General features: G+C 36.6%; 6 protein-coding genes and 2 long non-coding RNA genes across 11 annotated transcripts; 5 read left to right on the top strand and 3 right to left on the bottom strand.

Annotated features, from left to right (window-relative positions):
* The first annotated feature begins 160,945 nt into the window (after positions 1-160,945).
* Positions 160,946-164,527, top strand: LOC131040596 (uncharacterized). The gene has a single exon (XM_057973550.2). The coding sequence runs from the start codon at positions 161,177-161,179 to the stop codon at positions 164,168-164,170; it is 2,994 nt and encodes a 997-aa protein (XP_057829533.1). The 5' UTR covers positions 160,946-161,176; the 3' UTR covers positions 164,171-164,527.
* A 467,068-nt stretch (positions 164,528-631,595) lies between these two features.
* Positions 631,596-646,611, bottom strand: LOC131071666 (probable beta-D-xylosidase 6). Its single transcript, XM_058007605.2, has 6 exons — positions 645,556-646,611; positions 634,410-634,579; positions 634,145-634,242; positions 633,561-633,911; positions 632,757-633,173; positions 631,596-632,327 (listed from the first exon to the last, which is right to left on the bottom strand). Exons 1-6 carry the CDS (start codon positions 646,249-646,251, stop codon positions 631,711-631,713), a joined length of 2,349 nt encoding a protein of 782 aa, XP_057863588.2. The 5' UTR covers positions 646,252-646,611; the 3' UTR covers positions 631,596-631,710.
* An 83,578-nt stretch (positions 646,612-730,189) lies between these two features.
* LOC131071653 (pentatricopeptide repeat-containing protein At4g21065) lies at positions 730,190-734,360 on the bottom strand. 3 transcript variants are annotated; one of them, XM_058007592.2, is made up of 3 exons: positions 731,761-734,360; positions 731,586-731,670; positions 730,190-731,227 (listed from the first exon to the last, which is right to left on the bottom strand). In XM_058007592.2, exon 1 carries the CDS (start codon positions 734,129-734,131, stop codon positions 731,915-731,917), a length of 2,217 nt encoding a protein of 738 aa, XP_057863575.2. In that variant the 5' UTR covers positions 734,132-734,360; the 3' UTR covers positions 730,190-731,227; positions 731,586-731,670; positions 731,761-731,914. The 3 variants fall into 3 exon arrangements, with proteins under 3 accessions (XP_057863575.2, XP_059074614.1, XP_057863564.2); XM_059218631.1 differs by lacking the exon at positions 730,190-731,227 and having other exon boundaries at positions 731,307-731,665; XM_058007581.2 differs by lacking the exon at positions 730,190-731,227 and having other exon boundaries at positions 731,307-731,670.
* Positions 734,361-737,706: 3,346 nt separating this feature from the next.
* LOC131856092 (uncharacterized) lies at positions 737,707-743,236 on the top strand. Of its 2 annotated transcripts, XR_009358207.1 has the most exons (5): positions 737,707-738,031; positions 738,142-738,226; positions 739,628-739,751; positions 742,633-742,731; positions 742,821-743,236. It is a non-coding gene; the product is annotated as an uncharacterized LOC131856092 (long non-coding RNA). The 2 variants fall into 2 exon arrangements; XR_009358208.1 differs by lacking the exon at positions 739,628-739,751.
* Positions 743,237-892,465: 149,229 nt separating this feature from the next.
* On the top strand, positions 892,466-895,211 carry LOC131071642 (large ribosomal subunit protein bL31c). The gene is made up of 2 exons (XM_058007576.2): positions 892,466-892,709; positions 894,747-895,211. Exons 1-2 carry the CDS (start codon positions 892,608-892,610, stop codon positions 895,059-895,061), a joined length of 417 nt encoding a protein of 138 aa, XP_057863559.2. The 5' UTR covers positions 892,466-892,607; the 3' UTR covers positions 895,062-895,211.
* A 3,115-nt stretch (positions 895,212-898,326) lies between these two features.
* On the bottom strand, positions 898,327-899,450 carry LOC131071711 (uncharacterized). Its single transcript, XM_058007658.2, has 2 exons — positions 898,913-899,450; positions 898,327-898,817 (listed from the first exon to the last, which is right to left on the bottom strand). Exons 1-2 carry the CDS (start codon positions 899,124-899,126, stop codon positions 898,627-898,629), a joined length of 405 nt encoding a protein of 134 aa, XP_057863641.2. The 5' UTR covers positions 899,127-899,450; the 3' UTR covers positions 898,327-898,626.
* A 79,296-nt stretch (positions 899,451-978,746) lies between these two features.
* LOC131856093 (uncharacterized) lies at positions 978,747-980,517 on the top strand. The gene is made up of 2 exons (XR_009358209.1): positions 978,747-979,421; positions 979,532-980,517. It is a non-coding gene; the product is annotated as an uncharacterized LOC131856093 (long non-coding RNA).
* Positions 980,518-1,035,571: 55,054 nt separating this feature from the next.
* LOC131071632 (pentatricopeptide repeat-containing protein At2g13600) lies at positions 1,035,572-1,037,269 on the top strand. Its single transcript, XM_059210478.1, has one exon. The coding sequence runs from the start codon at positions 1,035,572-1,035,574 to the stop codon at positions 1,037,267-1,037,269; it is 1,698 nt and encodes a 565-aa protein (XP_059066461.1).
* Positions 1,037,270-1,153,433: the final 116,164 nt, after the last annotated feature.

Raw genomic sequence — 1,153,433 nt, forward strand, 5'->3', positions numbered from 1 at the left:
AAGCACTTTGACCATCATACCCCATTCTTTGCATAATGAGGAGACCTTTACCATACTGATCTGTAGGAAGTTTAACTTGTGGTATATCAGTGGGGATGGGATCTTTATAGATCCAGTCTGCTAAGTCCTCATCTTGGGTTTCTTCTTCTTGACTCTTTCCAAGGATGAAAGGCATCAAAGCACATGCTAGCATGTTTAGTGGTTGCTGGAGTACCTACTGTGGTTTACCATGTGTTCTAGGGGAAATGGGCATTTGTCCCACACAAAAGAGTTCACTCAAGTTGTATTCCCCAAGACCTTCTTCTTCTATCTTCATTTTAAGCTTTTCTTGCTTGGGTATAGTAGTGTTCGAACTGGCAAGAGAGGCGGGACTTATATATGATGTGGAAGAAATGGCTTCTCTATTATTAGGAATGGTAATCTCTGGTTGATGGCTGATATTATGGCAGTATGCAAAGGGATTTGCATCGCCCAGGATTGTGATCTCTACACCATTATGTGGGAACTTGATACATTGATGGTAGGTAGATGGAACAGCTTGCATGGCATGTATCCAGGGTCTTCCTAACAATAGATTATATGGCAGAGGAAGGTCCAGAACCTGACAGATGATGTGCTTTACCACAGGGCCCACTCAGATTGGTAGTACCACAGCTCCTTTGGATGACCGCTCTGCATCGTCATAGGCTTTGATTGTGATCTTCTTAAAAGGATCCACTGATTCTACTACATATCCCAATGTTGTGACCAACTGTAGTGTACAAATATTTAGGCCTGCTCCATTATCAATCAAGACTCGCTTGATGATATGCTAGTTAATAAATCCTTCGATGTGGAGTGAGGCATTATGAGGTTGTTGGAAGGAAGACTTGTCACTTTCGGAAAAAGTGAGACAAGGTGATGACTTTAGACTTCCAACCATGGCTTGAAATTGGTCTGTATTTAAGTTTGCAGGGACTGACACCTCTTGGAGTGCTTGATCCAAGATAGTTTTATGAGAGGGTGATAGGCGCAAAAGCTCTAAAATGGATATAAGCACAGGTGTTTTGTCTAATTGTTCCACAAGATTGTACTGCTTTGGGATGGAGGTGGTGCCTTGTGGAGCTGCCTTTATGGTGACCTTGCCACGATGTGTAACAAAATTTCAATTTGAGTAGGGATTTTTGAAGGTTATGGTTGCAACTTTTTCACTGGCATCATACAGATGATTTACAGTGTAATTATACGCAGCCTGCGTATAATCAGTAGTATCGGTGCCTCACCTGGAAGTGGAAGGACCCCTTTGATCTTGTGATGGAAGTGGATTTTTGAACATTAGATGATCATTATTGGTTTTTTTTGGGTCATGTCCTTCAATTTCAATTTCTCCTCGGTCAATAAGATCCTGAATAAGATCTTTTAATCGATGACAATTACTTGTCTTGTGTCCTCTTCCCTAATGGAATTCACAGTGTTTAGTATCTCTCCACCATGCCGGTTTGACCTGAGGCTCATAGTTTGATAGTTTAGGTAGAGTGACCAAATTTTGAGAAATGAGTTGTCACAATACTGTTTCAATGGGTTCCCCTAAGGGAGTGTATGTGCATTTTTGTTTTTGCTGACGAGGTCTAGGCTCATCATGAGATGTGATGTGACCTTGATTGGAAGGAACATTTGTGTTATTCTGAGGTGGAGGATTTTGTCCTGCAAACCGAACCACAGGTTGTGCATTTTGGATAGTCCGGGCATCCACCACCCCATCGTTGACGATATTCTTGTTTTTGTTCCAGAAGCTTGGTTTATCACTATTGAAGCACAGGCGAGGACCATCTTTTGGTTCATTAAAGATTTTGATGAGTCCTTTCTTGATAAGTGCCCTTTCACATTTCAAACCCTTGGTGATCATATCATTAAAAGAGTCTGTGTCTTTGACATCCAGGTGAAATTCCATTTCTTCATTTAAGTTGGAAATGAATATTTCCACTAGTTCTCATTTAGGTAACTGAAGAGAACGTCTGCTAGACATTTGGCACCATCGTTGCAGAAATACTGAGAATAGTTCACCTAGTTTTTGTTTAGTGTTGCACAGATCAGCCATGGTGATGTCGCGTTCAATGTTATGAGAGTAATGAGCTAGGAACTTCTGGATGAGTTCCTCAAATGTTCTAATGCCACCTAGTAGTCGGGAAAACCATGATGTGGTTGTTCCTCCCAAGCTTTGGGGAAAAAGGCGCATTAGGTAGGTGTCTTCATATGCCACTTCGAGGCAAGCGAAATGAAATTCTCTAACATGATCATGAGGATCTCCCTTTCCTCTATATTTTTCAAATTTGGGTGTTTCGAATCCTTGTGGAAAGGGCGGCATATAAAGATTCCTATCAAAAGGATAAGGACAAATGTCATTGAGTGAGAATTGGTTAGTTTTGACACCACTATGAAGTTGTTGGGCGAGATTCTCGACTTGTTGCCGCAACATCTTCATTTTAGTTGGAGGAGGAGGTGGTGGGTTACCTCGAGGAATGTTATATCTGATGGGATCTCTACCTCTTTCCTCTTCATGGCGACTTTGTCTTTCAGATGCTTGTCTTAATTGGGCAAGATCAAAGTTAGAGGGGAGTTTTGCTCCTTCTTGAGCGAGTTTTAAGAAGTGAGCATTTGCATTGCTCCTGAGTATTTCGTCAAATAGTCTGTTAAAGAGAGGGTTATGTTGAGCCCTTTCTATTGCTGCAGGAGTAGGAGTACTTGGGTTTTTGTCATTTGCATTTCCTCCAAGTGCTTCTTGAAATTCATTGAGATTGTCCTCTTCTTCTTCTTCTATTTCTATTTCTCGTTGCCTTGACTGGGATCGGGTTTGAGCCATTTTGTTTATGAGTCTTTGTTGAAGTTGAGTGAAAATGATGATGAGTTTTTGATGAAATGAGAGATTGATGATTGGTGAATTGTGTTGCATGTGGATCTCTAGCACTTTTAAGGTAGATGTAACCGAAATTCCTTTTTTGAATTGCTTGCTTGTTTGATAAGATTTTGATGTGATAAGGTGTAGAGAAATCTGAGATGTGTTACAGATTTAACTACCTAGTAATGAGAGGATTCACTCATGAACTAGTTTTAACCTACGTAGATGTGTCTCTTAGGATGAGCTTATCCTAGATGTAGAAACAATCTAAAAAGTGATGCGAAGTGTTTGATTCAAGCAATATCTAAAAGAGAACTTTGGGACAAGAACCTCTCAATGTTTTGAGAGTTAGAACGGATTGATGATGAAGTGATGATGTATGAAAAAGATGATGGATGAAAATGTTTTCAACTTCAATAAAAACTTTGTGTCACAAATGGGACAAACTCTACCTCTTCCCTTTCAGGTGTTGATGGTATTTCTCGAGCTGTGTTGTAGGTGATACAGATGTTTGGGAAAAAGTTGGGATTAATCTTACCTCCTTTGTTTTTGTGATAACTTAGAGCTCTATATTGCATAAAAGCTCTGCGGTTCAATGATTCTAAATCAAATTCATTTGTTTTACCTTGAAGGTAGAGACGCATGTGACGCAAAAAGACTCTATATGAGACAAAGATTTGTCTATTTATATAGAAGAATTTCCTCTTTTTGATCAAAGCCTTTGAGCTTAATGGTCTTCTTTCCAAGTTGATATTCTGATGACGCTTCTTCTTTTGCAAGATGTGAAGAATGGTCATAAAATTTTGACTCTTTGTTGTTTGCACTTTGTTTTTGATGTGTTTGATTGGATGAATACTTTGTTTTTGAGGTGATCTTCTTTTGATGTTTATTTGACAAGAAAACAAAGCAAGCACACAAACACAAGAATGTAGCCTAAAAAAGGCACAAATGAGTATGGGTCTAGATCAACCCAATCCTTGGACTTGTATATGACCCTTCCTTTAGATGTATTTTAAGGTGTATTTCCAAAGCTTGAAGTTGGCTCAATTTGCACTTGGTCTTTAAAACAAACACACCTCAAACACTTTTTATCCCTAAGGTCAAATGGCCAGTTGTGATAAATTTAGCCCACATCTTGATATTTCTTCGACTTTGGTACTACATACCTTATGAATCCCGCCGTGGCAGGTAAGGATGTGATATAATGAGTCTTGCACGAGCATAACAAATAGATGATCCCTATGATGGGGGAGTCACCACTTTTATCAAGCCACAAGTGAATTTTCAAAAAGATATGTTTCTACTCAAGGAAATATGTATGGTGAGTATCTTGGGAGCAAAACCATCTATGCTCTTGCACTAAATTATATCGCAAATATTCTCAATCAATAGAACGGGTGGGCTACTACTTAAAGGTGTTTAGTCATGTTCGATGTTTTTGGACATAAGTTCATTCTGCAATGATTCACTTAAGAGCCTTGTAACTGGTGGTGGGGCCCATTTGTCCTTTCAGCCAGTTACACTGTAGGAATAGCCATACCCAAGGCTACAGCTTTCGCTCTCACCTGATTTCTATAGCGGCTCGAAGGATTTACCGCTCGAGGTCATTCCCAAGAGTATCGATCCCTTGGCAGGCCTCTCTTAAAAAGATAAAATTTGAGTGTTACTAACACTTTTCTCTTGCACCTAGGATCACAAAAGCCAAGGGAGAGGATAGTGTGTGTTAGAGGTAGGATCACTTGACTGACTTTTTTTTTTTTTTTGCACAAGTGTGCCAAGCACGAAAGACACTTGCTCTTTTTAATCCACCATTTCAAATGTGGTCTAACTATTTGGAGATGTTGCTCCAACAACCATGGTGTTCTTTTTAACTTCAAAGGCAATGTGTTTTGTAATCTAGAATTTGGAAATCCTAGTCAACTTAATGAAATACACGTTTGCTTGAAGTAAAATTTGTTTGCAAAAATCAAAACAAATGGATCATGTATTTTATGTGCACCAAAATTGGAAGTGTGGATTATAAATCTCTTTAGTTTGATGCAAGGAAATCAAATTTGCTTGTTGATTTTAAACACCAAAAGACAAATGATCCTAACTAGAAAGCATGAAAATTTTCTTTGTTTCAAGTTTTTAATGCACCAAAGGAAAATTTGTGATTTTTAGCAGTGAGTTTTAAAACCTGCACAAACAATAAATAGTTAGTAAAATTTATGTCCAAGGGGGGGCTTCCACAAGCCTAAGATTTTTAATTTTTCGGTTACAAGGTGATTTTTACAACATTCTATTGCAATAGCACTAGTCTGCATTTAAACAGAAGCGCTATTTAACACAGAAGTGCTGAAAGAAGGGTAAAGCCAGAGAGGCAAAAGCGCTGAAAGATTTGCAATAGCGCCAAAAGAACAACAAACGCACCAAAACAAATCCAAAAGCGCTGAAATTTGGACAATAGCGCTATTGTAAGAACAATAGCGCTAAAAGAAAAAGTGTCAATAGCGCTAGAACATGTTCAATAGCGCCAAAGCGCAATCTATGTGACAAATTCAACATTCAAAAATGTTAGTTTGCTAAAAAGATGATATTTTTTTTGGTGTTTCAATTCACGTCGGGTTCACCAAATGATGCCTTGAAAAATGGACAAGGTTAGTCTAAGAGACAAACAACACAAAACACACAAGAAATTGTTAGTGTTATTTAATCAAAGACTAATCTAAAAGGCATACCAAGAGAGACACTAAAAACATGAAAGCATATTTAACTAAAGAAGAAAATATGATGAGGCATCTCCAAATATCTCCTAACATGCTCTTAACTCTTTCTCCCTTGTTCCTCTCCTCTCCAAGTTCCAAAATAGTGTAGCTCTCAACAGCTTTTTGCACTATGGATGCTTATGGAGGATTGAGATTGTAGTATTGTGCTCCAAATCTAAAATGAAAAGTTAATACTAAGCTATTGATGCTAAAATGATTGATTTTATCCAAAATAACAATATATAAGTTGATTATGCTAAAATGCTCTCTTAAAATGCCTATAGCTTAAATGCATACAAGTTTTCAGGATCTAGATTATGAAGAAATGGGCTCTATTTATAAGAAAAATGGAGCAATGGATGGTTGAAATTGAGCAATCTCAACAAGGGTCGGAATTGAATGATTTCAAATCCATGTGAGGGCTTTCAACCCAATCCCAGGATGACAAGTGTCAATGTGAGATAGGTTGAGAGGGGAGGGAATAAGCATTAAATACTTGATATGACCTTGGGAGTTAAAGTCAAGGTTAGTTGAATGAATAAACTCTTTATTCAAAGAATAAAGCTTTTATCCAATGGATAAACTCTTGTGCAAATGTGAAATGGATGAATATGGTCAAAACAATAAATGTTTGGGGGAACAAGTTTGAAATAACCATAAATGGTTATGTAAGAGCCATAAATGGTCATGTAAGAGCCATTAGTGGTCTTGGAAGACTTTGGGGGTTAATTTGTTGAACACACAAAGCATTAAATGCTTTTTAAAGACTTTGGAGTCTTTGAGAAGTGACTCCATTTTGCTTAGGAATGTGACAATAATTAGGGGATGGATTAGGCTAATCAAGAAGGGGTTAGAAGAATCTAGAAGGGGATTAGAATTTTGCAAGTGGATTTGGTGGGTGAGGGAAAATAGGATTTTATTAAAATAAAAATTCATTTATTCCAATAAATGTGTGCAAGTTGCATTTGTAGGAAAATGCAAGTGGGGGGGGATAATGATTTAAATAAATGTTTTATTTAATTTATTTAAAAGAGGAAAAAGGGGATTTAATTAAATAAATAGATTTTATTTATTTAATTGATTTGAATTTGATTTAATGAATTAATTAAAATAAATTGAATAATTTATTTAATTAATAGAAGAATGTTTGGGGATGAATTAATTAAATATTAATTTAATTAATTGATGGCTAGTGGATTTTTAATCAAATAAATATCGAATATTTATTTAATTAAGCTGGACAGATTTGTGTGACTACAGAAACAATCCAAACTACTAATAAATCTTTGTTGCAGGTCCTTAGCAGGGGTTTTTGGATTTTTATTGTGTGCCTTGTTTTCATAGACTAGCAAACACTTCAATTGGTACACTAAAATTGAATCATTGTCTTTTGTGTCTTGAGCAATAGGCTCTTTTTGTTTAATCTTTAGAGGGCCTATCTTCTCGTGTGGTCATTAGGACTACTAGTGAGAAGAGAACGACCCAAGTGGTAGCGAGGAAAACCCACCTCTTCCGAACCACTATAAACAAATGTATTCGTGGTGAAAACTATGGATAACGTGTGCTAATTAGTTCATACCGACACTATGTCTCCCCATAAACCCGTTTGATCAAATTTATTTGATCAGTTGTAGGGCGTAACCCCTATCAGCTGGGAGCCTTCTGTATTTACAGAGCTGAAAGTGCCGCATGTATGGCCACACGAGCGGATGCCCTTACTAGCACCTTTTTGTTTTAGAAGCCCAAATCCTTCTAGTTGTTGGCGCAGGAGGTCGGACCTCTGGTAGCGGCCCACACACATACGGTTCTTAGTAGAGATACAAAGTTTGCCACGGGGAGTTTTCGTGGGGACTGATGCTTGGCTAACCCGAGAAGTGAGTGCCGAGGGTGGAGCCAGTGAGGTCAAGCATCTAAGTATCCGCTCTGAATAGCGTAGCCTCGGGGGTAAAACCCCATGTGGGATCAACAACTATTGTCTTGGCCAGCCATAAGAATTGTGCTTGACTTATTTTAAACATTCAAAACATTCAAGACCAAACAGCAAAACATTGTGTCTTTTGTGTCTTCAAGTGTATGCAAAACATTTTTACATCAAACAACACACTTTTCTTGGAGTCATTTTTGAGTCTAGACACTTGCAAGCATTGAGTCCTCATCAACACTATGTCCTCTTGTCACGAAAAGCAGTCAAATAGTTAGATTTGGTCACAACAAAATGACTTCACAAATTGGAAAAAATTGCACAAATTTTACAGAAATGCGTCTGTGTTGGACATAATAGCGTCTGTATTGTATAACCGCATCTGTGAAGGGCAGAAACGCGTCTGTGTTTACAGAATCAACATTACACTTTGCAAAAAAAAATCTCAGAAATGCATCTGTGTTAAACAGAGCTGCGTCTGCGTTAGGAAACCGCGTCTGTGAAGTATACAAGCGCGTTTGTGTTCAAAATTGAAAAATTGTTACAGTCCAGCAAACAAACAAAGTCAGTTTCAGAATTCTTGAGCTTCCTAGGTCATTTCTCTAGGATTTCATTTAGCAGTCAACCTGTCTTTGGGTCTCACAAAGTCCATCATTGCTTCACACCTCACTTTACATTCACAATTGTCTAAACTTGAGTCAAAAGGTCACTTGCTTGTCCTCATCATACTTTGTCAACACACTACATACAACAACATTTTGCTAAGTGGTCCCTCATCAAGGTCTATCACCTTTGGGTCTCATTTGGTCTTACTTAGAGTCAAGGTTAACTTACCTCATCAAGAGAAACTATCCTCTCTTTGGAAGTCACACCTACTCTACTACATACATACTTGGTCTTACACTTTGGACATTGCAAGTACACTTCAGATTCATTTGCATTCCATCCAACTCTTGGTCTTCCATACTTTTTCCATTTTTCATCTAGTCTCACACATCTCGGTCAATACCTAGTTCATGGTTGAAACCCGTCTTCAAAAATCTAGGAGAGAAACTAAAGAGGCTCAAGAGTCTGCAAACATGAGTTCTTATGAGTATGACAATGATATCTTTTTCAATTCTGATCATACTACATTACCTGACATGGATGCCTATAGAAACATTCCAAATGTTGAGAACATGGACACTACAAACAACAATGCTACACACAATGACAATATGGACAACTTTTCCATACATTCAGCAGATGTGGAAGAATCCATTATGAATCCCCATTTCAATCGATTGGTTGAGGAAATAATGAGGAGGGATAGACAATACTTCTTACAAATGATGGCACAAAGTGGAGCCAAGATACCTCATGATTTTGACATGTCTCAAATAATGGAAAATCAACCTTTGCAACAAACTCACTCCAACATGGATCAAAGAAGGCCTAATAGTGGAGGCAATAGAGGACCACATATGGTACCTGAATCACCATCAGTTTTGCTTCAAAAACCAGAGGTCCCACATACACATGGTTAAGCATATGATACTCACCTTTGCAGACCATTATGGAAATCTTATGCAGACAAATATGTTCAATCACATACCAATGCTAAGGATCAACCACCAAAGCAATTGGATATTCAAAGGCATGCTCAAAATTTGGACACAAGGAAACCTCGTGTCAAATTTGGGGGCAACACATTAGAACATGACATGCCTGTAGAGTATGGTATACATGCACAAAATAGATATGGTGTTCCTCAACATGAATCTATACCAAGTGGTCCATATACACAACATTACTATAGACCTCCTCCATATGAACATGTGTATGATCAATATCATCCATATATGCAACATGCTCCTCCTCCAATTGGTGCCTCAAGCATGGGGTATGGTCCAAGAAGTCGATCTCCACCTAAGAGCAATTTGGAACAACAAATCAGGGACTTACAAAAGAAAATGGAGGACATAAATACACCAAAGCCAACATACACAATGAGAGACATATGTCCTTATCTATTTGACAAGAGCATTCCAATGCCTCCTTTTCCTACACACTTTGTGACGCCTAAATTTGATAAGTATAGAGGAAAAGGGGATCCTAAGGCACACATAAGACAATTTTTCACAGCTTGCATTGAGGTAGCAGCAGAAGAGACATATTTGATGAGATTATTCCCACAAAGCTTAGGTGATCAAGCTATGGAATGGCTCTCCCAACTCCCACCTAGTATTAAGTCATGGGGTGATCTAGCAAAGGCATTCATCCAACATTTCTCCTACAACATAGAGACAAACATATCAGTCACTACTTTGTGCAACACCAAGCAAAAAGAAAAACAAAGATGACTTTAAAGGAAAAGCTTGTTTGTCCACCTTCAAGGACGTCATTGAAAAAGGCTTAGCAATAGAGAAGGTCCTAATTGAACAAGGAGTCATTAAGATATTCAAGGAAAACAAAGATGACTTTAAAGGAAAAGATAAGCCAAGATTTTGGAATAAAAACAAGAACATAGTCAATGATGGTGTTGTTGATGCCAATACAGTGCGACCCAAATTCATTTTTTCTGGATCAAGTTCTACAAACAATCAAGTGAATACTCAAACAACTTCCAGATCACAAAGGAAGTACACCCCATTGGGAGAACCACTTGAGTCAGTCTTCAAGAAGCTAGTGGCAAACAAGGTAATCACTATTCCAGATTTTCCTCCATATGAACCAAAGGTTAAACCAAATTGGTGGAATGATGATGAGTATTGTGAATTTCATAAGAGCAAGGGTCATAAGATAGGAAATTGTCATCAACTGAAGAACATCATACAAGATCTCATTGATAGAGGTGACATTGAGATTAAGGAACACTCATCCAATCAAGAACATGAGATGTTTAAGGAACCATTCCCAAAACATGACAAGGGAAAAGCTAAAGCCACAAAGGATCAAACCAACTATACCAGAGCATCTTACAACTATGATTCAACCATCAATCACATCTCAATGGACAATTATGTCTCTACCATTATCATCAAGGACAAAACATCTGAGAATTCTACTCGGAGACCCAGGATTGTCCTAAAAGGTGTTGGATCTTCTTTTGAACCTACCTCTGAATGTCATGTTACAACCCGCCGAGGTAAAATCACTTTGCAAGGTTCTCCAACTAAAAACACCGCTTCTTCATCAACCAAACCTGAGTATGATCTTGTAGAATAGTTAGGGAAGACACCCGCGCTCATCTCCATTCTTGAGCTCCTATGCATATCTCCCGCACATAAAGCCATTCTTGACAAAATCTTGAGAGATATTGTTGTTCCTACTGATCTGAACATGGACCAGTTTCAAGCCATGGTGGGATACCTTTCTATTCCACATTCCCTTACTTTCATAGAAGCCGATGACGCCTCCGTAAGTCAGCCACATAATGCACCATTACACATTGAAGCCTTCATATACAAGCATCGAATAAAAAGAGTCCCGATAGATGGAGGAGTAGGTCTAAACATTTGCACATTGAACACTATTACACAATTGGGATATTCTGATAAAGCTATGAATTCTACAAACAAAATTACCATTAAGGCATATGATGACGAAGAGCGTTCATGCAAGGGCACAGTCACCTTACCTCTCAGAGTTGGGCCGGTTACAAAGGATGTGGTTTGTCAAGTCCTGGATTTAGATCTCACTTATAACATATTGCTAGGATGCCCTTGGATTCATGAAATGAGGGCAGTCCCATCCACATATCACCAATGCATTAAGTTTCCTCATAATGGAGTGGAAGTAACAGTTAATGGTGATCCTAATCCATTCATATACTGCAATAACCTGAAATCAAAGACTGAGACCATCATTCCCAGTAATTGTGAAGTTGTTCCTTCCTCAACATATATTGATCCTGAGTCGTTAAAACCTTCAACATCAAAACAAGGTGAGCTTAAAGGAAAGTTTCAAAGCAAGGGTATGGGGGAATACACCTTAAATCAGACCATGTACTTATGACAAGTCATGAGTTCCCCAAAAGAATATGGAAGACCACATCCTAACAAGCAAGTATCCATCATGATGCTCAAATGGGACCCTACTATCTTTCAAAGATGGGGTGAACTAGAAGAGGAAGATTTATACAAAATGCTTTTCAGAGACAATGAAGATGAAACATAAGATCACATCAGTCTACCATGTGAGAAATATGGCAAAGGCTTCAAAATTCTACAAAAATTCAGGTATGATGGAAAAAGCTCTCTTGGGTTACGAAAGGAAGGCATCATTGAACCTTTACAACCTGAATTGACTTTCAAAAAGGAATGCTTGAAAGGACTTGGTTTCTTAACTTCCAAGGTCCACACCCAAAGGACAGAAGAAGCCTTACAAATCAAAGCTGCCAAAATTCAACAAGAGGATCGTTATTCCATAGATTCCAATGAATGGGAATGGGGTTCCGACAAGTTTTCCAGTGACTACGAGCTAACCAAGATATTCAGAGAGACAGATGAACCCATAGAAGAAGAGGAATTTTATAACAAGTTCAGAGTTGGTCAAGAAACAACCCATGAGGATTCCACACAGTCCTTGTCTCAGGATTCTAGGTTGAAATCACATAGGATGAGAACACCTGTCCCAGAATGCGCTACTAGCGATGATAATTTGGATTCGCTCGCAATCGAGACTGATGAGGAGAGTGTCATTGATGACCTCGATAATTACCTTGACATACCCGAATATAACTGCATCTTCACTCTTAGCCCCGCTAACTTCAAAGACATTAATGGCCTTCCCCTTGTTCACCACCAACTCATTGACTAGGATCATGAAGGACCTGCACAGTTGGACACATTCCAAAACAATGAAGTTTTTATTGACTATCTGGGCATACGAGATGATCTTCCTCCTAGAGACCATAAAGCGGGATACACTATAGAACTCAATAGCGTGGCATATTTTGGTGAGGGTGTCGGACCTTCCAGTCGCAAAAATGTGAAAATAAGAACAAATCAAAGGTCTTATGGCGAAAACCACACTGTGGCATTGTCTGACCCCAAAAAAGTAAAAAGAAAGGACATATCTGAGGGCGAAAACCTCTCTGAGGCACCCGAAGATGGAAGGCTCGACATTCTCCCAGCATCATATGAGGAAAAGTCATCTATGTTGGTAGAGGAGACTATCAAAACAAACATTGGTACAGAAGAGGTTCCACACAACATATTCCTAGCTCAATCATTGATAGAATCCGAAAGGTCAAAATTCATAAGTTTCTTCAAAGAACGACAAATCAACTTCACCTGGTCATACGCTGATATGCCTGAATTGGATCCGGATTTGGTAATGCATCATCTGACAGTTAAACCGGGGGCAAAACTAGTAAAATAGAAATTAAGAAAAATGCATCCCCAAGTGGCATTACTAGTCAAAGCAAAACTTGAGAAGTTATTGGATGTCGGATTCATACGCCCAATCGATTATCCTGAGTGGATCTACAACTTAGTACCTGTCAGTAAACCAGATCGCAGCATCAGAGTTTGCACAGATTTTAGAGACATCAACAAAGCTTGTCCAAAGGATGACTTCCCATTACCAAATATTGACTTGATTGTTGATCTCACCACAGGTCATGAAATGTTATCATTGATGGATGGATTCTCTGGTTATAATCAAATAAGGATCGCGCCCAAGGATCAACACAAAACATCATTTACTTGTCTGTGGGGAACTTTCTGCTGGAATGTCATGCCTTTCGGGCTAAAGAATGCAGGTGCTACATATCAAAGAGCCATGACTACTATCTTTCATGATCTCATGCACGTAACCATGGAAGATTATGTTGACGACCTCTTGGGCAAATCAATAGACAGAAATACACATTTGGACATACTTTCAGTCATCTTTGATTGGTTGGAAAAATACAAAGTAAGATTAAACCCCAAGAAATGTGTCTTTGGAGTAACCTCCAGGAAGCTCCTAGGATTCATTGTATCCAAAAGAGGAATTGAAGCTGATCCAGCAAAAGTCAAGGCCATCTTGGAGATGCAACCACCAAGAATTATCAGTCAACTTCGATCCTTACAAGGCAGACTCCAGTCCATCCGAAGATTCATAGCACAACTTGCAGATAAGTGTAATCCTTTTCAGCACCTGCTACATAAAAACATCAAATTCAAATGGGATGATAACTGTCAACAGGCTTTCCAGATGCTCAAAGATTATCTTCTAAATCCGCCAGTTCTAATGCCACCAGTTCCAGATCAACCACTATTACTATACATATCAGCTACTCCAACAGCACTAGGGGCACTCTTAGCACAACAAATTGTTGAGGGCAAAGAAAAAGTAGTATACTATATCAGTCGCACATTGGTGGGATATGAGCTAAACTACACACCAATTGAGCATGCATGTCTCGCCATGGTCTTTGCTTAGCAGAAATTATGACATTACATGCTTACTCATAAGACTAAGTTAGTTGCAAGGATAGACCCATTGAAATACCTTCTCAATAAAGCAACACTTACTGGGTGACTGGCCAAATGGGTAATGATCTTGAGTGAATTTGGCATCGAGTATGTGGACAGAAAAGCAATAAAAGGACAACCCATCACAGATCAATTAGCAGATGCTCCCATGATAGATGATGTTCCTCTAAGTTCAGAATTTCCAGATGAATCCATTTTGACAATGTCACATGCAAAGCCATGGCAACTGTACTTCGACGGCTCATACACACAGCATGTGGCAGGAGCTGGCATCCTCTTTATAACTCCTCAAGGGGATTCTATACCAAAATCATACTGCTTATCATTTCCTTGCACTAACAATATATCGGAATATGAGGCATTAACAACAAGATTACGAATTGCAGTTCAATGGAAGATCCAGGAACTTCGTGTTTTTGGGGACTCCCAACTTGTCATCCGTCAAAAAACTGATGATTACCAAACAAAAGATGAAAAATTAATGCCTTATAAACAAATGGTGGACGACCTAAAACAACACTTCACAAAGATAGACTTTGAGCAGATACCAAGAGAGCAGAATCGCGTCGCAGATGCCATGGCTACAATTGCTTCCCTGATTGATTTACCTCCAAACGAGACCCGCTATGAGTTCTTGGTGGATAACCTTTTGGTTCCTTCATATGAGATCATGCCTACTGAGACGATATGTGTTGTCGGTCCCGAATCCCAGTTATATGGTTCCATTTTCACATACCTACGTGACAATACTCTACCTCCTAATCTATCAAATAACCAATGTCGCACTTTCATTCGCCAATCCTCTCGATATGTCATTTTAGCTGATATCTTATACCGACGAGGTCTAGATGGCACTCTTCTTAGATGTTTAGAAAGCGACAAAGCTCAGATTACGTTACGGGAAGTGAATGAAGGGATATGTGGTCCACATGCTAGTGGTCCTACCTTGGCCAAGAAACTCATCAGGACTGGATATTATTGGCCCAATATGGAGAAAGACTCATATCAGTTTGTCAAGAAATGTAAGCAATGCCAAATTCATGGAGACCTCATACATGCGCCAGCACAAGAACTTCAACCACTTGCATCTCCTTGGCCCTTTTGTCAGTGGGGACTCGATCTCATAGGCAAGATTCACCCTCCTTCTTCCAATGGTCATAAATTCATTATCACTGCCACAAAATATTTTACAAAATGGATTGAAGTCGTGCCTCTCACACAAGTCACAGGAAAACAGATTGCTACATTCATCCTCAACTATATCATTTGCCGATACGGTATTCCTATTTCCATTATCACTGATAACGGGTGTCCCTTCAAAAATCAGGATGTTCGTGAACTCTGTGACCGCTTCCATATTTCCCATCATTTCTCCACACCATATTACCCCCAAGGTAATGGCCAAGCTGAGGCATCTAATAAAACAATCCTTAAAATCCTAAAGAAGACAATCGACGATGCTAGTCGTAATTGGCATATCCAACTTAATCCTGCACTTTGGGCCTACCGCACAAGTGTACGCACACCTATAGGAGCTACACCCTATTCACTTGTCTATGGCACTAAAGCCATCTTGCCTATTGAGGTCAAGCTACCCTCTTTACGGGTTTCTTTGCAAAATATCATCAGTGATGAAGACAATAGAGTCTCTCGCTTACAAGAGCTTGAATTACTGGATGAATGAAGACAAATTGCTTTTAATCATCTCAAAGCTTACCAACAACGAATGAGTCGCAGCTACAATCACAAGGTCAAGCCTCGCACATTTGAGGTAGGTGGCTTAGTTCTTAGAGAAAATCCTAAAAATCAGCAAGACAGAGAGAAGAAGGCAAAGTTCAAACCAAATTGGCTTGGTCCTTACATCATTATAGCAGCATATGGATCTGGGGCATATCAGCTCTCAACTATAGAAGGTGAACCTTTGGAAGATCCTATCAACAGCATGCACCTTCGCAGGTTTTACACATAGCTCTTCAGAGTATCCTAATTTCAAAAATACAAAAAAAATCAAAAAATTCAAAAATACAAAAAATTATAAAACAAAAAAATCGTTACTTGGTGAAAACCTGGCAAACATGTGCCTTGTGACACAAAAAACATTGAAAAATCAAAAAAGTAAAGAGATAATTTCGTCCAACAGTGAAAACCACTTTGGTGGCGCCCTGGGAAAGTACCATGGTGAAAACTGGGTCACCAGCGCCATGCGTAGAGACATTGCTCCTCCCTCCTTCAGGATTCACTTTCATGCTTTCACTTTGCACACACTCACAACCTATTTATTCATAATAAACTTACCCATTCCCATCATGGCTTGTTATTGATCTACCAAGATTGGTTAGCCATTCATAATAAACCTCCCTTTCCATCCATAATAAATCAGATCCTATCTGTGGCTAAGGCAAAATCCTACGTCTAGTAATGGGTGTGGAACTGAGAACATCACATGTTTCGAGGAGTACAGTTTCTTCCAGCTTCCTTCAGTCTATCCACGCACAATTCGCAATAAAGAAACATTTGCATCGCAGATCCACAATAAAGTTTCATCTTCTCCACAATAAAGTATTGGTTTCATGGATTCAGTCAGTTTCAGATGAGACACAGCAGCAACAATGGGCTTCAACAAATCAAATCTTTCAACAGACTCAGACAACATTATGGTTCAGTGCTATCTATCCTTTCTATGAAAGTAAACATTGTGACCACAATCAAATAAGACTTATACAAGTGACAAGAGACACTAAACTTGAGGACTACAATGGATTTTGGTGTCGAGTCTTGGTTTTCTTTTGATTTCATTTTTTTTTTTGGTGACATGTCTTTTAGCTTTTCCGGGATGTCTTTGACTAGAAAGGCGAGGATGGGGTATCATCACCTATTTGTATTTGTTGTCTGTGGATTGTCTCTTAGTAATGCTATGACTTGTCCAAGGATATGAAGACACTGAGAGTCTAGTGTGAATTGGGGCATTCCTTGTTTGTGACTGTCTTATCTCCATGCAAACAGGTACAATGACTTTCTGGGTCAAACATATGCCTCGATTGTCATAGCCTACTTGCCATAATAAATCTCAATGATGATAATGCACAAGAAGCTCTTTCACTTTCATATCTTCTATCTTCCATCCCCCTTTCTTGATTGACCACCATCGTCCTTCTCGAGTCCGCGTAGCATGCTATCACATGACTATGTATAATGACACACCAAAAACATTTGCATTTCATGTAGTTGCACCTGCATTACCACATATAAGCATTTCATACATACATATAGATATCACAATTGCATCACATCCTAAACACAACACGTGTTAGCACATTTTATATTCTCATCATGTAAATAGTTATTTGCATTATCATATTCATCTGCATAACATACATTCACATTTGCATTTGCATAACATATAAAACATTAAAAAAAAAACAACAACAAAAACAACAAAACAAAAACAAATATTGCATTACATCATATAAATATTTGCATCCATAACATAAAACAAACATCACATAAGAACATCTCATCATATAGGTACACATGCATATAGCTGCCGCAAAGATGAATCATCTCATATATATAATCATAAAAGTGTCATGATACAATGATGTCAAAATCATATGGCTACAAAAGCACCCACAGGTGTCTACATCATCATACAAAAATGGTACAATACTAATACATAGGGAGCCCTCTATGGCTATGATGAACTCCCTCCCTCGGAGCCACCTGGCCTTGATGGAATCTGAGCCCCTGAAGGACCCGCCCCAGGATCATCCCTCCTGTCCCCTCTATCTGGTGGTGGTGGAGGACCCATAACCCCACCACTCGATGCCTGTCTCCTCCGGCTCCCTCCCGTAGCTGTCACTGTACGCGACGGTCTCTGGAAGCTCCTCACCCACTGATCTGCTGGCACTGCACCATAATAGAGATCCCACCAGTAGCCAATCTCCTCCCCTGCCTGCAGCACATAAGCATATCCTGCCCCTGTGTCCTCCACTGCCTGTCTCCCTGCCCTCAGCGCTGTCTCAGCCTCTGTATAACGCTAAAGAGCCTGATCCCGCTACCGCTCAGTATCTCTGAGCCTCCTCCTGAGCTGATCCCTCTCCCTCTCCAACTCCTAGATCTCATCTGCCTGGCCCTGGCAGATCTCCCTCAGCTCTATCAGCTCATCCTCCTCTGCGTCAGCCCCCTCCGCCTCTGCCTGTGGCTCCCCCTATACGGGTGCCTGCCCCTGTGCCTGTACCTGTACTGGTACCTATCCCTGTATCTATCCCTGTCCCTGTCCCTGTCCCTGTACCTATACCTGTCTGGGACCCTGTGCTACTGGCACCTGTAGCGGCAATCCACCGCGACCCCTCACCACTCGAGCCTGCCTCTCTTCACCACCCTCCCTCCGAGGTGCAACCCTCCTCTCTCCAACTGCTCCCCTCCTCCTCCGTCGGCCTTTGCCCCCATCACCTCCACCATCATCATCATCTCCACCCCCATCTCCATCCAATGGCTCTCCCGGATCCGTCAAGCGTGGCAAGGGATGCTCCGCCCAGTATGTTGTATACTCAACATCCATGTCAGCATCTTCAATCTCTGGCCACATGTCTCAAGGTAGGGGCATCATGTCTACCAGCTACGTAACTGCCTGATCATATGACAATAGGGGCCCAAACTATGCCTGATCTCTGACAGTCCGTGCATACATGCCTGAGCCCCATGGCATCCTTTGGATCCTGCCAAACTGTCGGCCAACCCTATCCACTAGCTGCCTCTCCAGCACATAGGGCATCCACCCAATCAGATACCTGCTCTGGAAGGTGTAAGGAAGATCAACTGCATCGTCCTCCCACTGCTCGCATCCCAGATATGGTCTCCATATGACCACATCAATATCATCTATCACTCACCACTAGTGCTCCAACCTACCAATGTGTGGCTGCGACGTGATCATATCATACAAGTGCACAAAGCTGCGTCCATGTCCCCTGCCTCTGAAGTGTATTGGCCTCATCACTGGCAGATGCTCATAAGCCCACACCTACAGCAATGTCACCCCGCAGCCCAATCCCACTGATCCATGATATACGAACTGATGCAGCTCATAGTAGAGGTGTGCCAGCACACACGGTCCCCAAGCATATCTGGTGTGCTATGTCACCAATGTCTCCAGTGCTCCTCCCCAACCCACAGCCAACCACCGTGTCGCCCTATCCGGACACAGGAATCCACTGATCGCTCCTCCTACCACTGCTGGTAGCGCTAGCCCTGTGGCTGTCATAGTGTCCCACGCCACATGTCCTACCCTCATCTCCAGTCCTAGGTCCTAGAATACTCGTCTCAGGGCCTCCCTATCTCCATCTCGATCGTATGGGATCAGCTCCCCATCGATCGGTATCCTTAGTATCCTATATACATCCTCAAGGGTGACTGTCATCTCACCCATCGGTAAATGAAAAGTACAGGTCTCGGAGTGCCATCTCTCTGCCAGCGCAATCAACAGTCCCATGTTCGCTCGAAACTCAGGCACATATAGAACATGTCTCAATCCCATCTCCTCAATAGTCGCTCGGTCCTCGAAGGTCAGCTCAGGTCGCAACCTCTGCATCGACGGGAATCTCTCCTGTGACTCTAGCATCGGCAAATGCTCCTGCAATCAAGCAAATCACTCATGTCAGTCATAATGGCATTCCCTGTTTATCACAAAATGCTACTTTTTTATCTAAATGCATATGGCATTCTACCCTAGTGACACTCACTATTCATCACAAAGTGTTGCTTCTATCCTAGTGGTACTCCCTGTTCATCACAAAGTACTGTGTGTGTGGCACTCCCTGTTCATCACAAAGTGTTGCTCACATTTGCACTCCCTATTCATCACAAAGTGCTGCTCATATTTTAGTACTCCCTGCTCATCACAAAGTGTTGCTCACATTTGCACTCCCTGTTCATCACAAAGTGCTGCTCATATTTTAGTACTCCCTGTTCATCACAAATTACTATATCTTGGTACTCACTGTTCATCACAAAGTGCCTTGATCTATCCTAGTCTTCCCTAGAGGACTTGCTTGAGTGTATCCTCTCAGCAGCTTATCCAATCGACAACGTATGTTCATCATAGAACTGTCGATTTGACCTAGAAGACGCAATTTCACACTTTTTTTAAACACAAACGCGCTTACCTGACATAAACGTGCTTAAAGACTGCACAGACGCGCCTGAAAAACACATACGCACCTGACAAACACAGACGTGCCTATGCTCTCCACAGACGTGCCTAGGCGACACAGATGTGCCTTCTTGGCATAGATGCGACTGACCACCACAAACGCGACCGCATTTGACATAGACGTGGTTTCAAACGCAGACGCGCCTGGCATGAACACAGATGTGCCTCGCGAGCACAGACGCGCCTAGCACCAACACAGACGCACCTGGACATTTTTTGGACCCTAGTCTAAGTGCATTTATTGCTCTACCTACCATGCATTAATGACAACAATAAATGCATCAAAGTACAAGGAGGTTTGGTGGTACTTACTGGCTCTCCTGCCTCTGCTGGCCTTTGAAATCGGCGAACGCGGTCGAATCTATGAACCAAAGCCATCGCTCCTAACTGTTGCTGTTCTTTTTTCGCTCTTCAATATGCTCTCATGGATGTGTAGATGACAATGAGGATGTATTTTCCCCCCGTGGTCTATCTTATAGACTACCCCTAGCCTTCATTTCCTGAGTCAGTCTTCTTTATCCCATGACTTTGTCACTTTATCCGGTCAGTCCATTCTAGCCTTTCTTTCTTATCGAGAGATTGTCTACGATCTTTCCAGACATTTTCATCCAATCTCTCGAGGGGGCATATCATTCTCATCTTGGGGCAAACTTTGTATCAGTTCATCTTATCTTCTTTGAAACAACGCGACAAGCCGCATTATCTCAAAGAGGGGCAAAATGTAGACACCCAAAATTTTCCAGTCTAATTAAATAAATATTTTATTTATTTAATTATCTAAGCTTAATTCTTCTATTAATTAAATAAATCTTTATTTATTTAATTAATTCATTTATCCTCTTCTAGCCTTATTTCTCATTTAAATAAATACATTTTTTTTTTTAAATTATCCTTTTCCTAAATTAAATAAATATCTTATTTATTTAATTGATCCCACTTCTTCTATTAATTAAATAAATCTTTATTTATTTAATTAATTCATTAACCTTTTCTACCCATGACACATGTCATTCATCTCTTAATTCATACACTACCTACCCCTTTCATTATTTTATTATTTCTTTTACCTACCCTCTAATCATAGCTGACCTCCTTTTACACCTCTCAATCTTATCCCTCCATTTCATATAGTGTCTTCTATATAAGGAGATGTTTCCTTCATTATCAAACCCTAATGATTCATTCTAATCATTTTTATGCAATTGACTACACTACGATCCTACTTGCAACCACATTCCATTCTTTGTTGAGCTCTTGTGCACATAAAATCTGAGAGCAAATATATCAAGCAAGATCAATGGAGATAGGAAGAATGAAGATCCAAACCCTATTGGACATGTGATGGTATAATCTTTGTGATTTCATTTGATTTGCATTGTCTTAGGTAATCTTCATATGTTATGGTAGATCTTTGTTGTTGTTAGGCTAGGGTTTTGTGGTTGAATTCATTTAGCCTTTCAATATCGTTATTATTGTTTTATCCATTTTCACCATATATAGTTCTTATTCAAGAATTTCATTCGAAATTACCCCTTGAAGTCATGCAAGCATGATTGAGGCCTATAGCCTGACAAAGTACTGAAACAAGTTGTAGTCACGTAAACGTGATTGAGACCGCGAGGCCCTACAAAATGTTCGATATGAGAGATCTCAAAGAGAAAACTCAAATAATCCCATCCTCTGAGACTTTAATCACCAGAGGCCTATTTATTATAGTGAGTTGGAATGCTCATGTCCAGCTATACTCACTTGGGTTTTTCTCACAGGGTGATTACTTTTTCCCACTGTGACAGGCTCGCTAAATGTACATAAATCTCAAATTTAGAAAAAGCTTCAAGGGTCTAGATTTCTAATTGTCTGTGCAGACAAGAGCATACTATCCTACCTCTTAGATTTTTCTTAAAAACACAAAAGACATATTTGTTCATTAACCAGATAGCAATTTAAGTGCCTAAAAATGAATTTAAAGAATACACGATTTTGACTTGAATCTCCTCAGGCAGCCTGCAAAAACAACGAATCAATAATCATATTGTTTTTGTGCAACAGGCGTGTTCTTCGACAAGAATTCTACAAAAACTGATTAGGTTGTCAAAATCTCTCAAACAAACAGAAAACAAGCTAGGGTTAGCATTAGTACCATCAAAATTCAATAAGAAAAACCCCAAAATTGTAGTCTGTTTTAATACAAAAAACCAGAATATCATATGAGTATTCTCACCGAATCGTATGATAATTTACGTTGGATCATACGATACCTGCAGTTTATCGTTCGAGCCTCTGTGAAAACTTGTACGAGTTTTTGCAAAAGCTATACGGAAAAAATCTAAAAAATAAATATAAAAATAGAAATAAGTTAATCTACGAGGCTGAAAGATGTAGTCTTCTCCCCCACTGTCGGCACCAAAAAAGTGTGTGTGAAAAGGGGATAAGTATCTGCAAGCTGTAAGACACAACACTTCAATTAAGTCATTGCATGCATGGTTAGATAGATATAATCATGAAAATAAAAACCATAACAAATCAACCTATTGCCTTCTAAAAGATGCGCGTATAGACTTGCTCTTAGATTTGTCTAAGCAATACCAAAGACTAGACTACACCAAGACGAAGGATTTAATCTATATGAGCACAAGAATAAGCTATATGTATGCAAGATTAATCTAGATGGATGAATATTAAGCTAGATGAATGAATACTAAGCTAGATGAAATCAAGCAATCATAATTAAACTAAATATGCGATTTTAAGCGTTGTTTCAAAGAACAATAATGAAAATGCCCCAGACAATGACAATGACATATGCATGCCCCCTCGATGAATTGGCCGGAAATAGGCAGAGAAGAGGCCAATTGATCGATAAAAATGATAGAAAATGATAGGATCAAACGGACTGCCAAGACTAACGGAAGAAATGTTAGTAAGAAGAAATTAGAAAGAGGACAGTGAGAGATGAAGAAAAACTTGCTTTCATGAATGCACATAAGTAGGTGAGAACCTTTATTTTAATGTAGCAAAGCAGATGTAGAGCATCATGGCATTGAAGGCCAGAGCTGAAAAGCAACCCTTTTTGCAAAAGACAGACACATCGCAGACAAACAACAATCACAACAAAAAGAAAAGGACCATGAACCATCCCGGTTACTCTAAATCACTCAGTGACATCATCGAGCAACATAGGAACATGATCGAAGATAAATCAGTAAAAAGATAATATGCACAAATTCCAACAAATCAAACAAACATCTTGATCTTCATTGTCAAAAGTTGAAAGTGCTGATAGGACAATCATGCTGTCTGGTTTTAGGGAATGTGGTACCCCGTCTAAGACAGGACACAATCTGGTTTCGAGTATACCACACCCTGTATAAGACCCATGATAGTAGAGACAAGGACAAATGATTTTGAGGTGGATTGATATGACAATTTTGATCAGTTTGAATGTTTGGTTTGATGGAAAGAGTTCATCTGTTAACGCGTGATTTCATTAAAGCACAGTGTTGGATTGATTGTCGTTAGAGGTATGCTCAGCGATTTGTCTTATGCACAAAAGGGGATAATTATTGACAAAATGCTTGTTTTTGGATTTTAATGTTTTTGTGTTCATTTTTTCAGGACTTTTTATGATTTTTAGGGATTTTCATTTTTTCAGTTTTTAGATATTTTTTTCAGGACATTATTCGATTTTTTTGAAGATTTTTTCCAGGACATTTTTAAATGTTTTTGAGATTTTTTTAAGGACATTTTCAATTTTTAAGAGATTTTTTCAAGACATTTTTCAATATTTTTATGATTTTTTCATGACATTATTTGATTTTTTTGAATTATTTCAGGACAATTTTTCAATTTTTAGGATTATTTCAGGACATTTTTCAATTTTTAGGATTATTTCAGGACATTATTGGATTCAAAATTTCCAGCGATTGATCATGACAAGGGGAAGGCACCCAATGCGCAACTGAAAGACACATAGACCTAGGACCAAAACATATGTACAAGAAACTGGAGTAGGCAAGACAGTGATGTTGACCAATAACAGGCCTGGAACTGAACATTGGGTCGAGACAAAGATAGGCATGATAAACCGGCCAAGAGAAAGTAGAGCTAAAAGTCATGATAGATGACGGAGCAATGATCTCATTACTCATGGCGCCTGATTGCTAGGTTTTCACCATGGTACTTGCCCAAGGCGCCTGTTTGCCAGGTTTTCACCAGTGGACGAATTATTTGTGCTTTACTTTTTTCTTCTTTTTCAATTTTTTTTTTTTACTTTTTTTCTTTTTTTGCATTTTTTTGTATTTTTTGCTTTTTCAATAGAAGATGGACACATGATAGGGGATGGAAGAAGGACTCAAGCGTCTTTTTGGTTGGATAGTAGCCTTAAAAAATTGGACCATGACCTTTTAAAGCATGCTCAAAGACGTTGGTAGGATAAGGACATGGAAAATGAGATGAAACTAAGGCAAGGATTTATGCAAAGGATTGGATCAAAGGGATGGAAGGATGGAAAATATGCATTAGAATAATTGGGCTTGAGTGGACGGAAATGTTGGCAAGATCGACATTGGCACACACCTTGAGGGGTGATGGACTGATGGAGGAAAGACGTATTTTGGATATTGAGATTTTGACGAAGGAAAGGCTATGGATTTTGGGACATAAGGGCCCAAAATGGATGAAGAAGGTGATGGAGGGACAAATTTGAGAAGTTTGGATGGGGCAATAGCAATTTTGGATGCCAAGTTGGATATTTCTTTAAGCTTTTGTGCTTCAAGGAGCTGCTTAGGGATCCACATGGTTTTTGATTTTTCATGCTTTTGTGGTTCCTTGGAGTGCATTGCTTGCACAAGGGATTTAGGAACCCATATATATTTTGACTTTGCTTTATTTTGCTCAGTGGGCCTTTGTGGCCTTTTGGATATTTCTTTTTCTTTATAGATCATATTGTTCTTTGTTTTGACATGTCGATTATATTGGACATGTTGATCCTTGAATACATGTGGATTGCTAGACTTATGAATTTTATACTTGGCATCCAAATTGCTTGGAGGTGGAAAGGAATGCATGGATGAATATGAATGAAATGGAGTTCTTTTGGATGACTGGAAGGTTCTCAAAGATGTGTGCCTTTGCTGACCTTGCATGGAGAATGAAGGAATATAAGGACCTAAAATGGATGGAAGCGATGATGGGGAAGGTGGACATTTGGATTTTGACTTTGAAGGGATACCAACGCCTTGAGTGTGAGCTCTGTAGCCATGACCATTAATATATTCTTTGATATGGAGGGGTTCTTGCTCATGAAGATCTACTCCTTTTCCTTTATGAATATCTTGACTTGTAGGATACTCTTTTCTTTGGGAAGAAGATGCGAGTCCATTATGAGGTGGATATGATATGAGAGAAATAATGAGATCTTGAAGTGGATCGCATTGCACCAAAGTGGAAGAACCCATTATGCATGTCGAGGGTTCATGAACATCTTGCACTGACACGTTAGAATCATGAGGGAGATTAGGATCATGAGGGGGACTAGGATTGTGTAGTGGACATGGTTCAATGATAGGCTCTTCAAGAGATGGAATGGGAGAAATAATGGGATCATCAAAAGAAATGCGATCTTGGAGTGTATATGCTGGATTAGGATGTGGAGATGGAGGAACAAAAGGATCTTGTGGAGGATATAAAGGAATAATTTGATCTTGACAAGGAGGAAGATCATTGGAATCCTTTTTAAAGGTGCTTTGCTCTTGACTTTCAATGGGATCATAAAGGATGGAAAGGATATCTTGACCTTTCTTAGGAAGTGGAATGTCAATGGGATTTGAAAGGACATTGTGTTCATGAAATGGAAGGGGATCGTTTGGGATTGGATGAACTGGGATATCTTGATCTTGCTCAGGGAATGGAGTGTCAATAGGACTTTGGATAGGATGGACAAGAATATGCGAATCATCATGAGTGTCTGGGAAAATGGAGTCCTGGTCAACAATTGGATGGGATGATAAGGTTTCAGGATCTTGATCTTGATTTTCTTTAGGACACGTTTCTTCATGCTCTAAATTATCCTCTTGACATGAGGTTGGACTTTTGATATGCATGGGAGATTCTGACAAGGGCTCAATGTTTTGGCATGAAGGAAATGCACTTTGAACATTTGTGATGGATTCTGGCAGGGAATCAATGCTTGGACATGAGGAAGAGGGACTTTGAATGGGGTCCTCTAAAATAGGTAATGGCAATAAAGTGCATGGTGGCATTGGGTCTTGTATTTCTGAAACATGAAAAGGATGTGCATCATGAATTGGATTATCTTGGCAATCAATTATGGATAACTCTTGGAAAATTGCATCCTTGGATGTATTGTTTGATGAGGACAATATAGAAGGTTCTTGTGAAACTTCTAGAGGTGTAGGGATAGATGCCACTGGAGAGTCAATTTGCTTGCGAGGGGATGAGGCATTGCTAGACAGAATTGTATTATTTTGATCTTCCTCAAAGAACTCACTTGGTAGTTTCCTTAAGAGCATTGCAATAAAGCCACCTTTCTTTCGAGGTTTTGACATGGTTGTATATGGAATTTGAACTTGTTTTTGATTTGATGTCATGTTTTGATTTCGAACTAGATGTTGATCAAATTGGTTTGACATGTTCAAAATTTGGCTTGGTGCATGTTGCAAGTTTTGTTTTTGAATGTTTGGTGGTGGTTGTTGACATTGATATTCCACCATTGGTTGAACCATTTGTTGACATTGTATAGCTGGTTGGACATATTGTTGAAATTGGACCATTGGTTGTGTTGGTTGTATATGTTGGACAATTGGTTGAACCATTGGTTGTATCTGTTGAAAATGTTCGAGCTGTTGAACAATTGGTTGTGATGGTTGAAAATCTGATTGATAGTAAACACCTTCTTGTTCTTGATGTGAAGGCACATAATTTTGTTGTCTCTTTTCTTGAAATTGTTTCATCATCTCTATTTGTGAGAGGAGAGCTGGTATGTCTGATCGTTCGATAAGAGATCTTACATCAATTGGCTCAATATTTAGATTTCGACATGGAAATTTTTGAAACACTTTGGACATTTGTGATCTACTCTTCTCAATGTTTTTCACTCTTTGTTCCAATATCTCTTCTTCTTGAGCTAGTTTCTCCTCTAGTTTTTGTATTTGGAGACTTGTTTCATCATAAAAAGTTTGATTGATGTTGCTTTGTTGTTGGGTTTGATATAATTGTGATTGCATTGTCGATTGATATGTCAAACTTTGTTGCATCATTGGTGCTTGGAACCTTGTTTCAATAGACATGTCACTATGCAAATGCAATATTTTTGGAATTTTCAAAGATAATGTATGATATGCAACTAAATGCAAACTATATAGATGAGCATGCAATCTATGTTTTTGGTTGTTTTTTGAAGATTTTGACAAACTTTTTGAATGCAAATCTAAAAGAGACCCTTAGGAAATTGAAATGATATCTAGACCTTAAAGGACAAAAGGACGTACGTGACAAAAGGACAAATGACAAAGTCTCCCCTATATGCTTGGATACTAAGCTAGGTTTGACCAAATGATAGTAATGACATAAAGAGAAAAGGCTTGATAAGGTCTAGACTTCTTAACAATGACTTAGGGTTTATCAAAGATTTGGATTACTCAAGTATGACAAGACCTAGTTTTGGCACTATATGCAAAGGGACAATTACTATGCAAATGACCCTAATATGATATGATAAGGACCTAAGCTTAATGAAGAGACCTAGGGTAAGCAATGTATGACAATGGTATGACTTTAATGCAAGAGGACATATGCAAATGGATGACTCTTATTGATATGCAAAGGAATATGACTTAGGTGAAACCTAACCTTGGTACTTGACAATGACTTTTGCAAAATGCAACCTATGATGAACTTAAATGTAAGTGACATGAATGTTGAGACAAGATTTTGAACAATATTTGACAACCATGTTTGAAGATGAGTTTTGAATTTTGTTGAGCTTTTGTTGGATGAATGTCTCTTGTGTTTAAACTTATGTTGGATCAATTTGTTTTGCTCTTTGAAATGGGATGCAATTCAACTTTTGACAAGCAAAGAATACAAGATATTGCAACTTAGACTCAAGATAATCATGCTCATTTCCACATTTCTTATGGTAGGCAAAGACATTAGGTACTTGAGAGGTAGACTCATTATGGGATTCAAGGAGAATACATAGATGCTTGACCCCACGGGCTCCCCTCCACGGCACTCACTTCTCAGGGCAGCCAAGCATCAGTCCCCATGGAAATCTCCCCATGGCGAACTTAGTATCTCTTCCAAGTATCCGAATTTGTCCTTCTCAAGCAACTAGAAGGGTTTTTGGCCTCTAAAAACAAGGTGTTTAGTAAGGATTTCTGTTAAGCATTACTCCTTGATGTCACACAAGTGTGATTGAGACATTAAGCCCATCAAGATACCAAACAAATGTAGTCGCGCAAGCACGATTTAGACCAAGAGGCCCTACTTAGATGTTGATATGAGAAAGAGTCCAAGGGTCATCACTTCCCAAGTAACTGCAATTCCCACGTAATACTTCCTTCAAAGCTTTCGCTCATCAGGTATTTTTTTATAGTGAGTTAGAATGCCAAGGAATTCTAGCCGTACTCACTTTGGGTCGTTCCCTTCTCATGATTATCACTTGCTTGCAAAAGCAAAGTGGTCGGGAAGGCAGGCCCTCTAAAGGAGACACACAATCAACAACACAAGCATGGTATCGAAGATCTGGATTTCTAATCACCCTAAGAAGGATGAGAGCATACTCTCCTACTCTAATGTCATACTCAACAATCAAAGAAAACAAATGTTCATTCCAACCTATTTAGAAATCACTAGGTGCCTAAAAATTAAATACAAACACAAAGTTTGATTGTTTCTCCAAGGCAACCTGCAAAAACCCAAGTTAGAAGTTTGATACGCTTATTCTTTGACTTTTGAATCTGCACAAAGCATGTTAGTAGTTTGATTTATTGTCTTTGCCATGCGTATGCCAAGATTTTGCACAGATAATTAGTACCAAAATCCAAAGCACAGAAAACAGAATGCAAAAACACAACAAATTTCAAGTAAACACTGCATTTTTTTACCTCTGTTCTGGACTTTACACAAGCGCAGAACTCATGACATAGGCACAGAACCCATGACACAAGTGCAGAATGTCATCTACACAACCGCAGAATGCTCAACACAGGCGCAGGTTGCTTCACACAGGTGCAGGAGTCTCCAGAAAACCCTGCACGACCCTGTTTTTGGGTTTTTTGGCCTGCAAATCAACTTGAGAGCACTCAAAACACCATAAAGAGGTTAGAAGGTTAGTGTTCACGTCGGGTTCACCAATTAATTTAGCATAGGAAATAGGAAATCATCACAAGACAAGATAAACATAATGGCTCAATCACAAATGCATTCATTGCAATGAATCTATCCTAAGACACATTCAATAGAGACATGAAAACAAAGCATACAAAACTAGAAAATTATGCAAACCATAGACACGATTTGAATGCTCCTTCATGCGGCTCCATTGTTCTTCTTTCCTCTCCAAATGGTTGTGGATCTCACCTACAAGTGCACACACAATTGAAAGCAAGTAGACGGGATTTTTGATCAAGAGTACTAGAAGCATAAATTTGATAGTTTGATTAAGGATTATTCATTCATTATTAGCCAAGATTGAATAAATTCATCCAATTTATAGAATAATTGGAGAGATGACAAGATTAGCATGATAGTGATTTGAATGGAAATTCAAATCAAGAATAGCAAAATTATGACATGTCTATGACAAATTGCTATGCAAGGGTTTATGACAATTTATGACAAATTCTATGTCAAGAATTTATGACAATTTATGACAAATTATGACAAATTTCTATGTCATTTCCATGAATTTAGGAGAGAAATAGGAGGAAATTGAAATTGGGAATTTTGAAAATTAGAAAATTGAAATTGATGAAAATTAGGAATTTGAAACTAGGTAAATTAATTAATAATCTTTCATTTATTAATTAATTCACAAAGAGGAATAATTAGCCAATTAAATGAAGATTTAATTGTAATGAGAAGACTTAGGATAAATAAGTAATTTATTAATCCTAAAGGAAGAAAATGATAAGTAAGGTTAAATGACTAAATCACAAAACCCTAGAAGGTGAATTAGCAATGCGAGGATGACAATTAGGTCTTGATTGAAGATAATTAATGTCGATCATGATTTTGATTTAACAAAGGACCAATGTGATAAATGATTTGATTGATAAATGCGCCAATTGACGAGGAACAATGACAAATTGATCCAAATTGACACAATTGTGACAGACAATGATCGATAGCGAAATGATCGTAAAATGACAAAATTGACAAGAGGACAAGGATTGATGATAAATAGATTGCAAGATGACAAGATTAAAAATGACCACGATCGATGACAAATCGATCGCAAAATGACAAGATCGAACATGACAACGGCCGATGACAAATCGATCGCAAAATGACAAGATTGAAAATGATAAAGATTGACGACAAATCGATAAGAGGACAAAACCCTAATTAGGATTGATGATGTCCAAAATGATAAGATTAATAAGAGGACAAAACCCTAATTAGGATTGACGATGTCCAAAATGATAACAAATTAGCACGCACATTGATACGATAGGATAAAATCGATCAAAATCATGATTGGATAGTGTTGTCGACAAGACCAAATTTGAAAGCGAGATAGAATGAAGAATGTAGAAGAATGACTCGATGCTCACAAATGATAAAGACCAAGTGCAAATCATAGGAGAAATGTTAATGCGACGCAAAAACCTAAAATGAGGCAATGCGCAAATGTTAAAGTATGACTCCGCAAGCGTTGACCATTTTTAGGTGTCTACAATATGTATGCAAGATTAATCTAGATGGATGAATATTAAGCTAGATGAATGAATACTAAGCTAGATGAAATCAAGCAATCATAATTAAACTAAATATGCAAAACAAAGCTAAACTAGGCTGCAATAATCTCAAAGCACAATATCTTCAATGACTCCAGAGCAAACACTGCATAATAACAATAAATCTCCAAGGTGTTTTGAATGAGAGATGAAGGTTGAATTAATAGAGACTCAAAAGAGAAACCCACGGTCAAGATTGATTAGCAATGAGCAGTTGAGATTATTCAAGAAAAAACACAATTTAGGATATTTGAAATAATTGAGAGATCAGATTTAGTTAACCTTGAGATGGATTCCAATTACAGTTTGATTGAATGCATTCAGATTATAAGTTTGAGTTTGCATTGGAGATCAAATTTAATTGATTCCATGCACTTGTAAAAATAGGTGATTCCATGCACTTTCCTTTAATTTGAGGAAGATTTTTGTTTAGAAAAAGTCTTTTTAATGCAACCGAACTTCTTTCCTCAAAAGCTTTGAGTTTTAATTTTAGAGAAAATGATCAATTCAATTTAATTGCTTTTCTGATTTTTCAAGTCATCTCAAATTTAGAAAAAGAAATATCTTAAGTTTGATTTCTTCTCTCAATTTAATTCTTTTCTTTTGTTTTCAATTTAACTCTTTCTTTTGCAGATTAATTCCTCTTTTTGTGATAAATCTCTCTTTGTAAATTAATTCATTTTTTATGATTAAATGGCAAATTTATTTATTAATTAAATATGCTAGGATATTTAATTAAATAAATAAGATAATTGATCAAAATGATTTACTTGGAATGATTTAATTAATTAAATAAATATTTAATTAATATTGAGTGATTAACTTGTCATCTAACATTAATGATTGAAGAATTAATTAATTAGGTGCTCAAGGTTGATTTAATTGCCTTTGGTTAGGACCTTGGTGATGTTGTCGAGATTAGGGACCCATGGTTTAGGTGACCATTTTTAGGGTATTACACCAACAGGTTTTGAGTTTTCAAGACCAAATTTCTTGAGTAATTCCTTCCCATACTTAGTTTGACAAATAAAAATACCATTATCAGTCTCAGTAATCTGCAAACCTAAGAAAATTTTCATATCTCCAATCATAGACATTTCAAATCCATTCTTCATATCATCAGCAAATTTCATGCATAGATTTTCTTCTCCTCCAAAAATGATATCATCAACAAAGACTTCAATAATCGGTATGTCATCATGCTCAATCTTATAATATAAGTTACTATCAGCATTACCTTTGCTAAAACTGAGCTTTGAAATATATTTATCTAATCTAGCATACCATGCTCTAGGGGCTTGTTTCAATCCATATAAATATTTCTTCAATTTGCAAACCATGTCCCTGTCCTCTGATAATAAAAATCCATCAAGTTTCTCAATGTAGACTTCTTCATCAAGATCTCTATTTAGAAATTCACATTTAACATCCATCTGATATACCTTGTAGTTCTTGTACGCAGCATAGGCAATAAATAGTCTTACCGCTTCAATCCTAGCAATCAGAGCATAAGTTTCATCATAATCAACTCCTTCTTCCTATGAATATCCTTTGCAAACCAATCTAGCCTTTTTTCTTACAACCTGACCTTGTTTAATTTATTCCTAAAAACCCATTTGGTTCCAATAACATTTTTATCTTTAGGCCTAGGAACCAATTCTCATGTTTTATTTTTTTCTATCTAATTAAATTCTTCTTCCATAGCTCTGATGCCAATTGTTAGAATCTCCGATAGCAATAATGAACCAAAGGAAAACTGAGAGGGAGGGGGGGGGGGGGTGAATCAATTTTCCACAAATTAAATAATTAATGCAGATTATAAACCATTTACCAGAGCACAATATAAACAGCACAGTGAAAGATAAAGCATGAAAGCACAGATCACACAACACCAATATTTTTTACGTGGAAAACCCATTAAAGGGAAAAACCACAGTGGGAAACCATACCCATAGGTAGATAATACTTCTGTAGTAGTATGTGAAATAATTAAAATGGGGATTGCACTTGCAATTAAGCCAATCGCCTAGAGCTCACTGCTCATCACAAAAGGAAGTCTCACTGACTTACATAAACATCGGACTATAATCTGAAGAAAATGAACTGTGAAAATAGCATCTCCTAATGCTTGATACAGTTCCGGTTAAGCACAGATGTCTGCCCTGCAATTCTAAATCCTTCACAACCCTTCATTTTTTATGTGTTGTCATTGATGTCAACACTGTGCTCTAGTTGGATACGGTTCTTTACCGGTTGGTTGCTACTATCTCGGTTGGACCTGTTCTGGTTGGACTTGGTTATCAGAGATTCTAATCTGTTATGATCAGATCATTGGTTTTGGTTTTGGATGGTTATTTAGGATGGTTATATGCTTGTCACATTGAGTTGGTTCATGATTTGGTGCTCTGGAAGCTATTGCTTATGTTCTGGATTGCCGATTGATATTCTTGGTACTGGTTGGCTTTACCGGTTGGTGATATTTGATGATTTGGTTAAGTGATTTTGGTCTAGCTTATAGAAATGGTTCTTAACATGCTGAAGGTGTTCTTGATCATGTCCTAATTGTTCAGTGGCTTTGCATTGGTTGGCGTGATGATTTGGTGATCATATTTGGATCTAGTTGGTTATTTTGTGTTATTTGCACTGAGGATTTCTACCAATTGGTGAAACGTGTTGATATAGCTCTTAGCGGAATTTCCGACGGATATAATTATTTGGGAATTTATATTAGGTCCATGCTATGTAATGTAAATCATAATATTGGTCTGGTGGTATCGTGTGATGAATTTTTGTATTTATGGTTTATGGGCTTAGGGTTTAGCTAACCTTTCTATCAAGGTTGATGATCTGTATTTATAGGTGACTTATTCATGTAATTTGGGTATGGTAGGGTTATGTCTGCATTGAGAGAGGGGCAATTGTGCGAACATAGATATATCATTCAGTGAAGGGTTGTGAAGGATTTAGAGTTGCAAGGCAGACATATGTTCTTAATCGGAACTGCATCAATCATTAGGAGATACTATTTTCATAGTTCATTTTCTCCGGATTGTATTACTATGTTTATGTAAGTCAGTGAGACTTCCTTTTGTGATGAGAAGTGAGCTCTAGGTGGTTGGCCTAATTGCAAGTGAAATCCCCATTGTAATTATTTTACATACTACTGCAGAAGTATTATCTGACTATGGGTAGGGTTTCCCACTGTGGTTTTTCCCTTTACCAAGTTTTCCACGTCAAAAATATTGGTGTTGTGTGATATGTGCTTTCATGCTTTATCTTTCATCGTGTTGTTTATATTGTTCTCTGGTAAATGGTTTATAATCTACATTAATTGTTTAATTTGTGGAAAACTGATTCACCCCCGCCCCCTCTCAGTTTTACTTCGGTTCATTATTGGTATCAGAGATTCTAACAATTATAACGTAAAAGAAAAAAATTCCTATGCCAATAAAATGATGGTCTCATGAATAATAAAATAAAATTGATTATTATGTGTAAGCAATTTGATAATGGTTCAACAAGGATCTTCTCCTAAGTCCAAGTTATAAAAGGATTTTCATCTTGAATTTCTTAACATCATACAATGTTCAAAGATCAAGGCCAATATTGTTAGTGTATGAATGAGAAAAATAACAATTGTAATCAAAATCTCAAGATAGTCATGAAAGATTAAAACAATTGTAGATGGATTATACCAATGAAAGGGATAAGTCATGAACAACAAAAAATCAGTATGACAAGATCAAAGGCACAAAGTGCAGCAAGGGAGTAGGTTCAAGACTCTTGGAGTCATTTTGGCATGTGTAAAAGATGCCTAAAGGATATGAAAACATTCAATAAGAAGTGTTAAGACATTATTGTTGTATTTAGAGTAGTTGGGGGGTTTTTTATGACACAAAATCAATTTCATTCGACCCCACGTGGTTAAAGACAAGAAGGATAGTTTTTGTAGGATGTGGAGAGTATCTAAGGAGTTGTTGAGTTTTTCAAATGGTGGAGAAGATTTAGGGAGACAATTTTGACCATTTTCAAAGCATTTTCAAGAATCTAAGGGAATATTTAAGGACCTTATCCACAGGTGGGTCAAAGAGGGAGCCATTTCTTCACTTTCCCACTATTTTGAGGCTGATTTGAAGGTTGAAAAGTTGCAACAAAGAGCTTGGACAACCAAGAAGGTGATCAAGAAAATAATAAATTTCCTCTTCCATGCATTTAATGTTCTAGGACGATGTATATAATTTCTTCTCATCTACAAAGCACGGCTCCGTTATTTATTTTTAATTAGTTCTTACAAGTTTTGCAAGTATTGTAGCTCCAAAAAGCTCTTTCAACTAAGACATAAGTTTGTAACTCAAGATCAGTCATTTCCATGACTGAATTTTATTGTAATTTATTAATTTCAAGTTCATTTTCAAGTATATATAGATATGTAATTCTAATACAAAACCTTTCAGTTAATGAAAAAGTGGTGCGGTGCCTTCAAAGCATGCTTCCTTGTGTGCAAATCAATGATGGATCTCTATTGTTATGATTTCTTGTTATGAATCAACAAACTTATCTTCCATGTTCAACACCTTTAAACATAAAAATGTGTGTTTTATTGTAGATTGTAGTTTGTGTTTTGTCATAAATAGTTGATGGTTGTGAAAATCACTTATTTCTTCCTTCCTCAGACTGTCAATGTTAAAACCTTTCTACAACATAGTGATACAAAAACTTGCAAGATACTAAAGTTGTTCCTTAGCAAGTTGAATCATTATATCCTTGTGTGTAATTGTAGAAGCACTGATCTTTAAAATCATTTAGGTGCATCATTATTATAGCAGTAGATTTATCTTTTACTTAGTTAGAAGTCATCTTAGAGTTTTCTTCCCCTTTTCCATCTATAGGTTAGTAGTTTAGAATCAGTTTTAGGTGATTAGGATTAGGAACCAACCTTCTCTAGAGGTTTGATCTCACATAAGGTACCCACACCTTGAGATCATTCCCATGCTTTTAAAATATTATTGAACTCCAAGTTCAACAAGGTGCAAATCTTATTGATAACAATACTAAAGTCTTGAAAGTGCACTAGTGCCTTGAAATTAATTATATTTTGGGCCCTTGGCTAATAAGTATTTCTTATGCATTTTAAAAAAAAATCCTAAGGATCTCTTATGTCTCCCTAGAATCTTAGTTTACATAGTTCTTTGGGTACTTTGTGGGATATCTGTATCTTCGTACTTGATCTTTGGTGTGTCTGTGTGTGTACAAAGATCTTAATTATCATGTCTACAACTTTATGGACATATGTTCTTGGTATTGGAAGTTGTGGCATGTGGTGTATAATCTTCATCGTCTCCTATTCATGTGTAATGTGGGTGATTGCCAAAGTAAGATGATCCCTAAATAGTAGTCATTGTGTGTAATTAACTAGTTGTCAATTTGGTTGGTTGAGACTTTGTGTCTCCCAATTGACTTCTCTTATGTAGATAATCCTAAGGAGTGGATGTCATTTCCACGTATTCTTAGATGTTGATTATTTCATCTTGTGTTGTATAATGAAGTAGGTGTATCTCTCGTAATACTCCTTGTGTTTACACAAGAATTAGATCATGTCTTGGTGCCTAGTATCTTTCATAGAGGAAATGTTATCCTCTCATATGATCAATGTGGTGGTATAACCACATGATATGGTTAAGTCTTCGACTTGTACCACAATGCTCTTGCATTGGTGATGAATGTCCTATGTGTCATTATACTTCATCATAGCATGTTGTGCCCATGAGTGTGTAATACAACATGTAATTATCACACTTGCAATATAAAACATATATGTTTAGTTTTTAATCATTAATGTCTTGGGAAAAATCTAAGTGCATTATAGAACAAATCTAATTGATAGGGATAAATTTGTAATTGTATATTACCTTGCACTCTCAAACTTGTCCTAATAAAGTGGTTTGCATAGTTTTATTAACTTTGCTAGGTGTGTCTTGGTTTCCTCCATGCTTCTTGATATATGTGGGCTAGTGATATTTAAAAGTACTTTTGTGGGCTTCACAATGTGTTATAAGGCGACATTCTTTTAGGTCAGCCCTCACAGATGCGTGAATAATAGAAAACAACAATCTTCAATCATGCATATGTTTATGGAATGCTTGTGAAGAACAAGATTCCTTTTATAACACCAATTGAAATGTGTGAATGCGAATTAAATCCTTAACTCTCTAAATAAATAGAATGAATGCATTTGATGTCTTTAAATACAACTTAGCACAACAACATATCATGTAAACAAGTGTTTAATGTGCCCTAGTTAGGAAGGGTAAAGGTGGGAAGTCAATCGCATTCAAACTTTTAAATTGAATTTTACACAGGGCAAGTTTGCAATCATGAGGACCACCTCATAATTGTGAACTAGTCCTAGGACAAAAATGAGGGCTAGATCTCAGTGGATAATGTGTGGAGAGAACAAGTGCAACCGTAGATGTGATTATGAAGTAGATAGAGTGGATTTATGACACTATGAATGTGAAAGAGAATAAGAAGTAGGTATATAAGAATACAAGTAAATGGTAGATGAATAATATAAAACAAGGGACCCAACTTTATACAATAGTACATTATTTATTACTATATCAAACACCCCCTCAAAAATAAACTAAATAAAAAATGACAACCATTTATTTTCCATGCACTTCTACATAAGGACACTCTTTTTATGCAATTTGATAATATTAAAATGCATGGCAATTATAGTTTAAAGGTACATTTCCCATTTATAACTCGTGATTCTTTTCTTGTAGTTTATGTCACCACGTCAACATAAATTAAGTTGTTTTAACGTTACATGGAGGGGACATTTAAAGCAGCCTTAATTTCCATCCTTTAAGGCTTATATTGCGTTCATATTATTTAGTTTACACCAACCATTATAAAGTGCAATTGAGTGCGACTTTCCTTCTCCTTAAAATGCCTCGTCTCTTGTCAAATGATTTTTATAGTTTTAGAATTAATTTTAATTGTATATATTTTATTTTAAGTATATTTATTTAAGGGGAAAGTTTTTTCATTTTTTAATTTGTTGGAATGGATTTTTTAAGTTTATAGGGTATTCCATAGATATTTAATTTTATAGATGAATCATTCTTACATTAAGTTTAAATTTTGAGGTAAAATATTTTATAGTGAGGTACAGTTTTATTCTATTTCAATTACAAATGATTTGGTAATTATATATGAATTAGAATTTTGTTCTTTCTTACTAAAATGGTGATTGTGAATGAGTTTTTTGTCATATAAATAAATTGTACTTTCGTTCTTATTTAAAAGATTGTAATTTTAAAAAAGATTTCATGTGACATAAATAGATTTTAATTTTATTGTTTTTAATTATTTCTTGTCATAAATGTGAATTATATTTAGAGATGGTTATCTTTAATAACTAAATACAATTCAAGCAATGTCAAGCATATAAACAAATGCACAAAAAAGTATGCATTCACTTACTATTCTTAGTATGAAAGAAAAAAATTGGATTGTATTTTTTTATATTAATTGGATTAGTTTATCGAGATCTTATGTTTTTTTTAATATTAACTCTTAAGTTTTATGGTTATAGCTATACATATTTGATATATTGTTCCACACTTTAAATTTGACTAACATTCAATTTTAGTTAACATTTCATTTTAAGATTTTTTATAATACATGGAGCTACATGAATTTAAAACTAATTATTTTAATAATTTGTTAATAGTTATGTATTAACATTTCAAGCTAAATGGTATAGATTATTTAATAAATTATAAGTATTTTATAATTAATAACATAAGAATGTAAGCTCTTTAACACATTCTTAAAAAAAGATTGTGTAAATAGTATTGTATAGTTTACAATAACTAGAGCTCTGCAACTTTCCCACTCATGCTTCATTTTTGAATTTTGAAATCCCCTTGCTCATGGTGTCCATGGAGGGTGGGGGCCAACTCCCCCCACCTATTGATCCTCCCCCGGACTTTGCTACGGTGACAGGATTTGTCACAAATACTGTTACTCTTTTTGAGGATAATGCATCCCTCGGTGATATGATGGCTACTCATTTTGTTGGGGCCCCTAAGAACAATCCACATGTGAAGGAGATGACAGTCAATGGTACTGATATGGTGGTATCGTTGGGACCTATAGTGTCCATTTCCAATTCCGAGGCAATTGTCGCTCATGATGAGGTTGTTTCCAAGGCTGGGGAGACAGAGAAGGTGCAACCAAATGGTAGCACACTTAACAAGGGCTAGAAGAATAGGCTTGTTAGCAGCACTAAAGGAGGGGTGGAGCCCAATTTTGTCCCTGAATGCTTATAAATTGAAGAAGGAATGGCTATTGTCTTATCGAACGTGGTTGTGGATCACATTGTTCTTACCATGAGCAACACTTTGGTGGGAAAATTCTTCTCCCTCAAACCTACCATTGAAATGGTTAGGAAGTGGGTTACAACTAAATGGAAGTTAAATGGAAGCGTCTCTATTAGTGTCATGCGTGGTGCTCTATTTATTTTTAAGTTTACAGTGGAGGAGAATGTTGTCATGGTTCTCTCTAGTTTTTGGATGTATGCAAAACATCATCTTTCTCTCTGTAGATGGAAACCTGGTTGGTTGATATGCATAATTCTACCCCCGTCTGGGTCCACTTTTCGGGACTACCTTTGGAATACTAGGATGAGTTGATCTTTAGATGGATTGGAAAGATGTTTGGGCATTTTGTAGTAGTGGACAAGATTACCCAAACCAAATCCAGGTTGGTCTATGCTTGTTTCTATGTTCTGGCTATGGTTAGCAAAAATCTTCCCAATTTTATCTCTGAAATCTAAACTGGGAAGTTGGACCCAGGCTTTGGTTCATTAAAATGCTACTCTCTTCTGTCAAAAGTGCTCTAAACCAAGCCATTTGATCTCAAAATGTAAGGCCCCTAACCCCAAGCCTCTCAAGTTAAAGGAACCTATGACCAATATTGACACCTCAAAGAAGGGGGGTACTAGCTCTATGGTTGATAGTGAGGACTATCCCTTTCAGGAAGGAATAAATAAATTAATAGAAACCCCTACCAAACCTGATGGTGGGGTTGTTGTGACCCCTGCCCCTCCCTTACTGAACTGTGCTAAGGATATACTCCAATAAGGGGAGACTCAGACCCCGACTGGTGAGGATGGACAAGCGTTATTGACGTCTTCCGACATGCCTGGTTGTGGCTCTACACTAGAGATGGGACCCTTGGAGGAGGGGGAGATCTCACACCAGCCTTTAACCCCTACCAACATGTCTCGAGAGGTCCCGACCCCAAATTCCATTATTTTGAATAAGGAGACTATGTAGACTTATACTATTGGCATGGTGGTTCCTTCTGCACCACTAAAGAACTTTTCTTCATTGGGGTCCTTCTCAAGCAATTGTCTCCTCTCTGGTAATGCTGGCTGGATTACATGGAGGAGGAAGACTAGGAACATGAAAACTGATGTTGGGATTGATCCAAAGACGGGTCGTCCATCGCAAAGACTCTCTCACCAAAAGGAAATGATAAGGGAAATCATCAATGGAAGGCAAAGGACTTTGGAGACATCAACTAAAGGTAAGAAATGAATATTCTCTCATGGAATATGTGGGGCCTTAATAGTCCCCAGAAACAATATGCCCTCAAGGATTATATCCTGGAAAACAAGATTGATGTTATTTTACTTCAGGAAGTTAAAATGACTGATACCTCCTTTATTACCATTGCTAGTAAAATCTGGCTTGGTTCTTAGTTTCTCATCAGCAATGTTAATGGGGCCTCTAGTGGGGTGGTTACTATGTGGGATCCTCTACATTTTTTTGGAACTTTTATCTCCTCCTCTTGCAGTTTCCTTGCTGCCAAGCTATCTTCCTATAATGGCTTATGGTTTCTTATCAATGTCTATACCCCCAACACTAGAATGGGTCTTCTCACCCTTTGGAATGACATATCCCTTTTAGTCCAAAATGATTCTGATGCTCACTAGATGGTTGTTGGGGATCTCAACTCCCCTCTTTTCCCTTCCAAAAACTTGGGGGGCCTTCTGCATTATTTTGACAACATGACAAACCTGGCCGACTTCATCAACAAGAATGGGTTGCTAGATGTGGATTTGGTTGGACAAAGTTTTACATGGTCTAATCATAGGAAAGGTGAACACCTCATTCAAGTTAGATTGGATAAATTTTTAATCTCAGGCAATTAGGATCTTGCTTTAATGCCTCCCTACATGCCTTGCCTCGAACGTTGTTTGACCATAATCCCATACTCCTAGTGTAACATGTTCAATGAACCAAGGGTGGTTATCCCTTTCGTTATGAAATTATGTGGACTTCTTATCTTGAGTTTAGGGACTACATCAAAAAATGGTGGAACACCCCTGTCACAGGGACACCTATGTTTAGGGTGACACAAAAATTGGACATGATTCAAACAAATGTGAAGGGGTGGAATAAGAATACCTTTGGAAATATTTTGGTCTAGAAAAAGGAACTTTGCAACAAGTTGTTTGCAATCCAAGAGCGGATTGTTTGGGGAGACCTCCTTCATACCACTCATAGAGAAGAGGAAGATCTTAGAAGGGAATGGAAGGAAAAATTGAAATAGGAAGAAATATTTTGGAAGCAAAAATCTAGAGTACAATGGTTGGAAGAGGGGGATAGAAATTCAACTTTCTTCCATAGATCGGCTAGTAGGCACAGGAGGAGAAATCTTATTACTTGCTTAAAAGGATTATCAGAATCAAGAAGTTAAAGATGATGCTAGTCTAAGGGCTATGGCCTCAGACTACTTTCATAAGTTTTTTGAAGATGATCATAGATTTAGGGATTCTCCTTCAGATGAGACCCTTCTTTAATGCCCCTTGACTCCCTTGAATGAGGTGGACAATGTTTTCATAACGGTCTCGGTTACAAACGATGAGGTGGGGATGGTAGCCTTCTCTATGGGTGCTTACAAGGCCCCAGGACCGAACGGATTCCCTTTGGCTTTCTTCCAAGACTTTTGGGACATCATTAGTGTTGATGTTACTACTGCCACTAAGGATTTTTTCAAGTCAAGCAAATTGCTAAAAAAATTGAACAACACTTTTATTGCCCTGATTCCTAAAGTTCAAGAACCTTCATGCTTCAAGTACTTTAGACCAATCAATCTTTGCAACATAGTCTACAAAATATTTCTTAAAGTCCTTGTTAATAGGATTAAGCCTTTCCTTGATAATCTCATAAGCCAAAGCCAAAAGGGTTTTGTTCTAGGAAGACAAATACTAGATGCAACCATCACTACTCATGAGGTTATTCACTCTATGGACAAATGTCGCCATCCAAGTATGGTTTTGAAGCTTGACATCTCTAAGGACTACAATAGATTCAATTGGAACTTCTTATTTAAAGTCCTTAAAAAGCATGGGTTTGGTGATAGACTACTTAATCTTACCAAGGAATGAATCACCATTGTCAAATAATTTGTTCTTGTTAATGGCGTCCCTAAGGACACCTTTAGGGATTTTAGGGGAATTCACCAAGGTGATCTTCTATCCCCTACCTCTTCATTATTCTAGCTGGGGTTATTGGAAGGAACTTCAATTATTTGGTTAATAATGGAACCTTAATGGGGATCAAACTCACCTCCTCAATCCTCCCTACTATTTTGTAGCAGTTTGTTGATGAGACCATCATCTTTGGGGTTGCATCAGTTGTTGAAGCTAGGGGTGGAAAACCTTCCTCAATCATTGCGCTAATGTGTTTGGTCAGCATATCAATTATGATAAGAGAAATATTTACTTCTTCCACACTACTGACAAACTTCAAATCAAAATCAAGGGTATTCTAGGATGTCAATTTGCCTCCCTCCCAAGAACCTATCTTGGACTACCCCTAACGGTTAAGGAAGTGTCTAACTCCTTTTGTAACTCCATCCTTGAAATAATGTAGAAGAAACTTGCAGGTTGAAAGGGAAGACTTCTCAACGGTGCAAGTAAACTCCAACTCTTGGCCTCCTCTTTGCAAGGGATATGTGTGTACTTCCTCTCCTTATTTAAAATATTCTCCTCCATGGTTGAGGAATTGGAAATAATCCAAATAAATTTCCTCTAGACAGGTATGGAACAAAAAAAGAGATTGGATTTAGTCGGTTGGGATAAATTCTACTACTCAAAAAACAATAATGGATTGGGAATCAAGAAAATTTCTCATTTTAATAAGGCCCTTATGGCTAAAATTCGATGGAATTTGGCTTGCCAAAATACTGACTGGGGCCACATTATGTGTGCCAAGTACCTTGGCCAGGATAATTTCCATAAGGCTCTCAATTTGGATGGTGTCCCCAGGGGCTCTGGATTTTGGGACAATATTTTAAAGTGCATAGGCATTATCTCTCAAGGTTTGAGGTGGCTCATTGGCAATGGTAGAAACATTTTCTTCTAGGAGGATTTTTGTATGGGAGATAAACCTTTGGCTTCTACCCCTTCCCTTACAAGACTCCAAGGTTGTGATATTGCTTTCTTTGGTCACTGGATATGCAACTATCTCACAACAAACAATTGGAAGGATATTTTTTCCTGTTAGCATGACCAACCACACCTTCTACCTATTTCCTTGGAGTTGCAAAACCTGCTTGGTAAGGTCAAGCTACCCCTATTCCCTTGAGAAGATAAATTTATTTAGAGATGGAACTCGAGTGGGGATTTTTCTGTTAAAACTACTTATGGAAATCTTCTTAGGGATAACAACTTTCTTGATTGGTGGAAGCATGTTTGGAACCCCTACCTCATCCCTAAAAGCAATTTTTTGTTTCTGGTGGACAACCCTCCATAACAAAATGCTCCTCCCTTTCTATGAGCACATGATTCTCCAAGGGTATCACATGTGTTCTAGCACAAGTAAATTGCATCATTAAAAGAAACATAAAGAAGCAATATCAAGTGACGATGGTGAGGTGGTTTCCACGAAATCTAGTCCAATTGGCAATCCACATCAAGTAACCGTTATTGCCAGTCAGCATCAAGCTGAGTCTTTTCAAATTTAAAAACTCCCACCTCTATTAAGACCCACGATCCAATTAAGGAGGGAAAGTAGAATCAAAGAGATGGATATCCATGAGGAATCATAGTGGTATACTCTCATTGAAGGAGTAATCTAACATTGATGGGCAAGGAATTCAAGCTCCTACAACATCTTAGATTCTATCCAAGGAGATGAAGCATTGTTAAAGCATTAATAACCTTGTTACCTTCTCTATAAACATGGCCAATAACAAAGGAGTCAAATGTTAAAATTAGCTTGAGAATATCTTTGATAATACTATCAATCATACAGTTGAACCAGTTCGACCCTATAACAACATCTATGATGAGTTTAGAATCCCCTTCAATGACAATAACACGAATGCGAATAGAGAGGGCAATTCTGAGACCCCAAGTGAGGGCCATGCCTTTAGCTTGATTGCTAGTGGATCCATTCAAATTGCCAGTGTAATCAACCACTAACTCCCCAGAATGTGATCTTAAAATCCCTCTAGGCACAACCAACCCCAGGGAATGTCTAGCAACACCATCAAAGTTTAGCTTGAAAAGACCAGGGGGAGGTGGTGTTCATTTAGTATTCATTCTTATCAAGCGATTGGAATTATCAAAGGCTACAAAGGAGCAAGAGAGGTTCCATTGTAGAGAAACCTTAGTGCAGCTAATAGAGGGAGGTTGGGGGAGGTTTAACAATTGTAACAAAAAATTTCTCCAAGAGGAGCTTAAGAAAGGACCTAAAAACTGCCTCAACAGAGGCTTCAACATCACAAAAGATCTCGTTATTCTTTTCCTTTCAAATACTCTAACCCAGGTGTAGTGGAATTTGCCTCCATAACTAACAAATCAGTGGGTTAGAAGTTGAATACACCCATTCATGAATCAGGTGGGTCAATTCCACATTCTTGGTCCAATAGAGATTAAACTTCTAACAAACCATCCCTCAGAGGGCTTTGACAAAGGCATAATGTATTGATCTTGACCAAAATTGTACTCAGGCATAGGAGATGCTATTATTGCAATTCATTCTTCCTTTCGGATTGTAGTCTGGATTTTTATGTAGTCAATGAGACTCCTTTTGTAATGAGCAGTGTGCTCTAGGTTGTTGGCCTTCCTGCAAGTGCAGGCCCCTAAATTTGTAATCACATACTTACTGCATAAGTATTATCTGACTGTGGGTAGGCTTCCCACCATGGTTTTTCCCTTTATCGGGTTTTCCACATACAAATCTTGGTGTCATGTGGATGGTATCTATTCTCTAATTATTATTTGTTCTTAATTGGTATATCTGCTATTTTGGTAATTGGTTTATGTATTTTGGTATTGATCTTATGTGTTATGGTATTAAAATTTTAAATGCTTAAGGTTCTGGTAATGTAGTGACAACTGATTCACCCCCCCCCCTCTTAGTTGTCTTCTAGTTATTTGAACTATCTAACAATTGGTATCAAATCTCCGGTCCTCTCTACAGAACCTTAATCGCTTGAGGAAGATCCTATGGTGTCTAACAGTTCAAGTTCATCTAGTTCATCTACATTTGTCTTTCAGAGAGAAATTCCTAGGCTTGATGGAACAAATTACAGAGTATGGAAGATTCAGATGGAGACTCATCTGAGATGTCTTGGTAAGGAAATTTGGGAGATCACTGAGAATGGGGTTACTTCTTTTAATCCGGCATCTGGAAATCCTCCTCTAGCAAACTTGGATAAGGAGCTTGAGAATGATTGTAGAGCTATAGAAGCCCTCTTGTGTGCACTTTCTTGAACAAATAATGGGATTGACTGACAAATCAACATCAAAATCTATATGGGACAAGTTGGAGACTCTAAATGAAGGTAGCCCTATTGTTAAGATTGCTAAACTTGATGGTTACCGGGTGAGATATGAAAATTTGAAGATGGAAGAAGATGAAAGGATTACTGCATTCATGGAAAGGGTAAATGAAATTGTCATGGGAATTCAATGTTGTGGTGGATCTATGAGTGAAGCTGAAATAGTTTCTAAAGTTCTCAGAGCTTTACCACTGGCTTATAAGATGAAGGCTACTGCAATTAATGAATTGGGGACAATGGAAAATACTTCTATCAATAGGGATACCTTGGTTGGGAAATTATCATCTTTTGAGCTTGAAGAAATTGGACCTTTTGGAGTTGTGAAATCTGAACCTTCTTTTCATGCATCTACATCATCAATCGGCAAGCAAAATTGGAAAGCTTTGTATGCAAAGGAATTGGATGATATGAAGAGAGAAGACGAAGAATTTCATAAACTTGAAGCTCTATTTTCTAGAATAGTACCTAAAGGATTGGTAGGAAGTAAGTATCAAGGAAAATCACCTTTTAAATTTTTTGCATGTAATAAGATAGGTCATTTTTCATCTAGATGTCCTGAAAGGAATTCAAGATTTGAAGAAAGAGCTAGAAGATCTTTTAAGCCTAACCCTGGATATCAGAACAAGCATAACACTAATACATTTGGCCTCAAATTCTGACAAAGGTTTCCGATGGACAAGGCATATTATGATCAAATTGATTTTTTTTTTTTAAATGCCCAAGTTAGTCGGAATTCCGACAGATGCTTTTCATCGAAATTCTGATGAACTCGGGCACTTTAAAGAAAAAAAAACATAACGTGGGATCATTTTTTTTAAAAACAAGCATTTTTCAAGAGCGTCGTTTGCCAAACTTGAAGCTTTTATTGCCTCCCTCCCCTCCACGAAGCGATCTCTCCATAACCATGTGCTCCTCAGGTAAGGTTTTATTTGCAATCAAGGGTATCTAATTTGGTTTCATCAATAGTGTTCACAAATAGATTAAAGATTGTAGAATATATATTTTTCCCTAATCTATTAAACCCAAATTTCTAATAATTCATGCACTCCTTTTGAGTTATCATTGGAATTGTCAATAGTAGTGTGTGCTATTGATTAGCGGATCCACTTTTGAAAGAAAGTGAGCTTGAGGATTCCCAGAAGGTCTTTTCTAGATACAAATCAAGTAGCAACGACAATACAATATTGCATTGAGTTGGATCATTTGGTGACTTAGGTAGGTCAAATTTTTTCTTCTCCAAAGTGTCAAAGGAAACTTTCATAGGGGTTTAGTGTGTTTTGATAAATGGCGATTATTTGAGTTCCTATGTAAGCATTTTGTAGCATTCACCATTATGATTTTCTACTATTACAAGAAATAAATAGTTATCATTTGTAGACAATAGCTACCATGGTTTTGAATTTTGAAGGCACAAATGACTTCACAAAGTTGTTACATGGTCTCAATCAATGAATCCCCAAATAGAAAGCATAACCACCAAAGCATCTTTGACTGATAAATTGGAAAACATAACCACAAAATCTTATGAAAATATTTTGGCTATTTAAAGTTTGGACATAAATATTTAACCAAAACCTCAAAAAATACCTAGGTTATATTAATGTACCGTCAAATGCAGTCAAATATTGGATATTTGAATTAAAGATGAGATTCAATGATATTGAAGAACTAGCTACTAACTCCTTGAATTCCTTCAAGTTGTTGATCTAGGTGGCTTGAGGAAAACAAAGATCAAGGATGGTGAACCGATTTGTGTTGATGCTCTGAAGTAACCAAAATAAGTAGTGGGCCCTATTGGAAAGGTCATTTGGCAATTGGACTCCCTTTAGAGCCTGGGTATGTTGTGACATCCCTAAGTTTGATGGGAAAATTGATGTAGATGTTGTTGATGATTATATTTCTAAATTAGAGATGTATTTCTTTATAATTTTTTAGATTAGAGAGAATTATGCATGCCCTACTTAAATTAGAATCCAGTTCAACAATGTTGGATTGCTAGCTTGCTAGCCAAGGAGGAGTTGAAGGAACTCCACTTGATTTAGTGATGGAGGTGAATTTCACTTTGGGTGGTTTCATGGATGTCATCAAGGAAGATTTTTCCAAAAGATACAAATGAAGAAAAGTAAATTTTGTGGCAACTTTGAGAGAAAATTTGTATTTGACTCCATCAATACTTAACACACATTGTGTTCAAAAACTGGCATCAAGAACTCTAAGAAGCATTGGTTCTTTACAAATTGTAATGTTTAGCATCTGTCATCAGTACATGTAGATGAAAATGACATCTTTAAACATCAAAGTATTGGTTGAAGATAAACTCAAGCCCAAAGGTAAGAAAGGCCCTAAAATATGATAGAGATTTATGCTATTGTTTAGGTCTACATACAATGAAAGGACTACATATTGGAAGGAGACAATCATCCATACTTATCACAAGCTTTTGTAGCTCATGTAAACTCAAGGTGAGTTGCAAAATGACCATCAAAGGTGCTCCATGTACCTAGAATGGTGAGCCATTTCTAACATAGTGTCACCTGAGACTTTTTCTATTTACCATAATAAGATGTTTTATAACATAGTGGGTAAGTACCTAAAATATAACAAAGAGATATATGCTATCATTTAGGTTTGAATGCAATGGAAGGATTACATTTTGGGTAAGGAGATAGTCATGCATACTTATTACAAGCCTCTACAGTTCATGTAGACTTGAGGTGAGTTTTAAAATTACCATCATCAAAGGTGCTCCACATACCTACAACATTTTTTTTCAATTGAACATTTGACACAAGAACGAGAGTATTGATAAGGTTGTTGATTGCTTGACTTATCTTTCATCTATAGCTTTGATCACAACACTTGGTTCTTGCAAGCATGAAACATTAGAATGACCTTAACTTAACATTAGAGATCTTGAATTCTTTGACATATATGAAAAATTCACAGTTAGGTGGTAGGTTCTTGATTTTCACATAGAAAATGAGCTCCTATTCTACATGAGACACATTTGTATTCTCACTAAGGAACCACCAAAGATGATTTGGGACTTTCTGATGCAGATCCCTACCCACACACCTAAGGACAAGCCCAAACAAGGTTAGAATATTGACCCCTCAAATGACCACAAGGGTCCTGCAAGGAAGGACTCCACACCTTGGATGAAACTACACACACATTCATTAGGCATAGGCCTACTCAAGATGGGTAAAAGGCTTTGAATTCTCAAAAATGCCTTACTAGTGACTCCCACTCTTAGGGACTTAGAAATTGGCCAATACATGACATCTAAGAACTCTTCCAAACACTGGTTTTGGTTTTGGGCACCTATTCCTTATACCTCCTTTCGAAACCTACCCCCTAGTCTTGTAGCCCTATTTGACGATAGAAGGGACCTTAACTCAAAAATTCTCCACACACCCATACAAAAAATTATCATTTTAGAAACCCTTTTGGAATTTATATTGATCCCCACAATGGTTTGATCTGATCTACAATTACAAGGTCTCTTCCCTTTAGAGGCTAAGAGACCTAATAGGGGCAATTAGCCCTATTTTCCAAAGAAACTACCTTTACTAGTACACCAAATGAAAAATAAACTTTATGGTAATGTGGGGGATAGTGAGAAACCTCTAATTCTAGGGTTGTATGCCTGGAATCCATCGCTATGACAACTTATGATGACTATCCTAAATTGTGTTCTAGGTAGTCACATAGAGATGCCTACCTAATCTTGCTCCTTTCTCCACACAACAAAGTTTCCCCTACAAAAAACCATGAAAAAACTAAATTCCAGAGGCTTATCCTACATCCATCCAAAGGAAGAGTCTTCTAATGGACTAGAATGCAAGATAAAGCCATTTTTGTTCGAAACCCTCTCCAAACCCTCACTTTCTGGGTTACAGTCAGAAGAATGGAGGGTTCTCTCTACTCTAGAATAGTTAAGACCTCAGACCACCACCAAAATAAATATATTTCATCCCCCTATCTACTCCATGGTTGGTGGGATTCAAATCAATCCGTACCAGCACGTGCAACTCCTACAAACTCAAAATTTCTAGGAAAACTGTAGTATTTTGTGTATTATTGCTTCATAAATTCCAATTACAACAGCAACTAACCTTGGGAATCATGTCTACAAGGTTTATAAAACTATCCAATGGTTTCCCACCAAATTTGGAGTATGTTAGAGCCTTTGAAAGGCTTCCCCCAACCAATTTTCAAAAAGTTTCACTTTTGTACCCCAAAAGTTGCATTTTTGCAATTTTGCACAAAAAGTTGTCATATTGGCTAAGGTTGGAATCCACATAGATGGATCAACAAAATACTCATGAAACATGTCTAAAACCTATCAAACACAAATCTAGACCACCTACTGTAATACCCTAAAAATGGTCATCTAAACCATGAGCCCCTAATCTCGACAACATCACTAAGGTCCTAACCAAAGGCAATCAAATAAACCTTGAGCACACAACTAATTCTTTAATCATCAAATGTCACATGGAAAATTAATCAACCAATATTAATTAAATATTTATTTAATTAATTAAATCATTCCAAGTAAATCATTTTAAACAATTATCTTAATTATTTTAATTAAATATCTTTTGCGTATTTAATTAAATAAATCAACTTACCAATAAATCATCAAAAAAAGAGGAATTTAATTAAATAAATCAATTGAGCACCAATCTTCAAAAATGGAAATAAATCAAAAAAAGGAATTAATTGACCAAGAAAGAATTAAAATTTGAGAAAAGAAATCAATTGGAGATAATCTTGAAAAACAAATTAAAAATTGATAAATAATCTCAGAGAAAGCAATTAAAACAATTAAATATTAAAATTGAATGAAATAAAGAATAAATCAATTTTTTCTGATTTTATCTTAATTTTAGTTCAATTTCCTTTAAAACTGAGAAAAGCATCCAATCACATCAATTCACCTGGATAGTGCTTCCTCTTGGAAAATCTTGACCGCTCATCATCATTTGATCTCAGCCGTTGGTTTGTTTTTGAATTTTCTATAAATTCAGGCTCTCATCTCTCATTCAAAGGAGGCTGGAGAATATATTGTTATTATACTATTTTTGCTCTAGATTCATTGAGAATATTGAATATTAATTATTTCATATTGATTAAATCATTTAGCTTAATATTGCAAAAATCATGTTAGATTAATCTTGCCTCCATCTAGCTAATATCATGCTCATATAGATTAAATCCTTCGTCTTGGTGTAGTCTAGTCACTGGCATTGCTAATAATCTAAGAGAAATCTTATACTCGCATATTTTAGAAGGCAATGGGTCGATTTGTCATGGTTTTATTATTTATTGATTATATCTATCTAACCATGCATGTAATGACTTGATTGAAGTGTTGTGCTTACAGATACAGGTCCACTTTTCATACACACACCTACTACCCCTATTGACCACATTGTCCCAATTGACTTCTCAAATTGCCTAATTGGTGACACGGGCTTACATGGTGGGGTTTATTTGCATGCATGAAACAGAAGACACACTAATACACCCTAATGATCCTAGTCTTCATCCTTAGGGTCATGAATATCTTATTTATGGGGTTCTCCTACACCACTTTCACTATAGTTGGGTGAAAAGATAGTGCTACTGCTAATTTTACAAAATTATTCCTATTGTTTGCAATAGGGTGATAGAAGTGTAGTTTCAAGTGACATATGCAAAACAAGAAAGTGTAGATAAAGATAAAAACAAATGACTAGGGCTGACCTCCTCCTCTTAGTTGTCTAGTTATAATTGTTTTTTGTTTTGAGCTATTGTACTGTTTGGACTTTGGGATGTGACTCTTTGCACTTACCTTTCTTTTTGTGAATATGCATAACACTATTTTGAAAATGATAAAATAGATCCTCATCCATTAAAAAATAATTATAATGGTAAAATTTATAATGGTAAAATTCACAGACCTTGTGTACGGTCCTCTAAACCTAGAGTAAGGAGTTTGAAGCCTAGATACATTGATTTGGCCTTGTGGCCATCAATGAGTGTTGACCCCATAGGAGAAGTCTTGAGATTGACAATTTTGGAAGTGTGGCATTGTTGAGAGCCAACACTTAGGTGTGAACCATGTCTTCACAAATTATGATTAGTTGCCATGATACTCCACCCTATCCTCATGGTGTTGGCTCAATTCATATTAGTTTTCCCAATCCTAGAAGCCATGTAATGTATCCAAGGGTGTCTAGAAGAATGGAGTGTATGATCATTGACTTTGTATGTTGAAACCATTATACATGCCCCTACCTCTGCATCATACACATGAGTCAAGGATGATAGTGCGGTGTGCAAACATCCTATATGGATAAGACACAAGAATCTATACCAGATAGTGTTAGGTGAAATGTATTTAATATCTTAGACTTACATGGACATATGGGGAAGTTTGTGCATGTGACGATGCCATGAAAGGTCTCATATCTCTATGTATCAGATTGAGAAAAACAATGAAAGACAACAAAAAAATGCATTGAGAAGGAAAAAGGTTGAATTGTCTAATGTTTGGTGTTGAAGTGATGTGTGGGGACCCTGCCAAGTCAAATACCTTGTTGTAGTTTCAAAGGGTGGAAAAAGAATAAGCATTTTATTTACTGTCCTAATAGACCATCCATCATAACAATTATTACCAATGATGTGTGTGTTGCAAACAAGGTTCTAGAGGAAGGCTATTTCTATTGTAATACCAAGTGAGTGTTCATAGACCTTGTGTAAGGTCCTCTAAGCCTAGAGTAAGGATTTTGAAGCCTAGATACATTGATTTAGCCTTATGGCCATCAATGAGTGTTGACCCAATAAGAGAAGTCTTGAGACTGCAATTTTGGAAGTGTGGCATTGTTGAGAGCCAACACTTAGGTGTGAACCCTATCTTCATGTATTATGATTAGTTGCCATGATACTTGACCCTATCCTCATGGTGTTGGCTCAATTCATATTCATTTTCCCAAGCCTAGAAGCCAAGTAATGTATCCAAGGGTGTGTAGAAGAATGGAGTGTATGATCATTGACTTTTTATGTTGAAACCATTATACATGCCCCTCCATTGAGGGTATTGAGGAATATTGGGAATAGTGTGTTTTGTTGAAGAAACATGATGTGAGAAGTTTGATGCAGAGGCAAGGGTGGAACTTAGTATTTCATATTAGGACAACAACCACATTGATTAGGCAAGTCAAATAAGGTCTCTCCAATGTTTAGGATACACAAGGGTAACATTAGTCGTGTAAGTATGCATGAGCATGGGAATGGATAGTAACTTTCCTTTTAGACTAACTGGGGTCTATGACTTTCAATGGTGTTCATCCCAAAAGTATATGTAATATCATTCACTTGCACCCAAGGTGTGACTGAGAATTTTGTCTTACTTGTCACTGATTTGGACAGTATTGAGAGGATCCTATAAGGATGACTATCACCATACTCTCGATGAATTCACATTAAACACTCATGGATTACCCCAATTAGACATTAGTCAACTTAAGATATGATACAAGGATTGCATACCACAAAGCCATTAGCATATCACCTGCTCTAAATCACCACAAAGCTATTAGATATGTTTTGAGATGAAAAAGAAGATTTAAATGGTTTTGGTTCAATTTGCATTATTTCTATGTTCAAGTAATTAAATTTGGTATTACTTCTATATAACTAGTTCTATAGCCCAATTTTTTTGCCTGTGAAGAAAGACCATGTCAGACAATATCAGCGAACAATAAAATAAGGAGACAATTGCTAGATTGTGGTCTAACTTGAAAAGAAAAGGTGATGGAAAATGTTATTGTCCCTGCAAAATTTGTAAGGGGTTAAAGACTAGAAGACTTCTAATCAAAACAACTAAGAAACATTGTAGGTTGCATGGTCACATTGAAGGGGGACATGATTATCATCCATTGGTAAGTTTTTCATTATATCATTTTAACAATTTATATACATAAGAAATCACTTGATGATGAGATCATGATCATGATTTATTTATGTTGATCATTTTTATATAGGTCGAGCACCCCAGAGCACATGATATGGATAAACATGACCCGAATAATATGGTTTTTGAAGTGGAGGAACATGGAGGTGTGAATATTGAAGCTAAAGATAATGATCCCATGGAAGATGACAATCATGAGCCACAAAACACAATTGAAGATGATGGTACAAATACATTTATCCATGACACATTTAGTACTAGCGCAGCTGATCATGCTAATGAAGATGACCTTGATGTTGTTCATGATTTACCTCTACTTGAGAAGGCATATGAGGCCCTTTATGAAGGCTCCCAGACAACTCTTCTCTCTGATGTATTGTTGTTGGTGAACTTGAAGGTTATGAATGGTTTATCCAACATAACAATCTCATGTATGTTAAGGAATGTCATATATGTCATTATAGTTAATAAATGGTGAATCATGTACCATTAATATTCTTTATATTAACAAATTATATTTTTTTGTTATAGATTGATAGGTGATTTTTTGTTACCACCATCAAATATTCTACCTCGCTCATATCGAGAATTATTTGCCATTATGAAAGATATTGGAATGGAGTATCAAGCAATAGATGCTTGTCCTAATGATCATATTATATATCACAAAAAACATAAATTTTGAACTAAATTTCCTAAATATCATATCAGTAAATATCGAACAGATCAAATAACAAAAAAGGTGCCTCGCAAGGTTCTTCATTATATTCCCATTATTCCATGTATGTAACAATTATTCAAGTGCACTAGCTTGGCACAATTTATGGATTACCATGCACGCAATAGAAGTCGAGCTAACATTATTCGAATGCCTGCAGATGGTTCAACATTTATGGACATAGAGGAAAAGTGGTCACACTTTAAAGAAGAACCTCATAATCATAGGCTTTCATTGGCAGCAGACAGTGTCAATCCATTTGCAGAGTTGAGATCTGTTTACTCAATGTGGCATGTTTTTGTTATCAATAATATCCCGCCATGGATGTCAATAAAGAGGGAGGACATAATGTTGGAAATGATTGTTCTAGGTATTTTATCATTTAATAGTCGTCTACATTTAATTATAATTATTGCAGTAAAATGGCCATACTAATTATGTAATGTTTTTGTTCATTCGATTACGTAAGTACCAAGTTAAAGATATGAATGTATATATTGAGCTTCTTATCGACAATTTGTTGGAGTTATGGAATGGTGTCACTATGTATGACAACTCTAGACCAATTGGACAAAGACAATTTCAATTCCATGTGATGCTTGTATGAACAATACACGATTGCACAGGGCTAACACATTTTTGTGGTATGTTATAGTGTTCAAGTTTCGCATGATAATTATAATTCAAAAAATTCATTTATTTAATCCAATTATACATTATCTTGTAGGTCTTCAAATGAAGGGAAAATTTGCATGTCTAGTTTGTGGTCCAAAGGTGAAATCTCATCATTCAAAAAGTTTAGGAAAGCAGGTGTTTGATGAGTATAGGCACTTTCTCCACAAAAATCATAAGTATCAAAATACTGAAAAACATCTTTTCAATGGGAAAGAAGAGAATACATCAAAGCGACGCAGAATGACACCTCACATGTGGAAGTTGGAATATAATAGAATTAGTCGTCAAGGTAATGTCATTCTATCTAATGGTTTATGTCATAAAACATCTGTCTATCGTGTTTTGTTTACTAATGATGTGATTGATGATCGTGAAGGTCATCAAGGCATTAATGATCACCTTCCTAAGGGACTAAAAAGTTATCCCCAACAATTTAGTACATTGCCCTACTACGAGCAGTTACAAATTGTGCATTTGTTTGATACTATACATATTGGAAAGAATATAACAGAGACATTATGGAAAATATTGGATGGAAGGCATGACAAAGAAAAAATTATCAAAATTTGTACTGACATTCAAGAATCCAATCATGCAATAAAAAATGTCATTCAATCAAATAGCCATGGAGACCAGATTAATAGAAGTGACCTTCCCTAGTTATTAACGGACCAACAAATCAATGTTATAAAAGAAGTCATATGAAAAAATTTGATTTCCCACAGGATTTACTGCAAACATAAACAATCTCATATCAAGGAAAAGTGAATTTGGGCCAAGGATGAAAACGCATGATTGGAATACCTTCATTAAGGTAATTCATGTTCTTGTGTATTTACTATATATTTGTATACTGCGCATGTACTTTTCATTGTATTATGTTAGAAAAAAATGTAAAGATAATTTTATAATTGTTGCAGTATGTTCCACCTCTATCTCTCCCAGACCACTTTGACAATAATGTCAAGCAAGTCATATATGATCTTGGAAAATATATGAGGTAAGTAGTGGTATTTGTTCAATCCATTGTATAGATATTATATTTGTGATTTGTTTTACTTATTACGTAATATATATTTTTGTGTCTTGAATATCTTGTAGGTGGTTGTCATATAAAGAAATCCATAAAGAAGATATAAAATATTGGAAGACAAAAATTCCTCATCTAATGTGTGAAATACAAAAATGTCTACCTCCATCTTTTTTCAATGCACAAGAACACTACCTCATACACCAAGTTGAGGAGATTTAATTGTGTAGACCTGTACACACTAGGTCAATGTGGATGGTTAAGAGGCACTTGAAATTTTTGAAGGCTTTGGTTCGACAAAGACCACATCCTGAGGGTTCTATGGTGGAGGGATATATGGTATACCAGACTATGGTGTACATTTCTGAATATCTTCCTAAGTTTGCAGCAAAGATCCACGTGGATCGCATTTGGGATCCCAACCCCATTAAAAAATTCAAAGGGGAGTACTTGATGGGGAAAGGTAGATTGAGGAAAGTGAGAGGTAATTATAAGATGTTATTGTAGTTAATTAATTATTAATCTTCAAAATAAACTTGTTGTAAGACGTGTATTTATTTTTTGTACAATTGGTCGAGAGTGGGATGCACTACATTTGTATATTACAAACAATCTTGATTGGATGATGGTATGGATTGAACATTGTCAACATTCTGGTTGCACATTAACATGGGAAGGTGTGGCTTCATTGGTTAAGGAAGCTCATCGTAATGGAGATTCCAATGTTACGCAAAGGGAAATTGATTTAGCATATGGTTTAAGAGATAAACAGGTACGTATAAATTTATTAATCACCCATTTGTTTATCAATTCATGATGCAATAATTTTTACACGTTTGACATATTGCAAGTCAAACACCACAACGCTATGTGTTGCAATGGTCATAAATTTCGCATCAAAAAGTTGGATGACACGAAGAAAACTTGTGATTCTGGGATAACTGCAGTCTTTGAGGTGACAAATACTTCATTGAGAAATGACATACATCCTCAAGAGTCTCAAAATTGATACTATGGTGTTTTGGATGATATACTTGAGTGTGAATTTAATTCCTTCAAATTAGTTTTGTTCATCGTCAAATGGTACAAGCTACAATCGAATAAAAAAGATCTTGATAGAACTGTTATTGAACATGATAATGGTTTTACAATGGTTAATACAAGGTCATTTGAACCAGTTGGGGATGAGACCTATGTTCTTCCAAGCCAATGTGAGAAGGTATTATACTCAGAGGTTCCACATAAACCGGGTTGGTCATTTTTTGTTAGACATGATCCAAGAGGAAGACCGATAAAGTATAATGTGATGGAAGAAGAAGATATCAAAGAAGTAGAAGATGATGTAGATGATGATCATGATCGACAGTTACTCGATGATGAAGAAGAAGGTGATGGTGATGGTGATGGTGATGGTGATGGTGATGGTGATGGTGATGGTGATGGTGATGGTGATGGTGATGGTGATGGTAATGGTGGTGATGACAATGATGAAGATGATGATGGTGGTGGTGGTGGTGGTGGTGGTGGTGGTGGTGGTGGTGGTGGTGGTGGTGGTGATCATCATCATCATCATCATCATCATCATGGTGATGATGATCATGATGGTCATGATGATGAGTTGGGTGAAGAATAAGATCAATGACATGAATGAAATGTATGAAGTATGTGATTAGTATATTATCTATTTAATATTGATTTCTTGATAGAAATTTATTTCACTTATATGGTTACATAATTAATTCATTATGTTTTGTAATTCTAATGTCATTACATGATTAATTCATGATGCACCTTTTAATGTTTTTAATTTATGTTCCACCTCTAGCAGGTCCTAATAGTATAACTATGCCACCCCGAGGAAATGGAGATAGGGAGAGTGACTATTTATGTGACATTTTTTAAAATTTGTGTTTATTTATGGAATTTGGAATGTTTATTAGCTATGTGATGGATGATGATTTAAAATACATATGTGATGGATTACATGTTTATGATGATACATGTGACATTTTTTGAACTTTGTGTTTATTTATAGAATGTGGATTGTTTATTACCTATGTGATGGATGGTGATTTATGATACATATGTGATGTATTACATATTTATGATGACACGTATGTGATGCTTATGATGCTCAATTACATATATGATGATACATATGTGATGCTTATGATGCTTATGATACATATGTATTTATTATTTATCAACTTACAAATGTAATGGTTATGATGCTCAATTGATGGTGATGATTTCATGTATATATTTTGTGGAAACAAGTAATTGACTATAGACATTGTCAACTCTTTAGTTGAGGATCCTGCATAGTCTACATAAAGTAAAGGTAAGGAATTAAAAAATTTACAATGATTATGATGACAGCATATTTTTGTTTTTAAGACTCTTCTTGTCTAGAAAGTTCATGTTGTTCATGTTGTGTAATATGTAATTTTTTGTATACGTATCATGTAATTTTTAGCTAACATAAGATAATTGAATTACATGTGCAGGAACCTGAACCCCTTTGACGAGGATCCTACATAGTATCATGGATCCACAGGTATAAGTCAATACACCCTATGGAAATAGTTTGTTTTTATAAAATTACTAGGAAAACAAACTTCCTCGGTTCTTCAAACCTCAACATTAGTAGCAAATCTAATACAGTTATCAACACTTGAGGCCCCAGTTGGACTTATTCAATTTTTATTCTCAAAGTCAACTTCAGGGCCGACTTCTTCATCAACATTACCCTTATTTGCAAAATATATCTCTCATTATCAACTAACTCTCTCATACGATGGAGTGTAGGTACCACCAAATAGGTATTTGTCAGATGTGTCTTCCTCGAGTGAGGGAAATGTAGGAATAGTTGACAAAAGTGAGACATGTAGTAGGTCTAAAATAGGGAGATCAACTAGAGGTCAAAAGATTAGAAGAAAAACCAATAAACGCATGGAATTTTTCCTTGCTCAAGGGGGGTCATGTTCTTATGATGATGATACCAAAGGCGACATCGAGGTGCCCTTTAGGTACAAACATCTAAAGAAACAATGGGTACCGAAGGAACTTCCTCCAATAAACACTGATTTTTGTGTTAACAAGAGGATATATCGCATAGCACCTTCGTCGTTACATGGTTTGGGCCTATTTTCCATGGATGACATAAAGGTCTGTTACAACAAAGTTGTTGAATTGATGGAGTATGTTGGACCTTGTTACAATTACAAAATTTGGATGCAAATTGTTCGATATAAAAAAAGTATGCGTAGGTATGCATTGTTAGCAAATTATATACAATAGAAAGATAATGATCAAAGTAAATGAGTGGCTGTATACATTGATGGAAGGCCAAAAGCAACATGGAATATTGCAGGTTTTATAAATAGTACATGATCTTAGGTCAACTAATAAGCAACCCAATTGCATATTTGAGGTTCGCGAGGGAAATCATGTATTCGTATGTGCGATAAAATCAATAAGTGCAAGGGAAGAGCTACTAATCGATTACAATTTGAATCGTATAAATACAAACAAAGTTACTATCATGGGGGTGGTAGGTACTATATACCATTTAAATTAACCAACCTCCAATTAATGACTCCAATATACCATTTTATTATTAAGTTTTTTTTCTAAGTCTATTGGTTTCATTTCGCTAACGTTTTTATATTTTTTCTTTGTCACAGGGCAACATGGATCCATCACATAGCACAAACAGGGATGTAGGTCGCGACACTTCTACCGAGAAAGTAAACCTCATTGTAATTGTACAAATTAGATAGAAACAAATAGTTACATTATTATGTTCTTTTCTTGAGTGTTTTGGAGTAATTTTTTATAGTGTTAATAATATTTTTGTCACAAACGGATGTTCGAAGAAAGGGAAAGGGACCTGTAGTACATCAAAACCTCTATAGGGATGTGGAATCAACTGTATTATGCGATGATGACATCACATCAACCACAAACCCTATAGAAATGATGAAAAAGTCTGTTAGAAAAATTAATAAAGAGATTCTTGCTTTGGCATCCATGAGCCATCAGACCGATGAAATAAAAGAGAGGGTGCAACGTTTGATGCGGACAACACAAAACTTGCAAGTAAGTAGTAATGAAAGATTTACTTATAACAAAAGTTCAATAATATTTTATATTTTATTCTCTTTTATGTCATTAAATAAATATGTACGTGTTGTTTTTACAGGATTTTATGCATCCTCATCAACCTGGTGGCCATGATCAGGGTATTGCAAGTAGTTCAGGTGATGATGATTTTATTGGCTTATCACATTGAGTACCCAAAACACATCATACTTGATACTATCAATGTTCATAATAAAGGTTCATCCTTGTTTACAATTCTGGCAGTTTTCATATATTTAATGTTTTATATATTTAATGTATTATTCTTCAGGTGTTGTCAATCTTCCTGTGCAAATGTTGCCTCCTCAAAGGTTAGCCCCACCTGTATTTCCGACTGCAATATTGGCAACACGCAACATGCAGACATCCTCTACTGCACGTCATGTTGGCCCACCCACTATTGGTAGATCCCTCTTTTGCTCGATCTTTTCTTATGTGTTTATTTCCCTTCAAGATTTCTTTCTTGGGGGCATTTCATAGTGGATTCATTTTCTGCAATAGGATATGCACATGAGGATGCGCCAGAGGCAACTACTGCTGATAACATACCATCATTTCCTGGATCTTCTCGTATTGCTAGTACAGGAACGTTGCAAGCCACATTAGTGGTGAGCGATGAAGAATTGATTCCCTTAAAGATACAGAAGGTTCCATGTACTTTAAATTATTATTATATATAGTCTAATTGTAATTTACTTATTGATCATTCATTTTAGACTAATGATCCCATGATTTTTTTGCAGGAAATGATATTTTTTATAAAATCTTAATGACATTGCATTGCCAATATTTGGGCCCACCATACGTAAAAGGTGGAACATCATATATGAACTAAACCTATTCCACTATTTTGATTTCATATCATTTCTAGAATAGTTTTCCTTTGATCCATTTCTTGAACTATAATAAAGGTAGCTTCAGTTCATTTCTGAATCTAACAGTTTTGTTTTTGCTTTAAAAGGTGGAATGACCAAGAAAAAAGGTTAAAAGATGAATTGACAAACCATATGGTTGATTTGTTTGGAAATGACTCATTCGAAAAAACCAAGCTCCATGAAAAAGATGGCACATATCTAAAGTATCTGAGGGACCAATATAGGAGCCATTTAGAGAAGAACGTAAAGTACAAGCATCCCCCTATGATTCCAAAGAGGGAGTGGAAGGACATGATTTTGGATGCCAAGGAGAGAATTGAAAGGAAAAAAGGAAATACACTAGCAGATGCCAAAAGAAGGTATGGGATACTATTAAGAATATAATTATGTACTAATTAATTACTCTTTAAATTTATATAATCTAACATATTTCAAACTTTTCATAGACTGAGTGACGCATCAAAGGCAACCAATGCAAGACAAGAAAAGAACGGGCAATACAAACTCAGCTCTGGTGGTTATATGAAACTTGCCGCATGAATTGTAAGTATCAGTAAATGAAATATCGCATCAAAATATTTATAAATTGCAAACGATTTTTTTTTATCAAAAGAAAAATTCATGATACCAAGCAAAATGTAAGGCTCTGAATTCAATAGAGCACCCACAGAAGATGACAAGATAATTGCCTACCAGCAAGGCTATAGAGTCGTGGTTGAACGGCTACGAGAATTGAGTGAGCAAACACAAGATTCTGGTGCATCTGTCACAGAGGTAAATAAGCTAAATGAAAATTGTTTCAATTTGAATACTTTACCAATAATCTAATTGATGTTGAGTTCCAACATAAAGTGACCATATGTGTTTTCAATAAGCAAGCAATGATAACAATGCACATGACATTGGAATGCAGCCTGCTGCCTACTGATCGTGAAACGTGACCTGCACATGAAGGTCTGGATGTCCATCCTAGTAGTGGAGGTATTCTTTTCTATTCAAATTTATTTATGCAATTATTAATACAATTAAACATCTTAAATTGTAATTAGTGTAGTAATTAATGTAACCTTTTTTGTTAATATTTTAGAGCATGTAATCGGTGGTGACCAAGTGGAGCATGATCCGGGTAGACAACATCAGGAATGTGATGTTCCCCAATCAGGTAAAGAGGACCACTTTTATTCCTTTAAAAAAATTTAATTGCAATTGGTGTTCAGCATTAATGTAACCTTTAGTATTTCAACTCCAGAGGATCTAGAGGGTGTTCAACATGTTGAGGTTGAGGCTAGACAAAATGATGTGGCCCCGTCAGGTAAAGAACACCACAATTATGTTCTTTAAATTAATGAAATAATTGTAACATTAATAAAAAATGTTTTGAATTTAACCCATTTCTTTGTTATTGTAGAGGACCCCCCTTCGCTTCAGTGTCCTTGTCCTTGGTATAGGACTAGGCATAAATTGATATCACGAGCAGAGGGCAGAACAACTGAAGAGGGGGGAAATGATGAAGAACATGATGCTCCACTTATTCTTTACATAGCTTCAAAGAAAAAACAAAAAAAGAAATGATTGTAATCTACCTTATTTGATAATGACTTATTTTTATGTGTTAATGAATGTAATTATGTGCTAATGAATGGTTATGAATGATATGTGTTAATTAATATTGATGAATGTTGTGTGTTAATTAATGTTAATCAATTTTATGTGTTAATGAAAGTTATGTGATTAATGAATGAATGTTATATTTTATTATTGGTAGAAAGAATGAATGAATGTTAGATGTTAACGGGGAATTTAGAGTGATGTTGGGGGGGGGGGCAAATGAGCTTCCATCTTCATGTGGTTGTCCTTGATAAGTAGAGAATATTAAACTATTCTCAAAACCAAGTGAAGCTCAATAAAATAACACAGTTTTCAATATTTCATTATGTTGCACAGTTAATATTAGTGAATAATATATATTGAATCTTAATTGCAGGGTCCAATAGAGCCAACACGAACAACAACACCACAAGTTGCTGGGTATAATGAACTCCCATATTGTCTTGTATGTACACTAACGGTATGAGTTTCTTCTAGTGTTGATATCCATGGCAAGACTGCAAAAGTCTAACCACTTTTATATGGAATTTATTGTTCTAGTTTTTTACTATCTGCCAGACATTATCGATACAAGGAATTGCATTGCATCTATTTTTTCAATTAGGTATTATAAAGGGTAGGTTGTATTTGTAAATGTCTCTTTGAGTTGATCCAAATTTTATAACTATTACCTCACATCTCATTATTGTTGCAACAAGGATTATGGTCATCATAGGCTACGATTGCAACCTCTCGGTGCCATAGAATCTCTTTGTTCTTAAAATTGTAGCGGATTGTCAGGTACATTCCCTCTTTTGCATTCCAAATTGTAGCGGTCAATGCACATGACCAAATTTCCTTTGACATTTAGAGAATAGTATTATCTTTTAAGTAATAGGGGGAGGAACCAAGTATTCAAATTGGTACCACGTGATATAATATTACTACTGATTCTATCTTTCTTTTTTTCTTCATGGTTTAAATTATTCTTTTGTTCTTTTTTGCTTCGTGTTTTGAACTATTCATTCAAGAACTTATTGTCTTTTTCTTTAGTTCTATATAATTTTTTTATGCATCTTGGATTTGCAAGTGCATCATAACTCACATCCTCTAACGGATTTTGCTACTACTTGCATCCTTGAAAGTGCATACAACTTTGCAAATGAATCACTATTTTTCCGCCACCAAAATAGTATAACACACAACATTTCTGCATAGAGATCTAGAGTAGCAATCATCAATTATAGATGATTATAACAGAGAACTAAGTTTCAGAATGAAAGAATTCATAACACCATTTGTAAATAAAGGAACTGGCTTTGTATTAATCTGAAAATAATGTATTGTTCTTCAGTACAGAAAGAAAAATTGTTCTTCACTTTTTTTATCTGTTTTCTCCTACCAAAAAATGCCCCTATCAAATGATTATATCAAATATTATATAACATATCAAAAGGTCATGCATTTTGATCCAAGCCTTTTGAAAACAAAAGAGAACTAACAACTAATCACTTAGTTAATGTAGCATCATAAATTGTACGCACTTGCTAAAGCAGTACAATTTAACACCTAGTTTAGCACCCGCCTTGGCGCGGTTGCATTTTGCATTGCATTTCCCCTTTAGCACTTAATTAATCGAATTAATTAGGTCTAAAGGTTCTATTTCACCATTTTCCACATCACAAAGTTGGGCCCTTTCATTAAAGCGTGCCCCTTTCATTTTATTCCTCCAATACATCACTTAATCAAAAACCCTAATTAGGCCCTATTCTGAGCTTGGGGGCTTAATTTCGGGGGTCAAAACATCTCGAAATCACCTGTAACTTCGGGATTCTCTCTAAAATCATCATATCTGACAGCCCTGAAAATTTGGTGAAAAGTTGTCGGGACCGTGGCGCCCGGAGTGCACACGGTCCCGGACATTTTTCCCAAAATTTTAGGAGCGTGATCCAATCATAAAATAAAGCTTAACCCCAAGAAATTGGCAAGATATTCAATCTCTAGGTCGGCCAAAAGACGAAATTGCGACCTAGGGTTTCATACATAAGAGCTCTCTTTCTTCATTTGAAGGGATCCGATTTTTGTTTTCAGGAACTTCATATGCAGCGAAAGAGCAGATCTTTGAAGACTTCAACATCTTACAACATCCCTCTATCAAGCATCTATCAAATTCATTCATCCACTTAGGGCTTGGAAGACATTGAAGAACAATAGGAGATTACCGACTGAAGATTGGCTTGTACTCCTCCCTTGAGGGTTGGGTATGATTTCATGTTGTTTTCATGTCTTTACATAAGCTTCAATACATCATTTTTTCATGCTTTAGATCACTTTGCATTTTGATTTAGAGCATTTACGTTATCATTTACAAGCAATTAGGGTTTACTTTCTAGGTTGCTCTAGTTTGCTTTCTTGCATTTTAGGACCTTGCACACACACTAGGTCTGCACACACAATACATTTTACAAAACAACTTGGCTATTCGTGGAGGTGGAAATCACCGAAGTGGGGGTTTGACTAAGGCAAAACCCTATATAGCCGCCCATACACCCTTTTTCAGATACCATTGCAGGTTTCGGGATTCAGACGACGCCGCGGGATACAGATCCAGAGAGAGAAGGTCGAGACAGCACTCTGTATCAAATTACAGAGCAGAAGACTGGGACAGGGGTGCTGGGCGCCCTGGTCCTACCAGGACAGGGGCACTGGGTGCCTTGGTCCCTGGGACAGAGGCACTGGGCGCCCTGGTCCTCCGGACAGACAGCTTTCAGACAGCTTCCCGACAGTGTTTCAGAGTGCAGAACAGCAGTTTCCGGTGCAGTTTTCAAGACAGTGGCGCCCGTGCCCCTGTCCCGAACATTTTCAGTCTAATTTTGACTCTGGGTACATATCTGCATTCTTATTTCATCCTTGTATTTACAGCTATTCATTGTTTAATCTCAATTCTGCAATCTTGTTATTAGTTCATACTTGCATTTTGGGATTAGGGTTTGAACTTGCATTACTTGATCTTACAATTTCAACAAGGGAATAGAAATCCTAATAGATATCACGTGGCTCTCTCTTTCACCAAAAGAAGTAGCCAATTGTGCGATATCTCTAGGCTCTTTCGTATTCCGTAATGTGTGTCAAAAGGTAGGATTAGGGCATGATTAACCTAGTCTCGCTTTTTCCCCCACACATTTTGGTGAACCCGACGTGAATCTATCATTGCTTCCTCTTGCATTGCATTTGTTAGATCTAGATCTAGATTTAGTGTGTTTTCATTTCATTTTCATTAAAAAGAAAAAGAAAAAAAAAAGTGTGTTTCTTTGCATTGGGTGTTTAAGTTTTGTGTAATCTTTTCAAAATGTCAGATTTTTATTTGCAAAATGTTCATGCTTTCGATGATTATTATGAGTATAGCCAAGACAAATTAGATGAAGCTTTAGATGAGTTTTTAAACCCTAAAGATGCCAAACCTTCATTTTACCAAAAATTCATAAACCTTGTTACTATGCCATTTCGTTGTGATGAGAAAGATAAGTTGAATGAATCGTCTCAAGGGTACATTCCTATCAACTCTTCCACTAAATCTAGTAACATGATTGTTTTCAACAATCCCCTCTATGAGGAGATGTCTCCTTTTGAATCAAAAGATAAACCTTTCAATAGATATGATCATGCTTTGTTGGATGATGCTCTTGATGACTTTGTGGCTTTATCGAAATCTCTAAACAAAAATGAGACTTCAAAATTGGTTAACATGATAAACTTGAATGAGCATAAAAAGCCTCTCTTTGAAGTCCAAGGTGCTTATCCTTCTCCCACCTTTCAAGTTCCTAAGTCACCTCTCCTTACTGTCCAAGGAGGGTATGATCATGATTCCTTTCGTACTCCGAATAAACCAATCATCACTGTACAAGGAAGAAAACCTATAAGTCCTTATAATTATGCCAAGCAAATAACTAGAGAGAGTTATCATGCGGTTGCCCATACTTATCATACCAGAAATAATAGGCAGCCTAGTCCTCCTCCAGTTATCCCAGTTTCCCTTTCCCTTCCTAATCCTCAACCAATTCTTCCTCAAGCGCCACATATTTCACAAGTTCTTGGAAAGGAATATGATCTCATAGAACAACTTAAAGCTACCCCTGCTAAGATATCCCTTTGGGATTTGATTCAAACTTCTTCCGCTCATCATGGAATGTTACAAGATGCCTTGAAACATTTGAATGTTCCTCCACCGAATACATCTAGTAATATAGCATCTTTGGTTAACTCTGTGATGAATCCTAAAGCTCAAATTGTGTTTACCCAAGATGAGTTGCCTACTAGTGAAATCCAACATCAATATGATCCCTTGATGATTGTGGTTATCATGAAAGACACTACTATAAGGTGAACACTAGTAGATAATGGCTCTGGTCTTAATGTGTGTAGCATTAATCTTTTGCATAAGATGAATGTGGATACATCCTTAATTGAACCGGACTCTCATCCTATTCGAGGCTTTGATAATGTGGCTAAAACTTCATTAGGTACTATCACCTTACCCATCACAGTGGGGCCTGTTACTTTGCCTACACCTATCCATGTTATGTCGGGAAATCTAACGTACAACTTGCTACTGGGGAGACCTTGGATTCACAATATGTAAGCTGTCCCTTCTACATTGCATAGACAAGTTAAATTTATTTATAACAATAAGACATATACCTTGATAGGTGATACTAATTTTCAAGCTTGTTTGCAAACATCCACTTCTAAGGGGGGTTCTTCTAAGCCGTTCTCATCTAGTGATGAATCTTTAAATAAGATACCTATCGGTGAATCCTCGCTCTCCGATGATCAAATTCTTTGGATGAGTCTGGAGCTCTTGGAGAAGATTCTTCTCGACTTGAAACTACACATAAGAAGGATTTTGATCCTGGGAAGATCCTCGAAGACGACGATTGGGGATCCCTTGATTTTAATCCTACCTTTGTGGGTGAATATAAGGTTCCTTCTAGAGAAATTAAAGTTGAAAAGAAGGAAGAAGCTGAAAATCATAAAGTTGAAAAGAAAGAAGAAACTAAAAATCAATCAACCTTACCTGAATCTATGAGTAATAATTTTGTGGCCGCCTCTCAAACTGCTTCTCCTCACATCGCTAATTATGAAGAGTTTGATTCTTTGTCTTATGAAAAACCACCTTCTCTTCCTGAAATGGCTGATCATTATGGTCGTGGTTTTCGCATTTTTGCTAAGCATGGGTATCATGGAAAAGGTTGTGGTGCTCATGAACAAGGGATAAGAGTTCCTCTAGAGACTAATTTTCACAATTATGCCTTTGGACTTGGCTTTAATCCCTGCAAACGTACTAAAGCTTCTAAAAGACCATGCATTAGTGTTAATGCTATCTCTACATCTTTATCAATACAACATTCTGAGTATATTCATGGGGATCCTTCGTGTGCCTGTGCTTTGGATGTCTTCCCTACCGACGATGCTTTAGCTGAGTTCTTGGGAGCCTATGACACTCTTCCTCGTTATCATCACAATAGGGGACTCCCTTATTGTTTGAACACTGAAGCCTATTTTGGAAAAGAGATTGATAATGACGAGATTGTGAAAGAATTCCCTCAGTTAAAGGATACCCCTCAACAAAGTAATCTTCTCATAAGTGACACCACTGATGTTAAGATGGATCCTTGCAATAAAGAGAAAGTCATTAAAATTGGGAAATGTTTGGATGAAGAGGAACAGAAACAATATGAAGAACTATTGCATGAATTCCCTGAGATCTTTGCTTGGGCATATTCTGACATGCCTGGTATAGATCCTAAGATCGTTACTCATAATATTGTCTTAGTTCCTGATGCTAAGCCCGTGAAACAAAAGATTTGAAAAATGAATCCTAAGGTGGCTCTGCTTGTTAAGGCTGAGATTGAAAAATTATTGGAGGCTGGATTTATCCGCCCTATTGACTATTCCCCATGGATTTCAAATATTGTCATTGTGGCTAAACCAGACAACAAAATAAGAATGTGTACTGACTTTCAGGATCTAAATAAGGCTTCTTTAAAAGATGATTTCCCTCTTCCAAACATTGACATGATAGTTGATTCTACGGCAGGACATGCCTTGTTATCCTTCATGGATGGTTTTTCGGGCTACAATCAAATTTTTATTAACCCTCAAGATCAATTCAAAATTGCTTTCACCACTCCTTGGGGTACGTTTTGTTGGATAATGATGCCTTTTGGACTTAAAAACGCCGGTGCAACTTATCAACGAGCGATGACCCTTATCTTTCATGATTATATGCATAAGATTTTAGAGGATTATGTTGATGATATTTTGGCCAAATCCTTTCTTCGCATGGATCATGTTAAAATCTTTCGTCAAATCTTTGAAAGAATTCGTAAATATCACATGCGCTTGAATCCCCGCAAATGTGTTTTTGGTGTGGATAGTGGAAAACTATTAGGGTTCATAGTTTCGCATCGTGGGATTGAGGTGGATACTAAGAAAATAGATGCTATTGTCAACATGCCACCTCCTAGAAATGTGTCTCAACTTAAAAGCTTACAAGGAAAGATTCAAGCTATTCGTAGGTTTGTGTCTCAGCTTGCGGATCGTACCTTTCCTTTTACTCAACTCCTTAAAAAGGATATCACTTTTCAATGGAATGAGGATTGTCAGCAAGCATTTGAAGATTTAAAAGTGTATTTGGCTAGTCCTCCTATTCTTCAACCTGCCGAACCTTCTAAACCCTTCCTTCTGTATACAGCTGCTTCCTCTCATGCTCTCGCAGCATTGTTGGCACAACATGATAAAGATGGTAAGGAATGTCTGGTGTATTACATAAGTCGTACCTTACTCGATTATGAGACCCGATATTCTGCGATAGAAAGACAATGCTTGGCCTTGGTGTTTGCGACTCAGAAATTGAGACATTATCTCTTAAACTCAGAAATCCACGTCATGGTAAAATTTGATCCGTTGAAGCATCTTTTCTCTAAAACTGATTTATCAGGACGCCTAGCTAAGTGGGTTATGATGTTAACTGAATTTGACCTTAAATTTGTTTCACAAAGAGCAATTAAAGGACAAGCGTTGACCGATCACTTAGTTGAGGCCCCTTCACCTTTCTCCTTCCCTAACCCTGAGTCCTTTCCTGACGACTTCATTCTTTCTATAGAGAAAGATGAAACTTGGGAGTTATACTTTGATGGCTCTAAGTGTCATACGGGATCGGGGGCAGGTGTTGTTCTGATTTCTCCTACAAAGAAACCCATTCCCTTATCCTATCATCTAAATTTCCTGTGTACCAATAACATTGCTGAGTATGAGGCTCTTATAGTGGGAATAAAAGCAGCCTTAGCTCTGAACATAAAACACATACATATCTATGGAGATTCGTAATTGATTATAAGACAAGTAACAGGAATATATCAAGCAAAACAAGACAAATTATCACAATATAAAGATCTTGCCATCTCTTTATTACAGAAATTTGATTCTTATACCATGGAACCTGTTCCTCGAAAAGATAATCGACATGCGGATGCAATGGCATGTGTGGCTTCTCTTGTATCTTTAGAGGACCCTGTGGTTGATCTTAAATTTGTTATTCACAACCTTATTTCTCCAGCTATTGTAGACGATTCTAGCTTGGTAACATGTTGTGATTTTATAGACTCAGATGAATGGTACTCGCATATCGTAAGATATTTGACTGATGGTACCTTTCCTGATTCCGCTAATAGGAACACTAGGGCTAGAATCCGCAAGCTGTCTGCTAGGTATATCATTCTTTCTAATGTCCTTTACCGAAGGGGTTATGATGCTCTTCTCCTTCGTTGTCTTAACAAGTTGGAAATCCCTATTGCTCTTGAAGAGGCACATTCAGGTGCCTGTGGGGGGCATTTTGGGGGCAAATCCTTGGTTCATAGATTGCTTCGTATGGGATACTATTGGCAAACTATGCAAAAGGATTCCTTTTCATTTGTTAAAAAATGTCATCAATGTCAACAACACAATAATCTGATTCATGCTCCTGCCCAAGAACTCCGTTCTCAAGTAGCTTCTTGGCCTTTTTCCGCATGGGGTTTGGATCTTATTGGTAAAATCTCTCCTCCTTCATCTCAAGGACACACCTTCATTACAACTGCAACATATTACTTTACGAAGTGGGTAGAAGCTATTCCCCTTCGCTCTACCACTGCTAAAGTGATTTGTCAATTTCTTCTAGAAAACATCATTTCTCGATTCAGGATACCTTCTACTATAATCTCAGATAATGGGACATCATTTAAGAACAAGGACGTGAAGAAATTCCTTGAGAAGTATCATATCAAACATCGATTTTCTACACCATACTATCCTCAGTCAAATAGTCAAGCCGAATCATCCAATAAGATAATTGAACAAATTCTTCGCAAAACCGTGAATAAGCATGGTAAGGATTGGAGTAACCAGCTAATCTATGCTCTTTGGGCTTACCGAACGAGTGTACGAATTGCCACAGGAACTACTCCTTATAATCTTGTTTATGGTGCTGACGCTATTATGCCTTTAGAGCTAGAGATTCCATCACTTAGGGTTTCTCTCAAAGGTATAGTAGATGATGACTCTTATAGAGAACAATGACTTCAACAGCTTGAGATGCTTGATGAACAACGTATAAACACTCTTGAGCATATTCAAGCGTATCACAAAACTCTACAACGAAGCTATAATGATAAGGTTATTCAACGTTCCTTCTCAGTAGGTGACTTAGTCCTCTATGAGAATCAGCGCAATGTGAATGCCTTACTTGCAGAAAAGGGAAAATTTAGTCCTAATTGGCTTGGACCATACATCGTTATTGAGGATTATGGATCAGGTGCTTACAAAATAGCGGATGTAGACGGTATGCCTCTTAAAGAACCTATAAATGCTATGCACTTGCGTAGATATTATGCTTAATTCTTCGTTCTTCATCTATCTTCTTTTCAATTCTTCAAACATTGGATAATATGTTAGTGTCTCTTAATTAAAGCAAAATAGAATTAAATGTTATGTTGTTTAATCTATATTGCTTCGTTCCTGACAAGCGTGTCTTCTTACTTTATGGTTTGTCTTGAATTCATTGATGTAAATTGTGAAAGATTTACATTCCATTATGCTAACATATTATACAGTGTCTTTATGTGTTAAGTAGAATCGTATCATGTTGTGTTTAAGTTTGGAATTAAATCACATTAGTTATATGATTCTTAGACTTAATGCATATGTCTTCCTTATCATCAATGTAGTACTTGATTAAATATTTAATTAAGTCACACATGTATCAATTTAATCATGGAGCACTGAGAAATCAATCACATGGAAATTAAATTCTGAACATACATGTACATTTACCAGATGTATTAGATTTAGTCAAAACAAAATATACATTGTTTTAAGCATTAAAGATAACACATTTGGGACAAAAGAGAAGCATGTATATATACATATATATATATATGTGTGGATCGTATACAAATATAGGTCACTGTATATCCAAAATGTGACCTCTCTTTTACATCATAAAATCATCTCCTATCCCTAGGGCTAGTGGCTGGAGAGTGTCGACTGGATGCTCCCTCCTGGTCTGGCCGTGAAGGTGGACCCATGGGTGTGTAGCGCGATACAGATCGTGAGTGACTCCGAGAGGAACTCCTACAATCCCTATCCATAAGGATCGCGCGATAGGTGGTAGCCTCGGTCTGAGCTGCTGCTAGATCTCGCCGCGCCTGCTGGAGGTCCTCTGATAGGACTCTCTCTCTCTGTCGCGCCTGCTAGAGGTCTTCTAATAGGACTCTCTCTCTCTCCCTCCATATATCTACCTGTACTCGGAATGGGAAAAACGAATCCTCATGCCGACCCGCGTTCCCCTAAGGCCTATAGGCAATCTGTGAGGAACTGGGGATCTGTGCTATCATGGAAATATCTGTCATTGCCTACTGAATCAGGGAACGCCATTCCTGCACATTAGCTATGGTAGTAGAACAGATTTTTGTTAGTACCATTCTATATCATCAAAACATCAATCAATCAATATAAACCTACTATACCTGGATCTCCCTCGCGCCAGTAGGGATCATGATATGGTAGTATCTGTGCCTGGGAACCGCTAGGCTCCCCTCGCTCGAATAATCTATCCACGATGGGTGTAGGCTGGACGGTACTAGGGACAGGCCTCCGTATCGCCTCATGTTCCCCCTGTTGGGGAATAAGAGGTGGATCCAGAGCTATGGTATCGTCTCCTGAATGGTGGGGAGCTGCATCTGACTCCTCCTCATCATCTCTATCCTCCTCCTCATCGTCCTCCTCATCATCCTCATCCTTGTCCTCATCCGCATCATCACCTGCATCTCCCTCGTCCTCCTCTCTATCTGTATCCTCCTCCTCCTCCTCGGCACTGGGCTAATCGCCTGTAGGTGGATCAGGATCTCCCACCTCCTCATGACCCTCTCCCTCCTCTGGCTCCTCTGACCTGGATCCCTGGTCCTCGTCTGGGTCTCCATGTCTCCATGGGCCTGGGTAGCCTGTCAGATGATCGGGTGGAAAGATAGGACCTGGATATGATCTCATAAACCATGAGATGTACCTGCGCTATGCTCCAGGCTCTGCAGAGTAGTCAGTGACTACATTCTGATCAGATCCCTCTAAGTCTGTAGTCTCGATGTCATCTATCGTCGGTCTCGCTACTGCTCTAGGTCTGGGAAGGACCCGCGAGTGTCGAGTATAGATGGGCACATCGGCTAGAACACACTGCTCTAGCCCGAACTGCCTCCGTACTTGGTCGAAGTAGAAAGGGACTATGATGTGTGCATATCATCCCCGCAGTAGGCGGTTCCTCTGTAGGCATGCTAACTGTCTCTCCATCCCATCCATCTGTGCATCCGTAGGTAAGGTCTCCACACTGTCACCTCGGCTGTCAATCTGTCAAAAATCACTCTCCAATATAATAAATCTCCAAATCTCCACTCGTTGGTAAGTGGATAAGCGAACACCCTAGGTCACTCGCTCGCTGTACTTAGCGGAAAGCTGATGGGCCTGGTGCATGTGAAGTGCTCTAAAATCCACACCTGCAGAAGTGTGCATGTCATCAAACTGAACCCCTGTCCAAATACGTACTCCTCAAGGTCGTGATAGAAATGTGCAAGCATACTCCGACCCCAAGCATACACTCTCCTATGTCTCTCCATCGCTCTGATACACCATGTGCGACCCCCATGCATGTGCGTCCCTCGCCCATTAGGGCAGACGGCTAGTGCTATGATGCCTATCATAAGGCATCTCAGAAGGGGTACCTCCCCTGTAGGATGTAAGAGCCAGCTGACCATGATGCGACCTCTCATCTCGCTCGGCATGACTCTCCCTATGCAATACACCTGCTCTCTCTAATGATCCTCCGCTGATCGATCAGTCGCGTATGTAACAGTCGCTCCTCTGATAGGCAGATGAAGTATACGGTACACATCCTTGAGTGTGACCGTCAGCTCCCCTACTGGAAGGTGAAATGTGCATGTGTCAGGATCCCATCACTCCATCAATGCCATCAGCATCGCAGGATGGAACCGAATGGCTGGCATGAGGATCACATACCATAATCCTACTATCGACAGTGTGTCTCTCTCTGACTGAGTAAGCCATGGAATCTGATCTCGCAAACTGCGAAGAATATGTCCCGCTGTATGCTCTCTCATGTATGGAAGGCCCTGCAACACAAAAACATAACCGTAATCAGTACTCAATCATCAAAATCGCTAATGCAAACTGTTGAACATCGTGTGCTAGTCCTGAAACCCCTCGCCAAGCCCTGATTGGGGACCATAGTGTCCTGTCAGGGACCATGGCGCCCTGTCAGGGACCATGGCGCCCTGAGGGACCATGGCGCCCTGAGGGGACCATGGCGCCCTGAAGGGACCATGGCGCCCTTGTCAGGGACCATGGCACCCTGGGGGGACCAGGGCGCCCCACAAGGACCATGGCGCCCTGGGTGGGCCCCGGGTCAGCCTTCAGGGCCCGCATACGATCACAGAAAAGTCAAAATGCAGAAAATCAAAAGTCAAAGTTCAGTCAACTCACCTCATCCAGTGGCTCGTCGTCAATCACGGCCTGGCGCAGGATCTCAACCCTCGTGGGATGCTCCGGTCGTCGTGAAGGCATGATGATAGCTATGTGGGCTCCGCTGCAATGAACAGTACTCAGAATCAACAAAGTGACAAATGCAAGTGTCTCTTTCAAGGTATATACGTTCATTCCGGTACCTTTATTTTCAAAACCCTAATTTTCCTCTTTCACTCATTTCATCATAACTTGAGTTTGGGAGATGCGATTTTCAAACCGTTTGTTGCGTAGGAATCATATTTTCATTCCCCTACTCTCGGGATGTTCCAAAAAGTGCTCTAATGAATCTTTTTTAGTGAACATCCCTCATCAATACTCTCTTACACAATTTGTCGTAAGTAAACATGCTACCCTGTTTCACCTCCCTAATAAGCAAGTCGAAATAGGGGGGGCATATAGCTACTCACAAATTTCATCACTTTCCTTAGTAAGCATTAGGTGATTTTTGTGATCTAACGTTTGTTTTGTAGGGTGCGGTTCCTAACTGTGTACTGCAGATGCCACTGGGGGCTTTGTCAGACAACTTATGGGTATATCCTTTTTCAAATAATGTTTACTTTCTGTACTTTAGCTTGCATATGCACGTAGTACTCATATGACCGCTAAAGTGGGGGCTAAATGTAGCGTCATAAATTGTACGCACTTGCTAAAGCAATACAATTTAACACCTAGTTTAGCACCCGCCTTGGCGCAGTTGCATTTTGCATTGCATTTCCCCTTTAGCACTTAATTAATCGAATTAATTAGGTCTAAAGGTTCTATTTCACCATTTTCCACATCACAAAGTTGGGCCCTTTCATTAAAGCGTGCCCCTTTCATTTTATTCCTCCAATACATCACTTAATCAAAAACCCTAATTAGGCCCTATTCTGAGCTTGGGGGCTTAATTTCGGGGGTCAAAACATCTCGAAATCACCTGTAACTTCGGGATTCTCTCTAAAATCATCATATCTGACGGCCCTGAAAATTTGGTGAAAAGTTGTCGGGACCGTGGCGCCCGGAGTGCACACGGTCCCGGACATTTTTCCCAAAATTTTAGGAGCGCGATCCAATCATAAAATAAAGCTTAACCCCAAGAAATTGGCAGGATATTCAATCTCTAGGTCGGCCAAAAGACGAAATTGCGACCTAGGGTTTCATACATAAGAGCTCTCTTTCTTCATTTGAAGGGATTCGATTTTTGTTTTCAGGAACTTCATATGCAGCGAAAGAGCAGATCTTTGAAGACTTCAACATCTTACAACATCCCTCTATCAAGCATCTATCAAATTCATTCATCCACTTAGGGCTTGGAAGACATTGAAGAACAATAGGAGATTACCGACTGAAGATTGGCTTGTACTCCTCCCTTGAGGGTTGGGTATGATTTCATGTTGTTTTCATGTCTTTACACAAGCTTCAATACATCATTTATTCATGCTTTAGATCACTTTGCATCTTGATTTAGAGCATTTACGTTATCATTTACAAGCAATTAGGGTTTACTTTCTAGGTTGCTCTAGTTTGCTTTCTTGCATTTTAGGACCTTGCACACACACTAGGTCTGCACACACAATACATTTTACAAAACAACTTGGCTATTCGTGGAGGTGGAAATCACCGAAGCGGGGGTTTGACTAAGGCAAAACCCTATATAGCCGCCCATACACCCTTTTTCAGATACCATTGCAGGTTTCGGGATTCAGACGACGCCGCAGGATACAGATCCAGAGAGAGAAGGTCGAGACAGCACTCTGTATCAAATTGTAGAGCAGAAGACTGGGGCAGGGGCGCTAGGCGCCCTGGTCCTGCCAGGACAGGGGCACTGGGCGCCTTGGTCCCTGGGATAGAGGCGCTGGGCGCCCTGGTCCTCCAGATAGACAGCTTTCAGACAGCTTCCCGACAGTGTTTCAGAGTGCAGAACAGCAGTTTCCGGTGCAGTTTTCAGGACAGTGGCGCCCGTGCCCCCGTCCTGAACATTTTCAGTCCGATTTTGACTCCGGGTACATATCTGCATTCTTATTTCATCCTTGTATTTACAGTTGTTCATTGTTTAATCTCAATTCTGCAATCTTGTTATTAGTTCATACTTGCATTTTGGGATTAGGGTTTGAACTTGCATTACTTGATCTTACAATTTCAACAAGGGAATAGAAATCCTAATAGATATCCCATGGCTCTCTCTTTCACCAAAAGAAGTAGCCAATTGTGCGATATCTCTAGGCTCTTTCGTATTCCGTAATGTGTGTCAAAAGGTAGGATTAGCGCATGATTAACCTAGTCTCGCTTTTTCCCCCACACAGTTAAACACAAATGCACACTATTTAGATGTGTTAGATACTTCTCATTGTATCTGGTATCACAATCATGGATGGTGTCTAGGGCTTCTACTTCCATCAAAACCATGCTCTCTATGAAGTCCGCCACCTTTTCAACAACCTGGTCTTCTGCTGCTTTCAATGCACTCTGGAGTATATGCTGGCAGTCACAGGTCCAACTCACCTTTTACTTTTGTTCTCCATTATTGCTGAGCAATGAAGGAATACTATTCATTTTTCATCGACGAAGGCTTCTCCTTTTGCTCTCAACTCCTCTAGGTATTCTTTGTGAGCCTATATCAAATCTTCACAGTTTTGTATATCACTAGGCTGTCTCTCATCCCTATTTTGTAGTTCCAGGATTTTCTCATGTAGTCGCTTATCCAACCGCTCATGTTCTTCTATGACAGTGTGATTCTTGTTGTATGTAACCCAGTATTTATCCATCCATGTCATCATATTATTGAATCTTCTATGATTCAGGGATGACATGGTTTCACTTTTTGTTGTCTTCAACTGGGCCTGCAGTTGATAGTTTTCTTCCTTCAATTGATCAGCCTTGGTTTGGGGTTGGGAAGATTCACTCTCTATTAACAATCTTTGTGGCTCCCCCTGTTTCATCATTTCTCTAAGTCGATCAACCTCTGTTATCATTTTTACAATTTCAAGCTTATTTGATTGGTTTTATTTCACCAAGAATTGAATATGTGCTTTGTTCAGTTTGGCTATGTTTACCCCTAAACTTGTTGCCATCATGGGGTCTACCTCTCCAACCTGTAAGGTCATAATGTACCCGAAGGCCTTCTGAGTATCAATAACCATAGGCTTTTTTCTCGGAGGATATAGTGGCCATATTTGCATGGCATGCTTGCAGGGTTGTATAGTGATCCAATATACACTTGGGTCACACCCTCAGGAGATAATTTGTAATTGGTACCAACATCATGGAGAAAACTATCAAAGATCAGGGCCGAATTCATATCCCACCCAAGAAAAATAAAAACACCAAAATCTTTTAGAAGCTTTCTCCCCTTTTTTAGAAGTCATCGGAGCCATTTCTTGTGCTACTTCATTTTCTAAGGTGACCGATAATTGCCTTCCATTGGAGGTATTGACCTCATCAATATTTTCTCTAATTTCTTTTCCTTTTATCCTATATAAAAATGACATGAACTCAGGAGATGCTGTGAAATAATCATCAGATATTAGAGTGTCACATGCCAATTGCCTTGGATCATCTTCCACCAGGGATCCTTCATTAGGATCTCTTACAGGCAGCATGTGTTCCTCAATTAGTATTTTAGAGAATTGTTCAAATGAGAGCTCATCCTCCTCTGATGATTCCTTATCCTCTGAAGATGATATGTTTATAGTCTTCTTCTCCTTATCCTTTTGGTCAACATCTCTATTGTGATCATCTATAGCCACTTCAACACCATTTTCATCTAGATTTCTTATCAAGTCATCTCTTAGATACGGGATGTGTTCATAGGCACCTAGTTTCTGCCTTTTTCTCACCAAATGAATATACCCCTCTGGTTCAAAGCCTTTTCTTGGTGCTCCCAATTTCATGCTATAATAAAAACAATTAGTTCCACACGAGCTCTTTCCCTTCTCTTCCATTTACAACAAATTCTCCTATGCATAGAGTCCTAGGCAGAAATGATTGCTTATCATGTGAAGCCAGATGCGTAGAATTTGATTCCCCCAATTGCCTTATGATCTCCAGATAAGCTATCCTATTGGGAACTATTTTAGGCAACAATAGTGGGGCATTTTCGAAGCCATAAACCCTTATCATGGTTACAACGGAGAAATAGTACCAATCTCCCCAATTGTGTTTGACAGTTTTTGGTCCCCCAAAGTCTACAGGCCTTGAGAATCTCTTTACATCTTCTGAAAGTGTAGAGTGGTAAGGATAACTATAAAACCTGTAAAGTGTTTTGACAAAGTATTTTTCAAAATGAATGTAATTAGATCTAAGAAATTTGCAATCCCATATTGAAGTCCATAATTTGACTAGTAGAGAATGGTTGTTATCATCATGTCTTCTTATCTTCATCTCTTCGGGCCATAGACCCATCTCATGCCCATAGAATAGCACCATATGCATAAGTAGATAATAGTGAGAGAAGTGAATATTTGCAGAGTCCCTCTGGATGGTTGTGAGTCCAAGGACAAGTTGTATTCTCTGGCTTTCTGTGATTGAATGTCTATTGCAATACCACATATCCAATTCTCATTAAATCTGGAGTATTTAGCCCCAGTACTTGTCCTACTGAATAATATGTGTATTTGAAGTAGTCCTTGAATAGATTTACATGAAATGTCAGACTTTCCTCTGTTTCCAACGGGACCTAAGGATTCAACAAATGAAATGGTAATCTCCACCCAGCATAAGTGGTATCCAATCTTTTGTATTCCTCCAGCAAATTTTCAAGAATGATGGGACAGACATAAACTCCACGTAAATCAAAAACCTTAGAAACTGCTTCTCATGACACAAAGAAACAAGGATTTCCATCTTGGTCACATATTTCTCTTTTGTTTGGATTAAAATTCAGTGATAACAATTCTAGGAGATCAATATTAATAAAGACATTTGGAACTACAAGTTTTCCCAGACCTAACTACCATGGATTTCAAATGGGTTCTGGTTTCTCTCGTATGTGATAGTGAAACAAAAATAATTCATATCCCCTGATGGTTGTGTACATCTCTCCCACATCAGTATAATTATCCTCTAATCTCCACTCTGTAGATTTCTTAGGCTTTGGGGTGGAACCTGGTAGTTGATCTAGCAAGTCTTGATTTAGTTTTCTATCTTCATCCTTAGTTTTAGGACTTGTCTCACCTATTTTTGTTTCTTTCCCTTACCCTTGCATTTCACAAGCAATTTAACATTCTATTCGAAACAATAATAGGGGAATCGATCAGAGCACTTACTCACCACTGTCCAATGTGCCTTCAACCTACCTCAATATCCTCTCAAAGTCTTTGTAATTCTGAATGCAACATTCTCTTGAATACACTTCTCAAAAAGCATCTTTCGTGCAATAATAAATATGCCTTAACTCTGTGAATCAATGTGCCATCTTGTAGAAATTTGAATTTTCTAATGATGTAGGACATTGGCTTAACTCCTTCCATCACTACTCCAAATTTGGCACTTTTCTAACAAATTAGTCATCATAGATAAATATGGTTATATTAGTAACCATCTACCTCTTGTGTCATTTCGCCTTGAGCTATCCCGACAAGTAATCTTCAATTTGTTTTATTTTTTATCTATCTGCACCTATAATGTCTCGGTCGGTGTCCATCGACATTGTTTTAACTATCGACATACCCAAAGTTCATTTTCCAGACACTACAAGTTATCCTAATAAGGGTTTTATCCTTCTCTCGTCTGCTATCAGGTATCTTGTTTTGTGAATGTTAGATCAGGATAACTTTCTCAACGTTGTTTCATTTGTAAAGTATCAGGATAACTTCATTGATCGAAGTGACTTTATGTGCTATTCTTCTTATGTAAGTTATCCTAAATACCTCTTAAGCAGTACTTTATTGGAATTACCTTTACCATCAGAGAAGCAGAAAGATGCTATCCTATCTTTATAAGTTATATCGATATAGGTACTTAGAAGAGGATGCATTATTGAAGTGTCTTATTTTGATGTTATTAGATATATTCAATATCAGGATAGGATGTTCTATCGACCTTTTGATGATCCTATTACTCTAATTTTTATCAGATTCATCGATAAGGGTATCGTTCTCTATATCGCCATAGATTCCACTGATATCCATCTTCCAACTGCAATTGTATAGTCAAGATAGTTTCCTTGATACCGCCTTGTTTACATTTCATTAGGATACTTCTCATTGGTCGGAATGTCTCTAATATTTTATTCCGACTTCACAGGTTATCCCAATAAGCTCAAATGACACTTACGCTTATACTTTCTTCATCAGGACAACTTCACCTCATCGTTATTGCGAAATGTTGCTATTTTGCCCTTGTTAGTTATTCTAACAAGCTTCTCAATATCGACATTCAGTATAGCTATTCTGATTACCTCCTTCAATACTAGCATTACTAGATCGGGTTAGCTATCCCGATATACATGAAATAGTAATTGGTGAAGGATGTTTTACTGGTCCCTTTGGGGTTTCATTAGGGATGATCCTAGGACATTGCGGTTGCATAATGTGAGATTTTATATTGAATAAGAGCAAGTACCACTCTTTGTTTTGTCTAATTTGTAGCAACCCTTTGATATCAAAATAGATTCCTTAGAGCATGTATGGGGAGAAATCTTGGCTAACATTAGCATCTAGTTGCCTACCATAGTGAGACGTTTTCTAACATAGTGTGTAGGCACCTAAAATATGACAAAGATTTATGCTATTGTTTAGGTCTGCATGCAATAAAAAATTATGTGATGGACTACCAAAATGCATGGATAAAATGGCTCCCCTTGGGGAAGTACCACTATAATACAACTCATCATATTGTCATTGAGTTGAACCCCTTCATGATATTATATGGGTATGAAGATTAAAATTTTTGTTGACCCTGTTTATTTGTATAATAGGTTCCAAGGAGAAAGTTACTTGATCCTACAAGGCTAATACATTTCGAAGTCACTCAAAAATAATCTCCAACAACCATAAAATCGACAAAAATATGTGTGTTGATTTCCATCAAATGGATGAAACATTTGAAATAGGAGAGTTGGTATTTTTTTCATTGTAGCCTTGCAAGCAGTCATTCGTAAAGGAAATCAAATATGAAAAAATCGGTCCTCACTTTTAGAGGCCATATAAGGTCCAAAAGTAGGTAGTTGGGGTAGCGTATGAGTTGTAATTACTAGATGAAATTAAAATGCATAATATGTTTTATATATTCTAATTGAAGAGGGCAATGGGAAAACATATTGAACCTTCATCGAAGATACCTCCTCATCTTGGTCTCTAAGACAATCATAGAGACCAAAAAAAGGAAGTTCAAGAGAAAAACCATAACCAAGTACTTGACTAGATGGAATAATATTCTTACTAAGGATGAAACATGGGAAGGTCCACACTTTCTTGAATATCCAATCTTTGAATTGCTCGAGGGAAAGATAAACTAGTTAGGTTAGACTTGTCATGTCCCCTTTTCATGTAACTCATGTCATGGATTGAAATGCACATTTATTGACTTTGAAACTTTCTTTGATATCACTTTTCATGTAGATCCTTCCCCTTTATCTTCCAAGTGTTGTTCTAAGTCCCCTAAAGGTCAAAGTATGAAAGCATAGTAAATCTCATGAGTTTGTCTAAGAAATTAGAGTGACAAAGTTAACCTTCCCAAAATGACTCCCTTCTCAATTTTACTTCTCTCTCTATCCCCATCAAGGTATTTGACCTTCCCCTATCACACCTCCCAACCATTACTTTCTTTTTCACTCATCTCTTCATTGGTACTTTAGAGTTGTACATGCCATCATCAATCCATTTTGCCAACCCCTACCTTCAAACCGCATTCCTGTCATTTTTTATTACCCCTCTCAACCTACCACCCTTTGCATTATTAATACCATTAATGAATAAAATATCAATGCGGCTTCATGTGGGATTCCAAATGGCATTGAAATTCATCCCAGTATACTTGAAATTGAACTACTTGGGTCCATCTAGTAGGACATGCTAAAAGGGAACCAACAAGCACCATTATAATTGGCATGCGTATTATTTTTTTTATAACAAAAATAAATCAGCATCGGAATTATGACATCCTCCCAACTTTCCACCGATGAACAAACCATCGGACAAACAACATCCTCGTTGATGCATAGTTCCTAGCAGGCATCGAAATTCTGATGCCAATCGACAAAAAATCCAACGAGGATGTTGTATGTCCAACAACACTCTATTGTCTGATGCTCGTTGTAATCCTCATCAATGCAAGTTCTCGCTAGGCGTCAGAATTCTGGCATCCATCCGACAAGGATTCTTTACACCCGACAACATTATCTCATCGAATGAGCAGTCATGGCCGTCATCGAAAGAGTTCAGGATGTCATCGAAATTCTGACATTAGATGGCACCGTCAGAATGACCGATGACAAGTTTTTGATGGCTTCGTTTATCGACAGTTCGACAAAAAATAGTCAAAATTCCGATGATAGGCCATCAAAAATCAGCCCCAAATGTACTAGTGTAAGTACAGGAAAAATATAGATAAATCATGTTACTTTGCGGATGAGGAAGGTGTGATTGATTCTAATGATGAAACGACACAAGACTCTGCTAGTGGTTCTGACAATGGAATGGAATGGGTGATCCTGGCTATCAAGGAAGATGATCTAGCACTGGAAGAGAATGTACCTAAAGAAAAGGCCCTTGTTGCTAAAATTGAAGATAAGGATGAATGGGTAATTGGCAACGGATGTTCACATCATATGACTGGAGATTAAAGGAATTTTCTATCTTTGCAAGAATTCGATGGCAATCTGGTTAGATTTGGAGATGACAAAGCATGCATGATCAAAGGAAGAGGAACTATATCATTATATGGTGAACACAATAATAATAATGTTTATTATGTTGAAGGTTTGAGGCATAATCTTTTGGCAAAAGGATAGTTGGTGGATAAGAGATTTCAATTACAATTCAAGGATGGAAAATGCAAGATCATTAATAGATCTGGATTGGAGATTGCAACCAATACTTAGACAAAAGGTAATATTTTTCATTTGAATTTCGGTGAGAAGACATGTTTGATTGCACAAATTGATGAGAGTTGGCTTTGGCATAAAAGGCTATGCCATGTGAATTTTGATTGAATCGTAAAGATCAACTCAACTAAGACAATTAGAGATATACCCAAGATTGTAAAGCCCTATAATCCGATATGTAAGGAATTTCAAATGGGAAAATAGGTCAGAACCTCTTTTAAGAGTATACAGGACAAATCCAGTGATGTTATTGATCTTATTCATACTGATTTGTGTGGTCCTGCTAGAATCAAAAGTTTTCAAGGTGATAGATATTTTATGCTAATCATTGATGATTATTCTAGAATGATGGTTACTTTTCTAAGGGAGAAATCTGAGGCTTTTGAAAAGTTTAAAATCTTTAAAGCTAAAGTTGAAACTGTGACAGGATTGAAGATTAAGTGATTAAGGTCAAATCATGGTGGAGAATTCACATCTGGTGAGTTTAATAACTATTGTGAGAAGCATGGCATAAGGAGACATTTTTTTGCTTCCCGGACACCTCAGCAGAATGGAGTTGTGGAAAGAAAGAACATAACTGTCTTGGATGCTGCTAGAACCATTATGATGGAAGCTGATCTACTTCATATCTACTAAAGAGAAGTAGTGAACACAATAGTTTATACATTCAACAGAGTTCATATCAAAGGAGGAACCGGTAAGACACCTTATGAGTTATGATTTGGCAATACACCTATAGTTAAGTACTTCAGAATCTTTGGTAGTAAATGTTATATCAAGAGAGATGATTTCATTGGCAAATTTGATCCTAGATGTGATGAAGGAATATTTCTTGGTTATTCTAATGAAAGCAAAGCATATAGATGTTATAACAAAAGTTTGTAGAGAATTGTGGAGAGCGCTAATGTCAAGGTGGATGAGCATTATAGAAGTCAAATCAGAATTTATGAGCAAGAACCGACATTAGAAATGATCATAACTGAACTAGTAGCACCTTTACCGGAACAAAATGTTGAACCAATTACTCCGACAATATCAGAAAATTCAACAATAACTGAAGATCAGGAAAGAGGAACAAAGAGTCAGAAGACTCCTAGGTATGTAAGGTTGAATCATTCAGAAGATCAAATCATTGGGGATAAGAACAATGGAGTGATGACAAGAAGAAGATTGACAGCTAATGAGGTATGTTTATTTTCTCAAGTTGAACCGATATCAGTAACTAAAGCATGTAAAGATGGATGTTGGATGAAATCTATGGAAGAAGAATTAGATCAGATAGAAAAGAATAACACATGGAATTTAGTTCCCCAACCTAAAAATAAGAATGTTATTGGAACTAAATGGGTTTTTAGGAATAAACTAAATGAAGATGGACAAGTTGTGAGGAATAAAGCTAGATTGGTTTGTAAAGGATATTCTCAAAATGAAGGAATTGATTATGGTTAAACTTTTGCACCTATAGCTAGGACTGAAGCTGTAAGATTATTTCTTGCCTATGCTGCACATAAAAGCTACAAGGTTTATCAGATGGATGTTAAGTGTGCTTTTTTGAATGGGGATCTTGATGAGGAAGTATATATTGAGCAACCTGGTGGTTTTTCACTTTCAGATGATAAAAATATGGTTTGCAGGTTAAAGAAAGCCTTATATGGATTGAAATAGGCACCTAGAGCTTGGTATGCAAGCTTGGACAAATATCTTTTAAAGCTTGGTTTCACTAAAGATAATGCTGACAGTAATCTATATATTAAAGTCACTGATGATGGTATATTTATTATTGAGGTCTTTGTTGATGACATCATTTTTGAAGGTGAAGAAAAGTTGTGCATCGAATTTTCTAACAATATGGAGAATGAATTTGAGATGTCTATGATTGGGGAAATGAAATTTTTCTTAGGTTTGCAGATTACTCAGACTGATAAATGTATTTTCATCTATCAAACTAAGTATGCTAGGGAGATGTTGAATAAATTTGCTATGAAAAATTCTAAACTGGTTAGTACTCCTATGGTTAGAAGTGAGAAATTGACAAGGAAAGATGAATATGCATCGGTAAATCCTACAAGATACAAGTCTATGATTGGAGGTCTGCTATATTTGACTCATACTAGACCGGATATAATGAATGTTGTTTTAATTGCATCAAGATATCAAAGTGATCCTAGAGAAAATCATGAGAGTGTGGTGAAAAGGATTTTTAGATATTTACAAGGAACATTTGAATATGGTTTGTGGTACCCTAAAGATGATGACTTTAATTTATGTGCATATACAGATGTAGATTGGGCAGGTGATGTTAATGACCGAAAAAGTACTTCCAATGGAGCTTTCTTTCTTGAAAAGAAACTTATTTCATGGATCATCAAGAAACGGTCATGTACTTCTTTATCTACTGCTGAAGCTGAGTATGTTGTTGCTGCTACTAACTATACACAAGTTCTATGGATGATGCAAATGTTGAAGGACATAAAAGTGCATTGCCATGGACCAGTAGTTATTCTCTGTGATAAGTCTGTTGCCATAGACATATCAAAGAATCTGATATTTCACTCTAAGACAAAGCACATATCTATCATGTATAAATTTTTGAAGGAAAAGGTGGAAGAAATGAAGTTAGATTGGTGTGTGAGCTTGAATTTCATCCTTAGAATGTTACCTGCAATAAGTTAGTTTCACAAAATACAATGGAAATGCATACAGGAAATCCAAAATCCACCAATGAAACTACATGAAATACATATTAAAATAAAATATTATTTTACCTTCATGACTTATGTCTCATTGTGTCCTAACTCCACTATCCCTGGTTGCAGATGGTGTGCTCTCAGACAATGCACTATTGGCTTCCAAGATGGCATATGAAGAATGGACTGATAACTTGTAGTTAACTAATAGTATGATATGCAAAGCTACATGATTATGCTAAAATGATAATACTATATGATTATATTGCTAAAATGATATTTGCTATTTGCTTCAAAAACTCACGAATGCATAAGATTGGCTTGAAGACTATTTTTGAAGACTTCCTTCCTCTCAACTGAAGCTCTTGATTTTATAGACTTTGAGAGGACTAGATGATGTGGCTTAGATCAATGGTCATGATCAGATCTACAGATTTGAATGGCTATGAGCAAAGGTGAAGGTTGAGAGAAAGGGGGAAGGAGAAGACAAGTGTCACTCATCTCACCTTGACTGGGTTGTTGACTCAGGGAATCTAGGGATGGTTGGAGGAAATTTAGGCATGGTAGGACAAGTGGACTCAAGTCCTTCCCAAGATGTAGGGGGTGTTGGATAGAATATAGGAAATGGTTATGAAATGTGTGTACGTACACAATTTCATTAATTTTGGAGGTTGAAGATAAATCATGAATTAATATTTAAGGAATATTAATTTCTTTTGCCACATGTTTGATGAGTTGGCAAAGGGGAGATGAAGTGGAGATGGAGGGTGAGTTGGAAAAGGGATTAAATAATTTTGAGAATTATTTAATATTTGAGACTATAGGATAGGAGAATAATATTAAATATTGGATATTTAATTGTTTGGAGAAGATAATTAAATATTAGATATTTAATTAACTTGGTTAGAGGAATAATTAAATATTAGATATTTAATTAATTAGAGGAATAAGATAATTAAATATTAGATATTTAATTAATTCAGAAGAATAGGATAATGAATCAATTAATAAAATATTAATTAATAGAAAGATATGAAAATGAATTAAATTAATTAATCTTTTCGAATTAACTATTTAATAGAAGAATAAATATTAAATAAATATAAAATATTTATTTAATTGCTCATAGCCAATTTTTAGGTGTATACATTTTGCCCCTCTTTGAAATGATGTCGAGACAACATTGTTTCAAAGATTAAATCAAGTCTTGATAATGCGCCTAATAGAAATTGAAAATCCAGATTGTGTGCCCCCTAAGGAGATTGATCATGAAATTGTCAAAAATTTTAGTTTGAATGATCAATCTCATGATAATGTGATAAAAAATTTAGTCAATTAAATTCATTTGTAAAAAACAAATTAAATTGCCCCATTGTTGAAATTAATTACTCTTGAAATAGTAAATATAAAATTAACCAAGGCTAATTTTAACTTCATTGTTATCCTTGTCAGCTTTTGGAGAGAATATTATTGCTGAGGTGGCCAAAATGGTGATTCCAGCAGAGTGTCATCGATTCGAGTGAGTTCGGCGATATCGGCGGCCAACCGAGTATGGCTATCCAGTATGTATCTTATCCCGAGCTTTGTTTTCAAGTTTTCATTCAAAATTTCATGTTTTAGGTGCTCTTTTTTGAATTTTTAAAATTTTCATTTCTTTCGAGTTTTAGATTAGCGCATTTGCAGTTTAGTTTAGCGCATATGCAATTTTGGTTAGGGCATTTGCTCTATATTTTAGTGCATTTGCATAGAATGTTAGCACTTTTTCTTAAAGTAGCGCATATGTGTTATTTGTTAGCGCTTATGTTCAATAGGATAGTGCAAATGCACAAAGTAGCGCATATGCATGGTCAATTAGCGCATATGCATCATTGATTAGCACTTTTGCTTAAGTTAGCACATATGCATCGTTGATTAGCGCATATGCTAAAAAAGATAGCACTTTTGTTTAAATTCGATATTGTTGATAGGTACAAAAGCTAAAAAAATCACTTTGATGATTAGTTTTAACGTGTTTAATACGCATGTATGATAAAATAGAGTCATGATTGAGCGATTGCATGATTGATAGATCGATAGATAGCTTTGATTACTGGATTGAGTAGCTCTAATTAGCTTGATTTGATAGATGTGATATTTGAGTAGCTCTGATTAGCTTGATTGATAGATTTGATGATTAAGTAGCTCTGATTAGCTTGATTGATAGATTTTGATGATTAAGTAGCTTGTAAGAAACCGATTTAGTTTCTGATGCAAGAGTTTAGCAGAGTTTTTGATCAAACTTAGTGATTGATAATAAACCATGATTGATAGGTTTAAAATAATTTGATAGCTTAAGTTGCTTCAATTTGATTTGATTGATTGATTGATTGATGATTAAGTCCGTTTGATTTGATTGATTGATTTTGATTTGATTGATTGATTTCTCTTGAAAAATAGGAGAAACTTGATGTTCTCCAGTGTCGGGAGAAATTACCGGCCATACGTCATTTAGTTCCAGAGTTGTCCTAGGCTGAGATTAGACATATAGATGCCTGTGGTTTACGCCATTTATTATTTATGCCTGAGATTACACATAATAGATGATTTTTGACTGCATTAGCTAAGAGATGGCACAGCGAGCATAACACTTTCCACTTGCCAACGGGTGAGATTAGTGTTACTCTTGAGGATGTCTACAGGATTCTGCACATCCCAGTGACTAGTGAGCTAGTGCAGTATGATTATCAGGATCGAGTTGGTACAAAGGCTTGCAGAGTCATTTTTGCTTATGAGAGCATCGATAGAGGAGAGATCTGATGGGTAGATATGGTGATGTACTATGAGACTCTTCCTGTTATTTTGGCTGGTTTGATTGGAGGATTCATATGTCCTGATAGGTGATCACCAGGTTTTTCTATTGGATCGGATGAGGTTCTTATCAGGATGATGTAGCATCAGACATGATATGCTTGGGGTGTTTGCATGTTGGCACATTTATATCATGATCTACACCATGTTGTGTATGATGAGAGTGCTAGTTTATCGACAAGATGTACTTTATTATAGATCTGGTGTTGGGAGCACATTGCTATTACACGGCCTATCCATCATAGAGTTCGTGGAGAGAGGCATCCATATGTTTATTTTTATGTAGGTATCCTTACTCAGCATAAGCTGGGTAAGATGGAGTATTGGCGTTGGGTGCTTGATTCTTTCGATAACATTACTTGGAGACCATATGTTGATTGTGAGCCATGGATGGATGATGCACAGACATTACCGCTTATTATGCAGAGTAGATATCTTATTGGTTAGACACCTTTCATTGTTGAGCAATACTTGATTGGTCAGATTTTGAGACAGTTTGGTATCATTTAGCCTATGCCTACTGGTGTGACTATATATGTGCGGCAATACAGAGATTGGGGACCATCTTTGTCATTTGAGATTGCTCGTGCAGAGTTTATTACTACTCTGTGAGTAGCATATGATATGAGATTACACATTCTAGATCCTGGGGTTACTGCAGAGTATGCTCAGTATTTATTTGCGCATCCATTTCCTCGAATTACGGATCCAGCAGATCCTCCTCCTATCTTAGGAGATGATGATGATGATTTAGATGATCCTGTTATTAGGTGACGAAGACGTAAACAAGAGCTTAGAGTTGCTCATGAGGTTGGGAGAGGTGGAGATGATGGTGGGGATGGAGGTGGTGGTGGTAGAGATGGACGGAGAGGACGTCAATTGAGAGTCTGTGGAGGACCATTTGGACCGGCTGGCAGGATTGAGAGACCTCGTTCTATGGGTGGGAGAGATGGTGGATGGATTGGGAGGGATACTGGCAGGGTAGGGATGAGATCACCTAGAGGATTTCCATTGAGAGGAGGTAGAGTGACTGGATTGGATGGGGGTTGCGGGAGAGGTATTGATTTTGGACAGATTCAGCCAGATCCTAGAGTTATTGCAGCTCATGGTGGTGATGATGAGGATCCTGAGGATCATGTTCCTCTAATTAAATGATGGGTTTGGAGAGTGACTTGGACTGAGATTCCAGTAGTTGGACAGGTTGGTGGTGAGGGGATTGGGATTCATGCACCACAACAGGATCTACCAAAGCAGGTTGCACCAGTGCAGGATATGCCAGATGTAGTTATACCAGAGCATGATGTGCCAGGGCATGATACTATTCACAGTCTGAGAGCACAGATTGATCAGCTTCGAGCATAGATAAAGACTCTTATGACTGAGATAGACATAGCTATTAGGAGACAGCAGGATACTCAGGGTCTTATTGATCATATTCAGCAAGTTGGATCAGGTACTCTCTCAGCGGACACTGTTAGAGCATTATTTTGGGCCGGGAAGGAGACTTCTTACTGGCGACAACGATATGAAGAGGAAGTTGCAGAGAGCCAAAGAGCAGGTAGTTATCAGACCAGCGTGTTGATGGACACTAGCAGTGGTGGGGTCATGGGACCTCCTCAGAGGAGTGGTGAGCATGGTAGACAGGCATCTGGAGGATCTTCTCGCCCACAGCCACAGAGATGGATAGATTCAGGTGGTAGTGGTACAAGACAGTCATTATTTGATTTGGAGCATTTGTATTGTTTATTTGATATCATTGTATACTTGGACTTTTATTGTTTTATGATGATCTATATGCAAATATGGATTCTATATGATGATGTTGATTTATATGCATGTTACTTTATATGATGATCTATATGCTTATATGCTTTAATTTTATGGATGAAAATGAGTAGATGAATAATGATATGATGATAATAACTTACATGATGCAATGATAAATATTTTGCTTTGATTTTGATGATTTTGGATGCAAATGAAAAATGATTACTTAACTTAAATGATGCAAATGCAAATGATCTATATGAAAATGCAAATGAATGATTGCTTAATGCTTACAATGATGTACATACAAATGATCTATATGAAACATTTCTTTTGAAATTTTATGCATGCAACTAAATGATAAAATGGAATAATGATGATATACTCTATTTGATGATTTATACGGATTTGTACATGAATGATTGATTTGTTTTGTATTTATATGTTATGCTTATAATGATTATGAATCTAAGTGAAAAAGATGCAACTAAATGATCTTTATGAAATGATAATGATGATACTTTACATGGTTAATGAAATACACTTAATTGAATGCAATTAATGCAATGATAAAATGCAGCTAAAATGAAATGGATAAAATGAATGCACCTACAATGATTAAATGCAAATTGTTTTTGTTTGTCCAAGTATACTCAATCTTTATTTATGACCGTTGATCTATTTAATGAAATGATATGCTTATAATGCAATGAATAAATGAATGCTTATAATGCAATGAATAATGAGCTAATGAAATGATCTAACTAAAATTTATACTGCCATTCTTCATATGCTATCTTGTAACAGTGCTTGATTTCATCATTGAGCTTTAAAATGTTGTAAGAAATATACAAGCAACTTGGCATAATGATTCAAGATGACCTGAGTATTCCTTACATGGATTTTGATATAGTAAGTTAATACAAGCAACTTGATATAATGGATCAAGTTGACCCAAGTATTGCTTGCAGAACAAACAAGGATTATCTCCTTTCATGCATGACTTGGAACGTCCTCCTTGATCTTTTGCCGATCATATCCTGAGACAAGTTCATACTGTATGTGGTGAAAATGGATTAAAACAATATAATATTGAAAGACGAAATGGATTCAACCACAAAACCCTAGCCTAACAACAACAAAGATCCACCATAACATATGAAGATTACCTAAGACAATGCAAATCAAATGAAATCACAAAGATTATACCATCACATGTCCAATAGGGTTTGAATCTCCATTCTTCCTATCTCCATTGATCTTGCTTGATATATTTGCTCTCAGATTTTATGTGTACCGCTCAACAAAGAACGGAATGTGGTTGCAAGTAGGATCGCATATGAAGGTGCAAAGCGTAGTGTAGTCAAGTGCATAATTGAATTAGCCAGGTAGTTAGGGTTAGATAATGAAGGAAGCATCTCCTTATATAGAAGACACTATATGGAATGAAGGGATAAGATTGAGAGGTGTAAAAGGAGGTCGGCTATGATTAAAGGGTAGGTAAAGAAAATAATAAAATAATGAAAGGGGGTAGGTAGTGTAGAAATTAAGAGATGAATGACATGTGTCATAAGTAGAAAAGGATAATGAATTAATTAAATAAATAAAGATTTATTTAATTAATAGAAGAAGTGGGATCAATTAAATAAATAAGATATTTATTTAATTTAAGAAAAGGATAATTTAAATAAATAAATGTATTTATTTAAATGAGAAATAAGGCTAGAAGAGGATAAATGAATTAATTAAATAAATAAAGATTTATATAATTAATAGAAGAATTAGGCTTAGATAATTAAATAAATAAAATATTTATTTAATTAGACATGACAATTTTAGGTGTCTACATTTTGCTCCTCTTTGAGACAATGCGGCTTGTCGCATTGTTTCAAAGAAGATAAGATGAACTGATACAAAGTTGCCCCAAGATGGGAATGATATGCCCCCTAGAGAGATTGGATGAAAAAATGTCTAAAAAGATCGCAGACAATCTCTCAATAAGAAATAAAGGCTAGAATGGACTGAGCGGATAAAGTGACAGAATCATGGGATAACGAAGACTGACTCGGGAAACGAGGGCTAGGACTAAGGCTAGGGCAGTCTATAAATAGAACATGAGGGGAAAACATCCTCATTGTCATCCACACCTTCAAGAGATCAGAGTGCAGAGCAAGATAGAGCAGCAGCAGTTAGCAGTGATGGCAATGGTTCACATATTCGATCGCGTTCGCCGATTTTAGAGGCCAATAGAGGCAGGAGAGCCGGTGAGTACCACAAAACCTCCTTGTACTTTGTTGTAATAATTGTTGTCATAAATGCATGCTAGGTAGTGCAATAAATGTCCTTTTAGGATAATGTCAAAAATGTCCAAAAATGTGTAGGCGCGTTTGAGCTGGTGCCAAGGGCATCTATGCTGGCTAGGCATGTCTGTGTTTGTGCCAAGCGCGTCTGTGCCGAAAAAGGCGTCTATGTAGGATGCGATCACATCTACGCTGTGCAGGCACGTTTGTGCTAGGCAGGCACGTTTGTGTCTTGTAGGCGCGTCTATGCAGAGCATAGGCACATCTGTGTGTTTCAAGTGCATCTGTGCTAGGCAGGCATGTTTATGTAGTCTCTAAGCGTGTTTATGTCATGAAAGCGCGTTTGTGTCCAAAAATGTGAATTTGGTGTCTTCTAGGTCAAATCGGCAGTTCTGTGATGAACATACATTGTCGATTGGATAAGCTGCTGAGAGGATACACTCAAGCAGGTCCTCTAGGGAAGACTAGGATAGCAAATAGGGCTAGGATTGACAATTTTGTGATAGAACATACGTTGCCAATTAGGAAACTACTCAAGAGGATTCACTCAAGAAGAGGCCCTAGGATAGGATAAATCAAGGCACTTTGTGATGAACAATGAGTACTAAGACATAGTACTTTATGATGAACAGGGAGTACCAGTATGAGAAGCACTTTGTGATGAACAGTGAGTGCAAATGTGAGCAGCACTTTGTGATGAACAGGGAGTGCCAAACACGTAGTACTTTGTGATGAACAGGGAGTACCACTAGGATAGAAGCAACACTTTGTGATGAACAGTGAGTGTCACTAGGATAGAAGCAACACTTTGTGATGAATAGTGAGTGTCACTAGGATAGAGTACCATATGCACTTAGATAAAAAAGTAGCATTTTGTGATGAACAATGAATGCCACTAGGACTGATATGATTGATTTGCTTGATTGCAGGAGTATTTGCCTATGCTGGAGTCACGGGAGAGATTCCCATCGACTCAGAGGTTGCAACTAGAGTTGACGTTTGAGGACATAGCTACCATTGAGGGTATGGGTCTACGCCATATTTTGTATGTGCCTGAGTTTCGGGCGAACATGGGTTTGCTGACTGCGCTAGCTGAGAGATGGCACTCGGAGACGTGCACATTCCATTTGCCGATGGGTGAGATGACAGTCACCTTGGACGATGTATATCGGATTTTGAGGATACTGATCGATGGGGAGTTAGTACCTTATGATCAAGATGGAGACAGGGATGCCCTGAGATGAGTATTACAAGACCCAGGACTGGATATGAGGGCAGGACATGTCGCATGGGACACCATGATAGCTACAAGATTAGCACTACCAGCAGTGCTAGGAGGAGTGATCAGTGGGTTCCTATGTCCCGATAGGGCGACACGAGGGTTGGCTGTGGGCTGGGGGAGCACCTTGGAGATGGTGGTTACATAGCACACCAGATATGCCTAGGGACCGTGTGTGTTGGCGCACTTGTATTACGAGCTGCATCAGTTTGTTTATCATGGATCCATAGGATTGGACTGCAGGGTTACATTGCTACAGGTGTGGGCATACGAGCATCTGCCAGTGACACAACCTATACACTTCAGGGGTAGGGGGCATGGATGCAGCTTTGTACACTTGTACGACATGATTACATTGCAACCATGGATTGGCAGGTTGGAGTACTGGTGTCGAGTCTTGGATGAGATCGACAATGTGATATAGAGGTCGTACCTTGGGTATGAGCAGTGGGAAGATGATGCAGTAGAGTTACCATACACCTTCCGGAGTAGATATTTGATTGGGCGGACGTCGTATGTATTGGAGAGGCAGCTAATGGATAGAGTGGGTAACAGTTTGGCAGGATTTAGCGGATGCCGCGAGGCTCAAGTATGTATGCATGGACAGTGCGCAACCAGGCACATTTTGGGCCACTACTATCATATGATCAGGTCGTGATGTAGTTGGTGGAGATGGTTCCCTTGCCATGGGATATGTGGCCAGAGATCGAGGATGCAGGGATGGATGTAGAGTACATTGCATATTGGGCTGAGCATCCCTTCCCACGACTGACAGACCCTGGAGAGCTGATAGATGGGGATGGTGGAGGAGATGACGATGATGACAGAGATGGTGGGGGCAGAGGCCGACAGAGGAGGCGAGGTGTGGTAGGAGAGAGGAGAGTGGTTCTGCAGAGGGAGGGTTGAGAGGAGAGACCGACTCGAGTGGTGAGGGGTCGCAGTGGGTTGCCAGTATAGGTGCCAGCAGCATAGGGCCCTAGACAGGTGTAGGGACAGGGATGGACGCAGGTACAGGTACCGACACAGGGACAAGCACAGGCACAGGCACCCGTACAGGGGGAGCGAGCCACAGGAAGAGGTACAGGGTGTCGAGGTGGAGGAGGATGAGCTGGTTGAGCTGAGGGAGATCTGCCAAGGACAGGCAGATGAGATTCAGGACTTGGAGAGGGAGAGGGATAGACTCAGGAGGTGGCTCAGAGATACTAAGTGGGAGCGAGATCGGGCTATACAGCGCTACACTGAGGCTGAGACAGCACTGAGGGATGGGAGGCAGGCAATAGAGGACACAGGGGCTGGATATGCTTATGTCCTATGTGCAGGGGAGGAGATTGCTTACTGGCAGGATCTCTATTATGGTGCAGTGCCAGCTGATCAGCAGGCCAGGAGCTTCTGGAGACCATCACATACAGCAACGGCCACTAGAGGGAGTCAGAGGAGACAGGCATCCAGAGGTGGGGTTATGGGTCCTCCACCACCACCAGATAGAGGGGGCAGGAGAGGTGATCCTGAGGCGGGTCCTTCTAGGGCTCAGACTCTCTCGAGGCCAGGCGGCTCCAAGGGAGGGAGTTCATCATAGCCATAGAGGGCTCCCTATGTATCAGTATTGTACCATTTTTGTATGATGATGTAGACACCTTCAGGTGATTGTAGCCATATGATTTTGACATCATTGTATCATGACACTTATGATTATATATATGAGATGATTCATCTTTACGGCAGCTATATGCATGCGTACCTATGTGATGAGATGTTTAATGATGTATGTTTTATGTGATGCTTATGATATGGATGCAAATATGTACATGATGAAATGCAATATTTTTGTTCTTTTATGTTTTAAATATTATGCAAATGTGAATGTGAATGTATGAAATGCAAATGAATATGATAATGCAAAAGAACTATTTACATGATAAAAATGTAAGATTGCTAACATGTGTTGCATGCAGGATGTGATGCAATTGTGATATCGATATGTATGTATGAAATGCTTATATGTGGTAATGCAAATATTTTTTGGCGTGTCATTATACTCAGTCATGTGATAGCAGGCTACGCAGACTCGAGAAGGACGATGGAATTCAATCAAGAAAGGGGGGATGGAAGATAGAAGATATGAAAGTGAAAGAGCTTCTTGTGCATTATCATCATTGAGCTTTATTATGGCAAGTAGGTTATGACAATCGAGGCATATGTTCAACCCAGAAAGTCATTGTACCTGTTTGCATGGAGATAAGATAGTCACAAACAAGGAATGCCCCAGATCATACTAGACTCACAGTGTCCATATATCCTTGGACAAGTCATAGCATTACTAAGAGACAATCCATAGACAGCAAAGAAAAATAGGTGACGATACCCCATCCTCACCTTTCTAGTCAAAGACATCCTGGAGATAGAATCTCTAGTCAAAGACATCGTGGAAAAGCTAAAAGACATGCCACCAAAAAGATAAAATCAAAAGAAAACCAAGACTCGACACCAACATTCACTGTAGTCCTCAAGTTTAGTGTCTCTTGTCACTTGTATAAGTCTTATTTGATTGTAGTCACAATGTTTACTTTCACAAAAAGGATAGATAGCACTAAACCATAATGTTGTCTGAGTCTGTTGAAAGATTTGATTTGTTGAAGCCCATTGTTGATGTTGTGTCTCATCTGAAACTAACTAAATCCAAGAAACTGATACGTTATTGCGGAGAAGATGGAACTTGATTGCGAAGTGGCGATGCAAGTGCTATTTTATTGCGGATTGTGTGCGAATAGACTGAAGAAAAGTGGAAGAAACTGTACTCCTCGAAACATGTGATGTTCTCAGTTCCACACCCATCACTAAACATAGGATTTGCCTTAGCCATAGATAGGAGCTGATTTATTATGGATGGAAAAGGGGTGAAAAGGAATGTTTATTATGAATGGCTAACCAATCTTGGGTAGATCAATAACAAGCCATGGTGGGAATGGGTAAGTTTATTATGAATGGATAGGATGTGAGTGTGTGCAAAGTGAAAGGATGAAAGTGAATCCTAAAGGAGGGAGGAGCAATGTCTCTACGCATGGCACTGGTGACCTAGTTTTCACCATGGTACTTGCCCAAGGCACCACCGAAGTGGTTTTCACCATTGGACGAAATTACTTCTCTTTACTTTTTTCGATTTTTCAATGTTTTTTTGTGTCACAAGGCGCCTGTTTGCCAGGTTTTCACCAAGTAACAATTTTTTGTTTTATGATTTTTTTTGTATTTTTGAATTAGGATATTTTGAAGAGCTATGTGTAAAACCTGCGAAGGTGCATGTTGTTGATAGGATCCTCTAAAGGTTCACCCTCTATGGTTGAGAGTTGATATGCACCAGATCCATATGCTACTGTAATGATGTAAGGACCAAGCCAGTTTGGTTCGAACTTGCCCTTCTTCTCTCTGTCTTGCTGATTTTTGGGGTTTTCTCTGAGAACCAAATCACCTACCTCAAATGTGCGAGGCTTGACTTTATGATTGTAGCTGCGACTCATTCGTTGTTGATAAGCCTTGAGATGATTAAAAGCAGTTTGTCTTCATTCATCCAATAGTTCAAGTTCTTGTAAGCGAGAGACCCTATAGTCTTCATCACTGATAATGTTTTGCAAAGAGACTCATAAAGAGGGTATCTGACCTCAATAGGAAAGATGGCTTCAGCACCGTAGACAAGTGAATAGGGTGTAGCTCCTGTAGGTGTGTGAACACTTGTGCGGTAGGCCCAAAGTGCGGGATTAAGTTGGATATGCCAATTACGCCCAGCGTCGTCGACTATCTTTTTTAAGATTTTAAGGATTGTTTTATTAGATGCCTCAGCTTGATTGTTACCTTGGGGGTAATATGGTGTGGAGAAACGATGGGAAATATGGAAGCGGTCACAGAGTTCATGAACATCCTGATTTTTGAAGGGACGCCCGTTATCAGTGATAATGGAAACAGGAATATAGTATCGACAAATGATATAGTTGAGAATGAACGTAGCAATTTGTTTTCTAGTGACTTGCATGAGAGGCACGACTTCAATCCATTTTGTGAAATACTTTGTGGCAGTGATAATGAATTTATGACCGTTGGAGGATGGAGGGTGAATCTTGCCTATGAGATCAAGTCCCCACTGACAAAAGGGCCAAGGAGTCGCAATTGGTTGAAGTTCTTGTACTGGTGCATGGATGAGATCTCCATGAAGTTGACACTGCTTACATTTCTTGACAAACTGATATGAGTCTTTTTCCATATTGGGCCAGTAATATCCAGTCCTGATGAGTTTCTTGGCTAAGGTAGGACCACTAGAATGTGGACCACATATCCCTTCATGTACTTCTCGTAACGCAATCTGAGCTTCGTCGCTTTCCAAACATCTAAGAAGAGTGCCATCTAGACCTTGACGGTATAGGATATCAGCTAAAATGATGTATCGAGAAGATTGGCAAATGAAAGTGCGACGTTGGTTATTGGATAGATGAGGAGGTAGGGTATTGTCACGAAGGTATGTGAAAATGGAACCATATAACTAGGACTCAGGACCGACGACACATATTATCTCAATAGGAGTGATTTCATATGAAGGAACCAAAAGGTTATCCACCAAGAACTCATAGCAGGTCTCATTCAGAGGTAGATCGATCAGTGAAGCAATTGTAGCCATGGCATCTGCGGCTCGATTCTGCTCTCTTGGTATCTGCTCAAAGTCTATCTTTCTGAAATGTTGTTTTAGGTCATCCACCATTCTTTTGTAAGGCATTAATTTCTCATCCTTTGTTTGGTAATCATCAGTTGCTTGATGGATTACAAGTTGAGAGTCCCCAAAAACATGAAGTTCCTGGATCTTCCACTGAACAACAATCTGTAATCTTGTTGTTAATGCCTCATATTCCGTTATGTTATTAGTGCAAGGAAATGATAAGCGATATGATTTTGGTATAGAATCCCCTTGAGGAGTTATAAAGAGGATGCCAGCTCTTGCCCCATGTTGTGTGTATGAGCCGTCAAAGTATAATTGCCATGGTTTTGCATGTGACACTGTTAAAATGGATTCATCTGGAAATTCTGAAATTAGAGGAACATCAACTATCATGGGAGCATCCACTAACTGATCTGTGATAGCTTGTCCTTTTATTGCTTTTTTGTCCACATACTGGATGTTGAATTCACTCAGGAGCATCACCCATTTGGCTAGTCGCCCAATAAGTGTTGCTTTATTGAGAAGGTATTTCAACAAATCGATCCTTGCAACCAACTTAGTCTTATGAGTTAGCATGTAATGTCATAATTTCTGTGAAGCAAATACCACGGTGAGACATGCACACTCAATTGGTGTGTAGTTTCGCTCATATCCCACCAATGTGCGACTAATGTAATACACTGCCTTTTCTTTTCCTTCAATAACCTGTTGTGCTAAGAGTGCCCCCAGTGTTGTTGAAGTAGCTGATATGTATAGTAGTAGAGGCTGATATGGAATTGGTGGCATCAAAACTGGCGGATTCAGAAGATAATTTTTGAGTGCCTGGAAAGCTTGTTGACAATTATCATCCCATTTGAATTTGATGTTTTTATGTAGCAAGTGCTAAAAAGGATTGCACTTATCTGCAAGTTGTGCTATGAATCTTCGTATGGATTGAAGTCTCCCTTGCAAAGATTGAAGTTGACTGATGTTTCATGGTGGTTGCATCTCTAGGATGGCCTTGACTTTTGCTAGATCTGCTTCGATTCCTCTCTTTGAGACAATGAACCTCAGGAGCTTCCCGGAGGTTACTCCAAAGACACATTTCTTGGGGTTTAATCTTACTTTATATTTTTCCAACTGATCGAAGATGACTGAAAGTATGTCCAAATGTGTATCTTTGTCTATTGATTTTCCCAAGAGGTCATGAAAGATAGTAGTCATGGCTCTTTGATATGTAGCACCTGCATTTTTTAGCCCAAAGGGCATGGCATTCCAGTAGAAAGTTCCCCAAGGACAAGTGAATGTTGTTTTGTGCTGGTCTTCGGATGCAATTTTAATTTGATTGTAACTAGAGAATCCATCCATCAAGGATAACATCGCATGACCTGCTGTGAGATTGATAATCAAGTCAATATTTGGTAATGGAAAATCATCATTAGGACAAGCTTTGTTGATGTCTCTGAAATCTATACATATTTTGATGCTACAGTCTGGTTTACTGACAGGCACTAAGTTGGAGATCCATTCAGGATAATCAATTGGGCGTATGAATCCGACATCCAATAATTTCTCAAGTTCTGCTTTGACTAGTAATGCCACTTGTGGATGCATCTTTCTTAATTTCTTTTTCACTGGTTTTGCCCCCGGTTTAACTGTCAAATGGTGCATTACCAAATCCGGATCCAATCCAAGTATATCAGCATGTTACCATGCAAAGTTGATTTGTCATTCTGTGAAGAAACTTATGAATTTTGACCTTTCTGACTCTTGCAAAGATTGAGCCAAGAATATGTTGTGTGGAACTTCTTCTGTACCAATGTTTGTTTGGATAGTCTTCTCTACTAACATGGATGACTTTTCCTCATATGATGCTGGGAGAATGTCGAGCCTTCCATCTTTGAGTGCCTCATAGAGGTTTTTGCCCTCGGATACATCCTTTCTTTTTACTTTTTCGGGGTCAGACAGCACCGCAGTGTGGTTTTTGCCATAAGACCCTTGGTTTGTTTTCATTTTTATATTTTTATGACTGGAAGGTCCGACACCCTCACCAAAATATGCCACGCTATTGAGTTCTATAGTGTATCCCGCTTTATGGTCCCCAGGGGGAAGATCATCTCATATGCCAAGATAGTCAATAAAAGCTTCATCATTTTGGAATGTGTCAAACTGTGCAGGTCCTTCATGATCCCAGTCAATGAGTTGGTGGTGGACAAGGAGAAGGCCTTTGATGTCTTCGAAGTTAGCAGGGCTAAGAGTGAAGATGCAGTTATATTCCAGTATGTCGAGGTAATTATCTAGGTCATCGTTGGCAATCTCCTCATCAGTCTTGATCGTGAATGAATCCAAATTATCATCACTAGTAGTGCATTCTGGAACATGTGTTCTCATTCTATGTGATTTCAACCTAGGACCTAGAGACAAGGACTGTGTGGAATCCTCTGGGGTTGTTTCTTGACCAACTTTGAATTTCTTATTAAATTCCTCTTCTTCTGTTGACTCACTTGGTTCTCTGAATGTCTCGGTGAGGTCATAGTCACTAGAGGATTTGTCTGAACCCCATTCCATTCATTGGAGTCTATGGAATAGCTATTTTCTTGTTGAATTTTGGCAGCTTTGATTTGTAATGCTTCTTCTGTCTTTTGAGTATGAACCTTGGAAGTCATGAAACCAAGTCCTTTGGAGCGTTCCTTTTTGAATGTCAATTCAGGTTGTAAAGGTTCAATGATGCCTTCCTTTCTTAACCCAAGAGGACTTTTGCCATCATACCCAAATTTTTGTAGAATCTTGAACCCTTTGCCATACTTCTCACATGGTAAACTGATGTGATCTTGTGTATCATTTGCAAGGTCTTTGTAAAGCATTTTGTATAAGTCTTCCTCTTCCAGTTCACCCCATTTTTGGAATATTGTAGGATCCCATTCAAGTGTAATGATAGATACCCACTTAGTAGGATGTGGTCATCCATATTCTTTTGGTGAATTCATGACTTGTTGTAAGTACATGGTCTAATTCAAAGTGTATTCACCCATGCCTTTGTCCTAGAATTTGCCCTTAAGTTCACCTTGTTTTGATGTCGAAGGTTTTAATGACTTAGGATCAATGTACGCAGAAGAAGGAATAGCTTCACGATTATTGGGAATGATGGTCTCAGTTTTTGGTCTCAAGTTATTGCAATATATGAATGGATTAGGATCACCATTAACTGTTATTTCAACTCCATTGTGAGCAAACTTAATGCATTGGTGATATGTAGATGGGACTACCCTCATTTCATGAATCCAAGGACGTCCTAGCAATATGTTGTATGTGAAATCAAGATCAAGTACTTGACAAACCACATCCTTTGTAACTGGCCCAACTCTGAGAGGTAAGGTGACTGTGCCCTTGGATGAATGCTCTTCATCATCATATGCTTTGATGGTAATTTTGTTTGTAGAATTCACAGCTTTATCAAAATATCCCAATTGTTTAATAGTGCTCAATGTACAAATGTTTAGACCTACTCCTCCATCTATTAGGACTCATTTTATGCGATGTTTGTGTATGAAGGCTTCAATGTGTAAAGGTGAGTTATGTGGCTAACTTACGGAGGTGTCATCAGCTTTTGTGAATGTAAGAGAGTGTGGAATGGAAAGGTATCCCACCATAGCTTGAAACTGGTCCATGTTCAGATCAGTAGGAACGGCAGTGTCTCTCAATATTTTGTCAAAAATAACTTTATGTGCAGGGGATATGCGTAAGAGCTCAAGGATTGAAATAAGTGCAGGTGTTTTTCCTAACTATTCTACAAGGTCATACTCAGGCTTGGTTGATGAGGAAGCGGTGTTTTTAGCTGGAGCTCCTTGCAAAGTGAATTTACCTCGCTGGGTTGTAACATGACATTCAAAGGTAGGTTCGGAAGAAGATCCAATTCCTTTCAGAACGATCTTGGGTCTCTGGGTAAAATTCTCAGGGGTTTTGTCCTTGATGATAATGGTAGAGACATAATTATCCATCGAGATGTGATTGATCATTGAATCATAGTTATAAGATGCTCTGGTATAGTTGGTCTGGTCATTTGTGGCTGCCACTTTTCCCTTGTCATGCTTTGGGAATGGTTCCTTAAACATCTCATGTTCTTGATTGGATGAGTGTCCTTCAATCTCAATGTCACCTCTATCAATGAGATCTTGTATGATGTTCTTCAGTCGATGACAATTTCCTATCTTATGACCCTTGCTCTTATGAAATTCACAATATTCATCATCATTCCACCAATTTGGTTTGACCTTTGGCTCATATGGAGGAAAATCTGGAATTGTGATTACTTTGTTTGCCACTAGCTTCTTGAAGATTGACTCAAGTGGTTCTCCCAATGGAGTATACTTCCTTCATGATCTAGAAGTTGTTTGAGTGTTCACTTGATTGTTTGTATAACTTGATCCCAAAAAAATGAATTTGGGTCGCACTGTATTGGCATCAACAACACCATCATTGACTGTGTTCTTGTTTTTGCTCCAAAATCTTGGCTTATCTTTTCCTTTAAAGTCATCTTTGTTTTCCTTGAATATCTTAATGACTCCTTGTTCAATTAGGACCTTTTCTGTCGCTAATCCTTTTTCAATGACATCCTTGAAGGTGGACAAACAAGCTTTTCTTAGGTAATAACCAATGTCTTTGTTAACATTCTGAGTGAACATCTCTACCATTTGTTTTTGTGGAATTTCACAAGAGCATCTGCTGGCTAGATTCCTCCATCTTTGTAAAAATGATGAAAAAGACTCTCCATCTTTTTGCTTGGTGTTGCACAAAGTAGTGACTGATATGTCTGTCTCTATGTTGTAGGGGAAATGTTGAATAAATGCCTCTACTAAGTCACCCCATGACTTAATACCAGGTGGAAGTTGGGAGAACCATTCCATAGCTTGATCGCCTAAGATCTGTGGGAATAATCTCATCAAATATGTCTCTTCTGCTGCTACCTCAATGCAAGCTGTGAAAAATTGTCTTATGTGTGCCTTAGGATCCCCTTTTCCTCTATACTTATCAAACTTAGGCGTCACAAAATGTGTAGGAAATGGAGGCATTGGAATGCTCCTATCAAACGGATAAGGACACATGTCTCTCATTGTGTATGTTGGCTTCAGTGTATTTATGTCCTCCATTTTCTTTTGTAAGTCCCTGATTTGTTGCTCCAAATTGCTCTTAGGTGGAGATCGACTTCTTGGACCATACCCCATGCTTGAGGCACAAATTGGAGGAGCATGTTGCATATATGGATGATATTAATCATACACATGTTCATATGGAGGAGGTCTATAATGATGCTGCGTATATGGACCACTTGGTATAGATTCATGTTGAGGAACGAAATATCTGCTTTGTCCATGTATACCATACTCTACAGGCATGTCATGTTCTAATGTGTTACCCCCAAATTTGACACGAGGTTTTCTTGAGTCCAAATTTTGAGCATGCCTTTGAATATCCAATTGCTTTGGTGGTTCCTTAGCATTGGTATGTGATTGAGCATATTTTTCTGCATAAGACTTCCATAATGGTCTGCGGAGATGAGTATCATATGCTTGACCATGTGTGTATGGGACCTCTGGTTTTTGAAACAAAGATGATGGTGATTCAGGCACCATATGTGGTCCTCTATTGCCTCCACTATTAGGCCTCATTTGATCCATGTTGGAGTGAGTTTGTGGCAAAGGTCGATTTTCCATTATTTGAGACATGTCAAAATCATGAGGGATCTTGGTTCCATTTTGTGCCATCACTTGTAGAAAATATTGTCTATCTCTCCTCATTATTTCCTCAACCAATCGATTGAAATGAGGATTCATAATGGTGTATTCCACTTCTGCTGAATTTGCGGAGAAGTTGTCCATATTGTCATTGTGTGTATCATTGTTGTTTGTAGTGTCCATGTTCTCAACATTTGGAATGTTTCTATAGGCATCCATGTCAGGTAATGTAGTATGATCAGAATTGAAAAAGATATCATTGTCATACTCATAAGAACTCATGTTTGTGGATTCTTGAGCCTCTTTATCTTCTCTCCTAGATTTTTGGGAACGAGTTTCAACCATGAACTAGGTATTGACCAAGATGTGTAAGACTAGATGAAAATGGAAAAGAGTATGGAAGACCAAGAGTTGGATGGAATGTAAATGAATTTGAGGTGTACTTGTAATGTCCAAAATGTAAGACCAAGTTTGTATGTAGTAGAGTAGGTGTGGCTTCCAAAGAGAGGATAGTTTCTCTTGATGAGGTAGGTTGACCTTGACTCTAAGTAAGACCAAATGAGACCCAAAGGTGATAGACCTTGATGAAAGACCACTTAGCAAAATGTTGTTGTATGTAGTGTGTTGATAAAGTATGATGAGGGAAAGCAAGTGACCTTTTGACTCAAGTTTAGACAAATGTGAATGTAATGTAAGGTGTAAAGCAATGATGGACTATGTGAGACCCAAAGATAGGTTGAATGCTAGATGAAACCCTAGAGAAATAACCTAGAAAGCTCAAGAATTTTGAAACTAACTATGTTTGTTTGCTGGACTGTAAAAGTTTTTCAATACTGAACACAGACGCGCCTGTATACTGCACAGACGTGATTTCCTGACACAGACGTGGTTCTGTTTAACATAGACACGTTTCTAAGATTTTGTCAATGCAATGTTGATTCTGGGAACACAGACGCGTTTCTACCCTTCATAGACACAGTTATAAGACACAGAGGCTATTATGTCAGACACAGATGCGTTTCTGCAAAATTTGTGCAATTTTTTCCAATCTGTGAAGTTGTTTTGTTGTGACCAAATCTGACTGTTTGATTATTTTTGGTGATAAGAGGACACAGTGTTGATGAGGACTCAATGTTTGCAAGTGTCTAGACTCAAAAATATGACTCAAAGAAAGTGTGTTGTTCGATGTAAAATTGTTTTGCATACACTTGAAGACACAAAAGACACAATGTTTTGTTGTTTGGTCTTGAATGTTTAAAATGAGTCAAGCACAATTCTTATGGCTGGCCAAGACAATAGTTGTTGATCTCACATGGAGTTTTACCCCCGAGGCTACGCTATTCAGAGTGGATACTTAGATGCTTGACCTCACTGGCTCCACCCTCGGCACTCACTTCTCGGGTCAGCCAAGCATCAGTCCCCACGAAAACTCCCCATGGCAAACTTTGTATCTCTACTAAGAACCGTATGTGTGTGGGCCACTACCAAAGGTCCAACCTCCTGCCCCAATAACTAGAAGGATTTGGGCTTCTAAACAAAAAGGTGCTAGTAAGGGTATCCGCTTGTGTGGCCATACATGCGGCACTTTCAGCTCTGTAAATACATAAGGCTCCCAGCCGGTAGGGGTTACGCCCTACAAATGATCAAATAAATTTGATCAAATAGGTTTATGGGGAGACATAGTGTCGGTATGAACTAATCAGCACACGTTATTCATAGTTTTCACCATGAATACAGTTATTTATAGTGGTTCGGAAGAGGTGGGTTTTCCTCGCTACCACTTGGGTCGTTCTCTCCTCACTAGTAGTCCTAATGACCACATGGGGAGACAGACCCTCTAAAGATTAAAACAAAAAGAGCCTATTGCTAAAGAGACAAAAGACAATGGTTCAATTTTAGTGCACCAATTGAAGTGTTTGCTAGTCTATGAAAACAAGGCACACAATAAAAAAATCCAAAACCCTTGCCAAGGTCCTGCAACAAAGAATTGTTAGTAATTTGGATTGTTTGAAATAATCACCCCTTCCTGCAAGCGCACAAGTTAGGTAAATTTTAGATCCAAAAGACTTTGTGAAAATAGGGGCCTTTGACAAAACGATTTTGCTTTCAAGACAAGCTGCACCAATTTCGTTAGCTAGATCTGAATATATTAGCTCAAAATAAACCAGATCTGAAAAACCGAATGACTGAAAACTTGAATCAATGAAAATCCAAAATGCAAAATAAGTGTACACAGACACGGTTACCATAAACACAAACGCGACTTTTGGACGTAGACTCGCCTGAAAATCACACAGACACGGTTCTGAAACGCAGACGCGACTTATGGACACAGACGCACCTGAAAATCCCACAGATGCGATTAGGGAACACAGACGGGATTTTTGGAATCTGCAAAATAAATAAAATTGTCGAGGGTGCAGACGTGATCCCAGATGTCGCAGATGCCACAGAAAACCAAAAACGCAATCTGAAAGTACGCAGACGCGAAAATATCAAAATGTTGTCAGAAATGTCATATCTGCAACTTCAAAACACCAAATCTGTAACAAGGATGTTAAATGCAAAAGGGACAAGGGTCCCACCGGGTGTGCCAAAATGTATATGGTGAAAATGGATTAAAACAATATAATATTGAAGGACTAAATGGATTCAACCACAAAACCCTAGCCTAACAACAACAAAGATCCACCGTAACATATGAAGATTACCTAAGACAATGCAAATCAAATGAAATCACAAAGATTATACCATCACATGTCCAATAGGGTTTGAATCTCCATTCTTTCTATCTCCATTGATCTTGCTTGATATATTTGCTCTCAGATTTTATGTGCACAAGAGCTCAACAAAGAACGAAATGTGGTTGCAAGTAGGATCACATATGAAGGTGCAAAGCGTAGTGTAGTCAAGTGCATAATTGAATTAGCCAGGTAGTTAGGGTTAGATAATGAAGGAAGCATCTCCTTATATAGAAGACACTATATGGAATGGAGGGATAAGATTGAGAGGTGTAAAAGGAGGTCGGCTATGATTAGAGGGTAGGTAAAGAAAATAATAAAATAATGAAAGGGGGTAGGTAGTGTAGGAATTAAGAGATGAATGACATATGTCATAAGTAGAAAAGGATAATGAATTAATTAAATAAATAAAGATTTATTTAATTAATAGAAGAAGTGGGATCAATTAAATAAATAAGATATTTATTTAATTTAAGAAAAGGATAATTTAAATAAATAAATGTATTTATTTAAATGAGAAATAAGGCTAGAAGAGGATAAATGAATTAATTAAATAAATAAAGATTTATTTAATTAATAGAAGAATTAGGCTTAGATAATTAAATAAATAAAATGTTTATTTAATTAGACATGACAATTTTAGGTGTCTACACATACCGTAGTAAGAGATAAACCACAGACATCAATCAAAGAAAATAATCATGCCCCATCATAGCTTCTCTAGTCATGGACATCCTTGAGTCGCATAGAGTACATGATTAGCAATAAAATCAAGATATAAACATTGAATCTTGTATGTCATTCACATGTTCTAATGGTCATTAAATGATATAATCATCTTAATGAATGATATTTGATAATCCTTATTAGTTGTTGATTGATTCTTCGGTTTCTGAGTTTCATGATTCAGTTGTTGATGAAATGCCTTGATTTTCATTTCTTTGTTGCTTGTTATCTATTTCAAAATCCTAGGTGTTTTTGGATTTTCTAAATTTTTCGAATGTTTTTGGATTTCCAAAGATTCAAAAGATCGCCTTAGCAAAAGGAATTTGGATTTTGCCCCCAGCGGAAACAAAAATTTATTATGGATGTATGAATTTGATCAAGATCCAAACCATAGAGGGATACAAATACAGATTGATAGATGTTGATAAAATCTAAGATAGTGACTATGACAAGTATGTCAAAGATTGATAACTGTTGGTAGGCTGCATATTTCTTGCTAAATGGTTCAGAGAAATGAATAAGCTAGGATATATGGAAGCAATAGATGTGATAGGATGAAGCAGATAGGTGCGTAAAGCGATCTCATAGATGGAGGAACTCACTTTTTAGATAGTGCCTGTTTACTAGGTTTTCACCATCTAAATTTATTGTATTTTTGTTGTATTTTATATATGATTTTTATTGATTTTTTTTATTTTATTTTTTTAGGACTTTATATGCTTTTTATTGATTTTTTTTTTTAGGACTTTATATCTCAAGCATAGAATTTCTTGAGATGGATAGAATTGATAGGTTCATCAAACCAATCACCTTCTGGGGTAGATAATTTGTATGCTCCTGATCCATATGTTGCTACTATGACAAAAGGAACGACCTAAAGTGGAAATGGGCTAATACCGAGTCCTTCCAATCCACTATAAATAAATAGTGTTTGTGACGAAAGTTCAAACAACATGTGCTAATAAGTTCATACCGACACTATGTTTCCCCATAAACCCTATGGAACATAACCTCTATAGGCTGGGAACCTTCTGTATTTACAGAGCTGAAAGTGCCACATGTATGGCCACATGACCGGAAGCCTTTAATAAAAACTATTTGTACTAGTTGTCAAAAACCTTCTAGTTGTTGGCGCAGGAGGTCGAACCTCTAAAGCAGCTCACACACATACAGTTCCTAGTAGAGATATAAAGTTTTCCATGAGGAGATTTCATGGAAACTGGTGCTTGGCTGCCCTGAAGAAGTGAGTACCGAGGGTGGAGCCAGTGGGGTCAAGCATCTAAATATCCGCTTTGAATAGCATAGCCTCGGGGGAAACTCCATGTGAGATTCAACAACTATTGTCTCAGCCTGCCATAGGGATTTGTACTTGCCGGTGCTTTTCATTTATTAAAAATTGTGTCTTCTATGTATGTAACATGTTCCAAATGGTCAAAAATTGAAGAAAATTATCATCTACAAAAGATCAAAAATCAACAAATTTCTGAAAAGTGTGATCAAAAGGATAAAACAAAAACCATTCCAACACTTGAAACACCAACTCAAAATCAAAGTATCAAAACATCAAAATATCAAAATAATTCTTGAAGTAGGTTTGTCTCTAAACCATCACGTATTTCTAAAATAGCTCAAACAACTAGGTTGCTAATCCTATAGGTTATTCCCAAAAGGTTCTATAAACATCAACATTCAACAAGCTATTGATTCAAACATCTTAAGTGCAAAAAAAATCAACATCCTTGTCAAGTCTCTCATCAGGATAATCAAATCCTCTATCACGAAGCTTGATCAATCTATACTAGGTTCCTAATCTTGGATATATCTTTCCTATTTTGAACCTAGGTTACATCAAAACTAAAATTGCACCAACTTTGGAATCAATCAAAATTGTAAATTGTCAAATGCTTATATGACTTTTAAGTATCACCTTAAGAAAAGAAAACCCAGTTACAAAGCTACTCAAAAGAGAATAAGATTCTTGTATATCAATCACAAGATCTTGCTGAAACATAGGACATTCCTACACCATTTTTGTTACTACTTACATGGCTGTGGTACAAAATTTGACAGTGAAACTCTACAAAGATGTGCTTTTCAACAAAGAGATGCTTTATCCCAACGAACAAACAATAGTGGTAAGATCAATAAAGCATATCTTTCTAAACCAAGAATCACCTATTGACCTTGTCCTTGGGAACTTTTGACAACTTTGAAATAATCACATGCCAGTTTGGACTAGAGCCCAATACGAACAGCTTAGAAAACAACAACAAATGGAGGAAGAAGATACCACTTTTGGATTTATCGATGTTGATGAAGAAGCATTCAATAGCACCATTAGAGACCTTGAACAAGATTTCAAATTTGATAGGCTAATGGAAAAATTGTTGGCAAAACAAAAAGAAAAATATCTCTTAATGTTGGCAAAATCTGGAGCTAAACTACTGCAAGACTTTAACATATAAAGCTTAAAACAAGACGCGGAGACAAGTAACACCCAAAACATAGATGAGAAAAATAATGAAGATATGAACAACGAAGAAATAAGGAAAGAAAGGGATGATAAAAGAAAAGAGCGTAGTGACAAAAAGACTCATGACGAAACAAGGAGAGACTATGCAGATAATCCCTTATCAAACCTTACTCAACAAATACAAGCTCTACAATAGCAAATACAAGACATGCAAAATGGGACAAGCTCCAAGAAATATTCGTTACAAGATATATGCCCATATCCTTTCGATAAAAATTTGAATATGATGCCATTTCCGCAACATTGCGAGATCCCTAAATATGACAAATACAATGGAAAATCTGATCCTCAAGATCACAGTAGGGAGTTTTGTACTATGAGCATGGAATTTGCTCACGAGGAAACTTACCTTATGCATCTTTTTCCTAGGAGTTTAAATGGACAATCAATGGAGTGGTTTTCAAGATTACCATCTGGAATCAAATCCTTTGAAGAACTTGTGAATAGGTTTATTTCACAATATTCCTACAATATAAGGAATGAAATAACAATGCTAGATCTTTGCAATGTTAAACAAAAGAATGGAGAATCCTTTATGATCTTTTTACAAAGATGGAAATGCATGTTTAATAGGTATCCCCGGGATGTACCTAATCAAGAAAAAATGGACATATTCATTGATAATCTTATTAGTGAAATGAGTTATCGACTAAAGATGCAATGTCCTCCCTCTTTTGCCAAAATGATCGAAAATGGTCTGAAAATAGAGAACGCAATGGTAAAGAAAGGAGAACTAAAACTTTACAATAATTCATACAACAATAACAACAACAACAACAACAACAATGACAAACCCAAGTTCTGGTCAAAGAATAGGAATGTCAGCAATGAAGGAAATGATGATAACAATACTGTGAAACAACAACAACCAATTTTCAATCTATCAAGTCAAATCCCAAGCAACAACAATCTAGAAAACAATAAAGCCAAATCCTTTTTCTCTAATCATCAAAGAAAATTCACAAATATTGGAGAATCTTTAGAATCAGCTCTAAAAACTTTGCTTACTAATAAATTGATTGTTTTACCCAAAGCAAGAATTTATGAACCACCAGTCAAGTCAAATTGGTGGAATGACAATCATTTTTCCAATTATCATCGAAATAAAGGAAACCTAACAAATGATTGCCAAAGATTGAAACACATTATCCAAGATCTAATTGATAATGGAACCATCACGGTGGATAGTCATAAGACGAATGAATCACACTTGGCTTTTAAAACTCCGCTTCCAAACTATGATAAAGGTGAATCATCCCAATTGGAAAATGACAAAGGAAAAACCAAAGTAAATTACACTTATACATATGATGATGTAGTAAATGTGATCATTATTAACAAAAATCAATCTTCAGAACCAATCAACGTTATCACAAGAAGCAAAGCAAAGGTTACCTTTCCAGGTATAGCAAAAGACTCAACATCCACATCACAACAATACAGTTTAGTAGAGCAATTACAACGAATACCCACTCAAATATCAATTTTGGAACTTCTCAAGATTTCACCTATGCATAAGGAAATTTTGGAGAAAGCTTTAGTGGAAACAACAGTTTCAAAAGATTTGGATATAGATCAGTTCCAAAACATGGTAGGACACCTTATAGCCCCTCATTGTTTATCATTTTCTGAAAATGATGACGCATATTTACAACATCCTCACAATGCTCTTTTGTATGTTGAAGTCTCCATTAATAAAACTCATGTCAAACGTGTACTCATAGATGGAGGAGCTGGCTTAAATATTTGTGCATTAAGTTTGATAAAAGCTTTGGGATATTCAGAGAATGCAGTGGACCCAAAAAAGAAAATAACCATCAAGGCTTATGATGAAGCAGAACACTCTTCTAAAGGAACTATTGTGCTACCAATAAAGATAGGACCCATGGTAAAGGATACATTGTGTCAAGTTTTAGACTTGAATCTCTCCTACAACATTCTTTTGGGAAGACCCTGGATTCACAAGATACAAGCAGTTCCTTCTACATATCATCAATGTGTGAAATTTCCTCATGAAGGGAAAGAGATCACTATAACTGCAGATTCTAGTCAATATTGCAATAATTTGAAGCCAACACAAGATACAAGAGTTACGCATAACAGAGAATTAGTATATCCTACTAAAGAAATTCAAGCAAAGTTATGGGAAACTTTTGAAGAAAAGCTCAAGTTAAATGATGAAGGAATGGGAAAGTATTATTTGAATAAATTTCCACTTTCCCCTAAGTCATATGGAAAACCTGCAGATATTTAGTCACAGACATCAAGCAAATCAAAACATATGTTTAAAGGAACCTTTGTTAGTGTTGGAACCCTTGAAGAAGAAAATGAAGAGAAAGACATTCTTGGTTGGTTATACAAAGATGAAGATAAAACTATAGCAACATTAGCAGAAGTCAATATTCCCATAAAACAATATGGCAAAGGATATGAAATCATGCAAAAGATGGGATATGATTAGCAAAAGATCAAGGAGGATGTTCCAAGTCATGCATGAAAGGAGATAATCCTTGTCTGTTCTGCAAGCAATACTCAGGTCAACTTGAACCATTATATCAAGTTGCTTGTATTAACTTGCTATATCAAAATCCATGTAAGGAATACTCAGGTCATCTTGAATCATTATATCAAGTTGCTTGTATTTTTCTTGCAACATTTTAAAGCTCAATGATGAAATCAAGCACTGTTACAAGATAACATATGAAGAATGGCAGTATAAATTTTAGTTAGATCATTTCATTAGCTCATTATTCATTGCATTATAAGCATTCATTTATTCGTTGCATTATAAGCATATCATTTCATTAAACAGATCAACGGTCATAAATAAAGATTGAGTATCCTTGGACAAACAAAAACAATTTGCATTTAATCATTGTAGGTGCATTCATTTTAATCATTATCCATTTCATTTTAGCTGCATTTTATCATTGCATTAATTGCATTCAATTAAGTGCATTTCATTAACCATGTAAAGTATCATCATTATCATTTCATAAAGATCATTTAGTTGCATCTTTTTCACTTAGATTCATAATCATTATAAGCATAACATATAAATACAAAACAAATCAATCATTCATGTACAAATCCGTATAAATCATCAAATAGAGTATATCATCATTATTCAATTTTATCATTTAGTTGCATACATAAAATTTCAAAAGAAACATTTCATATAGATCATTTGCATTTACATCATCGTAAACATTAAGCAATCATTCATTTGTATTTTCATATAGATCATTTGCATTTGCATCATTTAAGTTAAGTAATCATTTTTCATTTGCATCCAAAATCATCAAAATCAAAAACATTTATCATTGCATCATGTAAGTTATTATCATCATATCATTATTCATCTATTCATTTGCATCCATAAAATCAAAGCATATAAGCATATGGATCATCATATAAAGTAACATGCATAATAAAAAGCATCATCATATAGAATCCATGTCTGCATATAGATCATCATAAAACAATAAAAGTCCAAGTATACAATGATATCAAATAAACAATACAAATTTCTCCAAATCAAATCACGGCTGTCCTGTACCACTACCACCTGAATTTGTCCATCTTTGTGGCTGTGGGTGAGTAGATCCTCTAGATGCCTATCTACCATGCTCACCACTCCTCTGAGGAGGTCCCATGACCCCACCACTGCTAGTATCCATCAACACGGTGGTCTAATAACTACCTGCTCTCTGGCTTTCTACAACTGCCTCCTCATATCATCGTCGCCAGTAAGAAGTCTCCTTCCCGGCCCAAAATAATGCTCTAACAGTGTCCGCTGAGAGAGTACCTGATCCAACCTGTTGAATATGACCAATAAGACCCTGAGTATCCTGTTGTCTCCTAACAGTTGTGTCTCTCTCAGTCATAAGAGTATGTATCTGTGCTTGAAGCTGATCAATCTATGCTCTCAGACTGTCAATAGTATCATGCCCTAGCACATCATGCTATGGTATTACTACATCTAGCATATCATGCACTAGTGCAACCTGCTCTGGTAGATCCTACTGTGGTGCATGAATCCCAATCCCCTCACCACCAACCTATCCAACTGCTGGAATCTCAGTCCGAGTCACTCTCCAAACCTGTCGTCTAATCAGGGGAACATGATCCTCAGGATCCTCATCATCACCACCATGAGCTGCAATAACTCTAGGATCTGGCTGAATCTATACAAAATCAATACCTCTCCCACAACCCCCATCCAATCCAGTCACTCTACCTCCTCTCAATGGCAATCCTCTAGGTGATCACATCCCTACCCTACTAGTATCCCTCCCAATCTGTCCACCATCTCTCCCACCCATAGGACGAGGTCTCTCAATCCTGCCAGCCAGTTCAAATGGTCCTCCACGGACTCTCAATCGACGTCCTCTCTGTCCACAAGTTCTATGGATGATGCAAATGTTGAAGGACATAAAAGTGCATTGCCATGGACCAGTAGTTATTCTCTGTGATAACTCTGTTGCTATAGACATGTCAAAGAATCTGATATTTCACTCTAAGACAAAGCACATATCTATCATGTATAAAATTTTGAAGGAAAATGTGGAAGAAATGAAGTTAGATTGGTTTATGTGAACACTAAAGAGCAGATTGCAGACATCTTCACTAAACCTTTGCCTAAAGAATCATTTCAGTACCTCAGAGATAGATTAGGGGTTTCTGTCCCTACAGTAGAGAAGTCATTGATGCTATTTGGCATCAGTCCGATATGCATTATCAGATCTATTATTCATTCTAGATTGATGTGGTGATGGTACTACTCATGGGGAGTGGTTAGTCTTGTGATTAAGTGGTTTATAATTTTGCTTTGATATTTATGTCATATCTTTGGCATTGATGTCAAAGTGGGAGAGATATTCATATGAAAACTTAAGGAGATATATACATTAGGGGGAGAAATTTGCAAAACTTAACTATGATGTCATCTAGAGGGAGAGTGTGGATCAGAACTTCATTGCTATATTCTTGTGTGGGAGATTTATTTGGCATTTCTTGGCATTTGGATGTTTTTCACATCTAGTGTTGCCATCAATGCCAAAGGGGGAGATTGTTGGAAATTTGGAGGAATTGATTATGTGTTGCATTAATGTTTTGTCATTGATGTCAACACTAGATGCTTTACCGGTATCCTTTTGGTCCCGATAGGATGTTTGGTTTCTTGTTGGTTAGATCATGATGATCTGGTATACTCTGGTATGCTTTGGCTTATTGAATTTGCTTAGATCTTATATTCATGCTACTCAGATATATGTTCAATTAGTTGATATCGATTTGGTGATCGGATGCTATCTTATATCCTGGTAAGCTTGGTTTGTTGATCCAGTGAGGATTTCACTAGTAGAGCTTTGTTGACGATCTTTTGATACTATGCATAAGTGGTGTTGGTGCGGCTTGTAATAGAGATTCAAGATGCTGATGGTGGTCATTTTTGAGACTTGGCTAATTGGGATCATTGCTTTAGCATATTTGGACCTAAATTGGGTTTGGTTCTATCTAGGTTATGGACCGCCTTAATGTAACATGTTGTTGGGACTCCTCGATGTGTTTCTGGGATGACTTATGGGTTGGATGATATTTGTTTGGTCTTAGGATGACATGTTTTATAATTATATAATTGGTTTATTGTCTGGTGGCCGGCCTTATTGTTTATGGTCGAGGGTTTGTATATATATGTGAATAATCTCATTGTAAATCATGATGGATAATGGATGGAATGGTATAGTAGCGAATAATGTAATAATCAATCATGCAGAGGATTTGGTCGATCATTGGTGATCAAGTTGGGTTTATGAAAGAGGTTTAAGACCTCCGGTATTGAGCTTAACCAGAATTGTACTCAGGCATAGGAGATGTTATTATTGCAGTTCATTCTTCCTTCCAGATTGTAGTCTGGATTTTTATGTAGTCAGTGAGACTCCTTTTGTAATGAGCAGTGTGCTCTAGGATGTTGGCCTTCCTGCAAGTGTAGGCCCCTCAATTTGCAATCACATACTTACTGCAGAAGTATTATCTAACTGTGGGTAGGCTTCTCACCGTGGTTTTTCCCTTTACCGAGTTTTCCACGTACAAATCTTGGTGTCATGTGGATGGTATCTATTCTCTAATTATTGCTTGTGCTTAATTAGTATATATGCTATTTCGGTAATTGGTTTATGTATTCTGGTATTGATCTTATGTGTTTCGATATTAAATTTTTAAATGCTTAAGGTTCTGGTAATCTAGTGACAACTGATTCACCCCCCCCCCCTCTCAATTGTCTTCTGGTGAGTCCACCATGGGAGGAGATAGGGTGCACTATGATCTTGATAAGCTTGACAATTTCAAGAAGGATCCAATGGTTTGGAACTACTATGTTGAAGGAGGGGTGGCAAATTATATGGAGAACCTGCAAGGACATGATGAACAAATCTCAATCTAGTTTGCCACTTCCTAGAATAATTGCAGGGTTGTTGTTGGAGGAATCTCCTTTGAAGTCTTTGAGGAGACTATTGCCCAAGCAATTGGCCTTTCTTTGGAGGGAAGGAGATGGAAGCCGATGATTCATGTTAGAAATAATGACGACCTTAATAGATTCTTCAAGGGAAAGGAGACCCTATAAAATTACAAGGGGGCTTCACTAGAGAAGAACTCCAACACCCATGGAATCTGATATGTTTAATGATCATGAAATATTTTACCCTCAAGCGCTATCACAAAATCTATTTTTATTATCACTTGCCCTTGTTAAATCATTTTAGGAACCATATTATTTTATGCCTTCCTTTATATCTATTCCATTCTCTAAAAATATCCATCAAGGAGGCCCTTGATCCTAAAAATGAGGATAAGCAACATATCCCTCTTCACTAGGGTATGATTTATAGGCTCTATTGTTATCACTTGGACTTTTATCCCTATCATGACATTATGTTAATTCATCCCCTTTTACATGTCTCTCACCCTTTGGTGGCATTTGTGGGTGGAATGGCCCCTTCTATATTCTTCCATCTATCTAATGAAGCATTTGCTTCCTCTCCCCTCCTCTCCTCCTTTGTAACCATTACAGAGCTCAGTTCCCCTACCTTTCCCTCTCCCTCTATTGCTAAAGAGTAGAAATCCATTCCCCCTAAGAGAAAGGGCAATTCCATTGGAAAAAGGAAAATAATTGTTATTGACAACTCCAGCTCCGAGGACACAAAAAAAGAATACCCTATTGTGGAAACTTAGGGAAGGAGAAGGTCCCGAAGAATTACCTCTCAAGGTGTTGGTGAGAAAAATGATAAGAATCAAACTGTTATTGATACTGAAGAAGATACTAAAGGGGGTGAGGGTAGTGGAAATTTAAATGAACCCGAGGGTGAGGAGGTTGACATTGGGGTTTTGGATTCTGGTAACGTGAGTGGTCTTAGTCCCCTGCTAGGCCCTTAGGATTGGGATAAAACAAATGTGCACCTTGTTGATAAGTTGGAAGATGTGGCCCTAGAGGAAATTTTATAGAAACTAGACCCAATCACTAGGATGGCATCTGATTTTGGAAAAGGGATTGAGGGTAAGGAAGAAGTCATTGTGGAAGAAATTGACAAGGAAAAGAAAGGTGGAAAGAAAAAGGGGGAGAAGAAAAATGATAAATGGTGCTCTCCTACAGAGGAGGACCAATAGGATATGAAGACTAAAGAGAATGCAGAGCCCACTATACATCCCAGGGATGATGAGATTCAGGCCCTTAAAGTCAAGGTATGGGAGCTACAGAATCATTTGGACAATCTCGGGATAGACAATGAAATTCAGAATTTGAAGGAGGAAATCAAGGAGATGAAATGTTGATGGGACACTAGGGACAAACAACTTGTCAATATCAACAAGTTCTGCATCAGAGTAATGCACAACTTGGTGATGACCCTTTGCCTTCTACAGGACAAGACTACTGAAGAGGATGCCAATAAGCAGGTCTGCAAGGAACTTTACAAGTTCCTTACTAAAGATTAAGATAATGTCCTTGGTATGGTTGGGCTCTATAAGCCATCTCCCTAGGTCTAGGTCTATTTTGTTTTTGCTTATGTTTTTGGTTATGGATCTCTAAACTTACAAGGTATGCCCCTATTGCTCTTTTGTTCACTACTATTAAACTCTTGCTTTCAGTTTTGATTATGTGTTGTTAATGTGTTGTTGATAGCCTCTTGGCTATGTCAAGGGTCAGCGTCCTAGCTAATGTTGCTTTTATAATAAAAAACATAAGAATATATAAATAAATATCAATTTCAAATCTTGAGCTTATCTTCTAATGAATTTTAATTATAATACTGTATAATATAAAAATTATTAATATATAACTATACATAAATTAATTTTAAACTCATGTTAAAATGCACAATAGTCAAATTCAAAATAATAATAAAGAGGTTGGACTTAATTGGTAAAAATGTTGGGTTCTGGACCCAAGTTAAAATCTTCATAAGTACTTCTAATGTGGAATGCAATAGAATTAATGTATGCAAATAAATTGATTGATTTTAATTCAACACAAGATGCATTAATTATATCTCATGATCCTTTTCTATCAATGATAAAAGTGTATACTATAATCATTCAATTCTATAACCTCTGCTTTTGATATTAATAAAATGTTTATTTTCACCATCTCTTATATTCTTCCTCATTGTAACTACATTTTGTTTTTCCTATGTGTTTTATGATAGCATCTTCCTTAACTAGAATCTTATTAATCAATTGTACATGATTATACATGAACATTTATTTAAATTCATGATGAATTAATAAAAATGTAAGCAAACATCGAGAACTTGAACTTATTTGGCAAAAGAATGTTTGACGTCATCTACTATAGGAAATTGGGAGGAGTGTTAGTAGGAGTGGTGGGAGTGTTAGTTAATAGCAAAAGAAAGCACGAGTTCACTATTCTGGATTAAATAAGCCTAATTACATGGTTTACCAAAAAAAATGGAAGGCTATTGGTAACTCACAAGAGGATGCTCTAAAATTGTATGTTTTGTTCATTCCCAAATCATAAAAGGAAAAATAAAGACCAAACCAACACTTTTTAACTAAATGATATCAATGGCTTGCATATGTTCACAAACTTATCAAATAAAAAAGGGGTAAGATAGTGGAATTCATTAGATTCCTTGAGGATTAAAAAGAGTTATCAAAATCTGAAAAGGTAGATCCCATGTATTTAAAGACTTCACGGGCCTACTATTACAATTTAAAGCCACACCTACTACCCATGGTCATTGATAATACAAGTAGAGTTATTAGAATATTAAATTTAGGCATGTCATTGGTCCATGTTTGAACTTTGAATAATGAAACCGTGGAGGAATTGAGTTTAATTTTTTTTAAATTATGTGAGCTTGAAATCATTTATAAGGAATCGGTATACTAGTTATGAAGTAAATGTAAGAATTCTAACATCTAGATTCTAATATGTCTATAAAGTGGGTATATCCTTTCTGTTGGCAGTGGGCCAGCGTCCCTCGTGGGGATTCACAACATGGTTTAACAAACTCCTGTGGATTCTATAAGTCTAGTGGTTGTATCGGGCATTGGCAGATCGATCTTTTGGTGCAATGACAACCTTATCTTGTAACAATTGGTATCAGAACTTGGTCACAGGTTCAAATCACGCAGACTGCAACGAGTGGCGTTGGGAGGGGGATTGTTGGCAGTGAGCCAGTGTCCCTTGCGGGGATTCACGACATGGTTTAACAACCTCATGTGGATTCTATAAGTCTAGTGGTTGTATCGGGCATTGACAGGTCGATCTTTCCGTGCAACAAAAACCCTAGCTTGTAACACTTTCATTCTTGTCTTACATTTCAATTATAATTTGCAAATGATGTAGACCATAAATAGAGCTAGAAATTTGTAGATCATCTAGAGCAAATTAAAAGGAATAAATAAGACATAGAATTTGTAGAAAATTCTTCCTTTTGTATGCATGAGTATAAAGTCAAGATAAAAAGGGAAAAGAAAGAATATAATATAATAGTACATATTCTACAAAAACCTAGGAAAGGGCTTTGCATGTGCCTAAACACTCTTTCACATATTTCACTTTATTATATTCCCGTGAGGAATGCTCAACAGTGAACTTACCCACATAATTAAGAGGGATTTATTTGATGATAAAATTAATTTAATTTGTTGGCCTAGGATTACTAAAGTTACTCTGCCTTTAAGGGAGGGGGATTTTAGGTGACTAAAAGAAAAATGTAGATGAATCATCCTTAACAAGATACATGATCCCCATAGTATATACTTTCCAAGAACTAATAGATTTCTTATAGTTGTAAGACAAAATTAAAATTCTATGAGTTGGTTTTGATCCCATCAAAAAATACTTGATGTGAAATATGGTCCCCACCATTTTAATTTTTTTGGTCTCTTGATCTTATAGGAGGAAATCATCCCTAATAAACTATCATAAATAAAGAAAGGATGTATATAGTAACCCAAATTTAAATAATCCTTAACATTTTTAATATATTTAAGAATAATAGTGCATATTATTGCAACATTCTTGTATTCATACTTATATATAAACATGACATTGCCATTCACCCTATTTGGTTAGCTAGAACATACCAAATGAGTATGAGTGAGATCTCAACATTTAATTATTTAAATTTACTACATATTCAAGATCATGGACCAACTAGCCAAGTAAAATAGCATAAAGTTATTTAAATACTTCTATCACATCCACTTAATATTGTATCAAAATTTTGCATTTTGTTCATATGTAGGTCGAATAATGGCAACTCTATAATTCACAAAATTTTTGACCCTATTACAAGATGGACTATCATCTTATCTAGGATCTTGTCTCAATATGATATCAATAAAATGTTATCCATACAAGTGTATCACTCATGGGAGATAAACCTCACAGGCTAGGGGAAATAAAAATGCATTTTACCCAAGAATAATGAAAAGGGGATTGGGTCTTTGAAACTAACCCTTGATTAGACTTTGTGGATCTTACGAAGCAATTTTTGGGCTTCCAAAGCATGTTGTCATGCCCAAAATTTAGGGCAAATACGGAACGATTTTTTTTTTTAAAATACTAATTAATTCACAAGTTCGCTCACACGACAAGCGTTAAAGCATTTGCCAAATCTATATTCGAGCTAATTCTGAAATGAACCAAGCATTGATTATTGTTTAATTATATTTGCGGAAATCTAACTGGTCTAATTTTATCTCCACGAGATACCTAGTCATTAAAGTTTATTAAATCAATCACGTTAAAGAAAATAGGAGAGGAAGATTAATTCAATCTCCAATATGGCTATATAGTCTAAACATCCATTTTAAAATTTTAATGCTCTAATTAAATTAACTAGGGCAATATTAAGCATTTAACACATTAAATATATTTAAAATTATAGGACAAGTTTTTTTTAAAATTTTTTTATATATTTCTCTTTCTTTTACTTCCTATTAGTAATCATACGAGAGTAATTAAATATTTAATTCTCTATTAAATATTTACTCCAAAAATACAACCAGTATATATATATATACCTTTAAAAATAATAACTTTCCAATATAATAGTCAATATTTTTCCAACCCTAATTAGGGATCTATTTATATATATATATATATATATATATATATATATATATATATATATATATATATATATATATATATATATATATATATATATATATATATATATATATATATATATATATATATATATATATATATATATATATTAAACATCTCTAAATATCATATTATTTTTATTTCATTTACCCTAGCCCTACCCGGGCTAGGGTTTAATCTCTTTTTTTTTTATTACCACTAAATTTTTCACAGGGCCGAACCCCCATGGCGGCGGCCATTTTTTTTTTGATGCAAGTTTTGAAGAAGGGCGAAGGGCCGAGGGCGCCACTGTGTGAACGCACAGTGGCGGCGCGGCACCACTGTGTGTCCACACAGTGGGAGCCGCTGGCGGCTCACACCACTGTGTGTCCACACAGTGGCGGCCGCAGCCAACACTATGTGTCCACACAATGGGAGCCGAAGCGGCCCACACTGTGTGTTCGCACAGTGAAAGCCATGCGGCCCACACTATGTGCACACACAGTGGGGTCCGCGAGCAACCAAAATCCCCTTTTTTTTTTTAATTTATTATTTTTTTTTATATATATATATATATAAGTTATAAGGGTGAAAATATACAAATATATTTCTTTTTTCAATAAGATTTACATGCAAATTTTTTTAAAAAAACAAAATAACAACGAAAAACATTATGTAAAATCAAATTTCATGCGCACATATAAATGTGTGTATATATATATATATATACATATACATATAAATACATATACATATATATATACATACATATACATATACATATACATATACATATACATATACATACATATATATATATATATATATATATATATATATATATATATATATATATATATATATATATATATATAATTGGTATATAAACTTAGGCTCTTTTTATTTATTTATTTTAATTGCTGATAAAAGAATGAAGCAAATCTATTGTTAAGTTTTTTTATCAACACTAATTAGAAATACAATTTAGAAATACAATTTAGGAAATACTATTTAGAAATACAATATACTTTTCTATAATAAATAGATTCATTGATTTCTCAACTAATAAAACAACTAATTTATTTACATGTTAACAGCAAATACAAATCATGATTTTCTGCAATTAAATTGGAGATAGATTCTCAGCTAAAAAGAAGAACTCAGATTTAAATAAAACTGATTTTTTTTTTTTATAATACAAAAGAAGCTTTTGCATGCAAATCAAGCAATCCCTTTACTTTTCAAAATAGAAATAGAAACATATCTGGCTTTTTACAACTCTTTCAATATTCTGCAAATATTACAAGATGTTTCTTTATTTAACTACAATATTAAATCACATGCCCTATCTCAAAATTACAACTTGCCTCTCATTCAACGAACGAGGTATTTTTCTACTAACAAATTTAAACAAATAACTACAAATGGATTTAAGTATCTTCAACAATAATCTTCTGCATCTTTTCACTGTTCCTATTCTCTTCTCCTGACTTTTCCTGCATAATAAAACACAATATGACCACGGAGTGGTCACCTCCCAGCCTAGGCTAACTGGTAGCCACCCCCGAGCTCGGAGAACCAATTCCTAGACGGGTAACAAACAGGCAAACACATAGAAGGCAAAATACATACAGATTTTCAGACACACTCCCAACTTGGCTTCACAGCACCACACTTTGGTGATGATCTTTTCAAAGGGTGGTAGTGGACCAATACCCTGAGGAGAACTGCAAGTATGGAAAAACAAGTAGCCACCTCATGGCACAATAAATATATCAAGAATCTCAACCCCTTAATCCTTATGCCCCCCAAAGGCATTCTAGCCTTATATCCCTCCTTATGACCCCCATTGCACAAACATGCCATGCAGCAAGGGTCACACAAAGATCCCTTGTGATCACTCTCAAACTAGAGTCTCTCACTCGAGGGTTGTCACTGCTACCACCCACAAGATCCTCTTCTCTCCCAAGAGTAAGAGGTCTTGAGAAAACTCCCAAAACACAACAAAGCATAATGCAAGATTTTCAACTGAAATTCTAAAACAAGACATACAAAAACACAGATTTCTTTCACCAATCATACACTCAAACACAAGCAAGAAAATAACCATTTTAAAGAATATTCAAACCAACCTTAATCTGCCCAATGGTAGTTTGATATTTGAGGAAGAGCTACCCAATCCACAAATCTTCTTTCTTCTACCCTTAGTCAAATTTTTCTATTCCAAACTATTTTTTTTTTTTTTAAGTTTCTCTTGTCTCCAAAAATGGAGAGTGGGTGATTACCCTCCAATTCCCAAAAATCTTGCTTAAGAAGCTCATTCTCTGAGTTCTCACAAGTTTCTAAAAACCAAAAAGGAAAGAAAAGCATAATGCAAAAAGACTCTCATTCCAAAGGAAAAATCTCAATTAGATTTAAACTTCTAATTTTCAATTTTCGCACAACTCAAAAAAGCCAATTTTTAAAGCGTTAAAAAGATCATTAAAAAGTAGAAACTTGCCTAAAATTACCCCTAACCCCTAGGTATACCTTATGGGCTTTAGGAAACCCTATTAAACTACCCCTAGGTGTTCATTTAACCCATCTTAAACCCCTCTGAAGTTTATTTTCGGGTCAAACATATGTTGACCACTCCAAAGATTATATTCTCAAAGTATTTATGACAACACATTATATTATTTAAGAAAAACTATAGTTAAACACTTTCCCACCAAGAGACACAAATAAAACATTTAAATTTAAATCCACACATGTGTCAAGTGACACAATTAAAACACTTTTACAAATTAAAACATGAAGTTGTCTCTTGTGGTTTTTTTTTTACACATTAAATTTAAATAACACTTAACACACATGCAGCATATACTGTTACGAATAAAATACAACACAAACGGGGTGTTGTCTCTCCAAATAGACAACCCCTGGCTTATGAACATACATAAGTCTAGGTTTGGTTCTCCGTAATTTTCCATGGTCACATGGTAAATTTCCTGCGCATCTCAATTTACACATTAGTACTTCCAAATATCCATATATAATATAATTCAATAATTTAACAATACACATCATCACTTGCATAAAATTTGCATCTGCACAGAATAAATACATCTTCTATCAAGCAAATTCTCATAAGCAATTTCATCCCAATTCACATAAACTTAACCATACATCATAGTACTATATCATAGTAAAGTCCTGCAAATTCAATAATGACATCTATCATTACAATATCATCCTGTCTAACAATCATGTAGTGTACTATCTCATAAAGCATATAAGTAAAATCATCAAATCATAGCAATGTTATCCAAAACCTGAAATCATATAAGTTCTAAGTCTCAAAATGCATCAAAATAAAGTATCCATAATAGTCTAAATATAAAATCCACTGAATGTCAGACTGAGTCGAGGTGAGGCCTCACATCCTCCCCCTCTAGACATGAACTTCCTCCTGGAGTTCATCAAAGAGGTGGGGGTACTCTGATCTCATACGTGTTGCGTCCTCCCATGAAGCCGTAACCTCATCATAACAATCCCACTGGACCCTAACCTGGTCCAGCTCTCGACCTCGAAGGGCCAATGTCCGGCGCGCCAAAATGCGAATGGGATCCAAAGCTAGCTGCCCGTCCGACTCCACCTGCAAAGCATCCCAATCTAAAATGTGAGACTCATCATAGATATATTTTCTCAAAACCGAAACATGAAACACATCGTGGATGTGTGACAGGCTAGGTGGCAATGCTAAACGGTAGGCAACTAGGCCTATCCTCTCAAGAATCTCAAAAGGTCCTACAAAGCGAGGTGTGAGCTTAGAACCCTTTCCGTAACGGATTGGACTCTTATGCGGTCGCACTCTCAAGAAAACTCTGTCTCCAACCAAGTAGCTACGATCTATCCTCTTTGCATCAGCATATTTCTTTTGTCTATCCTGAGCCTCTCTGAGATGCTACCTAATCAAATCCACCTGATGTTCCATATCCCGAACTAACTCAGGACCAATAGCCACTCTATCCTCTATGCGATCCCAACTCAAGGGCGTCTTGCAAGGCCTGTCGTATAAAGCCTGATAGGGTGGCATCCCCAAAGAAGTATGATGCCCATTGTTATAGGCAAACTCCACTAAGGGAAGATACTCCTCCCACCGGGTCTGATGATCCATGACGTACATGCGAAGCATATCCTCTAACACCTGATTGACCCTCTCTGTTTGACCATTTGTCTCCGGGTGATAGGCTGTACTGAAATTGAGCTTAGTGCCCATAGCTGCCTGCGATGACTTCCAAAAGGAAGAAGTGAAAAGAGAATCCCTGTCAGAAATAATCTTGCAGGGTACGCCATGTAGTCTAACAATGTCTCGCAAGAACACCTGTGCTACTGCTGGAGCTGTGAATGTGGTACGAACTAGTGAAAAGTGAGCTACTTTGGTCAACTTGTCAACTGTCACCAAGATAGCATCATGGCGACGAGAAGACATAGGAAGACCAATGATGAAATCCATGGATATAGTATCCCACTTCCACTCTGGTATAGCATGAGACTGAAGCAACCCACCTGGATGGCGGTGCTCCACCTTTACCCTCTGACACTCGAGGCATCGAGCTACTATCTCAGCAATGAGCTGCCGCATTCCCGACCAATGATACAACTGCCTCAAGTCAGCATGCAACTTCTTAACCCCGGGATGCGCTGCATAAGGGGCTCTATGAGCCTCCGTGACAATGAACTCTCGCAATCCTCCGGAGGAAGGTACATAAATGCGCCCTCTATGGCGTAACAGTCCATCAGACTCCAAAGAATAATCCACATATTTCCCTTCTAGAGTAACCTGAGATCGTATTACCTGACCAACCTCTGCATACCATCCATCCTCTGGCAAGTGCTGAAGTATACGGTCTCTCAAATCCGTGCCCATGGATATGGTGTAAACCTCGTGACGTCTCCTACTCAAGGCATCTACAACTACATTTTCCTTACCTTTGATGTAGTGAACGTCAAAATCATATTTGCACAAGAACTCCATCCATCTCCTCTGACGTGCATTAAGGTTCGACTGAGTGAAGATGTACTGAAGACTCTGATGATCTGAATGCAACTCGAAGTGATGACCTAAAAGGAAGTGTCTCCACCTCACAAGTGCATGCACTACTGCTGCGAGCTCAAGGTCGTGAATGGGATAATTAAGTTCATGAGTCTTAAGTTTCCTAGACTCGAAAGCTATGGCCCTACCACTCTGCATAAGAACTGCCCCTAAACCCTCTAGAGAAGCATCTGTACAAACCATGAAATCAGCTGTAGGATCTGGTACAATAAGGATAGGAGCGCTAGTAAGTGCCTTCTTGAGTTCCTGAAAGGTCTTCTCGCACTTCTCTGTCCACTCAAATTTCTTCCCTTTATGCTGAAGAGAAGTAATAGGGTGTGCGACTCTGGAAAATCCCTCGACGAAACGTCGGTAATACCCTGCTAAGCCCATGAAACTCCTGACCTCTGTCACACTGGTAGGCGCTAGCCAATCCATAATAGCCCTAATCTTTGATGGGTCCACTGAGATCCCATCACCGGAAATAACGTGCCCAAGGTACTTAACCTCAGACCAAAAGAAAGCACACTTTGATAGGCTGCCAAACAACTGATTATCCCGCAAACGCTGCAATACCTATTTTAGGTGCTCCTCATGCTCCTTCTCATTCCGAGAATATATCAGTATATCATCGAGGAACACAACAACAAAACGGTCCAGAAAGGTACAGAACACCCCATTCATGAGGCTCATAAAAACTGCTGGTGCATTCGTAAGCCCAAAGGGGACTACGGTAAACTCACAGTGACCATATCTAGTGCGAAATGCGATCTTGTGGATATCACTTTCCACTATTCTCAACTAATGGTATCCTGACTTTAGATGTATTTTGGAAAAGACTTTGGCACCCTGAAGCTGGTTGAATAAATCATCAATTCTGGGCAAAGGATATCGGTTCTTGATGGTTACTTTATTTAGCTGGCGATAATCCATACACAATCGGAGAGATCCATCCTTCTTCTTCACGAAGATGACTGGTGCACCCCAAGGGGATACGCTAGGATGAATATGACCTTTCTCAAGAAGTTCCTCAAGCTAAATTTTAAGTTCATTTAACTCATTTGCGGTCATCCTATAAGGTGCTCTGGAAACTGGCTCGGCTCCTGGTACTAGGTCTATATGAAAATCAATCTCTCTACGGGGAGGCATTCCCGATAACTTTGAAGGAAATACATCTGAATATCCCGTAAGGATAGGATGGTCATCGAGCGATGTTTCTTTTTCCTCCTCTTCTCCTCTATCACTGATAGTGATAGCAAAAAGCTGACATCCCTTCCGCATGCTCCGCTTAAGTTGCATTGCGGAGATCATACGAAGAGACACGGGCCTCTGAATCCCGGTAATAACTATGGGCGAACCATGATCATCCTCACACTCGATCTTTTTCAGGCGGTAATCCATCTTAGCTATGTGGGCATAAAGTCAATCCATGCCAAGTACGATTCCGTAAGATCCAAGTGGAGTCACTCTAAGGTCTACTAAAATGGTGGTCTTGCCAATCTGCAGCTGACATGCCCTAACCTCTAATTCCACTGACACTCTAGCTCCTGAAGCTAATTCCACTTCCCAACTGACACCCTGTCTAGTTGCCACTAGCCTGCAACGCTCCACAACCAATGGAGAAATAAAGGAGTCAATAGCTCCTGAATCAAACAAAATAGATACATTGTTACCTTTGATTATACCTGAAAATTCGATAACCGTGGCCTGATGCTCAGCCTGGCGGTTGTCAACCGCTGCGAATACTCTATGGGACCTGCCCATATCACCAACTGTCAGCTCTGAAGCAGCCATCCGCTAACTCCCTGCCACCTGTCCCTGAGGGCAATCCCTCGCCATATGCCCCATGGCTCCACACGTAAAGCAAGCACCCCGTGCCTAAAACTGGGCACCCTGAGGCCTAGAGAATGCCTGACCTCCTGTCCTACTGGATCCGCTGTACCCACCCCTAGAGGACTGCTGAGTCCCCGCCGGCTGTGTGTACTGCCCCTATGCTCTCTGATCACGTTTCTGTCCCTGAGTCTGCCACTGTTTGGGCTTGGAGCCCTACTGATACTGTGGAGGCTTTTGCCTCTGGTTCTGTGGTGTCTGTTGTGGAGGAGGGGGTTTGGAGAACCCTTGAGAATTTCGGTTGTTCCCTTTCCAATGTGGTTTTTGGAATCCATAAGTCTGAGGTGCGGGATTTCGGTTCTGAAACCGATCCCTATTGTCCTGTGGTCTGACCTGAATTTCCTCGGCAATCAGTGCCTTCTCTACAGCAACCCGAAGGCTCTCTGGAGCGGACATCCTAACAGGCCCAGCTATACTGGCATTTAATCCCCTGATGAAACGGTTTACAAGAAGTTTCTCATCCTTTAGATAATCTACATAAAGCAACAACTCAAAGAATTTACTCTCATACTGGGTTACTGACAAGCCTTTTTGTTGGAGATCATGAAATTTGTCTATACGACGCTGCCTGAAGTGTTCTGATAGGTACCTTTCACGAAACCTCTCTGTGAATATCTCCCAAGTGAGAGTATCAGGAACTAATCCGCACTTGTACTCTTCCTGTCTCCACCAAGTGGAGATTGTTCCTCTCAGAAGATGAACTGCAACACGTGCTTTCAAGTTGCTCTCATAAGAATGCAATGCAAAGCACCTCTCAAGACTCAGAAGCCATGCCTCGGCCTCTACTCCATCTGTAGACCCTCCGAAGGATGGTGGTTGGAGGCGCATGACCTCCCTGATGAGATCCCCTGGATCTCGGCGAGCTCTCTCAAAATAAACCGGTTCCACTATTGGAGGTGGTCCTGGCATATGCACAGACTCTGGCTCATTACCACCCTGACTCTCTATAGGAATCGGAGCTGGGCTCCTACTTCTTTCTCTATCAACAAATCTGTGACTCCCAAAGTCATGACTCCTAACCTGAGGGTTCTCTGCTGGGATCCTTTCCTGAACTATGCCAATAAGATTCTGAATGGCTGCTAAGAGGTCTCGGTTAGGTTCATTTGGCTGTTCGGGAGGTTCTCCTGGGTTCTCTTCTGGAACCGATGCCTCCCTCTCTACCTCTTCACGTGCTATGCGCACACGTCTAGGACCTCGTCCGCGCTTGCAAGCTTGTCGCGTCGTCGGAGGCATCCTAAGAGAAAATAAGGCAAAACAATTAATTAATTAATTTCTTTTAGAATAATATTTAATTCAATTAAATTCAAAAGTCTGATAAAATCAATTTAACAAAATAATTTTAAATGTTCTAAGGCAAAACGTAAGTGGAGTAAGGTTCCTAGTGTGGAAACCTCGCTCTGATACCAAAATGTCATGCCCAAAATTTAGGGCAAAAACGAAACGATTTTTTTTTTTTTAAATACTAATTAATTCACAAGTTCGCTCACACGACAAGCGTGAAAGCATTTGCCAAATCTATATTCGAGCTAATTCTGAAACGAACCAAGCATCGATTATTGTTTAATTATATTTGCAGAAATCTAACTGGTCTAATTTTATCTCCACGAGATACCTAGTCATTAAAGTTTATTAAATCAATCACATTAAAGAAAATAGGAGAGGAAGATTAATTCAATCTCCAATATGGCTATATAGTCTAAACATCCATTTTAAAATTTTAATGCTCTAATTAAATAAACTAGGGCAATATTAAGCATTTAACACATTAAATATATTTAAAATTATAAGACAAGTTTTTTTTAAATTTTTTTTATATATTTCTCTTTCTTTTACTTCCTATTAGTAATCATACGAGAGTAATTAAATATTTAATTCTCTATTAAATATTTACTCCAAAAATACAACCAGTATATATATATATATATACATATATATATATATATACATATATATATATATATATATACATATACATATATATACATATATATATATATAGATATATATATATATATATATATATATATACATATACATATATATATATATATATACATATATATATATATACATACATATATATATATATTAATCCTTTAAAAATAATAACTTTCCAATATAATAGTCAATATTTTTCCAACCCTAATTAGGGATCTATTTTTTTATATATATATATTAAACATCTCTAACTATCATATTATTTTTATTTCATTTACCCTAGCCCTACCCGGGCTAGGGTTTAATCTCTTTTTTTTTATTACCACTAAATTTTCCAAAGGGCCGAACCCCCATGGCGGCGGCCATTTTTTTTTTTATGCAGGTTTTGAAGAAGGGCGAAGGGTCGAGGGTGCCACTATGTGAACGCACAGTGGCGGCGCAGCACCACTGTGTGTCCACACAGTGGGAGCCGCTGGCGGCTCACACCACTGTGTGTCCACAAAGTGGCGGCCGCGGCCGACACTGTGTGTCCACACAGTGGGAGCTGAAGCGGCCCACACTGTGTGTTCGCACAGTGAAAGCCGCGCGGCCCACACTGTGTGCACACACAGTGGGGTCCGCGAGCAACCAAAATCCCCTTTTTTTTTTATTTATTATTATTTTTTTAAATATATTATATATATATATATATATATATATAAATTTATAAATATAAAAGTTATAAGGGTGAAAATATACAAATATATTTCTTTTTTCAATAAGATTTACATGCAATTTTTTTTTTAAAAACAAAATAACAAGGAAAAACATTATGTAAAATATATATATATATATATATATATATATATATATATATATATATATATATATATATATATATATATATATATATATATATATATATATATAATTGGTATATAAACTTAGGCTCTTTTTATTTATTTATTTTAATTGCTGATAAAAGAATGAAGCAAATCTATTGTTAAGTTTTTTTATCAACACTAATTAGAAATACAATTTAGGAAATACTATTTAGAAATACAATATACTTTTCTATAATAAATAGATTCATTGATTTCTCAACTAATAAAACAACTAATTTATTTACATGTTAACAACAAATACAAATCATGATTTTCTGCAATTAAATTGGAGATAGATTCTGAGCTAAAAAGAAGAACTCAGATTTAAATAAAACTGATTTTTTTTTTATAGTACAAAAGAAGCTTTTGCATGCAAATTAAGCAATCCCTTTACTTTTCAAAATAGAAATAGAAACATATCTGGCTTTTTACAACTCTTTCAATATTCTGCAAATATTACAAGATGTTTCTTTATTTAACTACAATATTAAATCACATGCCCTATCTCAAAATTACAACTTGCCTCTCATTCAACGAACAAGGTATTTTTCTATTAACAAATTTAAACAAATAACTACAAATGGATTTAAGTATCTTCAACAATAATCTTCTGCATCTTTTCACTGTTCCTATTCTCTTCTCCTGACTTTTCCTGCATAATAAAACACAATATGACCACGGAGTGCTCACCTCCTAGCCTAGGCTAACTGGTAGCCACCCCCGAGCTCGGAGAACCAATTCCTAGACGGGTAACAAACAGGCAAACGCATAGAAGGCAAAATACATACAGATTTTCAGACACACTCCCAACTTGGCTTCATAGCACCACACTTTGGTGATGATCTTTTCAAAGGGTGGTAGTGGACCAATACCCTGAGGAGAACTGCAAGTATGGAAAAACAAGTAGCCACCCCATGGCACAATAAATATATCAAGAATCTCAACCCCTTAATCCTTATGCCCCCCAAAGGCATTCTAGCCTTATATCCCTCCTTATGACCCCCATTGCACAAACATGCCATGCAGCAAGGGTCACACAAAGATCCCTTGTGATCGCTCTCAAACTAGAGTCTCTCACTCGAGGGTTGTCACTGCTACCACCCACAAGATCCTCTTCTCTCCCAAGAGTAAGAGGTCTTGAGAAAACTCCCAAAACACAACAAAGCATAATGCAAGATTTTCAACTGAAATTCTAAAACAAGACATACAAAAACACAGATTTCTTTCACCAATCATACACTCAAACACAAGCAAGAAAATAACCATTTTAAAGAATATTCAAACCAACCTTAATCTGCCCAATGGTAGTTTGATATTTGAGGAAGAGCTGCCCAATCCACGAATCTTCTTTCTTCTACCCTTAGTCAAATTTTTCTATTCCAAACTTTTTTTTTTTTTTTTTAAGTTTCTCTTGTCTCCAAAAATGGAGAGTGGGTGATTACCCTCCAATTCCCAAAAATCTTGCTTAAGAAGCTCATTCTCTGAGTTCTCACAAGTTTCTAAAAATCAAAAAGGAAAGAAAAACAGAATGCAAAAAGACTCTCATTCCAAAGGAAAAATCTCAATTAGATTTAAACTTCTAATTTTCAATTTTCGCACAACTCAAAAAAGCCAATTTTTAAAGCGTTAAAAAGATCATTAAAAAGTAGAAACTTACCTAAAATTACCCCTAACCCCTAGGTATACCTTATGGGCTTTAGGAAACCCTATTAAACTACCCCTAGGTGTTCATTTAACCCATCTTAAACCCCTCTGAAGTTTATTTTCGGGTCAAACATATGTTGACCACTCCAAAGATTATATTCCCAAAGTATTTATGACAACACATTATATTATTTAAGAAAAACTATAGTTAAACACTTTCCCACCAAGAGACACAAATAAAACATTTAAATTTAAATCCACACATGTGTCAAGTGACACAATTAAAACACTTTTACAAATTAAAACATGAAGTTGTCTCTTGTGGTTTTTTTTTTACACATTAAATTTAAATAACACTTAACACACATGCAACATATACTGTTACGAATAAAATACAACACAAACGGGGTGTTGTCTCTCCAAATAGACAACCCCTGGCTTACGAACATACATAAGTCTAGGTTTGGTTCTCCGTAATTTTCCATGGTCACATGGTAAATTTCCTGCGCATCTCAATTTACACATTAGTACTTCCAAATATCCATATATAATATAATTCAATAATTTAACAATACACATCATCACTTGCATAAAATTTTCATCTGCACAGAATAAATACATCTTCTATCAAGCAAATTCTCATAAGCAATTTCATCCCAATTCACATAAACTTAACCATACATCATAGTACTATATCATAGTAAAGTCCTGCAAATTCAATAACGACATCTATCATTACAATATCATCCTGTCTAACAATCATGTAGTGTACTATCTCATAAAGCATTTAAGTAAAATCATCAAATCATAGCAATGTTATCCAAAACCTGAAATCATATAAGTTCTAAGTCTCAAAATGCATCAAAATAAAGTATCCATAATAGTCTAAATATAAAATCCACTGAATGTCAGACTGAGTCGAGGTGAGGCCTCACACATGTCACAAACAAGATATTTGTTCTAGAATACCTATGGTACACTTATTTTATCGATATCATGGAGAGAATAAAACAACCCTCCATATACCTACGATAACACGACAATAGGTGAACTTGGAATTATAGGTTATCTAGCTTAACAAAAAAATTAGCTTTATAGTAAATATGTCTGTTCATAATCCCAAGATAAAAAGAAGGAAGAAAAAGGAATCAAAAGGAGTGGATCTATAGATGATAATGTATCCCTAGGAAATACACTTTCTGGAAACAATCTCAAGGCCTTATGAGAACTCTTATAGCAAATTTATAACATCAACCTTGATTTGAATAATGGATGGAAGAAGTAACTAAGAAAGGATGACTAGAGTGACCACAACATTTATTATTATTGGTCTTATCAACATCATCTTAGAGAAATGACTTTCCTCTAGGAATTTCACATTTGATGAAACTTTCAAGGATTTGTATGGCATAACTCACCCTTCTGGGCTAGAGACCAACTATAGTATCCCAAAAAAATTAGGCACTTAAGTAATCAATTTAGACCCAAAGGTCTCATTAAAAATGATAGTGCCTCCAAGTTATGACATAAAATTTTAAATGGTAGGTCCACCTAATTAGTAGCCTTAAGAACTAAGAAATAAGAGTGTCCAAACCACACCCAACATTCTAATAATCTAAAGAGGGGTCCACCTTAGTATAAAAGGGACTCATCCAACATATATGAAGGGATTGGCTCTATAAATAAAACTACAACCATTGCCTCATTTACAATATAGGTGTCAATGGGACATGTATCACAAACACATTGAAAGGAGGGATCTATAGGGAACAAAAGAGAAACATCTAGTTAAGCCTCTTAATTCTTATATTCAAAACAAGCTCCTTCTTCTCAATATATTAGACAATAAGCCATTCATAGAGGAGAGGATGAGGATTAAAGGGAAATAATAAAATTGAATTGGGTAAGGGTAATGAGGAAGCACTGAATAAAAGAAAAATAATCTAAACAATAATAATAATGGAACAAGGAGGGCAAAAATAACCTATTTGTGTGGAGTCCACTATTACTATTTATATGCCTCTCCCCGTTGCATCTATAATTAAAATTCCTCCTATTATTCCTTGTATTAGCCTCACAATAATAACCTAAACACTTTTTCCTATCTTCTAACTCAACATGTAATGCCTCTACCATCCCACCTCGTAATCACTCTAAAAATAAGCTATAATCTCTTCACCCCTCCAACAATATACATATCATACCAAGTTCTAACACAATCAATATTTTTATCACCAAGAGGCTCCCCATTATTATCCCTATATTCTCTACTATTGCAATCACATCATTGATTAGGTTTTAGGATTTCTCTCCAACGCATCCTCCTATTCCCTTATACCATTCATTTTGTATATGATATTTTTCTTTTTGTTTGGTGTTTCTTCTACTCATGGTTAATGAATATAGTGGATAAATACATTTTGAGAAAAGGGAGATGTATTTATCAAAGTATATCTCCAAAATTTATCTATGTAAAGTATTTAATATTAGTTTGGATAACATTTTCAATCCTATTTTAGTGGTGTTGATGAAGATTTCATGATTGGTAATGAATTGGATAGGATAAATTTTAGTTTTGACATATAATTTATTTTCAATCTCTAGTTCTTATTAGTGAATTGTGATATTATTTTTTCCTTATCCATTTTCCATATCAAACTTAGGTATACGTTTAGTCTTTAGGAATTTTTAGAAGCTACTTAGTTTAAATCCATAGGAGGTGCATGTCCTTTCAAGTGCATAAGGAGCTGGAAGAGAAATTATTTGCATTGGCCTTTGATTTATAGAGGGTGTAACTATATTAATCACATGGTACAAGGGCATTCAAAATGGGTTTTCAATTTGTGAGAATCTAAGCTCCACCTCAAAAATTAGTTGTATAGGACATCCTTATAACATGCAAGTAGTGAAGAAAGCAATAAAAGTCCTTATTAGGGAAACAAACTTAGAGCCTCTATTTTTTGTTAGTTTAGTTTTAAAAAAAAAACACGCCTACAAAATCTATTCAATAATTTGGACCCTAGCTACTTTATGGGTCTAAAATACTATGTGAAGCATGTAGAATTCTTGGTTTGTGGTGTGGATGGTTTCTTTTCTTTTTTTGGTGTCTTTATAATGACTATTTGGATGGTATCTTCTTTATGCAACATAATACTTTTTATAAATTTATCTCAGTGTTGAGATATATAATTTTTTTGAGCCATTATTGTATGTGGAAAAGAGAATTTTCCTTTTTACTTGTTACAAGGATGGGCATGTTCAAGTACTATGTTGTATGGTATAAGATTAGATTATTTTTAATTATTTTAGCTTGGGAACTATGATATGCAAACCTCTAGCTAGTTTTTGACATGTAATAGTCTAGAAATGTGTTATAAATCAAGACATAAATATAATAGTTTTATACATCACCCCTCATTAATGAGGTTAAAAAGGTTGATCTTCTCATCAATCAAAGATTAGGAGTAGTTTGGACGACACCAGAGTCCAACTGGGTGAAAGTAAATTTGATGGATCCTCTAAAGAAAATCCAGGTCTCGATGGTATAGGCTATGTGGCAAGGGATCGTATTATTACCAAATTTAATGAGTTCAAAATCTTGCATGTTTTCAGAGAGGAGACAAGTTAGTCAATGACCTAGCCAAGTTGGTGGTGGGTTAGAGTATGCTTATCTCATCATCTTGGGAGGGAGGTGTTTTAGATGGTATCATATTAGTCTCCTCATGATAGGTAGATATGATGTGATGGAGGAATCCAAATATTGATTGCAGTTTTATGGCTCCCTAAAGACAAACATGTGAATTGCTTGACATTGGAGTTGCTTCAGCCTTGGCTAGTGGATTTGTTTCTTCCTAAGGGGAGACGTGTTTTGCCACTCTTGGATCAACTTCAACATTTTTCCTCGAGCCTTCATCTTTGTCTTTGGAGCTTCTCTCCTATGGGGGGGATGCATCATCTCTTATTTTCTCTACTATGGGGGAATCTTGATTCTACATTTGTGAATTAAATTTTCCTTGCAGGGTCTATTTGAGGCCTTTCTTCCTTCCTTTTTTTAGTAGTTCATGTTTATTTTCATGCATTGCATCTCTCACTTTTGGAGATGGGTTTTTGCCCACGTGGTTTTTCTCCTTTTCTCCACTTAGAAAGACTTCATTTGTTTGTACATGGGTTCCTAATCAAGCATTTTTTTTGTTGGGAACCATTTTTGTATTCATGCATTTAGATTTTTTTTATGCTCACTCTAAGTTTCACTTAATGGGGGTTGTTAGAGCATTTTACAATTGCTTATGTTTTTTTGCTTTTTTGCTGAAGTTAACTTAGGAGTGCTTGCTTCTAATTTAGCTTTTGTGCATCTAGTTGAGCTTTACTTAGAGTTCAACTTTATTTAGCTCCTCATGCTTGCACTTTATTTCTCCTAATTTAGCTCTATGCTTTCTTTATAAGCACCTCATTGTACAACTATAATTCATTCTATATTCTTAGCTTTTGAGTAGTATAGCATTCTTTTACATGCAACTCTCATTTGTGGAAGGTGTTCTTGTTTGTCATTTGATCTTGTCGATGCTTGTGTTACAAAATTCAACAACCAAATCTCTGGCCAACTTAGTGGTTGGAAAGTTTATTCTACCGAGTATGGTGTGGATTGTGGGGTAATAATGATTTTAAGTTCCAATATATTTTTGCTTTAAACATTCATGGATATTAGCATATGTGAAGTGATGAGATAGATTATATATTGATTGCAAGAGCACAATTTTTTTAGAAGAACTCATGTGCAAGGAATGATAGGATAGATTAAAAGCCCCTATTTGAATCATTGATGGCAAAGTAGTGAGTCATTTTTCTTGGATTTTGGTGGTATGTGGAGAGTGACGATGATGAGTACACCTCTATGTATGGTTTGTAAGAAATGTCAAATGTCTTTCTTAGGGGAGGTATTTGATAAGATGTTAAAATGTATATTCAAGACTCGCCGTGACCTCATAATTCATGCAGTCAAGGTTGTTTTGGGAGATGAGTTCCTGAAATCTGATCACCGACATAGGATTAACATGGATGTCTCGGCCATGTTCCATGAAATGGTGCTAGATGCTAGAGAATTGAAGGCTATGAGAAAATTTATGTGCAAAAATTTGATTTGGAATAGCTTTTTAGGAGAATTGGATGATGTTCCAAAGAACGTCAACCCAAAGATAGGTGTTCCACTTTCGAAGAACTATTGTGTGATCAGGTGTTGGGGAGAGGAGGTTGCCAAATAATCATTGATTCAATCTTCAAAGCCTTCTCTACTTCCCAAAAGAATGTTGGTTGTGGAACAAAGCATTTTGTTCTTAAAAATTATGTTCGGGTTGGTTGCAAAAGTATTTGAAAGAAGAGGCTTTGGTTGGATATGCTACTAATGAAGAATAATTCGACATGGATGTAATAAAACAAGATGCTAGGCCTGTAAATGTGGTTGATGACAAGGTATCATTGGAGGATCATGCCAACGATGGTTTTGATTGCATGGTGAAGGTAAAGAAAGGGGGCAGTCTGGCAATTGAACTCTGGTGCTTCAACTTTCCTAGTTTTAGTTATGAATATATGTTAGTGAATGTTGGTTTAAAATCTAAGTATTTTGTTTGTATGTTTATCTCCATTTTTCTTTGGGAGATGGTTTGTGGATTTGAGACATCATTTGTTAATGGGCTGGTTTTTTTGCTTTAATATGTATTAGGGTGGGTAGTGTTCTCGCTAGGTTTGACTTTAGTATAAGAAGGGAAGTGAAGTTGATCAAATGAATATATGTAAAAATTATTTTTATTAATATAATAGATGCAACCCCTACATTATTATTACCTTGTAAAAAAAAATTCATATACCATCATATCAATTGTATTTCTATTTATTATAATATTTTTATTGTATCGATTAAAAAAATTATTTAAAATATATATCACCTCATTCTAATTCAAAAAAAATTACAATAATTATAATATAAAAAGATGAAACTTACTTGCACTAAAAATTTCTCTAATCTAAAAACTTGACCACATGTTAATTATTCTTAAATCTCAAATAACAACAATAGTAAAATTTTAACTCTATCTAAGATTTATTTAATAAATATAATAATTATGTTGGAAAAATAAAAAGTCATATAAGGACAATAATTATGTCCTCATTCCAATTTATATAATAATTACGTCCTCATTCCAATTTATATAAGGACAACTAAGTTATAAAAAAAGTTAAAATTAAAATGAAAGTAGCTAGTAGAAATATGCACAATTTTATTTTATTTTTTGATGGAGAGTCTAGCAAGGGCATGAAGCTCACGAGCCACCAGTCCAGCAATGGCCTTCACAGAGTAGTTTTGCCACTTGATACATGGGCACAATCCTATACACTGAAACCTCTTCGACTAAGAGCCAAAGACTGAGGGGTATCCATTCTACCAAATTTGCTCGAGGCACAAACCTGACCTCATCCCTTATGATGTCAGAGCTTTGCACTTAGCAAGACTTGATCCGTTGTGGCCCCATTTGAAGCCATTCAACTTCACGAGTAGACCAAGGGCCCATTGACAATATGCTAAAATTTGTAATATTCTTGCTTTTTATATTAAAAGAAGCCAAAACTAGGGGGTTGACTCAGATACAGTCACATTAATAGCAGAAGAACAACTATTAGAAGAAAAACAACAAAGTCACAACCTCCTAAAACTTTCCTCTATCAAAAACCTTAAGCACACTAACCATATTAACAGAGTTTAACAGAGTCATAGTAAGCAATAAAATATGTCACGCAGGGTTAAAGATAACCAAGTCCAAGATTAACCAGCAAAGATTATAATCATAACTAAAAACACTAAGGCCACCGAGGCCATCCAAAAACTAAGAAAACCACCAAGTAGCAAAAAGCTTAGAATAGTTGATTGTAAAGTTTTATTTTTTTAATTTTCTCTTCTTTGACATAAACGTATAATAATTTCATTCTTATTTACAAATTTAAAATTGTAACAAGATTACTCATCATATAAAATGGATTATATTTTTTTAAGTGTCATTATTTTACACAAAAAAATTCAAAAAAAAAAATTATATCTAAATATGACTATCTATAACAATTAAATCAAACTTTATATAATGATAAGTTAATAATAAATGTATGAATACATTTTTATTTTTTTTATGTTAGAAGAAAATATAATTATTAGATTAATTATTTTTATACTAATTATTTATTTTTAATATATGATATAAGTGAATGTTTATTATATAAATTTGAGAGATTGTTCTACATTTTAAATTATGACAACTAAAATTATAAATTACTTAAAAAAATTATAAATATTTTAAAATAAATAATATAAAAAAATATAAGTAATCATTTTAAATATTGAGTCAACCTTTTCTAATTAATTTTAATTTTAAAATTGTATAAAATAAATATCATTAATATTAATAATTATGAATTAAAATGATTTAAAATATTTATTAATAACATTAATAATAACAACGATAATAGAATACTATCATTAATATTAATAATTATGAATTAAAATGATTTAAAATATTTATTGATAAGATTAACAAGTGCCACATAGTGGCGAGTACTTGCCTTGTTAATTTGTAGTTGAAATAGTAATTTATTAATTGTAACTAATATATTCTTAAATTTAATTTATTTTGTTTTATATTATTATTTTTTGTTAATTTGTAGTTGAAATAGTAATTTATTAATTGTAACTAATATATTTTTAATTTTATTTAATTTTTATATTATTTATCTTGACAATTTGAGATCGTATTGATACCTGAATTTTTTTTTATCTATATTATAAACTTTGTCATGATACATGCAAAGTTTTGGGGCATTTATGATAAATGTTATTTTGAGTTTTTGCGTGGTGATTTCGAGAAACCCGCCTATAAGATGCAAAACGATATTAGCCAATCGTTTGCAACAAAAATATTTTTTGTAAATTATAATGTTAACAAATGTGCATCTATACTATAAAATAAATTTAAAGAAAAAAAAATAATTTATTTTCATTGGTGTAAATAACTTTTTTTAATAACCATATAAGCACAACAAATGAATTTTCATTACAATAGTATTGCCTAACGGCAAATACTAATAATAGCAACAATAATAGAATAATTATTAAGAACATTGAAATCTGAATTCTATTTACACTAATATAATTTTTTATTTAATTAAAGAAATAATCATTAGAACTATGAAATTTGAATGACTTTATTCCAATTTATACTAATACAAATTTTAATCTTATACAAATTTTAATCTTATTTAATTTTTTATTGAATAAATGAACTAATCCTTAAAAAATATTGAAATCAAATAATTATTGAAACAAAAGTGAGGAGACACTCAAATGATAAAAAGGTAAATATCATTCATTATCTCCATAATCATTTTCTTTTCGTGCCCCCTTTTCAATTCATTTTAATCATTATTTTCTACGTGGTTTACTTTTATAATATGAACGAAAGTTGGGCTTTAAGATAACAAATATGATTACTCTTTTTTTAAAGGGGTGGGAAAGATGAGATAATTCAATTATTGAGAAGTTCAAATTTTTAATATATACGTGGATAATTTAATAATTAACATTGAATTATAAATTTAATTGTAATAAATAGAATTTTTAGTTTAAGGTTTGATAATAAGTTTTTGATTAAGGGTAAAAGAAGTTTTGAAGAGACTTGATTTTTTTTATAAGAAGTTAAAGAGAGAACTAAAACTAATCAACAACTAAATTAAAGAGCAAAACGTTATACTAAAGAAAGACAACAAAGCCATGTAGTAAAACCAAAAAACAAAACACTCCCCCAAAGGATAGAAATAATAACCCTGTAGCAAGAATAAAACAAGACAAAACATGAAAAACAAGATAGACACTAATTTACTCTAATGTTGTCAGAATCATCCACATTTACTCTACTAAGCTTCTATACTTAGCGAATCAGAATCCCACTTTTCATAAGGGAAGATAAGATTGTATGGACCAAAAATCCGAAAGGTGACTTCTTGATTAAACCGATTTACAATCCGCTAATAAAGGAGGGCACACATATGGGATTATGAAAGAAAGTATGGAACTCTCAACTCATACTAAATATCAACTTGTTTTGGTGGATGACTATGCATAATAAGATTCTCACCTTGGATAATCTTATTAAGAGGGGATTCCAACTCCCTAACAAATGCATCCTTCGCAAGAAAGAGGAAGAATACATCCTCCATATTCTTTTACACTTCCAATATGCTCATGAGTTGTGGGGTCGGGTTTTGAAAAAAAATGGATGTGAGCTCATCCATGAATATGGCCCTCCCATCCCTTGCAATGGATTGGATGTGCCCTTCACCTCATCTATGTTGGAGTATCAGGAAGGAAAGAAATAATAGGATTTTTAGTGAGGAGGAAAGATATGTGGAAGAGGTGCTTATTAGCTTTGACAAACTCCTGAGAGATAACATATCTATTTGTAGATGGAAGTGCCCTTCTTACCCCCTCGCAGTTTGATGATAAAATGGCAATGAATTAGAACCTGCCTAACTCCTATTCTAGATTTGACATCTCTAAAAGAATTGAGAGAACGAATACTCATCGGCACCCCCCTGTGGTCTGGATGGCACAAGTTGAACTTTGATGGGGAAACTAAGCAGGGCTTCGCTATTTTGGGCGATGTCATTCGATCCAGCATGGGTGTTTTGGTGGTAGCTTACATGGATAGTTTGGAGGAGGGTACTTGTAACCAGGCTAAGGGGATGGCTCTTTTTTGGGGGGTAAAAATCGCCCTCTCAATTGGCATTGGATTTTTTAATATTAAGGGTGATTCAAAGCTTATTGTGAATTCTACCAAAGGTGACAACATGATGGGTTGGACCATAGATAGGATTATCTTTGATGTTTGCAAACTGCTCCTTGGGCTTGATACTTTTGAGAAAAGACACACCTTTAGGGAAGGTAGTCATGTTGTGGATGCTATGGAGGCTTTGTGATGCAGGAGCATCTCCGGTTCACAGCAATCTTGCATCAACCAAAAACATTTTCATTTCTGTTTGTAGTTTCAATTTTCCTTTCTGTGTGTATCGGTTTTGGCTTGCCGAATCCTGTGGAGTTGGATTCTACTTGAAGACTTGATCATCTTTCTTGTTTCCAGACCGCATCGCACTTGGATCATTTTTCAGCAATATATCGCTACCGGTTTCCATGACATTTTCTTGCTACCGGTTGTTCCTTTGTTACCGATTGCCTGAGACCTATTCTGGCGATCTTCAGGAATATATTTTGAAGCTTGTGGAGCCTTGGGTGTTTATTCCGATGTTCCATGGCATGTGGCTGACCTTTTCCTGCGATCTATGTTTCATCCTTTGAATTTTTTCAGAGGAATCTCTTGGTGGAGGCCGACCTTGTTTATTTTGCATGTTAGGTCTTATTCTTCGGGTTTTGATCCCTTTTTGGGCTGACTGGATCCTTTGGATCGATTTATATATTTGTAATTACACATTAGAATGCAATCAATCAAAGAACCAAGTAGCTAGACTATGCGTAGAAGATAGATCATATGATTCAAAGTCCCGGGTGTGACCTATTCTACCAGGTCTGTGAGCTGGTATGTTGTAACTCGGTTGTTACCGGTTGGATGTAATCGAATTTCATGCAATAAAACAATATGTTCTACATTTCCTCCATCATATCTTTGTGTTTCTATTGTGTTTACTCTTGCTGACCAGTCCGGATTGATCTCCTTGCGGTCCCTCCTCACCAATGATTGCTTCACTTTGGGTCTAAGGATTGACAACCTTAGATGTTGGAGATCAAAGGATTGTTTTCTCATAAATGTTCAAAGACTCCTTACACAGGAGAGAAAATTCAATCATAATGATTAAATGATGAAAAAATGGAAGGTTTGGATTCTTTGTGTCATTCTCTATTTTCTCTTTTTGGCATAGAGGATGGGAAGCAAAAGAAGGAAATTTGAATTATTTGGGCGAGAAAAAAGATTAAAATTGCCCAAAGGCTAGATGTAATATTGGGGTTCCTAATAGGATTGGTGGTCAGTTGAGGGACGTGGAGTTGAGATGGTCAAGTAACCTGAGGTGGACTAATAAACATGTATGTACTAGGGTCAAGTAGAAAAAAAGGTGGGACCCTCATAACACTAGATAGGACTATAGGGGAGTGAAAAATTTTGAGCTAACATGGATGCCCTTCTAATGGCTCACATGGAAGAAAAGGTGTTATCTTCGGTGGAAGGAGTGATCTGTTAGAAGGATTATGCATATTGAGATGATGTGGAAACCCTAGCCACGATACAATATGCCAAGTTGGATTGTTGGGTGAGACCACCCTAACAGCAAAGAGGTTATGATGTTGAGGTGGCTAATTTGTGCATGGGTTGCTCATGTTGCCGCCCCAAAGGATAGTCTTATGAATTGTAAATATCATCATTTTGCATGCCGCTAGGTTGTTGAAATGACTATTAGGAGAAAACATAATGTTTCTTTAATGATCTCCTTAAATATCACTGTTTCCCACGATAGAAAATCCCATCATAATCTCCATATTGAACTGAAGGATGAAGGTTGGTACGTTTGGGGTTTAGGGAGCGCATCATTTAACTACATCATATTTGGTAGATTTTTATCCAAGGCCTTTAATGTTATGGCTATGAAATTTGTCTTATCAAATAATTGCAAAGTGTGGGGAAAAGAAAGGGCCAAGTTTCAAGTTCTCTTTGTTACAGTGATGACTTTCATAGGTGGGGATAAGGTTAGGATTGAGACCATCAATCACATTGAGTTCAAAAGGAATAACACTATTTGGCATAACTGTAAAGAGGGTGGGGTGGCTTCATTTATCAAAAGCATAAATGGGCACGATGAAAATCTTTTGATAAAGTTTGATAGGTCCTGGGTTGACAAAATGCTTACTGTGGGGGGGATTTCATTTGAAATAAGTAAAGAGGTTATTGGGAAAGTGACGAGACTCTCCATGAGGGGGAGAAAATGGAAGAATCAGAGCAAGGTTATGGATAGAAAAAGCCTTGCCCAATTCTTTAGAGAGGATGAGGAATCGATCAAGATCCATGGTGGTTTTTCTCATGCTAAATTGCTTGGCCCTTGGAGTGATTTTTGTCTCATGTTGATGAAATTTTTTACTTTAGAAAGAATATTTGAAGTTTTTTATTATTATCATCTTCCTCTGTTCAATTATTTTTGGAACCATGACCTGCTTTCTCCTCCATTTTTTCTTCTTACTTCTCTTGAAAGTTCTATTCATGATGCTATGGAATTCGCTAAAAATAAAGTAGGAACCCGATTCTCCTCCACCAAGGCCTAATTTTCACCTATACCATTTCCACCCCATCCTTTATCTACCTAGATAGATCTCGATGTAATGCCCCACTAAGGAACCCTAGAGGACAACAACTAACTAACTAATTAAACATAGCAATATTTTATTTAAAACAAATTACATTACATTAATAACTCATTATGAAATTAATTATAACAAATGCACAAGAAGAAGATAAACATTCACATAATCTAAGTCCTCTTGCGGGTTCCCTAACATTTCTACCTACACAACGCTCTAAACAACATCTAAGAATCTAACACCATAATGAAATATCATAAAATTACGAAATGCATGAACATACACATCTATCACTAGGTTCATTTTAAACACCAAACTAAGTGTTACTATAATAACCTTTTTCGCAAAAGAAACGATAAAACATCCATTCATAAGAGTAGATAGTACCAACACTGAACCACTTAAACACTACTCTAGGATTACATTTCTTTTCAATTACATTAAATAACATTACATCAATCTCCCTAAGGAGTGTCCAATATACAATAATAATGATACAATTACAATGATTCCAAAATACATAACATCTACTAACACGTTAACTGAATCATTTGCATTATGAAATGAGAGATACTAGAAAGAGGATACAAGGTCCATCCAACACACACAAACATGTCCACCAGTTCCCAATGGAGGTAGGCAACAACCTTCCACCCATGTGGTAACCTCCGTTCCACCTCACCGTGCTTCGGAGATAGACACAAGGCCTCACACAACACAAGAGAAGTAGGTTGACAATACCAACATCCAAGGAAACACAAAGGACACATATGGACAAATAAGACTTGCCACAAGGTTTCACTAGAGGCTTCTAACACAACCACATAGGATAGGGCTCTAGGGTACAATAGGGAAGAGTGTCATCATATAGCCCAAACATGGTTTATCCTAGATAACCTCTTTAGGCCCCAACCCTTTTCCTAGCTCACGTGGAACCGAACAATCCTTTCAAGAAGACAAGGAAGTTCGATTGAGCTAGATCAACATCCCCATGACGGCCAGGCCTTCCCTTTCCCATCCTTTCTCTCTACAAGCTCTTGAGGCCATGGGTGAGGCATCACAATTATCTTGTTAATGTGTATTCCCCCCTTAGTTCATTTATTTAGTTGTCACTTAACTAAGAAACTCACAATGAGTTATCCTAGGTAGCCACTTTAGGGCCTCAACCTCCATTGAGAACCACTCCCCCTAACTTGTACCTAGACACATATAACCTAGGGTTTCAATTCAAAAGAAGGATAGGGAAAAATAATATAAATTTCTCAAATTAATCACACTTGAATCATGGTCTGAAAATTGAATCTAATTCACACATTAAGCCTTCCTAATCCTTTCTAATCAGATACAACAATGAAGGTACTTCAAATGTAGTAACAATTGAACATACATACAACCAATCATAGGGGAAATATATACATATATAAATTAAATCAAATCAAGCCTTACAGACCCCCAAACATAGATACAACATAGAACAACCTCATAACAAGACTATGGAAACCACCTGAACACTCAGACTAAGAAAACAAGGCTAAACAGGCCCAGACCTCAACCCCTATGCAATTGGCCTAATAACTGCATAGTTGGGGCCTCAACCTACACATTTGAGGACTCTTAATATGTAGTTGAGCCCTGTAACTATGTAGTTGAGCCCAACCATGTGCAATTGCAAAGGGTCTAGTTGGGGAGCAAAATTGATTAACCTAAAGGCCTTGAAAGTGAAAAACGATGAAGACTAATCTGAGAGGGGTATGTTTCCCTTATATAAAGCCCTTCAGTTGCCCCCCATGACACAACAAGAGATTACAATACTCAAAACTTAGAAATTAGCCCCTTAAAACCCAATATGGAGGGGGCGTACAAACACAATACAACATTTGCATAACCAAAACTTGAAACCTCGTTTGGAATTCATAAAAGAACATTCAAATACATCCTATTCCATTTCTAAAACTAAGGAAATGAATTTTATTTACAAGGGGGTTGTAAACCCTATGTCCAATCCATCAAAAAGCAAAGAGAAGGAGAGAACCATTCAATGCCATATTCAAACATACAAGACTAGAACTTGAAATCACTTTCAAAGAGAAATAAAACCACTGAATACACTCATTTTCCCATATTCAAAACAAATAAAATAATACATCATTCAAATAAGGATTTCAAACCCTACCTTTGGTCCTATGGAGATAGCAAAGATGAATAAGAACGATGCACAGAATCAATCCATGATCAACCAAAAGTTTCCAACCAGAATCAAGCCAATAACAACAACCAAAATTATAGCCAATCCTCCAAACAAAAAAGTAATCACTCTCCAAGAAATCCCTCTCAAAATTGATCAAAGGAAGAATAGAAAATCCTTTCCCCAAAATCCTCACAAATCTCTCCAAAATGTTTCCAGCCATCCCCCTCAAAACCAAAAAAATTAACAATAATAAACTCATTCCCAAACTTTTATAGGAATCCTCAACCAACCCACCAAATAAACTTTACAAAATAACTCATAATTTTTTTATTAACTCATGAATGAATAACCAACTCCCACCAATCAAAAATACCATATAAATATCAAAACCAATATATAAAATCATCCCATTCAAAACATATTTACTAGGCTCACACAATATTAAAACTTTATATTATTTATTATACCACCACAATATTGTGCTCACGCATTCATAGGCTCGTAAATTACCAAATAAAAACAATTATTATAATATTGATATAACTCAATTTATACCAATAATTAAATAATAATGATAACAATAATATTAATAATCATAAATACTTACACCTAAAATGATATTATCAACTCATAAGTATAGTTAAAAATGCTACGCATAAATGCACATGACGAAACCAAGATAGAAACATCATTCACGACATAACCAAGACAACTGACTTAGGGGTACGAATATTGCCTTTATGGCAATTCGAACAAGTAAAATCAAAACCAAATATGATTTTCCTAATACGAGACAATGGTTAGGGCTAAGTCAACTTGAGACTTTATGTTATCTCTATTACCACCATCGGGGATTGTTAGGCACACTCAGACTTGTGAAGCCAGGTGGAGTCAATGTCGAGTACTTGCATCAAAACAAAACACAAAAACACTTGCACACATACACATCCATATATATACATTTGACAACTAGAATTAGTAATCATAAGAATTCCTCATATGCAATCATTTGAACATATGTTAGTATATCATAAACACAATACATCGTCTAACATATAACCATCAAGAGATTATAACATAAAACCCTAACATCATCATAAGTCCTCATGATCATAACACATCATAATCATAATACTTCATCTCACATCTAATCATCAAGTAAACCTAAGCATTAAATCCTAATATTTAATTGTTATACCCTCAACATATCAACACCACTAGGACATCATAGATATCATCATAAACCCTAATACCACCAATAGATCCATTATACATAAGAAACCTTCATTAAATCAACTGAGTATATCTACATCTAACAAACAACATGCCACTAAAACCAACATAAATCTAGAAGAACCATAATCAGAATACATACATAGAAGGTGTTACCCTAGATCATAGCTCAATTCCCAAAATAGAATGCATAGCAAACATGGTTAGTCAACTAACACATTATACCATTATCATAGTATCATTAAATGACCATCTCCAAATAAGAACAATCAAGATATTTACACATTATACCTAAGCACCCTCAATACATATAAGCAACCAAAATGTTAGATTCATTAGAAGGGAATTCTAACATCACATGCATTCTCATCTATTTAGATGATGTGATCTCATCCCTTTCCATCCATCATCCATAAAATATAACCATGCTACCTTAATGAGTTAACTATATTAGTAGGAACTTAATCATCACAGTGACTACTAGAACTAACAAACATCTCTATCTACACTAATTATTACTATATTACTTACATCATTTGTATTAAATTGTAGGTTTGGTATCATAATACATGTTTTATCATGTGAGGGTTAGAGGGGCATTACACTCGGTCTCTAAAGTGCCCAATGCCCTTGAAGCCCCATGCTTTGACTCTCTCCTTTTGGCTACAATTCTTGACTCCCCAAGGATAAACAAAAAGTAAAGACTGGAAATTCCTCCCATTGCTAAATCCCTCTCTTTCCCTAGTTCCTTGTCTACCCCCACCCTAGACTTGGGGGACAAAGATAAAACCACGACTTCCACCTCTGACATGGAAAAAAAGGAAATTCTAAAGACCCTCACCCTTGGCCAAAAAGCACATAATCACAATTCAAGATGTGGCTAGTGAAGAGTAGGAAACAGGTGCCAAAGATGATGGTAAGAGTAGAAGCACTTGATAACGCTCGAATAGGCTGGTCAACCGCTCAATGAATGAAAAAATGGAGACAAGAAATTAGTTGCTTATGAGGAAGAATAAGAGGATGAGGAAGAATCGAAGGAGGAGGAAGCTGGAGGAGGATGACACGTGGAAGGTTGAAAATTTGGACAAACCAAACAGTGACAACTTTGAACAAAATGAACCCCTGGACCTAACCCAAGATACAATACCAAAAGAGGAAGACATATGACAAAGGGAGAGTGAGCACATTTGTGTCAATTATAGGACCATGATGAATGATTTAGAGGCTTTGAGGAAGAAGGTCTTAGAGATATAACAAGAGATGGCCAATGTCTCTAAATCCAACATGAAGGTGATGAATAGCTCCACTACCTCCATGTGTCTGATGCAAATAAAATTCATAGGCAATGATGCCAAAAAGGAAGGGAATTACAAGGAACTCTTTAAGTTCCTTACTGATGATTGGATCCATGTGCTCAAATAGCCACTAGGTGGCTAGTTTTATTTCTCTAGGCCCTTTGGTCCTTGCTATGAAGACTTTATTTCATTTAGCTTACTGGTTAAGACTCAATATGGTTTTTGATATTTATTGTTAGGTTGCTATTAGTCTATGTGTTGTTAATGTTAATTTTGTCGATGGGTTGCTAGTGTAAAGGGTCAGCACACTTATTTTATTGTTTTTTAATATAAAAAACAAAGACACTAATTTAACATATTCAAAACCTCTGTAACCTCAAGCTCTTTATGGTACATATTTTGATAAATCTCATAGAGATGTTGAAGGTCCTTTTTTGCTTCCACAAATTTCTTTTTGCCATGAGTTTAGCACTAGGACCTTGATTGCTCGTTCTTGTCATCTCCCCTACAACAATTGAATCCACCTGCTAAAGCTCTTTGATTTCTTTAAGATTCTCATGAAGGATATGAATGGCCTTAACACTATTTTAAATAGTATCTTAAACAACAATTTTTTCTAGTTTTTGGTTAATATTTTGTGTCATGCTCTCCACACCTTATATTTTGTCCTCAAAATCTTTCCTAATATTCTAAATGGTCTCTAAGAACACAAAACTCAAGGAGTCCATATCTTGCTTAACTGCTCCAAGGGCATAATGAAAATCCCTATTCTCACCAGACCCCACAACATCAACTTTGTTCTTATTGGGAAACCTATTCCACAAAGAGCGTAGTTTTAAGTTAATCTAGTTTGTTTCAATGTGAAACATTTTAGCCGACTGAAACTGACCGACAATACTTTCCTTAATAAGTTATTATATTAAAAATATATTTTTTTTTTTTCAAAGATTAAAATATGATTTTTCTATCTATTTCCTATTTTAAGTTTTATAAAAGTTTTATACCTTTGTCTCGTTTGAGTCTATATTTGAAGGTTACTTTTATGTGTGTAGATTAATCTTTTGCTATATGGATTTGATTTTACTAGTTGTGTCTCAACCAATCATTAAATTTCTTAATGTTTACTCCAATGTGAGGATTAATGCTATTTATAAATACCTTTAATTTTTTGTTGGATTACTAGGGAACAAGTTCTCCTAGGTTGACCCCCCCAAAATACTAGCTTTATAGTCATACCAATGATAAAAATTAAGCCTTAGCCATGCTAATGCTGTTAGGATGAATATATAGATTTTGGTTCTTTTTAGTGCACCAATTTGAATGATTTGTGTTGATAGGTTAAAATTTGTTTTGGTTCTAACAAATAGATGTACTATGAGAACCCCACAATAATGAAAAGGTTAGTAGACCAAGAAATGACCTACAAGCTAATCTCTAGATTTAGGGTTAGCTCCTTTCTCATTTTAAGCTATCTTGAGGGAAATACTTGAAAGTAAAATACAATTTTCCATGCACAACATATTAGCATTTTTTTTTGTTGAAATAACACTATTTATCATTAAAGACAATGGATATTCATGGGTTACACTCTTTGGCATATAATCTAGAAAGAGAATTTATGAAATCCTTCACATCACAAGCTCAATGCCATTATTGCTCTACTCTAGAACTCAAGAAATTGGTGATGCTTGTCCTTGCAAATAGATAGACCTAGTCATCCCACTATTGAACATTTACACAAAGTATGAACTATGACCCTTCCCATATGTCATATTTACATATCATGTTATCTAGATATCAAGTCTCTTTGCATTAATAATGTATTATAACATTGCATTGCCTTCACTAAGATTCAAATATTATTTTGAAGATGCTATAGGCCCTAAATTTGATAAGGTGGATTTCTCTATACCAAAATGGCTTGTAATGTATGACCTAGGAGCTATATACAAACCATGAGCTAGTCCACTCTACCTTATTGCATCTTTTTGTTGTGGTGAGCCAAAAATATTTAATGGTGTGCATTTTATTCACACCATTTATGACAAATCATAGGGGGATTCCCCACCTACATGGAAGAATGAACCCAACCAAACCACACTATGCCAAAATTCATTGGGTATTGGAGTCAAGGCAAACAAAATAAACTAAAATACACAACTAAGCGATCACATACAATCCCTCAAAATTTAAATTGAGAAATGCATCCAATGTCCTAAAATGACCAAAAACTAAAACGACATTTTTTCATTGACTCATACACTTTTTTTGCTACTACAATCACTTCTAAAAAATATCCTATTATACAATTTTGCCTTCAAAACTTATTCATAGAGTTAAATATATATTATAACAACTAAGACATGTCAACTAGACCTAGCCAAACACAACCTTTGATTGACATGTAAAAATAAGACTCACTCATGATTGATAAACTTTGTACAACCAATATACAAATTGTGATTTATAATTAAAAAAATTCTAAATTAAAATAAGAGGAATTTGTATAGGCTTTTATCTCATATGCTCCACCATTTGGGTGCTCAATCTTCTCTACTATTTCTCATGGTGTAAATTGCAATTGTTATTGAAAAAGGGTGGCAAAGGTCACTAGAGTATGGTAATACACATTTATATTTGTAGATGATCATGGTGACTTGTGGCCTTGATCTTGATGCTTTCCATCGACACTATCTTTGAGAACTATACTTTTTGGCTTGAAAACAACTATACTACTTGGGAGTGACTTGCAGGCTCAAAGCCTTAACATGAATATTTACATCTTATCTAGAGAAAATTAAATAACATAACCCAACTAGAAATGAATGTTTATCTCATCTTGGATGACTTATTTTTATGGAATAATTAATATTTGTATTAAATATTATTTATGCAAGAGTTATGCAAAAGGAACTTTCTATTTACATTCGTAGATACATTGAATGTGCACGCTTTTGGGAAGCTATTTGTTTTTGCATTGTAAGCTCTATAAATATAGGGTTTGCTAGAGGAGTTGTAGATGAGAGGAGTTCATTTTACAGGGGTTATGCTACCGGTTTTTCTCCAGGATGGAGTAGGATGTAAATCTCTATGTAAAATCCTAGAGCCTAAAGATTGTATTGTAACTGTTTGTTTGTTGTTGAATAATACAATGGCTCTCTAGTTTTGGAGTGTGGGGTTTTTTACCCAAAAGGGTTTTCCCCACGGTAAATCTATCTTCTATTCTTTTGTCTTTTTCTTTTGTTTTATGATTCTGTGTTGTTGAATCTAAATGTATGCATGATGTTGAAACTGTTGTTTGATCTGGCAAAATCTTAAATTGCAATCACTTTTCCTCTAAGAGTTAATGCGGGAAATTAATTGTGCCTAATTCCGCTTTATGGCATAGTAGTTTGTGTTTGTAATTGATGTTGGATGTGCATACTAATCTCAGATGTCTTTTCTGGGATGCCTGATATTCCTTCAATGATCAACCTCCTTAGTTGTAACACCATGAATTTCACATAAATTAAACACATATTACAAAGTGGTCATCTAGTGACACTGATTGATCTCTTTGAAACTAAGGTTTAGGCTTCACATTTGACTTTAGAATAATATTTATTTGTTTTTTATAATAGTGGAGGTCGGTTAAAGTTCCATGTAGAAAATAGTTTTCTTGGATTAGCCATCACATTGGGCTATATGTTTAGATGGAAATATATGCACATGGCTTGTTCATATTAAAAATGAGTCTTTGAACACAATAGAGACATCGAGTGGAGGATGTATGATCATTTGGAATTGATTTCTACAGCCTACCACCAAAATTATAGCACATAGAAATAATTATGAGATGAAAATGAAGGCTTAAAAGCCTCAAATTAAAGTCCCATCAAATGTGATAAAAGTTGTTGACAAGTCAAGAGTTTTTATTATAACAAATAGATGTAATATGAAAGACCTAGAATAGTGGAAAGGTTTGTAGGCCAAGGAATGACTTGCGAGAAAATCTCTAGATCCAGGGTTGACTTCTTGCCTATACTAAGCCATCTCTAACTAAATATTAAAAGAGAGGAAAATGCTTGGAAGTAAAAAACAAAAAGAAAAGAGGCCATCAACCAAGAATAGGAATCCTTACACTAACCATTAAGAGCTTATTAATACACTATGCAATAACAAACTAGACAACATCACAAAAGACATCCATGTATTGGAAAATCCAAATCATACACAACTACAAGTTAGAACTACTAGAGTAACATACTTATACATTGCATACTTTAAATAAGAAACATAGTTGCATACATGAGGAGGATCAACTATAGGCAAAAATACACCGAGGCTCTTTTAGAACCAAATAATAGAACAACATAGAAGAGAAGACAAAAGTAAACATAAACAACATAATTTTATTCTAATGTTTAATTCTCTTTGCTTTTAGAACCTCTATTTATGAATTTTGAATAGCATCATATTTATTTGTTGTGCTAGCCATTTTATTATGGTGCCTTGTGGGATTCCTTTTGTGCTATTCCTAATGACAATTGCTCTACCTCCTCTCTCATGTTGAATTTTTAATGCTGTGCCTAACTAAATAGATTGATGAATACTCTATCAAATTATTATGGCCATCCTCTCTATGCAAATGGTTCCATGTTGCACCAAAGCTTTAATTATAGTCATACTTTCCTTTGGCCTCACACCATACATTATATTTTTAAATCTCTCTATTGACATACAAATTACTATTGAATTTTGCTAATGGTATGAGAATTGAAATACAATTTAATGTCTAACCTACTCTTGATTGCACCATTGTAATTCTTGTTCATTCTTAATTTATTATACATCCAATTCTTCCACTCTAATTTTTTCCTCCCATACCATTTGGTAAGAAATGAGCCATAAGACTTTATTTAATTTGTACCCTACTCTTGCTATAAGAATGACTAAATTGACCATGTTATTATTAATTTTAGATTATTAAACAATTTCTTTCTTGATGCGTACTTTGATTAAGATTTACAAATGTGAGGTGAAAGAAAAATTGTATAATGATACAAATACTTTGAAAGGGTGGCCTCTTCCTCTATTATTGTTCATTACTTTCAATTCATTATTAATATTGACTTCTTTTTTAAAGTTAATTAAATTGTCTACCTCTAAAAACTACCATCCATTTGATTGGAAAGGTTGTCCTATGTGACCCACAACCCCATATGCAACACTACACTATTCTCTCCATTGCCGTTGACCTCTTATTAAGACATGCTTATTATGCCCGTTCTAATCCAAAATTCACTTCTAGAATGTATCTATGCTTTTTCTACGACCTATTATTTTCAAATGTGAATTTAATAATATATGAATTTGTAATCAAACTTTGGATATTGATGTGAATGAAATTGTTTTCACTTTAGCACAATGCAATTCCTTATCCAATTCACTCACGTTCTCATCATAGAATATTACAAAATGTTGCTATTTTCATAACACTTTCTATTCTCAGTTATGAAGTTTCCATGCACAACTTGTGAAGACTTCTTTCTTTCCTTAAATAACAATCTTCATCATGAAACACAATAAAGATATTCATGGGTGTCATCATTATTTCTCTACTGAGGAATTCAAGATATTAGTGATATTTGTCCTTGGAAATTATGAACATTACCCAAATTCATATATCATGTTAAGCAAAATTTTGTGGCTCCTCACATCAACAAATGTATTATAATATAAAAAAAAAAAACCATGAGGTGGCCACTATAGCCCATTGCATCCTCTTATTGGAGTGAGCTAAAAATCTTTTAATGATTTGCTTTGTATTTTAAGCATAACAAAATAAAATGGAATATTTTTTTATAAAATTATATAATAGTTAAGTGTATAAATTTGTATTTAATTGTTTGTAATTGATACTTAAATCAATAAAAGTAAACTACACTTGAATTTAAAATTTAGAAAGTTAAGTGTTAAAGATGTTGTTATAGGATCATCTTATATCTGTAGGGATGACCAAAGATAATGGAGTAGTGATTTTTGTGTGAGGTATGTCAAAGATGCCATAAATTTGGACTCTATGGAAAAGTGTGTAGATAAGGATAATTTATATTTGAATATATGGCAATGTGGGTACATGAGGAAAGGTGAAGTCAACATAAATGAGCTCATCTTCTTAAAAAAATGTTATAATTTTTATATAAAATTACACTCAAACATTATCTCAACATTGGAACCAAATTAAATGAGAATCGACATGGGTATGCAAATTTGACCATTAGAGTTTGCCCTCACTATTAAGTGCATGTGGAACGTATAGTTTAAAAAAATAAAAAATCCCAAAGTATTTAGCAGTCATAAAAATCAAATTATAATAAATTACACAAATTCATATATACACATCTATAACATCATATATATTCCATAGTTCTTTATTCTCACATATATTTAGTTTGTATTCTTCCACACATGTTCTCACTCTATTCCTCACTTTAATCTCTCATTTTTTCCTCTTTATATAGCTTCTTAATGTATTTTCATAATGTTTTTCCATCATATCCTTTCATAATAACATTTAATTATCTTATTCCCTTGAATCTACCTTTTCTTGTATAATATTTTACACTCTTATAGCTTATTTTGGTATATAAGAGGTGTTTTAAGGCTATTTAAGTGGCATGTAATGGATATATGTGTCTAGAAATACCCAAATGATATTTGTGATACCCCACAATCCTATATGGCTTGCCAATAGTGTATATGCCTATTATGCACTTATTATGTATTTATCATGCATCTTCTACACTGCATGTTAAGCTAATATGGGTAGATTCCTACCTAAGTTAAATTTTATTCAATTCTGAATTATCATTTACAATTAAAGCTAATGATATATGTCCCTATGTGGGTTGTGATTTTTTTTATCATCCTTTTCACTTTCTTGTATTTCCTATAAACGTAACCCTTTTTCTTGTATTTACAACATGGTGTGAGAGGCAACACATTGGATGCGCATTGGATGAGCATAACTTACACTTGATCTTTTTTGCTTACACATTATGAATGGAATAGCCATTGAGTTACTTGTTCACTTTTCTTTGCTATCATGAGTATCTGATCATCTTAATTAGCTCTTTACAATTTGGTCTTATGTAGAACATTTGACAAATCTTACATTGTAGTACACTTGTTAAGCTCAAGGCCCTCAATTGATTCAATTAAGAATGAAACAAATAAGTAAGTTAGGGGTTGGACATTGATGTAGATAGAGTAGGATTTGATAACTAAACTCGTGAGTAATTCATATGTGAATGTGCCGTCTTAATTGTGAAATATGCGATCATGCAATAATTTTTAGAATGAACTGGTGTGGTACCTTTAAAAACAAGCCTCAAACACACAATTTGAAACCTCTACTATATTGGGTGTCAAGTAAAAACATATTCTAGAAGAGTTATCATGTGAAATGTGAAAGGAAGTAAATGTACAAAATATACTTCCAAACGCTAATCTAGTGGGGGAGATGTTGCAATTTTTTCATAAAAATCTTTAACTAGTTAAAATATGAAGAAAAAGCACATGAAAATAAGGATTAAAAATGCAATAACATAAAATAATGGACACCATATGTATGTGGGGAAAACCCTTTGGGTGAAAAAGCCCGCACTTCAAAGCACAACTCTTTGTATTCCAGTAAATTGATAAGGTTACAATATAATGACAAAGTCAAGCTCTTCAACAAGAGTCCAACAATCACTTTGTGATAATCTAGATTAATTCTAATAGTGTCTCATCACACCACCTCTTGAAACCTTCACATATATAAAGTTATTTCCAAGACATCTACTTATATAGAATACAAGTATAAAAGTAGCTTTTAGAGAAAGTTAGAAGATATGGCCATCCAAAATCACCCAACACATTTTTCAACCACCTCCAAGCATGTAAATGACACTTGTACAAGATTCTTTGACGACTCATTCAAACCTCCAAACTTGGGTAACTCATTTTTTCCATAAATAGGTATTAACAAATGCTCTTACACATCTTACAACTACCATAAAATCTATCATAACTAACATCACTTACAACCAAGAGAATAAGTCATAATTGACTACTAATAGCTGATTCTCTTACAATATTTCATTACCCAACTTCGACACCCACATTCTTTATACAAGAATGCTCCTTGACACTTGTCCAACTTATCATAGAATTTGGTTCTTACACATCAATAAAACAACATTAAAGTGCAATAGACACCATCCAATTTCGATTGATCTTACACATTTGACTATTCATACATCTACCATAGGGTACTCAAATGAACATAACCTCAAACACGATCCAATTTAAAATGAACAACTCCCTAGAAATAAATTACAAATATTTTAAATCAAATAATAACTCAAACAGACCAAACATAACCAATTAAATATTTCAACTATGCATAGAAAACAAGCATATCAAATGCCTTAAAACCAATAAAAAACGTTCACAAATAACCAGACAACATTAAAAGATAGTTTGGAGTCCATGTACGCTGTCCCAGACAGCACAAATAGGGTAGGTGAACGTACTTTTTCCCTATGCTAATATAAAATAAAATAAGTTTCACACTAACACAACCCTATTAGGGAGGGTTTACTTCTTTTGTCAATTATACCAACCGCTTATATAGCCCTCTCCTGCGTTTGCGTCTTGTTTGGGGGCTAATATAATGCATATGTACCAGGAAATATTGATTTATCTGTGCAGTATACAGTGGTACAATTGAAATGACTATTAAATACTCCACTAATTTGGCTTCCAGTCTAGACTTGAAGACTCCACCTAATTGTCAGTAGAGCATAATGAATTATAAGATTTGAGTAATCTAAAATGGGTTTCATGTCTTTGCTGGGTTGTTTACAACAAAAGATCTAGTTAAATTCATTCAAAGATTGAACATGATCTAAATACAACTCAGATATACAAATCTTGATCCATAACTTCTATATTTCATACCACCATTCCCCCAATTACACCCAACTAATTGAGCATATTGGCACTGTTTCCTTAAATCTCAATGGAGTTAAACACTCTACTTACTGTTTTGGTTGAAATCTTGGTGGGTCAATTCTGCTTGAATGAAAACAATCGTTATTGGCTTTAGAGCCCCTTTCTTATCCAGATTCCCCCAGCAGGCAAGGAAAAGGAGTGCTTTCGTCATGCTTTTTGGTCGTATTCATACCCGCCAGAAAACTCCCCGTATCTAAATACCCTTTACGAGTCAGAAAAAGGTTTTAATACTGCTGTTTGAGGTGTCTTTCCTTAGTTTAGAGAGAAGATGTCAGACGTGGATTATTAATAAGTCACGGATAGTGAAGAAATGAGTAAAAAACCGGAGAGTTGGAAGTCAATGCTACTGCTCGTCCCTCCAGAACATAACACCAACATCACGTTTACTTATGTTTATGCATGACATTTGTAATTGAGTTGATTGGATGCATTATGCAATGGGAAAATAAATAGTAATTTCAATCATAACAGGGGGCAGAGAGGCAAGACAGAGCAATGCAGAATCTGAATGCATGGAAGCCCCTGTTCCTGTGCAAGGGGAGGGGTAGTGTGGTTGAGCCTAGCCGGAGGCCTAAATTGCAGAGGGATGGTGAATACCCATCTGCATTGGTGGAAGAAAATGGATCTGGGATTAAATCTTCTCAGATCCTGCAGGGGACTAATGGTGATGATGAAACAGTGGCTTCTGCATCATCTCTTTCTACCACATCTTCTTCCCATCTTGATGCGCAGATAGAGTTCTTAAAAGCCACTGCACAAGCTGCAGCAGATGTTGTATTCAATACCCACCATGATATTCCTGATTTGGATGAATCATATGCAAAGTTCAAGACACTGTATCCCAAGTTTTTGGGTACAGAAAAAGTCGAGGAGCTGCGGCTTGATGAGTATTATCATCTAGGGCAACACCAGAGCAGGAAGGTATGCTTGGATTACTGTGGATTTGGGCTGTTGTCTCACTCTCAGGCAGAGTATTTTTCTTTTGGGTTGTCTCATATCTCCGTGAGCTTGACATCTCATGCATTGAATGGTACGTCAAGCAGCTTGGAGAAGGATTTGAGGTATAGAATCATGGAGTTTCTTAATATTCCTGCGAGCGAGTATAGTATGGTTTTTACCGTGAACAGGGGCTGTGCATTCAAGATTCTTGCAGAGTCATATCCTTTTCATCAGAACCGGAGGTTGCTAACTATGTATGATTATGACAGCCAGTCTGTGAATTGGATGGCGGAGATTGCAAGAAACAAGGGGGCAAAGGTTCGTAGCGCTTGTTTCAGATGGCCAACTTTGAGGCCTTGCTCTGGAGAGCTTAAGAAAGAACTTAAACACAAGAAGGGTAGAAGGAAGGATTCTGCAGTGGGTATGTTTGTGTTTCCATTCCAATCAAGAGTAACAGGGGCCAAGTATTCCTCTCAGTGGATGGCCTTGGCACAGCAGAATGGATGGCATGTATTATTGGATGCAGGTGCCTTGGGTCCCAAGGACATGGATTCTCTTGGACTTTCTCTCTTCAGACCGGATTTTATAATCACATCTTTTTATAAGGTGTTTGGCGAAGACCCAACTGGATTTGGCTGCCTTTTCATTAAGAATTCTGTGATTGAATGCCTTGAGAGTCAAGATGGAGTTTCGGTAGCCGGATTGGTAAGCATTGTCCCATCTTATAGCCCTGATTACCTCAACGAGCCTGCAGATGAACAGAGCAGCAAGAAGAGTGATGCAGGAGAGGATGAAATTGAAACTGGTTTTCAACCGCACCCGGGATTGGAGCTGCCAGCCTTCTCTGGGCTATTCACCTCATCACAAGTAAGAGATGTTTGTGCAAGTGAAGTAGATAGTTCTTTTAGGGATGGAGCTAGTGAGGATATAGACAATGCTTCTACTTTGAAAAGTCCCAATTATAGTGAAGATGAGAATGATCATTTGTTTTGCATTGATTTGGGTCAAAGTCCTCCTGTCTCTGGCCCTCTTAGAAAAGGGGATTCGGGTATATTCACTCACAAAACCACCCACAGGGATCTTCTTGCTAGATCTCACAGAAGCCCCCTATTTTATGAAGGGAATGGCGAATCAAGTGCGATGCCACCTGTTGCACCATTCTCCCCAGAGGTAGATCTGTCCAAAGATGGTGCTGAGAGGCCAACTTCTTCTGCAGAAATATGCCATCCCTTACATGAGGCAGGGACCGATCTTTCCTTGCCGAACCATCACACAAATGGAAAATGCAATAAGATTGAGTTTCTTGATCCTGGAGATTCTCCCTCCAATGGACAGGAGAAAGTTCAATGCAATGGGTTTACTTCAGGACATGGTTTAAGTGGAGGACTCAATTTGGTCTCTGAGGATGATAGGGTTTCATCTGGACGGATCGGTGGTTCTTGGAGATTCTCAAAACAGAGCAAGTTATCTTTCATTCTAGAGAACGAAGAGGCAGAAAGAGATGAGACTACTCCCAAGCAGGGCCAGTTTACCACTGAGAGCACATCTGAAGAAACTACAACTTATAATGAGATTGAGGATACAGAGAACCCTGGAAAGCAGGTTATTTCCATTGCCAGTCCTAGCGTACAGAATGGTTCCGCTCACATTCAGAATGGTTCTGCACACATTCAGAATGGTCATGTCTTGAAGGTTGGAAACAGAGTGAATGGTGTGATGAATGGGAGTCCGCAACCATGCAGAACGAAGGAAAATGCCATAAGGCGGGAGACTGAGGGCGAGTTCAGACTTCTAGGCAGGAGAGACGCAGGTAGGTTATTAGATTTGGGAACAATAGATAGAGTTGACAGCTTGGGAAGGAGGGTATCATTTAGTATGGAAGAAGAGGGCAAACAGGGTTATTTCATAGAGGAAAATGGAACTGCAAATCATCATGATGATGAGGGTTTTAGTGATGCTGAACTAGCACAGGGGTACGAGTGGAATAACAGGGAGTCCAAGTTTTTGTGCAAGCATCTTGATCATATAGACAGTATGGGTCTCAACAAAATAACTTTGAGACTTAGATATCTTATTAATTGGCTTGTCACTTCCTTGCTACAACTAAGACATCCTGGACCAGATGGTGGTGTTGCCCTTGTGCACATATATGGACCAAAGATCAAGTATGATCGAGGTGCTGCTGTGGCTTTTAATTTGTATGATTGCAAAGGAGTCCTGATTGGACCTGAAATTGTTCAGAAGCTTGCAGACAAGAATAATATAGCACTTGGTTTGGGATTTCTCAGTCATCTCCGGCTGATAGAAAATGGTGTAGAATTACAGGATGCCCTAGATGCAGATGACATTTCCTTGTGCAAATCTTTAGTGAATAGCAGCAGGTGGGAAGGAAAACGAGTATCACTACAAGTTGAAGTTGTGACTGCATCTCTTGGTTTTTTGTCAAATTTTGAAGATGTTTATAGGATGTGGGCATTTGTGGCCAAGTTTCTTGATGTAGAATTTTCTGAAGAACATGCATATCAATACCCATCTGAACTTGCTCAGTGAAAGATCATATTCACTGTAACTGCTTGTGAAGAGGTGAATTCAACTCTAACATATTGTGCACGCTTGATCAAATGATTTGCTTGGATCCTGCAGCATCTTGCTAATATATATTGTATTGTAAATTTTCTTATTCACCATCTGGATCAGTAATTCAGGACAAGAAGGGGATTCTCTCTTACAACCTATTGGTATCGAGATCAGTCGTCCATAATCAGAGTCAGTTTTTCCTGATTCTGTCAATATATGGTCTAGGCCCCTCTTTGATGAACCATAAGTTCCATTTAATTTCTTTATAATTGTAATCATGCTCCAGATGTAGAAGCAATATAAACATAGGGAAGGTTTTCCTTGTTTTCATTGCATCTATCCTCTGGAGAATTTTTCCATGAGGCTTTGATATCACTCGATGAAGTTTGCATCTGTTCATGTACAACTATTGTTTGACATTACAGATTTGTATCAAACTAGAATTATTGTGGTCAAACTACCAACTTGTTTCAAATTTTTATATGTACAGTCTACATTCTATATTTGGAGGAATTTGTAAGCAGATAGTTTCTTGATCCTGTATGAGGCTTGATTTGTCTATGATTAATGAAAATATTACCTTATTTGTTGGGTTTAAGGATGCCCCTTAGATTGCATTCCTGCAACATTGATGGTATATATATTCATAAGCAAAAACAAATTCTTTATGGTGATGTAAATAAAGTGAACACCTAATTAACAGAGTTCTAAAAAAGAGATGCATTTTAAACTACATTTCTGCAACATTGATGGTATATATGAGATACATTTTAAACTACATTTGCAACATTCATGGTATATATGAGATACAGATACATTTTAGACTACATTTCTGCAACACTGATGGTATATATATATATATATATATATATATGCCAAAACAAATTGAAATTCTGTATGGTGATGTAAATAAAGTTAAAATCTGAGAGAGTTTCAAAATAAAGCTACATTTTAGATTACATTCCTGCAACATTGGTAGTATATAAATAAATCATCACAATTTTCTATTCCTTGAGCTCTCAATGTTGATGCAAAAACTCATACACAATGAATTCAAAAACAGCAATAAAAAACAGTATGAACTATGAAAAATTGATATCATCAATAGATGTAAATAAAGTTAACATCTGATTGACAGAGTTTTAGACAAAGAAATACATGTTAGACTACATTCCTTGGAAAAAAAAAACATTTAATTGACAGAATTCTTAAAAAATAGATAATTTGTTTTATATTCATTGCAACTGAATTAGCAATTACAGCCAGTCTTTGAAGAATTTATTCTATCAAATCATAATGATAGATAAAGGAGTGTGATTAATTTTGATGTTGAAAAAGGTATTCAGTTTTATTAAAAAGAAATAAATTAAAATATAATTTATTAGTTATATTTTTCTTTAAAAAGTTAAGAAAGAGTGAAAATTCATGATTGTGTACCAGAGTACTTGTGCATATATGTTTCAAATTTCTCTTGTACTTGCACAAATGTTTCAAATTTCACAATTTTCTGCAGGATACTGCAAATTTGTGTTTCAAGATAATGGGGGTGAAGAGTTGATCACATATCTCCATCATTTGCCACAAAGATGGAAAGGCCAAAGTGCCATGGAGGATGATTACTCATCATTATATGCAACGATTACTATTTGAAAGGAAAGAGGGAAACATATGAATCATGTAAGCCAGTACAATAATTGTCCTCGTGGAATGAATAAGCCAAGAGAACATTAAAATACATATATACAAGTGGAAAAAGTGGCAAAACTGGTCTGGACAAATACAAAAACTGTAAGAGCACCTTAAGAGGAAATGATGGATCCTCAAATCTCTCATGGTCCTTATTACCATGCCAGACATAGACCAAAAAGTACAGTCAAGATTTGGAGTACAGACAACTGAAGGAGTAGGTCATGGTTAAAATCTCAGAATATCAAAACAATGAATTTATTTGAGTTCTTAATTTTTTACTGAGTCGAAGCTATGAACTAGTGAGGTTACAAATGGGGACCTCACCCTTATTGAAACATTCAATAATAGCACTCAATGGGGTTTGAAACTCGATAGCAAGAACAACAAAATCAATACCAATTTCGAAAGGGGAGTTGACTGAAACTTCAAATCACGGTGCTTAGCAAAGATTCTTAACCAAAATTTCAATTGGGGAAGCTTGACAAGGAACTCTACATGGAGACCCCCACCAAAAAATATAAAATATTAAAATAAAAATAAAATAAGAATATATTGTTTTATGGAAGAAGCCAATTTGTAAGCATGTGTTTGACTTCAATACATGATGTCATTATTTATATCTAATGTTTGAATTCAATAATTACTATTTTTTTTTTCATTTATTTATTTATTTATTTATTTATTTTTTGCATGCAACATTTCTTTTATTATTATAAAATTAAGAATTGATTTTTGATAAAATGACGTTTTGAAATAAACAAAAAGAAAATAAGAACATATTATTATATGTAAGAAGATAAATTTGTGAAAGTTTGTATTTAATGCAATGTTTGACTTTAATACAAGATGTCAATATTTAATTATAATATTTGAATTCAATAATTCCAAACTTTTTTGCATGCAACACTTGTTTTTATAAAATTAAAAGTTCATTTTTGATCAAATGACTTAATTTTGTGACACATTTTAAAATAAATAAAAATATAATAAGAACATATTATTTTATGTAAGAATACAATTTGTAAGTGTTTGTATTTGTATGCAATGTTTGACTTTGATAGAAGATGCCACTATTTACATCCAATGTTTGAATTCAATAATTCCAATTTATAAAATTAAAAATTGATTTGATAAAATGACTTAATTTAGTGAGAAAAAAATGATATGATCATTTCAAAATAGATAAAAATAGAGATAATGATATATAATTTAATGGGAAACTAACTTGTAAGCATATATATATGCAATTTTTTGTTTCAATAATATAATAATATTTATATGTAACATTTGTCTTTTGTAATAATTTAACAATATTTGACTTTTGTACAATTAAAAGATGATTTTGATAATTTCGTGATAAAGTAGATTTGTGCAGACATTTTAAAATAATACTTAAAATATATAAAAATAAATATAATGATGCATATCATTTGGACACATATAAATAGTCTCAATGGCCAAGTATTGCACACTTATATTTTTTCAAAGTCATTTTCAATAGTGCTTGACAAATAAGATTATTTCTATTTGTACCTATCAACCATGATAGCACCTTTAGATGCTTTTACTTGTTTAATTTAGATTGATACAATACATTCTTCAATTCACTTGTAAAAAAAATGTATTCTTCAAAGGACATATGAAAATCAAAGGGTAAAACATGTGCCAAAACCAAAGAGAGAGTGAAAATTATATTCATGTGAGGGAATATTTTATCTCAACAAACATTGAAGTATATGTTTTTTTAGAAAAATAAGTGTTTTGAGGAAATATGACATTTAAAAGAAATCTATTTGTCTGAAGACCATTGGATTTAAAAATATATTTAAACTTGTATATGTGCTAGTAAAAAATAAAGAACAACACTTGACACATGCCAATGATAAACATCATATAATTATTTAGATTAGCTCGTGTAGTGTCATAAAATTGCGACCCTTGCAATTTTAACCACATTTGAGGTCCTCACCTTGGCGACAACATCTTCCTTCCCAACTGAGACTTCTCTCCGCATTTTCACCTTGAACACCTCCTTGTTTAAGCCATGTTTCTGCCTTTAGACCTTGTCCGGACCCCAAGATAGGGCAAGATAGGGGTGTGGCGCCCTTATCCCCCCCTCTTAGGGTGGCCCCAAGATAGGTCCCCCGGTTCCTATCTGCATTTCAGGATTCCAAACTTCCTTGATGTCAGCCTTTGGTGAGATGAATTAATTCTCTGAGGCATGTATAAAAGGGAGTTAGTCTTCTCATTTGCATATACACGAAATACACAATAGGCAAAATTCAAGTGAAAGGTCTTCATCAAGCATTCAAGTCTTCAAGCATCCATCAAGTCTTCTTCTTCATGTGTCTTCTTCATTCATCCATTGGAGCAACATTACAACATTCATTTGCAAGCATGTGTCTGTGTTAGGGTTTTGTCATGTTACATGCCATTTCATGCGACACTTGCGATTACATTCAAGAAGCAAAGCAATCATCATCAACAAATTGCATATCTACAAGGTATACATTTCCATCATTTACATTTAAGCATTTGCAATTACTTTCTTTCAAGGTTGATTCCTCAACCGAGGTTTGACTAAGGCAAACCCCTATCCACAACCCTTCTTCCCTTCTTTTTTGTGTGTAGGTTGCAGGTGCGTAGTTATAATTGCAGGTTTGGGCTTCATTTGCAGAGACGGAAAAACCTTTTTCGTTTCACAGATTTTTCGGAGGATCGTGTGCACTTTCAACACGGTCCTGACAAATTTTCTCCAAATTTGCAGGGCAGATCCGTATCAGTCTAAATATCTCAAATCCGAAGTTACAGCGCGATCCCGAACCGGTAGCTCCTCATTTCACCCATTTTATCTCTCTTTTCTACATAGTCAACAAGTCAACTCTTCTACTTACAAAAGAGAGCAAATTACATTCCAACTCTTGCAATCCACTTGGCATTCACATCCTTATTTCCCTTGGATTTGGATCTAGTGGATTCAACCCCTCTTTTGAATTTAAAGTATCTCCCAAGTGAAAATCATCCTAGTGATTTCCTTTCTCTCTCCTAGGTGGGGAATCACTAGGGTTCAATTTTCCACTTTACAGCTCAAGAGATGAAACGGTTTCAAGCTAACAAAAGCACAAATGCATAATAGATTCATGATATGCATATTTTTATATGGGCATTTCTTTTTCATAAGCCATAAGATATTAAGTTTTCAAGAATACATCAAATTATATTTGAGTTTATACAACATATATTATCCAACACTCAAGATTGGTTCAAACCATCCCCATTAAATATTGGATTGAAGAATTAAAACACATGCACTAATTTGTAACCATAGAAAGATAGGTTTTGTTTGGGTAAACATGATCGATATAATTTTCACTTTTTGCTAGTGATGCAAACTATACTATGAGAAAATTGATATCATTAGGTGCATAATAAGATATCTTTATTCTTAAGTTATATAGTACACAATATTTAGAGCCAAAGAGGGTTAATTTAAGGTACAAGTTACAAATTTAACATAGTGAACGAATTTCCATTTCATGATTGTCCAACTTACTAAAGAGAACATTGAGAGTATTTAGAAAAACAACCTAAGTGTTTAGGACAAATCTCCCAAACAAAAGTGGCCATGAGTTAGATGTTTATTTTGAAGATGCTCTATGGTTGGAGCTTGGTTCATAATCGTACAAGTTGGATGATGGAAAAAAGAGGCTTCTCTTTTTGTCAACTCTTTTCCTTCTAATTTGTATCTTTCTATATGCTTTCATTTCTAAATTTTAATGTGTAGTGTCATAAATTGTCACCAAGCCAATTTACACCTCATGTTTGTGCCCCTACTTTAGCGTGTCCGTTTGTGCCAATTCTCCAGCTTCGAGACCATGAATAGCCTTTTGTGGGTCCTACCATGGGATATCTACTCTGTTTTTGTATTGATTTGGTCCTGATTGTGATGGGACTAGGGCGTGGAACACCCTAGTCTAGACCATGGTGCCCCAAAATGCCATGGTCCCGCTTAATCTGGCCCCAATTTGAAATGAGGTTGGAGCTATATCTCATCAGTAAGATTTGATTCTTATGGCACCAGATGACCATTGGAGGTTGGCCTAATCAGTAATTTACCTAGAAACCCTTATATAAAGACATTTTATCAACCTAATTTCATCTAAGCATTCTAAGTCTCCATCCACATCCTACCTAAAGCATTCTTGCATTCGTGAAGTATTCATAATCATACATTTTCAGAGATCTTCAAGGTTGCATATTCATCATCAACCATTGTGGTGCAACGTCATATCAATTATCATGCAAGCAAGTGTGTGATTAGGGTTTTGTCATGTTCATGCCATCTCATACAACATTTGTGATTACATTCAAAGAGAAAAGCATAATCATCAACATTTGCAGATCTGAGGTATATTTCCTTAAATAATTATTTCTGTATTTGCATTATTTCATTCAAGGTTAATTCCAAACCAAGGTTTTGACTTAGGCAAACCCTTATTCCCAATAATTTCCCCTTTCTTTATATGTGCAGGAAATAGGTACAAAGATGCATTCTACAGGATCAACGTAATTCACAGAGATGATCAGGTTCGCCTTTTGACAACAAGGAATTCAAAGGACCATGGTGAATTGATACTACCCCGGTTCCAAAAAATTAGGTTGAACTTTTGGGAACAGATCCGTAACATCTTATTTTGCCCAGATCTAGGTTGGTGTCTTTGTACGATGACTGTAGCTCATTGTTTCTACCCAATCACTTCAATAATCACCTATTTTACCCTAATTTCAACATTTTCACAATTCAACTTAGAAAGATAAACTAAACCCTAACCAGGTAAACCTAATCGAAATTTCAGACTTTTTCCCATTGGGATAAAGCCTAGATTTATAAGGTCCATCCCTCTTTCAATGTGATGGTCTCTCAAGTAAAATTAGTGGTTTTGTTACCTTAATTAGTGAAACCCTAATTTTCACCATTACACAATGTCATAACAATCATTCAATTTTGTGTTAAAATTTCTTCTCTAAAGAAAAGCACTTAGTTACAACAAATTTTTAATTAAACTACTTGATGATTAATTCTATATTTATGTCTTCGAACATGTAGTGCGGCGGTTAAAACACTTCGTTGGTGAAGCGGCCACCATGGTTCAAATCCCTGAGTGTGGGGATGAGGTCCCCCGTTTGTGGCCTCACTGGTTCATAGCTCCAGGTCAAAAGCATTTACCCCTTAAAAAAAAATAAAAATTCTATATTTATATTATTTGGTTGGAAATTGACATAATTAACCTATTTATTTATCATTCCCTTTTATATGATTAAAATAACATTATTATAATAATACCGCATGATGGTAATAACAAGAGGTTATTAAAGAGATCTTGAACATATTTTATACTCCAACCTAGGTAAAATAATATTATTTTAACATTTTATGCTATGGAGTAGTTATATTTGAATAAATTATTTTTGAATGTATAGTGAAATAGCTTGTGGAATAATTATAAAATAGAAATCCCTACATAAAGGACCCGAAAGAGTGTGATTTTGACATTGCCTTCAACATCCACCTTCTTCATGACCAACACCAATTCCCCTATCTTTCTCAATTTGCTCCTAGTTTCCATGGCAGGTTCCTCTCCATGTTTCATTTTTCAACCTATCCTTTTGCTATACATTTCTATTAATTATATTTTGCATTATGTTAAACTTGTTCAATTTAGCCTTCTTTATCCTAGTTCTTTACACACTCTTAATAAAATCCCTATCACTTACATATAAATAGAAGTGTGAGTTCAAGACAACATTGGCTCTTCCTTATGGACAAAAAACCAATCCCACTCACCTCTTCTAATGTTGTATGAGAGAAGGATTGAACTAGGTTAATGCATATGTTAGTCTAGGATAAATTTTCCCATACACAATTTTTTTGAACCCAACGTATATCACACTTGCAATCTTTTTTAATTTCCCTACATATCTTGCCACATTTGATTATCTTGATAGTTAATTGCATGCTTTCATTGATTATCTTACTTATCATTTGCAAAAATATTGTGTTTAGTTTGGAAAGAAAAAACATTAACACACTTCATTAACATATCTTGTCTTAATCTAGGTGTAGACACTAAAAAATTGTCTTTTAAGTCTTCAACGACACTTTTCACTACCCTTTTTAGTCTAAACTGATTAAATAATTTTAATATTTAATTATTTCTAATATTCTTCTTCTAATTGATTAGCAAACATGGGTGTTTAATATTAAAAATATGAGCTCTGCAATTTTCGCGGGTATGGAGGACAGGCATCGTTTGGGTTTGTGGGCAGATGTTGCTTGGGAGGATTCACTGCATACCTCACAGTGGGTTTTCACTAAGGGTCGATGGGAGGACAAAGCTTGGCACATTACCAAGGCTGGGCGGAAGGGTCTATATCATTCGGTTTCGCATTACTTTCATGGCTTCTTTCACAGACATGGTTTTTCCTCTCGATGTCAGTTTCCTTCATCGTCTTCCCGTCGTCTGTACACTCAGGGATTATGGCCTCGTCAGTAGTTTATCTAAAAAACAAAACGATCTCGACTTCGTGGTGATATTTGCTCTTTTGTTTAGGTTGTGAATTCGGGATCTAGGGTTTCTTTGACAGGAACTTCACATTCAGCGAAGACTACGGTAAATTCAAACCCTAAAATTGCTTCTCCAGGGAAGGAAATGGTTGTGAATTTGGGAACTAGGGTTTCTATGACGGGCCTTTTACATTATGTGCACTTGAAGAACACGGTAATCTCTAATCCTAAAGTTGTGGAATCGGTAAGTATACCTCTGGAACCCATTAAATCTCCTTCTGTTTGGATGTTGATACCTTGCATTGATTTGGTTGGAACCCTAGTTGACAAGAAAACGCATTGCTTGCACTCAAATATTGTGTTGGGGGAAGTTTGGGGGGATCAATTGGGATTGTCTAAGCTTTATATGAAATTGCAAAAACGTTGGAAAAATTTGCATTATTTTCAGCTAATTTCAGCATCGTCTTTCATTATTATCTTTGATTCACCATTGATCTGCGCTGAGGTTTTGGGCTCAGAGCATCATTGGTTTGGAAATCACCTCTTGTCTATGTCAAAATGGAAGCCTTTCTTTGTGCCTGCTTGCTCGAAAAAGAAGTTAATTCCATTCTGGTTTGGGTTACCAAAAATCCCCTTTGAATTTATGGATCCTATTGTTTTGCAACAAATTGGGAATTCGTTTGGCTCTTTTATAACCTCTTGAATGGAATTTTTGGAGGGGGAGGTTCTGGTAAAAATCTATGTTTTGGTTAAAACTAATTGTGTGTATCCCCGTACATGTAATATCAAATCTCAGGAAGGTATTCGACGTCAGAATATTGAACGGTTGGATAATGAACTTCTTCAATCCCCTCTTATTCTAGATGCACCATTGTTCATGGATTTTAAGAAACATTGTTCTCCGATTGAATCTGTTCCCAAGACTTTTTCTTCATTGCATATGGATCACTTGGGTGTGGCTACATTGAATATACCTCAAAATAATCATGATGTTAGAACTTTTCCTAGGGTTCCTGTTTAGTCAAAAATCTCACATAGTCCCACCATAGGGGATCCTGAGATTTTGTTTCATCCTCATAAATCTGTTAATGATTTGGGGTTGCACCAAATTCTGAATCAGGATATTGTTTTGCCTTCAAAAGCCAAGCCTTCGGATCCTCCTAGGAAGGATATAGGTTTTCAACCTAGTCCTAAGGTTCCAAATGTTGTAACTCCTCGGGATTCGATTCTAATCTCTGAAATTCAGAATCTTGTTTCCTCTCCTGCCCAACAGGGGCAAAATGTTGGTGTTAAGGAAGTAAATTTGGATTGTATTATGATGTCGGAAGTGGTTGTGCCTGATACATAATTGGTTGAATAGGTGAATGATTTGTTCATTAAGCATGCCCCTCAGTCTATAGGGGAAGTTGTTGATAGAGTTATTGATTCAATTGATACTGATTTAGGTAAGATTCATTCTTCCCTTCCTATTAATTTAACACCTAATCCTTTTGAGCCCCTGGCTTCTAAGGATTTGGGGTCTGTTATGGCAGATGTCTTAGCTTCTCCAAAATCTGGTAAGCCTTTGCCAATCGTTCAAACCTCTTTACTTTTAACTCCACCAGTTGGTTCGCCTAGACGAGGTAGACCCCCTAAGAAAGCTCAGACTCAAATAGAAATTGATGCTAGGGTACATAAAACTTTGTCCCTTTCTCCTGGTATGGGTCAGGGGAGAAAGACTCTTTCCCTAGGAAGACCTAAAAATTCTACTTCGACTCCCTTAAAGGGGAAAAAGAAAAAGGGGAATCCTTTGTTGACTAGTCCTCTTGTGACTAGATCAGGGGCTGTTAAAAGAAATTTACAGAGTTGTTTTGGTAATAGTACCAAAGCTCTGGTTATTGAGAAGAGGGGAGCTTCGGCCTCCCCTCGAGGACAATGAAGATTATTTCTTGGAATGTTAGGGGCTTAAATGCCCCTAACAAGAACCGCTTGATTAAATCCTAGTTGGATTTAATTAAGTGTGATATAATTATGTTGCAAGAGACTAAATTATCTCAGGGTTCTGCTGATGTGCTTTTTTCATCTTGGAAAAGGTGGAACTTTGTTTCTCACCCAGCTACTGGGGCTTCTGGAGGCCTAGCATTACTGTGGAATAACTTCAATATAGATGTCCAGATAGTAACTTCGGCTACAAACTAGATGTTGTTTTTGATTCTTAGCAAGGTTTCTAAGGTTAAGATTTGGCTATTTAATGTTTATGCTCCTTCTACGATTCAAGCTAAATGTAAGTTGCGGGGTGACTTAAAAAGGATCACTTCTCCATTAGGGCAGGGGTCTTTAGTCATATTTGGGGGAGATTTTAATGCAATCATAGATTCTAGTGAAAAGAGAGGAGGCATTCTTCTAGCTAAGAAAACTATGGTTGATTTTGGGAATTTTATTTTTGACATGGACCTCTTTGATTGTAAATTTCAAAACAGGGTTTTCACTTGGACAAATATGAGGAGAGACTTTTCTCAAATAGTAGAGAGGTTAGATCGTTTCTTGCTCTTAGAATCGTGGTTACAATTAGATTTTGAGTTTTTTTCCTCTATTTTGCCTTTGTCAGGTTCTGATCATTTTCCGATCTCATTAACTATCTTGGAGGGTACTCCTAATTTTAAATCTTCTTTTAAATTTGAACCTATGTGGCTCAGGGACCCCTCATTTTTACCCCTTCTAAGGGTACAGTGGAACTCTGCCCCCTTTTGTCCAGGGTCTCAAATGTTTCAGATTGTTAAGAAACTTAGTTTTTTGAAGAAAAATATGAGAGAGTGGAATTCTTCACATTTTAAGAATATTTTCCATGAAAAACAAAGAATCCAAGATATGATTGAATGTTTAAATACGCACGTGCTTACTCATGGTATGGCTTCACATGTGTTTGATGAATTAAAATCCTTAAAATCAGAATTAGAGGAAGTATTAGCTAGGGAAGAATCTTATTGGAGACAAAAATCCAGGGAAGTGTGGCTTTCAGATGGGGACAAAAATACAAAGTTTTTTCACTCTTCCACCAAGCTAAAAAGGAGTAGAAATAGGATATCTTGCATAGAGGATCCCAATGGGAAGCTGCTTACTGAATCAGAAGACATTGCTTCGGAAGCAGTTAATTTCTTTAAATCATTATTGACCTTGGAGGGTGGATATGGATCGAATGGTTTTCTTTCAGATATTCCCCCTTTAGTGTCCTTGGAAGATAATATGATGCTGATGTCTCCTTTCTCTTTGGAAGAGGTTAAATGTGCAATTTTTGATATGAATCCTGACAAGGCTCCGGGGCTTGATGGGTTTACCACTTTATTCTTCCAAAAGTGTTGGGACTTTGTGGGCAAAGATGTCCTTTTGGCTCTTGAAGAGGCTAGGAGAAATAGGTCAATGCTAAAAGAACTTAATACCACTTTGATTGCCCTTATCCCGAAGAAAGAAGTCACTAAGACCTTTGCTAACTTTCATCCTATTGCTTTATGCAATACTCTGTATAAAATATTTACTAAGGCAATTTCCCTTCGATTGGCAAAACTTCTTCCCAAAATCATCTCCTTAGAGAAAGGTAGGTTTGTTCCTGGTAGGGAAACACCGGAGGGAGCCATTGTGGCTCACGAAGTGCTGCATTCTATCCATACTCAGAAGGTCCCGTCTATGATTCTCAAACTGGATATGATGAAGGCCTATGATAGGGTTGAGTGGGAGGCTTTATTTATGTTCTTCTCAAATTAGGTTTCTCTAAGGCTTGGGTCAAATGGATAAAGGTTGTTATTTCCACTGCCAAATTCTTAGTTTTAATTAATGGGGCTCCTTGTGGCTTTTTCTCCTCTTTAAGAGGTTTGAGGCAGGGGGATCCTCTGTCCCCTTTCCTATTTATCCTTTTAGCGGAGTCTTTTAGCTGGGCAATTAAGGCTGCAAAATCAAAAGGTTTATGGAAGGGGATTGCGATCCATGGGGTTCCTGTTCCTATTTCACATTGTTTATTTGTAGATGACACTCTGCTTTTTGGTCAAGCTTCCTTAAAGGAGGCTAATACTATAAATGGAATCATCCAAAAGTATGTGGTTTTTTCTGGCCAAAAAGTCAACATTGAGAAGTCAAAAATATTCTTCCTTAACACATCACAATTAGTCCAGCAGAGATTGCAGACCTTTTGGGGTTTTGATCCTAGTATTCTACCTTGTAAGTATCTAGGTATACCTTTTTTCATTAAACAAAATAATCTATCCTTTTGGGAAAAGCTCATTTCGGTCATCTCAAAGAGGATTTTATCCTAGAGCCATAAATGGTTAAGCCTTGCAGGAAAACTTGTACTGATTAAATCTGTGTTGAATTCGGTCCCTATTTATCTTATGTCAGTAGTAAGCACCCCTAAATCGGTGTTAGTACGTCTGCAGGACACTCTTAGGTCCTTTCTCTAGAATAGTAATAAAGATGGGAAGCATAAACTGCCCTTAGTAGCTTGGGATAAAGTCTATTTGCCCAAGGAATAGGGGGTACAGGAATTAGAAATTTGAATAAATAGAATCTGGCTCTAAGAGCTAAATTGGTTTGGAAGTTGTATGAGAAACCTGATTCTTTTTGGGCACAAATAATGTTTGCAAAATACTTGAATAATGGACCTAGGAAGTATGTCTTTTAGATATCTAATCTACCTTTAGGTTCGGCTATGTTGAATTTTATTTGCAAACGTCAGAACGTTATCTTGCCACATCTTTCTTGGATTGTTCATAATGGGAAAAAGATTAGATTTTGGGATGAAATGTGGAATGGTCATACTCCCGTACAAAATATAAGGGATTGGTCCCCTTTGATATCTATCCTTTCTTCCCTTTGGGGGGTATTTGTGGCAGACTACTTCGAGGTAATTCATAATGGTGATTTGAAATTAGCAAAATGGAAGTCCATTGAATTCTTGGATGTTGAGAATGATCTCAAGCTATATTTTGCAAAGGTTTTGGAAGAAAGAACGATTATCCTCTCTGACTCTGAAGATGAACTTGTATGGACTAGGAACATCTCGGGCAAATATACGGTTAAGGATGGATATAACTCTCTTGTGTCGGTCAACAACTCTTCCTCTTGGCCACATAAGCTTTTTTGGCATTTGGCCTGTCTTTCGAAAGCTGGTGCTTTTGCTTGGTTAATAGTCCAGGATAGGGTACTTACAGGCATGCGCTTGGATAGACTTGGTATCACTAATGTTTTTTCTTATGTGTTATGCAAAAAAAACTTGGAAACCTCCTCTCATCTCTTCCTTCACTGTGATTTTGCATTTCAATGCTAACAGTGGCTTTTTGACAAATTGAACCTGTCTTTTGTAATAGGGAAAGATCTTATTTCACACTTTACAGCTTGGCCTCTTCTATTTGCTTCATCCTTCTATGCTTGTCTTTGGATTGCTTCCCCTTCCATATTAATATGGAACATTTGGCTAGAAAGGAATAATAGGATCTTTAAAAAGATTAGCTCTTCTCTTGAGGAGGTTCTACTGAAAATTGAATCCTCTATTTCAGAAGTTGTCTTGTCTTATATCTTTAGGAACCTCGAAAATCTCTCTTGTTTTTCACACTGGGATGGTAGGGTGACTAGGGTTTGGAAGCTATTATCTATCTTGCCCTCTCATGGTTCCATTTTGAGAAATAGTAATGCTTTAACCAAAAGACATTTAGCTATTTGGAAGCCCCCTCCTAATACGCATTTTAAATTAAATTTTGACGGTGCTTCTCATGGAAATCCTGGTTTGGCAGGGGTAGGTATGGTGATTTTTGATCATCATGCGAATATTGTCTAGGATAGATGTCATGCTGTTGGGTATAAGTCCAATAATTTTGCAGAATTTAAGGCCCTATCACTGGGCTTGGACATGGCTATATCCTTGGGCATCAAGGATCTTGTAAGTGAAGGGGATTCGATGGTAACCATCCAATGTGTTATGAAGAAGAAATCTAATTGTTGGAAATTACAATATGTTCTGGAGTTAATTTTACAACAGTTGGCTTTCTTTGATTCCTTCTTGATCACCCATTGCTTCAGAGAAATTAATATAATAGCAGATTTTTTGGCAAACTTAGCCATTGACACTAATGCAAACTCGCGGGATATAAGTATGGATGAGTTCCCACCTTCCCTTTTGAAACATTTGCATTAAATCTTCTTGGTTTTTCTTAAATATGTTCTCATAAAAAGTCTTTTAGCACCTTAATGCCTTAAGAAGGTAGCATGTTTGGGGTTTATGCGCAGGTGGTAAGCATGCTTAGTAGGCAATTCCTAGTTGGCTATTGAGTATGCTTATGATCTGTCATAAGCAGTAAGGGTGGTACCTGTTATGGTATTAAGGTGGCACCCTGTCAGCAGATTGGTTTCGAGGGTGATTATGATTTGGTATTTTTGATCTACTTTGTCCTTGCTCATGTGTTTTAAAGGCTTTACTATTTTATGATGTACGAAGGGAATGTGTTTTGGTTGTAATCATTCACGGTTTTTTATGAAGCCATTATGATAAGGAGTGTGTAGCTTGTTATGTGGCACCAGTTGGGATATGAAGTACTAGTTTCAGCCACCACCCTCGTGCGAAGTCCATTATTTATGGTTTATCTTGTATGAGCTTTAATCTTGCTTCAATTGGCTTTACTTATAATTATGAAGTACCATGATTATCTCGGTTCATGTTTTTGGTGGCGAATGGTCTTTAAAAGCCGATTTCATTCTCAATACAACAGTAAATACTTGGATTATTCTTGTTCGAGCTCTGTTTCATATGTTGAGTGCTTTTTCTCTTTCAAGATATAGGGTCATTGTCGAATGCCCGATTGAGAGGGAAAATGAGGCTCCTAGTAATAATTCTGAAATGCTTGGGGAAGTGTTCTGTTTGCTTACTCCTCAGGTGGATTTTGAGGTTTGCAGGTTGCTGGGATCTCTCTGGTTGCAATCTAGTCTTTCCTTTTCTGGCTCTAAGATTTTATCTCGATTTCTTACTGTTTGCTATGACATTTTGCTTGATAAGGATTTACTCCATCTCTTGGTTCATATGTTTATCTCTCCCTTGATTTGTTCCTGGGAGCTTGTTAGTTCTATATTGGATAATTATCATTTTGAGCTGGGCTCTTTTTATTACGGGGGTTTTCTTCCTCGCTCTGATCTGCTGGATAATGGGAATTGTGGAGTTTTATTGTTCGAGTTGAGAATGGGGTTATTATGTGATAGATTGGGGGACACCTTGCATGCTTTTGAATCCTTGCTAGAATCGGTTCCCTCACAGTTTGTGGATAAAGCCTTAGTGGTGCTTATGGGTTTACATTCTCTACTCTCTTTTGGTTTTTTGGCCTTAGCTCCTCCATGGTTAGAATCTCCCTTGCAGATCATTCCTCCTTTGATCATGGATAGAGAGCCCCATGTTGAGAGCTCAAGTTCTTGGTTTCAGAACTAACTATGTGTGCAGATATGTTGATGTTTTTTTGATGCAGGGTTCTGATCAGTTGATATATCTTTATGGCAAGCTTGGGAAGCCTTGTGGCTGGGTACCTCCTCTACAGATTACTCCTCATAATTTTTTGGGTCATATGGATAATGATATGTATATCTTCGATAAGCCATGTAATGGGAGGGTGATCAATATCAAATATGTAACTGGGTTTATGGTGTTTTTTTTGCATAATGATATGTATATCTTTGAAAGCTATGTAATGGGAGGGTGATCAAAATCAGATATGTAATTGGGTATATGGGGTTTTAAATTTACTTTTTTTGGGCCACAATCAAAGGTTTTCTTGTGGGTTCTTTCCTGCCGGTATGCCCTTTGAACCCGTTTGTATTTTCAAAATTCAAAATTAATAAAATATAAGTTTAGTGGCTTGCCCACTTTTATCAAAAAATATATATATATATATATATATATATATATTCTTCTTCTAATTTCCTATAATTTTATAATTCTTAATTATTTAATTATTGTTCTTCTAAACCATTAATTAAATAATATTTATTATTTAATTAATATTCATCATTATCTCTTTCTAATCAATTAATCTTGATCTTAATCGATTAATCCCAACGATTCCCCTTTGATTAAATAATTCATTTAATTATTTAATCCCTTTCTCTAAATTAATCTAATTAAATAAAATTTTAATTTATTTAATTACCATGTGTGGGTGAAACAAATAAATTTTATTTATTTATTTATGACCCCACTTAGCTCTTCCACTTTCTAATTTTTATTTCCAATTTCTTTCGCTTTCTAATTTTTATCTCCCTTATCTCTTCAACCTGCTAATTTGGTATTTATGAGAAGATAATTAAAGATTTTATTATTTATTCTCATAATAACTTCCCATTTGCTTTCTTCTATCTTCATCCTTCCCCGAATGTCAGCTTTGTTGTGCACTCAATCAGGTCCGTTTATCTAACAAAAAATCTTTTCAATCTTAGCCATTCAATCAATCCCATTTTTTTTTATAAATTGAGCTTTCATTGCTTATTTTCAATTTTAACCACAATTCGAGTATCCTTATGCTGCGATTTTCATCTCGTAATCAACTTGCTTTTCACTTGCATTTGTGCTTTATAGGTGAGATCGACATCAAATTTGAAGGAGAAAGAAGAACAATGGAGAATCATGGAGGAGACATTTTGTGATGGTTTGTCTTTATTAGTACTTGCTGTTAGGCAATACTATTGTAATGAAAATTCATTAGTTGTGCTTATATGGTTATTAAAAAAAATTATTTAGACCAATGAAAAGCAACTATTTTTTTTTCTTTAATTATTTAAAATTTATTTTATAGTATAGATGCACATTTGCTAACATTATAATTTACAAAATTATTTTTGTTGCAAACGATTGGCTAATATCATTTTACCTCTTATAGGCGGGTTTCTCAGAACAACACATAATCTCAAAAAACATAAATATTCATATTAATTTAATCATAAAACCAAAAAACATTAAATCTTATAAAAACGAGAATAATGAAACTAAATCATTGTGGAAAAATCCTAAGCAACATAAAAAAAATTGATCTAAAATATGCATTGCATTATAATATAATAATATAAATTATGAGTTTATTCACATGTAATATAAGTTATAAAAAATTTAATGACATTTTTTGATTTATTAATTTATTTAAAAAAAAAATAAATCATTTTATTTTTAATTTTTTTTTCCAAACAAATCAATTATTGAAAGGTTTATTTTTACAACTTAAAAAATTAAATAAAAATAATATATTATTTTAATAATATAAATTATTAATAATAAACAATATCTTATATATTCACAAAATTAAAAAGTCATACATTTTTTTAGTATTTTCCATTAGGCAATACTATTGTAATGAAAATTCATTTGTCATGTTTAAATGGTTACAAAATAAAATTATTTACACCAATGAAAACAAAATATTTTCTTTTGTTTTATATTTTTCAACATTTTTCTATAATATAGATGCATATTTTTTAACTTTATAATTTACAAAAATTATTTTACTTGTAAATGATTGGCTAATATTAGTTACAATAAATAAATATTTCTAATAATTATAACAAATATTATTATTAAACTAAAAATTATTAAGGCAAGTACTCGCCACTATGTGGCACTTGTTTTGATTGTCTTGTCTTCATAGCTCTATTAATTAAATTAGGATTTTTTTTATCATAGCTAATTAGGTTTGTGGTTGCCTAATTATGTGCTTTTGATGCCTATTCCCAAATTCCTAGTTACATTTTCTGGTGAACCCAACGTGAACGTGCAAAATCCAACAATTTTTTCAATCTATTTGCATGCAAGTTTTAGATGTTGATATATGTTTGCAAGCAATTTTTATGTGTTGATCTATTGTTGCATGCAGGATTTTTTCCCTTATCTATTATTACATGCAGGTTTTTTACACCAATCCATTGTTGCATGCAGGTTTTTTACACTAATCCATTGTTGCATGCAGGTTTTTTACACTAATCCATTGTTGCATGTATGTTTTTTTTGCATTAATCCATTGTTGTTGCATGCGGGTTTTTTGAACTAATTTGTTGTTGCATGTAGGTTTTATGTGAGGATCTATTGTTGCATGTGGGCTTTATGGAGTCTAAACAATGATTTATGCAAGATTTATTAACATGCAATGAACAACAATTCTTCATATAGTTTAATTAAGAGGTTTGAATGAATCCCACAATTCTCACATAGCCTTAATTAGGATTTCGATCAAAGAACAACAACAAATTTCACATTTCATGCATGCAAAGGGTTTAAAATGAACAACAAATTGCATTTAATCATGGTTTAAATTGATCAAATCCTTTTCAAATTAAGGTGGAATTAACCTCATCTAGTCTTAACTAGGATGCAAATGGATCAATGAACTCATATCATGCAAATTTTGAAGCAAGACTGTTTGCCTTAGTGTAGAGAACATTTCATTTCCTAAAGTTTAAAGAATCATTGTTTGTCATGCCTTCTTTTATTTCGATTCCATGCTTTTACCTTTAGAGGGTCTACCTCTCAATTTGCCTGACACCTCGCACAGGCGTTAGTGAGAGGGAACGACCCAAGTGGCAATAGGCTAAAGCCAAGACCTTCCGAGCCACTATAAACAAATGCTTTTATGACAAAAGTTGCAAACGATGAGTGTTATATGTTGCCATAACGATGTTATGTCTTCCTTAGTGCCCGCGTGGCACATAAAAACTTGTAGAGCATTACCTCTGTAGGCTGGGAGACCTCTTTTAATAGAGTGGAAAATGCTACCAAGTATGGCCACTCATATGGATGCCTTGACTACAAGCTCTTGTGTTTAGAAACCCAAAACCTTCTATTTGTTGGTGCAGGAGGTTGGACCTCTGAAGTCGTCCCACATTTTGTGGCTCATTGTAGAGATAGCAGTTCCTTGGGAAGTGATGACCTTAGGAATTCAAAACTTGGTATGCCCGAAGAAGTGAGTGTCATGGAAGGGAGCCAATGCTAATAAGTTCCTAAGCTATTTGTTATGAGTAGGTGCGGCTAAGAGTAATCTCAAGTGGGAACCCAACAAATATTGTCCTGGCCTACCATAGGATTTGTTGTTGAATGTGCATGAGTGTCTTCTTTCAAAGTCAATCAAACATTCTATCTTTCATGTTTGTTAAACGTGAATCATAAACAAAGGACATAATCAACTTATCAAATAAACATTGGCAAACAAAACAACCTTCAAAAGTGATCATAATCAACCTTGGTTCTCAAAACAAACAAGTGTCCAAACAAAGTCAAACTTGGTCCAAAACATTTCAAAGTATCCATCCAACATTTGAAAATATTCTATCAGCATGGCTTGTCAAAACATTGGAAATATTTATTTCAAAAGTCATGTCACTTAGGGTTAGCTCTTGCATAGTTCAAACTTAGGTCTTAAGGCATACATTCATCTCGTTTCATATTAGGTTCATTGTTTGGTCATTATCCTCTCTTGCACTTAGGGTTAAAATTGTAACTAGGAATTTAGGAAAAGGCATCAAAAGCATGTAATTAGGCCACCACAAACCTAACAAGCTATGATAAGAACTCCTAATTCAACCAATAAAGGAATGAAGATAAAATATTCAAATAACACAAACCACATGCATATGTCTCCTCCATTGACCTCCATTGTTCTTCTTTCTCCTTCAAATTGATATTTGTTGATCTCACCTACAAAGCAAGTGCAAGTGTAAAGAAAATTGGATGATGAGATGATAACGAAATCGACAACATAAGGATACTAGAAGTGTGGTTGTTAAAAATGAGCAATGAGAGCTCAATTTATAGAAAAAATTGGGATTGATTGGATGGCTAAGATTGAAAAGATTTTTTGAAAAGATTGAGTGCACAACAGAGCTGCCATTCAGGGAAGGATGAAGATAAAATAAAGAAAATAAGAAGATATAATGAGAATACATAATAAAATCTATAATTATCTTCTCATAAATACCAAATTAGCAAGTTGAAAGTATCATGAAGATTTTAATAATAATAAAAAAATTAAATATCTTGATTCAAAAAGATAAATAGAAGAATTAAAAAATAAATATAATACCTCTTATAAGAAAATTAATGAATAAGATTTATTAATTATCTCCTCACAAAAGAAAATAGTTTTTTGAAGATGCATACCTCATTTTAGAATTTAAAATTAAGATTAAAGAGATATTGCCAAAAATATTGATTTTTGAAAATCAAGGAAATATATTAGTTTCCAAATTCGAAAATTAGGAGGATTTTAAGAGAAGATTTAATAATTAAAATTATTAAATATCTCCATATAAGAGGATAAAACAAAAGAATAAAAATTTGAGAAAAGAAGGAAATATCCTCACATGAGAGAATAAATAGAGATAATTAATAAATAAGCTCTATTAATTATCTCCACACAAAAAATAGATAAAGATGAATTAACAAATAAAATTTATTAATTATCTTTATTTTGGAGGAAGATAAATATGATAAATTAATAAAAATGATTTATTAATTTATTTCTCATATTTACGAATTAGTTAATTAAATAAAATAAATTTATCAGGACTTAGAGGAATTGTTAGTAAAAGGGGGTTTAATTAATTAAGAGGCCAAATTAGTTAAACTAACATCCAAAAACCTCAATTTGATCAAATTAAGTCAAATTAGGTCAAAATGGGTAAAAAATGAGAAGAATTGGGAAAATTAGGCCAGTAAAGACTATGCGCATGATATGTTGAAAATAGGAGACATGGGTATTGAGCATTTTTTAGTGTCTACACGAATCATTTTCCTAAGTCTTCATTACATTATCATCATTCCAAAATTAGGTCTTGGATTAGGTTCCATTTTGAATTTCCAAAGTCATTGGTTCTCACATATCCATATTGTATTGGATTTATCATTGCATTGCCACAAACTCTAGTCTTGTCTTGGCTTGATTTTATCATATCATATCATATCCCTCGATCATATCATATATTTAGATAATATCATTCATATCATATCCTTAGGTCTTGTCATTATCATTGGATTCTTGCATTTAGTTTCAAAATTAGGTTTGTCAAACTTCAAAATCAAAACTTTACACTAAACCCTAAGTTTTTGTTAGGGAGTCTTGACCCTGTCCAACATTTGCCCTTCTATCAACATCATTTTGTCAAACCTATCTTAGTATCCAAGCGTATAGGTGAGACATTGTGATTTTTCCTATCATCATTTTGTCCTTTGTCCTTTTTCACTTTTAAGGTTTTGACTTCATTTCAATTTCCCAAGGTTGCGTCTTTAGGTTTACATTTCAAAAGTTTGTCCAAATATTTAAAAACAACAAAAACAAAGGTTTCTTACTTGTCATAGATTGCATCATCATTTTTCTAAGGTTGCATTTCATTGTCATTCCAAAAATTCAAAAGATCAAAAACACAAGTTGCATTTCCATCCTTTTAGGTTGCGTTTATCAATTCCATTAGTTGCATTGCATCTAGTGACATGCCTATTGAAACAATGTCCAAGTCCAAGAAATTACAAGAATCCGCACATCAAGCCATGTCTTTTCCAATGGATGATACCAGTTGAGACAATCACAATTCTGTCCAACCCAACAATAAGGCAATATCATACAATCAAACTTTAATCCAAATGTTGGTCCACCTGCAAACATGCTACCATAGTATCGAATCGTTCAATTGGGACCACCACCAAATGTTGAACTATTCTTTGTATCAATGTAACCAGGATTGGGTAGTGTTCAACATAGATCAAACCAAACAGTCATTCAAAACCGAACCTCAAGTTTGCATCCAAGACATCAAAATTCTTGTTCAAACAAGACTAGTCCTAGCCCACATGCGATTTGGTTAGCGAAAATTATGAGAAAAAATCAAATACCACCAATCATAAGAGAATTAGACTCAAACTCATAATCAAAATTAAAGTTGGAGTTTGAATCATACCAACCTTCCTTTTCTTATGAGGCTAGACAAAAATATCAACCTTCATATTACAATTAAATCATTTCTCCTCCAATTCAATCAATATCAGAGTCATACCAACCTTCATGTTCTTATGAGACTCAACCTTCACAAGTAATCTATTCTTCCTACCAATCCAACTTACACATGGCTCAAAATTATCCAATCTCCACGTTCCAATCATCCCAACCTTCAACACAAAATTTGCAACTCACACGTCCTTCCCACAAACCTCAACAAGTGACCATGTCAGACCAATTCAACCAAGTCCAAAATCAAATCCCATTCAATCAAAACCAAATTTTAAATGTTTCAAACCAATTCAATCAAGTCCTAAATCAAATCCCATTGAACCAAAACCCAATTCACAACCAAAACGTAACATCAAACCAAAACCAAATCCCTTTCAAACAAATCCAACATCAAAACCTAACCATGTCAAAATCTCGCAAGGATTCAAATGCGTCTCCAAAGAAAGATAGCTCTTTTACACAACTCTTAAAGAGAATCCTGAGCGATTCTTCCAAGAAAGATAAAAAAATGTGCACCCATGTCTAGAAATGGCTCATCCCCTCATAAACAAATTGATTCTCTAGTGGCTTCTATTCCTACACTTTTTCAAGCTTTGTAAGAACCTTCCATATCATCCTCATCAAACGATACACCCAAGGATGAAATATCCCAAGGGCTATCCACAATTTATTACCAAGCTAATCCAATCCATGATGCACGTCCCTGCCATGTTTCAAAAATGCTAGATCCAATGCCATCATGTGCTTCATTTCCCATCACACCTATTTTAGAGGATCCCATTCAAATTCCATCTCTTTCATGTCCAAGCATTTATTCCTTGCCAGAATCCCCCATGTGTATCCAAATTCCAACCCCATGTCAAGAGGATGATTTAGAGCATGAAGAAATGCATCTGAATACATATCAAGATCAAGATACCAAGGGTGAACAATGCCATCCATTCATTGACCACGATCTTATTTCCTTTGATGATCCCACCATCCATGTCCATCCTATCCAAAGTCCTATTGACACTCCACTCCCTGAGCAAGATCAAGATATCTCAGTCCATCCTATCCTAAATGATCCCCTTCCATTTCATGAACAAAATATCCCTTTGAAATCTAATTGACGTTTCACTTACTAAGCAAGGTCAAGATATTCCATCCATTCTTCCTAATGATCCCATTGAAAGTCAAGATTAGATCACCTTTAAAGAGGAATCCAATGATATTCCTCCTTGTCAAGATCAAAGTATCCTTTTAGCTTCATGTCCACCACAAGACCCTATCATCCCTTTAAATCCTCCACAAGATTCCTTTTTTCCTCCATCTCCATGTCTTAATCCTTCATATATACTCCAAGATCTCATTTCTTTCGATGATCCCATTATTCCTCCCATTCCATCTCATAAAGAGCCTATCATTGATCTTGATCCCCCTCATGATCTTAATCCCCCTCATGATTCTAACATGTTGGTGCAAGATGTTCATGAACCACCTACATGCACAATGGGTTCCTCCACTCTATTCCAGTCTGATCCACTTCCACCTCATAATGGAATTGTGTCTTCTTCCCAAAGCAAAGAGTATCCTACATGTCAAAATATTCATAAATTCAAAGGGGTAGACCTTCACAAGAAAGAACCCCTCAATGTCAAATAAATTATTAATGGTCATGGCCTTAGTGACAATCCTCAAGATGCTGGTATCCCTCCATCAAAATCCAAACATATTCCTTCCCCTTTATCACTTCCATCCATCTTAGGTCCTTATATCCCTTTGTCCCCTATGCAAGGTCAACAAAGGAACACATCTTTGAGAACCTTCCATACATCCAAAAGACCTCCATTTAATTCCCATAAATTCATACATTCATTTCCCCCTCCAAGCAATTTGGATGTCGCCAAACATAAAAGTCATAAGCCAAGCAATCCACATGTATTCAAGGATCAATATGTCCAATCTAATCAACATGTAAAAACAAAGAAAAATATGATCCAAAAAGAAAAAGAAAAATCCAAAAGGCCAATTGCTCAAAAATAAAAGTCGAAATCTATATGGGTTCCTAAATCACTTGTGCAAGCAATGCGTTCCAAGGAACCACAAAAGCATGAAAAATAAAAAACAATGTGGATTCCCAAGTGGCTCATAGAAGCACGAAAAGAAAAATCCAAATTGGCATCCAAAATTTCTATTCCTCCATCCAAACCTTCCAAGTCTATTCCTTCATCACCTCCTTCATCCATTTTGGGTTCTTATGTCCCAAAATCCCTAGCTATTCCTCCTTCCAAATCTCAAAATATGAGATCCACTTTTCCTCCATCAGTCCACCACCCCTCAAGGTGTGTGCCAATATTGATATTGCCAACATTTCCATCTACTGAAGCCCAATTATTCCAACATCCCATCCATTATCCAATGCATATTTTCTATCCTTTCATCCCTCTGATCCAATGTTTTGCATAAAGCCTTAGCTTAGTCCACCCTCATTTCCATGTCATTATCCTGCCAACATCTTTGAACATACTTTTAATGGTCATGGTCTATTTTTCAAGGGTACTATACAAACAACAATAATTTTGAGTCCTTCTTCCATCCCCTATCATGTGTCCATTTTTGTTAAAAGTCAAAAAATGCAAAAAAATGCAAAAAAAAAAGAGAGTAAAAAGTAAGAAATCATCACCTTGGCGAAAACCTAGCAAACAAGCACCTTGTGTGAAATCAAAAAAAAAAAAAAAGAAAAAAAAGAAGAAGAAAAGAGTAAAGAAAAACCATTCGTCCTTTGGTGGAAACCTGGTAAACAGACGCCTTGGGCAAGTACCATGATGAAAACCTAACAAACAGGCGTCATGTGTAATGCATGAACTTCTCACATACCATACTTGGGGGCAAATTCCATCCCTCCATTATTTTATCATATCCTATTGCTCTTCATTATCCTATTATCTTATCATACCCTTTTTATACCCTCTATTATCCTATCATTCCTCATGTCCATAATCCCTTTTCCACATTTGATCTTGACAAGGTTGAGGATTTTCATGAATATCATGCATCTTGTTCAAAGATTTCAGTCTATCATAGCTTTTGTTCCTTATCTATTTTCTTATTACAACCTTTCGTCCATATTCCTTTGCTTATTGCAACCTTTTGTCACTATCCCTTAGCCTATCACAACCTTTAGTCCATATCCCTCGTCCCTTGACCTTGATCCGACATAAGGACATAAAATGCAAAACATGGTTTCAATAACCTCTTGATATGTCCCTCATGCCATGCCATTGCTTTACATTGTCAAATCCAGTCTCTTATCTCATCATGTGATAGCCCTTGGAAATTGATTCTACTTTGTCCCCATAATAAATGGCTTTATCTTTCCTCTATCCACCAACATTTCAGAAAGCTTATTTATCCATTCATAATATTCTTTGCCTTGCTAGACACTAGGACCAAAATCATACAAATCAAATAAAGTCCTGAAAAAATCCATAAAAATCAAATAAAGTCCTAAAAAAAGTAAAAAAATCGTAAAACATCCTGAAATGATTCCAAAAACATTTGAAAAATATCCTGAAATAATTCCAGAAACATTCAAAAAATGTCTTGAAATAATTCAAAAAAATTCAAAAATTGTAATGAAATAATCCAAAAACATTCAAAAAATGTCTTGAAATAATCCAAAAACATCATTAAATGTCTTGAAAAAAGGATAATTTTTTAAAAAAAAATCACAAAAACCCTAAAAATTGGAAAACATCAAAATCCAAAAACAATAATTTTCATTCCATCAATAAATTGGCTTTTTTGTACATAGACAGACATTTGAGCGGGTGTCAGACAGAAAACACGATAAATATTGCGCTTAGCAAATCACACATTAACGGATGAACTTTTCAATCAACCAAGCATTCAAATTAGTCAACTTGTCTTATCAAACAATTAACAACAATATCATTGGTACTTGTCAACATTATCATGGGTCTTATACAGGGTGTAGTATACTCAAAACTAGACTGTATCCTATCTTAGATGGGGTACTGCATTCCCTGAAACCAGGCAACATGATCATCTTATCATCAACACAAAACATTATCAACTTTGACAACAAGATCAGAATGGTGTTTGACTTGTTTGGATTTGTGAATCTTATTTTGCACTAATTTATCCTCGATCATGTTCATGTGTTGCTCGACGATGTCACTGAGTGATTTAGGGTGGTTGGGATGGTTCATGGTCATTTTTGTTTTTGTCTTTTTGTTTGTAGGGTGTTTTATAACATTCTAGGGCAAGTATGTCTTGGGTGTCTATGTTGGCACGTTCATGTTGTGAATGTCACACATACCTCGACCTTTGACACACATAATGTCTTAGGATAGTTGAACCATTCCTTGTATGCAACGTGTCTGTTTTACGCAAAGGGATTGCCTTATTGCCCTGGCCTTCATTTCCATGGTGTACCGCATCTGTTTTGCCATATCAAATAAAGGTTCTCACCTACTATTAGCATTTGTGAAAGCAATATTTCATCACACTGATTATTTTTCATTTCTCATTTGCATTTCTTCTATCCCATCAATCATTCTATCTATTCATCAAATCAATCATTATCATGCTATCTATTCTATCTGATCAATCAAGATTTTCTTCATCACCCCTTTTCTATAATCAGTTAACATTCTTCACTTCTTACTAACCCTTTTTCTCTTTCATCATTTTTCTTCTTTCATCTAACATTCTTTTCTTCTTTTGAGAAATCATTCATTTCTTTCATACATAAACAATCTCTCGAGGGGGCATCCTACCTCCATCCTATGGTCTACTGGGGCATGATTTCTCAAATTTTTCTTTGAAACAACGCTCAAAACCGCATTGTCTCAAAGAGAGGCAAAATATAGACATTGAAAATTATCTTAAGTGTTTGACGACACTTTTCACTAACCTTTTCGTCTAAACTGATTAAATAATTTTAATTATTTAATTAGTACTATTATTCTTCTTCTAATTTCCTATAATTAAATAATTCTTAATTATTCAATTATTTTTCTTCTAAAACATTAATTAAATAATATTTATTATTTAATTAATATTCATCATTATCTCTTTCTAATCAATTAATCTTGATCTTAATAGACTAATCCTAACTATTCCTCTTTGATTAAATAATTCATTTAATTATTTAATCCCTTTCTCTAAATTATTCTAATTAAATAATTTTTTAATTTATTTAATTACCATGTGTGGGTGAAATAAACAAATTTAATTAATTTATTTATGGTCCCACTTAGCTCTTCCACTTTCTAATTTTTATTTCCAACTATCTCTTCTGCTTTCTAATTTTTATCTCTCTTATCTCTTCAACCTGCTAATTTGGTATTTATGAGAAAATAATTTAAATTTTTATTATTTATTATCATAATATCTTCCCATTTGCTTTCTTCTATCTTCATCCTTCCCCGAATGATAGCTTTGTTGTGCACTCAATTTGGTTCGTCCATCTAACCAAAAATCTTTTCAATCTTAGCCATTCAATCAATCCCAACTATTTTATAAATTGAGCTCTCATTTCTCATTTTCAATTTTAACTACAATTCGAGTATCCTTATGCTACGATTTTCATCTCGTAATCATCTTGCTTTTCACTTGCATTTGTGCTTTGTAGGTGAGATCCACACATCAAATTTGAAGGAGAAAGAAGAACAATGGAGAATCATGGAGGAGACATTTTGTGATGGTTTGTGTTTATTTTTATTGTCTTGTCTTCATAGCTCTATTGATTGAATTAGGATTTTTTTTATCATAGCTAATTAGGTTTGTGGTTGCTTAATTATGTGCTTTTGATGCCTATTCCCAAATTCCTAGTTACACTAGGAACATACTCTTGCATATTTTGAGATTTCATTGCATTGATTCATTTGTTAGATAATGATATTCTCAAAGATGTCCTCTTCATTTCTTTATTGCATAAAATCATTATTAGATGTATCTTATTCAACTTTTGATGATTCTTAGAATGATGATTGTTCGTCTCCTTAAAGTGATCCTGCTCATGAGAACATTTTAGCACAAGAGGATCATATCATTGAAAATTTTATTTATGATGATTTATCTTCAATATATGTTAACGCCTCCTCTCATGGAGATGAAGCATTGGTGTATGAAGAATATTGTACCTCTACCAAACTTCGTCCCACTTATGGAGATCTTTTTGTGCAAGAGGATGACATCATTCTCCTTAATAATAGTCCTGATACATGCTTGGCTAACAATTCAAGTATGAATGAGGCTAACAAGGATTTTCATTCCCACAAAAGGATTGATCCTTCTTTCTCCATTCATCCCCTTTTTACTTCTCAATATGATTATACAATTCATTTTAGCAGGGTTTGTGATGCGAGTCCTCTTCCATTGTAGTTAGAAACACATTATAATGTTGTTTTTAACATGTTTTCTAAATGTGTATATAATGGAGATGGTCTTGGGCATATGGAACAAGGAATTAATGTCCCAATGAACCTTACACCATACTATTATAGAGAGGATGTAGGTTTCACACATTCTTTTCCACCTCCACCCCCTTCCCATTGCCTCATAGCAAGCACAAAAGCCTTCCTTCCCATGAGATATGATTGCTTCATAATCTTTATCCCCTATCTAGGCAAGAGCAAACATTGTTAAAGCTTCTCAAGGCCCAATTTATTACTCTTCCTCCTCTAAAATATGATAAACCTAGAACACTTAATCAAACAAATCCCTCATTTTGTGCATATATCATCACATCCTTGGCCATTCCACTAGTGAATGTAAGGCCTTTAAGTGAGAGTTTTTAAAGCTTCTAATTGATGCTATTATTTACATGACAAGTGATATTGAGTTTCTTCTTTTTCCTATCATAATTGATGAAACCCTTGTCTATTATGTTTCTCCTCACTATGTGATATTCATAGATCTATATAGGGGGCTCATTGTGATTCATGGTGGTATAACTTTAGGTGAAACCATTATTAGAAACACTATATTTATTTGTGTGATTGTTCTCACCTATACACTAGGGGTAAGGACAATTGTATTATTGGGAGGTGTGTATCCTTTTCTTGAGGATCCCCTTCTTTTCCACATTCCTTAAGATATCAACATAGCAATATGCTCACATCTTAAGGGGAGCATATGGATTCCTTTTTAATTTTTTATTTTATTGATTGTCCCATTTGTGGTGGTTTTATGTTGTATAATCCCCCTTGAGACATGGTTGTCAATATATCTTCTATAGTTTTTGTGGTCTATGAATCACTCGACATAACACAACTTGTTGGCTAGTGGTACTCATATGATTCATCTTGATCACCTAGCATAACACAAATTTCTAGTTTGTGATAATTATTGTTATGTATGCAATCTAAGGTATTGGTGGTCTATGATTAATCCAACATAACACAACTTATTGGCTAGTGGTATTCATATGATTCACCTTGATCACCTAGCATAACGCAGCTTGCTAGTTTGTGATCATTTTTTTAATTTACGATCCCTAAGGCTTGGTGGTTTATGAATCACCCAACACAATGAAACTTATTGGTCAGTGGTATTCATATGATTCACCTTGATTACCTAACATAATGCAACTTTGTAGTTTGTGATAGTTGTTGTTGTTATGCTTCTTGATGTGTTAGTGGTCTATGAATCACCCAACATAACACAACTTGTTATAATTCATATGATTCACCTTGGTCACCTAGCATAAGACATCTTGTTATTTTATTATCATTTTGTTGTTATTTTATGTATCACCCAACATAATACTACTTGTTGAGCAATGGAATTCATAGACATGTTTTGGCATCCATAGCCATCTAGCATAACACAACTTGCTAGACCCATGGGGGATTTGTAGTGCACATGACCCCTAACAACATAATAAGAGAGTGCTAGCATGTACCCATCATATTATTTGTATCAATTACATTCTTGCACTATGTTTGTTGGAGCTCCTGCAAATGTCTTATTTTATGTGTTTTGTTATATGTTTTGATTATGTTTCTTAGAGTATTTTCTATATTATGGGGATGATGCTTGGTATTGAGATAAGTTTTGATACCCGTCTTGTTACATTGTTGAGTTGGAATTTTTGGTCACTTTTCTCTTTTTATTCTCTTTAGTGTTTGCTTCATGTTTGTCTTCTAATTTCCCCATGTCTTCTATATTTTATATGTTTCTTGTGTGTATGCTTTGTGTCTTACATGCATTTTTTCATCATGTGTGGTTGCTTCATGTTTTCTTTATGTCAAGTTCAATTTTTGTATGATATTGTGCTTTGGTAAGCGCCTTAACCTCAAATCTTTACACTTTATCACATGTATGGACATAAGATCCTACCACCATAAAAGTGGGGGCTAACTATAATATCATAAATTATATAACCTTCACAATTTCATGCTAATTTAGCACATGAGTTGATGGTTTTTCTTTATTTGGTGCAAGCATGCCCATCTTGAGTCTAAATTGGCAATATGGGTCACACTACCTAGTACATAGCCCATTGTGTATCCAAAAAGGGTTGGATAGTAGTGACCAACAATAGTGTTCTCCCGATTTGGCTCCAACTTCAAATATTTGAATGTTAGTGTCATGCCCTTGACAGTTGTATTCTTATTGTTGGCCTTTCCTAGGTATTTGTTAACAAAAAGGTGTGAAAAAATATTGATGTGGCCCACTTTTGCATTTGAAATCCTAAGCACACTAGCAATCCAATCTACCTATGCACTCTATTCAAATTTATCAAGTTATCAAGACTAGTTAAGTATTGAGAAGTCTGAGGACACTATAAAGCATGTTGTTATCCACAATCAAAGTAACTTTGTTTATTATTTGTTATCATGTTATATATTAACACTTGTAAGACTTCATCAACAATATGTGTGGAACTCAAGCAAGGGATTCAAATCTATGGTCATCATTTTTGTTTCAACATCATCATTATTCATTTGACTTTTCTCTTGAGGGAGTATGAGATGATCATCATTCATCATTACTGTTGTGAATGTGTAAACACTAACATGATATTTGATTGAGTAAAGCCCCTATACAACATAACATTCTTCTCCTCGTTTCATGTGTACAGGTTCAAATCTAAATATTGACAATGATTAAAAGCTATAGATGGACTAAGCAAACATTGATGAACAATACTAGATTTCAAACAACACAAGACCCTCTTACACTAATACTAGGTGCTAGTGTCATAGTTTTCCTCACAAAACCTTGCTTCAAGGCCCCAACGCTCTATGCCCCTTCCTACAAAGTTTTCTCCTTATTTTCATCACAAGTTTCGCTCAATTTTTAATTTCCAGATTTGTCCTTTTCTTGTACATTTTTGTTCTATATTTTGTCCATTCTATTAATATTTCTCTATTTATCCTTATTTAAACTAGTTCATTGCACACACTCAATCAAATACCTATCACATACATACAAATAGAAGTGCGAGTCTAGGACATCATTAGCTCTTCCTTGTGGACAGCAAGCCAAGCCCACTCACTCCTAGTGTTGTGTGGGAGAAGGGTTGACCTAGGTTATTTCATATGTTAGCATAAGATCACTTTTCCCATACATCAAATGAAAATTGGGTAGGTGCCTTGGATATTCAAAGGTCCACTAGTGACTATGTTTTTACTTTATTTGGAGCATTGAGTTGGATGAGTAACAGATAGCCTACAATTGCATTTTCCACCACTAAAGCAGAGTATATGGCTACTGCACATGTCTCTAAGGAGGCAATATGGTTACATAGATTTATGACTTGTATATTTTTTTATTGTAGGATAGTGTGGATTAGATGTGACAATTAGAGTGCCATATGTTTGGCCAAAAATCCTATGTATCATGCTAATACTAAGCATGTTGATGTTAAATATCACTTTATATACAAAATGGTTGAGAATAATAAGGTCTTGATTGAAAAGGTTGACACTTTATATAATATAATAGATTCTCTTATGAAACTAATTACCTCATATAACTTCTCTTGGTGTAGGAAGACCATGGGACTTGATCAATGTACTTAATTTTATTATTTGTATCTCATGAGTATAATTGGAATGTACAATATCAAGTGGAAAAATAGGTGACATTAACCTTGCATTCTTAATTCATTTTTAATGTGTCTCCATGTTCTTTGTAAAGTGTTCTATGGGACGTGAGAGATAAAAAAATTATTATTTGTTTCCTATTCAACAAATTGTAATTGCATCCCATAGAGGTGGACACTTGTCGATGATGGTTTCAAATCATTCTAGAGGAATATTCCATGTAGGTGTCCACTTTCTAGGTAGGGACAACCTAGACTTGCATGTCAATGCATGTTGAAACATGTCATTTACATGCTACTGAGAGTTAGGCACCCAAGTTTGCATGTTCTAGGAATGAGCCATCGAAACCATTAGAGAGTAATGGAGTACTTGAGATTGACTATTTTTGACTAGTTGTGGGTCAGGCGCCCATGCGAACATTAATTAATTTTCACTATATTTATGGGTTGTCCATTAAGGGAGGCATGATTTTTTTTATGAAGTTTTAGCTTGTTGTTTCAAGATTCCACAATGGTTCTCTCTCCCACAAAAATTCATAAATTAAAGTTTTGCAATAGTAGTTTCATATATTGAGTTACATGTATCAAGGTGATTTCAAATTGCTTTGAGAATAGTGGTGAAAAGTATTATTGTATACATCTCATAGAAGATTAATAATATTCTTTCCCTCTTTCTCATGCAAAGTTTTTTCTTGAAAGGGTTTCTCTAAATAAATTTGGTGTTATCTCTTGTATTACTATTTTTATGCTTTTATGTTGAATGTGCAATCAAATTATCTACTTGGGTAGTCTTTGTTTTCAAATTCACAAACACTTTGTTTAAGTTATTATTTCAGTTTGCTTCACTTTGTTCTCTAAGGATACACATATACCTAATAGCTAATACTTTGAATATGGTCTAAGATCATCATTCAAATTATATGTAGGTGGTTAGTTAGTTAATGACTTAAGGGTCATTCTTGTTTTTAGTTGTTTTTATCCTTGGAGCATTAGTTTCTTTAGCTTGTGGACACTTGATTGATTACATCTTGAATGTTCATCTCATTGTTACATGTCAAGTGTCAACCTTCTTCAATCATTTAATAACACATTCCTTCAAAAGAAATGGTTAATTGGCAGTATTGGGAATTGATTTGTTTATTGATTAGGCTAGACTACACATCAATAGCCTCTATATAGAATCAAACAATTCTTTTGCTAGGTTTTTTTTCTTTGAGTTACATTTGCGATGAACATTATGCATTTTTTTATTAAATTTTGTTGTTTTTTATATTTTATGAATGTGATGCAAAACCATAATAAATAAACGAAACAACCAGTGATAGATTAGAAAGGTTATGCAATAGAAATACGAGAAGAATGCAACAAAAAAAAGGAAGTATAAAACCTTTATATACTACAAGGATTACAAAAAAACATAACGTTCTTCACAAATACTAAAAAAAAACCAGCAAAAGAATTTAATCCTTCTTGTAGTATATAAAGGTTTTATAATTTTGTCATTTTGTTGCATTCTTCTCGTATCTCTATTGCATGAATTTTCTCATCTATCACTAGTTGTTTAGTTTATTTATTATGGTGTTGCATCACATTCATAAAATATAAAAACAAAAAATATTATTAAAAAATAAAAAATTAATAACCAACTCATTCAAAAAGATACTTCAAAACACAACCTAAGAAAGCATTTAACAACAAGAACATACATCAAACACATCCTCACCTAACTCATATAAAATTACCATAGCTTCCTTGCTCTAGAGTACCTACGATTTTTGTGGGAGAAATTTGAAATTAGTAGGGGGTTGTGATATCACATATTCACATCTACCCCAATTCCACCACTCATCATTAACCAAATCTACACCCTTGAAGAATAGTGGTTTGTAAGAAGAGAACAGGACAAAGTAGGGCCACTCTATTCTCAACAAAGGTGGCTTCCACCCATTCCTATTCTCAATATTTTTCTACCTCAACCTCATCCATATTATCATATTAATACTGTAAAGGGGAAAAAAATTTATTTGGCAATTTGCAACATAGAAGGGAGAAATCACTAAATCAATTTCACTTAAAATCTTTACATTCAAAAGAGGGAAGGGAATCCACTAGATTCAATCACAAATCAGATAAGGACTGAATGCTAAATAGATTGTTTAATTTTTTGTGGGTTTTTTCCTCTCTTTTGTAAGTTGAAATGCTGGATTAAGGTAAAGTGCTGAAAATGAAGGTAAAATTGAGAAAATAGTGATCTATAGATGTGGGATTTTCACGTGCACCTGGATCTGAGTAGTATAGGCTGAGTCAGATCTAGCCCTTGAAAAAGCTCCTAAAAAACTAGGACCATGGCATGTCACACTGGTCTCCAAACTTTTTGCATGCCAAAAGGGTTGATTCATCTCTATGAATGAAGCTTATTCTGAAGAGTATGGCTCTGTACCCGTTTCCTACACACATAAAGAAGGGGAAAAAGGTTGGGAATAGGGGCTTGCCTTAGGTCAAACCCTTGTTTTGGAATTAACCATGAAAATAAAGATAATTGAAATGACTGTAAGGAAAGATTCTCCTTTTGAGGGAGATGTTGAATTATGACTGAAAATTGAATGATAATACCTCCTTGTGAAGTTTTTTTTGCCTCCACATGGAATTAGGGTTTCATGAAATGGGATGTAGATCTCCACTTCAATGCTTGAATCTTGAATTTATTGCTGCTCAAGGGCTTGAAGGAAGACTGAAAAATGCTCAATTGCTCTTGAATGCTTGATCTCATGTATGTGCTCAATACTTCTTGGTTCTTGTGGGATGTCCAAATGAGAGGGGAAAAACTCTTTATATACTTTCTTGTCGGGAAAATTGGCTAATTTTCCAACATGAGCCGACACGAAGAGGGGAATTCCGCTCAAATTTGAAATGCTAAAATGGGTTAAAGGGGCCCCAAAAATGAGGGGGACCATGGCGCCATGCCTTATTTTAGGGTAGGCTTAAGGTGCATAATGAGTAGCATTTTGCGTTTTATGGCATTTGTAATGTGTATGAGCATAATCAAGCCTTCAATCAGGCCAAGGAGTGCTTACACTAAGGTGAAGATGCAAATGCGGTCAAAATTGCAAGGGTTGCAATTTTAGGACACTATAAATACCAACCTTACCATCCACTTTGTCTATAGAGTCACATATATTAGCCACTTGGTGGCTTGACTTGGTAAGATTCTAGGAATTTTGATGTGTTGATTACCACTAGACATGACAACATGACATTTGAAACTATTGTACATTATATTCATACACTACTCATGTCGCTTTCTTTCCCTACTATGTGTGTTCCACTTAGACGCATCTATATGAGATGGGTATGAATATTATTCTATAAAAATGTAGTGACTATATTTAAAAATATATGTTTTACTCCTTTCATCTCACTTGTGTAACTTTCATGAGATTTCTATGCACAATCACATTCCCACATTGAAGATAATGAACAATTGGTTAAAACTCAATTTCAAGCAAAATCTCATCCAATATGGAAATAATGGTGTAATTAATTAGAGTTGATATTATTTAGTCTAGGTGCATTCTTCTAATGAAAAATAAATAGATATGTAGTAAATTTAAAACTACATTGCTTTGATTATTCTAAATTTATATGCATTGTAATTTATATTTTGTAAAATGTTAAAAGTTTGAGGAATAACACATATCAACACTATCTTATTTATAGAATAGTGTGATGGTGTTAAGGTGGCACTCTAGTGGTCACTCATGTTTAAACCTCCATTAGGCCAACATGCACATACCTTTACATTTGTACCAAGGAATTGGGTTTGGGGTTTGAATAGTTGGTGGTTCCAAGTGATGTCTCATAATTACCTCAAAATTAGCCTTCTTCCTTCAATATAATTCTGAGCTCATTGGCCAATTGACAAGGGTTTCCTATAAACTAAGCAACCCTTCTACACTTCAAGATCTACAAAACCTAGCCGGGTAAACCTCTAGCAAAATTTATAAATTTGACATAATTTAAGGGGTAAGTGCACAAAGATGGTGGTAAAAAAGGGGGGTATAAGTGGACATTTTTTTTTTCTGAAATCAGGTGAACCTGAACTTGGAGGCAAAATTTGAAAGTCATCCACTCAAGATATGAAGATAATCAAAGAACAAATATTGTAGTACTCTGAATCTAGTTTCCAAAATACTAAACTTTTATAAAATTGGATAAGATTAACGGGGTCAAATCTTTCGTGCACAAAAAGCAGACCCTGATTTTTTCGGAAAAACATAACATAGTGTCTGACGTGCGCATCAAAAAAGTCATATTTAGATTTAGTATTTTGGCAAATCCTTTGGCAGAAAGATATTTAAGAGTGAGCACTAGAATATGTGTATTTTTTTGTAATTTTTTGTTGAGTATTTTTTTTTTAATGATTTTTCCGATAGAGCACATCTTGAAAATTAGGTACCTGTTCATGCGCGAAGCATAAGTTGCACTAAAAAAATTGAAAATGCAATTTTTTTTTTAAATTGTAAAGAATCAAGTTCACTATAATAATATATAATTTTTTTAAAATTTGGATAATTATATCAAAAGTTATTAAAAAAATGGTGCACGTATGTCTGTGAGAACTATGGAGACACTGGTAAAAGAAATTCAATAATAATATTGTTGGAATAATGATATATTTGTCATTAGTGAATACACTTAGTGAAAACACTTATTCGATTTTGAATGGTTACCGAGCTCATCACTCAGTCTACAGCCTATACCGAGCATTCAGTAAAGCTCACCGATTAAACAGTTCAAACCGAGCAGTAAGACTGTCACCGAGCATATGAGACAAACAGCAGTTACCGAGAAGTCAGTTCTCACTGAGTCACCAGTGGTTACGGAGTGACACTATATCTACCGAGTCACCACAGCTACCGAGTTCCAAGCTACACTTCGGGACTAGTATGAACCGAGCTTCTACTCTTACCGAGAGCATGGCGATGCCGAGTACTGTAGTGGACGCCGTGTATCAGAAGATCACCGAGCCAGCTTGTGGAACTGAGTATCTACCGACTCAGTAATATTTTGGTCACCTATGTAAGGCCGACTTAAGAATGAGTTTATGTTATTAATTTGTATGAGACCGACTTTATGAAATGTAAATGTAATTATGGACGGTATATATATGTAATGTATTATACCATCTGTAATATGTATGATGTATGTAAGATGTATGGATATGCGAAATTAGAAAGAGCAGAGCAGAAACTGCATTAAGGCAGCAGACCAGAACATTTTTGCAGAGTCAGTAAAGGAGCAGAATCGACATATCTATCTCAGAAGGAGATCAATACTCAAAGGATCTTATCAGCAATAAAGTTGTAAGTCAAGATCTACTGTTTCATCCTAACAGTTGAATCAGTTTGTAAATCCTTTTACCGGGTAGACTTAACAGTCTTTTGTAAATCTCTTAACCGAGTGCATACTTCATTGTATGTTTGTAAATCCTCTAACAAGGTGGACCTAGCAGTCCAAATTTGCTTCTAACAGGGCAGATCATCAGAAGTGATCATTGTAAGCCTTAACCGGCCAACTTTTACTGCAGTACCAAAGTTTTGTGGGTACCATCCCCACCCCAGTTTTACTTTCTATTTGGAAGGTTTCTGGGTCACCAAATCTTTGTGTTAAGTGTTGTGAATGATTATACTTTCATGCATACAGTAGATTAAATGAATGAATGGTTTAATATATGCAAGTGCAGAAATGAATTAAAAGTTTTAAGAGTTACTGATTCACCCCTCCCCTCTCAGTAACTTGGTTAGTCCTGAATATTTTCAACAATTGGTATCAGAGCGTTGTGGTTCTCAGAGTAAAAGTTTGACAGCTTGAGAAAAGATCAAGACAATGGAGATATTCAGACTTGACAAAGCTATTGAGAATGAAAAGCTAGATCTGGAAATGGCCATAGCACAACTCAAAGAAGCAAGAGAACATCTTTCCCAATCCCTAAAAAGAAGAAAGGAACTAGCAAAAGAAATAAATGATCATGAGTATGTTGAAACAAAAATTGAAGATCTCTTTCCTACAAGCAGTTCAAATGAAGTAGATGAAGCAAATAATGCAATCAAAGAACTCCTAGAAAAAAATGGATTACTGCAAAAAGAAGTAAGGATGCTAAGAAGAGAACAGGAAATTCAGTCTGCAAGATTTTGTGAAATCTTGGAACAAAGGAATAAAATGCAAAATGAAATAGAAGGAAGAAACAATGAAATTGTATAGCATGAAGATCTCACCGAGCAACTCTCCAATGCAAATGAAGAGATCAGAATTCTCAAAGAACAGAATGAAAGTTTGAAAAATGAGCTAGATATTCAAAAGCAAGCAAATGAAAGGATGATGAAATCTCAAACAGACTTGGATCAATCAAATGAGCAAAATCTTCACAAACAAAAAGGTAACGCTGGTCTTGGTTACAATGAAGAAGGTGAATCTTCCGAGCAAGGTAGCTAAAGAAATCAAAGACCTACATGCAATTATTATGGTAAGACAGGTCACACATCAAACAAATGTTGGAGCAATGGAAAGACAAGATTCAAAGGCAAATGCTACAACTGTAATCAGCATGGTCACAAGGCTAGTGAATGCAAGGAGAAACCAAAATTTGAAGGCAAATGTCACAAATGCAAGAAACAAGGTCACAAGGCATCAGAATGTAGAACAAAGACATTCACTTTAGCAGAACAAATTGTCAAAGCAATATTTGGTTGGGATTACAATACTTGGTGCAGATGTCATTATTGTGGAGAATATGGACACATTGGGATGAATTGTACAAGGCATCATCTAAGGAAGAAAGATACAACTATAAGATGTTATACATGCACTGAACTCGGACATATAGCCAAGAACTGCATGAACACGAAGAAGGTTGAAGATGAAAAGAAAGCTAAAGCTGACAACATTCGGAAACAGATGAGACAGCAGTGGGTTCCTAAATCTACCGAGCAGGATAATTCAAGCAATGGACCTGTCACTCAAGAATTGGGTGACCCCACCATTACAAATTAGATCCATTAAAGAAGATAAGGAACTGCATTTTCAAAGCCTTACCTTAAGCAGTTCCAAAATACAAAAGCATAATCGATGAAATCAGTATTTTCGATACATACAGAAAAGTCACTTACCGAGTTGAATGTTACCGAGCATGGTAAAACTGCAGACCTTACCAAGTTAGGTCAGTCTTACCGAGCAATCGCTAAAGTCATTAATTCATCTCACCTACCCACTTATCAAGCATTAATGACATAATTTTAATAAAAAGGGCAAAATCGACTTCATTCTTCACCGCGTTATTTAGCATTCGAAGAGCTTAGGTTTTCAAAGTGCTTAAGGAGATTTAAGACGAATTTGCAGTGAAGGATCTAAAAAGAACTCGTTCCATTCAGTAATGACTTCCACTAGCACCACCAGCAGGAGCAAGGCGAAGAAGACTTCCAATATGTTAGTGAAAGGAGTTAAATGGACAGCGCCGAACTTCAAACTCGTTCCAGCGATCGCAGAATCACTCGACCCAAGTGGACCACAGTCCAGAATTCCTTCCAAGGTACTTCTTATCAATGACATTCGTACTCATTTCAAATGCACTATTCAGGAGTTAGGGACTTTAGAAATGGACAATGCCCTAAGTCAGCTATGTGTTGACAAAACCCTAAAACCCGAGCATAGACATTTGGAAATCAAAGGTTTGACCCATATCCCACACCTACCAAGAAATTTTCAAGTGAAATGGATTAGGTATGTATTGAGCCGTGTACATGATGGGCAACTATGGTTAGATCAACCTATCTTAATAACAAAGAAGATGATTCATAGGATCACAGGTTTAGCGATGTCAGACAAAGCAAAATCCACCAAAACCCTAGGTCGGGACGAACTGCAGGAGTTAACTCTTGCCGAGTGGGATGGCAGAGGATTGAAAATTAACAATGTATCTAATGTTGAACTTAAATTTGGTATTATTATCATTGCATATAAGCTGTATAGTTCCAGTAGGCTAAATAGTGTGGCATGTGAGGCAGTAGACCTTGCCTACAAGGTAGTAAAGAAGAACATGGATTTTGACCTAGCAGAGGTTTTACTAACACAATTCAACAAGAACATGGACAGTATAAGGACATCAAAGAATAATCCATGCAAATTTGGTTCTTTGTTGATTTGTATATTTTTCTATGTACAAAACTTTTTCCCTTCTAAAGGCACAGTAGTATGGAGGAAGGATACTCCAATTTTGTATCAGATAAATGAGTTTATAGCAGAAATAGGTCAGAATTTTGAGACAGTAATGGATAATTATTTTGAAGAATTTAAGGACAAAATGAACAACAGGTTCAGGATTCCTCCTAAGTTGGTAAAAGATTACAAGGATGATATATGTTTCATGGTAGACTGTGATAAAGTTTACATCCAGGCAGCCATACCCCGAGTGGCGTGGGTAAAACCATTGCCCTATGAAATTAACATAGATGAAGCAAGGGATATAATAGAAGCCCTAATAAATGAACCAGCCATTCCCAACACCCCTGCATTTGGCACTTATGATGAGGCCAAAGCCAGAATTGAGCTTGAAATCAAGCTTCCAAAGGCCATCACCAGTACCAAGAGAAAGGCAGCTAAAGAAACAGAAGAAACAGAAGAGGAATCAGAAGAGGAAGCAGAAACACCAAAGAAGAAAGGCAAAGTAGTAATCACCAAGCCCAAACCTAGAACTGCAGTGTTCACAAGGAGAACCAGGAAAGGGCAGAAAGAAAGTGAAGTTGTATTCAGGAGACCCCCTCCTACCTTTGAAGAAAAATTGAAACAGTTGGAACAAGGATCTGGCATGTCTAACTTCAAGGCACTGAAGTATGAAAGCAGATCAGATGCAGAAAAGATGCAGATCGAGGAGATTTTACTGAACAAAATGGGTAAATGGAAATATACCCCAGATGATATCAGTTCTCAAATTCCAAATGAACTTCTAGTCAGGATTAGACCAAGATGGACTTCAGCAGTGCAAACTGTCAAAGACATTTATGCACAAACCTTAAAACAGTTGTTACCGAACCTGACATATAAAGAAGTAAAAGAGGCATTAAAGAAGAATGAACACCAAATGACACTTAGGTTTCATACCTTCTTAGTTCTCTCCAAGCAGATAGAAGCAATAGTAAATAATGCCACAATTGTGTGGAAAAGGATATATAATCTGCCAATGCCATCTGACCCCACGGTAACAATTGAGGGTGATAAAGAGGATGAAGAGGATGAAGAGGAGAAGGAAGAAGAAGAAGCAGCTGAGGAAGAAGGTGACATGGTAATAATAGGTGATGAAGAAGACACGGTGATAATAGGTGATGAAGAAGATGATCCTAAACAGGTAGCAGTAGAAGTCATTGCATCTCTTCCTCACTCACCGCAGAAAGGCGTTGCATCATCAGCTTCAGCCAGCAGGATTGTGAGCACAGTAGCTACATCTATTGCTCAATCCTTGCCAATCACCTCTCAGCTCCAGACCCCAACAGTTACCTCATCCACCGAGCTGCAGAGCATGTCATTATCTACCGGGATGCAGAGTGTTGCCTCTACCGAGCAACAAGTGACTTCTTCAGTCACCGAGATCACAACTTCTCCTGCAGCATGTATAGTAAGTTTTGCAACCTCTCCAGTTTTGACACATTCTTTAGCACAAATGATCACACCAATCAGCACTCCTGCATGTACATCAATTTTGGGAATAGTCGGTACATCCATGAGTCTTCCTCTAGTAAATCCCATTCCAGTTATAACAGCTACTCCAACCTTATCAACCATTGTAACTACATCAAAGGGTAAGGAAGTAAGCACAGAAGTAATACAAAAGACACCTTTAAAACTTCTTCTTACCGGCAAGGCTATAGAGGATGATATAGATCTGGATAAAGAGATTGTCATTCCACAAATAGACCTCAATACTGCATCAATTGATGAAATGAGATTGATCAGCCAGTTGTTAGAACAGAAAGCAAAACAAAAACAACTAAGAAGTGAGAGAGACAGGGAATTCAACATCATAAACGGTGCAAAGACCATTCTCACAGATGCCTTAGGTATAAAAGTTGATCCCTCTCAACACATTTTGCTACAACTCGAAGAGGCTGTGAACAGATTCAATGAGGACTCATCAGGAGAAGAGAAACTGATAGAAAGAACCGAGAAGAAATTTGATAACAAGGTGCTTGAGCACATTGCTCAGCAGATAGCAATAAAACAAGTTGAATTGACCACTATTTTGGCCAAGTTAGAAAATTCTTTTAATAATGTAACTTCATTTTGTGCAAAGTTATGTGATGTTACCGAGTTCACAAAAGGAATCAGAGATCAACTGAAGAAAATTGATGATGATCTAAAAGTAAGTGCACAACAGTTGCAGCTTGACCCCAGCTCAAGCTCAACTCACCATTCAAACATCAGATTCCTATTAGATAAGCAATCAGAATTGCTCAGGGAAGATGCAAGGATCCGGTCTACATTATTAGATATTCAGAATATGATCCTCCCTAACATGGATACAATGCAGAAACACATTACACATTCCAAAACATTGATCCATGATAACAGTTTTTCAGTTGTAGAGCATGTAATTGAACTATCAGCCAAAGTTCAAGTTGCATTGTCTATTTGCACAATTTTGCAAGAAAATTGGGATAAGACCTTGGCTCATATCAAACAAGTACACTCAGCGTTTATCTCACACTTTAATATTTCTATTTGAGTTATCTATTCTTTGGCATTATTGTCAAAAAGGGGGAGAATATGGAACATATTAGAGACAAAGGGAGAATGATCAAGGGAGAATGTAAATAACAATTGGTATAGAGATAAGTGTATAGAATTATATGTATATTCTATGGGGGAGTTATGTACAGTGAGATATACAGGTATATACAACAATCTACAATTGGTATCAATTTTGAAGAATCAAGTCAGCATGACAGATTCATTTTTGTCTCATAAGTGTTTTTGTCACTAATGCCAAAGGGGGAGATTGTTGGAATAATGATATATTTGTCATTAGTGAATACACTTAGTGAAACCACTTATTCGATTTTGAATGGTTACCGAGCTCATCACTCAGTCTACAGCCTATACCGAGCATTCAGTAAAGCTCACCGATTAAATAGTTCAAACCGAGTAGTAAGACTGTCATCGAGCATATGAGACAAACAGCAGTTACCGAGAAGTTAGTTCTCACCGAGTCACCAGTGGTTACCGAGTGACACTATATCTACCAAGTCACCACAGCTACCGAGTTCCAAGCTACACTTCGGGACTAGTATGAACCGAGCTTCTACTCTTACCGAGAGCATGACGATGCCGAGTACTGTAGTGGACGCCGTGTATCAGAAGATCACCGAGCCAGCTTGTGGAACCGAGTATCTACCGACTCAGTAATATTTTGTTCACCTATGTAAGGCCGACTTAAGAATGAGTTTATGTTATTAATTTGTATGAGGCCGACTTTATGAAATGTAAATGTAATTATGGACGGTATATATATGTAATGTATTATACCATCTGTAATATGTATGATGTATGTAAGATGTATGGATATGCGAAATTAGAAAGAGCAGAGCAGAAACTGCATTAAGGCAGCAGACCAGAACATTTTCACAGAGTCAGTAAAGGAGCAGAATCGACATATCTATCTCAGAAGGAGATCAATACTCAAAGGATCTTATCAGCAATAAAGTTGTAAGTCAAGATCTATTGTTTCATCCTAACAGTTGAATCAGTTTGTAAATCCTTTTACCGGGTAGACTTAACAGTCTTTTGTAAATCTCTTAACCGAGTGCATACTTCATTGTATGTTTGTAAATCCTCTAACAAGGTGGACCTAGCAGTCCAAATTTGCTTCTAACAGGGCAAATCATCAGAAGTGATCATTGTAAGCCTTAACCGGCCAACTTTTACTGCAGTACCAAAGTTTTGTGGGTACCATCCCCACCCCAGTTTTACTTTCTATTTGGAAGGTTTCTGGGTCACCAAATCTTTGTGTTAAGTGTTGTGAATGATTATACTTTCATGCATACAGTAGATTAAATGAATGAATGGTTTAATATATGCAAGTGCAGAAATGAATTAAAAGTTTTAAGAGTTACTGATTCACCCCTCCCCTCTCAGTAACTTGGTTAGTCCTGAATATTTTCAACAAATATGTTATTGTTGTTCAAATTTAAAAAAAATTATATGGTTAGAAAGATCAAAAGATGGGTGAAAATATGATGGAAATTTTAGAAATACCCAATTGATGATGTGTAAACCTAATGATGACAAAGTCGAGAAACCAAGTTGATAAAATAAAACATGCCAAAAAAGAGGGAAATGGAGGGAAATCAAACTTCCAAACTGTAGCTTTGTCATCCAGGCCTATTTCCAAGCCTAAACAAACAAAAGCGCGTATGGGGTACCTATGGTATAAAAAGTGTGTACAAGGTACTTATGGTGTAAGAAGCGCGTACGTTCTATCTTTACTATAAAAAGCGTGTACACGCTATTTTTACTATAAAAAGCGCGTACGCGCTATTTTTACTATAAAAAGTGCGTACACGCTATTTGTACTATAAAAAGCGCGTACGTGCTATTTTTACTATAAATAGCACGTACGGGCTAAGTTTGTTAAATTTTGGGAGTGTGTATAATATGCTATTGTATATATATAATATGTGTATATACATATAATATATAATTTATATATAATATAAAAAATAAAAAATATATAATATTTATATATATATGTATGTATATAATAATATATAATATATTAAATATATATACACATATGTGTGTATGTATGTGTATTGTCTCCCTCTCTCCCCCTCTCAAGTGCGTATATGGTGCCCTCCATACCCCATCTCTCTCTCTCTCTCTCTCTCTCTCTCTCTCTCTCTCTCTCCCTCCCCTCTCTCTTCCTCTCCCTCCAATATATCTTCTTTTTGTTTGCATATATATAAGGTGATAAGAAGATTGACAAAGTGGTCGGTTTTCTTTTTCTTTTTAAAGAAGATAGGATATAAAGTAGAACGTTTGAAGAAAATGAACGTATTGGTTTCTTTGGATCATGTGGATGTATTGGTTGGATAATATTTATGGGTCATATGGTGTACTAAGGGGTCATATGGTGTATTATGACCCCTTAGGTGTTGTTATGGGTCATATGGTGTTCTATGATCCTTTAGGACACCATATGACCCCTTAGGACTCCATATGGTGTCGTTATGGGTCATATGGTGTCCTAAAGGGTCATATGGTATTCAATGACCCCTTAGGATACCATATGATCCCTTACATGTCATTAGAGGTCATATTGTCTCCTAAGAGGTCATGTGGTGTCCTATGACCCCTTAGGACACCATATGCCCCTTAACACACCATACGACCCATAACGACACCATATGGTGTCCTAAGGGGTCATAGGATGTCAGATGACCCCTCAGGACACCATAAAACCCATAACAACACCATATGGTGCCCTAAAGGGTCATTTGGTGTTTTATGACCCCTTAGGACACTATTTGGCGTCATTATAGGTCCTATGGTGTGCTAAGGGATCATATAGTATCCTATGACCCCTTAGAATACCATATGACCCCTTAGAATACCATATGACCCCTTAGATGTTGTTAGGGGTCGTATTGTGTTCTAAGGACCTCATATGGTGTCCTATGAGCCATTAGGACACCATATGGTATCGTTATGTGTCTTATGTTGTCGTATGACTCCTAGGACACCTTATGACTACTTAGGACACCAATATGGTGTCATTAGGGGTCATATGGTGTCCTAAGGGGTCATATGGTCTCCTACGACCCCTCAGGACACTATTTGACCCCTTAGGACTCCATATAGGGTGATTATGGGTCGTACGGTGTCCTAAGAGGTCATATAGTGTTTTATGATCCCTTAGGACACCATTTGGTGTCATTGTGGGTTGTATGGTGTGCTAAGGGGTCATATGGTGTCTTATGACCCCTTAGGACTCCATATGACCTCTTACATGTCGTTATGGGTCATATGGTGTCCTAACGGGTCATATGGTATTCTATGATCCCTTAGGACACCATATGATCCCTTAGGACTCCATATGGTGTCGTTATGGGTCGTATGGTGTCCTAAAGGGTCATATGGTATTCTATGACCTCTTAGGACACCATATGATCCCTTAGGTGTCATTAGAGGTCATATGGTGTCCTATGACCCCTTAGGACACCATATGACCCCTTAAGACACCATACGACCCATAAAGACATCATATGGTGTCCTAAGGGGTCATAGGATGCCATATGACCCCTCAAGATACCATACGACCCATAACAACACCATATGTTGCCCTAAAGGATCATATGGTGTTCTGTGACCCCTTAGGATACTATTTGGCATCATTATAGGTCCTATGGTGTTCTAATGGATCATATAGTGTCATATGATCCCTTAGGATACCATATGACCCCTTAGATGTTGTTAGGGGTTGTATTGTGTTCTAAGGGTCATATGGTGTCCTATGAGCCATTAGAACACCATATGGTATCGTTATGTGTCTTATGTTGTCGTATGACCCCTAGGACACCTTATGACAACTTAGGACACCATATGGTGTCATTAGGGGTCATATGGTGTCCTAAGGGGTCATATGGTCTCCTACGACCCCTTAGGACTCCATATGGTGTGATTATGGGTCGTATGGTGTCCTAAGAGGTAATATAGTGTTTTATGACCCCGTAGGACACCATTTGGTGTCATTATGGGTTGTATGGTGTGCTAAGGGGTCATATGGTGTCTTATAACCCTTTACGACTCTATATGACCTCTTACGTGTCATTATGGGTCATATGGTGTTCTAATGGGTCATATGGTGTTCTATGATCCCTTAGGACACCATATGATCCCTTAGGACTCCATATGGTGTCATTATGGGTTGTATGGTGTCCTAAAGGGTCATATGGCATTCTATGACCTCCTAGGATATCATATGATCCCTTAGGTGTCATTAGAGGTCATATTGTTTCCTAAGAGGTCATATGGTGTCCTATGACCCCTTAGGACACCATATGACCCCTTAAGACACCATACGACCCATAACAACATCATATGGTGTCCCAAGGGGTCATAGGATGCCATATGACCCCTCAGGATACCATACGACCCATAACACCACCATATGATGCCCAAAAGGGTCATATGGTGTTCTATCACCCCTTAGGACACTATTTGGCATCATTATAGGTCCTATGGTATTCTAAGGGATCATATAGTGTCCTATGACCCCTTAGATGTTGTTAGGGGTCGTATTGCATTCTAAGGGTCATATGGTGTCCAATGACCCATTGGACACCATATGGTATTGTTATGTGTCTTATGGTGTTGTATGATCCCTAGGACACCTTATGACCACTTAGGACACCATATGGTGTCATATGGTGTCCTAAGGGGTCATATGGTCTCCTACAACCGCTTAGGACACTATTTGACCCCTTAAGACTCCATAAGGTGTCCTTATCGGTTGTATGGTGTCCTAAGAGGTCATATAGTGTTTTATGACCCCTTAGGATACCATTTGGTGTCATTATGAGTCGTATGGTGTGCTAAGGGGTCATATGGTGTCTTATGAACCCTTAGGACTCCATATGACCTCTTATGTGTCGTTATGGGTCATATGGTGTCCTATGACCCCTTCGAACACATGCATGCATCCCTAGGATACCATATGACCCCTGAGAATACCTTTTGACCCTATAGAGGGAGAGAGGGGGAGGAGAGGGAGGCAATGGGAGAGAGATACACCTAAGAGAGGAGGAGAGTGAGATAGAGAGATAGAGACTAAGAGGGAGAGACAAGAGATAAATGTGTGTGTGTGTGTGTGGAGAGAGAGAGAGAGACCTAAGAGGTGAAAGGAGGAAAGGTGAGAGAGAGCTAAGAGAAAGAGAGGGTGAGAGATAGAGAGAGTTTGAGTGAGAGGGAGGAAGGGGTGGAAGGATATTACAAGAGACTAGAGAGAGAGGTGCAAAGAGAGGGAGATAGGGAGAGAGTGAGAAAGAGAGGTAATGAGAAAGGGAGAGAGGGAGGGAGAGGGGAGAGGGAGAGAATGAGAGAGAGACACCTGAGAGAAGGAGATAGTGAGATACAAAGAATGAGGATGAGAGGGAGAGACTTCAGAGATAAAGAATGTGTGTGTGTGTGTGTGTGTGTGTGAGAGAGAGAGAGAGAGAGAGAGAGAGAGAGAGAGAGAGAGAGAGAGAGAGAGAGAGAGAGAGAGAGAGACTCAAGTGAAAAATAGAAAGGGAGGTGGGGAGGTAGGGAAAGAGTGGGAAAGAGATACACTTGACAGAGGAGGAGAGTGAGATAAAGAGATAGAGAGGCAGATAGGGAGAGAGACTTAAGAGAGAGAGAGAGAGAGAGAGAGAGAGAGAGAGAGAGAGAGAGAGAGAGAGACTTGATAGAAGAGGAGAGATATTTGAGAGAGGGAGAGAAACTTGATAGAGATATTTGAGAGGGAGAGAAAGAGAGGGATATATGAAAGAGAGAAAGAGGGTGAGGGAGATGAGAAAGAGATGGAGAGATACCCGAGAGAGGGAAGAAAGTAGAGAGGGAGATGCCTAAGAGACAAAAATGTAGGGGTTAAGGAAGAGAGAGGGGGAATGTAGGGAAGAGATGAGAGACATAATACTGATATGAGCATGCTGATTACTGAAATTTGACTAAGTCTGAAATTTATAAGAATACTCAAAAAACTAGAGTCTGCATTATAACTCTTAGAGATCTAGAACCACTCTCAAACATCCTGACAATATATTCATAAAATATAACTTAAAGTATAAGTGACATTTCTCTTTGTCACTTATACTTAAATGTTATATTTTATGTATATATCCTACTAAAAAACCTAATGGAATGCTAAGTGAATTGCATTTTATTGACAGACAGAACCACGTACGCGGTTAGTATGCTTTAAACCACATACGCGGTTAGTATTCTTTAAACGGCGTACGCGGTTAGTATGTTTAAAACCGTGCACGCGGTTTAGCTTTGGTTAGGCTCGGCAAAATGAGCCTAAACGTGTACAGGGTTCTTTAAATTTGAAATACCTCGTACGCGTTTTGGTGTTTAATGTTGCATATAATAGATAGCTCTCAGTCTGAATATCCAAAATACACAAAGGTTCATCCAAAATTGGCTCTATTCTGGTTATATTTCATTTATGCATATCTTAGAGTGAAATCCCTATTCTAACTCTACTTCTATAAGCATGAAAGGGAAATAGATTTTGATAATTGAATGCATTCTGAAAATGAATTAAGCCATACATAGAACAATGCTTATCCTAGGGCATGAAGTCAAATAAGAGAATGCAAATGGAATCCCATTAGTAAACACACTATTACCAATAGATTTTATTATGTTAATGTTTTATATTAACAAATCTGCTCATGCTATCACAAAATTTTTCTCACAGATCCATATTCTTCACTCAACCTCATTGCAAGTTGCTCAAAGAAATTTAATCCCTCCCTTGAAAGGAAGAAAGAAACAACTAACACAAATTAGGAAATCTGAAAGGATGAATCTAAACCATCCTTAATGCATTGTATTCAAATGAGACTGAAATTACAATCATAGAGACAATTTTGTGACATTACAAACCCAAAGCCCAAATTGGCTATTATTTACTCATTAAACTGCACATTTATAAACAACAAGTCATATCCCTAACTCTAGAATTCAGCTCTATGACAATGCACAAAACTTAAAACAAAACTTTAGAACTTGCTACAAGAGAGAAAGAAGGAGAATATAGAGAAAGAAGAAGAATATAAAAAAGAAGAAGCTTCTAAAACTGCTCCAGATTCAACTGATTTCTACCGTATATCCTCTTCTCAAATCTGATTTGCAAATAACACCTGTCCCTCTTCTCTCCTCTCTTTGCAACTGAAAAACACTCCGCCCTTTAATCTGCACTTTTCCCTTTGCTCTAACTGAAAAATATTCCCTCTTTGGAACAACATTTTTCCTCTAATCATGCAAACATCATTTTACCTTTTGCACCTTTTGTGAAAATAAATGATATCTGGTAAAAAAATGTTCTGCTCAAATTTTACCCAGGCTAGTAAAATGCATGCTTTTGCATTTTCATTTTCATCTGCACATAGATGATACCTACTCACTCTGGCATTTCACATTTACTGAGCCATATTTTTCTGAGTGAAAGTAATTAACTCAGCTCCACATTACAGAAAATGACTCACCATTCCAAATGGTCACACATTACCAACTGCATTCGTTCCACTCTCACTCATTTGAGAATAAAAATACACAATGCAATTCCCTAATTAAAATATTTAGTTCAAATACCTTCACCCTAAGCAAACACACTTCTTTTTTGATTTTTTATCTTTTGTAGAAGTCTGTATATTTCATCGCTCATTATATCTCTTTTGGAAAAAAGAAATACCAAATTGCAAAATTAATACCTTTGCACATTGATATTCTGATTTCACTTCCGCACAATACCCTTTCCGAAAGTTCCTATTGAAAATATTTGGGTCTTCACTGCATCAAACCTGCAAATTATACTTGAGTCGAATGTTTCTAAAGCCTTTTCATTCAAATTTGCTTTGTGCATTGTATACCCTACAATCATGGCTTCCAATGAGACTACATTTCTGTGAGGTATCATAGTTCATACACTTCATCAATGCTTTCACACTTTGCATTCATCTTGCCTGGCAACTGCAACTACGGCTTCTGGTAAACTCCCCTATCGTAGATGGTTCGATGTATTCCATTCTCTATGTCGAGGTTCCCATAGGCATAACGACACTAAGAAAGGTTGTGGGATTAAGCTTCGTGTCAGCCACTGCATTAGCTTGAAAGTTTCTATGGCCATTTCAACAAATGTTTTCAATGCGTGCTTTGCAGTCATCGCACGACAAAAAATTATCCCGGTAGGCTTTGATTGGGCTTCGATATCCTATATTACCTTGCTCCCATGATTGTTCTGAGACTTTTTGAAGCCACTGCAACAAATCCATTTTGTGTATATGCTGCAAACATCGTACTCTCATGGGACCATGCTTCTTTAAGGCATCCTCAATCAGTTTACACGCCTTATGCTGGGCTTCCACACTCTACCTATATCTCTGCTCATTACAGTTATAGCATCTGGCAAAACCCTCTATGCTTTGTGCTTTGATGAATATCTACGCCTTATTCAAAGGTTCCCTTGGCATGCATCAATAGGGAGGGCGTTGGTTTATACCTGCCAAATATATTTGCTTGAGGTTTCTAGCACCTTTTCACAAGTGTATTCTGCACAATATCTACACCATTGCATTCTATGAGACATATTTCTCTAAGGCAGCGACCCAATTCGCTTGCCATGTCCATGCTTTTGCATTTGCATTTATATCTAAGTGTTTGAACTACAACATTCGACAAGATTCCTCTATCTTGTGCGTTGTTGGAGGTCCATACCCTAATCCAAAGCTCCCTTATCTGTATCATTTTTCCCATATTGGCAGAGGCTTAGAAGCAACAAATATCAAGGAATACAACTTTAAATATTCTACTTGGCATTTGCCGCAAGATTTATGAAGCTTATTCAACGACTCTAACTTGTGCATTACCTGCAAACATCATGGCCATGAAACCACACACATTTCTTAGAAAAAATTAGAAACCCTAGCACCATAGAAATAGGGAACGATGATTTTCACTCGGGGCTCACCCAAAGGGCTGTAGCTATTCTAGCTCCAAAACGGCATGCTTCTATATGATGTCGAAGGCATACCATTCATGTCCGAAATGTCCATGAGACCGACGTGCCTGGGACCCACAAATGACATGGAGGTATTTCTCGCAACGATGACGTGGATGATGTTGCCTTTTTGCGTTTGACGCAAAAGCTTGCTCGCGGTTAACATTTTCTCGACCAATGTCACGGCGATGTGGCGGTTACATCGGGCAAGGCAGTTAACATACCGCCGGTCACGCGATTTACATTTTTGGTAACCGACTTTATTCCGACCACGAGTTGACTAACATCAGCGGTCACGTGTTATGGGCACAGTTTTCAATTTTTTTAAAAAAATGACCATGCGGTTTAGATTTCTGGTAACCGACTTTATTGCGTCCATGAGTTGACTAACATCGGCGATCACCTGTTATGGGCACAGTTTTCAATTTTTTTTTTTTTTTGAATAAAAACTCGATTTCGCGAAAATTTTGGATATATTTCGTACAGGAGTTGCATGCAAAACGCAGTGGAGGTGAAACAAAATATTTGATGGTGTAAATCCATGTTGATCATGACATCACAATGTACCTGGTTGAATCACTGAGTGAAGGAGCTGTGCTTCCATTGGAGTTATAGGTATGCATTGTCAAAATATCTGTGGCTCCGAAAGGGAGGACAAAAGCCGACCGCATGCATAACGCGAGTTGTTTGGGTATATTGTTATTGCTTGTTAACATGCGGGTTTTTTCATGTGTAGGGAGGAGGTATCGTAGCGCACAGGTGGGTGGGATGATTGAAGATTGTTGTGTAGGGTTATGGCGGCATCGGTAAATTCAAACCCTAACAGATAACGATAGTTTTATGATTCGTTCGTCAACCCTGTGTTTTCAATTGAATTTTTTTATATCGCAGAGGTGGTTGTGAGTGTGCCCTTGGGAAGTGTCAAGAGGAAAATGATTTGGGTGGAGGCTTAGGCGGCTACGATAATTTGAAACCCTAAGACATTCAATCATTTTTTGTTTTTATTTCCCGTGTCATTTTGTGTTCTGTCTGTAAAAAGTAGGCATCATTTTGCATCATGGTCGTGTCAGGATACCAAGGTTCATTGTTTATGGGCTGGCGGAGTGAAGAAGATCTACAATATTTTAAAGGTATGTATATTTCCATAATTATATGTGTCAGTTTTCCATAATGAGCAGAGCTGTTAAAGATGAAATGCTTGTTCTTATACACGCACATGAAAAGCCAGAAAAAATAAACAACCGCCGACGTGTGTGTGTGTGTGTGTGTGTATTGCTTCATATATATATATATGGGTTTGGTAGGCTGCGTATATTTTGGCTCATTATTGAAGGGCGTCTGATTGTTGAAGGTTTGATTGGGTTTGCTTTGTTTGTTTGCGGTTTGGCGTGTGCAAGTGTATATATATATATATATTTGTGTGTGTGTGTGTGTCAATATGAAGCAATACACACACACACACACACACACACACACACACACACACACACACACACACACACACACACACACACACACACACACACACACACACACACACATATATATATTGAAAAAGGTGTTGCAAATGATCCTCTGACCCTGCAATTCAACAAACATGTCCTTTGCAATACAGAGGAAAACGATAGAATAAAACATAGACAAAAGAAACTATGGAAATATTATGCTTTGTTTCAATTATTCTCAGCTGCTCATTAGATCAAAAAAAGAAAACTTAGTCCTAGCAGTCTCCAACACTAATGTGATGGTATGCATCTATTCTGGCTCCAAAATAGGCAAATATTTGACATAGTCTGAAGCTATTCTAGCTACATATAGAGGCAAACAAGAAACACAAACAAACAATGCAAATCGTGATGATTTTAAACAAAATCCAAACCGAAACAGGAAGAATACGAGTTATAGAGGCGGATTTCAACATACCCCAAGCCACATCACGACACAAAAAATTGCAGTCCCATAAATCCCCCTTCAACAATGATCCAGAATAGACGCAGGCTGCTTCAACAAGGACCCCTTCAACAATAATCTTTTCGTTCGCGCATTAGTCTTCCTTTTTCCACGTTAGGCAGATAAAAAAGGTGCCATGTTTGCTATCATCAAACAAACAACAGATCAACTCCTAATTGTCAGCAAACAACAGATCAACTCCTAATTGTCAGCAAACAACAGATCAACTCCTAAACAAGAGCAAGTCATCCATAGTCAAGGAATGGTTGCATCAACCAATCAACAACCTGATTTTCATTCAGGAGTCTGTTTGCATCAAAAAGAAAACCATAACATGTAAATGAGGTCAAGACCACGTAAAAGAAGCTCAATTTGAAATAGAACATATTACCTCACTTTCTCTTTCATGTAGTTATTAGGTGCCCGCCACATGTATTTGCATATAAATTTATTCTCGGACATGTATGTTGATGCATGTCGTTGGTATGATAAGTCTGTTTTGGAGCCAGAATAGATGCGTCCCATGTATGTCGATGCATGTCGTTGGTACAATCACATTTTGAAGCCAGAATATACATGTCTGACACAAGTTGGACGCACCTAATCTCACTCAAAAACTGCAGAATAAACATATATGCAAATATTTGTGGGAGGCTATGTGTATTGTGGCTCGACAACGGACCTATCATAGCAACGACATGCATCGATATACATTTCCAAGACATGCATACCATGCCAACTTTTCGTGGTGCTTAGACCCTCTATAATTTTGAAATTGGGTAAGGTGCATTGCAATATCAACCAAATAGCGATGAAGATTCCAAATGGGTGTCAAGTTGTTGTTGGTGGCATTGATTATAATTTGTGAGGCCCCCTCTATTTCCATTGATGTAAATCCATTATCAACAAAAAATCTGAGACTATTATATGGATACCATTACCCTCCAACTAGACTCCCTGTCATAAGAATCCAAGTTCTCATCCACAAACACTCATCACAAACCCTTATTATCTCCAAATGTGTCATACGTGGCATATGATCCATAGATGGGGATCCTGTTGGAACCCTAAATTTTGCAATTTTTAGAATTCCAGATTCCAAGACAAGGAATAAGAAAAATTATATATATATATATATATATATATATATATATATATATATATATATATATATATATATATATATATATATATATATATATATATATATATATATATATATATATATATATATTGAATAGGTACAAGTAACATGTTTTATATTTGTTGCAGAATATGAAACCATACAATAAACACAATAAAGGGCATAAAAAATGGATTGTGAAGCACCAAATGGGGTATTTACTTCACTTAAAGACCATTTATCCATTATATACCCATAAAATGGCCTTAAAATACCTCTAATATGCCTAAAGAACTTGTAAAGTGACAATTAATTACATAAACTAAGGCAATTTCGGGATTTGGAATTATTTTTATTTAAAAGGGGGGTGTCTTTTCACCCAAAAGAATATGAAAACCATTCAACCACATATATATGTGTGATGTAAAATGTAAAAAAAGAGAATAGAGATAGAAGAGGTGGAGGCAATTTTGTACTTTAAACTTTTTATCAAAAATAACCAGTTGCATTTTCTTTCTCATATGTGTTGAGAGTTAACATATTTTTAAAAGGCAGTTGCTTATGATATTATCTAAAAGTGGATAAGGTTATTCGTGTTCTTCCAGTAAAATTTTGTGTTTCATATTGTAGATTTGGAGCAAAAAGATTTACCCACGAATTGTAATTGTTCCCTGTATTTCTTCCTTGGATGGTCTCTTAAAAGTTAGGGTTAAATTCATTCAAGCAGTTTACAATATAGACATTGAAGTAGAGCTCATAAGAAACAGTAACTGACAGACTCATCGAGAGGTGATGGGTTTAAAAATTGTCTCATAAGTTTACACAATAAGTCCTGAAGAAATATAAGGCTCTATAGTCCAAATAAGAGGAAAGGCACTGATCATTTGTAAACAAACCCTTTAACCATACCAGTTACCCTTTACTTTTAAGCATTAGGATTAGTAGAGTAGGTATAGTAGGTAATTTAGCCAAAGTGTAACATATATACTTTTGTAAGATACATAGATCAATACACACATCTAAAATTAGTCCATTTAAGAAACTTATGCCATTCTGAGACTAGGAGATATCAGATTAAGACACTAAATCTGCTATAAAAAGCATTAGTTGAAGGAACAACTAGTGAGTAGGTATACCCGCCTAGGTCCTGCAGAGCCTAAAGTGAGAGAGTTAGTAACCAAATAGGTTCACTCTATAAGTTGGCCAAGTCAATTGGAGGGTTTGATCATAAGAGTTGGCATTTCCTTAGAACCTATCCAATCTGTTGATTTGAGACCCAACAGATTGGCGATTCTGCTGGGGAAGAATTATTAAGACTCTGTTGTGGGAGAGAACTCAAAAGAAAGAAATAACTTATGTCCTCTATGAAAGAGGTGGTGACTCTGTAAAAAGGAAAATTAAATGAAAAAGATCAGTAGCATTCAATATGTTTCAATATCCATATTTTTATGGAGAAGCATCTTCAGAAAAATATGCACAGTGGCAACCACAGCCAGAAAGAGGCAAGAATATTCCAAGAAGTTTTAAGCCATTGGATTTCAGTAATATACCTGAATATCCATATGCATTTCCTTGTGAGTTGAAGATTTGTATGCCGAGGTTCCATGGAGATGAAAGGGAATCACCAATTGGGCATCTAAAATCATTTTATTGGTTTATTGAGACCTTCAAAATCTACTCAGAAGAAACGATCATGAAATGGTTTGTGCTAACATTGGAGGATGTTGCAGAGCAGTCATTCAGCTTGTTACCCCCACAAAGTATCTCATCATGGGAAGAAATTGAGTGGTGGTTCATGGAAGAATTTTATGGTGTAATCAAGGACAACAGTTCAGTCGCTAGCCCTTCAATTGGTTCTCCATACCAAAATCAGATTCAATCGGATTATGATTGTGGCAATGCAATCTACAACATAAGAAGAAAGGAAGGTGAATCTATAGAAAAACTGATTGGCAGAATAATGGTGACTTATTTCCAAATGCTTGATAATATAAAACTTAATTCAGATATACTGGAGGAATTAATCGTGAGAGAATGTGGGTTTGACAGTTTGGAATCAACATGTTCAATTATTGAAGAATTGAATAAAAAACTACATGATTTGCATGAGACGAGTAACATCAATATAAGAGATGCAAATGAAGATGAATATATAGAAGAATTAGTTATCCCTTTGGAAGTCCCATCTGATGAAGAAGCAATTGATGATGTTTGTGAGTACAAGTCAGAACCAGAAGAAATTGTTGCTAACATTGATGAAGAATATTGTACCAGTCATGAGGAAAGTGAGTCCATACTTGAGTACCTTGATGATACAATTGATAAAGAAGAGGTATGCAAATTTGAAAATGGCTTTCAAATATTTTCAAACCCTTATGTGATGAAGTGATAGAGGAAAATCATATTCCCTACTGCCATAGTATGTGTGAAAAGGATTTTCATGTATTCTCAAATCCTTTATATGATGAAGAAGAAAAAATTTCAGATAGTATGGACAATACAAACATGTGTGAAGACAACATGGGTAATAATATGACTAAGTCACGTGATAAAAGGACCACAAAAATAAGAGAGTTACAAAAGGAAGGTACATCACATAGAGATAAAATAAAAGGTGAAAAGAAGTACCAGTTAGATAATATGCAACATTCCAATAAAATAGAGATGAAGAATATGCAGATGCCACAAGAAGCAAACTTTTGTAAAAGTATAAATACCATTTCCTATGGAATAGGGGATAATGATAATCCAGGTGAAATAAAGAATCCCTATAAAATAAGGATGGATGATGCATCTTATGACAAGAATTTCCAATCAGGTGATATCCATAATTTCAAAGTTTTTATACTACTTCATGATGAGAATTAGATGTTTGATAGAGGAAAGAATTAGTGTTCAGTTTTTGGGGCTTGGGGCCACTACATGCAGTTTTGACATAATCTACATAAGGGAGATGATTTGACACATCTAGTCTACTTTACCAGAGATAGATGGATTCTTGCTATGCTCGCATGGGGCATGCATCCCCAGATAGAGCCATTGTTGGAACCCTAAATTTTACAATTTTTAGAATTCCAGATTCCAAGACAAGGAATAAGAAAAATTCTATATATATATATATATATATATATATTGAATAGGTACAAGTAACATGTTTTATATTTGTTGCACAATATGAAACCATAACATAAACACAATAATGGGCATAAAAAATGGATTGTGAAGCACCAAAGGGGGTATTTACATCATTTAAAGATCATTTATCCATTATATACCCATAAAATAGCCTTAAAATACCTCTAATATGCCTAAACAACTTGTAAAGTGACAATTAATTACATAAACTAAGGCAATTTCGGGATTTGGAATTATTTTTATTTAAAAGGGGTGTGTCTTTTCACCCAAAAGGATATGAAAACCATTCAACCACATATATATGTGTGATGTAAAATGTAAAAAAAGAGAATAGAGATAGAAGAGGTGGAGGCAATTTTGTACTTTAAACTTTTTATCAAAAATAACTAGTTGCATTTTCTTTCTCATATGTGTTGAGAGTTAACATATTTTTAAAAGGCAGTTGCTTATGATATTATCTAAAAGTGGATAAGGTTATTCGTGTTCTTCTAGTAAAATTTTGTGTTTCATATTGTAGATTTGGATCAAAAAGATTTACCCGCGAATTGTAATTGTTCCCTATATTTCTTCCTTGGATGGTCTCTTAAAAGTTAGGGTTAAATTCATTCAAGCAGTTTACAATATAGACATTGAAGTAGAGCTCATAAGAAATAGTAACTGATAGACTCATCGAGAGGTGATGGGTTTAAAAATTGTCTCATAAGTTTACACAATAAGTCCTGAAGAAATATAAGGCTCTGTAGCCCAAATAAGAGGAAAGGCACTGATCATTTGTAAACAAACCCTTTAACCATACCAGTTACCCTTTACTTTTAAGCATTAGGATTAGTAGAGTAGGTATAGTAGGTAATTTAGCCAAAGTGTAACATATATACTTTTGTAAGATACATAGATCAATACAGACATCTAAAATTAGTCCATTTAAGAAACTTATGCCATTCTAAGACTAGGAGATATCAGATGAAGACACTAAATCTGCTATAAAAAGCATTAGTTGAAGGAACAACTAGTGAGTAGGTATACCCGCCTAGGTCCTGCAGAGCCTAAAGTGAGAGAGTTAGTAACCAAATAGGTTCACTCTATAAGTTGGCCAAGTCAATTGGAGGGTTTGATCATAGGAGTTGGCATTTCCTTAGAACCTATCTGTAGTGTCCTAAAATTGTGACACTTGCAATTTCGACTGCATTTGGGTCTTCACGATGGCGATGCAACGTTAAACCTGAATGGAGACCCTGAAACCTGCTTGTGACACCAAAAACTACATTTTTCTGCACCTTGGCATGATACCTCCTTGCACCCTGCTGTCCCGGGAGGTGGGACCATGCCGCCCAGCGCCCTGGTCCCCCAGGACCATGGTACCGAGCGCCCTGGTCCCTGGGCCTATTTTTGGGCCCGATCTCTTTTGGGCATCGGGTCTTTAAGTTTGCAAATTGGAAAATATTGTTTCTATGTCGGCATAAGGTCGGAAAAATCAGTCTATCAGCCCTAATTGACAAGTATATAAACTACATTTCCCCTCTCAAAAAGGGAGGAGGACATATGTGAGCAAGGCGCGAAAGCGATATTCAAACATTCAAACATTCAAGCATTCAAGCATTCCTTCAAGCAATTGAGCATTCTAAGTCTCCATTCAAGGCTAGGTGTTGCATTCAAGACAAGGATTCAACCATTGAAGAGGAGATCACTTACAACACATTACATACAACATACATTACACCTTCGCATGTAAGAATACAAACATTCTTACAACAAGGTACCAGTACTTGTTTACATTACAAACATTTACATTTACAACATTCTCATTTCTTGGTTAATTCCAAAACTGGGGTTTGACCTAAAGGCAAACCCCTCATCCCTAATCCCCCAATCGTCCTCTCTTTTCTGTGTGTAGGTTGCAGGTACGTGGCTGTAATTGAAGATCTGGAATCCTTGTGCAGAGACGAACAGATCCACCTTCGTTTCGCGGATTTTTCGGAGGACCGTGTGCACGCCGGGTGCCATCGTCCCGTCAACTTTCACTCAAATTTGCAGAACAGCACCGTCTCGACATTTTACTGCTAATTCCAGGTCCGCAGCTTCATCCCATATCCCTATCTCTGTTTATAAGCGAATCTTCCTTGCTTCTACATACATTCTTAGTTCAATCATTCTATCTACATTCTTTACAAAAGAGGGTATCCTTGATGTCTTAACCCTTGAAACTCATTTAGAATCCAATCCTGCATTGTGAGGGATTGGATCTTGTGGGTTTCAACCCTTCTTTTGAATGTAAAGTCCCTCCTAAGTGAAAACCATCAACCCTAGTGACCTCGCTTCTCTCTCCTTGGAGTTGGGGAGGGGAGAACAACTAGGGTTCGATTTTTCCACTTTACATTTTGGTGAACCCGACGTGAACATCCTCATTCTGATTATTCATGGTTAGATCTGAAAAATTTGCTTCCTTAATTACATTTCCATGTTTGATCTTTTGCAAATTTTAGAGGCTAATTGCATAAAAACCCTAAAATTTTCTTTTTAGTAATTAAGCTTGTGAAATGTCTAATTGTTAATGCTTGTTTCAGATCTATCCTTCTATTGCAAATTATCAATTCATATTTGTGCTTTAATCCTGAAAATTAAGTGGTTAAGTGTCAAAACCCTAATTTTTAAAACCCTCTTGATTCAACCTTTGACTGATAATTTCACTAATCAAAACACCTTCAAATCGGTTGTAACTTTGGATTCCGCAACAAAATCACAATATCTCTCATCCCTGAAAATTTGGAAAAAAGTTGCGAGGACCGTGTGCACCCCGAGCGCCATCGTCCCCGACATTTTTTCCAAAATTTCGGGAGCTAGATCTTACTATATTTTTCCTGCTAAAATCCAGAATTTTGGCTGATTTTATCAATTCTAACACTTTCAAAATTAAAGTCAAAGTTGGTCTAGTGATTGCTTGGATTAAGGCTTATAATCATTCAAAAATTGTTGAAATTAAAATTCATATCAAAATTGTGTTCCTTACTGTCCTAGATCTGAAAAGTGTGTTGGCATTCATTCGAAATTTCAGTGCTTTATTCGAATTTTTACAATTTGTCACTTTTGAAATTAGGTGTTTAATTACAACAACTTTGATTTCCACTTTCAAATTTGAATTTTGCATGAAATCGAGTCAACTTTTAAATTTCAAAGCCTGCATTGCTTTTAGTATTCCCTCTAAAATCATAAAATTCAAAATTTCAGTTTCCCTCTCTTTTTCAAAATTCAAATTTTGCATTTTTCAACAATTTTGGTAGGGTTCAATTTTGAGATTGCAACTTTAATTTGGCCTATCTACAGGTCGTAAAATCACTCAATTTTTTCAGATTGGCTTTAAAATCATCATAACTTTCATCCCTGAAAATTTCAAAAAAAGTTGCGAGGACCGTGTGCACTCCGTTCGCCACGGTCCTTGACATTTTTTCTGAAATTTTGGGAGATTGTCCTGATTGCATTTAACAGCTTAAATCTAGGAGGTTGGCTGATTTTATTGAAATTTGTTGCCTCTAAAATTCAAGATTTTCTCTCTCTCTCTTTAGTGCATGAGTTTTACAACAAAAAGCCCTACTTACGCTATTCCTGTTAGACGAAGCCTTAGAATTAAGTCCTTCCAAGGTGTAATTACTAAGGAGATGGAACCTAATTTGAATGGCCTTTTTAACGAGGACATGGGTAATTCCTCTAATCCTCTTAATGATGAAGAAGCTCTCCATGAGGTTTCTATAGAACAACTTTCGAAATTGGATAACCAATTTGATGATTTTCGACAATGGATGTCTCAAGAATACCCTGATAGTGAAGCTCTTTCCTTAATTGAGGGTCTAAAACGTATGGTTCAAAGTGATAAGAATGGAATTGATATTTTTCGTGGTATTGCACACATCATGGATTTAAATGTGATGCCTATGAAAAGTTGTGCCGAAACTTTAGGTTATACACAACCTCCTACTCAAGTTAATCATTCTATTCCTTTGACAACTCCTATTGCTAGTATACCTACTTTTACATCAAACATAATGACTACTTCGATACAAGACATTCCTCCTATAATCAATAGTCATGGGGGCAATCCCTCTTCTTCAATCAACCCTCTTCCTTCACTCAATCCAACTTCTTCATTTATTCCTTCAATAAGTGTTCCTATTATATCTCCACAAATGAACATGACAGAAGGGGGCAATTCATTTAACCATTCCATTCCTCCTTGTAGTGTTCCTCCTTTCCAATCATCTCCTATGACTAACTATCATAGTGTCCCACCACCTTACTCTCAATCAATACCTTCTTTCAACAACATAATACCTCCATCACAATCTAACACGTCTAATATGAACTCTTCGACTGAAGCGACCATTAACAATCTTGCACAAATTGTCTCTTCTTTACAGCAACAAATTGCCTCTATGAATCAATCTAAGTTTAGTGTGCCCACATTTGATGTTGCGAGCCCACTTTCTCTTGACATTGTTCGAGCTATTCCCCCTAAACATGTTGAAATTCCGCATTTGGAGCTTTATAATGGTAAGGGTGATCCTCTAACACATGTTAAGACATTTCAAACAATATGTACCGATTTTGCCTATGACCAAAGGTTGCTTGCAAAACTGTTTACTAGAACATTAAGAGATAAAGCCCTGCAATGGTATTGCTCGTTGCCTTCTTATTCTATCTCTTCTTTCGAACAACTTGCCAATGCTTTTATTCAACAATTTCAAAACAATATAAGTCCTAAAGTTACTTTGATTGATTTAATGCATTGTAAACAAGGTGTTAAAGAAAAAGTGACCGATTTCATTAGTAGATATAAGCATTTGTATGCTCAAATTTCTTTTCCAGTGCCTGACAATGATATTCAAAGAATCTTTATTTCTAATTTACAAAAAGATATTAGAGAAAAACTTCTATTTTCTGAGTTTACATCTTTCCAACAGTTGTGTGCAACTCTTCACAATTATCAACTGACTGTGAGTCAAATGGAACAAGCAAATCCTATGGCTCCGAGTGATAAGGGTGATAGTAGTCAACAACCATTTGGGAAGTTTAAACCGAACAAAGAGTCCATTAAATTCAATGAAAACATCATCAACAACAATGTGAATGCAACATCGGGTGTGCCTCCTATTTCTAAGTTTTTCAAGAAAGAAAGAAAGTTTACTCCTTTGAATGAATCATTGCATAGTATTATGAATAAGCTATTGGAACAAAATGTGCTTACTCTTCCTCCTATAAAACAAATAGATCCTGCAAAGATTAACTCACCCTATTTTGATAACAAATCTTTTTGTCAATATCATCGTCATCCTGGGCATGATACTGAAAAATGTTTTGCTTTAAAGGGTAAAATTCAAGATTTGATTGATAATAATACTATCTCTGTTTCTGGTGTGAATGATAAAGGCAACACATCTGTAGCTCCTCCTAACCAAAATCTTAAGATTTTTACTGATCCATTACCTTCTCATACCTCTAATGTGATTGATACTAATGATTCCTCTATCTCACCTGATGATCTTGTGTCTATGACTCCGAATGTGATTAACTTTGTGGAGCAGCAGAAAATCCCTAAAGAACCTTCCATCACATTTGATTCCAGTGAAACTATCAGGGCACCTGATGGTCCTTTATATATAGTTGCAAAAGTCAAGAATACACCTTGCCGTGGAGTGCTTATTGATCCTTCTTGCATGGTTAATGTCATTACTGAAGAATTTCTTTTTACTTTGCAATTGAATCAAGTGATCTATGACGAAACAAATGTGGTTGTGAAATTATTTGATGCATTTTCTTCTCCTGCAATTGGTTCTATTACATTACCTATTGAGGTCCATAACAAACCCCTTGATGTGGACTTTGCTATTATTCCATCATCTGAACAATTTCATGTGAAGCTAGGCTATCCTTGGCTATCTTCCATGAAAGCTATTGCTTCTCCTATTCACAAGTGTTTGAAATTTCCCCATAATGGTGAAATTGTTACTATCAATCATAGTCTCTTTAAACCAACAAAAAGAACTTCTAGCGTTCCTATTGATTACTTTTGGCCTAAACAATTCCAATCTCTTCCACCGCGGAGTGATCATCTTTTCAAATCTTACCAAAAATGGAAAAAAGATATGATACTATCTCTCAGTGAACCTAGAACACCCAAACTTGATATTCCTATCATTCTTGAGAAGGAAGTTCTTCCTTTGAAAGATAAAACCAATGTCTTTCCTCAAGAAGATTCCCAACCCATCCCTATGAATGTAACTATGCCTATATCTAATAAACTTCCTAAAGGTAGACCTATACCTCCTTGTCATGATGGACTTGGTCTCCTTCCTAAACCAAATATTCCTCCTTTATATGGAGCAGTTCCTCCTCCTTCCTCTTATAGAGAGAAGAGACCTTCCTCTTCTCCTATTATTCAACCTAAGAGACCACAACCTAAACACCCAAGTGATAAGGATGAGAACATTCCTCCTCCTCAATCTTCTCAGCTTCCTACTAGGACTAGACGAAATCGTTCTACACGTGAACGCTGATGAAAGCGTCGTCTTAGAGCTCAGGCAGCTGCTTCTCAAACTTTGCAATCCCCAAAAACACCTTCAGCTAGTATTATTCCATTTTCTCCTCAACCGAAAATTGAGCCAAAATCTCCTAAACATAAGATGCATGATGGTCTTGATCCTGTGCGAGTTAAAGATCCTATTTTTATAAATCTTGATGATGATATAGATGAAAATGTTATTCATGATGAAAATGTTACTTCTGTTCATTCTGATAGTGAATATGAATATGTTGATGTTGATAACCATTTATCTAACAAATTTTCTAAAGCACTTATCCTAGCTCCTAGACAAGAACAACGTGGCTTGGAACATGAACATAGCCCTTGTTTGGATCTTGTGATAGCTCCATCTGCTATGTTGGATGTTCCTCCTCTAGTGTGTTTCCTGCCTTCCCGAAATATTGATCAGCAAGATCGGGGGGTAGATGACGTGCTAGACTAGTTTCATTAGCATAGCAGACTCTCTCCTCCTCTCTTGATCTTTTTTGTTACTTCTTCTATGTGTTATTCTCATTCTTCTATTTGTTGTCCTTAGTGTTGTCTACTTGAGGACGATGCAAAGCATTGAGATCTCTTGGTCTCTCTCATGTTGACTCAAAAGACACATGTGTTCCCTTCTTCTAGGTGACCTTCCTTGATGGGGGAATGAAGAACAATTATGCATACATATATATGATATACATGAATTATCATACAACATACTGACCCCGAGGAAAGTGAAGTCACCTTGTGCTTTGTGTTTTGTGTCTATTATCCTTGGACTTATCTCACACTTGGGGGCTAAATCCTTGTGGTAACATGCTCCTTTCTCATTTCTTATATGTATCACTACCTTAAAGCAATCACCCCCGGTGAGGCATGTGCGATCGCTTTAATGTAGGGGGGCATACATCCCGTTCATATCTTTTCAAGATACTTGAAAATTTCTTGACAAATTTAGCTTTGCCTTGAAAATTTTTGATATCTTTCTTGCATGACTCATAGTGAGGGAACCTTACTACTGATAGTCATGGTTCTCCCTCATGATATTCCCGTTTACTTTGTCAATCGAAGTCGTAAGATCCTTAGTCCACTGGGGGCTTGGTGTATCTTGCCTCCTTGACGTGGTGAAAGTTTTTCAATGTTGTTTCCTTGTACTTTACCGGAATTATTGGTGTACGCTTATACTCCCGCTAAAGTGGGGGCTAAATGTAGCGTCCTAAAATTGTGACACTTGCAATTTCGACTGCATTTGGGTCTTCATGATGGCGATGCAACATTAAACATGAATGGAGACCCCGAAACCTGCTTGTGACACCAAAAATTGCATTTTTCTGCACCTTGGCATGATCCCTCCTTGCACCTTGCTGTCCCGGGAGGTGGGACCATGGCGCCCAGCGCCCTGGTCCCTGGCCCTATTTTTGGGCCCGGTCTCTTTTGGGCATCGGGTGTTTAAGTTTGCAAACTGGAAAATATTGTTTCTATGTCGGCCTAAGGTTGGAAAAATCAGTCTATCAGCCCTAATTGACAAGTATATAAACTACATTTCCCCTCTCAAAAAGGGAAGAGGACATATGTGAGCAAGGCGCGAAAGCGATATTCAAACATTCAAACATTCAAGCATTCAAGCATTCCTTCAAGCAATTGAGCATTCTAAGTCTCCATTCAAGGCTAGGTGTTGCATTCAAGACAAGGATTCAACCATTGAAGAGGAGATCACTTACAACACATTACATACAACATACATTACACCTTCGCATGTAAGAATACAAACATTCTTACAACAAGGTACCAGTACTTGTTTACATTACAAACATTTACATTTACATCATTCTCATTTCTTGGTTAATTCCAAAACTGGGTTTTGACCTGAAGGCAAACCCTTCATCCCTAACCCCCCAATCGTCCTCTCTTTTCTGTGTGTAGGTTGTAGGTACGCAGCTATAATTGAAGATCTGGAATCCTTGTGCAGAGACTAACAGATCCACCTTTGTTTCGTGGATTTTTCGGAGGACCGTGTGCACGCCGGGCGCCATCGTCCCGTCAACTTTCGCTCAAATTTGCAGAACAGCACCGTCTCGACATTTTACTGCTAATTCCAGGTCCGCAGCTTCATCCCATATCCCTATCTCTGTTTATAAGCGAATCTTCCTTGCTTCTACATACATTCTTAGTTCAATCATTCTATCTACATTCTTTACAAAAGAGGGTATCCTTGATGTCTTAACCCTTGAAACTCATTTAGAATCCAATCCTGCATTGTGAGGGATTGGATCTTGTGGGTTTCAGCCCCTCTTTTGAATGTAAAGTCCCTCCTAAGTGAAAACCATCAACCCTAGTGACCTCCCTTCTCTCTCCTTGGAGTTGGGGAGGGGAGAACAACTAGGGTTCGATTTTTCCGCTTTACACTATCCAATCTGTTGATTTGAGACCCAACAGATTGGTGATTCTGCTGGGGAAGAATTATTAAGACTCTGCTGTGCGAGAGAACTCAAAAGAAAGAAATAACTTATGTCCTCTATGAAAGAGGTGGTGACTCTGTAAAAAGGAAAATTAAATGAAAAAGATCAGTAGTATTCAATATGTTTCAATATCCATATTTTTATGGAGAAGCATCTTCAGAAAAATATGCACAGTGGCAACCACAGCCAGAAAGAGGCAAGAATATTCCAAGAAGTTTTAAGCCATTGGATTTCAGTAATATCCCTGAATATCCATATGCATTTCCTTGTGAGTTGAAGATTTGTATGCGGAGGTTCCATGGAGATGAAAGGGAATCACCAATTGGGCATCTAAAATCATTTTATTGGTTTATTGAGACCTTCAAAATCTACTCAAAAGAAACAATCATGAAATGGTTTGTGCTAACATTGGAGGATGTTGCAGAGCAGTCATTCAGCTTGTTACCCCCACAAAGTATCTCATCATGGGAAGAACTTGAGTTGTGGTTCATGGAAGAATTTTACGATGTAATTGAGGACAACACTTTGGTCGCTAGCCCTTCAATTGGTTCTCCATACCAAAATTAGATTCAATCGGATTATGATTGTGGCAATGCAATCTACAACATAAGAAGAAAGGAAGGTGAATCCATAGAAAAACTGATTGGCAGAATAATGGTGACTTATTTCCAAATGCTTGATAATATAAAACTTAATTCAGATATACTAGAGGAATTAATTTTGAGAGAATGTGGGTCTGACAGTTTGGAATCAACATGTTCAATTATTGAAGAATTGAATAAAAAACTACATGATTTGCATGAGACGAGTAACATCAATATAAGAGATGCAAATGAAGATGAATATATAGAAGAATTAGTTATCCCTTTGGAAGTCCCATCTGATGAAGGAGCAATTGATGATGTTTGTGAGTACAAGTCAGAACCAGAAGAAATTGTTGCTAACATTGATGAAGAATATTGTACCTGTCATGAGGAAAGTGAGTCCATACCTGAGTACCTTGATGATACAATTGATAAAGAAGAGGTATGCAAATTTGAAAATGGCTTTCAAATATTTTCAAACCCCTTATGTGATGAAGTGATAGAGGAAAATCATATTCCCTACTGCCATAGTATGTGTGAAAAGGATTTTCATGTATTCTCAAATCCTTTATATGATGAAGAAGAAAAAATTTCAGATAGTATGGACAATACAAACATGTGTGAAGACAACATGGGTAATAATATGACTAAGTCACGTGATAAAAGGACCACAAAAATAAGAGAGTTACAAAAGGAAGGTACATCACATAGAGATAAAATAAAAGGTGAAAAGAAGTACCAGTTAGATAATATGCAACATTCCAATAAAATAGAGATGAAGAATATGCAGATGCCACAAGAAGCAAACTTTTGTAAAAGTATAAATACCATTTCCTATGGAATAGGGGATAATGATAATCCAGGTGAAATAAAGAATCCCTATAAAATAAGGATGGATGATGCATCTTATGACAAGAATTTCCAATCAGGTGATATCAATAATTTCAAAGTTTTTATACTACTTCATGATGAGAATTAGATGTTTGATAGAGGAAAGAATTAGTGTTCAGTTTTTGGGGCTTGGGGCCACTACATGCAATTTTGACATAATCTACATAAGGGAGATGATTTGACACATCCAGTCTACTTTACCAGAGATAGATGGATTCTTGCTATGCTCGCATGGGGCATGCATCCCCAGATAGAGCCACTGTTGGAACCCTAAATTTTGCAATTTTTAGAATTCCAGATTCCAAGACAAGGAATAAGAAAAATTCTAAATATATATATATATATATATTGAATAGGTACAAGTAACATGTTTTATATTTGTTGCACAATATGAAACCATAACATAAACACAATAATGGGCATAAAAAATGGATTGTGAAGCACCAAAGGGGGTATTTACATCATTTAAAGGCCATTTATCCATTATATACCCATAAAATAGCCTTAAAATACCTCTAATATGCCTAAACAACTTGTAAAGTGACAATTAATTACATAAACTAAGGCAATTTCGGGATTTGGAATTATTTTTATTTAAAAGGGGGGTGTCTTTTCACCCAAAAGGATATGAAAATCATTCAACCACATATATATGTGTGATGTAAAATGTAAAAAAAGAGAATAGAGATAGAAGAGGTGGAGGCAATTTTGTACTTTAAACTTTTTATCAAAAATAACCAGTTGCATTTTCTTTCTCATATGTGTTGAGAGTTAACATATTTTTAAAAGGCAGTTGCTTATGATATTATCTAAAAGTGGATAAGGTTATTCGTGTTCTTCCAGTAAAATTTTGTGTTTCATATTGTAGATTTGGATCAAAAAGATTTACCCGCGAATTGTAATTGTTCCCTGTATTTCTTCCTTGGATGGTCTCTTAAAGGTTAGCGTTAAATTCATTCAAGCAGTTTACAATATAGACATTGAAGTAGAGCTCATAAGAAACAGTAACTGACAGACTCATTGAGAGGTGGTGGGTTTAAAAATTGTCTCATAAGTTTACACAATAAGTCCTGAAGAAATATAAGGCTTTGTAGCCCAAATAAGAGGAAAGGCACTGATCATTTGTAAACAAACCCTTTAACCATACCAGTTACCCTTTACTTTTAAGCATTAGGATTAGTAGAGTAGGTATAGTAGGTAATTTAGCCAAAGTGTAACATATATACTTTTGTAAGATACATAGATCAATACACACATCTAAAATTAGTCCATTTAAGAAACTTATGCCATTCTGAGACTACGTGATATCAGATTAAGACACTAAATCTGCTATAAAAAGCATTAGTTGAAGGAACAACTAGTGAGTAGGTATACCCGCCTAGTTCCTGCAGAGCCTAAAGTGAGAGAGTTAGTAACCAAATAGGTTCACTCTATAAGTTGGCCAAGTCAATTGGAGGGTTTGATCATAGGAGTTGGCATTTCCTTAGAACCTATCCAATCTGTTGATTTGAGACCCAACAGATTGGCGATTCTGCTGGGGAAGAATTATTAAGACTCTGTTGTGTGAGAGAACTCAAAAGAAAGAAATAACTTATGTCCTCTATGAAAGAGGTGGTGACTCTGTAAAAAGGAAAATTAAATGAAAAAGATCAGTAGCATTCAATATGTTTCAACATCCATATTTTTATGGAGAAGCATCTTCAGAAAAATATGCACAGTGGCAACCACAACCAGAAAGAGGCAAGAATATTCCAAGAAGTTTTAAGCCATTGGATTTCAGTAATATCCCTGAATATCCATATGCATTTCCTTGTGAGTTGAAGATTTGCATGCCGAGGTTCCATGGAGATGAAAGGGAATCACCAATTGGGCATCTAAAATCATTTTATTGGTTTATTGAGACCTTCAAAATCTACTCAGAAGAAACGATCATGAAATGGTTTGTGCTAACATTGGAGGATGTTGCAGAGCAGTCATTCAGCTTGTTACCCCAACAAAGTATCTCATCATGGGAAGAACTTGAATGGTGGTTCATGGAAGAATTTTATGGTGTAATCGAGGACAACACTTCAGTTGCTAGCCCTTCAATTGGTTCTCCATACCAAAATCAGATTCAATCGGATTATGATTGTGGCAATGCAATCTACAACATAAGAAGAAAGGAAGGTGAATCTATAGAAAAACTGATTGGCAGAATAATGGTGACTTATTTCCAAATGCTTGATAATATAAAACTTAATTCAGATATACTGGAGGAATTAATTGTTAGAGAATGTGGGTCTGGCAGTTTGGAATCAACATGTTCAATTATTGAAGAATTGAATAAAAAACTACATGATTTGCATGAGACGAGTAACATCAATATAAGAGATGCAAATGAAGATGAATATATAGAAGAATTAGTTATCCCTTTGGAAGTCCCATCTGATGAAGGAGCAATTGATGATGTTTGTGAGTACAAGTCAGAACCAGAAGAAATTGTTGCTAACATTGATGAAGAATATTGTACCTGTCATGAGGAAAGTGAGTCCATACCTGAGTACCTTGATGATACAATTGATAAAGAAGAGGTATGCAAATTTGAAAATGGCTTTCAAATATTTTCAAACCCCTTATGTGATGAAGTGATAGAGGAAAATCATATTCCCTACTGCCATAGTATGTGTGAAAAGGATTTTCATGTATTCTCAAATCCTTTATATGATGAAGAAGAAAAAATTTCAGATAGTATGGACAATACAAACATGTGTGAAGACAACATGGGTAATAATATGACTAAGTCACGTGATAAAAGGACCACAAAAATAAGAGAGTTACAAAAGGAAGGTACATCACATAGAGATAAAATAAAAGGTGAAAAGAAGTACCAGTTAGATAATATGCAACATTCCAATAAAATAGAGATGAAGAATATGCAGATGCCACAAGAAGCAAACTTTTGTAAAAGTATAAATACCATTTCCTATGGAATAGGGGATAATGATAATCCAGGTGAAATAAAGAATCCCTATAAAATAAGGATGGATGATGCATCTTATGACAAGAATTTCCAATCAGGTGATATCGATAATTTCAAAGTTTTTATACTACTTCATGATGAGAATTAGATGTTTGATAGAGGAAAGAATTAGTGTTCAGTTTTTGGGGCTTGGGGCCACTACATGCAGTTTTGACATAATCTACATAAGGGAGATGATTTGACACATCCAGTCTACTTTACCAGAGATAGATGGATTCTTGCTATGCCCGCATGGGGCATGCATCCGTAGACAGAGCCACTGTTGGAACCCTAAATTTTGCAATTTTTAGAATTCCAGATTCCAAGACAAGGAATAAAAAAAATTCTAAATATATATATATATATATTGAATAGGTACAAGTAACATGTTTTATATTTGTTGCACAATATGAAACCATAACATAAACACAATAATGGGCATAAAAAATAGATTGTGAAGCACCAAAGGGGGTATTTACATCATTTAAAGGCCATTTATCCATTATATACCCATAAAATGGCCTTAAATTACCTCTAATATGCCTAAACAACTTGTAAAGTGACAATTAATTACATAAACTAAGGCAATTTCGGGATTTGGAATTATTTTTATTTAAAAGGGGGGTGTCTTTTCACCCAAAAGGATATGAAAACCATTCAACCACATATATATGTGTGATGTAAAATGTAAAAAAAGAGAATAGAGATAGAAGAGGTGGAGGCAATTTTGTACTTTAAACTTTTTATCAAAAATAACCAGTTGCATTTTCTTTCTCATATGTGTTGAGAGTTAACATATTTTTAAAAGGCAGTTGCTTATGATATTATCTAAAAGTGGATAAGGTTATTCGTGTTCTTCCAGTAAAATTTTGTGTTTCATATTGTAGATTTGGATCAAAAAGATTTACTTGCGAATTGTAATTGTTCCCTGTATTTCTTCCTTGGATGGTCTCTTAAAAGTTATGGTTAAATGCATTCAAGCAGTTTACAATATAGACATTGAAGTAGAGCTTATAAGAAATAGTAACTGACAGACTCATCGAGAGGTGGTGGGTTTAAAAATTGTCTCATAAGTTTACACAATAAGTCCTGAAGAAATATAAGACTCTGTAGCCCAAATAAGAGGAAAGACACTGATCATTTGTAAACAAACCCTTTAACCATACCAGTTACCCTTTACTTTTAAGCATTAGGATTAGTAGAGTAGGTATAGTAGGTAATTTAGCCAAAGTGTAACATATATACTTTTGTAAGATACATAGATCAATACACACATCTGAAATTAGTCCATTTAAGAAACTTATGCCATTATGAGACTAGGAGATATCAGATTAAGACACTAAATCTGCTATAAAAAGCATTAGTTGAAGGAACAACTAGTGAGTAGGTATACCCACCTAGGTCCTGTAGAGCCTAAAGTGAGAGAGTTAGTAACCAAATAGGTTCACTCTATAAGTTGGCCAAGTCAATTGGAGGGTTTGGTCATAGGAGTTGGCATTTCCTTAGAACCTATCCAATCTGTTGATTTGAGACCCAACAGATCCATAGAATGCTCAGACATCCTCTAACGTCACCTACATCTCACCTATCTATAGGTGAAATGAGCTATTCTTATTTTGCCATCTCTCAACTAAGACAATCAGTAGTATGAGATTAGCCCAAATTCTAGGCATGAAAACCATATGACATATTCCTATTGAGCCTAGTGTCAAATGGTCAATATCCATCAACAGGGGTTTCATACTCTAGGTTAGGCGATGCCTCTCCCACAACATCATCGTATCTAGGTCATCCTACTTTAGTTCTCCTAATTTTAGGATTAGGGCATCTCTTGCTTTCTATAAAGCAAGTCTTTATGCATTGTATCATTCTTTCTATAATCTTCGCTTTTGAGGAATATGGCACATTTTTCTTGCTACTCCCATTTGTGGAAGGTGTTCTAGTTTTTTGTTTGATCTTGTAGGCTTGTGTTGCAAAATTTTTGTGTTACAAAATTAGAAATGGTATTAGAGATATCAAAATTTAACAATAAGGATATACATATTAAGAGAACAAAACTATGCATATAGACCTCTAAATAATCTTGATAAACACTTGCCTATGCATTTTTGATACCACATTAAAGAACACAATGAAACCAAAAAGTAAAACTTTCCACGTTACCATTTTGATACAAAATGTGGGGAAAGATGATCTAGTGGAGTTCCTAACATGAGAGGTATGGGAAAAATTATCAAACACATTCTTAGAGGAATCTTTCTTCCAATAGAATGGACAAGATTGGTGGGTTGAATGAATCTTATACATTAGCCATTGAGAAGTTTGGCATAGAGTAATCATGTATATGTGAGTTAGGAATACCAATAAACCTTTGATTTCTATAATTCATTATTGAGATCCATCCACATTATGTATATCAAATGCCTTATGGACAAATTCATGTTTGAAGTGGTTTCACGATGTTTGTTGGAGCTTGGGAGGTCCCCCAATTCCTTAAACATATAGGTGCCTTTCCTAACAAACCTCTTTCCTTTAAACTTGTTGATGAAGAGTAAAGGGCATTCATTATACTAAAATACCTTGTTCCACCAAATTGAAGAGATAGGGAAATTAAGACCATGCTAAAGAGATTGGTCATACCAAGTGAGGTGTTAGGAAACTATTTACCAAGGTTTCCAAGTACTATTAAATGAGTCTATCTCTAAATTTTTGTTTAGATAGTCTAATATTTAATTACAATTCTAATATATAATGTTGAATCTCCAAAGTTCTTGAAATAGGTAAGTTGGACACCCATTGGTGTAGGAGCACCTAGCTTTTAACCATTTTTTATGCATTTTCCAGATTTTGATGTGATGATCTATATTTTGGATTATGGGTTTGAATAATGGACTACTCAGAGGTCCACATGTGTGTTTGATAGTCATTTGAAGGATGATTGTCACCTAGGTTGTTACTTTTCTCAAATATGGCCTATGAGCCCTTGTAAGCCTAAAATGGCATAAATTTGCATTATGATGTAAAATGACTTGTAAAGCCTCATTAGGAATTTAGGAATGTCAGTTTAATGTTAGGAAGTCATCCTAGGAGGTTTAGTATAAGGAAAAATGCATAAAAGGCATTAATGCACATTTGAGCAAAAGTTGTTATTGTTGCTTGACAACTTTTTGCAACTTTACATTTTTTAGCAAATTGGTGGTTAGGAAACCAATGAAGAGTTGGTTATGACCAAAATGGCATCTAAAATTCTCTAAGAATGATTTTACATGGGTTGGAACATTTATGAGCAAGTTTGAATATATTTTGAAGACAATTTCTAGATTTTACCTTGTAATTTTGTCATTTTTGTAGCAGCAATCTGTACCAAATGGATTGACCTTGCTACTATTATTTCATGGTGATTTAGTGTATGTTATTTTATTGCTCAGGAGGTGTTTGTAATTTCTTTTAGTGCAGGTTTGAGGTGTGTTTACAAATTTGTATTGCTCTCGGCTTGAGCAAGGGTTCAAGAGCCTAGTCATGGTTACAACTTGAAATCCCTTGAGTTTTGCTCAATGACACTTTAGATTCAAGTCATGGAACCCTCGTATAGTGTAAATATGTTTTTTAATGGCTTGGAAGTTGTTTGGAATCAACTTGCCATCATTTCGTAGGCGAGATCAGTCATAGCCCGGTTAGGAAAATAATGGAAAGCGTTGTATTTACTTGCAGGGTTGTGAAGTTGTGAATGTGCAAAGTGTTTGGAATGGAAATGTGATGCAGGAAAAAAGAGTCTCATTGAAGAGGCAGAGGTGTGATAGGGTGCAAAAACCATTTAAACCTTTTGAAGAAAACTACTAATCCAAAACCCCTCAAAATTGCCATTTTTGGGATCTGTACCAGTACGAACAGACCAGATTGTCTACCCTAGTGGATTCAAAATTTTGTCCAAAAGGGTACTCTGATCAGCAAAGGTGTTGGAAGGTTCTTTGAGTAAATTTTGAGTAATTTCCCAAAAACCAATTGGAAGCAACTATTGAGGACAAATTGATAGGAAGCACTCCAAGACAGTTTGAGTGTTGGAAGCAACTATTGAACACAAATTGATAGGGAGCAATCCAAGAGAGTTTGAGTGTTTTGACTTGTTAAAGGAAAATTGAAGAGTGATAGGAGCCCACTAAAACATTATCCAACTACCTTTTGAGTAAGGTGTGACTCTCTTTGAGAACCTCTCCCCATCACCCATGAGGAGCTACAAGATATTGTTTATTATTATTCTCTAAAATTATATGAGATGTTGCAATGACATCGAATAAGGGAGGTTATAAAAGGAAGTTAAAAACAAGTTATGTATCATCTTTTTCAAAATAGGCAATGAAAATATGAATACAATTATTACACTTGTGGAACTCATAGGAAAGAGAAAGTAGGCTTGAAAAACAAGTTACGTATCATCTTTTTCTGAACTCCACAAAGAAATGTTGGATAATTTATTAATACAATTCCCCATTTCATTATCATAGGAATGTTGGGAGTAGATGCGTAAAAGGTTGAGCTTGATTGACATTTATTTGGATTCATAGTTTGTAATAAGAGTAAATCATCAGATGTAGAAGTCAACAAAGATAGTAAATCATCCAATCATCAACACACATAAAGAACAATCATAACACAAGTAAATGGACCAACAACAACATCATTAGTGTTTGAGTTGCTCCCTCTAGATGTGAGCTTGTTGTAGCTAACCATTCAACACTTCTAACTCAAGCCAACTCTACAAGTGATATCCCATCTTGGGAATTATATATAGCAACATTGGAATTGATATCCGGAATATAGAATATAGAATATGAGATAGAGAACAATTTCATGCACATAGAATCAAAAAACAATTTTTGTTTTTTTCACCATATATATTGAAATCCTCCAATTTCTTACCGAGCCAGAATAGAAACTCAATTGTGCTACAAGAATTTAATTTAATTTGTAGTCATATATATTAAAATGCTTGAATTTTATGTTATAGAACAATTTCATGCACATATAATAAAAAACATATGTTTTTTCACCATATATAATGAAATGCTAAGAACTATTTCAAAATAGGGAAGATAAGAGTATTCGTTGCTGTCAACAATTTTTTTTTGTCCGGTAAAGCTATATTTTATATTAATTCTGAAAATGTTTGCATTCTCAAAGAAAAACCATGCCATAAATAGAGACACTATGTCCGCATTCATTCTGTACTTCCATCCATCGTCTAGATACTCAGGTCCAAGGATTAACTTCACCACAGAAAGGAATGCGTTGTCTTCATAGACGAACAGGTTCATCAACCTATCATCGCTTATTCCTCCCCAAAATGCGACCTATGTTTTGCTTGTCTCTAAAGAAAAATTAGCCTCCATATTTGAAATCGAGATACCTGTAATTCCAAAACAAACATGCAAATATGTCAGACTAACTGCGACGTCTATAAATTATTTCAATTTTTATCAACCTATGCGTTAATTTTTTAGTGCTTTCTAATCACTAAATTCATCTACCACATGTTCCATGTTATTCTAGAATCTAAGTATTTGTATTCTGCACCATAGTCTATGGACATTTTTGTACACTTACACATATCCATATCATGCTATCCTTCGAAGACCTTGGATTCATATGACGCACATAGCTAAAAGAAAGTTTCATTCTGATATCGACTAACAAGGCACGTTATGCGCTTTCGCAATTTTGCATTGACTAACACGCATGTTAGTTGCACATTTTACACTGTCGATTTTAGAATCAACGGGAAGCGATTGACTAACACAATGCTAACACATTGTATGATAGGTCCGTTTTGGAGGGTTGCATCTATTCTGGCTCCAAAGCGGATCTTTCATACAATGTTTTAGTGACAAGTTAGTCAATCATAGCCATTAATTGCAAAATGGATGGTGTAAAATGCTCGACTAATATGTGTGTTAGTCAATTCGTACTATCATTTTGGAGTTGAAATAGACACATCCATTTTGGAGGGAGCCCGGGCCGCGGCGACTATTCTGGTTCCAAAATGACAGTACAGATTGACTAACACATGTTAGTTACACGTTTTACACGAGTCTTGCCAAGGTGTAAGTTTCTATAGGATCTCAGAAAGCATAATGAGAAAAGGCGCCCTTATGTATGGAAGAAATTCCTGTTTGATTATTAATCTTTTGTATCCTTAAGAGGAAGTAAAAATTACAAATAATGGAAAGTTACACTATTGGGCTAAGTCACCCCGATAAAAACACTTAGGCAACAAATACTAGCTTTTGATCGACGTATCATATACTGATAAGCATGCATGGAAATGCAAGGTCAGACGTATCGAGATTAGTCTCACCGATTATAGTATGGAGTCAACGACGGTTATATCAGAGAAGCATATACCGAAAAGCAAAAAATTGTCTTGCCGATAACCAATGAGGCTATCAGTAAGACTTATACCAAAAAGAGCAATAGTGAAAATGTCCATCAGTGAAGGTAGTAGCGAAAAGAAAGTCATCGGAGAAATAATGTTAGTCACTTTTTTTGCACCGTTGGACCTTTAGTACAACACGATAACAATGTGTTAGTCAATCGCAACCATTTATTGCAAAATCGACGATAAATCCATTCTGTCATTTTGGAGCCAAAATAGCCCTAACACGAGTGTTAGTAATTCCATTCTACCATTTTGGAGCCAAAATAGATGCATCCGTTTTGGAGCCAGAATAGCTTCGGCGAGACAAGACCGACCAAAAACCTAACACCACTTCTAACCCTAACGCGGCTAACCCTAATCCGCCTTCTAACCCTAACGCCGCTAACCCTAACCCACCTTCTAACCTTAACGCCGCTAACCCTAACCCGCCTACTAACCCTAACATCGCTAACCCTAACCCACCTTCGAGCCCTAACGCCGCTAACCCTAACCCGCCTTCTAACTCTAACACGCCTTGTAACGTTAATGCGGCTAACCCTAACACGAAAAACTAACGCGCATTCTAACCATGGGGTGGCTTCTAACCCAATCCCACCCGTCCAATTCAAAATCTACAGTCACAAAGATATTCTTTGGCCTTGCTGATTTGCAGACTGTGTGTCCGCCTTTTTCTATGCCCTCGCGAAATGACGAATTAGACTATCATGGCGTGTTATGTGCCTTCACTGATTCGCGCGCGGACAACGTGTCCGGCTTTTTTTGTGGCCTCGCGAAACGATGAATTGGACAAAAATGACATGTTATGTGCCTTTGCAGATTCATGGATGGCCTGGCTTAGCCATGACCACACAACCTAAGGTTCAAAAGGATGTTCAAAAGGGCCGACCCACTACCGGACTACCATGGCTTGTTAGCCGAGAGTCACGATGTAAGGCTTTTTGGAGCCAGCAAACACGCATCTCACATGGTCTCTAACCCTAATGCGATGGTTAGACAAGAAAATTTTCTCCCTATTCTGCCTCCAAAACAAGCAAATTTTCGCACTACATATAAAGCAAAATAAGAAATGAAAACAAACAATGCAAATCTAGAATAGACGTGTCCATCATTTTAAATAAAATCCAAACACAAATAGGAAAAAGACGACTTCTAGAGGCCGATTTCCACATACCTCACGGCCTTAAAAAATGCAGCCTGCTTCAACAATTGGATGCCCTTAAAAAATGCAGCCTACTTCTTCAACAAGAGCCCTTCAACAATGAGTTGTAGCCTGCTTCTTTAACAATGACTCGTAGCCTGCCCTTCAATAATAATGTTTTAATCACACATTAGTCTTGTTTTTTCCACATTAGGCACAAAATGGTGCCACATTTTCATACAAAGGTACATATTTTGAAAGAAGCGCCCTCTTTTTCCTGCCGGTATGCCGTCTAAACGTGGTTTCTTAAATCGCCGGCATTTTTTTTTTTTTTATGGCTTTTTTTGAAGCCCGTGTTGGTTCCCAAAACCATAAATTGGAAAACCAAAAGACTTTCAAAATCCACAAGTAGTCCAATTATCCTTGGCCAACAAACAGGGATAATCAAGGACTAGATCCCTCTGCACTTTAGGCTCCACTGAACCTAGGTGGGTGTGCCTCTTCCTCTCAAGCACAAAAGAGGTTATTTATACTGGATTTAAACCTTTTAGAAAGTTTACACAACTGGCAAATTATTGTTCTGCAACTATGCTTTATTATGTGCTTTAACTAAATGTTTTGAAAAGAAATGATTGTGAATGTATAGTGAAAATGAGATTGCTTTCAGGATTTAAATGAAATGTGCATAGATCAATTCATATAGGATTTGGGAAGAACATTTCTCTATCAAGGACCTTGAATGCATATAGATCAAAACCTTAAAAGATCAATAACAGACCAGTGCCTCTATCCAGGAATATATATGACGCTTTGTGGACAAAATATCTTATCAACTCAAGAGACAATTTCTCATCAGCTATGAAGGTTAAGTATGCGTTACACAAACAATAAGAACTCAATCTTTCACTTAATGCAACGACATGTGATTCACATCATAGAAAATCTATAAATAGATTTATCAAGAGGACAAAGCTAATCATCAACACAAAAGTGTACACAATATTTGGAAAAAAAAACAATGAACCTTGTATATTAATCTTTAGAAAATAATTGCATACATAAGCTACACTTGCAGACACTCCATTATAGATTGCTTGCACAAAATGATACTTCTTCTTCCTATAGACTTCTCTAATACAAAATGATATTCAATCCTTACAGCAATATCCTGTTCTTATGACTTCCCCCACATTACATAAAAATGACCCCCCTAAGTATCTAAATTAAAAGGCATATATGAAAGGACACACGCTTTCATACACAGAAGGGAGTTACAGACAGTTACTTTCCAAAAGACACACCCTTTGGTTTAACAAATAATTTATAAATTAAAACCCTACAAATACTAAATGATGCTTCAATAATGTGCGCTTTATTCTCCGCCTTGATAAAATTCCTCAGCAAGTATTCATTATCTTCTCATTATATTCTACACACAAGATAAGCCAATCAGATTCCTTGATTTGAAAATAAAACGTATTCCACTTTAGATTTTAGTTTGAAAATACTTGTTTAAAATAATTCATTAAAACCAAAGTATTTCCCTTTAAAAATATTTTGCAAACATAGCATCTGTTCATATAAAATAATACCTTACCCTAAAATATATATTCAAGGCACTTTATTTAGAATAAATACACATAAAATTTATCTTTAATGCACTTTCATAAAATAGATAAGGCAGCATGATACGATAAGAAATACTTCCCTTTTATTATTCTTTCGGCCAAACTTCCTCCTTTGACGAGCTATTCTCATGTCCTATCGATTCTGTAGTTTCATCAAAACCTTTTATTTTCAATGGGTCCGCTTCTGATTTCTTCGATGAACTTCATGTCGATGAAACTACTGCTTTCAGTGAGTCCTTTTAGAGATCCATCGCAACTTAGGTTTGTTCGATAAGTCATTTTTTTTTAGAGATCCATCGCAACTTAGGTTTGTTCGATAAGTCATTTTTTGATGACATGCCACCTGACTACCACTTCATCATCGCCGGTCTACTACCTTATCTATCAGGCTTACAACGTATCACCTTTGGATTGGCTTCAGGGTCTCTGTCCTGCCACCTTAGCATGGCCTCACTAATCGTCGGAATGAAGCTCTCCCTGGTCACCTAGCCATGATGGATATCCATCATGCATCTTTGCATAGCGGATCAACGATAGCTGTTAGATCTTTTCCAACTTGCTTGCACGTTATCTCCTCCCAACTGCTTCCTTAGCGGGCCCCACCACTCGATCGCCATGTCGTGACGAATAAACATCGCACATCTTCCGATTGTGGTATAACAACCACCGTTGGATTGACTTGGCCAACCGTTCGATCTTCCTTATCTACTCGGCCTTTAACCTTGCCTGAGCGGCTCGCTCCTCTCTTTATCCATCTATGTCGCATGTCACTCTTTGGTTCGCCCGTAGATCCACCTACCCACCACTTGGACTTGGGTTCTTCTTCTGCACTCCACCATGTGGCACATCCTGATTCGCTTGCAGATCCACCGGGATGACACCTCATCTGCCACCTTGGCAGTCGCTATGTCGTGGGGATATAGGTCATGCAAATTCCTATCCTAGTATAGTGACTGTCGTTGGATCAATCTCGAACTTGCATGCTTGTTAACGTCCCCTTTTCTGCACGTGCTTAGTCGTCAAGTCGTGAGGATTAACCGATGAGTTGTTTCTGATTGTGGTTTAGTGACCACCGTTGGATCATCCGCCCGATCATTAGATCTGTCTGACTTGCTCGATCTTTAGCCTCCATCCTCGCCAGTCTGTCGTAAAACTTTGGTTGTCTTGAGATGCGCGTCCGTATGTGTGGTCCACTAGGTCGTTGAGCTAGCTCCTTGTCAAAAGACTTTAAGCTTTGACACTATGGATGTGTGTGACTTTGCATTTAAATATAAAAAATATCCTCTCCACAACCAATGTGGGATAAATGGTTTTATGCCTCCCCTGGTATTGCATGTGTTCTACGCCTGAGCCTTTGTTTGAAAAATTCTGAGCCTAGTTTGCAGTCACGCGACCCATGGCAACTGCATTTTCTTGGAAGTTTCTAATGTCTAGTCTACTGCTCCATCTGCGCAGGCTCGGAGGACTGGCAACGCCATTCATGAGGCATTTCATCTTTTGGACAGCTCCATTTTCTTCAGTTATGCTCCTGCATATAAGACACCAACAGTAAATGCTAATATGATAGGAAAAAAGGCATCCATATATAGCACAAATTATTTTGTAAAAATATGTGCTAACAACCCGCGCCCTCTTTTTCCCACCGGTATGTCGTCCAAACGTGGTTTGTACAGTCGCCGACGGTTTTTTTTTTCTCTAGCTTTTAATGTACGTGTTATGCAGAAAACACCGCCGCTAACCAGTAAGCAAGTCGCGATCGTCCTCCGGCATGTCCACGTAATTTCGCATGGGGCCCGACGATTGAAACCGGCGAGTCCACAACAACTCCACGTCACATATTGTGGGTTCGGCTGCTACGGAAATTGGCATGGTATGCATGTCTCGGACATGTATGTTGATGCATGTCATTGGTACAACATGTCACTTTTGGAGCCAGAATATACGTATTCCACCCAAAGCCCTATTCAGTTTTCACTTAGCATTGAGGAGAAGCTTATAGTCAACCTTCATACAATTTAACTCAACCACTCTTTAGGGCTAAGGATTTATTTCACCGAGTGCCAAGGATAACCCCTTTTTGCCATGGTCTATAACTAATAGGCCCCACATTTACAAATGTTCCTATTGCTAATTAAAATATGACTTTAAAATCCATTTTTAAAACTTCTACTTTCGTGGTCAGATACATGACTCAGTGAATTATAAGCATGAATAATACAATTTTGCAATCGCCCCATATTTCCATCCTTTGCATATGTGCATCATTATTTAAATCATAAATATGATTTAAATAACAAACTATTATTATCAATTACAACCAAAACTTGATGAGGCAAGTCGAGTCTCTTGTGGGCTTGGCTAAAACGAAATTTCGTTCTCAAACAACTGAGTCCTAGAACTAGCACGAAACCACCTGAACATTTATCTAGAGAAGAAATGTGTAGAATTAATTCACTAAACATTGAATTTTTAACCACTCACAAAAAGGGCCAAAACTAGCTTGGAGCCTCTGAAAACCATCTTAAAAAGCCGATCAAATGATCACATGAGACCACGATGCTTGGCAAACATGAAGTCTAATATATTGTGAACCATATTGCAAACTAGATTCACTTGATGATACCTGGGGTGCAAGATTTTAATTGCCAAAGATGACAACTTGGCTATTTCTGCACTTTTTTTTTACCAAAACCCCTTCCAAACCCTGTTTCAAATCCATTATGAAAAAATAGCTAATGGCATCATGAGGGTCTAGAACCTTGCACAGTGGACCATTAAACTACAAAGATTTCAAGGAACCAGTTGGTTTAGTGTGCAGGTCAATGGATTGAAAGATAAACAATAAAATGCAGGGTAACTTTAATCAGTTCAACATTGATTTTGGGAATAAAACTGAGCAATCTACATTTTATTTTGACCAGGGAAAGACATCAAACGGAATTCGAGGGCGCTACCAATTAGAACACAAGCTCATTTAGATGCAATAAATCACAAAAAAATATGAGCCTAATGTAATAATCATATGGATGCTAGATATGAATGCTCAAAGTGAGCTCTACTAAAAACCTTTTACTGTGCAATCTGAAAAACATGACAAATTGCAAAAGATTTGGCCCTAGGAAATATGTCAAATGAGGTCTTGGGGATCTGAGAGTGGACATAGGGGAACACAAAATTGCACGGAACACAGGGGAACAAGGGGTTCATCATGACAATCAACTGAGTGTAAAATGAAAGCCTCTAAATTAGGCTACTAAGTCTTTTATGAAAATATGCATACAGTGAACCTTTGTTGACCCCTCAAACTGAGTTCTTGAAAAATATGTCCAATCTGATCACAGGAAGCTGCAACTTGATCAATATGCTTACTGATAAGTGAAGAACATAATCCCAAAGGCATTTTGCATGATATTCATCAGGCTAAAAAATGGAGCTCTCTCAAGTGAGCTACTTGGGCAAGATTTTGTAGTTGCTTTTCTGAGTTCCATAAGAAAAATTTTACATGGGCCCTCAAAATTTAGCCAAATTTTGGAGGTCCCAACATGAACCTTATATTTATTAGAGATTAGATCCATCTTTGTGATCTAGAAAGGTAGAACTTAGACCATTGAACCATGTACTTGTTGTGGACTCGATCCCTCATTGTAAAATATATTTTTTGTAGAAGATATCGTATCATACTATTTAGATCTATCTAAAGCTATTTAAGATCCTTGAAATTTTAGGAGGGGTAAAAATGAATCCATATCTAAATAATCTATTAGCCCTTTCATCCTTAGCACTAGAAGCATAATATTATGGTTTATAAAATTGCATAAAAAGTGATTGTTGCTCATAATATAGATTCATTAACACTAAACCTTGAATGGGCTTGTGAACTATAATGCTCACCAAAATTCCCTAGAGAAACTAACCAACTAAACAAGGAAAGAGAGATTTTTTTTTTAGGAACCAATATAATACATACATATTAACATAACTTCCAATAAATGCATATGTATCAATTTAATCATGAACTTATGATCATAATTACACAAGCGGAATTAACTCACATCACACAGATTAAATATCCCTAGGGTATTCCAATGTCATCACTTAACATACAACAAGATATGAACCACATCTAATAATACTATTGCATGATTTTCCCTTTTATTAATCCTAACATTCATTTTATGTTAAGAACATAGGAAAGTAAATATTTAACTACAACTTTTCCCATACATGAATTATATCCAAATAACAACATCCCTTAACCATATTATCATTTAATCAAGCATATAGGACTTAGTAATACAACTAATATGAAGGGTTCATTTTTAATTACCAATTCCAAATGTCCCTACTCAATTTTCCCAACCAATAGATATCCATAACAATTCTAAGCTTAATCATTAACCATTTCATGGTAGAGAAAACCACATAGATCTTTTACATATTACACAACTCTTACTACAATGAATACAGATAATCATCAATTGATCTGATAAGAACCATAATCTCTAAATACAAGGTTCATTACTCAAATTATAATATCTTCTACAATGATGAATCATGGCCTAATGCTACAAATACAATTATCCAAGGTGTATGATTACAATGATGTCTTCCAAATACAAAGAATGCATGATAACTTGCTCCAAGAATCCAAGATGAAGCTGAAGAGATAAAAAATCCTCATCCACACACACAAACATCCAACAAGAAAATCCCAATGGAAGAATGCATAAAACCACCCAAGTATGTGGAATCAATAAGATCCACCCCTCATGCTCTATAGAATGATATAAGGTACACATAAACTCCAACCCTAGGCTGACACCTAACAACCAAAGGACATAAACATAGGCAACATCCACAACTAAAATACAACCACAAAAGCATAACCAAGTACACAACACAAGGCTCAACCAAAAACTCAAAGACACCATAGGTGACCATCCAAAACAAGGGCTAAGGTACTAGGACATATATAGGGAAGAGTCTCATCACATGTTATCACAACCAAAGGGAATTATCCTAGGGTCTCTTGCATCGACACCCGTGATGAACATGAATAACCGTCTCAACCTTTGAGAGAATCAAGGGAGTTTAGTTGCCTCTCCAAGGCCTTCCCAAATCTTATCCCGAGCCTATACTAGCACTCTAGGCCATGAGTGGGGAATCACAAATCATTTCATTATCTTATTAATGTGAAAATATACTATCCATCCCATCTAGATTAATTAATTCTTCAAGGTTAAAACTTTCTTTCATAAACAACTCCCATTGAGATCTCCTGGTAGTCTAGACCCCGACACCCATCACTGGAGATCTCTTGGTGGCCCATCTCTCATGACCCCGACACTCACTTGGAAGCCACTCCCCCTATCATGTTCCTAAACCTATGGGTATAACATAAACATACACAAACAGGATCCCAAAGAAGCACATAATATTCTCAACCATATGATATATCTAAGACAAGATTCCATGAATAGATCATTATAGATCACTGCAAGGCATAACAGCCTTCAGAAAGGCCATAATATGACATAACCCAACTCATGCATAAGTAAATGAATACCGAGAATAACATGGGGATCCACAACAACCTGAAACTAGCCTCTGGTCTTACTTAGACAACAAAATTGACAAAAAAATACTAAAACAACAAAACAAACAGTTTGTGTGCAGAGGCAAACAACTGCATGGATAATGACCTTGACCTTTTATCCCAAATTATCGATGTTGCAAGGTTATCAGTTATTTATATAGCCCGACATGAGATTAGTAAGTGAGAAATAGCTCACAAGCTTTTGCCATCTAGCTTGGAGTGCACGTCAAGTCACATAAATTGCTAGGTGCAAGATTGCAATGGTTAGGATTAACTACCAGAGGAAGTTGTGATGTTGCGATGGAGTAACAAAGATGGTGTTAAGTGCTCAGGTGTAGGTTCACAACTATCAAGTTAGATCACCAAGGAAAGGTGCGATGTTGCAATCAAACCATGGCTCATAACATAAAATATTAGGTGCATGAACGGGGTGGTTAGGGTTAACCGCCATTGTGACCTGTGATGTTGTGATCAAACCGTGAATCATAACATAGAATTCTAGGCCCATGATCACATGATTAGGGTTAATTGCCACATGTCATGTCAGGGGCCCACAAAGGTAAAAGGAATGTAGAAATTGTAGGTTTGCAAGGTTGATGATGTAAGCACCTGTCAGGTCGCGATGTTACGACTAGCTACCACGTGTTGTGGTGGGGATCACATATCTAGAAGGATACAACACAACAATAAAGGAAAACCAAAGGCTAATTACGACACCAAAATCATCATGAGGGCAATAATCAACTCAAAAACAAGATTTACACATAAAATGAAAGAGCAATAACCCAAATCAAAAGCACATGCTTCCCGACTCCATATAGAAACTCATTCACAGAACCAAACTACTATGTCAAACCAAGGACCACAACACTTCCCTCACGACAACACAAGATAGAAAAATATACATAGAAACACAAGGCAAATAGGCCCTCTCAAGGATTGTATACCAAAATCTCCAAGAAACAATTATCAATCCAATAAATCAAACTCACGACAATACACTTTCCAAAAGCTCTAGAAATACCAGAACCCAAATAAAAGAAATAAAATCACGATTTTCCAATAAGCACGTGATTATCCTCTCAATACACCACAAACACAGTGAAGAAAATCTTTTTGAAATCAATTGCATAGGAAGGGATTCAGATCCTCCATCCTAGAATTTGAATTTATGGAAAGAAAAAGTTGCAAAAGAATAAAACATAGCCCAACCAATCCTGCCACGAAATCACAGCTTCAATCAAAACCAAAGACAAGCTCCAATCTTAACACATATGCAAAAAAACTCCATACCCAACCAAATTTCAAACGCAATAATTTTCTAGCAAAAGAACCCCCTGAAAATCTCAAATCTCCATATTTAAAATAATTATCCCAAAAATCATAACCCATCACAGCCAACTCAAAAATAATAAAAAATATAATAAAATTTACCAACCATCTCAAAAATTGAGGTAAAACATTATTTAAATAATATTAATCCCCAATACAACTCTCAAAAGAAAATGGTAAAAGAGGGTAGGTAAATAAACAATTGTAGCTAGGAAATTGAAAATTATCAAAGCAAATCAATATTAATAATCTAGCTCAATCACGAAAACTAAAATGCAATGATCAATCCTAAACACACTCAATAAAGACATGAAAACAAGACATTCAAGATTGAAAACTAAGCAAACCAAATGCAGACTTGAATGTCTCCTTCATGTGGCTCCATTGTCCTTCTTTCTCCTTCAAATAGATTTGTTTGTGGATCTCACCTACTAGTGCATAAGCATGATGTGAAAGCAAGTAGACAAGATTGTTGCGCAAGAATACTCGAAGCGTGATTGATTCGACCAGGTAGGGATCTTGATTGAAGAAAATCATCCAATTTATAGACAAATTGGAGAAAAGATCAAATTAGCATGAAGAGATTCAAATGGAAATTGCAAATCAAGAATGTCAATTATGACAAATTATGACAAATTTGCACTTTCTATGCAAGATTGATTGATTGATAATTCATGACAAAATTATGACAACTTTCTATGTCAAAATTGATTGATTGTCAATTATGACAAATTATGACAACTTGAAATGTCATTCCCATGAAATTAGGAGAAAAATAGGAGAGAATTGAGAATTAGAAATTAGGAAATTAGAAAATTGAAATTTATGAAAATTAGGAAATTAGGAATTAAGTAAATTAATTAACAATTTTTCATTTATTAATTAATTCACAAAGAGGGAAGAATTGATTAGCCAATTATATAAACATTTAATTGTGACAAGAAGACTTAGGATAAATAAATAAATTATTTAACCTAGAGGGAGAAATGACAAACAAGGTTAAATGAATAAATCATGAAACCCTAGAAGATGAATTAGAAAATGCAAGAATGACAATTAGGTCCTGATGAAAGATAATTGATATCGATTCGATTTGATCATGATTCTGACTGACAAAGGACCAATGCTGACAAACGATTTGATTGATAAATGCGCCAATTGACGAGGAACAATGACTAATTGATCCAAATTGACACAATTGAGAAAGACAACGATCGATGACAAATTGATCGCAAAATGACAAAATTGACAAGAAGACAAGGATTGACCAAAATCATGACTGAAAATTGTTATCAACAAGACCTAATTCGAAAGCGAGAAAAATGAGGAATGCAGAAGAAGGACTCGATGCTCGCAAACGATAAAGACCAAGTGCGAATCATAGGAGAAATGTTAATGCGACGCAAAAACCTTAAAATAAGGCAATGCACAAATGTTAAAGTACGACTCCGCAAGCGTTGACCATTTTTAGACGTCTACAACAATAAATCAAATAAGTAAAAGGATAAACAATAAAATAAACATTACTATATTATAAACTCCCAATAATTAAATACACATTTATATTTAAATACCAAACAAACCATTAATTAATTTAATCACCAATAAACTATATTTACCAATTGATTAATAATTTAATTAATTAATAACCATAGCTCCACAAGGCAACTCGACATAGGAATCACATAAAATGCCATCTTGAGGATAGAGCATGAGCAGTTCAGAGTAGAGATAGCCAAACTTACAACAGCTCGAGATACAGCAATAGCTCAGGCACAGCAAGAAGAATAGAGAGTCACTGAGTATATTGGGTCGATTCGGGACGCCAGTGCACGGGAGATGGCACAGATGTTGGTAGAGACCGGAGAGGAGATACACCATTGGAGGACACTATATGAGAGTGCAGTTCCACCAGAGCAGATAGCATCGTCATATCGGGCACGATCGAGGACAGAGAGTAGGCCATGCTCTCGGAGGTCAGTGAGCAGCATGGGGGTGAGTGGACCTATGAGACCACCACAACCAGGACCTGGGGCAGGAGGGACATCATCCTTGAGACAGGGTAGGGATGAGGAGGACAGAGGGAGCACCCAGTGACAGAGGCACGTGCTCCTTATGATAGAGACAGATGTATTTTGACATTTTGTCGTCAGCCTACGGGCCATACTTAGGACAGACAGTCCAATTTTGTACTCCGATATTATTTTGATATATGATATGATATGCATCGATATGATGGGATACAATGTGTTATGACTTATGTTTATTTTCCATGCATGGATGGCGCATGCATTGTTTATTGTGGAACATGTATGAATACATTTTGATGTGTTTTTGATGCATTTATAATATGAAATGGATAAAATGCTTGATGTGATGCTTGATGTAATGTAAATGTACTAACTAATGAATGCAGGATGCAACATATGTGTTTGGGGAAATCGGAGCACTAGACCGAACTGACTATCCAAACTGACGGAAGAAATGTTAGTAAGAAGAAATGAGATAGAGGACAGTTAGAGACGAAGAAAAAAACTTGCTTTCAGTAATGCACTTTGTAGGTGAGAACGTTTATTTAATGTAGCAAAACGGATGCGTAGCATCATGGCATTGAAGGCCATAGCTGAAATGCAACCCTTTTTGCAAAAGACAGACACATCACAAACAAACAGCAATCACAACAAAAAAGAAAGGGACCATGAACCATCCTGGTCACTCTAAATCACTCAATGACATCATCGAGCAATATAAGAACATGATCGAAAATAAATCAATAAATGATAAGACTTGCTAATTCCAACAAGTCAAACAAACATCTTGATCTTCATTGTCAAAAGTTGAAAGTGTTGATAGGACGATCATGTTGTCTGGTTTCAGGACATGCGGTACCCCGTCTAAGATAGGACACAGTCTAGTTTCGAGCATACCACACCCTGTATAAGACCCATGATAGTAGTGACAAGGACAAATCATATTGATGCTAACGTTCGATTGAGAAGACAATTGTGATCAGTTTGAATGTCTGGTTTGATTGAAAAGTTCATCTGTTAACGCATGATTGCATTAAAGCGCAATGTTGAATTGCGTGTCGTTGGAGGGATGCTCAGTGATCTGTCTTATGCACAAAGGGGATATTTATTGCAAAATGCTTGTTTTGTTTTTCGAGTGTGTACAATTTTTTGTGTTCATTTTTCAGGACTTTATTTGACTATTTAGGGATTTTTGCAGGACATTATTTGATTTGAGATTTTTTTTCAGGACATTATTCAATTTTTATGATTTTTTTAGGACATTATATGATTTTTAGGGATTTTTTTCAGGACATTTTTCAATTTTTATGATTTTTTTTAAGGACATTTTTTAATTTTTATGATTTTTTTCAAGACATTTTTCAATTTTTATGATTTTTTTTTTTCAGGACATTTTTCAATTTTTATGATTTTTTTTTCAGGACATTTTTCAATTTTTATGATTTTTTTAAGGACATTTTTCAATTTTATGATTTTGCCCCCAGTGTCTGGCAAGGCAAGGAATATGACAGGTGAATAAATAGGCTTGCTGAAATGATGATGGATAGCGGGAAGACAAAGGCCTTTTATTATGGAGACAATGCGGATGCAATTTTCAAGGGCTATTGCGTGATGGGACAAGAGACTGGATATGGCAATGTAAAGCAAGGACATGGCATGATGGACATGTCAAGAGGTTTTTGAAAAATATGTTCAAATTTTGCGTCCTTATGTCAGATCAAGATCAAGGAATGAAAAAGAGTGTATGGATAGTGATAAGATATGGATAGGATAAGCAAGACCAAGAATGGATAAGGGACATGGACTAAAGGTCGGGATAGGCTAAGGGATAGTGGTAGAAAGTTGCAATAAGCTAGGGAATATGGATGAAAGGTTATAATAAGCAAATGGATAAATGACCAAAATCTATGATAGACTGAAAGCTGCTAACAAGATGCATGATGCTCATGAAGATCATCAGCCTTGTTAAGATCAAAGGTAGAAAGGGAAAATGGACATGAGGGACAATAGGATATGAAGGGGAATGATAGGGGTTCAATAGGATGATGGAACAATGAAGGACAAGAGGATATGATAGGATAAAACCTGTCCCCATGTACGGTATGCAAGAAGTTCATAGATTATGCATGACGCCTGTTTGCCAGGTTTTCATCACAGTACTTGCCCAAGGCGCCTGTTTGCCAGGTTTTCACCAATGGACGAATTATTTTTGCTTTACTTTTTTTTTCTTGTCTTTTTTTTTCACTTTTTTTTTTTTTTTTTTGTATTTTTGACTTTTTCAATAGAAGATGGACAAATGATAGGGGATGGAAGAAGGACTCAAGCGTCTTTTTTTTTTTTTTTGACTTTTTCAATAGAAGATGGACACATGATAGGGGATGGAAGAAGGACTCAAGCGTCTTTTTGTTTGGATAGTAGCCTTGAAAAAAAATGGACCATGACCTTTAAAAGTATGCTCAAAGACGTTGGTAGGATAAGGACATGGAAAAAGAGATGAAACTAAGGCAAGGAATTATGCAAAGGATGGACCAAAGGTATCGAAGGATGGAAAATATGAATTGGATAATAGATAGGGTATTCGAAGAACTGTGCTTGAGTGGATAGAAATGTTGGCAAGATTGACATTGGCACACACCTTGAGGGGTGATGGACTGATGGAGGAAAGATGTATTTTGGATATTGAGATTTTGAGGAAGGAAAGGCTATGGATTTTGGGACATAAGGGCCCAAAACGGATGAATAAGGTGGTGGAGGAATAGACTTAGAAAGTTTAGATGGAGGAATAGAAATTTCAGATGCCAATCTGGGTTGTTCTTTTTGTGCTTCAAGGAGCTTCTTGGGAATCCACATGGTTTTTGATGTTTCATTCTTTTGTGGTTCCTTGGAGTTCATTGCTTGCACAAGGGATTTAGGAACCCATATATATTTTGAATTTTGTTTTTGAGCAATGGTGGGCCTTTGTGACCTTTTGGATTTTTCCTTTTCTTTTTGGATCATATTTTTCTTTGCTTTGACATGTTGATTAGATTGGACATGTTGATCCTTGAATACATGTGGATTGCTAGACTTATGACGTTTATACTTGACATCCAAATTGCTTGGAGGGGGGAAGGAATGAATGGATGGATATGAATGAAGTGGACTTATTTTGGATTGATGAAATTTACTCAAGGATGTATGCCTTTGCTGACCTTGCATAGAGAATGAAGGAATATAAGGACCTAAGATGGATGGAAAGTATGATGGGGAAGGTGTATGCTTGGATTTTGAAGGGATGTTGGATTTAGCAGGGGTACCAACATCTTGAGAGTGAGTTGTGTAGACATGACCCTTAAGATCTTCTTTGATATGGAGGGGTTCTTTCTCATGAAGGTCTACCCCTTTGCCTTTATGAATATTTTGACTTGTAGGATACTCTTTTCTTTGGGAAGAAGACGCGAGTCCATTACGAGGTGGATATGATATGAGAGAAATAATGAGATCTTGAAGTGGATCGGATTTCACCAAAGTGGAAGAACCCATTATGCATGTCGAGGGTTCATGAACATCTTGCACTGACACATTAGAATCATGAGGGGGATTAGGATCATGAGGGGGACTAGGATTGTGTAGTGGAGATGGTTCAATGACAGGCTCTTCAAGAGATGGAATAGGAGAAATAATGGGATCATCAAAAGAAATGCAATCTTGGAGTGTATATGGAGCATTAGGACAAGGAGATGGAGGAACAAGTGGATCTTGTGGAGGATCTGAAGGAATAATTTGATCTTGAAAAGGAGGAAGATCATTGGAATCCTCTTTAAAGGCGCTTTGCTCTTGACTTTCAATGGGATCATCATAAAGGATGGAAAGGATATCTTGATCTTTCTCAGGAAGTGGAATGTCAATGAGATTTGAAAGGACATTGTGTTCATGAAATGGAAGGGGATCATTTGGGATTGGATGAACTGGGATATCTTGATCTTTCCCGGGGAATGGAGTGTCAATAGGACTTTGGATAGGATGGACAAGAATAGGGGAATCATCACGAGTTTCTGGGAACATGGGTTCCTGGTCAACAATTGGATGGGATGATAAGGTTTCGAGATCTTGATCTTGATCTTTTTCAAGACACGTTTCTTCATGCTCTAAATTATCCTCTTGACATGGGGTTGGACTTTGGATATGCATGGAGGATTCTAACAAGGAATCAATGTTTTAGCATGAAGGAAATGCACTTTGAACATTTGTGATGGATTCTGGCAAGGAATCAATGCTTGAACATGAGGAAGAGGGACTTTGAATGGGGTCCTCTAAAATAGGTAATGGCAATAAAGTGCATGGTGGCATTGGGTCTTGTATTTCTGAAACATGACAAGGATGTGCATCATGAATTGGATTATTTTGGCAATCAATTATGGATAGCTCTTGGATAATTGCATCCTTGGGTGTATTGTTTGATGAGGACAATATGGAAGGTTCCTACGAAACTTTTAAAGGTGTAGGGATAGATGCTACTGGAGAGTCAATTTGTTTGTGGGGGGATGAGGCATTGTTAGACATAAGTGTATTATCTTGATCTTCTTCAAAGAACTCACTTGGTAGGTTCCTTAAGAGCCTTGCAATAAAGCCACCTTTCTTTCAAGGTTTTGACATGGTTGTATCTGGAATTTGAACTTGTTTGGAAATGAGTTGGTTCTAGTCTAATGTCATGTTTTGATTTTGAACTAGATGTTGATCAAATTGGTTTGACATGTTCAAAATTTGGCTTGGTGCACATTGCAACCTTTGTTTTTGAATGTTTGGTTGTGGTTGTTGACATTGATATTCCACCATTGGTTGAACTATTTGTGGACATTGTATAGTTGGTTGGACATATTGTTGAAATTGGACCATTGGTTGTGTTGGTTGTATATGTTGGACCATTGGTTGAACCATTGGTTGTATTGGTTGAAAATCTGATTGATAGTAAACACCTTCTTGTTCTTGTTGTGGAGGCACATAATGTTGTTGTCTCTTTTCTTGAAATTGTTTCATCATCTCTATTTGTGAGAGGAGAGATGGTATGTCTGATCGTTCAATAAGAGATCTTACATCAATTGGCTCAATCTTTGGATTTCGACCTAGAAATTTTTGAAACATTTTGGACATTTGTGATCTATTCTTCTCAATGTTTTTCACTCTTTGTTCCAATATCTCCTTTTCTTGAGCTAGTTTCTCCTCTAGTTTTTGTATTTGGAGACTTGTTTCATCATAAAAAGTTTGATCGATATTGCCTTGTTGTTGGGTTGGATATAATTGTGATTGCCTTGGATTAAAATTCGATTGCATTGTCGGTTGATACGTCAAAATTTGTTGCATCATTGGTGCTTGGAACCTTGTTTCAATAGACATGTCACTATGCAATGTTTTTGGGATTGACAAATGCAACCTAAAAGGATGACAATGCAACTTAATGTTTTTGTTGTTTTTCAAGATTTTGACAAACTTTTTGGAATGCAAATCTAAAAAAGAGACCCTTAGGAAATTGAAATGATGTCTAGACCTCGAAGGACAAAAGGACCAAGTGACAAAGGACAAAATGACAATGTCTCCCCTAAATGCTTGGATACTAAGCTAGGTTTGACCAAATGACAATAATCACAAAAAGAGAAAAGGTTTGATAAGGTCTAGACTTCCTAACAATGACTTAGGGTTTATCAAAGATTTGGATTACTCAAGTATGACAAAACCTAGTTTTGACACTATATGCTAAGGGACAATTACTATGCAAGTGACCCTAATATGATATGATAATGACCTAAGCTTAATGAAGAAACCTAGGGTATGCAAATGCAAATGTATGACAATGTCAACCTAAGTTTGAATTATGAAATGGTATTACTCTAATGCAAGAGGACACATGCAAAATGGATGACCCTTATTGATATGCAAAGGAGTATGACCTAGGTGAAACTTAACCTTGGTAATTGACAATGACTTTTGCAAAATGCAAACCTAAGATGAACCTAAATCTAAGTCACATGAATCTTGAGACAAGATTTTGAAAAATGTTTGACAACCATGTTTGAAGGTGTTTTTGAACTTTGTTGGATGAAATGTTCTTGTGTTTAACCTTGTTTTGAATCAATTTGTCTTGTTTTTGAAATGAGATACAATTCAACTTTTGACAAGCAAAGAAGACAAGATATTTCAACTTAGACTCAAGACAATCATGCTCATTCACACATTTCTTATGGTAGGCAAGGATAGTAGGTACTTGAGAGGTAGACTCGTTATGGGATTCAAAGAGAATACATAGATGCTTGACCCCACGGGCTCCCCTCCACGACACTCACTTCTCAGGGCAGCCAAGCATCAGTCCCCATGGAAATCTCCCCATGGCAAACTTAGTATCTCTTCCAAGTATCCGAACTTGTCCTTCTCAAGCAACTAGAAGGATTTTTGGCCTCTAAATACAAGGTGTTTAGTAAGGATTTATGTTAAGCGTTACTCCTTGGTGTCACGCAAGCGTGATTGAGACATTAAGCCCACCAAGATACCAAACAAATGTAGTCACACAAGTGTGATTTAGACCATGAGGTCCTACTTAGATGTTGATATGAGAAAGAGTTCAAGGGTCATCACTTCCCAAGTAACTGCAATTCCCACGTAACCCTTCCTTCAAAGCTTTCACCCATCAGATATTTGTTTATAGTGAGTTAGAATGCCAAGGTATTCTAGCTGTACTCACTTTGGGTCATTCCCTTCTCATGATTATCACTTGCTTGCAAAAGAAAGCAAATGGTCGGGAAGGCAGGCCCTCTAAAGGTAACAAACAATCTGAACCAAGAGAATGGTATCGAAGATCTGGATTTCTGATCACCCTAAGAAGGATGAGAGCATACTCTCCTACTTCAATGTCAAACTCAACAATCAAAGAAAACACACATTCATTCCATCCTATTTAGCAATAATACTAAGTGCCTAATTATGAATTACAAACACAAAAGTTTAGTTGGAGTATAAGGCAACCTCCAAAATCACCAAGTCAGAAGTTCAATTTGTTTAGTCTTTGACTAGCGAACCTCCATAAAATGTGTTAGTAATTTCATTTTTTGTCTTTGTCATGCGTAATGCCAAGGTGCTGCACAGAGGATTATTACAAAAGAAACCAGAATGCAATAAACAGAATGAAAAACACAAAGTAATTTGCAAGCAAAAACACTGGTTTTACCCTTGTTTTTGGCCTTACACAGGCACAAAATGTCTCAACACAGACGCAGAATGCCTTACACAGGCGCAGGATGTCTTTCTTACACAGGTGCAGGATTACTCACACAGGTGCAGGATTACTCACACAGGCGCATGATTGCTTACACAGGCGTAGGATTGCTCACACAGGCACAGGATTACTCACACAGGTGCATGATTACTTACACAGATGCAGGATTGCTTACACAGGCGCAAGATTACTCACACAGGCACAAGATTGCTTACACAGGCACAGGATTACTCACACAGGCATAGGATTACTCACACAGGCGCAGGATTGCTTACACAGGCGCAAGAGTGTCCAGAAAGCTCTGAGTTGTTCTATTTCTTGAGTTTTTCACCTGCAAATCAGCTCAAAAGCACTCAAAAACACAGTTAAGGGGTTAAGTTCACGTCGGGTTCACCAATTAATGTAGCTAGGAAATCAGAAATCATCAAAGCAAATCAATATTAGTAATCTAGCTCAATCACGAAAGCTCAAATGCAATGATCAATCCTAAACACACTCAATAAAGACATGAAAACAAGACATTCAAGATTGAAAACTAAGCAAACCAAATGCAGACTTGAATGTCTCCTTCATGTGGCTCCATTGTCCTTCTTTCTCCTTCAAATAGATTTGTTTGTGGATCTCACCTACTAGTGCATAAGCATGATGTGAAAGCAAGTAGACAAGATTGTTGCGCAAGAATACTCGAAGCGTGATTGATTCAACCAGGTAGGGATCTTGATTGAAGAAAATCATCCAATTTATAGACAAATTGGAGAAAAGATCAAATTAGCATGAAGAGATTCAAATGGAAATTGCAAATCAAGAATGTCAATTATGACAAATTATGACAAATTTGCACTTTCTATGCAAGATTGATTGATTGATAATTCATGACAAAATTATGACAACTTTCTATGTCAAAATTGATTGATTGTCAATTATGACAAATTATGACAACTTGAAATGTCATTCCCATGAAATTAGGAGAAAAATAGGAGAGAATTGAGAATTAGAAATTAGGAAATTAGGAATTAAGTAAATTAATTAACAATTTTTCATTTATTAATTAATTCACAAAGAGGGAAGAATTGATTAGCCAATTAAATAAACATTTAATTGTGACAAGAAGACTTAGGATAAATAAATAAATTATTTAACCTAGAGGGAGAAATGACAAACAAGGTTAAATGAATAAATCATGAAACCCTAGAAGATGAATTAGAAAATGCAAGAATGGCAATTAGGTCCTGATGAAAGATAATTGATATCGATTCAATTTGATCATGATTCTGACTGACAAAAGACCAATGCTGACAAACGATTTGATTGATAAATGCACCAATTGATGAGGAACAATGACTAATTGATCCAAATTGACACAATTGAGAAAGACAACGATCGATGACAAATTGATCGCAAAATGACAAAATTGACAAGAAGACAAGGATCGACCAAAATCATGACTGAAAATTGTTATCAACAAGACCTAATTCAAAAGTGAGAAAAATGAGGAATGCAGAAGAAGGACTCGATGCTCGCAAATGATAAAGACCAAGTGCGAATCATAGGAGAAATGTTAATGCGACGCAAAAACCTTAAAATAAGGCAATGCGCAAATGTTAAAGTACGACTCCGCAAGCGTTGACCATTTTTAGACGTCTACAACAATAAATCAAATAAGTAAAAGGATAAACAATAAAATAAACATTACTATATTATAAACTCCCAATAATTAAATACACATTTATATTTAAATACCAAACAATCCATTAATTAATTTAATCACCAATAAACCATATTTACCAATTGATTAATAATTTAATTAATTAATAACCATAGCTCCATAAGGCAACTCGACATAGGAATCACATAAAATACCACATGACGCCTACAAGGCAACTCTAGCCACAACACCAAAATTTGAAAGGTACCAACTAAGCCTAGAGTGTGTGGTAGGGTCTCATGTCACCTCTGATCAACTTGCCATTAGGATTATAGACATTCTCATACCTGTGAAACTAGGTGGAGTCGATGTCTAGTACCTACATTCATGGAAAACAACAATGCCTATACAACAACATATACATTGCATATAACATGAAATAATTAGATAGGTGAAAGAGAATTGCAACATCTCACCTTGCTTGTGAACAAGTGGTATAACATTGTCTCTTTCATGAATACAATGATAATACAAACACAACAACCATAACATCCCCAATAATATTATCATATCCCATAAAGCATGCAGTAAGGTTAGCACATATAATGATCTTATCATAATAAAATATAAACCTCCAAAACATATAATGAGTGCTCACAAATATCTATCATATGTCCAATCATCGTAATAGTCTTGATTATATCATCATCCACATAAACCATAATGTATCAACTATTAATATGAAATGTCAAGTTTCAAGTATAAGCATCCAAAATATAATAGGTCCATAAAAATCCATCAAAAGCATCATAAAAGAGTCTAAGCTAATTCCATAAGGTCTATGAATTCATAAAAGAAAAGAAGAATCAGGGAGGGGCACTATATCATCCCCCCCTTGGTCTAGGCTTACTCTTGGAATCCTAAGAACAAATAGGGAAAGTGATCTCTCATCTGCTTTGCATCCTCCCAAGTCATCAAAGACTCATCATTCGGGTCCCATTGGACACTTATCTACTCTATATCTTGACCCCTGAGGGTTAATCCCGAACATTATATAATCCACATAGGCTCCAAAGAAAGATACACGTCCCCTACCTGCAAGGCATTCTAATCCAAAACATGGGTCGCGTCAAGGAAATATGGCCTCAAAACTGATACATGAAACACATCATGGATGCGAGACAAGCTTGGGGGGAAGGTAGGATAATAAGTTATAGGGTTGATCCTCTCCAAAACCTCAAACGGTCCAACAAAATGAGGTGCCAACTAAGAGCCTTTCCATAATAGATATGACCCTTTCGTGGTCGAACCCTCAATGATGAGAATTTGCATACTTCTTTGGTCTATCCTACACTACCAACAAATGATCATGAATAGAAGTCACCTACTGCTCCATCTCCTGTAGCATCTTTGGCCCCAAGAGAATTCTGTCCTCTAAATGATCCCAACTCAATAGCATACAACAAGGCCGACCATACAAACCCTAAAAAGGAGATATACCAATCGAGCAATGATAACCATTATTATAAGAAAACTCCACCAAATATAGGTAGTCCTCCCATTGCGACTGTTGATCCAAGACATACATCAAAAACATATCCTCAAGAACCTGATTAACTCTCTCTATCTGCCCATCTATCTCTAGATGATATGTTGAACAAAATTTCAACCGAGCACCTAAATCAGGTTGAAGAGAAGTCGATAATTCTTAAGTGAATACAGGATCTCAAATCGATATGATCCGTCAAGGAATTCCATGCAACATCGTGATATCATCCATGACAACTCATGTCAGTGTCATTGTTGTGTAGGAAGATCGAATCAGAGAGAAGTGTGCCACCTTGGTCAACCTATCCACAGTGACCATGATAGCATCATGATGACAAGAAGACATCGACAAACCAACAATGAATTCCATTGAAATGATATCCCATTTCCATTTTGGAACCAAGTTCGACTCCAAAAACCCAACGAGATGCTGATGCTCAGGCTTCACTCACTGACACTCCAAACATCAAGACACAAAATTTGTTATATCACATCCCATGCTAGACCAATGGTACAACTATCAAAGATCTGCGTACATCTTCTTGACAGCTAGATGTGTTGAGAAAGGCTCATGATGTGCCTTTGTCAAGATCAACCCAAATGGCAAAGAAGACCATCTAACTCTAAAGAATAACCGGCAAATCTCCCCTCTATATCTCTCCCCAAAGAAATCTTCGCACTAACCTCCTAGTATCGAGCATCCAAAGGAAGTGCACTAAGAATCTGACTCCTCAAATCCATGTTGAGAGTCATCTTTGATAACTCATGCCTCCTACAACTCAACGCATCTACCATAACATTCTCCTTTCCCTGAATATACTTAACCTCAAAATCATACTCACAAAGGAACTCCATCCATCAACACTACCTAGCATTATAGTTGTTAGGATAACCGATGCACAAATGAGAGGGGGGGGGGGTGAATTAGCTATTAACAGATTATAACTTTTAATCCACAATACAACCTTAAACAAACCAAGTATCGATAAATCACATACAGATGCCCGTAGGAACAAATACTGGTAAACAATACAACTTAACAATTAACCAGATAATCAATGAAATGCAACCATATCACGTAACACCATGATTTGTACGTGGAAAACCTAGAAAGGGAAAAACCACGGTGGGAAGCCTACCCACAGTCAAATGATACTTTTACAAAAAGTATGTGTTACAATGAGGGGCCTTCACTTGTAGGAAGACACACTGTCGAGAGCATACTGCTCATTACAAAAAAGTCTCACCGACTACAGAGAGGCTACAACCATCTCAAGATAAAAGGACAACAATCCAATAAAGTAAACTACTAGAAATAGCATCTACCATGCCTGATTATAGTCCTGATTAAGCTCAGTGCCAGAGGACTAAATCCTCTTCTGAATCCAATTCGATCACCAATGATCGACCAACTCCTCTACTTGAATGATATTACAATATTTGTACATTACATTTCTTGACCATGAATTTTCCAATAACCATGATACTTTACAAAGAGTTTCTACCTCTTATTTATACAAACCCTAAGGCCTAAACCGATTAGGTCGGCCACCTAAAGATATTACAATAATATCATTACATAATTTTATATTATAATGATATACCATGTCATCTTAAGACCAAAACAATAATAACAAATCCATAAATCCTCTCGAAACATCTCGGTAATGTGTAGAGTACACGTTAGCATGATACCGGTCCATAACCTAGATAGGTACTAGACCTATTCTGGGTCCACCACGCCAAAGCAATGTCTTCAAACAGTTGAAGCACGATCAAAGAATATTTTCAGCATCCTGAAATACATGAAGAAGTTGCGCCAACACCAACTATGCATCTTGTCATGATTCATCAATGAAAGCACTATCGGTTAAGTGTTAAACCAGTGTCGGTAAGGGTTTACTAGAGTGTATGATAGCATCTAATTACCAAGCCAATACCAACTGACCAAAAAATTCTCATGGAGCATATAACACATGAAATCAAGCATACTTCACTGATCCAAACATGCCGGAAGTGTCCAACAGATAGTCTTTTCTGCCGGTAACACTAGATCTTCTACCAGTAACCAAAACTTGTCTGTCAGTAACCAACCATAACAGCTAGTGTTGACATCAATGACAAAACATCAATGCAACACATAATCAATTCATCCATAATGCCAACACAAGTTTGGCTAAATAAAAATATACTGCAAACTACGATGATCACTATGCAACTCGAATTGATGCCCAAGAAGAAAATGTGTCCATCTCACCAAAGCATGAACAACTGTCACTAACTCCAAATCGTGAGAGCGATAATTTAGCTCATGATCCTTGAGTTTACGAGAATCATAGGTAATCATGCAACCATCCTGCATAAGAACTACTCCAAAACCTTCCAAAGAAGCATCAATACACACAACACAATCTTCTGCTAGATCTAGCACTGCTAAGATAGTTGCACTATTAAGATGCTCCGTAAGAATCTAGAAAGTTGTCTCACACTACTCTGACCAAACAAACTTCTTCCCTTTCCTCTAAAGAGAAGTGATAAGATGAGATATCTTAAAAAATCCCTGAACAAACCAACAATAATATCCTGTAAGGCCCATAAAACTATGAACCTCACCCACATTAGTAGGTGCTGGCCAATCCACAATTATGTAAATTTTAAAGGGATCCACTGTGATACCCTCTCCTAAAATAACATGGCCTAGATATTTCACCTTGTTCTAAAAGAACTCAAACTTAGCCAAGTTGGCATACAACTGATTCTCATGAAGACACTGCAACACCTACCTCATGTACTCCTCATGCTCCTCTACAGTCCTCGAGTATATCAATATATCATCAAGGAACACATGAATAAATCTATCAATGTAAGTCCTAAACAATCCATTCATCAAACTTATGAAAACTAAGGGTGAATTAGTAAGACAAAAAGGAACCACTACAACTCATAATGTCTATAAAAAGTGTAAAAAGATGTCCAATGAATATCCACCTCTTGAATCCGCAACTGATGATACCCTGACTTAAGATCTATCTTAGAGAAGACATTAGCATCCTTAATCTGATCAAAAAGATCATCGGCCCTCGACAAAGGATAAGGATTATTCACTGTCACCTTATTCAACTATCGGTAATCTATGCACAAATTAAGAGATCCATCCTTCTTCTTAACAAAAAACACAGGTGCTCCCCATGGAGAAACACTAGGATGAATGAAACACTTAGCTAGAAAATCCTTGAATTTCAACCACAACTCACTGAAATCTTAAGTAGTCATTTGATAAGGTGCCTTAGATATCGGCTCAACTCCAAGAACTAGGTCTATTTGAAAATCAATGTCACGCTTAGGTGGCATATCCACAATCTTGCTAGGAAACACGTTTGAAAACTCTTGAAGAATAGGATGATGACAAAAGAGATCATCCCAATTCTCCCCCTCATCCAAATCATTCACTATGACTACAAACAACTAACATCCTTTCCACACAAACTACTTCAAATGCATAGTAGAAATCATATGTAGAGAAATTGGTCATTGCACACCCACAATCTCCACTCTCTCCATGCCATCATGAAGACACTGCACCCTCTTCTGACAATAATCAATCTTAGCCTAATGTGCCTCGAGCCAATCCATACCTAACACAACACCATAGGACCCCAAAGAAAGAACTTGAAGGTCCACAGTGGTGGAACAAACTCCTAGATCCAACACACGACCATGAATAAAAGAGTCTATTGCCACCCTGGAACCCATTGCTAACTCAACCTGCCACTTATCATCTTGCTTTACCACCGAGAGTTTGTAGTTCTTTACTAAAGATGGAGAAATAAAATAATATGAATTTACTTAGTCAAACAATATTGAGCAAGAAATACCCCCTATCTCACATATAGTCTCCACAACTCTACCCTAGTGCTCAGCTTGAATTTTATCAACCGCTACAAAGACTCGATGAGATCTCCCTCCTCCTATAGTAGGCTTTAAAGTTGTTGGCCTCTGACCAGACACCTATGATGATCTTTGAGGACAATGCACTACTATATGACCTTGTTGGCCACATGTGAAGCAACCTCTATTGCTAAAACCTCTTCTTACTGAAGGTGCACTAGACTGTTGGTAACTACCTTTTTTATATTTTTGTTGAGAATACTACATTGGTTGAGTAGCATGAAAACACTTGATATGTTTCCTATTGTGCTCCCTATCTGCCTAAGATCCACCACCATGAGCAAAATTTTGACTTTGAAAATTCTTCTTCTGCTAAAACCATCCACCCTTGAATGGTGAAGGGTGACTCCTACAAAATCATGATGCTTGCAACTATGTGCCTCTCGCATTTGAACCTGAAGCTAGAGCACCACCAACCCGTACTCCTGATTGACTACCTAAAGCCAAGGCGAAATTCTCATCAACCAAATGTGCCTTCTCCATGGATACCTCCATAGTCTTGGGTTCAAAGATCTGAACACCTCCACTGATACGAGCATTAAGGCCCCTAACAAAATGATGCACAAGCATGGCCTCATCATCCACTATCCTTGCATACTACTTAAGTTCAAAGAAATTATGCTCATATTGCTCAATTGTCATGGTTAACTACCTTAGGTCTTGGAACTCATCTACCTTCCTCTGCCTCCAAAGGTCTGATAGAAAATGAGCACAAAATTGCTGCAAGAATATCTCCCAAAGTACTGATGCAATATCCAAATAAAGCTACACTCCTTGAGACGCCACCAGGTGGAAGCAAATCCATGAAGATGCATGATAGCACACCTAGCCTTGGTGTTACTACTATATAGATGCATAGATAAACACCTACCCAAATCCAAAAGCTAAGTCTTTGCCATTGTCCTACTATTGGATCCATCAAAAGTAAGATGTCGAGACCTAAGAAGATCCCTCATATGGCTTGTTGTAATCACATCATGATTTAGAACTACATCATCTTTCCTTTGTGGCAAAAACTCCCTTTCTCTCTCTCTCTCTCTCTCTCTCTCTCCTGATATGCAATTCTATCCTGATGATCAGAGTGACGAGAATCTTCCTGCTTATTCTCCTCCTACCTCAGTCCAAATCACGCAAGAAGCTCCTGAATAACATTAATCAACTGAGGTATTGCATCATTACCCTATTGTCTCTCACCCTAGGCTTCGTTTCCTAGAAGGTTGTGTTGTTGCTCCTCTTGATGAGCCTCTACAGAAACCTCTAGACAAGGGTTTTATCGAGTACCCACATGATCACCTTGCCTACAACCTCTACCCCTATGAGCCATCTTGTTTAAGAAAAATACAAAACAACTATAAGATAAAATCTAGGGCAACTATTACAAAGAAAAAATCTAGCAAGGATAACCTCAAGGATAACCCAAGTTACAACACCACTACGCACCATGGGCTCAACATGAAACCATAGGACCCCATGTATGAACATGGGCTCTGATACTAGATGTAATGCCCACCAAAATACCCTAGAGAAACTAACCAACTAAATAAGGAAATAGAGATTTTTTTTTAAAGAACTAATATCATACATACATACTAACATAACTTCCAATAAATGCATACATCAATTTAATCATGAACTTATTATCATAATTACGCAAGCAGAATTAACTTACATCACACAAATTAACTTTCCCTAGGGTATTCTAATGTTATCACTTAACATACAACAAGATATGAACCACATCTAATAATACTATTGCAAGATTTTCCCTTTTATTAATCCTAACATTCATTTCACCTTAAGAACATAGGTAAATATTTAACTACAACTTTTTCCATACATGAATTATAGCCAAATAACAGTATACCTTAACAATATTATCATTCAATCTAGCATATAGGACTTAGTAATACAATTAATATGAAGGATTCATTTTTAAGTACCAATTCCAAATGTCCCTACTCAATATTCTCAACCAATAGATATTCATAACAATTCTAATCCTAATCATTAACCATTTCATAGTAGAGAAAACCACATAGATCTTTTACATATTACACAACTCTTACTACAATGAATACAAATAATCATCAATTACTCCAACAAGAACCCTAAATCTCTAATTACAAGGTTCATTACTCAAATTACAATATCTTCTACAATGATGAATCATAGTATAATGCTACAAATACAATTATCCAAGGTATATGATTACAATTATATCTTTCAAATACAAAGAATGCATGATAACCTGTTCCAAGAATCCAATCTCAAGTTGAAGAAATAAAGAATCCTCATCCACGCACACGAACATCCAATGAGAAAATCTCAATGGAAGAAGGCATCAAACCATCAGACCATGTGGAACCAATAAGGTCCACTCCCCCCTTGCTCTAGAGAATGACATAAGGTCCACAAACACTCTAACCCTAAGCTGACACCTAACAATCAAGGGACATAAACATAGGCAACATCCATAATTGAAATCCAACCACAATAACATAACCAAGTACACAACACAAGGCTCAACCAAAACTCAAAGACACCAGAGGTGACCATCCAAAATGAGGGCTAAGGTACTATGACACATATAAGGAAGAGTCTCATCACATGCTAGTATGTATGTATGATATTAGTTCTTAAAAAAAAAATCTCTATTTCCTTGTTTAGTTGCTTAGGTACTCTAGGGCATGAGTGGGGCATCGTAAATTATTTCATTATCTTATTAATGTGAAAACCTACTACCCTTCCCATATAGATTCATTAATTATTCAAGTTTATAATTTTCTTACATAAACAACTACCAATGAGATCTCTTGGTAGTCTAGACCCCGACACCCATCACTAGAGATCTCCTAGTGGCCTATCTCTCATGACCCCATCAGTCACTTGGAAGTCACTCCCCCTATCATGTTTATAAAAATAAGGGTATAACATAAACATAAATAAGCAAATAATACTCATATCCATCCAAGGATCCACATCTAAATATGATCCATAATCATAATTGATTCCACATTACTAATATTCCAACAACATATACATTATTCTAATCATGGTACCAATATTCTCAACCATATGATATATATATCCATCAGTAGATCTGTAGATTGCTATAGATCACTGCAAGGCATAACAACCTTTAGAAAGGTCATAATACGACATAAACCAACCTAGACATAAGTAAAACAACATTGGGAATAACACAAGCAAGATCACAACTGTTAGGGTTACCTGCCAAAGGAAGTTATGATGTTGTGATGGACTGAAAAAGATGGTGTTAAGTACTTGGGCGCAAGTTTGCAACTATTAAGTTAGATTGCTAGGGAAATCTATGATGTTGCGATCAAACCATGAGTCGTAACATGAACTGTAAGGTGCACGATCACAACAATTAGGTTTAACTGCCACTGTGATCTGTGATGCTACAATCAAACCATGAATCATAACATGGAATGCTAGGCACACGATCATAGAGGTTAGGGTTAACATCACTGTGACCTGTGATGTTGTGTTCAACTGCCACGTGTCATGTTGGGGGCCCACAAAGATAAAAGGAATGAGGAAATTGTAGGTTTGCAAGGTTGATGATGTAAGCACCTATCAAGTCATGATATTGTGATTATCTGCCACATGTTGTGGTGGGGCTCATGGAGCTAGAAGGATATAACACAACAATAAAGGGAAACCAAAGGATAACTATGACATCAACAGAGATTCATGACGACGATAATCAAATCAAAAACAAGATTTACACATAAATGAAAGAGCTATAATCCAAATCCAAAGCACAAGCTTCCCGACTCCATACAAGAACTCATTCACGAAGCCAAATTACTTTGTCAAACCAAGGACCACAACACCTCCCTCATTACAACACAAGATAGAAAAATATACACATAAATGAAAGGGAAATAGGTCCTCTCAAGCATCGTATACCAAAATCTCCAGGAAACAAATATAAATCAAATAAATCAAATTCACAGCAATATACTTCCCAGAAGCTCCAGAAATACCAAAACCCAAATAAAAGAAATAAAATCACGATAATGCAATAAGCATAGGATTATCCTTTCAACACACCGCAAACACAATTTCCTTTCCACAAACACAATGAAGATAATCTTTTTGAAATCAAATACATAGGAAGGGATTCAGATCCCCCAACTTGGAATTTGAAGTTATAGAAAGAAAAAGTTGCAGAATAATAGAACACAACCCAACCAATCCTCCCACGAAATCACGACTTCAATAAGAAACAAAGCCAAGCTCCAATCTTCATGCATATGCAAAAAAACTACATACCCAACCAAATTTTAAATGCAATAAGTTTCTAGCAAAACAACCCCATGAAAAAACTCAAATCTCCATATTTAAAATAGTCATCCCAAAAATCATAACCCATTGCAGTCAACTCAAAAATAATTAAAAATATAATAAACTTTACCAACCATCTCAAAAATCAAGGTTAAATATTATTTAAATAATATTAAGCCCCAATACAACTGTCAAAAGCCAATGGTAAAAGAGGGTAGGTAAATAAACAATAAAACAAATAAGTAAAAGGATAAACAATAAAATAAGCCAAGAAAATAAGTATTAATATATTATAAACTCCCAATAATTAAATACACATTTATATTTAAATACCAAACCAACCATTAATTATTTTAATCACCAATAAACCATATTTACCAATTAATTAATAACCACAACTCGACAAGGCAACTTGGCATAGGAATCACATAAAATACCACATAATTCCTACAAGGCAACTCTAACCACGACACCAAAACTAACAAGGTACCAACCAAGCCCAGAGTGTCTGATAGGATCTCATGTCATCTCCGATCAACTTGCCATTGGGATTAGAGACACGCTCAGACCTATGAAACCATGTGGAGTCAATGTCTAGTAACTGCATTCCTGCACAGCTCCAATGCCTATACAACAAAATATACATTGCATATAACATGAAATAATCAGACAAGTGAAAGAGAATTTCAACATCACACCTTGCTCGTAAATGAGTGGTATAACATCATCTCTTTCATTAGTATAGTAATAATACAAACACGACAACCATAACATCCTCAATAATATCATCATATCCCATAAAGCATGTAGTAGGGTTAGCACATAACATGATCCCATCATAAGTAAATATAAACCTCTAGAACATATAATGAGTGCTCACAGATATCCATCATATGTCCAACCATCATAATAGTCATGATTATATCATCATCTACATAAACCATAATGTATCATCTCTTAATATGAAATGTCAATCATCAACTATAAGCATACATTTTTTAAATAGATACATAAGCATGCATCAAAAGCATCATAAAAGAGTCCACGCTAAGTCCATAAGGTATTGTGATATGGTAAAAAATTAGGGTTCCCACCATAGAAGGAAGAAACCACTAATTTATGACTTAATAACCATACTACATTCAAAAGAGGGTTCCAATCCAATAGATCTACTCACAAACCAACAAGGATTAGGACTTAGAATTCTGATTGGATTGGGGGTTTTTGATTATGTGAATTAATGAATCCTCTTTTGTAAGTTGAATTGTTGAAATTAGGGCAAAAGTGCTGGAAATTGAAGTAGAAATACATAAATAGTAAGCTACAGCCGCAAGATTTAGCCATGAACCTAGATCTAAGCAATGCAAGGAAATTTGGACTTGTTGCTGATGGAACCCTAAATTTTCATAACAATACCCCTAACAGGATCACCAAGATTTTGTATTTGAAGTGGTAAAAGGATGAAGCTATAGAAGTTTTCTTTTACCTAACATAGAATCCCACATATTGTCTCCATCATGCCCTAATGATATATGAAAAATTCTTGATAAACCCAAGAAACATCAGTAAAATATCCCTCACTAAGTAAACATTTCATGACTATATCGGAATAGCTTTTCCGATATGATAAATCAATGTTAAATACCGATATTGGGATAGTTAACCCGATCCAATAATTAGTGTTGAACATGGACATTAGGATAGCAATGTTGAATATGAAGTTTTTATTACCCGTTAGAATGAATAACAAAAGCGGAATAACAATTCTATTTGATTTCGATAGAACAAGCTATTCTGATAAGCATTACATTGGTATAGTTATACCAAACAAGATGTTTGAGGAACCTATTAGAATAACTAATAAAGGTGGAGTAACGGTATTCTATAACGCCGATAGAGTAAGCTATCCCGATACACACACATTTCGGGATACATAATATCGATACAAGTCTTGTCGGAATAGTATATGAGATTGGGGTAAGTTCAAAAATTTATCTAGATGATACAAGTTATCCCGATGATAGAAAATACAAAAGAATGTATTCTACAGAATAATCAGAATAACTAATGAAGTCGGGATAACATGTCAACAAGATTTTGATTACTAAAACTATCCCAACAATAGTGAATAAATAGAATGGCATCAGGGGAATTGTCCCAATTATGAACTCATGAATGAAGAAATTAATGTCGGAGAAACCTATGGCGATAACGAGAAAATGGAAAAGGAGTCCTTATCGATATAACTAGTGAGATTAGAATAATGGATTGAATCTATGATCCAATAGAACAACTTATCCTGAAAATGAATACATGAAGTAACATCGGAATAGCTACCCTGACAACACACTCTCGACTGAATACCTCTAACGGAATAACTTACAGCGAAAGGAAAAATAAAAGGTGAAGATCTCCATTAGGATAACTTGTGAAGTTGTGCATACATTTTTTTGGTATGTCGATAGTTAAAACAATCCCGATAAGCACCACCCAAGAAGCATTCGACGTAGGAAACCCGAAGACCAAAATCACACTAGTAACAACTCATCGGTATAACATATGCCAAAATGACATGAAAGAAAGATAGTTACCCGCAGTGACTAAATTGTCAGAAAAGGTGCCAAACTAAGAGAGACATGACGGATGAAGTGAAGGGGTGCAAACCTAGTATAGAGTATTTATATGTAAAATATTGACAGGATATATCAGATTTAGATAAGAGGAGATTTTTGTAATGTAACATATCAGATACAAATACTTTCGATATTGTGGTGTAATTTTGTTTTAAAGTAATATAAAATTAGTTGCCTTTCTGCTTACATGTTGCATTAAGATTACTTTGGTGTATTGTTTTGAATTTGTCTATTGTTTCAATACTAAGAAGATTGGAGACTACATTTGGGTTACTCTTCATACTAGTGCTATCTTGTTATTTTCATTTCATGAACAAGAAGGTGCATAGTCTTGGATGGTTACTGTAGGAGTTTGATTAAATTCACTGTATAGTGACTGTCATAATAGGATTAGCAACAATGAGAGTATCAGTAGTGGATAGTTGCAAAACTGTCTAGTAGGAGACCGAAAGAGACAAGGTTCCATAGGACTCTGCGCCCATTGAAAAGAAAAACACTGGTCTATATTTCTTACTCAGCATTTCATACCATCGAAACAAAGTCAAGAAAACATTTTCATTCCATAAAATAGATTTCATTTCAGTTTTAGTTTTGCACAGTAGAAGTAGAAGATAAAGTTGAGGTCATTCTCATTTTCCATGCCATTGAAGAGTGATTTCAAATAGGAATATTGTAATATAATCTGCCTAAGTGTCATTAGCTGATCATAGTACAAAAGGAGAATAGCTGGTGATAAGGTATACCCGCCTTGGTCTAGCAGAACTAGAAGTGAAGGGAAGTAAGACCTAATTGGTCATTCCATTAAGTTGGCCAAAATTAGTTGTTGATCTTGATCATATAAGGTGGCATGCTCTTAGGGATCATCAAACCAGTGATTTTGAGCTCTAACAAAATTGGCGACTCTATTGGGAACGAATTAAAATATTTATTCATAGACTTTGCTAACGGAAGAACTCAGAGAAATAAACATAATCCCATAAAAGGGTGGCGACTTTGATCAAAGTGTTAAGGGAATATATTATACATGTATGGTAGAAGATCATTAAAATGAGGGTATCCCATCCATCCAGTCACTTACAAGCAAAAGAATAAAGGCAGTAACAAAAATACAAAATAAATAGAAAAGAGCCCAGAAAAGACTCCTACAAAGGGGGATACTACATGCAATTCATCCATGGAGAATAACATGTCCTTAACAAATAAAAAAAATAGAAGAAAAAATCATAACCAAACGGGAGTAAGCCAAGCTCAAGGAGGTTGTCTGAATAATCAGAATGAGGAGTATTTCACCTAGTATACAAACCCACTTGCATATAGGTTCTTGACTAAGGTTGATAGGAACATCCAAAGACAATATGAGGCTATGATGGCACAAAGAGGTGTAACACGCCATGATCCTTTCAGTACTCCACTAGGATTTTCTTCACATACTAGCACCAAATTATCTTCTTCAAGTAGTCAAACAGGGGAACCTACTGAAAAGGATTTGTAGGATGAAATTAAGTTTTTAGAACAAGAAGAAAGAATATTGATGCTCATACAAATAGGGGACCAAATGGCCCAAAGAGTTGCTAACATGGTTGCACAAAACACTTCCCACATATCCACTCAAATACCCCAAAGAATACCAATAGAAAGCAAAATACCTAGCATGCAGACTACTACAACTACTCATTACTCATCCCATGTGAATACATCTGCCACTGCCCCACATACTAGTATCCCACAAGTTAATGCCTCCATCCCACCTATGACCTCAACAGCTAAAAGAAATATGGAACATTTTAGTTATGGTAACTATTTCCATGGGAAACAAATTCCTCTGTATAACCACTCAAGCATAGCTCAAAACATGGCATATCAGCAAGGAGTACCAAATTATACACATCAATATAACCAATTGTTGGCATTTGCATGAAGATTACATTAATGATATGTTATGTTGTCATTGATGTCAATTGAACCGGTAATGATATTGCTGATATTGTTGTTATTGTTGATATTGTCATATAACCGGTAGGACGAGATTTGTGAAGATTATTGTAAATTGGTATGTAAGTTTGTGAGTTGAACTGGTAATCGGAGTAAAAGGTTAAACCCTTTCTATGTTATGTAACCGGTAAACCTTACCCGTTGTTTTTCTTAAACCCTAACTGATTAAGGTTGTTGAATTGGCTATGTTGGTTTATGTTCTGATGTTGAGCAGTAATGATGGTGACACGTAAGGTCATTGTATGAAGACAAGGTCAATTATTTTGGCATGTTTGTTTGTTTGTTTTTCGAGGGAATGAGAAAAGTGTATTGCATCTAATGCAAAGCGCGTGATGATTTATTGAGCTCGATGAAGCGATAATCAAGGAGCGGTTGAAGTTTTCTTGATTGATGTGTAGAGATTAATATGAAATCCAACGGTTATGCTTGTACCGACTTGTTTGTAATCTTGATGAGAGGATTAGATTTTTGTTGTGTTACCAACCTAATTGATTTGTATTTAAGGTCGATGAAGTTGTTTTGTTTAGTGTTGGCAAGAGTTGGCAGAAATCAGTTCAGTGTGTGGTTGTCGAACCGGAGAATGAGTCTGCAGTTTGAGTAAAGGTAGATAGAAGCTTAAATGGATTTGATCAAGCAAGTGTAGTGATATTCAGACAAATCAAGAAACTCCTATTGTTTTCTAACAATTACAGTAGAATTGAAATCCCCTAACCGGGTAAGCTCTAACAAGGTGGTCCATTAGATTGGATTTTCAAATCGTCTACTGAGGTTACTCCTTATAGGGTATTTTATTCTAACAAGGCATTTGTAGTCAATCCCTTAACCAGGTGATTCCTAACATGATCAAATCTTAACAGGACTTTTGTAAAAGCTTTAACAGGCTTGGCTCCTAACAAGGCGAAATTCAGAAGAGTTCAGATATTATCTTGTGAGTCCCATCTCACCGTGGTTTTTACCTATTTGGATTTTCCACGTATAAATACTTGTGGCATGTGGTGAATGTTTTTGTGGTTATGATCTTATGGTTGATTTGATTAGCTACTTAACTATTTCTGATAAGGCATGATAACCGGAAGCATTGAGAAATGAAGCATTTGGATGTTTACAAGTTAAATGTTGTTTACCATTAAGTTGATGTAACAGTCAACCGGTATTATTATGAGTATTGATCTTGACAGTGGTATTTCACTGATAAGTTTACTTTGTATGTTTGAGTTTGAGTTTGGGAAGTTTGTATCAGTTTTTCTATTTACTGATTCACCCCCCCTCCCTCTCAATAATCCCAGATACTTATTCTTTCATCATACCATCAATTGGTATCAAAGCATCTCAGATCATCTAAGGTCTAAGCCTAACAACTTGAGGAAAAGATTTGCTAAATCATGGTGAAGAAGGAAGGTCCGAAGTTCAACATAGAAAACTATAGGATATGGAGTGACAGAATGAAGATTTACATCAAGAGTCTGGGAAGTCAGTATTGGGATCATGTAGATACTAAGTATATTGCACCTACTGGGACTCTGACTGATTATTAGAAGAAAGAACAACAAGAAAATCATCAAGCATTAGAGGCTATTATCAGTTCCCTATCTGATGCTAAATATGTAGATGTTCATGGTCTTGAAACTGCATATGAAGTATGGAAAAAACTTGAAGAGATTTATAGCGGTGATGAACATATTAAGATTGCTAAAGAAGAGAGTGTAAGAGGAAAGTTTGATGACATCAGGATGTCTGAAGGTGAGAATATCCAGCAGTATGGTCAAAGGATAAAAGAGATAGTCGGTGAAATTAAGAGTGCAGGAGGGAAAGTGGAAGATGCCATAGTAATTGGTAAGGTACTGAGAACCCTACTACCAGTCTATGCTATTCGAGTTGCAGCCATTCAGGAGCTGAAGTCCATTGACAAAACTAAGGTAACTCTTGACTCCATCATTGGCAAGCTTACTGCTTTTGAATTAAATGGTTATGATGGTAGTGTATAGAAATATGAGTCTGCATTTAGAGCTTTTGTCTCTAACCCATCTGTTAGGAAAAGTAGAGATACTAGTCATGGTTATGAATCTAGATCCAGCAGAGATGTTGATGATGAAGATAGTTTAGTGGAGCTTGAAGCATTATTAGGAAAGCGATTTTCCTAGAGGCACTGGTAAATACAGAGGTAAATTACCTTTAAAATGTTTTTGCATGCAACAAGATTGGTCACATAGTGGCTAATTGTCCTAATGGTGAAAATGAACACAAGAAAGATAAATTCAAGAAGTATAAGGGTAAAGGCAAAAGAGATTGTCTTATTGCTACTGGTAGTGGTATCACTGATGAAGAATTTGATGGTGATGCTAGTGAAGATATTGTGTTTGTGGCTATTAAGGAAGAGATATTAGACCAGAAGGAATTAGTATCTAGGATGGATAACTCTGATGATTGGATCATTGATAGTGGTTGTTCACGTCATATGAACGGTGATCAGAGCAAATTTCTTTCCTTGAAAGAATTTGATGGCAGTGTTGTTAGATTTGGCAATAAATCACCCTGCATGGTTAAAGGTAAAGGAGTTATTTCTCTTAATGGGAAGAGCAGTACAAATGATGTCTACTGTGTTGAAGGACTAAAGCACAATATTTTGAGTGTGGCACAAATCAATGACAAAGAATACCTACTGGAGTTTAAAAATGGTATGTGCAAAATCTTTGACAGGAAAAGTGAATTGATTGCAACCGGGAAACAAACTAAAGGTAACCTGTTTCACCTTAATTCTAAAGTTAGAAATTATTTTATCGCTAAAATAGATGATAGATGGCTTTGGCATAGGATATTTTGTCATATAAACTTTGATAACATTGTTAAAGTGAGTAAGTCCAAGACAGTGAGAGGTTTGCCTCAATTAGACAAACCGGTTAATGCTCTTTGCAAAGAATGTCAGTTAGGAAAGATGACTTCTTCAACTTTCAAAAGAAAATCCTTTTCAACAAAGCACTTGTTAGATTTGGTTCATATAGATCTTTGTGGACCAATAAGAACAAAAAGAATTCAAGGTGACATATATTTTATGATTCTCACTGGTGATTGCTCAAGGATGATGTGGGTCACATTCTTGAAGGATAAGATTGAAGCTTTTGGTAAGTTCAAGGAATTCAGGGCCTTAGCTGAGAAAGAGAGCGATAAGAAGATAAAATGTCTGAGGATAGATCAAGGTAGTGAATTTACTTCTAAGGAATTCACTAGGTACCGTGAAGAGAATGGTATCAAATGACAGCTTTCTGCACCAAGGACACCACAACAAAATGGTATTGTAGAAAGAAACAATCGGTCAGTTGTTGAAGCTACTAGGACAATGTTGATACAAGGAGGTGTAGCAAAAACCTTTTGGAGAGAAGCTGTTAGCACAACTATTTACACAATGAACCGGTTTCTGGTTAAGAGAGGTAAGGAAAAGACTCCTTATGAATATTAGTATGGAAGATCACCTGATGTTAGCTATTTTAAGATATTTGGAAGCAAATGTTTTATTAAGAGAGGTGATTGCATTAAAAAATTTGAGGCTAAGAGTGATGAAGGCATATTTCTTGGCTATTCCATCAAGAGTAAGGCCTACAAATGTTTTAACAACCGGACATAGAGAATTGTTGAGAGTGCTAATGTTCGAGTGAATGAATTTCCTGAAGTCTCAGAAGGAACCAATTTAGAGAAAAAGGATGAAGATCCTTTCATTTTGTTTTTGGAACCAGAAACTATGAAATCTGAAACCGGCAAAGCAAATTCTAATGCACCAGTCCAACCGGAACAGATAAATTTAGAAGATGATGACAACGAAGAAGTTGAACCTGAAGATAATGATCATATTATTCTTAGATATGTGAGACTGAATCACAATCCTGAGTAGATTATTGGAGATAAGGATGTTGGAGTGCTAACCAGAAGAAGAATCAGAGAGAATTCTTGCATGATCTCCACCATTGAACCAAGAACTGCTAAGGAGGCATTTGGTGATGATCATTGGGTTAAAGCTATGGAGGAGGAATTGGATCAAATTGAGAAAAACAACACTTGGACCCTAGTACCTCAACTGGTAAATAATAATGTTATAGGTACTAAATGGGTATGCAGGAACAAGTTGAATGAAGATGGTGTTGTAGTTCGCAACTAGGCAAGATTAGTCTACAAGGGTTATGCACAAGAAGAAGGAGAAGATTATGGCAAAACTTTTGCACCAATAGGAAGACTAGAAGGTGTCAAAAATTTACTTGCATTTGAAATAAAAAGTTCAAGGTATATCAGATGGATGTTAAGTCTGCATTTTTTAATGGGATATTGGAAGAAGAGGTATATATAGAGCAGCCAGATGGTTATACTTTGACTGATGAGAAAGACATGGTATGCAGATTGCATAAGGCTTAAATGGATTAAAGAAGGCACCCAGAGCATGGTATGAAAGGCTTCATACACATCTAATGAAGATAGTCTTTCTGAGAACCAGTGATGATAATAACATATATCTCAAGTCTGAAGGAGAAGAAATACTGGTTAGTGAAGTATTTGTTGATGATATTATATTTGGAGGTAATGATGTCATGAGCAACAATTTTGCAGAGGAAATGAAAAATGAGTTTAAAATGTCTTTAGTAGGGAAAATAAAAAATTTCATAGGCTTGCAGATACAACAAATGAAGCATGGTAATTTCATTACACAGTCTAAGTATGTGAAAGAGGTTTTGAAGACTTTTGGCATGAGTGACTGTAAACCAGTTGGGACACCAATGGTTATAGGTTGTAAGTTGTCCAAGGAAGATGAATCTAATTCTGTTGATGAGAAGGAATATAGGTCAAGGATTGGAAAATTGCACTATGTTGTTCACAGCAGATCAGACATAGCCCATGCAGTTGGGATAGTTGATAGATTCTAGAAGAATCCTAAGGAGACACATCTGATAGCAACCAAGAGAATCTTTAGATACATGAAAGGTATTGTTGACTATGGAGTATGGTATCCATATGGAGGAAACTTTTATTTGAAGGCATACACAGATGCTGATTGGACAGGAAATGTTGATGACCGAAAAAAGCACAACCGGTGGAGCATTTTTTCTTGGACGAAGGATTGTTTCATGGAGTAGTAAAAAGAAGAGTTGTACTTCACAATCTACTACTGAAGCTGAGTATGTTGCAACTTGTATGAATTGCGCATAGGCTATTTGGATGAAGCACATTTTGGAAGGTTTTAAGATGAAGATTTCAGAACCTATAAAGATTTTATGTGATAATACAAGTGCCATAAATATTTGCACACACAAACCAAGCACATTGAATTGAAGTATCATTTCTCTAGGCAAAACTTTCAGTGCAAAGATGTTATCTTAGAGCATGTTTCTACCAAGGAGCAACTTGTAGATATTTTTACCAAACCTCTGCCTAAGACTACTTTTTGAGTATCTTAGAAGTTAGTTAGGGGTTGTCCCTCTTCATGAAGTTAGCTGAACATGATGTTGACTATATTAGTCCTTGAATCACTTGCAGAATTTTACAAGGGTTGGTGTAGAAGTGGATGTATTCCACAAGGGGAGCATCAAGTTGCAGTATGTTGTTGATGCACAATGAAAATTTGACATTACATGTTTTTCTTTCAATTTGGCATTGTTGTCAAAGGGGGAGAAGAATTATGTGATTATGGGAAGGAAAATGAATGACATACTGAAGATAGAGAGAACATGTGAATACTTGGTAATGTAAACTAGGATTCCTATTCACAATCACAATAACAAAGCAATGGTGTTGATATTTGTAATGCCATCAATGCCAAAGGAGAAGATTGTTGGAATTTGCATGAAGATTTCATTAATGATATGTTATGTTATCATTAATGTCAATTGAACCGGTAATGATATTGCTGATATTGTTGTTATTGTTGATATTGTCTTATAACGGGTAGGAAGAGCTTTGTGAAGAATATTGTAAACCGGTATGTAATTTTGTGAGTTGAACAGGTAATCGGAGTAAAAGGTTAAACCCTTTCTATGTTATGTAACTGGTAAAACCTACCAGTTGTTTTTGTTAAACCCTAACCGATTAAGGTTGTTGAATTGGTTATGTTGGTTTATGATCTGATGTTGAGCAGTAATGATGGTGACACGTAAGGTCATTGTATGAAGACAAGGTCAATTGTTTTGGCATGTTTGTTTGTTTGTTTGTCTAGGGAATGAACAAAGTGTATTGCATCTAATGCAAAGGGCATGATGAGTTACTGAGCTTGATGAAGTGGTAATCAAGGAGTGGTTGAATTTTTCTTGATTGATGTGTAGAGATTGCTATGAAATCCAATGATCGTGCTTGTACCGACTTGTTTGTAATCTTGATGAGAGGATTAGATTTTTGTTGTGTTACCAACCTAATTGATTTATATTTAAGGTCAATGAAGTTGTTTTGTTTAGTGTTGGCAAGAGTTGGTAGAAATCAGTTGAGTGTCTGGTTGGAGAACCAGAGAATGAGTCTACAGTTTGAGTAAAGGCTGATAAAAGCTTAAATGAATTTGATCAAGCAAGTGTAGTGCTATTCAAACAAATCAAGAAACTCCTATTGTTTTCTAACAATTACAGCAGAATTGAAATCCCCTAACTAGGTAAGCTCTAACAAGCTTGGTTAATTATTAAATCCTCTAACAAGGTAGTCCAATAGATTGGATTTTCAAATCCTCTACTGAGGTTACTCCTTACAGGGTATTTGCTTCTAACAAGGCATTTGTAGTCAATCCCTTAACCGGGTGATTCCTAACAGGATTAGTTCTTAACGAGACTTTTGTAAAAGCTTTAACATGCTTGGCTCCTAACAGGGCGAACTTCAGAAGAGTTTAGATATTATCTTGAGAGTCCCATCTCACATGGTTTTTACCTATTTGGGTTTTCCACGTATAAATACTTGTGTCATGTGGTGAATGTTTTTATGGTTATGATCTTATGGTTGATTTGATTAACTAATTAACTATTTCTGATAAGGCATGATAACCGGAAGCATTGAGAAATGAAGCATTGGCATATGATAAAGCATTTGTATGTTTACAAGTTAAATGTTGTTTACTGTTAAGTTGATTTAACAGTCAACCGGTATTCTTATGAGCATTGATCTTAACAGTGGTATTTCATTGATAAGTTTACTTTGTATGTTTGAGTTTGAGTTTGAGTTTGGGAAGTTTGTTTCAAGTTTTCTATTTACTTATTCACCCCCACCCCCTCTCGGTAATCTAACGGATACGTATTCTTTCATCATACCATTACCAATAGTGCCCACACTTGCAAAACCAACACATATATACAAATCAGTACCAATATGCAAACCCATATCAATATGAAAATTATTATCAACAAAACATACCATGAAGAGGACTCATGAATATTGATAACTATAGGCAAGTGAACTTCATAGGGATCCTTGGATATCTAAATCAGATTAGTGATGAACTCAGGAAAGCTATCCCAAAATTCTCAATAAATGGTGAAGCCTCAGGGGAAGATCATGTAAGGAATTTATAAAACACGCTAGTTGATCATGATGTGAGACTAGAAGATGTCTTTATGAAGTTATTTATGTAGTCATTGACTGATGATGCCCATGAATGGTACACGAGCTTACCCAATTCATCAATTTATAATTGGGAAGAATTTAGAGAAATCTTTTTGGAGCAGTATGGAAGTCATGTGAACCCAAAGTTTGCCTTACATGAAATTGCTACTATACAAAAGGAATATAATGAAAAAGTGTCAAGTTTTAACATGAGATTTACTAAAATGTTAGAACAAGTTACCACCTCATCTCAAACCTAATGACTCCATGGCTCAACAGTTCTACATCGATGGTCTTGATCCAAAAATAGGGTATGAGTTCAGGACCAGAAATCCTTCTGACTTGAGTGAAACCTACAAAGTTGCAATCATCATAGAGCGTAATAGAAAATCATCTAGTAAAATAGGTAGGAGAGATGATGCCAGACTTTATAACCCCAAGGTGCAAAATAAATTGATTAAGGAGGAAGATAAAATGGACAAAGTAATTAACGCCCTGAAGGATCTCACTCATAAGGTCACTAAGAATGATAAGCCACAATTCCAAAGGAGTGACAGAATGAGATTACATGATATGCCATATAAAACTAACTGGAAGGATAGAAGGCTCATTGAGGAAAGGAAAGATACCCCTGATCCTTTGAAAAAACAAAATAATCATTTTGTGGAAGAATCTCCTTGGTGCACGACATGCAACCTCCCACACTCTCCATTTTAGTGTGTTGTGGCCCGGAATATGTAGAATGATGAGATTAGGTATATTGAACAAGAAGAATATGATGACAGTGAGACCATCAACATGTTGTCTATAGGGGAATTTGATTCATCAGATGTTGAAGGATATGAATACGATGTCAACAATAAAAAACAAAATAAACAGTTCTATCAGCAAGAGGTGTTTTCAGATTGTGAGGACAATACTGCTAGAAAAAATTGGGGGAGATATGATACAACATCATGGAGGAGACCTTCTGGAGAAGAAATAAAATCTCTCAATGTTGCTGCTATTGAACAGGCCAAGAACAATTGTAATCTGAGAAATAGGGTTGTTAATCATGAAAAATGTAAGCTTGCAAGCATGTTCATAAAAGAGAAGGGTACAAAGGAGCACAAAAATGGAGGGCACCAAAGATGGCATTGACTCAGAAAACTCCAATCATACCACAAGTGGATATTCCCAAAATATCTGCACCATCTGTCAACTCATTTGACATCACCAATGCACTATCACAAATGAAAATCTCTATACTAATTTTTGAAATGATGTGAATCCCAGAATGCAAGAGTAGTGCGTTCTCATGGATCTCAAGGGTACCCACTGGTTTAAATGGAATGAAAAAGAAAGATAAACCAGCTCACATGGAGAAAAGAAACCAACCTACTCCCAAGATATATTTGGGAACTACACTTCCTGATGATCCATCCTAGGTGGACCCTTTTTACTTAACATTATTAATTAACAATAAATTGATAAGGAATTGTATGATCGACTCTGGAGCAACTATAAATTTAATTTCTATGGGAGTCATGAGAGAACTTGGTTTGGAAGTGGATGATCACTATGGAAAATTTTATGCCATAGATAGTTGATCAGTTCCAATAGTAGGGGTCATGAAGGATGTGGAGGTAAAGATAGCATCATACCCTGAAGCCACATACAAGATAGACATCACAGTCATAGATGTGCCCCCACATTATGGGATGTTGTTGTCAAGACAATGGACACGACTTCTGGGAGGAAGCATTCAGCTAGATTTGTCATATGCCACGGTGCCTGTGAATGAAAAACAAATGAGGATTGAGAGGGAACCAAGGTCACCAGGACATCATCGAATGCCTGGAGAATTAGCCTATGATAATTTTTTGTGATACAGAAGTGGGAGATTTTACTAAACAAATAACAAAGCCAGAGTTCTAGAATAATTATCCAATCATAGACCATGCTATGAAACACCATGCAGGCGTATGGAAGATATTTTTTGATGGGCCATGTAGTATTCATTCTAATTGAGTAGCGGGTATTGATAAGATTCCAATCCTAAAAATTGCAAAGGCCATCCTGTCATTTTTTGGGCAAATTAACTTTGTTAGGAGGTTCACTTCAAACTTTTGTAGAAATTGTAAAGCCTATATCAAAAATGTTGAAGAAGGGAGCAAAAATTGATTGGACATCAAAAGCAATAAATGCATTTGTAGACATCAAGAGGGCCACCAAGGAAGCTCCTGTGCTGAAATCACCTGATTTCGGTAAGCTGTTTCAAATATTTTATCTTGCCTCTTGCAACACAATAGTTGTTGTCATGCTACAGAAAAATGAGGAGGGGTATGGACTGTTGGAATCCAAGAACACTGAGAGGGGGGGTGAATCAGTGTTCTAACAACAAGATCAATTTTAACCTTATTAACAAAGTATTTCAGTAACCGGTAATCATAAAAGAGTATAACAACAAATAGAAATGAAACAACCACAAGAGCATACACCATAACACATATATTTATACGTGGAAAACCTCAAAGAGAAAAAACCACAGTGGGATTGGAGACCCACAATATCTATCCATTGGCCAAATGAATAAATATTACAATAGGAGCCTGCACATGCAGGAAGGCCAACAGCCTAGAGCACACTTCTCATCACAAAAGGAGCCTCACTGACTACAAACACCAAATATGGAGTTACAAACAAAATTCTGAACTCTGAAAGTGCATCTGCTATGCTGGATGAGTTTCAGCTAAAGCACTGTCTGCACTATTTTTCACAGTATCCTCCCTTACCGGTATCTTGCTTCGCTTCCCAAACCTATAAACCAATATCAAAGACCGACTACAAAATATTACATTTGCATTCTGTCGATCCAGATCGCTTGCACAATATCACATTACTATATTCCATTACATTTTGAAAATAGCCTAACCGGACTGACTTAAATACCCTTCCCAAACACAAACATGAATTCCTTATGTCAGCATACAATGATACTAAATTTTATTTACATGTCGGCCTAGACAAGAATAAATTCATTAAACTTTGAGACCGATGCCTTTGATTGTTTCCATGTAGACCTGTCGAATCAATCTTCTATGTCAGCCTCATATACCAGTTCCTAGTTTGCCTGTTTCCCTTGTTTGTCGGTGTTGGTTCCTTATGTGCCGGATGACTTGAATGTCAGTTTCCAAACAATGAATACCAATGAGTACCGGTTAAGTGACCAACCCAAAATGGTGTGTGTTGCCATCAATGACAACACTACTAAACCATATGAGTGTCAATTGCCAACAATCTCCCCCTTTGGCATTGATGACAACACACACATGAAAAATGGATCGCTGAAGTGTTATTTCGGTTCCCTGCCAAAAACTCCAAAACTAATCTAAAAAACTATTGGAAGACTGCTCCCCTTGAGTTGTACATTAATTCTTATGTCCCAATCCTTTTTCACATCAACCTCTCCCCCTTTGACATCAATGACAAAGTCGGGGAAAATGAATGAAAGAATGAGAGAAAAATTGTGATTACCGGATCTAGATGTACTTGAAAATATTCGGGTAAGAATTCTTCAAAAATCCTAAGTATGTATCCCAACCTGTCTTCAATGTGCTCAAAATGGATACAAAACCATTAAGAATATATGCATGAAGATCTTCTTCTGATAGGTCTTCCGGAGTAGGATTATTCATTAACTCTATGCTTTCCCTCTTGTGAGGTAACAGAGTGTTCAACTGGGGACTCACCAAACCTCTTAATTCCCTTGCACGCTGGATTAGTGTATCCATGTCCTTCTCTAATGTGGAAATGTCAGACTCTTTTATCAAAATCTATCCATCAATGGTACTGGTCAGTGTCTGAGTACCATCAAAACTGTTAGCCAAATGCTCTAACTGGGCCTTTGCCACCTTCAATTTCACCTCAAGGTCCGTTGTTAGTTTGTCGATGTTAGTACATGACCTATATATAATGCTACACTCATTTAGAGCCTCATCAATCTTTTTTATCTCATCTGTTGGCTTAGCCTTTTCACGTGAAATCATGTTGTCACAAGTCACCTTTTGCGCAACATTATAATGCTCAACCAACTATCGGTTTGATACCTGTTGAAGAGTTTTAAACTCTTTGGAAATATACCCTGTAAAACCTTTCAATTTTCTGGATGGACTTCCAATATGATCTACCTCATATTCTAGTGCAAGTTGCTGCAAAACTGGACTGACCTGCTCAATAACCTACGTATCTTCAGTCCCTTCCTTCCTTAACTTCTGAGCTACAACATACATCAATTTAAAACTGCTCAGATGCTCAATATTCTTCTGTGCAAAATGAACTTGACTGGATGAGTCAAGTGCCAATAATGAATGACTATCCAAAATATTCCCGAAGGATTCAACCTTATGAATTGCACCGGTGGCTTCACCACTTGGTGTAGTAACCTGTTCAACCTTAACCTCTTCAGTATGTACATTTGGTGTTGAAGGTTCACTATCCTCAACATGTTTATTTTTTGTATCCACATTGATAACCTCTATTAATGGAATGATTTGTTCTAGTGTATCCTGCTTATCCTATACAGTTTCAATATTATCTACAGGTTTCTCTATATTTTGTACAGGTGGTTCTACCGGAGGAATATCCTCTATTAGTTTTTGTTTAAAAACTGATGGATCCATGTGCAATATACCTTTCCCCTTATCATCTACCAGGATGTCTGGAGTGTTAGACTTTTGAGGGAATTTTGGTGCTGTAAATAATCCAGGTTTATCTAAAAAAGAATTTTACCCTTGCTTCATGTGTCTCCTTAACTATCTCGTTTACTCTACCTACCATGAGACTCACATACCGGTGTTTACTTCAGAATTTTTTTTTATTTGCAAAATCTAAACACTGTTGCATCTCCTCATCTGTTATGGCTCCACAAATAGTTAACAACTCTTATACCTTTATGTGTCTATCCTCTTCAACCACAGATAATCTCCTAGAATCTAGTTTATTGTACAAGTCTGTCGGTATCTGTTTTTCAATCTCTAAAAGTGCTTTCTTATATATATCTAAGTACAACCAAATTGATTCCTCTATTAACATTTGCTCCTTATCATACATATGTACATAGTAATATTGTATGTTACTCAAAATTCCATCTTTAGTTATTTGATCAATCAACTCAACAAATGAGAGAGGAGGAATGACTTCAATACTCTTACCGGATTCAAGAGCTATATCTACATCTAGTTTCTTCTTCTTGTTGGGATTAGAAGTAGACTCCTTAACTGGTTTTCTCTTCTTTGTGGGCTTCCTCTCCTTCAAAATTTTCTTTGGGGGTGTCAGAGGGGTGACCTTTACTCTCTGCTTCTTTACTTCCTCAACATTCTTCCTTGGTATCCTAATGAAAGTCTCAGGAATCTGTGAGGGTACAACATCAGTATCAAAATTGGATGTAAGAGGGGCAATATAAGTCTCTCGTTTCTTCCTCTTTACTACACCCTTGCCATTTGTTGTTGTCGGTGAGGTCTGAACTACTGCCTAAGAAGATCCTTTAGCTAGTCCGATAATCTGTTTGGTTTTAGAAGACATCTTCTGTACAGCTTCCCCAACCTTCTTGATCTTTCCTTCCCTTTCCTTCTTACTAATCCAATTTCAACTTCAGTTTCTTTTTGCTTTGCAGTCCCAAAGGCTTTCTCTACTTCATCAACTGAGGCATCAATAAGAGTCTTGGCATACAAGTCCAAGACCTGTGCATCTACCTCATAGCCCATCTCTATGATCCAAATCTTCTATGGTTACATTGCCTCCATCATTGTTTCATCCTTATTCATCATAAAGCATATTTCAGTTGAATATTTGTCAACTATATGCTTTGGAACTCTTTCTCTCTTCTTCATTGATTTCTGGAATGATTTGAAATAACCCCAAAGAATGGAGTCCCTGTCATGTCCCATATTCCTTATAGAATCTTATATTTATTTTGCTACCGGTATATCAAATGCCCATTGGGTCTTACCAGTTCTGGGTAACTCATTCAGAAAGAAAAGCATTAAATAAACAACAAGGTTTCCATACCGGAAAATACCCTTTTCTCACCCTTAATCTTCCCTAAGTTTATCATTAACTCATCACACATGCATTGACATAGATCTAGCTTTGCATCCTCCTTAATCATTTTGTGAGCACAATAAATGCATGAACTAGAAATAGAGCTCAACCAATTTGATTGGGTTACCTTGTAACCAATGATCATGCTTGCAAATTGAATAACTTTGTCTCTGATAGTGCTAATTCTCATTGACCGATTGTCAAATGTTGCACTAGTTAACTTCTCCACCTAATTGTTAGATATCTTCTTCTTTCTAGGGGTCAAACCGGTTTGGGGTAAACCTTTGATCGCATGAATAGCCTCCTCAATGATCTTGTAAGGCCAGTATAGCTATATGAATTCGCCATGGACTTGACTCAGTGCATACCAGATCAATTCATCTTCAAATTCTGGCATCTCCATAATATCGATAAAAGCCTAATCCTTTAGAATTTGAAATTCCGATTTCATCGACCCATCCTAGTTCAGCAAGGTGCCAATATACATGTTCTTGATCTCAATAGAACCCAAATCCCCCAAAGTGCAGTGAATATATGCATGAACATCTTCAACATACAAAACTCCTTTAGGAACCCTAAAAAATACACCGATTGAATCATTAACCTTCGCAGTCTGAGGGCATTGCTTGAAAACAGGGTGTGGAAGGTCCTTGATGTCAACAAAAATAGGGGTAGCCACACCTATTGGAGTGGAGGTCGATCCAGAAGCCATTGCAAACAAAAGATAGCTCGAAAACTTGTAAAATACCTCACAAGCTTCGCTAATGAAAGCTCTTGAAAATCCGCTCTAAATGCACTGGAATTCGCTTAAGAATGCTCTAGATCACCTTGAATTGACTTGAAATCTCTCTCCTTTGCTCTGCTTTTCTCTGAATGCCTCGTGAATGAAAATGAACTAACATTTTCTTTTTATTCTGCGAAAAACCCTAATTTCCTATTGACATTAATGCATGTCGGCATATGATACCGGACACAAAATCCATTATCTCAGCATTGGTGAATCTCTAGACTCTCTTCACTAAGATTTGAAACAAGCTTTCAAACCTCTACCGAGGCCAATAGAGGATCTGTCATTAATTTTCCTCCCCCTAAGGCTAAGGCCTTAGTTACCGGATAAGTTTCCTATCGGTGCAGGATCATTTTTCTCTGTTGGTTGAGTAACCAGAGAATTTACCTCTGTCTATTGATCTCCAAACTTCATAATCCATTGTTTAGCATGAGCCTGTTGGATCTCATCAACATTTTTTTTTCCTTTCTCATTTGATGTGTCATTCCCTTCTGGTGTATTTATGCTTCTACAATATTTGGCAATATGTCCTATTTTGTTGTATGCATAGCAAGTAATATTGTTTTTTTCTGAATTGCCTTGTTGAGTACTTGACCATTCTTTAACCTACATTGATTAGCCATATGTCCAAACTTTCCACATGCATGACATCTCACATTCATTCTTCAATCTTCTATCCTATGACTATACTTATTATACTTTGAACACTGACCGAGAACAAAATTATTATTATGATTTGCTCTATTTCTGCATTGACTTGCTTTATGACCAAACTTATTACAAACAAAGCATCTACCATTAAATTAATGTGCATTGGGTTGCCTTACCGGTGATTTTTGATTTCGGTTGTTTGGTGGATTCTCCTAATTTGCAATACTGGAGCTTTGTCCATGCTCAAATCCAAGACCTCTAGTGTCTCCAGTGTCTCTTTGATCCTTCAATAATTAATCAAGCCTAGCAAAACTGACCCTAAAATTTTCTTTATATTCATTTGCAACATCCAGATCACTTCTTAGGATTGACATCATTCTTTCCAACTCTTTCTCATTGTTCTGTGATTGCACCAACTCAGTTACAAACACATCATTCTCATGGCCAACCTAATGCATTCCTTAGATCTGTCTTTCAGAGATCTGCCAAGATTTTCTTCATTCTTCTTCTGGTATTAAATCTCCTTGGACATCCTCATAGTCATGGCTTGTATTTAATTCTTCATGACACCATTCTCCTAACTCAGCTTCTGACATTGTTCCTTAAGGGCATCCTTCTCTTCATCATCTGGATTTTGTAAAAGTTCCTTCCTTTTAGCTTGAATAGATGACAACCTCTCCTGCAGGGTAAGAATGAATTCTTTTGCAGAATTCAACTCATCTTGCAGCTTCAAGTTCTTCAGCCTTTCAACATCATAGTCCTCAAGTGCTACTTCAAGTTCCTTTTGTAGACTCATCTCCATGGATTTAGGATTCGGGATCTTCCTTAAGTTGTTAGACTTAGTCCAAGGCACAAGGCTCTGATACCAATTGTTGGAATCCAAGAACATTGAGAGGGGGGGTGAATCAGTGTTCTACCGGCAAGATCAATTTTAACCTTATTAAAAAGTATTTCAGTAACCGGTAATCATAAAAGAGTATAACAACAAATAGAAATGAAAGAACCACAAGAGCATACACCATAACACATATATTTATATGTGGAAAACCTCAAAGTTGAAAAACCATGGTGGGATTGGAGACCCACAATATCTATCCATTGGCCAAATGAATAAATATTACAATAGGGGCTTGCACATGTAGGAAGGACAACAACCTAGAGCACATTGCTCATGACAAAAGGAGCCTCACTGAATACAAACACCAAATATGGAGTTACAAACAAATTTCTTGAACTATGAAAGTGCATCTACTATGTTGGATGAGTTCTAGTTAAAGCACTGTCTATACCGGTTTTCACTGTGTCCTTCCTTATCAGTATCTTGCTTCACTTCCCAAACCTCTAAACCAACATCCAAGACCAACTACAGAATATTACATTTGTATTCTGTCGATCAAGATCGCTCGCACAATATCACATTACTATATTCCATTAAATTTCAAAAATAGCCTAACCGAATTGACTTAAATACCCTTCCTAAACACAAACACAAATGCCTTATGTTGGCTTACAATGATATTACAATTTATTTACATGTCAGCCTAGACAAGAATAAATTCATTAAACTCCAAGACCGATGCCTTTGATCGTTGTCGTGTAGACCTGCCAAATCAATATTGTATGTCAGCCTCAAATACCGGTTCCTAGTTTGTTGGTTTCCCTTGTTTGTCGGTGCCAGTTCCTTATGTGTCAGATGACTTGAATGTCGGTTGCCAAACAATGAATACCGGTGAGTACTGGTTAAGTGACCAACCCAAAAGGGTGTGTGTTGTCATTAGTGACAACACTACTAAATCGGATGAGTGTCAATTGCCAACATGGACAACCCATAGCATTTTTTAGCAAGTCCCTCCAAGATGTTGAGTTGAAATATGACATCAATGAAAAGTAAGCATGTGCATTGGTGAAAGCTGTTAAAAAATTCAGACCATACTTGGTAGGTGTAGAGATAATAGCATATGTTTTGAATGCAATGGTAAAAGACATCTTGAGGCAATCGAGAGTAACTAGAAAAATGTGTAGGTGGATAAACCAAATTCAGGAGTTCAACATTGATATTTAGATTACAAAACTAGTCTAAGGATAGGGAATTGCTAGGCTAATGGTTGAGTCTGATTTGGAGGCAGCACAGGTGAACAATGTGGAGAGAAAGGATGCAGTTATGAGTATTGAAAGGATATCGTGGTATACAAACATAGTGCACTACCTAACAACAATGACATGTCTAGTTGGTATGATGGAAAATCAAAAAATAACGTTGAAGTTACAGGCTGCTAAATATGTAATACTAGATGGTGACTTATACTGGAAGAATAGAGATGGTTCACTACTACTGTTCTTAGATGAGTGGCAAGCTAAAAGATTCTTAGAAGAGATGCATTCTGGTGTTTGTGGGGGACATTTCTCTGCTAGAACCACGACACACAAAATACTTAGGTTTGGATATTATTGGCCTCACATTTTTAATGTTGTATATGACTATGTAAGGAGATGTGAACCCTGTCAAAGGTTTTCAGGAAAATGAAAGTATTCAGGAGCTTTACCACTCAGATCGGTACCTGCAGAGGCACCTTTTATACAATGGGGTATTGATTTAATGGGAGAAATATCAAACAAGTAGAGTGGTAGAAACAGTTGGATTTTGGTGGCTACTAATTACTTCACAAAATGGGTGGAAGCAATCCTAACTAGACAAGCTACAAGTGAAGTGGTGATTAAATTCATGGAAGAATACATAATAACTAGATTTTGGGTGCCTGCACGAATCACCATGGATAATGGGATGTGTTTCTGATCAAAGGAATTCACCTCATTATGTGGGAATTATAGCATAAATGTGTTATATTCCTCACCATACCATCCCCAAGAAAATGGACAGGCTGAGTCAAGCAACAAGAATATTTTGAAAATAATTATAAAAGATGTTGGGAAAAAATAAGAGATCGTGGGATTCTAAGTTAAGGATGGCACTTTGGGCAGATAGGATTACAGTAAAAAAAGCTACAAGCAAATCTCTGTTTGAACTGGTTTATGGCACTCAAGCCAAAATGCCTATTATTAATTTGTTACTTGTATACAAGTTCATGATAGAGGAAGGTTTGGATTTACCTAAGCCTATGAATGCAAGAATGGAATAACTTGCAGAATTGGATGAAATCAGAAATGAAGCATGGGAATGCAACCTCAAGATGCAACAAAAGGTTAAACACTTGCATGATAAAAGGGCTACAAAAAGAAAATTTCAAGAAGGAGAATTGGTGCTCATGTGGAATGCTAGAGCTCAATACAAAGGAAAGCATGGGAAATTTGAATGATTATGGATTGGACCTTATGTCATCACAGGTAAAAATGGGGAAGATTCATATTTTTTACAAAATATGGATAGAGAACATATGGAACTGATAGTTAATGGATAGTTCTTGAAGAGATTGTTCTCTTAAATCATCTTCCATGTGCAATAGTTTAGGTTATATCCTAATGTATTAAACCATTCCCCCCATGTCTTTCTTTATTATAATTTTTTAATCTTCACCATAGAGAATTCAGAATCCTTGCCATACCCACAAGGGGTATGCATCCCTAGACAGAGCCTCTGATGGAACCCTAAATTTTCATAACAATACCCCTGACAAGATCACCAAGGTTTTGTATTTGAAGTGGTAAAAGGATGAAGCTATAGAAGTTTTCTTTTACATAACATAGAATCCCACATATTGTCTCCATTATGCCCTAATGCTATATGAAAAATTCATGATAAAGCCAAGAAAGATCAGTTAAATAACCCTCACTAAGTAAACATTTCATGACTATATCAGAATAGCTATTTTGATCTAATAAATCAATGTTAAATACTGATATCTAGATAGCTAACCCGATCCACTAATTAGTGTTGAACATGGACATCAGGATAGCAATGTCGAACATGAAGTCTTGATTACCCGTCGAAATGACTAACAAAAGCAGAATAACAATTTTATGCGATTCCAATAGAACAAGTTGTTCCAATAAGCATTACATCAGTATAGTTATACCGAACAAGATGTTTAAGGCGCCTATCGGAATAACTAATAAAGGTGGAGTAACGGTATTCTGTAAGATAAAGTAAGCTATCCCGATACACACACATTTGGAGATACATCATGCCGATACAAGTCTTGTCGAAATAGTATATGAGATCGAGGTAAGTTCAAAAAATTATCCAAATGATGTAAGTTATCCTGACGATAGAAAATACAAAATAATGTATTATGCAGGCTCATCGGAATAACCAATGAAGTCGAGATAACATGTCATCAAGATTTTTATTACTAAAAATATCTCGACGATAGTGAATAAATAGAATGGCATTAGGGTAATTATCCCGATTACGAACTCATGATTGAATATATCAATGTCGGAGAAACCTATGGTGATAACAAAAAATGGAAAAGGAGTCCTTATCGGTATAACTAGTGAGATCGAAATAATGGATCATCTATGATATGATAAAACAACTTATCTCAAAAATAAGTACATGAAGTAGCATCGAAATAGCTACTCCAACAACACACTCTCGACTGAATACCTCTATTGGAATAACTTACAACAAAAGGCAAAATCAAAGATGAAGATCTTCATCGAGATAACTAGTGAAGTTGGGCATACAATTTTTTGGTATGTCGATAGTTAAAACAATCTCGATGAGCACCACCCAAGAATCATTCGGCATAGGAAACTCAAAGACCAAAATCACACTAGTAACAACTCATTGGTATAACATATGCCAAAATGACATGAAAGAAAGACAGTTATCTGCAGCGACTAAACTCTCAGACTGACACCAAACTAAGAGAGACATGATGGATGAAGTGAAGGGGTGTAACCCTAGTATAGAGTATGTATATGTAAAACATTGACAGGAGATATCAGATTTAAATAAGAGGAGAACTGTATTTGGGTTACTGTTTATACTAGAGCTATCTTGTTATTTTCATTTCATGAACAAGAAGGTGCACAATCTTGGATGGTTACTATAGGAGTTTGATTAAATTCACTGTATAGTGACTATCATAATAGGATTAGCAACTGTGAGAGTATCAGTAGTGGATAGTTGCAAAACTGTCTAGTAGGAGACTGAAAGAGATAAGGTTCCATAGGACTCTGTGCCCATTGAGAAGAAAGACATTGGTCTATATTGCTTACTCAACATTGCATCTCGTCGAAACCAAGTCAAGGAAACATTTTCGCTCCATAAAATAGATCTCATTTCAGTTTTAGTTTTGCACAGAAGAAGTAGAAGATAAAGCTGAGTTCATTCTCATTTTCCATGCCATTGAAGAGTGATTTCAAATAGGAATATTGTAATATAATCTGCCTAAGTGTCATTAGTTGATCCTAGTACAAAAGGAGAATAGTTGGTGATAAGGTATACCCGCCTTGGTTTGGCAGAACTAGAAATGAAGGAAAGTAAGATCTAATTGGTCATTCCATTAAGTTGGCCAAAATCAGTTATTGATCATAATCATAGAAGGTGGCATGCTCTTAGAGATCATCGAGCCAGTGATTTTGAGCTCCAATAGCTCCCAAAAAGATCTCCTAAAATGTTGGGACCATGGTGTTGGTCGCCTTGGTCATCCAAACTTTTCACACTGCAATGGGGGATCGATTTGTCACTATAAATAATGCTTATTTCTGATGATCGTAGCTCTGTACCTATTTCCTGCACACAGAAAGAAGTTGAAATAGGTTGGGAATAGGGATTTGCCTAAGTCAAACCCTGGTTTTGGAATTAACCATGAAATAAAAATGAAAGATAATTGAATTGCAATAATGGAAATGTTAGATCCTTTTGAGGGAGATGTTGAATAATGACTTAAAACATTAATAATATATCTCCTTGTGAATTTTTTTTGTCTCCACATGATATTAGGGTTTCATGAAGTCTTCAACAACATGGAACATTAATGCCAACTCCAATGCTTGATTCTTGACCTTATTGTTGCTCCAATGTTTGAAGGAACACTGATTGCTTGCTCACTTGAATTTGAATGCTTGATTTCTTGATGTCAAATCAAATTTCATGTGTGTGGATGATCAAATGAGAGGGAAAAGCCTCCTTTTATATTTGCTAGTTGAAAAACCTATTAATTTTCTTCCATGAGCTAACATGGGTATATTTCCCACTCAATTTTTGAAATGGCCAAGGGGCCCAAAGTTAGGTCCTAATTGAGAGGACCAAGGCGCCATGCCTTGGTCCTTTTGGGGACAAAGGTGCCACACCTTGGTCCTACCCAATTTTGGTGCCAGGACAAGGGTTTTGAATGATGCATGAGGTCAATATGAAGTCAAATTTCCATGATATTAGGTCCTCATTAGGCCTAGAATCACAAACGCTAAGGTGAGGACCCAAACATGGTCAAAATTGTAAGGGAGTATAATTTAGGATGCTACAGGTCTATCAATGCATAAAAGAAAAGAAGAATTTGGGAGGGGCACTACATGAACAACTTACTATGCTAGGTTGTGATGTTATCATAATAGACAAATACCTATGAATGAAAGTGATGATATAGTATATCACATTCCTTGTGTTCAATAAAATTTATCTTTATTATAATAGGACAACAAGTATTGTCATAGTGAATTAAATTTGGCAGCTCTGGACAAGAGGCTCACCAAAAACCCATTTTTATCAAAAATTTATCTTACATGTATAAAATTATAAAAAAATACCCACATCCAGCTATCAACCTTCTTGTGTCACTTGAGCTCCTATAATTTACCAATACATTCCTTGTTTTTGTTTCCCAAGACTTCTTCATTCCAAACATAATAACTTCAAAATCAAGAAACTGACTCCCTTTAAGGAAAAAATATCAATTTTGTGTCCATACACTAGAGAAGAGGGCCCAATGATGGAGTGGACATGTATAATGGGGATAGGAGTTGGCAGCCCCCCTTTTTAGAAATATAACACTTAATTATAAATATAAAGTTACCCCCTTCTTTCAAATTTTATTTAGAATATGGAAACAAAAGTACATGTTAAATCAACTATGAATCCAATCAAAGATTGGGTAATTAATTTCCACCTTCCCAAAATTAGGTAAATCCAGAAATAGATTTTTATTTTTCCATTATAAAACCACTTCTATACAAATATAGATATAACATGTACAAGACCAATTTAGATTTCATCTACCGTAGTTATTATAGATGACCAACTTACACATACATGTCACCATTTTACAAATAAAGGTGTTCTACTTTTCACCCCTAGATGATAAAGATATTGTATTGCCATGTCCAACTATATCCATATTTATCTAGGTTTACCTTGCAATAATTGAAAAATAATGTTTAGGATCACCATAATATATTTTCTTTCAAAATATTAACAATATAAAATATTTTTATCAAATTTGAAATGATATGTGATATTGATTTCACCCATGCTAGGCATTCAAATACATCAAAATTTCTAAAACTTTAGAACTCTCAAATCAACCATTAATTAGTATTCTCACCCCTATTTATAACCTCTCAAATTACATTGATACATACCATTCAACTTACAATTCATGCGAGTTATCTTGAATTAATTTCATTTACATCTATATACACATTCCCTCAAATAATTCAAAATTTTCCACTTCCTCTACAAATTGCCCTCAAATGCCTATTTATACAAGTTTTGATTAAGTAAAAGCAAGTAATTGAAAGGTACCTAAACCTTTTACAATCCAGGAAAATAGAAGTGCTAAAAAAGTGCCTGATCACTTCAAAAAGACAAAATGAACCCACCGAAAGGGATCAACTTAACATAACATTACATTAAAAACTCAAAACATACAGCAAAAGGAAAGCACAAAGACATCAAAGAGACTGAACCAAGGACAGCAACTAAAACTAAATACTATTCATAATTTCCTCAGCGTGAACAACCATTTGTTTCATGTTGTTCGCTGAGGTCTTCAAATCCTCTAGCTCATGACCTTTGATGTCGCCCTTATTCTTTGTGTTAGCTCTGGTCCTCCTTTCATGACCCTTCTTGTTCAACTGCTCTTTATCACCATCCTTCTCTACATTATTCTTGAACCTGTTGATAAGGATGTTCATGTTGTCCACCGAAGATTTGAGGTTTTGGAAATTTTGATCAGCAATCTTCTTGACGTTGAGCTCCAGCCTGTCAATTCTACTGCCAAAATATTTCATTTTGTTTTCCATTTCCTTTCTATCTCCCATCTCATTGACCTTTTTTTCCGTTGCTATGATTTTTCCAACCATACATTCAATAGCTTCCGCATTATGCAAAATGACCACTAACTCTTTAACATGATCCGCCAAGGGCTTGTCACCAACTGTAATTCTTGCAATGGCCTATGTATCAGTTTTCAGACTGTTAATATCCTTCACCATAGTAGCGATGGTCTCACAGAAGGCCTTAACAATATATTTGTCACCACTGTCACTTTTATCCCCTTTTTCCTCCTTATGCAGACTTGTGGTATTCACGACCTCCAAATTGTCCTTAACCGGGTTACCCTCCCCTTCTTTGTCCTGATTATCGACCCTCTTGTTTTCTTCAGCCTCCTCCTCATATTCAACCAAAACATAATTGAAATCAGAATTGCTACCCTTTTTAGTATTCTTTTTTTGAGCCTTCTTTCCAGTGGCTTTCCCTTTCAAGGGATTCAGTTTCAGAATCTGACATTTCAAATTCCACAATAATCCTCCTCTTCTTGGCCCTATTCCTCCCTTTTTTGCTGGTTTCTTCCGACTCTCCCTCAGTCTTCGAATCAAAGTTAAAACCACTATCCTTACTTTCTGTAGTCTCATCTCTTGCATTTTTGCCTTTAATAGGCTTTTCAGTGCACTTCCCCTTTAGCATTTTATAAACCAGGACCATAAGCCCCTAGTGGAGGGCATGATCACCTTTAGGATCCTTCTAGATCTCCTTTATAGTATGATCCATAGAACAGGCAAGGTAATAGGGAAGGCTAACCCTTTCTCCATGACGGAAATGGTTGAGTAGGACGAAGTGATGCCCATAGGCCCTGGTAAACCTACCATCTAAGGTAATGTATTCAATAGAAGCAAATAAAACAAACCTCCATGGCCTGCAAATTCTCTTCGGGGAGTGGTAGGAGTTGTCAATTTTGATCATCTTTCTCCTCACTCCATCCATAATAGGAAACTTGTCTGCTACTTTATCTGATATTCCTCTGTACCTGTAAAATTTCATACCCTCGGTAGTCATCCCTGTGGCCTTAGCAATAACCTCTTCGTCAACATTCATCATCTATGATCCAATCAGAATTTTTCCATTTTTCCAGTTCTTGATGAAATAACTAGTGATTGTGGGGTCTTTCCCACTTAGTCATTCCATGAAAACATTCAGACCCCCCTGCTGAAGGACATCCCAGACTTCTTCGTTCTTTCTCCAGTCAGAGAAAGAATCAGGTTCAAATCTTTTCTTATTACCTCCCATTTTTCCAGCACCTTCCTTGCAATGCCTTGTCTCATTTTGATAACTTCTCCTCTGGTTTTTGTGGTTATTCTGTAAGAGCACCCAGAATTCATGCCAAATAATAATGATAAGACACCTATTTAAAAGCTCATTATCTTCAAGCAAGCCCTGCATCAAAAAAGATGGAAAGGTCATTAGAAATAATGATTAAAAGTACCACGTTGCCTTGTATAGCTTCGGTCCTGATTGAGAAAGCATTTCATTTCACTTGCAATCTCCATTTCACCATAACTAGTAATGATGTCTCTCGATTGGCAAGCCAAGTTGGCTGCCCATTCAGCACAAGAGTTGGCCTCCCTGTAAACATGTGTAAAAACACACATATCAAACTCTTCGTTGTTTTTCCTAGTAGCTTTAATAGCATTACTAATTGACCAAGATGGTGAGAATTTCATATTTAAACAATTGATAATGTTTAAGGAGTCTCCTTCACACCAAACTTTAGTACAATTGGCTTCCTTGGCAAGGATCATCCCATGATAAGCCACCATGGCTTCGGCAACATGATTGGTCTGATTTCCTATGGGAATACATTTTATAATTTTACATATTCCCCATTCATCCCTTAGGACCACTCCACATCCTGCAACCCTCGAGTTTCCCTTAGAGGCCCCATCAAAATTGATTTTCATCCATCCCCTAGGCTGGCTGATCCATATCACTCCCTCTCTAGGATTGCTCTGGATGCTCTCTTGAGCCTTTAATCTCCACTTTTTATAGATAAATTAATCCTCCTTAGTGTTAGGATTATCAATACCACCTATAATATTCATATTTTCCACTATACTTCTTATTTTTTCAAACACAATTTTAGCCTTAGTAGTCTTTTCTCTGAAAACTCTATCATTTCTCTCTTTCCATAAACCCCAACACATGTGAGGTAAAGCAATTTTCCATAATAAGGTTGTGGTTTTGTTTTTTGAAGGATGATGCTATGACTTGAAAATCTCCTGAATCAAGTTGGGGAAGCTCCAACTGATATTGAATTGATCCAGATAACTTCCCCAAACATCAACAGAGAAGGGGCAATGAAAGAGCATATGATTTATGGTCTCCTCATTCTTCTTACAAAGAATACAGAAACTAGGCATGCTAATACCTCTTTTTCTAATATTCTCAGAAGTAAGAATTTTGTCTTGAAGGGCTATCCAAAAGAAAATGTTGATCTTGGGGGTGAGGCCTTTCACCCAAGCTTTAGCCCAGCAAGGACTTTCCATGTTGTTGAACTGTTGATGATATAGAGATGCCACTGTAAAAGTACCACTAGCCGTGAGTTTCTAAATTAAATGGTCTTCTTCTTCAATCCTCACCATAGAGTTCATGACTTTATTCAAACTACCCAAAGACTGATCCACTTGAGATAAGTCTTTCCACTGTCCATCTTTCCAGTAATCCGCCACCTTGGTTCCAAATCTTTCCTTGCTTTGGTTTTGATATCTGTTCCTCTCAGGGTTTTCATTCAAAGGGGACTCCAGAAGCCAAGGGTCCTCCCAGAAATGAATAAGATTCCATTTCCCCAACTTCCATTTTGTACCTTTGATAATTAAGTCTCTAGTCCTAGAGACATTTTTCCAAATATTGGATCCAATTGGGATAATCTCCGCTTTGAGGAAACTTTGAAGATTCGGACATTAGCTTTTATATTTGTTGTCCCATATTTTTTTCCACTCTCCTTGATTTCTATATCCTCTCCAAATCTGCTTGGCCATGAGGTAATCATTTATGTCTCTTATTCTTCTAAGGCCCAGACCTCCTTTATTCATAGGCTTGTAGACCTTCTCCCAAGAAATTAAGTTCATTCTCTTCTTCTCCTCAACCCCTATCCATAAAAAAGATGCCTATTTATACAAGTTACCTATACTTTGCATTGCATATTTAATAGTTTCATCTTACATATTTTATAGCTTCAGACACCTATAAGATACTTATTTCTCACACATCTTGCAGCTTCAAGGTATGTATATTTCAAATTGTTCTATAATAATAAAATTGTATAAATTGTTTCATATATGTTTAAGATTTATACATGTCATGATTTTCTTTTAAAACATTTGGCATTCAAACATATCATTCTTAGTTTTTAGTTGTTATAGGTTTGTATAAACTAAAATAAATTAAATTAATGGTAGATTTCCTTTGAAACATGAATTTAATACTAAAGCTCATAATTGTTTTCTTGATGTAAGTGTTCTCTAAAATATAATAAATTTAAAATTATTGAATAGATGTGTGCTACTATGGGCTATTTTTTTTAATATCTAAAAAGAATAGCATGTGCCATTATGAATCATAGGGTGTTGGTAATGATTAAACATATATGAGTATACATAAATCTATAGAGTAGCATACATTGGTATTTCTTGGCATGATAATGTTGTGGATATGTGCTCAAAGATTGCCTATTCACCATCACACCACTACACTATCATAGTAACACCACCCTAATGCCCTCTCCCTTATATATGATTAGACTTTCATTGAAATTTCCAATTGTTCTATAAACAATAAAACAAGATCATTTTGTTGTATGTATTAAGTATATGAAACTTATACATCACATGTCTATATAATTTTAATTTAAAAAGATTCCAAATGTATTAATCATAAACATATAAGAAAATGTTAGTAACCACAAAATATATATACATTTATATGTATATATATTTAAATGTATATATGCACACATATATATATACATATATATATATATATACATTTATATATATATATATATACATTTATATATATATATATACACAAACACACACACACACACACATATATATATACATTTATATATATATATATATATACATTTATATATATATATATATATATATATATATATATATATATGTATATATATATATATATATATATATGTATATATATATATATATATATATATGTATATATATATATATATATATGTGTATATATACATGTGTGTGTGTGTGTGTGTGTGTGTGCGTGTTTATTTTCTTATATGATTCTTACAATTTATTGAATGCAAGTGAAGAATGAAGCCCAAGATAAAACTACACAAGCTCCAAAGAGAACATAGGTGAAATTTCATCTACACAAAAGAGGTGTTAGGTTGTTAGTATATGAAGAGGATGAATTTATTCCCATTGCACCACCCTGTCCAGCCTATAATCAAAGTCAAAACATCTATTTTAAAAAAGAAGAGTTCAATTCAATGGAAATGGTCTACTGACGCTACAAAGTCTATCATGAGAGATATTGAAGATAATGCATTTTCAACGAGGGGGTAGCAAAGAAGTGGGAACTTCCAACAACCATGTTCATGAATTGGTTGATTGGTCAAGAAAAAGGAAAGGGCCCCCAACAATTTTAAGTGAAAGTGAGGAGGAAAAGGTTGTTCATTAGTGTAAGAAAAATGTTGTAGTTGGCCATGGATTTGAAATAGATATTTTAAAGTTTGAAGTAGCTTAGATATTTGAAACAAGGCCAAATCCATTCAAAGATGGAGCTTTTGGTAAGTCTTAGTGGAAGGGTTTCAAAAAATGACATCCTAAACTTACTTTGAGAACAATAAAAGAACTTGATAGAAATAGGGCACTCAATTTGAGGCCTGAAGTGGTTACCATGTTCTATGAAACATTATGGAACACTTATGTAGCTAATCCATATGGTTAGTTGAATATTTAAAACTTTGACAAGATTGGCCTACAAGTTGTTAGAGATGGTGTAATGTGGGTGCTTGCCAAAAATAATAGCATAATTTTTGTATACATTATACCAAAGAGGCGAGAGTGGATAACAATGTTATCTTGTGTGAATTTTGTTAGCCAAAGAATACCTAGTTTTTACTTGTTTAAGAGCAAAAAACAACTAAATAATTATGTTACCAATTATGAACCATGGTGCATGTATATTTGCTTAGCGCCATGCATGGATGACACAAGAGATCTTTCTCAATTTTTGTACCATTTTCTTAGATCTATACCTAGGAGTGTGTCACCCACTAATAGACACTTATTGGTATTCATGGCCATGGTAGCCATTTTTATTTGTCAGCTATTCATGAAGCAAGAACATTTAGAGTTGACCTGCTAACACTACTAGCCCACACATCTCATAAGTTGTAGTCACTAGATGTTAGAATCTTCACAACTTTCAAGACACATTTTAAAAAGGAAATTTTAGCATGCACAACTAAGTTTCCAAATTTAGAGATTAAAAGGGTAGAGTTGGCAACACTTAGAAACCTTGTTTTTCAAAAAGAATGTACTCTTGATAACATAAAATTAGGTTTTAAAAGGAAAAGTATTTGAACCATAAATCTAGATGCATTAATGGAGAATATGTGACCAATTAAGACATTTAAATTTACTACCCTTGAGGAAGCTTCATCTACAAAAACATTCTCAACCTATCTAGTATTTTTGTGCCACAATTAGATGTTGTGGGGACATATGGCAACCCTATAAATGAAAGAGTTGAACCATTGATAGAGGAAATACATGGTCCAATAGAAACACTTGATTTGTCAAAGCAAGAAAATACAATAGAAACACATGTTTTTCCAAACCAACATACTAATATTGAAATGTCACTTTCTCTATCCAGTGCACCAAAGCAACTATCATGGTTGTTAGACGGATTGTAAATCTTCATGTTTTTCTGAATGTGGATGAAGAACAAAGTCTATCATTGCCATCTCCACCAAATAATATGGCCTATCTAGCTTAGTGCATTATTATGTTGATTTTGGATAATGTGAAACTACTCAATTAGGAGGAGGTTTGGATGTGGATAATAGTATTAGTGAGATGCCATCTGAAAATGAACAAGATATGAATAAGCCATTGGGAAGCCAAACTAGTTTGAACATCTCCCAATTCTTTAAATTACCTATTCATCTAGTCAAGGATACACCAAAGCATCAAGTTGACACTAGGATTCAATTAAGTAGACAATATTAGCAACTCACCATATATGACTACATGAATCTATTAATGGAGCAAGGTGATAGAAATAAGAAAATCCAATAGTTGAAAGATATAACGAGTAGGAACAAAAAAAATAAGCAACAAAGGATACAATGGGAAGAAGATAAAAATGAGAAAGATTTGGATAGGGCTATAAAAGAGTCAACAAGAGAAAGGCATTTAATCCATTTCCCTCACAACAAGCAAGATTCAAGGACTTAGTATCTATTCATTGTTAGAGCACCTAGAAAGTCACTCTGCACACCAAGATAAATTTTCACAACAATAAAGATGTTATTTCAACATAAGTAAACATTATATTGAAATGATACAAAAATGTACAAGAACATTGAATGTATAATAGAGGTGAAATGATGTATGAGAAACTATGTACTAAGTATGTCAACCAAAAAATTAAATGCAGTAAACATTATTAAATGCTAGCAACTAATAACTAATAATGTAAAATGTTTGTAACCTAAGGAACTTTAAGCCTACACCAAAACCCCCCTTAAGTGCAACTTATGGAGATTAATATCCAATATGAGATGCAAGATGGGTCCTGACAACAAATCCATGCTAGGTACCCATGCACAACTATAATAAAATGTGATGAAATATCTCACAAATGGAGAAAGGGAGAAAACCCCCATAGGAGAAAACTCCTCTCCAAAAGAGATAAAATTGTAAGATGCTCAAAATCAAAAGTAAAAGGAAGGAGGATTCCTTAAGACCCCCCAAAGAAAACTTCCTTCACCCCTAACATTGATTGCAATAAAACATGACAAAGGTTTAATGAAGATGCCTGCAACCTACTACTTTGTAGGAAAATACTTCAAACTAAGAACTCCATCTTGAATGAGCTACTGAATGAAGTCTGTGTGGATCTCAATATGCTTAGTGCATTGAAACTCCATTAGGTTGTATGAAATATAAATGGCACTCTAATTGTCACACCAAAGAGTACTGTGATGATTAGAAGGAAAGCCAAACTTAATCATCAATTGTTGAAGCCAAAGAACCTCATGACTAGCCAAAATTGCTCCTTGATAGCTAGCCTCAGTTGATAATAATGCAATATCATTTTGATTCTTGCAATAACATGAAATCGAAATAGAACCAAGATAAAAGACAAAGCTAAAATTAGACCTTCGATCATCAACATCACTAACCCAATTGAAGTAAGTGAAGCACACAATCTTAGTAGATACTGATATGTAGTGAATGCAAAACTGTGTAGTGTTCTAAATGTATTGCAAGATATGTATGGCTACCTTATAATGACTCTCATGAGAATCTTGAGATAAATAGGAGACAAGATTAACTACAAAGGAAATATCAAGATGACTATGTGTTGAGTACAAAATACTACCAACCAATTGCCAATAAAAAGTAGCATCAACTGATGGAGTGGGGCAACTAGTAGAGAACATAACACCTAACTGAAAAGGAGTAGGGACTAGCTTTCAATAAGCCATCCTAAATCTATAAAGCAATTAAAGAGAACACTTCTATTGAAATATAGAAATACCTATAGAAGATTGATGAACTTGAAGACTGAGAAATTAATGCAAAAGAACAAGGTCGATCATATCAAAATACTCCATCAAATCTCTCTAAGTATCATCAACCATAGTAGGAGAACTCCCCAAGAGAATCATGCCATCCATATAAAGCACAAGAATGAGAAGATCCTCTCCATGTCTAAATATAACTGTAGGATTAGAGTGACATCTAGTGAATTTGGAAGCAAGAAAAAACCTATTCAACTTCTCATACCAAGCCCTATGCCTTGTCTGAGACCATACAATAAACACTAAATCTTGCAAACTAGTGTAGGGTCCTACACAAAGCTTGGAGGCCATTACATATAGATCTCCTCTTTAAGATCACCATGCAGGAAAACGCTCTTCACATCCATCTGATACACTAACCAATATAGAAAGTACAAGATGAATGGAATCCATCTTGGCCAGAGGAGCAATGGTAATGAAATAGTTAATGCTCTCAACATGAGAATACAACTTAACAATAAGGTGAGCCTTGTTCTTGTCAATAGAATGATCAAATGCAAACTTGGTATGATACACCCACTTGCAAAAAACCAAATTTTATCCCTTAGGAAGAGGAACAAGCTCCCAAGTATTATTTTTCATCAAAGAAGAATACTCCTCGACCATAGCACTATCCCACTCTAGAACACATGAAGCATCTAAAAACTTTTGAGGATCAATAAAAACTACATGACTCAAAATAATGATAATTTTAGTCTAGGAACAAGTGCAACAAGTGGTTGTGGGATCACCAGCAAGAGAACTAGCCTCCTCAAGAAGTGTACAAGCCCAAAGAGGCTGGGTGGGTGACGGAGGAGGAGGTAGAGAAACCTCATCAACAAGATTAGGACAAACAATAGAAGCCTCATCATCATTTGTAAGAAGAAAACAATGATTTGAAGAACTAGGAAGAAGAGAGGAAGAGGCTTGTGATGGAGATCAGAGTGAAGTACTCATCATGATGAAAATGAACCTCCCTAGTGATATGGTCAAATAAATGATAACCCTTCACATCCTCACAATAGAAAAAAAAAATCAATTGTTGACTCTTCTTCTCCATTTATTTGCTATTGCCATGTGGAATGAATGACCATACATCACTACCAAATACTTTGAAGTAGGATACCTTTGGCTTGACATGAGAATGTTGTTGGCACAATTGAAAAGATCTACCTAAAATAATGGAGCCATGAACCTAGACTGAAGCATATAATTGATCATCCCTGCAAAGTCCTATTCTTTTGCTTGGCTACACCATTCTGTTGAGGAGTGTATGAGACTTTGCAATAATGAAGAATACATTGATCACTCCAAAAGTCTTATAATGCCTGATTGATATATTCCCCCACTATTTATCTACACATTTCAAAGAGAAAGACCCGACTTCTCCACAAATGCTAAGAAGGTCATGAAAAATTGAAGAATCTCATCCTTCTACTACAAAAAGTACACCCATGTACACCAAGAGAAGTCATAAATAAAAGTGAGTACATACTTGGAATCTTAAAATAAAGGTGTTAGAAATGACATGAGGTCATTATTTACCAACTCAAGGGGAGCCAAAGCTTGTGTAGCCATACCCTTAGGAAAGGGATCCCTATGATTTTTTCCAAGTACACAACCTTGAAAAACTCCCTCTAAACAAGAGATCTAAGGAAGACCAATCACCAAGTTTTGTGCGTTCATATGCTATAGATTTATGCAATTTAGGCACCTGAACTGTTCATGCCAAATCTTGCTCACTATAACAAGCTAATTGAATAAAAAATTAAAAAAATAAGTAAATGCACATTTAATTTTCACAAATAATGAACTAACTATTTCAGATGAAAATGGAGCAACGTAAGATTAGGACCAAGATCCACTTTCACATAAATATTAGAATACAAAGCCACAAAGATGTGGTTGATTTTGACTAACTCTTATCAAAGAGAGTCAAATAGTATCTTAGGGCTTCAATTCCTTTGTTGCCTTGGAAAGTGTATGGATTTGAGATGATATCAAACTAAGATCTAGGTACAATGTAATAAAAAAATTGGAAAACTTTAATAGACTAATACATAGACAAGAACTCAAAAATGGGTATAGAATCAAACAGAAAACATAGAGGTGCACCTATGACTACAATTTGGAGCTAAATTCATTGGAGCGGGGTGCCCAACGTGTACTCGTCTTCTAAATTCTATGCACAAACTAAACTGAGATATTTTGAGATGTTATAATCTACTCCCCTGAAATCTAATGCAATTTTTTTGGGACTAGGATGCCTAGAGTGCCTTGGTCCTAGACAGGGGTGCCTAGAGTGCCTTGGTCAAGGGTTTTTCTAGCCTGATTTTAGGTGTTGGTCTGTAATTATCTTCTGATGGTCTCTTGTTCTTCTTGTCTCCACTGTAAATATGTAACTACACACAAGAGGAGAAAAATGGTGTTTGGGTGATTTATAGGGGTTTGCCTAGGTCAAACCTTGGGTTTGGAATCAACCCTTGAATTGAATTGGAAATTCTTTAATTGAAATGGTTGACTAAATTGATTATACCTTCAATTGATGAAGCAATGTCCTTAGGACTAGTCCTTCACATGTTGATGCAATAATATGATAAATCACATAAAATCCATGAAATTATAATTGAAACATAAATGAAGAGGCCTTGATGTAGTTTGCTTCTCCTTGAATCATATCTACTCTTGAAGTGTTGCTCTTGATTTTGAATGATAGAATAATGGTGAGATGTAATAATGAGATATTGAAATGAATTGTGATGGATGCCTTATATAGAGATTTGATATTAAAAACACCTTTAGGCTCACTTAGAATTACCATATTTTCACACGGAGCTAGATTTGAATAGGATAGTACCGTCCTATTATCCACCCAAAATTCGGGGTAGAAAGTACAAGTCCGTATGACATTTAGTGATTTGGTTGCGACACTTTTAGCCCAAATTTTTAGAAATGTGAGATAATAGGGTTCTAATGTCAAAATTAAGTTTGTGTGAGAATAAATAATGTTTAGATGGAGAAACATGTCTTGAGACTTTGAAATAGGGTAATATCAATGGTAAATCAGGATAATAAAAGATAAAAGGTACACTTAGAAATAAGGGCCCAAATAAGAGTGTGATAATGTATTAAAGTGGAATAAGACTCATAATATTAAATTAAATATTAATTTAAATCAATAAAGGTCCTATAATGCATAGAGGAATGGGAAATAATAAAATGTGTGCTAGGAGAGTATGAAATTGGACACCCTAATTAAAGGTGTACACTTTACAATACTATAATACCATATTGGCATTTATCAAAACTTTGCAAGTTTTCTATCTATAATGGTGAAAAATTAGGGTTTCGACCACTAGATGTATGAAAACCACTAAATTTTACTTGGGTACCAATTACATTAAAGGGGTGAATCCACTAGATCTAGCCACAAATCAGCAAGGATGGGGTTGAGAATTCTATTGGATTCATTGGGTTTGGAGATTGATTCCCTCTTTTAAGTTGAATTGTTCAAATGTTGAAATTAGGGTAAATGTGTTGAAATTGAAGTATTATGCACAATCAATGAGCTATAGTCATCAGGTCCAGCCATGAACATAGATTTGAGCAATGTAAGAGTGTTTGGATATGTTCCCAGAAGGAGCTCTTGAAATGTCAAGACCAAAATGCCCACTGCTCTGGTCCTCTGCACTTTTCATTGTCCAAAGGAACTCTGTTCATCTTTGTAAATAATGTTGGCAAGAGACAGTATTCCGGTCAATATTGATGCATGAGAGATGTTTAGGGGTTTTCATTGATGGAAACTCGATTAAGAAATCATATCTAGTATATGTAGATTTGATTTACCGAAAGGCATAAGTCTGGAAGGTGGAACACAATATCCACCAGAGTATGAGTATATTGTTTAGATCTTGATTTTGGTTGTATAACTTTGGTTGTAGTGATAGAGGCAAATAATTTGAGGATTGAGGTAGTTTACTTTGTAATCCTACGTATCCGGTCTTGATTCATGAGTGAGATTGAAGGTTTGGTATCCGGTAATTCTGGAAGAACAGAGCTATTTTAGTGTAACGTGTGATGCAAAATCCTTGGGGTGATTTCGGTGGTTGTTTTTGAGTTTGAGGTGATTGGGATGACATGTGTGAAGCTTGTTATCATTTTTTTTAGGTCCGCATATGGTTTTGTGGATGAATTGAGCTGACTTGTTGGTGCATGTTTCATGTTGCATGTTATGCGGTTTTTCGTAGCCGACACGGTAATTGATCTATTTTGGCAGTGCGGATATATAAGAACTAATCATTTGAACATTTTATGGCATGGTATGAATGTGTGAATATTTTATGTGCGATTGTGTCAATTCTTGTGAGTGTGATTATAGTTTTGATGCTCCAGTATGTGATAGTGTAGCAAAATAGAGCAGATAAGAAGAACAGTTGCAGAAGTCAAATTGAGCCTAACCGAAACTCCTATTTGGCATATGTAGATGCTATTATTCATTTTAGTCATACTTGTAATAATTTGTAAGGTAGTGACCCTTCCTCCGGGTTGTAGCCCTCTTTTGTATTTGAGCAGTGAGCTCAAGGCAGGGTGCCTGAATGTAAGTGCATTCCCCTTTTGTAATATTATCATACTCCTGATCAAAGTATAATAATATTGTGGGTTCAAATCCCATCATGGTTTTTCCCTTTCTAGGTTTCCACGTAAAAAATTCTTGTGTTATGGTATTGTGGTTGATTGGTTTATGTTTCTGCACTTTACTTTCATTCTTATGCATCTAGTGGTTTAAGAATTAAAGTAAATTTGTGAATTGCAGAACACTGATTCACCCCCCTCTCAATATTCATTGATTCCAACAATTTGTATCAGAGCTTGGTTCCTCGAAAGAAGCCTAACAACTTGAGGAAGATCCAGAAGATTGAATCAATGGACTCCAGTTTGTAGAAGCAACTTATTGTGGCACTTGAAGATCTTGATGCAATGATGAAAGAAAAGAGTAGCTTGAGGAGAAGTTTGGATGTTGTTGAGGATTTCATTGAATCTCTGAAAGAACAAGTGAGTACATCCAGAGAAACGAGAAAAGAACTGATGGATAAACTCAAGGAGAAACAAGAACAAAGCATTGATAATCAATCCCTACAAGACAAGACAAGTGAATGTGAGAAGCTTTCTAGAGAAAATGTAGCCCTGAAGAATGAGATGCATTCTATTTTGATAAAGCTGACAAAGGAGATTGAAGACAAGAAGAAGAATGAAGAAAATCCAACTCAGTTATTGAAGGATAGATCTGATGAATGTTGCAGATTGAACTATGAGAATGGTTAGTTGAAACTTGAATTGGTGCAATCAAAGAATGATGGACAAGGACTTGAAAGGCAGATCATAATTATAAGAGATGAACTTTTCACTGCTAATGAATACAAAGAAAAATTTAAAGCTATCTTAGCCAAACTAGATGTGATTCAGGATCATCCTCTATCTATGAGCAATCTTGCATCAACCAAAAATATTTCCTTTTGGTTTTGTTCTTGTTCTGTTAAGCATTGTAGTTTTTGTGTTCTTTCAATGCATTCTGGTGGTTGTTTATTTTTGTTGCAGATTGGGTTTTTGGTTTCCAAGCCTATTCTTGATCATCATTCCATATTTTTAGTTCATTTGGATTCCTTTCTGGAGAGTTGTTTCTTCCAGTTTTTTTGTTCCTGGTTCTCGAAGTAGTTTTTGAGTGTAACGGCTAGTTGGTGATTTCTTCTTGTACGGAGAAATTTCTTGGCTTGCGGATCTGTTTGGTGCCTTTCTCGATGTTCCTTTGTGCTTGGCTAGCCTTTTGTTTGTTCCACGCTTCTTGGTTGTTTTTTTCTAGAGGATTTTCCTTTCATTCTTGGGGTGGACCTATTTGCACGTTTCATTTTCCTTTCTTGGTAAATGTAATTTATTGTGCTGACCCGAATGTATTCCAGAGGGTATTTATATTGTTATATGTGATCTTTAGGAGGTAGTGCAAAGAATAGGAGGATCTAGTTTCTGGAATTGTAATCTGGATGCCTCTTGGAGCTTCGAATGGATCATAATCTTACATATAGTCTATAACAGGCCATGTTAGCCTGCATGTAACCAGATGATTACCAGATGTTCTATGCTGATAATATGATGATGTAGATATCCGATTTTGTATTTTATCTATGTGGTGTTGTTGCTTCCATTGTGTTACGCTTGCTGCATGATCTGGTTAGTTCTCTTCGAGGACCCACTGGAGCATGGATGCACCAAGTGGAATTAGAGCTGGTTGCAAATCTTGAGGCATTCCATTAGGTGAACAGATCGCCAAGTTGAGGCAGGTTCCGAGTGTGTTAGATAGATCACCAAGTGTGAGGCAATTGAAACTGGTAGTCAAATTGTCGAGTTGAGGCAGTTGCACCGGAGCAAAGGAGGAGATGCCACCAAGAAGGATGAACCCCTAGAGGGTAGAGCAGATGATGGAGGATTTCAAGAATGAGATACGAAACACACTAGCTGGTTTGCTAAGGAATCCAGAATCTAAAGATGAGTATGAAGAGGCTAGAGAGGAAATGGAGGTCGAGGAGGCTGAAGGACCGAAAGATGAATGAGAAGAAACATTTATGAGAGAAGTGGCACAAGTGAGAAAAATTCATAAAGTGGAGGTTTCTAACCTTTTCTGGGACTATAAATCTGGGAGATCTAATTGATTGGATTGAAGAGTTGGAGGACTACTTCAAGTTTGAGGATATTAAGGACTCGTAGAGAGTTCGGTGGGCACATACTAAGTTGAAAAGGCATGTTTCCTTATGGTGGAAATATTTTCAGAGAGATAGAGTGGAGAATGGTGAGATTAAAATCACTTGGTGGAGGTAGATGGTAGTGAGATTGAAGGCTAAATTCATTCCAGGAGAATATGAGTTAGATTTTTTCAAGAACTTGTAGAACTTGAAAAAGAGAAACATGAGTGTGGAAGAGTATACAGAGGAATTCTACAAGGTAATGATCAGATCTGGACATAGAGAGATGGATAGAGAGAAGGTGGTTAGGTACATAGATGGACTTGCATTTAACATTCAGGATGATATAAGTACGTTGAAGAATTCCATAATTGAGGAGGCTTACCAATATGCTTTGAAGGCTAAGGAGAAAGTGAAAAGAAGATAACAAAATAACCCTAGAGGAAAGGAGAGATATAAGGGGTAGATGAGTGGTAGTACAGAGAAACAAAATGTTGAAGAAGAATCAAAACCTAAGTGGAGTATAGAACCGGATCAGAAAACACAGAGAAAAGGTAGTGGCAGTAGCAGTAGAGAATTTTTGGGCAGATGTTTTGAGTGTGGAGAAACCAGACATAGATCTTTCGAGTGCAAGCAAGGGATGACAAGAAATTGTGTGGAAATGAGGATCGGGAAGTTAGAGTTATCGGTGAGAATGTGTTGGAACCGAAGCATGGAGAATCCCTTATGTTCAAAAGAGTCTTGATGGAGAAAAGTAGTGAAGATACCAAACCTACTCAGAGGAAGGATCTTTTCCGAACTGTATGTAAATCAGGTGGTAAGTGTTGCAAGGTAATTATTGATTCTGGAAGTACTGACAATTTGGTTTCTGAGGAGATGGTAGAGAAGCTTGGATTGAAGAGCCTTAAGCACCCTTGTCCTTACAAGGTAAGTTGGTTGAGAGATGATCAGAAGTTATAAGTAAAAGAGCAGTGTTTGGTGAATTTTAATATTGGACCTTTTAGGGATGAGGTCTTATGTGATGTTTTGTCTATGAGTACTTGTCATGTTTTGTTGGGATGACCTTGGCAGCATGATAGAGGAGCTATTTATGATTGTAGAAGAAACCTAATCAGTATTGAGAAGCATGGACATAAGTTCACATTGGCTTCTTTGAGGGAGAAAGAGAAGGAAGGGAGGAATTTGAGTCTTGAGAGGAGTTGCAATGTTAAGAAGCAAGTTGCAGAGGTTACACAGGATGGTGGCATGAATTTGTAGAAGGATCAAGTAGAAGGATCTAGTAAGAAGGAACCGGATGGCAGATAGGTTATGGTGCCAAATTGGATGGAATCTTGTGGTAGAAATAAATTAGAGTTGTAGAAGAAAGAGAGCATTGGTCAAATATAGTGTACAGGTTTGAAGCAAGCAAAGAGAAATAAAGAGAAACGAGAGTTACAGTATTCAGTTGAGCTTCCGGAGGAGGTAAGGAAAAGGTTTCTAGATAAAGAAGATATTTGGATCAGAAATGAGCATGGAGTCTATATTTGAAATTTTTTTATGTTCATGAGTTTCCTCTCATGGAACATCTCTTTCTACCTGGGGTGTCTAATGCAAGAGCATCCCTGGTCTATGAATAATCTTGCATCAACCAAAAATATTTCCTTTCAATTTTGTTCTTGTTCAGTTCAGCATTGCAGTTTCTGTGTTCTTTCAATGCATTCTGGTGGCTGTTTATTTTTTTATTGTGGATCATATTTTCAGTTTCCAAGCCTGTGCTTGATCATCATTCCAGATTTTTAGTCTATTTGGATTCTTTTCTGGAGAGTTATTGCTTCCGGTTTGGCTGTTCTTGGTTCCTAAAGAAGTTTTTGAGTTTAATGGCTAGTTGTTGATTTCTTCTCACGCGGAGCGATTTCTTGGCTTGTGGATCTATTTGGTGCCTTTCTCGATGTTCATTTGTGCTTAGTTGACCTTTTGTTCGATTTGCGTTTCTTAGTTGTTTTTTCTAGAGGATTTTCCTTTCATTCTTGGGGCCGACCTATTTGCACATTTCATTTTCCTTCCTTGGTAAATGTAATCTATTGTGGCTGACCTGGATGTGTTCTGGAGCATATATAATGTTATATGTGATCTTTAGGAGGTAGTGCAAAGAATAGGAGGATATAGCTTCTGGAATTGTAATCCAGATGCCTCTTGGAAGTCCAGATCGATCATAATATGGCATATAGTCTATAACAAGGCATGTTAGCCTATATGTAACCTGATGATTACCAGATGTTCTATGATGATAATATGATGATGTGGATATCTGACTTTGCATTTTATCCATGTGTTGTTTCTTCCATTTTATTACTCTTGCTGCATGATCTAGTCAGTTCTCTTTGAGGACCCACTGGACGATGCCTGCACCAAGATGAGATGCTAGAGAGTTCGAGAAGTGGAAAAGACATGCGAGGACTTGGATATGAGAAAGGAGAATCCTCCATCTCTGGATAAATAAATCATCAGAAGAACAAGAGACCTCCTATAAGACAACCTAATGCTTACAAAATCAATGGTAAATTTGCATATGGCAAGTCAATACCGAAATAGGATGATGAACAATGTAATGAATAATGGTTCTACATTTACCGATCAATGTTTCATATGCAACAACTTTCATCATAAGTCAAACATGTACAAAACAATGATGAATAATTTTTAAAATAGGAGATGCTATGCTTGTGGATTGTATGGACACATTTCTAACCAATGCAGGATGACACCATATTAGATGAAATTCAGGCCTATGCATGGAAATGTTGTTTTCCATGCATTTAACAAATCTGGTTACATTGCAAAATATTGCAGAAGCAAGAATGTAAGCAAGAATGCTCTGGTAGACAAGAACAAATCAGATGAAAAGGGCAAAGAAAGGTTGAAGAGGCTAGAGAGTATCATAAGAATATGTGGGTTAACAAGGAAGATTTGAATGCACAGAATGGCTCCACACCCAATTCTGGTGTTGGAACCTCATCCAGTAAATAAGGTATTGTGGCCTTATGGGGAATATTTTCATGCAGATCCTTAAAACCCCCTTTTCAAATATTTGTGACCGGTTGCGGAAGGTTGTAGATGATTTAGATTAGTTGTGCAATTGATATCCAAAAGATTTCATGCCTATCTGAGAATTCGGTGATGATTTTTTGAGAAGTAGGGTATCCGAGAAGCCCTTAGGGTTGTGCATTTATTAAAATTTAAAGTTATGTTTTCGATAGATAAAAATAGAATTCTATCATTCATTATTTACATTGCGAATGAAGAGAAAGAATAGGAGAGTGAGGTGAAAGAGATTAAGTAGTGAAAATTGAGCTTGAAGTGATCTGACAGTGATTCTTAGCATCCGGTTGAAATTGAAAAGGTATTTTTATTGTTCGAGTTGTTTTTCATATCCTATTTTTGAAATGGCATCACCATCTGGTATAGCAACTCATTCGGTAGTAGAAATCATTGAAAGGGCAAGGCCAATTTTTAAAAAACACCCATTCAAATCGGTAGAAGATGATTCGAATGGAGCATTTTCCTCTGTGTCATATGGAGTGCTGCATAACAAGGATATTAGGGCATACATTCACTTCAATATCAAAGAGCTTGGGAATGAAAACATACTATCATTATACACTAAGCATATGATGGATGAGATGGGAAATCTAAAGCTTGATTTTAAATCATTGCAAGACAAGGGTTTTATCCAATTTGTTCATTTTTCAGTGTTCGATGAACCCGAATGGGTCAAGTATGTCTTGAGCCAAATCCATGATGAGTTTATATGGCTAGATAGACCTCATAAGATCACAAAGAAAGACATTCAAGTGGTAACCTGTTTAAATGCAGCTAGTGAGATCCCCGGTCTGAGATATTTCAAGAATACCACTGTGACAGAGGTTACCGGATCCTAGCATGACAGTCGGTCGATGACAATAAGTGATATCATTGAACATGATGTGAGATTTGCTTCAATGGTGACAGGATATAAGGTGTACCAGTCTAGCAGACAAAATTCAGTATCCGATACTGCAATATATGCAACCTATCAGATACTCAAGGAGGACAAGAGTTATGATCTGTGTGGAGTGCTTCTCAGTGAGCTTATGAGAAATCTGAAGAAGATCAAGCAAGATAAGAAGCATGTTTTCAAGTTTGATTCCTTGATTGTTTGTTTGGAATTTTACTTTTTGAATGAAATCCTCAATGTAGGAAAAGTACAGTGGGATTATGATAAATCGGTTACAATACTAGTTAAAGAAGGTTTGCAAGGTTTGGGTGATGTAGTACAATAGAAATCTTCTTTATGGGGTTATTTCAAATCATTTCAAGCTATGAGGCAGAGTAAAGAGAGGATTCCAAAGGTCATTATAGAAAAATATGGTAGATAAAGACCAATGCCACATGGAGGTAGTTGAACCAATAACTGTATGGATCATGCCCATGGGGTATGAAGTGGATGGAAACACACTTGATGCATATGCTCAACACCTATTGAGTAAACCGGTAGATGAGAAAGAAGAAAGGTTCGGTACTTATAAGGAGGAAACTCTAGACCTTCATAAGAAATTTACTAAGCTCGAGAGAAAGAGGAAAGTTAGAAAAGAAGTTGAAGAGCTTGCAGAGAAAATGGGAATAACTAAGGAAGCCATTCAAAGGGCTAGGGAATAGAACATTCTAAAGGAGAAGGATATGGTAAAGCCAAAGAAGACAAAATCGGTCTCCACTCCTCCCAAGCCAACCAAGTTAGCACCTACCTCTAGTTCTCATAAGTCTGTCCCTCCACGCAAGCCATAAGCCAAGTCAACTGGTGGAGTAGAGAAAAGGAAGAAGGAGAAGCCACAAAGGGAATATGTTGCAGCCACTACTGAAGATGTAGATATAGAGTCTAATTAGCCAGTGAGAGAGGTAAATAAGATTGCTACCTCTTCTAGGGTAGTGAAGAAGCCTCAAACCGGTGGAGCCCAACCTACCAAGAAGCCAAAAAATGAAGTTGAGTCATTCAGTAGACCTAGACCTAGCAGGAAGCCTAAGTCTGAGCTTGATGAATCTCTAAAGTCCAAAAAATTAGAAGGTACTTATACCATTGTACCCCCAATGACATTAAATGAAATACTTGATGAAGTGCTAAAGGAAGGTAATTTGAAGAATGTACTTGTATATTATGAAAACTGTGGTGAAAATGATCAAAGAGCATTAGAAGAATCAATTGTACATTATATGAATGTTTATAGAAAAGCCTTGATAGAGTTGTCATCCATGATTCCTAGGGGATTGTATGATATTTTGGATGCCAAGAGGATTACAACCAACTTAGAGGATGAAAGAATAAAATAATATGTATTAGTCAACTTGTCTTTTGTAATTTTTAAAACTGAAGTTGATAGATTGCTTAATCTTGTAAAGGATAGATTCAAAAGCAAAAAGAGATTTAATAAGATTATTCTCGGGAAAATAGATGAAGTTGTCAAAGAGACAAAAGTAAATTTGAAACAATTTTTGGTAGAGTACAAATATGATGTAAATCTGGCACAAGATACCTCCATTATGGAAGTGCATGTACAGGATGATGTCTTCGATTCGAATGTACAGATAAATGAGAAAGACACAGTTTCAGATGATACTGATACTGCTAAGGTTGATATCTTTGGTGAAGCTGAACAAAATCCTTCAGTATTAAATGCTGATTCAGAAAAGGAAGTTGAGGAAATTGGAGTTGGTAAAGGAGAAGTTGATGCGGGAAAGGGAGTAGATGAAAAAAGGGAAGAAATTATAGATATAGATACAGATGTGGAAGAGAAGGAGAAAAGAGAAGAGAAGGGTGATCATGCTTCGGTGACAGTGGCAAGAGACACTGTAGTAGATAAGGGCAAACAAATTGTCACTAACTTAGATGATTTCACTCAAGGGTCTATTGATTTGAGTTTGTTATCTCCTATCCAAGCACTAAAGCTAGCAACTCTTGCACAAGCTAAAGCCAGTGAGGACCTACACAAGTCTCACACTGTAGACAAAGTGGTGCAACCTTAACCGATGAATCCTCAAAAAAGAATTGATCGGCTTATGCAACAAGAGTAACACAATGAAAGCAACAATAAAACATAGAAATATTACAGAAACAAATCATATTATTGTCTTAAAACCTCTGGTAATCAACCGGTTATCATCATACAGTCATATAGAACATCTGGTAGTCAACCTGTTACATGTAGGCTACATGCCAGATACAATCCATTCATAAATCTTGTAGTCAACCGGATCTCTAATCATGAATCTAAATCCTTATTTTGATCTCTGTTGTTTTACAAATGATTACATAATACCATATATATACCCTATGGAACATATCTGGGTCAGCCATAAAATATTACATTTACCAATGCAGGAAAATGAAACGTGTAAATAGGTTGGCCCTAAGAATGAAAGAAAATTCTCTAGAAAAGAACCACCAAGAAGTGCAGATCAATAGGTAGGTCGGCCAAGGACTTAGGAACATTAAGAAAGACCCAATATAGATCCACACGCCAAGAAACCTCTCCCGAAAAGAAGAATATCCAACTGGTTATCCCAAAACTACCTGGGAACCCAGAAACAGTCAAACCGGAAGTAATATCTTGCCACAAAATAATCCAAATGGACTAAAAATCCGGAATTAAGCACATAAACCAGTCTGGAACCCAAAAATTCAATTTGCAATGAAAAGAAATCCACCACCAAAACATACTGGTAGGAACACATAAAACTGCACACAAAACTGAACAAGAACTAAATTGAAAGGAAATATTTTTGGTTGATGCAAGATTTCTCATAGACCAGGGATGCTCTTGCATCACAAAGAGTTGAAAATGTTGGCCACAGATATATTAGAGAAAATTTGGCCATCATTTAAGTCTGATTTAGGTGATACTCCCTCTGGAAAGCTTAGGAGCCTGCATAATGCAATGGATTCTCATTTTGTGTCTTTGGAGAGAGCCACAAATGTTAAGCTTTTGAATCAATTTAATGTTATGAGAATGGGGACAATATTGAAGATGATTGAAGGAGATAGGATTCTTGTGATAATTTCTATGAAGAACATACAAGATGCATTAGATGAAGGCAGTCAAATATACAAGTCATGTCTAGTTTTGCCTAAGTTTATTGTTGACATTAACAAGAAAATAAAAGAGTGTGAAGAGTAGTTAACTAGCATATCTCAATCCTATGCACCTCAATCAGTCTCTGCTAGCAATTTTCAAGGTCAAGTTGTGGGTATAATTGATAGAATAAAGAGCTTAAATAAAGAGAAGTACAGAATTTTGGGTAGAGTGGGAGAACAAAGATGCCTTATCACTCCTCAGATAGATTCATTAATCAGTAGTAAGCAAGATGCACTGGATGTTGTGAATAAGAGTGTTCCGGAAGATCATAGAGGAGAAAAAATGCATGCTTACTTGTTCAATGTTTTGATCAATAATTTGGATAATTTGAAGGAAGGTTGATAGGCACCTGAAGTCCCTAAAGACATTTTTTTATGATATCTTCAAACTTTTGTAAGTCACTGTATATATCTCTGCATATAAATTTTCCCAAATTTCTATATTTAGCATTGTTGTCAAAGGGGGAGAGATCAAGGTGGAAAATGGTGTATTATCTCAGGGGGATCTTGTTGAGTCTTGGAGATTTCTGAGTTTTGGGATTTTGCAGTTTTTCAGAATATAGTGTCATTTTCACAGTGTTGCCATCAATGCCAAAGTGGGAGATTGTTGGCAAGAGACACTGTTCCAGTGAAGTATCCGACAGAGTATGAGTATATTGTGTAGATCTTGATTTTGGTTGCATAAATTTGGTTGTGGTGATAGAGGCAAATAATTCGAGGATCGAGGCAGTTTACTTTGTAATCCTAAGTATCCCGTGTTGATTCATGAGCAAGATTGAAGGTTAGGTATCCGGTAATTCTGGAAGAACAAAGTTATTTTGGCGTAACGTGTGATGCAAAATCCTTGGGGTGATTTCGGTGGTTGTTGTTGAGTTCGAGGTGATTGGGCCAACTTTTGTAAAGATTGTTATCATTTTGTTTAGGTCCTCATATGGTTTTGTTGACGAATTGAGCCGACTTGTTGGTGCACATTTCATGTTGCATGTTATGAGGTTTTTAGTAGTCGACATGGTAATTGATCTATTTTGGTAGTGCGGATATATAAGAACTATTCATTTGATCATTTCATGGTATGGTGTAAGTGTGCGAAGATTGTATGTACAATTGTGTGAAGTATTGTGAGTGTGATTACAGATTTGATGCTTTAGTATGTGATAGTGCAGCTGAACATAGCAGATAAGCAAAACAGTTGCAGAAGTCAAATTGAGCCTAACTAGAACTGCTATTTGGTATATGTAGATGATATTATTTAGTTTAGTCATACTTGTAATCAATTGTAATGATTTGTAAGGAAGTAATCCTTCCTCTGGGTCATAGCCCTCTTTTGTATTTGAGCAGTGAGCTCTAGGAAATGTGTCTGAATGCAAGAGCATTCCCCTTTTGTAATATTATCATACTCCTGATCAAAGTTTAATTATATTGTGGGTTCAAATCCCACTGTGGTTTTTCCCTTTTCTAGTTTTCCATGTAAAATTTTTGTTGTTATGGTATTGTGGTTGATTGGTTTATGTTTTTTCCCTTTACTTTTATTCTTATGCATGTGGTGGTTTAAGAATTAGTTAAGTAAATTTATGAATTGTAGAACACTGATTGACACCCCCCTCTCAGTGTTCATTGATTCCAACAAATAAAGCTAATTCTAAAGATCGCAGCTCCGTACTTGTTCCTACGCACACTAGAGAAGGGAAATAGGTTAGGAATAGGGGTTTTCCTAAGTCAAACCCTATTCATGAATTAACCTTGAATGAAATATTTTAAATACTAAAATAAATAATGGAAAGGTATACCTCAAATCTACAATTGTTGATAATGCTGATTTGTTTCTTGAATGTAATCACACGTGTTGTATAAAATGGCATGAACATGACAAAACCCTAATCACACACACATGATTTCATATGAATGATGCAATTTTACTCCACAAAGGTTGAATGAAGAATATGCAGCCTTGAAGACCTCTGAAAATGCTTGACGATGGATGCTTCATGGATGCAAGGACGTTAGGTTGATTTCTTGGAGACATATGATTGAAATGAATTGATTGATGTCTTTATATATAAGATCTTAGATCAATTTACTGATTAGGCCAACCTCCAATGGTCATGTTGAGCCACCAATTTCATTTCCTGCCAAAGAGATAGGAACCAACTCACACTTCAAAACGGGGCCTAGCCAAAGGGGACTAGGGCTTAATTAGGGACCTCAATAAGCCCCAAGGAGAAGGATGTCCCTCTAGGAAATAAGCTGGCATGTGCACATGACATCATAAATGGAGTTAAGGCACTAATTGGAACCATAAAGGATATGAGTGGGAGACATGCTAAAGTAGGGGCACAAACTGTTAGAATCAGTGACAGTCCTAAAGAAACTAAGAGGGGGGGTGAATTAGTGTCTATCTGGTTAACAAAATATTTATACTTATTTAAACTTTGCATCCCAAAACAGTGTACTGATAAATAAGAATTAATGCAGCAAATAAGAATAACAGAGACATCATAGAAAACACACCATAACATAAGATATTTAACGAGGAAACCCGGTGTGGGAAAAACCTCAGTGGGATTTGTGACCCACAATATTTACTCACTGGCCAATGAATAAATACTACTTACAATGAGGGGCCTGCACATGCAGGGAGGCCAACAGCCTGGAGCACACTGCTCAATAAAGAGTCACACTGACTACAAAATGGATTATCAAAATCCAATACAATGTACTGCTTCAAAACAACATTTCTCATGTCAAGTTCAATACTGGTTTAAGCTCAGTCAATAACCAAAACCTTCACTGTCAACTATATCACCTTATACAAAATTGCCTTATACTTCTCATCTATATCCTTACAAAAATGACCTATAAGATCTCATACATATATGAGTCTTTTACAATATACCATGTCGGCTTTTACAAAAGATAATTACATTACAAAACAATAAACAAAATTTATTCCATGTTGGCTTGAGTGTCAGTATGCATTGTTATCGATGTTGGTGAAGTGCCTGTCTGTGTATGTAGAAGTCTATTGTCGATGCCAGTATCTGTCAGTTGGTTGCCAGATGATTGTGAGTTGGTTGTCATCAATGACAACATCAACTATTCTCATAAGAGTGTAGAATGCCAATAATCTCCCCCTTTGGCATTGATGGCAACACTCATGAGAAAAATCCAAAAACTATAGTCCAAAAAGATTCTAAAAAGATGTGCTCCCCCTGAGCAAGTGATCTCCTCTGTATAAGCATTTTTCTCTCCACTACTCCCCCTTTGACATCAATGACAAAGGTTGTCAAAAATAATCAAACGAGTGCAAAAATTTCACCTCAAAGTCTATAACCAGTTGGTTACAATCTGAAAAATATATGCCAAAACTAAATTTACACTCTGCATAAACCTTTTGCTATCATTCAAAGTTGCCTCAGTGTGTTGGATCATGTCGGTGAGATAATGCATGTGTTCTTTCGATGACCGCTCTCCTTGAACTAATGCCTTAGAGATTTCAATTCTCTGAGAGATAAGATTGTCCAACTTAGGACCAAGTTTATTGTTAAGTTCCGGGCATTTGACCTTATCCTTGCCCTCTCTTTCTCAAGTTTCTCTAAATTCTCCTCAAAAACTGTCATTTCATGTTCAAAAACTGATATATGTCCGGATAAGCCAACTATATTATCATCTATGTCATCAATTTCTTTCTGTGTTTTTCTGATATCCTTATCTATGTCCTCTGTCAAAAGGCGACGTTTGCATGTTTCCCTATATAGCTCCTTGTACTCCAGAATTGTAGAGTTAAGTACCGGTAATAATGTGTTCAAGTGTCCTGTACACTTCTTTATAGTGTCTTCAAAGAATTTGTTTTTCTCTTTTTCAACTCTCTCCTTAATTGTGTCTTCATTCACCTTATCAATAGTTATTACATTATCAGCAATAAATTTGAACAATGTGTCCAATTTACCTAAAGAATCCTTAATATGATCTATGTTGCAATTTGGTGCAATCAACTTAAGGATAGGTAATGTGTTGTCAATTGCCTTGTAGGCCAATGCATTGCAATCTGTTATCTTCTTGATTGAATCCAAAAGTACCTTTATAACATTGGTAGGTCTGAATTCACCTATAGATGTGTCAGATGTCTGACCAATTATCTTTATTACCTCTTTGCTTCCATCAGGTGTATCTATTTTTCTTGCATTTTCCTTCGGTGGATCAGCCTGGGTTTGCATCTCAACCTGCAAAGGATTATCAAACTGTTTTAATGTCTATGTGATTGTTGGTTTCTCTGTCTCTGGTGGCCCTGTGCAAGTACCTTTATCTTTAGTAGGTTTTTTAGTCTGTTTCGGTTGCTCTGTTTCTGTTGATGTCTCAGTTTCAATAGTTTCTACCGGTTTCTCTGCTATGTTACTACTATCAACATTGTCTGCCTTAACTTCAGAGTTATCCTTATCCACAACAATGTTTATCTTTTGAGTATCCACATTCATTGTTAAAAGTATCTCTGATTTAGGATTAGTATCATCATGTCTTATTCCTTCAGTGTTAATAACCAGTACATCTTCTGAGTGTATCGATGTAGTATCCAAAGGTGGCGGTGGAAGATTGTCAGTAATCTTAATGTTTGGAACTCCACCAATTTTTCCTTTACCTTTGTGCTTTTGATAAACCTTAAATGTCTTATTAGGTCTATTCATTTCCTCTTGTTTTTCTTTCTCCACAAAGAATATATCGTAGTTGTTTGTTGTTTCTTCTGCAATTTCCTTCACTCTTCCAGCCATTAGGCTTACCTGTCGGCGTCCACTAGCAAATACTGATCGGTTAGCCTCAGAAATAAGCTCATCAATTTCTTCTTTGGAGTTAACCGGGTGAACTACCAAGAGTGCTTCAACTTTCAGTTTCTTGTCTAATTCCATCTCTGATAGCCTTTTAGCTTCTAGTCTCATGTAGAGATCATTTGGTAGCTCCTCAACAACTTCAATCAAAACTTTCTTATAAATGTCTAAATGAAGAATAATGCTTTCTTCAATAATGTTTCTGTCAATATCATTTGAAGAAGTATACCATTTGTTCACATTAGAAAAATTACCTTCCTCTGTTATTTCATTTAGTAAGTCATTCAATGTGGGGTTTTTCGATGTCTTTTTCTTCTTGGGTGTGATTTTCTTCTTGGGTTCCCTAACCACCTAATGTTTCTTTCTTAATGTTCTTGTTTTCTTCAGAGAAGGAGAGGGTACCAGTGAGTGTTTTCTCTTCCTTTCCACTCTTTTAAATTCAGCTGCCTTACTACTGTCACTGCCAAAAGATGTGTCAACCGGTGAAATATGTGCCTTTGGTTGAAGTCCTTCTAGCTCACTAGCCGATATGCCACTAAGGTTCATGACATTTTCTTTGATTTCCTTTACTTTCTTGGATGCAACCCTAATGTATTTTTCTCTTTTCTTGGTCCTTTTCTGCATAGACAATTTATTCTCTATGGTTTATGCATTTCCAAATAATTCTTTAGATGGCTCTCTTGGTGCATCAAGCAATGCTTTTGTGTATGTTTTTAGAACATGTAGATCAACCTCATAACCTGTTTCAGTAACCCAAATAGTTCTAGGGCTTACTGCTTCCATCCAGGTTTCATCTCTTTTGATGACAAAGCAGATTTGCTTGTCATATTTCTCAGCTATGCTTTGAGGAATCCTTTCCCTAGCTCTCATCTTAGATTGGAAAGTTTTAAAGTAATTTGTTATGTTGTTGTCTCTAGCAATTCCCATGCCAGTAAAAGCTTCCTGTAGTTGTTTTCCTATCAGTATACCATAGCCAAAGTCTTTGGGTCCTATACCAAGGATCTCTTTGGTGAAATATAGCATCAAACATACCAGAAGGTTTCCAAAGAGGAAAATACCCTTCTTGTCTCCCTTAATCTTTTTCAGGTTGTCAATAAGCTCATCTTTTAACCATTCACACACATCTATCTTAGCATTGTTGTTTATCATTTCATGTGCACTGTAAATACAAAGACTGGAAATAGAATTGAGTCTATTAGCATGTGTCACTTTGTATCCAAGAACCATACTTACATATCTCACATTAATGTCCTTAATATCATTTAATCTAAGTGATCTATTGTCAGATGTTGCTCTGGTTAGGCTTGTCACAATTTTGTTGGGAGTCTTCTTTGTCTTATCAGGTCTACTACCAGTTGAGGGTAAACCAATAACTGCCCTAATTGCTTGTCGAGTTATCTTACAAACAGAATCCAACCATAAGAATTCTTCATGTGTTCTACTCAATACAATCCTTACCACTTCTTCTGGAAATTGAGGGATATTCAGTATCTCCATAAAACCTAAAGTTTCCACAATCTTGTGTTTGGGTTTAACAACTCCATGTTCATCACAAATGACCTTATTATAAATTTTCATTAACTCCTAAGATCCTAGATCTTCTATATTGCAATGTATGTAAATCCTAGGGTCTTCTGCAAATGCTACTCCCTTAGGAATTTTTGAAAAAGCTCCTACAGAGTCGTCATGCTTCGCAATCTCAGGAATTATTTTGAAAATGGACCTAGGGTGTTTTACATTCTCCATAATGGTAGGGTTCGGAATAAATTCAGGAACATAAGATGAAGCAGCCATTATGAAAAATACATTTTTATCCAAATGCTTGTTGAATGCTTGAAAAACACTTCTCAGATTCGCCTTGAATGCCTTTGCTCGATTTCACACTCACAAAAATTTTGAATGCTCGGTGAGTTTGAAATGAGGGTTTCCTGATACTTTATAGCCAAAAAATTCTTTAAAACATCATTAAATGCTCGCCGGTTAAGTGAAAACTTAACACACCTGCCAGTAAAGAAGAAATGTATCTTCTCACCATTAACAGAGGGTAGAATGCATGTTTTTCAATTCGTTGCCATACCCCCAAGGGATTATTCCTCAATTAGATGAAGAATCTCCTGTCAGTGGAGGATTAGTCTGTTCTACTGGTGAAGATATAGTTTCATCAGTTCTCTGATCTCTTTTCTTAATCCATTGTTTTGAAAATTCTTGCTTTACTTCTTCTACCTTCTCTTTTCCCTTCAAGCTAGATCTCATATTGTTTGTCGGTGCATTCTTGCTTCTACAGAATTTAGCAATATGTCCAATCTTGTTACAAGCATAACAAGTCACTTTATTCCTCTGAATAGCCTTTCCATATCCTTGACGAGTTTGTGATTTGCATTGATTAGATAGGTGCCCAAATCTTCCACAAACATAACATTTCACATTCATTCTGCAATTTCTGAATTATGACCAATTTCGATGCATTTGGAACATTGACTGGTGGGTGAGTTTGTATTCTAATTATTTCTAAATCTACACTGATTTTCTCTATGACCATATTTGTTGCAATTGAAACATTTTCCATTAAATTTATAAGCATTAGGTTGTCTTGCCGGTTTGTTCTGATCTTGATTGTTTGCAGTACCAGAACTTTCTCAAACTTTAAATCCAAGTCCATTAGTATCTCCATTAGGCTTCTGACTTTTTAGCATGTCATCAAGCTCCTCTGAACTTTTCTTGAATTTGTCATTGTGTTTATTTGCAGTAACCAACTCATTTTCCAGAATTCCAACTTGTCTCATAAGCTCAGTTTTATCATGTTGCATGTGAATCAGATATGTCTTCAACATATCATTTTCATGACTAAGTCTCAAATTTTCATTTCCAACATCATTAAGTCTCCTAGTCAAGTCTTCTTCATTCTTCTTCATGTCTTCAATATCTTTACATAACCTCATAGTCATATCTTGCATTTCATTCTTCATATCATTGTTTTCTTGTCTCAACTTGTTTGCACTATCTCTAAGAGTTTCTTTTTCATCATCATCTTTCTACATCTTCTCATGAAGTTATTTTCTTTTATTTTGTGCTATAGTAAATTTCTTCTGAAGTCCTTTAATGAATTCTTGTGCAGTCCTTAGATCATCTTCAAGTTTGATATTCTTTAACTTTTTTGCATCAAAATCTTCAAGGGCTCCTTCCAACTATTTTTTTAAGTTCTCCATCTGTACCGGTGTCAAAATCTTCGTCAAGTTGTTAGGTTTTTAAAAATAGAGGACCAGGCTCTAATACCAATTGTTAGAATCAATGACAGTCCTAAAGACACTGAGAGGAGGGGGGGGGGGTGAATTAGTGTCTAACCGGTTAACAAAATATTTATACTTATTTAAAACTTTGCATCCCAAAACAGTGTACCAGTAAATAAGAATTAATGCAACAAATAAGAATAATAGAGACAACATAGAAAACACACCATAACATAAGATATTTAACGAGGAAACTTGGTGTGGGAAAAACCTTGGTGGGATTTGTGACCCACAATATTTACTCACTGGCCAATGAATAAATACTACTTACAATGAGGGGCCTGCACATGCAGGGAGGCCAACAGCCTAGAGCACACTGCTCAATAAAGAGTCACACTAACTACAAAATGGATTATCAAAATCCAATACAATGTACTACTTCAAAACAACATCTCTCATGCCAGGTTCAGTACCGATTTAAGCTTAGTCAATAACCAAAACCTTCATTGTCAACTATATCACCTTATACAAAATTGCCTTATACTTCTCATCTATATCCTTACAAAAATGACCTATAAGATCTCATACATATATGAGTCTTTTACAATATACCATGTCATCTTTTACAAAAGATAATTACATTAAAAAACAATAAACAAAAGTTTATTCCATGTTAGCCTCAGTGTCGATATGCATTGTTGCCGATGTCGGTGAAGTGTCTGTGATGTATGTAGAAGTCTATTGCCGGTGTCGGTATCTGTCGGTTGGTTGCCAGATGATTGTCAGTTGGTTGCCATCAATGACAACATCAACTATTCTCATAAGAGTGTAGAATGCCAACACAAACATGAGGTATAAATTTTCCCAGTGACAATTCACGATGTTGCAGTTAGCCCCCACTTTAATGGGAGTATGAGCCTATACAAATACTCATGGTAAAGTAGACAACAGAGATGAAAGAGAGGATGAATGAGGAGCATAATCACAAGGAGTATAAGACATCACTAATTTCTAGGAACCAAGCCCCCAATCTTAGGATCTTAACTCACTCAAACACATACAAGGGCACACAAAATAAGATAAACACAAAAAGGTAAACAAAGACATAAAGACCAACAACAAAGACAAAAGACACAAAAGCTAAAGACCAAAAACAAGACCTCAAGTCAACTAGCCGAAGAGACCTCGATATCAAAATGTCTCAACCACTAAGATCATTCTTGAAAAATGCCATCTCAAGAACACAAGTGATCACATAAAAAAGGAAGAGCACGCATCATCCATGAACCACCAATAGCAAAGCTATGAGCTCATGAGAAGAAAGGAAAAAACATGGATACACATTGTAGATGTATTTTTCTAGGTGATCCATGAGAGGGAAGATGAGAGAACATGGATACACATTCTAGATGTGTTTTTTGAGGTTATTCATGTTGGGGAGGAGAGTAGGAATAGTCTAGTTGTGTTTTGCTAGTTCCACTCAACTACGTGTGTGTGTGCAAGTGATGGTTGGTTTCAAGTGTATAGTGTCTCGTATAAGAGTTTGTTTTCTCTGGTTTCAAGCATTCTTCAACCTAGTTAAGACATGTATTGAAAAAGAAAATGCCAAGGGGCGAGTCTGGTTCCAAGAACATCTCATATAAGAGTTTGTTTACTCTAGTTCTGAGAACGGGTAACCCCATACAAGACAAATATATGTCTGGTTTCAAGGACATCTCACGTAAGAGTTTGTTTTCTCTGGTTTTAGGAATATGCACCCCATTTAAGACATATATCAATGCTGAGTGTGGTTTTGGGCATGAAGCATCTCATATAAGACTTTGTTTTGTCTAGTTTCGAGAATGAACACCATATTTAAGACATGCAAAGATATAGTACAATATGGTACAAAAAGAGTGATATATATATGCCCCCCCTTAAGATATCAACATAGCCCTATGTTTATGTCTTAAGGAAGATAGAACAAGGATACCCACCTTCAACGCCAAGGAGATATCCTTTAGTGTAGTGCCCAAAATTTAGGGCAAAAACACAACAATTTTTTTTTTAAAACAGGGCTTAATTACTCGTGTTCACGTAAAGTGAAGGTGTGGATGCTCACTGAGTTTTACTAACCTGATTACCTTAGCGTCCACTTAATGTGATCTCAAATGTGAATGAATAAATGTTTTATTTAAAATTTAAATAAAGTGGTAACGTGTAACGTACGTTGACTATGTGGGGTAAATTAACCCCTTAAGCCATTGCTCTACATTGCACCTAATGGGGAATAGTTCTTCAAAATAAATTAAAGATACTATCCTTAGGGTTAACAAAGTTACTTTAATTTGGTTAATAAGATTATTTATTAAATCACATCTAAGTGTTTGAATAGCTCCATTCATTTGAAATATAACCTTCCTAGGGATTAAAATCCAATTTCCCTAGAAATAACTATTTAAGTCCCATGCCATTTAGATTTAATTAAATTAACTCAAATAATACCATTTTATCCTTAGTACTAAATGTATTGTTAAATTGCGAGTGTTCCAACTTTATTATATTAATATTATTATAAAATCTTTATATGAATATTAATTTAATAGTCATGAGTATCTAATATCCAAGAGGATCGGTATACTATATTTAAAATTATTACGATCCTTGGGTATTAATATTATTTTATTAACCCAAGGAGTCTATTTATATTTTCCATATATGTGAACCACCAATGGGCTTATCCCAATGTAGCGCTGCTCCCCACAGTGAGTCGCAGCCCTCGGTGGTGCCACTCCCCACAAGGGTGGGGTGGAGCCTTCGACTCCTTCCACCCCCTCCTTTCCTGCCTACGTTTATTTATTTTTATGTAATATATATATATATATATATATATATATATATATATATATATATATATGCCCATATATACATATATAAATATATGTATATATATATACCTATATATATACAAATACATATACATATATAAATATATGTATATATATATACCTATATATATACAAATACATATATATATATATATATATATATATATATATATATATATATTTGAACACTTTATTTTTACTCAAGTGGATATTCAGTCTTTAACAATCTGTTTCTTTTGAGTAACAAGTTGCAGGTTTTGGAGCAATAAAATATATAGAAGGTTGAATAACTTTTAGATCTGGGTTATTGTTTCCTCTTCAAAATGAATCATAAGTAGATTTTGAAACATTTACAGTTGTAAAGTGGGCAAATTTAAACTCTTTTCTATTTAGTAGTTGTAGGTTCTTTAGATCTCTTTTTTTTTAGTTTAATGTTGATTCAATGTATGTTATAATAGAGAATAGAAAGGGGAAATGTGAAAGAGAAGAGGATTCCCTTCCATGGAGATCCTTCCTCCTTTCTAGCCCCAAAATAAAATAGAGATCTTGAATACTCAGCTCTCAAAGTATTTCCTTTTCATTCCTAATGTTTTGTTTAAAACTTCTACTCTTTTATTTCGGCTTCTAACTAAAAGCTATGGAATGTAAAACATAAAATGTAAAGTATCCTTTTTTTCTATTGTTGTAAATAAATCTTTCCTATTGTAGCATAAGTCTGAACTACTATTTTATTTCAAAATCCCTCTATTTTTCTACAAGGTTACAAAATGTAAAACAGAAGATAGAATGAAACCCTTTCTTTTATTTTGCTGAAATAAGCTCCTTAAAAAACTTAAAATGCAGAATATTACTAGATTTAAAATTCAAATTTACACAAGGATTCATTTCTTGCTACAATGTATTAATGGAAAATGCAGGTTTGAGGAACTTCTTTCTCTTCCTGAGTTGACATTTGAAATAATCACTATGAATAAATTAAAGCATGAAGTTGTAACATAAAACATTAATACAAATTTTAATTTAGGAAACTACATAGATTCGCTATTTCTCATACTAGCTAAAATCTGGGAAAGAAACCACTCATTACCATTTAAGAATAAGTCATTTCCAACTTTACTTTATTTTTAAATAAAAGTTACAACAAATATAAAATACATTTCTTGTCTCTATTTCTTGCTAATGAATAAATGACATCAATAGACAAAACATATACTTTTTACACATAGCTCAATGGTAGGATAATGAGATACATAGGTCTCTTTCTCATTACATTCCCTTTTTCTTTCTTTCAGTTTTCTTAAACTCATAAAAGATGCACAATCTGAAATACAAGTAGATGCAACTTGAAAACGCTCTTCAGTCTGCCACATAGGTAATTTTTTTCTTCCATCTTCTACATCCAATATGAAGACTTGCAAATAAGGAACTCTTTTGGTTGTGACCATGGAGGCTCACCTCCCAACCTAGGCCTACAAGAGGCCACCCTCGAGCTTGGGAGAACTAGGTACCAAACAGGTTACAAACAAGCTTAACACACATACAATTTCTAGATTACAAAGAGGAATCATTCAACACAAAAGCTCCCATCCCAAGCTTAACACATAGTCATAAAATGACATTTTTAAAGTGAGGTGAAGGTGGACTAGACATGGGGAGATCTGCAAGTATAATACAATAACCAAAGCCATCACAAGGCCAAAAACCTCCTTTCAAACTTGGTCTCTCATGACCATAAAAATAAATCCCTTATGACCCCCTAAAGCTTTCAAGCCAAATCCTCCCTTATGACCCCCAATTTAAACAAATTAAAATGCAGCAAGGATCCCAGATCCTTTTTTCCCTCTCTTCCTAGAAGAGAGACTCTACACCCTATTAATGTCAAACTCCCTTCACCCCAAGGCTACTCTACCCTCCCAAGGGTGAGTTTGGTCTTGATTTCCATAAACAATATTAAAAAAAAAACATACTACACTATGCAACAATTCAACCAAAAATTCACAATAACACAAAACTCTAGTCACAAACAAGTGATTTTACAACATGCATATTTTCACATAAAACAACCAAAATATGCATTTAAAACCTAAGGGTGACAATGCACCAACCTCAACTCCTGCAATGGAATTAGATAAGAATATTTGATGAAGAGCCTCCAACCCAAGCCAACAAGATTCCACCAACTACAATTTTTTTAGCTTAGCTCAAATTTTTCCTTAAAATTCCAAATCTTTCAACAACTCTTGATCTCCAAGATTGGAGAGTGGGTGATAAATTCTAAGTTAGAATTTGTTTCTCCTAAGTAGACTCTCCTCACACTTTCCAACTTCCTTGGAAAAGGATGGTGAGAGCTCATAGGTTGGTCTTCCCAACCCTCTTACAAGGTTTCTAAAAGAGGAAACTGAAAAGGTAAGTGTAAGGTGGGGAAATGCATCCAACACAAGAATATAAGGTTGTATTACCAAGACTCAATCTTCTAAAAGATGATTTTCGTCCATCAAGAAAAGGTCACTTTTGAAGTGACTTGGCAATCACATGTGAGTGGTTCTATGCCCAAAAAGGTCCCTTACCCATAGGTATATCAAGTGGGCCTTCAAAGGTGACTTAACCTCAACTATAGGAGTTAGTTTGAACCCCAAAAAACCCACCTAAAGTTTACCTACAGGTCAAACTTGATTTGACCATTCCAAGGGCTCCCTAACTAAGTTGTCATTTGGGAAACCTAAATGAGGTTTGAAAAATGCATAGGTTTTCACATTTCCCTCTCAAAGACATGTCACATGCCAACTCACAACACATCACAAGTGTCAAGTGAGACCATAAAATACAACACATCAACATATACTTGGACATGTCTTTTCAAGGTGGAAATAAGTTAAAATTAAACAAATTGACCACACACACATGCATTCACTTACACAAAAACAAACACATTACAAATGAGGTATTGTCTCTTCAAATAGACAAACCTTGGCTTCACAATCGCACATAGGTTTGGCTCCAGTTCTCCTGTATATTTCCATGGTCACATGGATTAGTATCCCGCATATATCAATCCACACATCAGTAGGTCCAAAACAATATGCATACATGTATGAAAGAATACACTTTTAAACACATAGCATCCAATTTCATATCATATCATGAATTGATCTCCTAATCAAGAACAATAATGATAGAATCCAATTACCTCTCCTAACAATCCATATGTAACTATTTACTAAATTGCAACATCATTGAAATCATATAGAGCAATCATCAATTAGGCATGCATACATGAATCATAACATCATCAACAAAAGTACTCAAATCAAACATAATATGAGATATATCATATCCAATGATATCAAATCATTTGTCAAATAGTCTCTAAATCCATAGTGCATCAAAATAATGTATCAAAAGATAATTCCATAGTGAAAAATAAAGAAGTGCTATGATGGGCTCGGGGTAGGGCCTCACATTTAGGCAACAATGCTCATAAATCCAAGCCAAAGAGGGAATACTCTTATAAGAAAGGATAAGATAGTTGAAAAAGAGATATCTTGCAACAAGTGTAAAGAGGATCTTTGAAGGAGAAGCTTTTCTCAAAAGACATCTACCTCCAAGAGGAGTTCTTGAACAAACATAGCATCTTCTACCAAAAGAAGGGAAGAAGAAAAAAAATGCCTATCGTCCCCCTATTAATAGGTGAAAGGGATTCTTGATGAAGGATGACACACTTTTGACCCAATGTGAGGGGTAAGACTATGATAGATATACATTTCCAAGTGAATAAGAGGTTGTAGTCAAGGACATAAACCTCTTGCATAAGAGTGAATTGTTGAGCAAACAACAACTTCACACAAGGAATGACATCAAATCATAAGCAAACACCACATAACAAAGGAAAAGTGGATCCTTAGAAAGGATAGGAGAGAAAGATCACTGTCCCTCAAGAATAAGGAGAATGAGAAGAATTAAACAATATCTAAAGAGAGATTAGACACAATCAAATGTACAATATACTCACATGAAGGAATATTCAATGTAAGAAAAGATATTAGTATATGTAAAATGATACTCTAAAGAAGAGGTAATCTTCAAAGAGAAGAAACAATTGAAATGAAAGATCACAAACTTCCCTAAGGAGATATTAGTCATAAGAGACATACTATTCCATGTAAGAAAGAACATCAAAATATGAACAATGCAATCCCTAAAAGGTAATTAGTGAAAGAGAAAAAATAATAAGATAGAGGCAAGAATGAATGATGTTGCTGCCCCAAACTATTTGAAATTGAAAAAAGAATCACCTCTTATTACAAAGAGCCCCCAATTAAGTTAACAAGTGTGATAGGGCGAAGAGCAACCTGAAGGGTGAATGGAGTGCTAAGGCACTACTTTTTCATCAAGAAAGAGAGAAAGATCGATTGTATGAGATATACGAGCCCTATCATACAGGTCCTAAACAAATTTTTTAAATGCTTTACACTTTCCAAGAGAATTGAAGAACACAAATGGACAATGAGAGGGGGGGGATGAATCAGTGTATTTACAAACTTTAAGTTTAGTGTGCAGATTTTAATGATGTAATGGAAACATAAACACACACACACACAAGAGTACATCACATAAAACTAGATGTACAAGGAAAACCCAATGTGGTAAAAACCTTGGTGAGAATAGCTGCAGGAATCTACTGCTCCAATCCAGCCTCATAGTAAATAACAGTTTACAATGTTTAAGGCACCAACCCTTGATTTTATGAGCACCTACTCAAAGGAGCACCTACCCCTGCTCTGAGCACCCACTTAGAGAAATACAATGAATATAGATTCAACTCCAAATTTGGTACCTTGATACAAATGAAGTTTTGTAGCACCTTACTGATTTATTTTTTTCTTTCTTCTCTCTACTCTCTGCAATTTATTTAGCTCTGCTTTCCTTATGTTGCTCTTTTTGTCCCTGCTCAACTTCTTACTACCTCTAGTTGTATCAACCTCGTTGTATGTGTTGCTCTTTTTCTTTGGTTCTAAAACTACTCACAACTCTCTCTTACTCTGCTCAACGAGCAACTCTTTTTTGTTCTCAGTTCTTCAACTCTTTGTCTTCTCTTTGTTTTTGCAAATAACTCTCTATTTTCTACTCAGATTACTTCTCTGCCTTTCTGCCTTGGATCTACACACTCTGGTTTTTGCTGCTCTCTGACTTGGTCTCTTCTATTTTCTCTACTCTCTCTTTTCACCCTATATATCGCTTCTTTCTATTCTTACTTTCTATATGCTTCTGCAACTTTGTCACTATGTCGGTTCCACGCGCCGCTACATTAAACACCTCAGCCAAACATAGTTAGATCACTCTCTATCAGCTCTTCTATTTGTCCACACAGTCCTATCGACTTAGCTGCATCAACTCTGTGTGTTTGAATGAATTCCCTCCAAGTCTGCATTAATTATTTTATCTTACTAGGATTCGGTTTGTAGTAGATTAGATTTCCCTCCTCGGATCGACCACCTGCATTAAATGACCCTGCTCTATTTTTTCTATTTAGTCTTTGTACTCGGTTGCTAGTTTTAGCAAGCTTGATATATCCAGTAGATCTGATCCTACCTCTTTCAATCACCTTGAGCCCATCAACCAACAACAATAGGTTTTCCATTGATGAGATCACCATCCTCTGTCAACCTACCCTGAAATAATCGACAATAATCTTCATCGTCACCGACTTCTACATATCTGATTTGTTTTATCCATCAAGGAGCCACATGTCTTCATATTCTTCATTCAGGTCACTTGGTCAAGGTAAGTCATTATCCATGTAAGACTTTATAGCAATTGGAATGCAGTTATGGCATGCTCTGCAAACACATCAGGTTGACTCATTTTGATATACATCCTCAAAGAACTATCAGAATGACTTTAATTGTCAGTCGGTCCTTGAAGTATTATCCCAATAATTATTGGTTTCACAGATCATTCACTTCAACTTACCATTCTCATCAGCGTGACTTACCTTGATGTAACACCTTGTCCCTTCGTCGACATAAAAATCATTGTCGGATAAACTTATAGCATCTAATCTGCCTTCACAACTTATCCCAATGACCTTGTGATGTGTTTGATCCCTTTCATCGACATGGGTTACTCTGACCTTTGATTTCACTTATCATAATAAGCTATCCCAAAACACAATCTCCATGATGACACACTTCATCGGCATAGGTTACCTGAAATTCAAACTCATTCAACACTATCTGATTAACATCTAGATACTAAACTATCAATACAAACTTGTTTCGATGACCCAACCTGAACATGCATCGACATAGCTATTCTGAAATCGCAACTCCATAGTCCTTCAACATATCGACATATATTATTGCAATAAACTTACCAAAGGGTCTTCTCTTCACTTTCCTCTATCAGAATAGCTTACACTATGTGGGTAATCTTTTTGACTTGTCACGATCCTGTATATAATCTCGATGGTGTCTTTGTCGGCATAAGGTATTCCAATAAGCAAAGGTCAGAATAGTTTTGTCTATCGGCATAGTGGGAATTTTTCATTCTACCTTTGGTAGCTATTCCAATATGTAGCACATACTTTGTATTCGACATAGGATACTCTGATAGACAAAACACAATAGAAACTCCACATGACCCGACATCGGCCTAGTTATTCCGATCAAACCACCAGAGCATATATCACCTACACAACACTTGATCAGCTGAGTTATCCCAATATGATAACTTCTGCAGCCTACAACACTTGTTTCTTTGCATCCTCTTGGCATCCCTGTAGCACTTGTTGACATCAATGATGATAATGCCAACAATATCCCCCTTTGGCATTGATGTCAACACACACCGCCTTCCCTTTCTCCCCCTTTGACAACAATGGAAAAGGGAATTGCACACCACCTGCCATAAAACCTGTACACTTCTTCTCCTCCTTTGAAAGAGATTCAGCCTGGACAATGCCTATCAAATGATATTTTCTATAGATTCCACTAGATAAACCATTATTACAATATAAAAAGCAGCGTTAATACTGTTGACATAGATTGCAGAACTCCCCTTGAGATAGACATGAGGTTAAAGGATGAAAAATAGAAAAATAGTATGCTCCCCCTGAACCACGAACCTCAACAATATGTTTAAGTGCTAAAGGAAGGTGGAACAACACCCAAATTCTATCTTAGATACTCAAATGTGTCCTTTGGAAGAGGCTTTGCGAAAAATGTCAGCAACCTGCTCACTCGTGGGAATATATTCAACCTTTACCTCCTCTGCAACCTTATCCCTAAGAAAATGATATTTGATTGCAATGTCCTTTGTCCTTGAGTACATGATAGGGTTCTTGGAGATGTTAATGACACTTGAGTTGTCACACATAATAGAAATAGGATCTAAAAAATGATAGCTGAATGTCCTTTAAGGTTTGCTTCATCCACAAAACCTGTGAGCAACATGTGGCAGCAACTATATACTCTGCTTCAGCCATAGATAAAGAAATAGAATCCTTCTTCTTGTTGTGCCATGAAACTAATCTGTCTCCAAGGAATGAAACTCCATGACTGGTGCTCTTCCTATCATCAATGCAACTTGCCCAATCAACATCAGTAAAGGCTTGTAAAGTGAAATCTCCTTTCTTTGGATACCATAACCCATAAGTAAGTGTTCCTTGCAGATACTTGAATATTCTTCTAACAACATTTACATGTGATTTCTTGGGAGCAACTTGGAATCTAGATACCATGCACACTTCTTGCACAATATCTAGTCTTGAGGCTGTTAGGTATAACAAACTACCAATCATTGATCTATACAAATTTTGATCCACATTTGGTGACTCATCATCCTTGCTAAGCTTGCATCCTGTGACCATGAGGGTACAAATGGGCTTGTTATCCTCTATTTGAAACTTCTTTAACATATCTTTGACATACTTGGTTTGGGAGATGAATATGCCCTTATTCTGCTATGATATTTGCAAACCAAGAAAATATGATAACTCTCCAAGCATGGACATTTCAAATTCTGACCGCATCTGATCAACAAATTCTTTGTATAGAAAATATTTGTTGCCTCTAAACATTATGTCATATACATATACCACAACTATAATCATGCGGTCTCCATCCACCTTAATGTATAGGTTGCTGTCAGCATTTCCCTTTCTAAAACCTTGCTAATGGAGGTACTTATCCAGCCTAGAATATCATGCTCTAGGTGTCTGCTTTAGACCATACAAAGCTTTTCTCAATCTGCATACATATTTGTCATCTTCATGTAGCTACAATGCTTCAGGTTTCTCAATATAGACATCTTCTTCAAGATTTCCATTCAAGAATGTAGATTTGACATCCATTTGATATACTTTATATCCTTTAAAGACTGAGAATGCCAAGAACATCCGTATAGCTTCAAGCCTTGCAACTGGTGCAAATGTTTCTTCAAAATCTATGCCCTCTACCTGAGCATATCCCTTGCATACAAGCCTTGCCTTGTTCCTTATTACCTTTCCTTCTTCATTCATCTTGTTCCTATAGACCCATTTAGTGCCAATAACATTCTTTTCTGCTAGCCTAGGAACCAAATCCCATGTTTTGTTCTTTTCAATCTGTTGCAACTCTTCTTTCATAGCCTTTATCCACTTCTCACTCTTTCTAGCTTCATCATATGTCCTGGGTTCCATCTCAATCATAAGGTAGAAGTTTACTTGCTCATTGTTACTTTCTCTCCTCCTTGTTTGCACACCATCATTCTTGTTGCCAATAATCTGATCCTCGGGGTGATTCTTTTGTACATATTTGTTTGGGGCCTTGCTTGGTGCTTCTTCTTGTTCACTTTCAAACTGATCCTCTTCAGCATAAGGTTCTTCAATATGATTTACCTATGTTTTGCTTTCCTTTGTGTAGATCCTCATCTACCCTCACATGTACACTCTCAATTACCTTCCTTATTCTTTTTTTGAAACACTTTTAGGCTTTATTGTGAGTAGAGTAGCCTAACAAGATACCTTCATCACTTCTTGATTCAAAACTACCCAAACCATCCTCATGTCTTTTTATGAAGCATTTTCTACCAAACACCTTGAAGTGCTTCACTGAGGGTTTCCTATCATACCATAATTCATAAGGTGTCATTTTGTTGTTCACTCTCAGCTGAACTCTATTTAATGTATATACAATAGTATGGACTGCCCCCTTCCAATATATATCAGGTAGATTAGCTTCATTTAACTTTGTCCTTCCCATCTCCTTGACTGTCCTATTTTTCCTTTCCACAACACCATTTTTTGTGGCATCTTCGGGGCTGAGTATTGCCTTCTAATTCCATGTCTCTCACAGTAGTTTTCAAATCCATTAGATGTGAACTCTCCTCCACGGTCCAAACTCAAATATTTCAGCTTGTAACCACTTTCCTTTTCAACCATCTTCCTAGAGATTTTGAATCTTTCAAAGGCTTAAGACTTGTCTTGCAGGAAGGTGACCCATGTCATTCTTGAGAAGTCATCAATCAATAAAACAAACTATTTCTCACTATTTAGTGCTCTTGTCCTTGTAGGCCCACACAAATCAGTATGCACAAGCTCTAAAGGCCTTGTAGTTGAGTACTCCTTTGTCTTGAAACTCTCTTTAGTTTTTTTTCCTCTTTGACACTCATCACAGAAAGTGCTTGTTGGTTTGACAATCTGAGGTATGTGCCTAATATACCCTCTCTTGATCACTTTAACAAGATTATCAAAATTAATGTGACCAAGCCTTCTATGCCACAACGAACTTTCATAAACTTATCCCATCGTGCATTCAGACTCAAAGCATTCTTTCAAGTTGTACACATTTCCATCTGTCAATTTTCCTTCAGCAACAAGTTGTCCATTGCTTTCCTTTCGTATCTCACATCCTTTGGAGTCAAAAGTAAATCTATATCCCTTGCCACACATTTTACTCACACTCAGCAAATTATTTTTCAGACCTTCCACATAGTATACATCATGAGCTTTTAATTTTCCATCTATGCTAAGAGTACCTTTTCCTTTGATTTTGATTGATGAATTGTCTCCAAATTTGATTGAGCCACAATTCCAATCTTCTAATTTAATAAATTTATTTGTATCTCTATTCATATGATTGGAGCATCCACTGTCTACTACCCATAAGTTTTTCTTTTATGTATGTAGGGCAATTTGAACAATCAAACTTGATTCAAACTTGTCCTTATCTTTTTCAATCCAAACTTGTTTTTTCTCTCTCTTCCCTTTGGTGGTCTCATTCTGATCTGACTTTGCTTTTTATTCCAATATTGCCATTTTCTTCTTTTGTTTGGCAACTCTAAGCTTACAATGTTTTGCAATGTGGCCTACGTTTTGATAATGATAGCATTTTACATTTCATTGAATGATGAATTTGAAAAAACATTGTAGGGTTGAGATACATTTCTCCTACATTTGTAACTCCTATGCCCAACACCATTACAAAGATAGGAAATGAAATTTACATCTCTAAGAGAATCAAAAGGATTTTTACTTTCATAACTAGTAGGGGACCTACGCATAAGTCTACATTATTCAATTCTATGACCATAAGTATTGCATTTATAACAGTAGCCATGGAACTGAGGTACATAACAATCATTGTTGAAGTTATTTATCATTGGTCTCCTTGGAGAAGAATAACTCGGTCTTCTTGATCTCTTCCTCAAATCCTTGACTCTTGTGAAAAATCCATCACCCATCTTCGTTTTTCTTTTTGGATCAGCAAACTACTCTTTGTAATAGTAGCATATGTTTTCTTCTCAGTGGGCTTGTTGACAGTGAAAGTTTGTTCATTTCCATTCTTACTTGAAGAGACAAAATGTATCTCTTTATTTGTTGAGTCCTTACTAGTAGAAAATTGACCGGCATCAAATCCAACTCTTTTTGTATCCTTTGAGTGATTTTGCTAGTTAAACATTTTGTCCAATGCAACAATGTTGCCCTCATACTTGATTCTCACCTTGAGTTCATCTTTGCACTTTTCAAGTTCCTTTATGAGATTCACAATTTCTTCCTCCATCTTTTGATACTCCTTCTCTTTGTTTTCTAAATCTAATTTTGTCACTTCATACATTCTTTTGGTTTCTTCCAACTAAGTAGTTATGGCAACAAGATTTCTATTTGATTCTTCAATATTCTTGTTTAGTAAGTCATGCTCTTTTATGACAAACTTCTTGTATTTCTTGTACCCTTTTCTTACTTTGCAAGTTCTTCAAGAGAACAAACCAATTCTCCTTCAAGGTCAACCACATCATCTACATCTTCTTCCTCACTGTCATCTAAATTTTTCAGATTGACCACCACTATATTTCTCATTAAGGATCTCTTGAGCCATAAAGACATTAGTTTATTTTTCATCTTCACTGTATTCCTCAACTGATTCACTTTCATCATCAGAGACATCACTATCAATTGAGTAAAGAACTTTCTTCTTTTGAAAGTTTCTTCTTCTTGGTTTATAAAACCTTTTACCCTTATCCTTGACATCTTCCACATAATTATCTTCCTTCTTCTTATAGGAACACTTAGCAACAAAATGTCCTATTTTACCACAATCAAAGCATTTGAAAGGTAGCTTTCCTCTATACTTTCCCAATCCTTTCTTAATATTTCTAACAAAGTTAGCTTCAACAACATCTGATTCATCTTCTTCCTCATTGGTAGCTTGTTTTTTCCCTTTCTTTGTGGAAGTAAATGCAGCCTCTCTCTTTGAAGATTCATTGTCCTCATTTCATATGCTAATAAGGAACCAAATAATTCATCGATAGAGAAGGTTTTTGAATCTTTAGCTTCCTCAATAGCAAAGACCTTTGTGTCATACTTTGGATTGAGAGATCTAATTGCCTTTTTGACAATAACTTCATCTTTGATTTCTTCTATGAGTCCTCTTACGATATTAACAATCTCATCTACCCTTTGCAAATAATCTGCAATCTTCTCTTCTTCCTTCATTTTCAGACCTTCAAACTAAGCTCTAAGATTTTGCAGCTGAGCTTCATTCACTTTGACATCTCCTTCATATATTGTTTGCAGCTTGCCCCAAGTTTCTTTGGCAGATTGTATTCATATTCCTTCTTGGCATATGGATTGGTAAGAGGAATTGTTGGAACAGTGTATCCATTCACCACATACATCTAGACATCAAATCTAAGGGAAGACAAGTAGGTTTCCATTCTTCTACTCCAAAAGACATAATTGGTGCCATCAAATTTTGGTGTATTAGTAGAAGATTCATTCCTAGTCATTGTATTCACAAAGAAGGATCTACCCAAGCTAGATAAAGCTTTTACTACGAGGGAACCTAGGCTCTGATACCAATTGAAGAACACAAATGGACACTAAGAGTGGGGGTGAATCAATATATTTCAAAACTTTAAGTTCAGTGTGCAGATTTTTAAGGATGTAATTTAAACATAAACATACACACACAAGAGCACATCACATAACGCCAATGTACGAGGAAAACCCAATGTGGGAAAAACCTCGGTGAGAGCCTCACAGTAAATAATAGTTTACAATGTTTAGGGCACCAACCCAAGGAGCACCAACCCCTGAAACTTTAGGGCACCAACCCAAAGAGAACCAACCCCTGATTTTATGAGCACCCACTCAAAGGAGCACCTACCCCTGCTCTGAGCACCCACTCAGAGAAATACAATGAATATAAATTAAATTCCAAATTTGGTACCTTGCTACAAATTAAGTTTTGTAGCACTAAACTAATTTATTTTTGTCTTTCTTCTCTTCACTCTCTGCATCTTGTTCAACTCTACTTTTCTTATGTTGCTCTTTCTATCACTACTCAACTTCTTGCTACCTCTAGTTGTCTCGGCCTTGTGTTCTTTCCTGCTCTTTGTCTCTGGTTCTAAAACTACTCACATCTCTCTCTTACTCTGCTCAACTAGCAACTATTTTTTAGTTCTCAATTCTTCACCTCTTTGTCTTGTCTTTGTTTATGCTGATAACTATTTTTTTTATGCTCAGATCACTTCTCCTCCTCTGCCTTTCTACCTTGGCTCTACGCACTCTTTTTTCTACTACTCTCTAACTTGGTCTCTTCTATTTGCTTTGCTCTCTTTTTTCACCCTATATACTTCTACTTTCCTCTATATGCTTCTACAACTTTGTCACCATGGCGGTTCCATGCACCACTACATTAAACACCTTAGCCAAACATAGTTAGACCTCTCTCTATCTACTCTAGTATTTGTCCACACAGTCCTACCAACTCAACTACATTAGCTCTGTGTGTTTGAATGAATTCCCTAAAAGTCTGCATTAATTATTTTATCTTACTAGGATTTGGTTTGCAGTAGATTAGATTTCCCTCCTTGGATCGACCACCTGCATTGAATGACTGTAACAATTGGATTGTAGTCATAGCATGCTCTACAAACACATCAGGTTGACTCATTTTAATATACATCCTTAAAGCACTATCAAAATGACTTTAACTATTGGTCAGTCCTTGAAGTATTATCCCGATAGTTATTAGTTTCTCTAACCATTCACCTCAACTTATCATTCTCCTCGGCGTGACTTATCCCAATTTAACACTGTGTCCCTTCATCGGTATAACAATCACTATCGAGAAGAATTCTAGAATCTACTCTGCCTTCACAACTTATCCCGATGACCTTGTGATGCCTTTGGTCCCTTTCGTTAGCATGGTTTACTTTGATGAAAACCTCTCCTTTGATTTCACTTATCGCGATAAGCTATCCTGAAACACAATCTCCATGATGACACACTTCATCGACATAGGTTACCCAAAATGCAAACTCATCGGAACAACCAACATTATCGGATTAACATCTAGACACTAACCCATCAATACAAACTTGTTCTGATGATCCAACCTAAACATGCATCGACATAGCTATTCCAAAATCACAACTCCACAGTCATTCAACATATCGGCATATGTTATTCCGATAAACTTACCAAGGGTCCTTCTCTTCATTTTCCTCTATCGGAATAGCTTACACTATCTGGGTAATCTTTTTGACTTGTCTCGATCTTGTATGTAATCCTGATGGTGTCTTTGTCAACATAAGGTATTCCAATATGCAAAGGTCGAAATAGTTTGGTCTATCGGCATAGTGGGAATTTGTCATTCCACCTTTGGTAGCTATTATGATATATTTCACATACTTTGTATTCGGAATAGGATACTTTGAGAAACAAAACACAATAGAAACTCCACACAACCCGACATCGGCCTAGTTATTCTGATCAAACCACCAGAGCATATATCACCTACACAACACTTTATCGGTTGAGTTATTATGATATGATCACTTCTCCAACCCGCAACACTTATTTCTCTGCATCCTCTTGGCATCCCTGCAGCAGTTGTTGACATCAATGACAATAATGCCAACAAGAATGAGCACAAATTTGATGAAAAACACAATGTTTGTTACCTTCTTTATGTTTATTAGTGAATTTTATGAAAGGAAAAACAACATTCTTATCATACTTCAATCTCCAAAATATTCTAGGGGCTAATTTCTCTTGATCATCAATGGGAATAGGTCTTTATTCTTGTGATAAAGGAAAAGTATTATTAGAAGAATAAGGATTGCCATCTCTGATTTTAAGAGTTCCATTATCAACTACTTCTTGCATACTTTGTTGAAAATTCGCACAATCATTAGCATGATGGTCACGAGTTTCATGATATGAACAAAAATGAGTTTTTGAAGAAGAAGAACCCTTAGGTGGACAATAAGTCTTTAGTCTTGCAAGATAATCCTTGAAAAAATTAATTTTAAGGGAATTATCCATAGGGGAATCATGATAATGTCCTAGACCTTTGGTACTAGCTTGTGTAGGAGGGCTTATAAGGACTCTAATTCCTTGTTCAAATTTTCCAAGTCCTTGTCCTTTAAAACCTTGATTTGATATTATGTTATAGCCACTCCTATAATAATTTCTTAATTGAGAAGGAGGAACATTATAATGAATTTCTTTGAATTTTTTAGTGTAAGTTTATTTAGGAGCAAAGGGAAAAGTAGATGAAGAAGGAATATCTTGTGCAGGGGAATTTTCTTTTCTATCATCATGTGTATCCTCTTTGATGGGTTGGGAAGGAAGATCCTTATCATCTAAGGCCTCATCTTTACTTAATGTTATGTGGGGAGATAGATCATGAATTAAATGAATAAAATCATCTTCTCTAAAAATGTTTTGATGATTAAGATAGGTTCTAGGAGAATAAGGAGGATATAGAGAGATTGAAATACCAATATTTTGATCTTGTCCCCTTGCACCAAAGTATGTGTATGAGAACAAGATGGTGCCATGTTTCTCTTCAATGCTTTCTCCCCATAAAAGAGATCATTAATAGGAGTATTAACTAGCTCTTCATTCACATTAAATACCCTAGCAGAGGTACAAGTACAAGGTTTTCCATTGGTATCTCTAGGATTGGGATCTACAAAATCTTTGATGTGATCTATATATGTAATGCATTTACCTAAAAAATATCACCATAAAGCAACATGAACTATGGATAAAAGTTTTGAGATCTAATTGATTGAAAGGAAGGAGTTTGAGAATTCTAAAACTGCAATATGTCAAAGTGTTATGAATGAAAAAAAGAAATGTGAAGTGAAAGAAACCATTATGATGCAGGAGCATCCCCGGTCTATGAGAAATCTTACATCGACCAAAAATATTTCCTTTCAGGTTAGTTCTTGTTTAGTTCAGTGTGCAGTTTTTTGTGTTCCTACCGGTAGGTGCCAGTCATTGCTTGCTTTTCATTGTAGATCCTATTTTCGATCTCCAGGCTATTTCATGTGCTTAATTCCAGATTTTCAATCCATTTGACTTCTTTTCTAGCTAGTTATTGCTCTCAGTTTGACTGTTTCTAGGTTCCGGGACAATTCTTGTGCATACTGATTGGTTTTCCTTCTTTTTCGGAGCGGTTTCGTGGCCTGTTGATCTATTTGGGGTCTTGTCTGATGTTCTTTGGTGTGTGGTTGACCTTCCTATTGATCCGCACTTTTTGGTTGTTATTTTCTGGAGGAATCTCTTCCATTTTTAGGGTCGACCTAGTTATAGGTTTCATTTTCCTGCATTGGTAAATGTAATCTTTTGTGGCCGACCCAGATATGTTCCAGAGGGTATATATTGGGTATTATGTAATCATTTGTAGGGGAAAAGAATTAGAAATCAGAAGAAAGATTTAGATTCATGATTAGTGATCTGGTTGACTCTGAGAGTTCTAGATGGATTGTATTTGGTTTGTAGCCTGCATGTAACCGGTTGACTACCGAATGTTCTATGATGGTTGTATGATGATAAATGGCTGGTTGCCGGAGGTTCTAAGACAATAATATGATTTGTTTCTATACCGGTTGGTGGAAGAGTTGTTTGCAAACCTTGAGGCATTCCTTTGGGTGTACAGATCACCGATTGGAGGCAGACTGTGTGTGTGTTCAATAGATCACCAAGTGAGAGGCAATTAAAATCGGTAGTCAAATCACCGAGTTGAGGAAATTCATCAAAGTAGAAGAGGAGATGCTGCCTAGAAGGACAAACCCTTGGAGGGTAGAGAAAATGGAGTATTTCAAGAATGAGGTGAGGAACGAGATCCAGAATGCATTGGCTGGTTTGTAGAGGAACCCAGAGTCTAAGGATGAGTATGAAGAAGTCGATGAAGAACTTGAAGTGGAAGAGGTTGAAGGACCAGAAGATGGAAGAGAGGAAAGATTCCTGAGAGTAGTGGCCAAGTGAGTAAAGCTCATAAAGTGGAAGTTTCAAACTTTTTTGGAATGTTGAACCCGAAGGATTTGATTGATTGGATTGGAGAGTTGGAGGATTACTTTGAGTATGAGGATGTCAAGGACTCGTAGAGAGTCTGGTTGGCACAGGGTAAGTTGAAAGGGCATGCTTCCTTAAGCTGGAAAGAATTGCAGAAATATAGAGTAGAGAATGGTGAAATGAAGATCACCCGGTGGAGACAAATGGTTGCAAGATTAAAGGCCACGTTCATATCGGGAGACTATGAGTTGGAATTGTTTAAGAAGTTACAAAATCTGAAATAGAGAAACATGACTGTGAAAGAGTATACTAAGGAATTATGCAAGGTGATGATTAGATCTGGACATAGACAAATGGATAGAGAGAAGGTGGCAAGGTACATAAATGGACTAGCATTTAACATTCACGATGAGATGAGTATGTTGAGGGTTTCCATAGTTGAAGAAGCTTACCAGTATGCTTTGAAGGCTGAGGAGAAGATGAGAAGAAGACAACCAAATAACCCTAGAGGGAAGGAGAGATTCAAGGGGCAGATGAGTACAGAGAAGAAGAATGTTGAAGAGGAATCAAAACCTAAATGGAGTAAAGAATCGAAATAGAAAACACAGAGGAAAGGCAATGGCACTACCAACACAGAATTTCCCAACAAATGTTTCAAGTGTAGAGAAACTGGACATAGATTTTATGAATGTAAGTAGGGAATGACAAGAAGTTGTAAGGCAAATGAGGAATTGGAAGGTGAAACTACTAGAACTAACTGTGCACTAGAGCAAGGAGAATCCCTTATGTTCAGAAGAGTCATGATGGAGCAGAGAACTGAAGATACTAGATCTACTCAGAGAAAGAGTCTTTTTCGAACTGTGTGCAAATTAGGAGATAAGTGTTGCAAGGTTATTGTGGATAGTGGAAGTACTGATAATTTGGTATCTCAGGAGATGGTAGTGAAACTTGGATTGAAGAGGCTTGAGAATCCATGTCCTTACAAGGTAAGTTGGTTACAAGATGGTCAAAAGTTAGAAGTAAAGGAGCAATGTTTGGTGAATTTTAATATTGGGCCTTTTAGGGATGAGGTCTTGTGTGATGTTTTATCTATGAGTGGTTATCATGTCTTGTTGGGAAGACCTTGGCATTTTAATAGAGGAGCTATTTATGACTGTAGAAGAAACCTAATCACCATTGAGAAGGATGGGCAGAAGTTCACATTGACTTCTTTAAAGGAGAAAGAGAGGGAGGTGAAGAACCTGAATCTTGAGAAAATTTGGAGTACTAAGAAACAAGTTGCAAAAGGTTATACTAGAAGATGGCATGAGTCTACAGAAGGATCTGATAGATAAGACTGATGGACAGATAGAACTAGATGACATAAATCTTATGGTGGCAAACCGGATGAAGTCTTGTGGCAGAAATAAATCAGAGTTGCAAAAGAAAGAGAGCAGTAAGCAGAGACAATGTGCAGATCTGACGCAAAGGAAGAGAAACAAAGGGAGTCAGGGGTTAGAGAGTCTGGTTGAGGTCCCTGGGGAGCTAAAGAAGAGGTTTGTAGATAAGGAAGATGTTTGGATCAGAAATGAGCATGGGGTCTTTATCCTGAATCCTTTTCGATGCTCATGAGTTTCCTCTCATGGAACATCCCTTTCTACCTTAGGTGTCTGCTACAGGAGCATCCCCGGTCTACGAGAAATCTTGCATCGACCAAAAATATTTCCTTTCAGTTTAGTTCTTGTTCAATTCAATGTGTAGTTTTTTGTGTTCCTACCGGTAGGTGCCGGTCATTGCTTGCTTTTCATTGCAGATCCTATTTTTGGTCTCCAGGCTGGTTCATGTGCTTAATTTTGGATTTTTCAATCCATTTGGATTCTTTTTCGGCTAGTTATCGCTCTCGGTTTGACTGTTTCTGGGTTCCGGGACAGTTCTTATGCTTACCAGTTGGTTTTTCTTCTTTTCCTAAGTGATTTCTTGGCATGTGGATCTATTTGGGGTCTTGTCTAATGTTCTTTGGCATGTGGTCAACCTTCCTGCTGATCCGCACTTCTTGGTTGTTATTTTATGGAGGAATCTCTTCCAGTTTTAGGGCCGACCTAGTTACACATCTCATTTTCCTGCATTGGTAAATGTAATCCTTTGCGGCCGGCCTCGATATGTTCCAGAGGGTATATGTTGGGTATTATTTAATCATTTGTAGGGGAGAAGAAGGAGAAATCAAAATAAAGATTTAGATTCGTGATTAGTGATCTGGTTGACTCTGAGAGCTCTAGATGGATTGTATCTGGCTTATAGCCTGCATGTAATCAGTTGGCTACCAGATGTTATATGATGGTTGTATGATGATAACCAGTTTGTTTCCGAAAGTTCTAAGACAATAATATGACCTATTTCTATAACCTTGCTATGTTTTCTTGTTGCTTTCGTTGTGTTACTCTTGCTGCATAAGTCAGTCAGTTCTCTTTTGAGGGTTTATCGGTTATGGATGCATCACATTATCTAACACATGATTATGATAGATGTAAGTGAAAATAAATGTAATCATATGTGAACTACCAAATAAATTAGATCTATTAAGGGTCATTATGAATGTATAAAATTAGATCTGAAAATGAAAGTGATGAATTATGTAACCCACAAACCAAGCTAACCAAAAGAAATTAGGGTTTATATGAATTAAACCTCTAAATTTATGCAATTTGATATGAATGAAAAATTAAAAATTAGATTGTTCACAAATAAGATCTGAAACAATTAATCTAAATTAGACAACCCACAAGCTCAATTTAAAAAATTAGGGATTTTGTTAATTTAACCTCTAAATTTTTTAAGTTCAATTAGAAATTAAACTTGTGAATATAAATTTGAATTTTAAAATGCATAAACACTCAGATATGAGAACATAAATCAGAATTAAAGGTGTAAGGGGTTGAGTTCACCAAAATGTAATGGTGAAAAATTAGGGTTTCCACCACTAGATGTATGAAAATAACTGATTTTTACTTGGGTACCAATTACATTAAAGAGGGGTGACCCACTAGATCTAGTCACAAATGAGCAAGGATGGGGATGAGAATTCTAATAGATTCACTGGATTTGGAGATTGATTCCCTATTTTAAGTTGAATTGTTGAAATAGTGAAATTAGGGTAAATATGCTAAAATTTAAGTATTATGCACAAACAATGAGCTACACTCATCAGATCAAGCCAAAAACTCGGATTTGAGCAATGTAAGAGTGTTTAGATCTATTCCTAGAGGGAGCTCTTGAAATGTCAAGACCAGAATGCCCGTCGCTCTAGTCCTCTGCACTTTTTATCGTCCAAAGGGGAATTTGTTTGTCTCTATAAATAAAGCTAATAATGAAGATCACAACTCTATACTTATTCCTACACACACTAGAGAAGGGAAATAGGTTGGGAATAGGGGTTTTCCTAAGTCAAACCCTGGTTTAGGAGTTAACCTTGAATAAAATATTACAAATATTGAAATAAATAATGGAAAGGTATACCTTAGATCTACAATTGTTGATAATGATGCTTTGCTTCTTGAATGTAATCACATATGTTGTATGAAATGGCACGAACATGACAAAACCCTAATCACACACACATGCTTGCATATGAATGATGCAATTTTGCTCCACAAAGGTTGAATAAATAATATGTAGCCTTCAAAACCTCTAAAAATACTTGATGATGAATGCTTCACAGATGAAAGGATGCTAGATTGATTGCTTGGAGACTTAGGATAGAAATGAATTGATTGATATTTTTAATATATGAGATCCTGGGTCAATTTATTGATTAGGTTGACCTCCAACAGTCATGTGGAGCCACCAATTTTATTTCCCGCTAGAGCAATAGGACCCAACTCACACTTCAAAATAGGGCCTGACCAAGGGGGAAACGAGCACTAGTGCTCTGGTCCTTCTCAATTAGGGACCTCAATAAGCCCAAGGGAGAAGGATGTCCCTCTAGGAAATAAGCTGGTACGTGCACATGGCATCAAAAAAGGAGTTAAGGCACTGAATGAACCCATATAGGAGATGAGGGGGAGACACACTAAAGTAGGGGCACAAACATGAAGTGTAAATTGGCCCAATGATAATTTACGACACTACATTGTCTATTGTAAAACTAGAATAAAAATGTAATCTATCTTCATTTGCATAAAATTATAAATAACTAAACAGTTGTACTTTTTTTTAAAAAAAAAATGCATTAAGAAAAAGAGAGGCTTAGAATTTACTAATGAATTACTTTCCAATCTAGAGTCTCATACAAGTCTTGGTTTAATTTGCAAGAGTGAGAGCATAATCAAGGTGCTTTACCTCCAATCATAGACCTGGCAATCCCCAGCACACCTTCCTTATAGAAGTGGCCCTACCCTTCATGAGGGTGTAGACACAAGACTAGGTCTCATCACCATTTAAGCTTGGCCTTTAGAACCTACATGACTCTAGTCAGTCACACACTGCACGTACCTCCTAACTATAATGACCTTCTATCTAAGAAGTGTATCTGATTCATGTGAACCGATGTACATATGTAGAACTCTGCACCACATTGGCCAACACTTATAAATTTGTGAGCACGATATATGTGTTGTCAATGTTCACCACCCAACTCGACTTGTTCATCATTAACTCAAGTTCATTTAACCAAACTAGGCTGTTTTAACCATTGTGACATGCCAACTGCATTTTGTCTACTACTTAGAGGTAACTACTCTAGAATCAATGATGTATTAAGTCAACCATTAGTTTCAATATCAATTAATCATCATGAAAGTATAGTTCAACTCAAGAGGTTCTACTCTCTTGATGATACATAGTATTCTTCTGAATTGATATCGGTGTAAGCAAGTACTATGCTTGGAAAAATGTTGCATGTGTACATGTATGTGCATCTATGCACATACAGGTACACATCCATGTGTCACTTTCTCATTTGGTACAATGCAAATGTGCATGTATGTGCATCCTTGTACATACATGCATACTTGCATGTGCGCCTTAGTCTTTATGTTATTTACCCATTTATCATAATCTATGATTCCTTTACTATTGGAACTGTTAATATTTTCCTATCTTAACATTCTATCCTTATCAGCTATTACAAAAACATGATACCGATACTATCCATGTATTGATTGTTACAATACACTATACAAATATAAGCCATTTTTACTCTTACAATACATGATACAAATACAAGCCATATCGACTGTTACAATACATGATACGGATCTATTCCATATGACCCTATTATCTATTGACCCCATTACTTCTTTCACTTAGTGATTCTTAGATAGAAACATAAGTACAAAATTGACATGGTCTTATAAATTAGACATTGTATTAGAAATCCAAACAACGATAACAATGAAATAACACTAACTTGACCCTACAACTGTAGGGTAACCAATCAAACCCTACAAGTTTACTTATCTCAAGGATCTTGGCAATGATGGCAACTTTGACCTCTTTTTCGGGTTTTCGCTCCTCCCCCTGATGACACTCTCCCTCTCTTCTCCAAGGGTGATTATATCTTGTGCATCCACTTAGACATACAAAGGTAGTTAGACACAATCTTTTTACCATACCATGTAACCATATAGCAAAGCATTGATTGCTATACTTTATATAATTTATTCTATAAATCCATCATATATGTTTCAATAACTTCAAATAACATCACCACATCTCTAATTATGCAAATTAAGGAAATACATAAAAGTTCATGAAAGAGGGATGTAACACTCACTAAATCTACATGATCAATAAAGGATGAGCCCAATGAAGACTCAAATCGAATAAACCTATACAACAAGACACATGATGAACTGTGCTTGTAGCAACAATTTTCTTAGGATCACGTAACTCTCAAAATGTCACATCATTGGGAGAGAAATAAACAATATTTTCATCACCATGATGACAAATCTAATAAATGGAATCTAATAAATGGAAAGAAAATTCTGTGAAATATCAGGAACAAGAAGAATGTCATCAATGCAACCATCCTACATTTGAATTGAGCCTGTCCCCAGAGCTGAAATCTATGAAGAGTTCCCAATAAAAATATGAGAAGTAATACCATACAAAATAGAATCAAGAAGATCCATGACATGAGTCATGTGATGTGAAGCACCAGAATCAAGAATTCGAATGTCACTAGTAGCGAACAAGTCCCTAGCTAAAAGAGCTTGCCCTTTTCCCAGGGAATAAGACTTAGGCATGTAAATATTGTGCTTTCTCATGGATTTCTCTAATATTACTAACCTCGCAAAACAACATGCATCGTCATGACCTAATTTTATACAAAAGGAATAATTATCCTTCTCCTTCTTGGACTTGGAGGATGACTCCCCTAGGTTAGAAGGAGGAGGAGGTGAAGGATTATACTTTTGATCACTCTTCATCTTAGGCTTGGAGGGAGGCTCACCACTTGTAGGAGAATTTTTCTTCGGCTTCTTCTTATTCTTACCTTTTCCCTTGAAAGATTGAGCCATCAAAGAGTGACTCTTAGGAAGAGCATCCATTTGAATCAACTTGGCCTACTCCCTAGTTAGATGATCACAAAACACCACAAAAGAAGGCATCTTTTGATCTTTTCCCATAACATCCATAGTAAAATAAAAAGTAGATGCAAATACTTGAAAAATACCTCCTAGCTTAAATAGGATCAATATGATACACTCTTTACTACCTTTGGCATGACCACACCCTTTCAATTGTGACAAAATAAATTGAACTGTGTAAGGAAATCTTGAATTGTGAGAAATGCATTTGGAGAAAGAGAAGTGAGATCAACTTCAAGTTGTAAGATCTTGAACCGATTGAAATAAACATACAACTCATAAAGCTTGTCCCACACCTCTTTAGGTGTCTTACACTTTGCAATATGAAATAATAAATTATCAGAAACATGGAGACCTATGAGTGCTTTCGCCTCAACAAAATGCTCAAATGGTTTAGCAAACTCAAGTTGATCTTCATCCAACATTTTCCAAGACCTCAAGTTTGTAACAAATGTGACATCTTGAGCTTCCATGGGTGATAATTGTATGGAGTGAGAAACTCTATCATTGGTTCTAACATGTTGTACAAGAGAACAAAAAAGGAGTAATGTGTGGCTTACACAACCCCAAAATGAATAAAAGCATAAATTGCAATCCCCAACACCAATTTTGTCAAATGAAAATACTAGATAGAAGCAACAAAAGAAATGCACAACTTAAAACTAGTACAATTATCGAAAGGGAAAAATAATTAAAAAATACCTAGTCCATAATGTATTTCATCGAAGCAGCTTATAACGATATCAAGTTTGTCAGAAATTGCATCTGTTTACAAAAGTTATGCAAAAAAGAAAAAAAAGGCCTACAATAGGAACTTTGGGAGACCCAAGCAAGGACTCAATCCCACCATATGACCACAATGACCCCACGGGAAAAATAATTAGGGCACTTTAGGGTTGAGCTATCCAAAATATTAGTGGGTATCATGTGCCAATAAATCTCCAAGGTGTCTCTAGGTCACTTCAACGCTTTGCCACTCCAAATCTGAATCACTTTAGGATCAAGAACCTTGCCAAAACACCACCACTGACAAGTAGTCTCCACACATGCATGCAAGAGTGAGCCTCTACTAGCACTCACAATAGACATGCTAGGCATTGGCCTAAAAAAGAGCCAAAAAATGTGTGGTGCATTGGCCTAGTTTGTCAGAAATTGTATCTGTTAGCAAAAGTTATGCAAAAAAGAAAAAAAGGCCTACAATAGGCACTTTGGGAGACCCAAGAAAGGACTCAGTCCTACCATATGACCATAATAACCCTATGGGAAAAATAATTGGGGTACTTTAGGGTTGAGATATCCAAAATGTTAGTGGGTATCATGTGCCATTACATCTCCAAGGTGTCTCCAAGTCACTTCGACACTTTGCCACTCTAAATCTGAATCACTTTAGGTGCAAGAGCCTTGCCAAACCACCACCACTGACCAATATTCTCCACACATGCTTGCAAGAGTGAGCCTCTACTAACACTCACAATAGATAGGCTAGGCATTGGCCTATAAAAAGAGCCAAACAATGCTTGGCACAATAAATATGGGATTAAGTCTAAAAAGTATGTGAAACAATCAATGGACAGGCCCACACAAATGTGCAAGGTATAGATTAAAAAAAACCTAATACCCCATGAAGAAGGCTTAGGCGCAAATATATATGTTGATACTTTAAAAGTATAAAGTCTATTCAATATACATCATTCAATGAGGGAGAGTTGTGTAGAAATAAGACAAATTCACAAACACTACAAAAAAATGTCAACCTTTGATTGATAGAAGTTGTTCACACAAGGATTTGAGCCAATTTATATTCTATAGCGAAACAAGTTAGCCACAGACTGAATCTGTCACCTTTTCACTATGGATGCCATGTGTGAATGGAATCATACCAAGAAATCAAAGAATACTAAGCAAAATACATTCATAATAGGTGATCAAATGAAGGTGATGCATTAACCTTTTTCATCAATCCATAATGTGAGGATGCCAGTGAATGCATCTTGAAAATCATGTTTCAAATAAGCCAACCAACAATATTAATCACAAATTGAGAATAATAATGACCCAATATCAAGAAAATACGAGTCAATGAACTCTAGAAAGATCATCCCTGATAACAATAAATCTAAACAAAAGCTTGATCAAGAGAAATAAAATTCTTGAATCTATATATATCTTTGAGCACCAAATAATAATGGCATGATTAAATGCCAAATATCAATGCCTCTTGCTGCAAATCAAGACCATTGATCTCAAACATGTTTGATGAATGCTCTCAAGAAGGAAGGGGTTGCATAATTGCACGCTTTGGTACCTTGTTAGAGCACCTATAAACTAAATTTGCACACCAAGATAAATCCTCACAACAATAAAGAGAAGCAACAAAGAGATACTATTTTACGTGAAGTGAACAATAGATTAAGATGATACAAAAATGTACAAGCACGCTGAATATATAACAAAGGTGAAATGAGGTATGAGTAACTGCCAACTACCTCAACAAAAAATTAAATGCATGAAATATTATTAAATACTAGAAACTAATTACTAATAATGTAAAATTTTGGTAAACTAGGTAAAATTAAGCCTACACCAACATTCATTTCCCTCAGTATTGTCCATCATTTCTTGATATGAGTATTAGCCAAAACCAACAATGTTGTACTCCAACAACTTCTCAAATAACAACCTTGGATGAACAGTTTGTTGGGAAAGGTTCACCAAGCAATAAAACATCTAGATTCTCTTTTCCAATTTGGTTTGATTGATAGGAATTTTTGATTGTAAGGTGGGAACAATTTTTATGGACTAATTTGTAATTCTCACATTAACACGACAAGAGAGATTGTATGCCAATTTTGTTAGGCTTAATATTTTGAAGATGTTCCATTTATATAGAAAGAACCAAGTTTTCCTGTACAATACTATTATGTTATGTAACTTAAATATTGATTACAAATATGCTCATCTATGTTCTTTCCCTCTCATGGATAACCATGTGAACATAGCGCTCACAACCACCGTATATGTCTAGATTATATATATATTAGTTATTTGGTTTAGAAAAGGGTCCTAAATATACCTATTAATGTTGTTTAAAGTTCAACATAATCATTAACCTTTTTATTTATATACAATGATATATATAACCCTTTTTTTGATATGTGTGTGTGTACACATACACATACACATACACATAGTGTTTTGGGTGGAAAATTAAGAATTAGGATTTAAGATAAAACCGTTGAATTACCCAAATTAACCTAATACATTGAAAGAGGAGTGAACCCAATAGATCTAGCCACAATCCAAATAAGGAAAGGGCTAAAATTTTGATTGGATTCATTGGTTGTTGATTATTATCCTCTTTCTTAGTTGAAAATTGGATGATAGTTGTGAAATTAGGGTAAAAGAATGAATGATTAAAATTAACTATCAAAAAAAGATTGTTGTAGATATCCCATGGAGCCACAAACTGATATCTAGGCAAAATATTGTGTTTAGAACCTATTCTCAGAAGTTCGACTTAATTTTTCGGGGCCAAGTAGTACAAATTTGCCTTGGTCCATATTTTTCTTCGTCGCAAGTTGAAACTTTGGTGAAATTCTTGAGTACAACTCCTACGCCTGTTACCTGCACACAAAAAGAGAGGGAAAGATGTTGAGGATAGGGGTTTTCCTTAGGTGAAACCCTGGTTTAGGAATTAACCTTGAAATTGAAATATGAAGTGAAATGAAATTTTTTGTAAAGTGCTTTCCTTTTGAGGGAAAGGCCAGACCTGAAACAAAAGTGTTGATAAAATGAAGTATACCTTGATGAAGATGTGTTTGATCCTCATGCAAGGGTTTTAGGGTTGTCTTGTAAAATGCCTTCAAAGAAGATTGATCATGGATGCCATCTTGAATGCACAAACTTGACTTTACTTCTGCTCCAATGCTTGATGAATGACTAATTGCTTGCTCACTTGAATTTTCTAGATCTTGATTTCAGTTTGTTAGGATTAGGTTTTCAAATGAGAGGGGTAGACCTCCTTTTATACTTGACCAACCGAAAATTAGTTGAATTTTTGAAGTAGGTCGACATGGGGTCAAATTTCTCACTCACTTAAAGTGATCGTTATGGGGACCCAAAATGGGTCCTAATTGGGAGGACTAGGGCATACAACACCTTGGTCCTAAGCTAGGACTAGGGTGCTCAATGCTTTGATCTTGAGCTAGGACCAAGGTGCCCAACACCTTGGTCTTGAGAATTAGGACTCTAGAATGAGGGGGAGATAGTGAAGGTGATGAAAATGTGAAGTTGATAGGCGGTGTGAGAAGAATACAGACAAATATCAGGGATCAAACACGGAAGTCTAGGTGAGGATGAAACTGTATGTGGATACAATTTATGACACTATATACATACATACATACATACATACATACATACATACATACATACACAAACACAAACACAAACACACACACAACACACACACACATATGCATATGTATGTGTGTGTACACACACACACATATGTATGTATGTATGTATGTATGTATGTATGTATGCACACACATATGTGTGTATGCATGTATGTGCATATGTATGTACACACACACATACATACATTAGTTGAGGTTTTTATAAATTTAGAACTATGTCTTTTCAATTGCTTTTTCAAACTGTCCATGATGCCTCCTATTTTGCAAGTCAAATTATATATACTATAGAAATATATATATAGGAGGGTAATAATTGTAAACTTACATACATTTTGGAATGAAAAAAGAATTGCACAAGCATAAAGAACACCTCAAAACCAATTAAAATGCACAAAAAATGGAGGATCATTACTATCATGAGGTCGGAAAACAACCTCATGTGTTATGGTTGAAATTTTTTTCCTTTATTGATATGTTCATGCGTTTAAATTTTTTTGGGAATATCAAAAATCTACCACCATGGCTCACCCTCAAGCTCTCCAATGTTAGACCCAAAGTGCACAACCATTGATCCCTCGATAGATGGTGTCATGTATAGATGATAAAATTGAATGGTGTTGTATAGGACCCAAAATAAACCTTTACAAATAAAAAATACACCACACTTGGATGTGAAATTATTGAAAACAAAGGAGATAGAGAGAGATAATGTGTAGTAAATGCTCATTCAGTCGAGAATGGTGCGGTAGTTAACATATAAGCATGGCCATGTGTCCACTACTAGTCGATGCCACCTTTTTCCTTGAGAAACATCTTTTTTCAAAAATTGATTTGGATGTGTGGGAAAATGTGCATTAAAATTGTTGAGATGGATTTTTCCAAGTTGGCAACATATGGACCCCTACTAGATATTGCTTGGTTTTGGTCAATGTGTCCTTTGTTGACGTGGACTCCTCTCACAACATAGCTCTCATCACCATTGAGCCCTCTCCCCTATAATATGTGTTCATACACCACATTTGTGTATATGATAACTTGCTTCAACATCATTGTTTGATTCCTTTATGAAACTTTTTTTAGCACATGATTAATGGATATAAAATGGTTCATTTCTCCTATAATGAACTTATCTATCACAATTGTTCATTTATTCATTGAAGATCTTAATACAATCTTTTAAAAACCTTTCCAATAAATTTTTAATACTTTAGCTTATTTTAAAGCTCAAGTTCAAATACAATTATTTAGGCCTAATCATAGACACCATTAATTATTCATGATTAAACACAAACTATCCACTAATTGTTCATCCTCAACTGTAGACTTCCCATAAATGCAAGGCTTGTAAATGTTTTGAAGATTATTATCTTTCCACATACGAGAAAAAATCTAGTAATTGAACATGTTCCAATAGTTGTGATGATGTTTGTTGTTCTAAGATATTGAGTGATTTGAAATTGACACCCCACAAATGCAATGCTTGTAAATGTTTCCAAGAGTGCTATTATTGCAAGGGAAATAACCTGTAGTAGTTGAGCATGTTCTAGCAGTCATGATAACATTTGTTGTTGTAAAAAATTGCAGATGATTTGAATTGTCACATAAGATTTTGAGAGATGCTGAACTAAGAGGAGTTGTCAAAACAACACCTTATCAAAAACACAAAATTTGCAAACCACAACAGATTTTTACGCAATTTCTACTCATTCGATCCTCTTAATCTACCTTCTCCATGCTGTAAAAAAGCAAAAAATCTGCTGAAAAACAATTGTGTTATGCAAATTTGTATTTTTGATCAAGTGTTCTTTTATATGAAGAATAGTTGTTGTCAAACTAAGATGTTGTTGTTTTATATGGAAAATAGCTGTTGCCAAACTAAGATGCTTAACTGCTAAATCCTTTCTCCTATAAATCCTTTCAAATTTCTACTTTATTGAGTTAAATGTGTGAATGAGATATTTCAACAACCCATTCAATATATGTTCTTAAAGAACAAAACACTAACCTCCTAGCAGACAAAATGGTCCCGATGTGACTATTTTATAATTTGAAAAAATAAATTAGAAAACACAAAAATGAAAAAACAACTGTATTGTGTTCTGGAATATATTTTAAAAAAATACAAAATGACCACATCAGAACTAATGTTTGTCTACTGACACTGTAATTAAAGAAATATCTACCTATATGGTGCGAATAAATGTTTAGAGGCAGGGTAGTAAGGTATCTGTCAAGCTCAAGCATACCTACCTATGGCCAGATCACAAGTTCACCAGAAGAATAAATGAAAGAAAAAGAATCAGAGGACAAATGGATGAGGACGGATTCTGGAAATTTTTGGTGATGGCCCACAGGCCATATCAGAGTCTTGATGTTGATAGGGCTGACACCTCCTTCAAAGAGCGCGCGTCTACCGCGTGTTTCTTTTCTTCAGAACTGAGATCCAAGGCAGAATATGCAGAGTAAATGCAGGTAAGAACAAATACTGGAAAATTAATCACCATTTTTGTTTAAATCAAGCTCTATTGTTGCGAAAAGAACATATACTGGAAAATAAATAATGCAGGTACGGAATTTGCAGAGTAGAATAATCGTTTTTGGTTAAATCAAGCTTTATTGTTGCCAAAAGAAACAAGAGAACACATAATACAAAGCCAAAAGGTCAAATCCACTAAAACGAGCGGATTTTTATCCAAAACCACTTTAGAACTCACAAAACCCTAAGAGCAACAAAAATAATTGATAATATTTTAGGGACATATATGTACATTCTTTCTGAATTAAAAATCTCTGTTTCTTCATCGGGCTTTGTTTTGGCTTTAATTTTATGATCTCACTTGTTCATAGATTTGTTCATCATCGTTGCTGTAATCTTATTAGTGTACCGCGTTGCTGGCATCTTTGTAAGGAAGCAAAGGTGTGCGGAAACGTTTCCTACGCTAATCTTGAGAGGACGATTTTGCAAATTTCAACATAACTATCACAGAGATCACAAGAAGCAAATAAAGTAGAAATAAAACAAGAAACACATAACACAGTGATTATCGTGGGGAAAACTCATACGGGTGAAAAACCCCACACTCTAAAACCTGCATAATGTATTAACAAATTAACAAGAGATTACAGTACACTTGCAACGCAAGTTCTTACAAGAGCATCACCTCAACTCAAACTCGGAGGGACTTCACTAGCATCTTTCTACCACCCAGTCGTGCAAACCAAACTCCATAATACAAACTCCTCTCCAAGCCCTCATTATATAGGAATTTTACAACCTGGAAACCATTTGTGGTTTTACAATACCATGGGCAAAACCTCCATGACATGTGTTGCCCACCCTTGACATTTGTTTTTCCAAATAAGAAAACGAGGTTAAAAGTAGTTACTCACGTCCAAACTCTTATCCCCTATTTTTGACCCTCATAACCAACATGAAATGTGTCATATAATCTCAAAAAATGGCCCTCCTATATTATACTATGGACAAGGCATCTTTTAACAACTCTTATATCTTTTTCCAAGGCACCGACACATGGGAAACCTCCCAACTACATTTGGAACAATTTACCAAAAATTGCAAGGTTGAGACACATGTATCTCAACATTCTCCCACTTGTCGAATACCTTGCAAGAGTCAGGGGATCCATATTACCATGGACTCAACAGTCAGGGGCCAAGAGGCCCATAGACTCCGAACAACATCTAAATTTCTCTGTGCTCACGGGCTTAGTTAATGAATCAGCAACATTTACCAAAGTTTCTACCTTCTCCAGCTTCACCCTGCCATCCTCAACCATATCTCTCACAAAATGATATTGTACATCAATGTGTTTGGTCCTGGCATGAAAAGTCGGGTTCTTCGCTAGGTAGATTGCACTCTGACTGTCACTATAAATTGTCACTGCACCCTGTTTAAACTCTATATCTGAACACAATCTCTTAAGCCAAATGGCTTCTTTGCAGGTATGAGTAGCTGTCATATACTCTGCCTCTGTAGTGGACAAAGCGACCACAGCCTATCGCTTGCTCATCCAACTAATTGCACCACCAAATAATGTAAACACATATGCACTGGTGGATTTTCTTCTATCAACATCACCAGCCCAGTCTGAATCCACAAAGCCTCTAATATCCAAGGAATTTTCATTTCGTGTTCCATGAAAACATATAGAGTACTCTGAGGTACCCCGCAAGTATCTAAAAACTCTTTTTACTGCATCCCAATGTGCTCTTCCTGGATTAGACATGTAACGGGAAAGTACTCCTACTACTTGGGCAATATCTGGTCTTGTACAAACCATAGCATACATCAAACTTCTAACAGCACTTTGGTAGGGTACTCAACTCATCTCTTCCATCTCCAATGGGGATGTAGGACACTGTGAACTAGAAAGCTTTGTTCCCATTGTAACAGGAACACTCAATGGTCTAGAATCTTGCATATTAAATCTTCTCAGAATAGTACCAACATACTTACTTTGGCCTAGCCAAAGCTTTTTGTTTTGTCTATCTCTTACAATCTCCATTCCCAGAATGTGTCTTGCTGCACCAAGATCTTCATATCAAATTTTGCCGAGAGTTGAGATTTTAATTCTGCAATCAAACCTTTTCCTTTCCCAATAAACAACATGTCATCAACATACAAGGCAATAACCAAGAAACGATCACCATCTGATTTGAAATATATACAGTGATCAGATTTAGACCTCACAAACCCCAAACTCAATACATATGTATCAAACTTCGGGTACCACATCCCAGGACTTTGTTTTAAACCATACAAGGATTTCTTCAACTTACAGACCAAATTACTTTTACCTTTTACCACATAGTTCTCTGGCTGCGTCATATAAATTTCTTCCTCCAATTCTCCATGAAGGAAAGCAGTTTTTACATCCATTTGTTCGACCTCTAGATCATAAGCTGCTGCAATAGAAAGTAAGAAATGAATGAATGTCATTTTGGCTACTAGAGAAAAAATCTCACCATAATCTACTCCCTCAACCTGGGAGTAACCTTTTGCAACCAAACGTGCTTTGTACTTTTCAATTCTTCCATCTAAACCTATCTTCCTTTTGAACACCCATTTGCAACCAACAGGCTTTTGTCCTTTAGGCAATGGTACAAGGTCCCATGTGTCATTCTTCTTAAGAGCTGCCATCTCTTCATCCATGGCAATTTTCCAGGACTCTGAATCATTCATACCAAGAGCCTCTTCTACAGATTTCGATTCATCAATATTAGCATTCAAAGCAAATATGCATCTCCAATCATCAGGAGAATATCCATACCTTTCAGGTGGTTTTCTTTGTCTAGTAGACCTTCGAACAAGTTCAGGTTCAAGTTCTTCTTCTTCCTCTGATGATTCAGAACTCGTAGAGCTCTCATCAACTTCCTGTCTTTCTAAGGGCCTCGATTCAACTTTTTCAGGTGTAGCAGGCAGTTGAATCACATCTTTCTTTTCTTCTTTTTGTTTTGGCTACACTGTAACAGAAGAAGACTTAATTTCTCTAAAAATAACACTTCTGGAATAAAATACCTTTTGTGCAACAGGATCCCAAAGCTTGTATCCTTTCACACTATAATTGTATCCAATGAATATACATTTAACAGCTTTGTTATCCAATTTTGTCCGCTTCTCCTTTGGCACATGGGCATATGCCTCACAACCAAAAACTCTCAGATGACTAAGTGAAGGCTTGTGGCCCGACCATGCTTCCATTGGCGTTTTATCAACAAGAGCTGATGTAGGAGACCGATTTATCAGGTAGCAGGCAATGGCTACAGCTTCAGCCCAGAACTTTTGTTCTAGACCAACACCACTTAGCATACTCCTAGCCTTCTCCATCAAGGTCTTGTTCATTCTTTTTGCAACTCCATTCTGTTGTGGAGAATACGGAGTTGTCTTCTGTCTCTTAATACCACAATCTTTACAAAATGTGTCAAAATCATTGGAGCAATATTCACCGCCATTATCTGTCCTTAAACATTTTATCTTCTTTCTAGTCTACAACTCAACCATTGCTTTAAATTCTTTGAAACAACTAAAAACTTCAGCTTTACTCTTAAGAGAATAAACCCATGTTCTTCTACTGAAATCATCAATGAAAGAAACATAATAAACTGATTTACCAATAGAAGAAACGTCAACTGGACCAAATACATCCGAATGGATTAGATCCAAAACACTTGAAGACTTATAAGAACTGGAGTAAAACTGAATGCGGTTTTGTTTTCCATAAATACAATGCTCACAAAAATCAAATTCAAGATTGCAATCATTCAACCCATTAACAAGGTTCTTGTTTTTCAAAGTTCGTAGACCCTTCTCACCTATGTGACCGAGTCTCAGGTACCACAACATTGTCTTCTCTGCAGACAACTTTGATTCGGTAGACAGAGCACCCTTGGATACCCAAAAACCATGACCATCTGCTGAAAGAGACACCCTCTCCTTTTCCAACATAGTCTTTATCACATTCTTATCAGAAGTGCTATTGCACTCAACTGTGCATGCATCAAGCTGGTACAATGTACTCATTTTGCTTCCTCTTGCTATTACCATAGCACCTCTCACCATTTTCACACTTGCTTCAGAAAACTGTACATGCACACCCGCATCTATTAGCTTGCTAACAGATAACAAATTTCTTGCTAGTCCCGGGATATGCAAGACACCATCAAATCTTCTAGTTCTACCATCAGAAAATTTAACATGAACACTTCCACGACCAACAATATCAAGAAAGGAGTTATCACCCAAATACACCTTACCACCATCAAACTTTTCATACTTACTAAACCAGTTTCTAATAGGAGTCATGTGGAAAGATGCACCTGAGTCTATCAACCATGCATTGTCACCTGCACGAGTGGCCAAGGCTACAATAAAAGCATCTCCATCTTCCTTCTCGGACTCAGAATTAGAATCTTGCTTCTTCTTCTTTTTCTTCTTTTCTTCTTTACAGTCCTTTCGGAAATGTCCAGGCTTTCCACAATTCGAGCAAATTACCTTGGACTTACCAGGAGATTTTGATCTCCCTTTATTCTTGGACTTAGAATGGCCATTCTTCTTTTCATTCTTGCCTCTTTCTTTTGGTCTTCCTCGAACACTCAGAGCCTCTTTGGCATTCAGAGAAACCTTCCTTCTCATCTCCTCAGAAAGTAGAGAACCAACAACATCCTCCATCTTCAAGACGACTGCAGTGCTCCCTATGGCCATCACAAGGCTGTCCCATGAGTCTGGCAATGAACATAGCAGGATTTGGCACCTTTCCTCTTCATCCATTGGTACCCCAACTGAGGTCAACTGAGTCACCAACATATTAAAACTTTCCAGATACTCAGAAATTCGTCCACCTTCTTCCATTCTCAAGGAATGCAACTTCTTCCTCAAGAAAATTTTATTCACAAGTGATTTTGCTTGATAGATCTCACTTAGCTTCTTCCAAAGCTTCTTCGCAGTAGATTCGTCGTGGACATTAATCAGAATTGAGTCTGCAAGGCACAATCTTATGAGACCTTTAGCTTTTCTATCCATTACATCATATTGTGCAACTAAAGTCGGATCTACGGGCCTCGACTTATTCTCATCGATTGCATCCCATAGATCTCGATCAATCAACAGATCTTCCATCTTCAGCTTCCACATTTCAAAGTTTGTTCCAGAAAACTTCTCTACATCAATCCTCCCTGATATACTTGCCATCTTTACGATCCTGCAATACAGAATTGAAATACTCTGCACAAGCTCCCACTCAAACCTTAATTAGCTCAAAAAACCTTGTACCCAAACAAATAGAACCAAAACTGGCCAAGCTCTGATACCACTTGTAAGGAAGCAAAGGTGTGCAGAAACGCTTCCTACGCTAATCTTGAGAGGACAATTTTGCAAATTTCAACATAACTATCACAGAGATCACAAGAAGCAAATAAAGTAGAAATAAAACAAGAAACACATAACACAGTGATTATCGTGGGGAAAACCCATACGGGTGAAAAACCCCACACTCTAAAACCTGCATAATGTATTAACAAATCAACAAGAGATTACAGTACACTTGCAACGCAAGTTCTTACAAGAGCATCACCTCAACTCAAGTCGGAGAGACTTCACTAGCATCCTTCTAGCACCCAGTCTTGCAAACCAAACTCCATCATACAAACTCCTCTCCAAGCCCTCATTATATAGGAATTTTACAACCTGGAAACCATTTGTGGTTTTACAATACCATGGGCAAAACCTCCATGACATGTGTTGCCCACCCTTGACATTTGTTTTTCCAAGATAAGAAAACCAGGTTAAAAGTAGTTACTCACGTCCAAACTCTTATCCCCTATTTTTGACCCTCATAACCAACATGAAATGTGTCATATAATCTCTAAAAATGGCCCTCCTATATTATACTATGGACAAGGCATCTTTTAACAACTCTTATACCTTTTTCCAAGGCACCGACACATGGGAAACCTCCCAACTACATTTGGAACAATTTACCAAAAATTGCAAGGTTGAGACACATGTATCTCAACAATCTTCACCACACAACAGATTTGACAATGCAATCCTAACTTATTACAGAGCCGAATTTATTACAGTTCACCTAACAACCCACAAAAAACACACAGGGCCGAATTTATTACAGTTCATGTAAACAACATACAGAAAAACACACACAGCCGAATTAATTACAATTCATCTAGCAAAAATGAGGCCTTACAGCAGATCAATAACTACTAGAGCGCCTCTGAAAAAAAGTGCATACCAAAAGAGTTTTTACTAGTATAGAGGTAACTTTTAGGATTACTTTTCCTACAAAGAAGATTCAATATCTGGTGGTATAAAGTGCATACCAAAAGAGTTTTTAAAAGTATAGAGGTGAAAGGTGCACTTTTAGGATTATTTTTTCTTTAAAAAGAATATCTTGTGGGATCTATGAAGCGGTGTTTTGAGTGGAGTTTTAATACATCTCAATGTCTGAACCTGTGATCATCATCAATATAAAACATTAATACCTCTTCTTATTTGATTTGATTTGAATTCATTTTGACTCTGTTTCTAATTTAATAATCTACAATCTAAATAATATTCTTTCTATAAAAATTAGACATTCAGCTGAAGCTGATTTGAATCTAAATCTTTGTTTGTCGATTCTCTACTCAAATTTTCATTCGATTATTTTCATTTCTAAATCAATACTAAGACAACCTTAAATCTAATTCAGGATTTCAACCGTAACCCTAATCTTCTCATTAAGAAAAGGTACAAAAATGAACTGGCATTTTGAGAAAAAGGAAGCTGACAATCAAGTGATTCATGGCCATATTCAGCAGACCATCATAGTCATTCAATGCAAGAGCTCTGATCCACCACAAAAAAATTCTTGTTTTGAGCTATATGTGAAGCATTGACAGAGATAGAGAATGACATTGATAGAACAAAGTGTTAGGTAGATATAGAGATAGCTAAAAAAAGTCGTTTGAATGTGAGTACTCTGAAAGCTCATAAGAAATAAGATGATAATGAATATGTTTTGCACTTCTTATCTTCGTTGTTTTGTTCATGGTAAATATAGATATGGATCCAATGATCAAGGCTAAATAGGTTAAAATTTTATATTGAAGATTATTCATAAAAAAGACAGGTTACAATACAGCAATTAGTACAAGGCTAGGAACAAGCAGTTGCCACCATAGTTAAACACAAAACTAACCAATAAACTGTTCAGAACCATCTGAAGATGGTATCATCTAGATCAAAATAAAAAATCCCAAAACTCAGGAATCCAATAGCAGAATGTTATTCCCAGCAGCATTTTTTATTGCTGTTATATTGATACATATCAACTTCATAGGAACCAATCTCAGGATCAGCTTTTCTTATCGTTCCAAATCCTGAACCACAGGTTCAAATGCACAATCGTACAGCATTAACTATCTGTCTCATGAGGAATGCTGATTTCACGCTGATTTGCTTCTATCAGGAGGCAAAAGTATGCCCTAGTCAGACTCTCCTCAAGTAAGATGGAAAACCTATCTTATGCTGATAATCAGCTCCTATCATGAGGCAAAAGTATGCCCTAGTCAGACCCTCCTCACGTAAGACGGAAACCCTATCTTTCGGAATTTCCAATATCATCAAGATTTGCATTAAAATATGTAAAATAGTGAGCTCACATTGTGATTCAATATGTGTCTTCTTTTATCTTACAAAACCTCATCAATTCTTACTTTTCAGATATATTACAAAATTTCATTAATCAAAAATCAATTTGAAAATTTTAAGATTCTTCGTAAACTCTAGCACATACCCAAATAATAAGACATAATACAAATAAAACCATCTCTTACATCTTATACCAAACTATTACCCAAAAAAAACTAAAATTTCCTTTTTTAAGTGAATCAGAATTGATAGCTGTTTTAAGGAAATAAAGCCACCTGAAACAAGCTTTTTTAGGCTCAACCACATTAGACCAAATAATATTTAGGATGCAAGATCATTTGTCAACAAACCAGTCAAGCTTCCAATTGAAGTTTAGTTTATAAATAATTTCTTTAACATCACTGAGCAAGATATAAAATATTTTAAAATGCATTTTATAAAAGTAGAACCATCTTCTCAATTAATAATATTCAAAATCTCAATCTTGAATTTTAGAGAAACTGAAAAATTAACTTTATAAAAACTCTTCTTTATATTTGAGAAGGCCCTTATCTAACTACTAGAAATGACAAACTCTGATTGCATCCTTTCCTACTCCTTTAACCATTCTTTTAAAAAAGTCCTTATAAGTAATGATCCCCTTTCAAAGCTCATTGCTTAGTAGAACATCTTTGGCTAAAAGTAAGCAAAAGCGGTTTATTCTTCCAATCCAAACTCCGTCATATGGACTTATGGGCAATGAAGACTCCGTTTAATTTAATAAAGGCATCTTTATTTCTAAGGATAATATTTTCCAATGCCTTCTAAACGTTATTGAATAATTTTTTTTTCAAAAGGGGTACACATTTATTAAATAGAAATAACAAAGCAAGAATGTGCAATAGCCCAACAAAGACCAAATAATTATCCGTTCCTATCCTTCCCAACTAATTGCTCTAATATATGAGAGGAGTACAAACTCAGTTGTCCCCTATTTGCAATATTCCAACCTTGCATACCATCAGATGCCCATTTTGCCAAGCAATCTGCTACTCTATTCCATTCTCTAGGAATATGAAAAAAAGTAACAGAATCGAAAGACCCACTCAATTGTAGAATATGAAGAATAACCACAACTATGCGCCAATGAACATCTTCCAAGTGTTGCCCATTCAACATATGCAACACTAGTTGTGAATCGGATTCACAGATAATCTGTTTCCAACCAAGAGCACAACCTCTCTCCATCGCATTAAAATCAAATGGTTTTATATATTTTTTTATTGAAAAAGAAGATCATGAGGATGCCATGTAGTTTGGTTTTTACTCTTAAGCCTCAACCAAGTGGTATTATTTCTAACCAATATTTTCTAGGGTTCATCAAGATAAAAAAAAACTTTAAGAATATATTTAATTGATAGAGTCATACCTCAAAACTTAATATATTTAATACTAAGGCTACAATTTGAGGAGACAATACTAAGACCAATCAATAGCATGCCTCTTCTTATTTCTATTCTCATCATATCACAGAAAATTCTCAATTTTTTAAAATTCTACCCACCTGACAACTACCAAATATCTAGGTAGAAGAGTAATAAATATTATAAGAAGCTAAGGCTTTGTGACATCCAACCAAAAAAAAACCAAGTGAGCTTGTCATTTCACGTTCTTATTTTTTATTTTTTAAAACATTGACAACTACCTAATATCTAGGTAGAAGAGAAATACGTATTATAAGAAGCTAAGGCTTTCTGACAACCAACAAAAAGAAAGCAGACGAGCTTGTCATTTCACATTCTTAAACATCCACTCCCACTTGTCTCTTAGAGAATGATCAACTTAAAATGAGAAGCCTAAGTACCTCACAATTTTATTAGGATCCCCTCACTACCACTCTTTACCTATAAGCCAATCAAGAAGAGAGTCATTCCAACTCAAAATAATGGATTTACTATTAGAAACTTTTTTCTCCTAAGGCCTTACAGAACAAATTGAGTATGTTCAATAAATGATTGAAATTATCTTCCTTGATCTCAACAAACAATGAAGTGTCATCTATAAATTGAGCATTTTGAAGATTAATTTTATTTGGGAAGTAGAAGCCTCTAAATGGAGGGTTGATAAAATTAGTTTTCAAAAGACAATTTAAGGCATTAGTAGCAATGAAAAATAGAGTAGAGGCAAGAGGACAACCCTACCTAACATGTCTCTCAATTTGAGTATATGCATATTAAAAAAAAACCCAATCCATCTACAAAAAACACCAAGAAAACCAAAAGCCTCCAATATAGTTAGAATAAAAGGCCATTCAACTTTGTCATATGCCTATTCAAAATCTAACATATACAAGTTACATCTACTTAGATTCCTTAGCCCAATTAAGCCCCTCTTGAGTAGTGATCAAATTCTTCAAAATGTATATGCCCTTAATGATGACAAACTTTGTAAGTCTAAAACTTTAACAAAATAGTAAAACACTAATGAAACCACTACGAACAACCTATACTTGTACTTTTTATTTATTTTTATATCTTTGACATTTATAAGACCCATTTAGGTTGTCTCAAAATTAGTTATAAATAATGGGTCAAATGTGACAATGATAACATTTTTTTGGATCCTTAATGGGATTACATCCCCATGTAATTAAGGTTTTGTTAAGAATATGAATCTTCTACTTATTGAAGCATTACCTTTTGTCCTAACAACACTACTCAAGTAAAGAATCTATAGTCTTATGATCACAATACCTATTACTAGATCTATTTCAAGTAAATACTCTAAAGTATTTATGCAACAACTAAATATTACTTTGATAAGAAACAATCGTGCATAAGCTCATCTTATATATAAACATGTGCTTTCTCACTTAAGTTAATCTCTAAGAAATTTTCTAACTTGGAATAGTAGAGGTCCTTTAGTGCCTCTTGTAAGGTCTATAGTGTGAGATCAAATTATTATTATAGTATTGGGATCTCTTTCCCAATTCATAGGAAAGGATTTGATCATACCAAATGACCATATCCATTATATTTTTAATCATTGTGTTGTGAATAATATTGAAGAGAGTAACCTTAAGACTTCTATTTACATCATTAAAAGGCAAGGCATTGAACTATTTCTAAATTATTTTTCTTCATTAAATACATAATTGTGATGAGATAAGAGATGCCTTATTCAACAAATTTAAGAAGAAATCAAACAATACAACCCTCTTGGAACAACTAATGTTGAACATCCAACAAGACTGAGAGGGGGGAGGGGGAAGGGGGGTGAATTAGTCCGGAACTTTAAAAATAGTTATTAATAAACTTACTCAATATCAACACTTTAACCATCAACACATCAACTAGAAACACATGAACACCATATATACATGGAAAACCCAAACATGGAAAAACCATGGTGAGAGTCTAACTCACAATTTGAATAACAATGTTTACAACATTTTAGGCTTGTAGCTATGGAGCACCAACACCTGGAATACTTGAAGAACTAAGGGGCACTACCTTAGGCAAGATACAAAAGGACTTGTGCACTTGAAGAACACTTCTTCAGGACAAGATACAAATTCCTATTGAAGACTCATTGTCAATCAGTAAAGAATGAAGTAGCTGAACTGAAATTGAAAAGGATTCTCTTGATCATGAAATTGTCCTTGAATAGTAATCAAGCGACCAATAACATGGCAAACATCTTTGTCAATCTCCATTGTCACACCACTCTGTCAGACATATTATATCAACTTCAAAGCTCTTCCCAAATTGACTTTCGCATCACTACAAACTCAAATTTTCTTGCAAATCATTTGTATACCATACACTTCTCACTCAATTCATTGCTCATCCATGCTCAATTCATCATTCCGCACATCTTATATATGAGATACAACATTGAAATCCGAAACAAGGGTCAACCAAAACAATATTACATAGAATAAGCCACCTAGACCAAAAATACTTAGATTGGTCCACTCTAGGAGAAAGAGGGAACCAAAACATGTCATAATACATCATCCCATGAACAATCTAACAATTTGCATATGCTAGCACATATTCCAAAGGACGTTACAAAACATAACGTGTAGATATAATCAGTTAGTTAGCCAAATAAACACTTTCAATGCAAAACACTCCATGTGGATCTCCATAAACCAAAATGAGACCCAAATGATCACCTCAACACACCTTCCAACACATATTTGGACCAAAAGAACATGATCCACTAAACCAGAATGCAATTTACATCATATCTAGAGGGCACCAAAAACATTTCGAACCACCTTGAATATCGGATGACACAACCAACACCAAAAGAGTATCCGAACCAAACTCTATCCAAATAACCAAGGTGTGACAAAGCATATCCGGACCAATATCCATCAAAATAACCAGGTTTGCCATCAATGATAACTATACAAGCTCATGCTTCTAACAACTAACACCCATCAAAAGGATACTCATGGAAATCCTTGTTGATTTAGATACTAAGTTTCAAAAACATGAAAAAAATTTGAATTGAAGTTAATCATCCTCTAGGTATGGAATATATTTATTATTTAAAGGCATTTAACTTTAATATTGCCATAATTATTATCTCTAAGGGAGAAAACTCTTTATCCAATTTTTATGTAATATCCACAAAGGCTAAAATTACTGGTGGTCCTTCATTGCCAATATGGGATCCAATTATTAGTGTGACATTGAGATCTATTTAACAACTCAAAGAGAGGGTTTTACCATGACAATGAACAACTCCATGATATCATTTTTGATATTATAAGAAAGGGAAAGGCCCCCAAAATTTTACAAAATAAAGGAACAATACAAAAAGTTAAACTAACAACTATAGAAAAAAGTTGGCCACAAGGCTAGAAAAAATTACAAAGTAGCAAAGAATAACAAACACGACGATGATCCAGAGTATGTGCGGAGAAAATACAGAGTATCAGTACGTAGGTCACGATGATCCTGAAGTAGATTGAAAGCCTGGTGCCGCTCTTCGACATGAAGGCCATCATTGATGAAGTTAAAGAGTTGAAACGAAGGATGGAGGTCCGTGATACTCAGATTATCAGTGTTAACAAATTTTGCCTGCAGGTTCTTCACAGCTCGACAATGACTCTCTCCCTCCTGAGAGAGCATATTACAGACAATGATGCTGATAAGGAGGAAGCCAGAGAACTGTATAAGTTCCTCTTTAATGAATGGAACAGGGTCATAGATATAACAGGGGTTCACAAGTCGACCCTTTAGGTTTTGTTTTGCTGGTCTTTGGTTGGGCTGGTGTCCCTCGTGTTTTGTTGGTTGGAACTCTTGTTGTTTTTTATTTCTAAAAGACTTTAGATTTTAACTATTTTTGTGTTGTTCTAGTGTTGTAATTGTAAATGATGTTCAATTTACATTCAATATGCAAGTTATATTCTACTTAGTATTATCTTGTTTTATATATTACTGAATTAACATATGAATCTGATTATCTTCTTTATGTGGCAGGTGAGAGGAGCATTTATAAATTTCGATGTCCATTCTCACACATACCATTTGACATATATAGTGGGCTGGGTATGGTCAAGCGATGTCTTGACCGGCCATGTCTTTTGGACATGGCCGATCAAGACATCACTTGATCGTGCCCCTTTTCTATAGCAATAGTGCATGGCATTTATTAACCAAACGGTGTATGTTCAACACTCGATAACTATCTGTGTATGCCAATCGGTGTATGATTATAATTAACACTTCGTAAGATTGCCTTAACACCCGATATCAATCGGTGTGTGTTTAATATATCACCCGATAACAATCGGTGCAAACATAAACTAACATCGATACTAATTGATGTTCGGTCTACCTGATAATCATTAAATCAGATTTGCAATGGTTAACCCGATTTGATAATCAGTGAATGCAAATAGTGTAATAGATTATCAAATCAGGATTCTATGATAATGAATAGTTAATCATTATATACAACTAAAGAATGTTTATCAATTGAGTGCTTGAGGTTATTCATTTTAATAATTGATATGATAAATGATTGAATGAGAGACTTCATTTATCTCTCATTCAATCATTTATCTTACCGAAGCTATTATGCATTAACACTCCCTCTTAGCTAGGTAAGATAAATGAGAGTTGTGTGTCAAGCATCACAATTCAAATGATAGTTAGCATTCTTTTACATAATTTTAATTTTCTAGGAGATCATATCACCTAATCACAAGATATGAAGTATCACCTAACCACGTGATACAAAATTTCTATCACATTAATCTTGTGATGATAGGATATCACCTTAGCACGTGATATCAGTATTGCCTAAGCATGCAATACTTAAGGATAATCATATGAGAAAATATTCAATTCTCATCTTTATCCAAGTTATGGTAGGTGCACTAACACTTCATATAAATGTTTTACCACAACACAATCATGGCTTCATCCATGATACACCAGAGATCCAACATGATAACTGGTTTGGATATTATAAGATCGTTGCCTTATAATGTCTCCATACAAGTATTCATTATCTTGAGAGATCGTCACCTCTTGGATATGAACCCAGGGGATAAAATCCAAAAATGTTCTATCATGACAAAGAAGTTTACACATTAAACATCTTATAGATATGCAAATACAGATTACAAAGCAATTTACCTTTCTATCATACCTAAACCTTTTCTGAAGTGATCAACCTTCACTCTGGAAAGAGGTTTGGTCAGAATATCTGCAGTTTGATCTCCTATACAAACATATTCTAATTGGATTGCATTCCTGTCTACCATATCTCGCACATAGTGGTATGAAATCTCAATATGCTTGGATCTATCATGAAACACTGGATTAACTGAAAGTTTTATGCAGCTCTAGTTGTCACAGTGTATAACAGTGGGTTTCATAGGTTCTCCAAACAACCCCACAAGCAACTTTCTAAGTCATACTGCCTCTCGAGCAGCCATAGAAGCTGCAATGTATTCTGCCTCGGTGGAGCTTTGAGCTGAAGAAGACTGCTTCCTGCTGATCCAAGTTATCATAGATGAATCTAGACTGAAGCAACACCCTGAAGTGCTTTTCCTGTCAGTCACACTTCCAGCCCAATCTGAATCTGTAAATCCATGTAGGTCTATATCAACTTTCTCATATTTGAGACCAAGGTTTAGGGTACCTTGTAGGTATCTCATAATGTGTTTTACTGCAACCAGGTGTATCTCCTTCGGTTCACACATAAACTAACTTAGAGCATTAACTGGATAATAGATTTTCTGGTCTTGTATTTACCAGGTACATCAGGGACCCAATCATCTCTCCATATTGAGTAGGATCAGTGGGTTGTGACTCTATTGCTGCTTCTTTAAGTTTATGTAAATTGGTTTCCATAGGAGAGGTCATGGGTCTACAGTTTAGCATTCCAAATCTCTTCAAAATATCCAAGGTATACTTTCCTTGGTTTAGTATAATGTTGTCAGAATTCTGCCATACTTCCAATCCTAGGAAGTAATGAAGGAGTGCCAAGTCCTTCATATCAAATTCTTTGGATAGATCTTTCTTGCATTGATCTATAAGGTGATCATTTCCTGTGATTAATAAGTCATCAACATTTAAAATCAATATTAGCATTTCACCTTTATTTCTTTTGTAGTAGAGATTAGGATCTGCATCATTTTTGGAGAAGCCTAATCTTGAGAGATAGGTGTCAATTCTTTCATACCAAGCCCTGGGAGCCTATTTAAGCCCGTAGAGAGCTTTCTTGAGTCTACACACATGAGACTCTGCATCATGAATTTGAAATCCTTTAGGTTGCTCTGGGTAGACTTCTTCTAAGATCTCACCATTTAGAAAAGTTGTCTTAACATCCATCTGGTGTACCTTCCACCCCTTTGCTGCTGCAATGACTAATATAGTTCTTACTGATGTATACCTGGCAACAGGTGCAAAAGTTTCTTCATAATCTATTCCTTCCCTTTGTGAGAACCTTCTAGCTACAAATCTAGCCTTGTGTTTTTCAATACTGCCGTCTGCAACATGTTTGATCTTGAAAAGCCATTTAGATGAAACCACAGATTTCTTAGTTGGCCTAGGAACAATCTCCCAAACATCATTTTTTCATAATGGACTGATACTCTTCAGACATGGCATCCTTCTATACTTGATGTTCAAGTGCATCTGATACATTGTTTGGTTCGGCTTTAGAGAGATCATTCATAAGGGCAACATAGCTAGTGAATTTATTAGGCCTTTTGCTTTCCCTGAAGGTTCCTAAAGGAGCAACAAACTTCTGAGCTACTTCTACGGTTTTGGTAGCCCATAGTGGTCTTTTCTTGAGGTTTTCTCTAGGTGGACTTTGAGTTTCACTTATAGTTTCCTTAGGATTATCCCTCTGAAGCTCAGGAGTAGGATCTCTATCTAAGCTAGGGGTGGGGATATAGACTTCAGGGTCTAGAGAGCTTTGGGCTCTTTTGAAGGCTAAGTTTTCTTCAAAGATCACATCCCTACTTAGTTCAATATTCTTTTGAACATGTATATATATCCTGTTGGCCTTGGAGGTTTCACTATATCCTATAAAGATTCCCCTTTTTTCCAGAAGGCTCTAATTTTGATCTTTTCTCCTTAGGTACATGAATATAGACAGGGCATCCAAAAATCCTAAGGTGGCTTATATTCAGTTTTGATTTAGTAAAGACTTCCTCAGGGGTCATATCTTCAAGATGAGAGTAAGGACATCTGTTTTGAATATATACAACAATGCTAATTGCTTTTGCCCAAAGATTGATATTTAGATTTTGATCAAGAATCATAGCTTTGGCAGCTTCAATGATTGTCCTATTTTTTCTTTCTGCTATCCCATTTTGTTGAGAGTTGTAAGGTATTGTTAACTCCCTCTTAATCCTTGAATTTTTACAAAACTCTTTAAATAATTATGATGTGTATTCCCCCCAATTATCAGTTCTTAGGGTTTAATTTTGTTTCCTGAGTAGTTCTCTGTTAGTGATTTGAATTCTTTAAACCTATTAAGGATCTCTTCTAATTCTTTATATTTCAGAAAGTAGATCCAAGTTTTCTTAGAGTAGTCATCAACAAATATTACATAACACAAAAATCCCCCCAATGAAGGTACAAACATAGGTCCACATACATCAGAATGAACTAACACTAATTTTACTTGTTTTCCTAGTACTACTCTGAAAAGCACCCTTAGTATTTTTACCTAGGGCACATCTCGTGCATGCCCCTGAATGATATTGCTTTAGTTTAGGTAGACCTGTGACAAGGTCTCCCATTGATGATAAAGCTCTAAAATTTAGGTGGCCTAGTCTTCTATGCCAGATTTCATTGGCATCTATCGTTTCATGAATTAGGGCTAAGTTGGGCTCCGTGCATAGCTCATACAAGTAGCCTTGTCTTTGACCAATTGTTTTAGCTTTCTTGATGGATGAGTTCTTTGGCCAAGCCAATACTTTGTTGTCCATGAAGGTCACTATGTGTCCATTGTCCTCCAGTGCTGATAGTGAGACTAGATTCCTCTTGATGCCTTGAACATATAGCACTCCTCTAAGTTGTAATGATACACCTGACTTTAGTTTGATGGTGCAGGTTCCAACTCCTTTGACAGGGTGTGTGGAATCATCTCCGATGGTTACTTCCTCATCATTCTCCTCTTTCATGGAGTCTAGTACTTCTTTGAATCATGTGATGTGTCTGGATGAGCCACTGTTGATCACCCAGGAGTTCACTTTGTTTGATGCTTGATTTATGAGTGCTGAATAGAGTACATACTTCTCAGAGTCCTCTTCCCTTTTGGATTTTCCTGTTTTGGCAAATGTGGCTTGTTTAGCTCTTTCTGAACATTTGGCAACATAGTGCCCAAATTTGTCACATTTGTAACATTGAATTTTAGAGAGGTCCTTCTTGAAGGAGTTCTTGCCGTGACGACCTTTTCTCTTCCTGAATTGCTTATGCTTGCCTTTCTTGTTTGAGTTCATATTTGGAACTTGAAGATCTTCATCTATATTATTCTATTTGATCCCTTATTTTGCCTTGATTCCTCTTGGAGACAGTCAGCCTTTAGCCTATTGAATTTTGGGAAGTTATCCCTTGCACTGATGCCTTGGATGAATGTTTCCCAGATGCTAGGCAACCCATCTAGAGCAATGAGGGTTAATTATTTGCTTTGGATCTCATATCCAAGGGTTGCCAGTTCATCCCTTAAGGTAGATATTCGCATGAAGTAGGCATTGACTGATTCTCCTTTTATCATGGCTATGTGATTTATTTCTCTTTTTAGAGCCAAGGTTCTATTGGCATTCGATATCTCAAAAGCATCTTCAAGTGCTTTGAACATGTTTAAGGTTGTTTCATATTTCCTTATAATAGGCATAATGTTGTTCCTTACCCCATCAACTATGATTTTGATAGCCTTATCATTTCTTTCTTTCCAAATTGCTTTGTCAGGTTCAGTCTCAAGTTCTTTAGTTTCAGTCTTTACAAATGATTCAACTTTATTTTCTTTTAGAATCATTTGAATTCTGAGTTTCTATGCGGAGAAGTCGTCACCTCCTGTGAATCTGTCTTCAAATCTGATAGCGCTAGACATTGATAGGATTGTGATGTTGAATATATGCTTGATTTGAATTTTACATAAAATTGAACAGCCTCAGGTTTGATTTAACTATAGCTCTGATACCATGTAAATGATGTTCAATTTACATTCAATATGCAAGTTATATTCTACTTAGTATTATCTTGTTTTATATATTACTGAATTAACATATGAATCTGATTATCTTCTTTATGTGGAAGGTGAGAGGAGCATTTATAAATTTTGATGTCCATTCTCACACATACCATTTGACATATATAGTGGGTTGGGTACAGTCAAGCGATGCCTTGACCGGCCATGTCTTTTGGACATGGCCGATCAAGACATCACTTGATCGTGCCCCTTCGCTATAACAATAGTGCATGGCGTTTATTAACCAAACGGTGTATGTTCAACACTCGATAACTATCAGTGTATGCCAATCGGTGTATGATTATATTTAACACTTCGTAAGCTTGCCTTAACACCCGATATCAATCAGTGTGTGTTTAATATATCACCCGATAACAATCGGTGCAAACATAAACTAACATCGATACTAATCGATGTTCGGTCTACCCAATAATCATTAAATCGGATTTGCAATGGTTAACCCGATTTGATAATCGGTGAATGCAAATAGTGTAATAGATTATCAAATCAGGATTCTATGATAATGAACAGTTAATCATTATATACAACTAAAGAATGCTTATCAATTGAGTGCTTGAAGTTATTCATTTTAATAATCGATATGATAAATGATTGAATGAGAGACTTCATTTATCTTACCGAAGCTATTATGCATTAACAATAATGGTGTTGTTGATAGTTCATGCTATGTAAAGGGTCAATGCCCTAGTTCTCACTACTTTTATAATAAAAATCAAACACAACAAGAAAGAACACAACAAAGGACTAGTAAAAATAACTCTAGTCTTTGGTTAAGGCACCAAGATTCTCATCCCATGTGGTAGATCTCAAAGATAGCTTCTTCTTTTTCTCCTTCTTGGAATTTCCCTTCATCTCTTCTTCTTTCTTTTGTTTTTTTTTCCTCTTGTTCAACATGGATTGGACAATCAACACCCCTATAAAAGCCTTCCTCATGATACCATTAGCGATTTTAGCCAGTTGATTCATAACAATCTCCATTCTAATCAATCTATGTTGGTAGATATTTGGAGTAGCATACATATTATCCAGTTATTGTTTGCATCTTGGAAAATTAGTGGGGTTTTCTTAAATTTTCTCAAGATTATCCACTATAATTTGGAAATCTTTAATATTAACATAATAGGTTTGCATCGGTTCATTCTTTGATATAGTATTGTTATCTTTATCACTAAAGTCCTTATCCTCATTAGAATTACTATTACTATCATGATTAGCCTCATTCTCTTCCTCACAACCTTCCTCACCACCCATAAGAAATCCTCTAGAACAATAACATGGGAGACCACATTAGAAGGAGAAAGGGATAGCGAATAATCCACATCATTATGCAGAGAATGAGAATAAGAATCATCAAAATAGTCACTAGTACTAGATTCAAGTTGATAATGGCTGTCTTCATCAAGTTTTTTTTAGTATTCACCTATTCAAATAATTTTTTTCCCCTATTAGATATTCTGGCAAGTCTCATTGACAAGAACCTTCTCCTCTCTAGTGGTTTCATCATCAAAGATTGCAATTGTAGTATATCTATATATATCTTGGTTGAAGCCTTAGTAGAACCTTTCTTATTTTATGCTTTTGATATCCATAAGGGGGAGAGAAACCTTCTCTTTGGCCTTATTCTTAAGGAATAATAGAATGTCTTGAGGTCTAGAATAATGTATCTTTTCTATTTGTTTTCCTTCTATAGCCAAAGGAACTTTCTTTCTTTTAGAGGAGGGAGTATATGGGGAGAGCATAGGGTTCCCTATCTCCTGAGACAACCAAAATAGAAGGGTTAGAAGGTCCCTCAATAAAAGGGATATTCATTTTTCCTTTTTCAATCAAACCAGGGTTCTTATTTTCTAAATAAACCCAATAAGGGTATTAGAACTTGAAGTAATAACAAGGGAGAAATTAAGACAAATTATAAAGGTAAAAGATAAGGTCATGATGTAGAGGAGGGTAGGCTACATCGTTATTATACTTCTCTAAGGAAAAAGGAAAAAAATAGGGCAAAATAATGGAATTACCATTTTGCATATTCAAGCAAGGAAAATGGTAGCAATGATCAATCCCAATCTACCTTCCAAAGTGAAATACTTAATAAGATTAAAGCTTACTAGTGACCATGGTGTCAATAGAGCTTCTCAATTATACCCATTCTGATGACTCGATAGAGCTTCCCCATTTTCAAGAAAGAAGCAATGAACCTAAGTAACTCATTTTACTAAGCATTTACACCTTTTCCCCTTCACAATTGAGACTAGTGGCATGTGCAGTAAGTTCTTTAGAAACCACAAACTTGACACTACCAACCACAACATGAACTTGTTTCTAGGAATTAATGAATTGTATAGTGAATGTTTCATCATGCCCTCTCATGGCTCAAAATAAGGGAGTTGAACCACCATGCTCAAAGATAATCCACGACTAAAAAAAAATTCTGAATGAGTCAAAAGACCTAGGTTCCACACAAAGTGTTTGACCACCCATTCTAGCTTGCAGCTGAAATACACAAAAATCAATAGGATACAACCAAATATGAGAGCAAATATGGAACTTAGTGGAAGAAAATGAAATGTAAGAGAAAATGCAATAAGAAGGGTCACAAAGATTAGATTTTTTGTCAACCCCAATTATAATTACTACAATTATAGGCCACTAACTTGTAACACTAGAAAAAATATTTAAGTCATAATTATCTATTATCCCTCTAAAAAATATCCCACCACTTTTAATGCAATTTTCATCATATTCATTAAATCATTAAAACACATAGCTCTTAGAATATACTTTTCTTTCTTAAGACTCACATGAAAATAGATACAAATCAAATTCAAATTGATGATATCTTTTTTTATCTTTCCTCATATTGTTGTTTAGGTACAAGCATAACAAAATAAGACTTATACATGAGCCATGTTTCAAGTTTTTAACATACATATTTTATATCAAACTTAATAAAGTCCTAGAAATAACACTTTTCTTTTTTTGTCAATGAGCAGTTCATTGGCCTCGATTAATAAAGATATTACCATGTTGATTATTCAAAATAATTTCTTTTACTTAAGTGGGAGCTCCCTATCATAGGACTAGTATTTCTAGTCTTGAAATTGTAGGCGAATGTCAGCAAGAGAGTCAACTATTTGGTTACTTTCTTTTACTTTCTCTAAATATGTGGCTCACTTTGACTTTTGAAAAATCGCTAGTTAAAGATCTACTTTCTTCAATATAATTTCTTATATTCTAAGGGGGAATGGTACAAAGGCATTATGCATCCGCTAATTACTAATCAAAGTCCTAGTCACATGAATCGGGCACAATGGAAAGCCCTGAAGTTAAAAGCTCAAAATTATATGATGAAAAATGATAATTTATTCCGCAAAGATCATGCTGGAGTAACCTCCAATGCATAAAGCGGGAAGAAGCTCAGAAGGTGTTGCATGAGTTTCATGACAAATTTGGCACCAGGCATGGTGGACATCTCACTACTACATATGCTATCCTTAGGGCCAGGTACTATTGGCCTACCATTTTCAAGGATGTACATCAACATGTGCAGCACTGCCACATTTGCTAGATACATGTAGATAAGGAGAGGTGTGCCACACAACCTCTGCAGACCATTTGCGCAATGGGGGTTGGACTTCATCAGAATGATTAACCTGCCTTCTCCAGTAGGACATCGTTATATTTTGACTGTAACAAATTATTGTTCTAGGTGGTCTGAAGTGGGATGTTTCAAACTTTGTACCATGGAAGTGGTGATACAATTTTTGGAAGACAACATCATTACTTGTTTAGGGACGCCCCATTTTCTAGTATGTGATAATGGCCCTGCATTTTCTTCCTTAAAGTTTGCTAATTGGGCATTTGAGTTGGGAATCATTTTAAAATTTTCATTGAATTACTATCCTCAGGGTAATGGGTTAGCAGAATCTACTAACAAAAACTTAGTGGATATTATAAAAAAAAACTACTTGATAAAAAACCCTAGAGGGTGGCATACAGTACTCAAACATGCCTTGTGGGCGGATAGAACACGCAACAAGAGTAGTCTAGGAGAAACTCCATATCATTTAGTATATGGAATTGATCTAGTGCTGCCAATTAACTTGAAAATTCACACGTTACAATTTATTCAGGAGTACATAGGTTTTGACAATAAGGAAGAAGCACGTCTACTTCAGCTCTTGAATCTTGATGAAAAAAGGGATCGAGTAATAGAATGCATGGATAAACACCAGACCATAGTGAAATGATGGTTTGACAAGAGAGTGAGAGTAAGAATGTTTCATATAGCAGATCTGGTTCTTTACCGTAATAAACCCCACAATAGTAAGGGATGCAAAGGGAATTTGGGAGAAAGCTGGAGAGGCCTTTACCTGATGTCAAAAATATTAGGGAAAATGCATATAGATTAACTACCTTAGAATATGAGGCTTTATCCTTGCCCGTAAATGACCAATTTTTAAAACATTATTTTTAATCGTAATGTCATGCTAATTGAATGTTGTAAATATTGTGTATATGTAAATAATTTTATAAGAATCACCCGAATAGAGCGTAGATAACCCAAATAACGTGAATGCTGTAAATAATTCAAATTCGCCAAGATTGTAAATAACCAATTTAAATTGTAAGGAGACATTATCCCATGCAACTGAGTCAAGGGAAAGAAGGAAAACATTAAACACACAATAAAGTGAACAGAGTCCAAATTGCCATGTTGATTGGGTCAAAATATAAACAAGAGGTATTTCATTACTATTCATGGTGCGTATGTACATGGAAGTACAAAATTTATAGTTGTTGTGACTAGTCGTCCTCAAAATTGTCTCATAGACAAGGCGTATACCCACACCAAAAAGGGGAACATCAAAAAGAACCAAAAAGGAAAATTCAGGGTGAATGCGCCCTAAGTTTTGTCTTGGTCTAGCAGGACCATCCACATAATAAATTCGATTTTTCCCAAGGCTTTGACATCTGGAATGAGCCCAAACTATTGCTTTAGAAAGTGGTAGGCTCTGCAAGACTTCTCCCTATAGTCTTCAATTGTGCTTTACCTAAAGCCACCCAGAAAATGATAGAGTGAAACCAGAGTAGGAGAGACCTAGAATGCCTCTATGTCTTGGGGCATGGGAATCCCATAGCCCGGTAGGGCAACCTCCAAAATAACATCCAATCCGCCTATGAAATCATTGTTCAAAAAATGAGTACACAAAGGGGAAACATTGTCTTCGCCTTCCCCCAAGTTGAGTAGAGATGCTAAGAAGTGGGAAGCGATATCAGAATTAACCTGATATCTAGTAGTGGACACTAAGAATTGATGACCTAGAATCCACTTTATCGCCTTCTCCACCAAGTTGCGTCTTGAACAACATTTAGCTTGAAGAACCGACGTACTCTTTGTGAGGTGATGGAACCTAAGAAAGCCAGTTGTCTCACGTCACTAGTCAAGCATAGGGCGCAATCAACCAGAGGGGATAATTCCCTAGCCATGAGGGTGAGAGTAGCAAAATTGAGAAAGAAGCAAAGTATGCAAAATTGAGAAGGTTGCGAGGTATAAATAAACGGCCCTGGCGAGAAAAGCATTTAAGGCACATCGTATCCAAGTAAAAAAGGATGTTGCCAAATTGGGCTAGAACAAATCTCGAGAAGGCCTCACAAGAGAAATCAAATGGTACGGTCAAGAGAAGAGTAAGAAAGAATGCTAGGTGGATTAGTGGTTTCAAAACCGTCGTATAGCAAGCTGACATGAAAGGCAATAAATGTTTTGGGAAAGTGTGACCAATTCAAGTATGTTCATACGAATGTGCCAGCCCCAAGAAATTAAAGGTATAAATCCTCATTCATAAAAAGGTTTTATCATAAGCTTATGGCAATAAAGGCGGCAAACTTGGTATGCTCAAATATGGATTAAGAAATTCATGACCTCCTCTATAACATAGCTTTTTGTACCAATGTATTTGGGTCAAGCTAAAAGTTATATTATAAATCAAATTCTTGTCAATGCTTGCTTTGTGTGGGATAAATCAATGACTTTATATATTCAATAGTCATGTTAAGCATTTTTTCAAGGTATTACGGGTGGTATCTGTAACTTGTCAAATGAAAACACAAAAAATCATCCTTGCTACCGCTGTCCTATTCAACCTGAAATAAAGCCAAAAAAGACTAAAATGAAATGTGCTTCAATGCTATATCAAATGATTTTTGTGAACAATGAAAAATGATCTTCAAAGCTATATAAAAAAAGAAGTGAAATAACAGGCATCTAGACAACTCCACTAGGGCTATGGACATTCGACTAGTAGTGGAGCGATGGCTAGGAATAGTCGTAGAGATAACCTTACCGAGACTATAGACGTCTGAGTGGCAGCAAGACTCTATCAAACATCAGCTTAGATGAAAATTAAATCCTGTAGTCTAACAAATTACTGGACACCTGCTAATTCTTTAGGAAAAGGAATGAACCACTTGCACACAATTGAAACTGGTTGTTCTTACAATAGATAAAGTTGATATTAGTGGGGTATAAAGATAATTTTTCTCAAATAGATCCTATGGGTTGCGGATATATACCTATTTTATAGTTGAGGTCATAATTTCCTTGTTTTTGTTTGAGGGTGGCAAGCTGTTGTGGGGTTTTACAACATGCCCCATTTATTCTAAGAGAAATGGGGGACCCATAATTTTGAGGATGAAATGCTGAAATTCCCTAGGAGGCAAGAGATGAATGGTCAAAATGTTGAGAGTTAAAATACACTTTGGAATCGACAGAAGAAATTATTTTTTAAGTGCAATAAAATTGGTAAGGAATAACAAAATAATATTTCAATATCTTCGGTCACCCACGACGAGCAAATGAAGTATATCGAGCAGAATGAGGGAAGGTTTGTAAAACAAATAAGCGGATAAGCAAGAATAGCCAAATACAAGGAAGTGGAATACATCCTGCCTGATGCTTAGGTATTAATCCAAGAAAAGATTGTTGGGAAGCAGACAGCAGAGGAAATGCAAAGGTAGTTTCTTAAAGACTTTTCGGCGTTGAAGTAAATAGGTCTCCCGATTCGGAAAAGATCCACATTTGTTGAATTGTCTTAAGATTATGTTGTGGAGTGGGCATTGTCAATATTTGGAAGAAAGTGCTCTTGGTGGACATTGGGTAATTGTGACGAATTATAATGTGCAAAGCTAATGGTAAATAGAAAATCAAATCATCCGCAACCCACGTAGTAGTCAAAAGATTAGTAAAACTTTGAATTTCAAACTTTAATGGGAGTAAACACGAAACACGTGTCACGAGCATAGGAAAAGTTACATTCTGACATTAACGTACTAATAGCATTAAAGTCGCCGTGTTTTGAATTTCCGGCCCGAAGTTTAAGGTTTTTGGTGATGTGAATCTGCTGCATGATTTTCTCCATGTTGAACCGTAATTGTTCGTTCTGACGTGTCTTAGGGAAGGAATGTAACGGTAAAATTGTAGGTTGAAGTTCTTTCCAAAGACAAATAAAGTTGTAGGTGGGGATACATGAAGGAGGGAGACGACACACAATAGCTCGCACCTTACTCAACTTCCAAAGGTGATTCTACAAGCGATATAGGTATGGACCCATAACCTAGCCTTGAGTTATGTGTTGTTTAGGTAATGGGATGATAAATATGCTCTTTAAAGTAAAATTTACCAGTAGGCTCGTGGTTTGTGAAAATTTCATTAGGTATTGTAGATAAAGAAAGTATGGGCTCCAGAAAAATAGAGTTTAGGCAGGAGTTTGAATGGAGATTACCTCAAATTGTGCCTCGCAGAAGTTTCTTAACAAATACTCATTTGGGAGACTGCCAGCTAGGGGATTTAACTGACTGGATAAGAGAGCCAATAGCCACTGAAGAAATGAAGAACCTAGGGAAGAGTGGATTAATTGACGCTGTTGGATTTCGTGTAGCTGCAGAAGCACATGAATTGGTAGAAGAGTGTATTTCCCAATATGATTTGAGCCAGCTTAAGGTGATCAAGAAAAACCGAGTGTATGCAGACCTGACTCCAGGAGGTATTGCAGAGTTGTTGGGAATAGTAAGACTCAAGTCAATCACAACTATGACCAAAAATTAGGCAGAAGCTGATTTTATGAATTCAAAGGTAGCTTGTGAAAAGATCATTCGAGAAGAGTGGTATAAAAGGAAACAAGGAAAAGTGATAGTTGAATTACCTAAGCTTGTTCTTAGGATAGATTTGCATCCAAAGGTGTACATGGCTATTACATTCTTGAGAAGAGTAGCAGGGTTAGAAGTTAGTGGACAGTTCCAAGAGTGGATGTTTTCTTTCATCCAGGGTATCAGAAGGAACAAAGGGTCGTTTGACTGGGCCTAGTTTATAAGTGATTCAATCCATGAGATTGTTGTAGGGTCATCTGGGAATTTATGCATGTCCTCCTATGTGGTTTATGCATGCATGGTTAAGGTGAATATTCAGGGTTTGAGCATAGTAGGGATCCTGCGTACTAATCTAAGAGAAAACCCAGTGTATGCATATTATCCCCAACTCACACGAGACTAAACATTGCTATATTATAGGGAATTCAATGATTATTTTATAATGAAGATTACTAGAGAATTAGAGGGAAGAGTCATCGACAGGATGGAATACTCATAGCAATATTGATGGAGAAGCTGATCGAAGATGCAATGTGTCACGAGGATGCATGTATATTATTAGAATTTGAGGGTAATCGGAGGCAAAGGTTATCTAATCCGAAAAAGTATAACAACTTGCAAATTCAAAGGGATGTAGCACAAAATGCAAGCAATAGTCCGAGAGTATGAAAAGAATGTTGGCCCCATAGAGCGGGAGGTTTCCCAAATGCAACACCATTGCTGAGTTCAAGAACTTAATTGTTCAACGGTTGAAGGATGTGAGAAAGATGATATAGTCCAAGCTATAGTTGCTTTTGAAGCATATTTGTTACTGGGGCAAAAGACTAATGAGTCCAATACATAAAAGAGTTGACAGTCAAAATATAGATAATATTAGTTTTGTCTCATATATGCCAGTCGATAATTTTGTCTTATTCTGGTCTATCTCTATAAAAAGTGACTTTGAGTAATCATTTTATTAAGTTTGGAGATTGTAGACTTGAGAGAGCTCATAACTGTTTCCTGAAGCTTCGTTTCTTGCTTTCCATTCTGCTACAATTCTTCCAATTAATGTTTTTCCTTTGCAAGTAACTGGTTTGAAGAAGTTGAGAGTCAATTCCTGAAGTATGTTTGACTATATGCATTGTTATTGGCAAGTGAATACATAATACTCCACAAGTCTTTTCTAGTGTGTTGTGTAATTCCCTATGTTGATAGCAATTTACTTTAAAAGCTTGCACAATTTTGCAAATAATTGTGAACTTATTTTTGTTGTTTGTGAAACCTGTATCTTCTCAATTTCAGTTGTTTCGGCAAAGCATTTAAGTGTAAAACTGGAAATAAGTAGGAAATTGTTTACTTCAACATTGTTTGTTTCTTTTTGTTTATCGAGAAATAAAGTAGATCAAATAAATCTGAAAGAATACTTTCGAATTCCTGAAGTTGTTTATGAGTTCTAGTAAATCCGTAGGAAGCCCTTTGTGAAAATTGTTGATGCGTGAGCCCTGAGTGAATATCGCAAGGTCAAGAATTGACGTATTGAGTCTTGAGATTAATCTTTCTATTAATTTTCCAGGAAAATAGACTCATCTTTGAGTGAGAACCTATTAAGTTGAGGTGAAGTTCACATCCACATCAATAGATTTGGCGCTAGAAGGAGGGCTGGATTCTTGTTTTACTAGAATCAATAAGCTGGAGTATAAGAAGGTGACTACGTCTAGGTCTTGTGAGCCAGGGTTTAAATTTGTAGAGTTACCTGTAGGAGGAATTACCTCAGGCGAAGAGCTAACTCAACTGGTTTCGTTTCAAGTTTGAACAAGAGGATTTTACCTCAAATTCTAATAAATCCAGTCAATCCTGTGCAATTGCCACCTCCTCCTTAGCCAATGGCTTTCTTTAACGCCAATTCACCTATCTGATTCACTAACTATCACAACTTGCCTAAAAATTGGGATATGTTGTGTCCAAAATTCTAAATACATAGTGATGTCGAAGAACATCTCCATATATTCAAAGACGTGTGGGAGAGCTCTCATTTTGCATGAAGATGTAGTCTATAGATTGTTTCCTTATATGATGAGCGATGAGCCATATGTTTGGTATATCAATTTGCCTATGGGATCTATACATTCATGGGATTTATTAAAAAGTGATTTTTTTGTCTCGGTTTAAAGCTCCTCTTGATCTTGCTACATTGTACCATCAACTCGCTTTGATCCATAGAGAACAACATGAACTGATAGGTTGCTTTAATGATAGATTTCACAGAGCCTATTCTAAGTTGGAGTCTCCATACACATTGATAGAACAAGCTGCATTGTCAGTATATTATGCTGCCCTGGACACTTTAACATTGATGTTTGTAACTTGATAAGTTCCCACAATAAAAAATTTATCCGAAGCATATGCAAAAGCTATAAGTGTAAATAAAGAAATGAGACAGATATGGTATGGTCCAACTACTCGACCAGGTATTCAGGAAATGCCTAGTGCAGTAAGTCCAGTGATATCAGCTATGCCAATGCACAACATTAGGCCAAATGTACCTTCTCGAGTCCCTATCCAGAATCTAGTAAGTTTAGATAACAACAAAGCTATGGTGTTTCATCCTAGGCCAGCTATTACTGAGATTCCACCCAACGGGGGTTCATTCTTTTCCCAAACTCTTGAATCTAATGAACAGGATAATACCAATACTAAGGAAGAAATAAAGGAGATTACTGAAATGCTAAGGAAATTATCTACCAAAGTTTCATATTTGAGAAGGCAAAGTTATAACACTAGGAATAGTGATCAAGGGGCTTCTAATTCACAATAGAGGTTCAACTCCAATAGACCTCCAAGGACATGGAACACTAGGCCAAACAACATGGTACATCTTATTTGGTGGAGTTGTTTCACCTTTAGATAATCCCCCACCGAGAGATAATAATCAACCATCGAGAATAAATCTGGTAGAGTGTGCGCTAAGTGATTGGTGTGGAATTCATAAAACCGATAGTCATGTTGAAAAGTATTGTTCTCAGTTTAAAATTGTAACATACATTTTCCAATCAAAAGTAATGGCGTTGTCTCATACAAAAGAAACTACTAAGCAAAAGCAGTGTAGAGAAATTGTCCCTACCAATGATACAACTTTATTCTTATAAAGCTATACAATGTCATCGATGGCCCCTGATCAAAGTAGTTCTAATGAGAAATGTGCTCTGGACAACATCAAATGTTCAACATTGGTGGTGGAATCCTATGTATTTCCCTTTCAGCGAGAAGACGCATTTGAATTAGAGGCAGAGGAGATATATACGACTCATCAGTATAGAAAAGGACATATAATTTGTTCAGTAAGAATTACACTAAACCTAAGAACCCCTAACTACATTTGTTTTGCCAAACAATTATCATACACCACCATACCCCCAGGCTAGCAATTTGCCAGAAGCTCCCAAAAATAATGACACCTATAGGAACCTTGAGGTGCACAAGAGTGATAGATCTCAGGTTGAGATTGGTGATTAGTTGATAAACTATTTTGCTAAAGAAATTAATAAAGTCAAGGTAAGTATATCTTTGAGTGAATTGTTAAAAATGCCAATTACTAAGAGTGCTTTTCTCAAAGGTTTGGAAGATCAAATTGATAAAGAAAAAGGGGAAATTAAGGATAAAACTTTGAAAGAAGTTCCCAAAGCCAAAGAAAAGGAAATTATGCCCATTTTAGAAGCGCATGTAGCCATATACAAAGGAAAAACATAAGTTTTTCCATTTTTGTTGACTAATTTTTTTTGGAAAGAATTTACATAACTGCCTGATTGACTTAGGTGCTTCCACAAATTGGTGCAGGAGCACCCAAGTTGCCATCAAGCCTCTATGAGGCAAATTATGAAACCTATGTGTTTTGAAGAGTGAAAGTGGTAAATAAGGTCTTGCAAGACCATATGTGATGTAATACGGTCATTAAGACCTTTAGGTTGTGTGTTGAGTCTTTGGGGAGTCATTACCAAAGCTTGTCAAAATTGTCATTTTATGGGAAATACGTGTCAATGGGTCTAACATGGTATTTTATGATGTATAAAGGTCATATGGACCTATTTTGGCTTATTTGTATCAACTTTGAGTCATAATGGTTTCAGGCTAGGTTTATGTCCTATCCTAGGCAAAAATTGTCAATGTTGACAAAATTTGTCAAAGCAACTTTTGTGTTTGTAAGGGTAATTAGGTGTTTGTTAGTGACGTTGGTTTAAAAAGTGGTTATAGCTATTGGGAGGCCTTGGGGGCATTTAAATAGGTCCTTCCCACGACCAAAATGAGGTTGATATACTTTTGGAAGGAAAAACAATTAATAAAATTTTGGAGTTCCCTGCACTTTTTTGAGTTTTTCCTAAGTAACAGTCTGATAAAAGGCATTTTCCATTAAGAAAACTCATTAATTTGCATTGTTTATCCATACTATATGAAAGAGGAACTAATCCTCTCAATTTTGGTTTTTGTTTCATTCATTTTGGTTGTGTTTTGAAGGAGATATAGTAAATTTTGTAAAAACTGTCCAAAACCCTACCTAGGGTTGGCAGTGAGCATATAAAATGTAAAACTTTATTTGTATCCATTGTGGAACCCCCAAAATGGGTGGAAAACTGTATTATATTATGTTCTTTCATATAAATGCTTTTTCAGGGCTCCATACTAGTTTTGGCACATGCTAAGGGGGACACAAAATCTGATTTTTGTGTCTCAGTCTGAAAATGACACCAAATTGGTGATCCATGGGTTGATATACATGCAAGATTGGGCTCCCAGAGGTTGTTTTAAGGCTTGGAAAGGTGTGAGGGGTTAGTGCAGACCCTAATCAAGTGTTCGTGGCCCTTGATTGGTCAAAATGCTCACTATTTTTATGATTGTCTTAAAACTAGGTATGTTGTTGTCCTAAGGAACTAGTGGACTGAGATTTTAAGACTATGATGTAATAAGTGAGTTTGATGAGTGGAGGACAATTGGGGAAGGTGTGTGGGAGTCCTTAGTAACCCTTGGAAGTGTTAGGAATCCTTGGAGAGAGGTGTTGGCTCAGGTTATTATGACTGTCCCTACACTTTGTATGACTCCAAAAAAATAGTAAATCCACATTAAGCACTGTGATATTCTCTTGGTGGGGGGGGGGGGGGTGTTGTAGAGAACCTTGAGGTAGTGTGCTGAGAATTTCTCATAAGGATGTCAAGAGGGGTATATGCATTGGTGAGAATCCATTGCATATTGTGAGTGGAGTTTGGGAATCCTAGAGAGGGACTGTTGTTGAGTAAGTGATTACCAAAAGGGTGTTGGTAGAGGTGAAGTGTTGGAAAGTTTGGATTGAGATCTGATCATGTTGTTTTGCCCTAGTTAAGTGTATGTCAAGGGTTGGAGATGTTTTGAGAAGCATGGGTGTGTTGTTGGAGTGTTGAAGCCTTGTGAGGGGTTTGTGAGTGAGTGAACAATTATCACCTAATAGGATAAGTGAGTTGGGAAAAAGATCTCCCTTAGTTGATTGGTGTGTGGATGCTTTACATCACAAATGTCATGCCTCTAGTAGTGTGTCAATATCTAGGACTAACCCCAACCAAATCTAACAAGAAGATTACTCAGTTAGATCGGACTGAAGTTAATCTCATAGGAGAGTTGACTAATATACACATGCAGTTAGCATCTAATCCCATAATACAAGATTTCATGGATATATAAGTGGTGGATACACTAGATCAATGTGGGTTGTTGTTGAGAAGAGATTGGCTTAGAATGCTTAATGGATATACACACATACATTTTTACCATATGTGGTTACCATGGAAGGGGTTGATCCCTAATTCGATTAGAATTGAATTAAAACCTTAAATGAAATTAATGGTAATAGATTATAACCAAGAGAATGAGGTGTTGCACTTGGAAATGGAACCAACACATACACATACACATACACAATAAATCATATATAAATATCATATTCCTAGACTATATACACATAGTTCAGAAGTGAGAAATCATAACTAGATTCATTATGCTATACATATCACAAGAATCCCATACCAAATCATAGACAGATTATCAAACTACTGTATGCCTGGGTTTATTATTCATATCCAATCTGATTCTCTTCTTGAATTAGGTCTGCTCCTAAATATGCTTTTAATGCCATATATTTTATTCCATCTTTCTTCATGCCCTTCCTTTAAGTGATCTATCCTTTACACTTTATTGGTGGAAGAGTCATCACCTTTCATATGAATTGAGGCACCACCTTCCATAACAATTAAGTTGCTACTTTTCGTTTATGCTTTTAAGAATAATATATTATTCTCCAAATTGATCACCCTTCCCTTTCTTCCTCAAATGGACCTTCTTCCCTTTATATCTTCCCATGTGAGGGAGAGGTCGCATCTCTTCATCATGCTTGCCCCTCGGCAAAAGATACAACCTTTCATAATTATCACCCTTTGAAATAGTATAACCCTTCATAATTTGTGCCATTTGAAAGAGACACAACCTTATGTACTTCACATTCCTTTCTTTCTCCATTCACCCTTCCTTGATTCACATGCTTCATTCATTTCTACCCTCCTTATCACTTTTTCAAATGATCTCTTCTCCCTCTTATATCTCATGTTTGAGAGAGTCACAACTCTTCATTCCATGCCTTTTGATCATTATTTAACTTAATTAAATTTTTATTATATATATTATATTTTTATTATTTATGTCTATTATAATTTACATTAAATACTATTTCAAAATGGGGACATTATAAGGGGAGATGTGGGCATATAAGGAAAACAAGAAGTCAAATGGTCCATTCAAATTAAGCTAGGAGGCCGAATGACAGATGTACTTCTAGGCCCTTGAACTTGATGGATTGGCTCAAGGCACCTTGTATGATCTCCTATGGGCTTCATAGTATGGATGAGCCATTGGGCAAAGCCTCAGAGGAAACCCACATGTATTTATGATTATCAGGACATGATGAATAGAGCTCTATTTGTAACTTGTTGGATTATATGTTTATCTTTTGATAACGAATCTGATTGCAAGTTCTAGACCAAGAAACTAAGTTGATGAATCTCCATTTCCAACACAATCCGAACACAAGTTGGGAATTTTAGGGTAAATCAAATAAAGTCCCAATATGGGACATTACAAATGGTATCAGAGCTTTGATCATGCCATCTTGCAGGGTAAATATTAATCAATGAATCATTCTAGTCAATGAGAAGGAATCTAACAATACATTTATTCATGTGTATGCTCCATGTTTGGTTCATACCTGACGTGTTTCCAATGATAAACTCAGTTTAAAATAATAGGTCAAACTTCAAAGTCTATAATGATCATATGAAATGATAGTGCTATATGTTTTTAAAGTGACAATCATACCACATTTATAATAGTTATTGGCATACTTTATAAAAATCAATTGTACTTGGTACCTTATATTGCAAAGTGAGAAGGAAGATGGCCAAATAATTCATGACATGACAATATTATTCCCTATTGAAGAAGACAATGATCTCTAGGTGGAATAGGGAGTATATAAGGTTATGAAAAGAGAGTAAATTCCTATTGATTCAAGGGCAATGGACGTGCAGAGAAGTATAGGAGATATTTCCTTATGAATAACCATGAAAAATATGAACTTTGAATACACCTACAAATCCTATACATACCGAGAAATGATTGGTAATATCAAAATGTAATGATAACCTGGTGAAGGTACATATGAATTTCATATAATAAGCATGAGATTCACCATAAATGGCATTAACAAGACACTAGTAAATAAATATAGGAGGTTGTTGAACATAACAATATATAAACAAGAGTAATTTACATATCTATATTCCAAGTAAAACTCAAAAATGTCCAATAATACTAGAAGGTTAATTCCAATATTTTGTGTTCTTCAAAATAATGTCCAACACCATACTTCTTATCCATAGGGTGCTAATCCATCTTGTGGCTTCTTCTATTTCTACTTAAACAAATTGACATCAACTTTTTTGAAATTAAGAATATAAAGTCACATTGAAAAATCCGTGAAACCCAAGATGGGTTAATAAGGAGCCTAGGGGTTAAGAATCACAATTAGTAATTGCTACACTTTTATTCTCTTAAGATCTGAAATAATTTATCCAGTTGATAAGAATTGATTTAATTGTAAACTTGAAATATGTTAGCTTGAAACTTTTCCATAAAAAATCTGAAGGGGAAACATTGTCATAGAACACACACACACACACACACACACACACACACACACACACACGTCGACCAATCTCAGAAAGGGCATAATGTCATGCCCTGTTAAAATTTCATACACACACATATCTATATACATAAATACATACATGCATACATACATACATTACATGTAACACACACACTCACACACACACACACACACACACACACAATACATACATGCATACATACATACATTACATGTAACACACACACACACACACACACACACACACACACACACACACATGTCGACCAATCTCAGAAAGGGAAGACTATCATGCCCTATCAAAATTGCATACACACACATATCTACATACATACATACATACATTACATGTATGTATGTATATGTAATCCTTGTTACTATGTAATCATTGCATAATAAAATAAATACATTAATTCCTTTAAAGCTTCATCCAATTTTTCATCCCGTTATGGAGGGGAGATGCGTGCATATAAGCAAAGCAAGTGGCCAGATGGTCCAATCGAGTTAAGCCAGGAGGGGCAATGACTCCCAAAATTTGTCAGAGATACTCATGGGTATCTTTTGCCAATGCTTTAGTAAAGATATTTGCAATCTATTTCTTAGTAGGCATATACTCCAATAATACTTCCTTTTTTGCAACTTTATCTCTTAAGAAATGATATTGGATTGTAATATGTTTAGTCCTTGAATGCATCACCAAATTCTTTGACATATTAATAACACTTGCATTATAACACAAAATAGGAATTGCTTCATCGTACACTACCTTGATATCTTTTAAATTTTATTTCATTCACATCACTTTGTTGACTTTGTGGTTAGCACCTCCTTGGGGACTCGTTACATGGCTTAATCGTCTCCCATGGGTCTAGTTAAATCTGGCATTTGTATCGGGCATTGATAGTACAAGCTTTTGGAACAATGACAAACAATTCCAACATTTGGTATGAGAACCTTGGGTCACGGGTTCAAGTCTCCCTTCAGTGGGTGTTGAAGGCTTCGTCCGTTTTGAGGGTGGGATTGTTGACTTGGTGGTCAACACCTCCTTAGAGACTTATGACATGGTTTAATTGCCTCCCGTGGGTTAGGTTAAATTTGGTGTTTGTATAGAGTGTTGATAGTTCAAGCTTTTGGCACAACGACAAACGATTCCAACACACAAGTGAGTGAAACAATGCTACTACAATATATTATGTATCTATAATAGATAATGATATTGAATATTGTTTTCTACTCGACCAAGAGACCAATCTATCTCCCAAGAAAAATGCACCACCACTTGTGCTCCTTTTGTAATCTACACATCCGTCCCAAACATCATTTGTATATGCTTTCACTATGAAATTATCATCCTTCTTATACCATAAATCCATATTCCATAGTCCCTTTCAGATACCTAATTATCCTCTTCACTACTTGTTCATGCGATTGTTTAGGAGTGGCATGATATATACCCACCAAACAAATAACTTGCATAATATCTGATCTTGAGGTAGTTAAATACAATAATCCCCCAATCATAGATATGTACCTTTTCTAATCAACAGCTAGTGATTCATCATTATTTCTTAACATACAACTAGTAGCCATAGGAGTTGCAACGAGTTTAGAATTCTCCATCTCAAACTTCTTTAACAACTCTTTGATATACTTGGTTTGAGAAATAAAGATACCTTTTTTTGATTGAGTAACTTGTCAACCAAGGAATAATGATAACTCACTTATCATAGACATCTCAAATTCCTTTTGCATTTCTTCTACAAATATTTTGTAGATACTATCATCTCCTCTAAATATGATGTCATCAACATACACAACAGTTATCTTCAATCTTGAAATAAATATTGCTATTTGTATTATCTTTTTTGAAGTTTTGTTGTAATAGATATCTATGCAACCTTGCATACCAAGCTCTAGGAGCTTGATTGAGTCCATACAATGCCTTCCTCAACCTACAAACCATATCCAATTCTTCTGTCAACTTGAACCCATTTGGTTGTTCAACATATACTTCTTCAAGTTCTCCATTCAAGAATGCCAAATTGAAACATATCTAATATACTTTAAGTTTTTATGTGTTCCAATGCAAGAAACATTCTTATACCTTCCATCTTTTATATCAGAGCAAATGTCTCCTCAAAATCTATGCCTTCGACTTATGAGTAACCTTTACAGACTAATTTTTCCTTGTTTCTCGTGACTTTTCCCTCTTCATTCAGCTTGTTTTGAAATACCCACTTGGTTCCTATCACATTTTTGTCCACTAGTCTAGGTACTAGTTGTCATGTTTGATTGTTTTCTATTTGATTCAACTCTTCTTCCATTGCCTTTATCCAACTTTCATCTTTACTGGCTTCCATATAAGTCCTTGGCTCAATCTCAAATAAGAAGCAATAATTTGGTTGTTTACTAAATTTTGCAAGTCTTCTTCTTGTTTGAACACCCTTGCTCTTATCTCGAATGACCTAATCTTTTGATTGATTCTTCTGCACATACTTTTTTGGTGTCTTAGGACCCTGTTTGGGTTCTTCTTCTACATTAGTCTCTTTTTCTTTCGGATCAACTTCCTTTTTTGCAGCAACTGACATAATTTCTATAATTTCTCTCTAACTCAAGTTTAGATCCTACCTCATTTTGTTTCCATTCTTTAGAAACTTCACATTTGCATTTTCCACAATCTTCTACAGCGTCTTGTTGTAGCATTGGTAATCCTTTCCATCCGTAGAGTATCCCAAAAAGATTTCATCATATCCTCTTGCACCAAACTTCAACATAGTTCTAGCCATTTCAACAACAATTCTATTTTCTTTGCAATTGCACCATTCTACTAAGGAGTCCTCAGAGCAGAAAAATGCCTCCTAATACCATGTTCTTCATAAAAATTAACATATTCATTTGATATAAACTCTCCTCTATTAGACCTTAAACATTTGATTCTACCATCTATTTGATTCTCAACCATTGACTTGAATACTTTAAACCTATCTAATCTTTTAGACTTATTTCTTAAGAAAGTAATCCAAGTCATTCTAGAGTAATCATCAAACATAAAACACCTTTCTCTTCTTATTCCTCTTGTCCTTGAATACTTTAAACCTATATAATACCTTAGACTTATTTCTTAGGAAAGTAATCCAAGTCATTCTATGGTAATAATCAAATATAAAACACCTTTCTCTTCTTAGTCCTCTTGTCCTTGTAGGTACACATATATCTACATGAATCAACTCTAAATGTTTCAAGGGGGCATACTCTTTGTTTATGAATTGTCTTTCCCAACTAACATTCCCTACACACAGTATCAATAGGTTTGATAATCCTTGGTAAATCTCTCACAATATTATTAGAGATAACCTTCACCATATTGTCGAAATTGATATGTCCAATTATTCTATGACACAACCAACATTCATTGCTTTGTGTTAAAAAACAACTACCTCAACTATTATCCCTTACATAGCAGGAATTATCATTAGTCCTTGTACCTTTTGAAACCAATCTTCCAAAGCTTCCTTTTTTGATTTCACATCTAGAACCATAAAATATGATCTTATAGCCTTTGCTACACATCTGGCTTACACTTAATAGATCATGTCTTAGACCTTTGACATAATAAACATCATCAATTTTATGCTTACCATGAATATATGTGCTTTCTTTTTCATAAATAGGTACAATTTCTTCTCCTACAAACCTAACTAATCCTCCATCATATTTCTCAAGGTTAATAAACTTATGGTTTGAACATCTAGAGTCAATGGTCCATGCATTTGATTCCACTTTTAGATGTAATGTAGTCTTCTCGTTGTCTTTTACATCTTCTAAACTTCTAGACCACTCATCATTCTTTTCTTTTATAACCAAGAACACGGATTCTTCATTTGAGTCATTGTCATCTTCTTCTTCAAATGAGTAGGCCTTTTTTGAACAAAAACTCTTCTTCTACTTGTCTCTATCATCTCTTCTGATATCTCTGTGATTTGCTCTATAGTTCTCCTTTCCTTTGTTACCATTATTAGGTCTTCCACCACAATCTTCTTTATACATACATCTAGAAGCATAATGACCTATTCTTCTACAATTAAAACATTTTAGGGGTAATCTACCTTTGCACTTCCCAGTTCCTCTCTTCAATCTCCTCACAAAGTTTGCTTCATTCTCATCCATGTCTTCATTTTCTTTTGGTTCTTCTTTAGGTTGCTTTGTGGCTTTGAATGCACCTTCCTTCCTTTCTTTTTTGATGTCATTCAATTCAACAATCTCAAAGGTAGTGAGTGAACCAAGGAACTAATCCACAATGTATTTAATCATGTCATGACTTTCCTCAATAACATACTTCTTTGGTTTATAGGTTTTGGACAATGTTACCATTATCTTCCTTACAACTTCACTTTCCTCTATCGTTCCACTGACACCTCTAAGAGAATTTAGTATTTCATTCATTTAATGAATATAGCCTTCAATATTTTCATCATCGGACATTTTCACATTCTCAAACTTGTGCTTTCGATTTCTAAGCTTGGCTTGCTTTGTCTTTTCATCACCTTCAAATACACTCTTCAACTTCTCCCAAATTTCTTTAGCTAACTTCTCCCCTGTGACTTTGTTAAACTATGCATCATTCAAGCAAGTGACAATTGCAATTGTATCCTTTGCATTACTCTTATATGCTTTGATTTCATTCAGAGTTGTAGGACCATTCTGGGGAGCAACATAACCACTCTTAATACTTCCCTAGATTTCAGGGGACATAGTTGCCAAATGATATTCCATCATTTCTCTCCAATTAGCATAATTTGTGCCATCAAACTTTGAAGCCTTGAATGTGTAGTCTTATGCCATCTTGGATATTCCTCAAGTAGTTAAGCTTCATATGAGGAACCTTGCTTTGATACCAATTGTTGAACACACCATTGGACTGAGGGAGGGTGAATCGGTTTGGACCTCAAAAGTATTTAATTTCTGTTCTTCAAACTTTAAACCACAACCATATAAACACAATAGTAATGAATCATGAAAACATAAAGCACAACAAACACATGAACACCAAATTTATGTGGAAAAACCAAGCAAGGAAAAACCACGGTGAGAATTAGACTCACAATATGAATATCATTTCTTACAATGTTGCCTTCGGAACCATTGCTCCTGAGAGGACTTTCATAACTAAGGCACACAACCTTAGGGAAAGATACAAATGACCTGCAAAGTTGAAACATGTTGTCTCAAGGCAAGATAAAAGAAAGCTACCAAGAGACTCATTGTCTTCCGATAGAGAAACGAATAGCTGAATTGAAAGAAACAAGATCTCTTGATCATGAAATTTTCCTTTAATTACTGTGTCAAGTGACCAAGATCATGGCAAATATATCTGACTTCAAACTCTATCTGAAAACTCTATCATATAAATATATTATCATCAAATTTCTTCATAATTTACTTTAACACAACCTCAATATCAAATCTACTTGCAAACTATCAATAGTTGTTGCTTGTCAATTCACACACCTTCCATGCATCACCCATACATTTGCACTACTTTATATACAAGATTGGTCATTAAGACCCTTAATTAGGCCAACCACAGATAGAGTAAACAATATTACATAAATTTGGCCACCTAGATCAATAACAACCAATGCGGTCCACTACAGGAGATAAAGAATTCCCAAAAACATTATAACACATCCATTTCCAATGATTCCAATGAACCGCACATGCTAATGCATCTTCCAAAGTCGATATCAAATGAATTTTATAGATAAGAATTAAAGCATGTTAGCTAGTTAGTCCAAAAGTAAGTCTCCAATGCAAATTTCACAATATGGATACACACGCCATGGTGAGACTCAAAACTCTAAACAACCTCATCCTTCATAGAAAACTTGGATGAAAAGAATATGATCCAAGTAGGATACAACACCACAATCAACTAGAAACTAGACCAGCTAACAATATAGAACTCAAAACATCAAAACTCCACTTGCCAATTAGACCATCATCTAAAAATTGAATTGAAACACTACATAAACCATATGAACATGTCCTCCAAATTGCAACACTTGAATCCACATATGTGAAAGACAACAAGCGTTCTCCAGACTTGTTCTGATAGGCAACTTTACTGTAAAAAAACATCAACAACCAACTCTGCAATATGAGGAATTGTGAGATTTTGCCAAGATCAAGAGCTCAATGAAATGTACAAATAGAGAGACTAAATATAGGACAAGAATAAACTATACTCTCATCAATAGATCAATGATCAAAAGATCAATTGTTGTTACATACAATGTAGATGAGCCTGCATATATAGGCAAGGCTATATGGATATGTGAGCACACAAACATGACATGTGGCTCAATAAGAAACAAGGGTAGGTAGGAAATAGGTGTGGTAGGTAGGAGAAACAATAAAATATTCCACATGAGGTGGATCACCCATCGAAGGTGGAATTATCACTCCACAATAAGTGGATATGATAAAGTAGTAACAAGATCACACCATAAAAGGTGGAAATTCTCCTACTCACACTATCCCAATGTGGCACAAACACCCGTGTCTCATACCCAAACTACTATGAAATGCATTTCCTAAGTAAACTTAAGTAAGGTGTAATAATATCCATGATGAATAATTATTTACACCAACATGAATAGAGGACCTAAAAATTTGATAGTGCATTGTACACAAAACATGGACATTGTATGTAAAGTCATAACACATAATCTTCACATACCAAAGAAATGTGAAGCATTATTCCACCGAGACATTAAAAAAAATTTCCTGCATAAATACTATTTCTTGGATATTGAACAAAATTCCGGAAATACCTCAACAACTTCACCAAACCACTCAATCATAGGAGAACACTCACTTCTGGATCATCTGCAACACATAGTGACATCAATGACAACACGTGATAGGTTGACATCAATGACAACACAATATAGTGGATCAAGTTTCCAGCAGAGATGAGGATAGTAAATTACAAGAAGCACTTAAAAGGATTAAGGAACTAGGAGACCAACTGAGGGGACACTAGTAGAAGGAATTGGGATTACAATAACAACAACAAGGGACAAGGTTGGACAAGTTAGCACAACCAACAATAATTGAGATCAAGAAGTAGGATCCAACCCTTGTTTGTAAGGTTGATTCCCCTATGACCAACTAGCACATAGAAGGCATAAAATAGAGATTGAAGAAAGAGACTCAAAGATAAAGAAGGTAATGGTAAGAATGGAGAAATTGGCTGACTTAACCAAACAGTTAGTTAGTTCTAGGCCTCTAGCTTGAGTCTATGCCTTGTATTTATATGAATAATTTTTATGCTCTCAATTTAGCCTATTGATTACTAATCTCCCTATTTCACTAACACCTATTCCATTCATGACTACTTACCTCAAAGTTACCCTAGATATGCAACATCAATTGTGTGAATTCTACTTGCACAATTTGGTTGTCACTTACAACAGTGCATTGAATCCCCTAATGTATGTGGATGATGTTCAAATAAAGGATTTTGTATCATACATTAGGAATGGAAATCGTCGAGGGTTACTATTATAAAAGTACCAAGAAAGGGAGAAATCAATTCCTCTCCACATAAGATAAAAGCCACATATCCTGATAGTGTTGTGGAAGGGTTAATTGACAATCTAGGGTGACTAGCAAAATGCTAGGATGCAAAAGAGAAGACTATAAAATATTTAAACACTTATTTACTAGAACATGAAGAGAAGCATTAGGATTATGCTGGAATAGGTGGAATGAGCTCACTTCAGAATGGAAAAAGAAAGAACCTCATTCAATTTATAATTATGTTGTAGGGACTTCTAAAGTAGACAAATATATTAGAGCATCAATGAAAAATGACATTACCTAGATTAACCTTACATTTCATCCACCACTTCTCCTTTACCCATTTCCTTATTAGTTAGGAGGAAGGATTGTGGTTACAAAAGTAGAAAGAGAAAGGTGGGACATGATAATAGGTCATAAAGGTTTCTATCTAAAGCAAGGAGAAGGTGAATCTAATCCAATAGATTATAGACTCACAACACTACAATATAACATGAGGCCATAAATTGCTCGAGGACAAGCATGAGGATAGTTGGGGGGAATGATGAGCTCTAGAATTGATCTTATTTTACCTTTTTTATCTCATACTTTACATGACATTTCCTATGATTTAAGATAGTTACTTGAACCTTACCAAGTTACCCAAATTTAATAGATGCTATATGTCAAATAATGAGTTTATGTTTTTTTGTGGATATTTATGGATGATATGATTTATGATGTTAGAAACAATAGCATTGTGAGTGATTTTTTTCTAAGGGAGTAACTTGCAGCAACAAGTTCAACTGCTAACTTGTAACCAAAGGAGATTGCCCACAACATGTCGACTCTTGTAGCTCACAAGGTAGTAGATGTGGAGGTACCAATTATGATGGAGCGATTAAATATATGAAGTTGTTGGCTATTATTTCTATTGAATTTGCCAATAAGGAATACATGCATTTTCAAGATAGGAAGAAGTTGCAGAATAGTAAGAATGTGGTTCCTAATTACATTGCTAGTTCTTTCATGTATTCTAATTGATCTCTAATGTAAATGAGAGTTTTATTGGTATTGTGACACCAACTCTTGTTAGATATACTTTTATTACTAGTCATTGAAAGAATAAATCATTCCTCATATTGATGAAGGATTGACAATAGTCAAATGTCTATTTAAAGTCCTAAAGTAATCCACTCTTAGATCTCAGGTATAAATCCAAGACTTATAGAGTTGTAGTGTTAAAAGTTCTACCTCTTACAATTTCACACTCCTTTTGGGCCCTTGTTTTAGTGTGCCCTTTCCTATATCATTTCAAGCTTATTTGGGGTTTCATCATATTTAATATTTCAAGGCACTTTACTCTACACTTAAAAGTCATCAATCCACATTTAATTTCAAGATCGAATACTAGGGCCCTATTATCTCACTTCCAACAAAATCAAGGCCTATATTCTCAAGTCACTTTTCAAAACTAAACAATGACCAACACTTTTTTGCTGAAATTTTGGGAGATTAATGTGTTGGCCTTAACACTACCAAATCTAGTCTTGAAATGTGGATATGATCATTACAATTAGTGCAAAAGTAAATTGAGAACCCTATATTAGACATCATTTCTAATTCATTATATCATCTAGTAGTTTCATTCCAAGAGTAATTATTCATTCATTCAATAGAAGATCTAAGTACAAAGATGATCAAGCTACAACAAGTTGTCTTCTTCATGATAGATTTTGTTATGATTTATCATATTATCACATCAATGCTCGGAGGACTTGTCTAAAGAGAATTGCATCATCAATCAAAGCTATAATCATTTCATTTCAAATTTATCCTTTTCCATGCTAGGGGCAAAGTCTCTTTCTTAATCAATCATATTTATAGTGGAGGTTAAAAAATACTTGATGTTTGACTTAGGAAAGCCCCTATATATCCTAGAATACTATTTTCCTCTTCTTTTGTGCATTTGTAGGCTCCAAAATATGTTCCCAACACAATTTTTAAGTACAAGAGGATGTAGCAAATTGATACAGAGGCCACCAAACCTAATTCCAAAGAAAAGGCATGTCGTATAGTGCCTAGCACCCTATTCCACTTGGTCTATGGTGCCTAGTGCCATACTCAAGGTGATTTGACATAAAATTTGATAGGAAGCCAGCTTGAAGGCTCCTGAAACTAATTTTGACCCTTGTTTGCACTTGGACACCTATCTAGGCTATGGTGCCTAGCTACAATGACCAACCATTTTGAGCCTTGATTTTAGACATGTTCCTCTCTATACCTAATTTATTCTATTCTTCCTACAACATTCAATATTCCTTTTGTTATTTTCCATTGCATCTTGAAAACATTTCTTGATTAGTTATATATCTATAGCTACCTATTGTACATAACCTCATGGTTGACACTCTATTTACAAACTACTTTTAGAATACCTTAGCTTATAAATCTTATTTAATTCCTAATTTCTTTTAATTTACAATAGTGTAATTACTCATATTCTACTTACAATTTAATTCAAGCCAAACTTTTCATATGCATCAACTAGGTGTACTCATAAGAACACTAACGTAATCCCACTATCAACCTTGCTTTGGTATTTTATGTAGTCTCAACTCTATGATCCCAAAAAGGATTTTACAACCATAAAACCCAAATAACTAAATACACATGAAATTATAAAGTAATACTTTGAATAATACCATACTTATCCTAGAAAAGCCTTCATTGGGGAAAAGTAACCCAATCATTAGAAGGTCTCTTACTTTTATTAATTTCACAAATTTTATTATAATTTTTCTGAATGCTTTCCTCACACATAGAGGTACTTAAAAAATCTCAAAATAATCATAATGGCTACATCTAAGCATATAATAATACTCAACCTCGGGCTCACATAATTGAACTCTACAATGTATTCCTTGTTGCTTCACTCTCCTCTTGGTCCTCACTCATGGGTGCCACCCTACTATAACTCCAATACTTTTCATAGTCTTTTCACTTGCTTCCAATTGGCTTGAAGTATCATTTTTGTAGATTTCTATATCTCCTTAGATAATCAACATTAATATCAAGATGGTGCAAAGCCCAAAACTACATGAAATGTAATTGGCTAATTGGCTTATGTTGACAAACTTATGAATTCCAATAGTCCAACTATGGATAATATCAATGTAGTTTACCACAAACCTCCTCAATGATCAACAAAACCTCCTACATTATCTATCTCTTTTATGAAAACATAAAATAAACTCTTACAAATCACAATTTTTTCAACTAAACATCTCTATTAACCCAAAAATAGTATTTCCCAAATCATAAAACAAAAATTGTCTAAATCATCCCAAACTTTAGTAGAAGACCAGTGAACCACACATAGAACTACTTCTGAAATCACAACACCTAATTACTCGTGCAATGAAAACAACTACTTTGCGAACCCCAAAATTTTCAGCTATCTTTCTAACTCATGTTTTTACCTTATATTTCTATCTTTCTAGAAAAAAATGTAAAATTCTCAGTGATTCCCTTAGGATTGCCTTGCATCAATAGTGATATTGGATTTTTCTATAGTACATGATTTTATGTACTAGAATTTAAGGTTTCTTGTTTCCTATTTTCCTAAATGTTAGAGATATATGATAGTGTATTTATGGTGTCTTTAAGACACATTTTTTTGTTAGATTATTGTTATACTAGAGGGTTGGTTATATTTGGTGTTGGAATTTTTTTCTTACAAGGGGTTTTACACATATAGTTTATATTATAGATAAATTAAATGGGTTTTCCAATTTTTACTTGTTTCTCCATTATTTAATTTTTAAATTTTATTGTCTTAATCACATCATTTATCAAATTTTAAATAATATATTTTAAATATTTTATTATTCTATTTTCCTTTTATTTCAATGCATGAAATCATTAAGAATATTATATCTAGTAGCAACTCATATGCATTGTTTGGGTATTATTGTCACTATAACATTGTATTAGAGAAATGAGGATGTGTTTATCCACTAGTAATTGCCCAATCCACTTTTTTTTCCTCCTCAAATTCTCTCTTCTTTGACCAAATGAAGTAATATGATTGTGCATATGGTTTCCCTAATGCCAAGGTAGGAGTATTAAGGTTATATAATTCTCTTTCATCCCATAACACTAAGACTTGGTTAGGGGTAGAAAATCTTGCATCTATTTAAACCTCATTTATCAAAGTATTCAAATAATTAATAGCATCTTGATTTTGATTACTAATTATTTTTTTATGTTTCCTTAAGAGAAATAAAAGGGTCATGCATGGTTGAGTATGAGAAATATCACATATTTGAGTATGAAAATTATATTATTTTCATAAAAAAGTTATCCATAATTGGGTTGTCATAATTTTTTGGAGAGGAACATTAATAGAGACGAACTATTTCTAGGGTTTTCTTGAATACATATTAAGTTAAAAAGTAGGTATTTATTAGTATCCTTGATTATTCTAGGGAGGATTATATCCCTCATTATTGTGGTAATATTTTTTTTGGGATGGAGGCATTCAATTGTCATGGTATGAGGCCTCTTAGAATTTTGGTACATGTTTAGAGCTATGACCTCATTTGAAACTATTGAAAACATCAAGATGTTGAGAGTGGGGGGGAGTGGGAATCAATATAAAAAGACAAAACAAAAAAACACAACCTTTTATTAACCATTCAATCATTAAATTAGATTTGCAGAAAGAAGGAATAGAAATAGAGCATGCACCATACAAGAACACCAATGGTACATGGAAAACCCAAGGAGGAAAAAACCACAATGAGGATCAAATCACACTATATGAAATAGGTTTTACAATGTTCGTTTTAGGCTCACTTCCAATTAATGTCACTGCTCCTTGAAGGACTTGCAGGCTAAGGCTCATTGCCTTAGGGCAAGATAAAATTAACTTGCAAACTAAAGATCTCTTCTATATGGCAAGATACATGAATATTACAATAAAAAAACACAATGTGAACTATTGAAGAAGAAGTATCTGACATATGTAGATAGTGTAGTCCTCTTTGTAGCCCAATTATTTTATCGCACAAATTTTGCACACTTCATACTCATCTAACATATCATTGAACTATTTCACACATCACCATATTCCATACATTGTTACATTTAACAAATTATTTATTCTTCCACATATATATCCTCACAACATCTTAAAATATTAATTAGGTCTACTCAAATAGGACCTATCAAATGAAACGTATGGCCTAGCATAGGTCAACCTTAGACACATTCATCATTAACAAAAATAGGTTGTGGATCAACTTAAATCTTGACTGAAATCTAAACATGTCATAACACATTTTTCAAAGCTAGTAAGATAGGTCAAGATCAAACACAATTGAAGGGAAATAACTAGCTAGCTCAAATATCAACACCATTGTCAAAATTGTTTAACCATTTACATTCATATCATTGAGGAGAAAATAAAATCACCATGTGAACCATCAACAAGATTTATTCAATTATTTATTGGATCAATCAATCTTCAAGTGTTGTCAAAAAAGACTCCATCCACTGAACTACTAAACACAGTGCAAATCAGATAGGCCGTGTGATATCAACATAATGAATACTGTGTGTAGACACTAAAAAATAGCCAATGCCCATGTCTCCCTTTTTAACATGACTTCCTATCGTGCATTTGGTCTTTACCATTTGTTAATGCTCTATCATTCTTTTCTCCTCTAATATGATAATTTATTGTTGATTTCTTATCATTTCATCCTAAATCAACCTTCTTAACTAGTTGATTAAATGATTTTGTTTATTACCCAATTTATATCTCTTTGGCATCAATTTGACCTAATTTGTTGGTAGGGTTTTAAATAATTATTGCGATAAATGTACAAAGTTGTGTCACACTTTAAGAAAATGACCAATGTTGATTCAACTTTATAAATTGAATCAATAGAAAGTGAAATATATGTTTTGAATTTTGAAATGATGTAAACTAATAAAATGTATATTATTTTGTGTATTTTATGTTTGTATTTTTTATATAAATTTAAAAATTATTTGAATATAGTTTTGTATAAAGTAAACACTATAATTTAGTTATTGATAAAATATTGAAATTGAAGTTACACAAGCGGCCACACTTTATTTAATAAATTTTACCTTTTTTTCTTCAATTTTTTTTGTGTATATTGATAAAAAAAAATTTTAGTAAAAGTGGAGGACCACTAATTTTATTAATTATAAATTTATACAATCCTGGTTCAAAGAGCATCGGTAGAAAAGAACCAGGCAAAGAAAACCTCTAGTCTTTCTCATAAAAAATCCCATTGGGAAGATAATATGACTGATTACATTGAAGTAGAGAAATGAAATCTCCAAACCAACCCAATCCCATCCCAAAAAGCCATATAAGCCAATACCAGTTACAAAGATGATACCCATCCCCCCAAAATCTGTGTAGTAGATAAAAAATTGCCAAAGAAGAAGTGAAGCAAACAAGCATCAAGAGTGTTGAAACCAAGTACTAGAACCCTCATCTAGAGGGGGCAACATCCCCTTATAATAGGAAGCAACCACAATCTGAATATCTGGAGCAACCACCTGGAGAGGCTCAACTACTCTCGGAAGAGACATAATTGCCTTCATTGAATCAAGGAGGAAATGTATACTTGAAAAAACATTTACAGCCGCAACCAGAGTATCTAGAGAAACATGATCTAAAAAAGCTACAAGAGAAAATATTGTGTTAGAAATCAAACCACCTCTTAAAAGTGAAAGTAATTCACAATGCCAGCCATTAGATAGTAATTCAGACCGAGATAAAAAACCACCATAAGGAGAAGCACCAAGCTCAAAACGATAAGAAGACATAGCATTATCCAAATTAGAAACAAAATAAAAAGAGGGATGAAAGTATGTGTCCAATAATGCCCTAACCAAAGAATTATCCAAGAGTATATCCATACACACAGTAATAAAATGAGAAGCAACTTCAACAAGGAAAATATAAGCATTCTCCACCAACCACTGTTTGCCCACCACCGTGCGAATAGCAAGAGAAAACTCCAAAGAATGAAGTTTAAAAAGCCTGCCAAGCTTCTCATCATCAAAGGCATGAGGATCTTGAAAATCACACTTCTTAACATGCAAAGAAATTATGTAACCAACAGCCTCCATCACAAAAAAACCGCAAGGAAAAATAAGACACAAAGCAAAATGTCGCGAGCACATAAAAAAGAAGAGAAACATCATTAATAAGTAAGCTTATTGCACAAGCAGCTGTAGAATGACACAAGTCTAACATAAATGATACAAGATCAGAGATCCACACGAGCCATATCCCAAACACCATACCAACAAGCACACACAGACCGCCACCTCTAAGGAAGACAATTAATAAACAATGCCTACATAAAAAAAAATTGAGAAGCATCATTAATAAGAAAGCATCGCACCAACAACCATTGAATGACAAAAAATGATACAAGGTCAGATATTCACACGAGCCATATCCCAATCACCGTGCCAACAAGCACACACAAGCCGTCACATCAGAGGACGATAATCATTAAACAATGCCAAGTAACAGAAATGTCGTGCAAGCCGGCACATCTGAGGATGATAATCATTAAACAATACCAAGTAACAGAGATATTGTGCGAGCATGACAGTACATGAGATATGATAATGCAAATAAGAGAAGGACCCCTCAATCAGTACGGTACCCCATGAAACAAATCAACTCAAGAGCTAAGAACCTGCCAGCACATCCCTTGAAATTATGAACAAGTATGCAAATTTAATGTAATGAAGTAAAGAGGCCAAAAAGGCCCCTTACATCATCCCACTAAAATGCATACATATTAACATTTCCAAGCAAAATGCAAGGTTGAGGCAAAGCTAAAGAGTATGACCGAAAGGAAAACTTAAGACTTTGAAGGCAAATAAGGCAGACAACTCTCATAAATATCTACCAAAGTTTGAATATTCTCATTTAAGGCCTTATTTGCCAAAAAATCAGCGATGAAATTAGCCTCTCTATAACAATGACAAATAGAAAAAGAGTTAAAGAACTTAAGCTGCAACAAAACGTTATCCAACCAGTATTGTAAATGCCAAGAATTACAAGTTCGATTAGTAACTGCATAAAAGTTCACTAAAGAATCTCCTTCAATGACAACATCTTTAAGATTTAATGAAATTAGCAAATCTAACCCAACATAGAGAGCATGAATTTCTGGCACATTATTACTCCCATATGGAATACATTGATACCTAGCTTTAATAAATTTGGAACTATCATCAATAACCACCACCCCAGTAGCAGACTTCCCCGGGTTGCCACGAGAAGCACCGTCAGAATTTAACTTAAACTTGAATCGGGGAGGGGGTAACCAAAACATCTCTTTCTGTTAATTGAAGAAATCATTTTCTTAGAAATAGCCCCTTGAGAAGGAAGTAAATGAAAATTTGGCCAATGCCTCATGATCCAGCTATCCCAAGAGGTGAAGGTGCATCTAGAGCTCAAACCTTTGTAAATAAAAGCCAAAGCAGATTCAAACTTTTATTTGTACTTCGAGATATTTATGATGATATATACGAGATCTTGATTTGATTTCATCGTACTTGTGTTGATTGATTATGAAATGTTTTTCTATATGTTTTATTCTATATGTATGCATATTTGTTCAGTATGGATGTATATAATGTAGATGAATATGGATGTTTATTTTTGTTTCTTTTCATATGCAAATAAATGATGAAAATGAGTAACTCGTAATGCAAATAAAATTTTAGTTTTTCTATGCAATAATATGAATGCAAATGAATGTGTATAATGAAATGTATGGACCTATATAAGATGCTTATGTATGCAGCTAACATCTCAATACGCAAGTACTCGATCGAAGAAATGATGAAAAAGAGACCACTTAACTGAAAAATTATGATACTTCAAACTTTCATTCAGAAGATAAAGAGATCATTGTTATCATGCAAAAATCACTCGAAATGCACAAAATGCAGAATGAATGCAACTTAAAACTAGTCACTGGATTTGAAATGCCTAATTTTCATCACTGAGCATTTACAAACATAACAGGCAGAATAGAGTTCCTTCCTTTTCATGTGCAATATTAATTATCTTGTCCGCAATGACCCTTTTTTCGTTCATATCCTTGGACAGATTACACGTGCATCCAGATTGCACATTTAAAGAAATTCCATCAAAATAGACAAAGAAATGATGCCAACCTCCCTGTAGCATACAAATAAGCAGAGTCGAGGTATGTGTGGCAATTTCACCTTGATGTGAAGGCACTTATCACGGACACCCAACTGATTAGATGTTTACAGATCATCAGAATCATTCCTACAAGTAGAAAACAAAGAAAATATTATGCCCCCAATCCTTGCTCCTCTTAGTCAAGATAGACTTCCTTGAGTTACTCAGAGGGAATAATAATCGAAAACCAATATAAAAGACAACACACAAAGAAAATTTCATGCATATCTCAAACGATTTAGTGATTGTTTTCAGTAATGTTGTTTTGCTTGTTTACTTAGTGATAAAACTCTTCAGTATTTAGAAGACAGGTGACTAACTCAGATTGGACGACCAGATATCACTGACAGAATGATGACTTGGTTGATATTGCTTAGGACATGTAGGATGCTCAGTCGATTACCCTAAGACTAGAACATTGATCAGTTTCAAGCCATGAGGGTTCCAAAAGAACCAGGATGTCACAAAAGTGACTAAAAGATATGTACAAGTGAAATCAAAGATGCAGGAAAGTGGGAAATGCCAACATTGCGTTGATAGATGAAGTGTTTGAGTACAAGAGGATGAAGTGTTTGAGTACAAGAGGCGCTTGTTTGCCAGGTTTTCACCTGCTTGGCAAAGATTTTTTTTTTTCACGACCTTTTCAGCTGTACAGGTTTCTGGAGCAGAGAATACTAAGTGAAGAAATTTTTCAAGTGGATGTGTTGATCGGTTCATGGAGCTATTCTCCTTTCGATGTTGAGAGCTGATAGGCACCAGAGCCAAATACTACAGTAACGATGTAGGGACCCAACCAGTTGGGTTCAAACTTCCCTTTGTTGTCTTGAAACTGTTGATTTTTAAGATTTTCTCTCAGAACAAGGTCACCAACCTGAAATTCTCGTTGTCGAACCTTCTTGTTATATCCTTTAAACATTCTCTTTTGATACACTCTTAGATGATCAAACGCCACCTGCCGACATTCATCCAGCAACTCAAGTTCTTGCAATCTAGATATTGTGTAGTCTTCATCAGTAACAAGACCTTGCAAAGAAACTTTTAAAAACGGTATTTCCACCTCAATAGGTAAGACTGCTTCGGATCCATACACCAAAGAAAAAGGTGTAGCCCTAGTAGGTGTTCTAATACTTGTTCTATAAGCCCATAGTGCAGGATTAAGCTACATATGCCAATCCCTCCCAGATTTATTTACTATTTTGTGTAAAATAGTCAGTAGATTTTTGTTAGATGCTTTAGTTTGTCCATTACCTTGAGGGTAATATATGGATGACCAGTGCTGTTTGATTTTGAATTTTTCACAAAGCTCATCTAGATCTTTATTCTTGAATTGTCCTCCATTATCAATCACAATGGATGAAGGTAACTCATACCTATAGATGATATAGTTAAGGATGAACATAGCTACTTATTTACCGGTTGCTTTGATAAGCGGAACTGCTTCTACCCACTTAGTGAAGTACTCAGTGGCAGTTATAATCAACTTGTGTCTGTTAGATGATGCAAGATATATTTGACCAATGAGATCAAACGTCCATTGCTGAAAAGGCCAATGTGTAATGAAGGGTATGAGATCCCTTGCTGGAGCATGTATGAGATTCCCATGTAATTGACACTTCTCACAAGTTTTAGAAAACTTTATAGCATCTTTCTCCATGTCTAGCCAGTAGTAGCTAGCCCTTAGTAGTTTCTGAGCTAAAGTTAGACCATTTGAATGAGATCCACAAATACCTTCATGGACTTCAGATAATGTGTGTTGGGACTCTTCAGTTTCGAGACACCTAAGCAAAGGACTATCCAAACCTCATCTAAATAGATCATTAGCAATAATGACGTAATATGAAGCATTTTGGGTTAGGTTCCTTTTCTCATTACAGGTGAGATTTTTTGGGATAATTTGGTTTCGTAGATAAGAGTAAATGTGGTTGTAGCAAGATGAGTCATGTCCAATAATAGAACAGACTATCTGAGACTCAGGAGAATCATAGGCAGGGTGATGTAACTCTTCCACCTAGAATTCAAAGCAAAAATTAGATTCTTGTAACTCTGGTATAGATGCCAAGGTGGCCATAGCATATGTTGTTCTATTTGCGGATCTAGGAATCTGCTGGAATGATACAAAAGTAAAATATTTCTTGAGATTATCCACCACTCTCTTATAAGGCATCAGTTTCTCATCTCAAGTCTAATATGTATCATTGATTTGGTTGATGATTAGATGAGAATCTCCATAGATGTGTAATTCCAGAACCTTCCATTCAATAGTTAGCTTGATCCCATTTACCAAAGCTTCATACTCTGCAATGTTGTTTGTGCAAGGGAAGATAATCTTGTAAGCCTTCGGGATTGAATATTTTTGAGGAGTAATAAAAAGTATTCCAGCACCAGAACCATGTTGAGTGAAAGACCCATCAAAGAACATCTTCCATGATTGTTGAGTAAGGTGCATGATAGATTCATCCAAAAATTCTATATGTAAAGGTTGAGTGTCTTCAAGTGGAGCATCAAGAAGTTGATCTGCAATTACATGTCCTTTGATGGATTTGCATTCTACATATTCAATATCAAACTCTGTAAGAACCATGACCCATTTAGCCAATCTTTCGGTAAGTGTTGCTTTGCTGAGAAGATATTTGAGCGGATCAATCTTAGCTACTAGCTTGATGGAATGTGCTAAGATGTAGTGTCTCAATTTTTGTGATGCAAAGACTAATGCCAAAAATATTTTTTCTATTATAGTATAGTTCATTTCAGAAGACACCAAGGTTCTGCTAATATAATATATAGCTATCTCATTTTTATTTTCATCCTGTTGTGCCAGAAGTGCCCCCAGTGATGAATCAGTAGCTGATATTTATAGAATCAATGGTTTACCTTGAATTGGTGGCATCAGTATTGGTGGATTAGATAGGTATTCCTTGATTTGTTGAAGGTGTTGTTCACATTCTTGACACAATTGTATGTTACTCCTTTCCTTAATACTTTTGTGAAGGGTTGAGCTTTATCTGCTAGCTGAGAAATAAAGCATCTGATTGACTGGAGACGTCCTTGTAAAATTTTCATTTGACTAATATTCTTTGGAGGTGGAATTTCCATTATATCTTGGACCTTCTCAGGATCAACCTCAATTCCTTTCTTTGAAATGATGTAACCAAGTAATTTCCCTGATGTTACTCCGAATGCACACTTTTTAGGATTTAGCTGGAGCTTGAATTTTCCCATTCTATCTAGTATAAGGCCTAGCTCTTGAATATGTGTGGATCTCTTCATAGCATTTACTAAGGTGTCATCAACATAATCTTCCATATTTTTATGCATCACATCATGAAAGATAGTAGTTACTGCTCTTTGGTAAGTTGCTCCTGCATTCTTTAGCCCAAATGGCATGACATTCCAGCAAAAGGTTCCCCATGTACAGGTGAAAGCTATCTTTTCTTGATCTCTAGGAGCTATTTTGATCTGATTATAACCGTAGAATCCATCCATTAGTGAGTACATCTCATATCCAACAGTCATATCCACTATCATATCAATATTAGGCAATGGAAAATCATCTTTCGGACATGCTTTGTTGAGATCCCTAAAGTTTGTGCAAACCCTAATAGATTTGTCTTCCTTTGATAGAGGTACTATGTTTGAAATCCATTATGCATAGTCTATAGCTTTGATAAATCCAGCTTTAGCAATTTTTCTAGCTCAGCCTTGACTAGCAGTGCCACATGAGGGTGCATCTTACAAAGTTTTTGCTTGATTGGTTTAACTCCTGGTGTAATAGAAAGATGGTGCATGATAAGATTATGATCTAGGCCTGGCATATCAAAGTATGTCCATGCAAAGTTGATCTTCTTTTCTAAAAAGAGATTGCTGAAATCTTTTAAGTCTTCTGCTGATAGTAATTGAGCTAAGTGGATGATATGTGGTGCCTCTTGACTCTCAATATTTACTGGCTGAGTTGGTTCAATCAATATAGAAGACCTTTCCTAGAAGTGACTTGGCAGTATATCAAGTATCTCACCTTCAGGTGCCTCAGAGAGGTTTTCACCCTTAGGTACGTCCTTTATTTTTTCTATTTTTGATTCTGACACCACCACAATGTGGTTTTCGCCATCAGATATTTTATTTTTATTTTTTTGCGATTAAGATACTTTATATCTGTTTCAGTCATGTTCTCACTTTGTTCGTTGGTGGAAGAGTCCATTTGTTCAACTGCATTAAGGTAGTAGGGTAACGTGTAGTCATTGGCAAATATAGGTAGATTCATAGGTTGGTTTTGGAGAATACAGTCAATTAGTTCAGGATATACCAATGATAAAGTTTGAACAAGTTCGAGGGATTTCACGGTATTATCATCATAACTTCGGACCAAAAAGTCAAGTTCTAGAAGACTACCTTGCATAAATGTCTCAAGACCAGAAAGAGTTACAACGTGATCATTGAAGTGCACGTTAATTTTTAGTTGACCAAATCTAATAGACCTACTTCTAGTATCGTTCTCCCTACCAGACTGGACTACATATCGTGGTTTGACAATAACAAGATCAGTAGACAGATTCCCAATATCCATGATAAAGGAGTTAGAATTTGATGTTGAATAGGTATTGTCATGAATAGGAATGTTGTCGAACTCATCAGAGTCATAAGATGAAGTTTCTGACTCTTCTTCAAGTGATTGAGTAAATGTATGTATAGTGTCAATACCTACATCTTTGATGTTGCAAGTTCCTTCGTGATTTGGTTCATTTATCACTTCTATCTGACATACCTGTTGACATAACCTTGATGGTTCTGCAAATTTCTGTTTTCTACTCCATTTAGCTTCTTCTGGACTAATGCCTGGTTCTGTTTCTGTAGCTTCCAATTCTTCTTGTGTAGTTCCATACCTGATTTGTTCTATCCTATTAGAGGGAGACATAGTAAGTGAGGAATTTTCTTGTGTTCTTCCTTCTTTCAGCTTTTGTTCATAGTCTGCTTGTCTTTTTAGTCTGATTTCTTCTATCTTCGTTTGTAGTTTTAAGTGTATCAACTCTTGTGTGTCATCTGTGATATCATTGGACTCTTCTGGAGTTTCTGTACTAGATGTATTTGAGAGATGATTTGGACCCCATTCATACTCATTCGAGTCAGTTTCTGAATCATCTACTTGTTTCCTACCAGTGTATGTGACTGGAATTTTCAGTGGTGCAAACAATTATCTGATTCTTTCTACCTCTTCTCTCATATCCTCTGGGACTTCTACTCCTTGTAGTGTTGTAGCTGATACCATTGGAAATTGAGTACCGGTTGTTTCCTCTCTCTTGATTGATAGTTCTTCTTGTTCTTTTTCATACTCTTCTTGAATCTGTTGAGTGTTTACTTCCTGTGATGTTGAAGGCAATATCTTTTTCCTCCACTTAAACTGATGATGGGAAGTATGTTTCTGGTCTGATGTCTTTCTTGGATTGTATCCCAGTCTAGCTTTATTATTTGTAGACTTAGTTTGTAGATGAATAGGTTCAATAATACCTTCTTGATTTTTGCCCAGATGACCAGTACCTGAATATCCCATGCGTTGAATCATTTTATATATTGGACCATATTGTGTCGGATAAATCTCATAATGTCTTACTTCTTTGTTTTCACTATCTTCTTTGAAAGCCCATTTGAGAACAACATCCTCTTCTATTTCATCTGCAAGGGAAGTAGAGGATTGTACAAAGAGACCATCATATATGACATTTGGAGTTGAAGTTTGTGGCTTCATAACCTTTGATGGTTTTCTTGACTGTCTTGGTGATGGAGGAAGAGAGATTAGTGAAAGTACTGGTTCTATCTTGTATCTATCCATGCCAGTATCTGTGATTTTCAATTTGTTTTCTAAGTCCTTCATCAAGGTTTTTGAACTTTCAGTTGTAGAGGTTGCTCTATTATGAGGCACAAAGGTATCAACACTCTTTGTCAATTCATTACAGGGAGAGTTTGTATCAGGAGGAATATTGACTTCAACTTTGTTATAAGGAAATTTTAAGCACTGATGATACGTAGATGGAACTGCCTTCATTTTGTGAATCCACGGCCTACCTAGTAAGATGTTGTATGACAGAGGAATATCAAGCACTTGGAAAATAACATCTCTTTCTACAGGTCCTACCCTGATTGGTAATAGTACCAGACCTTTAGAGGTTCTTTCTTCTTCATCATAAGCTTTGATTGTTATTTTCTTGGCCGGATCAATGACATTTTCAGAAAAGCCCAGCTGTGTAAGCAGAGTATAGGTACAAATATTCAACCCAGCGCCTCCATCTATCAAAACACGTGTAACTCAGTGTTTATGGACCATAGCTTCAATGTGCAATGGCTGGTTATGTGGGTGATTCAGCGAGTTGTCATCTTCTTCAGAGAAAGTGAGATAATGAGGCGAAGTCAGGTGATCCACCATAGATTGAAATCAATCGATATCTAAATCTTTTGGGATAGTAGTAGTGAGAAATGCTTTGTCCACGATCTCTTTATGAGCAGAAGAGATTTTGAGAATTTCAAAGATGGAGATTTGAGCATTTGTTCTTTTCAATTATTCAACAATGCTATAACTAGGAGAGAATGATGAAGCCAACTATTTGGATTTAGCCATGGTTGTATCTGTTTGTCTATTCAAAGAACTTGGTAGGTTTGATGTTGTTTGAGAAGGAGTTGAAGAACTAGCTCTTTGGAGAGTGACTTTCTTTTGAGCGCGGGTCACAACATTTGCATTTTGTGATTCGTTTTGTTTATCTTTGATTATGATCACATTGCAATATTCAGGTTGGGAAGACTCAATCATGTTGACCACATTGTCATTGCTAGTATAGGTGTAATTGACTTTGGCACCTCCTTTTGACTTTAAAGAATGACCTTGTTCATAAACAGGTAAGGGATCTTTAAAAGCTTTGCGATCAACATTAGTTGTATGATTTCCAACAACAATTTTGCCAGCATCGATGAGATCTTGAATCTCATGCTTGAGCTTCATGCAATTGTTTGTGTTATGACCTTTGTTTTGATGATATTCGTAGTATTCGTTCTCTCTCCACCATTTTGGTTTGACTTCGGGATCATATGACCTAGAATTGTCTGGTAAGGTTATCAGATCATTTGCCAATAAAGTTTTAAAAACTAATTCATATGATTCTTCCAGAGGAGTGAAGTCGCGTTTAGGTTTCGAAAGCCAAGGTTTCTCTTTAAACCACTCTTTTACATTATTCGGAGGATTTTTTGTTGTAGTTTCAACTGCTTTGAGTGCTTGTGTGACACTAGCCAAGTTAAACATCGTGGATTTTGATTTTGCTTTAATAGTGTCTACCACTCCATCATTAACAACATTTATGTTGTTATCTTTGCCATATTTCCAATATTTGTTCTTTTCTTTGGAACTAGAACCTTGCTATGTTTCTTTCCGAAGTGAGATATCTCCTTTCTTTATAAGCACATCTTCCATTCTGAGGGAATTGTCTACCATTTTGTTGAATGAAGGGTATACTTGCATTTGGATATTGTATTTCAATTGAGGGATCAAGTTGTTGACAAAGATATCCATCTTCTCATATCTGGAATAGGTCATGAATATCTAGAGAACATCTTTCTCCATCGTTGGAGGAAAGTGAGAAAGGGCTCTCTTGTTTTCTGTTTGGTATTGCAAAGCTCTATCATAGTGACTAGGTGATGAATGTCATAGGAGTATTGTTGTAGAAACAATTGGATTAATTCTTCAAAAAAAATTATTCCCATAGGTAGGCTTGAGAACCATTCCATAGCTTGCCCTCCTAAACTTCTCGAGAAAAGGTGCATGAGATATGTTTGTTCGTGCATGAAATCCATATATAAAGCACAAAATTCTTTGACATGGTCTTGAGGATCTGAGTTGCCATCATATTTGTCAAATTTTGAGATCTCCACTTGTGAAGGAAATGAAGGCATGCAAAGGTTTTTATCAAATGGAAATGGGCATATCGTGTCCAAAGAATATTGTTTTGATGATTTATCCTTGTTTTTCAGTTCATAACATTTGTAATTGTTTGGTTACCATTGCTAAGGGTGTCTCTTCCTCTTTAGTGATGAGGTCCTCAACGTTATAACCAGTAGGAAGTTTAGCACCTTGCTTTGCTAGTTCTAGAAAATAGTCTTCTTTTTCTCTAGCCATGATAACCTTCATCATTTTTTGGAAATATTTATCCTTTTGACATTTATGAATATCAGTTTCGGTAGGTTCAGAGACTTCAGATTCATCTGATGAGGAATCGCTGTCAGTAGCCTAGATACTGAGATCGTCATAAGTATTGTGTTTAGCAGTTTGTGTTTCTTGTTTTGTTTTAGATATGGTAGGAGACAAGGGTTGATCATAAACTGGTATATTTGATGATGAATATTTATTAGCGACAGGGTCCTCTACATAAAATGGATTATCCTGATATGAAAAGGATGGTTCTTTGCCTCCGTCACCTTTCTTACGAGAACTTTTAGTTTGAGTAGGCATTTTTATTGACTGATGTGACCTAAAGTTGTTTGTGATGCAGAAGTCAAGATCAAATTTGGAGCTAGTTGTTCGTTTAACGTATTTGATTGAGAGAAGCAACTAAGATTTAGTTTGATTTCAGGAAAGATCTATCCCATGTAATACGTGATCTAAGTTACCTAGTTTGATTTGAGAGAAGTGACTAAGACTCAGTCTGGTTTCAGGAACAATCTATCCTATGTAAGACGTTTATCTAAGTAACTTAAGTTTGATAAATGGTTGATTGAACTAGTTGAAAGATGATTGATAAAATCGTGCAACACAACAACAAAAATACATTGTTCAGATTTATTTATGCTCAGGATGATGATAACTAGTTTTATGCTCATTGTAGACTGTTTTAGGCAAGTTTGATTGTTCTGGATTGACAAAATCAGGGATTTGAATGACAGGGTTTACAAGAGCAGACGACAGTTTTATAGTTTTAGGACGATGAAAATAGTATTTCATACGAGTTGCTGCCTAGGTTCGTACAACAGGTGGGTATACCTCAGACGACAAACTGATGAATATGATGTTTTTTCGTATGACATAGGACTAGAGCTCAGATGATACTTCCCTAAGAAGGACGACAGTTTATTAGATTTCGTACAACACAGAATAAGGACTCAAACGACAAACTGTAAGACCTGATGAAATTTCATACGACAATAGGTATTTAGCAGGACGATAAATCAGAAGACTCGTACGACAGTTTACTGGACAGGGACAAAATTTTGACAGACATGGTTTTCAATGACTGATAACGACCAATTTTGAGATGAACTAAGTTTTTGATAGCTGATGTAGACTAGATTTTGACATGGACAAAGTTTTGACTAAGATAGACTAGTTTTTGACACGTACAGAGTTTCGACCAAGATAGAGTAGTTTTTGATACGGATAGAGTTTTGACCAAGATAAACTAGTTTTTTATATGAACAAAGTTTTGACCACTGAGTTATTTATTGTTTTCTCTAGTTTTGGTATTCCAGTTTCAGTTTCAGAGATGAAAACACAGTAAACATGCAATATGTATAATGACTTCAATCACAACATGCTAACCCTATGGAAATTGGTGAGAGAAGAAAACCTTTGCTTGCAAACTCAGGTACACACCCAATAGCTAATCAAAATATGACCACTCAGTCTTACACAATGGATTCTCAACACCGTATTAGCTGACTCCAAATGCTAATGGGGGCATGGAATGGCAAGTATCTTGGGAGAGTATAGACTTTATCTCAAATTTGTATAAGCAATACTAGTGACTAGACTACACCAAGATGAAGGATTTAATCTATATGAGCATGATATTAAGCTAAATGGATGCAAGATTATGCTAGATGGATGAATAGTAAGCTATATGAATTCAAGCAATCATAATTGAACTAAATATGATAAAGCTAAACTAAGATGCAATAATCTCAAAAAAGCAAGAACAATATCTTCAATGACTCCAGAGCAAAAACTGTATAATAAGAATAAATCTCCAAGGTGTTTTGAATGAGAGATGAAGGCTGAATTTATAGAAAATCGCAAGAGAGACCAACAGTCAAGATTAATTAGCAACGAGCGGTTGAGATTATTCAAGAAAAAACACAATTTAGGATAATTGAAATAATTGAGAGATCATATTCAGTTAACCTTGAGATAGATTCCAATTATAGTTTGATTGAAATGCATTCAGATTATAAAATCGAGTTTGCATTGGAGATAAAATTCAATTAGTTCCATGCACTGGAGATAAAAATAGGTAATTCCATGCATATTCTTTGATTTATTCAAGAAAAGAAGTCTTTTCAATGCAATTGAACTTCTTTTCTCAAAAGCTTTGAGTTCCAATTTTAGAGAATGATTAATAATTCATTTAATTGTTTTTTCTGATTTCAAGTTATCTCAATTTAGAAGAAGAAATAATATCTCAAGTTGATTTCTCTCTCAATTCAATTCTTTTATTTTATTTTCAATTTAACTCTTGCTTTGCATATTGATTCCTCTTTTGTAATAAATTAATTCCTTTTTTTAATGATTAATGGCAAATTTATTAATTAATTAAATATGCTAGGATATTTAATAAATTTAATAGGATAATTGATCAAAATGATTTTCTTGGATTGATTTAATTAATTAAATAAATATTTAATTAATACAAAATAATTCACTTGCCATGTGACATGTAATGATTGAAGAATTAATTAATTGTGTGCTAAAAGTTGATTTAATTGTCTCTGGTTAGGACCTTGGTGATGTTGTTGAGATTAGGGGCTCATGATTTAGATGACCATTTTTAGGGTATTACAACAACCTTGAAACTTTAGTGCATGGATATATTTTTTAATATGTTTTATTAATATATACTTTTCAATAAATTTAAAAATTTGTATATTGAAATATAACTCTTTCCATTTGCGGCCACCCTTTTTATTCATTATTTATCCAAATTAGTAAAGAATTATATCATCTTGACATAGATTCTTTTCTCTAGTGCATCATATTTTTTTCAAAATTGTTAAATAAATTATTATTTTTTCTTTTGAAGATAATCAATCTTATATTTAAGTACTAATGACCTAATTTCAATAAAAATAAAATGTAAAATATAAAAAATAATTAAAAGATATATTTTGGAATATTCACTTGTAAATCTATTAAATGGTATTTTTACATTTCAATTTTTTTTTTATAAGAGTAGGAGTTGGTGAAACATCGAGTTATTAATTTTTTTTTTTTTTTTTTTTGTGGTAATTAGACCCAAAGTGATATAAAATCTATAGTTAGCAGATACTTCCAATTGGAAAAGATGTGGTCCATATATAACTTATTTATAATGAATCTATATAAACCATATTTTGACTAAAATTAATTTTTAGTTGGAAAAACTTAAATTCACTTTTGCTAATAAGTTGGCTTGACACGTGACACATTATTGTACTTTTACCCATTAGTGTGACCTAATTCCTTTAGGGTAAAATAATCATTCAATTAATTGACCCCCTTTATCCTAACATGTTCCTATTTGGATAAATACATTTATTATTTATTTTTCCCTAATTTGCTTTTGTCACAATTAAATGAATAATTAATTGGTTAATTATCAAATTTGGAGTGAATTAATAAATAAATATTAATTAATTCCATCTCCATTTTGGTCTCCACTTCTTTTTCCCCTTATCTCTTCCACTTTCCCAATTCACTTTGTTTAACTTCATTAACCTTCTATTTCACTCTCCACTTGGAAATGATACCTTTCTTGCTTGGCTCCACTTAACTCAATCTCTCATCTGATCTTGTCCGTCCAATTGACCTTTGAATTCTATATTTTGAGGTATCGTTTCTCATTCCTTAAACCATGATCCTTCAAATATCTTTGTGATCACGTTGTCGGATCATCCTTGCTTGTTGTGTATGTGCACTCTGATGGACTTGTAAAGCACTGAGAGGGGGGGTGAATCAATGACACCAAAAATAATACTACTTTAAACACTAACCAATAGATATACTTAACAAGTTTGTTAAACAATATGCATGAAATCCAAAATGATATAACAACATCCACAATAAGTAAAACATCTACCATAACACAAGTGTTTATACATGAAAAACCCAAATGGCAAAAACCACGGTGAGATTGGACTCACAAGTTAACTATCTGCAGTAATAGATAACTGACCGGTTAAGATCTACAAAAAGTTGCTCTGCTAGGAGTGAATCCTGTTAAGATCCTAAAGCTTAGTTAAAAGCTATACCCTATAAAAGGTAATACCCTGTAAGGAGTAACCTTGGTAGATGATTTCTAAATCCAAACTAATGGATCACCTGGTTAGAGGATTTGTACAACAAAGCTTGTTAGAGCTTACACGGTTAGGGGGTTTGACTGTTGCAGTGATTAGAAAAAAATAGGTGGTGTGATCTAGTAGTAGCACAACTTTCTTGAATAGATCCTCTTTTGCGCACTCAACACTTCATTACCAACATACTCTACAACTTAACACTTCTGCCTTCACATCAAATAATCTCATAACATATATCCTTTGCTCATACAAAATAATTCATTGTGATGTCAATATATTTACATTTAGATTTCATGTCGGCCTCTAGAAATCATATTGCAATTTCCTAGGTGCAGTGTATCTGGTCAAACAATCATAACTCATCACAAAAGTGCCGCAAAAAATTGTCGGTAAGGATAACTCATCACGACTAGTGATAACTCATCACATAATCAATGAATACCGGTTGGAACAACAATACCGATTGGAGTTAAACATATAAACCATTTGTCCTTTGATGCTCCTTTGATAATCTTCATTGGATCTTCAAGTTGTTGTCGAGTTATGTATATCCATATATAAATACACACTGATTGTCTCCATGTATATACCGGTTGTCACCATGTACCGGTTAGATATAAACTTCTAGTATACCGGTTGTAATATAAACAACTTTGAAGTCACACCGGTAGACAATATGAACATATGTGTGTGTATGTGTTTCATCAATGACAACATATGAAGTTATTCATTACAATCATCATCAAGCTAACACACTCACCCTATTTGAGAGCTACATCACATTAGAGGAGAAAGAAGAAATGATGAAGCGATATCAAAGGAATGTGAGAAGTTTGATGTTATTTTGAGTTCTATTTCATATTGCATTTCGTTTTGATAGCTCTATCAGTTTGATTAGGATCAGTTTCCATGATATTTGCTTCATGGTTAGCTTATTATTTCATGTTTGTTTCTAACCATTTTCTTAATTGACACTGTGCATCAGAGCACCAACACACCTGGAACTCACTTCACTAATCTAATAAACCATCCTCAACATATTCCCAAAACCACACAGCCATACCAATCACTACAAAAGAATGTAGAGCATTCTAGTGAGACAACAAGAATACTTTACACTGATGAGCTATGATCTAGAAGGCATACCCTTATGAATTTATCTATACAAATGTGAATGTCATGAAAAGTGGTAGGCGGACAACTTACACACTACTTGTAATGCCCACCAAAATACCCTAGAGAAAATAATTAAACTAACTAACAAATAGAGAGATTTATTTTTTCCCTAGGGTACTTTAATGTCATTACTTACTAATCATTAACACATAACATGACCATATCATAAAAGCATGACTATTTTAAGGGTCAATGCCCTAGTTAACGTTGCTTTACTAATAAAAAACATGACCATATCATAAAACCATTAACATTGTTACAATAATTACATTGCTATCTCTTCAATAATGAGAATCATGAATTTTCAAACACTTATCCTATCATATTCCCATTAGCTCTCTAAGTTCATTTAAAAACACCAATTCCAAGTTTTACTAAACCCTCATTTCCTCACTAACCATCTAAAGCAGTCACTAGTGAGGAGGGACCTCAAAGAAATCAATCCGGATCGGTCAACAATAGTAAACACAATGTAAACACAAAGATATGATGGAGGCAATGCAGAGAAAATTGTTTTATTGCATGAAATTTATTACATCCAATCGGTAACAACCACATTACAACATACCGACTCACAGGCCTGGTAGAATAGGTCACAACCGAGACCTAGAATCTTCTAATCTATCTTCTATGCATAGTCTAGCTACTTGATTCTCTAATTGATTCTAATTTATTACATTCTAATGTGTAATTACAAATATATATATATATATATATATATATATATATATATATATATATATATATATCCAAAGGATCTAGTCGGTCCAAAAGGGATCAAAACTCGAAGAACAAGACCTAACATGAAAATAACAAGGTCGCCCTCCTCCAAGAGATTCCTCTGGAAAATCCAAAGGATGAAACATAGATCACAAGAAAAGGTTGGCCACACACCAAGGAACATCAGAATCAATGCCCAAGGCTCCACAAGATTTGGAAGGGGTTCTGGTAGATCACTAGAATAGGTCCAGGCAACCGGTAACAAAGGAACAACCGATAATAGTAAACTGTCATGGAAACCGGTAGCGATATCTTGCCAGAAAATAATCCAAATGTGATGCGGTCCAGAATCCAGAAAGATGATCAAGTCTTCAATTAGAATCCAACTCCATAGGATCCGATGAGCCAAAACTGGGACACACACAAAGAAAATTGAAACTGCAAACAAAAAGCAAAATAGAAAGGAAAATATTTTTGGTTGATGCAATATTGCAATGAACCAGGGATGCTCCAGCATCAGACATCCGAGGTTATTGAAAAAGTGAGCCTCTCACTTTGCTGGGGTCAGAGGAAAACTAAGGTGGTCTACCTCTGCCTAAGAAATCCAAGATGAATCTTCAACTAGTTTGTCCTTCCACTTCACAAGATATTCCTTATACTCACACCTCTGGTACTACGCCCAATCCTATTGTCCAAAATCTCTTCAATCTGATCTGGTTCCTTCTGAGGTAACTATTTCTCCAAGTCTGCAACACTATTCTCACCAAATTCTGGTTCATGGTACTCATGAAGATCTGTAATGTTGAATATAGGTGAAATACTTAGACTATCCGGTAACTCCACTTCATATGCATTTTCAAAACTGAACTTCCTCAAAATCCTGCAAGGTCCAAACTTCTTCATTTGTAACTTGTTATAAGTTCCAACCGTGAATCTCCCTCTTCTCAGATATACCATCACTTCATTACCAACTTCAAATTACTTATGTCTCCTCTTGTCATCTGCCTTCTCCGTATACTTGTTGTTCATGTCTTACAAATACGGCTTAACCTGAATATGTAATATTGCCATGTGACATGCAAGGTCTTGTGCTTCTGAACTCCTCCGGTCTTCACTACTAATGTCTCTCAATTCTTATATCCTTCTAGGATGCACTCTGGTAACAATCTCAAAAAGGTTTTTTTTCTGGTACTTCTATTCACTGAATTGTTGTAGGAAAGCTCTGCTTGTGCAAGAATCAAATCCCAACTTCCTGCTTTATTTCCCACTAAACATCTCAAAAAAATTCCCAAACTTTGGTTAACAACTTATGTCTGTACATCAATCCATGGATAAAAGGTAGAAATGAACTTCAAATCTTTCTTCATCTTCTTCCAAAGTGTTCTCCAAAAATAGCCAACAAACTTAGTGTCTCTGTCTGAAACTATGCTCTTAGGTAATCCATGCAATCTCACCACTTCCTTGAAAAATAGGTCTTCTACATGCAATGCATCTAATGTCTTCTTACAAGGTATGAAATAAGTCATCTTCGAGAATCTATCCACTACCACAAATATAGAATCATTCCCTCTCGGTGTCTTAGGCAATCCAAGTACAAAATCCATGCTTATATCCTCCCAAGGTCTTACCGGTACTATCAAAGGTTTATACAATCCCACATTTTGAATACTACCTTTTGCAACTTGACAAACTCTACAACTTTGCACATATCTCTTAACATCCTTATGAATCTAGGGCCAAAAGTACTGCTCACTCACTAATGCTATTGTTTTGTCAATGCCAAAATGTCCAGCTAAAGCTCCACTGTGTCTCTCCTTTATTAGATTTTCTCTCATAGAACTCTTAGGTATGCACGACTGAACTCCTCTAAATAACATCCCATCCTTAATGAAATAATCCAACCATTTGCTTTTGTCTACCATAACCGATTCTCTACATGCTATCCAAGGTTCTGCAAAATCTAGGTCATCATCATACAAGGTCTTCAAATCTTAAAATCCTAACACTGTCACTCTCATCTCTGTCAACAAATTCCTTCTCCTACTCAATGCATCAACAACTTTTTTAGATTTCCCACTTCTATGCTTCAACACAAAGGTGTAACTCTGCAATAATTCTACGCATCTCATATGTCTCTGATTCAACTTACTTTGACTATTTAAATACTGCAAAGCTTGATGATATGTATACAACACAAACTCTTAGGCAACAAGTAACGTCTCCACTTCTTCAAGGCTTGAAATATGACATAAAATTTGTGATCATACACTGAATATCTCCTCTAGGCATCATTCAATTTCTCACTGAAATAGGCTACTGCTCTCCCTTCCTAACTCAAGACTGCTCCTATTGTTGTTCCACTTGCATCACAATCCACTTGAAATACTTTATTGAAATCTGGTAAAGCTAACACAGGTTGCTCAGTCACTTTCTGCTTCAACAATTCAAAAATTTTGTTTGCTCTGGTGGTCCACTTGAATTCCTTCCAATCTCCTCTCATGGTCTCAGTCATAGGGTTATGAACTGAACTAAATTTTTTGATAAACTTTTGGTAAAAGCTAGCCAATCCATGAAATGGTCTTAACTCTCCAATGCTTTCCAGTGTAGGCCATTCAATAATTGCTTTCACTTTCTCAGGGTCCATCTTCAAACCACCCTCAGATATCACAAATCCCAAATAGACTAACTCATCCTTCATGAAAGTACACTTCTTGATAATGATCAAGAACTTCTCTTATCTCAATCTCTGCAAAACTTGTCTTAACTGCAACAAATGCTCCTCTCTTCTCTTACTGAAAAATCAGAATGTCATTAAAATACACAATAACAAACTTACCCAAGAATTTCTTCAATACCTCATTTATCAACCTCATGAAAGTACTCGGTGCATTAGTCAATCCAAAACGTATCACCAACCATTCATACAGTCCTTCATTTGTCTTAAATGTTACCTTCCACTTATCACCTTCTCTGATCCTGATCTGATGGTATCCACTCTTCAAATCTATCTTTGTAAAGTATTTTGCTCCACTCAAACAATTCATTATATCATCCATCCTAGGCAAAGGAAACTGGTATTTCACTGTGATCTTGTTTATTGCTCTTGAATTGATACACATCCTCCCTTCTCCATTATTCGTAGGTGCTAATAATATTGGTATTGCACAAGGGCTCAGGCTTTCCCTGATCAGACCTTTCTTCAGCAACGCCTGCACTTGTCTATTCAGTTCTTCATTCTCTTCTGATGTCAACCAGTGTGCAACTTTGTTAGGCAAACTAGCTTTGGGAGCCAAGTCCATGCAATGACTAATACTTCTTACAGGTGGCAATCGAGCAAGTACGTTATCTAAAATGATGTCCTCATATTCTATCAGCAAATCTCTTATCTCTTCCGGGTGTTCTCGTTCCTGTTCGGGTTTCTCGATCTTCTTAGGAATTAAGGCAAAGCACACATTCTCATGTCTCAGTCCATCCAGGAATTTCCTTCCATCTACTAAATAGATTCTAGCATTTGTACAGACTTCATTCTTCAAATGTTCCTCCAAAGGTAACAAGGTTTTCTTCATCCCATTGGCCACAATAGTGTATGTATTCTTCCTCCCATTATGTATTGCCTATCTATCAAACTACCAAGGTATACCCAACAAAAGATGACAAATATCCATAGGCATAATATCACACAAGACTTCATCATGATAATTCCCAATTTTCAATTTCACCAAACATTGCTCACTTACTAACAACTTATGATCATCTTGAAGCTATGCTATCTGATAAGGCTTAGGGTGTTTTAATATTTCCAATTTCAACTTATTCACCATCTCTTCTGAAGCAAGATTATCTGAGCTACCACTATCAATAAAAAATTTACAACACCTACCAGATACCTTACATATGGTCTTGAACAGATTCTTCCTCTGTAAGGGTTCTTCATCTCCTCTGGTATGACACAAAGCTCTCCTCATCATCAACAGTTCTCCATCTTCCAGTTTATTGTCTGATTTGGTGGGGTTTTCTTCCACCAATGTTGCCCTTCCAGTAGTTTTTTTCTTCCTACATTCAAATGCACGATGTCATTCTCCTCCACACTTAAAGAAGGTTCCTTTGAATGTCCTCTTGTCTTGTCTTCCAAAATTCTCATTCTAGTAACCATCCAGTTCTCTCCTCCGGTAGAAATTTCTATCATCCTTCTGATATAAATTACCTTCTTTGCTCAGTTCCTTGTTCTTTTTTTGATCTGTATTGGTTCCTCTTCCTATGGTGTATCCTCTTCCTCCTTGAAATCTTCCTCTGGTAATCTTCCACCTCTACCTCTCTATCTTTGTTCATGTCCTTTGTTTAACTTCTCTTCTGCCTTTAGGGCTACTAGTAAGCCTCTTCAACACTCTCCAATTTGATCATACTCAATTCATCTTGTATAAACATCTGCAATCCATTCAAATATCTTGCAACTTGTTCAACTTCATCATCAACATGTCTGGATTTGATATTAAACTTGTAAAATGCTTTGGTGTACTCCTTCACACTAGATTCCTTTTGTCTCAAATTCTGCAACTTTCGGAACAAATCAACTTGATAATTTGCCGACACAAAATTTGATTTCAACTTAGAAATCATCTGATCCCATGTCTTAATCTTCTCTTTACCTCTTTTTTGTCTATCAACTTGCAAATGCTCCCACTATAGAGATGCACGACCTTTCAACCGAGTACAAGCATATTTCACCTTCCTCTCTTCTGTAGTGTTTTCAAAATTAAAATACTTCTCCATCTCTGAGATTCAATCCATCAACTCATCCGAATCTAACATCTCATCATATTCCTGTGGGGTAACATGAGGTTTAGTATTCACCCTACTCAAAACCCTAAAAAACCTTTCCTCATCCGGATCAACCGTCGGTAGGTTTGCTAGTTTTGTTGGGGCTTCTTCTCCTTCATCTTCACTTACATCTTCATTATGTCAGCCTCTTCTCTGTGATATCTCCATGGCTTCTAACAGGGTTGTTATTCCTTGCAACATCTCCATCACAACAGGATCTGCATTCCCACGCGCTCCATCATTCCAAGCTCCTCTTCGTGCCATCGCTCACGCTAGTCCTCTATAGTTGCAGGTTGGATCTGCAATCCGCCACCCTACAACAAAATTTCAGGACACACAACCTACAGAATGAAAGTTCACTCCGATACCACTTGAAGCAGTCACCGGTGAGGAGGGACCTCAAAGAAATCAATCTAGACCGGTTAGCAAGAGTAAACACAACAGAAACACAAAGATATGATGGACGAAATACAGAGCAGATTGTTTTATTACATGAAATTTGATTACATCCAATTGGTAACAACCAGGTTACAACATACCGGCCCACAGGGCTGGTAGAATAGGTCACAACCGGGACCTTGAATCTTATGATCTATCTTCTATGCACGGTCTAACTACTTGATTCTTTGATTAATTCTATTTGATTACATTCTAATGCGTAATTATAAATATATATATATATATCGATCCAAAGGATCCAGTCGGCCCAAAAGGGATCAAAATCCGAAGAACAAGACCTGACATGAAAATAACAAGGTCAACCTCCACCAAGAGATTCCTCTGAAAAATCCAAAGGATGAAACTTAGATCATGGGAAAAGGTCGGCCACACACCAAGGAACATCGGAATCAATGCCCAAGGCTCCGCAAGCTTCGAAAGGGTTCCAGTAGATCACCTGAATAGGTCCAAACAACCGGTAGCAAAGGAACAACTGGTAACATGAAATTCTCATGGAAACTGGTAGCGATATCTTGCCAAAAAATTATCTAAATGCGATGCGGTCTGGAAGCCAAAAAGATGATCAAGTAGAATCCAACTCCATAGGATCCAGTGAGCCTAAACCAGGACACATAGAAAGGAAACCGAAACTACAAATATAAAGGAAAATGTTTTTGGTTGATGCAAGATTGCAATGAACCGAGGATGCTCATGCATGACCATCTAAATCATTATGAATCCAAATAGAACTATCAACATATAAGGAGATATAATTCTTTCCCTTTTCTAATTTCATCATACATCCCATCAAGATAGCATATACACAATCATAAACAAGTCTATACAATGAATGCTAGTTACTTTTCAAGTAAGATTACTTATAACAAGATTATCTAATAGCACCATTTCTATAATGACACACATAGCTAACCATTTCGTTTCTTATTCCATATGGATCTTTATTTCTTTCCTACTAATGAACATTCTTACTACATGTATCTTACAATGAATACATCATCTTATTACTAGATCATAGCCTCGGCTACCTCATCATCATGTTTTATTACATAAGAATACATGGTATAAGTACATATCCTCTTTTACATTTTCAATTTTATTATGATTCAATATTCCTATCTCAATACATAGAAATCAGCTTCACATAAAGAAGTATCATAGAGTCCATAAAAATCTACAACCAATTATTCTTTTCCATATTCCAAGGATATCTAACATTAAGGATTATTATCTTTTAAATCAAGGCATATATGATCCTTAACATATCCACTACCATCCACAAGATATACACAAGATAATCCAATCATGTCACTTAAATCAATTGATTCCTTTCTAATCTAGAAATTCATACACATCGAATATCCATTTACAATGGCCTTATCCAATACATCTCATTCTACAATCAACCTATTATAGGTCCTAATACATATGTTCACAAGATATAAATTACATAGTTCTCTTTACTATTACATCTTCCTCAAGATACAAAAAAAACATATGATATCAATTTCAATTAAATGAGTAATGCTCCAAAGATACATCCACATGATGTGATAATATAATCCATATCCACGCACGCAAGCATCCAATGAAGAACATCCCAATGGAAGAAGCCATCAAACCACCCGACCATGTGGAACCAAATAGGAACCAACCCCCATGCTAAGAGATGACATTGAGGTTCCAATTCAAACTCAAGACCTAGGTTGACAGCTAACAACCAAGGGACTCAACATGACATCCACAAGATAACAACCATAATAATGAATTACATCACATCACAAGGCTAATCATAAATCAATAAACTCGTAGAGGCATAATCAACAATGAAGGCATAAGGATAATGGACACATGTCGGGTCGACTGTCATCACATGATAGCCTCATGTGGAATCCGCTTCAACCTTGGAGCCAAACAAGGGAGGTCGATTTACCGCTCCAACGGTCTTCCCAACCACAGATCCCAAAACCACCTCCTTGGGACCCACCATCGGGGCATACAACTCAAATTCATTATCTTGATTAACTGAATCTTATTTATACAAACCCACTAATTAATTATTATGGTTATCACTTGCAATTAATCATTAACTCTTCATGTGGTTCCTGTTTCCATGCTTGAAAATGTGTTGAATATTGATTAGAGAAAAAGATGATCAGGAATCTATCTAATTAAAAAATACAAACATGTGCAATGAAAATAATAAATCTTAATGGAAATGGAAGAAATTAAACTAAATTAAGAACTCCCTATTCCATTATTTTCTTCCATTGTTCTTCTCCACGTCGCTTTTTGATGGCTCTTAGGTATCGCACTAGGATTTCCTACATAGATTATCAACTATTTTGAAGACTGTGCTCTAGCTTGAAAATGAGAAAAGAGATTAAAGTTATAGATTTTCAACATAGAAGGGGTGAGAATTTGAACTCAAGTGTTGATTGATAGATAACTAAAATTGATTGATTAGTGAACTCAATAGATTGATCTGTTAACTCATTTGATTGGGAAGTCAACTAAATAGATTGGCTAGTGAATTGAATAGATTAGCCAGTTGACTAAGTTGATTGAGAGATGACTGAAATTGATTGAGAGATAACTGGTTAGTCAGAAAAAGGTGATTGAAGGTTATTGAAGAGTTAACTGAGTTAATTTATTGGTTTAACTAATTTGATCAACCAGTTATGATTTTCAACATGTATTGTAGGAGATTGAATTGAAACTCAATTTCATTTTGATTTGCATTTGAATTTGGGTTTTCGAATGCTGAAATGTACATGAGATTAACTAGAATTCACATTTGGTGAAATGTTAATTTGATGAAATGAAATTAATTGGAATTAGGTGAAATTTGAATTTGGGAAAAGATGAAATGAAATTAGATGAAATTAATTGGAATTAGAATTTGGGGAATTGGAGGAATAATTAATTATTAATTTAAATAAAATTATTTAAACATTAGAAATGAGCTTGATTAAATAATAAAGATTATTTAACTGAGGAAAATGTCAGAAATAATTAAATAATTAATATTTAATTAATATTTGAGATGGGTTTGAAAGACGAAAAGATTAAAGAATGGAAATTGGATAATTAGTAATGTAGAATGTGATGATTTGAATTAGTAAATTAGCTTAAATAAATAATTAAATAATTACTTAATTAAATAGATGAATAATTAGTATGCGATCAATGAGACATTTTTAGGTGTTTACATTTGCCCCTCTTTGAGACGACATCGAAACGACGTTGTTTCAAAGAAAATAAACTAATTCTTCCCCAGTATGCCTCGATGACATTGGGGTATAATGCCCCTTTGAGAGATTGTTTGTGCATTGAAGGCATGAATGATCACTCGAAAGAAGAATAATGTTAGATGAGAGATGGAAGAATGGTTAACTTGATGACAAGAATGAGTTTGATTATAGAAAAGAAATGGTTGAAGTGATTTGTAGATTGAATGAATGATAAGATTGATGGGATTGATAGGATAAAGATAATGCCTGGTTTCAGGAAGGACACATCCTGTATAAGACAAAAATGATCAAAATGTTTGGTTTCAGGAAGGATACATCTTGTATAAGACCGATCTATCTAGTTTCAGGAAGAGGATACATCCTGTATTTAAGACAAAGATAGATGATCGTGTCTCATTTCAAGAAGGACTAATCTTGTATAAGACAAATAATAGGTCAAAAATGTCTGGTTTTAGGAAGGATAAATCCTGTATAAGATGGAGATAGATAAAAATTGGATGAATGATAAAATATGATGAAGGCGAGGAATAATTGATTGATAGATAGAAATGTTGAAATGATAAAATTATAGATGAAAAGATTGAAATTAAGTGATGAAAGATGTTAATAAACGAAATGAATGATTGGAAAGAATTGAAAAGGTTGATTCAAGAAGAAAAATGCTTGATGAGAGAATGATCTCAAGAGACAATTGGCATGATGAGATCAGAAACAATTGGTATAAATTGAAATGATATGATGATGATTTGATTGATGGTAAATAGTTTTTTCTTTATTCATAGTGCAACACATTTTCATCATTGAGCCTTATTATGTAACAATGAAGCTTATTACACCAAGGTATGAGGAACCAAGATGTATAGATATTTCATTGCAAGAAACAAACACGTAGCAAACAAGGAATGAACCCTCCATTTTAGAAATTACGTTGGGAGTCTAGGTATGTGTGGAATTCACAGAGCAAATGTACTTATCACAGACACCCACAACACAATTGTGCCCAAACTTCATTGGTTCAAAACACAAACAACAAACAAAGAAAAGGATCATGCCCATCACGACTCCTCTAGTCACTTTTGGACATCCTTGAGTAGCATAGTAACATAATCTTTCGCCAAATGATAAAAGATTAAAACTAACTAGGAGAAAATACAACAACCATAATGATTTGTGTCTTTGTTTTGATTGCTTGATGTGATGGTTGATAATGTCTGGTTTCATAAAGTTGCGGATTTCGTTTAAGACTTATCTGTCTGGTTTCGAGTGTATCCTCTTCTGTTTAAGACAAGATAATGATCACGTTGATATGGATAGTTGATACAATTGATAAGACTTGTTCAATTTGATTGCAGATGTTTGGTTTAAGATAGTTATATCCTTTGTGAACTTCATGTGAAGTGTTTGTTGGATAGTTGCTAGGATATTTGATTCTTGCGAGACATGTTATTGCAAGTTTTTTTACGTTTTTTGATTTTTAGTTTGTTTTCAAAGAGCTTTTTGATGTTTAGGGTTTTTGGCATTTTCTCAATGTTTTTGTGTTTTTTTCAAGATCATATTTGAATGTTTTTGTTTGTTTAGAGGATCATATTTGAATGTTTTTATTTGAGTTTTATGTTTTTCGATGTTTTTGGATTTGATGAAACATGAACCGCCATTAATTGATAAAGATAAGATTAACTTGGACAAAATCTAACAGACATATTTATCTATGCCATTGTTTTTATTTGTGTGATCATTGATAGGAATGTTTGGTTTCAAAGAGTGAGTTCCATGTATAAGACCAATCTGTCTGGTTTCGAGTGTACCCTTCCTTGTATAAGACATGTTGATGTTTGATAAAGTTTGATCAATAGATTGATTAACAAGACATGTGATCAATTTGATTGTAGGCTTTGAGAGTTTGTTTGTTATTGATTTGATTCAATGGATGGTCTACGATTTTCTGCTTTGATTTTTTTCAGGACATTTTCTGATTTTTTCATGACATTTTATGTTTTTTAGGATTTTTTCAGGACTTTTTAGGATTTTTAGGGTTTTTTTAGTTATGCCCCGAAGTATGTAAATTTATATGATATGATGATCTAGGCAATGCGCATGGAGACAATGAATTTTTTATATGAGTTATGCTAATGCAAGATGCATGATGAAAATGAAGTTCCTATTCGAACAAAGATGATTGTGTGCATTCTTCATTTTGAAATGCACTAATTGAATCAAAGGTAGCAAACGTTTCAGAGATAGGAGTTCAATTCATTCTTAGAAAACCTTAGACCATCCAACCTAACACACTATGTAACCAATATTTTCACTGTTGAGCTTTGTTACCCAAAATCTATTAATTCTTGAAACTATGTAACCAAGATTTATGAATGGAGGTGCAGAAAAATTCTCCATAAATTCTTGAAACTTTGATCTTATTTTGCCCATGTGTGTGCAATTGAATTTATTCTGACTCTTATAACCATTAAAGACCCTTGGAATCCTATGCGACTAGCTACTTAGGTTATTCTGACTTCAAAAGCAACCTGGATAGAGCCTCGCTACCAACATGTTTTTAGTGCTCCGATGAGGTTATGCACTGTAATCTCTCAAATATTGCTCCATTTCCAGCAAGAGTCCATAGTCCTAATGGAGTTATTCACATGTTCCCATAGTCAAGCTTTTTGTTATCACACTTGTATATGTGATATTTTAGTAATATATCTTTGCTCTTTTTTGCCATGACTTTTCTTCTTTTTTTTTCCTTGACTTGTAAGTAATGAAACCTTCTTGGGTATGACAATTACAATGACGTTGAAGTAGAATTTTGGAATTTTTACTAGCCACATGACCAACTAGGTATCTAAAATGACTTAGAGCTATTGATTAATGTTTGAGATATAGCAATTGATATATTTTGGGGAACAAGGCTCAACAATGAAAACTCCACTCAACCATGGATAAATCTCTATCACAAGGTGATGTTGAACATGAATGACTAGAGACCTCCTAAAAGCTTCATGAACAAGTATCTAGGAAATGAGACCACCTTCTCTCCCTTCAGTGTAGCTAGGTGAATGACTTAGACAATCTCCTTGATTTATTGATGCCACTATATGAGAAAGCAATAATTATATGTAGCTATATGTTGTGCAATGGTGATATGCCAGCAACTATGATGTACTCTGAAATGAAGATATGCAATGCAATAAAGAAATATGCAAATGCAGTACTGAAAATTGAAATAAACCCACCCTAGATGTAATATCTTTTTAGGTGCATGTTGTTATTGAGTTGGTTTGAATTTTATGTAGATAGTTCATTGGTCTTTGTTTGACGAGTTGGATAACCTGTCTTTTTCAATAGGATATAACGATTTAGCTGGGTGTATTTCATGTATATTTTTTGCTATAGCCTCATTATTTTCAAACCAATCCAGTTGTGGTATACCTTCTTGTCCCCAGTCTTTTAAGTGTGGGTATATAAGTTAAATAGATTTTGGTTTCAAAGTTGTGAGATGAGCAAGTGATATGCCTATTTCTATTGATGGACTTGAAGAGGATGATGAAACCAACCAGGTGTTGATCTCATTAGTTGGTGTTATTCTTGTTCTTGAAGAAGATGATGAAGCCAACCAGGTGTTGATCTCATTAGTTGGTGTTATGATTGATTTCGTCACTACATTTGTATTTGATGATGGCACACATACAATTGTTGACAAGTTGTCTTGTGTAGTATGATCTAGATTGGTGATTTCATTGATAAGGGGTTCATGAACACCTGTGTAGAGGCATTGGGATCACAAGGGAGACTAGGAGAAATGGTAGATTTATTTGAGAGGGAATCTTGTAAGAGAAATGGAGGATTATGACATGGAAATGAAGGGATGGAGGGATCTTGATCAGGATTTGGATAAATAATGGAATCTTGTTTAGTACATGAAGGTGAAGGGATGCATTGATCTTGACTTGGAAAAATATTATTAGGAAGGATGGAAATTATGTCCTGATGTTGCTTGAGAGGTGGATGTTGGATGGGACTTGAAAGAATATCTTGCTCTTGAGAAACAAGGGTGTGATTATGAGTGGAATAGAAAAGATTGACAGGATCATCATAGGATTCTTGATAGGTGGGATCTTGATAAAAAAATTGGGTAAGATGAAAGGGTTTGTCCTTGATGTTGATTTGTTTCAGGAATCATTTCTTTTTATTTTGGATTATCCTCTTGACATGGGGAAGGATTTTGGATATTCATGGGAGATTCTTGGAAGGTTTCAATATTTTGACTTGATGAGAAAGGATTTTGAATGAGATTCTCTGAATCGTGACTTGGATTAGATTGGATTTGTTCTATGTATACCCCTTGGGAGATTGTGTTATTGGATAGAGATGGTGTGGATTTCTCTTGTGTAACTTCAAGGGATGATGAAATGATGGATAGATATGATTGATTTGGATTTTGGTTGAATGGGATTTGGTTTGGGTTGAAAGAGTTTTGGTTTTGGTTGAAAGGGTTTTGATTTGGGTTGAAATAGGTTTAGTTTGGGTTGAAAGAGGTTCAATTTTGGTTGAAAAAAGGTTTGGTTTAGGTTGAAAGGAATTTGAATGTTGGGTTGATGTGATTGGTATTTTTGATATGCTAGGTTGAAAGAAGGTTGACCCAACTCTAATGTTGGTTGAACTGAAGTAGGAATGATTTTGTTGGAGAATGAAGGTCGGCATGTTTGAGTGGTCTCACAAGAAAAAGAAGGTTGGCCTAATAATGATTCCCTCGTGGTTATCATTTCTCTCATCATTTTTTCTATCCAACCCCTATGGTTGGTAGGACTAGTCATGTCTATCATTTGTTGTTGCAAAGTATTGATTTGTTAAGATAAGATTTCTATGGATGGTGATGGAATAGGAATAGAAGGGATGAATTGTTCACCTTCCCAATGAAATGCATAGTGCCAGTCCATGACATTTGGTTGATTGGTTTGGACCTAGAATCACAAAATGTAAGATGTTTTCTCCATTTCTTGAATGTTGCAAAAGTTTGATCTCAATTTCGATGTTGATGTTGATACTTGAAACTTGGTGAGTTGATGATGTTTGATCTTGATGATGTTGATGTTGTAAAGACATAGTAGCAAGCAAAGAAAACAATCTAAACTAAAAAAAGAGAGCACTTGTTTAAAGGACTTCTTCAAATACTCATGAATGTTGAGATATTTTTCAAGACCCCATTTTGTTTTCGATAGTATTTTGGCAATTCGATAACACATAAAGTAGAATCTCCTAAGGTCAAAAGGTCACAAGTATTATCACAACCCACAACTTGATACTCCATCAGCTCAAACAACCCTGTCACAAACTAGGGTGCGCCTGCTTTTTTGCCTTTTTTCTGGAATTTAGACCAAAGAAGATCGCTCCTCAATTGGTCTGTTATCCTGGGAGATATATGGTGAGTGTCTTGGGGGAAGATTCTTCCCCACCCTTGCACTGTGATAATCCAAGTATTTGGTTATTGACTCGATTTTTCCTCTATTGCTATGGTTTTTAGTAAAGGCTTATGTTCGAAGATACCCTTTGAAGTCGCGCAAGCACGATTGAGGCCTATAGCCTAGCAAACTACCAAGCAAGATATAGTCACGCAAGTGTGATTGAAACCTCAAGGCCCTACAAAGTGCTCGATATGAGATAAACTCAAACATGCTCCATCCCCCAAGATTTTCATCTCAAAAGGCGATTCGATTATAGTGAGTTAGAATACTTGGCTTTAGTTGTACTTACTTGCGTCATTCCTTTCACGCCGACTGTTATTATGAGGATCCGGTAACTACTGAGAGGGGGATTGAATCAGTAGTTAAACAACTCTGATAATACTTCAAAATATAGTTCAAAAACTAGTACTGGTAACTACTCAAACATTCTGCTAAACTAATTTACCAAACCATTAACTCAAGTGTTCAACAACATGCATACAAAGTAATGATACCAAATCCACACATCAACAATGCATCACCACATGAGCACAAAGATTTTTCACGTGGAAACCCAAATGGGAAAAACCACAGTGGGAATTAGCACCCACAAAATATTTGCACTCTATTGGAATGTGCTCGGTTAAAGGCCTAGCCTAGTTAGGAGCTTTACAATATGGCCGGTTAAGAGCATACTCTATTAGGAGTCACCCAGTTAAGGAATTTTACCTTAGCCCTGTCAGGAGCTCTACCCTGTTAGGAGTAACCTTTCTAGAGGATTTTAAACTCAAGCTAATGAGCCACCTGATCAAGGGATTTACAAATAAGACCTATTAGGATCTACCCGATTAAGGGATTTCAAACTGCTATAACTGTTAGGGAACAACAAGGCAAATGATCGGATTACAACATTTCCTTGCTTTCTAGTACAAATCCTTTTCAGATCAACTCTACTACACACATGCAGATACTCAAATATGGTTCGGCACATTCTTCTTCTCAAATCACTGACACAAAATCTCTTCTCAAACTTGACCTAAATACACTTTTCAACTAGATTAGTTACATAACCCTAACTACATTTAAAATACAATGAATTTACATTTACAGATTATTTACTTTTTTATTTCCCAAGAAATTTGATCCTTTTACCTGCTCAAACATCATCTTATCATTACACATAGTTTCTGACACATCATCACTAAGCTATGAACATGAGAAGATCCACCGCCAAACCATAAATCATTACCAGTTAAAGATCTGTTACCGGTGTTACCGCGTCATTTATTCCTCATGGCAAGAGTGGGCCATCTTTTCTTTTTATGTTGAAGGCCTAGTTCATGCCATATTACCTTGGTTCAAGTCTTTAATGCATCCTCAAATCCTTTTTCTAGTCATTTAAGTCAGGTTCAGACAATTGATTGAACTCCTTGAACAAGTCGAACCGTTCTGAACTGGGTTCAACAGATTCATTTAGGTTCAATAGGTTCCAGGGTGTTCAGAAAAAGTTTTTTGTACTAACATTTTCTCTAAGTGTTTTGCAGCGGCTCTTCCAAAAGTTTTTCCTGTTCGGTGATATAACATCTGTGTTGAACTTATTGAACTGAGTTCAAAGGGTTCAAATATGTTCAACGTGTTCAAGATAGCAAGTGGTCAACAGTTTGACGTGGCGTACATCTTGAACTACTTGAACACTCAAGAAGTATGTTCAAGATGTTCATCTAGGTTCAATGTTGGTGGGTCCCGCGGTTTCTAATGTTTTGGGAAGTGCATTCATTTCTAAATACAGAGAGGCAGAACCATATCTTAAAGTGATGTCATTCTTTGGCTTTTTCAAAGTAAGTGAATGTTTCGGGAACTGGCAGTTTCTTAAAGCATGCCGCCATGCATTCAATGCATGCGTGCGAAGGTCTAATCTATCAACTTGTCGCGTCCAGACCGAAATTGTGAAATCATTGCATTTAATGTCTCTGTATCATTACCTTCCTCAATAAGGTATGAAAATCATTTGCGTTCTGCATTTGTTACTTGCTGCTGGACTTTTGTTTATGTTATCCCTGGATAGGAGTCTTTCTTGCTACTAGCCGTCATCCGATTATACAACTGTGAAGGTGAGTTTTTCCTTATTTTCTCCAGTGTTTTCCCTTGCATTTTCTCTCATACAAAAGGTTTCACTGCAATCAAATTTAGGTTTCTTGTTTTGAAGTTATGAAGTCCACTCTGCATTTGTTTGGAAACGTCTTTAGCTTGGCATCCATAGAAGCCATAGTTAGTGATACTGCCCTGAAAGGAGAGAACCTTGAAAATTTGAAAGAAAGGGTGTTCAAGGGTATTGATAAGTCTTTTTGTATAGAGATTTTGAGTAGTGGACTTTTAGAAGCCACAACCTTTCCTCCAGCAATTCCTTGTCCAGAGTTGGTTCGGGAATGTATTGCTAGATATGACCCAGTATCTAAAACTATTAAGAGAGATAATGGTGAAACCCTTCTTGCCATTAACCGTGAGGTGATTGCTTCAGTTTTCAAGATACCAGATTACCAATTTTTTAATTTCTCTCCTGCCCAGTCAATCAGTGAGTTCAATGCAGATAGAGCCGGACACCGAAATAATGTGGTGAAATTTTGGTTGAAGGTCCCACAGAGAGGTGGTTCTAGGTTACCTAAAAATCCTAACAAGAACCACATGTTGCCACATATCCACGATGTGATGCTTTTGTTGCATCGAGCCAGAGGTTCCGCCGAAGCTTATAGCTTTGATGATTGGATTTATTGCTATGTGCAATTAGTTCTGGAAGGAAAACAATATTTGGATTGGGCAGAGTTGATTGCTGATTCCATGAGAGAGCAGTTGAGTCTAGCCAAGCAGTTTCAACAAAACTTCTTCATGTCCTCATATCTCTTGCATTGTCTAGCTTGTGTTAAAGAGTTAACGGGTATACCAAAGCAGCCCACTGAGGAAGATAATCTAGTGTATGAGTTCTATCCTATGCTGCAAAAAGACAATGCCCTACAAGATTTCAGAAGGATACACAATGCATTCCTGGGTGATATGTGTCATGAACTGAAGGGTACAAAGGCTAAACGGATTTCAGATGATGCACAGACCTTGATTAAGAAGTTTGGTAGTTTTTACATCCAGTTCCCATGCTTTTGCTATATACGGGTAGGAGGCTTTGAAGAGGAACCCTTCAAGCTCCCCCACTTCTGTTCTGATTGTTTTGTTCTAGAAGAAGTATGCAGGCAACTAACCTCTGTGATCAAGAAGGCACAGCCTAAGGACAAGTGGGAAGGTCATTTTCCAATACAATTGGGAGTGTTGTCTTGTAATTCAATGTCTGATGCACTAAGTATAGGAGCAGACCCTAGGAATTTTAATTTCTCTCTATATTCTTAAAGGAAGGGGTTTGACAATAAGGGATTTTCTCAGAGCCTTGGCTTAATGCCTTATCTTCCCACGCCATAGTTAGAAGACTTCTGGGAAGACTGTACAGATGAACTTGAAGTTTTCAAAAGGGAAAGCATGAGATTGGTGCTAGAACAGGTTGTCTCTTTGCAAATAAAGTTAGACATTAAAGGGCTTGAAGAGGATTATCTTGAATTGTTTGAACCAGGATATTTAGCCCATGCAGAGATTGAAATGCTCCCAATTAATTGGGATGAGGAGGAAAATGATGACATACAATTGAGGACTGAACAAGTTCTAGAAAGAACCATGGTGTGAGTGGCTAAAAAGAAAGCAATAAAGTCAGGAGCCAAGTCCCTTTCTGCAAGAAATAATAAGGATCCTCTATCTTCACCAAAACGTCCTTCTAACAGTGCTCCTATTTGTGCAGGTAGGGATACCAAGTCATCTCAGCCTAGATGCAGGTCTAGCCCAACTCTAGATTTCAGTACCCCTTGGCATACTCGATCACGTAGTGTCACCCAGAGGAAGATGGACTAGGTCAAGGGTATTGGAGTAAAAGATGTCGTGCTTGAGGCTCAAATTTTTGAAATTGAAGATTTGGATGGTGAAGTTGCTTCTGCTCTAGACTCCCAAACAGTGACTGTGGCAATGACACCACCACCAAAAATGATTGAAGGAACTTCTCATTCCGTTGCGACCCCTAAATGGTTAACAACCTTAGTGAACAAGAAAAGGAGTTTTCTTCCTGTGACCATTCCGATTCAGGAAATGGTTGCTAAGTACTCCGAGAAGAATCCAAAGCTAAAAAGGTTCAAGACCACCGCTCACCTAAACAATGATGAAGAAACTAGAAAATGGATGGCCGAAATTGCCTCATACAAGCCGAAAGATGAAAACAAAGAGGCTGGTCCTGATGATTTTGAGATCACAAAAGTAGAGTTAGGAAAGATGAGCAGAGATACAGATAACCATTTTTTTCCAAGTGTCAGCAAAGAAAATGCTTACCCTCTCAAAGAAGGATGGACGGGAGAAAAGAGAACTTAAAAGACACATAAGTGTTTTGGCTCAGTTCATCGATAGTATCGGTTGCCTTGGAGCAATTCCAATATCCCATGCCACTGAGAATTTCAACCCAACTTCTCCAGAAAACAAGAAGTTGATGAACCAAGTTCAATGGGCTAAGAGCATTGTTGAAGCGGTTGAGAAGTGGATTGAACAAATAATCAAAGATGGTGAAAAATACATTACCGACTCCCGAAAATTGTGTGATGAAGTATAGAGCCTGGTTTCAGAATTCCAAAACCAGCTTGTACCATGGGAGAAAGAAGAGCACAAATGGCAAAATGTCCTACCTCTGTTTGCCAAAATCGAAGAATATGGGACTACCAGGTTTCTGACAGAACATTCAATTAAGCTGGTGGCCGATGAATGGCAACTTTTCGTGCTGAAGAAAACTATCATGTGGCGAGTGCTTACCTTTCAATTGGTGATCACGGATGCAAGAACCTCTGTCTATGAACTCCAAGATTTGCAAAGTAGTATAGTCAAGGATAATAAAGTGGTTAATCTCGATCATGACTGGGAGTTAGGAATCTATGGGTCAAGCACACAGGAAGCAATCAAATCTTTCCAGTTGAATATGGAGAAGATCAGAGTCAAGAGTAGCTTCATGCCAGAGGATATAACCAAGGTGGCTAGGATCGAATCTATGGTTTTCATTGGGAATGATCAGCTGCCGAAACACTCAGAGAAGATGGTGCAACATAAGTGGAATAAAGAGGTGGAAAAGGCAAAACTCAATGCAATGAAAGTCCCAAGCCAATCCATGGTTCAAGAACTCACAACTGCTCATGACGCCTGCGAAGATGGAGAAGATGACAATGATGGAATATAACATAATGCATCAATTTAGGACTAGTTTCCTTTATTTTTAAAACATTTTTCATAGTTATGCAAAAACTTTGGGACATCTGTCCCAAAATACTTTTCGTTGGTTTCATAACTATTTTATCGGGGAGTGGTCGAGTTTTCAGGGAGACCTCCTTTGTTTAGACTATAAATTAAGTAAAATAGATGGTAGAAGGGTTAGATTTTAGTAACTAATTTTGTGAACTTCGACTGAAGTTTTTGTTTTGGTATTTTCTGTTCTTAATCAAAGGAAGAATCAGATGATTGGGATCTATTTTGGAAAAAGATTGGAAGATGTATTTTTGTGCCTTGGTTGCATAAGGATATATATATGAAATCTGATCATATTGTTTTTGGGGAGAAGAAAGATCTGTGTATTTTGAATCCGAATAGATAGCATGTCTTTGCATGTGTTCATCTGATCAAGTAATAGTAATTGATCATTTCATTGCAGTATTTCATTATTCCTCTGATGTTCTTTCCTTTGAATGTGTTGTTTACTCTAGAAAAGATTCATGATTGAGGGCGGATTTATTTTCCTTGAATCTATTCGTCTTTGATTAGTTTAGGTGGAAGAAGTATATTGAACTTTGTTTCAGTTGCTGTAGTTACATGCTTTGAAAATTAAGGAAATAGCTTTCATTGTTTATGAGACATGAGAAAAGTTGCAGCCTTTCATCCAAGAATGAAATAGGCGGCCTTATATGCTTTCTGGTTAAAAGCTTTCTTTCAGATATAAATAAAAATAAAACATATTTCATGAAAAACCAAGATAGAGAGTTGTACCTATGCAAAAATTCAGAGGAAAGTGATTTGAACAACACTACCCAACTGTTCAGTGAATCATTTGTTCTTAGAATAAGGTAATAGAGTTTAAGATTAATCATTTAAAAACAAAGAGCAAATCTGTTCACTAACAACTGGTATACATTCTTCTTCATAGAGTTTATGGCAGTAAATCATCACTCACTCAATATACAGAATTTGTTGATGTAGTGTGGAACATAGATGCATGTTCCTGTCTCCAACACTCCTGTAAAACCACAACATCTAACTCTTCACCAATCATCTATACTAGTGTCTTGATCATCGCATTGTTCTTGCTTCCCAGTTTACAACAACTTAGCAGTTTTGTTGTCTAACACATACTTCTATCATCAGGCTTTATTGGTAGGCCTAGATGACTCAACAAACATGGTTTCCATCAATGACAACACAATTAAAGTCAACAAACAACTTACAACTATATCATCATCATCTAGCCAACAATCTCCATCAACTTTACAAGTTATGCCAACAATAACTTTACTGGTTATCTTCTCATCTCATCAACATCTCCATATGCCAATAATCTCCTCATTATTATCTTCATCAGATATGCCAACAATATGCCAATAATATCCCCCTTTGGCATTGATGGCAACACCAAAATGGCAATACCAAAATCTCATCAAAATCTCATTTTGTAAAACTGAAAGAGTTCCAGTTATGAATGTTGTACTTGTCTTTACTACTTTTCTTTGTTCTTCACTATTCTTCTCCACCTTTGCTTTACTTCTCCCTCTATCATTTTTCTTCTCCCCCTTTGACAACAATGCCAAAGGTGCAAAGTGTCAAATTCATCTTCTACTACTCTTGTTTTCTTCATCTCAATTGCCCCCCCTGAGGAGTAGCCTGCTTCTCATCAATCCACAATGAAAGATCTTCAATTAGTCAACTAGATTGATGCTTCAACAAAATCTTAGTTGACCTTCGGTAGGGGTATAACCCATAGCTTGCCTCTAAGATATTCAAAAGTAGCCTTAGGAAATGGCTTAGTGAATATGTCTGCCAACTGCTCCTTATTTGACACATGCTCCATCCTGACTGTCTTTTCCTGCATTCTCTCTCTCAGAAAATGATACTTCAGCTCAATATGCTTTGTTCTAGCATTTAATACTGGGTTCTTTGAAATGCTCATTGCACCTGTATTATCACAATATATGATCACTGGTTCTGTCATAGTCTTCTTGAATCCTTCCAATACATGTCTCATCCATATTGCTTGAGTAGAGTTCATGGATGCAGCCACATACTCTGCTTCTGTTGTAGACTGAGAAATACAACTTTGCTTCTTACTGGTCCAGGAAACCAGTCTTCCTCCATGAAATAATGCACCACCGATTGTGCTCTTCCGATCATCTGCATTACCTGCCCAATCAACATCTGTGAATACCTTCAAAGAGAAGTTACCTTTGTATGGATACCATAATCCATAATCAATAGTTCCTCTAAGATACCTGAAAATTCTCTTCACTCTAACCATATGAGCCTCTTTAGGAATTTTCTAAAATCTTGCCACTATACAACCTACATGAGCAATGTCTGGTTTGCTATGAACAACATAGTGCAGTTTTCCAATCATAGATCTATATTCAGATTCATTCACTGGATCTGAATCATCTTCTTTTGGTAATCTGCAACTAGTAACCATAGGGGTTTCAACTGGTTTACAATCTTCTATTCCAAAAGTTTTCAATACCTCCTTCACATACTTGGACTGACTGATAAAGATGCTTCCTTTCATATGTTGGACCTGCAAACCAATGAAAAATTCAATTTCACCTATCAAAGACATTTCAAACTCCTTTTTCATTTCTTCTGCAAAAGATAAATGCATGTCATCATCTCCTCCAAATATGATATCATCTACAAACACTTCTACAATTAATAACTTGTCTCCTTGTGTCTTCAAGTAAATGTTGTTATCCTCATTGGTTCTCTAAAATCCAATCTTTATCAGATGTGAATGGAGTCTTTCAAACCATGCCCTCAAAGCTTGCTTTAATTCATATAAAGCTTTATGCAGTTTGCACACCATGTCCTTGTCTTCAGTCAATGCAAACCCATCCGGTTGTTCAATGTGAACTTCTTCTTCTAGAATTCCATTAAAAAATACAGACTTTGCATCCATTTGGTATACCTTGAATCCTTTGAATGCTACAAATGGAAGTAGCATTCTTACTCCTTCAAGTTTAGTAATTGGTGCAAAGGTTTCTCCTTAGTCTTCACCTTCTTCTTGTGCATATCCTTTGAAAACTAGTTTAGCCTTGTTCCTAACCACTTCACCATCTTCATTCAGTTTGTTTCTAAACATCCACTTAGTACCAATCACATTTTTATCAGTTGGTCTGGGGACAAGTGACCAAGTGTTGTTATTCTCTATTTGATCAAGCTCTTCATTCATAGCCTTTATCCAATCATCATCTTTAAGAGTTTCCCTCATTGTCTTCGTTTCAATTGTGGAAATAAGACAAGCATTTTCTCTGATCATTATTTCAGGAAGGAGGGAAACATGCTAGAGGAGCGACATCGAGCACATCAGATGGAGCTATCATAAGATCTAAAAAAGGACAATGCTCATGTGCTAAGTCACTTTGTTCGCATCTAGGAGCTAGGATTAAGGCTTTTGAAAATTCTGCAGATAAATGTTTGTCAACATCAACATATTCATATTCACTATCAAAAGCATTAGGATTTGTATTTCCATCATGAATAACATTTTCATCCACTTCTTCATCAAGATTTATAAAAAAGAGGAGTTTTAACATGAATAGAAGTAAAACCATAACATGTTTTTGCAACTTATGATTTGGAGATTTAGGTTCAACATCTTGCTGAGGAGAAAATGGAATTATGTAAACTGTTGGTGTTTTGGGAGATTGAATAGTTTGAGAAACAACTTCACAAGCTCTAGCATGATGTTTTTATCAGCATTCTGTCGCACAACGATTGTGTCGAGTCTTAGCAGAAGATTGAGAAGAAGGAGGAATATTTGTTGAAGGAGGAATGTTCTCATTTTTTGTAGTTGGATGGTTATGTTGGCATTATGTGAACCGGTATGAGGATATAATGAAATTGTATGTTGTCATTGATGTCAATATGCTGAAGAGGTGAGAACCAACATGACACTGTGAACTGACATTCGTGCCAAAATGAAGTGGTGTGCTTGTTCAAGGTGAATCGACATATGGTTATGGGAACTGGCACATGGAAGCATTGTATGACTACCAGTTGGTAGTCTCAACTTTAGGGTTTCTGATTGAAGTGCTTCAAGCCTGTGTGGCTCAGCCAGTGACATTGTGTGATGAGTTAGCATTATAATGAAGAACAGATCATGTTGCCACGTCAGCCTTGTGCGCGTGAAGGATCTTGCATGAAGGAGATTGTTCCTATCTACCACGAGAATGTGCAAAGTCTATGAAATGGTGATAACGTGTGATGGGTTATCAACCGCCATGAAATCAATGAAAATGGTCAATGGAGAATGTCTTGAGATTGGATCAAGACTGTTGCAATTAATGGAGTATTCTCAACGGTCAGGATTGAATCACTTGAATTCCTTAACCTAACAATTTTAGGGTTTAGGGTTAATGCTACCGACCTATCTATTTTCCTATAAGGTAGATGTTGTGTCTCTTTCGGAGGTTGTTGGCAAAAGTTGTGTGTGTGTATCCAAGAGAAGGGATACATAATTCTTGCCAGACCAAAAGGAGAGAAGTGATACCTGCAGAGTGTAAGTGCAGAAGGTGAAGAGGAGCTTAAGCGGATCTGCATTGGCATTGAGTGTTGTTACCAGATCATTGTAATACATGTTGATCTCTAACCACCTCAACAGTTGGAAAATCCCTTAACAAGGTAGCCTTAACCGGCTTGCTGTAAATCCTTTAATAGGGTAATTCAAAGCTATTGAGTTCAAAATCCTTTAGCTATTGAGCTCTTGAAATTCTCTAACAAGGTAACCTTTAACAGGGTTTAACCCTTAACCGGGTATTGTAGCCATCCCTTAACCGGGTGATCTTTAACATGATCGGTTCCTAGCAGAACCTATTGTAATGTCTCTAACCGAACAAGGCTCCTAACAGAGCGGACTTCTAAAGAATTCAAAACAGCTTGTGGGTATTCATCCCCACCGATATTTTTCCCAATTGGGTTTCCATGTGAAAAATATGTGTGTCATGTGTGATTCTTTTATCTTGTGATGCTTTCCTATTATCTGTCAAGCTTATGATGGTTCTGTGTTTTATGCCTGTCAATAGAACATGTTGAACTAGCTGTTATTATGATCTGATGATAGATTACCTGTTTATGCATAAGGGTGAAATGGTAGTGTAGTCTTAAGATGAGTGAAAAGCTAAGTGAGTAACTGGTTAATGCTTGTCACAGTCATTCTTAGCTTTACCGGTTGCACTATGTTTCAAACCGGTGTCACTGCTTGCTAGTCATTTGAAGTATCTACTGTCAAACTGGTTTAGGACTGTATTTTTGTTTGTACTAATTCACCCCCGCTCTCAGTACCGGGTGTGTACTATCCATTCATCATTGAGTTATCAGGTTAGGTTGAGGTCTTTTAGGTAGGAAAAGAGGAGAGGTGAGTCACTTCTCTCTATAAGATCAAGGAGGTGGAACTGCACAATATAAAGGAGGAATGTTTGGTGTAGGAAGGAGACTGGGTCCATCATGAGGAGGAGGTATAGGTTAATCCTTAGGAGGAATATTATTATTTTTCTTCGGATAAGGCATAGTTTCATTCATTGGAATAAGCTGCACATCTTCCTTATAAGGAGGGAGATTAGTTATATCCCTTAGGGGAATAACTTCATCTGCAAGAATGATGGGAATATAAAGTTTTGGAGTTCTAGGTTGGCTTAAGGATAATACCATATCTTTATTCCATTTTTTATAAGATTTAAAGAGAGCATCTCTTCTTGTTGGAAGAGATTGAAATTGTTGAGGCAAAAAACAATCAATAGGAACACCTCGGCTTCTTTCGGTTGGTCAAAATAAGACATGGTTAACAGTTATGATTTCTCCATTGTGGGGAAATTTCAAACACTTATGTATTGGAGAAGCAATAGCCTTCATGAAAGATAGCCAAGGGTATCCTAAATTCACACATAATTGTTTGGATGAAGGAATGATAAAAAAGTGTACATCTATAGATTTAGTATGCACATCAATAGGAAGTGTGACAGAATCAATAGTAGGACAAGAAAATTCATCAAATAACTTAACTACCACATTAGTATCATCATAGATTGGTTGACGCAAATGTGAAGTATAAAGATATTCTTCAGTGACGATTTTAACCATGCAAGAGTGATCAATAAACACACCACGACAAGGTTTGTCTTGGATCTTCGCAACTATGTATAAAGGGCCATAAGGTTCTCTAATGGTCTCACTAGGGTGAAATGTGATACATGGATCCTTAGGTGTTTCTTGTTTCTCTACCATATTAACCACATTTGGAGCTATGAGAGTGACATCAGAGGGAGAGAAAGAGGTATGTTCAATCTTAATCACGTTAGAGGTATGAGAGGGTAAACGATGAGTGAAAATCTTAAGATTTTGATTAGGAGGAGCTACTGATTTGTTTCCCTCATCATTCACACCTGTCACAGATATAGTATTATTATCAATCAAGTCTTGAATCTTACATTTTAATGCAAAACTTTTTTCAGTATCATCACCAGGTTGACACTAAAATTGACAAAAAGAATTATTATCAAAGTGAGATGAAGTTGTCATAGAAGGATCAACTAGTTTTATTGGAGGAAGTTTGATAACATTTCTTTGTAACAATTGAGACATGATGTTATACAAAGATTCATTCAAAGGAGTAAATTGTCTTTCTCTTTTAAAAAATTAAGAAATATGAGGCACACCTGTTGTAGCATTCACATTGTTATTGTTGATGGTGTCATTGAATTTGTCGAAGCCTTTGTTCGGTTGGAACTTCGCAAACGGTTGTTGAGCACTCTCAACCTTATCACTCGGAGCCATAGGAGTAGATTGCTCCATTTGACTTACAGTCATTTGATAATTGTGAAATGTTGTGCATAACTCTGGAAAGGGAGTAAACTCAGAAAGGAGAAGTTTTTCCCTAATGTCTTTTTGTAAATTAGAAATGAAAATTCTTTGAATATCATTATCAAGCACTAGAAAAGAAATTTGAGAACACAAATGCTTATATCTACCAATGAAATGAGTCACTTTTTCTTTAACACCTTGTTTACAATGTATTAAATCAATCAAAGTGATTTTAGCACCTATGTTGTTTTGAAATTGTTGAATAAAAGCATTTGCTAATTGTTGAAAAGAAGTAATAGAATAAAAAGGCAAAGAGAAATATCATTGTAAAGCTTTATCTCTTAATATTCTAGTAAACAATTTGGCAAGCAATCTTTGATCATAAGCAAAGTCAATACACAAAGTTTGAAATGTTTTGACATGTGTTAAATGATCACCTTTTCCATTATAGAGTTTCAATTGAGGGACTTCAACATGTTTAGGAGGGACAACTCTAACAATATCAAGAGAAAGTGGACTTGCAACATCAAATGTGGGCACACAAAACTTCGATTGACTCATAGAAGCGATTTGTTATTGCAATGAAGACACAGTTTGAGCAAGGTTATTAATGGTTAATTCGGTTGAGGAATCTATGTTAGACATGTTTAATTGAGAAGGTGGTTTAATGTTATTGAAAGAAGGCATTGATTAAGAGTAAGGTGGTGGGACACTATGGTAATTAGGTGTGGGTGATGATTGATTAGGAAATGAGACACTAAAAGGAGGAGTAAAATGATTGGACAAATTGCCCCCTTGTGTCACATTGATTGGTTGAGAGAAAACAAGAATACTTATTGAAAGCATAGATAAAGATGGAGGATTGAATGAAGAAGAGGGATTTCCCCCATGACCAATGGTTGTAGGTATGATATTTTGAGTTGACGTAGCCATGATGTTTGAAGTGAAAGTGGGAAATACTAGTCATTGAAGTGGTCAAAGGAATATAATGATTGATTTGTGTAGAAGGTTGTGAATAACCTAAGTTCCCAGCACAACTCTTCATAGGCATAACATTAGAATCAACAATGTGAGCAATACCACGCAATATATCAGTTCCATTGATAGGGAGATTGAGTGAGAAGTTTCTCAAATAGTCTAAATTGGTTTAACCAATCAAATGGACCCAAAAGGATATGCTTTTGTTTGTGTTCAATTAGTGTTTGAAAAGTCGAACTTCAACACCCACACCTCTTCTCAAGCAACCACCCCACTGTGTGTTATACTCCCTTGCTCAAGCTTATATTCCTCAATGTTGCTCAAATCCTCCACCTTAGGTCCACACCCCCAAATTATGTCTTAACTATCAAAATTGATTGAAATAGGTCCATTGTGTGTCTTTCAACTATTTTTCACAAGTTTGGAAGGTTCATACACCGTTGGGGCAATCGGGTTCAACTTTCAGTGAAAACGGGGCTAAAAGGCTACTAGCCCATGGAGGCCTAATTGGAGTGAGATTTTCTTATATGGTGAAACGATGGCCAAGACAACCTAGGAAACTGAATTGGAAGATGTATACAAGGTCCAAAATCAAATATTTTTGAGGTCTTAGCTCCTGAGAGGGCAGTATTATGACTGTCCACATTTTGAGGCAAAGAAGTAGGGTTTTTAGAGGGTTTTGTTCATGCAACAAAGGAACTCACTCTTACACCACAAACCAAGCTTCTAAATTATTGTAGAACCTCTTCCACACCATTTATAATAATACTCTAACTCTTCCCTGCATGACATTTCATCAAACACTTGCTATGCAAACTGAAACATGACTGTTTTATTCACTTTCACTGCCAATTCACTATTTTTCTGCACTTTGAAAGGTTAGAATTTCAAGGAAACTTCACCAATGCATGTATAAACCTCTAAAAAACATTTTTAGAACCTTTTACAAGTTTCCCAAGCATGGGTATGTTCATCAATCACTCTAGAATAAAAAAAACATTAAATTCCCCAAAACTAGGTACTTGTTGCCAGCTATAACTCAACACACTTGCAAGGTGAAATATACATTGTTAGGATCTCCAAATACATCTAAAACTCCAAGGAAACTAGTGCAGACCTCTCCCTTAAGTTTTTTCACTCAATTGACCTTTGAACACAAGCTTGTTTGAGTCTTTGTTCACATTGCTAGCCAAATCCATCTCCAACTTGCCTAGCATGAACTCAAAAGCACTTCTTTTGCACAACCCTGGCCAAAACATGAATTATTTACACTATACATGAGCAATAAAACTTTTCTAAATCCATCCATGGGAGCCCAAACTTGGAATTATACAAGTTGATGCATTTTGGAGGCCAAAACCCTTGATAGGGTAGTCAAAGAGCAAAAATGAAACAATTTTACAAAACCAACTTCCAAATGCACAACCTGCAAAGAAATTAAATAAAGTGCATTGAATATACACCAAGATCACTGTCCAAAAGGTATAGTTCATAAATGATAAGCCCAGTACGGACTGCTATAGAAATGGAGCTCAAAACATGAGAAAAGATAGAAAATTGCTTTCTCTTGAATTGATTTTGATAGAAAGTACAAAAGCCAACCATATACCAAGAAGAGGGAGGCATATAAATAGAATTTGGAGGTGGTTATCAAGTCCTCTATGGACCTAAGGCATTTTTGTCTTCTTTTTACAAAAGGTGTCCAAAATGATAACTTTTACAAGCAAGAATGACAACTTTTGTTGCTCCAAGTGGCAATTTGAGCAACCTAACACAACCAACCTTCCAAAATAACCTAGGAATGACTAAAAACACTTTATAAACATGTTTCAATTCTTTCCAAAGCATGGCTAAGCCTATAAGGTGATTTTTCACTTTTTAGCCTTATTTGGCCTAGGAGCACAAAATTAACAACTCAAACTTTAAGAAGCAAAACTTGATCTCTCAAGCACAAAATAAGATCAAAAACTTATGAAATTACTAAACACAACCTATAACAACATTCAAAACCTATTACAAGACTCACAAACACTTAAGCATGAAAATACTAAAAGTGGAGAGTATAAGCAAAACTAGGTGCCCCTGCACCATACTCCCCCAAAGACAAAAAAGTCATGTGACTCTATGAGGAAACAAAGAAGAAGGAATTCCAAACTTAGAGAACTTGGACTCATGTACCCAAGTGGCTGCTGAAGTTGGTTTATCTTTCCACTTAATGAGATGCTCCATGTACACTTGATGGCGAGTCTTCTTGTAAACTCTTGAGTCCAACACCTGTTCAGCTTGAGGAATGGATGGAGGAGGAAAAGGTAGGTCTGAAAGTTACTTGTGAACATCTGAAACTCTATCATCCTCCTTAGGAAGATGACCTTTTAATTCCACCAAATTTGAAACATTGAAAATAGGAGACAAAGAAAGATCAGTAGGCAAATCAATTTTATATGCATTAGAACCATACTTAGCCAATATCTTGCAAGGCCCTATCCGCCTCATTTGGAGCTTGCTGGGAACTCCCTTTTGCAATCTATACTTGTTCAAATGTACCATCACAAAATCCCCAACTGAAAATTTAACATCCCTCTTTGATGCATCAACTCTATCTTTCAATTTTTGTGAGGTATCTTGAAGAGTCTTTCTCACGTGCTCATGAACTTCCTTCATTGATCGAGCCATGTCATCTGTTGTACCACTCTTTTGCTACATATTACCAAGATCCCTTAACTCCATGACACCCCTTGGGTGCATACCATAAACAATCTCAAAGGGACTCTTACCAGTTGACCTGTTAACACTATCATTGTATGCAAATTCTGCCTGATGGATGAGCTGATCCCAACTTTGGCCATATTCCTTTGTCAAACACCTTAAGAGGTTGCCAAGAGTCCTATTGACCACCTCAGTTTGGCCATCAGTCTGTGGGTGATAAGCTAAACCAAAAGAAAGATTAGCACCTAATCTTTTCCACAATGTCTTCCAAAAATGGCCAAGAAACTTAACATCTCTATCAAAAACAATGCTAGAAGGTAAACCATGGATTCTAATCACTTCCTTGAAAAAAAAATAGGCTATATGACTAGCATAATGTGTAGTCTTGCAAGGAATAAAGTGTGACATTTTACTCAATCTATCCACAATCACAAAAATGCTATCAAAACCAGCTTGATTCTTAGGTAAGCCTACCACAAAATCCATGCTAACACATTCCCATGGCCTTGTAGGAATTGGAAGAGGCTGATAAACACCAACATTAGAAGCATTACCTTTTACTTTCTGACAAACCATACATTGCTCCACATACCTTCTGACATCTCGCTGCATTTTAAGCCAATAATAGAAACATTGCACCAACTCCAATGTTTTGTTGAGACCAAAATGTCCACTCAAACACCCATTGTACTTTTCTTGAATCAGATTCTCCCTCATTGAGCTTTTAGGAACACATAGCTGCCCACCTTTAAACAACAAACCATTTTGCAAAGTATAATCAGCATATTCACTATGAAAAGAATTATCAAATGCTTGGCAAACCTTATAGATGGCTGCAAAATATTCATCATCAGGATACATTCCCTTGAAGCATTATATGCCAATACTCTAAACATGTACTTCCTGCACTGTTAGAAGCCTTCTACTCAAAGCATTTGCTACCTTATTGCTTTATCATTTCTTGTGCTTAAGAGTAAAAGTGTATGATTGTAAGTACTCAACCCATTTAACATGCCTATGATTTAACTTATCTTGTGAATTCAAGAAACTCAAAGCCTGATTATCTGTATAAACAACAAACTCCTTTGGAAGAAAATAATGTCTCCACTTTCTAAGTACTTGAACTAAAGCATAGAGTTCCAAATCATAGGAAGAGTACTTCTTTTTAGCATCATTTAATTTTTCACTAAAAAAAGCTACAGGTCTATTATCCTGACTCAACACTGCACCTACTATAATATTACTAGCATCACATTCAATAGTAAATAACTTGTCAAAAATAGGAAGTATAAGCATTGGTTGAGAAGTAGCCTTTGTTTTCAAAAGTTCAAACCCATTATTTGTTGCATCTATCCACTAAAACTTTACCTTAGCTCCACCTTTTATAGTATCAAGCATTGGTGCACAAATTTCACTAAACCCCCTGATGAACTTCATGTAGAACTGTGCTAAGCCATGAAAACTTCAGACATCACTTGTTGATTTGGGTGTAGGCCAATTTGTGATGGCTTCCACCTTGGTTTTATCCATTTTCAAATCTCCACCTGAGATCACAAAGCCAAGATAAACCAATTCCTGTTTCATAAAATCACACTTTTCCAAATTGATTGTCAGTTGTTCATCATATAATTTGTTCAAAATAATTTCAAGATGCTTCAAATGCTCTTCTTGAGTTTTACGGAAAATTAGAATGTCATCTAAGTATACCACTACAAATTTACCAATGAAATCATGCAACACTTCATTCATGAGTCTCATGAATGTACTTGGGGAATTAGAAAGACCAAATGGCATAACCAGCCACTCATAAAGACCCTCATTTGTTTTGAAGGTTGTTTTCCATTCATCACCTTATGTTATTCTGATCCAGTGATAACCACTTTTGAGGTCAATTTTTGTGAAATACTTTGCACCTCCCAAACAATCCATCAAATCCTCAATCCTTGGAATAGGAAATATATACCTGATAGTGATTCTATTAATGGCTCTTGAATCTGTGCATAATCTCCATGTACCTCCTTTCTTAGGTGGTAAAATGGCAGGTACTGCACAAGGACTTATACGTTTCCTTATCATATTTTGATCTAGGAGTTCTTGCACTTGTCTTGCCACTTCTTTGTTATGCTCACGTGTCATCTTATAGGTTTCTTTGTTTGGTAAAGAGGCTCCTGGTATGAAGTCTATTTGATGGCTAATGGCTCTAGGACGTGGTAAGGTTGCAGGTGTTCCATCTCTTATAATTTCTTTAAAGTTATCAAGTATTTGTTGCACTTCATATGGTATTTCAACCTTCTTCTCCCTCTTTTCTTCCTTTGGTATCACTATGAGTGCAAATCCCACTCCTTTACCCTCTTCAAGTGTGTTAATAAACTCTTTCTCATTCACTATTAAAACATTTTGATTCTTTGACCTGCTGTCCTCTTTCTCTTCATTTATAGACTAAATTTTGTATGTAACACCATCCTTCTAAAATGAGTAGGAGTTCTTTTCAACATTGTGTATGGCTTTCCTGTCAAATTACCAAGGTCTACCAAGGAGTAGATGGAAAGCATCCATTGGAAGAATATCACATAAGATCTTATCTTGATACCCTCCTATAGTGAATTCTACCCATGTTTGTTCATTGACAAGAATATGCAGCTCCCTATTCAACCATGTGACTCTATAGGGATGTGTGTGAGGGATTCTTTCTAGTTTGAGTTTCCTCGTTGTTTCTTCTGAAACTATGTTATCTGTGGATCCTGAATCAATGACCACCTTGCATACCTTTACCATGATCTTGCACTTAATTATAAACAATGACCTTCTTTGAATAGGTTCCTCCTTTATTGGCTCCTTTATCAAGACTCTTCTCATCATCAAACTCTCACCATCTTCTGATGTTAGGCTCACTTCATGAGCTTTGCTTCTTGCTGCACTTTCTTGCACATAATTCACTTTTCTTTCACCTCCTTGTGATGAAGTCAGTTTCTCTAGACATTTGTAGGTAGGGTGCCCCAATTTTTGATAGTTGTAGCATTTCATGGTGGAGAAGTAGGACCCTCTTCCTGGTCCACTAGATCTACCTCTACCTGGGTTGCTAGATCCCCTTCCTCTATAGCTGCTCTTGCTATATGAATCCCCACTTTGCTCAATAAGTTTGAATTCTCCTTGGGACCTTTTATCTCCTCTTCCACCAGAACTTCCTCTATGGCCTCTACCATCTCTACCCCTACCTCTTCCTCTATTTCTTTATTCTTGCTTTCTCTTATTCTTCTCTTCCACTCTGAGTGCTAGTTGATAACACTTGTGAACTGTATGTGGACATAACAAACTCATCTCTTATTGTATGTTCCACCTCAATCCATTAAAATACCTTGCTACTTTTATACTCTCATCCTCTACTACCTTGGATCTCATGCATAGTTTTTGAAATTCTTCAGTGTAGCTACTGACATCTAAGTCTTTTTGCCTCAAGTTTTGTCTTTTCCTATGTAGTTGGATTTCATAGTCTTTGGAAAGATAGGTTTCTCTAATTTTGGTTACCATTGCCTTCCAGGTGGCTATTGGTTGTTTACCTTCTTTCACCCTTTCCTCTTGGATGAACTTCCACCAAGTTAAGGCTGCCCCTCTCAACCTTGATTTTGCTACTTTAACCTTTTGTGCTTCAGTTATTCTATCACATTCAAAATGGTTTTCTAGGCCTTCAATCCATTCTATGAGAGCATTTGGATCCATCTTTCTACTGAAAAGAGCCACTCCCTCTAAGGTTTTACCACTCATGGCGCTCAAAGCCTTCAAGAATGGGTCTTGCTCAAGGAGAGGGTCAAGTATGGGAACCTCGTCTTCTATTGCCACCATCTTGCCCTAATCTCCAACCTTATCATGGACTTCTTTAGTCTTAACTTCAACTTCAACTATTTTTGTTGCTAGCTACTCCAACCTCTCTCTGAGTGCTCTATTTTATTCTTCTTGGTCTTCAACCTTCTTGGCTAACTCAGCATTAGTCACCATGTTTGCTTCAAAGGATTCTATTGATCCTAAGTCAATTTGTTTTCTCTTTTTAGTTGAATCTTTCTCAGGCTCTGATACCACTATGATAGGGAGATTGAGTGAGAAGTTGCTCAAATAGTCTAAATTGGTTTAACCAATCAAATGAACCCAAAAGGATATGCTTTTGTTTGTGTTCAATTAGTGTTTGCAAAGTCAAACTTCAACACCCACACCTCTTCTCAAGCAACCACCCCATTGTGTGTTATACTCCCTTGCTCAAGCTTATATTCCCCAATGTTGCTCAAATCCTCCACATAGGTCCACACCCCAAAATTATGTCTTAACTATCAAAATTGATTGAAATAGGTCCATTGTGTGTCTTTCAACTATTTTTCACAAGTTTGGAAGGTTCATACACTATTGGGGCAATCGGGTTCAACTTTGAGTGAAAACAGAGCTAAAAGGCTACTAGCCTGTGGAGGCCTAATTGGAGTGAAATTTGCTTATATGGTGCAATGATGGCTAAGACAACCCAGGAACCTAACTTGGAAGGTTTTTACAAGGTCCAAACTCAAATATTTTTAAGGTCTTAGCTCCTAAGAGAGTGGTCCAAACTCAAAGATTTTTGAGGTATTATGACTGTCCACATTTTGAGGCAAAGAAGTAGGGTTTTTAGAGGGTTTTGTTCATGCAACAAAGGAACTCTCTCTTACACCACAAACCAAGATTCTAAATTCTTGTATAAACTCTTCCACATCATTTATAACAATACTCCAACTCTTCCCTGCATGACATTTCATCAAACACTTGCTATGCAAACTAAAATAAGACTGTTTTATTCACTTTCATTGCTAATTCATTGTTTTTCTGCACTTTGAAAGGTTAGACTTTCAAGTAAACTTCACCAATGCATGTATAAACCTCTAAACAACATTTTTAGCACCTGTTACAAGTTTCCCAAGCATGGGTATGTTCATCAATCAACTTTAGAATAAAAAAGATTAAATTCCCCAAAACTGGGTACTTGTTGCCAGCTATAACTCAACACACTTGCAAGGTGAAATACACATTGTTTGGAGCTCCAAATACATCTAAAACTCTAAGGAAACTAGTGCAGATCTCTGACTTAAGTTTTTTCACTCAATTTACCTTTGAGCACAAACTTGTTTGAGTCTTTCTTCACATTGCTAGCCAAATCCATCTCCAACTTGCCTAACATGAACTCAAAAGCACTTCTTTTGCACAACCCTAGCCAAAACATGAATTATTTACACTGTAAATGAGCAATACAACTTGTCTAAATCCATCCATGGGAGCCCAAACCTAGAATTAGACAAGTTGATGCATTTTGGAGGCCAAAACCCTTGATAGGTCAGTCAAAGAGCAAAAATGAAACAATTTTACAAAACCAACTTCCAAATGCACAACCTGCAAAGAAATTACATAAAGTGCATTGAATATACACCAAGATCACTATCCAAAAGGTACAGTATGGAAATGATAAGCCCCAGTATGGACTACTATACAAATGGAGCTGAAAACATGAGAAAAGACAGAAAAGTGCTTGCTCTTGAATTGATTTTGATAGAAAGTACAAAAGCCAATCCTATACCAAGAAGAGGGAGGCATATAAATAGAATTTGGAGGTCGTTATCAAGTCCTATATGGACATAAGAAATTTTTGTCTTCTTTTTACAAAAAGTGTCTAAAATGACAACTTTTACAAGTAAGAATGACAACTTTTGTTGCTCCAAGTGGCAATTTGAGCAACCTAACACAACCAAACTTCCAAAATAACCTAGGAATGAATAAAAATACTTTCTAAACATGTTTCAATTCTTTTCAAAGCATGGCTAAGCCTATAAGGCGATTTTCCACTTTTTAGCTTTATTTGGCCTAGGAGCACAAAACTGACAACTCAAACTTTAAGAAGCAAAACTTGATCTCTCAAGCAGAAAATGAGATCAAATACTTATGAAATGACTAAACACAACCTATAACAACATTAAAAACCTATTACAAGACTCACAAACACTTAAGCATGAAAATACTAAAAATGGAGAGTATAAGCAAAACTAGGTGCTCCTGCACCGTCCATTCTTATCACTTTGAATCATGCATTTGACCTTCACTTAATAGAAGAGCTTCACTATTGGGATATTCTTGGGACATCCATTGTTGTAAGTTGTCAAATTGATTGTCCAATTTTGATAGTTGATCTATGGAAACTCTAGTCAAAGCTTCTTTTTCTTCATGGGAATGATCAATTGGGTAGATAGGGATGTTATTAGAATGGGAAGAATTAGCCATATCCTCATTGTATAAGTCACCTAAATTAGGCTCCATCTTTTCAGGAACTAAACCTTGGGAAACCTTAATTCTAATGCTTCATCTAATGGAGATAGTATAGGTAGGACTAATAGTTGTAAAACTCATGCACTAGAGGGAAAATTTAAAATGTGAATTTGAATTTTGTATTTTGGGAACAAAGTTTGTAAAATTGAATAATGACACAATCTCCAAGAAAATTTATGATTAATAAAAAGAGATTGAAATTGAAAATTAGGGCCAATGGCATACCACTTATTTTCAAAATTAAAATTGACAAAATTAAGATCCTAAAATTAGAGGATATTATAATTAACCACTTAATTTTAAATGTCTCTTTGAAAGTTGTAATGTTGAAATTGGGAAGTGTTTTTTATTTTAGAAGTATAAAAATTTGACAAAATCACCTAATTTTCTAGATTTAAGTAATTAAATACAGTTATGATGATTTAAGAGCTAACCCCAAAAAATTGATTGATTTTACGATCTCTAGATAGGCAAAATCAATGTTTGAATGTCAATATAGGACCTTATTAGGGTTTTGAAAAAGATGAGAAATTGAATTGCAATTTTGCAAAAGGTCAAACATAATGGATAGAGCCACCTTAAATAATATTTAGAAAACTGAAATTGGTTGAAATCGATTGAAATTTGCACAAAATCCAAGTAAATTTGAAAAGTAGGGTTTTAGGACCTAACCACTAAATTTTGAAATTTTGAATTTTGGGAAAAGGAGGGAAATTGAAATTTTGAATTTTAGGCAAGAATACAAGTTTGAAAAATAGTCACAAATCTGAAAATTAAATGTAAATCCAATTTTTGCACAAGTTCAAGTTGAGGTTTGAAAATTAGGGTTTTGGCAATTAACCACTTAATTTTGTGATTTTGATTTGCAAATTGAACAAGACGGTGAAATAATTGAATTTGACAAGCAATGTAATTTTCAGATATAAGACAATAGAGCATTCATCTTCTTCATCTACCGGTTGAGAAGTATCCTCCACATTGTTCTACTCAACATCATTTTGAACTTTTGGTTCAATAATCACTAGCTTATGTTCCTAAACTGCATCAGACTTGCTGGTATCATCAGATTTCTTCGCAAGTAGGGTTTTTGGTGAGAATTCTCTTCCACCGATTCACTTTTCCATAAATCTTCACAATCCGCTATCAACTTCACCAAAGTAGCAATAAAAAGATCTTTTATGTTTTTGTTGCTCTCCAGATGTGCTCTCAACAATGAGACTGTAAAACACCTTTCTATTTGTCTTTTACCAAACTGGTTGAACATACCCTAATCATTGTTCAACTCTAAAACTTGATATCGGCACACATATCATATTCAATTTACCGATTTGAGATGTAACCTATTCAAAATCACTCCATAACATCATATAGCATGAAAACATGCAGATATGACTTACTGCAAACCATTTAGGGGGTTCGAAAATGGATCTGACAATATGTTCCCCCTAATCTTTATCATAGCTTAGTTTACTAGTGAAGGATTCTCTATACTAGGTGAAGAATTGGAGTCCTCAGATGGTTTCTCCTCACTTTTCTTCTTCCATATCATATTCATCTCATTTATGGTTTCTTCCACATCTACCATCCTTTTTCCTTTCCGGTCAACAGACTGATTAACTAGTTGGTTCATTCTAGCTCTGCAAAGCTTTGCAAGGTGTCTCGGTTTGTGACAATGGAAACATGTCATTCCAGATGTGCTCCAGGGTCCAGCATTGCCTCTACCAGTTCTCCTTCGATAATTCATAGCTACATGACCATAGTTGTGATAGATTGAACATGTCACATTCCATCTATTCTCCATTTCATATGGACTAGACTGGTTCACATAAGGTTTCTGCCAAGTAGGGTTCCTCTGTTCATTTTAAGATCTTTGCCAAGTAGGGTTTCTTCGGTCATTGTAAGATCTCTGCCATTCACCATTATACCTCTGACCCATGTAAGATCTCTGCCATTCACCATTATACCTCTTTACCTGCACTCAACAACTCTAGGCCCATACTTGTTGAAATTAAAGCAATATCCATTTAAAGTACTAGACTTATATCCTTAATATGCATTAGGTCTATATCCATCAAAAGTATTGGATCTATGTCTACAAACATTTGTAGTATGACCTACCTTATGACAGTAAAAACATATTGGTTTGTAGGTTCTCTTACCAGTGTTCTTCTTTTTGTTCTTTGGTGCATATTTGGATTCATGCATGGTGACGTTAGTATCAGATGGCTTTCTGTGTTCAAAGGTTGTGTATCCCAAGCCATGTGTATCTCTGTTATGCCTTTGTGACTGAATCTACTCAACAAGCATAGCAGTGCTCTTGTTGAATTTAGCTAGTAACTCATTTGCATCAGCTAACTCCTTGGTAAGTTCCTCGTTCTTCTTTGTAAGACTTTCTCTAAGAGACATAGCCATGTCTAGATTAGCTTGTATTTCCTCTTTTCCCTCTTTTTCCTCATGAAGTTGTGCATGCAAGGTACCAATCTCTCAGTTCAGCTTTAAGATCTCATCCTCCTTATCTCTTATTGTGTCTTCAGTTGTCCTTCTGGATTCCAACTCTTGGATCATCCTGATGGTAAGGGCTTCCATCTCTCTCCTCAGATTTGTCTTATCATCATTCAGCTTTTCCATCTCATTAACCAAGGCATCAATGTTTGCTTCATCAGATGAACTACTTTCACTGAGTTCCAACAACTGTTCAGCCATCTCTTTTCTCTTAGCCATTGAAGCTTTGTACTTGACCTTTAGTTCATCATAGGCTTCTTTAGATTCTGCAAGCTTGTGTGAAATCTTTCTATAACTCATTGAACCTTCCCGCATGTTATCCTTACAGATCCTTCCCAAGCAGTTAAGCCTTTAAGGGAATTAGGCTTCGATACCAATTGTTATTATGAGGATCCAGTAACTACTAAGAGGGGAGGGGGGGTGAATCGGTAGTTAAACAACTTTCATAATACTTCAAAAAACCGTTCAAAAACCAGTGGTAAATAATCAAACATTCTGCTAAACTGATTTACCAAACCATTCACTAAAGTGTTCAACAACATGCATACAAAGTAATGATATCAAATCCACACATCAACAATGCATCACCACATGAACATAGATATTTTTCACGTCGAAACCCAAATGGGAAAAACCACGGTGGGAATTAGCACTCACAAAATATTTGCACTCTTTCAGAATGCACCCAGTTAAAGGCCTAACCCGATTAGGAGCTTTACAATATGCCCGGTTAAGAGAAGACCCTGTTAGGAGTTACCCGGTTAAGGGGTTTTACCTTAGCTCTATTAGGAGCTCTACCCTGTTAGGAGTAACCTTGTTAGAGGATTTTAAGCTCAAGCTAATGAGCCACCCGGTAAAGGGATTTACAAATAAGACATGTTAGGATCTACCCATTTAAGGGATTTCAAACTACTATAACTGTCAGGGAACAACAGGGAAAATGATCCAATTACAACACTTCCTTGCTTGCTAGTACAGATCCTTTTCAGCTCAACTCTTCTACACACATTCAAACACTCAAATCTGGTTTGGCACACTCTTCTTCTCAAATCACTGACACAAAATCTCTTGTCAAACTTGACCTAAATACTCTTTTCAACTAGGTCGGTTACATAACTCTAACTACATTCGAAATTCAATGAATTTACATTTACAGATCATTACAACAAATTTCAAGACAATTTCCATCGTTGAATGATCACTGCTCATCACTGTTTATCGATTTGATAAGCAATCAAACCCTTGTCACATTCTACTAAGCACTTTGTTGTTTCCCAAGAAATATGATCTTTGTAAATTCTTAAAAACCATCTTATCATTACACACGATTTCTGACACATCATCACTAAGTTATGAACATGATAAGATCCACCGCCAAACCATAAATCATTAACAGTTAAAGATCTATTATCGGTATACATCCTTCTTCACAAATTTTATGACAATAAATCATCACTCACTCAATATACTGAATTTGTTGATGCGGTGTGGAACATATTTGCATATTCCTGTCTCCAACTCTTCTATAAAACCGCAACATCTAACTCTTCACCAATCGTCTATACATGTGTCTTGATCATCGCATTGTTCCTGCTTACCAGTTTACTGCAACTTAGCAGTTTTGTTGTCTAACACATACTTCTACCGGTCAAGCTTTACCGGTAGGCCTAGATGACTTAGATGACTCAACAAACATGGTTGTCATCAATGACAACACAAATAAAGTCATCAAACAACTTACAACTATATCATCATCATCTAGCCAACAATCTCCATCAACTTTACAAGTTATGCCAACTATAACTTTATCGGTTATCTTCTCATCTCATCAACATCTCCATATGCCAATAATCTCCTCATTCTTGTCTTCATCATAGATGCCAACAATATGCCAATACCGGCCCCCTCAAGGCAACTCGGGAAGGCAGACCCTCTAAAGGGTGTAAGTACATAAATTAAATGAAAGCATAAAAGAAGAGAGTCTAGTTTTTTTTATCACCCATTGAAGGGGAGAGCATAATATCTATCACTTCAAAGACATGTGATACAAATTTATTTTTATCCCCTTATTGCAATGATTCTCTACTCTAAGTGGAGATGTTTCTCCACACAAGCATGGTATTCATTTTTAATCCTCATAGTAATTTGTGAAGTAAAGAAAATATTTTTGTTTTGTTCTTTTCAAAAGCACCAAAAGAAAGTTTTCGACTCTAACCCTGCAGATGAAAATGACGTTAGTGGACACATGGTGGGCTATCCAGCCTATATTTCCCTCAGCTACAGAGCTCTGTCTTTTTTACAATCAGAGAGTAATCTTGACAAAAATCAGCAAATATCAAAGACAGAGTGAAGAAAATTTCAACTTGCAATTGCGAATTAACTACTAATCAAATGTGAATTACCTACTGATCAAGTGTAAATTAATGTGTTGTCAATTGTGAATTCTTGTGCTATCAATTGTGAACTGATCTTTGGGCAATTGTGTATCACTGTCATGTCAATTGTGGATCAGATAACATGCAAAGTTTAATTTAGATAGAAGTATAATACAAAAGAGAGAAGTTTATTCTGTGATGATGTCACTCTAGATCACGCGAGCCATCACTTCAATGTCATCATAAAAGTTAAAGTTGGGAAGGAATCGATGAATGTTTCTATGGTATTGAGTGATTGCCTCTCCCTCTTCAATTTCACGAAGCTGTCTTTCTGCCTTTAGAATCCCTTGGTATGTTCTTTGATCTCTTTTATGCTATCTTGCCCTCCTGGCACCTGAAATTTTGAAAGTCACCTTTCTTGCCATCAAGTTAGATACATTTTATACAAAAAAGATGAATTTTCTAGAATTTAAATATATTTATGGGTTAGGTGCACAAAACCAATTAATTAAGAAAGGACAAACAAAAATTGATTTTTCACCCCTTCTGGAAATTGTGAATCATTTTTAGCAATTGTGAGACATTTTAATAGCAATTGTGAGACATTTTAACATCAATTGCAAACTTATATTAGCAAGTACGAATTTTTGCATTGTCAATTGCGGACTTACATTTTTGGGGCTCGTACGGATCTACGAAAACAAAAAGCAAAGGTTAAATCTGATCTTTCACGTCGGGTTCAGCATTGTTTCCATGCTTGAAAATGTGTTGAATATTGATTAGAGAAAAAGATGATCACGAATCTATCTAATCAAAACATACAAACATGTGCAATGAAAATAATAAATCTTAATGGAAATGGAAGAAATTAAACTAAATTAAGAAACTCCCTATTCCAGATTTTGCTTCTATTGTTCTTCTTCAAGTCACTTTTTGATGGCTCTCAGGTATTGCACTGGGATTTACTGCATAGATTATCAAATATGTTGAAGACTGTGATCTAGCTTGAAAATGAGAAATGAGATTGAATTTATAGATTTTCAACACAAAAGGGGTGAGAATTTGAACTCAAGTGTTGAGTGATAGATAACTTAAATTGATTGATCAGTGAACTCAATAGATTGATCCATTAACTCATTTGATTGGGGAGTCAACTAAATAGATTGGCTAGTGAACTAAATAGATTAGCCACTTGACTGAGTTGATTGAGAGATGTCTGAGTTGATTGAGAGATAACTGGTTAGTCAGAAAAAGGTGATTGAAGGAGATTGAAGAGTTAACTGAGTTAATTTATTGGTTTAACTAATTTGATCAACCAGTTATGATTTTCAACATGTGTTGTAGAAGATTGAATTGAAATTCAATTTCATTTTGATTTGCATTTGAATTTGGGTTTTTGAATGCTGAAATGCACATGAGATTAACTGAAATTCACATCTAGTGAAATGTTAATTTGATGAAATGAAATTAATAGGAGTTGGGTGAAATTTGAATTTGGGAAAAGATGAAATCAAATTAGATGAAATTAATTGGAATTAGAATTTGGGGAATTGGATGAATAATTAATTAATAATTTAAATGAAATTGTTTAAACATTATAAATGAGCTTAATTAAATAATAAAGATTATTTAACTGAGGAAAATGTCACAATTAATTAAATAATTAATATTTGAGATGTGTTTGAATGATGAAATGATTAAAGACTGGAAATCGGATAATTAGTAATGTAGAATGTGATGATTTGAATTAGTAAATTAGCTTACTTAAATAATTAAAGAATTACTTAATTAAATAGACGAATAATTAGTATACAATCAATGAGACATTTTTAGGTGTCTACAGTTCCATAGGTCTAGACCCCCTCCAAGAGATATATTGCTCATGGCCTAGGTCCGACATGTGCAAGAGCCCACTCTCCCTGACCATGGACCAATACCTTAGGGTAAAACATAAACATAATAAAATCATGAAGGATCCAAATGAAATGAATCCAGTCACAACAACATTGATGCAAAACCAAAGTATAAAATAATCCATAAGCCAACATGAAAAAAAGAGCCTCCACTATCAAAGGCATAACAATAAGCAAGAGTAAGGAAAACATACATCTTACTCAACCATGAAAAAATATAATCCTCAACAGCGGATCACAGACCTCGTGCTAGAGTATACACAAATCATCGTCAGTGGCAAGGTATTCCTCTTCTCGCTAGAGCAATAATAACATATATGCACAATCCTCAATGGTAAGACATTATCCCTCTTACCAGAGCCCAAATAGCAATGAAACATTCAAATATGAGCAATAAACAGAGCCAAAAAAATCAATGACATCATAACATGCATCTAGTGAAAAGCCAATATCATAAAAATTGATCACAACTGACAAATTTATCAAAAACCTACTAAAAAGGCATAATTGTGCATTTGACCAATCTTTTAGCGCATTTGACAAATCTTTTGGCGCATTTGCTAAATCCTTAAGAGCATTTGTTAAATCTTTTAGAACATTTTTTAATTCTTTTAGAACATTTGTTAAATCTTTTAGAGCATTTGTTAATTGTTTTAGAGCATTTGTTAAATCTTTTAGAGCATTTGTTAATACTTTTAGCGCAGTTGTAAAATCTTTTAGAGGATTTGTTAATACTTTTAGGGCATTTGTAAAATCTTAGGAAACGAAAGAATGAAGAACTCAACCAACTTTGGAAATCATCGAGGCATAAAAATTGAGTCCTAAAATGTAATGCCCACTTCTACCCAACTGAACATCACTAAAAAGTAGAACTATTTTTTTTTTTTAATAGCATATTACTCTAGTTAAGGCAAAGGAGATCATGATCATACTCAATATAATACTCAGCTAACATTTATGATACCAATGAATTCTAGTTGAAATGGTATCTTATAACAATACTCAATTAACAAAACTGGCATTTTGTAATTGAGTTCACTTTTGTATAGTAAACTTGCACCTTGATTCATCTACCAGTATACTTGTTTTCATGACTAGATGTACAATATAAAATTCATTAAAGGTTAGATACATACAAGATCCCATTCATAAAATAAGAAATTATTGTTAATTGGTACGAAATACATCATAAAGCATCATCCTTTTTATTGCATATCAAGGTAGGGAAAGGGGGAAAGAAAGGTAGTACCCATACAACATATATCATTTAATTTCTTCACCTTGGTATCAAGCCTAATCCAAAGAAGATACGTACAAATTCTCATGCACACCCACACTTCTTCTAACTAATCCTAAGGAAAACAACACATCATCTCAACATGATAAGCCTAATCATATAAATGGCATTTTCAATAAATAAGTTCATACAATTTCATTCTAATCTATAAACGTGTTCATTCATCATATCAGTACTATCTTTTGCATCCAAGTATATGCTAGAAACCTTTATGTAGTTCAAATCAAATCATCAATTACTAATATTAAAGAAGTATACGCAAGGAATTAACACACACGAAGTTAGACACTTCAATTTAGGGAAAAGAAAGAGAGTATTAAGTAAAATATTCTTTCACTAACAAGCATCATGGAAGACAAGAAACAAATTTAATGACTTACTATGACAACACACCATACACAACTAAGGGTAAAATACTTGACAAAAGATCCCAGTGTTGCAACTTGGCTCTGATACCAAATGTAATACCTCATTATTTGTGTAGTGTTAGAGGGGCATTCCATCCTCCCCCCTAGTACTTGCGACTTGTAGGAGTAAGTCGAGTACTGAGGGGGTGTAATGCCCCTCTAACACTGCACAAATAAAGAGGTATTACATACAACACCCAAAAGGATGCAACAACCTTCCAAACTTGGTAATCAAGAGGAATTCATACTATTAATTAATTCATAGACTTATGAATTCATTCCAATTGTCACAAAAACTCTCGGCAACACTCAGAGAAGAAAAACTCTAAAATCAACAATTGAATTCATGAAATGGGAGTGCAATAACTCCGAAGACTCAAAAAGGAAGTGCAAAAATACCATTTCACTTGATCAAAAGACTCAAGGCAAAAAATTTCACCATCATAAAATATACAGTTCACATACAGAGTTGTTCACGGCAATTTCAAACAATAACTCATTGCAAACCAAACAAAATATTAAAACCAATTACCCAAACTATATACCAAAACAATAATATTTACATGAAATATGGAGCTATCTAATGACATTTCCCCAAAAAAATCTTGAATACAATCTTTCCACAAACACAATGCATACGATCTTTCCAGAAAGGTAAAATTACAACGAGGGGTGAAAGTTTCACAAAGAATTCCCTTCAATTTTTCACACACATTACATTAAAAGAGGGGTTGAATCCACTAGATCCAATCCCAATGGAGAGAAATTGAATGCTAAGTGAATTGTAGGGAATTTGGAATGTATTACGAAAGTAAACTAACCCTCTTTTATAATAGACTAGTTGGATTAAGCAAATTGAGACTAAGTGTAGGAATGACAAAGAAGCAATTATATCTTGAGATAGAGATGTGGGATGAAGTTGTGCACCTGGAATTATCAGTAAAATATCGCGAGGAAGATTCCCTGCAAATCTAAGCATAATTTGCAGGGACCGGATTGAAGTTGCACATGGTCCTTCAAAAAATCCGCGCGTCGAAAAGGTTTTTCCATCTCTGAAAATCAAGCCTAAACCTGCAATTACAGTCGTGCACTTGCAACCTACACACATAAAAGAGAGGAAATTTTTGTTTGGATTGGGGGTTTGCCTTCTGTTGGGTCTCATATCAATAGATTGGATAGGTTCTAAGGAAATGCCAACTCCTATGATCAAACCCTCCAGTTGACTTGGCCAACATATAGAGTGAACCTGTTTGGTTACTAACTCTCTCATTTTAGGCTCTGCAGAACCTAGGCGGGTATACCTATTCACTAGTTGATTTCAATGACTAGTGACTTTTATAGCAGATTAAGTATCTTGATCTGGTTTCCTCCTATCTCAGAATGGCATAAGTTCCTAGGATGGAGATATAGCAGATGAGTTCAAGATTGTTGTTGTGGAAGCTATTCGATTTTTGAATACACTACTGCCAACTTACTCTATGTTTCCTACTCAATTACTCCTATTGCTTTAAAATAACATATGATGAATATAGTGATAAGTGTAATTTTTAAATGGCCAATGCCTTCTTTGTTGTTTGGGCTACAGAGTCTTTATAGTCTCTTAGGACTTACTGTGTGAACTTGTGAGACAGTTTTTAAACCCACCCCTTTACGGATCTGTCAGTTATCATTTCTTATGAGATCAATTGAATGCCTATATCATAAGTTGCTTGAATGAATTTAACCCTATCTTTAAGGGACCACTCAAGTAAGTACTGCAAAGAACAATTACAATTCGCAAGCAGAACTTTTATTTCAACCTTATAACATACAACATAAATTCCACTCAAATAAAATGAATAACCTTATCTCCTTTAGCTAATATCACAAGCAATTGCTAGTAACAAAATAAAATAATCCATAGCACATATGCAAAGAAAATATGACTGATTGTATTATGTATCCATAAAAAATTTGTATAACAGAGAGCTTACAGGCTGTCATACATTATTGTCTTGTTCCCCTGATATCTTTCTTGTTAAAATATTACAAAAACCTCTCTCATATATATATGAGAGCAAAAGTTATTTATGAAAAGACGTGTCTTTTCGAAATACTAATTGTTAATTTGAACATTCCTAACAAACTTAAGTAAAAAGAGATTAAGAGTTCCTAAATGATGAATATAATCATCCCCTTTAAAAGTCTTGATCTTAATACTTTGTTTCTTCAATTCTTCTCCCTGTGAAAGGTATTCGAATATCATCTGGTTGACGATAGAGGCCATGTCTTTGCTTCGATCCAATCTTGACAGAGCTCGATCCTTGATGCTTATAAGTTCATTCCGCAAATCTTCCATAGATATTACTTCTCCTTCTTTATAAATCGAGGGCATTCCAATAGGGCTCCCATCATCCAATTCTTTAAGATCTCCTTTTAGCTCATTTTTGAATTTAACATGATCTTCCATATACGAAGTCCCTTCAGCTTTCTCCTCTAGCGTCATCACATCAACACTATTTATCACTTCATGCAATCGTGCTTTTAACCTTTCATGCTCTCTTAATGCCTTTATGGTTCCAGTGTACACCCTCCAATAATGTTCGACATGTATAAGCATGGTGTTGAATCGGTGTTCAATGATATCATTAACCAATTTATCCATCTTTTGCTGGATATTATTTACTTGTTTGGTAGCCTTATCCACTTGATACTTCCAATACAGAACATCAGAAACATCATCCAAGCTCTGTCCTGTGGGATATGAAGCATATTCACTTAAACGAGTTCCTGTCTCAAGTTGTAATATCTTCGCTTATAGCTTTTGATTCTCCTCTTTAGATCTTTCATATAAGCCCTTATAGGTAATATTTTCCTTGACCAAAAACTCTGTCTGATCCAAATTTAATTTGGCTACATCTAGGTTCAATTTTGCAGTGACCCTAGGGTCAGTCTTTCCAACCTGATGAATCATGAGGTGTCCAAAGGTTTCTTCAATATCCACAATAATTGGTCTTTTTTCTTTCGGATAAAGTGCCCATTGTACGAGAGCTTTTTGATCAGGATCATATCTGGAGCCTAGGAACACTTTATCTATCCCTTGAGGCAACACCTGTTGATTTAGGTCCTGCTTCTTCAAGAATCCATCAAACAGAAGTGCTGAATTTATGTCCCAACCAGAAAAGATGATAACACCAGCCTCCTTTAATATTTTCCTCCCTTTCTCAGGGGTCATATCTTTCATGAGGGTATCTATCTCATCTTGTATCCTTTTCATCTGTTCTTCTTCTAGTCTCCCAGCCATACTTCGTTTCACATGAGCCCCTTTGTATTGGTACAAGAATGAAAGGAATTCTCTTGAAGAAGCGAATCCATCATCAACAACAAAGTCTTCATGTTCTATCATCCTTATATCAACTACATCTCTAATATTAAATTCACCAGTGTCCACATCTACCTCTGCTTCAAAACCAGGGGGATAATCTTCTCTAGAGGAGTCAGCAGAGATGCTACTAGCAGCTGATTTTGGTGACATGTGAGCCAATGGTTGACTAAAATTTTCAGTGTTGATAAAATGAAGGAACTGTGGGGGTACTCTGTGCATAATCTCTACCTCATGTTGAAGTAGTTTTTTGGCTATCTCCGAAGGATCTTGGAGGTTTCCAAGTAGGTCTCCATCCACCATCCCCCTTGCTCTTTTCCATTTGAAGGCTTCCCAAGTCATCTCGTTTCTTTCTCTCAAAACCCTGGCCTCTTCCCTTTCAAGGTTCTTGATTAAATCATCTGGCATTTTAGCCACATGTATTCCGACTTTTAGTTTATGTGATGCCCTTGCAGCTCTTATATATCCCTCAGGATCAAAGTTCTCCCTAGGATCACCCAGAGTCATGCCATAATAATCTAATTTATTTTGAAGTAAATGATAACTTTTGGAACTTTTAACAATAAAATCAGAAAACACCAATAACCCTGGCACAATGGATTGTTTACCAAAATTTCTAAGATGTTTGGCATTGACAACAGATAATTGTCTCACAATTTCTAGGCTAGCCACCCTGTTTGGTATTGTAATCGGAAGCATGTATAGCTTTCCTTCATACCCAAATACCCTGATTTCTGTATGATTAAGGTGGCAATACCAGTCACCCCAGTTGTGATCAATCTGAGACTCTGGAGAGAAGTCTTTTGGCCTGAGGAATCTCTTAATTTCAGGAGATAGAGTATAATCTCTATGTTGTCCAAAGGCTGCACTAAGAGGTTTCACAAAATATTCCTGAAAGTGCCAATATTGGTTATTTATGAATCTTTGATCCCATGCAAAAACCCACAACTGAACTGGTTTCTTCAAACCATTCTTATCATAAGCTCTGATGCTGAAATCGTCTGACCAGAAATTGATTTCTTGTCCACAATAAAGAATGATGTGCATTAATAAGGAATACAACGAGAAATGAACATTTACAAGGTCTCCTTTCAACTTTTCCAACCCATGATTTAGGGCTTCTGCAACATAAGTGGCATAGTCAAATGACCTAGGGTCTTTCGATTGTAGATCAGCACATAGAACCATAACCCCAATATCCATGAGAGGATGAGCCTCTAAGCCTAATACTTGGGCTGCAGCATAGTATGTATACTTAAAATACGGATGGAATTGGTTTACATCAAATGGCACCTTGTCATCTTTACTGAATGGAACAAAGGACCCTCCTACTTTTGGCCGGTGAATGGGTAATCTCCATGTCCTGTAGATGTCCTCCAAGTTAAAGAATTCTCGCGACAGTTTCTGTATATCAATTTTCTCTTCTACTTCCCAGTCTAGATCAAATACCATAGCAATAGCCTGTTTGTTAATCACCACCATGGGATTCCCTCGGTAGTCGCATATGGTTTTGGTTTTTTGATCATAGCAATCTACCAGAGCTTTCATTAATTCAACATCCACAAATACATTCAGAACTACCAATTTCCCTAAGTTTTTCTTCCACAGGTTACTTACGGGCTCAGGAGCATCCCTTCTCCTGTAACCAAATAGGAAAAACTCATGTCCTCTGATTTCAGTCCATATGTCTCCTAGATGTTCAAATCTATCTTCCAACCCTTCTTCTTCACTCTTGATCTTTTTGGACCTCACACTGGATGTCGGGCACTGGTCTAGCAAATCCTTAGTCAAAGCTCTACCCTCCTTTTTCTGTCATTTGGGCTTCTCTTCAGGGTTTAATTCTTTCCCTTTTCTACTCTTTTTATAAGAAGAAGAAGGTTCCATAATTTCAATTAATACGAGAAATCACACTTACTTGGAGAACTGTTGAGCTTTTCTGATTGTCGCTTACGAACTTCAGCAAACTCCTTGCAATTTTCCGCCTTTTGGCATTAATCTGGTTCTTATGAAAATTTGATCAATTCAGTTGCAATTGTATGGGCAACTTGTGCACAGTTAATGTCTCTACATTTATAACGGCTATTCAAATGTTTAAACTTAATTGCAGATGTGACATCCTCCACTTGGGCTTTTAACTCCTTCGCGGGAAGTACTGTTCAACTGAAATGACCGTGAATCGAGTTTTCGATGAAACCCTTGTCTTCGGCTGAATACTTTGATCTTTTATCGAAAGTTCACTTTCCTCGATATCACCTTATCGGCGAATGGCCCATGTTGAAAAACCCTTTTCTAGTGTCCTCGAAATCATCTTTTCTTCTATGAACTTTCTTTCGATGAGTCATTCGTGAGTTTCATCGAAATCATATTTCGATGAGTTCTGTTCTTCGGTGAAAGTTCATGCAAGCCCTCTGAAAGCCTTTTTTCTTCGATGTCCCTTTTATCGATGAAACCCCTCTGTTTTTATTCAATATAATGTTATCGATGAAATTTGCTTTTCGATGAATGTTTTTTAAGTCTCTTCGGTAGTTGTATTTCCTCGACTTCACCTTTTGCTTTTTGCTTTTCACTTTTCGATGAAACTGGGATATCGATGAGTGGCTTCTTTCATTTATCGAAAGAGATATTCTACCGAAGGAATCTTAATTTATTGTCTTATGTTTATGCTTCATTTCGATGAAACTATCTTTTCGGTGAAACTCTTTTTGAGATGCTCGACATGATATTTTGGCCGATGATCCTTTAGCCCTCACGCCTTTGGGAAGATTTTTTTGATTTTCAAATATATTGTTCAACAGTGGCTCTGACTGAGGATGGAAGCATATTGTGTATGTCTTCAAGTATTCAGAATCTCTGGTTAGCGAGGATACATTTTGACAAGTCATGGTATTTACAATGGAAGTGGATCCTAATCTACTGTACATATAACAGAATATATCAAGAAAAGAAGTTTTTCAAGAATTGTCCATGTACTAGCAATTCTTGGACTTCCCCTGTTGTATTTTGGAGCAGGTGGGAATCTTCTCCTTTTTTATCCATAATCACATATGGTCCGATCCATAAAGCCTCAAATTTGCCATGCTTGCCTTTGTCTTGACTCCTGGCATTCCACATTAAAACCCAATCACCCACAGAAAATTTCCTATCTGTTGTCCTCTTGTCATATAACCTCTTCATTTGATTTTGAATTTTGATATTCTGCTTCTGAGCCTCTGCTCTGACTTCATCAAGCTCTACTAACTGCATCATCCTCTCTTGTGAGGGGTCTTCAACATCTATCCCTTCTTGAGTCATGAATCTATGTACAGGCAAGAGATTGTCCAAAGGCAATAAGAGATTGTCCAAAGGCAATCTGGCTCTTTTGCCATAAACCAACTCAAATGGAGACTTTCCCATAGATTTCTTCACTGTTATTCTATCTGCCCATAATGCAAGACTCAACTTTGAATCCCATGCCTTCTTGTTGTGTCCTAACATCTTTTTAATGATCTTTAGGATGTTCTTGTTGCTTGATTCAGCTTGCCCATTTCCTTGAGGGTGGTAAGGAGAAGAATGAGATATTTTGATGCCATATTCTTCACAAAAAATGTTGAATTCCTCAGACCTAAAGGACATACCATTGTCTGAGATGATCTTCGCAGGAACACCGAATCTAGTAATAATGTTTTCCATTATGAATTTTATTACCACTTTACTAGTAGCCTGTCTAGTGGGTATTGCCTCTACCCACTTGGTAAAATAGTCTGTAGTGACCAATATCCATCTGTGTCCTCCATTGGATTTTTCTGATATCTCTCCTATGAAATCTATTCCCCATTGCTGAAATGGTTCCTCAGCTAGCATTGGTCTTAATGGAAGTGACCCTTGATATTTCATTTTGCCTGAAATTTTTTGACAAGCTTCACACTTTTTAACATATCTGTAAGAGTCATTGAAAACACATGGCCAAAAGTATCCAGCTCTCAATATCTTATGTGTAGTAGTCTTAGCCAAAAAATGACCACCACAAAACCCATCATGCATCTCTTGGAGAACTTTCTCTGCTTGGTAGTTATCTAGGCATAATAATAATATCCCATCTCTGTTTTTCCAATACAAATCCCCATTGACAATCACATATCTCGCAGATTTCAACTTTAAAGTTCTTCTCTGATTATCAGTCATACCATCTGGGCATTTCAAGTGCTTAAGGTAGTATATGACATCAGTGTACCATGCTGTATTCTCAATGCTAAAGTTGGCTTCTTCTAACCCTACTTGATTTACACAAGACTCCTCAATCTCAGTTCCTGTCATGAGTTTGGCCAACCCTTGTCCTTTGATAACTTGTGAAATTTTGAGTTCAATGTTGAACTCTTGTATTTGGTTGATCCATTTACATCTTTTTCCCGTGACCTCAGTTTGTCTGAAGATATCTTTCACTGTTGCATTAGGAACATATGCTATAACTTCAGCCCCCACTAAGTATGGTCTAAACTGTTTTACTGATTTGACCAAGGCATAAGCTTTCTTTTCATTCAACTCATATTTTATTTCTGAAGGGCTCAAAGACTTGCTAAAATATGCAATGGGCTGCTCATACCCTTTTGGATTCTTCTGTAGCAATACTGCCGCTATTGTGTGATAGGAGGCGAATGAAAATATTATAAAAGGGTTGCTAAAATCTGGAGAGATTAGTACTGGTGCTTCAGAAATTGCTCTTTTGATTGCTACAAAGGAATCAATTGCCTCCTTGGTCCAATCTATTTGGACTCCCTTTTTTAACATCCTTACTATAGGTTTTATTATGTCTGCAAAATTTAAAATAAACCTTCTTACAAAATTTATTTGTCCCAAGAATGATTGAATGGCTTTGATAGTTCGGGGAATGGGAACCTCATTGATAGCTGCCACCCTTTCAGGGTCAATTCTTACCCCTTCTTTGGATATTATGTGTCCAAGTAACTTTCCTTCTTTGACACCACAGTGGCATTTTTTAGGATTCAAGGAAATCCCATATTCTAAGGCTTTCTTGAATATCTTTTCAAGGTGCTCACAATGATCATCAGCTTTCTTTGAATATGCAGTTAAGTCATCTTGGTATCCTACCATGATTACATCAATCAGCTCTGCAAAAGCCACATCCATTGCCCTCTGAAATGTAGCACCAACATTAGTCAATCCGAATGGCATTCATGCATAAACATAAGTGCCCCATGGAGTTGTAAAGGTTGTCTTATATTTTTTAGTTTCTTTAACTTTCACCTGATTATAACCTGAAAACCCATCTATCATAGACAATAACTCACACCCTGTCACCTTCTGCAGCATGTTATCCATATTTGGCAATGGATAATTGTCCTTTAGAGATGATATGTTTAAGTTTCTAAAGTCCACACACAATCTAATATCCCCATTCTTTTTTCTGACCGGCACCAAGTTAGAGACCCATGTGGAATATCTGCAGGGTTCAATAATTCCTGCGTCTTTCATTTTTAGGATCTCTTCCCTCATTTTTGGTAACAGTGTTGGATTAATAGGTCTCTGCTTTTGTCTGAATGGTTTAGCTTCTGGCTTAAGTGGTATCTCATGCTGAAAAAGATCTTCCCTATAAGCTTTGAGATCTTCATAAGACCATGTGAACACGTGTTTATACCTCCTTAGCAATATTATCAGTTGTTGCCTCATGGCAGGAGTTAACCTTTTTCCAATGAAAACATTTCTAGGAGTTTCTTCACTTCCTAAATTGACTTGTTCCACATCACTTTCTTTAATAGTTGATCCTTTAGTCTCAATTACATCCTGAGCATTGAAAGCCCTTTCCAATGCTACCAGGCCTCTTGGTAATTTATTTGACTTCAGTTGTATGATTTCATGTCCAAATAAAGTTTCTTTACCTTCAGTCTCTTCCACGAAGTCATTGAAATTTATCGCCTGAGTCTGATAGTGATCAGCACACTATAAGAATTTCAGCAGGTCCACATCATCTTGAAAAACTTGCAAATTATATAGGTTGTCAGGAATAGATGGTCTTACTTTCATTTCTACTTCAGATATCCCAGTTAGTGTTATATCATTATCCTTCAATGCAATACTGGCCAAAAAGTCTGCCATAATGTTCTTTGATCTGTCTATCCAGTTTATTTGAAAAGCATCAAAAAGTTCTATAGTATCCCAGACAACATTTCTATACTGTTTCAATCTTAAGTGCTTTGAAGAATACTTCTCCTTTACTTGTGATACTATTAACTCTGAGTCACCAAACACACTGAGTAATCTAATTCCATGTCTAATTGCTATATTAAGACCAGTGAGCAAGGCTTCATATTCTGCAATGTTATTTGTGCACTCAAATAACAATTTGAAAGAATATTTGTAGGTTTCCCCTATGGGTGAAATAAATAGGATTCTAGCCCCACTCCCTTCCTTGCTACAAGATCCATCAAAGAACATTTTCCACACCTGATCATCCTTTCCAGCTAGACCTGATTCAATGGGGATCCATTCGTCAACCTTGGGTTTTGTCAACTGCACCCAAAAATTATCCATATCAGTTTGCAAAAAGCATATTTGATTTGCTGATTCTTCCATGTCTTCTATGATATATGTGGACCGAGGTTCCCTATCAATCTTTACTTCTTGTCCATTGATTGGAATTGTAGCATATGATAAGTCTAACTGCACATACCCACCAATCATGTTCGACCATTGTCTAGATAGCAACATCCCATAGTTTGGAGGGACATCCACCACTGTAATATCTGTTTTGTACGATGCTTCTGGACAAGCTGCCAATTTGAATTCTGCATCCTTCATGATGCCAACCACTGGGACTGACCTGTTGTCCATAGCATAACATTTCCCAAAGGTAGTATCAACTTCCAATCCAAGCTCTTTCATCACTCCAACAGGCATAACATTTATGGCTGCTCCTGAGTCGATCATACAATTCTTTACTTTTTTATTGTTTACCACCAAAGTGAGATAAAATGGGTCTACCTGTGTTGGGTTTTTGGTTATGGTGGACCCTAAATATATAACTGGGGCCATTTGTTCATTACTGTCACCTTTTGGAACCTCTTGTTTCTATTCACTCACCTTCTCCTTTTGGACACCTGAAATCATCTCAAGAGTCTTTTCTCTGTATTCAGGAAACCTCATTATTTCCATTAAGGGAACATAAACTTTTAATTGTGTTAATGCATTTGAAATATCAAATGAAGTGGAGTGTTGTGCCAAAGGAAATTTTTCTATCTCTTCCTTTTGAACATCAGGACCCCTTATATTATTCTTTGGTACAACTTCCTTAGTCTTAGCTGCTTTATTTGTTTGCTTGGGTGTTTCATCAGTTTCTTTTATGAAAAGACTAGTAAGTTTACCTTGCTCTGGATTCACCATTCTATTCCTCAAATCGTAAGTCCTTTTTGCTTGTGCAACGGCATAAGCTGTAATTCTTCTTTTTTCTTCTTCAATGGGGATTCTGAGCTTAACACCTTTACCTATGTTGGTGGTTACGGGTAACACAGAGCATTGATCAATGCTCACGAAATCTGATCCTCCCCCTTCTGCAAAGGACATCATGTTAACAGTCGGGTCACCCATATGCTCTTCATAACCATTCTCTTCCTCCTGCAATCCTTTTGCTATAGCGCACAAAGAGGGAGCATGTGGCATATTGCAAACATAACACCACATGTCATCATCTTGAGTGTAGTTCACTATTGTTTTCAAAGGATCTGGAATTTGTTGGTTATCTCGGTGGTTCCTGTCTACCAGTTTTCCATCTTTCCAGGTAGTGTTATAGGGCATGTCATGCAATCTGGGCGTCTTAGGACGATAATATTGCTACTTCTCTATTTTGTTTACCCTCACAGATAAATCTTTTAGAGCATTCAAAACTTTGTCAAGCTTATCCTCATCTTTATTAACCTTGGGTGCTTTAGGATTGTACAACCTTGCATCTTCTCTTTTTCCCACTTTACCAGTGGCCTTCCTGTTATTTTCTATAACAATGGCATCTTTCATAACATCTCGGAGGTCTCTAGGATTTTTGGTTCTCAGCTCATAATTTGTTTTACTATCATAAGCATTGATGTAATATAGAATGCTTACCTCAGGTACTGGTTTCATCCTGTTGGGAATTTTGTTTAGAACCCTGTTAAATCTTTTGTTAAAATCTACCACTAATTCATTTTTCTCTTTTTTGATGCTAATGATCTCATGCAAAGCAAATTCAGGGCTGTTATGGTCTTCATACTGTTCAAGGAATAAGCTTTTGAATTCTGCAAGACTTCTAATGGATGCATCAGGCAATGCCCTAAACCAATCTCTTGCATCTTCTGTTAATGACTGCATAAATAACCTGATCTTAACATCTTCATGTGGTAAACCAAAATCCTCTATCACTGTATCAAAGGCCTTACAATGAGCTTCCCCTGAAATTGCATTACTTCCAGTGAATCTTGGTATTGCAGTCCTAATTTCATTCGGGATAGGATATGGGTATACCATCATTCTTGAGAAATCAAACTGCCTCATTTGTTCCATATTCATTAGCCCATGTCCCCCATGAGGATTCCCAAAGTTTTGGTTCATATTACCATATAAGGGCATTTGATTTTGATAAGGGAATGGGTATTGATTCTGGTACTGATATTGAAATTGATCAAGGGGTGGACATTGGTTATAAAATTGACCTAGAGGCAGAAACTGGTTATGAGCAGCAAAGTTTTTATGTAAATTTGGTTGGACTAGTGGTGCACTCGATTGCACATGATCATCCCTTTTGTTACCAAACAAGGGATTCTCATAAGCCTTAAAATCATTACTCTTTGTTTTACTCACTCCCTGATCACATTTTTTTCTATAATTGTTTACATCTTTATTAAAGTCGTCCTCACCAACATTTATGCCTAATTTAGCACATAGCTCCAAACATTCCTGAGTCCTTCCCGAATCTCTCATTTCAGCAGCTGCCTCTATCATTTGTCTAGTCAAGTCTGTAAATCTATCTGCAGGATCTGCCATACCTGATGAAGGTGACGTGTTTTGTCTGGATAGTGCTTTGTGATATTCAAAACCAAGGGGAATTTGATATCGGCCCCTTTGGGCTTTATATGCGGCAACCAAATCCTCGTTTACTGGGCTTGAAATAGTTGCTTTATCCTGTTCTCTTAAAGGTGAATGTTGGTTGTTTTCATGCTTGTACTGATTGTACCTTTCTCTCATGGATTCATTCATGGATTCATTCATGGATTCTTCTTTGTTTTTGTTCTTTCATTGAGAGAAATCTAACTGGGATAAAGGTTGTCCTTTTGTGACTGATCTCATTCCGTGCATAGATATTCCTCTTCCTTTTTTTTTAATTTCAGAGTCGCCACCTGTCTTCTTAAGAGGAAAGTTGTTTTTTTTCTCTTTCTTCTGAGTTCTCTCCCACAGCAGAGTCTTTATAATTTTTCCCAGCAGAGTCGCCAATCTGTTGGGTCTCAAATCAACAGATTGGATAGGTTCTAAGGAAATGCCAACTCCTATGATCAAACCCTCCAGTTGACTTGGCCAACATATAGAGTGAACCTGTTTGGTTACTAACTCTCTCACTTTAGGCTCTGCAGAACCTAGGCGGGTATACCTATTTACTAGTTGTTTTCAATGACTAGTGACTTTTATAGCAGATTAAGTATCTTGATCTGGTTTCCTCCTATCTCAGAATGGCATAAGTTCCTAGGATGGAGATATAGCAGATGAGTTCAAGATTGTTGTTGTGGAAGCTATTCGATTTTTGAATATACTACTGCCAACTTACTCTATGTTTCCTACTCAATTACTCCTATTGCTTTAAAATAACATATGATGAATATAGTGATAAGTGTAATTTGAAAATGGCCAGTGCCTTCTTTGCTGTTTGGGCTACAGAGTCTTTATATTCTCTTAGGACTTACTGTGTGAACTTGTGAGACAGTTTTTAAACCCACCCCTTTATGGATCTGTCAGTTATCATTTCTTATGAGATCAATTGAATGCCTATATCATAAGTTTCTTGAATGAATTTAACCCTATCTTTAAGGGACCACTCAAGTAAGTACTGCAAAGAACAATTACAATTCGCAAGCAGAACTTTTATTTCAACCTTATAACATACAACATAAATTCCACTCAAATAAAATGAATAACCTTATCTCCTTTAGCTAATATCACAAGCAATTGCCAGCAACAAAATAAAATAATCCATAGCACATATGCAAAGAAAATATGACTGATTGTATTATGTATCCGTAAAAAATTTGTATAACAGAGAGCTTACAGGCTGTCATACATTACTGTCTTGTTCCCCCGATATCTTTCTTGCTAAAATATTACAAAAACCTCTCTCATATATATATGAGAGCAAAAGTTATTTATGAAAAGATGTGTCTTTTCAAAATACTAATTGTTAATTTGAACATTCCTAACAAACTTAAGTAAAAAGAGATTAAGAGTTCCTAAATGATGAATATAATCATCCCCTTTAAAAGTCTTGATCTTAATACTCGGTTTCTTCAATTCTTCTCCCTGTGAAAGGTATTCGAATATCATCTGGTTGACGGTAGGGGCCATGTCTTTGCTTCAATCCAATCTTGACAGAGCTCGATCCTTGATGCTTATAAGTTCATTCCGCAAATCTTCCATAGATATTACTTCTCCTTCTTTATAAATCAAGGGCATTCCAATAGGGCTCCCATCATCCAATTCTTTAAGATCTCCTTTTAGCACATTTTTGAATTTAACATGATCTTCCATATACGAAGTCCCTTCATCTTTCTCCTCTAGCGTCATCACATCAACACTATTTATCACTTCATGCAATCGTGCTTTTAACCTTTCATGCTCTCTTAATGCCTTTATGGTTCCAATGTACACCCTCCAATAATGTTCGACATGTATAAGCATGGTGTTGAATCGGTGTTCAATGATATCATTAACCAATTTATCCATCTTTTGCTGGATATTATTTACTTGTTTGGTAGCCTTATCCACTTGATACTTCCAATATAGAACATCAGAAACATCAGCCAAGCTCTGCCCTGTGGGATATGAAGCATATTCACTTAAAGGAGTTCCTGTCTCAAGTTGTAATATCTTCGCTTGTAGCTTTTGATTCTCCTCTTTAAATCTTTCATATAAGCCCTTATAGGTAATATTTTCCCTCACCAAAAACTCTGTCTGATCCAAATTTAATTTGGCTACATCCAGGTTCAATTTTGCAGTGACCCTAGGGTCAGTCTTTCCAACCTGATGAATCATGAGGTGTCCAAAGGTTTCTTCAATATCCACAATAATTGGTCTTTTTCCTTACGGATATAGTGCCCATTGTACGAGAGCTTTTTGATCAGGATCATATCCGGAGCCTAGGAACAATTTATCTATCACTTGAGGCAACACCTGTTGATTTAGGTCCTGCTTCTTCAAGAATCCATCAAACAGAAGTGCTGAATTTATGTCGCAACCAGAAAAGATGATAACACCAGCCTCCTTTAATATTTTCCTCCCTTTCTCAGGGGTCATATCTTTCATGAGGGTATCTATCTCATCCTGTAGCCTTTTCATCTATTCTTCTTCTGGTCTCCCAACCATACTTCGATTCACATGAGCCCCTTTGTATTGGTACAAGAATGAAAGGAATTCTCTTGAAGAAGCGAATCCGTCATCAACAACAAAGTCTTCATGTTCTATCATCCTTATATCAACTACATCTCTAATATTAAATTCACCAGTGTCCACATCTACCTCTGCTTCAAAACCAGGGGGATAATCTTCTCTAGGGGAGACAGTAGGGATGCTACTAGCAGCTGATTTTGGTGACATGTGAGCCAATGGTTGACTATCCTTTTCAGTGTTGATAAAATGAAGGAACTGTGGGGGTACTCTGTGCATAATCTCTACCTCATGTTGAAGTAGTTTTTTGGCTATCTCCAAAGGATCTTGGAGGTTTCCAAGTAGGTCTCCATCCACCATCCCCCTTGCTCTTTTCCATTTGAAGGCTTCCCAAGTCATCTCGCTTCTCTCTCAAAACCCTGGCCTCTTCCCTTTCAAGGTTCTTGATTAAATCATCTGGCATTTTAGCCACATGTATTCTGGCTTTTAGTTTCTGTGACGCCCTTGCAGCTCTTATATATCCCTCAGGATCAAAGTTCTCCCTAGGATCACCCAGAGTCATGCCATAATAATCTAATTTATTTTGAAGTAAATGATAACTTTTGGAACTTTTAACAATAAAATCAGAAAACACCAATAACCCTAGCACAATGGATTGTTTACCAAAATCTGTAAGATGTTTGGCACTGACAGCAGATAATTGTCTCACAATTTCTAGGCTAGCCACCCTGTTTGGTACTGTAATCGGAAGCATGTATGGCTTTCCTTCATACCCAAATACCCTGATTTCTATATGATTAAGGTGGCAATACCAGTCACCCCAGTTGTGATCAATCTGAGACTCTGGAGAGAAGTCTTTTGGCCTGAGGAATCTCTTAATTTCAGGAGACAGAGTATAATCTCTATGTTGTCCAAAGGCCGCACTAAGAAGTTTCACAAAATATTCCTGAAAGTGCCAATATTGGTTATTTATGAATCTTTGATCCCATGCAGAAACCCACAACTGAACTGGTTTCTTCAAACCATTCTTATCATAAGCTCTGATGCTGAAATCGTCTGACCAGAAATTGATTTCTTTTCCACAATAAAGAATGATGTGCATTAATAAAGAATACAATGAGAAATGAACATTTACAAGGTCTCCCTTCAACTTTTCCAACCCATGATTTAGGGCTTCTGCAACATAAGTGGCATAGTCAAATGACCTAGGGTCTTTTGATTGTAGATCAGCACATAGAACCATAACCCCAATATCCATGAGAGGATGAGCCTCTAAGCCTAATACTTGGGCTGCAGCATAGTATGTATACTTAAAATACGGATGGAATTGGTTGACATCAAATGGCACCTTGTCATCTTTACTGAATGGAACAAAGGACCCTCCTACTTTTGGCCGGTGAATGGGTAATCTCCATGTCCTGTAGATGTCCTCCAAGTTAAAGAATTCTCACGACAGTTTCTGTATATCAATTTTCTCTTCTACTTCCCAGTCTAGATCAAATACCATATCAATAGCCTTTTTGTTAATCACCACCATGGGATTCCCTCGGTAGTTGCATATGGTTTTGGTTTTTGGATCATAGCAATCTACCAGAGCTTTCATTAATTCAACATCCACAAATACATTCGGAACTACCAATTTCACTAAGTTTTTCTTCCACAGGTTACTTACGAGCTCAGGAGCATCCCTTCTCTTGTAACCAAATAGGAACAACTCATGTCCTCTGATTTCAGTCCATATGTCTCCTAGATGTTCCAATCTATCTTCCAACCCTTCTTCTTCACTCTTGATCTTTTTGGACCTCACACTAGATGTCGGGCACTGGTCTAGCAAATCCTGAGTCCAAGCTCTACCCTCCTTTTTTTGTCGTTTGGGTTTCTCTTCAAGGTTTAATTCTTTCCCTTTTCTACTCTTTTTAGAAGAAGAAGAAGGTTCCATAATTTCAATTAATACAAGAAATCACGCTTACTTGGAGAACTGTCGAGCTCTTCTGATTGTTGCTTACGAACTTCAGCAAACTCCTTGCAATTTTCCACCTTTTGGCATTAATCTGGTTCTTATGAAAATTTGATCAATTCAGCTGCAATTGTATGGGCAACTTGTGCACAGTTAATGTCTCTGCATTTATAACGGCTATTCAAATGTTTAAACTTAATTGCAGATGTGACATCCTCCACTTGGGCTTTTAACTCCTTCGTAGGAAGTACTGTTCAACTAAAATGACCGTGAATCGAGTTTTCGATGAAACCCTTGTCTTCGGCTGAATACTTTGATCTTTCATCGAAAGTTCACTTTCCTCGATATCACCTTATCGACGAATGGCCCATGTCGAAAAACCATTTTCTAGTGTCCTCGAAATCATCTTTTCTTCGATGAACTTTCTTTCGATGAGTCATTCGTGAGTTTCATCAAAATCATATTTCGATGAGTTCTGTTCTTCGATGAAAGTTCATGCAAGCCCTCCGAAAGCCTCTTTTCTTCGATGTCCCTTTTATCAATGAAACCCCTCTATTTTTATTCGATATAATGTTATCGATGAAATTTGCTTTTCGATGAATGTTTTTTAAGTCTCTTCGGCAGTTGTATTTCCTTGACTTCACCTTTTGCTTTTTGCTTTTCACTTTTCGATGAAACTGGGATATCAATGAGCGGCTTCTTTCATTTATCGAAAGAGATATTCTACCGAAGGCATCTTAATTTATTCTCTTACCTTTATGCTTCATTTCGATGAAACTATCTTTTCGATGAAACTCTTTCTGAGATGTTCGACATGATTTTTGGCCGATGATCCTTTAGCCCTCACGCCTTTGGGAAGATTTTTTTGATTTTCAAATATATTGTTCAACAGTGGCTCTGACTGAGGATGGAGGCATATTGTGTATGTCTTCAAGTATTCAGAATCTCTGGTTAGCGAGGATACATTTTGACAAGTCATGGTATTTACAATGGAAGTGGATCCTAATCTACTGTACATATAACAGAATATATCAAGAAAAGAAGTTTTTCAACAATTGTCCATGTACTGGCAATTCTTGGACTTCCCCTGCTGTATTTTGGAGCAGGTAGGAATCCAAACAAGGACTATGCTCATGCGCTAAGTCACTTTGTTCGTGTCTAGGAGCTAGGATTAAGGCTTTTCAAAATTCTGCAGATAAATGTTTGTCAACATCAACATATTCATATTCACTATCAGAAGCATTAGGAGTTGTATTGCCATCATGAATAACATTTTCATCTAGTTCTTCATCAAGATTTATAAAAAGAGGAGTTTTAGCATGAATAGAAGTAAAACCATCACATATTTTTGCAACTTATGATTTGGAGATTTAGGTTCAACATCTTGCTGAGGAGAAAATGGAATTATGTAAACTGTTGGTGTTTTGGGAGATTGAATAGTTTGAGAAACAACTTCACGAGCTCTAGCATGAAATTTTCGTCATCCTTCTCTTGCTCAACAATTTCGTCGAGTCTTAGCGGAAGGTTGAGAAGAAGGAGGAATATTTGTTGAAGGAGAAATGTTCTCATTTTTGGTAGTTGGATGGTTAGGTTGAGGTCTTTTAGGTTGGACAAGAGGAGAGGCAAGTCGCTTCTCTCTATAAGAGCAAGGAGGTGGAACTTCACCATATAAAGGAGAAATGTTTGGTGTAGGAAGGAGACCGAGTCCATCATGAGGAGGAGGGATAGGTCTAACCTTAGAAGGAATATTATTATTTTTCTTTGGAGAAGGCATAGTTTCATTCATAGGAATAAGTTGGATATCTTCCTTATAAGGAGGGAGATTAGTTATATCCGTTAGGGGAATAACTTCATCTTCAAGAATGATGGGAATATCAAGTTTTGGAGTTCTAGGCTGGCTTAAGGATAAGATCATATCTTTCTTCCATTTTTTATAATGTTTAAAGAGAGCATCACTTCTTGTTGGAAGAGATTGAAATTGTTGAGGCCAAAAACAATCAATAGGAACACCTCGACTTCTTTCGGTTGGTCAAAATAAGATATGGTTAACAGTTATGATTTCTCCATTGTGGGGAAATTTCAAACACTTATGTACTAGAGAAGCAATAGCCTTCATGAAAGATAGCCAAGGGTAGCCTAACTTCACACATAATTGTTCAAATGAAGGAATTATAACAAAGTTAACATCTATAGATTTAGTATGCACCTCAATAGGAAGTGTGATAGAATCAATAGTAGGACAAGAAAATCCATCAAATAACTTAACTACCACATTAGCATCATCATAGATTGGTTAAGGCAAATGTAAAGTATAAAGATATTCTTCAATGACAACTTTAACCATGCAAGAGTGATCAATAAGCACACCATGGAAAGGTTTGTCTTAGGTCTTCACAACTATGTATAAAGGGCCATAAGGTGCTGTAATGGTCTCACTAGGGTAAAATGTGATACGTGGATCCTTAGGTGTTTGTTGTTTCTCTGCCATATTAACCACATTTAGAGTTGTGAAAGTGACATCAAAGGGAGAGAAAGAGGTATGTTCAATCTTAATCACGGTAGACGTATGAGAGGTAAAGGATCAGTGAAAATATTAAGATTTTGATTAGGAGGAGCTACTAATTTGTTTCCCTCATCATTCGCACCTGCCACAGATATAGTATTATTATCAATCAAGTATTGAATCTTACTGATGCCCTCCTAAATGGCACAAGGTTAGTAAATGATAAATAACACAAAAGAAAAGAAACCGTAAGTGTTAGTCAATCAAAAACTAATCTAAAAAGGCATACCAAGAGAGACACTAAAAACATGCAAGCATATTTAACTATCAAAGAAAACATGATGAGGCATCTCCAAATACCTCCTAACATGCTCTTAGTTTCTTTCTCCCTTGTTCCTCTCCTCTCCAAGTTCCAAAATAGTGTAGCTCTCAGCAGCTTTTTGCACTATGGATGCTTATGGAGGATTGAGATTGTAGTATAGCTCTAAATGTGAAATGAAAAGCTAATACTAAACTATTGATACTAAAATGATTTATTTTATCCAAGATGACAATACATGAGTTAATTATGCTAAAATGCTCTCTAAAAATGTCTATAGCTTAAATGCATACAAGTTTTCAGGATCTGGATTATGAAGAAATGGGCTCTATTTATAGGAAAAATGGAGCAATGGATGGTTAAGATTGAGCAATCTCAACAAGGGTCAGGATTGAATGATTTCAAATCCATGTGAGGGCTTTCAACCCAATCTCGGGATGACAAGTGTTAATGTGAGATAGGTTGAGAGGGGAGGGAATAAGCATTAAATGCCTGATATGACCTTAGGAGTTTAGAGTCAAGGTTGGTTGAATGAATAAAATCTTTATTCAAAGAATAAAGCTTTTATCCAATGGATAAACTCTTGTGCAAATGTGAAATGGATGAATATGGTCAAAACAATAAATGTTTGGGGAGACAAGTTTGAAATAACCATAAATGGTTATGTAAGAGCCATAAATGGTCATGTAAGAGCCATTAGTGGTCTTGGAAGACTTTGGGGGTTAATTTGTTGAACACACAAAGCATTAAATGCTTTTCAAAGACTTTGGAGTCTTTGAGAAGTGACTCCATTTTGCTTAGGAATGTGACAATAATTAGGGGATGGATTAGGCTAATTAGGAAGGGGTTAGAAGAATCTAGAAGGGGATTAGATTTTGCAAGTGGATTTGGTGGGTGAGGGAAAATAGGATTTTATTAAAATAAATATTCATTTATTCCAATAAATGTGTGCAAGTTGCATTTGTAGGAAAATGCAAGTGGGGTGGGGATAATGATTTAAATAAATTTTTTATTTAATTTATTTAAAAGAGGAATAGGGGGATTTAATTAAATAAATAGATTTTATTTATTTAATTGATTGGAATTTGATTTAATGAATTAATTAAAATAATTCGAATAATTTATTTAATTAATAGAAGAATGTTTGAGAATAAATTAATTAAATATTTATTTAATTAATTGATGGCTAGTGAATTTTTAATCAAATAAATAGCGAATATTTATTTAATTAAACTGGACAGATTTGTGTGAATACATTTGCCCCTCTTTGAGACGGTGCGGTTTATCGTGTCGTTTCAAAGAAAGAAAAACTTGTGTGAAGAAAATGCCCCGTAAAATGTAAATTTAATGGGTGGTATGCCCCCTCGAGAGATGGGCCGAAAAATTGAAAAAATCGGGCGATCTCTCGAAAAAGAATAAAAATTGGCAGAGTGGTAGAAGAGAAGAAGTTAGGCATACGGGTGAAAAATAGAAAAAAATGAGGGAAAAATGGAGAAATGGGGGCCTCGGGAAGTTCACGGGGACCACGGCGGTGAGCGGGGGGAAGTTACAGTGACGGCGAAGGGTATAAATGGGGTGAAAGGGGTGAAAACAGGATCATTTGTGACCACGACCAGTTGAAAATGAGAGCTCTGATAGTGATGTTTGGAGGAGCGAGCAGCAGCTAGGATGCCGATTTCGATCACCGAGCACAGATTCGAGCAAGTCCAACGGTTCCAGTGCTCAGATGACTACGGACCAGCGGTACGCAAATTCGAAAACTTAATTTTTATGCATTTTTGCTAGGTTTTTAGCTGAGTCCAAGTCAAGTCAGAGCAAGAGCGCTGGAACTTTGGTTTTGGCGCTTTTGCTCCATAAACTAGCGCTATTGTGCCGCAATAGTGCTATTGTCCCCTTGTTTGAGCGCTTTTGGTTTGATATAGCGCTACTGTATGCAAGTTTGGGCGCTATTGATTAAGTAGCGCTATTGAGGGCTTAATTGAGCGCTATTGAGTTAAAGTAGCGCTATTGCATAAGGGTTTTAGCGCTTTTGCAGTTTTAGCGTTGTTGTATAGCTGATTGAGCACTTTTGTTAGGGTTGTAGCGCTATTGTTAGGAAACTAGCACTTTTGATGGTAAAATAGCGCTTTTGTCTTAAGATAAAAAGATGCCCCAATTTGGGTGAAGAAAATCTTCGGATGCCAATGATTGATGGATGGCGAGGTGAAGTACGAGTTATTTTGAACCATAGCAGCCTGATGAGACTTAGGTCATTTGTTTAGGATAAATGCCTGTTGAAGTTGAGGTGGCCATGATTGCTTACCTGTTGAGACCCGAAGATACTTGATCAAAGTATCTGTTGATAGTCTAGGTTTAAACTTAAGAAAGTTTGAAAACAAAACAACTAATCGTGATTGATGAATGTCCATGTGCAGGAGGATCTGCGCGTGTTGCAATTACACGAGCACCATCCTGCGACACAGGGGTTGTGGGACCGATTGACTCAGGCAGAGATAGACTGCATTGCCGCGACTGGCTTATACGAGGTGATGCACATGCCCGTGATTCGTATGAATCACGGATTGATCACAGCACTAGCAGATCGGTGGCATAGTGAGACGTGCACCTTCCATTTGGCACAGGGGGAGATGACCGTGACTTTAGAAGACGTGTGGCGCATCCTGCGGATTCTGATTCGAGGAGAGCTGGTCACATATGATAGATCCTGGGGGACTGTGGCAGTGCAGAGGATTTTTGATGAGGATGTATATATTGATGATGGCTCGATCGCGTGGGAGGATATAGCGGCACTGTATGAGCCACTTCCAGTAGTTTTGTCAAGGATCGTGGGAGGACTATTGTGTCCAGACAGGCGGTCACATGGTTTGGCAGTGGGATGGGGACAAGTTATCGAGATGATGATGACCGAGGGGGCCCAATTTGCATGGGGGCCGTGCGCGCTGGTGCACATGTACCAGGAGCTTTATGAGGTAGTGTACCGGGGGAGGGGTTCCTTGGCAGTGGGCATGACGCTGCTACATATTTGGGCGTGGGAGCATCTACCAGTGACTCGACTGGTGAGTCTTAGATTTCGGGTAGTGGATCAGTCGTACATGTTTATGTACAGTGGTATGATGAGTCAGCCCCACTTGGGGAAGTTAGAGTGGTGGCGGCGGGCATTGGATGACCTGGATGCAGTGATATGGCGGCCATACTTGGAGTGTGAGCCATAGGATGATGACGTAGAGGCACTGTCGTATGTCTTCATGAACCAATTCCTCATTGGGAGGACCTCCTACCATGTGGAAAGACAAGTGCCCGAGAGAGTGATGAGGCAGTTCGGACGGTAGCAAGGACTGCCTAGCGGATCTGGAGAGTATGCGCGGGTGATTCGAGAGAGGTATGCATGGGGTCTAGTGCTACCTTATGATCGGGCACTGGCAAAGTTTTGGACACTGTAGGCGAGGCCATGGGACATACGATCGAGGGTCGTTGATGCAGGGGTGATGGATGAGTACACGCAGTACCAGGCGGCGCACCCAATCCCACGGATATCGGATCCAGCAGAGTTGATCCCAGCATTTGAGGATGAAAGGGGACGGAGACGGAGGAGGGTAGGAGGTTGAGGAGATGGAGGAGGAGGAGGTGGAGGTGGAGGAGGTGGAGGAGATGGAGGAGGTGGTGGAGGAGATGGAGGAGGAGGTGGAGGAGGATTGGGGATGCAGAGTCAGCGGAGAGGGAGAGGTGGACTGCCTCTACAGATCTCACAGGGACCACTGATATCGAGAGGAGTTCAGCTGAGTGGGAGGGGGATGGAGAGGGAGATCCCGATGGACAGAGGGGAGGGGACTACTGGAGAGGGAGGTTTAGGGGAGGCAGCTATGGACACCGGAGAGGGAGCCACTGGAGATCTGCGGGATCACATCATAGTGCACTTGCAGACATGGATAGAGGATTTAGAGGCAGAGGTGGCAGCTAGGGATGTGCATCTATTTGCATGGGAGTCAGAGCTGATGATGGTGCTGCGGGAGAGAGATACTGCAGTGGAGAGATTGGCGAAGCTGCAGGAGAGAGTTCGGGTTGGAGTAGGAGCACAGGGGCCTACAGGGGAGGTTATGAGGCAGTTTGGCTGAGCATAGGCTGAGATAGAGTACTGGCGGGGTTTATACAAGCAGGTGGTGCCAGTTAGTCAACGAGCTCTTAGTTATACTCAGATGCGGCAGACTAGATCAGAGTGATCGCAGAGGATGCAGAGCAGTGGGGGAGTGATGGGTCCTTTGAGGCGGGAGAGATCAGGGGATGCAGGAGGGAGTGGTGGTTCGATGAGGCCTCCACGGAGAGATGGATCAGGGGGTGCAGGCACCAATGGTGGAGCAGGGGGAGGTGTTGGGCCAGGATCTGGCTAGAGTGGCATTTGAGAGAGCATTTTTGCATCTATGTATTTGTATTATTGTTTATTTTTTGGACTGTATCTTGGATGGCTCTTGGTAGCCGATTTTGTAGACTTCATTGTACTTTGATAGATGAGATGAGATATATGAGGAGATCCCATATTTTGATGATATGCATTTGATTATGTATGGATGTTTATGCAGGATGATGAGTTTATTTAGATGGATATGTGTATATGTATGTATTTGATGAGATGTTTCTTATATGCATGTTTTTATGATGATTTATAATGTTGGATACTGACATATGAATGCAGGTTTATATATGTATGATTTTTTTTTATTTTTGATGTAACGCTTTTATGTATGTAATGTCATGATGATGATGTATGCTTGTGGTGATTTATGAACATGATTTTGGTGTTTCCTATTTTGATGTAATGATGAGATGATTTATGTGATGATGTTAATGCAATGGTCGAATGAATGATGTTATGTATGGATATGCATCTAGATGTTTTTTAGATGAATGTAATATGGATAAACAAAATGTAAAGTATAAATGTTGATATGAAATGAATGCATATGGATATATATATAAAATGGTATGAACCAATGTTTTGGAAACAAATGGATTTATGATTTGAAACACTTAAATATGATTTAAGTAAGAGTGATAATGTGATGATACTATAACTAATGTTTTGAATAACTGCACCTTAAAGCAATTAAAAAGAGGATAAATGAATGCAATGTGAATGAATCCTAAAATGAGCATAATAAGATACTTAGTTAATGGATGAATGAATGCACTTTTTCACTAAATGGATAAATGAATGTATGCAATAATAATAATAAATGATAAAGGATGATAACATGAGGATGGATAATCAATACTATATGAATGCCTAGTAAATGATGTAATATAATCAAAGACAATTTAATCCCATGAATGAATCTAATTATTTATGATTGATGCAATGATGCAAATGATTAATGAAAATTAATGTCAAAAATGAACTATATGCAATGTTAAGTTAAAATGACGTGAATGTACTTAATGCAAGATGCAACTAAATGTGATGATGATATGACCATGAGGAATGCAAGGTTATTTTGAGACTTTGCATAAAGCATTGATGATGTATCAGAGTACTCGGTCGTGATTGTATCCAAGACCAGCCTGTTAATGGTCAATTTTTTGCATAAAAAGCCTATATATGTATGAGTGAATGGATGGGTGATATACAATGGAATGCAATATATATAAACAGATGAGATGAAGTGATGATCCATAGTGCTCTATTTTCATCATTGAGCTTTAAAATGTTGGAAGAGAATACAAGCATCTTGACATAATGATTCAAGATGACTTGAGTATTCCTTTCATGGATTTTATATAGCAAGTTAATACAAACAACTTGATATATGGGTCAAGTCGACCTGAGTATTGCTTGCGGAACAGACAAGGATTATCTCTGTTCATGCATAAGTTCGATCGTCCTCCTTGATCTTAGGCTGATCATATCCTGAGACAAGTGCATACCGTACTAAGAGATAAAAACCTTTATCCAATTTGGATGAGGAGGAACCAAAGAAAGAGCAAGGTACCTGTAAACAAACAGTATATACATAAAGAATAAAGATCCTTGGTAATGGTTCATGCCCATATGGTCGAGGTATACGCTATAGTCAGCAAGCTGTAGTGATCTATGACTGCATTTGGCATAAGATCACATAGCTTAGTGAACTTCCCACGTAGACACCATTAGTACATGCCCCAGAACTTCATCGGAAATAATGCACAAACGATACAAGACAATGCTGAAAGATCCGAATACAGATAAATGAATGATTGTACTCACAAATCGACCAAGTATTTGATAGCTAACATAATTTTCTTGTCAAAGAAAATGTCACTTTTGTCTTTGTTTTGGTAAGGAAGGATGCATCCTTGTTGAAGACAGTTTTTGAGTGTGGATGTTGATTGTGTGGTTTGATTGATAAATGGTCATCGTGTGAGTATTATGTCAATGTTTGCTTTGGTATCTGCATGGATGAGTATGTACAAGGTGTGGCCATGTTCTTGTTTGATTTTTCAATGGTTTCAATGTTTTTTGGATTTTAAAGTGTTTTGAATGTTTTTGGATTTTGTGAGTCATTTTTGAATGTTTTTGGTATTTTGTGAGACGTTTTTTGAATGTTTTTGGTATTTTGTGAGATGTTTTTTGAATGTTTTTGGTATTTTGTGAGATGTTTTTTGAATGAAGAACTTAATGAATCATAAGATAATGTAGAATCCACTTCCATCAATAGGTTAAGGGCATTGCCCCCAGTTTTAGACATGACTATGAAAAAGCGGGATGCTAGACGCATGAAGTACTATCATAATTGCAGATAAATAACAAGCCATGGTTTTTGAATGGATGGATGTATGTATGAAGTAGATGTGAGCGCAACAAGTCTTGAAAGAAAATGGAGCCATAGCCTTTATGAGTGGCGCCTATTTGCTAGGTTTTCACCATCGTACTTACCTAAGGTGCCACCGGAGTGGTTGTTCACCGTTTGGATGCATGATTTTTTTTTTCTTTACTTTTTTTGAATGTTTTTGTATTTCTTCAAGACATTGTTCTGAATGTTTTTAGTATTTTCTGGTATGTAGGGGAGCCTGATGCTCTGTATAGCTTAGGTATAAAACCGTTTGAGGTGCATGTTGTTGATTGGATCTGCAAGCGGTTCTCCTTCTGATGTAGCCAACTGATATGCCCCGGACCCGAATACAGCAATGACAACATATGGGCCCATCCAGTTTGATTCAAACCTGCCCTGATGTTCTCTGTTTGGTTGGTTGCGAGGATTATCTCATAGAACAAGATCACCTACCTCAAATGTGTGAGGTCTAACTCGATGATTGTAGCTTCTGCTCATGCGCTACTGATAGGCTTTTAGGTGATTGTATGCAGCTTGTCGCTTCTCATTAAGTAATTCTAAGTCCTGCAGGCGTGAGACTCTGTATGCTTCATCATCAATGAGTTTGTGCAAGGAAACCCGTAATGATGGTATCTCAACCTCAATAGGCAAGATAGCCTCTGCACCATAAACCAATGAATAAGGAGTTGCACCTGTAGGGGTTCGAATGCTAGTTCGATATGCCCACAACGCTGGATTTAATTGAACATGCCAATCACAGCCAGCATCATTGACTGTCTTTTTGAGGATTCTCAATATGTTTTTATTGGATGCTTTGGCCTGACCATTGCCTTGTGGGTAATAGGGAGTGGAAAAGCGATGTTGGATGTGAAATTTCTCACAGAGTTCACGGACATCTTGATTTTTGAAAGGAAGACCGTTATCTGTGATGATGGACATGGGCACACCATACCGGTAGATGATGTAGTTGAGGATGAATGAGGCGATCTGCTTGCCGATGGCTTGGGTAAGTGGAACAGCTTCGATCCACTTTGTGAAATATTCGGTGGCGGTAATAATGAATTTATGGCCGTTGGATGAAGATGGATGGATTTTACCCACAAGGTCAAGACCCCATTGACAAAAAGGACATGGTGTCGTGATTGGTTGCAGTTCCTGGGCTGGTGCATGTATCAGGTCGCCATGAACTTGACATTTCTTGCACTTCCTGACAAAGTAGTAGGAATCTTTTTCCATAGATGGCCAATAGTATCCATTGCGCAGGAGTTTCTTGGCTAGTGACGGACCACTTGAGTGAGTCCCGCAAATTCCTTCATGTACCTCTTCCAAAGCCTTTGTTATCTCATCTTGTTCCAGACATCGAAGGAGAGTACCATCAAGACCACGTCGGTATAGGGTTTCGGCAATAATGGTATATCGAGCGGTTTGGCAAATGAAGGTGTTACGTTGGTTATTCGATTGGTTGGGAGGAAGGGTGTGATCGTGGAGATAGGTGTAGAATTCACCGTACCATGGAGATTCAGAACCGACAAGGCGACATATCATTTTGGATTCGGGGATATCATAAGCGGGGATCCAAAGCTATTCAACCAAGAACTCGTAGCGTGTTGAATTATGTGGAAGATCTAGGAGAGATGCAATGGTAGCCATAGTGTCAGCAGCTCGATTCTGATCTCTTGGTATCTGCTCAAAGGTGATAGTAGTAAATGATGTCTTTAGAGTGTCCACCATTTGCTTGTATGGCATGAGTTTATCATCCTTTGTCTGATATTCATCTGTTGCTTGTCGAATGACCAGTTGTGAGTCACCATATACTTGTAGTTCTTGTAATTTCCATTGTACAGCTAACCTAAGTCCTGTGATCAAGGCCTCATACTCTGCGATGTTATTGGTGCATGGAAATGTGAGCCTGTAAGACTTCGGGATGCTGTCACCTTGGGGTGTGATAAACCGAATGCCTGCCCCTGAGCCATGTCTAGTGTACGAACCATCAAAGTAAAGTTTCCATGGTTGTGTTGTTGTGATCATGAATATCTCTTCATCTGGATAATTGGAAATGAGGGGATGATCACCTATGAGAGGTGCATCAGCCAACTGATCTGCAATAACTTGACCTTTGATAGCTTTACGATCTACATACTCGATGTCAAATTCACTTAGAATCATTACCCATTTGGCCAAGTGGCTTGTCAATGCTGCTTTGCTGAGTAAATACTTGAGTGGATCAATCTTTGCAATGAGTTGTATTTTGTGTGTTAACAGATAGTGCCTCAGTTTAGTGGCTGCTAAGATGACTGCTAGGCAAGCTCGCTCAATAGGTGTGTAATTGAGTTCATAGCCTACTAGTGTGCGAGAGATGTAGTAAACAACACACTCTTTTCCTTCTGCATTATGTTGTGCCAGTAGTACACCCAATGCTGTACTTGTTGCTGAGATATAGAGTAACAACGGTCTACTTGGATCTGGTGGCATCAACAATGGTGGATTCATGAGATAGTCTTTAAGCATCTAAAATGCTTGTTGGCATCTGGCATCCCACTGAAAACGGATATTCTTGTGTAGCAGGTGTGTGACTGGGTGACATTTATCAGCCAGTTGTGCGATGAATCTGCGGATGGATTGAAGTCACCCTTGTAATGTCCTTAGTTGACTGATATTCTTTGGTGGTGGCATATCCATGATTGCTTTTACCTTTGCTGGGTCAACCTCAATACCTTTGCTTGAGACAATGTATCCTAGAAGCTTCCCGGATGTCACTCCAAAGACACATTTCTTGGGGTTGAGTCGAACATGGTATTGTTCCAGTCTATCAAAGATTTTATCTAAGATGTGGAGATGCCCTTCTCTGTGAGTGATTTTGCTAGTAAGTCATCCACATGATCTTCCATCATAGTATGCATCATGTCATGGAAGATGGTGATCATTTCTCGTTGATAGGTCGCTCCTACATTCTTTAGACCAAAAGGCATTACATTCCAGCAATATGTGCCCCATGGACATGTGAAGGCTATCTTATGTTGATCTTCTAGTGTGATATTTATCTGATTGTATCCTGAAAAGCCATCCATGAGTGAAAGCATGGCATGTCCTGCTGTCAGATCCACTATGATGTCAATATTGGGAAGGGGGAAGTCATCCTTAGGACAGGCCTTATTCAGATCTCTGAAGTCCGTACAAATGCGGATGCCCCCTTTTGGTTTGCCGACAGGCACAATATTGGAGATCCATTCTGCATAATCAATTGGTCTAATGAAACCAACATCTAGGAGTTTCTTGAGTTCTGTTTTGACTAGCACTGCAATCTGAGGATGCATCTTACGAAGCTTCTGCTTGACAGGTTTGGCTCCTTCTGCTACGGTGAGGTGATGCATGACTAAATCCAGATCAATCCCAAGCATGTCCGCATATGACCATGCAAAGTTGATTTGACGCTGTTGAAAGAACTCTATAAACTTAGGTTGTTCCTCTGGAGTGAGAAGAGATGCCAGATGTATGAGATGAGGATTTTCAAGAGTTCCCACATTGTATTCTTTGGTTTCCTCGATGAGAATTGTTGATCATTCCTGTTGTGTACTATCAGGGAGAATGTCAAACCCTTCATCCTCAGGCGCCTCAAAGAAGTTTTCACCATTGGATACGCTCTTTCTTTTTACTTTTGTCAGATCAAATAGTGCCACAGTGTGGTTTTCACTAGAAGATCCATGTTTTATTGTTATATTTTTGCAGCTGAAAGGTTTGGCATCTATCGTGAAGTATGCTGTGCTATTAAGTTCGATGGTGAATCCAGCTTTGTGATCCCCGCTTGGTAGGTTATCCCTTAATTCCAAAAAGTCAATGATAGCCTCATCATTTTGGAAGAAGTCAAGACATGGGGGATTGGGTTGGTTCCATTCGATGAGTTCAGGATGGATAATGGGCACTATTTCATCGATTAGGTTAAGTGCGTTAGATGTATCAGTGAGGGTTAAGACATTATGGTTAAGGTCATTGATGGTACTCTCCCTGTCAGAATCAGGCGTAGGATGAGACGTAGGGTCTGTGGAAGATGTTTCCAGCTCAGGAACCCAAGTGGTCTTTATCTCTGCTTCTCCATAGTCAGGGATGTCTTTGCGTGGCGGAGGTGGTGATGTGTCTTCCTCATCTGAAGTGTTAAGCTGTACCGAATCAAATTCCCACTCATGTGAGTCGGTCTCTGAGTCACTTTCTAGCATCTGATTGCTATACCATACTGGGATGTCCTTTGAGTTAAACACTGCAGGTGTGATTGGTTGATATACCTTTGTAGTGATTGGTGTTGCAGGAAGATTGATGGGGATATAAGAATTTGATACGGGAAGTATCGGTAATATTAACTCAGTGGTTTTTGCTAGAACTATTGGTGCCATAGATGCTGTTATGGGTTCTGACATAGTTGCTGCTGCGAATGGTATTATTGATGGGATTACTGGTTCGTTTGGTGGGATGAGTGGTGTTGGTGATGGCTGTGTTGGGGTTTTGAGCCTCAGTGGGGCAGTTGGGATGGTGCTTGATGGTTCTTTGATTATGAAAGGTGTCCACTTTGCAGTAGGTGGACAAAATGGTTTGCTGGGTTTTCCTTTGAACTTGAGTTTAGGAAAGATCTCTTTTTCAAAGCCTAGGCCTGTATTACCTTTGGGTTTTAATTTTGCTAGTAGAGGTTCATGTCGTCCCTGTTTGCAATATCCCAAAGCACTCTGACCGTCATACCCCATTCGTTGCATAATGAGGAGACCTTTGCCATACTGATCTGTAGGAAGTGTAACTCACGGTATATCAGTGGTGATGGGATCTTTATAGATCCATTCCGCTAGGTCCTCATCTTGTGTTTCTTCCTCTTGACTCTTTCCAAGAACGAAAGGTGTCAAAGCACATGCTGGTATGTTTAGTGGTTGCTGGAGTACCTGCTATGGTTTACCATGTGTTCTAGGAGAAGTGGGCATTTTTCCCACACAAAAGAGTTGACTCAAGTTGTATTCCCTGGGACCTTCCTCTGCTATTTTCATCTTAAGCTTTTCTGGCTTTGGTATATTGGTGTTCGAACTGGCAAGAGAGGCTGGACTTATATATGATGTGGAGGAAATGGCTTCTCTATTATTAGGAACAATAATCTCTGGTTGATGGCTGATATTATGGCAAAATGCAAAGGGATTTGCGTTGCCCAAAATTGTGATCTCTACACCATTATGTGGGAACTTGATACATTGATGGTAGGTAGATGGAACGACTTGCATGGCATGTATCCAAGGTCTTCCTAACAATAGATTGTAGGGCAGAGGAAGGTCTAGAACCTAACAAATGATGTGCTTTACCATGGGGCCCACTCGGATTGGTAGTATGATAGCTCCTTTGGATGAACGCTCCGCATCGTCATAGGCTTTGATTGTGATCTTCTGACGAGGATCCACTGATTCTACCGCATATCCCAATGCTATGACCAACTGTAGTGTACAAATGTTCAGGCCTGCTCCATTATCGATCAAGACTCGCTTGATCCTGTGTTGGTTGATAAAGCCTTCAATGTGTAGCGAAGCATTATCAGGTTGCTGGAAGGAAGAGTTGTCACTTTCGGAAAAAGTGAGACAAGGTGATGACTTTAGACTTCCAACCATGGCTTGAAATTGGTCTATATTCAGATTTGTAGGGACTGACGCCTCTTGGAGTGCTTGATCCAAGATAGTTTTATGAGATGGTGATAGACGTAAAAGCTCTAAAATGGATATAAGCGCAGGGGTTTTGTCTAATTGTTCCACAAGATTGTACTGCTTTGGGATGGAGGTGGTGCCTTGTGGAGCTGCCTTGATGGTAACTTTGCTGCGACGTGTAACAACATTGCAATTTGAGTTGGGATTTTTGAATGTTATGGTTGCAACTTGTTCACTGGCATCATACAGATGATTTACAGTGTAATTATACATAGCTTGCGTATAATCAGTAGTATCAGTGCCTCGCCTGGAAGTGGAAGGACCCCTTTGATCTTGTGATGGAAGTGGATTTTTGAACATCAGATGATCATTATTTGTTGTTTTTGGGTCATGTCCTTCAATTTCAATTTCTCCTCGATCAATAAGATCTTGAATGAGATCTTTCAATCGGTGACAATTACTTGTCTTGTGTCCTCTTCCTTGATGGAATTCACAGTGTTCAGTATCTCTCCACCATGCTGGTTTGACCTGAGGCTCATAGTTTGATAGTTTAGGTAGAGTGACCAAATTTTGAGAAATGAGTTGTCGCAATACTGTTTCAATGGGTTTCCCTAAGGGAGTGTATGTGCGTTTCTGTTTTTGCTGACGAGGTCATGGTTCATCATGAGATGTGATGCGATTTTGATTAGAAGGAACGTTTGTGTTGTTTTGAGGTGGAGGATTTTGTCCCTCAAACCGAACCACAGGTTGTGTGTTTTGGATAGTCCGGGCATCCACAACCCCATCGTTGACGATATTCTTGTTTTTATTCCAGAAGTTTATCACTATTGAAGCGCGAGCGAGGACCATCTTTTGGTTCATTAAAGATTTTGATGAGCCCTTTCTTGATGAGTGCCCGTTCACATTTTAAACCCTTGGTGATCATATCATTAAAAGAGTCTGTGTCTTTGACATCCAGGTGAAATTCCATTTCTTCGTTTAAGTTGGAAATGAATATTTCCACTAGTTCTCATTCAGGTAACTAAAGAGAACGTCTACTAGACATTTGGCGCCATCATTGCAGGAATACTGAGAATAGTTCACCTGGTTTTTGTTTGGTGTTGCACAGATCAGCCATGGTGATGTCGCGTTCAATGTTATGAGAGTAATGAGCAAGGAATTTTTGGATAAGTTCCTCAAATGTTCTAATGCCTCCTGGTAGTCGGGAAAACCATGATGTGGTTGTTCCTCCCAAGCTTTGGGGAAAAAGGCGCATTAGGTAGGTGTCTTCATATGCCACTTTGAGACAAGCGGAATGAAATTCTTGGACATGATCGCGGGGATCCCCCTTTCCTCTATATTTTTTGAATTTGGGTGTTTCGAATCCTCTTGGAAAGGGTGGCATGTAAAGATTCCTATCAAAAGGATAGGGACAGATGTCATTGAGTGAGAATTGATTGGTCTTGACACCACTATGAAGTTGTTGGGCGAGATTCTCAACTTGTTGCCGCAACATCTCCATTTCATTTGGAGGAGGAGGTGGTGGGTTACCTCGAGGAATGTTATATCTGATGGGATCTCTACCTCTTTCCTCTTCATGGCAACTTTGTCTTTCTGATGCTTGTCTTAATTGGGCAAGATCAAAGTCTGAGGGGAGTTTGGCTCCTTCTTGAGCGAGTTTTAAGAAGTGAGCATCCGCATTGCTCCTAAGTATTTCGTCAAACAATCTGTTAAAGAGAGGGTTATGCTGAGCCCTTTCTATTGTTGCAGGAGTAGGAGTACTTGGGTTTTCGTCATTTGCATTTCCTCCAAGTGCTTCTTGGAATTCATTGAGATTTTCCTCTTCTTCTTCTTCTATTTCTATTTCTCGTTGTCGCGACTGTGATCGGGTTTGAGCCATTTTGTTTATGAGTCTTTGTTGAAATTGCATGAAAATGATGATGAGTTTTTTGATGAAATGAGAGATTTATGGTTGGTGAATTGTGTTGCACGTGGATCTCTAGCACTTTTAAGGTAGATGTAACCGAAATTCCTTCTTTGAATTGCTTGCTTGTCTGATAAGTTTGGATGTGATAAGGTGTAGAGAAATCTGAGATGTGTTACAGATTGAACTACCTAGTAATGAGAGGATTCACTCATGAACTAGTTTTAACATGCGTAGATGTGTCTCTTAGGATGAGCTTATCCTAGATGTAGAAACAATCTAAAAAAGTGATGTGATGTTTTTGATTTCAAGCAATATTTAAAAGAGAACTTGGGACAAGAACCTCTTAATGTTTTGAGAGTTGGGACGGATTGATGATGAAGTGATGATGTATGAAAAAAATGATGGATGAAAATGTTTTCAATTTCAATAAAAACTTTGTGTTACAAATGGGACAAACTCTATCTCTTCCCTTTTAGGTGTTGATGGTATTTCTCGAGCTGTGTTGTAGGTGATACAGACGTTTGGGAAGAAGTTGGGATTAATCTTACCTCCTTGATTTTTGTGATAACTCAGAACTCTATATTGCATAAAAGCTTTGCGGTTCAATGATTCTGAATCAAATTCGTTTGTTTTGCCTTGAAGGTAGAGACGCATACGATGTAGAAAGACTCTATGTGAGACAAAGATTTGTCTATTAATATAGAAGAATTTCCTCTTTTTGATCAAAGCCTTTGAGCTCAATGGTCTTCTTTTCAAGTTGATATTCTGATGACGCTTCTTCTTTCGCAAGATGTGAAGAATGGTCATAAAGATTTTGATTTTTTGTTGTTTGTACTTTGTTTGTGTTTGTTTGTTTTGACAAATGTTTGGTTGGATGAATACTTTGTTTTTGGGAAGTGATTTTCTAATAGATGATCCCTATGATGGGGGAGTCACCACTTTTATCAAGCCACAAGTGACTTTTCAAAAAGCTATGTTTCTACTCAAGGAAATATGTATGGTGAGTATCTTGGGAGCAAAACCATCTATGCTCTTGCACTAAATTATATCGCAAATATTCTCAATCAATAGAACGGGTGGGCTACTACCTAAAGGTGTTTAGTCATGTTCGATGTTTTTGGACATAAGTTCATTCTGCAGTGACTCACTTAAGAGTCTTGTAACTGGTGGTGGGGCCCATTTGTCCTTTCGGCCAGTTACACTGTAGGAACAGCTATACCCAAGGCTACAACTTTCGCTCTCACCTGATTTCTATAGCGGCTCGAAGGATTTACCGCTCGAGGTCATTCCCAAGAGTATCGATCCCTTGGCAAGCCTCTCTTAAAAAGATAAAATTTTGAGTGTTACTAACACTTTTCTCTTGCACCTAGGACCACGAGAGCCAAGGGAGAGGATAGTGTGTGTTAGAGGTAGGACCACTCGACTAACCTTTGTGCACAAGTGTGCCAAACACGTAAAACACTTGTTCTTTTTAATCCATCATATAAAAAATGTGGTCTAACTATTTGGAGATGTTGCTCCAATAGCCATGGTATTCTTTTTAACTTCAAAGGCAATGTGTTTTGTAATCTAGAATTTTGAAAATCCTGGTCAACTTAATGAAAAACATGTTTTGCTTGAAGTAAAATTTGTTTGCAAAAAATCAAAAACAAGTGGTTTGTTCTTTTTACTTGCCCAAAATTTGAAGTATGGATTGTGATTTTTAAGTTTGATGCAAGAAAGAAAATTTGTTGGTTGATTTTAAGCACCAAAAGACAAATGATCCTAACTAGAAAGCAACAAAATTTTGTGTTTTTTTCAAGTTTTTAAGCACCAAAAGACAAGTTTGTGATTTTTATGGTGAGTTTTTAACCTACACAAACAAAAACATGTTAGTAAAATCGATGTTCAAGGGGGGCTTCCACAAGCCTAAGAATTTCCATTTGTGTGGTTACAAGGTGATTTGGACGGCACTCTATTACAATAGCGCTAGTTTGCGTTTAAACAGAAGCGTTATTTCACACAGAAGCGCTGAAAGAACAAAAATGACAGAGAGTCAAAAGCGCTAAAAGATCTTCAATAGCGCCAAAAGAAGGACCAAAGCGCTAAAATAGTGTCAAAAGCGCTGAAACTTTTACAATAGCACTATTGTGAGAACAATAGCGCTAAAAAAAAAAGTGTCGGTAGCGCTAGAACGTGTTCAATAGCGCTAAAGCGCAACCTATGTGACACTTTCAACAATCAAACATGTTAGTTACAAAAAAATGATATGTTTTTGGTGCTTAGATTCACGTCAGGTTCACCAAATGATGCCCTCCTAAATGGCACAAGGTTAGTAAATGATAAATAACACAAAAGATACGAAACCGTTAGTGTTAGTCAATCAAAAACTAATCTAAAAAGGCATACCAAGAGAGACACTAAAAACATGCAAGCATATTTAACTATCAAAGCAAGCATGATGAGGCATCTCCAAATACCTCCTAACATGCTCTTAGTTTCTTTCTCCCTTGTTCCTCTCCTCTCCAAGTTCCAAAATAGTGTAGCTCTTAGCAACTTTTTGCACTATGGATGCTTATGGAGGATTGAAATTGTAGTATAGCTCTAAATGTGAAATGAAAAGCTAATACTAAACTATTGATACTAAAATGATTTATTTTATCCAAGATGACAATACATAAGTTAATTATGCTAAAATGCTCTCTAAAAATGTCTATAGCTTAAATGCATACAAGTTTTCAGGATCTGGATTATGAAGAAATGGGCTCTATTTATAGGAAAAATGGAGCAATGGATGGTTGAGATTGAGCAATCTCAACAAGGGTCAGGATTGAATGATTTCAAATCCATGTGAGGGCTTTCAACCCAATCCCAGGATGACAAGTGTCAATGTGAGATAGGTTGAGAGGGGAGGGAATAAGCATTAAATGCCTGATATGACCTTGGGAGTTTAGAGTCAAGGTTGGTTGAATGAATAAAATCTTTATTCAAAGAATAAAGCTTTTATCCAATGGATAAACTCTTGTGCAAATGTGAAATGGATGAATATGGTCAAAACAATAAATGTTTGGGGAGACAAGTTTGAAATAACCATAAATGGTTATGTAAGAGCCATAAATGGTCATGTAAGAGCCATTAGTGGTCTTGGAAGACTTTGGGGGTTAATTTGTTGAACACACAAAGCATTAAATGCTTTTCAAAGACTTTGGAGTCTTTGAGAAGTGACTCCATTTTGCTTAGGAATGTGACAATAATTAGGGGATGGATTAGGCTAATTAGGAAGGGGTTAGAAGAATCTAGAAGGGGATTAGATTTTGCAAGTGGATTTGGTGGGTGAGGGAAAATAGGATTTTATTAAAATAAATATTCATTTATTCCAATAAATGTGTGCAAGTTGCATTTGTAGGAAAATGCAAGTGGGGTGGGGATAATGATTTAAATAAATGTTTTATTTAATTTATTTAAAAGAGGAATAGGGGGATTTAATTAAATAAATAGATTTTATTTATTTAATTGATTGGAATTTGATTTAATGAATTAATTAAAATAAATTGAATAATTTATTTAATTAATAGAAGAATGTTTGAGAATAAATTAATTAAATATTTATTTAATTAATTGATGGCTAGTGGATTTTTAATCAAATAAATAGCGAATATTTATTTAATTAAACTGGACAGATTTGTGTGACTACACTTACATTTTAATGCAAAACATTTTTCAGTATCATCACCATGTTGACAAAAAGAATTATTATCAAAGTGATGTGAAGTTGTCTTAGAAGGATCAACTGGTTTTATTGGAGGAAGTTTGATAACATTTCTTTGTAACAACTAAGACATGATGCTATACAAAGATTCATTCAAAGGAGTAAATTGTCTTTTTCTTTTGAAAAATTAAGAAATATGAGGCACACCTATTGTAGCATTCACATTGTTATTGTTGATGGTGTCATTGAATTTGATGAAGCCTTTATTTGGTTGGAACTTCGCAAATGGTTGTTGAGCACTCTCAACCTTATCACTTGAAGCCATAAGAGTAGATTGCTCCATTTGACTTACAATCAGTTGATAACTATGAAATGTTGAGCACAACCATGGAAAGGAAGTAAACTTAGAAAGGAGAATTTTTTCCCTAATGTCTTTTTACAAATTAGAAATGAAAATTCTTTGAATATCATTATCAAACACTGAAAAAGAAATTTGAGAACACAAATGTTTATATCTACCAATGACATCAGTCAGTTTTTCTTTAACACCTTGTTTACAATGCATTAAATCAGTCAAAGTGATTTTAGGACCTATGTTGTTTTGAAATTGTTGAATAAAAGCATTTGCTAATTGTTGAAAAGAAGTAATAGAATAAAAAGGCAAAGAGCAATACCATTGTAAAGCTATATCTCTTAATATACTAGTAAACAATTTGGCAAACAATCTTTGATCATAAGCAAAGTCAATACACAAAGTTTGGAATGTTTTGACATGTGTTAAATGATAACCTTTTCCATTATAGAGTTTAAATTGAGGGACTTCAACATCTTTAGGAGGGAAAACTCTAACAATATCAAGAGAAAGTGGGCTTGCAACATCAAATGTGGGCACACTAAACTTGGATTGACTCAAAGAAGCGATTTGTTGTTGCGATAAAGACACAATTTGAACAAGGTTATTAATGGTTACTTCATTTGAGGAATTTATGTTAGACATGTTTGATTGAGAAGGTGATGTGATGTTATTGAAAGAAGGAATTGATTGAGAGTAAGGTGGTGGGACACTATGGTAATTAGGCATGGGTGATGATTGATTAGGAAATGAGACACTAAAAGGAGGAGTAAAATGATTGGAAAAATTGCCCCCTTGTGTCACATTGATTTGTTGAGAGAAAACAAGAATACTCATTGAAAGCATAGATAAAGATGGAGGATTGAATGAAGAAGAGGGATTTTCCCCATGACCAATGGTTGTAGGTATGACATTTTGAGTTGACATAGCCATGATTTTTGAAGTGAAAGTGGGAATACTAGTCATTGAAGTGGTCAAAGAAATATAATGATTGATTTGTGTAGAAGGTTGTGAATAACCTAAGTTCTCAGCACAACTCTTCATAGGATAACATTAGAATCAACAATGTGAGCAATACCACGCAATATATCAATTTCATTATTATCACTTTGAATCATGTGTTTGACCTTCAATTAATGGAAGAGCTTCACTATTGGGATATTCTTGGGACATCCATTGTTGGAAGTTGTCAAATTGATTGTCCAATTTTGATAGTTGATCTATGGAAACTCTAGTCAAAACTTCTTTTTCTTCATGGGAATGATCAATTGGGTAGATAGGGATGTTATTAGGATGGGAAGAATTAGCCATATTTTCATTGTAGAATTCACCTAAATTAGGCTCCATCTCTTCGGGAACTAAACCTTCGGAAACCTTAATTCTAATGCTTCGTCTAACAAAGATAGTGTAGGTAGGACTAATAGTTGTAAAACTCATGCACTAGAGGGAAAATTTGAAATGTGAATTTGAATTTTGAATTTTGAATTTTGGGAACAAAGTTTGCAACATTGAATAATGACACAATCTCCAAGAAAATTTATGATTAATAAAAAGAGATTGAAATTGAAAATTAGTGCCAATGGCATACCACTTAATTTCAAAATTAAAATTGACAAAATTAAGATCTTAAAATTAGAGCAGATTATAATTAACCACTTAATTTTAAATGTTGAAATTGGGAAATGTTATTTATTTTAGAGGGATAAAAATTTGACAAAATCACCTAATTTTCTAGATTTAAGTAATTAAATACAGTTATGATGATTTGAGAACTAACCCCAAAAAATTGATTTATTTTACGATCTCTAGATAGGCGTAATCAATGTTTGAATGTCAATATAGGACCTTATTTGGGTTTTGAAAAAGATGAGAAATTGAATTGCAATTTTGAAAAAGGTCAAACGTAATGGATAGGGCCACCTTAAATAATATTTAAAAAACTGAAATTGGTTGAAATTGATTGAAATTTGCACAAAATCCAAGTAAATTTGAAAAGTAGGGTTTTAGGACCTAACCATTGAGTTTTGAGATTTTGAATTTTGGGAAGAGGGAAATTGAAATTTTGAATTTTAGGCAAGAACACAAGTCTGAAAACAGCCGCGAATCTGAAAATTAAATGTAAATCCAATTTTTGCACAAGTTCAAGTTGAGGTTTAAAAATTAGGGTTTTGGCAATTAACCACTTAATTTTGTAATTTTGATTTGCAAATTGAACAAGACAATGAAAGAATTGAATTTGACAAGCAATGTAATTTTCAGATATAAGACAATAGATAGCAATTTTTGCAAAACACGAGATCAATTTTGATTTTAACAACTAGGGTTTTGATTGCATTAACCACTAAGTTTTATAAATTGCAACAAAATTAAACTTGTAAATGAAAAATATGCAATAATTTTCAATGTAAAGCATGTAAGACGTCGAGTTCAGCAAAATGTAATGTGGTGAAAAGTGATGAGGGGAGATCAAGTGGAAATCTTTAATCCCCTCAAGTGAGGGATGAAAGTTTCACAAAGGATTGCCCTCAACTTTTCACACACATTATATTAAAATAGGGGTTGAATCCACTAGATCCAATCCCAATGGAGAGAGATTGAATGCTAAGTGAATTGTAGGGAATTTGGAATGTATTAGGAAAGTAAACTAAACCTCTTTTATAATAGACTAGTTGGATTAAGCAAATTGAGACTAAGTGTAGGATTGACGAAGAGGCAATTATATCTTGAGATAGAGATGCGGGATGAAGTTGTGCACCTGTAATTAAAAGTAAAATATCGAGACGAAGCTTCTATGCAAATCTGAGCAAAAGTTGCAGGGATCGAATTGAAGTTGCACCTAGTCCTATGAAAAATTTGCATGCTAAAAAGGGTTTTTCCATCTCTGAAAATGAAGCCTAAACCTGCAATTACTATTGCGCACCTGAAACCTACAGACATAAATAAGAGGCAAATGTTGTTGAGATTGGGGGTTTGCCTTCAAAGTCAAACCCCATTTTGGAATTAACCAAGTGATTGAAAAATGTTGCAAGTAAATGAAAGAAAATGTCTAAAGTAAAATCCACCTCAAGAAGGGGATGTAATTGAAATGTTGATGAATTTTCTTGAAAGGATATGTGAAATAGGATGTCTTGAATGTTGATAGAAATCTCCTATTCAATGGTTGAATCCTTGACATGAATGTAACACCTAGCCTTGAGAGGAGACTTTAAATGATCAATTCTTGAATGAATGCTTGAATGCTTATGGTCGACTTCACTTATCAACTTGATTTTTTTTGCTTATGCAAATAGGAGGGGAAATGCTCCTTATATACTTGCCATTTAGGGTTATTTAGCTAATTTTTTGTCCTAGGTTGACATAGGAAAAAATTTCTCGCTCAACAATTGACACATCCAATGCAAGATATGATCAAACGAGGCCCAAAATAAGGCTAAGACATGGGCACCATGCCCCTGTCCTACCTTAATTTAGGACAAGAAGTATCAAAAAGGCAGTATGGGGTGATGTAAAATGTGATTTTTTGGTGATATGAGCATGTTTTTTATCTTTAATCAGGCTTAGGGATTCGTCCGCTAATACAAAGACCCAAATGCGTCAAAAATTGAAAGGGTCATAATTTTATAACACTACATTTAGCCCCCACTTTGGTGAGAGTATAAGCGTATGACAATACTACCAGTAAAGTACAAGGAAACAAAATTGAAAGACTTTCACCACATCAAGTAGGCAAGATACACCAAGCCACTAGTGGACTAAGGATCTTACAACTTTGATTAACAAAGTAAAAGGGGAGATCAAGAGGGAGAACCATGACTACAAGTTGTAAGGTTCCCCTCACTATGAGTCATGAAAAGAAAGGATACCAAAAATTACAAAATAAAGCCAAGTTCACTAAGTAACTTTAAGTATCAAGAAGGAAAATATGAGCGGAGTGTATGCCCCCATGTTAAAGCTATCACGCACGCCTTATCAGGAGTTATTGCTTTAAAGTAGGATACACCTAAGATAGAGAAAGAGAGGGAGCACATTATCACAAGGATTTATCCCCCAATCAAGGAATAAATCCAAGGATAATGAACACTAAACACAAAGCACGAGGTGGCTTCTCTTTCCTTGGGGTCAATATGTTGTATGATAACTCATGTATATCATATATATATGCATAAAATAGTCCTTATTCCCCAAAGAAAGGAAACCACCTTGGAAGAAAGGAAACCACCTTGGAAGAAAGGGAACACATGTGCCTTTTGAGTCAACATGAAAGAGATCTCAATGCCTTGCATCGTCCTCAAGTAGAAATCACTAGGGACAAAAAATAGAAGAATATGGATACACATAGAATAATGGTCAGAAAAGAGCAAGAAAGGAGAAAGGTAGAGGATCTATTGTGCTACTGCAGCTAGTGTAGCATGACATCCACCTCCCAATCTTGTTGATCATTATTTCGGGAAGACGAGAAACACACTAGAGGAGAGAAATCAAGTATGATGGATATATCACAAGATCCAAAAAAGGACTATGCTCATGTGCTAAGTCTCTTTATTCATGTCTAGGAGCTACGATTAAGACTTTTGAAAATTCTGCAGATTTGTATTGCCATCATGGATAACATTTTCATCCACTTCTTCATCAAGATTTATAAAAATAGGAGTTTTAAAATGAATAGAAGTAAAACTATCACATGTGTTTTTGCACCTTATGATTTGGACATTTAGGTTCAACATATTGTTGAGGAGAAAATGGAATTATGTCAAATGTTGGTATTTTGGGAGATTGAATGGTTTGAGAAATAACTTCACGAGCTCTAGCATGACATTTTTGTCAGTGTTCTCTCGCACAACGATTCCATCGAGTCCTAGCGAAAGGCTAAGAAGAAGGAGGAATGTTCTCATTTTTGGTAGTTGGATGGTTAGGTTGAGATCTTTTAGGTTGGACAAGAGGAGAGGCATGTCTCTTCTCTCTGTAAGAGAAAGGAGGTGGAACTGCACCATATAAAGGAGGAATGTTTGGCATAGGAAAGAGATCGAGTCCATCATGAGGAGGAGGTATAGATCTAACCTTAGGAGGAATATTATTATTTTTCTTAGGAGAAGGCATAGATTCATTCATAGAAATGGGTTGGACATCTTCCTTAGGAGGGAGATTAGTTATATCCATTAGGGGAAGAACTTCATCTTCAAGAATGATGGGAATATCAAGTTGAGTTCTAGATTGGCTTAAGGATAAGATTATATATTTCTTCCATTATTTATAAGATTGAAAGAGAAAATCACTTCTTGTTGGAAGAGATTGAAATTGTTGAAGCCAAAAATAATCAATAGGAACACCTGGGCTTCTTTCGGTTGGTCGAAATAAGCTATGGTTAACAGTTATGATTTCTCCATTGTGGGGAAATTTCAAACACTTATGTATTGGAGAAGCAATATCCTTCATGGAAGATAACCAAGGGTATCCTAACTTCACACGGAATTATTTAGATAAAGGAATGAAAACAAAGTTAACATCTATAGATTTATTATGCACCTAAATAGGAAGTGTGATAGAACCAATAGTAGGACAAGAAAATCCATCAAATAATTTAACTGCCACATTAGTATCATCATAGATTGGTTGGTTAATGTAAAGTATAAAGATATATTCTTCAATGATGACTTTAACCATGTAATAGGGATCAATAAGCACACCATGACAAGGTTTCTATTGGATCTTCGAAACTATGTATAAAGGGCGATAAGATATTCTAATGGTCTCACTAGGGTAAAATGTGATACATGGTTCCTTAGGTGTTTTTTGTTTCTCTACCATATTAACCACATTTGGAGTTGTGAAAGGGACATCTAAGGGAGAGAAAGAGGTATGTTCAATCTCAATCATGTTAGAGGTATGAGAGGGTAAAGGATCAGTGAAAATCTTAAGATTTTGATAAGGAGGAGCTACTGATTTGTTTCCCTTATCATTCACACCTGCCACAAATATAGTATTATTATCAATCAAGTCTTGAATCTTACATTTTAATGCAAAACATTTTTCAATGTCATGACCAAGTTGACGATGAAATTGACATTAGAATTATTATAAAAGTGAGGTGAAGTTGCCTCAGAAGGATCAATTGGTTTTATTGGAGGAAGTTTCATAACATTTCTTTGTAACAACTGAGACATGATGCTATACAAAGATTCATTCAAAGGAGTAAATTGTCTTTCTCTTTTGAAAAATTTAGAAATAGAAGGCACACCTGTTGTAGCATTCACATTGTTATTGTTGATAGTGTCATTGAGGTGGATGAAGCATTTGTTAGCTTTCAACTTTGCAAACAGCTGTTGAACACTCTCACCCTTATCACTCGGAGCCATAGGAGTAGATTACTCCATTAAAATAATAGTCAGTTAATAATTGTGAAGTCTTGCACAAAACTGTGGAAATGAAGTAAACTCAGAAAGTAGAAATTTTTCCCTAATGTCTTTTTGCAAAGTAGAAATAAAAATTCTTTGAATATCATTATCAGGCATTGGAAAAGAAATTTTAGAACACAAATTCTTATATCTACCAATGAAATTAGTCACTTTTTCTTTAACACCTTGTTTACAATGCATTAAATCAGTCAAAGTGATTTTAGGACCTATGTTGTTTTGAAATTGTTGAATAAAAGCATTTGCTAATTGTTGAAAATAAGTAATATAATAAAAAGGCAAAGACCAATACCATTGTAAAGCTTTATCTCTTAATATTCTAGTAAACAATTTGGCAAGCAATCTTTGATCATAAGCAAAGTCAATACACAAATTTTGGAATATTTTGACATGTGTTGAATGATCACCTTTTCCACTATAGAATTTCAATTGAGGGACTTCAACATGTTTATGAGGTACAATTCTAACAATATCAAGAGAAAGTGGGCTCGCAACATCAAATGTGGGCACACTAAACTTCTATTGACTCATAGAAGCGATTTGTTGTTGCAATCAAGACACAGTTTGAGCAAGGTTATCAATGGTTTCTTCAGTTGAGGAATTTGTGTTAGACATGTTTGATTGAGAAGGTGGTGTGATGTTATTCAAATAAGGCATTGATTATTGGAGTTGAGGAAAAATGAACTCTACAGCTCCCAAGGATCACCTGCATGCATACCTGTCATAGAAAGAGAGAAGCAAAAAAGCTATGGAGGCCAGAATTCAGAGATCCAGAAAAGAGGAGTCATATTGATTGTGTAACAAGAATACAATTCAATAATTACAGTTGTTATGAAAATACAAAGAGAGAATCCTTATAAAAGGATACTCAAAACCCTAAAGGTGAAAACCCTAAAGAATTATAAGATTCCTAAGTTTAGCTTAAGCATAGAGTATAATAGACTAATAATTAAATAAATAATTATTAGCTAATAGAAGATTACTCTAACAACCCCCCTTAAGATGAACTTAGGGAGTAGCTAAAAAACAACTAAGGACTTAAAAAACATGTTAAAAATGCATGAAAGCAACAATGGGTCCCAACAACTAGGCCTGATGAGGTACCCAAGTACAATAAAATCTTTGTAAAGTGGAAAAAAAGGAGAAAAACCCGTGGGAACAAAACTCCTCTCCAAGAAGAGATGAAAGCTCAAGTGAAGGACTAAGAAGCCTCCAAACAAGAGTGTTCCAGAAGATAGGAACAAAAAGAAGAGAATGAAGAACACCATTGAAGCATGAAATAGCTGTAAACACTGTCGAAGAATAACTGCTGATCTGAAGAACCTCCACTGAAATAGAACATGACCAGGTAGAGAAGACTGTAATCTACATGAGTGCCCTCAAATGACACTACTCGAATCAGATGGCAAACAAAGGCAAACAACTAAACTCGAAGATACAAATGGCATGAATCACCAAAGTCTGAAGAGTTGATCAATCAAACCAAGGAAACGTTAGAACCAATAGGACAAACCTCCCCATAATGCTGAAAAGGGAGAGGGATAGGTACATTGAAAAGAATGGCCAACAAGAACTACAGGATGAAGAACTAGGAACATCGAAGGTGCAGAGAAAGTACATAGTGTCATAGAAGGAACACTCACTTCACACACATCATGAGGCTAATGTCATGGAAGTAACACTCACCTGACAAAGGTAGATGGAAAACAAAGGCAAACATCAACCCACCCATGGAATTTTATAAGTAGTACATGTACAATAAGGCACAAGATGTGCAAGATCCCAAGTATACAATGCATGGTGGCACTTTATCTCAATGTGTTTGCATAAATAAAATGCTACAATGATCAGAAGAGATAGAAGAGTGGAAACAGAAAGAATAGCTAAAGATGAGACATCCTACTCAAAGAATGAGATCCCAGAACCTAAAACATCCAAGATATTCACCAAAGTGCTGAAAAGAAAAAAACTAAATAAAATATACCTGTAGCAGAATATGGAAATAAAACTCATATGACTGGAAAAAACACAAAACAAGTTTTCCAACGATATAAAGTTTTCAAAAAAATGAAGTTCGGATGTTCAAGTTATGTCTCCCGAAGTGCAAAAAGGAACCTCTAGCTTTGACTGCAAAAAATTCCATCAAAATTTAAAAATCAAAAGTTCAAACCTCTAGATCTGGATAGAGCTTGGAAAGAGCTTTTCGATGATATAAGGTTTTTGAAAAAGCACCTCCGTATGACCAAGTTACGGCCAAAAGAAAAAAAAAACCCTCTTGTAGGACATAAAGAGGGTTTTTTTTTTTGACAAATTTTATGACGCATTTGCAGGTATAGCCATATAGATTTTCATGCCTCAAAAAATGTGCCAATAAACAATCATGCCCTAGATGCCCCTGTCACCGAAAATAGGCAAATTATATATCAAAATTCATGGAATCAGTCTTATGAATCCAACTATGAGGTCATTTTGGCACCAAAATGTACCAAAAAATCAGCTACCCCCTAAAATGGAAAAAGGCAACTGCACAAACCCCCGAATACACAGATCTGAAGAACAATGTCCAAAATCTCTCATGAAGAGAACAGGGGCATGCAGATCTGGAGCTCTGATACCATATTGGAGTTGAGGAAAAATCAACTCTACAACTCCCAAAGATCACCTACATGCAAACCTATCACAGAAAGAGAGAAGCAAAAAAGCTATGAAGGCCAAAATTCAGAGATCTAGAAAAGAGGAGTCATATTGATTGTGCAACAAGATTGCAATTCAATAATTACAATTGTTATGAAAATATAAAGAGAGAATACATATAAAAGGATACTCAAAACCCTAAAGGTGAAAACCCTAAAGAATTATAAGATTCTTAAGTTTAGCTTAAGCATAGAGTATAATAGACTAATAATTAAATAAATAATTATTAGCTAATAGAAGATTATTCTAACATTGATTAAGAGTAAAGCGATGGGACACTGTGGCAATTAGGCGTGGGTGATGATTGATTAGGAAATGAGACACTAAAAGGAGGAGTAAAATGATTGGACAAATTGCCCCCTTGTGTCACATTGATTGGTTGAGAGACAACCGGAATACTCATTGAAAGCATAGATAAAGACGGAGGATTGAATGAAGAAGAGGGATTTCCCCCATGACTAATGGTTGTAGGTATGACATTTTGAGTTGACGTAGCCATGTTGTTTGAAGTGAAAGTTGGAATACTAGTCATTGAAGTGGTCAAAGCAATATAATCATTCATTGTGTAGAAGGTTGTGAATAACCTAAGTTTTTAGCACAACTCTTCATAGGCATAACATTAGAATCAACAATGTGAGAAATACCACACAATATATCAATTCCATTCTTATCACTTTGAGTCATGAATTTTAGACCTTCAATGAATGGAAGAGCTTCACTATTGGGATATTCTTGGAACATCCATTGTTGGAAGTTGTAAAATTGATTTTCCAATTTTGATAGTTGATCTATGGAGACTCTAGTCAAAGCTTCTTCTTCATCATGGGAATCATCAATTGGGTAGATAGGGATGTTATTCAGATGGGAAAAATTAGCCATATCCTCATTGTAGAAGTCACCTAAATTAGGTTGCATCTCTTTGGGAACAAAACCTTGGGAAACCTGAATTCTAATGCTTTGTCTAACTGAGACAGTATAGGTAGGACTGATAGTTGTAAAACTCATGCACTAGAAGGAAAATTTGAAATGTGAATTTGAATTTTGAATTTTGGGAATAAAGTTTGCAAAACTAAATAATGACACAATCTCCAAGAAAATTTAATGATTAATAAAAAGAGATTGAAATTGAAAATCAGGGCCAATGGGATACCACAAAATTAAAATTGACAAAATTAAGATCTTAAAATTAGAGGAGATTATAAGTAACCACTTAATTTTAAATGTCTCTTTGAAAGTTGTAACGTTGAAATTGGGAAGTGTTTTTTTAATTTTAGAAGTATAAAAATTCAACAAAATCAACCAATTTTCTAGATTTAAGCAATTAAATATAGTCATAAGAGTCTCCCGAAAGTTTGGGAAAAAAGCCAAGGACCAGGTTGAAGTTGCACCCGGTCCTCCCAACGTTTTTGGAAATTTTCAGGAATTGAGAGATAACGTTGAAAAATTGATTGATTTTACAATCTTTAGATAGGTGAAATTAAGGTATGAATGTCAAAATAGGACCCTATTAGGGTTTTGAAAAAGATGAGAAATTGAATTGCAATTTTGAAAAAGGTCAAACCTAACGAATAGGGCCACCTTAAATAATATTTAGAAAAGTAAAATTGGTTGAAATTGATTGCAATTTGCACAAAATTCAAGTAAATTTGAAAATTAGGGTTTTAGAACCTAACCACTGAATTTTGGGAAAAGGAGGGAAATTGAAATTTTGAATTTTAGGCAAGAATACAAGTCTGAAAAAAGTCACAAATCTAAAAATTAATTGTAAATCCAATTTTTGCACAAGTTATACTTGATGTTTTAAAATTATGGTTTTCACAATTAACCACTTAATTTTGTAATTTTGATTTGCAAATTGAACAAGATGATGAAATAATTGAATTTGACAAGCAATGTAATTTTCAAATCTAAGACATTAATAGCAATTTTTGTAAAACACAAGTTCAATTTTGATTTTAACAACTAGGGTTTTGATTGAATTAACCACTAACTTTTATAAAGGGCAACAAAAATTAAACTTGTAAATGAAAAATATGCAATAATTTTCAATGTAAAGCATGTAAGATGTCGGGTTTAGCAAAATGTAATGTGGTGAAAAGTGATGAGGGGAGATAAAGTGGAAATCTGTACTCTCCTCAAGCGAGGGATGAAAGTTTCATAAAGGATTCCCTTCAACTTTTCACACACATTACATTAAAAGAGGGGTTGAATCCACTAGATCCCAATGGAGAGAGATTGAATGTTAAGTGAATTGTAGGGAATTTGGAATGTATTAGGAAAGTAAACTAACCATCTTTTATAATAGACTATTTGGTTCAAGCAAATTAAGACTATGTAGGAATCACAAAGAAGCAATTATATCTTGAGATAGAGATGCAGAATGAAGTTGTGCACCTATAATTAACAACAAATATCAAGACGAAGATTCCCTACAAATCTGCACAAAAATTGCAAGGATCGGGCTGAAGTTACACCCAGTCCTCCAAAAAATTTGCTCGTCAAAGGGAATTTTTCCATCTCTAAAAATGAAGCCTAAACCTACAATTACAGTCGTGCACCTGCAACTTACACACAGAAAAAAGAGGAAAATGTTGTTGGGATTGGGAGTTTGCCTTCAGGTCAAACCCCATTTTAGAATTAACCAAGTGATTGAAAAATATTGCAAGTAAATGAAAGGAAATGTCTAAAGTAAAATCCACCTCAAGAAGGGGATGTAATTGAAATGTTGATAAATTTTCTTGAAAGGATATGTGAAATAGGATGTCTTGAACGTTGATAGAAATCTCCTCTTCAATGATTGAATCCTTGACTTGAATGCAACACCTAGCCTTGAAAGGAGACTTGAAATTCTCAATGCTTGAATAAATTCTTGAATGCTTATGGTCAACTTCGCTTATCAACTTGATTTTTTTTGTTTATGCAAATAGGAGGGGAAATGCTCCTTATATACTTGCCAATTAGGGGTATTTAGCTAATTTTCCGTCTCAGGCCGACATAGGAAAACTTTTCTCACTCAACAATTGACAACCCCAATACAAGATATGATCAAAGGATGCCCAAAATAGAGCTAAGACAAGGGTGCCATGCCCCTATCCTTCCCTAATTTAGGACAGACAGTGACAAAAAGGCAGTGCAGGGTGATGGAAAATGCAAGTTTTTGGTGACATGAGCATGTTTCAGGTCTCCAATCAGGCTTAGGGATTCATCCGCTAACACAAAGACCCAAATGCAGTCAAAAATTGCAAGGGTCACAATTTTATGATGATACATTTAACCCTTACTTAAGTGGGAGTATAAGCGTACGCCAATACTACTTGTAAAGTACAAGGAAACAAGATTGAAAGACTTTCACCACGTCAAGGAGGCAAGATACACCAAGCCCTGAGTGGACTAAGGATCTTAAAACTTTGATTGACAAAATAAAAGTGGAGATCAAGATGGAGAACCATGACTGCAAGTAGTAAGGTTCCCCTTACTATAAGTCGTGAAAAGAAAGGATACCAAAAATTACAAAATAAAGCCAAGCTCACTGATTCCTACCCTAATTTAGGACAAGTAGTGACAAAAAGAAGACTCATGCCACATCTTCCAAGAAGACTCATGCCAAAATTGTTGTATAAGAAGATCAAATGGGAACAAAATGAGCAAATTTGGTCAATCTATCAACAATGACCATGATGGCATCATGACGACGCAAAGACACAGGCAACCCCACTATGAAATCCATGGAACCGATATCCCATTTCCAATCCGGTACCAAATTAGACTATAAAAGCCCTGTAGGGTGCTAATGCTCCAACTTCACCCACTGACATTCTAAACACTTTGACACAAAATCAGCAATGTCCCATTTCATACCAACCCAATAATATATATGTCTAAGATCTACATGCATCTTCTTGACACCAGGGTGTGCCGAATAGGGTGCATGATGGGCCTCAATCATGATCAAAATGTGAAGACCCTCCAAAGGAGGTACATAGATCCATCCAAGATGTCGAAGAAGACCATCTACCTCAAGATTATATCCAAAATGTCTACCCTCTAATGGCCTTCTAGACTCCGCCATGGCTCTAACATCCTGATACCAGGTGTTCTGAGGAATAACTCCAAGAATTCTTTCTCTCAAGTCCACTCCAAGGGAAAATTTTGCAACCTTATGCCACTTATGACTCAAAGCATCTGCCACTACATTCTCTTTCCCCTGAATATATCAAACCTCAAAATTATACTCACAGAGGAATTGTATCCATCTTTGTTGTCGAGCATTTAAGTTCGGTTGCGTGAAAATATACTGCAAACTACGGTGATCACTATGCAGCTCAAACTGACGCCCCAATAGAAAATGACGACATCTAACCAACACATGCACTATAGCTGCCAACTCCAAGTCATGAACTAGATAATTCAACTCGTGGTCTTTGAGTTTGTGAGACTCATAGGCAACCACATGTCCATCCTGCATAAGCACTACACCTATACCTTCTAAAGAGGCATCTGTGCATACCATAAAATCTCTAGATGGATCAGGAACTGCCAAACTCAGAGCACAAACAAGGAGTTCCTTCAAGGAGCGAACTGCTCACTCACATTGCTCTGACCAAACAAACTTCTTCCCTTTCCTCTGAAGAGAAGTGATCAGGTGACATATCCGAGAAAAAATCTGAACAAAGCGACGGTAATATCCGGCCAAACCCATGAAACTTTGAACCTCTAAAACATTGGTCGGGGCTGAACAATCTACAATGGCTTGGATCTTAGAAGGATCCACGGATACACCTTCTCCTAAAACTATATGACCAAGATAGTTCACCTCTGACTGGAAAAAATCACACTTCGCCAAGTTGGCATAAAGTTGATTCTCCCTCAAACACTGCAATACCTATTGCAAGTGGCCCTCATGCTCTTCCAAAGATCTAGAATAAATCAATATGTCATCCAAGAACACAAGGACAAAATGATCAAGGTAGGTGTTATCATTGTTTTGACTTTTGGGTGATTTTGTTCCATAATCTGCTAAAATCTACAAAATTATGCTTAGCACTTCATCTTGCATCTGAGTTATTGGTCTGAAGGTTTAGGGTTTTTGAAATTTACCCTTTTTATGTCTTGGAATCCCCACATTCTATTTCTATGTTACTTTTTCCACTTAAGTGGAAGGGTCGGTCTGTCGCGAAAGGGTCCCCCCTTCACTTTTTGTTGTTTTATTTTGTGCCCTTTTCCTAAGTTTTTAGTTCTTTGTTGGGCCCCATAAAAACCATGCAAGTTTTGGTTGATCAGATGGTGCACGTAAATTCACAAAGGAAAATAGCCTGAACTTTATGCTTCGTGAAGCAGCGAAAAGAGAGGCAGGCCCGAAAGGCAGGTGGATCCCTTGGTTAAAAACCGCGCATCTCAAAGACGATCTGACGGTTGGTGTTATTCCGCCCAATGAAATAGCATGGAGTTTATCTTTCACGAAGCAGCAAAAGGATGGTGGGCCTGACAGATAGACTAGTTCCCAGTTATTAAAGACCGATCAACTTGGAGTTGATCAGATGACCCGCGTTGTTTCGCAGCCAAAAGTAACACAACATTTACCTTTCGCGAAATAGCGAAATGAGCTCGCATTTGCATGGCGGATGATGTGGCCGAGCAATTGGATGTCGAAAATCAATAAGGCAAAAGGTAATCTGTCATATACACGTGGCTCCAAAGGATCGTAAAGGGCCCACTTTGATTGAGCGACAATGGTGATGAAATTCATGGTTAGGTAAAACACGTGGCAGTTCAGATGTGGAGTCCATTGGAGTTCCTGAACGAATGAGTGGATGACATGTAAGAGTTATTTGTCAGAAATCAATTAGGCAGGTGGATTCCGTGCAGAGGGCCCACTTCAAAGGATAAAGAATGTTAAAGGTTGCACATCTCGAAAGAGATCCAATGATGAGCATTGTTTTGTAGCCTGAAGATGCAAGGTTCTTAAACTTCGCGAAACAGTAAAAACCATTAGCGATGATGACTTCATACGATTAGTGAAAAGGATTAACGGTCACCGTGGAGAGTAAAGATTGAGAAAATGGTAGAAGATCCAACGGCCAGTGTTGTTTTGCATGAAAAAGATGCACGAGGTTTATCCTTCGTGAAGCAGCGAAAGGAAGGTGGGGCCTATTTTTAAGAAGGATGACCCAGGTAAGGTAAGAGACGTGCAAGTTCTAAAGGATCTGACAGACAATGTTTTTTCACATGGCAAAGCTGGGAGATTTTTAATCTTCGCGAAACAGTGAAAAGTCAGGACACTGAGAATTTCTTTCTGGTCCGTTAGAGCCTTTTTTAAATTTAATTGCGAATTGATTGTCGAAGCATGCAGATTAATGCTTCAATTCATTGCTTTGTTGCTATATTAAGCCTCACATCAACTAAATTGTAATGTCATTTCAAAGAGTTTTGTAGAGGAACCATTGCGCAGAGTGAGTTTCTTCAGGCAACAAGTAAGTTCTGCACAATTGTTTAACAGTTACAATTTGAATTAAGATCATTGGGTGTTTAAATTCTCAGAGGTCTGTTTGAGTTTAAATTGAAATAGTTATTCAAAGATGGCACCTCGAAGAGATTTCACAGGGAAGGTAAATTATCAGGATAGAGCTATATGTGATGATTTCCTAGAACAATTAACCATGTCCACTATTGTCGCAGCCAAAATAAAAGAATTAGTGCCCAAGGCCCCTTGTTTAAGAATTGGAGACGGTTTGTATGATAAAGGGAATTTGTTAAGGGATTCAGAGATAGGGATATCAGGTTTGGGACTCTTCAAAGTGGGATTTAGCCAAAGACATTCCTCTACTCCAATGAACAGTGTATGGGAGTTAAATGTGGGAAAGCTCATAGTCCTTGGGGTTTTTATGGATGTAGATTTATTAACCCACATTGCAGATAACTATGACCCTATTGTTAAATGTGTGAGAAATGTGAATGGGGGAGCATTAATTGAGATAAATGATGATGAGTTTAGGAAGGTGTTCAAGCTCAGTGAGGTATTAAATTACTTGGAGCCTATCAATTTTGAAACACTTGCACAGGTCTACAATGTGCAGAGAGATCACCTCAGGAGCAGCCCTTTGAAAGAATTTTTGGTCAAAATAAGAGGGTTAACTGTTGTAGGCCCTAGTACCATGGAACCCTTCTCTCTAAATCTTTTTACTCTGAGGGCTAAAGGGATGTATCAGTCACTTTGTCAGATTTTTGGGGAAGATGTTCAAACAACCATGCCAACTCACTACATGTTAATGATAGCACAGATTTTGAACCCCTCTCTGGCAGTAACTTTTGATTATGCACCTTATCTCACTGATGCAATTCATGCAGGGCTGATAGGGATTAAAAATGGTAAGGTAGATAGACCTTTTGGGTGGTACTCTCCTCTCATGCATATGTTTTTGTTTAAAGGTGCTGATTACTTCGCTAATGAAATGGATCTAGTTAAGGATAAGGATGGCGAAGAGATGCTTATGCAATTATGGAGCACAATTTTGTCTTGGGATAGAGAGGATGCCAATTACTTTAATTTTTACAGATGCTTTGCATCTAGACTTAGGATTCTTTTGTGCCAACAAAACCTTAGGATCCCTAAGGCTCTTTTAGAATTCCTTAGACCTAAAGAATTTGCTGAAAGTATCAAGATTGTCCACAATTGGGGTGATATATATTTATACCCTGTCTCTACTATGTTCAGAGTTTATGGTTTCAGAGGAACTCCATACTTAATCCCCTATCAAGTCCCATTGAAGATAGGAATTGCAGAGATCCTGAGGCAAATTGGGGGTGTGCAAGAGGCAGAGTTAACAAATAGGGGAAAAGGGACAATTTTCCCAACTGTCACAATGGCTCATCAATTTGTAATCACCAAGGGTGGCTGGAAACACTTTGATGATTTCTTTCAACCATATAGGTTGTCTACTGTAGTATCAAGATTTGTTGACCCTGAAGATTTCTTCAATGGCATGTTCAGAAAGAGAGTAGTATGTAAATGTAGACCACATTAGTTCCATTTTCCTGAGGATCTTATCAGAAATGAATTCAATCTAGATGAGAAAGAATTGAAAAAAGAAAAATGGGTAGCATACAAGAAGGCTCTTGATTTTATTCACCAATTTGATGGTGGTTATGATCCTCTGTCTAGTTTTACTCCCTTTGAGGAAAAAATTAAGTTCTTAATTCTTTATTTTGAAGACCTAATGCAAACATTGATAGAGAAGAGGGAGGTTATAATGAGGAACGATCCTGAAAGGGCTAAGTTGGTTTTAGCCAAGCCTGCCTTTGCTAAGGCCATCCCTTCGGGTGATTATGTGATGCATAAGAAGAAAAGGTATAGTGTGCTAGTACTAGTAACTGGTGAGCCCTCTACTTCAAAAGGGAAGAGAGCAATAGGAGATGTCACTGACATCCAAAACTCCCCTAAAAGGCAAAGGGTGGGCAAAGAGGTGCAAACATGTGAACCTTTTTACTCTTGATCTCAATCCCCTATCCATGTGGGAGATGAATAGGCAGTGACAAAGCAATTGTTGCAGCTAGGGAGCCTCGGGGAGATTGCATACACTTATGAGGAAACACAAGAGGGAATGCCTAAAGAGCCACCGAGTGCTGAGATGAACTTGACTACAGATGAGTTCAAAGGAAAAGAGCTAGACACTATTATCAAACAAGCCAGTGAGGAGTTCCTTGCTGATAGTAATTTTGTCACAACAGGGTCCTTTATGCAATTTGTTTGGAAACAAAATATTAAGAAATTTAAGACAAGATGTGAGAAGAAAGAGAATGAGCAGCCCCACAAAGATGCAACTACAATGGAGGAAGAGGTGAAGCAAGAAATGATGGCAGAATTCAAAGCCATTACTCTTGAAAAGGGGAGAGAATTGGTATCAAAAGCTGGTATTTTAATCCTTCCTGAATGGGACATAGTCGATGCCTTAGTGCTTGAAGCAATAAAGAAAGAAACCAAGCCCCTAGAAGGAGTGACATTCAGTAAGGATAATGTTGCTCTGGTTATGTGGTCCCTAAAGAGGGATGAGAGCAGAAGAAGGAAGGACACCTCAGAATCCAGCTACCTAGGAGGTATGATAGTGAAGGGAGTTCAGGACACAGTGGTGGTAGAAGCTGCCAGCACAGTTCTAGAAATTGCAAAATTCAGTGTGGCAGTGGCTGAGAAGGAAGCAAAGGAGAGGGTTGATCTCCAAGTAAAAATAGAAATAGTTCTAAGGGCTTATAATGAGGCCAAAGGAGAGATAGCCAACATGGATAGTATCATTGCTAAATTACAAAGTCAATTGGTAGGGCAATACCAGAAGGGTGAGTCCTCCACTCTAATGATTGCATCTTCTCCAACAAGACCTCCACCCACCAGTCCCATCATTGAGTTTTCCCCTTCTCCTATGACCTCTAGTTTCCAAGCAACTCAAACCATACAAGATGAGATGGAAAATTTAAAACAGGCTCAAGCCTTATTTGCAAGCAAATATGAAGAGAAGGTGAGAGGCACAATCTTGAAATTTGCTGACTCGGTTGGAGCCTCTATTGTATACATTTACATGAAAAGAATTTTGAATATTTTGATTGATTTGAAAGAAGATAAGGCTACGTTGGAGCCAATTTTGAATAAGTGGATGCCTAGGGAAGTGGAGTTGGAACTTATGTGTTCATCTCATGAAGAGGCAGAGGCTGACGCCAATATTAAATCCACTTGTGAGTTAGTAAAAGGGAAGACCGGGTTAGCAGAAGAAAGGGTAGGTGTGAAGAGAAAAGCCCACTTATATAGAAAAGAATATTTTGATCATAAGTATGAGTTGTTTCCTAAGGGTTTTGTTGGTCCAAGTTAGTTGAAAGAGGAAAAGACATGGCTTGATTAGCTGGGGTATAACTTGTCTCAATGGGTAAATGAGGTCATTAATACAAATGACACATCTTTATTTATTAAGACAATTGAGGAGATTGAGAAAGTAAATTCACATTATGGTTTTCTGGAGACAGAGGTTAGGCAATTGAGAATCACATGGAAAAGGCTAAATAAGATGAAAAAGAAGATTGTTAGCTTCTCCTGGCCAAGTGATGACATGTTCCAAGAGTGGATAAACAAATATGTAGTACAAGAAGAGGAAGTCTCAAAACAGTTAGAAGATGCTGCAGCAGAACAACAAACTTAAAAGGCGGTTAGGAAATGAAATGATTGTATTTTCTTTTCTTTTCAGCGGGAATCATGGTTGTAACAAACTTTTCCTAGGAAAGTCTAAAGCTTGTTTGCATCCATATTGTTATAAATGGATACCAGGACTTAGAAAAAAATCATCACAAGAATTTGTAAAGGAACTCTACTGAAATCTATCTAGGGTTTTCTGGTTCTCTCAAAAATTACATTGAGTTATGTAAAATTTTCAAAAAGAATATGAATATACAGATTAAAGTTTCAGGCCTAAATCTTCTTTGTCTTTTGGTGTGCATTCATTAGTTTGCTGGTTTCATTTGGATAATTTAGGGTTATTCGAATGAGCATGGATTGTAAGGCAATCTTATAGATATATTTCTGGCTTTTCTCTTCAGGAGAGGGATTAAATATGGGTGAAATATTTATGTCAATAGATCAATTGTTTTCTGCTTTGAATTTGATAAACGGTTTTAGTTTAAAGGGAAAGAACCTATATATATGTCAGGCATGTATAGGGTTCATGAAAGCCAAAGTGATGAAATGTATGAGAATGTTCAGTTTTGAAACTCTTGCTTGATTTAGGTGACTCTGTGGCCTGGATAAGGCACTGATATCAGTTATGGAATTCTTTCTATCTTTCTTGGGATCAAATACTGAAAATGAGCATAAGTTTTCTTTAATGTTTTAGTTTTATTGAGGTGATGAAGTCCATAGGTTTTTAGCATTGGTTTACTGTGGATCTCAATTTAAAAGTGTGAAAGTTGTAAGGAAGTTAAGTAGCGGAAACAACTTCCTACACTAACCTTGAGAGGAGGGTAATGCAAAACTTTTTCAGATCGTTACAACAGTTACAGAAAATAGAAATAGATATAATAGCATTCATACCACAACACAGTGATTTACGTGGGGAAAACCCTTTCGGGAGAAAAACCCCACACTCCAAAAGCAGCTCAATATTTTATTCAGCAATCAAAAACAGATTACAACATACTTGCAGAGCAAGCTCTTCGTAGGAGTACCACTAATCAGAGATTCAGAGGCAACTCAATAGCCATAAGACTCTTACACACAACCTCTATCTCACACACCTCATAAATAGGAGATACAATGCAGGAAACCGTCAAACGGTATTACAAAACCATGGACTAAAACCACCCAATAAGGTGTAGCTGACCTTATCTCCCTTCTAGATGCCCTATGACATGTTAAAGCACACATCAACACATGTCACTCCCTTTTACTGCTCATTTATGTATCTGATACAAATTATTTTTCCTATTTCAGGAGTACAAACTTCCGGAGGCCATAACTTGAGAACCAGGTGTCCGATTGACGAACCGTTTGAAGCATCGGAAAGCTCGTGAAGTGCTCTATCACCTCGTAACCAGCTGTGCCAGTTACGGCCACTTTTCAGGGCATTTCGGAGCCTCTAAAATCCCCAAAATTAATTTTAAACATTTTATCGCACCCCTCCAAGATGAAAACTTTAATATCTTCAAAACTAGCTGTGACCTTGCGACGCAACTTTACCGGAATGCTTATCTAGCCAACCAAAAGCTTCGGGGAGAGTTTCGCACCATTTCGTGCTCAAATGAAAACTTACTATAAATAGTAACCTTGCATAAATGCAAGGTTGAGACACCATTTTTCCCAACAAATCTCCCACTTGTCGAACACCTTGCAGGAGCGGAAGGGAATGTCAACACAATGAATCAATTGCTAGGGGCCATAAGGCCTATAGACTCTGAACACCATCTAAACTTCTCTGTGCTCACAGCCTTAGTTAAAGCATCTGCAACATTCATCAAAGTTTCCACCTTAACCAGCTTCACCCTACCATCTTCGACCATATCTCTAACAAAATGATACTGAACATCAATATGTTTGGTCCGGGCATGAAATGTCGGGTTCTTAGCTAGGCTAATTGCACTCTGACTGTCACAGTAAACTGTCACTGTACCTTGTTTTATTCCAATATCCGAACACAGTCTCTTAAGCCAAATGGCCTCTTTACAAGCATGAGTAGCTGCCATATACTCTGCTTCAGTAGTGGATAAAGCAACCACAGCCTGTCGCTTACTCATCCAACTAATTGCACCACCAAACAAAGTAAACACATAAGCACTGGTGGATCTTCTGCTATCAATATCACCTGCCCAATCTGAATCCACATAACCATGGATATCAAGGGAAGTCATGTCTCCAACTGAATTACCATGATAACACAAAGAATACTCTGAAGTACCCTTCAAATATCTGAAGACTCTTTTGACTGCATCCCAATGAACTCTAAAAAGATTAGACATATATCTAGAAAGTACTCCCACTGCTTGGGCAATATCTGGTCTAGTACAGACCATAGCATACATCAAGCTTCCAACCGCACTCTGGTAAGGCACTCTTCTCATGTCTTCCATCTCCAATGGGGATGTAGGACAATCTGAAACAGATAGTTTCGTTCCAACTGTAAAAGGAACACTCAATGGTCTACAATTCTGCATGTTGAACCTCTGTAACACTGAATTCACATACTTACTCTGGCCTAGCCATAGCTTTCTGTTCACCCTATCTCTTCTAATTTCCATCCCAAGAATGTGCTTTGCTGCACCAAGATCTTTCATTTCAAATTTAGCAGCGAGCTGAGACTTTAGTTCTGAAATCATACATTTCCCTTTACCAATGAATAACATATCATCAACATACAATGCAATGAATAAGAAATGATCACCATCAGATTTATAATAAACACAGTGATCTGATTTAGAACGTTCAAATCCCAAACTCAACACATATGTATCAAATTTCTGGTACCACATCCTAGGACTTTGTTTGAGGCCATACAAAGATTTCTTCAATTTACAGACCAAATTACTTTTGCCTTTCACCACATAGTGCTCCGACTGTGTCATATAAATATCTTCCTCCAAATCACCATGAAGGAAAGCAGTTTTCACATCCATTTGCTCAACCTCTAAATCATAAGCAGTAGCAATAGAAAGCAAAAATCTAATGGACGTCATTTTTGCAACAGGAGAAAATATCTCACCGTAATCAACACCCTCAACCTGAGAGTAGCCTTTTGCAACCAACCTTGCTTCCATCTGAACCAATCTTTTTCTTGAACACCCATTTACAACCAACAGGTTTTTGTCCTTCAGGCAATGGTACAAGATCCCATGTATCATTCTTTTTCAAAGCTGCCATTTCTTCCTCCATAGCAATCTTCCAGGATTCTGCATCATTCATACCTAATGCCTCTTCTACAGATTTCGGTTCATCCACACTAGTATTCAGAGCAAAAATACATCTCCAATCATTAGGTGAATACCTTTTAGGTGGTTGTCTATGTCTTGTAGACCTTCGAACAAGCTGAGTTGGAGGTTCTTCCTCCTCTTCTGAAGATTCAGAGCTAGACGAGCTCTCCTCAACTTCTTGCCTATCTAGGGGTCTCGATTCAACTCTTTTAGGTGTAGAAGGAAGTTGAATCACATCTTCTTTTTTAGTCTGTTCTGGCTGCAATGTAACAGAAGGAGACTTAATTTCTCTAAAAATAACACTTCTACTATGAATTACCTTTTGTGCAACAGGGTCCCAAAGCTTGCATCCTTTCACACCATAACTATACCCAATGAAGATACATTTCACAGCCTTGTTCTCCAACTTTGTTCGCTTCTCCTTTGGCACATGTGCATATGCCTCGCAACCAAAAAATCTAAGATGTCTCAATGAAGGCTTGTGACCTGACCATGCTTCCATAGGCGTTTTATCAACAAGAGCTGATGTAGGAGACCTGTTAATCAGGTAGCAAGCAGTGGCAACAGCTTCAGCCCAAAACTTTTGTTCGAGACCAGCACCACTCAACATACTCCTAGCCTTCTCCATCAGTGTCCTGTTCATTCTTTCTGCAACTCCATTCTATTGTGGAGAATACGGAGTTGTCTTCTGCCTGTTAATTCCACAGTCTTTACAGAATCTATCAAAATCATTAGAGCAAAACTCACCACCATTATCAGTTCTCAAACATTTTATTTTCTTTCCAGTCTGCAACTCAACCATTGCTTTAAATTCTTTAAAACGACTAAAAACTTCAGATTTGCTCTTTAGAAAATAAACCCATGTCCTTCTACTAAAATCATCAATAAATGAAACATAATATGTGGATTTTCCAATCGAAGAGACATCTACTGGACCAAACACATCAGAATGGATAAGATCCAAAACACCACAAGTTTTATGAGAACTAGAGTAAAACTGAACGCGGTTTTGTTTTCCATAAATGCAATGCTCACAGAAATCAAAGTCAAGATTACAATCATTCAAACCTTCAACAAGGTTTTTATTTTTCAAGGTCCTTAGACCCTTTTCTCCAATGTGGCCAAGTCTCTGGTGCCATAACATAGTCTTCTCTGTAGGTAACTTTGCTTCAGACGAAAGAGCACCCTTAGGTACCCAAAAACCATTTTCATCTGCTGAAGGTGAAACCTTCAAATCTTCCAGTGAAGTATCCGCAGATTTACTTTTTACAGAAGTGTTATTACACTCAACAGTGTATGCTTCAAGCTTATACAAAGTGCCAAACCTGACACCTCTAGTAACTACCATAGCACCCTTAATCATCTTACATCCTGCTTCAGAAAAGACTACCTGCACACCCGCATCTATCAATTTGCTCACAGATAACAGGTTTCGTTTTAATCCAGGGATATGTAACACACCATTAATCCTTTTTATTCTACCATCAGAAAACCTGATTCTAACTTTACCTCGACCAACAATGTCTAGAGGTGAATCATCACCCAAGTACACCTTACCTCCATTAAATCCTTCATATTCAGAAAACCAATCTCTATTGGAAGTCATATGAAAAGATGCACCTGAGTCAATTAGCCAGGCATCATTACCTGCATAAGTCGCCAAAGCCACAATAAATGCATCACCATCTTCCTTGTCGGACTCAGAATCAGAATCGAACTTTTTCTTTTTCTTCTTCTTCTTTTCTTCTTTGCAGTTCTTACGGATGTGACCCGGTTTACCGCAGTTCCAGCAAATGACTTTGGACTTTCCAGGAGATTTCGATCTCCCTTTGGATTTGGACTTGTCACGCTTCTCATTCTTCTTGCCTTTCTCCTTAGGTCTTCCACGAATGGTTAGGGCTTCCTTTGAACTAATGGATACCTTCCTTCGCATCTCTTCACTGAGTAGGGCACCCACCACGTCTTCAGATTTCAAAACAACAGAAGTACTACCGATAGCCATAACAAGAGAATCCCACGAATCAGGCAAAGAACAAAGCAAGAACTGACATTTCTCCTCCTCGTCCATCTTAACATCAATGGATACTAATTGAGCCACCAACATATTGAATGCTTCCAGGTGGTCTGCAATTCATCCACCCTCTTCCATCTTCAAGGAATACAATTTCTTTCTTAAGAAAATTTGATTTAATAAAGATTTCGCTTGATACATCTCACCAAGCTTAGTCCATAGCTTCTTTGCAGAGTTCTCTTCATGGACATTGATTAGAACAGAGTCTGCCAGGCACAGTCTGATTAGACCCTTAGCTTTTTGGTCCATAACATCATACTGAGCTGCCGCAGTAGGATCTGAGGGCCTTTGGACATTCACATCAACAGCATCCCAAAGATCTCGATCTATTAGCAGATATTCCATCTTCAACTTCCACATCTCAAAATTACTTCCATTAAATTTCTCCACCTCTATTCTCCCTGACGAACTCGCCATCTGAATATTCCTACAACAAGATCAAAAAGTGTCTTCTGCACAAGCTCCCACTCAAATCTGGATTAGTTCAAAAAACCCAACTGCCCACAATTGAAACCAAAGGTGATCAGGCTCTGATACCACTTGTAAGGAAGTTAAGTAGTGGAAACAACTTCCTACACTAACCTTGAGAGGAGGGTAATGCAAAACTTTTTCAGATCGTTACAACAGTTACAGAAAATAGAAATAGATATAATAGCATTCATACCACAACACAGTGATTTACGTGGGGAAAACCCTTTCGGGAGAAAAACCCCACACTCCAAAAGCAGCTCAATATTTTATTCAGCAATCAAAAACAGATTACAACATACTTGCAGAGCAAGCTCTTCACAGGAGTACCACTAATCAGAGATTCAGAGGCAACTCAATAGCCATAAGACTCTTACACACAACCTCTATCTCACACACCTCATAAATAGGAGATACAATACAGGAAACCGTCAAACGGTATTACAAAACCATGGACTAAAACCACCCAATAAGGTGTAGCCGACCATATCTCCCTTCTAGATGCCCTATGACATGTTAAAGCACACATCAACACGTGTCGCTCCCTTTTACAGCTCATTTATGTATCCGATACAAATTATTTTTCCTATTTCAGGAGTACAAACTTCTGGAGGCTATAACTTGAGAACCGGGTGTCCGATTAACGAACCGTTTGAAGCGCCGGAAAGCTCGCGAAGTGCTCTATCACCTCATAACCGCTATGCTAGTTACGGCCACTTTTTAGGGCATTTTGGAGCCTCTAAAATCCCCAAAATTAAGTTTAAACATTTTATCGCACCCCTCCAAGACGCAACTTTACCGGAATGCTTATCTAGCCAACCAGAAGCTTCAGGGAGAGTTTCGCACCATTTCGTGCTCAAATGAAAACTTACTATAAATAGTAACCTTGCATAAATGCAAGGTTGAGACACCATTTTTCCCAACAAAAGTATTCACAAAAGGTATACCCACCTGAGCTTTGGATAAGTTCGAAGTGTAGAAGGTTTTGTTGAAACCTTGTTATATGTTAGTCTGGAATTCTATTTTCTTGGTGTCCTCTTCATATACAAATAGAGTTATTAAATTTTCTTATAGGAAGGAATAGGAGGGAATCAAAATTTGAGAACAACAGTAGGTGCCAAAACCCCATTCATAAGGGTCATGAAAACTGAAGGTGTGTTCGTCAACCCAAATGGCACCACCATGAACTCATAGTGACCATAACAAGTACGAAACGTCGTTCTATGAATGTTTGCATCATGAATGCACAACTGATGATACCCAAATTTTAAATCAATCTTAGAGAACACCTTGGCTCCCTTCACCTAATCAAAAAGATCATCTATCTGAGGCAATGGATATCGATTCCTGATGGTTACCTTATTCAGTTGTTGGTAATCAATGCATAACCGAAGAGAACCATCCTTCTTCTTAAGGAAGATAATAGGCGCACCCCAAGGATAAAAACTAGGATGAATGAATCCCTTGGCCAACAATTCCTCCATCTGCAACTTCAACTCACTCAACTCCTAAGTAGTCATCTGATATGGTGCTCTCGAAATAGGTTCCGCACCAGGAACCAAGTCAATGCAAAAATATATGTCTCGCTTTGGAGGCATACCGAGAATATCCAAAGGAAACACATCAACATACTCTCAAAGAATAGGGTGACCATCAAGAGCGATTTCTCAACTCTCTTCCTCATCCACATCCTCAAGAGAAACTGCAAAAATCTGACACCCTTGATGCATACACCGCTTAAGTTGCATAGTGGAAATCATACGTAAGGATATCGATCTCTGAACTCCAACGATCCCCACTTTCCCGCCATGGTCATCTAAACACTCTACTATCTTCAAACGACCCTCTGCAAGAGCGTTGTGAGATGATAGCCAATCCATCCCCAACACAACTCCATAGGACCCCAAAGGAATGACTCGAAGGTCAACTAAAGTAACAAAGGGTCCTAGGTCCAACTCACAACTGGGAACGAAGGCATCGACAAACACACCCACACCCGTAGCCAACTCTACTTTCCACCTATCTTCCTACTTAGCAGACGCAAACCCACACCACTCCACAAAGGTCAAAGAAATGAAAGAATCTAAAGCACCAGATTCAAAAAGTATAGAGATACGGATACCACACAACACACTTGCACCCTCAATCATTGTACCCTAATGCTCAGCTTAGCGGTCATCAATAGTTGCAAATACTCTATGGGATCTACCTGCATCACCCACTGTCGGCTCTGATTTTGCTTGCCTCTGACTACCCGTCTGGTGAGAATGTTGAGGGCACTGAGTGGCTATGTAACCAAACTATCCATGATGAAGCAAGCTCCCCTACCAGGTCCTCTACCTCCAGTTGGCCCACTGGACTGCTGAAAGCTTCCCCTACTAGGGGCCTGAGATGCACCCTGAGTGGACTGCCCTGGAAAACTCTTCCTACTCCTTTGCTAGTTCCTACTCTTCCTATGCTGAGAGTTGCCACCCTGCTAGCCCTGAAACTATTCCAGTCTCGGTGGCTGTTGTTGTTGTTCACCCTTAGCGGGTGCCTAAGGACCCCTAAAAGGTGCAGTAGATTGGGATTGATTCCCTCTCACTCTAGACCCACTAAAAGGTACACTCTCGATCTACAACCCAGACTGGTCGCCATGCGCACGGCCAAGATTCTGCTCCACCATCCTGGCTTTCACCACGGCTACCTCTACTGAAGCAGGCTCAAACACTCTCACTCCTCCACTGATGCGATCATTTAGACCCCTCAAGAAGTGATGAACAAGCATCACCTCATCATTTCCAATACCGACATACTATTTGAGCTCATAGAACCTATGCTCAAACTGATCTACTGACATACCAAACTAACGCAAAGCATAGAACTCATCTGCTTGAGACTACCTCCACTGGGGTGAGAGAAATCGTGCCCTAAATCTCTCCAAAAAGATCTCCCATGATACAGTGTTAATGCTCACATCAATCCTCTCCTCCTCTAACTGCCACCAGATAGATGTGAAACCCTCAAGACGCATGATAGCGCATCTTGCCTTGGTGTTGCTACCATATGGATACATGGCCAAACACTGATCTAAACTGATAAAACAGGTCTCTGCCACAAGACCCGTACCTTTACCATCAAAGAAAGGAGGATTGGACCTCGTCAAGTCCCTCATGTGACACATGGTAGCTGGGTCTTGGTCAGCCTGGACCTCTCTCCTTTTGGGAGACCTCTCTCTCTCCTCTAGAATCTGTTGATGTGATTCCTCAGCTTGAGCATGGAGGGGCTGATCAGCCTCAGGTTTGGAGCCTAGTCTAGCTAGGACCTCTTGAAATGTCAGTCGCAACTCTTCCCTTTCGGGAACCTACTCCCTTGAATGTTGTTCATCCTAATGAATAGACTGGTTCTGATCCACACTCACATGAGTGGGTGGTGGTGAAGGACTATGGCGGTCAGAACCTTGACCCCGTCCTCCTCTGCCTCTATTGCGGCCACCAACACGACCACTAACCTTGCTCTCCTGGGCATGACCTAACACTGCACAAGAGATAAAGGTTCAGATCTATGACAAGGATAAAAACAAGGAAACCACAACCACTAAGACCTAATCAAAAGGTCTAGTTGGATGGTCTCACTACAAACCCAGAGTACCCAGTGTAGAAACTTGGCTCTGATACCAAATGTATTGCCCCGCCAGGAACCCAAAAGGAATAACCACACATCTAGGCAGGTAAGGGTGAATTTTTTTTTCAAAAGTATAAATCATATTGAGTGCATTAATTACTACAATAGCACAATAATAACACAAGCAGAAGACTTACACCAGAATTCCTAAAGGGTTACCAGCGAAGAATTAAACTAAAAGTTAAATTCCACAATTACGATTAATCCAATTAACCATTAATAACTCAAAGAACATAATAAGCCATAAGCAATAACAGATTACTCCATTTAAAGATTGAAAGGATACAATATAATTTCTCTTCAATAAAGCATTTACATCAATCATATAGAAAGTTGATAAATAACATCCAAAACTTAAGATTACATTGACCAATAATACATGGCTTCCAACAATACATTCAGAGTTAACAACTTAACCAAATTACAAGGTTACATAAGTTCATTGATACAATTTACCACATAGATTTCCAAAGAATAAAAATCTCCAACATGAGATAGAGCCTGAGTCACAAACCACAAGAACACCTATGAAGCCAATCCTCGCATGAAGGTATGAACAAGAACATCCGATGGGAAGTGGCACTACCACCTGACCATGTAATCCCAAAAAGGAATCACCCCATCATGCTAGGAGATAGCGGAGGACCCTCAAGCAAGCAAAAGAATGGCATGGATGACAGAACCAAATGACTCCATGACAGAACAAAACGACCACAATATTTTGGGTGACTCAACATCACAATACTCAAGTGAATCGACATAACAATACACAAGTGACCCTAAAGAGAGAGTGTCATCTCATAGCTTATGATGGTTACCCTGGTAGGCCTTCATAGGTCCCAGCCCCCATCCTGGGTTATCCTGGTAACCTTTCCTGAACCTTCAACTCCATCTAAGTCTCATGTAGACCCTACCAACCCTTCGTGAAGACAAGGTGGTTGGTTTTCCATTCCAGGCCTTCCCACTACATCTTGAGCCTATACGAGCACTCAACCATGTGCGGGGTACAATATCTTATATAATGTTATAAACTACCCACCCCCTAATCAATTATTAGGTTTTCACTTATTAACTGACTTTCGAGGGGTTATCTTGGCATCCACTTCGAGCATGGCCCCCACTCGAAAGCCACTCTCTCATAGGACACTAAACAAACATGGTCACTCTATGAGGACCCTATGGTGAAGAAAACAACCATAACACCATTGTCCAAATACCAGTGGCCAAAACAAAGACATACTAACTCTTGGTTAACCATAAGGAAAAACACTACATCGTTAAGACAACGAGGTCATCATACACCACTTGATCCAAAGCTACAAAGTATGCCACAATAGGACGACTAATCAAGACGAGAAATAACAACCAAATACACTCTTTGCAAGAATAGCTATTTCCACTAAGTCCGCACTCAGACAATCTTTGAGAAAACAACATCATAAACACTTGCAAAATTCATTGATTGAAAATTAAATAAAACATCCTACATTTTAATGTATCATTTAGAAATGTCATTCATTTCTATATAATTTCCAATTCAACATTCCAACAAAGAATAAAATCCATATTAAATATTCAACCAAATAAATATGAAAAATCTAAATTTAACAGTTTGAATGAAAAATCTAAAGCATTGATTTAAAATAAAATAAATCTATATATATATATATATATATATATATATATATATATATATATATATATATATATATATATATATATATATATATATATATATATATATATATATATATCTAACAAATTAATATTGAAACCAATATATAGAAATTAACTTATAAACCACCAAAAAAACTCACTTTTAAATTTCATTGCACTTAATAAAAATTAATGGCACATTAAAAAAGCACCGCGAAGGGTAAAGGGCACGTGGTGGGCAAGGCCCTACCCGCAGTAGTGTTGCTATCGAAAGTAGCAGACACTACCTACCGATAGTGCTGCTACCGCCGGTAATAGCCACTATTGACTGGTAGTGCTGCTATCCGCGTAGCAGTCACTATTGACCGATAGTGTTAATACCGTGGTAGCAAAACACTACCGTCCCACGTGGTAGGATTAACCCACCACGTGGGCATGGTTAAAATTATTTTATATATTATTTTTTTTTTTAATTAGATTTTTAAAACAAAACATTCCCAGAACAATCTTCGGGTAAAAAGACCCAGTAACAAAATAGTCAAAATTTTGGCATGAAATCTTTTGATAAGGAAAATTTTGAAACTAATTCAACACAAAAGCCCCAAATACATAAAGATCTCGGACAAACTCAGAGAAATTTTTCAAATACATGAGGGATTGATCAATTTCTATACTTCTTCTCATGCAGGAAGAATTCCTTGCATCATGCAAGAGGCAAATAAACATTTTTTGCCAACATAAACTCCAAATCTTGGCAATTAGAAACTAGTAATCTTACAGAAAACTAAATCTTTTTCTTTCTATACCAAATAGAAGAGATAAACCAAGAACTATATGTTGCAAGAGCAAACAACAAACAAAAAATAGAAAGAACCATTTCCTTCCCATATGCACACATTTGATATGAATTTAACAAAATCATCAATAACAGCTACTCTTTCTTTCAATCCAATATTCAACAAGAATCTACAAAGAGATTTTATAATTTTTCAAACACACAGAAAGCAAACTAAAAATATTCAAAATTTAATTGCAAAACAAGAAGATTATCCAACCTTCAAAGCAATCTAGGAAGCAAATTTGTGGAAGAATCCCAATCTTGCAAACCAAATCCAACTCCCAGTTCCTCTTCCAAAATGGTTTTCCAAATTTTTCATTCAAAAATCTGCCTCCCTTCTTCTCGTGAACGCCCAGGAATATATGGGAAAATATATTTTCAACCTAAACTTTCTAGGTTAAAATTTTTCTCTACCAATTAGAATAAACTATTTTTTTTTTAATTTTTTTTTTTAAGTAAAAGCAATCAGATTTTACCTTTTTCTATAAACAATTATTTCCCAACAAAATAAAATACAAAAGTCAAATTGAAAGGTAAAAGGGAAAAGATTTTATTTATTTTATTTCATTTATATTTTCATGATACTCTCTTTCTACATAAGCATTTAAAATTTAAATGGCAAGGCATTCACTTATTTCTTTTCACAAAATATTAATACAACTTAACACGATAAAATAATCCAATTTAACCATTTAATACTAGCAGCACATTTATTAAATTAAATCAATAACCTCGAGAGCATAATAGTTAACTAATTATCCAACACAAAAATAGCACCATTCACTCAATTAAATAACTATTCGAATAAATAGAAACACGCAAAATGAGAAATGCTCAAACAATGACTCACAAGATGAAAACACTAAAGCACTCTGACTCGCATAGCGGTCAAATGGAAAAGATGACCAACTAACAACACTCACATGAGTGTAACTGCGGGTCAAGCTAGGGTCCAACCACTATCTCCTCCACTCCCATCGAAAAAATAAGGCATTCTCAGACCTGTGAAACCAAGTGGAGTCGATACCCTGTACCTACTCGATACTTGTACATGCAATGTCTTGCATCAACAAACCACACATGCATATAGACAAATATATAAACAAACATGACACACACACCGATGAAGGAGAATCATGACGTACCTATCTCACCAGAGTGAGTGAAGGAAAATCATCCCCTCGCATCCCATACACTTGAAAACATGAAACATATAATTAGCATATCGCTCATATGAAGTAAATGTGTCAGTCCATGTTAGTAATCCATAAAAAATCTCATTAAACATAAGTACTAAAATATTGTATGAAAGCATACATTGCATAACCAATTAAAGCATAAAATAACATCACATAAAGTCTGAATCAATATATAATAATGCTCCACAGAATAGTCAACTGAAGTCAAACATAAGTCTAGAAAGAGTCAGATCGAGGATGGGTACTACATCCTCCCCCCTAAAACTAGGCTTACTCCTGGAAGCCTAAAATAGATAAGGATAAAGCTCTCTCATCTTCGCTACATCCTCCCATGTCATTGAGGTCTCATCACTTGGGTCCCATAGGAACCTTACCTGGTCGATGGTACGACCCCTAAGGGTCAAATCCTGATGCTGAAGAATGTGCACGGGCTCCATGGAAAGTTGTCCGTCCTCGACCTGCAAAGCGTTCCAATAAAGAACATGAGTCACATCAGGATGATAAGGTCAAAGAACTAAAACATGAAAGACATCGTGGATGCAAGATAGACTTGGTGGCAAGGCAAGATGGTAGGCAATAGGTCCTATCCTCTCAAGGATCTCAAAAGGGCCAACAAAATGAGGCACCAACTTAGAACCCTTTCCATAACAAATCAAACTCTTCCACGGATGCACACTCAAGAACACACGGTCGCCAACTCAAAACTGGCGATCTACTCTACGAGCATCGACATAATTCTTTTGCCTATCCTGAGCAACAACCAAATGCCCACGAATCTGCTCAACCTGCTACTCTATCTCTCAAAGCATATCTAGTCCTAAACGCACCCTATCCTCTAACCAATCCCAACTCAAAGGAGTACGGCAAGGATGACCATACAATGCCTGGAAGGGAGACATGCCTATAGAGTTGTGATATCCATTTTTATAAGCAAACTGTACGAGGCAAAGATATTCCTCCCAGTGCGACTGTTGATCCATAACATACATGCGAAGCATGTCCTCCAAAACCTGATTCACACGCTCAGTCTGACCGTTGGTCTCTGGGTGATAAGTTGAACTAAAGTTCAACAAGGTCCCCAAAGCATGCTGAAGTAAGCACATGATCTCTATCAGAAATGATCCGCCTTGAAATCCCATGCAACCTCACCACATCTTCCAAGAAGACTCGTGTCACCACTGATGTTGTATAAGAAGATCGAATGGGAACAAAATGAGCAACTTTGGTCAATCTATCAACAATGACCATGATGACATCATGACGACGTAAAGACACAGACAACCCCACTATAAAATCCATGGAAATGATACCCCATTTCCAATCCGATACCAAATTAGGTTGTAAAATCCCTGCAGGGTGTTGATGCTCTACCTTCACCCGCTGACATTCTAAACACTTTGACACAAAATCAGCAATGTCTTGTTTCATACCAGCCCAATAATATATTTGTCTAAGATCTGCGTGCATCTTCTTGACACTAGGGTGTGTCGAATAGGGTGCACGATGGGCCTCAGTCATGATCAAAATGCGAAGACCCTCCAAAGGAGGTACATAGATCCGTCTAAGATCTTGAAGAAGACCATCTACCTCAAGATTATATCTAGAATGTCTACCCTCTAATGGCCTTTCGGACTCCGCCATGGCCCTAACATCCTAATACCAGGTGTCCTGAGGAAGAACTCCAACAATTCTTTCTCTCAAGTCCACTCCAAGGGACAATGCTGCAACCTCATGCCACCTACAACTCAAAGCATCTACCACTATATTCTCTTTCCCTTGAATATATCAAACCTAAAAATTATACTCACAGAGGAATTCCATCCATCTTTCTTGTCGAGCATTCAAGTTCGGCTGCATGAAAATATACTACAAACTATGGTGATCACTATGTAGCTCAAACCGACGCCCCAACAGAAAATGAAGCCATCTAACCAATGCATGCAATACAGCTGCCAACTCCAAGTCATGAACTAGATAGTTCAACTCGTGGTCCTTGAGTTTGCGAGACTCATAGGCAACCACATGTCCATCCTGCATAAGCACTGCACCTATATCTTCTAAAGAGGCATCTGTGCATACCATAAAATCTCTGGATGGATCAGGAACTGCCAAAATCGGAGCACTAATAAGGAGTTCCTTCAAGGAGTGATCCACTGAATCACACTGCTCTGACCAAACAAACTTCTCCCCTTTCCTCTAAAGAGAAGTGATCGGGTGACATATCCGAGAAAAACTCTGAACAAAGCGACGGTAATATCCGGCCAAACCCATGAAACTTCGAACCTCTGAAATATTGTTTGGTGTTGGCCAATCTACAATGGCTTGGATCTTAGAAGGATCCATGAATACACCCTCTCCCGAAACTATATGACCAAGATAGTTCACCTCTGACTGGAAGAAATCACACTTCACCAAGTTGGCATAAAGTTGATTCTCCCTCAAACATTGCAATACCTGTCGTAAGTGGCCCTCATGCTATTCCATAGATCTAGAATAAATCAATATGTCATCCAAGAACACAAGGACAAAATGATCAACGTAGGTGCAAAAAAACCCATTCATAAGGGTCATGAAAACTGAAGGCACATTCGTCAACCCAAATGGCACAACTATGAACTCATAGTGACCATAACGAGTATGAAACGTCGTTCTATGAATTTCTGCATCATTAATGTACAACTGATGATACTCAAATTTTAGATCAATCTTAGAGAACACCTTATCTCCCTTCACCTAATCAAAAATATCATCTATCTGAGGTAATGGAAATCGATTCCTGATGGTTACCTTATTCAGCTGTCGGTAATCAATGCATAACCGAAGAGAACCATCCTTCTTCTTAACAAAGATAACAGGTGCACCCCAAGGATAAACACTAGGATGAATGAACCCCTTGGCCAACAATTCCTCCATCTGCAACTTCAACTCACTCAACTCCTAAGTAGTCATCCGATATGGTGCTCTCGAAATAGGTTCCGCAGCAGGAACCAAGTCAATGCAAAAATCTATGTCTCGCTCGAAGGCACACTGGGAATATCCAAAGGAAACACATCAGCATACTCTCAAATAATAGGGTGACCATCAAGAGCGATTTATCAACTCTCTTCCTCATCCACATCCTCAAGAGAAAATGCAAAAAATTGACACCCTCGATGCATACACCGCTTAAGTTGCATAACAGAAATCATACGTAAGGATATCAATCTTTGAACTCCAACAATCCCCATTTTCCTGCCATGGTCATCTAGACACTCTACTATCTTTAGACGACAGTCTAAACAAGCTTTGTGAGATGATAGCCAATCCATCCCCAACACAACTCCATAGGACCTCAAAGGAATGACTCGAAAGTCAACTGAAGTAACAAAGGGTCCTAGGTCCAACTCACAACTAGGAACGAAGGCATCGACAGACACACGCACACCGATAGCCAACTCTACTTGCCACCAATCTACCTTCTTAGCAGATGTGAAACCGCACCGCTCCACAAAGGATGAAGAAATGAAACAATCTGAAGTACTGAAGTCAAAAAGTATAGAGATAGGGATACCACACAACACACTGCAGCCTCAATCACTGTACCCTGATGCTCAGCCTGGCGGTCATCAACCGCTGTAAATACTCTATGGGATCTACCTGCATCCCCCATTGTTGGCTCTAATGTTCTTGGCCTCTGACTACCCATCTGGTGAGAACGTTGAGGGTGATGGACTTGAAAAACACTGAGAGGGGAGGGTGAATCAGTGGCACCAAAAAGAAAACTACTTCAAACACTGACCGGTAGATGAACTTAACAAAACTTTTAAACACAATGCATGCGATCCAAAATGATATAACAACATCCACAAAAAGTAAAACATCCACCATAACACAAGTGTTTGTACGTGGAAAACCCAAATAGGTAAAAACCATGGTGAGATGGAACTCACAAGTTAACTATCTACAATAACAGATAACTGATTGATTAAGGTCTACAAAGTACTCTGCTAGGAGCAAATCTTGTTAGAGATCCCAAAGCTTGATTGGAAGCTTATACCCTGTTAAAGGTAGTACCCTGTTAGGAGAAACCTCGGTGGAGGATTTTTGAATCCAAACTAATGGATCACCCTGTTAAAGGATTTATACATTGAAGCTTGTTAGAGCTTACCCGATTAGGGGATTTGATTTAGTTGTAATTGTTAGAAAACAACAAGATTGGTTTGATCTAATTGAATAGCACAATACTTGCTTGATCAGATCCTTCTAAAGATATTCAACACTTCTCTTCTGCATACTCTGCAACTTAACTCTTTTTACTTTTGCACATAGCATAAAAATTTTCACTTATATGAAATAATTCATTGTGATGTCAATATATAGACATTACGATTTCATGTCGGCCTTAGGAAATCATAACACAATTTCCTAGGTGCAGTGATCATAACTCATCACAAAAATTACTGCCAAAAGTTTGTTGGTGGGCTAACTCATCAAGATCTATGGTAACTCATCACAAAATTACCGAATACCGGTTGGAATAATCAAATACCGATTTGAGTAAAACATATGAACTGTTATCCTTGAATCTGCGCTTGATCTCCATCTTGATGTCGACTTAGTATAATCACAGGTTGTCTCTTATGCACATATCGGTTATAGTATAAACAACTTGAAGTTATACTAGTAGACAATATAAACATGTGTGTGTGTGTATTTCATCAATGACAACATATGATGAATATATTACAATCATCATCAAGCCAACAATCTCCCCCTTTGGCATTGATGGTAACACTTAGAAAATTTTACACTAATACCGCTAAGTGTGCATAAAAAAAAATTTACACATATACACATGCTCCCCCTTAATACATACATTATACCAAATTTTCAGAAACACACATACATATTTTTACTACCCCTTTGACAACAATGCCAAATTGAAAAAGAAAAAAAGAAAAAAAAAATTATATATATATATATATGCATATAAAATTTGTATCAAAATGCTTAGCATATGCAAAAATAACTAAAAAACTTGAATCAAAGTTCAGGCATAAGCAATTCTCATGAAAATAACATTGTAGCTCTTCTTCAATTGTGACAAAGCATTTGTCCATGATGCCAACACGTTCTCAGTGTACTCAAATGTAGACATCAGCTTTGAACAGAATTCTTCCATGGAATCCAGTGTGCAGGTTTCAGGAGTTGCTAAGATAGCTTCTGCATTGGAGTAGGCTCTCTAAAGTATGTCTATTTGTGTTGTGAGCATACTTTTGAGTTCCTTTAGAGACCAGAGTCTCTTTGCCTTCTCATTATCATAGATATCCAGCCGGTTATGCAAATCATCTATAGATTTTCTAAAAGCAAATATAGAATCCTGAAGTGGGACATATGCCTTGCATATCCTTTCTAGCTCTTGCTTTGCTTCTATCTGTCTTTTGAAAATGTCAGAATAAAAGAAAGAAACATGAGAGGTGGAAGCAAGATACTTTCCTCCTGTTTCAATAGCTTTTCCCAACAAGTCTTTATTGTGTGACAGAGCCATTTTTCCACTATCAATATCATTTGCCAGTTTCTCTTTGTACTTCTTCTTGTGATTTTTCACAGTGTAGGTCTGAGCAGCTTCTTCAAGTGACTTGATTTGATCAGATGCATCTGCAACTAACTAACCAAGTTTTCTAATAGGGGATGTCATATGTGTTGTAGAAGTGTCTGGTAGCAGACCAGATAAAATATCTACTGCAGTCTGAATTGTCTTTGCCTCAATCCTTTTCTCTGAGTCTCTTCTTATGTGCCCTAGATTGCATGACATTAGCAGTCTTCATCATTTCCAATGTGCTCATTTTGTCCACATCAATAGGTCCTAAAATACTTAAAGAATCATCATCATTCTCATCAAATTGCTTTTGCTTTGCCGGTTCCAAGGATACAACCTTAATGATCGCTTTCTCTGTATTCTTCTTCATTTCCTTTTCAAAGGACTGTGTGACAACCTTTTCAGTAGACTCCTTATTATCTTCAATGACTGGTGGAGATTGGGGTTTCTCAGGTTGTTTTGTTTCAGGTGGATTGACCACTTTTAGTTGAGTTGTCGGTTGCTCAACTAGGGTAACCTAAGTATCAATGATTTCAGGAGGCCCCATATCTGGTGCAGTGTTGTCTCCAGATAGATCAACTATGTCCTGAACATCATCATCAACATGAATAATGGTTTCATCCATCTTCTTGATAGGATAGACCTCATCATCTTGAATAATCTCTTCTTCATCCATTTTCGATCAATTAACAACATCTTCCTCATTCATAGAGGAATGGATGAGTTCTTCCATCTTTTTGATTTCATAGGTTATTTGATGGGTCTCAGTTTCAATAATTGCCCTCTTTCCACTGAGTAACTTCAATCTTCTTGCTTTGAACATAAACTAAGATTTGTATTAACCGACTAAAGCACTAATATCATCTTTAGAAAATTCAGGAAAATATTGTACAAATATCTCATCAATGATTTCCTTTTCTAATTTTATAGCTTCCTCCCATTTATCTAAAAGAATAGTGTATAAGGAATTTGAGATATCCTTTTCTAGTTCATGTGGATATCTACTGTAATGACACAAATGAGTGATTACTTGTTCAATGACTTGTTTCTTACCATCTTCAGTGAAGGAATCAAAATATTATTTGACATTGTCAAACCTATTCCTCCCTAGTGTCTTCATTGTTCTTTCAAAATGGGTTTCAGGCTTGTAAGATGCTATATCAATAGGCACAGTTGCCTTTGGCACTTCCTTAACTATTTTTTGCTACTCTACCAATAGCTTTCATTTTCTTGGGTTCTTCTTCAGTATTTGTACCCTTAGATTTTGGTTGGAGAATAAGTTTTTGATTTCTCTTCTTTGGTGCATTCTCCTTCTTTGTATAGACTTTAGGTGCCGGTTCCTTCTTGGTTTGGATACTCTGAGTCACCCTTGTAGCCTTCATCACTGGAGGTGCTTCATCAGACTTCTTTTTCCTTCCTTTCACATTAGTAACAGGAGCAGTACTGCTTTCCGTTGGTGCATCTTGGACTGCCACAATGTCCAATTTTTCCTTCTTTTTGTCTTTAGGACATGCTAATAGGTTGTTAGCATATCCAACCAATAGATCATAGTTCACCTCATAACTCATGTCTTCCTTTTCTTCTTCTTGGCTCAATTGCTTGCATCAAGCAAAAGTCAGTGGTAATAGTAAAGACTATGTCTTTTGCAAAGTTCCTTACCACATCTTCTGCTAATCTCATTCTCATGCTCATCTTTTTCTAAAATTCATTCAAATACTTATTCATAGCTGTGGGGAAAGTATTTCTTATAGCCTTAATGTTGTTCTTGATTTGTGCAGTGACCGGTAGGTCTTTTGACCATTCAATGTCTCCAATTCATGGTAGAAAGTTCTGGAAATAGAAGAATAACCTAACCAATAGCTGACCATACTTGAATTTTAGATTGTTCTCTTTTTTGATAGATTGCAAATTTAGAAACAATTGTCTTCTAATTGCCTCACAAAGATCATAATCTGCATTTTGAGCTATCATCTTGTAAGTTATATGTACTGTTGTTGATGGAATACTATTTAGTCTACTGGAGTAAAATACTCGGTAGCCTATCACCATTGCTGTCAGTTTCACAGCAGGGTCTCTGATATTGTTAACATAAAAAGCACGCTTGTCAGATGTTGAACCAGTTAGTGAGAATACTGTCTCTTTTGAAATTCATCTTAACTTAGGGACTACACCAATTGAGAAATAACCAGTTATAGCTTGAATGGCTTCCTTAGTAATTGTGTGAGTTCTTTCTAAGTACATATTCTCTCCATGAACCCGACTCAAAATAATTCTGATATCCTCTTCCTTGAAATCTTCAAGAAAGTAAGCGGCACTATGAAAACCCTTTTCGAAAACCCTAGCATACTGTGATTGAATCTTTCCATTCTCATCACAAAGTGATTTCAACTGAGTATAAATGTAAAGTGACCCTAAATCCTCTATCTTGCAGTCAATATAACTAGATAAATCACCTTTGACCAAAACTCCACTTGGAACTTGTGACAATGCATTGTATGACACAATTTGTTCAACAACTACAGCTTCCATAGGCTCAGAAGTAATCATTAACCTCTCTACAGGGTATGTGCAGGATCATGGTGTGCCAAAACAGGCCCTTAAGTGGCAATGAAATTTCAGAAAAATCAAAGTTATGCAACTTGACATGAAAATTTGAATAAGTTGTGAACATTATTTTTAAAATATGTAAGAAGAGAATATATAGAAAATTGAATGTAGTGTCTAAGCTACTAGTTGTTTTTTGGGAAAAAAAAATCCTATTTGATGAAAATTTCAAATTTCAATGCAGTGGTACTAAAATTTCAGGAAAAAAATAAGAAGTAGACGTATGTCCGACCACCCTAATCACAATCAAATCTTAATATTTTTTTTAAATATTTATAATATAAGTATTAGACTCATGTCTGGATGTGACAGATATTTTTATTTAATGTTTTATGAATTAAATAATTATTTATGATTTTTTTACTACAGCTTTTCAGAAATTCAGAAACTCCTACGTCTGACCACCTTAACTTGGTCAAAACCTTATGAAATTTAATTTTTTTTAATTTTTCCCTATAATAGACAAAGCATAGGATGTGATGCATGTTTCGGTTTCAAAAAATGTTATACCATTTGAAAGTTATGAGTGTTTTTCAATCAGTATATCAATCAGGACTATTGTCAGAATTCAATTAGAAAATAAATAATAATTATTTACTAAAGTCGAAATAAGACAAGCCTTATATTGTTGGAAAGCTGGGAATGTCCTTAAAAAACTCTTTTCATTTTATCAATTTTGGCTACCAAAAAAGTCGTCAGCCACCAGTGTAAAGTTTGGAAAACCAAGGAATACTGAAAAACACATTTTTTCAGTTGACTTTCTAGGCTTGTAACTTCCAAGCCTAATACCAAAGCATTCCTGAGCCGAAATTTGAAATTTGAAAATTTGAGTACAAAAATTTGCGATCCCCAATGAATTTCCCTTTGCCGCCATTTATGAAGTAAACTGCCACATGGCAGAAATCTGATATCCGACTAAATCGGATATCGGATTTTATTAGTCATATTTTAAAGAGGGTGAGAAGGAGAGAGAGAGAGAGAGAGGGGAGAGAGAGGGAGAGGGAGAGAGAGAGAGAGAGAGAGAGAGAGGAGGAGAGGGAGAGAGGGAGAGAGAGGGGGAGGGAGAGAGGTAGAGGGAGGAGAGAGAGAGATAGAGAGATAGAGAGAGAGAGAAGGAAGGAGAGAGAGAGAGAGAGAGAGAAAGAAGGAAGGAGAGAGAGAGAGAGAGAAGGAAGGAGAGGGAGAGAGAGAGAGAGAGAGAGAGAGAGAGAAGGAAGGAGAGAGAGAGAGAGACCATATGACCCCTAACGACACAATTTGGTGTCTTAAGGGGACCTATAGTGTCGTTAGGGGTTATATGGTGTCTTGGGACACCATAGGACCCCTTAAGACACAAAATTATGTCGTTAGGGGTCATATTGTGTCTTATGACCCATAACTATGACACCTAATGATAGTTATGTGATATGATGTCCCATGAACCCTTATGACCTCTCAGGACACCATATGACCCCTAATGACACCATATTGGGTCGCTTTGGGTCATATTATGTCCTAAGGGGTCATATTGTGGTCGATGACCCCTTAGGACACCATATGACCCCTAACGACATGATTTGGTGTCTTAAGGGGTCCTATGGTGTCGTTAGGGGTCATATGGTGTCCGTAGGGGTCATATGGTGTCTTGGGACACCATAGGACCCCTTAGGAAACAATATGACCCAAAGCGACCCAATATGGTGTCATTAGGGGTCATATGGTGCCCTAAGAGGTCATAAGGGTTCATGGGACACCATATGACCCCTATGGACACCATATGACCCCTAACAACACCATCAGACCCCTTAAGACACCAAATCATGTCGTTAGGGGTCATATTGTGTCCTAAGGGGTCCTATGGTGTCCGAAGACACCATATGACCCCTAATGACACCATAGGACCCCTTAAGACACCAAATCATGTCGTTAGGGGTTATATTGTGTCTTACGGGGTCGTAGGACACAATATGACCCCTAACAACCCAATTTGGTGTCTTAAGGGGTCTTATGGTGTCAGAAGACACCATATGATCCCTAACGACACCATAGGACCCCTTAAGACACCAAATCATAACATTAGGGGTCATATTGTGTCTTATGGGGTCGTAGGACACAATATGACCCCTAACGACATGATTTGGTGTCTTAAGGGGTCCGATGGTGTCGTTAGGGGTCATATGGTGTCCATAGGGGTCATATGGTGTCCCATGAACCCTTATGACCTCTTAGGACACCATATGACCCCTAATGACACCATATTGGGTCGCTTTGGGTCATATTCTGTCGTTAGGGGTCGTATTGTGTCTTAAGGGGTCCTATGGTATCCCAAGACACCATATGACCCCTATGGACACCATATGACCCCTAACGACACCATAAGACCCCTTAAGACACCAAATCATGTCGTTAGGGGTCATATTATTTCCTACGACCCTGTACGACACCAATATGATCCCTAATGATATGATTTGGTGTCTTAAGGGGTCCTATGGTGTTGTTAGGGGTCATATGGTGTCCATACAGGTCATATGGTGTCTTGGGACACCATAGGACCCCTTAAGACACCATATGACCCCTAATGACACCATATTGGGTCGCTTTGGGTCATATTGTGTCGTTAGGAGTCATATTGTGTCTTAAGGGGTCCTATGGTGTCCCAAGACACTATATGACCCCTATGGACACCATATGACCCCTAACGACACCATAGGACCCCTTAAGACACCAAATCATGTCGTTAGGGGTCATATTGTGTCCTACGACCCCGTACGACACAATTTGATCCCTAACGACATGATTTGGTGTCTTAAGGGGTCCTATGGTGTCGTTAGGGGTCATATGGTGTCCATAGGGGTCATATGGTGTCTTGGGACACCATAGGACACCTTAAGACACCATATGACCCCTAATGACACCATATTGGGTCGCTTTGGGTTATATTGTGTCGTTAGGGGTCATATTGTGTCTTAGTGGGTCCTATGGTGTCCCAAGACACCATATGACCGCTATGGACACCATATGACCCCTAATGATACCATAAGACCCCTTAAGACACCAAATCATGTCGTTAGGGGTCATATTGTGTCTTACGGGGTCGTAGGACACAATATGACCCCTAACAACACAATTTGGTCTCTTAAGGGGTCTTATGGTGTCACAAGACACCATATGATCCCTAACGACACCATAGGACCCCTTAAGACACCAAATCATAACATTAGGGATCATATTGTGTCTTACGAGGTCGTAGGACACAATATGACCCCTAACGACATGATTTGGTGTCTTAAGGGGTCCAATGGTGTCGTTAGGGGTCATATGGTGTCCATATTGGTCATATGGTGTCCCATGAACCCTTATGACCTCTTAGGACACCATATGACCCCTAATGACACCATATTGGGTCGCTTTGGGTCATATTGTGTCGTTAGGGGTCATATTGTGTCTTAAGGGGTCCTATGGTGTCCCAAGACACCATATGACCCCTATGGACACCATAGGACCCCTAACGACACCATAGGACCCCTTAAGACACCAAATCATGTCGTTAGGGGTCATATTATGTCCTACGACACTGTACAACACAATATGATCCCTAACAATATGATTTGGTGTCTTAAGGGGTCCTATGATGTCATTAGGGGTCATATGGTGTCCATACGGGTCATGTGGTGTCTTGGGACACCATAGGACCCCTTAAGACACCATATGACCCCTAATGACACCATATTGGGTCGCTTTGGGTCATATTGTGTCGTTAGGATTCATATTGTGTCTTAAGGGGTCCTATGGTGTCCCAAGACACTATATGACCCCTATGGTGTCCCAAGACACTATATGATCCCTATAGACACCATATGACCCCTAACGACACCATAGGACCCCTTAAGACACCAAATCATGTCGTTAGGGGTCATATTGTGTCCTACGACCCCGTACGACACAATATGATCCCTAACGATATGATTTGGTGTCTTAAGGGGTCCTATGGTGTCGTTAGGGGTCATATGGTGTCCATAGGGGTCATATGGTGTCTTGGGACACCATAGGACCCCTTAAGACACCATATAACCCCTAATGACACCATATTGGGTCACTTTGGGTCATATTGTGTCGTTAGGGGTCATATTGTGTCTTAATGGGTCCTATGGTGTCCCAAGACACCATATGACCCCTAACGACACCATAGGACCCCTTAAGACACCAAATCATGTCGTTAGGGGTCATATTGTGTCCTACAACCCCGTAGGTAACGACATGATTTGGTGTCTTAAGGGGTCCTATGGTGTCGTTTGGGGTCATATGGTGTCCATAGGGGTCATATGGTGTCTTGGGACACCATAGGACCCCTTAAGACACAATATGACCCCTAACGACACAATATGACCCAAAGCGACCCAATATGGTGTCATTAGGGGTCATATGGTGTCCTAAGAGGTCATAAGGGTTCATGGGATGCCATATGACCCCTATGGACACCATATCACCCCTAATGACACCATCGGACCCCTTAAGACACCAAATCATGTCGTTAGGGGTCATATTGTGTCCTACGACGCCGTAAGACACAATATGACCCCTAATGTTATGATTTGGTGTCTTGAGGGGTCCTATGGTGTCGTTAGGGATCATATGGTGTCTTGTGATACCACAAGACCCCTTAAGACACCAAATTGTGTTGTTAGGGGTCATATTATGTCCTACGACCCCGTAAGACACAATATGACCCCTAACGACATGATTTGGTGTCTTAAGGGGTCCTATGGTGTCATTAGGGGTCATATGGTGTCTTCGGACACCATAGGACCCCTTAGGACACAATATGACCCCTAACGACATGATTTGGTGTCTTAAGGGGTCTGATGGTGTCGTTAGGGGTCATATGGTGTCCATAGGGGTCATATGGTGTCCCATGAACCCTTATGACCTCTTAGGACACCATATGACCCCTAATGACACCATATTGGGTCGCTTTGGGTCATATTGTGTCCTAACGGGTCATATTGTGTCCTAAGGGGTCCTATGGTATCCCAAGACACCAAATGACCCCTACGGACACCATATGACCCCTAACGACACCATAGGACCCCTTAAGACACCAAATCATGTCGTTAGGGGTCATATGGTGTCCTAAGGGGTCATCGACCACAATATGACCCCTTAGGACATAATATGACCCAAAGTGACCCGATATGGTGTCATTAGGGGTCATATGGTGTCTTGAGAGGTCATAAGGGTTCATGGGACACCATATCACATAACTATCATTAGGGGTCATAGTTATGGGTCATAAGGCACAATATGACCCCTAGCGACATGATTTGGTGTCTTAAGGGGTCCTATGGTGTCCTAAGACACCATATGACCCCTAACGACACTATAGGTCCCCTTAAGACACCAAATTGTGTCGTTAGGGGTCATATGCTCTCTCTCTCTCTCTCTCTCAATCTCTCTCTCTCTCTCTCCTCTCTCTCTCTCTCTCTCTCCCTCCCTCTCTCTCCCTCTCTCCCTCTCCTCCTCTCTCTCTCTATCTCTCTCTCTCTCTCACTCTCCTCCTCTCTCTCTCTCTCTCCCTCTCTCTCTCTCTCCCTCTCCTCCTCTCCCTCTCTCTCTCTCTCCCTCTCCTCCTCTCCCTCTCTCTCTCTCTCCCTCTCTCCCTCTCCTCCTCTCTCTCTCTCTCTCTCTCTCTCTCTCTCTCTCTCTCTCTCTCTCTCTCTCTCTCTCTCTCTCTCTCTCCTCTCCCTCTCCCTCTCTCTCTCTCTCTCTCTCTCTCTCTCTCTCTCTCTCTCTCTCTCTCTCTCTCTCTCTCTTTCTCTCTCTCCCTCTCTCCCTCTCCTTCTATCCCTCTCTCTAAAATATGACCAATAAAATCCAATATCTGATTTAATCGGATATCAGATTTCTTCCATGTGGCAGTTTAGTTCATAAATGGCAAGCAACGGGAATTTTTTTGGGGGACCACATATTTTTGTACTAAAATCGGATATTGGATATCCGATTTTGGTACTAAAAACCAAAAAAAAAGGGTTTGTGGGCCATTCTGTTGATTCCAAGGGCCGACGGTCTAGGTCCTATGTTTTCTATCGATGATCATGAGGTTGCAGACAACTAGAGACAAATTAGTTCTTTTGGGAGATTCTTAAAGTGAAAACTTACATTTTCAATCATGAAGGAGCATATGTGTGGAGGGAAATGGGGAGTAGTAGTCGTCGAAAGTCTAAACGAAAACAAAACTTTCAAATGACCAAGTTGAAGTGTATAGAGAAAGAGATAGAGAATGTCATAGGAGGAGAAGACAAGGTATGTTAAATATTGCTAATGTTACTTCAACTGAAGAGGAAATTGAAATTGAAAATGTGCCACAAGTTATTGAAAATGAAAATGTAGATTTTGAAAGTGAAAATTTTGAAAATTTTGAAAATGTTGAAAGTGATAATGAAAATGCTCAACATGTGGAAAAGTTTGACATAGGAGGTGAAAATGTGGAAAACTTTAACATTGAAGGTGGAATTGCCTCACCAAGTGAGCCATATGTAACACCTAATTACTTTAGAAATGAAGACCCTCTCATGGATGAAAGACAAATTCCAAATCCAAGACCTTCAAGAACCCCAAAATGGTTACTTGAAATCGATGAGAACATTATTGCGAATCTTGAAGGCAAGAGGTCAACAAGAACCGTTCAGTTGTGGGCTACAAAACTTTTCAACCAAAATTTTAGCAATAAGACATTGACCGAGCAATGCCAACTCTTTGTTCAATTGCTAAAGATGATAAAGATGAGACCATTGCTAAACAAATTGAAGAATCATATGAACAAGAAGACGGAGAGAAATTCTATTATTTCAAAAAATCTATTTGACGCTCTCAATTCTATTGGAAAGAATACCAAAGAAAGAGATAAGAGAGCTGCTCGAAGAGTGATTACAACCTCCTTAGTAAGCCATCAATTGAGGAAGGCTCGTCAAATGAGACAAACTTGTGTTGATTTTAACATAAACCGTAAAACTTTGGATAGAGCACTTGCACGAAGACAAAGACTTGACAATCCACTTCAACAAGATACATGGGCATTTGGTGGGAGGCTTCCACGTGTTGATAGAAAGTTGACTGACAATGTGAAGGAAGAGATTCAACAATTTTGGCACTCTAATTCTAGAGTGTCACCCAATGTAAAGGACGTTTTGAAATTAAGAATCGGCAACCGAGACCGCACACCGCATCCCAAACATTTCTTGGAATCAAGCCAAAAAATGTTGTACAAAAATTTTTGTGAATTACATCCAACTTTTCAAATATCACAAAGGGCCTTTGAATCTTTGAAACCATTTTATTGTGTTCCTCTTAAGATTCGCAATACCTGTTGTTGCAAGTACCATGTGGAGTTTTCAATGTACCATGAATTTTTATGTCATATTCGTTCTACGATGCATACTAATGAGATGTTGTAGGAGTGTGGTGCAATGCTATTTCCGAGATCATCAAGAGACTTGCAAGATCTATTTTTATGCCCTAGAGATGATGGCTGCTATTTCTATAGAAATTATTGTTTGAATGAGAAGTGCTTAGAATGTGGTGGGTTGTCAAAGTTTGTTTCATGTTTTCATGAGGGTAGCAAACATGAGTTTGGAAATAATTATGTTGAGAAAAAAAGATATGAGACAGTGAAATATACTGTGAAGAGTGGAGGTGAAGGTTCTAGATGCGAATTAGTCTCAAGAGAAGTGAGTATTGCTGATTTTATTTTGGATTTTAAGGAAAATCTTTTCTACAAGTATGCAAGGCACACCCATAGGTCTTAGTGGTTGGATCAATAGTTTAGGATGTGTAAGAACTCTTTCCCGATTGGCACTATTGCATCGATGGTTGATTTTGTAGAGAACTATACATTGCAACCACAGAATGAGGTACAGTCTCAGTACTACAATTCAGTCCAGATTGCTATTTTTGTTCACATTACATATAGACATGCTCCTGATAGTACAGAAGAGGATAGGAAGATAATCAGGGAGTATCATTTTTATATGAGCGATGATAGATCACACTCCTCCGAGTATGTGCAACATTCTTTCGAGAATTTTTTTGAGTTCTTGCATGAGAAAGATATTGCAATTGACCGACATATAATATGGTTAGATAACTGTACGGGTCAATTCAAGAATGCGTGTATGTTTTATTGGCTGAGTAGAATGCATGTGGAGAGGTGTATACCTCATATTTGGTGTTTTTTTGAGGCAGGGCATGGGAAGGGAGAGCATGATGGAGCAGGTGCATGTTTGAAGAGAGCTCTAGTTAAGGAGCAATTGAGGATTTCAGGTGCAAATTTCTCTGATGCACATTCTATTGTTGATTGGTGTAGTTCAGCATTGTCACATGGAGGTACTCTTGATTCAGCAGTGAGCAGATTCTTTTGGTTGGTTGAGGAGGGAACAGTGGGAGATAGATTGGATTGTCAAACAATTAAAGATTCTTCAAAGATGCATTCATTTCTCAGCTCAGATGTAAGTACATGGACCATTTGGACACGAGTGTTGGCTTGTTTTTGTCAGAGTTGTCTTCGGTGTGATTGGGATCAGTGCGAGTCAAGTGAGTGGGTTGATATGTGGGTTCCCCACTATCTAACTCCTTTATCTCAAACAATATCCTTGTCAAACGATGACATGGAAAGTTCACTTGAGTATGATCGTCTATCAAATCTTGTACAACCAGTTTATGTTTTTGTAGTTGTTGCACCGCAAGGGAATGAAGAGAGATGAAAATATTGGTTGGCACGATGTGTACAAGGAAAACAAAAGCTAACACAGCCAGTGACAGATGATGATGGGTTCACATATCCTACAAGTTCAGTTGTTGTTGTGGGAACTTGGTTGCGAACATACATGATTAGAAAGAATGGCATACCTGCATTTGAAGACTATGAGAGACACAAAACCATTATAATGTATTCACACCTTATTATAGCTACAAATGTCAAGTTGTTGAAGCATCAAGCAAAACCAAAGACCAAAGAGCTATGGACAGTGACTACTGCTGATCATGAAGCAATACTGGATACTCTTAAACAAAGAGATGACCCTTCAGGCATACTTGAGTAGTAGGTCTTTAATGGTGCCTTATTTTTTTATCATGCATTTCATTTCAAACAATGATCATTAAACCTTAATGTTCAAGTTTGTTACGTGTATATTAAGGATGTGTTCAAAATGCAGGTCTATTGATGAACGTTTTTTTTTGGCAACACGGTTTTTGCATGCACATAGCGAGTACACTCGATATAATTGGAAGGGACGTATTTTTGCAACACGACTTATTATCATGCATTTGATGAGCTTTACAATTTTTGTTATTAGAGAACACTATTTGATAATTTTTTATGATATAATTATCGCATAACCTTTATGCTCATGAAGGTATTTTTTGATGACATACAACAGTATCACATTACGATTTTTGAATCAACATAGTGTGTTCTGTTGATATAATTCGAAGGGACGTATTTTTATGGTATATGATCCCACCTTTTCATTTATTATCATGCATTTCAGTTGAAGTGATTATCATAAATCCGTTATGCTCATCCATGCATTTTATCTGTAGACTAACAATTCTTAAAAATACAGGTTCATGCTAGATCATTCGTCGTTGACGAGACCCTCTATTGGTGATGGTACATATTCCTTTGTGCATAATGAGATTAAATTATGGGTCTTGTTGTATTTATTATCATGAAGATGATTCAAATGCATGTGGCTAGGACACATCTGCAGTGGATCAAATTGTCATGACAGATGATCTATTGAATCAAACATTTGACATTGATAGTCAGGTAAATAGGTTAATGTTGGGCCTTCAACATCAACACCTACTAGTCAAAGTGGTCATTGAACTTTCACTCAAGTAACCTTGTCTATTTTTATTCATTAATGGTTTATAAAATAAAGTCAGTTAGATTTTTGCAATTGAATAACATTGTTTCATTTTCAGATGCTGACATCAGATGCACCTAATATTCTCTCCACAATGGAGCATGGTGTTCTCTAGCAGTAGCATCTTGATGCTTTTGATAGTAGTATGAGTCAGATTAGTAAATTTCTAATTTGATGCTTCCCACAGGGCTTTGCAACTTTAGATTGTGAGTGTGCCCCTATTACAAATGAATTGTACTTTAATCGACATAGATGGTCTATGATGGCTTTTTTGTAAGACTATATGGTTTTATTACATATATTGTACTTTAATCGACATATAACAATATCCAAGTGGTGGTTGGCATGAGCTTGAATATGGTAAGTTGTATGCATCTTGAAGTTGAATATGATATGTTGTATACATCTTGAAGTTGAACTTTGATTAGACTTTGTCAGCATTTGATGAACCATAAATGTCATTTTATTAATAATCTTGTGAGTGTGAAGTGTAGGAATAAATATCAATTACTTTGAAAGTCATGGATGGTTGTCCTCATATGATAACCACCAGATGGTTGTGCCTTATGAAGAAAAGCTGAACAGATAATAACTAATTGAGAACATCAATTCAAATCCATAATCTAGAGGATACTAATAATAGATCTTTGTATATTTATTTTTTCTAATAATGAAACAGGTACAACTGTATTGAAATAAAATGAAGCTTTTCTCTCATATGAAGATGTCACATTGACAAATTGGTCTTTATTATAATACACAAGACATAAGTAAAATCAAAATGCTCTCAGGGTACAGTTTTGGACTTGAACCATATTGCATAAATCTCAAGGCTTCAACTTGATTATCATTAAAGGTTTCTGATTGTTTACAAAATATCCCTTCATATCCCTTCATGGATGTCACATGCGTAGGGTATGACCCCGAGCGTCGGATCGAGTGGGGGGGGGGGGGGAAAGCAGGAGCATGCGCAGGGTAATAATGCCTAACTAGACATGTTGGAGCCAACAGTTCGTCATCGCCATGAGCTAAATGAGAAATCGACCAGGCGACAACATTCCATTGAGTGAGACTGACGATTTTTTTGCCAACCAAAAAATTGCTGCCCTAATAAAACCGTAGGGTAACTTGAAATACCGAGATAGGATTTTGTAGGGACCCCTCTCATGGCCCCATAGGTTCAAACGAATCATTTGTAGGTGCCACAGATTTCGAGTTAGGGCCCGTCAAAGTTTGACAATTTTGAGCACTTAGGGCGCTCAAGGGACAACACCGGTAGGGTATGACCCCGAGCATTCGATCGAGTGGGGGGGCAAAAAAAGAGCATGTGTAGGGTAATAATGCCTAACTGGACATGTCTGAGCTGATGGTTCATCATCGCGATGAGCTAAACGAGAAATCGACCAAGCAACAACATTCCTTTGAGTGAGACTGATGGTTTTTTTGCCAACCGAAAAATCGCTGCCCTAATAAAACCGTAGGGAAACTTGAAATACCGAGATAGGCTTTTGTAGGGACCCCTCTCATGGCCCTGTAGGTTCAAACGGATCATTCGCAGGTGCCACAAATTCCGAGTTAGGGCCCGTCAAAGTTTGACAATTTTGAGCACTTAGGGCACTCAAGAGACGGCGTCGGTAGGGTATGACCCCAAGCGTTCGATCGAGTGGGGGGGGGGAAACAGGAGCATGCGTAGGGTAATAATGTCTAATTGGACATGTTGGAGCTGACGGTTCATCATCGCGATGAGCTGAATGAGAAATCGACTAGGCAACAACATTCCATTGAGTGAGACTGATGATTTTTTTGCCAACCGAAAAATTGCTGCCCTAATAAAACCGTAGGGAAAATTGAAATATCGAGATAGGCTTTTGTAGGGACCCCTCTCGTGGCCCCATAGGTTCAAACGGATCATTCGTAGGTGCCAAAAATTCCGAGTTAGGGCCTGTCAAAGTTTGACAATTTTGAGCACTTAAGGCGCTCAAGGGACGACGTCGGTAGGGTATGACCCCGAGCGTTCGATCGAGTGGGGGGGAAAAATAGGAGCATATGTATGGTAATTATGCCTAATAAGACATGTCAGAGATGATGGTTCATCATCGCGACGAGCTGAACGAGAAATCAACCAGGTGACAACATTCCATTGAGTGAGGCTGACGATTTTTTCGCCAACTGAAAAATTGCTGCCCTAATAAAACCGTAGGGCAACTTGAAATACCAAGATAGGATTTTGTAGGGACCCCTCTCATGGCCCTGTAGGTTCAAACGGATCATTTGTAGGTGCCACAAATTCCGAGTTAGGGCCCGTCAAAGTTTGACAATTTTGAGCACTTAGGGCGCTCAAGGGACGACGTCGGTAGGGTATGACCCCGAGCATTCGATCGAGTGGGGGGGTAAAACAGGAGCATGCGTAAGGTAATTATGCCTAACTAGACATGTCAGAGCTGATGGTTCGTCATCATGATGAGCTGAATGAGAAATTGGCCATGCGACAACATTCCATTGAGTGAGACTGACGATTTTTCGCCAACCGAAAAATTGCTGCCTTAATAAAACCGTAGGGAAACTTGAAAAACCAAGATAGGATTTTGTAGGGACTCCTCTCGTGGCCCCATAGGTTCAAACAGATCATTTACAGGTGCCACAGATTCCGAGTTAGGGCCCGTCAAAGTTTGACAATTTTGAGCACTTAGGGAGCTCAAGGGACGACGTCGGTAGGGTATGACCCCGAGCATTCGATCGAGTGGGGGGGCAAAATAGGAGCATGCGTAGGGTATTGTTCATTAAATGAATTGTATTTTTTATGAATTGTATTGTTCATTGAATGAATTTTATTGTATTGTTGATTAAATGAATTGTATTGTTCATTAAATAAATTGTATTGTATTGTTCATTAAATGAATTATATTGTTCATTATACAAACAACACTTACGATGAAATGAAATAAATTGTATTGTTCATTAAATAGCCATTATTAACCATTGTTAATTATTGGAATGAAGATTAAAGATTTCCATGATAACACCACACACAGATGAGCAACAATTTATATGATCGAATATCAACTTCTGTATATATAAAAATGTTGAATGATTACAAATGTATGTCCATACACAAATATGGCATAAACACCAACTGAAACAAAATGTATGTCTATATACATGAATGTATGTCCATATACAAAATATACATGCCAACTAGACATGTAAGCATCCCAAAACTATCTATAACATCCTAAGTTGTTGATGGATCATCGAAATGGATCCTCTTCGCTGCACTGCTCAGCTCTGAAGGATCCTGCACAAGAAAAACAAACCACGATTAATATTAGTTATATTATATAATTCACATACGAAAAGTTAACATAAAAATGAACTATTTAATTGAACTATTCATGTTTACCTCATCTTCACGTTTTCTCTTCAGCTTTGTAGGACTCTTGATGTATGTCTTTAGTAGAGGAGGTATGTTTTGAATATTTTCATAAACAACCTACATATGTTTAGAAACATGACATTGATACAAGTTAGCATATAATTGTCACTGATAATAACAAATTATATCTACTAATCAAAAAATAAAATAAACACACATCTACTCGAGGCATCTCTTCTTCTTCTTCAGGTATACTGGGTGTAGTCATCAAGGATGTGAAGCCAAGGATTCTCTGTATATATACACAACAAGTATATGAAACTATCAATCTATGTCTAGACATGTATAATCACTATAAGTTATTTAAACTATTCATTCAATCATATTTGCATTCAATTACCTTTCCCTTGTCTCCAATTGCACTACCAGATCCTAGATCACACTGCACCACACTCGTGCTGCTTATGCCCTACAAGAGTAAAATAAGATATACATGCAAGTTACTACATAATCTAATTAATATAAATATAAATGATGAGCATGTATGTACAATAAAATACAAACGAAAAGGTGCAATAATATATGTATCGTCAAGCTATCGAGGCCAAATGAAATGGTCGACAAGGTGCCCTCCTGAATCTGTCTCAACTCATCCTCGGTCATCAACTGTTAAATAGACCATGTAAATAAAAATTATTAATTAATATTATCTAATTTATAAATATTTAATTAAAATATAACATGAACTGTGAAAACACAAATCTTACCAATACATCATCAATGTATGATGATGGTGCCTCCTCGCCTCTAGCATGTGAGGACTCCCCAGGGTATCCTCCAGTTTGTGTAATAACCTCTGGTGCATCATGCATCTCATGCACCTCATAATCTGCACTATCCACAGCAGGATCAACGGGTTGTCCAATTGGACCCAAGCATACGTGCCCACACATGACACAACTATGGGGCATGCATATGTGTGGAGCCAAGGATGACGTGTTAGCACCACCTGATGCACTGCTACCATCAAAAGTAGGCTGAGCTACTGACGCAGCCTGAGAAACCAAAAGGCTACTCAAAGAGTGAATAGCCGATATGGTCCATGAAGTCGCCTCACAAATAATATCAGGATGCTGAACTGCAGGTGGGGGATCAACAGGAGGAGGGGGGACATATGGGCCCTGGACTACTCTGACTGCCCCAGGTCTATTTTGGGGCATATCTAAACCTACACCCTAGAAAGGTTGGATGTCAAAGTAGTTCACATGTTTCTGTAAAACAAACTCAGCATACAATTTTTTTATGAAATAGAAGGGGATATCAAGATTGTTGTTGGGTGGTTTGTCGAAAACCATCCACCAACGATCCCAAAAGTTTTTCACAATCCCATCATTTGTGCACCATTTGATAGAAAGTTTTATTTTTTGGGGATCTACAGGCTGACCAGTACGGGGATTGACAAACAATGAGGCGATTTCGGCTTTGGATATCTCAAGATCCTTGATATCCTTATACGACAAGCCATCTGCATATTTTTCCTTCATAGAATCTCGCCACAAAAGGGCGGCATCGTGCTCCTCAGTCATGGTTTCCATACTTTTTATGATCAACGTGAGAGGATCAAACAATGGGTTTAGATGAGGGATCCTATGATATACTTATGCAATCCCCCTCAATTCATTCAAATTTTGTGCAATCAAATCTTGAATTGAGGGGGGATTTGGCAAATGAGGGTTTGGTTGTTGCAGTTGTGGTTGGTCAGTGTTTTCATTGTTATCTCCCATTTTTAACCTAATTGAATGTAAACAATTAAATTTAGTTAACAAATTTAAATAATTAGGTATTTGATTTTAAAAAAACCTAGTTTTCATGAAAAAAAACCATATTTTCAATGAAAAATCAAATAAACATTCACAAAAAATACAAAAAATGAATGAAAATGATTCAAAACGACAAAATTCTTACCTCTAAATCTATTTTTTAGCAATTTTTTGTCAAAAAAACCGGATATCGGATGGAGCGGATATCGGATTTTGACAAATTCGCGCGACCCGTGAGTTAAAAATGACTCACAGGACTGTCACTGTCTAAATATAAAAGTCTCAGAAAATCGGATATCCGATTTCAACACTTAAATTATTTTTAAATAACATATATAATATAATAATATATTATTATATTATATAATACGTATTGTATTATATTATATATATTATAATATTATATTATATTATATTATATTATATTATATTATATTGTATTATATTATATATTATATTATATTGTATTATATTATATATTATATAATATTGTATTATATTATATATAATATAATATTATATTATATTATATTATATTATATATAATATTATATTATATATAATATTATATTATATATAATATAATATAATACAATATTATATATAATATAATATAATACAATATTATATATAATATAATATAATACAATATTATATATAATATAATACAATATTATATAATATAATATAATATTATGTTATATTATATTATAATATAATATAATATAATATTATATTATAATATAAATAATATTATGCTATATTATATTATAATATAATATAATATTATGCTATATTATATTATAATATAATATAATATTATGCTATATTATATTATAATATAATATAATATTATGCTATATTATATTATAATATAATATAATATTATGCTATATTATATTATAATATAATATAATATTATGCTATATTATATTATAATATAATACAATATTATATAATATATAATATAATTTAATATTATATTATATAATATAATTTAATATTATATTATATAATATAATATTATATTATATATAATATAATATAATATTATATTATATAATATAATATTATATTATATATAATATAATATAATATTATATTATATTTTATATAATATAATATTTTATTATATAATACGTAACATATAATACGTATTATATAATACGTAACATATAATATATTTTTTAAATTACAATTACAAATAAAAATCGGATATCCGATTTGATCTGATATCCGATTTGCATAGGTAATTACTAGACCAAGGTGTACTGACACCCAGGCCAAGCAAAAAGTCAACACAGATTTTCGCATTTTTAGGCGAGTGAGGAAGGCTATTTTTTCACATCGCCATTTTTTGGCCCCCCTTGATCCTGCACTAACCCTACAGATTTTGAAGATGGTGCCATTGTAGATGAACAAGATTCGAAGCAAGATTTTCAAAGAAGTACCTTTTCTTATGCACATGTTGTCCCATTTACCAGTTGAATGCCCAAGTGCACACCAGTTCGATCTTCTGCAACCTTAAATTGAGCTTGATTACACAGATTAAAAAGCAATTCGGCAATTGACAGCAAAACAATCTTTCTCGAATGTGTTAGGGTAAAAATGACAAAGTAAAAACGTGTTTTTATCCTTTTTACCTACTGCATTAAATGTTTGCCTTACAAACCCTAATTTCATCGTTCAAGGAGAAAAACCGGTTGATAACATATTGACAAAAAGTTACCAAAATTTCATGCTTCAAAATTCTTTTACCGCTCATTTTTCTCAAGGGGTCCGGAGGTAATTTGATTGTTGAGCTCCCCTTAGCCATATTAAAAAGGCTTAAGTCACCGGTGCAGGGTTCTCTTCACTAGATGAATGAACAGTTTCTTCTCCAGGTGAGTCATCACTTTTCTTCTTCCAAATCTGATTCATTTCCTCTCTGGTTTCTTCAACATTAACTTTCTGCTTTCCTTTATGATCCTTAGAAGAATTGATTGGTTTGTTATTTCTTGATCTACAAAATTTCACTAAGTGCCCTGTTTGTTATAGTGATAACAGGCCATACCAGATGATCTCCAAGGTCCTGCATTTCCTCTTCTTGTTCTTCTTTTGCAGTTCATAGACACATGACCAAATTTATTACAGATGGTGCAAATAACATTCATTACCTTTTCTATCTCAAATGGACTAAACCGGTTGTTGTAGGGTCTTTGCCAGTTCAGGTTTACCCAGTTGTCAAAATTCCTCATCTGGACACCATTTGGTCTTGGATGCATGTGTGGTACAGGATTGTTTGCTCCATATCTGCACTCAATAGATCTATGTCTATACATTCCACATGTGAAGCAATGACCTTCAAATTTCTTGGACACATACCTAGCATTAGTATTGTAACTTGCATTTCTATTAGGTTTGTCTCTACAAACATTTGCAGTGTGACCAGGTTTATGACAAACAAAACAAACAAGTTTAAAGACCTTCTTACTAGTAGGCTTATTGATCTTAAGAGCAGATTTGTTCTTAAGAGTGTTGCTCTTTGTATCAAAGGATTCACCTTTTTCAGATGTGTGAAAACCAAGGCCAGAGATATCACCCTTCATCCTTTGTGATTGAATTTGTTCTTCCAACATTGTAGAACTTATGTTGAACTTTTCCAGTTTCTCATTGACTTCGGTAAGCTGTCTTGTGAGATCTTCATTATGTTTTGACAGGTTGTCTCTCAGAGATGATGCAAGTTCAAGATCTAGTTGTGGGTTCTCATTTTCTTCTCTTTCAGCAACCAAATGCTCATGCATAGTGATATTTTCCTGCTTGATCTTGGCAAACCCTTGATCTCTTTCCTTGATAAGATCTTCAGTAGCTCTTCTGGCTTCCAATTCCTGACTCATGCGGATAGTGAGACCTTCTAGCTCTCTCCTCAGATTCAGTTTCTCACCATTTAACTTTTTGACTTCCTCTGCTAAGGCATCAATATTGGCTTCATCTGAAGAACTATTATCAGATATCTCTAACAATTGTTCAGTTAGCTCTCTCCTTTTGACTTGTGAAGCTTTCAGTTTGACCCTAAGGGTTTCAATCTCATCTCTGCTAGCTTCTAACTCTCTAGCCATCTCGAAGTAGCTCATGTCCCCCATGGTGGTTTCAAGGCTACCTTCTAAGCGATTAAGCTTCAAAGAAGTTAGGCTCTGATACCAATTGATGGACTTGAAAAGCACTGAGGAGGGGGGGTTGAATCAGTGACACCAAAAATAAAACTACTTCAAACACTAACCGGTAGATGAACTTAACAAAACTTTTAAACACAATGCATGTGATCCAAAATGATATAACAACATCCACAAAAAGTAAAACATCCACCATAACACAAGTGTTTGTATGTGGAAAACCCAAATAGGTTAAAACCACGATAAGATAGAACTCACAAGTTAACCATCTGCAATAATAGATAACTGATTGGTTAAGGTCTACAAAGTACTCTTCTAGGAGCGAATCTTGTTAGAGATCCCAAATCTTGATTAGAATCTTATACCCTATTAAAGGTAGTACCCTATTAGGAGTAACCTCGGTGGAGGATTTCTAAATCCAAACTAATGGATCACCCTGTTAGAGGATCTATACATTGAATCTTGTTAGAGCTTACCCAGTTAGGGGATTTGATTCTACTGTAATTGTTAGAAAACAACATGATTGTTTTGATCTGTCTGAATAGCACAATACTTGCTTGATCAGATCCTTCTAAACATATGCAACACTTCTCTTTTGTATACTCTGCAACTTAACTCTTTTTACTTTTGCACACAACATAATACTTTTCACTTATATGAAATAATTCATTGTGATATCAATATATAGACATTATAATTTCATGTCGGCCTTAGGAAATCATAACACAATTTCATAGGTGCAATGTATCTGGACAAGTGATCATAACTCATCACAAAAATTACCGCCAAAATTTTGTCAGTGGGATAACTCATCACGATCTGTTGTAACTCATCACAAAATTACTGAATACCGGTTGGAACAATTAAATACCAGTTTGAGTAAAACATATGAACCGTTATCCTTGAATCTCCACTTGATCTCCATCTTGATGTTCATCGTGATCTTCATCTTGATGTCAACTTAGTATAATCACAGATTGTCTCTTATGCACATATCGGTTGTAGAATAAACAACTTGAAGTTATATCGGTAGACAATATAAACATGTGTGTGTGTATGTGTTTCATCAATGACAACATATGATGAATATATTACAATCATAATCAAGCCAACAGAGAGCACTGAGTGACTATGTGACCAAACTGTCCACGATGAAGAAAGCTCCCCTACCAGGTCCTCTACCTCCAATTGGCCCATTGGACTGCTGAAAGCTTCCCCTACTAGGGGCCTGAGATGCACCCTGAGAGGACTACCCTGGAAAACTCTGCCAGTTCCTGCTCTTCCTATGCTAAGAATTGCCACCCTATTGGCCCTAAAACTATTTTGGTCTTAGCGACTGCTGCTGCTACTCTCAACCCTTAGCAGATGCGTGATGACCCCTAAACGGTGTAGCAAACTGGGACTAATTCCCTCTCAATCTAGACCCACTGAAAGGTACACTCTCGATCTGCACTCCAAACTAGCCGTCATGCGCACGGCCAAGATTATGTTCCATCATCCTGGCTTTTTCCATGGCTACCTCTACTGAAGCAGGCTCAAACACTCTCACTCCTCCACGGATGCAATCGTTTAGACCCCTCAAGAAGTGTTGAACAAGAATCACCTCATTTCTGCCAATACTGGTATACTATTTGAACTCATAGAACCTATGCTCAAACTGATCTACTAACATACCAAACTAGCACAAAGCATAGAACTCCTCTGCTCGAGACTGCCTCCACTGGGGTAAGAGAAATTGTGCCCTGAATCTCTCCAGAAAGATCTCCCATGATACGGTATTAATGCTCACACCGATCCTCTCCTCCTCTAACTGCCACCAGATAGATGTGAAACCCTTGAGACACATGATAGCGCATCTCTCCTTCATGTTGATACCATATGGATACATGGAGAAACACCGATCTAAACTAATAGGCTAGGTCTCTGCCTCAAGACCTGTACCTTTACCGTCAAAGAAAGGGGGATTGGACCTCATCAAGTCCCTCATGTGACCCATGGTAGCTGGGTCCTGGTCAGTTGGGACCTCTCTCCTTCTGGGAGACCTCTCTCTCTCTCTCTCCTCTATAATCTACTAATGTGACTCCTCAACTTGAGCATGGAGGGGCTGATCAGCCTCAGGTTTGGGGCCTAGTCTAGATAGAACCTCTTGAAACGTTTGTCGCAACTCTTCCCTTTCAGGAACCTGCTCCCCTAAATGTTGTTCATCCTAATGAACAGACTGATCTTGATCCACACTTGCATGAGTGGGTGGTGGCGAAGGACTATGGCGGTTGGAACCTCGACCCCATCCTCCTCCTCTACCTCTATTGTGGCCACCAACACGGCGACTACCCTTTCCTCTCTTGGCCATGACCTAACACTGCACAAGAGATAAAGGTTCAAATCTATGACAAGGATAAAAACAAGGAAATCGCAACCACTAAGACCTAATCAAAAGATCTAGTTGGATGGGCTCACTACAAACCCAGAGTACCCAATGTTGAAACTTGGATCTGATACCAAATGTAATGCCACTCCAAAAACCCCAAAGGAATAACCACACATCTAGGCAACTAAGGGTGAAATAAAAAAAATTTAAAGTATAAGTTATACTAAGTGCATTAATTACTACAATAGCACAATAATAAGACAAGAAAAAGACTTACACCAAAATTCCTAAAGGGTTACTAGCGACGAATTAAACTAAAAGTTAAATTCTACAATTACGATTAATCCAATTAACCATCAATAACTCAAAGAACATTATAAGCCATAAGCAATAACAAATTACTCCATTTAAATATTGAAAGGATACAATATAATTTATCTTCAATAAAGCATTTACACCAATTATATAGAAAGCTGATAAATAACATCCAAAACTTAAGATTACGTTGACCATAAATACATGGCTTCCAAAAATACATTAAGAGTTAACAACTTAACCAAATTACAAGGTTAAATAAGTTCATTGATACAATTGACCACATAGGTCTCCAAAGAGTAAAAATCTCCAACATGAGATAGAGCCTGAGTCACGAACCACAAGAACACCTGTGAAGCCAATCCTCGCATGAAGGTACAAACAAGAACATGTGATGGGAAGTGGAACTACCACCCGACCATGTAATCCCAAAAAGGAATCACCCCACTGTGCTAGGAGATAGCAGAGGACCCTCAAGCAAGAAAAAGAATGACATGGAGGATAGAACCAAATGACTCCCCGACAGAACAATATGACTCTAGAATATTTTGGGTGACTCAACATTACAATACTCAAGTGACTCGACATCACAATACACAAGTGACCCTAAAGAGAGAGTGTCATCACATAGCTTATGATGGTTACCTTGGTAGGCCTTCATAGGTCCCGACCCCCAACCTGGGTTATCCTAGTAACCTTTCCTGAACCTCTGGCTCCATCTAAGTCTCATGTGGACCCTACCAACCCTTCGTGAATACAAGGTGGTTGGTTTACCATTCCAGGCCTTCCCACTACATCTTGAGTCTATACGAGCACTCAACCATGTGTGGGGTATAGTATCTTATATAATGTTATAAACTACCCACCCCCTAATCAAATTTTAGGTTTTCAGTTATTAATTGACTTTTGAGGGGTTATTCTGCCATCCACTACAGACGTGGCCCCCACACAAAAGCCACTCTCTCATAGGACACTAAACAAACATGGTCACTCTACGAGGACCCTATGGCAAAGTAGACAACCATAACACTCTCACCCTTATCACTTGGAGCCATAGGAGTAGATTGCTCCATTAGACTCACAATCAGTTGATAATTGTGAAGTGTTGCACAAAACTGTAGAAAGGAAGTAAACTCAGAAAGGAGATGTTTTTACCTAATGTCTTTTTGCAAATTAGAAATGAAAATTCTTTGAATATCATTATAAAGCACTGGAAAAGAAACTTGAGAACACAAATGCTTATATCTACCAATGAAATCAATCACTTTTTATTTAACACCTTGTTTATAGTGCATTAAATCAGTCAAAGTGATTTTAGAACCTATGTTGTTTTGAAATTGTTGAATAAAAGCATTTGCTAATTGTTGAAAAGATGTAATAGAATAAGAAGGCAAAGAGCAATACCATTGTAAATCTTTATCTCTTAATGTTATAATAAACAATTTGGCAAGCAATCTTTGATCATAAGAAAAGTCAATACACAAAGTTTTGAATGTTTTGACATGTGTTAAATGATCACCTTTTCTATTATAGAGTTCCAATTGAGGGACTTCAACATGTTTAGGAGGGACAACTCTAACAATATCAAGAGAAAGTGGGCTCACAACATCAAATGTGGGCACACTAAACTTGGATTGACTCATAGAAGTGATTTGTTGTTGCAATGAAGACACAGTTTGAGCAAGGTTATTAATGGTTGCTTTGGTTGATGAATTTATGTTCAATGTGTTTGATTGAGAAGGTGGTGTGATGTTATTGAAACAAGACATTGATTGAGAGTAAGGTGGTGGGACACTATGGTAATTAGGCGTGGGTGATGATTGAGTAGGAACTGGGACACTAAAAGGAGTAAAATGATTGGACAAATTTCCCCCTTGTGTCACATTGATTTGTTGAGAGACAATATGAATACTCATTGAAAGCATAGATAAAGATGGAGGGTTGAATGAAGAAGAGAGATTGCCCCCACGACTAATGGTTGTAGGTATGACTGTATGCGGGAAAAGCAGACCGATAGAACTGAATATGTAAAAAACCGAGCTCTATGGAGCTTTGCTCACACACCCACATGACTTCTTGGTGCAAGCTACGGAGTCATGAGGTATGGCTTAGCCTCCCAAGGATGGTTCCATGGTTCTCTATCTTGCACAATCCCTCAAACTAATGTTTTTGCTCTCAGATCACTGAGCAAAATGGTTTGGGGATGGCAAATGCAAGAACGAGGGATGCTTTTATTGATTTTAATATGAGATGCATCCTAAGCTATACATGATATGACAAATGCAATAAACTAGCTATAAGATGACAAGATTAGTAAACAATACTATCCTAGCATGCTATATTAGTTCATGATTTAAGCTATATGATGAGGAACATACTCTCAATTAGCATATTTAGATTAATTCTTGTTTTAAAGAGAAGCTAAATGATGAGCATATAAAATATGAAAGCTTGAATGGATTTGAGTATAAGTGTGATGCTAAAGACTTGGATATCAAAAATGGAGGAATGAGAGCTCTATTTATAGCAAAAACAAGGCAATGGATGGTCCGGATTGAAAGAGGAAATCAAGGGCCAAGTTTGAAATTTGGGAATCCATGTTTGTAATTGGCACCAATGAAATGGTGACAATTGTCAACATAAGGTTGGTTGAGAGGAGGTGTAAGAAGCATTAAATGCTTGAGAAGACCTCATGGTTAAGGGTTAAGGTTAGGCTAAGGTTATCCATTGGATAAAGCTTTTACCTAAAGGATAAACTCTTGTGCAAAGGTTTAAGGATAACCATGGTCAAAGCAATAAATGCTTGATGAGACCCTTGGGTTAGATGGAGGTTGAGTTTATGGAAATTCTTTAACCATGTAAGAGGGTTTGAGTTAACCATTAATGGTTATGAAGACTTTGGGGATAACTTTGTAAGAGTCCTTCCAAATTTGGGGGCTTTCAACAAGTTAGCTTGTTGAATGGATAAAGGCTTTAATGCATTTTGAAGACTTTGCTCCAAATTTGAGAAGTGACCTCCTCAAATTTAGGGAAAAGGGATAATGGATGGGTTTGGGTTAATTAATTTTAGGATTAGAAGATTCTAGAAGAGGTTAGAAAGAGAGTTAGGATGCAAGTGGGAGGTGTAGGATTTTGCAAGTGGGTGAGGGAAAATAGGTTTTAATTGAATTTAATTCAATTTGGTTGCAATTAAATAAATTAGATTTATTTAATTTAGGATAACTATTTTAATTAAATTTGAATTTAATTAAAAAGTGGATAGGGGCTTTAATTGAATAAAATGAATTTATCCTATTAAATGGTATAGTGAATTTAATTGAGTAATTTACTTAATTAAATAGAGGAATGTGGATTATTTAATTAAATTAGATTTAATTAAATAGAGAAATGAACATAAAATATTCATTTAGGAATATGGTCATTTTTATACGTCTACATTTTGCCCCTCTTTGAAGTGACGTGTGTGCACATGTTATTTCAAAGAAAATGATGTGAAGCGATTTTATGATCGATGTTGTTTATGATTTTTATGTTATTCCCCAGATTTGATGTGTGATGTCCCAGATTTGATGAACGATGATGATAATGACCCCTTGGGAGATGAATCAAAAATTTTGAAAAATTTGATTTGATTTGATAATTTGCATTTGGTGTGCAAGATTTTGGCTAGTTGAAACGTTTAAATTGATTCATCTCCCGATAATTGACATGTTTTAGGATATGAGGGAAACCGCGAGCAAATTACATGCTCATTTCCCTAACCCTAATTTCATTTTTCTCCCATAAAAGGGGAAAAGTGCTTTGATTTCTTTCATTTGTGCTTTGTTGACTTTGGAGAAAGAGGCTTTTGGAGAGAAGACAAAATGCCTATTCCTTATTCTATGCATCGATTTGAGCGCGTTCGGAGGCATCGGAGACCTGCCGCATATGGACCACTAGTAAGTCAATACTTTTGACCCTTTTTTGATTTTTTATTTGATCATTTTTGGTTCGTATTTTATTTTTGAAATTCGGTTTTAACAGTTTAGCGCGTAGAAGTCGTAGTTTAGCGCATACGATATATTAGGTAGTGCATAGGGTATAAACTTTACAATAGCATCCAAAATTGAATAGGGTAGTGCATAAAAATTTTAGGCTAGTGCATGGTCTCAGGTTAGCGCATAATGAACATAGGGTAGCACGTTAGGTTAAAAGGGTAGCGCATAGGTTTGACCTAACGCATAGGGTCCACAAAGGGTCGCATGGGTAGGGGGATTTAGCGCGTAGGTTAGACCTAGCGCATAGGGTCAAATAGGTAGCGCTAGCACGGGATAGGTTAGTGCATAAATTCGTTTTAGCACAGAGGGTAGGTTGGGTGGCGCATGGAGGAAAAAGAATAGCGCATAGAGCTAGGCTAGCACATAGAGTAGACATAATAGCGCATGGAGAAAACAAGGTAGCGCATGGGTGTATTTTAGCGCACAGCCAAGTTTAATTAGCTCATGGATCGGGTTTTGCAAGATTTTAGATGTTTTTTGGATGCAAAAGATTTAATAGGAAAAGGTCAGCTTTGTCTGGGGAATGGATTTTTGCCATTTGCTGTGTCTTTGATCATGTTCTTGAAAAATGTGTCCAATATGAGTGTTGATATAACTTGATTTAATTTGTGATTTGTTTCAAGTTATTTGATGTAGATATGAATGTGTTGTTTTGATCAAACCATGATTTGTTTTGCACTGTTTTTCAAGTTCAAATGTGTGGAGTCTGATTTGTGTTACAAGCTGATATGGGTTGGAAACTTGAGTTGTGTTACAAGCTGATATGGGTAGGAAACTTGATTTGTTTTACAAGTTTATGTGATGTGGAGACTTGAGTTGTTTTATAAGTTTTGATATGGTTTTTGAAAACTTGAGTTGTGTTACAAGTTGATATGATATGATTTTGAACTTGATTAGATGAGCAAATTGTTTCATGCTTTTGATGTGATTTTGATTTTGATATCTTTGTTTTGATGTGGAAACTGATATTGAACTCATTTTTGCATTTTGACAGGAGCGATTGGGAGTGGTGGAGTCATGGGAGCGGTTTCCCAAACCTTGGACATTGATACCATGGTTGGCATAGGATGACTTAGATGTGAGCGAGAGATGTGGTTTATCATCTTTGCTAGACATACCTCGGTTCACTATGAACCGAGGTCTACTGACAGCGCTTGCTGAGAGGTGGCACAGTGATATGAACACCTTTCACTTTGCTACTGGCGAGATGACAGTCACTCCAGAGGATTGTTATAGGATCTTATGGATTCCCGTAGTAGGTGCTTTATTGCTATATGAGCAGACGGAGGAGGGTGGTACCGAGGCATTGCGGCGTATTTTTCATGATGAGATGGTTTGTGGGTATGAGATCCCATGGCAGGAGTTCCTAGATTTAGATTATGCGCCTCTCCCATCCATATTAGCAGGGTTTATCGGTGGATTCCTTTGTCCTGATCGTAGATCAAAGGGATTCTCTGTGGGTTGGGGATTGGTTCTTAAGGAGATGGTGACCCAGAGCCGCAAGTTTGCTTGGGGATTAGCCATGTTAGCCCACTTGTACAGGGACCTGCATGAGGTTGTGTATCTGGATTGCAACAATTTGTCACCTGGCATGACACTTTTACAGGTATGGTGCTGGGAGCACATTTGAGCAGCAAGACCATTGGTAGACAGAGACAGGCCTATTGGGTGGGCATATGCTTATGTTACAGGGGTCTAGTTGTCCAATGTAAGCTGGGCAAACTGAAGCATTGGAGGAGGGTCTTGGATGATATAGATACGGTCCTCTGGTGACCGTATACAGATTGTGAGGTCTGGGCAGAGGATGGGCTAGAGATGTTGTTTGTTTTCATAAGCCAGTTTTTGATAGGGCGGATGCCCTTTGTGATAGAGAGATTCTAGGTGGGCAGGGTGCTGAGGCAGTATGGGCGGCAGCAAGGTATACCACAGGGAACTTTCTTGTATGCGCGACGGAGACAGGATGTACCTGATTAGGGTCCCACTATTGACAGTGGGGCAACTGTAGAGGAGTTATCTAGCTTAGCAGCTCAGATATGGGATTATGCTCCTAAGGTACTTGACGCAGGGATGACCCATGAGTTTGCGGGTTTGTTTGCAACTCATGTTGTTGCCAGGATATCAGATCCTGAGGAGATGCGGGCGGCCTTTGATGATGATGAGGAGGATGTTGGGGGAGATGGAGATGATGGAGATGATGGAGGCAGAGGCCGACGACGGGGGAGAGGATATCGGGGGAGGAGAGGAGACAGGGGTATGGATGGGGGAGGTTGAGTGAAGAGAGCAGTTCGGAAAGCTATGATGGACAGGGGGAGAGGAGGGTTGGCCATTGGAGCAAGGGAGGAGGGGAGAGTGGGAGAGGTGATGGCAGCAGTGGGAGGGACAGATGAGTGGAGGCGGTCGGCACAGAGGAGGAGGACTGATGAGTTACCTCCACCAACACCTAGGACAGGCAGAGGGATAAGAGGTACCCCTTCTCAGGTGCCCCTATGGGTCCGAGTCCTGATGCATGTGGAGGATGCGCAGATCAGGACCCTACAGTTGACAATTCAGCAGCTGCAGGCGCAACTATTGGTGCAGCAGTGTCAGATTACCCAGCTGACGCTAGAGCGAGACACAGAGATACAGCGGCGTGGTTAGGCAAAGGAGCTGGTAGCTACCATTCAGAGAGTGGCAGCAGGGGGCCTGATGAGAGATATTATGAGGGAGTTGTCCTCGAGAGTGAGGGACGTGGAGCATTACAGACGCCATTACGAGGATGTCATGCCCAGGGAGCGCAGAGTAAAGAGCTTCACGCAGGTGAGATCGAGTCGATCTTGAGAGACTGGGACATAGTTAGAGAGCAGAGGCGTGATAGGGCCCTCGAGACAGGATCCTCTTGGAGATCCAGGAGTTAGGACATCAAGTGCGAGACCATCCCCTCAGGAGATAGTCATACTTGAGAGATGATGTCTCTATTATATTTTTAGATCATTGTTTTGCTTGTACTGGGCACAGACATGATAGATTTTGTACATTTGGATCATTTTTTGATATTATATATAGATGGCACCATTTTCTTTGATCATGTGATGTTTTATATGGATGCATGTTCTATATGCTCTTTCTTTTCTTTATGATGATGCAATGCTTAGATAGATGATATGATGCATGATGTAAATGTATGATGTATGTTTTGATATGCTGTGAGATATATCTTGAAAATGAGATGTATGATTTGATAATGATGTGAGATGTATCTTGAAAATGAGATGTATGATAATGATAATGATGTGAGATGTATCTTGAAAATGAGATGTATGATAATGATATGCAAAATGATATGCAACTACTTGTAAAATGAGAAGCAACTATTTTTAAAATGATATGCAACTATTTGTTTTTGGAGCATCCTCATTATGTATTTGTCATCCTGATATAACCATATGTTATTTGCTTTTGATATAGGTATCATCATTGAGCATTGATTTGTTTGGGATATGCTGAAAATTTATACAAGCATAATGGTATAATTGAACCATAATGACCTGAGAAAAATTTACATGATTTTTTATTTTGCAAGATAGCACAAGCGTCAAGGTATAATTGAACCAGGACGACCAGAGTGCGGATTGCGTATAAACAGACAAGATTAAACAATTTGTATGCGTAAAGTGGAATCATGTCTTCAGTGATATTCGATGTATCACGTCTCGAGACAAGTATTTACATAGTACAAATGATCGTCTCCCAGACAGAAGACTAAGAAAAATATTGGAGTTTCTCCGTGATCTCTAGCTTTGAAGCATTTAGTGAGAAAATGCAGAGAATCCAATAATTGAAAAAGTTCAAATGCAAAAATAGTCAAGACTTTATGCGATAATGCAACATTTAGTACTTTAGAAGATCATCCATCTTAGCATGTTTGTGATTCTTGTTTTAGTGATCCAATGTTTTGCTCTGCGATGGAGTGAAGTTTTTGGTCGCTGGATGTGATGTTTCTGAGTTTTGCAAATAGTTTTTATGTCTTGAATGTGTTGCAAGTGTTGATGATTTATTGCCCCTAGTTGAGTGTGCCTCTTGATGTAGATACGTTCAGTGATTACCAAGCCATAGTGGAATGTGGTAAAAGGATATATGGATAGACAAGGATAGTGACTATGCTAAGTATGTTCTGAATGGATATTTGCTAAGTGTTGGGCGATGGTCGATAGTACTTTACTGTAAGTTTATAGATATAGATGAAGGAGCTGTTCTTTCATAATAGTGCCTATTACCAAGTTTTCACTAGTTGCTTTTATTGTACCTTTTTATTTGCTTTTTCTTGATTTTTTTGATTTTTTTGTTTGTTTTTTCTTTTTCCGTGCTTTAGACTACTCAAGTGTAGTATTTCTTCAGATGAATGTTGTTGGTTGGTTCATTGAGCACATCTCCTTCTGAGGTTGTGAGTTGATAGGAACCTAATCCGTAGACTGATATGATGACATAGGGACCCAACCAGTTAGGTTCAAACTTCCCTTTCTTTTCTTGATCTTGGTGATTTCTTGGATTTTCTTTGAGGAATAGGTCACCAACCTTGAAATTGTGAGGGATGACCTTGTGATTGTAGCTTCTACACATGCTTGCTGATATGCTTTGAGATGAGTGTAAGCATGCTGACGTCTTTCATCTAATAGTTCCAGTTCTTGCAGTCGGTTGACCCGATACTCTTCATCTGGGATTAAGCCTTTTAGAGAGACTTTGAGAGACGAAATTTCTACCTCCAATGGTAAAATAGCTTCGGATCCATAGACCAATGAGAAAGGTGTTGCTCCTATAGGTGTACGGATGCTGGTTTTGCATGCCCAAAGTGTTGGATTGAGTTGTATATGCCAATCTTTGCCTGCATCATTTACTATTTTCTTGAGAATTTTCAGTATTGTTTTGTTGGATGCTTCAGCTTGACCATTCCCCTGCAGGTAGTATGGTATAGAGAACCGATGTTGTATATTGAATTGTTCACATAATTCTCGGACATCTTGGTTTTTGAATGGTCGTCCATTATCGGTGATGATGGAACTTGGAATACCATATCTACAGATCAGATAGTTTAAGATAAAAAATGCAATTTGCTTTCTAGTTACTATGGTCATTGGGACTACTTCTATCCACTTGGTAAAGTATTTTGTTGCAGTTATAATGAACTTGTGTCCATTTGAAGATGAAGGATGAATTTTACCGACCAAGTCTAGTCCCCACTGACAAAAGGGCCAGGATGTTGTAAATGGCTACAGTTCCTATGCTGGTGCATGTATCAGATTGCCATGGATCTGGCATTTAGGACACTTCTTGGCGAAGTGGTAAGAATCTTTCTCCATTGTAGGCCAGTAGTATCCCATCCTTAGAAGCTTTTTGGCAAGAGTAGTCCCACTTGAATGTGTTCCACAAATACCTTCATGAAGCTCGTGTAAAGTGGAATCAGAATCATTACAATCAAGGCAACGAAGAAGAGTACCATCTAGACCTCGATGGTACAAAGTATCAGCAGTAAGGGTATAATGGGCGGCTTGTCGGATAAAATTACGTTTTTGGTTCTGGGATAAGTCAATGGGTAAGATATTGTTCTTAAGGTAGTCGTATATAGGTCCATATAAAGGTGAATCTGAACCGATTAAGGCATAGACAACATGGGATTCAGAGTGATCATAGGCTGGGGAGAACAGTTGCTCTACTAGGAACTCATAACGACTCTGTTGCTCTAGAATTTTTAGTAACGAAGCGATAGTAGCCATGGCATCGGCTGCTTTGTTGTTCAACCTTGGTATCTGCTTGAAGGTGATGTGTACAAAATACTGTTTGAAGTCATCCACCATTCATTTGTAGGGTAGTAGCTTGTCATCCTTTGTCTGATAGTCATTGTTGATTTGATTGACGACTAGTTGTGAATCTCCATAGACCATTAACTCTGTGATTTTCCATTCTACGGCCATTTTGATGCCTATAACCAATGCCTCATATTCATCCACATTATTTGCGCATGGGAACATAAGCCTATATGATCTTGGTATAGTGTGTCCTTCAGGAGTGATGAAGAGAATACCAGCGCCTGAACCATGATGAGTGTAGGATCCATCAAAGTATAGAGTCCATTGTGTGGTAGAAATAGCAAGAACGTCCCTGTCCGGAAATTCAATCTCCATAGTTTGTTTTTCTGGTAGCGGTGCTTCAGCTAGTTGATCTGCAATTGCTTGTCCTTTGATGGCTCTTCATTCTATGTATTGGATGTCAAATTCACTGAGAATCATGACTCATTTAGCCAATCAGCCAGTAAGAGCTGCCTTGCTGAGTAGATATTTGAGAGGATCAATTTTTGCGACTAGCTTAATTGTGTGTGCTAGCATATAATGTCAGAACTTTTGATATGCGAAGACTACTATTAGACAAGCCTTCTCAATGAATGTGTAGTTGAGTTCGTAGCCATTCAATGTCCTACTAATGTAGTAGATGGCTCGTTCCTTTCCTTGTTGATCTTCTTGTGCTAATAGTGCCCCCAGTGATATATTTGTTATTGAAATGTATAGAATAAGGGGCTTTCCTGCGACTGGTGGTACTAGAACTGGTGGGTTCATCAGATACTATTTGATTTGATAAAAAGATTCTGCACACTTGGTCTCCCATCTGAAAGGTACATTCTTATGGAGAAAATGATTGAATGGTAGACTTTTATCAGCTAGTTGAGCAATGAATCGCCGGATTGATTGAAGTTGACCATCCTTGTAGAGATCTAAGTTGACTGATATTCTTTGGTGGTGGCATTTCCATAATGGCTTGTACCTTTTTTGGATCCACTTCAATACCTTTAGCTGAGACAATGTAGCTCAGTAACTTTCCTGATGTAACCCCGAAGACACACTTCTTAGGGTTGAGCCGAACTTGGAATTTCTCCAATCGATCAAAAAATTTTGTTAGGATGCCGAGATGTTCTGCTCTGGTGAATGATTTAGCTAGCAGATCGTCTACATAGTCTTCCATGACTGTGTGCATCATGTCATGAAAGATTGTTGTCATTGCTCTTTGATAAGTAGCCCCTGCATTCTTTAAGCCAAAAGGCATAACATTCCAATAGTACGTTCCCCAAGGATAGGTGAACGTTATTTTATCTTGATCTTCTGGAGCTATTTTGATTTGATTATAGCCAGAAAAACCGTCCATTGGTGAGAGAATTGCATGGCCCGCTGTGAGGTCTACAATTATGTCGATGTTGGGTAAAGGAAAGTCATCTTTTGGACAGGATTTGTTGACATCTCTAAAATCAGTGCAGATTCTGATACTGCCGCCTGGTTTTGATACTGGCACTATGTTAGAGATCCATTCTGCATAGTCGATGGGTCGGATGAATCTGACACCTAATAGTTTCTTTAGTTCAGCTTTGACCATGAGTGCCACCTGTGGATTCATCTTTCGTAGTTTTTGTTTGAGTGGCTTAACTCCTGGAGAGATGGATAAGTGATGCATGATTAAGTGTGGATCAACTCCGGGCATATCAACATATGACCAAGCAAAATTAATTTGCTTTTCTTTAAAAAAGATGATAAATGTCGATCTTTCCTCATCTGTTAGAGATTCTGCAAGGTGTATGTTTTTTACTGCTTTTGTGGTACCGATGTTGATTGATTGAGTGGGCTCAATCAATATGGGTGATCGCTCATGAAAGTGTTCTGGAAGAGTGTCAAGTCTCCCATCTTTAGGTGCCTTAAAAAGGTTTTCACCCTCATATGCGTCATTTATTTTTACTTTTTTGTGATCTAGAGCTGCCATTGACTGGTTTTCAGCATCAGATCTTTTATTTGGTTCATTTTTGCAACTGAGAGACTTGGCACTCTCTGGTTTGCAGATATTGTTACTTTGTTTGCTGGTAGAGCCTATTTTTGGGTTAACGGTACATAGGTAATGGATAATAGATTCATCATCTGGGAAAATTGGTATATCATGTATTTCGGGTTCGTCCTAGTCAATGAGGTCAAGAAAGACAAGCGGTAAGGAATCATTCAGTGGATCAAGTTCTGCCATTGTAAGCGTCAAGACAGAGGTTTCATCGTGATTGGTTTTGGTAAAGAAGCCAAGGATTTCGTCGAGGTCTTCGATGGTATCATCTTCCGTATAGACTTGTTCATAATGTTTCTGCTCACTTTCCTTGGCATCATAGATATTCTGCGGTCCAAATTCAAGAGGTCCATCTTTTGCATTATGTTCTTCTTGAGAAAGGGATATGGTACCAGTATTGTCAGTGATATCTACAGTAGCATTTGATCAAGTACACCATTCATATTCATTGGAATTAGTCTCTGAGGCATCATCCCAGATTCTATCAATGTTGTAAATAGGTATGTTGTAGGGTGAGAACAGATCTTTGATGATGGATACCAGTTTGATAGTTTTTGTTGTTTCAGTGTCAGATCCTGCTTCTACTTTTTGTATTTGTTCATAGACTGTGCCTCCTCGGGGAGGAATAATGGTATCAAGAGATGATATTATCAGTTCTTGAGATATTGGTGTTTGAATATGAGCTACTACTGTAGATATGGCCTTCTTGTGGCTTAGAAGCTTTTCCTGATGTAGCTTCTACTCTTGACATTCACATGCCTTGCGGATTGTTTCTACTGACTCAAATAGTGCTTCCTGCCAGGATTCTTCTTTGTACTTCTTCTTTGCTTTCCATTGAGGTTTTGGAGTTATGTGTGGTGTCTTTCTTAATAGGAAAGTGAGTTTACAACCCAATCCTATTTTGTCTCCACTGGGCTGTGAAGGAAGATCTATGGGTTCAGTGACTCCTTCTTTGCGTTTTCCAATAGGTCCTCTACCATCATATCCCATTTGCTGCATGATTAAGTATCCCTTTCCATATAGGTGTGTTGGTAGAACTATGTCCAGAGCAGATGCTCTGTTATCTTCTTCCTCATCTTTGTATAACCAGCTAAGAATGTCTTTATCTTCTGATTCATGTGCTAGAGTGCCTAATTGGATGAAGGTACCATCAAATTTGGTGAGGTGCTGAGTTACCTGATGTGTCGACGGAGTGGGCAATCCATGAGATCTAGGTGATGTCGGTAATTTGGCCAAACACATGGGTTCCAAAGAGTATTCTCCCATACCTTGGTCTTTGATTTACATTTTCTGCTTGAAATCTCCAGATAATGATTCGGGCCTTCCCTTTTGTAGATTTGATGTTGAGGATCTCTGCTTTTCCCTATTATGAGGAACCAAACTATCCTGGGCTGCCCCCATCGCATTACAATGTTGAAATGGATTGTGATCAGTAGATATAGAGACCTCTTGTCCATTATAAGGAAATTTGACACACTGGTGATACGTAGAAGTTACTGCTTGCATTTCATGTATCCAGGGTCGACCTAATAAAATATTGTAGGTGAGGTCTATATCTAAGACCTGACACATAGTATCTTTTTGCACTGGTCCAACTTGAATGGGTAACATCATGGTTCCTTTAGATGACCTTTCCTCATCATCATAGGCCTTTATGGTAATCTTTTTACGGGAATCAATAGACTCCTCCGAGAAGCCTAATGCACGGATAAGCTTTAAAGTACATATATTAAGTCCAGCTCCTCCATCTATTAAGACTCTTTTTACTCAGTGTTTATAAATGATGACTTCAATATGGAGAGGAGTGTTATGTGGATGACTCAAGGAAGTATTATCATGCTCTGAGAAGGTGAGATTATGAGGCCCTGTCATATGGGTGACCATGGCTTGAAATCTATCTACATCCAGATCTTGAGGTACATTTGTTTCCAAGAGCGCTTGTTCCAATATGTTTTTGTGTTTGGGTGACAATTTCAGCAATTCTAGTATAGATATCTGAGCCGGAGTTTTGCGTAGTTGGCTGACTAAATCATATTGGATCTTTGGTGTAGTGGTTGTAGGCGCGGTATGTCCTTTCAAGACATATTTCTGAGTTTGGGTTGTTACATTGATAGATTCATGATCATGCTGGTCTCGGATGGTGATGACGTTTACCTGATGGTCTTCAACTGATATGTGATTGATGGTGTTATTGTAGATGTGGTTGATACAAGCTCCACGTGTATCGTTTGAGGTTGAAGCTCCATCTTTGTTGTAATTTGGAAGAGGATTTTTAAAGGCTCCGTGGTCACCATTTGTTTTGAGACCATCTATTGTTAAGTCACCCTGATCAATCATGTCTTGAACAATGTTTTTCAATCTCATGCAATCGTTCGTTCGATGACCCTTGTTACGATGAAAATCACAATAGTGTGAATCATTCCACCAAGGTGGTTTGATTTGGGGTTCATAGTTACTGATTGCAGGCAAAGAGAGAATTTTGTTTGCCAGAAGCTCTCTGAATGCTGACTCTAGTGATTGTCCGAGTGGTGTGAAGACACGTTTTTGGAAATTGTTAGTGTTGTCGCGTGAATTGTTATTAGGTCCTTGATTCGTGGTTTTGTTTTGAGTATCGTTGGTGTTGTTTGCGTTGGGTTGTCCTTGATTGGTGTTTGGTGCATATGTGTTAGCATTTGGATTAGCACCTTTATGATTTTTCATAGCCTGAGGATTTCTGGATAATACGAGCACTGGTTGCTTAGATTTTGGATCATGCGATTCATTGTTGCCTTCATTTTTGTTTCGAGTCCAGAGTCGAGACTTGTCCAAGTTGTTGTTGTTTTGGTTATTATAGTTTGATGAATTTGTTCCTTCTTTGAAGAATTTGAGTGTTCCCTTTTTGACACATGCTTCCTCTATTTGAATGTCATTTTCAATCAATTTAGCAAAAGATGGTATGCATTGGAGTTTGAGCCTGTAACTCATCTCACCATTCAAGTTGTCGATGAAGATTTCCATTTTCTCCTTTTCAGCAATATCTCGAGGATATCATGATACCATACGTCGCCAGCATTGAAGGAATATCATGAATGTTTCATTATTCTTTTGTTTGGTGTTGTAGACGTCTAACATGGTTATAGCATGTTGAATGTTATAGGAGTATTGTGTTATGAGCTTGTTAACCAATTCATCAAATGATCTGATAAGCGGTGTAATTTTGGATTACCATTCCATTGTTTGCCCTCCCAAGCTTCTTGGGAATAACCTCATCAGATAGGTGTCATCATGAGCAAACTCAAGACTCATGGTACAGAATTCTCTGACATGATCACAGGGATCACTTTTTCCATCGTGTTTGTCAAATTTAGGCACGTCTGAGTTTGGAGAAAAAGGGATCATGTGCAATCTTCTGTCAAAAGGATAAGGACAAATTTCGTTTAATGAGTACCTCACTGTTGTCCCTTGTTGCATGTCTTGCATTTGTCTTTGTAACATTTGCATTTGTTGAGTAAGGGCAACCAAAGGCACATTGTTTTGCTTGGGGAAAGGTTTTTCCCTTTGTGTGGGGGAAAAAGTGACACTAAGCAAACATGCCCTAATCTCACTTTCAATCACACATTTGTGGAATACGAAAGAGCCTAGAGGTATCACACAATTGGCTACTTCTTTTTCTGGAAGAGAGAGCCACGGGCTACCTATTAGGATTTCTATTCCTTTGTTGCAAATGATAGATAGATGATGCAAGTTCAATCCCTAATCCCAAAGTGCAAGTATGAACTAATAACAAGATTGCAGAATTGAACTTAAACTATGGAAAGCTATAAACACAAGAATAAGACAAGAATGTAAATGCGTACCTGGTGTTAAAATCTGAGTGAAAATGTTCGGGACAGGGGCGCGGGTGCCACTGTCCTGATTCTGCCCCTGAAACTGCTCCAGAAACTGCTGTTTTGTAACCTGAAAAGCTGTCAAAAATGCTGAAAACTGTTGTCTGACAGAAGGACCAGGGCACCCAGCGCCCCTATCCCAGGGACCAGGGTGCCCAGCGCCCCTATCCTGGCAGGACCAGGGTGCCCCACGCCCCTGTCCTGGTCTTTTGCTCTGAAACTTGGTGTGAAGTTCTGTCTCGGTCTGCTTCTCCCGGATCTGTAACTTGCGACGTCGTCCGAATTCCGAAACCTGCACTTATATCTGAAAAGGTGTGGTGGGCGGCTATATAGGGTTTTGCCTTAGTCAAACCCCCGCTTTGGTGATTTCCACCTCCACGAATAGCCAAATTGTATTGTAAAATTAATGTGTGTGCAGACCTTGTGTGTGTGCAAGATCCTAAAATGCAAGTAAGCAAACTAGAGCAACCTAGAAAGTAAACCCTAATTGCTTGTAAATGATAATGTAAATGCTCCAAATCAAGATGCAAAGTGATCTAAAGCATGAATACAAATGATATAATGAAGCTTATGCAAAGACATGAAAACAACATGAAATCATACCCAACCCCAAGGGAGGGGTACAAGCCAATCTTCAGTCGGTGATCCCTTATTGCTCTTCAATGCCTTCAAAGCCCTAAATGAATGAAATTGATGAATGCTTGATGGATGGATGTTGAATGTTGTTGAAGTCTTCAAAGATCTGCTCTTTCACTGCATAGAAGGTCCTTGAAACCAAAATTCTGGATCCTTTCAAATGAAGAAAGAGAGCCTTTATATATGAAACCCTAGGTCTTAATTTCAACTTTTGGCCGACCTAGAGATTGAATCTCCCACCAATTTCTTGGGGTTAAGCTTTATTTTATGATTGGATTGAGCTCCTAAAATTTCAGGAAAAATGTCCGGGGCCGTGTGCACGTCGGGCGCCATGGTCCTCTCCAGGCGCCATGGTCTCGACAACTTTTCACCAAATTTTCAGGGCCGTCGGATATGATGATTTTAGAGAGAATCCCGAAGTTACAGCTGATTTCGAGATGTTTTGACCCCCGAAATCAAGCCCCCAAGTTCAAAATAGGACCTAATTAGGGTTTTTGATTAAATGATGTATTGGAGGAATAAAATGAAAGGGGCACACTTTAATGAAAAGGGCCCAACTTTATGATGTGGAAGATGATGAAATAAGACCTTAAACCTAATTAATTTAATTAATTAAGTGCTAAAGGGGAAATGCAATGCAAAATGCAAAATGCGCCAAGGCGGGTGCTAAACTAGGTGTGAAATTGTACCACTTTAGCAAGTGCGTACAATTTACGACGCTACACCCTTGTATTGATCTTGGGTTGAAACGGTGTATGGAACAGGATGTTTTGCTTGGGAATGTACTGTCTTGGTGTATGTTGCTCCGGTATGTTTTGATCCAGGATGTTTTGTCTTGGAGTATGTTGTTTTGGTATGTTTTGATAAGGGATATCTTGTTCAGGGTCACATGCTTCCCTTTCCTGTTGTCATTCTTGATATTCATAATGTTGAGGTCGCGTTCTAAACACATCTGCGTCAAGGTTTTTAGGGAGTTTTACTCCTTTACTTGTGAGCATGAGCAAATATTTTTCTTTGTCATTTTCCATGAGCCTTTCTACAAGCTTTTGGAATGAAGCGCTTTCCTAACATTCCTGAAGAAGCTCTTCAGAAATTTCAGTATCCTCGAGGTGTGGACCTTCAAAAAGATTTGACAACCTTCGATTCATACTGGACTCTGCTTGTGCCTCGCTTTGTTGGTTTTGTTGAGAGCGAGTAACAAGCATTTTAGTAGAAACTTTCAATGACGAAGGGGACAAAATCCTCTTTGATATGTTGCTCGGGGGTTGGTGGTTCAGGTCAGGATGTGTTATAAGTGATACACTCGTCGAGCAAGAATGCCGGATTGATCCTTCCTCCACGGTTTATGATTTGATTAAAAGCGGATTTTTGACAATATGCCCTAGTCTTTAAAGGCTCTTTGTCAAATTCGTTGGATTTGTTTTGGATATAACGTTTCACGTGATGAAGGAATACTTGATGAGATTTGAAGAGTTGACGATTGATGTATAAAAACTTGTTTCTCTTGATGAATTTGGAAAAACTAGGTTGTTGTTTCTTCAACATGATGTTACGATAAAGATTCTTTCTTCTCAGAATATGGGGATTAGTCATGCATAAGTGATCAATGATTTCCTTCGATTTGTTTTGGATTTAGTTGATCTTATTTTGATGCCCCTTCACGACAAAGTGTGTCAAATGATATGGATAAAAGTCTCCCGATATGGAAACTTGATTTGACAACCTGAAATTTTTAAACAAGTGTTTTTGAGATGAAATCCGTGAGATGATAAAGGATCCTTTTGATACTTGTGATGAGGTTTCCAGATTTTGATAGGATAGATATGTTTTATCATGCGATCAATTTCAGATTTTTACAATGTTTGTTTTGACACAAACTTTGCTCAAGAAATAGCTTTTAAAGCTTTGTTTTCGCTACTCTGCTTTGATGAAAAATGATGCTGATGAAAAGAGGCTTCTGAAGATGTTTTCTAAATTTTTAAAATTCCTCACTGTTTTGCCCCCTGTCTTTTTGTTTTTGGTCACATGCTAAAACAGAGACAAGATGCGCTAGTAAATTTACTCCATGCGCTAAAAGAATGACCATAGGCACTAGGCTGCCCCCAGCCACGCACTAAAGTTTTGACTGCTAAAAATTTTTGTGTTTGGCCTGTTTTGAAAAGCTATGCGCTAGTATGGGTCTGTGACGTGCTAACTGTTAAACCCTACATGCTAAAGTTTGGCTTCCACACGCTAAGTTGATGCTTCCACGCGCTATGCTATTTTCCTACTGCGCTAACTGTTTAACACTATTTTGAAATTTTGGATAAAACACTACTGTTTTGACCAGACTTGCTAACTTGATGCTTGGACTCGCTAACAGAAGTACCCTACGCACTAAGAAGTTGTTCCCATGCGCTAAATTGCCCTGATTTTTCCTTTGGTTGGTTTCTTTGGAATTTTTGGATTTGATTGCGAGTTTGTCAGTCTTGATGGATGATTTTCTGAAGTAGTAAATGCAAGCACAGAACAAAAAAGACAACCATTTTTGCCTAATCTAACAAAAAGTGTATGTTCTGCGAGGATGTGTTCAAATCCTCAATGTTTTAATAGGTTTGGATATGAATAATACACTTCAGAAAGACTCTTTATTCAAAGGTCATAAATAACATCATAGCCCACTAGTCTCGATACTCCATCAGCTCAAACAGCTGTGTCACCCCCTAGAGGGCGCCCATTTTTTTGCCTTTTGCCAGAAATTAACTCAAAGTGAATCGCTTCACAATTGAGTAGTTATCTTGGGAGATATATGGTGAGTGATCTTGGGGGTGGACTCTTCCCCACCCTTGCACTATGATGTTATAAATGTCTGGTTACTGACTCAGTTCAAAGTTTCTATTTCTATGGTTTGTAATCAGGCTTCCTGTTCGGTCATCAGTGATAAACTCCCTCAGGAGGCTTCCCAACCTTTAGAACAAAGGCTTTACGTATCTCGAGGATAGTGGGGGAAGGCTAATCGCTGCGCGCAACCGTTGAAAAGGACTTTCGTCACTTTCCACTTTTGATTATAGTGGGTTGGAACACTTGGCATCAAAGTCATTTCCCACTTAAGTCGTTCCCTTCACACCAGCCATAAATGGCTTTAAGAGTTGATTCCAACTCCTTGGGAAGGCAGGCCTGCTAGAGGATTTTATTTGCTTGAAGTAAAGAAAGCTTTTAAGAGTGGTCTGGATTTTTGATCACCCAGTTAAGGGGAGAGCATATTCCTTCCACTTTCGAGACAAGGCAAACAATTTTTCTTTTTAGCCTTTCAAGATAAATGATTTGCTAACTTCTATTGGGAGATGTTGCTCCAAAAAGCATGGTGTTAATTTTATTCCCCAAATCAGTGATTATTTAATCTAAGGAAATAATCGTGTCAACAAAGCAAAGGGGTCGATTTGGTCAACAAAAGAAAAATCGGTAAACAAAAGGGGAATAACTTCCCTCTTGGATTGCAACAAATTTTTTTAGGTGAGGTTCTTTCCTTTGCAAAAAAAATGAAAATGAATCCTTTTATACACCAAAGGATGGTGAGGTTCTTTTTATAGCTACTTTGCAAAAAAGGAAGGTTTGTCTGGTTCTTTTTAAAGCCCAAAAATAGGTTTTTTTTCCTATGAAAGCAAGAAATGTTCTGATTGGTGGTTCTTTTTATAGCCCAAAGGAAACAAGTGAGTTCAAATTAAGAATAAAAGAAGTTAAAAAATTTAAACTAACTTAACTAAGTTAGTGAAAATCCTAACTATCTTAATATTTTTAAAATTAAGCTCCTATCTGCAACAAATTTGTTAGAATCCTGCAAGAAAACAAGTGGAAAATGTTAGATGGTTGGTGGACTTCAACAAGTCTACTTTTTTACTCCCTGTTATAGATTTTAAATTTTTTATTTTTGTCTATTTTCGATGTGCGACAGAACAAACTGTACGCGCTACAATATATCTATGATGTGCTAAAAGAAATTTGTGATGTGCTACACTGTTTTCAAGATGAGCTACTCTGTGTTCCAAAAGTGCTGCTTTGTTTTTTTCCCGCATCGAGACCTACAAAAAAAATTTAGTATTCTGATGCACTAATAAACAGACTTGACATGCTAGATGATGGACCCAACGCGCTGAACAGTGAACTGGATGCGCTAGGCTATTGACCAGATGCGCTAAGGAATGATTCCCACGCGCTGATTCTTGTTTTCTGTGGACCTGCAAAAGTGGTTATATTTCAAAACCGATTTGATATATGGGGTAATGCCCCACGATGGGCGACAGAAATGTATGCGGGAAAAGCGGGCCGATAGAACTCAATATGTGAAAAACAGAGCTCTATGGAGTTTTGCTCACACACCCACAGGACTTCTTGGTGCAAGCTATGGAGTCATGAGGTATGGTTCAGCTTCCCAAGGATGATTTCATAGTTCTCTATCTTGCACGGTCCCTCAAACCAATGTTTTTGCTCTCATATCACTGAGCAAAATGGTTTGGGGATGGCAAATGCAAGAACGAGGGATGCTTTTATTGATTTTAATATGAGATGCATCCTAAGCTATCCATGATACTACAAATGCAATAAACTAGCTATAAGATGACAAGATTAGTAAACAATACTATCCTAGCATGCTATATTAGTTCATGATTTAAGCTATATGATGAGGAACATACTCTAAATTAGCATATTTAGATTAATTCATGTTTTAAAGAGAAGCTAAATGATGAGCATATAAAATATGAAAGCTTGAATGGATTTGAGTATAAGTGTGATGCTAAAGACTTAGATATCAAAAATGGAGGAATGAGAGCTCTATTTATAGCAAAAACAAGGCAATGGATGGTCAGGATTGAAAGAGGCAATCAAGGGCCAAGTTTGAAAGTTGGGAATCCATGTTTGTAATTAGCACCAATGAAATGGTGATAATTGTCAACATAAGGTTGGTTGAGAGGAGGTGTAAGAAGCATTAAATGCTTGAGAAGACCTCATGGTTACCCTAGGGGTTAAGGGTTAAGGTTAGGCTAAGGTTATCCATTGGATAAAGCTTTTACCTAAAGGATAAACTCTTGTGCAAAGGTTTAAGGATAGCCATGGTCAAAGCAATAAATGCTTGATGAGACCCTTGGGTTAGATGGAGGTTGAGTTTATGGAAATTCTTTAACCATGTAAGAGGGTTTGAGTTAACCATTAATGGTTATGAAGACTTTGGGGATAACTTTGTAAGAGTCCTTCCAAATTTGGGGGCTTTCAACAAGTTAGCTTGTTGAATGGATAAAGGCTTTAATGCATTTTGAAAACTTTGCTCCAAATTTGAGAAGTGACCTCCTCAAATTTAGGGAAAAGGGATAATGGATGGGTTTGGGTTAATTAATTTTAGGATTAGAAGAATCTAGAAGAGGTTAGAAAGAGAGTTAGGATGCAAGTGGGAGGTGTAGGATTTTGCAAGTGGGTGAGGGAAAATAGGTTTTAATTGAATTTAATTCAATTTGGTTGCAATTAAATAAATTAGATTTATTTAATTTAGGATAACTATTTTAATTAAATTTGAATTTAATTAAAAAGTGGATAGGAGCTTTAATTGAATAAAATGAATTTATTCTATTAAATGGTATAGTGAATTTAATTGAGTAATTTACTTAATTAAATAGAGGAATGTGGATTATTTAATTAAATTAGATTTAATTAAATATATAAATGAACATTAAATATTCATTTAGGAATATGGTCATTTTTATACGTCTACAATGACATTTTGAGTTGAAGTAGCGATGATGTTTGAACTGAAAGTAGGAATACTAGTCATTGAAGTGGTCAAAGGAATAGAATGATTGATTTGTGTAGAAGGTTGTGAATAACCTAAGTTCTCAGCACAACTCTTCATAGGCATAACATTAGAATCAACAATGTGAGCAATACCACACAATATATCAATTTCATTCGTATCACTTTGAATCATGTGTTTTAGACCTTCAATTAATGGAAGAGCTTCACTATTGGCATATTTTTGGGACATCCATTGTTGGAAGTTGTCAAATTGATTGTCCAATTTTGATAGTTGATCTATGGAAACTCTAGTCAAAGCTTCTTCTTCATCATGGGAATCATCAATTGGGTAGATAGGGATGTTATTAGGATGGGAAGAATTATCCATTTCCTCATTGTAGAAGTCACCTAAATTAGGCTCCATCTCTTCGGGAATTAGACCTTGGGAAGCCTTAATTCTAATGCTTCGTCTAACGAGGATAGTATAGGTAGGACTAATAGTTGTAAAACTCATGCACTAGAGGGAAAATTTGAAATGTGAATTTGAATTTTGAATTTTGGGAACAAAGTTTATAAAACTGAATAATGACACAATCTCCAAGAAAATTTATGATTAATAAAAAGAGATTGAAATTAAAAATTAGAGCCAATGGGATACCAATTAATTTCAAAATTAAAATTAACAAAATTGAGATCTTAAAATTCGGACAGATTATAATTAACCACTTAATTTTAAATGTTTCTTTGAAAGTTGTAATATTGAAATTGGAAAGTGTTTTTTATTTTAGAGAGATCAAAATTCGACAAAATCATACAATTTTCTAAATTTAAGCAATTAAATACAATCATAACAGTCTCCCGAAATTTGGGGAAAAAACTTAGGGACCAGGTTGAAGTTGCACCTGGTCCTCCCAACTTTTTCAAAAATTTACAGGAATGAAAGTTACGATGATTTGAGAGCTAACCCCAAAAAAATGATTGATTTTACGATCTCTAGATAGGCAAAATTAAGGTTTCAATGCCAAAATAGGACCCTATTAGGGTTTTGAAAAAGATGAGAAATTGAATTGTAATTTTGAAAAAGGTCAAACCTAATGGATAGGGCCACCTTAAATAATATTTAGAAAACTGAAATTGGTTGAAATTGATTGAAATTTGCACAAAATCCAAGTAAATTTCAAAATTAGGGTTTTAGGACCTCGGCACTGAAATTTGATATTTTGAATTTTGGGAAAAGGACGGAAATTAAAATTTTGAATTTTACGCAAGAATACAAATCTGAAAACAGTCACAAATCTGAAAATTAAATGTAAATCCAATTTTTACACAAGTTCAAGTTGTTTGAAAATTAGGGTTTTGATAATTAACCACTTAATTTTGTAATTTTGATTTGCAAATTGAACAAGACAATGAAAGAATTGAATTTGACAAGAAAAGTGATTTTTAGATCTAAGACAATAGATAGAAATTTTTGCAAAACACAAGTTCAATTTTGATTTTAACAACTAGGGTTTTGATTGAATTAACCACTAAGTTTTATAAAGTGCAAGAAAATTAAACTTGTAAATAAAAAATATGCAATAATTTTCAATGTAAAACATGTAAGACGTCGGGTTCACCAAAATGTAATGTGGTGAAAAGTGATGAGGAGAGATCAAGTGGAAATATTTACTCCCCTCAAGCGAGGGATGAAAGTTTCACAAAGGATTCCCTTCAACTTTTCACACACATTACATTAAAAGAGGGGTTGAATCCACTAGATCCAATCCCAATGGAGAGAGATTGAATGCTAAGTGAATTGTAGGGAATTTGGAATGTATTAGGAAAGTAAACTAACCCTCTTTTATAATAGACTAGTTGGATTAAGCAAATTGAGACTGTGTAGGAATGACAAAGAAGCAATTATATCTTGAGATAGAGATGCAGGATGAAGTTGTGCACCTTGAATTAGCAGTAAAATATCGAGACAAAACTTCCCTGCAAATCTGAGCAAAAGTTGCAGGGACCGGGTTGAAGTTGCACCTGGTTGTCCGAAAATCTACGCGCCGAAAAGGGTTTTTCCGTCTCTGAAAATGAAGCCTAAACCTGCAACCTACACACAGAAAAGAGAGGAAAATGTTGTTGGGATTGGGGGTTTGCCTTCAGGTCAAACCTCATTTTGGAATTAACCAAGTGATTAAAAAATGTTTCAAGTAAATGAAAGGAAATGTCTAAAGTAAAATCCACCTCAAGAAGGGGATGCAATTGAAATGTTGATGAATTTGCTTGAAAGGGTATGTGAAATAGGATGTCTTGAATGTTGATAGAAATCTTCTCTTCAATGGTTGAATTCTTGACTTGAATGCAACACCTAGCCTTGAAAGGAGACTTGAAATGTTCAATTCTTGAATGAATGCTTGAATGCTTATGGTTGACTTCTCTTATCAACTTGATTTTTTGTGCTTATGCAAATAGGAGGGGAAATGCTCCTTATGTACTTCCCAATTAGGGGTATTTAGCTAATTTTCCATCTTAGGCCGACATAGGAAAATGTTTCTCACTTAATAATTGACAAGCCCAATGCAAGATATGATCAAAGGAGTCCCAAAATAGGGCTAGGAGAAGAGTGCCATGCCCCTATTCTAGGGGGGACAAGGGCGCCACGCCCCTGTCCTTCCCTAATTTAGGACAGGCAGTGCGGGGTGATGGAAAATGTAAGTTTTTGGTGACATGAGCATGTTTTGGGTCTCCAATCAGGCTTAGGGATTCGTCCACTAACGCAAAGACCCAAATGCGGTCAAAAATTGCAAGGGTCACAATTTTATGATGCTACATTTAGCCCCCACTTTAGCTGGAGTATAAGTGTACGCCAATACTACTAGTAAAGTACAAGCAAACAAGATTGAAAGACTTTCGCCACGTCAAGGAGGCAAGATACACCAAGCCCCCAATGGACTAAGGATCTTACAACTTCAACTGACAAAGTAAAAGTGGAGATCAAGATGGAGAACCATGACTACAAGTAGTGAGGTTCCACTCACTATGAGTCATGAAAAGAAAGCATACCAAAAATTACAAAATAAAGCCAAGCTCACTAAGTTTTGCCCTAATTTAGGATAAGCAGTGACAAAAAGGCAGTGTGGGGTGATGGAAAATGCAATTTTTTGGTGACATGAGCATGTTTCGGATCTCCAATCAAGCTTAGGGATTCATCCGCTAACGCCAAGACCCAAATGCGGTCGAAAATTGCAAGGGTTGCAATTTTATGATGCTATAGTATCTAACAGAGGTATTGAACTAGATCTTGAAAAAGTGAAAGCTATACTAGAAATGTCATTGCCCTCCACACTTAAGCAACTAAGAAGTTTGCAGGGGAGACTACAATCTATAAGGAGCTTCATTGCATAATTGGCAAACAAGTGCCAACCATTTCAACACCTTCTAAAGAAAGGTGTCAATTTCAAATGGATAAACCAATGCCATGAGGCATTTCAAACATTAAAAGAATATCTTTTGTCACCACCAGTTTTGGTTCCGCCAATACATGGAAAACCATTACTGCTGTACATATCTGCAACAAATTCTTCTTTGGGTGCTCTCTTAGCACAACCTAATGAGCAAGGTAAAGGGAGAGCTATCTACTATATCAGTAGAACACTCATCGGATATGAACTCAACTATACGCCTATAGAATGAGCATGCTTAGCAGTGGTCTTTGCATCCCATAAGCTTAGACACTACATGTTGAGTCACAAAGTCTAGCTCATTGCACATTCTGATCCTCTCAAGTACCTGTCAAATAGAGCCACATTAACCAGAAGACTAGCCAAATGGGTTATGATCTTGAGTGAATTTGACATAGAGTATGTCGACAGAAAGGCCATCAAAGGGCAGATCATAGTAGATCAACTAGCAAAGGCACCCCTACAAGACAGTCATCCATTGGTGGTAGACTTTCTTGATGAGTTGGTGTTTTCAATCTTAGCATCTACAAGTTGGAAATTGTATTTTGACGGGTCATACACCAATCATGGAGCGGGAGCAAGAATGATTTTTATTACTCCTCAAGGAGAGACTATTTCAAAATCATTCAGAATTAGTTTTACATGTACCAACAATATAGTTGAATATGAAGCCCTAGTCATAGAACTTGGTACTGTCATACAATGGAAGATAATGGAGTTACAAGCCTATGGAGACTCATAGCTTATCATCAATCAATTGAATGATGATTATAATACAAAAGATGACAAGCTGACACCTTACAAGCAGTTGGTAGAAGAATACAAGCAACATTTCACCAATATAACATTTGAGCAAATGCCAAGGATACAAAACAAAGCAGTTGATGTTATGGAAATAGTAGGATCTCTCTTGGATATTATTAAGCTCACGGTGGGCCCATGGACCCATTGTGAGCTCTTGTTTTTTTTAATTGTTTTTTTTTAATTAAGTTTTTTTTTAATTATTTTTTTTATATTAAAAAAAATAAAATAATAATATTAATATAATATTGTACTTTGTGAAATATTCATAGTTAATAATTAATAATAATATAATCTTAGTATTTTGTTCATTATTAATAGTTAATAATTATTATTGTATATATACTTTTATATATATTAGTTTTTATTAATTTATTAATAGTTTAATGAAATGGTATAATTTATAAATTAAATGATGCCTTTAGAATAAAAGTATTATTTATTTTGGGGTGTTTGTGCATTTAATCATCATGATTTTTGCTGGTTCAAGTTAAAAGAGGTAAATTAATTATTATGATTAGTTAGATTTCTAGTCCTATTAGTTCAATGATGACTTGAATTTCTTGTAATCTTCATGGTGATGTTTTATTTAATTTAAACGATGAAATTGCAAGTGTATATGATGTTGTTATTCTTAAAGATTGACTATGTTGGGACTTAGTGAATCTAGCTTTTCTTGCAAGGGGTTTATTTGGTTGTTATTCTTCGTCATTGTTAGTCGTCATGTTGTGGTGTATTTTGTATCTCATGACCAAGTGATGTATTATGACCTTGTTGTCTTAACCACATAATGCTTATTCCTTATGGTTAACCAAGGGTTAGTAAGTCTTTGTTTTTGGCCACCTATATTTTTATAGTGGTGTTATGGCTATCTGTTTCACCATAGGGTCCTCGTAGAGTGACCATGTTCGTTTAGTGTCCTATGAGAGAGTGGTTTTCGAGTGGGGGCCGCACCTGAAGTGGTTGGCAGGATAACCCCTCAAAAGTCAGATAATAAGTGATAACCTAATAATTGATTAGGGGGTTGGTAGTTTAATATTAATTAAGATATTGTACCCCACACATGGTTGAGTGCTCATATGGGCTCAAGATGTAGTGGGAAGTCTTGGAATGAAAAACCAACCACCTTGTCTTTACGAAGGGTTGGTAGGGTCCGCATGAGACTTAGATGGAACCAGGGGTTTGGGAAAGGTTACCAAGATAACCCAAGATGGGGGTCAGGACCTATTGAGGCCTACCTAGGGTAACCATCTTAAGCTATGTGATGACACTCTCTCTTTAGGGTCACTAGTGTATTGTGATGTCGAGTCACCTGGAGTATTGTGGAGTCGTATTGTACTGTCATCTTTGTCTTGCTTATGCTTTCTTGAGGGTCCTCTGCTATCTCCTAGCACGGTGGGGTGATTCCATTTTGGGATCGCATGGTTGGGTGGTAGTGCCACTCCCCATTGGATGTTCTTGTTTGTACCTTCATGCGAGGATTGGCTTCGCAAGTGTTCCTGTGGTTCGTGACTCATGCTCTATCTCATGTTAGAGATTATTGTTCTTCGGAGACCTATGTGGTCAATTGTATCAATGAATTTATGTAACCTTGTAATTTGGTAAAGACATAAACTTTATATGTATTATTGGAAGCCATGTATTTTATGATCAATGTAATCCTAAGTTTTGGATGTTATTTATCAGCTATCTTTATGATTTGTGTAAATGCTTTATTGAAGAGAAAATTATATTGTTACTCTTTCAATCTTTAAATGGTGTAATATGTTATTGTATATAGTTTATTATGTTCAATGAGTAAATGATGGAGAATTGGATTTATCATAATTTTGGAATTTATCCTTTAGTTTAATTCTTCATTGGTAACCCTTTAGGAATTATGGTGTTAGTCTTCCGCTTGTGTTATTATTGTGCAGTGTAGTAATTAATGCACTTAATGTAAATTATACTTTAAAAAAAAATTATTTCACCCTTAGTTGTCTAGATGTGTGGTTTTTCCTTTGGGGTTCCTAGCGGGGCATTACACATAGCTACTAGCACTACACTATACTCTTTGGTATATGATTCAGAATCCATTTTTCCTATTGAGGTAGAACTGTCATCGCTAAGGGTCTCTCTAAAACACATCATATCAAAAGAAGACTATAGAGTCGCATGTTTGCAATAACTATAACTATTGGATGAAAAACGGAAAAGTGCTTTGAATAATTTGCAAGGTTACCAAAATAGAATGAGACAAAGCTATAACAAAAGAGAGACCACATTTCTTTTAAGTGGGTGATATAGTCCTTAAGGGGAATCAAAGGAACATAGCAAAACACGAAAAACTAGGAAAATTTGAGCCTAACTAGTTAGGTCCTTTTGTAATAACAAGAGTCATTGGAAATGGTACCTAAAACTTAATAATAATAGAGGGAGATCCACTCCCTGATCCTATGAACAACATGCACCTTAAAAGATATTACATCTAAGAGCTGGGTTACTTTAGTTTTCACTTTCTGCACTTGCATATCATATTCTTTAAAGCACTACATCTCATATAGTTTCTTTCTTAACCACATCGCATTCGTAATCTTCATAACATATAGTCTTTTCTTGCACATATAGCTGCATCAATAAAACAAGGCGATTGTCTAAATCATTTACCTATCTGTACTGAAAGGAGAGAAGATTGTCTCATTTCTTAGATACTTATACATGAAGTTTTTAGGAGGTCTTAGGTCATTCATCTTCAGCATCACCTTGTGATCTAGCTTTATTCATGGTTGGGTAGAAGTTTCACCAATGAGTCTTGTTACCCAAAATATATCAATTGCTATATCTCACACATTAATCAAATTCTCTAAGTCATTACGGATAACTAGTTAGTCATGTGGCTAGTGAAAAATCCAAAATTCTACTTTAGCGTCATTGTAATCGTCATACCCAAGTAGGTCTCATTACTTACAAGTCAATGAAAGAAAATAAAAGAAAAAAGTGTTATGCCTAAATCCATATCAAAATATCAAGGTAAAAAAGAAAAAGATATGTAACCGAAATATCATGCATACAAGTGTAATAAAAGCTTGACTATGGGAACATGCGAGTAACTCCATCAGGGCTATAGAGGCATGCTGGCAATGGAGCAATATTCGAGAGATTACAGTGTATAACCTCATCGGGGCTATAGATGTCCAACTGGCAGGGAGGCTCTATCCAGGATGATTTTGAAGTCAGAATAACTCATGTAGCTAGTCACGTGGGATTCCAAGGGTCTTTAATGGTTATAAGAGTTGAAATAAATTCAATGGCACACACATGGGAGAAAGAATATCAAAGTCTCAAGAATCAGTGGGGAAGTTTTTCGCGTCTCCATTTATAAATCTTGGTTACATATTGTGTTAAGTTGGATGGTCCTAGGTCTTATAAGAACGGTTTGAACTCCTATCTTTAAAATGTTTCATACCTTTAATTCAATTAGTGCATTTCAGAATAAAAGACGCATACAATTATACTTGTTCAAATCGAAAATGCATCTTCATCTTGCATCCTACATATAGCTTAACTGCATTTTAAAATCTCATTTGTCCACAAATGCATTTTGTAGATCATCATACCATAACATGTTTGCATAGTGGGGGCATAGCTGAAATAATCTTTAAAAACATAGAAAGTCCTGGAAAAAATCCTAAAAAGTAGAAAAGTCCTAGAAAAAATTCTAAAAATCAGAAAAAGTCCTAAAAAATCCTAAAAATCAGAAAAAGTCCTGAAAAAAATCTAAAAATAAGAAAAAGTCCTGAAAAAATCCTAAAAAACATAAAAAGTCCTGAAAAAAATCCTAAAAAGCAGAAAAAGTCCTAAAATAATCCTAAAAATTAGATAAAACCCTGACAAATCCCTAAAAAGTGTAAAAGCAAAAACCAAAAACATTCATATATAATCCTAAACAAAATCCAAAAACATTGAAAAACACAAAAACATCAATCAAAAACATAAAATAAAATAAAATAAAAAAATCTTTAAAAATAACTAAAAATCAAAAATCATTGAAAACTTGCAATAAAATGTCTTCCAATAAACGAACATCTTAGCAGATAACCAGCAAACACTTCGCATGAAGTTCGCAAAGGATAAAACTATCTTGTCAAAATTTGCAACCAAACCGATCAAACTATCTTATCAATCATATCAACTATCCATATCAAGTGATCATTATCTTGTCTTAAACAGAGATGGATACACTCGAAGCCAGACAAATCAATCTTGAATGGGGTCCACACATTCTAAGATCAGACATTATCAACCATCACATCAAGCAATAAAAACAAAGGCACAGATCAATATGACTGTTGAATTTTGTCCTATTTGGCCTTTATCTTTTATCAATTGGCGATCAATCATGTTTCTATGCTACTCAAGGATATCCACAAGTGACTAGAGGAGCCATGATGAGCATGATCTTTTTCTTTGTTTATTGTTTGTGTGTGAAGCAATGAAGTTCTGCGGCAACAGTTCCAGTGGGTGTTTGTGATTGGTACATTCATTCGACAAGTATCCTATGCAAAAATGAAGTCAGGGATAACTATGCTTGTGACTACTGCACATACCTCGACTCCTGGCATCATTCCCACAATGGAGAGTTCACTCCTTGTCTGCTATGTGTTTGTTTCTACAATGAGATATCTTTACATCTTGGTTCCTTATACCCTGATTTGCAAAGCTCCATTGTTACATAATAAGGCTCCATGATGAATATATATTGCGCTATGAATAAAGGCACAAAAGTTTGTGAAAACCATCATCTTCATTTTTAATCTATTATCTCATCTCAATCATCTTCAGTCATTCCTTCTAATTCTCATATTTCTCATCTATAATTCCATCTCAAATCATTTCCTCACATCAACTATTCTATCAATCAATCAATTCTAATTCCTAACATTCTTCACTTTCATAATTTCTTCATCATTCATCCAACTTTAATCATATTTCCTCTATCATTTGTTTTATACAGGATATGTCCTTCCTAAAACCAGACACAATCATCTATCTTCGTCTTATACAGGATGTATCCTTCTTGAAACCAGACATTTTGATCATCTTTGTCTTATACAGAATGTGTCCTTCCTGATACCAAACTTAATCTTTATCTTATCAATTCAATTAATCCAATCAATCTTATCGATCAATCAATCTACAAATCACTCTAGCCATCTCTTCTATCTAATCAAACCTATTCATGTCATTAACTAACCATTCTTCCATTTCTCATATAACATTCTTCTTAATTCGAGAGATCATTCATGCCTTTAATGCACAAACAATCTCTCGAGGGGGCATCCTACCTTCATTGTTGGGGCATACTGGGGCACAATTTTTTCATTTTCTTTGAAACAACGTCGTTCTATCATTGTCTCAAAGAGGGGCAAATGTAGACACCTAAAAATGTCTCGTCAATCATGTATTAATTAATCGCCCTATTAGTTAAATATTTTTTAATTTATTTAAGTAATTTAATTAATCTTATTCTTCTAAGTTAATTTAATCATCATTATCCATCTTACTAATTATTCAATTTCCATGTCTTAATTAATCATTCGTCATTTAACCCCCTTCTCAAAAAAAAAAATTAAATAATGCCTGGTAAACTTTTTAACGTGACTGGCGACGCTGGCATGACACGCCCTCCAGCTCCACGTGAAACGCTTTTGACCCAGAGCTATGAACTGGTGAGGCCACAACTGGGGGACCTCATCCCCACACTTCACTTGTTCAAACCTGCGAGCACAACGGCCCAACGAAGACACAAGGCCTGAGAGCACAATGGCCTAGCAGGGGTTTGAACCTTGGTGGTCGCTTCACCAACGAAGTGTTTTAACCACGACACTACATGTCTGAAGACACCCCTTTCTCAAATATTAATTATTTAATTAATTATGATTTATTCCTTAATTAAATAATCTTTATTATTTAATTAATTATATTTCTAATGATTAAATAATTTTATTTAAATTATTTAATTAATTAATTATTCATCCTCCAAATCCCCAAATTCATATTTCAACTAATTTTATTTTATTTCGATTCTCCAAATTTTAATTTCATCCCATTTCAATAGATTGCATGTGCATTTCAGCATTCAAAAATTAAAATTAAAATCCAAATAAAAATAAAATTGAATTTCAATTCAAAATCCTATAGCACATGTTGAAAATCATGACTGGTTGGTCAAATCAATTAACTAACAAGCTGACTTAGTTAACTCTCCAATCTTCCCTTTTCACTCTCAATCACCTTTTTCTGACTAATCAATCTATTCAGTCTTCTCTCAATCAATTCGATTAACTAGTCAATCTATCTAGTTGACTAAACAATCAATTGAGTTATCTTTTCAATCTATCTCGTTAACATATCAATCGATCCACTTAACAGATCAATCAAATCAGTTCAACTGTCAATCAACACTGCAGTTCTATTTCTCACCTCATCTCACCCAAAAATCTATAAAAGTAAGATCATTTCTCCATTTTCAACAATCACGATTTTCAAAATAATTGTGTCAAATCTATGCAAGTTACCAATTGCAATATCTAAGAGCCAACCACACAATTTTGGAGAAGGACAATGGAAGCTAAAATGCAGAATAGGGGGTTTCTAAGCATTTTGATTATTTGATTCTATTTATGCATTCATTTCCTTTGCTTTATGTTTAGAATTAGCTTAATTAGTTAAGGGATTTTGTGATTGTTCCTTATTTCTTAATTAGCTATGATTCCTAATATAATTTTAAGCATGAAAACAACACTCATATAACTCACAAAGAGTTGTAATCTTAGATCGCAGCTTATATGTCACCCTTTCGCCATGGATGGGAATCCACAAGATGCACCAAATGCCCTTTAGCATAACAAAAGCTTACATAGTCAATAGGTGGAAACAACTTGTCTCTAAGTGTCATCGCTTTGCAAGTATCATAATCAGACCTAAGTTGGTCGTAACCTCAAGCATAAAGAACATGTGGCATAGATCAATTTATGGAAAATAGTCATACTCAATCTCATCAAACTGGTGGCACCATGCAAGACCCTTAGGTTTATTCTCCCCGGCATCAAGGACCAAAAGGACAACATACAAATCATGCCTAATGTCAGCACATGCCTATAATTGAACCTAATTAACCTATCCCAATGCAAAACCTAGACCTAGAATGCGGAAGAAAACCCTTTTAAAGCAATTGTGTAATCCTAAATATCAAATGCGTGATAATTATGTCAAATGTGAAAACCAGAAATCAATTAGACAAAATAACTGAAATTGCATAAATCTTCTAATAGATGCATAATTAATCAATATCAAATGTGTAATGTTTATGACAAATGTAGAACTCATACAATTACATAATTGAACTATCAATTATGTAAAAACATGAGTAGATGCATAAAAATCGAAGGTCAAATGCGTGAGAGTTAAAAAAGCTAGCTCTGAGACCTAAAATTAAAAGTGTAATAAATGCTAATAAATAATAGGATACGTCTAGGTACTTATCTAGCCGTCTACACCCTCTAGTTTGTCGTATGTCTTGACCCACTCCGATAGTTGTTGTCTACGTGCAACTCCCATCATAGCTCTGTAAATTCTCAAAAACTTCTCTGAAATCACTTTGAATCCCCTAAGCTCCAAGAGTGCAAGTGACCAAATGAACCCTAAATTCCCCTATTTATAGCCAAGTAGAGTGCTAATTAGCGTTACCTACCCTAATAGTCGTAGTTTTTCCACATTCAACACCTTGTAGGTTGATCATGCGAACCTCGTTTCTCCCACAAACTACATATTTGGGATTTTGATCACATTGTCGTCAAATTAGCCTTCAATGCAATTCTTTTTTACTAGTTTCTCGAGGGGGCACCATATTACCCTATTGCCACTGAAGCAGATTTTTTTTTATTTTTATTTGAAACAATGCCTAAAAATGCATTGTCTCAAAGAGGGGCAAAATGTAGACACCTAAAATTGTCTCACGCTTGTAAATGCCAATTTTACTAATTATTCTCCTTGATAATTTATTAATTTTAATTATTTCATCTTCATTCTTCTACATTAACAATATTCTTCAATTTCATAACCCATGATTTATATTTCCTCTAATTCCATTATCAATTAATCAATTTATCATTTCTTTCTAATATTAATTAAACCAATTTTATTATTTAATTAATTTTGATTATTCACTTTAATTAAGCAATCTTTATTGTTTAATTAAATCAATTTCTACTATATTCCCATAATTAAATAATTTCTTCAAATTATTTAATTAGCTAACAATATCCTCTTAATTAAATAAATTTCCTAATTTTATTTAATGTCATTTAACCTTCATTAGGAATAAATTAAATCATTTACTTCCAAATTCAAATAAACTATATTTTCCTCTTATTTCAATTTCAATTTCATGTTTTCTAAAATAAAAATCCATCCAAATTCACCATAATGTGAATTTTGTTCATTTCCAACATCACATGTTGAAAATCCTAATTGTCACGGACTCTCTCTCAATAATCAATCACCTTTTCTGACTAACCAATCAGTCTACCTTTTTTGAAATCACCTTTTTCTGACTAAATCATCTATTCACTTGTCATGTCATTCAAATGAGTGAATTTCTTAATCAAATCTAGCTACATTGAGTAATCATCTCCAACCACTTTATCTCATAAAATCTCCACCATTGATCAATTATGTTCTCAAATCAATGTCAAACGTAGGATTGAATTTCAAAAAAATCTATAAAATCAAAGCTTAATCTCCATTTTCATCAACCACTAGATCTTTTTCTTCTTGTACATCTATCTTGCAAGTTTTTCAGAAGTGCAACTTTGAGAGCCATCATCCAACACAAGGAAAAGAAAAACAATGGAGGCCAAGTGCTTGAGCATCAACATGAGTTTGATTGTTTCATGATTATTTCATTTTGACGATTTCTCTTAAGTATTCCTTCATTGTGTTAGGATTGGACTTTGTTATTAGATTTAAGGTTTAGTGGTTGCCTTATTTAGTCTAATTAGCATGCTAATTTCCCCTCGTACAAACTTATACCAATGAAAATTTCAAATGATGCTAAAAAGAAATGTTCAATGTACGATAAAAAAATTATTATGCGATTGTACAAGCTTTCAAGAAGATGGGACATTATTATGTCAAAGACATTCCCTATATGGAATGGACAACTTACTTTTTGAAATCAATGATTCATAATTAGGGAGAAGGATGCAAGACGGTAGAACTAAATGCTTACATTTATATTACTTAAAAAAAACAGTTATGATAAAAAATAAAAAATATATATTTTAATATTATTAATTAGAAAAAGAATGTGCATATAAGAAAAATATATATATTTTATTATTATTTTCTTTGGATAAGAATGCCTTTTAACATTATTTCTTTTATTAGGATATTCTATCTCATTTTTTTAATTTTAAAAAGAAAAAAATAAATAACCAGCTTTATTCTAATTCTTTTTCTTCTTTTTTTAAGGATAATTTTAATCCAATCTAAAATTTATTTTAATTATTTATGTCTTGATATGAAATTACAAATAATAATTAAAAATTACTAAAATTAACTTTTTATAATTATTCATCTTATTGAAATTTAAAAATTGTAGAATGATTATTTTTGAATTAAAAATCTATATTTTAATGTTATCTTCTTTTGATAAAAATATATTTTAATGTTATCTTCTTTTATTAATGTAATTGAGAGAGGGAGAGAGAAACATTTGATTACTCATTTCATGTCACTAATTTAAGGATAACATGTGTCCTTGAGAAGTTATGCTTAGGGTAGCATCTCTCTCTCTCTCTCTCTCTCTCTCTCTCTCTCTCTCTCTCTCTCTCTCTCTCTCTCTCTCTCTCTCTCTCTCTCTCTCTCTCTCTCTCTCTCTCTCACTACATTTATCTCTCTATCTCTCCCTCTATCTATCCCTCTCTCTCTCCCTCTCTCCCTATGCTCTGTCTTTTTATATCTCACTAATTCTCCTATATTCTCTCTTTATTTCTCTCTTTCCCCCCTCTCTAACTATTTATATACATCTTTCTCCCATTCTATATCTAACTCCACATATTTGTCACACACATTCATTATTTCCCTCTCCCTATCTCTATCTCTACATCTCTCTCACTCATGATTTCTCCCTCTCTATTTCTATCTCTATATATCTCTCTTATATACTCATCTCCCTTCATCACTACTACTCTCTCTATATATCCCTCTATATCTCTCTATATATCACTTCCTAAATCTTAATATTTTTCTCCCCATCTCCCCCTATCTCAATGTCTCCCTTTTTCTATCTCTATTTCTCCCTCTCCCTCTTTTCTCTCCTTCCATTTCTACCTCTCTCTTACCCCCCTCTCTCTCTCTCTCTCTCTCTCTCTCTCTCTCTCTCTCTCTCTCTCTCTCTCTCTCTCTCTCTCTCTCTCTCTCTCTCTCTCTCTCTCTCTCTCTCTCTCTCTCTCTCTCTCTCTCTCTCTCAATAGATGACTCTCTCTTCCTTTATCTCCTATTATTTCTCTCACCTTCTTCTATCTTTCTATTTCTAGTTCTCTCTACATGTCTATCTTGTTATTTCTCTCCCTCTCCCCCTCTCTTTATATCTCCTTATATATCTATCTCTCTATCACTCCATCTCATCAACTATATATCTATATATCTCTCCTCTTCCTGTATAGATCTCTCTATCTATTCTTTTTTATCCATCCCTCTATCCCCCCTACCTTTCTATATTTATCTCTCCCTCTACATCTCTCTATCTCTCAAACTATTTTTTTCCCTCTTCCTCTCTCACTCTATCTTCATCTCTACCTCTATTCCTCTCTCCGCATTTATCTCTAGACATTTCTCCCTCTATGCATCCATCTCTCTCCCTCTCCCACTTTTCATGCCTCTATATCCATATATATTTTCTTCTCTATATTTATCTCTCCATATTTGCTTTTTCATCTATCCCTCTTATCTTTATCTAGTTATATTTATATCACTCTCTACCACTATATCTACCCCTCTATATAACACTTCCTATCTATATCTTTATCTTTCTATCTTTCTCTGTCCCTCTTTCTATTTTTTCTCTTTTATCTCTATCTATCCCTCTCCTCTCTCTCTCTCCACCTCCATCTCTATCTATATCTCTATCTTCTTCTCTATTTATTTATACCACTCTATATCTTCATCTTTATATCCCTATCTTTACTGATCTCTCCCTCTCACCCTATTTCAAACATAACATGACCTCGTTGGTAATGGAATTTGATTGTATTCTTGAAACAAAGGTTTTGTTTCAATTATGGTTAGATCCTTGTAAGTGGATGCATAGTTTATTTGAATCTATTACTTCTCTATTGAGACCTTTGTTGCACAAACAACATCATTTTCTAAGTACCCTACCAATTTACCTCATGTACTACACACATTTATGCAAAACATAGACTAATTGTTTCCCTAATTAACCTTCTACACCTCTTCGACATACCCATTGTACACCAAGATGCAATTGCTAGTTTATTATGTAAGGAATTATTTTTTATATATTGATAATTAAGTATTACAATATTTAAATAGCTAAGACAATTAAGTTCTAAATATGTTAAATATGTTGAATTTTTATAGAATTATTTATTTATTTTAATCCATAGACATGGAAAATCTAAAAGTAGTAAATGCATTGAGATAGAAACAAAATTTGTTGACAAAAATGATAATTCAAATCATTGATTTTGATGAGATGAAGTACTTGTATGAAATTGATATTGATTTTCTTGAAGCATGAAAGTCATGTAATTTTCCAATTAATGAGATAGGGCTAGATGGTTGAATTATGTAATTAAAAAAAAATGTTATTTAAAATAATCAATTATGTATTCCTAAAACTTTGAATAGAGAATTTGATCAAAGAGAAACATGGTGACAATTTGGTAGGACATTTTGGCATAGATTATCATTGGTGAGTGAATATTATTTTTGGTTGTATATGTACAAGAGTGTTAGAAAATATGTAAAAAATTGTATAACTTTTCAAGTTAAAAGGAGGAAGTTAGAATATTGGGCAATTGTTAATTCCAAAGAGACCATAGGATCTTATTAGTATAGATTTGATATTGGCTTACCAAGAACTCAAAAAGGGCATGACTCTATTTTTATAGGTATTGGTAGATTTTCAAAGATGGCATATTTCATTGTTTCTAAGAAAATTAGTAAAAAAAATTCAAAGAAATCATGAGATTACATGGATAACCTAAAAGCATCTCATGTCAAATAAAGATATGAAATTTGTTAGAAATTTTGGAGAATCGTATGGAGAGAGATGAATACAAATGTGAAGATTAGTTCAACACATCACCCTTGGATGGACAAACAAAAGTTATGAATAGGAGCTTAAATTTTTTACTAAAATGTTTCTCAAATTAAAAGATAGGGTGTTGAGATTTAATCTTATTGTAGGTTGAACTTTCTTAGAACTTAGGAAATACAAATACAAGAAGTACATCAATTGAGATTGTGTATCAACTAAATCTAAGGAATGTTTCAAAATCAAGAAATCTTACCATATATTGCAAAAAATGTGTTATAACTAAAGGCATGTGAATTATATGAACAAATTACATCAAGAAGTTAACCTCCAATTAGTTAAAGTTAAACATAAATATAAATATCATGTTGACTAAACGTGGAGATGTTGTAATGCCCCTCTGATTTTCTTTTCAGCATTCTTGCAACCTGATGTGGATCAGGCTATGTGCCTATGATTGTGCCATTTGCATTTTAGATGTAAATATATCTGTAGACACCTAAAATTGTCATGTCTAATTAAATAAATATTTTATTTATTTAATTATCTAAGCCTAATTCTTCTATTAATTAAATAAATCTTTATTTATTTAATTAATTCGTTTATCCTCTTCTAGCCTTATTTCTCATTTAAATAAATACATTTATTTATTTAAATTATCCTTTTCCTAAATTAAAAAAAAAATCTTATTTATTTAATTATCCCACTTCTTCTATTAATTAAATAAATCTTTATTTATTTAATTAATTCATTAGCCTTTTCTACCTATGACACATGTCATTCATCTCTTAATTCATACACTACCTACCCCTTTCATTATTTTATTATTTCTTTTACCTACCCTCTAATCATAGCCGACCTCCTTTTACACCTCTCAATCTTATCCCTCCATTTCATATAGTGTCTTCTATATAAGGAGATGCTTACTTCGTTATCAAACCCTAATCAAGGATTCTAATGAGACATTCGAATGAATCTTATACACTTGACTACACTACGATCCTACTTGCAACCACATTCTGTTCTTTGTTGAGCTCTTGTGCATATAAAATCTGAGAGCAAATATATCAAGCAAGATCAATGGAGATAGGAAGAATGGAGATCCAAACCCTATTGGACATGTGATGGTATAATCTTTGTGATTTCGTTTGATTTGCATTGTCTTAGGTAATCTTCATATGTTATGGTGGATCTTTGTTGTTGTTAGGCTAGGATTTTGTGGTTGAATTCATTTAGCCTTTCAATATCATTATTGTTGTTATCCATTTTCACCATATACATTTTGGCACGCCCAGTGGGACTCTTGTCCCTTTTGCATTTAACTTCCTTGTTGCAGATTTTGTAATGTGAAGTTGCAGATTCGACGTTTTCGGCAGCATTTTGATATTTCCGCGTCTGCGTACTTTCAGATCGCGTTTTTGATTTTTCGGCACGTCTGCGACATCTGGATCCGCGTCTGTGTTTTGGCAATATTTTATTTTGCAGGTTCCAAGAAAATGCATCTGTGTTGTAAAGTCGCGTCTGCACTGATTTTAGTTGCGTCTGTGTCCAGAAGACGCGTCTGTGTTCTGTAGCCACGTCTGTGTCTCACAGAACCGTGTCTATGTAATCCAGTTGCGTCTGTGTTAAGGGTAACCGCGTCTGTGTTCACCAGTTTCAAAATTTTGGGTTTTCATTGATTCATTTTTTCGGATTTTTGCATTTAGGGTTTCAGATCTGGTTTATTTTGAGCTAACATTTTCAGATCTAGCTAACGAAATTGGTGCAGCTTGTCTTGAAAGCAAAATCGTTTGGTTGAAGGCCCCTATTTTCATAAAGTCTTTTGGGTTTAAAATTTACCTAACTTGTGTGCTTGCAGGAAGGGGTGATTATTTGAAACAAATCCAAACTACTAACAACTCTTTGTTGCAAGTCCTTGGCAAGGGTTTTTGGATTTTTATTGTCTGCCTTGTTTTCATAGACTAGCAAACACTTCAATTGGTGCACTAAAATTGAATCATTGTCTTTTGTGTCTTGAGCAATAGGCTCTTTTTGTTTAATCTTTAGAGGGCCTGTCTTCCCGTGTGGTCATTAGGACTACTAGTGAGAAGAGAACGACCCAAGTGGTAGCGAGGAAAACCCACCTCTTCCAAACCACTATAAACAAATGTATTCATGGTGAAAACTATGGATAACGTGTGCTAATTAGTTCATACCGACACTATGTCTCCCCATAAACCCGTTTGATCAAATTTATTTGATCAGTTGTAGGGCGTAACCCCTACCGGCTGGGAGCCTTCTGTATTTACAGAGCTGAAAGTGCCGCATGTATGGCCACACGAGCGGATGCCCTTACTAGCACCTTTTTGTTTTAGAAGCCAAAATCCTTCTAGTTGTTGAAGCAGGAGGTTGGACCTCTGGTAGCGGCCCACACACATACGGTTCTTAGTAGAGATACAAAGTTCACCACGGGGAGTTTTCATGGGGACTGATGCTTAGCTGACCCAAGAAGTGAGTGCCGAGGGTGGAGCCAGTGAGGTCAAGCATCTAAGTATCCGCTCTGAATAGCGTAGCCTCGGGGGTAAAACCCCATGTGGGATCAACAACTATTGTCTTGGCCAGCCATAAGAATTGTGCTTGACCTATTTTAAACATTCAAAACATTCAAGACCAAACAACAAAACATTATGTCTTTTGTGTCTTCAAGTGTATGCAAAACTTTTTTACATCAAACAACACACTTTTCTTGGAGTCATTTTGAGTCTAGACACTTACAAACATTGGGTCTTCATCAACACTGTGTCCTCTTGTCACGAAAAACAATCAAACAGACAGATTTGGTCACAGCAAAATGACTTCACAGATTGGAAAAAAAAATTGCACGAATTTTACAAAAACACGTCTGTGTCGGGCATAATAGCGTCTGTGTTGTTTAACCACGTCTGTGAAGGGAAGAATCGTGTCTGTGTTGTATAACCGCGTCTGTAAAGGGCAGAATCGCGTCTGTATTCCAACAATCAACATTACACTTAGCAAAAAAATCTCAGAAACGCGTCTGTGTTAAACAGAGCCATGTCTGCGTCAGGAAACCGCGTCTGTGAAGTATACAAGCGCGTCTGTGTTCAGAATTGAAAAACTGTTACAGTCCAGCAAACAAACACAGTCAATTTCGGAATTCTTGAGCTTCCTAGGTCATTTCTCCAGGGTTTAATTTAGCATTCAACCTGTCCTTGGGTCTCACAAAGTCCATCATTGCTTTACATCTCTCATTACATTCACAATTGTCTAAACTTGAGTCAAAAGGTCACTTGCTTGTCCTCACTATATTTTGTCAACACACTACATACAACAACACTTTGCTAAGTGGTCCCTCATCAAGGTTTCTTACCTTTGGGTCTCATTTGGTCTTACTTAGAGTCAAGGTCAACTTACCTCATCAAGAGAAACTATCCTCTCTTTGGAAGCCACACCTACTCTACTACATACATACTTGGTCTTACACTTTGGACATTGCAAGTACACTTCAGATTCATTTACATTCCCTCCAACTCTTAGTCTTCCATACTCTTTCCATTTTTCATCTAGTCTCACACATCTTGGTCAATACCTAGTTCATGGTTGACACCCGTCTTCAAAAATCTAGGAGAGAAACTAAAGAGGCTCAAGAGTCTGCAAACATGAGTTCTTACGAGTATGACAATGATATCTTTTTCAATTCTGATCATACTACATTACCTGACATGGATGCCTATAGAAACATTCCAAATGTTGAGAACATGGACACTACAAACAACAATGCTACACACAATGACAATATGGACAACTTCTCCGTACATTCAGCAGATGTAGAAGGATCCATTATGAACCCCCATTTCAATCGATTGGTTGAGGAAATAATGAGAAGGGATAGACAATACTTTTTACAAATGATGGCACAAAGTGGAGCCAAGATACCTCATGATTTTGACATGTCTCAAATAATGGAAAATCGACCTTTGCAACAACCTCACTCCAACATGGATCAAAGGAGACCTAATAGTGGAGGAAATAGAGGACCATATATGGTACCTGAATCACCATCAGCTTTGCTTCAAAAACCAGAGGTCCCACATACACATGGTCAAACATATGATACTCACCTTCGCAGACCATTATGGAAGTCTTATGGAGAAAGATATGCTCAATCACATACCAATGCTAAGGATCAACCACAAAGGCAATGGGATATTCAAAGGCATGCTCAAAATTTGGGCACAAGGAAACCCCGTGTCAAATTTGGGGGCAACACATTAGAACATGACATGCCTGTAGAGTATGGTATACATGCACAAAATAGATATGGCGTTCCTCAACATGAATCTATACCAAGTGGTCCATATACGCAGCATCACTATAGACCTCCTCCATATGAACATGTGTATGATCAATATCATCCATATATGCAACATGCTCCTCCTCAAATTGGTGCCTCAAGCATGGGGTATGGTCCAAGAAGTCGATCTCCACCTAAGAGCAATTTGGAGCAACAAATCAGGGACTTACAAAAGAAAATGGAGGACATAAATACAACAAAGCCAACATACACAATGAGAGATATATGTCCTTATCCATTTGACAAGAGCATTCCAATGCCTCCTTTTCCTACACACTTTGTGATGCCTAAATTTGATAAGTATAGAGGAAAAGGGGATCCTAAGGCACACATAAGACAATTTTTCACAGCTTGCATTGAGGTAGCAGCAGAAGAGACATATTTGATGAGATTATTCCCAAAAAGCTTAGGTAATCAAGCTATGGAATGGTTCTCCCAACTACCACCTAGAATTAAGTCATGAGGTGATCTAGCAGAGGCATTTATCCAGCATTTCTCCTACAACATAGAGACAGACATATCAGTCACTACTTTGTGCAACACCAAGCAAAAAGAGGGAGAATCTTTTGCATCATTTTTACAGAGATGGAGAAATCTAGCCAGCAGATGCTCTTGTGAAATTCCACAAAAACAAATGGTAGAAATGTTCACCCAGAATGTTAACAAAGACATTGGCTATGATCTAAGAAAAGCTTGTTTGTCCACCTTCAAAGACATCATTGAAAAAGGCTTAGCAATAGAGAAGGTCCTAATTGAACAAGGAATCATTAAGATATTCAAAGAAAACAAAGATGACTTTAAAGGAAAAGACAAGCCAAGATTTTGGAATAAAAACAAGAACACAGTCAATGATGGTGTTGTTGATGCCAACACAGTGCGACCCAAAGTCATCTTTTCAGGATCAAGTTCTACAAACAATCAAGTGAATACTCAAACAACTTCCAAATCACGAAGGAAGTACACTCCATTGGGAGAACCACTTGAGTCAGTTTTCAAGAAGCTAGTGGCAAACAAGGTAATCACAGTTCCAGATTTTCCTCCATATGAACCAAAGGTTAAACCAAATTGGTGGAATGATGATGAGTATTGTGAATTTCATAAGAGCAAAGGTCATAAGACAGGAAATTGTCATCGACTAAAGAATATCATACAAGATCTCATTGATAGAGGTGACATTGAGATTGAGGGACATTCGTCTAATCAAGAACATGAGATGTTTAAGGAACCATTCCCAAAGCATGACAAGGGAAAATCTAAAGCCACAGAGGATCAAACCAACTATACCAGAGCATCTTACAACTATGATTCAACCATCAATCACATCTCGATGGACAATTATGTCTCTACCATTATCATCAAGGACAAAGCGTCTGAGAATTCTACTCGGAGACCTAGGATTGTCCTAAAAGGTGTTGGATCTTCTTCCGAACCTACCTCTGAACGTCATGTCACAACTCGTCGAGGTAAAATCACTTTGCAAGGTGCTCCAACTAAAAACACCGCTTCTTCATCAACCAAACCTGAGTGCGACCTTGTAGAACAGTTAGGGAAGACACCCGTGCTCATCTCCATCCTTGAGCTCTTACGCATATCCCCCACACATAAAGCTATTCTTGACAAAATCTTGAGAGACACTCCTGTCCCTACTGATCTGAACGTGGACTAGTTTCAAGCCATGGTGGGATACCTTTCCATTCCACACTCCCTTACATTCACAGAAGCCAATGACGCCTCCGTAAGCCAACCACATAATGCACCACTACACATTGAAGCCTTCATACACAAACATAGAATCAAACGAGTCCTGATAGATGGAGGAGCAGGTCTAAACATTTGTACATTGAGCACTATTAAACAATTGGGATATTCTGACAAAGCTGTGAATTCTACAAACAAAATTACTATCAAAGCATATGATGATGAAGAGCGTTCATCCAAAGGCACAGTCACCTTACCTCTCAGAGTTGGGCCAGTTACAAAGGATGTGGTTTGTCAAGTCCTTGATTTAGATCTCGCATACAACATATTGCTAGGACGTCCATGGATTCATGAGATGAGTGCAGTCCCATCTACATATCATCGATGCATCAAGTTTCCACACAATGGAGTTGAAGTGACCGTCAAAGCTGACCCAAATCCATTCATATATTGCAACAATATGCGACCTAGATCAAAAATAACAATACCAATCAATCGAGAGGCTATTCCATCTTCAGCATATGTGGATCCAGAATCATTGAAAGCTTCTACATCAAAACAGACAGAGCTCAAAGAAAAACTCAAGGTTAAAGACCTGGGATGTGGTGAGTATATCTTTCGTGTTGATCAACTCCCACTATCTCCTAAGACATTCAGTCGACAGGAACAATATATAAACAATTTGCAATGCCAAGGAATTGGGTGTGAACCACCTAGTGTTGTGGCTACTAAGTCTGAATGCAAATCTCCTCTAGTGGTGCAAGCATCTCTTGATATCAATAGTCCTAAGAGTGGTTCCTGCGAAGAATCTATTGAGCATATTGCCAACCCTCTTGAGATTTCACATAGCTTTACTATTTCATCCACTCCTTCCATTTCCACTCCACTTCTACACTTGGATCAACAAGAATTACAAAGGCCCTTACTCATTGGGGATCAAAAATCAAGCTTTGAAAAGAAAAATCTAAAAGTCAAAAATAAAGAAAAGTACTTTAGTCCAAGTAAAAATCAAAAGTTATTGGACTCTGCAAAAATCAAAGTCAAGGATAAAAATCCTATGAAGCAAAAAGAGCAAGAGTTGATCTCCACTAATACCAAAATAACTGGGGGCAAAAGCTCTAAAATTTCAAGTCAAAAAGCATACTTGTTGATCCTAAATCTCCATCATGCTATCCTACTTTCACTTCTTTTCGCAATCATAAACCTTCATAACTCATCCACTTGTTCTACACATCCTTTCCCTTCTGCCGATACATCAGGTTCCTTTAATGGAGCTTCCTCGAAGGACTTTGTTATCAAGGATGCCCAAACTTCTTTAGGTGACACACATATGGGCCTACGTAGTCCACACACTAGTAATTCTATCTCAGTTCCTTCATCGAGGAAGACATTCAATCAAGCTACACATCATTCAGTCAAGGAACAATGCAACTACAATCACAAGGTAAAGCCTCACACATTTGAGGTAGGTGACTTAGTTCTTAGAGAAAATCCCAAAAATTAGCAAGACAGAGAGAAGAAGGGCAAGTTCGAACCAAACTGGCTTGGTCCTTACATCATCACAGCAGCATATGGATTTGGGGCATATCAGCTCTCAACTACAGAAGGTGAATCTTTGGAGGATCCTATCAACAACATGCACCTTCGCAGTTTTTACACATAGCTCTTTAGAGTATCCTAATTCAAAAAATACAAAAAAAATCAAAAATTTAAAAAATACAAAAAAAAACAAAAATTTAAAAAATACAAAAAAAAAATCAAAAAATTCAAAAATACAAAAAAAAAATATAAAAATCATTACTTGGTGAAAACCTGGCAAACAGGCGCCTTGTGACACAAAAAACATTGAAAAATCAAAAAAGTAAAGAGAAATAATTTCGTCCAACGGTGAAAACCACTTTGGTGGCGCCCTGGGCAAGTACCATGGTGAAAACTGGGTCACTAGCGCCATGCGTAGAGACATTGCTCCTCCCTCCTTCAGGACTCACTTTCATCACTTCACTTTGCACACACTCACGACCAATTCATTCATAATAAACTTACCCATTCCCATCATGGCTTGTTATTGATCTACCCAAGATTGGTTAGCCATTCATAATAAACCTCCCTTTTCACTCCTTTCCATCCATAATAAATCAGATCCTATCTGTGGCTAAGGCAAAATCCTACGTCTAGTAATGGGTGTGGAACTAAGAACATCACATGTTTCGAGGAGTACAGTTTCTTCCAACTTCCTTCAGTCTATCTGCGCACAATCCGCAATAAAGCAACATTTGCATCACCGATCCGCAATAAAGTTTCGTCTTCTCCACAATAAAGTATCAGTTTCATGGATTCAGTCAGTTTCAGATGAGACACAGCAGCAACAATGGGCTTCAACAAATCAAATCTTTCAACAGACTCAGACAACATTATGGTTCAGTGCTATCTATCATTTCTGTGAAAGTAAACATTGTGACCACAATCAAATAAGACTTATACAAGTGACAAGAGACACTAAACTTGAGGACTACATTGGATGTTGGTATCGAGTCTTGGTTTTCTTTTGATTTTATCTTCTGGTGACATGTCTTTTAGCTTTTCCAGGATGTCTCTGACTAGAGATTCTATCTCCAGGATGTCTTTGACTAGAAAGGCAAGGATGGGGTATCGTCACCTATTTGCATTTGTTGTCTGTGGATTGTCTCTTAGTAATGCTATGACTTGTCCAAGGATATGAGGACACTGTGAGTCTAGTGTGAACTGGGGCATTCTTTGTTTGTGACTATCTTATCTCCATGCAAATAGGTACAATGACTTTCTGGGTCGAACGTATGCCTCAATTGTCATAACCTACTTGCCATAATAAAGCTCAATGATGATAACGCACAAGAAGCTCTTTCACTTCCATATCTTCTATCTTTCATCCCCCTTTCTTGATTGACTTTCATCATCCTTCTCGAGTCCGCGTAGCCTGCTTCACATGACTAAGTATAATGACACACCAAAAACATTTGCATTTCATGTAGTTGCGCCTGCATTACCACATATAAGCATTTCATACATACATATAGATATCACAACTGCATCACATCCTGCACACAACACCTGTTAGCACAATTTACATTTGCATTATCATAATCATTTGCATTACATACATTCACATTTGCATTGGCATAACATATAAAACATAAAAGAACAAAAATACTGCATTACATCATATAAATATTTGCATCCATAACATAAAACAAACATCACATAAGAACATCTCATCACATAGGTACACATGCATATAGTTGCCGCAAAGATGAATCATCTCATATATATATATATAAAGTGTCATGATACAATGATGTCAAAATCATATGGCTACAAAAGCACTCGCAGGTGTCTACATCATCATACAAAAATGGTACAATACTGATACATAGGGAGCCCTCTATGGCTATGATGAACTCCCTCCCTCAGAGCCGCCTGGCCTCGATGGAATCTGAGCCCCTGAAGGACTCGCCCCAGGATCATCCCTCCTGTCCCCTCTATCTGGTGGTGGTGGAGGACCCATAACCCCACCACTCGATGCCTCTCTCCTCCAGCTCCCTCCCGTAGTTGTCGCTGTACACGACGGTCTATGGAAGCTCCTTGCCTACTGATCTGCTAGCACTACACCATAGTAGAGATCTCCCCAGTAGGCAATCTCCTCCCCTGCCCGCAGGACATAAGCATATCCTACCCCTGTGTCCTCTGTTGCCTGTCTCCCGGCCCTCAGTGTTGTCTCAGCCTCTATGTAGCGCTGAATAGCCTAATCTCACTCCCGCTCAATATCTCTGAGCCTCATCCTGAGTCGATCCCTCTCCCTCTCCATCTCTTGGATCTCATCTGCCTAGCCCTGGCAGATCTCCCTCAGCTCTAGCAGCTCATCCTCCATCGGGTCAGCCCCCTCCACCTCTGCCTGTGGCTCCCCCTGTACGGGTGCCTTCCCCTGTGCCTGTGCCTGTACCTGTACTGGTACCTGTCTCTATCCCTGTCCCTACACCTGTACCTGTTTGGGACCCTGTGCTGCTGGCACTTGTAGCGGCAATCCACCGCGATCCCTCACCACCCAAGCCTGCCTCTCCTCACCACCCTCCCTCTGAGGTACAACCCTCCTCTCTCCAACTGCTCCCCTCCTCCTCCGTCGGCCTCTGCCCCCATCACCTCCTCCATCATCATCATCTCCACCCCCATCTCCATCCAATGGCTCCCCTGGATCCGTCAACCATGGGAGGGGATGCTCTGCCCAGTATGCTATGTACTCAGCATCCATGCCGGCATCCTCAATCTCTGGCCACATGTCCCAGGGTAGGGGCATCATCTCTACCAGTTGTGTCACTGCCTGATCATATGACAGCAAGGGCCCAAACTGTGCCTGATCTTTGACCGTCCAGCCATACAGGCCTGAGCCCCGTGGCATCCTCTGAATCCTGCCAAACTGTCGGCCAATCCTGTCCACTAGCTGCCTCTCCAGCACATAGGGCGTCCGCCCAATCAAATACCTGCTCCGGAAGGTGTACGGAAGCTCAACTGCATCATCCTCCCACTGCTCGCAGCCCAGATATGGTCTCCATATGACCATGTCGATATCATCTATCACTCGCCGCCAATGCTCTAGCCGGCCAATCCGTGGTTGTGATGTGATCATATCATATAAATGAACAAAGCTGCGTCCATGTCCCCTGCCTCTGAAGTGTATCGGCCTCATCACTGGCAGATGCTCATAAGCCCATACCTGTAGCAATGTCACTCTGCAGCCCAATCCCACTGATCCATGGTAGACAAACTGATGCAGCTCATAATACAGGTGTGCCAGCACACACGGTCCCCAAGCATACCTGGTGTGCTGCGTCACCAGTGTCTCCAGTGCTCCTCCCCAACCCACAGCCAACCCCCGTGTCACCCTATCTGGACACAGGAACCCACTGATCGCTCCTCCTACCACTGCTGGTAATGCTAATCCTGTGGCTGTCATGGTATCCCACGCCATGTGTCCTGCCCTCATCTCCAGTCCTAGGTCCTGGAATACTCATCTCAGGGCCTCCCTGTCTCCGTCTCGATCGTATGGGATCAGCTCCCCATCGATCGGTATCCGCAGAATCCTGTATACATCCTCGAGGGTGACTGTCATCTCACCCATCGACAAGTGAAACGTACATGTCTCAGAGTGCCACCTCTCCTCCAGTGCAGTCAGCAATCCCATGTTCGCCCGAAACTCAGGCACATACAGAATATGTCTCAATCCCATAGCCTCGATCGCAGCTCGCTCCTCGGCTGTTAGCTCAAGTCGCAACCTCTGAGTCGATGGGAATCTCTCCCGTGACTCCAGCATAGACAAATACTCCTGCAGTCAAGCAAATCAATCATGTCAGTCATCCTGGCATTCACTGTTCATCACAAAATGCTACTTTTTATCTAAATGCATATGGCATTCTACCCTAGTGACACTCACTGTTCATCACAAAGTGTTGCTTCTATCCTAGTGACACTCACTGTTCATCACAAAGTGTTGCTATCTATCCTCATGACACTCACTGTTCATCACAAAGTGCTGCTCACATTTGCACTCCCTGTTCATCACAAAGTGCTGCTCACATTTGCACTCACTGTTCATCACAAAGTGCTGCTCATATTTTAGTACTCCCTGTTCATCACAAAGTACTATATCTTGGTACTCACTATTCATCACAAAGTGCCTTGATCTATCCTATCCTGGGGCCTCTTCTTGAGTGAATCCTCTTGAGAAGTTTCCTAATTGGCAATGTATGTTCTATCACAGAATTGTCAATCCTAGCCCTATTTGTTATCCTAGTCTTCCCTAGAGGACCTGCTTAAGTGTATCCTCTCAGCAGCTTATCCAATCGACAGCGTATGTTCATCACAGAACTGCCGATTTGACCTAGAAGACAAAAATTCACATTTTTTGGACACAAACGCGCATTTATTACATTACCTAGTATGCATTAATGACAACAATAAATGCATCAAAGTACAAGGAGGTTTTGTGGTACTTACCGGCTCTCCTGCCTCTGCTGGCCTCTGAAATCGGCGAACGCGGTCGAATCTATAAATGAAAGCCATCGCTGCTGACTGCTGCTGCTCTATTTTCGCTCTGTACTCTACTCTCGTGAAAGTGTAGATGACAATGAGGATGTATTTCCCCCGTGGTCTATCTTATAGACTACCCTAGCCCTCGTTTCCCGAGTCAGTCTTCATTATCCCGTGACTCTGTCACTTTATCCAGTCAGTCCATTCTAGCCTTTCTTTCTTATCGAGAGATTGTCTGCAATCTTTTGAGACATTTTTTCATCCAATCTCTCGAGGGGGCATATCATTCCCATCTTGGGGCAACTCTGTATCAGTTCATATTATCTTCTTTGAAACAACGCAACAAGCCGCATTGTCTCAAAGAGGGGCAAAATGTAGACACCTAAAATTGTCATATCTAATTAAATAAATATTTTATTTATTTAATTATCTAAGCCTAATTCTTCTATTAATTAAATAAATCTTTATTTATTTAATTAATTCATTTATCCTCTTCTAGCCTTATTTCTCATTTAAATAAATACATTTATTTATTTAAATTATCCTTTTCCTAAATTAAATAAATATCTTATTTATTTAGTTATCCCACTTCTTCTATTAATTAAAAAAATCTTTATTTATTTAATTAATTCATTAGCCTTGTCTACCTATGACACATGTCATTCATCTCTTAATTCATACACTACCTACCCCTTTCATTATTTTATTATTTCTTTTACCTACCCTCTAATCATAGCCGACCTCCTTTTACACCTCTCAATCTTATCCCTCCATTTCATATAGTGTCTTCTATATAAGGAGATGCTTACTTCATTATCAAACCCTAATCAAGGATTCTAATGAGACATTCGAATGAATCTTATACACTTGACTACACTACGATCCTGCTTGCAACCACATTTCGTTCTTTGTTGAGCTCTTGTGCATATAAAATCTGAGAGCAAATATATCAAGCAAGATCAATGGAGATCCAAACCCTATTGGACATGTGATGGTATAATCTTTGTGATTTCGTTTGATTTGCATTGTCTTAGGTAATCTTCATATGTTATGGTGGATCTTTGTTGTTGTTAGGCTAGGGTTTTGTGGTTGAATTCATTTAGCCTTTCAATATCGTTATTGTTGTTATCCATTTTCACCATATACAATATCTATGGTGCTTTGATCTTATTTTGGATGCTTCATTTGATTGCAGTGTATGGCCTTGAGTGCCTATCTTATGCTCAGTTTGGGATATGCTCTATGATTGTTTAGGACCCGTGATGTGTTGGATCGTCTTATGGTGATTTGTGATTATGCAATTGCATTGTTACGTGATGATCTAGTGTGCCTTTGATGATTATGGTGGATTGATGTAGTGCTTTAGAACTATCATGTGTGAGATGTTGATTTGATTAATGATCAAAATGTAACAAGTAATGCTAAATTGATTGGAAGAATTAAAAGTAGTAAATTATGTTTATATTAAAGTATTTTGTTAAAAATATTAAATGCTAATTGATGCAATTGATGATATGCATGTTGGATTTAGTAGATTGCTATGATGATGATGTAATTATGATGTTAACCATTTGGGGAATAATTATGTCTATTGTTGCAATGAAATAATATTGATGGTGTTAATTAATGCAATAAATTAGATGAGATTATTATCATTGATATTTAATTGATAATTAGATGTGAAAGGAATGGCATTGCATCATTTGAATATATTAGAATGCACACAATGTTAAAATTTCCTTTCAATGATTTTAATCACTTTGATTATTTTTATATGTATGTATATGTATAAGCACGTTACACTTGACATGTGAATGTTTTAGTGGCTACAGGTATAGGGCATCGATTCCACCTGGCTCCACAAGTCTGAGTGTGCCCATATCACCAACGGTGGTTACAAGAGATAGCATAGCGGTCATTAATGTTATCCAGCCATAGTCATTTTCCTAATTTAGACAATTTTCCTTAATTCATGTTATTATACCTCTGGCTACCAATTTGGTCATGTTTGGTTACCCTAATGCATATTTGTGAATGGCTGGTATAGATTATTTGTGTATAGTCAGTCATATGTGAACTGTCGTCAGCTATAGTGCATATATTAATGATAATTTAATATTATTATGTTGGATTAATATTTAATTGTATAATATGGCTTATATGTATTCATTTTAATGTGGGTTGCATGATTTGAGCTTGGGGATCATTTTGGGGGGTTAATGATTAATTGAATTTAAATTGGTTTATTATTATTTTTTCTCATTCAAAAAGTGAGTTTTATATTTGTGTTTTGGAGTTCATTTTCAGCACTGAGTCTATTTTTCATGATTTGTGCTCTCAAATCTTACATGTGAAATTGGGTTGTTGATTGTGGGGGATTAGATGGATGAAATATTGTAGGTGGAGGCTCATTTGAATCGTGTTGGTGAACTCTTTGGGCTGTTTGGTTTTCGTGGCCTCTTTTGGTGTGTTTGGCTTTCATTTTAATTTCAAAGATTCCTTCTGTTTGAAGGTATGTTTCTTAATTTTCTTCGTTATTTCTCAATTTGAGAGTTTGATTCTTGTTGCAAATGGTTTGTAAATGAATTTAGAGCATTTATGCGATTCAAATTTAGTCTATTGGTTATGTATTTAAACTTATTGTGTTCCCCAATCATCTCTTTAGTGCTAATACAAGGCTAAGGATGACTTGAGAAGGCATGCTTGCACATGGAGTGCTAGGACTTCTCCAGAGAGACATGCCTACTCATGTAGCACTAAGACTTGCATGATTGTCATTCTCATTTGTATGAGAGAATGTTTATTTCCATGTGAATCATCCCTTCGAGCTTTGCGATGACACTCCCCTCTCTTGTTCTCTATGCACCTAGCTCTATAGATATGAGTAGCACCTGAAAGATTATATGTCTTCCATGTTGATAATGTTCTTTTATGGGTTCATGTGGTTTTCGTATATGTTGTCCATTGGGCTTTAACGAGTTGGCTTGTTCTTGATGCTCTGATGTTGCTCATCTTTGTTGAGAGAAGTCGTGTTGGTACATGAGATTGTTTGCTTGGGATTATGGCTTTATCATCTTTTACCTTGTTGTTGCATTATGTTCTTCATTAATGAAATTCATGTTGAGTGTTACTCCATGTTTTCTCTTGTGTGAGTATATCACCCCCCTTGCATCTGCGTGTATGACTATTTGGGTTGTGTGACTATCTCCACAAGCACATTGGGGTGGACCTAAGGGTTCCACATGGTCAGATGGCATTGCCAACCACTATTGAAGACCGAAGGACTTGGATTGTGAGCGTCTTGAAGAGATCTTCCTGCTTTCATTTATTGCAAGTAATCATATGTATATTGTATCAAGTATTGTAGACATTGATTATATATGTATTGGACTCTCCAAGAGGAGATGGATGTATTTGTAACATGTTGTATTGGAATATTGTATCTTTACGTGGACTGGTGTTGGAATTGGCCACAAGCATGATCTTGCATGCTTCTTATTCATGTTATATGATGTGGTTATCATAGAAACACTTCCATTTGTACTTAAAATGAATGAATATGCATCTCCTATAGTTTCAGAGCTCGATTTAGTCATCTCCTATTGTGGTCATGAGATGTTGGTCAAGCCTTAGTAGGATTGGGCCCTTTGGAGCTAATATGGGCTCGTTTGGGACACTCCAATAGGTGGCCTTGAGGGCCAATTGTGGTTTCTAGTTGTTGGATTCCCTTGAGTGTGTTTCTTATGGTTTAGGGAGTTTTGGATGAAGATGTGACATTTTGAGTCCACCCGAACTCCGCCTTGTTGTGTAGTTGTGATCTGATGACTTGGTGTTACTCATCTTGTCTCAATTTTGCACCTTTTCATTGAATTCTCTCATCTCGAGTGACAATGATATTTTGACTTCACCAAAGGGTTTAGGGTGTCTAAGGCTTCGTATAGTCTGACCAAGAAGCTCTCTAGTTTTGGATGAGCATGTGTCTTAGGAATGTCAGTGGAATTACCAATCCGGAGGACACCAATGCATCTTAGGGACGCCAACGAGAGAAGAGGACACCAGCGCATCTCAAGGATGCCAATGCGGGTTGTGTATTTAACTCTTATCCTCTAGGGTTTCTTGGCAGGGCATTACATATGTAAGGAATATGAAGTTGCTAATGAAGTGATGGTTTATTGAGAAAGGAAAGATTTTCACTTGGCACACATAATAAATTGTAGATGAAAAAATTTGGACCTTGTAAATATTTTAAGAACTTTGACTTCAAAACACATGAAATAGAATTGCCAAAAAAATTGTATTTCACTAGTATTTGACATTGTTGATCTCTATGAATATCATGAAGGAAGTTCAAAAGCTCCTATACCAATAATAAACTTGGAAAAACAAGTACCTATCTAATAGATAGAAGAGAATAAAGAAATACTTAATTACAAAATTGATAAAGCATAATGAGCCAAAAATTAAAAAATACTTGATAAAATGAAAAGACAAGCTAATTGAAGATTTTGCTTGGTTATAAAAAGTTGAGTTTAGTTTACTTAGTTTTCCTTTGGTTGACACTTTTAAATAACAGTGAGGAGCTCACTTTTCAGTTACTTTAGGTCTTATAGCAATCTTGCATCAACCAATTTTTATTTTAATAATTTTTATTTGTTTTGTGGGTATTTTACTAGTGTGTAGTTGTGATATAGGTTGAATTTGAGGCACCACATATATACATGTTGCCACACTTATATTTTAAAAGTTAAACTTTCTATCTACAACCACAATAGAATATCATTAGTTATAGCTAAAATCATGAATAATATAACTTATCTAGAACCTTATATCTAATTTTTATGTAATCAAGATCAATATGTGTACATTGTTTACCTAAAAAATTAGTTAAATTAATACAAGTTATTTTGTAACATTAACTTGTACCCTTAGTGCAACAAGTATTTAAAACCTCTGTCAATTCTTGTTGTTACATACTTCATTATGAGTTCTACTAGATATACATGGAACCACATTTAATTTGCAGATCCTAGCACATTGGAGATAATAACACACATTACTAGTGAACCTATACGCAATGCAAGGGTGATGCACCAAGTCCCAAAGTGAATTGTTGGAATTTTGGGGATCAATTTACTCTAAAATCATGGGTTGTGGTATCAACCACCATATAATGTTTTGCATCTCCTATAAGGAAAAAGTGTGATGACTTGAGGATAGATTGAAGGTATACTAATCAGAGGAAACAAAAGCTAATCGCTAGGAAAAACAAAGGCAAAGTTAAGTATAAAAAGAAAAAGAAAAAAACATCAAGAGAGATCATGAGTTCTAGTCATACTTTATGGCTAAAGCCTAGAGTTGTAACACAAATCTTTATAAAGATATCAAAAAATTCTAATTTGTTGTTTTTATGTTAATTGTTATTTGTTGTTGAAAACGGACGAGGCATAGATGAAAAGATCGAATTAGCTAGAAAAATAAAATCATCAATGGAACCTCTTTGGACCTTAACTACATTATACCCACTCAAAAGCCTACTCGAGTGATAACTTGCATAAAACTGAAAAACTTGGTAGAAGTCCAAAAACACACAATAACAACACATGAGAAAGGAAGATAATGTCTAGTGCCTTCTTAAATTGTGCTCATGTTTGTGTGTCACATAAGAACTCTATGCAAGGTTTGCACAAAAGAAAAAGATTGGCACAAAGTTGTATAATAGGCAAAAGCCTAAACAAACATTTGAACAATGATCATGAACAATCTACCAACTTACAAAATAATGTTGAAGACTACAAAGGTCATGTACAAACTTGCATGATAGCACAAGTATTGAATATTGTTGACCTAAGCATATACAAGGCATGCAAAACCACCAAATAAATTGAATTTGCACAAAGTGCAAGAGTTCCATCAATCCACTTAACAAAATCGCCTATAACACACCATTAATACAAAAACATTGATACATACAAAGTACATAAACAATTCATATATGAAAAAATAAAATATAAATAAATAAATTGAACTACAATATTGCTCTTTTTAGCATTATAAAAAAAAAAAATCTCACATGACATAAACTATGTAGCTTCACTTGTAAATAAGTTCTATTCTATTTATAAAAAGATAATAATGAACAAACAAAAAAATTCAAAGTCATTATTTATTAAAAAGAGAACAGAGGTTTATAAACCTACAATAAAATTTTACAAACTTTTCACTTGTATATTTTACCCTTAAATGATAAAGTGTAAATAGTATATTTTCTCCTAAAATGATAAACAATTACCAATTGATATTATTTAAAATTTGAACAGTGAATTTAAATTATTATGAAGACCACATTCATAAAAATTTTAAAAATTCTGAAGTCTCACTTTTTAAGGTAAGCATATACTATCTAGAGGTGTAAATAAAAGCTTTATTTGATATTTGAGGATAATATTATTTATATATTATTAATTTTAATAATTTGCAAAACACAATTAGTCATTTGAAAAAATAAAAATAACTTAGTAAATTATTTTAATATTTATAATAATTAATTTTTCAAATATTTGTATATAATAATAGAATATGATACCAATCACCAAAAAAATTATGCCACCTAATATATTTTTAATTTGATATAATACGTGTTACTTATCTTAATTTATGTAACTTTGGTACATTTGTCCTAAATGATTAGGTAAAGACTTTATTTTGATCAAGTAATTATATTTTAATTATTTAAAAAACTTAAAAACTTATTTACTTAGATAAATATGTTGTCTATTAGGAATGCATATTTGACCATATTTATTTATTAATTAAAATTTAGAATAAATATTATTTTGAATTTTAGATAATTAAAAAATACAGTTAAATGTGCATCTTAAGTGCTGGATAGAAGTGATGATTCAGACGAGTCTATCTAACACTCAGGATGGACATTTGACCGTTATTGCTTCTCTTGTGAAACCTAGCTTCAAAAAAGGAAACACTTAAGAAGTTGAAATTCAAGGGTAGAGGTATGCTCTATATGATGCTCCCTGCACATGCATTCAAAAGGAATCAATAACCAGAGATATCTTAATATTCCATAAAAGAAACATTCAACCCTGCTAAACTTGGGTCAGTTATTGCCACTAAGGGTGCACTCAAATGTCTTATTTCATGTGACAATGTGCGTCGTGAGAGAAAGATTAAGTTGAGAATCTCCTATGATCAACGTGTGAAACCCAATAGATAAGAGCCTTCTACCGTCCTCTGTCACAGTGCTTAGATGCTCACATGGACTCACAACAAACTCAGCATTCATAGATTTCCCAGATGCCACGTGAACCCTTGTAAAACCAATTAGTTGTTTCTGCGGCACCCCTCTGTGAGTTGCAGGAGGTTTAGAGTATAAGAGCATAACATGGCTTCCATTCATGCTTCCATGGTTATAAACCAATACCTGCAATGCAAACTTGATTTTTTGGCAACCTGTATACTCATCAACATAAATGTGGGGGAGTTCCACTTTGGTCTCTGGGAAAACCACCTCTGAAAGTGAATATACACGATTCTCAAAATCCCTGGGGATGAAAAGTTGCTTGTTTGATGATACAAATTTATAAGAATAATTTGAATAACTCAGTCCATAACCATATTCGAAGACAGTTTCCCCTGTGTAGAATCGATATGTTCGGCCTGGGTATCCTGTAGAAGCATTAGGACGCATGTTCATAATATTCATGGGCACTTTGGTGAAGTCTTGAGGGTACCATGTCATAGGCAACCTGCCACCTGCAATGCTTTTAAGGTTAATTTTCTTGCACAACTAAAACATCAGTTTCTGTGATGTACTATACATGATGGTAAGGGTTGAAGGGAAGAAGAACCATTTGCATTCCATTTGGTTAGTGCATACATGGTAGTTTTTTAATTTGTTGTTTCCTGTAATAATGTAAAAAGGTTTCCAAAACACTAAAGAGGAGGTGAGAGATTCCAAACAAAAAAAGTATATTTAGAGTCATGTGAGGAAAGTGTTTCACTGAATACTAAATAGCCCCTTGTAAGGACAACCCCTAGCCATCATATATGGTAAATAACAGAATTCAACTCACCAGAGCCTCTCATGTATGTTTAATTAGTTCTGAGCTCTATAGAACATAGAGGTAAAATAAGCAAACATCTAAATGTGAAGATATTCAAGAAAGGGTGACTTGGACTAACCTGGATTGTAGTCTCCAAAAATTACTTCTGCTAGTGCTTGGCCACCAGCTTCTCCTGGGTAACCAATCCACAAAATACTAGATATGCGAGGATCTTCTTTTGCAAATGAGACATCCACAGGCCCTCCACACATGAGAACAAGTATCACTGGTCCTTTAGAAGCCCCTGCAACTTTAGAGATTAGTTTTTGTTGCTTTCCAGGAAGAGTGAGATCTACGCGATCATGGTCTTCTGTTTCCTGTGTTTGGTCCAATCCCATAATCATGATTACAGCATCAGCTTGTGCTACAATCCTTTCTGCTGCTTCAAATCCATCAGTGGAAGTACAATTCACATACTGACATCCCGGAGAATATGATATTCTCTTTATGTAACTCGTAAGGCCTATAAGGGGAGTTATGATTTTGCAAGGAGTACCTAAAAGGTCAAAGATGAACATCATCATTAATAATTCAGAAGCTGAGATAATAATAAAAGTGCTGCTTGTGCATTTTACAACTGTGTGATTCATTCTGGGTTGGAAAATTCTCTTGCTGGGTACCCCGAGGTAAGACTAATGGACTTCTACAGTTCCCAGAGCTGAGGAGATGCCTCTAACTAATTGGATTTGTATTCCAAAGGTCTCCTATCTGAAATGGATATTAATTGCATGGCCGTGTTAGAAAATGTACTCCCAGGTGAACTTTGAAATTGGGTATCCTACTAAGCAGGGGCCAGTGTCTGAGCCCTGAGCCTCAATAGATAAAATTTAAAAACCTACTAGAATAAAAACCTCAACGGCAAATATGACATTCTGTAACATACCTGCATAATCTCCAAGTGATGTATTTAATGCATTTGCATTAGGTCCTATTAGTGCTAGAGAGGCTATTTTTGACTTCAATAATGGCAAAGTATTGTCCTTGTTCTTCAAAAGCACTATCCCTTGTCTAGCAGCTTCTAGTGCTAGGTGACGATGCTCATCAGAACATACATCTTGGCGCTTCAGATTACCATATGTTTGACTGTTAGTATCACCATCAAAGAGACCAAGGCGAATTCGCACAGAAAATAAATTAAAAAGGGCTCGATCAATAAATGACTCATGAAGCTTTCCCTTTTGCATTGCCAATAATGTGTGACGAAGCAAATATGTTCCACAGTTAATATCCATTCCTGCAAATAGAGAAAATAGCACACAAAGCAATGTTTTAATCAGAGGTACACTTATGTGAATATTCATACTTTGTGTCCTGTATAAAAAAATGCTAGCCAGATGCATTAACTGCTTCATTCAGTTGTAACAAAGAGGTACCAAACAGGCCTACATTCAGTAAGGCACCTTCAAAAGCATAAAGAGTTAAAGACAGTCAAGCTTCAGATCTTAATAGGATAAATGCTGATCCTACCTGCTTTCAAGACATCTGCAACTGCATCTTCAGGAGTATCTACATATTTCTGATTCTCAAAAATAACTGCAACAGCATCACAGTCAGAAGTAATGTACCTGAATAGTTTAATGAAGATGATAAGTACTTCTGCAACTGAGAAAAAATTCTGTAACATGCATAAAATAGTTTATAATCTATGTAATGGTTATTTCCAAATATTTAGTTTAAGACAGTGCCATTGATTTCTGGTCCAAGAATCAATAAAAATGGTATTAGAACTCACCCTTCAAATTGCCACTCAGATCTTATCAATTTGGAAAGGAAGTCACGATTTGCACATGCTGGAACTCCATTTACCTGATTGTAGGAGCACATCATACAACTTGCATGGCCATCTTTCACACAGCTCTTGAAGGGTGGTTGGAAAGTATCTTCCAAGTCTTGTTGATTAACCTGCAAGCAAAAGCGATTTAAATAGGGCCTAATACAGAATAGATGATACACTAAGCAAGTACGTGTATAGTAGATTTAGCTCTCAGGAAATAAGATCAGGAAGATCTGAGAATTGTGCTATACATATTTAGAAACCAAATGAATGGATTTTTGGATTTAATCCAGGGCCAAACATAAAACAAGCCACGTTGATCCATACCAAAAAAAAAAAGAATGAGAATTAAATGTGAGCTGAAATTCATGAACCTAACCATTGTAAATAATAATTTTTTTATAGTTTGGTCATACTTATTTTAGTTGACTATATTCTTTAATATTCTTAAGGTGCCTAGTAGAATCTCCAACGTAATCCTGGGACAAGAAGCAGGAGTAAAAGAGCCAAATTCAAAAAAATTTGCCTATCTGAGATATGCTAAGACAAGAATAGATAATATTCGCTGAGATGTGCTAAGATAAGAATAGACAATATTTATTTCGATTCAAAGAATGCAATACTTGATTACAGAATCCACAGTTCAGGATCATTCCAATATGTCGCCAGAATTGAATGATGTTGTAGGAAGCATTCACGAATTTGTCTCAAGAGAGGCTACGCACCCTGAGCGCCAAGGCTGAGCAGCTACGCTCTCAGACCAAAGCAGAAAACGTTTTCTCAAATCCGTGATGATCGAATTGAACAAGATAGCTCCCTTAAATAGCAACCAAAGAGCCTCCAAAAGTCGGCCACACAAATAAATTTCCAAATTCAAAATTGAATTAGCACCAAAATAATGGTTTATTTAATTAAATAAAAATTAGTGTTTAAAAACACTGTTAATTAGGAAGCTGGGTCGGCCCAGCTAGTTGGGGATATTACAGTCCCCTCCCTCAGATGGCAAGCAACCTCAAGTTTGGATGTTTGAAAATCTCCACCCCCTCCCATGTGGCATCTTCCGCAGGAAGGTTCTTCCATTTTACCATATACTCCGGAATGATCTTGTTCCTCAGTCGTTTCTCCCTTACATCCAGTACTGTCTCAGATTCAAGGATGAGTTTCCCTTCATCATCAAGTGGGGGTAGCTCTTTAGATGGAATGATCTGCTGTCCTAGCGCTCTCTTCAAGCAAGACACATGGAAAATGTTATGTATTCTGCTTTCTGGGGGCAGCTCCACCTCATAAGCAACTTCTCCGATTTTCTTGGTCACCCGAAATGGTCCATAGAACCTTGGTTTCAATTTTTCTGCTCCATTCCCCTTAAGAGATGACTGACGATATGGCTGTAATCACAAATAGACCATGTCGTTGACCTCAAAATTTCTCTCAGTCCTGCGCTGATCTGCATACAGTTTTTGTTGGTTTTGGGCACATTGTATGTTTTCCTTCAAGAAATTCATTATATTCACATTCTCTTGGACCCAATCCTTGACTCCCGGAACACGACTGTCGGCGAAAACAAGGTTCATGAAGGTGACGGCTTCATAACCATAGAGCGCTTTGAATGGGGACATCCCAATTGACATGTGATGCATGGTGTTGTGGCAGAACTCTCCCAAGTGAAGCCATTTCACCCAAGCCCCTTGCTGTCCCGTCACATAGTTCCTCAAATAACCCTCAAGCCATTTGTTCACGATCTCCGTTTGTCCATCAGTTTGGGGGTGATAACTGGTGCTGGGAGTTAGTTCCGTGTGGGCTAACCGAAAAAGTTCTCGCCAAAACATGCTGATGAATCTGCTGTCCCTGTCATTCACATATTCTTTGGCAACCCATGAAGACGAAAAACTTCTCTAAAGAACAATCTGCAACCTGGGGAGCCTTGAATTCTGACGAAATGGCGTAGAAATGAGCATATTTAGTGAGCCTATCTACCACAACACAGATACAATCCTTACCCTGCACTTTTGGAAGTCCTGTGATAAAGTCCATGGAAATGCTTTCCCACTTTTGATTTGGGATGGGCAAGGGCTATAATAGACCTGCTGGATAGGTATGCTCGGGTTTGTTTTGCTGGCATGCTATGCACTCTCTCACATACTGCAATATATCATTCTTCAATCCCTTCCAAGAAAAACGTTCCCTTACCTGCTTATAAGTCTTGTAAAACACTGGATGGCCCACAAGTGGAGTGTCATGGCATGCTCTCACTATCTGGGTTTTGAGCTTGGATTGTGGCACCAAATAGATCCGCTCTTTGTAGAAGATAAGCTCTTCAACCACCTCATACCTGTCATCAACAACTTTTCCCTCCAATATATCACTAGCGAATGAATCTTTAGCATACTCAGTTGTAATTCCCACTTTCCAATCAGCAGATATGTCAGTCATAGCAACGATAAGGTTTCCTAGAGAGCGCATCAGCCACCACATTGTTTTTGCCCTTGACATATTCAATATCAAAATCATAAGCTTGGAGTTTGCTTACCCATTTTTGCTGCCGATCGTTCAAATCTCGCTGATTTAGGAAGTACTTCAAGCTGTTATGATCTGTCTTCACCACAAATTTCCCACAAACCAAGTACTGCCTAAATTTTGCTAGGGCGTGCATGATAGCCAACATCTCCTTGTCATAGATAGAAAAGAGTCCTTTCCGAGTTGGTGAGTTTCCAACTTTCATAGGCAATGGGGTGCTTGTTTTGCATCAACACCGCTCCGATACCCTCTCCTGAAGCATCACATTCTAGCACAAAAGGGGATGAAAAGTCTGGAATAGCTAAGACAGGAAAGGAACTCATCACCTCCTTGAGTTTGTCAAATGCTTGTTGGGCCGTAGTATTCCAAAAAAATGCTCCTTTCTTTGTTAGATTGGTCAAGGGTGCTGCTAACTAGGAGAACCCCTTCACAAACCTCCGGTAGTAGCTACAAAGTCCCACAAACCCTCTCAACTGAGTTAAATTTTTTGGAGTAGCCCATTCTTGAATTGCCTTGATCTTCTCCTCATCCACACTAACCCCTTGAGCACTGATCTTGTGGCCCAAGTATACAATCTTTGTCATCCCGAATTCGCATTTTGACATCTTGGCGTAAAAAGAATTCCCCTCGAGGATATCCAACACCTCTTTGACATGTCTTAAATGCTCTTCCCATGTTCTGCTATAAATTAAAATATCATCAAAGAAAACCAACACAAACTTCCTCAACTGTCGATTGAATACCTGGTTCATGCAAGACTAGAATGTGGTGGAAGCGTTGGTCAGTCCAAATGGCATTACTAAGAATTCGTAGTGCCCATAGTGACATCGGGATGCAGTCTTCTGCACATCTTCATTTCTAACTCTGATTTGGTGGTATCCAGAACAAAGATCAATCTTGGAAAAATACACTGCCCCATGCAACTCGTCTATCAACTCATCGATCCTAGGGATTGGGTAGCGGTTTTTTATCATCTTCTTGTTGAGGGCTCTATAATCGATGCACATCCTAAGTGTCCCATCCTTCTTTTTCACTAACATTACTAAAGATGCAAAGGGGCTTGAGCTTGGTCGTGTGTGGCCCATATCCAATAGCTCCTTGATGGCTTTCTCAATCTCTTCTTTGTACATTCTTGGATGTCGATATGGGGTGGTGATGATGGGTTTGGCCCCCTCCTCCAGCTCTATCACATGCTGAAATCATTTATCTGGTGGCAGCCCTGTTGGAATCTCCTAGAAAACTTTGTTCTTTTTGTCCAAAATTCGTTGAATGTCAATGGGGAAAGTCTTCTCCTTCGTTGTTGGGTGTGGATCCAAGACCAAGCACTCGGCTGCCCAAGCCACCTGGTCCTTACGGAAGCACCGCTCCATCCTTTTGGCTGACACCATCGTAGGCCTGTTTTGAGAGAGGCCCCTGAGCACAATTTCCTTACCATCTCGTTCGAACTTGAGCTCCATGGTTTTGTGATTGATCCTATACTCCCCCAATGACTGGAGCCACTGAACTCCTAAGATTACTTCAGTTCCTCCTATGTCCACAACATAGAAGTCATCTCTGATTTTGATGCCTCCTAGTGCCAATTCCATCTGGTTAATCCGAGTAGTGCAAGAAAGGATACTTCCGGCAGCCGCAACCTCAAATCCTTCAAATTCCTCTTCCCTAAGACACATTCTGTTCACTGCCCTAGCGTCAATAAAATTGTGGGTGACCCTCCATCTATCAATACCGTCACCCGCTGACCCTGAAGCACTCCTCTAACCCGAAATGAATTATATCTTGGTGCTCCTGAAAGTGTAGCCAAGGTGCCCCCTATGTTACTTCCTTCAACTATGACCTCCTGCTCTTCCTCATTGGTGACTGCTTCTATGGATTCATTCTCTGGTTCGTCCTTCGGAAGTATTTCTATGTAGTAGACTTGACCCCTTCCTTGACACCGGTGGCCGCTGGTCCATTTATCCTTGCAGTAAAAGCACAGGCCCTTCCTTCGTAGTTCGTTCCTTGACATCTCGAGAGACCCTTGAGGGGGAACTTTGGGTGGTGGGCTTGTTTTGAACTTTGAAGATAGGCTTGGTTGGTTGTGCAGCTGGCGTGTTCTTGAATTCTGACTTTGCTTTTTTGGTGGAATCTTCCAAACTTAGTGCCCTCCGGATAGCTTCTTCCAATGTGGCTGGCTCGAAAGCCCTTACTAGGCCTCGTGGATTCTGACAAGCCCTCAATGAAAAAGAATGTGAGTCTCCTTTCTGAAAAATCCGTCACTATAACTGCGACCCTCTGGAAATCTGCCACATAGTCCTCCACAGTGCCTGTTTGTTTGAGCCTAGTGAGCTCCTGAAAATAAACCTCGGGGTGTCCTATCGAACCTCTCTGTCAACTTGTGAGCGAATTCGGCATAAGTAGTTATTTGCCCAAACCCTTGAGTCACCAAGCCATGATGCCACCATTTGTGAGCTAAACCCTCCAAATGCAGAATTGCAAATTTAATGGCCTTGTCCTCCGTCATGGGGCTGAGAGAGAAGTAAGTGTCCAGTTTCTGGATCCATGCTTCTGCCGAGCCTTTCCCCGTGCCATCAAATGTTGGAAGTGTCAATCTGCTCATCCTATTCTGCAGATCCCTATTGGGAAAATGATTCGTTTGACTCCCCGTTGACCCGTTCCTCATGTTGTGAAACTAAATGAAGGGAAGTTGATGCCTTATTTCCAGATCAATCTTCAAATAGGCTTCCATGCTGGCGTCGAGATCTCCTTCCGCAAGTCTTTGTTCTTCACCTCCATTGCTAAGTGCTTGCTTAGGTACGAACAAGGGCTGTGTGGGCCACGTGAATCTGTTACTCTGGGATTCGGAACCATTGCCTTCTGGCCCATTGTTAGACGCAGATCTGCCGCTGATGTCCTTAACTGTCTGTAATACGGTTTGCATCAATTGATTGTTCTGCTCTTGCTGCCTATTCATTTGGTCTTGTACCAGCTTCATGAAATTGATGAGCTGCTCATCCCTGTCCATCTTTTTACCGCTGCCTCCAATCCCTGACACTTCTGCAGCTGCCTTCTTTCGTTCTCTTTCAAGAGCGCGCTGATCTCTTTGACTCAATCGCATAACATCTCCACAGGCTGGCAGAAAAAATTGGCTCTGATACCACTGAGATATGCTAAGACAAGAATAGACAATATTCGCTGAGATGTGCTAATATATTTAGTTTGATTCAAAGAATGCAATACTTGATTACAGAATCCACAGTTCAGGATCATTCCCATATGTCGCTAGAATTGAATGATGTTGTAGGAAGCATTCACGAATTTGTCTCAGGAGAGGCTACGCACCCTGAGCGCCGAGGCTGAGCAGCTACGCTCTCAGACAAAAGCAGAAAACGTTTTCTCAAATCCGTGATGATCAAATTGAACAAGACAGCTCCCTTAATAGCAACCAAAGAGCCTCCAAAAGTCGGCCACAAAAATAAATTTCCAAATTCAAAATTGAATTAGCGCCAAAATAAAGGTTTATTTAATTAAATAAAAATGTGTGTAAAAACACTGTTAATTAGGAAGCTGGGTCGGCCCAGCTAGTTGGGGATATTACACTATCAGTAACCAATAACCATCCAACACTATTTATCTGCAGGATGGAAAACTGCCCTACCCACCATTTAGTCTAAGAAAAGAGCCAAAGGCGTTTCACTGTACATGGTGCACACTACCCTAGTTGTCTAAACTCAATTCCCAGAATTTGTTTACAGGTAAGCCTTGAAGCCTGACGTGAGATCCCATTGGAAAATCTTGGAATTGGAATTCTCACTTCAGAAAGGACAGTACCTTTCAGATTTCATCTTAGTCCAGCTTATATATATTTTCCATCAGGCTCATGTTGTTAATGTTTGTCATCACAAAGTTTCGACACATCAGCATATCGGTTGTCCAAACATTTTACCATCTCTACATCCATGCCGATTCTTTTCTTCAAAGGATCCTATGACCCCTAAAGTTTGAATGAGGTCGGAAAGTGAGCAGAGCAAACTCTGCATGGAATTTCAAACTGGTTATAAAATTCAAGTAAATATTAATCCAGAAGATTTCTTGATTCACAGTTTTAGCTGAGATGGGTCCCATAAGTTGGTACAACTCAACTTTTTACAGTGCTATTAAGCATATTTCGTCAATTCCATGGCATATACTTACTGCAGACTCACAACTGGAAAAGTACCACTTGAGATAAGAGTTTGGAAGAAACAAGATTCGTCTTACAAAAAATGTAACTGTTGAGTCTAAACTAGGAAAAAATCAGAGTCTCGACCAATACTAATGGAGAAACATATCTTAGGGGTAAAATCCTTAGAAATATTTCATGATGCGAGTGAATAATCCAGATTGGTAGTCAATCTAGGTTGGCTGGGAGCTCTGCCAGCTTAAAACAGAATTGAACTTAAAAACATAATCAGAATAATTAAAAACAGAGTCTCTCAAAGTATATGTAGATTTTTGAGGAGGCTTTGCATCATCCAAACTTTATGGTATGGCTTTTCTACAGATTTAGGGTTTCCAAGTCAGGCTTACCATATTGTCATACCATTCAGCGTCACATTCTAAGGTTACTGCATTAAATTTGCCATTGATGCCACCCTCAGGACAGATTAAGGCTTTAACTATGGTTCTTGTGCAGCATCCTGTAACTTTGGTTGTGAATGACAGAGAGCAAGGAAATTTGTCCCCAAATTTTATGACAAGGTAATGACCACATTAGCTCTGTTCAGAACGTGATGTTTGTTTGTCCATTAATGTCGTTGATTCTGTATCAATGGTATGGAAATTATACTTAAGTCCTTACTGTGTTGGTTGAATTCCCTCAAAGCGATCTCTTACTACCTGGTTTAAAAAATTTTGTAGGCCCCATGGCATCAAGCATGTGGGTGTCCAAAACCTTACATTCCACGGGAACACGTCCCCATCTGCCATGCTCTTTCAGGAACAGCGGGACGTTTGGGGACATCCCCCTGCCATCCCCCTCACTTGGAAAACTAGCCAAAACACAGAAAACGTTTTTAAACCGCATGGGGATGCCCAGCCGTCCCTCCCCCATGGCTGGGCGTAAATCGGTCAAAACAAGCAAAAAAAAAAACATTTAAAATTTCCTTTGACTCTCAAACCCTCATTCACCCTAAAAACAAAACAGCAAGCTTTAAACTTTTATTATTTCATTTTCATTTCCTCAGTTTGGTTTGTGCACTCAGAAATTTGCTCGTTGCTGTGAGGGTTTAGCTGCTTCAAGGCTCTTGCAGAAAAGATTCGACTGATTTAGAGGAGAGATTGAACTGATTAGAATAGAGATTGAACTGGTTTTCTTTTTTGCTTCAAGTCTGAAACAACTTATCAGCTGCAAGTTGAAGCTACAGCCAAGGTATGCCATTTTTTTTCAGTTTTCTAAGTTTTTAGCTTCTTATTAAGTTTGTCAATTGAGAAAAGAATTCATTGATTTGGTTTCCGACTTTCAACCATAAAAGAAAACACCACGAAATGAGTGCAGCAGCAGCAGTGACAGTCATGAGGGTAGTGAAAGTGAAAATGAAGTGAACACAATATCAATAGGCCCTTCTTCTACGTCTGAAAATCCAGCATCGGCTGCTATTCAACAAGACTGTTTTGCATGCCCTTCACACTCTCTTCAAAAATATGCAAAAGGCCCTTTCAACCCCAAGAAATCATTGGTTCAGTTTGCCATGAATTTGACCGCCAACAAGGATAAAAATGCAGGGGGCAGCAAGAAGTGGCTTTGTCATGTTTGCAACACTCACGAGTCATTACCATGGGAGCTATACAAGGGTTAGAAGTAGAACCCATCTATTGGGTGACAGTGGACATGGTGTTAGAGTTTCAGAAGATATAACATTGGAAGAGCAGATTGAAATAGCAAAGTTTGTTGGAGTGAGTGAGGACAAAATAATTGGTACAACTCACAATAAGAAATGGTCATCTACTGATTTGCATGCCTCTTTCAATTTATCAGTTGGGGAGAGTTGTAATAGAGGGAAGAGGAAGGCCACTTCAGCTGTAGGTGAGAGAAATACAGTGGTAGGGTTAATGAATATGCAAAAATGTGAGCAAGCCAATGATTCAGTGGCCAAATATTTTTATGCACATGCTATTCTATTAAATTTGGCAAGGTCACCTTATTTCAAAGCTATGTTGAGAGATGCATTGACAAGTGCCCCCTACAGAACATAGATTGCGTACTTTCCTCCTTGACAAACAATATTCAAAAGTGAACATGTTGATGGAGGAGATGAGGCAAATATGGATTAGGAGTGGTTATTCCATTGTCATGGGTGGGTGGACTAATATTCGACATAGACTACTCATTAATATTACTGTTACATGTCCTACTAGTTCATACTTTCTTGGAGCTACTGATTGTTCTAGAGAACTTAAGGATGCTGATTTCCAGTTTGCCATTTTGAAGGAGGCCATTGAGGAGGTTGGGCCTTCTAATGTTGTGCAGGTTTTGATAGATTCAACCCGTGTTTGTAAGTGAAGCTGGTTTGATGATTGAGAGTGCTTACAAACATATTTTTTGGACTCCATGCTATGTACATGACTTGAATAATGTTTTGAAAGACATTGGCAAAATAAATTGGATGAAGGTAGTAGTGGTAGAGGCTAGAGACATACAAATGTTTATATGTAACCATCACACTTCACTTGCACTATTTCAATCTTATTCAAAGAAAGAAAACCTCAAACCAATTGAGAATATATACGCTAGCTATTTTATTTTGCTAGAGAGGATGTTGGAGGTGCAGTGAAGATTGGAAAAAGTGGGCTCAATCAAAGACAAAAGAAGGGAAGGTGGTGAGAGAAAGAGTATTTAATGACACTTGGTCATCCAATATCAGGTAAGAAAAAAAAGAAAAAAAAAGTTAGTACTTTGTTTTGCTTTGTATTTTAAAATTTTATTTTCAAAGATTTAATTATTAATAGTGTTAATGTCATAATTTTTTATTTTAAAAGTTTTAATTTTTAAAGGTTGCTCGCAGGTATATTTGCTCTATCATATCACAGATTGTGGGGATAATCCGATATGCAAATATAAACTCTCCTAGCCTTTAAGAGATCTATGAGACTTTTTATAGCATGTTTGATCAAATGAAACAAGCAATTTGTAACAAGGATCCTGGATTGCAATTCTATGAGGAGCATAGTAGATCTATTGTTGCAATTCACAAAGAGGTGGAACGCAATGAACATCCCTCTTCATATGCTTACCTGTGCTCTTAATCCGAAGTGGCATGCACCTAGACCTAGCCGAATGCTTCCTTCTGAGGCTGATGAGGTGATGGAGGGACTTACAACATCCCTTTGTAAAATGTATAGTAACGAGCAGGCAACCATTCTTCAAGAGCAATGACTTCAGTTTGCCGATCTTCAAGGTCCTATATTCAGCAAACCAGAGGCAAGGACCGATAGGGCAATTACTGCACAAAAAGATCCCATTTGTGATATAAATTTCATGGGAAGGACACACCGGAGTTGAAACAACTTGCCATTCATTTTCTTTCACAGATTGCTAGTTCCTCTCCTGAAAAGAGGAATTGGCCCACCTATGACTTCATCAACTCCATTAAGAGAAACATGCTTACCTCAAAGCGAGCTGAAAAACTAGTTGCAGTTTATAATGCCTTGAGACTTCAGGACCAACAGACTATTGAGCATCAACAGACCCCAGCAGCACATTGGGATGTTGTTCTTGAAGATGTTGGCAGGTTGATGAAGAGGTGCAACTAGGAATGGACGGGCTACCATTGGATGACCCAATTCTGGCAAAGAGTGATAGTGACAGCTTGGACTTTTTTCTGTTTTGCTATCGTAATTAGTTTTATCCAAGGCCCAGATTTTTCCTGCAATAATCCCACACAAACCCATAGAGAATATTTTGCAGGTATTTTCCCCTGAAGTAGATGGCCTGGCAAGGGCCTTGTTTATTTGGGAGCTTGATCATGAGATAAAGCCCAGGGTGACACAAGGTAAAGTGATGGTCTTTCCTTGTTTCCATGAAACAGGTTGCTGCCTATGTTGTGACTCAACAAAGTTGTACTCGCATTGTAGGTGAATTGGCAGGGTTGGTGCCCGGATTAACTGTCACATTACAGACATCCATATTAAAAAAATGTAGAAGTGGCACACAGCATTTGGAATAGGTACAACCGTACCGGACGGACTGTTGCAGATATGGCTACTGTTCTACCACTGAACTAATCGGTCCTTACATGGCATGATATATGGGATTGTAGGATAATAACCCCAAAAGCCATTGCCATCCATTTTGATAACTTGCAATACTACTCAAATCCCACCTCCCTGAAGCTAAATACTCACCATAACTAGTTAATACAGGCTTTACTTTACAGACTGGTTGTAGAATAATAAATCAATCTGCAAAGACTATAACTACTCAGATCCCATCCCCCTGTAGCTAAAAACCCACCATAACTAGCCAATATAGGCTTTACTGATTAGTTGTAAAAGAAAAAAATCGATCTGCAAATCCTATAACTATGCCAAGAACAAAAAGGTACAAACATAGAACAAAATGCAGCGTAGTCCTTACCACGGCATCGAAAGAATAGCGAGAATAGTTATGCCATTTTTCCAAATCATAAGCAGTGAAATGCTTACAGCAAGCAGACAGCATCAAACTACTGGGTTGTTGAGCTTTTTCTTGTTCCCCTTGGAATGCAGTGACATAGACAACAGCATATCTACTGGTAATAAGGGGATCTTCACCAGGAGTCTCCTGGCCGCGACCCCAACGAGGATCTCTGAATATATTAATATTGGGTGCCCAGAAAGTAAGGCCGGCCTGGCCAGAATTGTACATAGCCCGAGCTTCAACGGCCACAGCTCCTGCAATGGCAGACCAAAGTGTTTCATTGAAAGAGGCGGCGGTGAGAATGACTTGGGGAAACATAGTGGCCGCCTTTATGCTGCCATTAAAGCGGACGCCCGGCCCATTCGGCGCAATGCCGTGCAGTGACTCTGACCACCATTCGTATGCAGGAATGCCCAGCCTCTCTATGCCCTCTGCTGAAGTGTACAACTGTGCCACTTTTTCCTTCAATGTCAACCGTCTTATGATGTCTTCCACGCGGTTTTTAATGGGCAATGAAGTGTTACAGAAGTCGAATGATTTCGTGGCAGCCTTCCGTTGATCGCAGGCGAATTCCATTGAACTGCCTGCATTACCATATGTAATCAATGGCAAAATGACAATCACAATCAGAATGGGTGCACAGAACTTCTTCATGTTTGCTGTTGTTGCAGAATTTGTATTGGATAAGATCTGCTAAAAAACGACTTGAATATGTATAGCTCTACGGACTTCTCCTTAACAGATTTTGGGTGGATACCACGACAGCAGAAGCCATGGAAACAGCTAATTCTGAAACACACACGCACCCCCATGAATTATCTGTAAAATCGCTCTTTCTAAGAATACTTCGCAATAATTTTGCATTGTCTTTGCTGACGCATCTAAACAAATCATTGAATCTCAGGAGAGGCCGTAAATTAACATAGTAACTGTTTTTATGCGTGCAGCAGAACAGAGGTACCACAGAATAATTTAAACGAATGTGTATATAAACCATTTGCAACTCCAACAACCGTTCAACTTGAATTAATAGAATTTCTACAAGTTTGAGATCACATGCTCATATATATTCTATTCCTTTTATCTCGGGTAATAAAAGCTTTTGTCTTTTTTTGTTTCTTTAAAAATGAATTAAGGAATTAATATTCTATTTTTTAAATGGGTGGTGGATAGGTACATTTATATTTTAAAAATGGGTGGTAGAGAGGTATATTTCATAGTTTAGTGACATCAAGTTTAAAATAAAAGATAAAAACAATCTAAATGTAACAATAAAAAATAAAAAGTCTTCAAGCAGTGAGACTTGCATTATTAGGAGGAGGTTCATAATCTTTTAGTTTACTTGAAATAATAACAGGGATGGAATTTGAATTTGCCAATCACTCTTATCTATTTGATGAAATTTTTATGATAGTTTGGTCATTTCAATGTCTTTTATTTGACGTTTTAAACAAAATATTAATTGTAAAAAAATATAAAAAGAATGTTAGAAAATAATGATAAGTTAATGATATATACAAAAATGCAAGGTCCCATAGTCGTTGGGGACGGGGGGATGTGGGGATGGGTTTCGGGGATGGGGGGACAAAGGGTCTAAGTTTGGGGATGGTGGGGGGATGGCAACAGGGGGTGGCAGGGTGGTTGTGCTGATATAGTTATACATATAGTACTTGAAAAACTAGTTGTGAAAAGATATATAATAGTATAAGAATTACATTTCAAATGAAATTATAGGAAATTAGTAAAATTATAAAATACTAAATAACAAAATTTGAAATACTAAATCTAAATACAAAGATTTCTTGAATGCTAATTGATAAATAAAATTTGACAAATGAAATTGTCAAATTGGAGATTTCTATTATATTGAAAATATGAATATCTAATATCATAAGTCTATAAAGATGATTACATGATACATCATTACAATGAGTAGCAAATAGCAATAGCATTACAAAAGGCAAAATGCCAAAATGTCAAAACTCAAAATGTAGTTAAGGGAGGCCTCTAATCATCTGCAAACTCCTCATCATTGGAACTACTATACTCCCCATGGTCAAGATCCCTCAAGCTCACACCAACCATCCTTGCATCTGAAATGATAGGATCATCCTCATCAATATGTGATGGCTCCTCTAGCTCTACATCCCATCATGTTGTTGGACTCTCTTTGTACACAAGGGTCTTGTGGGCAATGAGAGGCAAAGCACTATGTACAGCAACAAGCCTCTCTACACTCTTAGGGGTAAGTTTGTTGCTCTTAAGAGAGTGGATGAAGCTATATGTAGACAAGTTCCTCTTAGAAGCTAGAGAACTAGAAACCTAGAATAACATACAAATAGCTAGAGTGGTGGTCAAATATTTCTGACCATGACAATTCCACCACAAAAGTGGATCCTCCTATGCCATAGTTTCTATATCTATCTTCGCCGCATTTGAATAACCCCTAAGAGTGGCAAATTTGTCCCCTTAGTGCAAATTATGTCAGCATCTCTAGAATCATACATCATCTTTATGCACCTAAAGAGCCTCGCCTTCACCTCATCATCTTGAATCGGTGTCACTCTACCTGATCTAGCCTTGTACCACTTATGATTCAAGGCATAGGAAGTCATATGCAAAGGAGTGTTCAACTTGTCCCAATTGTGTTGAATGATTGACTGAATGTGCTCATTGTAGAATGCTAGAGTGGGGTCCTTCACTCGCATAGCATCCCTCATCTGGTCAAGCATAGAGTCATGCACTCATACAACTCTTCAAGGTTAGGTTCATCCATATCCCCATATACGATGACCTGGAATACTGGAGAAATGATGGAGATAATGTATTTTGCATTAGTCCAAAACACATCACTCTTCACTACCTCCTTCACCCTTCTCCCCTGCTTTGTCTTGGCCTCAGCCCACCTATTCCACTTTGTAGTCATAACCATGAGTTTCAATACCTCTTGCAACTCAGTCATTCTCTCCAAGAGAACGAAATAGGATGCATATATGGTCTCAACTAGTTTCAAGAACTCCTTCTTTGCGAAGGTCTTGAAGAGTGCATGTGAAGTGTGGTGGTTGTAGATAAACATCTGCACATCTCTTGCATCACTAACCACACCTCTAATCCAGTCAATCTTCCCCATGTCCTTGAGTGTATTGGTCATGGCATGAACACAACATGGGGTCCACCAAAATATTTCTATAGGTTGCCTCAATATGAATTTGTACTTTATTGTATTATGGGTGTAGTCTTGTACTCCCACTAAACTAGGAGATAAATGTAGCATCGTAAATTGTATATGCGTACAATTTCATCCTCACCTAGACCATGACCTAGATCTCACCTTCATGTTCTATCTTTCAGTGCTTGATGTCTACTTTGATTATACTAAAACCTTCCAAAAATATGCATTTTCAACTCCCTTTCTAACCCCTATTCAGATCTAAGTCCTAATTAATAGGACCAGGACACTAGAGGCACCTTGGTCCTAGCTCAGGACTAGGGTATCCCCACGACCTTGGTCCTCCTAGTCAGGACCCAAATTTGGTCCCATCAATAGTCACTTCAAATGGGCAAGAATTTAGGTCTTGTATTAGCCTGCTTCGAAAATTCAATTTATTTTTGGATGATTAAGTATAAAAAGAGGTCGACCACTCTCATGTGAAATATAGGATTGATGGATCTCTCCCTCAATTACACACTGTCAAATTCAATTCAAGTGAGAAAGCGATCAAACATTTGTCAAGCATTGAAGGAGAAGTCAAGTCAAGTTCAAACATTCAAGATGGCATCCATGATCAACCTTCCATGAAGATAGTCTACATGACATCCTAAACCCTTGGCATGAGGATTCAAGCAAGATTCATCAAGGTATCAACTTTAATTACAAGAAATCAAATTTAGATCTAGCCTTTCCCTCAAAAGGAAAGTATTATGTTGCAATTCAATTCCATTTCAATTTCAAGGTTAATTCCTAAACCAAGGATTGACCCAAGGCAAACCCTTGTCCACAACCCTTTTCTCTCTCTATGTGTGCAGTAAATTGATTCAGGTGTTGTAAACAAAGATTCTAATAGAACATGTTCAACTTTTATATGTATGAAAAGCAAAGTACCAAGTAGCTCCCACTACCTTGGTCCCAAGAATTTTGCCCAATATTCTAATAGTGGATTCTATGTGTCTCCCTGATCTGGAAGACATCTTGCTTGTCTACTCGAAATTTGCAGGACCAAGGCACCCTACCCTCCTGGTGTTGACAATTCGGACTAGATTTTCAGCTATAGGTTCCAAATCACTTTCCCTTCTCAAATATTTGTTTGCAGGTTTTCCTGAAATCTTGAACACTTTGTTATTGTTGTTTTTCTTCAATTCCTCGTTATTTTCCTTAGATCCATCTTTACAAATAAAATACAACTTCAACTCCAAAAGAGGAATCAAACACACAAATTTATTCAACATCTCAACCCTTTCTTTAGTTGAATTGTGGCTAGATATGTTGATTTCCGTTTGTCTTTTAAATGTGAAGGGTTCACCCCATGAAATTAATGGTTTTACCTACAATTTAGTGAAGCCCTAACTCTCCACCCTTTATAGTTCCTTTTTTTTCTCCTTCCATTCCTAGAGCAAATGAACAAAATGATTTGTTGTTGAGTGGTGCCCAACCTTCTTCAACACAAGCTTTGAGTCGTAACAAAAAAATTATAGTGCAAGATAATGCCAACATAAAACGTCATGCCAAAGGCTTGTGAGCTTGCTTCCCAAAGTGGTTCTTCTCATAAGGAGTCAAATGTTGATTTGACCTCATCTTCCCAACCTTCACCTAATCCTAGAGAGTAGCTTGACCAACCTAATCAAAAGTTGAAGTCGTCAATGACAAATGATCTTCTTCCACTTCTCCTTCTCGCATGAGATTTTGTTGATAATGTTTATATTATTGATGATTTATCTAACATATTTTCAAAAGATTTAACTCTATATCTCAGTGGCACACAATGATTCGTCGTTAATGCATGGTCCTTGTTTGGCATTAGGCATAGCTCCATCTACCGTACTAGCCATAGCTCCTTTAGAATTTTGTCTACCTAACTAAATGACATTGAGAAATATTGGGAAGTGGATGATTTGCTAGACTAGCTCACTTGTGCAGTAGATTATTTTGTTTGTTTTCATGCATGTAAATTGATCCCCATAATGTTATGCTTGACATGTCTTGTGTTTTTTTAAGCTCTCTTTAGATGACCCTTGTTGTTTAGTTGGCACAAGGAAACAAAGGGATCGACCTTGTCATAACATTCCTCTATTTGTATCTCACTTCTTTTATATATTGTATACATGTCATAAATGTGATCTTGTCATAAATGTTCTTTTGTGTCGTCTACTTGGGGATAATGCAAAGCATTGAGATCTTTTTTGTCTCTTCCATTTTGACCCAAAAAGACGTTTGTGTTCATCTTGTGTGCTCTTCTTCCATTGTACTTGTATATCCAGTACCTTTGGGGGATGAATTTGACTCAATATAATCATACTTGATATACATGATTTATCTAATGTGCATATTGACCCCAGATTGTGGATCCCTTTATGTGATCTTTCATGTCTTGTGAATATAAACTCTGATTTGTCTATGTTTGGGGGAATTTTTTGTTAAGATGTGCTTATCTTTTGGATGTATGTATCTTGCCTTAAATAAATTTATCCTGGTAAGGTGTATGCAATCTCTTTAATGTGGGGGCATACACTCCACTATATGATATAGTGTGCGTACACCAAGAGGTTTGGTTTGTATACTTTAATCACATATGATGATATGCTTGGTGTACATTGCAAACCCATTTCGTAGTCACATTTTTGGATTACCTATAAAGACAAGCCATTGTTTTACAATCTTTGTGTTTGGTGCATGCTGCATCACCCATTTTGTAGTTGCTTATTATCAAATTATCTAGAAAACTAAGTGTTTGCTTTGTAATATTTTGCAAGAGTCAACTACCACAACACACATCGCTAGACATGTTTGACTTTCTCTCTCTTCTTTGTATGTCTTCTCATATAGATCCTAGTAAGCAACCCTTAGTAGGCCTAGAAGACATATCCTTATTTATTCTTGCATGCTTCATGTGTGTGTAACCTATTCTAATCATGTTGCTCATTTTATCTTGATATTTTAGATTGATGAGATCCTAAGTCCCGAGGGTTTGGTGTTATCTTGTCTCTTTAATATCTTGGTGAAAGTCTTTTGATGCTATCTTGTACTTTGTTGAGAGTATAAGTGTAAGGTCATAGTCTCACTAAAGTGGGGGTAAATGTAGTGTCATAAATTTATATCCTCACATAATTCACACTCATTTGGGGCTCACTTTGGTGGTTTTCTCCTCATTCTCCTAAATCTGATTGATTTTGCTCAAGCTAGTGCCAAATATGGAAGCTAAACATTGATTCAAGCTACTAGCTAAGATTTTGGCTCAAGATACATAGTCTATGGTGCCTAATTCCCTATTCCTCCTGGAATATGATGCATAGTTCCCTAGACCTCTTGATCTATGGTGCCTAATGCCATGGTCTACTCAAAATGGGCCCAAATTCAAACCTCAAATGATCAGGAAGTTGTAGTGTGGGAAAGTGATCCTCGATGTTGGCCTTCTTCAAATTTTAAACATGCTTCATTAGGCTAAGTATAAATACAACTCCCTTACCCTTATTTGAACATCTCTCATGAAGCAATTCAATTCCAATTACACTCCAATTGAGAAAGTAATCAATCATTTTCAAGGAAGTGAAGGAGAGATCAAGCATTCAAGCATTATATTTATTATCCATGATCAAGTTTATGTGTCCCCTCCATGAGTGAACACATGCTTGAGATCTTACCTAGCAACATCAAGTTCATGAGGCTTCAAGATAAGAAGCATCACAACAAAGGTATAACATTGTCAATTTAGCATTTCCTTAAGGCTTTTAGCCTCTTCCCTATAAGGGTAATCTCTCTTTCTAATCAATCATTGGTGTAGTGGAGGTTGATCCTACATGGAGTTTGACTTACGAAAACCCCTATACAACCCAACACTTTTACTCTCTTTTTTAGGTGTAGGTGATAGATCCAATGATAGAGAGTTACAAATCCAGAAAGTGCAGACAAAGATACACAATCTTAGATCTAGGACATGTCAAAAACTCTAGTCACTGTTCAAAAGTGAACAGTGATTGATATTTTTTTGTTGAAATTTTAGGAGGATTATCTACAAATCATCCTAGTCTAGATTTCACACACCTAAGATAATGAATATACCCCCTAGATATTGGTAGCTATCTACAGTGACCGACACTTTCAACCCTAGATTATAGACATGGGTTCCTCTTTGTATAATATTTCCATATTTGAGATTATTTCCCAATTTTAATTTTGTATCTTCCTAGATTTATGTTGTTTCTTGTCAAAATCTCTAGTTCGTGCATCATTTCTCATACCAATCATATCAAATCACAAAGAGGATATTTAATCAAACTGCCTAGCTCTCCCAAGGATTTGAAGTTGGGCCTAAGTAATTATTCTCCAATGAATGTTGATGTGAATGAGTTTGATTCCTATTTTGCATTTTAGACTAATGAACACCTCATTCCCTCACCATTTCAGGATGTAACCTAACTAACTAATTAAATGCAAGGCAATGCGAGAATTTTTTTTGTTTTGTTTTGATTTATTTATTCCCTTGAATTATTAGAAATAAATTTATGAGATGAATTGAAAATGACTATGCTAAATTAGAAAGTTAAAATATAACATCTAGTCTACACTGATCTAATACAAAGAATACAATAAATCCTATCTAAATTATGCTAAACCTATAATACAATGATATAATGTCACCAATCTAGGAAAAATGGAATATATTTTATACATTATGTTTGCAATTCTAATTTAACCTTTTTAAAGAAAACTAATTAACAATTTCAAAACAAACAATTCAAACTTTACGTTAAGAGATTTTATACCTAAGATGTGCATGATGCTTTTGGTATTTATATCCTCAAATTTTTAGCTCCTTCAATCTTCTCGCCTCTCTATCTTAAGGTAATCCACTTGATGGAAGAATCATGGGAATATGGGAAATAAAAAAATAAGGAAATGATAGAGTACTATGTTGTTGTAATGGAATCTTTAAAAGTACAAACTGTATACACTAAAAATTGGTCTAGAAAATCGAACTAATTAAATACAAAAATAAGTAATTAATGACCTTTTATTCTTCTACTATATAAATGAATTAAGTAACTTGTTTATATGGTTCATTTTCTTAATTCATCCCACCAAAATCAATTTCTTCTATTTCCTAATTAAATAAATGAATGTAGTTAATTTGTTTATTTAATTATTCCCTCCCCATTAAATTTGAATTTTAAATTCAAATTTAAGCACATGTGTCTTAACTTCTAACCACTCCCTAACCTAACCTTATTCTAACCAACCCCTAGCCTAACCACAGGTTAACCAATTTTATCCTCTCCAACTTCTTATCCTAACCATTTTTGGAGTGTCCACCCTCTCTTGGAGACACATGGCACTTATGCCACATGTCTCTCATCTCCATGCCACTTGCCCCTTTGTTGGCATATGGCTGGAGATTCTTTGCCACTTGTCTCCTTCGAAACGACAAGTGTCCATTTCCTCAACCTCCTTCCAAATTCTTCAATCTTGACTGTTGATTTATCTAGACTGAATATGCACAGTTAATTCTTGCCACCTCACCTCTGGCCATGAAAACAATATAAATACCCCCTCTTTTGGCTATGAGAGGACCCTTAGCATCATTATCAGCATTCTGTCAGTATTCTATCAACATTTTCAGCAATCATAGTTATCATAGCATTAGAGTAGCATTAGCATCATTGTAATAATGACTTTTATTAGTAGTTTAATCATCATAATGTAGATTTGCATAGAAATAGATTAACTTTTTGCATCTTAGCTTGCATATCAATTCCCATTTCTTGGGTTGTCACTTTGTCAAAGATCGTGCATCTGAGAGCCATCAAATGAACCGACAAAGTCCTCAAAACTAGGGAGCGATGAGACGACATTGGGGAGTGTTTTAATTGCTTTGTTTTATTTCCTCAATTTAATGTTTCATTGTGTATGTGTGCTTTGTGTGTGCATTAGGCTATTCTGAAGATGCAATTGATCCTCGCAAAAAGATAACAATCAAAGCCTATGATGAAGAAGAGCATTCCTCCAAAGGGGTTGTAGTGTTGCCAATCAAAGCTAGGCCTGCACGAAAGGATACAGTATGTCGAGTGCTAGACATTAATTTCTCTTATAACATACTTCTAGGTAGACCATGGATCCATGACCATGCAAGCTATCCCTTCAACTTACCATTAGTACCTCAAGTTTCCTTACAAAGGACAAGAGATGACCATTCCAGTAGATTCAAACCCATTTCAAAATTGCAATAACCTGAAGCCAGTTCAAGAGATCATTGTTCCGCATAATAGAGAAGCATCTGTTGCTAATACACCACCTAAGGAAAAATTGTTTGCTTCAATCTTATCAAGCTTTGAGAAAAAGATGTAATTGAAAGAAAAGGGGCCAGGAGAATATTCACTACCAGACCTACCAATCTCTATGAGATCCTATGGAAAGCCATCAAGTTCAAAACAACAACTTGTCTCAAAACCAAGTAAAATTCTTAATGGATCATTTGTCAAAGCTGGTACCTTAGCTAAAGAGACTGATGACAAGGATGTTTTGCAATGGTTATACAAAGATGAGCCAAAATCCCAACCAGAAGTCAATAATGTCAGTATCCCAGTAAAGCAATATGGAAAATGATATGATATCATGAGAAAGATGGGATATAGTGGCAGTGGTCCTATGGGCAAAAGGAAAGAAGGCATTTCAGAATCAATACAACCTCCTTCACAACCTCCTTCACAACTTCCTAAGGATAAATTAGGATTAGGTTATGGGAAGAATACCATAGATCCACAAGAAGAAGCATCATCTCACAGTCAACAAGAGTAAGAATATGAATGACAACAAGAAGAACATGTCATTCAAAGGGAAGAAGAAGTTGCATGTAAACAACAAGAGGAAGCTATCCACAAACAACAAGAGGAAACGACTCATAGGAAGCAGAAACAAGCTGAGGAACTCGCTAAAAAGTGAGAAGAGGCTACTAACAACCTTTATGAGAAAATTTTCAAATTACAAGCTTCTAGTGAAATAGAGTCCAATGAGTGGGAATGGGACTCTTACCAATTTGAAAAACTCTTGTAAAGATTCATGTTATATAAAATATGTAGACGTCGATATAGTCCACTCGTATGTAGTGCAAACATCAGAGTATATAACACTCGAATGGGAACTACAATATATCGATGTTGACTCCAATGAGGAAGATCAAGATCTACCTGCAGAAGGTCATTCTAAGGAAAATAACATCTTAGACTTAGAAATAGTCATTGAAGACTTAGATATCTTTGTCATGACCCTTAATGCTCTTGACACACAAAAATCCGATGATCCCTTTCCATTAGTGTATCATGAGCATATTGATTGGGACAATGAAGGACCCATTGAGATAGAAACCTTCCTTGATGATCAAGCCATTTCCTTATACCTCAATGCAATCGAACCTACAACAACTTCCACCAGTGAATTCAGTAACGCATCTTTTACTCAAGGGGGTGCCAAATCTCTCAATCGCAAAAGTGAAAAGAAAAGAAAAAATATTGGGTCTAATGCTGAAAACCAGTTAATGGCAACATTAGATCAAGAAAAAGTAAAAAGAAAGGATGTATTTGATGGTGAAAACCTCCTTGAGGCACCAAAGGATGGGAGATTTGACACCTTTCCTGATTATTTCGAGGAAAGATAATCAATACTGATTGAACCAATTGAAGCAGTCAACATTGGAACACCAAATCAGCCAAAGATTCTCTATACAATAGCATCATTATCAGAATAGGAGAAACATGACTATATGGCATTCTTCAAAGAAAGACAAGTCAATTCCGCATGGTCACATGCAGATATGCCAGGATTAGATCTAGATCTCATCATGCATCACTTGAATGTTTCTCCCAGAGTAAAACTAGTAAAGTAAAAGCTAAGAAAGATGCATCCTTATATAGCTATATTGGTCAAAGCAAAATTGAAGAAATTGCTAGATGTAGGATTTATCAGACTAGTAGCATATCCATAATGGGTATCCAATATAGTCCTTGTTTCTAATCCAGACAAAAGTATCAGGATATGCACAAACTTCAGCGATCTTAATAAGGTGTGTCCTAAAGATGATTTTCCTTTACCAAATATAGATATCATTGTGGATTTGACAGCTGGACACGAAATGTTGTCTCTTATGGATGGTTTCTTAGGCTACAATCAAATCAAAATAGCACCAGAAGATCAAGGGAAGATGACCTTCACATGCCCATGGGGTACTTTATGTTAGAATGTAATGCCTTTTGGACTCAAGAATGCAGGAGCTACCTACCAAAGATAAATGACAATAATTTTTCATGATATGATGCATACCTTTATGGAAGATTATGTTGATGACCTATTGGATAAATCGTATACTAGATAAGCACATTTGGAGATCCTAGCAAAGATATTTGACCGCTTGGAGAAATACAAACTAAGACTAAATCCAAAGAAATGTGCATTTGGTGTCACATCTAGTAGACTTATGTGATACATTATTTCAACACGAGGCATTGAAGTAGATCCAGACAAAGTTAAAGCAATCATGGAAATGGAATCACCCAAAAACATCAGTCAGTTAAGAGCACTTCAAGGGAGAATTCAGTCTATTAGAAGGTTCATATCCCAACTAGCTAATAGATGTCATTCTTTCATGCATTTGTTGCGCAAAAATGTTCCATTCAAATGGGATGACACTTGTGAAGAAGATTTTCATGCAATAAAGGAATATGTGATGAACCCACCTGTTCTAATGTCACCGAATGAAGGCAAGTCATTACTGGTTTATATATCAGCCACTAATGTAGCATTAGGATCTTTATTAGCACAATTGGATCATGAAGGGAAAGAACGAGCTATTTATTACATTAGCAGGACCTTAGTTGGATATGAGCTCAACTACTCATCCATTGAGAAGGCATGATTAGAAGTAGTGTTTGCATCTCAGAAACTGGGACACTATATGCTAACCCATTCAGTAAAGCTAATAGCCAAAATTGATCCATTGAAATATCTTCTTAGCAAGGCAGTCTTAACAGGTAGATTGGCAAAATGGGTAATGATCCTAAGCGAATTTGACATTGAATACATTCACATAAAAGCTATAAAAGGACAAGTGATTGCTGACCAATTAGCAGAGGCGCCACTCCATGATGATCATCCAATACATGTTGAATTTATAGATGTTGATGTTCTTACAGTCACTAAGAAAACATGGCAGTTGTATTTTGATGGTTCTTACACACAACATGGATCGGGGGCAGGCTTGCTATTTATCACACCTGAAGGTCACACCATCCCAAAAGCATACAAACTAACTTTCCCTTGCACCAATAATATGGCAGAATACGAGGCATTAGTAATAGGAATCAAGATGGCTTTAGAATGGAATATCGCACATTTGCAAGTTTTTGGAGATTCTCAGCTACTCAAGATCGTTACAAATTCCTGGTGGACGAACTATTTCACCCTGCTTATGATTGTCCCGATTCCCAAATCATATGTCACCTAGTAGGACCTGATTCCTCTCGTTATGGCCAAATTTATACCTACTTGAAAGATGGTACCCTTCCTCTTGACCTATCAAAGAATCAAAAATGAAATTTCATTTGATAATCCACTCGTTACACCATTGTTGCAGATACTTTATATAGACAAGGTCTAGATGGTACTCTCCTCGGATGTCTTGAGCAAGAAGAATCTGAGAAGGCTTTAACTGAAGTTCATAACGGTATTTGTGGTACTCATCTGAGTGGTCTTACTCTTTTGAAGAAACTCATACGATTGGGTTACTAGGCCTACTATGGAAAGGGATTCTTTTCAATTCACCAAAAAGTGCAAACAATGTCAGATCCACGACAATCTCATACATGCACCAACACAAGAGCTTCATACCCTGGCAACATCATGGCCATTTTTTCAATTGGTCCTGGATCTGGTAGGGAAAATCCATCCACCTTCCTCAAACGATCACAAGTTCATACTCACAGCTATTGAATATTTCATGAAGTGGATTGAAGCAGTGTCCCTCACTAATATCACATGAAAGCAAATTTTTGCATTCATCTTGAACTATATCATATGTCGCTATGATATTCCCATGACTATTATCACTGATAATGGTTGGCCATTCAAAAATCAAGATGTAAGAGAGCTTTGTGAAAATTTCTAGATCCAGCACAGGTTTTCCACACCGTATTACCCGCAACAAATGGTCAGGCAGAAGCATCAAACAAAATAATCTTGAAAATCTTGAAGAAGACAGTTAATGATGCTGGCAAAGACTGTCATGTTCAGTTTAATCCTGCTCTATGGGCATATCACACTAGTAGTCATACCCTGATAGGTGCCACACCATATTCTCTTGTCTATGGGTTTGAAGCAATATTACCAGTGGAGGTTGAAATACCATCTCTCCATGTGTCACTAAAAGGTCTCATTCTAGATGAAGAGCAACAAGTGTCTAGGTTACAAGAGCTTGAATTGCTGCAAGAGCGCAAGCAAAATGATGTTGATCATTTAAGAGTCTACCAACAAAGGATGTCTCACAGCTATAATCATAAGGTCAAACCTAGGATGTTTCAAGTTGGTGATCTTGTGCTTAACGAGAATCCACACAATCAGTAGGATTGTGAAAAGAAAGGGAAATTTGAGCCAAATTGGTTGGGTCCTTTTGTTGTCATAGCTGCATATGAATCTGGCGCTTATCAGTTATCAACACCAAAAGGATATTAGCTCGGGGAACCCATCAATAGCCTTCATCTGAAAAAGTTTTATACCTAAAAGCAGAAAATCCATAAAAATCAGAAAAGCGGAAAAATCCAAAAAAAATCAGAAAAGCAGAAAATCCAAAAAATCCAAAAAAAAATCAGAAAAGCAGAAAATCCAAAAAAAATTCAGAAAAGCAAAAAATCCAAAAAAATCAGAAAAGCAAAAAATTAAAAAAAAATTAAAAAAAAATATATTGAAAAAGAGAAAAATACAAAAAAAAATCAAATATGTGAAAAAGTGCAATAAAAACAAATGGTGAAAACCTGGAAATAGGCACCATTTATCAACTAGCTTCTCCATCTATTCAGTCACTTGTCTTGCATCTATCTTTCGCCATTGTACATATCCGTAATAAAGCCTGATGTATTTAACCAAGCCTCATTTGTAAATCCCACCATGGTTTGGAACATTGTATATATCAGTGTGTTTCTGGACTGGGGGCAAAATCCTGAACTCAGTCGGTAATAATCTACTTGATCTTAAATGCATTAGGCAAGTAGCAGTTAGGCAACGTTGTTCACAAACAAAGATTGAGACATCTAACATTGAACATAAGTATCAAAATCCAACTTAACATCAAAACAAACACCAAATCAATGGATGATGTAATCTGAATCATATATGAAACACTTCAGTCTAAATGTTCAACTGTTGTATTTTGATTTTTGTTATCATGCTTCCCGAGTGACTCAAGGATGTCTTGTACTAGAGAAATAAGGATGAAGCATGATCTTTTCTTTGTTTGTTGCTTGTTAGTTAATCATTATTACTGTACAAATTTGTCAAGGGACATGATCAATCAAATATCATTGATGACATTTCGGGTTTGCATAGGAGGATGATTAACTTTTGTCAAATTGCATGCAAGCAATAGTCAGATCATCTTGGTCCATTATACCTTGATGCTTGTGTTAACTTGCAATATCAAAATCCAAGTAAACGGCGCTTAGTTCATCATGGTCAATTATACCATTGGTGTTTGCACTCGCTTACCATATTTTAAAGGCTCAACGATGATAAAAAGCATGATCAAAGTGATCGGTCTGATGATAACATGGCATTACTTGCATATTTGCATATTTAGATTAGATTGCATCCTACATTCAAGGTGCATAAGGGGTCAAATCTCATTTTCCAGAGGCTGAGCTAAAGTGGTGTTATCTCTCTTATTAAGTGACTAAGTACATTGGACATCAACAAAAATAAATAATTCATGCATCATTCATTTTAGATCATAACATGTCATTGCATTGCATCTCATCAACATACATTTAGTTAATTCATACATTTCATATTGCACATCATTGTCATAAAGTCATTTGCATTTCATCGAAAATCACAAAAACAACAAAAAGAAAGCATATCATATAGTTAGCATCTCATATCATCACATATACATCACATAGTATAGAAAATCATTCATAAAACATCATTGCACAAATCATTGTTGCACCATAGAATCATAGCATAATTCCATATTCATCATAGAATCATAACATCATTCGTTGTAAAAAAGCATAAGCATCTCAAATAGGATCCATCATGCATTGTATTCAATCATCAATAAATCACATAATCACATAGGCATGCCTCATGTAAATATTGCATCATCATATAGAAAGCATACATCCATCATCTAAAATCCCTAATCATATAGAACCTAAGACATACATCATGTAAACAGTTGCATACATCTAATAGATACAAGACATCATCATAAAGTAAGTAAAATGCATCCATCATATAGTAAATAAGTTGCATCGTAAGCTGCATCTCATATAATCAAAAGATAATCGAGATCCAATGTATCATGATATCACAAAAATATCGGAGATACATCACAAAAATAGCTCGCAGGAATCATCAGTGTATCATCAATAAGTGTATACAATCAAACCAAAATCTGTCATATCTCAGCATCTCAAGAAGGACGAGGAACTGAGCTTGCGCCTAATGTTGTAGACATGCACCATTACCGCTAGATGAACCTGACCCACCCGGATCCCTCCTAGGGTCTGTAACACTTCGACTCTTTGAATCTCGACGTGAACTGCCCCGCCTGGTACTCTGCACATAGGATGTCACCCACCTCTCTGAGGTACAACCTAGTAATATAAACTCTTGTAATACTCTGCTTGAGTAGAGTGGTGTGCTAGATCCCTCAAGGTCGCCTCAGTCAATCCCTAAGAAGTTGTCTGTTGTAAAGTTTGTATCAACTCCCGGGCCTGCCCATGTCTTTCTATGGTTGTATTTCTCTCTGTGGTCAACATAGCAATCTGTGTCTACATCTAAGTCACCTGTACCTATTCTTATAACTCTATCATCTGAGCTTGTAACTGTGTTGTCTATGAGTCTCTCTCTGCCAGCCTGCCCTCCAACTATTGAACCCGACTCTCCAAGTCGCTAATATGTGCCCGGTGTTGGTGAGAAGGCATCTTGATGAGTATCCTCTTAGAGGCCTCTGTCGGTACTTGTGGTATCTGATCTGCTCGTGTAACCTGCTAAACCTGTCCTGTGTCTAGATCTCCTCTGTCGAACCACCCTGGTCACCCAATCCATGGGTGACACTCTGGTAGCTCTAGAACTGCTAGCTCCTAATACATCTGCCACTATATCCCCTCCTCCATCTCCCCCATCATCTCCCCCATAATCCCCCCCATAATCTCCTCCACCATCACCTCCCTCATCTCCTCCATGTCCTCTATCATCTCCCTCATCTCCTCCATCATCTCCACCTCGTCCATCTCCCCTGTCTCCTCTCCCTCTCTCTCTTGGTCGTCTAGGAGCTCGACATGGTGGTCTATCGTCTCCATCATCATACCCAGGTATCGGTTCATCCAAGGCAATCGATCTCCGAAACAGGTGTCAGAAGATACTGGCCATACTCTGTTGTAACGCCTAGATCAATAATATCGGCCATGTAGTCCCAATCCTATCCCCCGAGGCTCCCATACTCAGCATAGGCAGCATCATAAGAAATAGTCGCCCCCCAAGTAGCCACATCATGTCACCTCCATGCATATAATGTTGTCCCCTGTGGGAGTCCCTGGAATTTTCCATATTAACGAAACACCCAAGTAATGACGAACCGCTCAATAATGTATGGAGTAGAACCAATGAGGTACCATGAGCATAAGACAAATGACATCTCATGACCATCCTCTGTCCATTGATCATAATCTCTATATGGCTGCTAGATCATGATGTCAAGATCATCCAGGACTCGCCTCCAATACTCTAGTTTACCCAACTTTCGCTGGATAACTACACCTGGATAACCATATACATAGGGCGTCCCTACTAGACGATCTCTATATGATAGTGGACATGTAATAGGTAAGTGCTCCCAAGCCCATATTTGTAATAGAGTCACACCTGTTGATAACACGAATGATCCCTGGTAAACAACTCAGTGCAAGTCATAGTATAAGTGAGCTAACATGCACGATCCCCAAGAGAACCTAGTGCCCTATGTAATCATCTGCTCCAGCAAACGGCCCCATCCAACTGATAAGCCCTTTGACCTATGATCAATACAAAGGAAACCACCAATGAACCCTACCTATACTGAAGGAAGTGGAGCATAATTCAAATCGAGTATCTCCTGCCAAGGGATATCATACTCACATATTTGATCGTTGTTAAAGATCCTCCTCAATGCGTCGGTCCCACCCTGCTCATATAAGTCATAATAGATGATGTGCCCAACCACAAGTATCCTGAGTATCTGGTAGACATCCTCGGGTGTCACTATCATCTCGCCCTGAGGTAGATGAAAGTTATTATGTTCGCTATGCCATCTCTCAGCCAACACAATCAGCAAACCTCGGTTAATCGTATACCAGGGCGTATCAATCAAGGAAGATAGTCCACATTGGTGAATCAAATCTAGATCTTTCTGAGTAAGATCATGTATCAAACTATAGCTCTTCGGGAAATGTTCCTGACACTGAAGAGTACCTAAAGGCTCCTGTTATCATACCAAATCAACATATCAGTAACTCGATTTATCTATCTATCTATCAACCAATCTATCTATCTATCTCGCTCATGTGAGATTTTTATCAAATCTTGTTGAGCCCCTATCAAAGACTCTCATTAATCATGAGGTTATTATCAATTTTATCCTATCTAGCATGCAAATTGAGGTAATCAAAATTGATCATTATCTAATCAATCAAGTGTCTCTAAACCAAATTTTATCAATCTATTGTCAAATCGCTAATCAGGATAATAAAAAATCCAATGTTAACTATCTTCATCAATATCTATCCAGGCGCTTAAATCGTCGATCTAAAAATCAATCATTTTGTTTTTATCAAAAAATCCAACAGGGGGGGCTAATATCGTCGATTTAAAAATCATTCTTTTTTTCAAAATTTTAGAAGAGGGGGTTTTTCGAACTATTGGGGCTGGAACCAACACTCATGGTGCCAGAGCCAACACTCATGGTGCCAGAGCCAGCACTCATGGTGCTAGAGCTAGCGCTCACGACACCGGTGACAATGTTTGTGGCACCGCTTTTGGCGCTCACGGCGCCGGCGACAGTGCTCGTGCCACTAGAGTCAGCGCTCATGGTGCCACCGACGACGCCCGTGGTGTTGGAGTCGACACTCACAACGCCACCAATGATGCTCGTGGTGCCAGAACTAGCGTTCACGATATCGTTGACGACATCTATGACACCAGCGACGACACCTGTGGCGCCGAAGCCGACGCTGCTGCCTGTGAGGACGTCGGTGGCTGGTGGAGCCGAAAGTGGCGCCTCCCACCACAAGAATTTCAATAAAAAATAAAATAAAATAAAAATAATCAAAACAAAAAATTTAAACCCCCAAAATGCCAATCTAAAAAATCAAAACCCCAAAATGCCGATAAAGAAATCCAAAACGCCCAAAACCCATTTTCTAAAATAAAAAACCCATAAAAACCCATCTTGTAGAATCGAAAATACTAATCTAACAAGCAAAAACATCGATCTAAAATTTAACTAAAATCATAAAGAAACATAAAAGAGGGTTTTCTCGAAGTACATATCGGTGGACCATAGACTGGAGGACACTGATATCGCCACACTCTCTTGAATTGATGCTCCTAATGGGGAATCACCATCTTGGCTTCAGAGCTCCACTTCTTAGCTTTCAAAATGCACACATGAAAATGAATGGTGAAATGGAGTTCACTTTTTCTTTAAAAGGGGCAAAATGGTATTTAAGTGGGATGTTTTTATCCCATTTAATTTAGAAACCTCTTCTAATCACTTTTTAATCAATTCAATAAAAAAATGGCAACGTTGGGGCAAAAAATTGAAATCTTTTATCAGGAGATCAATCGAAAAATTTAAAAATCTCTAATAATCCAAAAATCATTAAATTTTTTAAATAATTTCAAAAATCACGAAAAATCTTCAAAATTCAAAATTTTTTGATTTATCTCCCGAGGGGGCATCCTTGCATCCGTCATCTATCAGTCAGTGTCTGGGGCATCATATCAATTCAAATCAATAGCAGGGAGTAATTTTTTCTTTGAACCGACATGTTATCACACATCGCTTCAAAGAGGGGCAAAATGTATACACGAAAAATCGGTCTAGAAAATTGAATTAATTAAATATGAAAATATTTAAGTAATGACCTTTTATTGTTCTACTATATAAATGAATTAAAGAATTTGTTTATATGGTTCATTTTCTTAGTTCATCCCACCAAAATCAATTTCTTCTATTTCCTAATTTAATAAATGAATGTAATTAATTTATTTATTTAATTATTCCCTCCTCATTAAATTTGAATTTAAAATTCAAATTTACTTGCACGTGTCCTAACTCCTAACCACTCCCTAGCCTAACCTTCTTCTAACCAACCCCTAGCCTACCCAGAGGTTAACCAATTTTATCCTCTCCAACTTCTTATCCTAACCATTTTTGGAGTGTCCACCTTCTCTTAGAGACACATGGCACTTATGCCACATGTCTCTCATCTCCATGCCACTTGCCCCTTTGCTGGCCTATGGTTGGAGATTCTTTGCCACTTGTCTCCTTAAGAATGACAAGTGTCCATTTCCTCAACCTCCTTCCAAATTCTTCAATCTCGACCATTGATTTATCCAGACTGAATCTGCACCGTTGATTCTTGCCACCTCACCTTTGGTCATGAAAATCCTATAAATACCCCCTCTTTTGGCTATGAGAGGACCCTTAGCATCGTTATCAACATTCTGTCAGTATTCAATTAGCATTTTCAGCAATCATAGTTATCATAGCATTAGAGTAGCATTAGCATCATAACAATAACATAACATCATTGTAATAATGGCTTTCATTAGTAGTTTAATCATCATAATGTAGATTTGAATAGAAATAGATTAACTTTTTGCATCTTAGCTTGCATATCAATTCCCATTTCTTGGGTTGTCACTTTGTCAAAGATCATGCACCTAAGAGCCATCAAATGAACCGGCAAAGTCCTCAAGACTAGGGAGCAATGAGACGACATTGGGGAGTGTTTTAATTGCTTTATCTTATTTCCTCAATTTAATGTTTCATTGTGTATGTGTGTTTTATATATTTATTAATGGATTAATCACAATATTTTTGCACACACAAACTACTTGTGAAAAGAGCCTAAAGGTCATTTATGGAGCATGGACATAACAAAAACAACTTGGAATTTAGGTTGGAGACCTCAAAATTGACCTTGACTTACTCAAACGACTATAAAAGGAGAGGTAATAAAGTCAAATTTGTATAGGAAGCTTTGATTGAACAACCAAAGATCATTTCAAATCTAAATCATGAATGTGTTTAAATGGGATTTAAATCTCAATTAGATTCACCATTAGGAGGGAACATCGAGACTCAATAGAAGTAGCCAGATTTAGAACTAAGAGAGACTTGATATCATGTACAAAAATGATGGAAATTTGTTCAAAACTAATCATTTTACGTTTCAATCCAAAATACCAAGATCACCCCATTTACAAGCTAGGGTCACCCTTTTTTGTTAGTAGTGGCCACCCATTTTGTAGGCAAGTAATATACATGGCCTTGTGAATGCTCAAGTGACCACACCTTCTAAAAGATGAAAAAGAAATTTTGGAAGACAAGAAGGATATGCAAGCAAGGGGGAAGGAAGGGTTATAGATGTTAAGGAAACACTTCCATAAAGATAAAAAAGGATAAGAGGGAGCTTATGACAAGTGACTTGTGAGTTGATCCATTTGATTACCATATTTTGTTGTGTAATTTTGGGTACTTATAGAGAAACAATATTTAGAACTATATCAACTTGGAGGTGGTTTGTACCATAGCTACATATGGTCTAAACTATTTAGTAAACTTGCATCCTTCCTATGGTGTTCTGAAAGAAGAAGAAAAAAGATATGATTATTGTTGGAATAATTAAGACATTTTATCTAATTATTTATTAATTAGGTCATCTAATTACTTTTTCACTTTAGCTAAACTTAGGTGCTTTTTTCCTTTTATCTAATTAGGCTAATAATAGCTTAAGTTGTCTCACTCATTATGATTGTGATAGTTGGCACATGGTAATTTAATCTAGCCTTTAGGGTTTTGCATCTAGGGTTTTATTCATTATTTTATAAGGATTCAATCATTCATTTTAATTGTATCTCCAATATTGTTTTGTGCAATAATATAGAATTCTCAAGTTGTTATTGAGCAAATAATCTCTTGCTTAATCTCTTTCATATGATAGGTGTTTTGCTTGCAGATAATTCTTGGCTCATGTGGTTGTATAATCAACTTCTACATGGTATCAAAGTAGATCTGTCAAGTCCTATCCACATGCTTGAGGGATCCAACCTAGGGTGATTTTTCTATGCAAATTGGTCTCAAAGAGAAGTTGTCATTGCATTCGTAGGTCCCAAAACCCTAAAATTGATTATCAATTCGTCAAAACCTGAGTAGTTGAAATTTTGGGTCAATTTCATTGAGGACATGGAAATTAAAGAAAAATTTAGGGGTTGCTAAAATATATGGGCACTTTGGAGCAAAATGGAGGTCATCATCGCATTCGGAAGGCCCAAAAAACCTAAGATTTCCTATCAAATCATCAAAAATCAAAGGTCAAAAATTTTTTTGACAAAACTTTTGGACACATTTTTCAATGTAAAAAATCCATACATATGTAAAGTTGTACTATTATGGGCATACCATAGTGTTACATCAGCAAAAAAAACTCCACACAAGTTCATCACCTCAAATAGTGCTCACAAATTTTTAATATATTTGAAAACTTTTACACAAAAATTTGTGTAAAGTCAAAAGGGGGTAAAGATTTTTTGTAATAAAAAAAAATAGAAAAAGTCTAATCCAAAGGAGAAGGTACGCAAGTTAGGAGGTATTGTTGACATCAACAGTGTACACACATGCTTAGAGAATATTCTATTTTTCCTTTTGCATGCATTTTTTTGGAAATTTTTAATTAGCAGAATATTCTAGGAGAAAGAAAGAATATTTCGATAGAAATTTTTCTCGACGAGGGAGGATATTTTTCTAGTGAAATGAATATTCTCCAATTATGCTACTGACACCATCGTAGGATGCCACATCACCTACTCAAGCCTCCAATTTGCATTTTGACCGACCTTCAATAAAATAGCCATAACTTCATCATACAAGCTCGAAATTGCACAAAAAAGATATCATCATAAAGTTGGTTCCAACACCAATTGAATCTATAGGTCATTTTGTCAAATACTACACCAATTTTATGTACCAGGCCTCCAAAGTCAGCCTTCAGGTTTGTGCTTTCGAGGCCATATCTTGCACATCTAGACTCCATATTTTCAAAATCAGACATCGTTTGAAAGCTCTTGTGAGAATTTGCCAAGATCTAGAGTCCAATTGATAGCAGAAACAAGATAGAACAAAATATATGACAAGAATAAATTGTATTCCTATCAATGATACAAAATACCCAACTGACCAAGTTGATTGAAATTGAATTGTTGAATGTTACATACAATGTAAATGAACCTGCTTATAAAGATAAGTCTATATGGATATGTGATCACACAATCATGACATGTGGCTCAACGAGAAACAAGGGTAGGTCAGGTTAGGTAGGAGAAATAGTAAAATATTCCACAAGAGGTGGAACACCCACCGAAGGTGGAATGTAATAACAAGATAAGACCACAAAAGGTAGAATTTCTCCTACATACATCATCCCTATGTGCACACTTCCCTAAGCATCTCATATGAAAACTATTATGAAATGCATTACCCTAAGTCAACTTAAGTAAAGTATAATTATGACATAATTTACACCAACACCCCCTTAAGTGCAACTTAGGAGAATGAACTTAAGCTAAAAATGCAAGATGGGTCCTGACTACTAGGCCATGTTAGGTACCCATGTACAAATGCAAATGAAAGCAAGCCAATGCAATCTCTCACAAACGAAGAAAGAGAAAAAAACCCAATTGGAAAAAACTCCCCCCCAAAAGAGAGATGAAAGCGCACAATACTCTCAATGAAAAATGAGAAGAAGAAAACCTCATGCGAGGAAAAAGTCCCCCCCCATAAGAGAGAAGAAGAGAGACCATGAACCCCCACCCCCCACCTCAATGTAGAATATTTTGCAAAGATGGTCCAAGATGAAGACCAATATTTCTCCCCATTAGAAAGAAATAGAGCCAATGTTGCACCAAGAATGTCAAAGTGTGACAAAACCAGGTACCAATGTCGATGATGATGAATCACTCACTATAACATGATAAAGATTAGACATATAGATAGATGGATGTGCACCAATGATAGATGTAATTGATCCAAATACCTTCTCAACAAGAGATTTAAAGTCTCACATGAATATTTCTAATCTAAGTATTGAAGGATTACATCAAATGGGTCAACAATGACAAAGTACAAGGAGGTGTGGCACTTTATAATAGTGTGGGTACAACATTGTTCATGCAAGAGCATACAACATAATCACAAATGTGCAAAGTTGGAAACTGAAGATGATGCCACCAAGAAAATGCCTTGTAGAATACTACAAAATATGTGCCTCTGATTGGGAATGTCGCCAAGAGATATACAGGATCAAGCTGACCCCCCACCCTCCTTGGTTGTCGGTTGGAGACACTGCAAACAGGTATGAAGGTGTGCAAGATAAAATATGTTCCCAATTTTTCTTATTAAATGACAATTTTGTTTTTAAAAGATTTTAAAAATCTTAATAAAAACATGTATTTAAATGCCCATGCAAAAAACTTTATTAAAATTAATAAAGAAAAATATATATTTTTATTTTTTTAACATTTATTAAAAAAAATATTAAAAACAATAATATTAAAAAGTTTATTGAAAAACTTAATAAATTTAATTTTTTTAATATTTTTCAAAAAAATAAAATACTTATTAAAAAACCTGATTTAATAACATTTTTTTTTTTTAAAGTTTTTATTTAATTAAAAAAAATATTTTAAAAAACTTTAAATTTAAAGTTTTAATAAAAAAATAAAAAAGGCTCTATGATGGCAGGGCCACCTGTCACATCCGTGGCAGGTGGAACTTGCCACCGTAGGTGGTAGGGTACTTGCAAAAATAACCCCTAATTTTATTTTGTTTTCCTTAATTTTTGTTTTGTGAAAAAATGAAAACCAAAATCACCCACCCTCCCCCCCCCCCACCAAAAAAAAAAAAAAAAAAAAAGAATTAAATTGTTTTTAATTCGATTTTTTTTAGTTAAATTTTCTGAAAATTGAATAAACAGAAAATTAATTATAAAAAATAAAATCAGATCTGTACCTGCAAGTCCGTACAACTGTTAGGGAGTGGAAATTTTTTCAACTTGGGGTGACAAAGGTTGATTTCGACAAATTGATAGTCGATCTTGGGGTTTTTGGGCCTTTTGAGTGCAATGGTGATGATGGATTTGGCCAAAAAGCTCTAAAATTGCATATCACTGCTGGAACAAGTCACCATCCTCCACCTCAAACGACTCTAGATTTGGCCTCAGATGTCGGATTTGTATGAAACAAAAGGTGATTCTGACTTTCTCAAACCTCCTTAATCCAATGGTGACCTCATATTTGATCCAACAATCTCAAATAATAACTTGCAATAGAAAGCTCCAAAATGCAAAACCCCAAATTACATCAAATTTCTCTCAATTGGCAAACCAATGGCACTCTAATGGCTCTGATACCATGTGATAGTTTTCCAAGATCTAGAGTCCAATTGATAGCACAAACAAGAGAGAACAAAATATATGAAAAGAATAAGCTGTATTCCTATCAATGATGCAAAATACACAATTGATTGAGTTGATTGAAATTGAATTGTTGAATGGTACATACAATGTAAATGAGCCTGCTTATAAAGTCAAGGCTATATGGATATGTGAGTGGTGTAGTCATGGAGGGAGGGTCCTCAAAGAGAATTGTTTGGATTGTGCAACAAGAGTTACATAGCAAAAACAACTCAAAGTGATGGAGGAAATGCCAAAACAAACTAAATTAAATCATGAAAATCAGTTACAACGCGTCGGCAACATGCGGGCTCCAAGATTCGGCTCAAAGGCCTAAATACAAAACATGCATGTTATGCAACATTCAACTCCAGCAAGAATGTGAGCCAACTCTAGACCTTTTAACCTAGAGATCTATTTCCTATCTTCTCAAAATTGATTCTAAATGCTTAAATACATTGATTTATATGCTCAAGGGTGATCCGCGTAGGCCCAAGGTGAAACAATCTCTGATGAGAAAGATGAAACATGTAAAACAACAAGGTTGGCCTCCACCAAAGAGATCCATCTAGAAAATCCATAAGATGAAGTGTGAACCTAAGGGAAAGTTGGCCACGTGCCAAGGAATGTTGGAAATAATGAATTGAAGCTCCACAAGCTACGAAAATGATCCGCAAGATTCGCCAATAGCAAAATAGGTCCAAAGTGGTTCCAGTGTTCAAGCCAGAAAACTGTCTCGAATGTCAGAAGTGATAACTTGTCGAAAAAAGATCCAAACATCCCATAGACTTAGGATAAGGTAAATGAACATTTTCACAATCAAAATCCAGCTCTACAAGATCCGATGAGAAAATGCAAAGAAACACAGAATGAAATGTTGAACTGCAAAACAGGAACAAACTGAAAAGAAATGGTTTTTGCTCTCTTTATCCTGATGATGGATCACAGAGTGTGATCCGAAACGTTGATTCAAAAATCATGCACACAATTTAATCCAGAAACAACTTTTGATTTATTCTATGGATTGTGGAAATCTCTTGTCTCGAAATGGTTTTTGGTTGATGCAAGATTGCCAAGAACCAGGGATGCTCCTGCATCAGTGAGCACACAATCGTGACATGTGGCTCAATGAGAAATAAGGGTAGGTGAGGGTAGGTAGGAGAAATAATAAAATATTCCACAAGAGGTGGATCACCCACCAAAGGTGGAATATAACAACAAGATAAGACCACAAAAGGTAGAATTTCTCCTACATGCATCATTCCTATGTGCACACTTCCCTAAGTGTCTCATATGCAAACTATTATGAAATTCATTACCCTAAGTAAAGTGTAATTATGAGACATAATTCACACCAACAACTCTCAAAGTCCTCTATCCAAATTTTAGGGTTTTTTTTGTAAATTTTTCATCTAGTACTCAAATATTTCAATCTCTTTATTTTTTGGTTTCTTTCTTGGAAAACATGCAAATCAATTGATTTTTTTAGGCATCGAGAGGATATATACTATGGCATTAGTCTATTTCTATACTTTTTTTCATAATAAGTCATGGATCCAAATTGTATTGATCCGCTTACTACATTCAAATTGTAGCGTTGTAAATTGTACACCCTTAATTAGGCTTTTCTAATTCCACACTTAGGCTAGCCCCCGCCTTAGTGTTTCCCATTTCATTATGTATTTGTAAGGCTCCTTTTTTTTAGGAATTTAATTATTAATTTAATTAAATCTAGATTCCTCTCTCAACAATTCACATATCATAAAATTGGGCACTTAACCCAAGGCGTGCCCCTTTTTATTTTATTTTAATTAATCCTAATAATGTCCTAATTTCAACCTTCAAGACACACTTTTCACATATATAAACACCTTGGATTAACCTATCATGTTGGAATTGACTTTATAATGATGATATCTCACATCCTAGAAAATTGAAAAAAAGTCGGGTGGACCAGAATGCTACCATTTTGGTCTCATACTTTTTTCCCCAAATTTTGGGAGCTTAATTTGGTAGTATTATAATGTTCAAATCCTGCTTTGTGCCAATTTTTATTAATTCTAAGTCAGCCTATTGTCAAAATTAAAGTTAGGGTTTCATATATATAGCCTTTTCTTTCCCTCATTTGAGGATTCGAATCTAGCAATTGAAAGAGATCCTTGTGAAGTGAAAGTACATGTTATATGTGAAGTCTACAATCAGAAAATTCATCATCAATCAAGTCTTCATCAATACTTTTATCATTCGTGGAAGTTTAAGGAGATATTGAAAAATAATGAGATAACCGATTGTTGATTGGCTTGTACCTCTCCTTAGGGTTTGGTATGGTTTCATGTTATTTTCATATTTCTATATGAGTTTCAATTCTACACATCATTGATTTTTAGATCTACATTATTTCTTTAGATCTACATTGCATTTGTGGTTTGAAGCATTTACATTAAATTCATTTTAGGGTTTTTACTCAAAACATAGGGTAGAACTCTAGTTTGCATTTTATCTCATAGGACTCTTACAAACACATGAGATTCTAGGGCACACACACTTTTCAATACAATATCAACTATTGGTGGAAATCACCAAAATAAGGGGTTTGACTAAGGAAAAACCCTATATAGCCACAAACACGCCATTTTCCAGCTTGCAGGTGTAGTCACAGGTTTTTGTTGAAGCAGACAATTTTCGGGAGGTCTCAACCAACTGTCACACACCCATTTATAGAATTAGGACCAGGATCTTAGGGACTAGGGTGCCCACACCCTAATCCTCCAGGACCAAGGCACCCACACCCTCGTCGTACCCCAATCAACTTCAAACTTGATAGACATTACCCAAGCAATATGAGTTTCTAGATTTCCAATTTGCTAGATCAGCTCAGCTATTGGGACCAAAGCGCCCAACACTCTAGTCTTGTCAAATCAGGCCCAGTTTTCTGTATTAGGTGCACATTAGATTCCCATTTCTATATTTATACCATATGTTTCAGTTTTTCTTTTGTATCAGACTATTATTGTTGTTATTCTAGTTGTTTTCATTCATCCTACTAGCTTAGTTTGACATTCTCTCACATTTGATACATTCCTTTTCAGATTAGTGAAGGAATAGAAACCCTAAAAGTGTCCCTTGACTCTCTTTCACAAGAATTAGTCAAACATGATTACTCCTTTAGGTGCTTTTGTATTCCAATGTTTGGATGAAAGTGTGATTAGGTCCTGAACTACCCAATTCCATTTTCACCCTACACACAAATATTATGGTTTGAAAAAACAAATGGAGATTCACCTGAAGCACCAAGGGTTATACAGAGTGACCATGGGTACAAAATTTGAGCCTATAGCTACCGTTGAAAAATAAAGTAGTACAAGAAGTGTTATGAGGCTTTTGGGACATTATGCACGTCTATGTCTCCATATCTTCTCTTTCATGTTGAGTCTTGTACCACACCCAATCAGATCTAGACTACACTAGAGCTCCTATTTGGGAAGCAATATGCATTGAGGGGTTTTCAGTTGGAGAATGAGTTTATTGGCTTGAACCCTAATGATTTTGGTAGCATCCAAAATTTATTCACCAAACTCAAGTCTCTCAAATTAGAGTTGAAGTATTGCTAAATTGAGGAGGACTCTTAGTTGATTCTCTCCACCCTTGCCAACCTTAATATTGATTATTCAATTTTCGTTTCTACATTTTATGCCACAAGAGATGCTCTTTGTACTTGTTACACCATGCCTTCCCTTGATGAGTTTTCTTCTCAACTCACTTGAGAAGAAACCAAGTGGGTTTAGATGGGTTGATTTAAGTCTTCTAAATCACAAGATCTTGTTGCTTCTCAAGGAACCACATATCTGAAGGCTTCACATGGAAAAGGCAAGAAATAGAAACACATGGATTCCAAGTTAAATGAGTAGCCCAAGAACACACAATCACATGATTCTTCAAATTCTTCTTCCTCTTCTGAGAGGTCATCATCGAAGAAGGATAAGTCAAAGTGTTCACATTGCACTAAGTCAGGACATGATGAGCATCAATGTTATGAAAGACATATTGATGAAATGATGCATCTTCTATAAAAGCATAATATTAAGCCGCCTTTGTCTAGTGCATCTTCTTCTACCATTTCAAGATATTGACATTTTCGGTCTTCTTCATCGACATGTCGTGAAGACAAGATAAGGGTCATGCTCTCTTTGCATCCACACATCAGTCATCTGGGTGGCTTCTCAATTCATGAGACACAACATACGGCATCATCAAAGGGCACGTTCTCTTGTTTTGAGAATCATGCATTTCAATAAATATTGATGGATTATAACACTTACATGTGTGTTAATGGGAGTGGTTCTATTGAGCTTGATGGTGGCATATTCATTAATGATTTTTGTGTCCCTTCATTATCTTCCAACCTTCTTTCCATCTACCAAATTAATCACAGTGGGATAGACAAGACAATTGAGTTTACCCCTAATTTAGTGCTCATCAAAGATCTGCATGGTAGAGAGTTTGTTGCAGTTGGTAGTGTTGATCATGCATCTAAATTGTATGAGTTCTCTCATTTTTCTTTCATTGAGCATTCATCTGATCCTATTTGTCATGCATCAAGAGTGGATTAGAAATCTAAGTAGAGGTTTGGTCACTTGAACCTATGTGTGTGTTAGTCATCCACAATGGATCTTGAGACTTGTATTGATCCTCCTCTACCTTGTGCTTCTTTAGAGTTTAGTTTAGTTCAACATGTTGATTGTTCTCTTCTAGTTTTAGCATAGTGTGATGAGTACTTGCCAAATATTGTAGGGTTGTTTGATACATTACACACTTTGAACATTAGGAACATGATTGAGGATATTCCTTTCCTCCTTGATGGCAGTTCAAGCATTCTTGTCATCTCATCTTCAGTGCCTTCATAGGTTGTTCATTAATCTTCACGGTTGTTTGGATTTTCTTTAGTTGATATAGCATCTTTTGATTTAGACATTTGGACAATTGAGTAGTCTTCCATGGCACACATCATGAGACTGTCCCTCCCATCTCCTTTCATAGAGTTGTTTCAGCCTTGTCCACTTGATTTATTTTTTCCTGAGGGGAGGAATGTGGTTTGCCACTCTTGGATATTTATCAAAATTCATCCTTGAGCTTTCATCTTTGGCATTTGAGCTTCTCTCTTATGGGGGGATATATTGTCTCTTCTTTTCTTTCTTACGGAGGGAATTTTGATTATACTTATGTGACCGATTCAATAGTTGTGGGGATATCTTGAGTCCTTCATTCTTGTCACATTTACTTTCTTTTTAATTTCTTCTTCTCCCTTTTGGAGATGAGTTTTCTTCCATCGGGTTTTTCTCCTTTTCTCCATTTATGAGAATTCCATTTGCATTGGTTTGTACATGAGTGCCTAATTAGGCCTAGTTGTCGAGACTCATTCATGAATGCATTTTGCATTCTTCATTATCTCTTTATCTTATACCTAAGTTAATCTTAAGGAAGGGAGTGTTGGAGTATTTAGGACACTTTATCTAATTATTTATTAATTAGGTCCTTTAATTACATTTTCATTTAAGTTAAACTTAGGACCTAGGTGCTTTTGTCTTTTATTTAATTAGGCTAATAATAGCTTAAGTTATCTCATTCATTATGATTGTGAAAATTGGTGTGTGCTAATTTAATCTAGCCTTTAGGGTTTTGCATCTAGGGTTTCATTCATCCTTTTATAAGGATTCATTCATTATTGTAATTGTATCTCCAATATTGTTTTGTGCAATAATACAAAATTCTCAAGTTGTTATTGAGCATATAATCACTTGCTTGATCTCTTTTGTGTGATAGGTTTTTTCTTGCAAATGATTCTTGGCTCCTATGGTTGTATCAACAACTCCAACAAATACCAATAGCATTTGCACAAAACCAAAGTGAAAAATTGAATAACATAATCCACTAGTATTTTTCGTGAAACATGATTGTCCATGAACTTGGATACTCTTGTATCACATTCATGGTTATTAATCATGAATTCTTTATAAAGCCTTGGATAGTTTTTATGGGTTTTCTGTTTGTTAAGTAATACTATATTGTTGAAATACTATTAGATTGAATGGAGATAGTTGGATGTATTGACGTAACAGTATTATTAGTTAATATATACTTCTCTTTTTTATGATAGAATTTCTTTACATGCATTCAATGTTATGAGTTTATTTTCTATTTTTGTTAATATTATTTTTTTGATTTGAACTTTTTCAAATTAATTTAATAGTTAATCTTATGATATCTAATTGATATTTCAAATTTATATATTAAATAAATTTTTAAATATAACAATTTATCTTATTTAAAGTAGAGGGTAGCAAAGATGGTAACGGGTTGCAGAAAGATGGTGGTACTAAAGGTGATGGAGATGGAAGGAATGATCCAATATAGACAGTTGGTTCCTTTACTCGTGACCCATTGCCTCAGGAGGACACGGGTAAGAATTTTGCTTCTAACAATGGTCTAAACTTTACCTAGGGGGATTCGTGTGTTGCCAGGGGCCCTGTTAACAATGCACAAGATGGTTTTGTCTTAGGGCCCAGTGTTGGTGACTCTGTTTTCGATAGAAACCCTCATAATTCAAATTTGAATTTGGGCGGGAAAGAGGTTGGGGAAATAAAATATTGGGTTTCTCTTTTTGGAGTTAAACCAAATGGTAAGTACTCATTTCCACCTGTAAAGGTTTCCTCAAACCCCCACAATGGTTGTGTTTCAATATCGGTTCCAAACCTGATGATCGACCACAACATTTCCCTGATGGCTTTATCTCTGGTGGGGAAGTTTATGGGTCCAAGGCCAAATATCAAAGCTGTTAGAGAGTTTGTGAGAAAGAAATGACACTTGAAAGTGCAAGTGGAGGTTGTTTCTTTTCCTAAAGGTTTCTTCTCCTTCTCATTTTCATGCAAAGAGGATATTTCAGCTATCTATTGTGGAGGGCCTTGGGTTATTGGAAAGTCATCATTGGCTTTAAAAAAATGGGCTCCTAATGGTATTGACTCAAGAAATTTCTATGAAGTTGTCTCGGTCCGGGTAAGGCTTCTTGGGCTCCCCATGGAATTCTAGAATGAAGATGTGTTTAGAGGAATTGCAAGCTCTTTTACGGAGCTACTATCGATAGATCAGGTGACTGCTGCTAGGAGGAGGTTGGTCTTTGCCAGGATCTATGTAAGTATTGTTCAATCCATTGATCCCCCCTCTTCGATTGAGATTCCCTCTAAGCTTGGGAAATGGGTTCAACCGATTGAATTTGAGAGCCTTCCTTTTGTTTGTTTCAACTGTAAAAAAATGGGTCATTAAGCAAAAAATTGTCAGAACAATGTTATGAAACCAAAAGGCAAGGCAAAAAAAGTTTGGAAAGCTAAGAGTGATCCTCCATAAAGAAAAACCCCTAAGAATACTCATGGTACCAAGGAAGTGTTGGCTGGAAATAGCTCTACCCTTGATGGTGGGGGGAATCTAATGGAGGCAGATAGAAATGCTCAGCTTGAAGGAACATATTTTGATGTGATCACATGAAAAAGGGGAAAAGAACAGTACTGATTCTTTTCAAGAATGAAGATAAGGTCCCTAGTCCTGTTGAGAAACATGAACATAGAAAAGAGACTTTCCATGAGGCAATACCCGATTCTCCCATCCTGTCTTTAAAGGAAGCTTTGAATATTCAGAGTGAGAATGTGTCTCACAACTCAAATGAAATTGTCAGATTTGTCAAATCTATAGTCCCTCATGATGGTCAGGATGTATTGGGGAGTGTTGCTCATCCTACCTCTGAGGAGCACATCCAAAGTTCAATGCCAGAAAAGGAAATAGATGAAAAGTCTAAAGAAGATTGTGGTTGTTTATTGTTGTGAATTCTTGGGTTGAATATCTGCATGCCTATCAGTTTCCATGGCCTCACAATGAGATTTGATCAGTTTTTGAAGGTGATTATGGAGGCTACAAACCTTGTTTTGGTCAAAGCGAAAAATGACAGAAAACAAAATTTGATGACAACGCACTTAATTATTTTCATTCTAGATGCACATTGAATACACCAGATGTGATTTTTAGGTAAAGTTGTTTAAGAACGAAAAAAATTTAGGTCGGGCCCACAAGAGACCTGACATTCATCATCAAATTTCAAGACCATGTAATCAAATAATTTGTTGATGATTTAAAAGACAAACTAATATGAGCAGTGTTTTTCAAATCTTGGTAAAAGGAATTTATTTAAATCATTTGACTTAAAATGATGATTTAAATTATAAACACAATCGTGGCAAGATATAAGGAAAAGTGAAGTGTAATAGGTCCCACGTCTATATTGTTTTGAGAGGAGCGGGAAGTAATATTTCTTAAAATTTCTTAAAGTTTTTAGCAGAAAATGAAAGTTTTGACACAAGGCATGGACATCCATGAAACACATCAAAGGAGACTCTTGACAAATATTATAATTCTTCTATAGATATGTTATGCAAAACATGAAAGCATAAGACAAGGCTCATGAACTATTTAAAACAAAAAATACCACGAAATGATCCCATGAAATGATTGCATGATATGCATAAAATAAATAAGTTGAGAAGGCTTTAAAAAGTGTCAAGCAAATGCAATTCACAGGTATTAAGCCAAATCTCATAGTCTTTCTTAGCATCTTTCATGCCTGCATCGAATTGGAATCTTTGGAACAATGTATGTATATCCATTGAAGAATAAAATATTTTATCGTGTTGTAGTTGCAAAGGCTATGGAGGACATATATGCAAGGATACACATAAAATAAATTTGGCAAGAGGACTTTACAAACTCTCAGTAAATGCCAAGGTATGTAGGTAACAACTCAAGGAAATGCCATTTTAAATAATGTAATGAATTGATTACAAACATGCACAAAATGAATCACATAGGAATAACTTGGAAGAATTTGGTATTATGCACAAAGCTTATGCCATCAAAATGAATCACATAGGAAGAACTTGGAAGAATTGATTACAAATAATGGTTTGAACTTTCCCTAGGGGCATTCATGTGTTGCTAGGGGCCCTGTTAACAATGCACAAGATGGTTCTACCTTAGGGCCCAGTGTCAGTGACTTTGTTTTTGACAGAAACCCTCAGAATTCAAATTTGAATTTGGGTGGGAAAGAGGTTGGGGAAAGAAAATATTGGGTTTCTCTTTTTGGAGTTAAACCAAATGGTAAATCCTCATTTCCACCTGCAAATGTTTCCTTAAACCCCAACAATGGTTGTGTTTCAATACCAGTCCCAAACCCGATGATCGACCACAACATTTCCCTAATCGCTTTATCTCTGGTGGGGAAGTTTATGGGTCCAATGCCAAATATCGAAGTTGTTAGAGAGTTTGTGAGAAAGAAATGGCGCTTGAAAGGGAAAGTGAAGGTCGTTGATTTTCCTAAAGGTTTCTTCTCCTTCTCATTTTCATGCAAAGAGGATATTTCAACTATCTACTGTGGAGGGCCTTGGGTTATTGGCAAGTCATCATTGGCTTTCAAAAAATGGGCTCCTAATGGTCTTGACTCAAGAAATTTCTATGAAGTTGTCCTGGTCTGGGTAAGGTTTCTTGGGCTTCCCATGGAATTCTAAAATGAAGATGTGTTTAGAGGAATTGCAAGCTCTTTTAGGGAGTACTATTGATAGATCAAGTGACTGTTGCTAGGAAGAGCTTGGTCTTTGCGAGGATTTGTGTAAGTATTGTTCAATCCATTGATCTCCCCTCTTCGATTGAGATTCTCTCTAAGCTTGGGAAATGGGTTCAACCAATTGAATTTGAGACCCTTCCTTTTATTTATTTCAACCGTAAAAAATTAGGTCATTAAGCAAAAAATTGCCCGAACAATGTTATGAAACCAAAAGGCAAGGCAAAAAAAGTCCGGAAAGCTAAGAGTGATCCTCCATAAAGAAAAACCCTAAGAATAATCATGGTACCAAGGAAGTGTTGGCTGGAAATAGCTCCACCCTTGATGGTGAGGGGCATCTAATGGAGGTAGATAGAAATGCTTAGCTTGAAGGAAAATATTCTAGCGTGATCTCGTGAAAAAGGGGAAAAGAACAGTACCGATTCTTTTCAAAATAAAGATAAGGTCCCTAGTCTTGTTGAGAAACAGGAACATAGAAAAGAGACTTTTCATGAGGCGATCCCTAATTCTCCCATCCTGTCTTTGGAGGAATATTTGAATAGACAGAGTGAGAATATGTCTCACAACTCAAATGAAACTGTCAGATTTGTCAAATCTATAGTCCCTCATGATGGTCAGGATGTATTGGGGAATATTATTCATCCTGCCTCTGAGGAGCACATCCAAAGTTCAATGCCAGAAAAGGAAATAGATGGAAAGTCTAAAGAGAGAAATTATGAGTCGGGTAAAGAGAACTTGAGTTTGGAAGAAACAAATTACGAAGAGGATCGTGGGTTCACTACAGTCATCAAGAAGAAAATGAATAAGAAAACGCCAGCTCTTGGTATGACCACTAGGAACAGAACTAGAGCTGATGTGGGGCTGAGAGGAAGTGTTGGGCAAAAATCTTCAAGATGGCATAGAGAGAAAGATAGTAGCCAAGACATTGCAAATAGGATATAGCGCACTATCCCTAAGATTTGTAAGAACCTAACTCCAGGTAAGCAATGAAGATAATGTCATGGAATATGCAAGGGCTAAATAGCTCTTATAAACAAGAAAGTTTGTGCAATCTAATCAGAGATCACAAACTAGATATTGTTCTAGTCCAAGAGTCAGAAATGCCAAAGGATAGAGTGGAAAGATTAAAGTTTTTCATTTCCAATGGTGTTCATGGTAATAGCTCTGAGGGGGCTTTTGGAGGATTTGCCTCATTCTGGACTCTTAATATTATTAGTGGTATCCCTGTTTGGGAAGATTCTAATCATGTTGCTACGAAATTTCATCGTGTGAGAGATAATTTTAGCTGGATTCTTTCAAATATCTACGCCCCAAACTATAAATTACAAGAAGAAAATTCTGGAAGTCTTTAGTTGAATTTAGAGTCAAATACCCTAATGAAAACTAGATTGTTATGGGTGGTTTCAACACCCCTGATAAATGATTTAGAAAAAATTGGTGGATTCTAAGTGTAGTTGGATAGTAAATTGGACCTCTTGGAGTTTATAAACAACCATGGCATGATTGACATGGATCTCAAAGGCGCCTCCTTCACCTGCACTAACCAAAGAGTTGGTAAGGATCTTATATAGGTCAGACTTGATCGAGCTCTAGTATGTAATGATTGGTTGTGTAATTATTTGTGTTCTCTTTCAGTGCTTTCAAGAATTGGTTCTGACCACTATCCAATCAATTTTGTTGCTGACTCCTTTCCAAGGAAAATAAATTTCCCTTTTAGATTTGACAAAATATGGCTTTCTCATCCTTCTCTTCATGATAAAGTTAAACAGTGGTGGAATATTGGAATCAATGGTTCTACCATGTTTAGAGTTGCGAAGAAGCTCAGGGAGGTAAAGAAGAATATCAGAAAATGGAATAAGGATTCTTTTGGGCACATATTTGTCAACAAGAATGCTATCCAGATGGAGTTGAAAGAGATCCAAGACAAAATCTAGGAAGAAAGTTATAAGGATGGTTATCTAGCCAGAGAAAATGATGTTCTTTCCAAATACCATGACATTATTACCAAGGAAGAGGAGTTTTGGAAGAAAACGTCGAGAATTACTTGGTTAGCTTCCGGTGATAAGAATACCAAGTTTTTCCACCTCTTTACTATGAAACATCATTCATCCAATAGAATTAAATATATTTTGAGAAACAACATCAAGTTTGAGTTTGAGGAAGAGATTAGATATGAAGCGGTTCAATACTTTAGTGAGCTATTATCTGTTGATCTGAGATTGAATCCTGATGCTCAACAGTGCCTCATTGATGCCACTATGTGCATCCTTAATGAAGAGCATACTAAAATGCTTTCGGCTATTCCTTCCAGCCATAAAATTAAAAAAGTTGTCTTCTCTTTTGAAGGCAATAAGGCTCCCGGTCCCGATGGTTTCCCAATGTTCTTCTTTCAATTTTTTTGGGACATTATTGATAATGATTTTTGTAATGTTGTGAAGTATTTTTTTGGAGCTACGAGAATTTTAAAAGAGATTAATTCTACTTTCATCATTCGTATTCCCAAAATTCTTGGAGCAGATTCTTTTGATGCCTTCCATCCCATCAACCTTTGTAACTCCTTTTACAAGATTATTCCTAAAGTTCTCACTTCTAGGTTGTTGATTTTTCTTCCTCTTCTCATTTCATCCTAGCAAACTAGCTTTGTCCCCGAGAGACAAATCCTTGATTAGATTGTAACAGTGCATGAAAATATTCGCTCCCAGGTGGAATCTAGAAAATAGGGCTTTTTGTTGAAGCTTGATTTATCCAAAGCATATGATAGAGCGGTCTGGAATTTTCTTCTCAAGGTTTTGGTGGCTTTTGGTTTTGATAACAAGGTCTTTGAACTTATCTGGCAATTAATTTCTACAACTAATACTGCAATTATGGTTAATGGTTCACCTTCTCATTTCTTGCAATCCTCTAGGGGGATAAGATAGGGGGACCTCATATCCCTGGGTCCTCTTCACCATAATGGCTGAAAGTCTTGGTAGGTACTTGCAAAAGAAGGTTAGAGATGGTTGTTTAAAGGGGCTACACCCTTTATTTGATACTACTATTTGCTCTCATAAACAATTTGTTGATGATACAATTCTCCTAGGAACTCTGGCGATTGGAGAAGCCAGAACTTTCAAAAAGGTTCTGGTTACTTATGAAGAAGAGTCAGGGTAGTTTATTAATAGAGGTAAATATTCTCTCTTTTTACTCAATACTCTAGTTGAAAGACAACAAAGAATAGCTAATATCCTGGGGTGCTGTATTGGTGATTTCACTTCAATTTACCTTGGTCTTCCTTTGGGAGCTTCACCACCAGACTCTTTTTGGCTGTCTCTTGTGGATAGATTTTACAAGAATCTTGCTGGCTAGAAAGGTGCTCTTCTCAGTCAGGTTGGGAAAATTTAATTATTGAAGTCTACTTTGTAGAGCCTCCTTGTCTATGCTCTAAGTCTCTTTAGAGTTCCAGCTAAATTTGCTAATTTAATTGATGACATTCAAAAGATGTTCCTGTGGTCTGATGTTGAGATTAGAAGGAGAAATCCTTTGATAGCCTGGAATGAGGTGTGCAAGCCTAATAATTTAGGAGGCCTTGGATTATAGGACATAAGATCTTTTAATGAGGCGTTGCTTGCGAAGCAGGTGTGGAGAATTTTCTCTAATAGAATGGAATGGAATTTGATATTGCACAGTAAATACTTGCATCAAGTTACCTCTTTCAAGGATTTCATCACCTTAGATTGTTTGCCCTGAGGACCTTATCTCTAGAACAACATTATTAAGGTTAGAAGTCTTGCTACTAAAGGTGTTAGATGAAAGTTGGGTAATGGTTCTAGTATTAACTTCTGGGGGAACTCTTGGATTGGAAATAGGCCTCTTAGTCTTAACACTTCTTTCAATCCCTTCAGAGATGATTGCATTAGAAGATTTGGCCACTTGGTCGTTGATTTTTGGAGGAATGGTCACTGGGTTAGTCTGGTACAAATTAGTTTGGAGTTATGCCCTCTTCAAATTCTTCTGAATTCAGTCTGTGTGGACCAGTCGAAGGACATGATGGTGTGGAAAGTTGATCCTACTGGCTTTTATTTGGTTTCCTCTACTTTGTCTCTTCTCTCTTAGAGTCATATATCCTCCAACCCTGTTTGGGCCAATGCTTGGATTAAAAATCTTATCCCAAAAGCTAATATCTTCACCTAGATTCTTCTCCAAAATAAGATCCTTACCATTGACAATCTATGCAAAAGGGTTTTTTTTCTTCCCAACATTTGTCTTCTCTGTATGGCCAATGCAAAGTCTGTTTCCCATCTTTTTATTGGGTGCCCCTTTGCTCAGGAAATTTGGGGGAGAATGCTTTAACTCTAGAATCTTTGTTGGGTTTTTCCTTCCTCAATGCCGGATTTGTTCCTTCAATGGAGAGCTCCTAGTCAAAATCAAGTAATCAAAAGACTCGGGCTTTATAACCTTCCTCATCTTGTTTGGGGTATATGGAAAGAAAGGAACAATAGGATCTTTAGAGACTCTACCTTATCTGCTGAGATTGTTTTCCACAAAATCTACAAAGTTGTCAAGGAAAAATTCAATTGTCTTAACAGTTTCCAATTGAGAAACGAGGTTCAAAGCTGCATTGACTGTGATTACATGGCTGTAAAGGCTTGACAAATTCAGTTGGACATTGCTAGAGTCTTCAAGCCTATCAAAAAAACCCACGATGGAACTTGTTGGCATGTACCTCCTTTGGGTTGGGTTAAAATTAATTTTGATGGGGCGACAAAGGGAAATCCGGGTCCTGCTGGGTGTGGGGGAGTGATTAGGGATTATAATGGCACTTGTATTTCGACAGTGGAGCTCCCCTTGGGTAGCCAGAAAAACCACGTTGCCAAAGCCATTTGCGCCTACCAGGCTCTCTTGCTTGCTAAACAGACAAATTGTACTAAGGTGTGGATTTAAGGGGATTCTAAAAACATTATTCATTGTCTCAAAAAATAAGTTAATCCCTCATGGAATATTGCTAGCTATATTGGCTTATCCCATAAAATAATTGACTCTCTCGAAAGTTGTCACATCTCCCACATATATAGGGAAAGTATTAAAGTTGCAGACTACTTCGCTAACTTTGGAGTTCAAGCTTATGATAAAATTATATGGTGAAAAGGGGTCCATTTGGATGATGAAGTAAGGGGGTTATTAAGGTTGGATAGCCTAACCAGTAGGGATACTAATTTGCCATAGTGATTGATTTTGCCATGAGTGTTTTTCGAGCTTGTTGTGTTTTGAACACGTCACGAACACCCTGCATTAATTTTCATTCTAGAGGCTTCTCTTCACATGCATTTTGGGTGCACTTGGAATTCCTTTATGCTCTCTTCTAGTTTGGGGTTGTTTTAGGTTTGACGAATTCCAAAGTTTCTGTCAATTACAAAATTTTCCCTCTCTGAGCACAGTGATTATCACAAAATGGGTGGGGATTTGAAACATGTGGAGTCGATGGACTACACTAAGTTGAAAAACAACAAAACCATCTGGCACATTTTGGAGAAGGGTGGTTTTACCATCTATATTGAAAAATTGCATTGCGTCAAAGACAAGGTGACAAAACAGTTTGTCAAAAATTACAAGAAGGGATAGGTTACCCTCTTTGGAAGGGAAATTGTTGTTAATGAAGACTTTATTGCAGAAGTTACTGGTATTTCCATTGATGGGGCGAATTTTAATAAAGATCCAAAATTCTGTGAAAAGGTGGTCAATCTCTTCCCAAAAGAGGAGAAGGAGAAGAAATATTTGGTAAGAGAGGAGACTACAAGCTACAACACAACAAAGATAAAGACTATCTGGGGTGATGTCCTGAAAGTGCTCATGGAGTATATTACCCTTGATGGGCAGTTCACAAGAGCTTAAGGTTACCATTTTGCGCTCCTCAATCATTTTGGGCATAAGGTTAGAATCTCTTTCCCCTTCTTCCTTATGTCCTCGTTGAATGCCAACATTGTTGAACACAAGAAAGATCTAGTTAAAAACCCTGTTCTACATGAGGGTTTAATTCTTCTAATTTTTAAACATGTTAAGTCTTTATAGTCCGTGTCTTCCTCCCCCCCTGAGGTTGATCTTGATTTGGATGATATTGATGATGATGATTTCTCCCCCAGAGCTTCCCCCCCTAAGACCAAGGGTAAATCCCTTGTTGTGAAAAGCCCCAAATCTAAAAAATATTGTGGTTCAAGCTCCCCTCCCCCTGTTTGGAAACTTCACCTGGGCTCTAAGACTGCTGACGTTTTGGCTGATACTCCCCTGGGCCAAGGAAAGCATCCCTCTCCTTCGGTTTCCATTGACTCTCTTCCTGACCATAACACCAAGAGCTGATTGCCTTTTCCAAATACCCTTGACCCTACTTTTCCTTTGCTTAGTGTTGAGAAAGAGTTTGTATCTGATGTCCTTTCCTTATCCAGAGATGGGGTGGTGGAAACTTTCAAAATATTCAAGTTGAACTTCCACGAGATCAAAGATATCCAACTAAAATAGAGAGTTGATAGTAGTAATTTGAAGGTAATTAGAAAAAAAGTTAAGAATATGGATAATGTGCATGTTTCTGATGAGAACAGTCCTTGGTTTGAGAAAGAGAAGTCTTATGTTATCAATTGCCTAAAGACTACTATGGAGGCCTTTGAAAAATTCAAAAAAGACTATGAAGTAAGGATGGCGATCCAGGAAGAAGAAACTAGTAAAATAAAGGATTCTATCAAAGCTGTTGTCAAAACTAGTCATGGTGTGATTGATAGCTTTAATAATATGATTAGCAGTCTTGAAGAATAGTTCTAGTTGAAAGATATTATGGATGTGGACACCAACAATGGTCAGGAAAACTCCTTGGGCCCTAGCAAAAGAACAAGAGGCACCTTGAAGAGAAAGGCAGTGGGACCTCCTCCCGATTTCCAAAAGTTAAAGAAGATTATCAATACAATGATTGAGATTGAAAAGGAGATTGCATAATCAATGAATTTGTTGGACTAGTGCTGGTGCTTTGTTGCCTCTTCGCTGGGTCTATTATTGTTGATGTTTTTGTTGTCTAGTTTTCTCTGCTATGTTTTGGTTTTCGTTGTTTTGGTTTATCTTTTTGTTTGGCCCCTCTCTATTTTGAGGCTTATTGTATATCTTATGGGGCAATATGGTCTTTTGTGGTCTCTTTTTGGCTTAATGCCTTGTTAAGTCTAGACTACTCTCTTCTTTATTATTAAAGGGTTTCGACTGACTTCAAAACCTGTTTTTACCTTAATAGAAAATAAATTTATCTTATCTATCAAGAAATATAAAAATAATTAACTAGATTATAAATCTTTATTCTAACATAAGAAAATAAATAATAATATACAAAATAAAAATATTTATAATTATAACCTTGAATTAATGATGAGCATGTTAGCACCTTCAATATTTTGTCAAAATTTGAAGTGCATATGATAAAAACTAAGTTGTGAAATTTAGAGGCACCCCTATAAAATTTGATCAAGTAGCCTACTTTAAAACATAATAACTCAAAGCTCGTCCATTGTCATACAAAATCACTTGTTAGGAATGTTCATCTATCATATGTGAGTGCCTATATTAGTTTGCAACCTCCCATGATCTGATTTGACATGTTTTTGAAACACCAAGTTTTAGGGTTTTGAATTAAGTTTTACAGTGCATGCACTAAAGTCTTTCAAGTAAGCCATTTTCCAAAGTCAACTTGGTGCCTAATGAATTTACCACAAAAAATAATTGCTCTGCACAATTGTCCCTATGACAATGTACCCCTTTGCCCATTTTTAGAATCTTAGTACCTCGTTTGATATTTTTTCAATACCCAAACCAAATGGAATTTTTGATATTTTATCATTGATGTTTGTTAAGTAATTCAAAGTAGCCTTATGTAGGAATTAATATTTTATATATAGGCGACTTCACACTAAACTAATTGGTCTCTGCAATTGTATATACCACAATGAACCCGTGTGCAAGTTTTTAGAGCTCCAACATTCCATTTGTTATTTTTCCAAAATCAAAACCAAACGTGATTTGTTCAGATTTACAAACTGCAATGCACATAAATTTTCAGAATGCCAACTTTGAGAATTAATTTATCAACACATGTTGATCATCGTGAGAAACCACTTTGCAATCATAGTTATGCCACCTTCACGTACATACATGCCTGGCGGTTTTCGTGGACATTGGACATCATTTGATATTTTTTCAGGTTATCAACTTTTCATGGTTTGAACTGTTTTCAGAACAGTGTTTTGTCAAAACAGCTTCGGTGGTCGACTTTGATAGATAATATTTTGCACCTCGGCATGAATTTCTCAAAGCCGTTTATTGTTGTCCATTCTTGGGTTGAATATCTGCATGTCTATCAGTTTCCATGGCCTCACAATGAGATTTGATCAGTTTTTGAAGGTGATTATGGAGGCTACAAACCTTGTTTTGGTCAAAGCGAAAAATGACAGAAAACAAATTTTGATGATTAAGTGCGTTCCAGATGCACATTGAATACACCATATGTGATTTTTAGATAAAGTTGTTCAAGAGCGAAAAAAATTTAGGTCAGGCCCACAAAAGACATGACATTCATCATCAAATTTCAAGACCATGTAATCAAATAATTTGTTGATGATTTAAAAGACAAACTAATATGAGTAGTGTTTTTCAAATCTTGGTAAAAGAAATTTATTTGAATCATTTGATTTAAAATGATTTGGATATGATTTAAATTATAAACACAATCGCGACAAGAATTAAGGAAAAGTGAAGTATAATAGGTCCCATGTATATATTGTTTTGAGAGGAGTGGGAAGTAATATTTCTTAAAATTTCTTAAAGCTTTTAGTACAAAATGAAAGTTTTGACACAAGGCATGAACATCCATGAAACACATCAAAGGAGACTCTTGCCAGATATTATAATGCTTCTGTAGATATGTTCTGCAAAACATGAAATCATAAGACAAGGATCCCGAACTATTTAAAACAAAAATACCATGAAATGATTGCACGATATGCATAGAATAAATAAGTTGAGAAGGCTTTAAAAACTGTCAAGCAAATACAATTCAAAGGTATTAAGCCAAATCTCACAGTTTTTCTCAGCATCTTTTATGCCTGCATTGAATTGGAATCTTTGGAATAGTGTATTGATATCCATTGGAAGAATAAAATATTTTATCATGTTGTAGTTGCAAAGGCTATGGAGGACATGTATGCAGTATTATTTTGTTCAGTGTCTACTGGTCACAAAAAAGTTATGTACATGATAATAGGTTTTTGTTGGAGTATTATTTCACTTGCAGTAAAAATTTGCATCAGAGTTAATTTTTCTCAAGAAATGATTTCACTCAATAATAAGATATTTTTGCAAAAATTATAAAGTGGGTGAAATATTGAAAATTAAAAGACATGTGGGCAAAATGATTGGAAGGGGTAAAAAGATTTCAGAGAGTGGTGGATTAGTTCCACTTTCCGGCGAAATGATACAATAGAAAGGTGAAAATTGTTTACATATGCAGGGAAGGGAGAAGTGATTAAAAAAATAAAGCAAAGAATGGGCATAGATGAATTGTTTTCACTCAAGGTGAAATTGCAATAGCCAGGTAAATCTATTTTATAGAAGATAAAATGTGAGTGAAAATAAAAGGACAAAGTTATGGAAGGAAGGACTATTATGTTAGTAAAGAGTAATGTGTAAATGATTTATCACATGAAATATCATGCACGAGAATGATAACTAAAAGGATTAAAAGTTGTAACGTTAAATTGACAAATGATTATATCTTTCATATTAGGTAGTCCAATCATTATATTATACATTTTAACATTATATTGTACATTTTTAGGGCTTCCAAGGAGAACATGCAGAAAATATTTTGTTCTGATGATGTTTTCAATTGTTCATTAATTTTAATGTAAAAATATCGTTTGATTGTCTCCACATTTATGTCTTCCCAATCATATGAACTAGTGTATCAAGAATGAGTCTAGTTTGTCAATACACCTTAATGTACAAGAATAGTGCTAAGTAGTTAGTGTTGGAAGTGAATTCCAACAGACTCCTTCCTTTTTGCTGCAAAAACTCTTGGCTATTCATATTCTCCTTGCAAGCTCTTTAAGAGCTGATTGTAATTCATTTGTAGAGGTTAATTCTAGAGCTGCTAGCAGCTATGTATATGTGTATACCAGATTGGTGATAGATCTATGATTCCCCTGCTTCAATGTGGATGTAGGCAATTGCTGAACCACGATAAATTCGTGTGTTTAATTAGTCTGTGTTGTGTGTGTATTTAATTCTGTTTATCTGTTGTTTTAAAATCGTTTCTTTATCCTAACAATTGGTATCAGAGTGAGGTTAGATCGTTGTTTAGATTTTGGTGTTTGAATTTCCAAAATCATGGAAGAATGGAAGATAGAGAAGTTCTTCGGTTAGAGCTTTGAATTATGGAAGGTGCAGATGGAGTCTTTGCTGATAAAGCAAGACCTTTCACTCGCGCTTGAAGGGAAAGCAAAGAAACCAGCTGAGATGGCTGATGAAGAATGGGAAAAATTGGACAAGAAGGCGAGAGCGAAAATCTTTCTCTCATTGTCCAATAATGTTCTCTTCAATGTCACGAGTGATGCAACAACAAAAGATGTATGGGATAGACTCTCAGCCATGTATGAAATGGCATCGACTGCAAATAAAGTTTTTATTATGAAGCGCTTGTACAAACTGAAAATGAAGGAAGGTTGTGCTATGACAAACCACATCAATGAATTCAATACATTGATTAGTCAAGCAACTTCGGTGGAGATGACACAAGATGATGAAAGCAAGGTTGTTCTGTTATTATGTTCTTTACAAAGCAGCTGGGATGGCATTGTACAACAATTAGCACATCTATATCTGGTAAAAATAAGTTGGTTTTTAATGATCTAGCAACTACTCTTCTTAGCGAGGATTTGAGAAGAAAGAATGATGAACCTTCATCCAATGAAGCCTTAACGGTGGTCAACACCGAAAATAGAGGTAGAGGTCATAATAGAGGGAGAAATAATTACCATAGACGTTCGAAATTAGCAAAGAGATCGAAGTCTAGAAACAGAAGTGGTGAATGTTGGTTTTGTGGCAAAGCAGGCCATGTGAAGAAGGATTGTAGAAACTTCAAAAGTGCACAAGAGAGGGTGTGTGACAGCGAAGCAAATACAGTTTATGATAAAGATGATAGTGTATTAATCCTTTCAACAACTGACACTACTTCAGATTCATGAGTGCTTGATTCCGGTGCCTCCTATCATGCTACCTCATGTCTTGAAGCATTCATTAACTACCATGAAGGTCATTTTGGCAATGTTTTCTTAGGAGATAACAAAGCTTGTGAAATTATAGGCAAAGGGGATGTATTGCTACCATTAGAAGGTGGTAAAACATGGCTGCTCAAAGATGTTCGCCATGTCCCAAAATTGAAGTGGAATTTGATATCCATTGGACAACTCTTTGGTCAAGGTCTTAATGCTAATTTTCTCCCGGATACATGGAAAGTAACACATGGTACCATGCTAATTGCAAATGGTAATAAAGTGGGAAGCCTATACATATTTAAGACTCATGGTGAAGTGGGAGCTGCAATGGTGATTGAGGACAACAAAGCGGATCTTTGGCATCAAAGACTTGTGCACATTAGCAAGAAAGGTCTCCATGTTATGCATACAAGAAATTAGCTATCGGGCCTCAAACTTGTTGACTTAGCCTTTTGTGAACATTGTCTTTATGGAAAACAAAAGAGAGTCAGTTTTTTGAAAGGTGGGCGTGACACAAAGACAACACCGCTAGAGCTTGTATACTCGGATGTTTTTGGGCCTACCGAGGTAACCTCCGTTGGAGGAGCTAACTATTTTGTAACATTTCTTGATGATTGTACAAGAAAAGTATGGATTTATATGCTTTCTAGGAAATCTAAAGTATTTTCAAAATTTAAAATTTTCAAGGCTTTAGTTGAAAATCAGATTGGGCATAGGATTAAATTCTTACAAACCAATAACGGTGGGGAATTTTGTTCACATGAATTTGATGATTTTTGTGCTTATAATGGGATTAGAAGAATCAAGGTTGTTCCTTTCACTCCTCAAGAAAACGATGCAACCGAGAGGATGAATAGAACAATTCTTGAAAAGGCACAATGTATGTTGTCTAATGTAGTTTTAGGCAAAGAATTTTGGGCATAAGCGTGTAACATAGCCGTGTATTTAATCAACCAAAGTCCGTCATCTAAATTGGATTTTGGTATTCCAGAAGAGGAATGGCAAGGGAAAATAATTTCATACTTGCATCTTCATGTGTTTGGATGCGAAGCCTTCTCGCATATGCCCAAGGAAAAGCGAACGAAATTGGATCCAAAGTTGCTGAAATGTATTTTTGTGGGGTATGGAGAAGAGCAATTTGGTTTCAGATTGTGGGATTCAGTTCACAAAAAGATTGTTCGCAACAGGGATGTAGTTTTTCATGAAACCTCCTTTCCCACACTAAAAGATGTAAATAAATCAGAGACAAAATATGTCCCTATGTCTCTATTTTAGAATTCGACTACCAATGCTCTGCCTCCGGTCTCTCATTCAGTGGGAGCTCCTATGACATCTACATCAGTTGAATACAATTCTCAGACTGAGAATGATGAAGAAAGTGTTGATAATGTTTGGTCTTCATTTAATTTAGAACTTGGGGGTCTACAGAACAGAGGGAATTCTCCCCAAAATAACACTCATGTTGCAGGAAACTTGGAAAAACATCCTTATGGTGATCTTTTTGGCTCACATTATTCCTAATTGGCTTGGCAACCCACACGGTGGTTTGCAACTCCACCTTAGCCTGCACCTTGTGTTTCATCCTCCGCACACCCACCTCCACGACAACCTCCCCAAGCACGTGCCTTGCCTCACTCCTCGCGTGACCTGCCAACACTGCAGGCTTCCCTCGAACCCCCCGCAACTTCCTTCCCCTCTCCGCATGCTCTCTCCCGTGAGCTTCCCGCCTACTCTCACGCCACGACCTCTCCACCGCCCCGTCCCCTGCACTCACCTGCAGTTACGGGGTCTCTGCCACCATTGTGCATCCAAATTGCTGATGGTAATGTGGCAAACCCCTCCCGCAGACCCAACTCCTTGCACAAACAGTCATTGCAGGCAAAGCATGATGCTTATGTAGGTCCACTTTCCTGCAATTTGTCTGCATCCAATATGGACAAAAATCCACAGGTCAGTAAAACTACCAGGCCAATTAAAAATGGGAGAGATATGAGTTTGCATCAACAGGGATTACAAAAATTGAACGACTCTACTACTGAAACAGAGAGTCAATTGAGGAAATCAACCAGACAGAGGCGACCTCCTGCAAAGTTCTCCGATTATGATTTACTGTTTTGTGAACAGGCTGAACCTTCCTTGCTCATCTTTGATCAAACAGAGCCCGCAACATACAAAGAAGCTTGTAAAATTGTAGACCGTGATAACTGGTACACTGCAATGTGTGAAGAAATGGACACACTAGTGATAAATTAGACATGGGATTTGGTGCCACTTCCACCTGATAGAAAGGCATTAAGAAATAAATGGGTGTATAAACTAAAAGATGAAGTCGATGGTCACAAAATATTTCGAGCAAGACTGGTTGTAAAGGGATATGCTCAGCAGAAAGACCTTGACTTCAAAGAAATTTTCTCGCTAATAGTTAAAATGACTACCATCCGAGCAGTATTGGGCTTAGTTGTAGCCTGGGATCTTGAACTTGAATAGCTGGATGTGAAGACACCATTTCTCCATGGCAATCTTGATGAGGAACTATTTATGCATCAGTCGGAAGGGTTCATTAAAAAGGGGCAGGAACACCTTTATTGCAGATTGAAACACAATTTGTATGGGCTTAAGCAAGCCCCCCGGCAGTGGTATCTTAAATTTGACAAGTTCATGATTGATCACAAGTTTACTCACATTGAGTTTGATCCTTGTATCTATTACAAGAAGCTTCCTAATTGTGAATTTGTTATTCTTCTCCTTTATGTGGATGATATGCTAGTGGCCGACACAAGTATGAGGATTGTGAGTGAACTTAAAACTCACTTAGCAAAGGAATTTTCCATGAAAGATTTAGGGGCAGCAAAGAAGATCCTAGGAATGACTATTTTTTGGGATAGAAAAAAGAGAGAACTCAAACTATCTCAGCAAGACTACATTAAAAAAGTCTTGGACAAATTTGGTATGGCGGATGCTAAGTCTGTTTGTGTACCCTTAGCCTCTCATTTTCAGTTGTCTTCTCAATTGTGTCCAAAAACACAATAAGATGAGGAGTTTATGGATAAAATTCCCTACAAATCTGCTGTTGGAAGTCTCATGTATGCTATGGTGTCTACTCGACCGGACATTGCTCATGTCGTGGGATTGGTGAGCAGATTTATGGCTAATTTGGGCAAATCACATTGGGAGGTGGTTAAATATATCTTGCGGTATCTCAAAGGTACTTCTGATTTTTGTTTATGGTTTGGAAAGGACAAGGTTGTTTTGCAAGGGTATACCGATTCTAATTTTGCCGGCGACTTAGACAAAAGAAAGCCTACTTCAGGTTATGCTTTCACATTTGCAGGGGCAACGATTAGTTGGGCTTCAAAATTGCAACATACAATTGCTCAATCAACCGCGAAGGCTGAATACATAGCTCTTTCTGAGGGAGCAAAAGAGATGGTATGGTTGCAACTCTTGTTCAGTGAGTTGGGGTTGAAGCAATCAGATTTTGCTTTGTTTTGTGATAACAATAGTGCCATTTTTATGACTAAACATCAAACATCTCAGCCACGGTCAAAACATGTTGATGTTCATAGTCATTATGTTCGCCATATGGTTGAAGAAGGCAAGTTTCATGTAGATAAAATTCATACCGACCTGAATCCAGCCGATGTGCTCACTAAAGTGGTTAAGTGGGAGAAGTTCGATTTTTTCCGAGCTTCTCTTGACCTTTCCAATAACTGATAGCAGAACTGAGTGGGGGAATCTACTTGTTGCAGCAGTTCGTTGGCCTTCAGTGGGAGATTCTTGGAAGTGAAGTCCAACATACTCCTTCCTTTTTGTCTCCAAAACTCTTGGCTATTCATATTATCCTTGCAATCTCTTTAAGTGCTGATTGTAATTCATTTGTAGAGGTTAATTCTGGAGCTGCTGGAAGCTATGTATATGTGTATACCAGATTGGTGATTAATCTATGATTCCCCTGCTTCAATGTGGATGTAGGCAATTGCTGAACCACGATAAATTTGTGTGTTTAATTAGTCTGTGTTGTGTGTGTATTTAATTCTATTTATCTGTTGTTTTAAAATCGTTTCTTCATCCTAATAGTGAGAACTTTCAGATATTGGATGATTGAAAATTTATCATGACTCTATTGCCCGGGATAAGGCATTGATCATATTTTCTTTCAAAACCAATCAAACTATCATATATTTTATTTGCATTTATAGAGATAGGAGTAGGAGTTAGTTTGTATATAATTATCTATTTCAAATATTCATGCCACTTTGAAGTAGAGGTTGATTAAAAATTCTATAAAAAGCTATAATCTGCTTAATCATCAAAAGGGTACACCCACCTTGGTATAGCACAACCAGAAGTGCAGGAGTAATTGATCTTTTCATGGATTGAATCTCATTCGTTGGTCAGATACAATGTTGAGCCTAATCATAAAGTTTGACACACTTTTAGGGTTTGATCATTTGTTGTTTTGGGAACCAACAGAGCATAAGAGTACTTGAAAGCAACCCAAAAAAACTTTGTCAAAGATGCTCATTTACATAACCAACATGCATTTGCTCTCATTCTATCCTAATCAATAGGTCTCTAAATGTTTAATATGGTTTGATGGTTCTAACTATGAGTAATATGAAATAATTTATTGTGAACCAATAAGTTTATAATATTATAAATATTTATATAATGTTTAGTATGGTTTGACGATTCTAGCTTCATATTTGGGATTTTGTTCTTGCATTTAATTCTTAAGCATTTTTATTTATGTAGTAAATTTTTCAAGTAATAATTTTTTTGTCTTTATATTTTTAGCATTGACTTCAATATTATTTGTTGTATCTTAGCAATTTCTAATATTGTTCTAATATTCATTTACTATAAATATTTAATAATTTATGGGTCATACAATTTAATGTTTTGGGTTTCTTAATAAATAATAGATATATCAAAATAACAAAAGATATATCAAATTTATAGTCTTAGTTTTTTTAAATTCTGTTTATTGATTTGAGATTTTTTTTATGCATTTTATTTTTATTTATTTTATAATAATTCATCTATATAGTCATTTAGATTGTTTTTTAATTAAAGGATTTATTTTATTTTTGTCATAATCTTAAGACAATTTTTTTTTTTTTGTAAATAGCTATAATGGCAAATAAATGTTAATATTGTAATTTTCAAGAACATTATATATTATATATTTTTTGTCACTCATTTTTTGTATTCTTTTTTCTTTTTTCTTGTGTGCACAAGGGTTCTTTACTCATATACACTAGGAGGGTCACAATAAACACATGGTGATCATCACAAGACCTGATAAATGTACACAACAATTAAAACACAAAGATACTTTACACATATACACATACGATGGCGACTAACAATCGATCACATAAGGATTACCCTCATAATAGTATGCATAAGCTTACAACACAATTCACTATCACACCAGAGTACACTAAGATTCACACATACTTACAAGAACAACTCAACAAGAGAACCTTGCTATAACAACACTAGGGTATCACAAATGCACTTTAGATTGACAATATAGGATTCTCACTAAAAAATTAAGGTCCTCACAAGGATAAGGCCACTATTGCCAACTGCCCTCTAGAACACCATATGGTGCACCAATACAAGATGGGAACAATACAATACCAAGGTCATAATGCAAGATGTGCATGTTATAGATGGATCAATGAGCTTCACGATGCTACAAAACTATTAGCCATATAGATATTCATCCTATTGGCATATGTGCAGAGTATGTTGACATGATGATATTGTGTTGTCATTGATGTCAATATGCTGAAGAGAGAATTGATAGTATGCTGAAGAGTGAACCGATAATATGTTGAAGAGTGAACCAGTTTATTGAAGTTAAGCAACTGGCAAAGTGAACCGGTATAATGTTGTGAATCGGTATATGTGCAAAAGGTGAAGTGATACGTTTGTCCAAGTGAACTGGTATATGGAATGTTTTCTATCAAGTTTTAATATGGTATGACTACCGGTTGGTAGTCCCAGCCTCAGGGTTTCTGGTTGAAGTGTTTTGAGTCTGTGTGATTCAACCGATGGCATTGTGTGATGAGTTAGCATTGTAATGGAGATCAGATCGTGTTGCCACATCAGCCTTGTGCGCATGAAGGATCTTGCATGAAGGGGATTGATCCTATCTACCTCGGGAATGTGTGAAGTCCCTACAAACGGTGAAGAACGCGTGATGGGTTATCACCTCCAAGAAGCAGTGAAGAACGAACGATGGAGAATGTCTTGAGATCTGTTCAAGACCGTTGTATTCAAATGCAAAGTATTCAATAGTCAGGATTGAACCGACTGAATTGCTCAACCTAAATGTTTAGGGTTTAGGGTTTATGCTACCGACCTATCTATTTCCTATAAGGTCGATGTTGTGTTTCATGTTGAGTTTGTTGGCAAATGTTGTGTGTGTATCTAAGTGTAGAGATACGTGATTCTTGCCAGACCAAATAAGAGAATTGATACCTGCAAAGTGTGTGTGCAGAAGTAAGGAACTAAAACAGATCTGCATTGGCATTGAGTGCTATTACCAGATCATTGTAATACCTATTGATCTCTAATCACTTCAATAGTTGGAAAATCCCTTAACAGGGTAGCTTTAACCAGCTTGTTGTAAATCCTTTAACAGGGTGACTCAAAGCCATTGAGTTCATAAAAACCTCTAACAAGGTAACCTTTAACAGGGTTTAACCCTTAACCAGGTATTCTAGCCATCCCTTAACCGGGTGATCCCTAACAGGATCGGTTCCTAACAGAACCTGTTGTAACAGTCTTAAACCGAACTAGGCTCCTAACAGAGCAGACTTCTAAAGAGTTCAAAAACAGCTTGTGGGTATTCATCCCCACCGTGGTTTTTCCCAGTTGGGTTTCCACGTGAAAAATATGTGTGTCATGTGTGATGCCCCTTTCATGTGATGTTTTGTTATTTCCTGATTAGTGGTGAATCATGTTGTTCTAGTAAATTATTGTATCTTTGATGATAGATTATATGTTTATGCATAAGGATGAAGTGAAATGAGGTAGTAGATTGTATGGAAAGCTAAGTGTTGCTGGTTTATGTCTTTCACAGTCTCATTATGTTTAGCCGGTAGTAATCTGGTTTAGACCGGTATTAGTGTTTGTCTGTCAAGTGCACTGTTTGCAGTCAAACCGGTTCAGGAAAAGTTTTTTGTGTCTGTACTGATTCACCCCCCCTCTCAGTACTGGTTTGGTACTCACTATTCATCATTGAGTTATCACATTCCAATGTAGTAGAAAATGCAAATCGGGGACATAGGTCCTTAACCCAATTGATCTACCATGACGATTTACATATTTCTCGCTTCTAGCCACTTTGTTTACATATGCAATGATACATTATTACCAAAGTTGATACACAATGCACTCTGATGCAACCAAAACAATATCAGCACATCACTTTCATTAATCATTTCAATCCCTTCTACAAATACAATGGTGCATTCTTACAAAACATAATACTCAATATACATAACACAAGTACAACGATTCTCAACATATTATGAACATGGATCACTTTTATCTCTATCACAACTAAATGCAATATTTACACAATGATGGACACAATGCTCAATCAAAAGTCAAACATAAATATCTTAGTCAAGTCAAGCAAGGACACAATCATGCCATCTCACTAGCATTACAAAAGCAACAAAACCACTGAAGTGCCTCTAAACATTCATGAAAGAAATAATACATCATTGAGGAGATCATCACACAAGAGGGTCAAATCAACCCTAGACAACAAGCACTCATCAACTATCATGGTAAGCCAAATGCGGCAACACAACCATTGTTGCCAAAATCATCCACACAGACCTCATAAAGACCAAACAAGAGCTCATTCACATGGAGAAACACACCAAAAAATTGATCCTTAGCCCACTTAGGGAGCTCTTGCATAGGGGTATCTATCCATCCCTAATAAGCACAGATGATCTAGAAGGTACTCTTCCTCCACCACATGCTACTAGGGTCCATTCATCATAAGCTCTTGAAACTACTGCACAAGGCTCCCAAGCAACAAGCTAAAGCCTAACTCACAACGCAAACCCTCATGCATATATGCAGCAACAACACCAACTCCATGGGAAACAACATAACTAGAGATCCTAGTGCTACAACTTGGGCTTTGATACTAGATGTAATGTCTCACCAAGGAACCCTAGAGGATAAGAGAAAAATACACAAGAATGCATGCAATTTTTTTTTTAAGTAACAAGTGTCATCATGCATAACATGTATAAGTATAATGCTCAATCTCAAGGTGAGGTCAACTAATCATTAACCCACTATGCACATGCGAAAGGCTAAACTCTTGAAATCCAACCATCACTTCAAGTCACTTCTAAGGGTTCTTTGGCATTTCTACCTAAGCAACACATCTGAAACTAACCAAGAAACCCAAGCCGAAACTAGGAGATAACTAAATTAACCCCCAACACTATATAAAACACATCGATATTCACTTTGAAAAACCAATGGAAGTGTTCCTAATATTATAACATCATACCTCAAGAATTGAGAGTATACAAGATCATGCTTGTGGCCGATCCCAACACTGGTTCATATAAAGGTACAACAATTCATTACTATATGCTACAAAATTACTTCCAACTCCTCTTGGAGTGTTAAATATATAAAATCATCCATGATTACAAAGCTTGATACAATAAAAAATGATTACAACTTCAAGGAAATGAAAGATGGAGAAAGAACAATTGTTGAGGAGGAAGAGCTTCTACAAGTTGCTCACTATCCAAATCCTCCATTCCCCAATGGTGGTTGGCAATGCTAGCCAACCATGTGGAACCCTCAGGTCCACTCCACTGTGCTAATGGAGAAAGTCACATGGCCCAAAAAATCATACAACAATGCAAGGAGAGTAATAGGCCCACACAAATACCAAACATGGAGCATGCACTCAATAAGAACTTTTCAACCAATCAGAACCATAATGCAACACCAAGATAAAAATAGAAAGATCCACAACCTCAAGGAAATCCAAATAAAATGCAAGGACACACTCAAAAAGAAGGTACAACAACATGTCAACAAGTATGATCCATCTCACATCTAACTACTCAAAAATACCATAGCATCATGGCCCATATACAAGGAAACCACATGAATACAAATGAACCAATACTAGCATGGAAGGCACAACATTTTTCAAGTGATACTCACATCTACAAGGGTAGGCACATAGACAACAAGAGAGGGGAGTGTCATTGTTGGCATTGTGTTGTCATTGATGTCAACCGATATAGAAGGACTACCAGTATGGAAAATAGTTGATGTGCAGTTATTAATGTCAACTAGTCTAGTAGGTTATCGGTATAGTCTATCACCAGTAAGGAGAGGATGTCAACTGGTACGTGATATGTTGATAGTGTATGGTTGCTAACCCGTGAGAAGGTGTTGACATGGAGAAGATAAATCAACAAAGTGAGTGGTTGCCAACCGACAAGCTTATGACCAGTGTACAAGTAGGATGAGCAAGATGCTTGGATATTGATTGTGATGAAGAGGCGGAATGTTATCAAGAATCAGATCAATACTAGAGGAGAAGTATGTATAGTCATCGATATGCTATGTGGATGTCAATCAACAGAACTCCCATCGGATAAAGTTGCAATCACTACTTGAAGAGATGACTGACAATGAATGTGCCCCAAGTAGATCACATGTGCCTGTTTGAAGATATGCTGCTCAAATAGGGAAGCCACATTGGTGCATTGCAGGATGCAGATGACAAGGATCCACTCCCACCAATAAGTGGAGCTTATCTCCTATTATGCATGAAATGTATCATAGTCCATTGAGATAAGAGAGAAGAGTAGAAGGCAGGTGAGTGAAGACTCACATCGGATCTATCGGTGAAACAAAAGGATGCCTCAGGTGCATGAAATCAGAGATGTGCACCAGATCAGAAAGAGTTGGCATGTTGTGCCACCGAGATAGAAAAGGAAGAGTAAAGAAATGATGAGTTTGTCACTCTGACAAACTGACTGAGATGATGTTCGGGCTGATGAAGAAGAAGACAAGGCTGAGTAGCTGCAGATAGAGAGTGCAACCAATATGCAGATTCCTCAGATGGAAACAGTTGAAGATTGATGACATGGTGTCATCAAGGGTGCCTACCAGTAAGTATGAGAACCGGTAAGAGAGAAAAGAGGCTAAGTGGTGTGCTCCTTCCTGATGAAGATGAGCATGTGGTGGAGTGATATATGTGATGATATGATGAATCAATAATGATCCGGTCAACTACTAAGAGGGTGGGGGGGTTGAATCAATACATAGAAAACAAACTAAACTTTCACCAAACTCAAACCCAACTCATAAATCAATCACTGAACTAACCAGTTTAAACACTATACTATAAACTGCAACTGCACTATCAAGATTACTGGTTAACTAGAATACCAATATAATAGTGTAATAGATCTGAAACTCTCAAACCATTTAACCAAAACATCAAACCACTTTACTAACCATAGTAACAACTCATTTCATATCACTTCTGGTCATCTTAACATATCTAAGTGGCTTTACCAGTTAAACATATTAATAAAATTAAAACACAACCACAAAACCATTCACCACTTGACACAATGATTTTTGACGTGAAAACCCAAATGGGAAAAACCACGGTGGGGATGAATACCCACAAGTATTATGAACTCTTCTGAAGTTCACCTTGTTAGGAGCCAAGCCTTATTAGAAGCTTTACAAAAATGTCCTATTAGGAACAAATCCAGTTAAGGACCACCCGGTTAAGGAATTGACTACAATACCCTGTTAAAGGCAATACCCTGTTAGGAGTAACCTCGATAGAGGATTTCAAATCCAAGCTAATGGATCACCTGGTTAGAGGATTTAGAAAACACCAAGCCTGTTAAAGATTACCCAGTTAAGGGATTTAACTATTGTAATTGTTAGAGAACAATAGGGTCTTTGTTGATATGGTAATAGCACTACTCTGCTTGATCAGATCCTTTATATGCTCCTATCTGCCTTCACACATTCTACAGATACTCCTTCTGGTTTGACAATCAATCACACTGACACTTAGCCAAAATTGCCAACACTACTACAAAACAACTCATCGACCTTATAGGAAAAACAATAGGTCGATAACACATCACAAAACCTAAGATCTCATAGAGATTACAAACAAATCGGTTCAAACATTGACCGTTAGATTACACAGTAATCATCTGCACATTGTCCTAGACAATCTTGACTGCTCCTAGATCATCACACATTGGATCCTGTAACTTATCACACAGTTTCCACTTCATGCAATGCACTCGCTCATTCCCAAGATAAAATAGTTATCTCTACGCACCAAAACCACTTTGAAAATTATCACGTGCATCATGCATACGTGGCATAATCATCTCTTATTACCATTTGATCATAGATCAACACAACCGATTCACCAAGCTCCATCGGTTAGGGTTTGGCATATCAACAGATTAGGGTTACCAGTTGATCTCTCTACTTCAATAGTAATACTGGTTTCCTTCACTTGCTCAACTACCGGTTGCATTACAACTCCATTACCAGTTACAATTGACATCAATGACAACACTTATACTTCATTAATGCAATCTTCATGCAATACCAACAACATGTGCTGACTGGTTGAGTGTTCCACCGGAAGAGATGCCAAGTGCAAGGTGATGGTAGACCAGTTAGGGTATAACTGATAGGGTTTGTAAGCCGGTAGATGAATCCAGTAATGGTGTTGGTCGGTGATCTTGTCTGGACCGACATAACCAACCTAGCAAAGGTGGATGCCGACAAAGGGGCCACACGGAGGTGAAGTGGAAAGCATGAATAGGTTGGTGTGATGTATCGGTGAGGTAGTTGGCGACAGGTCGACATTTATGTTGACTACGTGATTCATGAGATGTGCAGTAGAGGTTTGCGGCTCGAGGTCAAAATGACAACAAAGATCCAAGACAAACTGATAGAGCAGATCGAGGTAGGTGAAGGATACTGCGAAACCATTCTTGGTGATCGACCAAGAAATCAATTGATGGATTAAAAGCAAACTACTAAATGAGGAGGGCATGTTCTGGAAGGCATGACAATGGCAGGATTGATTGATGTGTTGCAGTTCATCAATCAAGGAGATCAGATCTGATAAGATCTGATTGGATTTTATTTTTGTAGAGGTCAATGAAGAAACCCTAACCGCCCAAAGTTTGAATTGATTTTTGGCGGGAAAACTAGTTTATAAATATGCAAGCCAAAATCGATGAAGGTTGTCTCTGAATGAGAGATTGTTTCTGCATGTGAGAGGAGAAATCAGTCAAGTGCTCAACGAATATCAGAGGAGAGACTGTGTGAGAGGGAATCAGGTTGAAGAGTTCAATCGGTAAGAGTGAGGCAACCGGTAGTCAGCAAATGAGTCTGTGAGAGGAGGATATCGGTGAAGAAAGAACTAACTGAGAAGAGTTGCAGAAGACTGTAGAGAAGGCAAGATGAAAACTGACAGGAATCAGACGGTAGACATCTGACTAAGTTATCAAGACCGGTGGTGGAGAGCAACAATGTAACAGAGAGAAGAGAGAACCGATAGAGAGCAGTTTTAGTAGAGAGCAGAACCGACAGAGAGAAGAACCAACAAAGAAGAAGAAGAGACTGAACCAGTGATGGTGCAACAAAGAGTAGGTTGCATCAGGAGATAGGGTTGTAGTTGAGAGGTAAGCAGAGAACCGACAGAGAATTGGAGAGAGGAGAACCGGTAGAGAGATTTTCAAAAGAGTTACAAAATTCATTTGTAACAAGACTATTAATTTTATATTTGAATATACTATTAGTAGACCACTGAGTTGGTGCTCGATGCAGGGGTTATAGCTCCTTGGGTTGATGCCCTAAATCAAGGGTTGGTGCTCCTTGGGTTGGTTCCCTAAATCAGGGGTTGTTGCTCCTTGGGTTGGTGCCCTAATATTGTAATCAGAGTTTCATTGGGAGGCTGGATTGGAGTAGTAGACTCTAGCAACATTTCTCACCGAGGTTTTTCCCATCTTGGGTTTTCCTTGTATATGCTAGTGTTATGTGATTCCCTTGTGTATGCTTACATCACATTGTCTTGGTTTATCTTATCAGTAGTCCTACTAAGTGTTTGGATGTTAACCGGTACACATACTTAGGAGTTTAACGGTAAAGAATTTGGAAACCACTGATTCACCCCCCTCTCAATGGCACATTGTATATAACAATCGTGTAACTCGAAGGGATGACTCACATAGAATCAAACATTCTCTCATACGAACGAGAATGAAAATCATGCAAGTCTCAGTGCTATATGTGTAGGAATATCACTTTAGCTAAGATTTAATGCCTACATATGTGGGCATGCCTTCACAAGTCATCCTTAGCATCGTACTAGCACTTAAGGAATGCTTGGGGAATCAATTATCTTAATTAATATTTTTACCTGATTAAGAAACTCCCCAAACGCAATTGCCAAGCGTACCACTTATGGGAGCCACTCCCATCATTGGCTCTACTACCTACCCTAGGCTCAATGAAATCCAAAACATGAAACCAATGAAAATATATTCATTTACAAAGTCAATTTCTTTCATCAATATGAGCCTAAAATCATATAACATACTCAATTGCCTACAAGGGCTTATAAGCATAGGATTGAACCCAAATCAATCCCAATTCAAGAATACAACAAAAATCTTAATACCACAATATTATATCACACTAAAACCATCAAAATATATCTTCTTCAAGGTCAATTAGGCTTGAAAACACCAACATACAAGCCATACAATCCCAACTGAATGCAAAAGGAGAAGTAGAGTCAAAAGCGCAGGATTGGTGTTCAAAAGGGTAACACCTTGTCAAAAGCACAATACCTTGATTCAAAAGTGCAACACTAAATCAATTGCACATTCCTGGCTGTGAGATGCACAGTACTACTATATCAAGCTATAGGAGACTTCACAATGACCAAAAATAGAAGGGTGAATGTAAAATTTGAAGGTGACCTATCTAGAATCTAGTACTTGGCATCATGAAAACACAGTCAAAGCACCCATACACTAAACCATCAAAATTTGAGCAGCATATCCCCTTGTAAAACACTTTTTTTTTTCAAAATCCAAATACACACTTCAACCCTAATCACCTATCAGTCAATCAATCTCATGCAATCAAGCTTTCTTGCGATCAAGTTATCAACCACAATCCATTCTTTATTGAGCTCTTGTGCACATATAAAATCTGAGAGCAAATACATCAAACAAGATCAATGGAGATAAGAGACAATGAAGATTAAAACCCTACTTGACATGTGAATGGTAATATTGTTCTATTTTGTGAATTTGCATGATATTAGGTATCTCTATTGGTGTATGGTGAATGTTTGGTTGTAGAACTAGGGTTTTTTTATGGTTGGGTCTTTATGGTTTTATAATAAGTTTTCATCATCATTTTTCACCGTATACATTTTGGCATTGCCTGGTGGGACCCTTATCCCTTTTATTTCTAACATTCTATTTGCAGATCTATCTTTTTTGTGAAGTTGCAGGTCGTATTTGCGATGATTCTGATTTATTTCGTGTATGTGATTGGTTTTCCTACATCTTCGTTCTGATTCCGCGTCTATGATGTTTGTTTTCACATTTTTATTTTTCTGTTGGTTTTGTAGGTTCTAGATCCTGAAACAGTGTCTGTGCATGATATTTTTGCGTCTGCGAATCATAAATCGTGTTTGTACTGGATATTTTCATGTTTCTATATTTTTTCATTGTTGCACATGCAGGTTTATTAGGAATCGCATATATGACTTATATTTCCGTGTTTTTGCCCAAAAATCGTGTTTGTGTCGCCTATTTTTGCGTCTCTATTTCTGTTTGTTTTGCAGGTTCTAGATTTTTAATTTTGTGTCTGTGCTTCATATTTTAGCGTCTGTGTTCAGAAGTCACATTTGCATTCGGTATAATCGCATTTTTCGTTTTTAGTTTTTGGCATCTTTTTCATTTTAAGGGTTTTTGATTTGATTTTTGGCCTAATCCCTTGCATTGGCCTAACGAAGTGGTGCAACTGTTTTGAAAGAGAGCAAATTCGTATTGTCGAAGGCCCCCCTTTCACATTTGGATTTGGATTTCTAAAATTTACCTAACTAGTGTGCTTGCAAGTGGGGGTAATCTATCAAAACTACTAATCATTTGTTGCAGGGGTAATATAGGTGTGTGTCTTTGGATTTTTTGTCTAATTAGGGTCACATATTTTTTTCGTTTGGGGCTAAAGAACTTGTTTGAAGTGTTTGGTGTGCTTTGCACATTTTATGTTTATAACCCTAGAGTTGATAACAAAAGTATCCTCTCCCCTCACCTTCCATTGGACCTTGGGTGTAAGAGAATTTGTTATCATCTTGTATTTAGGTAGGAGGGCCTGTCTCTCGGGTAGCCCATAAGGCCAAGTGAGAGAGCACAACCCAAGTGGTACTTCTTTTACCTGCTATATAAATTGATACGTTAGGCAAAATCCGCAACGACTTGGTGACGTGTATCTACACTGACGATTCTCCCTAGTATCTACACTTGTGTTGGATGCATTAAAAATCCTCTTTGGGGATTAGGAGTGGGTTCTTAAATGAGTCGTCGCCGCATGGGTAGACACCAAGGACCACAAAAGTTTCCCCACTAAACACCTTTGTTGTAGAGACCAAAAATCCTTACATTTGATGGTTCAGGGAACACGGATCGTACCCCGTAGATACCCCTCATGTACTCTTTCATGTTGAGACAAGAATCCCTCATTTGATCTTTGGTCTTTTGAGGTAAGAGAATTTGGTATGCCCGAGAAGTGAGTGTCGTGGTGGGGGAGCCAATGCTACCAGAATCTCTAGTTATCCGCTTGTTTGAGGTATTTCTATGTCACGGGGGCCCCATTGAATGGTTTCTCTTTCCAGCCTAGGTTGTGCATGTTTTCAAGTGTCTTCAATTTGTGCTATACCAGTGAAAATCTTTTGAACATACACAAAAACATTGTTTGTTGGATTTTCTTGCCACAAAACATTCAACATCAAGATTTGGTCACATTCAACAACTTTACATTCGGACAGAATCAAACATTTTATCAAAAATCGCGTTTGTGACAGATTAAACCATGTTTGGGTTCAGAAACCACGTCTACGCAGGGCAGAATCGCATTTTTGTCAGAAAAGCAAAACATTGTCAGTTCAACAAATTAAACCGAGTCTTTGTTTCTTGAAAACACGTCTACATTCAGAAACCGCATCTGTGTAGAGAAGAATCGCATTTTGTCAAGAAGCAAAACATTGTCACAAGAACAGTTAAAACTGTGTTTGCAATAAAAAATCATGTCTGTGTAGAACAGTTCTGTGTTTCTGTTTCAGAACAACATTTTGCAAACTTGGAAAAAAGAAAACGGGCTTAAGTTTTGAGATTTAAAGAGCTTCTAAGGAATTTCCTATAGGGACTCATCATTTTCAGTCAACTAGTCTTGGTCACATTTTTTTCCATCATTTCCCTTCATTTGCAATCCCTCATACACATTTTCCAAACTAGAGTCAAAAGGTTGCTTTGTTGTCCTCATCATATCTTGCAAAGTTGCTACAACATATCACTAAGTGGATCCCGTATCAAATCTATCATCTTAGGGCCCCATTTGGTCCTCTTTAGTCAGGTCAACTTACCTCATCAAGAGATCTATCATCTCTTTGGAAGTCACACCTTACTTTAGATTACACATATCTTGAACTTACATTTTTGGACTTTGCAAGACAACCCTAGATTCTTTCCATCTCATATCCTTTCTTAGTCTTTCATAGTCTTCACATTTTTTTTCCATCTTTCATTTTAGCAAAGATCAAGTTCATGGTTGAAACCTGTTCCCAAAGGTCTAGAAGAGAAGTCGAAGAAGCTCTAAGATCTCTCAACATGATTACCTATGAGTTTGATGGAGACGAATTTTACAACCCATTTGATAATCGCAGTAATATACCATATAATGACAATGAGAACAACAATGATAATGAAAATGCATCTATCACTTCCGTAGACATTGAAGAGAACATCAAAGATCCAAGGTTCAATAAATTGGCTAAGGAAATCATGAGAAAAGATAGACAATACTTCTTTCAAGTCATGGCGCAAAGTGGGATGAAGCTACCTCACAATTTTGATGTGTCACAAATTATAGAAAAGGACCCTAATCAAGGAAATCAAACAAATGTAAATCCAAGAGGACATAATGGTGGTATAAGAGAGAGCATTTCATGCCTGAGTCACCTTCATCCTTATTCCAAAAACCAGAAGTTCCCAATACCTATGCTCATGCCAATGTTACTAGGAACTCTCATGAACAACCTCTCATGCGTCCTTTCCAATGGAGGAGAACTACCGATACACATGCTCATGATGATACCCAAGATCGTTACCAATTCTTATAATTACACCCAAGTCAACATTCAAAATCATGACATGAGGAGACCCTGTGTCAAATTTGGGGGCAATGCTCAAGATCACTCTTATTATACCTCCTATCCTTATGGTCATGACATGTATCGACCTAGACCTAGTGCTCCTCATTAATACCATACCAAGTGGTCCATATGCAAGCTATAGCTATGTCCCTCCTCCATATGAACACATTTATGATCAATACCATCCATATATGCATTATATCCCTCCTTGTCCACCCAGTGGCTCAAGAATGGGAGTGGCTCAAGCATGGGAATAGCTCAAAGAGAAAAGACTCCACCCAAGAATGACTTGCAACAACAAATCAAAGATTTGCAAAAGCAAATGGTGGGCACGAATACACCAAACCAACAGTACACAATAAAATACATATGTCCTTACCCATTTGATAGAAGCATTCCAATGCCTCCATTTCATCCACATTTTGTGACACCAAAGTTTGACAAGTATAGAGGCAAAGGGGATCCTAAGGCGCACATAAGAGAATTTTTTACAGCTTGCATTGGGGTAGAAGGAGAAGAAACATACTTAATGAGATTGTTCCCACAGAGCCTAGGTGGACAAGCTATGGAATGGTTCTCCCAACTTCCACCTGGAATTAAGTCATTGAGTATCTAGCAGAAGCTTTCATACAACACTTCTCATACAACATTGAAACAAATATGTCAGTAACTACCTTGTACAATACGAACCAAAAAAATGGGGAGTCTTTTTCTTCATTTTTACAGTGATGGAGAGGTCTTGCTAGTTGATGCTCTTGTGATATCCCACAAAAACAAATGGTAGAAATGTTCACTCAAAACATTAACAAGGATATTGGGTATGAGCTAAGAAAGGCTTGTTTGTCTACCTTCAAACAAGTCATCGAAAATGGATTGACAACTAAGAAAGTCCTTACTGATCAGGGCATCATTAAGATATTCAAAGAGAACAAAGATGAATCAAATGGGAAAGACAAGCCCCGCTTTTGGAACACGAATAAGAACACAATCAATGATGGGGTAGTAGATGCAAATGTTATAAAACCAAAAATGACTTTTCTTGGTGCAAGTTCATCCAATTCGAACAATCAAGTGAACTCTAAAAGGCCATCAAAGCCTCGAAGGAAATACACTCCATTGGGAGAACTGCTTGAGACAACATTCAAGAAATTGGTTGCAAACAAGCTCATAACACTACCAGATAATCCACCTTATGAACCAAAATTAAAACCTGCATGGTGGAATGATGATGAGTATTGTGAGTATCACAAGAGCAAAGGACACACAACCGACAATTGTCATAGATTAAAGGATGTTATACAAGATCTTATTGATAAGGGTGACATAGAAGTTGATGGTTATACCTCCAATGAGGAACATGCAATGTTGAAGGAGCCATTCCCTAAACATGATAAAAGAAAAGCCAAAACAAATAATCAAGCCAACTATGCTAAAATGTCCTATGATTATGACTCGACTGTTAACCACATTTTAGTGGACAATTATGTTTCTACCATTATCATAAAGGACAAAAATTCTGAAGATTCTACCCAAAGGAGTAAAAATGTTTTAAAAGGCATTGGACCATCTTCTTCATCCTCTAAAGATGAAACCTCTAAATGTAATGTCACAACCCGTCGAGGTAAAGTCACCTTGCAAGGCATTCCATCCAAGACCACAACCTCATCATCTACCAAAAATGAGTATGACCTTGCAGATCAGTTAGCGAAGACACCCACCCTCACTTCTATCCTTGAGCTTTTACGCATATCCCCTTCATATAAGGCCATTCTTGTCAAAGCATTGAGATAAACCTGTGTGCCTACTGATATGAACGTGGACCAGTTTCAAGCCATGGTGGGATACCTTTCCACTCCGCATTGCCTTACATTCACAGAAGTAGATGATGTCTCCATATGCCAACCACACAGTACACCCCTTTACATTGAATCCTTTCTCCACAAAAACTGTATCAAACGAGTCTTAATAGATGGAGGAGAAGGTCTGAACATTTGTACATTGAACACTATTAAACAATTGGGATATTCTGAACAAACTATGAATTCAAAGAACAAGATCACCATTAAAGCATATGATGATGAAGAACACTCATCCAAGGGAACAATCACCTTACCTCTGAGAATTGGACCAGTCACGAGAAATGTGGTTTGTCAAGTCCTTGATTTAGATCTCACATACAACATACTTTTGGGACTTCTGTGGATTCATGAGATGAGAGCACTACCATCAAAGTATCAACAATGTATCGAATTCCCTTATAATGGAGTTGAAGTTACAATAAGAGGTGATCCAAATCCATTCACGTATTGTAATAACCTATGACCAAGATTAGAAATAATAATTCCAATCAATAGAGAAGCAACTCCATAATCAACATATGTGGGTCCAGAATCACTAAAACCTTCCACATCAAAACAAGGTGAGCTTAAAGAAAAATTCAAGGTTAAAGACATGGGATGTGGTGAGTATATCTTTCATGTTGATCAACTCCCACAATCTCCCAAGACATTTAGTTGATAGGAACAACCTACAAACAATGTGCAATATCAAGGAATTGGGTATGAACCACCTAGTGTTATGGATACTAAGTCTGAATGCAAATCTCCTCTAGTGGTGCAAGAAACTCTTGATATCAATAGTCCTCATAGTGGTTCCAACAAAGAATCTGTTGAATATGTTGCCACCCCTCTTGAGAACTCATATAGCCTTACCATATCATCCACTCATTCCATTTCCACTTCGATCCTAGACTTGGATCAACAAGAATTACAAAAGCCCTTACTCATTGGGGTTTAAAAATCAAGCTTCAAAAAGCAAAACCTAAAAGCCAAAAATAAAGAAAAGTCCTTTAGTCCAAATCAAAATCAAAAGCTATTGGATTCTGCAAAAATCAAAGTCAAGGATAAAAATCCTACAAAGGAAAAAGAACAAGAGATAATCTCCCTTAATACCAAAATAACTGGAGGCAAAAGTTATAAAATTTCAAGTCAAAAGGTATACTTGTTTATCCTAAGTTTTCATCATGCTTACTACTTTCACTTCTTTTTCCAATCAGAAGCCTTCATCACTCATCCACTTGTTCCACACATCCATCTCCTTTTGGCGATACATCACATCAGTGGACCTTTAATGGAACTTCCTTGAGGGACTTTGTTGTCAGGGATGCCCAAACTTCTTTAGGTGACACACATGTGGGCGAACGTAGCTCACACATTAGTAATTCTACCTTAGTTCCTTCATCAAGGAAGACAATCAAGGGAGCAACACATCATTTAGTTAAAGTATATCAACAAAGAATGAATCAAAGATACAATCATAAGGTAAAACCTCGCACATTTGAGGTGCGTGACTTAGTTCTCAAAGAAAATCCTAAAAATCAACAGGGTAGAGAGAAAAAGGGCAAGTGCAAACCAAATTGGCTTGGTCCTTATGTCATCACAACAGTCTATGGATCAGGTGCATATCAACTCTCAACACTAGATGGCTTTGGAGGATCCGATTAATAGCATGCACCTTTGCAGGTTTTACACATAGTCTTTCAGAATATTCCAATGTCAAAAATACAAAAAAAAATAAAAAATAAAAAATCTTTACTTGGTGAAAACCTGGTAAATAGGCACCTTGTGACACAAAAAATTTGAAAAATTGAAAAAAGTAAAGAGAAATAGATTTGTCGAACAATGAAAACCACTTCGGTGTTGCCCTAGGCAAGTACCATGGTGAAAATCGGGTTACCGGTGCCATGTGTAGAGACATTGCTCTTCCCTCCTTCAGGATTCAATCTCATCCTTCCACTTTGCACACACTCACAGCCTATCCATCCATAACAAATTAACCCATTCCCATCATGGCTTGTTATTGATCTACCTAAGATTGGTTAGCCATTCATAATAAACCTCCCTTTTTTACCCTTTCCTTCCATAATAAATCAGGTCCAATCTGCAATCGGGGCAAAATTCTAAACCTAGTGATGGAAGTAGTACCCTGAGCATCACATGTTTTGAGGAGCATCGTCTTTTCATGCCTCCTTTTCACACACAATCCACAATAAAAGATCAATTGCATCGCCAATCGCAATAAAGTTTTGATCTTCTTCGCAATAAAGTATCAATTTCATGGATTCAGACAGTTTTAGACGAGACGCAAGCAGCAGTGGACTTTCAATAAATTAAATCTTTCAGCAAACTTTGGCAGCAACATGGTTTTTAGTATAATCTGTCCTTTATCAGGATAACAACATTGTGACCAAATCAAACATGTTAGCATATGTGGTAAGAAACACAAATAACTTGAGGATTTCATTGTGTTGTTGTCAAGTCTTGGTTTTCTTTTGATTTCATCTTTTAAGGTGACATGTCTTTTAGCTTTTCCAGGATGTCTCTAACTAGAGATTCTATCTCCAAGATGTCTTTGACTAGAAAGGCGAGGATGGGATATGATTCACCTATTATTGTTTTGTTGTCTGTGGATTTTCTCTTAGTAATGCTATGGCTTGTCCAAGGATATGAGAACATTGTGAGTCTAGTATGAACTGGGGCATTCCTTGTTTGTGACCGTCTGATCTCCATGCAAACAAGTACAATGATTTTCTAGGTCGAACCTATACCTAGATGGTCATAACATATTTGCCATAATAATGCTCAATGATGACAATAGAAAAAGAAGCTCTTTCACTTCCATATCTTCTACCTGCCATCCCCTTTTTCTGCTATCCCTTCCCAAGTCCATGTATCTTGCTATTATATGACTGAGTATAATGGCATGCCCAAAAAATCTGCATTTCACATAGCTTTCACCTGCATCATTACATGTTAGTACACTATGCATATGTGTATATCATAATAGCATCACATCCTGTATATATAACTGATTAGCATCTACATTTTCATATAAAACATAAAAAGACAAATATATACATCATGCATCTAATCATAACCATATACTCATCTGCATTTTCATATAAAACCCAGAAAAAGAATAGAAATATATTGCACTCCATCATAAGCATCATCATATCATAATAAACATGTAACATGCATCGCCATATAGAATCATGGCATTGCATGACATCATCATCATAAAGCATATAGAACATCACATAGGCACACATGCATATAGCTACCGCAAGGATGGATCATCTCATATATATATCAAAAAATAATATCAGTGTCATGATACAATGATATCAAAAATTCATATGGCTACAAAAATCACCTGTAGGTGTCTATACCATCGTACAAAAATTGATATAAAATGGGATCGTTGAGAGCTATGAGGATGATCCTCCCTCAAAGCCGGCTGGCCTTGGTGGAATCTGAGCACTCGAAGTACCTGCCCATGGATCACCTCATTTGTCCCCTCCTTTTACTAGTGGTGTGAGTGGACCCATGACCTCGCAACTAGATGCTCCCTCCTATCTCTGCCTGTAGTTGTTGAGCAATAAGCTCTCATGTAGCTCCCTACCCTAAGCTTTGGGGGTATTGCAACATAATAGAGGTTCCTCATCGTCGTATCTCTGTATGGCCTCGTCTCTCTCTCGCTGCATGTATGCCAGTTGTCGCCTAAATCGACTCACGTCTCTCTCAAGATCCTCGATCTCATCGCCCTGACCTTGTGTGAGCTCTCGCAACATGAGTAGCTCATTCTCCTCCTTATCTCCCCCCTGTGCACCCTCCTCCTGCCTACCATGTTGTCCCTGTACCTAAGGTGGTACCTGTCCCTATCCCTGCCTCTATCCCTATACCTGTACCTGGGCCTGAACCTGTAATACCTGTCCTCGTCTACCCCTATGAGGTCTTGGTGGTCTGTCTCCCTGTCCTAACTCTCCACCTCCCTCAACACCCTTTTCCCTCCCTCCATCCCTAGGTCTACCTCTGCCCCGCACCATCCTCCTTGCTCCTCCATTGACCTCCACCGCCATCCTCATCATCATCCTCCTCCTCTGTTGCAAGAATGGGCTCTACTGGGTCTGTCAATTTGGGAAAAGGATGAGCTGCAAAATAAGTCGCATACTAATCGTCCATACCCACATCAATAATATATGGCAATAGATCCCATGGCATCGGTACCAACTGCTCAAATTGTGTCATTGTCGCATCATATGACAAAATGAGTCCCCAATGGCTCTTCTCTTTAATCGTTCATGCAAACTCCCCAGAACCCCACTACATCCTTTGCTGATGGCCAAACTGCCTACATATCCTATCGATCAAATGTTCATCCAAAATACAGGGAGTTTGCCCAATCAGATATCTGCTCCTGAAACAAAATGACATCTCTGTCACATCCCCCTCCCAGGCCTCACAATCTAAATATGGCCTTCATATAAAACTGTCGATATCATCAATAACCCACCGCCAGTAATCTAGCTTCCCAATCTATGGCTAGGTAGTAATCATGCTATATAGATGTGCATAGGACTGCCCATGTCCTCTGAACTTGAAGTGAATAGGCCTAGTAATAACAATATGCTCGTATGCCCACACGTGCAGTAGTGTCACTCCACACCCCAATCCGCAACCACCGAGGTAACAAACTGGTGCAACTCATGGTATAAGTGTGCCAAAATGCATTGCCCCCATGCGAATCTCATGTGCTCAGTCACGAGGATCTCCAAAGTCCTCCCCCATCTGATAGCTAACCCCCACGTAGCCCTGTTAGGACATAGAAACTTGTTGATCATCCCTCCTACCACATTTTTTAACCTCTGTTTGCTGGAGTGCATAACATCCCAACTCAAGTGTCCCGGTCTCAACTCCAACTATGGGTCTGCAAAGACTCATCAGAGTGCATCTCTATCTCCCACCTTGTCATAAACTATGAGATCCCCATGGATCAGAACTCGTAGTATCCTATAAGCATCCTCTAATATGACTTGCATCTCGCTAGTCGGCAAATGAAACGTGCACGTCTCTGAGTGCCACCTCTCCGCAAGAGTAGTCAATAATCTAGTGTTCGTCCTAATCTCTAGCCTGTATAGGACGTGTCTCAATCCAATAGCCTCAATAGCAGCACCAATTTCGGGTAAGTACTCCTGCATCCAATCAAACCAATTGTGTCAATTCTAGTGGTGCTCATGTTTATGACAGAGTGCTACTTCTATCCTAGTGCGCATGTTTATCACATAGTGCTACTTCTATCCTAATGCTTATGTCTATCAAATGGCACCGCATCCTATCCTAGTGTATATGTTTATCACATTGCACTTGATCCTAGCTTGCTAGAGCACTTGCTAGATTTTATCAATTCAGGGGCTTATCCTATACTCATCTTAGCAAACCTACCTGTTTTAGGGAACTTGTTGAGTGAATTTTTTTCCAGCAGTTTATCCGATTGGCAACATATGTTTATCACAAATTTGTCAATTTTAGCCTATCCTTCAGTTTGTCTCCCTAGGGCACCTATTTGAGTGTATCCTCTCGACAATTTATCCAATTGACAATGTATGTTCATCACAAAACTATTGATTCCTACCTAATCAGACATAGACACATTTTTGCTACGCAGACATGGTTTCAGTTAACCTAAATGCCCTTTTGCAACCTAGATGCATTTATTTATCACAGACGCAAGACTGTTTTACCTAAACGTACTTTGTCAATGTAGACACACCTGTTCATCACAGAAGCACCCATATCTATACCTAGACGTGATTATAATCATAGACACGACCAAAACCTACCTAAACGCGCATGTTCGTCACAAACGCGTTCATACCTAACATATGTTAATCTAATGAGGATCCGGTTAATACTGAGAGGGGGGGTGAATCAATATTAAGACCAATTGAAACTTTAAACCAAAATAAAACCTATCTCAGATCTGAAACCATTTAAAAAATATCTCAACTTCTTTAATCAGATCTAATTACCTCTTTATCATATTTGCTTAACACATTAATCAAATCATTTACCACGGCTATCAATACTTTCACCTCTAAAGAAATCATATAAACTTGATCATTTACCAACTTATTAACCTTATCAATCAGATCAAAAACTTTCTCAAACAACTTCTTATCAGTACCGGTAACCTCTGACAAACTTCTGATAAAACATCATAACCGATGTCTCAAAAATAATGCATGAAATGAAACTTAAACAAGACCATCACATGAAAATCATTCCACACATGAACACCATAAGTTTTTGACGTGGAAACCCAAGTAGGGAAAAACCACGGTGGGAGTTGGCATCCACAAATATTTGTACTCTTTTGAAGTACGCCATGTTAGGAGCTTAGCCCTGTTAGGAGCTTACAATACGCCCGGTTAAGAGAAGACCCTGTTAAGAGTCACCTGGTTAGGGGATTTGCCTTGCAGCCTGGTTAGGAGCTTTATGATCTGTCAGGATCAACCTCATGAGAGGATTTAACACTCTTTTGAGAGCTGCCCTCTAAGGGGACTTAAATGTTTAAGGCATGTTAGGACCTACCCGGTTAAGGGATTTAACCTGTTGCAACTGTTAGGGAACAACAATAAGAATATGATATGTTTTCTTGAACTTCTCTGCTTGCTTGATCGACACCAGAAACATCAATTGTGTCATCCTAAATAGCCATCTCAACTAGGTCGGCCACAAAACCCTAATTACATCATGAATTTACAATTCAAATCATAAGAGATCATCACAGATCGTTATATAGATCATTACAACAAATTACAATGCAATATCAACCGTTGGTTAATCATAACCCGTCACAAAAATCCGATCTATACCAAAGTTAAACCCTCAAAACACTCTACTAAGCGTTTTGTTGATTCCCAAGAAAATCTTCCTTGAATCGTGCCAAAACAACAATTAAAGCTTTCACGCGGGTTGTGTCATGTTACCAACTTCATGTAGACTTGTCATCGATCACCGTCATAACATAAATCATTACTGGTTTGATGATTTCTTCATCGGTCTTAAACTCTACTAAAACCTTAGCAAAACTTCATCAGAAATTTGAAACACACCTTCCGGTAATCTTCACAAGTTCCAGTTCCAGTTCTAGTCAGATACACCTTTCCATGATACACGTTCACCATCTAAACCACAAATCACCAATCATCACCGATCATCGGATCCAATCAAAACAACTCTGCTTTACCGGTTAAAGTCCAATTTCACAGACTTTAGCTCTTTGTCGGTAAACCCTGTCTTCCGATAAACCAGATTACTAAGGTGACAAAACAAAACATCAAGAATATCATTTGACATCAGTTGACATCAATGACAACACAAATAACTAATCATGTCATATATTCATAGAATCTCAATCTCTTCGTCACAAATAGACTTATATTCTTTATCGATGCAGTCATCAGTCTTCAACTGCATCACCTGTATCTGTATCAGTTATGCCAAATGCCAACAACCTAAATGCATTTAGACAACTTTTTACCGACTCTGCGTTTTTGCAAAACTACCCTAAAATGCATTAAATGAAGACATAAATGCAAAAATGTACAAGATGAGTTCGAGGTACTTACCGGCTCACCCATGTTGTCTAGCCTCTGGAACCGTTAGACGCGATCGAATCTATGTAGCCTATATGCCATCTCTCCTGCTCTGTTGACTTCTCTCTAAGCTCTCTATGCATTCCGATCTCTTAAGTGTGTGGATGCAAATGAGGATGTTTTCTTTGTGGCCTGTACATATAGGCTTCTTACCCCTAGTCTCCTGTGTTCGTCTTTCCTCTCCTGAGTCAGTCTCTTCGTGACCTTGCCACCCTATCCCGTCAGTCCTTTCTAGCCTTTCTTTCTTATCGAGAGATTGTTTGTACCTTTTCCATCCAATCTCTCGAGAGGGCATATCATTCCTGTCGTGGGACAACTTTGTATCAGTTTTTCTTCTTTGAGCCAACATGACAAGATGCATTGTCTCAAAGAGGGACAAAATATAGACACCTAAAATTGTCTTGTCTAATTAAATAAATATTTTATTTATTTAATTATTTTACCCTGTCTTCTATTAATTAAATAAATATTTATTTATTTAATTAATTAATTAATCTTTTTCTAAGCCTTTCCTCATTTAAATAAATATTTTATTTATTTAATTGATCTCATTTCCTCTATTAATTAAATAAATCTTTATTTATTTGATTAATTCATTAGCTTTTTCTTCTATGACACATGTCACTTATCTCTTAATTCTTCTTTTACCTACCCCTTTCATCATTTTATTATTTCTTCTACCTACCCTTTAATCTAGGCGGCCATTTATTCTCTTTACTTTTTAATCTTATCCCTCCATTTCCTAAAATATCTTCTATATAAGAGGATGCTTCCTTCATTATCAACCCTAATCACTTACCAGTCAATCAATCTTATGCAATCAAGTTTTCTTGCGATCAAGCTATCAACCACAATATGTTCTTTGTTGAGTTCTTGTGCACACATAAAATTTGAGAGCAAATACATCAGACAAGATCAATGGAGATAGGAGACAATGAAGATTAAAACCCTACTTGACATGTGAATGATAATATTGTTCTATTTTGTGAATTTGCATGATCTTAGGTATTTCTATTGGTGTATGGTGAATGTTTGGTTGTAGAACTAAGGTTTTGTTGTGGTTGGATCTTTATGGTTTTACAATAAGGTTTCATCATCATTTTTCACCGTATACACCTACGTCAAAACTTGGGGAAACCATCATATTTGAAATGAGATCCACACACACCAAAACAAGCCACAAAATCCGGACAACTTGGAGAGCTCACCAACACAAATTATTTGAGCCTCCACCCACAAAATTCTACCTAAGCAATCTCCCAATATCAACAACTCAAAATTGACCATGTAGGGTTTTTGAGGGCCAAACTATAGAAAATAAAACCAAGTGTTCAACAATGAATTCAAATTACAAATATAACTCACTTTTGAGTGAAAAATATAATAATAATAAAACCAAGTAAAGTCCAATCATTAAAATGGCCTCCCATAGGATCCCCAAGCCAAAATCATATAAATCTCATTAAAACAAATACATATAAGGCACATTTAACAACTAAATATTAAATTGTCCTAGTAATATTAAAAGACCATCCAATATGAACATTAAATGATGACAATTCACATATGACTAACTATGCACATACAGTCTTCACAGGTCTTACACAAATATGCAATAGGGTAACCAGACATTACCTAGATGGTAACCATCAGTATAAATATATGCAAGTAAGGATATTGTCTAAATTAGGAATGATGGCTAGGGTTGGGTCACATGAATGACCGATGTGCTATCTCCTATAGCCACCGTCAAGAATGTGGGCACACTCAGACCTGTGGAGCCAAGTGGGGTTGATGCCTTGTACCTGTAGTCACTAAAACATTGCATATCATGTGTACCTACCTACACACACACACACAATAATTAAAGTAACTAAAATCATCACAAGGAGATTTTAACACCGCATGCATTCTCATATGTTTGAATGATGCGATGTCATCCCTTTCACATCTCATCATCAATTAAAGAACAATAACAATATTCTCATCTAATTATTGCATTAAACAACAACATCAATATTCTTTCATTACAACAATAGGCATATAAATATTCCCCAAACGGTCAACACCATAACATCATCATCATAGCAATCCACTAAATCTAACACAAATATCATCCATTACATCAATAAGCATTTAATCTTTTTAACAGGATAAAATAACAAACAAAATTTACTAATTTTAATTCAACTAAATAGGCTAGCATCACTTGTTACATTTCAATCATTAATCAAATCAACATCCACGTCAACATCTCACATAAGATAATTATGAATCACTCCATTAGTCCATCATAACCATCAAAGACACAATAGATCATCAAGCATCTAAATGCAGCCACATAATCACAAATCACCATAAGGCAATCCGACACATCACAAGTCCAAAACAATCACAAAACATATATCAAACAGACCATAAGATATGCACTCAAGGTCATACACGACAACCAATGAAGCATCCAAAATAAGATCAAAGCACCATAGAAAGGTTTGCACCCAAATAGCAAATGACTCAACCATAGGCACATAACCAAATCTCATCAAGAAGTAAAAATGCAAAAGAGCAATTGGAAGGGCATTACAACTATAATGGAATGGTCAAGTGACTATTGGACTTCACATTCTCAATAATATCCCACTTGAATTCCAACCCATACAACCACAAATAATGATATCCACTGCATTTTTGTTTTAATGTTGTATTGTAATCAGGCCCAAAGAAGATTTTAACTTCACCAAAATATGTTCAAGGACACTCCAAATAATTCTTCTCCTAGTGATTAAAGAGTCAAAAATTCTCTTATCAAAAACATCTTCTCTTACTACTTTTATAAATGCAAACTCACCCATAAATCCATGATCAGAAATAAATCCACCTCTTTATATTGTCATGCAAATCTTCAACAGGTCAAAAGGATATGTGCATACTGCAGAGCACACTCCTATAGTCACTCCAGAAATAGGGGACTCCCCTAATACTTGCTATCTTCTTCTTTCCACCACCTTTTTAACAAATTCATCATGAATGCCCTCTTGAACGAAGATCCTCATTCCAACACAACATATTTGTCCAAGTTAGAGAAAACAACATGGTGAGCAAGATTGACAGTCTCCTCAACATCAACGTCATCAATTACAACGAGAGGGGATTTTCTACCCAATTCTAACATCATAGGCTTCAAGTTGCTCTTTGTAGTTGCCTCCATTATAATTTGTCCCACCTTTGTAGACACTATAAATGCAATTTTATCAATTTTCATGTTGTTGCTAATGACAACTCCAACTATTTCTTCAAACCTTGAAAGCACATTCAAAACATGCTTGTACAATTTACAAGGGATAAATTACGTCACAAAGTAAATGAAGTATGTGGTGACTACAAAACCCCATAGTTGATTCCTTTTTTGTTGAATATTGCCCATTGCAAGGTTGTCCAAAACATCAATAGTCCCGATTGCACACCACTCAACATCTTCTATAGTTCGATCATGCCCACTCTTGTGTTCTTGACCTCTTCCATCCACGAGATCTCTTTGCAATTTGTTTAGGCCAAATTCATTATCTTCTGGCCAAACTACTAATTTTTCTCCTCTCAGCTACTGCTCCCCTGCTTTGGGGCTAGTGTCATCTACGACCTTGGAATGACCATCATTTCTTTACTTGATAACAAACTTGTAAGAATTTATCAATAATAACCAAGATCTAGAGGCCAGTGAATAACACAACGCAAGAGAGACAAAGATAAACAAGAACAAATTGTATTCTCATCAAGATGAAAAAAGCAATCAACTATACAATGAACATGAGCCTACTTATAAAGGCAAGGCCATAGGGAAATGAGAGCACACAATCATGACATGGGGTCAAATGAGATACAAGGATAGGTAGGTGTAGGTAGGAGAAATAACAGAATATTCCACTAAAGGTGGATCACCCACCGAAGGTGGAATGTGATAACAAGATAACACCACAAATGTGGAATTTCTCCTACAACCATCTTCCCTAGATGCACAATTCCCTAAGTGTCTCATATGCAAACTACAATGAATGCATTATCCCAGTCAACTTAAGTAAAGTGTAATTATGAGACACAATTTACACCAACAACCCACCTTAAGTGCAACTTAGGGGAATGTAGACTCAAGCTAACAATGCAATATGGGTCTCGGCTACGAGGCCATGTTAGGTGCCCATGTACAAATGCAATGCAATCTCTCACAAATGGAGAAAGGGAGAAAACCTAGTGAGAAAAACTCCCCCCCAAAAGAGAGATGAAAATACAAAAGAACTCTCAAAGAAGAAGGACAAAACCTCGAGAGAGAGAAAAGTCCCCTTCATAAGAGAGGAAGGAGATATCAAATGACCCCTATTGAAATATCTTGCACCCCCAAGAGAACTCGCAATTGATGAAACTTACTCTCAATGAAGGGTTTGATGAATATGTCTGCAACTTGCTCTATTGTAGGACAATACTACAAATTAATGACATGCTCTTGAATTAGCTCATTGATGTAGTGCATGTGGATCTCGATGTGTTTGTTCCTCTAATGGTGATATGGGTTCTTCAAGATCTGAATGGCACTCTAATTGTCGCAATGAAGGACTATAGGTCATGGAGTGGTGAAGCCAAACTCTATGAGAATATTCTGAAGCCAAATAGCCTCAACAACAACATTAACAACCCCTCAATACTCAATTGTAGCCTAAAAAATAGCAGTAGCATGCTACTTCTTGCTCTACCAACAAATGGGGCTCAAACCAAGATGAAAGTTGTAACCTGAAGTGGACTTATGATCATCAAGATCACCAACCCAATCAAAGTCTATGTAACTAACCAAGGTAAGTCTTGTGCCTATTGCATAGTGAATCCCGAAGTGACATACAAGATGCATTTGGCAGTTTTCCAATGAAGCTCACGTGGTTCCTGTATAAAGCATGAAACCATGCCAGCCACAAAGGAAATATCAGGGTGTGTGTGAGTCAAGTAGATGAGACTCCCAAAAAGTTGACGTTACAATGTGGCATCAACAAGTGGAGTGGAACACTTAGCCTCAAGCTTGACTCCTGAAAGAAAGGGAGTCAATATAGGCTTACAATCAACCATGTGGAACCGTGCTAGAAGATCAAGAGCATACTTGGGTTGAGAAAGTGTAATCTTGGAAGAAGACTAGGAGATCTCAATCCCGAGAAAGTAGTGCATAAGGCCCAAGTCAGTCATAGAAAATCTAGCAAATCTATCATGTAAAGAAGATTTGACACTGTCAATGATGGATGAGGAGCTCCCCGTAGTGATCAAGTCATCAACATAGAGCACAAGTATCAAATGAGAGTCATCCTATCACAAAATGTAAACATTCAGATTGGAATGACATCTGGTGAATCCTACAGAGAGAAGAAAGGAATCCATCTTGGCATATCAAGCCCTAGGGGCCTACTTGAGGCCATAGATAGACTTCCTCAATTTGCAAACCAAAGAACAATCCTAAATGAATCCCTACGACTACTCCATGTAAATCTCCTCTTTGAGATCCCCATGAATAAATGCACTCTTCACATCCATTTGATATACAACCCAACCATGAGTTGCGACAATAGCAAGTGTCAAGCGAATGGAGTTCATCTTAGCTACGGGTGCAAAGGTCTCAGTATAATCAATGCCAAGAACCTATGAGAAACCTTTCACAACAAGTTGAGCTTAGTAATTATCCACACTACCATCTGCTCCAAACTTAGTCTGATTGATCCACTTACATTGAACCATCTTTCTCCCCTTAGGGAGAGGGACTAACTCCCAAGTGTTGATCCTCATCAAGGAACTATACTCTTCCTTCATGGCTAAGTCCCACTCAAGAACTCTTGATACTTCCTGAAAAGATTATAGATCGGAAGCTATATCAATGTAAGCATGTGGAAGCTCCTAATGTTGTGATCGAGTCCTTCAAGTGTCCGAAGGATCCCAAACAAGAGAACCTACTAACTCAAGAGTCTGTCGAGCCCAACGAGGTCTTGGAGGAGATGAAGGGCGAGCTTCCTCAACTGCAAGTGGACCTTGCAGAGGTGTGAGCTTGTGAGTCAGAGTTGAGGGAGAATCATCATCTGGGTCATTATCGTTGATACTATCCACAATGGAGGAAGGAGTAAGATGATGAGAGGCTAAGCTAGGAGAGTTTTCCTCAAAGTCGACACTTCTCTCAATGAATACCTCATGTGTCTCTGGATCCATAAGTCTATATGCCTTAACACCCTCGGGATATCTAAAAAATATGCAAGGCCTACTCTGAGGTTCCAATGCCTTGCATTTCTATGGAGGAATGCAAGCCCATGTTGGACACCCAAAGACCCTGAAATGTCTCACAATCGGTTTTATACCACACCGTCTCAAAAAGAGTAATACCTTTCAAAGCCTTGTGGGGAACCCGATTTTGGATGTGTGTGGCACAATTGATAGCTTCTGCCCAAAAAGCTGGACCAAGCTCGAACGAGCATGAATCATGCAACTAGCTATCTCCTTAAGGGTTCTATTCTTCCAATATGCAACATCATTCTGTTGTGGAGTGTAGGCAACTGAGTGTTAAAGATCAATCCCCTCAAGAGTATAGAATTCCTCAAGTCTATTGTTCACATATTCCCTTCCATTGTCTGTGCAAAGAATATTGACTAGCTTCCTTGATTGCTTCTCAACATGAGCCTTGCATGCTAGAAATCTATCAAACACTTCACTCTTGTGAACAAGAAAGTAGACCCAAGTGAAGCGAGAGTAGTCATAAATGAAGATGGGGACATAACGGGCCTTGCTAAATGATGGCACTAGAAATGGGCCTGCTATATCATTGTGAAGCAATTGAAGAACTTCCAAAGCTCTCCAAGACTTCTCCTTATCAAACTTCTCTTTGAGATGCTTGCCCATGGAACACCCTAGACATACACCATCTGAAAAGATGATTTGAGGTAGACCTGTGACCATGTCCTTAGAGATCAGCTATTGAAGATAGCAGTAGTTGAGGTGACCAAACCGCTCATGCCATAGCTTACTTTTCTGAATTTGAATGAGTGAGCAAGGTGATAGAAGGAGATCGAGACACAAAGTGGGAAAATGAACAAAGTTGTGAGTTGTTATTGGCTTGTCCCCTTGCTACCAAGGCATCATTCTCAAGTTCTTTTACCACAATTGAATTAGGTGTAAACTCGACTTTCTTTCCATTTCCATAGTGGGTGATTTGGTGGATAGAGAGAAGGTTAGTGCTCAAGTTAGGAACATAGAGAACATTCTCAAAAGTTCCACCATCCATGGCAACCGAACCCTTCCCTCCAACTTCCACTTGTGTATCATCACCAATGAAAATGTGAGGTACCTTAGATGACTCCAATGAGGAAAATTGCTCCCTTGTAGAACCCATGTTATGCAAGGCACCCGAGTCAAGTATCCACTATTGTGAAGGACTTATTTTTGTCACACATGCTTGCCCTTTTCCTTTTGAATGGGAGGAAGTGGAAGGAGATGAATCCTTCTTCTTGTAAGTGGAAGGAAAATTGGTGTTGTTCTTCTTAATGATGGTTTTCAACTCATCAATCTGTTTTGAGTGGCAATGACGCTCATCATGACCAAATTTCTTGCAATATGAACAAGTTGGCAACTCCTTCTTAGGTGTATTTCCCTCCTTGGAAGAGGATGAAGTATTGCCTTGTTGTGAAGAGGATGATTGTGCTTTATTCTGTTGTACCTTTGGCTTGAATTGCTTCTGCTTCTTGTTGGAACTATTAAATTTGAACCAAAATAAGAGAAATAAACAAGAAACTGAAACTCAAAACAAGAACACTAAAAACAAGACTTTATCCTGGGAAAACCCTCCACCTGAGGGTGAAAAACCCAACCCACAAAAATGAAGATTTTATTAACTTTGACCAATCAGATACAATACTTCAGTCTGAAGATTTACATCAACCATAAATCTCCTCTTAAAATATACATTTTAGCTCTCACAGAGCATACCACAAAAATAAGCATATTTGACTACAATATATATAGATCTCTGCTCAGAACTATCAAATAATATAGAATATTCAGATAGGTCAAATAACTAATCATTGATTTCAACCTGCACACAAAAGACTTTCATTCTCTGAGACAACATCACAATGACGACATTGAAGGAGGAGAAACTCATGCAAACTTTGCAAATATCATTTCGAAGAAGAGAAGGAAGAACAACGAATCACACTAAATAATATATCAACTCATGAGCAAATCTCACGAAGAGAAATACAGAAGACAAGAAAACGTCACAACTCATCATCAGTTACACATGATAAAGTCTCCACCTCTGCCACCAACAGAACCCGACGACAGACAAAACAACGACAACGAAGAGAAGAGATGGCACCGACAAACTACCATTGGTCAAAGCTTTCAAATATGAAATGCGAAGATAGCTGAAGCACGAAGAGTGACATTGGACAAGCATAACAAATAAAGTCGAAGCCAAAATCTCTCTTGAAGCTACTAATCTTCAACAAGAACCCTTTCCTTGATTCCCTTTTTTCCCTTGATTAGCCACCAAAGCCTTGGACTTAGAAGACTTGACAATCCCCACACTCATCAATTTTGATTGCTCTAACATCAACATTTATGTGAATGCATCAAATGATAGTGCAGTGAAAGAACTACCAACTGTCAAGCAATGAGTTTGGAATCTAAAAACAAATATTGTATATTCTGATGGAGGCTTTCCCAACAAATTGTAAACCAACTATGCATCCTTCTTGTCAATGCCACAATCCTTAAGTTGTCCTCTTAGCTCATTTGTCTTAGTGACATAGTCTTGGATTGTATCAAAATTCTTGGGATTCAACATAGTGAGATCATGATCAATCTAATAGCCCCTAATCTCATCATTTTGGCCATACAATTTACCCAAGATATCCCAAGCATCCTTAATTATTTTACACTTTTCAATATGAAAGATGAGATCCTTTGATACATATTTCCTCAAAGTTCCAAAAGCCATAGTGTTTTAGTGAGCCATTCCATTTGAGCATTAGGAACAATTGGTGTCGTACAAGTTCCATCAATATAGTAAGTTAATCATTTTTTCATTAACTTACTCCAAGCATCAATTTTCCAAGAAGCATAGTTATGTGGAATTAGAAGTGGTAATTTGGGAGAACCCATAGCAACAAAATGAAAGAGCATAAAATAAAGAGAGACACAATCACACAAGACACCCCCCCCCCCCCCCCACCTACCAAATTCACTCAATCAAAGAACTGCACCCCCACCTCCACACACACCCCCCCCCCCCAAAAAAAAAAAAAAAAAAAAAAAAAAAATTTGATGATTTGACACTTTATACTTAGTGTGTGTATAATGGGCCACTTGCAAACAAGGGCAAAGTGGGCTTCTGATTTCAAGATTACAACTGTCTCAAATAGGCTATAGAAGACTCAAACCAATAATACACAAGATCTAAGTTGAGATCCAAGCAAATTACAAGTGCCAAATAGGCCAAAAAAGACCAAATTTTGAAAGTGATATTTCTACTCAAAATGGTGAAAATTTGATAGCACCACGCAAAAGTAGACAAAAAAAATGACACCTGAAAAGGAGGTCGTATGGGCCTGAATGGAGCTCGAGAAGTTGCAAAATCGAGGATTGGACAGGTACAGTTGTGAAAAACTGAAAATTTTGAAAAATCTATCCACCAAAACCAGAAACTAATCACCCATTGCAGAGAACACGAAAAATTAGCTTAAATAAAAAAAATTGCACTAAAAAAGGCCTCAAAATGACCGTCATGAGCCTTCGAAATTGGATTGCAAAATAAAAAAGTTCAATAGAGAGGTGTCAAATTTTTTTCAACTCGTGTTGACATAGTGCTAATGTTAGCAATTCACTAGGCTAAATTTGATGATCGTATGGTCATTGCACCAAAAAACCTACCTACGTAGCAACTCGTACTGTACGGACTGCTAACAAGGCATTACAACCATGTGACACGTGGCAAGTACAGATGTTGATTGGACTTGTTAACTATGTGTACAAATGATGACGTGGCAGGAGGTGGTGTGGCACTGATTGGATGTACGAAATCCAACATGGCACAGTACTGTCAATGAAACATCACTGTACAGACACTAAGTTGGAAGGTGACGTGGTCGTATGAAAAGTTGTCTGGACTGCCACGTGTCTATTGACACAACAGTACAGGTGATGACTGGCCTTTAATGTGGTGGTTGAGCTAGTGATGCATGGTGTCCTATGTGCGTTGACTAGGCACTGCGTGGACCAATGGTAGTGTGCCACATGGTGCAGAGGAGCAAATTAAGAACAGTTGTGTGGCAGTTGATTGTTGTCGTGGGTGATGGCGTCGGTGGTCGTCGTGGAGGGGCCTGGGGGCAAAGTCAAGGCAACCGTAGAGAGCCTGAGATAGTGGGCAAGAGAAAACATGGCGAACGGGGAGCTTCACAGACCAGAGGAACACAACAACAACTGCAAAGGGACAGACCAACGGGAGCAGCACGACAGTGGCAGACGAGTGATGTCAATAGCAGAAACCAAGCCGGTGGCAAACAAGACAGAGCCTGCAATTAAGTAGTAGGTCGTGGTATAGGGAAGGGTCAAGTTTGTGGATCCCCCTAAAAGATATATATTTTTTATTTTATTTTTTTGATAAAAAGTTTTTACAATTATAAAAATTGCAATTAATAAATAAATAAATTTTAAATAACAAATAATAGAAAAATAATTTTATTTTTTATTTTTAAATCGTACCCGACTGGTTAGGTAGGTCGTAGGTCTGCTTGCTAAAAAAAATTTTGCCCCAAAAATGACTTTTGCCCAATATAGGCAAATTTATAGTCAAAATTTATGGAAAGGGCCTCCTGAATGCACTAGTAAGCTTGGATTTGGCATAGGACGCCCCCAAAATTTGTTGCTCCTCAGATCTGGAAAACCTGTGAATCTACAAATGCACCAAGATCTCTCCAACAAGGGTACACAATGGAGCTCCAATGGCTCTTATACTATGTAAGAATATGTCAATAATAACCAAAATCTAGAGGCTAATGAATAACACAACACAAAAGAGACAAAGATAGACAAGAACAAATTGTATTCTCATTAAGATACAAAAACCGATTAACTATACAATGAACACGAGTCTACTTATAAAGGCAAGGCAATAGGGAAATGAGAGCACACAATCATGACATGTGGCCCAATGAGATACAAGGGTAGGTTAGAGAAATAATAAAATATTCTACTAAAGGTGGATCACCCACCGAAGGTGGAATGTGATAACAAGATAACACCACAAAAGGTGGAATTTCTCCTACAACCATCTTCCCTAGATGCACAATTCCCTAAGTGTCTCATATGCAAATTACAATGAATGCATTATCCTAAGTTAAGTAAAGTGTAATTATGAGAAATAATTTACACCAACAAAACTCCACTGATTCACCGTTCTCATCAATAGGCTCTCCAATCATAAAATTAAGAGTGCACCACCCATGGAAATTGTAATGGGTGATCCGGTGTTCAAAATTGGTTGACTATGCACAAGCCCTTCGGTTTCATCCGCAATAGTAATGACTTTGTCCTACCCATTCTCCATCTCTCCATCATCCTTAGCTACTGCAATAGTGTCATTCCCATCAAAACTAAAAGAATTTGAACCACCCAAATCTTCAGCCACAACTTGTCTCACAAGTAGCTCATCTATCAGATTCCTAGCATCAATATCCACATTGTTGTGCTCGTCTAATTTTAGTGACTCAAATACAAAAACAACTTTGATGTAATTCAGTTGCTACTAAATTGGTGAAGCACTAACAAAATCCAACCACCCAAAACTATATTAATTCCAATGGCCGTCTTCACAAAGGGAGAGCTTGCTACTACGCCTACATCACTCTTTAGTGTCACAAGTTCATGGTTGTTCAAACCATTTATACATGCCAGAGTTGCATCAAGAGTTGAGAAAGAAACAAACCCAACATCATTATCTACATTCTCTTCATTTTGTAGTGGTGAAGCTTCCTTGTCACCTCTCGATTGATCTTGTCAAACACTAGTATTCTCACTTTCTTCATCCCGCCAATGTACATGGCGCATTGTCTCAACTTCCACAAAGGTGGATTGCTAGCTATCTTTCTCGTCATTTAATGATTTCTCCAAGGCATCTGATTTTTATGCCTTGCTTTTGTTGCAGATACTCCATATCAAAGCTAGGAGCTATTGGGCTTTTGTCACATTCCAACATGCTAAGAAAATCTTCAATGACTGAATCAAATTCATCATCCAATTGATCCAACAACCTCTTCCGAGCAGCCAAAATCTCACACAAAGGTGAATCTAAGGTAGGATGAACAACTCCCACTTCAGCGTGACTCTTTTCTGCATACAAGTATAAAGCTCTACGATCCAACACCCAAACATCTTCCATCTCTGCTCAATTTCTTCACAACTTCTCCTTGGCTCCAATCAAGCTATGATACCAATTGTTTAATAATCAAGAGCAAATAAACAAAACCAAAAATAGAATTAGAGAGATTCAGAAAAAATAAATAATACACACCACCAGATTTAATTATATCGATACATGATCTGTACTCATTCTTTTATACAAATGTATAACTCTCTGAAATGAAGAGACAACAAAGAAATGAAGAGACATGGCAAAGGAATGGTAAGGTGGTCCCGTTGGACTTCACATTCTCAACATAGAAGGCCCTTTTTTAAGGACGATAGAGAATGGCAATTAAATAGAAAGGGAAAATCTTAATAGTACAAGAAATTTTAGTTATTCGCAGATTATTATGGATTGATTTTAATTTCTCATCTTACATTTCCTGCTGAGAGGGCAGCTTTCCAATTCCTTAAGCATTCATATCTTTTTACATCTTCCATTCTTCTGCTTCCTCCAGCTTTCCTGAAGAACAATTCAATATTTTTATTACGTGCAATCAGAAAACAGAGCTTTACCAAACATTAATCAATAAATCTAGGCAGTGATGCATACCATACAATATGATTTCATCAAGTTTAACAGTATGGTCTAGCTTTCCAGACATTAAGAATAGGAAACTAAAAAGAAACTTGATTCCTTCTTCACTGTGCACATCTGACACCATGTCTTACTGCAATCCTGTTTTTGCAGTTTGCTTCAATTAAAATCACCAATAATCTCCACAAGAACATTCTCCGTCTTTGAAATGATGGAACCGATTTGCATCTCTCACAATAATTTCTCTTGCAACAATTTTAGATATAATCTTGGTTGTAGCATGGCAGTCACCACATACTCGGAGGTTCTTGACAACTCTAATACTTGTTCCAGGGGATGTATTTAATAAGCCAAACGCAATTGCCAACATCTCACTGTGTGGACAAAGTAACAATTTCTTCTCCACTTCGTCCACATCATTCAATAAAGGTCTTGTATCTGGAATATAACCTGCTTCCTTCATCTCCCAAGACAATGTCTCTAATACTGCATATATCTCCTGTGTTTGTGGGTGTGATCGATCTCCTACACAAAAAGTGTGTACCATTTTACAGACTTCAATCCAACTATACCCGGGTATCTTTTTAATTCCTCTATCCTTCATTGTTTTCCTTACTTTTTGGACACCATCCCATCTGCCCAAGTCTGCATAAATGTTTGAGAGAAGAACATATGGTGAAGCACTTTTGGGATCCAATTCAAAAACAAATTCTGCCACAAACTCTGCTAGCCATAAATTCTTACTAGATTTACAAGCCGCAAACAAACCCATCCAGACAACATCATCAGGTTTCACTGGCATTTTGATTATGAAGTTCAGGGCTTCCTCTAGATAGCCAGCGCGGCCAAGAAGGTCAACCATGCATGCATAATGATCCAAATTAGGTATAATGTGATTGAAATATTTGCAGCCCTCATCCACTAGACCTGCATGGTTGCATGCGTATAAAACGCAAACAAAGCTCACATGGTTAGGATCAATTCCAGAATGCTTCATTAGTTCAAAGAGTTCGAGGGAGTCCTTCCCATAGCCATGCAAAGCATATCCTGCAATCATCGTGGTCCATGAGATCACATTCCGATCATACATTTTTTCAAACAATTGCCGTGCTTTTTGTATTTTTCCACATTTTGCATACATATCTATCAGAGCATTCACAGCTACAACTTCAGAAAGCAGTCCACTCTCAATTACTCTTTGATGGACCTCCACACCCCGTTCCAAAGCTCCTGTTTTTGTGCATACTGAGAGGATGCTGGAAACGGTGAACTGATCAGACTGGACATCTGCTTGTTGCATTTGGTTAAAAACCTCCAAAGCTCTTTCAACAAGCCCATGTTGTGCATATCCAGCAATGATTGCATTCCATGAAACCAAATCTCGGTTAGGTAATTTATCAAACACTTCGCGTGCCTTTCGTATGCTTCCACATTTTGCATACATGGCTATCAGGGTATTCGACAGGACAATATCTGACAAAAACCCATTTTCCAATATCCTTCGATGGATTTCTACGCCCTGTTCCAAAGAACCCATTTGAGTACACGCTGGGAGGATACTAGAAAAGGTTGCTGAATTTGGCTTTACACCTAACATTTGCATTTGGGTTAGAATCTCCAAGGCCTTTTCAAGAAACCCATTTTGTGCATATCCAGCAACAACAACATTCCATGAGACGACATTCCGCTCAGGCATTTCTTCAAAAAGACTTAAAGCCTCGTCAAGAACACCATTCTGTGCATATCGAGAAATGATTGAATTCCACGAGACTACATTTCTTAGAGGCATTTTGTCAAACAGTTCGCGTGCCATGTGCATCCTTCCACATTTTGCATACATATCTACCAGCGCATTGCCAACCACAACATCTGACAAAAAACTGCTTTCAATTATTGTTCTATGGATCTCCATACCCTTTTCCACAGCTTCCATTGAGGCACAAGCTGGAAGGATGCTGGAAAGGGTGAAGCTATCAGGTTTAACACTCGTTTGTTGCATTTGGTGAAAGAGTACCAATGCCTCTTGAGGGAACCCATGTCGTCTGTAAGCTCCAATTATTGTATTCCATGAGCTGAGAGTTGGTTCACTCATGTTGTCAAAAACTGTGCGAGCGTTCTGTAAACTTCCCAACTTATCATACATACTAATAAGTTTGCTTTGTAAATTAGTGTGTGTGGATAATTTAAATCCTGTGTCATTGTCATTGATGTGAAGGTGGATTTGCTTAGCCTCTGAAAGGGCATTCTTGGCAATGCAGGTTTGCAACAGTTGAAGATATAGAGAGGGGTCTACATGAAGCTTGTTTATACTAAGCAGAATGTGCATTGCCTCCTTCAAAGAACCCTCCCTACAGAGCTCTCTGAGTTTGAGCTTGAGATCTGCCATGGATTACATTGTATGTGTTTTTATTCAGAGTGTGCTGGAAGACTGTGAAGGAATCATTTCTAAAATTTCTTCCCAGCATTGTTGTTGTCCTTGCTACATATTGAACATGGCAATCGTGAGTATGGACTCTGTCTGGAGTAACAAGAGTACCCTCTTTCAGGGTGAAAGGATTTCAGGCAATTAACAAATCAAACTTAGTCCGAGAAAAAATTTCCTATGTGAGGGCTTATCAATTACATTTTGTGATTTTTAAATAGGTCTTCTCTAAATTAAAGAAAAATAAAAAAATATCAATGATGATTTTTTTTGTCGTCAAAAATAAAATAGCTCATACTTGATTTTTCAAGCTACACCAAAAATAACATGACAAACAGTTCAAACTAGTTTGCCGTTGGAGCTAATAAAGAAGAAAAAAACAATAAACTTATTGTTTAGATTTATGTAAAAGATGTTTGGGTAATTTTATTTAAAAAGAAAAAAAGAAAAAAAAATGATCAATTATTTGTTAGAAAATGAGTCATATATAAATCAGAGGTGAACTTGTTACCAAGAGGGTTGGTAGTTAACCTCACATACAAATGGGAGATCCTAGGTTTAACTATTGATTAGTCCATGAAAAGTTGAACATGATATCAAGGTAAGGCCAAACTAGGATCTTGAACACCTATAATGTGGCTCAATGAGGGGTTTTGAAAAATGAGCGTTGCCCAAACCAAAGATGGATCGGTCCTTGAGAGGGTCGTTCAACTCCAAGCTGGTCCATGAAAAGTTAAAAATTATTATTATATTATTATTTCTAAACTAGCAATCTTAATTTGAATGTGATTGGCCAATACATATGATCAAACATTGATATCATATTTCATTGCTATTTCTCTATTCAAATATGGTTTATAAAATTTAAGGGTAAAGGCCCTATGTTGCTAGTTAGGCGATAAGCTAAATTTGTAGACAACATGGTAGACTAATATTTATGACAATTTTTATCTAATTTTTGGTTCAATTTGAAAAATGTTCTAATGTGACCATAGAGCAACATGTAGCACACTTTTGTGCTAAGTTCAATTCCTTCAACTCTTATCCACTCTCACTTACTCTTACATTTTTATACATTTAACCATATTCTTATCCTATCTATACCTATTCTCACATATTCCTAACATTTATTGGCCAAGATTTCTTTGCATTCATTCTTTTGCTTGAGACCACCAATTCCATATCCCAAGTCATTTCCATGATGCTAAGGATTGATTTGAAATAATGCTAATTTAAACTGATTTTCAACTAGAAAAATTAAATGACTAACTCTCATCTTTTCTCATAGGCATTAGGAGACAACTTAGTACATACTTGTTTGATGATCTATTATGTCTTAATCTTTAAGTTGTCTATTTGAGCAATAAACCATATGCAATCACCTAATTATCATTCACCATTACAAAAATCATCTTGGAACTTTTGGGATTGGAGCACTCAAAAGAACACTAATTTGTATCAAAATCAACATCTAGATTACTTGCATGTTTCCATGTTGTCTATCAATATTTATCATGATCATAAAGCTATTCTAATAAATGGAGTTGACCTAGGAGAACTTACCCTTGCAATCTAGTAATCTCACTAAGGTATGTATATATATGCCACTAATCCTTCATAATTAACTAGAAGAAAAGATTATATTTTCACTACGCCAAATTAGAACCATGCATCATGGATCAAATCCACATAGTACACATTTGATTTAGAGTTACAAAGTCAACCCGAGGGTAGTAATATTTTCACATGGAATTTAAACATTGGATATGATGAGGTTATTCTTATTCTATGCCTAGAAGATTGAGTTTTGTGTCACGTCAAGTTTCATCTTCATCATAGTTCCAAAAGATAAGTGGACCTATCTCCTAATTTAGCATTAATTTACATGATTTGTTGTACCTAATTATCCTTTTCTTCAATTTAAGTTAATTATGTTGAGTTGATTATGTTTACTTAATTATCCTAGACTAACATTATGGAAAGGTTATTTTCCTTTACACATTTTGTGAAGCCATTTGGCACCCCTTATAGTTTGACCTTAGGATTTATACCTTTACTATTTGTAGGGATTTAGATTTTTCACTTCTATTGATTCTCATTTTTAAATCCTCTTAGGTTTATGTATTCCTATACTATAGTTATTTCATTATAATCTAATTCTAAGGTTGTCTTGTGAGCTCCATTTTACCCACCCTAACCACTCTTTGATGCCTTAGTAAAGATTAATTTTCATATCTAACTCATTATTGAAATTTCTAATTTTTTAAATTTTAAAGTGATTCGTTATGATCTATTTGCTCCTTTCATATACATTGCATTGTTTATGTCACAAACTACTTGCAATTATAATCTCTTTTTAAAAAAGAGTTCTCACCTAAACCATAACATGACCCCCACTCTAATGGAATTGAAATAATTTTGGATGGTCATATTAAAGAACACAAATTTTCTAATGAACTTGCTATTTTGGCTCATTCAAAAAACCATATACAACTAGCTAAAATGATTCATAACTTATTTATCAACAAGCCATAAGAGCTGGAGGCCTTGTAAGATATCTAGGTACTAAAATTGCTTCTTATAGATTTTTATTTGGTGCATCTACTTCTACAATCTCCAATTAACATCTTACCATATAGTATTTATCAAGTTTCTCTATCTATGCCCCTCCTTATGACTTTTTTCTAAATATACCCTTCCTAATATATTTCATCCCACATGATCATGTATTAAACCTTTACTCCTATTTTATCTACCAATACCCCGACTACCATATCAACTACCCCTCTCACTTGTATCATTCCTACTTCCACCACTCACTTCTCTACAATTGATATTCCTTGTTTTGGTGCACCATCCATGCATATGCACAAAATTAATTGTATCATATCCTCTATACCTCTTTTCTAACTTATTATCACTTTCATTACTCATACCAACCATACACCTACACCAACACTAGTGAACCTTAACGTTGTCTATTCACTGTTCCCTCATATATCATAGATGAATCCATGCAAAATATAGATCAAGTAAATAAAAAATAGATGCAAGAACAAATGGATAAGATGGTGAGGAATTCAGATATATCCATACACCTACACCAACACTAGTGAACCTTAACATTCTCTATTCACCGTTCCCTCATATATCATAGATGAATCCATGCAAAATATAGATCAAGTAAATAAAAAATAGATGCAAGAACAAATGGATAAGATGGTGAGGAATTCAGATATATCCATACACCTACACCAACACTAGTGAACCTTACGTTGTCTATTCATTGTTCCCTCCATAGATAAATCCATGCAAAATATAGATCAAGTAAATAAAAAATAGATGCAAGAACAAATGGGTAAGATGGTGAGGAATTCAGATATATTAGATATATACTCCACCATTATATGAGATTTTATACATTCTCTTCTTGTGGGCTTTGTGGCGTCTCATTTTGAAATGTACAATGGAAAAATTGACATAAACATATACTTAAGATATTTTATGGCCTCATGTGTATATTTTTACGCCGATAGGCTTCAGTGTGGGCTTTTTAGCCTGGCAAATTGTTAGCCTCCCGTGAAAATAGATTGCGGTGACAGTTTGTCGGCGTGATGTAATTTTTTCGATGCATGTTTTGACGGTTTTGGACATGTTACCATTGGAGTGTGTGGTGGCATACAGTGAAGGCAGAGCATAGTTAATGCGATTTAGTAGCATTAACATCCATGTTTCATACCTTGCCTATTTGCGTTATTAGCAAGTTTAATATGTAATGCAAGTTGAACGCGACTGGTTTTGTGGAGGTGATTGTATTTTTGGAGCAGAGCTATTGTGAGAAGACTATGTGCTATCTGTAGCAAGGTTAGTGTTTTCTTGAATCTGGGTTTTGATTTTGGTCTTGTATTTAACACTTTTGTCTCATACAATTTTGGAATACTGGGTTTGAAACATGTATTGAAAAATTGGTTTAGTGTTCTGCTTGCGAGAAGAAGATTGAGTGGTGTCTACAACAGGGTTTCTTCAGTCGTGGTGCATGTGAGACGGTTAGGTCTACAAGTAAGCAGTTTTTCTCTTTGATGTATTGTGAGGTATTAAGATTGCATCTGTCAATACTTTGCTTGTAAGGTTTTTAGCAAGAAATGGCATTATGTTTCCATTTTGGAAACCCCACTAATTTGGGGTTTTTTTAAAGAACGAAAATTTAAATGGCCAGTTTGTTATTCTTTTCATGATCCTCATAATTTAGGGTATTTTATTTAAATGAAATGTACCATTGGGACTGTTTCACTGGTTAAACCATTGCGACTGTTTCACTGGTTAGCAAAGTCGATTGCAACTCTGTACAGTTTAGGTTTACATTGTTATCCTTTGTTGACTTTTGCAGCTGGCTTGTGTAGTTGTTGGGAATTTTTACCTTTCGCCTCTCTTTTTTCCCCCCAACAACAGTTAGCATTGCCCTGACATAATACAGGGCTAAATAGAAGAACAACAGTCACATTAGTGGATCAAATATGTAAAGTTTCGATTTAAATTGCCAGGCTTTGTTGAGTTTTGCAGCTTGCTTGTGTAGTTGTTGGGGAGCTTTTCAATGAAAAAATTCTACCATGATTCTTCGAAAGGAACCCCTCGCGTGCCTTTTTTGTTCTAGAGACCCCGTGCAAAGTTGTACCCCGTCGCTTTTAACTTGTGGAGCAATCAGATTGATTGATTACTGCTTAAAATTGTTTATAAAAGCCTTTCGCTTAAAATGCCTTGATTGCTTCTACCTCTACATTTCTTGTAGAGGTTTATTATCACACGAATGATAATGAGAGTTTATTTTCTCAACAAATACTACCCTCATTTCTTGACCTCTTGTATCGATTTATACAACTCTTTGTCATATGTTCTTTACTGCAAGCATAGCAGAGACCTCAAGTCATTTAAGGAAGTATTATTTCATTTGCCTTAGAACTTTATTTATCTTATTGTATCTAGGTCAACCACTTGACTTCGACATTGCTCAAGTAGAAGCAACCCTATGCTTTTAGCTAAATTGTTAAATCTAACTGTGCATATCGATACAAACTAAAAAAATTAAAGTCCATTATTGAAACTCATGCAGGTTTGACTATATTTACTAATAACTAATTAGACCTGTAGCTTCAGAGAGAATATAAAATCATTATGTAGTGCAATGGAAATCTGTCGTACAGTAATGATCTGTCTGGTTCTTGCCAAATAATTGATTTTTTTCACCATCTGCCACCGACAATCTTGAAAGCTTTAATGCTGCTATCACAAATAAGAAATACCTAATCTATCTCTAGAATGTCATTGAGTGAGGATCGTAATTTAAACAAAATTGATTGTGTTAGTTTGCTTGTTCTTGTTCATCAAGAATTAATTTATTCTAATTTTGGTTTAGACCTTGCATATTTGGTTGACCATAACTTTTGCTATTGCTGATAATTGTAGTTGTTTGATTCCCTTATAGTGGGGCTTACTTGGACATGAGCCATTAGAGATCTTACGGCTTTCAGCAGGCCTATGCTTTACTGAGAGGATAGCTTTAATAACAACATTGTTAACTCTCCTCAGGGTAAGATTATGAAGTTCCTACACACCAACCTATTTATGTTTATGTTTTTTCACTTCATATTTCACTTATTTATGTTTATGTTTTTTCACTTCATATTTCACAATTTTAGTGATGACATTTTTCACTCATACTTTTTGGTTGCCTCTTGGTATAAGTGTTATGCCTAATGCTCTAAGTATTTCATTCTTTAAGAAATGTTTTTTAGCATGTGAGGACAGGTTGTTGTGTTAGATGAAGGTGTTGATAATGATATGGTCGTTAACATTCAATTTTTTTTAGAGGAGTTGTTTAAATCTAGACTCAGGCAACCACTATTTACAATTATTAAGGTTGAGACATTCACTTTTTTTAGTTCTATTTCTCTCTTCCAAATTTACATGCATCAAACAGTCTTCCATGTTAGATGTTGGATATCACATCTAAAATTGCCATTTAGTCTTTCTTATTGTACATGAGGTGTTAAAGACTATCAATATGAATCTAGGTCTTCTTAATTGCTCTTATGAAATGGTATCCCACAAAGCTTCAGTTAGCTGATGAATCAAGGTGTGAAAGTTCTAGAATTGCATAAATATTAGTAGGTTTGAATTTGGAGAATGTGTATGTCTTTGGAGAATGTGTATGCGGAATGGTCATTTAATTGTAGATATGGACGCATGGTCTTTTAACTACAAAATGAGACCATTCACTTCACATAGGGCATTGTTATGATTCGCTGAACAACGCTGTGTTTAAGAGCTGGATTTAATGAATGACCATTCAGTGTAAAAAAATGACATATAATGCTTTCTTTTTTAAATCTTGTTTGCTTTTGAAGCTGCAAATTTAATACAATTTTAGGTATGTTCTTAAGATTGATGTGCTCAATTTGATGGTTCTTTGAAGCTTTTTCTATTTGGGTGAGCATTTGTACAATTTATGAAATTTTAGCTTGTGTGCAAAAAACTTTCCCAATGTTGTTTAATTTTAGTTGTGTTCTCGATTAATTGTGTTGAATTTGAGCAATATTTTGTTAATGCATGATAGCCTTGGTAAGATAAATGATTGAATGAGAGACAAATGAAGTCTCTCATTCAAACATTTATTATTGTGAGGGGGCACGATCAAGTGATGTCTTGATCGGCATGGACGGTCAAGACATCGCTTGATCGTACCCAGCCCACTACATATACCAAATGAAATGTGTGAGAATGGATATTGAAATAAAAATGCTCCTCTCCTGCAACATAAAAGAAGACAATTAGATTTATACAACAATTCAGTGATAGATAATACATAGAACAAGATAAATTTTAATTCTGATCCACAAAATTAACATGGTATCAGAGCCAGGTTTCCTTCTATAAAACCTAATCGCCTGAAGGAAGATCTGATTAAGATCAAATTGATATCTCCTTGAAAGGATCAAATTGATATCTCCTTGAAAGTCTCGAATATGGCCACATTGCAAGAACTTGGCCTCTCAAACTTAAACTACAAGCATCCCTTGTTGAAGTCAGAATTTCAGACGTATGTTCAGAAAATTATGTTCTCTAGAAGAAACTCAAGATACTTTGTGATTGAGAGGGAGCTTACTAATCAAGATTGAGCACTTCTGAGGTAAAAATTGTAAATATTGATTATTATTATTAATACTAACAATTATTTTATGGGCCCTATGTAAATCATAAGGAAGTGACGACTTCCAAATGATTTCCACTTGTATTTTTGAGGTTATTGGAAGGTGACGATCTTACAATAACTCAAGATTGTGGATAAAATCGCCGACAGAGGCAATCCACGTAAAAGTTTGTGGATAGAATCGCTGACAGAGGCAGCCCACATAAGAGCTCATGGATAGAATCGCCGACTAAGGCAATCCACGTAAATAAAAATGCTCCTCCTCTCCTGCAACATAAAAGAAGACAATTAGATTTATACAACAATTCAGTGATAGATAATACATAGAACAAGATAATTTTTAATTCTGATCCACAAAATTAACATATTTAACCATTTTGTTAAAAATCTTATTAAATTTTAAAAATTTGATGCTCTCTCTTCACTGTTTCTCAAATTTTTTATTAAATTTTCATTATTCTGTATACATTCTTATTAATTGTTCTACATTTGATGATTTTTTAGCTATTTTGGTAAAACAGGGGTAAAATAAATTTAAGAAATTGATGCTTCCGAATGTTTCTCAAATATTGAGAGCTCAATTTGATTAACCGTAGTTTGAAAATTTCTACATATATTTTTGCTTCAAGTCTGATTCATTTAGCACTTTTGAGTGCTTCAATTTTAAAGTTTTAATATTTTTGTGTTTCGTGTTGTTTGTTGACAAATATTGTTTATTTTGGGTCATTCCTGTTATTTTAACTAAATAGCTATTCAATCGAAATTATCAATGAATTAGCAAAAGCCATTTATTTTTGTATGTTGTAGTGTTTTTGAGCTGTTTTGCTCTTTCAATTTGTGGTCTTCCATTTATTTAGATTGGTTTTCGACACATACAATGGTTTTGTTCAACCAGGGTGCATTCAATTACATTCTAATGAGTTTTTTGAAATATCAGGGGCGAATTATTTTTTTCCTAAAATTTCAGGGCATAATTGTTTAACCAGGATGCTTTCAATTACATTTTCCTAAGTTTTGTGAAATTATAGGGTATAATTGTTTATCAAGGATGCATTCAATTACGGTTTGTTGAGTTTTCTGAAATTTCAGGGCATAACTATTTAACCAGGTTGCATTCAATTACATTTTAATGATTTTGGTGAAATTTTAGGGGAGAATTGTTTAATGAGAATGCATTCAACTCATGGGTATTTACCTAAAAATCTCTTGCTTTAACTGCAATTTTGGAACTTTATTAACAACTCATAAAATTGCACTTCAGGGTATTCTTTATCACTGAGAGGGATGAATCCCACAGAGAAATCATACAAAATAATTTAATCTTACACGGATTTACAAAATGGGATGAACTCATATTAAGGTAATTATGATTGATTGATTTTGTTGGTAAATTTATAACTGTGCTGTGATTATGTGTTGAGAAAATCTGTTGTAATTGTTCAACAAAAGTGGGAGCAATCATGGTGACAATGTTGTTGTCTTCAAGTCGTGCAAAAGGGAGGAGATTTGATAAAGAAAGAATATCGAATATGGAAAAATGGAGGAGATCACTGGAGTGATGTTACAGGGAATGTTGTTGTTGCTCACGTATTCAAGCTTCCAGATCCCATGTACTTCATTTCTTAATATCGATTCTATACCTCAATCTATTCATGTGTATATAAGCTGTGGGAATTGACCCACACAAATAAACCTATGAAGGGCTTAGCCATGTAAGAAAAATATTGTTGTGGTGGCAACCACGTTAAGCATTGCCAATTGAGGTGTGCACTAACTATTGTTTTTTTTCAATAGATAAGTGAGAGGGCTAAATGGGACCTGCTCACTTAAAAATCATAGTTCACAACAATGAAATTAAAATAAAAGCAAACCAATTCAGATCCGAATTTTAAAAGGGTTTTCATTACCATGTGAAGAGAAGCTTTATTATTTTTTATCTTTACGAGTAGACAACATTATTAGCTTAACTCTTTTTGGGAAAAGACTAATCAGGTTTAGCTTCAACATTACTGGTATTTTCTTCTACTCGCCAACATTTTTTTTTTACTATGTTTAATACGTTTAGCTTCCTCCATTATGAACTCCATGTGTATGGTTTTTTCTTATGTTTTAAACATGATTATTCTTTTATGCTAGTTTCCTTTGCCTCACTTGCTAATGGTATAGTTTACAAATGTTGTCCTCATATGATTTGTCCTTAACCAATTTAGCAAACCTCTACCTATCAACTTCTTGTTGTGCGCATATAGCGTGCAACTGCTAGTTTATATAAGTTATTAGCCAGGTTAATTTTTTATGCATGAGCATCCATGTTTCCATAACCATTGTCAACACCCTGCCTCCATGTACCAAATGGTAATCATAAATTAGAGTACGCACATTTATGTATGCAAAATGTGGAATTAAGAGTTGTGTACCTTAATTGTTTGTCAGATTGCCTCAGTGGTAGGTGTAACACCAAATTCCACATTTGTTGCCAACATCTCTCATTCATGTGTAGGAAGGTATCGAAATGCATGAGTTTGTAACAACATAAATTATAAAGATAGAGATAATAAAAATAAAATAACAAATTAAGGAAAGGTGATGTAAATTTACTAAAGAGAGAGGAGGCAGTGGTATTGATCCATTAAGAAGAGAGAGGCTACAAAATATGGATATAAAATGGAAAGAATTGCTGGTGAATAGGGGGCACCTTTGACCAAGGGAGAATGGAGGCGTTGTTTTAAAGTAAAGAGAACAAAGGCATTGATCAAGTGAGGGGGAGTGTGGTTGCAGAGTGTTGAGCAAGTAGCATCCCAAAAAGTGAATCAAACAGGTTTTAGGAAAAGGGAATCAGTCAAAGGAGTAGCGAGTAGGGCATGGTGAGTAAACATCGACTCATCTAGGAGCTTTTGGTAGTATCATTGATCCAAAATATTGAGTAGCAGGAGACTTCATGTGGGGACAACTGTCAAGATAGAGGACATCATGGACTAAGCAAAGAAGATAAAGAGTGTGTGAGGATAAGGAAGTGGAGCTTTGTGTGTGGGAAATTAGGGAACATCACCTTTGAAGGTGTAGAGCAACAATATGGTGTTTGAATGAGGGCATACATAATAGGGGCATATAGGATTATTTATTAAGAAGGAAGTATTGATTTCTAAATAAGTTGAGAGCAATAGCGGTTGTTTGGCTTTTTATTAGTAATTTGGGAATTGATCATTGGATGTGTAAAAATGATTTATGAGATTTGATTGTTGATTGATATTTAGTTATAAAAGAATGAGGCCTTGTATGTGATTGTTAAATTGTAGATTTGAATAGGTCTCTTGTTGAAAATTTTATGTCAATGTTATTTGGGTTTGTGTACATAGTGTCTTTGTTTTTTTGATTATGTCTTGAGTTTGGAGCTATATGCAGAGGGAGGGTTGAGTGTTATTGCATTAGTGGTATCAGAGCGGATGTTCTTGAGCGTGCAAGTAGATCAATGATTGTGAGGTAGCTTGGCACCAAGACCTGAGGGAAAAGTTGTGAGGAGAAGTCTCTATGTAAGTGTAAAGTGGAAAATTGGAGAACCTTAACCAAATTTGCCACTTGGGAGAAAGGTGGGAACTTAACTAAGGTTCAATTTTCACTTGAGGGGGAATTTACATTCAAAAGAGGGGGATGAATCTACTAGATCCAATCCTAAGGGATGCAAGGATTGAATACTAAGAAGATTGGTTGTGATTAAAATGCAATTGACCCTCTTTTGTAAGTTGATTAATTGAATTAGGAGTAAATGCTAGAAATGAAGACAAAGTATGCAAAAATAGTGAGCTCTAGATTTGGGATTCAACCGTACACTTGGATTTAAGAAGTTTGAGATGATTTGGAGTTGCTCTGTGAAATCCAGCAAAAGTTGCAGGGACCGTGTGTCTGGACAGGGGCGCCCTCCTATCAGTTCTCCGAACTTTTCGCGCGTCGAAAAGGGTTTTTCCTTCTCTACGAATAAAGCTTAATTCCAGAAGTACAGTTGTGCACCTACTTCCTGCACACAAAAATAAAGGGAAATGTATTGGGAATAGGGGTTTCTCTTCAGATCAAACCCTGGTTTTGGAATTAACCAAGTGGTTGAAATAATGTAAATGAAAGGACTGCAAGTAGAAATCCTCCTCTTTGAGGGGATGTTGAATTGAATGAAATTGAAATGCTTATACCTCCTTGTGAAGTTTTGCTTGCCTCCACATGGAATTAGGGTTTCATGAAGTAGAATGATGATCTCCTCTTCGATGCTTGAAACCTTTTTCTCTATTGTTGCTCCAAAGCTTGACAGGAGACTGAAAATGCTCAATTGCTCTTGAATGCTCGAATGCTTGATAATGATTGTGGGATCAATCATGTGTGTTATGTCAAATGAGGGAAAATCCCTCTTATATACTTGTTAGTCGGTTTAATTGACTGGTTTTCTGACTTAGGCCAACATAGGGGGGATTTTTCCACCCTGATTTGAGATGGGAAAAAGAGAGGGGCCTCAAAATGGGTCCCAAATAGGGGATCCCAGGGTGCCACAACCTGGTCCTTCCCTATTTTGGGACAGGATCAAGGTGGCTTTGAGGTGTAGGGTTGAGCAAAATGCAGGTTTTGACTTGTACGAGCATATTCAGGTCTTTGATCAGGCCGAGGGGCACAAAAACTAAGCTGAAGACCTAAATACAGTCAAAAATTGCAAGGGATGAAATTTTAGGACATTACATTTAGCCCCCACTTTAGCGAGAGTATAAGCTTACGCAAATACTGTCGGTAAAGTACAAGAAATTCAGATTGAAAGACTTTCACCACATCAAGGAGTCAAGATTCACCAAGCCCCCAATGGACTTTAGGATCTTACAACTTCAATGATAAGGTAAAAGGGAAGATCATGAGAGAAAGAGATAGCCATGACTACAACTAGTAAGGTTCTCTTACTATGAGTCATGAAAAGAAGCACAAAAAATTACAAAGCAAAGACAAAGTTTGCTAAGTAACTTAAAGTATCAAAAGAGAGAATCATGAGTGGAGTGTATGCCCCACGTTAAAGCAATTGCATATGCCTTATTGGGAGCAATTTCTTTAAGGTAGGATACACCTAAAGAAGACAAGCACGTTATCACAATAATTTAGCCCCCAAGAGAGGATAAATCAAAGGATAATGAACACAAAGCACAAAACACGAGGTGGTTTCACCTAACTTTGGAGTCAGTATTCTTTTTAAGATAACTCATGTATATAATGTATATGTATATATGCATAGAATCGTCCTCATCCCCCAAAGAGAGGAAACCAACATGGAAGAAGGGAACACGTGTCTTTTGAGTCAACATGGTAGAGACCAAAAGAGATCTCAACACTTTGCGTTGTCCTCAAGTAGACAACACTAGGGCCAACAAATAGAGGAATAGGAAGAAAAAATAGAAGAATGGCACAAACAAGCAAGAGAGGAGAGAGAGAGAGAGTCTATAGTGCTAATGAAGCTAATCAAGCACGTTGTCCTCCCTTGATCTTGTTGATCATTATTTCAGGAAGGTGGACAACATGCAAGAGGAGACACATCGAGCACAGTAGATGGAGCTATCATAAGTTCCAAACAAGGACAATGCTCTAATGATAAGTCACTTTGTTCATTACTAAGAGCTACGATTAATGCTTTAGAAAATTGTGCAGATAAGTCATTGTCAACATCAACATATTTATATTCATCATCAGAAATATTAGGATTAACATTTTCATCATTAAGAACATTTTCACCTATTTCTTCATCAAGATTAATAAGAATAGGAGCTCTAATAGGAATAGAACTTGAACCATCATTTGTCTTAAGAATTTTGTGTCTTGGAGAATTAGGTTGAACATCATGTTTAGGAGAAAATGGAATCATGCCAACAGTTGGTGTTTTGGGAGAAGAAATGGTTTGGGAAGCAACTTCATGAGCTCTAGCACGATGTCTTCGTCAACATTCTCTCGCACAATGGTTTTGTCTAGTCTTGGTTGAAGGTTGAGAAGAGTTAGTCTCATTAGGTATATGATTCATCTCTTCTTTTAAGGAAGGATGAATGGGTTGAGGTCTTTTAGTTTGAACAATGGAAGAGGTCAGTCATTTCTCTCTAAAAGATGAAGGAGGAGTAACCACACCATATAAAGGAGGAATAGGAGGTGTAGGAAGGAGGCCAAGTCCATCATGAGGAGGACGGATAGGTCTAACCTTAGGAGGGATAGTTTTTTTTGTAGGAGGAAAAGTTTTTCTACCTTTGGGAGGAAGAGGAGACTCATCCATAGGAGAAGGAATGGATTCTTCCTTAGGAAGAGAAATATCTCTTTTCTTGAGTGAAAGGATACTCTTCTCTTTAGGAGAAGAAATAGGTGTCTCTTTGGGAAGAAGATTATTTCTTTCCTTAGGAGGAAGAACAATCTTATCCTGATGCATGAGCATCCCGGGTTCTTGGCAATCTTGTATCAACCAAAAACATTTATTATCTATTTGTTTTCTGTTTTGCAGTTTCAACATTTCTTTTTTCTTTTTCTTGCATTGGCTCATCGGATCTTCTAGAGCTGGGTTTTTCTTTAGAGCATGATCATCTTCCTTATTGCTAAACTGCGGAGCATTTGGATCATTTACTGACAAGTTATCGATTCCAGATTTCGAGACAGTTTTTTGGCACTGAAACCGCTTGGACCTATTTACATTGGCGAATCTTGCGAACCCTTTCTATAGCTTGAGGAGCCTCAGTTCATTGATCTCGATGTTCCTTGGCATGTGGCCAACTTTCCCTTTGATCCGCACTTCATCCTTTGGATTTTTCGGAGGAATCTCTTTGGCAGAGACCGACCTATTGGTTTTACACGTTTGATCTTGTTCTTCGGCATTTGATTCCTTTTGGGCCGACTAGATATCCGTGGATCATATAAATCAATGTAATTAAGCATCATAATTCAGGTAGGAAGAATATAGAAGATAGATCTTAAGAATTAGAGGTCTGGAGTTGACCGATTTTGTAATTGAGCATGTATATAGTAGACCAGTGAGCCGAATCTTGTATTATGGATGTTATCGGCTATCTGTAACCAGTTTTCATTCATTCAGTTCGACATTGCCTCCATCATATCCTCTTGTTTCCATTATGTTTACTTTTGTTGCTTGGTCTAGATTTATCTCTTTGAGGTCCCTCCTAACCGGTGATTGCACCAAGTGGTATCAGAGTGAGATTTCATTTTGGAGATTTCGTTGTCAAGAGAATTTTGATGTAGGGTAGCGGATTGCGGATCTAACTTGTAGCTACAGAGGACTGGCATGAAGATGGCATGAAGAGGAAATAGGAATGGTGGAGCACGTGGGAATGGAAACCCTGTTGTGATGGAAATGTTGAGAGGAATTGCAGCCTAGTTGAAAGCCATTGAAACAACCCAGAGAAGAGGTCGACCTATTGAAGATGTAAGTAGAGATGAAAAAGAAGCACCAATAGAACAAGTCACTAACTCATTTGGGTACATTTTCTGATGAACTATGGGATTTCAGATAATATCAACGAAGAAAAATCATGTTAGATAATATCAACGAAGAACAAAATAAGGATACAATTGCGAGATCGTGGTCTATCTTGAAAAGAAAAGGTGATGGGAAATGTTATTGTCCTTGCAAAAATTGTAAGGGCTTGAAGACTAGAAGACTTTTAATCACAACGATTGAGAAACATTGTACGCAACATGGTCACATTGAAGGGGGCATGATTATCGTCCATTGATAAGTTGTTCATTGTATGTGTTTATATTGATTGCATTTGTAAATGTTTATATGGGTTTAACAATTTATATACATAAAAAATCACTTGTTAACGAGATCATGATCATGGTTTATTTATGTTGATCATTTTTATATAGGTGGGGCGCCCTAGGGCACATGATATGGACTACCACGACCCGAAGAATGTGGTTTTCCAAGTGGAGGAACATGGAGGTGTGAATATCAAAGCTAAAGATAATGATCTTATGGAAGAAGATGATCATGCGCCAAAAAACACAGTTGAAGATGATGGTACAAATAGATTGATCCATGACACATTTAGTAATGGCGCAACTGATCATGATGATCAAGATGACTTTGATGTTGTTCATGACCTACCTGTACTTGACAAGGCATACGAGCCCCTTTACGAAGACTCCCAAACAACTCCTCTCTATTGTATTGTTGTTGAACTTGAAGGTTATGAATGGTTTATCCAGCATAACAATCTTACGTATGTAAAGGTATGTCATATATGTCATCTTTTTTCATCTATTTTTGTTGTTATTTCATCACTAGTAAATAAAAGGTGAAATATGTACCATTAATATTCTTTATATTAACAAATTATTTTTTTGTTCTAGAGTGATATGTGATTTTTGGTTACCACCATCAAATAATCTACATCGCTCATATCGAGAATTTTCTATCATTATGAAAGATATTGGAATGCAGTATCAAACAATATATGCATGTCCCAATGATCATATTATATATCATAAACGACATGAATTTGCAACAGAATGCCCTAAATGTCATATCAATAGATATCAAATAGATCAACTAACAAAAAAGGTGCCTCGCAAGTTTCTTCGTTATATTCCCATTATTCCACGTTTGCAACGATTATTTAGGTGCGAAAACTTGACGCAATTTATGGATTACCATGCATGCAATAGAAGTCAAGATGACATTCTTTGAATGCATGCTGATGGTTCTGGATTTACAAACATAGAGGAAAAATGGCTACACTTTAAAGAACCTCGTAATCTCAGACTTTCATTGGTATCGACGGTGTCAATCCATTTGGAGAGCTGAGATCTATTTACTCAGTGTGGCCTGTTTTTGTTATCAACAATAAAATTCCTCCATGGATGTCAATAAAGAGGGAGCACATAATGTTGGTAATGATTGTTCCAGGTATTTTTTTCATTTAATAGTCATGTACATTAAATTATATATTGCAGTAAAATGGTTATAATAATTATGGAATGTTTTTGTTCATTCAACTAGGTAAGTACCAAGTTAAAGATATGAATGTATATATCGAGTCTCTTATCGACGAGTTGCTGGAGTTATGGAATGGTGTCACTATGTATGACATCTCTAGACTAATAAGACAAAGACAATTTGAATTCCATGCAATGCTTGTATGGACAATTCATGATGCCCCAAAACTCTCACATTTTTTATGGTATGTTATAATGTTCAACTTGCGCACTTTAATAATGTTTAATTTTTAAAAGTATAAATCATGCATTTTAAAAAAAAATCCATTCAATATATATAATTATAAAAAGTAACATATTTAATCCAATTATACAAAGGGAAAATTTGCATGTCTAGTTTGTGGTCCAAAGATGAAATTTCGTCATTCTACAAGTTTAGGAAAACAGGTGTTTGATGAGTATAGGCACTTCCTCCACAAAAATCATAAGTATCGAATTATTGAAAAACACCTTTTCAATGGGAAAGAAGAGACTACATCAAAACCACGAAGAATGACACCTCGCCTATGGAAATTGGAATATAATAGAATTAATCGTCAAGATAATGCCATTCAATCTTGTATGTGGGAAAAGCGGGTCGATGGAACTCAATATGTGAAAATATTCCAAAAGAAACTTGTCCACACACACACACACAGGACTTTTTGGTGCAAACTATGGAGTAATGAAGTATTACTCAGCTTCCCAAGGTTGGTCCCATGGTTCTCTATCTTACAATGTCCCTCAAACCAATGTTTTTACTCTCAGATCACTGAACAAAATGGTTTAGGGATGACAAATGTAAGAACGAGGGATGCTTTGATAGATTTTAGTATGAAATGCATCCTAAGCTATGCATGATTCTAGAAATGCAATAAACTAGATTATAAGATAACAAGGTTAGTATGAATACTATCTTAACATGATATATTTAGTCTATGATTGAGCTAAAATGATAAAGAAATTATTCTAAACATGCATATTTAGACTAATTCCTGATTTAAAAGAGGCTAAACTGATGAGCATAAAAATGATATGAAAGCTTGAATGTATTTGAGCATAAGTATGATACTGTAAAGCGAAAAAAACGAACCCTAGTCGTTCTCCCCTCCCCAACTCCGAGGAGGGAGAAGGGAGAGTCACTAGGGTTGATGGTTTTCACTTAGGAAGGACTTTACATTCAAAAGAGGGGTTGAAACCCACAAGATCCAATCCCACACAATGCAAGATTGGATTCTATATGAGTTTCAAGGGTTGTGATAGTAAGGATACCCTCTTTTGTAAATAATGTAGATGAAAAGATTGAACTAGGAATGCATAGAAAGTGAGAAAGATTCGCTTATAAACTGAAATAGGGATATAGGATGAAGCTGTGGACCTGGAATTAGCAGTAAAATGTCGATACGGCGCTGTCCTGCAAATTTGAGCAAAAGTTGACGGGACGATGGCGCCACGGTCCTCCGAAAAATCCGCGAAACGAAGGGGGATCTATTCGTCTCTGCACAAGGATTCCAGATCTTCAATTTCAGCCGCGTACCTGCAACCTACACAGAAAAGCGAAGACGATTGGGGGGTTAGGGATTAGGGGTTTGCCTTTAGGTCAAACCCCGGTTTTGGAATTAACCAAGAAATGAGAAATTGCTGTAAATGTAAATGTTTGTAATGTAGAACAAGTACTAATACCTTGTTGTAAGGATGTTTGTATCCTTATGTGCGAAGGTATAGATGTTGTTGTTTGTAGTATGTTGTAGTATGTGATCTCCTCTTCAATGGTTGAATCCTTGTCTTGAATGCAACACTTAGCCTTGAATGGAGACTTAGAATGATCAATTGCTTGAAAGAATGCTTGAATGCTTGAGTATAGTTTCCACGCTTTTTTTTATCATATCGAATGAAAGAGGAAAATGTAGTTTATATACTTGTCAATTAGGGCTGATAGACTGATTTTCCCAACCTTAGGCCGACTAGCAAATGTTAATTTTTCAATTTGCAAACAAAAAGGCCCGAAGTCCCATAGGAGACCGGGCCCAAAATAGGGCCAGGGACTAGGGCGCTGGGCGCCATGGTCCTGGGGGACCAGGGCGCTGGTCGCTCTGGTCCCACCTCCCGCGACAGCAGGGTGCAAGGAGGATCAGGCCAGGGTGCTGGAAAAATGCAGTTTTTGGTGTCATGGACAAGTTTCGGGGTCTCCATTCAGGTTTAGTGTTGCATCGCCATCGTGAAGACCAAAATGCGGTCGAAATTGCAAGTGTCGCAATTTTAGGACGCTACATTTAGCCCCCACTTTAGCGGGAGTATAAGTGTACGCTCATACTTCCGGTAAAGTACAAGGAAACAACATTGAAAAACTTTCACCACATCAAGGAGGCAAGATACACCAAGCCCCCAGTGGACTAAGGATCTTACGACTTCGATTGACAAGGTAAAAGGGAAGATCACGAGGGAGAACCATGACTGTCAGTAGCAAGGTTCCCTCACTATGAGTCATGCAAGAAAGATATCAAAAATTTTCAAGGCAAAGCTAAATTTGTCAAGAAATTTTCAAGTATCTTGAAAAGATATGAACAGGATGTATGCCCCCCTACGTTAAAGCGATCGTACACGCCTCACCGGGGGTGATTGCTTTAAGGTAGTGATACATATAAGAAATGAGAAAGGGAAAGGAGCACGTTATCACAAGGATTTAGCCCCCAAGTGTGAGATAAACCCAAGGATAATAAACACAAAACACAAAGCACGAGGTGACTTCGCTTTCCTCGGGGTCAGTATGCTGTATGATAATTCATGTATATCATATGTATGTATGCATAATTGTTCTTCATTCCCCAATCAAGGAAGGTCACCTAGAAGAAGGGAACACATGTGTCTTTTGAGTCAACATGAGAGAGATCGAGAGATCTCAATGCCTTGCATCGTCCTCAAGTAGACAACACTAAGGACAACAAATAGAAGAATGAGAATAACACATAGAAGAAGTAACGAAAGAGAGGAGGAGAGAATCTGCTATGCTAATGAAACTAGTCTAGCACGTCATCTACCCCCCGATCTTGCTGATCAATGTTTCGGGAAGGTAGGGAACACGCTAGAGGAGGAACATTCAACACAGCAGATGGAGCTATCACAAGATCCAAACAAGGGCTATGTTCATATCCCAAGCCACGGTGTTCTTGTCTAGGAGCTAGGATAAGTGCTTTAGAAAATTCGTTAGATAAATGGTTATCAATATCAACAAGTTCATATTCACTATCAGAATGAACAGGAGAAGTAACATTTTCATCATGAATAACATTTTCATCTATATCATCATCAAGATTTATAAAAATAGGATCTTTAACTCGCACAGGATCAAGACCATCATGCATCTTATGTTTAGGAAATTTCTGCTCAATCGTCGGCTGAGGAGAAAATGGAATAATGCTAGTTGAAGGTGTTTTTGGGGATTGCAAAGTTTGAGCTCTAAGATGACGCTTTCGCCGGCGTTCACGTGCAGAACGATTTCGTCTAGTCTTAGTAGGAAGTTGAGAAGATTGAGGAGGAGGAATGTTCTCATCCTTATCACTTGAGTGTTTAGGTTGTGGTCTCTTAGGCTGAACAATAGGAGAAAAGGAAGGTCTCTTCTCTCCATAAGAGGAAGGAGGAGGAACTGCTCCATATAAAGGAGGAATATTTGGTTTTGGAAGGAGACCAAGTCCATCATGACGAGGAGGGATAGGTCTACTTTTAGGAAGTTTATTAATCATAGGCATAGTCACATCCATAGGGATGGGTTGGGAATCTTCTTGAGGAAAGATATTAGTTTTATCTTGTTTACAATGCATTAAATCAATCAAAGTAACTTTAGGACTTATATTGTTTTGAAATTGTTGAATGAAAACATTTGCAAGTTGTTCGAAAGAAGTAATAGAATAGGAAGGCAACGAGCAATACCATTGTAGGGCTTTGTCTCTTAATGTTCTAATAAACAATTTTGCAAGCAACCTTTGGTCATAAGCAAAATCAGTACATATTGTTTGAAAGGTCTTAACATGTGATAGAGGATCACCCTTACCATTATAAAGTTCCAAGTGCGGAATTTCAACATGTTTAGGGGGGATAGCTCGAACAATGTCAAGAGAAAGTGGGCTCGCAACATCAAATGTGGACACACTAAACTTAGATTGGTTCATAGAGGCAATTTGTTGCTGTAAAGAAGAGACAATTTGTGCAAGATTGTTAATGGTCGCTTCAGTTGAAGAGTTCATATTAGACGTGTTAGATTGAGATGGAGGTGTTATGTTATTGAAAGAAGGTAGAGAGTAAGGTGGTGGGACACTATGATAGTTAGTCATAGGAGATGATTGGACAGGAGGAACACTACAAGGAGGAATGGAAAATGAATTGCCCCCTTGTGTCATGTTCATTTGTGGTGATATAATAGGAACACTCATTGAAGGAATGAATGAAGAAGTTGGATTGAATGAAGGAAGAGGGTTAATTGAAGAAGAAGGATTGCCCCCATGACTGGTGATCATAGGAGGAATGTCTTGTGTTGAAGTAGTCATTATGTTTGATGTAAAAGTAGGTATACTGGCAATAGGAGTCGTCAAAGGAATAGAATGATTGTCTTGAGTAGGAGGTTGTGTATAACCTAAGGTTTCGACACAACTTTTCATAGGCATGACATTTGAATCCACAATGTGTGCAATACCACGCAAAATATCAATTCCATTCTTATCACTTTGAAGCATACGTTTTAGACCCTCAATTAAAGGAAGAGCTTGACTATCAGGGTATTCTTGAGACATCCATTGTCGAAAATCGTCAAATTGGTTATCCAATTTTGAAAGTTGTTCTACAGAAACCTCATGGAGAGCTTCTTCATTATTAAGAGGATTAGAGGAATTACCCATGTCCTCGTTAAAAAGGCCATTCAAATTAGGTTCCATCTTCTCAGTAATTAAACCTTAGAAAGACTTAATTCTAAGGCTTTGTCTAACGGGAATAGTGTAGGTAGGGTTTATTGTTGTAACACTCATGCACTAAAGAAAGAGAGAAGATTTTTAATTTTTAGAGGTAGCAAATTTCAGTAAGACCAGCCAATCTTCTAGATTTAAGCTGTTAAATACAATCAGGACAATCTCCCGAAATTTCGGAAAAAATGTCTGGGACCGTGGCGCTCGGGGTGCACACGGTCCTCGCAACTTTTTTTGAAATTTGCAGGGATGAAAGTTATGATGATTTTACAGCTAACCTGAAAAAATTGAGTGATTTTACGATCTGTAGATAGGCCAAATTAAAGTTGCAATCTCAAAATTGAACCCTACCAAGATTGTCGAAAAATGCAAAATTTGAATTTTGAAAAAGAGAGGGAAACTGAAATTTTAAATTTTATGATTTTAGAGGGAATACCAAAAGCAATGTAAGTTTTGAAATTTGAAAGTTGACTCAATTTCACGCAAAATTCAATTTTGAAAGCGGAAATCAAAGTTGTTGTAATTAAGCACTTAATTTCAAAAGTCACAAATTGCAAGAATTTGAATAAAGCACTAAAATTTTGAATGAATGCAAACACACTTTTCAGATTTAGGACAGTAAGAACACAATTTTGACACAAAATTTCAATTTCAACAATTTTTGAATGTTTAGAAGCCTTAAACCAAGCAATCACAAGACCAACTTTGACTATAATTTTGAAAGTGTTAAAATTGATAAAATCAGCCAAAATTCTGGATTTTAGCAGGAAAATACAGTAAGATCTAGCTCCCGAAATTTCGAAAAAAATGTCGGGGACGATGGCGCTCGAGGTGCACACAGTCCTCGCAACTTTTTTCCAAATTTTCAGGGATGAAAGATATTGTGATTTTATTGCGGAATCCAAAGTTACAGCCGATTTGGAGATGTTTTGATTAGTGAGATTATCAGTCAAAGGTTGAATCAAGAGGGTTTCAAAAATTAGGGTTTTGACACTTAACCACTTAATTTTCAAAATTAAAGCACAAATATGAATTGATAATTTGTAATAGAAGGGCAGATCTGAAACAAGCATTAACAATTAAACATTTCACAAGTTTAATTACTTAAAAAGAAAATTTAGGGTTTTTATGCAATTAACCTCTAAAATTTTGCCAAAGATTAAACATGGAAATGTAATCAAGGAATTCAATTTTCAGATCTAACTATGAATAATCAGAAAGGATGTTCACGTCGGGTTCACCAAAATGTAAAGCGGAAAAATCGAACCGTAGTCGTTCTCCCCTCCCTAACTCCGAGGAGGGAGAAGGGAGAGTCACTAGGGTTGATGGTTTTCACTTAGGAAGGACTTTACATTCAAAAGAGGGGTTGAAACCCACAAGATCCAATCCCACGCAATGCAAGATTGGATTCTATATGAGTTTCAAGGGTTGTGATAGTAAGGATACCCTCTTTTGTAAAGAATGTAGATGGAAAGATTGAACTAGGAATGCATAGAAAGTGAGAAAGATTCGCTTATAAACTAAAATAGGGATATAGGATGAAGCTGCGGACCTGGAATTAGCAGTAAAATGTCGATACGACGCTGTCCTGCAAATTTGAGCAAAAGTTGATGGGACGATGGCGCCCGACGCCACGGTCCTCCGAAAAATCCGCGAAACGAAGGGGGATCTGTTCGTCTCTGCACAAGGATTTCAGATCTTCAATTTCAGCCGCGTACCTGCAACCTACACACAGAAAAGCGAAGACGATTGGGGGGTTAGGGATTAGGGGTTTGCCTTTAGGTCAAACCCCGGTTTTGGAATTAACCAAGAAATGAGAAATTGCTGTAAATGTAAATGTTTGTAATGTAGAACAAGTACTAATACCTTGTTGTAAGGATGTTTGTATCCTTATGTGCGAAGGTATAGATGTTGTTGTTTGTAGTATGTTGTAGTATGTGATCTCCTCTTCAATGGTTGAATCCTTGTCTTGAATGCAACACTTAGCCTTGAATGGAGACTTAGAATGATCAATTGCTTGAAAGAATGCTTGAATGCTTGAATGCTTGAGTATAGTTTCCACGCTTTTTTTTATCATATCGAATGAAAGAGGAAAATGTAGTTTATATACTTGTCAATTAGGGCTGATAGACTGATTTTCCCGACCTTAGGCCGATCAGGAAATGTTAATTTTCCAATTTGCAAACAAAAAGGCTCGAAGTCCCATAGGAGACCGGGCCCAAAATAGGGCCAGGGCGCCCTGGTCCTGAAGGACCAGGGCGCTGGTCGCTCTGGTCCCACCTCCCGGGACAGCAGGGTGCAAGGAGGATCAGGCCAGGGTGCTGGAAAAATGCAGTTTTTGGTGTCATGGACAAGTTTCGGGGTCTCCATTCAGGTTTAGTGTTGTTGAAATGTGGCGACTGATCAGCAAAGTACTATACACTCAGAAATTTTTTTTTGCCGTTTTTGTTGATGAAAACCGACATTGTAATAAAACCCTAAAAAAGGCCGACTTTGTTTGTTGCCCTAAAAACGCATGTTATAAGTGGCTGGGATGCTTAAGGCATTGTAAGGTTGATGTACTGTTTTTGCTGGATAATAAGAAAGATTGGACGACTGTGTATGGTGGACGTAACCCATTCTGGGTGAACCACGTTAAATCTGTGTTATCTGTGTCCTGTTTTATTTCTTTATCTTTTGTATTTAAATCTGCATATAATTGTTAGTTCATATTTGCTTCAGATCTGCTTGAAACCCTAACAAGTGTTGCATCGCCATCGTGAAGATCCAAATGCGGTCGAAATTGCAAGTGTCACAATTTTAGGACGCTACAGATACTACAAATTTGAAGGATGATTAAAATGGAGGAATGAGAGCTCTATTTATAGCAAAAACAGGGCAATGAATGGTCAGGATTGAAAGAGTTGATCAAGGGTTGAGTTTGAAAGTTGGGGGTCCATGTTTGCAATTTGCACCAATGAAATGGTGACAAGTGTCAACATAGGGTTGGGTTGAGAGAAGGGGTTGGAGACATTAAATGCCTGAGAAGACCTTAAGGTTATCTAGAAGGTAAGGGTCAAGTCTAAATTAAGATTACCCATTGGATTAAGAGTTAATCCAAAGATAAACCTTTGTGCAAATGATTAAGAGATAATCATGGTCAAAGCATTAAATGCTTGATGAGACCCTTGGGTTGGATGAAGGTTGAGTTAAAAGAAATTCTTTAACCATGTAGGAGGGTTTGAGTTAACCATTAATGGTTATGAAGACTTTGGGGAATTAAGTGGTTGAAGGCTTGAAGCTTTTAATGGTTATCAAAGACTTTGAGGAATTAAGTGGTTGAAGGTTGGAAGTCTTTAATGGTTATCAAAGACTTTGAGGGTTTGAGAAGTGACCTCCCCTTGCTTAGGGATGTGACAAAGTTTAGAAGATGGGTTAGGCTTAATTAGAAGCGATTAGAAGAGTCTAGAAGGTATTAGAAAGGGGTTTAGGAAGGCAAGTGGGAGATGTAGGATTTTGCAAGTGGATGGAGGGATAATAGGATTTAATTGATTTAAATGATTTAATTCAATTTGGTTGCAATTTGAGGAAATTAAATAAATTAGATTTATTCAATTTAGGATAATTATTTAATTAAATTTGAATTTAATTAAAAGTGGATAGGGGGGATTTAATTGAATAAAATGATTTATTCATTAAATGGATATAGTGAATTTAATTTAAATAAATTGAGTAATTTACTTAATTAAATAGAGGAATGCGGGTAATTTAATTAAATTGGACTTAATTAAATAGAGAAATGAACATAAAATATTCATTTAGGAATATGGTCATTTTTATAAGTCTACATTTTGCTTCTCTTTGAAGTGACGTGTGTGCACATGTTATTTCAAAGAAAATGATGCCTTATCATGATTTATGATCAAATGCAATTTTTGTGTCGCTCTTTTGATTTGCAAGTTGTGTCCCAGATTTGATTTGATGCGTGATGCCCCAGATTCGATATTTTGATGGTGATGCCCGAGATTCGATATTTTGATGGTGATGCCCCCTCGAGAGATGAATCAATTTTTTTTGAATTTTTTTGATTTGATATGATGAGTTGCTTGGATGTGTAGGATTTCGTCGATGTAAAATGTGTGTAAATTGATTCATCTCCCGATAATGTACAACGTGTAAGGTATAGGGGAGACCGCGACCATATTACAGGTCCATTTAGCTAACCCTAGTTTCATTTTCCTCCTATAAAAAAGGGAAAAGAGCTTTGATTTAATTCATTTGTGCTTTGTTAACTTTGGAGAAAGAGAATTTGGTCTGCAGAGAAAATGCCTATTCCGTATTTCAGACACCGTTTCGAGCGCGTTCGGAGGTACTGGAGACTTGTCGTGTATGGACCACCAGTAAGTCAACGTTTTTGACCCCTTTTTGATTTTTTATTTGGTCGCTTTTAGTCCGTTTTTTATTTTTAAAACTCGGCTGTACTGTTTTAGCCTGTCAAAGTCGTATATTAGTGCATACGAACTTTTTAGTAGCGCATCAAGTTTATTTTAGGGGGTGCGTCCGGAATAAAATAGGGTAACGCATAGGAAACAAAGGTTAGCGCATATACGCAAAATAGCGTATGGCGATAGTCGGGTAGCGCGTAGGCTCAGCAGGTTAGCACGTAGGGTAGACCTAGCGCATAGGGGTCACAGGGGTTCGCATGGGTAAGGGGGTTTAGCGCGTAGGGCTAACCTAGCATATAGGGTCAAACGGGTAGCGCGTGGGAGGTATAGATTAGCACGTAGAGTCAGTCTAGCGCATAGGGTGGGTTAGGTGGCGCATGGGGGGAAAGATTTAGCGCGTAGAGTCAGTCTAGCGCATAGGGTGAATAGATTAGCGCATAGGAAAAACAGCCTAGCGCGTGGGTAAAGTTTAGCACAGCGGGAGTTTGTTTTAGCGCATCTGAAATTTTTTTGCAAGATGAGCCGAGTGGTAAATTTGTTGTGTCTGTCTGTTATGATTTTATGGATTTGTCCAATATGAGTGTCGGTATAACTTGTTTTGATTTGCGATTTTTCAAGTTATGTATAGATATCAATGTGGTGTTTTGATCAAAATATGATTTGTTTGCGTACCGTGTTTCAAGTTCAATGTGTGAAACCTGATTTGTGTTACAAGCTGATATGGGTTGGAAACTTGAGTTGTGTTACAAGCTGATATGGGTGGGAAACTTGAGTTGTTTTACAAGTTTATGTGATTGTGGAGATTTGAGTTGTATTACAAGTTTTGATATGGTTTTTGATAACTTGAGTTGTTTTATAAATTGATATGAAATGATAGGATTTTGAACTTGATGTAGATGAGCAAATTGTTTCATGTTGTTGATGTGAGTTTGATTTTGATATCTTTCTTTTGATGTGGAAACTGATATTGGATTTGTTTTGCTTGTTGACAGGAGCGATTGAGTGTAGTGCAGTCGCGATAGAGATTTCTCAGACCGTGGACATTGATACTGCGGTTGTCTCAGACTGATCTGGACATTATTGAGAGATGTGGGTTGACCTCTTTTTTGGATATGCCTCGGTTCACTGTGAACCGAGGGCTACTGACAGCATTGACGGAGAGGTGGCATAGCAACACAAACACCTTTCATTTTGCTACTGGAGAGATGACAGTCACTTTAGAGGATTGTTACAGGATTCTGTGGATTCCCGTAGTAGGTGCACTACTACCATATGAGCAGTCGGAGGAGGGTGGAACAGAGGCACTGCACTGTATCTTCCACGACGAGACAGTCTGTGGCTATGAGATCCTGTGGCAGGAGTTTTTGGACCTGGATTACGCACCACTGCCATCTGTACTAGTAGGGTTCATTGGTGGATTCCTTTGTCCTGATCGCAGGTCAAAGAGATTTTCGGTGGGATGGGGGCTGGTATTGGAGGAGATGGTGACAGAGGGCCTACGGTTTTCATGGGGATCAGCTATGCTGGCCCATCTATACAGGGGTTTACATGAGGTGGTATACCTCGGTTACGACAGTTTGTCAGCTGGCGTGACACTATTATAGGTATGGTGCTGGGAGCACATTCCAGCGGCGAGACCACTAGCAGACAGGGACAAACCCATGGGATGCGCATATGCGTATGGATACAGGGGTCTAGTTGTCCAGCGCAAGCTGGGCAAACTAGAGCATTGGAAGAGAGTGCTTGATGATGTAGATACGGTCACCTGGCGACCGTATATAAGATGTGAGGTGTGGGCAAAGGATGGGCTAGAGATGCCCTTTGTTTTTATGACCAGATACCTGATCGGGAGGACCCCGTTTGTGATCGAGAGGTTTGTGGTGACCCGAGTTTTGAGACAGTTTGGGCGCCAGCAGGGTATTCCATAGGGAGCGTGCCTATATGCACGGCGGCGGCAGGATGTAGCGGATTGGGGGCCGACCATTGATAGTGCAGTGGCGATGGAGGAGTTTGTCGGGTTGGCCGGACAGATATGAGATTATGCCCCTGAGATTCAGGATGCGGGCATGACTGATGAGTTTGCCCGATTGTTTGCTGCGTGGGCGGTGGCCAGGATATCTGATCCTGATGAGATGAGGCCAGTTTTTGATTCTGATGAGGAGGAAGGAGGGGGAGATGATGATGATGATGATGGAGAGGATGGAGGAGATGGACGAGGGAGAGGAGCCAGAGGGAGGCGGGGAGGTAGAGCGAGGAGAGGAGATAGGGGTGTGGAGAGAGCAGTGAGATAGGGGATGATAGATAGGGGGAGAGGTGGATTGGCTATTGGAGCTGGTAGAGAGGGAAGAGTGAGAGAGATGCTAGTTGCGGTGGGGGGTGATGATGAGGCGAGGCGACCAGCACAGAGGAGGATAGATGTGCTCCCACCTCCAGCACCGAGGACAGGCCGAGTAGGAGTTGCCTTTGCACAGGTATCGCTACGGGTTCGGATCCCTACACATGTTGATGCACAGATCCGGACCTTACAGGTGATTGTACAACAGCTGCAAGCACGAATTTTGACATCAGCGGCAGATTTCTCAGTTGACCACTGAGTGGGACACTGAGATAGAGCGGAGGGGACGAGCGGAGGAGGTGGTGTCGAGTATGCAGAGAGTAGCGGCGGGTGGTCCTATGAGAGACACCTTGAGAGAGCTAGCATTGAGAGCTCAGGAGGCGGAGTATTATAGGCGGCACTATGAGGCTGTGGTACCCAGAGACGGGTGAGTACAGAGCTTTGCACAGTCGAGATCTAGTCGATCTCGAGATACTGGGTCGCGGTCGGAGAGCCGAGGTGTGACAGGGCCACCGAGATAGGACCCTCCTGGGGATCCAGGGGCGGGTGCATCTGGAGCCAAACCATCTCCGTCAGGGGATAGTCATACTTGAGAGACGTGGTCTCTGTTGTATTTTTGATCATTGTTTATTCTTGTTACGGGACACATTTTTTGACATATTTTGTATATTTTGATCATTTTTGATATATATATATATATATATATATACGACACCATTTTCTTTGATTATGTGGTGTGTTTATATGGATGCATGTGATGTGGGTTATTTCTTCATGATGATGCAATGCTTAAATAGATGATATAATGTATGTTGCAGGATGTATGTTTTTATATGCTGTGAGATGTATCTTGAAAATGAGATGTATGATTTGATATGCAACTAAATGTATCTAAAAAATGACATGTATGATTTGATTTGCAACTAAATGTAAAATGATATGCAAACATGTTAAAATGATATGCAACTAATTGTTTTGGTAGCATCCTCATTCTGTATTTGCCATCCGATATAGCCATTTGTTTGCTTTCTTTGTAGATATCATCATTGAACATTGATTTGTTTAGGATATGTTGAAAATTTATACAAGCATAATGGTATAATTGAACCATAATGACCTGAGAAAAATTTACATGATATTTGATTTGGCAAGATAGCACAAGTGTCAAGGTATAATTGAACCAGGACGACCTGAGTGCATATTGCGTAAACAGACAAGATTAGATCATTTGTATGCGTGAAGTGGAATCAGGCCTTCAGTGATATTCGATGTATCACGTCTCGAGGCAAGTATTCACACAGTACAAGTGATCGCCTCCCAGACAGAAGACTAAAAAAATATTGGAAGTTCCTCATGATCTCTAGCTGTGAAGCATTTAGTGAGACAAAGAAGAGAATCCAATAATTCAAAAAGTTTAAAATGCAAAATTAGGCAAGATTTTATGCTACAATGCAACATCCAGTACTTCAGAAAATCATCCATCCTTGGTATTTTTGTGAATTGTTTTGTTTTGCGATGAAGCGTCGTTTTTGGTTTGTTGGATGTCAAGCTGTTGAGTTTTGCAAATAGCCTTGATGTCTTGAATGTTTACCATATTTAGACGATTGAAATGCCCCTAGTTGAGTGTGCCTCCTGATGTGAATATGTACAGTAATTTCCAAGCCATGGTGGATTTGTGGTAAAAGGATATATATAGACAAACCAGAATAGTGACTACGCTAAGTATGTCCTGAATGGATATGTGCTAAGTGTCGGGCAATGGCCGATAGTATTTGGACGGACAAATAGTAAGGAGATAGATAGAGGAGCCATTCTTTCACAAGAGCACCTATTTACCAGGTTTTCACCATTTGTTTTTATTGTACTTTATGTTTTTGCTTTTTTTGGATTTTTTGATTTTTTTGCTTATTTTTTTGCTTTTGCCGTGCACTAGGCTACTTAAGTGTAGTACCTCTTTAGATGGATGCTGTTAGTTGGTTCGTCGAGCACATCTCCTTTTGAAGTCGTTAGCTGATAGGTACCTAATCCATAGACTGATATGATAACATAGGGACCCAACCAGTTAGGTTCAAATTTCTCTTTCTTTTCTCGATTTTGCTGATTTTTTGGATTTTCTTTGAGGACTAGGTCACCAACCTTGAAGTTGCGGGGGATGACCTTGTGATTGTAGCTCCTGCACATGCGTTGTTGATATGCTTTGAGATGAGTATAAGCATGCTGACGTCTTTCATCTAATAGTTCAAGCTCTTGCAGTCGGTTAACTCGATACTCTTCATCTGGGATTAAACCTTTCAAAGAGACTCTGAGAGATGGGATTTCTACCTCCAGGGGCAAAATGGCTTCTGATCCATATACCAATGAGTATGGTGTTGCTCCTGTAGGTGTGCGAATGCTGGTTTTGTATGCCCAAAGTGCTGGATTGAGTTGTACGTGCCAATCTTTGCTTGCATCATTCATTGTTTTCTTGAGGATTTTTAGTATTGTTTTGTTAGACGCTTCCGCTTGACCATTTCCCTGTGGGTAGTATGGTGTAGAGAATCTATGTTGGATTTTGAATTTTTCACATAGTTCTTGGACATCTTGATTTTTGAAAGGCCGTCCATTATCTGTGATGATTGAACTTGGGATACCATATCTGCAGATCAAATAATTGAGGATAAAAGAGGCAATTTGTTTCCCAGTCAGTGTGGTCATGGGAACTGCTTCTATCCATTTGGTAAAGTATTTTGTTGCTGTTATAATGAACTTGTGTCCATTTGAAGATGAAAGATGAATTTTGCCTACTAAGTCCAGTCCCCACTGACAAAAGGGCCAGGATGTTGTAAATGGCTGCAGTTCCTGTGCTGGTGCATGTATCAGATTACCATGGATCTGACATTTAGGACATTTCTTAGCGAAGTGATATGAGTCTTTCTGCATTGTAGGCCAGTAGTATCCCATCCTTAGAAGCTTTTTAGCAAGAGTAGTACCACTTGAATGTGTGCCACAAATACCTTCGTGAAGCTCGTGTAAAGCAGAATCAGAATTATTACGATCAAGGCAACGAAGAAGAGTACCATCTAGACCTCGACGATACAAAGTATCAGCAGTAAGGGTGTAACGGGTAGCTTGTCAGATAAAGTTACGTTTTTGGTTACGAGATTGGTCAATTGATAAGATATTGTGCTTGAGGTAGTCGTATATCAGTCCATATAATGGAGAATCTGAACCAGTCAAGGCATAGATAACCTGGGATTTAGAGTGGTCATAGGCGGGGGAGAACAGTTGCTCTACCAGGAACTCGTAACGACTCTATTGCTCTGGAATTTGTAATAGTGAAGCGATAGTAGCCATTGCATCGACTGCTTTGTTGTTCAATCTTGGTATTTGCTTGAAGGTGATGTGCACAAAATACTGTTTGAAGTCATCCACCATTCATTTGTAGGGTAGTAGTTTGTCATCCTTTGTTTGATAGTTGTTGTTAATTTGATGGATGACTAGTTGCGAGTCCCCATAGACTTTTAACTTTGTGATTTTCCATTCTACGACCATTTTGATGCCTATAACTAGTGCCTCATATTCAGCCACATTATTTGTGCATGGGAACATAAGCCTATATGATCTTGGTATAGCGTGTCCTTCAGGAGTGATGAACAAAATGCCAGCACCGGAACCATGTTGTGTATAGGATCCGTCAAAGTATAGGGTCCATTGTTTAGTAGAAAGAGCAAGAATGTCCCTGTCTGGAAATTCAATCTCCATGGTGTGTTTGCTTGGTAGTGGTGCTTCAGCCAACTATCTGCAATTACTTGTCCCTTGATGGTGCGTCTTTCTGTGTATTGGATGTCAAATTCACTGAGAATCATGACCCATTTAGCTAATCGGCCTGTAAGAGTTGCCTTGCTGAGTAGATATTTGAAAGGATCAATTTTCGTGACTAGCTTGATGGTGTGTGCTAGCATATAATGTCGGAACTTCTGAGATGCGAAAACCACTGTTAGGCAAGCCTTTTCAATGAATGTATAGTTGAGTTCATAGCCATTCAATGTCCTACTGATGTAATATATGGCGCGTTCCTTCCCTTGTTGATCTTCTTGTGCTAATAGTGCCCCCAACGATATATCTGTTGTTGAGATATATAAGATAAGAGGCTTTCCTGCGACTGGTGGTACTAGAACTGGTGGATTCATCAGGTACTGTTTGATTTGGTAAAAAGATTCTGCACACTTGGCCTCGCATTTGAAGGGTACATTTTTGTGGAGTAAATGGTTAAATGGTAGACTTTTAACTGCTAGCTGAGCGATGAATCGCCTGATTGATTGAAGTCATCCTTGTAGAGATCTGAGTTGACTGATATTCTTTGGTGGTGGCATGTCCATAATGGCTTGTACTTTTGCTAGATCTACTTCAATACCTTTAGCGGAGACAATGTAGCCTAGTAACTTGCCTGATGTAACCCCGAAGACACACTTCTTAGGGTTGAGCCTAACTTGGAATTTCTCCAATCGATCAAAGGTCTTTGTTAGGATGCTGAGATGTTCTGCTCTGGTGAAGGATTTAACGAGTAAATCATCCACATAGTCTTCCATAAATGTATGCATCATGTCATGGAATATTGTGGTCATTGCTCTTTGATAAGTGGCTCTTGCATTCTTTAAGCCAAAAGACATAACATTCCAACAGTACGTTCCCCAAGGACAGGTGAATGCGGTTTTATCTTGATCTTCTGGGGCTATTTTGATTTGATTATAGCCTGAGAAACCGTCCATTAGTGAGAGCATTGCATGGCCTGCTGTGAGATCGACAATTATGTCGATACTGGGCAGAGGAAAGTCGTCCTTTGGACAAGCTTTGTTGACGTCTCTGAAGTCAGCGCAGATTTTGATACTACCATCTGGTTTTGATACTGGAACGATGTTGGAAATCCATTCTGCATGGTCAATGGGTCGGATGAATCCGATGTCTAATAATTTCTTTAGTTCAGTTTTGACCATGAGTGCCACCTGTGGATTCATCTTTCGTAGCTTTTGCTTGACTGGTTTAACTCCTGAAGAGATGGACAAGTGATGTATGATTAAGTGTGGATCCACTCCAGGCATATCAACATATGACCAAGCAAAGTTAATTTGCTTTTCTTTAAAGAAAATGATAAATGCTGATCTTTCTTCCTTTGTTAGAGATTCTGCAAGGTGTAGGTTTTTGACTGCTTCCATGGTACCAATGTTGATTGATTGAGTGGGCTCAATCAATATGGGTGATTGCTCATGAAAGTGCTCAGGAAGAGTGTCCAGTCTCCCATCGTTAGGTGCCTTAAAAAGGTTTTCACCCTCAGATGCGTCTTTTATTTTTACTTTTTTGTGATCTAGAGCTGCCATTGACTAGTTTTCAGTATCAGATCCTTTATTTGGTTCATTTTTGTGACTGAGAGACTTGACACTCCCTGGTTTGCAGACATCGTTACTTTGTTCACTGGTAGAGTCTATTTCTGGATTTACGGTACATAGATAATGGATAATAGATTCATCATCAGGGAAAATTGGTATATCATGGATTTCAGGTTCATCCCAGTCAATGAGGTCAGGAAAGACAAGCGGTAAGGAATCATTAGGTGAATCAATTTCGGCTACTGTGAGTGTTAGGATGGAGTGTTTCATGATTGTTCTTGGTTTTAAAGAAGGCCAGGATTTCGTTGAGGTCTTCGATGGTATTATCTTCCACATAGATTTGTTCATAATGTTTCTGTTCGCTTTCCTTGGCGTCATAGATATTCTGCAGTCCAAATTCAAGAGGTCTATCTTCTGCGTTATGTTCTTCTTAAGAAAGAAATATAGAATCAGTATCATTAGGGATATCTGTAGTAGCGTTGGAGCAGGTACCCCATTCATATTCATTGGAATCAGTCTCTGAGGCATCATCCCAGATTCTATTAGTGCTGTAAACTGGTATGTTGTATGGTGAAAACAAATCTTTGACGATAGATACCATTTTGATAGTTTTTGTTGATTCTGTGTCAGAGTTGTCTTCTATTTTCTGTATTTGTTCATAGACTGTGTTTCTTCGAGGAGAAACAAAGGTATCCAGAGATGATTTTATTTGTTCTTGAGATATTGGTGTCTGAATATGAGCTACTGCTGCAGATATGGCCCTTTTGTGTTTTAGAAGCTTTTCCTGATGTAACTTCTGATCCTAACGTTCCCGTGCCTTGCGGATTGTTTCTGCTGATTCAAAGAGTGTTTCCTACCAAGACTCTTCTTTGTACTTCGTCTTTACTTTCCATTGAGGTTTTGTAGTTAGGTGGGGTGGCCTTTTTAATAGGAAGGTGAGCACATGACCCAATCCTGCTTTGTTTCTATTGGGTTGGGAAGGAAGATTTATAGGTTCAGTGACTCCTTGGCGTTTCCCAATAGGTCCTTTATCGTCATATCCCATTTGTTGCATGATTAAGTATCCTTTTCCATATAGGTGTGTAGGTAGAACAATATCCAGAGTGGCTACTCTATTATCTTCTTTCTCATCTTTATCTAACCAGCTAAGAATATCTTTGTCTTCTGATTCATGTGCCAGAGTGCCCAATTGGATGAAGGTACCGTCAAATTTGGTGATGGGCTGAGTGACCAGATGTGTTGATGTAGTAGGCAATCCATGAGATCTAGGTGATGTTGGCAATTTGGCCAAACATAAAGGCTCCAAAGAGTATTCTCCGATACTTTGGTCTTTGATTTGCATTTTCTGTTTGAAGTCTCCCCATAAGGAGTTAGATTTTACTGTTTGTTGATCTGATGTTGAAGATCGCTGCTTTTCTCTATTATGAGGAACCAAACTGTCCTGGGCTGCCCCCATTGCATTGCAATGTTGAAATGGATTGTGATCAGCAGATATGGATACTTCTTGTCCGTCATAAGGAAATTTTACACATTGGTGATATGTGGAAGGTACTGCTTGCATTTCATGTATCCAGGGTCACCCTAATTAAATATTGTAGGTAAGGTTTATGTCCAAGACCTGACATACAGTATCTTTTTGTATTGGTCCCACTTGAATAGGTAATATAACAGTTCCTTTAGAGGATCTTTCCTCATCATCATATGCCTTTATGGTAATTTTCTTGCAGGGATCAATAGATTCTTCTGAGAAGCCTAATGCATGGATAAGCTTTAAAGTACATATATTAAGTCCGGCTCCTCCATCTATTATGACTCTTTTTACTTGGTGCTTGCAAACAATGACTTCGATATGGAGGGGAGTATTATGTGGATGGATTAATGAAGCATCATCATGTTTCGAGAAGGTAAGGTTATGAGGTCCAGTCATATGGGCGACCATGGCTTGAAATTTGTCCGTATCCAAGTTTTGAGGTACATTGGTTTCCAATAGCGCTTGTTCTAATATGTCTTTGTGCTTTGGTGATAGTTTCAACAATTCTAGTATAGATATCTATGCTGGAGTTTTATGTAGTTGGTTGACCAAGTCATATTGAATTTTTGGTGTGGTAGTTGTAGGTGCAGTATGTCCTTTCAAGACATATTTCTGAGTTTGGGTTGTTACATTGACAGATTCATGATCACGCTGATCTCTGATGGTGATGACATTTACTTGATGATCTTCAGCTGATATGTGATTTATGGTGTTGTTGTAGATATGGTTGATACGAGCTCCGCGTGTATTATCCGAGGTTGAAGCTCCATCTTTGTAATTTGGAAGAGGATTTTTAAAGGCTCCATGATCACTATTTGTTTTGAGACCATCTATTGTGAAGTCACCTCGATCAATCATATCTTGCACCACGTGTTTTAACCTCATGCAATCATTCGTCTGATGACCCTTGTTACGATGATAATCACAATAGTGTGAATCATTCCACCAAGGTGGTTTGATTTGAGGTTCATAGTTGCTGATTGGAGGCAAGAAAAGAATCTTGTGTGCCAAAAGTTCTTTGAATGCTGACTCTAGTGATTGCCCCAGTGGTGTGAAGATATGCTTTTGGAAATTGTTTGTGTTGTTGCGTAAATTGTTGCTAGGTCCTAGATTCATGTTTTTGCTTTGAGTATCCTTGGTGTTGTTTGTGTTGAGTTGTCCTTGATCGGTGTTTGGTGCATATGTGTTAGCATTTGGATTAGCATTTTTAGTATTTTTCGTGTTTTGAGGATTTTCGGACAATGCGAGCACTGGTTGCTTAGATTTGGGATCATGTGTTTCATTGTTGCCTTCGTTTTTGTTTCGAGTCCAAAATCGAGATTTGTCGAGGTTGGTGTTGGTCTGGTTATTGTAGTTTGATGAGTTTGTTCCTTCTTTGTAGAATTTGAGTGTTCCCTTTTTGACACATGCTTCTTCTACTTGAATGCCATTTTCAATCAATTTAGCGAAAGATGGTATGCATTGAAGTTTTAGTCTGTAACTCATTTCACTATTCAAGTTATCGATGAAGATTTCCATTTTCTCCTTCTCGGGAATATCTCGAGGATATCTGGATACCATACGTCGCCAGCGTTGAAGGAAGACCATGAATGTTTTGTTGTTCTTTTGTTTGCAAAATTCTTGAACATGATCTCGGGGATCACTTTTCCCATCATATTTATCAAATTTGGAGACGTCTGAGTTTGGAGAAAAAGACACCATGTTCAATCTTCTGTCAAATGGATAAAGACAGATTTCGTTCAAAGAGTACCGCACTGTTGTCCCTTGTTGCATATCCTGTATTTGCCTTTGCAACATTTGCATTTGTTGAGTAAGGGCAGCCAAAGGTATATGGTCTTGTCGAGGGAAAAGTTCTTCCCTTGTATTTGTTCTCAGCTGAAAAGGTGTGGTAAATGGTATATTTTGCTCTGGTGTTTCTAGTTCAGATATATGCATTTCTGTTATGCGTTGTTCTGGAATGTGTTGTTTAGGTATGTGTTTTTCAAAGTTATGGGTTTCTTCTTCTCTTTGTTGTTCTTGATATGCATATTGTCGAGATCCATTTTTAAAGATGTTTGAGTCTAAATCTTCAGGAAGTTTAACGCCTTTACTTGTAAGCATGAGCAGATATTTTTCTTTGTTATTTTCCATCAGCTTTTCTACAAGTTTTTGGAATGAGGGGTTTTCCTGACATTCCCAAAGAAGTGCTTCAGTAATTTCAGGTTCTTCTAAGGGTGGAACCTCAAAAGGATTTGACAATCTTCGGTTCATACTAGACTCAGCGGGTGTCTCGCTTTGTTTGTTTCTTTGAGAGCGAGTAACATGCATTTTAGTAGAAACTCTCAGTGACGAAAGGGACAAAAGCCTCGTTGATATGTTGTTCGGGGGTGGGTGGTTCTGGTCGAGATGTGTTATAAGTGATACAGTCGTCGGGCAAGAATGCTGGATTGATTTTTCTGCTGCAGTTTATGGTTTGATTAAAAACAGACTTTTGATAGTATGCTCTTGTCTTCAAAGGTTCTTTGTGAAATTCACTGGATTTGTTTTGGATATAACATTTGATGTGATGAAGGAATACCTGATGAGATTTGAATAGTTGACGATTGATGTATAAGAACTTGTTTCTCTTGATGAATTTGGAAAAACTAGGTTGTTGTTTCTTCAACGTGATGTTACGATAAAGGTTCTTTCTTCTCAGAATATGAGGATTAGTCATGCATGAGTAATCAATGGTTTCTTTTGATTTGTTTGAATTTGGTCGATCTTGTTTGAAAAATTTCAAATCTTACTTTATCAGAGTGAAGGTTTAGATGCCCCTTCACGACAAAGTGTGTCAAATGATATGGATAAAAGTTTCCTGATATGGAAACTTGATTTGACAATTTGAAAATTTTAAACAAGTGGTTTTTGTGAAATAAAATCCGTAAGATGGTAAAGGATTCTGTTGATACTAATGATGAGGTTTCCAGATTATGATAAGATAGACATGTTTTATCATGCGGTTCGTTTAGGATTTTACAACGTTTGTTTTGACACAAATTAGCTTAAGAAACAGTCTTAATGGTTTGTTGTCGCTACTCTCGTTTGATGAAAAATGATGTCTGATGGAGAAGGTTTCTAAAAATGTTTTTGAAAATTTTAAAATTTCTCACTGTTCTACCCTTTGTTTTTGTGTTTTGGACCATGCGCTAAAACAGAGACTATATGCGCTACCAAATTTATTCCACGCGCTAAAATATGGACCACACGTGCTAGGCTGCCCCCAGACACGTGCTAAAGTTTTGAATGGTCAAATTTGTTTTCTATTTGTTTTGAAAAAGCTATGCGCTACGCTGGGCCTGCAACGCGCTAACCTGTGAACTTGATGCGCTACTGTTTAGCCTCTACGCGCTAAACTGATGTTTCTACGTGCTAGACTGTTTCTTTGATGCGCTAAAGGATTTTATACTGTTTTGCTTTGAGATGAAACACTACTGTTTGGAACCGACGCGCTAATTTGAGGTTTGGATGCGCTAACAGAAAGTCTGCACGTGCTAAGAAGTTGCTCTTATGCGCTAAACTGCCCTGATTTTTCCTTTGGTTGATTTTTTTTTCAAATTTTGGACTTTTGTTGTGAAATTTTCAAGTTTGATAGATGATTCTCTGAAGTAGTAAATGCAAGCATGGCATAAAAAGTACAACCGTTTTGCCTAATCTAACAAAGAGTGTATGTTCTGCGAGGATGTGTTCAAATCTGCAATGTTGTAACAGGTTTTGATACGAATAAATACACTTCAGAAAGACTCTTTAGTCAAGGGTCCTAAATAACATTATAACCCACTAGTCTCGATACTCCGTCAGCTCAAACAGCCGTGTCACCCCCTAGAGGGCACCTGTTTTTTTGCCTTTTGCCAGAAATCAACCCAAAGTGAATCGCTTCATAGTTGAGTAGTTATCTTGGGAGATATATGATGAGTAATCTTGGGGGCGGATTTTTCCTCCACCCTTGCACTATGATGTTATAAATGTCTGGTTACTGATTCGGTTCAAAGCTTCTATTTCTATGGTTCGTAATTAGACTTCCTGTTCGGCCGTCAATGATAAACTCCCTCAGGAGGCTTCCCAACCTTTAGAACAAAGACTTTACGTATCTCAAGGATAGTGGGGGAAGGCTAATCGCTGCGCGCAACTGTTGAAAAGGACTTTCATCACTTTCCACGTTTGATTATAGTGGGTTGGAATTCTTTACGTCAAAGCTGTTTCCCACTTAGGTCGTTCCCTTCACACTGGCCATAAACGGCTTTAAGAGTTGATTTCAACTCCTCGGGAAGGCAGACCTGCTAAAGGATTTAAATGTAGTATGACTGAAAGCGTAAGAGTAGACTGGTTTTTTGATCACCCAGTAAAGGGGAGAGCATATACCTTCTACTTTCGAAACAAGACAAACAAGGTTCTTTTTATTTTTCAAGTCAATGATTTGCTATTTTCTATTTGTAGATGTAGCTCCAACAAGCATGATGTTCTTTTTATCCTTTTAAGGCAATGATTTTCTGATCTATGAAAAAGAATTGGTCAACAAAGCAAAATTTTCGATCTTGGTGGTCAACAAAAGAAATCGATTAAAGAAAATTTCCCGCTCCACCTGCAAGAAATTGTTAGAATTCTGCAAAATTTCAATCCACTAGTTAAAAAATCTGGATTTCGGTGGACTTCTACAAGTCTAAATTTTATTTCAGTTACAATTTTAAATTTTTGCCTTCTGTTTGCGATGTGCTACAAAAAGGACTGTACGCGCTACAATATAATTTAGATGCGCTAAAGTTATGTTTAAATGCGCTACACTGTTTTCTGGATTCGCTACTCTGTGCGTCGGAAGCGCTGCTCTGTTTTTCTCCCGCGCTGAGACCCACAAGAAAAGTGATGATTTGATGCGCTAAAAGATGGACTTCACGCGCTGGATGATGGGCTTCACGCGCTAGATTGTGAACTGGATGCGCTATCTAACAAGCACGACGTGTCAAACTAATTTTTAGATGCGCTACTTTGTTTTTCTTCCGCGTTGAGACCTACAGGAAAAAAATTAGTGAAGGCTATGCACTAAAGAAAGGACTTTATGCGTTAGAGTAGAGACTCCACGCGCTAAACAGTGAGCGGGACACGCTAGGCTGTTAACCGGATGCACTAGGGAATGTTTCCCACGCGCTGATTCCTGTTTCCCGCGGACCTACAAAAGTGGTTAATTTTAAAAACCGATTGGATATATGGGTTCGAGCCCCACGATGGGCGCCAGAAATGTATGCGGGAAAAGCGGGTCGATGGAACTCAATATGTGAAAATATTCCAAAAGAAACTTGTCCACACACACACACACAGGACTTCTTGGTGCAAGCTATGGAGTAATGAAATATTACTCAGCTTCCCAAGGTTGGTCCCATGGTTCTCTATCTTACAATGTCCCTCAAACCAATGTTTTTACTCTCAGATCACTGAGCAAAATGGTTTAGGGATGACAAATGTAAGAACGAGGGATGCTTTGATAGATTTTAGTATGAAATGCATCCTAAGCTATGCATGATTCTAGAAATGCAATAAACTAGATTATAAGATAACAAGGTTAGTATGAATACTATCCTAACATGATATATTTAGTTTATGATTGAGCTAAAATGATAAAGAAATTATTCTAAACATGCATATTTAGACTAATTCCTGATTTAAAATAGGCTAAAATGATGAGCATAAAAATGATATGAAAGCTTGAATGTATTTGAGCATAAGTGTGATACTACAAATTTGAAGGATGATTAAAATGGAGGAATGAGAGCTCTATTTATAGCAAAAATAGGGCAATAGATGGTTAGGATTGAAAGAGTTGATCAAGGGTTGAGTTTGAAAGTTGGGGGTCCATGTTTGCAATTTGCACCAATGAAATGGTGACAAGTGTCAACATAGGGTTGGGTTGAGAGAAGGGGTTGGAGACATTAAATGCCTGAGAAGACCTTAAGGTTATCTAGAAGGTAAGGGTCAAGTCTAAATTAAGATTACCCATTGGATTAAGAGTTAATCTAAGGATAAACCTTTGTGCAAATGATTAAGAGATAATCATGGTCAAAGCATTAAATGCTTGATGAGACCCTTGGGTTGGATGAAGGTTGAGTTAAAAGAAATTCTTTAACCATGTAGGAGGGTTTGAGTTAACCATTAATGGTTATGAAGACTTTGGGGAATTAAGTGGTTGAAGGCTTGAAGCCTTTAATGGTTATCAAAGACTTTGAGGAATTAAGTGGTTGAAGGTTGGAAGCCTTTAATGGTTATTAAAGACTTTGAGGGTTTGAGAAGTGACCTCCCCTTGCTTAGGGATGTGACAAAGTTTAGAAGATGGGTTAGGCTTAATTAGAAGCGATTAGAAGAGTCTAGAAGGTATTAGAAAGGGGTTTAGGAAGGCAAGTGGGAGATGTAGGATTTTGCAAGTGGATGGAGGGATAATAGGATTTAATTGATTTAAATGATTTAATTCAATTTGGTTGCAATTTGGGGAAATTAAATAAATTAGATTTATTCAATTTAGGATAACTATTTAATTAAATTTGAATTTAATTAAAAGTGGATAGGGGGGATTTAATTGAATAAAATGATTTATTCATTAAATGGGTATAGTGAATTTAATTTAAATAAATTGAGTAATTTACTTAATTAAATAGAGGAATGCAGGTAATTTAATTAAATTGGATTTAATTAATAGAAAAATGAACATAAAATATTCATTTAGGAATATGGTCATTTTTATACGTCTACAAATCTAATTGTTTATCTATCATATATGATATGTTTGCAATTTATATTTTTATATTGTGTTTTGTTTACCCATGTTGTAATTGACGATGATTGTCGTTAACTTTTTAAGCTTATATGCTTCATGAAGGTTGTCAAGGCATTAATTACCACCTTCCAAAGGGACTAAACAATTACCCCATACAATTTAGTAGGTTTCCCTACTATGAGCAGCTACAAATTATGCATTTGTTTGGTACTATGCATATTGGAAAGAATATAACAAATACCTTATGAAAAATATTGGATGGAAGACGTGACAATGAAAAAAATGTCAAAATTTGTAGTGGCATTCAGATACCCAATCATGCAATGAAAAATGTCATTCAATTAAATAGCGATGGTGACCAAATTAATATAAGTGTCTGTCCTTGGTTATTAATGGAGCAACAAAGCAATGTTATAAAAGAGGTCATACGAAAAATTCGATTTCTCACAGGATTTGTTGCGAACATAAACAATCTCATAACAAAGAAAAGTGAATATGGGCCAGGGATGAAAACACATGATTGACATACCTTCATTAAGGTAATTCATGTTCTTGTATATTTTCTATATATTTGTATATTGCATGTACTTTTTCATTGTATTATGTTTAATACTAGTTTTGGAAAAATAAAGAAAAAATCATTTTATAATTGTTGCAATACGTTCTACCTCTATCTCTCTCAGACCAGTTCGACAATAATGTCAAACATGTTATATATGATCTTGGAAAATACATGAGGTAAATAGTGTTATTTGTTCAATTTGTTGTATAGATATTATATTTACCATTTGTTTTACTTGTTATGTAATATATTGTATATTATTTTGTTAATTCTCATTAATATATTTGTGTCTTGAATCACTTGTAGATGGTTGTCATTTAAAAAAATCCATAAAGAATATATAAAATAGTGGAAGACAAAAATTCCTCATCTAATGTGTGAAATGCAAAAGTGTCCACCTTCGACATTTTTCAATGCAAAAGAACACTACCTCATACACCAAGTTGAGGAGATTGATTTGTGTGGACATGTACACACAAGGTCAATGTGGATGGTTGAGAGACACTTGAAATTTTTGAAGGCTTTGGTTCGACAAGGAGCACATCCTAAGGGTTCTATGGTGGAGGGATATATGGTATACCAAACTATGGTGTACATTACTGAATATCTTCCTAAGTTTGCGGCAAAGATCCATGTAGATCGCATTTGGGATCCCAACTCCATTAACAAATTCGAAGGGGAGTACTTGATGGGGAAATGTAGATTGAGGAAAGTGGGAGGTAATTATTGGATGTTCATGGACATTAATCTGAATACATTTTACATTTGGTTTTTATATATATTGTATTTAATTAATTCTTAATCTTCAATATACATCAGTTGTAAATTTCTAGTTATTTTTTCTACAGTTGCTTGAGAGTGAGATGCACTACATTTGTATGTCGCAAACAATCTTGATTGGATGATGGTATGGATTGAATGATGTCAACAATTTGGTCGTGCATTAATATGGGAAGGTGTGGCTTCATTGGTTAAAGAAGCTCATCGTAATGGAGATTCCAATGTTACAGCAAGGGAATTTGATTTGGCATATGGTTTAAGAGATAAACAAGTAAGTATAAGTATATTAATCGCCTATATTACTTAATTTCTTTTTCAATTGTAATGATGTGTGTATATATATGTTGTTTTTTGCATAGATTCGACCAAGAATAAATATGTTTATCAACTGGCGATGCAATAATTATTACATGTTTGACATATTGCAGGTGAAGCACCAGAAGGCTATGTGGTGCAATGGTCATAAATTTCGCATAAAAAGCTGGATGACACGAAGAAAACTTGTGATTATGGGATAACTGCAATATTTCAGGTGACTAATGTTTCATTTAGAAGCGACATACATCCTCAAGTCTCAGAAAATCGTTACTATGAGATTTTGGATGATATACTTGACTGTGACTTTAGGTCCTTCAAATTAGTTATTTTCGTCGTCCAATGGTACATGCTACGATTGAATGAAATTGATCCTGACATAACTGTTATTGAACATGATAATGGATTTACAATGGTCAATACAAGGTTGTTTGAGTGAGCTGGAAATGAGCCCTATGTTCTTCCAAGCCAATGTGAGTAGGTATTTTACTTAGAGGTTCCACATAAATCAGGTTGGTCATTTGTTGTTAGACATGATCCTAGAGGAAGGCCGATAAAGTATAATTTCATGGAAGAAGAAGATACAAAAGAACTAGAAGATGATGTACATGATGATCAGGATCAACAGTTAGTTGATGATGTGCCCGACGAAGATGTTGAAGAAGAGAACAAGATCACAATGATGTAAGAGTTAATGTTCATGAAGATGATGATGATGATGATATGACCAATCCTTACAATGTCGATTCTGGATCGGAAGATACAGACAGAGTTGGATGAAGAAGAAGATCAATGACATGATTTAAATGTATGAAGTATGCGATTAGTATATTATCTATTTGATAAGAATCACAACATTTAGATTTCACATCTTGTAATTATGTGGGAGGACTTGTACTTTGTGATTATCTTTATATGTCAAGTCATTTATACTTTTACATTACAAATTTTTGCATCATGTTGTGTTCCCTGCTGAGATATTTATGGAAAATTTAATGGATGAATCCTTTTAATGGTTTGTTATGCAATAACACAATGATTCCTATTATGATGATTTCAAACCTTAGTACAAATGGGGGAACATTATGCTCTAATCAATATCTCAGTGTGTAGAGATTGATATTTTAGATACTGAAGTAAGGGATACCCCCTACGTCTAGCAAAGCAAAAAATGCAAAGGAGAACAAGCCACTATCTCATTTTCATTGACAACTAATCTGAGAGTCTAAAATATTTAGTAATAATACCTAATACCCCAAAATCCACTAACAATACCTTCATATTGTTGATTACAAAAAATAGATTTTGTTGTTTACATTCATATTGTTGATTACATAGGCAAATATTCATTTAAATTATTAACAGGGCAATCACCAAATACACCAAATAGCTGTCTAAGTCTGAGATCAAAGATTAGCAATCTTGTTGTCTTTAGCAGTTTGAGACACAAAATTAGTCACTTTACAATTTGTATTCCTTCATGTTTTTTTGCTTAGATCTCTCCTATACTCTTGAGGCTGCTTCTTGGATCTTTTGTTCATGGATGCTTGAACTTTGATGATGAAAACTATTAGAGGAAGAATATATGAGGAGCAAAGGGTCCTTTTATGTCAACATGGAAGAGACCAAAAAGCATCAATGCTTTGCATCATCACCAAAAGATAACACAAAAGCACATATACAACACAACATGTATACAACATATAGAAGAATAAAGATACAAATACGAGAATGCCACGTCTAAACAAGGGCTAGAACCCACTATGAAATATAGTTTACACTTGTTCTTGAACTGAGAACTTCAACATTTTAATGGACTACATAGGGCATTGCCTTAAAAAATGAGCCAACTTCACATGAAATTGGTCTAAGGTAGAAATAATGGTAAAAGGAACATCTAAGCTTTTAAATTCAACTTTAACCTGAGGGTGATGGAACCAATGGTGGGACAAGTGAAACCATCATGCACCTTAATCAAGACTTCGGATTTATCATAATTGTCTCGATATAATGTATATGTGAAAAGATATTCTTTTGTATTCATATTAACCATACGTAGTGGATCAATAAGAACCCTACATGTGGGTTTGTCATTAGTTATAGCAGTAATGTATATTGGTCCATCAGGTGTATGCTTTGAGTTACCACTTTGGGTAAACATGATATTAGGTTCAATATTAGGTTTCAGTCTATCTTGTTTAGGAATTGGTTCCATCATGTTCACTAGATGTTCAAGTCAGTTGGTAACTCCAAGGGTCACCTTTTCATCCTAGTGACTACTTTCAATCTCATGAATATCATTGTCCCTTGATAAGGCATTTTCTTCATTGATGTTGAAATCTGTCCCTAATGCCTTTATCATATGATTAGATTCTGTGATACTATACATTGTCTTGTGTTTTTTCTTTCCTAACTACCATAGTTGCTCATACACCTCTTAATTACTTTAATGCTTATCTTGGTTCTATGTTGAGGCTTTAAACTATCAATGTAGCTTGATCTTTGACATTTTGTGATAATGGATGCATTCTGTTGTGACCGATATTCTTGATAGTCTATATAATTGTGAATTGTCCTTTTCTTTAAATGATGTAACTATTTTGACTGTGTATTGTAGGTCTATGAGACTTTGGGATTATCGAAGATTTATTCATATTGCTGCTACTATACTATCATGTTCTCATTCATCTAAACCTTATACCCCTTTAACCCTAAATCATTGTAACTGCCTTTGGCCATTTTGGCATTGGATCAAATCCTTACTTGGGTAAATTTGTTAACTACTTTTACTGTTCTTATTTTTTACTTCATCTATGTCCTTTGAGTAGTATGAACTTTTGAATTCATTGCAGCTTATTATGGATTCTTCATTTTGCCTTAACACATCACTGTCTCTACTATCAACTCTTTGATGCTTGGGACTGTTTTTTATTATGATTTATTGAATATCAATTTAGCTGGTTGTTGGACCTTCTATTCATCTTTTCTCACTACGGAGATAATTTTTTATTTGTACGGAGATAATTTTTTATTTGCTTGGGTTTGAGGATTGTGTTTTGACAGTGAAAATAATTACTATTGTTGCCTTTTCATTTGAGAGCTCCTATTAGATTTATGGTGATGACTCTTGAGGGATTCACTGTTATATTGATTGTGCATCAAATACCTCTTATTACAAAATATTGACATCACTCCATATTACTTTTTTTCTTTTGTACTCTAGGCATGCCATTTTCATTATTCATTGTTCCTTAGCTCCTTGTTTTTATTTTCTCTATGAACTCTTAAGGCTAAGAGTAAAAATAACATATTTTATAGCTCGTACTCCCCAATCCCTATTTATATAAATCTAGCCACAACTATTCCCCTTGATAATTTTTAGCCCCTTTCTCTTCTTCTCATTTGATTCATTTATTTTTCAAACTTTTTTTTCTTTCAAATCTTCTCATTTTTCTCTTATATCCTATTTTATCTTCGTTTTCCTTTTCAAAAGACCACTCATGTTATTTTTTTCTTGAGTACCCTCTAGAGGGGGCATCATCCTCATTTTCTACCCTACTGTTGATATCCCAAAATCCAATAACAATACCTAATACCCCTAGCATGTCAGTCATCACCAAGCTTTTGTATTTGGCATAAGTGAAAGGTTGAAGCTACAAAAGTTTTCTTTAACTCAATACAAGACCTCACATACTATAACTAAAATCATATAAGAATAATCTTTGATAGACCTAAGAAAGATCAGTAAAATAACCCTCATTAAGTAACATTCCATGTATATATCGGGATAGCTAACCCGATCTAATAAGTCAGTATTGAACATGGCTATCGACATAGTTATACCGAACGCAAACGATGAGATGCCTATCAGAATAGTCACTAAAGGAGGAATGGTAATATTTCATAATCCCGATAGAGTATAACTATCTCGACAGTGTAAACTACATAGCGAATTCAAGGGAAAAACCTCTATCGGTATAACTTGTGAAGACGAGATAACACCTTTTTGCTTTGTCGATGATGAAAGTAATGCCGATAAGCATTATCTAGGAGGAGTTCAGGATAACTTACAAAGTCGGGATAACACATCAACAATGTTCCGATCGATGAAAGCTTATCAAATCATATTCCATATTTGCAATGCTTTATATTCTCGGATGGCCTTTTTTTTTTTTAAATATAGTTTGTTCATCGGAATTCTGACGGACATGCCCAACATAGGCCTCGACGAGAGTGTTGTATATGCGACAAAATATTTCGTCACAGGCACAACACTCTCGTTGAAGCTTCCTTGCATTTGTTATCAGAATTCTGACAACAAAGGGCACTATGCTTCGACATGATACCATTCTCGTCGGAGCTTCCTTGCATTTGTTGTCGGAATTCTGACACAAAAGGGTACTATGCTCTGATAGGAATGTTGTATGCGCGACTAAATTTTTTGTTGCGAGTGCACCATTCTCGTCAGAGCATAATGCCCTTTTTTGTCAGAATTCCGACGAAAACCCCAAGGCATGGTTTGTCGGAATTCCAACGAATTAGATCGCCACATTATGTGTCAACTTTCGACAAAGAAGGCATAGGAATTTTGACAGAAATTTGTCTTTCGAATAACCCGACGAAATTTGAGCGACGAAAATCTTTTCGCCTTTTTCTCGGATCTACGACATTAATATGTCAGAATTACAATGATAGTTCATCGAAAAATGACCCCAAATGTGTTAGTGAGTAGCAAATCCATCGATGATCGATCTAGATGAAGAGATGTTCTTGAGGGTTTTGAGTAGGGCGAACACTAAACCACATTCTATCCCACCAAATTATGATGGAAAGTTGGATTTGGATGAATTAATGGACTGGATCTCGAAGATGAAGAAGTATTTTGATTTTGAGAACACCGCAGAAGAAAGAAAGATGAAATATGCCTGTACCCGGTAGAAAGGTCATGCATCTCTTTGGTGGGAACATTTGCAAGTTGATAGACAGAGAAGAGGTAAAGAGAAGATTAAATCATGGGAGTGGATGGTTGCTAAGTTAAAATCGAAGTTTATGCCAACAGATTATCAAGTAAGCATGTTCTAGAAGTTACAAAACTTGAAGCAGAAAAAATCTAGTGTGAAGGAGTATACCGAAGCATTCTACAAGTTGAATATCAGATCCGGACGTGTCGATGATGAGGTTGAACAAGTTGTGAGATATTTGAATGGATTGTGAATGTCTATACAAGATGAACTCAGTTTGATCAAGTTGCAGAGTGTTGAAGAAGCTTACCAATATGCCCTTAAAGCATAAGAGAAGTCGAACAAAAGACATGAGCAGAGACAAAGAGGTAGAGTAGGAAGGTTTTCCGGAGGAAGAATTCAAGGAGGCGGAGGATATTCTGGAGGAAGAGGAATCTATACAGATCAGAACAAGGATAAGGAAGTAAGAAAAGATGGCAGTTCATACCGAAAGGATTGCATAAATTTCTACTGGAGAAGAGAACCTGATGGTTACCAGAATGAGGGTTTTGGAAAAGATGATAGAAGACAAGACAAGAGAGTGTTTAGAGGAACTTTCTATAAGTGTGGAGGAGAAGGACATCGTTATTTTGAATGTAAGAAGATAGAGAACACTAGGAGAACATCGTTGGTAGAAGAAAGCCCCACTGGATCGGCTAACAAACCGGAAGATGGAGAACTGTTGATGATGAGGAGAGCTTTGTGTCATACCAGAGAAGATGAAGTGCCTTTGCAGAGGATAAATTTGTTCAAGACTAGATGTAAGGATCATAAAAAGGATAGTATGATTAGTCAAGCAAATCAAACCATTTTAAAGACATTATCAAGAAATATTTGAAATGAAAGCATAATGAGAGATAAAAAAAATCAATCAAGTATACTCACGAAGCTCCCATTGCAAGTAACTCTTCCTTGTCCTCCTCATCTCCACGAAATTTGCTAGCTCCAAAGTTGATTAATAAAGAGTGGAAGAGAGATGGAGTTGTGTGGAATGCTCTCAAACTAGCATAACAACATAATGATGGATGTGGATATGATGGATCAAAATGGGCATTATGATTATGTTATGATGAATGGATAAAAGGACAACATAAGGATGTATGAAAAGTGGATGATTTGATAAGAGATAAGGGCTCAATTTATAGAGTTTGAGGCCTAGAAACTGACGGTCAAGATCAAAATTTGATCAAGGGCTCAGATTAAAAGAGAGAGAAAGGTGTGATCACACATGTGTGAGAATATCTTGGGAAGACAAACTGTCATAGGGAAAAGGGAAAGATGTGCTCACACATGTGTGAGCAAATCTTGGGAAGTCCATGAGGTTGACACGTGGAAACACTTGTGGAAGGGTGTAAGGGCTAGTGGAAGAGAGCTTATGACATATAGACTTAAAGAGGAAAGTGTAGGGTAGCTCTATGGGGAAGAGAATGCTCACACATGTGTGAGAACCCCTTGGTCAAAGATGATGTGGATATGTTGAGTGACTTGTGCATGCAAGTCTTTCAAGAGGGGGTCACATGTGGGTTTTGGGTAGATGTGCAGTATTTTTAATTTGAATAAATACTAATAGGGATTAGGCCTTGGGTTAATTATTTCAATGGGGGGATTAAGATGTGGGTTTGTAGGAATAATAGAATTAGCTTAATTAATTACAAATTAATTTAGCTAATTGGGATTAAGAATAAAGTTGGAATATTCCTTAAAGGTGAGCTTGATTTATTGAAAAAAATCAACTTTAGGATAAAAGAGACATGTACAATTAATTAATTAATTAATTATATATGTGAAAGAGGAATAATAGGCTAACATGATTAATTAAATTAATCAAGGGATAAAGGGAAAAATAATTAAATATTAGTTTAATCAATTTTATGTGTCTACACTTTTCCCCTCTTTGGTATAGCATCATGAAGTGATGTTATGTCAAAGAGGAATAAAACATAGTGGATAGACAAGGGTAAGGACTAGTAGCATGATGCCCCAGTCACTAGTGGGTTGAGGAAAGATGACAAGGAAATTGTGGTATGCCCCCTCGAGAGGACATGCGGGTTCCAAGAACACGGGTGTGCTCTTGAAATGGATATGACTATAGGATGAAAGGGAAAAGCAAAGGGATAATGAAGGTGAATAAACTGAAGCCTTCAGGTTAAAAGGAGGGATTGAAAGAAGATATGATGGGTTGAATGGAAGTATGATGAGGATGGGATTGTTGTTATGCATTATGTGAAGAGCAATCCTAGGGTTGATATTGTACTTGACGTTATGCACCACAATATGAGGATCCAGGATGACAATGTGCCAAGTACGTGATAAAAAGGTCAAGTGCAAACATATGCCTTATGACACCATGATATGGAAGACCATGATGCCTTTGTGGCAATGGAATGCAGAAACCATGATAAATGCAATTAATGATAACACACACAAGCAATAAGCAAGCATGCACAACAAACCAAAATTTTGCCCCTAGTCAAGCTGAAAACCATTTGATTGATTAAGAGGATAACAATGTTAACGATAAGAACAATGCATACCCCAAGGATTGGGAAGGATACATCCCATGATGATGATTGGATTAAAGATTGATTAATGGTTTATCAAATAATTTGGATCAAGATGATGGATTGATTAAGGATGATGGGCTTGCTTACAAGATTGGATTGCATGGATGAGGATTTATTGCATTTGATTGAATTGAGTTGGGATTTCTGGATTATAGGGATAAAGGAAGGATAAGTGGATTAGATAGGATAGGAACATGATAAATGGATGGGATATGATGGTGGGAGAAGGATAAATGGATTGGATAGGCTTGGAGGAGGATATATGGATGGGGAGATTGCTTGGATAGGGGGTGAAGGGATTAAGTAGATGGATGGTGATAGGATATGGAGGAGTAAATGATGGAGGATAGGTGGAATGGGGATCCAAGAACTATGTTGCAAAGGAGGCAAATGCCCCAATTAAGGCTAGAAGGATGGTGAATAAAGATGTGTGAAATTGAAAGATAATGTGTGGTGGATAAGAATGGAGGAGGAATTTGGGCTTGCATTTTCCCAAAGCATGTGTATGCATTATTTTTTATCTAGCATGATCAAGATCAAAGGTAGGAATGAGGGATGGATTTGGATAAGATGAGGGATATGAGATGGAGGATATTGATAGGATATTCAAGACCAAATATAGGAAAGGAGGATGGACTTAGATAGGATGTGGATAGAGGATAATGGATATGGATAATGCAAATGGTAGGATAGCATGGATGAAGCTTTCCCCCAAGTGTAGAGTGCAAGAAGATGGGGGGACTACACATGATACTTGTTTCAGGCATCTAGTTTCGTGGATAGTATATATGCTATAATAGATCGAGAAGGATAAGAGATGCGAGATGAATTGGGATCGACTTGGTAAATGGGATGGGATGGGAGACATGGATAGGTGGAAGTTGGATAATTTTGAGGCATGTATGAGGTAGATGTGGATTATTGATAGGGTGATCCATGAACTTCTATGAGCATTTTCTCATACCAAGCTTTGAAGTTTGGATGCAGATTTTGGGTAGCCATGTAACCTCAAAATGCTAAGAATGGGGGGATCAGTTGGGATTGGATTGATAAAAAAAAAAGTAATGAGATGATGTTAGATGAAGATAAGGACTAAGACTTAGCAACTTTAGATTGGATTGATGGATTGATTTGATTTGATTTGATTTACTTGGATTGGGTTGAATTTGATTAGATTGGATTGGTCCTTGGGTTAGGACAAGATTGATTTGGATTAAAATGAAACCTTAGCCCTTGGATTAAGACTTAAGTGAGGCGTAAAATTGAGGATGCAAACCACAAAGCAAGGTGACAACCAAGCTAGGTAAAATTCAGACTTTTGATTAAACCTTCTTCTACTTAGGGCGGACTTGTGTGCCTAAGCAAAATAGGGCAAAAGGATCCAAATGATTAAATCTTCTTCTACTTAGGGTGGACTTATGTGCCTAAGAAAAATAGGGAAAAATGATCCAAATGACTAAGCCTTCTTCTACTTAGGGTGGACTTACGTGCCTAAGCAAAATAGGGCAAAGGATTTAGGGTTTTGATCAACCCAAATGATTAAGAAAAGGTACTTGGGGGAGATTCTTTCCCAAGCACAAAAAACCAATTGATGATTGATTAAAGATAAAGGTCTAAATCAAACTTTCACAAAGTGTTGACTTTGGATTAGGATTGATGATTGATGATTGAATTAAAGAAATATTGATTGATTAATTGAGATTTTTGGAGATTTGATTAGGTTGATGTGCTAAGTCCTTGAAGGTGAGAAGAAAATGATTATGGATTGATGGAAGGAAGAAGAAGGGGAAGGCTACCCATGAATGGATTGATGATGGGATAAAGATATTTGGTCAAGGATTAATGATCATTTGGATGGAGACAAGGGGATAGGGATTTGATAGTGACAAGGTGGAATTTGAAGGGTTTGATTAGATGTGGGAATATTGGACTTTTTTGACTTGGAAAGAGATATCAAACAAATAATACATATTGGCCAAGATAAAGCTTTATGATAAGTGTGAGAGGGATTGGGGGCCTAGATTAGCCCAAGCAGATTTTACAGGTTTTGCACAAATGAAAACACACTTGAAGACATACAACTTAGGTTGGAAAGTGGAAACCACTTGATAGGCCCCTCGCATAAGCAATACCTCACTCAAGTGGACAAATAGAGATTTTGGTAGCACTGACTCCACTCCACGACACTCGCTTCTTGGACATACTAGATTCTATTACCCCAAAGATCCAAGGATCTAATGTATGAGGAATTTATGTCTCATCCTGAGCAGATACATGAGGAGTAACTTCGGGGTAAGATCCACATCCTTTGCACTATCAAATGTAGGATTTTGGCTACTAAAACTGGTGTCTAGTGTGATTTCCAAGGGATCACCAATCCAACGACGGATTCTTGAAGAAAGCTACTTAAGGCTCTAACTAAACTTATCAGTGCAGGGAGGGCCCTCGCATATGTCAAATTCACTTAGCACTCCAGCCGCCTAACCAACTTATTTATATAGCGGCTCGAAAAACCCGCTCGAGATCGCATCGGGAGAGTCGATATCCCCGACGTGTCCCAATTCGAACTACCCTTATGAGGTGATGAAATGCCCAATCAAGAATAGCCCTCTGTACAATAAGAAAAATTGGGTGTTACAATCAATCACCTTTCTCATCACCCAAGGTCCGCAAAGGCGAGGGGAGAGGATAATAGATGTGACAGTGGGTCCACCCTACACGAGCATAAGCGCACAAAACATGGAAGACACTTGTTTGTTTTGATCCTTCATTGCAAAATGTGAGTTCATTTTAGAAACTTGAAAGTGACAAGGTGATTTGTTCGTTTTATCCCAGATTGTAAAATGTGTTGTTCGTTTTAGACCAAGATAGCAAGATGATTGTTCATTTTTAGACCAAGATTGCAAAATGAGATTGTTCATTTTAGACCAAATTGTTGCACAAAATGAGATAATGTGAATGTTCATTTTAACCCATATCACAAAAGGTGAATGAATATCCTAGGATTGATCAATTTTCTCAATTAATATGTGTTAAGAAAAATTTGAAATTTTGAAGCCTTCAACACCTACAAAAAACAATGCGTTAGGAAGATGCTCCTTGATGTCATGCACAAGATGTAAGCTCAAAATTAGTTTATAAATAAAAAAATAGATAAACAAACAAAATAACAAATTCACAAACATTAGTCTAATCTAATCAAACTAACCAAAATTAGACCTAAATTTAACCTAACAAACAAAATTACATCTAATTTAAAATTAAATTAACAAAAAAAATTAAAATCTAATCTAAAATTATATTAAGATTAACCTAAAAAAAATCCTAATTTAAATACTACTTTTAAAAAAAACTAACTTAAAAAGCTAATTTTAAAAAAGAAACATGCTAAAAACTAACCTAAAAAGCTAATTTAAAAAGAAACATATTTAAACAAATAATTTAAAAGGCTATTCTTAAAAAGAAACCTTTTATCAACTCATTTAAAAAGCTTATTTTTAAAGAAAGAAAAGTAATATGAAAGAAAGGCCTTACTCATGTAGCCCCCACATGGGCTTTGAATTTTTTTCTTTTTAAAAACAAACTTTCACACAAATGTTGTTTACCATGTCTCCAACTAGTGTTGAAACAAAATGCCCAAATTAATGTTTTCCTTATAAGACTCCAACGTTATAAGACTCAGACAGTAGTCAAAGAAATGCTGCAAGCAAAGTGTATATTAAACATTCTGAACGGCAATGATGACATGATATGCACAACAAGAATGCGCTGATATGGTCCCTGGAATGCTTCCTCCTCTGTATGTTGGTTGTATCTCAATGTGGAGAAGTTCGAGTCCCTGCCTGTGTCCAAATGAGAGCTTCGGACTAGAGTATGAATAACGATGTTGACATCACGTATATTTCTTTGTGGAAAGAAGCTTCCTCCTATCTTGTTCTAAAAGAAGGAATTTAAAACAAAGCATGAACATCCATTAAAACATAACAGATTTAAAGCAAAGCATGAACATCCATTAAAGCGTGACTTTTTTTTTTTTGAAACTCGATTTATATGTATTGGGCGTGCTAGATGTAATATCATAAAATGGTTAGTATGATTAGTCAACCAAGTCAAACCATTTAAAAGAAATTATCAAGAAAGATTTGAAATGAAAGCATAATGAGAGATAAATAAATAAAATCAAGTATACTCATGAAGCTCCCATTGCAAGTAACTGTTCCTTGTCCTCCTTGTCTCTAGGAGCTTTGCTAGCTCCAAACTTGACTAATGGAGAGTGGGAGAGAGATGGAGTTGTGTGTAATGCTCTCAAACTAGCATAACAACATAATGATGGATGTGGATATGATGGATCAAAATGGGCATTATGATTGTGCTATGATGAATGGATAAAAGGCTAGCATAAGGATGTATGAAAAGTGGATGATTTGATAAGAGATAAGGGCTCAATTTATAGAGTTTGAGGCTTGGAAAGCGACGGTCAAGATCAAAAGTTGATCAAGGTCTCAGATTGAAAGAGAGAGCAAGGTGTGCTCACACATATGTGAGCACTTCTTGGGAAGACAAATTGTCATAGGGAAAAGGGGAAGATGTGCTCACACATGTGTGAGAAAATCTTGGGAAGTCCATGAGGTTGACAAGTGGAAACACTTGTGGAAGGGTATAAGGGCTAGTGGAAGAGAGCTTATGATATATGGGCTAAAAGAGGAAAGTGTAGGGTGGCTCTATGGGGAAGAGCATCTTCACATATGTGTGAGAACCCCTTGGTCAAAGGTGATGTGGAGATGTTGAAGTGACTTGTGCATGGAAGTCCTTCAAGAGGGGGTCACATGTGGGTTTTGGGTAGATGTGCAATATTTTTAATTTGAATAAATACTAATAGGGATTAGGCCTTGGGTTAATTGGTTTAATGGGGGGAATTAATATGTGGGTTTGTAGGAATCATAGAATTAGCTTAATTAATTAGGAATTAATTAATCTAATTGGGATTGAGAATAAAGTTGGAATATTCTTTAAAGATGAGCTTGATTTATTGAAATAAATCAACTTTATGATAAAAGAGACATGTATAATTAGTTAATAAATTAATTATATATGTGGAAGAGGAAAATTAATTAAAAGTAATTTAATTAATTTAGGGGAATAATAGGCTAACATGATTAATTTAATTAATCAAGGGATAAAGGGAAAAATAATTAAATATTAGTTTAATCAATTTTATGTGTCTACATAAGGTATCTGGGAAGTGCTGTAAAGTAGTTATTGATAGTGGTAGTTCGAATAATCTTGTTTCAGAAGAGATGGTGAATAAATTGAAGTTGGAAAGATTGAAACACCCTAAGCCTTATCAGATAGCATGAATTTTGTAATACCCTAAAATTGGTCATCTAAACCATGGGCCCCTAATCTCGACAACATCACCAAGGTCCTAACCAAAGGCAATTAAATAAACTTTGAGCACACAATTAATTAATTCTTCAATCATTAAATATCTCATGGCAAGTGAATTATTCTATATTAATTAAATATTTATTTAATTAATTAAATCATTCTAAGAAAATCATTTTGATGAAATTATCTTATTTAATTTATTAAATATCTTAGCATGTTTTTTTTTTCAATAAAAGTGGATTATTCCACTAAACCTTTTTATTAATATATTTTTTTTTTACACAGGATTCAAAGAGCATACCAAAGGAAAGAACCATGGGAAGAAAACCTCCGGTCACAACTCATAAAATAAACCTATAGTATCTAACAGATCAATTTATACACCCCGCCCCAAACCACATACAAAATGCGGTCACAACACATATAATATCAGTTTTGCATAGAGCCCATATGACAATTTGCCAAAAAAACCCATCGAATAATTTTCAAATGTAGACTCCACAACTGCTATCAATGGAAGAAGACATAATTTTCCAAAGCCCTGTGCCAAATCCCATGAACCAAAAACCTTCCTGCCAAAAAAGAAAGTACCAAAAAACCTTTGGAAAAACACTATTGTATCAAATACCATGAGCTTGAACTCTCCTCCAGACAATGAACATGAATACTTGAAATGAAAGGGGAAAGCGAGAACAATTATCATCATAAAATTTTACATCAACATTACTCAAGAAAATCACATAACTATTGTTGCAAACCTTCCCATACCCTAGAAGGAATTTCCTCAAAACCCACCTCTCGCTGATTAGCATTGCTATCAATGGCCAAATTTGCCAAATAATCCACAATCTTATTAACTTCTCTGTAACAATGGGATGCCAAGAAAAATTCAAACAATTCTAATTTTTGTAAAATGGGATCAAGTATATACTGCAAATTCCAACAATTTAATTTCTTTTTCATAACACATTGAATAATCACCATAAAATCACCTTCAATTATTAAGTCCTTAATTCCCAAAGAGATTGCCATATCCAATCCAAAAGATGAAGCATGAAATTCTGCATAATTGTTAGTTTTAAAACCAATAGCATGACACTTAGCTTGAATAAAATTTGCATTGTGATCATAAATTACCATGCCTACCCCAGCTGACCCAGGGTTACCACGAGAGGCCCCATCAAAATTCAGTTTAAAGTGCCCTTGCGGAGGAGGTTTCCATCTAGTAGAGCATCTCTTACCTATTGCATCATTCTTTTTTAAAATTGAATCATGAGAGGGTAAAATTGACAACATCTTCCAAACTCTAGTAACTCTACCATCTCAGTGCGAAAAATAAGATTTTCCAAATTCTTATAAATAAATGACAAAGCAACCTCAGAGATTGAAGACTCAATTTTTAATAGAACCTTAGACACAGGAGACCTTGCTTTTTTAAATATCCTGTTGTTTCTCTCTAGCCAAACATTCCAAATCACAATAGATGGAGATATGATCCAAAGGCATGCATAAAAAGACGAGGCAAACATAAAGGGCCAAGATCTAAAATGGGAAATAAGATCCTTACCAATAACAAATGATATATTTAACTTCTCAAACAACCACTGCCAACATTCATAAGCATAATCACAATGTAGGAACAGGTGTGAAGAAGATTCCAAATTTTTGTTACAAAGGACACAAGGGAAAATGATAGTAATACCAAGCCTGTTTAGTCTCATACCTGTAAGGACTCTATCCTGAACTGCCAACCAAACAAAGGATTCAGCTTTAGGAAGACAAGCCGAATGCCAAAACAACTTATAAGGCCAAGATGATAAATCTGTAGCAACCATAAGAGAGTTGTAACCATCTTTAACAATGTACTTACCAAAAATATTCTTTGTCCAAATAAGTTCATCCTCAAAATAAAAAAGAAATACAATTATATCCCCCAAAATCTTCTCAAAATCTAATTTCATACTTTGATCAACATCTAAGAAATCAATCGACTTCCATCTAGCTAGCTTAAGGGGTCCACTAGTCACAATTTCAAAATAATCTGCTACAAAAACACCCCAAAGGGAGGAAAGAATAGTGATAAGAGGAGACCAATCCCTAATATTCACGAAAGGTGTGTGCCCATTCCATACTTCATCCCAGAATCCGACCTTTCCACTATTATGAACAATCCATGAGAGATGAGGCAAAATAACTGATCTACATTTACAAAGGAAATTCCAAATAGCAGAACCCAAAGGCAAATTTGAGACTTTAAAAATGTAGTCTCTCGGTCCATTATTTCAATATTTGGCAAACATAATCTGTGCCCATAAGGAGCTAGGGTTGTCATATAATTTCCAAATCAACTTAGCACCTAAGGCTAAATTCTGATTTTCCAGACTCCGAATTCTTGTTCCCCCAAGTTCCTTAGACAAACATATCTTATCCCATGCAACTAAAGGGAGTTTCTTCTTGCCATCTTTATTATTGTTCCAAAGAAAATCTCTAAGAGTATCTTGTAAACTAACAATAGTTGCTTTTGGAGACTTCAAAACAGACATGAGATATATGGGAACAACATTCAAAACAAACTTGATGAGAACAATTTTACCTGCCAAAGTTAACCATCTATGATTCCATGAGAGAATTCTTTTAGAAATGACCGAAATAATCTTATCCTAAAAACCAATTTTATCCTGTTTAACAAAGAAAGGAATCCCAAGGTAAGTACATGGAAGATTTCCAGTCTCAAATCCCCAAAAGGATTGCAACCTATGCTGAACCAGTTGTGATGTATTAAGGAAAAAAATCTTTGATTTATCACCATTCACTTTCTGACCAGAAAACGATGCATAATTTTGTATTAATCCTTTAATCACTTTTGCCTCAACTAATGAAGCATGTCCAAATAATAGAGTATCATCTGCAAAGAGACAATGAGAAATACTTTGGGAAATATTCTGAATCCTTATACCTTTCCAAAGCCCCCCCACTCTAACAACCCTAATAGCCCAACTAAAGGTTTCAGCTAGGAGAATAAACAAAAAGGGAGAAAGGGGATCTCCCTGTCTCAAACCCCTAGAAGAAGTGAAAAAACCCCAAGGAGAACCATTAATTAAAACCGAGAATCTTGTAGAAGAAATACATGCACGAATCCATTTGACCCAGGCCTTGGAAAAACCTAACTTCTCAAGAACAACACATAAAGCCCTCCACTCTACTCTATCATAAGCCTTCATCATGTTTGGGGTTCTTTGGGTGGAAATAGAATGCAACACCTCATGTGCTACAATTGCACCCTCTGTCATCTCCCTTCCAGGAACAAAACCACCTTGCTCTAATGAAATGATCCTAGGTAGAATTTTTGCCAACCTAAGGGAAATTGCCTTTGTAAATATCTTATACAAAGTGTTACATAAAGCAATGGGGCGGAAGTCAGCAAAAGTCTTAGTATCCTCTTTTTTAGGAATAATTGCAATCATTGTAGTATTAAGTTATTTTAAAATAGACCTATTTCTCCTAGCTTCCTCGAGAGCCAATAAAACATCATTTTCCACAAAATCCCAACATTTCTGAAAAAATAAATGAGTAAAACCATCTGGTCCCGGAGCTTTATCCGGATTCATGGCAAAGACAACACTCTTAACTTCTTCTAAGGAAAAGGGAGACATCAACATCTTATTGTCTTCCAAAGATACTAAAGGAGGAATATTAGATATAATATCATTGCTAAGATTTCCATTTTCCGAAGATAATAATGACTTAAAAAACCTAACTGCCTCTGAAGCAATGTCCTCTGGCTCTGTCAATAAATTCCCGTTCTGACACTGAATACAAGATATCCTATTCTTACATCTTTTAATCTTAGTTGAAGAATGAAAAATTTTTGTGTTCCTGTCACCATCTGAAAGCCATAACTCTCTAGATTTCTATCTCCAATAGATTTCCTCTCTAGCTAACACTTCCTCAAACTGTAATTTTAGTGACTTCAATTCATCAAAAACTTGTGGCACCATACCATGTTGAAGCACATGAGTATTAAGACACTCAATCATATCTTGAATCCTTTGTTTCTCCTGAAACATGTTCTTAAAATGCGAGATATTCTATTCCCTAATATTCAATTTCAAATAACTTAACTTCTTAGAAATCTGAAACATACGGGACCTAGAACAAAAAGGAGCAGAATTCCACCATTTCATAAGCATAGGCAAAAAGGAAGAATCCCTAAACCACATGGGCTCAAATTTAAATGGAGACTTAAAAGAAGCCCTATCCTCAATAACTGAAAGGGAAATTGGAAAATGATCAGAACCCGAGACCTGTAGAATAGAGAAAAAAAATTCAAAATCTGAATCAATCCAATTCTTAGATAACAAAAATCGATCTAATCTCTCAGCAATCTGAGAAAAATCCCTTCTCATGTTTGTCCATGTGAAAACCCCATTTTGAGACTTACAATAAAAAAGGCTCATATCAGAAATGAAATCCCCAAAGTCATCCATAATCCTTTTATTAGAGAAAACACCTCCTCTTTTCTCATCTAAATCAGTGATAGCATTAAAATCACCCCCGAAGATAATAAAGGAACCATGTTTTAAGGGAGAATAAATCCTCTTTAATTCACCCCTTAACTTACTCTTCCCTTGAATTCTTGACGGAACATAAATGTTAAAAAGCCAAAATTTAACCTTCGAAATCTTGCTTATAACTAAAGCCAACATCCAATTTGTAAAAGATGCCACTAACTGTGCCTCAATATTATAATTATTCCAGAGCAGTGCCAAACCTCTTGAAGCACCACAAGCCAAAGAAGAAAGAAAATTCCACCTTCTCCAAGATGAAAAAATTAAATTAGCAGACTCCTTTGACAATTTTGTTTCTTGCAACATAAAAATATCACACTTAATTAAGTCCATCTGGGACTTAATTAAGTGTCTCTTGTTAGGGGCATTTAAGCCCCTAACATTCCAAGAAATAATTCTCATTGTCCTTGAGGGGAGGTCGAAGCTCTCCTCTTCTCATTAATCGGAGAATTTTTGCTTTCCCCAAAGCAACCTTGCAAATTACGTTTCACAGTCCCTGATCTTGTCATAGGAGGACTAGTCACAAATCTTTTACTCCTCTTTCTTTTTACACTTACAGGAGTTAGGCATGTTTTTTTAGGCCTACCAAGAGAGACCGAATGCCTCCCTTGCCCACCAACAGGAGAAAGGGACAAAGTCTTTTGAATTCCAACATCAATTTCCATTTGAGTTTTAAGATTATTTGGAGGCGTACCTCTCCTAGGAGAAACCACCGATGGTGAAAAAACCGAAGTTGTTTGGACAATTGGTAAACTCTTGCATGACTTTGGAGAAGCCAGGATAATTGGATTATCTTCAAAACCCAACTCTGTCATAGCCAAAACCGCAAAAGGGTTAGCAGATGCAGAAATTGAAAGGGTCGAGTTTATGCCCCCCAAATCATTCTCAATTGAACAAACAACTCTATCAGTAATACCCTCATCCATTTGATGTGCATGATTGTTAAAAATATCATTTACTTGCTGAACCAGATTCTCATCTGGCATAATAACAGGGACAACCTCTGACGGATTACTATTCCCTAAGGAAGATTCATTAGCCATATTAATTTCAACATTCATAGGGGAATTATTAGACACCCAAATTCTTAATTTCCTGAACTAAAGAAGCATCATTAGGAAAACCTATGGCAGGTACCTGTTTAATAGTCCATATCAACCACTGCATTTTTATCTAAATTCACATTCTTTGAAGAATCCAAAACCTCCTTTTGAGTGCATGAAGACAAATTGTCATCCTTACCCTTTGTGTGATTATTTGGCATCTTAAGGCAATCTATCATCAATGGATAATCTACTCCATTCATCGGGGGATTAGAAAATGTCTTCGGTAAAGACGAAAGTGAGACCGAATCTGAAGTGTGATCATTTGGTTTCTCAGAACTACGACACAATGAATTATTTTCAAGATTAATGTGACATGTTTCTACCAATTTATGCGAAGAGACATTTCCACATCCTTCAACTGAAGGTCCTGCCAACAAACTATCTTTATTAAGGGATTTAGGGACAAAGCCAACAACTTGCTGGTTTTTCTTAAAATCCATAAGTAACGGAGCATCCAAAAGTAAAGGAGACTTAAGAAGCTTCGTATCTAATTTCTCAATTGATTGGTGCCAAATACCATCACGAGACTTGATATTACAAGTACGGGGGCAAACATTGTTAGGGTTAATAAGAACACAAATTTTTACCAGAACCTCCCCCTCCACAAAGTCCATTTTAGATGTTAAGAAAGTTCCAATAGTATTTCCAATTTTCTCAAGACCATCTGGATCCATAAATTCAAAATGAATTTTAGGTAAACCAAACCAGAAAGGAATAAGTTTTGAACTAGACCAAGAAGGAACAAAAAAAGATTTTCAAGCCGCAATTGAAATTAAATGTTTTCCAAACCAATGATGCGAAGTTCTTAATACCTCATCTCTAAAAGAAGGAGAATCAAAGACAATAATAAAAGTATTCGCAGACAATAATTGAAAATAATGCATATCCCCCCATCTTTTCTACAATTTATGATAAAGCTTTAACAAACTAATTTGATCACCCCAACTTTCCCCAGAAATAGCATTCGTATGCAAACAATTTGCTTTCTTATCGACATAGGAACCCAACAGATCGATACAAGGGATAGGAGCCCAAACTTGTGATGAAGAAACCCCCGACAGAATATGATCAGTAGGTATCTTACTTACCTTTTCCGGACTAGCTTCGTTGAGGTTCACATTTACCTTATTTCCCACCTGCTGTGAAGAAACAAAAACCCTAGCCGCAGTCTCCTTATTTGCTAAGCCAACAACCCTAGCAAACGTTCACTGATTGCCTAGATCCAAAGACCATTTCCTCGAAAAGCCCTTGAATTGCTTCTCAGAATTCCCTTGATTCGCACCATTATTAAAATGCCCATGAGTGAATCTCCTTCCATTGTTATTCTGCCTCCATGCCACACTGCGTCTGTTGCCAAAGAAGCCTTGAAAGTATTTTGAAACTGGTCGAAAAACCTTGTTATTTCCACTTCGGTTTACCTGTATCGCGATGTCCTTCCATTTGCCATTCGTGTAGACCCACTGCGGAAGATGAGGCGGGTCTTCCTAGCCCACATCTGCCCATGAACTCTAATGTCCTCTATTAGCCATATCCTATCACTGTATTAAATTTCTACTGAACCTGAGAGATAACGATTGAATAAAAAACCTCTGAAAATCTCTAAACTCTGCTGGAAAAAGTTTATCCGCTCCACAAACCCAACTCGGTAATCTCTGTATAATGCAAATACTAACAAAAATAAAGACAAGCGTTTTAATGCAAGTCTGGAAACCCTAGACGCACATTTTAATCCGGTTCTCTTCTCTAAACATCAGATGCCTTCTATTATGCACTAAAACTTAATCACATCCTTGCCTGCTGCTTTCATATTCGCTTTCGTATATCCTGAAGTGTATTTCACTGCGATCGTTGCCCCTTGAGGAAATGCAGATTACCTTGCAGAGGTGTTTAACTTGTAGTTACTGTCCCTTTTTCTCCAATAATCACTTGAAGAGGCGAATATGCACCGCTTGATTCCAATTAAAAACTGATGACGCGAGGTGCAATTATCATCCAAAACCCTTCACATTTCGTCCATTCCCTGAAGATCATAATACGCAGTGCCGTTGGTTTCGTTTGTTTCAGTGGTCATTGCATTTGATGTAATGCAATTTGAGGTTTTTGCGTAGTATCGCTACCAAATTAGGGTTTATTTCCGAATGTAATCCTGGAGAACTGCTTTACAGAAAATATTGAAAGTGCTGCTTCTAACACATTTACTTTATTGCAAATTTCAATTTTCTTTTCTTTCAGAAAGTCCTTAAGTTTTTGATCTAAGCCTTCTATTTGGTCTGCAGTGCCGATACCTGTTGCCGAGATCCATAGGAGAAGAGCCCTTTTTTCGTGGTCAGATCTTAAACTGAAGTTTTTATATTCTCTCACTACTACAGATTAAATGTTTGTTTGTCTGAGTTTAAGGTTATAAGTCTTTCTTTTCCATCTGGGCATCAGATCAGCACCACTGGTATACAAAAATCTTGGTCAAGGGAAAAAGATTGTGCAGAAGGCTCTAAATGGACTGATGCCAGAACACAACCGTCATGCCGAACATAAAATAAAATAAAAGAATTTAATTGAAAGAGAAATCAAACTTGAGATATTATTTCTTTTTCTAAATTGAGATAACTTGAAATCAGAAAAGCAATTAAAAGGAATCTAATCATTCTCTAAAATTAGAACTCAAAGCTTTTGAGAAAAAGAAGTTTAGTTGCATTGAAAAAGACTCTTTTCTTGAATAAATCAAAGAATTTCCTATTTTTATCACAAGTGCATGAAATTAATTAATTCTTATTTCTAATGCGAACTCAAACTTATAATCTGAATGCATTTCAATTAAACTATAATACGGTGTTGAGAATCCATTGCGTGAGACTCAATGACCGTATTTTGATTAGCTATTGGGTGTGTTCCTGACTTCGTGATCAAAACTCTATCTGTGTCAAAACTAGTTTATCCTAGTCGAAATTTTGTCAAAACTAGTCTATCTTAGTCAAAACTCTGCCCACCTTAAAACTGGTCATACTCAGTTGTCATACTCAGTCATTGAAAACTCAGAATTTAGCCTCTGTCCAGTAAACTGTCGTGCGAATCGTCTGATTTATTGCCCTGCTACATATCTTCTGTTGTACGAAATTTCATCAGGTCTAACAGTTTGTCGTCTAAGCCTCAGTTATGTGTCGTACGAAACCTGATAAACTGTCTTTCTGTTTAGGGAACTGTCGTTTGAGCTTGCATCCTGTGTTGTACGAGCCCTGATTGTCCATTGTCGGGTTCTGAGAATTGTCGTTTTATCCTTAATCCTGTGTCGTATGATAAAAATTTTCACTGATCAGTCTGTCGTTCTAGACACACCCATCTGGCATATGGTACTAGGCAGCAACTCATATGAAACACTATTGTCATCGTCCTAAAGCTTTTAAACTGTCATCTGGTCCTATAAAACCTGTCGTACGAATTTCTGATTTTGTCAGTCCAGAACAATCAAACTTGCGTAAAACAGTCTACAACGAGCACAAAACTGGTTATCAATCATCCTAAGCATAAACAGATCAAAATAGTGTACCTCTATCATTTGTGTTGCACGATTTTGTTGTTCATCTTTCAACTAGTTCAATCAACTACTTATCAAACTTAAGTCACTTAGATAACGTCTTATACAAGATAGATCGTTCCTAAAACCAGACTGAGTCTTAGTCACTTCTCTCAAATCAACTTAGGTAAACATCTTATACATGATAGATCTTTCCTGAAACCAGACTAAATCTCAGTTGCTTCTCTCAATTAATAAGTTAACCGAACAACTAGCTCCAAATTTGATCTTGACTTCTGCATCACAAATAGCTCTAGGTCACATCAGTCAATAAAAATGTTTGTTCAAACCAGAAGCTCTTCTAAAAATTCTGATAAAAGTAAGAAGCCCATGACTACCTTGGCTCAGCAAATTCAAGTTCTCAAGAGATAAATATATGACATTCAAGCTCAACGAAAAGATTCAATGACTCCTCTTGAGATGAAAATTCATGATATTAAGAACACTAGATTTCAAGAAATGCTAAAACAATTACATAAGATGGAACATAAAGGAAAATCAAAAGTCAAATCTCATACAAGATCACAAGGCATCTTCACCAAGACAAAAAGACATCTATCCCCTAGATAGACAGTTTACACCTTTGGGGCAATCTATTGAGTCAGCTTTGGAAGAGCTACTTGAGCATAATCTTATCATATTTCCTAAAAAGACCACATGGGGATGTGAAGTTTTGCGTAATTACTGTGCATATCATAGACATAACAAACATAAGACTTCAATGTGCCTAGAATTAAAACATAAGATTCAGGATCTCATTGATAATGATGTCATTGAAATTGAAGATCCTAATGACTCACCTAAGACAAGCATGATCATAATTATGAACCCGTGTCTAGCAATGGCTCACATGTAGCCTCCATCTCTTCCATGATGCCTCCATCTCCTAAGGCTTCTCAACAACAATCCATACCACATCCCTCAAAGGATGAACCTAATGATGAAACTTCTCATGTTGATCCTCCGGGGCTATCTCAAGGGCCATCCCATCCAATGGTTGAAAAATATCTTACCTCCTTAGAATCCCTTGAGGATCCCATTATACCTTTCCATTTCGTCCAAGATGATCCCCTTCCATCTCAAGAGAAAAGCATATTTCCTAAGAAAGATCATGATGCCTCTTCTACCTTTTCAAATGATCCTATTCAAAATGAAGAGTCAAATACTCTATCCAATGGTCCTCTTCCATGTCAAGATCAAAGTATACCTTCATCTCCTTGTCATAATCATCCACGTTCACCTCAAGGATCCATCATGCCTACAAAGCCCTCTCATGATCCAACAAGTCAAAATATTTATAATTATAAAGGGGTAGACCTTCACAAGCAAGAACCCGTCCATGTTAAAGAAACTATTAAGGGTCATGTCCTCAGTGACATTCCTCAAGATGGTGGTATCCCTACTAAACCAAAATCCAGGTACACACCTTCCCCTTCATCTCTTCCATCCATTTTAGGACCCTATATTCCTCCATCCCTTGTGCAAGATCAACAAAGGCGTACATCTTCTCGTACCTTCCATCCATCTAGAAAGACACAAAGGCTCACTGAGAAAAAGAAAGAAAAACACAAAGCTATATGGGTTCCTAAGGCACTGGTAGAAGCAATGCGTTCCAAGAAACTACAAAAGCATGAAAAATAAAAAACCATGTGGATCCCTAAGCGTCTCTTTAAAGCACAACTGTCTAAAGAAAAATCCAAATCCACAACCAAGATTGTTGTTCCTCCATTCAAACCTTCCAAATCCATTTCTCCATCACCTCTTTCATCTATTTTGGATCTTCATGTCCCAAAATCCCTGGTTGTTCATCCATTCAAATCTCACAATTTGAGATCCACTTTTCCTCCATCAATCCACCACCCCTCAAGATGTGTGCCAATGGTGATCCCGCAAACGTTTCCATTTGCTCATGCACCAAACTTTCAACATCTGGTCCATTATCCAACACCTCTTTTTCATCCTTCCATTCCCCTTATCCAATCTTTTGCATAAGACTTTACCCTAGTTTCATCACAAAATCCAAAAAACTAAGGAAATCAACATTGGAGATGCTTGACATGTACACTTAGTTGAGTCCTTCTTGGAAAGACATCTTTATGCTGTACCAATGAACTATCGACACAAAAATCCCTGACCCTATGAACAACATGCACCTTCAACAATATCATATCTATGTTGGTATTATGGATGTGTTGCATTGGTTTTGTCATTGATGCAACACTTGTCAATATTTGAGATCACTCGGAGATCTTTGGTTATGTTCATTGGCATGTTCAGTGACTTATGCACAGTCATCGGTATCTGGTTCACCGACAGGTTATATTGTTCACCAACACTGAGGATGATCTGTTATCATCTGGAGATTACTTGGTTATGTCGAAGATATTGTTTGGACACTTGGTTTTGGTGATTTGAGTATTGGTACAATCGGGTTTGCATATTTGTTGTTATCAGCAAATAGGTCTAGGTTATGGACCGGCAAGCATTATCTATTCCAGACCAGCACAACACGTTATGGAGATGATTTGTTATTGTTGTAAATGCATTGAGCCGACATCATGCATCACATATTGATTCATTTGTAATTGATTTAATTGTAATATCTTAGTGAGCCGACCTACACATTTGGTCTTAGGTTTTGGTATATATGTAAGATCTCATTTATGAGATTAAGATGTAGAAGAAGAGGAGTGTGGAAAGAATTGTAATAAGGTATATGTGAATATAAGCAAAGCTATACATGCAGACATCATTTGAAGATTCAAGAAAGGTATGAGGAAGACAATCTGAGCTTAAACAGTACTGAATCTAGCATATGAAGATGTTTTTTTTAGCAGTACATTATCATTGGATTTAACCATCCAATTGTAGTCAGTGTGACTCCCATTTTGTGTTTGAGCAATGAGCTCTAGGCAGTTGGCCTTTCTGCATGTGCAGACCCCATTTGTACACACATACTATCTGCAGTAGTATCATCTGATTGTGGGTAAGGTTTCCCATTGTGGTTTTTCCCCTTATAGGGTTTCCACGTACAAATACTTGTGTTATGTGTTGTGTATCTTATTTGTTTTTCTGTTTCATGCATTAAACTTCACTGGTATTACAATTAACTGTTAAACTGTCTACCGGCATTAAAGTTTGGTTTATCGGTATTATGCACTAAGTTTGGTTAAGTTAGTTTTGGTTTGAAATTATTAGACAACTAATTCACCCCCTCTCAGTTGCCTCCGGGACTTAACAATTGGTATCAGAGCTTAGTCCTCTTTTTGCAAAAGTTTAACAATTTGAGGAGATCATATGTCTACTAACTATTTTAGGAAGGACATTCCAAAGCTTGATGGAACCAACTATGGTATATGGAAGATCAGAATGGAAACACATCTGAATTGCATTGGAAACGACATATGGGATGTTACAAAGAATGGCTATGTTGCTCCTACTCACGGTCAACCTAATCCACCAACCTTGGCTAAAGATGAAGAAAATGATTGCAAATCAAGAGAAGCACTTTTGAGCGCATTGTCAGATCAGCAAATCATGGGATTATCAGACCGATCTACTGCTAAAGCTATTTGAGATAATTTGGAGACATTGAATGAAGGTGATACCACAGTCAAAACTGCAAAACTGAAATGCTTCCGGGTCAGGTATGAGAATTTGAAAATGGAAGAAGATGAAAGGATTTTTGCTTTTATGGAAAGAGTTAATGAAATTGTTTTGGGTATACAATGTTGTGGAGGATCCTTAAGTGAAGATGAAATTATTTCTAAAGTTTTAAGAGCTTTGCCACCGCCATACAAAATGAAAGTAATTGCTATTAATGAATTGAGAACAATGCCTAATGCATCAGTATCTAGAGATACTTTGGTTGGAAAACTTTCAACTTTTGAACTTGAGGAATTTGGTCCTATTGCTTCAATTAAGACAAATTTGGCTTTCAAAGCTTCGTCATCTACATCATCATCATCATCTGAAAAATCTGATTGGAAAGCACTCTATGCTAGAGAACTTGAAGAAATCAGAAGAGAGAATGAAGAACTTGAAGCACTATTTGCAAGGAAAATGCCTAAAGGTCCAGTTGGAAGTAAGTATGCAGGTAAAACACTATTTAAATGTTTTAACTGCAATAAAATTGGTCATATGGCATCTAGTTGTCCTGATAGACATGCAAGATTGATAGAAGAAGCTAAAAGAACATATAAGCCTAACCTTGAATATCAAAGAGAAGAATAGAGACAAATCACGTTACTATGTTGATGAAAGAGTTACTAATGATTCTGATGAGGAACCGACAGACAATGGATGGGCTTTTGTTGCTATAACAGAAGATCAACCGACACCTACTGTTCAACGGGTAGAGTAGGCCCTGACAGCTAAAATTGAAGAAAATGATGAATGGATCATTGATTCCGGATGTTCACATCATATGACAGGTGATAAGAGTAAATTTTTAACCTTTCAGGAATACAATGGAGGTCTAGTAAGATTTGGAGATGACAAAGCTTGTTTGATCAGAGGAAAAAAACACTATATCTTTTGATGGTAAGCACAATACTAATAATGTTTACTATGTTGAAGGTTTGAAGCATAATCTTTTGAGTGTTGGTTAATTAGTTGAAAAAGGATTTCAATTACAATTCAAGAATGATAAATGCAAAATCATGAATAGAACTGGTTTGGAAATTGCAACCGGTAATCAAACTAGAGGTAATATTTTCATTTGAATAACAATGAGAAGACATGCTTGATTGCACATATTGATGAAAGTTGGCTATGACATAAGAGACCGTGTCATGTAAATTTTGATTGCATTGTAAAGATCAGTACAACTAAGGTAGTAAGAGATTTACCTAAGATTGTTAAACCTCACAATCTGGTATGTAAGGAATGTCAATTTGGAAAGCAAGTTAGAACAACTTTTAAGAGTATTCCACAAAAATCCAATAATGTTCTTGACTTAATTCATACTGATTTATGTGGTCCAACAAGAACTAGAAGTTTACAAGGAGATATATATTTTATGCTAATCATTGATGATTATTCTAGAATGTGTTGGGTTACTTTTCTCAGGGAGAAATCATAAGCCTTTGGGAAATTCAAACTATTCAAGGTGATGGTAGAAAATGAAACCGGTAAGAAAATCAAATACTTGAGATCAGATCAAGGAGGTGAATTCACATCTAAGGAATTTAATACATTCTGTGAAGTGAATGAAATTAGAAGACAATTATCAGCACCTCAGACACCCCAACAAAATGGAGTTGTGGAAAGGAAGAACAAAACTATTTTGGATGCAACTAGAAGCATGATATCAGAAGCAAACCTGCCTCATGTGTATTGGAGAGAAACAATCAATACAATTGTTTATACATTCAACAGAGTTCACATCAAAGGTGAAACGGGTAAGACCCCTCATGAACTATGGTTTGGTAATACTCCTACTCTTAAATATTTCAGAATATTTGGAAGCAAATGTTATATTAGGAGAGATGATTATATTGGCAAATTTGATCCTAGAAGTGATGAAGGAATATTTCTTGGTTATTCATCTAAGAGCAAGGCATATAGATGGTTTAATAATAGATTGTATAAAATCATTGAAAGTGGAAATGTGAAGATTGATGAACGGTTTAGAAGGTCTATAGACTCTGAACTGACAGTTGAGATAATCACAAATGAACCTACTATGAGTACACCAGTACAGAATGTTGATCCAGTTACACCGACATCATTTGAGAATTCTACAGTGACTGAAGAACAACAACAAGTGAACACACCGAGGTATGTAAGATTGAATCACTTTGAAAGTTGGATAATTGGGAATAAGTATCAAGGAGTTATGACTAGAGGAAGACTGTCAAATGAAGAGGTATGTCTAATTTCTCAATTTGAACCAACAACTATTAATGAGGCATGTGAAGATAAACATTGAATTAAGGATATGGAAGATGAATTGGAACAAATTGAAAAGAACAACACATGGACATTGGTTCCCCGGCCTAAAAACAAAAATGTAATTGAAACTAAATGGGTATTCAAAAATAAACTTAATGAAGATGGTAAGGTAATAAAAAACAAAGCAAGATTAGTGTGTAAGGGATATTCACAGAAAGAAGGAATTGATTACAATGAAACCTTTGCATCGGTAGCTAGAATTAAGACAGACGGATTATTCTTAGCTTTTGCAACACACAAGAACTATAAAGTATATCAAATGGATGTTAAATATGCATTTTTAAATGGAGATCTAGAAGAGGAAGTTTACATTGAACAACCTAATGAATTTTCTTTAACAAATGAAAACGATATGGTTTGTAGGTTAAGGAAAGTTTTATATGGATTGAAGCAAGCTCCTAGACCTTGGTATGCTAGATTGGACAAATATCTTTTGAAGCTTGGTTACACTAAAGGTAACACTAACAGTAACTTATATTACAAAGTGACTAATGATGACATCTTGGTTATTGAAATTTTTGTTGACGATATAATTTTTGGAGGAGAAGATGGATTGTGTAAAGACTTTTCTAATAAGATGCAGGAAGAATTTGAAATGTCTATGATTGGAGAGATAAAATTCTTTTTAGAATTGCAGATTTCACAGACTGATAAAGGTATATTCATAAATCAATCTGTAGTGTCGTAAATTGTACGCACTTGCTAGGGTGGTACAATTTCACACCTAGTTTAGCACCCGCCTTGGCGCATTTTGCATTTTGCATTGCATTTCCCCTTTAGCACTTAATTAATTAAATTAATTAGGTCTAAGGTTCTATTTTATCATCTCCCATATCATAAAGTTGGGCCCTTTTCATTAAAGTGTGCCCCTTTCATTTTATTCCTCCAATACATCATTTAATCAAAAATCCTAATTAGGTCCTATTTTGAACTTGGGGGCTTGATTTCGGGGGTCAAAACATCTCGAAATTAGCTGTAACTTCGGGATTCGCTCTAAAATCATCATATCCAATGGCCCTGAAAATTTGGTGAAAAGTTGTCGGGACCATGGCGCCCGACGTGCACATGGTCCCGGACATTTTTCCTGAAATTTTAGGAGCACGATCCAATCATAAAATAAAGCTTAACCCCAAGAAATTGGCGGGAGATTCAATCTCTAGGTCGGCGAAAAGTTGAAATTAAGACCTAGGGTTTCATATATAAAAGCTCTCTTTCTTCATTTGAAAGGATCCAAAAATTTTGGTTTCAAGGACCTTCTATGCAGCGAAAGAGTAGATCTTTGAAGACTTCAACAACATCCAACATCCATCCATCAAGCATCCATCAATTTCATTCATCCATTTAGGGCTTTGAAGGCATTGAAGAACAATAAGGGATCACCGACTGAAGATTGGCTTGTACCCCTCTTGGGGTTGGGTATGATTTCATGTTGTTTTCATGTCTTTGCATAAGCTTCATCATATCATTTGTATTCATGCTTTAGATCACTTTGCATCTTGATTTGGAGCATTTACATTATCATGTACAAGCAATTAGGGTTTACTTTCTAGGTTGCTCTAGTTTGCTTACTTGCATTTTAGGATCTTGCACACACACAAGGTCTGCACACACACTACTTTTACAATATAACTTGGCTATTCGTGGAGGTGGAAATCACCAAAGCGGGGGTTTGACTAAGGCAAATCCCTATATAGCCGCCCAAAACACCTTTTCAGATATAAGTGCAGATTTCGGGATTCAGACGACGTCGCAAGTTGCAGATCCGAAAGAAGCAGACAGGGACTGAACCATATACCAAATTCCAGCCCAGAAAGCTAGGACAAGGGCGTGGGGCGCCCTGGTCCTGCCAGGACAGGGTTGTTGGGCACCCTAGTCCCTGGGACAGGGGCGCTGGGCGCCCTGGTCCTTCTGACAGACAACATTTCTGACAGTTTTTCAGGTTGCAAAATAGCAGTTTCAGGTGCAGAATCAGGACAGTGGCGCCCGCGCCCTTGTCCCGAACATTTTCACTCAAATTTTAACTCCGGGTACGCGTCTGCATTCTTGTCTTGTCCTTGTGTTTACAACTTTCCATTGTTTAATATTAATTTTGCAATCTTGTTACTAGTTCATACTTGCACTTTGGGGTTAGGAGTTGAACTTGCATCATTTTATCTTTCAATTACAACAAAGGAATAGAAATCCTAATAGGTAGCCCGTGGCTCTCTCTTCCACAAAAAGAAGTAGCCAATTGTGTGATACCTCTAGGCTCTTTCGTATTCCGCAATGTGTGTCAAAAGGTAGGATTAGGACATGTTAGCCTAGTCTCGCTTTTTCCCCTACACACAATCAAAGTACTTGAAGGAATTACTTAATAAATTTGGCATGGAAAACTCTAAACCGGTAAGTACACCTATGACTATAACTGATAAACTATCATTGAAGGATGAATCAACACCTATTAATCCAACAAGATACAAGTCTATGATAGGAGGTTTACTGTATTTGACACAAGCAAGACCTGATATTATGAATGCAGTATGTATTGTTTCAAGATTTCAGAGTAATCCTAAGGAAAATCGTGAATCAGTAGTAAAAAGAATTCTCCGGTATCTACAAGGCACAAAAAATCTTGGTTTATGGTTATGGTATCCTAAACATGAAAATTTTGATTTATGTGCGTACACAGATGCAAATTGGGCAGGAGATGTAGATGACAGAAAAAGCACCACCGGTGGAGCATTTTTTCTTGGCAGTAGACTGATTTCATGGTTGAGCAAGAAACAAAGTTGTACATCACTATCAATAGCAGATCAGAATATGTTGCAACAACAACTAATTGTACACAAGTATTATGGATTAAGCAAATATTGAAGGACATAAAGGTAAAATGCAAGGAATTTATAATCATTTACTATGATAATATGGCAGCAATTGATATATCTAAGAATATGGTATTTCACTCAAAAACTAAACATGTTTCTATCAAATTCAATTTTCTAAAAGAGAATGTTGAAGCAAAAAAAGTGAAATTGGTTTATGTGAATACTAAAGAGCAGATTGTAGATATCTTTACTAAGCCTTTGCCTAAGGAAACTTTTGAATATCTAAGAGAGAAGCTTGGAGTTATATCTTCACCAGTAGAAACTTAGACAGTTGGAGCATGGCATCAGATCGACATAATTAACAGAGAAATCTTTTTTCCGGCTTTGATGAAAGAGAACTACTTCTCAGGGGGAGTAGATTGAATAAATGTGGTTATAAACATTGGTATTTGTAATAAGTTATATGAACTGATTGTATTTGGTTTTGTATTGCTTTGGTATTTGATGTCAAAGGGGGAGAGATATCTATGGAAAAACACATTATCTTTTGGGGAGAGAGATTATTCATTGGGGAGAGATTGTTACTCTCTGTATTTGTATTTTGATGATCTCTTTGGGAGATTGTTGGTTTTTGGTTTTTGGCATTTATACTTTGGCACTTAGATGGTTTTTCCATCTTGTTTTGCCATCAATGCCAAAAGGGGAGATTGTTGGTATTATGGATGTGTTCCATTGGTTTTGTCATTGATTTCAACACTTGTCAACACTTGAGAACACTTGGAGATCTTTGGTTATGTTCATCGACATGTTCAGTGACTTATGCACAGTCACCGGTATCTGGTTCACTGATAGGTTATATTGTTCACCGGCACTGAGGATGATCTGTTATCATCTGGAGATTATTTGGTTATGTCGAAGACATTGTTTGGACACTTGGTTTTGGTGATTTGAGTATTGGTACAATTGGGTTTACATATTTGTTGTTACCATGAAATAGGTCTAGGTTATGGACTGACAAGCATTATCTATTCCAGATCAGCATGACACATTATGGAAATGATTTTTTATTGTTGTAAATGCATTGATCCGACATCATGCTTCGCATATTGATTCATTTGTAATTGATTTAATTGTAATATCTTAGTGAGCCGACCTACACATTTGGTCTTAGGTTTTGGTATATGTGTAAGATCTCATTTATGAGATTAAGATATAGAAGTAGAGGAGTGTGGAAAGGATTGTAATAAGGTATATGTAAATATAAGCAAATCTATACACACAAACATCATTTGAAGATTCAAGGAAGGTATGAGGAAGACAATCTGAGCTTAACCGGTACTGAATTCAGCATATGAAGATGTTATTTTGAGCAGTACATTATCATTGGATTTAACCATCCAATTGTAGTCAGTGTGACTCCCATTTTGTGTTTGAGTAGTGAGCTTTAGGCAGTTGGCCTTTCTGCATGTGCAGACCCCATTTGTACACACATACTATCTGCAGTAGTATCATCTGATTGTGGGTAAGGTTTCCCATCGTGGTTTTTCCCCTTACAGGGTTTCCACGTACAAATAACTGTGTTATGTGGTGTGTATGTTATTTGTCTTTCTGTTTCATGCATTAAACTTAACTAGTATTAAAATTAATTGTTAAACTGTCTACCGGCAATTAAAGTTTGGTTTACCAATATTATGCACTAAGTTTGGTTAAGTTAGTTTTGGTTTGAAATTATTAGACAACTGATTCACCTCCCCCTCTCAGTTGCCTCCGGGACCTAACAATCTAAGGGTTGGGTTAGTTCAGGTTTTGCTTTTTGCATTGCATGTCATTTTATTCAAAGCATTGCATCACATATAGTTTCTTTTTCAAATGCATCTCATTCATACAATTTTTGCATTAGCATATAGCAACATCAATAAAACAAGGTAATTGTCCAAGTTTATCATTTGTTTGCATTCAAGACAAACAAGGGTCGTCTCCTGTCTTAGATATTCACACATGAAGTCCTTGAGGTCATAAGGTCATTCATTTTTAACATTACCCTGTGACGATGCTTTACTTATGGTTGGGTAGTGATTTCACTATTTGAGACTTGTTAACCCAAAATCTATCAATTGGTATATCTCAAACACATTAAAAAACCTCTAATTCATTCTAGACACCTAGTTGATCATATGACTAGTGAAAAATCTAATATTCTACTTCAGCGTCGCTATAATTGTCACACCCAAGTAGGTTTCATTACTTACAAGTCAAGGCAAAAAAAAAGAAAAAAGTGTTATGCCAAAAATTCATCTCAAGGCAAAAGAGCAATGATATATAACTGAAATATCATGCATACAAGTGCGACAAAAATCTTGACTATGGGAACTTGCGAGTAACTCCATCAGGGCCATGGATGCCTACTGGCAATGAAACAATATTCAAGAAATTATAGTCTATAACCTCGTCGAAGCTCTAAAAGCTTGCTAGCAGCGAGACTCTATTCAGGATGCTTTTGAAGTTAGAATAATTCACGTAGCTAGTCATATAGGATGCTAAGGATCTTTAGTGAACACAAGAGTTGGAATTAACTCATTTGCACTCACATGGGCAAAAGTAGATCAAAGTTTCAAGAACCAATGGAGAAGTTTTTTGTGTCTCCATTTGTAAATCCTAGTCACTAAGTGTGTTAATTTGGATATTCCAAGGGACCTTAAGGATTGATTGACCGCTTATCTATGAAATGTTTTGTACCTCCAATTCAATTGGTGTATTACAAAGTGCTAAACAAACACGATTATCCTTGTTCAAATAGGAAATGCATCTTCATCATGCATATTGCATTAACATAGGTCATATAAAAAATCATTGTCTCCATATGCATTCTACAGATCATCATGTCATATAGGTCTGTATACTGGGGGCATAGCTAAGAAAAAATCATTAAAAATCATAAATGTTCTGAACAAACTCCTAAAGTTCATAAAATGTCTTGAAGAAAATCCTAAAAAAAAAAGAAACTCACCAAAAAAAAAAAAAAACTGAACAAAAATTGAAGCAAGAAAGCATAGACAAACTCAAATCAACCATAGACAAACTCTCAAAGTCTGCAATCAACTTATCGCATGTTCTATTAATCAATCTATCAAACTATATCAAACATCAACATGTCTTATACAAGGAAGGGTACACTCGAAACCAGACAGATCGGTCTTATACAGGATACTTACTCTTTGAAATCAGACATTCCTATCAATGATCATCAAATCAAAACAATGACATCGATCAATATGGCTGCTAGATTTTATCTAGGTTCGTCTTATCTCCTGTACTGAATTGCTGCATCTACGCTTTTGCTTGTACATATATTTTAGTCACTTTTGCGACACCTTGGTTCATTGGAACCCTCATGGCTTGAAACTGATCATTGTCCTAGTTTTAGGTTAATCGACAGAGCACATTACATGTCCTAAGCACTATCAACCAAGTCATCATTCTGTTAGTGAAACCTGGTCATCCACTCTAAGTCAGTCACCTGTCTCCTAGCTACTGAAGATTTTTATCACTGAGTACACAAGAAAACCAACATTACTGAAAACAATCACTAAACAGATTGAGCTATGCATGAAATTTTCTTAGTGTGTTGTCTTTTATATTGGTTTTCGATTATTATCCCTTTGAGTAACTTGAGGAAGTCTATCTTGACTAAGAGGAGCAAGGATTGGGGGCATAATATTTTCTTTGTTTTCTGTTTGTAGGAATGATTCCGATGATCTGGAAACATCTAATCAGTTGGGTGTCTGCGATAAGAGCCTTCGCATCAAGGTGAAATTGCCACACATACCTCGACTCTGCTTATTTGTATGCTATAGGGAGGTTCACATCATTTCTTTGTCTGTTTTGAGGGAATTTCTTTATGATGCAATTCGGGTCCTTGCGAAATCTATCCAAGGATCTGAATGAAAAAGGGTCATTGCAGACAAGATAATTAATATTGCACATGAAAATAAAGGAATTTTAATGTGCCTGCGTTAACACTCAGTGATGAAACTTAAGCATTTCAAATCTAGTGACTAGGTTTAGGTTGCATTTCATTTTGCATCTCATTTTGCATTTTGTGAATTTAGAATGATTTTGAGTGTGGTAATAATTATCTCTTTATTTTTTGAATGAGAGTTGGAAGAATCATCATTTCTCAGCTAAGTGGTCTCTTTTTCATTATTTCTCCGATCGAGTACTTGTGTATTGAGATGTTAGTTGCATACATAAACATCTTATATAGATTCATTCCTTTCATTATTATTCATTTGCATTCTTCTTATTGCATAGAAAAATAAATTTGTGCATTACTCATTACTCATTTTCATCATTTATTTGCATAAGAAAAGAAACAAAAACAAACATTCATATTCATTTGCATTACATACATCCATACTAAAAAGATATGCATATATATAGAATAAAGCATCTCAATATCGAATCAACACAAGTACAATGAAGTCAAATCAAGATCTTGTATATATAATTATAAAGTCTCAGGGTACAAAATAATGTCAATTGACAATACAAACTCCCATCAGAGCAAGAATCACAAGGGCTACAAAAAAATGGGTGTGTCTACAAAATATAAGAGCTACACAAAAAGAATATAAAGCTCTCTGTCTCTCCCTCATCGCCAGGTGGTGGTGGTGGAGGAGGAGCTTGCTAACCAGGATCCTGACAAGGTGCTTGCACTCCCTCTGATCGTGCCATGTACTAAGATTACAGAACAAATTGTTGTGCTATTGGAACCGCTATGCTATACGCTGCAACATAGTAGGTTACCCGACTCGTCTGATGGAGTACCTTCTGCCGCAAAGAGTCTCACTCTGCTCTCATCTCTGCTAGCTATCGGTCTCGCTCCGCCAGCTGTGTCTGTGCCACTGTCAATTGTGACTGCAAACCCACTAGGTGTTCTCTCATCGACCACGCTGTGTCGGTCCCCTGATCCCTTGCAGACTCTCTGCCTCCATCTCTTGTCCCCTGATCCCTTGTAGACTCTCTGCCTCCATCTCCGCCACCATCACCTCCTCCATCTCCACCTCTGACTCCCCCCTGTTCATCTCTCCTCTATCTCACCTACCTGGGAGCTACTCGTTCCTCCTCTCCTCCATCCTCTGGCACCCTAACTCCACTCAACCTAACACTAATAGCCCCTAGGGATCCACCCTCTCCTCTCTGTTGTTGCCTACCTCCAGCTGATACCCTACTGCTGCTAGCACTAGGATCACCACATGCCCTCCTTGGAGCCTCAGCTCTCTGTCCCTGCCTCTGTTCCTCTCCCTTTGCCTGCACGGGGGCATCATCCTCAATCTCCTCTATACGAGGTGCCTTCTCTGCTGGATCTATGAATCTAGGGCAAGGGTGCTGTTGGAACCAATCCCGACACTAGGGCAATACCCCCGCATTTGCAAAATCATCCATATAATCCCACATGAGCCGATGTAACCCGGTCAGCTCCTGCATGCCTAGGGCATATGATAGCCTAGGTCCCCATCCCTGCCTCTCCTCATCTGCATAACATGCGTATGTAGTGAACTCCTGTGAGATCCCCTAAGGCCTACCATACTGCCTCATCACTCGACTAACCACAAACCGCTCTACCACAGTAACAGATCTGCCAATGAGTGGTTGAGTCATGAATAAGTCCCAATGAACAACTCTCCAATCATCCCACGGCTCTAGTCCCCTGTACGGTTTCCATATCATGACTATCAAGTCATCCAACTGTCTCCTCCAATAATTTGTCTTGCCCAACTGGCAAATGAAACGTGTTATGCTCTGAATGGAACCTCTCAACTAATGCAATGAGCATACTGTGATTCACACGGATATCAGACAACTCGAGAAGATGAGTCAATCCGCACAAATCTATTTGTGCCCGGTCTACATCAAATAATTGACAAACTAATGTCATAGTAGGTGGATATACACATCTGAACAACACATGGGGCAATCGAACCTGCAAAAATCCAACAACAATGCAACAAGAAACATTTCAAATTAGCCTATAAGAGAAGTAAAACATCACACAAAACCAACACAATCAAGTACAAAATCAAATTTTCAAGTTTGCACCTTCAAAAAGACTCACTATTTCTCAAATGACAAAAGACAACAGAGGCATTACCTCGTATGAGTTAGGAATGAGCATAGGACGACAAAACCGTCTGATATGACACAAGACTAGCTCTAGGATGACAAAATGGTCTCTTTTGAAGGAGCTCGTACGACACAAGGGTGTATGTGGGATGACAAAACTAATGCTTCTAAACGATGAAAGAAAAAAATGCAGTTTTTCGTACGAGACAGGATCCTGCCTCACATGACAAATCGACAATGACCAGTTTTTACATGCCTAAAAATTGAAAAATTCAACAAAAAAATTCAAAAATAAAATGATTAAAAGGCTTAAGATCAATCACTTACCGCTGGCTCATAGTTCCGAGGTCGATTATGTTGTCTCTGGCGCTCGAATCGATGCTCCTGTGTGGGAACCACCATTTTTTTTCATAGAAGGCTTTTTGAATTTACAAACTTGGAGGGGTTAAAATGAATTGAAAATGACACTTTGACCCCTTATATAGCCAAAACCCTAATTTTTCAACTTTCTTCGATGGACATGAAAATTGTACCCTTATCTAATTTGCTTGTTCTGATTCCATTTTTCGGAATCGAAATTGGAATCTGAGATCATTCTCCTAGTCAATTTCAAAACAATTTGAACCGCTTAGTGCTTTCCATCAAATGCTCATTATTTCTCCAATTTGAGCTCATTTTCTAATGAATCAACGTTGAAATTCAATTTTATTCTACAAATCATTCTTTGTGCTCAATTTCTCATCAATCAACGCCAAATTTTCATAAATTCCTCTGAATCATTTGTGCTCAAATAATTATCATCGCCAAAAATTGCCTAAAATAATGTACCCTTGCAATCTTTCGATTTCGCTCTCGAGGGGGCATACTCATGACCTTATGACCTCACATCTTCAAAGTCGATTTTTTTTCAAATCTTCATCAAAAGTCAGGAAAAAATCTTTTTCAACTAAAGAAAACCAAATTCTTATTGCTAAGGGGCATCTCAGCTCCATCACTTCATATCAAGTTGAGATCTCTCAATCATCTGAATCGAACCAATCGCTAGGGGCATATCAGTTTCATCGCTTTAAATCAAGTTGATATTTGTCTTCATCTGAATCAGTCTCTTAACGTTAATTAGTTTCATCACTTCGCATCAAGCTGATTATTCGTTTAAACTCAATCAAAAGTTCAAAGAGTATCTTTGATCACACGCTCAATCTAAGTAGGTGTCCAGTTTCATCGCATCAAATCAAGCTAGACAGTTTATCTTCACTCATCGTGTCTTGATCCATCAAGTTCAAGATTGATTTTATCTTCACTCACTTTGTCTAGTTCAATCAAGTTCTAGATCAGTAAGATCCGCTTCTTGATCAATCAAGTTCAAGTTCGGTATCTTTTCTCTCTATCGTTCCTCGTTCAATCATGTTCGGGATCGGTATCGCTTTAATCAACTTTGTTCAGCTTCATTACTTCAAATCAAGCTAAACACCTTGCTATTCATCCGGTTCGTGATCAATCAAGTTCAGAACTGGTATCTCCTAGACAATCAACTATTCTTTGAACCAACGCGCTGCTCGCACATTAATTCAAAGAGGGGCAAATGTAATACCCTAAAATTGGTTATCTAAACCATGGGCCCCTAATCTTGACAACATCACCAAGGTCCTAACCAAAGGCAATTAAATCAACTTTGAGCACACAATTAATTAATTCTTCAATCATTAAGTATCACATGACAAGTGAATTATTCTATATTAATTAAATAAATATATTTAATTAATTAAATCATTCTAAAGAAATCATTTTGATCAAATTATCTTATTTAATTTATTAAATATCTTAGCATATTTAATTAATTAATAAATTTTCCATTTAATCATTAAAAAAGAATTAATTTATCATAAAAGAGGAATTAATCTCAAAGCAAGAGATAAATTGAAAATAAAATAAAAGAATTGAATTTAAAGAGAAATCAAACTTGAGATATTATTTCTTTTTCTAAATTGAGATAACTTGAAATCAGAAAAGCAATTAAAAGGAATTTAATCATTCTCTAAAATTAGAACTCAAAGCTTTTGAGAAAAAGAAGTTCAGTTGCATTGAAAAGACTATTTTCTTGAATAAATCAAAGAATTTCCTATTTTTATCACAAGTGCATGGAATTAATTAATTCTTATTTCTAATGCAAACTCAAACTTATAATTTGAATGCATTTCAATTAAACTATAATTGGAATCTATCTCAAGGTTAACCTGAATCTGATTTCTCAATTATTTCAATTAATCCTAAAATATGTTTTTTCTTGATCTCTCTTGTGATTTTCTATAAATTCAGCCTTCATCTCTCATTGAAAACATCCCATAGATTTATTATTATACACTTTTTTCTCTAGAGTCATTGAATATATTGTGCTTTCTTTTTGAGATTATTGCATCTTAGTTTAATTTATTTTTGCATATTTCATGATTGCTTGAATCTTTCATCCATCTTGCATCCATTTTAGCTTAATATTATGCTCATATAGATTAAATCCTTCGTCTTGGTGTAGTCTAGTCACTGGTATTGCTTATACAAATCTGAGAGCAATCTTATACTCACATCTTTTAGAAGGCAATGGGTTGATTTGTTATGGTTTTATTATTCATGCTTATATCTATCTAACTATACATGTAATGACTTAATTTAAGTGTTGTGTCTTACAACTTATAGACTTATTTCACTTTTTCACACACACAGAGTCAGGATGATCATAAGTTGCTAGTAAGTGAGCAATGTTTGTTGAAATTAAAAATTGGGAATTATCATCATGAAGTTTTGTGTGATATTATGCCTATGGATATTTGTCACCTTTTGTTGGGTAGACCTTGACAATTTGATAGACATACAATACATGATGGGAGAAAGAACATATACACTATTATAGTGAATGGGATGAAACAAACCTTGTTACCCTTGGAGGAGCCTTTGAAGAGCGAAGTATGTACGAATGCTAGAATAAATTTGGTGGATGGAAGAAAATTCTTGGATGGAATGAGACATGAAAATGTGTGTTTTTCTTTAATTCCTAAGAAGGTTGAAAACCTAGAACATGAAGAAGATGAACAAGAGGAGATAAAAGAATTGCTGACAGAATATGAAGACATCATTTCAGATAATGTGCCTGATGGATTACCGCCTGTGAGGAGTATCAGTCATTGCATGGACCTGATTCCTGGAGCTAGTTTGCCTAACAAAGCTGCACACTGGATGACACCAGTAGAAAATGAGTAGTTGAATAGACAAGTGTAGGAGTTGTTGAAGAGAGGTTTGATTAGAGAAATTTTGAGTCCCTGTGCAGTACCACCAGTGTTAGCACCTAAGAAGAATGGAGATTGGAGGATGTGTACCGAATCTAGATCAATAAACAAGATAACGGTAAAGTATCAGTTTCCTTAACCAATGATGGATGACATAATGGACTATTTGAGTGGAGCCAAATACTACACAAAGATAGACCTGGAGAGTGGATATCATCAGATCAGAATCAGAGAAGGAGATGAATGGAAGACAACATACAAGACAAATGAAGGATTGTATGAATGGTTGATGATAACTTTTGGATTGACTAATGCACCGAGTACTTTCATGAGATTGATGAATGGGGTATTGAAAAAATTATTGGGTAAGTTTGTTATTGTATATTTGAATGACATTCTGATTTTCAGTAGGACAAAAGAGGAGCATTTGTTTTATTTAAGACAAGTTTTGCGGAGGTTGAGAGAAGAAAAGTTGTTGATAAATCTTAAGAAGTGTACTTTCATGAAGGACGAGTTAGTTTATTTGGTATTTGTGATATTTGTGGATGGATTGAAGATGGATCCTAAGAAGCTAAGAGCAATTGTTGAATGACCTACACCAGAAAACATTGGAGAGGTTAGATAATTTTTGTAAAGCGGAAAATCGCGATCGAACCCTAGTTGCTCTCCCCTCTTCCAACTCCAAGGAGAGAGAAGGGAGATTCACTAGGGTTGATGGTTTTCACTTAGGGGAGAGACTTTACATTCAAAAGAGGGGTTGAAACCCACAAGATCCAATCCCACACAATGCAAGATTGGATGCTAAATGTGTTTCAAGGGTTAAGAAAGCAAGGCTACCCTCTTTTGTAAAGAATGTTAATAGAAGAATTAAGCTAGGAATGCATAGAAAGTGACAAAGATTCGCTTATAAACTGAGATAGGGATATAGGATGAAGCTGCGGACCTGAAATTAGCAGTAAAATGTCGATACGGCGCTGTCCTGCAAATTTGAGCAAAAGTTGTCGGGACGATGGCACCCGAGCGCCACGGTCCTCCGAAAAATCCGCGAAACGAAGGGGGATCTGTTCATATCTGCACAAGGATTCCAGATCTTCAATTTCAGCCGCGTACCTGCAACCTACACACAGAAAAGCGAAGACGATTGGGGGGTTAGGGATTAGGGGTTTGCCTTTAGGTCAAACCCCGATTTTGGAATTAACCAAGAAATGAGCAATGCTGTAAATATAAATGTCTGTAATGTAAAACAAGTACTAATACCTTGTTGTAAGGATGTTTGTATCCTTATGTGCGAAGGTATAGATGTTGTATGTTGTATGTTGTATGTTGTAGTAGTATGTAGTAAGTGATCTCCTCTTCAATGGTTGAATCCTTGTCTTGAATGCAACACTTAGCCTTGAATGGAGACTTGAAATGATCAATTGCTTGAAGGAATGCTTGAATGCTTGAACGCTTGAGTATAATTTCCACGCTTTTTCCATCATGTCGAATGAAAGAGGAAAATGTAGTTTATATACTTGTCAATTAGGGCTGATAGACTGATTTTCCCGACCTTAGGCCGACCAGGAAAGACAATTTTCCAATTTGCAAACATAAAGACCCGAAGTCCAAAAGAGACCGGGCCCAAAATAGGACCCAGGGACCAGGGCGCTCTGGTCCCACCTCTCGGGACAGCAGGGTGCAAAGGAGGTTCAGGCCAGGGTGCAAGAAAATGCAGTTTTTGGTGTCATGAGCAAGTTTCGGGGTCTCCATTCAGGTTCCGTGTTGCATCGCCATCGTGAAGACCGAAATGCAGTCGAAATTGCAAGTGTCGCAATTTTAGGACGCTACATTTAGCCCCCACTTTAGCAGGAGTATGTATGCTCATACTTCCGGTAAAGTACAAGGAAACAATATTGAAAGAGTTTCACCACGTCAAGGAGGCAAGACACACCAAGCCCCCAGTGGACTAAGGATCTTACGACTTTGATTGACAAAGTAAAAGGGAAGATCACGAGGGAGAACCATGACTGTCAGTAGTAAGGTTCCCTCACTATGAGTCATGCAAGAGAAATACCGAAAATTTTCAAGGCAAAGCTGAGTTCTCCAAGAAATTTTCATGTATCCTGAAGGGATAGACAGGGTGTATGCCCCCCTACATTAAAGCGATCGCACACGCCTCAACGGGGGTGATTGTTTTAACGTAGTGATACACATAAGAAATGAGAAAGGAAAGGAGCACGTTATCGCAAGGATTTAGCCCCCGAGTGTGAGATAAACCCAAGGATAATAGACACAAAACACAAAGCACGAGGTGACTTCGCTTTCCTCGGGGTCAGTATGTTGTATGATAATTCATGTATATCATATGTATGTATGCATAATTGTTCTTCATTCCCCAATCAAGGAAGGTCACCTAGAAGAAGGGAACACATGTGTCTTTTGAGTCAACATGAGAGAGACCAAAAGAGATCTCAATGTTTTGCATCGTCCTCAAGTAGACAACACTAAGGACGACAAATAGAAGAATGAGAATAACATATAGAAGAAGTAACACAAGAGAGGAGGAGAGAATCTGCTATGCTAATGTAACTAGTCTAGCACGTCATCTACCCCCCGATCTTGCTGATCAATGTTTCGGGAAGGTAGGGAACACGCTAGAGGAGGAACATTCAACACAGCAGATGGAGCTATCACAAGATCCAAACAAGGGCTATGTTCATGTTCCAAGCCACGCTGTTCTTGTCTAGGAGCTAGGATAAGTGCTTTAGAAAATTCATTAGATAAATGGTTATCAATATCAACAAGTTCATATTCACTATCAGAAGCAAGAGAAGTAACATTTTCATCATGAATAACATTTTCATCTATATCATCATCAAGATTTATAAAAATAGGATCTTTAACTCGCACAGGCTCAAAACCATCATGCATCTTATGTTTAGGAGATTTTGGAGAAAATGGAATAATGCTTGTTGAAGGTGTTTTTGGAGATTGCAAAGTTTGAGAAGCAGCTGCTTGAGCTCTAAGACGACGCTTTCGTCGGCGTTCACGTGCAGAACGATTTCGTCTAGTCTTAGTAGGAAGTGGAGAAGATTGAGGAGGAGGAATGTTCTCATCCTTATCACTTGGGTGTTTAGGTTGTGGTCTCTTAGGCTGGATAATAGGAGAAGAAGAAGGTCTCTTTTCTCTATAAAAAGGAGGAGGGACTGCTCCATACAAAGGAGGAATATTTGGTTTAGGAAGAAGACCAAGTCCATCATGACGAGGAGGTATAGGTCTACTTTTAGAAGGTTTATTAGGCATAGACATAATCACATCCATGGGAACGGGTTGGGAATCTTCTTGAGGAAAGACATTAGTTTTATCTTTCAAAGGAAGAACTTCCTTCTCAAGAATGATAGGAATATCAAGTTTAGGTGTTCTAGGTTCACTTAGAGATAGGATCATATCTGTTTTCCACTTTTGATAAGATTTGAAAAGATGATCACTTCGCGGAGGAAGAGATTGGAATTGTTTAGGCCAAAAGTAATCAATAGGAACACTAGAAGTTCTTTCAGCTAGTTTAAAGAGACTATGATTGACAGTAACAACTTCACCATTATGGGGAAATTTCAAACACTTATGAATAGGAGAAGCAATAGCTTTCATGGAAGATAGCCAAGGATAGCCAAGCTTCACACGAAATTGTTCGGATGAAGGAATAATAGCAAAGTTCACATCAAGGGATTTGTTATGGACCTCAATAGGCAATGTAATAGAACCAATTGCAGGAGAAGAAAATGCATCAAATAGTTTCACAATCACATCTATTTTGTCATATATCACGTGATTCAATTGCAAAGTAAAAAGAAATTCTTCAGTAATAACATTAATCATGCACGAAGGATCAATAAGCACTCCACGGCAAGGTGTATTCTTGACTTTTGCAACTATGTATAAAGGACCATCAGGTGCCCTAATGGTTTCACTGGAATCAAATGTGATGGAAGGTTCTTTAGGGTTTTCTTGCTGCTCTACAAAGTTAATCACATTCGGAGTCATAGACACAAGACCATTAGATGAGAGAGAGGAATCATTAGCCTCAATTGCATTAGAGGTATGAGAAGGTAATGGATCAGTGAAAATCTGAAGATTTTGATTAGGAGGAGCTACAGATGTATTGCCTTTATCATTCACTCCAGAAACAGAAATAGTATTATTATCAATCAAATCTTGAATTTTACCCTTTAAAGAAAAACATTTTTCAGTATCATGCCCAGGCTGACGATGAAATTGACAAAAAGCTTTGTTATCAAAATAAGGTGAAGTAATCTTTGCAGGATCAATTTGCCTTATAGGAGGAAGAGTAAGCATATTTTGTTCCAATAACTTATTCATAATACTATGCAATGATTCATTCAAAGGAGTATACTTTCTTTCTTTCTTGAAAAATTTAGAAATAGGAGGCACACCTGATGCTGCATTCACATTGTTGTTGATGATGTTTTCATGGAATTTGATGGAATCTCTGTTCGGTTTAAACTTCTCAAATGGTTGTTGACTGCTATCACCCTTATCACTCGGAGCCATAGGATGTGATTGTTCCATTTGACTCACAGTCAGTTGATAATTGTGAAGAGTCGCACACAACTATTGGAAAGAAGTAAACTCAGAAAACAGAAGTTTGTCTCGAATATCTTTTTGTAAATTAGAAATAAAGATTCTTTGAATATCATTGTCAGGCACTGGAAAAGAAATTTGAGCATACAAATGCTTATATCTACCAATGAAATCAGTCACTTTTTCTTTAACACCTTGTTTACAATGCATTAAATCAATCAAAGTAACTTTAGGACTTATATTGTTTTGAAATTGTTGAATGAAAGCATTTGCAAGTTGTTCGAAAGAAGTAATAGAATAAGAAGGCAACAAGCAATACCATTGTAGGGCTTTGTCTCTTAATGTTCTAGTGAACAGTTTTGCAAGCAACCTTTGGTCATAAGCAAAATCAGTACATATTGTTTGAAAAGCCTTAACATGTGTTAGAGGATCACCTTTACCATTATAAAGCTCCAACTGCGGGATTTCAACATGTTTAGGAGGGATAGCTCGAACAATGTCAAGAGAAAGTGGGCTCGCAACATCAAATGTGGGCACACTAAACTTAGATTGATTCATAGAGGCAATTTGTTGCTGTAAAGAAGAGACAGTTTGTGCAAGATTGTTAATGGTCGCTTCAGTCGAAGAATTCATATTAGATGTGTTAGATTGAAATGGAGGTGTTATGTTATTGAAAGAAGGTAAAGAGTAAGGTGGTGGGACTCTATGATAATTAGTCATAGGAGATGATTGGACAGGAGGAACACTACAAGGAGGAATGGAATGGTTGAATGAATTGCCCCCTTGCGTCATGTTCATTTGTGGAGATATAATAGGGACACTCATTGAAGGAATGAATGAAGAAGTCGGATTAAATGAAGGAAGAGGGTTAATTGAAGAAGAAGGGTTGCCCCCATGATTGGTGATCATAGGAGGAATGTCTTGTGTAGAAGTAGCCATTATGTTTGATGTAAAGGTAGGTACACTAGCAATAGAAGTCATCAAAGGAATAGAATGATTGACTTGAGTAGGAGGTTGTGTATAACCCAAATTTTCAGCACAACTCTTCATAGGCATCACATTCGAATCCACAATATGTGCAATACCACGCAAAATATCAATTCCATTCTTATCACTTTGAAGCATACGTTTTAGACCCTCAATTAAAGGAAGAGCTTGACTATCAGGGTATTCTTGAGACATCCATTGTCGAAAATCGTCAAATTGGTTATCCAATTTCGAAAGTTGTTCTTCAGAAACCTCATGGAGAGCTTCTTCATCATTAGGAGGATTAGAGGAATTACCCATGTCCTCGTTAAAAAGGCTATTCAAATTAGGTTCCATCTCCTCAGTAGTTGAACCTCGGAAAGACTTAATTCTACGGCTTCGTCCAACGGGAATAGTGTAAGTAGGGCTTATTGTTGTAAAACTCATGCACTAGAGAGGGAGAGAAGATTTTGATTTTAGAGGTAACAATTTTCAGTAAAATCAGCCAATCTTTTGGATTTAAGCTGTTAAATACAATCAGGACAATCTCCCGAAATTTCAGAAAAAATGTCAGGGACCGTGGCGCTTCAGAGTGCACACGGTCCCGACAACTTTTTTCGAAATTTGCAGGGATGAAAGTTATGATAATTTTAGAGCTAATCTGAAAAAATTGAGTGGTTTTATGATCTGTAGATAGGCCAAATTAAAGTTGCAATCTCGAAAGTTAACCCTACCAAGATTGTCGAAAAATGCAAAAATTTAAATTTTGAAAAAGAGAGGGAAACTGAAATTTTGAATGTTATGATTTTAGAGGGAATGTCAAGAGCAATGCAAATTTTGAAATTTAAAAATTGACTCAATTTCACGCAAAATTCAATTTTGAAAGCGGAAATTAAAGTTGTTGTAATTAAGCACTTAATTTCAAAAGTCACAAATTGCAAGAATTTGAATAAAGCACTGAAATTTCGAATGAATGTTAACACACTTTTCAGACTTAGGACTGTAAGAAACACAATTTTGACACAAATTTCAATTTCAACAATTTTTGAATGATTAGAAACGTTAATCCAAGCAATCCCTAGACCAACTTTGACTGTAATTTTGAAGGTGTTAAAATTGATAAAATCAGCCAAAATTCTGGATTTTAGCAGGAAAATACAGTAAGATCTAGCTCCCGAAATTTCGGAAAAAATGTCGGGGACGATGGCGCTCGGAGTGCACACGGTCCTCGCAACTTTTTTCCAAATTTTCAGGGATGAAAGATATTGTGATTTTATTGCGGAATCCAAAGTTACAGCTGATTTGGAGATGTTTTGATCAGTGAAATTGTCGGAAAAAGGTTGAATCAAGAGGGTTTCAAAAATTAGGGTTTTGACACTTAACCACTTAATTTTCAGAATTAAAGCACAAATATGAATTGATAATTTGTAATAGAAGGGCAGATCTGAAACAAGCATCAACAATTAAACATTTCACAAGTTTAATTACTTAAAAAGAAAATTTAGGGTTTTTATGCAATTAACCTCTAAAATTTTGCCAAAGATCAAACATGGAAATGTAATCAAGGAATCCAATTTTCAGATCTAACTATGAATAATCAGAAAGGATGTTCACGTCGGGTTCACCAAAATGTAAAGCGGAAAATCGCGATCGAACCCTAGTTGCTCTCCCCTCTTCCAACTCCAAGGAGAGAGAAGGGAGATTCACTAGGGTTGATGGTTTTCACTTAGGGGAGAGACTTTACATTCAAAAGAGGGGTTGAAACCCACAAGATCCAATCCCACACAATGCAAGATTGGATGCTAAATGTGTTTCAAGGGTTAAGAAAGCAAGGCTACCCTCTTTTGTAAAGAATGTTAATAGAAGAATTAAGCTAGGAATGCATAGAAAGTGACAAAGATTCGCTTATAAACTGATATAGGGATATAGGATGAAGCTGCGGACCTGGAATTAGCAGTAAAATGTCGATACGGCGCTGTCCTGTAAATTTGAGAAAAAGTTGTCGGGACGATGGCGCTCGAGCGCCACGGTCCTCCGAAAAATCCGCGAAACGAAGGGGGATTTGTTCGTCTCTGCACAAGGATTCCAGATCTTCAATTTCAGCCGCGTACCTGCAACCTACACACAGAAAAGCGAAGACGATTGGGGGGTTAGGGATTAGGGGTTTGCCTTTAGGTCAAACCCCGGTTTTGGAATTAACCAAGAAATGAGCAATGCTGTAAATATAAATGTCTGTAATGTAAAACAAGTACTAATACCTTGTTGTAAGGATGTTTGTATCCTTATGTGCGAAGGTATAGATGTTGTATGTTGTATGTTGTAGTAGTATGTAGTAAGTGATCTCCTCTTCAATGGTTGAATCCTTGTCTTGAATGCAACACTTAGCCTTGAATGGAGACTTGAAATGATCAATTGCTTGAAGGAATGCTTGAATGCTTGAACGCTTGAGTATAATTTCCACGCTTTTTCCATCATGTCGAATGAAAGAGGAAAATGTAGTTTATATACTTGTCAATTAGGGCTGATAGACTGATTTTCCCGACCTTAGGCCGACCAGGAAAGACAATTTTCTAATTTGCAAACATAAAGACCCGAAGTCCAAAAGAGACCGGGCCCAAAATAGGACCCAGGGACCAGGGCGCTGGGCGCCATGGTCCTGTGGGACCAGGGCGCTGGGTGCCCTGGTCCTGAAGGACCAGGGCGCTGGGCGCTCTGGTCCCACCTCTCGGGACAGCAGGGTGCAAAGGAGGTTTAGGCCAGGGTGCAAGAAAATACAGTTTTTGGTGTCATGAGCAATTTTCGGGGTCCCCATTCAGGTTCCGTGTTGCGTCGCCATGTGAAGACCGAAATGCAGTCAAAATTGCAAGTGTCGCAATTTTAGGACGCTACAATTTCATGGATTGGCTAGTTTCTATTGGAACTTTATCGAAAATTTCAGTTGAGTTTGTAGCCCTATGACTGAGACAATGAGAGGAGATAGGAAGGAATTCAAGTGGACAACTAGAGCATTTATTAAATTTTTGAATTGCTGAAGCAAAAGGTCACTAAATAGCCTGTGTTAGCTTTACCAGATTTCAACAAGGTATTTCAAGTGGACTATGATGCAAGTGAGAACGCAATTGGAGGAGTATTGAGTCAAGAAGGGAGAGTAGTATTTTATTTTAGTGAAAAGTTGAATGAAGCCAGGAGAAGATATTCAGTGTATGGTCATGAATTTTATGCCATAGTTCAAGCCCTGAAGAAATGGAGACATTACCTATTACCTAAGGAATTTGTGTTGTATACTGATCATCAAGCCTTGCAATATTTGAATAGTCAGAGTAAGTTAAATCAGAGACATACGAGATGGGTAGAGTTCTTGCAGAGTTACACCTTTGTGCTGAAGCATAGGAGTGGGAATTCAAACAAAGTTGTTGATGCATTGAGTAGAAGGAGGAATTTGTTGACAAAGATGAGAGTGACAGTATTAGGATTTGAAGAGTTGAAGACCTTGTATGATGATGACCTAGATTTTGCATAACCTTGGAAAGCATGTAGAGAACCAGTTATGGTGGACATGAAGTCAATGGATGGATTATTTCATTTAGGATGGGATGTTACTCAGAGGATTTCAGTTGTGTATACCTAAAATTTCTACGAGGGTGAATTTGATAAAGGAGAAGCATAGTGGAGGATTAGCCGGACACTTTGGTGTTGACAAAACAATAGCATTGGTGAGTGAATGTTACTTTTGGCCTCAAATTCATAAGGATGTCAGGAAATTTGTGCAGAGTTGTAGAGTTTGTCAAATTACAAAAGGTAGTAGTCAGAATGTGGGATTGTATAAACCTTTGACATTACCGGAGAGAACTTGGGAGGATATAAGCATATGTTTCATACTTGGATTGCCTAAGAAACAGAGAGGAAATGATTCTATATTTGTTGTGGCAGATAGATTCTCGAAGATGGCTCATTACATACGTTGTAAGAAGACATCAGATGCAGTGCATATAGCTGACTTATTTTTCAAGGAAGTGGTGAGATTGTATGGATTACCTAAGAGCATAGTTTTAGACAGAGAGACTAAGTTTTTTGGTTATTTTTGGAGAACACTTTAGAAGAAGATGAAGACAAATTTGAAGTTCAATTATACTTTTCACCCACAGATGGATGGATAGACATGTAGTAAGCATGAGCTTAGGAATTTCTTTGAGATGCTTAGTTGGAGAGAAAAACAAAAGTTGGGATTTGATTCTTGCTAAAGAAGAGTTTTCTTGTATATCAGAGAAAAGAGAGATTTCTAGTTAAAACCTATAACAAGTTGCAGATGAGGAAGTTTGGACCTTGTAAGATCTTGAGGAAGTTAAGTTCTAGAAATGCATATGAAGTAGAATTACCAGATAGTTTGAGTATTTCACCTATATTTAACATTACAAATTTACATCAGTATCATGAATCAAAATTCAGTGAAGACAATATTACAAACTTGAAGAAACAGTTGCCCTAGAAGGATCCAGATTAGATTGAAGCCATTTTTGACAAAAGAATTGGGCATAGTACCCCGAGTAGTAAGTACATGGAGTATCTTGTGAAATGGAAGGACAAACCAGCTGAAGATTCATCTTGGATTTCTTAGGTAGAGGTGGACCACCTTGGTTTTCCTTTGACTCCAACAAAGTGAGGGAATCACTTTTTTTCAACAACCCTAGATGTCTAATGCAGGAGCATCCCCGGTTCTTGGCAATCTTGTGCATCAACCAAAAACATTTTTTTCTGTTTGTTTTCTATTTTGTAGTTTCACCATTTCTTTCTACATTTTCTTGCATTGGCTCATCGGAACTTGCGGAGCTAGATTTTTCTTGAGGATGTGATCATCTTCCTTATTCCTAAACCGCGAAGCATTTGGATCATTTACCAGCAAGTTATTGATTCTAGATTCTGAGACAATTTTCTGGAACCGGAACCGCTTGGACCTATTTGCATTGGCAAATCTTGCAGATCCTTTCTGTAGCTTGTGGAGCCTTAGTTCATTGATCCCAATGTTCCTTGGCATGTGGCTGACCTTCCCTTTGATCTACACTTCATCCTTTGGATTTTCCGCAATAATCTCTTTCACGGAGGCCAACTTGTTGGTTTTACACGTTTGATATTGTTCTTCGGCATTTGATTCCTTTTGGGCCGACCAGATCTCCCTAGATCATATAAATTAATGTAATTAAGAATCATAATTCAGTTAGGAATAATATAGAAGATAGATCTTAATAATTAGAGGTCTGAAGTTGACTGATTCTGTAATTGAGCATGTATATAGCAAGACAGTGAGCCGAATCTTGTATTTCAAATGTTACCGACTATCTATAACCAGTTTTCATTCATTCACTTTTACATTGCCTCCATCATATCCTCTTGTTTATGTTGTGTTTACTCTTTCTACCTGGTGCAGATTGATCTCTTTGAGGTCCCTCCTAACTGATGACCGCACCATATCTTCAAGAAGGGGTATATGATCATCAAAAGGAATGCTAAGAGTTGGATTTCTAGGTTTACTCAAAGATAAAATCATTTTATTTTTCTACTTTTGATATGATCTAAAAAGAGCATCACTTCTAGGTTCAAGAGGCTTGAATTGTTCAGACCAAAAATAATCAAGACAAACATCTCCATGCCTCATTAGAGGTTGAAATAGGCTATGATTAACAGTTATGATTTTTATCATTATGAGGAAATTTCAAACACTTGTTAATAGTAGAAGTGATCGCTTTCATGGAAGAGAGCCAAGGATGTCCCAACTTCACACAAAATTGATCCGATATGGAATAATAGCAAATTGAAGTGATGAATACTAAGAGGGGGGGTGAATTAGTATACCAAAAATCAATGAACTCAAACTTCTAAACTGTTTAGTAGATAACCGGTATATAAACAGTTTCACTAATAAACCGGTTAAGATAAATGCAAACCAAATAGCAAACAAAGCATTCACCCACAAAAGCACAATCACCATACACAAGATGTTTTGACGTGGAAACCCAACTGGGAAAAACCACGGTGAGTAGAAACTCACAAGTAACTATCTGCAAAATAGAAACCAAACCAGTTAAGGTCAGACCGGTTAAGGTCATACAATGCTCTTCACTAGAACAAATCCTGTTAGGAATCTAGATCTCTGTTAGGAGATAAGTCCTGTTAAAGACTACCTTGTGAGAGGATTTCAGATTCACAGTTGTGAACCACCTTGTTAGAGGATTTACAAAGGCTTTGCTAGGCCTACCCGGTTAAGGGTTTCAGACTTGTCGAAGATGTGAGTAATCAACAAGTGATTGATCTAGATACTAGCATAGTATGCTTGGTTGGATCCTTGATATCTCACTGTTAATGCATTTCCACATTACTTCAATCTTCAATATCTCCACACTCCTACAAACCAAATCTTCTCTTCTATGATCGCACATACAAAACCTCATCATCATCTAAAACCCTAGACATAATGTCCTTATAAAGGAATCTGATTTCATGTCGGTCCAATAGGATTACATTACAAGTTCCTAGGTTCAGTGCATCTAGACACATTTGGTAACACGACACAAAATCGCTGCCAAAGTGTCGGTGGATGATAACTCATCATAGAAATACCAGTTGGTAACTCATCACAGAGTAATACCGGTTCATACAATTTATCGATTACTGGTTGTCAAAAATGAAGACTGGAAAAAATGTTAACTACCGCTTTGTTCCTTCGTACCGCTTGAGGTCTTCATACCGCTTTGGGTCTTCAGTCAGTTTGTGACCGGTAAACATCTTCTGTAAAACACCGATAGTCTAAAGACTATGATACATAATACTGGTTGGAACAAATACCGGTTGAGCATAACTCATACATCAAGGAAGTGTACACAAAGCAAGTGTGTGTCCATCAATGACAATCACAACATCATCAAAATGCCAACATGGAAGAGGCTATGATTAATAGTTATGATTTTATCATTATGAGGAAATTTTGAACACTTGTGAATAGGAGAAGTGATCGCTTTCATGGAAGAGAGCCAAGGATGTCCCAACTTCACACAAAATTGAACATCTAAGCATTTAGTGCCAACATCAATAGGAAATAGCAGGACAAGAGAAGTCATCAAAAACTTTAACTATCACATCCATATCATTGTATATCATTTGATGCAATTGCAAAATATAAAGAAATTCTTCAGTTATCACATTAACCATGCAAGCAAGATCAATAAGGACTCCTCTAGCGGGTATACCTTTGATTTTTGAACTTATGTATAATGGGCCATTGGGTGCCTTAATGGTTTCGCTAGGATCAAATGTTATGCACAAATCCTTAGGAGGTTCTTGTTGATCTACAAGGTTCACCACATTATTAGATTCAATGGTCACGCCATTGGGAGAGAAAGCAAGATGATCAGTTTCAATCACATTAGTGGAATGGGATGGTAAAGGATCAATGAAAATTTGAAGGTCCTTATTAGGAGGAGCTACACATTTGTTTCCTTTATCATTCACACTTTCCACAAATATAGTATTGTTCTCAATTAATTCTTGAATCTTACTTCTCAATGAAAAATATTTTTTAGTATCATAACCAGGTTGACGATGATATTGACAAAAAGTTTTAGCATCAATGTTAGGTGAAGTTGTTTTAGATGGATCAATTGGTTTGATTTAGGGAAGTTTTAACACATTCTTTTGTATTAACTGAGACATAATTCTATGTAAAGATTCATTCAAAGGAGTAAACTCTTTTTCACTTTTAAAGAATTTAGAGAAAGGAGGCACACCTGTTGCACCTACGAGTTGATTGTTGTTGATGTTGTTATTGAATTTGATGAATCCTCTGTTTGGTTTCAAATTCACAAATGGTTATTGAGAACTATCACCCTTATCACTCAGAGCCATGGAAGGAGATGATTGTTCCAATTGACTCACAGTCAGTTGATAATTATGAAGTACTACACACAATTGTGGAAAGGAAGTAAACTCAGTTAAAAGAAGTTTATCCCTAATTTATTTTTATAAATTAGCAATGAAAAAATATTTTGAATGTCTTGATTAGGAATAGGGAAAGAAATTTGAGAATACAAATGCTTATATCTACCAATAAAATCATTCATTTTTTCTTTAACACCTTGTTTACAATGCATCAAATCAGTCAAAATAACTTTAGGACCAATGTTATTGTGAAATTGTTGAATGAAAGCATTGACCAGTTGTTGAAAAGAAGTAATAGAATAAGAAGACAAAGAACAATACCATTGCAAAGCTTTATCCCTTAATGTTCTAGTAAACAATTTTGCTAACAACCTTTGATCATGAGAAATGTCACTACACAAGGTTTGGAATGTTTTAACATGAGTTAAAGGGATCACCTTTTCCATTATAAAGTTCCAATTGAGGGACTTCTACATGTTTAGGAGGGATGGATCTAACAATGTCATTGGATAATGGGTTAGCTACATCAAATGTGGGCACATTATACTTTGATTCATAGAAGCTATTTATTGTTGTAAGAAATATACTGTTTGGGCAAGACTATTGATTTTAGCTTTGGTAGAAGGTTGAAATGAGACATGTTGGAGTGAGAGGGTGGAGTAATATTATTGAATGAAGGAAGAGATTGAGAATAAGGAGGTGGAACACTATGACAAGTGTGTAAATGGAGAAAATTGGGTAGCACATGGAAGACTCATAGGAGGAGTGAAGGAATTGTGATTAAAGGAGTTTCCCCCTTGACTAACATTTATAGGTGGTGAATGTGATTGGGTAACAAAGGGAACACTCATGGTAGGAGGAATGAAAGAAGAGGTATTGCCCCCATGACTAACATTTGTAGGTATGACATTTTGTATGGATGTAGCCATGATGTTTGATGTGAAGGTAGGAACACTAGTCATAGGAGTTGTTAAAGGAATATAATGATTAACTTGACTAGGAGGTTGTATATAACCTAGGTTTTTGGCACAACTCTTCATAGGCATGATATTAGAATCAACAATATGAGCAATACCACACAAGATATCAATACCATTTTTATCACTTTGAATCATTCTTTTTAATCCTTCAATAAATGGGAGAGCTTCACTATCCAGGTATTCTTGACTCATCCATTGTTGAAGATTGTCAAATTGATTGTCCATCTTCGTCAATTGGTCAGCGGATCCTCTAGTTAGTGATTCATCCTCATTATGAAAATTATGAATAGGATAAATAGGAATATCAGAAGGATGGGAAGAAGCAACAATATCCTCATTGAAAAAGCTAGCCAAATTAGGCTCCATTTCCTCGATAATTAAACCTTGGGCAACCTTAATTCTACAACTTCTTCGAACGGGGATACTATTGGTAGGACTAATAGCAATAAAACTCATGCACTAGGGAAAAGAGATTGAAAATTAGGGCTTTAATTTTGAAAGAGGGAAAGTCAAAATTAAAATTAGGGTTGTCCAAATTTAACCTCTTAATTAAAATTTTGAGATTTTGGAATGTTCAAATATTGAAGAAATCAATTTAATTTTAAAAAATAGGGTATGCATAGTGAACCACTTAATTTTAAAATTCAAATTGACAATGGAAATGTTGAAATTCAGATTTGTTTTTGACCTTAGGGTGACCTAAAATCAATAAAATTTAACAAGTCTCTGGAATTTTGCAGTAAAATACAGTCAAAACAATCTCCCTAAATTTGAGCAGAAAAAGTCGCGACTAAGCAGGTAGCAACTTGGTCCAAACACATGGTCTGCCCAACTTTTTTCCAAATTTTCGGGGAAGCAAGATTTTTGTGATTTTAATGTGAATTCCAGAAGGATATGGAAATTGGACATGTCAAGATATGCAAAATTAATCCTTGAAGGTCGAAATAGGACACACTTAAAAATGATTAATTGAAAGGACAACAAAAAGGGCACACTTAAGGGTCGACTTCTATGATGTCTAGAGGGACAACAAGAGGCTTTCGATTTAATTGAATCAATTAAATGCTTAAAGGGAAATTGAAAATTGCACACGATTAATTTAATTTTAAAAATTAAGGTTTGTTTCATAAACCGCTTAATTTTAAAAATTTAAATTTGAAATTTGAACGTTGCAAGGAGGGAAAATGAATTGAAGCAAAGACCAAATCTGAAAATTAATTCAAGATCTACAGAATCCACAAAGCCAATTTTAAAATTAAAAATTAGGGTTTTGTGATTCAACCACTTAATTTGAAAATTTTGAAAATTGAAAGTGTGAATGAAAACTTGAATTGTAAATTCTCAGATCTAAAACAATCAATACAATTTAGACAAATAACAAGCTCAATTTTGAATCTAAAAATTAGGGTTTTTGTGCATTTAACCTCTAAATTTTTTAAAATTGCAAAGAAATTAAGATTTTAATTGAAAATTTGAATTTTAAATTGCATGCACTCAAATCTGAAAACAAAAATCAGAAGCAAGCATAAGACACGTCAGGTTCACCAAAATGTAAAGTGGAAAATTGGAGAACCTTAGCCAAATTCACCACTTGGGAGAAAGGTGGGAACTTAACTAAGGTTCAATTTTCACTTGAGGGGGACTTCACATTCAAAAGAGGGGGATGAATCTACTAGATCCAATCCTAAGGGATGCAAGAATTGAATACTAAGAAGTTTGGTTGTGATTAAAATGCAATTGACCCTCTTTTGTAAGTTGATTAATTGAATTAGGACTAAATGTTGGAAATGAAGACAAAGTGTGTGAAAACAATGAGCTACAAATTTGGGATTCAGCCATGCACCTGGATCTGATAAGTTTGAGATTATTTGAAGACGCTCTACAAAATCTGGTAAAATTTGCAGGGACCGTGTGTCCGGATAGGGGTGCCCTCTTATCGGTCCTTCGAACTTTCCGCGCGTGTCTGGAGATGAGTGCCCTCCTATTGGTCCTTCAAACTTTCCATGTGTGTCTGGAGAGGGGCGCCCTCCTATCAGTCCTCCGAACTTTCCACGTGTGTCCAGACAGGGGCGCCCCTCCTATCCCTATTATATACTTGCTAGTGGGTTTAATTGATTGATTTTATGACTTAGGCCAACATAGGGGGGATTTTCCCACCCTGATTTGAAATGGGAAAAAGAGAGGGGCCTCAAAATGGGTCCCAAATAGGGAATCCCAAGGCACCATGCCCTAGTCCCAAGGGATCCTAGGGTGCCACGCCCTAGTCCTGCCCTATTTTGGGGGAGGATCAAGGTGGCTTTGAGGTGCAGGGTTGATAAAAATGCAGGTTTTGACTTGTATGAGCATATTTAGGTCTTCAATCAGGTCAAGGGGTGCAAACACTAAGGCGAAGACCCAAATGTAGTCGAAAATTACAAGGGGTGCAATTCTAGGACATTACAGTAAGCAAATAATTGGACGTGAAGCAGTTTGCACTGGATTTCTTGAATTGGGTTGAAGGAGGTGTATCCTTTATGTACACACAAATTTCCAAGCAGAGAGGCAGTTTGTAATTGAGATAGCAGATTTGGATATGGAAGTAGAACCACCGATTTGAGGTAGCTTCACATTAAGAAACTCACACATCAAGTGTGAGAAAAGAGAAGAGAAAGAGAAGATCAAGGTAAAGTAATAATTTCTTGTAACATAATGAAGGGAATAGATATAAGACCAAGAGTTCAAATTTTGGACTTAGAAGAAAGAATCATTTTTTGTAGAATTTCGAAACAAATAATAGAGATAAGAAAAATAACATGTATGATTGATGAGATAAAAGAAATGATGAAAGGGATTTTTGGAAGTTTGAATAAAAGACATAGTGATATTGGAAAAGAGGAGAAGAATATTAGAGAAAAGAATTTAAGATTGTAGATATGAAAGAGATGGTGTAGAATGGGATGAAGGATCTCATGAATAGAGTGGCCATATTGACTGAGCTAATAAGAAATAAGACTAGAATTTTAGAGATCAATTTAGAGGAACCTGAAGAGGAAAGTGAGAGTTATCTTGAAGAGGTAACAACATCGAGTGTGTTTTATTTGAGCAGTGGAACAGAGAGTGATAATGACACCATATTTGGTCAAAAGTTTGAAGATGAAGATGTGGATGAAGAAATGCCTAAAGAAGGTAAAGGTAAAGAAGAAAAGAGAGTTTATGTGACAAGCCAAGAAGATACTCAAGGTGTGGAAGTTGAGATGATGTACTTTGTGGGTCCTAAATTTGAAGAAGAACTTAGTGAAGGTAGAAGATGTAATAACAAACAATGGTGATGAAAAGGTTGTAGTGAAAGAGGTAATGCATAATATTTTTATTTTTATGATGAAAATGAGGTAAATATTAAACGTGTTTTGTAGTAAAGAATTTAAGATGGATTTATGTGCTCAAGTAAGTGAAAAAAGAGGATTGTGTAGTGACAAGGAGGAATCTAGATGTTGCATATCTATATGTCAAAGTTGTGAAACATTGTGCAGGTGAAACTTGATGGAGATGGTTGGTTCATGGTGGATTGAAATCCGCAAAAGAGGAGAAGAGTGGAGAGGATATTTGGTGGAGGAGATTGGCTAATGGTGGTTTGGATCCCACGAAGGAGAAGAAGAGATGAGAGAGCCATTGGCGGAGGATGGTACATGGTGAATGCATATCCATAAAAGAAGAAAATAGTGGTAAGCAGAGTTGCAAGAGGAAGGTGACAGTTGTTTTGACGAGATGCTGGAAGAAGAGGAAAAAGAAACATTTTCATGTGTAGTTGTCACATTGAAGAAGTTCACCGCAGATTGTCACAATCTCAAAGGGTTATTCTATCACTCAACTCCACTTTTGTGAGCCCATGCTCACAAACTTTCTACCAAGTGCATCTACATGCAACAACATCCATGTTTCCATAATCGTTGTCAGCACCCTACCTCCCTACACCAATTGGTAATTATAAATCAAAGTATGCATATTTATGTATGGAAAATGTGGAATTAAGGGTTGCACACCTTAAATGTTTGTCAGATTGCCTCAGTGGTTGGTATAGCACCAAATTCCACATTTGTTGCCAACATCTTTCATTAGTGTGTAGGAAGGTATCAAAATGCATGAGTTTGTAACAATATAAATTATAAAGATAGAGATAATAAAAACAAAATGATATATTAAGGAAAGGTGATGTAAATTTAGTAAAGAGAGAGGAGTGAGTGGTATCAATTTATTAAGAAGAGAGGGGTTGTAGAATATAGATATAAAATAGAAGGCATCATTGGTGAATAGTGGGGTCCCCTGATCAAGAGAGAATGGAGGCATGGTTGAAATCAGAGAGAACATACACATCGATCAAATGAGGGGGAATATAGCTATGTGGTGAGTGGAAGCAGCCTGAGAGGAATGAAGTTGGAGAATCGACCAAGAAAGATAACCAACCAAAGAGGAAAATGATTAAGAAACATAGAGATTAGGGTGTGGAAGTTGTATACAGGGAAGAGGAGAATAGAGTTGAGGTGGGTTGTTGTCACCCAAAAGAGAGCCAAATGCTGGGATCCTTAGCCAAAGGAGTAGAGTGAAAGCATGGATAGGGTATAGAGTTTGTAAAGATCTACATGGAATACAAAGAGATGTTATGTTGCAAGAGAGGCCAATAAAAATGCCAAAATTTTAATTGTGTGTTTGCAAAATTATTAAGAATAAAATTTTATTTATGTGTTGCAATTCACATGTGGTTTGATAATTGTGTATGTTATATTGAGTTTTGAAAATAGTGTTGTAGGCAAGGGGGTTTTTCCCTGCATCAATTTTTATGGAAATTAAGAGATTAATTGAGTGGTTATTTTCAATCCTTCATGTAACTATTCACATATTTGATGACTTGAAAAAATAATTCTTACATAAATTCAAAGTTAATATGGGCCTTAGATACATTATTTTCATTCTATTTGAGTGTGTCCAAGGACCAATTTTTTTAGTAATGAATATGCATAAGAATTCATTCTTTATGCTCTAAATTACTTATTCCCTTACACACTTTTAAATTGAAAATATATGTATTAAGATATTACTTAAACGAATTGCAAATATTGTGTATCTAATAGCTTTGTATCTTTTCTTGACAAAGAGTAAGGGATAACCAATAATCCATGTAAAGAGCCCTCGTGAATGATTGAACCTGGAAGGAATCAACTTTATCAATAGTTCCCACATCCAAGAGATGTTTTGTTCTCCAAATCTTCCACACCAAATATTTTTCATACTTAAATGCAAACTTGAAATCTAAAATTTAAAAACAATGAAGATGGATCACGATCCTTCCTCATTCCTAGTGAGCCTTAACCTCTCTTTTATAAGCATTTTGCTTTATGCTCTATAATTATCTTAAATTTTTAATATATTTTGAATTTTTCCTCTTAAATATTTAAAAATACTAAAAATTTACATCCAAGGGTCCCTTGGTAAAGTACATTTTGAATAAAGTGTTAGTACTCTTAAAAATAATATTTAAGTACCCTTTTATGGAATTGAAATATTTGAGCCCACTTAAATATTAATATTAAGATTTTTATTTTGAAAAGGGGGCATGACATGTATTCCCTTAAAAAATAGAAGGTAACATTATTGATTAACAAAATGAGTACTCATAACTTTTGTAGACACTTGAAAAATCCATCTTACTAATATCGCTAATTGTTCTTCTTTATTAATTAAATAATTAATTAATTCATCTCTTTATTTTTCTTAAAAAAATATTTCATCATTTCTAATTATTCAATTTCTCTCAAATCATCTAAATCATTTAATCATTTAATCAATTGACTACTCCCCTTTAAAATTAATTAAATGATTTTATTATTTAATTAATTATGATTTATTTACCTTAATTAAATGGTCTTTATCATTTAATTAAATTCAATTTCTATTTTCCCCTAATAATTTCTTTAAATTATTTAATTAGCTAACTATATCTTCCAAATTAAATAAATTTCTCAAATTTATTTAATTTAATTTTCTCTCAGTTCAGAAATTCAAAATTCTCAAATTTCATTTCATGTGCATGTCATTAGATATTTTCAAAAATCAAAATTTAAATCAAATGCAAATTCATGACAAATTTCCTATTGCAAATGCTAAAATTCTAACTGCCAGTCACTCTGACTTCAACTATTAATCAACTTTTTGTAGCTAATTAATTAATTCAGTAATCTCTCTAATCTAATCAATTAACTTAGTTAACTCTTCCCAATCACTTTTTCTAACTGTCAATCATCTTTTTCAAATAAATCAAGCTATTCAGTTCACTGACCAATCAACTCAGTCATCTATCAATCATGCAATCAGCACGCGACTAGTTCTCGTCATAATCTTCTCCAATCAATTTTGTCTCAATTAATCGCAACTGTTGATCGAATCAATTTGCATATCAATCTTAACCATTCAAATTTCCTTCCAAATTCTACAAATTGAGCATCAATTCCCCTTTTCCAACAACCACGATCTTCAAATTCTTGTTGTCATATTGTAGGTTAGCAACACAACTCTATGAGCCAACACTCCACAGGAATGAGAAGGACAATGAAAGCGATTTGCTTGAATTCTACATGGGGATTCTAAGGCTTGTTTGATACATTTTCCTTGTTGAATCTCATATGCATCCTCTGATTGATGGTACTGAATTCAGTTAATTAGAATAGGGCATTTTGTGGTTTTCATGTGATCTAATTAGCTTAATTTGATGAATTTTCAAGCATACAACATTTGGTGAACCTGACATGAATCCATGTTTTTTTTAATCCATACTTTAAAGGTTTTCTGACTTTAATTGGTTGTTTTATTTAAATATTTCAAGACTAATGTTTTGCAAATGAGGTTGTAGTCAAGACCTCAGGGTTTCCAAATATTTCATCATATCTCCCAAACATCTGCAAATTTATCCATTATTTTTTAGTTGTAGGTTAAGGACCATCTCAGTTGTCTACAGTCCAAAAATCGGCCTTATTATATCATCATTTTTGTGTGAGATATGATAGTGTTAATATCCTTCATTAATCTTTAATTTTTGGCATAAATAAACAAAATTTTCTAAGATTTTTGTACTGCTAATTAAGGATCCTAAAAAGCGTTTACAATCCAAAAACAAGCCTTGTAGCATTAAATTTGAGTGAGATGTGATAGTTTTAAGTTTTTTAATAAATTCTAAATTTTGGGCACAAATCAAAGCATTTTTCCAAAAAAATACATTATTGGAAAGCTCTTGAAATTTTACAAGGGGTATGTTCTTTACACTTTTGATTTTTATGTGAAATAATTAACATAAAGTTGGATCTTTGAAAATTCAGTTTTTATTGTAAATCTGCTCTCCAGGCTCCAAATTAAGGACTTTTTTCTAAAATTCTTACAAATTTGGAAAGATCTTAGACATTCATTAGGGGTATCTTCTTTGTAATTTTATTTTTGAGGTTGAAAATATTACAAAAAATTGAATTTTTTTACTAGGTATCGCATACACAATAATTAGAAACACATCCATGTGGTAAATTCTGAAGGTAAAATCTTGAATTTTGTTTTCTTTAATTCTATTTCATGTTGGTTTTCAGTTCTCTTTTTTTGTGTCACATGATTAGATTTTTTGTGTTACTAACATTTGATCTTCAACGTGTGGTGCTCATAAGTCAAAGACCAAATAATCCACCAAACTACTAATCAATTGTGGTTGCAGAGGTAACATAGGTATTTTAGAATAAATAACACTTCAATTGATGCAATAAAATGAATCCCTCGTTTGTTGTGTTTCGAGCCTTAAGCTCATTTTTGTTTAACCCCAATACATGGCTTGCCTCCCGATGCAATAGGCGAGTGAGAGGGAACGAACCAAGCGAGACTTTAATTTGGCCCACTATACAAATAAGGGTATGAGAATTTTTTTAAATGGGTTTCATTTCCCAAGTACAGTTATCTTGGCACACACAAGTGCTGGCAACCTCAGATTCAGACTAAAAACCTTGTTCTTAGAGGCCAAAATCTCTACGTTTGATGGTTCAGGGAGTGCAGATCATACCCCATAGATACCTCTCATGTACCCTTTAGAATGAGATAGGAATCCCTTGATTAAAAGATCTTTAATCTTTAGGGTAAGAGAATCCGGTGTACCCAAGAAGTGAGTGTCATGGTGGGGGAGCCAGTGTCACCAGAATCTCTATTTGTCTGTTCTGCTTGAGGTATTAAATTATTGTAGAGGTATAATGCCCTCCCAGGAAACCCTGAAGGGATAAAGCCATAACACAAGAATAGAGTGCAATAATTTTTTTTTAATGATAAACACAACATTAAGATACAACGAGATATAAAAGATTTAGATTACATAGTGGAAGACATCAACTAACACCTAAAGAGTTTCCCAACGTGATTACTTAATTCCACAATTCACTTAACTCACACTAATAAATCCAATAAGTTGATTATCTTATAACGAGATAATTCTTAAACAAGGATAATTTCTTTCAGAAGAGGAAAATATGAATCACATGCTAATGTTTATCCATAATGATTCATTCATACCTTACATTCAATATTTTCATAAAAATATAAGCCATGCATCTAATTTAATAACACACTTTAATTTCATCATAAGCTAATGAGATCTTCCCATGCATACTTAATTTCCTTAACAATAACTGAATGTATTCCATTATACTAAGCACATTCATTCATGATCCAATTTATTGCATCCAAGAGAGGATTGCATACATGCATTTAAAATTAATTAATGAAAGTGTTAGCCCGAGATAATAACACGAAATAGGAGAACTAATAAAGTTGCATACAAACTGGTGCGAAAACCACATTAACAGGTATGCACTAAAATCAAAACATCCGACTATAATCATTATATTATGATAAACTAACCAAGGTCAAACCGAGATTAGAAATTGATTAGGGTAGGGGTACTACAAGAGGCCCCATTGGATGCTTTCCATTGTAACCTAAGTATGCATGTGCTTTTCTTCAAAGTGTCTATAAAAATTTCAATGTGCTAAACCAATAGAGTTGGTTCAGATTCAAGCTAATCTAGGCTCTTTCACGTGTAACTCCGATTTTCTAGAGTTTTAAAAAAAGCCCACTGGCCATACTGCCTGGACTGTTTTTTGACTGTCTAATTTTCACCAATTAACCAAAAAAAAAAAAAAAAAAAAAAAATTCCTAAATTGAAATCAAATACCTCAAAATTTTACATTCGCTCAACCATAGTTTCACATTTGTCTTGGTCTAAACTCGCATCCAACTTGTAAACTAGTGCCTTATAAGGTCAATCAAAATCTGTCAACTGGGATCCAAATCATTTCAAAAAAAATTATCAATCAATCTCATAGAGTATATAGGTGCATCTAGTTCCTCTTTTTAGAGTCATCTTAAATCCCCCCCCCAGCAAAAAAAAAGAAAAAAGAAAAAACATAGGTGCATTATCATCCAAAATCCCAAAAAGCAAAACAATCTGTCAAAACTAATTGTCAAGGTCACATCCAAAGTGTCATCCTCCTGATCTTAAACATCCATGATCTTAGTCCAAACCAATCAATCAAACATCATGGAACACCCACATAAGTCCTAGCACGATAGGTTTGTAACTTACAACAACAAATCATGAACATTCAAAATAGCAGAGCCAAAACCTTCTCATTTTCATTACCCCTATCTCAACCACGAGACTTACAATTCAAAATCCATTATACCAACAACCCTACATTCCAACACCCATCTTACAAACCAACATGACAAGTCAACTTCAACCAATAAACACAAGCTTCAACCAAGTACCAAGTCAAAAATAATGCAGTCAAGACCATAACCAAAACCAAATTCATTATAACCAAACCAAAAATTACAACCCAACCATGTTGAAGCCTCAAAACAATTCGCATACTCCTCCAAAGAATTATTGCATACTAAACATTCTCACAGAAGCTTTCCAAGACATGCTTTCCAAGAAAAGATCAAAATCATATACCGGTGTCTATCAATGGCTCATAGTCTCATAAAGAAATTGACTCTCAAGTAGCCCTCATATCTCCCACCATTTTTCCATCCCATGATAAATCCTTACCATCTCCATCAAACAATGCATCCAATGATGAAACTTTTCAAAGGATGTCCAAAATAGAAATCCAAGTTGACCCATTTCTTAATACAAATCCCTTGCACAATTTATAAATCCTAGATCCAATGTCACCATATGTTCCATTCACAATCAAAGCTACTCCAAAGAGTCCCATTAAAAATCCATCCTCATCATGCCAAAACATTGAATCCAGTCAAGAATCCCTTGTACCTATCCAAACTCCTATCCCATGTCAAGAGGATAACTCAAAGTCAAAAGAAACAAGTTGTGGAATAAATCAAGATCAAGAACAAACCCTTCCATCCCATCCAATTTTTGGTCAATATCCCACCTATCAAAAGTGTTATGATGATCCCCTCATCCCTTTTTATTATGTCCAAGATGACCCCCTCCCACCTTAAGAGAAAAGTGTCCTTCCAACTCCCATTCAACACCCACCTCCTAAGAAAGATCATAATATCCCTTTCATCCCCTTCAATGATCCAATTCAAAATCAAGAGCAAAACAAAAACTCCAATGATCCTATTCCAAGTCAAGATCAGAGTTTCCCTTCATCTCCATGTCATAATCCCTCTAATACACCTAAAGATCCCATCATCCCTTCTTATTCTCGTTATGATCCTAATCCACCTCAAGATCCCATCACCCTTGTCAAGGCTAGTCATGAACCACTTATCTATAAAATGGGTTCCTGCGTTTTCATCTGATCTAGTCTACTTCATGATCATGTCATTCCTTTCATACCATATCCTCCTCAAAATGGACTCGCATGGTGTTTCAAAAATAATATGTGTCCCATTGCTAAAAAAAAATACATTATCAGAACCCCTTCATATCAAAGCAAATCTCAATTATCATGGCCTTGGCTACATAAACCACTCTCAAAATGCTGGTGTCCCTACTAAATCCCATATTCCTCCATCTAAATCCAAGCATACATAGTGCCTACCCTCCAAATCCATTTTGGGTCTTTTTATCCCCAAATCAAAGCCTTTGTCCCTTACATTTATCTTAAGACCTTACATCCCTCCATCCACTATCCATATGATTCCTAGCTCATAATCCAATTACCCTGTCATAAATCAAGATTAGAAAAGACACACATCTTTGAGAACCTTCCAACCATCTACCTACATCAACCCATCCAAACTACCTCAATACCATTCATATTCATCTAAGAATGCCACTCCCTTTCAAAGAAATTTGGATGCCACACATAAAATCCATAAGGCAAAAAATCCACATACATCTAAAGACCAACACGTCCAATCTAAAAGACATGCCAAATCAAAGAAAAATCTGATCCAAAATAAAAAAGCAATATTCAAAAGGCCAAAAAGGCCCATTAAGCAAAAAGAAAAATAAAAAACTATGTGGGTTCCTAAATTTCTCATTGAAGCAGTGCATTCTAAAGAACCAGAAAGAAAAGAAAAGTTAAAATCAATGTGGATTCCCATAAAAGCATTGCATTCCAAAGAAAAATCAAAATTGGCATCCAGACTTGCTATTCCAAAAGCTTCCCTCAATTTTTCATCTACACATTTCCCATCTTCCAAATCTATTCTTCCATCATTTCCTTCATCCATTTTGGGTCCCAATGTCCCGAATTCTACATCCACATCTCCATCAAAATCTTAAAAATCAAGATCCACTTGTCCTCCATCACTCCACCACCTCTTAACGTGTGTGCCAACATTGATCTTGAAGACATTTCCATCCATTCTTGTGCAAATCTTCCAACATCCTATCCATTATCCAACACCTATTTTCCACCCTTCAATCCATCAGATCCAATCTTAAGTTGCATAAATCCTTTTCCCATTCCATCCTATCATCCATTTCATTTCCCTTTACTATCACCCTACCAACGTGTTTGAGAATTCCTTTAATATCCATGATACAATGTAGCACATGTTTCAAGGGTACCATCCAAACAACGAGATGTTTGAGTCCTTCCTTCATCTTCTATCACACATCCATTATCTTCCAAAATCTCAGGAATTCAAAAATTCAAAAAAAAAAACTTAAAAAAATACAAACAAACTAAATAATTTAAGTATGTCGAGTAGAAGTCTTCATTTGTGAAATAGGAATTTGTGTTGTTTTGTCACTTGTTTTCCCATGCTCAATCTTATGTTCAGTCCATTTCCTAGATATCTAGGTTCATGAAATGCTTTAGAATCTGAGGTTGTTCCTCTTTTAACATTACGTTTTGGTTAGGATTTGTACTCAACTTGGAAGATGATCACTTATTTTATCTTGATACCAACATTTCTTGATTACTATATCTCACGCACTTAATCATTTTCTCTTGTCATTGTGGTTTCTTAGGTGAAGACACGAGTAGTGAAAAATCTAAAATCCTGCTTCAATGCCACTATAATTCTCTAACCCATGTGAGCTTCATTGCTTACGAATCAATGCACAAAAGAATAAATGACAAGAGAAAAAGAAATATCAAAAGATCAAAATATAAGAATGAGCAAGAAAAGAAAAATTGAGGAAAAGAAAAGAAAAAATTAGCAGAAATGTAATAGCAAAATACTTAGTTTTGGGAACATGTGAGTAACTCCATCGAGGCTATGGATGCCTGGATAACAATGGAGCAATATTTATGAGATTATAGCGATAACCTCGTTAGGGCTATGGATGCTCACTGGTACTGAGGCTCTATCTAGAATACTTTTGAAGTTAGGATAACTCATGTAGCTAGTCACGTTGAATTCTAAAGATTGCAATGATCATATGGACTAGAATGAATGCATTTACACACACAGGGGTATTCAAAAACTAAGTACCTTGATCCAATTTGGGATTCTTCTTCCCTTTTGAGTATGCATCCTAGTCATTAGATATGTTCGCTTGATTTTTCCAAAGGTTCTAAGTGTGGGTTGGATCTTTATCTTTGAAATGTTCAGGAACACTTATTCAGGTGGCACTAGATGTTGTGACTTCACACATCCTCTTTTTACAAATGGAGACCTCTATACTTGGGGGAAAGTTTCATCCACTTTATCCTATCCTACCACATCTTCCAGTATCCATCCTCCAATGCCCATTACCCTATCTACATCCATATTCATTTTTCCAACGTTGATCTTGACGACTCAGCTAAGGATCTTGATAAGCAGCACACATGCTATTTGCTTCAACTTATCCACACTCTTTAGTCCATATCCCTTATCTTATCCATTTCTTATTTCCACCATCCATTATCACTCTTGATCTTATTTATCTTATCCAGTCCTATCTCCATACTATCCAAATCCATCCCTTAATCTTGAGCAAAACTAGGTATATAAAATGCAAAACATGTTTTTCAGAATCCTCTTGACATGCCCATTCTTATGGACGACATAATATTCAATGCACCAAGCCATCAACTTACATTTAAACATGTGGTCACCTCGTGAGATAGTCCTTGGAAACCAAATCAACTCTAATTTCGTAATAAGATACCTCCGTCTTTCATCTATCTATTTTCATCCCACCAGTTCCTCCATACATTCATAATGTTCTATGCCTTGATATACATTGGGTAAAATAAATATATCTTGATTGAGAATAAATCTTGACATGTCTTTTACCTCAATTAGTGATACAGACATTCTTGAAAAAATCCAAAATATCATAAAATATAGAGAAAATCCAAAAAAATCAAATAATGTCCTGAAAAAATCCAAAAAAAATCAAATAATGTCTTGAAAAAATCCAAAAAAAAAATCAGTATTGAAAAATGCAAAAAAATAAATCATAAAAAGTCTTAATAAAAGAAAATCATAACCAAAACCTTGCAATAAACTATCTCACATAGATCAAACACTTCAGCAAATATCTAGTAAACACTTCACACGAAGTTCAACAATAGATAAACTATTCTATCAAAATCTGCAATCATACCTATCAATTGTCTTATCAATCAATCATCAACATGTCTTATACAAGGAAGGCTACACTCGAAACCAGACAAATCGTTCTTATATAGGGTACTCACTCTCTAAAACTAGGCATTCTTATCTACCATCACATCAAGCAATCAAAACAATGACACAAATCAATATGGTGGTTGGATTTTGTCCTAGTTAGTCTTATCTTTATCAATTGATGACAGGTCATGTTCCTATGTTACTCAAGGATGTCTACGAGTGACTAGGTGAGCCAGGATGATTCGTGGATTTTTTTTTTGTTAGTTGTTTGTGGTGTGAACCGATGAAGTTATGGGGCATTGGTACTTTGGGTGTCTATGTTGCTACGTTTATTCAACAAGTATCCTATGATTAAATGAAAGTCAAGGATAGCTATGCTTGTGACTATCGCACATATCTCGACCCTTAGTGCTACACTCAGAATGGAGGGGTTCACTCCTTGTCTAAAATGTGTTTGTTTTTGCAATGGGATATCATTTACACCATGGTTCCTTATACCTTGGTTGTAATGCCCCACTAGGAACCCCGAAGGAAAACCCACAACAAGGGTGAAACAATTTTTTTTTTAAAGTATAAACATCATAAGTGCATTTACACAACATGCATGATAACACACGCAGAAGACATACACCAAAATTCCTTAAGGGTTACCAACGAATAATTAAGACCACAAGATAAATCCACAATTAAGATTAATCCAATATCCATCATTACCTTAATGATCACAAGAAGTAGTAAGCAATAACAGATTACACCATTGAAAGAATGAAAGGATACAATATAATTTCTCCTCAATAAGCATGTACACATGACATAAAGAAAACTGATAAATAACATCTCAATCTTAGGATTACATTGCTCTTCCAATACATAGCTTCTCTATATACATATAAAGATACAACTTAACCAATTACAAGGTTACAAAAGATCATGCTACAATGACCACATAGGTCTCCAAAGAATAATAATCTCCAACATGAGATTATGCATGAACCATGAACCACAAAAAAACCTGTGAAGCCAGTCCTCGCATGAAGATACGAACAAGAACATCCAATGGGAAGTGGCACTACCACTTGACCATGTAATTCCCAAAATGGAATCACCCCACTATGTTAGGAGATAGCCGAGGACCCTCAAGCAAGAAAAAGCATGACATGGTCGACAAAACAATATGACACCATGACAACACAAAGAGACTCCACAATAATCCAGGTGACTCAACATCACAATTACACAAATGACTTGATATCAGAAAACACAAGTGAACCGACATCACACACACCAGTGAACTTAAAGAGAGAGTGCCATCGCATAGCTTGATGATTACAACATTAGGCCCTCATAGGTCCCGACTATCTGTCCTGGTAACCTCTTCCGAACCTCCAGCTCCAACTAAGTGTCATGCGGACCCTTCCAGCCTTTCGTGAAGACAAGGTGGTCGGTTTGCCATTCCAGGCTTTCTCACTACATTATGAGCCTCAATACAAGCACTCACCTATGCGCGAGGTACAATATCTTTATTAATCTTATTAACTACCCACCTAATCAATTAATTAGATTATCACTTATTATCTGAATTTTGCTGGGGTAACCTGCCAACCACTCTGGGCGCAACCCTTGCTCGAAAGCCACTATCTCAGAGGACACTAAACAGACATGGTCACTCCCCGAGGACCCTATGGCGAAGTAGACAATAAATTACACCACTTTTAGAATTAAGTGGTCGAACAAGGACATACTGAATCTTGGCTAACCATAAGGTGAAGACACTATATGGTTAAGACAACGAAGCCAACATATATCACTTGGTCAAGGGTACCAAATACGCCACCATAGGATGACTGAACTATAGACCAGAAATAACACAATATACACTTGCAAGGATAGCTAATTCACTAAGTCTGCACTCATACAATCTTTGAGAAAATCGGCATCATAAGCACTTGCAACATCATTGATTGAAAATTAAATAAAACACTCTTTCATGACATTCAAAGCTCATTCAATTTTTCCAAATCAACACTTGCAACATCATTGATTGAAAATTAAATAAAACACTATTTCATGACATTCAAACCTCATTCAGTTTTTCCAAATCAATATTCCATCAAGGATCAAATTCACGTCAAATACTCATCCGAATAAAAACATGAATCTCCAACAACCATTTAATTCATTTCCAAAATATAACCAAATTAACCAATTTGAATTCTTAATTCATGCCTTGATTTCCATAGATAAATTTATTGAACCACATAATAAAAATCACATGAAAAATCATCATTTCATTTAACACTTAAAATTAATTTAAAATATATTTCATTTTATTAAATTTAAGCTCATAGCATAAACTGGTTTGTACCGGTAAGGGTATAAGATCAAGCGGTGGCCAAGGCCAACCCGCAATAGTGTTGCTGCCAGGGCAACATACACTACATGCCGGTAGTGTTGCTACCACTGGTAACATCCCTATCGATTGGTAGTGCTGCTACCACCAGCAGTAGCTGCTACCGACTAATAGTACTGCTACCAGCAGGTAGCGGTACTGCCGACCAATAGTGTCGCCACTGCTGGTAGTAGCCACTACCAACCAGTAGCAGTCCTACCGATCGTTTCCAGAATATAACCAAATTAACCAATTTGAATTCTTAATTCATGCCTTGATTTCAATAGATAAATTTATTGAACCACATAATAAAAATCACATGAAAAATCATCATTTCATTTAACACTTAAAATTAATTTAAAATATATTTCATTTTATTAAATTTAAGCTCATAGCATAAACTGGTTTGTACTGGTAAGGGTACAAGATCAAGCGGTGGCCAAGGCCAACCCACAATAGTGTTGCTGCCAGGGCAACATACACTACATGCCGGTAGTGTTGCTACCACTGGTAACATCCCTATCGACTGGTAGTGCTGCTACCACCAGCAGCTGCTGCTACCGACCGATAGTACTACTACCAACAGGTAGCGGTACTGCCGACCAATAGTGTCACCACCACTGGTAGAAGCCACTACCAACCGGTAGCAATCCTACCAATCGATAGTGCTACTACCAATCGGTAGCAGTCGTACCGACTGGTAGCACTACAACTGTGTAGCAGTGCTGCCAACTGATAGTTTTGCTACCTACGGGTAGCAGACACTACCGACCCGCATGGTGAGACAAGCCCACCATAGGAACGGTAAAGTCCACTGGAAACCACAAAACACATGCTTCCAAAGAATTCCAAAACCAATAATCCACAAAATTGTTTAACACAAGAAACAATTCATTTCCTGATTATTTCACTAGCACACATACACAGTGCCAAATCCAAAATTCAAAGGAATATTTACCAGCAAGGCAAATGGTGAAATAAAACACCCTAGAAGCAATAGCTTACCAATACTTGGCAAGATAGATACTAGGATGCACCCAACAAACCCAATATAAGTCATTCTTTTCCCAAAAGAACAGGTAAAACAAGAAATTGATTTCCAAGAACACAACATACAACAATTAGAGAAATGAACCATTTCTTTCCTAAATGAAAACATATGATATAAATTTCACAAACCCAACAATAATAGACACTCTTTCTTCCATTCCAATCATTCCACAAGAATCTACAAGAAGATTTGCATAATTTCAACACACAGGAAGCAAATTGAAAAATTTAAATTAAATTTAAACCAAGAAGAGATTATCCAACCTTGAAGCAATAGCAAGCAAAGAGATGAAGAATTTCCAGTCTTGCAAACTAGGTCGAATTTCCAGCTCCTCCAGGAAGTTTTCCAGAATTTCTGTCCAAAAATTATCCTCTTCTCCTTCCCGTGATTTTTTTTGGAATAAATTGAAAAATAATGTTTTAACCTAAACTTTCTAGGTTAAAAGTTTTCCGACTAATCAGATTTTCTCTTTTTAAAGTAAAAACAATCAGATTTACCTTTTTCCAAAAAAAAAATCATTTCCAACAATTAAAATGAAAAAGTTAAATAGAAAGCTAAAAAGAAAAACTTTTTATTTTATTTTTATTTTCCAAAATACTTTCTTTCAACCTAGCATATATCATTTAAATGGCTAGGCAATTATTTATTTCCTTCCACAAAATATATTAATGCAACTTTACACAATGAAATAAACCATTTAACCATTTAATCTAGCAAATCATTAATTAAATTAAATCAATAATCATAGAGCATAATAATTAACTAATTATGCCAACATGAGATAGCATCATCCATTTAATTAAATAACCATTTAAATAAATGGAAGCACACAAAACAAAGGATGATCAAATGATGACTCGCAAATGACCAAACCAAAGCACTATGACTCGCATACCAGCTAGACGGGAAAGACAACCAACTGACAACACTCACACGAGTGTAACTGTGGATCAAGTTAGGGTACAATCACTATCTCCTCCACTCCCATCGGACATATAAGAAATGCTTAGACCTGTGAAACCAGGTGGAGTCAATACCCCGTACCTACCCGATACTAGTACCTGCAATGTCCTGCACCAAAAGAATCCATACGTGCATATAGACAAATATTCATATATATACAGACACGACACACACACTGATGAAGGAGAATCATGGCGTTCCATGTCTCACCGGAGTGAGTGAAGGAAAATCATCCCCTCGCTTCCCAATACACTTGCAAACACACAACATATAAATAATGCATCGCAATATAAGGTAAAAGTGTCAATCCATGATAATGATCGATAAAATAACATTAAACATAACCATTGAGATACTGCATAAAAGCATACACCGCATGCAGATAAAGCATGAAATAACATCGCATAAAATCTGAACCAATATACAATAATGTTCCACTGAACAGTCTCTGAAGTAAAGCAAAACATACAAAAAGGGATGATCGAGGAGGGGTACTACATCCTCCTCCCAAGCCTAGGCTTACTCGTGGAAGCCTAAAATAGATAAGAATAAAGCTCTCTCATCTTCACCGCATCTTCCTAAGTCGTTGAGGTCTCATCACTTGGGTCCCATAGGACCCTTACTTGTTTGATGGTATGACCCCTGAGGGTCAAATCCCGATGCTGAAGAATGCACACGGGTTCCATGGAAAGTTGCTTGTCCTTGACTTGCAAAGTGTTCCAATCAAGAACATGGGTCAGATCAAGATGATGAGGTCGAAGAACAGAAACATGAAAGACATTGTGGATGCGGGATAGACTCGAGGGCAAGGCAAGACGATAGGCAACATGTCCTATCCTCTCAAGGATCTCAAAAGGGCCTACAAAACGAGGCGCTAACTTAGAACCCTTTCCATAACGTATCGGACTCTTCTGCGGACGCACTCTCAAAAAGACACGGTCGTCAACAGAAAACTGACGATTTACTCTATGGGCATCAAAATATTTCTTCTACCTATATTGAGCAGCAACCAAATGCCCACAAATCTGCTCAACCTGCTACTCCATCTCACGAAGAAGATCCGAGCCTAAACACACCTTATCCTCCAACCGATCCCAACTCAAAGCAGTACAGCAAGGACGACCATACAAAGCCTGGAAGGGAGAGATGCCTATAGAGTTGTGATATCCGTTGTTATAAGAAAACTAGACGAGGCAAAGATATTCCTCTCAACATGATTCTAGTCCATAATATACATGTGAAGCATGTCCTCCAAAACCTAATTCACATACTTAGTTTGACCGTCAGTCTCTGGGCGATAAGTTGAACTGAAGTTCAACTGGGTTCGCAAAGTATGCTGAAGTGAGGTCCACAAGGCTGAAGTAATGACATGGTCTCTATCAGAAATGATCCACCTTGGAATCCCATGCAACTTCACCATATCTTCCAAGAAGACTTGTGCCACCACTGTTGTTGTATAAGAAGATTGAATAGGAACAAAATGAGCAACTTTGGTCAATCTATCAACAATGACCATGATGACATCATGACAATGCAAGGAAACAGTCAACCCCACAATGAAATCCATGGAAATGATATCCCATTTCCAATCTGGTATCAATTTAGGTTGTAAAATCCCTGCAGGGTGCTGATGCTCCGCCTTCACTCGTTGACATTCTAAGCACTTCGACACAAAATCAGCAATGTCACGATTCATACTAGCCCAATGATATGTTTGTCTAAGATCTGCGTGCATCTTCTTGACACCAGGGTGTGCCGAATAAGGTGCACGATGGGCCTCAGTCATGATCAAGACGCAAAGATCCTCAAAAGGAGGTACATAGATCCGTCCATGATGTCGAAGAAGACCACCTGACTCAAGAGTATATCCAGAATATCTACCCTCCAATGGTCCTCTAGACTCCACCACGACTCTAACATCCTGATACCAGGTGTCCTGAGGAAGAACTCCAAGAATTCTCTCACTCAAGTCCACACCAAGGGACAATGCTACAACCTCATGCCACTTACAGCTCAAAGCATCTTCTACTGCATTCTCTTTCCCCTGAATATAACAAACCTCAAAATCATACTCGCAGAGGAATTCCATCCATCTTCTTTGTCGAGCATTCAAGTTCAGCTGCGTGAAAATATACTGCAAACTGCGGTGATCACTATGCAGCTCAAACCGATGCCCCAACAGGAAATGTCTCCATCTAACCAACGCATGAACTACCGCTGCCAACTCCAAGTCATGAACTGGATAGTTCAACTCGTGATCCTTGAGTTTGCGAGACTCATAGGCAACCACACGTCCATCTGGCATAAGCACCGCACCTATACCCTCTAAAGAGGCATCTGTGTATACCATAAAATCTCTAGATGGGTCAGGGACTGCCAAAATCAGAACACTAACAAGGAGTTCCTTCAAGATACAAAAAGCTAATTCGCACTGCTCTGACCAAACAAACTTCTTCCCTTTCCTCTGAAAAGTAATCGGATGGCCCATCCGAGAAAAACTTTGAACAAAGCGACAGTAATATTTAGACAAACCTATGAAACTTCAAACCTCAAAAACATTGGTCGACGCTGGCCAATCAACAATGGCTTGGATCTTAGAAGGATCTACAGATACACCTTCTCCCGAAACTATATGACCAAGATAGCTCACCTTTGACTGGAAGAAATCACACTTTGCCAAATTCACAAACAACTGATTCTCCCTCAAGCACTGCAATACCTGACGCAAGTGACCCTCATGCTCTTCCATAGATCTAGAATAAATCAATATGTCATCCAAGAACACAAGGACAAAGTGGTCAAGGTAGGTGCCAAAAACCCCATTCATAAGACTCATGAATACTGAAGGCGTGTTCGTCAACCCAAATGGCACCACTGTGAACTCATAGTGACCATAACGAGTACGAAACGTCGTCCTATGAATATCTACATCATGAATGTGCAACTGATGATACCCAAATTTTAGATCTATCTTAGAGAACACCTTGGCTCCCTTTACCTAATCAAAAAGATCATCTATTTGAGGCAATGGATATTGATTCTGGGTGGTTATCTTATTCAATTGTCGATAATCAATGCATAACCGAAGAGAACCATCCTTCTTCAACGAAGATAACCGACGCACCCCAAGGAGAAACACTAGGACGAATGAATCCTTGGCCAACAACTCCTCAACCTACAAATTCAACTCACTCAACTCCTGAGTAGTCATCCGATATGGTGCTCTCAAAATAGGTTCCGCACCAGGAACCAAGTCAATGCGAAAATCTATGTCTCAGTTTGGAGGCATACCGGGAATATCCAAAGGAAACACATCAACATACTCTTGAAGAATAGGGTGACCATCAAGAGCGATCTCTTGACTCTCTTCCTCATCCACATCCACAAGAGTAACTGCAAAAAGATGACACCCTTGGCACATGTACCGCCTAAGTTGCATAGCAGAAATCATACGTAAAGATATCGATCGTTGAACTCCAACGATCTCCAGTTTCCTACCAAGGCCATCTAAACACTCTACTGTCTTCAGACGACAGTCTACATGAGCGTTGTGAGATGATAACCAATCCATCCCCAACACAACTCCATAGGAACCCAAAGGGATGACTCGAAGGTCAACTGAAGTGACAAAGGGTCCTAGGTCCAACTCACAACTGGAAATGTAGGCATCTACAAACACTCACACCCCAATAGCCAACTCTACTTGCCACCTATCCACCTGCTTAGTAGACACGAGCCCACACCGCTCCACAATGGATGAAATAAAATAATTTGAAGCACCTGAATCAAAAAGTACAGAGAGAGGAATACCACACAACACACTTGTGGTCTTAATCACGGTACTCTGATGCTCAGCCTTGTGGTCGTCCACCGCTGCAAAAACTCTATGGGATCTACCTGCATCCCCCACTGTCGGCTCTGATGCAGCTAGCCTCTAGCTACTCATCTGGTGAGGACGTTGAGGGCACTGAGCGGACTTGTGGCCAAATTGACCATAGGTGAAGCAAGCTCCACTACCAGGTCCTTTATTTCTAGATGGCCCACTGGACTACTGAAAGCTCTCCCCACTAGGGCCCTGAGATGCTCCCTGAGAAGACTGCCCTAGAAAGGTTTGCCTACCCTTCTTTCAGAACATTCTCTTTTGAACCTAAGAGTTGCCACCCTACTAGCCCTAAGACTGCTTCGGTCTCGGCGGCTGCTGTTGCTGACCACCCTTAGCAGGTGCCTGAGGACCCCTATGATGTGCAACAATCCGCGACTAATTCCCTCTCCCTCTAGACCCACTAAAAAGATCACTCCCAATCTCAACTCCAGACTGGTCGCCATGAGCATGGATAAGGTTTTGCTCCACCAGCCTAGCTTTCACCACGGGTACCTCTACTGAAGCAGGCTCAACAACTCTCACTCCTCCATTGATGCGGTCATTAAGACCCCTCAAGAAGTATTGAACAAGAATAGCCTCATCATTGTTGATCCCGACATACTGTTTGAGCTCATAGAACCTATGCTCAAACTGATCTACTAACAACCCAAACTGGCGCAGAGCATAGAACTCGTCTGCATGCGACTGCCTCCACTGGGGTGAGAGAAATCATGCCCTGAATCTCTCCAAAAAGATCTCCCAAGATGTGGTGTTAATGTTCACACTGATACTCTCCTCCTCTAACCTCCACCAGATATATGCAAAGCTCTCAAGACGCATGATAGTGCATCTTGCCTTGGTGTTGCTACCATATGGATACATGGCAAAACACTGATCTAAACTGATAAGCCAAGTCTCTGCCTCGAGACCGGTACATTTACCGTCAAAGAAAGGAGGGTTGGACCTCATAAAGTCCCTCATGTGCCCCATGTTAGCTGGATCCTGGTCCACTGGGACCTCTCTCCCTCTAGGAGATCTCTCTCTCTGGAATCTGCTGATGGAACTCCACTACCTGGGCATGGATGGGTTGATCCACCTCAGGTCTGGAACCTAGTCTAGCTAGCACCTCCTAAAACATCTGTCGCAGCTCTTCCCTTTCGGGAACCTTCTCTCTTGAAGGCGGTCCCTCCTGATGAACCGACTGATCAAGGCGATCCCTCCTGATGAACCGACTGATCTATATCCACATTCACATGAGTGGGTGGTGGTGAAGGACTATGGCAGTCGGAAACTCCACCCCGTCCTCCTCCTCTGCCTCTGGTGCGACCACCAACGTGACCACCTCCCTTGGCTTTCCTAGCCATGACCTAACATTGCACAAGAGAGAAAAGTTCAGATCAAGGCAAGGAAATAAGCAAGGAAGTCACACCACAAGACCTACACAAAAGGTCAAGGCAAATGAGCTCACTACAAACCCAGAGTACCCAGTGTTGAAACATGGGCTCTAATACCAACTGTAATGCCCTGCCAGGAACCCCAAAGGAAAACCCACAACAAGGGCGAAACAATTTTTTTATAAAAAAGTATAAACATCATAAGTGCATTTACACAACATGCACGATAACACAAGCGGAAGACTTACACCAGAATTCCTTAAGGGTTACCAACGAAGAATTAAGACCACAAGATAAATCCACAATTCAGATTAATTCAATATCCATCATTAACTTAATGATCACAAGAAGCCGTAAGCAATAACAGATTACACCATTGAAAGAATGAAAGGATACAATATAATTTCTCCTCAATAAGCATGTACACATGACATAAACAAAATTGATAAATAACATCTCAATCTTAATATTACATTGCTCTTTCAATACATAGCTTCTCAATATACATATAAAGATACAACTTAACCAATTACAAGGTTACAAAAGATCATGCTACAATGACCACATAGGTCTCCAAAGAATAATAATCTCCAACATGAGATTATGCATTAGCCACGAACCACAAAAGCACCTGCAAAGCCAATCCTCGCATGAAGATACAAACATTGCTCTTTCAATACATAGCTTCTCAATATACATATAAAGATACAACTTAACCAATTACAAGGTTACAAAAGATCATGCTACAATGACCACATAGGTCTCCAAAGAATAATAATCTCCAACATGAGATTATGCATTAGCCACGAACCACAAAAGCACCTGCAAAGCCAATCCTCGCATGAAGATACGAACAAGAACATCCAATGGGAAGTGGCACTACCACCCAACCATGTAATTCCGAAAATAGAATCACCCCACCGTGCTAGGAGATAGCTGAGGACCCTCAAGCAAGCAAAAGAATGACATGGTCGACAAAACAATACAACACCATGACAGCACAAAGAGACTCCACAATAATCTAGGTGACTCAACATCACAATTACACAAATGACTCGATATCACAAAACAAAAGTGAACCGACATTGCACACACCAGTGAACCTAAAGAGAGAGTGTCATCGCATAGCTTGATGGTTACCTTGGTAGGCCCTCATAGGTCCCAACACTCTGTCCTGGGAACCTTTTCTGAACCTCTGGCTCCAACTAAGTCTCATGCGGACCCATCCAGCCTTTCGTGAAGACAAGGTGGTCGGTTTGCCATTCTAGGCCTTCTCACTACATTATGAGCCTCAATACAAGCACTCACCTGTGCATGAGGTACAATATCTTTATTAATGTTATGAACTACCCACCTAATCAATTAATTAGATTATCACTTATTATCTGACTTTCGCTGGGGTAACCTGCCAACCACTCTAGGTGCAACCCTTGCTCGAAAGCCACTCTCTCAAAGGACACTAAATAGATATGGTCACTCTCTGAGGACCCTATGGCAAAGCAAACAACCATTACACCACTTTCAGAAAAAAGTGGTCAAACAAGGACATACTGACTCTTGGCTAACCATAAGGCGAAGACACTACATGGTTAAGACAACGAAGCCAACATGTATCACTTGGTCTTGGGTACCAAATATGCGACCATGGGAGGACTGAACCACAGACCAGAAATAACACAATAGCCACTTGCAAGGACAACTAATTCACAAAGTCCACACTCATACAATCTTTGAGAAAATTGACATCATAAGCACTTGCAACATCATTGATTGAAAATTAAATAAAACACTCTTTCATGACATTCACACCTCATTCAATTTTTCCAAATCAATATTCCATCAAGGATCAAACTCACATCAAATACTCATCTGAATAAAAACATAAATCTCCAACAAGCATTTAATTCATTTCCAGAATATATCCAAATTAACCAATTTTAATTCCTAATTCATGCCTTGATTTCCATAGATAAATTTATTGAACCACATAATAAAAATCACATGAAAAATCATCATTTCATTTAACACTTAAAACCACTTTAAAATATATTTCATTTTATAAAATTTAAGTTCATAGCATAAACCGGCTTGTACTGGTAAGGGTACAAGATCAAGCGGTGGCAAAGGCCAACTCGCAGTAGTGCTACTGCCAAGGCAACAGACAATACCTACCAGTAGTGCTACTACCACTGGTAACAACCCTATCGACTGGTAGTGCTGCTACCGCCGGTAGCAACTACTACCGACCAGTAGTACTACTACCAACCGGTAGTGTTACTACCAACCGATAGTGTCGCCACCGTTGGTAGCAGCCGCTACCAACTGGTAGCAGTCCTATCGATCAGTAGTGCTGCTACCAACCAGTAGTAGTCCTACCGATCGGTAGCACTGCTACTGCGTAGCGGTGCTACCAACTGGTAGTTCTGCTACCTGCAGGTAGCAGACACTACCAACCCGCATGGTGAGACAAGCCCACCACAGGAACGGTAAAGTCCACTGGAAAACACAAAACACATGCTTCCAAAGCATTCTAAAACCAATAAGCCACAAAATCATTTAACAACAGTAATGATTCATTTCCAGATTATTTCACGGGCACACATACACAGTGCCAAATCCAAAATTCAAAGGAATATTTACCAGCAAGGCAAATGGTGAAATAAAACACCCTGGACGAAATAGCTAACCAATACTTGGGAAGGTAGATACTAGGATGCACTCAACAAACCCAATCTAATTCATTCTTTTCCCAAAAGAACATGTAAAACAAGAAATTGATTTTCAAGAACACAAAATACAACAATTAGAGAAATGAACCATTTCTTTCCTAAATGCAAACATATGATATAAATTTCACAAACCCAACAATAATAGACACTCTTTCTTCCATTCCAATCATTCCACAAGAATCTACAAGAAGATTTGCATAATTTCAACACACAGGAAGTGAACTGAAAAATTCAAATTATATTTAAACCAAGAAGAGATTTTCCAACCTTGAAGCAATAGCAAGCAAAGAGATGAAGAATTTCCAATCTTGCAAACCAGGTCGAATTTCTAACTCCTCCAGGAAGTTTTCCAGAATTTCTCTGCAAAAATTCTCCTCTTCTCCCTCCCTTGAATTTTTTTGGAATAGATTGAAAAATAATGTTTTAACCTAAACTTTCTAGGTTAAAAGTTTTCCAACCAATTAGATTTTCTCTTTTTAAAGTAAAAACAATCAGATTTACCTTTTTCCAAAAAAAAATTCTTTTCCAACAATTAAAATGAAAAAGTTAAATAGAAAGCTAAAAAGAAAAGCTTTTTATTTATTTATTTCTTTTTTCCAAAATCATTTCTTTCAACCTAGCATATATCATTTAAATGGCTAGGCAATTATTTATTTCCTTCCACAAAATATATTAATGAAACTTTACACAATGAAATAAGTCATTTAACCATTTAATCTAGCAAATCATTAAATAAATTAAAGCAATAATCACAGAGCATAATAATTAACTAATTATGCCAACATGAGATAGCATCATCCATTAATTAAATAACCATTTAAATAAATGGAAGCACACAAAACAAAGGATGGTCAAATGACGACTCACAAATGACCAAACCGAAGCACTATGACTCGCATACCAACCAGATGGGAAAGAGAGCCGACTGACAACACTCATACGAGTGTAACTGCGGGTCAAGTTAGGGTACAACCACTATCTCCTCCACTCCCATCGGACATATAAGGCATGCTCAAATCTGTGAAACTAGGTGGAGTCAATACCACGTACCTACCTGGTACTAGTACCTACAATAACCTGCACCAAAAGAATCCATACGTGCATATAGATAAATATTCATATATATACAAACACAACACACACACTAATGAAGGAGAATCGTGACGTTCCCTGTCTCACCGGAGTGAGTGAAGGAAAATCATCCCCTCACATCCCAATACAGTTGCAAACACTCAGCATTTAAATAATACATCACAAAATAAGGTAAAAGTGTCAGTCCATGATAATGATCCATAAAATAACATTAAACATAACCACTGAGATACTGCATAAAAGCATACACCATACATCCATATAAAGCATGAAATAACATCGTATAAAATGTGAACCAATATACAATAATGTTCCACTGAACAGTCACAGAAGTAAATCAAAACATACAAAAAGAGGCCGATCGAGGAGGGGTACTACACTGGTGTATAAAGCTCCATTGATACATAATAAGGCTCAATGATGAAAATGTTGCACTATAATAAAGATACAAGAATTTGTGATAGTTTCATTTCCTCATATCAACTATTCTATCAATCAATCAATTCTATTCCCTAACATTATTCATTTCTTACTAATCACTTTCCACTTTCATAATATTTCATCATTCATCCAACTTCCATCCATCATTTGTCTTATACAAGATGTGTCTTTCCTGAAACTAGACAATCATCTTTGTCTTATACATGATGTGTCCTTCTTGAAACTAGAATTGATCTTTATCCCAGTCAATCAAATCAATCCAATCAATCTACAAATCATTCCAACCATCTCTTCTATCCAATAAAACCCATTCCTGTCATCAAGTTAACTGTTCTTATATATTTCTGTAGCGTCGTAAATTGTACGCACTTGCTAGGGTGGTACAATTTCACACCTAGTTTAGCACCCGCCTTGGCGCATTTTGCATTTTGCATTGCATTTCCCCTTTAGCACTTAATTAATTAAATTAATTAGGTCTAAGGTTCTATTTTATCATCTCCCATATCATAAAGTTGGGCCCTTTTCATTAAAGTGTGCCCCTTTCATTTTATTCTTCCAATACATCATTTAATCAAAAACCCTAATTAGGTCCTATTTTGAACTTGGGGGCTTGATTTCGGGGGTCAAAACATCTCGAAATCACCTGTAACTTCGGGATTCTCTCTAAAATCATCATATCCGACGGCCCTGAAAATTTGGTGAAAAGTTGTCAGGACCATGGCGCCTGGAGTGCACATGGTCCCGGACATTTTTCCCGAAATTTTAGGAGCGCAATCCAATCATAAAATAAAGCTTAACCCCAAGAAATTGGCGGGATATTCAATCTCTAGGTCGGCCAAAAGTTGGAATTAAGACCTAGGGTTTCATACATAAGAGCTCTCTTTCTTCATTGGAAAGGATCCGAATTTTGTTTTCAGGAACCTCATATGCAGCGAAAGAGCAGATCTTTGAAGACTTCAACAACATTCAACATCCCTCTATCAAGCATTTATCAATTCCGTTCATCCATTTAGGGCTTGGAAGACATTGAAGAACAATAGGAGATTACTGACTGAAGATTGGCTTGTACCCCTCCCTTGGGGGTTGGGTATGATTTCATGTTGTTTTCATGTTTTTGCATAAGATTCAATTCATGCTTTAGATCACTTTGCATCTTGATTTGGAGCATTTACATTATCATTTACAAGCAATTAGGGTTTACTTTCTAGGTTGCTCTAGTTTGCTTACTTGCATGTTAGATCTTGCACACACACAAGGTCTGCACACACATTACTTTTACAATACAACTTGGCTATTCGTGGAGGTGGAAATCACCAAAGCGGGGTTTGACTAAGGCAAAACCCTATATAGCCGCCCAAAACACCTTTTCAAATATAAGTGCAGGTTTCAGGATTCGGACGACGCCGCAAGTTGCAGATCCAGCGGAAGCAGACGGAAACTGAACTTCACACCAAATTCCAGCCCAGAAAGCTAGGACAGGGGTGTGGGGCGCCCTGGTCCTGCCAGGGTAGGGGCGCTGGGTGCCCTGGTCCTTCTGTCAGACAGCAAGTTTCAGCATTTTTGACAGCTTTTCAGGTTGCAAAACAGCAGTTTCAGGAGCAGTTTCAGGGGCAGAATCAAGATAGTGGCGCCTGCGCCCCCGTCCCAAACATTTTCACTCAGATTTTAACACCAGGTACACATCTGCATTCTCCTTTTATCCTTGTGTTTACATCTTTTCATCACTTAATCTCAATCTTGCAATCTTGTTACTAGTTCATACTTGCACTCTAGGGCTAGTAGTTGAACTTGCATCATTTTATCTATCATTTGCAACAAAGGAATAGAAATCCTAATAGGTAGCCCATGGTTCTCTCTTCCACAAAAAGAAATAGCCAATTGTGTGATACCTCTAGGCTCTTTCGTATTCCACAAGTGTGTGATTGAAAGTGAGATTAGGGCATGTTTGCTTAGTGTCACTTTTTCCCCTACACAATTTCATCTAACTTTCTTTTTCTTTCGAGATATCATTTGTCTTTTAATGCACAAACAATCTCTCGAGGGGGCATAATTACACTCTATTATTACCTTGGGGCATAACGGGGTAGGAAATTTTTTCATTTTTTTTAAAACAACATTGTCTCAAAGAAGTCTTTGAAATATCTTTCTCTGTTGATGGATCTGCCATTTGGAATGCAGTGCAATTTGCAAAAGGCTGGGCTGCTACTGGCAGAACCCGGAACCTTGGGGATGGGAGGAAAATTAGATTTTGGGAAGATAGATGGATCCTGGATAAACCTCTGGTGGATATCACTATCATCAAAGACTGGAAAGACAGCTTCAAATGCAGGTATGGTGAAATGGTAAGAGATTACTAGAAAAATGGGGATTGGATTGACTTTAGCCAGTAGAGCCCGGATCTCAACTTTCTTCAGATTGCTCTTTCTACTAAAATCCCTAGAGACAACAAAGATGACATTCTAATATGGGGGAATACTCTGTCTCCTTTACTGTTGCTATTCATAATGTCCCAGAGGAAGCCACTCCCATCTGGGCTAAAGTCTGGATTAAGAATTTAGTTCCCAAAATCAACATCTTCTTTTGGATTTTCATCCAAAATAAGATATTAACCCTGGATAATCTTCATAAAAGAGGCATCATTTTTCCTAATATGTGTTCTCTTTGTTGTAGGGAAGAAGAGATAGCTTGCCATATTCTCAATCAATGCTCTTTTAGCCATGACATCTGGAAAATCATCCTGACGAGGTGGAACCTGAGCTGGGTCTTCCCGAATTCTCTTGGTGATACTTGGCTTCAATGGCATTGTCCTAACTCTAATCCTAAAATTGTGGAGATCAGGGGACTTACTTTGCCAATTGTTATCTGGAATATTTGGAAAGAGCGAAATGACAGGATTTTCAGAGATAAAAGGGCTATTCCTGAAGTGGTTGCAGACAAAATCTATAGGAGTATTTCTGAATGTCTCTATAGCACTGATCAGGGAATTGCTGCTAAAGAGGATTTCAAAGATAGATGGAACCTTTCCACTACCATTACTAGTAAGGAGAAAGACAGAGAAGGCCTTGTCTGGTGTTTCCCTCCGCAGGGATGGATTAAGGCCAACTTCGACGGGGCTTCTAAAGGAAATCCGGGTAAAGTTGGATATGGGGGCATAATCAGGAATTTTGCTGGAAGCTGCCTTAAGGCGGTGGCTGGTCCTCTGGGGAATCAAACTAGCCATTTGCTGAAGCCTCCACTGCCTTGCATACTTTAATTATAGCCAAAAATCTCAATTATGATAAAATATGGCTTGAGGGAGATTCACTTAATATAATTAAGTGCTTAAAGGGGGAATCAAAGCCTTCTTGGTCCATTGAGAATATCATCATGAAAGCTAGAGAGATTATCGCCAGTTTCAAAGAAATTATTATACGACATGCCTACAGAGAGAAAAAAAGTGTTGCTGACTGTTTAGCAAATGCTGGAGTTAATTGTGACGTTCAAATGATTTGGCATGAGGATGATCTCAATTTAAACATTAAAGAGATTCTCAAAAAGGACCGTTATACGGGGAGAGAAGGACAATTAAATCATGACAAGTAAAAAGCACCACTCATGCCTCGCTGGAAAGGCCATCATTACCTGACACTGCGACAGATCTCCTACTATTTCTAAAAAATTACTGCACGCTATGTGGGTTACTCAGGGCGATAATTTGAGTTGCAAAGGGAAAGAAGTTCTTAATTTGCAGAGAAAAAGAGTTGACATCCTGCGTCCAAAAATGGGAGGAGATCTAAGACGCGAAGAACCTGACAACACGTTGACCTGGAAAGCAATGCCTAAAGTTTGGGCAAAGCTGGAGAAGGGCCATCTCACCAGCTTCATGGAAAAGCTTGAGGACTATGACAAAGGTAGGGTCAACCTTGCTATTTCCAAGATTTTTGAAAACTGATCTAATGGCTCTTTTAAACTTTATGGAGTTAAATTTAAGTTGGATGCTGGGCTTATTTCTACTATAACTGGTATGCCCCACTCCAAGCTCAACTTCTTTTGAGACCTCAAGGTCTCCAACAATGCCGTTACCGTGTTCCCGCGTAAAGAGAAAGAGCGGGCTAAAATCGGCAAGGCTACCAGGGGCTACTACAATGCTGCAAACATCAAGAAGTTGTGGGGCTGGGTCCTTAATGCAATCATGGAGTATATTACGGTTGAAGGTTGTTTCTCTAGGGCCCACACTTACCACTTCGTGCTCTTGAACCATTTCAAACATGACAAAAAAGTGTCTTTGCCCTGCTACCTTTTTCGAGCCCTCTCCAGGTCCTTGAACAAGCACATGTCAAACCCTTCCAACCCGATTCTCCACTGTGGGCTCCTGCTGCTCATCTATGAGCATTGCAAAACCCTCGCTCTATAGGAAAACAAGCGGATTTCCGCCTCCCTTGGTAAAAGGAGGATGGAAGAGGAAGATACTAGTAAGGAGAAGGCGTCATCCAGCAAGAAAAGGAAAAGCTCCCCTAGGCTGGAATCTGAGGACATTGTCAAGGAAAGCAGTGGTATGGAGATAGACAACTCTAACGGAGAAGACAACTGGAAGGAAGAGGAACTGGGCAACGAGGAAGAAAGTGGAGATTTCGAGCTTGATCAAGATAGCCCTATTCCAAGTGATCACCCTGGTAAGGACAATAGCCACCTTATGGAGGAGATGGCTCCCAAGGATAATGAGGAAACCGAAGTTAATTCTGAGAAGGGAACAAATAAAGGCTCCGAGAAGAACCTGGCTGAGGAAGGGGATAGCAAGGCTAAGGATAGTGCTGGCGAGGGGCTTATCCTGGATAATCTCAAGAAGCTCTCAGAGGCCATAATGAATTTCGACAGACGGACTTACGAAACCCTGAAAAACCTGGAGAAGCAAGGGATAAATTCGGATAAAAAGAGGGAGGATGAAAACAGAGAGCATACTATCTGGAAGCAAGAAATAGAGAATAAGGTAAAATCACTGGAAGAGGGAAAAGAAGCGATGAAAAATCTGATGGGAATTATCCCAAGTATCCTCTCTGCTGTCACCAAAAACTTGGAAGACATTGCCAAGGTCTTTGACCATACTCCTAAACCAGTTGTGGACCTCGACCTGGAGGAGGAGACCATCCAGACTGGAAGTGGTGGTGATGCTACCCTGACGGGCGGAATTGCTAAGAGAACTAGGGCCAGTATCAAGAAAGTTGTGGCTGTTGCGGCCAAGGACCCTCCCAACCTCAAAGACAACATCAAGGAGCTGCAAGATATTAGCAGCACCCTGGCTAAAGCCCTGGATAAAATCTGATTACTGGACGATCTGCTGGCTTTTAGGGGCTTTTGTGGGTTTTTCCTGGTTTTCCACTAGTTTTTTCCTTTTGTGTCTAGTTTCTCGTGGCTTTGTTGTTTTAATCTTGCTTGTATAGGGTTTCGGGGCCCCTTCAAAACCTGCTTTTTCATTAATCAAAAACATTGTCTCAAAGAGGGGCAAAATGTAGACACTTCAAAATGTCATCTTCCTAATATCACTAATTATTCTTCTTTATGAATTAAATAATTATTTAATTATTTAATTAATCTAACTTTATTCTTCTAAATTAATATTTCATCATCTCTAATTATTCAATTTCTCTCAAATCATCTAAATCATTTAACCATTTAATCAACCGACTACTACCCCTTAAAATTAATTAAATAATTTAATTATTTAATTAATTGTGATTTACTTACTTTAATTAAATGGTCTTTACCAATTAATTAAATTCAATTTCTATTTTCCCCTAGTTAAATAATTTCTTTAAATTATTTAATTAGCTAACTATGTCTTCCAAATTAAATAAAATTCTCAAATTTATTTAGTTTAATTTTCTCTCAGTTCAAAATTCAAAATTCACAAATTCCAATTTCTAACTAATTTCATTTCATGTGCATGCCATTTGATATTTTCAAAAATCAAAATTCAAATCAAATGTAAATTCATGACAAATTTCCTACAACACATGCTAAAATTCTAACTGCCACTCATTCTAACTTCAACTATTAATCAAATTTTTCTAGCTAATTAATTAATTTAGTCATCTCTCTAATATAATCAGTTAACTCTTCCCAATCACCTTTTCTAATTGTCAATCAACATTTTTGAATAAATCAATCTATTCGGTTCACCAATCAATCGACTCAGTCATCTATCAATCAATTCAATCATGCAACCAATTCTTATTTTAATCTTCTTCAATCAATTATGTCTTAATTAATCTCAACCGTTGATCGAATCAGTTTGCATATCAATCTTGACCATTCAAATTTCCTTCCAAATTCTATAAATTGAGCATCAATTTCCCTTTTTCAACAGCCACAATCTTTGAATTCTTGTTGTCATATTGTAGGTTAGCAGTGCAACTCTGAGAGCCAATACTCTACAAGAATGAAAAGGACAATGCGAGTGATGTGCTTAAATTTCATAGGGGGATTCTAAGGCTCTTGAGATTCATTTTACTTGTTGAATTTTATATGCATATTCTCATTGATGTTACTAAATTCAATTAATTAGAATAGGGCTTTCCATGGTTTCCCTATGATCTAATTAGCTTAATTTGATGCATTTTCTCATGCAAATTCATCAATAGTAAGTTGACAAAACAACGAACTATTTTATTTACTTATTGATGGAGGTAGAGTTAGTTATTTAAAGAAATGCCACAATAGTAAACTTGCCATGGAATAATACATATTTAGATTTTCCTATGTTCATCTTGACTAGATCATAAATTATATTGGGAGTCAAATTGATCACCATCTTAGGAACAATTGAGATGAACTTCAAGATTTGTTCATAACTAGAAAGGGGTACTCTCTAGCTACATAAAGAACATGACAAAGTCATAGAACAATACAAAGCAATAAGATGACTATCACAAATTTTTAATATATACCATGCTTCTTGGAATAGATGTAGAAGGGAGATCCATCTAAGAGATTGGGTTCATTTTCTAGACATGCGTGCAAAGGAGGTGAGGACTAGGACACCCACATAATGGAAGAATTTGTTAGTTGAATTTGTCACACTATGGAAAATGAAGATTTTTGTGTAGAAGAATTTATAATTGATTAATGTTGAGGAAAATGCTCATGTAAACAGGGGACACACTTTGTCCTTAATTCTATAGTGTTCATAGGGTTATGAGTAGTCAGTTTGTGGCTACCTTAGCTCTTATTTAAGTTAAATGATCATTATTATTATCTCATTTAGGAAATTATCTCAACTCTTATTTAAGTTAGATGATCATTATTATTGTCTCTGATGGGCGAGGCCATTGATATCACAACTCATATCATTTAATTTCATTATCGAACCAAGTGTGTCCTAGAGTTGTATGTGATAAGGACATATTTAAGTTGGGGGGTTTTTGCACTAAAAACGGCGACTTAAACTTCGGTCATGCTTCGTTAGGAGTTTTCAGGATCAATGTCTAAAAATTGTCCTATACTAAGGATGTTTCTTTATTCTAGCATAGCTGAAACTTAAGGCTCTAAGTCTACCTTAAGAGAGACTCTAGATATTTAGTGCAATACAAACAGAACTTGATTAAAACTAATTCATGGAATCTTCTAACTAAAGTTGAAACTATATCTGATCTACAACGTATAAATTCAAATTCTATTCTACTTTGTTGAGAAACAAAATCTATTTTATGCTTGCAGGAAATTAGGATTATATTCTAAAGAACATTCAAAATAAACTAAATTCCATGAGTAAGTTCAATAAAGCTTATGTCTAATCACTACTTTCTTCACCATTGTTGCCTACTAATAAAATTAAAAGCTAATGATCAGTGAATTCAAAATTGAACTTAAATGAAACATATATCTAAACATCCATAAGAGAATAAATTCTATCTTTAAACACTACTGAAAAGAATCTACGAATGAAAGCTACTGATTGAAAATTATTTTTAATTTTGAATGAATATGAACTTGCAAAAAGAGAAATAACTAAGAACAATCATGCAACAACTAAATAGAAATAAATAAACAATTTAGGATCACCTCCCTTTGGTTGAGTGGGCCTTGCTCTTCCTCTGGTGGGAACCTTAAACACCAAGATTTTAAATCAACTTTGAATTTGCATTGAAATTGACTCCCATCAGGGAGTAAAACATAGTTTGAAATAAAAAAGGAAATTGATAAGACTTTGAAAAATGATAACGGGTTAACTGACTAACTACAAAGGGATACGAGATATATAGGCATATCCTTATTCGAATTCAAATGATGTGTTACTTGCCTGGATGAGTAACGACTACTAAATAAATTGCAGAAGACTTAATGTCTTTGATTACAATGTGTTTATTTCTTCAAATGAAACTAGAAGTTTCATAAATAGTTGATGAAAGTAAACTTGGAGAGAATTTTTGCATCATCCAGTTGGAGTAGTCAAAAGTGTGACCAAGCATTCCACGTTGCTGGATAGAAAGTTCATGGCTCCACGTCTTAAAACAAATTTCAAAATATCTGAAAACATATCTAGGAAAATAGAACAAAACATAATAGCAAATATCCTGGATATCAGTTGTTTCTTCATTGATTAATCATAAAAGTAATACAATTAACACAAAATACCATTTCTAATATATATATATCTTCTAATGAGAACAGTAAAAGAGAAAAATAAGTAAACATGTATGCATATAGTCTCCTGTTAGGCACATTAATTAACAAAATATACAAAGTTTTTAAGTGTAAATTATGATTAAAAATGTTATTTTTGAGCACTCATCAATATTGTTTAGGAAATTACCTTAACTCTTATTTAAATTAGATGATCATTATTATTGTCTCATTTAGGCAATTAAGTCATCCTAGATTTTATATTTAGGTACCTAAGTCAGCCTAAGTGGCAACCAAGGCATAAGTAAAGTATATATAGGAGCTACTAGTAAGTTTACCATCATATTGCAAATTGTGTTCTTATTGAAAATATTTTGAGCTTTTTCCTTCAATGCAACTTATTATTCTAAGGTATTATCAAATATTTGTAACTATAGACACCTAAAATTGTCTTGTCTAATTAAATAAATATCTTTATTTATTTAATTAATTCATTTATCCTCTTTTAGCCTTATTTCTCATTTAAATAAATACTTTTATTTATTTAAATTATCCTTTCCTAAATTAAATAAATACTCTTATTTATTTAATTGATCCCATTTCCTCTATTAATTAAATGAATCTTTATTTATTTAATTAATTCATTAACCTTTTCTACCCATGACACATGTCATTCATAACCCTCTCATTATTTTCTTATTTTCCCTACCTAACCTCTAATCTTAGTCGACCATTTATCTTTTACACCTCTTAATCTTATCCCTCCATTTCTTTAAGTGTCTTCTATATAAGGAGATGCTTCCTTCATTATCAAGCCCCAACTAATCGATCTTTGAAGCCTTCTAGCATTCAAACTTTCATATGCGATCAAGTCTACTTGCAACCACATTTCTGTTCTTTGTTGAGCTCTTGTGCACACATAAAATCTGAGAGCAAAGATATCAAGCAAGATCAATGGAGATAGGAAGAATGGAGATCCAAACCCTATTAGACATGTGATGGTATAATCTTTGTGATTTTATTTGATTTGCATTGTCTTAGGTAGTCTTCATATGTTATGGTGGATCTTAGTTGTTGTTAGGCTAGGGTTTTGTAGTTGAATCTATTTAGTCTTTCAATGTTGTTATTTCCATTTTTACCATAAACATTTTGGCACTCCCGATGGGACCCTTGTCCCTTTTGCATTTAACATCTTTTGTTGCAGATTTTGTGTTTTTGAAGTTGCAGATCTGACATTTTTCGCGTTTGTCAATCCAGGAACCACGTTTTTGCTTTTTTGTCGCATCTGTAACCTTCGTAATTGCATCTGTGTTCAGTATTATTTTATCTTATTTTGCAGATTGCAGGGTTGCATCTTTGTTTTCAAACCACGTCTGTGAACCTCTCAGTCGCGTCTGCGTTCGGGAGTCGCGTCTACGTGACTAGGCATGTCTACGATGAATTTAGACATGTTTGTGATTTTATGTCGCGTCTGAGTTAGGTTTAATCGCATCTGTGTCTCAGATCTTGCATTTTCAATTTTTGATCCAGTTTTGAGGCTTTATTTCATCATTTAGATTTCAGATCTGGTTTATTTCGGGCTAACATCTTGTGATCTAGCTAACAAAATTGGTGCAGCTTGTCTTGGAAATAAATCGTCTTGTTGAAGGCCCCTATTTCACAAAGTCTTTCGGATCTAAAATTTACCTAACTTGTGTGCTTGTAGGAAGGGGTAATCATTTGAAACAATCCAAACTACTAACAAATCTTTGTTGCAGGACCTTGACAAGGGTTTTCTTTTGATCTTTATTGTGTGCCTTGTTTTCATAGATTACCAAACACTTCAATTGGTGCACTAAAATTGAATCAGTGTCTTTTGTGTCTTGAGCAATAGGCTCTTTTTGTTTAATCTCTAGAGGGTTTGTCTCCCCGTGTGGTCATTAGGACTACTAGTGAGGAGAGGATGACCCAAGCGGTAGCAAGGAAAAGCCATCATCTTCCGAACCACTATAAACAACTATATCCATGGTGAAAGCCATGGGTAACATGTGCTGATTAGTTCATACCGACACTATGTCTCCCTATAAATTCGTTTGATCAAATTTATTTGATTAGTTGTAGGGCGTAACCCCTACCGTCTGGGAGCCTTCTATATTTACAGAGCTAAAAGTGCCACATGTATGGCCACACGAGTGGATGACCTTACTAGCACCTTTTTTGTTTTAAAAAGCCAAAATACTTCTAGTTGTTGGGGTAGGAGGTTGGACTTCTGGAGCGGCCCACACACATACAGTTCTTAGTAGAGATACAAAGTTCGCCACGGGGAGTTTTCATGGGGACTGATGCTTGGTTGCCCCGGAGAAGTGAGTGTCGAGGGTGGAGCTAGTGGGGTCAAACATCTAAGTATCTGCTCTGAATAGCATAGCCTCGGGGGAAACCCCATGTGGAATCAACAACTATTGTCCTAGCCAACCATAAGAATTGTGCTTGTCTTATTTTGAACATTCAAACATTCAAGACCAAACATCATAACATTATGTCTTTTGTGTCTTCAAGTGTATGCAAAACATTTTTTACATCAAACAACACACTTTCTTTTGAGTCATTTTGGGTCCAAACACTTGGAAACATTGAGTCATCATCAACATTGTGTCCTCTTGTCACAAAAAACAGACACATATTTAGATTTGGTCACAACAAACAACTTCACAAATTGGAAAAATTGCACTCAGTTTTCAGAAACACGTCTGTGTCTGATAGAATCGCGTCTGTGTCATTTAGTTGTGTCTATGAAGGGCAGAAATGCCTCTGTGTTCTCTTAAGCAACATTACATTCACAAAATCTCAGAAATGCGTATGTGCAGTGTTCAACCATGTTTGTGTCATTTAATCGCGTCTGTGAAGTATACATGCACGTTTGTATTCAAAATTGGAAAAATTTACAGTCCAGCAAATAAGAGCAGTCAGTTTCGGACTTATTAAAGCTTCCTAGGTTATCTCTCTGGGTTTTCATCTAGAATTCAGCCTATTTCTGGCTCTCACAAAGTCCATCATTGCTTTACACCTTGCATTGCATTCACATTTATCTAAACTTGAGTCAAAAGGTCACTTGCTTGTCCTCATCATACTTTGTCAACACAATACATATAACTACATTTTGCTAAGTGGTCCTTCATCAAGGTCTATCACCTTTGGGTCTCATTTGGTCTTACTTAGAGTCAAGGTCAACTTACCTCATCAAGAGAAACTATCATCTCTTTGGAAGCCACACCTACTCTACTACATACATACTTGGTCTTACACTTTGGACATTGCAAGTAAACTTCAGATTCATTTACATTCCATCCAACTCTTGGTCTTCCATACTCTTTCCATCTTCATCTAGTTTCACACATCTTGGTCAATACCTAGTTCATGATTGAAACTCGTTCCCAAAAATCGAGGAGAGAAGCTAAAAAGGCTCAAGAGTCCGCAAACATGAGTGCCTATGAGTATGACAATGATGTCTTTTTCAATTCTAATCATACTACATTACCTGACATGGACACTTATAGAAACATTCAAAATGTTGAGAACATGGACACTACAAACAACAATGATGCACACAATGACAATATGGACAACTTTTTCATACATTCAGCAGAAGTGGAAGACTCCATTATGGATCCCCGTTTTAATCACTTGGTTGAGGAAATAATGAGGAGAGATAGACAATATTTTATACAAGTGATGGCACAAAGTGGAGCCAAGACCCCTCATGATTTTGACATGTCTCAAATAATGGAAAATCAACCTTTGCAAGAATTTCACCTCAACATGGATCAAAGGAGGCCTAGTAGTGGAGTCAATAGAGGACCACATTTTGTGCCTGAATCACCATCATCTTTATTTCAAAAACCTAAGGTCCCACATACACATGGTGAAGCATATGATACTCACCTTCACAGACCATTATGGAAGTCATGCAAAAAAATATACTCAATCACATACCAATGCTAAGGACCAACCATCAAGGCAATTGGATATCCAAAGGCATGATCAAAATTTGGACATAAGGAAACCCCGCGCCAAATTTGGGGGCAACACACTAGAACAAACTCATGACATGCTTGTAGAGTATGGTATACATGGACAAAATAGATATTCCATTCCTCATCATGACTCTATACCAAGTGGTCCTTATACGCGGCATCACTATAGACCTTCTCCATATGAACATGTGTATGATCAATACCATCCATATATGCAACATGCTCCTCCTCCACTTGATGGTTCAGGTATGGGGTATGGTCCAAGAAGTCGGTCTCCACCTAAGAAAAATTTGGAATAACAAATTAAGGACTTACAAAAGAAAATGGAGGACATAAATATACCAAAGCCAGCTTATACAATGAGAGACATATGTCCCTACCCATTTCACAAAAGCATTCCAATGCCTCATTTTCCTACACATTTCGTGACACCTAAGTTCGATAAATACAAAGGCAAAGGAGATCCTAAGGCACATATAAGACAATTTTTCATAGCTTGCATTGAGGTAGCAGCAAAAAAGACATATTTAATGAGATTATTCCCACAAAGCCTAGGTGATCAAGCTATGGAATGGTTCTCCCAACTTCCACCTGGAATTAAGGCATGGGATGACTTAGCAGAGGCATTTATCCAACATTTCTCATACAACATAGAGACAAATATATCAGTCACCACTTTGTGCAACACCAAGCAAAAGGATAGAGAATCTTTTTCATCATTTTTACAAAGATGGAGGAATTTAGCCAGCAAATGCACTTGTGAAATTCCACAAAAAACAAATGGTAGAGACGTTCACCTAGAATGTTAACAAAGACATTGGTTATGATCTAAGGAAGCTTGCTTGTCCTCCACTTTCAAGGACGTCATTGAAAAAGGCTTAGAAATAGAGAAAGTCCTAATTGAGCAATGCATCGTTAAGACATTCAAAGAAAATAAAGAGGACTTTAAAGGAAAAGACAAGCCAAGATTTTGAAATAAAAACCAAAACACAGTCAATGATGGTGTTGTTGATGCCAATACAATACGACCCAAAATCATTTTTTCTGGATCAAGCTCTACAAACAATCAGGTCAATACTCAAACAACTTCAAAATCACGAAGGAAGTATACCCCATTGGGAGAACCACTTGAGTCAGCTTTCAAAAAGCTAGTAGCAAACAAGATAATCACAATTCCAGATTTGCCTCTATATGAGCCAAAGGTCAAACCAAATTGGTGGAATGATGATGAATACTGTGAGTATCACAAGAGCAAGGGCCATAAGACAAGAAATTGTCATCGACTGAAGAACATCATACACGACCTTATTGATAGAGGTGACATTGAGATTGAAGGGCACTCATCCAATCAAGAACATGAGATGTTTAAGGAACCATTACCAAAACATGATAAGGGAAAATCTAAAGCAACAGATGAGTAGACTAACTATACCAGAGCATCCTATAACTATGATTCAATTGTTAATCACATTTCAATAGACAATTATGTCTCTACCATTATCATAAAGGACAAAACACTTGAAAATTCTACCCAAAGACCCAAAGTTGTCCTAAAAGGCATTGGATCTTCTTCTGAACCTACCTCTGAATGTAATGTCACAACCCGTCGAGGTAAATTCACTTTGCAAGGTGCTCCAGCTTAAAACACCTCATCAACCAAACCTGAGTATGACCTTGTAGAACAGTTAGGGAAGACACCCGCACTTATCTCCATCTTAGAGCTTTTACGCATATCCCCTACACATAAAGCTATTCTTGACAAAACTTTGAGAGACACTTCCGTCCCCACTGATCTAAACGTGGACCAATTTCAGGCCATGGTGGGATACCTTTCGATTCCATACTCGCTTACATTCATAGAAGATGATGATGCCTTTGTGAGCCAACCACATAATACACCTTTACACATTGAAGCCTTCCTACACAAACACTGAATAAAACGAGTCCTGATAGATGGAGGAGCTTGTCTCAATATATGCACTTTGAACACAATAATACAATTGGGATATTCAGACAAAGTTGTGAATGCTACAAACAAAATTACCATCAAAGCATATGATGATGAAGAGCGTTCATCCAAGGGCACAGTCACCTTGCCCCTCAAAGTTGGGCCAGCTACAAAAGATGTGGTTTGTCAAGTCCTAGACCTGGATCTCACATACAACATATTTCTAGAACGTCCTTGGATTCATGAGATGAGAGCAGTCCCATGTACATACCACCAATGCATTAAGTTTCCTCACAATGGAGTTGAAGTAATGGTTAATGGTGATCCTAATCCATTTATATACTGCAATAACTTGAGACCAAAAGCAGAGACAATCGTTCCAAATAATAGAGAAGCTATCCCTTCTTCAACATACATTGACTCTGAATCATTGAAACCTTCAACATCAAAACAAGGTGAGCTTAAAGGGAAATATCAGGACAAAGGCATGGGTGAAGACACTTGGAATCAAACCATGTGCTTACGACAAGTTATGAGTGCACTAAAAGAATAGGGATGACCACATCCTTCTAAACGGGTATCTATCATTACACTCAAATGGGATCCTACTATCTTCCAAAAGTGGGGTGAAATGGAAGAAGAAGACTTATACAAAATGTTTTACAAGGACCCTAAAGATGGAACACAAGATCACATCAGCATACCATGCAAAAAATATGGCAAAGGGTTCAAGATCCTACAAAAGCTTGGGTATGATGGTAAAAGTCCTCTTGGTTAAGAAAGGAAGGTATCATTCAACCTTTGCAACCAGAATTGACATTTAAAAAGGAGCGCTCAAAAGGGCTTGGTTTCATGTCTTCTAGGGTAAATACTCGAAAGACAGAAGAAGCATTACAAATCAAGGTTTCCAAATATCAACAAGAGAACCACTATTCCATAGACTCTAATGAATGGGAATGCGGTTTGAACAAATCCTCCAGTGACTATAAACTCGTTGGGACATTTAGGGAACTAGGTGAACCCATAAAAGAAGAAGAATTAAATAGAAAATTTAAAATTGGTCAAGAAACAACCCTAAGAATCCCACACAGTCTTTGCCTCTAGGTTCTAGGTCGAAATCATGAAGAATGAGGACACCCATCCCAGAATGCGCTACTAGTGATGACAATTTGGACTCGTTCACAATCGAGACAGATGAGGAGAGTGCCAACGATGACCTCGACATACCTGAATATAACTGCATCTTCACCCTTAGTCCCACTGACTTTGAAAACATTAATGAAGGCCTTTCCCTTGTTCACCATCAAATTATTGATTGGGACCATGAAGGACCCATATAGTTCGACACATTCCAAAATGATGAAGCCTTTATTGACTATCTAGGCATACGAGATGCCCTTCCACTTGGGGACCATAAGGCATGATACACTATAGAACTCAACAACATGGCATATTTTGGTGAGGGTGTTGGGCCTTCCAGTCGCAAAAATGTAAAAATAAAAACAAATCATGGGTCTTATGGTGAAAACCACATGGTGGCACTGTCTGACCCCAAAAAGGTAAAAAGAAAGGACGTATCTGAGGGTGAAAACCTCTTTGAGGCACCTGAAGATGGAAGGCTCAACATTCTCTCGGCATCATATGAAGAAAAATCATCTATGTTGGTAGAGGAGACCATCAAAACAAACATTGGTACATAAGAAATTCCACATAACATATTCCTGGCACAATCTCTGACAGAGACAGAGAGACCAAAGCTCATAAGTTTCTTCACAGAGTGACAAATCAATTTTGCATGGTTATATGTTGATATGCCTGGACTGGATCCGGATTTAGTAATGCATCATTTGACAGTTAAACCGGGGGCAAAACCAGTAAAATAGAAATTAAGAAAGATGCATCCACAAGTGGCATTATTAGTCAAGGCAGAGCTTGAAAAATTATTGGATGTCGGATTCATATGCCCAATTGATTATCCTGAATGGATCTCCAACTTAGTACCTGTCAATAAGCCAGATCATAGCATCAGAATATGCACAAATTTCAGAGACATCAACAAAGCTTGTCCTAAGGATGATTTTCCATTACCAAATATCGACCTAATTGTAGATCTCACAGCAGGTCATGCGATGTTATCTTTGATGGATGGATTCTCTGGCTATAATCAAATAAAAATCGCATCTGAGGATCAGTACAAAACAACATTTACTTGTCCCTGGGGAACTTTTTGTTGGAATGTCATGCCCTCCAAGCTAAAAAATGCAAGCGCTACATATCAAAGAGCCATGACTACTATCTTTCATGATCTCATGCATGTTACTATAGAAGACTATGTTGATGATCTCTTGGGAAAATAAATAGAAAGAGCTACATATTTAGACATACTTTCAATCATTTTTGATCGGCTAGAAAAATACAAAGTGAGATTAAACCCCAAGAAATGTGTCTTTGGAGTAACCTCCGGGAAGCTCCTAGGATTCATTGTCTCAAAAAGAGGAATTGAAGTTGATCCAGCAAAAGTCAAGGCAATCCTAGAGATGCAACCACCGAGAAATATCAGTCAACTTTGATCTTTATAAGGAAGACTCAAGTCCATACGAAGATTCACAACACAACTTGCAGATAAATGTCATCCTTTTCAGCACTTTCTACACAAAAACATCAAATTCAAATGGGATGATAACTATTAACATGCTTTTTAGATACTCAAAGATTATCTTCCGAATCCACCAGTCTTGATGCCACCAGTTCTAGAACAACCCCTATTACTCTACATATCAACTACATCAACAGCACTGGGGGCACTCTTAGCACAACAAGATGTTGAGGGAAAAGAAAAGGCAGTCTACTACATCAGTCATACTTTGGTAGGCTATGAGCTAAACTACACACCAATTGAGCATGTGTGTCGTGTTGTGGTTGGTCGCAAGGATGATTCATTGAAGTACCTTCTCAATAAAGTGACGCTTACTGGTCGACTGGCCAAATGGGTGATGCTCTTGAGTGAATTCGACATTGAATATGTATACATAAAAGCAATAAAAGGACAAGCTATCACAGATCAATTAGCAGATGCTCCCATGATAGATGATGCTCCACTAACTTCATAATTTCCAGATGAATCCATCTTGATGGTATCACACATGAAGCCTTGGCAACTGTTATTTGATGGCTCATACACACAACATGGTGCAGGCGCTGGCATCCTTTTCATCACACCTCAAGGGTATTCCATTCCAAAATCATATCGATTATCATTTTCTTGCACTAATAACATAGCAAAATACGAGGCATTAACAACTGGACTACAAATTGCAGTTCGGTGGAAGATCCAGGAACTTCATGTTTTTGGGGACTCTCAACTTGTAATTCGTCAAGCAACTGATGACTACCAAACAAAGGATGAAAAATTAATGCCTTACAAAAAAATGGTAGATGACCTAAAACAACATTTCACGAAGTTAACCTTTGAGCAGATACCAAGAGAGCAGAATCGAGCTGCGGATGCCATGGCTACTATTGCTTCACTGATAGATCTACCACAAAATGAAACCCGCTATGAATTCTTGGTGGATAACCTTTTGGTTCCCTCGTATGAGATCACTCCTACTGAGATGATATGTGTCGTTAGCCCTGATTCGCAATTATACGATTCTATTTTCACATACCTTCATAATAACACCCTTCCTCCTGATTTATCCAACAACCAATGTCGCACTTCCATTCGCCAATCTTCCTGATACGTCATTTTAGCCAATATCATATACCGTTAAGGTCTAGATGGCACTCTTCTTAGATGTTTAGAAAGGGACGAAGCTTCAATTGAGTTACACGAAGTTCATGAAGGGATATGTGGTCCACATTCTAGTGGCCCAATATGGAAAAAGATTCATATCACTTTGTCAATAAATGTAAGCAATGTCAAATTCATGGAGACTTGATTCATACGCCAACACAAGAACTTCAACTGATTGCGACTCCTTGGCCCTTTTGCCAGTGGGGATTCGATCTTATTGGCAAGATTCACCCTCCTTCTTCCAATGGCCACAAACTCATCATCACTACCACAGAGTATTTCACCAAATGGATTGAAGTTGTGCCTCTTATACAAGTCACTGGAAAACAGATTGCTACATTCATTCTCAACTACATCATTTGTCGATACAGTATTCCTATTTCCATCATCACCGATAATGGACGTCCCTTCAAAAATCAAGATGTTTGTGAACTTTGTGATTGCTTCCATATTACCCATCGTTTCTCCACGCCCTATTACCCACAAGGTAACAGTCAAGCTGAGGCGTCTAATAAAACCATTCTTAAAATCCTAAAAAAGACAATCGATGACGCTGACTGCAATTGGCATATCCAGCTTAATCCTGCACTTTGGGCTTATCGCACAAGTGTTCGTACACCTACAGGAGCCACACCTTATTCACTAGTCTATGACACTGAAGCTATCTTGCCTATTGAGGTAGAGTTACCATCTTTACGAGTCTCTTTGCAAAACATTATCAGTAATGAGGACTACAGGGTCTCTCGCCTGCAAGAACTAGAACTATTGGATGAACGAAGACAAATTGCTTTTAATCATCTCAAGGCTTACCAACAACGAATGAGTCGTAGTTACAATCATAACGTGAAGCCTCATACATTTGAGGTAGGTGACCTAGTTCTCAAAGAAAATCCTAAAAATCAGCAAGACAGAGAGAAGAAAGACAAGTTCAAACAAAATTGGCTTGGTCCTTACATCATCATAGCACCCTATGGATCCAATGCATATCAACTCTCAACCATAGAGGGTGAACCTTTGGAGGATCCTATCAACAACATGCACCTTTGCAGGTTTTACACATAGTTCTTCAGAATATCCTGATTCAAAAATACAAAAAAATCAAAAAATTCAAAAATACAAAAAAAATACAAAAATACAAAAATACAAAAAAATCAAAAAATTCAAAAGTACAAAAAAATCAAAAAATTCAAAACTGCAAAAAAAATTATAAAAAAAAAATAGTTACTTGGTGAAAACCTGGCAAATAGGCGCTTTGTGACACAAAAAAAAATAGAACAAAAAAATCAAAAAAAGTAAAGAGAAATAAATCCGTCCAAAGGTGAAAACCACTTCGGTGGCATCCTGGGCAAGTACCATGGTGAAAACCGGGTCACCGACGCCATGTGTAGAGACATTGCTCCTCCCTCCTTCAGAATTCCATGTCATCCTTTCACTTTGCACACACTCATAACCTCTTCATCCATAATAAACTTTACACATTCCCATCATGGCTTGTTATTGATCTACCTAAGATTAGTTAGCCATCCATAATAAACCTCCCTTTTCACCCCTTTCCGTTCATAATAAATCAGCTCCTATCTGTGGCTAAGGAAAATCCTACATCTAGTGATGGGTGTGGAACTGAGAGCATCACACGTTCCAAGGAGTACAGTGTCTTCTAGCTTTCTTCAGTCTATCCGCGCACAATCCGCAGTAAAGCAACATTTGCATCGTCAATCCGCAATAAAGTTCCATCTTCTCCGCAATAAAGTATCAGTTGCATAGATTCAGTCAGTTTCAGATGAGACACAAGCAACAATGGACTTTCAACAAATCAAATCTTTCAACAGACTCAGACAACATTATGGTTCAGTGATATCTATCCTTTTGTGAAAGTAAACATTGTGACTATAAAAGTTTTTATCTGATATGTAATTCTGGTCTTTGTTTGCCAGTCTCTCGTTGGCTTTTTGTTGTCCCTTTCCCTTGTTGTTGTTTTTTCTGCTGGTCTTTTGCATCTTTTCTGTCTATGTTCTATTCTCTCTTGCTTCTTTCCTGAATATCTTTTCATTTTGTAAGCGAGTTTCGGGTCCCTTAAAACCTGATTTTTCTTAATCAAAAACATTGTGACCACAATCAAATAGACTTATACAAGTGACAAGAGACACTATACTTGAGGACTACAGTGGATGTTGGTGTCGAGTCTTGGTTTTCTTTTGATTTTATCTTTTGGTGGCATGTCTTTTAGCTTTTCCGAGATGTCTCTGACTAGAGATTCTATCTCCAGGATGTCTTTGACTAGAAAGGCGAGGATAGGGTATCATCACCTATTTTCTTTGTTGTCTGTGGATTGTCTCTTAGTATTGCTATGACTTGTCCAAGGTTATGAGGACACTATGAGTCTAGTATGGACTAGGGCATTCCTTGTTTGCAACTGTCTGATCTCCATGCAAATGGGTATAATGACTTTCTGGGTCGAACATATATCTGGATTGTCATAACTTATTTGTCATAATAAAACTTAATGATGATAATGCACAACAAACTCTTTCACTTTCATATCTTCTACCTTCCATCCCCCTTTCTTGATTGACCTCCATCATCCTTCCTGAGTCTGTGTAGCCTGCTATCACACGACTGAGTATAATGACACACCAAAAATATTTGCATCTCATGTAGTTTGCACCTGCATTACCACATATAAGCATTTCATACATACATATGGATATCACAATTGCATCACATCCTGCACACAATACATGTTAGCACATTTTACATTCTCATCATGTAAATAGTTATGTACATTATCATATTCATTTGCATTTCATACATTCACATTTGCATATGCATAACATATTAAAACATAAAAGAACAAAAATATTGTATTTCATCATGTACATATTTGCATCCATATCATAAACACATAGAAGCATACATCATAAAACATATAGAAGCATCACATAGGTACACATGCATCTTGCTGCCGCAAGGATGAGTCATCTCATATATATATATATATAAGTGTCATGATACAATGATGTCAAAATCATATGGCTACAATCAACCGAAGGTGTCATCATACAAAATTGATACATAGGAAGCCCTCTAAGGCTATGATGAACTCCCTCCCTCAAAGCCGGCTAGCCTCGATGGAATCTAAGCCCTGGAAGGACCTGCCCCAGGATCATATGTCCTGTCCCCTCTATTTGGTGGCGGTGGAGGACCCATAACCCTATCGCTAGACGCTTGTCTCCTGTCTCTCCCTCTAGTGGTCGTCGTAGTTTGCGATGGTCTACGGAAGCTCCTAGCCCATTGCTCTGGTGGCACCGCTCCATAGTATAGGTCTCTCTAGTAGCCTATCTCCTCCCCTACCCATAGAACATAGGCATATCCGGCCCCCTGTGTCCTTTGTCGACTGCCTCCTTGCCCTCAGTGCTATCTCAGCCTCTGTATAGTGTTGAATAGCCCGATCCCTCTCCCGCTCAGTGTCCCTTAACTATCTCCTCAGCCTAGCTATCTCCCTCTCCAGATCCTGGATCTCATCTGCTTGTCCCTGGAAGATCTCCCTCAAGGATAGTAACTCATCCTCCTCCTCTCCCCCCTCACCCTGTCCCTGTGGCTGCTCCTATGGCTACTCCTATCCCTGTACCTGTCTGAGAACCCGTGCTGCTAGCACTTGTAGCCTCTCACTACATGAGCCTGTCTCTCCTCTCCGCCCTCTCTCCTTGGAGCCACTCTCCTCTCTACCATTGTGCCCCACCTCCACCGTCGGCCTCTACCTCCACCATCTCCAATATCATCTCCATCACCTCCACCGTCTCCATCTATTGGCTCCCCTGGATCCGTCAGCCATGTAAATGGATGCCCTACCCAATATGCAGTGTACTTTGCATCCATCTCTACATCCTTTATATTTGCCCACATATCCCAAGGCAAGGGAACCATCTCTACTAGCTGTGTCACAGCCTGATCATACGAAAGCAATGGACCCAAATACACCTGATCCCTCACTATCTGTGCATACATCCCTGACCCCCGTGACATACATTGTATCCTACCGAACAGCCTGCCCACCCTATCTACCAACTGCCTCTCAATAACATACGGCATTTGACCAATCAGATACCTACTTCGAAATACATATGGCAGCTCCACTGCATCATCCTCCCACTCTTCACAGTCCCAATACGGCCTCCATACCACACTGTCTATCTCGTCCATAACTCGACACCAATACTCTAGTCTCCCAATTTGCGGCTGAGACGTAATCATATCATATAAGTGAACATAGTTGCGCCCATGTCCTCTACCCCTGAAATGGATCAATCGCGTAACCGACAGATGCTCATAAGCCCATACCTGCAACAATGTCACTCTGCATGCCAATCTTGCTGACCCATGATACACTTACTGATGCAACTCATAATACAAGTGTGCCAGCAGACACGATCCCCATGCAAACCTTGTGTGCTCTGTCACGAATGTCTCCAATGTCCCTCCCCATCCCACTGCCAACCCTCGTGTCGCCCTGTCCAGATAGGGGAACCCACTGATCACTCTTGCCAACACTGCTAGTAGCGCCAATCCTATCCGTGTCATAGTATTCCAAGCCACGTGTCCCGCCCTCATCTCCAGTCCCGGATCCTGAAACACTCATCTCAGTGCATCCCTATCTCCGTCTCGATCGTAAGGAACTAACTCCCCATCGATCGGTGTCCTCAAATATCCTATATACATCCTCCAAGGTGACTGTCATCTCACCCATCGACAAATGAAATGTACGTGTCTCTAAGTGCCATCTCTCAGCTAGCGCAGTCAACAATCCCATGTTTGCCCGAAACTCAAGCACATACATAATATATCGCAAGCCCATAACCTCAACTGCTGCTCTATCCTCAAATGTTAGCTCTGGTTGTAATCTCTGAGTTGAAGGGAATCTCTCGTGACTCCAGCATAGGTAGGTCCTCCTGCAGTCAAGCAAGTCAACTGTGTCAACCTTAGTGGCATTCCTTGTTCATCACAAAGTACTGTTTTTTATCCTAGTGCTTTTATCTATCATATGACACTTTATCCTAGTAGTACTCCCTGTTCATCACAAAGTGCTGCTCTTTTTAATACTCCTTGTTCATCACAAAGTACTATTTTTTTATCCTAGTGGCATTCCCTATTCATCACAAAGTGCTTCTCTTTTTTGTACTCTCTGTTCATCAAAAAGTGTTGCTTTCTATCCTTGTAGCATTCCCTATTCATCACAAAGTGCTGCTTTGATCCTATCTTTAGGGCACCTACTTGAGTGTATCCTCTTGAGTAACTTATCCAATTGACAACGTATGTTCTATCACAAAATTGTCAATTTCAGCGTAATCCAATTGGCAATGTATGTTCTATCACAGAATTGTCAATTTTTTTGGTACTCCATGTTCATCACAAAGTGCCTCGATCCTAGGGCCTCTACTTGAGTCTATCCTCTTGAGTAGTTTCCTGGTTGGCAATGTATGTTCTATCACGCCCTATCTGCTATTCTAGTCTTCCCTAGAGGACCTACTTAAGTGTATCCTCTCAGCAGCTTATCCAATCGACAATGTATGTTTATTACAGAATTGTCGATTCGACCTTGAAGACATAAACGCACATTCACAACACAAACGCGCTTACATACTTCACAAACATGCATGTCCTGCACAAACGCGCCTGAAACACACAGACATGCCTCTATTCTGCAGAGATGTTCCTGTCCTGCATAAATGCGCCTGCAAGACATAGACACGCTCGCATCTGACATAGATGTTGTTTAATTCATAGACGCACCTGACACAAAGACATACGTGCCTAGCCTACCTAGACGCGTCTGGCACCGACACAAACGTGCCTTAGCGTTTTTTTCCCCCGCTTGACTTATCTAAAGTGCATGTATTGCCCTACTTGACATGAATTTATGACAACATTTAATGCGACAAAGTACAAGGAGGTTTTGTGGTACTTACCGACTCTCTTGCATCTGCTAGCCTCCAATATCGGCGAACGTGATCGAATCTATGCACCAATGCCATCGCTGCTGACTGTTGACTTCTCTCTGCTCTCTCTGCACTCTAATCTCTTGGATGTGTGGATGACAATGAGAATGTTTTCATCTCGTAGTCTATTTTATAGACTACCCTATCCCTATCCCTATCCCTAGCCCTAGCCTAGCCCTAGCCCTATTCAGTCTTCTTTATCCCATGACTCTGTCACTCTATCCGGTCAGTCCATTCTACCCTTTCTTTCATATCGAGAGATTGTCTGCGATCTTTCCAGACATTTTCATCCAATCTCTTGAGGGGGCATATCATTCCCATCTTGGGGCAACTTTGTATCAGTTCATTTGATCTTCTTTGAAACAACACGACAAGCTGCATTGTCTCAAAGAGGGGCAAAATGTAGACACCTAAAATTGTCCCGTCTAATTAAATAAATATCTTTATTTATTTAATTATTTAAGCCTAATTCTTCTATTAACTAAATGAATCTTTATTTATTTAATTAATTCATTTATTCTCTTCTAGCCTTATTTCTCATTTAAATAAATACTTTTATTTATTTAAATTATCCTTTCCTAAATTAAATAAATACTCTTATATATTTAAATGATCCCATTTCCTCTATTAATTAAATGAATCTATTTATTTAATTAATTCATTAACCTTTTCTACCCATGACACAAGTCATTCATCTCTTAATTCCTACACTACCTAACCCTTTCATTATTTTCTTATTTTCGCTACCTACCCTCTAATCTTAGCCGACCATTTATCTTTTACACCTCTTAATCTTATCCCTCCATTTCTTATAGTGTCTTCTCTATAAGGAGATGCTTCCTTCATTATCAAGCCCCGACTAATCGATCTTTGAAGCCTTCTAGCATTTGAACTTTCATATGCGATCAAGTCTACTTGTAACCATATTTCCATTCTTTGTTGAGCTCTTGTGCATACATAAAATTTGAGAGCAAATATATCAAGAAAGATCAATGGAGATAGGAAGAATGGAGATCCAAACCCTATTAGACATGTGATGGTATAATCTTTGTGATTTCATTTGATTTGCATTGTCTTAGGTAATCTTCATATGTTATGGTGGATCTTTGTTGTTGTTAGGCTAGGGTTTTGTGGTTGAATTCATTTAGTCTTTCAATATTGTTGTTTCCATTTTTACCATAAACAGTAACATATTTATGATATATTATATTCTTCTTTGGTGCAAATCGTTTCATTATATAACTTCTTATATACTGTCTTGTACTCGTACATATTGTTATTAATTTCCTCTTTTCTTCCATACATACTTTATATAATAATATTTATCTTAAATAAAGATTTACATGGTCATTTTTAATTGTTATATATATAGAATATAGAGATACAAACTAGAGAAAAAATTAAAACATAAAAATTTATAAGTCTATTTAGTTAAAGATAAAGAATTCATGCAAAAATTGATCATAAAAACCTATCATAATTTAAGGTGCTTTATGTTAATAATATAGCTTCGGGCATCATCCTTAATTATTGAATATGAAATTTATATGAATCAATGATGTGCTAAGTAGCTAGTATTCTATTAATTTTTAATTTAAGTTAAATATTATTAAATGAACAATAGTTAATAATTATTGAATTTAATTGATTAACTCCAAGAACCGTTGCACTGGGTATGCACTCCTTCGAGTAGACACAACCCAGGTAGAATGACGTGAGTGAGAAAATAAGTCATGTCTAAAGATACGTGACCATCAACCGATCACCCAGAACACATATCTAGCGTTGGGTATTATCACGGGAGGATACAAAAAAAAAGGGTGAAGCAGGGAACACCAATACGCTGGAATTAACACAGCAAGAAGGACGATTCCAGATAAACTCCAATTGTAAATTGATATTTAGTAAGGGACATCACAAGTGCATACTATCATAAGGAGATCGATTTTGAGCAATAGATCGACATCTCTTCATAAGGAAAATTGTGATTAAGGGAATATATCATTCATTATTTCTGTATTTTTACTTAACTGAATTCTTATCATAAAAACAACATGGTATCAGAGCGGGTTTAAGCAAGATTGTGATCAGATTTGTTTAAGCTGCGAAACATTCTTCTCACCTTAGAGCATCTATCTTAGCATCAAAATGGTGAACAGAATCAAGGTTGAAGATAGACTTGATGGTGCCTCTAACTTCACCTCTTAGAAGTTTAGAGTTCTTGTTACACTAGAAGAGAATGATATTCTAGAATTCGTGGAAAGTGAGGTGCCCCAACCTGATGATGAGACTAAAAAAAATCAATGGAGGAAGAATGACATAGAGGCCAAGATGATCTCGATTGATTATGTGAAGGATCACCTTGTGCCTATTATCTCCAAAATGAAGACGGTTAGAGACATGTTCAAGACCTTGGAGGGATTGTATGAGATCAATAACACTAGTAGATCCCTTACTTTATGGCAACAACTTCACCACATCAAGATGGACAAAGGAGATTCAGTCATCTCCTTTTTCATGAAGGTTACTAAATTGAAGGATGAACTTATGCCATTCCAGATATAGTTGAAGACATAGACTTAGTCATATTGGCACTTAACAGTCTTCCTCAATCTTGGGAACCTTTTATCCAAGGTATTAGTGGAAGATATAAGCTACCAAAGTTTGATTGTCTTAGAGCTGATTGTATTCAAGAGAAATCTAGATTGGGTGCAAGAGGGATTGGATGAATCTCTCACAATGAAGACACTCATGTACTTGCTGTTCAAACTTCCAGAAGAAAAAGAAATTTCAAGAGGAATAGAGACAAAATCAAATTCTGCTCCTAAACCAAAGAAGAAGAAGGATCTCTCTCACATTCAATGCTTTAGATGTGACAAGTATGGTCATTATGGATTGTCCAACAAGACCAAAATAAAATACTTCTACGGTTGACGTAGATAAACTGTCACCTCAAAGGGAATCTAGAGACAACTTAGAAGGATTTATATTCATTTCAACTCTTTCAAGCAATGTCCCAACCAACAGTAACACTTGGTTGATTGATAGTGGTACTTCACATCACATTACAAGATATCGAGGGAATCTTTCTGACTTGGTAGAAAGAGAAACCAACTTGAAAGTGATAATCAGATATGATGCTCGTTATTCAATGAAAGGTGCTAGAGCCACCTCTCTTCATCTAGATTTTGACATCCCTCTTCATTTGAGGGATGTCTTGTTCGTACCAGGCATCAAGAGGAACCTTGTATCGATTTCAACTTTGGAGGACCAAGGATATCAAGTTGCATTCTCAAAAGGGAAGTTCTTTCTTGGCCGAAGAACTCTAGCATCAAAATAGCTATGGTGATTGGTGTTCGCCAAGAAAGTCTATATAGACTTTCTACTAGCCCAGTTCAAGCATGGTTGCATGATTCTTCCGGTTGGAGTGAGCTATGGCATAGCAGACTTGCTCACCTTCACTCCAGAGCTCTTCCATCCATGCAGAAGATGGTTACTGGCCTTCTGAAACTCAATCAGGAGCATGATGGTACTTGTAGAGGATTTGCAATGGGTAAGAATACTAAGGGTCCTTTTCATAGTAGTGAAAGTAGATCAAAATGTATTCTAGATCTTGTTCATTCCGATTTGTGTGGACCAATGTCTATGGCATGCTTGAGTGGTTTTTGGTATTATGTAATTTTCATTGATGACAACTCTAGAAAAACGGAGATTTATTTTTTGAAGTCTAAGGAATTTGAAGAAGTACTTGAGAAATTCAAAGAATTAAAGGCTCAAGTAGAAAATTTGTCCAGGAAAAGGATCAAGAATCTGAGATCTAATAATGGAGGAGAATACACCTCTAGAGGCTTTCATAAGGTAGGGATTAAGAGGGAGTTTTATGTTCCTTACAATCCTTAGCAAAATGGAGTTGTAGAAAGGAAGAATAGATCCATAGTTGAGGCAACCAAAGCCATGATCCATGATCAAGATTTACAAATCTTCCTTTGGGTAGAAGCATCTAGAATTGCAGTGTATGTTCAAAATCAGATCCCTCATCGAATATTGAAAAATATCACTCCCGAAGAAGCATTTACAAGTATGAAACCTAAGGTTAGTCATTTGAGAATCTTTGGTTGTCCTATTTATATTCATGTGCCTAAAGATAAGAGATCTAAGTTAGATACAGTGAATCTTCAAAAGCATATAGTATTTACATTTCAGGACAAAAATAAATAGAGATCAGTAGGGATGTCTTTTTTGAAGAAGATGTTGCATTCAAAAGATCTCAAGGTTCATATATGGAGATATATAATGAAGAAGATGGTACTCCTCAAGACATGGACATTGATCATACTCTTGAGGTTTAGAGGGAGTCTACTGAACAAGAAGAGGCTATTGATCCAGTTGAGACTTTGGAACCTATTGATGGTTTGATAGATATTGCTATAGGTCGAAAGAGACCTCTATGTGCTAGAGAGACTATGCAAGTTGCAAAGAAGTATGCATCTCCTAGAGGCACATTCAAAGAAAGCAAAAGACCACAAAAGTTTCCAGGCTATGTGGCATTAATGAGTCACATCATTGAGTCTGAGCCTTCCAGTGTCGAGGAGGCATCAACTCAGCAAGTGTGGAAAGATGTTATGACAGAGGAGTATCAGTCCATTATCAAGAATGATGTTTGGGATGTTGTACCTAGACTAGAAGGGAAATCAGTTGTATCTTCCAAGTAGCTTTTCAAGATCAAGCATGTAGCTGATGGGAGCATTGAAAAGTACAACGTAATATTTGTGGCTAGAGGATTCTCTCAAAAAGAGGGAATAGATTATGAGGAGACCTTTGCTTTCATTGCTTGCTATATATCCATTGGGACTATTATTGCTATTGCATTAGTTAAAGGATGGAAGCTACACCAAATGGACGTAGAGGATTCTCTCAAAAAGAGGGAATAGATTATGAGGAGACCTTTGCTCGTGTTGCTTGCTATACATCCATTAGGACTATTATTGCTATTGCATCAGCTAAAGGATGGAAGCTACATGAAATGGACGTAAAGACAACATTCCTTAATTGTGTAGTTGAAGAGGTGTACATTGAACAACCAGATGGGTTTGTGATTCATGGAAAGGAATCTCATGTATGCAGATTGAATAAGGCATTGTATGGCTTTAAACAAGCACCTCATGCTTGGTATGAGATGATTGATCGATACTTGATGAGCTTGGGATTCTCCAAGAATGATGCAGATTCAAATCTCTACTTCAAGGTAATTGATGGTGAGACTCTAATATCGGTTCTTTATGTTGATGACTTATTTCTTACTAGAGAAGAACATCTCATTGTCAAATGCTAGGAGTTAACTTCTGAGTGTGAGATGAAGGATTTAGGTCTTATACATTACTTTCTAGGATTGGAGGTGTGACAGAGACCCAATGAGATTATTCTAAGTCAAAGGAAATACACCATAGATATATTGAAGAGATTTGGGATGATGGATTGCAAATCTATTTCTACACCAATGGAAACAAATTTGAAGAAATTGAGTGAGTCTACAACTAGTTCAGATCTGGTAGATCCCACCATGTACATGCATTTGATTGGATCCTTGATGTATCTAGTCAATACTAAACCATACATTTGCTATGCAGTGAGTTCCCTCAGTCAGTTCATGTGTGAACCAAGGCAAATTCATCTAGTTGCAGCAAAGCATATCTTGAGATACTTATGTGGTATAATAGGACATGGCTTGAGTTATACTTCTGGGGTAGATCTGAAGTTACAGGGCTACTCTGATTCTAATTAGGCTAGGAGTGTAACTGATAGGAAGAGCACCTCTGGGTGTTGCTTTAGCTTGGGGTCTGCCATGATTTCTTAGTGTAACAAAAAGTAGTCTTCAGCGACACTAAGCACTGCAAAAGTAGAATATATTGCAACATGTGTAGTAGCTCGAGAAGCAATGTGGCTTCAGAAGCTCCTTGCAAGTTTATTTTGACAATCATTGGAGCCTACTACTATTCATTGTGACAATCAAAGTTGTGTGAAGCTATCTGTCAATCCAGTGTTTCATGACATAACAAAACATGTTGAGATCAAATACCATTACATCAGAGACATGGTACTGAGGAAAGCTATTCAATTGAGATATATTTGCGCTGATGATCAAACGACTAACATTCTCACCAAGCCTCTCTCTAGAGTGAAGTTCGTGTTTTTTCGAGAAAAGCTTGGAGTTGTGGAGAATGAAGCCCTTGCTAAGAGGGAGGCTCAACATCAGTGATTTGTGTTATCTACTATAATGCATTTTTCTCTGAGATGGAGAAATTTAGATGAAAGCCCTTGTCCATCTCTGAGATGGAGATGTGGTTCTTTCCACCCTCTGATAGTAGCCATGGTAGATGTCATGTTGAGAGACTCCATGGCAACATCACAATGAGAGACTCCATGATGAATTCTTTGTACTTGTGCTTTTTCCACTCATGGGGGTAGCCATGGTGGATGTCATGTTAAGTAAATCCATGATGACATCACGTTTAGTGACTCCATGATGGGCACTTATGCACATTTTTCTTTCCATACATGGGTGTAGCCATGATGGACATCGTGTTGAGTGACTCTGTGATATGCTCTTTTCACAAATGGGTGCAGCCATTTGTGGGTGTCATGTCGAGAGACTCCATGACATTGGATATATAGAAGGGTTCCTCCCTAGCTAAGAGGGAGTGTTGTAATATAGCTTTGAGCATCATCCTTAATTATTGAATATTAAATTTATATAAATCAATGATGTACTAAGTAGCTAGTATTCTATTAATTTTTAATTTAAGTTAAATATTATTAAATGAACAATAGTTAATAATTATTGAATTTAATTGATTAACTCCAAGAACCGTTGCACTAGGTATGCACTCCTTCGGGTAGACACGACCCAGGCAAAATGACATGAGTGAGAAAATTAATCACGTCTCTTCTAGAGAGATGTGGCCATCAATCGATCACCTAGAACACATATATCTAGCATCGAGTATTCTCACTGGAGGATACGAAAAAAAGAGAGGGTGAAGCAGGGAACACCAATACACTGGAATTAACACAACAAGAAGGACGATTCTAGATAAACTCAATTGTAAATTGATACTTAGTAAGGGACATCACAAGTGCATACTATCATAAGGAGATCAATATTGACTAGCAGATTGACATCTCTTAATAAAGCAGATTGTGATTAAGGGAATATATCATTCATTATTTCTATATTTTTGCTTAACTAAATTCTGATCATAAAAATAACTCTTCATCTATGGTGTCCTCTCATTTTTGAGCTAGTGGATGAAACTTAAAGAAGATTGGGTAGATAGAATATGTTGCTTTTGTATATATGATGGAGATAAAATGACACTACATCATGAAGTGTCAAACTTACATTTATATTTGGATCAATTATCTAAATTTTAATTTGTTTTTTGATGGAGGTCCAACCTTGCAAGCATGACAACCCAGCAAGGGCACTTGCCACCTGATATGGGGGGCACGAGCCTATAGGCTAAAACCTCTTCGGATAAGAGCCAAGGACTCTAGGGGTATCCTCTTCGCCAAATTGTTCAGGGCACGATCCTGACCTCATCCCTTATGATGTTGGAGCAATTGCACTCAACAAGACTTGATCCCTGGTGGGCTCATTTGAAACCATTCAACTTCACGAGTAGACCAAAAGCCTATTGACATTATCTAAATTTTAAATATAATCTATATGAAAAAGAAAGGATAACCAAAAAACAAAATTGCAAATTCATCAAAATACACAGCTAAAAATCCAGAATCTTAAAAAAAAAAAAGTTCAAATAGATTTTATGTATATAGTCTGCTTTTTTGGTATAATGTAAATCGAAAATCCCATAAATCAAACATGATGAAAATTAATTCATTTGTGCCCTTATCTTATAAAGGAGGTCGAAAGGGATTTTTCGCTTTCCTCGTACAACCGTGGCCTTCCGTCACAACTTACAATCATATAAATATGGATGAGCTGCCCGTTTCCGACCTCTAGAAGAAGATAAGTCATTTGTATCAGAAATAAAACTGTAAGAAGACAGACAATAGTGTTGGAAAGTTGTGAATCATGGCGCTTGCAGTAAAGCACCTGTCATCATATCGTTCTTCATATTTACAGGGCTCCCCTTCTTTATTTTCAGAACGTTCCCCTTCCTCACCATCGTTCAAGGTATGTAATTGTTGACACCTTTTGTCAAATTAGGAACTGCTGTTATTGGAGCATTCAATATCCAGTTACGTTGTGTAAATTAATTTAGATATTCATACAAAAAGTCCAAATTGATCCAATATGCTGAAAATCACCGTAAATTGTTTGATGGCTTCTAAGGTAGTATTAAAAAAAAGGCAAAGTCGGCCTAAATACCAATTCTGCCCTTTTTCGGTTATAGAATACCCAAATGCTGAAGTTATCCTCAAAGCCACGGCCCAAATGTTCAAATTGCTTCGCAGTTTAGGGGTGTCCCATTTTTCATTTAATCCAAAAATTCAGAGTGCCCAAATACCTTAAGCGCCCTTCAGTTCCAGTCTGAGGTAGCCAAACTACCTAGCTTTCTCAAAAATCATCAGAATTTAAGTGCCCAGCTCTGTTACCAGAAACGATACGAGAGACCACCGTTTCCTTTAAAACGGACGAAACGCCGTTTCTATTTTTAACGGCCTTTTAAAGGTGTTGCGTATTTTCCCAAAAAAACAAGAGCTCATTTCTTCTATACAATTTTTCAAAATTCGATTTCTCTCCCACATTTTACATTTCTTGTTTCTGATAACATAGATGCACAAATACACTGAATGCCCTTAAATCACAATTTGAGAGTGACTACATTACTAAACTATCCCTCAAACCACAGTTAGGGTGCCGAAATGCTCAAACCTCCCTTGAATCACGGTTTGAGATTGCTCAATTTCCTTACTGTTTCTCAAACCACAAATAGAATGCGAAAATGCACAAAGTGCAAACTTCTTGTAAATCACAGTTTGAGAGTGCCTAGATTCCTTGTGTGTCTCTAGACCACATATTCGGAGTGCCCAGATACCCAAGCCATCTCATATAGTCTTTCTCTCATTTTCTGTGGGGTGGTGTATATGTGTAAACAATCTTGCATGGATAACGACTGTTAGAAAGAGGTGATTTAGAAGACATTACCTGCACCTTGGGTTTTCACAAACTTTAAGCAGGCTTTGGGGTAAGTCTCCAATTTAATTTACAATCTATTTAATACATGGGCAGGTTAATCCACACGCTGTTCAATCTAGTGGTATAGCTGTTTCATAAAGTGGCGGTAAACCATAGGTTGAGACTGCCCAATTTCCTTGACCGTTTCACAAATCACAAGTAGAGTGCCGAAATGCACAAACTTCCCTTAAATCAGAGTTTCAATGTGCCTAAATTTCTTGTGTGTCTCTAAACCACATATTCAGAATGTCCAAGCTTACGAGCTGTCTCCTATATTCTATCTCTCATCTTGTTTGGGGTGGTGTAACTATATGTCATGTAAATTAGATTGCATGGATAGCAACTGTGAGAAAGAGGCGATCTAGAAGGCATTACTTCAGCTTGGGCTTTGACAAACCGGAAGCAAGCATTGGAATGTTAAGTCCCCAAATTAATTTACATTCTATTTAATACAGTGATAGTTAATAGAGCAGGGTATCCGTTTCGTAGGATGTTTTTTTGGATTAATATTTTATTAGTTTCTCTTGCACCGTTTGAGAGAGCCCAAGCTTTTCTTAAATCACAGTTTCAGACTGCTCAAATGCCTTGTGTTAGAAACCAATCTTTAAACCTGCATTTCAGTTTTCTTAGATCCCTAAACTCCTTAAAACCATGATTTCAAAATGCACAATTGTCAGCACCATCTGAAATTCCAAATATCAGGCTGGGAAACTTTACATACTGGATCAGATTGTTCTTAAACCACAATTTCAAATTGCCATAGCCCCTGCATTGCATTCAAACCATAATTTCAAAAGGACTACATGTTTAGGCTTCTTCAAAAGCACAGTCTTAGCTTGTCTGAATCATCACACCTCAACTTTTCTTAGAGTTATAACTGCAAATCATTCAATTTCTTAAACTGCACTGAAACTTATATTTGTGACTGTTGAATCGTCTATGCTACCCTCAAGCAACAAATGTTGGGTGCACAGATGTCTTGGATAATTTAATGGTTCTTCATTTTATGATTCAGTATGATCTTTGATATAGGTGAATAGAGGAGGGGTGCATGTAACTTGTAAGAAGAAGGACATTCATCCAGAGTACTATCCTCAGGCTAAAGTGTACTGCAATGGAGAGGAGGTAATGGTTACTGGAGGAACCCAACCCAAGTATGTGGTTGATATCTGGTCAGGCAACCATCCCTTTTACCAGGGTAACAAGGCACCTGTTATGGTAAATGATCGTGTGGAACAATTCAAGAGGCGCTATGGTGTCTCTAAGCTTTCTGAAGTTCCAGTACTCACAAAGGGTGAGATTATCTGGGACAAGAAAAAGCCTTTATCGAAAAAGGGGAAGAAATGATCAAGATCTAGTAGGCACCAGTTTAGACAATTCTTTTCTAATTTATTATTTGTGTCCCCATGATGTGTGTGTTATGTATCCATAACTTTGTAAGTACTCATGTTTTCCTATTTTAATTTATTAATATTAAAGATGGCTTATTAGTTATTACATGAAAAACATTGAAGATTTATGGTGTCTAGTGATTTCTGTTGGGTGTTTAGAGAAGCAGGATATGCTGGCGCCAGCATTTCATAATGTTGTTTGCTTTTATGTCTCAAGAAGAAATTAAATTTGTTGTATTTTTTAAATAGGCCGACAATTAGAGGAGAAAGGAACTAAAGAGTTTTTTTTCTTGTTCGCTTTGTTATCTTTTGAAACTTTTTGTGATTATGGTTATTTGAAAGTGGTTTTGTTGCTGTCTGCTATGAAACCTAAGGGGGATAGTTATAAGACTTTTAAACTGTGGTGTAGTTCTTTCTGGAAGTAACCCAGTTTAAATGTCAAGAGCTAATACCTATCCATTCTACCATTTTTGTGAATTCTTATAAAGAGATAAAGTAGATCATCGAAATATGTATTGTATACGCCTATTTTGTGATAATTTTTCTTGAAGGTTTTGAGAGTCTAAATGATGTTTTGACAAGTTTTTTTACCAAATTCTTACAGGTTTATGTTATGAGAACTTACTTTAATTATATACTATTTCAAAGAAAATGGTATTTGAAGAAGTCTAGTTTATTTTGGCAGCATTCACAACTTTGGTGTATGGAAGAAAAATATCATGCTTTTTAAAATGCTTAGAGGTAAACATCAACGATCTTTTATCCTGTATAAGTGCAGAATATTATTTGTTAACGAAGTCTGATGTTTCATGCTTGGTACTATTGCAATCAATATTTGGGGCATAGGATAGCCAAAAAGGATAGAGGGACAGATTAAAGATATATGGTTCTCAAGCTTTGCTTAATGTGTCCTAATAACCTTTTTCTTGCAAATCCTTCGTCACACCTGGGTCAAAGATGCCTTGTCTGCAAAATTGATGGTTGTTGAATTTCTATCATATGGTTAAATGGCAAGTGAAAGCAGGAGACTACTAATATGGTTATGTGTAAACCAGTTCACTTACCATTTTGGGATAGGTTTTTAACTGGTACAAAGCAACAGGATCTTAAAAAATTGGAATAGGTGTCATTCAGATAACAAAAACCTCGTCATTTTATAGGCCACCTGAGAAGAATAAAGACGTAAAATAATAATAAATATGTCCAAACGGTAAAAAAATAAACTTATTTCGACAAATCGCAATCTCTCCCTACAAGGAAATCAAGACTAATTTAATTTTGAAATTATTATAAAACTTAAACATTTCCATTGATCATCAGTGGAGAATTGAGTATCAAACAGGATTCTTAAAGAGTGAACGTTTCACGTGTCTATTTCATCTTTGTCTCAGTCAGATTGGAGGTTCATATTGGCTAATGAGAAAGACCTGCATTTTTAATCATCACTGCTCCATCCGCAAAGATATCAAAGTAAAGAATGGTGCCTTAATACAGATTTCTGTATTAGTTCAGGAGAAAACTGAATAACAGCTTCCAGGCTCATTTCTATCAGATTCAGATGGAGTCAAATCACTCGCATGTGAAAAAACCCAGAGTACATGTAAACTATGTTTTCAATAGCCCAATTCCGAGGATAATTGCGTATTATAAGGTCAACAAACAGTAGCGTTGCTTGTTTAGAGATTCACAAGGGCATTTTGAAGACCTCATGATATACAAAGATTGGATTCCTCAATAGCTTCATATGATACAAGAACTAGAGGTGTCTCTATCTACTTACCAGATTTGTCACTTTTGGCAGAAAATCCTTATCCCCAGATCCTTCCGTTGCTAGCACCATGTTTATCGCTACCTTTGGAGTGAACAATACCACGAGAGAACTCTGAACATGCAATTATTGTGCATCTATTAGATTGAATGACTAGGCAGTATGGGCCTCAACCAAATGTCAGCACAAATGCCATAATCAAATTTGTCAGTCTCGACAAGGCACGACTTTTAACAAATCTTTAATTCCTCTTTGCATCTTGGGCTTCTGATGCATCTTTTTTGGTGGCCTTTTTCGGCTTTCAAGTTTCATCTTATTAATTTTCATGACGAGTATCATCTCTGCTCTGCTATTATCCGTTCTTTTTATTGTTATGATATTTACTTTCATGTGTCCTACTTCGATGGAGATGCAGTCTCCTTGGTTTTTTTTTGACCCCTAGTTCACGGAATTAATTAAATTAAATCAAATATTTCTAACAACTGGCATTATAACAGTGTTAAGGTCCAAGGGCACATTCTATTTTTGAAAATACTAGATAATCAAATCCACCAAGAAAAAGATCACATACTTTGTTTGTTGCGATGGGGTGATAATAATATTACCCTCGTTTCACCTAAACTGACTTTGTATGGATTGGAGGCATAAATGTATTAACCAGAGCTAGTAGCTCAAGATCAAAAGAATGAAAAGAAGTGTTCAGAACTTTTCACTCAGTTTGGAGGATAGTGATAAAATGTAAATGAGTTATGAGAAAGCACACCAATCAAAATGATGGAAGCTCTTATTCCAATCATTAACTGTATGTGTGGCATTCTAGAGTAGCAACACTTGCACAAATATCTATTAGAAGATTATTATGCTTTCTACACGGTGAATGCACACTAATCTTATGTACATGTAAAAGTGGTAAATAATTTTCATTTCTTTAAGAGGAAAAAAATTGTAATTACTTTTGAACTAAGCTGCACACCACCTGTCCGCAAAGCTGATACGACTGTGCAAGCTTTATATTATTATTCAGGGCAATCCCAAAAAGGGCACATTACATATTAGCCTTGTCTGTTTTTTCTGCTAGTCACATGTGATACGACTGTGATATGACTATGCAAGCTTTATATAAAGTGCAAGTCTTTGGCGAATAGACATGTATTTTATCCTTATGTGATCACCGATAACCACCATAGCTCTAGGAATTGTTTTTGGGATGCCATAAGTATTTTGTGACTAGCAGAAAAAACAGACAAGGCTAATATGTAATGTGAGCTTTTTGGGATTGCCCTGAATCTTGCCCAAAAATCACAAATTCCATTCAAATAAGAAATGTAAGATTGTTAGAGGTATAACTTTACCATTTAGAATGCCTTTTAACAAGATAAAGCCTGATTTAAGTCCTGCAACCATATTAAACATTATTGGATCTATATATATTTATATAATTCATAAATCTCAAATTTATCCATTCGAGTTAGTAATCACACATGTAAGTACAAATACATATAATTATCATAATTCATTAGATAGGTCTAATCACAATAGAGTTTGAATGAGGAACATGATAGGATCAGCCTGAAGCAATCCTCACACTAAGCCCCAGACAGGATATATCATCCCCCTTAGCCCCAAGTGGCAGGCACATCGGACATCCAGCATGTGGTGGTCTATCTAGTGGGATGCTTGTATCTGCATCTTCTATACATGTTTCCTTATTCATCCTCTTTGAGAGCATGACGGGTTTCAATCAAAGGCTTCCCTACCAACCAATCCACACTATGGAATCCTTCGGAGAATCATATAAGGCGCCAGGAGCCTGTCCTTCCCAATCAAGCCCAAGAGCATGGAATGAAGACCCAGACATTTGGCCTCTTGGCCCCACCCCAGGGGTTGGCGCACTTGTTTCGGGTGTCAGTGCTGCTGCCTCCTTATCACGTATTTCTTCCTTCACTGCATAATGGAGTGGTTGGTTGGATCAAAGTATTAAAAGGATCCTAATTAATATAACTAATTATGCATGTATTAAACATATATCTTATACATACCACAAAGATGAATGAGATTGCTATTGTCTGCTATATATAGTAAACCTTTGATCTGATCGATATATGCCTGATTGCTGTTTGTACTCGTTGCTTGATATTTTTTTTTCTGATATGGTTGGATGAATGTAGGCTGCCGATTACAATGCTGCCTATCCTTGATGGATTGAGGTTGCTGGGAATTATTGCTTGGTCGCTTTGATATTTTATGACTCATCTGCCCTTTGTGGATGAGTGCTTGTGCTTTTTGATTACCCCCTTCAACAAATGGCCATCTCTCCTATTTTATATCTTCATGATGGGAGAGTCACATCCTTTCATTAAGTTCATTGCCCTTGCAAGGGACATAACCCTTCAGAATTAATCGCTGCACACTTGCAGATCACATCCCTTTCTATTTCCAATTCGCACCTTTTCACATATCAATTGCTGCTTTTTCATGTATTTGATCGCTGCCCTATGTTTTTGAGCAATTATATATTTTTATATTAAATCTGATATAGGTCGGCCCCCATATTGAATCTATATTAAACTATATGTAGGTCGGCCTCCAATGAGTTTATATATTAAGTTTAATCTTCATAATTAGATTAATCTAGGTCGGTTTCCAAATAATCCCAATCGGCCTCTATGGTATTCAATGCCTAGGTTATTAATAAGGGCTGCGATTTGTTCTTTCTGTAAATGGCTGCTAACCCTACCTTGGCAGGGGCATGGCATAATATACAATGAAAGTTCTTAAAGAGGCTCAAATAAATTTGTACACGGTGTATGTGCACAAGAAGTAATATCAGATGAGCTTAAGAAATCCCATTTAATCAAACACATTGAAGTTGATGAGGGAAGTAATATTACACCTAACTACTAAGACGGTGAAGAGCAATAGTAATATGGAACAATTACACATACTTGAACTCGGAATACATGGTATTATTGGACCTTGAAAGGATATGGTATGAGCCAATGTCTTTGTATACAATTCCAATTCTAGAATCAGTACTAGTGCCTTATGAAGTTAAGGTATGAAATTTAATACAATAAGTTATACATGTGCAAAGGGCAAATAATCTTAAATTGTTTTTAAATCTAATGTGCCATCAATGCTTAAGCAGTTCTATGATTAGTCTAATAGGTCTAGAGGATTACTCTTATAATTTGTAACACAATTATTCAAAATGAAGATTTACACACTATAGCAGCACAATACATTTTCCTTTCACAAATATGGGATCTACTAAATGCTTAAGTCCTAACAGATGATCACGAAACTGGAGTTAGATAATGCTAATTAACAAAGATTTCAAAAGCCTAACACCATAAAGAATGTTTCATTTTGAGCCATTGTTTTGTTGAATTGGATTGTTTTATTGTTTGTACTACTTATTTTTTATTACTTGTAGCACTTGAGTTCTTTTAACATTAGCTATTGCAACTTCTTATACTAGTTATTTTTTATAATTGTAGCACTTGTAGTTATTTTGATCTACTGAGTTGCTCGTTTGAAAAAAAAATATTTCTCTCGTCTTTTCAAAGATGCTGTTTAAGTACCAATGAATACAAAAGGCTTGAAAAGAGTGCATATGTTTTGGACTAGATTGAAGCCTATTTTTTAATGATTGAAGTTTGAATTTGGCTAGTGATTAGGACTTAACTTTTCAGGCCTTTGATTTAGGGCTATTCATTTTTGTTATTTGGTCCCCATTCACGTGCACTCTTGCAACACTCTTCCATAATAGTGCTGCAAAGGTCCAAGAGAAGAATTGAGATTGTTGTCTCTTGAAAACTAGATACACTTGAAACTTTATTATCTACTTTTTTATCCTTAGGCATATTCAATCTAGCTCTTTCTAACTAGCCATTTTTGCTCTCCCTTATTTAGTAATTTATTAAATAACATGCTAGTATATTAAGATTATATCCACTTGTAATGGTGAGAATTGCATACGTTTATGCACTTTGATTAGTGTCTAAAATACAATAACTAGTTTACAAGAGGCATATTTTGTAATTTTGAATGATGTATGGGCGCATAACTAATGTACAAGTGGACTTATGATAACAAACATGCATATTGGTTTAACACAATTGTATTAAGTCAACTTGAGTGTGCATGATATAGACAACACTCAAGTTACTTTAGTAAATTGATAATGCATGGATTATGAAGAGAAGTTAACGAAGTATTTTTATGCTTGTTGAGGGATTAGTCACATTGGGGGAAAGCACCTATAAACCACATGACTATGATCAATGAGATTGTAACAAATGAATATAGTGAAGCTTTGTTGGATTTCAATTTTAAATGTATTTTGTGTACATACAAAGCATAGGTTCTAATGAGGCTATGTGAACTTTAGTTGCATGCTTTGGGCGAGATTTGTTGGGAAAATGGTGTCTCAACCTTGCGTTTACATGAGGTTACTATTTATAGTAAGTTTTCATTTCAGTACGAAATGGTGCAAAATTCTTCCCGAAGCTTCTGGTTGGCTACATGAGCATGCCGACAAATTTTTGTTACAAGATCATAACTAGTTTTGAAGATATTAAAGTTTTTGTTTTTGGAGGGTGTGATGAAAGGTTTAAAATTAATTTTGAAGACTTTAGAGGCTCCGAAATGCCCTGAAAAGTGGGCATAAATGGTGTAGTGATTTTATAGGCAATAGAGCACTTCGTGAGTTTTCTGACACTTCAAACGATACGTCAATCGAACACATAGTTCACAAGTTATGGTCTCCGAAAGTTTGGACTCCTCAAATAGGAAATATAAATTACATCAGACACATAAATGAGCTGTAAAAGGGAGGAACACGTGTTGATGTGTGTTTTGACACATCATAGGGCATCTAGAATGGAGGGAAGGTTGGCTCTATTTTATTGGGTGGTTTTAGCCCATGGTTTTGTAATACCATTTGACGGTTTCTTGTATTGTATCTCCTATATATGAGGTGCGTGAGATATAGGTTGTGTGTAAGAGTCTTATGGCTATTGAGTTACCTCCGAGTCTCTAATTAGTGGTACTCCTGTGAAGAGCTTTCTCTGCAAGTATATAGTAATTTGTTATTGATTGTTGAATAATATATTGAGCTACTTTTGGAGTGTGGGGTTTTTCTCTTGAAAGGGTTTTCCCCACGTAAATGTGTTGTTGTGTTGTGGTATGCATGATATTTTGTTTATTTCTATTAAGTTTCTATAACTGTTGTAACGATCTGTAAAAGTTTCTGCATTACCCTCCTCTCAAGGTCAGTGTAGGAAGTTGTTCCACTACTTAACTCTCTTACAAGTGGTATCAGAGCTTGATCACCTTTGGTTTCAGTTGTGGGTTGTTGGGTTTTTTGAATTAATCTAAATTTGGGTGGAAGCTTGTGCAGAAGATACTTTTTGATCTTGTTGCAGGAAATTTCAGATGGTAAGTTCGTTAGGGATTCCAAGAAATAGAGAAGTTAGTAAAAGTTGAGCCAACTAGTCTAGAAGCCTCTATTCCCAAGCCAAGGTAGAACAAAAGTACTGCACCCTCCTCCGGTTCTGCTAAGCCAGTCAAAATTCAAGTTAAGCCATCCAGTAAGGGTGAGAAGAGGAAGCAGGAGAAGATCACAAAGGTATTTGTCACTGTGACGGATGATGAGGAAATTGAGTTTGATGAGGCAGTTAAAGCAATGAAGTCAAAGGGTGAAAAGGCCTCTAAAGTCTCCAAACCCAAACCATCCAGTGAGGAAAAGGCAAGCAAAAAGCTAAAATTCTCTATTAAGCCTCTTATTTCAATAGATGAGGTCGCTGATGTTGTGTTTGAGCATAGAAATTTGAAACCTCTTTCTGAGTATTATGACAAATTTGATGATACCAGGAAGAGAACTTTAGAAGAAGCCACTGTTAAATATCTGAATATTTTCAACAGAGCACTTGTAGAAATCATGTCTGACATCCCAAAAAGCTTATATGATATTTTGGAAATGAGGAGAAACACTGCAAAAACAAAAGATAACAGACTCAAAGAATATGTAATAGTTAATATATGTCCGGTAATAGCAATAACATAAATAAAAAGAATACTCAAGGAAGCCCAAAGGCACTTTAGAAGCAAAACAAGGATCAATAAGATTATGATTGGGCAGATAGATGAGGTAATAAAAGATACAAAAAATATTTTGAGACCGGTTTTGGAACAAAATCAATATGATGTTGTGTAGAAAGGACAACCAAAAGATGATCAAGCTAATGTAAATATCTCTTCTATTCCAGAAAAGGTATGTGTAGATAAAGAAAAGGGAGAAGAGTTGAATAAAGGTGAAGAGGAGATAGGTAAAGGCAATGAGGTTAAGGATGCTCTAGATTAGCCTATGGATACCGTGCCATCTACAGAAACTCAAGCTCTGGTTGATATTGAAGATCCAAAGGAGGTTAAGGTTGAGATTGAAGGGATTGGTGCTATCTCCAAAGCAAGAGATACTACTGAGGATGTCAAAGAGTTTCTTGAGAAGGACAAGTATATTTTTGATGATCCGACACTGTCCCAAGAGCCTATCAATCTAGCAACCCTCTCTCTTATTCAGAAGCTAAAGCTAGCAACAGTTGCACAAGCTAAGGCTAGAGAGGAAATCTTAAAGTCACATATGGAGGATAGTGTGCTACTTAGTCTTGCATCCGATATCTTAGGGAAGATCATGCCTACACGTGAATGACTCATCTGATACACCCTTGGTAAGAAAAAAGCTTAATCAATTCAGTAAATACCCATTTTGAATCATTAGAAAAGTCAGCTGAGATCAAAGTTAGAAATGAATTTGATGCCAAGAAACTCAGTTAGTTAAAGAATATGATTGTTGATGATAGAGTTGTGATACACACTTGTTTGAAGACCATTCAAGATGCATTGTCCGAAGGTGGAATTATCTATAAGGCTTGTTTGTCACTATCAAAGTTTAATAAAGGTCTTGAGAAGAAGGTCAAGGAGCATGAGATGAAATTGGAAGACATCTCCTAGTCCTTTGATCCCTTAACTGTCTCGGTGGGTAGACAGGAAGGTCAAGTCGTTGCATTTCTTGACAAGATCAAGAATTGAATGCATGATAGGGACAAGATTGTGAATAGAGTTGGTGAACTTTGAAGCTTGATTGGTCCCAAGATGGAGACTTTGCTCGGTGCTTTGAAGGAAGCACAAGATGCCATGACAGTCGGTGAACTGACAAAACTCCAATCAACAGAGATGCAAACATTTCTTTTCAGTGGGCACATTTCAATTTTGGAGAGTCTCAAGAAAGGTTGGGACAACTATTTGAGCTCATTGAAAACCATTTGTGCATATTTATTCAAATTTGTGTAAGTTTGAGAAGTCAGTTTGTAAATATGCAGTTTGTTTATAGCCATTTTGTATGATTTTTGGTTTGCGGGTCCCTACCTTTGCCATTGATGTCAAAGGGGGAGAATAGGGAAGTGAAAAATGTTACATTTATCTCAAGGGGAGTTCCAGAATTTTGAGATTTTGAGCTTTACAGTGTATTCATATATTGGTACTGATTTCGACACTTTAGTCATTTTTCACTAAGTGTTGCCATCAATGCCAAAGGGGGAGATTGTTGGCAAGAGACATTGCACAGGTCATCAGATGTTGTCATTGATGGCAACTCCAACCAGTGATTCTATCCGCAATTCATGATTTGCCTATATCGGAAGTCTGAGTGTATATTTGGTCAAGACCAGTGAAGTTAGAATGGAGCATCCGACGGAGTTTCGTATCTTGATTGGTATTTCATTTTAGTTGAATACTTTGTATTGTGGAGCTAAGGGAAGCTTTATAAATGTCTATAGTACCTTATTCTATGATCTTAGCCTTCGGTGACGTGTTACCTAAGTTTGATGGTCTGGTACATCATTTTTGGGTAGAACAGTATAGTATGGCTGACTTGTGTGGTTGATCATTGTGCAGAATTGTTGAAGCCGATTCAGTGATTGCTTTTGTTGGCAAGAGATACTGCATCATTGTTCAAATGTTGTCATTGATGGCAACTAGAGTCAGATATCCAATTTGCAGTTCATAATTCTTTCATACTGGAAGATTAATTAAGGTTCGATGAGAAGAACATGACATCCGACAGAGTGTACAGTAATTTGGTTGGTAATTCAGTTGTGTTGTGGATCTTGGAGAAGCATTGTTTATGTGTAATATGCCTTATTCCAAGATTATGACATCTGGTGTTCTAGAGAAACTCATGCCTTCATTTCAAAAGGATACTTTAGACACTCCATTCAAACAATTGAAAAGTTTAATTAACTCTGTGGACAGTCACTTTCAACCTTTTGTAAAATTTACTGAAGAGAAGGTCCGCAATGAGTTCAATGCAAGAAGGCTCTGGGCACTACAAAAGATGTTTGGTGATGACAGAGTTACTCTAGATACTTGTGTAAAGGGCATTTAGGATGCACTATTCAAGGGAGGAAATATTTATAAATCATGCCTAACACTGTCTAAGCTCAACCAGGATATTGAGAAAAAGGCTAAAGAGCATGGAGATCAACTTGCCCAGATGTCTCAATCATTTGATCGTTTATCAGTTTCCATGAGAAGTCACGAAGACCAAGTAATATCCTTACTTGAAAAAATCAGGAGTTTGAGTTAGGAAAAAGAGAGAATAATCGGCACAGTCTGTGAACTTAGGAGTTTAATTACTCCCATGTTGGGTATCATGCTCAGTGCTCTGGAAGATGCCCAAAGTGCCATGAAATCCACGGAGCTGATAGATCTCAAGTCAGCAGAGGCACTTGCATATTTGTTCAATGGGCTTATAATTGTGTTGGAGAGTCTCAAGAAGGGCTACGATAGCCATCTAAATTCTTTGAAGAATTCTTATGCAAACATCTTCAATTTTTTGTGAGTATAAAAGAACTGTATGTTCATATGTAAATAGCATTTTTGGCTTGAATTTTTGGTTTTCTGAACCCTACCTTTGCCATTGATGTCAAAGGGGGAGATTAGAGGAGTGAAAAATGTTGATCTTAGGGAGAGTTGTTGATTTTTGGAGTCTGGTAGTCAGATTTTTGGTTGCAGTGTATATATCTTGGTTTTGGTCCGACACTTAGTCATTTTTCACTAAATGTTGCCATCAATGCCAAAGGGGGAGATTGTTGGCAATAGACACTACATTGTTGTTCGGATGTTGTCATTGATGAAAACTAGAGTTAGATATTCAATCCGCAGTTCATAATTCATTCATACTCGTAGATTGATTGAGGTCCGGTAAGAAGAATGAGACATCTGATAGAGTGTATAGTAATTTGATTGGCAATTCAGTTGTGTTGAGTATTTTGTGTTGCGGATCTTGGAGAAGCATTATGGACATGTAATATGCCTTATTCCAAGTTTATGGCCTTCGGTGATGAGTCTTGTGTAAATTGGAAGATCCAGTGATTAGCATTTCAAGTAGAATAATGCTTATCAGCAGTAATGTGTGGAGATTCATTGTGCGGATCTTGTAGATCAATTTTTGCGGTTGTTTGTGTGTTCGAGGTTAGTGAGCCGACATGTGGGAAACATATGGACAATTTGTTTTGGTCTGCATGATTGTTTTGGATCGGATTGAGTCGACTTGGGTAACATGTTTCATTTGTGTGTTATGCATTTTTGGGTCGACATGACTTAAATTGATGTTGTAGATATATAAGGCTGACTGATATGATCATTTTTTATATCGATGGTTATGTGTGATGTGTGTATGGGCGATTGTGTGCAGTTTCACATGTGCAAGTGAAAGATTTGAGCTCTAGAATACAACAAAATATCAGAACAAAGTTTTTTGTACTTAACCAGAACTATTTTTGGCATTTGTAGATGTTGTTTATCAATTCAGACATTCCAATTATTATATGTAATTTCATTTGTAAGGCAGTGAGCCTTTCGGGGTTGTAGCTCTTATTGTAATTTGAGCAGTGAGCCCTAGGTAGTGTGCCTGAATGCATGTGCATTCCCCTCATGCAATATTATTATACTTCTAACAAGGTATATTAATATTGTGGGTCTCAATCCCATCGTGGTTTTTCCCTTAACCAGGTTTCCACGTAAAAATCCTAGTGTTATGATGTTATTGTTATTTGCTTTGTGTTTCTGCACTTTACTTTTATTCATTTGTATTAAGTGGTTTGAAGGACAACTTAAGGATGTTAAAAATTGCATAACATTGATTCACCCCCCCTCTCAGTGTTCCTTGTTTCTAACAACTGGTATCAGATCTTGGTCACAGGTTCAAACCCCTCGCTTGCGTTAGGGGGGACTGTTGCAAGGTGTACGCCCTTGGTCTCCTTGTGTTGTGAAGTGCAACGCTCGGGTTTGTGACATGGCTTAACCGCCTCCTATGGATTCTATAAGTCTAGTGGTTGTATCAGGCATTAACAGGTCAATCTTTTGGTGCACTGACAACCACACTTGTAACAATTTGGTGTTCGAGAATGTTTAGCCAGCTTATGGGAAGTGTGTGGACAATTCCTTTTGGTCTACATATGCATTGGAGATCGGATTCAGCCAATTGTTCATACACGTTTGGTGAATATGTTATATGTTATTGAGCCGACATGTAGCCGATGTGACTTCATGTTGTAGATACATAAGACCGATTGTTATGATCATTTTGGACATCGGTGGATATGCAAAAAGTGTGGATAATTGATTGTGCACAATTTCATGTGCGCAAGTTAGAGATTTGTGCTTTGGATTGATGCAGAACAGTGGGATAGAGCAGATTGAGATAAATGAAGAAAGTTTGATTATTGTGTTTAATCGAAACTCTAATTTGGCATTTGTAGATGCTATTGTTTAGTTCATATACTTCAGTAATCTGTTGTAATTCATTTGAAAGACAACGAGTCTTCCTTAGGTTGTAGCCCTTGATTTTTTGAGCAATGAGCTTTAGGTAGTGTCTGAATGTATGTGCATTCCCAATATAATATTTATATACTTTTGTAGAGTATATTTATATTGTGGGTTCATCCCAACTGTGGTTTTTCCCTTAACCAGGTTTCCACATATAAAAATCTTGGTGTTATGGTGTTGTGGATATTTACTTTATGTGTTTGCATCTCTCTTTTGTTGATTTGCATTAAGTGCTTGAATGATCAGTTTAATAAGGTTAAAAATTGCAAAACATTGATTCACCCCCTCTCAGTGTTCCTTGATTCCAACAATTGGTATTAGAGCTTGGTTAGAGGTTCAAACCCCTCGCTTGCGCTGGGGGTGATTGTTGCAAGGTGTGCACCCTTGGAATCCTTGTGTTGTGTAGCGCAATGCTCGGGTTTGTGACATGGCTTAACCGCCTCTTATGGATTCAATAAGTCTATTAGTTGTATCAGACATTAACAGGTCGATCTTTTGGTGCAACGACAACCACACTTATAACATGGAGAAATTTAATGGTAGTAATTTTGAGATGTGGAAGATGAAGATGGAAGATCTACTAATAGATCAAGATCTATGAGATGTTGTTGATGCAAATGTCGCAAGACCTGTGTATCCTATTGTGACTGCTCAGTATGATGTTATGGACCAAAAAGCCAAAGGTCTAATCAGATTATGCCTAGCAAACTCGGTTATGATCAATGTCCATGAAAAGAACACTGTAAAGAAGTTATGGATTAAGCCTAGTGAGATGTATCAAGCCAAATCCTTATTAAATCAGATTTTCTTAAGGAAGAAATTGTATTCCTTGAAGATAAAAAAGGGTGGACAAATTGCAGACCACCTGGAAGCATTTAATATGCTGGTGGCTCAATTGGTATTTGTTGGTGTTAAGATGGACGAAGAAGAGAAATGCCAGATCTTGCTTTGTTTTTTGTCTGATTCATGGGATTTTCTTGTTATGACTATCAGAAGTACTTCTTTTGTTTTGAAGTCTGAAGATGTGGTGGGTGCCCTACTTGGTGAAGAGATGTGGAGGAAGGTATCTATCAGTTTGAAGGAAGCCCTAACTGTCCGTGGAAGACCTAAGAAAAAAAGCAAGAAGAATGAGAAGCACAATAAGTCCAAATCTAGAGGGAGATCAAAATCTCTTGGAAAGTCCAAAGTCATCTACCGGAATTGTAGTAATTCAGGTTACATCTGTAAGGACTACAAAGAAGGAAAGAAGAAAATTAAGAATTTTGATTATGATTTTGAGTTCGAAAAGGAAGATGGTGATGCATTCATTGTAGCTTTGGTTGCTCATGCAGGTAATGATGCATGGTTAGTTGATTTGGGTGCATCTTTTCATATGACTTCCAATAAAGATTGGTTTTCTGAATATGAAGAATTTGATGGAGGCAAGGTGTACTTGGGTGACGATTCACATTTAGACATTGTTGGTCAAGGTAAAGTTAGGATAAAATTTCCTAATGGTAGAATAAAAATGATTAGTGATGTGCTGCATATCCTTGGATTAAAACAAAATTTATTATATGTGAGCAAACTAATACATGCAGGTGTGCAGGTAGTCTTTTCTGATGCAAGATGTAAGATGATTAAGGGTGCTATGGTGATTTCTAGAGGTGTTAGGTTCGACACTTTATATAAGCTAGAGGCATACACTATTGAGTGTAATAGAACTTCTGTAAAAAGTAAATCTATGGATACTTCGTTGGAAGATTTGAGGGTTTCACCTTGAGCGGATGGACATGGCTTTTGCATACCTAAGGGTGGTCTTACTTTTGAAGCAAATTTACCTATAGAGAAGACTATGTGATGGCACCAGAGACTTGGCCACATTGGAGAAAAGGGTCTACGGACCTTGAAAAATAAAAACCTTGTTGAAGGTTTAAATGATTGTAATCTTGACTTTGATTTCTGTGAGCATTGTATTTATGGAAAACAAAACCACGTTTAGTTTTACTCGAGTTCTCATAAATCTTGTGGTGTTTTGGATCTTATTCATTTTGATGTGTTTGGTCTTGTAGATGTTCTTTTGATTGGAAAATCCACATATTATGTTTCATTTATTGATGATTTTAGTAGGACATGGGTATATTTTTTAAAGAGTAAATCTGAAGTTTTCAGTCGTTTTAAAGAATTTAAAGCAATGGTTGAGTTGCAAATTGAAAAAGAAAATTAAATGTTTGAGGATTGATAATGATGATGAATTTTTCTCTAATGATTTTGATAGATTCTGTAAAGTGTGGCGTTAATAGATAGAAGACAACTCTGTATTCTCCACAACATAATGGAGTTGTGGAAAGAATGAATAGGACACTAATGAAGAAGGCTAGGAGCATGTTGAGTGGTGTTGGTCTAGAACAAAAGTTTCGGGCTGAAGTTGTTGCCACTGCTTGCTACTTGATTAACAGGTCTCCTACATCAACTCTTGTTGATAAAATGCCTATGGAAGTATGGCCAGGTCACAAGCCTTCATTAAGACATCTTAGAGTTTTTGGTTGCGAGACATATGCACATGTGCCAAAGGAGAAGCGAACAAAGTTAGAGAACAAGGTTGTGAAATGTATCTTCATCGGTTACAATTGTGGTTTGAAAGGATACAAGCTTTGGGACCCTGTTACACAAAAGGTAATTCATAGTAGAAGTGTTATTTTTAGAGAAATTAAGTCTCTTTTTGTTACATTGCAGCCAGAATTGACTAAACAAGAAGATGCGATTCAATTCCCTTCTACGTCTAAAAGAGTTGAATCAAGACCACTTGATAGGCAAGAAGTTGAGGAGAGCTCATCTAGCTGTGAATCGTCAGAAGAGGAGTAAGAACCTCCAACTCAGCTTGTTTGAAGGTCTACAAGACATAGACAACCACCTGAGAGGTATTCATGTAAGGACCCGCTAGTCCCAACCTTAGAAAAACTAACATAATTGATTCCCAATTAAATCTAAGTAAATTTTCATTTCCATAAATGCAATATTTAAGTTAACTATCATGCATTTAAATATCAATCGCCATTAATACTACATTCAATGAAAAGAAAGTAAGACCCATAAGTTTTGAAGAATGGACAAATTAGATGATCTAGCCAATTAGTTAGCGAATATACAAATGAGTTAAATTAAAGATAACCACAAGTTAATTTATATGAACAACTATGAAATATGACTTTTACAAACTAAGGATAACTTTAATTAGCATCTAACCCGAGTGTCATGCATTCAAAGAGAATGCTTACGTAATGGTTCATGCGTACAATTAATGTGAACTTAAAGTATGCAAAAACTTAAACAGGAATTCACGAAACGAAGGAAAACTAAGCGTGAAGGCACACATTCCACAAATCATGCATAAGTAGGACACGTGTTAGTGGGTTAGTGGTTAGTAGTTTTCCTTATTTTATGTTAGTTACATTCTCTTGGCGGCTTCCTATCGCATTTTTGACAGTAGGCCTCATAGACCCTTTACATAGCTTCCTTATCTTGATTATGAGACCACATCGATCTATTACAAGAAATCATTAATGCATCATACAATATATCATAAAATTTTACAATGATATACATAATTATTTGTCTTCGGATGTAATGTCTTCCTCGCCATCGGACTCATCTCCATCAGCAATCTGGAAGACGAACAAATAACCTAGGCATTTTATCCACCCAACCAATCGAAGCTTGCGCTTCTCAGTGCTCATGACAAGATCTCGTCCCTTACAACGGAGTATCCTAGTAAGTCAACATCAACTTTTGGGAATGGACCTGCGCGTGCATGTAGTATCTAACAACCAACCTGTTGAACTTAGCTACATGTGTTATGACAGGGAGAAAATTAATAAAGTATTGGCCAATTTAACCCTTTTGGGGTAAGTGTACACACCCTTCCCCGTTTAACCCATAATCAAGCACATCTTTCCAACGACATCCATAGACAGTTAAATTACCCCTCCCATTTAGTTTTATATATAGTAAAATACTATTTCTCATTCAATATTTTTTTGTACACTATTCAGTCTTAACGTCTATACATAATTTATTTAATAAAACTTATTTTTCTACATATTTAATTCCTACCCATTATTTAATCATTTATTAATTAGTCATATTAAATATGACCAGTTAATTTCTAAAAATATAATTTTAAATATAATAATAATAATTAAAAAAAACTAATCTAATTTTCATTTTTTTTTATATGACAAAATTTTTTTGCTAAATTCAAGATCTCTTCTAATTTTCCAATATGTCCATAAAGAAAGTAAGAATATTACTTTTTAAAGGAAAGAAATTTTATAATGCTTATTATATTCCCTACAATTTACCCCTAACAAAATAATGAACGTCTTTAATGTGTTACTTTATAAGTTAGAGGGGATGATTAAAGCATTTAATGAACATGCCTTATTTTAAAAAAAAAATTAATAAAGCAAAGCTGAAGATGCAAAAACTAATAGAAATGTCAACTTCTCTCACATGGGCTATGGAAACTATTTATTTTAAGCTTTTTGAAACAACAAACAAGAATTTCTATTCCTTGTTTCAAATTTATGGACTTGAAAGAAATTTGGACGCATTTATTAACATGGAGGTTTAGTTTGGGAAAATTCAAGTTAACCCTCCCCCCTTTTTTTCTTATGGAATGAAGGAAAGCTCGACATTGGGAGGGCAGTGAAGATTTTGGAAGTCTCCTTCCCTCCACCCCATGCATTGACCAGCCCAGTGAGATCGAACAAAAAACAATTGAAATGATAAATTAAGCTTGATAGGAAATTTGAGGGTTGATAGGAAATTAATATTTTAAATTCATTTATTTGTAATCTCTTATTTAACATTTTAATTTAATATTTTATGATTCAATTATATCATAATGCTATCTTTCCGAATAGATTTTATTAATTAATTTAATTAATTTGTTTGATTATTACGTGTGTGTGTGAATGCATAGGCCACATTTTCTAGGTTACTGTCGATGAGCTAGGAGATCCCTCGGTTATTTGTCCACCTTCGATGGTCGACCCTGCATCCATCTCGCACTCAACAAAAATCGTCAAATCATCATGATATTTAGAAATTGGCAACATAATTAAAATAAGGTTGTTAATAGCATCATCACACTAAAATATTGTTTTTTCAATCAAATAACATCAAAATATCATTAAATAGCATCATAATGTCGTCAACACTTCATATAAATAATGTCGTCAGACACATCATAATATGAATGTCAAATTTAAATAATACCATCAAGCATCAATAATATCAGTATCTAACTTATCAACCTAGTCTAAAACTTGTTCATCTAAATTGGGTCGTGACAATTCACCTGATAATTGAAGATGTATTTTTGCTTTGAATACTAATGTGGATGAACATAAATTTGTAGAAGAGGCATTATGCATGAATGATGCAAAATCCTTGAAGACTGTTATGGAAGAAGAAATGAAAGCTTTGAAAAAGAATGATACATGAGATCTTGTATCATTGGCTGAAGGACGAAAGTTTGTTGGTTGCAAATAGTTGTTCAAGAAAAAAATTGGTTTAGATGGAAGCATTGAGAAGTATAAAGCAAGGTTGGTTGCAAAATGTTACTCTTGGGTTGGAGGTGTTGATTATGGTGAGATATTTTCTCATGTTGCAAAAATGACATCCATTAGATTTTTGCTTTCTATTGCTACTGCTTATGATTTAGAGGTTGAGCAAATGGATGTGAAAACTGCTTTCTTTCATGGTGATTTGGAGGAGGATATCTATATGATACAACCAAAGCACTATGTAGTGAAAGGTAAAAGTAATTTGGTCTGTAAATTGAAGAAATCTTTGTATGGCCTCAAACAGAGTCCCAGGACGTGGTACCAGAAATTTGATAAATATGTGTTGAGTTTGGGATTTGAGCGTTCTAAATCAGATCATTGTGTTTATTATAAATCTAATGGTGATCATTTCTTGTACATTGCATTATATGTCGATGATATGTTATTCATTGGTAAAGGGAAAGGTATGATTTAAGAACTAAAGTCTCAGTTTGCTACTAAATTTGAAATGAAAGATCTTAGTGCAGTGAAACACATTATTGGGATGGAAATTAGAAAAGATAGAGTGAACAAAAAGCTATGACTAGGCCAAAGTAATTATGTGAATTCAGTTTTACAGAGGTTTAACATGCAGGATTATAAACCATTGTGTGTTCCTTTTACAATTGGAACAAAACTATCTGTTTCAGATTGTCCTACATCTCTATCAAAGATGCAAGACATGAGTAGAGTGCCTTACCAGAGTGCAATTGGAAGTTTTATGTATGTTATGGTTTGTACTAGACCATAAATTGCCCAAGCAATGAGAGTTCTTTCCAGATATATGTCTAATCTCGGTAGAGTTCATTGGGATATAGTCAAAATATTCTTTAGATATTTGAAGGGTACGTCAAATTATTCTTTGTGTTATCATGGCAATTTGGTTGGAGACATGATTTCCCTTGATATTCATGGTTATGTGGATTCAGATTGGGCAGGTGACATTGATAGCAGAAGATCCACCAGTGCTTATGTGTTTACTTTATTTGGTGGTGCAATTAGTTGGATGAGTAAGTGACACACTATGATTTCTTTGTCAACTATAGAAGCAGAGTATATGGTATCTACTCATGCTTGTAAAGAAGCCATTTGACTTAAAAGACTGTGTTTCAGATATTGGAATAAAACAAGGTGGAGTGACAGTTTATTGTGATAGTCAGAGTGTGACCTACTTAGCTAAAAACCCAACATTTCATGCTCAGATCAAACACATTGATGTTTAGTATCATTTTGTTAGAGATATGGTTGAAGATGGTAGGGTGAAACTAGTTAAGGTAGAGACTTTGATTAATGTTGCAGATTCTTTAACTAAGGTTGTGAGCTCGGAGTCTATAGGCCTCATGGCCCCTAGCAATTAAATTATTGTGTTGATACTCCATTTTCTCTTGCAAGGTGTTTGACAAGTGGGAGAATGTTGGGAAAATGGTGTCTCAACCTTGCTTTTACATAAGGTTACTATTTATAGTAAGTTTTCATTTCAACACGAAATGGTGCGAAATTCTCCCCGAAGCTTCTAGTTGGCTATATGAGCATGCCGGTAAATTTTTCGTCACAACATCATAGCTAGTTTGGAAGATATTGAAGTTTTGATTTTCGGAGGGCATGATGAAAGGTTTAAAATTAATTTTGAGTACTTTAGAGGCTACAAAAGCCTTGAAAAGTGGGTGCAAATGACGTAGTGGTTTATGAGGCGATAGAACACTTCGCGAGCTTTCCAACACTTCAAAGGGTCCATCAATCGGACACATGGTTCACAAGTTATTGCCTTCAGAAGTTTGGACTCTTGAAATAGGAAATATAAATTACATCGGACACATAAATGAGCTACAAAAAGGAGGAACACGTGTTTATGTGTGTTTTGACACATCATAGGACATCTAGAATGGAGATAAGGTCGGCTCTACTTTATTGGGTGGTTTTAGCCCATGGTTTTGTAATACTGTTTTATGGTTTCTTGTATTGTATCTCCTATATACGAGGTGCGTGAGATAGAGGTTGTGTGTAAGAGTCTTATGGATATTGAGTTACCTTTGAGTCTCTTATTAGTGGTACTCCTGTGAAGAGCTTTCTCTACAAATTTTTTGTAATCTGTTATTGATTGTTGAATAATATATTGATTTCCTTTTGGAGTGTGGGGTTTTTCTCCCGAAAGGGTTTTCCCCACATAAATCATTGTGTTGCTGTGTTGTGGTATGCATGATATTTTTTTTATTTTTGTTAAGTTTCTATAACTATTGTAATGATCTATATAAGTTTCTGCATTACCCTTCTCTCAAGGTTAGTGTAGGAAGTTGTTTTGCTACTTAACTTCCTTACAAGATTAGGAAGTGGATGCTAGTGTATAAGATATCCTGAGTGTTTAGCCATAGTCTAGTGCATGTCACATGTGAAATGGTTAATATTTGGTTCCTTTATCAATACCTTCTAATAATTTGTGTTTTAATTTAGAAATGCCTTAATAGGTGATAAATAGTTCACAACTAGAAGATTTCATTTTCCACGAGATCTTTTAGGGGCAATGATCTAGTAATGATGCAAGTAGGTGTTGTTTGATCCATTGTATGTGATTTTAGTTTGAATTACTTCAACACATTTTTTGTTGGATCTAAAAATGGCTCTTGCATGGGGTCAAACACCATGTGATACAATGGACACTAGAGAGTGTTACACAACTACAACATGCAGATCTAATTTACACACAATTCACATTTTTATCAAAGTTAAGCTTGGTAGCTATATCGCAGTTTGTTGTATCTATGTATACTTCAATCGAGGAAATATTACACAAATTTAAACACTTATTTGATGTAACCAAATGAAGCAAGTATCTTCGTGCAAAATGCTACTAGTTGAGAACTTCCACACAGAGTAATTCTGTACTATGCAATTGGTTATGTAGTGGTGGCATAAATTGTTTCATGAATTAATGTGGTGAAGTGCAAAGAAGGGTATGACTAGTGACACAAGGTTTCAATCTCTATGTTTTATGGGGGAGGATCTAGTGACACATCGTGTGTAGAGTCTGTAATATAGAGGTGGAGACATGGAAAGTGGAAATTAAGCAGTGTTGGATGAGAATGTTTGAGTTGAGTGTGTATAACTTAACATATGAAATATCTAGGATGAGATGCCTATGTAGGAAACTAATTTGATGACTATTGAAGTTAAGTATGTGCATTATGATAGTGATCAATTGTATTAAAACCTAAGACCACCACCTCACATATATCCTATAAGTTAGAGGTTTTTCTTGAGTGACAATGATGCACCTTCTATCTTGAAGCTAGGAAGCTAGCTAATGGAAATTACATGTAGTAGTTACATAAAACTTTGATAAATTACTTCAAAATTTTATAGAGTAATTGCACCATTATCTAGAATGCATAAAAGAGGTAGCATACAAAACCTATTTATGATCTATGAGCCCACACCTACAACTATCAACCCATTTGCTAGTGATGAAGATGTTACATGACATTGGAAGGCATGCAAGATAGCTTAATGCATGAAAAACATCATCAATGGTGCCCACATGATGCAATATTTGTAGTCATGTTAAATGCTTATACACAAGATCAATACTTGAGATTTAATCTTGATGGGATGCAAGGCTAATCTTGTCGATCTTAAGCAAATATCCTTTCTAAATTTGATTATCGAAAAATGACTCACAAAAATATTGTTGCGCTCAAGGATACCAAAGAATCACCTAATGAGTCTTTGTGGATATGATCAGTGGGTCAAAGAGCTGGTATCAAAGATCTTAAAGAATGTTGATCAAGTAATTTAGAAGGAACAATTTATTGGTAGACTAATTGTGTACACATTCAATGAGAACAAGAGTGATACATTATCCCCACAAATAAATAAGTACTTGACACAACCTAATAGTTAGAATCCTTGTGTTAACTACAAATATATGGCCCCATTGTTTGACTAGAATATAATATTTATAAAATAATGACACAAATGGAACAACTTGCAAGCTTGATATAATTCATTGATTATTTTTAGCATGATGAATCTTTTCCAATTCACAAATAGTTCATATAAATCAATTTGATACTAATGAATACAATGCAACAATTTGGAACCCAAATTGTCTAGATTTTAGGATTTATCAATCAAGTGCATATTATGTTGATGCCAATTTATTGATGAGTAGCATTTTTTCCACAATCAACTACATGTTTGTAAGGGGGAATCACTAGGAATTTTGGATGAATGTTTTAATTATTGGCCAATAGCATTAAAGATTCACCATTTATTAGGATTAGTTTTACCAATACCATTAGAACATCATTATAATTGTAGGGCTATAATCGCCTTAAAAATCATAACATATTCTTTGAATAATAGTATAAATCACCCAACATTTTATGGACCATTTTACAATTACACATGGTTCACCAAATTTTTATAGCACCATTTTACAATCATGAAAGAAGTGTCAAATGTGAATTCATATAAATACAATTAAAATTTTGAATTAATTTTTCACTCTATTTGTTCTAGTCTAAATTTAAATTAACTCAACTATTGAATGTTTACATCCTTTCGATGATTTTTTTTTGGATTCCTTTCTTTGGTTTCTTTTACACCTAGTGCCTACTTGCTGCCTTCAATTCTATAAATTGTAGCGAGTCATAAGAAACTATATACATTGGCAAGTCAACAAAAGACAAATGATAATTTCTTTGTTGTTTTATAATATAAGATTACTCATGTTTATTTATTTGTTCAATCTAGTTTGGTTACATTGTGATAGATGAATAATGAGACATCTAAGCCCCACAAATCTACATTCAATGATATTTTTTGTTGATTTTTTCTATTTAGTTTCTTTTTTTAAAAAATTATATTAGTAGGGTAAGGGCCCTAATCTTATATACAAATTAGCGAAATTAGATCATAATAGTCACTTCATAAACAACAATGAAAACCCAAGAACTACCATAAAAAAGAAATTGGTTGATCAACCACAAAGCCATTAGGAACTACCCTTAAACAAAATCAAAATATAATAGTCCAAAGTATAGCTAGAGAAACTATAAGAACTATGATTATTGAGGCACACTGACCATAGCCAAAAAAATAGATAAAGTCTATAAACCAACATAACAAAAGACATAAAAGAAATATCATTTCTTGGGAGTTGTTATGAGATTAGAATCATTTTGAAGTGCAACAAGAGACTCCTTCCATCCATCTTTGACCATTTTTCTCTTGTTGGTTCCTTTTTTTCTTGTATTAAGAGGTCTAACCACTCTTCTTCAACTATTTTCTAATTTTGGCTTGACCAAAGATAGTTCCCATAATGGATTTTTTCATGGTACCATCAATAATGAAGCTTGAAGAATTGATTACATTCTCCATATCTTTAATATTCTATTTATTATAGCTCCTCTCCAATTTTGATTATAGATCACCCATCCTAACATGAAGATCGCTATCTGCACATTTAAGCCGTCAATGATATTGACATTGTTCTAATTTTCTTCCATACTTTCCTTTGTTTGAATTTTATTATTCTCATATTGGCCCCCATCTTCATCAGTCTCTATATATTCCTTATCTTATACTTTGTCTTCCTCACCATAATTGTCATCCTCCTGAATTTCCTTCTTGTTCATTGTCCTCATCTAACTTATTCTCCTCACTATCATCACCTTTTATAGGGATAAATTCTTCCTATGAGGACAAGACATCCTCATCCTTGTTAAGGGCCTATTTTACCCTTGATGTCAAGCCCTTTATCATTTGAGGCTACATTAGCTAGATTAGTCGGCCTTCAACCCCTCAACAAGGTAGACCCAGAAACATTTTCTTGCTTAGTCTTTTCACCACCCTTCTTGTCACCTTCCTCGTCATCAACTAAATTGATAGTCACACCCTTTTTTTTTGGGTCTTTATTCTCCATCTTTCTCATTTTGGAAGACCCAAGAAGAAAAGGTGAGGGTTTATATTTTTCTAGAGTCACTTTCAGGATCTCATTTTTTGAGGAGCAGAGAGAGCAACCTTGTTTTTGTTGGATTTTCTCTTTCCTAAGGGTTTACCTCTTTTAGGAGAGTGAAGCTTACTATCAGGAAGTTCAATTCTAACAAAGGCGGTTGGGGTTGGGAATTATCAAGAAAGTTCACAATAGGGTTACTATATACAGTGAAAAATGATGATGACAAACTATTGCAAAACCATAAAGATCCAACCATAACAAACCATAGTCCTCCAATAAAGCATTCACCATACACCAATGAAGATACCTAAGAACATGCAAATAAACCAATTAAACAATTATACCATTCCCATGCCAAGTAGGGTTTTAATCTCTATTGTCTCCTATCTCCATTGATCTTGTTTGATATATTTAATCTTAGATTTTGTATGTGCACAAGAGATCAACAAAGAACGGATTGTGGTTCTGAAGTCTCTTGATCACAAGAAAACTTGATTGCATAAGTACTAATTAGGGTTGATAATGATGAAAGAATCCTCTTTATATAGAAGATGCTTTAGAAAATGGAGGGATAAGATTAAGAGGTGAAATAAATAAATGGCCGGCTAGGATTAAAGGGTGGGTAAAAGAAATAATAAAATAATGAAGAGGGTAGGTACAGGAAAATTAAGAGAAATGACGTGTTATGAAGAGAAAAAACTAATTAATTAATTAAATATTTATTTAATTAATAGAGGAAAATGGACGAATTTAATAAATAAAATATTTATTTAACTTAGAGAAAGATAATTTAATTAAATAAATAAAAAATATTTATTTAAATGAGGAAGGGGCTAGAAGATGCTAAATGAATTAATGAAGTAAATAAAGATTTATTTAATTAATGGAAGACCGGATAAAATAATTAAATAAATAAAAATATTTATTTAATTAAACATGACAATTTTAGGTGTCTACATTTTGCCCCTCTTTGAGACAAAGTAGCTTGTCGTGTTGGCTCAAAGAAGATAAAGTGATACAAAGTTGTCCCAAGATGGGAATGATATGCCCCCTCGAGAGATTGGATGATTTTTTAAAAAAAATATCACAAACAATCTCTCGATAAGAAAGAAATGCTAGAAAGAACTGATAAGATAGGGTGACAAGGTCATGCAGGAAAAAGACCAACTCAAAATAGCTGAAATGACAGACTAGGGTTGAGCAACCTATATATGCAGGCTCAAATGCAAACATCCTGATTGGCATCCATAACACTCAAGAGATCAGAATAGAGCAGAGCACCTAGAGAGCACTCAATAGTATAGGAGAGATGGCAAAGATGATCCATAGATTTGATCACGTTCGACGGTTCCAGCTGCTAGATGACATGGGTGAGTCGGTATGTACTCCAACCTTTCTTTGTACATTTTTGTATTTATGGTGCATTTAATGCATTTTAGGAGTATTTATGCAAAAACACGGAATCAATATTTAGGGAAAAAACATGTTTAGGTCTAGTATGAGCACGTCTATGATGAACATGTGCATTTGTGTAGGCTACGTGCACGTCCATGTTTCTAATAACGTCTATGTGCACTTGTTGGCGCCTCTGTGATGAATAGGCACGTATGTGTTTGAAAAGCATGTCTAAGTCTAGCAGTGTTGTGTTTGTGTTGATGAAGCACATTTGTGATGTCAAACCACACATAAGTTAGGTAAAATTGTGTCTGCATTGTAGAAACACGTCTATGTCTAGAAAAAGGCCAAAATTGATAGTTCTGTGATCAACATACGCTATCAATTGGATAAGCTGCTGAGAGGATTCACTCAAATAGGTGCCCTAGGGAAGACAAACTAGAAATAAGGCTAGAATTGACAATTTTGTGATAAACATACATTGCCAATTGGATAAACTGCCAAGAGGATTCACTCAATAGGTGCCCTAGGGAAGACAAACTAGAAACAAGGCTAGAATTGACAATTTTGTGATAAACATATGTTGCCAATTGGATAAACTGTTGAGAGGATTCACTCAACAAGTTCCCTAAATAGATAGGTTTGCTAAGCTGAGTATAGGATAAGTCATCGAATTGATAAAATCTAGTGAGTGCTCTATCAAAATAGGTTATAGTGCAATGTGACAGACATATACACTAGGATGCAAAGCCATGTGATAAACATAAACACTATGATGGACATGATAAGATATGTAGCACTATGTGATGAACATGAGTACCTCTAGGATTGACACAATTGGTTTGATTGAATGTAGGAGGATTTACCCTAGCTAGAGTCATGAGAGATATTCCCATTGACTCAGCGATTACAACCAAAGTTGGCTGGTGATGATCATGCCACTATTGATGCTATGGGACTAAGGCATGCTATGTTTATACCAGAGATTCAGACAAACACAAGACTGTTGATTTCTCTTGGTGAGAGGTGGGACTCTGAGACGTGCACATTTCATTTGCCGACTAGCGATATGTTAGTCACATTAGAGGATGTGTATAGGATACTATGGATACCGATCAATGGAGATCTAGTAGTATACGATCGAGAGGTAGATAGGGATGCACTCTGATGAGTCTTTACTCTAAGAGTTTGAGAATTTTGAAGTCAGAGTGTTAATATACCGTTGCATTGCTAGAGAGAAAGGAGTGAAACATGCCCTAACAAATAGGTCCTAGAGCTCCACATTTTTGGTGTGAAACACAATTAACTAGTTCAAAGTGCTTCCTTGGGCCTCCCACTATATCCAATTCATAGTTTCTTCTCACAAAGTTATTAAAACAATTTTTACTAGAAAATTGGCCATATACAACTAGATCATATACAAAGCACCTTTATCATTCTCAGTAAGATTACCTTTTAACATTGGAAACTATCTTTTAGACCAGTAGTTAATGATGGAAATTGCTTAAACTTTTTATCTCTCTTAGAGTTTGGGATTTTTCATATCTCCACATGTCTTGTCATCCTTAATAATAAAGATTTAAAAAATTATAAGTTGGTCTATCATTCCGCATGTGAAGAGGGATGGATATCTCATCACAAATAACACCATTAATATTATCAAAGGTAAACATATAAGGGGAATATTTAATAAAGAAATAATTGCTCGCAATAGGCATATCAATCAAAGTATTATCACCACCTTTATACATATCAACTTATATGACTATATTTAACATTTAAATGTCATCCTTTTTCATACCGTTGAGAGTTAAATCCATCCACGTCACTTGCATTTTTAACACAATTAAAATAATCCACCTTTTATATTTTGCAAGATATTAGTATGGTCCCAATGGATCCAATTTTAAATTTTTAAGGTTTCATTAGCAATTATTGTCAATTGACACTCATTCGGCTTAGTTGTGTTGTCATTGATGGCAACACACACCATTTTGGGTTGGTCACTTAACCGATACTCATCAGTATTCATTGTTTGGCAACCGACATTCAGTCATCCGACACACAAGGAACCGACACCGGTAGGAAAGGGAAATCAACAATCTAGGAGCCAATATATGAGGCCGACATAGGAGATTGATCCGACAGGTCTACATGACATCGATCAAAGGCATCGGTCTTGAAGTTTAATGAATTTATTTTTTCTTAGGCCGACATGTAAATAAATAGTAATATCTTTGTAAGCCAACATAAGGCATTTATGTTTGTGTTTGGGAAGGGTATTTAAGTCAGTCCGGTTAGGTTATTTTGGTGATGAAAAAAGATGCATAAGAAGGTAATGGGATATAATAATGTAATGTTGTATGGGCGATCTTGATTGACAGAATGCGAACATAATATTCCGTAGTCAGTCTTGGATTTTGGTTTAGAGGTTTGGGAAGCGAAGCAAGGTACCGATAAGGAAGGACAAAATGTAAATTGGTACAAACTATGCTTTAATCAGAACTCATCCAGCATAGCAGAAGCACTCTTAGAGCGTAGAATTTTGTTTGTAACTCCATATGTGGTGTTTGTAGTCAGTGAGACTCCTTTTGTAATCAACAATGTGCTCTAGGCTGTTGGCCTTCCTGCATGTGCAGGCCGCTATTGTAATATTTATTCATCTGGCCAGTGGATAGATATTGTGGGTCTCCAATCCCACTGTAGTCTTTAAGGTTTTCCACGTATAAATCTCTGTTGTATGGTGTATGCTCTTGTGGTTGCTTCATTTTTATTTGTTGATGTTCTTTCATGTTTATCAGTTACTGAATTGCATTGTTAATAAGGTTAAAATTGATTATATCGACAGAACAATGATTCACCCCCTCTCTCAGTCTTCTTGGATTTCAACGATTGGTATCAGAGCTTGGTGCCTTGGAGTAAGTCTAACAGCTTGAGGAAGATCTTGAATCCGGAATCCATGGAGATGAGTCTATAGAAACAACTTGAAGTAGCACTTGGGGACTATGATGCTGAAAGGATGAAGAACTTGAAGTTGCAAGATGAATTGAACTCTACAAAGGAATTCATTCTTACTCTGCAGGAGAGGTTGTCATCTATTCAAGTTAAAAGGAATTTTTTTTTGCAAAATCCGGATGATGAAGAGAAGGATGCCCTTAAGGAGCAATGTTAGAAACTGAGTCAGGAGAATGGTGTGATGAAGAATTAAATGCAAGCCATGAATATGAGGATGTCCAAGGAGATTGAAGACCGGAAGAAGAATGAAGAAAATCTTAGTAGATCTCTAAAAGACAGATATGAGGAATGCATTAGGGTGGCGCATGAGAATGATGTGTTGAGGATTGAGTTGGTACAATCACAAAACAATGAGCAAGAGCTGGAAAGAATGATGTCAATCCCAAGAAGTGATTTGGAAGTTGTAAATGAATACAATGAAAAGTTCAGGGTCAGTTTTGCAAGGCTTGATGAATTATTGAAGGATCAAAGAGACACCGGAGACACTAGAGGTCTTGGATTTGAGCATAGAGAAAGATCCAGTACTGCAAATCAGGGAAATCCACCAGACAATCGAAATCAGAAATCACCGGTAAGGCATCCCAATGCACATAAATTTAATGGTAGATGCTTTGTTTGTAATAAGTTTGGTCATAGAGCAAGTCAATGCAGAAATAGAGTAAATCAGAATAACAATGCAGTTCTCGGTCAATGTTCAAAATATAATAAGCATGGTCACAGGACAAAAGATTGCAGAATGAATGTTAGATGTCATGCATGTGGAAATTTTGGGCATATGGCTAATCAATGTAGGTCGAAGAATGGTCAAGAAATCAACAAGGCAATTCAAAGAAATAATGTCACTTGCTATGCATGCAACAAAATAGGACATGTTGCCAAATATTGCAGAAGAAAGAACAATCCGGTAGGAAATGATGAGAAAGGAAAAAAAAAGGTTGAAGACATCCGAAAGGAGCATGAGAGGAAATGGGTTAGGCAATCTGAAGATCAATCGATAGAGACAATCAACCTGGTTACTCAGCCGACAGAGCAGAATGTTCCTGCACCGACAGGAAACTTATCCGGTAACTAAGACATTAACCTTAGGGGGAGGAAAATTATTGACAAATATTGCATTGCCCCCGATAGAGGTCTGAAAGCCTGCTCTAGATCTTGGTAAAGATAGTCTGGAGATTCACTGGCACTGAGATAATGGATTTTGAATCCGGTATGATATGCCGACATGCATTAATGTCAATGAGAAATTAGGGTTTTTCGCAAAATAAAAGGGAAATATTGGTTCATTTTCAATCACACTGCATTCAGAGTGAAACATATTGAGTTCAAGGCAATTTAAGGCAATCAAAATCATTTCAAGCGAATTCCAGTGCATTCTCAAGCGGATTTTCAAGAGCTTTCACTAACGAAGGTTGTGAGATATTTTATCAGTTTTTTGAGCTATCCTTGTTTGCAATGGCTTCTGGATCATCTTCTGCTCTAGCAAGCATGGCTATCCTTGTTGTTGTGGACATCAAGGATCGTCCACGACCTGTTTTCAAGAAATACCCTCAAATTGTGAAGGTCAATGATTCGGTTGGCGCATTTTATAGGGTTCCTAAAGGAGTTTTGTATGTTGAAGATGTTCGTGCATACATTCACTGTACTTTGGAAGATTTGGGTTCTGCTGAGATCAAGAACATGTATATTGGCCCTTTGGTGAACTAGGATGGGTCGATGACACCGGTATTTCAAATTATGAAGGATCAGGGTTTTACCGAAATTTTGGAGATGCCAAAATTTGAGGATGAATTGATCCAGTATGCACTAAGCCGAGTCCATGGCGAATTCATATGGATATAACGACCCCACAAGATCACCAAGGAGGCTATTCGTGCGATCACCAGTTTACCCAAGACCGGTCCAACCCCTTAAAGGAAGAAGATATCTAACAATGAGGTGGAAAAGTTAACTGGTGCAACATCTAACAACTGGTCCATGAGAATCATTACTATCAGAGACAAAGCAGTTCAATTTGCAAGCATGATCATTGGTTACAAGGTAACCCAATCAAATCAGTTGAACTCTGTTTCCAGTTCATGCATTTTTTATGCGTACAAAATGATTAAGGAGAATGAAAAGATAGATCTATGTCAATGGATGTGTGATGAGTTGATAATAAACTTAGGGAAGATTAAGGGTGAGAAGAAGGGTACTTTCCAGTATGGCAACCTTGTTGTCTGTTTAATGCATTTCTTTCTGAATGAGTTACTTGGAACCGGTAAGAATCAATGGGTATTTGATATACCGATAGCAAAACAAATCAAAGATGTTATAAGGAATATGGGACAAAAAAATGATAGGGACTCCATTCTTTGGGGTTATTTCAAATCATTCCAGAAGGCAATGAAGAAGAGAGAAAGAGTTCCAAAACATATTGTAAATAATTACTCAACTGAAATCTGTTTTATGGTGAAAAAGGATGAAACACTTATGGAGGTAGTAAAACCCAGGAAGATCTGGATAATTGAAATGGGCTATGAGGTAGATGCTAAGATCTTAGACTTGTATGTCAAGATTCTTATTGATTCCTCGGTAGATGAAGCAGAGAAAGCCTTTGGGACTGCTAAGCAAAAAGAAACTGAAGTTGAAATTAGATCGGTAAGAATAAAAGGGAAGGAAAGATCAAGAAGGTTGGGGAAGCTATACAAAATATGTCCACTGAGATAAAGAAGATTATTGGACTAGCTGAAGGGTCATCTCCGGCAGCAGTACAGGCTCCACCGATAGCAACAACTAGCAAGGGTGTAGTAAAGAGGAAGAAAACAAAGAATTATATTGCCCCTGTTACATCCAGTTTTGACACTAATGTTGTGCCCTCACAGATTCCTAAAACTTTTATCAGGATACCAAGGAAGAAGGGTAAGGAAGTAAAGAAGTATAAAGTGAAGGTTACCCCTCGAACAACACCAAAGAAAATCTCAAAGGAGAGGAAGCCCATAGAGAAGAGGAAACCGGTTAAGGAGTCTACTTCTACTCCTGAAAAGAAGAAGAAATCAGATATAGATATTGCTCTCGAATCCGAGAAGAGTATTGAAGTCATTCCTCCTCTTTCAGTTGCTGAGTTGATTGATCAAATCACTAAAGATGGAATTTTGAGTAATATACAACATTACTATGTACACATGGATGATAAGGAGCAAATGGAGATAGAGGAATCAATTTTGTTATACTTAGATATATATAAGAAGGTACTTTTAGAGATTGAAAAACAAATACTGACATATTTGTATAGTAAACTAGATGCTAGAAGGTTATCTGCTGTTGAAGAGGATAGACATATAAAGGTACATGAATTGTTAATTGTGTGTGGTACTATAACTGATGAAGAGATGCAACAGTGTTTAGAGTTTTCTAATAAATCAATTTTCCAAAGAAAACACCGACATGTTAGTCTCATGGTAGGTGGAGTGAATGAGATAGTTAAGGAGACACACGAGGCTTGGGTAAAATTCTTTGTAGATAAACCAAAATTCTTTACATCACCCGAAGTCTCTCAAATGTCTAACACTCCAGATATCCCGGTAGATGATAAGGGGAAAGGTATATTGGGAATGGATACACCGGTTTTGGATAAAAAACTAACTGCGGTTATTCCTCCAGTAGAACCACTTGTACATAATATAGAGATACTGGTAGATAACATTGATACACTAATACATTTGGACTAGATTTTTGACTAAGGTTTCCAACAGAGAAAGTATATTATGGCCAAATTTGATTTTTTTTGAAAAAATGCCCACATTCATTGTAATTCCGACGGAAATTACCCATTTGGTTTCGATGAAGAAGGCATTAGCAATGAGAATTTTCTATTTTTCAAAAAAGTGCTCGAGTTCATCATAATTCCGACGACAACGACCATTACAAAATAAAAAAACAGGTGGGGAATTCATTTGTGAATTTCAATCCCGCATAGGTGTCTGTGGGGACTTCAACCCCCAAGAACATCAAAACCGCGTAGAAGGCAATCCCATGCAGGAGGTAGATTCAAATTTCCCTAGTTTTTAATTTCATGTTGCAAAAAATATACATGTGGCGGTTAATTGTCCTAGTTTAATTTCGTAAAACCATAGAACTGTGATTGAGGAGTGAGCGTTTAATTTTGTATCAGCAATCCCTTCCTCTCGTATACGTGTGTGTTGATTGTTCACATGAGATCATATCTCTTTGCGACATCGTATCAAACAATTCATGAGCCTTGTCCATGTTTCCACATTTTGCATTCATGTCAAGCAGGGCATTTGCAAGTACAACACCTAACAAAATTCCTCTATCTGTTATGCTTTGATGGATGTCCATACCCTGTTCCAAAGGTCCCATTTTTGCACAAGCAAGGAGGATGCTGGCAAAGGTTGTGGAATTTGGCTTTATGCCTTCCAATTTCATTTGCTTGAAAGTGTCTAAAGCCTTTTTGACAAATCCATTTTGTGCATATCCAGCAATCGTTGCAGTCCACGAGACAACATTTCTTTCATGCATTCTATCAAATAGTTCACATGCCTTGTCTATGCTTCCACATTTTGCATACATGTCTACCAGGGAAATTACAACTACAACATCTGACAAAATTTCTCTATCCTTTATGCTTTGATGAATGCCCATACCCTGTTCCAAATCTCCCATTTTGGCACAAGCAAGGAGGATAGTAGCAATGGTCGTGGAATTTGGCTTTACACCTACCGATTGCATTTGCTTGAAAGTTTCTAAAGCCTTCGCAACAAATCCATTTTGTGCAGTTGCAACTACATCTGACAAAATTCCTCTATCTTTTATGCTTTGATGGATGTCCATACCCTGTTCCAAAGCTCCCATTTTGGCATAGGCTGGGAGTAGGCTGGCAAACGTAACTAAAGAAATGCAATGATCAACTCCAAAGGCATCAAACCACTACTAACAAAACCGAGAGTCTAAAATATGATAGGGAATAGTGTGCGCTATCCTGAAATAAAATATTTTATTTTCAATTTCAACTAAAACATAATTACTCAGCCATTTAATGTTATTAATAAGTGTTTAATTTATGAAAGAGATAAATTGTTGGTCACAAGTACATGAGTTACAAAATGCACACAAATAAGTGAATTTGATATTCAAAACTATCTACAATGAATTCAATTCTTGTCCATTAGTCATTTATGTTTGCAATAAGCATCTTTCTTTGTTTTTCTTAATCTTTATTCATAGTTATGTGCATATTTCACATTCTATAATTAGGATATCAATTGCTATGGCTGAACACTAGCATGATGTTTGTGTTGTGGTATAGATGCGTGGAAACATAATTATGGGATTGTTATATTATAGAGATCATAAATCTAGATATCGCATATTAGTTCTAGCTCTTCTTGGATTGAGTCTAAAGTTGACATATAGTCATAAAGCCATTATTAGCAGATCTATCCATTTCTAGTAAAGACAATTGAGAAAGTCATTTTGATATTGAGAGTTTCTTATCTGTTTACCTATTGATCATTATTAAGCCATAATATTTAGGTCTATTTATCTCTCTTGCAAAACCTTTGTAAGTGTCTTAGATTGTCCCTACTACTCACTCTTCAATTCGAAAAAATGGACTTCTAAAGATTTGTTGCACAAGATGGTGTTGAACGTATCCCTAGTACCCCTGCCCTAATCTATTTCTAATCTGGGTTTAATTTTGGTTAGTTTATCTTAATATAATGTTATAGTTAGATGTTTGATTTAACGCATAGCTGTTGATGTGGTTTTCACACTAGTTGTATGCAAGTTGTTTAGTGTTCCTATTTTGTGGTATTAATATCGGGCTAACGCTTTCATTAAATTTTATATATGTATGCATGTATGACTCTTGGTTGCAGGAAATTTCAGGTACAATGCCGCATGAGTGCGAGGTTCGTCTTCACCTGGATGTGCAGGTTTGAGTGTACCTCTTTAATCCTTAGAGTTGGACTAGGTGGTCGTAGGACCCTAGTTGACCATAGTCGTGCTCAAGTGAGCATCGCTAGTCGTCATCGGTATCCCTTTTTTTTGTTTGGGTTTGCGAGTCATCTGTTTGGTTGACCTTCTCGATTTGCATGCTTGGTGTGTATGGTTAAATTGATTAATTGGTCCTTAGTAATTATTTTGATTAAATATGTAATTGTACATTAGAGATTAATGGACTAAATTAATCAGGATTTCGTTATGCGATTTTCGTTGATATTGGATTGCTCATTTTAAATTGGGAGTAAGTTCGATTAAATGACTGATTTTGAATATTAAATGCATTTTGTATATGCTGTTGAAAGAAAGTTTTGTATTTAAATTGCAATAGATTCTATTGTATTCTGTTGGCTTTTGAAATTAGAAAGGTTAAATTGAATTAAATGAGGAAATCAATTTGGAATTGAAAAGCAAGTCAATTTGTTGTTATAGTTGGAAAAGAATTAATTTTAAATAAAAATTTTAATTCCAAAAATGGAATTTTGGTCAACTCTTCCATATAACCTAAAATTTGGGGAAATTTTGGAGGATGGATAATTTTGGAAAATTTCTGGTTGGAAAAATATTTTTGGGAGATGAAATTTGGGGGTTTTTGGATGGAGATGGAAGGTTTTGGGAGTTGCAGATTGGGGCTCTTCGGCAGATCTTGCCAGGAATGTGAGATCAGGTAGGATCTGTTTACCCATTTGGTTTTAAAAAAAAAAATATGTATATTTCCATTCTGTTGAAATGGATTGTAGTTTTAATCTTGGATTTGTGGGTTAAGATATTTGCCTATGCCTGGTGTTCTTGCTAGCATAGCTAAATCATTGTTCTTTTAAACCAAAATTATATTAATCAAAATTTTCATTCATTGTTTGGTTTGGCGTTTTTATCAATTTTCGAACTGTGGAAATTTTATTAAAACAATGGGAGGTCTGTAAAACTCGGGGTTTGAGGTTGGAGGGCAGGGAGCGGAGCTCCACCCGCCTCCTCCTCCCCTCCCCCCGCTCGTCACCCGCTCGTTGTGGTCGTCCCCTGCTCCTTCCCCCGCTCACTGTGGCCGCAGACACACACTGCGGTGGCCGCAGGGGCCGCAAGGCGCCGTGGGACCTGCGGGCACCACAGTGGCACCGCCCGCACGGATTCCCGCCTGCGGCTAGGGTTTGGGCGCCTAGCCGTCCCCGTTGGGAGGTGGGCCCCACCTTCGCCCTTTTTTAAAAATGCATTTTTTTTTAAATTAGTTTTTAAGATGTTTTTTTTTTAATGTATTTTTTTATTATTCAAAAAAAAATGCATATAATATTTTAAATATTATTTAATGTTAAGTTTTAATTAGATTCTTAATTATGATTAAGGGGCATAATCATGATAAATGATAATTTGATATTGATTAATTTTATAATGGAGTTTATAGGTTAATTATTATTCAATTTCATTTCATGACTTATGCAATCCTTCTAATTAAGTTCTAAAACTGTTAATTTCGCAATTGAATATTATTGATTATATTCTGATTGATCTTGGATTAATAAATTTATATCTTACCTTCTAGCTGATTAGAGCATTTGGCTAATTGAGGTAGTATTGTTTAAAAATAAAATAGAATATTATGTTCTTGAAAAATTGTTGAAATATGATATAATTACTAATTGATGATGTTAAATATTATTCTAGAACATATCATTTGAGTACTCGAGAAGTACGTGAGATATTTTATCGTTGGATATTTGAATTTAAACGATGTACTTTTGGAAACTTAATCTAGTATCATTTGGGAAATTGTTTAGTTTTTGATATTCTCATTTAGTAAAATGAATGGTTAATTTATATTTTTCCCTTGGTTTGAGAAATAGCCTATGGTACTATTGTAGATTGTGGTATTGTACTCACCTGGTAACGGTGATTTCCCGTCAATGTTATTTTGAAAACTTAGATCAATCAGAGAATTGGATCAACGATTATGCTTAAATCAATTTGAGAAAATATTATCTTTTCTGATTATTGCCTTTGCAAGTTTAATTTCTGTATTCGCTTTTGATTATGAAATGGCAAGTCGTGCTTGTTTTGATAGGACCCTGTCGTATGGAATGATTTGGGGTACCTATTTCAGTCCTCGGTCCCGAGTTGACTGTTGTTTTGTGGTAGTGTCGTATTTGGTCATATCCTCTATGTGTGAGTCAAATGATGAATGTGGTTGACCATTGTTGGTCGGGTCTCTAGTTAGAGTACCGTCTGTAAGTGATCATCTTTGAGTCGCGTTTGACCAGATGGTTGTTTCTTCCTTTTTGAACTCCGTTCGTCTGACCATGCCTATTCCTTGGTTTTGAGTTCGTCTGAGTATAGTCTAGTGTCGTATGGGAAAGTGGCTTTCGATTGGGGGCCGCGCCCAAAGTGGCTGCTGGGTAACCCGTCGAAAGTGAGTCTAATAAGTGATAACCTAACGGTAGATTAGAATGTAATCTCTAAGTAAGATAAATGTGCCTCACACATGGGACGAGTGCTAACACAGACTCGACATGCTGTGAGAAGGCCTGAAATGGCAAACCATCATCCTTGTCTTCACGAGAGGATGTGTGGGTCCACATGAGGCTTGGATGGGCCGGAAGCTCGGATTAGGTTGCCAGGGTAACCCAGTGTATGGGGCCGGGACCTATGAAGACTTGCCATGGTAACCATACCAGGTTGTGTGATGACACTTGTCCCTACGTTCGCTAGTGTGTTGTCGTTTTGTCCTGTTAAGAGTACCTTTGTGGGTCGTCCTTTTGTTTATGCCCTTGCGAGTGTCGGTTTCATGTTAAACCTTGGGTGGTGATGGCTCAGTTTTATGGATGCTCTCTTCTGGACTTTTGTTTTAGCTTTGATTATGATCAGCTGGATTCTTTCCTTTTTAAGGATCGTTTATGTATTAATTGACCGGTGCGGTCGTTTGTATATTGTTTGTATTTCACCTTGATGGCCGGATTGTAATTAGTGTAACCTCTTGTATTCTTAACTTTATTATTTATCAGAGGGGTCTTGCAGTTGAGCAGACCCGGAGATGTAGCCCTTTAGGGGTGAACTCCGAGATCATTATGGTGTTATGTGATGTATTCTCTTATGTTTCCTTTATTCAGCTTTATCATGTATGATTAGCTTATGTTAGAATGGTTAAGTGGATAAATGGAATTAACTTTAAATGCTTATATGCAGTCCTTTCTTGAATGCCATGTTGATCGAATGCATAAGTGGTTTAGATGAGATTTATCGTAGATGCATGTATGCAATCATTTTTTAAATGCAATAAATTGGAATATGAAAGAATGTAACTTAGAGTAATGGAATATATTCAGTTGTTGTTAAGGAAATTAAGTATGCTTGAAAAAGATCTCTTATGTTTATGATGGAATTCTAGTGCGTTAAGATATTAGATGTATGGCTTGTAATTTTAAATGAAAAGCTTGAATGAAGATTATGAATAGATCTTAATGGATGAATCTTTGCTTGTGATTTATATTTCCATCTTTTGAAAGAAATTATCCTGATTAAGAATTATCTTGTGATTAAGATAATCAGCTTATTGGATTAATTGTGTGAGTTAAGTGAATTGTGAAATTTAAGTAATCTCGTTGGGAAACTCTTTAAGTGTTAATTGATGTCTTCCACTATGTAATCTGAATCTTTGATATCTTGTTGTATCTTAATGTGGTGTAACTTTAAAAAAAATAAAAAATTATTGCTCTCTATTCTTGAGTTATGGCTTAATCCCTTCGGGGTTTCTTGGCGGGGCATTACATTTGGTATCAGAGCCCATGTTGCAAACATTGGGATCTCTGGTGTCGCGTGTGCCCTCTATTGGTTTTGATGTGTATCGATCTTATGTGTATGCTTGTCCTCCTTTTGCATGTGAGTGATTGAGAAGACCTTAGCTTGTGTGTAACGTGTGGGTTCACGCCTTGTTTTCGCCTTCTTGGTGTTGGTGTTTTTGAGTGATTATATGTGCATTGTTTGCTTATTGATGTCTGGGTCTACGATTACTCTTATTTTGAACGAGAGTCGTATGTACCTTCCCTTATTGAGTGTTGTACTCTTTAGACTAATCCATTTGGGTTGGTCCGTGCTTGTCTTGAATCCGAGAGTGCGAATTGTGTTTGTTTAAAGATTATGATCTAGCTTAGTGTTGTCCACTTGAGGGACTAATATGGCAATTATTGAATGCTTATTATGTAGAAAATTAAATGATCATCACCATTCCTCTCTCTCTTTCTGGAAATTAAAATGATTAGGATATGAGTAATTATCTTTGATTCGAGTTTTCTTGTTTGCAAGAGAGAAAAGGGTGTGACTTCTTGAACCCTTGAGTGAGCCTTATGATGCTTATGCTTTTAGATTATTAAAGGGCTATGGGTTTAAAAATTTATTTTGGGTGAAAGGGAGAAAACTGTATGTGTACGTTTAAAGAATTCTCCATATGTATGTTGTAGGAGTAGCATGATTAAATTCTACCTTAGTAAAGTGCATTGCTATGCGAATAGTTGAATTATGTGAAACTGCTTGGTTTGTAGAAGAAGTATTAAAAGGAGCATGTTATTGTAGCTTCGAGAGAGTATTAATGTGTTCCCTGAAAGATTGTTTTATGTGTTCCTGGAAAGATTGTTTTATGTGTTTCATTAAACCAGTTTGATTGAAGATTTATTTTAGCAAATGCTCCATTGAACTCGCTTTTGGGTATATGTAATTACCTTAATGTGTTTAGAAAGTGCGAATGAAAAGCTTGTTTGATGTGCATGCATTAATCTATCTTATTTGGGTAATAGCTCCTTGTTTATCTTTGATCGTAATGTGATCTTCTCTAATAAGTTGCAAATTATGACATGTGTCTGTATTGTATTACTATAAGTGAGTGTTCTTAAGAGGTCTTGCATTACCGAAAAGATTACCTCTCTTGATCTCTGTTTTGTTTGGAAAACTAGAACCTCCTGTTGCAACCATAATTATTGGAAATGTTTTGTTCGGCTGATTGTCATTCTTCTAACGGTAGTGAAACGAAAACTGTGTAATTAAATGATAGGCTTATAGTGAGAAATTTTATAATGTAGTGTGATCTTGATTGATCTTGTGTCTTTGTAAGAAATAGTTTGGTTATCAAACTCTCTTTCCCTTCTCTTTGCCTAATCATAAGAATTTTAGAAATGGTATTAAAGAATGCATTGATTTAAATAGAATGTTTATAAAACATTTGAAATTGTATGTTTGCTTTTTGGCTTCATAGTGATAGATGAAAGTCTTAAGCTTTAGAAATGAATTTGAATAGTTAGTAATGTGAGTTCGGATGCTTAGTGAAATTTAAGAAAGATATAAGAATGATGTTATTTCCTTATATAATTGTGAATTGTTAATAATTTCAGTACTTGAATCTAGAGTAAACTTGATTCAGTTATTTATGCAGAAAGCATAATTGAAATCTTCCTTGTATAGATGTTAGCGTACTGAAAAGTACTCCCCGTAAATGTGACTAAACTAGTACTGGTGTAATTGTTTGTATTGTAAGAAACCAGTGCTTATTATATGTGCCCATGGATTGGTGAAGTAATCAACCATGGAGGATATGTTTCTTATGAGTATGGGAAACCATACTGTTTATGTAATGTTGCTTATTTGTTTCCCTGTTGAGTACCAAACCTCGGGTTGTGGGTAACTCAGTATGTTAAGGGGTAGTATTCGAAGTAACCATTCCTTGAATAGTATGGATTGGCGTACGAGTAATGTCGGCGCGAAGCGACTTTAGCTTCTCTACTTCGAGGAATGATATAGTTGTACTACTAAACTGTATCAAGGTGTATTCAATACTTTCCCTTTGATGAATCTAATTATAGGTTTATGTGTGTTAGCCTATTCCCCTCCGTTATTTGAGCATTTTGGATGGTGATTCTTGTGTATAGTGATGGTATAATTTGGAGGATCCTTTGCCTTGTCTTCATGAAAGGTAGGTTTATTCACATGTGCTACCAGTTAGTATGTGTTGGTGGGCATGTGGGTGGACCCTAGTCATGTATACCTCTGACTTACGGTGAGTATCCTTCTAGATACGTCGCTATGCGGGATGTGACCTGCGCGTGCTTTTTCCGTGAGGTGCACTACCATGCGGGATACGTCCATTGTGTGTTTTCTCCACTTGGGGTATTGCCATGCCACGTGACGACATGATGCGGGGTGATGTCGAGGTGCACACCGCCATGCCATGTGGGTAGTGTGACTATGTCGCACCACATGATGAGCTACTGCAATAGCTAGTCAGTTGTTCCTTCCTTCCTCGTTGGTGGCTAGATGTTAGTCACATAGTGATGTTATGTGCAGTTGTGATATTCTTATTATTTCTTTGGGGATCAGCAATTTATTTTATCTTTGACTTTGAAGGTTTAGCCACGATCTTGTGATCTTTTGCACTTTTGACTTGGTGTTGCAATTCCGGATTATTTTCTTGCCTTACTGTTGGGATTGATGATTATTTATCGTTATTCATCTGTACTTTGGTGGCTAAACTGGTTTATCCTTATTGTTTTCGGATGCTGGTCTTGTGTCGAGATGTGAAATTCCTCTCCAAGGACATATGATACGGATTTGGTAGAGTGTGTGCGAGGAAGTTGATGTAGGGAACCTTGAGGATGGGGGTATGTGAGGCTGTGTTGCAACTAGTATCCACTACCTACCTATGTGTGGTGACTATCTCTTGGAGGCTAACCACCTTGCTCAACAAGGGATATTCACAAAGGTCTTGTATGGAAGGTAGCACCGTTATGGTGTGCCTAGCACCATCGAGCCTTTGAGTGAGATATTGGATATTTGTGATCATATTGTTGTTCTGAGATCAGGCATAGAGATGCTGATCATGCATGTTATCTTTGACCGAGCATTCGACATGCTCACGTGTGGCCTTTTGAGTTATGCATTCCGGTTATGTGGATGGTTATTATTTGTATCATGGAGTAAATTGTGTTAACTTGTCACTATGTTATGGGACGTAGTCATTGGAAAGGATTTCTTATGCTTGGCAAGTGTAAACAATTGAGTTATTTATGTTGCTCTTATTTCATGAAAGTTAATTTGGTTGTTGAAATTGATATTTAAGCTAGTTCTATTCAATAAAATGTTATGATAAAGATGTATTGGTAGCAGAAAATTGGTCATGATGCCATGTTTCTTGTCATTTTGGTAGATGATTATGGTAATTGTTGTTTACCTCCTTGTAATGCTTTATTTTGGTGTAATGAAAGGAAGAAAATTCGTGTTTCTTTGCTATGATTGTGGACAATTTCTAGAATGTTATAAGAAATGTATGGATTTAGATGTATCTTGCCAATGGATAATGGCGTTTGTAAAGGATTTTGCTATAATATTTCATTTATTTATGGAAAGATTTCTATGTACAATTTGATCTTTGTTGAATGAGTTTCAGGGCTGATGCGTACGACATGTTCTCCATCTAGCCTTACGACTTCCAGGAGTAAGTCGGAACCTAGGGGGAAGAATGTAGTACCCCTGCCCTAATCTATTTCTAATCTGGGTTTAATTTTGGTTAGTTTATCTTAATATAATGTTATAGTTAGATGTTTGATTTAATGCATAGCTGTTGATGTGGTTTTCACACTAGTTGTATGCAAGTTGTTTAGTGTTCCTATTTCGTGGTATTAATATCGGGCTAATGCTTTCATTAAATTTTATATATGTATGCATGTATGACTCTTGGTTGCAGGAAATTTCAGGTACAACGCCGCATGAGTTCGAGGTTCGTCTTCACCTGGATGTGCAGGTTTGAGTGTACCTCTTTAATCCTTAGAGTTGGACTAGGTGGTCGTAGGACCCTAGTTGACCATAGTCGTGCTCAAGTGAGCATCGCTAGTCGTCGTCGGTATCTTTTTTTTTTGTTTGGGTTTGCGAGTCGTCTGTTTGGTTGACCTTCTCAATTTGCGTGCTTGGTGTGTATGGTTAAATTGATTAATTGGTCCTTAGTAATTATTTTGATTAAATATGTAATTGTGCATTAGAGATTAATGGACTAAATTAATCGGGATTTCGTTATGCGATTTTCATTGATATTGGATTGCTCATTTTAAATTGGGAGTAAGTTCGATTAAATGACTGATTTTGAATATTAAATGCATTTTGTATATGTTGTTGAAAGAAAGTTTTGTATTTAAATTGCAATAGATTCTATTGTATTCTGTTGGCTTTTGAAATTAGAAAGGTTAAATTGAATTAAATGAGGAAATCAATTTGGAATTGAAAAGCAAGTCAATTTGTTGTTATAGTTGGAAAAGAATTAATTTTAAATAAAAATTTTAATTCCAAAAATAGAATTTTGGTCAACTCTTCCATATAACCTAAAATTTGGGGAAATTTTGGAGGATGGATAATTTTGGAAAATTTTTGGTTGGAAAAATATTTTTGGGAGATGAAATTTGGGGGTTTTTGGATGGAGATGGAAGGTTTTGGGAGCTGCAGATTGGGGCTCTTTGGCAGATCTTGCCAGGAATGCGAGATCAGGTAGGATCTGTTTACCCATTTGGTTTTAAAAAAAAAAAAATGTATATTTCCATTCTGTTGAAATGGATTGTAGTTCTAATCTTGGATTTGTGGGTTAAGATATTTGTCTATGCCTGGTGTTCTTGCTAGCATAGCTAAATCATTGTTCTTTTAAACCAAAATTATATTAATCGGAATTTTCATTCATTGTTTGGTTTGGCATTTTTATCAATTTTCGAACTGTGGAAATTTTATTAAAACAATGGGAGGTCTGTAAAACTCAGGGTTTGAGGTTGGAGGGCGGGGAGCGGAGCTCCACCCACCTCCTCCTCCCCTCCCCCCGCTCGTCCCCTGCTCGCTGTGGCCGTCCCCTGCTCCTTCCCCCGCTCACTGTGGCCGCGGACACACACTACGGTGGCCGCAGGGGCCGCAAGGCGCCGTGGGACCTGCGGGCACCACAGTGGCACCGCCCGCACGGATTCCCGCCTGCAGCTAGGGTTTGGGCGCCCAGCTGTCCCCGTTGGGAGGTGGGCCCCACCTTCGCCCTTTTTTAAAAATGCATTTTTTTTTAAATTAGTTTTTAAGATGTTTTTTTTTAATGTATTTTTTTATTATTCAAAAAAAAATGCATATAATATTTTAAATATTATTTAATGTTAAGTTTTAATTAGATTCTTAATTATGATTAAGGGGCATAATCATGATAAATGATAATTTGATATTGATTAATTTTATAATGGAGTTTATAGGTTAATTATTGTTCAATTTCATTTCATGACTTATGCACTCCTTCTAATTAAGTTCTAAAACTGTTAATTTCGCAATTGAATATTATTGATTATATTCTGATTGATCTTGGATTAATAAATTTATATCTTACCTTCTAGCTGATTAGAGCATTTGGCTAATTGAGGTAGTATTGTTTAAAAATAAAATAGAATATTATGTTCTTGAAAAATTGTTGAAATATGATATAATTACTAATTGATGATGTTAAATATTATTCTAGAACATATCATTTGAGTACTCGAGAAGTACGTGAGATATTTTATCGTTGGATATTTGAATTTAAATGATGTACTTTTGGAAACTTAATCTAGTATCATTTGGGAAATTGTTTAGTTTCTGATATTCTCATTTAGTAAAATGAATGGTTAATTTATATTTTTCCCTTGGTTTGAGAAATAGCCTATGGTACTATTGTAGATTGTGGTATTGTACTCACCTGGTAACGGTGATTTCCCGTCAATGTTATTTTGAAAACTTAGATCAATCAGAGAATTGGATCAACGATTATGCTTAAATCAATTTGAGAAAATATTATCTTTTCTGATTATTGCCTTTGCGAGTTTAATTTCTGTATTCGCTTTTGATTATGAAATGGCAAGTCGTGCTTGTTTTGATAGGACCCTATCGTATGGAATGATTTGGGGTACCTGTTTCAGTCCTCGGTCCCGAGTTGACTGTTGTTTTGTGGTAGTGTTGTATTTGGTCATATCCTCTATGTGTGAGTCAAATGATGAATGTGGTTGACCATTGTTGGTCAGGTCTCTAGTTAGAGTACCGTCTGTAAGTGATCATCTTTGAGTCGTGTTTGACCAGATGGTTGTTTCTTCCTTTTTGAACTCCGTTCATCTGACCATGCCTATTCCTTGGTTTTGAGTTCATCTGAGTATAGTCTAGTGTCGTATGGGAAAGTGGCTTTCGATTGGGGGCCGCGCCCAAAGTGGCTACTGGGTAACCCGTCGAAAGTGAGTCTAATAAGTGATAACCTAACGGTAGATTAGAATGTAATCTCTAAGTAAGATAAATGTGCCTCACACATGGGACGAGTGCTAACACAGACTTGACATGCTGTGAGAAGGCCTGAAATGGCAAACCATCATCCTTGTCTTCACGAGAGGATGTGTGGGTCCACATGAGGCTTGGATGGGCCGGAAGCTCGGATTAGGTTGCCAGGGTAACCCAGTGTATGGGGCCGGGACCTATGAAGACTTGCCATGGTAACCATACCAGGTTGTGTGATGACACTTGTCCCTACGTTCGCTAGTGTGTTGTCGTTTTGTCCTGTTAAGAGTACCTTTGTGGGTCGTCCTTTTGTTTATGCCCTTGCGAGTGTCGGTTTCATGTTGAACCTTGGGTGGTGATGGCTCAGTTTTATGGATGCTCTCTTCTGGACTTTTGATTTAGCTTTGATTATGATCAGCTGGATTCTTTCCTTTTTAAGGATCATTTATGTATTAATTGACTGGTGCGGTCGTTTGTATATTGTTTGTATTTCGCCTTGATGGCCGGATTGTAATTAGTGTAACCTCTTGTATTCTTAACTTTATTATTTATCAGAGGGGTCTTGCAGTTGAGCAGACCCGGAGATGTAGCCCTTTAGGGGTGAACTCCGAGATCATTATGGTGTTATGTGATGTATTCTCTTATGTTTCCTTTATTCAGCTTTATCATGTATGATTAGCTTATGTTAGAATGGTTAAGTGGATAAATGGAATTAACTTTAAATGCTTATATGCAGTCCTTTCTTGAATGCCATGTTGATCGAATGCATAAGTGGTTTAGATGAGATTTATCGTAGATGCATGTATGCAATCATTTTTTAAATGCAATAAATTGGAATATGAAAGAATGTAACTTAGAGTAATGGAATATATTCAGTTGTTGTTAAGGAAATTAAGTATGCTTGAAAAAGATCTCTTATGTTTATGATGGAATTCTAGTGTGTTAAGATATTAGATGTATGGCTTGTAATTTTAAATGAAAAGCTTGAATGAAGATTATGAATAGATCTTAATGGATGAATCTTTGCTTGTGATTTATATTTCCATCTTTTGAAAGAAATTATCCTGATTAAGAATTATCTTGTGATTAAGATAATCAGCTTATTGGATTAATTGTGTGAGTTAAATGAATTGTGAAATTTAAGTAATCTCGTTGGGAAACTCTTTAAGTGTTAATTGATGTCTTCCGCTATGTAATCTGAATCTTTGATATCTTGTTGTATCTTAATGTGGTGTAACTTAAAAAAAAATAAAAAATTATTGCTCTCTATTCTTGAGTTATGGCTTAATCCCTTCGGGGTTTCCTGGCGGGGCATTACAATGACACCTCACCTGTGGAAGTTGGAATATAATAGAATTAATCATCAAGGTAATGCCATTCCATCTATTGGTTTGTCATAAAACATATTTTCTATTTTGTTTTGTTTACTGATGATGTGATTGATGATCATGAAGGTCGTGAAGGCATAAATGACCACCTTCCTAAGGGAATAAAAAGTTATCCCCGACAATTTAGTAGGTTGCCCTACTACGAGCAGTTACAAATTGTTCATTTGTTTGATAGTATGCATATTGGAAAGAATACAATAGAGACATTATGGAAAATATTGGATGGAAGGCGTGACAAAGAAAAATTTGTAAAAATATGTAGTGACATTCAGGATTCCAATCATGCAATGATAAATGTCATTCAATCAAATAGCCATGGAGACCAGATTAATATAAGTGAGCTTCCTTGGTTATTGACGGACCAACAAAGCAATGCTATAAAAGAAGTCATACGAAAAATTTGATTTCCCACAGGATTTGCTGCGAACATAAACAATCTCATATAAAAAAAAAGTGAATTTGGGCCAGGGATGAAAATGCATGATTGGCATACCTTCATTAAGGTAATTCATGTTCTTGTGTTTTTAGTATGTATTTAAGTACTATGCGTACGTGTACTTTTCATTATGTTACAAAAAAATAAAAAGATAATTTTATAATTGTTGCAGTATGTTCTACCTCTATCTCTCCCAGACGACTTCGACAATAATGTCAAGCAAGTCATATATGAGATCTTGGAAAATACATGAGGTAAGTAGTGATATTTGTTTAGTTCGTTGTATAGATATTATATTTGCGATTTGTTTTACTTCTTATGTAATATATTTTTTTGCGTCTTGAATACCTTGTAGGTGGTTGTCATGTAAAGAAATCCATAAACACAATATAAAATATTGGAAGAGAAAAATTCCTCATTTAATGTGTGAAATGCAAAAGTGTCTACCTCCAGCTTTTTCAATGCACAAGAACACTACCTCATACACCAAGTTGAGGAGATTGAATTGTGTGGACCTGTACACACTAGGTCAATGTGGATGGTTGAGAGGCACTTGAAATTTTTGAAGGCTTTGGTTTGACAAAGAGAACATCCTAAGGGTTCTATGGAGGAGGGATATATGGTATACCAGACTATGATGTACATTTCTGAATATCTTCCTAAGTTTGCAGCAAAGATCCACGTGGATCGCATTTGGGATCCCAACACCATTAACAAATTCGAAGGGGAGTACTTGACGAGGAAAGGTAGATTGAGGAAAGTGAGAGGTAATTATAAGATGTTATTGTAGTTAATTAATTCTTAATCTTCAAAATAAATCGATTGTAAGACGTCTATTTATTTTTTGTACAGTTGGTCGAGAGTGGGATGCACTACATTTGTATATTGCAAACAAACTTGATTGGATGACGGTATGGATTGAACGTTGTCAACATTTTGGACGCACGTTAACATGGGAAGGTGTGGCTTCTTTGGTTAAAGAAGCACATCGTAATGGAGATTCCAATGTTACGCAAAGGGAAATTGATTTAGCATATGGTTTAAGAGATAAACAAGTACGTATAAATTTATTAATCACCCATATGTTTATCAACTCACAATGCAATAAATTTTACATGTTTGACATATCACAGGTCAAACACCACAACGCTATGTGTTGCAATGGTCATAAATTTCGCATAAAAAAGTTGGATGACATGAAGAAAAATTGTGATTCTGGCATCACTGCAGTCTTTGAGGTGACAAATATTTCATCGAGAAATGACATTCATCCTCAACAGTCTCAAAATCGATACTATGGCATTTTGGATGATATACTTGAGTGTGACAATAATTCCTTCAAATTAGTTTTGTTTGTCGTCAAATGGTATAGGCTACGATTGAATAAAAATGATCTTGATAGAACTGTTATTGAACATGATAATGGCTTTATAATGCTAAATACAAGGTCATTTGAACTAGTTGGGGATGAGCCCTATGTTCTTCCAAGCCAATGTGAGCAAGTATTTTACTCAAAGGTTCCACATAAACCGGGTTGGTCATTTGTTATTAGACATGATCCAAGAGGAAAGCCGATAAAGTATAATGTGATGGAAGAAGAAGATACCGAAGAAGTAGAAGATGAAGTGGATGATGATCATGATCGACAGTTTCACAATGACGATGAAGAAGAAGAAGAAGAAGAAGAAGAAGATGATGATGATGATGATGATGATGATGATGATGATGATGATGATGACGGTGATGGTGATGATGGTGATGATGATGGCGAAGACGTTGATGATGATGATAATGACGACGATGATAATGATGATGATGATGATGATGATGATGATGATGATGATGATGATGATGATGGCGATGATGACCTTGATGTTCATGATGATGAAGAATGAAATGTATGATGTATGCGATTAGTATATTATCTATTTAATATTGACTTCTTGATAAAAAAAAAATTACATAATTAATTCATTCTATTTTGAATTCTAATGCCATTACATAATTAATTCATGATGCACCTTTTAATATGGAGATGGAGATAGGGAGTGTGGCTATTTATGTGACCATTTTTAAACTGTGTTTATTTATGGAAATTGGATTGTTTATTAGCTATGTGACTATTTATGTGACCATTTAGTTGAGGATCCTGCATAGTCTACATAAAGTAAAGGTAAGGAATTAAAAAATTTACAATGATTTTGATGACAACATCTTTTTATTATTTAATACTCTTTTTGTCTACAAAGTTCATGTTGTGTATGATGTAATTTCGCTAACGTTTTTTATATTTTTTCTTTGTCACAGGCCGACATGGATCCATCACATATCGCAGACAGAGATGTACGTTGCGACACTTCTACCGAGTAGGTAAACCTCATTGCAATTGTACAAATTAGGTAGAAGCAAACTGTTACATTATTATGTTCTTTATTTTAGCGATTTATACTAATTTTGTAATTGTTAATGATATTCTTGACACAGACGGATGTTCGAGGAAAGGGAAAGGGAGTTACAGTACATGAGCATCTTTCTAGGGATGTGGAATAATTAGGGTTAAGCAATGATGACCCTGAAGATCCCATAGACCTTGTGAAATTCTTTAAAATGCCTCTTATAAAAATTAGAAAAGAGATTGTTGCTTTGGCAGCCGTGCATCCTACCACTAATGAGATACAACAAAGGGTGGAATTATTGTTTCAGACAGCAAAAAACTTGCAAGTAAGCAGTAATGAAAGCTTTAATTATAACAAAAGTTTAATGATGGTTTATATTTTATTCTCTTTTATGTCATTAACTAAAATATGTACATATTGTTTTTACAGAAATTTATCTGCCCTCATGAAAGTCGTTCCCACGATCAGGGTGTTGCAAGATCTTTAGGTGATGATGATTTTCTTGTATTATCCCTTGCTTGGCTTATCACTCCGAGTACCCAAAACACATCATACTTGATACTGTCAATTTTCAAAATAAAGGTTCATCCTTGTTTACAATTCTTGCACTTTTCATATATTTAATGTTTGATATATTTAATGTATTATTCTTTAGGTGCTATCAATGTTACTGTGCAAATACCGACTCTGCCTCATTAGAGGTTACCCTCACCTGTATTGCCGACTGCAATGTCGGCAACACGTAGCATGAAAACATCCTCTAGTGCACGTCATATTGGCCCGCCCACCATTGGTAGATCCCTCTTTTGCTCTATCTTCTGTCATGTGTTTATTTCCCTTGAAGCGTTCTTTCTTGAATTCTTATGCCATTTCATAGTGGATTCATTTTTTGTAGGAGGAGATGCACATGAGGATGTGCCAGAGGTGACTACTGCTGATAACATACCATCATTTCCTGGATCTTCTTGTATTGCTAGTACGGGAACGTTGCAAGCCACATTGGTGGTGAGCGATGAAGAAATGCTTCCCTTAAAGATACAAAAGGTTCTAGGTACTTTAAAATTATTATTATATATACTCTAATTGTAATTTACTTTATGATCACTCATTTTGGACTAATGATCCCATGAATTTATTGCAGGTAAAAAGGAGAGAATTGAAAGGAAAAAAGTAAATACACCAGTAGACGCCAGAAGAAGGTACGGGATACTATTAAGAATGTAATTATGTACTAATTAATTACTCTTTATATTTATATAATCTAACATATTTCAAACTTTTTATAGACTGAGTGACACGTCAAAGGCAACCAAGGCAAGGCAAGAAAAGCATGGGTAACACAAACTCGGCTCTGGTGGTTACATGAAACTTGCTGCATGAATTGTAAGTATCTCATGTAAACGAAATATTGCATCAAAATATTAATAAATTGCAAACCTTTTTTGTTTATCAAACAATGCAAGCAAAATTCATGGTACCAAGCAAAAATGAAAGGCTCTGAATTCAATAGAGCACCCACAGAAGATGACAAAAGAATTGCCTACCAGCAAGGCTATTCAGTCATGGCTGATCGGCTATGAGAATTGAGTGGGCATACACAACATTCGAGTGCATCCATCACACAGGTAAATATGCTAAATGGAAGTTGTTTCAAATTGAATAGTTTACCAATAATCTAATTGATGTTGAGTTCCAACATAAAGTGACTATATTTGTTTTAAATAAGCAAGCAATGATAACAATGTGCATGTCATTGGAATGCAGCCTGCAAATTGTGAAACACCACCTACACATGAAGGTCCGGATGTGCATCCCAGTAGTGGAGGTATTCATTTGCTATTCAAATTTATTTATTTAGCTATTAATACAATTAAACATCTTAATTTGTAATTAGAGTAGTAATTAATGTAACCTTTTTTGTTAATAATTTAGAGCATGTAGTCAGTGGTGAGCAAGTGGAGCATGATCTGGGTACACAACATCAAGAACATGATGTTCCCCACTCAGGTAAAGAGGACCACTGTTATTTCTTTAAACAAATATAATGGCTATTGGTGTTCAACATTAATGTAACCTTTACTATTTCAACTCCAAATGATCTAGAGGGTGTTCAACATGTTGAGGTTGAGGCTACACAAAATGATGTGGCCCCATCAAGTAAAGAGCACAACAATTATGTTCTCTAAATTAATGAAATACTTGTAACAATAATAATTTTTTTTTTGAATTTAACCCTTTTCTTTGTTATTGCAGAGGACCCCCCTTCGCTTCAGTGTCCTCGTCCTCAGTATAGGACTAGGCATACATTGAGATCACGAGTAGTTGGCGGAACATTTGTAGAGGGGGGAAATGATGAAGAAACCGATGTTCCACTTAGTCTTTTCATAGCTTCAAAGAAAAAACAAAGAAAGAAATGATTGTAATCTAACTTATTTGATAATGACTTATTTTTATGTGTTAGTGAATGTAATTATGTGCTAATTAATGGTTATGGATGATATGTGTTAGTTAATATTGATCAATGTTGTGTGTTAATTAATGTTAATCAATGTTATGTGTTAATGAACGTTATGTGATATTAATGAATGAATGCTATATTTTATTAATGGTAGAAATAATGAATGAATGAATGTTATAAGATGTTAATGGGGAATTTAGAGTGATGTTAGCGGGAGGGGAGGGGCCAAATGAGCTTCCACCTTCATGTGGTTGGCCCTGTTAAGTAGAGAATATTAAACTATTCTTGAAACCAAGTGAAGCTCAACAAGGTAACACACTTTTCAATATTTCATTATGTTGCACAGTTAATCTTATTGAATAATGTATATTGAATCTTAATTGCAGGGTCCAACAAAGCCAACACGAACAACAACACCACAAGTTGATGGGTATAATGAACTCCCATATTGTCTTGTCTGTACACGAACAATATGAGTTGCTTCTAGTGTTGATATCCAAGGTGGGACTGTAAAAGTTATGAATATGCCTCATCCTTGTAAGTTTTTAATTACTTGTTTGTATTGAATATGCCTCATCCTTGTAAGTTTTTTTATTACTTGTAAGTCATGAATATTGCTCTTTAGTTGATTAAAATTAAATGAAATTTTTTAATGAATACACAAAACTATATACACATGCAGGCGCACCATGGTTGAGATGGTCCAACTCCCTAGTGTCACTCTACGACTAAGCTCATGCCATATCTAAATCAAAGACATCTCAAATACATGATCTGTGGAAAGCTGTAAAATGCCATTTTCATACATAAGCAAGACATACACAATTGGGCACAATCACCAAGAGAATGGTAAAAAGTGTGTTTGAGATTGTATCATGGATGCTTTTAATGATTGTATCATGGATGCAAAAAATCTCTTCATTAATCCTTGACTCATGATTGCTATAATACTTCTTTAGACTTCTCATGTCATTTGTTGCACTTCTTCACTATTTTGGACTGAGTTTTAACTATGTATTTGTATTGACTTATGATTGTACCTAGCTTTGTCCTATCTTTGTAAGCTTCCTCTTTGAATTGTGGTTGTAGCTTTGATAATGCCTTTTTAATGTTGCACTATTTGTAAGGAGGACAAATCCTAATGCATGTTGAAAATTGTGTTCTAGTGACTGAGACTAAACTTTTTGTACTTGATGTTTTTGACTAGTTGTCATAACCTCTGACTTTGATGCTTGTGCCTTAATAGAACTAGATGTTTCTTGTATGCATACTTGGTCAAAGACTACATTATGATGCTATAGGGCTACAAACTAAGATTATTTATTGTATTGAGTTGCACATTTGACATGAGTTGCCCTATGACTGCTATGCCTCTTGAGGTAATAAGGTGTTGTTCTTGTCAAGTTTTGACAATGCTGCAACAATAACATGTTATTTGTTGTTAAGGTTTGAAAAGACCTTTTAGAAACTTATACCCTGCTCCTTTTCACTCAGTAGACTTGATTACTATCATTTTATTTGGTACTAGGTATGACTGCCTACTGGCTTTAGTGTAGACTGCAATCTCTCTAGACTGTATTTTCTGAGTGTTGTTGTTCTATACTTGACCATCTATTAGGAAAACATAGCTTGAAATGTCCAAAACAATTAATGAATGTGTTGGGTCTCAAATCAATAGATTGGATAGGTTCTAAGGGAAATGCCAACTCCTATGATCAAACCCTCCAATTGACTTGGACAACTTATAGAGTGAACCTACTTGGTTACTAACTCTCTCACTTTAGGCTCTGCAGGACCTAGGCAGGTATACCTACTCACTAGTTGTGTTCAATGACTAATGCTTTTTATAGCAGATTAAGTATCTTGATCTAATTTCCTCCTATCTCAGAATTGCATAAATTCCCAGGATGGAGATATAGCAGATGAGTTCAAGATTGTTGTTGTAGAAATTATTCGATTTCTGTGCTTCAAATTTATGTATATACACTATTTCTAGTCTACTCTATATTTCCTACTCAACTACTCCTATTGCTTTAAAATGAAATGTGAACTGATGAATTATATTCTATAGATGACCAGTGCCTTTCTTCGTTGTTTGGGCTACAGAGTCTTTATATTCCATCGGTCCCTTTTTATGTCGAAGAAACCCTGGGCTTCAGTGACTTCCTATAGTTTTCTATCAAAATGCTTTTTCCATCGATATCACTATGCTCCTTCGATGAATGGGTCTATTCTCTCACTGAAGCCCCTTTTATCCTCTCTTTGTTTTCTTCCACCAATAAAGTTGTATTGATGAAACCATGTGTATCAGAGACATGCCTTTTAGTCTCCTCGAAACCCATATTCTCATCGAAATCTTTTTGTTGTCCGTCGGGTTTCATGTCGAAGAGACTTTGGACTTCGGTGACTTCTTTTGTCCTCCCATCGAAACTCATATCCTTATCGATATCATTCATCGATGTAGTTTTCTTCTATTTTATCGATATCACTTTTTTGATGAGAATTCTTCTTTCGGTGAATCTTCTTTATCTTGCATCGATGATATTGTTTCTTTGAAAGCTTTTTCTCATCAGTGGGGGCCACCTCTGCTTTCTTCGATACCTTTTGTTGGTGGGACCATCCCTTTCGGTGAGTCTTTTTGCACCATAGTTTTATATCTTCAAAGACCTTTTCTTGTCAATGAGAACCATCTCCACTTTCCTCGATATCTTTTATCGATGGAGTTACTGTCTTCGATGAGTCCTTTCTTAAGTTCATCGGTGTTTGCTTTCTTCGATGCCCTTTTTATATCGATGAGACATCACTGGGTCTCATCGATACTATTTGAATCTTAGATACTTTGATAGAATGATTTTAGACTTGTTCGATAACTTATGGGTTATTACGGTATCAATGAAAATGATGATTTCTTCCAAAGAGAGATGGCTTCTATCGATGAAACCATGTGTATCAGAGACATGCATTTTAGTCTCCTCAAAACTCATTCTCATCAAAATCTTTTTGCTGTCCATGAGTTTCATGTCGAAGAGACTTTGGACTTCAGTGACTTCTTTTGTCCTCCCATCGTAACTCATATCCTTATCGATATCATTCATCGATGTAGTTTTCTTCTGTTTTATCAATATCACTTTTTCGATGAGAATGCTTCTTTTGGTTAATCTTCTTTATCTTGCATCGATGATATTGTTTCTTCAAAAGCCTTTTCTCATAGGTGGGGGCCACCTCTGCTTTCTTCGATACCTTTTGTTGGTGGGACCATCCCTTTCGGTGAGTCTTTTTGCACCGATAGTGTTATATCCTCGAAGACCTTTTCTTGTCGATGAGAACCATCTCCACTTTCCTTGATATCTTTTATCGATAGAGTTACTGTCTTCGATGAGTCCTTTCTAAAGTTCATCAACATTTGCTTTCTTCGATGCCCCTTTTATATCGATGAGACATCGTTGGGTCTCATTGATACTGTTTGAATCTTAGATACTTCAATAGAATGCTTTTAGACTTGTTCAATAACTTATGGGTTATTACGGTATCAATGAAAATGATGTTTTCTTCCAAAGAGAGATGGATTCTATGATTTAATTTCTCAAATCAAGATATTTTACTTAATTCAGATTTGATGCTCAACAGAATGACTGCACTATCACCAATCTATCTTGAAGATTTGACTACTCTTTAGATTATGATTATGACTGTCATGATATTTCATGAGACTGCTCTATCCCCATATGAAACCCTTTGTTCCCACAAATCAATGCTTTGAACTTGACTGCAACTTTATAGTGATCACTCTCTTTGTATAGTAAGCTTGCTACTTTCTCAACTTTTGATATATTGGAGGCTCCTAGGATGGTTTCTATCTTATAGTCACAATACCTTTCTATATTTTGCAGCTATTCTATGTTTATTTGTTTTCCACTCTTAACTCATAGTTCAACCGAATATGGTTCATCTTGGAATCAATGCACATCCGTTATAATTAGATTATATCAGTCTCCATGGTTGCAAGACCTGAAGAAGGATTCTTATCATCAACTTTTAGGAATATAGAAAGACAAAAAATATATTAGAACCGTATTTTTTGTTGAGTCATAATATGATGTGTTAATTTAGCTAAATAAGGGAACCAATGTTGTATTAGGTTTAATTCCATGATGACAGTTGAAGCTTGTTAGAGATAGGAGATTTGTAGTAGTTGGCTTGTTAGGTTATGTCACAATCCCATGAAGGTCCTTATAAACCATTAATGTCAGTAGACATGAGACTGTTATGTAACGAATTGGATCAGCTAAACCTAGAAGTTTTGTAACCAATGAATCAACTGACTCAATAGTATGTTAATTATCTTATGATGGTCATTTATGACCGTTATTCTTAGTAGACATTAAGCAGTTCGCTAGATAGTTGGTTAGTAAACCAGTGAGTTAGTTGGCTGAAGTGTATGCTATTTATCATATGATGGTCGTTAATAACCATTATTGTTAGTACACATTAAGAAAATGGCTTGTTTAGATGGTTGGTAACTAGTGAGTTTGTTGAGCTCAAGAATTGGATGTACAAGTCGAGCAAGGGAGGTGAACACTAACAATGCATTGGTGCTTGCAATGTTAAAATTACTCAAAATTGAAACCAATAAACTATTGAAAGTAAACCAGAAGACAACACAAAATCTAGGCTCGAAAGTTCATAGTCTGTATATTGATATTAATTTTGAAAAGTATTACAAAACTCAAAGTATTCTTCATAAGACTAGAAAATCCCAGATATATTTCTGCAAAGTTTTCTTACAAATTCTTGCGACCCCCTTTTCATTAGTCCTGGTATCCATTTATATAATCATGGATGCATACAAGCTTCAGACCCCTTTTCAAAAAGAGTTTGTTACAAACTGAAAATACTCCCCAAGAAATGGTTACAAGTCCTTTTCAACATCTTCGGCCTCTTGCACTTTTTGCTCAGTTGCAATCTCGTGTAACTACTCTGGAGCATCTTCTTCCTGCACCACATATTTTTTGGACCACTCTTGAAAAACATCATCGATAGGCCATGAGTAGCCAATAATCTTTTTCTTCAACTTTAATAGCTTTTTCCAAGAGTTCCTTATTTTCCTCACTTCTGACTCTAAGAAACCATAATGTGATTTGATCTTTTCTATTTCCTCAATTGTTTTAACAAATAGTGAGGTGTCATCTTTATTGATTATTTCATTTACCCTTAGAGATAGATTAGCTCCTAACTCATCCAGCCATACTTGTTTGTCCTTTATCTAATTTTGGTTGACAAAACCTCCAGGAAATAGTTCAAATTTGTGCTCAGTATACTCTTTTCTATATAAATTAGCCTTCCTTTCCACATTGGCTTTCCCTTCTGCCAACTTTGTCAGACCTTTGGTTAATTCACATGTAGATTTGATAGTGGCATCAGATCTAGCTTCATCATAAGATACACACATGAATTCTAAATCTACTTCCCTCAGGATCCACTTATTTAGAATAGGATCTAGAATGGCCTTGTCCTCATTTAACTCACAAAGAGTGTCAAAAATTCTCTTTAGATTGATATGTATTGTGGGCGCATCAACGGTATCAGCAAAACTCAAAATTGTAGCCTTTATCTTCTCCTCATACTTATTTGCAAATAAGGCCTGAGCCTGTTTCAACTTTTCCAATTCATGTTGATAAGTCTCAGCTGCTTGAAAACCAGAAGGCATAGGAGAAGGAGGGAATTCTATGATGGGACTAGTAGGTGGGGGCCTTGCTGGAGAAGAAGAAATTGCCAAGGTAGAGGACTCACCTCCTTGGTATTGTCCCATCAGCTGACTTTGAAGTTTGGCAATGATAGTGTCCTTGCTGGCTACCTCCTTTTTGGCTTCATTATAAGCCTTTAAAATTGTTTCCAGCCTAATTTGGAGATCAGTCTTTTCTTTTGCTTCCTTCTCTGCTACTACTACATCGAACTTAGCAATCTCTAAAATAGTACTAGTTGCTTCCACTACCCCTGTATCCTAGACTAATCTGACTATCATAGCTCCTAGAATGTTAGACTGTGAGGTATCTTTCCTTCTTCTACCTTCATCTCTTTTAAGGGACCACATAACCAGAGAAGCATCACCTTTGCTGAATACCACTCCCTTCATTGGCTTAGTTTCCTTTCTGACCGCTTCAAGAACCAATGCATTGGCTATAACCCATTCAGGGAGGATTAGCACACCAACCTTATCCACCATCTCTCTTCTAGCCTCAAGAGTGATAGCTTTGAATTCAACCATCATTTCTTGTTTAACCTCTTCCTCCACTTGGGTTGCATCCTTGAGAGGCTGTTCATTTACCCTTTGCTCACATCTGATCTTGAATTGATCAATATTTTGCTTCCATAGAAACTGCATAAAAGCTCCTGATGTGACAAAATTGCTGTCAGCTAGGAATTATTCACTAGCTTTTTTGACAGTAATGTCCAATTCTTTCCCCTGTAGCTCACCATCAGTTATATCCATTTCAGCACATGGTGGCTCTTCTGGCATTCCTTCTTGAGTCTCATTGTAGGTGTAGGCAATTTCACCCAGACTCCTCAATTGTATCAATTGCTTAGCCACCGCTTGCTTATCTCCTATATGATTAGGGGACTAAGATGGAGAGTATTGAGGGTCATCAGTTTCAATTTCTTTACCTGTCCTCTGCCTCTTAGGCAAATCCTGAATCTCAATAGTATCTTCAATGGCCCTTTTCCCTCTAGAATTAGAAGGTTCACCTGTTACTGGTATCATTACAGTATACTTAGATCTCTTGTGCATTATATAATCACCTGGTGGAATAGCCTTAGCAAAGGCAGGCTTGGCTAGGACCAATTTAGCCCTGTCAGGATCATTCTGCATTATGACTTCTCTTTTTTCCTTCAGGGTTTGCATTAAATCTTCAAAATAAAGAATTAAGAATTTAACCTTTTCTTCAAAAGGGATAAAAATAGAGAGAGGATCATAACTAGAATCAAATCGATGGGTAAAGTCAAGGGAACTTCTGTATGCAATCCACTTCTCCTTCCTCAACTCCTACTCATCTAGACTAAATTCATTCCTGATCAAATCTTCAGGGAATTGGAATTGGTGAGGCCTGATTTTACAAACTACTCTCTTCCTGAACATGTCGTTGAAGAAATCTTCAGGGTCAGCACACCTTGACACTGCAGTTGATAACATGTATGGTTTAAAGAACTCTTCAAAATACTTCCATCCACCTTTGGTAATTACAAAATGATGAGCCATGGTGATGGTTGGGAAAATTGTCCCTTTACCCCTGTTAGTTAACTCGGCCTCCTGCACTCCTCCAATCTGTCTTAATACTTCTGCAATCCCTATCTTTAATGGAACCTGATAGGGCAGTAGATAAGGGGTACCCCTAAATCCAAACACTCTAAAAACAATAGAAATAGGATATAGATACATATCTCCCCAGTTATGAACAATCTTGATATCCTCTGCAAATTCTTTGGGCCTAAGGAATTCCAAAAGAGCCTTGGGAATCCTCGGGTTTTTTGCACACAAGAGAACTCTAATTTTAGATGCAAAGCATCTATCAAACTTTAGATAACTTGCATCCTCTCTATCCTAAGATAGAACAGTACTCCACAATTGCATTGGCATCTCCTCTTTATCCTTGACCTTAACTAGGTCCATCTCTTTTGCAAAATAATCAGCCTCTTTGAATAGAAACATATGCATCAACAAGGAATACCATCCAAATGGCTTGTCTACCTTACCATTCTTAATTCCTACTAAGACTGCATGGATAGCATCAGAGAGGAAAGGAGCGGAGTCAAATGTTATGGCTAGGGAAGGGTTCAAAATTTGGGCAATCATTAACATATAATGGACGGGCATGTTTTTCTCAGCATCTTCTCCAAAAATTTGACACAATGTCCAGTACATACCCTTAGCTCTCAAGGTAAATAAATTCAGGGAAAATGGCTCCATTGTGCTAGGGCCTACAACTGTTAATCCCCCTATTTTGAAAAAAAATTCTCTCAATGGGCCACTCCTAAGATGATCTCTTTAGACATTGTAAACTTGGGTTAATGCCTCAAAATCAATAGGCTCAAGGTAGTTGGAAGCTTCACTAAGCTTGAAGACATTCCTAAATTCATCATCTTTGATTTCGACAAAGGTTGATCCCTTTATGTTTCTAATGCTTCTGGCACCAGGGTCATAATTCTGTGCAATTAGGGTCAACAAATCTACATCCATGAAAACACCTGGGACCACAAGCTTCCCTACATCTAAAATTCCAGATACTATTCATAGGGGAAGGGGCATGTCTCTAACCAAAACCCACTTTAAACAAACTGAGACAAGATATCCCTATTTTAGGGTCCCTCAACCAATTTCCTTTATCATATAAACCATCCCCAATTTTCAAACGGGGGTTTTTTGGCACTAACTCCTTGGCCCTAGCCCCGACATTGGTCGACATGGTTAACTGCTCAAGAAAGTCATCACAAATATTTCGGTCCTGGTAATTTACCTTCCCTATTAATTCTCTTCTGGGCCCAATTTTAGGAGTATGCAACTAAGCCAATTATCAATCAAAGCAATTTTCTAACAGGACAAGACCACAATTCAACAATCTTTAAGCAATGGGTAAACAAAGAGAAAGAGAACCTGATTTCGGTTTGCAAACTTCTGCTCTGCACTAGCTCTCTCTGCAACTTCTTCTATGAAATGATACCCTCGTTCAATCGATGCGGGGATATATACCACAATTTGGCTCCTTAACTGTGACATTAACACCGCACACTTCGGTCGTCCCTTCAGAATTGAATTAATGAAAGAATTCAAAAATTTGGCTCCAAGGGATCAAAACTGCTCTGAGTATTTTTCATTTTGCTCTTTCGTTGTTTCGCAGAGTGTAAAGCTCTTGCATGTTCATCTAGCGAAAATATGCCAACCGTTGGATCAGATAGAACTTGCACCACTTTTACCCTTTTGACTCTTCCTTGCTTGGCAACAGGCTGAAAATCCTTTCGCTATTTCGCGATGGGTAACCATCTTGCATCTTGACCTCACGAAGCTGCGCTAGCTATTTGATCAACTAAAACTTGATCGATCTTTACATTGTCCTAACCTAGCGGTTTATATCACTAATCACGTTCAAAACGGTTAACACTAAGAATTTTCGCTATTTCGCGAATGGTAACCATCATGCATTTAAAGGTTGCGAAATAACACCCGCCATTAGATCCTTCTTGAGATGTCCTTCCTATAACAACCTGTTAGAACCGATAGACCTGGGCCCTCTGAATCAACACCATTCACTTTGGCATTTGATCCCTCTTGAACTGACATGTCAACTCCCTACTCGCTGAAACGCTTCAGCAGGATCCACTTCTGAAATGCCACCTATGCTTGACAGGTCACCTCTTTGTCTTCAGTTTATATCATTCTGTTTGTTGGGCCCACCACTTGGTTGCCAAGTTTGTTCTTTGTTTTACATGATCTGGAGGACACGTGTAACCTTTTGATTTGCGATCCCTACCTCCTGGACTGCTCACTTGGAATGCCATACCATTTCGCCACTTCACGAAAACTAACTCTCGAGCATCTTTGGGTTGTGAATCAATGCAGGCCATTGATTATTCTCTGAACCACTCACTCTTTACTCGTTAGAAAACCCGCCAGCTTCTGGGACCTGCCACAACCTTTCGCTATTTCGCAATAGTTAAAACACGTGCACTTTGATCTCACAAAATAACGAGGGCCATCCGATCAGATAGAACATGATCGATCTTTAATCTTCAGACAAAGCTTGGACGTTGGGCCCACCAAACCCTTTTGCTATTTCGCAGAAGGGTAAAACTCGGTTATCTTTATCTCGTGAAATAACGTGGGGCGTCAGATCTCGGAGACTTGCACTGTTGTTACTCTTTCTACTAACCACTTCACCCGGGCCCACCATCTCTTCACCATTTCACAACTTGTAAACCACAAGCATCTTTAGGTTGTGAATCAACGCAGGCCGTTGATCTCTTTCCAAACTGATTGCCCTTGAACCAAGAAAGAAGTCCTCATTGCTGGGTCCCGCCAAACCTTTTCGCTACTTTGCAATAGGTAACTTTCAGGCATGTTGAGTTCGCGAATCCACGTGGGCCATCTGATTGACTGAGAGTTGCGTGACAATTACAAGGCCCGACGGTCATTAGAAAAGGCAATTTAAAGGCGAATAAAAATTAAAACATTTAAAAGGACTGCCTAGGTAAAAAACAACGGGGGGAACACTTTGCATGACAAAAGGACCCATTACTTAAGTGAATAAAGTAACATGGAAATAGAATTATAAGGGTTTTTTCTCAGACATTTTGAAAGTGATTAAACCTAAACCCTAAACCCTCTTTAGGACCCAAAGAAATAGAAGTCACAAGGCCATACCAGACCCAATAATTTCAGACTTAGCCAATTATGGAAAAGAATACCCATTTTTTAAATAGTGATAACAGTAACCTCTGAACCTTTATCTCTTCCCTCAAAAATGAAACTTGCCATTTGAATTCCTTTCTCATATTGATTAGCTTAATAATATTTGTTCAATGTTTTTTATCATTAAAAGATTACCTTCCTTTTAGATAAATTAGTTAGATTCTTATTATGTTGAAGAACATTTAGTTAGTTTTCTCCTTCAACTGAAGTAGTTATGTTTTATTTTGAAATGCTCAATTTTTTATCTTAATATAGATCACAATTTATTTTCTTTAAGTATAGAATTAATGGAATATTACATATGGTATTAGAGAAACCAAGTTTGGCATTGCACCTCAGGCTTTCCACCTATAAACAAAACTATATACATATGCAGGCACACCATGGTTGAGATAATATGCATGCGCACTATATACAAAACTATATTCACAAGTAAATATTTTATTCAAATCCACAATATGAAACACAAAGTTTTACTGGAAGAACACAAGTAACCTTATCTCCTTTAGATAATATCACAAGCAAATGCCTACAGAAAGATGCAGTAATCCACAGCATATACACAAAGGAAAGACGACTGATTATATTATGTATGTTCGCAAAATGGTACAATAGTAAGCCTGAGGCTATATTCTACTTCTTCTCTAATGATCCTTATTGTTACAAAAATTCCCTCATTCATATGAGGGTATACATTGTCACCAAGCATCATGGCTTTTCAGCACATAACTATTAATTAGCACTTTTGTTAACAAACTGGAAGATAAGCAAGTTCAGCATTCCTATGTGTTCAATGTACTTATCATCTTTATACATTAGAACGTCATTGTTTAGTGTCCTCATGTCGCTTTCTGTTTGGAAATGATTGGATAGAATATTGTTAACACAAAGTGACAAATCTTTGTTCCGATCCAACTCTACTACTGCTCGATTATTCTCATCACTGAACTCTTGTTTCCACTGTTCCAATGATACTAACTCACCATTACTATAAAAAGAGGGCATCCTAGGGGTATTCCCATCGTCCAGCCTCTGATGCTCTTTCCTTAATTGATTTGCTAATTCATCATGGGACTTCAAGTGAGCCTCGGCTTCAATTTTCTCACCTGAATTCATCAGACTGTTGTCATTCATCAAGCCTTCCAACCAAGACCTAAGCCACTTCTCGGACATTCAGTTGTCCTGTTGCGAAGTCTATCGGTGTATCCTCTGCATAACCAGGGGGTTAATCCTCTGTATAACCAGGGGGGTAATCCTCTCGAGGAGTGAATGGAATGATGCCAGATGTGGAAGCAAGAGACATATGAGCCAAAGGCTCTGTATTCCTAATAGTATCAATGTAATCCCTAAAAGCATGAGGCGAGACTCCCTCAAGTATTTCCAATTCATGCTCCACAAGTTTGTTGGCCAACTCCAAGGGGTCTTCAATCTTTTGTAGCACGTTCTCATCCATTTTCCTTCTATAAAGCTTCCATTTATAAGCCTACATTGCTTTCTCAAACTTTATTCGCTTCACTCTGGCCTCTTCTCTACCAATGTTCTTAATGAGGTCATCTAGTAGGTAAGATTTATGCTCTCCAGCCTTCAGCTTTTGTGATGACCGGACTATCCTTATGTATCCTTCAGGATCAAAATTGGGCCTTGGATCCCCCATAGCCATGCCATAATAATCCAATTTTGTCTACATCAGGCCATAACTCTTTGAACTTTTCACAATAAAATATGAAAATACTAACAACCCAGGTACAATTAATTATTTTCCATGGCTTGTCAGATGTTCTGTACTCACTATTGACAGTTGCCTCACAATTTCCAGACAAGCCACTCTATTAGGGACTGTAAGTGGTAGTAAGTATGGTCTCCCTTCGAACCCGTATACCCTGACTTGTGTGCAGTCTAAAAAACAATACCAATCTTCCCAATTGTGTTCAATTGAGGGATCTTCAGCAAAATCTTTTGGTCTTAGGAATCTTTGAACCTCTAGTGCAAGGGCATGATCGCACGGGCATCCCAACAGTCTATATAATGGCTTGACAAAGAACTCCTCAAAATGCCAATATTGATTATTCACATACCTCTGGTCCCATGAAGAAACCCATAGTTGCACTGGTTTTCTCATTCCAGCATTATCATATGTCCTGACACATAACTCTTCTGGCCATAACCCTTCATCTTGGCCCACATACAATAGCATATGCATAAGTAAGGAATAATGCTTGAAATGAACATTGATGACATCCCCCTTTAACTTTTCTAGTCCATGATTCAAAACCTCAACCAAATAAGCAGAAAAATCAAAGAAGTGGGGCTCCTTAGACTGCAAATCGACACAAATGACCATGGCTGCAATATCCATCAAAGGATGGGATTTTATCCCTAGCACTTGGGCAACAGAGTAATAGGTATACTTGAAATATGGATGGAAAGAGTTGACATCATAGGGAGCTTTGTCATCTTGACCTAGTGGCACTAAGGACCCTGCATTCCTAGGTCTATGTATAGGGAGTCTCCACGTTTTGTAAATGTGCTCTAGGTTAAAATATTCACTTGTTAACTTCTTGAGGTCAATCAATTCTTCAAATCCCCAATCCAACTCGAACACGGTGTCAATAACCTCCTTTGTGATTGCAAGAATTGGCTCACCCATGTAGTTATATATGGTCTTGGTTTTAGGGTCATAATTGTTTGCCAATGCCTTCATGAGCTCCACATTCATGAATACATTAGCCACAACTAACCTTCCTAAGTTCAATCACCATAAATTGTTGATAGGTTGAGGGGAAACTCTTTTGTTGTACCCATATATGAATAATTCATACCCTCTCAACTCTATCCATATGTCTCCAAGATCCTCAAACTGGTCCTCCAGGCCTTCCTCATCAGCTCTAATCTTCTTGGACCTCAAACTGGATGATGGGTACTGGTCAATCAGGTCCTGGGCCAAAGAACGCCCTTCCCTTTTCTATCTTTTAGGTTTTTCTTCTGCAGCGATAGGTTCTTTTCCCTTTTTGGTCTTATTAGTTTGAGATGATGATTCCATTTGAATTTTGAAAAAGAGGTCTGTGTGCAAACAACATACTTGGAATTACTGAGCTTTATCTATGAATTCGCCCAATTCCTACTTTCAGTTTGTCACCTGTGAATTCCTTAATGTTGTGTCCTTTGATGGTTGATCCACTACTTATGGCATATTTAATCAGTTAGTAATGGTGCTTTGGACAATGGTCACTTAGGCACACATTTGAATTTAATGGTGATGTGACCTTCCTTGAGATTTGTTTATGATTTTCGCGGCAATCAATAATCATTTTGATAAGGATATGTCTTTTGATCATTTGTTTCTTTAGTACATCAATCTCTTTGTTTCTATCGACAATACTTTTGTTTCGAATATTACTTTGATCAAGTATTTTTTCCCTTCATCGAAATACTGTATTTGGTTAGTATGGTTGTCTCCTCATCGAAACATATCTGATATCCATCGGGTCTTATGTCGAAGAAACCTTGGGCTTCGGTGTCCTTTATTTTTCCATCAAAATACTTCTTTCATCGATATCACTATGCCCCATTGATGAATGAGTCTATTATCTCACCGAAGCTTTTCTTTATTTTCCCTTATCATTCTTCACTGATAAAGTTACATCGGCAAAACCACGCATATCAAGAACATGCCTTTTAACCTCCTCAAAACCTATATCCTCATTGATATCTTTTATCGATGTATCTTCCTTTTGTCTGATCGATATTATTCTTTCGATGAAAACGCTCCTTTTGGTGGGTCCTTTTTATGTTGCATCGATAGTATTATTTCCTCGAGAACTTTTCCCGTCGATGAAGACCCTCTCTGCTTTCTTCGATATCTTTTGTCAATGAAGTTTAACCTCCTTGAAACCTATATCCTCATCGATATCTTTTATCGATGTAGCTTCTTTTTGTCTGAATGATATTCTCCTTTCGATGAAAACGTTCCTTTTGGTGGGTTCTTTTTATGTTGCACCGATAGTATTATTTCCTCGAGAACTTTTCCTATCGATGAAGACCCTCTGTGCTTTCTTCGATGTCTTTTGTCGATGAAGTTATTATCTTCAGTGAGTCCTTTCGACGTTTCCTTCCTTCGATGGCTGTTTATATCAATGATAATTTTTTTTTTTATAAAAATGATCATCATTGGAATTACGATGAATACCAAGCTTTTGACCGACGACTTCTTTGATCGTCGACAGAGTCCATTAGATTGTCGAATTTTCGACGGTCATGGCATTGTCGACCAATCTGACGCTGAGTTTTCGACGGTGGATTTTGTCGACACTTTGATGAAAATTCATCGAAAATCCAACAAACGGCTGTCGGAAATCAGCTCTGAATGTACTAGTGATACTATACAAGATAAGCATGATAGACTGGAATAGATCATTCTAGATATAGAGATCATTGACATGGAAACAACAAATAAGTAGGTTGAGGATATTGAACCTCCGACACCAAATGTACATACTGAAGAGGTTAAGGTTGAAAAGGTTACTGCACCAAGTGGCAAAGCCACCGGTGCAATTCTTGAGGTTGAATCTTCTCGAAAGATTTTGGATAGTCATTTATTGTTGGCACTTGACTCATCCGGTCAAGTTGATTTTGCATAGAAGAATATTGAGTAGCTGAGCGGTTTTGAGTTGATGTATGTTACAACTCATAAGTTAAGGAAGGAAGGGACTGAAGACAAGCAAATTATTGAGCAAGCCATTCTGGTTTTGTAGTAGCTTGCACCGGAATATAAGGTAGATCAGATTGGTAGTCCATTTGGTAAACTAAAAGTTTTGACTGAGCATATTTCCAAAGAGTTTAAAACTCTGCAACAAGTATCAAACCGACAGTTGATTGAGTGGTATAATGCTGTAGGTTCACCTCATCAACAAGAAAATTATGGCTCTGAGGATGAAGAATAGGATCATAGTGGTTGTCTTAGTGTCTTGTGTTTATGCAATTTTCATGTATTCAATAAAGACCCCACCATGTAAACCCATGTCACTAATTAGGCAATTTGATAAGCCAATCGAGACAATGTGGTCAATAGGGGTAGTCGAATGTTTGGTTTTGTGTTTGATAGGTTTTTAGGATGTTTTAGGGGTGTTTGGTTGATCCAAGTGTGTGGATCCCAACCTTAGAGAGTTTGACAACTTTTTATGCAAAAATGCAACTTTTGAAAGTGCAACTTTTGAGTGCAAAAGTGCAACTTTTCAAAATGCGGTTGATGTAAGCCTCTCAATGGATCCAAACTCTTCCAAGTTCAGTTGGAAACTAGTGGAGATGTCTATAAGCCCTGTGGACATGATTGCCAAGGTTGGTGATGTTGTGATTTGAAGTTGGAAGCAATAAGACACAAACAAGACTGAGTTTTCCCAGAAATTCTGAGTTTGCAGAGGTTGTACGTCTGTGTACGGAGTGAATTGAGTCACACCCTTCATGGAGTATATGGAGGAATGAATTATATTTTATTTTGTGGTGGTATGAGGTTTTTATTGTTTTTATGTAGTGATAACCCTCCATTTTTTTGACTTTAACCTGAAAAGTAAGGGTTTGGCTAGGGTTTTAGCCAAAAATGGCCATATCTTGCATTCTAGTCAACTAGAAGTTTCTTCCCTTGGTGGAGTGTAGGATTGGCCTATTTATTTTAGGATTTTAATGGGTTTTTTCAGGGGAGACTTGGTTGTGAGGAGAAAGAAGAAAAACTAGGTAGGCATCTTTATGTGACTACCTTAAGCAAATTTAGGACAATCAACATAAAGCCTTATAACGGTGGATTCTAGGCATGAAAACTTGGAATTAGAGGTTACTCACCATCCCCCCACATGCTTAGAGAGCTTATTTTCCATTTTGGATTGAAGAATTGGTAGTTGCTTTGTAAAATAGGCCTAATCGCCCTAATTAGGTCTCTTGGCCTCTAAGGGGGTTCAAACCCTGAAAATGTAGATTTGGTCAAACCATTTTGGGGATGAATGTAAATCCCAAAAGGGTGTCCAGAATGGTAATTTTTTTGTCAGAGTGTGTGGAATATTTTGGAGTTAAGGCCAATTCTATCGCTAAATGGGGCTACTAGCCTAGGGGGTAGGTTTTCGAAGGAGGTATAAGGATTTGGAGTCTAAACCCAAAACCAATGCTTGGACTAGTATTTAATGGCCATGAATGAACCAATTCCAAATCCCCTAGGAGAAAGATGTCATGGAATGGTGTATTGTAGGTGTTGAGGCCTTTACTCATCTTGAGTGGGCATAAGCCTAGTGGATTTGTGAGTTGTTTCACCCAAAGGTGTGGAGTCCTTCCTTGTAGGACCCTTGTGGTCATTTCAGGGGTCAGAAACCTAAACCTATTGGACTCATCCTTAGGTGTGTGTGAAGGGCTTTGCATCATATAATGCAGCCCAGAAAGTCACTTGTGACAACATGATTTCATCTGAGAAGGCCAAGTTGACATATGAGATATCAAAGATTGATGTGGCTATAAATGAGTGTAGAAATATATATAGGTCCTGTACTAACACCAAAAAACTAACAACAGACCTTGAGGTGAAATTGAAGGCAAAAAAGGCTCGGTTACATCTTCTGGCTAACAGTTTTGATGGTACTTAGACATTGACCAGTACCATTGATGGTAAAATTCTTATTACAGAGTCTGAGATTTATGGATTAGATAAGGACATGGATAGGATAATCCGGCGTGCAAGAGAATTAAGAGGTTTGGTGAGTCCCTAGTTGAATACTTTGTTACTTCACAAGAGGGAAAGCATAGTTAATGAATAAACCTACTCCGACGGACTTATCAGAAGAAGAGATTCATGCATATAGTCTTAATGGTTTTGTATCCATTTTGAGCACTTTGAAGATAGGTTGGGATGCATATTTAGGATTTTTGAAGAATTCTTACCCAGATATTTTCAAGTATATCTAGATCTGATAATCACATTTTGGTTTGTACAGAATTTCATTTATTTCATTCATTTGCCCTGGCTTTGGCATTGTTGTCAAAGGGGGATAGGTTGATGTGAAAAATGTCTAGGGACATGAGAAGTAATGTATAGCTCAGGGGGAGCAGTCTTCCAACAATTTTTGAGATCAATTTTGGAGTTTTTGCCAGGAAACCGGAACAACACTTCAGCGATCCATTTTCCACGTGAGTGTTGCCATCAATGCCAAAGGGGGAGATTGTTGGCAATTGACACTCATCTGGATTAGTTGTGTTGTCAATGATGGCAACACACACCATTTTGGGTTGGTCACTTAACCGATTCTCACCGATATTCATTGTTTGGTAACCGACATTCAGTCATCTAGTACACAAGGAACCAATACCACTAAGAAAGGGAAACCGACAATCTAGGAATCTATATATGAGGCCGACACAGGAGATTGATCTGGCAGGTCTACACGACAACGATCAAAGGCATCAGTCTTGAAGTTTAATGAATTTATTTTTTCTTAGGCCGACATGTAAATAAATTATAATATCTTTGTAAGCCGACATAAGGCATTTATGTTTGTGTTTGGGAAGGGTATTTAAGTGAGTCCGGTTAGGTTATTTTGGTGATAAAAAAGGATGCATAAGAAGGTAATGAGATATAGTAATGCAATGTTGTATGAGAAATCTTGATCAACAGAATGTGAATGTAATATTCTATAGTCTATCTTGGATTTTGGTTTAGAGGTTTGGGAAGCGAAGCAAGATACCGATAAGGAAGGACACAGTGTAAACTGGTACAAACTGTGTTTTAACTGGAACTCATCCAGCATAGTAGATGCACTCTTAGAGTTTAGAATTTTGTTTGTAACTCCATATGTGGTGTTTGTAGTCAATGAGGCTCCTTTTGTGATGAGCAGTGTGTTCTAGGTTGTTGGCCTTACTGCATGTGGAAGCCCCTATTGTAATATTTATTCATCTGGCCAATGGATAGATATTATGGGTCTCCAATCCCACCGTGTTTTTTCCTCTTTGAGGTTTTCCATGTATAAATCTTTGTGTTATGGTGTATGCTCTTGTGGTTGCTTCATTTCTATTTGCTGTTATATTATTTCATGTTTACCGATTATTGAATTGCATTGTTAATAAGGTTAAAATTGATTATATTGGAAGAACACTGATTCATCCCCCCCTTAGTGTTCTTGGATTCCAACAACAACAACATCGACAACAATATTTACTTCTCTATAGGTATGTTAGACTTTGGATTGAAGAAATTTTTTGACTAGAAGTTTACTCTCATCCATAATATCTTTGACCTTCAAAGGTCCAATCACACTCCCCTTGAGTATTTCAATAATCAATTTGGAATCTCCTTCTATGATGACATTAGAAAATCCTATTTCTTTCATTCTTTTAATCCCCCACCAAGTAGTCTTTGCTTCAAAAGCATTATTAGTAGCCTTTCCTAAATTCTTCACATATCCTTCAATTAACTTTTCTTTATGGTCTCTGATTACCCCCCCCCACTGTCGCTGCACTTGGATTAACCTTATAAAACTATCAAAATTGCATTTAACCTAACCAATTTCAAGAGTAACCATATGGTATTTCATCTTCTAAATTTCTTCATTCAATTTTTCTTGGTTAAATCTTGTTTTATTCCCCATAGTTGTTTTATTATAATCTCTTGATAGGTAGGAATATGTTTAGAGTAGCTATAATCAACAACATTAATATTTTCTTTGAAAGGAATAACAAGAGTAAGAAATAAATGAAAATCCAAGTAAGTTATTGATTGAAGTAAAATTTACCAAGATAGAAGAGAAACTTGAGAGCAATCACCCAAACATGAAGATGAGACACAAGAGCTTTTGAAAGGGTAAAATAAAAGAAAAACCTCTTGTGTATTATAAATGAAGGAAAATCCTAAATCTAGAGAGAGAGAGAGAGAAAGAAGCTAATTACAATAAAATCATGAAGTGAATAATAAGAGGATAAATTTCTCTTAAATATATATGAGGAGAGGAGTTAGAAACAAATTCCCAACTCTATGAATGCCACCATTCACAATATGTGGTCTCAATGTGTCAACATCCTCTTAAGGAGGAAATCTTTAAATATTCCACATATTTGGAATAAATAAAATGAGTTGTGAGAACTCAAATAAGACAAAGGACTTGTAGGGATACCTTAGAAATATTCCTACAAGTAACAAATAAAACGAAATTAACTTTACCAAGTAAAGATTAATTCCTAACACCCCCCCTTAATATTTACTTGGGGAGTTTACATCAAACCCTTCAATAGGTTGCAAACAAAGATTTTTACAATGAAATTGGAACTTTTCTTTACAAAGTGGCTTTGTTAGAATATCATCAACTTGATCTTTTCCCTTGCAATATAGAAGTGAAACTTGATTGTCTTCAATTTGTTCTCTGATAAAGTGGTGTTGGAGAGAAAATATGTTTGGTCATTGCATGGAAGATAGGATTCTTATCCAAGGCAATGGCACATTGATTGTTATAATACAATGGTGTTGGATCTTTTTGAGATAGCCCCAAATCTTCAAGCAATCTTTTAAGCCATAAGGCTTCTTTAGAGGCATTAGTGCACACTTTATATTTAGCTTACGTGGAAACAAGTTCAAAGTAGACTATTATTTCTTACTATTCCAAGAAATGACACCTAAACCAATTTAAAAACATATCTATAAGTAGATTTCCCATCATTGGGATCTCCCCCTAGATCTGAATCAGTAAATCCTTTTAAAGTGAAATCACAATTTGCATCATAAAATAAACCAACATTAATAGTTCCTTTAATATATCTCAAAATTCATTTTGCAACTTTAAAGTGAGTTTGTTGAGGTTTAGACATAAATCTAGAAACTAAACCCACACTATAGTCAATATCTAGTCTAGTAAGAGTTAAATAATTTAAACTTCCAACTAGTTGTCTATATAAAGTAACATCAAATAAAGAATTTTGCATATCAAACATTAACTTTGTTCCTAATCCACAAGGAGTAGAAACATTATTAGCATCATTCATTTTAAACTTGTCTGAAAGATCTTGAGCATATTTTCTTTGAGAGAGAAAAATACCTTTGGGGATTTCCCAAATTTGCATTCCCAGAAAATAATGTAGTAGCCCTAAATCAGTCATTTGAATTTTTTTATTGAGTTGAAACTTAATATCAGAAATTAAATTATTGGAGCTTGAATATAGAATTAAATCATCTACATATAAAATAATAATCACAATGTCATCTTCACCATGTTTAATACATAAATTTGGATCATTTTTGCTTCTAATGAAACCTTGAGAAAGAAAGAATGCATTTATCTTGAATACAATTCCCTAGGAGATTGTTTCAAACCATAAATTGATTTCTTTAACTTGCAAACTAAATATTCATTACCTTCTTTAACAAATTCTATAGGTTGAGACATAAAGTTCCACATGAAAATCACCATTTAGAAAATCACTTTTAACATCCATTTGATGAATATGCCAATGCATATTAGACGCTAGAGCAAGAATTAGTTTAATAGTAGGCATTTTAGCTAGAGGGGAAAAAGTTTTATTATAATCTAAGCCTTCAATTTGAGAAAAGCCTCTAGCAACCAAACTAGCTTTAAAATTATTAATTTCATTATTTGCATTCAACTTAGTTTTATATAACCCTCTACAAGAAAAAAGATTTTTACCTTGAGGTAAAGGAACTAAATCCCAAATTTGTTTAGCAAGCAAAGTATCCTATTATTCTTGCATAGCTTTTTTCTAATGAGGTTGGTTTTTAGCTTGCTCAAAATAAGTAGGATCATTTACATTCATAATAGTAGACATCAAAGCATAATTGCAATAATTTATTCTTCTATCCCTAAGTTTATCCATTCTAGCTAAATAATCATCACTTTTTTGAATCAAAGTTTTAAACCATTTAAGCTTCCTTTAAGAAGTAATAGAAGCATCACTAGAAGAAGAGTCATTAGAAGTAGAATTATCATGATCAGTATCACTAACACTAGAAGGAAGAGATGCATTAGGAGTAGGGTTTAGAGAAGGAGGTTCATCCTCCACAACCGCAAGTTTACTTTCAACAAATTCATTGTCCTACACTTTAGAACAATTATGAACACCATTTTCAACAATACAAACATCTCTAGCAACTTTAACTTTGTTAGTGATAGGATTGTAAACTCTATATGCTTTAGAATGTTTATCATAACCAAAAAATATATATGGAGAAGATTTAGAATCTTATTTGTGCCTCTTTTGTTTAGGTTTATGAACATAGCAATTGAACCAAAAATCCTTAAAATCTTTAAATTGGGCTTTCTAATGGACCAAGCCTCTTCAGGAGTTATATATTTTTTAAAGATTTGGTAGGAGTTCTATTCATGAGATAAGTACCACAAGCCATAGCATCAACCTAAAATTTATAATCCATATTCTTAGCATGTAATAAACATCTAGCCATTTCAATAATGGTTATATGCTTCCTTTTCACTACACCATTTTGTTGAGGTGTATAGGGAATAGTAAGTTCATGTTTGATACCAAAATATTTAAAATAACCATTAAATGCATTATTCACATATTTCTTAAACCATAATCAATTCTAATTATTTTAATCTTAAAACCATATTTCCTTTCAACAAACATGTGAAATTAAGTAAAAGCATCAAGAACTCGATCCTTAGTATGAAGGAAATAGATGCAAGTTCTCCTTGAAAAATCATCAACAAATGTAAGTGCATACCCTGATCCTTGGATGGAGTTATTCTCTATGGGTCCCAAAAGGTCACTATGAATGAGGTGCAACTTATGATTTGACCTACAAGCTTGACCTTGAGGAAATGACTCCCTATGCATCTTACCACTCATGCATCCCATGCAAACAATTTTAAAAGGGACAATGCTAGGCAATCCATGTACCATATTTTCTCTCTACATCAAGACAATATTATTAGCATTTATGTGGCCAAGTCTTTCATGTCAAACATTAAAATCAATTGTAGTAAGCAAAAAATACTTTGAATGAGAAAAATCATAATATTGAATAAGTTATCATTGTCCATTTTAGCATTAGCAATAACTCGGTTATGCTTTGGATCAATAATATGACACATATCCTTACAAAATTCTATCTTATAATCTTGGCAAAGCTTAGCAACATAAAGAAAATTTTATTTTAATTCAGGAAAATAAAGAACATCATGTAATATACCATTAGGTACATTAACATTACCAATAGCTTCTACTTTAAAACTATAATTGTTAGCAAGTTGAACATGAACATTCGAAGTATCAGTTTGTGTAGAATAAAAAAATTCTTTATGAGAAATAACATGTTGAGATGCATAGGAATCGATAATCCACTTAAAAGGATAAGAAACATTATAACTACATGTAAAAGTACACAAGATTTATTACCATTATTATTAAACTTTTTAGGATTAGAGTTATTTGAATGATTATTTGGAGGTATAGACTTTTTACCATTTTTCTTCTTAAAACATGTATTTGACCAATGACCATCTTTACCACAATAAGTAGAATGGGGCCTTTTAGAAGAATTATTCTTTTGACCATTATTAGGAAGAATTATTCTTTTGACCACTATTAGAATTGTTATTATACAATTTAGAATGAAACTTATTATTAGAATAATGATTATTATGATTATGATTATTATTATTGGACTTAAAATATCATTATGATTTTGATTTTTAGATATAAAAACATGATCACTACTTTTAAGAGTACCAAACTAGATTATTTAGCTTCCTCTTGACATAATAAAGTACAAGAGATATCATAAGTAAGTTGAGTAGATAATGAAGGAATAATTAATTGAACATGAATATTAGTAATACATTGCTGAAATTGACGAGGAAGACATTTTCTAAAAATAATATGAATTAAACGTGAGGAACCAAGCTTAACTCCTAAACCATTTAATTGAGCATTTCCGGAATCAAACATTAATAAGAATTCATCCATGGTTTTAAAATTGGTATACCTGAGGTCTTCGAGTTGATCTTGAAGCTGAATTTTTTAGGATTCATTTGAGCTATCATAAGTTGTTTTTAAAATTTGCCAAGCTTCATAGGCTTTTGTACAATTGCCAATGAGAACATACAATTTAGGAATCATTGAAATACCAATTAAACCAAGTGTTTCCTCATTTTGAGCCTTCCATCTGTCTTAGTCGGTTTGAGGTGCAGTCGAAGTGGGCTTTGAGTTTTTATATAACTAGTGCTATTTAACTTAATTTCATGACTTAAAGTAGACATGATAACAAAAGAAACCTGCACAAACAAAAAAAGCCTCCTTGATTAAAATTGAACCAAATTTCAAAGATAACTTTAAAAATAACAAAATTAAAAAAAAAAAAATTATCAAAAAAATGTTATTTCAAATCTTTAATAACAAATTTAAATTTAAAAAACTGTGATTTGGAAATCTTAAAAAAACTTTATATTTAAAAGAAATTATTCAAAAAAACATTTATATCAAATGACTTTATATATTAAAAAACTTTATTAAAAAAATGATATTTAAACTTTTTAAACTTTTTATATGTGAAAAAACTTTAAAAACTTTTTAAGATTTACATTAAAAAAAGGAAAACTAAAAGTTTGGAAGAGAAGATTATACGAAACTTTTAAATTTAATGTTTTTTTTTTGTTAAATCACAACCACAATGATAATATATTAATAATAAAAAAGGTTACAAAATATTGCCTACATAGTCCATGATACTTATCAGAGTCTTGGATCCCTATCCATAAGCTAGATGCATAAAACACTGGCTAACTAGTCTTTAGAGCAAAGCATGACAGCCTGATAAAATTCATGCTATCTATGATACTAAACACTAAATAGAGGTGCCCTATATGGCACTAACAGAGACCTATTATATCATAACTATAGCTTGGATACAAAAAACCAAAAACCAAGCTACCAATTTCTTAAACAGAGAACGAATTAATCCTTATCTATAGAAGAGATCCCATGGGATCGACCATGCTTCTTTCCTTTTCCTTTCACCTTCATCAAGCTTTTATCCACAAAAACATAGTCCCCATGTGGCAGGAGTGGTTTCTTGGCAGCATAGATGGCCTCCTTCTAAAGATCACTCTATTTGGGACTGCCATGCTACCTCTTCAGCAGATGCTAGGGAACTTCTACAACTTCTTCCTCCTCTTTGTCTTCTGCCATATTTGGTGTTCATGGCACATATCCTTTAGCCAACATATATTCCTTCCACAAATCACCTCCAAGAGTGGATTTTTGACCAAGCCACATTTGCATAAACTCTATATTTCTAGCAATTCTCGACTTTCTTTCTGCAAATGTAGCTTCCTCTTTGATGATGAGGATAGGTGTCTTGGGAATGTTCTACTTGACTACACATGAAACCCTAGGCCCATCTCTTACTACATAATCATTTGGATACAAGACCTTCATTTCTTCATCCACATTATCCACAACCAAATTAAGGTCCCCTAGGATTTATTTCCAGAAGAGAGCCCAACATAATAAAGTGGCTTCAAATTTCTTCAGACCCATCACAAGAAGAATAGAGACAAAAACTGTCGGAATATCTATGTTTACTCTATAGAGGTGCTCTATCTCAATCAAGTCGACCCCTAGAACTTGTCTCACAACCCTATTGGCAAGTCATCCTATGATTCAAGGATATCTCTCCATCTCTTATCCTTGATGGGACCCAGGAAAGACATTTGCCTATTTTCCGACACCAAACATAGAGTGGACTCCATGAAAACCAGACTATGTTTATAAAACCTTCCTTTAGCAATATTATAATGCAAGCTTGGTTATTTATGCTTTTATCGAGAGGAGGGGTACCAGATCATAATGGAGAGAACAATCTTGAAGCGCTTTTACACATGCATATTTATTAACAACTTGCCAATATACTCATCCGATCCCACTTGGAAATTGATCCAAGGCCATTATGATTGATATTGGAAATGATTATTAGTACCTCCTTATTAAATGTGAATTTTAAATTATATATTGATAGTGACCTATCGGGGGATGATGTAACCATCTAGTCCACCTTATGTGGCACTTGGAGCTGAGCTAGTCACCACATCGACCATTACCACATCTTCTCCATTCGCACCCATATTTGCAAGATTGTTGGCTAATTAATTGGCCTCTCGATAGACATGGTTGATTGTGTAGTCTTCAATTGTGTCTAAAATATCCAACACTCGATCAAGGAGGCCCTTGAGATTCCAATTGGAACTGTCTTTCTTTCTAACCACATTAACTATGATGGCAAAATCCCCTTCAATTTCAACCTTTGAGATTCTTAATTTCTTGTAGAGCAAGAATCCTTCAATTAAGTCATTGAATTCTGCATAGTTATTGGTGGCTATACCTAAACAAATTGTCTTGTAGGAAATGATTTTATTCTCCCATGTGTGAATGATGCAACCCACCCCAGATACACCTGGATTTCCTCTAGAGGCTCCATCAAAGTTGAGCTTATGCCAACCATGCTTCAGCTCAGACCAAGCATAATGCTTCCTAACTGTTTTCTTGTCTTTTCTATTGTCACCAATGAAGGAGAGAATGTAGAGACCTTGCCGAATCTTCCTCATAAGATTATCCCATTTTGAAAACCTGCAATCTTTCTTAACATGCTTTGAGTTTCTATTATTTAACACTTCCACTATGGTAGCCTCAATTTAGAAGAGAAGCTCTTTATCTTTAAATATTCTTCAGTTTCTTTCCTTCCAAAGCTCCCATGTTAGAATTGAGGGACTACTAATCCATAGTATTCTTAATAGACTTGAGTTTTTGAGAGTCGACCATGCAAAAAACCATTGCAAAATACTTGAGGGTATAATAGTTGACCAACCTAGTTTTTTGGTGAGCCAATTCCAATAGTGATGAGAGTAAGGGCAAGTTAGGAGAAGATGGCCAGGATTCTCTTCTGCCTTTTTACAAAAAACACACCAAGAAGGGCCTAAAAAGACAATTTTCTTGAAGAAGTCAGAATTTAAAATCCTGCTTTGGATGATAGGCCAAGAAAAGGCTCCTGGTTTAGGAAGGCATAACTTATGCCAATAGAGATAAGTAGGTAGGGGATCTTTGAAATGTTGGGTTTCCTTATATACTACCTAGAACCCATCTTTAGAGTTATATTGTCCATTGTTTGACTTTTTCCAAATGATTCTATCATTGCCTTTTCAAAAAACCAGGGACCTAGATGATAGAATGTTCCTTAAAATATCCCAATCCTCCTTACTCATATGAGCTGAAAAATATTTCCATCTCCACCCAAGAGGCAGGAAGAAATCATCCACCTCTACATAACTACGAAGATTAGATCCCCATATTTGAATGAAGAGATTCTTGAAAGCTCTGGTATCCATCAACTTATATATTGGAGGAAGAATGCCCCAAGAGTCTTCCCAAAAGAGAGTCGACCTACCATTAAGTACATCCCATGATACATGGTGGAGAAGCACACTCCTACTATTCATGATGAAGTTCCATATTTTGGAGCCTTTCGAGGGACTCTCGATTCTAAATATCTCCTCCTTATTTCTAGCATTCAAGTATTTCGCCTAGATAATTCTTACCCATTTGAGGTTTGGCTGTGAGTATATTCTCCATTGTAGCTTTGCCCCCAAATCTTGATTCTACCAAATCATATTCCTAATACCTATACCCCCATCTCATTTTGATGTGTAAATTTTCTCACAAGAGATTAAAGCTATTTTCTTCTTTTCTAAGAGTCCTTGCTAGTAGAATCTTCTCAAACACTATATCAATTTTTTGTTAGTCCTTGCTGGTAAGTCTAAGCATGTCATCATATAGATGGGAAATACTGATAGGACTGATTTGAGAAGAACAACTATCCCTACCTAGGACAACCATTTTCCTTTCCAAGCAAATAGCCTCTTCTCAACTTTTTCATAGAGGGGTTCCTATAATTTAGAGTTTTGGGTGCCTTTCTCAAGGGTAATCCCTAGATAAGAGCATGAAAGTTTTCCTATATTAAACCTCAATCTATTAGCTATTTCAATTTCCTTTCTCTTGTCCACATTAAAAAAGAAAATCTCAAACTTCCCATTATTTACCTCTTAACCTAATGCTTTTTCATATTGATTAAGAATGATCTTAAACTCTCTTGCTTCAATTTTACTTCTCATACCCATCAGAAGGGTGTCATCAACAAACTATTAATGAGTGCAAGGTTTCACTCCACTCGTGATCTTAATACATGCAATCTTTCCTATCCTTTTGGATTCCAAGATGCTCCTTCCCAGAGCCTCAACCATAATAATGAATAAGAAAGGGGACAATGGGTCACCCTGTCTCAACCCTCTAGAAATCTCAAAGAAGCCTTCAGGTGTGCCATTAACAATTACTAAAAAGTGAGGAGTGGATATACAAAAAAGATCCAATCTATCCATATTTTGTTGAAACTAAAAGCCTCCAAACATTTACACAAAAATTCCAATCCACCTTATCATATACCTTTTTAATGTCCAGTTTGATAATCATACTCAACCTTTTATGGTTCTGAACTGAGTGGACTGCTTCTTGGGATAAGATTATACTATCTAGAATTGATCTGCTTGGGATAAATCTAGTTTGTTCATCTAAGGTGAGACTGGGAAGCACCTTTTTCAATTTGTTAGCCATGACTTTAGCCAAAAATTTGTAGATCATATTGCATAAGTAAATGGGTCTAAATTCTTCCCACCATGAGGCATTCTCTTTTTTAGGAATGAGAGCTAAACATGTATTGTTTATTTCTTTCAAGAATATCCCTTCTTTTTGGGTTGCTGTTATGGCTTCAACCACATCATCTCCAATGATACTCCAACACTTTTGGTAGAAGCTAGCTGGGAAACCATCAAGAACTGGGGCTTTGTCCATTTGAAACTGTGAAAGGGCTTCTTCAATTTCAAGTCTAGATATCCTTTCATTGAGCATCATGTTCTGATCATCTAAGACCAGTTTGGGAATAAGATGAGTGCACTTTCTTTGGCTATCTAGATCCGAACCTTCCAAGTTATTGAGGATGTTATTGAAATATTCCACCATACTTTATGCTATCAAGGCAAGGTCTTCCAAAATCAATCCATCTTCTTTCTATATTCTTGTTATTTTATGAGTTGCTCTTCTTTGTTTCACTAAGTTATGAAAAAAAATTGTGTTTTTGTCTCCATCCTCAAGCCAGGATTCTCTGGATTTCTACTTCCAATAAATATCTTCTTTAGCTAAAATTTCTTCATATTCTTGGAAGGGATTATTTTCAAGGATTAATCTTTCCTAATTCATTCCTACCCTGAGAATTTTCTCATTCAAGATTGACATCTCATTTTCAATTCTCAGTTTCTTTGAGAAAATATTCTTAAAATAGTCTTTGTTCCATTATATTAGCTTGTTCTTGGTGGCTTTGAGCTTAGATACTAGGCAAAAGAACTTTGACCTTTAGAATTGTTCTTCACTCCACCATTCTTGAAGGTTTGTGAAGAATTCTTTGTGTTTTAGCCACATAAACTCGAATTTGAAAGGAGACCATCTGGGTTTCTTATCTCCTAGAATTTCTAGCAAGATTGGATAATCATCCAATCATGACCAAGGCTGAACAAAAGCTTTTGGGACAAATGGAAGGGTGGATAAGTCTCCTTTTATGAGGAATATATCTATTTTTTCTACAATCTGGTTGAAGCCAAGCATTCGATTGTTCCAGGTAAATTCATTATTGCTAGTTTCAATTTCCAACAGATTATTCCTATAGACCCAGTTACTAAAGTCTTCCTGGGATCATCCAAACAACTAAGAACCGCCCCTTTTTTCAGAGCAGTGTAGAATTGTATTGAAATATCCTCCCAACATGATGTGGCAATCTTAAAATCTTGCTAAGAATCTCTTGATTTTTGTCCAAACCTCTCTTTCCCTTATGGTGGGGATAGGACCATAAACATTGATTAAAATGAATTCCAAATTGCTATTCAAAGATTTGACATACCCACCCTGCCAATGTTTTTCAGCTTCTACAATCTCTAGGCTTACGACATTTCTCTTCCAAAGAATGGATAGGCCCCCAAATGCACCATCTACATCCACTGCCTCTTCATGCTAGAGACCCAATTTGTATGATAATTTAGCTATCTCCTATGATTTTAATTTTGTTTTTTGGAGGAGAATTATATTAGTTTGATTTGCTATACATTTGCGCTTAACCAAGCGTTGCTTGTTAGGGCATTTAGACCCCTGACATTCAAAGATAATACCTTTAGATCTCTTGAGGAAGGGATGTTCCCTTCCCCTGGGTCAACATGGATGTTATCTTTTTTTTCCCTTCTACTAGCCCATCCAGGGTTTGAAGCTCTAAAAAAGACATCCTACCTCTTTTACTTGATGTTTCCTTGCCACAATTAGGTAGCTTTTTTTAGGATATGTCTTGACTGAGTCCCAGACAAATATTAGTGTGGCTTGGATTTTGTGTATTAATCACATCTTGATCATCTGTATTTAGGTTGTCCAACTCCTTGATTTTTTGAATCAGGGCTTGTCATTCCAAATCCTTTACCTCTTCATTGAGAATTTCATCATCTGATTCTTCCACTGATTTGACCTCCATTTCTCTTGCAGCCTGATCTTTAATATCATTTTGATTATATAAAAAGAGGATATTTATCCATGTCGTTGTTTCCTATTGGGACCCCTTCTCCATAGAGGCTAGATTCTTGGTTATCTCATTCTACAGGGTTTCCATCTCATGGCTCAATTGAAGTAATTGTTGTTTGGCTTCCATGTCCTCCTGCCCATACACCTTATCTACACTTGTGGAGATGATTTCCCCATTATTTTAGGTGATGGGAAAAGAGGTATGTCCTACATCTCTGTTTTCAATCACAATATTATGCAGAGAGTCATGGGGCTCCATATCATATATAGGATAATATGGCAGGTTAGTATTTTGTTCTCCAATGTTTTGGGGCTCTGTTACCAACCTCACTCCAATTTTAGTTTCAAAGTGAGGGATCATATCCTTATCATATGTATTGATATTCAATTTCTCCACATCCTTGTTGGAATCATCTCCCCTGATTTTGATATGCTCCCCGAATGAGATATCTACTACTTTCCCTTTTCTCATTGAGGAGCTCACAATGTAGCTTTTACAAATGATACATTTGCCCCTTGTGGATTCCACGACAATTTTTTGAAACCATGTTCCTTTATCAGTTAGGATTTATAAGTTATCCAGGTATCTAAAATTCATATCAAGGTTGATCAAAATCTTTGGCTTCCCTAATTTCCAGAAGTAAAATTCTTCCTCATATGCAATCATTTTCCCAATAGAATTCCCAATTCTATCTAACACCTCTATGTTACAATACTCAAGAGAGAGGTTAATTAGGATTACCCAATGTGGAAACCATGATGAACAACGAGTCAAGGGATTTAAATTTGGTTCCAAGTCCAACACATAAAAACAAAAAACCGTTCAAAGAAAAATGGTTCCCCATGCAACATTCTCCATTTAAAATTTTTTGCCTTTACATTCAAGGAAGAAGAAACCTTCATCTAGGGTTTTGATACTTACCCAGTCTACAAAAGTGGTCGTAAACTAGTCCAGAATTTGCTGCACTCGAGGATCCTTCCCTGTCCATTTGATGAATAGAGCACAATCCCTCAGGTGGTTCCTACACGATTGTAGATAATAGGACGATATCAAAATTAATTTGGTCCTCTTCTCTAATGGTGAGTAGGGATTATTCTTCTGAATGTTGTTGATGGTTGCTTGAGGAATGCGATTCCTCCATTGTTTTTGTGGGGGTCTACCAACCCTAGTGAATCCTCACCTCTTATGTATAGGAGGTTTTGTAGAAAAGTCATTCTCTTTCCTACCATGCCACGGGAATTGAGCCTTACTACAATCTTCCTTCACATTGCCTCGGATCTCCCTTTGATGATCGAGCACTGTTGTTGGCTCAATCAGATCCTTCTCGCTTACTGGTTGATTCACAAATGCACCTCAATCTCCCTTGTCTAGTTTAGGCTTTGTAGTGGAATGTCTGTTGCCAACGAGGATTGTGTTTTCCCTAGTCAAAACACTCTATCTGTCGCTGTTGCCGATTTGGCCCTGTCATTGACCTCTTCTTTGTTGATTCGTCCATCCTAGCTGGCTAGCGGATCCTCTCCCCTACTGAAATTTGTGAGCCATTTGTTTTAATAAATTTTTTATTTTAACATTATTAAATTAAAGTGTTTTTTTTTAAAGCTAAAAAAGTAGGCTAAACACATGTAGAAATAAGTAAAAAAATATGATACAAACTGGCAAAATACGTTGCAAAGTGCCAAGTGCACAAAGAGAGCATAAAGGCTAGAAAAAAAATGCCTTACAAACAACCAATGATACAAATCTAACAAGGGTTGCAAGCAGTGTAGTTCCTGCCAATGCTTGGAAGAACAATTTTGGTTTTGTGGTAGATTAATAGGTTTGATTATATACTTGGTAATATAAGAAAACAAGATTACTAAAAGCATGATGGAGAGAAATGACTGTAGACAAGAACAATAAAGTAGCAATAAGCAAGTTTACAATTGATAAAGTGTTTTTTACTTGTCTATGTTTGACTGAGTAAAATATACTGAGTCTCGATCTATAACTGGCACTGGGTTCACTTCATAAATTGGATAAACGAAGTAGGTCAGATATGCAAAGAAGAAAATGCAGTCTTAAACAAGTTGAGAGTATTAATCTCAGTGCTAGGGCAGTGGTAATCTTTGTTCGAGTGAAATGATCAGGAACAAGATATTAATCGTGATAGTCCATGTAGTATTATTTGTTCTTCAAGTTAAAATAGTCATGGAAGAGTCATTATAGTAAAGTACTCATAATAAGAGCATTCAAGAAGAAGCAACCCTAAAGCAGTCTTAATGGAGCCTCAATTATCAAAGACTGTGATTGAATGATCACAGTCATAAAATGTCAAAGACTTAGAGAAGCTTTTGGCTCTGAGATAGAGCTACCATAAACCTAACAAAAGACAAAACAAAGACCTCAGGAATTGGAGGAACATAGCTTACATCAATAGCAATGTATAGTGTAAATGTAGTCAATGCACAAGAACAATAGTGCAAGGAGAGTCATGCATGCAAAGAGCAGAGTAGTAAAACAGTGAGCAAAGCTTGTCACAATAATCCAGAGCAGTCTCATGCATAAATATTAGAGAATACATAGTCAATGACAAATCTGAGATAAAAGAAAGGGGATTGTGTTTGAAGGAAGATAGTACAACATTCAATAGTCTTGGGTTTTGGTTTCTAGTTTGGTATGGTAGTAGGACAATAATCACCTTGTTTTGTTTCTGAGTTTGCTGTAGCCTATCCTTTCTTTTTTCAATCCTCTTTAAATAATAAAACTGTATCTTCACTCTTGCAGGAAGATCATCAGCCTCTCCCTTTTATCTGCCATGGGCTGCAAGGATAAAAATTGCTAAGGGAGTGGCTAGATGCCTGGCTTACTTGCATGAAAAGAAGCATGTTCATGCAAATCTCAAGCCCAAAAACATCCTTCTGGGGTTTGACATGGAGCCATTCATTGCAGATTTCGGGTTGTACAGGGTATTAGACATGGCCAATGTCAAATATAGTAGCTCAGCTATTTATCTAAGAAACTTTGAAGGTGCACTTTCAGGAAGCAAGCAGTCAACAGGCTCAAGAGATAGCTTGCAGACAACACCTGAAATGCTGGGCAGTCCAAGCACATCAAGAAATTTTGTATCTCCATACCAAGCTCCCGAGGCATTGAAAACTCTTAAACCCAATCAGAAGTAGGATGTTTATTCTTTTGGGGTTATTTTTCTGGAAATGCTCATAGGGAAACCACCTTCTGAGAAATATTTTGCAACATGGGGTCAAAGTTTTCTCTATGAGAAGCAGCATATTTTGCGTATCCAGAACATGAACTAACATTTCAATATTTTTGCTCTGGAGGCAAGTTCTCAGTTTTCTGGGGAAAATAATAGATGGGGGTAAATTGCTATTGCAGGCAGCGGACTAATCACAGAGTGACTGAAGTTGATCCAGCTTGATCTCTTGAGTACAACTGATGGACATTATTGCCCGTGATTAGTCACATGGAAATAAGTGACATGAAAATAAGTGACATTATAATTGTATAATTATCTAGCAAAATGTCTAATTATTTGATTTGAAAGCATTTGAATGTTGTTTTTATCTTGACATACAGTAAGTTATTTCTTACTGCTTGGACATTAGAACAGAGTGGATTACAATATGTAGAAAATGTGTGAAGTCAATATTGCAAAGCCTTATTTAGTTATTAGAAGCTTTTTGTCACTGACAGCCTGTCCTTGGCAAAACTATTCAAGGATTGTTAAGAAATATACACTCATTGTGCTTTAATTTTCTACTTTACTCTTGATATGATTTAGTCATAGACGTTGAACATCCTTGAAATGCCTATTTTTCCATGATGATGCATAGATACTGCAGATTTGAAAAGGAAAGGCATATGCTACAAAAGAAAAGTTGATGTAATCTTTCTTTTCGGAATCTTGATCATGTTGCAATTAGTGATAGCAAGATTAGAATATATTCATAAAATTAATATAACCGAAAATATTACCAAAAGTCAAAACATCTATCATATCATACTTTTGGGGGTACGGTAATTGATTTTACTGGATGCAGTACACAAGTTATCCATTGCAAGATTATGTAGAAAAAGGATGTAAATGGCACTTAAAATTTGACTAGTTGTTATTCTATAGTGGTTTTGACATAAGATATGGAAGAAGGATGAAAATTGGTGTAATTGTTATTGTATTGGGTTTTTACCTAGTTTACGGCTTGTAGACATTTTTATAATCTAGAATTATTCTTAATTGCCCATGGACTGTTATGTTGTTGATAATGTGGATCTATGCCCATATGCCTCTGTGAATCTACGAGCACAAGGCGTCTAGTACTGTACTCTATAGGATTCTCTGATATACAATTGGAACGGCCTTGGAGTTAGCACAGTCATGCCTTGATATAAAAATGAAAACAAGGAACTCTAAATTTCTTAGTATTCTTTTATCCACTCTTATGGAGAGGCCATGCTTGTTGGTTGGTTGGCCAATTCTATGAGGGAGTTCTTAGATTGCACTTTGCAGCCAACATTCCAAGTTTCTTATGTTGGACTATGTTAAAAAGGAAAAATAAACTTATCCTAGGGACTTCATTTACAGTGACATAAAGATAGATAAATTGGGTAAGGTACTGGTTGCTGTATTTACTATCCACCGCGCTTCAGCTCTGCATTTTTGCTTCCATGCAACTATTGTGGTACACATGTGTAACTAGCAAGACAGTAGTTGGGATGTATTACAAATCTATGTCCTTGAATGATTATCATTGTTCAAAAATTAGAATCTGGGAAGACAAGTGCACTTGTATGAAAGATCCAACTCCACGTCTAAACTCTAAAGTATGCAAAATGTTGAAGCAGAGCCAAGGCATGTGGACTATTAAACAAATGTTGAAGCAGAGCCAATGCACGTGGTTGACAAGCTACAAATTGAGTGCCCACGCTGCACAAAAACCCAAATGCCAACTGTTCATTTTTAACAATTCTTGCCTTGTAGCCTCCTGCATGGATGACGATTACGAGAAACGAATACCCCCAGACCATTATTTTGTCAACCCTAGCATCGGAAGTTGTGCATCCTCTCCTATCGGTAACAGTGAATTCCTCTAGCAGACATCTGAAGGGCCAATCACGGGCCGCCAAAATACATTACATACAAATATTGCATAAACAATATGCATCTTGTACCTAAAACATCTTCGAATATAGTTTTTCATGAAAAATCTGAACAATTTGATTGGCTCAGTGGCAATAGATTAATCACTGTTTAAATGTTATGCCTCCGCTATAGTACCTACAAGCAGGAACTAATAAATCCTAAAAAACAACCAATTAAAATGCAAATTGAGAAAGAATAGGACACAATAAAAGAAACATTTTAAACGTATAAGAACTTGCAGAATGATATAAATGATATGAAAACAGAGACAAAGACTTATGTAAAGGCAAATCAAGGGAGAAGGAATGAGCAGAGGCGTAATACAAGAACAGTCAAGGAGAGCTGCAAATTGTTGTTGCTCTTCTCGCTGATTTCATTGGATATAGAAGGAAGATCAAAATGCTTGCTGAGGGGGGTTAATTTTTTTGAAGTAAATTTAGCAGGAGTAAGAGGAGAGCCGACACAAATATTGTTGTAGCCACTAAATAAAAACATAGAAAGAAAACAAGAATATGAGATAATATGAAACTTGTGGTAACAAAAATTCTATAATACATAAAATTGGTGAATATAATATTAAAACCAAAGAAATTTATTACATAGAGATGAAATAAACTAACAATATGAAATTTATTTTATAAAAAATAACCTACAAGTAAGAGAAACATTAGAACCTACAAGCAAATCAGATACACAACTTAATAATAAAAATAGTTTTGGCGGAAAGCCTTCCAAAATGAATATAAACTAAAGAATGCAAGAAAAGAGGTTAGAGACAGAGTTTTGGCGGCAAGCCTTCCAAAACTTAAAAAACTAAACTTTAGACTAGAATCAAAAGAGGATTAGACAGGGGTGCAAAATTGTTAGCAAGTTTGTAAAAAACATTTAACTAAAATCATAACCTGCACAAAAAACAAGTTAGAGATTAAAACTTCTACTCTTGTCTCAAAGAGTGCCTCCAAGAAGGGTGAGCTCCAAAATTGAACAATGGCAACCTTCATCAACTTCAACTTAAACAAAGATTAGTAACCTGCTCTGATACCATGAAAGGAATAACAAGAGCAAGAAATATATGAAAATCAAAGTAAGTTATTGATTGAAGTAAAATTTACCAAGATATAAGAGAAAGTTGAGAGCAATCACCCAGACATGAAGAGGAGATAAAGAAACTTTTGAAAGGGGAAAACCAAAGAAAAATCCCTTGTGTATTATGAGAGAGGAAGATCATTACAATAAATCATGAAGTGAATATTAAGAGGACAATCATCTCTTAAATAGAGATGAGGAGAGGAGTTGCAAAGTAACTCCCAACTCTATGAATTCCACCATTCACAATACGTGGGTGCAAATTGTCAACATCCTCTTAAGGAGAAAATATAATATTCCACATATTTGGAGGAAATAAATTGAGTTGTGAGAAACCAAATAATACAAAGGACTTGTAGGGATACCTTAGGAGTATTCCTACAAGTAACAAATAAAAGGAAATTGACTTTACCAAGTAAAGATTATTTCCTAACATTCTTGAATTTGTTGTTTATGGTCATATACACATCCCTATTATTTCTCTTCTAATATTTGAATATTCTATTATTTCTCTTCTTCCATAGATCCCAAGCCATAAAAGGATGTACTTGTATCCATTGATCAACAATGATATTATGCTAAAAGGGCCATTTGTACCAACTTTCTATAAACTACTTTAGAGACTTGGGAAACACCCAATTAGTCATAAGTAATGAATGGATTTGAGACTAGACCTCTTGAGAATAAGTGCAATGAAAAAATAAATGGTCTATATACTCCATATTGACATAGTAAAGAGAGCATCTATTAACAAACTTGAATCCTCTTCTATTTAAATTAACTATAGTTAAGATGTTATTGTGGGTAGAAATCCACCAAAAACAATTAATCTTGTGAGTGAGTTTAACATTTCACACATTTTTCCATTCAAAGGCATTCTGACTAATAGAAATATTTTCCAACAAAGAATAAGTAGATTTAATAGAGAGACTTTAAGAAGGAAGCATAGTCCAAATCCACTCATCCTCTTTATCCCTAGCATAGAAGAGGTAATCTTCAATTTTTTGGTTGAGAATTTGTAGAGTTGCATCATAGTTTTGTTGCCTTCCACCTCTAATCTATCTACCTTCTTGGACTTGCTCCTTGAAGTATTTCCATTTGGGTTTCCTCCACCCCATTAGATATGATCATGAGGGTGTTTTAACACACTCACCAACAGTCAGGTAGTTTATGTGATCACTCACCACCTCTCATGAAAAGCAATAAGTTTTGAGAAACTAACTACTCCAAGGTCTCTATAGTTGGGTCTCGACGGTGATGAGCAACTCAATGGTTGATGTAGCTATACCTATTAAGGGGCATGCTGGTTAAACGAATCCCAATAACTTCCAATAACTTCACTTTTTTGTATTTTATGATTTAAAACTCTTTTAAAATAAACTGTGAATGATAGATCAAGGAAACAAGAAAATAACAATGAAACTAATGCAATCATAACTTAATGAACTACTCAATTAGTACCCTGCAATCCAAAAGTCATCAATATTATTTAAACCAACATTCAATAACGGACCTCCAATAAACCTGCAAAGTCAGCAACCTCACAAATTCATGGAAAGAATATCACCACAATATCGTCTATCCCAGTAATTCTCATACACCACTTACATGCATAGTATGATTCATAAGGAAATAAACATAAGACCAAAACAAGGTGTTCATTTCAAACAATAGACATAACTAGACTGCAGAGAACAAATTAATATCACATACGCATAGATCAGACAATCTATAAGTTGTTTCTTGTATTAACTTCAAAGAATGTACCACAAAAATATTCTAATTCATAACAATCTGCATAAAATAATCTAAAATCTCTAAGTGGGCCTCAAATCATCAATTTGTGGACCCTTACAAATGAATCAAACTCCAATTTATAGAGTTTCTTGTCCTACCTTCTAGGGAATAAATCCACCTAAATTAAGAACTAAAAAGCAAGGAGTCATAGTTGACATGCAAGTCTTGGCCTTAGACTCTAGTTAACTATTAGGAAACTAGGACTTCAACTGCACCTCCAACTTACACTTTAGTTTTGAGAAAATTTTGCATGACTACGAAAGCTTGACTCATGCATCACCGTTTTCGTAGTGCTCTCTCAGTCCCTGTTTCGTAATAGTTAACTAGAGTCTAAGGCAGATACTTGCATGTCAACTGCGACTCCTTGCTTTTTAGTTCTTAATTTAGGTGGATTTATTTCCTAGAAGGTAGGTCAAGAAACTCTATAAATTGGAGAGTTTGATTCATTTGTAAGGGTCCACAAATTGATGATTTGAGGCCCACTTAGAGATTTTAGATTATTTTATGCAGATTGTTATGAATTAGAATACTTTTGTGGTACATTCTTTGAAGTTAATACAAGAAACAACTTATAGATTGCATGATCTATGCGTATGTGCTATTAATTTGTTCTTTGTAGTCTAGTTATGTCTATTGTTTGAAATCACCAGCTTGTTTTGGTCTTATGTTTATTGCTTTATGAATCATACTGCACACATAAGTAGTGTATAAGAATTATTGGGATAGACGATATCATGGTGATATTCTTGCCATGAATTTGTGAGGTTGCCAACTTCGCAAGTTTATTGGAGGTTCGTTATTGAATGCCGGTATAAATAATATTGATGACTTTTGGATTGCATGGTACTAAATGAGTAGTTCATTAAGTTGTGATTGCATTAGTTTCATTGTTATTTTCTTGTTTACTTGATCTATCCTTCGTAGTTTATTTTAAAAGAGTTTTAAATCATAAAATACAAAAAAAATAAAGTTATTGGAAGTTATTGGGATTCATTCAACCAACAGGCCCCTTAATAGGTACAACTACATCAACCATTGAGTTGCCCATCACCATCGAGACCCAACTATAGAGACCTTGGAGTAGTTAGTTTCTCAAAACTTATTGCTTTTCAGGAGAGGTGGTGAGTGGTCACATAAAATACCTGACTGTTGGTGAGTGTGTTAAAACACCCATCAATCCCACGGTCACACTATGACTTGATATGGTTTCCAAAGTTTTTTTCTTTTAGGCTACTATTTTACACCGAAACCCCAAAGTCCCAGAGTTCCAGAACATCTTTTGGGCTATCATTCGAACTACCTCGGGACTTCAAAACCCTGAAGTCCCGAATGAAGTGTGCTAACTTAGTCCACCCCAGAACCCCAGAGTTCCTAGTTTATTGCTTTGAGCTTAGTCCACCCCGAAGTTCTGGGTTTATTGTTTTAATCTTGTCCTACCCCAGAACCCCGGAGTTTCGGGCTCCATTGTTTTGGTCCACCCCGGAACCTCGGAACCCCGAAGGTCTGGGCCATGTTATTTTATCCCATCCTTACCTCGAAACCCTGAAGTTCTTAGGTCAGTTGTTTGAGAAAGACTTTCCCAGCCCAGAGCCCCAGAGCCCCAGAGTCCCGAGGTGGGTGAGATAATTCATATATTTGATGATGTGATAGGTTAATTTGTGTTTTTTTATTCAGATCAAAGCAATTAGATGGACCCAACCTCCAGTAAGAGAGACAAGGAATTGGATAAACTCCCCGTAACCATGAAGTACCATTATCAGGGGCAGGTTTATGTTTCAAAACTGGATGATCAAATCAAATGGGTAACTAACACAGAGGTGGGACATGTTGAACTAGAGGATATTGGAACACAATTGGATAAACCACGACTAGAGGTTCCTTATAGGAGAATCAAGAGATCAGGGCTAGTAGAAGTAACTGTTTTTCCTCAATCTATCCAAGCCCCCGAATTCATTATGACCATGGCACAATTCTACAATGTAGACACTAGGAAGTGCGCTGATGCACAAGGAAGGACAGTAATAGATTTATCTGCTGATATGTTGGGATTTGTGTTTGGTATTCCTTTAAGAGAAGAAGAGATGTTGTTAACAACTGAGGAAGAAGCCACCGAAGTATGGAATGGGGATATTGCTTCGAGCAAAAGGCATATGAATGAAAATTGGCTCGAGGAGGAGAGGAAAACATGATTGAAATCCAATGACATTCCAAGGGTTGATTTCAAGGAGCCACAACGTGACCCGATTATTATGATGAGCAAGGCCTTCAACAAGATAGATTGCCAACATTTCCACCCATGGATGTTTCACTACATGACTACTATTCTGATTGGAAAGAAATATTTTTATTGGGCTCAGATCTTATTAGAAAATATACATAAGCAATTGGTTGATGTGCATAGAATGAAGAAATTCTTCTTCACCTCTTATGTTGTCTGGGTAGTTGCCCGAGCAAGCAAATTTCCAGGGTTGCAAACAGAGGGCCAACTTGAAGATGAGGAAGGACAAAAGAAGGTGTGGGAGTATTATACCCAGCTCTTTCTAGGCAACACAAAAGAACATTACAAAAGAATAAGCGATGCCTTCCTTTTCCCTGTCATCATCAAACTCACAAGTGATATATGTTATAGAATAAGCCTAGAAGCAATGGCCTTAATCAAGGAATGGGCATGTTGGTTCATTCAAAACCAACATTCCACATATATTAGGGTCAGTGGACTCACAGGGAGCCCCATGCTACTGCCAAGATACTGCAATGACCGCATTATACTATTAGAATATGTTGGGCATATGCTTTTGTTACAATCACTGTTGTCTTCAAAACATAAGGCAAGTGTGGATTTTTCAGTTTCTATTGGTTACTTTTCATGTTCCAAGATTCAGGTGGCCAAGATAGGGGAGCAAGAGTTACAAGATTTAAATTTAAAAGAATTCAATTATGCTCGAGAGTGCTATGACCCATACAGAAAACTGAAGCAAATTATACCAAAGGCATATGATGGATATAAGCCAAGATTGGAGGATTTGTGGGCCAACCTCTAAGACAGTTTCAAAGTCAGAGAGAAATATTATTCTAGACTCTCGATGCCACAAATAAGGAATTTTGAAATAGAGACCAATGTCCCTAAAGAATTAAGGGATGATGGTGATTTGTTAGACCATACATACAAGGAACACAAAATTGATATGAAGTCCATCTCTCCAATCAGATGGTCAGGACATGAAGAGGTGGATATAGATATAGTAAATCAAACTATTATAGATAGAACTAGGCAATGGCTAAGTTTGAGGGTTAGGTCAAGCGCTTCAAAGGGGAAGCAAAAGGAATCAACCTTCGGTGTTCCTCAGTCAAGGGCTCATAAAGAGTATGCCCGCAGGACAAGGTCCAGCTCCAGAAAGAATATGTCTATGGACCCATAAGAGGCTGCCCAACCTGAAGAAAGTACTGAGGAACTCCTGAAGCAAGTCAAGGAGAAAATGAGGAAGGCCAAAATTTTGAAGAAGGCTGCTGATTTTGGAGTAAGAGAAGGGTTAGGAGTTGTGCCATTGGTAGAGGTACATCCTACTAGGACAACAATTGGGAAAAGGCCAGGAGAGGGAACTCAAGAGGAAGATGAACAAGGGAAAACTGATGAAAGTACACAACCTCCTCCTGATACGACAAGTACATCTACTCAGCCCCCGCCAACAACAACTACACAGGCTCCAATTGTGACGTCAACCACTACAACCCCTCTGCGAACACCATCCAATATTTTCGTAACAACATGAACAACTTTACCTCAAGTAGCCACAGTATTGACTCCTGCTATAGAAAATGTAAGGATTCATAACATGGAGTCAGATTTTGACCAAAAAGATGAGCAACTTGTGGGATAGTTGGTACAAAGAAGGACTTTAAGAGAAGAAAGAAAATAAGTTTACCAAGCTCAAGAAATAGGTACCGGTTGACCCCATGAACATTGATGAATGAGGTCTACTAGCTGCGAAGCCACTTGGGGGAGAGAGGGCACAAAACGAGCCTGAGGATTCACAGGATGAAATATTGGTATTAACTCCAAAAGACCAAGAAGATCTACTAAAAGAGATAGCTGCCAAGCAAGGTATGGAGGAAATAGATAAAGGTGGTAGGGAGTTTTAAGAAGAGATGAGTGATAGGTTAGGAGAGTTGCATAAGTAGCAACAGTTGAATATTGATGTCACTATCTGAACTGCCCAAATTTCACCGGCTACATCAACCTGAGATATTCAAACCCAAGAGCAAGAAGGAGAGGAGAAAGATGAGGTAGAAGAGAAGTCAAACGTACACGTGGTGACTACCGACATCATGTCACATGAAGGTGAAAAGGATAAGGATGTGCCACAATGGATAAACTTCACCTTTGAGAAGAAGAAGAAAGTTGTACTACCAAAGGTTACACTACAACAAGCCATCACCGAAGAACCACAAAAAACCAAGAAGGCAAAGATAGTGCACCATTTATCAAGGACATGTTCTAGTGAAGTGATTGCTGATGTAGAAGTTCCAACACAAGTTGAAGGTCAAGATTCCCCAAAATACTAGGTGTCACAGGTCAAATCGGGTAAATAGACCAAGTGGAGAGAGCTAGATACATTGGAACTTTCTACTAGTGTCATCAGGGGCTGAATAGAGAAGGAGCACATCTCCCATTCAGAGGTCAAGGCACAACTGGAACAATATAAGAAACTATTGGTAAAGATAGGTAAGCCCCTAGATACATGTATAGATTAAAACCTACCTTCAACCTCATCACTCCCAAAAGAAGATATAAAAGCAGTGGTTGAAGTAAGATAGGTGACAGCTACAACAAAGGCATGGGTATGAATAAATGCCTCTAAAATTATATTATTCTTGCAAAACACCATGAGATAATATGAAAAGGCTATGCAGGTTGGAGGAGCATTAGCTTCTTGTTCTCAACAGTGGGAGCGGAAGATCAACATTTTTGGCAAATAGTTTCAAGTTTTGAATAAAGTTTTGAATCCTGGGGAAGAGGTTGTAGTAAGAGAAGACCTCTTAGGCAGAGATAGTTTTAAAAATTTGCAATCCTACATATACATTTTGGAGTTGAAGATTGAAATGCTTCAACAGTATGGGAAGGATATAACAGGTATTCGATCTCCCCTTCTCAGTGTAGTAGAGAAGTACGAGAAGTTTGTAGGGAATTTGTTAGGAGTTTTGGGGCTTGATATAACCAGTGCTTGACATATGGAGGAGGACACAACACTCCACCAATGGGATGCATATGAGGCATATTACTTTGCAGCTCCTACTCAGTTTGATGTTGCGTTAATGGATAGGTATACATATTTGATAACTCAATGTCAACAGGCCTCAGGAATATTAGAATAGTTGGAAGGTGGAAGAAAGAATGCAGAGAAGATTTTGAGGAAGTACAAGTTTAGAATCAAACATGTTGCTGACCCTCCTACTAAAGCGATTACATGTATCATTAGCAACTACAAGACCTATAAAAAGAAGTGAAAGATAAACATATGGTTGCTAATGATAGCATGAATTTTTGAAGGAATTTTGGCATGACACTACACTGGGACTTCAACTGCACCTCCAACTTACAATTTAGTTTTGAACAAATTTTGCATGACTATGAAAGCTTGGCTCATGCAACACCATTTTCGTAGTGCTCTCTCAGTCCCAATTTCATAATAGTTAACTGGAGTCTAAGGCAGAGACTTGCATGTCAACTGCAACTCCTTTCTTTTTAGTTCTTAATTTAGGTGGATTTATTTCCTAGAAAGTAGGACAAGAAACTCTATAAATTGGAGAGTATGATCCATTTGTAAGGGTCCACAAATTGATGATTTGAGGCCCACTTAGAGATTTTAGATTATTTTATGCATATTGTTATGAATTAGAATATTTTTGTGGTACATTCTTTGAAGTTAATACAAGAAACAACTTATAGATATCCTGATCTATGCATATGTGCTATTAATTTGTTCTCTACAATCTAGTTATGTCTATTGTTTGAAATCAACAACTTGTTCTGGTCTTATGTTTATTGCTTTATGAATCATACTACACACGCAAGTGGTGTATGAGAATTACTGGGATAGATGATATTGTGGTGATATTCTTGCCATGAATTTGTGAGGTTGCTGAATTTGCAGGTTTATTGGAGGTTCATTATTGAATGCTAGTTTAAATAATATTGATGACTTTTGGATTGCAGGGTACTAATTGAGTAGTTCATTAAGTTGTGATTGCATTAGTTTCATTGTTATTTTCTTGTTTCCTTGATCTATCCTTCATAGTTTATTTTAAAAGAGTTTTAAATCGTAAAATACAAAAAGAGTGAAGTTATTGGAAGTTATTGGGATCCGTTTAACCAACAGGCCCCTTAACAAGTACAACTACATCAACCATTGAGTTTCCCATCACCGTCGAGACCCGACTATAGAGACCTTAGAGTATTTAGTTTCTCAACTTATTGCTTTTCAGGAGAGGTGGTGAGTGGGGACTATTGTTCCAAACATCTTCCCAGAAGGTAGTCTTGTTAGTGTAGGTTTTTTATTTTCCTTATGTTAGGGGGTATTTATTTATCCTACACATATTATTTAAGCTTGCTTAAGTTATTAGGAGTGGTTAATATGAGGACATGTGGCAAAATACTTCAGCTACATATGTAACTCTCCACCTCACATGGGTAGTTGAGTTACACACCCTCTTTTGACTTGGTGTGCCACCTCTCATAACCACTATTTTGTCATTTCCTAAGTGGGTTATGGGGCAGTTGGTTTTCTCACCCTCTTTTAGCCTTATGTGCCAACATTATCAACTCCTTTCCCCTCTTCATGTAAGGAGGTTATGCCACATGTTTTAGCATTTAACAAGAAGGTAAAACCTCCCACTTTTATGGGGAATAAGAGTTAATGCACCCCTTGGATGTTTATGCTATTATTTTTCTATATAATAAGCATTATACTCTCACCTTCACAAGTTCAGTGATTGCTTGGTGAGAGAGTCTTCTTCAAAATTCTCTCATGTCTCTATTTTTTTCTCTCATATCAAATTTATCTTCATTCGGCTATTTTGATCTTCGATCATCTATTGTTTGGAGTTGCATGTGATCTACAACCGACATCAGATCCTAGCTCGATTCTCACTTCTCACAGTATCTAACATGGTATCAGAGTCGTGTTGTCTGGTATAACTCATTGTTTTTCTGATTTATTTGAGAGATTTGAGACTATTAGATAGCTAATATTTTCCTTAAAAAACAAGTATTCTCTTCTCCTGCATTCTCGTGTGACCTGGAGAATCAAAATAGTTTAAAGGAAAATAGCTTCTAGATTAATCTGATATATTATATATATGTGTTCCTTGAGATTTGGGTGAATGCAACATTTTGGTAATATTGGAGGCTTCTTTAGCATCTCTAGAGTGTCTAGAAGGCTTGAGAAAGTCAAAAGTGACTTGTATTTCACCAAAATTAGAGTTTGGAGGACACAATAAAAAATCAGAGTGAAATATTTTTACTGGAGCTATTTTCATTTCGACTTTAGTGTTCCAACTTTCATTTATTTTCTAGGAAAAACGATTTCTGGGTTTTCTTTCCAGCATTGAAAAACTTCTAGGTTTCTAGTGTTGTTCCCAAAAAATTAATATATTTTGCAGAAATTGAGTTTGAACAGGGCATAATCCATTTTTCTAACTGGAAGATTCACCAACCCTTCTTAAAAGTTGCATAACTTTTGCCTTGGGTGTTGGATTTTTGCAAACAAATATTTGACGGAGAGTTGGAAATGAGCATTTTCTATTCTTGCAGGTCTAATTGAAATATTTTTCCTTTCTTTATTAGTTATTGTAGGTTGAATCAACTGCATTTTTTTCCTTGAACATGTCATATCTTTCCCTCACAACTCTGTTTTCAAAAACTAATAATTGTTGGAAAGGTATTGAGATGAATTGAGCAGCTATAAGGCTAATTTTTTTAGATTTTGTATCAAAATTATTTATATGGAAAATTTCTATTTTTGCCTATTGGAGTCTTAAAAGCATTGTAATCTGATAAAAGGCCTTGTAAACACACTAATTATAAAGTGCCAACCTTGTAATATTTGGGGAGGGGGGTGATTTTTGAGACTAGTGGAAAGGGGGGGTGTCTCTTGTTTCTTCTTTCTTGCACTTTTCCTTATTCTTTGCAATCTTCTTTTTTGCCATTATGGATGCATCTACAATTCCACTTTTAACACTATATAATTACTTTGAATGGAAATCTAAGATTATAATATATCTGAAAAGAAATGGATATCATCGTGTTACTATGAGACTTGAAACTGAACCTCAAGATGTTGTAGAAAAGATTAAATGGTTTAATAAATGTGATGAAGATTTTGGTACTCTATGTATGCCAGTCTCTCCTGACCTTCTTTTTCACATTGAATCTGCCACTACACCAAATGTAATGTGGACCACTTTGGAAAACCTCTTTGGTAAGCAGGATGAGCTAAGAGGTCATTAGCTGGAGAATGAACTCATAGGGTTGAATCCAACCAATTTTGATACTATATAAGACTTCTTCAGTAAAATTAAGTCTATAAGATTGTAGTTGGAACAATGCAGAATTAAGAAAGATGATAAGTAATTGATCTTGAGTATTCTTTCTAAGCTTGATCCTAACTATTCAGTGTTTGTTTCTACATTCTATGCTATGAAATGTGCCCTAGGTACCACATTCAAAATGCCTTCTCTAGATGAATTTGCTGCAGAAATCACTAGGGAGCAAGAAAAATTGGTTCAAATGGGTACAATAAAACCCTCTAAGTCACATGCCTTAGTTGTAAATCAAGGCACAAAAGAATATAAAGGGTCTAGTAAGCAAGATAAGAAACAAAAGAACCAAGGAGAGAAGAAGTAAGATTAGAAATCTGCTACTTCAAAAGCAGATAATAATACCTCTTCATCAAAAGGTGAAAAACCTAAGAAAGAGAATGTCAAGTGTTCTTATTGTAAGAGGCCTGGTCATGATGAACATGTGTTTAAAGAAACAAATCGATCACCTTTCACATCTTCTTGAAAAGAATAATATCAAGGTGTCTGATTCAATCAAACAGAGTTCATTAGAAGGATATTCTAAGGACATAGATAAGAGTAAGGGGATAGGAAAGGGTAAGGCCCTAGTTGTTATTGCTTCACAACACAATCCTTGGATAATTGACTCGGGTGCTTCGCACCACATGGCTTCTTCAGAAGATGATTTCACCTCTTTAGAGACATGTTCTATGCCTTCCATCCTAATGGGTGATGACACTCCTGTTGAAGTGCATGTGAGAGGATTTGTTGATGTGGGTGAAGGAACATTTCAGGATGTCCTTTATGTTCCATCTTTATCAACTAATCTCCTATATGTTTATCAGATCACTCACACTGGTTCTGACAAGCGAGTTGAGTTCACATGAGATACAATGGTAATCAGTGAAATGCATAATGGGTCTACTGTTGCTATGGGAAAAGCAGATCATCATTCTAGATTATATTAATTTTCTCACTTTGTTCTTGACTCTTCTTCGACAGTTTTACTCAGTCGTTTGTGGCATCAACAATTTGGCCACTTGAACTATCATTACTTGCAACAACTCGGTCAATAGGACATGGTTTCAAGTTTTCCTTCTATTCGATTTTTTGATGGAGTATTCCCGGGATGCATTCTTGGTAAGGATCTTGAGGAGGAGTATGATAAAGGCAAAGCATGGAGAGCTACACAACTATTGGATTTGGTACACAGTAACTTGGCAGGACCATTTCCACAACCATCTTTCAGCAGGATAGATATGTCTTGACATTTATTGATGACTTTTCCATATATATATGGGTTTACTTTCTAAAACAAAAGTCCGAAGTCTTTGAGAATTTTCTAGATTTCAAAGCTTTTGCCGAGAAACAATCTGGGAAGTTCATCAAGATTTTGCGTACAGATAATGAGAGTGAATATGTTAATAATCAATTTGAACAATTTTGTGCTTAAGAAGGTATCAACATGTAGCACACAGTTTCATACAGTCCTCAACAAAATGGTGTCGTATAACACAAGAACAGGTCCTTGAAGGAGATGGCCAATTGTATGATTCAATCCAAGTCTTTGGCACCTCAATATAGGGAAAAGGCTATCAATTGTATGTGTTACATACAGAATCAAGTTCCTCACAAAGTTGTGAAGGGAGTAGCTCCTTTTTAAGCTTGGACTAGTCAGAAACCTATAGTTTAGCACTTAAGAGTGTTTGGTTCTCTTGCATGGGCCAACATTCTAGCAGAGAAACGCAAGGCTATGGATCCACAGACAAAGCCTTGTATATTTGCTGGGTATCTAGATGATGTCAAAGGGTATAGACTTCTCCATCCCTCTACTCATGATTTTTTCATTGAGAGGAGTGTTCATTTTGAGGAGAGTTTTTCTAGTTCTTCTCATACCACTTCTCCATCCACTATCACATTGGAGATATTGCATCATGATGAGAGTTCTTCTGAGGATCTTAATCCTCCTAACCTTGATGAGGAGTCTTCTTCCACTTTAGATGGCGGTAGTGATGATGAAGATTTCCATTCTTCTCATAGTCATCATTAGGAGGTTGATGATTCTCCCGCAAACTCTCCATCCTCAGTGCCTCTTTGGGCTCGACAAACATTTGAGTCAGCAGGAGATTGGCTTGGTGATCCATCAAATACTAGAAGAACAAGGTCACAATTTCTGTAGGCTCCACATCTCTTCATTGCTTCAACATCTAATCCATAGTCTTTTTGAGAAGCTTCAGGTGTTCCCGAGTAGGATGCTGCAATGCAAGAAGAGTTCAATTCCTTGGAAAGGAATCACACATGGGATTTAGTTCTTCCTAAGGGAAGGAAACTTGTTTGATGCAAGTGGATCTACCGAACAAAATTTATAGAAGATGGATCGATTGATAAGTATAAGGCTTTCTTGGTAGGAAAAGGTTTTTCCCAAGTTCCAGGGGTTGATTACTCTGAGACTTTTGCTTTAGTTGCTAAGATGAATTATATCTGACTTATCCTTTCTATAGTTGCAACCCATCATTGGTAAGTTCATCAGGTATATGTGAAGAGTGTGTTTCATCATGGTTACCTTCAGGAAGAAATCTACATGGAGTAGCCAAAAGGGTTTGTTCAAGATCCCTCACTTGTGTGTGAACTTTGAAAGTCTCTCTATGGCCTCCAACATTCTCCTCAAGCTTGGTATGCCAAGATGGACTCATTCCTTCTAACAGTTGGTTTCACTCGGTGCCATTCTAATCCAAATGTCTACATTCTGCAACAGGATGAAACTCTCACATTTCTAGTTCTCTATGTTGATGACTTGTTGATCACGGGGAGTCACTCATCCACCATCAAGGTTGTTAAAAATTCTCTACATGATTAATTTATGATTTCAGACTTGGGTCTTTTTCATTACTTCTTGGGGTTTGAGATTACTCAGTAATCTTCAAGTATCTTCCTTGGACAACCCAAGTATGCACTTGATATGCTCTCCAAATTTCACATGGTTGATTGTAAGCCTGCACCTACTCCATTTTTATCAAGGGTCAAACTTGAGTCTAAATGATCTTCACCCTTGGTTGATGGCACTTTATACTGACAGCTTGTTAGGAGCCTCATTTAATTGACTCATACGAGACCCGACATTTCATATGCTATGGGCATGGTCTCTTGATTCATGTAGGAGCCACATGAGTTGCATTGGGAAGCAGGTAAGTGGATCCTCCACTACATTTAGGGTACTCACAATTATGGAATTCGGTATGCAACAGGAATGGATATTGATTTGATGGGATATACAGATTCAGATTGAGCAGGTGATTCTCGAGATCACAAGTCTACTTTAGAGTATTGCTTCTCACTTGGTTCTGGTCCAGTTTGTTGGTCGAGCAAGAAGCATTCTGCAATTTTTGTTCATCGATAGAGACGGAGTATCAAGGGGCAATAAATTCCACCACTGAGGCTATTTGGCTTCAGAATATTCTCACTAAGTTTGGTATTCCAGTTAGAAAGCCTACCATCATCTTTTGTGATAATTAGAGTGCTATACAGATCTCAAGAAATTCAGTTCATCACTAGAGGACCAAACACATTGAGATACATATGCACTACATTCGGGAGATGATTCAGGAAGGAATCATTGATCTTAAGTATTATTCTACATCAGAGCAAACTGCAAACATCTTCACCAAACCCTTCACTGAAAGCATGTTCCTTCATTTGTGATCTTTGCTTGGTATGCGATAGGTGTTTGCTTTAGGGGGGGCTTCTTAGTCCTTCATTCTTTCTCTCTATTTAGGAGGGGCTATTCCTCTTATGGGGGGGCTTCTTCTTTTGGGGGGGATCTCTATGTACATGGGTACCTAACATGGCCTCATTTCTGGACCCATCTTTTCACCCACCTAAGCTACACTTAAGAGGGCATGTTAGAGTAGGTGTTTTTATTTTCCTTATGTTAGGGGGTATTTATTTTTCTACACATTATTTAAGCTTGCTTAGGTTATTAGGAGTGGTTAATATGAGGAAATGTGGCAAAATACTTCAACTACATGTGTAACTCTCCACCTCACATGGGTAGTTGAGTTACACACCCTCTTTTGGATTTTTGTGTCACCTCTCATAACCACTATTTTGTCATTTCCTAAGTGGGTTATGGGGTAGTTGGGTTTCTCATCCTCTTTTGGCCTTATGTGCCAACTTTCTCAACTTCTTTGCTGTCTTCATGTAAGGAGGTTATGCGACATGTTTTGGAATTTACCAAGAAGGTAAAACCTCCCACTTTTTGGGGGGATTAGGAGTTAATGCACCCCTTGGATGTATATGCTATTATTTTTTATATAATAAGCATTATACTCTCACCTTCACAAGTTCAGTGATTGCTCGATGAGAGTCTTCTCCAAAATTCTCTTTTGTCTTTATTTTTCTCTCATATTAGATTTATCTTCATTCGGCTATTTTTATCTTCAATCATTTGTTGTTTGGAGTTGCATGTGATCTACGACTGACATCAAATCCTTGCTTGGTTCTCATAGAATCTAACAAGTCTTCTCCCCATTTTCAACCCTCTTTCTCACTCCTTGTCTCATCACATTTCTTAATTTCAAAATATTGTTCCATATCATCGATCCATAAAGTAGTTCAATAAATTAAACAACCTTGATCCTCATTATTTAAGTATTTGGCTTTTAGGATTTTGACCCAATCCTTAGTACCTTCAAGGAATTTCCACCTGATTCTCGCTAAGAGAGATTTATTGAATAATTTGAGTCTTCTTATGCCAAGGCCTCCTTGATCCTTAGGAACACACACCTTTTCCCAATTAACAAGATAAATTTTAAAGCATTCTTCAGTTCATATTCATAATAGTTTTCTTTATATCTGCTCAATTCTGTCTGCTATAAAAGAAGGGATTTTAAAGAGATAAATAGTAGACAAAGATGTTTTGTAATGAAGCCTTTAAGAGTTGTAATTTTCTAGCCCGACTTAGAAGTTTACCTTTCTACCCTACCAGTTTCTTCTGAAATCTTTCAATGATTTGGTTTCAATAGTTGTTATTAATATTTTTGGAAATTAAAGGAAGACCAAGATAAGAGGCTGGAAGAATAGTAGTTTGGAATCCTCATAACTCTATCTCTGATTAGTTGATCAACATTGAAGAAGTAGAGCTTACTTTTGTTTTAATTTAGATGTTGACCTAAAGATTTAGTATAGTCTTCTAAGATTATCTTCCAATATCTGGTTTCAATGACAGAAGCTTCTCCAAAGAGAATAGTGTCGTCCACAAATTTCTAGTGGGATTTGGGGGGAAGAGAGAAAGTCGCCTCGACGCCTTTTAGAAAATTTTGGTCAAGCATTTTTTGAATATTTCTCCCAAGAATGTCAACCACAACAATAAATAGGTAGGGAGAAAGGGGGTCACCCTATCTAAGTCCCTGACCACACGAGAAGAAACATATTGTAACACCACTAACCAGACAAAGCAAGTAGGCATCGTAACACAGGCTAAAATCAACTTAAGGATTCTCCCTTTAAAACCATATTTCTAAAGAATGATCATAAGGAAAGGCCAATACACCCTGTCATATGCTTTGGATATATCCAATTCAAGGACCATCCTCATTTTTTCACTATATTACATTGAATGAATGATTTCATGAGTAGTTAAGGAAGCATCCATTATATTCCTTCCTTTAACAAAACATTTTTTACCATCAACAATAATCATATTGAGAGCATCTTTCAATTTGTTGACCATAAGATTAGAAAAAATATTATACATCGTATTACCTAAGATTATAGGCCTATAGTCTTGCATGGATGAAGCATCTTCTTTTTTAGGTATAAGAGTTATGAAGGTTGAATTAATTTGATTTAGAAGATGACCCGATCTAAAGAAATCTTTTGCATTATTTAAGAGTTCAATTGAAATTGTGTCTTAAAAATATTGAAAAAAAGATGGAGAAAACCCATTTGGCCTTGGATATTTATACCCTCCAAATGAGAGAACAACTTTTTTCACTTCTTGAAGAGAAACTGGTTTTGCCAGATCCTTGAGGTCTTGATCAGTAATTACTTTTGGGATAACTTCAATTAGCTCCTCTGCCCTTGTAGTTTTAGGGTTACAATGAAACTGGAAGTTGAAAACATTCACAATCTCATGTTCTTCACTTAAATTAGTTCCATTTTCTTTCACTAACCTTCTAATTATATTTTTGCTTCTATTCTTCATAGTAGATTGATGGAAGAATTTTGTATTTTTGTCACCTTCTATTAGCCATTGTATTTTTTATTTCTATTTTCAAAAAAAATCCTCTTCTAAATAGTTAATTTTGACCATTGAGATAGGAGCTCCCTCTCATCGCAAATTTCACAATCCTCAACTCCTCCCTACATTTTTTCTTGTATTTTTGTAAGACTGGAAAATAAGGACATCTTTTTTATGAAACATATTTCCAAAAGAAATCTTGTTCCATTTTCCAAACTTCTCTTTAATCCATTTTAATTTTTTAGTTAGTAAGTACATATGAGTTCCATTGCAAGCATTTTCCACCATTCTTCAACTAAACCTCTAAACTCCATATGAAAGCTCAACATGATTTCATACCTGAATGGGAAAGGATCTTTATTGGAATTATCCTCCCAACTAAGAAGGGGAGCATTATGATCTAAACCAATCCTTGGAATCATAGTTGGGGATAGTTTGACCAATATATCCCAATTATTAGAGATAAGAAACCGTTCAAATTTAAATCAAACTAAATGATGAACCTATCTTCTATTGGACCAAATAAAGAGGGACCTAAGTAGGTCAATATCAATTAACCCCACTAAAGAAATAAATAGTGTAAGCCCCATCATATTGTCTAAGAAATCCTCCAAACTTATAAGCTTTTCAAAAGGAAACAATAGGGAATTTAAAGCACTTCCAAGAATCCAACAATCATCCTTTTCCCCAAAATTATAGAAGCCAAGGAGTCCCATAGGTCAACTCTTGCAGCCCAAGAATTAGGGACATAGATATTAAGAAGGTTCCATAATTTAGAAGTAATCATATCCTCTATGAAAACCATAAGATTGTTTATAAAGGAGAAACCTTTGATACCTTTGAATCTTGCAAGGTTCCATAAGCTTACAATACCTTCAGATGCTCCATTGACATCACTAACAAAATAATTCACAATATGCCAAACATTTTTAACAATCTTATCAAAATTTAATTCTTTCATCTTAGTTTCTTGAATTAATAGGATGTCCACTTCTAAATCCAAATTGGACAATTCTTCAACAAATGTTGTTTGAAAGGACTACCCAGACCTCAAATATTCAAAGATAAAATCTTCATGATTAACAATACAAAAAGATAGTGTCACCCTGATACCAACAAATGACCACACTCATCCAAAATTATTTCTTCTTTATGTTTTGCTCCTAATAGACTATCCAGGGTACTTTGTCTCCCTATTGCAACATCCCTAGTTGTATATGTTTCTTGGGTATCCCTTTGAGAGGGTCTACCCTATTTTCTTTCCACTCCAACATCAACTTTCTTATTCTTTATTTGGTTACCACTTACTTCAGTCCAATACTCCTCAAAATTATCCTCTTTAGATTTCTTATTAGGGACTCGAGAAGCAATAGGTCTCATTCCCAACATTGCCATAAACTCCCACATCTCCTTACTTTTATTTCCTAGGGAAATCAAGGAATTTTGATCTCCCTTTAACCCAAACTCTAGGGATAAGGAAACTTCTTCCAAATATCTCATCATTATTTCTCCTTCTTCTCTATCCACCAACAACTCTTTTGAGTCCCATTTGACAAGATGGTCCTTCTCATTAGACTTTATATTTATGTTGTTTTTTATTCCTAACACAACCTCTGCCCCTTCCTCCTTTTTTCGGTTGATCCATCAACCCTTTATTTAATTGCTCCTTATAGGGGAATTCTTTTTCTTCCATTAATAGAACATTTTCCAGTTTATAGGGATTTTCATTCTCTACCTAGTCACTTGACATAGGTTTAGTAATACCCTTTTCACTTTCTTCATGTCTCTGATCTTTAGGCTATTTTTATGCAAGCACTTTTTTGTGTTTCTCTTTTCACTATGAAGAATATTATTATATTTTATAGGTTGAATATTAGGGTTTTCATTTTCCTTTGTCTCAATTGCAATGAGTTTTTTTAACTTACCAAGAACAATTCTATTGCCTATTGAAAGTTGTCTTTTGCAATTATTAGTGAAATACCCAAAACAACCGCAATTTTAGCAATATGAATTTTAATTCTCATATTCAATAGGTTGGATCCATCTTCCATATATTTATTTTAGATAAATATTGGTAGGTAAAATAGAATCAACATCCACATTAACACAAATCAAAGAAAAAACCAAACTTAAGTTTTGTTGGGTGACTATCCACTACAAGCAAGTTCTTGAATGAATTTGCAATCCCTTGAAAGATACCATAATTCTATAACTCTAAGGGGAGACCTAGGAGGTGAATCCATGTGGGGGAAATAGTCCCAAAATATGCCAACGAATGAAACCTTGGTTTCCACTTACACAAAGACAAGAAATTTTTAAAAACACTATCCAAAGCCCACAAACCTTGGGTAAGAACCTTTATTAGATCCTCATAAACCATAAAACTAAAAAGCAATAAATCATTGGCCATGGAACTAATACTAACACTTCCTTTTATTTTCTAGCTATAATTTTCTCATCTCCTAACCTGATCCATATTAGGATGAAAAGAAATGAACTTACCAACCAGTGAGAGTTGAAGATAAGTTATTTCTTGATTCATTAGATCATTCAACACAATCACTTCTAACCCCTCCATAGTGTATGGAGCTTGCAAAGACTCCCAAATATTTAGTTTATCCATCCTCGATGGTCTGCCTCCTACCAGCTTGTCCACATAAGAAATAAAATCTTCATCCAAGAAAATAGAGGTGAGGCCACATGATAGTGATACAAGAGAAGATGAAGATCTTTGACCAAAGGCTTCCAATGAAAAAGAAGCCACACTACCTTTTCCAACTCCAAGAACAACTTTTTCAGATTGGGAAGCCCCCTTGGGCCCCCCTCCCAACAAGATCAATGTGGGAGACCCCTTTCCCCCCTCCTAACAAGCCCAACAAACAAAACCCTCAAAAGATACATAATTTAGAAATAGAGTATGTATGAGAGTGGGTATTTAAATCTATCTCATGTTCAATGTTGTAGGAAAAGTGTGCAATGAAATTATTAGTGAGTTCTTGGAATGTCCTAATACCACAAGGAAGATGTGAGGACGTTTAATTGTTACATAGTACAAATGATACAAATAATTGTTAGTGTTTAATCTTTGACAATGAGTCATGACCTTAAATACAAGGACAACTTTTGTAATTTTTGATTCATGAGATATGTTGAGGAGGAGTTAGTTTCTTGAAAGTGGTAAGGGTTTCTCATCAAAATGAAAAAATATAATGTCATACATTGATAATGTTTTCATCCATAAATCAACCTAAAAAATCAAAATTTGCATCATATGAACTAACAAACAAAGAAATAATTCATAGGAATATTGTAATGAGTTGCATGACAACACTAGAGATGATGTTGTATGGTAGTCTCAAGATAGTGGGAATAATAATATAAATTAACTCATCTCAATAGGTGATAATAAAAATGTATGTCCTATATCAAAGGGTAAAACAATTCAAATAAAAAATAAGGGGTGATGAGATTTGTCAAGAATTTTTTAGATTTATTAGATGTCAAAGTATCCATTCATTGAAGTAGTGGAGAATGAAAACAATTCAACCTCCCATAGAATGTAAGTTTAATATTTACAATTGAAAACTGGTAGTGACATGAAATTGTAGCTAAAAGTTGATACTATATAGAATTATGTTGATAAAGTTTAAGAAAAATAAATCATAAACATAAAGAAAAAATAATGAAAAGATGGAAATTCTCCCTAACAACGATAGTTTGTTAGCATAAGTTGACAAGGTGCCAAATTAACCAAACAAAATGCATAGCTACAAACTTCTATAAGTCATCAAGATTCTCAAAATAAACTTACAAATTCATATCTCCCAAAATGAAACCAATTTGTTGGCATAAATTGATGGTATGCCATACTTACCCAATGCAATTCTAATGTCTAAAAATAGTAAACAGATTGCAAAGGTGTTTCAAATATGCATTGGGCTCACACTTCACCAAAATCAACTAAAACAACTTCATCTCAAACAACAATGCCAATTTGTTGCTGATCTAAGACGTGAGTCCCAAATCCCTAAGGCTTGGTAATCTCTCAAGTGCTAGGGGTGTCAAATCTAATAAGATCACCACAAACATGTCTTTGAGATGGGCATCTAAGGACCAATGATTAAGGTAGGTAAGACCTTCTTCACTTCTCAATTTGCAAGACCAAGGGGGTTCCGTAAGATGTTGGGTTGATGAAAAACATATTAAAGACTCCCTTAATGCAAACTATACTTGAAGCATAATGAATCTCAATATCGGTGTCAAAATATACTTCTGTGCTAGTTTGGACATATAAGCATACATATCTTACAAATATATAGCCTATCATATAAGCATATGAGAATTTATTTCATGATAACCCCTTAGGATATTATGTGTATTCAAACATGGCAACAAAACATATTGAACAAATGGAGCTGAAATGATGTTTAATTTGATAATTTTTGAGTTGTTGAAGACTGTGCGAGAAAGAAAACAAGTGATAGGTTGGTGGCTATATCTAGCGAGGCAATAGTGTCTTTGGAATCGAAGTCGGGAAAAATCCAAGGAATGTGTAATGGTTAGAAAGATCAAAAAAATAAAACATAAACACTAAAAAGAACAAATAACCATTATACCTTCCCCAAATTTCACTTTCTTCCTTGGATTGAGCTCTTGATGAGGTTGAAGTGGTGCCCCTTCTCCAACCTGATTTGATTAGCTCAATGGATTGATGTGGATAGCTCTCCAATGTGCACAACAAATGGATCAATGATTGGATTGATGGATTTATGATGGATGCTCAAGTGGTATGAAAGAGGCTAAGTGTGGATATGTAGGGAATTTGGATATAGTGTGGGCTCTTAAATGGATTCTTGAACTCAAGATGGAAGCATAAACTTACTAAAATTGGAGATGACAAATGAGGGATGGAGACCCCAATTTATAGAATTGTATGGAGAAAAATGCATAGTCAAGATTAAAAGGCAATGGAGGGCTAGGATTGAGAGGAAGAGGTCACATGGCTCAAGGGACAATGACATGACAAGGGGGGTGGAGATCAAGAGATTTGTCATAAAGGCATTTCTTGTTTCCACCCTCCTCAAGGTACATGGTGAAGAGTTCCCAATGCACCTAGGAAGGATAAAAGGAATTAAAAATTCCTTGGGGGATACACATGAAATTAAAAAATCCCAAGATATTGTGTGCATGGGGATTGGAAAAGGGAAAAGGAATTTTAAAGTTCCTTGGGAAGGTGAGAAACATGGGAGAATGTAAGATGTTGAAAATATCACATTCGCCCAAAAAAGGAAGCATTTAAGGTGGAAGCTGAGGAGGGGGACAAGAGGATTTAGCCATAAATGGCTATGGTTGACTTTTGTGTCTAATCATAGAGCTTAGCCACTAACAAGGGATTAAGGGGACTATTTAGATGAATTAGGTGGGGATTAGGAGCAAGTGGGATTTGTAGGAGGATTTGACTAGGAGAGAGAATAAGTGGGGACAATTAAAAATTGAAGAATAATGCTAAGTAGGATTATGAGGGTTTCTAGAAGAATTAATTAGGCTAATGATAGATTAAAAAAAGGTGATTTGTAGGAATCACATGGATTAATTAATTAATTAAGGGGGGATCAAGAAGAATTAATTTTTGAGGACTTTAGAAGAAAAAGAAAAATTGATTTATTAAATAAATCAATTATGTGGACTATAGTGACAATATCAATTAAATTCAATTCAATTAATATTGAGAAGAGTAAAGGCTAACACAATTAAATAAATTAATTATGTAGGAGGGTTAAATTAATTAAAAATAATTAATTTAAGCATCTACATTTTGCCCCTCTTTTATGCAGTGGCAAAAATTGGTGGTGGGTAAAAGACAGAAGAAAGAGGATGCCCCGACATAAAACGCAGGTGATATATGCCCCCTCGAGAATTTTTCAAAAATTTTTGGGGAAAAAAAAGAAAATTTAGAAAACTATCGAAAAGAAAAGGGTAGAGAATGATAAACAGACAAAAAAGAAAAGAAGAAAATGGTTGAGGAAATGTGAGAAAAGATAGAAGAAGGGGAGAGGTGAAGGAGCGGGCCCGTGAGGGGCGGGCATATAAGCCACGCAGGGCCCAATGAAGGGTCATTGTCACACATAACTATTGGAGGAGAACAAAGCCCAAAGAGAAGAAGGAGAGATGGATCACATTTCCACACATGATCATCATGCAAAGAGGGTTTGCTAGCATGAGAGACCAACCCACTATGGTCCACCGGTATGTACCTCAGGCCCACTTTGTGATTTGGTAGTTTAGGACAAGATTTTAGGGCTAAAATTAGACTTAGCAGTTTACCAGGGTGGACACATTGATCGTCGTTTAAGTGCATGCACCCCTAGGTTAGCGCGAGAATTGGCAAATAGCGTCAGTGCCCATGGGGTTTCGGGGTATTCAGGGAAGGCATACGTGAGTGGTGGGAGCGCCTATGCTGGTCAAGGGTAGGGTCTAGGTCTGGGGGTGGAAGGATGGACTTTGGCGTGTCCAACTATGGCGTAGCATGAGCACCACGGTTTTGGTGCGTGCGCTGAATAAATCAGTGCAAGCACCAAAAAGACTAGAAAAGGAAGAAATGGAGAGGTAGAAGGGGAGAACGTAGATTAGAGGGTAATATGGATGCCCCAGACATAGGATATGGTGGATGCAGACTAGAATAGGGTGGAACTTAGAAATGATGACGAGAGTTAATGAAGTGGTTTCCCTAAATGCAGGTGGACTTAGGACCACTAGGATTGAGGGAGCACTAGCTGGCAATGATGAGCCTATATAGGCGATTGGCAGCAGACGGGCTAGAGATACTGAGTGCAGTGGGATTGGATTTCATCAGTCGATGGCTGAGGATTAGGGTACACACAACCATGATGACTGTGCTGGTGGAGAGGTGGGACAGTAGGGCTTGTATCTTCCATCTACCCACAAGAGAGGCCACTATCACATTGTTGTACGTGTGGAGGATCTTGAAGATCCCCATTCGTGGCGTGATTCTTGAGTACATGCTAGATGCAACAAATTTCTATCTATGGGAGGTTTGTGAGTGGGATGTGTTGCCAATGGAGGACATGACACATATGCACTTAGGGAGGGCGATGAAGATTCGACACATTCCACGATTGATAATCGTGATCTGCAGATTCCTTAGTGGATGATTGATGTCTGACTTGGGAGGACATGGGTTTCTGATTGGATGGAGCTGGTGTGTATACTATATGGTACACGATTGTGCAAAGTATGCATGGGGAGCAGTGATGCTCACACAGTTGTATCATGATATTCATCTAGTTGTATATTGAGAGTATGCGAGTTAGTCAATAGGGGTGACCTTGCTTCATACATGGGCATGGGAGCACATTGCAATGACTTGCCTAGTTGGGGTACAGGATAGATGGCGACAAGTACCTTATATAGACTGATACAAGGGGATGTTGCATTATACCAGGATGGGAGCTATATGGTTCTAGAGATGCATTTTTATGAGTTCATGCAGTTTACATGGAGACCATTTTTGGACAACAAGTGATGGAGGGGGGACTGGCAGTACATTAGGCAGGGGTTGCCATGTGGCTTTTTTGGAGATCAGTATAGGTCATGGAGCATTATGTGCCATACAGGGTGGCCTGATAGTTTGGATAGGTCCAATTGATAGTGGGCGATGTGTCATTGTACCCACGACTGACATGAGAGGCAGGGGCATGGGGGCAGGCTGTGAGCCCTTTGGAGGCTAGGACTAGATTTTAGACAACAACTTATATAATTTGGGATGTGCAAAGGGGTGTAGGGGAGGATCCTGGTATGACAAGAGCCTACAGGTGCTGGTGGGAGGCTCACCAGCCAGTGCGATTGACTATTCCAGGGATACTGGAGTACGATGAGCTTCAACCATGAGTGGATGAGATAGTTGGAGGAGAGGAGGATGCTCCTATGGATAGAGTTGTGCTGGGAGGAGGTAGGGGTGCCCAGAGGTAGAGGAGGGGAGGAGCACGAGGGAGGGGACCATAGGTAGCCATGCTAGTATAGGCACATGTACTAGCTATATCCATAGACCAGGTGGCAGGATAGGGAGAGGGGGGAGGTCATGAGGTAGTTCCCATGGACATCCCCAATGTACAGGTATAGGATGTTGGGATATAGATTGATGACATGATATATCAAGAGGAGCATGATAGGTTCATATAGGAGAGAGATACAACCAAGGTGAGGGTCCAAACCCTCGAGGAGGAGATGTAGGTAGAGAGAGAAAGGGTGGATAGCCTGCATGCTGAGGTGGGAAGGTTGCAGAGGGAGGTGGATGATTTGACAGAGAGCCTTTAAACGGCTCAGACAGAGGTGGAGGACTTGCGGAGGGAGGGGGAGGATGTAGAGAGGATACTGGAGGAGGCTAGGATGGGGACAACGATTGGAGAGTTGTAGAGTACACTTCAACAACAGGATGAGGAGTTAGAGAGTCTCCAGACCAAATTCCAGAGGGCAGAGGTTGATGTGACTCACCTGTGGAGAGAGAGGGATACATCAGGATAGATGCTAGTCCCTACAGGGCTAAGCCAAATGCATGTAGATATGATGCAGCAATAAGACAGGGCAGAGAGAGAAAGGCGGGAGGCTGCATACTATAGGGGATTATACCATGGATTTGTCGTAGCTGATTAGAGGGCAACATTATACATAGAGAGTGTGGGATCACAAAGGACAGATAGTTAGTGCCCGAGTCAGAGTCAGCAAATAGGGGGGTCAGTGGGTATGAGGCCACCGAGGACAGGAGGTGCAAGACCATCCAGAGGAGGAGGAGGGGATGAGGAGGGAGCTGGAGAGATAGGGGAGAGAGCTAGCTCTATGTGAAATTGTATATTATTTTGACCCTTTGAGGCAGCCATTGTACCATGATTGTCATATTCATTTTTGAGATATATATGATATATGATTTTTGGCAACGTATATGTATGTATGTACTTTATTATGGACATTATTTATTGTTTTATGATTTGATGTATTGATGATGATTATGCATGTATTGTGTTGACCTATTTATGATGTAGGATGGATGCTTATATATGCTTGTTCTTATGATATGTTACTGACACCTTGATGGATGTAGGATGATTATCTTGGCTTATATGAGCTATATGGATATATATATTTTTGTAAAATGTTTGATGCATGATGTATTATTTTTTGGATTCTTTGATGATTTTGAAGAAAAGAAGGATTTATAATATATGATGCATAGTTGCTCTTTGTTTGTGATGGACCACAATTTGAAAAATGCATAATTTGATTAAATGGATTAATCTATAATGAATATGTACACTATGATAGATAATGCAACAAAAATTGTAATGCAAGCTAAATGATGGACACACGCTACAAAACAAAAATGAATAATGCAAAAAAATTTGTAATGCAAACAAAATGATGTACACACCATACAAAATAAAAATGAATAATGCACTAAAATTGGACAATGCACAATTTTTGAGAATATGCCAATCATAATACAATGACATGAGGTGGGATAGAAGAAAATGGGGGGAATAAAATGAGGTCCCAAAAATGAAAAAGGGAGAAATGATCGAAGAAATGCAATGATGGGAAATGCATGGGGAGATTTGTTGTGCACAAAACATGGAAAGCCAACCTAGTTTGATATTGCCAAGGGTAGTCTACACCTTGATTATAGGAACCAGGATTTCATGAAATACCCAAGGAGTGGACTGACTCTTAGATAAACATGCATGCCTTGCACACAACCATGTAATTTTTTATCAACACTAATGCAGGGTTGTCGGTTCGTACAAGGAAAACCTTCAAACACATCATACCACAATGACATGCCCCAGTATACACCAATCTATAACATATAAGGATATAGAAGATCTTGATAGTTGTAAGTAGGTGTAGTCTTGGGATAGAAAAATGCAATTCTAAGTAAAAGGATCAAGCCATGCAAACAAAATGTACATGGCCAACTAACATCTCTTGCCAAGAGTAGGACTTATGATTGTGGATAAACTATCAGACCAAGGAAGGATGCATCCCAACGGGCAAGAGTGATTGATGGATCTGGACAGGCAATAGAGCAGATGACATGGACACCTAAGTACAGATATGACACTTGACGACTGGGGCTTGATGGAGTACGTGTGGATGAGTGTTTGGATAACATGCAAGTCAAGAGTCAAAAAGAAGATTAATCCCAGGATTGGGAATTAAGCTTAGTTAACTGGGATGGAATCTCTGTTGGATGGGATGAAAGCTTAGTTTGATGGGATGAAAGTTCAGTTTGATGGGATGATCCTTATTCATGATTTAGGGAAAGATTCATCATCATATGGATAACCGGTCTATTGAGGGTAGTTGAGTGGGAGAAATGGGTAGGGTTGAATGAATCATGATATCTGTGGAGGTGGTCAGGAGCACCTTGTTCCTTGTCCTTTTGTTGGGGGGGGGGGGGGTTGGGTCATCGGATTGATTTTCTTGTTAGAATGAAGGAGACAACCGATATCAAACAGGGTGATGGATGTCATGGTGGAAGGTTTATGCATTAGCGTGGATTAAAGAATATGGCTATCGGGTGGGTCGATGGGGAAAATAGAGTGTGACCTAGTAGACGATGGATCCAGATTATTTACCTTGATGCCTGTAACAGGTTTTCACCAAGGTACTTGCCCATAGTGCCACAAAGTGGTTTTCATTGATGGACAAATTGATTTTTTCCTTTACTTTTTCCTTTTTTTCATCATTTTGTTTTTGTATTTTTCTTGATTATTTTTTTTTTTTGTATTTTTCTTGATTTAAAAAAAAAAAATTGTATTTTTCTTGATTTTTTTATTTTTTTGTATTTTTATTTTTAGACAATTGACGATCTTCTGAGGACTAGGCATAAAAACTCTTCAGGTGCATGATGTTCATAGGCTTATCCAAGGGATAAGATTTTTCTAATTTTCCATAAGGACAAGATCACCAACTTCAAATTCCCAGGTTCTGACCTTCTTGTTGTAGCTCAAGCATAGGCGATTTTGATATACCCTGAGATGATTTAAGGCCTTGAGGCGCCTTTCATCCAAAAATTCTAGCTCTTGTAGACTGACAACTCTATATTTCTCATTAGGGAGGATATTCTACAGGGATACCCTTAGGGAGGGGATCTTAATCTCAAGAGGGAGGATAACCTCAGAGCCAAAGACAAGGGAATATGGAGTGGCGCCTGTGGGCATGCGGATGGAGGTGCGGTAAGCACACAAAGAAGGATGGAGTTGGAGGTGCCAGTCACGACCAACTTCATTGATTGTCTTTTTAAGGATTTTTATTAAGGTCTTATTAGAAGCCTCAGCTTGACTGTTGCCTTACGGGTAATATGGGGTGGAGAAGCAGTGTTGGATATCAAACTTCTAATAGAGCTCTTTAACATCCCTATTCTTGAAAGGTTTGCCATTATCCATGATGATAACTTTGGGGATTCTATATCGGCAAATTAAATAGTTCAAAATGAATTTAGAGATTTTCTTCCTAGTGGTGAAGGTAAGAGGGATGGCCTCTACCCACTTGGTGAAGTATTCAATGGCAAGGATGATGAATTTGTGACCATTGGAGGATGCAGGGTGGATTTTCCCAATGAGATCAACCCCAATTGTGAGAAGGGCCAGGGTGTGATAAAAGGTTGCAGATCCTGTGATGGAGCATGGATCTTGTCGCCATGCTTCTGACAAGGGATACATTTCTTCACATAATTATATCCCATTCGCAAGAGATTTTTAGCCAAAGTGAGACCACTTGAGTGTTCCCCACAGATACGTTCATGCACTTTGCCTAGTGCCCATTCAACCTCTTGCTTGTCTAGACACCTTAGGAGGGAACCGCCGAAATGCCTTCTAAATAGGGTGTCTCCAAGGATAGTGTAATGGGTGCAATGACGAATAAATGTTTGTTGTTGGGTTTCGGCGAGATGGGGAGGGATAGTGTTGTCTCTTAGGTTGGTGAATGTCTCTTGATACCAAGGGGATTTGAGACTAATGAGTACATACACCATTTCAGACTCAAGTAGGTCATATGCCGGTATGAGGAGTCTCACATTTCTGACTATGTGCTAGCATCTAAAGGAGGGAACCAATAGTGGCCATTGCATCTGCAACTCTATTGTTTATGTCTAGAATCTGATCAAACTTGTTTGATGTAAAGTGTTGCTTAAGGTCCTCAACCATACTGCGATAAGGAAGAAGCTTGTCATCTTTTGTTTGGTACTCATTATTGACTTGTTTATTGACAAGTTGGGAATCACCATAGACATGTAATTCTAATATATTCCATTGGATAGCTAAACGGATCCCAGTGATTAGTGCTTCATATTCTGCAATGTTGTTGGTGCATGCAAATGTTATCTTGTATGATTTAGGGATGCAATCTCCTTGAGGTGTGACCAACAATATGCCTGTCCCTGATCCGTTATGCATGCAAGAACCATCAAAATACAACTACCATGTGGAAGACATAGTGACAAGGATTATGGATTCATCTGGAAATTATGTGATCATAGGGTGATCACCTTGAAGCGGAGCATCTGCCAATTGATCTTCTATCACTTGTCCTTTGATTGTTTTTCTATCTACATATTCAATGTCAAGCTCACTTAGTAACATGACCCATTTAGCAATTCTCCCAGTGGGAGCAACCTTTGATAGGAGGTACTTGAGAGGTTCAATATCAGCAATCAATTTTGTTTTGTTGTTAAGCATGTAGTGCCAAAGTTTCTATGTGTTGAATACAAGTGCTAAGCATTCTCTTTCAATAGGGGTATAATTGAGCTCATATCCTACTAATGTGCTATTGATATAGTATATAGCATGCTCTTTTCCCTGATCATTTGTATGTGCCAACAATTCCCTCAGTGCCACTACGGTTGCTGATATGTACAAAAGGAGCGGTTGTCCTAGAATATGAGGCATAAGAACCAAAGGTGATGCTAGGTATTCTTTGAGTTTCTCAAAATCCTTCTGACACACACAATCCCATTTGACTTTGGTATCATTGCATAGTAAGTGTGCAAATGGGCGACTTTTATCTGTGAGCTGTGAAATGAAGTGTTTGATGGATTGGAGCTTTCCTTAGAGGTTGCGCAGTTGTTTGAGAGTCTTCTGGGGAGGCATTTCCATGATAGCTTTCACCTTTGTAGGATCAACCTCTATGCCTCTGTGGGAAAAAATGATTTTATGCAAAAGGCCATGGAAGACTGTTGTCATTTCTTTCTCATATGTTGCTCCAACGTTCTTGAGACCAAAAGGCATGAATTGATAACAAAAGGTTCCCCATGGTGTTGTAAATGTTTTTTTGTGTTGGTCATCTTCTGCAATCCTGATCTGATTGTACCCAGAAAATCCATCCATAAGCGATAACATTTCATGTCCCACTGTGATATCTACAATCATGTCTATGTTGCGAAGCAGGAAGTCATCCTTAGGGAAGGCTTTATTCAAATCTCAAAAATTTGTGCAAACACGGATGCCCCTAGTAGCTTTACCGATAGGTACAATGTTGGATACCCACTCAGGATAATCTATTAATTTTATAAATCTAACATCCAACATCTTCTAAAGATTTTCTTTGAAGAGGAGCACAATATGTGGATGCATCTTGTGTAATTTATGCTTTACAAGTTTAGCATTTGGACGAACAAAAAGATTATGGACTACTAAGTCAGGATCAAGGCCTGTCATGTCATCATATGACCAGGCAAAGTTGATTTTTGTTTCTTTGAGAAAATTGATGGAGTTCTGATTTTCCTAATCCGAGAGGGACTTAGCTATGAGCATGTTCTTTGGGGTGTCTTTCGTGCCCACATTGATAGTGTTTGTTTACTCTATCAGTAAAGTTGACATGTCTTGTTGCGGGGGAACAATGGTAGGGAGGTCAAATCCCTCATCCTCAAGTGCCTGATCCAAGTTTTCACTTGTGGGTATGCCCTTTATTTTTACTTTTTTTTCATCCAAAGGTGCCTCAGAAAGGTTTTCACCTAAGGAATCATGATTTTTCTTTTTATTATCCTTTTTGCGACTAAGGGCATTGACCTGACTACCAAAGTATATGTTCTCATGTAGTTGGATCCCACGAACTCTATTGCAGTCTTCTAAATTGTGCATAGTGAGGAGGGCCATGAGAGCATTATAAGTGGTACATATGTTCAAAGTAGGCTTGTCTCATTGGTCCCAATCTATAAGCTCGGGGTGGACAAGTTTCAACTCATGTGGAGTGGAAGGAATTACTAGGGCGATGGTGTTGATATGGGTGTCAAAGATGATGTCATCTTTGTATTCAAAAGGCATTTCATGAAATTCCTCTTCATCAAAGTCTTTGACATCCAAGGAGGGACTTGAAGGGGTACCAATGATAGTGATCTTAGGTTCTGGAGTGTAACCCAAGCCCCTATTATACTTGTATGAGATGGGATTTATTAGTGCTTTGATTCCTTTTTATTCTGGCCCCAGGCCGTGTCCTTTATAACGAATCTTATCCACTATGGCTGATACTTTTGGGTACATTTTCTTGGGAATCTTTGCTATTTCTTCATCCTCTTCATGGTACAACTAAGAGGAAACATCTTCCTCGAGACTCTCTTCATCAAGTGGGCCCCATTGTTTGAAGGTGGTGTCTTTGCATTGTATAGTGGACTTCTGATATTTTTTTATTTCTTTAGGCTTGCCAAATGACTTAGGAGATAAGGGGAGATTTCCCATTAATTAGACATCCTCAAATTTGTATTCTCCATAGACCTCATCTACAATATTGACCTTAGGTTCTTCTTGGGATAAGGTGGAGGCAACTTTAGATGCGTTAGATGGAGGAGGTGGAGCGGGTCTATTTAACAGATAGTGGTATGGATGTTTCCCCTCTAAGAGTTTACAATACTGAAAAGGTTGCGGATCACCTCTGATAGTGATTTCTCTTCCATTGCAGGTAAATTTAAGGTATTGGTGGTAAGTGGATGGAATAGCTTGAAGGGAATGAGTCTCGGGGGGCCGAGGAGAATGTTATAAGGGAGATCAAGATCTACGACTTGGCAAAGGGTCTAAACTGTAATAGGGCCCACTTGAAGAGGTAAAGTGATCATGCCATTGGAGACCCTTTTTGCATCATCATAGGCTTTGATTGTGATTCAACCTGATGTATCAACCAGGTCCCTAGAAAGTCCCAATTTCTTTATTAACTTGTATGTATAGAGATTGAGTCCAGATCCATCATTTATCAAGATACATTTAACCTTATGTTTCAAGATAAGAGCTTCAATATGCAATGATTTATTATGATCATCATCGGAGGGATCATCACTGGATGTGAAAACAAGGTGGTGCTGGGTAGCGATGTTTCCAATGAGGGCTTGGAACTAGGTAGCATTGATGTTGTCAGGGACACTTGATTCGAGGAGGGCTTGTTCCAAAATCTCCTTGTGGACGGGGGAAGTCTTGAGGAGCTCTAGGATATAAATATGTGCAAGATTCTTCCCAAGGTGATCGAGGAGATCATATTGATGGGTGGATGACATGGGGGGAGGAGCTCCTTGGATAGTTACTCTTCCATGGTGATTACAATCATTCTAAGAATGGGACGATGAAGGTGTGGCACCTTGAATGACTATTTTAGTAGGGTTGGGTCTTCTTGCCGGTTGTGGAGGGGTAGAACCACCTTGAATAGTGACCCTAGGTCTGTTTTGAGAAGAGGGAGAGTTAGCTCCCTGGATAGTGATGATGTTGACATGGTTATCTGCAGGCTCTATACAACCCACCAAGGAGTCAAAGTCAGATATATAATTGGTGTAATCATAGTTCACAACATTAGATGATGAAGCCTTTCCTTTGTCATGCTTCGGGAAGGTTTCTTGGTACATATTGAGTTTATCATTATTATCACCAAGTTTTATTATTGCTACCTCAATATCACCCTTATCAATGAGATCTTGAATATAGTTCTTTAGTTTCATACACTTTCGTGTATCATGCCCATTGATATGGTGATAATCATAGTACTCGTTCTCATTATACCACCTAGGTTTGGGTTGGTTAGGATCAAATGGGTGAGTTATCGGAAAGACGACCGCACTAGCCTGGACAAGCTTTTGAAACACAACCTCAATGGGCTCAACAAGAGGGGTATACTCCGTTGGAGCCTGATTGCTAGATTAGGGTGGTCGCCCCTGGATTGAGACATTGTTAGGGGGTCTTTGAGATTGATGTTGATTGTTTTGGTGATTGTTGGATTGATTGTTGGTGGTGGGTTTTGGAGGAGCGATCATAGTTTGGACCCGCTTTGCATCAGTGACACCATCATTGACTATATTCTTGTTCTTATACCAAAATTTTGGTTTATCATTGTGATAAGAGGAGTATTCTGATTTGATTTTTGATAATTATTTAGAGTGCCATCTTATAAAAAGACATGTTCAAGGGCTAAGCCTTTATTAGTCAGCTTTTGGAAGGATTTTATACACTGAGCTGTCAAAGGTTTTGATAGTTCAAGTACAAGATTTTTTAAAAATAATTCAATTTGGTGTTCCTCTGGCATATCCCACTGGAACTTCTTGATAAGGTGTTTCCACCTCTACAAGAAGTTGGCAAAAGTTTCTCCAGGCCTTTGTTTTGTGTTACAAAGGTCCATCATTGATGATGTTGTAGGCATAGTGGGCCACAAAATTTCTTGCTAAGTCCGGAAAGGAGGTGATAGAACCTCTGGGAAGGGACAAGAACCATGCAAGAGAATCTCTCGTGAGACTCTTAGGGAAGAGTCTACGAAAATATAAATCACTATAGGAAACTTCTTGGCATAAGATGTGAAACTCACAGACATGGTCTTGGGGGTCCCCCTGACCTTCATATAGTGTGAACTTAGGCATCTCAAACCTTGGCAAGTAAGGTGCAACTGATATTGAAGGATCATAAGGACAAGGACAAAATTCCTCAAATGAATAAGGTTTTCTTTTGTTAGTCCCTTCCTTCATGTTTTTGATGATGTTCTTCATGTCTTGAATTTCCTTGATTATATCATGTTGTGGGTCTTGGACATGATGGACCTTGTTTGCCCTAGGTATCTGGTGAGTCGTAAAAGGTATATCACCACCACTAAGATATTGGTAGGATGAAGAAGTAGGAATGTGAGATGTGATGATTGGTGTGATAGGGACTTGAGAGGTGATGATTGGTCACGACCCGCAGATTGTGGTAGCGTGAGGAAGAGAAGTATTGATGAAATTAGTGGTATTGTTGAGAGGGATGGAAGATTGGGGAATAGATACATGTGGGTGAGTAGAAGAGGATGGCATAGAAACATGTTGGAGAATAGACGTGATCGGGTTGGATAATGGTATAGATGCCAAAAAGTAAGAAGGTTGGATGGAAACCATGGGGATGGATATTGTGGGTGCTATAGATTGGGGATGAATAATAGGCGCAATAATGTGAGTAGGAGCAAATTCTCCCCGTGGTTGTTGATCAAGAATGGATCTATTAAAAGGTGGAAGATGAGCTCCATTTTCAACGAGGGTCTTTAAGAGACCTCTAGGATTGTGGCAGATGAATTTCTCCATCATTTATTGGTTGTATGAATCCTCTAGGAATGTTCGCACTTCTGAGGAGAGATCATCTTGATCAATCATGTTAGGATCCAATTGCGGTTGTGGATCTTGAACGTTGGGTTGCACATTTTGCCCCTACGTGGGGTCTTGAGTAGGTCTTGATATAGGACACTAATGTCTGGCATGCCATAATGTTGTTTGGCCATCTTCTTCTTTTGAGATCAATTTATGACCATACAAGAATAATATTAGGGAAGATTTGTTGGAAGAAAAGCTTGATGAAAGGAATTAGCAAAAATTTTGGGATTTTGATTTGATTTGTATTTGATGAAGTTGGATGGAATGATTGACGGGGTCCCTAGATTAGGACAAAGTTTGATTAAGATTGCACCTTAGTCCTTGGATGAGGATTTTAGGTGGGGGATGTTGATGAAAAACCACAAACAAGGTGACAACCAAGTTGGGTAAAATTTAGACCTTAGGATAATGATCAAAGTCTCTTTCTACTAAGGATTGACTAATGATCCCAAGCAAAATAAAGATGCAGGATTGGGGTCTTGATTGAACCAAAAGATGAGGCAAAGGCACTTGGGAGAGATTCTTTCCCTAGAACATAAGTCAAATGATTAATTGATTTAAGATGAGGTCTAAATAAAACTTCACAAGGTATAAAACCTTAGGGTGAGGTTGATTTGATTTGGATAATTGATTGAAGGATGATTAATTAAGGATTGATTTGATTGATTTGATTAAACTTTGATTATGCAATTGATTGATATGCTACGTGTTGATGAAAGATCAAAGAAGGGCAATAGTTATGACTAGAAGAAATTGATGACTAGATTATCCTTGAGATGGAAATGACTCAATAAGTGATAAGTTCAGATGATAAATTGTATGAAGGAATGCGACCACCATGATTTTGATGATAGTTGGTATTGAAAGACAAGTCCGATCCTTGGTGTAGGGAACAAACTCTTAGTTCATCACTAGCATCATACTCATTGCTATGACCATGAATATAATCATGATATCTATGCAAGAAGGCCCTATGGTTAAGTAAGAGTTTGTGGTTGATGTACCAAAACTTACGACGTCTAATAAGTCGGGCTTGAGTGAGCTTATTCTTCTTGATTGGATAGTGGATAGACTTCTTGGGATGATTGTACAACTTAGGCTTATGGAACATGAGGTGGAAATGAGGTGGACTAGATTTGGACTTTGACTATGCAAGGTGTGAAAATTTGGACTTGAGAATGTTTGTCAAATGTGGAAAGTGGGGAGGTTGTTTGTCAATCTACTCTTGGTAAGAAAAGATCAAGCATAACAAACACATTGGCCAAGTGTAACACTCAATGTCGAGTGTGCAAGTGATGTGGGGACTAGATTAGCCCAAATTTATTTTATGGGTATAACACACATAAAGACACGTGAAGACAACACAACTTAGGCTAGAAAGTGGAAACCACTTGATAGGCCCCTCGCATAAGCAATACCTCACTCAGGCGGACATGTAAAGATTTTGGTAGCATTAGCTCCCCTCCACAACACTCACTTCTTGAGCATACCAGATTCTCTTACCCCAAAGATCCAAGGATCTATTAGATGGGGAATTTTGTTAGGATTAATGATAGTCCCAAAGATACTGAGAGGGGGCGGAGGTGAACCAGTATCTAACCGGTTAACATAATATTTAACCTTATTAAGTATTTTGCATTCCAAAACAATGTACCAGTAAATAAGAATTAATGCAGTAAACAGGAACAATAAAGACAACATAGAAAACACACCATAACACAAGATGTTTAACGAGGAAAGCTGGTGTGGGAAAAACATCGGTGGGATTTTTGACCCACAATATTCACTCACTAGCCAATGAATAAATATTACTTACAATGAGGGGCCTGCACATGTAGGAAGGCCAACTACCTAGAACTTACTGTTCAATCTACAAAATAGAAGTCTCACTAACTTACAAAATGGATTATGAAAATCCAATACAATGTACTACTTCAAATCAGCATCAACTATGCCAGGTTGAGTACCGGTTTAAGCTCATACTATAACCATAAACCTTATACAAAATCTGTCCTTATTATTCGCTCATTCCTATCTCATCTTCTTGTCCTCTCTTTATATCATCCTCTCTCATATCAAAATGATTTACAAGATCTCATACATATATGAGTCTATTACAATATACCATGTCAGCTTTACAAAAAGATATTTACAATTAAATACAATAAACAAAAGTTTATCCCTGTCGGCTAGAGTGCCGATATGCATTGTTGTCGATGCTAGTGAAGTGTTTGCCAGTGTCGGTGCCTACCATTGGTATACTAGATGAATGTAGGGTGGTTGCCTGAAGGTTGCTAGTAGGTTACCGGTAGGTTGCCATCAATGACAACACCATCATTTCTCACTAGAGTGTAGAATTCCAACAAATTTATGTCTCATCCTGAGTGGATACATGAGGAGTAACTTCGGGGTACAATCTGCATCCCCTGCACTACCAAATGTAGGATTTTGGCTACTAAAACTAGTGTCTAGTGTAATTTCTAAGGGATCACTAATCCGACAATGGATTCTCGAAGCAAGCCACTTAAGGCTCTAACTGAGCTTATTGGTGCAGGGAAGGACCCCACATACATCGAATTCACTTAGCACACCAGCCACCTGACCAACTTATTTATATAGCAGCTTAAAAAACTTGCTCGAGATCGCATCGAGAGAGTCGATATCCTTGACATGTCCCAATTCAAGATACCCTTGTGGGGTAATGAAATCCCCAATCAAGAATACCCCTCAACTACCAAAATAAAAGAGGGTGTTGTTGATCACTCGTTCTCTTACACCCAAGATCCGCGAAGGTGAAGGGAGAGGATACTAGAGTGCAACGGTGGGTCCACCCAACACTAAATGTGCAAGTGCACCAAACACAAAAGACAATGGTTCATTTTAATCCCACATGTTAATAATTTTCTAACTAGAAATGTAACAAACAAACTACTTTAATGGAAAAAAGTATGTCTTGGACCAACATGCTACAACAAAAATAGTTAGTAGTCTCAGTTTCTAGTCTTGGACAAATGGTGCAGACCTGCAAAACTCAAAATTTGATCAGTAATACCAACCAAAAAAAAAAATTGATCAGTAAACAAAAATCCCTAAGGATACAACACAAGCGTTGTTCCACAGGCAGATGCGCTGAAGCACCCGCGCAAGTGCCTATCCGCCTGCGCACGTGCTAAAGTAAGTCCATCGACTACAAAAATAGAAAGCGAGAAAAGACAAAATTTAAAATTCAAAAATTTTAACCGCAATTATACCTGACCCGGCGCGCTGATGCACGTGCGTACACGTTAAAAAAAAAAGAAAACACAAAAATAGTTAGCAAGAAAACCGAAAAAATTTAAATTTTAAATATGTGAGGGAGCGAGCTAATAGGGTCCAGTGGATGTGCTAGAACCAAGGCGCAGGTGATGATTCGCCTGCGCACACGTTGATGCGCAATTAACTTGAAAAAGTCAAATTTTCTAAAAAAAGAGAATTTAAAATTTAATTAGTTAGTTGATTTTTAGTATTTTATTGATTTTTTTATTTTTTGTGTTTTTTAACTGATTAGGAATAGAAATTAAAAATAAATCTAATCTATCAAACGAGGTGAATTCAAAACCACGGAGGCGCTAAAGCCTTGGTGGTCGCGTTGATTGACAGTCCTGCAAAAAGGCGGATTAATGAAATTTAAAATTTAAATGCTCGTGCTGTTGTATAGGTGCACGCATTGAAACCACAACACACATGCTATTTTGCAGACACCCATGCTGATCCGCAACCTACAACTAAAAGTCATGAAAAACTTGCAAAAAGGATTAGGTTTTTGGGACGTGGGTCCCACCAGGCGTACCAAAATGAAGACGAGAAAAATCCAATGAATGTGTAATGGTTAGAGAGATCAAAAACAAAAAACATAAACACTAAATAACACAAATAACCATTATACCTTCCCCAAATTTCACCTTCTTGCTTGGATTGAGCTCTTGATGAGGTTGAAGTAGTGCCCCTTCTCCAACCTGATTTGATTAGCTCAAATGATTGATGTGGATGGCTCTCCAATGTGCACAACAAATGGATCAATGATTGGATTGATGGATTTATGATGGGTGCTCAAGTGGGATGAAAGTGGCTAAGTGTGGATATGTAGGGAATTTGGCTATAGTGTTGGCTCTTAAATAGATTATTGGACTCAAGATGGCAGCATAAACCTACTAAAATTGAAGATGCCAAATGAGGGGATGGAAACCCCAATTTATAGAATTGGATGGAGAAAAATGGATGGTCAGGATTAAAAGGCAATGGAAGGCTAGGATTGAGAGAGAGAGATCACATGGATCAAGGGACAATGACATGACAACGGGGGTAGAGATCAAGAGATTTATCATAAAGGCATTTCTTGTCTCCACCCTCCTCAAGGTACATGGGGAAGAGTTCCCAATGCGCCCAAGAAGGATAAAAGGAATTAAAAATTCCTTGGGGGATGCACATGGAATTAAAAAATCCCAAGATATTGTGTGCATGGGGATTGGAAAAGGGAAAAGGAATTTTAAAGTTCCTTGGGAAGGTGAAAAACATGGGAGAATGTGAGATTTTGACCCAAAAAAGGGAGCATTTAAGTTGGAAGGTGAGAAGGGGGATAAGAGGATTTAGCCATAAATGGCTATGGTTGAATTTTGTGTCTAATCATAGAGATTACCCAATAACAAGGGATTAAGGGGACTATTTAGAAGAATTAGGCAGGGATTAGGAGAAAGTGGGATTTGTAGGAGGATTTGACTAGGAGAGAGAATGAGGGGGCAATTAAAAATTGAAGAATATTGCTAAGTAGGATTATGAGGGTTTCTAGAAGATTTAATTAGGCTAATGATAAATTAGAAAACGGTTATTTGTAGGAATCACATGGATTAATTAATTAATTGAGATTAATTAATTAAGGGGGGATTAAGAAGAATTAATTTTTGAGGACTCTAGAAGAAAAAAGAAAATTGATTTATTAAATGAATCAATTATATGGACTATAGTGACAATATCAATTAAATTTTAAATTAATTAATATTGAGAAGAGTAAAGGCTAACACAATTAAATTAATTAATTATCTAGGAGGGTTAAATTAATTAAAAATAATTAAAATGAGCGTCTACAAGAATCATACAAAATAGGTAAAAATGAAAACCAAGGTGATACTATAATGAAGATATCACAAAAGACTATGTTATTCTAAACATACTAACAAGTTGGGATCTACATATACACTTATAAAAGCAATAGATCATTGATAAATATTAAGTGAATCTACTTAGTAATCCTTGAACACTCAAATTGAATTGCTTGTTATGTTGAAAAGATACCATACAATATTATTGTAGGGATTTTACAAACATTTGGTTGAGAAACTAATCAATATAAATAAGAAAGATGACCACGTGTTCAAGGAGACATTCAACTAAGGTTGATTTTTCCATTAATCAAATTGAATCGAATGATTACAATCCCATTACAATTTTTTAGTAAAAATCATATCATTATAATTTAAAAATACTTTTATCGATTAGAGGAAATCAAAACCCCAAGGTTTCACATGAACACTCTTCTTCTACTAGCTCTATACCATTTTTCTCTATTATTTTCTATCCTCTTTTTTATAAAGTTTGTTATTTCTTTTATCTTTGTTTTGTATGTTAGGAGGAATCAAGGCATGCGAAACATCAAGGGACCCTAACCTCTATCACCACCAATATCATATAGATAATTGGGAAGACAAAATCAAATTTTGGCAATTACAAAAAGCATGAAGGGGCTCCACTACTAGCCAATCATGTTAGGTATTTTTGATTTTGAAGATTGAGTGCACTTGCAAGATGAAATCGCCTACCTAAAGGAGGAGTCATATATAAAGGTCTTTGTAAACATTTAATGTAGCATGGATTGATAAGATCATTTAAATCCTTCTACATCCGTAAGGAATCACAATTAGGCAGTTAGGGAAGTAGCTAGACTTCATAATGGTGTCCATTGAGACAAACAACACATCGTTAATGAATTGGTGAGGTTTATAGCCTTGACATTCCAACATGCTAAATAGAAAAACAACAAAAAATTTCACCTCTCAAAGATTTATGACCATTGGGGGTTGGTCATCATGAATACACCATACTGTGCGCATGGAGAAAATAGGAACGATGAAGAGAAACCCTTGATAGATTGAGGGATGAAACAAACTGAAATAGCTTGATTTTAAGATTTTTACAATAAGGGAATGTTGACCAAGGTACAGAGGAGGAAAAATGTGGGTCATATAAGATAGATCTTTAATCGATTATCATTGATGGACCATAAGTAGATGGAAAGGTAAATAACTCCATGGAGCACAAAATAAGGAGAACATAGACACATACAAATTTGAGGTGTCAACGCCATCTAGATAGGTGAGAAAAACATAAAGCAAATAAATCAATGCTAAAAAAGGTCAGCAATTGTAAATTTACACAAATCTATTCCCATCTAACTCAACCAATTTCATAATAGATACAACTTTTTCTTTTTGAAGAAGCTTGTGGGTATGTTCATATGGTCAATATTTCTCCTATTTCTCTTAAAGATCATGATGCTCATCTTTGAGATATATTATTCAATTATATTGATCTTCCATATAGTGGAGAGTATTCTCCTCTATACATTCCTACTTAGATTGATCAAAAGACCATTAATGGTGTTATGGTTGATCTTCCCAAAAGGGTAAAAGTTGTTACTAAGAAAATATTATTCATTAATGGACTACATTAAGAGTAATATGATCAATCTATTGTGACCGTTCATACTCATAATGGTATTTCTTTATCACCAATGGGGTCTATCACCTTGTTGGTCTAGGTTTGACCCAATATTGTCGATGCAACATTTGTTGTGATACTATCTAGGATACTAGGTATAAACCACTGATATCCCATGGGGGCTTCTCTCTTGATAATTTTTGGCCTACTTAAATAGGGCCTTTTCAACCTCATGGTGATTTTCTAATAAAATATTATTATAAATTCAAAATAGATGGCTCAATTACCTCATCTCTACCTTCTTCTTTTTCTCTTCTTGTGGTTATTCCTATTTTGTTTGCTCCATTGTAGACACATGCTTCATCCTCTATGACTTCCTCATCGAGAGATAGAGATAATTGTATTCCTTTGGGTATACCTCTCTCACCCCTAAGGATTCACAAACTTTGGTGGTGCTTTCTATTCCTCCGGTTGTACTAGTTATAGGAAGAGAAAAGACAATTGTGTTGTCAAAATTTTCTATGTAGATCTTTCATCTTCCTTTGGCTCTTGTGGTTCCTTGACCCATTTCATTAGAGAAAGACAAGTAGACTATTATGGTTGAATGTAAGGCCATAAACTAAATCAGAATGAATGTTTAACAAATCAACTACTAAACCCTATGATTCATACACTATTCTAATCTCCCAATATAGTATGTAAGATAAATGCAAAAAAATAAGAATAACAACAACAATATCACCTTCATGCAAGCATCTTGATTACCTCCATTGGTTCCTTGAAGCTTCCTTTCAAAGAATGGTATCTTGCTCTCAGATTTGTATAAATCACTATTCAAAGCATGATCTCACAAAAGCTCAAAGATTGTGGTTAAAGAAATAATGATAAATGATGGATGATTATATAGATTTCTCTAATATATCAATCAATGGTGGAGATATCATGGATCAAATCTAAAGATCTATAAATGAGAATGAAAGAAAAGAATTGATTGAGCTAATTATGGAGTTAACTAATTGTGTGATGGAGAGAACTAAATGCATAATTTTAGAGAAGTGGATTGATTGATTAGAAGACTTCAAGTGAGTGGTAGTTAAGTCAGAAATGTGCAAATATTAATAGGATTAATTAATTAAAAATAAAAAATTATTTAATCATGTGCATGAGGAAATGAAATAAATAAAATATTAATTTTGTTTATTTTTAGAAAAACCTTACTAAAAATAAATGAAATTGAATTAATCAAATAATTAAAAATTATTCAAATATGATGCAATGGAGGGAAATAAACAAATTGAATCAAAATGGAAGAATAATTTTATCTTAACTAAATAATAAAATTATGTAATTAATTTAGAAAGAATTAATTATTAATACTAATGTAGCTACAAATAGGTCATTTTTTAGTGTCTACATTTTGCCTCTCTTTGAGACAATGTTTTTCAACATTGTTTCAAAGTAAAATAAAAAAATTACAACGAATCCTTCCCATACATGCCCCAATGGAATGCAAGATGATGTTTGGTGCCTCCTTAGAAAATTAATCGAAAAATAAAAAATTGAGATTAATTTCATGATAGGTCGGTTGAGTGTGTTCTATTGGCTAAAGAAAAAATAAAGTGAAAAGGTATAGGTAGGTGGAAGTGACAAGTTACAAAAGGGTATAAGAGGCTTAAACGACATGGGTTGGGTGGGCTTAGGTCAACAAAAGCCTATAAATGGGTCCTAGGGGTTCCACTCTCCTTATTTGTGCTAATTTGCTTTTGGATTTTTGGAGAGGAGAGGTGTAGAGAGTGAAGTGATGGAGCTATGATGATCATTTTGTAGGCGATCATCATGCAACAAGGGTGAGGACATTCGATTAACGAATGAGAGAACCCCCTCAATATGTGTCTAGTCCTAGATTTGTCTTTTTTATGTCTTTTTTAGTAGTTGTTGGGCTTGGAAACTAGGGTAAGAGTTGCATCACATGACTTGCATGCCACAAATGGTGTCACTTTCGATGAAAATATCGTGAATCAACACAAATGGGAATTGATTCACCATATTTGCTTTGGAGAGCCACATTTGTCTTGTGGTGCCACAAATGTAGGCATGTGACATGTGTGTAGATTAGACCATGGCGTTTAATTGTGTCACAAGTGAATGGTCTAATGACACCATTCAAAAATGAGCACAAATGGGGAGAGTGGAACTGCTAAGACCTATTTATAGCCCCCCATTGACCTAAACCCATCCAACCCATGCCCTATAAACCTCTTGTACATAGCTCTAACCCATTGCTTCCACCTACCTACACTTTTTCACTTTGTTTTTACCTCTTTAGTGAACACAACACACCTAATTGACCTATTGTAAAATTAATCTCAAATTTTTCTCTTTCGATTAATTTCTTGAGGGGGCATTGCACATCATCCCATATTGCACCAAGGCATGCTAGGGTAGGAATCGCCATAATTTTTTTAATTTTCTTTGAAACAATGTTGAAACATATTGTCTCAAAGAGGGGCAAAATGTAGAAAATAAAAAATAACCTACACATACTTGCATCACTATTCATCATTAATTCTTCCTAAATTAGTTAAATAATTTTATTATTTAATTAAGCTAACATTATTCCTCCATTTTAATTCAAAATTTGAATTTTTGTCCATCGTATTATAATTAAATATTATTTAGTTATTTAACTATCCCATTTCTTCTAATATTAAATAAATAACTTTGATTATTTAATTAGTTTATCCTTGTACATTGATTACATAGTTTTTAATTATTTAATTAACTAAATTTTCTTCCATAATTTAATAAATTATTTAATCAATTAGATTATTCACTTTCCTAAATAAAGTTCTTAAAATAAATATTTTATTTATTTCATTTCCTCATGCACATGATTATAATTATTTAATCCTAATAATATCTCCACATTCCTCACTTAACTACCATTCACTTTGAGTCTTTTGATCAATCAATCCACTTCTCTAAAATTATCCATTCAGTTCTCTCCATCGTGCAATCAGTTTACTCCATAATTAGATCAATCAATTCTTCTCATTCATAGATCTTCAAATCTAATCCATGCGATCTCCATCATTGATTAGTATAAGAGAGATATATATAATCACCCTTTGAATTCATAATTCTTTGTTTAACCACCATCTTTGAGGTTTTGTGCAATCACACTATGCATAGTTCTTTATACAAATTTGAGAGCAATTTATACAATTAATTGAAAGAAAGCTTCAAGGAACCAATGGAGGTAATCAAGATGCTTGCATGAAGGTGATATCATTGTTGTTATTCTTGTTGGATATTGCTACTGCCGGGATATGTTGTTGTCATTGATGTCAACATATTCCTATGTTTTGGTGTTGCAATGAGTTGATATGTTTGGTTTATCTATTTTGGATACTATAATACTTCATTTCTTATTGGTTTTAGTGATCCAAAAGTTTACTTGATCATATCATTTTATCCGGTTTGAGGTTTGGTCTTTATGTTCAGTGGCTGACAGAGTCTGGTATTTGATTCGGTGAGCTCCGGTATGATCATATATTGTGTTGCAGATTTGGGTGAGTGATTTGGATATTTGTGTGTATCTTCATTTCAAGTGGTTCATGATTTGGTGCTCTAGAATCCATCTTTCTTATCCGAGTTGTTGTTGTGGAGTGTTCTTGAACGTTAGCGTGTTGGTGCAACTATTGTGGATGGTTCTAATGTGCTTGTTGGTGTTTCCTAATCATGTCCTATTTGTCTTGGTGGTCCGCATTGATTATTGTGTGAGTTCTTGATGGTCTTCATGGTTTGATGATAGTCTTCGTGTTATGCGGTATTTTGGTGGTGTAACATGTTGCGGTTGATTTTGGCAAGCTTTTCAATGATTGTGCGTATTTGAGAAGTTGATTTAGGTCCATGCTATGATGTCTATAACATTGTATTGGTTCGGTGGTTGATTTATGTATCGTGTGATGTAATTTTGTAATTAGGTGCTATGGGCTTGGTCGACCTTGTAGTCAAGGTTGATGAATTGTATAAATGGGTGTAATATTCATGTAATTTGGGGTCATAAGTGTTGAGTCTACATTATCAGAGAGTGGTATATGTGCAAACAAGTGAATTCATCTTTCGGTGTGGTGTGTTGAGAAGAGATTGGTGAAGGGTAGACATTTGAGCTTAACCAAAACTATCATCAGGCATTACTAGATGTTATTTTTGCAATTCATTCTTTCCAAATTGTAGTCTGAATCTTTTTGTAAGGTAGTGAACCTTCCTTGAGGGTTGGAGCCTTCTGGGTCATTGTAATTTGAGCAGTGAGCTCTAGGCAGTGTGCCTGAATGCATGTGCATTCCCCATTGCAATATTACACATACTTCTACAAAGTATCATCTCATTGTGGGTAGGTTCCCGCCATGGTTTTTCCCTTAACTGGACTTTCCATGTCAAAAATATTGGTGTTATGTGTGTTATTGTTATTACTATTATCTTTCTTTTTGCTGCAGTAGATCAAACTAAGATTGTGCTTAATTGATTTAATCCAGTGAAAATTGATTCACCACCCCCCCCCTCTCAACTTTCCTTCTTCCCATTGCCAACAAGTGGTATCAGATTTCAAGCTGATCCTAAAGAGACTCATGTTACAACTGTTAAAAGAATTTTCAGATACTTGAAGGGAACTACTGACTATGGGTTGTGGTATCCGAAGAATGATGATTTTTTTCTATGTGCCTATATTGATGTTGATTAGGTAGGTGATGTAGATGACCGGAAGAGCACTACCAGTGGAGCTTTCTTTTTGGGGAATAAGTTGGTGTCATGGGCGAGAAAGAAACAAGATGCTATATCTCTATCTACTGTTGAAGCTGAATACATTGCTACTGCTAAAAATTGTACTTGGGTAGTTTGGATGAAACATATGCTGAAAGACATTAGAGTTGTGTATGATGAGCCTATTTCTATTTACTATGATAATTCAAGTGCTAATAATATTTCCAAGAATTTGGTATTGCATTATAAAACGAAGCATATATCAATTAAGTATCATTTCTTGAGGGAGAAAGTTAGTGATGAAGAAGTAAAAATGGAGTATGTATCTACAAAAGATCAGATTGTGGATATTTTCACTAAGCCTTTGCCTATAGATACATTTGTGTATTTGAGAGACAAGTTAGGGGTCTTTTCCCCTCTTGATGAGAATTAGGTGCATTGAGATGCATCGTTCCGGTGGACTTCACAATCTTATCTCTTTATCCGTATTGACGAGTTGATGTTGCTACTCAGCTGGAGTAGTTAGTGAGTTGTTCAGAGTTATGATTATGTTGTTTGGGAGTGAGAAGCTTGATTAGTTTATATCTTTGGCATTGCTATCAAAGGGGGAGAGAAGCATGTGAAAAACTATTTCATTTTTGGAGCTTTTTGTGCATGATCTTAGGGGGAGCTTGTTGGATTTTGCTGATGTTGATTTATTCCTTTGCATTGATTGTTTTTCATATTTATATGTTGCCATCAATGCCAAAGGGGGAGATTGTTGGATATTGTTGCTGCTAGGATATGTTGTTGTCATTGATGTCAACATATTCCTGTGTTTTGGTGTTGTGGTGAGTAAATTTGGTTGGTTTATCTATTTTAGATACTGGAATACTTCATTTCTTATTGGTTTCAGTGATCCGAAAGTTTACTTGATCATATCATTTGATCCGGTTTGAGGTTTGGTCTTTTTGTTCAATGGCTGGCAGAGTCTAGTATTTGATCTGGTGAGCTTCGGTATGATCATATCTTGTGTTGTGGTTTTGGGTGAGTGATTTGGATGTTTTTTTGTATCTTCATTTCAAGTGGTTTGTCATTTGGTGTTCTAGAAGCTATCTTTATTATTCGAGTTGCTGCTGTTGAGTGTCCTTGAATGTTAGCATGTTGATCGATGAGGATTTGCATAAGCGGTGTTGGTGCAGCTATTGTAGATGGTTCTAATGTGCTTGTTGGTGTTTCCTTATCATGTCCTATTTATCTTGATGGTTGGCATTGATTATTGTGCGATTTTTGGATGGTCTTCATGGTCTGGTGATATTCTTCGTGTTATGCGATATTTTGGTGGTGTAACGTGTTGCAGTTGATTTTGGTGAGATTTTTGGTGATTGTGTGTATTTGAGAATTTGATTTAGGTCCATGCTATGATGTCTATAACATTGTATTGGTCCATTAGTTGATTTATGTATTGTCTGATGTAATTTTGTTATTAGGTGCTATGGGTTTGGTCTACCTTGTAGTCAAGGTTGATGATCTGTATAAATGGGTGTAATATTCATGTAATTTGGGGTTGTAGGTGTTGAGTCTACATTATCAGAGATTGATGTATGTGCAAACAAGTGAATTCATCTTTCGGTGTGGTGTGTTGAGAAGAGATTGGTGAAGGGAAAACATTTGAGCTTAACCAAAACTGTCATCAGGCATTAGCAAATGCTATTTTTGCATTTCATTCTTTTTGGATTGTAGTCCGAATATTTTTGTAAGGTTGTGAACCTTTCCTAAGGTTTGGAGCCTTTTGGGTCATTGTAATTTGAGCAGTTAGCTCTAGGCAGTGTGCCTGAATGCATGTGCATTCCCCATTGTAATATTTACACATACTACTGCAGAGTATCATCTCATTGTGGGTAGGTTCCCACCGTGGTTTTTCCCTTAACTAGGTTTTCCATGTCAAAAATATTGGTGTTATGTGTGTTGTTGTTATTGCTATTATCTTTCTTTTTGTTGCAGTAGATTAGATTTGAGATTGTGCTTAATTGATTTAATCCGTTGAAAACTAATTCACCCCCCTTCTCAGTTTTCCTTCTTGTTGTTACCAACAATTCTTGTTTTCTTGTATTTGTCTTACATAATCTATTATAAGATAGAGTAGTGTATGAATCCTAGGGTTTAGTGGTTGATATTAAAGATTCATTCTGATTCAATTTATAGTCTTAGAAAATCTTCACATGCATTGTCTGCATCTTGTCCCTCAACGTTTCCTTCTATTCCTCCTCATGTTGGAGAGGAAGGAAGAGGAAATCAGCATGTCTATGATAAAAACTAGATTGCCTGTACCTCGAGCACCTCCTATTCCACCCATGGATCTTCTTCTGTTGTCAGTTTTAAATTTGAAGACAACTCATCTCAAACATCTATTCTCAAGCCACATAATTGTTGAAACCAACTTGGACATGAGATTCAACATTATAGGAATGCTTTAGCTCGAGAGCACATTACAAATTTTTGAGAATGAACAACCACCTCCTAAATTGATTAAGCCTAAGTATCTTCTTTCTTCTTCTCATATAGCTACTATCACATCTTTTGCTCCACCTTTGGTCCCTCCAAGTGATCCTGATGCACCTCATCCTAAATTGGTGTAAGTCATTGTCACTCCTTTGATGGAACCACCACTTATTCCAACTCTTCCTAGCATCCCACCTCTCACAGAGCTTCTTGATATCCCAAACACAAAGGTCATATCTAGTGCCACTCATGTAGCAAATCTAGCTCAACAATGCATACTCCATCCAAGCTTTGGGCACTCTCAAGCCTACCATGATTTATGTGAATATTTTTCATCAAAATGGTTAAGAAAAAGTTTGAGCAAGACCATATTTTATCTTTCCACAACAAAAAAACAAGTCACCCTTCTCTACCTCTTGCACCTAATTCTGCTGCTCCTCTCCAAGATGTTGGCAATGATGTTCCTATTTTTATAGATCCCCCATTCAATTCATCACACCCTTTCTCATGAGAGGTGTGTGTTTGAATGATTGGAAGATATTATGACATTGCCAAATATCTTTACAAGATCATTGTCTCTCAACTTGCAAGTGGCACAAAATGATGACGTTTTGGAAGACACCTAATGCTGCATTGGTGATTGTACCATTATGATCTTGACTTCACTCTCCTTATGATCAAGGCCTAGAATCCAATGATTTGTTTAAATACAATTCATAGAGTAGCATCCTTCTTATCTATAGTACTTAGAGTTTTTTCTTTTTTTTGTTCCCCCATGATTTCCCTTTTTTTTCTCTTCCTTGGATGACTCATGATACTCTTGTAGGTACATGGATATAGGGAACACAATCTAATGTTGCTTCTTCTATATGTTATGAAGTATTTTTCTTTGCTTTTAGGGATGATGCAAAGTGTTGAGGCATTTAGGCCTCTTTCATGTTGACCTAAAATTTTATTTGTCTTCATATGATACTTCTTCCTTTGTACTTGTTCCACTACATTTGGGGAGTAATGTCAGTTTAGGAATCCCATCTACATATATGTTACTATTATTAAATCACAATAACCCCAAATCTTTGGATCTCTTTGTGTTTTGTTTTAGTTAGTGATGTGGATTTTATGTATCATCCTTCTTGTTGAGAGATGACATTCCATGAATAGATTTAGTTATGTATTTCATGACACAACATCCTTCTTTTTCTTTTTTATCTTCTCCTTAAAATAATTTGCAGTCTTTAGAGTCAAACAAATTATTTTAAGGGGAGGCTATCATATCACATTGCATATTCACTTTTATATTCTAAAATGTGTCTAATCTTTTTAGCAATATAGTAACATATGAACCACCCAGTATGGGGTAGGCTACTAGATTGTGACTCTCATATGTTCTATCTAATCCATGATTGACGTCTTACAAAGTAGTTTATATCAATCACATTTTGATCAAATATTGTTGTATGGTCTCTAGCATAATGCATCTTGCTCACCATACTTGTTAGGGTCTTTAATATATCTAAATTTTTATTTGATTTGTGCTATTTTTCCTAACATGTTTGTTTGTAGCTAACATGTTTATGGTAAATTGTAGCTTAAAAATCAATTTTATGTAGAATATATCAACTCTTGTATGAGTCCTTTGACTAGGGTCAAGAAGATGTGGTTTGAAGACTTTGCATCCTCTACATATTTTGGGTAAAATTCTCAACCTTATACCATTCTACTTTATCTTGCATATCTAGTACTATGCATATGCTTGCTAAAGTGGGAGAAAATGTAATTTCCTGATTTGCATATCCCTACAATTTTACACTACACAAAACCTCCCTATAGCCTTGAAAGTAGTTTTTTGTAATTATGTTATGATCTTGTTAAAATGCTATTATTTTAGTGGATTTGTAATGTTTCATAAATTTTTAGTCTATTTTTCTCATATGTGAGTTCTTAGCATGGATGTTTGCATCACTCCCTAGCATCCTACAAATGTCGTGACTCAACGAGCCATTGGAATCTTACACTTCCTAGAATTTGCTAGGGTAACACCTCTATCAACCAGATTGACTCTCACAAATGAACTTAGACCTTCTATTTCAATGTGAAAACCCTCCATTTTGAAAAAGGAAAACAATTGATTCATTCAAGATACAACAAAAAACAATCTCTTTCTCATTCAATCTCTCATACACTATTCTTTGCAATTTGAAGCCTTGTGATATTGTAATATTGTACAATTATAGTCATCCTAAGATCTTGCATGCATTTCTCTTCATGGTGTTGAACACTTGAGGGATTGTCTTTAGAAGATCAAGGCAATTCTCCTTGTTGGTTTGACTATCTCTCCTTCACCATCTAAATTTGGTATCTTTATTTAATTTTTCATAGCATAGTTATTAGCTTTTCATTTGTAGCATTGCATTTATTGTCTTTCTTCAATATCCATTGTTTATCTGTCTTAGTTGTCTATGGAGGTAGGAATGCCAAAGTTGTGGTTTAAGTGAGGCAAACCTCTTAACATAACCACCCAACCTTTTTATTTATGTAATTCTATGGGAGTCTTGGAAGATTTATTGTACATTAGTGATTTCTATTCTTGACATTCTCAGTTCTTTGGTTATTTTAATAAGTAGTTATCATATTTATATGTCATTCTATCACTTTCTCCACCCTATGCTATCTTGAAACCTATGCATGCATACATTTAACATTACTCTATGGACATCTATTGTTTGTCTGTACAAGACAACATTGCATCACACTATAATCCATTCATGGTGTTGGAGAGCTCGTGCAGTCTTTAGAATGCTCGTTCACTAATATATTATCTATTTTTGTAGTAATTAAATTTTATTTTTGTAAATAGAGACAAATTATTGTACTTTCCCTTTTGTAATTGGAATTTGTATAGAAGTACATTATATAAAACTTTCCATTTCAATTATAGTTAATTTATCTAAAAGATAAACTCAAGTGTTGTCACACATTTGATTTATCTTAATGCAATAGGGAATTAAACATCTCTTAAAAGAAACACTATCCTTTTGTATTGTTTTTTTTTCCTCCACTACATAGACCATGGATGTAGTTATGCCCCATGGACAAAATTGCACCTACAACCTTGTCTCCATAATTCAAAAGTTCTTTTCTTGCTTCCTTAAATCAACCATCTCAAATATTAAGTCATTACTTATCAACTTGTAAACTAAACACCTCAAGTCAAACACTTTGGATTATTTATTTAAAGACAAGGCATAAGACATAAATGATCATCAAAATTCATGATTGAAATCATCACATAAAGATTACCAATTTGTGAAAACTATCAATTGCACTTCTACATCAACCATCATAAATAATACACTCTCAAAGGAAACACTATCCTTTCGTAGTTTCTTTTTCCCTCTATTACATAGTCCATGGACATAGTTATGGCCCTTGGACAAAATTCAAAATCTCTTTTCTTGCTTCCTTAACCATCTCAAATATTAAGGCATTACATATCAACTTGTAAACCAAACACCTCAAGTCAAACACTTTAGGTTACGTATTTAAAGACAAGATATAAGATATTAGTGATAATCAAAATTTATTGTTGAAATAATCATCAAAAGATTACCAATATGTAAAAAGTATCTATTGCACTCTACATCAACATTTATAGATAATACACTAAAAATATACATTTTTATATGCATTTTCTATCTTATATCATTGATTATCATAAAACTAACAAAATAGTTTTAACTCGTACCAACAACAAAGTTGACATAGTTTACATTCCATCAGTTCATCGAGAAGCTCAGTTCAAAAGTTACATCGAGCATGCCTTTACTGGTGTTCATATCAAAAGCATGCAATGTTTTTTTTTAGAACTCACCTCTCATTGCGACGCTATGCTCCACTGGGTACAAAATAATAAAATTCTTCCTAATGTTTCCTCTACTTTGAGCAGGACAACTACTCGTTTAAGCTGAAAATGTGGGTTCTCATGATGGAGGAAACTGCACAAGATTCGAGCCTGTGCTAGCGTATGGAGTAAAAAAGGATCATGCCGTGCACTATGTAGGTATTCCATTTTGCATCATTGCAACAAATACAAAATAAGAAGGATAAAAAGCAGCTATATAAGATCAATCAAAACCCATTAGATTATTGATAAGCGTTGGATTCTTACGGTTTACCTGTTTAAGATTCAGCTATGCAGAATAAAATGTATAAGATATTAACAATCATTCGCTTTCCAAGTTCCCAATTATGGGTTCCTTGGATTCTATATAATTGCTATCCGTCGTCCATTTCCTATGGAACTATTTGCAAGTAGACCTTGTGAACAAGAATTTACTGGAAGTAATGGGTTTTACAGATGACCTGAGATTCTCACTCCATAATAATGACTGTGACAGAATGTTAAAGAAATGCATCACATTGAATAATGTGAGAGAGGGTAAGCGAATACATGCTCATTTGATCAAAACTGGACTTGGATTATGTATATTTCTCGTAAACCGTCTAGTGGAAATGTACGCCAAGTGTGACAATCTACTGGATGCTCGCAATGTGTTTGACAGAATGCCAATGCGGAATGTATTTTCATGGAACACCATGATAGCAGGATATTTCAAATGGGGTAGCATAGACCATGCACGCCAATTGTTTGAAAACATGCCTGAAAGAGATGACGTTTCATGGAATACCATGATTACAGGCTATGATAGGAATGGATACTCTCAGGAGGCTCTGGAGTGTTATTGGGAAATGATGGCAGAAGGAATTGTACCGTCCGCCATAACCTTTTCTAGTGTTTTAAGTTCTTGTGCTAAGTTGCCCGCTCCCAAACAAGGCAAGCAGGTCCATGCTCATATAATCGGAGTTAAATGCCAGTCAGATATGATTGTGGGGGTAGGCCTTGTTGATATGTATGCTAAAGGCGGATGCATAGAGGATGCACGCCTAGTGTTTGACAGAATGACTGAACGTAATGTGGTCTCGTGGAATGCTATGATTACAGGTTATGGTGAGAATGGGCTTGGTGAGGAGGCTCTAATGTTTTTTTATGAGATGCAACAACTAGGAATGAAACCTGACCAAGTAACAATCATCATCATCCTCACTGCTTGTTTCAAAAGCGGGAAGGTGCAGGATGCTTGTAATGTGTTTGATGAAATACCTGAAAGGAATGTGAGCTCATGGAATGCAATGATTGCAGGCTATGTGCAGAATGGTGACAGTGAGCAGGCCATGCAGTTGTTTTTACAAATGTTACAAGATGTTAGACCAGACGAAACCACATTTGCGAGTGTTGTAACAGCCTGTGCTAGTCTTGCAGCTTTACAACAGGGTAAGCAGGTCCATGGACTTGTAACTAGAAGTGGATTGGAATCTAGCGTGTTTGTTGGCAGTGCCCTTGTTGATGTGTATTCCAAATGTGGAAGTACAGAACATGCACAACAAGTGTTTGACAATTTGCTAGAGAGAAATCTGGTGTGCTGGAATACAATGATTACAGGATATGCTCAAAATGGACAAGGACAACTTGCTATTCAGTTGTTTGAAGAAATGCTAAAGACTGGCATAGTGCCAAACCATGTTACATATGTTAGTGTTCTATCTGCTTGTAGTCATACTGGTTTATTGGATGAGGGTTTGAGGTATTTCAATTTAATGAGTGAAAAACACCGCATTTTACCCCGTGCATCTCACTATACATGCATGATTGACCTTCTTGGTAGAGCTGGGAGGCTGGATGAAGCAGAGAAACTTGTGAAGAATGCTCCATTTGATTCAAATGCTGCCATGTGGCTTGCATTGCTTAGTGCCTGTAGACTTCACGGGAATTTGGAGTTGGCTGAACGTGCAAGTAAGTGCCTATTTGAAATGGAGCCTCAAATCTCTGGACCATATGTACTGATGTCAAACATCTATGCTGCAGCAGGCAGATGGGTTGGTGTAGCAAACATCAGAAAATTGATGAGAGACAGAGGTGTTAAAAAAGAGCCTGGATGCAGCTGGATAGAGATCAAGAACACAATTCATAATTTTTTGGACTGAGGTCACACCCACAAATGAAGATTTTTTCATTATGTTATAGCAGAGTCTGGGAAGATGGGGGAATACAAAAAGAGGTGCCTTCCCTCAAAATCTTAGAAATGATATTTGAATAGAAAAACAGCCCTTGGACAGGGAAGAGAATGGTTAGGGCTCCAAGAGATTGGGATACATTTGATGTGGAACATATTCGATACTGAAGAGATCGACAGAGGTGATCAAAGGGCTCCGGAAGCTCTCTTTGTATGCACTGTGGATGCAATGTAGGCTACCACAGTAAGAAATTGGCTTTTATACACGCGCTTCTCAGTACATTATCCAAAACCTTGGTATAGCTGGGGATTGTCACAATGCCATCATGTTTATTTGTAAGATTGTTGATTACAAAATCTTTGAAGAGTTGAAAAGGGCTTCATGGATTTCAAGAACAGAGTTTTTAAAAATGTGGGGATTGTTGTAATCAAGATCAGATAACGTTACTAACTTTAATAGAACGTTAAAATTGGGTCATGGGATTTAAAAATGCTAGTGTATTTAATAATCTAAAATATTTCGAAAACATTAAATAAATTGAATTATAATTATATAGTATTATATTATTAGATTATTAATATTAATATATTATATTTTATATATAAAAAATATAATCTTAAAAAAAAGAGTTAGTGTAATTCCAACAAATTTAAAAATAGAATAAAAATAAGTATTAAAGAGACATGAAATAAAAGTGAACCGTATCTTTTAATATTTTACATGTCATGTCATATTTTAAAGTGTCTCATGAGATTGCTTTCTATATAATCTTGAAAAGTAAAGAATGTTAAGAAAAAAGCAATCCTCCAAGCGAGAGTATCATGGAAGCAAAATCTTTAGTTAGATGTGACAAAGATTTAACATCTCTAAAAAAGAGCTAAGCATCTCTAGTCTTTGCATGCCATGAAAATATGGAAAGAGTTATATGAGTCTCCGAAGAGGCAAAATAATCGCTATCTAATCTTATAATAAGGAGAGCATTTGAAAAGAAAATGATCTTTGATTTTAGGTTCCATCAAACAAATCTTATAAATATAGTGTTCTTGAGAAATATGGTAATCAATCTCAGTATAAAAGGAGTATACATAGAATTTGAATTGTACAAAGGAAACCCTCAAACTATACAACAATTGAAACTTAGCATAATATTGAGATTTAATGATCTCATCTTTAAAATGAAAAAATATATTATAACAATGTTGAGACATCCAATATCCTAACAAAATAAAACACTTACTCCTCTAGGATGGTTGGATAGTTACACTAGAGGATAGTATGAAATACATTTCTTATGACCTAGTAATTAAGACTTGATTCTTATTGTCTCCAAGTAGCTTGGTTCCATGGAGTTTTTTTAGGTAGGGGGGGGATGTAGGGACGAATTTCAAGGACAGAGAGACCAAGGGCCTAATTTTGGGGAAGAGGAGTGGGTGGTGGGTTGACAATACTTGGAAGAATAGTTATAAAAAGATGTATAAAGAATATGTATAAGATTAGAAAGGAAATTTTGACAAACTAGTAAAACTACTAAATAGTGAAGTTTTATACTTAAGCACATTGCAATGATTCCATTAAACATTTGAATTTTGAAGTGAAAATCAACAATAAAAATGTTGTAATCAAAATTTTATAATGACGATTACAATGACAAATGTTCAAAGTGACAAAATGGAGTGAAATGAGGGCTCTAATCCCCCAAACTCCCCATCAATAGAACTAATGGACTCCACATGATCAAGCTCCTTCAAATTAATATCAATTAGTATTGGTTGTGTAGCATCATCGTCAACATGTGTTGGTTCGTCTAGCTCTACATCCCACCATGATGGTTGACTCTCTTTGCACATAAGTTTCTTGTGGTCAATAAGATGCAAGACACTATTTACAACCACAAGCTTCTCTACTCCCTTAGATGTAAATGTGTTCCTATTAAGGGAGTGGATGAACTATAAGTAAACAAGTTCCTCTTAGCAACAAAATAACTAGAAATTTGAGATGACAAACAAATGGCTAGAGAGGTAGTCAAATATATCGACCCATGCTTAGTCCACCATAGAATTGGGTCCTTTTGTGCCATAATTTTCCTATCCATATTGGCCTCCTCAAAATAACCCCTAAGAGTGGGTGCAATCAATACAAATGATGCCTAATTCTATACAATCATACATCTTTTGGATGACCATCATGAACCTTTCCTTCACCTCATAAACTTGTGTAGGTATCACTCTACCAATACTCTAAATGTACTTTGGGTTCAATGCATAGGTAGCCAAGTGCAAAGATGAATGATTTACCAAATAATTCATTGTAAAATGGCAATGTGGGGTCCTCTCCAAGGTAGCCTTCATTTGGTCAAACTTAGAATTAATGCACTCATACAACTCTCCAAGACTAGATGCAATAGCATCCCCATATCTAATCACTTGGAATATTGGAGTAATGATGAAGACAATATATTTTGCATCACCCCAAAATAAACATCACTCTTCATCACACCCTCCACCCTCTTACCCTACTCTATCTTGGACCTAAGGAATTGATTCCATTTTATAGTCATAATTATTAGTTGCAATGGCTCTTGCAGCTTGAGCATCCTCTCCAAGAGAATACAATATGATGCATATTCGGTCTCTACAAGTTTCAAGAAATATTTCTTAAAGAAGCATTTGAAGAGTGCATGTAAAGTCTGGTGGTTGTAGATACACATCTACATGTCTCAAACATAATTGACAATTGATTTGATTTAATTAATACTTCCCATGTCTTGTACACAACAAGGAGTCGACCAAATATTTCTATAAATTGTCCCCTATAACTTTGCACACATGGGATGCACTTACATCATTACTTGGACCACATTCCGTGGCCCAACCTTTTCTATAACATTTTTAAGATCTTAAACTAAAAATTGACATCCTTGTGATGCCTTAAACAACCAATTGCCTTTAGAATGGCCCTTTGAACATATCACCATGATATTGATGAATGGATAGTGCCTAATATTTATCATCTATCCATGACTATGTTGCATCCACTTGTGACATTAGATTCCTTCATTTTCTCCATTAACATATTTATCTCATAATAGATTGTTGAAATGGTTGAATGGATCAAAATACCGAGAAGGGGAGGCGGGGGGGGGGGGGGGGGGGGGTGGATTAGTATTCCCACATAATCTAAAACTTTCCATACTTTAAGCTTTTACTGATATGCTAATTTCATCAATTAAACTCATCAACATGAAATATCAAAATGTATAATAAACAAATAACACAACCACAAAAGAAACACTGAATTTTATACGTGGAAAACCCAAATGGGAAAAACCATAGAGAGTGTTAGCTTTCAAGATAATATAACTAGTTATATGGTGTTTACAAAAGGGGTGGCTCACTATTGGATGACTCACTACCAAATTACAAAAGCGGCTCACTACCGGAATGCTCACTGCAATAGAAAAATAGTTGAACTGAGGAAAATTGCATCTCCTAATGCATGAGGTTAGTTTCAGATTAAGCTCAAATTACAACTCACAAAACACACAATAGATCTGGTAAAGGATTACTATTACACTGTCCACAATCACCAGCAACAAAACCAGTAAGTGATTACTGCACCACTATGTCTTCACTCTGCTAACCAACTGCTCTTTTATCCACAACTCTGTTACTCACACACTCCTACTCTGCTATTCATTGCACTTACATTTTTCTCCACATCCTTATCACCACACACACACAATGCCTAATATATATACATATCGGTAAGCACATACACCAAGGTAATATGTCAACCAAACACAAATAACATGTTGCTCGGATCAAAACATTATCCAATAAAGCCTTAGCTGAAAACATGATAACAAAGTTGGCCTCCACTTGATCTCCTACATGCTTCCTTCACTCAATTCATTTACTGAAACATACACCTTAACTATCAGAACAAAATAGGGTCAATGAGACCCATAGATACGGACCCATAAGCACAAAACTCCAAGAACAACAACTCCTAACTCCAAAATATAGATACCACTGATACCAGAACATACACAATTGATACCTAAATAGGATACAAACTAAAATAGGCACAACTCAAAATTCTGGAGATGAGGATCTTTCAGAAATAACTCCAGTAGATCATTTATGCCTTGCATCCTATCTCATACTTTTCTTCCTTTGATGCTCGACCAACAATACCAAAACTTCTTTAATAGCATACACCATTTAGTCATAACCGGATAACCACATTTGACAACAATGACAATATTCACACAAGTCTAACAATCTCCCCCTTTGTCATTGATGGCAAACATCTCAAAAAGAGTAATGCATGAAACTCAAAACTCCCCCTTACTCATATGATTGATATCTCTGATACTCTACCTATCTCTATATTCTTCTCCATTCCTTTCCCCCTTTAACAACAATGACAAAAGGTGCCAACAAAAAGAAAAGGTCAAAAAATGTAACCAAGAAAAAGAATTCCTTAACTGCTCTTCTTCTGAAATATCTGCTTGTATTTTTCCTTCAGTTCCAGAAGAAGAACTTCCCAAGAATGCACAACCAATTTAATACTAACTAACAAACTTCTGCATTCCACCAACAAATCAACAACATGGGAAAAATTGCCTAGAGCAAATGGATTTTTCTCATACTCAACCACACTACTAAGCATTACTGAGAAATGTTCCAATTTTGCTTCAATAATCTCCTTCACCTTCTAGAAAACACTCACATAATCTTCTCTTTTCCTTTGCAACAACAACAATTAAGATTTAAGATAATTTACCTTTTTCCTCTACTCTCCATCCTTGCCACTCAGAAAATCAAATGATTTGCCCAAGGAACACAATTCTTCTTCAACAACATCAATTTTAGCTTTATGCTTCACTACAGTAGCTGGCCATGAAAGACAATACCTGTAAACTCTACTAGCACTGTCGATGCAATCTCTCATTTCATTTATGCATAGTGATAGAGCCCTCTATGCATCATTGCAGTTCTCCAACATACTCTGCATATCATCATCTCCTTCTTCTGAATCTTCTACATTAATAGGTTACACAATCAATTTCTCTTTGATAATCTCAGATAGGGATTTTGGAAACATATCAGCGCCAACATCTTCAATACTGATATTGTTCCAGAGCAAATAATCCATCAGGACGCTCTCAATCCTATCTGCCTCTACAGAAGTAAGCCACATCTTTCCAATCTTCCTTATTCCATCTGCACTGATAATGATTTCCAGAAAATTAGATTCATCATCAAATTTAGATGCCTTTTCTCTTTGCTCTGCAATAACCACTTCTCCCTTAACCATAGGAGATTTCAAATCTTCAATTACAACAATGTCCTTCTCGTTTTGATCCTTCTTTTTCTTTTTATATTCCCAAACACTTGTAGGCATTGACTCTCTCCTTTTCCTGTTTTTAGAGGAAGAACCTTCTCTAGCAAAACCTGTAGCAGGGGATACCAGACCAATACTCTTTGTAGTCACACAAATCTGTCTAGCTTAATTAAATAAATATTCGCTATTTATTTGATTAAAAATCCACTAGCCATCAGTTAATTAAATTAATATTTAATTAATTCATCTCCAAACATTCTTCTATTAATTAAATAAAGTATTCAATTTATTTTAATTAATTCATTAAACCAAATACAAATCAATTAAATAAATAAAATCTATTTATTTAATTAAATCCCCCTATTCCTCTTTTAAATAAATTAAATAAAACATTTATTTAAATCATTATCCCCACCCCACTTGCATTTTCCTACAAATGCAACTTGCACACATTTATTGAAATAAATGAATTTTTATTTTAATAAAATCCTATTTTCCCTCACCCACCAAATCCACTTGCAAAAATCTAATCCCCTTCTAGATTCTTCTAACCCCTTCCTAATTAGCCTAATCCATCTCCTAATTATTGTCACATTCCTAAGCAAAATGGAGTCACTTCTCAAAGACTCCAAAGTCTTTGAAAAGCATTTAATGCTTTGTGTGTTCAACAAATTAACCCCCAAAGTCTTCCAAGACCATTAATGGCTCTTACATGACCATTTATGGCTCTTACATAACCATTTATGGTTATTTCAAACTTGTCTCCCCAAACATTTATTGTTTTGACCATATTCATCCATTTCACATTTGCACAAGAGTTTATCCATTGGATAAAAGCTTTATTCTTTGAATAAAGAGTTTATTCATTCAACCAACCTTGACTCTAAATCTCAAGGTCATATCAAGCATTTAAAGCTTATTCCCTCTCCTCTCAACCTATCTCGCATTGACACTTGTCATCCTGGGATTGGGTTGAAAGCCCTCACATGGATTTGAAATCATTCAATCCTGACCCTTGTTGAGATTACTCAATCTTAACCATCCATTGCTCCATTTTTCCTATAAATAGAGCCCATTTCTTCATAATCCAGATCCTGAAAACTTGTATGCATTTAAGCTATAGGCATTTTAAGAGAGCATTTTAGCATAATTAACTCATATATTGTCATTTTGGATAAAATCAATCATTTTAGTATCAATAGCTTAATATTTGCTTCTTTATTTACATTTAGAGCAACATTTCAATCTCAATCCTCCATAAGCATCCATAGTGCAAAAAGCTGCTGAGAGCTACACTATTTTGGAACTTGGAGAGGAGAGGAACAAGGGAGAAGGAGCTAAGAACATGCTAAGAGGCATTTGGAGATGCTTCATTATCTTTGTTTCATTAGTTAGATATATTAGCATGATTTTAGTGTCTCTCTTGGTATGCCTGTTTAGATTAGTTTTTGATTGAATAACACTAACAATTTTCTTTGTGTCTTGTGTTGTTTGTCTCTTAGACTAACCTTGTCCACTTTGCAAGGCATCACTCTTCATATCCATAAAATATTTGAAATAGGCATTGCATGTATCCTCTTTCTTGTCTAATCCATTTAAATATCGAAAGATTTGCCTAGCAATTGGGACTCTAGATTCCCATATCACATTCTCCTTAGCCAGAACATATCCCAAATAATACATAGCTAAACACACAAGCAATGATCCAAATTGGAAGGGGTAGCCTTGCTCTTTTGACATCTTGATATTTTCTAGCAATAAATCCCTTAGCAATTCACACAATTAGAACACTCTATCTTCCATAACAAGCATTTGCACCATGTATATAACAATAGCTGAAGTGGAACCTTCCCTATTTTTAAAATAAATTTTGTAAGCAATGCCATACAAAACATAGACCTCACAACAGGATTGATGATTTTGTTGACAATCAACTCTCTTTTATCACCCGTTACATTGGTTAGGGTTTCAACTTCCTTATTCTTTATAGATTTCTTAACTAGAATAGATTCACTATCACATAAACTAGTAATGGCCAAAATAATTTCCTTCATGATTGGATAAGGTTTATCCAGTACGATGCAATCATTCTGCACACGACTAAAAATTATTCTGATCACCTCTTCATCATCAAACCAAGGAAGCCCACTCCATAGATTCAATCCTTTATGCTCAAATTCCTAAATCTTCTGCAAATATGTGTCACTTAAGCTCTTTTCCAACTTTCTGATCTTTTCAGGGTTAAATTCATCTAGACATACCTTCTCTACAATCTGAAAGTCTCCACTTCTCGATTCTTCGATGATCATCTTGGCTTCCATGACTGTTCACTCCACTTCTCTGTTCTTTTCTCTTCAACTACTCACAATCTCTTTAAGCACTATTACCATGATAAAAAAAAATGATCTCAAGCATCAATACTTATCTTCCCAAAAATATCTTTTCATAGTTTTGCGGCCAAAAGGTGTCATGTTGATGATGTTAGCGAAACACATTGAATTATTAGATAGCCTCTCCAACACAGTCATTCCGGACTGACAACATGAACCACTCAAAAGGGGGGATCAAAATATTTTCTTTGAATACTCCCTCTAAGTTGAAGCAATGTGCTCAATTACCGAATGAAGAGGTGCATGCGTCGGTTTCTAGTACACCAAGCTCGCTTCCATTACTTACCTCCTTTCTCCAAACCAAAACTTCTTTTTTCTTTGATCCATTATCCTTCATTACATTCTTCTTAGTAGACTTCTCCAAATTTCTATTTCTATGCTAATTAGCATAATGTCCGGATTGCTTGCACTTATAACAACTATTGTTTTTTTGCACTGAATTTACTAAGTGTGATCTAGATCTACACTAATTAGCTTTGTGACCATAACCATTGCATGTATGACAATGTCCATGAAATTTATTATCCACCTTATATGCTCCAACCGGATTAAGATTCTGACTCATAACATGATTTCGATAGTAATTTTCTTTATGACTAAACCTCTTGCAATTGTAACACTAAATGCTTCCACAGTTTACAGCCTTATGACCAGATGTATTGCATTGAAAACAATAACCATTAAATTATGGGTACCTTTGTGCATTTGGTTGACGAACTGATAGTCTTCTTGCATTAGTACTCTGATTTTAGGTCTTGCTTGCATCTTCTAATTTATTTTCTGCTTTTGCCTTAACCTTTTTTATTTTGTCTTTGTCATTCTACTTTGAACATTCATCGGTCTAAAATCCAAGTACAGTCTTGTCTAAATGAGCTTTCTGCATGTTGATCAATTCTGTCAAGAGCTTACTACTCTCAAGAACCTTATTTTCTGCCTTCAAATTCTTCACTTCTTTTTCTAACTTCTCACATTCTTTAGTCTTCAGCTTGATTGATTCTTTCAGGGTTTCCTCTATCTTGTTCTTCTCCTCAATATTTTGCATTTGATATTTACCTATTTCATTCACTTGCTTCAACTAATTGTTAACTTCCTTATGTATCAATTTGAATTTTTGAATTTGTTCTCTCAACTTCTGCACACATTCATTCACTACCTTCACATTCTCTTTCAACTCCTCATTCTCATATTCAACACTTTCCAGATCTCCAAGCGCTATCTACAATTCTTCATCCAACTGATATTCTCTAGTCATACTCATCAGTGCCATAATTCAACCAATAAGGATCTCCCTCAAGCGGTTAAGCTTTCAAGCAAGTGAACAAAGCTCTAATATCGATTGTTGAAATAGTTGAATGGACTAGAATACTAAGAGGGGGGGTGAATCAGTATTCCCACAAAATCTAAAACTTTCCACACTTTTTAAGCTTTTACTGATATATTAATTTCATCAATTAAACTCATCAACATGAAATACCAAAATGAAGAATAAACAAATAACACAACCACAAAAGAAACACCAAATTTTATACATGGAAAACCCAAATGGGAAAAACCATAGAGAGTGTTATCTCTCAAGATAATATAACTAGCTATATGGTGTTTGCAAAAGGGGTGGCTCACTGCTAGATTACAAAAGCGTCTCACTATTGAAATGCTCACTACAATAGAAAAATAGTTGAACTAAGAAAAAATGCATCTCCTAATGCATGAGATCAGTTCCAGATTAATCTCAAATAACAACTCACAAAACACACAACATATCTGGTAAAGGATTACTATTACATTATCCACAATCACTAGTAGCAAATTTTGTAAGGGATTACAGCACCACGGTATCTTCACTCTACTAACCAACTTCTCTTTTGTCCACAGCTCTATTACTTGCACACTCCTACTCCGCTATTCAATGCACTCACATTTTTCTCCACATCCTTATCACCACACACACATAATGTTGAATATATATGCATATCGGTAAGCACATACACCAAGGTAATATGTCAGCCAAGCACAAATAATATGTTGCTTGGATCAACACGTTATCCAATAAATCCTTAACTGAAAACATGATAACAAATTCGACCTCCACTTGATCTCCTACATGCTTACTTCACTCAATTCATCTATCGAAACATACACCTTAATTACTGGAACATAACAAGGGTCAACTGGACCCATAGATACAAACCCATAAGCACAACAACTCCTAACTCCAAAATACAAATACCACTGATACCATTGATACTGGAACATACATACTGGAACATACACAACTGATACCAGAACAAAATAAAAACCAAAATAGGCACAACCTATAATTTCGAAGATGAGAATCTTTCTGAGATAACTCCAGTAGATCATTTATGCTTTACATCATATCGCATACCTTTCTTCCATTGATACTCGAATAGCAATACCAAAACTACTTTAACAACATACACAATCTGGTCCTAACTAGATAACCAGGTTTGACATCAATGACAACAATGATAGTATTCACACAAGTCTAACATAGTCCTTATCCAAGATTGTGATCCTCAATCTCATCTCCCTTGGTGGCACATATGATGGTCCTACCCTTTCTATCTTTTCCACCACCTCCTTATATAATGAGAGTAAGCTAGATGGAATGGAATACATTAGTAAAATAAAATTTTCCAATGGCATCATATTCCTCATCCTTCAATTGTGCATTGAATAATTCTACTAGTGGGTTAGAAGCATCATGTGTCATCTTGTGTTTCCCCATAGCCTCTTCTACCCTTGAAGTAGAATAACTTGACATATGTGCAAATGACCTATGTAAAGTAGTAGACATAGAACCATGTCTCTGGCAACCCTTGACCTTAGAGAAAAAACAAGCATATGCAAGTGCATTATCTCAACTACTTGGACCACTCCAAAAAATTATATAACTCAAACTAATAGTTTAGATTTTATTTCAACATCTCACATACTTATACACCTTTCCTTTGAATACAAAGGAGATGAACATTAGCTCTAGTAATGTTGTCTTGAAACTCAAGCCTACAAAAGAGGCACTTCCACAACCTAATGCCCATAGATTCCCTAGAATTGATTTGTAATTTTGTTGCAAATTATCCTAGAGAAGACTTAGGATCAAAGAGACTTTTAACAAATTTTTCCAAGTTTTTAAAAGGGAAATTAATATTTTCACTAACAATGGAATTAATGGTATGGGTTTCTAATAGAATATGAAGTCAGTTCTAGTGTTATTCCAGTGGTGATGAATAGTCAAGAGTGGGAAGGGTGCTAGTGTTATTCTATCAGTGGTGAATAGTCATCATGGAGTACCATGGCTGTAGTCGGGCTGGCTGTAGCCCCCCTGCCACACAAAAGGTGTTCAAAATTTTTGGGACTTATTATTTTAACCATTTTGACATTTGTCTAACATGTAGTTGCATGAGTCGTACTTTCTATTTTTGGAAATTTGTCTTCAATTAGGACTCTACAACTTGGATGTAAAATGCTACGAGAAGTCATGTTTTTTTGACACTTTTGAAGATTTTTGTAATTGTGAAAATTTCTAACTAACATGAAAGATATTTTCTCGTAGTTTTTTTCCTAGTATACTTTTACCAAGGCTTTTCATGTAAATATATGTGTTTATGGTTTATTGATTCTCTATATAATTTGAAAACATATATTTTCACAACAATTGGTATCAGAGCTTGGTTTTTTGTGTAGAAGCTATATCTATCAAGAAGAAAATAATGACAGGAAACATTGTTACTAGATTTGAGGTGCAAATGTTTGATGGTTCTAAGTTTTCTCTATGGGAGCTAAAGATTCAAGATTTATTGGTGAAGTATGGATTTGCCCTAGCTCTAAAAGGGATAGCATCAAAATGTGCAGTCATGACCTTGACAGATTGGACTAAAAAGGATAGCACGGCTAAAGAAAAAATCCAATTATCTCTAGCAGATTCAGTTTTGTTCAATGTTGTAGAGGAGAAAACTACAGATGACTTGTGGAATAAGCTCGCAAAGATGTATGAGATTGAGTCATTGGCAAATAAAATTTTGTTATTAAGGCAATTATATAATTTGAGGACGTGTGACAATTCATAAATCCCAGTTCATACGAATGATTTCAAACACTAATAAGCAATTTGGCTTCAGTGGGAGTGAAAATTGAAGAAGAAGATAAGAAAATAATATCATTATGCTCATTGCCAAAATCCCGGGATCAATTAGTTATGGCTCTTAGTAACTCATCACCAATTGGGAAGATGGTCTTTGAATATGTGGTATCTATAGTAATTCTTTAAGATTCAAGGTGAAAGACATCTCAAGGATCTTCTTCAAAAGAATCCCTAATTACAAGAGGCAAAACTTAGGAAAGCGACAATATTGAGCGCAAACAAACTGGGTCCAAATCCAAGGACATGAAAATAGTAAAATGTTGGAACTATGGCAAAAATGGACACATCAAAAAGGATTTTAGACTACCAGAAGAAAGAAAAGAGAATCCTAGATCACAAACAATTGAGGCAAACACAACAAAGTTGTTGAGAGGCTCTTTACTTCATATTGTAATTCTTCATTTTGTTGTGTCCTTTGATATGACTCCACATAGAGACTAGTTTTCTACTTATCGGTCTTGTGATGGAGGTATGGTTTACATGGGAAATGATAACCCATGTCAAGCTATTGGTGAAGGTGAGGTAAGAATCAAGATGTTTGATGGAATAGTAAGAACTTTTATGCATTTCAACATGTACTAGGATTAAACAAAAATCTACTATCACTTTAAATTTTTGATGAACAAGGTTACCAATTTAGTGGAGAAAACAATTGTCTCAAAGTAACAAAGGGTGTATTGTTTGTGCTAAAGGGAGAAAAAGTGTGCAATATCTATGGACTAGATGGAGAAACTAGCAGTGGAGAGGTATGAATGGTATCTGATGTAGAAGTGGAATTAGTATTTACCTTGCATCAATGGCTAGGCCATATGAGTGTGGCCTCAAGGTACTACTAGATAGAAATCCTCTCCTAAGTGCCAAATCTAGAGATTTAAATTTTTGAAAACATTGGTTTTTGGAAAGTAGAATAGACTAAGTTTTTCTAAAGTTCTACTAGAAGAAAATAAGTTTTAGATTTAATTCGTTCAGATAATTGGGAAGCTCCCGTAACATGTATTGGAGGTTCATCATATTTCATTTCATTTATAGATGACTATTCTAATAAGGTGTGGATTTACCTTCTAAAGAGGAAATCAAAATTTTTTTGTTATTTTAAAAACTTTAGAGCCCTAGTAGAGAATTAGAAGGGTAAGACTATATGTGAGATTTTGCCAAGATCTAGAGGCAATGAAAAGCACAAATAAGAGAGAACAAAATAGATGATAGAAATAAATTGTATTCTATCAAGAAAATACTGATCAACTGGATCATTACATAATCAATTACATACAATGTAGATGAGCCTACATATATAAGCAAGGCAGTATGGATATGTGAGCACACAAACATGACATGTGGCTCAATAAGAAACAAGGGTAGGTAGGAAATAGATGTGGTAGGTAGGAGAAACAATAAAATATTCCACATGAAGTGGATCACCCACCAAAGGTGGAATTATCACTCCACAATAAGTGGATATGATAGAGTAGTAACAAGATCAATACCATAAAAGGTGGAAATTCTCCTACACACACTATCCCAATGTGGGACAAACACCCAAGTGTCTCATACCCAAACTACTATGAAATGCATTTCCTAAGTAAACTTAAGTAAGGTGTAAAAATATCCAACATGAATAATTATTTACACCAACACCCCCCCTTAAGTGCAACTTAGGGGAATGCACTTAAGTCTACAATGCAACTAAGAAATGCAAGATGGGTCCTGACTACAAGGCCATGTTAGGTACCCATGTACAAAAGCAAATGCATTCAAACCAATGCAATGAAATCTCTCACAAAGCGGGGAAAAAGAGAAAAAACCAATGGGAAAAAACCCTCCCCCAAAAGAGAGATGAAAGATATACAAGATAACTCTCATAGAAGAGTGTGAGGAACAAAACCCTATGTGAAGAAAACGTCCCCCCATATGAGAGAAGAAGAGAAGATAGGAAGCCCCCTCTCAATGTAGAATCTGCACCAATGATAGAAGCTCGATGATGTATGAAGAAATTGCTCCATGAACATTGAACAACATTCCTCCCCTTAGGAAGAAACAAAACCAAAGGTTTATCCATGAAGTTGCCCCAATCATGAAGGGAAGATGTATGAAAAAAACTCATGATAAATGGAATCTTTGAAAACTACTCAAGTGTCCCCATGTCGATGTTGAAGGATACCCCTTCCAAAGGTGGTAAACTACTCCACACTACTGAAAAAGGCACTCTGAGATCTAGTGGAGATTGATGTAGAACAATGTCCAAAGACTCACATGTCTCCTCTAAACATAAAGAGACCTCCTCCAACTATTGTAAATAAGTATCCACAATCATGTCAAGCTTGAAAGAATGATCATATAGAGAATGAACAAGAGGGTCGAAGTGTTCCCTCGCAACAATCAAAGAAGGATCTTCTTCATCAAAGAGAAGATAAATATCATCAATGATGTCCCCAAAATATGCATTGTAGGATTCCACAAACAAACCTGCAATGTCTGTCAAGTAGTCATCCCATGAAACTGAAGCTGGAAGACATAAAATATCCTGCTGCACTGAATCACATGAAGGCAAAATTGTCTCTCTATTTGCATCATCAGGTGCAATAGGGGATGTGATATCAATAGGAGGAGATGAAATGCAAGGCTCAAGAACGGGGTCACATGTGAGAATCCCAAAGTTTAAGTACCCAAAGTTCTCAAAATCTGAACCATCACAAGAAGTATGATCATCATGTGTAGAATCATCATATGTGAAATCATTATCATCAACAAAATCTGAAAAGGAGTATAACCAATATGCATGATCAACCACCCCAGTCACAATGATAGCTCTAGTCTCCAAGTCTCTAATGAAAAATGACTCAAGTGTGAACTCCACAATTCTCTTAGTTGTGCCATGTGTGATTTGATAGATGGAAAGAAGATTGTTTGTCAACTGGGGTACACACAACACATTATTGAAGGATTTATCCCCAATGGCAATAGATCCTTTCCCAATCACATCCATGTATGTATGATTGCCCATCAAAATCTGCGGCATGGTGCAAGGCTCAAATGAAGAGAACATAGACTATGCAGATGTCATATGATGAGAAGCCCTTGAATCTAGAAGCCATCTCCTTGAATTATGACTTGTAGTAGAACAAAGATCTTTTCCTTTTCTTGTCCCAAAAGAGTGAGTCTTCCCACTTGTAGAAGCCATGAATGCTTTCCCTTTTCCTTTTGAATGTGAGGAAGTGGAAGTTGATGAATCATCCTTCTTGTAGACATTAGGCAAATCAATGTTATGCTTTTTGAGGATATGTGTGAGCTCATCAATCTTCTTAGAATGGCAACAACGCTCCTCATGACCACTTTTTACAATAGGCACAAGTAGGTCTCTCCCTCTTAGGTGAATTGTCCCTCTTGGAAGAGGATGAATCTCCTTGTTGTGGAGAAGGTGATGCTTTTTCCTTAGGCTTTGATTGCCATTTCTTCTTGTTGGAGTTGTCCTTTCCTTGATTTGCCACTAATGGTAGAGACTTAGAAGTCTTAAGAATTCCCATGCTCATCAACTTAGTTTGTTCCATCATCAACATTTTAGTGAAAGCATCAAATGTAGGCATTGTGTAGCTTGAACCCATTGTCATCCTATGGGTTTGGAAACTAGAAACAAATGCTGCATATTCTTGTGGAAGCTTTCTCATCAAATTGAAGATCAATTGAGTATCCTTATTATCAATGCCACAATCCTTGAGTTGTGCCATCAACTCTTTTGCCTTAGTGACATAATCTTGTATAGTATCAAAGTTCTTGGGATCTAACATGGTGAGATCACTATCAATCTGATATCCCCTAATCTCATCAACTTGACCATACAAGTCTTGAAACTTTCGCCAAGAATCCTTAATTAGAGTACATTTCTCAATATAAAAAATGAGATCCTTTGATACATACTTTCTTAAGGTACTAATTGCCATGATATTTTTAGTGAGCCAATCCAAGTGACCAACAGGATCAACCTTAGGATCAGCAGGAGCAACAATAGTTCCATCAATATAACGAGTTAGTCCTTTTTCATAAGTTTAATCCATGCATCAATTTTCCAAGTAGCATAATTATGAGGAGTTAAGAGAGGAAACTTAGGAGAACCCATAGCACCAAAATGAAAAAACACAAGATAGAGAGAGGCACAATCACACAAGACACCCCCCCCCCCCCCCCCCCAAATTACTCAATCAAGAAACCCCCCCCAAAAAATCATGATTTGGCACTTTATACTTAGTGCGTGTACAATAGGCCACTTGCAAAACAAGGCAAGGTGGACTTTTGATTTCAATTTTACAACTTCTCAAAATGAGATATAAGAGACTTCAACAAATACTATTAGTGATCTAAACTAAGATCCAAACAAAATACAAGTACCAAATAGGCCAAAAAATGACCAAATACTAAAAGTACAATTTCTACTCAAAATCAATGCAAAAAAATAGCATATTATGAAAGTAGACAACAAAAAATGCACTTTAAAAAAAAACAACACCTGAAAAAGTGTCCATATGAGCCTGAACGAAGCCTCCAAAGTTGTAAAGATCGAGATTTCACGGTTTTAGAAGAAATATGTATCCTAAAATCAGAAAAATCCTACACCACTGTACAGATCACAAAATTCTACCTCAAAACAAAAAAAAAATCTTGAAAAAGGGAGTCTAGATGAGTGAGATGTCGCTATTTGAAAATTGCTTGCAAAATTATAATTTCTGGAACATTTCCGTTACAACTTCAAACTTCAAATGCCTCTAGATTTGGCCTCTGAAGTCTGATTTGGATGAAACAAAGGCAAAACTGACTTTCTTGGACCTCCTCAATCCAATGGTGACCTCAGATTTGACCCATCAAGCTTCAATAATAACTTGCAATAGAAAGCTCCAAAATGCAAACCCCAAATAGCATCAAATTTCTCTCAATTAGCAAACCAATGACACTCTAATGGCTCTGATACCATGTGAGATTTTGCCAAGATCTGGAGGCAATGGAAAGCACAAATAAGAGAGAACAAAATAGATGATAGAAAAAAACTATATTCTATCAAGAAAATACTGATCAACTAGATCATTACATAATCAATTACATAATGTAGATGAGCCTGTATATATAGTCAAGGCAATATGGATATGTGAGCACACAAACATGACATGTGGCTAAATAAGAAACAAGGGTAGGTAGGAAATAGGTGTGGTAGGTAGGAGAAACAATAAAGTATTCCAAGTGAGGTGGATCACCCACCGAAGGTGGAATTATCACTCCAAAATAAGTGGATATAATAAAGTAGTAACAAGATCAACACCATAAAAGGTAGAAATTCTCCTACACACACTATCCCAATGTGGCACAAACACCCAAGTTTCTCATACCCAAACTACTATGAAATGCATTTCCTAAGTAAACTTAAGTAAGGTGTAATAATATCCAACATGAATAATTATTTACACCAACACTATAAAATATCTAAGAATAGACAAGAAAGGTGAATTTTCTTGAGGGGATTTTAACTAGTTTTTAGTGAGCATGGAATTTCAAGGTTATTGATAGTCGTTAGGACACCACAACAAAATGGTGTTTTTGAACACATGAACTATACAATTATGGAGTGAGCTAGATGCATGCTAAGTACTACTGGTTTGGAGAATTTTTTTGGGGATGAGGCTATTTCTACAACTTGTTTCTTGATCAATAGATCACCCACAACAACTCTTGATGATAAATTTTTTTGAAGAATTATGGAATGGTAAACCTATTGATTATTCTTTTCTTTGCATTTTTGGTTATGATGCTTATGCTCATGTTCCTAGAAGAGAATAGAACTAGGTTGGGCTTGAAGTCCACAAAATATATTTTTCTTGGCTATGTAGAAGGTACAAAGGGGTACAAGTTGTGGGATACTATAGCCCACAATGCAATGCCCAAAATTTACATGCTAAATGTACATTACACAACCTATTTATCCCACTCCAAACTTATGTATTTTGCAATAATTTTTTTTTTCTTTTTTAAATCATCACCAAATTTATTTGAAAAACTAAAAGTGATAGTATCAATAAACATGCAACCTTTCCAACCAAGAATAAATGTTAAAACAATAACATAAAGCTTCTTTTACTTTACATCATAACGTACCTCTTTCTTACCCAATTCGCTCTCGCATTCCATGACAATGTAATTGGCTTCCCCCTCATACTTGCACCTGTCAGATGTCAACATGTCTAGATGATCAACACAAGATCAAAGGATAGTTAGATACATGATAATCATGATAAATCACACCCTTACTTTATTTGGATCAATCATATAGTAATCACCTACTAAATTTGTATAGATGAACAAGGTGTGCATAAGATTCTGAAAGGAGAGGCATGATCATTTCAAACCCAGAAGAGCAAGACCTAAGGGCCAAACCTAATGTCTCGGGGGCTCAATACAGATGGCCTTGCCTACGTTATAGCGTATATTTCTTTAAATTATTTTTTGAACTATGAAATCTCTGCGCTTTCACATAAGCAAGGCCATCTGTGATGAGCCCCTAAGACATTAGGTCTGGCTCTTAGGTCTTTCTCTTCCGATTTTTTTTTTTTAAATTATTTTTCAAACTACAAAATCTCTACGATTTCATGTAGGAAAGGTCATCTGTGATGAGCCCCCGAGACATTAGGTCTAACCCTTAGGTCTTTCTCTTTTGGGTTTGAAATGATCATTGCTCTCCTTTTAGAATATTATGCACACCTTGTTCAACTATGAAAATTTAGTAGGTGATTACTATGTGATTGATCTAGATAAAGTAAGGGTATGATTTATCATGATGATCATGTATCTAACTATCCTCTAATCTTGTGTTGATAATATAGACATGTAGACATCTTATAGGTGTAGGTATGGGGGGGAAGGTAAACCTATGAAGTATGAAATGCTAAACCTATTTATTATTCATTTCTTCACATTTTTGGTTATGTTACTTATGCTCATACATCTTAGAGACAATGGAACTAAGTTGGACATGAGGTCCACACAATATGTTTTTCTTGGCTATGTAGAAGGTACAAAGGGGTACATGTTGTGGGATACTATAGCCCACAAGATTTTTATTAGCCGAGATGTTTGTTTTAATAAAAAATTAATTAAAAGAGGTACATAGAAACAAGGTACAAAAGTTATTCCAGTAGAGATGGAAAAATATGAAGATAATTCAGAGGTGCCAAATGAAAATCAACAAGATGAACAGACAAATTCATAGGGTAAAATATTACCCATTGTAAGGAGGTCCATTATATTATCCAAATCACTAGGAAGGTACTCTCCTTGTAATTCTTCTTATGCATTACTAATTGATGTAAGTGAACCTAGTTCATATCAGGAGGCTTATGAAGTTGAATGTGCAAGCAAATGAAGATTTTCTATATATGTAAGAGGTGATGGAAGCTCTACATAACAACAATACATGGGAGCATGTGCCATTGCCTAAGGGGAGAAAATATATTGGGAACAAGTGGGTCTTTGAATTGAAGAGGGATATAAATGAAAATTTGGAGAGATATAAAGCTCGGTTGGTGGCCAAGGGGTATGCATAGAAGTTTGGTATTGATTTTGATGAAATTTTTTTACCTGTTATATGGTTAAGTATTTTTAGAGTTATTTTAGCTATTGTTGCTAGTCTTGATTTGGATTTAGAACAATTAGATGTTAAAACAACCTTCCTAAATGGTGATCTCTTTGGGGAGATTTATATGAAACAACTATAAGGTTTTGAGGAAAAAAATAAAGAAAATCTTGTTTTTAGGCTGAAAAAATAGTTGTATGGTTTGAAATAGGCACCAAGGTGTCAGTACAAGTGGTTTGATTCCTTCATGGTGAGTTTGAGTTTTAGTAAACATGAGGTTGATCATTGTGCCTATGTTCAAAGGTATGATGATGAAAATTTTATTATTCTACTACCATATGTTGATGATATGTTGGTGGTAATCAAATTCTTGGAATGAGGATACATAGAAACAAAAATAACAAGAAAATGTGTTTGTCACACAAAACTTATGTGTAGAAGTTTTTGTAGCGCTTCAATATGAAGAATGCATAAGCAGTTAGTACTCTATTTATTGTTCATATTAAATTGTTTTTAGAATAGTGCCCTAGCATAGAAGCAAAGAAGACATAGATATCTCATGTACCATACTCATTAGCAGTAGGTAGTATTATGTTTGCCCTGGTGTGCGCAAGACCATACATTGTGCGAGAAGTGGGAGTTGTTAGTCCTCACATGGTAAATCCAAGTATTGATCATTGGAAAATTGTGAAGTGGATTCTTAGATATTTGCGGGGTATTTCAAATGCTGCTATATGTTGTAGTGAGAGTAGCCTTCAGATTAATGGGTATGTGAATGCAAATTTTGAAGGAGACAAAGATAAGAGAAAGTCAAGTATAGGTTTTGTTTTCTCCTTAGCTAGAGGTTTTGTTAGTTGGGTATCAACTTTTTCAGATAGTGGTAGCATTGTCTACTACTGAAGAAGAATATATGGCAGCACATAGGCTAGCAAGGAGACAATCTGGATTCATAGACTTTTGGGTGAATTATAATTAAAACATGATAAAATTGTGTTGCATTGTGACAGTCAAAGTGCTTTACACTTAGCACATAACTCCACTTACCATTCCATAAAAATGCATATTGATATTCAGTATCTCTTTGTATGTGAGGTGGTGGGAGGATAGATATCTTTTGACAAGATACACACTTATATAAATCCAACAAATATTATGACAAACCTTATAGGTAGAGAGAAGTTCATTCGGAGAAAAAATTCTCTAGGATTGCATATTACTTGATGATAGGTGGCATTAACATTGGATTTTTAGTAGAGGAATTATTTATAAGAGAAAAATTTGACTTTAAGTGTGAGATTGTTGGAATATTGGTGCAGCGACAATAGGAGAGGGTCCTCAAAGAGAACAATTTGGACCATGCATCAAGAGTTAATACAATAGAAGAAACACAATGTGATGGAGGCAATGCAAAAAACACTGAATTATATCATAAAAATTAATTACAATCTGTCGACAACATGCGGGCTTACAAGATTCGACACACGGGCTTGACAACATACATGCTCATTACAATATTTGGGCTCAAGCAAGAATGTGAGCCAACTCCAGACCTCCTAACCTTATGATTATTCTTCTATTCTCATAACTGATTTCTAAATGTAAAATTGCATCGATTTATATGATCAAGAATGATCCGTGTCAACCTAAGATGAAACAAACATCGATAGAAGATGAAATGTATAAAACAACAAGGTCGGCCTCCACCAAAGAGATCAATCTGTAAAATCCATAGAATGAAGTGTGAACCCAAGGGAAGTTCAGACACACTCCAAGGAATGTTGGAAACAATTACCTAAAGCTCCGCAAGCTATAGAAATGATTCACAAGATTTGCCAATAGCAAATAGGTCCAAGTGGTTCTCGTATTCTAAGCCAAAAAAATGTCCCAGATTCTGGAAGCGATAACTTACTAGAAAAAGATCCAAACATCTTGTGGAATTTGGATAAGGTAGATGAACATGTCCATGAACAAAATCTAGCTCCATAAGATCCAGTGAGCAAATGAAAAGAAACATAGAAAGAAATGTTGAAACTGCAAAACAAGAAACAAACTAAAAAGAATATGATTTTGGTTGATGCAAGATTGCCATGAACCGAGGATGCTCCTACATTAGACATCTGGGGTTGTTGAAAACATGATTCCCTCACTTTGTTGGGATTAGAGGAAAACCAAGATGGTCTACCTCTTCTTGAGAAATCCATGATGAATCTTCAACTGGTTTGCCTTTCTAGTTCACAAGATACTCTTTGTATTGGTTGCTCTGGGTGCTACGCCCAATCCTACTATCCAAAATATCTTCAATATGATCTGGTTCCCTCTGGGGTATCTATTTCTCCAAGTCTACTACATTGTTCTCACTAAATTCTGCCTCATGGTACTGATGTAGATCTACAATTTTGAATATAGGTGAAATACCCAAACTATCTAGTAAATCCACTTCATATACATTTCTGAAATTGAATTTCCTCAAGATCTTACAAGGTCCAAACTTCCTCACCTGTAACTTATTATAGGTTCTAATTGGGAATCTCTCTTTTCTCAGATATACCATCACTTCATCGCTAAATTCAAATTCCTTATGTCTCCTCTTCTAATCTACTTTCTCTTTATACTTACTGTTCATATCCTCCAAATGTTGTTCAACTTGAGTATGCATAGTTTGCATATGTACTACAAATGCTTCTGGTTCAACACTCCTCTTGTCTTCATTATTGATATCCCTCAAATCTAATATACCTCTAGGGTGTGCTCCAATAACAATCTCAAAAGGTTTTCTTTTGGTACTCCTGTTCACTCAATTATTGTTGCCAAATTTTGCTTGTGCAAGGATCAAGTCTCAATTTCGTATTTTCTCTCCAACTAAGCATCTCAACAAATTTCCCAAACTTCTACTTACCACTTCTGTATGTCCATCAGCTTGCGGGTAAAAAGTAGAATTGAATTTCAATTCTGTCTTCATCTTCTTCCAAAGTGTTCTCCAAATTTAATGTCCAAAAAACTTAGTATCTCTATCAGAAACTATGCTCTTAGGTAATCCATGTAATCTCACCACCTCCTTGAAAAATAGATCAACAACATGCACTACATCTATTGTCTTCTTATAGGGTATGAAATGTGTCATATTTGAGAATTTATCTACCACCACAAATATAGAATCGTTTCCTCTTTGTGTCTTAGGCAATCCAAGTGTAAAGTTCATGCTTATGTCCTCTCAAGGTCTCTCTAGGAACTGTCAAAGGATTATGCAATCCAACATTCTGACTACTACCTTTTGCAAGTTGACAAACTCTACAACTCTAAACAAATTTCCTAACATCCTTATGAATCTAAGGCCAAAATTAATTCTCACTAATCAAGGCTATTGTCTTATCAACACCAAAGTGTCTAGCTAATCCTCCACTATGCTACTCCTTTATCAAACTCTCTCATATAACTCCTAAGTATACACAAATGAACTCCCCTAAACAATATCTCATCTTGAATAAAATAGTCCAACCACTTACTTCTATCCACCGTAACAGGTCCCTTACAAGCTTTCCAAGGTTTTGCAAAATCTAGGTCATCCGCATACAAGTTCTTCAATTCCTCAAAACCTAATACCTCCACTCTCATCTCTGTCAGTAAATTCATCCTTCTACTTCAAGCATCAACAACTCTATTTGATTTCCCACTTCTATGTTTCAACACAAAGGTATAACCCTGCAATAATTCCACCCATCTCATATGTCTCTGATTCATCTTACTCTGACTATTCAAGTACTACAAATCTTGGTGATCAGTATACAACACAAACTCCTTAGGCAACAAATAATGTCTCCACTTCTTCAATGCTTGAATTATGGCATAAAACTCCTGATCATACACATAATATCTTCCTCTTGCATCATAAAACTTCTCACTGAAATATGCTACTGATCTTCCTTCTTGACTTAACACTACTCCAAGTGCATTCCCACTTGCATCATAGTCCACTTGATATACTTTTCCAAAATCCAGTAAAGCCAAAAAAGGATGATCAATCACCTTCTACTTCAACAATTCAAAACTAATATTTTCTCTGGTTGTCCACTTGAAATCCTTCCTATCTCTTCTTATTTCTTCTATCATAGGGCTACAAACTGAACTGGATTTTTTGATAAACTTCTGGTAGAAACTAGCCAATCCATGGAATGATCTTACTTCTCCAATTCTTTCTAGTGTAGGCCATTCAAAAATTTCTTACCTTCTTTGGATCCACCTTCAATTCATTTGCAGATATCACAAATCCCAAATAGGCTAACTCTTCTTTCATGAAACTGCACTTCTTAATGTTTATCAACAACTTCTCTTCTCTCAACCTCTCATTCAACAACCTCATGAAAATACTCTGTGCATTAGGCAATCCAAAAGGCACCACCAATCATTCATATAGTTCTTCATTTGTCTTGAATGTTGTCTTGCACTCATCCCCTTCTTTGATTCTGATCTGATGGTATCTACTCTTCAAGTCTATCTTTGTGTAGTATCTGGCTCCACTCAAATAATTCATTATGGCATCCATCCTAGGCAAAGGAAACTTGTATTTTACTGTGATCTTGTTTATTCTCTAGAGTCAGTACACATCCTCCATTCTCCATTCTTCTTAGGTGATAACACTGTTGGTACTGCACAAGGGCTCAAACTTTCTTTGATCAAACCTTTCCTCAACAATTCATGCACTTGTCTATTCAACTCTTCATTTTTTGTCAATGTCATCTGATGTGTTGCTTTATTAGGCAAAATAGCTCTGGGAATCAGGTCCATGCAATGACTAATACTTCTTACAGGGGGTAATCCATCAAGTACATAATCTGAAATGATATCTCCATATTCTGTCAGCAACTCCTTTATCTTTTTTGGTTCTTCTTCTTCATGCTCTGGATCTTGTCTTCTTAGGAACTATAAAAAAACATGCACTCTCATGTCTCATTGCATCCAGGATTTTCCTTCCATCCACCAAACAAATTCTAGCACTTGTACAAACTTCACTCTTCAAAGGCTCCTCCAAGGGCAACAAGGTCTTCTTCATCCCATTTGCAACAATAATGCATATGTTCTTTTTCCCATCATGTATTGCTCGCCTATCAAACTGCCAAGGTCTACCCAACAAGATATAATAAATATCCATATGCATAATATCACACAAAAATTCATCATGATAAGATCCAATTTTCAGTTTCACCAAACATTGTTCACTTACTAGTATCTTATGATCATCTTGAGTCCACACTATCTAATAGGGTTTGGGGTGCTTCGATCTTTCCATCTTCAACTTATTCACCATCTCTTCTGAAACAAGATTATCTAAACTACCACTGTTAATAATAACTTTACAATACTTATCGGGTACCTTACATCTGGTCTTGAACAAATTCCCCCTCTGCAAGGGCTCCTCATCATCTCTGGTACATGACACAAAGTTGTCCTCATGACCAACAATTCTCCATCTTCCAATTTATTAGCTGATTTTATATGGTCTTCTTCCACCAATGATTTCCTTCTAGTGTTCTTGGTCTTCTTACATTCAAAAGCACAATGTCCTTCTCCTCCACACTTAAATCAAGTTCCTCTAAACACCCTTTTATCTTGTCTTTTGCCTTCTTTTCTGTAACCCTCATTTCTATAGCCATCAGGTTCTCTCATCCGATAAAATTTTCTATCATCCTTTCAGTATGAACTTCCATCTTTTCTAGCTTCCTTGTCTTTATTCTGATCCGTACAAGGTCCTCTTCCTCCAAAATAGTCTCTTCCACCTTGAAATATTCCTCCAGAAAACCTTCCACCTCTACCTCTCTTCTTTTTCTCATGTCTTTTGTTCAACTTCTCTTATGCTTTTAGGGCATTCTGATAAGCTTCTTCAATACTCTACAACTTTATTAGACTAAGTTCATCTTGTATAGACATCCACAACCCATTCAGGTACCTAGCAACTTGTTTGATCTCATCATCAATATGTCTAGATCTGATATTCAACTTGTAGAATGCTTCGGTATACTCCTTCACACTAGATTCCTTCTACCTTAGGTTCTGCAACTTCCAGAATAGATTCACTTGATAATCGACAGACATAAACTTTGATTTCAACTTGTTGACCATCCGCTCCCAATATTTGATCTTCTCTTTACCTCTTCTTTGTATATCAACTTGCAAATGTTCCCACCAAAGAGATGCATGACCTTTCAACTTAGTGCAAGCATATCTTACCTTCTTATCTTCCACGGTACCTTCAAAACCAAAATACATTTCCATCTTCTTGATCCAATCAACAATTCATCTAAATCCAACTTGCCATCATAATTCGGTGGTGTAAAATATGGTCTATTATTCACTCTTGACAATGCTCTTATAAACATCTCTTCATCTGGATCATTCACCGGTGGATTTTCTCCTTGTTCTCCAACTACTACTTCTTCTTCATCATCATCACTCACATCTTCAACATGTCAACCTCTTCTCTGGGTCGTTTCAACAGCTTCCAATCGGGCTGCAATTCCTCTCAACATCTCCATCACAATAGGGTTTGCATTTCCACACACTCCACCACCTCTAACATTTCCTCTTCATGCCATCTTTACACCAGTCCTCTACAACTATAGGTCGGATTCTCAATTCACCACCCTATAACAAAATCTTACAGGACTCCACAATCTCTAGAACAAAAACTTTCTCTGATACCACTTGGTGCAGTCATGGCAGAGAGGGTCCTCAAAGAGAATAGTTCGGATCGTGCATCAAGAGTTAACACAAAAAAAGAAATACAATGTGATGGAGGAAATGCAGAAAAGACTGAATTATATCATGAAAATCAATTAAAATATGTTGACAACATGCAAGCTTACAAGATTCAACACACGGGCTTGATAACATACATGCTCATTACAATATCGGGGCTCTAGCAAGAATGCGAGTCAAATCCAAACCTCCTAAACTTATGATTATTCTTCTATATTCTCATAACTGATTTCTAAATGCAAATTTACATTGATTTATATGATCAATAATGATCCGTGTCGGCCCAAGATGAAAAAAACATCGATGAACAAGATGAAATGTGTAAAACAACAAGGTTGGCCTCCACCAAAGAGATCCTTCTAGAAAATACATAGAATGAAGTGCGAACCCAAGTGAAGGTTGGCCACATGCAAGGAATATTGGAAACAACAAACTGAAGCTCCACAAACTACATATTTGATCAGCTAGATTCGCCAATAGCACATAGGTCCAAGTGGTTCCAATATTCTAAGCCAGCAAACTGTCGTAGGTTCCAGAAGCGATAACTTGCCGAAAAAAGATCCAAACGTCCCATGGACTTGGGATAAGGTAGATGAACATGTCCATGAAAAAAGTCCATCCCTACAAGATCCAATGAGCAAATGAAAAGAAACACAGAAAAAAATGTTAAAATTGCAAAACAGGAAACAAACTGAAAAGAAAATGTTTTTAGTTGATGCAAGATTGCCATGAACCAGGGATGCTCCTACATCAAATATGAAGTCAATTCTAATGGTATTCCAACTGTGATGAATAGTTAAGAGTGGGTGGGGAACTAGTGCAATTCCAATAGTGATGAATATGTTAGCATTGTGTGTTCAGTGTTATCATTGATGTCAACTTGATATGCTTCCTAACATGTAAAGATTTGGAAATGAGTGTTTAGATGTTGGTATATTGTTTGGTGGTGATATCGAGTGAGTATGTGGTGTTTGTGAAAACTAATAGTAGTGGAAGTTGAAATATGTAGGAAGGATTATTTTAAGTATTTATGGGAGAATGATATGCACTCTTCCACCTTTGAAGATGATAGCTTTTGGTTCTAGATTTGATGTCTATGTTCTATGGATGGTCCACTATTATGTTTTTAGGTCCTTAGTAGTTCAGGTGTTGACACTACTACATTTGGAGCAAATTTTCGATGACCGTTTGTTGGAACTTAGACAACTAAATGTTAGAATTCTGACATATTTGTTTGTCGCTGATTTTGACGACAGGATTCACATCAAAATTCAGACAACACCACGTCAAAAATTTCTTTGCACCCGCAGTATGTTTTTTTGACAAGGAGACGTCGAAATTCTGACCTTGTTGCATCCTTTATCATCGTGACCTCTGCCAATGACCCTTTATATATTGTCATAACCTTTGCCGATGCATTTTAACTTTGGAAGTGTCCATCGAGATAGGTCTTACCGACAGCCTCATCGGCTATCGACAAGACAAGATTTCTCCATTGTCTCTAGGTGGCATGTTTGTTTGACGAGGAGACGTCAAAATTTTGACCTCGTTGCATCCTTTAACGTTGTAACCTTTGCCGATGACCCTTTAACGTTGTAACCTTTGCCGATGCATTTTACTTTTGCCAATTTCCATCAGGATAAGTCTTACCAATAGCCTCATTGGCTATCAACAAGACATGATTTCTCCATTGCCACTAGTGTGTGTTTTGTCGATGGACCATCTTCAAGGAGATGTCAGAATTTTGACGATTAAGATGATGGAGAAGGCTGCATCTTGTGACATTTTTGTCATCACACGTATGGCAACATCGTCATTTGTCTTGAGGTGTTCATTGGAATTCCAACTTTCCCCAACATTTAAAAAAAAATATCCCAACTGCTTTTGTCTACACCAATGACCCTTTATCATCGTAACCTTTGCCGATGCATTTTACTTTTTGCTAGTGTCCATCGAGATAAGTTGTACTGATAGCCTCATTGGCTATCGACAAGACAAGATTTCTCCATTGTCGCTAGTATGTGTTCTGTCAATGGACTTAAACAGTGTATGCTATCCCAATCACATGCTTCTACTTGTTGGTGTTACCATTGGGTTGACTTTTGCCGATTACAAAGGATTAATATCAACAACATTAATATCAGTGAGCTTACAAAGGATTAAGCGCAGTAGGTACTTCATTATCAGGAAGATAAAGATGAAATAGCTACAAGAATGCATGAGAAGACTTATCATAATGAATCATAATAGTAAATGTCAAAAATGTCTTGTATCTAGTACATAAAGCATTCATAAATAGTCATACAGATAGTCATATTGTTGTTTAAAAATACTATCAAAGGAGGATATTATAAAGATAGAGACCTAGAACTCAATATGCAGTCATGGATAACAATGTAGGGTTAGGTATAGTCCTAGACCTTGTTTAAAGGGCAACATATGATAGTTCATGTGCCTAAGGAAATCTCTACAAAATAGTGAGCATCAAGACTATCAAGAACAATATTTTAGTCTTAGACATACACAACTCAAGGAGATAATGATTAACAAAGAAATCACTTACAAAGATATATCTAGTCATAAAAGATAATCATTTGAGTTGGAGACAAGAGAATATTGTAGAACACAAAGTAGACAATTCCATCATAAGGCGCACACTCCATTTCAAGGCCCCAAACTTAGTGGAAATACAAGGAGATTCCATCAATGCCAATTGTAGTCCATAAAAGCCTTGTCGCAAACCAAATCAAAGACAAAGTACAATCATAGAGAGATAAGAAGATCAAGTCTATCAAAGAAAAAAAAGAACTCAAAGGAATTCAAAGATGTAATAGTCATAAGGCATGCACAAAGGCTCAGTACAATGGTGATACAATGTTGCAAACCAGTAATGAGGAGTGAAGAATAAGGATTGGGATATAAATCAGCTTCTAAATATAGACGCACCTGACAATAAGTTTGAGATTAGACAATGCAACATGGAGATATGATCACCTTCTATGAGAAATGAAAGTGTAGTCATGATAGTATTTTTTAGTAGATTGGACTACCATAAACATGCACATGGAAGTGACTAAAGGGTGGGAGTTTCAGTTAAGTGAACTTCAAGTTATAATCCAAGTTCTTAGTATCATTCATCAGTTTAGGCATTAGTTTTTAGAGAAAATATGGATTTCTAAGTTCATCATCAGTTTGAGGCCTGAAAAAGGTGGAGTTTGAGGATAATTTCATTAGTTCTACATTAGTTAGAAGCCCTTCATAGGTCATAAATGAGACAAGATGACTTTTAGATAATTTAACAACTAAGTTATCGATTCGGGCATGCATACATATACAAAATCGGGTATGGATTCACAAAATTGGCAAAAAAAAATCCTTGGGTATGGGTATGGGTACGTCTGTACACACACACACACACACACACATGACATAAAATCTACTCCAATGATATAAAAGCAGCTGAGAGCAAATGTAATCTTGAATTTATTTAGTTTATGACAAACTGAAATGAAATCAAAGTAAACACTCATACAGTGAATTGCATAGATGCAGAAACTGATTTGATTAATTATGCTCAATTAGGTCTTGAAACCCTTAGAAAAATATTCACAATACTAGATATAGTCATCAATATAGTAGGATGACAAAATCTAGTGATAAATAATGCCACTATAACTATTGGAAGATCTCAAAGCTGATTACTAATCAATATGATAACTAGTTGACCAATAAGAAATCACTAATAGCAGTTACACGTCCTTATGATAGTATGAAGAAATCAACAAAAATAGAAATAAAGATCATATTGCACCCATGATGAAAGGTCATGTATTTATGATAATTACAATTTGAATAGCAATTTGGGTCAGATCACACCCCTTACAAAAGGTTGCAACATATATGAGATAGCAATTTAAATTGTACACTTTGCAGCCAACACTACTTTATTAATTTGCTCCAAAATTAGGCACAACAGATGATGAATAATCATTGAGGACCCAGCCACCTAAGAAGGACCTTGGAGGGGTCCAAGGGGAATCAGGCTCGGACTAGGACCGAGGCAGAATTAGAATCAGGATCTAGGATTTTTAGTGAAGAATCAGTAACTAGTTTAACAGTCAGTTTCCAACAGTTCCACCTCCTTTTATGCATGTTCTTTCTTCAAATTTGACCCAAAACAAACTCAAAATGAACAATGAATGAACAAAATGAGGTAGTGTGTATATTCTAAAACAAAATGAGCAAATGTTAAGGAATGAACAAAGAAAGTATGTCTATCCTAGAACAAAATAAACTCACAAAACCAATGAGGCATGCATTCACTTGTAATTGGGAATTGTCTCATAGAAGCATGTTCACAACCTACAACATTGTATATGTAGCCTGCAAACAAGATGCTTAGCATCAATAAGATTAACAATGGAGTATAATGAAATATTGAAAAGTATGTTACTTTATTGAGCTTCTCTTTGTTTCAAGAATAGTTTAATATTATCTGCTTAATAGGGCCAAGCACGCGAAGGTGGAAGCTCATTTGGCCCCTCCCCCCCCCTAAAATCACTCTAAATTCCCTGTTAACATCTAAAATTCTTTCATCCATTAATGAAACATAACATTCATTCATTATCACGGAAAATTCATTAACACATAACATTCATTAATATTCATTAACGCGTAGCATTCATCAACATTCATTAACAAGTAACATTCATTAACACATATCACATTCATTAACACATAATTAAATTCATTAACACATAAAATCCAGTTGTTAACATATAATAAGATTACAATCATTTTATTTTTCTTTCTTTTTGAAGCTTGGAGGTAAAGACTAATTGGACCATCATTGTCATCATCATTTGTCCCCTCTTCAGTTCTTTTGCCCTATGCTCATGATCTAGTTAATGTATGCTTAGTCCTGTACTCAATACGAGGACGCGTATGCAAAGGGGGGGTTCTGCAATAACAAAGAAATAGGTTAAATTCATGATTTTTATTATTATTGTTACAAGTATTCCATTAATTAAAATAAAGTTACAGGAGTGCTCTTTACCTGATGGGGCATTATCATGTTCTTGATCATTTTGTCTAGCCTCATCCTCAACATCTTGAACACCCTCTAAATTCTCTGCAATTGAAATGCGAAAGGTTACATTAATCAATACACCAACTGCAATTAAATTCATTTAAAGGAATAACAATGGTCATCTTTACCTAGTGGGGCCCCATCACATTCGTGATGTTGTCTACCTGAATCATGCTCAACTTTCTCACCATGGTCTACATGCTCTAAAATAAAATGAGGGCTATCTGACACTCTATATGTCTCCATCTCCTACGGGTGGCATGGTTCTACTATTAGGACATCATGAATAAATTATGTAATGACATTAGAATTTAAAACACAATGAATTAATTATGTGACCATATATATAAGTGAAATATATTTCTATCAAGAAATCAATATCAAATAGATAATATTCTAATCGCATACCAATACATTTCATTCATGTCATTGATCTTCTTCTTCATCCAACTCATCATCATGACCATCAAATAGATAATATTCTAATCGCATACCAATACATTTCATTCATGTCATTGATCTTCTTCTTCATCCAACTCATCATCATCATCATCATCATCATCATCATCATCATCATCATCATCACCATCACCATCAGCATCAGCATCCTCATCGTCATCATCATCATCATCCTCATCATCATCATCATCATCATCATCATCATCATCATCATCATCATCATCATCATCATCATCATCATCATCATCATCATCATCATCATCGCCATCATCATCATCATTGCCATCATCATCATCGCCATCATCGTCATCATCATCATCATCATCATCATCATCATCATCATCATCATCATCATCATCATCTTGTTCTTCTTCATGAACATTTCCATTAGGAACATCATCAACTAATTGTCGATCGTGATCATATCTACATCATATTCTACTTCTTCGGTATCTTCTTCTTCCATCACGTTATACTTTATCGACCTTCCTCTTAGATCACGTCTAACAACAAATGACCAACTCAGTTTATGAGGAGCCTCTGAGTAAAATACCTACTCACATTGGCTTGGAAGAACATAGGGCTCATTTCCAACTTGCTCAAACGACCTTGTATTAACCATTGTAAATACATTATCATGTTCAATAATAGTTCTGCCATGATCATTTTCATTCAATCGTAGCCTGTACCATTGGATGGCGAAAATAACTAATTTGAAGGACCTAAAATCACACTCAAGTATATCATCTAAAATCCCATAGTATCAATTTTTTGAGACTCGAGGATGTATGTCCCTTCTAGACAAAACATTAGTAACCTGAAATACTGCACTTATTCCATAATCACAAGTTTTCATCATGTCATCCAACTTTTTGATGTGAAATTTATGACCATTGCACCACATAGCCTTGTGGTGCTTCACCCACAAAATCTCAAACATATATAATATGTACATCATTACAATTGGAGGAAAATTAAATAATATGGGTGATTAATATATGTATACGTACATGTTTATCTCTTAAACCATATGCTAAATCAATTTCTCTTTGTGTAATGCTGGAATCTCCATTACAGTGAGCTTCTTTAACCAATGAAGCCACATCTTCCCATGTTAATGTGTGACTAGATTGCTGACATCGTTGAATCGATACCATCATCGAATCAAGATTGTTTGCAACATACAAAATTTAGTGCATCCCACTCTTGACCAACTATTAAAAAAAGGAAATGGAGGGAACATCGTTTGCATGTGGAAATTTGAAATCGGGAATTGGAGGGAATAGTGAGGCTAGATCCTCTAGTTTTGAATCCACTGCAACTCAAGGACAAGCAATGGATGATGAGGATGGGAGAAAGGATGGGGACCCATGGCTACGAGACCCTCCTCCTAACCATAAAAAGTTGAAAGATTCCCAAGAATCGAGCCCCGAGGCAGTGAAAGTTGACTCAGAAAATATCAAGGGGCAAGCTTCCAAACCCTGGAGTAGTCTTTTTGCAAGGAAAGCATCTGGAAAACTGACTGGCAAATCATCTTTCCCCTTCGTGAAAGATATATCAGATAATAAAACGGGTAAACTTACTATTGAGATTCCTGATTTAGTTATCGATCATAGCATCTTTTTAATGTCTTTTTCTCTGGTGGGGAAGTTTGTTGGACCTTGACCTAATATTGAGGATGTTAGGTCTTTTGTTAAGAGAAAATGGAGAATGAAAGGTCAGGTTGATGTCTCTACCCTGCCTAGGGGCTTTTTTATTTTCTCATTCTCTTGTGGGGAAGATATGGAAGCTGCTTTAAGTGGTGGCCCCTGGATGTTTGGTAAATCCTCTTTATCTGTGAGAAAATGGTCTCCTAACATGGAACTCAATGACTCTTTCTTTGAAACTGCTCTGGTTTGGGTAAGACTACCAGGGTTGCCGTTGGAATACTGTGTGGAGAACGTTTTCTCAGGAATCACTAACTCCTTTGGGGAGCTTGTTGCGATAGATCCAATAACAACAGCTCACAAGAGATTGGTTTATGCACGTATATGTGTCAACATTTTGCAGAATATGGACCTTCCTAGCACTATTGATATAAGCTCCAAAATTGGATTATGGGAACAGTCAATAGAGTTCGAATCACTCCCCTTTGTGTGCTTTTCTTGCAAAAAAGTTGGTCACTGGGCTAAGGCTTGTCCCAGCAATCCTAAAAAACCTATGATAACAAATATCCACAAACAGGTCTAGAAAGAAAAGAATAATAACAAAGAAGGTAACAAGTTAGAAGGAAAAAGCGGAAGCTCTGTCAATATTTTAGAACCATCAGAAGGAAATAGAATTGACCTTCCTAAGAATCCCCCTATGAAGGAGAATAAAAAGAATGAAGTCAGGGAGTTTGAGATCAAAACAGTCAATACCTTTGAGGCTCTATAGACACAGGAGAAGGAGAATGAAATCAATGAAGAGACACTTGAAGATGGTGAGATTGAGAGTATCATTGACTCTTATCATGAGGTCTTTCAAGATTCTATATCAAAAAAAGATGAACAGTGCCTAAATGAATTTAAAGAACATGAAATTAAACTTGGAAGGAGCAACAAGTTTGAATCGCCTTAGGTAAATTTAAATACGTTATTCCAAAATATTGGAGTTGATACTGTAGACACCTAAAATTGTGATGTCTAATTAAATAAATATCTTTATTTATTTAATTATCTTAAGCCTAATTCTTCTATTAATTAAATAAATCTTTATTTATTTAATTAATTCATTTATCCTCTTCTATCCTTATTTCTCATTTAAATAAATAAATTAATTTATTTAAATTATCCTTTTCCTAAATTAAATAAATATCTTATTTATTTAATTGATCCCACTTCTATTAATTAAATAAATCTTTATTTATTTAATTAATTCATTAACCTTTCCACCCATGACACATGTCATTCATCTCTTAATTCATACCTATCTACCCTCTCATTATTTTCTTATTTTCTTTACCTACCCTTTAATCATAGCCGACCATTTATCTTTTACACCTCTCAATCTTATCCCTCTATTTCATATAGTGTCTTCTATATAAGGAGATGCTTCCTTCATTATCAACCCTAACTGACTACTTGATCAATTGACGACACTACGCCTTTTACATGCGATCCTACTTGCAACCATATTTCCATTCTTTGTTGAGCTCTTGTGCACATAAAATCTGAGAGCAAATATATCAAGCAAGATCAATGGAGATAGGAAGAATGGAGATCCAGACCCTATTGGACATGTGATGGTATAATATTTGTGATTTCATTTGATTTCCATTGTCTTAGGTAATCTTCATATGTTATGGTGGATATTTGTTGTTGTTAGGCTAGGGTTTTGTGGTTGAATTCATTTAGTCTTTAGGCACGTCTGCGTTCGGGAGATGCGTCTATGTGTTCTAGTAGTGCCTGTGTCTATGACAAATGTGTTTGTGTTCGGTTGTTGCATTTTTTATTTCATTGATTCAGCTTTTCATCATTCAGATTTCAGATCTGATTTATTTTGGGCTAACATTTTCAGATCTAGCTAACAAAAGTGGTGCAGCTTATCTTGGAAGCAAAATCATTTTGTTGAAGGCCCCTATTTTACAAAGTCTTTTGGATCTAAAATTTACCTAACTTGTGTGCTTGCAGGAAGGGGTGATTATTTCAAACAATCCAAACTACTAATAGATCTTTGTTGTAGGTCCTTGGCAAGGGTTTTTTATTTTTATTGTGTGCCTTGTTTTCATAGACTAGCAAACACTTCAATTGGTGCACTAAAATTGAACCATTGTCTTTTGTGTCTTGAGCAATAGGCTCTTTTTGTTTAATCTCTAGAGGGCCTGTCTCCCCATGTGGTCATTAGGACTACTAGTGAGGAGAGAATGACCCAAGTGGTAGCAAAAGAAAATCCATCTTCTTCCAAACCACTATTAATAACTGTATCCATGGTGAAAACTATGGATAGTGTGTGTTGATTAGTTCATACCAACACTATGTCTCCCCATAAATCCGTTTGATCAAATTTATTTGATCATTTGTAGGGCGTAACCCCTACTGGCTGGGAGCTGTCTGTATTTATAGAGCTGAAAGTGTCGCATGTATGGCCACATGAGTGGATGCCCTTACTAGCACCTTTTTGTTTTAGAAGCCAAAATCCTTCTAGTTGTTGGGGCACGAGGTCGGACCTCTAGTAGTGGCCCACACACATACGGTTCTTAGTAGAGATACAAAGTTCACCACGAGGAGTTTTCGTGGGGATTGCTGCTTGGCTAACCCAAGAAGTGAGTGCCGAGGGTGTAGCCAGTGGGGTAAAGCATCTAAGTATCTGCTTTGAATAGCGTAACCTTAGGGGAAACTCCATGTGGGATCAACAACTATTGTCTTGGCCAGCCATAAGAATTGTGCTTGACTTATTTTGAACAATCAAACATTCAAGACCAAACATTAAAACATTGTGTCTTTTGTGTCTTCAAGTGTATGCAAAACAATTTTACATCAAACAACACACTTGTCTTTGAGTCATTTTGGAGTCTAAACACTTGCAAACATTGAGTCCTCATCAACATTGTGTTCTCTTGTCACGAAAAAATAGTCAAACATTCAGATTTGGTCACAACAAAACAACTTCATAGATTGGAAAAATTGCACAAAGTTTGCAGAAACGCATTTCTGTCTGACAGACTCGCGTCTGTGTCATCTAAATGCATCTGTGAAGGGCAGAAACCCGTCTATGTCTTTTGAGCAACATTGCATTTACAACATCTCAGAAATGTGTCTGTGTCTGACAAAACCACGTCTGTGTCTGACAAAATAGAATCTGTGTCCTTTAAGTGCGTCTGTGAAGTATACAGGCACGTCTATGTTCAGGATTGAAGACTTTCATAATTCAACAAATAAGAGCAATCAGTTTCAGCATTCTTGAGCTTCCTAGGTTATCTTTTCAGGTTTTCATCTAGAATTCAACTTGTCTTTGGGTCTCACAAAGTCCATCATTGCTTTACACCTTACATTACATTCACATTTGTCTAAACTTGAGTCAAAAGGTCACTTGCTTGTCGTTATCTTGCTTTGTCAACACATTACATACAACAACATTTTGCTAAGTGGTCCCTCATCAAGGTCTATCACCTTTGGGTCTCATTTGGTCTTACTTAGAGTCAAGGTCAACTTACCTCATCAAGAGAAACTATCATCTCTTTGGAAGCCACACCTACTCTACTACATACATACTTGGTCTTACACTTTGGACATTGCAAGTACACTTCAGATTTATTTACATTTCATCCAACTCTCGGTCTTTCATATCTTTCCATTTTCATCTAGTCTCACACATCTTGGTCAAGACCTAGTTCATGGTTGAAACTTGTTCCCAAAAATATAGGAGAGAAGCTAAAGAGGCTCAAGGGTCTGTAAACATGAGTTCCTATGAATATGACAATGATATCTTTTTCAATTCTGATCATACTACATTACCCGACATGGATGCTTATAGAAACGTTCCAAATATTGAGAACATGGACACTACAAACAACAATGATACACACAATGACAATATGGACAACTTCTCCGTACATTCAGCAGAAGTGGAAGACACCATTATGAATCCCCATTTCAATCGATTGGTTGAGGAAATAATGAGGAGAGATAGATAATACTTTCTACAATTGATGGCACAAAGTGGAGCCAAGATCCCTCATGATTTTGACATGTCTCAAATAATGGAAAATCGACCTATGCAACAAACTCACTCCAACATGGATCAAAGGAGGCCTAATAGTGGAGGCACTAGAGGACCACATATGGTTCCTAAATCACCATCATCTTTGTTTCAAAAACCAGAGGTCCCTTACAGACATGGTCAAGAATATGATACTCACCTTCGCAGACCATTATGGAGGTCTTATGCAGAAAAATATGCTCAATCACATACCAATGCTAAGGATCAACCACCAAAACAATTGGATATTCAAAGGCATGCTCAAAATTTGGACACAAGGAAACCCCGCATCAAATTTAGGGGCAACACACTAGAACAAACTCATGACATGCCTATAGAGTATAGCATACATGGACAAAGCAGATATTCCATTCCTCATCATGACTCTATACCAAGTGGTCCTTATACGTAGCATCATTATAGACCTCCTCCATATGAACATGTGTATGATCAATACCATCCATATATGCAACATGCTCCTCCTCTACCCAGTGGTTTAGGAATGGGATATGGTCCAAGAAGTCGATATCCACCTAAGAACAATTTGGAATAGCAAATCAAGGATTTTTTTAAGCCAACTTACATAATGAGAGACATATGTCCTTATCCATTTGACAAGAGTATTCCAATGCCTCCATTTCCTACACACTTTGTGACACCTAAGTTTGATAAGTATAGAGGCAAAGGAGATCCTAAGGCACACATAAGACAATTTTTCATGGCTTGCATTGAAGTAGCAGCAGAAGAGACATATTTGATGAGATTATTCCCACAAAGATTAGGTGATCGAGCTATGGAATGGTTCTCCCAACTTCCACCTGGTATTAAGTCATGGGGTGATCTAGTAGAGGCATTTATCCAACATTTCTCATACAACATAGAGACAGACATATCAGTCACTACTTTGTGCAACACCAAGCAAAAAGATGGAGAGTCTTTTTCATCATTCTTACAAAGATGGAGGAACCTAGCCAACAGATGCTCTTGTGAAATTCCACAAAAATAAATGGTAGAAATGTTCACCCAAAATGTTAACAAAGACATTGGTTATGACCTAAGAAAAGCTTGTTTGTCCACCTTCAAGGACGTCATTGAAAAAGGATCAGCGACAGAGAAGGTCCTAATTGAACAAGGAGTCATTAAGATATTCAAGGAAAACAAAGATGACTTTAAAGGAAAAGATAAGCCAAGATTTTGGAACAAAAACAAGAACACAGTCAATGATGGTGTTGTGGATGCCAATACAGTATGACCCAAAATTGTTTTTTCTGGATCAAGTTCTACAAACAATCAAGTGAATACTCAAACAACTTCCAAGTCACAAAGGAAGTACACTCCATTAGGAGAACCACTAGAGTTAGTTTTCAAGAAGCTAGTGGCAAACAAAGTAATCACAATTCCAGATTTTTCTCCATATGAGCCAAAGGTCAAACCAAATTGGTGGAATGATGATGAGTATTGTGAATTCAATAAGAGAAAGGGTCATAAAATAGGAAATTGTCATCGACTGAAGAACATCAGACAAGATCTCATTGATAGAGGTGACATTGAGATTGAAGGACACTCATCCAATCAAGAAAATGAGATGTTTAAAGAACCATTCCCAAAGAATGACAAGGGAAAAGCTAAAGCCATAGATGATCAAACCAACTATACAAGAGCATTGTAGACACTTAAAAATAATTATTTTAATTATTTTTAATTCCTCACATAATTAACTAATTAATTATGTTAATTAAAATTCTTCTCAATATTAATTAAATATAATTAATATTGTCACTATAGCATATGATTTATTTAATAAATCAATCCCTTTCTTTATTCTTCTAAAAAATCAAATCCTCACAAATCTTCCTCTTAGCTAATTAATTTCAATTAATTAGTTAACCTACATGATTCCTACAAATCATTTTCTTAATTCATCATTAACCTAATAAATTCTTCTAGAAACTCCCTAAACTCATTTAACATTATTCTTCTAATGTTTTGTTCCCTCCACTCATTCTCTCTCCTAGTCAAATTCTCCTACAAATATAAATCCCACCTAACATTTCCTCTAATCCCCCTCCTAATGAGTCGTTAATGGCTAATCATCATGATTAGCCAAAAAGTCAACTCGTTGTCCTTTCATCTAGCCACTAGCTTTAAATGCTCTTTTTCTAGATGAATGTAAGATTTTCAAAATCTCACATTCCTCTAGACATTTCCTTCTCCCAAGGAATTTTTAATTCCTTTTTATTCTTCTAATCCCCATAATATCCATTTTTGGAGAATTTTTAATTCCTCCAATGCATCTTGTAGAGTGTGGAGATACGAAATGCTTTTAGGGCATATTTCTTGGTCTCCACACCCTCTCTTGGAGCTTGTGTGAGCTCACAAGTAAATTGTAGCCCTTCATCTCGAATTCATCCTAGCCATTCATTTTCCTCTCCTCTTCCTATAAAATAGGGCTCCATCCCTTCATTCAGAACATCTTGAAATCCAATAAGCTTATGCTGCCCTTTTGAGCCCCGGAAATCATCTTGGCAACTTGATCATCTCATCCTTATCATTCATCCTTATCATTTGTGCACAATATTAGAGAGCCATCCACATCCAGCAATCAAAGGAGCACATCAAGTGGAACATTATCAAGGGGCACCTTCACTTCATCAAGCTCAATCTGAAGGAGAAGGTAAAATAGCAAGGTGAAATGGTCTTTTAATGATATTTTAACATTTTACATGTTTATTTCATTATGTTTTGATCAGTTTACCTTTCAAATCTGTTTTCCCCTCTTCATTTTGGCACACCCGGTGGGACTCACGTCCCTGAGAACTAATGTTTTTTTTTAGGTTTTTTGTGAGTTGTGAGACGCAGGACTGCAGAAAAAAAAAATAAAAAATAAAAAAAAATAAAAAATAATATATATATATATATATATATATATATATCTTTTTCGCAGGTTCCAGAATCGCGGCTCTGCATTTCTGTGCCACAACTCCTCCTTATTCTGTTCTGTTTCTGTTGCATCACGATAGCTCTATTATCTAATTTGTTATTTGATTTGTTATCTACTCTATTTTAGTATAATCTGTGTGAAAGTAGGAGAGTATGCTATTGTCTATATAGACAATCAGAAATCCAGACCTCTCACTTTTCTATTCTGTTTAGCACAACTGTATGCTCTGACCATAGGAAAGTGTGAAAATAGGAGAGTATGCTCTTGTCTATCTAGACAATCAGAAATCCAGACCTTTGACACTTTTCTATCTGTGTAGTGCTACTGTCTACTCTTTTAATCCTTCTGAAAATTTTAGGCGCTAACTGTAGTCTGCATTTAATTTATTTATTTCTTGTTATCTGCTCTGTTTAAATATAATCTGTCCGTCCGCAGGAAAGTGTGAAAGTAGGAGAGTATGCTCTTGTCTATCTAGACAATCAAAAATCCGGACCTTTGACATTTTTATTTTATTTTGTTTAGTGCGACAATTTGCTCTGTTAAATCTAGGGTTTCTGTCTGCTATGTTAAATCTAGGGTTTCTATTTTGTTAAATTTAGGGTTTTTGTTCTGTTAAATTTAGGGTTTGTTCTGGTAAAATTTTTTCTGTTTTTTCACCATATCTTCTTTATCTTGACTTCATTTTCCTCCAAATTTCACCAGATTCTCCGCATTGCCATTTTCCACATTTTCTTCCTTTGAGGCCTTATCTCAAAAATCCACTTTTTGAAGCCCAAAATCCCATATTTTTCTCTTTTTAGGGTTTGCCATAACTTCTTCCCTTTTCATCCAATCACTTCCAAATTTTTCCCATATTATCGATCTTCAACTTTTGCTTCTTTGTCCCTCTTGGACAAATTTTCCCATTCCTTCATCTCTCCTCCAAAATCCCCATTTTTCGCTTGCCTATCCCTTAAAAAGTGGTAAAAACCTAGTCAAACCCCATTTACCCATCAAAGCTTTCTTCAAATCCACATTTGTCATTAGTAAAAAAGTTTTTATTCATGTTTTTCTATTCATTCCCCCCAAAAAAAAAAAATTAATATTTTTGTCATTTTGTTGATTTTTGCAGGACGCTTGTTGAAGACTATTTTTCTAAACTACTAATCAAGTTGTTTTGCAGGATGCTTTTTGAAGACTCCATTTTTCAAACTATTAATCAAGTGGTTTTACAGGTTGCCTAGCTGATTCAACCAAATATTGTGCATTTATTTAAATTAGGCACCTAGATATTAATTAAAATGGAATGAACCATTGTCTTATGTGTCTTTAAGAAAAGCGTAAAGGTAGGAAAGTATGCTCTCATCTTACTAGACGATCAGAAATCTAGACCCTCCAACCTTTTCTTGTTTGATTGTGTTTAACTCTAGTGGGCATGCCCTCCCAACTTGTTCTTTGAGAAGGTAAGAGGGGAACAACCCAAGTGAGTACACTCGGACCTGGGGTTCCCAACTCACTATAATAAATAGGCCATTGATTATGAAAGGGTTAATGGTTGGGGCTATATGAGAGTTCACTCTCACATTGGGTGCTTAGTAGGATCCTAGAGATCTCAATCATGCTTGCGTGACTACTAAGTTCTTGGTGTTTTGTTGGGCTATAGGCCTCAATTGCGCTTGTGCAACTTCGAAGGGTAGCCCCTAACGGGAAGACTTACTAAACACCTTGTTCATAGTGGCCAAAAACCCTCTAGTCATTGGTGCAGGAGGTCGGACCTCTGAAGTGGCCCATATTCTTACGGCCCTTAGTAGAGACACAAAGTTCGCCATGAGGAGTTTTCATGGGAATTGATGCTTGGCTACCCCGAGAAGTGAGTGTCGTGGAGGGGAGCCAGTGGGGTCAAGCATCTAAGTGTCCGCTCTGGGTAAGCGTAGATGGGAAACCAATTGGGATTCAATGACTATTGTCCTTGCTAGCCTTAAGAATGTTGTATATGAGCATGAGTGTTTTTGAGATAATATGCATTTAATCATTGTGTTTTCTTTGTTTGATACATACTTGCCAAGAGTAGACTAAAAACACATCACTATCCCCAAACACTTTGCAAAAATATTTGTCAAGACACAAACAAATTGTCCAAGTCATTACCCACACCAAGTCCAAAATTGCGTCAAAACTCCGTCCGTCCCATTTTTCATAAGCCTAAGAGAGAAGCTAAGAGTTTATCCTCTACATCAACATTCAAGTTTGTCCTTTGAAACACCTACTATCGTCCAAATCAGGGTGGTCATATCCCTTCATACAACTTGCCATTTAAATAGATCCTTCATGTTCATGCCAAAGACAACCTAGTCATCAAGTTTTCTTCTAAACCATCACTACCATACCTTCTTCATCAATCATCCTCAAATTTCTTAAGTCCTTCCATCCTCAAATTTCTTTAGTCCTTTCATCCTCAAATTTTTTAAGTCCTTTCATCCTCAAATTTCTTAAGTCCTTTCATCACAAATTTCTTAAGTCCTTCCATCCTCAAATTTCTTAAGTCCTTCCATCCTCAAATTTCTTAAGTCCTTTCATCACAAATTTCTTAAGTCCTTTCATCCTCAAATTTCTTAAGTCCTTTCACACTCAAATTTCTTAAATCCTTTCATCCTCAAATTTCTTAAATCCTTTCATCCACAAATTTCTTAAGTCCTTTCATCCTCAAATTTCTTAAGTCCTTTTATCACAAATTTCTAAAATCCTTCCATCACAAATTTTCTAAGTCATTTCATCACAATTATCCTAAGTCTTTTCATCACAAATATCGTGTATGGTCGCAACTCGGTCCCAAAAGAAAAAGATGGCTGATCAACAATATGGCATGCCAGAAATTGGTGTCCTATATGAAGATCCCACGCAAGATCATACACAAAGTGGGCAACCAAGCGATCAAGATCAAAGCCAAAATCTTGACATGGTTAACCAAGATGAACTTTGTCCGGAAGTGCAAACTTTCCTAGCGGATTCTTATAACCAAGAGATGATAGAAAAGTTTATTAAACACAATCCTACTGCACTTCTGAAAACTCTTCTTGAATGTGGAGCTCAACTTCCACCTGAATTTAATAGATCCGCTCTCATCCAAAAACCACAAGGAGACCTCGCTCCCACACAAAGTGCTGCACCTACTATTCAAACTCAATCAATTGCAGCCCCATCAATCATCCAAGCCCAATCAATGCCACCCGCGACACCTCCCACCACGATCTCCATCCCGCCTTCTTCCTCCTTACCATCTATTGGGACTGATTAAAACTGAGTCGAGTTTATAGGCCTATTTCAAAATTTTGCTCAGTATGTTAGAAAGGCACCTAAACGAGTCAGTTTGAATGACCTAGTTAGCAAGGGGGTAAAATGGAGCTAGTTGATTTTCAGAGGGTAAGGCTCAGGATTCATGTACTACACCTTTCATTTGGCCTATTTAGTGTGTTGCAACTTTCAGAATTCAGTTTGGAGAAGTTTATCAAGTACCCGTTTTGAGGGGTGAGCTGAAAGTGCATTCTAGGCACAAGTGCAAATTTTATTAAGTAGCCTGCTTTGAGCGATTATATCTTTTGCCCTGTTGATCATCATAAAGAAATTAAAAGTGGATTCAATTCTATGCATAAATGTGAGTCAACCTACAAAATTTCAAGTCCTAAGGAATCAGTTTGCTCCATTTTCATAGCCAAATCCATTTGTAGTTTGTGAGGTTTGCAAAAGTGTAAAAATGTCCCGGTGAATGTCATGTCAGAATGTTTGTTCCAGGATAATGTTGGTATAAATGGTGAGCTACATTTCAAATTTCAATCTTTTATCAATCCGTTTGATCGGTTTTCAAAAGGACTCATTTTGCCATCAAATTCAGTTATCCGCACTTCCAGTGTTATATCAGTTAATGTAGCCATTTTGGTGAACGCGCCGTTTGCATCCTGTCAATCGGGTGATCGAACTGAGAATTCAAAGATTTAATATGTACTTAAAGGTACCTATGTTCCAAATTTGAGAGCCTATGGAGGTCGTTTGATATTTTTGAGAAAGGCATCATGTGTTGCCAGAACATTGACTTCATCAGGTCCGAGGTGTCGACAAAGCCAGTTGGCCGTTTTCGGAAATTAATATCTCTTCGCTCGGGACTCATCTTGAGAAACCGTTTGGTAGATATCATCCTTGTATATCAAAGTACATGCCTGTCAGATGGTGAGCTCCAAAAAGGTGTTTTGACAGGTTTGAAAATTACGTCTTCACGATTAAATGCGAAAATTGTGGCGTAATTGCCTGAAGGATGTAAAATGCAATTTTATGATCCGAATATGGTGCTGATTGATTCCAGAGGTATGTTTGAGGTCCGTGAAGCATTCCAGGGGTCAGTTGCATGAAAACGAAATTTTTTTTAGTCGGACCCACTTTGGAGCCCGACCTGGCTCGACTGCGATTCGCCAGTTGGACAGTGAGAGAGCAGAGAAAGTTCAAAATCAAGTGCAAGTTGGTAAGTGGAAAATGTGAGAAGTCATTTAAATTTCCAAACAAATGAAGACCAAATCCATTTTGTCTTGAGGTGATTAAAATGCCACTAAGTGACTTCAATTGTGAGAATAAGATAAGAGCTAGAGTATTTGTGTCCGTCCAGCCAACAAGAGATAATGATGCTGAACAACAACATATAAGCCAAAATGAAGATCAATAGGTTTTCAACTTAGTAATGTGCCAGAACTTCAAATTTTTCAATCTGATTTGCTGGAAGAAGATCTTTATGCAAATCAATGATGTGATGTGGCATAGTTTTCATTTGCAAATGGGAGTTGGAAGGATTTTATTTTTGCTTCACTTCATGTGAAGGGGGTTGCAAAATACATTCACAACAAATGCAAATCAGATTGTGTCTTCCCTCCCTCATGTGCCTTTTTATCCTCTTTGCTATGTGTGATGGCTGGGAGGGCAATTTAAAACTCCCAAACAAAAGCAAATCAGACAAATGCAATGTGCAGCAAGCAAGACTCCAACCATCCCATCATCTCCCCCACATAGCAATTGAAAGCAACAAAAAATGAAAACCATCAAGCAAATGCCAAAGTTTGAATTTGTTTCCTCCTGTGCATGGCCCTGTGTGAAGTTGCAGAGAGATCAACCAAATACATTGGCAGCTCCTCCTTGTTTATGGCACGTGGTAGCTGGAGAAGGGCATTTGAAATGCAACTTATAACAGCAACAACAAACTCCACAACAATTGCTGTAGTCTCTCCTCCCTCACATGGCTGTTTGGAGGCCATGTTAAAATAGAACCAAATGCATTGGCAAGCTCACAGCCATTATTCCCTACGTGGTAAAAAAATCTTCAAGCTAATGCAGTTAATGGTTGTAGATCAACCTCCTCCCACATGTGGCATATGGAAAAGGAGTTAAACCCCAAGGTATTAAAACAAACAATCTGAAAATTGCCATTAAAAACTCAGAAATCTTCAAAATACACAGTCCCAGGCTTAATCGCATTATCCCACATGCACTGGGAAGTGTTTTATTTAAATGTTTATATGCAAATCCTTGCTGTAGTATAATGTCTAAGCCATAAAGGCTTTTGACGGATGGTGCTTGATGGCACCCAAGACGGGCCCACGCGTGAGCATGCTTCTCGAGGCGACAGAGGAGTTGACTGGATGAAGACCAAGTGGACCCCACGCGGGCATGCTTCCTGAGGCAAACAGGCGAAATTTTGTAGACGAAGGTCGAGAGAGATCAACGGCTCGCGCTATTTCACGAAGGAAGATGCATGTAGTTTAAACCCCGCGAAATAGCGAAAGTGAACGAGAGCTGTCCACGTGGCACCCAGTGGCGATGACGTGGCATACAAGCAAGCAGCCCAGTGGTGGTGACGTGGCCGACAAGTGGCAAAAGATGAGGTGTCATCCCAGGTGGCGCCCAGTAGACCCCATCAGCCAATCAAACCCTGCCACGTGGCAAGGCGTCAGAGCACAAATGGAGGCAAAAATCAAATTTAAAATGATTAAATGATATAGTTTAAACTATAGAGAAATTCGAAAAATTTAAATGATGGGTCCATGTTGAGGATTAATTCGCCCAGGGCTCAATTTTTTGCCAAAGTATAAAGTGTTATATGTTTTCGGAAAGCTCTCGGAGTGAGGAATCCGATTATGAAGTTGATTTTGACAAATGTGAGATATTTTAGAAGCAGTTTCCACGGGAACAAAATTCAGTTAGAGAGGAGACACTTGGCAATTCAGTTGCAGATTTGATTTTCTTCTCTCCTCTTTTTATTCCGAATTCTTCTCAGTTGTAAGGGTTCCAGAATTCTGTGAGGAAGTGCTCTAGTTTTCATGGCTTCCATTTTCTAAAATTCTTGACCCAAACTTGTAAAGTTCTATGGATCTATTCAGGGTATAGAGGCTACATTGCAGGATGACAGATTGTTTTCTAGTTGTAGGTCTTACTTGTGTCAGGCATGAGTAAATTTCCCATGATATTGTCTCTGTGTATGCATTTAATTGTTATGAATTGAATCTTCAAGGAGGCTTATAATTTGTCATCTCAAGGAGATTGTATGACTGTTTGTAGGCATTCTTTACTGAAGAGTTTAAATTCTATAATCAGTCATAAACAATGGAATGTGTCCCAGATCTGATAATTTTATGAATGGATTGAGTAATGCATCAGTACAAGGTATTAATGCAGGGATATGTTGTAAGGAAAACCAATTTGCAGCTGTGATTAACATTTTGTAGTTTTGTGTGTGTGACTCCTGCCCAATGAATAAGGCACTGGTCTTTGACAGATTTGGGGATGGTTTCAGATCAACATTTTAAAAGACAAATCTATTTCCCTTTATGTTTAGGGTTGTGTGTTCCATTCTTTCCAAGCTCTGTTTCATCCTATTGTTTGTACAGATCTAGCCAATCTGTAATGTTTCCTAACCTATTGAGCTTGTGAAATGATCTATCTGCTTAATGTTGATGCAGTTATGTGTCTGTAATTGTTGTATTTAGTGCATCAAAAGGGTGTCCCCCCCTAGGCCTAGCAGAACCTGAAGTGCAGGAGGATCAATTAGGGTCCTATGTTATGTTGTCCAAGCCCTGATGTGTTTTGTAGACTGAAATTGGCCATTTCATAGAAAGATTTGCAGGTGCTCTTGGGTTATCACTTTTGGTGAACAACACCATCTATTCCACAAACTTCCCTTTCTCCCAACAATGTCGCAAATTTTATCCAGACTGCATTCAATTCCATCACAATAGTTGGCAGACCGCAACCAACTATCACACGAACCCCAGCGACATCGGTCATCACATCCCATGTTCCCACCTCCTCATCATATCAATATATTGGTGGTGGTGCACCTTCTTTAGTTCATCCAATTCTTGGGGCAGATACAATTCATCAATATCAAATTCCACAACAAGACCTCATCGAGGAAATTCAAGACATGAAGAATATCATCAAAAAAATGAAAGAAAAGACTAATAAAAGGAAAGCTTACTCATTCAAAGAGTTTTTCCCTTGTCCTTACGACCCATCTATATCAGTTGCACCATATCCCTCGGGATTTGAGATCCCTAAATTCACCAAGTATGAAGGCAAAGGAGACCCCCGCGACCATGTCCAAGAATTCCACATCTTATGCCAAGAAGTCTCCTATAGTGACCTTTATCTTCGCAGACTCTTTCCCAAGAGTCTCACGGGAGACACCCTGGCATGGTTCTCATCTTTACCATGAGGTTCCATTGTCTCTTTTCCAGACATGGCAGAAAAATTTGTGGCCCACTATGCATACAACATGGGTAATGATGTTTCTATGATGGACCTATGTAATACAAAACAAAGGCCTGGAGAAACCTTCACCAATTTCCTACAAAGATGGCGACATCTTATCAAAAAATTCTAGTGGGACATGCCAGAACAACATCAAATTGAACTATTTCAAAAGAACTTGGTGCCTAAACTTTCAAAACCTTTAATATCTCAATGTATCAAATTCTTCCAAAAATTGACTGATAAGGGCCTCGCCCTCGAACATGTCTTGTTGGAGGAAGGAACCTTGAAACATTACCAAAAGTCATCACAAAGTTCTTCCTCTTATCATAACGACAAGCCAAAATTATGGGCTAAAAATAAAAATGTGGTCAATGATGGTGTAACTGATGCAAAGCGGGTCCAGTTCGTGGCCGCTCCCCCAAAATCCACCACCAATATTCATCAATTCAACAATCAAAACAATTCAAATCAATCTCAAAAACCTCACAACAATGTCTCAATCCAAGGATGACCACCCCGATCGAATAACAAGACTCCAAGATATTCACTCCTCTTGCTGAGCCTACTGAAGTGGTGTTTCAAAAACTTGTTTAAGCAGGTATAATGGTTTTTCCAATCACTTGCCCGTTTGATCCCAATCAACCTAAACCAAGATGGTATAATGAAAATGAGTATTGTGAATACCATCGTATCAAGGGACATGATACACGAAAGTGTATGAAACTGAAGATCTACATACAAGATCTCATTGATAGAGGTGAGATTGAGGTAGCAAATGCAAAACCTGGTAATAACAATGACAAACTCAAAATGTACCAGGAACCCTTCCCAAAGCATGATAAAGGAAAATGCTCATCATCTAACGCAATGGATTATGACTACGCTAATCACGTAACCGGTTTTGATTTTTTAGTAAGTCGCATTGAACCTGCAGAAAATCATGTCAATGTCATAACCATCCAAGGAGTTAATCCTCCTTCTTCCCAAAGCAGACCAAATCCGGCTAGAATAGTCATTCAAGGTGCCACACCTTCCACCTCCCATTTCCAGAATGACTGTAATGCAACTACACATCGAGGAAGAGTCACCATCCAAGGAGTTCCTCCACCACCAAACCCCCCACCCATGTCTTCCACCCGCCGATATGACCTCCTTGATCAACTTGGGAAGACACCCACGCAGATCTCCATTTTGGAACTTCTCAAGACTTCTCCGGTCCATAAATAAATTTTGGAACAAGCCCTTCTCCAATCATGCGTTCCTGATAACATCAATGTCACCCAATTTCAAACCCTCATTGGAAACCTTGTTGCCCAGCAGCACATTGCATTTAACTCCCAAGATGCTCCCGCAGATGAGGACCATAACAAACCTTTTCACATCGAAGCTCTCATCCACAAGCATAAGGTCAAACGTATCCTAATAGATGGTGGATCTGGGCTTAATCTGTGTACATACAAATTAATAAACCAATTGGGGCTTTCTGAGGATCTGATAGACACACCAGGAAGGATCACAATAAAGGCATATGATGATGTGGAAATAATTTCAAAGGGCGTGATCACCTTACCTCTTCAAGTGGGCCCCATTACAATTGAAACCCCTTGCCAAGTACTCAATCTTGATCTCCCTACAACATTCTCCTCGGGAGGCCATGGATTCATTCCTTGCAGGCCGTACCCTCCACCTATCACCAATGCATCAAATTCCCCTATAATGGAAAAGTGATCACTGTCAAAGGTGATCCCCAACCTTTTCAATATTGCAAACTATTAGAGGGGAAGCATCCATATCATTGCCCACTAAATAGACCTTTGCCAATGCCTCCATCTGACACATCAAATGTTGCCTCCACATCATCCCAACCAAATAATCAAATCAAGATCTTGGACAATGGCTATGGAGAATACAAATTGGAGGACGTCTTATTAATAGGCAACCTCCCTCTCTCTCCTAAGTCATTTGGTAAACCAAAAGAGCTAAAAAAGGACCCAAAACTAGTCATGCAATGCCAAAACACCACCTTCTAGCAATGGGGCCCACTTGATAATGAGAACCTCGAAGCAGATATCTCTTCATTGTTGTACCGGGAAGAGGACGATGATCCAACAAGAATATCCAAAGAAATGTACCCAAAAAGTTGAAAAAATGGGTTACAAAGGACACGGTTTGGGACTAGAGGAGAAAGGAAGAAAAGCACCCATAAATCCTATCTCCTACAGATACAACAGAGGCTTGGGGTACACCCCGGTGCCTAAGATTACTATCGTCGGTGCCCCTTCTAATCCTTCTTCGGATATTGAAAGCACTGACGAAGAGGAATTCCATGAAATGCCTTATGAATACGAGAAAGATACCTTCTTCGATGCTTAGATCAATACCATCACCCCCGTAACCCCTCCCACTTCACATGAGCTACATCTTGTCCATCCTGAACTCATTGACTGGGGCCAATGAGACAAACCCAATTTAGATATCTGCGTCGACGATAATGCTCTCATTGCTCTCTTAACAACACAAAATATGGAAGACTATAATAGAATTGAGGGTATTCAACTACATGAAAAGGGATACTTTGGTAGTCAAGTCAATGCCCTTATCCACAAAAAAGATAATAAAAGAAAAAGATATGATTTCCTAGGTGAAAACCTCCCTAAGGCGCCTTTGGATGAACAAGAAATAAAAACAAAGGGCATATCTGAAAGTGAAAACTTGGAAAAGGCACTTGACGATGAGGGATTTGACCTCCCTACCATTGGTTATCTTCCATAGGACAAATCAAATTTGTTGATACAAGAAACAGATAGCATCAACATGGGCACCGAAGTCATTCCGAAAAATGTGCTCATTGCAAAATCCCTCACCAAATTTGAGAAACAAGACTTCATCAACTTCCTTACAGAAGTTAAAATCAATTTTGCATGGTCCTATTCTGATATGCTAGGGTTGGATCCTGCCTTGGTGGTTCACAATCTCGCCGTCCGCCCAGATGCAAAACCTGTAAAACAAAAACTCCGCAAAATGCACTCACATATTTCTCTCTTGGTCAAGGCAGAACTTCAAAAGTTGTTAGATGCAGAATTTATCAAACCCATAGACTACGTTGAATGGGTCTCCAACATTGTGCCTGTCGGCAAACCTGCTGGGGGCATCCGCATTTGCATAGATTTCTGAGATCTAAATATAGCTTGTCCTAAAGATGATTTCCCACTCCCAAACATAGATATGATTGTGGATCTTACAGCAAGACATGAAATGCTATCGCTAATGGATGGGTTTTCTGGATACAACCAAATCAGGATAGCAGATGAGGATCAACATAAAACTGCATTTACAACACCATGGGGCACTTTTTGTTATCGGGTCATGCCTTTTGGCCTTAAAAATGCTGGAGCTACATATCAATGAGCAATAACAACAATTTTTCATGACCTCTTGCACAAAATTATGGAGGACTACATGGATGATCTGCTAGGCAAATCCAAGACAAGACAAGAGCACATCCCTATTCTAAAACAGATCTTTGAAAGATTGAAAAAATACAAGTTGCGCCTAAATCCCAAAAAGTATGTGTTTGGCGTCACTTCAGGAAAACTATTAGGATTCATTGTTTCCCGCAGAGGCATCAAGGTTGATCCCGCAAAGGTAAAAGCTATTATGGAAATGCCTCTACCAAAAACTCTCAGATAACTACGCAGTCTCTAGGGAAAACTCCAGTATGTCAGGTGTTTCATTTCACAACTAGCCGACAAGTGCCATCCATTTGCACACTTGTTATGTAAAGACACAAAATTCAAATGGGATTGCCTCTATCAAAAGGCCTTTGAAAAATTAAAAGAATATCTAGCATCACCTCCAGTTTTGATGCCACCTACCCCTGGAAAACCCCTCATTTTGTACATATGTGCTACTACAGTGGCATTGGGGGCATTACTGGCACAAACAGATGATCAAGGGAAGGAACACGCCATTTACTACATCAGTCGGACGTTGGTAGGATATGAACTCAGTTACACCCCCATTGAAAGAGCATGTTTGGCATTAGTGTTCAGCACATAGAAACTACGACACTATATGCTAAATAATAAGACAAAATTAATTGCTAAAATTGATCCACTTAAATATCTCTTGTCCAAAGCTGCTCTCACTGGCAGAACCGCCAAATGGGTCATGCTCTTAAGTGAGTTTGACATTGAATATGTGGATAGAAAGGCAATCAAGGGACAAGTCATTGCAGATCAATTGGCTAAAGCTCCACTTCTAGGCGACCATCCTCTTCTCACAGAATTACCAGATGAGTTCATTATGACTGTTACCACATCCTCCACATGGAAATTGTATTTTGATGGCTCCTACACTCAAAATGGATAAGGGGCAGGAATATTATCGGTCACACCTCAAGGAGATGACATCCCCAAATCATACAAGATAGCCTTTGCATGTAATAATAACATAGCAGAATACAAGGCCCTCATCACAGGTTTACGCTTAGCTATCCATTGGAAAATAAAGGAATTACAAGTCTATGGCGATTCCCAGCTCGTCATAAAACAAGTCAATGATGAATACCAGACAAAAGATGATAAACTACTTCCCTACCGTACCATGGTTGAAGATCTTAAGCAACATTTCATGGCAATCAAGTTTGATCAAATCTCATGAACAAACAATAGGGCTGCAGATGCAATGGACACTATCGTCTCCCTCCTTCAAATGCCAGCACACAGTCAGAAGTGCGAGTTCTTGGTCGAGCAATTATTTATACCAGCATACGACCTACCAGAGTCTGAAATGGTGTGTGTTCTCATTGGTCCCGAGTCCCCTTGGTACCAAGAAACCTTTTCTTTCCTCAAAGACAACACCATTCCCCCACATCTCACCAAAACCCAACAACAAACTTTCATCCGTCGATGTGCCCGTTACACCATCCTTGCAGAAACCTTGTTCAGAAGGCATTTTGATGGTTCCCTCCTAAGGTGTTTAGATAAACAAGAAGCCGAATGGGCATTACACAAAGTACATGAGGGCATCTAACACTCAAGTGGACTCACATTGGCTAAAAAACTTTTGAGAATAGGATACTATTGGCCTAAAATGGAAGAAGATGCATACAACTATGTGAAGAAATGCATCCCTTGCCAGCAGCATGGCAACAAGATTCATGCACCATCACACGAATTGCAGCCATTCATTACACCATGGCCCTTCTCGCAGTGGGGGCTCGATCTCATTGGGAAAATCCACCCTTCATCTTCCAACGGACATAAATTCATTATCACCGCCACCGAATACTTCACCAAGTGGGTAGAGGCTATCCCTCTTACTTTCACCACTGGCAAGCAAATATCCAAATTCATTTTGAACTACCTAATCTGCCGATATGACATCCCAAAAGTTATCATCACAGATAATGGTAAACAATTTAAAAACCAGGATGTCAAAGAACTCTGCCACAAATTCAACATCCAACACCGCTTCTCCACTCCATATTATCCCCAAGGCAATGGCCAAGCTGAGGCTTCTAATAAAACCCTAATAAAAATCCTCAAAAAGATAGTCAATGAAGCAGGCTGTGATTGGCACCTCCAAATCCATCCTACATTATGGGCCTACCGCACCTCCATCCGCACCCCCATAGGTGCCACTCCTTATTCCCTAGTATTTGGTTCCGAAGCTATCCTTCCCCTTGAGATCGAAATCCCCTCTCTAAGGGTATCGTTGCAAAACATCCTACCAGAGGAAGAATACAGAATTGCCCGCTTACAAGAGCTAGAATTGTTAGATGAAAGGCGCCTCAAGGCCTTGAATCATCCTCGGGTATATCAAAACCGTCTGCACATGAGTTATCATAAAAAAGTTAGAACCCGAGAATTCCAAGTTGGTGATCTTATCCTCATGGAGAATCAGAAAAATCTACAAGAAAGAGAAAAGAAAGGCAAGTTTGAGCCTAATTGGCTTGGACCATATGTAATCACAGCAAAATATGGATCAAGAGCTTATCAGTTGGCTACTCCTGAAGGCGATCCTTTGGATGATGCGATGAATATCATGCACCTCAAAAGGTTTTATGCTTAGTCCTCAGAAAGTCTGAAATTGTCAAAAAATGAAAAAAATGAAAAAAAAAAGATCCTGAAAAAATTGTCACTTTGGTGCAAACCTGGCAAACAGGCACCTTATGATACAAAAAAATAAAAATAAAAAATCAGAAAAAGAAAGAAAAACAATTCATGGTGCTATGGGCAAGTATCTTGGTGAAAACCTCTGTGTAGGTGCCAAGGTAAATAACCGGATCCACTGTCTATCATATCGATACTACAAATCATCTGCCATCCAGCCCACCCATGCACAACATTCCTTCTTTTCTGCCTCCCAATAAAACATGTGTATGATGATGAGTCTTCACCTAAGTCATGAACAAGAAATGTCCCAGTGAAACTGAGCTTTTATGCCTCTATATAAGCTTCAAGAAGTCTTGAGAAACAATCCCAAGTCCATCCTAGTTCTACTCTTGGCAAGAGGTATCATTTGGTCGCAAGGAAGAGACTTGTTAGATTTTGTTAGATCTTTTCATATAGGCTTGCATCTTTTGCCCTACGACTGCCACTATTTACGACTGCCTAGGTTCTTCCATATCCAGGTATGTTATGATAGGTGCATACTGAGGCATATTTCATAGTATGGCATGTTTTGGATCCTTCTTGTATAAACCGGTGACTTGGTACTAGTGTTTATCAACACTTACCTTCTTGTGTACAAGAGGTATCGGTGTGTTTGAGGGTTTCCTTGCACGAACCCACAACTTTGTATTAGTGTTTCTTAACACTTGCATTGTTGTGTGCAAGAAATTCCCATTTGTCTACAGAGTCAGTCCACGCCCTGGGTTTCTCATGGCATCCTGATTTCTATAATCAGTGGTGCAAGTCACTCAGGGCAACATCAAACTAGGTTGGCTCTCCACATTTATTGTGCACAAAATCTCACCATCATTCCATCAAATCCTAAACTCAATAATCCCATGGAGTTCTCAATTGCCCCCATTTTCCTCCGTGGTCTCGCATCTCTTATTCTTCTTTCCAAATACCTCATGACTACTTCATATATCTTCCTCATTTATCCCTTCCACCCTAATTTTTCTTCCTCTTTTTTTTTTTTTTCCTCACATAATCAATTCTGATTCTGATTCATGTCTTATACAGGATGTATCCCTCCTGAAACCAGACGTTGTGATCGATCATGTCTTATATAGGATGAATCCTTCCTGAAACTAGATGCTCTTATCATGTCTTATACAGGATGAATCCTTCCTGAAACCAGACATTGTGATCGATCATGTCTTATACAGGATGTATCATTCCTGAAACTAGACGTTGTGATCTGATCATGTCTTATACAGGATGAATCCTTCCTGAAACCAGACGTTCGTTGTGATCGATCATGTCTTATACAGGATGAATCCTTCTCGAAACTAGACATTGTGATCAATCATGTCTTATACAGGATGAATCCTTCCTGAAACCAGACACTTTGATCATCTTTGTCTTATACAGGATGAATTCTTCTTGAAACCAGACTGAATCTAGATCTTATCAATCGAATCAAATCAAATCTATCGGGATATCAATTTCACAAAACTCCAAAGATCAAATACCTCAATTGATCTCCCGAGGGGGCATCACCATACCGTAATCTATAAATCAAGAGCTAGGGCATCCTATCAAACCAATATCAGCATCAAAACAAGATTATTCTTTGAATCAATGTGTCATCACACCTCGCTTCAAAGAGGGGCAAAATGTAGACACTTAAAAATAATTATTTTAATTATTTTTAATTCCTCACATAATTAATTAATTAATTATGTTAATTAAAATTCTTCTCAATATTAATTAAATATAGTTAATATTGTCACTATAGCATATGATTTTTTCAATAAATCAATCCCTTTCTTTATTCTTCTAAAAAATCAAATCCTCACAAATCTTCCTCTTAGCTAATTAATTTCAATTAATTAGTTAACCTACATGATTCCTACAAATCATTTTCTTAATTCATCATTAACCTAATAAATTCTTCTAGAAACTCCCTAAACTCATTTAACATTATTCTTCTAATGTTTTATTCCCTCCACTCATTCTCTCTCCTAGTCAAATTCTCCTACAAATATAAATCCCACCTAACATTTCCTCTAATCCCCCTCCTAATGAGTCGTTAATGGCTAATCATCATGATTAGCCACAAAGTCAACTCGTTGTCCTTTCATCCAGCCACTAGCTTTAAATGCTCTTTTTCTAGATGAATGTAAGATTTTTGAAATCTTACATTCCTCTAGACATTTCCTTCTCCCAAGGAATTTTTAATTCCTCCAATGCATTTTGTAGAGTGTGGAGATACGAAATGCCTTTAGGGCATATTTCTTGGTCTCCACACCCTCTCTTGGAGCTTGTGTGAGCTCACAAGTAAATCGTAGTCCTTCATCTTGAATTCATCCTAGCCATTTGTTTTCCTCTCCTCTCCTATAAAATAGGGCTCCATCCCTTCATTCAGAACATCTTGAAATCCAGTAAGCTTATGCTGCCCTTTTGAGCCCAGAAAATCATCTTGGCAACTTGATCATCTCATCATTATCATTCATCCTTATCATTTGTGCACAATATTGGAGAGCCATCCACATCCAGCAATCAAAGGAGCACATCAAGTGGAGCATTATCAAGGGGCGCCTTCACTTCATCAAGCTCAATCTGAAGGAGAAGGTAAAATAGCAAGGTGATGGTCTTTTAATGATATTCTAGCATTTTGCATGTTTATTTCGTTATGTTTTGATCAGTTTACCTTTCAAATCTATTTTCCCCTCTTCAAGCATCTTATAAGTATGATTTAACTATCAATCACATTTCGATGGACAATTATGTCTCTACCATTATCATCAAGGACAAAACACCTGAAAATTCTACCCAAAGACCCAAGATTGTCCTAAAAGGCATTGGATCTTCTTCCAAACCTACCTCTGAATGTCATGTTACAACTCATTGAGGTAAATTCACTTTGCAAGGTTCTCCAGCTAAAAACACTGATTCCTCTTCAACCAAGCCTAAGTATCACCTTGTAGAACAGTTAGGGAAGACACCTGCACTTATCTCAATCCTTGAGCTCTTACGCATATCCCCCGCACATAAAGCCATTCTTGACAAAATCTTGAGAGACACTGTTGTTCCTACTAATTTGAACATGGACCAGTTTCAAGCCATGGTGGGATACCTTCCATACCACACTCCCTTACATTCACAGAATCCAATGACGCCTCTATAAGTCAACCACATAATGCACCTTTACACATTGAAGCCTTCATACACAAACATCGAATAAAATGAGTCTTGATAGATGGAGGAGCAGGTCTGAACATTTGTACGTTGAGCACTATTAAATAATTGGGATATTTTGATAAAGCTATGAATTCTACAAACAAAATTACCATCAAGGCATATGATGACGAAGAGCGTTCATCTAAAGGCATAGTCACCTTACCTCTCAGAGTTGGGCCAGTTACAAAGGATGTGGCTTGTCAAATCCTAGACCTAGATCTCACATACAATATATTACTAGGACGTCCTTGGATTCATGAAATGAGGGTAGTCCCATCTACATATCACCAATGCATCAAGTTTCCTCACAATGGAGTTGAAATAACAGTTAATGGAGATCCTAATCCATTCATATACTGCAATAACTTGAGACCAAAAACTAAAATGATCATTCCAAGTAATAGGGAAGTTGTTCCTTCTTTTGCATACATTGATCCTGAATCATTAAAACCTTCGACCTCAAAACAAGGTGAGCTAAAAGGCAAATTCCAGGACAAGGGCATGGGTGAATACACTTTGAATCAAACCATGTACTTACGACAAGTCATGAGTTCACCAAAAGAATACGGAAGACCGCATCCTAATAAGCAGGCATCTATCATTATACTCAAATGGGACCCTACTATCTTTCAAAGATGGGGTGAACTAGAAGAGGAAGACTTATACAAAATGCTTTACAAAGACCTTAAAAATGATACACAAGATCACATCAGCATACCATGTGAAAAGTATGGCAAAGGGTTCAAGATTCTACAAAAAATTGGGTATGATGGCAAAAGCCCTTTTGGGTTAAGAAAGGAAGGCATCATTGAACCTTTACAACCTAAATTGACATTCAAAAAGGAAAGCTCGAAGGGACTTGGTTTTGTGACTTCCAAGGTCCACACTCAAAGAACAAAAGAAGCATTACAAATCAAATCTACCAAAATTCAATAAGAGAATCACTATTCCACAGACTCCAATGAATGGGAATGGGGTTCAGACAAATCCGCCAGTGACTACGAGCTCACTGAGACATTCAGAGAGCCGGATGAACCCACAAAAGAAGAGGAATTTTATGAAAAATTCAAAGTTGGTTAAGAAACAACCCCGGAGGATCCCATACAGTCCTTACCTCTAGGTCCTAGGTTGAAATCACATAGAATGAGAACACTTGTCCCAGAATGCGCTACTAGTGATGATAATTTGGATTCGTTCACGATCGAGACTGATGAGGAGAGTGCCAATGATGACCTTGATAATTACCTCGACATACCTGAATATAACTACATCTTCACTCTTAGCCCTGCTAACTTCGAAGACATCAAAGGCCTTCCCCTTGTTCACGACCAACTTATTGACTAGGACCATGAAGGACTTGCACAATTTGACACATTCCAAAATGATGAAGCTTTTATTGACTATCTTGGCATACGAGATGATCTTCCCCCTGGGGACCATAAAGCGAGATACACTATAGAACTCAATAGCGTGGCATATTTTGGTGAGGGTGTCGGGCCTTCTAGTCGCAAAAATATAAAAATAAAAACAAACCAAGGGTCTTATGGCGAAAACCACATTGTGGCATTGTCTGACCCCAAAAAAGTAAAAAGAAAGGACGTATCTAAGGGCAAAAACCTCTTTGAGGCAACCAAAGATGGAAGGCTCAACATTCTCCCAGCATCATATGAGGAAAATTCATCCATGTTGGTAGAGGAGACTATCAAAACAAACATTGGCTCAGAAGAAGTTCCACACAACATATTCTTGGCTCAATCTTTGAAAGAGTCAGAAAGGTCAAAATTCATAAGTTTCTTCACAGAACGACAAATCAACTTTGCATGTTCATACGCTGATATGCCTGGATTGGATCCGGATTTGGTAATGCATCATTTGATATTAAACCGGGGGCAAAACCAGTGAAACATAAATTAAGAAAGATGCATCCACAAGTTGCATTATTAGTCAAAGCAGAGCTTGATAAATTATTGGATGTCTGATTCATATGCCCAATTGATTATCCCGAATGGATCTCCAACTTAGTGCCTGTCAGTAAACCCGATCATAGTATCAGAATATGTACAGATTTTAGAGACATCAACAAAGCTTGTCCTAAGGATGATTTTCCATTACCAAATATTGACTTGATTGTCAATCTCACAACAGGTCATGCGATGTTATCTTTGATGGATGGATTCTTTGGTTACAATCAAATAAAAATCACGTCCGAGGACCAGCACAAAACATCATTCACTTGTCCTTGGAGAACTTTTTGTTGGAATGTCATGCCCTTTGAGCTAAAAAATGCAGGTGCTACATATCAAAGAGCCATGACTATTATCTTTCATGATCTCATGCATGTAACTGTGGAAGATTATGTTGATGACCTCTTGGGTAAATCAATAGATAGAGATACACATTTGGACATACTTTCAGTCATCTTTGATTGGTTGGAAAAGTATAAAGTAAGATTAAACCCCAAGAAATGTGTCTTTGGAGTAACCTCCAGGAAGCTCCTAGGATTCACTGTATCAAAAAGAGGAATCAAAGCCGATCCAGCAAAAGTCAAGGCCATCCTAGAGATGCAACCACCAAGAAATATCAGTCAACTTTGATCTTTGCAAGGGAGACTCCAGTCCATACGAAGATTCATAGCACAACTTGCAGATAAGTGTAATCCTTTTCAACACTTGCTACATAAAAACATCAAATTCAAATGGGATGATAACTGTCAATAGGCTTTCCAGATACTCAAAGATTATCTTCTCAATCCACTGGTTTTGATGCCACCAGTTCTGGACCAACCTTTATTACTATACATATCAACTACTTCAACATCACTGGGGGCACTCTTAGCACAACAAGTTGTTGAGGGCAAAGAAAAGATAGTATACTATATCAGTCACACATTGGTGGGATATGAGCTAAACTACACACCAATTGAGAGTGCATGTCTCATTGTGGTCTTTTCTTCATAGAAATTATGACATTACATGCTAACTCATAAGACTAAGTTGGTTGCAAGGATTGATCCATTGAAATACCTTCTTAATAAAGAAACACTTACTAGGTGACTAGCCAAATGGGTGATGATCCTGAGTGAGTTTGATATTGAGTATGTGGACAGAAAAGAAATAAAAGGACAAGCTATCACAGATCAGTTGGCAGATGATCCCATGATAGATGATGTTCCTCTAATTTCAGAATTTCCAAATAAATCCATTTTAACAGTGTCACATGCAAAGCCTTGGCAACTATACTTTGACAACTCATACACATAGCATAGGGCAGGTGTTGGCATCCTCTTCATAACTCCTCAAGGGGATTCTATACCAAAATCATATCGATTATCATTTCCCTGCACTAATAACATAATGGAATATGAGGCATTAACAACTGGATTACGAATTGCAGTTCAATGGAAGATCTAGGAACTTCATGTTTTTGGGGACTCTCAACTTGTAATTCGTCAAGCAACTAATGACTACCAAACAAAGGATGATAAATTAATGCCTTACAAAAGAATGGTGGATGACCTAAAACAACATTTCATGAAGATAGACTTTGAGCATATACCTAGAGAGTAGAATTGAGTTGCGGATGCCCTGGCTACAATTGCTTCACTAATTGATCTACCACCGAATGAGACCCGCTACGAGTTCTTGGTGGATAACCTTTTGGTTCCCTCATAGGAAATCACTCCTACTGAGATGATATGTGTTGTTGGTCTTGAGTCCCAGTTATACGGTTCCATTTTTACATACCTTCGTGACAATACCCTACCTCCTGATCTATCCAATAACCAACGTCGCACTTTCATTCACCAATCTTCTCGATATGTCATTTTAGCCGATATCTTATATCATCGAGGTCTAGATGGCACTCTTCTTAGATGTTTAGAAAGCGACGAAGCTCAAATTGTGTTACGTGAAGTACATGAAGGGATATGTGGTCCACATTCTAGTGGTCCTACCTTAGCCAAGAAACTCATCAGGACTGGATATTATTGGCCCAATATGGAAAAGGATTCATATTAGTTTGTCAAGAATTGTAAGCAGTGTCAACTTCATGGAGACCTCATCCATGCGCCAGCGCAAGAACTTCAACCAATTGCGACTCCTTGGCCCTTCTGTCAGTGGGGACTTGATCTCATAGGCAAGATTCACCCTCCATCTTCCCATGGTCATAAATTCATCATCACTACCACAGAGTATTTCACAAAATGGATCAAAGTTGTGCCTCTCACACAAGTCACTGGAAAACAAATTGCTACATTCATTCTCAACTATATCATTTGTCGATACGGTATTCTTGTTTCCATCATCACTGATAATGGTCGTCCCTTCAAAAATCAGGATGTTCATGAACTTTGTGACCACTTCCATATTACCCATCATTTCTCCACACCTTATTACCCCCAAGGTAATGGTCAAGCTGAGGCGTCTAATAAAATAATTCTTAAAATCTTGAAAAAGACAATCGACGATGCTGGCTGTAATTGGCATATCCAACTTAACCCCGCACTTTGGGCTTACCGCACAAGCGTCCACACACCTATAGGAGCTACACCCTATTCACTTGTTTATGACACTAAATCTATCTTTCCTATTGAGGTTGAGTTACCCTCTTTACAAGTCTCTTTGCGAAACATTATCAGTGATGAAGACTACAGGGTCTCTCGCTTACAAGAACTGGAACTATTGGATGAATGAAGACAAACTACTTTTAATCATCTCAAGGCTTATCAAAAATGAATGAGTCATAGCTACAATCATAAAGTCAAGCCTCACACATTTGAGGTAGGTGACTTGGTTCTCAGAAAAAATCCTAAAAATCAGCAAAACATAGAAAAGAAGGGCAAGTTCGAACCAAACTAGCTTGGTCCTTACATCATCACAACATCATATGGATCTGGTGCATATCAACTCTCAACCACAGAGGGTGAATCCTTGGAGGATCCTATCAACAGCATGCACCTTCGCAAGTTTTACACATAGCTCTCCAGAGTATCCCAATTTAAAAATACAAAAAAATCATAAAAAATAAAAAAAATTGTTACTTGGTGAAAACCTGGCAAACAGGCGCCTTGTGACAACAAAAAAAAAAAATTGAAAAATAGAAAAACATTTCGTTCAATGGTGAAAACCACTTTGGTGGTGCTTTGGGCAAGTACCATGGTGAAAACTGGGTCACCAGTGCCATGTGTAGAGACATTGCTCCTCCCTCCTTTAGGATTTCATTTTCATCCTTTCACTTTACACACACTCACAACCTCTTCATCCATAATAAAATTTACACATTCCCATCATGGCTTGTTATTGATCTACCCAAGATTGGTTAGCCATTCATAATAAACTTCCCTTTTCACCCCTTTCCATCCATAATAAATCAGCTCCTATCTGTGGCTAAGGCAAATCCTACGTCTAGTGATGGGTGTGGAACTGAGAGCATCACATGTTTCGAGGAGTACAATTTCTTCCAATTTTCTTCAGTCTATCCATGCATAATCCGCAATAAAACAACATTTGCATCACCAATCCGCAATAAAGTTCCATCTTCTACGCAATAAAGTATCGGTTTCATGGATTCAACTAGTTTCAGATGAGACACAGCAGCAACAATGGACTTCAACAAAATCAAATCTTTCAACAGACTCAGACAACATATGGTTTAGTGCTATCTATCCTTTTTGTGAAAGTAAACATTGTGACCACAATCAAATAAGACTTATACAAGTGACAAGAGACACTAAACTTGAGGACTATAGTGAATGTTGGTGTCGAGTCTTGGTTTTCTTTTGATTTTTATATTTTGGTGACATGTCTTTTAGCTTTTCTAGGATGTCTTTGACTAGAGATTCTATCTCCAGGATATCTTTGACTAGAAAGGTGAGGATGGGGTATCATCACCTTTTTTTCTTTGTTGTCTATGGATTGTCTCTTAGTAATGCTTTGACTTGTCCAAGATATGAGGACACTGAGAGTCTAGTGTGAATTGGGGCATTCCTTGTTTGTGACTGTCTTATCTCCATGCAAACAAGTACAATGACTTTCTGGGTCGAACATATGCCTCGATTGTCATAACCTACTTGCCATAATAAAGCTCAATGATGATAAAGCACAAGAAGCTCTTTCACTTTCATATCTTCTATCTTCCATCCCCCTTTCTTGATTGACCTCCATCATCCTTCTTGAGTACGTGTAGCCTTCTATCACATGACTGAGTATAATGACACACCAAAAATATTTGCATTTCATGTAGTTGCACCTGCATTACCACATATCATAATTATATCACATCCTACACACAACACATGTTAGCACATCTTACATTCCCATCATAAAAATAGTTATTTGCATTATCATATTCATCGGCATTTCATACATTCACATTTGCATAACATATTAAAAACATAAAAGAACAAAAATATTGCATTTCCTTATGTACATATTTGCATCCATATCATAAGAATACATCATGAAACATCTCATCACATAGGTACACATGCATATAACTACCACAAACAATAATCTCATATATATATCAAAATCATAAGTGTCATGATACAATGATGTCAAAATACATATGTCTACAAAATCACCCGAAGGTGTCTACATCATAATACAAAATGGTACAAAATTGATACATAGGGAGCCCTCTAAGGCTATGATGAACTCCCTCCCTCAGAGCCACCTGGCCTCGATGGAGTCTGATCCGTGGAAGGACCTACCCCAGGATCATCTCTCCTACCCCTTCTATCTGGTGGTGGTGGAGGACCCATAACCCCACCACTAGATGCCTATCTCCTCTGACTCCCTCTTGTGGCCATCACTATCTGTGATGGTCTACGGAAGCTCCTCGCCCACTGCTTAGGTGGCACAACCTTGTAGTATAGGTCTTGCCAATAACCTATCTCCTCTCCTACCCATAGAACATAGGCGTATCCAACCCCTGTGTCCTCTACTGCCTATCTCCCAACCCTCAATACTGTCTTAGCCTTAGTATAACACTGGATGGCCTGGTCCCGCTCCCACTCTGTATCCCTCAACTATCTCCTAAGCCTAGCTTTCTCCCTCTCTAGGTCCTAGATCTCATCTGCCTGTCCCTGGCAGATCTCCCTCAGCTCAAACAGCTCATCCTCCTCCTCCTCAGCCCCCTGTGCCTCTGCCTATGGCTCCCCTTGTACTGGTACCTGTACCTGCCTCTACCCCTGTCCCTCCACCTATCTAGGACCCTGTGCTGCTAGCACCTGTAGTGGAAATCCACCATGACCCCTCACCACCCGAGCCTATCTCTCCTCCCCACCCTCTCTCCGTGGAGCCACCCTCCTCTCTCCAACTGCACCCTGCCTCCTCCGTCGACCTCTCCCCCCACCATCTCCATCATCATCCCCATCCCCACCACCATCTCCATCTAGAGGCTCCCCTGGGTCTGTCAGTTGTGGAAAGGGATGCTCAGCCCAATATACAGTGTACTCTGCATCCATGCCTGCATCCTCAATCTCTAGCCACACATCCCATGGCATAGGAACCATCTCTACCAATTGCATCATGGCCTGATCATACGACAACAACGACCCAAAGTGTGTCTGATCCCTAACTGTTCGAGCATACATCTCGGAACCCCGTGGCATTCGTTGAATCCAACCAAACTACCTACATACCCTGTCAACCAATTGTCTCTCCAATACATAGGGCGTTCGCCAAATCAGATATCTGCTCCGAAAAGTATAGGGTAGATCCATTGCGTCCTCCTCCCACTGCTCGCACTCATGATACAACCTTCATATCACAGTGTCGATCTCATCCAAGACTCGATGCCAATGCTCCAACCTACCAATCTGTGGCTGTGATGTAATCATATTGTACAAATGAACAAAGTTGCGTCCATGACCCCTACCCCTAAAATGTATCGATCGGGTAACCAACAAATGCTCATATGCCCAAACCTATAGCAATGTAACTCCGCAGCCCAATCCTACGGATCCATGATAAACAAACTGATGCAGCTCATAGTATAAGTGTGTTAGCACGCACGGTCTCCAAGCATATCTGGTATGCTATGTAACTAGTGTCTCCAAGGTGCTCCCTCAGCCTACAACCAACCCTCGTGTCACCCTGTCTGGACACGGGAACCCACTGATCACTCCTCCTAACACTGCTGGTAGTGCTAGTCCTGTCGCTATCATCATATCCCATGCCATGTGTCCAGCCCTCATCTCTAGTCCTGGATCCTGAAACACTCATCTCAGGGCCTCCCTATCTCCGTCTCAATTGTAGGGTATCAACTCCCCATCGATCGGTATCCTCAGAATCCTATAAACATCCTCCAAGGTGACTATCATCTCACCCATCGGCAAATGAAATGTGCATGCCTCAAAGTGCCACCTCTCAGCAAGTGCAGTCAGCAAACCCATGTTCGCCCGAAACTCAGGCACATATAGAATGTATTGTAGACCCATACCCTCAATAGCAGCTTGGTCCTGGAATGTCAACTCTGGTCGTAATCTCTTCATCGACAGGAATCTCTCTCATGACTCCAGCATAGGAAAATACTCCTGCAGTCAAGCAAATCAATCATGTCAGTCAAAGTGATACTCACTGTTCATCACAAAGTGTTGCTAACTATCCTAGTGACACTCACTATTCATCACAAAGTGTTGCTTCTATCCTAGTGACACTCATTGTTCATCACAAAGTGTTGCTTCTATCCTAGTGGTGCTCCCTGTTCATCACAAAGTACTACGTGTTTTTGCACTCATTTTTCATCACAAAGTGCTGCTCATATTTGCACTCCCTATTCATCACAAAGTGCTACTCCTATTGGTACTCCCTGTTCATCACAAAGTACTATGTCTTGGTACTCACTGTTCATCACAAAGTGCCTCGATCTATCCTATTCTTCCCTAGAGGACCTTCTTGAGTGTATCCTCTCAGCAGCTTATCCAATCGACAACATATTTTCATCACAAAACTGTCGATTTGACCTTGAAGACATAAACGCACCTTCATGGCATAAATGCACTTACAGACTGCACAAACGCGCCTGCTCTGCACAGATGTGCCTGAAATACACAGACGTGCCTATGCTCTGCACAGACGCACCTGTCCTACACAGACATGCCTACATTTCACAAATGTGCCTGCACAACATAGACGCGTTCGCATTTGACATAGACGTTGTTGAATTCATAGACGCACCTGGCACAAACACAGACACACCTGGCACCAACGCAAATGCGCCTACACATTTTTGACATTTTTTGACATTATCCTAAAGTGTATTTATTGCACTACCTAGCATGCATTTATGACAACAATTAATGTGACAAAGTACAAAAGAGGTTATGTGGTACTTATCGACTCTCCTGCATCTACTGGCCTCTGAAATCGGTGAACACGATTGAATCTATGCACCAATGTCATCACTGTTGACTGCTACTGCTCTATTCTCTCTCTGCACTATGATCTGTTGGATGTGTGGATGACAATGAGGATGTATTCCCCTCATGGTCTATCTTATATACTACCCTAGCCCTAGCCCTCGTCTCCCGAGCCAGTCTTCTTTATCCCGTGACTCTATCACTCTATCCTATCCGGTCAGTTCATTCTAGCCTTTCTTTCTTATTGAGAGATTGTCTGTGATCTTTTCAGACATTTTCATCCAATCTCTCGAGGGGGCATGTCATTCCCGTCTTGGGGCAACTTTGTATCAGTTCATCTTATCTTCTTTGAAACAATGCGACAAGTTGCATTGTCTCAAAGAGGGGCAAAATGTAGACACCTAAAATTGTCATGTCTAATTAAATGAATATCTTTATTTATTTAATTATCTTAAGCCTAATTCTTCTATTAATTAAATAAATCTTTATTTATTTAATTAATTCATTTATCCTCTTCTAGCCTTATTTCTCATTTAAATAAATACATTTATTTATTTAAATTATCCTTTTCCTAAATTAAATAAATATCTTATTTATTTAATTGATCCCACTTCTTCCATTAATTAAATAAATCTTTATTTATTTAATTAATTCATTAACCTTTTCTACCCATGACACATGTCATTCATCTCTTAATTCATACACTACCTACCCTCTCATTATTTTCTTATTTTCTTTACCTACCCTTTAATCATAGCCGACCATTTATCTTTTACACCTCTCAATCTTATCCCTCTATTTCGTATAGTGTCTTCTATATAAGGAGATGCTTCCTTCATTATCAACCCTAACTAACTACTTGATCAATTGACGACACTATGCCTTTTACATGTGATCCTAATTGCAACCACATTTCTATTCTTTGTTGAGCTCTTGTGCACATAAAATCTGAGAGCAAATATATCAAGCAAGATCAATGGAGATAGGAAGAATGGAGATCCAAACCCTATTGGACATGTGATGGCATATTATTTGTGATTTCATTTGATTTGTATTGTCTTAGGTAATCTTCATATGTTATGGTGGATCTTTGTTGTTGTTAAGCTAGGGTTTTGTGGCTGAATTCATTTAGTCTTTCAACATTGTTGTTATCCATTTTCACCGTATACAGATACGCCTACATCATCCCAGAAAAGAGGAGAACTATGGAGTAATATGCAAGATGAGCCTAGAGTGGAACAAGAAGAAAACATAATAGGAAATGGAAAGAAAATAAAAACTAAGAAGGTAGGAGGCCTTATTGGGGTGAAAACCAGAACCAGGTCCAAGGCTGATTTTGGTGCTTCAAGATCCCCACCAGGATGTAAAACTATGAAATGGCATAGGGAATAGGAGAGCAAGCAAAACATAGCTGATGGAAGGCAGCAAACTATAAAGGAATCTTGCCCTCAGACTTCCAAATGAAGGTAATATCTTGGAACATCAGAGGCCTAAATGGTCTCAATAAATAGGATATTTTACGGAACCTCATTCGAGATCAAAATCCGGATATTATCCTGGTACAGGAAACCAAAATGAGTAAAGAGAAAGTGGAGAAATTAAACTTCTTTAAAATTGGTGGAGTTTGTGGCAGTAGCTCAAATGGAGCATCTGGAGGGGTAGCAATTTCTGGAACAAGAAAATCATCTTTGGAGAAATGATTGATGTAGATGGCAATATTTTATCCTTGAAAGTTAAAAGCATCTTTGACAGAAAGGAATGTGTTATTACTAATATCTATGCCCCTAACTCCAAATCTGCTAGAAGCAAATTCTGGGATAAAATTCAGCAAAAAAGAAAATCTTTCCCTTTGAACAGTTGGGTTGTGATGGGAGATTTCAATACTCCTCTGCAAGACATTGATAAATATGGGGGTATTCATGCTCAACCAAACAATAGATCTGACTTGATGAACTTTATTAATAACAATGCTCTCATTGATATGGATCTCAATGGGGCTTCCTACACATGGTCTAACCAAAGGGATGGTGAAGATCTCATTCAGGTAAGACTTGATAGATCCCTTGTCACTAATGATTGGATTCTTTCCCATAGATGCTCCCTTTCTATTATTGATAGAATTGGTTCAAACCATTATCCCATCTCTTTTGTTGCTGAGAATTTTAAGAATAATCAGAGCTTCCCTTTTTGGTTCGAAAAGATGTGGATTTCCCACCCTAATCTTGAAAAATCTATTGCTAACTGGTGGAATATTGATGTAAATGGAACTGCCATGTATAAAATTGCCAAAAAACTTAAAAATATCAAAGTCAACATTAAGACATGGAACAAGAAGGTCTTTGGTGATATTTTTTATTAAAAGAAAAAGCTAAAGGAGGAGTTGGATCAGATCCAAAATTCAATATAGAAAGATGGCTATAAAAAGTATTCCAAAGCCATGGAAGATGATGTTCTAGTCAAACTCCACAACATTATTTCTAGAGAAGAAATCTATTGGAGGCAGAGATCCAGGGTGATCTGGCTGGAGGCTGGGGATAGAAACACTAATTTTTTCCACATGACATCTTTAAAACATAAAGCAGTGAATAGAATTTCAAGAGTTATTGTAGAGGATAAAACTCTTCTTAATAAGGAGGAAATCAGGGATGAAGCTCTCAGGTTCTTCAATTAGCTCCTCACTAGTAACAAGGACATTGATCATACCCACCAACACAATTTGGTTAATATCATTCCTAAGATCATTAATCCTATTTAGAATAAGGCCCTATCTACTATCCCGTTTGCTGGAGAAATTAAAATAGCTGTCTTTTCATTTCAAGGGGATAAAGCTCTGGGTCCTGATAGTTTCCATATGTTTTTCTTCCAGGAATTCTGGCATATTGTGGGAGAAGACATGGTTAATGTGGTCAAAGAATTTTTTGGAGCCAAAAGAATCCTTAAGGAACTCAACTCCACGTTTATTTCCCTAATCCTTAAAGTTACTGGGGCGGATTCTATGGGAAATTTAGGCCAATAAGTCTATGTATCTCTTTCTATAAGATCGTATCCAAAGTTTTGACCACTAGAATTTTGGCTGTTCTCCCCTTCATCATCTCTGAGGAGTAGAAAATTTTTGTTCCTAGCCTAGCAGGTAGATTTTGGACTTTATCATTCTTGTGCATGAGAACATTCATTCCCTCAATTCTGCTAAACAAGAAGGCTTCTTGATAAAGTTGGATCTGGCGAAGGCTTATGATAGAGTGGAGTGGCATGTTCTTTTCAGAATCATGGAGGCTTTTGGATTTGATGAAAAGATAACTAAAATTATCAGAGAGTTGATCACCACTACTATGTTCTCTATTCTGATTAATGGATCTCCTACAAATTTCTTTAAAACATCAAGGGGGCTCAAACAAGGAGATCCTATGTCTCCTCTTCTCTTCACCATTTTGGCTGAGAGCATGAGCAGATTGATTCACAATCTGAAATTGAGTAAAACCATCAAAGGTCTTCAACCTTCCTCTGCTAATGTTTTTTTCTCTCATCAACAGTTTGTGGATGATACTATCCTAATGGGATATTCTTCTATTAGGGAGGCTGAGGCCTTCAAAACTGCTCTTAATTCTTATGCTTTGGCTACTGGTCAGCAAGTCAATTGAGACAAATCAGTTATATATTTCATGAATACTCCAGTCATAAGACAACAAAAAATTGCTAAAATTATTGGTTGCAAGGTGGACATGCTCCCTTCCACCTATCTAGGTCTCCCCTTGGGTTTAACTCCCCCAAACTCCTTTTGGAATATGATTATCGATAAATTCAACAAAAAACTAGCTGGGTGGAAAGGTTCTATTTTATCTCGGGCTAGGAAATTGTAGCTCCTTCAAGCCACACTCCAGAACCTCCCTGTTTATGCCCTCAGTTTATTTGGTATCCTGGCTAAATTTGCTGAAGCATTGGAAAGAATCCATAAGAGATTTTTATGGTCAGGAGTTGAAGAAAAAGAGAGGATATCCTTGGTTGCTTGGGATAGAGTTTGTAGACCAAAGAACAAAGGAGGGTTGGGGATTAAAGCTCTAAAAACCTTTAACAAAGCTCTTCCAGCAAAACAATTATGGAGAGCTTATGATACCAAGAAAGATTGGAATCAAATATGGTTTTATAAATATATTCAGAATCAGCCTATCCAAGGGGTCCTTGACTCTGAAGACATTCCTATAGGATCCTTCATTTGGAATAGTATTATCAAATCCATAAAAGTGGCCAAAGCTGGAGCTGGATGGGTCCTTGGAAAAGGTGACAAAATAAGGTTTTGGGAGGACCCTTGGATGAAAAATTAAGCTCTTTATGATCAAGACAATAGTCAAGTTATTGAGGAATGTAAAAGGAAGTTTGGGCTTATGGTGTGTGACTACTGGAAGGAGGACAAATGGGTGAGGCTTGATGTTATCCATTCTGGATTTTCCTTACTCCAGAAGGAGATGTTGTCCTTTTCCCTTAACAAAGACTATGATGATGTTTTTCTCTGGAAAAGTAATCCTAGAGGTGAATTTACAGTTGCTTTAGCTTACAAAAACACTTTTTCTCAGACCAGTAATCCCATTTGGAGTAAAATTTGGAACAACATTCTGATCCCTAAAGTCAATATTTTCTTTTGGATTGCTTCTCACAATAGTATCCTTACTCTTGACAATTTGGTCCGAAGAGGTTTCAAAATCCCTAATAGATGCGAGCTATGCCAGAAAGACAAAGAATTAGTTGATCATCTCTTTTTTCACTACTCCTTTACCTGGGAAATTTGGTGTAAAATGTGGGAGAAATGGAAAGTTAGTTGGGTTATGAACAAGAGTATCAAGGATATTATCTGGCAATGGAATTTTCCCACCAAATGCCAGCTTATCAAGAACCTTTGGTCCTTGACCCTCCCCATGATTTTCTGGGGTATTTGGAAAGAAAGAAATAGCAAAATATTTAGGGAAGCTAAGTGTAACTCTCAGGTGGTTTTTGAAAAAATCTGCAGGGCCATAAAAGAGAACATCAATATTCCTCACAAGAACAATAAGCAATGGTTTGTTACTGATATGAATGATATGGAAAAAGATATCCTCATTGAATGGAACCTAATACATAAAGTCTACATATCTAACAATAAGAATAGGAGAGATAATATTGTTTGGCGCTTTCCTGATCATGATTGGATAAAGGTGAATTTTTATGGGGTGGCTAAGGGCAACCCTGGGAAGTCTGGTGGTGGAGGAGTTATTAGAAATGCTCAAGGAGTCTGCATTGTAGCTTTTGCTTCTCCTTTTGGGGTCCAAAATAATCATGTGGCCGAAGCTCTAGCCATGCTAAAAAGCCTCCAGCTTGCTCAGGGATTCAAATTCAAAAAAATCTGGCTCGAAGGGGACTCCTTAAACATCATCCAAGCCCTCAAAGGTACAAGCCCTGTTTCTTGGAATATTACTAACTTAGTTAAAAGTGCTAAATATTTGTTAAATAACTATGTTAGTATTAGCATAACTCATACTCTAAGAGAAGGCAATAGGGTAGCGGATCTCTTAGCTAATGAAGGGGTCAATTTAGAGAATGATGTTAAATATATTGGAGAAACTCATTGTAAAAGGGAGGTTAAAGAGCAATTATATTTTGATCGTATCAATGGGTCAAGTTAATATCATGATTATATTTTGGGGAACGAATTCCAAAGATAGATTTTGGGGGTGGATTAACTATCAGTTAATGAGTTCTTTTTGGCATCATTTCCATGATCATATGCGTGAGGAGGATTATAATCATAATTGATGGGTTTGTGCAGCCATAAACATAAGTTTCAAAACAACAAAAGAGTCTATGTTCAGTAACTCTAGAATTTACAAGCATTTGGGGTTTCATCTATGGACTGTGAATTATAGCTGCTGGTACTTCTACCTGGAGCTCAAAATGGGTGGTAATCTGAACAGGAACGAGCCCCTAGGATGCGAAAATTGGAAGAATGAACGAAAAGTCTGGAGAAGACTTCACAGATATGGCTTTACTGACTATATGGAAAAGCTTCACGGAAGCAGAAATTATGTTTCTCATGGTTGTTCCAAAGGCTGGAGTAACAACAGAGTTACCCTATTCGAGGAGATATGACAAATTGATGAGAACCTGGTCACAAAGGTCACGGGTCTGTAGATAGAGGGCACCAAATTTTACAGAGATCGGAAGTATGCAGCCGAAGCATTCAAAATCTTCCTGAAATCGGAGGATGAGAAGGGCAAGCTTGTGAAGAAAGACAACATTTCCTATTACATTCCCTAGCAGGTAAAGCCCTTTTGGCAAAATTTTTTAAGGGTTTTAATGGAGTATTTAACTATTGACGGTAGATTTACAAAAATTTATAACTATCACTTTGCTATTTTGAACCACTTCCGTCATGGGGCCAAAATATCCCTGCCTTTTTATTTAGCGTCCTCTCTAAATGAGAGTCTTGTTGACCATGCTAAAAAGCCTAACTCTTACCCTATAGCCCATCAGGGGCTTATATTGCTCATTTATGAACATCTGAAGGACAAGGCTAGGGTGACCAAAGATGACCCTCTGATCACGAATGCACATATCTCCGAGAGTGGCAAAGATTTGGATTTGGATGAGGAACAACCTACTACCCACAAAAAAAGGAGAGCTAACACAGATAATGTGGATATGGAGGTGCACTGTGATGTGGAAGAGGAAAAGGGTAAGGATTTTGAAACTGATATGGAGTATGAAAAGGATGAGAACATTGGTGAAGAGGATGAAGGGGGTAACTCTGAAAACCCTCACTCTAACCCTATGGGCTCAGATAGCAAGAATGTTGCTCTAAATTCTGAGGATGACAATCCTAACTCTATGGGCATTGAATAGGGTAGGGATTCTACGAACACCATCTTGAATACCGTTCGTAACTATACTCTGGAGTCCTTCAACTTCCAAAAATGGGTTGTCGACAACATTACTATCATGCAAAGTAAATAGAGGGAGTTGGAAAACAAGATTAATAAGTTGATTAAGGACTCTGGGAAAAAGAATGATGAGATGGAAACCAGTGAAGCGAAAGAGGAAATCAAGATGGAGGATTGGCTGGAAAAAGATTTGATCAAAGGGGATTTGAAACACCTAGAGGATGTTATAAGAACCTTGAAAGAACAAGCTGAAGAGGATAAAGACAACATCAACTCCCGAGTTTCCCGTACCAAGAAGGCTCTAAAAACCTTCATGAACCATAGTCTCCAAGTCCTCAAAGTCTCATCACAGAACATGAATGCTTTGGTGGATCATCTGGAAAGGAAAAATCAGGAAAAGAATCTGGTTGCCATTGATGATATTCCAACTTCTAGCACTACCCACCAGACTCCCAGGTGCAGAACAAGGCAGAACACTACTGGGATGGAGATCAATACAAAAGATAGCCAGCTAGGAGAGGAAAACAATGACCTGAGGGAAGCGGCCAAGGCGATGATGCTCTTGGTTCAAAATGTTGAGGAATCTATTAAAGTTTTCAATTAATTTGTAATGTTGGATTTGGAGCCAACTTCATGTTGGCTTTTTGCTATCTCTTTCTTAGCTGCTGGTTTTTGTGTTGGTGTTTTGTAGTTGTTTTGTTTCATTTCTTTAATGCTTATCTTTAGAATTGTAATCGGGTTTCGGGTCCCTTAAAAACCTGTTTTTACTTAATCAAAAACTATAAAAAAATAACTAGAAATTTACAACTAAAGTATATTGAAGATTACGAATATATTAACTACAATATATATAAAAATAACTGCAATATCGAATAATTACCTTAATTTTCTCATTGTACCTTTCCCCATTAGGTTCTTCCCTTCAATTTTGTTAATGGAGTTGGGATCCCAAATAGGATCTACATAGATCTTTGTCGTGAACTTAGAAAGGTATTCAGTAATGTACACCATAGTCTGGTATACCATATAACCCTCCACCATAGAACCCTCAGGATGTGCTCTTTGTCGAACCAAAGACTTCAAAATTTTCAAGTTCCTCTCAACCATCCACATTGACCTTGTGTGTACAGGTCCACATAATCAATCTCCTCAACTTGGTTATGAGGTAGTGTTCTTGTGCATTGAAAAAGTTGAAGGTAGACACTTTTGCATTTCACACATTAGATGAGGAATTTTTTTCTTCCAATATTTTATATCTTCTTTATGGATTTCTTTAGATGACAACCACCTACAAGAGATTCAAGACAAAAATATATTAACGAGACTTTACAAAATAATATACAATATATTACATAACAAGTAATATCACTACAAATTGAACAAATATCACTACTTACCCCATGTATTTTCCAAGATCATATATAACTTGCTTGACATTATTGTCGAAGTGGTCTGGGAGAGATAGAGGTAGAACGTATTGCAACAATTATGAAATGATTTTTTTCATTGTTTTCTAACATAATATAATGAAAAGTACATGCAATATACAAATATATAGTAAATACACAAGAACATGAATTACCTTAATGAAGGTATGCCAATCATGCATTTTCATCCTTGACCCAAATTCACTTTTCTTTGTTATGAGATTGTTTATGTTTGCAGCAAATCATATGGGAAATTGAATTTTTCGTATGACTTCTTTTATAACATTGCTTTCCTGGTCCATTAATAACCAAGGAAGGGCACTTATATTAATCTAGTCTACATCACTATTTGATTGAGTGACATTTTTCATTGCATGATTGGATTCCTAAATGTCACTACCAATTTTGATAATTTTTTCTTTGTCATGCCTTCCATCCAATATTTTCCATAATGTCTTTGTTATATTCTTTCCAATATGCATAGATCAAACAAATACACAATTTATAGCTGCTCGTAGTAGGGCAACCTACTAAATTGTCTAGGATAACTCTTTAGTCCCTTTGGAAGGTGGTCATTAATGCCTTGATGACCTTCATGAGACATATAATATGTTAAAAAAGTTAACAATGATGATCGTCATCAATTACATCATCAGTAAACAAAAGACAATATAAAAATACAAATTCCAAACATAAACCATTAGATGGAATGGCATTACCTTGATGATTAATTCTATTATATTCTAACTTCCATAGGCGAGGTGTCATTCTTCGTGGCTTTGATGTAGTCTCTTCTTTCCCATTGAAAAGATGTTTTTTCACTATTTCGATACTTATGATTTTTGTGGAGGAACTGACTATACTCATCAAACACCTACTTTCCTAAACTTTTTGAATAACGAGATTTCATCTTTGGACCACAAACTAGACATGCAAATTTTCCCTTTGTTTGAAGACCTACAAGATCATGTATAATTGGATTAAATGTGATAATTTTTATATTTATAATTATGTGCAAGTTGATCACTATAACATACCAAAAAATGTGTTAGCCTTGGGGCATCATGAATTGTCCATACTAGCATTACATGGAATTGAAATTGTCTTTGTCTTATTGGTCTAGAGATGTCATACATAGTGACACCATTCTATAACTCCAACAACTCTTCGACAAGAGGCTCAATATATACATTCATATCTTTAACTCGGTACTTACCTAGTTGAATGAACAAAATACCTAGAACAATCATTGCCAACATTACATAATTATTATGACCATTTTGCTGCAATATTTATAATTTAATGTGGATGACTATTAAATGAAAAAATACCTGGAACAATCACTACCAACATTATGTGCTCCCTCTTTACTGACATCCATGGAGGAATGTTATTGTTGATAACAAAAACAAGCCACACCAAGTAAGTAGATCTCATCTCTCCAAATGGATTGACACCGTCCACTACCAATGAAAACCTGAGATTACGAGGTTCATCTTTAAAGTGTGGTCATTTTTCATCTATGTCCATTAATGCAAAACCATCTGCAGGCATTCAAATAATGTCATCTTGACTTCTATTGTGTGCATGGTAATTCATAAATTGCATTAAGCTTTCACACCTAAATACTCATTGCAAACATGGAATAATGAGAATATAACAAACAACCTTGCGAGGCACCTTTTTTGTTAGTTGATCTGTTTGATATCTACTCATATGACATTCAGGGCATTTGGTTGCAAATTCATCTTGTTTATGATATATAATATGATCATTGGAACATGCATCGATTGCTTGATACTCCATTCCAATATCTTTCATAATGGAAAATACTTCTCGGTATGAGTGAGGTAGAATATTTGATGGTGGTAACAAAAAATCACCTATCAATCTACAACCAAAAATATAATTTGTTAATATAAAGAATCTTAGTGGTGCATGTTTTACCCTTTATTAACTATAATGAAATAACAACAAAAATAGATGGAAAAAGATGACATATATGACATACCTTAACATACGTGAGATTGTTATGTTGGATAAATTATTCATAAAATTCAAGTTCACCAACAATAATACAACAAAGAGAAGAGTTGTTTGGGAGCCTTCGTAAAGGGGCTCGTATGCCTTCTCAAGTAGAGGTACATCATGAACAACATCAAAGTAATCTTGATCATCATGATCCATTGTGCTAGCACTAAATATGTCATGGATCAATGTATTTGTACCATCATCTTCAATTATGTTTTCTGGTGCATGATCATCTTCTTCCATAGGATCATTATCTTCAGCTTCAATATTCACACCTCCATGTTCCTCCACTTGGAAAACCACATTCTCCAGGTTGTAGCAATCCATATCACGTGCCCTAGGGAATTCCACCTATATAAAAATGATCGACATAAATAAACCATGATCATGATCTAGTCATCAATTGATTTATTATGTATATAAATGATTAAAATGATGTACAACCTAAGTTGGCCTAGTAGTAGAGAACTTGTGTTCTTAAAAGAGAGGTCACAAGTTCAAATCCCAAAGGGGGTAATGTATGTACACCTCATCGGCTTTGGCCCATTACCTATCAAAACAAAAAAAAAATTGTTAAAACAATATAATGAACAACTTACCAATGGACGATAATCATGCCCCCCTTCAATGTGACCATGTTGCCTACAATGTTTCTCAGTTGTTGTGATCAGAAGTCTTCTAGTCTTTAAGCCCTTACAATTTTGCAGGGACAATAACATTTTCCATCACCTTTTCTTTTAAAGCTAGACCATAATCTAGCAATTGTCTCCTTATTTTGTACTTTGCTAATATTATATGACATGATATTTCTTCACGGGCAAAAAAAATCAGGCTATGGAAACTTCGGTCTATAACCTTCACAAACTAAGAAAAACGATGTCGCAAGTACAAAAGTCTTCTTAGAACTAGTTATAAAGAACTTGAAATGTTAGTTATGAAATGATGTATCAATATAATATACCAAATTGAAATACTTAAACATAGAAAAATTGCAAAACGAACCAAAACCATTGAGCATTCAACAAGTAACATCATGAACAACAGTCATTGACATATCACAAGAGCAAAAACTATATTATAACAATGTCAAAGCATTCCAATAAGATCAAAGTAGTGACAAGGTTAGGAAGGTTCACAAATATTTGAGGGATCCTATAGCCTCTCTGCATCACTAGGATTCTCTAGAGTTTGCAAACTAGGCCAAGCAGTAAGTCAAGAGTAGCTACATTTAAAGGAGGTTGAAGGTGACTAGCTCCCATCCATCTATGATTTGGCTCCTGTAAACCAACCATCAGCTGGGCAACTTGAAGGTGACACTAAGATGAGACAAGGTAGACAAAGATCCTCTCAAGATGGAGATTGGAGGATAGAAAGCTTATCAGACATTTCTTGGAGTAATAAAAAATGCAAATGTGATTGTGGCTACTTATCAAATGGTTTTCAAGATGTCTTTGAAGCAAAAACATGTGTTGTTACCAAATGGTAGATATGGATGAGCTTTCACTTTGATAAATTTTGCCAAAATGTATGCTTCAAAAGTATCTTACAGAATAACTACGAATAGTGGAGTCTATTTTTGTGTTAGAGGTTTTGTTCAGTTTATAGTGAACCCATTAAGCAGATTATAAACATTTGTATTCATAAGGAAAAGCAAAAGTTACTAAAATCTGCACTATCGGCAAAAGTCAACCCAATGGTAACACTTAAGACAAGTAGAAGCATGCGATCAAGATAGAATACACTAATGAAGTCCATCGACAAAACACACACAAGCGACAATGGAGAAATCTTGTCTTATCGATAGCAGATGAGGCTATCGGTAAGACTATTCCAGATGAGAATGTTGGCAAAGCTTATGCTAAGGAGACATAACATATCGAGAGGAGCTACGTCGAGGGAAAATACATCGGGGAAATTATGCCCATCATCTGAACACATTTTAAGCTATCTCGATGTTTGATGAGACTAGCGGGATAACTCACCCCGATCAATAGGAAGAGAGGTCATCGACTTATGTTATCCCGATGAGTAAGAAGAAATCAAGAGGCTGTGAAAATCATCGGATCAACATATGCCGATCAACAGGTAATCTCAATGTATCGAAGAAAGGGAGAGAGTTATGCCGATGACACCAAAATAAAATTACATCAAGGAGACCTGTGCCTATGAGCCGTTATCAAATCAAATTTCAAAACTGAAGTAGAGGACTCTTATTAAATGCTTACATCAGGTTCACAATCAGCCAATTTATGGGATGCTAATCATTGCGAGTTTGGTATTGAATACATTTTTTATATAATTGAAGTTGCCTGACATAAATCTCACATAGTGAAGGAAATTGGCAGAATAGAGACTTCTAATTCGTAAAGGATAGAGCGAGAAATTACAGTGGCAAAAATTGAGGCATTTAGTTCTACAAGGAAAAAGAGATCAGCCAAGAAATCCAAACAGGAGAAGATTCCCTAGTTAGAAAATTGAACTAGGATATGATTGATCAAATGCAAGCTCCTAACCCTAAGTATAGAAGATCGAAACAACATCTACCTGGCCGGGATCAAGTGGAAGATAGATACAAGGATGTCGAGGATGTTTGGACTAGGGTAAGGGGATATGAATTGTTTTTTATTCCATTACTTGACAAGAAATAGGGAGGTGTTGCTCTGAAACCCCTGGGTTACAAATCTGGGTAAGCTAATTGTCCCTAATGTTTTTGTAAATTTGAAATTTTTAGAGATTCTAGTGAGAAGCTATAATTCTGTGGGCAGATACATTTAGACTCCAAATAGAGAATACTTCATAAGGTTTTTTTGTAAACACTATAAATGAAGAGTTCAACCTAGTTTCTAGTTTTGAAAAACCTCTATCTTTTGGGGAATTGGAAGAGGAATATCAAAGAATGGAAACTACATACCTTGGGTGGAAACTAGCATTCCATTAAGAAGAAGTGGGAGAACTTACAAAATAGGATGAGACATAATTTAAAATTGATTTGTTCAGACACTACCTTCAGTACACCTATATGTCTTGTGGGCAGTTAGGAGGTGTTGAGGTTCTAGACCTCACGAGTATTGGGCCATTATGAACCCAGGCCATTTGATTATGCATCATACTTGGTGGAGAGATTGCATGAGGGTTTTTTGAACCTCAGGGATAAATTGTCGTAATTTAAATTTTACTCATTATTGATGCATTTAATCTTATTCTATGGACGTTTTAGGGGTATGTGTCCTAAGGACTTGAGGCTTAATATCAAAAATAGGCAAGGGGAGGAGCAACCTGTTCAATTATGGACTTTTGTTTGGGATTCTCGTTACACAACATCAAATTATATCAAATTTGAGGAATGTATAGTAAAGCCAATTTAGTATGGATTTCCTTATGATGGATCAATCTCAGATGATATTTATAGATTTTTAATACCTAAAGATTTTGATGATAGAAAGATAGTGAATCATAACTGGGGAGATTGGTATGTCCATAACAGATTCACATGTTTTAGTATATATGGGTTTGAATGAACTCCCTATATGTTGCCAAAATGTGTTCCCGATCGAATAGCATACTTGGAGATTTTCAGACAATTGAGTGTCTCAAATGCTAAAAACATTAGGGATTTGTGTAAGTAGGCTTTCTTGCCAGGTACTCTCAACTTTGGAGATTTCACAATTGTTTCAACAAAACCCTATGATGTAATTGACAAGAAATTAATGGAAGAATTTAATTTATTCAAACATTTTGCAAGAAAGAATTATGATCTAGAAGGATATATCCACTGCAAGAAAACGCAAAATCTAGGTGATTATTTGCATGTGAGTCTAGAAGCGGAAGACATATTTAGGAACATGGAAGATGCAAAGGCTCGAGAAGTGATTTATAACCTAAACAAACAATTGGAGGAGAAAAGATAGAGGTTAATGGAGATGGATTCAGAAGAATAAATGCCAAAAAATGAACCAGAAGACACCGAAGCCATTTCTAGGTCACAGGCAAAAGATGTGGAAGAAGAGTTCAATGAACATGATCAAATTATAACTAAAATGGAAATTTATAAAGATGAAAGATTGGATGGACATGTTGCTTTTGTGACAGATGATGTATTTGTTAAATCCAAAGAATTTAAGTCTTTTCTTTATAATTTCAAAGGTAAAAGGCCGAGAGAGTCTATCCCAAATGTGACAGCTAAAAACGAGGCAAAATTACTGAAGAAAAATTGGTGACAATGACTCCATAGAGAGGGAGACAATTACTGATAGAGGCCAGAGTAATTCTTTTTCCAGGATGGGACTTGAGTCCCTCTTTTATTTTTGATAGTTTGTTGCACTTTGATAATAAGGAATTCAAATTGGATATTTAGGGAGTTAATGACATTTTTATTGGGTCAAGGTTTGATCTAGATGAGGAAGAACTAATGCTATGGGCACTGTATCCACCAAACAAGAGACTAACAATCATTGATGTGGATAGGGCTTTTGGACACATGATGAAATTAAAGGTGGGAGAAATTGATCCTATTGTCTCAACAAATATAGGAGTAGATATTTCCAAATTCAATAGGGCACAGACGATTAGAGTGGTAAGGGAAAGGAATCAGTACAAAGCTATGTATGAGGAGGCCATTAGAAGAAGTGGAAAGTCTGAATCCATGTTGCTTTCTCCTGAAATTTCAAAATGGAAGAAGAAATGTGAGGAATTGCAGCGGGAAAATCAAAGAATTCTCAAACATATGCAAAGTGTAAGAATTGATACCACTTCTTTCTTATTGAATAAAAGATTTGAAAAGCTACAGGGTCACTTGGAAGACTTTTGGGTTGTGTTTCAGAAAAATATGGACAATATCGTATCACATAACAAGAACAAAAACAAACTGGGGGTCAAGATGCATGAGAATAATTTGGAGGGAGTAGATGCCAAAGAGATTGAGAAAATTGAAAGGCTACTTGCAAAGCATGATAAATTCGATGTAGAATTACAAAAATAATATGATGAGTGTAAAGATGTAATCTAGCATGGTATTCCTATGTTAGTTGATCAGCAAGGTGAAATTAAGGATAAGGATAAATGGATTGTTGAATGTTAGAGTTTCCTCAGTGTTTCCCTTGATGTTGCCCAAACAGATGTAATAGATTTAAAAGAAACCACTGCACAAATGGAGTAGTTTGTCACATTGGAGATCATGGTTAGGGACGTGATTTATGATGAAGATACCTATAAGTCGGAATAGTATTTGGACCATATTAAGAACGGTGGCTAAGTTCTTGGCAATTATCTCTTGTTCTAAATGTTTCAAATGGTTTTCTTGTAAAGTCTTATGTAATATGTTTGTTATGTTGGTAGTTGTGTTAGGGTCAGTTAGTTGGTTTTTTTTAGTTAATATATTAGTTAGTGTAATTCTGAATGAAGGGGTATGCCCTTTCATTTTGAAACTGAATCCTCATCTGTATATATAGGTGATCTTTTGATGAAATGAGAGATAGATTCAGAGATGCAATTATATACAATACTCTCGGGGTTTATTTTCTGGAAATGCCAAATTGGTGAAAAGACATTGTTCTATATGTAATCAGTTGATTATCTTATGTTTATTTCAATACAAAGATGAAGTGTTTTTCATCTCTAATGGTGTTTATCTTTTTGATCGTTTGATTAGTTCCTTGTGATAAATCTATTCATTTATATTGTTTTAATATGCTATCCTATGTTATTATAGTTTGGGTTAAGTTTCAGTTTGATTATCAGTTTGAAGGATTGGATGTCAAGCTTCATTCTGTCTTATTGGTCTTTCAAAGCAAAGTTAAATTTAGTAAGACTAACTGCAACATTATGTCAGGGGTGAATGCACTGGTCTACTATTGTTTGAAGATAATTTAATCAGGTGTTTTTAGAGTAATCTCAATTAAGAAATTTGTAATGTACCCACTTTGAAATATGATTCAATAACACATAATAATAATAAAATTAAAATACAAGATTAAAAAAATAACATTTTAATTAAATATAATTAAAATTTAATATTAAGTTAATGAATGATCAAAAGACATAAAATGAAAAGGTGTGACTCCCTCAAACATGAGATATAAAAGGGAGAAGAGAACCTCATTTGAAAGGGGGATAATTGGGGAATCAGAGGTGCAAATATTATTTAAATAGGAAGTGCATACCTGGTATTATTACAAGGATCCCTCTTTATGTTATATGCAATTAATTCTATATAGTGATTTATATGACCATTCCTTAATGAAATTTGTAGCGCCTTCTAAGTTTATTTTTGCAAGTTTTTTACTACAACAAAGGCTAAGGTATTTTCTCTTAACCCCTACACTAAGAACTGAGATCCATAATTGGGATATTTTACGACATTTTATTGGGGGACATTACAAAATCATACTTATAATAAAGTAACCTTTTATTTAAAGCATTCATTTTCAAGAAAGCAATTCAAAGTTTTCAGTAATTATTTAATTGAAGTGACAATATCAGGAATCATTTACCCTCTAATGCACATAAACCTTGGAAACATTCAATTTCAATCAAGCATACTTGACAACAATGGGAGTAATACCCGTCAAAAGTCTATTCTCAATTCTCAAAACACCCTTACAAGACAACAACTTAATAGACACCAACCATACTTTGAGGAAGACAAACATGACAAAGGCTACCCTTACCTCGTAATGAAGCCAATCGCTCTAGTCAGTCTCCTGATATCATTGTTATAGACTTACTCTCCAATTTATAGAAAGATCCAGCAGTTCAAATAAAAGTTATGATAATTCTTCCAAAACTGCTACGGGATACAAGAAAGACAATATTAAGATAAACTATACAACATACACATTATGAAGAAAACTAGTAAAAATTCTTGATAACATCAAATGAAATATAGTGTTTGATTAGATTCTACTTTCTTTTAAATTTCTATACAATACCCATATTTCTATTAACCCATAAAAAAATACGCAACTAACAAATAAAATATGCAATTTGTAGTTGGCCTTGGACCTAGAAAAGTTGCTTCCATACAAAGGGCTATTTTGAGGGTTGGAAGGGTTTACAGTCATAGAGAATTGTTGACCCCTCTAGAAGCTATGAAGCAACTTGTCTTTATAAATGTTCCTGATTTTATAAGGGTTAGAGGAACCGAGCAATCATCTTCTGGGAACCATGTTATGGATCCATTGGATGATACTAGAATTCACCCAGAGTCATATGAACTAGCCAAGAAGATGGTTGAGGATGTATATTGTGAAGATACAGGACAGGATATAGATGATATGGATGAGGAAACACAAGAAATGGTAGTTGAACATGTCAAATATTATCCCCATGTGTTAAAGGCCCTTGATATTGATGAATATGCTAGAAGTGTGGAACAATGAACATATAATAAAAGCAGGAAACTATTACTAACATAAAGATTGAATTGGTACATGGATTTAAGGATTGGTGAACACCATATAAAGAGCCATCTGAGGATGAGGAATTTTATCTTCTAACTGGAGAAAATGAAGAGACCCTTTCAGTGGGGAAAATTGTACAAGCAACTGCCCGTAGAGTCCTAAATAATCGTAGAAAAGTTGCTTCCATACAAAAGGCTATTTTGAGGGCTGGAAGGGATTACAGTCGTAGAGAATTTTTTACCCCTCTAGAAAGTATGAAGCAACTTGTCTTTATAAGTGTTGCTAGTTTTTTAAGGGTTAGAGGGACCGAGCAAGCAGCTTCTGAGAACCATGTTATGAATCCATTAGATGATACTAGAATTCATCCAGAGTCATATGAACTATCCAATAAAATGGCTGAGGATGTATATTGTGAAGATGTAGGATGAGATATAGATGATATGGATGAGGAAACACAAGAAATGGTAGTTGAACATGTCAAAAAATATCCCCTTGTGTTAATGGCCCTTGATATTGATGAATATGCTAGAAGTGTGGAACAACAGACATCCAATAAAAAGTGGGAAACTCTTGCTGACATAAATATTGAATTGGTACATGGATTTAAGGATTGGCGAACACCATATAAAGAGCCACCCTAGGATGAGGAATTTTATCTGCTAACTAGAGAAAATGAAGAGACCCTTTCAATGGGGAAAATTGTACAAGCAACTGTGCGTAGAGTCCTAAATAATCATAGAAAAGTTGCTTCCATACAAAGGGCTATTTTGAGGGTTGGAAGGGTTTACAGTTGCAGAGAATTGTTGACCCCTCTAGAAGCTATGAAGTGACTTGTCTTTATAATTGGAAGCCACAAAATGGAGAGGTTAAGGAGGTTGAGGATCCATATTTTTCCAAAGCAGATACCATTAGACAAAGTGAACAAGTTGCTAACGCCCTACTATTCAGCAAGGGAATTTGAGCTAATTCGAGCTAATAATTTGGTCACAATTTGATTACTAGTTGCTAACGCCCTACTATTTGGCAAGGGAATTCGAGCTAATAATTTGGTCGCAATTTTCTTAAAGGAATAACTCAGGATTCATGTAGCAGGGAACTAAGGCCCTAGTAGGGTTAGCTCCAAATCACCCGACTTTTTCGTCCCTACATAGGGAGGGGACAGTTGGGGAAGAAGCTACAGAGGCTACCCACCTATATGTCCTGGCTCCCCACTTCTTTGCCCTCTGCGTGAGCTCCCCCCCTTCTTATTGTTCATGTTCTTTCTATAGGAATACAAATGATCTGGACAGTTCGCCATCTGGGCAAGCGATATGCCCTTCCATTCTTGCTATAAGAATACAAACATAATACAATCTCATGCAATTTGTTCTTGCTATATGAATACAGATAGAATAGAATCTCATGCCCCTACTATTATAAAGGGATGAGTTAGGAACCTCTTTTTATGGAAGTTTTTTAGAAAAATGCAAAAACCAAAAGTAAACTTAAAAGATTTAGTCAACCTAAAAAGAAAAGGTCATAGAATTGTAGGGCTATTTCATTCAAATTAAATTCCAATTTTCAAACTGAAAGAAAAGGTCCTACTGTTCTATGGGGCCATTTACCAAGAATTAAAACTGGTTGTAGCTAGAAATAAAGTGAACAAGAGAATGCAAGGAAAGCAAAGGAACTTGCAAAAAAATCTTGATGACAAGAACGAAAGGACCAACCTCTTGTATAGTTGTTGCTGAGCATCTATCTGCAGCAATTGTGCCTGCTTCCTCCCAATTTTTGCACCCTGAGCCTACATATAATGATGGCACGTAATTACTTTTTTTTAAAAATACCTCGTGTTCGTCAGAATTCCGACGTCAAATATGAAATCTGCACTATCGGTAAAAGTCAACCCGATGGTAACACATAAGTAGAAGCATGTGATAGAGATAGAATACACCAATGAAGTCCATCGGCAAAACGCACACTAGCGGAAATGGAGAAATCTTGTATTGTTGATAGCTGATTATGCTATCTGTGATGCTAAAAATGTTGTTAGTATAAGAGGCATACACATATAATGAGACAATAAGATGTAATTGAAAAGCTTAATTGAAAACTAAATCAAAGATGCAAACCATAAGGCTTCCTTGAAATGTCTCATTTTCCTCTAATCTTGAGGACCTTGAAGGTGTTGGATTGATGGGCTCTCAACGGAGCAATGACCTCCAAAGTGGCAACTCAAGAGTTGAGTAGCTATTTGATCATGATTGACTATGAAAATGATATGAAATGCATGATTCAAGAAACTAGATTAACATGCTATGATTAATCCAAATGCTAATTACTAGATAATTGAAATGTAAATGCCTATAGTAACAATGCCTAAATTGATATAAGATGGGATCTTTATTGCTCCAAAATGGGGGATATTTATAGGAATTCCAAGGTCAAAGCTGAGGTGGCAGGAATCGACAGTCCATATTTGATCTGAAGATATCAAGGGCCAAGATTGAGGAGGTTGGAGAAGAGGTTGGAGGAAGGGACACTTGTCATCTCTGTGGTGACAAGTGTCAAGGAGCCTTGCTCATGAGAGGGCAAGTGTCCAAGGGAGGAGACATGTGGCAAAAGTGCCATGTGTCTCAAGAAGAGAATATCCACACCATGGGAGGTTAGGATAAGGAGGTTAGGATGTGCAAGATAGGATAGGGTTAGTTAGACCCAAGATTAGATTGAATGGGTTAAGTTAGGGAATGGTTAGGTTAGGAGCCATGTGCTCATTTGAATTAAAAAAATTCAAATAATTGGAAAATGGTAATTAATCTCAACAAACTTGAGTTTGTTAATCTTAATTAGGGATTAGAAGAATTGATTAGTATGGGGAGATTGAATTAATTAATCAAAGGGGGATATGAAATGAACTATGTAAAATCATTTAGATTTATTTACTTAGTAGATGAATAGAGAAATTCATTAAATTGCTTGTGAATTCAATTAATTGGGAAGGGGAATTAATCAAATAACTGTGTATTTAATTAACTATCTTCAGACCATTTTTAGGTGTATACATTTTGCCCCTCTTTGAAGCGATGTGTGACGATGCGTTGGTTCAAAGAAAACTTGATTGATGATGTTGTTGATATTGATTTTGATAGGATGCATATTCGATCTTGATTTGATGTGGATTTGGTTTCGATGTGATACTGTTTTGATTTGGAGATGATAAATCTCGATATGATGCGGTTTCAATTTTAGAGATGATAGACCTCGATATGATGCGGATTCGATTTTGGAGATGATAGATCTCGATATGATGTCCCAGATGTTGATTGATAGATATTGATGCGAGGATGCCCCCTCAGGAGATCAATTGAGATAATTGACCTTTAGATTTTTTTGGGTCTTTGCGAAATTGATTTCCCGATAGACATTGGATGATTCCTGCAACTTTGGTTGATGAAAGTGTGAGTTCTTCGATCACTTTGATGTGGTTCTTGATGTGATGATTGATAGAGTTTGAATGAATTGATAAGATTGATTATATTGATGAGATCGAGATCAAGTCTGGTTTCAGGAATGACACCTCCTGTATAAGACAAAGATGATCAAAGTATCCAGTTTCAGGAATGATATATCTTGTATAAGACTTGATCAAAACGTCTGGTTCCAGGAAGGATTCATCCTGCATAAGACATGATAGAAAGGATCAGATGAGATGGATTGATAGAATTGATAAGATTGATTAGATAAAGAACTGACAGTTTGTCGATATCATGTTGCAGGAAAATTCAAATAAGCTAATGTTGGTTCATTTGAGGGGGTAGCATAAGATTCGCATTGGGTTTTTCCAGATTTAAAAAAAAAAAATTTCATACGCCTCCCAAAATTTTTTATTTATGCATGCATGTATTTTCCAAAAAAATACATAAAATTATTATTATTTTTTTTGTTTAACAAAATGCCATTTTTGCTTTTTTTTTTTTTTTAAAAAGTCGTTTTATTTTTGTTAAAAAAAAAAATGTTATTTTTTATTTTTAAAAATGTCATTTTGCAATTTTTTGGGGGAGGGGAGCCAGTGGTGCGGCGGCGGCCACCGACATCGCGAGCGCTACCGCAGCCGCTGGCAACGCTGCGGGAGGCACTGCGAGCGCCACCGCAGCCGTTGGTGGCACTGCGGGAGGCGCCACAGGTGCCACTGCAGCCGTCGTCGACGTTGTGGGCGGAGTGGCCAACACCACAAGGGCTGCGGGGTTTTTTTTTTCCGATTTTTTTTTTTTCTGATTTTTTGAGGTTTTTTTTTTCGATTTTGATGATTTTTTTTTTTCGATTTTTTGAGGATTTTTTTTTTCGATTTTGAGGATTTTTGATGATTTTTTTTTTGTCGATTTTTTTTTTTTTTGATGATTTTTTTTTTCGCTTTTGATGATTTTTTTTTTCGATTTTGAGGATTTTTTTTTTTCAATTTTGATGATTTTTTTTTTTCGATTTTGAGGATTTTTTATTTATTTATTTTTTCGATTTTGATAATTTTTTATTTTTTTTCGATTTTGATGATTTTTTTTTTTTATTTTGATGATTTTTTTATTTTTTTTTTATTTTGATGATTTTTTTATTTTTTTTCGATTTTGAGGATTTTTTACTTTTTTTTTATTTTGATGATTTTTTTTTTAATTTTAATTTTTTTTTTAGGATTTGAGATTGCGTGGAATTAATTCAATTTGGACTTGGAAAAGATGAGCATTGTGATCCCAAGCAAAATGAAATGCAAATCTACTTTAAAATGTAAATGTAGATGTGAATGAAATGCAGTGATCGGATGATCATGGAGTCATTGCTATGTTTCATCATTGAGCCTTTAAAATGTGGGAAGTGAGTGCAAACATCAATGGTATAATTGAACCATGATGACCTGAGCACTACTTTCCTGGGTTTTGATATTGCAAGTTAGCACAAGCATCGAGGTATAATTGAACCAAGATGACCAGAGTGTTGCTTGCATAAAATAGGTAGTATTAACCATTTCTATATGCAAGTCCAAAATGTCTTCGATGATACTCTGATGATCATTTCCTTAGACAACTTTGCACATATTAATGATTAATTTATAGATAATAGACAAGAAAAATACCATGTTCCATCCTCGCTTCTCTAGTCAAAGACATCCTAGAGTTACTCAAAAATCATGATAGCGAAAATCCAAATAAAATAGTTGAACCATTATTGCCAAAGTGTTAAAATCATGAGTCAAGATATATCATCCATTGATATGTGTTTTGTCATATTTAGATTGATATGTGATAGTTAATGGTTGACAATGTGATCTTATGTTCAATGTTGGATGTATCTCAGTTTTTCGCTTGACAAGCGTTGTTTGACTGTTGTTCTAGCTATTTGATTAAGCTCGAAACTGATTGGAAAGTTTTTGCCCCCAGTTAGGTGTAGGATTTTGCCCCAAGCTTAGAAACAATTATGATATACCCCGTGATCCAAACCATGGCGGAAGATTAGCTGCAATGGCCATGTTTGTAAAAGCTTTATAATGGATATGAAATAGCACTGATGGAAATTAATGTAAGCTAAAAGATGCATGAACTAATAGACAGAAGAGCTAGCTGACAGATAGCGCCTAGTTGCCAGGTTTTCACCATCTGTTTTTATTGCACTTTTTGTCATATTTTGATTTTTTAAATTATTTTTTGCTTTTTTTTTACTATTTTGGGATTTTCTACTTTTTCACTATTTTTGGATTTTCTTAGACATAAAACTTCTTCAAATGCATGCTATTGATGGGTTCCTCGAGCTGATATGCTCTTGACCCAAATACTGTTGTGACTACAAATGGACCTAACCAGTTTGGTTCAAATTTTCCTTTCTTTTCTCGATTTGACTGATTTCATGGATTTTTCTTTAGTACTAGATCAAGTCCCCATTGGCAGAAAGGCCAAAATTTTGCTAAAGCATGAAGTTCTTATGTTGGTGCATGGATCAAATTTCCATGGATTTGACATTGTTTGCATGTTCTAGCTATCTGAAAAGAATCTCGTTCCATAGTTAGCCAATAATAGCCCAAGCGTATGAGTTTTTTCAAAAGGATAAGACCACTTAAATGAGTGCCACAAATGCCGTTATGGACTTCATTTAAGGCCTTCTTAGATTCTTCTTGTTCGAGACATCTTAAGAGAGTGTCATCTAGACCTCGTTTAAATGGGGTATCCACGACAAGAGTATAATGGGAGGATTGGCGAATAAAGTTTCTCTTTTGGTTCTTTGATAGGTCAAGAGGTGAGGTGTTATCTTTCAAGTATGTGTAAGTTTGGCCATAGCGGGAAGAATTATTATGTCCAATAAGTTGGTAGATGGTTTGGGAATCCCGACAATTATGAGAAGGGTATGACAACTCTTCAACCAAGAATTCATAATGCTCTTGATTTTCTTGTGTTTGCAATAGAGAAGCAAGTGTTGCCATAACATCTACTGCCTTGTTCTCATTTCTTGGAATTTGCTCAAAAGTGATTTCGACAAAATATTTTTTGAAATCATCCACCATCTTTTTGTAAAGCATGAGTTTGTCATCTTTTGTTTGATAGTCATCATTGATTTGATTAATGACGAGCTGAGAGACTCCAAAGACCCAAAGTTGTGTAATATTCCATTCTACAGCTATTTTGATACCTGTAACCAATGCTTCATACTCTGCTATATTATTTGTGCATGGGAAGCTTAATTTGTATGCTTTCGGGATTGTATGGCCTTGTGGTGTGATGAATAGAATACCTGCTCCTGATTCATATTGTGTTTCATGGTTGATGCTTGTTCTTGGACTGATATTCTGGTGATGTATTATAAGATCTTGATCCAACCCTGGAATGTCTGTATATGACCAGGTGAAATTGATTTGCCATCTTTTAAAGGGTTCCAAATATTTTTGCCTTGCTGGTTCTGATAAAGAGATTGTTGTTGGATGTAGATTGATTGTGTCAATGATAATTGTTGGTTCTATTAGGATAGATGACTTCTCTTGATAGTACACATGTAAGGTGTCAAATCTCCCATCTTTCGGTGCCTCGAGGAGGTTTTCACCAATAGATGTGTCCTTTATTTTTACTTTTTCATGGTCTAATGTTGCCAATAAAAGGTTTTTAGCATTATACCTGATATTGTTTTCTTTATTTTCATTTTTGCGACTAGGAGATTTGACACTTATTTGACTTGAAGATACGTTAGCGGAATCCCTAGTGAAAGTTGTTGTAGGTTTGATTTCATTAAGATATAAGGATATGGCATGGTCATTAGGTAAGGTATCAATGTCAATATGTCCTTCATTTTCCCAGTCCATAGGTTCATGATAGCTTAAGGATAAAGGATCTTTAGGTTGATATGTTTTAGAGATATTGGGAGTCATGATAGAGATGTCAGAGCTTTCAGTAGGTATTTCCATGTCTAGGATGATACTCTCATCAAAATGACCTCATAAAAGAAAATCTTGATCATCCTCGGTTAAGTCCATGTCAGCCGTATGTGATTCTTATTCAAGTAGGCTAGTTCCTAACGTTTGTTCTGCATACATGTGAACTACATCAAAACCTCCATCTGCTTCTTCCCTTTCAATTTCAAGTTGCTCTTGTTTGTTGTTCCATGATAATGAATATTCTTTGTTCCCTTGATCTTTTAGCTGCATTTGTTCTTCCATGTTTGACAAAATTGATGCAAATGATTGTTCCTTGGATTGTGTGTTTGAATATGCTTCCTCTTTGTTATGTGAAACAATGATCTCTTGAGTTGATTTTAGTTTATTACCACACTCCACTAGATTTAAGTCGGCTGATATTGTGATTTCCTATCCATTGTATGGAAATTTTAAGCACTGATGACATGTTGATGTAATAGCTTGTATGTCCTGTATCCATGGTCTTCCCAAGAGTATGTTGTATGGTAGTTCCAAATCTAGGACTTGGCATGTTGTGTTTTTCTGCAAAGGTCCCACTCTGATGGGTAATACCACAACTCCTTTAGAGGAATTCTCTTCTTCATTATGTGCTTTGATTTTGATCTTTTTCAGGGGATCAACTGCATCTTCTGAATAACCTAGAGCACGGACAAGACTCAATGAGCAAATATTTAAGCTAGCTCCCCCATCTATTAAGACGTTTAACGAGCATTTTATGAATGAGGACTTCAATTTGCAAGGAAGCGCTATGGGGATGTTGCAAGGAATCAATGCTTGGATATGAAGTAGATGGGTTTTGAATAGGATCCTCTAAAATGGGTTTGATGGCCATTATGGATATCCCTTGGGGAACATCATCTTTGGGTGTATTGTCTGGTGAGGATGTTATGGAAGGTTTTTGCACTTTTTTAAGAAGTGTAAGAATAGATGTCTTTGGAGAGTTAATTTGCTTATGGGGGGATGAACCATTGCTAGATATAGGTGCATGATTGTGATCTTTCTCATCCAAATCTTTTAAGGATCTTTTTAATAGTTGCATAAAAGAGCCACCTTTCTTTGGATATGCATTTGAATCTCTGTTAAGTTTTGACATGGTTGGATTTTGATTTTGGACTTGTTTGATTTCTCCAATATGTTGTCTTGTTATGTGTTCTTGTCTTTTTCTTTGGTATGCCATGTTTCTATGATCTTCAGGTATTTTCAATGTTTCAACGATCTTATGTCTCTACGTTGTAATTAAAATGGGTATTGTGTTTTGAATGTTTTTGTGATTAAATCTTGCTTAATGTGCCGCAATAAGTGATCAATTGTTGAGGAAATGATTTTTTCAAGTATTTGCTTGTTTGCAAGTTTTTCAATCTTAGTTTTGGAGTGCAAATTTTGTGATTTTTGATATGAACAAGTTCAAATAGGAATGATATATCCTATGATAAAGAATGAGGTTATTCTAATCAAACTTTGTAGTTTCGTGATTAAAGGATGATAGATCCTGATGAGAAACTATGTTTGAATGATCAGTTTATCAAAGACAATGTGATGTTGCACTTTAAGGTGTTTGATCTTTAACTTGTTTGAGGTGAATACTTGAGACCTTTGTGTGTCTTGTTCTTGAGTCTTGTGTGAAGATAATCTAATTGAATGATCCAATAATATGACCTATGCTCTATGTTTGACTGTTTGAGAAATGGGTTGTTTTTATTTTTTGATTTTGATGCAGTTTACCAGAAACGCTGACAAAATGACCAAGAACACTGTTGTTTGGACCAGAAATGTTGCTATATGGACCAGAAACACTGACAAATAGACCAAAAAAGCTAACAGAAGGACCAGGAACTTTGTTCTGCAATATAGCGACTCTAAAGTTCAAATAATGATGTGTAGACTTAGGAAATTAAGTGGTTGAACTTGGGAGATTGCAATTTTGACCCAACTTTGTGGTTTTCAGACTTAGAGAATGGATATTTAGACCTAACAAGTGCATACTAGAATATCTAGCATTGAAACATGAGCAATTTGACATTCAACCCAAAAGAGATGACGTTTAGACCAAGAGAGCTAACATTTAGACCATAAGAGCTGACGTTTAGACCAGGAACTCTGCTGTTTAGACCAGGAACTCTGTTGTTTAGACCAAAATCTCTAATGTGCTCAACCTTGGAGAGTTAATGTTGAAAAATGAGAACGTTAACATTCACACCAAGAGAGATGATGTTTGGACTGAAAATGCGATTGTTTGGACCGTAGGTGCGACTGTTTGGACTGTAAGAGCTAATCTGTAGGTGTGACTATTTGGACCGTAGGTGTGACTGTTTGTACCGTATGTGAGACTGTTTGGACTGTATGTGCAACTGTTTGAACCGTATGTGCGACCGTTTGGACTGAAAGAGCTAATCTGCTGTGAAACTTGTAAATTTGACAATTTGAGGTTTGAGTTTGCAATTTTTGTTGTATTTCAATGGATGAGATCTTGACTGGACTTATAAACACAGAAATCAAATTGTATTTTTGTCCCAAAGGTTTTTAACAATTAAAAACACATCAATTAGTCTATCCTAAGGAGATTGGCTGAGAATGAAAACCTTTGCTTGTTGACTTAGGTACACACCCAATAGCTAATCAGAATACGACTGATGAGCATCACGCAATGGATTCTCAACGCCATATTATCTGACTCCAAATGTTAATGGGGGCACGATATGGCAAGTATCTTGGGAGAGTTACTATCTCTCTTGCACAAAGATTATCACCCTTTCAGAGGTGAATCAAGTAGCTACTATTTTTGTAGTTCTTAGTCAGGAATTCTATTTGAAATTACCCCTTGAAGTCACGCAAGCATGATTGAGGCCTATAGCCCGAAAAGGTACCAAAACAAGTTGTAGTCACGTAAATGCGATTGAGACCGCGAGGCCCTACAAAATACCTGATATGAGAGATTTCAAAGAGAAAACTCAAATAATCCCATCCTCTGAGACTTTAATCATTAGAGACCTATTTATTATAGTGAGTTGGAATACTCAGGTCCAACTGTACTCACTTGGGTCATTCTCACAAGGTGATTACTTTTTCCCACTGTGATAGGCCCGCTAAAGATATGCACTATTGAAAGCAAAGGATGAGTCTAGCTTTCTGATCACCTAAGAAAGGTGAGAGCATACTCACCTATCATCAAGACACATAAGACATGTTTGTTCATTTCCATTGTAATTAGTCTATGTGCCTAATTTAACAAATATAAGTGCAAAATCCCACGGCTACAAACAAAGTTAGTAGTTTATATTGTATTCTTTGGCGGCGAAATAGTTTATAACTCTGATCTTTCACAGTGAAATAAGTACCTACAAAACCAACAATCTGTAAATTAGGTTCGAGAAAATAACAGTCTAGAAGTAGAAATGAGGAATGCAACATACAATATTTGCAAAATTAATAAAAAACTGAAAACGCCATCAAATTGACCAAGAACGCCATCATATGTGCCAAGAACGCTACTCTGCACACCAGAAACGCTGCTCTGCACACCAGAAACGTTGTTCTACAAAACAAAAACACTGTTCTGCACACCAGAAACATTGTTAAACAGACTGAAAATGCTGACAAATTTGCCAAAAACACCACCATGCATACCAAAAATGCTAAAGTACAGACTGAAAGCGCTAAAGTATAGAAAAGTAGAAAAACAGAGTTGAGAAGTCTCCTAAAAATGTCATTTGAGGTGTCGGAACGTCACAATAGAGACCAAGAATGCGATTTAGGAACCCAAGAGAGCCAATCTACACTCTGAAAGAGCTAATCAACCTGTCAATGAAATTTCCAGCAAGCAAACTTGTTAAAGATCAAAGGGGCTAGGCCCCACGGTGGGCGCCAATTAATGTGATGCTAAAAATGTTGTTAGTATAAGAGGCATACACATATAATGAGACAATAAGATGTAATTGAAAAGCTTAATTGAAAACTAAATCAAAGATGCAAACCATAAGCCTTCCTTGAAATGTCTCATTTTCGTCTATTCTTGAGGACCTTGAAGGTGTTGGATTGATGGGCTCTCAACGGAGCAATGACCTCCAAAGTGGCAACTCAAGAGTTGAGTAGCTATTTGATCATGATTGACTATGAAAATGATATGAAATGCACGATTCAAGAAACTAGATTAACATGCTATGATTAATCCAAATGCTAATTACTAGATAATTGAAATGTAAATGCCTATAGTAACAATGCCTAAATTGATATAAGATGGGATCTTTATTGCTCCAAAATGGGGGATATTTATAGGAATTCCAAGGTCAAAGCTAAGGTGGCAGGAATCGACGGTCCATATTTGATCTGAAGATATCAAGGGCCAAGATTGAGGAGGTTGGAGAAGAGGTTGGAGGAAGGGACACTTGTCATCTCTATGGTGACAAGTGTCAAGGAGCCTTTCTCATGAGAGGGCAAGTGTCCAAGGGAGGAGACATGTGGCAAAAGTGCCATGTGTCTCAAGAAGAGAATATCCACACCATGGGAGGTTAGGATAAGGAGGTTAGGATGTGCAAGATAGGATAGGGTTAGTTAGACCCAAGATTAGATTGAATGGGTTAAGTTAGGGAATGGTTAGGTTAGGTGGTTAAAGTTAGGAGCCATGTGCTCATTTGAATTAAAAAAATTCAAATAATTGGAAAATGGTAATTAATCTCAACAAACTTGAGTTTGTTACTCTTAATTAGGGATTAGAAGAATTGATTAGTATGGGGATTAATTAATCAAAGGGGGATATATAATGAACTATGTAAAATCATTTAGATTTATTTATTTAGTAGATGAATAGAGAAATTAATTAAATTGCTTGTGAATTCAATTAATTGGGAAGGGGAATTAATCAAATAACTGCGTATTTAATTAATTATCTTCAAACCATTTTTAGGTGTATACACTATCAGTAAGACTTGTCTCATTGGACACTGGCCAAAGTAAAACACATTGGTAAAGGTTACAATGATAAAGGGTCAAAGCTTATGTTGAGGAGACAACATATCGAGAGGAGCCACATTGAGGGAAAAGACATCAGGGAAATTATGCCCATCACTTCAACACTTTTTAAGCTATCTCAATTCCCGATGAGACTAGCAGGATAACTCTCACCGATCAGCAGGAAGAGAGGTCATCAGCTTATGTTATCCCAATGAGTAAGAAGAAATCAAGAGGCTGTGAAAATCATCAGACCAACATATGTCGATCAATAGGTAAAATCTATGTTCGTCAAGATGCCGACATGAAATTTCAACACTTTTGAATTCTGACGAACATGAGGTATACTTTTAAAAAAAAAAAAAATCCGACAAAGCAAAAGAAATCCCATAGCCGGTCGAAAATGTTCGTTGGTTTTTTCTCTGAATTTTGACGTGAAATTTTAATACATCAGAATTCTGACGAACATGGGGTAATTTTTGAAATAAATAAATAAATTAATCTGACAAAAAAAAACAAATTCCATAGCTCGTCGAAAAACCGCTCCAAATGTACTAGTGCGAAGTTAGTTGTTGTAGTTTGTTGATAGTGAGGTTGTCTATCAGTACTAGTCCAAAGAATACTTCACATTTCTTTGTAGTGTTGATTCATGCATTCTAGCTTGAGGGATATGTTCATAAATTTTGGTGGCTTGGCCATTATCAATTCAATGAAATTCTATGTTCCGAAGCAATTAGATTAAAGAAATTAGGTGGAAAAATTATACAATGTTACATGTTGATGGATCCCAACTCAAACAATATAATACCAATACAGAGTAGATTTGTCTTGAGGGAAAGCTATTATTTTGAAAGAAGGGATGACATTGGTAGGAAAGTAGTAGTGCAATAACAGTCACCATAGATCCTACTATACTTCACTACAAAGAGTTTGTGGAGCTTCAAACCAAACATACATGTAAATTGTTGGAGTAATTAGAGCAATTATCTAATTATTTATTAATTAGGTCCCTTAATTACTTTTTCACTTAAGCTAAACTTGGGTGATTTTTCCTTTGATTAAATTAGGATAATACTAGCTTAGGTTGTCTCATTCATTATGATTGTGACACTTGGTGCATGCTAATTTAATCTAGCATTAGGATTTTACATCTATGATTTCTTTCATCCTTTTATAAGGATTCATTAATTCATTATAATTGTATCACCAATGCTCTTGTGTTCAATAATACAAAACTCTTAGCTTGTTATTGAGCATATTATCTTTGCTTGGTCTCTTTTGCGTGACAGGTGCTTTTCTTGTAGATGATTGTTGGCTCCTATGGTTATATCATCGACTTCTACATGGTATTAGAGCATCAGATCTGTCAAGTTCTTATCCACATGCTTGAGAGATCCAACCTTGAGTGTTTAATCTATGTATGTTGGCCTCAAATGGAGGTTTCCATTATGTTTGTAGTGTCCTAAAACCCTAAGATTGATTGTCGTTTCATCAAAATTTGAGTAGTTCAAATTTTGGGTTAGTTTGGCTAAGCACACAAAAATTGAGGCAAAATATGGGGCCAACAAAAAATATAGGAACTTTGGGGCAAAATCAACTTCACCATTATGCTTATAGAGCAACCGAGAACTCTAAAAGAACCTATCAAATCATCAAATTTGGGCAAAGTTTAATTTAGGGCAAAAAAAATTTAGACATACCATACAGTTTGTATGAATTGTGTAAGGGGTCTATATCAGTACTAGTTGGTTGTCAAAATAATTCTTAGGTCAAATATTTTTTTTAAAAAAATTCAATAAAAAATTTATCAAAATTTGGGGGACATGAAAATTTCTTTAGGCGATAATTGCTTGCATATGGGTTTGTACCTTGCACTAGCAGTTTGTACTTTCTGATGAGGAATCTATACTTTTTGACGACTTCCTTTCACGTTGCCAACCCCTTCAAAACAATCTGGCTTGCATACTTCCTTTGTAGGCAGCGACATAGAAAAATTGCAAAAGGGTCTTTTTCAAGTGCACACCCACCATTATTGGCATCCACATACATTATGACGAACTTCACATAAATAAAATTTAACTCCAAAGAAGCAACATAATCTTAAAAGATTCCCTCAATATTTTGTAAACCTAATTTTTAAAAAATACCCTAATTTTTTTTAGAATTGATAACTTTTTTGGTGAGGGGGTATCTTTATGGCAAAGAAGAATATTTTGTGAATATTTAGTTGATGTTAGTAGTAAAAATGCTCATTCAAGCACATTCAAGCCTCCAATTTGCATTCTGAATTAGGGTTGGTTTTTTGGCCATAACTTTATCATATGAGGTCAAAACCATGCAAACAAGGTATTGTTAGAAAGATTCCACTCCAATTTTCTATTCCAAGCCTCCAAAATCAGCCTTTAGTTTCACACTTTTGGGGCCATATCTTTCAAATCTAGACTTTGCATTTTGAAAACTAGATATCGTTGGAAATTTGGTGGAGTCCTTTATATAGATCTTAGGTCAATTCTTCTAGAATATTTATCAGGTACTCAGAGATCTCAATCTTGCCCTTTTGGGTTCCTTTCTTAGAAAATGTGCAAATCAATTGATGTTTTGTGATTCAAGTCATTTTTTTTGGCATTGAGAGGATATATTATTGTACCAATTCATTTTTGTACCTTTTTTCATAATTTATCATGGATCCAAATTATATTGCTCCACTTACTCCATTCAACTACTATGGTTGAAAAAATAAATGGAGATTCGCTTGAAGAAATACAGATTATATAGAGTGACCATGGGTATAGAATTTGAGCCTACAACTATTGTTGAGAAAATAAAATGTTTCAATAGGTGTGATGAGGATTTTGGGATATTATGCATGTCTATGTCTCTAGATATTCTCTTTTATGTTGAGTCTTATACCACACATAATCATATTTGGAATACATTGGAGTCCTTGTTTGAGAAGCAAGATGCATTGAGGGGTTTCCAATTGGAGAATGAGCTTATTATCTTGAATCCTACAAATTTTGATAACATCTAGGAATTATTCATCAAACTAAGTCTCTCAGATTACATTTGTAGTAGTGTGGTATTCAGAAGGAGTACTCTCAGTTGATTCTCTCTATCCTTGCCAATCTTGGTCTTAATTATCTAGTTTTTGTTTCTAGCTTTTATGCCACCAAAGATGCACTTGGATCTCATCACATCATGCCTTTCACTTGATGCTTTTTCTTCTCAAATCACTCAAGAGAAAACCAAGTCAATTCAGATGGGTTGATTGAAGTCTTCCAAATCATAGGCTTTTGTTGCATTCCAGGGCACCATAGACCAGAAGGCTTCACATGACAAAGGCAATAAAAAGAAACATAGATTTCAATTCACGTTAGTAGCCAAAGGACATACAATCATATGGTTCTTCAGGTTCTTCTTCTTCTTATAAGATGCCACCATTGAAGAAGGATAATTCAAAGTGTGAATATTGCACTAAGACAAGACATGATGAGCATTGATGTTATGCAAAGAAGATTGATGAGCTCTGATGCACATTCTCTAGAAGCACAATATTCATCCACCTTCATCTAGTACGTCTTTGTCTAAAACTTCAAGCCCTATACATTCTAGGTCATCTTCTATAGCATGTGGTGAGGACAAGGTGAAGGGCCATACTCTCTTTGCATCCACGCATCAGCCCTCTAGGAAAATTATTGATTCAGGAGCCTCACATCATATGGAATCATCAGAGGTTATGTTCTCTTCTTTTGAGCATCGGATATTTCCACATATTTTGATGGGTAATAACACTTACATGAGTATTATTGGGAGGGGTTCTATTGAGATTGTTGACAATACATCCAATGATTCTCTCTTTGTGTCTCATCATTACCTTCCAACCTCCTTTCCATTTTCTAGATTAATCACAGTGGGACATATAGGACAATTGAGTTCACTCCTGATTTAATGCTCATCAGAGATATGCATAGTAGAGATCTTGTTGTTGTTGGTAGTGTTAATCATGTATCATGGTTGTTTGAGTTCTCACAATTTTCTCAAGCATTGAGTGTGTAATTCCATTGACTAATCCTATCTCTCATGCATCTAGAGTGGATCAAGTATTTGAGTAGAGGTTTGGTCACTTGAACCTATGTGTGCTTGAGTCACCCACATAGATTCTTATGATTATTATGAATGGGTCATGTCTCAATAGATAGATATATGTATAGAAAAATATGTGTTGTGACAAAGAGCATTAGTATGGAGATAGTATGTAATATGTGATATGCAGGTAATATATAATGTAATGATAGTGCATGAAGATATAAGTATCTAGAAAGGGAAAGAAGACATATATGAATATACATGATTGATATTTGATAATAAAAATATACTAGTTTCTATATTTGATATGTTATAACTTATGAATGTTCCATGTTTTAGTAAACTATTATATAGTTAAAACATAGTCGAGAATAACTCCTTGTACCCTTTGCGTGATTGAGTCTAGGTATAAATGCAACATACAAAAATTACTTGGAGCTCATAACTTCAATATGTGTTACCCATTTTTCTTGCTAACAAATCTCTCTTCTTTTTCTAATACTTCTTGTTTATTATTTAATTGCTCCAATTTCGATTCCAATTTTTTATCACCTCAGTCTTTCCTTCCTTATTTCCTCTTCTATATGGTTGATATTTAATTCTAGAACTTAATTCCACTACTTTTGTAAATGAGTTAAAATTTTTTCCATTTGTTGATTCTCTAATCAAAATTAATAGACATAGCTAAACCATTCAATTTTTTATTTCTTTGTAAGTCTCTTCTCTATTCTTTTGACAGTTCCCTTTCTTACACTTTTTGAGAGAATCTCTAGAGCTTAAAAATTATTTAGGAACTCCTTTTTCAAATCAATCCATTTATTATTTTGTAAGTCACGTTCTTTCTTGTACCATTTGAGCATGTATCATCTCTTGTGTCCTTGCAAATTCATAGTGATTGGTTTAATTATATATTATGTATACTCTCTTCTAATTAAATTCTAGAATAAATATATTTTCAATTGTCCATTTGGTGACTTTACCAAAGATAGATAATTTAGTCTAATTGTGTTTCCTTTTTGGATTAGTATGTTCCTATGATTTGTCATTGTTTCTTGAGGATTTTGATTTAATCCCCCTTTTATTTTATTTACTATTGGTCCCATAGGTCATTTCTCCCTTAAACTCATATCATTCTTACTACTTTTGACAACCTCCTACTAACTTACCAATTTTCTTACTCTACCATTGCCTCTAGGTAATTCAATTTCAAAAATATCTTCCAAGGTTTCCTCACACAATCAAGGATAACTTTAAGAAACCACCCTCCAGGCAGAAGTGTCAAATTTTGGCGAATTAGACATTTTTTTTTTTTTTTTTTGGGGGGGGGGGGGGTGGAATTTCATATTGATGGTGAAATGTATTTCAAATTTGGAAAAAAAATTAATTTGTGTTGGCGATTCTTTTTAGGGTATAAAAATTCAATAAAATCGTGACGAATAATTCATTATCGTGTGGGAAAAATATATAATGTTAGAGGCGAATGTTTTTCGTTTAAAGGAAAATATATATAAGTGTATGGGCGAAAAATTATAATCGAAAGGAAAAAAAATTTAAGTGTATTGGCAATTTTTATCTACCATTTAAAAATTATTTAATTTTATTGGCTAATATTTCATTATTTATGGAAAAATAAATATTTTGTTGGTGATTTCATTAATTCATTGCCATTTTCCTTATCTATTAATAGTCATTTCATCATCTAATTAATGCAACATCACGTCAAGTTCAGACTCTGCACGATGTATCGATAAGTGAAACCTCATCAACAAGTCACACGTACCTAAAATCCATCAATGATTTAAAACCATTCGATGATCATAGATCAATGGTTGAAGTTTTGTTTCGGCCCAAATTTCTGAAGAGAACGTAGTTCTCTAGAAAGTCCTTGGAATGGAATTGGAGACGGTAGACACGCATCAAATCTAATCGAGTATTGGCATTTATTAATGTCTTGTCACTCACATTCTCTAACTGTGATCCACTCAGGATGCATGACTTCCAATCTGGTAATTGGTAGTGGTTTATGGTTGTTTCCAATTTCATGCACTCTTGCATTTATGAGAAATAATTGCTAGTATCAAGAGCTATTTATAGACGATCTCTGCCTCTTTCTTCTTCAATTCGTCTTTGGTAGATAAATTGCCAGAGCTGACGGTAGTTGAAATTCTACCTCTAGTGTAGGTCTTTAGGCCGTATAATTTGGTATTCAAATTTCTACAGATGGACACTCCTATCCGATTGAGAAGCACATCTGAGGAGGACCAAAGGGCCTTTTTGGGCTACGTCAAAGACCTAACCCTCCAATCAGTTTGTAAGGAGGTTGGGATGTTCACTAATGAGGTTGTGAGGATGGTGTTGGGCAGAGAGTTTTTTAAAAATTATGATAGATACCATGTTAACATGGACATTACATCCCAGTTCTTGGCATCTCTTATGGACCTCAGAGGAGAAAAGGTGGATATGTTGATGCTGTTAAGGAGAGTGTTCAAAGAAGAATTCCTTGGGGATGACATTACTATTGTCATCTTTGCAGAAGTAGGGGTGGGGATCCCTTGGGTGAGTGATTTACCCAAGCTTCTCCTCCCTAACCAAAATGTGGCTAGGCAACCTTTTCTTTTGAACCTGAATGCTCAACAGTTGACAAAACATAGGAAATGGGCATGGATTGGTAGGGATTTGCTCCGGAAATGGTTTCTCCTGGATGAATTTCAAGACTACGGATGGCTCAAACAATTCTCAAAGCTTCTCATCTCTAAAGAATTCTACTTAGACAGAGGGAAAGATCCTTAGGGTTGCCCATGAAGGGTTTCAGGTTTTTGCCTTGTTTTTTGGATACCATTGGTCCATCGTCCAATGCTAGTGCCCTAGCTCGTAGTAGTTTTTTTTTTTGGCTATTTGCTCGTAACCTTCCTCATTTTGTCTTTAAAGTTTTGGAGGGACAGGGACTCCGACAGTTGAAAATTGTAAATTTGTGTAACATATTTAATAAAAATTTTGCAAATTCCAATTCATTTCAGTTTTCCTTTTATGGATTTAAAAATGTTTTCTATTTCGTTGTATTATTAGTTCCTACCATGGCAGGATACTTAGCATAATCATTATGTTCTGAAATAGCTTAAATAGTTATTAATTTGTGTGGATATAAAATTTAATTTTCACCATTGGAAAAGATAAAATTTTAAACAAATGCCAAATCTCATTAAATTAAATCTCAAGCAAAGAGAAAGGGAAATTCCAAATGTGACTCCAAGTTGGAATTAGAAGATTCTAGATATGGGATAGTAGTTAAAGGAGGGAAGATAATGTCGAACATAGTAGGTCTATTCTAATTTCTTATCTAAAGTTAAAGAACAAACTCAGTGTCACTTCTGAGATGACATTTTCTAAAAGATATTTGAAGTGCTTGACAAAGAAGTATTTGAAAAACCATAATCTCTATGAGCTATGTTATTTCAACATTGCTAAGAGTGAGGTAGAGGATGAAGATTAAATTTAAGTTCTTTTAGTATTCAGGTGTAAGTGATACTGATTTTTTTAACTATAAAGAATCGGCTGCTACAATTCTATCATAACTATCATGCTAGATTTGTGTGTATTTTTTTTGCTTCTATTTTGGCAGGTTGTTTACCTCTACTTTGTAGGTAGAGAGCTTACATGCTGAAGTTTGGGAACGATTTTTTGTAGTCTTTGAATTGTAGAATTTAAAAAAAAAAAAATCTAAAGATTGTAGAAATTTAATTTACATATTTTAATATAAGTTTTATAAATTTTAATATAAATGTTATACATTAATAAATATATAGAATTAAATAATATACTTCTGAAATAAAATAAAATATTTTGTTAAATAAAAGTCAAAATTTTACTAAATCTAAGATTTTAAAGATGGAAATTTATTTAATATCTTATACATAAATGCATTTAAAATATTTATATCATGTGATGCATATAATTTATAATTAAAATTATAATTAATTTAATTAATGATAAATAAATAAATATATTAATTTATTTTATATTTAATTTGAAATATATTGTTTTATTCTAAATCTTTTTAATCTGTTTTTGTTTAAACAAATTAGTTTCTAGTCACTACTTTGAATGTGACTATTATAAATTTATAAATATTGGGAATACTTTTAACAATATATTACCATTATAATTTTCAACATATTAAAAATTAAAATATAATTAATATAATTTAAAAACTATTTATTAACAATCCAAGAGGTTGAGCTTAACTGGTTAAAACACTGGGTTCTCACTGTGGAGACCCAAGTTCAATTCCTAATAGGGACATCTGAAGTGGAATTCTAAGTGTGACTCTTGGCCTTCCATAGGATGGGGAAGGTCTTGGGATCAATCTAATCAAACATAATAATAATAATAATAATTCAAAGATATGTAATGGGGATGGGCCCCCCTACTGTATCCCCACTGGTTCATAGCTCCAGTCAAAAGCTATTCAGGCCTCGGCCAATTACCGATAAATTTTTTTTTTTTTAAACTATTTATTAACATTTTCAATACTATTATTCTTCATATATAATTTCAAGCACAAATGTTGTCGTCTGTTGGATGAGCATAGATCAACGACGTAAGGTGTATTTCGAGCCGAATGTGGGAATGATAATTTTTTTTGCAAACTTCTACTAAACACACGTGTCATTCAACGCCGACATGAAAGAAAGGCTATGGCCATGGACGATGAAGTGTCATGTGACATGGTGTTTGGGTGGCAAAAATCCTATGTATAATGGGACCCATGATGAAGCAGAGCCAAGCAATAAACTAGGTGATAATCTTCTCTCACCCATAACTATTGTGTCTAAACCAATTTGTTTGTTTGTTCAAGGTGTCAAACAACACACCTACCAAGTACTCAACTCACACAATAAATTGTGTGATAAGATCCATAAAGGATTTGTATCTTCTGGTACCGGTGGGATGGGAACACTCAACCCTTGTGTGAATGGTAGACAATTTTCCAGTACCGTTGGGATGGAAACCTATTGTATTTTGTCTATTGGTGGTCCAAACAACTTAAAACATCCATCAGTTCTGACAGTCAAATGTGCTAGGGGTACTTGTCTCACAACTATCCTATTTGTCTAGTAGCCCTACCGGTTGAGTTTTTTCCCACACAACTAAATAAGTTCCAAAGGAAAAGAAAAACTAAGGGAATATTAAGATACCCTTTATCCAGTTACACAATTCCCCAAAGTTTTAGACTCTAACCCCAATTTTAAAGGTTTGTGCCCTTACTATCTTTACAGACCTAATTATGCCAATTAGGCCTAACTTACAAAGCAAGTACCCCTTGTATTAGTCCCCTGACTAAACCAACACTTTTTCAAGGTGGGGTAAGATGTCAAACCACCAAATCCAAGGTTTCAAGACTTCATCCCATCTCCTTTTCCTACTGCAAGTGATTTTCACTTCTACAGTTTAGGCGATCACATAGAGATGCACGCCTAGGGTCAATTCAATATCCTCGGGATTGGATCCTCCCTACAAAAAACACCAAAATATTATGGTACAATTCCCCCTTTCACATTTTCCCCACAGTTTGTATGGTGCTTTGGTGAAAATGTCAAATTAAGGGCATTTTTACAATAAAACATTGGGTGCTGGCAGGGTTTGTGACTAGTCCCAATAGGTAAGAGACTTACCTAACTCAAAATTGATTCAAATGAAAGGTAAGAGACTTACCTAACTCATCCAATTGAGTTCAGGCATTGACCAATCCATACAAATCAGAAATGAACATCAAACACACAAATTTTCAGGAAACTCCAAGTATATTGTGTTACTCCAAAACTCCAAAACATCACCAATTTAAATGGCTTCAACAACAACCCTAGAATCAATCCAAGTGGGCCTAATATAGCCTCCCTAATGGTTTCCAACCACTTTTCAACTTTGGAACCATTGGAGGATTAGTTACCCCTTTTTACAATATTTTGCAATTGCAACAAAAGTTGTCAACTTTCAACTTTCCAATTTGGCGACTCCAAGGCATATCCGGCCTATTCCAGGGGTTGGTCTAATATTTCTAAGACTAATATTTATTACCTGAATTATTCCTAGACTCCTATTGACCCATATGGTCATGTGTCCACGGTGGCTTATAAAATACAACCATGACAATGCCTTACATCAATTGGGTCTTATTGACTCACAAAGCTATCAACCTACTACATATGATGTCAATGTGACAAGGTCATTACATTTTCACCTCATGGTTGATATTAGACTCTTTAGGCTTCATTTGTGTCTTTGGGTGCTCCTGCACCATACTCACTAGGTGGTTGAATCTCAAGTCCACTTGAGATGAGCTCCTGCAATGTAGTCCCATGTTTCTTCATCTGGTCTTCATCCATCCATACTGCATCTGCTTCAGGGAGTCCTTGCCACTTGACAAGGTATTATTTGTAGACCTTATTCCTAGTTTTCTTTACAACCTTGGTGTCCAAGATCCTTTCAAGTTTGGGTGGCCCTTGACTTAGAAAGTCCTTTAGGATGCCTGCAACATCTTCCACTGGGAATGTACCATCTTCCTACCTTGCACCTTTGAATGGTGTCAAATCTGCAACATTAAAGATTGGGGATATACCTATGTTTGAAGGTAATTGGATTTCATATGCATTGTTCCCAAATTTCTTGAGTATTTGATAGGATCTAACCTTCCTCGTCATGAGCTTTGTGTGTTTCCCTTTTGACAATCTCTCCTTTTTCAAATTCGCCCATACCATGTCTCCAACTTGGAATTGCACATCTCTCTTTCTCCTATCATCTTGCACCTTGTACTTCTTTTTATTTCTTTGCAATTGCATCCTGACTTGGTCATGAATCTCCTTTATCCCTACAACAAATTCTTCTCCACAAGCACTGATATGTTCAATTGAGGGTAGGTTTCTCAATTCCAGCACACCTCTTTGATTCAACCCATAGATAATTTGGAAAGGGCTTCTTCATATATTCCTATAAATGAAGTCATTATAGGCATATTCTTCTTGGGAGATGATGGAATCACACTTTTCACCATGCTACTTGGTGAGGCACCTTAACAGATTTCCAAGTGACCTATTGAACACTTCTGTTTGGCCATCCATTCAGGGATGATAAGTTGAACTAAAAGACAATTTTGTGCCCAACTTCCTCCATAAAGTCCCCCAAAAATACCCTCAAAATTTCACATCTCTATCTAACACAATGTTCAAGGGTAGACCATGTATTCTCACAAACTCATTAAAAAAAAGGTTTGCAACATATGTAGCATCACTTGTGCTCTTGCATGAAAAGAAATGTGCCATCTTGCTAAACCTGTCAACAACCACAAAAAAACTGTCAAAACCTTTTTGATTTCTTGGAAAACCCATCACAAAGTCCATGCTCACACTTTCCTAAGGTCTTGAAGGAATGGGCAATGGCTAGTATAGTCCTGTGTTTGTTGTTGTCCCCTTGGACTTTTGACACACCACACATGAATTCATAAATTTTCTGGCATATGTCTGCATTTTAGGCCAATGATAAAATCTTCTCACCAACTCAAGAGTTTTGTCTAGTCCAAAGTGTCCTCCCATGCAACCACTATACTTCTCCTTAATTATGTTATCCCGCATTGAACATTTTGGGATGCATAACTGACATCGTTTGAAAGAAGACAATCTTGAATCAAATAATTTGAATACCCTAAATGATACCTGCTATTTCTTCTTACTATTAAGGAAGCTTAGTGCCTGATTATCTGTATCCACAATAAACTCTTTGGGAAGAAAATAGTGCCTCCACTTCTTTAGTGCTTGAACTAATGCATACATCTCCAAATCATAGGAAGAATATTTATTTTTAGCATCATTCAACTTTTCACTAAAAAATGCAATTGGTCTACCTTCCTGGCTGAGCACTACACCTATTGCCAAATGACTTGCCTCACATTCAATCTGAAAGATTTTGTCAAAATCAGGTAAGGTAAGAACAAGTTGCTAGGATACCTTTTTCTTCAACATTTCAAATGCTTCATCTGCCTCTTTGGTCCATGAAAATTTGCACTTTTGTCCACCCCTGATGGTCTCTAACATGGGAGCACAAATCTGGCTAAAATTCTTGATAAACTTCCTATAAAAGGTAGCAAGGCCATGAAAAATCCTTACATCACCAATTGTTCTAGGATTTGGCCATGTGATAATGGCATTCACTTTATCAACATCCATTTTCAGATTTCATCTAGAAATCACAAACCCAAGGTAAGTTAGCTCTTCTTGGAAAAACACACACTTTTCCATGTTTATCATTAGTTTCTCTTCATTCAACCTTCTCAAGACAATATCCAAATGTTTTAGGTGCTCCTCCTTTGTCTTTCTAAACACTACGATGTCATCTAGATATACTATGACAAACTTACCAATGAAATCCTTTGACACCTCATTCATGAGTCTCTTGAAAGTGCTAGGGGCATTTGACAACCCAAATGGCATCACCCTCTATTCATACAATCCTTCGTTTGTTTTAAAAGAAGTTTTCCACTCATCACCTACTTTGGTCCTTATTTGGTGATAACCACTATTTAAATCAATCTTGGAATAATATCTTGTACCTCCTAAACAATTAAGAAAATCTTCTATTCTAGACATAGGGAATATATACCTGATGGTTATCCTATTAATGGCTTGGGAATCAGTGCATAATCTCCATGTTCCTTCCTTCTTTGGTGCTAAGACAACTGGGACTACACAAGGGCTCAGGCTCTTCCCTATCAAAACTTTATCAAGCAGCTCTTGGATCTGCCTTACAACTTCCTCATTCTATTGGGGAGTCATTTTGCAGGCTGGCTTGTTTAGTAAGGTGGCACCAGGAATGAAGTCAATGCAATGGTGTATCTCCCTTATTGGTGGTAGGGTCCTTGGTAACTCTTCTGCAACTATGTCCTTGTATTCACTCAACATTTCCTTCACCTCCTCAGGGGTTGTCACCCTTTTATTTTCTACGTTGCCATCTATAGTGGGCTCTTCTTCTTGCCTTGGTACTGACATCATTGCAAAAGAAGGTGCTCCTTCTTCCTTGATTGCCTTGAGGAACTCTTTTCCTTCCATAATCATGATCTTGGCCTCCTTCTCCTTCTAATCCTCACTATTATCAGATAGGGATATCAACTCAATCACCTTTTTATCTTTGGTGATGGAGTAGGTGTTCTTGCATCCATCATGATGGGCCTTGAGGTCATATTGCCATGGCCTCCCAAAAAGAAGATGGCAGGCATCCATCTCAACAATATCAAACATAATTTTGTCTTTGTATGCTCCTATCTTAAATTCAACCCATGATTTCTCCTCTACCAAGGTTTGTTTTCCTTTAGTAAGCCAATAAACTTTATATGGAAATGGATGAGGAATTCTTCTCAATTTTAGTTTCTCTACCATTTTTAAGGATACTAAATTTTTAGTTGAACCGGAGTCTATTATAACCTTACATACCTTGCCTCATGCTTTTCACATGGTCTGGAAGAGTGTCTTCCTTTGTGGTGGTCCAGTATTGCTTGGTACCTTCAACAATGTTCTCCTCATCATCAAGGCTTCTCCTCTCTCCGAAATTCCATAGGAATTAGGTGAATTGACACTCTGACATTCAGTATCTTGAACCAAATGAGTTCTCCTCTCTCCTTGGGAGCTTGATCTAGTCTTCTTAGGGCACTTGGCTACGATATGACCTACTTGATTGTAGTTGTAGCATCTGAAAGGATTCGAGCTTCCTCCATCAAATCTACCTCTATGATTGGGTCTTCTTCCTCTGAAACCCCATCTTATGTTACCATCTCCATGCCGACTTTCTTTATTAGCCTCTCCTTATGGCCTAGGACTCTGTCCTCTACCATTCATATGGCCTCTACCTCTGAAGTTGCCACCCCCTCTACCTCTGTTATTTTGATCATTCTTTCTCTTTAGCTTCTCCTCTACCCTTAGTACTAGTTGAAAGCACTTGTTTACTATCTCAGGTACTAGTATGCTACTATATTTCAATCCACTAAGATATCTTGCCACTTTCTCTAGTTCCTCCTCATGGTGTTTGGTCCTTAGACTCAACCTATGGAACTCCTTGGTATATGCACTCACATCAAGGTCTTTTTGTCTCAAACTTTGTAACTTCTTGTAGACTTGGACTTCATAGTCCACCGGGATGAATTGTGCCTTCACTTTTACCAACATTCTATCCCATTAGGTTATCATACCTCTACCTTCCTTCACCCTCTCACCTTGGAGGTAATTCTACCAAGTGAGTGCTTCTCCTTTCATCTTGGACTTAGCAAAGATAACCTTCTTATTCTCATGGTTCTCCTTGCATTGAAAATGGTTGTCCAATGCCTCAATCCAATCCATCACTTCTTCTGCATCCATTTTCCCACTAAACATAGGGATGACATCTTTACTTGATGAGGATTCTATTCCAATGGACTATAGGACCTCAAAAAATTCTCTCTGATCTGCAGGTAACTCATCTTTCTATCTTGGGGTTTCTTCTTCTCCCTCCTCTTCTTCTTCTCCATCATAGTCACATTCACCCTCCTTTCCTTTTCCCTTGGCCTTCTCTAGCTTCCTCACTTTATTTTCAAACATCTCCTCAAACAACTTATTGATGGAATCTTGAGACATACTCTTATGAGGCATGTTTCTAGCCTCTTCCTCACTTCCTTCCACGAACATACACCAAAAATCACTTTCCCCAAGTGATCCAACTCGCTCTGATACCAATATGATGCAGAGTCGGGCAACAAACTAGGTGATAATATTCTCTCACCAACAACTACTATGTTCAAACAAAGTTGTTTTTTTGTTCAAGGTGTCAAACAACACACCTACCAAGTAATCAACTCATACAATAAATTGTGTGACAAGATCCATAAAATATTTGTATCTTTTGGTACCAGTGGGATGGGAACACTCAACCCTTGTGTGAATGGTAGATAATATTCCAGTATCAGTGGGATGGAAACCTATCGGATTTTGTCTATTGGTGGTCCAACCAACTTAAAACATCCATCAGGTCTGATGGTCAAATGTGCTAGGGGGTACTTGTCTCACAACTGTCCTATTTGTCTAGTAGCCCTATCGGTTGAGTTTTTCCCACACAACTAAATAAATTCCAAAGGAAGAGACAAATAAGAACAGATTCAAATACCCTTTATCTAGTTACACAATTCCCTGAAGGCTTAGACTTTAACCCCAATTTTAAAGGTATGTTCCCTTACTATCCTTACAGACCCAATTAAGCCAATTAGGCAAAATTTACAAAGCAAGTACCCCTTGTATTAGTACCCTGACTAAAATTACACTTCTATAAGGTGGGGTAATATGTCAAACCACCAAATCCAAGGTTTTAGGACTTGATCCCATCTCCTTTTCCTATTGCAAGTGATTTTCACTTCTACAGTTCAGGCGGTCACATAAAGATGCCTGCCTAGGGTCAATTCAATCTCCTCGAGCTTGGAGTCTCCTTGCAAACCAACACAAAAATATTATGGTACAATGGCCCCTCTAAAATTTTCCCCATATTTTGTATGGTCCTCTGGTGAAACTATCAGATTAAGGGCATTTTTACAATAAAACCCTAGGTGCTGGAAGGGTTTGTGACCAATTCGAATAGGTTTTGATGGATCTCTACAACTCGATTGTTAAAAGACCTTAAAATTGAATCAAATAAAAGGTAAGAGACTTCCCTAACTCATCCAATTGGGTTTAGGCATCCATCAATTCGTACTAATCAGAAATGAACATCAAACACACAGATTTTCAGGAAACTCCAAGTATATTGTGTTACTCCAAAACTCCAAAATATCACCAAATTCAATGACTTCAACAACAACCCTGGAATCAATCCATGTGGGCCTAATATAGCCTCCCTAATAGTTTCCAACCACTTTTCAACTTTGGAACCATTGAAGGATTAGTTACCCCCTTTTACAATATTTTGCAATGACAACAAAAGTTGTCAACTTGCAACTTTCCAATTTGGCAACTCCAAGGTGTATTCGGCCTATTCCAAGGGTTGTTCTAATTTTTCTAAGACCAATATTTATTTCCTGACTCATGCCTATACTCCAACTGACCCACATGGTCATTTGTCCAGGGTGGCTTATAAAATGTAACCATGACAATGCCTTACATCAATTGGGTCTTATTGAGTCACAAACCTATCAACTTACTACATATGATGTCAATGTGACAAGGTCATTACATTTTCACCTCATGGATGATATTAGACTCTTTAGGATTCATCTGCGTCTTTGGGTGCTGCTGCACCACATGGGAATTGGCAACGAATATGCAGTGATATTGCCTTATAATACGCACGCCACTGAAAGTGAAAATATTTAGCCTTTAGGCAGATTTAATGTGGCTTGTACAGATGAATTATGTGGCTGAACTAGTACATGCGAATGAATGATGACAAATTTTATGATTAATGCCAATGACCACTATCATTGGATGTTAGAAATTAGAATTGAGTGTGAGGTGTTTAAAGCTTGGGTGGACTAGAAGCCGAAGGGTTGCGGAGTGTAGTTGGATTGACATTTTCTTGGTATCATACTGTCTGCACTTGTAGCATTGTCTTGGGTTTCTTAAGTAGCATGGAAGCCAATTTCTCCTTCCATACTAGTAAGAAATTAGTCCCATTTCTCATACAATTTACAGACAGGAGGCTAAAAAAATTGTTCTTGTTTAAGGATGAGCAGTTGTACGAGAGTGTGAAAATGTTGTTGGGAGAGGAAATTGTCCATGTAGGTCATTGCTATAGGATGAACATGGAGGCATATTCATTGATTACCACTTGGGGTTTTCAATTTAAGGACGAGGTGGACAAGGTAAAAAATGCCCTAAGAGTTGTAGTTGATTCAAACTACCTATTAAATCTGGATAGTGTGTGCTCGTGTAGTCCTGAAGGTGGGTATTGTTCCTGAGGCAAGGGTGGTTGGTTTGATGGTGCCACTACCACTCATTAGATGGGCTGATGATTATTTGAAGGCAAGATGAAAAGCTCTTGCTTGGTGTGGGTGGCAGGCCTTCAAAATGTTCACAAGGTTGATGTAGTCTAATGAGGTTTTAAGGGTCCTTCATGAAGTGGCATGAACATAGGTGGATTGAGAGTTGCAGCCGAGACCAAAGACTACCCAAGCAATGAAGCGGCTCTCAAAATTATATGATGACCCAGAGTACAGGTTGTTTCTAGGTTAATCCTTCTATGGATGATGGTGTTTGGTGTTGTCTATTTGTATCTTTTTTTTCCATGTCCGTTTTCTCCCCAACTTAGTATGTATGAGGGGATGTCTGCTAACAATTTTGGTATGCCGAATTGGAATTCTGGGGTTTCTGCATGTAGTAGGGTTTTTTTTTGTTGGGAATGGTAGTTTTGGGGGTGTTTTTGTGATGGCAGAACTCTGGTGGTTTTACTATACCACCTATACTTGCATATTTGTAATATTTTATTTCCAAGTAATACAATACAAAAATTATCGATCAAAAAAAAATATCATGCAAGCTTTGAAATTACATATTTAAATTATATATTTAATTCATATTTAAATCCTATTGATAATGGGACGGATGACAACTGACAATGGATACCGTCATCTGTTGGATGACCACGGATCGACAACTTAAGGTGTATTTCGAGTTGAATGTGGGATCTCTAAATTTTTTTGCAAACGTCCACCGGAAGCATGTGTCATTGAACATTGACACGAAAGAAAGGTTATGGCCCATGGGACGATGAAGTGTCAGGTGACGTAACGTTTGGGTGGCAAAAATCCTATGTATAATGGGACCCATGAAAACTGATAAAGAATATCATCGTTCGTTGGATGAGCACTGATCAACGACGTAAGGTGTATTTCGGGCCGAATGTGGGAATGACAAACATTTTTTGCAAACTTCTACCAGAAGACTTCCATAAACAATAAACATTTAATTAAGTATAGTTAAATTCTAAATTTGTAATTGTATACTTAATTAAATGTAATAAGCTCTATTTCAGGCAGAAGTTGTAAAGGATTAAAAAGTCTTCAAAAACGTTCCCGAAAAGTGACTCGTGTGACGTTTCAAACTGTCAGTCCTCAGAATTTAGAAAGAAGCGTTGAACTTTTTGCCCTACAACAGCAAATAGTTATTAATAATAATTATTAAAATTACAACACGATTCTAGAAATTTTGCCATTTAGGTTTTACTTTTGAACTTTTGAGGATTTTCAAACAAAGGGACTCATATTGGTATTTTGATTCTTGGACAAACCAGTAAGTCCAGGGAGATTTAGAAATAGCTACTAGATTGAAGAATGGAATAGAGTCTACCTATGCCAGTCTACTCAAATATAAATTTGAAGTAAAATCTAGAACACCTACATCCCACATTTTTAACTTTTGAATTTCGTGGTTTACTATTTAGACTGTAGAACTAGAATTAGAGGTTCAACTTGAGGGTTAGCATTATTTTGAACCATTAATAGTACCAGTGATGGGGGAAATGGATAGTACAACTAAAACCTAGGTGAATAAAAAAATGGACTTTAATAAATTGGTTAAAACAACAAGTTTCACTGATGAATACCATGATATTTATGACCCTATTATCCATGGTAAAAAGTGAAACATAAAAATTAGATATGCATTATCTAATAATGCGAGAGATCCAAACAGGGCAAAATATACTATCTTTAACAAAATGTTAAATGCAAGGACAAATAAAATTGCATCGTGGTATTTTGGACTTCCCAGCATGGTGTTACCTGAAGAATTCCCTTGCCCAGAAATTGTCATGGTCTTTGCCCAAAATTATGATGAAGATAGAAAATAAATTGTCAATAAAAATAATCAAGAGGATACTTTGTGCATAACCAAGGGAGACTTTTCTCGTTTGTTGAACCTAGGGTTTGAAGCACAAAACTCAAGCGTCCATATTGACCTAGGAAAGTTGGCAGAGCAA

This window comes from Cryptomeria japonica, chromosome 1, assembly GCF_030272615.1.
Source record: "Cryptomeria japonica chromosome 1, Sugi_1.0, whole genome shotgun sequence".
Lineage (NCBI taxonomy): Eukaryota > Viridiplantae > Streptophyta > Pinopsida > Cupressales > Cupressaceae > Cryptomeria > Cryptomeria japonica.

What these genes read in the sequence shown, in the direction of transcription:
- LOC131071642 (XM_058007576.2), top strand. Translation starts at nt 892,608, where the DNA reads ATGGCGCTTGCAGTAAAGCACCTGTCATCATATCGTTCTTCATATTTA. An exon ending in CTTCCTCACCATCGTTCAAG is followed by an intron (nt 892,710 to 894,746) that starts GTATGTAATTGT and finishes TCTTTGATATAG; the next exon opens with GTGAATAGAGGAGGGGTGCA.
- LOC131071666 (XM_058007605.2), bottom strand. Translation starts at nt 646,251, where the DNA reads ATGAAGAAGTTCTGTGCACCCATTCTGATTGTGATTGTCATTTTGCCA. An exon ending in GCTATTCTTTCGATGCCGTG is followed by an intron (nt 634,580 to 645,555) that starts GTAAGGACTACG and finishes TTTTGCTTGCAG; the next exon opens with GTTAATCAACAAGACTTGGA. An exon ending in ATCACTTGGAGATTATGCAG is followed by an intron (nt 633,174 to 633,560) that starts GTATGTTACAGA and finishes TTGACCTTTTAG; the next exon opens with GTACTCCTTGCAAAATCATA.
- LOC131071653 (XM_058007592.2), bottom strand. Translation starts at nt 734,131, where the DNA reads ATGGCAGATCTCAAGCTCAAACTCAGAGAGCTCTGTAGGGAGGGTTCT.
- LOC131071711 (XM_058007658.2), bottom strand. Translation starts at nt 899,126, where the DNA reads ATGAGTCATAAAATATCAAAGCGACCAAGCAATAATTCCCAGCAACCT. An exon ending in CAATCTCATTCATCTTTGTG is followed by an intron (nt 898,818 to 898,912) that starts GTATGTATAAGA and finishes TCCATTATGCAG; the next exon opens with TGAAGGAAGAAATACGTGAT.
- LOC131040596 (XM_057973550.2), top strand. Translation starts at nt 161,177, where the DNA reads ATGCAGAATCTGAATGCATGGAAGCCCCTGTTCCTGTGCAAGGGGAGG.
- LOC131071632 (XM_059210478.1), top strand. Translation starts at nt 1,035,572, where the DNA reads ATGGGTTTTACAGATGACCTGAGATTCTCACTCCATAATAATGACTGT.